This window comes from Chrysemys picta, chromosome 16 (genome assembly GCF_011386835.1).
Source record: "Chrysemys picta bellii isolate R12L10 chromosome 16, ASM1138683v2, whole genome shotgun sequence".
NCBI classification, from domain to species: domain Eukaryota; kingdom Metazoa; phylum Chordata; order Testudines; family Emydidae; genus Chrysemys; species Chrysemys picta.
The window spans coordinates 23074507-24227939 of NC_088806.1; the positions used below are offsets into that span (position 1 = coordinate 23074507).

General features: G+C 43.9%; 12 protein-coding genes, 8 long non-coding RNA genes and 3 other non-coding genes across 45 annotated transcripts; 16 read left to right on the forward strand and 7 right to left on the reverse strand.

The window, feature by feature from the left end:
- Positions 1-9870: 9870 nt before the first annotated feature.
- Positions 9871-26054, forward strand: LOC135976076 (uncharacterized). Its single transcript, XR_010593293.1, has 3 exons — positions 9871-10025; positions 21730-21823; positions 24925-26054. It is a non-coding gene; the product is annotated as an uncharacterized LOC135976076 (long non-coding RNA).
- A 144637-nt stretch (positions 26055-170691) lies between these two features.
- Positions 170692-174582, forward strand: LOC135975911 (uncharacterized). The gene is made up of 4 exons (XR_010593115.1): positions 170692-171030; positions 172249-172385; positions 173605-173829; positions 174292-174582. It is a non-coding gene; the product is annotated as an uncharacterized LOC135975911 (long non-coding RNA).
- A 9562-nt stretch (positions 174583-184144) lies between these two features.
- LOC103305845 (uncharacterized) lies at positions 184145-187929 on the forward strand. The gene is made up of 4 exons (XR_006174871.2): positions 184145-184280; positions 185153-185335; positions 186223-186294; positions 187803-187929. It is a non-coding gene; the product is annotated as an uncharacterized LOC103305845 (long non-coding RNA).
- Positions 187930-189665: 1736 nt separating this feature from the next.
- On the forward strand, positions 189666-192228 carry LOC135975912 (uncharacterized). Its single transcript, XR_010593116.1, has 4 exons — positions 189666-189855; positions 190250-190399; positions 191241-191420; positions 192109-192228. It is a non-coding gene; the product is annotated as an uncharacterized LOC135975912 (long non-coding RNA).
- Positions 192229-192655: 427 nt separating this feature from the next.
- On the forward strand, positions 192656-199175 carry LOC135975910 (uncharacterized). The gene is made up of 4 exons (XR_010593114.1): positions 192656-192796; positions 195449-197910; positions 198184-198402; positions 199069-199175. It is a non-coding gene; the product is annotated as an uncharacterized LOC135975910 (long non-coding RNA).
- Positions 199176-203102: 3927 nt separating this feature from the next.
- Positions 203103-205587, forward strand: LOC112059043 (uncharacterized). Its single transcript, XR_006174872.2, has 3 exons — positions 203103-203199; positions 204798-204975; positions 205271-205587. It is a non-coding gene; the product is annotated as an uncharacterized LOC112059043 (long non-coding RNA).
- Positions 205588-205841: 254 nt separating this feature from the next.
- Positions 205842-229555, forward strand: LOC101947238 (zonadhesin-like). The gene is made up of 29 exons (XM_005303721.5): positions 205842-205857; positions 205940-206053; positions 206307-206480; positions 207236-207391; positions 208394-208514; positions 208943-209160; positions 209906-210157; positions 210520-210711; positions 211881-212105; positions 212785-212934; positions 213107-213210; positions 213803-214020; positions 215855-216075; positions 216383-216529; positions 217335-217499; positions 217942-218093; positions 218392-218560; positions 219425-219533; positions 220687-220832; positions 221769-221894; positions 222828-223007; positions 223214-223438; positions 224163-224289; positions 225265-225464; positions 225903-226115; positions 226888-227033; positions 227583-227710; positions 228699-228831; positions 229208-229555. The coding sequence occupies exons 1-29, from the start codon at positions 205842-205844 to the stop codon at positions 229553-229555; spliced, it is 4875 nt and encodes a 1624-aa protein (XP_005303778.5).
- Positions 229556-229790: 235 nt separating this feature from the next.
- LOC101940052 (uncharacterized) lies at positions 229791-251731 on the forward strand. The gene is made up of 16 exons (XM_065569228.1): positions 229791-230016; positions 230469-230595; positions 230962-231173; positions 232859-233021; positions 233470-233552; positions 235353-235513; positions 237288-237441; positions 238605-238780; positions 238878-238947; positions 239565-239717; positions 241069-241404; positions 243647-243756; positions 244358-244473; positions 247361-247490; positions 249047-249178; positions 250972-251731. The coding sequence occupies exons 1-16, from the start codon at positions 229818-229820 to the stop codon at positions 251188-251190; spliced, it is 2541 nt and encodes an 846-aa protein (XP_065425300.1). The 5' UTR covers positions 229791-229817; the 3' UTR covers positions 251191-251731.
- Positions 251732-251809: 78 nt separating this feature from the next.
- Positions 251810-256794, forward strand: LOC122173883 (uncharacterized protein CXorf65 homolog). The gene is made up of 5 exons (XM_042851925.2): positions 251810-252268; positions 252604-252641; positions 254724-254810; positions 255351-255467; positions 256712-256794. The coding sequence occupies exons 1-5, from the start codon at positions 252099-252101 to the stop codon at positions 256792-256794; spliced, it is 495 nt and encodes a 164-aa protein (XP_042707859.2). The 5' UTR covers positions 251810-252098.
- A 277-nt stretch (positions 256795-257071) lies between these two features.
- On the forward strand, positions 257072-382235 carry SCN3B (sodium voltage-gated channel beta subunit 3). Of its 8 annotated transcripts, none has more exons than XM_065569232.1 (11): positions 257072-257210; positions 258461-258565; positions 341278-341399; positions 345610-345799; positions 357004-357237; positions 363592-363788; positions 372513-372676; positions 375761-375986; positions 377513-377651; positions 378423-378518; positions 379766-382235. In XM_065569232.1, exons 6-10 carry the CDS (start codon positions 363734-363736, stop codon positions 378484-378486), a joined length of 648 nt encoding a protein of 215 aa, XP_065425304.1. In that variant the 5' UTR covers positions 257072-257210; positions 258461-258565; positions 341278-341399; positions 345610-345799; positions 357004-357237; positions 363592-363733; the 3' UTR covers positions 378487-378518; positions 379766-382235. The 8 variants fall into 8 exon arrangements, 6 of the variants coding, with proteins under 6 accessions (XP_065425304.1, XP_065425303.1, XP_042707857.1 ...); XM_065569231.1 differs by having other exon boundaries at positions 257101-257257; XM_042851923.2 differs by lacking the exons at positions 257072-257210; positions 258461-258565; positions 341278-341399; positions 345610-345799; positions 357004-357237 and adding an exon at positions 362551-362718.
- ATP12A (ATPase H+/K+ transporting non-gastric alpha2 subunit) lies at positions 290385-320081 on the reverse strand. Its single transcript, XM_005303722.4, has 23 exons — positions 319468-320081; positions 317242-317391; positions 313593-313652; positions 312269-312472; positions 311097-311210; positions 310000-310134; positions 309300-309417; positions 308265-308533; positions 306445-306643; positions 305694-305803; positions 304756-304890; positions 303642-303834; positions 302893-303068; positions 301541-301677; positions 300838-300988; positions 298816-298984; positions 297856-298010; positions 294399-294522; positions 293812-293957; positions 292737-292870; positions 291819-291920; positions 291083-291174; positions 290385-290886 (listed from the first exon to the last, which is right to left on the reverse strand). Exons 1-23 carry the CDS (start codon positions 319474-319476, stop codon positions 290858-290860), a joined length of 3111 nt encoding a protein of 1036 aa, XP_005303779.1. The 5' UTR covers positions 319477-320081; the 3' UTR covers positions 290385-290857.
- LOC135976090 (uncharacterized) lies at positions 347037-356389 on the reverse strand. The gene is made up of 2 exons (XR_010593321.1): positions 356245-356389; positions 347037-347709 (listed from the first exon to the last, which is right to left on the reverse strand). It is a non-coding gene; the product is annotated as an uncharacterized LOC135976090 (long non-coding RNA).
- Positions 372381-667823, reverse strand: GRAMD1B (GRAM domain containing 1B). Of its 8 annotated transcripts, XM_042851911.2 has the most exons (26): positions 667743-667823; positions 639792-639940; positions 599900-600026; positions 595526-595997; positions 529208-529995; positions 510234-510311; positions 433322-433532; positions 424441-424461; positions 420988-421011; positions 410386-410470; positions 409072-409175; positions 408805-408900; positions 407831-407911; positions 404972-405087; positions 404225-404381; positions 401265-401451; positions 400738-400881; positions 399682-399800; positions 397489-397631; positions 396560-396663; positions 395899-396102; positions 395569-395659; positions 392479-392586; positions 391719-391836; positions 390782-390913; positions 372381-380832 (listed from the first exon to the last, which is right to left on the reverse strand). In XM_042851911.2, exons 5-25 carry the CDS (start codon positions 529567-529569, stop codon positions 390824-390826), a joined length of 2643 nt encoding a protein of 880 aa, XP_042707845.2. In that variant the 5' UTR covers positions 529570-529995; positions 595526-595997; positions 599900-600026; positions 639792-639940; positions 667743-667823; the 3' UTR covers positions 372381-380832; positions 390782-390823. The 8 variants fall into 8 exon arrangements, 7 of the variants coding, with proteins under 7 accessions (XP_042707845.2, XP_008162769.2, XP_065425302.1 ...); XM_008164547.4 differs by lacking the exons at positions 372381-380832; positions 599900-600026; positions 639792-639940; positions 667743-667823 and having other exon boundaries at positions 389633-390913; positions 595526-596037; XM_065569230.1 differs by lacking the exons at positions 372381-380832; positions 529208-529995; positions 595526-595997; ... (1 more) ...; positions 639792-639940; positions 667743-667823 and adding an exon at positions 554739-554987 and having other exon boundaries at positions 389633-390913.
- Positions 667824-675935: 8112 nt separating this feature from the next.
- Positions 675936-744525, forward strand: CLMP (CXADR like membrane protein). Of its 2 annotated transcripts, XM_005303735.5 has the most exons (7): positions 675936-676352; positions 728650-728807; positions 730009-730210; positions 731746-731913; positions 732700-732822; positions 739096-739237; positions 740768-744525. In XM_005303735.5, exons 1-7 carry the CDS (start codon positions 676205-676207, stop codon positions 741060-741062), a joined length of 1236 nt encoding a protein of 411 aa, XP_005303792.2. In that variant the 5' UTR covers positions 675936-676204; the 3' UTR covers positions 741063-744525. The 2 variants fall into 2 exon arrangements, with proteins under 2 accessions (XP_005303792.2, XP_065426284.1); XM_065570212.1 differs by lacking the exons at positions 739096-739237; positions 740768-744525 and adding an exon at positions 736029-736661 and having other exon boundaries at positions 675997-676352.
- Positions 744526-752492: 7967 nt separating this feature from the next.
- Positions 752493-759620, forward strand: HSPA8 (heat shock protein family A (Hsp70) member 8). The gene is made up of 9 exons (XM_005303736.5): positions 752493-752682; positions 753984-754193; positions 755029-755234; positions 755373-755525; positions 755640-756195; positions 756611-756813; positions 757355-757553; positions 758002-758234; positions 759185-759620. The coding sequence occupies exons 2-9, from the start codon at positions 753989-753991 to the stop codon at positions 759368-759370; spliced, it is 1941 nt and encodes a 646-aa protein (XP_005303793.1). The 5' UTR covers positions 752493-752682; positions 753984-753988; the 3' UTR covers positions 759371-759620.
- LOC112059050 (small nucleolar RNA SNORD14) lies at positions 756444-756534 on the forward strand. The gene has a single exon (XR_002888253.2). It is a non-coding gene; the product is annotated as a small nucleolar RNA SNORD14 (small nucleolar RNA).
- On the forward strand, positions 757114-757210 carry LOC112059049 (small nucleolar RNA SNORD14). Its single transcript, XR_002888252.1, has one exon. It is a non-coding gene; the product is annotated as a small nucleolar RNA SNORD14 (small nucleolar RNA).
- LOC112059048 (small nucleolar RNA SNORD14) lies at positions 758501-758598 on the forward strand. The gene has a single exon (XR_002888251.1). It is a non-coding gene; the product is annotated as a small nucleolar RNA SNORD14 (small nucleolar RNA).
- Positions 759621-802308: 42688 nt separating the features above from the next.
- BSX (brain specific homeobox) lies at positions 802309-805846 on the forward strand. The gene is made up of 3 exons (XM_005303737.2): positions 802309-802570; positions 804837-805033; positions 805598-805846. Exons 1-3 carry the CDS (start codon positions 802309-802311, stop codon positions 805844-805846), a joined length of 708 nt encoding a protein of 235 aa, XP_005303794.1.
- Positions 805847-825683: 19837 nt separating this feature from the next.
- On the reverse strand, positions 825684-857417 carry JHY (junctional cadherin complex regulator). Of its 4 annotated transcripts, none has more exons than XR_010593008.1 (9): positions 857275-857392; positions 853370-853797; positions 849924-850422; positions 842876-842986; positions 836622-837334; positions 835219-835524; positions 831914-831994; positions 827500-827625; positions 825684-826461 (listed from the first exon to the last, which is right to left on the reverse strand). XR_010593008.1 is itself a non-coding variant. In XM_065569129.1 (9 exons), exons 2-9 carry the CDS (start codon positions 853705-853707, stop codon positions 826258-826260), a joined length of 2364 nt encoding a protein of 787 aa, XP_065425201.1. In that variant the 5' UTR covers positions 853708-853797; positions 857275-857417; the 3' UTR covers positions 825684-826257. The 4 variants fall into 4 exon arrangements, 3 of the variants coding, with proteins under 3 accessions (XP_065425201.1, XP_005303796.2, XP_065425200.1); XM_065569129.1 differs by having other exon boundaries at positions 835233-835524; positions 857275-857417; XM_005303739.4 differs by having other exon boundaries at positions 835233-835524; positions 857280-857407.
- A 2216-nt stretch (positions 857418-859633) lies between these two features.
- On the reverse strand, positions 859634-887311 carry CRTAM (cytotoxic and regulatory T cell molecule). 2 transcript variants are annotated; one of them, XM_065570213.1, is made up of 14 exons: positions 887188-887311; positions 880804-880950; positions 877355-877507; positions 872129-872272; positions 869472-869633; positions 868388-868462; positions 868181-868285; positions 867509-867616; positions 866572-866670; positions 865102-865200; positions 864526-864630; positions 863734-863880; positions 863251-863334; positions 859634-861775 (listed from the first exon to the last, which is right to left on the reverse strand). In XM_065570213.1, the coding sequence occupies exons 1-14, from the start codon at positions 887234-887236 to the stop codon at positions 861645-861647; spliced, it is 1608 nt and encodes a 535-aa protein (XP_065426285.1). In that variant the 5' UTR covers positions 887237-887311; the 3' UTR covers positions 859634-861644. The 2 variants fall into 2 exon arrangements, with proteins under 2 accessions (XP_065426285.1, XP_042707842.2); XM_042851908.2 differs by having other exon boundaries at positions 861467-861775; positions 863734-863874.
- Positions 887312-893138: 5827 nt separating this feature from the next.
- On the reverse strand, positions 893139-995264 carry UBASH3B (ubiquitin associated and SH3 domain containing B). 4 transcript variants are annotated; one of them, XM_005303740.5, is made up of 14 exons: positions 994699-995264; positions 933876-933929; positions 932888-933074; positions 929893-930091; positions 924991-925160; positions 922685-922893; positions 913426-913561; positions 910932-911052; positions 909328-909450; positions 906970-907062; positions 905049-905193; positions 900488-900594; positions 897459-897568; positions 893139-896209 (listed from the first exon to the last, which is right to left on the reverse strand). In XM_005303740.5, exons 1-14 carry the CDS (start codon positions 994860-994862, stop codon positions 896072-896074), a joined length of 1956 nt encoding a protein of 651 aa, XP_005303797.1. In that variant the 5' UTR covers positions 994863-995264; the 3' UTR covers positions 893139-896071. The 4 variants fall into 4 exon arrangements, with proteins under 4 accessions (XP_005303797.1, XP_065426442.1, XP_042707841.1 ...); XM_065570370.1 differs by having other exon boundaries at positions 933872-933929; positions 994699-995140; XM_042851907.2 differs by lacking the exon at positions 994699-995264 and adding an exon at positions 994475-994602.
- Positions 995265-1098476: 103212 nt separating this feature from the next.
- LOC122173880 (uncharacterized) lies at positions 1098477-1102196 on the reverse strand. The gene is made up of 3 exons (XR_006174864.2): positions 1102063-1102196; positions 1101204-1101328; positions 1098477-1098786 (listed from the first exon to the last, which is right to left on the reverse strand). It is a non-coding gene; the product is annotated as an uncharacterized LOC122173880 (long non-coding RNA).
- Positions 1102197-1153433: the final 51237 nt, after the last annotated feature.

Sequence of the window (1153433 nt, forward strand, 5' to 3'; positions counted from 1 at the left end):
TTGAGAGGTTGTCAGATGTACTGAAGAATTTAGCATTTAATAACTGTAAAACATTTTGAAAGTGGAATGATATATAAATACATGTTACTTTTGGGGAAAATCCTAAAGTCCTTACTTAAGCCAAATAATCATTGATATTGACACTGAGTTTTGTGAGCTTTGGGAAGTCATCTCACCTCTCTGTGCCTCGGTTTCTCCATCTATGAAGCAGGGATAACAATAATCTCTGGCAGTAACAGTAGCTCACAGGAATGTTGTGTAGCTCAGTTCACTAATGTCCGTATCAGACTTCGAGATGCCAGAGGAAGGATGGTCTTTTGATATGACATTGGGCTGGGGCACAGGAAATCCGGGTTTAAATCCCAACTCTTCCATACTTACTCTGTGTTCTCTTGAGCCATCATTTTAATCTCTCTGTGCCTCAATTCTGCATCTGTAAAATGCCTATCTTAAAGGGGTGTTGAATTCATTAGGACCAGATTCTGTCACCCCTAATCCCTTTGAATAGTACCTGGTTCTTGAAATGAATGGGAGTACTCATGGAGTGAATGCTTCTCTATGGGAGTGAAAGGTGGCCGACTCTGCCCTTTAATGTTTGTGAGGCACATGGATACTACAATGAGGGGGAACATGTAAGTCCCTAGGTGTCTAGACAGATAAAATGTGCTCGGTATGATTGACCTGTTTCTCCCCTTCCTTGTATGTTGTGTAGTAAGATACATCTATGATTCTATGATCTATATACAATGAGTGCAAATTAGAATTCTTCAGTCACTTTCACCAGTGGTGGCAGTTCACACTCGTGCCTTCCTTTTTTCACAGGTATAAACGATCACACAACTTGCAAGGCAGTGGAGAATCAAGCCCAGTAAGTATAAAATATTACCTCAATAAAGTTCATGCTAGAACACATCATGCTAGAAAAAGGCCTTCTACACTTATCCTTTTAATCTCTGTTAGATTAAGATTTTCCTCTCTCTGGCTTCAGATGTATGTTTCTTTTTCATCACCACGTATATATGTCTAGCATAAGTAGGACGAAAAGCCTGTACCACCCTGTCCTTTCTTTTTCCTATGCCACAAATTAAGTAGTACTCACGTAGGACTGGATGGAGGACGAAGTGCTTTATAAATTCTTAAAACCATATTTGGAACTATTTGAGTAATCATTACAATGCATTATTCAGTCAGTTAGAAGTACTTTGCAAGAAAAACATGAAATATATCTTCATTGTAAGTGCATCTGTTGTTTCTTGCAAACGATTAGCTGTCACCAAATCATAAATTTTCTTTTATTTTATGGCTAAGACCATTTGTTCTAATTAAGGACTGTGTATGACACTGAGAGAAACTTGCCATGTTTGGTAGAACTAAGGCTTTTAGTCATGCTGTTTCCCAAATCCTAAATGCGGAAGACAGTGTAAAATATGTGTAATTGTTATTTATATTATGGTAGATTCTACTGACTGCACCTGATTGTGGCCCATGTTGTTGTAGGTTCTGGGCAGACAGACCCTACTTCAAAGTTTACAATCTAAATCAGTGGTTCTCAACCTATTTAGCATTGTGGGCTGCATATGCTGCTTTCTATGTGTTATGTGGGCTGCATTCACACAATATATATACTACCTGTATGGCCCTGAGGATGTCACATGGGCCACAGCTGTGTGCTGATTGGGCCACAAGCAGCGTATAAACTGCTGGTAGAGAACCACTGATCTAAACAGACTAGACCGAAAAAGATCCAGGGAAAGGAAGGATTATTATTAGACCTGGTTGATGTTTTTTCATCAAAGCATTTTTTTAACAAAAAATGGCTTTGCAACCAAAACAAAAATTGTCATGGAAAACTCACTTTAGTCAATTTTTTCCCCATTTTTTTCAACGAAAAACAGTCACCGAAATATTTTTTGTGTTTAAAAAACAACAAGCAACAACAACAAAACAAGTTTTTGTAAAAAAAAAAAATGTTTGTAGTTTTTTTTAGTTTACAAAAACTTTTTTTTCTGAAAAATTAATATTGAAAAGTGAATATTTTTCAGTTTTCACTTGTTTATTGGGAAAATTATTTTTGCAGGACATTTTAAAAAATCTATAGCTATATAAATCAAAGGAAATATGATTTTGTGGTTTAGGCCCTGGTCTGGGAGTCAGGGTGCATTCTTAGCTGTGTGTGTATGTGTGTGTGTGTGAGAGAGAGAGAATAAAAGATGGAAAAGTTATAAATATATCATATATATTGGTGAGAAATTTCAGAATGGGAAAGGCTGGAATCTTTAGAGATATAGCCTCAAGGTAGATATCTAACTCCTATGCCTGGTCCCTCTATTAACTGATGGATTAGGTGACATAATAGGTCCTTTCCATCTGTATTTTCTATGATTCTGTAATACCTGGGGTCACTGAAGGAATGGAGGGATCCTCTGTAATAGGAAAGTTCAAGTGCAAGAGTTACAATTTTCTTCTCTTGATTGTATTGCAAGGTTTATTTTTCAGGCAGTTTCATTCTCATTAGCTATTCCAACAATAACCTTTATGGAGGGAGGTCGAGCACAGAGAAAACACACTGCTTGGTTGGATAATTCTGCCCTGAGTTACACTTTGGTAAATCCAGTTACCCCGAATGTATAGTAAGTCAATTGAAATTTGCTCCAGGGGAGCAGAAGAAAAGGGAAGAGAGCAGGAATTTGAAGGGTGGGAAAACACAACTCAGTATTCTCGCATGCCATCTCCAGAGAGTAGTAGCAGGCATTTATAGGGTGAGGGAAGCATTGTGAGAAGCGAGTGTTACAGTCAGGGGAGATGGGAGAAAGCAGTAATGAGGGAGAGGAAGGTGAGTGTTACAGTTAGGCAGGGATGGAAAGAGGAGTAGAGAGAATGAAGTGAGGGGGACTGGAGAAGCTAATGATATGGGGAGGGGCTAGAGTGGGAAGTTTAGTGCCAGTCATAGACTAAAGGAAATAAGAAACACTTTCAAGATGAGATTCCAAGAATGGAAATTTCTCAAGAGCTTGGAAGAGGAGAGGGAACTCTAGGCAATCTACTGACGATGAAATCCACCCCTGTGTAGAGCCGTAGCAGAAGCCCATGAACCACTTAACCCCTCAAAATAGGGCTTAAGTGGTTCATAAACTTTGTACTGGCCATTTGCTGATAGAACAGAGCAGAGAGTAGAACATCCATTTGATGGCCTCAAGGTGAGCTTGAAGAATGAACTCTGAACTTGCCCATACATCTTCCAAGTTCGGAAGTGCTGATCGGTGAAATCTGCAACCTGCTTGCTTCTAAATGTGCAGAGACAAAGCTCTATATATGGGGTGTTCCCTGCTGCCTAGTTCCTCCAAATCAATATTCCCCATTGTTCCATCATCCAAGACCTCCATCCCAGCTATAATAATTGCCATGGCACTATCATCCTGTGACTAATCAGAGTAAGTAATATGTAATTATTTTCTTCCCGCTAAAACGTTTTTGTTTATTGGATCCCTCCCTGAGGGGAAAAGAAACTGCAAAGTAACCACAGGTCAATTTCTGTGTCTGATTTCCTGTCACAGAAAGATCTTTCATGGATGTTAGCTAAGGGTCTCAGGCTTGGTCTGTTACACTACAGACTTATGTCTGTATAACTGCATCACTCAGGAATGTGGAAAATCCACATTGCGCTATGACAATGGGAGGGCTTCTTCTGTTGACATAGCTCCTGCCTCTTTGTAGGTAGCGTCTTCACTAAGCACTACAGCGGCGCAGCTGCATCAATGCAGTTGTGCCGGTGCAGCACTGTATGTGTAGACAAGCTCTCAGATGTTAAGTTCTTTTCTTTTGTTATGAGAGAAAATCATTGCTATCTGGGCAAAGGTAATACGTTTCACTAAATGAAGTTTTATATTCATGTGGGGGGTTGTTATTTTACAGGAAAGGGGCTCCTGGGAAGGTGTAGAGGTTCCTATAGAATGCGCTGGTGACAACTCCCACCTGAGTGCAAGCTGGATTCAGATCTAAAAAGGAGAGAAAAGAACCATTATACTAGTGTTTGTATGGCCTCAGAGTCTTAATGTTCTGCAGGTTGGGAGGCTTACATTTTCAAAAGTGATTAGTGATTTTGGGGATCTTGATTGGGGGGGGGGCAAACTTAAGATGCCTTAAAAGGGCTCTGCTTTTTTTTAAAAATGCCGAGAATCTTCCTTCTGAAAATCAGGCCCCATTTAAGATGTCTCAAGTTGGGCATCCAAAAATCACAAGTCACTTTTGAAAACGTAGGTTGTGTAGGAACTCACTTCTGTTCAGTGCAGATGATCCTGCTCAGCTGTAAGTAGAACTGGACAAATACGGCAAAAAATTATCTGTGAACATCCATTTGAATCTTCACCCCTATCCACTTAGCCTATATTCACATCCCTTTTGAGTTTGCTTTTCCATAAATGTTCTAGCAAATAAATTTTCAGGAAATTTGGTGGAATTAGCAAATTTTAAGCATATACTGGAGAATATTGTCAGAAAGAAAATTTCAGATTTATAAAGTCTGATTCTAAGTGTTACACTCAACCAGTTAGACAAACATGTCAAGTGATCTGTGTCAAATCAAATAGTTTTGTACAACCAGTAAATTTATGAAATTTGTTCCTGGACAATTCACAGAGAAAACAGTGAATTGTACTCAATCCATTGTTCACTGTGAATAGTTTGCCCTACTGATCTAAGATTAATATTATAACCTAATTAAAAAAGCTCTTTCCGCTTAGTTAAAAATTAGAGATGAGCCTCAGAGAAATCAAGTGTTAAGAATCTGAACGTGGATCTGTTCTGAATATTACTTGTGGCTGCTTCTCATCTCTATAATTGGACTAAACCAAAGCCAGGAATTTTGCAGATCGGGCACAGCTCTACTAATTAAATATAGTGCCTTGCACCTTGTGTTGTCATTTGCCGCTTTGCAAGGTGAGTGCAATATAGATGTCAATTGCTACCTCTGGCATAATTAAATGGAGATTACTAATATGGTAGCATTTTACACACACACTGTAAATTACTGTTAGGTGCATAACAGTGGAGAGTCAGGCCAATAGGCTTTTTTTAATATTTATTCATTATTATTTTATTTATAGTAATTTGCATTTGTATATATTACTTTTCATCTGCAAAACTTTAAATATTTTTCAAGCATTATCCTCTCAGCTCCCTTGGGGCATAGATACATTTTATTATCCCCATTTTACTGATGGAGAAAATGTGACACAGATGGGTAAAGTGACTTCCCCAAGGTCACACAATGAGTGAGGGGACAGCTGGGAAGAGAACCCACAGTCTTAACTCCCATTCTTCCAGTCTTACCTCTAGACCAGAAGTTCTCAAACAGGGGGGCTATGAACAGGTGCCAAGATTAATGACCATCTTTCTCTTTTCATGTTGCTAAATGGCAGGGTTGTGTTGGCTGGATCCCAGCTAGATGAAAAGGCTGGTTCTTGGAGCAGGTCCTGGTATGGGAAAGAGGGTTTCAATATGGGAAAGGTTTAGAAAAATTCAGTGTTGTGAAAACTTCATTTTCTGTTTTAAAAAAACTCTGATTGATGGAAAATTCCTGACTAGTTCTACTCATAACACAAGAAGAAGGAGGAATTCCACTAAATTGAAAGCTGGCACATTTAAAACCAAAGGAGGGAATACTTTTTCCACACAAGATATAATCGAACTATGGAACTCATTGCCTCAGGGATGTCACTGAAATCAAAAATTTAGCAAGTTTAAGAAAGGGATTGGATGTTTATATGGCTAACAAGAATATTCAGAATTATGTCTATTTCCAAAGACATACCCAAAATTTGTTAAAGAGATATGATACCTCCTGCTTCGGGCCTTGAGTCTATCTCTAACTATTAATTATTAGAGATTAGAAAGAGATTTAGTGTGGGAGACAGATTATCTCACATCTGCCTAATGAGAGGTTTCCTTCATTATCCTCTGAAGCATCTGGTGCTGCTCACTGTTGGAGACAGGAGCCTGGACTAGATGGATCATGAGTCTGATCCAGTCTGGCAATGCCTATGGGCCTTTGTGGATCAAGCCCTGTGTGTTTAAATATATATGATAGGGTCTCTGTGATCCATTGCCTTTGCACCTTGTGCAGTCATTTATGTCTGTGCAAAGTTGGCCACATTCTGCTCTCAATGACCATGGTGTGTATCTGGTATAGTTCAACTGATACCAGTGGAGTTATTCTCAGTTTATACTAGCATATTTGAAAGTAGAATCTGGCCCTATATTGTAAACTTTTGGTGGCAGAAAAGTCTTTTTGGAGGATGTTAGCAATGTGCTTTCAGGTAGTGAAAACTAAAAATGTATCTTATCTCACTCCTAAAGAATTTGGCTGAAATTTGCCCACTGGCGACTCTCAGCACAGGATCTATTACACTTCAGGCATCTCAAGACTAGAAGACGGTTGGAAATACTTTGTTCTTTGCCAGATGCAGAAGAGCAGTGAATCCTTTGCTGCAACCTCATGGCAGGGCAGAACGTGGAAAGTGAGATGCTTTTCAAGAGGAAGTCCCCTGGGGGGCTTTCAGGCTGTGCGTATGAAAGCAGTCATGTAGAAGAGTCTGGCTCCACTATTTTGCCAGGTAATACATTGGGGAGAAAGAGAGAGACAGGCAAGGTAGCCTCTAGCACAAGAACATAATTTAGAAATACAGCAGGAGTCACATCCAGGTATTGTTTGTTACCAGACGATAATGGTCTCTTGGCAGGAGACCAAGACAAAAAGGGCTCCTGGCCCACTTTTATCCCTGATCATTCACCACTTTTGTCATGTCTGTTATAAAAAGGCAAGGGTGGATTATAATTAAACCGGGCCACTCCAAAAACAAACAAATCCCACCAGGACCTCCAAACAGACTGTCTCTACCTGGTTCCTGCTGTCCGTCTGTCAGTCAGTCATATTTAAACTAAGTTAGTCTCCAATGCATGTATGATGCAACCAGCACTGTAGTATCTAGGTGCCCTGGAAAGCAGCATATATTCAAAGGGTCATATTCATAACCACAATTTTCCCCCTCCCAAGGGCCCTGAACTTTCACCGAGCTCAGTTACTTAGCCTCCCTGATCTATCCTCACACAACTCTTCACCCTGCATCCGTCTCTTCCCATCAGCCTCTCTCCCCCCCTCTGACTCTGAGGCAGAATGGCCCTAGCTCCAAGTTTTCTCACCAATGGACATTCAGCAGATGATTCATCTCCTCTCTTGCTCTGACTCCCTGCTGCTTCCAGGGCCCATTGACCTGAGGAGCCAGGATCCCTGAGATCCAGCCATCGTCCAATTGTGTGCATGTGTGGTTATGTAATGTGGCCATCACTTGGGGGATGTGTGTAAGTAATGGGGCCAGGGTTGTGTGTGCAGGTGCATGTGTATTCAATGTGGCTGACTAGGGATATGTGATGGGGCCAAAACTGTGTGTGTGTGTTTTCAGAGGGGCTGGCACTTGGGTGGAGATGAGAGAATTAGAATATGCATTTATTATGTTATTATGGCACCAGTTAACTCAAACTCCTGCATCGACGATTGACTGGTTCTCCGCATGAGAACAGCAGTCTGGATTTTGGCTTGCCAGATCATATATTCTGGACAAAAAGACTCTACACTTTGGTGTGTTGAGAACAGAGACACAGAAAGAATTGTACACTGGAAATAAATAAAAATTCCAGCCACACTACTATAAAAACCTAAATTACATTCAGCTCCTGAAACATCAAGAGAGGAAATTGCTCCCTGACTTGCATGTTTTGCTTTTATTTTAATTGGAGTGCTATCTGAGCTCTTATTTATAAGAGACCCAAACTGGAAAAAAATGAAGTTGTCAGTTGGGATTTAGAGGGAACAGATGAAAAAGGTATAAAATATTTGGGGGCGGGGAGAGATGGGGAAATATGTGAAAAAGCTTGTGAAAAAACCTAATGAAAACCCAACTGTTAAAAATAAAATAAGGAACAGAAAACAGGTGTCTAAGTCACTAATGGCTTCTCTGAGGAATTCCCCAGAGTGGGAGACCTCTCCAGGAGCTCTTACCAGCTCCAGTCTCTACTGCATTGTTGCCTGTTTAGGTTTTTTCTCTGTTCTGATATATTTACCTTTAATTAATCATGTGTCTGCCTAAATCTCTCTCTCACTTCTCAACTTTCCTCTTCTCTCTCTCTTGCTTTCTTCTCCTCTTTGATTTGTTTTTAGTGGCATTCTCTGGGATATTACCATCTGTTTCCCCAGGGACGTGCTGAGATGTAGAATATATTGTAAAAACACAAAAAAGACCTCCTGCATAACCAGACTGATATTTCACAGGTGGCACTGGCAGAATGAGTTCATTGTGTTTACAGACATAACTCAACTATGTAGGTTTGTTTTCTCACCCCTTACTAGTAAATAGAATTGGCTGTAGACGCTAAGTGCCAAATCCATCCCTTATATCACTCCACTGACCTCAATTGTATACACTAGGAATCATCTTAAAAAGTGGGCACTGCAGGTACTCACAGGAATAACTGTAGGCCCATGGACCATGTATTAGTGATGTATAGTGTCCTGCACCCACGAAGCAGAGAGATAGTTTTTCAGTCTTGGATACCTGAGTTAGGGCACCCGGTTCCACATTTGGATGTTGACTTAAGAGTGAAAGTCAGCCCTGTGTGGAGAGACAAAGGAGGCTGATGCACCAGTGGGATGTAAGTACCTGGAGTTCTGCACACGGCTGAATTTCATTCTCAGATTGCAAGGGGTTAGGGAATGGACACCAGCAGATAGATATTGGCAAATAAGATAGCTATAGGTAGATATGGATACATGGATGTGGATAGACTGATAGAGGCACAGATTAGACCAGTTCTGACTTTATCAAAGTCTGCTTGCCAACCACTAGATCAAAGGCTTTGAGAAGATGGAAAAGAAACTTGTGCCCCTCTCCTTTCCTTGCTACTCATGCCAGAGCATTATCCAGCTGCTGCCCTTTATACCTATTGCTCTTCATTTGCCATCACTGGGCCTTTTAGTTTGCACTTGGAAGTGGAACAGCCGGGAGGAAGCTTTGCCATAATGTTTCTATGGAAACAGTTAGCTCTTCAGCCAGTTCTCCAAAGGGCACAAGCCGTGGATGCCTCTGAGTAACTGCTACATGTATACACTCCTGAGCCTTATCCCTGGACACCAGTAGATCTCCGTAATGGTTTCCTAGGTGACCGTTTTCTCCACGTTGTGAACAGTAATAGGCAAGTTAGCAATGCTAAGTGGTGCTCTCTACCCTTCTTGCTGCTGACAGTGAAAGGCAATGTAGTGGCAATAGATCTCAATCTGGTGCACTTCTATTCCCAGAGGAAACATGTTCACACAGACTCCTGGTGCCAGATGAATGGGTTTTTACAGGACCTGTGGCGACAATCCAATTCTGTCCAGATCATACAGGAGCACTGACATTGCTTTGCAAACCAACATATGGCTCAGTGTGCCCTAGTTAGCAGATTCATTCTGTTTCTTGTGATGAACACTGGCCTGCATGGTATATTCCACATGCATGAGAATAGGATTTTTATCATTTGATAGCAGCTGACTATTCCCAGGATATGTATGGTAGGTGGAATGCACCTGATGTACACTGGATATTCCATACTCAGGCGAATAGATTGTACCTGTTGTGCTGCTAAATATTCCAGGCACCTTCAGTTGGAATGGATTTGCTGTGCAGCTGGTCACTCCAGGGTCATCCAGGAGATTGATCCAGGTGCCTTCAATTAGAACACATCTGCTAAGCTGCTAAATATTCCAGGTGCTTCCAATTAGGGCACAACGGCCATGCTCCTGATTGTCCCAGGTGCCTCTAATTAGAACACCTTGCTGCACAGTTGAATGTTCCAGTACCTTTCTGCTTGAATGCTTCTACTATGCTGCTAAAGACTAAATGCCCTACCATTTCCTGGATCCCACTGCAGACTGAAAGGATGAGGACCTGCAGCAGGTGTGGTGGAAGACAAGCAGCATAAGGTCCACTGGTTTGGTGAGTTGGTGGAACAAATGTTCAGTGTTTGGAAATTTTTTCTCTGATGCTCTCTCCCTTTCTGTAGGTGCAAATATAGGAAGGGAATAACTTCTTTTGAAAAGTGGTCTTGTGGGTGAGCATCTCCATGAGGAGAAATGGCATAAATTCAGAGGTGATGAGTCAAATTCTGAGGGGACCGTGTAATAGACTTCCTTCCCCTCCTTTGCACTTGAAATTCCTTAAAGCTACTTTCACCCACACTGCCAAAGTCTAAGGGAATCTAAACTAGTGTAATTTATATGTAAGGAACAGGAAGAAGGTGTAAATTGAAGTAACATCCACCTTACTTTACCCCTACCTTCTGCTCCCTTTATGTAGGTTAGAGCAGTTACATCAGGGCAAGTAAATCTAAGTTAGTGCAAGGAAGTCTAACTTATTGTAAGAAGGTGGTTTGCCTTTGGGCTGGAGAGCCTGGGCCTAAGCTAGCCCCCTGACTACAGGATGAGCCATATCTGGATTGAGTCAGATGATTCCCCCATATAAAAGAGCAAGATGTTGCAGTTAGAGGGGGAAAGTCCAGGAGACTGAGTTATGTTTGGAGATTCTCCAGGGAGCAAGAAGCAAACAGAATGGAGATGAATTTAGCCATTTTCTTCTTTTACAACTGACCTCTGAACAGACTTGATTTTTACAAATGTATGTATGATTTGAAATTATTCCACAAAGTCTTTGCTCAAACATATTGCACCCTATGGGTTGTTCGTGGATGGTGCAGTTTGAGTATGTCTTTAGCTTGTTGCTGTTTGTTTGTTGTTCATGGTCTGTGATTGGTCACTGCTGTGATGGGGTGTTCTTGATTGGGTGAATGGAGATTCAAAAAAACACAAGCTGAGGCATCACAGAGATTTCAAGATGATGATAAAATGGGCTGGTTGAAATTTTCACAAACAAAGTTGTTGAAAAAGTCCTTTTTTATAAAATGAAAATTGTAGATATGTGAAATTTTCAGCAAGATTTTTAGTATTTGTATCCAAATTTAATTAAAATTACTATTGAAATAAATATCAAAATTATCAGGGAAGTTCTACATTTACCAAAACCCCAGTTTTCAGTAAGAAAAAGGGTGGACGGGGGTTGGTAAATGAAAAATTTCAATAATTACAAAAATGCTCTCAGTAAAAGTGGGTAAAATATGACTATATAAAAATGTGATCAATTAAAATGCAGCTAAATATACTTTTTTAATATCACTGAATGTTGCAGAAAATAGATCCATATGAAATGGAAACAACTTTGAGTTTTTTCACCAAATCATTCCCAATTCTTTTTACCAGCTCTAGTGTTGTGCACACTTCCATGCAAATCATGCAAACACATAATAATTTTTTTTATCTTGCCTGGTGCAATTCCTATCGGTGCAGAGGATCAGCACTAGGGCTTTGCCCTGCTCAGTCATTGAGCCTCTGAAGCTGTGCATTGGCCTTGTGCTGATCTTCTGGGTCAGGGAAGTCTGATTTCACCCTCTGAACATTGTGAGCAAAAAGAAATCACTCGCATGAAAGCTGCATAGAAAATTAATAAAAAAAGGATAAGAATACCATTGAGATAGTTGTGGCTCTTCTTGGTGTGAATACTTGTTAGAACTAAGAAAATACTGCACAATTGTATTATCTATTCCTGTAAAAGGCTGCACCATCATAATGTTTAATTTTAGTAGACATGGTGGCAGCTTGACTTTAGCCAGTAGTGTCAATCTTAGGAGGACCAGCAACACACAACCAAATTCTATTGTACCAGCTGATTAATCTAGCTGTGTTGCAGTGGTTAGATATGTTCACAAAACCCCCCAGCATGGGCTTGTTGTTTCAGTGACGGGGGATAAAGCTCCATATATATATATATATATATATATATATATAATTTTAAATTCAAGACACGATGTGTTTTTAATCTTGTTTTGACAGTTTTCCTTGGGCCGTGTGTTCCTTTGAAGCTACTTTGAACTGTGTGGGTTAATGGGGGAATTAGACATTGGTCTTGAAAGTAGGGTAATTTCTAAGGCAAAAAAAAAAGCATTCAGCTGCCTTAACGAGATACTTTAATGTACTTGTAAACTTCAACATATAGAAGACTCATAGGGCTAGATTCCTCACTGTCTTGTGCCTTGTGTTGTCATTTTCACCTGTGAAGATGCGGGCGAAGTACATGTATAATGCTACCATCAGTGTAAGCATGTGGAGAATTCTGATGTGGCAGCATTTTATACCTATTGTGCATGGGTGCAAATGGTTTCAAAAGGTACAGAGAAGTGGAGAAGGATTCTGAAGAAACTTACATATCTGAAGCTAAATCTTGCTCAAAGTCAATGGGAATTTTTACCTGGGCATGGCCTGTATGATTTGACCTTACTCCATATATACACAGGGACCACTGCTGAAAGGCAGCCACTACTGAAATGAAAGATGGAAGCCGTTCGACAGTTCAGGGCAACACTACATCAGAGCTTTATGTCAGCAAGTTGAAAAACACTTTTTTCAATTAAAATTACAGGGGGATTTAGAGGAAGAACGTAGCCGTCCAACTCTGAAGCAGGCCAGGACACCCCGAGTCTTAATGGCTACAGGTTTTCAGGACCACCTTGATTTTAGGACTCAACTGAAAAAGACTACACTTCTGCACCACAACATTCAGTAACTCCATACTAGGTTATTGGTTTCTGACTCAGAAAGAGGAATGCCAGCTATTGAATCACCAGCACCTAGGTTGTCTTTAGAGGTTTCCCATCAAAATACACTGACCTAACCCAGTGTTTTATCCTGTCTAGTCTAAAATATCTCCAAGGGACTAGGCTCCTCTCACTTTCCTTGAGAGATTATTGAGCATTCTAAGAGATCTAAGAGCTAGATACAGAGGAGAAACAGCAATGAGAGGGATAGAATGCAGCATGTCCTGTCATGTCATGAAAGATGACAACGGTGGCACTTGTCCAGACAAGTAAAGAAGTGTATAATGACTCACAAAAGCATGCATCTTTTATCCAGTAAAGTGCCTGAAGGTAGTATGTGATCAGAGTGGTGCTCCACACTTTCAAAAGAGCCCCAGAGGATCCCACTCTGTGTTGTACCTAATTGTAAGGGCAGGCAGGAATATTTCCGATGCATGGTCTGTGAATGAACACAGGCCTAGGGTTTGCTGATGCTAGATGAACCTAGTGACCAAGATTAAAATGCCAATACTATACATTTCAATAGCTCTACCCATCTCAAAGCACTTCATAAACATTGCATGCTGGAATCCCTTTACCCACTACTGAAATGCCACCAACTCTAGGGTGAAATATGGAAGCTGTTTAACAATCTACAACAAAACTACACAGTTTAACAATACACAGTAGTTTATAATAGGAAGTGTAGAATATCTTATCAAATGGATGCAATGAGCAGGATTCTCTGCTGGTGTAGATTGGAGTAGTTCCATTCAGTGGAGCTATGCTGAATTACATCATCTGAAGATCTGGTCCCAGAGTGAGAATTTTAGGAAGACGGAACAAATTTAACCAAATTGTGATGGCCCTTATGAAAAAGCCTTATACAGTTGAATGAAAATGAAATAACTCTGTGTTGACTTTTTAAAGCAACCTATAGGATTCTATAGCAGGGATATAATTCTCTATTACATTCTATAGTTTAGTTTTAAAATTCCATAAAAGGATCATGTTCAAATAGTTTTTTACAGTAATTTCTTTAGAACCCTATTTAATTCCTGTAGATCACTAGTGTTTTCATCCCCATTAAACTCTGTGGGAAAATTTCCATTAAGGGTCAGATAAGATAACAGGGTTAACTCTTCACTTTGGCACATACATGTCAAGTATCAGGGGGTAGCCGTGTTAGTCTGTATCTACAAAAACAACAAGGAGTCTGGTGGCACCTTAAAGACTAACAGATTTATTTGGGCATGAGCTTTCGTGGGTAAAAACCTCACTTCTTCGGATGCATAGAGTGAAAGTTACAGATGCAGCCACTGCATCTGTAACTAACTTTCACTCTATGCATCCGAAGAAGTGAGGTTTTTACCCACGAAAGCTTATGCCCAAATAAATCTGTTAGTCTTTAAGGTGCCACCAGACTCCTTGTTGTTTTTGGCACATACATGGCATTTTTAAAGACCAAAGGCTCAGTCATGCGAAGTGCTGAAAATTAGTGGCAGCTGAAGGTGCCTGGCACTTTGCAGGACTGAGCCACAATAAATAAGGTTTATTGATCCAGTGCATAGTACTACCGCATCATCGATGTATGGGATGAATGCCACCTACTAAAACACTTCTCGTACCACCCTGCATAGCTCATGGAGAATTTCTTTCTGAGTAATGATGGCACTTGGTTCTGCTTAGCTGATGTGGGTGTGAAATGCTACCAAACTTTGCTCTGGTGAAATAACCACACAAGTTTCAGGGTGACACAGAATTAGGCCCACTGAGTGTTTGCCGTACCTGTAGAATGACGCATTCCCACAGCTATTTGCTGGTTTCATGTAGCCCGTGCTCCCGGATGGAGGGAAAACACTCTTTTCTTCCATCATCTACTGGCTCAGAGAAATGCAAGCTCTGGCAGGGCCCATTAATTTTTAATTTAGCCCTCTCCACATTGTACTGCTGTTGTGTTTTATGAGCACATTATGCTGAAGTGAAGGCTTGTAAAACAGAAAAATTTAAAGTTAAAAAAGCACACTCATTATAGCTAATATGCATGCTAAAGTGGAAATACACAGGTATTTATAGCATAGCCCAATATTAATTCTTCTTATTATTTATTATTATTTCATCCGTATAACTCAGCTGAAAATTGAGATATAATTTATACCAGAAACCCAGAGGAGTTAAAAGCGGATGCCTTCAATTTGCAGTTTTCATAGATGCTAGGATAAGCTCTGCAGATGACATGTGGCATCTGCAGAAATATCAGTACCATTCTATTAAGATAATTTCCTCTCCTACCCAGCTCTTCCCCCCCCCTCCCCTGCCACTACCACTACGAACCCTAGCACAACACATTTACTGTATGAGAATATGTCCCCATTCCGTCAGTCACACACAATGCCATGCTGAGATTGAAAACTTTCCCCATATACCTTTCCCGCTGCCATCCTGGCTAAAAGCAGCTCTGCTCTCCAGGAAAGCAGGCAGTGTCACTAATGTATGCAAGTGACAGTTACAGTCATTTTATGTCCTGATGGTAAATATGCAAATGATATCAGGTGTTTGCAGCTAGTAGCCTCTCAGCTCTCTGGCACTGTCTTTTTACCTGATTTCATCTCTGGTTCACTTCCCTAGTATTCCATTAGCAGAAAGCAAGAAGGCACCAAACCTATCTTTATTGATAAAATTATATCTGAGATGAAGAGACGGTGGGGAAAGCTCCTGATAGAAAGGTGAAATTTAAAACCATCACAGGAGACAGTGCCAGTATCCAAATTGTTAGGATAATGCGGGGAATGTAGACAATTGTGACCATCTTGTCTTGCCTACTGGCCAATCTATTATTATTTAATTATTATTATTGAATAAAATCATTTATATTATGGTAAGGATTAGGGCCCCTGATCATGGTTCAGGGTCCCACTGTACTAGGCATTGTACAAATACAGAAAAACAAGGATGGTCCTGCCCCAAAGAGATCTTTATACTCTTTTTCTTTACCATTGTCAACCTAATTAGCTACTTCACTGGTGTGTGGTGTGGGTTGTGTTTTTTTTTTTTTTTTTTAAGCAGAATTATGCTGCCATTCTGCATTGCAGGCAGAGCCTTGAGTAGAGTGTCACCTGTTCCAGTCTGACCCCCGCATGAACCTCCCAACTTTCTCCAAGTTCAAGCTACTGTAACTGGATGTGCAGAGCACAGGCTTACAGGCAGAAGGGCTCCGAACACAGTCAGTGTTTCAAGGTTAAACACTTGCTCTGTTGTTTCCATCCAGTTATGGTGACAGGGGCAATGGGTCAAAGAATTGAAAATCACTTCTGTTACTGACCTGTGATTACTGGCCAAAATAATATTGTTGGTGAAATTTTGCTCTCAGTTAGACCTCGGGGGTAAATTTCTTCTATCAGCTACACTGGTGTAAATCCAGAATAATTCAACTGAAGTCAGTGGTGATACTGGTGATTTACACTGGTGTAATTCCAGACAGAAATAGGACCGTGACTTCTAAAGTCAGTGGGATTGCACGAGTGTGACTGAGAGCAGAATTCGGCTGCATATGGGCTGGTTCCTATATTCTTAGGGCTGAATCCTGCAGTCATTATACAGAAAAAAGGTCCTTTGAAGCCAGTGAGACTATTGCTCTAGTAAGGCCTGCAAAATTTGGGCCTTAGGCATTAATCACCATTAAATCCAGGATGACTTTATGGATTGTGAGCAGTCATATAGTTTGAAGGATATTGGGCTGGCTGGATTAGTAACAAACTGATTAGGTCCAGAGAAATGTAATAAATGGTGCCAGTGTGGGGGTAAGGTGAACCTGACCTGAGAGAACCCAGGCTGTATCTGTCCTGAGGTTAAAACAGAGGACCCATTGTGCTGAGTGCCAAAAAGCTCACTGGGGCAAGGAGTGCCTTTTGTCATACATCTGCATACAAGCACTCCGCACAATGGGGACCTGATCCAGGACTGGCACCTCAAGGTGCTACCACTATACAAATACATAATACCGTGATGAGTGGGGGGGAGGGGGAGGGTAACAAAGGGCATGGAAATCCTGGGGAGAGGAAGGACAAGTATCACAGAAATAAGATTGTGGAGGTGGGTCAGTTGGGACTGAACCTAGAACTTCTGGATCCAAAAGCAGCATTCACTGGTGTGTGAGCTAAAGGAACAGCTCCTTTAGAGTAGAGCCAGTAACACTTATCAAGCTCTAGACATAATCTAGCCACTAGAGGGGGACAAAGAGCTACACTCTACTACAGTGGTTCCCAAACTGCGGCTCATGAACCCCTGGAGGTTCATGAAATGTTACAGGGGGTTCTCGGGGAAAAAATTCCCTAATGGCAGACAGAGTTGTCCCTAGGGACCCCGGGCAGCACGGGGCCAGGAGCTTGGAGCCCCTGGACTTCCAAGAGCTAAGCAGATGAAAGCAAGCATATCTATCACACTGAGGAGATTTAAACTTCAAGACTCCTTATAAGAAATGGAAAGGGAAGCGGATATTTTTTGCTGTTTTTAAAATTAAATAGGCAGCTAGTATTGTTTTTAAAATTATTATGAAGAACAAGTTTAAGCTTTGTTGTAACATGCGTTGTTTGCCTGGACTGCGCAAGACCTGAATGCTTGTGTAGAAGGAACTGTTTGAGTTGGCTTCTTAAATACATTTATGCTGTTTCACATCTGATACTCCTTGATGAAACATAGGAGCCTTGTCTTATAATAGGCTTATTCAAAGTGATACAAGCTACGAAAGTGAGATCTTGGAAGAGTGTTGCTGTTTTCATAATGTAATAAAAATACTGTCATGATAAATAATAATTAATAATAAATAATGTGTAATAAGCATGTCATAAAAACAACTTTTATATTTCCAAGATCACTGCTTTTTATAATTTATACTCAGGTAAAGGAGAAAATCCCTGGAAATATTCATTTTTAGGAGGGGGTTCATGAGACTTGACATTATAGTGAAAAGGGTTCACAGGTTGTTAAAGTTTGGGAACCACTGCTCTACTACTATAGGTTGCACAAGTATGTGTGCATATAAGTGCACCTCCCCCCCCCCAATAAATATTATTCTCTCAATTCTTTTGATGGTTCCTCTGCTGAGATTGCCAACAAGTGACTATTGTGGTTGTGAATGTTGTGTAATAAGCAACTTGTCCACTGAGAACTTGGCCAGGACCCACCAACACAATGCACATCAGCTAGAGCCCAGCCATCAGATGCTAATCAGTCACTGACTTGTGCTGGATTTCATTTGGCAGCCTATAGGAGACTGTCACAATGGGCATGATGCTGAGAGCTCTCAATTGCCATTGAAGTCCAATGGGACTTCCGGGCACTCAGCACCGTGCAGAACTGATCCCGAAATTCTATTACTGATCTTCTGAGCGTGTGAAGATCTTTCATAACAAGTCTCTATTCAGTACCCCAAAGTGACAGCAAATTAGCTGTAATTTTTGTGCACATAAAAATGATTCAAATGTAATCTGGACTAAATTAAGCCTGTTACAATAAAGGCCATTTATAATAGAAAATGAGTTTAAAGTCATTGATATAAAGTGGGGCTAAATTCAGAAGTCCTTATTACAGTCTGATTCTGATTCCATGCTGGTGCAGATTCACAACTGGTGTAAATCAGTGTAGCTGATGGAGTTACACTGAGTTACACCAGCTGGGGGATCTGGTCCATTACTATTTGCATTACTGCAGCTCTTAAAAGCCCCAATTGAGATCAAAGCTCTACTGTGCAAGGAGCTGCACATGCCCATAACAAGAGACAATCCTGGATCCAAAGAGCTTAAAATCTTAATAGATGAGGCAGTCATGGGGAGCATTATCGATCAGTTTTACAGATGGGAACGCATTGTTATTTTTTGTTTTTTATTATTATTAAGAAATTAAGTTATTTAGCCATGGCGAGTGAGGATGTCTGGGATAAAGGAAAAGAGCTCAGATCTCCTGATAGTCAGTCCAGTGCCTTAACCATAAGGCCATTTGGTACCATCTCCAATACCGAGCACTGTAAATGAATTCAAGAGAGATCAGTATTAGGCACTGAAGCTGGGCAAACTCTTTAACTGGGCAAAATGCCCATTTACTTTTGTGAGGGGCTGATCCTGCAAAGACTTACTCATGTATTTAACCTTGGGCTTGAGTCTGGTCCTATAGAAATCAGTTCTTGTCCTGGGGCAGAAAGAGACCTTACAGTTAGGACGGGTTGAAAGTTTTCCATCAGAATTTGGGCGGGGGTTGTAGGTTATTTTCTTATCTGCTTTCTGTGAAACTTTTTCTTCTTTTCATCTAAGAGGTGAAAATGAAAAGTTTTCATCTGAAAACCAAACATCAAAGATTATTTTTATTAAAATGCCAACATTTTCCTGGGGAAAAAATTCCAATCATCTCCTCTTATAAGTAGCCCATAGAAATCAATCATTGACTTCAGTGGGACTACTCACAGTTCATACATTTAAGCACATGCACAATTGTTAGAGAGATCACAGCTTGGCAGAGGACTTCAGGATTTGCCCCCTACCTTTTAGCCTGTGAGGACAAAATCTTCCTGAAGAGGAATTTGCTGTGAGAAGCTTCTGTTCTCAGTGAAACATGCTGTTACTCTCAGCCATGTATATTTTATTGAGGTCATTCACAATATCAGATTTCTCCCTCTCCTCTCCCACCATTCATGTAATACAATTTTATGAAACTGACATTTGTGACTCCTCTGCTTTAGAAAAATAAATTATGTGGGGAAAGCTGACAGCAAAATATTTGTTTAGATTTTATTAAGCATCAGGAGAAAAGCTGTGTAAGATGCCAAAAGAACAAGATGAGCAGAATCAAGTCTTGAGCCATCAGAGAGGCCCTCCCTTTCCCATCCACATGCACACATAACCATTAGCAAATGGGGGGGGGGGAGGATTTTAAAGCTTAGGAAATATTGAATGAAATGATTTCTACTAAGACTTTTATTTATTAAAAATTGTATTGTTTATAATGTAATATAACAAATCTGTGACTACCTATGCTATTATATTTCTCACTGTGCCACACACTGATAGTAGCATCACAATAACAAGGAGAGAATTCAGAGCCATCTGCTCTATAAGAATCCTAAAGAATCTCCTTTAGCTGATATATGTATTTTGCCCTATAACACATAGTTGAGCAGATCTGCTTCTAGCCAACAGACACACACACAGACACAGCTAATTCAGTTTAGCAAAATAATTCCTGATTCCTTCCACACCCATACTCCAAATATTTGAAATAGAGATGGGTCTACGCTGTTTAAATATAAATTTACATCTAAACTTTCTTTAAGTTTGGGAATATCCAGATAAGGTTTATGTATAGGGCCATTAAAGTTATAGCAGTGAATTCAGATCCCTGTCTGCTTGAAGTTTTTCATTTCAATACCATCTCTAATTTTAAATTTACACATTTTTATTTTGTTCAGACAAATTACACATTCTTAAGGTGAAATCATTACCCCACTGGAGTCAATTGCAAAATTTCCTGTGACCTCAGAAGGGCCAGTATTTCCCCAATAAATACAGCACGCAGTGTTAAATAAATACATGAATAACTGAGAATCAGCTTGTATTGAAACTATGTTTATAAATTGAATTCATTGAATTTAATTGGAGCTTTGCAGCCGATATCAATTAAGAGCAGGATTGGTCCCTCTGTTTGTTTGTTTGCCTCTGCACTGGTGAGCAATTTGCAAACATTAAATAAATACGCAATCCCATGAAACAGACATTTTAGATCAATTTTATAGATGTAAACAAAGGTGAAAAGACTTGCACATAAGCACAGTGGGTGCAATGAATCTCCATCCAGAGGGCCAGCACAAATCCTGCACATTCCATAAGTTATACTTTGAGTGCTCATGTCATCCATTGGCACTGAGATGTCCTTCTGGATAGAGTTGAATTTTGCACATGGGAGCTAGGAATAGAGTGCAGAAGACCTGTTTGCAGTCCTCTGCTCTGACTGCCAGATAACACTCTGTCCTAGAGCTAGGAATAGAACCCAGGAATCCTGGCCCCCACTGCATTTGCTCTAGCCACTTTACAACAATGCTCTGTCATCAGTTGTGTGATTGGAAGGCCCTGGCTGTATGAAAATTGCAGCATCAGAAACATGAGAGAAAACCCCAAAGAGTAACGACAAGTTGATGCAACATCCTCTGGGAATGAAAGGCAGGAGGAAGTTTCTAGCCAGCAGATGATAATGATGGTGAATCAGGTTTCCACAGGTTTCAGGTTTCCACAGGTGAATCAGGTTTCTAACTAACCTCTTGTGCATTTAATAAATCCAGAAGCTCCATTCCAAGGATAAACATGGTCCCCATGTCTAACCAGACAGACACCTGCTGTCATTTTCCTTATGTCTGAACCTGCACAGCAGGACCAATTATCCAGCTAACAAACCGGAGACGAATCCTGTAGTTTGTGCCATCCTATCAGCCGAATTAAAGGTGTCATGGTTACCATAGCAACATTGTTTCAGATGCTGATGGGAGAAGCAGTTACGATTAAATTATTGAGCGTCAGGTGTGTGGTGTCCCGTCCCACCAGCCCCTATAGACTTTCCTGGTTATCACAGCTCCTGGACTGTGATTCCTTTCAGAAGCAAATCAGCCAATTAAAGACTTAGTGGATCCCAAGGACATGTTGGCATGTGAGATGCTACACAGGATGGGAGGGCCCTGCATGAAAGTCTTTGAAGCAGCTAAGCACCTTTTTCACATGTAACAGGTTGCAGTGGGGAGGAAGAATAGCTCTTGCCCTACCACAGACTCTGTTTTTAAGCCTTGGTCTTCGCTTTGTTGTCTTCCCTCTACAAACATATTCTGTGTGATGCAAGTGTAATGTGGTGCTCTCAGGTCAGCAGTGATGATGGAACTGATGATTTCTGGATCTAAAATTATGAGCTTTTATTGTGTGATTTAAAAGACCCTGGATCTGTTAGCTCAAAGATTGTAATATACTTCTAAACCTCTATGTTGTCCAGCCACTAGGAGACAACACAGAGTCAGACTGTGCATGTATGGGTTACTACGCAAGCAACAAGGACTGCTGTAAAATGGAAGCTGTCTATCTCTCTGGTAAGCTGTAAAACCAACATCTTGATGAAGGATTGGCCAAGGCCAGAACTACTTACCTCCAGGATTCTCAACCTATTAGCATTGTTTTTTAGATGGAGCTCCTCCCTGCTCACAATAGCAAAAAGGATACTTACCCTGCCCTTTGCAAAACCCTTCCTAGAGACCCACTTCTTTGAAGAGGTCCATGGGCACTAACCCACATGTTAGTGTGTGGCGTTGTGACCATGTGAGTCGGTGGCCTTGAACTCATTTTGGAACACCACTCAAATTTGGATTTGGAACACCACTCAAATTTGACCCGGCCACCCCTGTGTCAAGTCAGAGGGGCAGCTGGGCCCCACTTGAAAGTTTGATGCACTTTTCCCCCCTCCAGTTGAGAACATATGATTTATCCAAATCCATCCCTGAAATCTGGGTTTCATATAAAATGGAACTTGGAGATGAAGGATTCTGGCCAAAGCCACCACTCATTTTGGCTGAAGTGGAGTGGGCTCACACACAGACTGCTATGCCAAGGAATGACCGAGAGCAGATTCTCAACATGTCCTTGAGGGGAAGTCAGTTGAGAGAGTTTGGGTAGAGACTTTGCTTGGAATGGAAATGAAGGCCCATTTCTAGTCCTGACCACCTGTGGTCACACACAATCCTATGGCATTTATCTCAGTAACAGAGGTGTTATCCCTCTAAAAATTTCCTTCCAGTTTTGGTTGTATACAGGATTCCCCTAAGCCAAGTATAAGATGTGGAACTTTGGTGAATTCTACAATGGAACTTTTGTGGAATCAATTTAACTTATGAGTTAATATATAAAAATTGCTTGCACTAGCAGAAGGAGTAAAGAAGAATATACTTATACAGTATATTCACTACAGGTTAATTCATCCTTGCTCAAATACCATGGAAGTCGTTGATAAAGGCAGCCTTGGGTGCCTCAGGGCAAACATATGGAAAAGTCCATAGGAATGTTCAGGATCATGCTACATATGATGTCTCTTAGGATAGAGAAAAGTCAGGGCTTGGATGTAATGAAGGTAAAGGGGATTCTTTACTGAGACTGCTGGACATGGAGAGACCCTGTGGTTCTCTCTGGCTCTGTAGCTCCTGATCTGACAAAGAGCCTCTTTTGCCTAATGTCTCCTTCTAGGGGCTCCCAAAGTCATGGCCTAAACTAGGAAATCTTGCATTGAACTGTTGACTCCTCTAGGCTACACAATGGACATCAGCTCCAGAGGGAAATGTGCAATGTAAATAGGGGGCAGAAAAAAAGCTGAAACAGCTGCTGGAGGAAGGACATTAGTGTCTTTGAAAGTAATTGTTTTTAACCCTATGTCAACAGAGTTAAGAGGCCTTTTGTTGTTCACAGGAGCTTGTGGGTTTGAAATGTCTCATTTCTGTCTTGACAATGTAGTGGTAATTAAAGCATACAAATACATAGAGGTAATAGAGGTCAGTAGAGCTGATTAGGCGACCTGTTACAGGACTCTGATGGTTGGGAGAGATCAAGAGGTTTTGTTAAGAGCCATCTAGTGTCCCATTCAATATCTGCTTTGATTAGGTTCTAGAGACATTAATGACTAGGAACTCCCTCACATGGCCAGCAGCCCTGGCTGCTCCATGTTGAGAATTGCGCCTGTTAGCCCAGGACGTTTGTGGGCATTAGCGTTGTATTTTATCCAAATATAAAGGGGCATTTAATTTTTACCCTCCTCCCCGACCCTTGCCTGACTGCAGCCTGGGTAGCTGGAGATCTTTGTGATGCAGTGTTTACAGCATCTGACTTTGTTGCCAAACAGTGATTTACTGCTGCAAATGATGCTGTTATTTACCTTGGAGCATTGGACTGGCTCTCAGAACTGAATGCAGTGTTGAAATGTAGAGAAGCCTCTTCAAAGACTAGTGATGGGCAAACACTTAAGATATTGCCCTAAAGGCTCCCTGTTAATTAATCCAGGGAACTGTCCAGTCCAGAATGTGTAAGGAGTGAAATGCCCTGAGGCTTAACAAATCCTCTGAAGGACAGCACCCTTCACTGTGCTAAGATCTGCAGTGCAGAGTCAACACTAGAGAGGAACTCAAATTTCCAGTGTGCAGAACAAAACCACAACAACTTGCCTGCAATGGGGTCAGATCTAATCTTCTTGGCCACACTGACCTAGAAGTAGCACTGCCTTGAGAATGAGGACAGGGCTAGGAAGACCCCCTAACTCCAGACACATAAATAATGGCATCAATCAGGCACCAGAAGACACCTTAGCCATTGGGATGGAGACTTGATATGATAGCCAGACAACTAGGTGATACACAGTGAAGGAAAGCTGCTGAAAGAAGCACAATCATGCTGGCTAGAAAAGGCACTGCTTTAAGCTAAAACTGTTAACCACAGGGGGTTGAGGGGTAGTATCACGGCCCCCCTTCCTTCCCAGACACACTCCACATCTGCTAGAAGAGCTGGCACTAAGGGAGTAGGGAAGAAGTCAGGGGAGCACATACTGCACCCCTCCCAAAGGGTGGCGGAACTGGCACCGAAGCCTGGGTTCTCTGGAGCCTCAGGAGGAAATCTAGCTGACTCAGACAGAATTCGTCCTAGGTTTCCCAGGGCAGGTCATTTCTCCCTACATTCCCTACAGCACGGGCTACAGCATAAGAGCCTAAGCTGGCCCATAGTATGTCTAGTCTCCATAGGAACAACCAAGGCTATGGAGAAGGTTTTCAATGAAGTTTTTGTTGAATTATTGTTACTGAAGCCACACCCTGAGTAGGGGGAGAGATTAGTCCCAGACTGCAGAGCTTGCTTCCAGTTAGAAAAGGGACTTTCAAGTGCTCACCAATGATTAGAACATCCTCCTTTCCTACGGCTAATGTGTCTCATGCAATCTAGCACCCCTGATGGTTCCAGCCTTCCTGATGTGCATTGCAGCACCTTTGTGCTGCTGATAATATAAATGTAATTTGAGCTTAAGCTCTCCCTCTCCTTTTTAAAAATAAAGTTTTCTCTATATTTATCTTTTATCCTTCATCTCACCCCCTCATGCTGAGGATGTTCTTGTCAAACACACAGAACAAGCTATTATTATACTGAGGTTTTTTGTTTTCTTCTCCAGAAGGAAAGTTAATAGAAAATCCGTCTGAAGAAGGAAAGCAACTCCACTGAAGCTCTGACTTGTGTAAGGAAAGGACAAGCTCCATGGACGCTGTTGTGAAACAGGTTATTTAACTCGATACTGTAGTGGTGAGCAGTGCCAGAGTGACAGCCTATGGGACTAAGTTCCTGTTTACCCTGGAACCGACTAGGTGCTAGCACTACAAGCGTCCCTCATCCCATGCTGCTCCATCAGTGTAGTGCAACTTTTCTCTAGAGAGGAGAGTCCGCTCTCCATAGCCTATTGAGTCCTGGGCCTCTGCTCAGAGTGCCAACAAGGGGGGTGAATGTGGCTGTAAGTTTGCGACAGTTGTCCACTATGAATTGGTCTGTGCCGACATATTACACAGGTCAGCAAGTTACTCACCGTTGTGATTCAGTAGATAGGGACTAGCACTCAGGAGAGTAGGGAGATAGTCCCACTTCTGCCACTGACTTGCTTAATCATCTTGGGCTGAGTCATCTTAACTATCAGTGCTTCAATTTCCACATTTGTAAAATGGGAATAACATTCACAGCTTTGGAAGGAAAGTGTTATTATTAACTGCTACTGATCTCAGTGGGTTTGAATTGATCTAGAAGAGGAAAGGCTCTGTAATGTAACCAGTGTCACACCTTGAGTGTAGCTGCTAATAGCTTTGTTGGAACAAAAGGCAAAGCTTCATGGGACTGTATTTAATTGCAGTGGAGCTCAGAAAAGCATATTATAGATCTTTACTTTGCTTCGGGCTGCTTCAGCAGATGAGAACAGTACTGATGCCTCCCGCTGCTTTGGTTGTGTCCTACATTACAGCAAATTGCATAAAGAGGACCAGGAGTAGGAAAAGGCGGAGGTTGGACTGTTTCCTCTGAGGAGGCATGTGGGCTAGAAGTTGATGCAAAAGATGAAAGCTCTGTGTACACACAATGGTCCGCAACATTGCCTTTTCATGGAGCAGGCTCACACCAGTATTAAGGTCTCAAATCTTTGGGCCTGGTCTTCCTGTTTGATGTACAAGGTACAGCTGTGCAAAGGAATAGCTCAGTGGTTTGAGCATTGGCCTGCTAAACCCAGGGTTGTGAGTTCAGTCCTTGAGGAGGCCATTTAGGAAACTGGAGTTAAAAATCTGTCTGGGGATTGGTCCTGCTTTGAGCAGTGGGTTGGACTAGATGACCCCCTTCCATCCCTAATTTAAAAAAAAAAAAAGGCTAGGAAATACTTGTCTTCCCCCAAAGGGGAGTGAGCTACATGAAATCACTGGAGTTAATTATCATTGTTATTTATCCAGTATGCATGGACAGTGTCCCACTTAAATATAATCTAGCCCAAGGTGTTCACAATCTTTGGCTCTGATCCTGCAATGAGCTCTGCATATGGGTTCAGGGGTTTGCTCACATGGAATTTATTGCAGGACTGGTGCCTAAAAGACAAAGATTAAGGGATTGTCTACACAGAACATTTATACTGGTATAAGCTAAGGTGTGACATTATCTCAGGCTAGGTCTACACTGGGGGGGGATCGATTTAAGATACGCAAATTCAGTTACGCAAATAGCGTAGCTGAATTCGATGTATCCGAGCCGACTTACTCCGCTGTGAGGATGGCAGCAAATTGTAAAAGTCAGGGACAGATCATGGACTTCTGTGAATTTTTCTTTATTGCCCGTGACCTGTCCCTGACTTTTACTAAAAATACCCATGACAAAACGGGAAGGGACTAGACAGTTGCGGGGTGGCTGGGAGCTCTGGGGCCCCCATCACCCATCAGGGCTCAGAGTTCCAGGGTCCCCCTGCCACCAGAAGCAGAGAGGAGCTGCAGGTTCCCCCTGCATCCTCCCCTGTGGTGGGGAGGGCTGTGGGAATCCCACTGCCACGGTGGGGAGTGGCTGGGGTGCCCTTGTCCCCCATGGCAGCAGCGGGGAGTGGCTGGGGCCCCCTGCTGCTGTGACTGGTGGGGAGCTGTGGGGTACCCCCCTGCCTGCAGCATCTGGGAACTGTGGGGTACCTCTGCTGCCCATGGCGGCTGAGAGCTTGGGGGCCCACTGCTTCCGGCAGCAGGGGGACCTTACTGCTCCGTGCCGCTGGAGGACCCTGCAGCTCCCAGCTGCCAGGGCTGAAGTCACGGAGGTCTTTTAGTCATGGATTCTGTGACTTCCACGACCTCAGTGACACAACTGTAGCTTTAATTATAACAGATAAAACTTTCCTGTGTAGACAAACATGAAACAAAACACACTGGAAGAGTCAGGGAATGGTGATAACTTACTGCATTGCTTACAAATGCTTTGAAGCAGCAATATAGCCTGCCCTGTGATTGCTGTGGCTCTGTGGCCTCTGACATGTTCCATGTCTGCAAAGGCAGAGCCAGACTGGCTTCTTTTTGCATATTTTGGGGGTGGAGTCATTCTCCTTGATCACATAACTGTACACAAGTGGATGATAGGGGTCAATTAATTAGAAGAGTGAGGTGAGAAAACATATCAGACCTCTGCAACTATTGCTTGCATCCTGTAGTAATGAGAATTCAAACTTTTTTTTCCCATGCCTTAAAGTGGTGAGACAACGGGATGGCAGACACAGTTTCAATGCCCACTGTAAAATGTGGCCTGTGACTGGTTTTGCTCTTTGAAAAGATGAAGAGCACTGTAATACTGAACCATTCTGCTGTCTGGAGACGAGCTCAAGTGCTCCAGCAAGCAAAAAGGGCCTTTTAAAAAATACTCCACCCCCATCTCTTTTTTTTTTCTCCCCCTTTCCAAATGCATCTTTGCAAATAGCATGTTTACCCCTAAGGGTTATGGAAAAAGCTCTTCAAATCAGCTTCCAGAGTAGAGATTAAAAATGGGTTGGCTTCACCTCTTAGGCAAAGGCAGACTGGAGATATACTGAAGGCATTGGAACAAGTGATTGTGGTCCAAGGGAGTCATTTAATATGGATGTTCAACACGCTAAATGGATTTTGCTTTTAAAAATGATCAGGAGGTTGAACAGTGAAAATATTTTGAGCCAACTTTGCATTAGATGGATGGTTTGGTTCAGATTCCGAGGCTAGGATATGAGCACATGAACACCTCTCTGAACTGCATGCTGCCAGCAAAGATTAGCAATGATGAATTCATCCATTCCGCAGAAGAGTTACTGATGAGACCTTTACCCTGTTCTGCATGCAACCCACTGAGGTCAATGGGGGCACAGGAATCTGCCTGTGCACAGCTCATTGTAGGACAAGGGAGGGCCTAAAATCATTCACACCTCTCAATGGTCCCCCATTTTGGACTTACAAACATCCCTCTGTCCCACAGCAAACTGGCTTTAGCAAGAATGCTGCCTAATGACTAGGACAAGGGACTGGGAGTCAGGCAACTGGGCTTCTGTTCATGATGCTCTCTAAGCATTTATACTGTCCTCATCACTGTGAGTTCTTTACAAATCCTGAATGTAAACACAGGATCTCTGTGGTGAGAGCCCATTCATGCCACTGCTTTGATACTGTGCGCTGTTATCTTGGGAAAGTTGCTTCACCGCTCCGTGCCTCAATTTCCCCATCTGTAACATGGGGTGTGGCAGGGTCAAGATGTCCCTACCTCACAGAGATGTTGTGAGGATTAACCAATTAATGCTTGTGAAATACTCTAAGGTCCTCAGATAAGAGGCACAAAGGAGTGCAAAGCATTGTGAATTAGTGTGAGTTACAACACATGCAGCAGAAATTCAGAATAATTTAGCTGAACTCACAGAAAATATTAATTATACCAGGGGTTTGGGAACAAAATCATCTCTGCTCATTTTTGAGTTTCCTCCACTTTGGTTTGTCTGGGTCCCTCAGCCTGAGCCGTGAACAAAGGATTTACATGATACCTGCAGCAAAGGTCTAGAGCTGAGCAGCACACCTAGAGTTAACCAGCCCGGCTCCTCACTCTCCTCCCAAGGAAGGGTGCGGTAGGCTGGAAGCTGAATGTATCAGACAGCTGATGGCTGAAAGTCCAATCAGCAGCTCAGAAGTGACTGCAGCTAGAGGACAGCAGCATAGGGACTATGACACACTGTGAGTCAGTTCTGTTTTCATACTGTAGAGGGCTGTATTGTGCACATACAGCATCAGGATCATGACAATGTCAATGCAAAATCTCCTCTGGATATGAGGTTCTTCAGTTCTTTGTTGCAGTCTAAAGATATGAACCAAAATTCCAGATTGGAACATCCTTTCAGTCTGGGGGTATTGAGAATCCACACTTAACCTTTGCAGTGGTCTTATCTTTATAATGAGCTCACTCTAAAACTCAGGATCAGAACATCTCCAGCCCCTGAATGTTGAAGTTTTCCTAACGTGGGTCAGAAATGTATTGTGTGATCCCATCTCTAAAATGGCCAGTCTGTGTGGAAAATGTATTTTAAGTCATCCTTATATTAAAAAAATGATCCTGACTTCTATGTGGTGGAACTGGCAGACGTGATGAGCTGCTCTTGCAGACTTCAGAGGATCATTCTGAAGAAGCCTCTAGATGTTAAGATACCTATCTGAACTGCCCAGACTTCTGAGAGCTGCATGACTTGTCTGGAAATCTCAAGAGAACAGACATTCTTAGGAGATTTCCTCAGCATTCACATGTGTGTGATATCCTCTACCTATATCTTTGTGTTTCTCTGTAAACTCTCTGGGGCAGGACCCTTTCTTAGCATAGGTCTGCAAAGTGGCTGCCCTTCCAGTAAGTGCTATAAAATAGCTTCCTGCTGTGCTAGAAATATAGGGATAAAAGTTTCCATCTTGGTGTTTTGCTTCTCTGGCTTCTGATCCCATTTGTCACTGGTAAGAGCTAAAGGCAGTACTAGAAATGAGAAAGCCAAAGGAGATAGATTGCAAGTTTAGTTAATCTATGTAAAGTTCAGTTTGGGTGAAGATTGAGTGTAGGTGGCTTGACTCAGTTTCCCTGTCCTTACCCAGTTCCTGCCTCTCCCTTGCTACATGTGTCAAACTCTGCCTTGACTTTCCTAACCTATTGCCCTCTGTGCTCCTCCTGGGGGGTAAAACAGGGCCCTGGGTGTCTCTAGTAGATACCAAAATAATTCCTTCCTTTCTTTTCCTCCCTACCCTTGGTTCAGCTGTGGTTAAAATCAAATACAATGATGAGACTGGCCACTCAATTTCCAGGGCTTCTGCTTCTCAGCTGGGATTTCAATTCTAATTTTCAAAGCTGCTGTGCATATAAATTGTGTCACTAGTCACCTCCTGTGTTAATTGGTGAACCGTGGCACTTTACGGTGGAAAATTCCTCATTGCCAGCAATTGAGTGGAAAAGTCCCTGTACACTCAGCAGCACAAATGTGCTGGGAGGCTGGAGTGACGTGAAGGCAGATGAGCCTGTCACTCTTTGTTTGCACTGCAGATTTATCCAGCCCTGGAAAAAGGTGACTTTGGTGCTGTGGAGCCATTTTAGTACACTATGGACATTCTTGCTTTCCAGATTTCAGAGTAGCAGCCGTGTTAGTCTGTATCCGCAAAAAGAAGAACAGGAGTACTTGTGGCACCTTAGAGACTAACAAATTCATTAGAGCATAAGCTTTCGTGGACTACAGCCCACTTCTTCGGATGCATATAGAATGGAACATATATTGAGGAGATATATATACACACATACAGAGAGCATAAACAGGTGGGAGTTGTCTTACCAACTCTGAGAGGCCAATTAATTAAGAGAAAAAAAACTTTTGAAGTGATAATCAAGCTAGGCCAGTACAGACAGTTTGATAATAGGTGTGAGAGTACTTACACGGGGAGATAGAGTCAATGTTTGTAATGGCTCAGCCATTACACCTATTATCAAACTGTCTGTACTGGCCTAGCTTGATTATCACTTCAAAAGTTTTTTTTTCTCTTAATTAATTGGCCTCTCAGAGTTGGTAAGACAACTCCCACCTGTTTATGCTCTCTGTATGTGTGTATATATATCTCCTCAATATATGTTCCATTCTATATGCATCCGAAGAAGTGGGCTGTAGTCCACGAAAGCTTATGCTCTAATGAATTTGTTAGTCTCTAAGGTGCCACAAGTACTCCTGTTCTTCTTTTTGCTTTCCAGAGACATCTTCACCCATCCCTGCCTTGCTTGGCCACTTCAGCAAGAGAAGCAGTGCTTTGCAGTGACTGGAATCCAGGTTCTGCACTAAGTTAGCTAGGGCCTGATATATTTTCAAAGGTTCTGATTGAGTGCTTGCTTGCCCACATTAGCTTCAGCAGTACCTACAGGTGCTCAGGACCTTAGAAAAGGAGGATATTGACCACTGTGCCTCAATTTCCCCACCTGTCTGAAGGGTGATAGTAATGCTTACCCTAACAGATGGGGGTGGGGGTATGTATTAGTCTGTTCAGTGCTTTGAGGATGTAAAGGGCTAGATAAGTACAAGGCACTAATATTGCAGGACTAGTCCATGATACATCTGTTGTAAATAAGTATGAATGATGGGAAGAGCTCAAAAGCTTGTGCAGTTTAAACCTCTGTGTTCCTACTATACAGGTAAGGGTGGAAACCTCCTTAGAACAGGCTTTCTTTGTAAGATTTCCAGTGTGTTATGGATCTGGCTAGGTTAGGAATAGAGCAGAATAGCCTCTCTCATGATCTGCAGCTCCATTGGCTTCTGCCTGTGGTCAGGAACTGAAGAGGGATGTAAAATTGAAGTGTGTCCCAAACCTTATTTAAATGTTGGTTTATTTTGGATGAAGTATGATCCATCCCATGTACAAATGTTGAGTTTTAGGAGAGTACCACGTTATTGTTCAGTAGAGCTGAACAAAAAATTGTGAATTCTTCAAAAAATGCAGTTTTGAGTCGATCAAACTATATGCAACTTTGACACAAATTTGTTGAATAGTTTGACTTTTCAGGGGGCTAGAGTCACCAGGGGGATTTGAGCACCGTTCACAAAAATGGAGGTGAAGGAAGTGGTACTGCCCTGTCTACCAGCCTATATGGTATTCGGCGGTGGCTCTCACTCCTCGGCTGTCTGTGAGCTGAGGGGTGAAAACAATATGCTTCAGTAGCCATTGGGGCAAAGAGAGAGAATGTGAATGACTCTCTAGTCTCATGTTTCAGGCACTCATCTGGGAGGAGGGGACCTACCTGGGTTCCAGTCCCTGCTCCAATGAATCATTATATTATTTATACAAAGTGGAACAGCTTCAGCAGGAGAGATTGAGAATAGCCCACCTCAAAATAGCCTTTAGCCTCATATTAGGGCACTCAGCTGGGCGGGAGCAGACTTGGGTTCAAATCTCTGCTCCAGACTGGAGATTTGGACTTTGTTTCCCACATCCTAGGTGAGTGCCCAGACTATTGTATGTCAGGGGGGAGAGGCGGCACCACCACCACCACCTTCTTCTCCTCCTCCTCCTCTTTCTTGAATCTAGCCCTTCTTTTCCTTTGCTTTTATATTAAAAATGCCTGGAAATAAAACATTGTGTTGGACTCAAAATGAAATTTGTAATGACCTTTTCGGCACTGCTCATGAACTGATAGTGAGTTATTCACCCAGCTCTGTTATTTAACACTTAATTTGCAGTAGCACTTTAACACCTCGGTCTAATCAGGGCCCTGTTGTGCTTGGTGCTGTACAGACATGTAGTGAAAAGACTGCTCCAGTTTCAGAATTTGGAGTCATAAGGCTGGGTGACCTGCCAAGTAAAGGACACCAGGTAGCAATTTGCAGGCTGCAGTCTCAAGCCTTCTACTCTGCAAATCTGTGTTTCTGCTTCCTTTCCTTCCCCTCTCTAGAGACGGAATCCACTTCTTCTGCATCGCCACTGAAGTCCTTTGAGTGACATCAGGGATAATTTCTGTCTAGCCCCTTATCTTTGATATACTTGAAAGAACAACCTCCTTTATCTGCCTACAACCTCTCTCCTTTCCAGGTCTTCCAATATCCTAGCTCCTGTCATCCTCTCTTCTAGCAGATCTAATTCACCATCCCCATTCTACACATCTCTGCACAGCAGCCTGTTTGACTAGGTGACTTTCAATATCCTCTGATCCCTATTTTCTTTGTACTATAATATGTGACCCATAAGTACTCCTAATACATTTATGTATGTGCTGTATATGTAACTGTAACAAACTGCGGTGAGCTAAATGTGAACCCCCTTGCAATGAAACGTCTCATAAATTATCCAATGTAATGTGTGTATGCTTTACAGAATACTTCTCGATGCTATAAATATCTCCCTATATGCTGGCAGAGTGTGGGCTGTATGATCCATGGGGGTTCTCGGATGTGCATGGGAACTGCTATTAGAACTGAGCATTATCTACTTTATCAAATTCATGCAATGTCACTTCAAACTCAGCAAAACTTTGCAACCCAAGAAATGTCAGCACTGGGGTTTTAATCACCACCACACTTTCCCTAAGTGCCGGCAGATGAGGCTTTGGAGGAGGGTAAATCAGCTGTCTATTGAAGTCATTGACATGGATGGAGAGCATGATGTGGTTCTAAATATGGGGCATGTTATATGTGCGTGTATGTATCAGTTTGACTGACTACATTGCGATCCAGGGGCATTATCATTATCCGATAGCTCCATATGCCCTGTGGGTTTCTCTGTCCTAGGGGAAGATGAACAAGGGGTGACATTGAATCGCCAAATGTTTATATGCTGAAATGGAAGCAGATCTTGAAAACTCGGCTGCCTAAGTAATCTTGGAGTGTATTTATAGCAAGAGAAGTGATGCTGTAAAATAACCTCATGGGGGTTCCTATTACTTCTCAATAGCTACCTAGATCAGATCTGTCCAGTATACAAGTCTAAAGGTGATTATGCTAACTACCAGCTCTGCAGCTAGGATCTGAAATACCAGCCGTATTCCTCATGCCTCTTGAATCACCATCAGTAAGTAATAAAGGGGCTGCAGTCAGAAAGTTTGGCTGACCGCTTTGCTGATGTTGTGTGAGGCAAGTTATCTCCTGCAGCTGTAGGCTAGTGGACTGAACACAGGGCAAGGCGATGGAAGATCTAGATTCTGTTCCTGGCTCTGTCACTGACACATTCTGGCCTTGGACAGCTGTTCCTTGTGCTGAACTTCCAGTTAGTGAAGGTGACATAAATATTAACAGTGTTAGAGGAGAAACAGCTGTCTCCATTATTCCCTCTTGTCAAGTCTATGATATTCACTTGTGTTGGAGGAAGGACAAAAGATCCTGAAAACTTGTCTCTACAGAGAGAGAGGTAGGACCAGAATACCAAACTCAATGTTATGGGTTATATAAGAGCTAACGTCACATAATAACAGTGGCCATACTGGGTCAGACCAATGGTCCATCTAGCACCATATTCTGTCTTTCAGCAGTGACTGGTGACAGATGCTTCAGAGAGAATGAACAGAACAGGGCAATTTATTGAGCACTCTATCTCATCATCCAGTTCCAGCTTCTGGCACTCAGAGGTTTAGGGAGAATCAGAGCATGGGCTTACATTTCTGACTATCTTGGCTGATAGTCATTGGTGGATGTATCCTCCTTAAACTTGTCTAATTCTTTATTGAACAGTTATATATTTGGCCTTCATAACATCCCCTGGCAACAAGTTCCACAGGTTGACTGTGCGTTGTGTGAAAAAGTACTTCCTTATGTTTGTTTTAAACCTGCTGCTTGTTAGTTTTATTGTTGTTGTGTTCTTATGTTATGTGAAGCTGTAAATAACACTTTTTATTAACTTTCTCCACACCATTCATGATTGTATAGCCCTCTATGCTATCCCCCCATAGTTGTCTCTTTTGCAAACTGAACAGTTCCAGTCTCTTTAATTTCTCCTCATATGGAAGCTCTCTCATGCCCCTAATCATTTTTATTGCCCCGTCTATACTTTTTCCAATTCTAATATCTCCTTTTTGAGAAGAGACAACCAGAACTGCACACAGTATTCGAGGTGTGGACGTACAATGGATTTATATAGTGGCACTATGATATTTTCTGTCTTATCTATCCCTTTTCTAATGGTTTCTAACATCCTGTTAGCTTTTTTGACGGCTGCTGTTGCACATTGAGCAGATATTTTCAGAAATTTTTCATATTCTTGAGTGGTAACACCCAATTTAGAGCCCATCTTTTTGTGTGTATAGTTGGGATTATGTTTTCCAATGTGAATTACTTTGCATTTATCAACATTGAATTTCATCTGACATTTTGTTATCCAGTCACCCATACTTTTGTGAAGTATCAGAGGGGTAGCCGTGTTAGTCTGGATCTGTAAAAAACAACAAAGAGTCCTGTGGCACCTTATAGACTAACAGATGTATTGGAGCATAAGCTTTCATGGGTGAATACCCACTTCATCAGACGAAATACCCACAAAAGCTTATGCTCCAATACATCCGTTAGTCTATAAGGTGCCACAGGACTTTTTCCAGTTTTGTGAGACTCCTCTGTACCTGTTTACACTCAGCTTTGGACTTAACTATTTTGAGTAATTTTGTATCATCTGCAAACTTTGCCACCTCACTGTTTTACCCCTTTTTCCAGGTAATTTATGAACACTTTGAACAGCACTGGTCCCAGTACAGATCATTGGGGGACCCTGCTATTTACTTTTCCACTGTGTAAACTGAAAATTTATTCCTTCCCTTTGTTTTCTGTCTTTTAACCAGTTACTGATCCATGAGAGGACCTTCCTTCTTATACCATGACTGCCTACTTAACTTAAGAGCCATTGGTGAGAGACCTTGTCAAAGGCTTTCTGAAAGTCCAAGGCATGATTTCCTTTTACAAAAACTGCGTTGACTCTTCTCCAACATATTGTGTTTATCAGTGTCTGATATTCTGTTCTTCACTACAATTTGAACCAATTTGCTTTGTACTGAAGTTAGGCTTACCTGCCTATAATTGCCAGGATCACCTATGGAGCCTCTTTTAAAAATCAGCATCACAATAGCTATATGATGGAGGCTGATTTTAAGTGATAGGTTACAAACCACAGTTAGTATTTCTGCAATTTCATATTAGTTCATTCAGAACTCTTGGATGAATACCGACTGGTCCCGGTGACTTATTACTGTTTAATTGATCAATTTGTTCGAAAACTACTTCTATTGACACGTCAATCTCGGACAGTCCCTCAGATTTGTCACCTAAAAAGAATGGTTCAGGTTTGGGAATCACCCTCATATCCTCTGCAGTGAAGACAGATGCAAAGAATTAACTTAGCTTCTCTACAATGGCCTTGTATTCCTTGAGTGCTCTTTTAGCACCTTGATCATCCAGTGGCCCCACTGATTGTTTGGCAGTTTCCAAACTTCTGACATACTTACAAAAACTAACAGGAAATGTTTTTTTAATCTTTTGCTAGTTGCTCTTCAAATTCTTTTCTGGCCTGCCTAATTATACTTGACTTGCAGAGTATGTTCCTTTCTATCAATGTGTGGCTCAACTGGCAGAGCTCCCTGCGGCTCATATGGTGGTGGTTTGAGAAGACTGTTTTGAATCTTGCAATGTGCATCCTGAACACTACCATAGCTGAGTCAAGTCACAGAGCTGGGGTCAGCAGGGAAACTTTGCTAACTGGTTAAGTCCAATTAGTGTCTGGTAAATGCAATATTAAGGCCACCAATCAGCATTGTGACATGCCTCTGAGGGCCCAAGGCATTAAGGTTTGTCACTGCACTGAAATTTGTTCACCACGGAAGAGGATGGATGTTATGGAGAAGTCAGTATAGCTTGGTTTATCCCCTGCTCCAGTGACTCATTCCATGACAGAAAATATCACCCTCTCTATGGCCTTCATACCTACCCTGTGTTTAGCTGTATGGGCTCCTGGAATTTTACAGATCACAGACTAAAGGGTTTATAAGCTTTTTGCTTGCTCTACTGGAGGGTAACTTTAAAATCAGATGCATTTTACACCCACTTTGCACAAGTGTGAATGAGGTGCCAGGCAGGCGAGAATCAAGCCCTGGCTTTTCCGGAAGTTCTCCCTACTACCCATAGCTGTCAGTCCCTCTCTGTTGACATTTTTGGATTGAATTGGCAGCACATATCTTGAAAAACCTTATGGAATATCTCCTCTTTATTAAGTTCCGTTGAGAGGAGATGTGATACCCTGAAGTCCACATCTCAGTTCCTGCAGCTGTAGTGAGGCAATAACAGTTTATTTTCCTGAATAGCACAGTGGGACCATAAAGCCATGTACTATAACTGGGCAAAGCATGGATCAAAGCAGTTATGGGATACATTTATTTTGAAATCTTCTTTCCCTTCAGCGTGTGTGTGTGCGTGCTTAGTTCCCTACAGAATGTCTGTTTCCTGCACTCTTGTAGCAGTACTTTTCACCCTTTGTGTGACAGAAAGTTTGCTGGAAGATCTTGTATTAACTGTGCATAGGTCCATTAAGAAACTATTCTAAAGTGTCCCCCAATATTTGTAAATTGTTTTGAGATACTTTATATTTGTATAGCACATTTCATCCAAGGATTTCTGCATTGTCCTTGATACCCCTTCCAGTTTCAGAATCCAAGGCAAAAGAAAGGGTAACAGAAGTCTTCATTTACACACGTGCAACCTCACTAGTCACTGGGAAGATGCTGGGATAAACAAGGGTTGTGTTTGGCCTGCGGAGTTTACTTTCTTTGTTTTATATTAACAATGGATGGCTCAGAGGTTTGATTCAAATCAACACCCAGATGTGGACTTTCCTATGAACTCTTTGGAGGCCTTGTCTTCTGAACTGGGCGAGGATGGAAACTCCATCAGGACCATCTATGTTATTTCTTCATGGTTCAATTTAGGAGTGCAGCAATGGCTGCAGAATGGAATAAAGTTACCTAAAACTTTCATGAGCTTCAAAGATTCAGGCCAAGTTCAGTTTTCATTTTAGGAATGATTTCCAGTCTTGTGGTACAGATCCAAAGTGATTGATTGTCTCCCCTAGAGGACATGGCATTTGTGCCAGTCAGTGACATGGAGGATTGCTTAGTAAAGCTAGACAAGGGGTGCACCTTGAATGACAGCAGGCAAGACACTGATTTGCATACAGAAGGCAGAAGCTTTTATAAAGTGATGATAATGCACATTGTAAAACAGTTACAATGACATTCACTGCAGCCATGAAAACAATTTTACAGCAGATTAAACACACTTAGAAAGAGAAAAGAGATGAGCGTGAAAGCAATAAGAACACTAATTTAGGGTTTATTCAGCAGCAGAAAGAGAACATATGGGAAAATGCTCTAACTGCCCTCTACTGCCCCATATTTTCCAAGCTGGGCAGGTTCTATTTTCTGCTATTTCATTGGACTACTATTATTTTAATTTGGTTGCCTTACTGCACTCTCTGAAATTACATGAATGCTAATGAAAACTGAAAGAACTGAGATGACCTATGGTTTGGAAGGAGAATAGCTTGAAGCTGAGAGGGGTTGGGTTTTTTGTAGAGAACAATGTATTCAATAATTTAATAATTAATTAATAATTTCTCTTTAATTGTTTCTCTTCAAATCATCCGTGAACAGATGGACTTATTAAAGTCTGTTTATCTGAATCGTCTATATAGGCATATTTCAACCTATAGGTCGCTTGCAAACTGTAATCATCATGACAGTTGCTCTGAATGTTTGTGACTGGTTATCTGTGTCACATGGTATTTTTTCTGTTCCCTAGTTCAATGTCTCCCAAACTGAGCATTCAGAAAGACTGCTAAACACTTCTGGCATTAATACAAGTATGAAGATTCGCATGTTGGCTTACAATGCTTGCTGCAGATGCTTTAGTACGATCACTTGCTTGTAGAAATGTTTGCAGAAAACAAGCTAAAGGGGCCACAGAACCACTGATGCAAATTAAAGTATTTGAATGCTCATGAATACTTTTTCAGTGTTCGAGTTCTAGAATGGATGAATAGACAATGATTAAATGAGTTAAATATACGGAGGTCACTGAGGGATGGGTGAGAGTTTGTAATCTGGACTATATCTATATTTATGGAAGGTAGGGTTTTTTTTAATCATTAAGATAACAATTAATGAGAAATCTTAATGAGAAGACCTAAACGTAACGGGTTTAAACTAAAATAAATGTTTTAGTTTTAGAGAATGCTATGAGAGCAGACAAATCTTTGCAAATCATGTAAAATCAGTCTCTGCCCTGAGGTATTTATAATCTAAACCTAACAAATGCAATGCAATGGCTAACAATTCAAATGGTAGAAGCTGCAGGGCTATTGATTGCAAGAATTTTGCATCGACCTCTTCAGGATCCCCAAGTCATATTCTCACTAGAGATGGGGAAACAAGTTATAATGAATAATAAACAGCAAGGCATCATTTGTCAAGCTAAACAAGCACACTACAACTTATTCTCCAATTATTTATTTGTATTGTTGTAATGCTTAGTGAGAAGTGGAGTCCCACCGTGCTAGGTGTTGTACAAACATGAGCCTACCCCTTCACCAAATATCTCACAACCTATTTGTTTTTTTAGAATTATTGGCTGAATAACTTCAGTGAATAATTCTTGGTCTCTAGCTCCTAATCCAAAATGCAAATGGTCTTGTTTGGCCACTTAGATTACATGGCTCCCTTCTGATCCTTACTTTAAATCGCAGTAATGTTTAGGTGATTGCAAATTCAAAGTTCACTTTCCATTAATATTATCAATTACTCACTCAGAATTCTGTTTCCATGGATGTGCTTCCTAGAAGAGGTGTTCGCTATGATATTTATGGAAAGAGAGCATGAGGTGTGAAACAAATGCATCCAATATTCACAAAAGGTGTTTTATGTTGGCCCAGCTCTAGTTGTTAGCATGATCAAGCTCAATGGAGAAAACAATGTCTATAACTAGCCAAAGCTGTTCAGATTGATGCATTGCTCTGCGGCTACAACCAAAACACACTGCTTGCACAGTGCCTTGATTAAAATAAAATGGATGATTAGTAATGGAAGAGCAGCAAAACATTCATGCAACTGACCATAAAAAATAATGTTCATACTCCAGTGTGGAGAACATGAGAGGGAATCTGCTGGGGGAAACTTTCAGAGCACAAGTTTGTTGGGATCACCAGCTTTGTAGCCTGTTTAACATCACTAAACAATTTTGGTGTGTCCTGTTTGGGAGGTTTTTCTAAATTTATGCAATGCAAGAAGGAAAGTTTAACTTTCACACTCATTTTTTTGGGGAAAATCAAACATTATTTCCACTCTTCTGCATCTTGCAGCCTTTGACAGATCCTGAATATGCAAAGTCCCTTTGCATGCATTCAGCCACCCAGCTCTCAGTGATGACTTAAAACCTGGGTTTCTTGCATTAGCATGAACCTGACAAAGCAGAGAGCACAGAGTCCAACTCCCTGCACCTGGCCATAACTTTCTGATTGACTTGATGGAAAAGAGTCATGGATACAATTGCCTTAAAGGGTCATCTGCGATAGGGCAATGCAAAATTCCACACCCATCCAGCCCTCTTCCTCCCACTTCCAAAGATCTCAAACCATTTTGCATGCACCAATGAATGAAGTCCCTGTAAGGCAAGCCAGAATTATTGCCCCCATTTTATAGACAGGGAGACTGAGGTCCAGAGAAATGACTTACACAGTGGGTGAGTGGCAGAGTTTGTATGCAGATTTCCCAATTCTCAATCTCTGTGTGACATACTAAATGATGGATCCCCTTCTAGTGGCTGAACCACACAGAGGGTAAGAGCCTGCCTGTCGCCACTAGCTGATGGAGTTACTCTTAGCTCAGGTGACAGAGGCCTTTGCTTTTGGTGCTGAAGGTCCTAAATTGAGTCCTCACTGGTAGCCCAAGGGTGGAAATCACTATATTTGTGTTAACTGCTGGACTGTGTTGCCTCTCAAGTTTCCATCCACAAGCCGTTGGTTCTGCTGTTTACACAGGCGTTTGCTGGTTGACGGTGCGGGATTATCTGTCTACAGCATGTTCACAGGAACACAAAAGGGAGTATTCTTGTTAGAAACAGAGAGAGAAAAGAGAACACCCCGTCCAATCGTTAAACACTGTGTGCTTACAACCCACCTGTCAGCTCTGTTTAATTCAGCGCACAGGTATGTGTCAGAGCCTTTATTGATTCATTGGGATTGCAGGGCATTTTTGTTGATATTAATCTTGTACATCTGACAAGCTACTGGCCTATTGCAGACACAGCAAAGTCAGCCATAAACACTAGAGACTACAGGGCCTAGTTCACTTTGTCTTACATGTATATTTGTTTCTCCAGCGGATCATCTACGGGGAGCATGTGTATAACAGTAATGTTTTAACTTGATGAACTAGCTAGTGTGCATGCACACTACTGCTCTCTACTGGATGGGTTCAAAACTGCTCCACTGTTTCACAGGCTCTACGCGGTTTACGGTTAATGGAGACCTTCCTGTTGCTCAAGGTGGCAGGGTAATGCATTTTTGGAGTAGGAGGATCTGAGTTCTATCCCTGTTGCCTCTGTGAAGATCCAGTGGAGTAACCGTGTAGCAGAGTAACTGTGTAGCTCCTAGAAGTCTGTGGACACTATGGCTACTTACATAGCACCTTTTATTAGAGGCGTTCAACGTTCTCTACAAAGGTGAGTATCAATAGCCCCATTATACAAATGAGGAAGCTGAGGCATCAAAAGGCTGAGTGACTTATCCCACATTATTCCAAATCAGTAGGAGCCACATGAATAAAACTCAAGAGTCCTGCTCTAATCACTAGACCTTGCTCTGCTGGCTGATGGCATCTGGAAGTGGGTAGACAAGTCCAGCCGGTAGCAGTGGACAATGATTATGTTGTATCTGACTCCAAAAAGAGCAGGCAGAGACCATCCTGCCTGCGCCTGCCACAAGTGGTACCATCCCACAGAGTAGGGTTGATGCATGCATGAGAATATCAGTATTTCCCTAGAGTCTCCCTGGCAAAGCAGATAGTTTGCACTAGTGGCTGGTGCAAAGGAACTGCTCAGATTGATGGGAAGCAGGTTGTAAGGCTGCATATACCCAATTAAGCTGTTGCTGGCTGTCTGTGCACAGAGGAGATGGAACAAGGTGAACAATCACTGTGTGCCCAGGTGAGAGCCACCTCTGTCTTCTCCCCTGGCTCCCAACCCCCATTTTAAGAGCAAGATGGACACTATCCATCATGCTGTAGCTCTGGAATCTCCTTAAGTAGGGCAGCTACTGAAGGACCTTGTCATTCATTCATTCATTGACACACATTCAATAAATGTCAGCTTCAGCTGTGTTCTGATGCGTCTCCTGCATTTTCCACAGAATCACCAGCTATGTTCCAATAGCAGAATCATTATAACTGGTGAGGATTTCAGCGGCAAAAATAACCCAGCCTGATTTTCAGATTCCTGGGTGTTTTGGGATGGAATGCCGTTTTGATTTATAAACTAATCAAGTTTATCTGGAAGTAAGTCATAAGAATGGCTATAGCCTAGTGTCCTGTCTTCTGACACTGGCCAATGGTGCTTCAGAGGGAATGAACAAAACAGGTAATCCTCAAGTGATCCATCCCCTGTCGTCCACTGCCAGCGTCTGGCAAACAGAGGTGAGGGACACTTCCGAGCATGGTTTTGCATCCCTGCCCATCCTGGCTAACAGCCACTGATGGACCTATCCTCCATAAACTTATCTAGTTCTTTTTTGAGCCCTGTTAGTCTTGGCCTTCACAACATCCTCTGGCAAAGCGTTCCACAGGTTGAAGGTGCACTGTGTGAAGAAATACTTCCTTTTGTTTGTTTTAAACCTGCTGACTCATTTGGTTATCCCTAGTTCATATGTTATGAGAAGGAGTAAATAACACTTCCTTATTTACCTTCTTCACACCAGTCATGATTGTATAGACCTCTATCATATTCCCCCCCCTTACTTGTCTCTTTTCCATGCTGAAACGTCCAAATCTTATTAATCTATCCTCAAATGGAAGCTGTTCGCTAATCCCTAATCATTTGTTGCCCTTTTCTGTACCTTTTCTAATTCCAGTATATCTTTTTTGAGATGGGACGCCCAGATCTGCATGCAGTATTCAAGATGTGGGTGTCATAGATTTATATAGAGACAGTATGATGTTTTCTGTCTTATCTACCCCTTTCCTAATGATTTCCAACATTCTGTTCGCTTTTTTGACTGTCACTGAACATTGAGTGGATGTTTTCAGAGAACTATCCACAAGGACTCCAAGTCACCAAAAGGGAAAAGACTTGGAACCTGTTCCATGCCATTTCTTTTATATAGGTAGTACAGCTGTGCTTTCAAGGAGGAACAACACATGGTAATTGAACACAAACACAAAATTAAACCACTGATCAGACCTAAGTTCCCTCTAAGCTGCATGGCTGCACAGCAAGGCTGTGGAAGCGGGGAGAGGCAGGAAGAGAGGCTCTCTTCCAGCACTGGGCTGCTGCAGTGAGAGAGGGCTAGGGGGATTCCTCTCTCCCCGCTGCAGCCCCGGGGCAGCCTGCACCCCAAGCCCCTCATCCCTGACCCCACTCCAGAGCCTGCACCCCCATCCAGAGCCCTCACCACCCCCTCCCCACACACACCAACCCTCTGCCACGGCTTTGAGCCTCACCCAAACGCCTCATCCTCGGTCCCACACCAGAGCCCTCACCCCCCGCACCCAACCCTCTGCTCCAGCCCTGAGCCCACTCCCACACTTCAAACCCCTTGGCCCCACCCCCGCCACATATCACCTCCATATTGATGCACATAACAAAATTCATTCCACACATGGATGTAAAAAATTAGAGGGAACATTGGTCAGACACTTCCCAGTCAGACATGAGAAAAGTCAACATCCCAGAGATCAAGAGACCAGACAGGACTTTGAGAAGGAAAATACAATTTTAATAAACTTGTCAGCTCTGCTGTTTATTAAAATACTCCATGGCCATCTGAGACACAGCCCAATTAATGTCATGACTTAAAACATTATCTGTGTGACTTGGAGATAGATATTTTGCATCAGAAATAAATGCAAGGGATATGTAGGATGTTCCTTTTGTAGGGTCTTTTCATTACCTCTCAAGCCTTTTTGATTTAGGCTATTGGTTAAAGTAGACTTGAAGAGGAAGAAAAGGGGGAGCTGAGTTGGGATACTGTACCCCCAAGCCTGAGGAAAAACTTTACCCCCTCCTTTAGATCTAGAAATAAGGGGAAGGAAGGAAGCAGATAAAAGTTTCTGCAACCTGCCTGTATTAACAGGAAATAGGCAGATCTGTGACCATCTGTAAACATAAAAGTCTGTATCTTTTATACCCAATGTATGGGTATCTGTTCCATGAATTGCTGTTGATTTTCATTCTGGCGAACTCCTAGAGGAATAAGAGAGCAAGGGCAACCTGGGACATTTTAATAAGAAGAGATGCCTGGTGTTGAAATTTCAATCCTTTTTAGTGCAAAAAATGAGGACGTAACAGTAAATGACAAAAAGGAAAAGTCAAACTTAGTGATGCCAGATCTGCTTATTTCATTCCCTGAAGTTGCGTGTGATGGTATTTGCTGACAGGTAATGGACATGATCTAAATCATTCCCTCTTTTCGCCCCCTTCAGACACAATCAGTTAGCATTTCTAAAAGTAATGGATCTGCCAGACTAGAAAATCCCACAAGGTCCTGATAAAATCAACCTCTTGACTTTTAGCTAACCTTCTCCCATCCTTGAGGAGTTTAAACTTTTCTCACTATTCTGTCACAGGCTTTGTCACATAAACACACGTATTCTTGCATGTACACACACAGAGGACATAGGGATGTGCATGCTCACACCCACTGAGATGTATACGTTTACACCTGAAAGCCCACATGCCTCTACATGCGCACCCACATGCTTACATTAGGAAAGTAAGTACATGCACCCCCCACCCAGCCACAGCAAGGGCTGTGTACGTACTCCTTCACAGTCCGAGGGACATGCTTGCACCCATGCTATAGACCCAAATATGTACACAGGGTCTCAGAGCTAAATGTATTCACAGTGTAACCTCCCCTGTGCTCATTGGAGTTGCACAGGGGTGAAATGTGGCCCAGTCTCTCTCTCCCTCTGTATAGGTGACTCTGTGCCTGTCCATGAAAGCAAGAGGGTGTGGGGTTGAGGGCTCATCTTCAGCACATTTTCATGCAGCAGAAACAAGTTCAACACAATTACTGTGATTCAATTTGGAAAAAGCTAATAAGGAATGGTACATATAGCTGAAGATTTAACAAATTTGTTAATTATCTACAAATATTCAGAAAAACCTCCAGCTGTAAAAGCAAGCGAATGGCTCTGATTAGGAACGCTCCTTCTTAGCAATAAGCTAATTTGTCCAGACTGCTCATTTATATTTTCAGTCACAGTGAAGATGTCAAGGTCTCTCTACCAATCTATTCCAAATACTCTGTAGGGGTAACTTTTCAGTCATCGCCAGGCTAAGTACCATGGACAGCTCCTGCAGTTCAGCAAACACCATCCCTAGGTATGACGAGAATATGATTCCTATCACAGACCCAGGCAGCGCCCTATGCTAACATTTCCCTAACCCACTTCTCTCAAGCCCATTACAAATGTCCTTGTTTGGTGCACATCCCAAACAATACTTCAGTTGCTTGAATCTGGAGTATATTCTTGTTCTTTCACAGAATGGCCTAGGTGTCTCACAATATCTGCAAGGAATACATTCTTGTTCCTTCCATACAGACATAATGGCATTGCGAAAACTTTCCATTTCCCAGTATCTGTATGGATTGTGTTCTTATACATGAGGGAAATCACTCTCACAGTCATGTATTCATTCTCATTAAGATCCTAAGAAATGGCCCAGTGAATGAATAAGGCACTGGATTGAGAGACTTCGGCTCTGTTGCGAGCTCTGACACCCTGTCTAACATGCAGAACACCCAAGATTCTGCTAAAGAAAAAAAATGAAAACTCTCCCTTTCTATAGTAAAAACTCATCTTGGGATAGAAGAGCCAGAGATCCCATGAAGTTCAATAGGGACTTTCAATCTTATGTGGAAGGCACTTAGTGCCCTAGGACAGACAGACAGCTCTGCCACTGACTGGCTGTGTGACCCAAGGGAAGTCACTTCCCCTCCCTCTTTGTCTGCCATTCTATTTAGACTGTAAGCTCCTCAGGGCAGATGCTGACAGTGATTAGGTAGCTGGAGTTCTGTGTCTGCTGCTTTTCATGCTGACTAGTATTGTTTCCATTTGCTTCCCCTGTCTGTTTGCAACAGTTACCTGCCATCTCATCTTATACATGGATATAAGTGCTCTGGAGGGCAGGGATCATCTTTGTTTTGGTGTCTGTATAGTGCCTATGACAATGGGGTCCAATATTAATTGAGGCCACTAGGTGCAATATACATAAATGATAATATGTTCCTTGTTGCTCTGTTAATAGCTGAATTCCATGAGATTTTCCCCTAACCTTGTTTCATTGTAGTTTGGATATGAACATTGAAAAGAGAATTGACACTTCTTTGCAGCCCTCTTGGCCCTGAGTAGACACCCGTGTTTATATTGCTGCCATGCTGACCTTTGCTATGGCGTATCTACTCTGTGAATTCAATCTCTCAACTACAGTCACTGCAGCAGCAGCACTGCCTGTAGCAAAAACTGCCCGATGAGCAATAGAGGAGAGCAGAGCTAGGACAGCAGGGGAGAGAAAGAGAGAAAATATAGTACATCCAGTCATTATGGAGGCCCCCGCCACACACACACTCTTAGAATAACCCCAGGAGATGGGTGGTGTATCAGGCTGTGCTTCTCCATCACTACTTGTTGTACCTCCGGGGAATGACGAACAGAGGGCATGTTCCAACTGATTCCAGTTGAAATTTATACCCTTCTTACACCAGAATTGTCCAGCAATCTGGTGTTGGGTGGGACAAGTATTTTGCTCCCTGATAATCAGTAACAGCAGGATCTTTTATTCCAATATTCGGCTACATTCTTTTTACTTCCTGTTCTTGTTTCCTCTCAAATCAGATTTCTGATCCAAGACACTTCTGCCTTAAGAGCAGTAAACTTGAGCCAGCTGCCTACTGGAGCTGATCTACTAGTCCTTTTGACTGGGAGAAAAAAAACCAAAGTGACTGGCTATCTAGGTACTTATACACTCACTTCTTCCCCCCTCACACCCACCCATCCATTCATAAGAGTAATCTCTATGCAAAGAAGAAGGAAATGCCCATGCAACATGTTGCAAATGGAAGGTGTGGTGGGAGTAAAATTAAAGATGATTCATCCCCAATCTTAAAAGTGGCACCTTCCCTCTCTTCACCTCTAAGTTAAATTGAAGCGTACCTATGGGGTTACGTTTGGAGCAGAGAGTTAACTTGTAGAGTCTTGTATCATCCGTAATAGCTTCTTCTTTCCTTCAGACACACAGGAGATTGAAAGGAGTAAAATTCTTTGCCACCCACAAGGATATTCAAACCTGCAAAGTGGCCCCTCATTATAGGAAGAATACTGTTGCTCCAAAGAAGGTGTGATTCAGGGCAGCCAGGATAATTGCAGGCTTTAAGAATGTGTGTCATGCTGAAAGGTTCAGCACAATGGCTTATTAGAATACAAGGTGACCTAAGGGAAGTATTCAAGATCATGCAGGGGAATTGGTTAAATTGTTTCTGAGAGAGGGGAAAATACAGGCTGTTGTGTAAGACAGTAAATCAAGAAGGGAGGGGTGTACTCTAGCCTGATTTATATTTAAAATAATCATTGCAACATCCTGGATCTGAAATGGGTGTGAACCAGAACTGCGGGGCTGAACCGCACCGAACACTGAGGAAGTTTGTACTGCTCCCAACTCTGTGCCAGAGGGCTATTTAATTGATGCATGGTGTGTGGCTTGTTTGTTTTTTAACTTTAAAGATATTGAAGCATGCTGTGACATTGTATTGCAATATTTGCATCTTGATGTTGTCTCATTGTAGCTCTAAGGAACTGTGGGTGAATGAAACATTGCAAAGCAAATGTAATTTATTGTCAAGATGCCACACTGCAAATCACTTGTGGCTGCCTGTGTGTCTCCCTTACCATTGCCTCCTGCCCCACAACTTCCCTGGGTCAGACGCACATCTTGGGAACTGACCAAACTCTCGCTTACATCAATGAAAAGCTTTCCATTGACATCAGTGGGAGTTGGGGCCGGGCATTGATTTAGACAGTGCTCTCTCCTGCACCACAGACTTCAAGGAGAACATGAAGGGATCTGTGTGGACAGGGCCTTGAGAAGCATCAGGATGAGTGTCACTGTTAGACACCCCAGCTTACCCATCAGGGATGGGATGCCTTTAAACACTCGTGCCAGTAGAGTGAGTTTCAGGCTATTTATGCCAAAGAGAAGACTGATGATACTTAGATTCAGGGGCCACCCAAAGCTAATGTCTCAGAGCATACAGGCCTGTAGGTTCCTTGTATTACTGCTGAATATAATAAAGACAGAATATAATGAAGGCAAGGCAGTGAATATAATAAAGGCAAGCTAGCCCTATAGGGTACAACGTCAGCTTCATATGCTTGTAAAATCTTCAGGCAAATTTCTGTTTAGTTACAATGGTGGGAAGTAATCCAGGCCAACTCCAGTGACTCTGATGGGTTTACTGCAGTGGGATAAGTGAGAACGACTACCACTCCACCAGACTCTGACCCATGCCCCTTTGAGGGCTATCAGTGCTCTGCCAGGCGGGGAGGCTTAAGGCCAGCCCTCCCTGGGCCACTTCCTGCCACCTCCCCGCAATTGTCCCATGATTGCCACCTAGGGTAAGGCAGTGTGAGGGCAACTGCCTCCTCCTGGGGTAGGGCCCAGCCTCCTGGGCCAGTTCAGTCCAAGCCTTTCCTCTGGCGGGGTAGCCCAAACAAAAATAAAGGGGATCATTCCAGTCCAGTTTATATGAGAGGGCAATGCTTTCCTCTCAGGCTGCCTCTGCAGCAGGCCCTCCCTTCCCTCAGGGAGGGGCCTTTGCGCAGTTGTTTTGGAAGAGATTCTGCCTTCCCTCAGCTCATCTCCTTGGAGCTGCTGGTAGCAGGTCTGCTCTCCTCCCTGGTCTGCCCGAAATGAGCTGCTCTCCTGTCTTTTAGCTCCTTCTCCAGTTAGTCCATTTGCTACGGGTGTGGCAGGGCAGGGCTGGCTGAGCCCAGCGTAGTTCCTTAACCCCTTGTTGCTCAGTATGGGGTTTGTACACCCCATCACACACAGCCTTTGTCCTCCTTCCTCTGCCTTTTCCCCAGCAGCCTTTTAGTCCGTGGCCCTGACTGGTTCTGATGTATTTAGGTTCAGAACTCTTCTGAGCAGGGCCCATATCTGTCCCGTTATTTTCTGCCAGTTACCCAACGTATATTTGGGTACTCAAAAAAATAGCAACAATTTAGGGGATTTTTTCCCAATTATAATAACCCTTGCACTGGCAAGTACTACCCGATGTCCATATGGGAAATGCTATGTGGGATACTCTCCTCTCTTGAACGAGGAGAACTAATGGAAGAGACTTATTAGATATCAATTCTTACTGCAAGCGCTTGGCTACGGTAGTTGTTAAAAAAACGTCTGGCATGATGCAGTATTCTGATATGCTAATCACATTTCCATATGGTGCACTATTTTCCTAAGTATCATTTGAACTCTGTAATTCAAAGCAAATACATATTTATGATTTGAAAATAGCTGACTGAATAAATTGGACAGTTAAGTAACTTCTGTTTCCTTGTTAACAAAAAAAAAAGTCATTATATTATTGCTGCTAATTAGCAGTAGGAGAATTAATATAATTTTTATGGGGATTGTTTTTTTCAATTTCACTCCTTAAATGTGCTTATCCGGATGCTGGGGGACTCAAGTTGGAAGAGGGGTGTGAATCATGGGCACTAGAAACATGAATATTCTTTTGTATTGTCTCCAGGATGGTGAGGCTATTTTAGCTTCATCTACAGCTATAAAACGTCATGCTTTATTTACAGGCCCATCAATACATGGACGGGGAAGTCTCTAAGGACCAGTTTTCAGATGAGAGAGAATCCCATGCTCTCCTGAGTGCTTGTTGTTAAAGAACCCCTGGAACTCTTCACACACTGTGGCCAGGTCTACATCACAGACCTAAATCAGTATAACTATGTCACTCGGGTGTGAGAAATCCACACCCCTGAATGACGTAATTATACCGACCTAACACACACACACCCCACCCCCGGTAGACAGCACTATGTCAACTTGAGGGCTTCTCCCATTAACCCAGCTACCACCTCTCATGGAGGTGGATTAACTACGCCAACGGGAGAAGCTCTCTAAAGCACTTGCTACAGCAGCGCAGCTACACCACTATTGTGCTGTATGTGAAGACAAGCCTTATTATGCTAGCCAGTTCCAATTTGGGGGAATTACACAACACGTAGGTAAATTCTCTGTGTCGTTTCATTGAATCCATTTTCTTCTCTGCTTCCCTTCTACGTTCCAGGCTGCCAAGAGCTCCTTATTAGAGAGATATTCTGAGCTTCATTGATCATGTATGCACTGCATGAGTATTAATGCTGCACTCACTAATTTCCTCCAAATTCTGCCCCAATGTGCAGTGCCCTCCATGTAATACCTGGAAAGGACCCGCAATGGCTGACTTTTTCTTTGGCTTTTCTAAAACTGTGGTCAGGAATCTGGAGGTCGCTACATTATCCTGAAGCGTTGATGTGAACTATTTAACAAGCGACTGTATTCCAAGAGATGGGTGAATTTGAGTTGTGAATGAGCTATCTTGTGTGTGTATATAACTGTGCATCCATACTTTTTAAAAGTCAGATTGCTATGGATGTGATGTGATACTGATTAATAAGTGGGGCTTGAAGTATTTTTAAAAGACTTTTTATGGGAATAGCTCTCTTAGCAATCAAGAGATATAAAGATATCCAGTTTAGTTGATTTCCTTATGAATTAAAATGCATAATATGCCTTGTGCTCAATATATTTTTGAGGGTATAAAACTTGTTTACAGGTTCTGGAGCTTGTAACACTGCACATCTGAAGCTTTATTTTACCTAGGCGTATCTTTTAAATATCAATAGAGAAGTAGCTTTGAACAGTAAATCAAATGATACAAAGCATTCATGTTTTTCAGGCAACCGTGTGTGATGTAATTGTGTTGCAGAGACCAAAGAGTTGTAATCTTAGAGGCCTCTGGGGCCTGCTAGCCCATAAAATGTTGAGGGTTTTGGACGAAGACTGCTTTTATCTGTGCTGCTGCACCATATTAACATTTTATTCTGTCTTTAACGATGGTGGATTATGAAGTTAAACACGGTAGCTGACTGAAGTTTCTTCATGGGTCTCAGGATATTGCACATCTATTCATTTAAAATACCCTTGTTTTCTGTGCTTGTAGGAAAGAGACAATCAAGTGATTTATTGGATGCTAATGTTACACATTGTGCATTTATGTCCACCTAATCACAGGTTTTACAGTGCTTAGTTACTGCATTCATGGATGTTACGGTAACTCCTGAGAGTATGTCTACACTGGAGCTGAAAGGTGTAATCTCCAGGTTGGGTAGGCATACCCATTCTCGCCAGAGCACTAAAAATAATGGTGCAGCCATGGCGGCACAAGCAGTAGGATGGGTTTACCTCCTGAGGGTTTCAGAGGGTATTGTAATTGAGACAGGTAGCCTGCCCAACTGCTTGCACTGCTGTGACTAGAATGCTATTTTTTTTAGCATTCCTGCACGATCAGAGCTAGTGTGGGTATGACCTCCTGAGTTGGAAATTACACCTCTAGCTCCTGTGTAGACATTACCCTAAGACAGACAGACACAGTTTGGCCAGTGTGGGATGTATGTTCCCAGTAAATTAATCTGGATTGATGGATATTGTGAGTACTTAGGTGTGTAGGGTCTTAATTAGAAACTGGCTAATGGTCACTGATGCGCAACAGGTAAGCAGTGCCATTCTCAGAAGTGCATCCCCCCTTTCACTCCGTGATAGAAAGTGGCCCTGACTGTGTATTGCTCCAGGTGAATTTGCAGCAACTGGAAGTCCAAGGAGCATCTCCATCCAGGAGCATCTCTGTAACAGGAAATGTTACCAGAATAAAGGGTTGTCTGTCTGCTTGAAATCACTCTGCACTGCTTCTGCAGCAGCTCAGCAGTGCCATCCTAATCACTGAGGTTCTCTCCCACCCATATGCATATGGAATGGAAAGGCACCTCACTCCTTCCTTCCATAATTCATTAACTTGGAGTAGGAGAAAAAGAATATGAAAGACAAGGGAAGTGAATTTTGGAAGTGGTGAGGTTCTTATCCACAGCAGAAGTGAAACCAGGGTGTGTGTGTGTGGGGGGGGAAGACACCCTCTTTATGAAAAAGATGGCATTGGTATTTTAAAGTAATCTTTATTTTTGCCCTTACACATGAAACTTCGGAGCATGAAAATTCACAAACAGTTCCCGAAAGGTTACTGAATATTTAATGGGCAGGGTTCATGAATCAGCCTTCTGCTAAAGCTCGGGCCCCATTGTGCTGGGTAGAGTGAGCGAGTGAGAGTGAGCTGTCAGGACTCTGTTCCGCTTGAGTGTGCTCCTGACGGCTGCTCCTTCCTTTGTCTTTGAGGTGCACTGGCCTGATTCCCAAGTCTTGTCTTGAGCGAATCAGCATGCTAAAGATAATTTAATATTTAATATCTCTTACTTATTGCCCTTGGAGACTGTTAGCACAGCCTTGAATGATAAGATGAAACTTGCAGCGTGTGGGAGTATGCAAACAGGTGGCATTTGTTTCTTCTACTCTGGGAAGTCTTTTCTTTCCTTTGCTGTCCACTGACCACGTCTTAATCACCCCCTCCCCCGGAGCTTTCTAAGTTGGAAAAGTTTACCAAGTTCATTAAGAGTTATGGAATGCAAACAAAAAGACATCCTTTTTTTTTTCCACCAACCTACTGAGTGTATAAAGCTTTGCACTCTCCTTTAGCACCTTTCAGCTGGGAATCTGAAAGACCTTTGCTAATATGAATTAACCTGTCCTGGTGAGGTAGGCTTTCCGTAGGTCAGGAAAGTGAGGCACGGAGAAGTAAAGTGGCAAGCTCACCCAGGAAGAGTACCATAGAACCAGGAATACAACCCAGATCATCTTAATCCTGAACTATGGTATGAGTGCAAGATCGTCCCACTTTTTTGTGTAGGGGAAGTTAGCTATATAATCATCTCTCAACCAAAAGGGTACAGAAACACTTCAAAAGGAATTACATATGTAGCTGTTGTGTAAATGCAGCCATTTCTGGTGTGGCAAGCAGCAGCTGTTTAAAAAGCAACACTCCCCCAGCAGTGAAACTGCAGCAGTCATTTGTGTAAGGTGAATGATGTGTTGGAATTTGGCCAGGAGAAAGATTGAACATTCCTACTTGTAAGAAAATGGTCACGGTTCCTTTAAGGGCCCAAAATAGTGAAAACCTTGATTTAAGAAATGTCCTCAACTCCCTTCTGGGGCATTTGTTCAATACTGGTCCAGTCCAACCATGCTTAGTTTAGGAGAACTGATACAGTCAGTGTGTAATGGCACAGCTGGTGGCTTTGATGTTCACTGTTGATATTTCTCTATTTAAAATATACTTGCAATAGAAACCAAGTGTATTGAAAAGACGGCTGGTAGTATTAGGCTAATTACTGTTTATCATTGCTCACACAAGGAAAGGGTAAACATGCCTTTTGGGAAACAAGCATGGTAAATGTATCTATTCTTGTGAATAATGCAAGAGAAACATTGACAAGTGAACAATTGTGGGCAGAAGAAATTGGAGCCTCACAATACTGTTCATCTAATTAGGTTACTCTGAATTCATGGTTGTTAGATAAGCTTGACTCAGTGGTGTTAGGATTGGGTAATGCTTTATATTTCAGGGTATAAGGACCACATAAGTCCACCTTTCCATACATCCTGTGTAATGATGATACATAATATGCAGACAAGGCAGGAAAGTTTTACCAAAAAGGGATCATTGAATCAATAGGTGGGGATGGGAGATGGTAAATTCTAGCACAGAATGTGTATTGTCTATTCAGCCCGCCCACTCTTAAATTAAAAGGGGAATTAGAGAGAATGGTAAACAAATAAACACTTTATTGCTTAGAGGTTTCTGCAACAGAAAAAGGTAATTTACCTGGTATCCTGGAGATAGATTATCTGTTAAATGTAGATGATCTTTCCCCCCTTATATTATAAAGTATTTGCATGGACTATGTTTATCTTTGAAACTATTCTTTTTCTTTTGAGGGTCATCTTAGTAGTGATGCGCTCTTCAATTTTAAACAGCTTTAAAAATGTTTCCTATATTTGGAGGTGGAGCGGTAAGGGACTCCTTTAAGATCCAGGTGTTGTAGGTGTCTTTGTTGTAGTTTATTATAAGTGAAAGGTGAAAAGTGTTGGATTATAGTCCCAAAGACTAATGTTCTATCTATGGAGAGACAAAGTGTAAGAGCAGTTCAAGCAGCCAGCCCTCACTGGCCCAGTCAAGGAGCTTCAAACCTGACTGTATGGCTATCCCGCGTGGCCAATACCGGATGCCTCTGAGAAAGGTGTAAGGACACATTACAGATGTGGGGTATTCTGCCCCTAACATAGATGTCACCCTGGTCTCTAGTAGTTAGACAGGCATAACTGAAACATGAGATTTAATATCCCTTCCAGGGTTTTGGTTTTTTTTTTAACATTAGTGCAAGGAAAGTCAAATAGGTTTTTAGTCTTAACTGTATCTAACAGACCACAACCTAGAGCTTTCTCTTAGCTGCAGCAGGCTGGTCTCTGTTCTGTTCAGCATCCAGAGCCCAGTGTTCCTATGTGGAAGGGTGACCTTTTGTATTCTCCAGCCACACCTGTCATCCATACATAACAAAAATAGCTGCTGTTCCACACACCATCCCTAGAGGGAACACTTCTGGGGGGGTGGTGAGAGGTGTATTAAATCTTGACTGACCATTTCGTTCTTTGGCATCTCTGCTGAGGCTGCTAATGAGTGCCAGATGTGCTGGATTTGTGATATGGACACCTTGCCCAACAGGATCTGGAATGAGCCTCACCAACTCGTTTCATGTAGTCATCAGACAGTGGTGTCTTTGTCAGTAGGATTTGAACCCATGATTTAGAAGTAAAAAATCTTAATAATCTGTTTCCAATCTCTTCAGTCCATTCTAGTTGCAGATCTTACCAGTGTGCAAGTGGAAGATAATGTCCAGTGATTGTTCTCCTGCGCTTGTGTTTACCATTGTCTGCTAGCAATGAACGCCACTGTCTAGATCCTAGCCCAATTCTTGGATATGATTTTTGCACCATAATCTGGACTCGTGTATTCAGAAACTGCCAGTGGTTTATTAATTTTTAGCACAAATAACCCACATTCAAATAACATTTTTTCTCCAGTTTTTGCTAAACATAATTAATAACAAAACATTTGGGAGTTAGTAGCGAAGACATTTTACAGAAACACTTATTATGCAAATAGCTAAATGAATTGCATATATTTGCATCTGATTAAACACGATGTAGCACAAGTAGCTAAAATGGAGCCAGTTTTATAATCTGGTTACTAGAAAGGCCAAAGACTGACTCAGGGGAAGACACACAGGCTTAAAATGCAACATCTAACCCACATAAACAGTCCCCCCTTGAACCAAGGAGGCTCTGGGTCTCTAGTTAGATTTTGCAAGTTTTATACCAAGTGGAATATTATAATGGAGGAAACTATATAGTGTGACTCCCTAGCTTTTCAAAGGGTCTTAATTCTTTTTTTATAATCTCTGCTTTGAGTGATATTACATGCATCTGTTGTCCTTCCCTCCATGCCATTTTATTGCCCCTTGATTAATTTATTAGCTCTTATGTTTTCTTTTAAAACAGAGCATCCCCATGTTATATATCTAAAACTATTGGTATCAAAGTACTTAATGGATCCATTGCTACAGGACAGCTATATTATGGGTTCATAGCTGTTCCCACATTCTATCCATTCTCAATTTCACCTGCCTATGGGGTGTGTTCACCACTAGCAGATTGTGAACTCTTTGAGGTAGGGAATATCTTTTTGTGTTGTTTGTACAATGCCTACCACAAAGGGATCCTGGTCCATAACTGGCGCTCCTGGATGCTACCACAATGCAAATAATAGTGAGTATTACAGCATATATGGTAAGTTTATGAAATAGTTAAGTGTAGGAAGTCACTTGTGTCTCTTTCTTATACATGCTCTTTCCCAAACCTCCATTTCCACAGTTTTGCCAACAAGCAGCTGTCTGGTCATCCCAGGAGCTCTGCAGAAGGTTGGAGGTGTCTGTGCTTTCTCAGCAATGTAGTCTCTGAAGCAGTAAAACGACAACTGGGGCCTTGGATTTGGGTTTTAAAACGGCTTAAATTAATGAAACTTACAAGGTTCTGGGGGCAGGGCGTAAAACAAATGACTGCAGATCTCATGCAGATAGGAATGAAAAACAGATGTTTTCTCCAGCAACTGAGGAGAACAAACAAGGCAGATAAAGCACTGGTTATAAAATGAGACTTTAAGCCAACAAAAATGTGTGCACTCTTTCCCTGAGCAAGCAATGCCAACTCATGATTTGTGGTGAGTCTTGTGGCATTTGGTGGTGTAGTTAAAACCCTAAATTCTGGAATCATGTGATGTATCAAACTCTGAGCTTTAATTTAAAAGAAAATGTAAGTATCTAACCCTCCTGGTTGCAAAGAAAAGGCTTGAATATGAAAGCTTCAGCACCAGAAACAGTCAATCTTCTAAATTCTTTTGGGCAGGGACCAACTTTTTGTTCTGTTTGTACAGCGCCTAGCATGATGGGGCCCTGATCCCTGAGTGGGGCTCTGAGGTGCAACAATAATACAAATAATAAGAAACAACTCTGGAAAATGAGGGCCATAGTTTGCAACATCTAAATAAATATGGGTGAGGCTGAAGATAGGTGATTTTGAAAATGTTACCCTAAGTCCTACTTTCTTAAGTGACTCAAGGAAGTGTCATTGACATTCAATGAGTCTTAGCCCCTCAGTACTTAAGTTACTTTTGAAAGGGAATTTCGGATCCTAAGACACTTACATACTTTGAAAATGTTACCCATAATCTAAATGTGGCTTTCCCTACCTCTCTCACACTGAGCACTGAATGAGCCATGACTTTACAGACAAGAAGAGTCTTTTAGATATAGTTCTCCTATTCTCTCTTTCTTGTTCAATGTTATGCATGGCGTGGGCTGACTAAAACGTTGTTTATGGTGCTGCATTCAGTATGACTTGTTTATAATGACCATAATAATCACTGTAACTATTCACTTATTTCAACCGCTTTCCAATGTATCTTTTTAAGAGACCATTATACAGCTTGCCATGTTTCTGGACTGCTTATTATGTAAATCAGGCGACAAAGTGCTTTATGTTTCATGGGCGAAATGTGTTTTATAAGATAAGATGTCTGTTCCCCTCCCACCCCCAACATGTCAGAATAAATCAACATAAATGGACAATTGAACAGGAAGCTCCTACCTATCACAAAAGGAGGTGTTAGGAATTCAGGACTAACACAGTAATGAGAGAAGAGTCTGCTCTGTGACCTCTGGTTAAAGGGGTGAGAGTCAATAAATGAAACTGGATTTTCCCCCAAGAAATTTTTTTCTGGTGGCTAGAGAGGGGTATTGATATTTGGTGCATATCAAACTGAATATGAATTACTCATACTTTGTGGAACAGGTTTTCAGATTAAATACCTTTAGCTGATAAAGGCACAGTCACGAATACTACAGTGACATAATGGGCTTTATTATAGACTTCACTCTAACATTAATTATTGTTGTAAGTGGATTAACCTTCCTCTTTCACTTGCTACTTTAGATGTAGTGATAACACTTCTATATCAATCTGGCCTAAATTTCTACACTGATCTTTCCTCGAATGATCATGAGTGGCCTGCAGCTTTCTAGATTCTTGCATTTCTTTTCTCTTCTCTTAACACTAATTCCAGAATTTAATTTTAACTCAACTGTTAATCCTAGTCTGAATCTCAGTGATCACACCCTCTAATCCTAAATTTAGTCAAGGTGCTTATTATAAATCCTGAGGAGTTCAGATATTTTTCTACCTTTTAAAAATGCTAGGTGCAATGTTTTAATGATACTTCCACCACTTGGTGAAACATTGAGACCTTACCCTTAAAAAGTAACTTTCAACTAGCTGATTTCCAAATGGTAAATACGGTGTGTGGGTGTGTTCAATTTAAAATGGGAGAGGAGTAGCAGAGGGTACTTTAGAAATACAATAGACATAAATGTATCCAGTCCTTTATTAAAAAAATAAATGAAAATAATTTAAAAATATGAACCATCCTCATGGATGTTTTGAACCCAGACACAACAGCACTGCACTAGAGCATAAGAACCTGGAAATGAAACTGTCTAGTCTAGTGTTGGTATTCAGCAAAGTGCAAACATTTCAACAGCGTAAATGGGGCAATGTAATTTTAAATAGGGTGTATCTACACAAACTTTTAATAGTCTCTAAGAAGTTAGAAGTAGAGTTGGAGCTAAGATACAAAGTTTGTATAGTCACCCAAACTTCCCCAAAGTTTGAAAGTTTTCAGATCTGAGATTTTGGTTTTGGGATCATTCTTGTTACTAGTAATAAGGTTTTTAAAACAATCTTCTCTAAGAAATACATTTAAAGTTGTTTAGAAAATGAAACTCCTAAAAGGGAAATAAACACACAAAAGGAAAGTTAATATATTAATTAGCCATGACCAGACTCCGAGGCTAAAAAAGAATTCCCAAGCTGCACATGTGTAAGCATTGTATGGCAGAACTATTAAACACATCTGCTTACTTTGGTCTGATCTTTCCCATGAAAGGGAAAAGGCAGTGTTCTGATCTCACTTGCACCATTGTAAATCCATTGATTTTACTGGAGTTACCAATTCAGCTAATGCCAAGTGTTAAGAAATGTGTCAGGCCTCAAAATCATGAGATTTGACTTAAAAATCATGAGATTTTTTAAAAAAGGGAGTTGGTACTTTTTATTTACCTTCTGGTTTCTGAGGTCATGGGATATGTATTTTCAAGCTTTTCTTCCTAACTGTGAGGGCTAGAAATTACTTTTTAATGTAATTTGAAATTCCTGCATAATCACATGACTTCAGGAGCTGAGACTATATTAAGACATCAACTATTCCAAGACTAATGATAAGACATCAAGACTTGGAAGAATGTATTTGCTCATTACTTACAGGAATATGAGTGAGAGAAGAATCATCCCCTGTATGTGCATGGGTGACAGGTCTCCCTCTCCTGCTGTAATGTCGTACCTTTCTGTCATGGGCCAGAGACTGGTGCAGGGAGGTGGGGAGGGGGTGGGGAATTTGTTTGCCTGTAATTTTATTTTATTTTCCAACTTTTTGCACTATTTTGACATCTCTTGGCAATTTTCCTAAGTGCTTAAATAGCACATTACTGTGAAGGATGTTTTTAAGCAGCTAGAAGTTTAAATTGGGTAAGGCTTATTTACCGTTTGACTTCTGGCTCTGCCTACATTTATTTCTCTAAACGATTCCTGCCAAATGAGTTATTTTTCAGTTAAATTGAGCAGGTTCCCACACTTGCATTTTCTCTCTCATTTGCATGTTCTCTCCCTTCTGTCAGTGTCAGTCAGAGAGAGCTCCCCAGCCAAAGGATGCTTTTAAAAGTCAAACACTGCTTGACACCAAGCCTGCTGGGAGGGGGCGGGGGGGGGGGGGAAGGGAGGAGAGTGGGAACCAAAGGGTGGGGAAGAACTTGTATGTACTGAAGTATCTCAGTTGCTGTGCTGTATGAGGATTGCCGGCATTTTTCATCCCATCTCCCCCTGCTTTTTAATGATTGAATTTATTGACAAGGCAGAGGGAGAGGGGAAATAACATTATTTTTAGCAATAGGCTTTAGGATGCCAAGACAAACAGCGCTAATGCTGTGATCCTCTTCTGCATGCCTGAAATCCTCATTGCACTCCAATAATGTCAGTCAGGAAGGTGTATGAACAAATTAAGAGGTGCCTAGACTCTCATCCCATTGGGCTGATGGAGTGGGGCATGCTCTTTCATCATTAAGGTATTGATTGGATAGCTGCAATGTGCACAGAGTTCTGTTGGACATAAGATTGTCTTGGGGAGATCTAAGGCACTGGATTGGGAGTCATAAGATTTAGGGTATGTTCCTGGTTCTCCTGCAGATTCCCTGTATGACCTTCAGCAAGTCACTTAATCTTTCTCTGCTTCAGTTTCCCTTTCTCTAAAATGGGAATAGTAATACTTAATAAGCATATTGTGAGGCTTCCTTTCCAATTACCATACAGCATGCTTTTGTGCTTAAAATTTAGGACTGGGAGTCAGGCAATCTGAATTATAATCCTGTCTCTGCCACGGAGTTCCTCCGTGGCCATGGGGAAGTCACTTAACCTCTCTGGGTATCTCTACACTGCAATTAAACACCCGTAGCTGGCTCTTGTCAGTTGACTTGGGCTCACTGGGCTGTTTAATTGCGGTGTGGACTTTCACGCTCAAACTAGCCCCAGCGCCCACACCGCAATTAAACAGCCCCACGAGCCTGAGTCGACTGACATGAGCCAGCCATGGGTGTTTAGTTGTAGTGACCGTGTCTCCTTTTTCCCATTTGGACAACAAAGACAACCATACCTACTCCACAGGGATGCGACAGCTTCACTATTGTCTGTAATGTTGTGATAAATGAAGGGAGGGGGGTAGCTCCCTTTTATGGACACCCAGCCAGTAGCTATAAAATCCCTCCTAGTAGCTCTTCTCTAATTGCCCTACCTGTAAAGGGTTAAAAAGGCTCTCTGCTATGCATAGGTAAAAGGAAGTGGGTGGGCACCTGGCCAAAAGAGCCAATGGGAAGGCTAGAACTTTTTAAAATTGTAAAAAGACTCCCCTTTTGTCTGTCTGTCTTGTTGTTCTCCCAGGGAGAGGCGGACAGGGCAGCAGCTATGCTGTGAGAAGCTTGGGCCAGGTATGAAAAACTCATCAGTATCATACCTAGAAACTACTCATTTAAAACCCCAGATATGTGAGTAGATCAGGAAATGTCTAGGATGATGCGATTAAGTTTATCCCTTTTATTTTTTTATGGCTTGTGGATTCCTCTGTGCTAACCCCAAGTGCTTTTGTTTTGCTTGTAACCTTTAAGATGGACCTCAAGGTGTTTAATACTTGTAGTTGCTCTTTTAAAATCTAGCAATAGCCTGAGTTCCCAGATGTATTTTCTTTTCTTTTTTTTATTCATTTACCTTTTTAAAGAACAGAATTGGATTTTTGTGTCTTAGGAGGTTTGTGCACATTTGATTTAATTAGCTGGTGGCAACAGCTGTTTTCCCTTTTTTCAGCTCTTCCCCAGTGGGGGTAGGGGGGCGAAAGGGCTTGAGGGTACCCCACAGGAAGGAATTCCCAAGTGCGCCTTCTGGGGCTCTCAAAGGGTTTCTGCACTTGGGTGGTGGCAGCATCTACCAATCCAAGGTCAGAGAAAAGCTGTAACCTTGGGAGTTTAATACAAGCCTGGAGTGACCAGTATTAATTTTTAGAATCCTTGTGGGCCCTCACCTTCTGCACTCAAAATGCCAGGGTGGGGAATTAGCCTTGACAAATGTCCTTCAGAATCAGCAGATGGGATGAGGTACAGACATGGAAATGATAGTAAGGCAGGACAATAGGGAGGCTCAGCAGTATGATGAGTTAACTTAATCTTCAACCCCAGTATTTACAGAGACCATATGAATAGCGTTACAAATGAACTGTTTGGAAGCCTCATCTTTGCCCCTTCTTAGATGCATGCCCCAGTCAGAAAACCGGAAAATTGATAGCTGTGATTGTCTTTTCAGGAGAAACCCAGGATTAAAATGACAGGGCATGGTTTAGGGTAGGACAAATGTGCAGTGGCAGAACTGTGTACACCCAGGACTGGTACAATCGGGGTGGGTGTTACCTTTTAGGAATGAAGGCCACTGTCAGAATTGTTTGGAACAACAGGGGGTGCTGCCTGTCAGGATTATGGCACATTGGTCTATTCATGTGGTGGTCAAAAACTAGGATAGCAAGGGCTGCTGTGGGACAGGAATGAGTTGGAACAGTGGAGCCATGAGGAGAAGCCCAGGACTAGAAGAGCAGAGGAAACTGAAGGTCAGAAGTGAGGTGCGTTGGCAGTTCTGTGCACGAAGCCTTCACAGCTTAAAGCCCAAACCGCATCTACCTCTAACTGGTGCGATCATCTCCCATTTTCATAAGCACACAATTATTTTTGTTAAAGCTGAGAGCATTAATAAGATAATGAACATGAATAAATTGATGCATTAGCAAAGGGATTTCCTGTTCATGAACCAAGGTGGTTGAACATAGCTTCATAAAATATTGTGAAGGGCCCTCGGAGAGCTGTAAGATTCTGAGTATAGGCTGAAGAGAGTTAGCCTCACTGTGTACATAGCTTACTTATTCTTTATTTAAAAAAACATCATGGAACCAGCTGTAAGCCACACAGTATCTACTGAAGTATCTCTCTAATAATTATAATCTGTATTCTTTGGTCCCAAACATAGCAGGCAGGCAAACCAGTTCAGATAAAACAAGAACCTGCCTGATCCTGTTTCAAAAACTTTAATCACACTCAACCATAGAATAATTTTTGAGGACTGAAGGTTCTTACCTTCTTCCTCATTTTTTCATTTCTAGTACTTTTGGTTATTATATGGAAGAGCCAAACACCCATAAGAAAAAAGATCTCCAGGGGTGTCCAACTTGAGGTGTCATTTAAGGGGGCATGATTTTCAGAAAGTGCTGAGCACTTGCCATTTTGAAAATTAGGTCCCTTAAATATGTCTCAAGATGGGCATCCAAAATCACTAGTCTCTTCTGAAAATCATGGGCTGGAGGCTCAGAGAAGCATCTGGATATTGCATAATTATGTGTTCCAATCTGTTTACCATTGCTGGAGATTTGAGCTTCCTGAATGTTGCAAAATATTGTCCAAGAACATTTGACCAGATTTAATAAAATGCACTTCAGTTGATTTTGCTGCCAGGAATGTTTACAAAAGCAGGAAACAGCAAATATACATTGGAGACTATTCACAGAAAGCAAAATTCAACTCCATAATCATGAACATTCACACTGGAAACCTGATCTTTAAGAGTTATGCTCATTGAACAGAAACAATACTAACTGACCTCTGTCTCCTAACAAAATGGCTTGAATTTCAGAGATCAAATTTTCTCGGGGAACATGGATGATTGAGCTACAGAACAAGAAGAACTTGAAAAGAGAAGTCAAATCCTACATATTGAAAGGAAAAATGGTCTTGTGGTTATGGCCCTGGATTGTGATGCCATCAGAGGCCTGGATTCAAATCCTGACTTTGCTAGAGTCCTCCTGTGTGACCTTGCATGGGTCATTTAATCTCCTGGTGACTCCGTTAATCTCTAAAATAGGATAAAACTTTCTCTCTCTCTTTCTTGTCTGTTTAGCCTATAAATTCTTTAGGGTGGGGACTGTCACTTATTACGTTTACATACAATGCCTAGCATAACAGGGCCCTAGGCATTTATCAGTAATAATTATACATTGTGCACCTCTGATCATAGAGAAAACTAGAAAGAAGCTGTTTACAAGATGAAGCAATCTTATTGCTATCATTTGGAAACACTCTTTTATAGTCCTCAGATACCCCAACTGTAAACTACTGCCCTGTGATGATGATGATATATTTTGTTCAAGATGTGAAGCAACCGGGACTAAATAACATTGACAATAGCTGCACTATTTTCCTGGGCAAATTAAATGCACACTGGCACTGGTTTTGCAATATATCACGGGGCTTTTATGAACTCAATCCTCAAAGGACATTAATGGAAGATATAATCCTGAGTCAAAGCAAGCTACCCTTGATCATTTATCTAACTTGAAATGTCTCTCAAATATTCATAACGTGGCTTGTTCTAATTAAGAACATAACAATCATTTTTATTAGATGTCATTAAAATGTATAAATAAACATACTCTTTTTATGCTGTTATTTCACATCAGTTAAGCGGTTCATGTGTCACACCCAAAGAGAGAGGCGTGAAGTGATAACTTGATAAATCAGTTGGAAAATATAATCTTGTTTTATAGTTTCTGGCCTCAGTTGTTCTCTGGAAGCAGTAATTTCTCTTCTCATACAGTAGAGGTCTGTAGACTCATCTATTCACAATGAATTCCTATCTCTGCCTTATGAACTGGATTCTGGTGACCTGTGCACTACTGAGGATGGGTAAAATAGGTTGGGTAAAATCCTTTCCCTCCCCCTTTCAGACTTGAATCAAACCCTAAAAGACCCTTTCTTGCAAAACCAAAACGTTCAGACAAGTTCTCCTTGTCCACCCTATTATTTTTATTCCTGTGCTTTTTTGTCACTTCTGAATTATACATATGAGCAGACACTCCCACATACAGCAGGCACACTTAAAGTTTATTGTCATTCTATCTAATCTGTCTAGGAATTTGTGTCCCCCATCACTGCAGGTATTATCTGAGCAGCTCAGAATTGTTAGTGGATTTTATTGTCCTTATACCCCTATGAGGTAAGGAAATGCTATCTCTATTTTACAGAGAGAGAGTAGATTAAGTGACTTGCCCAAGATCACACAAGAAGTCTGTGATGCAGGTAAAAATTTAACCCCCATGTCTTGGATAGCAATCTGATGCCTTAGCCACTAGCCCATCCAGTTCTATAGAGGGTCTCAGTTATGGCAATACTCCTTTTCATAAACATGAGATTTCTGACTTGTAGTATCAAATTTGAAGTTCTGATTATTGATTACAAATTTCATCCTCTAGTGCTTTAGATGGGGGGGGGGGGGGAAATCTGGACTAGTTCTGGCTGTACCTCTGGCTATATGTTCAACTTCTGTTCCTCAGTTTCTCCACTTTAAACTGGGAGTCTAACTACTTCATAATAGGTTAGGATTGGCTAATGTTTGTAAAATGTTCTGCCCATGAATAGCATGCCAAGAGCAATGAGGTAGGATTTCACACACACACGTTAGATGTGAAGGAGTGAATGCACTCAGGTTGCATGATAGAAGTGCAGGGTGAATATCACCCCAGCACAGAGGTCCCATACAAGGCCTTTATGCACTTCTTCAGCCCTTACACTGGGGCTGGTATGAAAACGCTTGAGTTGGGCCCTCTGAAACTGGGTGAATTTTGCCCTTAGTTACCTCTTTTATGTGACAATATATAATATGGGATGGGGCAGCTTGGCTAGATGGCTCACAGGATAGTAATTGCTGGGCTTCCAGCTGAAATCCAGCTAATTTGTGAACAAAAGTCTTTACCGCATGTTGAGAAGGAAGCTCCCCACAGACCACGCCCCACCAACTCAAAGCGGCACCAGACCCTGCCAGAACAACAGATGCAAAACCCACAGACAATGTCTCCTCTGCTACAATGATGATCACCCCCTACAACACACCTTTCAAGATTCAAGGGTCCTACACATGCCTATCACAACATGCCGGTGCACTAAATGCCCCAACAGTAACTATGAGGGTGAAACCAGACAATCACTGTGCTCTTGAATTAACTCACACAGGAAAATGATAAAAGGCCAAAACATCCTGTCACTCATGGGTGAACATTCTTCACAAAGCAATCATACTATATTTGACCTATCAGTCCTCATCCTCAACCTGCACAAAGCTTTCAAAAGATGAACGTGGATGCTAGTGGCCTTCATTTCTGGTGGAATTGTGCCACCTCCCATAAGCCACCCCACCTATTAGCTCTTAATTGACAGTCTAAGCCGCAAGGTCAAGGATTTGAATTGATCATAGAAACCGAACTAATACTGATGGATAGCCTCATGTTTGTGGCTGAAGTTCAAAGGCAAGGTGGGGTGGGGAAGCTTACATCACTTCTATGCAGGTTCTGGGTGTTAATAGTTCTTTATTGTCCAGGTAGTTTTCAATCCCACTGATTCTAACTTCACACAAGGAAAAATAACATACCTATATATAAATGAATGCTAGATACTTGGACATGCTTCACATTTAAACAAATGACATCTATGTTCCAGACACTATAATAGAGTACCCAGCAATTCAGAATATAGAAACACTGCAGCAGATCCGTTGCCCCATACTGTCATCATGCCCATCAATTCCTCAGATAGGACTGATATTCCATGTAATGCAGTGGATGCAGCTAGAGAATGATCCAGTGTGTTGGTTAAAATGCCTGACGAAGGACCCAAAAGTACTCCTGATGATTGTCATAAGAAATGCTGCCCTGGAAAGATTTCATGCTTGTCTTCCTCCATCTCTCAGGATAGCTCAGTGGTTTGAGCATTGGCCTGCTAAACCCAGGGTGGTGAATTCAATCCTTGAGGGGGCCACTTAGGGATCTGGGGCAAAATCAGTACTTAATCTAAATACATCCTGAGACACAACCTCTGTCTTAGCTTTTTTTTCTTTTTCTTTTCTTTTTTTTCCCTAATGAAGCAAACTCCCACTCAGTCAAATGAAGCAGCATCACTTGTTCTCCAACCCCTCTGAGCTTCTGCTGCTTCTCTTCTTTGTAGCTTGATAGATAAATGCCAGTAGGTTGCACAGCTTTAGGGGAGAAAAAAGTATCCGTAGAAGCCTCAGCCTCTCTTCCCTCTCCTCTGCCCATGTATGTACACACACAGTCATTTCCGGATCTGAGATTATATTTGCTGATAGGTAGAGGTGCAGAGATCCATACCCCACTCAAGCAAAAGCTGGTGAGGATAAAAGGGAACATGCATTTTTAAAAAACACAAATAGTAACATTCATAGACATTCCAGTGGGGTAGCTTCTGAAGAGCACTGATGCCTCTAATAAGAACACTGTGCATGGCTTCATCTGGGCCTCCCCTGGAGTTTCCTGCATGGGAAGTTATTTTATTTCTCCCTCTTGCCACTTCCCTAGATTCATTATCCATAATAGTTATTAACAGCCATTTCCTTTTCATGCTTCTATTGCGGGGGCTTTCCTTGAAGAGAGTTTGATTGCAAGACAGTAGTTTGGATTTGCATCCACTGTAATAAAGGTGGGCAATTTGCAAAGCTGTTTTACAGACAGTAGTTTCATTAGCCTTTGTCTGCATCTAGTAAAGCAGAAAGCCTTGAAACGTGCGCTATGATGATCAGGGCAAGGCAATTAGGGCAGTATTCTAGGTGGGGCTTGGAAGGAGAGGGAAAGTGTTTCCCCTGTTAAAAATAATTGATTAGCTTAATACAAAAGAGGGGAACTAATGTGGTGTCTCTTGTCTCTGTAAGGTACTGCAGAAGCCAAGGAAATTATGCTGATCATAATCCCTTTCACACATTTTAGGTTGGCTCTACCTAAATCTGATGTGGTCTAGTGGAAAGAGTTGCAGAGTGGCACTCAGGACTCCTGCATTCTATCCACAGCCCTTGGTGAAGCATGTAGTCTAATGCGGGAGGGAAGGGAGGGAAGAATCTTCACTCTCCTGGATGGTATTTCTAATTCTCTCTCTTACCCGCAGCAAACTTCTGTGTTTCATTCAGCCACCTGTAAGGAGGGAGAAGGAGATCAGGAACAGTCAACATGGATTCACCAAGGACAAGTCATGCCTGACCAACCCGATTGCCTTCTATGAGATAACTGGCTCTGTGGATATGGGGAAAGTGGTGAACATGGTATACCTTGACTTGAGCAAAGCTTTTGATACGGTCTCCCACAGCATTCTTGCCAGCAAGTTAAAAAAGTATGGATCGGATGAATGGACTATAAGGTGGATAGAAAGCTGGTTAGATCATCAGGCTCAATGGGTAGTGATCAACGGCTCGATGTCTAGTTGGCAGCTGGTATCAAGCAGAGTGCCCCAGGGGTCGGTCCTGGGGCCAGTTTTGTTCAACTTCTTCGTTCATGATCTGGATGATGGGATGAATTGCACCCGCAGCAAATTTGCAGATGACACTAAGCTGGGGGGAGAGGTAGATACGCTGGAGGGTAGGGATAGGGTCTAGAGTAACCTAGACAAATTGGAGGATTGGGCCAAAAAAATCTGATGAGGTTCAACCAGGACAAGTGCAGAGTCCTGCACTTAGGATGGAAGAATCCCACGTACTGCTACAGGCTGGAGACCGACTGGCTAAGCGGCAGTTCTGCAGAAAAGAACCTAGGGGTTACAGTGGATGAGAAGCTGGATATGAGTCAGCAGTGTGCCCTCATTGCCAAGAAGGCTAAGGGCATATTGGGCTGCATTAGTAGGAGCATTGCCAGCAGATCGAGCGAAGTGATTTGATAGCCGCCTTCAACTACCTGAAGGGCGGTTCCAAAGAGGATGGAGCTCGGCTGTTCTCAGGGGTGGCAGATGACAGAACAAGGAGCAATGGTCTCAAGTTGCAGTAGGGGAGGTCTAGGTTGGATATTAGGAAAAACTATTTCACTAGGAGGGTGGTGAAGCACTGGAATGGGTTCCCTAGGGAGGTGGTGGAATCTCCATCCTTAGAGGTTTTTAAGGCCCGGCTTAACAAAGCCCTGGCTGGGACGATTTAGTTGGGGTTGGTCCTGCTTTGAGCAGGGGGTTGGACTAGATGACCTCCTGAGGTCTCTTCCAACCGTAATCTTCTATGATTCTATGTACAGTGCCTGCCTTGCCATGAGGGCTTTTGTCAGTCTTTGTGAATGCTTTGAGATCCTTGCAATACATCTTTATCCTCCAGAACTGTGACTCCAGCACCCATCACTAGCAATGAATTCACATCCTCCATTATTATTTTTTGTCCTGGAGAAGGGAAGGAAACAAATTGGCTAAATGCATTATGGGGGAGCTGCACCTTTCTCTAATATGTTAGACACTGGCTATTGTTGGAGTCAGGATACTGAACTAGATGGAGCATTTGTCTGATCCAGAGGGGTAGAATTCTATGTTTCCACTGTTGGTGCTGATCAAGAAGATGATAAATATTTTGGAAGACTAATGAAAAGATTTCCTCGCTCTCATTCTTTCCCTTCCCTTCTGCCTGAGACTTTCTACAGAATCAGGGGAAGGTAATTGATTTTGTTTCTTTTAATTTTTATGCAATGGAAAGTATTCAGACAGCTCCTTTCATGCAGCTTAAAAAAAAAAAAAGGCAGGCCATAACTGTCCACAGACACTTCCAGAATATCAAATCCAGCTGGCCTTTGAGGTGGGAAGTGCTCCCCCAGGTATCCTCAGTTGCAGAAAGATGGAAACTTAGAAAATGAAGTTCCTTCTGCTTATTCAACACTTATACTTGAGATTCAGAGCATAGGCATGAGCACAGAGAATACTCCTGAAATAAAGCAGTTAATTGTTGCAGACAGAAAGTAATGCAGGAATAGTAACAGTCCATTGTCAGTCTTGTGTTAGGAAACCAGGCTGGGGTTTGGTGCAATAAATAAATTTATACAAGTAGAAAGTGGAGACTAAGAAGACAGTCTATAGACAGAGCTTAGAGAATGCTACAAGTGCATCGGTGTCTCTCACACTCTCTCTCACACACACACACACACACACACACACACACACACACACACACACACACACACACACACACACACACCACGCCCAGAAGAATTTATGCGTGATCCTCGCCCAAGACTGCTGTGATATATTGTTAATGGGTTGCTTTGAATTTATTAACAGCTGTTTAAAGAAGCCACGAATCTAGTGATCATACTAGATAACATGATACATTGTGAGCTACAGTACTAGTGACCAAGAAGGAATTTCAAGACTATGGAGGGGGAGAAAGGAAACCTGGTTAACTGTACTGTTCCTGATCCTCCTCAAGTCAGCACATTCCACCGGCAAGCTCTTTATAGCAGCAGACTACAACTCCATGGTGGGGATCTCTTGTGAGACCTAGCTGTGCACCTCATCCTAGCCCCTTGTCTCTGCCTCTCACATTGCATTAACCTGTATTAATGCCTGTGTGACTTCTGCCTGCTTGGAAGTACCGGATGCTTCTTCCTGATTTAAAATGACCAGCACATGTCCAGCAGCCTGTGATTAGGATGAGAGGGAGACTGCCATGTTCCACCAACCTGTCCACTCCGTTGTCAGTTCCAGTCAGCATCTCGGGCACCAAAGCAGAAAGGGATCAGCACCAAACAGAGTGGGGAAGAGAAGCAAGATTACTGACAGATCAAATCAAGCTCTGTGTGCCTGCCAAATACTTGTGGCAGTAGCTGAAATTAAGTATCTTGTCCAGGGTTGATCTAGTCCAAATTGCTGCTAAGGTTGAGCATTTCATTTTGCTGTTAACAGTGGCCTTCAAAATACTGTGGGAACCGCTCTGACTAGGGATAGATTACAGCAGCACAAGGATGGCTCTGCCTTTGGCAGATTGGAAGAGGGTGGAACGGCACGGGTGTCTCTGTGCTAGGAAGCAGTTGAGATGGTGCAGGCACTGCTCTTGGCAAGGGGCAGGCTGGCAGAATTCCTGTCTGAAGGGTTATTCTTAATGCTCCTGGCGGTATATGAGCCTTACACGGAGATTTTTTTATTATTTAAATCTGAATAAAAATACCAGAGAGTGATCAAAATGGCATGGATTCCACTTTGGCCTTAAGGGTGTTACTCTGCCGTTGTTTTTTGTTGATATTTTGACATTCAGAAAAATTCAAGTAGCGCTAATATTTAAACAGTGGATGCCACCGATGCTGTCACTAGGACATTCTTGAAAAAGCTCCAACTGGAAGTTTAGCAACACAGGGCACTGTGAACACATCATCTGAGCATCCTTCTCTCTAACACTGGCTCCTCATGGAGTACAGTCCAATTCTAAGTGTGTGTCCTGATTTTCAACGCCCTGCATGGGAGTGCCCCTGGCTAGATGAGTGATGGTTGCTCCTTCTCTTTCTAGGACCATGAACTCTCACAATGCTTCTGCTGCACCAGAACAATGCACTTGTCAAGAGATCTTGGAAGTCTTGTAAATGGAGGAGGGAGAGCTTTAGCAGGAACTGAAACTCACTCCTATAAGCAACAGTGGCAATGATCCCTGGGTCTTGCCACTTTTGACTAAGCTTTTTATCAGTTATTTCTTCTCACACCCACAACACACCCACACAGAGATGAGCAAGCGAGCAAACAAAAATAGCCCTATAAACCAATCAAGCTGTTTCACCTACAGACTGAGATAAAAGGGGGAGAGAGTGAGGACAGTGTTATTTCTGTACTGAAATACTTTGGTAGCACTTAGGATACAGTGATGGTTGAAGACCAATAGGTATGTAGACAAATGCTAGGGATATATTGAAACATTGCTGATGTTACTGAGATTGGCACATAGGAACTGTGCCATAACTCTCTTTATTTTGATTCTGAAGCTGAGCTTTGCACTAAACATAAGCTAAGGAAATGGGCTGTAAAGGTGAAACACTGTTGTATTGGTAGCTTGCTAATATTTACTTATTTACTAGCTGGTTGAAATGTTTGGTGGTGGTGGAAATATAGGGAGAAAATTTTAGTTAAACTTCACAGCTAATTAAGGTTCTATTAATAACCCCTCTCTCCCACAAAGGTCTCTTTCCTTTTTACATTCCAGCAACCGGACTGCTTTGCTCTTGGGGAAAAGTGAAATCTGTGCCTACTATTTTTTTTTTAAATAGGAAGATATTTCAACCTTAATTTGTCTTCTCTGTTACTTTGTGTCAGCAGAGCCCAGCAAGGAAAATAAAAAAAAGTCTTGAGATACAAGGATAGCAGATGGAGATATAATCTGTGGGTCTTCCTTTTCGCCCAGCTACATACTGGCTAAATTCAGCTACTAGGTGATAGGGACTTAGGCTTCTGCTCAATGTATGGGTGTTATCAGCTCAGATAGTCAGAAAGATGTGTCTGCTGTCTCTGCTAAAGCCTTTTCTGCTTCATGTTCCCCCATGATAACCTTCTGTGCAGACTGGCTCTTATTTATGAGTTCTATCCCTTCTTGTTCTTGCAAATCTTTGTTACTATAGTTTCAAACGTTTAGGAAAGCCATTATCAGGCTCTGAAATGTCTTGAGATAAGCGTCCGGGCCACTTGGGCAGGCAGAGGATAACATCTGTCTGTCAGAATGGAAATATCCGTCGTAAAAACTGACCCCTTATCCCCTCAGGGCACATTAGTCTCCAGCCGTGACCAAGGATCATTATTCAGAATCATCATTCTGACAAATTCCGGTTATATTTGTCTTTGCCAAATATTTTTGCAGCATAAGCACAGCTGAGGGTGTCGCCTAGCAACACTTCTCCACCAGAGCACAACGGAGATCCTAGAGAACATGCAACGGTTTTGGACTGACCTCTTTTGCCCCTGAAATCAAAAGGTGAGAAAACCAGAAAATGGCAGGGAAATGGAGTGTGCGTATGTGTGTGTGTTGGGGACTGAGGGGGGGAAACTTACATGGGTTTCCAAGGGCAGGGGATTGTGCTTTTACAAGCTCAACAGAGGCTTCAGACTTAAATTAGAGGCCCTTCCCAAGCTGAATTTTGGATGGTGATTGACTGTACTTTGTGCAACGGCACTGCCATGTTTTTAGTCAGCTTTGTCATAGCCAGAGGTGGCTATCCTGGGGACCCTCCTCTATTAGGCCTGCTATCACTAAACTATGAACTTTGCTCCAGATTCTTCATTGTTCTAGCTAGGCAGGTGCAAAGGGACCATAGGACAACCATAACCTCCTGGTTTAAGGGAGCTTCTGCACCTGGAGTGTTAACAGGCCTTAGGACAGGTGTAAATATCTTGGCTGGAGACAGCACCTACACCCTAGCTCACAGTCGGTCCTGTGCTATCCCCACGGGAGCTGCAGGTACAGGGAATGTTCTGGGGTGGGGGCAGAGAAAGGAGGGGCTGAGGCTGGGATGTATCTGCATCCCTTCACAGGCATATCACAGCTGGTGCAAGTCAGGACAGGGCTCAATATTCATAGAATATGAGGCCAGAAGGGGCCATAAGATTATCTAGTCTGACCCCCTGTATATCATGGGCTATTCAGTGTCACCAGTTACCCCTATTTGAGCCCAATAACTAGTCTGAGTAAATCATGTCTTCCAGAAAGGCATCCAGTCTTGATCTCAATACATCAAGAGATGGAGGATTCACTGCCTACTGTATTAGTTTGTTCCAATGGTTAATCACCCTTACTGTTAAAAAGTTGTGCCTCATTTCCAGTTTGAATTTGTCTGATTTCAGCTTCCAAACACTGGTTCTTGTTCTGTCTTTTATCACTAGGGTAAAGAACCTTTTCGTACCCAGTATTTTCACCCCATGAAGGTACTTATGCACTGAGATTGAGTGACCTCTCTCAACCTTCGTTTTGATAAGCAAAACAGATTGAGCTTTTTAAGTCTGTCACTGGAAGGCATTTTCTCCAGCTCTCAAATAACTTCTGTGGCTCTTTTCTGCACCCTCTCCAATTTTTCTATGTCCTTTTTAAAATGTGGACATCAGAACTGGATGCTACATTGTAATATCAATCTCACCAATGCCATGTACTGAGGTAAACCCCCTTATTTATACCTACTCACTACTCCCCTGTTTGTACATCCACAGATAACATTAGCCCTTTTTTTCCAGAGCATTGCACTGGAAACTCGTGCTGAGTTGTTTGTCCATTGTGACTCCTAAGTCTTTTCAGAGTCGCTGCTTTTCAGAATACAGTCTCCCATTCTGTAGGTATGGCCTGCATTCCTTGTTCCAAAATGTTGAACTATGCATTTGGCTTTATTAAAATGCAGTCTGTGGGCCCAGTTTACCTAACAATCCAGATCACTCTGTATGACTACCCTGTCCTCCTCATTATTTACCACTCCTCCAACCTTTGTGCCAACTACAAGTTTTATTTCCAGACAATTGAAAATGTTGACTAGCATTGGGCCTAGTAACGATTCCTATAGAACCCCACTAGAAACTTCTCCATTCAATGATGATTCCCAGTTGATGACTACTTTTTAAAATCTGTCATTCTTAATCTATGTAGCAAGTGTTCTATTGATATTGGATAGTGCTATTTTTTAATCAGAATGTCATGCAGTACTAGGTCTAATGCCTGACAAAAATCTAAGTATGTTACGCCTATGCACTTACCTTTATCAGCTAGACGTATCTACTCAATTAATGAAATCAGGTTTGTTTGGCAAGACCTGCTTTCCATAAAACCACGTTGACTGGCATTAATTATATTCCTATCCTTTAATTCTTTATTAATTGAATCCCAGATTACATTTTCTATTATTTTGCCTGGGTTTGAGGTCAGGCTAAGCAGTATATAGTTACCTGGGTCATCACATTTGCCCTTTTTGAATATTGGCACATTAGCACTCTTCCACTCTCCTGGAATCTCCTTATTATGAAATTAGATTTATTAAAAATTAACATCAGTGGGCCAATAACCTTGGTTAATGGATTGGAAAGTAATTCCACCTCCTCATGTGGCACAAACACATCATCCTGCTTCTTTCCAAACACAGAACAGAAATATTTATTAAACACTTCTGCCTTTTGTGGATCGTTATTAACAATTTTACTGTCTTCATCTAGCAATGAGCCTATATCTTGCTAGGAGTTCTCTTATTACTAGTGTACTTTAAAAACTCCTTATTGTACTTAGCCCTGCCAGCCACGGATTTTTCCCTGATGTATTTAGCTTCCGTTATCACTTTTCTACACTTCATAACGCCTATTGATTACTATCTATTTTCCCCTTTTTCTATTATATCTGTCTTTTTTAAAAAAAAATTCTAATTGTTGCCTTCACTTTGCCATTGAATTTAGATTGGCTTTTAGTCAAAGTTGTCCTCTTTCTTGATTGTAGAATCTTGGCTTTTTGGCCATCTAATAAACTCTTCTTAAATAGCTTCTCATTTTCACTCACATTTTTCTGGCTCACATTTCATCTAGTCAGTTTTGCTCATAGTTTCCCTCAGCTTTGTAAGATTATGATGCACCATGAAGTGCTCAGCTTTTGAAGAACCAAGTATGTATATTACTGATGGGTACTGCCCTCTCTTTGTCCATAGTAAATGTAATCAGGGCATGATCATCGCTAGTACCACCAGATAAGCCCTCCCAGTATGACAGTGAATCAGTGGTAACTACTCTTTGAGTATTGGCTTTCAACCGGTTGTGCACCCACATTGTAGTAATTTCATCTAGACCATGATGTTATCTTGTTTCCAAAGTGACATCACCAGTGGAGGCTTGCCAGACAAGTTCATAATCCCGTATTACTCAGCTGCCTCTTAACCCTCCCAACTCTGGGCCATCACCTATTTCTTCTTAAAACCTTTTCTTCCTTAGGTTTCATTACTCTGTCTATAGTTTGTTTCCCTCTTACCTTCCCCCTTCTTCAGGAGTTCCCGACAATCTCTCCTACAATAGGATCCCTCTATTTTCTTCTACATTTGTCCCCCAGTGAGCTCACATTCCCATTTGCTCACTCTTTCTATCATCTCTGTGCTGATCATTCTTACATTTGCCATCTTGCCCTCTCCTATCTCTCCATCTTCTCACTGGTGTCCTGTTGCTTTCTTTAAATGAAACATGGCTAATGCTGATCTTCTCTACCCTGCTAACCCCTCACCCGTTCCTCTGTCTCCACTGACATTGCTGCCATCCTCCCCGTCACTTGGGTGCCCAACCTGGGGCTCACTAAGATACCTCCCTTTCCTGGTCCCCTCACAGCATAGCTTCCCATCTCAGATTCCATATTTTCCCCTTTGGAACATTGCTAAAAAGCAGCCCCCCGCCCCATGATTCTGAGGCTACTGTAAACTCTGAGTCTTGAGTCTGTCTTCTCAAGCCCACCATGTGCAAGTTAAAGTAATATTCCTCTCCAGCTGCATTAACTGTGTCCTCTATCACAGCATCTTCCCCCTCCTCACCCTAACCTGTCTTTTTCTGGATGAAGTCCATACTCTGTCCTCTGCAGGGTGGCTCTGCAGGGCACAGTAGATAGGGTGTTGGCAGAGGCCAATCTCCCTTTGCTCCCCACCTAGCCCCTCTGCTCTGTCCACTCTGCTCCCTCTATCTTCTCCCTTCATTCACATCGTCCTGCCTTGTTTCCTAGGATTCTTCCTGTGCTTGGAATGGCATCTCTCTTTTTTTCCCCTCCTTTTTTTCCTCATCCCTTTTGCCCTGCTTTCCCCCTCTGACCTCCTCTCCTCAGCTGTTTACACCTCCCTTCCTGCTCTATCTCAGTGTCTCAGCTTTAAAATTTCAGAACTTGGATGACTATGCATGGCTCCTTTTTATGGATTTCCTTTTTCAAACTGGAACCCCTTCTTTCACTTCCCCGCCTTTGTTTATCTTCACATTCCATTTAGATTATCCCTGTTCCAAAGGCCTGACAATCTCCCTTAATTTTAAACCATGTAAATTGCCATGCAAAGTAACGGTGCCATATTAATGTTTCACAGTTACTAAGGATAATGAATCTACTGTGTCCTGGAAAAGATACCCCTGTGGCCTCCACCACGCAATCTTGGACATTTCCAGCCCTGAGCTTTCAATTACACGGAAGAAAGTGTTTGGGAGATGTATCGATCAAGGTTGGCTTTGGCTCTGTAACAATCCTTGATATGTCAAAAAGCAAAAGCAATCAACTCACTCCTGCAGACTAATTGAGGTGGGTAAAGTGCGGAGTGAGATACAACACATGCCAATCCCCATGTGAAGCTAATTTGGGTGGCAGTGGGCAGGGCCATCTTTCCTGCCCTTCTTTCTGAAATGATTGAGGGAGAATATCCTCATTGAAAGCTGAGGCAGTGATGCCTGAGGAAAGGGAAGCTTGAAAGCAAATGTGCAGGTGGCTTGGGAGATAACCCTACCAGTGTCTGATGTAAAGGACAGATCAAGTGGTATGATTTCTGCCTTATATTTAAAGGTCCAGGCTTTCTGTTGTCTAGCATATACCAAATTTGGTGCTGGATTGCTGGTCCTGAAGATGGAGCCCTGGTTGGGGGGGAAGATAATGTAGTGTATAGGAATAGGGTAGTATCCCTTTAAATCGTTTGTGAGCCCTCCATTGGTGCTCAAAATGTTCTGTGTTTTAGATGCTGCCAGGACCCAGCCAGAGCAGCAGTGTGTATGTGTAACTAAGCCTTGCATGTTGTGTATGTTCAGTAAAATCGGTAATTTGGGCCCCACCATGCCAACATGGTTCCTTCGTAGCATGCTTGTTGTGGAAAGAGCAAAAGACACAACAGATAGCTTAGCTTAGTGGTCAGGGCAGGGAATGAGCCCTTAGGAGGCCCAACTCCTATTTCCCGCTCTACTACTGACTTGTGAGATCTAGCAGCTTAGTTGGGGTTTGTTTCCCTATCTGTCTGTAAACTGGAGATGGCCCCTCCCCGGAGGGGCTGTAAGACTGACCTGGTGTATGTTTGTACACAGCTCTGTCAACCTTGCATAAAGGGCGGCTCTGTGGGGCATAGCGATTAATATTCAACCACAGAACAGGTACAGCACAGGCAGCAGAAACCTCCCTCCATATTTACCTCCTACTAATGTGTCTGAACCTTGTGCTGGAGAGACTGCCATTAGCAGGAGGGCAGTGGCTCATTTAGATGGTCGCCATGACCCATTCCTGTTGACCATGCCAACCAGGGTGCCAGGGAGATGCTGTTTACACTGAGGACACTGGTCTACTAAGAAATGCTCCCTTCACTCTTGGGCACACAGCTGGCAATAAAAGGCCAGGCACCCTCACCGGGCTCAGGTCCCTGCAATTGCCTCAGCAGAGTCAGATGTTTTTTCTGAGGCTTCAGTTGCGTGTGAGATTTCCCTTGGGTTATTTGCTCATTTGAAATAGAGGAAGCCAAGTGCCCCAGGTCAGAGCATCTTAATTGAGAGAGGGAGGAGTAGAAATAAAAGAACTGATAGGGTGGGTGAGGTAATATCTTTTATTGAACCAACTTCTGTTGGTGAGAGAGACAAGCTTTTGAGCTTACACAGAACTCTTCTTCAGGTTTGGGAAATGTACTCGGAGTGTCACGGCTAAATACAAGGTAGAACAGATTGTTTAGCATAAGTAGTTAACACCCATTTCAAGGGACCATTCGAAGTGAAGTGGCCATTTAACTTTTTCCTGACTTATTACTGCAGCTGCAACTCTGCTACAGCTAGGTCTGTCCCAAAGGATGCATTATCCAGGAATTTTCAAATGGTAAAAACAGGGATTGGGAATCATGACTTCTGGGTAGTATTTCCAGTGCTTCTATTGATTTGCTTTGTGCAACCTTGGGCAAGTCACTTCACCTCTATGGGCTTTGGTTTACCCATCTGTAAAATGATGTTTACCTGTCTCTCAAGGGGTTGTGAGAATTTGTTTGTGATGCACTTTGGTACCAGGTGATATTATTAAAAATTGGAGCCAAGGCAGAGTTGTGAGAAGACATAACTGGGGTCCCCTTGCTGTGTTCATGGCATCAGAAAATGGGCTTTATTCTGCTCTCATTTATGCAGGTGTAAATCACAAGTAACTCTGCTTAAGTCAGTTGAGGTGCACAGGTTTAAAGTGAGAGGAGGTTCAGGGCCAATGCCAGGCTTTTGCGGTATAAATATTCAGCCTTTATAGGAAAAGGAGCACTGTTCCTTTAAGACTGCATTGTTCAGCCGAGGAATATTCAAGTAGGAATTTTAAGCTAGCAAAATTGTGATACTTTGGTAATTGGAAGTTTGCTTCCAAACAATCAATAACAAATGTCATAAAGTACCAATCTATTCAGAGAATTAATTGGAGATACTTAGGAGAAATTAATAATGAATGTTCAAGTGATAGTTCCTTTTTAACCTTGCAAGAATATTAAGACAAAGTAAACATCAGAGGAATTACAGTAAAGCAGACAAACTCTGTGGGAAAATTATATATGCAAACTAGAGAGAGAGCTGCATAAATCTGCATATTATTAATGGGAGATGTTTCCTGAAATTACCATACAAGCTGAATATTAAGCACAATAAACATAAAAACACAACAAAGAGCTGCTACATTGAGAAGAAAGATGTTAGAGTATGTAAGGAGAGAAACTATTGCAGTCATCCTTCAAGTGACACTCGCTTTTCATGCTAGCTTATATTAATATATGTGAAGGTGTGCAGCACTTTGAGATATGCACTGTATCCCACATTGTAGACTTGGAGGGAAAAATCTTTGTAAAATCAGGATTGGAATAATGGGGGGAAAGCCATTACAATTCTATATGAGCACATAACTATATTTTATCATGCTTTAGAATTATATCCTTGCTATAGAATTCTGTAGGATGGTTTAAAAACAATTTTCTATTTACATTCTACAGGGTTTGAGAGCAATTCCTATAGGACCTGATCAGTTTAATTCCTGCAAACTGCATAGAACTTTTGCTCAAGTTTAAAAACATATATAAAGATACGTCTTGGATTCTATCACTCTAACAACAGAAAAACACATATGAATTCAAAGTCAAGGCTAAAACTGGGGAGTTTGCCCATAATTGGTCCATTTGGGTCTGAACCTGTGAAATGCTAAGCAACTGCAAATCTACTATGTTAGGGGGAGTTCAGGGCTTTCAATACCTCTCAGAACTGAACCCTTTGCAATTTTCGTATTTCAGCATCTAAAAACCTCCTACATATCTGAGCTGTTTAAATAGTGGAAGTGATTGGCTCATAATATGAGCTAATCCTTTGCCAAACTGTATTTTTAAAGGGAAGCCACATCCAAGGAATGGTGTAAAATGTGTTTTTTAGAACTCATTAAATTTAAAACACTAAAGCTATTCTCATATATTCTCTCTCATGCTGCTTCATGTGCATGTGTACTTGTAACAGATCAGTTTCTTGTGCTTTCAACATCAAAGAAATGACTTCAGAGCTGACTTTGACAGAGATTTGATATCAGCTGCAAATGCTCAAAAACCAAGGGATTGAATAAAACAAGCAAAATAATATGGGAAACAAAGACAGCAGGGCTCTCGCTTGGGGTAAATTCTGAAGTCATTACTCAGGCAAAACTCCCATTGAGAAGAAGAGCTAGGACTTCGGGAAGGGACCATATGCTCTTACACTCCAGTTGAGCCAAATGAATAATTTTCAGTAAACTTACTTGACACACTTAGCTTCTCTTTCTGCGTGTGAATAATAAAATAAAGAAAAAAGCAAGTTCTCGAATGTATTCACTGGGGATGAAATTCTCCCCTGTGCAGAACACTGGCACAAGAGCAATGCACCTATTTAAGTCTGACTTAAGCCCTCTTTTGAGGACTTCAGTGATGCATATGTCTTGTGCTGGCCCTCTACACCAGAGTGAATTTCACCCTGCTTGGAATTATTTTGCCACATAATTTCTGCAACGAATGGTTGATGAGTAAAATAAATGCCACCAGTTGGGAATAATTGAGGGAAATGAGAGGTGTTGCAGGGTTATGATTTGACACCTACATCCCATACTACTGTTTCCATTCCTTTAAAGGAGGGAAGTAACTCTCCGAATTGGATCTCTGGTGTGGGCTTCAGAAATGTGACTATTCAGCCTTCACTATTAAGGAATGTTCTGCAATATTTACTTAAAATTTGCTGCTGTTGCAGACAATGCTGTTAATGAATTCTGGGCTAGAACACTCAGACAGTGAACACAAAAGTAGTTTCAGTACAACAGAGTGAATACCTGTGTGGTGATGGCAATACAAAGGTATTTGCTTGGCCTTTTATGTCTTCATGTCCTCATCTCATTTAAAGGGTTTCAGTTAACGATTCTCCAATCTGAATTTTCCATTATGGCAAATCATAGCTCAGATCCTATGGGGACAAAGACTGTATCTGTGGTTTGGTTTAACATGTTGAAAAATTCAAAGATGGGGCTATGCATGTGCTTAAAGTTGAGCACCTTTCAGGATCAAACCCCTAAAGAGAGAGAGAAACTACTTCATAAATGTTTGTATGTTACATATGCCACTTCCCCACTGTGCACAATAGAGAGAATTTTGGCCAATTAATTACACAATAGGTGTGTCCTCCTGATCTTAAAAAATGCATCAAAATCAAATTAACAACCACATGGATCAGTTCCTTGTACATTAGGTGGGTAATAAAATAAGTGTGTATTAATCCTATGGGATTTAGGAATACATTGTGGAAACCACGGGATGAGATCTTTGATCATATATCATATATCCACATTTGCTCATTTCCTTCTGCACTTACTCTCGTTTGTTTCAGCTTACATTCACCTTGTGCCAGGGAGCTGCTGATTTCCAACATCCCCTGATTTGGCTAGCTTGATTCACTCTGTCCCTCTGGGAAGGGGTGAGTCCACATGTCCACCCTAATGAAAATCTTGTCTGTCTTCCTTAGCAAAAGCCAAATGTTCCAAGACTGGGAATCCTGCTGCAGAAGAAAAATCAGAGCCAGTGTGTGCATCTGCCCCAGGGACATATGATGGATTACTTCAAGAGAGTATTTATTATATGCAGCATCATTAAGTTATCACATAAATCGTGCTTACATTGCAGTGCTAGATGTTTAATTGGTATCATGCCAGCAGATGCTGCAGGCCAACAATTGGTTCACTCTGCAGCCATTCTAGAGGGGAAGGGTTGCTATGGCTGATATTCCTGCTGGAGAATCCCTCACCAATAAGATTATGGGCTGCTATTGGAAGTTTAGTGGTTAACTCTGGGACATATGTGAAGATTCTTGGGTTCTGTTCCCAGCACTGCCACTGACTTATTCTGTGCCAGATTCTGTCCCCTGTCCTTATTTAGAATAGTACCTTTTATTTTGCAGTTGTTACCATGGATTCAATGCAGACCACTCAAGGAGGAAGGTACTAATTAATATGAATAATAGCAATAGCATCCGCTTTTCTGTGATCTTAGAAGCAGGTTGCTTTATTTCTCTGTGTTAGTTTCCTTATCTGTGTAATGAAGATATTAATACTTACCTACTTACCTACAAAGAGAAAACATTGTCAGTGTAGTTTTGGAGATGATTTTATTAATGCAGCCTTGCAAAAGTCCACTTGCCACAACAAATAACTACTTTGGGTGGGCAAGTGTTTAAAAAAAAAAGTTTGAGCTTGTAAAGGTTCGTTAAGTAGCTATAGGGCCTGGGCTGATTATTCATGACCATTTTACAAGGCTACAGTGAAATCCTTAGATATGAAGTGCAGGGTACCTCTTGCAACATACAACCACCATTTCACAGAGAACTTTAAAGTATCCTGAAATTTTGCAGGACCATGTTGTTTCAGCTCTGGTTAAAGACCATCCATTCTAGGAAAGTGGGTTTTGCTGGACTTTTGGGACAGTAACCTAAGGCCAGTTTCAGTGTAATACTCGACTGCAGTCTCCATTAAAATATTACTTAGCCTCTTGTAATCTCTGTTGATCCTGACGGACCCAGCTGACTTGTCTTCCCTACAAGTACAATCTAGGCGCTATCTGTACAGTTTCCATTCATATTTCACTTTTCCTTCTTCCTGTCTGAGGGACAAACCTTGACTGAAATTCTCAAGTATTTCAATGAATTTGGGCTTATTTTCCACCCATCACCTTCCTGTAAAGCTGCATTACTCATCTCCTAACATCCTCCTATTTATCATGTGCAAATAATGTTCTTCAGTGGATGTTCAGTGTGAGGTATCTGACAATGAAACTATCACACTTATGAATTACTTCTAGTGCACTATTGTTAATAGGAAAGATTGGGTTAAATTGATCCTCAGTGTAATTCTAACTTTGTGATGGAGTTACCCCAGGGCTGAACTTGGTTCTATTGTGTGCACAGGAAATTCAGCCCAAGAGGATATGTTCTACTCTCCTGTATGAATTGTAATTGAGTGGGCCTGCTTCTTTTCTCACGCCATTATAAACTCCACTGACTTGATTGGAGTAACTCTTGATTTAAACCAGTGTGAATGAAAGGGGAGTCTGTCTTAGTGTCTAATAGGAACTCAATGCACAGAATAGTGGCAGGATTTGCCCCTTATCACATAAAAGAAAATTTCTGCCACGTTGTGATATTTGTTTGTTTTGGGGGCCAGACAGATGTGTCTACTGGATGTATGACCGGGCTGAGCTCTAGCCTGACACTTCTACCTCTCAAAGAGCCCTTGCATTTGGTATAAGCACTTTGGGTTGAAACTGTATATTATCTGTATTACAGTAGGACCCAGAAGCCCCAGCTGAGATCAGGGCCACTTTGTGCTGGGTGCTATACTAATGCATAATAAGAAACAATCCCTGACTGTATTATCATCCCCATTTTACAGATTGGGAACTGAGGCACAGAGAGATTGTGATTTGCCCAAGGTCCCAGTGGCAGCCTGTAGCAGACATGGGAACTGGCCCCAGACCCCCTCCCCTCCCCTTCTCCCCGCCCAGTGCACTTGGTTTTGTCCTAAAACAGGATGAAATGCCAAACTATCAAAACTTTTCACAAAACAGAAAGTTTAAACAAATTTAGATTATGAAATGTTGAATCAAAAAAATCCAACTCTTTTTTTTTATCTAAACGAAATGTTCCATTTCAAAATGTCAATTTGAATCTCAATGTTTCATTGCCTATTGGAAAATTTAGTAAAAATAGACATTTTCCCCTTGGAAATATTTTTGCTGGGGAAAAAATTGATCAAAATGTCAACCAGCTCTATTATTGGGAAATTATATTTCGTCCTTGCAGAGGGATAACCTCAGTGATCTCAGATTTGGCCATTCATTCCCATCTCGAGACACCATGATCCTGTGACAGACTTGAAATACTCAAATGAAAACAATGTTTATTAAAGTACCTCCTAGAATTTAAAATCTCCCAGTATGTATGTCACAAAATAACACATGGAAATTCCATTGAGGGATTATGCTGACCAAGTACACAAGCTCTGCTCTTCTTGATTAATGGCTTCACCTCCATCTGTTGATGGTAATGATTCCATCCAATGATGGTAATGTGACACAGCTTGCCTGTCTGCTGTTCATACTCTATTTGTTACAGTGAATGTAATGCTAGTAAAAAGTCATTTAATTAAATATATTGCAAAAAAGTACACGGCAAATGTCTGATTTCTGATATGATCATTTATAACTGATCAAATCTCCACAATATGCCGTTTCCTCTATTAAATTACAAGTATCATTTTCATTCTTTAAATATATATTAAAAATAAAACTGAACCAAATTAAGGCTTGACTAAACTATTTGGAAAATCTTTTCAGCTTTGTGCATTTTTAGAAAAAAAATCTTTTTGAGGCACCATTATAATTGATTAAACAGGAAATTAATCTGTGGATACATTGTATTATGTATGAATAGATTTAATTTCTCCTGTCACAGATTTCATAATGAGTTTGAAATATGACAGCATTAATAATATTAAATAAAATAACCTAGACGATGGTGAGTAAGTGTTTGCCATGCCAGGAATTTGTGAGGGGGGGGGGGTGCTGATGGATAGTCATTAGGCCTTTTAATGGCTCAGAAATATGAAATAACATAAGGTGAAGTTGCAATAGCCACAACATTAATAGCTAATAATCCAATATCCCATCCCAGCAATTAAGTCATTTCTGAATGGCGCCTTGGAAGCCCTCAATATCATAATGTCGGAATCAATGGGAAATGTAATAAGGTCAACATGCCGGGGAAGTTAGGGGGACAATGATTATAACTTTTCAGTTTGTCTAAATCATAAGAATCCAGGTAGTAGTGGTTTATGGTGGCAACGCTAAGGGCTCTGTTGAAACTCTTGAATGCCAAAACCTGAGTGAGGAAGGAAATGGCAAGTCTTGGGGTAATGGTGTTGACACAATAAATTTGCCAAACTGGAGTGTAACTTTTTATCCATCAAGGATATTGTGCCAGTACTGAGAAGGGTTAGGTATTGGAAAAGGACAGTCTTGGCATGATGATGTGATGCTAGTCTGGAAAACCAGGGAAGACAAATCCATAGCATTACAAGGGGATCAGATAGCAGTGAGATGGAGGAGGTGGGTTAATTAGTTGCGTTTCAGTTTTATTCCTATGGTGCCCTAGATGTTTATGGTGCTTTATAGACAAAGGTCTTCTAAAATCTCATCTAAATAAGGCATAACGCAATATGTGTCAGACAAATTCAGATACAGATGGAGCAGATTAGGGGGGAGGTGTACGAAGGGGGTGGAGGGGCAGTGGAGCGGAGACAGTGGAGGAAAGTAACCTGCTGGCAGTTCTGTTACTTTATCTCCATCTAAAGAAATCCAGATGCCAATTTCTCACCCTAATCTAAAAAAAAACAAAAAACAAAAAAAACTTCTCTCTGGGGAATTGTGCAACACCCCTAGCTCCCAGCAGCCTGGGCCATGTAACCAAGACTGAGGTAATGAAAGCCCGTGTCCTTTCAGTACAGAATGATCTATAGAAACCAGCTGCTCAGGTGATGGCCCATCAGCTGCAGTGATTCATTGCACTCTCTGAACTCCAGACATTAAAAATAATGTGAGGATGTCACAGCAGAAGTTGAGCTATCATTGCACTGGAAATAAAGCTCAACGAGAGAAAGGGCTCTTCGTTCTTCTTTAAAGGCCACAGCTCTGGAGATGCCATTCAGTGTTGTCATTGTGCATTAGGGGAACGCTTCCCCAGCACAGTGCACACAGTACACACCTAATCCAAATCTCAGTGGAAGATTGCCTTGTGTGGGCTCTGGATCAAACCTCTGTGGGTATGTCTATCCTGTAGCTGGGAGCATGCCTCCCAAGATGGGTAGACAAACACGCACTAGTTCTGCTTGAGCTAGCACCTTCAAATAGCAGTGTGAACATTGTGGCATGGGCCGTGGCACAGCCTAGCTCTTCGAGTACAAACTCACCCAACCCCCAGGGTCCCAGCTCAGATGACTAGCCCATGCAACTGCTCAGGCCTCAACGTCCACACCCTGAGCTAGTGCATGTCTGTCTACCAAGGGCCAGGAGGCGTGCTTCCAGCTGCAGTGTAGACATACCCTACGTGCCACTCTGACTATCACTTTAACGTGGCTGTGTGGTTGCAGCACGAGCGCTGGGAGAGAGCTCTCCCAGCACTGTAAAAGATCCACCTCCACACGAGGGGAGTAGCTACCAGCACTGGGAGCGCGGCTCCCAGTGCTGGTGCACTGTCTACACTGCCACTTTACAGCACTGAAACTTGCAGCGCTCAGGGGGGTGTTTTTATGGCTTTTTACAACAATCTATATTTTACTGACCCTCTAGCCCACCACCCTCTTCCCCCCATGGCTGGGGAGGTACTAACTGGCCACTTCACCTTGAATGGTTCTTTGAAATAGTGTGTTAACTACTTATGCTAAACAATCTGTTCCAATTATATTTAACTGTGATGCTGAGTACATTTCCCAGACCTAAAGAAGAGCTCTGTGGAGCTTGAAAGCATGTCTATCTCACCAATAGAAGTTTGTCCAATATAAGATATTACCTCACCCACCTGGTCTCTGCAGTATAACACCGACTAATACAAAGAATGATACACAATTGTGTTTCAGAGCCAGTTGCCAAATGGTGCATCCTGGATCCCTCTCCCTTCATGCCAGAGGTGCTGCCCTAGGTAATCAATCTGTGGGTTACTCTGCTGAAAAAGGTGGAACAAGGAAATGTAGAGTGTTGACCATGATTTACATGCTGCTTCTGCTTCCCCTGCGACCTCACCATAGCACCTAATGTGTCTGTAAACACGGGACTGACCCTGGGCTTGTTAATTAATGGTTTTGCTTGATCTGAGTAGCTGGCCTCCTGCTTGTCAGGTCAGATAGTCTGTAATATCTGGCAAAAGGAGCTGCCTTTCTAATGAACTGTTTAGAATAAGTACCAATTAAAGCATTAAACAAGCTCTGCTCATGAACCAGCCAGACATTTCACATTGCTGGGTTTTAAATTAGAAACAGCATCTGAAAAGCCATTATTGGGCTGCATTTTGAGCTCAGTGGCTGTGCTCCTTTTTGTCTGCAACAAAAAATAGACAAGAAAAGCCACAATATTGTCTCAGGAAAGGGATGTTTGGAATGCGTTTAGCTCTAAGCATTGATGGCAACTGAGGGATGGGGAATGGAGAGTACTCATTCCACAGAAGTGGTGATGGGAGCCAACTTAAGACCCTGGATGGATGGTTAGGGGGCCAGACCCACAACTGGTGTACGTTGGCATGGCTTCATTATGCAGCTTACACTGATCTACACCAGGTTCGGGTGTATAGAACCCCGATCTCCTGACTCCAAGTCCAGTGCTAAATCCAGGCCCTCTACAAGATTGGAATAAATTACACTAATTAGATATTTGGGGTTGGAAAGGACCTCAATGGGCCATCTATAGAGCTATGTGGAATACTTGGAAAAATTCCCAAACCCCATGAAATTCACCTGGCTTTGCATTTCATTACATGCTCAAAATTCCAACCAGGTTCACTAGAACGTTGGCTGAAGTTCACAAACCTTTACAGCAAAGCTAGGTCCAATTGCAAGCAAGTCTGGGACTGACTGACAGAGTCACAGTGAAGCTATGAAAAATTCATGGGTCAAGGTAGCTCTGCTGTGAATTCCACTGATGCGTGTCAGTTTCAGTAGCATTTCATTGAGAGTTCTTGGGTGTGCTGAAAGCAAAGTGAAGGTGAGAGATGTAGGATGCAAACCTCAGGCAGATTTTGAACCAAGGAAATAATTTAGTTTGCAGTCTGAAAGGAGGCTGAGACGTCCATCCTCACTGCAGAATGGTGGCAAAATGCTGTTCAGCATGATTTCATCTCCAACAGCTAATTATCAATTTCAGGATTAGCTACTCTTCAGTAATGGTGATTCCCTATCCTTGTGTTGCAGCATGCTCCATTGTCTAATTGAACTTGTAGCTAGCTGGCATTGCATTATGCTCTTCTGTAATCTAATAGCTCCTGTTCTTGCTTCCATGGGTAATTGTCCTTCATCCTTAGCTAACTTTACTTCTGGGGCCTCATAAGGACCCTTTCTGGCCAAATTTTATCTCATTATTTATATACTAACCCTGTAGCAAGTTGTTAGCAAACACAGAATTGGTTTTCTGTGTCGTGCTAATGATACACAGGTGTATTTCACTGTTAAGCCCTCTGTTGATTCAGATGTCTTGCTGTGGTGAGTCCTGTCGATTGGTTATTTAAATACTGGATAAGGGGTGGGAGAGAAATAGAAAGTTTCTCATCTGTCCAGCTCGCTTCATGTAAAGAAGCAAATTCTGATTTCTGGGCTGTGTGAAATAGAAGGGCCAGTTTCTGTAATTCATTGGAGTACCATCTTGTGTTTAGAGCTCTCCTTGGCACTGTGCATAAATCCTCCTACTTGTCTTAATTGTGTGTGTGTGTGTGCGCGCACATGCACGAGTCCCCAGTATACTGTGGCTGTGTGTGTATGTACATGATTCCCCAGTACACTGATTGTTTTCAAAATGTATCTGATACAGGAAGGATCTACAATCCTTACTAAAACAAAACTCCCACGATCCCTGCAAAATTATACAGACGAGTCAATGCTATAAAGTACAGTGGAAATCTACTTCTATAATATTGCAGTGTGTAATTATTTGTGCTTGTATCATGCCTTTCCACTTAAAAATATTGGGCCCCCCTTTTCAGAGATGCAGAAAGTCCAACTGCCTTCAGTGAGAGCTGCAAATGCTCCGCACTGTTCAGTGTCTTGAGTAGGCAAGTATCATTATTCCCCTTTGATGGATAGGGAACTGAGGCACATAGCCCAAATGACTTGCCCATGGCATTGCTGCAAGTTAGGGGAGACCAGAAAAAAACTGAGAAGTCCCGACTCCCAGTTTCCTCTTGTAATGTGACAGGGTCATTGTCAGGAAAGATCGAACCTGGGACTTAGGATGTTTAGTGTATGAACCACTACTGCATGAGCTAAAAGCCACATGCCTCCTAGCCCAAGGCTGTAGCAGGCTCATCAATTTCTAACTGGGCTCGGTGCCACTAGAGAGGGACAGAGTGCCACGTGGGTTAGATAACCACTAGACTTCTTGACTCTATAACGAACTGTTATCAGATGAAATGCCATTTAGAAAAATGTGTCTTGAATTGTTTTAGTGCATTGCAATTTGCAGATGGAAACTCCCATTTGCTTGTGAATTTCCTCTCTGCAGGGAGGGAGGAGTCGGTGGGAAGACATAGCTATAATAGAGGTATACAAAGTACTATTGTCCTTTCATTTTAACTTTATTATCTGGAAAGCCATTGCTTATATTGTATACAAGATTGATTTTCTGTAGCTCCTTTTACTCCTAATGTTTATTTGCATAAAATCTAATAAATATGTATTCGCACAGAAAAAGTAATTGCAGATAAATAACAGAGCTGAGCTTTCCTTTCTTTCACTGACACAATATCTCTGAAATTATGGACTGTGTGAATGTTACTGAAGCAGAATGCTTAGTTCAGGCCTTTATTATTACAAGAATTGATTATCGTAATGCTTTGTTCTCTGGATTGCTCGATAATTTGCTAATGCTGTTCCAAACACAGTAGTGTATCTGACTGCAACAAGGAAATATGGGCACATTCCACCTTCTTTAGCTTCTCTTTGCTGGTTACCAGTTCATTTACGATTGATTTCCATAATTCTTTGTGTTTAAATCCTATTCTGGTACTTGTAGCCTTCTATTTATCTCAGCTGGTCGTACCTTGTGGTATCACTACAAATCCCTACATTCATCAGCAATTGACTCTTTGAAATACCTTTTTAACACCAGTGATGTGAAAAGCTCCAAAGGCCTGGTTTGAAGAGAAGAAAACCTAATAGGTCTTTTCCATGCTGAAGTATACTGAAATTCAGTGTTTGCTGGAATCTCAATGCGAGCTATCCAAACATTGAGGTTACAAAATCTGAATACGAAATGGGGTGATATTTCTGCACAGTTATTTTTCTTGTTTCTGGTTGGGAAAGAAATACCAACAAAACCAGAATGTCCATTTCTGGACCTGAGCTAAACTGTGAAGAGCTGATCCCCACTAGTCTGGGACTTGGGAGACCTAAGTTGAGTTCCATTCTCTGCCACAGACTTCCTTTGTGACTTTGGGCAAGTTAATTAATCTCTGTGTCTCAGTTCCCCTCAGTAAAATGGGGATCATCAGACTTCCCTGCCTCACGGGGTGCATGAGGATAAATACATTAAAGATCATGAGGCACTAAGATACTACAGAAATAGGAGCCATATAAGTACCTGAGAATGAATGAATGAATGAACTGGCTCACCCAGCCTTATGTGGGACTTACTAAAAGCTCCTAAGAATCAGTCTTGTTAAATGTATTCTTTGCTTCCAGTCTATCCTAATTTAACCTAATCTGATTTTATCATCTCCTAATCCAAACAAATCCTATCCTAATCGAATTTTAGCCTATCCTGTTTTAATCAAAAATAATCTTTGCCTATTCTAATCTTACTGTATCCTAATTCCAATCTTATCGTAACCTATATGGCACTTCATTCATCACTGTGCTATCTAGGGACAACAAGAGGTGGCTATTTTACTCTGTTTGTATCATCCTCTCTCTTTGTGCATTTGATTTTGCATTTATGCAGCACTAGGGATCCAATCCAAAGCTCAGTGAAGTTAATGGACAGACTCTTGCTGACTTCCATGGGCTTTGGATAAGGACCTCAGGGACTAAGCTGTTGTAGAATGGATATTTCACAGCACAGAGTGTAAGCGGGAAGGGGATGTTAACTCTGAGGCAAGGGTGAAGCCTGTGTTGATGGAGACATCGCTGGCATACCAAGTGGAGTGGGAGAAGGCATGCAGTTGGAAGTAGAGGAGGAAGGCTTGGAGAGCAGTCAGGAGAAAGTCTTGGTTGGAGGATGGGGAGCAGCGGAACTGGAGAAGATGCAGCTGTCAGCAGGTTTAGGTAAAATTCTTGATTCAAGTAAATTCATCTCACCACCATTTTGTCTTTTATTTCTTGGTTCCTCTTTCAGTGTTGCGCCTTGTGTGCGTTGCATTTCCTCCTTTTCTCTTTAATAGCATTAGCCACAATTTCAGACCTTTTGGTGCCTCATTGGCATAGCTACTGGTTTTAAAGGGTGTTTGGAGGAATCTCCACTCTCTCTTTGGCTGGGGTGGGAATGAGTGTGATGAGAATGAAACACAGTTTAAAGATCTGCCTGAAAACTAAATTTTGAATGATGCTATTAGCTGGAAAGTGGTAACACTCAGCTCCCACGGGTGCACATATGGTTGCCCATTAAATCCCAGAGAGCCACTTGGGTAGCATGGGCAAAGCCTAGATCAGTGGATGCTGGTGATAACTTGTTACAGGTAGACAAAATGGACATGTGTTCATCAGAGCCAGTTTACAGAAGTGGGCGAAGATCATTAAAAGCAGGGCAGACAGTGTCCTTCCTGGCTATCCTTAGGGACCTTCCCATGTGCCATCCATCTGTTTGTACAGGGCAATGCATAAAGAAGGGAAAGGTGGTGAAAATGAGAGAACTCATCCCATGCACGATGTGAAGTATCAGTTAGGTAGAAGCTCCTGGGTCTGGATCCTGAGAAAGGCAGCTCTGGGAACTGAAGCTATCATTTTCATTTACAAAGCAATAAAACACTCCAAATGACACGGCTGTGTTTAATCTGATCATCTTGAGTGTCTTTGTCGATTCAATTGTCTGTGATGCTAGATCTGTCAAAAGGTCAGCGAGAAATACCAGGTCTCTTGCTGCACCAGAGGAAATTATGAATGCTTTAAGATTGGTCTAAATTTGGCCTGTAATTCTGTGGTTGCCTATCTTCCCTCACATGTTGTGTTGGCTGCCTTATGTTATGCTCCCAACAATGGAGCATAGATACTCTCTTCTTGGCAATGAGAGAAATTTGTTGGGTATGTGGCTGAAGGATTCCTGGGGGGACAGGCGGGGGTTGGTTGAAGACTGGGTGAATGATTGCTGTGCTCACACGGTGAGGTTGCAGGGTGAACTTCTGGCTACATGGCTGCAACGTTTGGAACTGTGGGAAAAAAGATTGGCATTCTGTCTTGTAACAATGGAGAGGAAAAAGAAGTTTTTGATACTGCACTCAGAAGGGCCTGGTGTCTGCAGTAACTGGCAGCTCCCTTGTGACGATCTGCAAAACCTGGCTTTGGTTTCACACTTCCTCTTCCCTAGCTTATATCTACAAAGGGCAGTAGTTCTCTTTCCAGGGTCCCCTTGTCTGTTTTGGTGTGGGGAGTGCATATATACTCCCAATATCCGGGAGGCCAGGGAGGATTTTCAAATGTATTAGCTGGGCTCAAGTGATATTGTAAGAAGTACTGAATGCATATGAGAACACACATAGACTCTAGTCCTTAAGTATTATTCCAAGGCACAAGCTTCCACTGCCTATAAGGATTTGAAAGGCCTTGTTCTCCAAGAAGCCAGCTCTGATTTTCCTGCTGTGTTTGTCTGAGCTGCCGAAAGAACGTGTTTTGAAGTTGGGTCATTCTTCTCTCCCGCAAGCTTTCTCTCTGGATAGTTTAGGAGAGTTTGGAACTCTATTCTGAATCTTTTGTAGTGCACCCAATCCCTACAAAGATAAGGGAGCTGGCCTTCCAGCCACTCTAAACTGTCTCCACTCTGAGCATAATTTTAATACACTGTTTCAATATTGAAATGACACCTGACAATTTCTTTCACTGAACTCATGTTTCACTCTGAAACTGACCATACATAAAACCCCTTGCCTCACCGAGGAGTGCACAAATGGAACTCTTGTGATTGCATAAAGAGCCAGGAATGCTTTGCCCTTCTGCACCAACTTTCATCGGAAGATCTCAAAGAACTTTACAAAACATGAATCTAAGCCAAGGCAATATTTGTGAACATCCCTATGAGTACAAAGCACAAACTCACTCTGTGTGTGTCCCCCAGCCCACACTAGTGTATCATGTAATTTTGCTGCTTTGCAGTGCTAGTCATCCTCCTTCCTGTGGACAGCTCAGAGATGAGAAGAGAATGGTATCAGCCGGAGGGCTTCGCCAGTCAAGTGCTGCTGGCCCCATAACTTAAATCACAGCAGATGAAATTGCTGATGTTTTGGCCCAGCAGTTTTCCTCTTCTAACAAGAGCCAAACAGCATCTTACTGCAAAACATATTGTAGCATTTCTATGGCAACTGCCTCATCAGCTGTGAAAAATCTTCCTGACTTTCAGAGTGGGGACTGCCAAGTAGCGTCTTTTCTCTATTGTTCTGGAAAATGGATGGGTTTGCCAAGTGTTGTTCTCTCCTTCCCCACTTCACCCCCTCCCGAAAACCACGATGGACTTTATACAAAGCTGATTGGCTGTTACTTAGAAACCCATGACATCACTGGTACCATTGCAAAAGTATGTCAGATCATCAGCTGGTGTAAATGGATGTAGCTTCATTGACTTAAATGGAGCTATACCGATTAACACCAGCTCAGGATCTGGCCATCACAGTTCCTTTTACCTCCCAACACCATTATGGATTCCAGCTATCCAAAGGAGGGGAGGGTAGAATCATGGAGATGAATGAGCACTGACTACGGAATATGCTGCATCTCTCCTCTAAGGATGGTGGAGCTACTATTCCAGTATGTTTAGCTAAAGTTCCTCTTAGAAGCTATAGCCACATAGCCCCCCATGCAAAGCTTTGATTCAGCATGCATGGGATGTCAAAGGCAGTATCTTGCCCCATAAAAGGAAATGCAAGGCTTCACATTCCCATGTCACACAATTTGAGGGCTATCAAGAATTCTGTGTGGCTATTAGAGAGAATTTCTCCATGTTAGCAGCGATGCAGAGCACCATCTGGAAGAGCTTTTGGCTGTTGGGGTGACCACTCAGTGACTCTGAATCAAGCATTTGCCTGTTTCACTTCATGCTGCTATAGTCTCCAGGGGCTCTTTTGATGATTGATGTTCATTCCCAGTTCCCTTAATAAGATTGCCTCCCACACCTGCTGTGACATTCAGAAATACAATAACATCTTTCTCCTGAACTCCTCTCCCCTATCTCTCTCACTTCTTGTTTTGGGGAGAGTTTGTACATTAATTTTCTTCCTTTCGATGCATTTTCTCATGAAAGTGGCTGGTGGCAAAACTCTCTCCGTGCTTGAAAATAAAAACCTAGGAAGAAAACAGAACGCATCCCTCCGCATTGAAAATGGCTCTCTTGTACCTCTCAGTGAGTGTAATTCACTCTCCCTTCCTTGCTAAGATTTCATGGACATGACTTGCAAGCCCACATTTTGCAGCTTTTGTCTCACTGTGGCGCTCTCAGAGCCATCAATTAAGCTGCAATTCAATTTCATGGAGGGTCTCAGTTCCTGACCTCCTGATGATTACAATGTCAAAACCAAGTCAGAATATGAAAACAAGCAATTGGAAGCATGAATCACCATGGCAGCCCAGCCATCCAGCATTAAGTCTCCAATATAAGCTGGCACTAGAGCAGGAGGAGGAATGGTGATTCCATTTGTTTTAACATTGGCCGTCTAACGTATTGTCTACTTAAGTCATTAAGGGACTGTGTCTGTAATGTGGATTACTGAATGCAATTCCACAGCTAATGTTGTTCTTCAGAAAACAGCAAGTACTTGTACAAATCAGTTTACCTTTCGGTTGAATAACTCATTCTTTTCTTGCTCTGACTCCCATCACCTGCCATCATTTTTTCAGTTTACTACCTGTGACGGGGAAGAAGGATGGTCTTGTGGGTACGACACTGAACTGGGATGCAGGAAATCAATGTTGAATTCCTGCCTCTCCCACAGGCTTCCTATGTGATCTTGGGCAAGCTATTTAATCTCCCAATGTATCAGTTCTCAATATGGAAAAAGGATATCAACAACTCCTCATCTCACAAGTATGCTGTGATGATAAATGCATCAATATCTGTGAGATGCCACAATAATGGGGGACATTCTTATTCTTCTCGCTAGTTTGGAAAGGGGGAAGTAATTTTTTTCAGAACTTGTACAGCTGCTCAGATAAATCTCTGAATACTGCCCAGATTCCATTCAGTGCCTTAGACAAGAATTGATTTATTGCACCGAAAGTAAAATCCACACAACTCTGCATCCTTCTACACTATCATTAGCTAGTGGGAAATTCTGGACTCTTGCTTTATTGTGCAAAAATGGATGGTTTTCCAAATGAAATAGGGAAAGGCAATTTTACGAAAGTTAAGCAACTCTTGTCCTCTTCAGGGATTCCGTTAGATGGACAGCCTCTGTAGATATCAGATAGCTTATTTGGAACCATTATAGGGCAATGCCTTCCTTGCAGTTCTTGGTAATGAGCTCTATATTTATGTTTAAAGGTCAGTGCATTATGTCCCCTGCCTGCTTCATTCTGCAGGCCCCAGAGAAATGAAGATGTAATTGAAGATTGTTCGTATTTGGATAATGGACAGAAAATAAATCTGACCCAGTGGCCTAACATTACTGAAGGGAGATGTCCAGGCTTAATTTTTTTTGTTCCATAAGCTGACAGAGCTGAAAAAAATGGGAACCTCGTCTGGTTAGAAGGGGAGGCAGGGAAGTGCCTCATCTTATTTCAGTCACAGCTTCTGATGGCTGATTTAGGGGAAGAAGGATGAGATCTGAAGGGTGAGCTCTCGAGTTGTGCTGGAGGAAGCTTTGTCATGCAAAACCTTCTTAACAGGGAGGAAGGAGAGTAAGAGGTAGAGAGAAAAGTTGATTCCTGAAGGCGCACTGGCTCCTCTCTGTATATCCACTGAACTTCTGGAATTGCCCTGTTTTTGGAAGCAAGCCACAGGATGCAGCTGGAGAGTTGGACTGATTTTACAAGGATAGAGGGAGGGTCAATAGAACAAATGACAAACTTAGCTAGCTAGTTACATATAGAAGGTCCTGTGTATAGTATGCATCAGAGAAGTCAAAACGCAGTAGAAGGTCAAAATATATTTTTTTTCAAATTGCTTTTCATGTTCAGTGGTTAACTTGCTGTAAATCATAGGAAAATATCATCCGTCGTTGCCATAAGCATTTGTCCTTATCAGAACAAACCAATGGCTTACCTAGGCCGGTATCATATGTGTGATAGTGGCCAATGCTGGTTCTTTCAGAAAAAAAGCAATTTAATCTTCTCCATCCCTGCCCAACACCCACTTTCTGTTCTCATAATACACATACAGTAGCTATGCTTTTTTGTGCATGGGGTATGTGCTTTCTTAATTTATTATTGATTATGAGAATATGTAGATTGCCTAGGGATTGGTAACAGGCCTAAAATCCTGAGGTTCCATGGGGCACGGGTAGTGAAAGAAGCCATTATCTATGGAGAGCAGGTGGGTGGGAATCATAATTCTTGATTGGTGCAGTGACTGAGTGTTGAAGAGGGGAAGGGGATAATATTGAAACATTAATTCAGCCAGATGTTAGTGGAGTGAAACTGGTGTTAATTTTTTCTTCCATCTGCTGGTAGCTTTTCCTGGATCGATTGAAACACATATGGGAGATTGCTCATCTTGACTGAGTCTTGGATGGTGTCTGAAGTTCTTGTGATGGCAGCAAAAAGAATGAAGAGATGAAGAGGCCAGGTCTCCCTTCAAGAACTGAGGTATGTGGAACTGGGAAGGGACTCCTTTATTACAGAAAATAGCAACCCAAAGTCCCAAGGTCAGGTGCATAGCCACTGGAATTCTATCTTCTATAAGGAAGCCCCTTAAATGGGACAATTTCAAACTGAACTGGACCAAGGACTGGAGAATATACTGTAAAGGCCACTCCTTCACTGACCATGAGGGTTAGATTTAACAGAGCTTTTCCATCTTTGTGGTTTCTACAAGAGCAGGGAAGTTGATACATGCAATAATTGACATGGACCAAATAAATTCCTGATGTAACTGTATTGATTTTAGTGGAGTTAAACCAGGGATGAATTGGAACCCTGTGAATACAAAAGCAAAAGGCTGCATTAGAATAACTGGAAAGAATGAATGTGGCTCCTGCATGGATTATTGGAGAGAGTCCTTTGTTTCTGAATTGTCTTGTTAGGGTGAGTCAGATGTAGCACTTTCCCGAAATGTCTGCCTTTACTGTGTCATAATGCCTCAGGCTCCCTTCGCTCTGTAAGTTCTAAATACTTTTCTTCCTGGCTTGAATTGCCCTGTTTTGTCACATAATGAATGTCTCACTGATTTCTATATCAGCAAATATTTCTCACCCTCTTCCATTCATGCTGTAGATGGGCCACTGCACATTTTTACTTGTGTTCTTGCAAACTTCTTAGACTTAAAGGGGCAGATCCTCAGCAGGTGTAAATCGGCATCGCACCATGAATTAATTCTGTGCAGATTTGCACTAGTTGAGGATCTGACTCTGAGCCCTATGAATTTGTAGAGAACAAGAACTCCCTCCGGCATGGCTCATAGACACCTTTAGAGTGTGCTGTCTATGTCAATCACAAGGAATGTGAGATGCTGTAATCTTCAGTGGTTTTACATTGAAACACTCATCCTGTTGCTGGATTGTGATGACTGCAAACAAAGGAGCATACCCTTGGCTAGACTTTTGTTCCACCCTCCTCATATACTCTCCCCCAGCAGTTGAGAATTAGATAATTTTATCTTGTTTTCAATGTTGTTTGAATTATCCTTGCTGCATTTGGAGATGGGAAGATTCTCCTTCCTGTATACTAGGAATAGAGTTGGTTGAAATATTTCAAATGTTGATAATTTTGACATTTAAAAAATTACGGGCAAAATGTCAACACAAATTTCTTGATTTTATACACACACACTGCCAACTACCTGTAGACCTTTAATCAAGAATAGCAATGACTAATTTTGACCCATAGGAGTTTGGGAGAATGCATTCAGAGGTTGGGCCTAAATACAGTAACCGCTGGTGCAAGGTTTCCATTACCCATTGTTCAGATTGCTTGGTTCTTTCCCCCTCCTTCTGCTGATGCCTCTGGGCCATCCAGCCATATCCCTCTTTTTCTCCCTGTATTTTCTCCTTTAGAAAAGGTACATTGACCGGATTCTCTGCTTGCCTTTCACCTTGTCCCATCATTTATACTTGAACAAAGGGGGATGTAAGACGCCATAACTGGTGTGAATGAAGAATTCTGATTTGTGTTCCACTCACTTTGTACAGCTGTAAATGACACACAATGCCAGGCAGTGGAGAATCCGGCACTGTATACTGTCCTGGGCAATCTTCAGCTGAGAATATAGATTCTGAGCCAAAGCCAAGTGAAGTAAATTCAGGTCTTCCCATTAACTTCAGTGGGCTTTGGGTCAGCCTCATAGAGAGTAGGGCTGGGAAATTACTGCAAGGCAATATTTGTGAACATCCCTATGAGTACAAAGCACAAACTCACTCTGTGTGTGTCCCCCAGCCCACACTAGTGTATCATGTAATTTTGCTGCTTTGCAGTGCTAGTCATCCTCCTTCCTGTGGACAGCTCAGAGATGAGAAGAGAATGGTATCAGCCGGAGGGCTTCGCCAGTCAAGTGCTGCTGGCCCCATAACTTAAATCACAGCAGATGAAATTGCTGATGTTTTGGCCCAGCAGTTTTCCTCTTCTAACAAGAGCCAAACAGCATCTTACTGCAAAACATATTGTAGCATTTCTATGGCAACTGCCTCATCAGCTGTGAAAAATCTTCCTGACTTTCAGAGTGGGGACTGCCAAGCGGCTTCTTTTCTCTATTGTTCTGGAAAATGGATGGGTTTGCCAAGTGTTGTTCTCTCCTTCCCCACCTCACCCCCTCCCGAAAACCACGATGGACTTTATACAAAGCTGATTGGCTGTTACTTAGAAACCCATGACATCACTGGTACCATTGACAACCAGGCACTCTTATCCTTCCAGGGCTTGATTCTGGTTCAGACAGAATAACTCATGGGGATGTGAACCTAGGGAAAAGATGAAATGGTTTGATCATTTCAGTGGGGCAAATGGAAGTGCAGCTGATATTAACCATTGTTAGCTTCAGGGTGGGGGATGGAGAAGAAGGGATCATTTCAAATGCAGATGAAGACAACGGGTGATTAATGTCATTTGAACAGTTTTGGGACCAGGTTCAGAGGGTATGTGTGAAAAGGTGTAAGTTGTGCATTGGTACCTGGGTGTATGAGAACTATGGGAATCTAAATGGATATAATCTCCATGTCAAGGATCTGGAAGAGAGGGGTCTAAAAGAAAAAACAAGTCACATAAGAGCATAAGAAGATCGAAGTTAGAGTAAGACCATTGCTTTGTTAAACAGCCTTCGAACCCTCTTGAATGTAAGTTACACCAACTCAGGCTTAGCTGGACTCCTTTATCAGTGATGAACTTCTACCCCCTCACATACACCCTCTGAATTTGCACCTTTTTTGCTTTAAGCTACACTGCATCTGTCAGTGGGTTCAGCTCTTTTGGGCAGGCATTTTTTGGGGGGTTCAGTATATTTCACCCATCATAAAAATAGGGTCTGGTGTTATAATGTATGTAAATAGTAGTACATGCATAGTAATAAAACTGCAGCTTGCTTATGATAGACGAGACACAGTGAGGTTAGATCAGGAAAGTGTGAGCCCGGAATTCTAGGTTCTATTCCCAGTTCTGCCACTGACCGACCATAACATTGGGCAAGACACTCAACACCTCTGTGCCTTACCTTTACCCATCTGTAAAATAAGAATGGTGATATCTCACTGACCTTAGAGAAGGGCTGTGAGGCTTAAAGAGCTATGAGAGCCTTGGATGAAAAGAATTAGAGTGTTGGCAAGGGTGGAAAACGCTTAAACACCCAAAAAAGGAAGGTACACCAAGCATTTGAGTATCCTCATTTCTACAATAAAACTATGTACCAGCCACCCCTCCTCTTCAACACCCACACAACACCATCAGATACAGAATATTCGAGTGAGAACCTCTTACATAGCCTTCATTTTCACTGCACAGGCTGATTGGGGTCAGATCCAGTTACTAAAAGGATATTTGTACTTTGCATGCAAGATCGGCCAGTGTAACAAATATAAACACAGAGACAGATCAAACAAACAACTCAAAGCTCCAACTGCTACCAATAGGAAAGGCACCTGACCAAAGAAGAATGGAATCTTATTTCACACTAGGTCTTCACTTCTCCTGATCACACAGCACCCTCAGCTGGGTTTAAATAAAGATCTAGAGAAGTTAGGCTCCAGGTTTGGGTCCAAATTTTGGCAGCTTGGGCCAATCTCCACTTACTAAAGTATGAGCCAATCTTCCCAAGTCTCTCAAATCTGAAGGAATTCTGCAGTCTGTTAACTTCTACAGCCATCTGACAAAGGTGAGGCAGTGGAAAGTAGTGATTATGACTACTGAATACCTGTGAATTGTGCACACAGCTAGTCCAGGCTAAAAACTTCCTCCTGGTTCTGTTAACCCATTCTCCTCCCCACTGTGCCCAGGGATTTGTTTCCTCCACTGGTAATGTCTTGTCTTTAGATTGTGAATTCTTTGGGGACAGAGCAGGCATTATCACTACGTGTTAGTACAGTGCCTAGACCAATGGAGCCCTGACTTGGTTGAAGCCAGTAGGCATTACTGCAGTAGAAATGATAGATGATAATAGAAATTCCAGCCACATGCAAATCTCGCAAGTCCTTTTCCACGACGTAGATAGAATGAGCCCCTCCTTGCTGTATTCTATCATTTTCCAAAGAGCACACAACTCCTCCATCAACCCTCTTTCTTCTGAGTCCAAAGTGGGATCCAAAATGTACATAGCTTGTTGCCAATTGATTCCACTGGGTCCCCTGGTATTGCTAAATAGATCCAGCACATTGCAGGATTCCTTCCTTTCTGGATTCTATGATGTCCCAAAGGGAATAGAACACATTGGATAGCCCGTTTGCAGTGTCATAGCTGTGGACTGTTTGTTTAAGCCCTGTGATATACTGCTTTTCACCCTGATGTGTTCTTCAGTGGTACATTCCATGGTCAAAGGAGGAAAGAGCTATCGGATAGAAGATTCTTTTGGCTCCATCTAGGAAGGTAATCAGAGAAGCTTGTGGGGAAGGTTAGCTACAGGGAAGAGATTTGCCACGATGACACTATTTGGGTATTGGCAGAGGTAATAAATATCTAGTGACTGAGCCAAATGTGTCTACCTGCCTCATGTTAATATGAATTGCTGCAGGCATGAAGACATTCTCCATGGAAAGAGAGATGGGGCTCTTGAGTTTGGCTGGTCCTAGTTACATTTGAGAGCACCATGGCTTTAGGACACAGCTGGACTGATAGTCTTCTTAATAGGAGCAGGCAAATGAAATGGAGTTGCTAAGCAAGGCTAGAAAAAAAAGGGAGGAGGAAATAAAGAAATTAGTAAAATATTGATGCCAAACTGCCTGAAGAATGCAAATTGCCTTCAGAAGGGGGAAGGAGCGCATCACTTCAGAGTGAGAGTGACTGGGAGCTGTCAGATCCTTGCCTCAGCATTAGAGAGGCTTTGGAAGGGAGCCTCTGCTGTTAAAATTGCTAATTACTCATTAACAGCTACAAACATAACTCAAAGCACGTTCATCTGCATTTGAATTAAATTGTCCAAACTAGTTGCAATAACTCGGTCTGCCCTTATGTGCATTTGGGAATGGGGGGAGGGGAAAGGGAACAATAGTTTTAAATATATCAGGGGCATTGTTCAGAGGATATTGTTTGTATGCAAGATGGGAAGAAATCAAAAGCCATCATCTTGGGGACAGATTCATATTTCTTTTTTTAAAAACCAGAAGGGACCATTATAGTCAGATGGTTAGATTAGGTGCCTGACACAAGCCATAGAAGTTCAGTGGATGCAATTGAAGGAGATGGGTTAAGCTGATGAAGGGTCTGAATAGACACACTGAAATTTTCATTGTGACACTGAAATGCCCCGTGGAAATGGGGGCCTCTTACAAGAACAGAATCTGGATCTATGAGTCCCTCTTTACTCACCAATCTCTACTAATAACCTGGAAGGTGGAGGCAGTGTACCCCAGCGAGGGGCGGACATCTGTGGGAGTCAGGAGATCTGAGTCCTATTCCCAGCCTTGCCACCAATTTGTTCATCTGTAGAATGGTGACTATGAAACTGACCCACCTCCGGTAAAGCACTCTGAGGTGTAAGCCTATTGCACGAGAAGTGCTGCTATACAATTGCTATATATTGCCGCCCAGCATTAGGAGACTTCTTCTTTATAAGGCACTTTGAGCATCTTGGAAGAAAAGGTGCTCTTTGAGTATAAAGTGTTTATTGTAATCCAGCCTTGCTGCTTTTTGCAAAGAAAGAAGAACGAGGCTTAGAGGGGAGGATGAGAGTAACAGCTGTGAAGAATAGACCTTGTGCCACAATATATCATTAAAAGAAAGAAGAGCGAGGGAGTTGATAAGAGGTTTCTTTCCACTGACCTTCCCTCAGGAAGGACACACACAGAAAAATGTGTCAAACACCTTTTCACTGTGGCTGGTTTTATTTTCCTGCTTCATTTTAAAGTTGTTTATGAAGTGATTGAAAGCAGCTATTTATTCTTTCCAAAGGAAACCTCGGCGAGGGTTCATAGGCCCTGCTGGGCCAATACTATATTCTCCTGGAAACTAATGTAACCTTTGTGTTCCTTTAATACCACAGTAAATGGAAGGGGGAAAAAAGAGAGATGGCAGTGTTAAAAAACACACCCTCCCATGTGCCTGGCAGTCAGCAGAATCCAGCTTGAAACCCCATTGATCTTGTGTCTATTCCTTTTAATGAGCCACATGGCCCAGGTCTGCAGCAGCTCTCTCTAGTGCAACTGTAAACCAATGGATCATTTTATATTCAGATCAATTTGCTTTATTTTAGGGGGGGGGGGCGGAACAGACTTGCTACTCTTGTGAAGAGCCTGTATTTCCTCCCTCGTTGCTTCAGATCTTCCACCAAGGTAGTTGAATTTGTTTAGTTTGGCCATTATTTTGAAAAAGACAGTCACTGGATGGCATTTTATGTTTTCTTTCCCCTGTTCCCTGTATACGTGTATACCACGGTGTAGACCAAGGCCCAGATTTTTAAAAAATGACCATTGATTTTGGATGTTTCCATTTTTGAGGGCTTAACCTGAGACACTTAAAAGGGGCTTGATTTTCCTGGGGTAGGTGCTCAGCACTTCCTGAAAACCTGGGCACTCAAAATCATTAGTCACTTTCAAAAATATTGCCTTCCAGGAGCAACTAAGCCAGTGATGTGCCCAAAATGTCAGGGTAGAGGTGATATTTATCAGGGGTATCATTTTCAAAGCATGTAACTGACTTAGGTGCCTAAGTCAAACTTTCAAAAGTGACTTAGATATTTAGGACTTGAGCCTAAGTCTCATTGAAAATCAGTGGGACTTAAGCATCTAAATCTGTTGACATTTTTATCCCACTCTTTGGGTGCTCTTCTTTCATCTCCCCAAAACATGGGAGGGGTCTAGGCTGAGCTATCCAGAGCCACCTTCAGAGGTAAGCCTAAAAGGCAATAGGGCATCTAAACTTATGCAACTTACACATCTTGCCAGTCTCCTCAATGTGCATTTTTTGCCAACTTTATTTGGCTTTTCTCATACTCAAGGGCAGATTCAGAGGTGATGTGTGAGTTAGATCACCCTTCACAACTTTGATCCTTAGAACTACATCCACCTATCCTATCCATGGATAAGGGAGTCTAAGTTGGTGTAACTTAAAATCAGAGTTTCTGGAAGAAGGGACAGGTTTGGCTCTACTTAAACCTTCTTCAAGCACCTGGGCATATGAATTACACCATTGGTGAAAATGGTGTCCAGATTCTTTCACTATTTCCTCCAGGTGGTACTTGGCAGTGCTTTAAAAATATAGCCTCATTTTGAACAGTTGACTTGTGTCCACAGAGTGCACTTCTAGTCTCTGCAATCAACATGGCAAATAAAGGACTTAGACCTGGAAGTTTTAAAATGGTGCAAAACCCTGAAGCCCTCTAGTCCAGCTTTCAGCAGACTTTTTTTTGTGTGTGTGTGTGCAAAAGTGTTGTCCAGCTATGGTATTTAAAGTCAAGTAAAGCCCTGCCTTTGCCTTAAGCTCATGTATACTGTTTATTTGCCCTGTCTGCTTCCTTTTGACAGAATATTCCATAACCCAGTGACTCTCTGGAAGAAACCCTTCTCCTATTATCTAGTCAAACATGCTGGCTCTTAAACAACAGCAAAATATATCTATCTATCTATCAATTTCATGCTGGTGAGAGGGGCTGGATCAGCAGCCCTGGATAATGAAATCCTCTATAAAGCCTCAGGACGCTGGGTGTAGGGCAAGCTTCCCCCATCAATGTGTCTCAACTCTGACCTCAAAGGTTCTCCTCTCAGGCTAGGCCATTCTTAACAGTCCATTTAGTCCTTGGCTTCTCTGCTGAGGCTGCCAACAAAAGTGACGGCGGCAGTAGTGATCATCATATTATTTCACGCAACCATCAAATGAAAAGAATATTTAGTCGCTCTCAGTGGGCTCCCTTCATACCAGTTACCTTCCTCTACCATGTAATCCCTCCCAAAATATGTCCCCCTTTAAACTTAGAATTATTTATTAGATGCATTAGCAGCTAGTGTTCCTGAAAATGAGAGCATGGGGCTCATTCTAATCTATGCCGGTTTTTTTATACAGCTATGACTACCATAGCATCTGAGCACCTCAGATTGTGCTAGGGGCTGTCCAGACACAAAGTATGAGACAGCTTACCGTCTAAACAGACCAGACAAATAGAGGATTGGGGAAGGGGCAAGAGAGGCACAGTGAGGGGAAGAACTTCTGCCAAGCCCACCCCGGTGTGCTCCTTAAAATTCTCCTTTCCTGTGATGCCTACAAAAAACTCAATGATGGTTAGACAACAAAGGTGTGCTCTGACTGCTGCTTTTTATGCTTGACCATTTTTGCCTCATTGTTACCTTGCGTTCCCCCATCTATTGTCTCTTTTCTTAAACTGGAAGCTTCTCAGGCAGGCATTGTCTTTTTCTTACATGTTTATAGAGCTCCTAGTACAATGAGGTCCTGGCCTATGAATAGATCTCCTAGGCTATAAACTGTTTGGGGGCGGGGACTGTCTTGTTGCTCCGCATTTGTACAATGCCTAGCACAATGGAGTCTCAGTTCATGACTAGGGCTTGTAGGTGCTACCACAATACAAATAAATTAGTGCAGATCAGATCAGAGCTAGGAATAGATGCCAAACTCCTTAGTCCCAATCCAGTGCCCTATCCACTGGATCACCCTTCCTCCTGCTGCTTATGGCCTCTAGCCTCCCTCTTCGGCATCCGGAACACACCCTGGTAGAAAGGAAGAAAAGAACCCTGCAAGAACAAAGATAAGGAATTTACAGGAGATAAAAACACTGCAGCCTCCGTGTCCCTCATTTACACGGGAGGCGATCTGCCGCATTGCAATGCCCAATGGATTTTCTAATAAAGGAATGAATAGAACAGGAGTTGATGTTTAGTGTGTTGATGTGTATGAAATTATCTAGTCAGAGAGAAAAGAGATTGAACTGATTTTTTTGAGATGTAATATCACACTCTGTATATTGAAAACCGTAGTAATTTGATAACAGCTGTCACCTCCATCCCATAATCTTCTTCTACTTAAATAAACTGCCATGGAACAAGAGGCCTGTCTTTAATTTGATCTGCTGAGCCTTGTTGGAAATGAAACACTCATAGCTGACAGTGGCTGACGACATCTGGCCGTGGAGATACTGTGTTACTGTCTGCTTAGGCAGAGTCCTTCTTTGTCTCTTGCTTCCTTTCCATCTTGCTCCAAGGACAGGTCAGCCCACTGGACTCAGACACCTCTCAAATAGCTGTGAAGGAGATGCTGTCTCATGCTCCAAGAAGTGAGCCAACCTCCAATTATTGGGGGTTAAGATGAAACATTCCCTGTGGGCAAGTTATCCCATAACTGTAGGGTTTCTTGTACCTTCCTCTGAAGCTTATATTGACCTCAGTTGGAGACCAGGATGTTGGACTAGTTGAACCACTGATCTAGTCTAGTCTGGCAGTTCCTATGAGCAGAATGACTCTGGCATTCTGATATGCTGGTGGTTGTGGTGTATGAATCTAAAGAGAGAGGAGTTAATCACTGGGAGAATGTTTTCCCTGGACACCAACACTGTCTCATGGCAGGAATTAGATTAGCTACTTTTTCTTTGAGATTCTTGTTTACTCCCACTACTCTGTCATTTTACACCACACCTTATTCTTGCAACAGCCTCTCACCTTATGGATTCACAAAATCCCCTTCCATAAAATAGTTACAAGGACATGTATCAGAGGGGTAGCTGTGTTAGTCTGAATCTGTAAAAAGCAACAGAGGTCCTGTGGCACCTTTGAGATTAACAGAAGTATTGGGAGCATAAGCTTTCGTGGGTAAGAACCTCACTTCTTGCATCTGAAGAGGTGAGGTTCTTACCCACGAAAGCTTATGCTCCCAATACTTCTGTTAGTCTCAAAGGTGCCACAGGACCCTCTGTTGCTTTTTACAAGGACATGTATTTCTTGCAGCCTGCCAGACATGAGGAGGAGGAACATTAAAGAGGCCTTCACTCTGAAGTGGGTTGAAAATGGTTGGTGGATGGACAGATGGGACCTCTTGCCCTGGGATGAGCTCAGAGTGGTTGAGACAGATGGATGGGCAGGAGACAATGCTGAAGAGGCTTTCACTCTGCAACAGGGCTGAGAATAGTGAGAATGGAGACAGGAAACACACTGAAAATGTGTTCACCCCGCACTGAGTTCAAAATAGCGGCAATGGATGGATAGGCATGAACAAGAGGCTTCTACCTTCCAAAGGTGCCGAGACTAGATAATAGCCTGATCTTCCTATTTAACACCAAGAATGGACTACTGTATCTTATGTATGCTGCACTCTCTGATTTCAATGACTAGGGAATATGGAACAAAGCAGAGCATCTGTTCCATGCATGATGCTATTTGTGAGTGTCTTTGTATGGCAATTCTGAAAGAGCTTGTTGTCAACATTTCCCCCTCTGCCCCAAGTGATGTGGTTTGTGGTTAGTCCTGCTTACCACTGACTTAATGTTCATCCATTGAACAATGCTGACACGGGGACTCAGAAGACAATCAATAATAAATAACTGACAGAAGAAACTTACCCAGGAGTTGAAGTCCTTCCCCCATCCCCAAAACTGGTACATTGTTCCTGAAAGCTAGACACTTCTCCACAAACAGTATCCCATCCACAGGAGCTGATTCTTCCCTCAGCTACGCTGATGAAACTCCATTTATAGCAGTGAAGTTACTCCTGATTTCCCCTGTCCTCCCATTAGTGAGATCATAGAACCGAAGGGTTAGAAGGGACTGCAAGGTCATCTTCAAGTCTAACCCCCTCTAAAGATGCAGGATTTGTTACATCTAAACTATCCAAAGCAATGGATATCCAGACTCCTTTTGAAAACCTCCAGTGAAGAAGCTTCCACAACCTGCCAACGCAGTCTGTTCTATTGCCCTACTTTTCTTACAGTTAGGAAGTTTTTCCTGAGATTTAATCTAAATCTGCTATGTGGTAGTTTGAACCCATTGCCTCTTGTCCTGCCCTTGGTGGCAAAAGAGAACATTTCTCCATCTTTTTTTTATGGCAGCCTTTCAAGTATCTGAAGATTGCTATCAAGTCCCCCCTTGAGTTCCTCTTTTCCAAACTAAACATACCCAGTTCCTTCAGCCTTTGCTCATATGGCTTGCATTCCATGCCTTTGATCATCTTTGTCACTTGCCTCTGGATCCTTTCCAATTTCTCTACTTCCTTTCTATTCATTGGTGACCCGAATTGGACACTACTCCAGCTGAGGCCTAACCAGTGCGGAGTAGAGTGGTACTATCACCTCCTGTGACTTGCATGCTGTGCCTCTATTAATGCAACCCAACATTGCATTTGCTTTTTTTGCAACAGCATCACATTGCTGACTCATGTTGAGGTGGTGATCCACCACAACTCCCAGATCCCTCTCAGCAGTGCTACTGCCAAGCTGGTTTCCCCCATTGTGTGTGTGTGTGCATTTGGTTTTTCTCCCCTAAAGTATAGCACCCTACATTTGTCTTTGATGAATTTCATTTTGTCGTCTATAGCCTAGTTCTCCACTTTAGCAAGATCCCTCTGAATTTTAGCTCTATCCTGCAAAGTACTTGCAATGCCCCCGCCCCAGCTTTGTGTCATCTGCAAACTTGATCAGTAAGCTCTCTGTACCTACATCCAGGTCATTAATAAAGATGTCAAAACAACACTGGACCCAGAACAGATCCCTGGGGAACCCCATTCGAGACCTCCGACTAGTCTGACATCATTCAGAACCAGGCCTCCAGCACTGCTGCAGCCATGTAGAAGGGGAAGAGAGAGAGAGAGAGAGCCCTTTATCTGCTCTCTAATCCATAGCTGCCCCCGGGGCACAGAAGATGGCATTGGCAGCAAACTCAAAGCAGGGGGTGAGGATGGGAGGAGGTTGCTATCCTCCAATGCATTCATGTGGAACGTGCAGGCAGATGTCATGGCTACTATTGGGCACGCATATTCAGCTTGTTGAGAATTGGCAGACCACGCAAGCATGGCTGGGTAGCATAACGCTGGTTAGCATCTGGAAGAGCTATCTGCCACACAGTGTAGAATTCTTCCAGTTGTCCTGGGTTACAGGGGGCCCCATCCCAATGCATCCTCCTCCTGTGATTCTATTTCCATCAGAGAGAGCTGATAAATAATAGGACACAGACAGTGGTCTGGATAGAGAGATTTCTGATGAAGAGTAGACAGTGACAAACTGATTTCCCCCCTAATTAAAATAAACTAGGTAAGATAATTACTACTTGATTCAGCATTTGTACTGAATTAATTAGGATTGGGAGTTTTTTTTCTTTCTTTCTTTTATTTTTAATTGTGTGTGATTTGTTTAGGCATTTTTTTAATTGCAGTATTTGGTTTAACTCTTTTCTCTAACTAGTGTGACAAAGTTCCTCCTCTATCTTGGTGGGTCCTGCGCTTATTGGCGGATTTTCTTGCCTCAGAGATTCACCATGTGGGTTGGGGAACAGCCCAGAGACCTTCCCCTCTGGAAGAACCCACAGTCTGGGTCAATTGGGAGGTTTGGGGGGAACCCGGGCCCGCCCTCTACTCCCGGTTCCAGCCCAGGGCCCTGTGGACTGCAGCTGTCTATAGTGCCTCCTGTAACAGCTGCATGACAGCTACAACTCCCTGGGCTACTTCCCCATGGCCTCCTCCCAACACCTTCCTCCTGGTGTCTGATAATGCTTGTGCTCCTCAGTCCTCTAGCAGCACTCAGCTCCTTGCAGCTCTTTGCTCCTAGCTCCTCACACCACAAACTGAAGTGAGTTCCTTTTTAAAGCCCAGGTGCCCTGATTAGCCTGCCTTAATTGATTCTAGCAGCTTCTTCTTAATTGGCTCCAGGTGTCCTAATTAGCCTGCCTGTCTGAACTGGTTCTAGCAGGTTCCTGATTACTCTAGTGGAGTCCCTTCTCTGGTCACTCAGGGAACAGAAAACTACTCATCTAGTGACCAGTATATTTGCCCTCTACCAGACTCCTGTACCCCACTGGTCTGGGTCTGTCACACTAGTAAATAATACTTGAGAGACATTTTCAGAAGTGAGGACTCTCTTACAAAGATGCTGTAGGTTCACATCTAGGGGGTTTGCACCGCTAACTAGCAAAGCAGAAATCAGATGCACAGTAGTGTAAGTTCTTGGGTTTCTGCATGTCCTTCTAATGCTCTCCATCATCATTGTTATTAAAGACTATGTGGACAGCACAAGACCTGGTCTTCACTCTATCACTGACTCACTTTGTGACCTTAGGTAAGTCACTGAGGCCTGCTCTACCCACAGTTTTTGTGCTGATTGAACTATTTTGGTTAGGGGTGTGATTTGATACCAATATAGTTAAAGCAGTACATCCCCAAGTGTGGATGCAGTTAAACCACTGGAGCTTATTCCCATACATTTACATAAACTGTGTGTAGGGGTTGATTCTCATAGGCACAAGGAGTCAATGCCAAACAGAAGCTGGGCATCTGGGTGCTGTTTAATACCTTTGAAAATCTTCCCCCTTAATCTCTGGTCTTTGGATTTCTCACCTGTAAAGTGGTGGTAATGATTCTGACCTGCATTTAGGAAGCTCTGTGATGCAGGCTTCACAAAGATGCAGGCTAGGTAAGTGAAAGTGTTATTTTGTTTTATTGTTAAAATTTGAGCTTCACAATACGCTTAGGAGGAAGGTAAAGTAAGTAGCAGCCCCATTTCACCAAGGAGAAATTGACACACAGAGAGAGGTTACCAGCCAGTGTTTTCAAGTGTCCGCTAATCTTGTGTGTTTATTTTTAAGTGTCCAACTTGAAGCAGATAGGTCCTGCGTTTTCAGAGGCACTGCCCCGACTTCACTTGCAGATACATGTGCTCAGCCCCTCAAAGTCAAGCCTTCGCTGTCTCAAGTTGAGCACACACCAAACATAAGCACACAAAAGTAGGGGATGCTTCTGAAAATGTGAGCCTAAGTGAATTGCTCAGTGCCCCGGAGGAAGCTGGTATCAGAGCAAGTTACAATAATACTTGTCTCTTATATGGCACTTTTCCTCCATAGATCGCAGAGCCCTGAGCAATGCTAACGTATTTATCCTTACACACACACCTGTGCAGTAGGGCACTGCTGTTATCTCCATTGTACAGATAGGGAATTGAGGCACAGAGAGACTAAGTGACCTGCCCAAGTCTGTAGCAGAGTCAGGGATAGAAAGTGAGTTTTCTAGGTCCTAGGCTACTGACCTAACCCCTGGATCATCCTTTCTTTCATGTTAAACTGTTGAATGTGTCCAAACCATTTGTTTAGATTCCCCTGCTCAGCCAGGAGATCATATGAGAACCCGAGATTAACAAACATGTGGGCTGTATTAAGGAAGTTATTCCAGGCAACATATGCTCGGGGGGAAGTAGCGCATGAGAAGGCTGCTGTTTTGATCCATGTAAACCAGGACAGTGCTAGTCACTTATTGTCTAAAATGAGTAGACTTACTGCACCTTAGAACAGTGCACAGCTGCCGGGGGGGAGGGGGGGGGCAATTAATTGTACTTTGCAGAGCCTGCCTCTCTCCCACAGCAGCAGCCATCTAGTCCAGCAGTTCTCAAACTGTGGGTCGGGACCCCAAAGTGGGTCCCGACCCTGTTTTAATGGGGTTGCCAGGGCTGGCGTTTTTCTGGAGCCCAGGGCTGAAGCCAAAATCTGAGCCCTGCCGCCCAGGGCTGAAGCTGAAGCCTTGGGCAGCAGAGCTCAGGCTTTGGCTTCAGCCCTGGGCAGTTGGGCGCAGGTTACAGCTCCTCTGCCCAGGGCTGAAGCAATCAAGCTTTGACTTTGGCCCCCCTTCTGGGCGGCAGGGCTCGGGCTTCGACTTTGGCCCTGCTGCCATGCTTCAAACCCCCTTCCCGGGGTCATGTAGTAATTTTTGTTGTCAGAAGGGGGTTGCGGTGCAATGAAGTTTGAGAACCCCTGATCTAGTCAAAGAACAGCAGCCAAAATGCCCACATTCTCCCATGTAACCAGCCCTGAAAACCAGTTTCTGCAGGTTGAAGGATGTCTGCCCCTGTATTACAAACGGGGGGGAAGGAGGAATTGGAGGATGAAAGGAAGAAAACGGCGTGGTAGAGAAGACTGCAAAGAGGGTGGTTGGAAGATGCTCCCATTGTGATTCTAGAGATGGATGGATCTGAAAGGGGGTTTTGTTTAGGTCAGAGAAGTACCCTACAGTGTGGATGCTCAGCTAGAATTCTTAAGTTAATAAAACCTGGGTCCTCTAAAGATATTTATTTTGTAATCTCTACTACTCCCTCGCTCCCCCTGTATTTCTCTCTCTCCCTTAGCCCCTGGTATTTCTCAATAGGCTAGCTTCCTTCCCACCCCCTGGCCTCGTGGGAACACACTCTTGTTTGCTGTGTTCTATCACGCCGTGATTTTTCTAGCTCTGTACTTTCAGGTTACGTTATTACATACAGGGAAGATGGGGATGGAAATCCCCATAGTTGCACTTTTCCGAGTGGCTCATTGCTGTGTATTCACACAACCCCAGAACCAATTACTTATGCTGCTCCTAATGATGATAATAATTTGGTAATAATGATAGGAGCAGTTATAATAATAACAATAATAATAATGACAAATTACAGCCCATTAGGCAGATGCGCATATGGATGTGGATAATGGTTAGGAAGGCCTGTTTCCATGTGCTTCCAGGGAAATAACAAAAGGAGATGAGCACCCATGTCTCAGGGGAGGGGGAAGGTTTGGATGGGGTCAGTACCCAGGATGCACAGCACTGGCAAATGTCAGCTATTCAGAGGGCTCTCCTCCTGGTGGGGAGTAAGTTTGCTACAACAGTAACTGATACACAGGGACTCACGTGCTGACCCGCTTCCTCCCATCCTCTCCTAATTAGATCTTGTGGGATTTGGGCATGAGAGGCATGAGGATTTTTAATTGTCCTGTATCCTGCCCCTTATCTCGCTGCTGTGGCAACATGGGAAACGATCCATATAGTGACTCAGAGACTTCCTGCCTCCTGTCTGGGGGAGGATGAATGCATTTAACAGCCTGAGTGCTGGTGTACTGCAGTGCACCTGCATAAAAGAGCTGTTTCTAGGGATAGAGCTGCATCTCAAATAGGTGAGAGTCCCAATACTGGTAGTGACCGGCATTGATGCAGCGTGAGTCGTCCCCAAATGCTCTGCAAGCTGCACACATATGTACACAAACCTCTTCATTCAACTCTTACAATGTGGCCACTGCTGGGAAGGAACACGGCAGGTGCTCAGAAGCACACGACACCATGGAGTTGTACCACAGGTGACTATAAAAGCCTCTGCGAGTAACAGGGCATCACTCCTCTGCAGTGCCCCATATTTAACCAGACTACCCCATAGCTGTGGCTCTGTGGTGCTGATTGTCCCAGTAAGAAGCCCTTGTGACATACCACCCCAGCAGTGGGAAATAGCTGAACTGCTGCATCTCGTCTGTTGACTGCATCATCATCAGTTACAGCCATTCTTTTGATCATGTGCCTCTATCCAAGTCATGGAATGTTGGCAAAAAGTCTTACAAAATGCGAAATATCTAAGACCCATCAACTCAGCTGTGGTGACATTTCCCTTTGTGAGTAATGACCTAGTACAGGCTAGTAACATGGCATGAAAGTTCAGTTGCACCCTCCTGCCCCTCAGAATGATGCTCTGGAGTAAACCTGAATTGCATGTGGTTCTTTTTGAATAGCACTTGTGGTGGAACTTACAAAGTATGCAGATTGATATATTGACGGGCTATACCATTGGTAACCCCTCTTAACTGATTTGAATGTGTCTGTTGGAATGCACTAGTGATGGCTTGTTGACGCTGTGGGATCAGGCAGGGTGACATGAATGTGAAGTCAGACATGTCTTTCCTATCACATTAGCTGCCCTTTTTTGTTTTCAAGCTTGGGTAACTTTAAAAAAACAGCTCAAAGGATTTTTTTTTAAATGGTATTTGCCCACAAAAAACATCAGTTCTGGCTGAATCCAACCATGACCAATTTCAGCCTGGGAGGTAATTTTTCTGCGGATGTTGTAAGCAACTGAAATGGGGGTTAGAATGAAAATTGCTTCTTAAAGGGACTCTGTCGAGATAAAAACCATACTCAGGGCAGTGTGTGCAAGGAGAGCCAGGCTCACGTTCAAACTCTGCCACTGACTAGTGGCATGACTTTGGACAAGTTACTTACGTCCTGATTTTGAGAGGTGCTGAGCACTTGCAGCTGACGTGAAATTCAACACATGTAACAGGTCTTCAGCACCAGTGAAAAATCAGGCCGTTAAACTCTCTGTGACTTAGCTTCCCTGCCTAAACCGTGGGCTATTCGTACTTAACCGCCTTTGTAGAGTGCTTTGAGATCCAGTGATGAAAAGTACTATGTGTGAGCACAGTATTATTTTTTTTTATAGTTGGTTTCACTTACTGGTTCTCATACACCAACCAATCCACTGCTTCTGTGTTTGTTTATTTCTCCCTCACCCTAATCACTGCCTGAAAAACCCACTGGTTGTATTGAAATAAAACAATAATGAAAACATTTCTCATAAATGTGGACTCTATGCTCTTTGACACTCTCCCTTTAATGCAATTGACACTCTCCCTTTAATGCCCTAATTCTGCAGTACCCACTGTGGCACTGGCCTTCCCAAAGGCTCAGCCACCCACTTCCTAGCACATGAAAATAGGAGTGCGGCTGCAGGTAAATTTCAATCCCCTCCTGTTAATCTATGGGTGGGAGGTAATACTAAAATCTCTGTATTGCCCTCAGTACACCCACACAGCTTCCATTTATACTCCATATAGCCCCCGGGAGGTATATTTATTTATTCCTCTTGATTCATAGCTATCAACATATATAAACAAGTCCCTCTTCTGGTCCCTAGGCACTTCTGACTTAATTAAAGATACAAAGAGACCAAAGCTACAATCAGCAGTTTTCCCAGCACCAGTAAACTATCCACCAGGGCTAATACTGGCCCCACTGCTGCATTAGAGAATCCACACATAGACCCTCAAAGTATGGTCTTGTCTGCTGTATTACACTAAGTAAAGTTGGGCTTGGATGGGAGACCTACAGGGAAATCATGACATGCATCTGACAAAGTGAGTATTCACCCACGAAAGCTTATGCTGTTAGTCTATCAGGTGCCACAGGACTCTTTGTCGCTTTTTAGGGAAATCATAGATCCTGCAGGCTGAGACTGGTCCAGTGCCTAAGCATAGAGTTAGGGGGCATTTTGCCATCTTTCAGATAACATGTAAAACTGAGGATGAGGTCATGCATAAACCCATGGCAATTTTGCAAGTGTTAAACCAGGGTATCCTGATCAGCATCCATGTAGGGTATTCTCCCTGCCTACATTGCCCCTGGCATTTCATCATTCCTTTCATTTCTATCCTAAGCTGTAGTGCTGCTGAGTGGCTGCCCTTGCATAGCGTGTTTGTACAGACTGAGCACAACTCCATGTCTCCACAGCTTTTGTGGTATGTCAGCCACAAGGGGCTTCGGACCTGCTTAAAGCTGGAGTAGCTCTGCATAGGTCCTGATCATTCGTCTCCAGCAGCACACACTGCAGTGCTGAGCAATTGCTCCTCCCGCAAGAGCACCAGTGCTGGTTTCCCACCACTATATTTCAGCACGGGGATCGAAATTATAGCTGCCCCCTGTGTGAGTGCCCAGCACTCTTCATGCCCCTTTTCCAGCCAACACAGAGGCACAGGGTGATCCGTAATTTGGCCCTGTGCTTTTACTGTGTGCAGCGGACACAGAAACCAGCAAAAGCAAAACCCATTTCAGAGGAGTGACCAAGTGGGTGTCCTTAAATTCCCCGGTCATGCTTCTGCAGTGCGTGTGCGCGAGAGATCAGTGAGTGCCTCAGCTCCTGGGCATAAGCCGGGTGAGTGAAAGGTGTTGATTCAGGCAGCTTTGATTTTTAGAGCCTGATGAAAGCGTAGCTCACAAGGAGAAGGTGCTAGAGCTGTTTTCACCAGATGACTGACCGACAGACATTGGACTGGGTAAATACTTGGCTCTGATAAGTTGTATTTTTCCCTGTTCTATAATGGTGGAATTAGTTAATTTTTCACCCCCAGCATTAAAAAATGTGCCCTTCTTTAACTGTTACTGAACTTGTACTACTGATGGAAGGTGTGAGGTCAATAGCCCAGAGAGAATGGCATCAGCAGTGCAAGCTTCCCAACAGACTTCCCTCTGCCAAGGTAGGAGAGCGGACCTCATTCTCTGTGACCCATTCAGTCCTGGGCTTCTGCTGGGGGACACATGATGATAACAGTAGTTGTTATAAAGACACCCTGTTCACTCTGAACTGGACTGAGAACCCCCAGACTCATTTCACATAAGCTGCTGAACAGCTCCCATCTGGGAATGACTTGAGCCATCAATGTGAACTGGTTTGGTACCTGTGTCACAGAAAAGAAGACACTCTGTATCCCATTAATTACCAGTCCTCTGAGCCATTCAGTCCCCAAAGATACATTCTGTTATTACCCATTCTAACCTTGAATATGGTGCATAGCTTTGGTCACTCCATCTCTGAAAGGACAGAGAGGGAAAAGAGCCTACAGAAGGGCAACAAACTGATTTAGAGGCATCATGCATGGAGAGATTCTTGTATGAGGAGAGATTTTAAAAGATTAGGATAATTTAGTTCAGAAAGATGAATAAGGTGATATGAGAGAGGTGTAGAAAGCAATGAGTGGTAGAGAGGTCATTCAGGTTCTCCTATTTATCCTGTTTTGTAATACAAGAACAAGGGGACAGCCAATGATGTTTAAAAGGCAACAGATTTAAAGCTCTGACAAGAAAATGCTTTTTTTTGCACAATACATAACTAAACTGTGGAACTCACTGTGATGGGTTGGACCCCTTGGAAAGCCACCGGATGTGCTGAGATACCTCTGAGTCTACTTGTTCTGCCAGCATGGGCCCCCTTTAATCTATCTTGCTGAGCCAGGCTAGTAAAGCCTCCTCTAACACACACACAGGCAGGGCCACCCCCAGATGCAGATCAGCTCTGGGAAGACTCAGTTTAAAGGACTTGCTACAGCACTCAGATGTCCACCTCCCTTGGAGTGCAGGCCCAAAGATATATTATGAAATTCACCCCACCCCACTCCCAATGTGGAGAGAGGTGTGCACACTTCTTGGCCCCCAAGTTAAAAATTACATAAACTGGGTTTAATAATAATCAAAACAAATTTTATTAACTATAAAAGGTAGATTTTAAGTGGTAAAAGAGGTAACAAACAGAACAAAGCAGATTACTAAGCAAATGAAATCAAACAGGCAAACTAAGCTACTTTCACTAAAGAAGTTGGTTACAAATAGTAGTTCTCACCTAGATATTGTTGCAGGCAGTTTGCAAAGCTTCTGTGGTTCAGAGATCCAGTTATGTTCCTTTTCAGACTAGACCCCTGTCTCAGTCTTGACTCCCCCCGCCCCCACCCCTTTCCTTCTCTTTTGCAGTCTTTCTTCTTGGGCAGACAGGCCATGGAGAGGAGGAGTCCTGTTTGCCTTCCTCCCCACCCTTAAATAGGATTTACATAAGGCGGGAATCCTTTGTTTCCCAAACTTGACCCCCCTACTTCCCTTACAGTGGAAAGTTACAAGAAGTCCCAGGTAATATTTTAGTATCAGGTGACAAGACCACCTGACCTTGAAGTATCACAGCGTCCGTGAGTCAGTGGCAGTATGGAGCGTCCACAGGAAGGCCACGCTTTTCACAACTTATTGTCCTCGCTGATGTGCCATCTGCCCTGTCTGGCTTTTGCATTGTTTTACCTGAAGTGTTAGCAGTGGGTGTCACCCAAAGTAGCATAGTGGAAATACAGATACATAGTCAATATTCCTAACTTCAGATACAGAAATGATACAGGCATATAAATTGGATAATCACATTCAGTAAATCATAACCTTTCCAGTGATATCTCACATGAGTCATCTGGCATAAAGTATATCTCCGTTATGTCATATTCATATCATAAGCATATTTTCATAAGGAATATGGAATGCAATGTCACACTCACTGCCACATGATTACATTTAGAGAAAGATACCACAAAAGGATTAGTCATTTATACATACATACATGTGTCCGTTACATTACAAGACATTTTTTAAAAATTACAGAGGCTATAAACCCTCTGACAGAGCCTTCTATCCATCTTTTCTTTGGTGTAAGTGTAACATTAAACTCTTTTTGGAACAGACCCTGTAACTCAGAGTCTGTTCTGGTTTGGGGGAGTTCTAAACTGCTTTGTATTTCCTCTGTCTACTCGGCACTATGGCCCATGAGATGAGTTTTGTTCTTCCCTCAGAGTCTGATACTGGCTTTGTTTGTTCTCCCCCTGGGTTCACTTAAAATGGGGCTTCACCAACCTGTGAGTAACACTGGTTTATCCTGTGACTTTGCCACAGTGAGTGTTCTTCCTTAATGCCCCAATTCAGCCAGGTACTTGTTATCAGAAGCAGTGATCAAACAGAGTAGCACTAGAGCACCCAACTGAGATCACAGCCCCATTGGGCTAGGTGCTGTACATACACATAGTAAGAGACAGTCCCTGCTCCAAAAAGCTAAATAGGCACAATAGGAGTGGGAGGGGAAAGAGAAGCACAGAGAGATGATGTGCTTGATGTCACACAGCAGGTCAGTGATAGGACCAGGGATAGAATCTAGATCTCCTGATTCCTGACTTGAAGCATGTGAGTAGCGTAGCCCTGTTGAATTCAATTGGACTAGTCGTGTTTAAAGTTAGGCACATGCTTAGGTACCTTGTTGAATCAAGGCCTATGTTTTTGCAGAATTGTTCTCTGTTACATTTGTTCATAATGGCTCTGAATTAATACTGATTTTACCCCTATGTACAAGGAAGTGTCTAAGACATGGTGGATCTGCTTTGCTGGGCTCTTTACCAAACCCCTAGGGTGCACACTTTGAGTTTTCGGACTTTGTGTGTGTGAAATTCCATTGAAACTACCAGTTAAAACCTGATTTTTGTGACAAAATGGCACAAAGACACAAATTTTAATAGAGCACAGGCCTCAATTGGCAGCATACTCTAGTAGATAGGGCAGTGGATTGAGATGCTGGAGATGTGGGGTCTAGTCCCAGTTTTGCCACTGCCTTGTTGTATGACTTTAGCCAGTCACTTCACCTCTGTTGCCTCTCCTGCCCTTGGTCTATCTTGTCTGTTTAAACAAGATTGTAAGCTCTTCAAAACAAGAACTGTCTCTGTGTGTGTGTTTGTACAACATCTCACAAAATCTACTCCAGATTTTTGTTTGAGACCTGTAGGTGGTACAATAAAACAAATAATAATACAATTGCTCAGGTCCATTCCAAATTAGGGATGACTGAATAAAGTTGGTCGGGGAGGCAGGAGGACAACACAGTATTCACACACAAATGATTTGCTGATTGCCACAAAGAAGCACTCAGATAATTTGGTGAGCAATATTTGGCTTTTGATATAGTTTGTTGAATAGAGGAGGAAAAAACATTCACCACAGAGCTACTCCACCGCTCACTGGAAAAAATGGTTGGATACATTACTCAAAATATTAATCATCCAGTAATCAAAAGATTCAAGAACATCATAGACTCTTTCCATGAACTTGGCTTAAATTTTGAGGTCTTATGGAAACCTGAGACCTGGCATATTTTGCAGTTTGGGCTCTAACCAGGAGCATCTTGCATGGTGGTTTGTGTTGGTTGATTAGAAATGCTGATAAAGTGTTTTGAGGTCCTTAAATTAAAAATGCTGGAAAAACACCCAGTGTCCATGCTTTCCAACACAGACTGATGACCCACTTTCTCTCCAACCCCATGCCCCAGCTCTTATTTGTTTTGCCGCTTCTCTGCATTTGTAAATTACTTGGAGACCATCTTGGGAGAAAAGGTGTTATGGCTGCTGAAAAATAAAATAAAATCCCACGTCTTTAGCAGACAAGAACAGCTTGCATGGTGCACATTAATGTACAGCTGTGTGTTTGTTTGGCTGGGGGGGCATTGTTTTGTTTGACTCTGGAGAGGTTTCAGATGGTAAAAGTGTTTTGCAGTTGCAGCCACTTGAGGAAGGCGAGAAGAATACTCTCTTTCCTTCCCCGGCTGGGAAGCATCAGTAATTAGCGAGGCATTCTCTAACCAAGATCAAAGCACAGGAAGAGACTCTGAAGACTGCAAAGGAAGGAGGATGCTTGGATGAACTCCGCATCCCTCTTATTCCCTGAAAGACTGATTACAACAGGCAAAGCAGGGCTGACAGGGGAAGACAGCTCTCTGAAAAGATACATCTACCATCTTCATTCTTGTTTTCAAGGATAGGGGGAAGTGTCTCGCAGTGCTTTAGGATGGAACAGCAAAATTTGGTTAAGAATCCAAGTGCAAACTTCCCAATTTCTGGATTCATTCAGATCCAGGCTTTTCTGGTTATTAACAGTCTGCTTTACAAAGGTGCCCATTCAAGCCATCTTTGAAAATTAGGCCATTAGGGCTCATCTCTATTTTTTCTTACAGCAGAGTGCCATGTACATCGGGAGCACCAGATAAATGATAGGAGGAGATTTGCTCCTCCCTGCTTTGTTATTTCTTTTCATTATATGGTTTTTCTTTTATGTTACCTTGGAGATGGAGGTTTAATGTCTTGAGTCTCATTTCCTTTTTTCTCTTTTTGTGGTTTTCGCTCAGCACCCACACTTAGTTAAGAAGCTGGTGGTATGTGTGGTACCCAATACTTGTGGCCAGTCTTATACTCATACCCTGTATCATTTTATTATGTTGGGGCTTAAACTTTGTAAATTCTGACCTCCGTGCTGTGGGTTAATTCACAGTAGTCCATGGAAAGTCTGGTTTCAGAAGTGATACTTCTGCCAGCCATACAGCAGTCTCACTACATGGTCAGCATGGATCGCTCCAGCAAAAGGATGCTGGAAACGCAGTTGTGCGGTAACTTCTTGTGATGCAACTGGGTAGGCACGAGGGTCTTTTAGGAGTGGTATTTGTAAATAGATTGTGGGGTTTTAGAGCAGCTCACCTATAGGTTTCCTATAAACTATCCTCCACTTAGTATCGGGGTGAAAGGAAGGGGAACTGGGGAGAGCATAGGTCCCAGTCTGTTGCTAAAAGCAGAGGCAGGGGAGCACCCCTTCCTTAGATAAGCAGCTCTCCCCTAGAGTTGCTTTTCCTCCTTAGCTGGAGCAGTGAGAGCTTCCCCTGCTGTTTCAGTCTTTAACCACTGCATGGTAGAGTTAGAGAAGGTGGACTATGGAGCATTTAAGTCTGTGGGATGAGATCAGCACACACCAACATCACAATTTTAACTTTTTGCTCTTGTCTTCACTAGAAAGTAATAGTGAGTTAGCACAAGACCTTGAGGAGTCATGATAACAAGCAAAGTGCTGAGTCCAGGGCTAAGTCAGGGGTCAACATCATGTCAGCTGCTTTTGGATATGTATCCTGACGCAATAATGAACACAAGTTTCCCATCGATAGTGACTGTAAAGTAGTGGGCAGCAGGATGTTCGCTGATGTGACTCCTCAAGGTTGTCCTCTAACTAATGGAGACTAGCCCTTAGTTTTGCTTTTACGGTAGGAGGTTAACTTGCAGATAGCGAAACACCTTTTTGCGTAGTGAGCCCCGACATTCAGCTCTGCCCTGAGGGTTTGAATGCAGGGTTTTGGTTGAGCCCAGTGTAATCTTTAGCATCCAGATCCTCAGCTGGTGTAAATCACGGTATTCTAATTTATGCCAGTGCAGGATCTGGCCCTAGATATGTAATGTATGATACGTATCTTCTGCACCTTCTAATCTCACATCAGTATCTGATCTGCTGTGATGCCTATGAACAGCTAACCATGGCTAGGTTGAATGGCAACCAGGGAAAACTGATACTACTTATTTATTAATAAAAGGTGGGGGGAACCTTTCAGGTGGTTTGGAACCATTAGTTTGTATGCTAATGCTCTGATTCATCAAAGCACTTAAGCACATCCTTATGTCTATCCGAGTGTGACCATGTGTCCCGTTTTGGCCGGGAGAGTCCCTTTAAGCCTTATCCCAGCTGTCCTGACCCTTTTAGCAAAAATGGAGGAACATGCAGGGGGCAAGTGGTGAGGCCAGCCCTGCGTGAGGGACAGGCAGGGCTCGGGCGAGCAGCGATGCCAGCCCCAGCCTAGCATGGAGGGTAGGCAGGGCTTGGGCAAACAGCAATGCCAGCCCCGTGGGGGTGTGGGGGGGCTTGGATTAATCCCACATGGTGTTCCATTTTCCCCTTGGGAAATATGGTCACCCCAGTCTATCCACATTCAGTAAAGCGTACATTGACTTCAGTGGGACATAAGCATGTATACCCATTTGATCTTATCTCCATTACCCCGCTTCCCCCACTCCACCTTTCTCTCCTATTGCTTGTTACTCTCACTTATATTTTCTTTCAAAATGAGCCATGATTCTGCAAACACTTAGGTACATGAACAATGTTACATATGTGAATTACCCTTGTGGAGCTCCATGGATTGCATATACATGCCAGTAACTTTATGCGCATAAATATTTGCAGGTTGGAGCCTTAGATGATAAGCCCTTTGGAGCAAGGACCATGTCATCCTGTGTGTCTGTACAGCACCTAGCACAATAGCTCTCAGATATTGAGGGAGCCTAGGATGCTACTATAGTACAAATAATAAAACTAATATGAATCCAGGTTTGGATTCTTGACTTCGCCAAAGTTTAGGGCTGTTCCAATCTATACATTTGGCTCTAGGCTGTCTCTAATTTATAGTAAAATGAAATGAAAGTCCCCTCTGGATTCAGTGCACTGCAATTACAATTTAGTTTCTAGGAAGCTGAAGCGATTCTGTGAAAATAACTGGTATTTGCTTTACAATGGAAAAAACCTCTTTGTTTCTTCCTTCTTTTATTCAAAAATGCATTTGATACACCGCAGCCTAGCACACTGGCACCCTTATTGGCGTGATATAAAGCTGTACTGCTTGAATACCATTCATGCTCCAGCTCAGACGCCACAAAGTGCTTTCGTTAAGTAGTTTAGTCAGCCAGTAATCCAGTCGGGCTCCAAGCCCAAGGAGTAATTATTGACTGACTATCTCTCCAAGCCTGGTTAGACTGGGAAAAACTCCCAGGGTCAGTCAGTTATCTCTAAATCCCCTTTAGACGCTCTTTTTAAATGTTCCTTGGTTGTAAATATTTTTTTAAAAGAGTATATAAAAATGGCATCATTGTGACAGATACAGTGAACACTAGTTGTAGAGATTCCATGTCATTACTACTGATCAAATAAAAATGTTTAGATTCGCATTGGACATGTGACATTATCAACTTTAAATTTAACTCCTAACAAGTCCAGGTCTTCATCACAGACAATTATTCTAGTGAATAGGATTCTTGCTTTCTGCTTTCACCACGTTTGCTTTTGAGGACATTGCAGCAAAAGTGTAACGTTATTAGAGCCATGCAGAACTCTCTGGTTTGTTTCAGTTATATGTTTATATATTAGGCCTTTTCATCAGCTGGTCTAAATCCACGTAGCTCTATTGAAGGCCCATTAATTTAATCAACCCTAGAGGTGAAAGAAATATTTACAAGTGAAATTCAAAGGGCTTGTCATTTGAACATGTTCACCTTGTTGTTGTTGTTGCAAATTACAATCGTATTCGAGTTTTGTGAAGTTGTTGCAAAATGCTGGAGCCGAGAGGCAATGATTATAGTGAAAACAAGCCCATTTTGGAATAGGCTTGTTATCAGCACAAAAACTATGCATCTTTGTGACTTATCACAGGCAGCAACCATTTTTGTGAAATTTCACACACAAACGATTATTTGTTCTAGCTAAGCTTTTCAAAAGTGACTAGTGATTATGGGAGTTTCAATTTTTGCATGCCCCCTTAAAGGAGCTTAATTTCCAAGAGGTACTCAGCAACCATCTGGTCCCTTTAAGGTATCCTAAGGCGGATAACCAAAACTGAGGTACCCAAAATCACTAGTCATTTCTGAAGATGTTTCTCTCTCCATATTACAGTAGTGCTCAAGGACCCCATTTGAGGGATCGGGATCCCATTGTTCTAGGCGCTATATAAATAATTAAACTGGTCTCTGCCCCCAAAGAGCTCAGACTCTAGGTGTATGGGTGCAAACGTGAGTGTAAAGAACTTGCAGGAAAATTCATACAAAAATTGAGAGATTTTTCTTCTATTTCACATGCTCTAAATTTCACACTTCTACTTTTTTCAGAAGAAATGCATGCAATTTCCCCCCTTAATTAGGAGGAAGTCATCTTTATTTCTGGCCTTGTAAGTTGCAATGAATTCTACCTAGAGGCAAATGAGTGCCTTCCTTTCCCAGCAGAAGGAGAAGTTTAAGTATTGGATAAAATCCCCTAATGGCAAGCATTCTCTGCTTGCCATGGAATATAGGATTCACTTGACTAACCCAGTGAATGCAACTGGAGTCCCAGAGTGCTATTTAGTATCACAGTTCAACTTTCTGCAGTGGACCGATTGAGCCAGTCCAAGCAGTTACCATGTCTTTGAAATGACAAAAGGTTTCATTGGTGACCTTCAAAATATAAACATCTGTGTGGGTAAATTGCTGCATGAGATGCTGGGATTAGACAGGGACAGGATGATTGCAGAGTGACCTTGAGTCACTGTTTCTAGCACAGCCATTTGCAGAAGCATTTGGATAGCAGTCAATTAATTTTATTGTTTTCCTTTTCCATTTAAAGAAAAACAACAAAAACAACTGCCAGTAGATCTTAAATGAAATATTAGAAAATAGACAGTATCTTTCTGCCAACATCTCTGACTACATTTGTCTGACAGTGAGATAGTGATAAAGAGAGAAAGAAGGATAAAAGAATACAGATGGTGCTAGGGAAAAAATGTATAGGCTCTATGGAAGCAACCATTAGCCCGACACTATACTGATACAGGGTCTAATTCGGAGCCCATTGAAGTCTTTCCATTAACTTCAATGGTCTTTGGATCCAGCCTCCTAATGAATAGGAGAATAAATCTCCGTCCCTCTCTAAATGGCGCAATAGAAAAGGGTACAATGAGGCTGAAGTCAGTGACTCCTATGGGAATAGGGTTGCTTGCTAAAGGATATCTGTCCTAGTAGTATAGTGTCGTGTTGTTTTCTTTTTTAAATCATATGAATCAGGGAAAAATATATAGATACGGTTTGATGCTGGTGGGGAAAAATACAGTTAGTGATAAAATATTTGCTTTGGGCTATTTGCCGTTATTGTATTTTTTCCTTGACTCAGTAGAATAATAACTATCAATACTCTAAACTTGCATCTCTCCTCCAGGGAGGTTGTTTATGTTGTAATATGGAAATGTAAGCAATACAGTAATGCTGCTTCCCTCTGTACCAGTTGACTTCCATCTGAAGATATGAAAATGCTCTACCAATATTAATGAACGAAGCCTCACTGTGAATATCATTATCCCCACTTTACTATTGAGGAAATTGAGACAGAGAGTGGAGAAGAAAGCCTATGCCAGAATCTAAATTTTCCATCTCCCAGTCCTATGCCTTAACTATAAGACTCAATTACCCGAGAGGAAAAGCCCTCTGCAGTTATTTCACTGACTAGAGTAATTCTTTATGTCTCAGGGCATCATCTGATCACTAGCTGGAGACAGAATGAATTTGCCCCAGTACCCATGGTATACAATTTCATGGTTAAGTTAAACTATTATTAATTGTATTTTGGGGGGCCATCCCAGATTGATCACTAACAAAGGCATAGTACTGTATTAAGTGAATTGTTCTGTTTTGTCAGATCTTATATCACCATAATGAGGTGTGCATTTAATGCCTGATTCTGCACCACTGAAATCAATGAAGGCTTTGCCATTGACCTCAATTGGTACAGGACTGAACTACTAATGCTGGTGAAAGGTTCTGGGCTGACAACCAGGGGTGCTGGCTTTTTCCTCTTTATTCATAGCTGGTACCGCACAGACAGCAGTGTGAGCTTCTAACACTGCCCTGCAAACAGCTCTGATCTGGAAGGGGAGTTAATTTTCCATGGCCTGTTCAGCCCAGGGCACCTCTTCTGAATTTGACAACAAAATGTCTCATTGCTGTCAATTGTGGGGTGGTTCACTGGAAACTGCACTCAATTCACATCGGCCACCAAACAGCCATAGAGGGTAGCAGCTTTCAGTCACAACTGCCTTGGCTAGATTCACACTGATGACCATGTGGTTAAAGGCTATATAACCCAACACCCATCACCTGAGCCATTTAATCCTTACCTATAAATAGACCGTATGCATAACAAAGCCTTTTTCCACTACACTGGCTGTAATATCTGTGCAGCCAGAGATAGCAAAGTGCAATTCTTCCAGGTATGGAGAGCTTGTGATAATGGGATTGGAAACATGCTGTATTTTCTAGCTTAGAAAAATGTTAGAAGGCAATACCAATATGAGGCAATACCAATATGACACCAAATGCAGCTGCATCTTGCTTGGGTTCTGAACTGGTCACACAGGACAAGACCAAGTAAAAAGCCACACTGGATTTTCTAATACAAAAGCCACAACAGTTGTGGACATTGCACAGTATGGTGCCAATACCTGCTTGTGATCTGATACAGCTTCCAGGGCTATTCTAAAGTGTCTGTGGAAATTCAGTCAACTGAGAGAGATGATATCCTTTATATTTATATAGGATGTTCATCCATAGAACTCAAGGTATTTTGCAAGTTGTGCGTGTGTTATTATCCCCATTGTACAAATGGGGAAACTGGCCCATGGTCACAAAGCAAGTCAGTGTCAGAGCTGGAATTATAAACTCTATCCCATGCTTCCCAGTCTTGTGCTATGATCACTTGAGCAAAGACTATGAACTTGCGCTGACAGAGCTAGCAAAAGGCCCAGCCAGTTACTCAATTAGCTAGACTGCAGATGTCCCTTAACTGGGATTATCTAAAGGAGCCCAGATATTTCTCAGAAGAACAATAATTAAAGCAATAAACATTCTGAATACACATTGTATATAGAGCTGGTTGGGAAAAGACGTTTTCCCCCTTGGAAAATCTTTGACAACAATGAAAAACATTTTTTTATTTTTTTGAAAATGAAGTGAGAATAATTTCAGATTCTCACAGAACGAGTGAGAAACTGAAAACCCATAAAATCATTTTTTTTCATTTTAAAACAAAGATTTTGATTTTCATTTTTTTAACAAAAACACAAACATTTTCATGAAAAACAAAAACGTTCTTATGAGAAATTTTGTTTTTGACAGAAATCCACATTTAAAAAAAAAAATGTTGAAAACGTTTTGTCCAGCTCTGATTGAAAGTACTTCATGTAGCCCTGCTCTTATTGGGAGTAACTTGAAGAGTACCCGGCAAATGATCCACTGCTGCACTGATGGAGCGAATCAAAACAATTCTTCCCCAGCTAGACTGGGCTGAGCTGTAACTAGCCAAGTTGTCTCTGGCTGACAGGTCTCTTGTCCTGTCAGATACTAGTCACCATTTTGCCACCTCTGAAAAGCTCAGACATCACATGCCATCTGCAGTGACTGACTCTGGAGAGAGGCAGTGGACAGGGAGCCCACCAAGGGCAGCAGTAATTTCTCCTTACAGCACTATTTTTGTACTTGAATCAGGCCCTTGATTACTCATAACCAAAACACCTGATTGAAGAGTTCCACTTACAAAGGGACAGATTCTACCACCTTCACTCATGCTGAGTAGTAGTACCTCACTCTGCAAGTAGCTGCACTGAAATCGATGGGACTGTTTGGGAAGTGAGGGTGAGTTAGGGTATCAGGAACATCCAAATTGAAGAGGAAAAGGCAAAGGCTGATTTATTGGCTGTTGAAGAGAACTTCCAAAGCAAGTACTGTATCTGTCTGTGTGTATGGAAAAACAAGGCAGCTTTGAGTGTCTAGGAGAGCATTCATTACTGACAGATTTGTGCAAATGTTTCTGTGAATAGATTTCAGTTCATTTGCATGGTCTTTTACATGAGAGCAAGGTTCATTCATAGGTTCGGACCGGATAGAAACCCAACTGTGTGAATTCCTGAGCTTTTCAGTGATGTCAAAGTAACGGGGGAATGAAGAAGAATTGACAGTGGATGGGAAGAACCAAAGAAGAAAGGCTACATGGTCTCAGGAGGAAAGAGAAGAGCGGAGTTCAGAATCAGAAAGGAGGAACAGAAGACATTCTAATACGAAGGGTTAATATAAGGAAAGTGGGGAAGGGATAAACAGAAAAGACTTGAATACAAACAGAAAAACTAAAAGCAAGAGAGATAAAACAGGAAACAACCAGACAAAGCCACAAAAATCATAATAAGCAGGGATTAAAACAGCACAATGTTGGAAAGTACAGCACTAAACAGGAGAGCACCCAAAGGATGGATTTACTTTACAGGCAAGATGAGTCAGAGTTAAAAAGAAGGGGGGGAAAGCAACTCAAATGGAAAAGAACACAGGCCAGGGAGAAATGGGTACTTAATTTGCATTTTAATATAAACACAGAATTATAAAGATTGAAATAAAAGCAAACAAGATTTCAAGCAAATAAGCTGATAAGGCATATGACGTGTTTTGCTTTTATATTGCATCCTTTTTTCTCTCTCACTCACACACACACACACCCCTCTTCATCTCACACACCTCTCTTCTGCTGGATTTTGACTATTTAGAGCCCTGCAAAGATTTAACTAGGTGAATGACCTTACTCATACGAGTAGTCCCAGCCCTCACCAGCAAATGAATAACTTTAATCACATGGGGAGTTCTACTGAAGTCAAGATGATTACTCATGGGAAGGTTACTTACCTGTTTGGATGTTTGTAGGATCAGTTTCTTAGACTGTCATCTCTTTGGGGCAGGGCTCACGGGTGATATCTATTAGTGGGGGGCTTTTTTCAATCTTTCAGATGAAAGCTTAACAAGATCCAGTGCCTGGAAGTTGAAGTTAGACATTTTCACCTTGAAATAAGACATAGTTTCCTAGCAGTGAGGTTAATTAAACATCAGAACAGCTTCTCGGGGCAGTGGGGGATTCACCATTGTTTGGAGTCTTTAAAACCAGATTAGATGTTTTTCTAAAAGATAAGCTTTACTCCATCTTCTGCACCTTTGCATACAGGAAGTCAGACTATATGATCATGGAGATTCCTTCTGGCCCTAGAGCCTATGCATCTACCAATCTGTGAAATCCTGGCCCAAGTGAAGTCAGAGGAAGTTTTGTCATTCACTCAGTGGGGCCAGGATATAACTACTTGTCTTGCTGCATCTCTGCAAAGTGTACAGCTCAGTGTGGGTGCTATATCAGCACTCTAGACTATTTCCTCTTACCGCCCAAAGGTAGTTCTAAGCATAAAGAGCCCCTAGATCATGTACCCTAAGCCTGAAGATTGTGGCTGTCATGTTGTTACTTCCCCCATGAAGGACTGTCTTGTCCAGAAAAAAATAAAAGAGATCTCTACCCTCTGGGCCTATGACCAAAGGGCATTGATTGAATGCCAGTGAATACCAGGGAGAAAAGACTATGACAAGGCCTTCTACATGCAATATAAAATCAGCCTATCCCTGTATACTGATTCCTCCCACATCTTCAGTTTGCTGGATATAATATACCCAATTATCTGTCCCAGGTGGGTCCCTGTGCCATGAGCATGGCATGAGACTTTATTCCTGACCACACACTAGATATGAAACAAGTCCTTTACCATGATGGGGAAGATCCCCTTCCACTGGTTAGACACTGAGGCAGATCACAACCGCACCTAGCAATCATTCCTAATGGGAATACAGAGAAATATAGCCTAGACAAACTTACTATAGGATTAGAGGGTCCTGTGGCACCTTTAAGACTAACAGAAGTATTGGGAGCATGCTCGGGGGTCACATAACTAGTTATGCGACCCCCGAGCATGCTCCCAATACTTCTGTTAGTTTTAAAGGTGCCACAGGACCCTCTGTTGCTTTTTACAGATTCAGACTAACATGGCTACCCCTCTGATACTTACTATAGGATTGGTGCACAACTTGTTGGAAAAGCATACTCAGAGAATAGTTATCAATGGTTCACAATCGAGTTGGAAGGGCATATAGTGTGGAGGCCTGCAGGGATCTGTCCTAGGTCCAGTTCTATTCAATATCTTCACAAATTATTTGGATAATGGCATAGAGGGTACACTTTTAAAGTTTGCAGATGATACCAAACTGGGATGCAAGTGCTTTGGAGGACAGGATTGGAATTCAAAATGATCGAGACAAACTGGAGAAATGGTCTCAAATAAATAGGATGAAATTCAATAAGGACAAATGCAAAGTACTACATTTAGGAAAGAATAATCAATTGCACAAATACAAAACGGCAAATGACTGCCTCGGAAGGAGGACTGCAGAAAAAGGTGTGTGTGTGTGTGTGTGTGTGTGTGTGTGTGTGTGTGGTGGGGGGGAGGTGATAGTTGATCACAAACCAACTATGAGTCAACAATGTAATACAGTTACAAAAAAGGAAACCTCATTCTGGGATGTATTAGCAGGCAAGTTGTAAGCAAGATATGAGAAGTAATTCTTCCACTCTACTTAGCATTGGTAAGGTCTCAATTGGAGTACTAGTTCTAGGCACCACACTTCAGGAAAGATGTGGACAAATTGGAGAAAGTCTAGGGAGAGCAACAAAAATGTTTAAAGTTCTAGAAAACATGACCTACAAGGAAAGATTGAAAAAGCTGGGTTTATTTAGTCTGGAGAAGAGAACACTGAGGGCTGGGGGGGGACATGAGAACAGTCTTGAAGTACATAAAAGGTTGTTATAAAAAGAGGGTGCTAAATTGTTCTTAACCACAAAAGACAGGACCAGAAGTAATGGGCTTAAATTGCAGCAAGGGAGATTTAGGTTAGACATTAGAAAAAACTTCCTAACTGTCAGGGTAGTCAAACTCTGGAACAAATTACCTAGGGAGGCTGTGTAATCTCCATCATTGGAGGTTTTTAAGAACAGGTTAGACAAACACCTGTCAGGGATGGTCTAAATAATACTTAGTCCTGCTTCAGTGCAGGAGACTGGACTAGATGACCTATTGAGGTCCCTTCCAGTCCAACATTTCTATGATTCTATGTCTCACCCTGCCAGGCCATCCATCTTTTTCAGATAAACTGATGTTACCTCAAAACAAGCAAACAAACAAAGCAGATATAAAAACTAATAAGAGATAATATAACTGATCTGGTGACAGGCTATGGTAAAGGCTTGTGTTTGACAAAGTTGTAATAACACTGCTGATAAAAGGGAAGCTGCAGTTTAGCATAGACTTCTCAAACACTGCAAATTACACAACAAGGGGAAAAAACCAGAGCAGAATTAATCACTACCTGGAAAACAATTTCACACTAGACTAAACAAAGAAGAGATAAAAAAGCAAATGTTTGTGTGGGACAGTTAGTAACCAAGGCCTTGATTTAAAAAAAAAAAGTCAATTAACTTTAACTGTGACTGAAATTCACTCTATAAATAAAAAACTTTTTTCAGGGTGTGGGAGAGTTTGAATTAAAGTGGGGGATGATGCCTTCTGATTATAAATTTATACAGTAATGCTCTAGCTTGCTGTAATGGTATCTGAGGGATGCATACAACGTGGATGCATTTGAGTGAGCTGGAGGAAAGGACGGATAACAGGAGTATATCAGTAAAGGGAGTGAATTGGAGAGTATATCAGTGACTTGCAGACAAAGCTGTAACATAAAGGAACCAAATGTCTACATAGGTATTTAAAATACATAAAATATACACACTGATTCTCTGTAGGACTGATCAGGTACACTTATTTGATAGGGTGGTTTATCCTTTCTAAAGCTCACCTGGAGTGTAGGAGGCACAAAGCCAATGAAGAAGCTTTGTGGATTTCAAGTTTTATAGATTCTAGGACTGGAAGGGACCTCGAGAGGTCATCGAGTCCCATCCCCTGCCCTCATGGCAGGACCAAATACTGTCTAGAACATCCCTGATAGACATTTATCTAACCTACTCTTAAATATCTCCAGAGATGGAGATTCCACAATCTCCCTAGGGAATTTATTCCAGTGTTTAACCACCCTGACAGTTAGGAACTTTTTCCTAATGTCCAACCTAAACCTCATGGTTGGTGAATGGCTTTGGGGCTGTTCTCCATGCATGCATGGAGAAATCACTTTTTAATTGCCTTAGCAGGCTTTAACCTCAGCCATTCAATTAGATAGCATGGTCCAGTGGATGAGGCACAAGGCTGGGCATCCAGAGAAACAGGTTCTGCTCTTTATCAGGGGGTCCAGTGGCTAGATTGCTAGGCTATGATTCAGAAGGCCTAAGTTCAATTCCCTGCTCTGCTACAGACATAATGTGTGGCCTTAAGCAAGTCATTTAGTCTGGCTATCTGCCTCAGTTCTTCCATCTGTAATATAGGGGCACTATTACAGCTCTACTTCACCGGGGTGTTGTGGGATATTCAAGTACTATGGTGATGGCGTCCATATATGTAAGGCTTTGATAGATTCAGCTGTATTATGTTGTATGAGTCACTGGTTCCCTGTGTGTTTCAGCTTCTCCATTAAAAGTACTGTATTAAAGTTCAGTAATCACTACTATTTAGCACACTTTTCTTCTTAAACATTTAGAATGGATGTTTACCAGGAGAAAAAACCCAGCACTAATGACTGATGTGCATTCTCCCACGCTGCTTTCTATGACGATAGAGTGACTCAGTAGAAAAAAAGAAGCGTAGTCGGCACAGGCTTGGCTTTGAAGGGATAATGTTTTTAATAAGAAAGTCAGAGCAGGCCCTAAGGGCAGTTGTGGAAGCCTCATTACTTGGGTAGTTTGCAACCAGACTGGACACAGCTCTAAACATTACACTGTGTGAGGAACAATCCTGCACAGCCTGCGAGGTTTGGGACTGCTCTTCCCAAAAAGGCAAGAGGACTCAGAAAAGCAATGGCAGAGGCTGGCAGCAGCAGCAACTGTTAAAACATGTAAGGCATTTAAATTCAAAAGTAACTTAAAAATAACCCTTTGCACATCTTCCATCCAAAGATCTCAAAGTGCTTCCTCATCATTAATTAAGCTTTGCATCACCTCTGTAAAGTGGATATTGCTTGTTTTCCAGATTGGAAAACAAAGACAGAGAAAGAGGAAAGTGATAGGTAAGCCTGGCCTACGTAGTTTTTGTATTAGTATAACTGTGTCACTTAGGAGTGTGATTTTTTTTTTTAACTGAGATGGTTATACCAGTACAACCCCTAATGTGGACTCAGTTGTACTGGTAAAAAGGTGCCTTACATCAGTATAACTTATTCTCCTTCCCTTACTAACTTAACTATACTGGTATAAGGACATGTCTACACTGGGAGTGTTTTACTGGTAAAGCTATATCAATATACTGTACCAGCAATGGTGCTCCTAGTGTGGACTCAGCTTATACCAGCAAAGCTGTGCTTTTACCAGAATTGCCTATTCCATCCCCAATAAAAGTGCAGTCTTGCCAGTATAACTGCATCACATTAGGGGCTTTTGCCTGCACAGCTATGTCAGTCAGGGATCACACCTTTTTACACCCCTGACTACGGCTGTGTCTACACTAGCACTTTTGTCAGTATAACTTATCTCGCTCAGGAGTGTGAAAAAACACCCCTCCGAGCGACGTAAGTTACACAGACAGACACGCCAGTGTGAACAATGCTATGTCAGGGGGAGAACTGCCCCCGCCAACAGAGCTACCGCTGTTCGTAGGAGGTGGTTTAATTATGTCAATGGGGAGCTCTCTCCCGTCAACATAGAGTGGCTACACGAGTGATCTTACAGCGGCACAAGCGGCATCAGTACAGCTGGGCCGCTGTAAGTTCACTAGTGTAGAGCTGGCCTGAGATAGCTATGCCAGCAGCAGTCTGTAGTGAAGACATGGCTTAAGGCACCTTTATACTGATATAAAAGCATCCACACTAGAGGGATTGTACCAATCTAACTATACCAATATAACTGGTATAGTTAAAGTGGTACAGTATTTGTGAGTTGACAAGTCTGACATGACCCTCATCACCACAGCATCTGAGCACCTTCGTCCAAAGGTACCAAATGAGTCAGTGACAGAGGGTACGTCTACACAGCAGCTGGAAGGATGATTCCTGGCACGGGTAAATAGACACATGCTAGCTCTACTCAAGCCTATGTGCTAAAAATAGCAGTGTCCCCACAGTGGCAGCTCAGGGTAGTTGCTTGAGTACAGTCCCTCCTGATCCCTTGGGGACATACTTGAGTGGCTAGTCTGAGCCACTGCCCATGCCGCCATGCCCATGCTGCTAATTTTAGCATGTTAGCTTGATCAGAGCTAGTACATGTTGGTCTACCCATGCTGGGAAGCACCCACCCAGCAGTTGTATAGACATTCACAGAGAGGAAAAGAATCCCAGAGTCCTGACCCCCAGGCCCTAGCTCTGCCCAATAGATGGCCAGATTGCACCACTTCTCACACTTGCAAGTGGAGAAGTGTATACATTAAATCTACAATAAATATCCTGAATTGTTGGAATTAATCTACATGAGGGAGAGGCATCCTTCATAGAAGAGTACCCAGGGGAGAGTAATGGTGGTGCCAGGACTACCTCTTGCAAATCCTGTGCTGCCTGCAGAATTACAGCATATTCTGTGTCTGTGCATCGGGCTGGTATTTTACATTGCACGTGCATATAAAATATTTTCTTTCTTTCCATTAAACTTCTGATGAGTTCTGACCAGCCTTAAGTTTCTCCTCCAGGGGCTAGACGGACACGTCAGCTTCATCCGTCCTGTCCTGTGAATAACAGAGCCTGCAAGAGGCTGTTCATCATTTTAATGGGATCCTCAGATTCAGAAGTTAGGCGCCTCTAATTTATCGGTGCTTTAGGATGAAATCATTACCAAGTGCCTCTGACGGGTTACGTGAGGTCCTTTAATGTAACACTTGGCGCTTTTGATTAATCATCAGCCTGGTAGTGTTTTTAAAGCCTGAGGGTTTTTTTGCTTTCCAGGCTCCGCTGAATGAACGCATCTTCTTCCCCTTTGTGTCCTGTTGTTGGCACATTGGTCAAACCTTTCCTTTCTGTGCTTTGTCACAGATACTGCTAGTTTGTCCTTGGAGACTTTTAGCCATGGCCCATTTCCCAAGGGACGTTCTCTTGTAAGCTCTTGACAAGATTTAAAAAGTCTTTCTTGTATTCACTTTAAGGCGGATTCTGTCTCCAGGGGCTGAGCTGTTTTTCAAAAAAGAAACATTCATTCTTAGTGGAGTGATGTATTCTCTCCAGGAGCTTGGTTTCTGTTTGCGATGGTTGCATTAGGTGCCCATTACCTCAGTACCTGCACCACCATAGGCTGTGATCTTTTCATCTCTCCTGAACTAACAGAGTGTCAGATGTGATCAGTACTTGGATGGAATACCTCCAAAGAAAACCCAGCTGGTGTTGGTTATTCAGTAGGTGATGCACACTCATCCTTCATAGTGAGTAGCAATCTAGTTCTCCAGCATGGTCCTCTGCGTTGATGGAAATGACACCTTCCAGATAAGACATGAATCTGAGGCTGCGACCCCTTGTAGTCATTAATGATCGTGTGGCACTTCTTGCAAGCGTAGGAGTGATAATTCTAGTTTCCCCTGGCAATACTTGCTCTGCGCTGTTGTAAGGTGTTGCTCTGCTCTATTAAGCAGATGCTACATTTCACCATGTTGTTAAGAGATTCCAGGCTATTTACTCCATGCAGAGATGGAAGGAGAGAGAGAGAGATAGAAACATATTATCTAGTAGCTAAAACACAGGGCTAAAAATTAGGAGATCTGTATTTCCTTTCTGTGTCTGTCACGGGCTTGCTTTGTAACCCACAATAACATCAGATGGCTGATTAACCACATTTTTTTACCTGTTTTAATCTTTCATTTTAGTTGTTTGGTAGCCATAGTGGTCTACTATCATACTGTGAGAAAAAGCTAAATTTAGCTCACTGTTACCTAGGAACAAGAGAATTGCCATAGTAGATCAGATCAATATCCTGTCTCTGACAGCGGTGAGTATTAGGTACTTCAAAGGAAATTGCAAGAACCCCTATTGTGGGCAATTCTAGAATAACCTGCATTTAGGGGACATCCTTTCCTGTCCTCCAGTATCAGTTGGTTTATGACCCAAAGCATGAAGGTTTACATCCAGCCATTACTCTATTAACTTAAATGTAGTTGTGTCTATTTAAACCACATGCAATTTGGTCCAATGCAGCTAACATCCCATCCATCTGTTAAAACTATATACCAACCACTTTAGTTACCAAGGACCATAGCAATCAAACAACGCATATAATCTTCCCAGGCTGGAAATACAGTGAATGTGCTTTATTGGCCTATCCTTGTTGTTGAAAGAGTTCTGTCCATTTACCTATGAATAATTCAGCTTGAAAGTAAGATTTATCAGAGGGCAGTGTTGAAGATGCTCCAGTTAAGGGTCTGCCAGTGTTTTCCATTATAAATCCCCTATATTCAGACGTTTTATCACCCAGCTATTTTAAAAAATTGCTCTATGCTGCAACTCAGCAGACAAGGTCTCAGGAGCTGAGAGGAAAGCTATTGCTTTTTATAAAATTAGAAAAATCTGTTCCATTATTTTTAGGTTACGGGAGTTGAACAAAATAAGAAGTTACTGGTGGGGGGGACACGGTGCTTTTGTGTGCCTTTCTATTCAAAAAGTCCCTCTACTTTATTAAAAAAAGAAAAGAAAAATAATTCTATAGGATAAAATTATATCAAGGGGAAATTTAGATAGCACAGCTCAACATTTGAAAGGCAGGGAATGCCAGTGCTAAGGTTCTGCTAACTCAGAGTGCATTTGTGTCACAGTCAGAGATATTCTGGCTGGATATTCTGACATTCTGGCTGAGATATTCATGGTGGATAGTGTTGTGAATTTAGGATGAAATTCACCCTTGTACAGAGGGCTTGCACTAGGCCTTGGTACCGCTTAAGTAATCTCTTCACTCCCCTAATCCCAATCTATCCAAGAGCTGAGCTAGTTTTCCAGAGCAATTTAGATGAGCACATCATGCCCTGCTGCCCGCAGCTCAAAGGAGCTGTTCCAGCGGTTGGGAATCATTGGGGTGCTCCCGTCACACCTCTTTTCCCTGTCCACACCCCTTATGGTGGGCAGTGGGGGATGAGTTCATAAACCGGCATTAAACCACCCAAAGGAAGCCAGCTTTTGGTCTGCTTTGCACTAACTACAGAACATCACAAAGTATCTTGTCCAAAGTCACAAAACAAACTGGTTTGTTTTGCCTGGCTTGTGGTAAAGCAACAGAACCCCATGTTCCTAACTGTCAGGGTGGTTAAACACTGGAATAAATTGCCTAGGGAGGTTGTGGAATCTCCATCTCTGGAGATATTTAAGAGTAGGTTAGATAAATGTCTATCAGGGATGGTCTAGACAGTATTTGGTCCTGCCATGCGGGCAGGGGACTGGACTCGATGACCTCTCTAGGTCCCTTCCAGTCCTAGAATCTATGAATCTATGATGTTCCAAAGTGCCAGCATGGTGGCTGGTTTTGTCCGAGGCTGGGATGAACACAGCAGGCAGTGGAGCTGTAGCTGGCCCTGTTTATTACTCAGCATGCCCTTAAATATTTCTCATGGCCTTTCCGCCAAGCCCATTCTACATTTATCCTGGTTCCAGGGCCGGCTTCAGGCACCAGCCGACCAAGCACGTGCTTGGGGCGGCACCTGGTATGGGGCGGCCAATCTTGGGGTGGCGGGGGCACTCAGGGTTTTTTGTTTTTTGGGGGGGGGAATTCGGTCAGGCGGCACTGGGGGTGGGGTGGGTTGTTTTTGATTCGGCGGGTGGAGGCACTGTAGGGGGGATTCGGCAGCGGCGTTCCGCGGGGGGGGGGGGTGGCGGCGCAGCGGGGCACTCCGCGGGGGGGGGGGGGTGTTCGGCAGCGCAGCTCAGCAGTGGGGGTGTTTGGCGGTGCGGCGCTCGGAAGGAGGTGTGTGTGGCGGCAGGGGGGGTTTGGCAGCAGAGCGCTCGGCGGCAGGGTTCGGCGGCGCAGCGCTCCGCGGGGGGTTGGGGGAGTTCGGCGGCACGGCACTCCGTGGGCGGGGGGGGGTGTTCGGCTGCGTGGCGCTCCGTGGGGGGCTGGGGGGTTCGGCAGCGCTCCGCGGGGGGCTGGGGGGGTTCAGCAGGGGGAGGTTCGGCAGCGTGGGGCTCCGCGGGGCGTTGCAGCACGGTGCTGAGGGTGTGTGTTATGGCGGCGCTATGGAGGGAGGCACTCTTTTTTTTTTGCTTGGGGCGGCAAAAAAGTTAGAGCCGGCCCTGCCTGGTTCCTCTCACTAATTCCATCATCAGGTTGATTCAGCTGCTGAGCATTGGCCCAAATTCCTTTGGGTTCATTTCCAGAAGAGTCCGCTCTGATTCACTGAGTTTACAATCCCATCATTCTACTGAAGCACTAAGCAGTAGCAGTAAATCAACATCCCTGAATACATTTTCATCTATTTATTTACTTTTGAGCAATGCAAAAAACACATTTATTAATTCCTCTCCTTATCCCCCACAGGCCATGTTTAATATTGCAGCAATGGAATCTTCAGAAGAGAACATGAGCTCTTTGGTGTGATTTCAAATCTGCTTTTTGGCAACAAATCCACATGCGATGCTAATCGAGCTCTGGAGCTGCCTGCGCTGGATGGCAGAGCAGAAAGTGAAAGAGCTGACGGGCAAGTAAGAGCAAAAGGGAACTGGCCTTTCCAATCCATTTCTCCGCTAGGAGAAGGCACAGAAACACCAGGTTCCTGAGAATCTCTCGCCAGAGTATAATTTTCATTAATCGCAATGTAATTACATAATCACTTAAGCAAATGCTGCTTGAATCCTCTCAGTGCACTGATATTTAGAGAGTGCCGACGAAATGCCAATGCAAATATATTCAACTCTGGTACATGCATTCTGATGCTGTGGAAGCATGGCCCACCCCATCTAGGGTGACCAGACAGCAAGTGTGAAAAATCAGGACAGGGGGTGGGGGGTAATAGGAGCCTATATAAGAAAAAGACCCAAAAATCGGGACTGTCCCTATAAAATTGGGACATCTGGTCACCCTAACCCCATCACAATGTCAGTGGGCAGCCACAGAACAAATTCCACTCCTAGTTACTTTCTGCTGGGAGTCTTGATTACTGGGAAGCCCACTGGGAAGGTGCATATGTTTGTGATTTTGAGTGTGATGGGAGACAGCACCATCTACATGATAGGTCACAGGGCTAGTAGCCAAAAGTAGAGCTGATCAAAAACTGTTTTTATTTTCCACACAAAAAAATTTGAAGAAAACAAACACTGAATGTTTTGGTTTTCAATTCTTTTGTGAAAACTTTCAACAAATTCTCACAAAATTTTCTGTCTGGTCAAAAGCCATTTTTCATCAGAAAAAAAGTTTAAATAATTTTTTTTGACAAGCTCATCTAGTCAGGTCTGAGCTCTGTTCCCAGTTTTGCTGCTCATTTGAGCTGACTTTTCTGTTCTATGGTTTTCCCTATCTATAAAATGGGTTCAATATAGTGTAGTGGTCTAGTCCCAGCCCTGCCATTTTCCAGTTGTGTGATTTTTTTTTGTCAAGTTACTTCAGTCCTCTTCACCTTTATTTTCCCTTCCATCCTTTATTCATCTTGTCTACATAAATTCTAAGCTATTTGGTGCAGTGACTAACTCTTGCTATTTGTATATTGTAGCCCGGTTAGGTTGGGTCCTCTAGGTGCTACTCATAATAATAATAAAGTGTTATTATTTATAATAACTTATCTGTAGCCTTTTTACATGGGAGCTGGAATATGGTGGACCCTTGGGTCCTGGCACTTATTTAATTCCAGTAGCTCTTTACACATGCAAAGCATCTATCATGCCATGTCCAGGCAACTTCAGTGATTCCACCATTGCTTTTCAATGTCCAGTTTAAAATATCCATCTTTGATGTTGAAACCCTGCATGGACTTGCTCTAGCGGTCTCACATATCTTGTGTGAAATCATGGCCCCATTGAAGTCAATGAGAGTTTTGCCATGGACTTCAAAGGAGCTAGGATTTCACCCCTTGTGTTTTTCTGCCCACCTCCCTGCTCATTCTGCTTAACCTGGACTGGCCTTCTCGCTTCATCTGTCCCCAGCCATACTGCTTTGGTTACCACTGCAGCTTGCTCTCTCTGGTAGGGGCTTTCTCTAGTTCTCTGCCTCATCAGCTCTCCATCTCAGTTCAAGTCCCATCTGAAAACATCACTCTTGTATATACCCTTTACTTTCTCTGTCCTCCTGCAGTTATTAATCTCTGTAAATTCACCATTTAACTCTGTAACCTGGTGGGATAGAATTTAGCCTGCAGATGACTGTTCAGAATAAAATGAAACCTGTAATTCATTTCACTACTGCAGAAAAGAAGGAACTTTCATATCTTTGGGAGAGAAGGCTGAGTTTTAAATGCGTGGTTTCGCACCTTGGCTGAGGTGGTGCCTGCATGTGTTTAACAAGTCAGGGAGTTGCCCTTTCTTTGAACAGCATAGTTCTTGCCTCTAGCACCAAACTTGCTCTGCTGCTGTATAATGTTAAAACAGTAGCTGTGGCTTCTAGAGTGGAAGGTGAGTTTGTGGGGGTGGAGGGTTTGGCTACAGACCTGTCTCCACTTGCTTCTGAGGTGTGCACAACACTAACCCATAAACTGACATGAAACATGCAAATGTTTTATATGTGGCATCAGCGGGGACTGTCAAGCAGGCTGTCTTTTGGAGAATGTCTATGCTGCAATCCACGGTGTGACTGTGGCACAAGTAGACACACCCATGCTAGCTTGCTGTAGCATGGCTAAAAATAGTAGTGTAAATGCAGCAGCACTGATGTCAGTGTGGGCTACAAATGCAATACATTCCCAGGGTCCCTGGTGTATTTATACAGCCAGTGCTAAAGCCCGTGCAGCTGCATAGCTATTTATAGCCATGCAAGTGTGAATAAAGCTAGTGCAGGTATGTCCACCCGTGCTGCAATCACACCTTGGGTTTCAGTGTGGACATACCCTCGTTGCTTCCCAGGATGATGGGGGGGGGTGTGTGGGAGAGAAGGAGATGCAGCACTGACTTTGCAGCTCTGAAGGTGGAATTTTAATATATTAATCCACAGCCTTCCAAGCAGCACTGCATAATAATGATGAAAACAGAAAGAAAGGAGAAGCCGATGAGAGGAGACACTATCCCTGATCAATCTGTGTAGCTGCTGCTCTTTTATAAGCCAAAGCGCTCATTTTTCACTGAAATTTAATTGCCATTTACATACATAAATCTGGAACATTTCACCCTTTAGCTGCCTATTAGGTCTAACACATACCGATTTATAAATGGACAGACTATGGTTTATACTGGGATAAGAGAAGAGTATTGACTGTCCTGCAGAACTGGGGGATCCCAGGCAGTGAAGAGTGTGTACTGAATCCATAGCCATATATCATACCAACAGACACTGGGTAAACTATGCATATAGTGACATATGGACTGGAGACTGTGCAACCCGAATCGCATTAAAGGTCATTAAAGGAAGCTGGATGCTTCTCTCCTTTAGGCTCCTTTGAAATTTCCAATTCTGTAACTCAGAACCTTCTCCTCCAAAATCACTGACCTCTCCCTCTTGTCTAAAGGGGGAATCTCTGTTAGCTTTCACTAGTAGTAGAGCTTATATATTGGACAGCATGAAACATTTGCAACAAGTGTGACTTTTGTCACATTTCATTTTGATTTGAGAATGGGCCCATTGTTCTTACAAGTTCCCCACCCCCTTGCTTTTCTCAAAAGTGGGTCCATTTCAGTTGAAATGTGACTACCAAATTTAGATATTTGCGTGGATTTCATTCAGAAAATGGCCATTTTGTCAAATGTCATGGTCGAGCAAAATTTGAGGGGCACAGAATTGCCTGAAATGAAATGGTGATTAAGTTCAATATGAACTGTTGTATTTTACTCTAGTATTACATGGCTCTCCTGCTATCAGTGGTGAGCAACAACCACTGGAGGGCATCATGGTCAGTTGGTGAAATCTGATTCTAGAACGGGCACAGCAGTTAGTGCATTATCAGTAGTGTCTATTGAACAGAAGAGTTTCTTCTTGTCATAATCAAGGAGTACCTGGCCTTCCTGTTATCTGACCACTACCCATGTATTTTGTGTCTGGGGCTGGCCAAAATAGTTTAAGAATAAGCATGAGCCTTCCCAAACTGTGTTCAAGTCTGCTAAACCAACATCCAGATGTCAAGAGTTCATTATAGAAGACAGAAGACTGCCCACTAAGGGCCTAATCCAAAGCCTATTGAAATCAATAGAGAGACTCCCATTGACTTCAATGAGCTTTGGATCAACCCCATTCCCAGAGCACAAGCAGGAGGACTAGATCAGATTATCTCTGCAGCCAACCGGAAAAATGTTCAAGGTCCAGGAGCCCATCTCCAGAATGCTGGAGGTATCAGGGCTGAACAATTTAGTGGGGCCAGCTAAGAAAAGAACAGCATTCTCAGACCTCAGGAAGAAGAGTGTGCGTTCACCAGTGTTGTGGGATGGTCTAGAGTGCTACAAAATGGCTCTTTCCAGACCTAGCTGTTCAATTGTTCTATAGCCTATAGAAATAAATATGCTGGTAGTTGCCAGCTCCCACAGGCTTGTAACTGGGCAGTGAATAGACCTCTTTATTCACTCCGGTGGAGTCTTCCTAACCTCTGGACTTACACTTTCTGTACATCACCTTCCTTTATAATTAAATCTGTGTCTATCTATTTCTTGCCAGAGACGCTGAAATGGCAGCTGCCTGTGTTTTCTTTATACCCAGCAATACAGAGTTGTGACTGACTCTTCAAGTAAACTGTTTTTGTGATCTTTCACATGAAGGATGCTATTGCTATATGAAAATAAATCATGGTGTCCTGGAATGAGTCCCAGGTTATCGTGTTCTCACAGCAGTTTGTTTCTTTAGCATTACTCTTCAAGTGAAGTACACTGGGCCCGATTCTCTTCTCACAGCAGGAATAACTCTGGTGAAGTCAGTGGAGATAGACCAGTGTAAAACTGGTGCAAGTCAGATGGGAATCCGTGTGCTGAATGGGTTAGAGCCCACACTGGGGAGTCCAGACGATTGGGTTCTATTCCGCACTTGCCAGCTCACTGTGTGACCTCTGGCAAGTGACTCAACCCTCTCTGTGCCTACGTTTCATCTGGCACAGTTGTTTGTGGAGATGGAAATGCATCCCCGTGCAGAGGGTCAGCGTTTATGGCCCACATAAACCCACAAAGTAGGGCTGATGTGCTATGTTAGCCTTAGCTGGGCCTCTCCACAGAGGTGAAATTCACACCCAAGAGATGCACATATAAATCTGAGAATGTCACAATTTACCAGTGAACAGAAAAATAAGGTGAAATTAATCAAACTGTTCACTAGTCTAAGTCCTGCTCCTCTGATTCTTCCATCTTCCTGAGCTTGCTGAAGTACGAGAGGCTTGTAGGTTGGTAACTGGAAGAGAATCTGTAGCAACAAAGTTGGCCGGGTGCCTCACTTTACAATGTGTGTTAATTAAGTTTTAATTGGCAATTCTTGTCTGTAATATAAGCTAATTGCAGAAAATCCCAGGAATTGTTTGTAAAATAGAAGGAAATAGATGCATCTGAGTTCTACTGGAAGAGTTTAATTAAAGACTTTATAAAGTGCAACAGATGGCACCTTGTTAGCTAGTGAGATGGGCATAGGTCCCTTTGCTGGAATTTCATTGTGGAGAAGAATGCTTCTGCAACCCACTGATTAAACCCGATCTCCTACACATTGTGAGTGGTCCATTCAGTGGTTTGTGTTACCCAAGGGATAAAGAGCCTTTCATCCAACCTTGGGATGGGGACAGGTGGACAACCCTAGAAATTGATATTCCTAGCTGCAGATCTGGTATATCAAGATCAAAAGGATCTTCACCTTCACCCACACTGTCTTCTGCCAATGTGCCTCAATGCTCTTCTGGAGGGATCTTTTGGTGTAAAAAGGCAGCTGAATCTCCACTACTTGGCATCTTTGCTGAGACCCCTGACAAACTTGCCAGCTGCAGGAAGTATTTGTGTCTTGTCATGGACAACTGTACACTAGAAACTGGACTTGAAGCCACCAACTAATTTTATGTGAGCCAACAATCAACTATTGAATTATGACATTTGCCCATTATTGGCCCAAGACAGATTCAAGCCAGAGACAAAATATAGTCAAAACTCTGAGCCAACTATTCTCTTATCACATCAGAATCTCTTGTCATGCCCACCACCAGATGAGACCTGAATGAGATTAGCTTTGGAGCATGCATACTAGAGCCTGTAGGATGGAAATAAGAAGAATTTAGGTTTGGGGCCTAAGTGTAGAGAGGAATGGAAAACTGATGTTGCTAGTCAAAGATAAGTTGGTGACAGTGTAATGGGAAAGTAAGAGTTAGCAAGGACATGACCCAGGTTACGTAACTGTTATGTTTTGGTTATAACTGTTATGAGCAAGATTTTAATGTGTGTTTTTGAGAATTGTAAATGTTTTATTAAAATGCTATCTATATTGATAGTATGGGAAGGACATTAGTGTAGATGTTAACTTAAATAATGTGTAACTTAAAGAGCCAATAAGAAGGTGTCAGAAATATAATTATGGTAAAAGGCATTTTAATGTTAATTAGTATTATAATTGAGTATTAAAAAAATAGTTTTGCTAAATTGTAGCAAACTCCAATTAACATACAAAGGTTACTGTTAGATTCCAGAATTATAAGGTTTAACTTCACTCTGTTGTCAGTGTACTGCTCACTCACTGATACACTATAGCATCTTTGAGTGTGACTATAATTGTAACATTTGTGTAAGTAGGACTTGCATGCCTGTTTGCTTAACTAATCTTTTTTCTTTTTAATAAAGTTTGATAGTTTTCAGGTATAAGTCTCTAGGTAGGTTACAGAAAAATCATTTAGTAGAGGACCGCTAGATGACACGTTGAATGATACAAAGTTGTGTTTATTGGACTCTTGTCTTTTACAACATAGTATTAATTGGGAACCTTTTAGCATAAAATTTACACTACACAGCTCCTTTTGGGGGGTCATTCTCAGGGATGCCTGGGCTTTGAACTGGTTTGTATTGTCTGCCTGCAAAGGAAGATCATTTTCTTTTCCTGACCCAACAGCTGGCTGCTCTGTTTCTCAAACACTCAGTCCTGGCTGATTCAGAGAGTGACAGAGAAAGTGGAACCAGGACATGGTATCAATTCTAACGAAGGGCAATCGGGCATCACATTTCTTTACAATCTTTATTCAGGCAGGATCAGATGCTCTGAACCTTTCATATTACCCTTAAACGTTGGAAACGCTCATTTGGAAAAGAAGTTAAATAAGAAAACATTCTTGCCCAACGCTAGCACAGGTATGCTCCGCAAAATGGCACCAGTATATGGTATATCCCTGGCTGGGATGATTTAGCCCCTGGCTGGGATGATTTAGTTGGGGATTGGTCCTGCTTTGAGCAGGGGGTTGGACTAGATGACCTCCTGAGGTCCCTTCCAACCATATGATTCTATGAAAATGGTCCCATATTATCAGTATATCTGCTCCTTGGATCTGTTTGCTTTGCTCTTGCAGACAAGTTTCCACTCCTGTTTGCCCTCCAAAGCTGCTGCAGCTATGACAGAGTGTATTGCATCCAGTGCAGCATGGTGCACCATCCAGGGAGTAGTCTACAGTCAGAAAACTTAGTTCAGAGCTTTTGAACCTTATAGATCGGAGAGGAGGAAAAAGTGCTGTTGGGCTTTCAGATTCCAGGAGGGCAAAGGACCTGCAAACTGAGAATATTTGAAGCTGCAGAAACAGAATAAACATGGGACCCTACAAGGTCCTTCACATAGAGTTGCTTATTTGTTTCTCTGCCTGCCAGATCTGCAAGGTGATAACAGCCCTGCCCTCAAGCTCCCAGGTAAGTGAGCTTGTTTCATGGGTGCTCTGCATCACACTGGATTGGGTCCTAGCACAGCAGCATCAAGGAGGCCGAGTTATGGACCAGAACCCCATTGTGCTGGGTGCTGTATAACCACAAAACAAAAAGAGGCTCCCTGTCCCAAAGAGCTTACAATCTAGGTATAAAACAAGAGACAACAGATGGATACTAACAGATCAGTGGGGGAGTCCAAGAAAGTAATGTGTCAATATAGTCAGTGATCTCTGCACACCAGCAGCCAAACCGCAGTCATGTTTTTTTATAAGTATCATGGCAGAGGAGAATTTTAAGGAAGGATTTGAAGGAGGATGCCCCGGAAATATTTTCCAAGAGATGAACATTTATGTTCTTGTCTCTTTCTGCTGCCTGGTGTTCATTTCACTTCAGGCTCTTTTGGAAAGTGATTACCTGGGAGAGATTTGGTTACATTTGGCTTCATCAAAGGGAAACATCAGTTGCTGGGGCAGCAGGTCTCCTGCAGTTTCTTCATAGCCTGGGTTTTTTGAAAAAGCTGATCCATCTGGCTGTTCAGTTGTCCTGATGGCTAGTGCTTTGAGTTGGTTAACTTTGCTCTATATCTTCAGTACCTTCTTGACAGGTGAGTTGAAAACTTTACCTCCTTTGGACTGACTCCTCTCTTTCTTTCTCTTTATTCGTGCTGGCATTTTTATCTTTGGAAACCCAAAAGACTGAGAGATGACAGGTATTTAGCTAGACAGCTGAAGTCTTGGTCACAAGCCAGAGATGGTGGCTACATATCCACCCTAAACAAAATATTTTTCAGAGTGTACTTTGAGATCAAATTTGCAGTATGCGTTCTCAACTCTGTCAATTTCATTTCCTTTTAAAAGGGGGGGGGGAACAGTTTGGACATGTTTTCATAACAGGTGTAAATAATAATAAATTAGTTTGCAGTGTGATACAGTCACATTGGGAATTTAAAAAAGACTAAATTGAAGTTGAATGAACTATTATATAGAAGTATAAAAACTGCAGTCTTCGCCCTTTCCCCAACCCTACATGCACTTTTTCTCTTGCATGCATGAATACACACGCGCACACACACTCTCTCTTCCATAAGGAATTTTACATGGACTACTACAGCTACAGGAGAGCTTATTGTTCACAGTCAAGCCCCTTATTAGGATATTTAAATCCTAGAATCTAAATCTTTTGGACCTGCAAATTAATGTTGAGATACATGAAGAGCATTTACATGTTAAGTGCTAATTTCAGCATCCAACTACTACTGTGTTATATTTCTATATGGCTTTTCACACAGAGATCGCAAAGTGGTTTCTAAAGGAGGGCTAGTAAAATTGTGAACTTAATGTATAAATTGGTAAACTGAGGCAGAGAAATGAAGTTTCTTACTCAAGACCTCATGAGTACCTGTCTCTTGATGTCCAGCCCCTTCCTCACACCAATAGACAATGCTGTTTACCTTATTTGAAAATTGAATTCACAGCATTCATGTATGTACTCCTGTTACGGACCCACTTCCAGAAGCTGGGAATGGGTGACAGGGGATGGATCACTTGATGATGACCTGTTCTGTTCATTCCCTCTGAAGCACCTGGCATCGGCCACTATCAGAAGACAGGATATTGGGCTAGATGGACATTTGGTCTGAGCCAGTATAATTGATCTTATGGATTAGTTTGGTTTCAATAAACATCTAAAATTAGATTGTATATCTGAAGCTTACTGGAGTTTCTCCAGAGCACTCTGTTGAAGTATTCTGGTGGAAATGTCATGAAAACAGGGTTCAATTGCTCGTGAGATGCCTTTTCTCATTGTTGACCATAGTAAATGAAGAATGAGTCTGGACATCAAAAGAAATACAATGTTGTTGAGTGGTTAAAAGAGAAGCCTGGGAATCAGGGCACCTGGATTATTCCTGGCTCTGCCACTGATTGTATAGACTTGAGTAAATCACTTAACTGCTCCGTGCCTCAGTTTCCTCATCGCCAAAATAAGTGTAAAATATTTTTCTTTCTCTACACATTTCGAATGCACCCATCACTGCCATATGTAGGCTGCCTCAGAGAGATGTTGGGGGAATGAATTAAGCATGGTAACATGCATTGTGTTCTGTAGATCAAAGGTGCTGTTATATAAATGCAAAGTATTATTACTGTTACTAATGAGGAAATAAGAGTGGGTGGTGATTATCCAGCACTGTGCTGTTCCATGGCACATAATGTCTGGCAGCTGCGCTTTGAGCCCTTGATGTACTCCCCTTGCAATGTTAGCTTACCCCTTCATCTGCCTTCTCGCTGCTCCTTACAGGGACCTTCCCCACATCTGTAGACTGCAACATGGACTGCCAGACCTGCTGCCTCATTGACTGCAATAAGGGTCACTACTATACAGCTGGCAACTGCCTGGAGTGCCCCGTCGGATTTTAGTAAGCAAGTCATCTTTCTATCTAATATTCCCCCTCCCGCTGCTCACCCTCCACTTAAATCTAAGTATAAGACAAGAGAGAACAGATGGATATAAACACACAGGGGAATCAATATGAGACAATATTGTCTAATCAGACAAGAGAGAACAGGGTGCGGGGAAAGGGTATAACACACAAGTAGAGTGGACGGTGCGATGTTCCACAATTTCTCTGGTTTGGTTTTGGTTTGGGGCTTTTTGGGGTGGGTTTACCTGAGGAGGGGGATCAAGTAAATGGAAAAACAGGGAAAGGAAGGGAGGTGAGGGTGAGAGGGGCAGATATGGAGTGAAACTGAGGGGAAGAGACAGTGAGGAGGAGAGTTGGAGCCAACAGCCCAGGGCAGAGACAACCAGAGAACATTCTAGATTGCTGTGGAATGTCCAGAGGTCCCTGTTTGGGCTGCTCCAAAGGTGGAAATCTCGGGCTGGCTGCTCCCTGCAGTTTTTCCCCAAGGCCACACAGTTTGGAACAGAGGCACCATCTGGATCCTAGTGCCCCCAGCGTTGGAGGGAAGGTCTCCCCTGTACAGTTCTGGGTCCAGAGGGCTGCTGGGGGCACGGGTTGCCATATAACCACCTCCCTCCCAGTACAGCAATCCCTCCTTTGGCTGCTTCTGGTCCTACTGACTGAAGTTTCTGACAAGGAGACTACTGCGGGCTTTAGATTTGAGTGGTCCTACACCTACTCAGAGTGGTCGAATGGGTGTTTGAGCAGCCTGTATTTAGGGCAGTGCCCTAGGGAAGCTGACAGTGACAACAAACTTGCAGGGAGTAGGGGGAGCAAAAGACACAGGAGTGAAATGGTTAATTAAAAAATTAATCTGGCCTTGTTTTTAATCCAGCTGTCCAGGAGGTCGAGCAGCTCCTCGGAAATGCCCAGTGGGAACAGCCAATCAGCTCACAGCTCAAACAGATATCACAGCCTGCCAGGTGAGCAGGTGGATGGGAGTGGCACTCCCCATCTGTACACAGAGATGGTGTGACTTGTCTGTCTCCTGCCTTCTCAGATTTTCCAGCGTAGTTTTAAACTCTGTCACAAAATCCACTCACTTTATCTGCCGGGGATATCTCAGTCAGCCGCAGAGAGAGCAGCAGGGCTCTGCAGGGGGATACAAAGCAATGCAATGTCCCTGTTCAATATTTACACTGCTGGCAGTGTAACATACAGTGCTAGGACTCCTCTTGGAACACAGTGCATGCTGGGCCAAACAGCGTATGTCAGTAAGTAGCAAGCACAGTATCTGAGTGACCATCTTTCATTTAGTTGTTACATGTCTCAGCAGAGGCACGACACCTGCCTTCACTGTCATGTGAATCAGTCTGGCATAGTTGACAGAGCACTGAGCTGGCACTCAGGAGACCTGGGGTCTGTTCCTTGTTCTGCTGCTGCATGACCTTGCGCAAGTGACGTCCCATCCCTTTGCTTGAGTTTCCCTATCTATAAAGTGGGGAGAAGGATGATATTTAACTCCCTTTGTAAAGCGCTTTGAGATCTACTGATGAAAAGCACTATATGAGAGCTAGGTGTTATTAGTGTTATCCTTTGCAACATCACATCCAAGCATTAGGGCTTTTTCCAGCCATCAGTAATACATTAGAGGCAGACAAAACTGCAAGTGAATTTGTGTTTTCAAAATCTTGCCAGCTGAGCTAGTTTCTGTCTAGGTTCCATTTGTCCAAACCACATAGCTTAGGATGGGGGCAGTTCAGATTCTGGCCCTTCTCTGATTGTGGTGTAAAACACATACTGTCGTCAGAAGAAATACCCAGGTTGATTTCAGGGGACTCACCTGCTCCATTCCCCTACAAGGAATCATTCTTTCATGTAGCCCGTTGGCCTTCCTTCCAGGGCTCTGAAGAGTAACAGCAAGGAGATTGAGCGGGATCGTCCATCTACTTCCTTGCACTTATCACACTCCCAGATTTATTCACCAGTTCCCCAAAGGCTTGTGATTCAGACGGATTTAAAGAGGTCCTTATTTTGCAGCAAGAAGAGGCCAGTGCTTGGGCTGGGTGCATGGAGGAGCTGCTCATTTACTGATGATTGTTCTGCAGGTGATGACTGTGTTTCTGTCACTCATCAAAAAGTGGGACTAACGTGCTCAGTCATCTGCTTGTTGATGTTTCTAACCTCCCACTGACAGGCTTGCCCGGACGGCTATATCAGCTCAGAGACCAGAGTGGGGTGTCGCTTGTGTCCAGATGGCTATTTGTGTGATCCACACAGTGGTTTGCAGAAGAGCTGCAATCCTGGTCAGTACTCACCTGAGGGAGAGCTGGAGTGTTGGGAGTGTCCCCAAGGATACGTCTGCCCTGATGGACGAAACAGACAGGTACTATATGCAACACAATGCTGTTTGAGCCTGAATCCCCATGCATCCTAAACAAAGAAGGCCTGAAGATGGTGATGTGGGTGTACCATCAGGAGAGGGCATGTCTCTGTGGGGTGGTAATAGGACATGGAGCCTTTTGTTGTCAGGAAGCTTGTTCAAATACAGCTCAGGTTCACAGTGAATCTCAGATTTTCTATAGATGGCCTCTATGAAATGAATTTGGTGAGTCTCAGTCCAGTACCCAGTAGATTTGTGTCCATGTCACAAAAAACCCGAGCCTCTCAGCTGTGGATTAAAAGAGCCATGGAGTCTGGAGCACCTTCTTGCATCCAAAGATGATCCCCCTAGAACAGGGGTTCTTCTTCGAGTGCTTGCTCATATCCATTCCATTAGGTGTGTGCGCGCCGCGTGCACGATCGTCGGAAGATTTTTACCCTAGCAACACCGGCGGGTCGGCTGTGGAGCCCCCTAGAGTGGCGCCTTCATGGCGCTGAATATATACCCCAGCCGACCCGGCGCCCCCTCAGTTCCTTCTTACCGCCCCTGACGGTCGTTGGAACTGTGGAGCGCTGCTTAGCTGTTCTCCACTCTCCCTAGCTTACTTCATTATTCGTAGTTATAGTTATAGTTATAGTCCTAGTGTTGTAGTTTTAAAAGTTGTCTAGTTGTTTTAATAGTTCAGGGGATTAAGGGGGTCGTCTCCCCCTTTCTCCCCCGGCCGCGGGGCCGGGCTCATGCCCAACGCTCCCGGCTTCAAGCTGTGCGCCTCCTGCGCTAAGCCTATGCCCACGAGCGACCCGCACGACTCCTGTCTGAAGTGCCTGGGAGAGTCCCATCAAACAGATAAGTGCAAGATCTGTAAGGCCTTCAGACCAAGGACCAAGAAGGAGCGGGACTTTCGGCTCCGGCAACTCCTGATGGAGGCGGCACTTACTCCGGACGCTCCATCCACAAGTCAAGCCCCGGCACCTTGCGCCTCGGTGCGCAGTGCCCCGGCGGCACCGGCCATGACGACCACGCGAGTGGCGTCAGATGAGCCTTCCCGGCACCGGACCTCGTCGGCACCGCAAGCACGGCAAGTGCCTCGGCGCCGGTCATTATCCCCAGGGCATAAGAAAGCCCATAAGACGGGGACTTCCGTGCCGAAGACGCTGGCTCCCCCAGTGCCGGGGGTAGAGCCGCGTACGCCGGTGGAGCACCGGAAACAGGTGCCTCCAGCACCGTCGACTCCGGCGCCGAGGCCGTTGAGTCCGGTGCAGACGGCGTCTCCACCGAGGCCGGCGGTGATACAGTGCCTCCCGTCGACGCCAGAGACCTTCGCGGCGGCGAGAGACTTAATAGCTCTCACGGAGCCGGCACCGCCTCAACCACCGGCACCGACGGCACCGTTGACTCGTCCGGTCCAGTCGAGGGGGAAACCTGCCTTGATGCGCCCTCCATCACAAGGGCTGGAACCTCGGCACCGATCCAGGTCCCGAAGCAGGTCCCCACGCCGCTCGCAGTCCCGGCACCGAGTATCGTCTCGGCACCGGTCGTACTCGCGGCCAAGATCTTCTTCGCGGCACCGCTCTACGTCTCGGCACCGCTATGATCGTCGGCACCGATCAACGTCGAGACGTAGTTCTCGGCACCGCCACGGTCGACGCTCGACGTCGAGGGGCCGCTCCCGGCACCGGGCATACTCCAGGTCCTCGTCGAGGTCCAGATCCGACTCCCGGCACCGACGAGGTCATCGGCACCGGTCGCGGTCCCGGCACCGATCGCCGGCACCGCGCAGAGATAGGTCATCTCCAGACCGGCACCGTGCGGCACCACAGCCCACGGGGCTCGTTTCATCTCTCGCGGCACCGCCATGGCCGTCTAGATCGGTGTCTCGCTCCTCGGAGGACCTGTCGAGATCGGCATATCCCCCTCAAGGGCAAGCCGAGGAACGAAACTTGGGCCATTGGCAGGAGATGGCAGAGGACCACTCTCATGGACCATCTCACTGGTCGTTTTGGACCCCGTGGGCGTACCATCAGGCGCAAGGGGCTCCAATAGCTTCGACCTCTCGCTCGGGTCACTCCGTTAGAAGGGCCCCGGAGTCCACCATCTCTCGGCCTCCGCCAGGGGGCATGGAGGCTTCAGTGTCCACACCACCCGACATGGACCCAAGTGCAGGTGATGCCCCGGCCCAAGAGCAGGGGGATCAGGACCCCCCCTTGGATCCAGTGCCACCGGAGGCATCCTCTTCCTCCTCTCCGGATGAGGCAGTGGCGGGCACTTCCTGTACGGGTCCCCCTCCGATAGATCTTCGGGCTCACCAGGATCTCCTGCGTAGGATGGCCCGTAACATGGACCTACAGGTGGAAGAGATACTGGAGGTTCACGACCCGATCGTGAATATCCTTGGAGCAGATGCCCCATCGAGGGTGGCGTTACCTCTGATCCGCACGATCCAAACAAATGCGGATACGATATGGCAAACTCCTGCCTCCATTCCACCCACAGCGAGAGGGGTGGAAAGAAAATACTTTGTCCCGTCTAAGGACTGTGGGTACTTGTATACCCACCCCCAACCGTGTTCACTGGTGGTGGAATCAGTGAATGCACGAGAGCGCCACGGCCAGCAGGCTGCAGCGCCTAAATCAAAAGAGGCTAAGCGGCTCGATCTGTTTGGCCGCAAGGTTTACTCAGCCGGAGGGCTACAACTTAGAGCGGCGAACCAACAGGCGCTACTGAGCCGCTACAATTTCAACTCCTGGAACTCTATGGGGAAGTTTAAGGAGTTGATTCCCCAAGAGTCCAGGGAGGAGTTTGGAGCCATGGTAGAGGAGGGCAAGAAGGTGGCTCGGACCTCCTTGCAAGCCTCCTTGGACATTGCAGACTCAGCGGCGAGGACCCTGGCTTCGGGTATCGCTATGCGCAGGATCTCCTGGCTTCAGGTTTCGGGTTTGCCTCCGGAGCTGCAGCAAACCCTACAAGATCTGCCTTTTGAGGGTCATGGATTGTTCTCGGATAAGACGGACTCTCGCCTGCAGAGCCTCAAGGACTCGAGAACAATCATGCGCTCCCTGGGGATGCATGTTGTGGGCCCCCAGCGCAGGCCGTTTAGGCCGCAGCCTCAGCGCTTCTACCCCCCCCCGCCTCGTCAGAGACAGGACTCGGCCCGGAGGCGAGGGCGAGGTGGTAGAAGAAGGTGGACCGGCCCTCAACCTGGCCAGAACCAGGGGCCACCTAGACCACCTTCAGGCCCCAGGCAGAACTTTTGAAGGTGCGGTCGAGGACGGCGCCCCAGTCATCCCCCAGGATCCAGCCCCCTCCTTTCGGGATCGCCTCTCCCACTTCCACCGTGCTTGGTCCCTTATAACTTCGGACCGTTGGGTCCTCCGCACGGTGGAGAGGGGATACGCTATCCAGTTTTCTTCATTTCCCCCCTCCTCCCCCCCTTCCCCGTCCCTCTTCAGGGACCCTTCTCACGAGCAACTTCTTATACAGGAAGTCTCTACGCTCCTCGCCATGGGGGCTATAGAGGAGGTTCCAGTGGATTTAAGGGGCAGGGGATTCTATTCCCGTTACTTCCTCATCCCCAAGTCCAAAGGAGGTCTGCGACCCATCTTGGACTTGCGCGGACTCAACAAATTCGTAGTAAAGTTGAAGTTCCGCATGGTCTCTCTGGGGGCCATTATCCCTTCCCTCGATCCTGGAGACTGGTTTGCCGCCCTCGACATGAAAGACGCATACTTTCACATTGCTATTTACCCGCCTCACAGACGCTTCCTCCGATTCGTGGTAAACAGGGTGCACTACCAATTTGCAGTCCTTCCCTTCGGCCTATCTTCGGCCCCACGGGTCTTCACGAAATGTATGGCTGTCGTGGCAGCGTACCTTCGTCGGCAAGGGATACAAGTGTTCCCGTACCTAGACGACTGGCTGGTACGCGGTCGCACCAAGGAACAAGTTCGCGATCACGTCCACATAATAGTGCGCACATTCAACAAGTTGGGTATCCTACTCAACAAGGACAAATCCACTCTAGAACCTACCCAGAGAATAGAATTCATCGGTGCGGTTCTAGACTCCAGACGCGCACAAGCCATCCTGCCAGACAATCGCTTTTGCACCATCACGAGCCTCATCCAAGGACTCAAGGCCTTCCCAACTACCACGGTGAGGTCGTGCCTTACCCTGCTGGGTAACATGGCTTCCTGCACGTACGTAACCAGGCATGCCAGACTTCGGCTTCGCCCACTCCAGACCTGGGTGTCATCAATATACCGCCCACATCGGGACAGCCTGAATATGGTGGTCACAATCCCGAACTCGGTCCTGACCTCCCTCACATGGTGGCTAGATCACAATGTGGTTTGCGAAGGGATGCCGTTTCACGCCCCACAACCCTCTCTGCATCTGGTCACAGACGCTTCATCTCTGGGTTGGGGCGCCCATCTCAACGAGCACCATACCCAGGGCCTGTGGACTGCACCTCAGCTAGCCCTACACATCAATGTTCGGGAACTGATGGCGGTGCGCCTGGCGTGCCAGGCATTTCCCAATCTCCTACGGGGCCGCTGTGTGTTAGTTCTCACCGACAACACCACGGCCATGTTTTACATCAACAAGCAAGGAGGAGCACGTTCGTCAATTCTATGCCAAGAGGCCATTCGCCTGTGGGACTTCTGCATCGCCCACTCAATCCATCTCACGGCATCGTTCCTCCCTGGAGTCCAGAACACTTTAGCGGACCGACTCAGCAGGTCCTTTCAAACGCACGAGTGGTCTATCCGTCCGGACATCATACATTCCGTCTTCCAGAAGTGGGGGTTTCCCCAGATAGACCTGTTTGCATCTCGAGACAACAGGAAGTGCCACGTGTTCTGCTCCCTGCAAGGTCGAGCCCCAGGCTCCCTCTCGGATGCGTTTCTCCTTCCCTGGAAAGACCACCTGTTTTATGCCTTCCCTCCGTTTCCTCTGGTCCACAAGGTACTGCTCAAATTGCGCAGAGACCAGGCACAGGTAATTCTGGTCGCTCCAGCGTGGCCGAGACAACATTGGTACACCACGCTGCTGGAACTCTCGGTTCAGACACCGATCCCGCTTCCGTTGTATCCGGATCTCATCACGCAGAACCACGGCCGGCTGCGTCACCCCGACCTGCAATCACTCCACCTCACGGCGTGGCTGCTCCATGGTTCACCCAGGCAGAGCAACAGTGTTCACACTCTGTCCAACAGATTCTGCTGAGCAGTAGGAAGCCTTCAACACGGACCACATACTTGGCCAAGTGGAAGCGGTTCTCCTGTTGGTGCGAACAACGAGCCACGTCCCCATTGCACGCACCTATTCCTCTTATTTTGGAATATCTCCTCTCCCTAAAACAGCAAGGGTTGGCGATATCTTCAATTAGAGTTCACCTGGCCGCTATATCGGCCTTCCATCCAGGGGAACTCGCGTCCTCGGTATTCTCTAACCCGATGGTCGTTAGATTCCTCAAGGGCTTAGACCGGATGTACCCACAACAACGTCAGCCCGTTCCGACGTGGGACCTCAACCTGGTTCTCTCCAAGCTCACAGGTCCTCCATTCGAGCCACTGGCCACCTGTTCACTTCTGTACCTGTCCTGGAAGACAGCCTTCCTCGTAGCCATCACCTCAGCAAGGCGCGTTTCTGAACTCAGGGCGCTTACATCCGAGCCCCCTTACACAGTTTTCCACAAGGATAAAGTGCAGCTTCGTCCACATCCTGCCTTTCTCCCTAAAGTGGTTTCTCCATTTCATATCAACCAGGATATATTTCTCCCGGTTTTTCACCCTAAACCACACGCTACTCGCCAGGATCAACGTTTGCATTCCCTGGACGTGCGAAGGGCCCTGGCCTTCTATATTGACCGCACAAAGCACTTTAGAAAGACGACGCAACTCTTCGTTGCAGTGGCCGACCGAATGAAAGGATCACCGGTCTCCTCACAACGCCTATCCTCCTGGATTACGTCTTGCATCCGGACTTGCTACGACCTGGCAGGTGTCTCAGTACCACACCTCACCGCTCACTCCACGAGGGCCCAAGCTTCCTCGACGGCTTTCCTGGCGCAAGTTCCGATCCAGGACATTTGTAGAGCTGCGGTTTGGTCGTCAGTCCACACGTTTACGGCTCACTATGCACTAGTGCAGCAGTCCAGGGACGATGCTGCCTTCGGATCAGCAGTTTTGCACACAGCAATGTCTCACTCCGACCCCACCACCTAAGTTGGGCTTGGGAGTCACCTAATGGAATGGATATGAGCAAGCACTCGAAGAAGAAAAGACGGTTACTCACCGTTGTAACTGTTGTTCTTCGAGATGTGTTGCTCATATCCATTCCAAACCCGCCCTCCGTCCCCACTGTCGGAGTAGCCGGCAAGAAGGAACTGAGGGGGCGCCGGGTCGGCTGGGGTATATATTCAGCGCCATGAAGGCGCCACTCTAGGGGGCTCCACAGCCGACCCGCCGGTGTTGCTAGGGTAAAAATCTTCCGACGATCGTGCACGCGGCGCGCACACACCTAATGGAATGGATATGAGCAACACATCTCGAAGAACAACAGTTACAACGGTGAGTAACCGTCTTTTCTCAAACTGGGGGTTGGGACCCTTCAGGGGGTCACGAGGTTATTACACGGGGGGTCGCAAGCTGTCAACCTCCACCCCAAACTCTGCTTTGCCTCCAGCATTTATAATGGTGTGAAATATATAAAAAGTATTTTTAATGTATAGGGGGCATTGCACTCATAGGCTTGCTATATGAAAGGGGGTCACCAGTACAAAAGTTTGAGGACCCTCCCTAGAACGGGGCTGGAGCACTTTAGCTGGGTAGTGGCACTGGAAGGTCGCTTCAGCTCTATGCATAAACAGAGCTTTGGCCTTCAGTCCTGTCAATCCAGCACCTTTTGCCAGCTCTAAAATATAGTCCAGTCTGTTTTTTCCCCTTAGCATTGTTCAGCTGGCCAGGAGCCAAACCCCAGCCGCACGCATTGTGTAACCTGCACTCTCGGCTCTTTCTCCACCAAGGAAGCTCTGGGATGCCAGCCCTGTCCAGCAGGTAGGCAAAACTCTATTCAGCATCCTCAAGCCCCTTCCTTAGCCTTTAAACCTGGGGTATGAGGGAGTCCCATCAGTAACAACGCTTTGCACATCCCAGGGTTTTGGAGCACATGTGGCTCTCATATTGTACATTGCAATGCACGGGGGGGGGGGGGGGGGTCCCCCACCTCTGATCAATGCTCCACTCACTGTCTAGATCTCAAGGAACTGAGCAAATGGGATCTGGCAGTGTGTGAAACTCATTTGCATGCTGTAGGTAAGAGCTGGTCCTGCACCTAATTAAGGGGGGAGGGAAAACACTCTTGTCCAGGTCCTCAACAGCCAAGAAGCAGTGGCAGAGGACGGAGAAGGGGCAAGGCTTCCACATGATGATGTCATAACAGGAATAGTCATGGATCTGGACTGAACCCCCAATCTACACACCCCCAGCTTTGGCATGATGGTGGAGTTTGGGAATATGAAATCAGATCCAAAATTTGCAGTTTAATGTCCACTTCAGTCAATATCTGATGAAGTAGCTTCAAGACACGATGCAATGTGACAACACAAGTGTTGCCAGGCCACATGACAATTACTTTCTGACACTATTCAATGACAAAGCAGCTCTCACTCTGTGATTTAACCGATCACCTGTATAACTGCTTTGAACTCAGGATAGCACTTTCTATTTGAGGATCTTGTTGAGCATTACCTTCATTCATTACCTCTCAAACATACCCATATAAAATGGGTATTCATATTCCCATGATAGAGATGGGGAAACTGAGGCACGGAGTGTTCACTTGACTTGGGCAAGGCAACAGTGAGTCTGTGGCAAAACCAGGAATAAAAGTTAGGAGTCATGATTCCCAGGCTCCTGCTCTAACCACTAAACAATGATCTCTCAGACACTGATTTATTATTATTACTTTATAGATTGGCTTTTAAATTGGAACAGAGAGAGCACTTATTTACCATGGGGTTTGCTATGCAAGTAATTAAGTGAATTTTCATTTCTGTTTTGTGAGCTGCTATTTGAAGAGCTGCTCACTTTTACTGTCCATTTCCTCTCTCTGTTTTTTTTTCCAGTGAAATCCTAATAATCCTGTCTTGAGGACATCATAGTGTGTCATTGTGGGAATGAGAAGGGTGTCACACATTCATCATTGTGATATTAGTGCAGAATCAAGTGCAGCAGGAAGATGGGCTGGGAGGGACTTGTCTTTTGTTTTTAAACAACTGTCTGAAAATTATGAAAGCGTAAAATATTATGCAGATGACTGATTAGCTCAGAACCAGCAGAGAAAATGAAGGAGAAACATGTGAAAACAACCTAGTTCCATTTCACAGGCACTTGCTGTTCAGAGATATTCCACACCACAAACATTTCAGTTGAAATTGACCTAAATTCATTTTGGGAATAGTTCTAAGCCTGGGAGTAGCTGTGAGTGTCCCCAAGCCTCTACTCTTGAGGTATGTCCTCACTGCAGAGTTAACTTGGGCTTTGATTTGGATGCTGCCACTAACCCCTCTCCCATCCACACATACAAGCCTCTGACCTGTGTTTGGTGCTTTCAGCCCAGGCTGGTTGGGGCTGTAGGCTAATGCTTCAGTGCAGCCTTCATTTGAGCTGGTAGCCCTTTGCAGTGAGGAACCCAGTAACTAGATCACTTCAGTGCCTTCCCACACACAATCCTCTCTGTATGTCCAGAAGGACAGACAAGTTCTCCCATAATTCACTGGGAAAGAATCACAGAGCGGCTCTGCTCTACTGTGGCACACAGAGCCATGGGGTATGTCCCTAGAAGATCTAGTGACACACACAGGGAAGTGCCACACCAGTAATTCTGGGAGGGCTTTGACATGTAGTTGCTAAAACTTGCCTAGGCTACGCTGGATGCTCAGACCCAGGTGCTGATCACCCAAAGGAACTCTAAAGTGAAGACATACCTTTGCTGTGGGAAAGGCTGGGAATGGAGTGTCTCCTGCTGAGAGAGGGTGGAGCTGGAATAGCTTGTCTTTGTGCACGTGAGTGTTTGATACCATTAGTGGGGCCACAGGTATGAGTTCCCTCAAGCCACAGTCAGAGAGACAGGATCTGAAGTAGCTGTGAGGTCACCCAAGTTAGCTTCACTGTACTATACTGTTCCCTACAATATCCCCAGTTGGAAGAGGCTGGGAATGGGACAGGAGTAACTGTGAGTTCCACGATAACCATGACAATCTACACTGTTCCTTGCATTGACTCTGTCTGTGTAGGTTTTTGGCACTATCTATATTTTGCTAACCCCATCGATTCCTAATACTGCCTCTTCCTGGGAGAAGGTGGAACTGTAATAGCTGTGCATTTGTGCATGTGAGTGGTTGGTACCATTGCTGGGGCCACAGTTCATATTGTTCAGTCATGCTAGGCTTTCCTTTCCTCTAAGCAACATTGCTGTATCTGAAGCTGAAGTATTTAATGAGCAGCTGCAGGTGTCTCCTGCAGAGTCACTGAACCCAGTAACTTGATTCTCATGTCAGTAATTAGAATCCCTCTTATTAAATAATGAAGTGTTCTTGTATTCTAGATGCCTTGCTTGTTGTCTGATAAAAGGAGAAATGGAGTGGCTAGAGAGATCGGGATAGCATCAAGGCCCCAGAGGTTCATATTCAAATGCTGCCTGTAATTCACTACTATGGAAATTGAATAATGCACGCTGAGGTTACCAAACTTCCAGCTACTGGGACTAAGGATATACAAAAAATAGCACTCACCTTGGAGACCTGAGTAAAATGTGGGAGGGGAGAATGGCTTAGGGTATGTGTGTAATGTTACACATCATTTACGATGTTGTATAGAGGGTTGGGCATGTAATGTTTGCTGCAAACAAACTCCAGGAAATGTTGGCTTCTTTAGACTTTGTGAAGGATTTGCAAACCAGCCCTGCTATTTGCAAAACTGTTGAGTACTTGCAAATATTTAACCAAGTGAACAAATGGCAGGCTATGGCCAGATCTGAGATATTACAGTGATGAGACTATTACTTTTCTTATTATTCATATTGCAGTAGAAACCAAAGGCTCCATCCAGGATTGGGCCCCCATTATGCTAGGTGCTGTACATGCACATAATAAGAGAGACTCTCTAGGTAGGTGACAGGTGAAATATTTACAAAGTATCCATGTTGGATTTTAATATTAGTCTTCCTGGTATTCTAAAGGGTAGAATGCATGTGTTCTACATCAGATATATGTCTGATTGAATCAAACAGACCATTTTTTGAAGCTCAAGGATATTAAAGAGTTTGGATATGGTCAAAGGGGATTGAAACCCTAGAATTCATGATGTTCTTTTCCACTGTTTGACTGACTTTAATTGTTTGTAATCTGTATACTGAATACCATGCGTGAGAGAATAAAAAGCCATTGCTATGCAGATAGATTGGGATATATTTCAGCATAGCAATGGCACTTTTATGCCACAATTAAATCCTTTTTTTTTCATTCTTCAAATAACCATCTGGAGTTTAGTAAAGCATTTGATACCAAGTCCCACAGAATCTTACTTGGAAAAATTAATTCAAACTGGCTTGGATGTGAGCACTTTGTTGCTAAATGCAAACTGGCAGAAGGTCCGTAAATAAAGGATAGAGATATCTGGCGACGCATCAAGTTGTCAGGGGACATCTGATGAAGTAACAGAACTCACTGGTTTAGGTCTGATCTCATGTAACACCTTCATTAATGAACTAGGAAAAGACATAATTGGAAAAAAGGAGAAAGAATTAAATTTTTAACAACAAAAATCTTCATTTTTTTATTTGAAATTTCATTAAAAAATGAAGATTTTGTTGGAATTTCAAAGTTCAGACACTTTTTACCAGCTCTACGGTTGGTTCAAACACAAGAAACATTTATTGGTGAGCGTTTCACTGGAATTTTTTCCTGACTTTTTTTTTTTAGAATTTTGAAATTTTGTCAAAATTCAATAGATTTTGGCCAGCTCTAGTACTTGGATTCTATGAAGACGATGGATTGGGTGAGTTAGTGGGACTGTGCCATTTGCTGTGTCCGTATGTCTCTGTTTATACTGCAGAAAGAAGTTGTTGATATTCTTCACAGCAGCATTATTTGGCACTTCAGAAATGAGTATGCTCTTGGATAAAAGAACAGTTAGGCACATAAATTGCAGCTCTCTGGGCTTATACAGACTAGAGCTGGCTGAAATGTTCTTGAGTTTCCAAATCTCAATGAAAATTTTCACTGAAATTTCAAAACAACCAAAAAAACATTCCAACCAACATTTCACATCCCTCCCTCTTCTTGTTTTTCAACCAGCTATAGAGGTGGTTGCCATTATTCAGATTTTAAAATTTGGATGTTCTCAGCTTTCCAAATTTTAATAAAAAAGCAGGATTCTCTTTTTTTTCTTTTTCTTCTTTGTTTACTTCAAATATTACAATGTTTGGAGCTTTGATAGAAGCCCTCTCTCTGGATTTCTCGACCATTCTTCAGTTTTGATCTTTTTCGCTATAAATCCTGTAAAATTGCTTATCTAGGTCTGTTGATATACCTGCCTTTGAAAATCAAAGTGCTTTACAGCTCATTTGATTACATTTCTGGGGCAGTTTCTAGTACTACCCCCAGATGCTCCTCACCTGTGACTTGAAACAATTTAGCAGCTGATATATATCTGTTGAGTAAAAGAACTGGAGTCAGAGGGAGAGGGAGTTGGCGATAGGTAATGTGAGTCTGGTTTTGACCTCCAGTATCACCTGGCTTTCATTCACACTCTGTATGGGGTTTTATTGGAGCTCTGAGTACTGCAATATTTTCCTTTCCCTTCCTTTAAGTGTCTCTGGCATTTCATGGCCAATAGTTCTGAAACCCTTTTAATGTGTAAGTTATCAGGAGCTTCAAGGAGGACAGTGCACTTACTAAGCCAGCCACCCTGTACAGGGTCTGCGCTGTTCCTATCAATAATATACCAGCTTGCTCCATTACAAGGGGCCATTCTCGCCTCAGCTGCTCTCTTTGAGTGCATGAGGCATGCACGGGCCCTGAGAGATCGTGTGCTGCTCTATCATGTTGCCTCATCACTCACTGTTTAGTTTTATTTTAGGCCATTATTGTCCACACATTGGTACCATCCAGCCTCTCCCTTGCCCACCTGGTTCCTGCACTGATGCCCCTGGGAAGAGTGAGTGCCAAAGGTGCAATGAAAGCTCCTGCTGTTTGGATACTGTGGGTCAGATTCAACAGGACCGTGAACCCGTTGAATCACCAGAAGGCCTGCAATGCCAGCCATGCCCATCAGGTGAGCTGTACGCTTTTTAGTGCTTGCATACATCCACTCATAGACTCATAGACTTTAAGGTCAGAAGAGACCATTATGATCATCTAGTCTGACCTCCTGCACAACGCAGGCCACAGAATCTCACCCACCCCCACCTGTAACAAACCCCTAACCTATGCCTGAGTTATTGAAGTCCTCAAATCGTGGTTTAAAGACCTCAAGGTGCAGAGAATCCTCCAGCAAGTGACCCGTGCTCCACGCTGCAGAGGAAGGTGAGAAACCTTCAGGGCCTTTGCCAATCTGCCCTGGAGGAAAATTCCTTCCTGACCCCAAATATGGCGATCAGCTAAACCCTGAGCATGTGGGCAAGACTCACCAGCCAGCATCCAGGAAAGAATTCTCTGTAGTAACTCAGATCCCACCCCATCTAACATCCCATCACAGACCATCGGGCATATTTACCTACTAATAATCAAAGATCAATTAATTGCCAAAATTAGGCTATCCCATCATACCATCCCCTCCATAAACTTATCAAGCTTAGTCTTGAAGCCAGATATGTCTTTTTCCCCCACTACTCCCCTTGGAAGGCTCTTCCAGAACTTCACTCCTCTAATGCCTCATCTAACAGGCATTTAGAGTGTGAGCCAAAACCCAATGGAATGACTCCCATTGACTTCAATGGGCTTTGGTTCAGATCCCGGAAGACCTGAGTTGGGGGTTCCTTTTTCCAAGCAGTGCTCCATACAGTTAAACACTCACCCCCACTCCTTGCATGTATCACTCTGCAAACGGAAGAGTAAAAGGTGTGCTTGAGGAGTGAATCACCTGACAAGCTTGTTTCACACATTGAGCTTTGCAGTGTGATGTAGGCTTTGTCAAAACCCAACACACTGGGGCTAGGCATGAGCCATCAATCCACAAACTCAACCTGCATTGTGATATTATGATATTTACATCACAGTGTCCTCTTCAGGATGTCCTAATGCCAGAGCTTTAAGACTCGACCCTTGGGTAGGGGCAGGACCAATTAGTAGGCTACTAGTATGAAACCTGTAAGCACTCTGCTGTCTTCTCCTCAGCCCTGCAGCCCATACACACTCTAAAGCTGAGCTCCCAAAGCATGGCACAATGGGACTTGCAACTCCCTGAGATTTGTCCATACTTACCCATGCGTCTGACTCAGTATGGCCTCCATTTGATACTCTGTGTGGAACAGCCTAACAGAAGCTCTCTGAAGTGGCTTCTCAGGAGACTGAACAGCACGGAATGCAGTTTCCCAGCCATGTACGTTGTTCTGACTGCCTCTTCTCTCAGGTCACTTTTGCGCTGATGGATTTACAGCCCCTCCATGCCCAGCAGGGAGCTTTGAGCCCCGAGAGCAGTTCTGCAAACCCAGCGATGGCTCCTCATGCTTGCCAGGTCTGTGTTTTATTTCATCTCAGTTTTGCACAATGGGGGGAAATAATTCTGGATCTAAATCACCCTGCTAATTAGTTGCTTATACAGGGTATGACAGTTATAGTGCTTATTTACTACCCTCTGGCTGAGATGGTATTGTAGAGCACAGAGAGGAGAACACCTAGGAAATCTCCTACTCACCTCCAGATGTGCAGCGAAGCTTTTAGGAATTATTAGAACTTTAAAATAAGATTAAAATGGGTTATTATGTGTAATGGAAGTTATTTAAAATGCAATAGAAGAGGAGATTTCAAATAATTTTAGGCTGGTGAAAGGAACAAGATTAACATGCCCAGAGATCAAAGCCTTACGCTGAACCTCTTGATATGTAAGAGGTGGACAGTGGCAGAGTAATAGGAAGTCAGTAGTATTTGAACCTAGATCCTTCAGATCTGCAGCACAGAACTCTGCCACTTGAACTAAAGGAGTAATTCCATTGGCTGCCTTCAGTAGTAGGTTGTGCTCTGATAGCAGATCAGCCACTAGAGGGGGATGCAAAATGCATTTTGCAAGGGTCCTGCACAAGCTTCCCCAACACGCTGAACTCCTGCCAATCATTTCCTCGAGGGACCAGCCTCCCAACAGATATCGGATGATGTTGATGATTGTCAGTTGCTATAGACATGGGTCATATTCACAGCACTATGTGTACAAGGCAGTGAAGCTACCCACACAAACTGACTGGCCAACATTCAGGTTACTGAAACACGGGCATTTATGACATTTGCTGATAACTTTATCAGTGGAACACACATCTGAAAGACTTTGGGGTCATGGTTTTTAGAGCGGCTTAGCACCTACAGCTGCTGTTGACTTCAGCTGTCAATGCTCAGCACCTCAGACCTTCCCAAAAATTGTGCCACAGACACGGCAAAAGAATCACAGGAGGAGTCACTTTCTTCCAACACTGAAGAGGGGATTTTATTGGAATAAGGAAATCTATTCCTAAAACTTCTCTCTTTCAAGCTGCTTTACTGCAGAGCTTCTGTCTAGTTCCTTCCCCAGACCCATCCTGCCTGCCTGCCCATAGGTGCTGGGGGACCAAAGGGCCATTAGCTCTCACTTTTTAAACAGGGTGGTCGTGCCCCCACTTTTGAAAACCTGAATTCGGTGGGGGAACAGCAAGTAGGGAAGGGAACAGGGGGCCCAGCCCCCCTGACCAGAACTGGATGGCTTAACAGCAGAACATCATCCTGCTGGTAAGACAAGGGGTGGCTAAGCCAAATCTGAGTGACTGGTGTTGCAGCCTGGTGCACAGGATCACAACGCCACTCAAATTTGGCCTATTTTGGTTGCTTGGTGCCCACACATTTGCAGTCATTCCAGCACCCAGGTGCCTTCCTGCCACAGATTCACAGCCACCCAGCTTATCACTAGCTTAAGCTGCTTGGTGAGAGAATCGGACGCAGAGCTGCCATGACTGTCCACCTGGAGAGGGACAAAAAGGAAACTAGTTTCATGGCCAGTTCCAGGGGAATGTAGAAGAAATGTTGTGGCGTGGGGAAAAGGAGGTTCAAATAAGATGTCCATGGATTAAAAAAAGACTGAATTACTTTATGGTCAATAAAAACATCAATATATATATTTATGATCAGATAGGGGTCAAAGCTTATGTTTCAGGGCATTGTGGGTGCAATTCACTCTGATGCAGAGCGACAGCACAAAGGTATGTCCCCCTCAAAATAGGAATTAAGGCTGGCCCTCTGCACAGGGGTGACTTCGCACTAGCTGATCTTTGCAGGGGCCAGGAAGAAATTTCCACCTTTGTAGAGCATTGCACAATGGTTAGATGCTGTATGGTTTGTTTGGTCTAAATTGGTATGGCAAAGCCTATGCACCTAGCACACAAGTCACTGATAAGTGTTTCCTGGTCCTAATACACCTCTACCTCGATATAACGCTGTCCTCGGGAGCCAAAAAATCGTACCGCGTTATAGGTAAAACCGTGTTATATTGAACTTGCTTTGATCCACCGCAGTGTGTGCAGTCCCGCCCCCCTGGAGCACGGCTTTACCGCGTTATATCCGAATTTGTGTTCTATCGGGTCGCGTTATAGCGAGGTAGAGGTGTATGTGAGGGAGAGGTCTGCTGCTGTTTGCTGTGGGTATCTGAATATCCGGTGCCACCGCATGCAGCACAACATGCATATCCCTGCAGGCATGCTCTTGAAAAGATGAGGTCGCTTACACAGTCCATTCCATTTAAAAACAGGTTTATTTTACTCACCTGTGACGTCCATTAGGACAGGAGATCAATGGTTTGGCCACTGGCCTCTGTCTTGACGTTTGTCCTAACAGATGACACCTGTAAGTGAAACAAATCTGTTTTTAATGGAACAGACTGCCTGAGCGGCCTCCTCTGAAACAGAGGGCACCTTCATGAATATGCATCAAGTGCACAAAATCAGGGCCCGATCCGGAAATTCGCCACTAGTCTCACTGCCTATCACCCTGTGAGAACACTGATGCAGATTAGTCTGTCTCTCTGTAAAGCATTTAAACCCCAGGATTCCTGAGACATATCTTGAGAAAACCTGGACCGTGTCAAAGCTGAGCTGTTCAAAGTTCTGTGTGCTGACTATAGAGCAAAGAATAGGCCTTTAGTATATGACACCAATTGGGCTGCTTGCATGAATAAGGATTTGTAAGCTCTAGCCCCTGGGTTGGCTTTATTTTATTTTTGTAATTTATCTTGAAAGGTGCTGAGTGCCCTCAACATCCAGAAAAGACAGGAATCCTTAGCAGCTTTCAGAATGATGCCCCTAATAGACTTCTCTCTACGAGAAAACCAGATCTTGTTACCTTGAGGAATCCTGTTACATAATCAGCATAACACCGAATTCTCATATAGCATTCATCTGTTTCCTCTGTAGATATCAAAGCACCACGCAAAGGAGGATAAATATTATGATCCCCATTTTGCAGATGGGGAAACTGAGGCACAGAGCAATGAACTTGCTCACGGTCACCCAACAGGCCAATGGCAGAGTCAGATGGCATAGCAGTCAGTTCAGACAGGCACTGTTGTGTCTAACTTCATGTCAGCCGGTAAACTATAGGGTGAATCAAGAGTTGACACTGCCTGCTGTGTGACTGCAATGTGGTGCTTAACATCATGTTAGTTAACAATCTCCTCAAGGCCATGCTCTAACCCAACCTCATTTTCAAACCTTTAATGAGAAGAACAGCAGGGCAGTAATGTACTTAAGCAGTAAGCTCTTTGGGCGGGGACCCTCATTTTGCTTTGTGTTTGTACAGTACCTAGCACAATGAGGTCCTGGTTCATGGCTGGGGCTCCTAGGCACAACTGCAGTACAAATAATTATAATTAATAATAAGTCTTTTTTTGCGTGGTTTTTGTGTGTAAAAGAAAATATGGAAAATCCCAGATAACCAGCCTTTTGAAATCAACTGCTACAAAATTGCAGCTTATTTTTTTCCATTTGCCTTCTGCGTTGTTGTTGTTTTGTTTTTCCTACAGTAGAACATTGTGAAGTCAGGAAACCTGTTGAGAGTGACTGAATTTTGCAAATTAGCAAGTAATTGGGCAAACTCAATTAAAAAAATAGAGAAAAATCCCAGAATGATGCATCCCAAACTGTACTTGGTTCATTTATTTCGATAATTGTCATTTGTTTTTAATTATTTATTTTTCATTGTGTATTAGTGAGTGGAATGTAATATATCTGGGTGCAAATAATCATGCTTAACTAATAGGCAGCTTCACTAAAGTCTCCTCTGCTACTAAATCTTTACCAAGGCACAGGTAAGGTTTGTTGCATTTCATTGTGAATTATAATGGGTGTGGATTACCGACATTCTACTGCAATCATGATACCTTATGTGTTTATACTGCCTTGATTTGACAAACAGGGCCGGCTCTAACTTTTTTGCCGCCCCAGGCAAAAAAGAAGAGCGCCGCCCCACCCCGCCATAACACCCTGCCCCAGCACCACGCCACCGTGCCGCCCAAACCCCTCCCCGCCCAGTGCCAGGCTGGGCCGGGCTGAGCTGCCCAAATCCCCGGAGTGCCGGGCCGCCGAAACCGCCCCCCCCCCCCGAGCGCTGCGCTGGGCTGCCAAAACCCCCGGAGCGCTGGGCCGGGCTGGGTCGCCCAAACCCCTACTCCGAGCATTGCGCCGGGCCGGACCGCCCAAACCCCTGGAGTGCTGCGCCGGGCTGGGCCGGCCAAACCCCCTGAGCGCTGCACCGCACACCGAAGCCCCCGCCCCCCCCCCAGCACCGCGTCGCTGAAACACCCCCACGCTGCTCGGCCGAAACAAAAACAAAACAAAAACAAAAACAAAAAAACGGGTTTTTTACCCCTCAAGCGCCCCCCCGCCACCCCAACATTGGCTGCCCCTTCTGAGGTGCCGCCCCAAGCATGTGCTTGGTTGGCTGGTGCCTAGAGCGGCCCTGCTGACAAAGCACTTCGCAAACTGTAACAGTGCCCTACAATACCCCTGACAATTAGGTTAATACTCTTTTTCAAATAGGGAAAGTGAGTCACAGAAAGACTAAGGGAATAAACCAAAGTCCATTGAAGTTAGTGGAAGTGTTTCCGTTGACTTCAGATTAGGCCTTAAATGATTTATCCAAGGTCGCACACTAACGAAGTCATAACTGGAAACAGAACCCAGGAGTCCTGATTCCCAATCCTATGTTATGACCACTAGGACCCCTGCCTCTCAGATGCACATGTATTAACAAGGTAACATATTCCTAAAACTAAGGCATATTTTCTTCTATCTGATCATTTCTTGTTAGTGGACAATTCGGCTACTAAAGCATCCTGACTGTTAAATGATTCTTTGCTCACCGGCTAAGACTAGGAAATCGTTGCTTCCCTCCCGCTTCTGAAATTAAAATCAGAAGTGAATTTTCACAGCGCAGCTAGAAAGAAGTCTCAAATCTCAGCCAGACAACAAAATTCAATAGACAGACAAGGCCAGCGGCATCTAAACAAACATCATAGATGGTGCAAAGTAAATTAGATTTTAAAAACTCTTTCAGTTTAATAATCTGAACTGTTAGCCTGCAGCTGTACTACCTTCTGTGATGATCTTGTCAACTCTGCTAAGCAGAGGGGGCTCGGTTGATGTTTGAATGGGAGATGCTCAAATAACAGAAGTAGCAGTATGGAGGAGTCAGAAGGTGAGATACTTTCCTCTAAGGCAGTGCTGAACACTCCAGTACCCAAAGGGGTGACACCCAGGAGTTCAGGTAAGAGATTGATCTTTATTCCCTGTCCCCACTCACATGGCATCAGCCATGATTACAAAATGTTAAAACTGCTGTGTGGCAGAGTTTAAAGCTTAGGTCCTGGCAATTCATGGTCATTTATTCAATAAAGCTGGTCAACAGTTTTTATATGCATCCGAAGAAGTGGGCTGTAGTCCACGAAAGCTTATGCTCTAATAAATCTGTTAGTCTCTAAGGTGCCACAAGTACTCCTGTTCTTTTTGCGGATACAGACTAACACGGCTGCTACTCTGAAAACTGGTCAACAGTGTTTTGTTTTTTTCAATGAAAAACTAAAACTGAAAAATGTTTGGTTTAGCAAAACTTTTTAGGTAAGATTTTCCTGTAGAAATTTCTGGGTTTTGGAAACCAAAATTCAGTATTTTTTTATGAATAACCAAACCAAAAAAATACCAAAACCTGCATATTTGTACCCAAAAATGTTCAGTTTTAGTTGTGGTGGTAGTGGTAGGTTGTTTGTTATTGAATCTGATAATTTTGATCAAAAGGGACATATTCGTTTTGGTTGAGAAGCCATTTTTCATTGGCGGGGGAGGGAGAGAGGAGATTAGATTAAAATTTTTGAGCAACTCTAGTCTTTCTAAATTCTCATGTTAATCCTGGTATCCTAGACAAATCCCAGTTCAAGTAATTTCATTTTTCCTTCCTAAAATTCCCTCTGTCATTTCAGTGAGATAAGGCATTCTCTCCTTCCTTTCCTAAATTGGTATACATGCAGTGTGCTGTTTAAACAGCTTCTGTGTTCCAAACCAGAAGAGGCTACTAAATTTGTATTTCGTTTAGTATGTAAAGCACTTTGGGATCCTTGGAGAAGCATGCACTCTATAAACCTGGGACAGGAGCAGTAACACTGGAAAGGAATGATTTTTTTATTATGTGTTTTTCTTTTATCTCAATAGAGTCCCCTTAAGTCCCCTTCCTTTGTTTAACGCACAGGATTTCAGAGACTGTCACGTTTGCCATGTTTGTCATTCAAGCAGGTATCTATGTGTTTGGGCTGAGTATGGCTCCAGTCTATGAAACCCATTCATCACGCCGTATTCAGAATACAAACATGAAAACAGCTCAACTGTTATACAGACCAGGCTCTCTCAAGACCAGAGTCCAGATATTGGGGTGTTAAATACATAAATAAGGGGACCCTGGCTAACCTGCATCAATGTGTATTTGCAGACTGATGTATTTATTTGTTTTTAATGTATCTATTCCCCATATTATCAGCTCAGAACACAATCCAGATGGTTTTATTGCTTCCAAAAGTGACTCAACTAAGGAAGCATTCAGCTAGTCCAACAGCGCCACCCTCTGGTGCTGCAGTGGTTTTAGCACCCTGTCTAGGAGCACATCTCCATCATATTTCCTTGCAGTAGGACTCATCATGGTAAAAGAAAGGGAGCCACATTTTGTATGCTACAACCTTTTTGCAATTTCATGCTCTCTAGAGGCCTTCAGTGTTCTCTCTCTCCCTAGGAATCAGACAGTGTCTCAAGTGCCCCACTGGGTATTTCTGCCCTGCTGGTGCCAGTTACCCACGCCCATGCCAGGCGGGTACATATAATCCTCTCCAGGGGCAGGATGATGCCACAGACTGTAGAGCCTGCCCAGCAGGTAGAGTTTGTACCCAGGCTGGCTTGACCCAGCCAGACTCGGAGTGCATGGCTGGGTAAGTATCAGTTATTCATTGCACTGTTTTCAGTGACTGTGATCTTTGGTTTGGCCTCTTTTGTTTTGTTAATGCGTGAAGGTGTGGGGGAAATGAGTTGTCACCTTTCCACCTGTCAGTCAGGAATATCAGCCTGGAAATCAGGAAATCAGAGCTTTAATAGGACCGTAAGGTCTTTAGGGATGGGACCATCTTTTCTTCTGTATTTGTACAGCACCTAGCACAATGATGTCTCGCTCTGTGACCAGGGCTCCTAAGTGCTACCATAGTACAAATAATAATAATACAAAATCATGGGGTCTCAGTGAGCATGCTCATAATGCATAGCATCCGAATTCCTAACATCTAGACCTAGTTGAAAAATCGAACTTTATTTATTGAAAATGTAGAACAAACTATTTCATTCAATGTTTTTCACTGAAAAAGTTGATATTTTGCCAAAATATTAGAACAAATGTTTTATTTTAATTTTTAGTCTTTTCATTACAAATTTTAAAAATCAGTAGAAGTTGAACGGTTTTCACAAAACATTTCAATTTTGACAAAAAATTTTTGAGGGGAAATAAATTCCAATGAAATATTTAGACCAGTTCTGCTGACCTCCATTGGGTGAAGGGCTCCAGAATATCGGCTGCACAAAAGAAATGTGAAGATAGAGGCATTGTCAGGTTGTAAAGGAAATATAGGGGCATAATAAAAGATCCTTCTTTTGGGATGAGAAAGAATGATAATTGTAAATTGTATTAATTTTTTTGTATTGCCTAGGAGCTCCAGTTATGGACCAGGACTCCATTGTGCTAGGAGCTGTACATACAGAATAAAAAGATGGTCTTCTCCCCCCCCCCCCACACACACACACACCCCTACCTCTATAGTTCCACTTCTGGATATTCACAGATATGCTGCCCAACTCTCCTCCCACGTGACAGAGAATTGTCCTGCCCCTTCTCCCACCACTATGGCTTCCTGCAACTCTCTAGGCACGTTTCCTGTCTCCAAACCAGTCGCTCAACCTATCTGCCACCTCAGCAGAGACTGCAAGCGCTTATCAAGCAACCTAAATCATCTGGTGCATCAAGTGGCCCAATTTCTGCTTAGCTGCAGAATTCATCCACAGCCCCCTCCATGTGACAAGTGGCCCCAATGTTTGGGGAGGGGCAGGAGGGGCTCTGTCATATCTGAACCCTTGACCCAGCCAGCTTGCTTGTGTTTTTCTAGTTACGTGTGTCCGGTGGGGTCTTCCAGCCCTCATGCTCCCAGCAACGCCTGCCCTCCAGGCACATTCAGCAACCATCTCCACCTTTTTGATAAGTCTCAGTGTGAAACATGTCCTGCCAGATTCGTCTGTACAAGAGGTGTGTTACTCCTTGGTCCCTTGTGCCTCTATGGGAATGACCCAGTGCTATGGGTCATCGGAGGGGGGTATTTTCCAGGCCCTGTGGGTCTGTCTACCCAACACACTAAGCCCAGGATCTGGCTCAGGTTTGAACCCAAGCCCCGCTTCTGTCCACACAGAAATCAGTCTGACTCAAGTCAGCAAGTGCTCAGACCCCAGGTCGTAGGACCCTGCTAGGGGGGTGGGTCAGAGCCCAAACCCTGCTGTGACTTGGGTCCAACCCTGTCATTCTGCAGTGTGGATGTAGCTCAAGCCACAGACCTGAATCAGAAGGTGTGTATAGTGCAGTATGGACATGTTAGCATGGCTGTGAGACCCAGGTCCAGTCATTGTAAACCTAGGTTATAATGCAGTGTGGACCCTCAAGTGCAGGCTTTGAAACACTGAGTCCAAAAGCCAGGCTCCCACAGACATGGGTTTACATTGCAGTGTAGACATGCCCTCTGAGGGTAACCTAGTGGCATGGGTAAAGGGACTTGAGTAGCTTCTCTTTGCCCCTTCTGAGATAGCCCAGAGACTTGGGCAAATGAGGAGAGCTATGTTCCTCCATGCCCAATGGCATGAAGTGCACTGGTAGGCTCCAATCTAGTCCCAGTACCCCTGTACTATGGCCAGTAGCAATGGGTACCTTCCATGGGGTTATTGCCAGCGCAGACTGCTCAGTGCTTTGGGAAGATTTCATCGAGTGTAACTAAGTTGGTGCCTGTGTCGAGTTAGATCTTAATTTGAATTTAAGGCTTTCCTTGATTTAAACCAACAGGTGCTGCTCTAGCACTAAGAGGCCACAGCATGAATAAATTGACCCAAAAGCAGCCAGGCATAGGTTCCCAAATCTCGTCACTTTGATCACTCTCCTTGGAATCAGTCCCTGGAAGACTCTTCAGAATGTTGCCTGCAAAGTGACTCACTCTCCGATCAATATAATAATTATAATCCCTAGCTCTTACATAGCACTTTTCATCCATAGATTGCAAAGCACTTTACAAAGGAGGTCAATAACATTATCCCCATTTTACAGAGGGGCAACTGAGGCATGTAAAGATGGAGTGACTTGCTCAAGGTCACTCAGCAAGCCAATGGCAGAGCCAGAAACAAAACCAAGGTCTCTTGAGACCCAGTCCAGCGCTTTATCCACTATGTCACACTGCCTTTCCTAATGGCCATCCTTGTGTTTGCAGGAACAGGGGGGAAGCAGAAGCCCCCTGTCCCATGTCCAGTTGGTCACTACTGTCCCCCAGGCACAAAATATCCAGCTCAATACAAGTGTGCCCCAGGCACCTGGAGCAATAGGACAAGTCTGGCATCAAAGGAGGAGTGTTTGCCCTGTCCTGAAGGCTGGTTTTGTGTGGCAGGAGCTCATGTGCCTTCAGGGAGATGCAGCCCTGGACATTACTGCCCAGATGGTAAGTAGATACTAAGCAGGGTACGGGGAATTTAGTTCATTTTTGTGTTTAGTAACTATCAGCACACAGAGCATGGTTTTCACACATTTGTTCATTGTTTACTCAGCCAGTGTTTTGCACCAATATATTTCAGCCTGCGGGTTGATAGCAAACTGTGCTCTCTGAGTATCTGATATTTGAAACTCAAGCTGTTTGGACTGGCACGTAGGTCACATGGTATTTTCCATCCCTTGATTGCATCAGCATAAAATTTGGAATCAAGCTTCTGGTGCAAATACTTGTGATTCCAAATTCAAAACTGCTTGCAAAGTTTCTGCAATATCTGCCATGTCAGTGATTACACCTGCTGGTGTTCACCAAAGTGTTCGTTAGATCTAGGTGGGGAAGCACCTTTCCATTCTCTCTCACTTAGAGAGAAGGATTAGTGTTAGGATCTCCATCACCTCCTCATCTTTGGGAAAGGTACACGGACAAGCACCCAGTTCCCCTGTCCTGCGGGAACCTACAGCACCAGGCTGGGAAATGGGCGAATGGAAGACTGCACTGCCTGCCCCGTGGGATCCTACTGCACAGATGGGACCTCCAAACCAACTCTATGCCCAGTGTAAGTAGATTGTGTGTTGTGAAAAAGGGACCTTGAGACCAATGCGCTGACCCATTTGAGCAGGGCCTAAAGTGTTGCTGAGGTGGGACCTCAGAACTCGTCCCTATCCCAGTGTATGCAATATGTGTGTACATCATAAGTGTGTGCAAGTGGAGTGCTCCATCTTAACTTGCATGTTTCCAGAGGTCAAGGCTTGTATGAGTTCCATCACGGGTGGGACGTTTCCTAACAGCTCTGGATACGGTGAGTTTACTCTGTCTGTCTCAGTTTCCTCCGGTGGTGTTTCCCCGTATTATATCCAAGGAAAGAGCAACACCCAGGCTGCACCAAATTTGCTGCCATGAGTGACTCTGCCTCCTCCCCTCTATCCTTATTCAGAGGAACTTACCGCAAGGAGCAAAGAGCAAAGGCGGCTGGAGACTGTGTCCCCTGCCCTGGAGGATACCGCTGCCCTGAGCTTGGCACTGTGACTCCCCAAGCGTGTGGTGCTGGCAGCTTTTCAGTAAGTGGCAACTGTTTCATGCTAGTTGCTGTGCAGCACAAGAATTGAAGGGTGGCCGGGAAGGAAGCTCAAACCATGGACCAAACTGGTCCCTTCCCCTTGAGTTCCAAGGCTGGGTTTGCAGTGAGCTTTTTCTTAACTTCCTCACCCTGGCATTGACAGTGGAAGTAGCAAGAGTGGGAGCCGTAGTGTAGACAAGGCACTGGCATTACTGCTGTTCTGTCATCTAAGCATGCTGAGAGCCGGTGTAGATGATACGTTGGTATAAATGCCTGTGGCCTGTCTATCAATAGTGGAGCTGCACTGGTAGGAATGAAATGATGGGAAATGTTAAGTTAAATACAGACAAGACCTCACAGTAGAGTGTATTTGATTGTGGGGTTGTCTCTTATGGAAAGCCATGGAGAAGCATTGTCACCGTTGTTGTTTTTTTAAAAACTGGCTCAAAGAAAGGCCTGGAGAGTATAATATAGGGAATGATCCTGCAGGTTCAGGATTCTGAGTCTCTGCACAGTCCTAACCCTAATTTCCATGATTATGAATGCAAGTTAAAGGAACAGCTGTAACCACAATCCAATTGCCATGGAAATAGCCATTGTGTTAATAGGTTCTGGTTTCATTTGTTTCCCCCCAGCTGGCTGCTCGTAGTTTTATAGATGTTTGTAATTTGGATGGGTTTTTTCCCCTTCAATGTCGGCTAATTATTGCAGAGGAATGACGGGGAGCAGGCTCCTCTGTTCAGCCCCAGCTCCTGGGGGATTTCAATGGAATCAAATGTTCATTTGACTGTGGAAGGTAAAACAATGGGTCAGAGCCACAGAAGGGGACAATGGGTGAGATAGCTGTTCTGACAAACAAAGCTGAGTCTATTCCTTATTTGTCTGTCACTAAGCTGTAATGAATAATTCTAGTGATAATTACCAAATTTCCATATTGATGGGAAACCGGCATGTCATCGCTATCAAATTGCCCTACTATCTCCACTCGGGCCAACTTTCTATTGCTGCAGAGATTTGGTAATTATTGCTGGAACTATTCATTAAGATCAGAGGGGAGATAAATGATGAATGGGGACTTATGTATGACAGATAGACCCAGATTATCTCTCCGTTGTGCCTTCCAATCCAGTGTGACACGGAGAGGCTGGGGGGAACAGGGATTTCTGTGTTCCTCTCTTTTCCTATTGTACTGATGAAAGCTGTTGGATTGACAGGGCTGGGAAACAAAGTCCTTTATCCACAGATAAGCCATGGGCAATGGCAGGGGGAGCTTCCCAGTTGAGAGACTCAGTCTTTCATGCTTCCAGGGTAAATAAACTGAATTACATGTTGTTTTTTGTCTATAGAGGTATGTTTTGTGAGATCTTAAAACCGGGGTTCCTCTATTTTCTTTGTGGGTATTAAAGATGCCATGATACTTTCTGTAAGAATAGGGTTTTGTCATAGTGTCCTGAGGCTTGAGTGATTCCACCCAGCTACAGTGTTTTTTTGGGCAATTTGTTTACCTATGTGCAATCCTCCACCCCAGAGTTAGCTGCATTCCTTTGCAAAGTATTCTGTGCCTGGACATAGCTTTCAAAATGGTTTGGGGTCCCTTTGTGCTGTGAAAATGTAATCTGTATTATGTGTCCTCTATCCTGTAGGACCCAGGCTCTGCCTCCTGCTTGTCCTGTCTCGTTGGACATTACTGTGCTGATGAGATCACCAGCAGGGAGGCCATGCTGCTTGCTATGGTTTGCCCTGCAGGCCTGCTGTGCCCCGAAGGACAGGCAGTCGCTCCAGATGCCAATGGAAATGCCTGCCCAAGAGGATACTACTGTCCCCGGGGTGACATTGTAAGGGGATCTATTTGGTTATTGTTATTCACCATTCTCTCATCTTCTGGGCGTTGCTTTTGGGAAGCTAGAGTGGAGTCAGTCTTGCTGCTGGAGTCCTTACCAGCTCTAGGCTGTTTGATCTTTTTACTCTGGTTTCCGTGATTTCCTGGTTTTCAGAGAGCTTGGTGTTTGCCGCGTGTATAAAGTTGTGCCATAATATTGGGCCTCTTTACCTTTCTCTCTGACTTCTTTCTTACCTTCCCAGCTGTATTTTTAAGGATGTTTTTAGTATTTTGGTTTTTCTTGTTGGAAATTGCATTCAGTTTTTATTAAGGTTTTTATATTATCTACATGTAATTAATACACATTTCCTCCTTACTGTTATTCGTACCCCTCCACGTTTAAGTCATTTCTACCATGCTGCCTACAGAGAACTGATTTAAGCTGTATGTTTTATAAAATAAAAATATGTTGTTTCCCTTCCTTTTAACTTCCTCTGTCTACTTGTCCATCTGTCCTTAGCCTGAGAGCTACTCAGGATAGGGACTATTGTTTTTTAAATGTCTCTAAAGAACCCATCACATTGTGGGTGCTGCTGCCACTAGATAATTTTAATTTAATAATAATAATTAATTAATAAAGAGACAAAGAGATTTAATACCTGGAATAATAGGATTCACTAACCTTCTTTCTTTCTTTCCTTATTCATATTGTGTTTACGCATAAGATCCTTGGCATTGACCAAGGCCTTACCGTGCTAGGTGCTATAGAAACACAGAACAAAAAGACGGTTCCTGCTACAAGGAGCATGAGTCTGGATAAGAATTCTAGAATCTAGAGTAAGGTCTAGGCAGTTGCCTTTCACCGTACCTTCTGCGAGCCAGAAATGGAATTAGTACTCTTGAAGCATGTAGACCAAGCATACACCTCTGTTACGAAACAATCGGCAGAATGGAAAGATTGGAGAATCCCAATATCATCTTCGCTGCCTCCACATCTGGCTCCCAATATCCTTTCCCATATGATTGTTCCCAGACCCAAGCGGGATTCTTTTGTGTGTTCTGCAGTAGGAGGTTTGCATTGTGGGATGCAGTAGTGATAACACTATGTTAAAGAGCAGTCTGTGTTTCATTCCCAGGACTCTCATGCTAGACCTTGCCCTAATGGAACCTACAGTGAGCAGAAGGGTCTGGGCCGAGCGGATGAATGCTTGCTATGTCCTGCAGGGAAGTACTGCTACAGGGAATGGAGAGAGCCCCGAGGAATTCCCCATCCAGTGAGTGCCCTCAGACCTAAGAACCCTCCTACAGTGACTCTGGTGATGGAGCCTTCTCAGTAATAGTTAGCATGTTGCTTGTCTATCCAGTGCTTCTGCCTTATGATGCTCTGATGAAATACAGCCCATGAAAGATATGCTAAGTGCCAGCAGCCGGTGCCTCTCTGGCTCTTATGGGTTTTAGGAGCTGTCATTTTGGTAGTCCCGTCTCCAAAGACCTGGGACTCTCACATCAATAAGAGATGTAAAGAAGAAATGTGTGGTAAAAATAATTAGATTAGAGGTTTAGCAGCATGGGGGGAACCAACCTTTTAGCTGAGAGAGAGAAGTTTGTCATTGCCATGTTACCCTTCCTTCCTCAGTGCGGGAAGTCTATACTGTAGCTAGGAGCATGATTCCCACCTGCTTGAGCTAGCTCATTAAAAATCACTGGGTAGCCTGCAGTAGCACGGGCAGTAGTCGCTTGGGCTAGTTGCCTGAGTACAAACCCACCCAGCTCCCTGGATTCATACTCAGGCAGCTAACCTAAGCCTCTGCCCATACTACCTCCCTGGGGGCTAGCATGTCTGTCTACCTGCCTGGGAAGCATGCTCCCAGCTACTGTGTATATGTTCTCTGAGGGAAGAGTCTCAGCCCCCAGAACTCTATTGGCATCCCAAGGGCCCAGTCATTCCACACTGTAGCAGGAGTGAGCCAGAGGGTCCTTTAACCTGAGATCAGGAGACGAAATGAGGTTGATGTTCTGCAGTTAGGTTCTCTTGTCTATTGCATCCACTCTTGTCTTTGCACCTTCATTCACCCTGCCCTTTGCTCATGCAACAACCTCCCTCTTTCCAGCCATCAAGCCATCTTCTCTTTGTATCTCAACCACACCCCTTTTTTCTCCCATCCCCTCCGTCACTGTTCTCCTACACCTCTTTCTGCTCTCTTTTTCTCCCACACATCTTCCTTTAGCAGCTTATATTGTGAGATATGGCCTGTCTTTTCTAACTGGGCTTTGTACAGCACTGAGCACATTGTCAGCACTCAACAAAATAAACAAGAATAAATAAACAAAGAAAGCTGGTGGACATTTTTCAAAATTTGAGATTTTGTTGACTTTTTTTCGTCAAAAATTTGACCGATCCCCCCAAAAACAAACAAACAGGGCAAAATTTAATTTAAAAAATGTTATAGGATTTTCTTTTGCCTTTTCTGCTCAACTCTAATAATAATAAAAGTTTCCAATTCTGGCCAAAGCTCAAGCCACTTCTTATTGTAGCTGAACTGATTCACCCATCCCATCTCGAAACAATAAGGACAACCCCAGGACTGATGATCCCTTTTGTCTTTTGTTTCCCAGACTGGAGACTGCCCCCCAGGATACACGTGCCCCCCGGGGACTGGATTCCCCTTCTCTTTTCCCTGTCTGCCTGGCTTCTACTGGGATAGTTCTGCTGTGGAAGGAGGAAATACTTGTAAACCGTGTCCTGCAGGGTACTATTGTGACTCTCCTGCCATGACACAGCCCAAAACTTGCCCAGCTGTAAGTTGTTCTGCAGTGATTTTGTAATAAAAGGGGAGGCAGATGGGCCAAGTCCGGGTTTATTGTAAGAGCTTTTAGCCCTGTGAGAACCTGGCTTTGTTTTGCAGGGTTCTTACTGTGCCAGAGGTAGCTCCCGTCCTGAGCCCTGCCCGGAGGGCACATATGGTAAGAGAAAGGAGCTGGCTGCGCTGCTGGACTGCAGCCCGTGTGGAGGTGGGTTCTACTGTGCTGGTCAAGGACAGACAGGCCCCAGTGGCCTCTGCGAGGCTGGGTTCCACTGCCGGGGCAGAGCAGTGACACCAGTAAGTTGTGTGTTAAGTTCTTCTTCGCTCAAAGCCGGGCTCCTCTGCCATCTTCTCCTTCGTTGGCCCAGGAGGGAAGGACTCCGGGGTTAAGCTTACACTGCAGATGGAAGCAAGCTTCCCAGCCCACATAGACAGACTTGCACTAGGGGGATCAAGCTAGCACCCTAGAAATAGCTGTGTGGATGTTGTGGCACTGGTCGGGGCTGGGCCCAGATACCCAAGCTGAAGCCTGTCCTACCCCCAGGTCCAAGCTCAGGTGAACCCATGCTGCCGGTGCTGCAACGTCGACACAGCTATTTTTAGCACGCTAGCACAAGCCCCGCTAAAGCGAGTGTCTACCTGGCCTTGGAGGCTTGCTCCCAGATGCAGTTGAGACGTACCCTAGGAGCTTTCGTGCTGAGCATTCTCCCTGCTGTGTGCCCATGGCTGTCTCTGCTGCCAGTGATGTCAATGGGAAATTTGCCTGTGACTTAGAAGGGCACAAGATGAAGTCCTATGATCTTGTTATCCCAGTCTCAGCACTTGTAACTGAAAGGACAGGCTAAATATCAGGGGCTGGCCATATCGTCAGCAGGTGTAAATTGGCATAGTTTCATTCAAGTTACCATCCCATGCAAAACTATTCAATCAAAAAAAAATCCATGAATACAGTGAATTTTCTTCTCTCTGTTATTAATGAATGCTATCTATTATTAAAACTAGATACGGTCTTGAGCTGGAGAGGTAGGATCCAGATTAGAACAAGGATCCAAACAGCCACAAACTTTGAGAAGTTTGAATTCTGGGTTCTGATTTAGTGGAGAAGCCCAAGAGGCAAAATTAGGCCTCAGATTTAGACCCAGGTCTGAACTTCTCCAGTGTTCAGAGCATTGGACTCCCATGTGCCAATCTGGGCCTATCTGTCATTGAAAGTGAAAAGATTTTCAGATCTACTTTCCTTTTCACCAGTAATGGTCTCTGTCCGTTTCCTGCATTGCTCTCAGCTTGGACATCAGAAAGAGACTTATCATTATCACCTTTCTTTATAGTCAGTTTCTCTTTCTAGCTCCCATGCACTAGCACAGTGCTGCAATATTTAGGTCGCAAACATGGTAAGGGAGTGTTTACATGCAAACAAAATATAATGTCATGGGAATTTTAAAAAAAGCAAAACACGTCCATTGACGTAAGGTTCTGTATAGACTTGGGACTAAATCAGTGCATCCCTTTAACATACTCATCTCATTTGATACAGTTACTTCTTTCTCTATTAATTGTTAAAGGATCTGTTTTCCAATTTCAGTTGCCCACAGATGGTGTGACAGGTGATATCTGCCCTGCTGGAGCATACTGCCCACCTGGCTCCCTGTTACCGACACCCTGTCCTCCGGGGACCTACAGTAATGTGAGTGGGTTGAGGAGCCTGAAGCAGTGTTTGGACTGCCCGCCTGGGTAAGTTTCCCGTTCTGCAGAAGAACATTGCTCAGTTTTATAAGGCTGCAGTGTGGTTGCTCTCCCGTTGCTATAAACCAGGCCATGTGATCATCAGGGGACCTGCAGTGAGGAACCTTCAGCAAGAGACTGATCCCATTGGCTCTTCACATGCTTGAAGTTAGGCTTGCTGAATCCTAAGTGCAGGGGGCCAAGACCTAGAGACCCTCCACCCAATTCATGCTAGTCCTGGTCAGGGGGATACCCTTTGTTGTTTAGACGGGGTGTTGTTCAATGTGTAGCATTCCCATTGACAACCATGGTTTCCAATGGCTGGAAGCTGAAGCTAGACAAATTCAGACTGAAAAAAGCATACATCTTTAACAGCGAGAGTAATTAACCATTGGAACCATTTACCCAGGGTTGTGGTAGATTCTCCATTTTTAAATCAAGATGGGACATTTTTCTCTGCTTTAGGAATTATTTTAGCGAGTTCTCTGGCCTGTGTTATACAGGAGGGCAGATTCAATGATTGCAATGGCCCCCTTCTGGCCTTGGAGTCTAAGAGTCTGTGAAGCTGCATGGATGATTATGAAGGACAGTGTATGGCTCTAATAATAACTATAAGGGTTTCATCCTCTAGGACACACACAGCTGCTGTCAGATATTAGTGGGTGAGCATACATAAAATAGTCAGAGAATCGTAAGGCTGTGACAAATAGCAGCCAGTGGTGAGGAATGTAAACTTAAGGCAGATGCATCTGACCTTTGGATTGGTGCATCTCTGTAAATTGGTGCATTCTAGTAAATGCTGTCAGTAAAATCATCCGGTGTTTGGTGGCCCCTGCAATTTCCTTTATAATTTATTATGAAGGGGACAAGAAGTCTGGATAAAATATTAGCTCTCCCTCACCAAAACCCAAAGCCCAGAGTGAATCCAAACCTCCCCTCCACCTCGGTATTTTCTATTACTGCATTCCTGTGCACCCAATTTCAGCCAGTAAGATACATGACAATATAACAAAGAGGTATCTGATGGTATTTGTGTTCCACCCAGGAGTTGGAATCTACCAGGAATCTCATGAGAATATCTCCCGTGTGTGCTTTTCCAACCCCGGCTTGTGGCGCTAGGAGTTTGAGGGTAGGGTTGGGTTGAGGGGGGGAAGGCATCTGAACTTTTGTGAGCTTATCTGATCTCTACTGAAAAGTTTTGGTTCACATTTCCCTAACAGTTACTAAGGGGAAAGAAGCTTTATTCTTATCAGTATCAAACTGTGAAATATAAGACTTGATGAAAATAATTAAATTCTGGATGAAGGATGGCCTTTCCTCCATTATCCCTATAAGATCCATGCACATAGAGGATCTGTGAATCCTATGTGATTCCAACCAGTTAGTGGGGCATTTATTGTTTTAAGACAATGCTTTCCTGTGTCAAAAGGAAATGTGCCTACTTATGATGTGTGGTTTCCCAAACGCAGGCTGTACTGTGATGGGACAAACAGCCAAGCTCCCACTGGACCCTGCAAACCTGGTTACTTCTGTACTGGAGCTGCCAAGACTGCCCTTCAGCATGTGGCCATGGAGGGGCATTATTCGCTGGCTGGAGCTTTCAGACCAGAACCCTGCCCTCTTGGGAGTTTCCAGCCTGTAAGTGCAGTGAACTAAGCTACTGATTATTCTGGGTCCATAGAAGCCTTCAGAATCTGAATCAGGGGGGCAGATATGTGTGTGATGTTAGCACCAGACTAATGAAACTCTTGGCTTCAGATTTTCTCTCAAGCTTGACGCTCACCCAGCTGCAACAGACTAAATTCTGACCAAGTCTGGAGTGGGGTGGAAGTGGGACAGTATGTCCTGCAGTCCAGGACAGGGATCTGCTCTGACGTCTTTAGATTGCTTTGTAAACCGTACCCCTTTTGTTGCTATCCAGACACATGGAGTTATCCACAACAGCAGATGGGCCTGTGACACCCGTGACAGCCTTCCCATTGCTCACAACTTTCATTCTGAACAAGCGGGGGCTCTGACACTCAGTTCCTGCTATGTTCTCCCTCTAGGTCCTTGGTCAGTCTCTGTGTAGAGAGTGCCCAGAGGGGACGTTTTGCAATCAGACCAGCCTGGCTGAACCTGTGACTTGTCCCAAAGGGCATTACTGCCCAGCTCGGAGTATCCTGCCTCTCCCATGTCCAGTGGTAAGAGCCAAGAGTGTTTCCTTCCATCTAGAAGTTCTTCCTTGGATATTTCTTGCCCTCCGAGGGCTTCAATAGCTTTCTCTGTGCAGGGCACTTACATGGACATACTCGGTGCCATGGGGACAGGATCCTGCAAACCCTGCATGGCAGGCATGTACTGCAGCACAGCGGGTCTGGCCATGCCTGAGGGACTGTGCCAGCCAGGATATTATTGTGCCCAAGGGTCCAACAGCACCTCACCCGTGAGTATTGGATAGGCTGGTGAAGCCTGACCCTCTAACACACTGTGAAGTGCATCAGGCACAATATCCACCTTGTTTTCCTTGATCCAGGTGGGACTTCCTTTTGGTGATCTTTGCCTAGCAGGCTATTACTGCCCTGCTGGCACGAAACACCCAAGCGAGATGCCATGCCCTGCTGGTACCTGGAACGAGAGGAGGGGAGCCCAGGATGCCAGCTGGTGTCTACCCTGTCCCCCTGGGTTCTTCTGCAATGTGGCAGGCCGGGTTTCCCCTGCAGGGCTTTGTGCACCAGGTGAGACATGTCAACAACTTTTCCAACTATCAGCCAATTCACTCACACCATCACTATAATGGTTCTTATTTTCTGCTGAGTGCCCTCCCACTTCTGCAGCAAGACAAGGTGAGTGATGAATTCCCTGTGTTCTCTGCTTTCAGGCTATTACTGCACAGGAGGGACACGGACCCCAAAGCCAATGGATGCTGTGACGGGGGATCTCTGTCCCGAAGGACACTTCTGCCTTGCAGGCTCAGCAGCACCCTCCCCGTGCCCAGATGGGGAATACAGCAATGCAACAGGTCAGGGGTTGGGGAGAGGGCTGCTTTGCTTAAGCTACCATCTAACTGGAAGGGAACTAGAAATCCAGTTTGCACTCCACGGTTCCAGTGTTATTCTCCTGTTATCCTATTTCAGTGCAGTATGCCTACCAGAACAAATTACTTGCTGGCATAAGTGTGTGGAACACCATTTAAAGTCCTGTAGATCTGTGATGCCTAGGAGTTAGCAGTGTGACAAGCATTAACCCTTACAGCATGGTTATAAATAACCCTGCAAGTCAAAGCAGGGTCTCCACCTATTCTGATTGGAGTGGGGCAATCCCATGTCCTGCAAGCTGGGCTGAAAGACATGAAACTACATCCCCAAATATTTTCAGGGCTGTTGCACTGTCATATCATGAGGATGCTGCATCATGACGGGGAGACAATTGTTTCACTGTGTCCTGGGATGATGTGTCCCAAAGGACAATGTTCCATATGTGTCACTCCTAGAGCAGCCCAAGTCCTAGAAGCACAAAAGCAGCTCTTGTTCTACAATAACAGAGCTGTTAAATATTCAACCAGATTTCCTCATTGTTGTGCATCCATCAAGTGGGCAGACCTGGAGGTGAGTAGAAATGCCCTTACAGTGGCTGCTGGCCTTTTGTGTAAGCACCCAGAAATGTAGATGCTTCTGCAAAGTACCTCGACCTGCAAACCAGGGCTGGAAAGCTTGCTAAAACAAACTGCCTCATGAGCTTTCCAGTATGTATAAAGACCAGTGAAGCCAGGAAAGCAAAGAAAATACCATTCCAGTCCTCCTATTTCAAGTCTAGAACCAGGCAAGTAAGAGTCTTACAGAAGTGAGCCATTCAGTGGTGCTTTTTCTTTCCTTTCCTGAACTGCCCTCTCAGGTCAAGACAAATGCTTCCCATGTCCAGCTGGGTTTCACTGTCAGCGCGGCATAATGCACCATTGTCCACCTGGCTTTTACTGCCCCCAGAAGACTGGAATCAGCTTTTACCCTTGTCCAGCTGGCACTTACAACCCATCTCATGGAATCAGCCAGGCCGAGAGGTGCCAGCAATGCCCTGCAGGTAAGGAAACCTCTTAGAGCAGTAGTTCTCCAGCTCTCCCATCCTGCAGACCACTCTGTAAGAGAGAGATCACTCCACATGCCACCTCTTTTCCCAAACCAGTGCTGCCAACTGGGAGTTCAGAGGGGGCAACCCCCTACCCCAAGATTTTTGCACTTTCTCACAATTACATAGGCTGTGGAGCTGGGGGGGAGGGCATGGGCTCACCATTTTTAAGCAGCAGTCCTGTACTGGTGCTGCGTGATTGCAACGCCACTCAAATTTGACCCGTCTGCCCCTTCATCACAGCCAGGCCAAATGGCGTTGCAATCTGGTGCACAGGGAGTCTGTTCCAGTATGGCAGAGTGCAGGGGAGTCTGCTGAGAACTCCACTCCTGGGGGTACCAGCTCATGCATTGTGTTAGTAAGAGAGAGGGGAAACGCCACACCTGAGGGACAGTGGGGATCCCTGCAGGAAGAGGGTGGGGGGATGAGCAAGAACCGGAATAGGGTTCCTGCTGGGAGGGGCAGGGACTGGAATTCCCCCACCTCCCAAGAAATGTTTGAATTGGCGCCACTGTCCCAAACCCCTAATGAATGCATTTTACCTCCAGGAAACAAATGTAAAATAAACAATGATATAAAAATATACTTAAATGCTATCTGTAGGGTCCCCATTGTGAACCAATGTCTGATACTGCCCTGGAGGAGATAAGGATGCTCTAACATCCATGGTGTCTCACAGGAGCAAATTTTAAATTGGAAAGATGCTTTTCCAGTTGTGATGATGCTATGACGGGATCTCTCACTGATTCACCCTCTCCCTGCTCAGAAGCGCACACTGTACGCTGGTTTTCCCAGTGCTCTTTCCAGTTAAATGATACTCTCTCCCCTGTGTATGTCTCCAGGGATGTTTTGTGGAGAATGGGGATTATCCTCTCCGAGTGGCCCCTGCTGGCCAGGATTCTTCTGCACAGCAGGTACTTGACTTAGCATTCCCAAGGGCAAAGGGAGGAAGAGAACGGGGTCCTTATCTTCTCCATATTCCCTGAGCTCTTCTATTCTGTCTGTTTAATTTGTCCTGCCTCCTCCTGGAAAGAGAAGTTGCCATCAGGTTGCTGAGGCATTAGGTAGGTATAGAAGTTTTGAACAGGAGGATGGCAAAGTGGGCTGGTGTGTGAAGTTGGCATGTTAGCACTGTGATAGGAAGCTGGTGCAGTAGCATTAATATGAGGTGATGGCAGAGAGGCTTTGGAGCATGAGGTTGGCATGATGGTGTTGGCATGGTCGGTTGGCATGACAAACAGTGTAATCTCTTAGACTATGAGTGCTTACTTGGCAGGATGGGGCTTGAAACTATGTATCGACTCTTGGCAAGTGACAGAAATTATTTGCAAAGTATGGGGGGTTGATTCTGGCACATGAGCAGATGCCTCGGCCTCTCTGCGATGACACTCATAAAGAATCAGAACTCAGTTTTCTCAGAGCCATGGGGTTGCAAGATGAGAGGGAAGCAGCAGCAGCAGCTCTGGGCTCCGGCCAGAGCCAGTGCTTCTGTAAAATACAAAACACTCCATAGGTTTTGTTTACCAAACCACGTGGGTTTCTCACTGATAAGTCTTTGTGCTGCCGATGTCCAGAATATTTGATGTTTTTCTTAAAGCCCTCTGGTCCTGTATTCTTGTGATTTCATGAGAATTTCAGTGTTGATTTAGAAAAAAAAAAAGTAAGTTTCTAGTCCCCATGGTTGTGGAGCAAAGCCTGAAATGTGACCCAAGTGCAACGGAAACAAATCAAATCAACCCAATTAAAAAAAATTAAAATTCTCATGGTTTTTAAAGGCCTGAATTAATTTTTTACTGTCTGGGATTGTTAGGCCTGGCCACTCCTTAGATTAGTATCAGATCTTTACCCATGCGCTTTCTCTCTCGGGAGATTCTCATTAATATTTTGTTGATACTGAGTCCAAGTCTAAGATTTCCCCCTGGATAGAGTCCAGTCCACATGGAAAACAAGCCTCCATCAGTGGTGGTTGCAATCTTAATGCAAGGAGAGCTTGTGTTAAACACAGTACATACCTTTGTTTATGCCAAGAGTGGCCAAACTTACTGATCCTCTGAGCCGCATACAATAATCTTCAGAAGTTCAAGAGCCAGGCACACCTGCTCGGAGCTTCTGCTCTGCAGCAGGGTGGTGGAGCTCAGGGCTTCAGCCCCAAGTCCTGGCAGGCACCTCCTGCAGGGCTGAAGTCCCTAGACCCCATCCCTACTGGGCAGAAGCCCCTAGCCCCACCACCCCACCGCAGGGCAGGAGTCCCTATCTCCACTCCCCCGCATTTGGTAGATGGAGAATGGGCGGGGGGGCTCTGCAAGCCACACTTTACCTATAAAAGTGCCAGTTTGGCCACCCTGGCCACAGGGGCCAAAGTGGCCAAAGGGTTGCAATGTTTGTCATTTGGGATTTGTTTTCCCTTTGTGTTTCAATACAGGAGCCAGTGTCCCAAACCCTGATGGATCCACAAATACAAGCACTGGAGGCCCATGCCCACCTGGGCATTTTTGCCCAGCTGGGACCAGCATCCCATTTCCATGCCCCGTGGGCACGTTCTCGGACAGGTGAACTCTTTGGCTGTGGTCATGCTGGCTTGAAAACAGAGGCTCTGTCTTTCTCCTGCTGTTCCCATGGGCAGGTGCACTATATGCATGCTTTAACCTGCTTCTGTAGTCTTTCCTCTAAGTGGTTTTTCATACTTACTCTTTAAGCAGCAGAGTGCAGTGCTGAATGGTTCACCATGCAGGTGCCTTTGTATTGACTATATAAGCCTCAGGCTCCCTTCAATCCCCCATGAGTTGAAGCTTGTTGGCAGTGCTGGTGCCAGCACATGGATAGTATAGCTGCGAGACGGGACGGAATGAAACACAGGGAAAGGACCGAACCACACTGGGAACAGCACGTGAATGGGAAAATGAACGGACAAATGTACTGGATGCTGAGCGGTGGGCAGTGATGTGATTTGTGATATCGGAGGGTAGATTGTGGGACTGTGGCGTTGGTACAGAAGCGGTGGAGCTGTATCATGTTGTGGTTTCTGGATCGGAGAAGTGTGATTTTTGTCCCTAGATCGATATAAAGAGCAAAGTGGCTCCTGTAAAGAGGAGTATTTATCACAGCACACGATGCTAGGTATTGGTGGCAAATGGAGTACATTGGCCTTAGCTGCCCTCTTTCCCAGCTATGCCACAATTGTCTCCCCAGACGCTACCTCTGGCTGGAGTCAAGCTGCACTGTGTGTCCGCCTGGCTATTACTGCAGCTCAACCGGTCTCGCCGCTCCCTCGGGATCCTGCTCTGCTGGCTACTACTGCCTCGCTGGAGCCTCCTCCTCCTCCCCAGCAGGTGAGGATGTCGCTGGGTGAAGGTACGATAAACCTTAAGCCAGGGTGGTTCATTGTAAGCGGTGCCTTCACCTGCCTACGGCGTTCACTGTCGGGCATTTGACTTTGCCGAAAGCATTGCCACCTGGCCACACTGGATCTAAACATACCTAGGGGAATAGGACCTGATTTCCCAGGACTCTCCCACCCCTCTAATCTCTCCCTCACTTGCTGACTTCATCCCCCGCATCTCCCTAATAGCTATTGTCTATTGTCTGCAGCCCACTCAGCTGCCGGATCCCTCCCATCAGCAGATGAACTAGGCTTGTTCCACTTGTCTACTTAATACCCTTATATATCTTTGGCCAGGCTCTCACATAAGCCATGCCCATTGCCCTCTAGGGAAGAGTATTTGAAACAAACCATGCACATGTGAAATGGGAAGCACATTCCATTGGTCTACACTATCCCAATAGCTGCGTATGTTGGGCACTGCAGCAGAGTGAAGTTACAGGCTCCCATCAGTACTGGAGGTTTCCCACTCTCCCCCCATCTTTGCCTTTGTACTCCATGCTCTCTGAGGAGAAATAATTTCCTAGGCCCAGAACCTGAACTCCCCCGATGGCTGTTCCATCTCCTTCCGCGTTCTCCAAAGCTGGTTCAAGCGAGGCTAATGCATGAAAATGTTTTCATGGAAAAATGTAGGGAGGCTGAATGTTGGGTAAGACTTGGCTCAGTCTTGCCTGTGAAGTACATTGTAAGGAAGGACTCTGTGCATGCTGCATTGATCGTTCCCAAAGCTCAGATACCCTGGAGAGTGGTGTCTGGTAATTTTCTAACCCGGCACTGCCTCCTCTCGATCTCCCTTGTGGGATCACAATGGCGACAACAAGAGAGAAACATCCAGTGTCTGGGTGCAATCTCTTGCCTTTGTTCCCACTGCTTTTCACTTTCTTCCTCACAGACATATGGCACAAAGGAGGCCCTTGCCCTGTGAGCCACTTCTGTCCAGAAGGGACCGGCTATCCCCTTCCCTGCCTTGCAGGAACTTATAACAACCTGACCAGACAAGCTGCATGTTCGCCTTGTGCAGCTGGCTACTACTGCCCTGAAAACACCACCAGCTACCATGCCTACCCCTGCCCACCTGGCTTCTACTGCCCCAAAGGTGAGAAACCCCTGGGACACGGGGTTGGAGTCCTAAGCATGCCATTAGCCAGATTGAAATATTCACGTTCTAAATGCAACAGTAGCTTCTGAGAAATGAGCTAGTTGGTCTCAGTCCAGTTCTTTGTGAACAAGTATCTGGATCACACAAGTCATGAACACAACTAGCTTGAATCCCCCTTATCTGCAATGTCAGCAGAGTCCAGAGACTGACTGGGCCTTGCCGTCTGAGCTACCCCATATGCAGGGCGAGCTGAGACACACCAGCAGGGGCAGTGTTCAATTATAATGTAAGAGCTTATAGCAGGAATTGTATTTATGTCTTATGAATACCAGGAAAAGTTCTCTCTCTCTCTCTCTCTCTCTCTCTCTCTCTCTCTCTCTTCATTTCTAAGCAACAAGGTTTGCCACTGAGTTTCCTTGCCCCCGGGGTTATTATAACCCTGACCCCATGACCCAGAGCCTGGATAGCTGCCTGCCCTGCCCCCCAGGGCACTACTGTGGGAAGGAGAATTTAACAGCCGTGTCAGGGAAGTGTGATGCAGGTGAGTCCAGGTCAGTTTGGCCGCACGTTCCGAAGGGTGGAGGGGTCCTATGAGGTTCCTAGCTAGCTCATATGCCCTGCCTGTATGTGCAGATGGAAACAAGTGTGCCAGCACGTGTGCACATTGCCCTTGCCCTGAGATGGCTCTTCTGTCTCTGTACACAGGGGCACTTGCACTGTAACTCATGTAGGCTTTAAAGACCTGATCCTCCTTTATGTGAAGTGCTCTTTACAGCACTCCATCCTCAATGCAAATGAGAATTCAGGCCTTGGAGTTTAGTCCAGCAGGAGCAGCACCATGTGCATCCTGGGCACAGAGAATGGTCTCCTCTTAGTAAGGCCTGAAGATTGTTTGGCTGGTCCTTGCCTAAATGGGCCAGACGTGGTGCCTTCTAGAGTCTCTCTGTGAAGCCACCTGAAGTGCCTGGATGGTATTGTTCCTTCCCACTCAAGAGACTAAGAGCAACTCTCTCCGCAGCCTTCCCAATCACTGCTAGTCCAGGCAATGAAGGACTGATCTTGGGGTTGTTATAGATTTTATCATTATATGCCATGGTGGTGGTACATGGTTGCACCATTACACTATTACATGCATGTTGTATTTATCTTTATACCATGCTGGTGTTACGCTGTTGCACCATCAGCCTGTCACATGCACAACATATTCACTATTATACCATGGTGGTGTTACACCCTGGCACCATTGGCCTGTTGCGTGCACAGTGGGATTCACTATTGTACCAAGGTGGTGTACCATACACCCTGTTTATCCATGGTAACTTTTGGGGCTCCGCTGCTGCTGCTATTTTCTCAGCCACGTTGTTTGTGTGTTCATTGCTCAGGCTGGTTCTGTGTATCGGCTGCATGGACCGCACAGCCCTTCGACCTGGATAATTACACCAATGCCAACTGCCTGTGTCCAGCCACTGCCACCGGAGGGAAGTGCATGGCTGGGTTCTACTGCCCTGAGGGCAGCCTTGAGCCCATTCCCTGCCCTCCGGGGTTTTACTGCCATGCGTCAGGTGAGGATACAGCCATGCAAATTGGGGTTGAGCTGTCAGGGGCAGTTTGAAGGAGAGAATTTTGGTGCAAATATTTGTCTCTTTGTCCCTGCCTCCAGCCACTGTACTTAAACCGAGTTCCCTTTAGCGAGCCTGGGGACCTACGGTCTATTCCTGACTCTGCCATAGGTCACTGTGTGACCTTGAGTGAGTCACTGAGCCTCCTGGTGGTTATAGCCAGCAACGTTCAAATCTCATAAGGTTTTGTCTGGATAAACACTTGAAAGTGTCCTGAAGCTAAGCCGAACTGTCCAAACCTCTTGGCTCTAAAAGGTCAGGGTGTCCCATCAGACTCATTTCATTCTCTACTTCCATTGGGGCTGGAGATACGGCTATCACAGCCTTTGGTTCATTTATTCCCTGCTGCTTTAATTGTTCTTTCAATACCATTTTGGTGTGTTTAACATAAGCTGTTATTAGCTTAATACTTTTCAGGGGCACAAAGCTGCTTATGACTTGTTGAGCCCTGGGGATCAGCCAGAGCTCTTGGATGAGAATGGGGCTCAGCTATCTCTTCAGATGCTCCCCCCTTGGGAAGATTGGAGCCTGCTGCCTTGCCGGCTGTTCACCCATGAGATCCTGCTGCTTCCACCCCACTGTCGCAGTGTTTTGCCTCAGGTTGAGTCCCTTTGTCCTTTCCATCCCCCAGGTCTGTCTGAACCCAGCGGGAAATGTGCCGCTGGGTTTTATTGCACAGGAGGAGCAGCCAGCTCTAAACCAACTGATGGTGCTACTGGGAATATCTGCCCCCCGGGCACCTACTGCAGTGAGTATCTGGGATGCCCTGAGCCGGGGGGGCGGGGGGGGAGAGAGGAGTCCTAGCCACAGAATGCTTGGCCTGCTGATCAGTGATTTTGCAACAAAATATTGAAAGGCAGAGTGGACTGGTGGATAGAGCACAGCCTGGTAGTCAGAGACTTGGGTTCTAGTCCTGGCTCTTCTGCTGTGTGGCCTTGAGCAAGTCCCTTCCCCTCTCTGACTCAGATTGCCCATCTGTAAAATGGGGCTAGTGATGCTGAACCTCCTTTGTAAAGCACTTCAAGACCTATGGCTGAAAAGTGCTTTATAAGAGATTGACTCTATTATTTCTGTGTCAGTCTGGGCTCCTTCAGTCCTTGTTTCCTGAAGGCAGCAGCCTTTAGACTGTTTCATAGTCAGTTTGTTATGTTTTGTTTTTCTTCTCTCAGCTGCAGGGTCAACAATGCCCAGACTCTGCCCACCTGGTACCTTTTCCAACCTGCTAGGGCAGAGCATGGTTTCTGAGTGCCAGCTTTGTCCTTCTGGATTTTATTGTGAAGGTTCTGGCCTCAGTGCCCCCACTGGAGAGTGCTGGGAAGGTAAGGCACGTGAGAGCAAACCGCAGCATCCAGTACAGGGCAAGAGTGATTCCAGGGCACAGATGGGTGAGAGCCCAAAGGGAAGAGGGAACAGAGAGTAGGCATGTGTGAACTGGCCAGGAACTTGGTATAAGCAAGGGTGTTACTCACCAAGTTAGTGGTGAAAAGCCAGAGGCGGTTCCCTTTCAGCGATGGGCGATATAGACAGGAGGTTCAGAGAACGGCTTCAGTCCAGACAAATACCCAAGAATTTGGAATCATAGTCAACCCTTTTCCCCAGTATATGTGACTTTCTCTCTTGGCCCCCATGCAGTGCACCTCCCCCGAGAGATCTCTGTCCCTTACCTGATCACAAGTCTCTTTGTGGGGGAAGGTCCTGTGGTTTCTCACCACCTTCCAGTGTCATGATTTCTATTTAGGGGGCTGCCTGGTAGGCCTGATCCACCTCTAACCTGCTTTCAACATCTGGTCCTAGATGGAAATACCACTAGAAGGGGCCTCTCTATTGGCACTTCAGAAATGAAACCAGAAGTGGTAAAGTTAGCAGCACATTTCTAAAGCCTATACAAAAAATATTTGGGTTCAAGTTTGATTCTGAATATGAGCAAAAACTATGGCTTTATCTAAACTGATTTCCCCCATCCCTATGGGGCGATCCCCACACATGGCTTGATTCTGCTGCTGCTTCAAGTAACGATGCTCACAGATCACAGTTTGCAGATCAGATTTTTTTTGCTATGTACTTTTGAAACTTTAGATACATTGTAACACACTGCTGGGGATACCCAGAGCTGTGAGCCACTGTTACCTCTATGCCTCAGCATGCATGAGCTTTGCTGGAGATTAGGCTGCGTGTCAGGTCCCTGCCACACCAATCTGTCTTCCTCACCAGTAAAGTCCTCCCAAACCTCACCTAGCAGGTAAAACCCATGAACTCCAGCCCCCAAGCTCCTCAGAGATACTTCTCTGCAATGCACAGTCCCTACCACTGTGCATTCACAGAAGCTATTAAATTTGCTGCTCCTTTAAAAGTCAGTGAATTGCATTTTATTAATTTAATAGGAATAAACACACCCTTCCCTTCAAATGCAGCACTGAATTGGTTTATAGTAAAAGTAAAACAAATTTACTAACATGTTAAGTGCTACCAAGTAACAGGGATACAGGTAGAAATGGTTACAAGCAAATAAAAGTGAAAACATACATCTGAAAGACAACAACTTAATCTAGCAAGTTACAGTCTTTGTTCAAGATGGTTTCTCTCCCCCACAGTCTCCTTTCCAGCTTTTACTGGCCAGAATCCATCACAGAGATTAAATCACTTGGTTCCTTTGTCTCCTAAAGTGAAGGATAAAAATGGAGCCTCCCTCTGTTCCTTATATCCCCAAAGGGAAAGTCTTTGTTTTACAAGTCATGAAGGCCTCATGGGGATTCAGTGTCCTGTATCTCTGTGGTGCAAGTGCCATGCCGATTTTCGGTCTCTCAAGTTCAGGAGCAGGATACCCCCCCCTCCCCACCCAGATTAGCTTGATGCTTTTTTTTACTCTAATATGTACATTGAGGTAAACCCATACATTCATTTGTCTAGGACAGACCAGATTATCACCTTTACCTAGGCTAGGCTGTCTGGCCTTAAACATGTTCTAGTAACATCATATAGAGGGAATTCATAACTTCACAGATAACATTAACACACACACTTTACAGTGATATTAATAACCAGAGTGGTGTTAGTTTTCAAATGATACCTCACACAGCATATTTTGTAGTATGTAGGGTGTGACTACAGGGGTGCCTAGAGTCACAACATGGGGCCATGAACCCATGAGCTATTCCCCTCAGGTAGTAGTGTTAGTTTATGGTGCAGCACCTCGAGAGTGGCACACTCACAGACATCGGAGAGATATTGATGATGTAGATTGTGTAGCATTATTTAGCTGCTAGTGTGTGATATAATCCCGTTCTTGAGCCGGTCTGATATGCCATACAGAAGGGGGCAGTTTTTCTCGTATTAATTGTGGGAGGATCGACACTGCAACATAGCCCAGCAATTTATAGATTATGACATGGGCTTTCGTGGTGTGAGCCACACCTTAATATTGTGATTCATTTGTGCTGTCCCCCTCCTGCCCCACTGCATTTTCTGTGTCACGCACTGCCTGTCCACCCCATTCACACTCCACTTCCCTTCCCACTGGCAATCAATGAGCATCCCTGTGGCAATGGCAACCCTGGCTTACATGACACAGCGACATTAGGGAGAGGTGCAGAGTATTTTCACCTTCTTTTAATGGGATGTAGCAGCTGGAACCAGGGAGGAGGAACCAGCACCACGTGACCAGCTAGCTCTCTTGGGGACATCAGTAAATGCTCTTGTGATGGCCAGCGACCCACGCTCTGGGGACCACTGGCTTCTGACATCCCTTTTGAATATGCAGTGGTTGGAAAACTGTCTATCTGTTCCAGCAGTGGCGTAATTGAGATCAATAATAATTAAAGATCAGTAATAGATTTCTTCCTTGAATGACCAATTGGAAGCTTTTGAACTCCTAGGAGAGCCTGCTGGAGTTCTCATCTGTAAATGAGTAGACATTTAGTAGCTAATATCTCCCAGTAACTAAACTGGTTTTTCTTCCTCTGCCTTCCCTTCAGGTTATTACTGTGACAGCAGCCAAGGGCCAGTCAGTGATTTCACCCTTTACCCATGCCCGCAGGGCTTTTACTGCCCACCCGGAACACACCAGGGCACTCAATACAGCTGTCCCTCAGGTACCTTTGGTCCCAGGCAGAAGCTGAAGAGTATCCAGGAATGTCAGAGATGCCCACTTGGAAAATACTGTGAGTTTCCTGGTCTCCCAGCCCCAACAGGTATGTTGCCATTCATCCTTGGGCAGTCTGAGCATTTTCTGTGTGTCTAGTGGGGGGTGAACAAAGGACTAGGAGTCAGGACTCCTGGGTTCTATTCCTTACTCTGGCAATCACTTCCTTTGTGAGTTTGATCAAGTTATTCCCCTATTGGTGCCTCATTTTTCCCATCTCTAAAATTTGGGTAAGATCCACTTTGTAAAGTGCCTTGGGATATTTGGCTGAAATGAACAAGTGGCCCATCCTTTCCCTTCCTGATCAGATTATTCTAAAAAGGAGGAAAGGTTCCTTTCATTAAGTAAAATTGCAAGCCTGAATGGTTGGAGGGAATGGAACTCAGATGCAGACGCTTTAACTTCTAGGATACCTGTTTGAATATCTCCAGGGCTTGTAGCTGCCCAAGATCATAGCCGTTTGGTAGCCTAGTTGAAATTAGTTCATAGTTTCAGTCCTTACCCTAATGGACAGGTGTAACAATAAATCCTTTGCTGTCAGGCTCAGCAGAGCAGCTATGGATGGAACAAACCACTCTGATTGCACTCCCCTTTCATTCCTAGAGATGGCCCTTTAAGTCAGGGTGGGGAAGTTATCACTGCTCCAACTCAGACTTCCACTTTGTGTCTGTGTCCTGGAACTTATATTTAAATCCTCATTATTTTCATTTGGCTTTGATTATATGTATAAATATGTATCCTGCCTTCTAGGGGCCTGCTCTGAAGGATTCTGGTGTAAGGGAGGTGCCCGAGTAAGAGACCCAATGGATGGAGTAACAGGGCTCCCTTGTCCTCCTGGGCATTATTGTCTTGCAGGTACAGTGATTTATTAAACATAATTCTTCTAAATTCCTGTGAAGCATGAGCTGGAATTTCCCTGCAGTGTTTCCTGCAGAGAGACACTGGAATTCCAGCTCTCCCAGCACTGCTCCCTACAGTGCCTTAGGCTCGGAGAGTCTGGAACTGTAGTAGCTGCTATATCCAACGATCTTAGTATTTATGTGGCCCCATTACCATAGTACCTGAATGTCTCATAATCTTTATTGTATTTATCATCACCTGTAAGGTAGGGCAGTGCTATTATCCCCATTTTACAAATGGAGAACTGAGACAGAGAGAGGCTAAATCCCAGATTTTTAAAGGTGTTTAGGCACCTAACTCTTCAATCTGACCCTAAGTGACTTGCCTAAGGTCACACAGGAACTTTGTGGGAGAGCAGGGACTTGAACTCAAGTCCCAGGCTAGCACCCTAACTGGGCCAGCTTCCTCTCACCTTTTCTGTACCCTGTACTCCTATGCTATCCCATAGCCACTTCGTAAATTTCAGCGGGATAAAGTTGCGTTGGGCTCGCTCTGCTCCTGCGTCAGGCTTAGCCAACTGAATGTTTATGACCAGTTCGTTCTGACTTCAATGCCCCTCTGTGTGGTCTGCTGCCTTCTCCCCATGTTGATACTGAGTAGACTCTGAAGCACTTTATCTAATCAGGAACACCCACTCCATCTCTGTGCCCACATGGCACCTGGTCCAGCAACGAAGGGAATAAGAACCTGCGGGGATGCCAGCCTTGTCCTGGAGGACATTACTGCAATAGCACTGGACTGGTAGTGCCATCAGGACACTGCAGCTCAGGGTAGGTACAGTACGGCACACATTTCTCTTCTGTAACTATAATGAGGGACAGCAGCAGCTATCTCTTGGAATGAGCTGAGGGCTGTGAGCTAGGACATCCTGGATTCTGATTCTCAGGTCTGACATGAATTACCCACAACTCCTCACTTGAAGGGACCACACTCTCTTGGACCCTGGGTAGGAACAGCTGTCTGCAGTCAGTGTGCCTTTGTTGTCAACCCAGGGCTTGGGATCTGCAGAAATGCTCCTTCCTAGGTATAAAGAGGAACCAGCAGCCTTGTGTGTTGAGCGCTCGGCATTCCTCACGCTCACTGCTCAGTCAGTTATCCACCTGCGTCCTTAGGGGGATTGTTTCTTTGACTTGAGGTTGTTGGTGTTTGATGGCTCTTGCTTCTGTTCTTGCTACTCCAGGTTTTACTGCATTGCGGGGGCCAGAACACCAACACCCACTGATGGCGTCTCAGGAGCTCCATGCCCCGTGGGACACTCCTGTCCCCTGGGAACCAAGAATCCCATCCCCTGCTCCCCTGGCACTTACATGCCACAGACACATGGAGAAGAGTGCTACACCTGCCCAGAGGGTAAATACTGTGTCCCTCCTCAGATGCCACAATTTTGTCCTAAAGGTGAGTCGTACGTTCACTAAATGCCTAGTTTGTTCCGTGCTTTCCAAAGACTTTCTTTAAGCCCCTGTATGCAGGAGAGACCTTGAGCCATGAAAAATCAACCAGGGTCCTGTTTCTGTTTCTTCAGCTTCATGCTCAGTCCAACAATTTCAGCCCAAGTGACCCTAGTGAGTCTATAAAACCATGTGGATCCCATTGCTGAGATCTCAGTTACTGATTCGTCATCTTTAGGTCTCTCTCCCACCCATAAATATGACTGTGCTCTCCTTTCAGGCTTCTTCTGTCCCAAAGGAACAGGTCTTGACTGGCAGCCTTGTCCACCAGGGACCTACAACCCTGAGCGAGGGCTGGAGAGCAGCACTGGGTGCAGAGCTTGTGATGGAGGGAAGTTCTGTCTGTACCATAATGCAACAGACGTGACTGGAGAGTGCTGGGAAGGCTACTACTGTGCACAGAGATCAGACAGGCCCAACCCAGAGGCCAGGCTCCAAGGTGCTGTCTTTTTCCTTTGCTAAAACAATGTTGATTTTTGTATGTGTTCAGTCTAGTGGCTCTGTGGTGATGCCCACTTCAGAGTCGAGCCCTTGGGCCTAGTTCTTGTCAGGCTCCTGGTTCAGCCGCTTGTTTAGAATTCCCCTTTCTGGCCCCATTCAAAAGCCCCTTTTGCTGTTTGAACCCCAGATGTGTGAATTGTGAGTAAATGACTCAGCAGCTGATCTAGCCTATCCTCAGTAGCAGAGAGCAATAGTTAGAGGAAGAGACTGAAGGTCAGGACTCCTGGGTTCCAAGTCCTGTTTTCCAGCCCCAACGACTAGATGCTCTATACCTGATTTAGGAATAGAGCACAGGTATCCTGCCTCTCAGTCCCCTGGTCTCATCATTAGATCACACTCACTCCCTGAGTTAGCAACAGAACCCCAAAGTTCAGATTCCCACTCACCTTTTCTAGATATGAGGTCACAATGGCTCAATGACCTTGTATGATAGCTCAACTTTGTCCCATGTGGGAGAGAATTAAGGAATTGTGGGAAATCTACAGATGAATTGCTGCTGGCTTGAATAGACCATGGCTATTATAGGAGCAATGAATGCCTTTTATATTCATTTCCATCCCTAGCCTTTAATCAACTGAATGCCTTTCTCACTTGTTGATTGCAGGTCAGGCTGGCCCTTGTCCTCCAGGCCACTACTGTCCAAAGGGCACTGCTGTCCCCAAGCATTGTCCTGTGGGAACCTTCAGCACAAGGATCAAGTTGAGCTCAGAGGTAGGGAAATGCACAGGGTGAAGTAACAATGGTGCTTGTGCACTTAGAGAGCTGAACTCCGCCTAGCGCCTCTCTGCCTGAGCAGACATGTGAAGACTGTTTAAATGCTTATAATCACCTGAAACCTTCCTTAGAAGAACACTGAAAAAGTAATATCCCAGAGTTAGAGCCTGTGGCTATCAAAGCACTTTACTGAGCCTCTCAGCATCCCTATGAGATGGGAAAGTTACTGCCATTGCATAGATGAGGAATTTAAGCTCAGCGAGATGAGATGACTTGCCTGAGGTCCCACAGTGAATCAGTGGCAATGGCAGGATTCATATAAAGCATAGGACATGAAAGGTCATCTAGTCTAGTCCCCTGCATTCATGGCAGGACTGTGTATTATCTAGAACATCCCTGACAGGTGTTTGTCTAACCTGCTCTTAAAATCTCTAATGATGGAGATTCCACAACCTCCCTGGGCAATTTATTCCAGTGCTTAACCACTCTGACAGTTAGAAAGCTTTTCCTAATGTCCAACCTAAACTGCCCTTGCTGCAATTTAAGCCCATTGCTTTTTGTCCTATCCTCAGAGGTTAAGGAGAACAATTTTTCTCCCACCTCCTAGTAACAACCTTTTATGTACTTGAAAACTGTCATCATGTCCCCTCTCAGTCTTCTCTTCTCCGGACTAAACAAGCCCAGCTTTTTTCAATCTTCCCTCATAGGTCATTTTTTCTAGACCTTTAATCACTTTTTGGGCTCTTCTCTGGACTTTCTCCAGTTTGTCCACATCTTTCCTGAAATGTTGAGCCCAGAACTGGACACGATACTCCAGTTGAGACCTAATCAGCGTGAAGTAAAGTGGAAGAATTACTTCTCATGTTTTGCTTACAACACTCCTGGTAATACATTCCAGAATGATATTTGCTTTTTTTGCAGCAGTGTTGCACTCCTATTTAACTGGTGATCCACTATGACCCCCAGATTCCTTTATGCAGTATTCCTTCCTATCTCTCCGGAAGTGAGAATGTGGATGTTCCCATTGATTTCTCACAGACCCAGTGCTCCCCCTGTCTACCTGGACATTACTGCAACGCCACTGGCCTCCAGACCCCTACAGGGCAATGCGGAGAAGGGTTCTACTGCACAGTGGGGTCCACCATTGCCAGTGTTCCCATCCTAGACAAGACCGGAGGCCCCTGTCCCGCAGGTAGATTGTTTGCCGTTCTTGGTTCATATCAAGCTAACTAGTGAATAGTTATTAACCTGTTGAATAAGAATTATCCAAGCAAATTCCACAGGAGAGTCTGGGAGTTCAGCAGGTCAAGAAGAGAACTCCTAGCAGGCTGCAAGGAGCTCTGAGACATCACTACTCATAGAGTTTCTCAAAGCCTGAGGGTTTGTGCATTGCCTGTTTCAGGATATGGTAAGTCCTGGGTAGAATTTACCCCCTAGTCCTGACCTTGAAAGAGTCTGCTGATTCCGCCTTATTCTTTCTCTTTCAGGACATTTTTGCCCCAGGGGCACATCCATTCCACTGGCTTGTCCAGCGGGGTCATATAACCCTCTACAAAGGCAAGCCAGCTGCCTTCTCTGTGCTAGAGGGTAAGAATGAGAGAGTGCTCATTACTGTGTGCAGTATAAATAAAGAACCATTGCCGTAATTATGGTTCCCAGCCACCTTTCAGCAGTACAATATGTGGCAGACAAGAATGACTTCCCCTCCCACTGAAGTGCACCCATCTCTGAAAAGGAGCACAGCAACTGTAACAGCTGCCTAGCAACACTACATAAATGATTAGCACTGGAAATTAGGTGAGCTAATTTCCCATACAGGGGTGGGATTTAGAGCAGAAGGTAACTGAAACTGGCTGCTGGCTAGAAAACCACCAGTACCACCAATGGTTGTGCCAAAAAAAAAAAAACAGTTGAAAAGGCCATGGCCCTAGGTGATAAAGGACTTCGCTGTCATGTTTCTTCCAATAAACAGTGTCTGCTAGCACCATGCTGGGGTATTGGTCTATTCCTGTCCCAGAGTACCGCCCATACCACTTCTTGCTGCACCTGGCTTGTCCTTGGAGGACTCCCATCCAAGTACTGACCAGGTTTGGCCTTGCTTAACATCTAGGACCTGATGAAATCACAGCCCTAGTGTAGTATGGCTGAAGTGAAGACTATTATGTTCCTATGCCTTTGGCAATTATGCCATCGTAGTCAGTTCACTTCATGCATTCAGCATGAGGAAACACTTAAGAGAAGGTATTTATATACATGAGCAGGTCTGATATATTACCCATCCAGTACAGTGCGGCATGCACACAGACAAGCCATTCACTTCACAGAGTCATCAGTGTGCGTATGGATGAAGTGTTGGCCTGAGAGTTTTAACTTTCCTCTTTCTGCTCTTTCCTCTGATGGGTGCAGGTTCTTTTGTCCTAAGAATTCTTCTTCTCTTGCTGGGAGTGAATGTCCAGCCGGTCATTACTGCCCCCCTGGTACAGCTTCAGCGACTCAATACCCATGCCCCAGGGGGACTTACAACCCACAGATCGGCAGCAGTCATGTTTCTCACTGTATCCCTTGTGATCCAGGTAGGATTCTAGTCAACATCACCCTGAATGGCATAGGGACAATGTGTGCAAGTGAGTTTCAAAAATGCTTGAACTTCAGCAGTGGTTTGAGTGGCTCAGGGGATTGATAATGGGTTATGAAGCTCTTTGCCATTAGATCACTTGTTGAAGTTTGAGACAGAGCCACACGTAGCTGCATGGAGAACTGAGCTGAGTTTGGGGAAGCCACCCCCTTAAAAATGACCAGCCTAGGAAAGACCCAATGGTCCATTTACTCTGATGTCTTGTCTCTGATAGTGACCTATGCCAAATACTTCAGAGGGAGGCATTACCCTTTTGCCCAATGGTGGACCTTTATGTACAATGCTAATATATGGAAGGGGGAACTTTGTCATTAATTTATAATCCATTTACACAGCAGTATATATGTGCCTGGTGCTTTACACGCCTCGAAAATGTCAAAGGGAATTTACAATTTAGTTAGTCTGCTGATCACCGGACCTCATCTGCTGACTGATTTATAGCCTGAGTCATGAAAGCTGATATCCCTTAAAGCTTTTGAACCTCACTTTAATGCAGTTGGTTTTCTTATTCGTATAAATATCCAACCCTTTCTTTTAAATACCCTCCTGTTACCATTTGCTAATACTGATTCCAATGCACTGCTCTTTCAGGTCATTACTGTGCATTAGCAGGACAGTCACGTGTCACAGGGCCTTGTTCAGCTGGATATTACTGCAGTGCAGGGATTGCCACCCCAACACCTAGCAGCGGTCTGGTGGGGAACATATGCCCGGTGGGAAATTACTGCCCTAAGGGATCTGCTCTTCCACAGCCGTGCCCTCTTGGTTATTATAGCAATTCTACCCGGAATACTGAGCTGGGAGACTGCCTCCTCTGTGACGCAGGTACAGTAATGAGAGATGGATCAAGGAGGTTCTAACCAGACTATACCATTCATGAAGCCCTCTGAGAAACTGGGCCTCATTAAAGCATGTAACAGTGGGTGACTGCTCTTTCAGGGGTACGTAGGTAAAAAGGATCACAGAGAGGATAAAGTCTCCCACTTTCTCACCCCAGGAGAAGGTCTTTCCGGTGTTTTGCAGTGTCAGAGGCTGACTCTCTCTTTCACCCCTCAGGATGGTTTGGGTTGGAGTGTGTTGGTGGTGCAATGCATGCTGTCTCTCTAGGCATGTTAGGTATGTTCTGTGTTAAAGCTATTCTGAATGGAAACATCTCCTTTAACATGGATGTGGGTATAGCCAGACCTCTTGCTTTTTATGGTTTACTCTTCAGTTTTCACCTGCTGCTGTCCATCAGTCTGTCAGCCCAACGCCATAGACGTGCTCTCATACCTCCTCTCTCTTTCAGGGTATTTCTGCAATGGAACTGGACTCATATCTCCTGCTGGTGTCTGTGAAGCTGGGTTCTTTTGCACCAGAGGAGCTGTTTCTCCTAGACCTTCCATAGTAAGCTGTGTCCGGGTTATAAACATTGTGAAACCCAGAATTTGTGGATGTAGAGAACCAAATGTCTACACAGGGGTCGGCAACCTTTCAGAAGTGGTGTGCTGAGTCTTCATTTATTCACTCTAATTTAAGGTTTCGCGTGCCAGTAATACATTTTAATGTTTTTAGAAGGTCTCTTTCTATGTCTATAATATATAACTAAACTATTGTTGTATGTAAAAAGAAGAACAGGAGTACTTGTGGCACCTTAGAGACTAACAAATTTATTAGAGCATAAGCTTTCATGGACTACAGCCCACTTTAAGGTTTTTAAAATGTTTAAGAAGCTTCATTTAAAATTCAATTAAAATGCAGAGCCCCCTGGACTGGTGACCAGGACCCGGGCAGTGTGAGTGCCACTGAAAATCAGCTTGCGTGCCGCTTTCGGCACGCGCGCCATAGGTTGCCTACCCGAGGTCTATATAGTTCTCTTCCTGCCATATAAGTCCCACCACCCATTGCCTGCAGGGGGCATCAGACATCCATATTTGCAATCCATACATGAAACCCTCTCCCCTTGATTTGTCCTTGCCATCGACCTCTTGTTCCGTCAGCCTCACCATAAGTACCATGCCCAAAAGCTATTGTGTGAGGGGAACAATTCTATCCCAGACAAATTTCTCTCTAGATTTTTGAGACTGTTTGCATAACTTCCTTTCCCTGACATATACATCTAATTTGTTAAGGCTGAAGGAGTCTAGAGACACCAAACATACCGAATCTCCTCTCTGTTCTAGGTGTAAAACATGTCCGTAATAGTTCAGCCTTTTCATATCCATGCTGCCTCACTCCCATTTGTCCTCTTATGATGAGTGGACAGAGATGAGTGAATAAAAATTTTACTTTTCATCCCCAAGAATCCCAGAACATTGCAAACTATACACAGCGGTTATTCACCCAATGCTGACATATATCCTCCTCTGGGGTGGAATTCATGACCCTCTTACCAGCACACAGCAACACTACACAACGTGAGAATAAGTGAAAAGGAATGCCATTTCCAACTGGCATTACAGAGGTCCACAGAATGCGAATGTGGCCAGGACACTGGATCTATTGATATGGCTCTTACACAAAATACCTTGTGAACTTAAAGACTGCAGGGGCTCAGAATCTTGTTTTCATGCCTCAGTACCTTTCCCCCACCCCAGCAGCACAGCACCAGGCTGACTCTGAAAGACAGGCAGGACTACCTACCAAATTACCAGCAACACTTCCTACAGTAAACCTGAGTTGTCCTTAGCAGCTTCCCAAGCACCTCCCCTGCTCATTTTGTGAGCTATGATGGGATTACAGCAGGACGGATTGGCCAGAGGTGAATGATGAACAAAGCATTTTCCATCGCTCTGTCAGTCTTCCCCATTAGGATTTGATGTATTCCTGCTGCAAGATACATTTCTTCTGAGGTTGCAGCTAGGCCCAGATCCACACAGATATTTAGTATCTTAACTTCCATTGAAATCAGTGGAAGTTAGGAGACTAAAGACATTTGAGGATCTCTGGGCCACAGTGAGATTAGTGGGAGCATCTTCTGTAACAACGGCACTTTGTCTTCACAGACCACAAGCAGTGGGGGGCCATGTCCCCCAGGACACTACTGCACAGTGGGGAGCAGCGGAGCACAGCCATGCCCTGCAGGGAGCTACAGCCCATTCTGGGGCATGGTGCAGTGTTTGGAGTGCCCAGAAGGCTTTTACTGTAAGGTTGGTTCCAGCAATTACACGGACTGTCCCGCAGGTGAGTGTGTCTGCAGTTACATCATTGGGAATGTGGGGAACAGTGTCATAAGGGCACTAGCAGCTCTTTGTAAGGTTCAGCACTAAGGTAAAGCACTGTCGGCTTCACTGAATGCTTCCACCTTGGCTGGAGGTCCTGTATAATACTGATGAGTCACACCATGGACTGATTGACATATCCTGGGATCAGTTCTTTTGGTAAAATTGATGGAGAGGGCACCCCAGCACCCTTGCCAACAATTTGAGACATTGCAAGCATCTCTTAACTGTTAGGAAAACTGTCGTCTCCCTCCTAGGACATTACTGCCCAAGGAATACGGAGTTTGCCACACAGTATCCCTGTCCACCAGGAACCTACAGTGAGGACTTAAACACGAGGGATGCCTCCAAGTGCCAGCTGTGTCCCCCTGGAAAAGTCTGCTCCAAATCAGGCTTGACGAGTCCTGATGGACCATGCACACCTGGATGGTTTTGTCCACCCGGATCAGCATCAGGCGAGCCAATATCCCTAGGTAATCACTCTCTGGCACTGAAGGAAGCAGTGGAACTTGATTATTATTATTATTCGATGTGGTGATATTACAGAAGCATCAAGAAGTCACAGTTGAAGAAAAGGGCCCACGAGGTGTCTTTTTGCAAGGCTGGAAAAAGACAGAGTGAAGAGAGGAAAAGATGCCGCCGCATGCAGTAACGTTAAATGAAACAAGAACCCTTGTTTGTGGTGGGGATGTGTGTTTGCAATGGGTCTGCAATCTTGGCAGAAGTAGATCACTTCCCTGGGGAGAGGCTGGGTGGGTATTTCCCTTGTAGGAGGACATGCATAGGGTGGAATTTCCAACCATCTGGTGCATTTCACAAAATGTGGTGATGAAGGTCATGTGCTGTAAGTACCTAGCGAGAAGGAGAGGTTGGGACATGGGAGTGAGGCTCTTTCTGCTGCTGTATGTTCCTTTGCCTCTCTCAAGTTCGGTCCTTTCCATTAGCAGGGTCAGAAGCTTCACCTCGCGGGTCCTTCAGGCTATGCCAAGCAGGAACGTTTTGTCCTGGTGGTTCATCTCTTCCTATTCCCTGTACCCCAGGTAGGAGAGGATATATTATTTTTTGCCAGAGAGACCAAATTTTTGACACAAACCCTTCCCCCACCTGCCAAACTCCTCTGACTATCCCAGTCTTGTGCTGTCACTACTAGACCGCTGCTGTCTCCCATTTACTGTTGCTTCAATGGCCTGTATGCGATGACATTATTGCAGCTCAAATGCTTTGGGAATCTAGTGGGACAAGCACAGAGACATGGAGCCTGAATGAGGATCTCCCTTCTGTTTCCTGTTCTAGGCTCGTACTGTGCATCTGCAGAGCTGGCTGTGCCATCTGGTCCCTGTGATGCTGGCTTTTACTGCACTAGGGGGTCCACGCTCCCCAACCCAACAGATGGGGCAGTAGGAAATATTTGTCCTCCAGGCTACGTGTGTCCCCAAGGAAGTTCTTCTCCATCTCCATGTCCCCCAGGTAGATCAGACAACAGCTGCTGGGTGCCCTTCTTTCCTTTGACCGATGCCTCGTGGGACACCTGAGTTCCTGACATTGTTTTAAAGCCCCTTGCTGTGTGGCGCTGAAGCATGCCCCAGCAGTGCCTAAGGGGCAGCTTCTGTCAGCACGGGATCTTAGCTTTCACTCTGAGGCTGTTAAATGAGGAGCATCCAGCCCTAAATGTGCCCCCAATAACAGCTATGCTCCAGGAGGTGGAGAGATGGCTTTGCCAAGCCACTCTGGGAAAATGTGGCAAAGCAATGGGGAGCCGAAAACATTTAAAATCCTCCGTTTCGGTTCCGTTCCCTACAAACAACGGGAACTGGTCTTTCACACCTTCATTAAAAACGCATAAGGATTATGGCAAGGGGAGGGAGAGAGAGAAACACTTTTTGGATTGCTTAGTTTCCTGGTATTGGCCTGTAGATATTGTAAACCAGAGCTACTCCTCCTTAGGTAGGACCAGAATGGATATAAACTACCCAGCAACTAGCGCTCAAATGCCACCTCCTAAACCATCACATCACAGGGAAGACTGGGACTGCACTATCTGTGAGGTCCACCACAGCCAATGCTCATACACTATTCGCTTCAGCATCTCCTGGCCAGAGAGGCTGGGACTAGACTTGCGGAGAGCTCTCCCTCCAGCTTTTCAGCGCTCCTCCCCACAGGGATATCCAGGCATGTCCAGGATGCTGGGAGAATGTTAGCATGGATTTTTTTTTCTTTTCGAGGCTCTTTTTTGGCCCATCATGGTGGCCAATCAGCACAAGATTGCCGGCCCTGTTTAGCAGGATGGTTCTGCTCCCACCGAGGTCAAAGTACACCAGAGGGGCGGTGTAAGGAAGGCTGGTTTTGCCCAGAGGGGTCTGTATCAGGACTTAATCCAGGTAGGAAAGTTCTTGGATGACCCTTCTCATAGGGAAATGAGTGAAAGTAGCAATAATGGAAATGTTCCAAAATTGCTAGTTACTGTGAGATATGTCCCTTTAAGTCCTGTACCCAGCTTAGCCAAACAGGGGAGCTGTGAACAGTTCTGATAAAGCCACCTAAGCACTATCGCCAGTTGCTGAGCTGAGCTGGGAGTGAATCTGTATGGTTGTCCAGTTTGTTCATTGTTATTTCTATTGGGGTAGCACTTTGCAGCCCCAGTTGTGGACCAGGACCCCTTTGTGCTAGGTGCCTGACAAACACAGAACAAAGAGGCAGTCCCGACCCCTCAAAGACCTTACCCTACCCATGGCTATAATTATGCAAAGATTATCCCTTTGTGTTCATGGACTGGAACAAATGAAACAGAGGAAATCCCTGAAGAATCCATCTCAAGTTTTTCATAAGGCCCATTGTGGGTCAGGACTGGACTTCGAGAGCTTTAGGGCAGTGGCTCTCAAACTTTTTTACTGGTGACCCCTTTCACATAGCAAGCCTCTGAGTGTGACCCCCCCGAGAAATATATTAAAAAAGTGTTTTTAATTTAACACCATTGCAAATGCTGGTGGCAAAGCAGGGTTTGGAGTGGAGGCTGACAGCTCGCAACCCCCCATGTAATAACCTCACGACCCCTTGAGGGGTCCCGACCACCAGTTTGAGAACCCCTGCTTCAGGGTATACTCCGCCCCCAGTGAAGTCAGAGGAAGAATTTCAATGGTCGTTGGAGTTGTTCCTTATTGAGCACCTTGTAGGCCTCCAGCCTGGCTGGATGTGTCTGATAAAGCTGTTAACATACCCCAGATTCTCTTCAGTTCTTCATGAAACATTCACGGTATTAAATCTGTGAGTTATTTCCCTTTGACACTGTCCCTTACTACACCTGGCCATTACAGCCCTATACAGCAGCACTCAGAAGTTATGCACAGTCTCAGCATTAATCCAATCCATTCTCTTATTCCTAGATTATATATGTCCTGTTGGCCACTATTGCCCCACAGGCAGCCCAGAGCCCAAACCCTGTCCCTCTGGGAAATACCAGGACCAGACTGGTCAAAGCCTGTGCAAGACGTGCCCAACAGGAAAGTAAGTGGAATGCATTTAGCCTGCTCCAGTATCCTGGTTCTTCTACTGGGAATTAGCATAAGAATTCCCCTCTTGATGATTTGCCTTGGGCTGCTCTGTTATATCCTTTGATATACATGGCTGGTCTCCTTGATCATGTCCTTGTATCTCCTTCCGTCTGATTATATCCATTTCTGTATTGTAAGCCCTTCATCACAGAGTTGTCATCCTGTAGACATGTCTCCAGAGAGGTGCAAAATGGTCCCAAAGATAACAGCTTCCCCCAGACAGGTTTCATCTGAGTCCTTCATTTGTTTCCTGAAGGGCATTCTACATTGCCTTGTTTTGCAGTCACAGACTACAGGTGTTGCATGGAGAATGGCCCTTCTCTATCCTGGCAGAATTGTGGGCTGTGACAGTTTAATTTCAACTTGGCCTTTTATTGGTAGGTTCTGTGGCCCAGAAGTCCAAATCCAAGATCACAATGAGACCTTTTCACATGGAATGATCAAGCCAGCAGATTGCCCGGCTGGATACTACTGTCTCTCAGGAACTAAAGCTGCCAAGCAGTACCCATGCCCCCAGGGCACCTTCAGTAACCAGACTGGGCTGAGCAATTCTAAGGACTGCAGGGCTTGCCCTGGGGGAAAATTCTGTGCAGATGCAGGTAAGGAGCAGACCAGTGGAGATTAGCTTCCCTGTTCAGGCTGGGAAGATCCTGCAGTTTGTCTTGGAAGGTCCAACTGAACTTGGAATGAAGACAGTAGGTCTTGATTTCATGCATGAGAGAGAAACCTCAACAGGAAATGTGGCCTTAGAAACTAACCCCCTGATTAGCTTGTTTCAACTGGTATACTGTTTGCACATTGAATATACTTATCCTTGTTTAGTCGCTGTCCTGCACTGTTGTGTTGTGACGCTATGTCCTGGTAAACCGCTGTTGTGCTTCACTCCAGAAGTGGCCACATTTCAGCAGTGGGTGAAGCCATCTCTGCACAATCTTTTGGGGAATTTTTGGAGCTGAAAAGTGCTCTAGATATAAAAGATCCCAATGTCATTATAAAACCTTCATCTCTGCAAGCTAGACAGAGATGGGCAAAGACAAAAATGGTTTTGGTTTGGCCAGACCCGGTTGGTGAAGGATTACAAATCCTGAACCAGAGGTGGTTTGGGTGTGGGATTAATTTATCCTGTATTCTCTCTCCTTGGTTAGGTGGATGTCAGGTTCTTTGTTAGCCCCATTTCTAAATGCCTCTGTGGATAAATCATAGTGTGGTGTAGGAGCAGGAGAGCGCTGCATGGGGCATTAGACACTGAATTAATCTAGATGCCATGGCTTGGCCATTTTTTGCAGCCCTGAGCTTGTGAACTACATAACGCCTGTTTTTTGTTTTTATCCTCCCCCGCACCAGGCCTCTTGACCCCGAGTGGCCCTTGTTTGCCCAGGTATTACTGCATTTTGAAGGCACATGTACCTAATCCTGTTAACGATGAAACTGGAGACTTGTGCCCAGCAGGACACTTCTGCCCACTGGGTAGCAGCAGCCCAGTGCCATGTCCCACTGGCACCTTTCTACCCCAGTCTGGGATGGCATCCCACAATGCTTGTCTGCCCTGCCCTGGGGGGAAGTTCTGCCAAGGAGAAGGGTTGGCCAGCATTTCAGGTGAGTAGTATACATCATGGATGTGTATGTATGAGATTCGTGCCATTGTTTTTATTCCACAGCATCACCAATCGGTAGCTAACCTAGGAATGGGTCTGTCCCATTACAATTTGTAGGGCACCAAGATGCTGGGGAGAGTCAAGTTCTGAATCCTGTTCCAGTTTGGATCAAATGGGAACTAAACTTGGAAGATCCCCAGCCAGACTAAAAGCTGGAAGAGACAGAAATCTCAAAAATTGTGAATTTAACAGCTGGATTTCTAGACAAAAACTCTCTGGACAAGACCAGCTAAGCCACCAACCCACTGACATTTCTGAGATTCACATTTCTTAGTCTTTTTCCTGAAATTCTCTGCTTTGCAGGAACCTGTCATGCTGGGTATTACTGTGATATGGAATCCACACGGCCAGACCAGAAACGCTGTCCAGCTGGATCCTACTGCCCCAAAGGCACAGAGTCCCCAATCCCATGTGGTGCTGGAAGCCTCAACCCACATGGTGGGAAATGGCACTCAACAGACTGTCAGCCCTGCCCGGCCGGATATTTCTGCAGTGGTATGAGTCTTCATCAGTGTTGTTTGATGTTTGGGGAGGAGGAGGTGGAGTAACAGACAAGTGGGAGTAGATGCTCTTCCCAGCTTTATTTCCTGTAGATTTGTCTTAACAGACATTCCAGGATCTATCCTGTTATAACTGCAGATAATCACATTAGCTCATTAGCCCATTTCCTTTGGCCAGTGTAGGATGGTTCCCTGCAGGGTATATGTCCAGCCTAGTTTTACTTGTCTTCCAACACTTCTTTGGGTGCCTCTTCCAGGCTCAGACATTTCACCATTCAGAAGGGTTTCTTGGTATGACAATGGTTTCCTTGGCTCAGCTTCATCCAGTTTCTCTTTTCTACCACCTTGGGCCAGTCACACTTCCTCTGCCCCCTTGGGGTTTAAACCCCTTAAAAAGCTGCTGGTGCTTGTTACCACGTTGCCCACATGCTCAGTGCCAGGGTCATGAATGAAATGTCTGGTGTGGCTCAGTAAAGTGAGGTAGCATAGGAACTTCTTAATATCATAAATAAAGACCCAACAGAAAGACAAAGGCACTGTATGATCTCGATGCCAGAGATGTCTTCCCCATACTCCAGGGACATGAAATAGCCTGGCGGGCAGGTGTTTGACACTGGTTAGCAGCCATGATCTACTGTAAGTGAAGGATCATATTACTGCTCTGAGATAGCTACTACTGTTCGGGTGGTATGCACCTTCTGTCTGTTTACCCAGGCATTTATTTGTCCCCTATCACTGTAATTAATATCTGAGCACCTCACAAGCATTAACTCACTTACCCTCCTGCACCTGGCCTGCAAGATACAGCAGGATTACTGTCCCCATTTCACAGATAGGGAACCAGGGGTGAAGTGGCTTGCCCAAGTTCACACAAGGAATTTGTGGGAGAGCGGGAAATGAAACTCAAACCTCCTAGATCCCAACTCAGAGCTGTACCCAGGACCCCATGCTTCCCCAGGACAGCTGCTGCATAGCAGAGCTGTGCTTTGATTGGTGCAGTGACTGGCTTGCCTGGGTGATGCAGTAATAAGCATCTGTCTTTCTGAGGCTGGATTTTCACTGTGGAGAACATTTGTTTCCTGATTTGAACTGGGCATGTGATGAGGCCATACACCTGAGGGATAGGATGGGAACCAAAAGGGTCTTCTTCTTCCATAACTGCAGGGCTAGGAAAAACTGCTGCAGAGGGACTGTGCTCTGCTGGTTACTACTGCCCGCCAGGCCAGACCTCACCCACTCCTCTCTCCTATCGCTGCCCCCGTGGCTTCTACTGCCCTGCAGGATCTGCCATTCCCATGGCCTGTGAGAGGGGGACCCACCAGACACAGGAAGGGAAAGAATCATGTGACATCTGCCCAGCAGGATTCTTCTGTGAACCAGCCAGCAAAAGTGAGGGGGTGCTGGGGAGGGCTGTGCTTTTTGATGTAAGGGGGCGATGTCTGTTGCTGGGGGAAGACTGAGAACAGTGTCTTCCTGATAAGCACAATGGGGCAAGTTCTCCTCCGAGACCCACAGGTGCAATTCCCATTGACTTCAGAATGTCCTTATTCACTTCAGTAAGCCTCTGCCAGGTGGGCACTGCATGCATTGGTATAGCAGGGAAGGGTGGCAGGTCAGTTCCGCCACTGGGTGAAGGAGAAATACACCTGTTAGAGTGTCAAGCAGCAGGCCAGAAGGGGTGGGACAACACTAGACCATTTTTGCCACGCTCAAGCCACAAAGCTTTGCAGCCAGACAAACATAGCAACGTAATAATGATGATGGACATTCCTGTAGCACCTCCAATTCAGAGAACCCAAAGCACTCAGCAAGATTTACTTACAATGAGCATTTCACCCATTGCCCTGACTCTGCCCAGTCTTGGGAGGAAGATGGCAGGCAGCCTCTACACAATGCTCAGTGAATTTAGGACTAGAACTGAGATATCCTCCATTTAGTTGAGCCAGCAGGGGGTCAAGAAAGGCTTAATGTTCTGGTAGGAGTTTAGGGTCAACATATAAAAACTCCCTAGTCACAAGAGAAACAATCATGAAATCTCCAGAGCAAGTTGCCATTCTTTGTGTTCTAGGTTCTGGGACACAGACTCCCAGACTGTGCCCTAAAGGGTATTTCTGTCCACCCAGTACCAGCTTTGGTACAGAACATCCATGTCCAAGGGGTACATTTGGACCCAAGACTGGTGCCACTGATGAATCTGACTGTGAGCCCTGCCCAGCAGGTAAGTAAAGGTCTGGCACAAGTAATCTATAGAGCATCTGAGGGAAGACTTGGGGGAAAGATGAAAGGTCAAATTCTGCCTTCAGTTACTCCACACTGACTTTCTCAGCAGATACGACATAGAGGAGACCTGGAGAGCCCCTGACTTTGGATTTCTTTTCTGTTAATTTCAGGCACGTATTGCTCATCTACAGCACTGTCCCAGCCATCGGGGCTTTGCCACTCCGGCTATTACTGCACCCAGGGAGCCATCCACCCAGCCCCCATCAGACACAAGGTGAGTGAATGCTAAGGGTTGGCTGCCCACCATGGTATCCCCAAAGCAGTGATCTTGGGTTTGGACTAGGGAGTAAAGGCTTCTAACCTATTAATAATAATAACCCTATAATGTTGTAGAGTAATCACTCCCAAACACTCCAGTAATGCCCGTGGAAGCTGCAGTGTTTGTGATTGTTCCAGCAAAGTACCATGATGTTTCAGATGTTGTGGGAGAGCTCCTTGGTATTTGGAGGCAGCTCCATTCCTAATAAATTCTGAGAAGAGTAGGCGGTAGCCTGGCTGCCGAGATGTGATGATGCCTTGGAATCAGTCACTGCCATGTCTTTATTCCTGCACCTCTCATATCGGTGCTGTGCTGCCTAGAAACCCCACTGGCTAATTCATGGCACAAACGTTGGCCAACGTTGGACCAGCCAACATTCCAGGAGCCCCTTTTAAGCCAGGCCAGTCCTGCAGTGAGAGCTCCAATGGGAGCAGACCTGCAGCGCTCAGCTCACATCCATGCTTTCCAGTCTTTCTGCAGCACTAACTGGGAAACCTGTGTTTCCTGGGTGTTAATTTTCTCTTTCTCTCTATTTTTTGTTTCACAGGTGGAATCTGCTGGCCTACCTCTGCCTGGAAATGACATCTGCCCTCCTGGGCATTTCTGCCCCAGTGGCACAAGCCATCCTATGCCCTGCCCTCCTGGAACCTACTCCACCTCCCTGGGCCTGGGAGCAGAGGAGCAGTGCCAGCCCTGCCCAGCGGGACAGTACTGCAGCCAGGCAGGATTGTCTGATCTGTCCCAGACATCGCCGTGTAGTGCAGGGTGTGGCAGTGTGATCATTCTCCTTTTTGTATTGGCAAACTGAGACCTGCAGGCCTCCGTTGGAAGTAACATCGGGGCACCCAATAACACCTCATCATTGACAAATAGGGGCACAGGACTGAGATGACCCAGTAGTTGGGTAATAGGATATAGAGCTTTTGCCTCCTAGGTCACCAGTTAGAATCCACCCCAAATTGATACTCATCAAATATTATTGCCATTAGGTGGCTACTCACTGACCTATGCAAAAGGCATTTGTGATATCAATCCAGTTCTGTGGGACAGGAGTTCAAACCAAGAAAGACATTGGGTCTGAATCTCTGTTGTCCTGCACCTTGTGTGTAATCGTTTATATCAGCTGGATGTAACTTGCAACCACAACACCTGAAACACCTGGTTCATTGTGTAGCCTTCTTTGCACTGGTGTAAATGACTGCTCAAGATGCAGGGCCACAGCAAGTCCGGCCCCGTGACACAATTGGCCCTCTTGTTGACAATCTCCAAACAGATGTCAAGGATTAACTGAACCCCAGTTAATCCTTCTCTCCCCTGGAGGGGTGCTGGTCCTTTCAGGTCAGCTATGAAGCCTGCACTTGGTCTGTCTGTTCTGTAGATGGTACAGAAGCCTTAAATCTCCATGGCTGTCAACCTTATGCCTTCCACCAGCATTAAATTAAATACAGAGATGTATGGTTTGCTACAAACTCATGATTTAGCCCAGAGAGTTTGCCTTTTGTGATGCCCAAGTAATGTATAATTTGTCAACACAGAACATTTTCTTTTTGTTTTCCTTTCTCCTGCATTAAACTCTTCTCGCACAAGGGGGTGCACTAATCAATAAAAAGGGAACATTACACTCCAAGAGGCTGCAGATGAAAAAATGCTGTTAGGCCATTGCTCATCCATCTCACAAACATCCCTTACAGTGAGAGACTAAAAACGCTCCATGTATTTAGTTTATTGAAGAGAAAGTTAAGAGGTGACTTGATCAGGTGACAAGCACCTACATGGGGAGAAGCTGGACCCCATTTGGTATGAGAGACGGCTTCTGGCAGAACAGCCTCTCTGAGGGAGATTGGGAAGTCAGTCCCCCTTTGACCTGAGGTTGTTCTCCTTTAGGGCATGCTGCAGGGTCCATGTGGTCTCCTTAGCCCATAGGAAGTTGGGAGAGGTTGTGGGGGAATGAGGATTTAATTGTCCGGGCTTATTAAATGCTTGTATGTATTTAGTGATATCCATAGGTAATTACTGGAGTCTGTTTTCTGTATCAGATATAGCTTAAAGAAATTGTTAGGGGTGCCCACGCTTGGAATTGGTGTTCTGTGGTGCAGTGCAGCAGAAATGTGACTCAGTAATAAATAAATAAAGTTAGGCACCCAAATGAAAGTGGCCTGATTCTCAGTGGTTGTACCCTTACTCTGACTGAAGACAAGGGAAGCTGAGCAGTTTAGCCCTGTTCATTTAAGTAAAAACCTCAGTTTTGAAAAAAGCAATTTCCAGACCTGTCAGAGCAGAAAGCCCTGTTTGTCCAGATTGGGGGCATGTTGTGGGCACTAAGGTACATCTACACTGAGTGCTGGAGGTATATTTTTAGCACAATAGCTGGATCAGAGCTAGCGCGGGTACGTCTGCTCAAGCTGGAATGTATACCAACAGCTGCAAGTGTAGCCATACCCTCAGTTGCAGTAGCAGAAACAAATAGATGTTTTACCAGTCATTTGCACCGAAAAGAAAAATTCCCAAAGGTGCCTAGCCCCCCACTCCCTTTCGTCCATCAGAGCGGTGCTGGGAGGCCCATTTTTCAGCTCTTTGAATTCTCTCCTCCCACTCACAGGTATGTTTGTCATGAAGGAAACTCTGCTCCCTGCCCTTCCAATGGGATTCATGGTTACAAATGCCCCAGTGGTTTCTACTGTCCTACTGGCACCAGACTGGAGATACCCTGTGAGCCAGGCACTTTCAGCCCTATGCCTGGAGCAAGCACCTGCCTCCCTTGCCCGGCTGGTATGGCCTGCAGACATGCTGCCACTGTGGAGCCAGTCAGCTGCCCCAGAGGTAAGGAATCCAGCTGTACAGCAGAACCCTTAACCCAAGACGGGAAGGTGCAGTGTGTGAGGGGGAGCCCATAGAAATGCACACAGCTTCCCTTTGCTGCTCACCCACCCTGGGCACCAGACCCAGCAGTGCCTTCCTTCCTTTTAAGGGCAGTAAATAGTCCGAATGACCCCAGTGCTCATGGGGTGGAATCCTGGCTGTGTTGAAGATAATGGGAGTTTTGCCATTAACTATCAGTGGAGCCAGGTTTCCAAGGCAGGTGCTTTGTCTGATGAGGCATGCCTAATTCACCTCTTTGTATTTACAGGTTACTATTGTCCAGCTCGGACTGCAATGCCCCTGCCATGCCCTGAAGGTACCATGAACACCCTGGAGGGGGCACTGTCCCCCGCTGCATGCAAACTGTGTCCAGTGGGGAGGTACTGCAGGGGGGACGCTAACTGGGAACCAGATGGTAAGTTGTCCTGGTAGATCCAGGCACTGGAAGTCCTTGAGGCTTTCTCCTGCTTCATGCGAGGAGGGCAGGGAGTGGGGCTTTCTGAGCTGGATGAGGCCAGGAGGTGGTGGAGATTCCTAAAAGATCGGCGGAAGGGAGTTAAAGGAACCCCCCACACCCCTCCCTCTCTCTTACTCTCATTCACTCCATCACTCTGTTAATCAAGTTGGTGTAAAGGGATTTGGATCTGTCATCTCGAGTCCTTTAGCTTCCCCCTCCCAATTCCTTTTCTTGTCTCCCTTCTCTCTCTTCTTTCTTCCTGCTCTCTCTCTGTTCCTACTCTGTCTCCCATCTCTTTTCTTTCTAGCCCCCCAGTGCTCTCTCCTTCTCTGCCGTCCCCTCAGCTCATCTCTGTCTCTCTCTCTCTAGCACAGAGCAATTAAGATGATGCCAAGATGCAAAGGTTTGAGTTATGAAGGAAGAGAGGAAAAACTGAGCTCATTCCAGAGGACAGAGTCACAAGGGGAACCAGGAGAGGAAAGAAAGGCCTGGGGGTGTCAGGATGAATGATTGGTGGGGGCGAGAATGTAGAGACTGGGGGATGGGAGGTCAGTCTAGAATAGAAGGGCCCAGGGAGTCAGAGGATGGAGGTGACGATATAGGGGAGTATCCCTGGTGGATACTGTAGAGGAGACAGTAGAAAGCTGCTTTTGTCCTGGGCCCAGCTGTCTAGTTCTGGGGCTGGGGTAGGTACTTCCCCTGACCCCGCTGGAACTAAGTGCCATGGGCTGAGCCCTGAGCACCCTCTTTTTCCCAATGGCAGGTCTGTGTTCAGCCGGCTATTACTGCTCAGGAGGAGCTGCCGATGCCGTCCCGCACAGGACACCCAGGCTCCCACTCAATGGGCCCTGTCCACCTGGACACTACTGTCCGGGGGGCACTCAGTTCCCGGTCGCCTGCCCAGTGGGCACCCTGAATAATGCCACAGGTGAGTGCGGCTCCCCTCATGGATTTCTCCTGGGATCCACAGAGCAGCAGGGTCTAATTTCTGGTTGCACTGCATATGGTAACAAATCTGTAGCTACCTGGGAACATTATGGTGGTCACAATGCTGGACACCAGGACCGCTAGGAAAATCCAAGACAACACCAAAGATGCAACTCAGACCTGTCAGCTACAAAAGCACAGGCCCCTGTCACTTGAATTAAGGGAGATTCTCCCTTAGTGGTCAGCAGTATACTGCCTGTGACACACAGTAGGACAGTTCTATTTACAGCCAGTTGGGGGCAGCGGTGTGCATCCTGGCCAGCTGATTACAATATAATTATCATAGCAAACACAACATTGATGTTACTGTGGTTCAGATGAGCTCTTCCTCCCACATCTGCCATTCCCCTGTAACTCTAGCTCTTCCCACCCCCACAACCCAGGTGGCTCCTCCCAGGACAGCTGTGTGCCATGCTATCCTGGATTCTTCTGTGCTAGCATCGGTCTGAGCTCACCTACAGGACCCTGTGCTGCGGGTTTCTACTGCCCAGCGAACTTCAGCTCCTTCAGCCCCACTGCATTCCTCTGCCCCAAGGTACTGTCCTCTGGCCGGGATGAGAAGGGGGTTGGGTCTCCATACCCATTCAGTCTTTGCCACCTCTGCCAGGATTGCCCGCTGGTGACAGCCAACAGTGTCAGTTAACATTAAGGCAAAGAGTTTCCAGCTTTCATGTGGAGAGAAGCTGCAGAGGCCACGGGCCCAGGCCTGGCCTCAGTTAAGTCAAGAGGAATTTTGCCACTTGTTTCAGCAGCTCCAGTAGTTGGCCCTACAAACAGACCCTGAATTTGTTGAATCTCTGTGCATTTCTCTTCCTTCTGTTTCTGATTCCTAGGGTCACTTCTGTTCCTCTGGGTCTGCCCATCCAGCCCCCTGCCCCACCGGGGAATACCAGCCAAACAGGGGTTCTGAGTCCTGCATTCCTTGCCAACCAGGCTTCTACTGCCAAGAGGCAGTTGCAGGAGACCCCCAACCCTGCCCTCCACACACCTACTGTCCTGAAGGTATGTATGGGATAGTCCTTCACACGCACAGTAGCACACGCTGGCTCATACTGCTCTCCTGGCCTGGCTGTATAGCATGTGCCAGTACATGCCCTTCCCCGCCACATCGCCACTGCTACTTCCCCTTCCACTCCTTGTCCCTTCCCTGCTGGGTATATATCTTCCCATTGGTCCTATGTCAGTGCATCTCACTACAAGCAAGGAGGGATTCTTCTAAAGGCTGGGGAATGGGGGAGTAGAAGCAGAGCAAACCATGGGCCATACTTACCTTTCCCTTGTACCTGATGGAATCATTTACATCTGTGTGATGTGGATGTAAAACATTATGCAATCACAATGCACTCCCTCTGCACTAGTATGAATGACCAGGTGCCAGGCAGGCAAGAATCAGGCCCCTTGTGCATACCTTCCTCCAAGCTGGAGGGGAGGGAGAGAAGAAGTGGTGTAAGTATGTGTGAGACTACAAGCCGAGAGCAGGCTTGGGGGAACGGCCCTGGGGCGTGAACAGACAGGTAGGCACCAAGCAGAGCCCTTCTTCATTCGGTGATGCCTTCAGTTCAGGGTGCAGGTGTTTGCTCCTAAGGGCTCTGCAATGTCCTCTGCACTGATCAGACCCTGATAGCCTGGAGCAAATTCCATGTCAGCACAGAGCATGTGAATAAGTATGCCCTATGAGTGAGAGCCTGCTGGTGACGCGGCTGGTTTTGTCACCCTGACAATGCCTGTGCAGCTACATGAGACAGAACTTCCCAATTCAAAAGAGTAGAGTCACTGCAAATAATGGGCTTCCTGCATGACAGAAGTACTGTAAAGCATTTCCAGGCCCTCTCTGGCTTTATATTTACTCTCATGTTTCTGTGTTAGGTACACTGGTTCCTTCTCCGTGTCCCGATGGCACGTTCACCCCTCCAGACATGACTGGCCTCAGGGAGGAGAGAGAATGCCTGGCCTGTTCACCCGGTCACTACTGCAGGTCCTTATTCTGCCTGTTGCCTCTGTAGTTTCAAGTTGGAGCTAGTATTCTTCCTCCCTGCCCTAAACAGTTGGGCTGCATTGTTGTGCGTGGTTGAGCAGCTGCTTTGTTCCACCCCAGAGGTGGCTGTACTTCAGTAGTCAGTGAAGTGACCCCAGTATACATACTGAAAACTTTTACTCCAGCCCAGATTGTGCCACTGAGAGCTGTGTGGAGGGAACCCTCCACCTTTGCCTCTGTGCTGTCCTGCTTTGGATGCTGTCTCCAGTTTCCTGAGACTCTCCTTGTTCTTGTGCTACGAGAGAGGGAGAGCATAAGTGCCAGGTCTCCCTTCTGTAAACCATTTGTTATTGTATAGACATTTATCATGTCATGACAGACATTACCACAAAATTTAGGAACACCCTTCGGAGTTTCCTCGGGCAAACTGAGGACTCAGCTGGGACAGGCTGTTCATTTTATTCAGCCTCAGGTACGGAAAAGAATTTCTGCAGATCATTCCTGCTCGCAGAAAGCAAGTGAAAATCATTCTGCTTAGCACTTCACTGGCTCTTTATACGAACAAAGAGCTTAATAGACATTAGCTATTTAGTGCACAATAGCCTCATGGTGTGGGGTCTATCGAGATGGGCTTCAGGCACAAACTTTGTAGGCAGAGGTGAACTTCCCAAACCATTGGCAGTGTTAGGCTGCAGTGTTTGAGTTCAGACCCATCTCTCAAGGATAGTACGCATTGTCAGCCCATCGTACAGAGGGGACGGATGACTGAGGCAGAGAGAGATGATGGGTAATGTTTTCAAAGGCATCAGAGTGACTTAGGAGCCTAAGTCCCATTTTCAAAAGTGTCACTTGGGAGCCTGGGTCTCACTGAACTTCCTTGTCAATTATACCTGAAGTGTCTTGTCCAAGGTCACGGAAAGGGCCTGTGTCAGAGCCAGCATTCCAGCGCAGGAGCCCACCTCCCCTCTAATCTCTGTCTTTATGAAATGGGGGCCCAGTCCCTCAGTCCACCTGCACCTTTTAGGGCTACAAAGTTCTCAGTTTGCCAGTAATGGGTACATTGCAGGCAGGGTCCAACATATGAGCTAGTGTTTGCATGAAGCACATCTCCAGCAGCTTCCCATGTAAATTCCCACTGCTTTCTCTACACCAGGGGCGGGCGGCTGGAGGGGAAGTGTGCTGCTGGGTACTTCTGCCAGGCCGGGAGTTCTGAGTCTACTCCCCAGGGCCATGACTTTCCCTGGAGCTCCCTGACAGAATGCCGCTGGGGGCAGGTGCGTGCGGGTCTCTGCCCAGCAGGTGAGTGAAAATCACAGTGGTATGTAAAGTGTACAGTAGATATCTGGTTTTAACCAGCCAGGGACTCTGAATGAGCAAGTGTCTGATATCTCTGCATGACCTGTGCTGACCCCTGCTTTGAAGGTCCCATCAGTTTAGGGTGAGTAAAGGGGATCTTTATCTGTATTGAAAGTGCTGCATTCATTAGTGCCTCCTCATCCGCTCCTTCCATTTTCCTGATTTCTGAACAAAGACATGCCTGACCAAAAATCCCAGATCCAAGCAATCCCGGTGTCCAAACCCGGAGCCCGGCTGAACTTTATGCCTCAGCCCCAGTCTAGCTCCAATGACTCTTGTCCTGGTAAGTGCTGCCCTAAGGGGCTGAGCAAGCTGTCTGCATGCTGTTCCCCCTTCTGTGCTGAATTCAGAGCAAGAGCCTTGAGTCCTAAGCTCTGATCTTCCATATGATCATTCATCATGCTTTGCCCTTTGGTTATTTCTTGGAGTGCCTTGGTGTCGAAAGGGGACATTGAATTAGTGTTTTGCATGGTCGGTTTTGGCTTTATCACCCCCAAACTGTCCACCTTGGGCTGGAGATGGGGTCCCAGAGTGTGGGCTCTTCTGGCTCAGCTGCCAGGGGAGATAACCGGCCCTATAGCCTTAGTTTTATGTTGGAGCGGGACTCCTGGAGCTCTGGACTCTACCCACTGTCAATTCTTACCTCTGTGACTTGTCAGGTGATGCTAATGTCAGGAGGTGGTTAATGGAACATAATGATGCCAACGTCTGCTGGTGCAAATTCACACTGCTGGGTTGTTGGCCTGGCAAGCTCTGAAGGTGACTGTTTTTTTCTCTTCGTGCGAACAGCTCACCCACAGCTGCTAATGCTGTATCAGAGGGAGATAGCCACGGAGTCACCTTGCCCAACAAAAGGGACATTTTTTGTTTCTCCGTTAGGTTTCTACTGCCAGGAAGGCTCCGAGGTGCCCACGCCATGCCCCCCCAACACCATTGGAGCTATCCCAGGGGCAAGGCGGAGAGAAGACTGCCTGCCCTGTCCACCAGGCCACTGGTGTAAAGCAGGTTGGGACTCGGGAGATAGTGGGAATAATTGATTATGTGTCAGAGAGGAAAGTGTGTGTGTGAAATCAGTGAGCCAGTCAAGCTGGTACTGATGTAGGGGTTTGGAATGTGAAACACAGGAAGCTTGGACAAATCCATGGTCCAGCCGGTAAGGTACCCTGTCTTCATCAGTGAGTGACCAGTGCTGGATACTGCAGAGGAAAGAATAAATACACACTTTATTCACCTTATACTTTTTTATTAGTATTAATTTTTATTTTTTTATTAAGCTCTCTAAATGTAAGCAGGGCTTTATAATCTAGAGCAGTGGTTCTCAACCAGGGGCACACGTACCCCTGGGGATACAGAGGTCTTCCAGGGGGTACATCAACTTATCTAGATATTAGCCTAGTTTTACAACAGGCTACATAAAAAGCTCTAGCGAAGTCAGTACAAACTAAAATTTCATACAGACAATGACTTGTTTATACTGCTCTATATACCATACACTGAAATGCAAGTACAATATGTATTTTCCACGTGATTTATTTTATAATAATATGGTAAAAATGGGAAAGTAAGCAATTTTTTTCAGTAATAATGTGCTGTGGCACTTCTGTATTTTTATGTCTGATTTTGTAAGCAAGTAGTTTTTAAGTGAGGGGTAACTTAGGGGTACGTAAGACAAATCAGACTCCTGAAAGGGGTACAGTAGTCTGAACAGGTTGAGAGTCACTGATCTAGAGAGGGGCCCCAAACCAAATTCAGTCTCCAGTTCCCCTATGCTCTGTAGTTCTAATCTTTCAGAGAGGTGTGCTGTTTGTGGCTGGATTCTGTCCGTGTGGGTGTTTGAATAGAATCCAATGCGAGATGTCCAGGAGGAGGTTGGGGAAGAAGGTTCTGGCTGGAGAGAGAGAGTACCTCTGCTGATGCTCCTGTTTTCTGTTTGTTCAGGGGATCCAGTGACCTATCCGTGCCCCCCTGGACACTACTGTGGCAGCGTGAATCTCACCGAGCCCATCACTCTCTTGGCACCTCAGCAATGCCCTGAGCACACTTACCGCACAGCTCCAGGGGCCCAGAGCCTGGCAGATTGCCAGCCTTGCCCCCCAGGTTATCTCTGCCAAACACCAGGTGAGCTGCCAGCTGAGGGCCAAATATTGCTGCCGTGGAAGTCAGATGCAAATCTCCCATTGCGGTGGGATCAAACCCTGAGACAGGAGGGGGTCGAAATTCCAGGGTCTGCTGCATGACCCCCTCATGTTCACGGCGGTGATAGAACCTGTGCAACTTGCCACTATTTCCCTTCACTGCCCTTCTTTTCATTCTGTCTCCACCAGGCCTTACCAGTTTTGAAGACTACCTCTGCCCCCCCGGATACTGGTGCCCAGGTAAAGGGGACAGGCTTTTATGCCCTCCTGGTACCTTCAGGACCCAGCCTGGTGCAGCATCGTTGGAAGAGTGTGGCCCCTGCTCTCCTGGCTATTATTGCCCGGACCCAGCAGAGACGGGGCTGCCCAATGTCCAAGGAGCTCTTTGCCAACCCGGCTACGAGTGCCCACCAGGTGAGATGCCCACGGTACTTGTTTTTCGCCCTTTTTCTGCACAACACTGCGCACGATGGCTCCTGATTGTAGCAGGCAGGGGTGGCCCTGCGATCGCTTCCTTGCAGTGAGTCTCATGGGGGCCGCTCACCCTGAGGTGACATCGCGGGCAGGCTGAGCATCCTGAGGCCCTACCTGGTTGTCACCCACGGAATCCCATGCTCAGTTTTGCCGTGATTGTGACACCCAAGCAGAATGAGCTGGGACTGGAGAAGAACAGGTGCCTTGCAGCAGCCAGACATGAGCCAGTCCCTTTCTGTGTTCAAGTTTAAGTTAATAGGCAAGTAGATGGACTTCCAGCAAATGGGTCTGTGTCCTTCAGTGAACAAGGTGGGGCATATAGGGATGGTACTTTCCTCCCTGGCTCTATAGACCACAGAAGTCCCTCGCCATTCTCACAATGTCCCCCCACCTCCTGTCAAGGTCAAATTTTTTCCACTGATGGTAATTCATGTTAGGAACTCTTACATCTTGTTCAGTGTTATCCCTCCGTCTGTTCCTTGGCTGGCCATGAGGTTGGGCACCATAAGGATGTTCTTCCATGAGACACTTAGCTGATCTGTCCTCCATCATCCTAACCACATGTCCTGCCCACTGAATGATCACAGGGTTTAAATATCCCCCCATCTCCTTCCGCTGCTCCCTGGGAATGTCACGTTATCACCAGTTCTTATGTCCCCATCAGGTTCAGTGAATCCAACCATATGCAGGGGTGGCTCCTATTGTGGGCTGCGCACAGGGGTCCCTTCCATGTGTCCAGGTGGATATTATTGTCCGGAAGGATCATCCAAGTACAACATCCCCGAGCAGCTGTGAGTATAGAGCATTCTTGGTGAAGGCAGTACTAGGGTCCTGGCAGCTCTGTATACTCTGAAATCCACCTACTGTAAAATCAGAAGGTTTTAGTCACAACCTTCATGCATTTTGCAAATGTTTCAAAATTATTTCCCATCACAATCGCAGATTTTGGAATAGTAGGCCTTCAACTATTGGGGCCAGTTAGGGTGATCCTCAGTTTGTAGCAGTCTGCCTGAGGTTGGGGGTGGGGGGGAGGGGAATGGGGCAGGGAGAAAGAATTTGGCCTGATGAGACCCCCTTTAAATTTGCACTGAGCTAACCTCTGAATTTTTATTTTCCTGTTTTTGGAAATTCATTCTGGGAAGTTGTAAAATGTAGAGTTGCATGTCCACATGGTATCTGTATACACATGCAAAACAGAGTTTGTGTATGAGCCGTGACTTTGTAATCCAGAACTGTGTGCTTAGAAATGTGTGAGCATTTCCAAGGGTTCCGATTTAAATGGTGCTTTTGCAAATTTAGTATGATGTGTTACTTTCACATCCAGTCCAGTATTGCTAGTGCAGCTCAAGGTCATTCTGAATATATCTGTGCAAAGCGTCACTCCATGTAGTTCTGGGGTTTAGACAGCTGTCAGTGTATTGGAACCTGCTTTCAGGGAGTTGTGATATGGTGAAACTCTGTTTAGAGTGTAGCGACAGAAGCTTCGCTGCATTTGAATGGACTTTCACTGATTCTATAAAGACGCATCACTCCATTTGAAGCCGGTTCCATTCTATCACTTTTCTTAAAATGTAGCAATTATCTTCTCCCAGGTAGGCATTTAACTGCTGCTTTCCCAGGCGACTTTTTCTCCTCCCTCTCCTCCTCTCCGTTGCCTGTATCCTAGGATGCTGTGAAGACTAGTTCCCTTCCAGCCTGGCCACCAGGAATTGCAGCAAAGTTCTTTTCCCATTCACCTGGCTTCCTGCCTTTGTCTCTCCCTTTAGGTGTGTGTTCCCCTATTACTGCCCCCCAGGCAGTGCCCATCCACTGCTCTGCAAGGGAGGCTACACAGCCCTGAACGTGACCGGCCCAAGGGACTCCTTTGAGAAATGCTGCAGGATTTGTGATCCGGGCACCTACCGTAGTGACTCCCTCCTCAGCCCATCCTGCCAGCCCTGCCCATCAGGCTTCAGCTGCCCCCAAGGTAACTGAGCAGGGACTCTGTGGAATAGAAGGCTGGGGCAATATAGGGGACATGGCTGTCAGTCTGGGTTGTGGGAGGGCTGGTATATTACAGGGGATCCCGCTGTGAGTCTGGGTGTTAGAGGGCACTCAGGACTTGCCAAGCGACACTGTTGGCTTTCAGAGGAGAGGAAGACTCATCTTTCAGACAGCTGATGGCAGGTTTCCACTGGGATCCTTTGTTAAGCATGCCGGGCACATGAGCTACTTGTGCAGGGCACGGAGAGCCTCACGCATACACCACACTGGGTGCCACTGGCTCCATCCCAGTTGAATAATTTCATCCCCTTGCCTGTCTCCAGAATTGCACTGGGCTGGGTCCTTTCCATTCTGTCCAGTGTTTCCCCAGTGGAGGGGACAGCAGTCGCTGTGTCTGACATGCCCCTGTTGCTTTCCCCAGGCAGTGCAAGTTATCTCCAGCAGCCCTGCCCCAGGGGGTATTACTGCCCTCCCCTGGCACCTGCACCCATGCCCTGCCCCCCAGGGACCCACGGCAACAGCAGCCTGGCAAAGCAGCCCGAGGAATGTCATGCCTGCCCTGCTGGCTCCTTCAACCACCTCTATGCTCAGGCAGGGTGTTTCCCGTGCGGGAGCTCTTCCTCCTCACAGCCAGGTGAGTCACGCCTTGTGTAGGGGAAGCTGGCTTGCTTGGTTAGAGAGTGGTGGTAAAACACCAATCCGTTGGCCTCTGTGCTCATTATGAATGACTTCCTCAACCAGGAACAGGACAGCCCACTGGGGCCTCTTTGATGCTCTGTGTTTGCCTCCGACCCCCAGCTGCCCCCTGGTCTGTCCTCTAGCTGAGACTGAGTGCACGGCCTTCAAACCTGCCTCCTGCCCCACACAAACTATGGTAGCTGAGGGGATTTAGTCCCATTGGGTACAAGCGGGAGGGAAGAATAGATAACATGCCGGGGTCTGCCTTGCTGCATAACTCTAGCATTTCAAGTCGTCCCTAGTGGGCTGGGACCGGCGATCCACAGAGCCCTCAGCTGGCCCCATCCTGACCCAGATGGCTCAGTGGACAAGTTAAAAGAGAGCTTGTCTATCTGCCGCTTCTGAAAACCCCCAGCTGGGCCCCTCCTGCCTCTCAGTGCGAAGGATCCTGCCACAGGAACTTCTGTGACCATAGTGTTGAGACTGCATAAGGCAGCTGAATCAAGCTCGCCCCACGCCCCTCCACATAGCTGTATCAGCTTTCCAAGGATAAAGTGACTGTGCACTTGGGTGTGTCCATAAAGTCAGCAGGTACGCCATGGAACCATGGGGAACAGATGACATGGGACGAGTTCCCTTTTTGAGGGCACAGTTTGTTCCACAAAAGATGCTCCCTTCCATTGATTCGCACACCTAATTCCTTGGCACTGTTGCTGTTGTCTCCGAAGGGGCTAGCAGCTGTAGCTGCCATGGGCTGAACCGGGCTTTTCAGGAGTCAGATGGCTCTTGTATCTGCCAAGCAGGGTACGTTTACTATGACGAGAGAGGCAAGAAAAATTCTGACACCAACAGTGACCAAGACTGCCAGCCTCAGGTAAGATTGTTGCAGAACAGCCCTTGTGCGCACTGAAACTGAATGGCTCAGGGGATGGGTAATGTAACATATGAGGGGATGGTGCAGTGGTTAGAACACAAACTTGGGACTCGAGTCTGGGATCAATTCCCTGCTCTGCCGCAAAATCCCTCTGTGACCCTCGACAAGTCTCTCTGTGCCTCACTTCCCACTCTGTGAAATGGGGATAATACTTCTCTCCCTCCCCAGCGGGTGTTGTGAGATGCTTATGTATTATGGTAATAGAGGCCATATCTATGGAACTTATGTCTCTGGGATTGTCTTTATGGCACATTTCAGTTAGAGCTGGTTGGAGAACTGTAATGGAAGTGAAATTGGTCTTATTCTTCCTCCCTGTGTTCTGACCACTACTTTTTGTAACAGTGTTAAGTGGGTAAGAGGTTACCCTCTGAATCCTGGAGTTCGGCTGTTGGATGGGGTGGGGGAGACAGTTCAAGTGATGCCATGGCCATGGTGTAACGTTAGTGCTTGTCCCTATCTCACATGTGTGTTCTCACATTGTTGTTGCAGGTGGAGGAGCGCTGTGCTCCCGGGGAAGTCCGTCTGGCATCCACACGTAAATGCATTTCCCCCGAACTATATGACTGTTCTCCCTTCTGTGGTGCGCTGGGCGGAGAACTCAGTGCAGAGTTGGGCATGTAAGTCTCACTCCAGTCTCCTATTATGAAAACTCTGGCTAGCTCAGAGTATCACTCCCACCCTAGACGGGCTGGGTGAGATGGGGGTCTCTCCAGGGCAGGGCTGAGTGGGTATGAAAACTTTCCCCTTGCTGGACTTTTTCTGTGGATAAATGTTGGCCTTAGGTCTCCGTCTCCATTCACTAACACTGACTTCGCTCTGCTAAATGAAGAAGCATAAATACAAGGCACTCACATTTTCAAAAGTAACTAATAATACGGGTGCCCAACTAGAGACCTCTGAAAGGGACCTGATCTTCAGGGGGCGAGTGAGCAGCACTTTGAGCTGTCTTAAGTTGGTCTCTCAAAATCATTAGTCGCTTATGAAAATTAAGACCAAAACTGATGATTAATTCAGAGTTCATTCCTCATTCATCCTTTTAATGGAGCTGCTTCATTTTGGGTCTAAATCACTTTCATGGTTTCAGGTAGAGGCTCTTGAATATAGAAGTCAATCAGTATCTGTAGGACATTACCCTGTTCTGTGTGGGTGAACTGCTGTACCTCAAAAACTCCTCCAGAGAGTAAAAAAATAGATTGCATAGAAACATAGCAGGAGAGCACTGAATCAGTATGTACGTTGCTCTCACCTCTCCTTGCTCTCAGCAAAAAGTCTGGAAGGGATACAAACCTTATGCTTCAGGACTTAAACCAATATCTATGAGAGACCAGGATGAAACATAAGAGAGAGGGCAGCTTATCCCGCGTCTGCCTGCTGCAAGGTTCTTACACCTTCCTATGAAGCACCTGGTACTAGCCACTGTCTGAGATACTGCAGTAGATGGACCTTGCATGTGATCGACTCTGGCAATCCCTGTTTTCCACTTTTACAGAACTGACCACCTGACTGTACAGATTATAGAATAATGGAGCTAGTCTAACCATCTGCATCTTGCAGCTGCTTGCCCAGGGACTGTATGTAACCAAGACCCTTTCTCTCTTTGGCAAGGTGTCGCTGTGAGCAGTACGTCTCCGCTGAAGAGCTGTGTGACCGAGAGTGCTTGCTGAACACCCCACAGATCTCTCTGAGCCTTGGCATCCATTCAGAGCTCCTCCTGAGTGTTGAGGAAGGAGAGGACAGAGTGAGTAGAGACAGGCTGGGCCCTGCTTCCCAGGTGGTGTGAGGCTGGAGAGACCTAATAGATTGCAGCCAGGTAAGGGGATTGTGCTGAGTTCGAAGGTAGGGTGTTGGTGTGATGTGGAGGAGCCAGACTGTGCACAGAAAGAGGGTGTGGCTCCGTATTGTTCAGAGGACGTGGAATACGGAGAAGGTGAGAGGATGGTGAATCCCTATGGAATGGTAGTGACTGAATGTTGTGGGGAAGAATCACTAAGACAGTCACAGGCAGATTAATTAAAGGTAGAGGTGGGGCTGGAACATGGGAGGAAGCCTGATTCCAAGGTTAATAGTATCACTGGTAATTCTCTGTCCCCCTGAGGCCCTGCCCTGTTTTGCAGGAGGTGACAAACATTCTGGGCCCAGATGAACACGTGCAGAAGAGCCAGCAGGTGCATTTGGTTCTGTTTGGCTCCACTGGGGTATTTGGTTTCATTATTTCCAGCACAGACATGCTGGATACATTCCTCACAGGTGAGACGCGAAAACTCGGTAAAGATGAAGAGTCAGCAAATAACCTTAGGTTTCCTATGAGCTACATGGGGCAGAGGGAATTTGTTTTCAAATGCACCATATTACACAAGGGAGTTCTCATTTTACAGGAAATCTTGAATGTGACCCTGTGTTCAGAGGGACATTCATTGGCTACACTTTCAAACCCCTCGGGCACCTGGGAATTAAGTAGTTGATAGTTATGAGATCACTCCAGCCTTCCAAGAAACTTGTGGAGGATTCTGTATCTTCGCAGATCAATGCACTGACGAGAAAGGGCCTGATGCTTCTCTCCCACCAGCAGACTATTGATTTCAGTTGGGTCACTCCTGGTTGACACTGGTATCAGTGAGAGCAGAGTTGGGCCCCCAGAGCAGAAAGATGGGAGGAAAGTGGCTTTACATTGTCAAGGGGTAGGTGTTGTCTGACACTGCCTCTTTGGCATGTGCTCTCCAGGCAATGCTCCCACTCCTGTCCTCTTTTTCTCCATTGCCTGTCCCAGGAAATTTTTGGTTGGATCTGCCATTGCAGAGAGTTCGGCGTGGCAAGCAGACTGCCTCCTCCAAGGACACCCATCCCTTACCCTGCATCCCCAACCCTATTGTGTGTTTGAATGTGGGAGATGCCATCCTTTTCCAGCTCACCATCCATCCCCACAGTGAGTCTTGTTGTGTGGATTCATGTGCTGCCCGCTAGTCAGTCTAATCTTCCTATGTGTCTAGACCCACCATGTATATGACTGTCTACCAAACGATGGGCTGGTACTGCATGCCTGCATCTCTTCTACATGTCCCCTGCCTTTCTACCTTTACACACGCCTGACTGCAGGGGACTTCTGGGTTCTATTCTAGGATTTGCCACTGGCTCACTGTGTGGCCATGTATATGTCACTTAACTGTTGTCTTAATTTTCCTATCTGTACAATGGGGATAAAATCGTGAGGCTTCACTAGTGCATTGTGAGACCCTCAGTGCTGTAATGTGCAAAGTGTTATCATTAGATGGTGTAACACCCCTTCGGTCCCACGCATTGCTCAGTGTGGTGCAGCCTGATTGCATCCATCCTAACCAAGGGGCTCAGAATTGCTAACTCTGTGCTGCTCGTTCCCAGATCGCACTTCCAGCCACTACCCCGTCTATCAGAAGCAGCATCTGTACAACAGCAATCCTGGCTGGGATTTTGGTCCTTTCCGAAGACTGGACCACCTTATTCGGGAGACTCACCTCAACATCTCCAGGTAACTCCTAATGCTAATGGGGAAGGGAGCTCAAGACTGAGTGATGTTGTTATGATGAGATATGTTGTACGTTTCCCTTCTTCCTGGAGGAGGGTGGTTCCTTCAGTGAAAGGCTAGGTCTATGGCAAAGAGCAGCATGTGAAAATCCTGGATTGAGGGCTTGATGTATTGAAGTCCATGGAAAGACCTCCCATTGACTTCAGTGAGCTTTGTATCAGGCCCTGTATGAGTATGGACATTGAGTCCTCCCAAGAATGGTTTTTCCAGATAATGCATTTAGATTTCTGGCTGGAGAAGCTAATGGCTGTAGAACCTAACACTAAAGGCAGTTGGATCTGTCTGTATCTTCTTCTTCTTCTCCTTCAGGTTTGCCCATGTTTTCCTAGATCCTGGGAGATACGTTTTTAGGGATAGCACCATCCAGGAGCGTATCTTGATCGTGGCTGTAAATGAGGAGAACATGGGCTGTGACCCTGTCAACGCTTCCTTCCAGCCCTCCTCTCCATACCAGCTGGCCAGACACGGGGTTCTGAAACATCGGGCACTAAATTTAGCTCCTGACTGGGCAACTATCTCAGGTACAGCAGTCAAGGCAAATTGATACCTTAAACCAAAGGAGCTTGTTGGTGACCTTCCTTGTAGTATGGGAATGAGCTCCCACTTAATACATACCCTTTTAATAGGGTTCTCTGTCCACTAACCAGAGAGAAGGACTTTTATAGGCATCATGCACTGATGGGCCAAAACTATCCCTGGTGTAAACCCCTTGACATTAGTGAGCTTGCTCCAAGGGTTAATTTAGCTGTCCGAGTCTACTCCTGTACCTCCTGCAGGGTCAGCTGCTGTAATTCATGGGGAGCATCTCTCAGTACCCTCACCCTACAGAGAGAGAGAGACGCATTGTGAGATGAATATTGTTTGTGTGTGTGAATGGCGAGCTACATTCTGCAACCTTCCAGAAGGCCAGAATTGTAGCTGGAGCAGCCACAACAGGGGTTATTGGGTCCCAGTGGGGCAGAAGTTCATTGACAGAGGGGAGGTGCTCATAGAACTATGGCCTTTAAAGGGCTGTGTTAGGGATGGAAAGGCACCGTGCACTTCATAGCCCTTCAATGCTAAGCCCCTGCCCGTGCAGGGGAACTTGTTTATATTTTAGGTAATGGGTCCCCATAACTTTCCTCCTGCACCAATGGCAGAGTCTTCCTTCTCATTCACTCACCAGTCCATCCCCAGATGCATCAGAGGGTGCTTAAGCCCATCAGGCAACAGTAACAAATGCTTAAACCAGTCTGCCTCTCTGTAAATAGCATCAAGCCCCTGGCCTTTTCCTGTTCTCATCAGTACCCTTCCCTCCTGGAGCCAACCTTCTCAAGGCTTCCTGCTGTCCCTAGCTAGGAATAGGCCTGAGGCAGGAGTTAAAGGGGAGATATGTAGAGCAGCCACCTTTTCCCCCCTCAAGTTCTCATGGAAGGAATGCAGGTAATCAATGGCTACCTTCTCCTCAGCACCAGAGCACCAATTGTTAGTGTTTCCTGATAAACTGGAAGGAAATAAATTCATTGTAAAAAATTTGGGAAGGTCTGATCCCAGGAGCACAGCTCTGGAGGGGGATCTCAGAGGCCTGGCTCTGTTATCCCTCAACTAGCCGAGAGAGAGAGCAGAAATATGCATGAAAGTGTGGCCTGCAAGCATGAGCACCAGCTTCCATCACCGGCTTCATCCGTCAGTGCTGAACTCCTCTTCCACCCACACGCGTGCCAGGCCTACAGGGACCATTCCACAATCCTCCTTACCTGAGTGCGATTAGTGAAGGTGGGGTGGCTAAATGTTCCTCTGGGCTAGGTTGGGGCTAAGGAGAAGAGGAGTGCTTAGCCAAGATGATGGAGGTTGCTAGATGTCCCTGTTATTGGGTATGGAGAAGGCAGTGCCCCTCTGAAGCACGTCAGTGGTGATTGCATCAGAAATGGTGAGTGCCCCTCCTGCTGCGGATGTTGGAGGCATCAGCACCAATGGAGGAAAGCAATGGGATGCTGTTGATTCCATTTGCAGGTGGCCTTTAGGGTTTCCCTTGTTGGATGTGCAAGGCCAGTCCATCACTAGGTGATATCCTTTCCATGATTCCCCTAATTATACAGTAGATAAAAGGGTAGCCCAGGCCCCAACCATTCTGCACCATGGTACCATCCCAGGTACTGTGGCAGCACTCAGCCACTGATGCTGACACATAGCTCCCTCATCCGGCCATCTCACCTGGTCTTTCTAGCGGTGCTCTTTGTCCTGGGCTGCTTGACGGTTGTTCTGATGACCCTGGCTATCATGCTGAGGCCCCCCATTTCCAGCCCCAGTCCCATGAACAACTGGAAGCCACGGTGGAGGAGCCTGGGTGAGCCACACATCCCACCCGAGTACATCCTCATTAAAGACAGGTGAGTCTGTCTGCATGCTAGGACTCCGCTAGCTCTGGGGCATACAAATAGAGGTCTGCAGGATAGAGTGCAAGAGCAATAAAGGAAACGGGCTTCTTATTGCACAGTCCAGGTGGGGTGCTGATCCCTGTTGGCCTTTGGCATTGCACTCCTGTCCAACATCCCAGTGTGATGGGTCCTCAACTGCACAGAGACGAAGCTTCTCTGCTTCCCCACAGAGTGGTCGTTTCCCCTATTGCACTCCAGGGCCCTTCCGTTCACATCTCCATCGGCATCCCCTGCACAATGCCATCACCTCACTCTTTTTGCATGAATCACTTTGCCTGGTTCTCTGCTCCATACCCCTCTTACTCCAGAATCAACAAGGAAAACTGCGAGTGGGTGCATGGAGCGTGCGTGTACTGCTCCACTCATGGATATGTATCACACTCTCTTTTTCTCCTTCCAGCCTTCAGTACTATGAAGCCCTTGGTCCCCAGGGTTCTGGAAGAGGAGCTGATGGTGGAGAGAAAGGAGTTATCCATGGTCCAGGTAAAGCATTTTGTCAAAGGCTAGACTCTCTCCTTTTGACTTGTTCGTACTCATTCCCACCAACTCTATTCTGTTCTGTTCTCATTCATGTGCCACGCCCATACCATAGTATCCCATTGCCTGCACACTTGGAAACTCATGCTGATGCCCATACATTTGTGGTCACACACTCACTCAGGCTGCCATGTCGCTCAGAGACACAGACATCTGATAGGTTCCTCCTTCCAGTCAAACACTTTCTCTCTCCCCAGTGTGGGACAGAAGCCTGCCAGCTGTGTAATGGGTTTAATAGTACCCCCCCACACACACACACACACACACACACCTCGTATTGAGGAGGGTAACCATCCTCAGGATATCTGAGGTGAGGGAAGGATGCACAACGTTAAAGAGCAAAGCCAACCTCCTGGAAAATGAGGGCCCTGTATCTGCTGTTGGCTCTTACGTTCTCTAAGTGCCCAGCAACCTACAGTCTTTCTTCCCCTCTTTCAGTGACAACATCTCAGAGGTGACGGGCTCAAGGTGTGGTTCATGCTAATGCAATAAGTTCAGGGCCCAGCAGGTGGCACCATCTACTGGCTCTGGGAACTGTTGTGCTGTAAAAAGCTAAAACTAAGAGCCTAACAGGACACAGTGGGCTGGCGCTGTGGGGCCTGGAACTTCCAAGGGGAGAAGATTCCATGCTCTGTTCAGCAAAGTTCCCTGAAGTTCTGAAAAAACAGCACCTGGTGTCTGTGCTCTGTGGCTGTCTTTTTACTGGCCTCTGCTCTAAGAGAGACAGGATGGCTTTGTCATTTCCACTGCCACGCAGATCCTTGGATCCAGGTGTTTGTTCTTTCTCATCTCCTAGAAAAACAATAATAAATATACTTTTAGCGTGATTCCAGCTAGACACTGCACCAAACAGTCAGAACATACTAATATGCAAAAGCTGCTGTGGTGTAAACCACGCAACCCCAATGGTAATATCAGAGAATGAATGACACTTAGCACTTAACTGGCACTTTTCAGCCACAGGTCTCAAAGCGCATTACAAAGGCTGGTCTCTTTCTCCTTGTGGGTGAGATCAGCAGAATAAGACACATGCAGGAGATGTGACTTAAGGACGCACAAGAAGTACAGGGCCGAGTTATGAAAAGACTGTAGCTGGCCCTTTATGCATTCCTTCTGCGCTCCCAACGAGACTGGGTTTCTGTTCTCCAAACAAGGAAAGGCCAGGAGGGTGAATCCAATGAGCTTTGTAAAATAAATGTGCAATTCATAGGAATACCACAGCTCTCCTTTCACGTACAAAAGTATCTGACTACATCACCCGTATCCACAGATCCATTGGGATTGCCTTTTCATTTCAGAAGACAGATCCATGGATGGTTCTTAGTTATTAGAACCTTCAAAGCACTTTATCCAGCCACTCTCACTGTGGGCTTTATCTTGCTCTGCTCCATTCCCTCCAGGTATCTAGCATTGGTTCTGACCCTCACAGTCTTGCCATTGTTAAGTAAAGGCCTTCTGTTCTGCAGCCACTTGCAGCTCCAGCCATGTGCAACAGCCTCCCTGTATCTCCTGCCTCATCGACTCGACTCTCCTTTCCTCCTTCATACCACACTTCTCTCTCCCCCATTACCGTTTATTGCACTCTGTGACGCATGCTGGGGTGTAAATTGGTATTAAAGGCCCAGAATGAAATGGTGTATCATGAGATCATACCCATTTGGAGATTCAGCTGGTGACTCTCAAGGAGAGAAATATCTTCAGGCCTTCCAGTCAGCAATGGGAAATGAGAGGCACTTTGTGTTTCAGGCGAGCCGCCCGCACCGAGGGACCTGGAAGATTTCAGCGTCCGCACCCTATATGATAAACTGGAGGACCAAAACCTTCACCTGGCTTCTCAGCTGGCAAAACACAGGGTGGATGTGTTGGCCTTTTACAGGGGGATCAGCCAGCGGATCCAGGGTCTGATGGTCAGTATGGAGAGGAGCTTACGGAAGGGGATCTCGGAACCTTGGAACTTGGAGCATAGATAGTTTACTGGATAGGAATTTACTCAGTATAGTGGCTGTGCCTGAGAATTCCCAGTGGCAGCAATGGCCAGAGAGACATGCAGCCGGGCAAGAGATTCCATCCTTCTACTCTCCCCTCATTGTGGTTAGCAATGCCTTCGTTACCACTATATAGGCTAGACTACAGCAGCACGCTCTACCTGGAGCTACCTGAAAGGCTACCAGGTGCAGCATACAGCTGTCCACCCTCTGAGCAAGGCAGACCAGCAGGAACATATCATTCTGCACTGGCTACCAGTCCACTTCTGGTTGAAGCTCAGGGAGCTAGTCACTACAGAGCCTGGAAGTGCCCAGAGCCCACCTCTCTCAGACAACAGCTTCCCCTAGTGCCCAGTCCCTTGCATGTAGGTGGACTGTTTCTGCACCTTGTCCCCTGGGTGACACGCATGACAGCCAGCCAAAAGGCATTTCCTGGCTTTCACTTCTGGAATTTGCTCCCAGTGAAAATACCTCTGAGCCTGATCTTGGCTATATTGTACTGCAGTATTGGATGAAACTCTTTGCTCCAGCTTTTTGCTACCTGTGGGCTCTGGATCCCGGGTACTTAGCCTATTAGCTAGATTTTCAGTATCTCTTAGGCCTGGTCTGCGTTAGAAAGTTGTACCAGCAAAACTGATCCATTTTCTGCACAGCCTCATGATTGTCCACCCTTACTTCTGTCCCCGAACCAGGGTTGGCTCCAGGCACCAGCTTACCAAACAGCTGCTTGGGGCGGCCGCTCCGGAGAGGGGCAGCTCGTCCAGCTATTCGGCGGCAATTCGGCGGACAGTCCCTTGCTCCTGCTCGGAGCGAAGGACCTTCCCCTGAATTGCCGCCGCAGATCGCGATCGTGGCTTTTATTTGTTTGGCTGCTTGGGGCGGCCAAAACCCTGGAGCCGGCCCTGCCCCGAACAACAAAACCCTCTGCTTTTTTGGGCATTTCCGCTCCTTTTGGGGAGAGACCTGAGCCTCCTGCCAGTACAGTTTTGTTATCACAATGGCAGTATGGATGCACACATAACTATAACGGTATAAGCGGTCCTCTGGCTGCAATCCCACAATGCAACATTCCTTTCAGGAGTGACCTGTCAAGTAACACTTTGGAACTCGGCTGCCCCGGGTCACAGTGACCAGAAGTGCAACTCATTTTAAATGCCCAGTGTGGTTTCCAGAGCCACAAATGTTTCTGGTACCTGCTATATTTTTGCTGAAAGCATGGCTCCTTGCTCCTTGCTCTGAGTCTCATTCTACTGCCTGGTCCAGGAGAGAGGTGCTAGATTTATTTGCACTGTACAGACAGTAGCATGGGCAGGCAGCTGTAGTTCTGCAAGGGGCTGCAGTGTATTTGCTCCCTGGGGGCTCTACAGAGCAGTTAGGCACAGCCATGGGGCTCCTGGAATCCTTTCTGGAGCTTCCCAGTGTTCAGGAGATGCACACTCACTGCTGCACCTGTCATTTGGCGTACAGAATACGCTTAGACTCTTATTCTAAGCCACACAAAGCTCACCTGATACTATAGTGTCCTTTCAAATGCACGTGATCTAGAGTCAAATTCTGCCCTGGGATGCCAGCATGGGACCTGCATGTGAAGGTGGCATTTAGCCCATGGTGTCTGTGTGCTTAGTTGGAGAGGCTGGGAAAGGGAGGAATGAATACAAGAGCGGTAAAGCATGACGATGCTGCTCTCTGTAACTAGGACATGGTGCAAACTCTGGACTCTGAAGGGCTGAAAGGCCTCACCAGGCAAAGCATCTCAGTGCATAGAACCCAGGGGAGCACCCAGGCAGCCATGGGCATTGGGCAAAATGACGAATTGACCAGCAGAGGCTTTCAAGCAATGGGCCACACAGGTGAGAGAACCAGAATGGAGGGAAGGGAGCAGTAGGGATTGGATGGCAGGTAGTGCTCCATGAGCCATCCACAGCATGGTTAGGAAAGGCATGGTTCATGTAAATGGAGAGAAGAGACTACTCAATATCCCAGTTTTCCATGTCACTGCAAGTCACAATTCCCATAGGAATTGATGGCAGCTCCTTAGATGAGTTCCTTTGGGGAAGAGGCCTATCAAACAGGGTGAAATCAATAGAGTCCTATAGAAATGTAATAGTATTCTATTGACATTACTGTAAACCTTAAGAAATTCAATAGGGCATTATCAACTTTTTCCATTGGCTTTATTGGACCCACCCTATAGGATTCCATAGCAGACCTATAATTCTCTATTAAATTCTATGGAATGGCATAAGATAAGTCATAATTCTCCATTCAATTCCACAGAGTTCTAATTTTGAGAGCCCCGTAGATATTAACCCTATTAAATTCTAATCTGTAGGACTCTTCCACAAGGGCTGCAGATGAGATGCGCTGGTTGCACATTGTTACAGACAGGTATTAAGTACATAAGAACGGCCATACTGGGTCAGACTAAAGGTCCATCTAGCCCAGTATCCTGTCTTCTGACGGTGGCCAGTGCCAGACACTTCAGGGAATGAACAGAACAGGGCAATTGGCGAGTGATCCGTCCCCTGTCGTCCAGTCCCAGCTTCTGGCATTCAGAGGTTTTGGGACACCCGGACAATGGGGTTGTGTCTCTGACTATCTTGGTTAAAAGCCATTGATAGACCTATCCTCCATGAACCTATTGCCATCAGCAGTGGTCTGGATTCATAAAGCTCAAGTCAAGCCTGAAACTGGGCTGTCTCCTGAGCTCCCTTTCAAACGAGATGTAAAACTGAAGCTCTACTAAGGTTGTTAGTCCCAACCTCGGTGCCCCAGTCAGATCCCAGCTCCGTTAACTCCACTGAGCGTCTGTACATTCTCCCAGTAGTGTAAGTACAGCATTCTTAGCTTCCTGTCCTAAAATACCATGCACTTGTAAACCACGGCCACATTGGCTGCATGTCAGTGGTGGATAAATGAGACTTGCGTATAGGTTTTAAAGCACTTGGGAATGAGTGGGGCTTTATAAATGTGTGGCACAACCTTTGATTATTGCTGTTGCTGAATTCATTAGGTGCTGAGTGGCGGGAGGCAACAGAGTTAATGAAAGCTCTGAAAATCCTGCTTGGTAAAGTCCATTGTGGGAAGACGATTGTGAAGCAAGAGCCATCACAGCACGTACATGGACAGGATGGGACAGCAGAATCCAGCCTGGCCAGTCAAAGGAAAGCAGGAGCGGAGGGAGAGCAGGTGAAGAACAGCTGATCCAAAATGGACCTCTGTATTATTCCCAATGGCTTGTGTCTCTGTCCATGTCTATGACACTTGGGCCTTGTTTGTCATACAGGATCCTGGTGGGCTCCAGCAGCATGGACGCTCCAATAGGAAAGGCCCCTTTGTCACCTGCGAAGAACAAGGTAAGAGCCATGGTTCAGCTGTGGACATGGTAACAATTCAGGGGGTGCTGTGGAGGCTGCTTAGATAAATACTTGGTTAAAATAATCACCAGAGTGTATGGGTAGCGACACTTTTTGTTTTTTTAATTTTCTTTGGACAGTTTATAATTAGTATTTACTGGGAGGTCTTTTTAAAGTGGTGGTAAATTAAAGAGCATTGCCCAGTAAGCTCCCATTGCACACCAGTCCAAGAAAGGCCCTACAGCACATGGACCCTCACCCCCAGTGCATAGAACGATATTGTGATGGGGGGAAATCTGCAGCAGCCCTAGCCATTTGCAGCCATGCACTCAGCAACCACCTCCTGTGAAAGATGTTGGGTGCCACTCCATGGATCAGCCACTAGGTGGATGCTGTCTGGAGAACCGGACGCCATCTAGATATGAAGGAGCATCAGCTCCGTGATTCTCTTACCACCTGGGGCTCAGGAGAAGCACTCTCTAGGCACTACAGTTCTTGCTTGTGGCAATGTGTTACACAGTAACTACCCACCTGTCCAGCCATCTTCATGAAGCCACCTCCTTTCTCCAGGCCTGGAGGTGCTCCTCTAGCTGACATGCCATGTCTGTGTTTCCCAGGTCTAGGTCCTCAGCCTGGGAGGTCCATGCTGGCCTGTCTGACTGAGCTTGAGGTGGAGAGTCTGATGGCAACTTCCCCCCTTGCCAGGACCTTGCGTGAGATCAGGCAGGCTTTGGAGAAGCAGCAGCAGTATCCTATTGCTTCTGCTGCAGGTAATGAAGCAAAATTCCTCTTGCGTGTCCTGCAGCCTGTGCCCCTTGAGGTGCAGAATGCAAACATATAGGATTGGTGTCGGGAGGAGGAATCATTAATTACGAAGTCCACTCTACATTTGCGCGCAGATGAGTGACTCTTACATAGTCTTATAGATAAAATATCTCTGCAGTTCATTGACTAGTTTAACATGAGTCAGAGCTGGTGGATTGACCTCCCTGGAGAATGAAGTCCTCTGTTGATCCACAGGTACCGCATAAGTATTAAAAGGGCAAGCTTCCCTGGCAGTGTGTCTCAATCCTGGCTGGGAAAGATTAGAGGAAAAGTCAGTCTCTGGGGCCCATTCACCTCTTGGCCTCTGTGCTGAAAATGACAGTAAGAGTGACAGTGCTTAGGGGAGATTGAGGATCTCTCTCCTCTGGGGACTGGACATGTCTGAGCAGGGCCGGCTGTACTGTTTTTGCCACCCCAAGCAGCATGCCGACTTGCCGCCGCGGACAGCGTGGGCAGTCCGTGTGCCGTTAGGGCGGCACGCGCGTTTCCACGGCAATTCGGCAGCAGCTTCTGTCTTCAGCCGGAAGACAGAAGCCACCGAATTGCCCCCACAGGCAGCTGAACATAGAAGTTGCCGCCACCGCGGAAACACGCCTGCTGCCCTAATGGCAGTGGACTGCCCCCACCGTCTGCAGCGGCAATTCGGTGCGCTGCTTGGAGTGGCAAAAACACACGGACTGCCGCCCCTTGCAGATTGCCGCCCCAAGCACTTGCTTGGAATGCTGGTGCCTGGAGCCGGCCCTGTGTCTGAGGCAAGCTGCTAAACCTGAAGCTACAGGGAGCCTTCAATCATGGCTAGGTGGGTGGGAATGGGAAGTATCACCATGTGACAGTGTGTATATGGAGACCACAAAAGCGTGGCTTGGCAGCGGACACTGGACTCGCTTGCCCCAGCCTTCTTTAAAGAACCCAGCAGCTGATAATGGCATAATCCTCTGTGCAGGGTGCCATTACACCTACACTCTGTGCATCTCCAGAAAGTATCTCTCTGGAAGCCTGTGATAATGAGAAGGAAATAGCTTGCAGAATTGTAGCTTATTGTGGAGAATTTCACAGAGGAAGGAGGGATGGTGCTAGTTCACAGGTGGAGGACATCCCCAGGGAGCAGGAAATGGTATTGGTTGACAGAGGGAAGAAGACAGCTCCAGGGAGCAGGAAATGGTATTGGTTGACAGAGGGAAGAAGACAGCTCCAGGGAGCAGGAAATGGTATTGGTTGACAGAGGGAAGACCGCTCCAGGGAGCAGGGAATTAAGCTAGATTGCTTACCTGAATTGCTGTGGCTTTTCTTTTCCAGAGGCATATTTGAGTGACAGTTCTCCAAGGCCCACCAGGAATTCATTGGTCACCACAGATCTGTCCAGCTTGTCCCCTCGCCAGTTTGTGGTTTACCGCTTTGGCTGCACTGTGATTCGCCTGCTAAGCCGGGCCTACTCCCACCCGGCTGTGGTACTCATGTTGGCTCAGACAGTCCCAGACCAAAGCCCAGAAGGGGTCCAAGAGGCTCTCCAAAGCCCTGGAGATTCCTACTATGATGCCACCAACAGGTTCCTGTATATATGTTCAGCACGCCTGGAGAATGCCGGGGAATTTATAGCCATCCTGCTGAATGCCATGGCATGGATCAAAGCAGGTATGAGTGGCAGCAATCGATGGGAGCAGGGTGTCTGCTATTTATACTCTATCTGTGACTCAGCAGGTGAGGAACAGGTTCTTTTATAGGAATGTCTTCATAGCCCCAATAATTTCTTTGTTGCTTGGTAAGAGTTTGCTGTCTGGGCAAAGTTTGGTTTTCTTTGCTCCTGGACACAGCTCTATCTAGAGTCCTGCAGTGCTGCTCTACGTGACACCACTCGTGTTATTTCCCTTCCCCAGATGCTTCAAGCCCTTTCTGGCCCTGATACTGAGGCCCAAACTTCAAAGGCCCTGGGCACTCTCCAGCAGTAGGATCACAGCCCAATACAAGGAAGGCTTTCATTCAGTGTTTGAATTATTTGAGAGCCAGGTCTCCAGCTGCTAAAATTATTATAATTTGTATCAACATGGTGCCCAGTCATGGACCAGAACCCCATTGTGCAAGGTGCTGCACAAATTCAACATGATAGTCCCCTCTGCCCCAAGGACCCTACAATCTAAATAAATCTTAAAGTCAATGGAGCTATGCTGATTTACACCAGCTGAGGATTTAGCCTTGATTTTACTTTTATTTTCTATCCCTTTGCAGGCTTCAGAGCTGATAAGTGAACTGATCTGTTCTTTAAAGGTGTTTGCACAATTTTTTCAATTGCTCCAACTCCTGACTATCATTACATCACTGCAGAAAGCAGCTAGTGGTGTTTGTGCTTCACAGTGAATCATTGGCAAGAGAAAGAGAGCATGCATCTACCCTGTAGTTACCATGCAAATCACACATCAAGGAAATGTCAGACCATCACAAGCAGAGTTTTGTAATTCAGTGACGCTTCAGAGCCACTTTCTATAACTTCAGCTAATGAGTATTAGCAGCCTCTATGCTGCTGTTGAGCGACTGATCTGAAACCAATGGAGGTGAATCCCAAAGCTCCTAGATCATCCCCAATCTAAAGATTCCCCCCTCTGGTCACTGAACTTAATTAAGCTTTTCTTTATATCTATATATATGTAGAAAATAGAGCCAGGTGAATGCTAGATGGGGCTGTACATGTCCAGGGATAGTGTAAGTAGCATACGTATGCTAGCTGGGTTGGCAGGCTGCTGAGTATCCAGGTTGATTCCTTTAATTAACTTTAGGATAGCATCATGATCAATCCAAGTTGGACATCTCCCATAAAGAAACATGTGTTGTTTTTTTCCATAAACCAGCCAGGGGGGTTGTCTTGGGACTCTGAGTATCAGGTTTGAAATGACTGGAACTATAAGTTCAAATACCATTAAGCTCAGCTCAGCCCTTCATCCTTCTGACCAAGATGGAGTTTGCCTTACAAAGCCAAGGTCCCATCTTCCTGATGTGGACATCAAGGACTTGCTTCTCTTTTGTGAGAGTAGAAGCAGGCCCTAAAGATCTCATGGCACTTTTGGTAAGAATATGGGTTTGCCCCAATGTCCTTGGTGAATATCGTTCTCCCTCAACTACAGCTTGTCTTTGGTTTGTTGCTTACCCCCTTGCATCACTGGAAGTCAGCTACACATATAGGACCAGATTTTCAGTGGTGATGGGTGCCTACCACCACAACTGCAGGTGCTCAGCATCCCTGAAAATCAGACCCATAGAGTGTAGGACATACTTTGAGTTCCACTGGAACACAATGTATTACATGTATGATGTTACTGTGGCATTCTGAACATTATACAGTCAAATCAACCAACTTCATCCTATACCCTTACAATGTGTAATTCTCTTTTTGCAATGAGGCGTGGATTTTTGTTTATTTATCTCTCTCTCTCGCTCTTTCTCTGTTTAATCTCTTTCTAATTAGCATTAGTAAAGGAAAAAGGAGTTATTGTTTCTAGTTGTAGCTGTCCCGTGGTTCCACCAGCCACAATCCCTTTGACACTATTGGCCTGTCTACTGTGGGGATGTGTCTCTAAAAATTCGTACTGCTTTTAAACCCGGTTCATGAAAACTAGTTGTAAAACTCAACTGCGGTGTTTGGGGAAACTTCCTCAGCGTGTATGGAGACCCTGTGTCTCTCACTGTCATCCTGCATTCTTTCTAAAACTATTTCTGCTGGACAAATGCTTTGGTTACTTTTGCCTTTTGTCTGCTAGCATGTGCACTCAGTGGAGAGGCTATTTAATGGCTAAAGAGGTTACACTATTGGATTAAAAGGACTGTGATCGCTAAAGATGAGTGGTGTGAATGGGGTGTGACTCTGTCTACTTTTGTCTTTCTCCAGGATCTACAGCAGCTGCCACTGCTCATTCTTGCTTTCAGATGGAACTCAACAAAGGCATCACAGCTCTGGCCAATGCCTTTTTCCAGTGTTCCTGGGGAGCAGTAGAGAAGGTAGTTGAGATTATGTGACTTCCATTAGCGGCAGTGACAATCACACATGCAGATCAAGGGGAGCAGTGTGAAATGTGCTCCAATCCCCCCCAAATTTGCCTGGTTTAGCTGGGTTTGTTGAAAATTCATGCAAGGTTTGTTGATGCATTAAAGAACCTTCTGAGCATACCTGGGGCTGATTTATGGTTATGACTTTAATTCATTACACTTTAGTGGGTTTACATGGTATCAGCACCAAGCTCGGAGGTGCTGCTGAGTTTCACTTTTAACAACCCAAAAGTGAAACATGGCCCGGGAAGCATGAATGGCAATAATTCTGCAATGAGAGGCAGCCAATCCTCATCAGGTTCGTTAGTTAATTTCCCTGCAGGACTTTTGCAGTATCCAGTGTGATCGGAGAGGAAACGTTGCTCTTTTGATTGACCCTCTGGTGTTTACACCGTGATTGAGAGTCTTTGTGTCTGATTTTTTCAGATGTGCTGAATACCCACAATTCCTGCTGAAATCAGTGGAAGATTGCAGGTACTCAGCATCTCTGGAAATAAGGCTCTGGAATTGTAACCCCCATGGGTTGTTTCCTTTCTCTTGGTGCTCATTTTAGGATCCTGCAGAAGACAAACCATCCACTTGCTTTGACTCCCAGACAATATTTGAAGAACTTCTGAGCATCCGAATGTCACCAGATCCCCAATTCCTTGAGAAATCCCAACATGAGAGGTACTGGAGATCAACACACAGTTAAAAACAATTATGAGCCATATCAACTGGGAGGAAGAATTGAATCAGAAAAATGTGGATGGTAATCGGGAGCTGTTTAAGAACACTTTACTAGATGTTGCAAAAGACACAATTCCACAGTCAAGGAAGAAGGCTGTATTGGTTAAAAAACCAACCTAGTTTAGAGGGGAAGAAAAGGCAGCTAGCTAGCTAGATATAGATATAGATAATTGAAAAAAGGGGAAACTTATAGTAGTGAACATAAATCAGAAGTTGGGAATTGTAGAAAAAAAATTTAAGGAAAGGGACAAAAGGAGAAATCTATGGCCAGTAGAGTTAAGGACAATAAGAAGAGATTTAGGTGGGTTTTTTTAAGTATATAAGGAACAAAAAGAATCCTGTCAGTGGAATTGATCCATTAGCAGATGGAAATACTAGAATTATCAGTAATAATCAGAAAAGGCAGAATTATTCAATAAATATTTCTGTTCTGTATTTGGGAAAAGACAGTGGAAGTAGTCTCATTGTATGATGATAACACTCTTTCCATTCCACTAATATCTCAGGATGATGTTAAACTAGAGATACTAAAGGTAGACATGTTTAAATCAGTCAGTCAAGATAAGTTGCATCCAAGAATTTTAAAAGAGCTGGCAGTGGACAACATTAATGTTGATTTTCAATAATTCTTGGGATACTGGGGAAGTTCCGGAAACTGGAAGAAAGCTAATGTGTCACTATTTAAAAAGGGTAAATGAGATGGCCCAGGTAATTATAGTCCTGGCAGTCTGACATCGATCCCAGGCAAGATAATGGAGTAGCTGATCTGAGACTCAATTAATAAAGAATTAATGAAGGGTAATATAATTAATGCCAACCAACATGGATTTATGGAAAATAGATCCTGTCAAGCTAACTTGCTATCTTTTTTGATGAGATTACAAGTTTGGTTGATAAAAGTAATAGTGTTGATGCAACATACTTAGACTTCTGAAAGGCATTGGACTTGGTACCACATGTCAGTTTGATTTTAAAAAACTAGAATATAAAATTAATATGGCCCACATCAAATGGATTAAGCTAGCTAACTGATCGGTCTCAAAGGATAATTTTCAATGGGGAATGATCATTGAGCAGGTGTTTCTAATGGGGTCCCACAGGGACCTGTTCTTGTCCCTACTCTATTTAATATTTGTAATGACCTGGAAGAAAAGAAAAAATATCACTGATAAAGTTTGCAGATTACACAAAATTGGGGCAGTGGTAAATAGTGTAGGACACAGATCATTGATACAGAGCACTCTGGATCGCTTGGGAAACTGGGTGCGGGCAAACAATATGAATTTTAATATAGCTAAACATACATGTATACCACTAGGAACAAAGAACATAGACCATACCTACAAGATGGGGGACTCTATGCTGGGAAGCAGACACTCTGAAAAAGATTTGGGGGTCGTGGTGGATAATTAGCTGAACATAAGATCCCAGTGCAATACTGTGGCCACAAGGACTAATGTGATCCTTGGAGTCATAAACAGGGGAATCTCAATTAGCAGCAGAGAGGTTATTTTACCTCTGTATTTGGCACTGGTGCAACTACTGCTGGAATTGGCATATATCTCTCCTACTTTTGTGTTAGGCTACTTTGCTTCTGCTTTCAAAGTTGCGTTTGGATACAGATCAAAGCCATGGGTGCAGCTGTTGCCACTAATATTGCATCCAAGCTGAGTTTCTGACTATGAGCCCTGGAAAGGAGCTCAGAGAATGCTTTGTGTGCAGTGAGAGAGGTATGATCTAGTGGTCTGTGCACTCTAGGGTTCTAGTAATCAAGCAAGTGACTTACCCTCCCCCATCTGAGTCTCAATTTCCCCATTTGCAAAAATGGGGCTAATATGACTTATTTATTTCACACCAGGGGTTATGAGGTGTATTTAAATACTATTTGTAAAGTACTTTAAAAAAAGTTGTAATGAGAATGAGACATGTAGCAGTTCCTTCTTCAGAGTGCCAGGAAGAGTTCTGTGAGCCAAATAACACTGCAGGCTTTCTGCAATGATTTATTAAAAGAGCTACCACTGAAAATGGGTAGCGTAGCTTGAGGGTGATGTGACAACTATCTACAGGTACATGAAGGGTCTAATACCAAGTGGGGAGGAGGATTGCGATAGGATGGACCATTGAAGGAATAACAAGACAAGACTGAGCTAAGGAATATTTAAGCTGAATAGCAGGGGGAAATTCCCAACAATTGGCATGATTAGACTGTCTTTTACACACACACACACACACACACACACACACACACACACACACACACGCACACACAAAGGCGGACATCTCATTGCTTGCTTTTGGTTCCACCCCTTACGCTACATGAATGTTCTCTATAGGACAAATTTCACAGTGTACTTATGCTGCATGCACCTGCAAAAGCTGCCCAAAATATGTCAAACCCACCCAGAGTCAAGGGAGAGTTGGAACATGCTGGATATTGAGAAGCTTTGTTAGCTGTAATAACTTTTTCTGGAGAAAAAAAACTATGAAGTAGTCAGATCTTGCTCTACTGAAGCTATGGTGACCCTAGGGAAAGGGGTGGGATTCAGAGCCCGAGCCACAACTTCAAAGCACTGTCTACACAACTGTTTTTATAGCACTAGCACAAGCCCTGCTAGCTCTAATCTATAGAGCTGGGCTGTGTAGACATACCCTATCAGACTTGCTTCCAGGCTTGCGATGAGATTGCAAGTGAATCAGTTCACTCTCTCATCGTCTTTCCCCAACTCCCTTCCCGCCTATTGCAGGTGAAGAAGGAATTAAAATAGAGACTCTGGAGGGTGATCAGAGGAGTCATACTGGAAATGCATGTTGTGTTTTCTGTGTCTAGGTTGCAACATTACCAATGTTTTCAGCTTCAGGCGGAGATTCGGGATATGATGGAAAGTTCAAGGAGAAAAGGAGCAATGAAGTGGAGTGGTGAGGGAGATAAGAAAAATGCAGATTCCTCTGGCATTCAGGTCAGTCGCTCATAGGCTGTGGGCCTATATCATAGGGCGACCCCGCGTGGCATGCTCTCCTGCAGCCATGGCATGACAGGCCCACCCATCTTACTTTCCGTCATTCAGAGTCCCTAGAAATAGTCCAAAGTGTCCTTGATACAAATGGCTCTTGTGGGGATAATTTATTACAGAAGAAAAAGTCATGCACATTACAAATACCATCACTGTAATCCAGGCAATACATCAAATAGAGCTCCAGCGTTCCATGCCCCAGCTCTCTGGCCCAGCCCTGGTGTCCCTCATCATGTCTTGGTGTCCCTCACCACACCCTGGCTCTCCGGCCCAGCCCCAGTGTCCCTCACCATGGCCTGGCTTTCTGATCCCGCCCCAGCATCCCTTACCATGCCCCAGCTCTTCAGAGCAGCCTCTTTGGCCCGCTGGCTTCAGCTCTCTGGCTCCAAGAGCCAGAAAACATCTTCCTCTCCTGCTCTCAGCCTCCCGCCTTCTCTGGCCTTGATTGTCTGAGGTTCAGGAAGGACAGTAGGCTCACCCTCCACTGGCTCCGTGATAATTCCTCCCTCTTTACAGAGAGGGTGTGCTGAGAACTTTCTGCTCTCTGCAGCTTTCCCCAGAGACCCCCCTCCAGTCTCCCGACTTTTCTTAAATGACACTCACCGGGTCTTTCCCTGACCTTTTATAGCCTCTGGTGCTACGCACCCTCTTAAGGGGCCAAACCGGGAGCCCCTATTGTGGCGCAAGAGAGCTGTACCTGCTTCATTCACAGGTGCCAGCCAACGTGTGACAATCTGATTCTCCTTCAGCTCATTCAGTTCTTCCCTGATGTTATTCCATCAATGTCAGTGGAATTACTCCTGATTTTCAGCAGCGTAAGAGAGAGAAGAATTAGACTCCTATATATTGAAGAAGTTGAGTTTATGACATTTTCTCTTCATTTTTCAGGCTTTTATTTTAAAATTTCCACCACACCGATAGCCACCAGGGCTTTTGGGTGCCTCAGTTTTGAGGTGCCCAGTTTAATGCCTCCTAAAGGGGTGTGAAGTTCTGAAAGTGCCGAGCACCTGCACTCTGGAAATCAGGCCCCTTGAAAGATGGGCACCCAAAATTTCTAGTAAGTCTTAAAAGCCTTGTTAGTATGACAGACAGACAGATTTACAGACCAGCCAACTCTTAGAAGAGAATAGGTGCTCCCCCAAGTGTCACTGCTCCACCACTCTCCATTGTCACTCTTGGTAAGAGAGCCCGGGGACTCTCCTTACAGCCTCTCCTCTGTTACTCTTTCTCCTTAATGGTATTACATCTGTGACCTTCCGCATGGCTTGCACATCTAACCGTCTCCAGCAGGGACTCCTGCTGGGAAAGGCTGCAATTAGGTAGTGTGAGCTCGCCAACACTATTTATTTATATATATTTATTCCACCTCTGCATCCAAGCGCTGTGTATTTCCATATGGGAAGCATCAGGGCTTCAGTTCCTTTGAGTGTCAATTGACTTGGTTGCACACCGGAGGGCTCTTTGACTGAAGGGTCTCAATAGCCCGTGTTCTCTTGTGGAAGGTTGCGAAGCTGGAGAAGATGCTGGATGGGCTGAACGAGGAGTTCTTCCAGCTTACAGTGGAGGCCTTGACAAGCCAGAAGGAGGAGGAACTACTGGACCAGAAGCTCAGAATCCAGGAGGAATCATTTGCGGTATGAACCACTTTTCATGGACTTGGTGCATTTACCAAACTCCACAGAGGTGTCCACAACAGCTCACCTTCAACTTGGTGCAGCCCCTAATGATTTTGCTTCCTGTGCTGCAAATGGTGAGGGTGAAGAGCCAGGCTAAGTGAACAGTTCAGACATCCCTGAACCAGTTGTCTCCTTTCCTGCAGACCCATCAACTCCAGTATCATTAGTTCAGTTCATCAGAGAAGGGGAAAGTTTTTCCTCCAGGATAAAGTCTTTTATCAGGCAGCTTGCCTTGTATGGTTGTGTTCCCATCACTTACTCTACTGTTGTGACACAAATGGCATTGCACCATGCTGCATGCAGACTGACAACCCTGTGCTCCCGGAATCTAGCCCCAGAATATAGGTGACAACAGAAGGTCAGACATTTACCTATGCAGATCCAGCCAAACAAGTTATCTGCTGAAGCACAGGGAAAAGGAGAAGAAAGCTGGTCTTGGATTCTGCAAACTTCTTGAACTTTGTGGTCATTAACAGAACCTAAGCTTCTCTAGGCCCCTAGCAGGGCATGCTGTGATCTAGAAGTTGGATAACTTTAAAACATGTATGTAAGTCTCCATAAGATCAGCTTTTGCTACAACAGTAAGGCATTGTAGACTAGTGGTTAGAGCAGGGAACAGCACCAGGACTCTTCAGTTCTATTCCCAGATCTTTGCCTGGCTCCATGTATGATCTTGGACAAATCACTTTACTTCTCTGTCCCTCAGTTTCTGCATCTATAAAATGGGCTATAAGTGATACTTTCAGAGCAATTGTGAAGTTCAATTCATTGGAACATGTAAAACACGTTGCAAACTTTGATGTTGCTATAGAAGTACTGAAAGGTATAATTAATTACAATCCAAACATTGCATGGAGTACAGAGTCCAGATGAAACTGCAGCTTTCCAGAGCCCTCTGTAGAAAACTTTGAAAAACATTCAGTTGAGAACTAGTCCCACTCCTGTCACTCAATTCTTGTTGTTCTTTTCCTTGATGTCTTGTCACAGTGAGCAGTTGCATGAATATAGGATTTCTGTTTCCTAAGAGCTCATCTGTCAGAGCTTTCTGTTTGTATCACCACAAATAGTTGCTGTGGAGATGGATTATGGAGCAACCAAGGTTTGTGACTTGCAGTGGGGATTAACCAGCAGGAGAATGAAGATCCTGATTCTCTTTATGCAAATATGTCCCTTTCAGTAAACGAGAGGAAAAAAATATGGCTATAAGGGGAACGGCTTCTACATGGAATATATTCCTGGACGTGGCTGTGAATCTTTAATAGATGATGACCAGTTTTATATAGTACATATAGACATATCTGAGCTAGTTTTGATCCAATTGATCCAAAAAACTCAAAAAGCAACTGCACAGACTTCAGTGCTGCCACATCTTCACTGCTATCAGTGCCCAAGCTAAATAGATGAAAGCTAGCTCAGGTATGTCTATGTACATTCTGCAATCACACCTCTGATTGCAGTGTAGACATACCCACTGAATCTGGGTCTTAGGATGGATTCCCTGTAAACGAAGGATGATAATAGTTGCAGGTCGATAGCATTTTTGAACCCTTGATCTTGCTGTGCTTTATAAAGGTGGGTATTGTACAGACATGTGATTGATAGTTTTTCACTTGCTCAAGATCACTAGAACCCAGGTCTCCTGGTTCTCAGTGCTACATTCTAGCCCTAAGCCAGGCTGCCTCAGGAAAGATGTTGCTGCTGTCTAACTCCATGGGAGTGTGCTGTTGTTTTATTTTACATTTTTATGGCAGACACTGGGCAGGATTCATGAGGAGGAAGCACAACACTTCACAGAGCAGCTGGAATCCTGGGCTGCGAAGAGAGACCAGGCCCAGTTGCTGGAAATTAAGAAGAGCTGTGTTGCTCAGAGAATTAAAGACACAGAATCTGAGCTGTTTCATCTTCTGCAAACCACAACGGCCACCAGCTCATCTCCTGAAGGAGTCCAGCAATCCTTTTGTACCAGCTAAAAGCATCCAACTGATGATGTTCCATCATTGCTGGGGCGAACAGACCTGTGAACACATAGACACCTAATTTCCATGGGACATTCATACATGTACAGACACACAGTGACATGCTGGTACATATATGAGGCTACACAACCTTCAACACACACACATGCATGATGTGGGTTATATGGGCACATATCGGCAGATAAATATATGCACAGAAACAAAGACACTAATGGATACAGTTTGATACAAATACATATGTTCATGAACAGATGTACATGTACAGAGATGTTCACATGCACACTGATAGATGCATGCTGTAGATCCTACATATATACATTCTTTACAGCTGTGAAGGCGTAGACTCAAATGTATTCCTACTCACTGTTAATCATCCACAATTGTGCAGGGTTGAAAATATCAATGTTCTTAACTTATATTGGTGTTCTGAATGTACCACTCTCAATCAATAAGACAAAAAGGGAGTAGGAAATTAGACCCTTCACATACATTGCAGGAAATCCCTGCCCATCAGCAAAATAAATTATGTGCATCTCATGCAAGCTGCACCCTTACGGTTATTTGTTTTCCTGGAAAAAAGGGTGCTTTCATCCTATCTGGTCTGATTTTTAATAGCTTAGGAACATTAACTCAAGCAGAAATGTGTCTGACTTCTGCAGTGCGGACTGCAGCCTCCTCCCTTTCTCCCCAGGTGTCTTCAGATCTCTTCCAGGTAAGGTATAGTAAGGTAAAGCTGCCTGGCTGGGAGCCAGCATAACACCTTGGCAACCCACACAGGCAGGTGCCTGCTAGTAGATTCCAGCAGCCTCGACCAGGCCCCTTTAATTGATAGAAGTGATATTTATTCAGCTGTCGCCTCAGGAAGAGGCTTTTGAGCCCTGCAGGTTCCTAAGCACAAACAAATGTTTACAGGGCACTTCTGCATGGCGTATCTACAGGTGGCGTCATCAGTGAGAGAAACAGTTGGCACCTGGCAGCCGGGACAGACGTGCTCAGTTTGGCTTTTACAAGGTGGTTGCCTGGTCAGATGTGAAGGAATTTCAGGGTCCTTCCCCCGGGGGATGTTTTTCAGGTACCTACCCCTCTTAGATGTTGTTTCCCTCACTCATTCTGTGCCTTGGTTCTGACTTTCCTTGGCCTGCACAGGCAAACTGGAACATGGGGTCTGGTTACCGTTGCAGCTCTGACTTGGGGGAACATAGCCACTTACCAGCACCCTGAGGATCTCTTAGCAAAGGACAGGCCGGGAGGAGTCTATGGAACACAACTTGGCTAAGAGCAAACACCTAACTCAGAGCATTCGCAGGCGGGACTTAAGCCAGGCTCTGGGATTGCTTTTCTGTGTCCGTATATGATGGTGGGAAAATTGTCACTGGTCTCTTGCTTTTTTTTTTTTTTTTTTTTTAGGTTATTGGTAGAAATGTTTATAACGGTGCTTCATGGAGGTAAGTGACTTGCCAGCCTTGGATTTCTGTTGCCTCCTACATGTCCATAAGGAACTTAGTCACTCAGGACAAAAGAGGCAATAAAGCTAGCATTCCTGTCCCCCATTGGTATACTGTTTTTGGCAGGAAAAAAAATAAAATATTGCATAGAAAGTGATTTTCTTTTTCAAAATTTCCTACAAAAAATACTTGGTATTTTTTGTCCAGCTCTAATGTTAGGAGAAGGTAAGTGAAAAGTTTCCTGGGTGAAATTTTCAAAAATGTCTAAGTGACTTGGGAGCCGAAATTGCATTTTCAAAAGTGATTTAGGCCCAGATTTTTAAAAGGCATTTAGGCATTACTAGGCTCAGCCTTGCAATCGCTAACTGATTCAGGCACCTAAATCTCATTTTCAAAAGGTATTTAGGCCATGAAGAGCCAAAATCCCCTTGACAGTTGATGAGATTTAGGATCCTAAGTGTTTAATCACATTTTAAAATGACATTTAGACTCCATAATCAGTGAGGCATTGCAAAGCTGAGTGCAGCAGTGCCTAAATACCTTTAAAAATCTGGCCCTAAGGGCCTGAAGGAGCTTGGTCATAACCTAAAATGTAGGTCACCCTAGAACTGTGAAAAATTCACACCCTGTACTCTACCGTTAGGTTGATTTAACCCCCACTGTAGACAAGTGTCGCTTCTGTAAGTCGTTCAAACCCGGAACGAAAAAGGAGAGAGACATCTGTCTCAGGGCACTCCTGATGGAGTCGGCGCTGACTCCGGCACCGGAGCAGAGGTCTGACTCGGCCCCGAGCAGCGCAGCGTCGGTACAGAGTGCCCCGCTGGTGCCATCTACGAGCCAGCACCGATTCCCCGCCCCAGCCCTGACCCCGGCCAAGAAGCCCAACATGTCTGTGAGGGGAAGATCTCCCACATCTCGTAAGGGAAAGGAGAGGGGCGGAGGAGAGCCAAGACCCATGCTGGGCGGCTCAACACCTCCGTCAGGGAGTCAGGCCCCAGCTCATATCGAGTGGTCGAGCCCCTCCCTTACTATGCCCGCCACACTGGACATTGACGAGGACCTCTGTCAACTCGAAGTCCCGTCGACGCCCGAGGCCCTGCAGGCAGCGCAGGAGATCCTGATGCTACCGGTGCCGCCCACACTGGCTCCAGAGGTAAACCCGCCTTGGGACCGTTCCGAATGTCCCCACCTCAGCAGGGGGGACATCCCATCAGCGCTCGCCCGCACGGAGCCGTCATGCCTCGGACTTTGGGAGCAGGCTCAGAGAAGCCCTCTTCAGTCTCCGGACCCTGGGCACCGATTGGAGGCACGGCTCGCTGGTAACCTGACGCAGACCTGCGCAGTATCATGCCCCCGGCATGAGCGTCGAGACTGACCCATTGTGTCTCCAACGTCTCGGCACTGGTCCTGCAACCAATCAGCGGAATGGGGTCACCGGTCACCTACCTGCCGGCACCCGTTGCCAAGACGCGAATCCCCTCTATCGACGAGATTCTACCAATGACCGTCCTGCTCTAGATCCCGGTACAGGTCAAGCAGCGTGAGGCGTAGATCACCGGTCTACTGACACAGATATGCCAAATGCCAAAGATCCCCGGGGTCCCGTGGGAGGAACTCATCTCAGTCGGATAGGTTGGAGTCGAGGCACAGCGGCCTATGGATACTGCTAAGGGAAAAACTTCCAGCACCGATGCATGTGGCAAGCACACACACCTAATATGGAATGGACATAAGCAACACATCTTGAAGAACACCAGTTACGGAAAAGGTAATTGTCTTTTTCCCCCTCATCCAGAATTCAACCATCCTGCTGGGACAGGCTAAGCCAGAATAGCTTAGGGAGAAAGCTTTTGGTTTTGTGCAGAGCTCCCAGCCAGACTGACAAGAGGGAAGGAAAGGGAGACAGTTGTACTGAGGCTCCAAGCTCAATATCTGTAACTGGGGTGAGATGGGGGCAAAATGGTAGGGGTGGGGCTTCAGTGAACATGATGTACCAGAGCCCCGTATTTCTCTCGATGGGCCTGCTCCCTGCAGCCACAACTAGTTTAAGTTTTGCCCCATGAATTATGTCTTTCTCAACAGAAAACGAAAAGACCCTTTTTAACATTCACTGCAAAGTCCAGCTTCTCCTGGAGAGCATCAAACACTGCTGTGGCTATGAGAATGAAGGTATGGTGGGTCACTGTGCCTTTCCAGGGGCCCTGTCTTGTTACGGCTGTGCTTGACCATGCAGTTTGACACTAGACCGGGTTTCTGCCGACTTTCACTTTCAGGGTGGGGGCGTCCTCAAGCCTTACGGGGTTGAAGTCTGAGAGAATGTTCACGCTAACTACCTGCAGATTGTAACTATGGAGTCCATGAGGCTCTGCTGATGTTCCAGTTCAAATCAGGCCATAGGGGCCAACCTCTGGTGCTCTTGCATGTAATCCCATGTATAGTTGCATACAAAGGCTCCAAGTTACCATGGTCCCAGTGTGACATAACAGGAAGCCAGTGTCTCTAAGGAGGCCCCATGAACTTGTTAAATCACATGAAATAAGCTAATAAGATGTAGGTTTCTAGTTACCGGTTATGGATTCTAGCTGGTCCTGTGCAGATTTTTATGCTCAGAACAAGAAAGATTTTCATTTTAGAGATGGGCCTGAATCATACTCCTCCTGCTCCCAGACTTCGCTGGCCTTCAGCCCTTATCTGTGTCATGCTTTGCAGGTGAAATCGAGCTGGCAGACGTGAGTGGCCAGGTGAAGAATTTGCTTCAGAACCAACATTGCTATGCCTCAGAGCTTCTGAGCGAGAGAGAGATCTGTGTACTCCTCAGTGTCACACGTAGGTACAGCATTGTCGGTCCCGCAAGAAGAAAATGCCTCTGCCTTTTGGCCACTAGCGTTTTGATGACTAGCAAAAGAAATGGGGGGCTTGTAAAGGAACACAGCACTTGGAGGGCATGGTGCCAGCTCTCCCTAGCATTCCAAATGGGAGTGGTGAGATTTCCTACATCCTCTAATACTTTGCCACTCAAGACGTGGTACAAGGCATGGTGACCATTCTCCTTTGGGATAGGCACCGTCACACCTCTAGCCTACCACAAGGGTCCTGGAGCTGCAGAGCACTTCCCAGACTTATTCACAGGTGCTGTCTATGCTTCGAGCATGTTCATGAGTGTTCCCCAGCATTGTGAAAGAGGTTTCCATTCAAGACCAAAGTGATTTATCTTGATCAGTCCCTTCTGTAGCCTCTTCCAGAGAAAAACAAAAGACTTTACAGTTTCAGGTTATACAGCACCTTTCATCTGTAGATCTTACAGCCCTTTGCAAAGCAGGTATTATCACCCTTCTTTTTTCAGATGGGGAAACAGAGGTAAAAAGATGTTATGGTTGAAATGTTCAATGAGGATTAATTTGGGGGTTTCCCAACCCAAGCTATGCATTTCTTAATAGGCAGCAGGTTTCAAACAAAAGGATGTATTTCTTCACACAATGCACAGTCAACCTGTGGAACTCCTTGCCAGAGGATGTTGTGAAGGCCAAAACCATAACAGGGTTCAAAAAAGAACTAGATAAATTCATGGAGAATAGGTCTGTCAATGGCTATTAGCTAGGATGGGAAGGGATGGTGTCCCTAGCCTTTGTTTGCCAGAGGCTGGGAATGAGTGACAGGGGATGGATCACTTGAGGATTACTTGTTCTGTTCATTCCCTCTGGGGGCACCTGGCATTGACCACTGTTGGAAGATGGGATACTGGCCTAGATGGACCTTTAGTCTGACACACTATGCCGTTCTTATGGTCTTATGTTCTCAGAGATGCTGAGCATCTACAACTGCAGTCAAAGTCAATGGGAGCTGCAGGTGCTCAGCACTTTCTGAATATCAAGCCCAATGTGTCTAAAGTTGGGCACCTCCAATCAGAGGCCACTTCTGAAAAATTTGACTTGAATGACTAGGCCAAAACTACATAGTGAGTCACTGTCAGATTAAGATTTCCTGGTGCCTAGTCCCAATTCCGGCCACTAGACAGTGCATCCTCAGGATAATTGTTTCTCTCTTTATGAAATTCCTTTGTCCCCTTTCAGGTGGTGAAGGTTCTTCAGAGGTAGTATTTACACCACTACTGAAAGATGAAGGAGTTATTAACCCTAAGTTCCTTGGTAAGTAGTGCTAGTGAGCTAGATGGTCTTATGAGACTGATACACAAAGCATGTTAGGATGTTGGGTTTATTTCCAAGATAAAAGAAGATACCATCTCAGCTGTATTGCTCAGGAAGGGATCAAAGCCCAAGCTAAGAGAGAAAGATTTAAATTTTCAGTCAGAAATATTTCTTTGCAGTTTCTTGGAGCCAAATTGGCATTGTTAGAGGGCAGCAGGCCTAGCTTAGAGGGGATGAGACAGCTCAGATTCACCTGGGAGTAGTTAATTCACTGAGTAACTAGGAGGTAGTCAATTAGGCAGGGAAGCACCTGAGCATGATACAAGGTTAAGGATCTCAATTAGAGAGGGAACTTCTGAGCAGAAAAGCTGCTGCTGCCAGTGAGACTAAGGGATTGCAGAGAGGGACTTCTTCCAGCAGACTGGTGAGAAACTGCTAGACAAAACCAACACCTCAAAGAGGGAGAAACAGGTTAGGAGGCTGGGGAAGAAAGACTACAGAGGGTGAAAATAGCTTAGAGGACAATAAGGGATGGAGAAGGACTGGTTCTAGCCCTTTCAAACACAGGCCCTGAAGTGGAACCCAGGGATTGGTTGGGCGGGCCTGGGTTCCCATACCCACTCCAGCCAGGGAGTTTTAGAAATGAGGCTCCTAAACCCTGGAGACCTAGGGTAATAAGTTCCTGCTAGAGCCATGCTTGCCTGCAAGGGGGTGCTTAAGAAGCAATGGTTCCTTTTCTACAGGTATTTATATCCAAAGTGCCTCTGAATTTCCTTCCATTTGGGGTGTTGTATTGCTGTTTTAGACAGGAGCAGACTTGCATGCTGCAGGCAACACATCTCTCTCCTGGGAAAGAGTGTGCTCTTTTGTTTCAATTTACAGTTAAATTAGTCCAGCATTTCCTGGGAGTGATACGTGTTTTGGCTAACATATAACCCATAGAGAAGGTTGCGAAGAGCAGGAAGCACTTGTCTGGGGACCAGCCTTATTGATTGCCCATATGGTTTTGCAGTGGCCTAAACTAGTTACCTAGTAGTGTTGTGGCCCTATGGCGCTCTTGATCCAATGGCTGGATCAGATCAATACAGGTAGCCAGCATAATAATCATCATAATGTCAATCAGTGTCTGAGATGATTGATTTATTCTGCATATACTTGCATTCAGAGCCTGAATAGTTGATTATATTTTGTAATTGTAAGGAATATTTTATCTGAAGAGCTCTAGGCACTTTGCAAATGTTAAGTAATTGAGTCATAACCCTCCTCCCAGGATTTCTGATCGGTAAGTATTATTGTCCTCTTTTTACAGTAGTGAAATTGAAGCACAGAGCAGATAAATGACTTGCACAAAGTCACCCAGTGAGTCAGTGGCAGAGTTGGAAAGAGAACCCAGGAGGTCTTGTTGCACTGTCACCTTCTGTAATCACTTGACTAAGCTCCTGGAGCTGGGAATAGAATCCAAGAGACCTGACTCCCAGTCTCTTGTTAGAATAACTATACTAGACTCCTCCTTAAACTTTGATTTATTTTTTTTGGCCTTTTCATTTCTGTTATTAATTGGAGAATTAGTGCTACAGTTGGTTTGGGTGAAATCAGATAGTGAGTGCCATGGTGGTACAAGTGTTGAAGTTTCCAACCTTTCCAACTCAGAATGCTTTTCTCCTCTCTCTGAAGCTAAACTGGGTAACTGGGAAGATTCCAAGGTCTCTTCTACCAGAGTGAAATCCAAAAAGGCTGGCAAAAAACCAACTGTGCTCTTAGAGCTTCCGTCTGCAGAAGGTGAGTCTCTGAAACCTAATGAGGAGACAATAGGGTTTAATCCTGTTATGTTCCCTTTAGATTTCTAGCACCCACCCATGAGCATTGTGTGTTTCTGCTGCAGGCAAACGGAGTCCATCGCCCCAGGGCAACAGGACTAAATCTATGATTTCCTCTCCAAAACAATCCAGGAGACCCTGATAGTGGCAAATCCCAAGGGATGGTTGGTGCTGAGCTGTTGGAGGACCTCTCCTTTCCGGCTGCCATTTGAAAATGTTTCACGTTTGCTGGCTTGTTCCTTGGTGAAGCACCTGTTGGATGGGTTGGGTCCAGGTCGGAGTCTGGAACACTAGGAACGTTACATGCGTGTATTGCCTTTCATTCTGAATGACCCCAAATTTACTGTGGAAAAACACTTCCATTCTCTGCTGGCCAATTGGAAAGGAAGTGAGATAATGGCTTCCTTCATGCTGGCTCACAGAAAAATGCAAAGTTGCATCTAAAGAGGGAGTAGCATGACTTAGTGATCTAAGTATGGGCATAGAAGGGGAGACCTTCTGAGCTGTAATCCCTTTATTGAGCCCTGCTACGCTGGACCACTGATTTATTGTTAATTCAGCAGAAAAGGTCCATGTGGTGCTTGACAGACCCATTTAAAATCACAGCTCCATCCCACAAGGAATTTACAGTCCAGCTAAAACTCTTTAGCTGGTGGCTAATCTCACTGAGCTACTACTTCAGTGGGATTACTCCCATACTTGGATTTAGGCATATGCTTAAGTACCTTGCTGAACAGAGGTTGTAATGGTTAATTCATTACACTGAATTATCACTTTATGTGAAACGTACTATAATGTTAGCCTGGAAATTGGCTGACCTTCCTTTTGTAAGGCCTGGGTCATGTATCTTTGGTCCTTGGCTCCTCCAGTGGATGATTCAGATGAAACCGCTCAGAATATTAGCCTTGCCTGGTGGTTTTCTCCGCACTGCTGCAAAAGTGACAACTCTAGGAGGTTTATAGCTACCTGATTAGGAGAGCTTATGCAGGCAAAATATTTACCGAAGCCTGAGTAAGGACCACAGGTTCAGGCCCTATAAGATTACTAGGTTATTGGATGTAAAATACAACTTGCACTGATGTCATGGTTAATGTGTCACCAGCTTTATGGGTACCGGCTGGAGGTTCTTTTGCTGCTTGGCTACTTTCTCTGTGATTCAGAATTCTACTTTGCTCCTTCTGATTCATGTAACCTTTGCTTTATGTTATGTACTTCATCCCTTGGTGTGTCAGTGAACCATTAGGGCTGTTTGTGTTGAATGGCTTTCATACATGTCTCCCTTACAGAGAAAGAAACATTAAAATAGTAGAAAGAACCAGGCGTACTTGTGGCACCTTAGACTAACATATGTATTTATTTTGCTGATACAGACTAACGTGGCTACCCCTCTGACTTAAAATAGTAGGTTTCTTTGGAGTTACTCTACATTTATACCAGAGCAATCAACAACACAATCTGCCCCCTGACCCTCTGTCTTGTGAATGAGTTACAGGGTCTACCATGGAGCGACAACAGGCCCCAGCTACAAGTGTCATGTTTGGGGTGGGTCTGGTCGGAAAACTACGCAAGCCTCTGAGGCTTGGGTCATGTCAGCTCTACTCCTCCTGCCCATAAGGCCGGTGGCTGTGTCTGCGTCCCTCACTCCTGTTGGCACTGTGCTGTACATGAGCATGCCCAGGAGTCGCAGTGCCTCTCATCGCACCGCATGAGAGCAGGCCAGGCAACCACCAGCTCATGCATCTGTGGCTGCACCAACCCCTAGGCAGCAGTGGTGCTAACTCCAGTTCAGGGGAAATGTCAGGGTTGGGTGGGAAAACTACTTGACCTGCTCGGGTGGGTGTGGGCCCATTTCAGGTTTGGGTCGGGCTAACAACTTAGGCCCAAGCAGACCTCTACTCTGTGGTACTAGGATCAGATTCAGTTCTCATTTACCCTGGTATTGAATCCAGAATGGGCCAGTCCAGATGGTCATATTAGATTTCATTCTAGGATCTCAAATATATTGCTTAGGTGGTGTGTTATCCCCATTTTCTAGATGGAGAGACTTAGGTTACACAGACAGGTTAAGTGACTTACTCAAGGTTTCACAGCAGCTCGGTAGCAGAATAGAGGTAGCCCTCCCAATCCTGCACTCTGATCACCAGACCACGTTGTCACTAATGTTTAAGCACCTCTGAAAAAGAAAAATGATCCTGGGTTTAGTGTGAGTGAGGCAAGATAGTTTCACCTTGACAACAGTCTCAGTGTACCTTAGCAAAGACCCAAGCACCTAGTGAGCGAAGGCATAACAATGGAGTCCCTGAAAGGCAGATGCTGTCAGACAACAGCCAGGCCACAGGATGAGGAATGAGGTCTCCCCTATAGGCAGGGTCTGCACAACATAGCTGTGATCTTCAGAGGAGTGGAACTTCCAAAGAACATGAGTGGAGTCAATGGAAGCGGTGGATGCTTAGCACCTGTGAAAATCAGGCCGCCTGCGTTTAGTGTGGCTTTAGCACCTAGAGACCAGACTTCTAACAGAGTTCAGCATCCCGTAGCTAAGAGGTACCTAAATCTATGACAATGGCAGATGCAGGAGGCCGAGTGCTTCTGGAAACACATGCCACGGATTTAGATCCTTAAATGGGGGCTGAGTAATCTTGAAAATGTCTGGAATGATACTGTTTGTACTGGTGTGGAAGGGTGTTTTGTTGACCGATTTCTGTGTATATACTGAGGGTGAAATCCTGTCCCTACTACTGACTTCAGTGGAGCCAAGATTTCACCACAAATGCTATTAATATATACAGTGAGTTGGTGGGGGAGGTGGTTATGTCATTGTAGGTGCTTATTTTGTACCTCAGTGCAAATAGGGTTATTTTGGGTCTTTTGGCAAGCAGTGACCTGCGTGCATGTGCACTGAGTAACTGTATGCAAATTTGTCCTGTCGTCTCCATCCTCACTCAATAAGACTAGCATCTTTATTTACATATCTCCGTAGACTGGGCATTTCATATCTAAAAAAATCATCATAAAACAATCAGGGTGATGCCTATACAAAGCATCCTAATTTCCTTAATAAAAAATAAGACCAATTATAGCCTATTAAAACAATTCTGGGGCCAGCTTCTCTCCCTGCAGGTGGCTCAAGTTGGACTCAAAAGTAGTGAACATTTCTGACAACGTTGCCATGTGTTCTGGTGTCCTTCTCTGTAAAATAAGAGTGATAATTATTTGTGTGTCAGAGGTGCAGGGAGGATGAATTAATGAACCATTCTAAAGCCCTTTGAAAATGAAAAGTGCTACAAAATGCTAATGGTTACCTGAGAATCCTGGCCTGATCTAGGATATTGCCATTTTTCCCCTTCCTTGAAGTCTCTCCTTACGATACCCTTCTTCCAGGTGCCCTAAAACTACTAGTCCCTCAGCTGTATGCAAACATTAACAAAAAGATGACATAATTAAAAAGAGATTTTAATAGGATAAACTAATAAGACATGCTATACTTCACTGCTGAATACATGTATTTTTTTCTTGCATTCTATCCTTCATCTTTGGTCTGTCCATTGACTAGGTGGGGTCAGGGACCTTTTCTCTTTATCATCTGTTTTGGCATTATATATGTAAGAAGCAGAGATGAAATTCTACCCCCTTGAAAGCAATGGGAAGTTTTCCCATTGTTGTCTTTGGGGCTAGGATTTCACTCCACGTTTCTAGGGAACTTTGATAATCAAGTATGAGAGGGGTAGCCGTGTTAGTCTGGATCTGTAAAAAGCAATAGAGAGTCCTGTGGCACCTTTAAGACTAACAGAGGTAGTGGAGCATAAGCTTTCATGGGTGAATGCCCACTTCGTCAGATGCAAGTCAACATTCTTATACTAGTCAGCCTGCAGGTGAATTTGAAAGTGGTCATTCACCCACCCAAGAACACCATAAGGAGAATATTTCTCCCATCCTTGATTGTCAAAGAAGCTTCTCCTGCACACATGTATCCACAGTTTGTGCCTAATCATAGCCTTTAGCCTGTTTCACAAGACAGAGAAGAACAAGAGATGGCTGAAAAATTTCAATCAAAATTATTTTCCCCAAAGCATAAATAAATGAACTGTCTTTTTCAACACACTAGAACTTTTCCCAACAATCGATTTCTGCTTTCATAGAAGGCTTTTGGGTTTTCATTGAAACTATTGAGTGAAAATTTAACAACACCAAAAAATATTTGGGTTGGGGGGAAGAAAACTACTTACCAACCACCTATAATTAGATTCATGGTGTTAGGCAAACATATTTTAGCACAGAAGGAGGCCTGATGTAATAGTCACATTAAACCGTGGTAGCACGTTACCGCATAAGCCCATCGGGTGAGTGCCCTTATGCTCTTCAGTGTGGGGATTAGCAGCCTTGGTTGATTCATAGGTTTTAAGGCCAGAAGGGGCTATTATGACCATCTAGTCTGACCTCCTGTGTAAGGCAGGCCAAAGAACCTCACTCAATAATCTATCCTAGGTCATGTAAGTGCTAATCTTATTGATAAGCATCTCAACAGACTCCACTCTCCCTATGTTTTAGATAGGTCTCCAAAACAGCACAATGAAGCAATGGACAAGAACACATTCTTAGTAAAACATAAGGGAAGTCTCCACAGAATAGATGAGACAGCTAGAATGAGAAGTGCATTGTCTTTGCTGGGCAGGGTCGTGGTGGGTGAGGCTGCACGGAGCTTTGGGCCTTAGAACTAGAGCTGGTCCAAAGGTGGCATTTCCATTCTGTGGGAAATTGACATTTCAATAAAGGGTTTGGGCCAATTCAGAACAAAACATAGAAATTTCAAAATAGCCCGTGGAAAGGAAACTTCACAATTTCAGGGGGAAATTGAATTCTTTCTGTTGCATTTTTTTTTCTAGATGAAACAAAGCAGCCAACTGCCCCTGACTCCCAGACCCTGTTCCCAGGAAGTGGGTGGGGGGCAGCCTGGGGAGATCTCTGGAGCCAGGAGTAGCCCAGGGAGTCCCACACCACAGACCCAAGAGTTTAGAAGCCCTGAGAGCTCTGTGGGCTACCAGGCTCCTGCCACAGAGCAGGGAACCTAGATGCTCTGAGACCCATCTTTAAACTGGCTGCCAGGGTGGCAGCTGCCTACAGGCATGAGCTTGCACGATCAGCCCCACCGTTAGTTCATTTTAAACTCTACTTGCATTACCAACACTGCTAAAGTGTTTTGTTTAATGAATTTCTATAGCATTTTTACCTTTGCCTTGCACCACATTAACTCCCCTAACCATCTGCGTGGCCACGACCCTTTTGTGTGGTGTTAAGTTTTCCAGTTAGCGAAGCCAGGGTGGGAATAATATAAACCCATTAAAACTGCTTATCGGCGTTTGGAGATAAGGTTCAGATAATTACGTAGAACTGCCGGCTCAAACTTGCTGCTTCAAGGTGTCTTTCTGTATCCAAACAGAAACAACCTCTCATAAAACACAATGAAACAATCAAAGCGATAACAATAAAAACATAGTTTTACTCTATGAAAAAAGGAGGGAACCAAATTTAGAGTAAAGGATCTACCCACAACCAGTTGTCGCCTGGCCCTTGGCTTCAGTACAATTTCTCTTCCCCATAAAAATGCAATAAATGAAGTCATTATATTTAGTTATTTTTAGTAAAACCTTTTACTGGTTCCAGAACATGGATAAACAAGTAATATACCAAATAATAACTCGGGCACAGAAAGACTAAAGGCAAGGGACCACATTTTGACAGGCATTGAGGTGCCTAATTCCCATTGATTTCAATACCTAAATACTTTTTTAAAATGTAGGCGCCAACATTCAAGCACTACTGAGATCCTCAAATTCCCCTAACTCTCTAGGTGCCTAAACTTCCACTGTTAAAGTCCCTGAGAAGCCTCAGTTTCTGTCAGCGAGCATGTGCACAGCTGCCTCCATCTAGGAACCAGGACCCTATCTCAGGCCAAAGCTGCAGTGGGATCATCAAATGAGGCCTGGGGATGATCCATTAGGTGTGCTCTGAGCCCATCTAAACCCCCATAAAACATAGGAAGCAGCCTGCCCACCTCCCCCTTTGTAACTTTTAGCCCAGTGATTAGAGTATTCAGCTGGGATGTGGGAGACCCTGGTTCAGTTCCCCCCTCTGCCTGATGAGGAGAAGGTATTTGAAGTTGGGCCTCCACTGTCCCTGATGAATGTCCCTAAGCACGGAGCTATGGGTTATTCTAGTGTGGAGCTCTCTGTCTCTCCCAGTGAAGCTTTTCCAATGTGTATAAATAATTACAAATACACTGGAGCAGGGGACTGGAATCTGGTGCTATACAAACAGCAGACAACAAGACAGTCCCTGCCCCAGTGAGCTTACAGTCTATGTAGACAAGACAGACAGGAGGGGAAATGGGCAAAACACACAAGCAGAGTGACTAATGCCATGATAGAAAACATTATGTTGGGAGGTTTAGTTAGGAGGGGATCAACTAAATGGAAAGAAACGTGAAACAAAGGGGGTGGGGGCAGAAGAGGGTAAGAGGGACAAGTGTGGAGTGGAGTTAAGATGAAGAGAGTGAGGGAGGGCAAAAGAAATAGCCAACAAGCACAGGGCAGAGCAAGTCCAGCCAAAACTAGAAATACACCAGAAGTTGTTATATTGAGTAATCAGATATTCATTTATTCAAGTCACATAACCAATGTGGTTTATCTAGCTATGAAACTGGGATGTCTTCTGTTTTCTGACTCCTGCACCTTTAAGTTTCTAAGGCTTGGTCTACACTACCCCCCTAATTCGAACTAAGGTACGCAACTTCAGCTACGTGAATAACGTAGCTGAAGTCGAAGTACCTTAGTTCGAACTTACCTTGGTCCACACTCGGCAGGCAGGCTCCCCCGTCGACTCCGCGGTACTCCTCTCGCCGAGCTGGAGTACCGCAGTCGACGGCAAGCACTTCCGGGTTCGACTTATCGCGTCCAGACTAGACGCGATAAGTCGAACCCAGAACTTCGATTTCCAGCCGTCGAACTAGCTGGTAAGTGTAGCCAAGGCCTAAGGAGTCTCCATGTGTGCTGAGTCCAGCCACCATTTTGCTAACAGAGTTGGCGCAGCCTGTAGCGTGGAGGCATCTTCTGTGCTTTCTCTCAAGAGGACGTTGCTTTTGTTCTTCCTTGTTTGTCAGCTTTCCCTCAGCCTAACATGAATAGTTTTAGACTTGCAAGGGCATGTTTTGCTTCTGGAAACATGAGCAGGAATTCTGGGATTTCCAAACAGCAGAGAGCTCAGAGGACACAAAGGAGCTGTGAGATTGCTTCGGGATAAAAGGAAAGATAAAGAGGTCAAACGCCGGCAAATTTAGGAGCTTAATGAAAAAGAGGAACAACTTGAAACCTATGTCCAGGTCTGATGATTCTCTGTGCTAATGCCATTGATTCATAGATTTCAAGGCCAGAAGGCACCGTTGTGATTGCCACAGTTGCTGGAGTTGCTGCACCTGTGTCCCCTCTTGGAGTCCACTGCTTGGGTCTTAGGCTCATGCCTGTATTTATCTCAGGAAGGAGGGGGAAATTTTGCAATTCTCTCACTCCTAGATGGGCCCCTGTGCTACAGAACTCTGGGTTTGAAGCATTCTTATCCTGCAAGTCTGACTGAATTCGGGCACCTGCAGTTCTTCCATCTGGAGTCTCAGGGGTGGGGCTGTTCCTAAATTACATAACATGTTTTAGTGACTGTCAAGACCCAACCGCCCCTTAAAACACTGAAACAAACGTTCAAAATTAAGGACCCACCTCCTAATGTGTTATGTGATTTAGGGAGAGCCCCTGACCAGCGGTGAATGTAGTGACTAGAATAGACAGCCTCCTTAAAACTGAAGTATTTTTAATCTGAACCATAGAAACAACATTTTTAGAGGGAGAATATCTCAAAACTACAAACCGTTCACACACACGTCTTTCTGACCCAGAGCCCTACTGCTTCCTGGAGGCAGTCTAGGCAGGCCTAGCTTCTCAGACACCCTTAGCGGGCCCCTGTGTCTCCATCTATTTCCTCCTGAATGACTATTGCCTCTCTCTTGAGAGTGTCCCTTTTTAATCCTCCCATAGTTCTTTTGTTGTTCTTGTGTTGGCAGGAGTTTTCCTGTCCTGGTCACAAGCAGTTTTCTGTGTTGGCTGGGACGGAGACAAAATCATCAACGTTAATTGGTGTAGGGACCATCTTTTTGGTCTGTGTCTGTACAGTGCCTAGCATAGTGGGGCCTGGTCCTTGACTTGGGCTCCTGGCACTAGAGTAATACACATAAATAATAGTTCTGACATTCTCCCTTAACCACTCTGAAGTGTTTGCAGAGAGGTGACCATATTGAGCCATTCTTTTCCTTCCTGCCTGTTTTTTCACACAGCCCCTATTGAGCTAAACCAATATATTCATACAGGAAATACCCCAATAACCAAATCAATACATGGTATTTATAACTTAATACAGAACAGCTCCAGATCCATCACAATGACCATTGCATTTGACCTCATGTATAACCCATGTCAGAGAATTTCTCTTAATAATTCCTGCATGCAGACAATATCCTGGAGTTGAATTTTATGGGAATTAGCAGGAACTCTTGTTTCGAAGTTACACTCCTGACCTCACAAAATGACAGTCCTATTGCTTTCCACCTGTCAGTTTCAAAGTGCTTTATAAAGAAAATTATTCCCATTATACACACGGGGAAGGTAGCTGAAAAGAACAAAAGAATGGCCATATTGGGTCAGACCAATGGTCCGTGTAGCCCAGTGTCCTGTCTTCCAACAGTGGCTGGCAGCAGGTGCTTCAGAGGGAATGAACCGAAGAGGGCAATTATTAAGTTTTTCATCCCCTGTCATCCAGCCCCAGCTTCTGGTAGTCCAAGGTTTAGGCACACCCAGACCATGGGATTGCATCTCTGACCGCCTTGGCTAATAGCCATTGATGGACCTATCCTCCATGAACTTATCTAAATCTTTTCTGAACTCAGTTATACTTTTGGCTTTCACAACATCCCCCAGCAATGAGTTCCACAGGTTGACCGTGTGTTGTGTGTTAAGAAGTACTTCCTTATGTTTGTTTTAAAACTGCTGCCTATTAATTTCATTGGGTGACCCCTCGGTTCTTGTGTTATGTGAAGGGGTAAATAGCACTTTTTCTCCACACCATTCGTGATTTTATAGACCTCTATCACATCCCCCTTTAGTCGTCTCTTTTGTAAGCTGAACAGTCCCAGACTCTAAACTCTCCCATACCCTTAATCATTTTTTGTTGCCCTTCTCTGTACTTTTTACAAGCCTAATATATCTTTTTTTAGATGGGACTTGCCCAGGTCACACAGCAGGTCATTGGTAAGGTCTGAAATAGAAACCAGGCTTTCTGAGGCCAAGTCCAAAGTAACATGCAGTGTAGGATTAGTGACAGTGTAAATTTAGTTTAACGTTATTATATTTGTGATATAAATATATTACATTGTTATGCTAGCTATGAAAGAGTTTGGATCCTTGTTCCTTATCTCTGCCTTCTTAGAATTTTGCATAACTTAAACATAACTATGCCATACAGCTGTGTTTTCTGTGCAATATGAGGGTTGATGTTAAAAAACAAACTCCAAGAATTGAGATATGGGACTTGAAAGGGCTCTGTCAGAAAGGGGGAGAATCTCAGCTAATTGGGATTGCTGGCTGGATGTCCCTCGCTGGATCCTTCCAATGCGGGCAAGTGCCATTTATGGCACAAACAAGGCTCTGCAATCCCTGTCTATCCTGGGCTGCTGCTTGTACGTCTTCTGTGTTAAGTCCTGCAAGTTTTCTCTCTCTAACTAGTGTTCTCCAGGGGGAGTCTTTCAATCAGCCCCTTTTTCATGTTCCTTCAGCTGCCCAGTGGCACACCTGCCATGGCAGATGTTCTGGCTTCATTCTCAACACACGTCCCAGACATTTCCATCTTCTTTTCTAGATAGTTTTGGAGTTGTTGAAGTCTCTGAGGAGCAGGATAGATAGTTTAAATCACCTATTTTAATCCTGATTTAAATTGTCAAGCAGGGAACGTTGAGTTTATATCCATTTTCATCATCTTTTGCATTTCTACTTTGTAGTTATTTTCCTAAAGAAAGGTTTATTGTCATTGGTTGGTAACCATTTTGATTTGCAACTAAATATAGCCATTACACTAAATGTTGTGCTTTTTACTAACTAGAAAAGTACACTATATGCATACACGTTTATTTAAACAGTTATATAGCTACACTTACATTTATTCAGATTCTTAATTTGTGACACTTTTTATTATGTTAGAAAATGATGAATGATGCATCTCTTAATTACTAGATAAGTAATTTTTCCTTGTCATTTGTGTCGAGCTCTATTTGAATAGAAATTCAAATGCAATTAAAATAAACAAAAACAGCATTCTGATTATTTTATTACACAAAACTGCCTTAAATGTTGGGAATACATAAGAAAAAAGTTTATCAAAACATACTTTGAATTTAAAACTAACTTTATTAAACAAGGGAAGTTTATCTACAATTAGTGAATTTAACTGATTGTTTCTGGTCACCATGGCCTTCAAGATTTTAGAACTAGTAGATCTCATCCACACACCCAGTTTTTATTCACAGACTGAAAGAAGAAAATGGGTATTCCTGCTTTTTCAACTCCCAATTGATTTCTTAACGTTGAATGAACTAATCATTGAACTGAACTAGTTGCATAAACTGAAAAGAATAAAATTTTCTATCTGCATTTGCTATTGTTGAAATGCTAAACCAGCTTTTGACAACAATCTCTGATTGCCAGTGACTTCTAGCAATTCAATGGAGTGACTTCATTTAAACCTTGGTAGCAAACATGGCACTGCTTGTACTTAATTTAAATGATTTTAATTGATTATAATAAGCCTACGCCTTAACATACATTGTTAATTTCAAATTTAAATTAAAAAAACCCCTCATATTTAATTTAAATTTTAAAAATTAAATTAAAAAAGATTGCTTTGTATCTACCCTGCTGAGGAGAGAGTATCTTTTTTATATGCTTACAAAGGAAGGAATTTGTGACTGCACCAATGCAGAGATGAAAGTTTGTTGCTTATATTCCCCTCCCTGGATTTAGGTCTCATTTGGGCAGCACGTACTAACTGGGGAATAGTCTGAGTATAGGGCTGCACTGCTTCCTACTAGTGGAATATCTCCCAGCCACCTCTTATGTGTCATGGAATGCTCCCTGTGGGGTAGAGGAGGATCTTTCACCTACTTGGGCCCCCCGGAATAAAGGTGGCAGTGGTAGGGGAGGATGGCTGCTTTGTTTCCACTTTGTGCCACCCAAACTGCTGCAAAGTGGCCCCAGGACAGCCATGAATTGAGACCAGAGAGTATAAAGCAAAGACCAAGGGCTGGTCTACATATAGAGCGTTGTAGCGCCTAGTGAAGATGCTGTCTACACCGACAGGAGCGCTTCTCCTGTTGGCCTAGGTACTTCACCTCCCCAAGATGTGGTAACTATGGCGATGGGAGAAGCCTGGGAGTTCAGTTGGTATAACTGCATCTTTCTGAGCGACATAGTTATACTGACATCATTTGGTTGTGTAGACCAGAGCTAAGCTGCAGGGGGATCAGAGGAAACTCCAGTGTTACCAGCGCTTGAAATTTTGGGGCATGTTTGTTTAAAACCCTGGAGTCATGTGAATACAGCAGAAGTTCAGGGTTCAGTGGGGGCCAGAAGGATGTTTCTAGTTTCATGGTTGCAGAGAAATACTGAAAAATTTGCTCCCTAGCTGAGAGCTGAATCTGAGATGTATTATGTCTTCAAGAAATCCAAAGTTGATTCTTTATTGATGCTCAAGAGGAATTTGTTGATTCTGTGCCCCCCGTAGGTGCTCATCAGTTCTTTGAACTCAGATTTCTGGCAGGGGTGAAAATTATTTTTAGATGTTTAGTTTTAAACTCTAGATGCTATTTGTACTTTGTTAATGATTTACCACCTTACACAGTTTCCCTTTAATGTATTTACATATCCTTTCTCACTTGAAGGTAAATGTAAGAATGAGGAAGACATTGAGGCTGTGCTGTAAACTGTCTGGTTACTTTGGCTTCTCCAACACAACCTAGAAAACTGTTCGTGCAAAACAACCTGATCTCTTGCTCAAGCTCAGAAAGGAAATATTGACTTGGACTTATTCTCCTTTGTTTTTTTTCTGATGTGCACCCTAGATATCGTTCAGGGAAGGAATTTAAGACTTCATGGCAGAGACCTTGGACTGAAGGTACATGGGTAATTAGGGTTAGGAGGAAACTTTTCCTGGGAACAGGTTATCCCATAACTGCAGTATTTCTTGTACCGTCCTCTGAAGCAGCTGGTACTGGTTGTTGTCAGAGACAGGACACTGGGCTAGGTGAAGCGCTGGTCTGATCCAGTCTGGCAGTTTCTATTTTCCAAAGATGGGAACTCACTCTTCATGGTTTTCAGACTTCCTGCTGAGAATGCCAGCTAAGATGGTGGGTTACGATGATTGGTTTGTGTTGTGCACAAGAACTAGACCTTCTGAAATGCCGTCGTAGCTCTTCATTATGAGACACATTTGGTATGGGGTGCAATAGACCTGTGACAGTCCTGGTTTCTGCTGGAGTTTTCTGCTTTATACTTCTGTCTCCTTTATCACAGTTACATAGAAGGCAGCTTTTATGTGATCTGATTCTCAGAGAAGCTCACAAAACACTTTGTAGAAAAATATGTACAAGAGAGAAAGAACTAAATTCCACCAATGCCTGCCCTCCCCCTGCAATTGAAAGAGAGAATGGGTATGATCTTCCCAATGTTGTGCAGAAGGCCAGCACAAGATTTATACACCACTTAACCCCTTGCTAGGTTAGCATCTGCCTTGAAGCATGAGCATTTATATCCTTCTCCAAGCACTTGCTTATTTTTAATACTTACCATTATAACTCTGGATATTCTCATTATCTATATATCCATTATCTGTATAAATGTCCAATACCTTTTTTCTTTGCTAAGTATCTTATGGCAGTGAGTTCCACTGACTGATTCTGTCTTGTGTGGGACAGGTATTTGCTTTGGTTCCCATTATGGGTCCCTTCGTGTCATGGATTGGTTGGGTAGCAAGGGAGGGGTCTTGCATTGCTGCTGCCCATGTTGCACAATGGATAAATAGAAGATTTCAGTGTCCTGGGAGCTTAATAGACTGGCATATTTGGCCAGCACAGACTTCACTTTAAAAAGAAAATTGAGATAAAAATACAGGTAAAAAGATGAGCCCCCTTCCACCAAATAGCAGCAAGAGATGGCTAGAGCCAACAAGACATTAATATCCCACAGAACAGTGAGAGCAGAAAGGAAAGCCATTGCTTGACTGAAGAGGTGCAAGACATTATGACACCTTAGCTCTTTGGGGGCAGGGACCATCTTTCTTCTGTGTCTCTGTGTCTGTGACTTTGGCTCCTACACATTATTAATAATAATTCATCACTGGAAAATCCTCCAGGATATGCTGAAGTGTGTAAGGAAGCCACCACACTATTTCTCATAACAACTTCACTGGAAATGCTGAAATGAAGACTCAAAAGAACGGCCGCGTGCTGTTGAATTGGCTTGCGGATGCCTGTCTTCGCAAGTCATGTGTATGTGAGCTGGGGACTGGAAGTTGGGGCAGGTGGGTTCTGTCCCTTGCTCTGCCACTGACTCGCTGCATGATTCTGGGCAAGCAGCTCAATAGTTGTGCCTCAGTTTCTCCATCTATAAAATGAAACCCCTACCTCACAGTAGACATGGCCTCAAGATGCAAAATCTGGACCCAGATGCAAAAATTGTGAGCATTCAGATCTAGGATTTTGATTTGGCCCGTTTTTAGAGATGGGAGCCAGCTGTGGACTTTGGATCCAGTTGCTTTTCCAACTTTTCAGGCCCATGTGTTATGAGTAAAGTGCTTTGATCTCGTCAGCTGAAAGACTCTACATGCAATGCGGTGGTGTAGTTTGCAGTCTTCACACTAGCAGAGCCAATCAAGGCTTATTCGCACCACAAGGTGGTAACCTTCGGAACCAGTCAGCTGAGTCTTCTCAGTGCCCTTTGGAAGAGAGTGAGAAATAGCGGTCAAGTCACTGGCTTAAATTAAATGTAATTATTAAAAATGAAAGGATCCCCATAGACAGCCACATTTAGATTTTATACTCCGTGTTTTGAGTATTTGAAATAAACTCCCTTGAAGAATTAGAAGGGTTTGAAAGAGAGGGAATACTGAGGCGTCACTGGAAACAATATAGATGGTCAAAAAATGAGCAAACTAGAGAGAGGATAATTAGCAGGATATACAGTGTGTCATCCAGTATATTACCCACTGGAGTCTCTTTATGAAATATTACAGTCATACCCCTTTTGTGCTATCTCTGTTGCCCATTTCAGCTTTCTTCAGTTCATACTGCCATGATCTGACCCCGAAGAGGATCCACAAGACACTATTCTACTGTTGAGAGTACAATCTGTTCCTGGCTCTGACACTGACTTTGGCTGTGTGACTTTGGGCAAATAATTTAACCTCGCTGTGCTTCTAAGTTCCTCCTCTGTACCATGAGATAATAGTACTTGTGCCCTCTGCAAAGCACTTTGACATCCTCCACTGAACTATTTTATGTAGATTCAAAGTCATGTTTTAAAGATGAGCCCAAATGAAAACCCTGGCTCCAAGCATCCCAAAAACTGCGGAGGTGTCTACATAATTGCATTTGAACAACTGCATCAAGCCAGTAGCTTGTTTTTTAACAAAAAATGGCCCAAAATAAGAACCATTTATCTACACTCCCCCTATCCTACACTTTAGGAGCTCAGATGAGAGCTAGATCTAAACCAGCCCTGGCTTTGACTTTTGCATTCGTACAGACCCCTGTTCTTTGTTATGCAGTTTGTCTGTTCGTTTTGTTACAACAAAAGCAAAAATTGAAATGTTGATGCTCTCCCTTCATAAACCAGCTTTTCTTTTTTAGAAAAAGGTGAAAAAAGTAAAAGCAAATTGCTCAGGAGGTATCTTTTAAAGTAAATTTTTTTAAAGAATTTTTTTTTTGTTCCTCTGTCACTTCTCCTCTTCAGTACAAGTCCATGATTCTCCTTTCCTCCCAAGTCCATGGTTCCCCTTTCCTCCCCCATGCGAACAGTCTGACCGGTGGGCAGATAATCAAAGGGAGACCCAGAGGTGCAGCAAGGTATTTGTGAACTTTGACCCCCCCCCGCCCCTCCCGACTGTCCGGCACCACTTTTGTTTCTGGGAGATGGAAAGGCAGATTCTCTTATCAGTTGTGCTTTCTGTTCTGTGGCTAATTCATTGGCCTATGCCAGGCAGATATTTTCCCCACTCTTACAGTGTTGCCAGCTCTTGTGATTTTATTGTGATTCTGAGAATTTCGGCTTTCATTTAAAAAAAAGAAATGTTTCCCACCCTCCAGGTAACAGAGAAAAGCTAGAAAACATGAAGCCTAAATGCAGAGAACAAATAAGAGAAGCCAATATCTATTATCTTTTTAACTCTCATGATTTTAAGCCACTCTCATGATTTTGTGACTCTCAATTTTTGGATGCTTATAGCTGGCAAAACTGCTCTCTTGCAACTTACTCAATTTGTTTTATGTGCAAAGCTTTTGATATCCTTCTACTTGGTCTCAGGCACTCCAGCCATTCCTCACTCAGCCCTCCATTCCCTTGTCTCCCTCCCTCCATCTCTCCTTCACTTCTTTCTCTCCCACACTCTTTCCCCATTTCTTTCTATTACCTTGTTAAGCACTATGAGTATGCTAGGCCCTGTTCAATTTGCACATAAACTTACTGCCACAAACAGAGAGAGAGAGGTCCTCCTTGTCAGAAGGGATGAGCACCCAGAACTGCAAAGGAAGTCAGTGGGGACTATGGGGGGCTCAGCGCCTCTGGAAACCAGGCCCTGAGGGAGAACAAGGAGCAGTGAGGTACGTGGTGCACAGCCTGGGGCAGCGAGTCTCAGAGCCCAGGTTGACAGACTCTCTTTGCAGGGCTTGAGCTATGGTGCTGTAAACGGCCATGTAGATGTTGCGACTTGGACTCTGAAGCCGACCCCCCCCTCCCTGGGCATCAGAGCCCGAGCCCACAGCTGGTTTTAGCTGTGTAGTGCGAGCCAGAGTCTGTCAGCTCAGGCCCTGAGTCTTGCCGCCACTTGCTGTGTAGAGATACCCATAGGAGGGAGTTTACATAGATAATAAATATGTATAGTTTGTGGGGCCTCATGGGAAAAGTGAGTCTCTTAGGGGGGTTAAATAAAGATAATTCTGTTCTTTCCCCCTCTCTCTTTCTCCATATCCCAGCTACCTTGCTTAATTTCTCACCCATCTACCATCCCCATGCACTCAAGGCTTCCCCCAGCACAAACTGAGAGTGATTATTTTGTGCTGCTGGAGCCCTGACCCCATCTGACCCAGCATGAACAGCCCTACGTGACAGGGAGGGGACCAAAGAGGAGGCATCAGTGCCTGGAGGGGGGTGTGGTGCATAAAGACAGAAGAATCTGCTGGTACCAGCAGAGAAGAGAAGGCGCAATCTATCCATGAATCCATTCATCACAGACAGTTTCCCCCCGCCCCCCTTCTCTGCTGGTACCAGCACATCTCCTGTCTCAGGTACAGGCTGGTACCAGCAGACTTTTTTAAGTGGCCCAGGAGACTAAAGTTTTCTATTTACCCATGGTAGTGGCCGTGACAAGCTCCCTCCATCAAGGTGGCCTCAACAATGACCTAGGAATGAGTCAGAGGTCAGAGCATCCTTTGCTTTCCCTGGACCTGATCCAGGGGAGTGTTTCCATGGGCTTTGGCCCAGCCCTGTCTCCCCGTTAAATGCTTGGTACCGTTTCTGCTGAGAGGCCAAAGGGGCCAGTAAATGTCAATTACAATGGTGTTTTGTGTGTTTTTTTTTTTTTTTTTTTGCAATGTGCACATATTCAAATGGGATTTAGCCCCACCAAACTTGTCTCAGATAGGTCTCTGAACAAGCCCCAGTACACACAGTGGGAGTGAGAGAAATGAGAGACTTTTGGGGGGTAGAAAATAAAAAATTTCTCATCTAAATGCTTAATTCTTATTTGCAAATGTATTCCCCTTGTTCTTCAGCCAGGGCCAGCCCTAAATACATAGGTAAAGTTGTGATCTGATGTACGTTCCGCCTACCTAATCCCTGGAATCTGGACCTAATCCTGCAAACAATTCATTCGGAGAAGCCAGTGGGCATCATACATATGCAAAACTTGCAGAACCGGATCTCGCTGCTTTGCTATCTTCAAATGACGTTGTCCCGGTTTCTGCTCTGTAATCTGTAACAGGCCAGCCGGTTTCCAGATATGCCCTTGAATCTGCATAGGATGCACTGATGCATCAGAGGAGGGGTTAGTGCAAAGATTAGGGGATGGGGTGTCTGGGTTTGTGGAAGGCTGGCAGGCATAGCCTCTGAGCTAGAGAAGATCAGCTTGGAACTGACTTGTTAGTGACTGAACAGAACAGTTCCTGTACTATTGCTGTAGCTCTCTCTGATATGTCGTAACAGGCTGCCCATCCCTGACTGTGTTTAGCTTTGCTTTCAGCTCCAAGATCATGAGTTTGGAATAGGTGTTAAATAAAGCAAACTGAGCATGTTGGCCAAAGCAAGACTGCTATAGGGTCACTTAGATGGTTGGGGTATCAGAGTAGAAGGTGGCTGGTGTTATCGGCCCATCTCAGTCCCTGGTCTGGAATATTATAATGCAGTTCCACAGGGCTTCATTCCTGGCAAGCTGGCATGATAGAACTTTCACAGGAGAGGCTGGCGTGAACAGAACAATATGGTTTTTCTAGTAGCTTCTCAGATATATGGACTGAAAAGCCATCTGCTTTCTAGTGTGGGAAATTTTACAAGAGTAGTGGCTGGGGAGGTATGGAGACTATGTGGTGCTACGGTAGGGGGATAGAACTGAGAAGCTCTGGATGACCTGAGTTCCCCAAATGGAAAAATAAATAACTCAATCATTTGCAGTATTTTCATTATCAAGATGGGCTTTGGATCAGGACATTCCTTGTTATCTCTCACCAGGTGACTGGTAAAATGCCAAATCATCTTCCCATTGGAGTCAATGGGAGGTCTTTTATTGTCTTAATGGCCTGAAGTTCCATTCTTATATACAGTGCAGTCCTGCATTTTGGTCTGTCTGTGGCTATGGTAGATGTGTTAGGTGACCCGTGGAGTGGAGTGGGGTGGAGGGGTTGGAGGCTTATGCAGATTTGGGCTGCAGGTCAGGCAAGTAGTAATTTTTTGCACATGACATTTCTGGACCTTTCCATTTCCACTGGTGCTGGAAATAAGGCAAGAAGAACCCACCTCACTTCTGCTTCAGCTCTGGACACAAGAAGACACTTCAGAGGAGCAGCAAACATTACAAAAGGTAATGGAGAGAAATTGGAGAGCCAAAGTTTTCAGACCTCAACAAGATGTTGAACTGGAGGTTCTGGGCAAAGGTTCATGCTAGTCTTTGCTTTATCCAAACCTCTTTCCCATCCTTCCATATATGTTATGTCTCATTTGCTCAAAAAATAATACTCTTATCTTTCTATAGGGCTTTCCGGTCAAGAATTCCAAAGCTCTTTGCAAATCAATTACTGTGAACATTTTTAAAAACAACTAGTGGTTTTTAGATGCCCAACTTGAGACATTTTAGAGGATGTGAAACTGCTGAGCTCCCACCCTTTGAAAATCAACTTCCTTTAAAATGTCTCAAGTTGGGCACTGAAAAACCAAGTGGCTCAAAATTGCTAGGCACTTTTATCTACATGTGATAACACTACTAGGAGGCAGGGAGCTCCTATACTATTTTAGGTTGAGACTCTGATTTCTCAGAAATGCTGGATACCCCACCACTCTGTTTAAAGGCAAGGGGATTATGGGTACTCCACAACTCTGAAAGCCAAAACCTAGTCACATAGGAGCTCTGTGGCAGACCCAGGAAGACAAACCAGGCTTGTGCTTTAACCACAAGTCCATGCTGCTTGTCTCATAAATGTGGGCATGTGAATCTCTGCCTATTTCTCTTTCTGTTGACAATGGGTAGGATATGTTGAACAGACCTCATTTGGCTTGGCAGTGCACGTTTGCTGGTCTGTGGGGCACAGCAGAAAACACATTGGGCCAAATCCATCCCATTAGTTAGATGAGTTATTTTAAAATATTTATATTCTAGCAGCAGCAAGATATCCCAATCAGTAATGAGATCCCATTATCCAGGATGCTGTATGAATACTGGTGCTGTGTTCCATGCCCAGAAGAGTTTATGTTCATGCACATTGTCTTGTATGCTCAGTGGAACAGAGATACTTTGATTTTTATGACCCTAAATCCTTCCCATAAGTATAATCGTGCTTATACTCCATTGAAACCAGTGGCAGCTGTCCACGTGTGCACAAGCATAACTGTTTGCAGGAATTACTACCTGCATTTACACAGTGCCTAGCAGAATGAGGCCCCAATTCTGTTGATGTCTTTATGCCTGAATGTTTTTCTAATAACCATGTCTATGGTCCCAAATACATTGCTTTGCTTTTTATAAAAATGTTTTGCTCAGAAATCTGAAAACATACCCTGGCTTCAGTAAATAGGCAATTAATATATATTGTTTAATTCCTACAATAAGAATAATTCCTACAGTAAGAATAAAACATAAAATTATCCTGAAGGGTTTTATTCAAGAAAGCCTGCAATTGAAGTTACTGGGAGTTTTGCCTAAATCAATACTTAGCAAGAGCTTCAAGGTTTGACCTTTTAAGAAATAAAATATTTCCAGTAATGAATTGATCTTCGATATTAGTATGCAAACAGAAATTAAGCATGCTTTGATTTCAAGAGCTCACTAAGAGATGCAGATAGACCTATTGCATCCATAGAGAGGATGTTTTATTCAATCACTGTCTGTCACCAAAGGTATAACATGGAATTACTCTTTGGTGTCCAGATGATAGCACTTTGCTCTCATTTCATGTTGCTGACTTTTCTCAACTCCCCTGCATTTAAACAGCTCCCCTTAAAGAGCTACTGGCAGCCAGGTGTGCTAATCAACTGTTAATCATGAGACATTAAGCACAGCTGGGCTGCTTGGAAGGGTTCTGATACTTTGCTGGCTGTTGATAGCTATCTCACAATGTGCTCTGCCTTTGAGTTAGTATGTTGAACATATGAAACTTTTCTGCTTTTCTGAACTAAGGATATGTTGGAGGCCTTCATTAGTTAAAGGAGCTACTACTGCTAAGCTATGAAGTTACAGCCATTGCAAAGTGAGGAGCTGAAAAGGGTAATCAGAATAAATCAGTGCTTAGGAGAGTGTTGTGGGTTAAGTTTTTTGTTTTCTAGTCATTCAAGGGCAAGAGTCTGACTGGTGCTGCACCATGGCTGATGCATTTAGGGTCCATCCTGGTTGATTCAGCAGAATTCCTGGTGGAAGCTGATGGGGTACATATGCTAGAGCAGGAGTTTAGTCACCCCTAGAAAGAGGGGCAGCATTATGTTCCTCCTCTGTGCTTAGTCTGCTTTAGCACTGGGGGAGGGGGGAAGAGGTGAATGTCAGACTCTGCTCTTGCCTTTAGATTGATAGCAATCAACAGGGTATCAGGAGGAATCAGGAAATTTGCTCCCAACAATATTCTGTGCAAGATACAATGGGTGGAGAGCTCCTTGAGCTCTCCCTGCCCCTGTGCATTTGTACATAGGCTGGCCTGTAGGTGTGCATTAGTGCTTTTGGGCTCCTCTTCACTGCTGAGTTAATTTGAGTGTTGCCCCTAACTTGAGTTCTATCCACCCTCGTAAACCCAGAACTTGAATGTGGTTATGTTTTTAACTCCAGTTGACTGGCCCATCAGGGGGCATAGGCTAACACTTGAGTGAGCTCAACTCATCATCTGCTAACACAAGCGCTGTGTGTAGCTTGAGTGTTGTTCCACACTGGAGCTAGGCAATGGTGAGAGGTGTAAACTCAAGGTATCTAAGGACTGAAATTTTCCTAACACAAAGGCAGAGTTATAAAATCTCTGCCTTGAAGAGCTGACAATATGAAGGTCTGATCTGGTAAACCCTTACTCACAGCTGTAACCTTTACTTGGCCCTTAACACCGCCCCCCACCCTCCCAGGTCTTGTCTTCATTGGGGGGGAAAGTGAGTTCTTAACTCCAGGAAAAATCCTAGTGAAGACAAGGCAGTATGCCATTTTTACAGGAGTCAGCAACTCAAGTTTAACCCAAGGGTCCCACATAGTATTTACCTTGAGTTGCTAACTCATGTACAAGTGACAAAGTGCCTTGTCTTCACAAGGATTTTACCTGGAGTTAAGAACATGCCTTTTTGCCCAGGGAGTGCCACAAGGAAAGAATACTCCTGTGAGTAAAGCCTGCATGCCAATATCAGGTATTTAGGATGGGGATTAACCCTCCTTCTAGCAATTGGTGTAACTACCCTGGGGCAAGCTCCAAGCCTAGTCCTGGAAAATTGCAATTTGTATTGGTTCAGCTACACTGATGGCTGAAATGAAGGCTAGTCCCTACTGCAGACAAGGCCTTAGACCACAGGAGCAGTGCCATCCCCAGGTGTTCAAAAATCATTAGCTTTCACTCTACTGTAGTCAATAGAACTACCTGTGCCTCTCTGAAAATCATGCTGCACCAGACCAACCATGTAGGGAAGTGATGTACTTGTTGGAGGAGCTGTGCTGTGTAAACACGAATAAAAGTGAGTTGAACTTTATTTCTTTTTGCTTATATTGACTATGCTGCCCCAGGTTACACTTTTAGTCTTATATGCTAAAACGACTAATATCTTCTGATTAGTTCTCAGATAAGTACCTTCTGTGATGTGGAGTACTAACGAGCACTGAATTGTACTCCTTGGTGTAGCACTAATTGCTGTATTTCCACGGCTAAAGTTGATTACTTTGGATTAGAAATGACTGGATGAACAATTTGGAGGCCTGGGAATTGGGTTTCCATTTCTACACTGTGGATTTTAAAGTTCAGGGAATTCTGGTCTAACCTTTTATGTACAAGTGATTGGTCAGCCAGTGAAGGTAAGGGCTAATCTCTCAATCGACTCAGGGCGTGTGTACACTATGGGTGCGACAGTGGCACAGCTACAGTGCTGTAGCCACTTCCTACGCCGACAAAAGGGGTTTTGCTGTCTGTGTAGGTCAGTGGCTCTCAACCTTTCCCAACTACTGTGTCCCTTTCAGGAGTCTGAAACCTGAGCCCAGCCGCCCAGGGCTGCAGTATGTAATTTAGCTTTGCTGGGGACCCTGTCACGTGGAGCCCCGGGCAGTTGCCCTGTCTGCCACCTTCTAAGGCCAGTCCTGCACTTGTGACACCTTTAAACCTGTCCTGTGACCCCTAGGTTGAGAAACACTGATCTAGATAAGTTAATTTACCCCCTGGAAGACCTGGAGTACCCCCAAGGGTACGCATATCCCTGGTTGAGAACCACTGGTGTAGGCAATCCACTCCCATAGTGGCAATAGGTAGGTAGATGGAAGAATTCTTTCATCAACCTAGCCATGTCTACAGAGAGTGTTATTTCAGTTTAACTATGGTTTTCAAGGTTGTGGAGCTTAGGAAACAGCCTCTAAGACCCAAATCTGAACCCTTCCCTTCTCTGCAAGGGCACGATCCAAAGTTAACTCAAGTCAATGGAAATATCCCTTTTGACTTCAGTGGGTTTTGGATCAGGCTCCACTTGCAGAGAGCCCTGCCTGCAGGAGAATTGATACAGATCGACTCCTCTGGGGAAAGGGATTTCAGGAGTCCACACGCAGCAGCGGCTCTCTTGGATGGGTCAGGCAGGGGTTGGAGCCAGAGGGTATTGACCCAATTTAGGAGGGATTTTGAGGACCGCAGAGAACATTTCTGACCTGAGGCTAGACTTGGAGTAGTGGCCTTTGCCTTGAGATTCCTTTTTATCCACCCCTGCCTCAGTGGAAATTGCCAGCATAAGGGTACATAGGCTGAGAGTTGGGGGGAGGATTTCCCCCTTAGGGAGCAGAATTACCTTTCTTATTTGCAGCAGCAGCAGCAGCAATATCTACTGAATGAATATGACACGGTCAGGGTGGTGGAAGGAGAACAGGGCTGCTGGCTAATAAACATATAAATGCAAATGCTGCCTGATCCTTCAAGTCATGTTGACAGTGGCAGATTTAGAGTTAGTGGGGGGCCTGTGCACAGCTTCATTTTTGGGTGCTGATCTAGTGACATGTTCGCTCTACTGAAATCTTGATTAGAGGAATGTCTTTTACCCCTGTGGACACTTGCTATTGGAGAATCAGCCTGTTAACTGGGATCTCTGATCTAAACACATACGATTTCTGTTTCTTAACCAGCAGCTCTCCGAATTCTTTGCAAGTGTTAAATGGAAGTGGAGTGAATGGAAGGGCTGTTCAGAGACTAGAGCACTGGAGTGGGGCTCCAGGGCTCTCATACTGACCTACAGTGTAATATTGGACAAGTCACTTCATTTTCTTTGTGCCTCTGTTGTCTTTTCTGTTTAGCTTGTAAACTCTTTGGGGTCAGCACCATCTCTTACTAGGTGTCTTTACAGTGTCTGGTTCAGTGGAGTCCTGATCCTCATTGGGCACTGCTGTAATGTAGGTATTGCTTTAATACCAATAATAATCATAATAATTCCTCAAAACTACACTGTTCTTAAATGTAGGAGACATGTGGCTGGAGGGAAAGCACCTTTTCTGACAGTGATGGGGAGAGACTGGGACATAAGGTGCTAGGTTTTATTCCCCTTTACCTTTCTATCTTATGTTACAAACAGTTGGCCTGATCCTGCAAACTTTATTCATGTGAGTAGTCCCAGAGACTTCAATATATAAGACCTGGTTCTACAACCCTTACTTGTGAGTAACCCATTGAAGTCAATGGAATTCCTTTCATGTAAGGACAGCTTCCTTGAATTCACTGACAATCCCCTTCTCCGCATAGAATTATAGAGGAGCAGAATCAGGGCTATAATTAGTGGGCACCAAACTTTGGTATCCTAGTTTTCACAACAATGTCACCATTTTATTTATTTTGTGTGTTATTATTTTAATTTAAGTTTCTATTAAATACTTTATCATAAATTTCAAGTGAGCTCCAAATCTGGTTGAAAACAATTGGGATGGAATTTTTGCAAAATTTTTCGTTGAAAATGTCAACCCATTTTTCCCACTGAAATTGCAAATTCTAGACATTTTTGACCAAGTCTAGTTGCCACTCTTCACCTCAAATATGGCTGCACCTCAGTGGTGACAGGTGCTATATAAAAGCCAGGATGCTATCCCAGAAAAGCATTCTTTTTGACATGGAGTAGCCCAGGCAGTGCCTGTAGTCCAGTGTACCTGATGCGTTAGGCAGTGATGAAGTGGCTTATTGCCATTCTGTTGAAAATTTCTGGTAAAATACAAAGAAAATCCAACAGCACTGAACTAGCCAAAGTCGATTCCAGTTGAGTTTTGTTTCATAAATAGCCATGCTTAGTGATGTTAGCACTTAAATGATCCTTAATAAGCTTTGAAGATAACATCTCATGGGGGTTTAAGGACATCACACAATAGTCCGTACCTCTTCAGCTACCGTCATTCAGTCTAGAGATTATTTCCACCAGGCTTTATAGTATAGCCAAAGCACGTAGGGAAAGTGATCTCTGCAGCTGGCATTTCTTTTTAGCCTGTATGTCTTTTCTCCAGCCCACAATTTTTCATCCATAATTGAAATTTGTGATTTCTTGCCTCACCTTATAAATGGAATGATTACAATCTTAAGCCAAATGGAATCCAATTAATGTCTGAGTAAGGAACCAACTGCCATTAAGAATGCAAACTACATATTCCTCTATGGTTCTGTGACCTGGGGGCTAGATAGATCGAGTGATTATAGGGAGAGCAGAGATGGAAATTTGCAATGTAGCCAGAAAGCCTCCATTCATAGGATATCTGTCGCACTGGTGGGTCTGTACTAGTTTTTCAGTCACTTTGATTTGTCTTGATTTGGAAACAGTTCATAAGTTTTCCTGATCAGAGCAGGTTTAACAAGCACATACAGACATGATGCAGGAGATAAGGCATTTTTCGTGTGTGAAAGCTCTAGTACCCGCAGAGGGAGAAATGCCTGAATTTGCGAGTTCACAAGGACAGAGTGTTTCTGTTAATCTTTGGAACCTAGTAGTTGGCTTGGGGCCTGGCTTTAAATCAGGGTGCCCCAAATTGTGCAGTGCTTGAGACCACACTGGGACCTTGTCAAGGTCCAAGAGCAGCATCAGGCCCGTTGAGAGAAATTTGGGAGCTTGGTACATCGTTTATTGGAGCCCTTCTCTCTCCCATTTCACTTTATTTACATGGGCGTTACTGATGTTTATGGAGGAGCCCTAAGTTCAGGGCCCTGGTACAATTGTCCCCCTTTTGTTTCCTCTCGTCAGCCCTGAATATCATCATTATTATATTTTGTGTGCAGTGCAATATATGTGCATATGAATGTACATAGTTTTAGAGAGACAGTCAGAATGTCTTGCATTTCTATCATGCCTGATAGATGACTAGCTACTGCTCACTGATAAGGTCCACCATCAATAAAACCCTGCAGTTACAGGGATAGGCAGACAATAGGTTGGATTTGTCTCTCCAGCATCACTATGGCCATTTCTAATTTTAATAGATGTTGCAACTGTAATGAACCTAGTGGAAAGCCAACAGCTGTTGGGAGATTTCTGGGGGAAATAAAATGAACAGCTACATTTATCTTCTACCCACAGCCACAAACAATGTAGCCACTGACCAGCTATGCTGTGTTGATCTTTTGAGATGGTCCATCTTCCCGAGGTGGCACTGCTGGAAAGGTAATGGAAAAATTCTTCACCCATGTAAGTTGGCTATGGTTATGTTTTCAAAATACAAGCCGTACCTCTGAGTTAATGGCAGTGGAGATGCACTCCACTCCCTAAAATTATAAGTCCCAGAGTCATGACAGGCCTTCTTAAGTGGCCTGTCATCTTATGGCCTATTTGGTCATTAAATGTGTAATGCCAAAGCTAGAATTAGGATTCCTGATCATTAGGGTTAAGATAGTAATTCTTCCACTCTACTCCACACTGATTAGGTCTCAACTGGAGTATTGTGTCCAGTTCTGGGTGCCCCATTTTAGGAAAGATTTGGACAAATTCCAAAGAAGAGCAACAAAAATGATTAAAGGTCTAGAAAACATGACCTATGAGGGAAGAGTGAAACAGTTAGATAAACACCTGTCAGGGGTGTTCTAGATATTACTTAGTCCTACCATGAGTCTATGGGACTGGACTAGATGGCCTCTAGAGGTCCCTTCCTCTCCTGTGATTCTATGATGGAGCAAGAATATCCTGATATGCAGGCTGGTGAGTGTTTCTTGTGGTAGTGTCTGTGTACTGCTAGCTCATCAGTCTATGGATTGAAATAGTCAGATCGCACAAAGACTTTCCATAGCAGCAGGGAGCATTGAAAGTGTCTGAGTGTGGGAACATGATTATAACTTTTCAGGATTCAGACTCTGAGCCACTGGCTTCTGAGGATGGGAACTATATACTACTTGAGGTGCTGACAGAAGGGACCAAATAGTGCCCTCATATAGGCATGTGAGTCTCCTGCTGATTCCATTAGGAGTTGCATGTGTGAATCTGAGAGCAGCGTCTATCCTACTGTATATAAGAGCTATAGCTGTAAGTGCTTATAGCCACATAAGAGCTAGATGATATTATTATTAATATAGTATTTAAGATGGATTAATGACAGGGTGAAGTGCCCATGCCTCTGACTCCTCTGAAATCCGAGTGCTTAGAAGATAATACAAACTCCCAGTGTCTGAATGCAGTAGGGATCATGCATGAGCTTACTACTTAGTAGAGATCATGCTCCCAATCTCCTGGTGAAGCAGGGTGTGCATGCATGCGCTGATGCACACAGCAGGACATTGGTAGTGCCTGGATTCAGACCTCAAGCCTCAGAAAGCAGCACACTTTGTCTGTGTAAATAGTTGTAAGGAATCATTCACCTTATAAAGTGACACTCGGCTCTCCCTGCAGAATTCCCCTCACTTGAATGCAGATAAACACTTCACCTTAAGCCAACTTTCAGGTTTCAGCTTGTGGCCTCTGGACCAGCAGGCAGGAATACCCTAGCAACAAGACACACAAAAAGAGAAGGGTGTGTGCGTTGGGGGAGGGGCGGTGAAAGCTAGTTCAAACCAGAGCAAACTGTGCAAAGAAATAAAGTGTAAAAGGGGACAAAGAAGGCAATGGAAAGTTAAATAGTTCAAATGTGAGCAGTAAGGACATCTGGCCCAACTGGTTTGGCCAAGGCTGAAGCAAGAAAGCACAATTTCATATTTTTTTAAAAAAAGGCATTAGTTTATGAGCTAGAAACTTAACTCTTGACATCCTTGCAGCATAGCGGTAGTAAGATACATGACTGACTGTGTAAAGAAGTTACCTTCTGATGTAACTTCTGCTCCCCTCCCTGTGTGTCTTTGAGGCACAGCCACTTACTGGACTGATTGAAAGCAAAGTTGGAGCTCTTTGCCAGAGGATGTTGTGAAGGCCAAGACTATAGCAGGGTTCAAAAAAGAACTAGATAAATTCATGGAGGATAGGTCCATCAATGGCTATTAGCCAGGATGGGCAGGGACGGTGTCCCTAGCCTCTGTTTGCTAGAAGCTGGGAATGGGCGACGGGGGGTGGATAACTTGATGATTACCTGTTCTGTTCATTCCCTCTGGGGCACCTGGCATTGGCCACTGTTGGAAGACAGGTTACTGGGCTAGATGGACCTTTGGTCTGACCCAGTATGGCCGTTCTTATGGACTCCTGTCTTCAGTTGGCGTTCTGCTGCTCAGTACTTGGAACAGTCAGGCTCATATCTTGAAACATCCTCTTCCCCCCCTCCCTCAAGTCTATTTGATTCAATTGTTTCATTAATAAATAAGGCACAAAAAGGCCTTGCAGGTTTTCTTTGGGGTGGAAGAGGCTGCCACACTTAAGTGCTTTAATTTCTTTCCCTGACTCTGTGAAATATCACCTCAAGACACTCCTTGATTTGTGCATGTATGTGTATAAACCTCCCACCTAACCCCGTTTAACTCTGCCCAGGCATATATCTAGACCATGCCCTCAACTGATTGTAAGAGACATTAGATGAGTTGTGAATATATTGCTTTACAATCTTTTTGTTCCTTTGTTTAAGAGGAATTGGTTCCTATGTAGCAAAGGCAACTTTTGCCAAGCCAAGAGCTAACACTTTGTGACATGTGGGGAAAAAATACTCTCCAATGAAATCAAAATTAAAAGCTGGATGCACTTCCAGGTCTGAACTCTTCCGTGCTGCATCTTTGCCTTGAAAATGTGGACAGTTCTTTCTCTCAAGCTTGGTGATTTTGTATGTTTTCTTTGTTAGATTTTTTTATTAGTACAGAGTCATCCCTCCAGCTCACATTCTTCAATCCCATCCATCACGTAGGGACTTCCCCTCTCCCATGTGTAAGTAAAATACAAATATTTCACTCCCCATTCACTGAGTGACTTGCCTTTTCTTCAAACCCTCCTTGCATCCCCAGCAGCTCTGTCTGATCAGACATCTCCTCTTAAGAGAGCACTTTACATTGGCTTTGAAAAGTAATGGCTGGGATGCTATGTCATACCTCCTCAACAGAGGAAGTGCTGCTTCTCATATTCCCCCGTCTCTCTGACCACCTGAAAAATAAAGTTTTAGAAAGGAAAACAGCTCTCTTCATAAGCACTTTTCTTTTAGAAAAATGGGCTTGTTGGGGAACTATACAAAATGCAAAGAATTGGCATTGCTTCTTTTTGATCTTTATTCAGTCCTGCATAGAGAGCAAAGACTCTACCTAGCCAGCATGCTTTCAATGTAAGATTTCTGCTCATTATTGTGGAATGCAATGTTATCAACAAATCCTATATAATGATAATACCATCATTTGTTCTGTATTTGTGCAGCGCCTTGCACAGTGGGGTCCTGGTCCATGACTGGGGCTGCTAGGAGCTACCCCAGTACAAATAATAAATAACGTACCAAGCTGGGTCTGAAACAGGAATAAAACCCGGGAGTCCTGGCTCCCAGTCCCCTGCTCTACAAGACCACATTCTCCCACTCTTAACCTGAAGTGTTTATAATACCAAGATGCAGGCAGAATTTAAGCATAACAAGATAACCTCTTTATAAGAATTCCTCCCAGACTGCATCTCTTGGAGCCAGAAGACATCAGACTTCTTAATCTGAGATTGTTTTTCAGATTGTCATTTTGATTTCTCAATGCTTTTATGATCTCTTGGACTCTGGGTAAGAATAGTCTTTGTCATTTAGCCTTGTCAACTCCTTACACACATTGTACTCTAACCTAAATCAGTTGGAAGGGTGCCTCGGGTTATTTTATACTACTGGGGAGTTTGTGTGTGGTAGACAATGCTTGTCTAATATTGCCTGGGTTTTAGCAGAGCTGTGCAAAATTCACAGACTTTGTCCTATGGAAGTTCACACACCTCTTGATTTCACTTTATTGACAGTTTAAACAAAATGGCTCTTTTCTCATTGAAAAGCTGCGTTAAAAAAGAAAGTGAATTGTTGGATGATGGTTTCTATGAAGAACTTTCTTTTATTCCCAAACTGAGACCATTCTCCCCTTGTTTTTTTGTTTATAATTTGCCCCTCATTTGCTTGAAAATGGTCTACTTTTTTGCAGTGAAAACAGGCCATGTTTACTCAAAAGAACCTGGTGCTTTAACAAAATGTTTTACAAAACTGTGGTCATCTTTGAAATGCAACCCCTTTCTTCTCATTATTCAAATTTCAAACAGTGTAGCACTGTTATGAGTATTTTACACATTGCTGGATTTATTATTTGCATTGTGATATTGTGTAGGAGCCTCAGTCATGGACAAGGACCTTATTGTGCTAGGAGCTGTACAAACACAGAACAAAAAAAAGTCACTGCCCCACAAGGTTTACAGGCTAAGTAAAAGCCTCTTTCCTCTGAAGTAAGTCAGTGCTGGAGACAGAACAACAAACCTCAGGAGACCATTGTCCTGGTCTAGTATGGGAATGTATGCTTATATCTTGTTTGGCCTCCACTTTAGCTAGTGATTTTGACTAATTAATATAAGACTATAACTGTGGGGAGGGTATTTATATACACCCAAACACAACAGACCGTGTGTGTGTGTGTGTGTGTGTGTGTGTGTCAGAACAGCACACTTCAGTCCTTGCATCTGTGGGAGGACAATGGTGTTGACAGCTGCTCCTCTGAGTCAATTCTGTTCCACTCAGCATTTGGTTTCTGCTGCTAGCTGCCCTTGCTTTGGCTCCTGAGGTCTCAGCTGGGTTGTGGACTGTGTGATAAGCAGCTTGAGATGGTGGATGCTTAGAATCTGGACTCACAATTTGTTTGTTTGCGCTGCTGTTGCTCCTCATTCTGCTTTAAGTCCTTTTACTTGTGTAAGTGCATGAGGATGAAGGTATCTTGTCCAATAGCCACATGTGATTGCTACCCTGACAGTAGATGGAATGCAGGGAGGAGGTCTGGGGAGGGAGGCTTCAGAGTTCAGTTCAGAGTCACTTTTGGCACTTGCACGGGTGTGGGTCTCTTGAAAGATTCAGTCCTTATGGCTGAAAGCATCTCACTTTCCTTCCCCCTCCCTGTTCTTTTCACTATACACCTCTACCTCGATATAACGCTGTCCTCGGGAGCCAAAAAATCTTACCGTGTTATAGGTGAAACCACGTTATATTGAACTTTGATCCACTGGAGTGCGCAGCCTCCCCCTCCCCCCGGAGCACTGCTTTACCGCGTTATATCCGAATTCGTGTTATATCGGGTCACGTTATATCGGGGTAGAAATGTACCTCTCCTAGTTGTTGTCTCTCTCCCTACCCCTTGCTCTTCCTGCCTCTTTCCCTAAGGTTTTGTCTAGAGGATTAGGAGTTAAAGGGGTATTATTAGAGCATATTAGCTGTCCAAGTAACACCTTCTGAAGCTCTCCTTCAGACAAGGCAAATTGTACTTCAGCAGGTGCTCTGCTGTTCCCTACTAAGCTTTAACATGATCATGCTGCATTGCAACTTGCTTTGCCTGGCTGAGAGTCTTAGGTGTGTATTAGATCAAGTTAGTTACAGAAGCTAGCATCACACCTTTACAAACTAGTTTAAGACAAAGTCTCGGAGGCTATACCTAATTTAATCAGAGCCAGAGTAGACATTTGAAGCTTGCAGCTCTTGTAACTGTTGAGAGTAAAGGAGAAAGATGTTCATCGTTCAGTTCCTGTGCCATGCTGTGCAGGATTGGCCCCAAATTATTTCACAAAGTTTTCTTGTTAGAATCATAGAATCATAGAATATCAGAGTTGGAAGGGACCTCAAGAGGTCATCTAGTCCAACCCCCTGCTCAAAGCAGGACCAATTCCCAGCTAAATCATCCCAGCCAGGGCTTTGTTGGTGCCAATCCTGTGAAATGCTCAGCAAATACTGCAAGGTGCCAGCACCATCAATTCCATGGACTTCAGTGGGAGCTGGGAACCTGAATTTATTTTCCGTAGTCCATCTCATGGAAATGGCCTTCCGTCACTCTTAAGCTTGTGCAGGACTCTGTCCAGTGACTGAAGGGCCTTGTAACCTACTCCCAATCCCCTGAGTCATCCAACACCACTGCAATTTTTTAACTGTGCCTTTGGAAGATGAGTAATGAAGAGAGCCTCTTTCTGGAAAAAGTCCTTTTATTATCAAATTGTGCCTATACAGTCTAGTCATCCTTGGTGACATAACTCAGATCTGCATATGCACTTGCTCACAGTTCAATTGCACCAAAACAGCAAACAAATAAAACAGCTTGAACAAACCTAGTGCAAGTCAATGCCTTAAGTTACAAATGTGTGATTTCCTTAATGTCTATATACATAAGAGGTTTTTTCCATTAACTTTATACACTTTAAACAGGAAAAAAAAGTATTTATAAAAAAATAGATAGCATTTAAATTTTTAGCCAAGTCTAAGCTGTACAGTACAGTGTAAGGTGGTTTTTCAGCCTTGTAAGTCCTTGTTTCTTCATGATGAGGGCAACCCCTGTGGTTATTTTATATTGCACAGACAGGACCATTCAGCAGCAGAGGCCGGTTGAGACAATTAAAGAACTCTCCAGCAAGGAGAAAGGAGAACAGTGATGACGGCTGTTTCAGTAGTACATGTTCTTGTCCCACCAACCTATGATAGGAGGAGGGGAAAATATCAAGGAATTAGGATTTTTTTTCTTCCAGTAGAAGAAAATTAAATAAGGCATTATCTAGATAATCCATTTAAAATCATCTCTATCAAAATGATACAGCTGGGGTTGGGAAGGGTAGTGGTGGTAGAAATGGACTGAGAATGGAATTCTAGGTCCAGGGAGGGTTCTACTTACTTCCTGGGTATTGCCTGATGAAAAGCTTGCGGATTTCATCATAGACCCATATCAAGATGGCATAAGGCATGGCCACAAACCAATACTGAACCCTGGAAAAGGGAAAGAAAGGAGATTCATGAATCAGATCTTACCATTTGAAAGGAGCAGTCTCTCCAGCTGAATTCTGTGAGGGCCTATTGTGCAAACAGCTGATTTGATGCTGTCACTAGAGAAAAAATCTGGCCCTTTGACCTTTCTGAATCTGTAAATGAGGAGAACTTGTTTGCTCTGAAAATTGGGCTGCAAAATGAGGCTCTCTTGTGATACCCCGATGGAAGACATCAGAAACTGGATTGGCATATGAAAGGAAAGTCATTTTAAATAAAAATGTAGTCAAGCAAACGTTTTATAGCCTCACCCAATAGCATGAGTTCTGGAATAAGGGCTAGGGAGGTTCTTATTCTGTATAAACTGTTTTCTCTATCCTTGGTAATAGAGCTGACCAAAAATGGGACATGTTTTGGGGAAAAAGGTCATGAAAAATGTGTTCCAATTTTTTTGACTGAGAAATTTCAGCCAACTCAACTCAGTAATTATATCCTAAGACTTAGTCTTTGAATTCTGCTATCTAAGAAGTTTATTCCACATGGCATGCCCCTCCAATCAGCCATGCCACTGAGCATAGATTTCCTACCATGTAATGTGTATATGTACATTTGAAGAAGAGGTAGAACACAGAAGAATTGGAACTCACCGAAGGGGCGTGAAGTTCAAGGCAGTAACACTTCCGAGACCATAACAGAGAATCAGAGCGATTGCTATCTGGGAGAATATACCCACCCAGATGACTTTATTCCTACAAGAAAACCAGTAAAAAAGATGGTTATGTGATCTGTATAACACTAGGGTCTAAGATTAGCTGGTACCATTCTAACACTATATAACCCAAAGGTACAAATCTGAGTAGAAGCCCTACTTAACTAGGTGCAGGCTCTGTGCTATAGCCCATAATGAGAATTTCAGAAGGGACAGCGGTTCTGACAGACATGCTGGCTAGATACAGTGTCTTTCCTTTTGAATGCAAAACTGAATATAGCCCATTCATCCTGGAACATAAAGGTCATATAGACAAGATGTCGGCTTTTATATTGTGGCTTCAGTACTGTGAGATGCCCTCAATCATTTGGCTTCAATTGGCCTTGAAGGGTGCTCAGCATCTGACAGAGTTTGGCCTATTGATAGCTCCTGGAAGTCAAAAGTCTACCAGAGCTGGCTGAAAAGTAATGAAAAAGCTTTAACGCCATTTTCTCCTTTTTGGAAATTTTGCAAAATATCGATTAGCTCCATAGTTCTGTTTTGTTTTTAAAGGAGGTGGGGAGGTGCGTGAAATGGCGAAAATGTCAAAAATCCCATTTTAAAACATTTTAATTTTGAAATGTCAGTATTCAAACAACTTTGAACAGCTGTTTTTCTTGGGGCTATTTTCATTGCTAACTGAAACTTGGATGATAGAGAAAAGCTGGAGAGAGAGGAAGTTGGTAGGAACAAGAAGGAAGAATGGAGGAAGTTATTTCTGACTCCAGTTTCACCTAAGGAACATACAGAGGCTGGATCAGACTGTTAGACCTCCAGGCTAAGACCCCCTTCCCATTAATGAACGTTTAGCACCCACCTGAGAAGACCCTGCTGGAAAATGGAATTCCTCCTTGTTTTCCTGATGATCAGATCTGCCACTTGCTGAATTGTGATGCTGACAAAAAAGGCAGTGTAGCCACTCCACTGCAGATATGTCCGTTGGTATCTAGTCTGCAAAGGTATAAAAAAGTATCTTTGTTACATGTCAGGCACTGAAGTGTATGTACTTACATTATAAAAATGGCTGTATAGTCTGAAGACTGATTCCCAGTTACATGGGTATAAATCTGGAATAATTCCACCTTTACACTTGTGCAACAGCTTAGAATCCATTGTTCTCTCCCATTAGCTGTTGCGGTAGAGAACGTTGAGAGCCTTGGCGGTGGGGAATTCACATCAATTCACCTACTGCCTCTGCTTATGGTGATTGCTGTAGGGAACAGTGTAAGGATGGGAGCTCCCCACAACCATCACGGTCTTGGGCAGCAGGAATTCCTCTAGGGAACAGCGTTTGTTAGGACCTAGTTTCAGTATTGGGTTTTGGAATTAAATCTTGAGGTTGTGGTTCTATTTAACACTCATTTAATGTCAGCCAGAGGTTATGGAATTTAAGCAACATTGCATCACAGTGCTGGGAAGGGGAGAATCGGTATTGTACTATAGAGAGTATCATCACAGCTGGACAGTAGTGGTGTGCAGAAGCAGCACTGGGGGAGTAGAGGGGATCTAAACATAATCTAGAAAGGGAGGGAAGAGTGGTGGAGAGCCTCCTGTTGACAAAAACCTATAGCTGAGACAGAAATAGGGGAGGATGTTTGGTGTCAAGGGTAGGAGAGAAGCAAAAAGAGGTGAATTCTAGATGTTGAGTTAGTGGGCTCTGAAGTTGAATGACCAAGGCCAAAGAACAGCTCCAAGAAATCTAACCTGGGAAACTTTAGTTCATATCTACTGGCATAAAGTTAAAATTAAATCTTTCCCCATCAGGTCCACCTCCAAACATTTCTAAGCTTCCCTTCATCCCCCCCATCCCACCCCCAGTGAGGGGAGAGAATCTTCCATTTCCAGTTATAACACGGGATTTAACTGAAGAGGATTTTTTACAGATGCTTTACCCATTCTTGCCCATAGCTGTCCTCTATGTCATTATAGTAATCATCTTCCCAATTGACACGTAAGCCGAGCAGTGTGTTAGGAAGCCAGCCCTGTTCAGCATACACGGTAAAATAGGCCAGGAAGGCTCCAATCGACTGTAGGATCCCTGCAAAGTAGAAGGGGGGGGGGAAATAAGAAAGGGATGGAGTGAGACTTAATGTATTTGGGGGAAGGAAGGGGAAACAAGAAAAAAATCCTCTGAGAGTCTGAGTGAACTAGCTCTTTCTGGATCCATAGTACTTTGCATGGATCGTATAGGAAGCCTTTTAACCAAGAATCTCAGCGCATTCTACATTAAGCCTCCCAACTCCTATAGATAAAGCATTTCTGTAACCATTGCATAGAGGGAAGTTAAATAAGTTTGCCCAAGCTCACACAATGAGTTGAGCTCATAGGAATGGAACTAAGGAGTCCCGACTCCCTCCCCCCTGCTCTAACACCACTCTACACTCCTTCCTGTGGCCAGGAACCGAATTCAAGAGCCTTTCAGTGACTCTCCTTCTCCTCGTCCCGCCTAGCCATCTCTTATGTGAATGACCCAACATACCAATCTGCAAATAGGAGTACACAGCGAGCTGCTCGTTCACCAGCCTGTCCTTCTTCTTGTGCCGGGGTCTCCTGTTCATAATGTCACTTTCAGCTTTCTCATAGGCTAATGCGACAGAGGGAATCTACAAGAGAAATTGTCTTTCAGAACCTCACTGGCACACCTCTGCCTGCTTCTGGGAGATTCAATAAAATCTGGCTGGTCTTTCTCCAATAGCTGTTAGCTGGATTATGTAAACACTGAGTGCCCCAGATGCCAAGGAGCAAATGATAAAAGGCTCTTTTCAATGAAGTCTGCAGTTCAGGACCATAGAAAGGTTTGGGTCAGGTCTGAAACACATTCCTTGGCGCCATGAACATATTGCTCATCCACCCCAAGGGTTGGATGAAACCGGAAGGAGAGGAGGGGTCTTTTGAATTTATGGGGACAGTAGAAGAGGATGCCTCATTTGTACGCCCTGTGGTCATTCCCTATACTGTAGCAAACAGGTGATTTGAGGACGATCTGACTGCTAATATATGTGCTCTCTCGATAGTTCACTGCCTGCATGTCTTGATCAAAAGGCCTGGCCAGGTGGGTTACTGGTCAATGCACATGAGCGAAGCCTTTACTTTCCACTCTCCCTTGCTCCCCTCCTCACCTTATTTTTTCTCCTCTTCCAAATCCAGCTGCTTTCACTCTAGGCCTCTGCTTGTTTAGCTGTCCTACATATCCCATGTGATTCATAGATTCTAGGACTGGAAGGGACCTCGAGAGGTCATCGAGTCCAGTCCCCTGCCCGCATGGCAGGACCAAATACTGTCTAGACCATCCCTGATAGACATTTATCTAACCTACTCTTAAATATCTCCAGAGATGGAGATTCCAAAACCTCCCTAGGCAATTTATTCCAGTGTTTAACCACCCTGACAGTTAGGAACTTTTTCCTAATGTCCAACCTAGACCTCCCTTGCTGCAGTTTAAGCCCATTGCTTCTTGTTCTATCCTTAGAGGCTAAGGTGAACAAGTTTTCTCCCTTCTCCTTATGACACCCTTTTAGATACCTGAAAACTGCTATCATGTCCCCTCTCAGTCTTCTCTTTTCCAAACTAAACAAACCCAATTCCTTCAGCCTTCCTTCATAGGTCATGTTCTCAAGACCTTTAATCATTCTTGTTGCTCTTCTCTGGACCCTTTCCAATTTCTCCACATCTTTCTTGAAATGCGGTGCCCAGAACTGGACACAGTACTCCAGCTGAGGCCTAATCAGAGCAGAGTAGAGCGGAAGAATGACTTCTCGTGTCTTGCTCACAACACACCTGTTAATACATCCCAGAATCACGTTTGCTTTTTTTGCAACAGCATCACACTGTTGACTCATATTTAGCTTGTGGTCCACTATAACCCCTAGATCCCTTTCTGCCATACTCCTTCCTAGACAGTCTCTTCCCATTCTGTATGTGTGAAACTGATTTTTTCTTCCCAAGTGGAGCACTTTGCATTTGTCTTTGTTAAACTTCATCCTGTTTAACTCAGACCATTTCTCCAATTTGTCCAGATCATTTTGAATTATGACCCTGTCCTCCAAAGCAGTTGCAATCCCTCCCAATTTAGTATCATCCGCAAACTTAATAAGTGTACTTTCTATGCCAATATCTAAGTCGTCAATGAAGATATTGAACAGAGCCGGTCCCAAAACAGACCCCTGCGGAACCCCACTCGTAATGCCTTTCCAGCAGGATTGGGAACCATTAATAACAACTCTCTGAGTACGGTTATCCAGCCAATTATGCACCCACTTTATAGTAGCCCCATCTAAATTGTATTTGCCTAGTTTATCGATAAGAATATCATGCACGACCGTATCAAATGCCTTACTAAAGTCTAGGTATACCACATCCACAGCTTCTCCCTTATCCACAAGACCCGTTAGCCTATCGAAGAAAGCTATCAGATTGGTTTGACATGATTTGTTCTTTACAAATCCATGCTGGCTGTTCCCTATCACCTTACCACCTTCCAAGTGTTTGCAGATGATTTCCTTAATTACTTGTTCCATTATCTTCCCTGGCACAGAAGTTAAACTAACTGGTCTGTAGTTTCCTGGGTTGTTTTTATTTCCCTTTTTATAGATGGGCACTATATTTGCCCTTTTCCAGTCTTCTGGAATCTCTCCCATCTCCCATGATTTTCCAAAGATAATAGCTAGAGGCTCAGATACCTCCTCTATTAGCTCCCTGAGTATTCTAGGATGCATTTCATCAGGCCCTGGTGACTTGCAGGCATCTAACTTTTCTAAGTGATTTTTAACTTGTTCTTTTTTTATTTTATCTGCTAAATTTACCCCCTTCCCATTAGCATTCACTATGTTAGGCATTCCTTCAGACTTCTCCATGAAGACCGAAACAAAGAAGTCATTAAGCATCTCTGCCATTTCCAAGTTTCCTTTTACTGTTTCTCCCTCTTCACTAAGCAGTGGGCCTACCCTGTCTTTGGTCTTCCTCTTGCTTCTAATGTATTGATAAAAAGTCTTCTTGTTTCCCTTTATTCCTGTAACTAGTTTGAGCTCATTTTGTGCCTTTTGCCTTTCTAATCTTGCCCCTGCATTCCTGTGTTGTTTGCCTATATTCATCCTTTGTAATCTGTCCTAGTTTCCATTTTTTATATGACTCCTTTTTATTTTTTAGATCATGCAAGATCTCGTGGTTAAGCCAAGGTGGTCTTTTGCCACATTTTCTATCTTTCCTAACCAGCGGAATAGCTTGCTTTTGGGCCCTTAATAGTGTCCCTTTGAAAAACTGCCAACTCTCCTCAGTTGTTTTTCCCCTCAGTCTTGATTCCCATGGGACCTTACCTATCAGCTCTCTGAGCTTACCAAAATCCGCCTTCCTGAAATCCATTGTCTCTATTTTGCTGTTCTCCCTTCTACCCTTCCTTAGAATTGTAAACTCTATGATTTCATGATCACTTTCACCCAAGCTGCCTTCTACTTTCAAATTCTCAACGAGTTCCTCCCTATTTGTTAAAATCAAATCTAGAACAGCTTCCCCCCTAGTAGCTTTTTCAACCTTCTGAAATAAAAAGTTGTCTGCAATGCAGTCCAAGAATTTATTGGATAGTCTGTGCCCCGCTGTGTTATTTTCCCAACATATATCCGGATAGTTGAAGTCCCCCATCACCACCAAATCTTGGGCTTTGGAAGATTTTGTTAGTAGTTTAAAAAAAGCCTCATCTACCTCTTCCACTTGGTTAGGTGGCCTGTAGTAGACTCCTAGCATGACAGGCTCTCAGTTCCTGACTGATGACTAATCCCTCAAAGATGTACATCAAATCTAATTGCTTCACACCCAGCGAGGCTCAAGAGTCTCCTTGGCACTCAAACCCTAGCCGCTTACTCATTCTCAGAGTCAATAACATGCACGTGAAATTGCTTGGGCGGCCAGCTGGTTTTAACCATGTCTGGGGTGAGACAACTTACGATGTCTGTGCCCAGGTCGATGAACAGAATAGTGATTGTGCCAATAGGCAGTGGGATGCTGGCGATAATGTAGATCAGGAAGGGACAGAGCTCGGCAATATTCTTGGTCAGGGTGTAGGCGATGGTTTTCTTTAGGTTATCAAAGATCAAGCGGCCTGAGGAAAAACAGAAAGTTTATTTTAAAATACTCACTAAGGCCAATGCTGGCTGAAAATTTCCCACCATCTTTTTTTCAGCAGTTACAGTTAAAACATTTAGAATAGGTGGTAATATAGCTGGGGTCAAGCAAGAGAGGGTGGCAAACAAATAATAGAAAAGAAAGGGTACAAGAGATTGCTGCAACACTTGAGGCTGAAATTAAAACAGGATCAGACATGAATGAAGGGCTTTTGTTCAGGATTCAAACTGATAGGCATAGCAGAACTGAGCAAATAGTATCTGTGTAATGTTGCCTTGCTCTTTGTGAGCAGGTCATAAAACCCTAAGATGTGGTTGTGGTCGGAGATGATTCACATCTGTCTCTAACTTTAAAGTGGTTAGCTACCATGGTTCTGATAGGTCCATAGAGTTTGAAGTTTGAATAAGGAAATTAAGTCCATAGATACAGATTGGATTGTGTAGGATATTAAGGGACACATGACTAGTGCATGCAGAATTGGGTACGTAGTTACCATAAAGGTCAATAAACTGACCATTTAGCCCTAGGAGATGCCTTTTTAAAAAGAGAGAGATTCTGGTATGCACAAATGTGTGATTGCATACATACATTTGCAACAAAATGAACATGCAGTCCCCCAGTTTTCATGCATATTCCAGGTAATGGTGTGTGCGAATGTAAGTGAACAATAGTGCAAGCAAGTGGGCCTCTTTAAAATAATAAGACAGAGGATAGTGGCTATAAGTCCAATGCGACTACTTGCAGCTTCCATTAGGGATGAGAGCAGTGAATCTTATTTTTACCTTCCTCCACTCCTGTGACAATAGAAGCAAAGTTATCATCCAGCAAGATCATGTCAGCTGCGTTTTTAGCTGCGTCGGAGCCGGCGATACCCATAGCAATTCCAATATCTGCCTTTTTCAGAGCTGGGGAGTCATTGACTCCATCTCCAGTCACCGCAACAACTGCATCCTGGAACACAGTAGGATTCAGGTGACTGAGAAAATTAGTCCATCCTCCAGCAAGGAAAAGCCCCCACCTTTAAAGCTTCTGGAGCAGAGTTCAGTACAAGTTAAAATTAATGTCAGTGCTCTTGAGCTGTTCTTTTAAAGTGAATGTGTGCTGGCGAAAGGTGCTGGATGGGCAGCCCTGGCCTGAAGCCAAATTCTTCCTCTAGCCAGGTAGAATATAGGCAGTGATAGCATACATTTCCTCTACAATGTCTTGCCAATGTATCCCATCCCTGGCTGAAGAAACCAGAGATACTCTTGGGGGAGCAAAGGGGGATTCAGTTACCATGGTCCCATCCCCTCCTTGGCCTCTCTCCTAAGGTGTCTATGAAGGATGTCAATTTTGGGGTGGTTTGTGATATAGCTGAGACACACACACACACACCCCACTCCCACTTTAATGAAGGCTACTGAACAGCCACTAAATGCTAACCTTGCTTTTAGTTTGTGAACCTGAACTGATTTGAGCTGGTGAACTAGAAAAGGCCCCAGTTCTCTGGACTAGCCTCTCTGATGAAACTTCCTAATATAACCGAGTATCCTCTCAAAGATGCTTTGGCTTCTGGAGAATCTGGAGTGCAATGAGCAGAATCAGAAAAAAATCAAAGGAAAAAATGTGGCAAACTAATTACGACAAATACTGAATGTCTTGTCCCTTGGGGGATTTTGCTACATGATACCAGTTATAAATAATACTTATAGGCTCTAGTTACTAAACATAGAACGTGAACTGACTTTTTTTGCTCTTCATCCTTCAAAGAGCCAAATCTTACTGGAGGGTAGACATCTGCACAGCACAGAACACTTGTACCCAGAGCTTGCCATCTAAAAAGGGGTAATGCTAGAAATTAAGAAGTAATATCATTGTTTCCCTGAAAGCAATTCAGGATTAAACCCAAAGAGCTGATGTTGATGGGAAAGCTCAGCTCTGCCAAAGCTACAAACATTAAAAGTGGGCCATGCTGCATCTGCTTTCCTTGCAAATTTGAGGGAGAGCCATCGGCTAAGTCACAGCTTGCATTGGTGGGGAAGCAGGGAGATCGCACAGCCATGAAAAGTCCCTTGGAGGAAGTCTGGATGGTGCTCTGCTCACCTTTTTCATGGTGCACTATATACCCACTGTGTTGGTTCTACTCCAGACAGCTTTAAAATAACTGCGGTGAATGGGACAAAACTCTTAAAATCCTGCCCTACACTAGTCTCCTATCTAAGCTATAAGACAGTTTAAGAGGCAGTTTAGACAAAGCATGTGATCAAGCAGTTTATTGGGACTCATGCCCTGTATTGGTAAACATGGCTGTACAGAAGGCCTAAGTGAGACTGAAGGAGAGGGACAAGAGGGCATGGTCACAATGCTGCTTTCATCTGGGTTTATAGAACCATCTGGGGAAGGGGGCATCCTAAATAATCAATCCTTGGCCCCAGGGATTCCAGCATTGTGTCACAACTAGAACTTCACACCCAAAGTGCAGCTGCAGCTCTGCTACTTCCCCTCAAGCACCAGGCCCTACCACAGAAGAGTGTCAGTTAGCCAGTACCAACATGGGACTCCTGACATGCAATGGAGCCGCTTATATTCTATCCAGTGTAGGATGGGGTGCCAAAGGCACACTGGCCAGTTCACTACAGTATGTAGATTCAGATGGCTGCAGCTTGAAAAGAGAACCTGGAACTCACCTCCCTCCCTCTTACCTGATTCTAACACCACGAGGTTATCACTTCTGTCTGTTGCTGAGGAGGACATCTGAGCAAATACCATCACTGTACAAATCCATTAGGGCCACATATGTGTATCTGTTGCTTTCTCTCACTCACCTGCCTTTGGCAGCCCTCCACTATAATCAGTTTCTGCTGGGGTGAAGTACGAGCGAAGACTATTTCTGAGTGATTGATCAAGATCTCATCCAGCTGCTCTGCGGTCATATCCTTAAGCTCCATTCCGTTAATTACAGCAGCTCTAGCATCCCTGTAATAGCCACAGGAATGCACAGTGAAACTCAGACATAAAAGCTTAGATACAAACCATACATTCATACACTGTACTCAATTCAGTGGGTTGGGCATGGCAGCAATAAGCAAGTTAATTTTAAGTAGCCTTCCTCGTTTGTCAGCAGGAATTACTTGAAAGGCTCTGTAGAAATGCAAGGTATTACTACAATTCCCTAGTGGAGAAAGTGGTAGTAGGCCCCATCAGTAGACCTTGCAAAAGAACAGAGATTGTGCTGTAGGGAGCAATGCTGTATTGGCTGGAAGAGGTGGAATGGTAGAATGGGTTATCTTATTCTTCTCTCACTGAATCATCAAAACTCCATTCAGCCTCAGTACATTTCAGAATAAACTAGATGGATGGATCTGGGTAGAAGAGATGAATAGTTGGATGGATATCAGGGCTAGGAAAGTACCAAGAAGCAGGAGAGCAAAAAGTGACTGTTTTGTAGAAACAGGTTAATACACGCATAAGAGGAGAAGGAAAGGTTTCATTTCCAGATAGCTACAGGTGCGTGCTGCCCGCTCTTACTGTTTATTGACTTGCTCGACTGGAACGTTGAGGCGCTTGGCAATATCTTCCACGGTCTCGCTGTTGGCGGAAATGATGCCTACACTCTTGGCAATTGCTTTTGCTGTGATTGGATGATCGCCAGTGACCATGATAACCTGATGAAGGGACAAGTGTATCGAATGAGAAACTTAGGAATAGCAGAAGGAGGTGGCTGTTCTCCACCAATGAATGGCTTTGTTTCTTTAGCATGCTGAGCATGCAGTCAGGTTTTCAAAGATATTCAGATTGTTGCTAGTAACCTGCTAGCCCAATGTTAGCACCAGTTCCTAAGCCAAGTGACATTGGCACTGTTGAATTGAAAGTGAAAGGGAAGGCTTGGTTCAGGAAACCAGGCTCCTTCTCTAATTCTGATCTGCCTCACTCCTTCTCCTAAACAGAGGTCCTGTATTTATTTTTATATAGCACACTAATAACCCCAAATGCTGTTGTATTGCTATTGAGTTGATGGGGACCAATACTGTAGAATAAAGAGTTTGCACGGTGTGTTGGAAACACTGATTAATATTGCAACATAAACTAGGTCCTTGTGACAGGAGGTATCCTAGAAAATTGGGACACGCGTCTCTTCAACCTTTTAGGGGAGAGAGCTGCTTGGTAGCAAGCCTAGCAACCTCCGAATGCCAGCAGTTTACCAAATATTGGGACCGCCTTCATTTTGCCTTAGGCTGGTTGCTTCAAAGGCTGATTTCCCTTTCCTGATCCAATATGCAGTTGAAACTCGCTCCCCGTCACTAGCCTTGAGCTGCATATATACTTGAGGCTGTCCTGGCAAGACAGCTAGGGAAGCTGTTGCTTTGCATAGACTTCTAAAAACTGAAAACTTTTCTAAAGTTTTCAGTTTTTATGATCTAAATGTAGTTCTTCCCCTTTCTGAAGGACTTTTGTCACTCTTTCATGGTTTAGGGTGAATAATTCCAGCTCCATAGGTGCCTTTATGTATTAGAAATGGGCCTGAGCTGCAAGGTTGGATCTGGATCAACTTCTGCACCTCCCCCCAAATTTTGGAATCCTTTTGCATCTGGGGTTTTGGTTTCAGCCCATCTTTGCAATGGGCCCATTTACATTAAGTTCTCTTCATACCATGCTGGCAATGTAAAAGAGATTTTAAGTGGGTGTAAAAATTTACTCCCAGGTTAATACCCCAGGCCAACGTTAATGAGATAATAAGACTTCAGTTATCTCCTGAGATGTGTTTAACCTGAATACAGTAAAATGTGACCATGATGCAGCAAGAACTTGAGGCTATATCATGGGCGCTTTAGGAATCTCTTATGTCGACCTGCTTTGCTGTTGACTGGCAGAAACCCTACCTTGATCCCAGCACTGCGGCACTTTGACACGGCATCTGGCACGGTGGAGCGAGGTGGGTCAATCATGGATAAGAGTCCTACAAAGCACAGGTTGGAGGTGGGGAAGTTCATGGAGTCTGTATCAAAGGGGTAGGTGTCTGGAAACTCATCCTCTGGCAGGTACAAATGGCAGAAGCCTGGAATGAAACCCAGTAGAGCAGTGTGAGAGCAGGGTGGAGGGGAAGGGTCAAAAGAGAAAGGGAGACTTGGTACAGCATGACTATTTGTTCTTCTCTACGTTATACCACTGCATTTTAAAAAAACAACCATGAAATGTCCTCTGTGGTGGAATTTTAATCCCTTGTCAGCTGCATTAATGTTCTTTTACAGCACCAGCATTCAAAGAAATGTAGCTGGTACCTGCTCCCTCCCCCACATAGTGCAAGCTACTGTCCCAAGGTCCCTGCTGGAAAGAGTTTACAGCAGTGTTGATGTGGGTTAACCCTCTAGTTATTTTGAGGGTTTTTTTTATCATTTCATCCATGAATGAGCAGGTCATTTCTCTTCTTTTTCCTCTGAGACTGCACCCATTTTCAGCTGTCATTCCAAGACTGGAATGAGGATTGTCACATGTATAATATTCCCATGCACACCTAATGCATCCTTTATTGTAACATCCAGTTGCCCAGAGCCACTGGCGTTTAACTCAGTTTTAATTTCCCAATTCCTTTCTCTGTTGCAATCCATTTTCAGTTCCCTTTTGAACTCACCCAGCACTCTCTCTCCCAGGCCTCCCAATTCCATGTATGCCGTCTGAAAAGCCTCAGCCCTCTCTCTATCCAGTGGCTGTTCTTCGCCATTGATCATGATGGTGCTGCATCTCTCTAGGATCCTCTCTGGGGCTCCTTTCATCACCAGCAGGAAGCGTTTATCATTGGGGTCTTCGGTCTCATGGATTGAGAGCTGTGGGCACCATGAAGATGGAATGATTGAAACAGTGTATGGTCCCCTTCAGTTTCCACCATAACCCACCAACGGCTAAATTCTGCCCTCAGATATGCAACCCCCACTTTAAGGGCCCGCTCTAGGCACCAGCAAACCAAGCATGTGCGTGGGGCGGCACAATTTCAGGGGCGGCATTCTGAATGCCCTTTTTTTTTTTTTTTGCTTCTGCAGTTGCACTCCCGGAGGTTTTTTTTTTTTTTTCTTTTTGCTTGGGGCGGCAAAAAACCTAGAACTGGCCCTGCCCACTGTGATGGCAATGGGAATTGGCCGTGCTTGTCTGACAGCAGAATTTGACCATAAGAGTCCATTTAACTTGGAGCCAAGAAATATTTCTCCTCCTCTTTCTCACTAATGTACATTATCTCTTCTGAAGTGATAAATCTGGTCTTTGATAGAATGAAATACCTTGCTCTAATGACATATACTAGATCACTGTGTGATAATAATCTTATTTTAATAAGACACAGGTGCCCAAACTTTGCCCAGTCTTAGGCAGCATTGTCAACTTTCTAGGAGCCTGAGGGCTGTCAATAGTGTTATTTCCATAAAATGATGCAGATCGGATTCACCCTCATCTTTAATAATGTTTATAGAAACTATAGGTTCCTACATACTGTGCTCAAGGCAGCTTGGCCACACTGCATGGGCTACAGCTCCATTCCCTCTTTCGTAATGTAACCTGAATTCCCTGGAACTAATTGCATGGCCTTGCATGAAAGTCCCAGCAGGGTAGCTGCCTCCATGGAAATACGTGGCTCTGAGCTTAAACTGCATAGGATATTGAATTTCCCCATTAATGTCACCATGCCCCAGCCACAAACACTGGGTTGGACAAAGATATGGATCGATTGGTTCATTTTCCAAAGAAGAAAGTCACACCTGGAATTTGTTAGTAGAATTGAAAGGAATTTCGGCCAGTTTTCTGTTCCGTTTTCTAATGCCCATGACATCACCCAAGATTACTTCAGCAAATTTCAGCAGGGCTGTTTCTGAGGCGTCGCCCACCACAACTCTCTGTGCAGAGAAGAACAAACATGTATTTTTAGTAGTCATACTTTTGCACTTTCATCCAAGGAACTGAAATAAGTTTACACACATGTGTGATAGAGTGTGTGCTTTCTAATGTAGCTGTCACTCTGGCAGCAAAGCACCAACCAGTTTACCTAAAGCAAGCAATCAGTACGAGAGATTATATTTTCCATCCTTCTCTTGAATTATGCCATGGGAGCATTTGGGTTGTATTGCTGTTGATTTTATTAATTGCGGTCTTTAGGGTAGTGATATTGAGCCATTCTTTAGGGTTGCTGTTGTGACAAAGCTACTGCAAAGAGGTGAGATTTGCATTTAATTCAGTGGAAGTGAAAGATCTGTGGCTGTTCTCTGCTCTGGGGCAAATGAATGTTCTCTTCACTTAATGTCAGTGCCTCAGTTTACCCAATTGTCAAGTGAGTTCCATTGCATGTCACAGTCAGTGAGAGAATCAAGAGTAGAGCCCAGGAATCTGGAGTCCCCTGTTCTAATCAGAGTACTGCCTATAACAAATGCTTTACAAGGAAATAACTCAAGTTCTTACCCTTTCTATCTTTTTATTAGTTTAGATTAATAGTGTGGAAAGACTAATCTTGATATCTGAGCTGTCTTTTGACTTAAATGAATATTGCTTTTGTCTGTTCCCTCTTTCTATTTCTTTCAAGGGTAAAGCAAGGAACACAAAAGTGATGGGAATTTTAAAATGAAAGGCAGCACTAAAAACAAAGACAAACTTTGCATGCAATCTTTTCAGTGTAAAACAAATGATCTCAGAAAGTAGCGGATACCTTCATTATTGGAACGTTCTCCTGTCCTGGTTTGAATTCGGCTCGGTTGCAGAGGGTTACGATCTTTGATAAAGTTGCCCATGATTGAGAACTTTGATCAAAGGACTGGGCTGAAAAGAAGCAAAAAACCATACAAATATTGCAGCTTTTTAGATGCTGGATAGTGGAATCCTTATGTTAAAGCAGCTGCAGGAGAAAACGGCCATTCTTATCAGATTCAGGTATATAGAAATTCAAACCATATCTTCCCCCGTGCACACCATACCTCCATACCAGTCCTGCCAGAGTTATTTTGGCAAAGACGCCTTGTTTGTTTAGTGCTGAAGAGGGGATGGATTAGTACTTCCTAGACTGAAGAATTCTATTTCTCCAGAAAACAGCTGTAGGACAGGCTCTCTTCCCCCACCGCACACAAAGTGCTTCAACCTGATTTTATAAGGACCATCTGCGGGGGTGAGATTGGAATTCAGGCTCCATCCAGTCCTTGCTATCTCTGCTAAAATGGTCAACAAGGTGTGGGGGGAGACTTCTTGTTACCAGCTGGATTGCTTTTTCTGATATCCAGTGGTGCTTGTCCAGTGGGACCTGTCCTGAGTCCCACCAGCTTGTTTGAAAGCAGTTCACCAAAGAGCCATCAGATGATGTGACTACAAGTCGTCACCATCGGCCTCAGCTAAATTCAGATTGACATCCACCTTGTGGCATGTCTAAGCCACCTGGTTGCCCTTCTCCATCTCCCATATATATTTACTTGTTTGTTCTTCACTGGTATCAGCTGAGTAGATCTGATCGTCAAACCAAAGATGGGCAACAGTCATCCTGTTCTGTGTGAGGGTCCCTGTCTTGTCAGAGCAGATGATGGAGGTCGAGCCCAGCGTTTCCACAGCTTCTAAGTTCTTTACCAGGCAATTCTTCTTTGCCATTCGCTTGGCTGTCAGAGACAAACTCACCTAGGGGAATGGGAGAATTGCAGCTCCCTGTTAGTGAGGTACCATTACAGGTGAGCAATGTCATAAAGCTGTGCACAACGCGACTCCGTGGATTGTAACCTGAGCTTGTTTGAAATTTCAACTAAAACATTTTTTCAAGGAAAAAAACTGAAAAATGCAGTAATTTTTTTAAATATTTTAAATGAAGAAAAATGGGTTTTGTTTTTCAAAAAACATAGCCAAAAAGTTTTTCTTCGAAAGATTTTTGTTGTTGTTGTTGAAAATCCAGGAAATGTTCACTGAGCTTTTTGGAAAAAAGTTCTGAATTTTTTAATTAAAAAATGCTATTTTTGAACCAACCATAGTCCTGCTAAAGCTATAGGTCCTGATTCTGATCTCCATTATATTCATGTAAAAATCTAGAGTAATTTCATTGATGCCAGTGAAGCTACTCCAGATTAACAATGGTGTAACTGAGATCAGAATCTGGCCTCTAGTTAGCAAATACTGCATCTGGCACACAGGCTCATGCGTGGTTAGACAAGATTATTATTGCCTTGACGATAGGAGGAGGGCATGACAGCCATTAGGACCATATTTCAAGTAAAAGGACTGGAATTTGGGAGAAGCTCATAACTGCAAAGCTAATAGTAGCTCACATTACCACTAACTTTGTCATAATATTTCCAAGGTGACCATCACTGTGGTGTCCTGGTACTAATAATTATTATAGTTGTTTGTCACCAAAGATGACTGACAATGGTTTCACATCTTGAGTATGGTTGTGGCTAAGACCACTGATGTGTGAGTGGCTGTTCTTTCCATGTGAAGTGCATAGGTAGCTCGATGCTGAGGAAAGGATTAGGACTATTACTAGTGGTACTCATAATACTTTGCACTTCTTTGTACCATCTATCTGAGGCTTTTGCAATGCTTATAACTATTACTGAACTGAATCTTTCATACACACATGAAGTAGTAATACCCCCGTTTTACAGATGAGGAAATGAAGGCAAATAGAAGGGAAGTGGCTTGCTCAAGGTCATGTAGCGGGTCAGTAACGGGAACAGAAATGGTACCCAACACTATATTAAAGGGTGTGTGGATGTGTACACATAGGTACATGGGATTGTTGTGCTGAAGTCTTTGAGATTAAGGTCTCTGCTAATTCTAGAGTTCCCTATCTTGAATTGGGAAATTCCCAGCTCTGAAAAGATATCTGTAAGGTCTTCTCAGGGCTGGCGTGAGTTCACATGAGGTCACCTGTAAATACTTGATCTTGCAGCAGCTGTTGCATCTGCTATAAGATCACAAAAACTAGAAATGGCCGAACATGGTGATACTGGGATGGGAGTTGAGTTTGGATTTTCCAAAACCTGTGCGGGTCCAAGGCCCCAAAGTTCAGATGGATTTAAGTAAACAGTTCCATCCTTAGCCCATTTCTCAATAAGAGTGCACCCATTTTAATCCTAGCTCTACTAAGGGATTATGAGAATTGGGGATCCCCTGCTGTTAACTGCAAGAACCTAGGACTGGCCATGTTCCTAGACCATCTTGTACTGTGATGCACACACTGACATGAATTCTGATACAAACAGAAGCAAAGCTGTACAATGCATGCTAATGGCCTGTGTAGACTTACAGTAACGGTGGCTAGCAGTCCTTCGGGCACATTGGCCACAATGATGCCAATGAGAAAGATGATGGAGTCCAGAACCTTGTATTTCATGGACACAGCAATGATGAAGAAGAGAACCCCAATAGAAACAGCCACTCCTGCCACAATATGCACAAAGTGCTCAATCTCAATAGCAATGGGTGTCTTCTCATTCCCAACTCCAGATGCCAGTGAGGCAATGCGCCCGATGATAGTGTGATCCCCAGTGTTGATTACCATGCCAGTGGCAGTACCTGGAAGAAAAGGAGAGGTTATCACCACCGTGTGGGATTGGTTCCCTAAAGAGAATTACAATTAGTAAAGAAATATGTTACTGCATCACCTAGGAGCTTCATTCCTGGACCCAGGCCCCATTGTGCTACACGTCTCGTGTGCTATATTGCCCTGTTATTAGGGACCTTTCTCAACCTTTTATTTACATCCATCTCAGAAATCTGAGGGGATTATCTACATAAGGGAGGGGAGGGTCTTGCAGTGTATTTTCATCAGTGGTGTTCATTAATTGTACTGCAGTAGCACTGTAAGGCCTCAGTCAACAATCAGGGACCCATTGTACAGAACGCTAGACAAACATATAGTAAATAATTTGATATATGTGGCACCAAATACTTTTTTTCCCCCTCTGAAAATAAGAGCAACTTTCCTCAAGCATCTGAAGCACTTATTTATGGGCAGCTCTGACTTTCCATGACTTAGGATAATGATGGGAAAGCCAAAGGAGAGCAGGAGTTGATCAGCTATTGCTTATGCTGTATCTAGTGCCAGACCAGACAGCCAACAATACATGTCAGCTATGGGTCCTAGGTAGAACTTAGTGCTTTGAGTTTTATTTTTGTTTGCATGGTGTGTTTCTTTTTTCTAATTGCTCATTTGTTTTTCTTTGTCCTAAACCTTTCTGGGGATTCCTAGAAAAAGCACCATCGAGAATTAGTAGCAGGTGTGATGGGGTGCCTATACACAAGCAGGTTCCTCAGCCCCTTCCTTCAGTCTGCAGGTTACCTTCCAGGCAGGTTGTAGAATAGAATGCAATGTTCTTAGTCTCCAAGGGGTTTTCATGGGTGAAGTCGCAGGAACGGCTTTGTGGTTCTGATTCCCCCGTGAGGGAGGAATTATCCACCTGTCAGTCAACAAAAGACACACTCATGCAGTTGGCAACCCTCGCTTACATACACCTGTATGGAAGGGCTGCAGCAATCGTGGTGGTGGGTGGCAGGGATATAGTAATCAGAAGAGTCTAACTTTGTTCCTGATAGGAGAGTATGACAGGGCAAATGCCTCTATTATCATGGAGATCCAGTCAAACCAGTGTAATGCCTAGTGACTTGGAGGGAAGCATAACTCAGATAGCTACCTCCAACACTGCAGAGAGGTTTACTGGGTCAGTGCTTCCATCACTGCATTGGGAAATAGCACTGGCAGGAGACTGGCTGTAGTATCATGATGGAGAGGAGATGCACTTGACTCTCCCTTGGAGTGGGGAATTGTTATAAGTAATGGGCTTTTCTGTCCCACGTGCACTGGGTGCTACAGTGGACCTTCTACACAGGCACAGCATAGATGTAAAACCAAGGTTTCTATTGGCTGATGAGCTATTCTCTCTGTACAAATGGTCTCTCCTTTCTTGCAACCTCTCTGAAAAAAGTGGCATAAACGTCACATATCCTTTTTCATCCCTGTACATCCTAAAGCTGGTGTTTACCTTACACCCCTGAGAAAAGATCAGACGGATGTCAGCTGGGATCCGATCTCCACCTTTAATCTCCACTATGTCCCCCACCACCAGCTGCTCTGCAGGCACTTCCTTCTTCTCTCCATCTCGGATGACAAGAGCTTGCTATGGGACAAGAGAACAACAAGAATGTAACCAGTCCCACATCCTGCTTTCACCATGGATGAAATTCACCCCGTGCAGAGAGCAGATACAAGGCCTGTGTACCCCCTACCCCCGTTTTTGAGCTCTGCTCAGGGGTTGAAATTTACCCCTACTGGTTCCCCTTTGTTATACATCAGCATAATTCCTTTCTTCCTCATCATCTACTGAATTCCATGTAAGTCACCAATGAAAGATCACCAAGGTCAGCTGATAACACTTAGCACTTGGTATAGCACCTTTCATTCAAGGATCTCAAAGAGATTTACAGGGGAGGCAATACTGTTGCCATTTCACAGATGGGTAAACACAGGCATAGAGGTTGTAACTTGCCCAAGATTATACACCATGAGTAACAGAGCTGGGAATAGAAATGGGAGGTCTCCCTTGCTGTAATCATACTGCTGCCCAGTTCTCTTCAGTGCATTCTTTTTTAATTCAATTTTCAACCTAACAGAACAGTAACTCCATATTATGCTGCAAGCTCATTGGACAAGGTGCCTGGTAGCAATAGATGTTCATACAATACCACATATGTTTGGCACTCTTGATAATTATTAACATTAGTCTGGGTTACATCAGTAAAACAAACTAAAGGATCTCATGTTTGAGTAAGAGAGAGGATAAATTGCCCAAGAGTGATCTGGATCCTTCTGGTGAAGGATGGAGTTTGGAGAAAAATTATTCCCAACTCTAAGACCGGATTCTGCTTCTCATCCACTGAAAGCCCTGGGGGCTGAATTCTATGATGGGAATACCATGAGCAAAGCCACTATTGAGTTAAAAGGGAAACTTAATTCTCCCTTCACTATTAAAGAGGGTACCCACTAGGCCAGTTTTGTGCCATTAATACATTTAAAATCTTCAACCTCCAACTGTTTTGGTCCCTTGCTCTTCAGAAACAGAGAGGAAGGTTGGCCACTCACCTGTGGAATCATTTTACTGAAGCTGGCCATGATGTTGGTACTTTTAGCCTCTTGGTAGTAAGCGAAGATACCGGTGAGGATGACAACCAGAGCGAGGACTACTCCCAAGTACAGCTGACCGATAAGAGAAATGATTCCAGTTAGTTTAAAAACAACATTTACTGTTGTTCCTGATACAAATAATAATAACACAATTTGATAAAATAAACTCTTCAGGCAGAGGTGGAACTAGTTTTAACTGGTTAAGAGAGAACTGTGGAATTCTACTGTCTGCTCATGCATGTTAATAAGCAGTACGGACCATAACGGCTCCTCAAATGACAAACTAGGATTTTAAGAGTTTTCATAAGAATCTCATCTGAATGGAAGCCAAGCCAGCTGTTTGGGGGTCAGGGTGGAAGCACATGATTAGAAGGCTGGAGATGAACTACACACCCTCCAGTTTGGATTTGCACCTAGAAGACTGGGTGCTCATCCAAACTTTTGAATCTTTTGGGTTTAGACGTCAGGCTGCAGAGCTCACAGGAATAAGTGCTTTCAGGAGAATTCCAGTAATTCCTGGAAACTATTGGATTGGGAGTAGTAACTGAATAGCCTTATGATACTTTATTATTTCTTCATCCGTAAAGAATAAAATTCTGAAAGCACCTACATGACTTTTGAAAATGGAACTTAGGCTTCTAAATCCTTTAGGTGCTTTTGAAGATTTTACCCCAAAACAGGAGATGCAGAGGCCACCATAAAAATGAACAGACAACCCCCCACACACACACATCCACCACACTTAAGCTGTGTTTATTTGTTTGGTGTCTTCAAAGCCCTATCTATTATAATCTCCAAAATAAAACAAGAACTGCAACCAACCAACCAGAAGCAGACAAAGAGGACATGCTCCAAGTAGAGTTTTTACCCCAAAAGAGGAGAAGAGTCAGACTCCGTAAAGTCCATTAGGGACTTCACTGTTGCACTTGAAAGTGCTTAGATACTATGGTGATGGGTGGCAGTACAAAAGCCTAAGATAGATAAAGAGAGAGCAGACGGAGTATACCAATAAATCTGTCATTTATTGGAATGATTCAATACTGAAGTAGGAGGATTGGAGACCCCAGCTCTCTAAAAAGTCCTACCAGACTATAAAGAGGTGATGACCAGATAGCTGGCATAGTACTTACATTGTCAAATGCTGAAGCAACACCTTGAGCAAGCTGAATCCCGAAGGCAATCCAGCAGAGCAAAGCCCCCACCCATAAGAGGATGGAGAACCCTCCCACCATCTGCTTGAGGAACTTAATGATTTCAGGAGTGGATTTAGGAGGAGTGAGAGCGTTGGGACCATCTCGGGCCAGAATCTCTGCTGCTCTTGCACTAGTGAGACCCTGCAAATACAAAAAAACATGGTAAACATTGAGTTAGACAATGCAGATTTCATATTCGAAACCTGGAACTTTGCTTTTCTCTCTTTCGTCCCCAAATAGGGGTTTGATTGTCCATAGTCTGTGACCTTATATTTTCAAGGTGCTTTCATACCTAAGTATTGTTAATGCCATGATGTGCATGTGCATCCCCCATGGGGGTCAATAGGAAGTCAAGTCCATGGACTTCCACTAATCACGGGTTTCTTTAAAGGTAAAGTCATCTGCAGTGAGCTTTCTCACTACAGTTGTGATATAAGATAAATGATAAAAGGTTTAGAAAACAAGGCCTAGGAGGAAAGGTAGAAAGAACTCCGCATAGTTATTCCAGAGAAGAGAGGTCTGAGGGGGAACATAAGAGCCTTCACATATGTAAAGGGTTTTTATAAAGGAGGTGGTGTTTAATTGTTCTCCATGTCCACCAAGGGTAGGACAAGAAGTAATTGCCTTAATTTGCAGCAAGGGAGAGTTAGGTTAGCTATTAGGAAAAAACATTGTAATGATAATGATAGTTAAGCCCTGGAATGGTTTTACAAAGGAGGTTGTGTAATCCCTGCCACAGGACGTTTATAAGAGCAGGTTAGGCAAACATTTGTCAAGGTCTAGGTTACTTGTCTCAGCGTGCAGGGATGACCTCTTAAAGTCCCTTTCAGCACAACATTTCTATGATTCTATATTGTTTTACTGAAGCCATCTGTTTAGATTGAGACCTATCCGATTCTGAATACCGGGTCCAAACTCCCTCAGACTCTGGGAAAGTTTAGATCAGGTCCAAACATTGGGGTCCAAGCTTTCCAATAGTGTTGATTTAAAATGCTCAGAAATTTCTTCAAACGTCAGAGATATTCATATCAAAATCCAGATCTGAATCACTCTATCTGGGCTGATCTCTGTTTTCAGTATCTGTTGAGAGTTAATACCTCCCGCCTGTAAAATGTTTTGTTTTAATAATGATTGTGGGGCTCCTACTAAGCCAGCCGATATCAATGCTTTTCCACTGAGCTCAGTGGGCTTTGGATCAGGCCACAGATGAACTAAGGATACTTGATTCATACCGTTCCTTGCTCATATCTTACTCACTCACCTTGCTGATGCTGGTAGTGTATTTTTCCTCCAGCTCTTCTTTGCTGAGTTTGTGGTCATCCTGAAGGACAAAAGAAAGAGAGAAAAGAAGTGAGCAGACTGTCTTAAAGTGGGTCTGAAAAATTCAGTATTTCTGGGGTTGAGGAGCACTGAAATTGCCCTGGGCTCTTGGCTACTGGTCCAGCTGCCAGTATATGGTGGTATGCCTCAAGGAGTGGTGGCAAAGGCTTGATCCTTCAAAGGAAAGCAAGAACCACCTCCCTAACCACACAACTAATTATGTCGAGCTGCATACTTGGAAGATGGAGTTGGAAATTCCCCTTTCATGGCTGCAGGTCATCCATCATCTTAGACACTAAAGCATAATTTCTATTTTGAAATACTTGACAGATCAGAGACTACAGTGACGGGAAGCCATCTACATACAAAAATAGACGCAGTGCAATCTTTTGGCTTAGCATGAGACACTGGGAGTAGAGATGGTCAGGGAATGTTTTTTTTCTCAAACCCCCTTCCCCTCCCTGAAACAATTTTTTGTCAAAATTTCAATTTTTTCTGAGCAGCTGTAGCCGAAGAGCTAGGACTTCTGGATTCTAATCCCAGCTCTGCCATTTACTCATTGTGTGACCTTTTACAAGTCGCATCACCTCTCTGTACCTATCCAAATGTGAAATGGGAGTCACAACAAATATCCACCCCACTTTTGTAAAGTGCTTTGAGCTTGTCAGGTTTTAAAAGCTAGTGGAGTGCGAATTAGCATTGGGAAATGGTGTCCACATTTTTTCAGCACTTCTGTAACTCCCTCTCCCGCCAGCCTCCTCCACAGAGAAACTCTTTGCAGGGTATGTCTGCATGGCAATCTGAGGTGTGACTGCAGCAGAGCCCTGCAACCTGACAGGACCTGACCACAAGTGTGGGGCTCAGGTAGTTCAGAAAATAACCCAACCCTGTCGGGCTCAGATCAGCTCTCCTCCTCCTGCCTGTGGGGTTGGCACGCAAGGGCTACATGCCCCGCTCCCACAGGCCACCGCCACTTCGCTGTGCTGTGCATACCGAGGAGTTGCAGTACTTCTTGCTCTGCAACATGCGCCCAGTGCAGCAGGGGGCAGAAGTGGGGCATGCAGCTGCCAGCCCACGCGACCACCACTATACCAACCCCATGGGCAGTAAGTGGTGGCAGCGCTGACTCAGGTTTGGGGGGAAGATTTAGGGTCAGGTCGGAAAACAACCTGACCATCTCAGGCTTGGGTCCAGTTGGGTGGACTTGGGTCTGAGGAAGCCTCTGGACAGCACTCTATTTAACCCCGCCTAGGGCTCAAATGGCTAGCTTGTGCTCCCGCAGCTTCACTGCTATTGTTACATCAGGCTAGTTCAATCGATGCTAGCTCAGGTGTGTCTGCTACACACAATTACACCTCCGATTATAGTGTAAACATATCCTGTGTGATGCTGGTTGTGATGAATAACTCTGCTTCATTTAGATAAGATAACTAATCTTAAAATCCCCAGATGCTGTAGGCCTCAAAACACTAAGCACTTTAGTCAACATGCTGAATTAAGAAGTGCTACCGTGTCTGTGTGTGTGTGTACTAAAAAATTGTTGCCCTTATCTGATAGGAATGGGGTCTGAACATTAGCAGTAACATGTCTCATGTGCAGTCATGCACTACAGTCTTCTAGCCAGAAGCAGCAGGTTATTGCCATTGGTAGAAAGGGGTGGTCGTAGGGGGAGACTTGACAACTTGTCTCCTTTCCCTGCAATGACATCCCATGGGTATAATGCACTTGATTAAATGTAGCGTGTAGCTACAGAGATCGGAATTGGAATGAAGGAAGGAGGAAGTACAGAGATCAAACAGATACCATTCAGGAAACAGTATGGGAGTTTTAAATGCTCTATGTAAAGGGATGTTCTCAGGGTTGGCAAACAGGCCAGATCATCCATTAACATGACAGCAGTTTGTCCTCAGTTCCCCTCATAACAGCATCAAGGGGGGGGATAGTTCAGTGGTTTGAGCATTGGCCTGCTAAACCCAGGGTTGTGAGTTCAATCCTTGAGGGGGTCACTTAGGGATCTGGGGCAAAATTAGTACTTGGTCCTGCTAGTGAAGGCAGGGGGCTGGATTCGATGACCTTTCAAGGTCCCTTCCAGTTCTAGGAGATAGGATATCTCCATTAATTTATATTTTATAAATTTATTTATATTTTATCATTTAAAAAAAGTAGGAGGAGCTTGCAAACTTTAATTAGGCCTCACAATACCCCCGTGAAGTAGACATATAGCCATTTTACATATGGGGGAACCGAGTCACAGTGAGGTTAACATGGCCAAGGACCCCAATGAGTCAGATGGTACCCCCACAAATCCTTTAACTATACTTTCTTCCTTTTCTGGACTATAAAAGGCAGAACTTACATCAGAGGTGTTAAAATATGACAGTTAGTGAGATTATTAATGTTTCCATCTCATCCTGTTGGAAATCTAGTTTATTGGAGTGAAATTGTTGTTTATTTGTACTATAGTAGAACTGAAGCACCTTGGTCATGGATCAGAGGCCCATTGTGCTAGGCATGATAGAAACACAATCCAACAGAAATTTTGTGGACTTCATTTTGGTTTTGGAGAGAGACAGGGGATAAAATTTTCAGAAATGCACAAGTCCCATTTTCAAAGTGACATAGGCACCAGAGAGCCTAAGTCCTGCTGACCTGTTGGTACCTAATTCACTTTTGAAAATGGAATGTAGGTTCCTAAATCACTTAGGAACTTTTGATAATTTTACTCGTAGTATAGTATAGTATTCTGAACTCAATCTTAGAAGCCAAGAACTCTCAAGTTCTCATCTCATCTCAGCTCTTACACAATGACTCTCTGTCACTTTGACTGAGTAAATTAACTTATCTGTGCCTCAGTTTCCCCATCAATAAAATGAAAATAAGAACACTCCTTCACTTCATTGGAGGGGATGGATATTGAGAATTAATTACTTGGTGTTTGTAAAGACCTTTGAAAGATGAAAAGCACCACGCAAGTACTGTAGAATCCTTGGAAATACGTTTGTGGTTACTCAGTGCCCTTTGAAGGTACTGTAATAATGCCTAGCTCTTATCTAATACTTTTCATCAGTAGATTTCAAATCACTTTATAAAGGAAGTCAGTATCCTTATTCCCATTTTACAGGTGGGGAAACTGAGGCAAAGAAAGGGGAAATGACTTGCCCCAAGTCACCCAGCAAGTCACCGGCAGAGCTAGGAATAGAACTCAATTCTCCTGAGTCCTAGCCCAGAGCTCAAGCAACTAATCCAATCTGCAATCATTCAGCCTGAAAAAGTTGCACTTCAATTTGGTACGCATTTCTTAGACATATTACCAGCTTCTGAACTGAGAGGTTTGGCTTCTGCCTTTCTATCTTTCTGTCAGTCTGCTCTATGCCAATGGAACCTTACCCAAAGAGGTGATGGTAAAATCCTGCTATAACCACTTCACCTAGGAAAATGCAGACCTGATGAGAAGTGCTGGGAATAAAGGAGATACTGTTCCAACACCAGCTAATTTCTGCAAGAATCGTTCTGTTTATACAGGTCAGTTTGATCCTGCACCATCAATAGGAGCAAAACATGCCACCCTTCCCTCCCCAAAGGACACTCACCAAGTCCAGTTCTTTCTTAAGGTCATCTGTCTTCTTGCTTTTTTTCTTGTTGCCTTTCAGGTCTTTGTACTTTTCCTCTTCATCTTCCTTGTCTGTTTTCTCCAGATCCTGTGTGCCATGGATCTCGACCGAGTAAATGTCAGACCTTTTCTAGAATCAGAAATGAGAAGGCAAGTTAGGTCTAACTGGTCTTCTTATGCTTCGTGTTGCCATGTGATCATAGGTACAGTAGCTAACAGGAGTGGGAAATACTGTGCCTAGCCAGGACCTCTAAGCTTTCCATGTTTTAGAGGTGGCTGCAGTCTCTTCCTCCTGGGAATTTGATAGTTCCTGGTGCTGTCCTGTACCTGAAATTTCTATAGCATTAACGTACAGTGACAGCCAGATCGTCAGCTGGTGCAAATTGTCATAGATCCATGAACTTCAGTAGAGATATGGCAATTTAGGTGAGTTTGAGAATCTGCCCCTTAGGGTAAAAATATTTCCCAAGATCCATTGTCAATGCAAATCACTCAAAAATCATGGGTCAGGCCCCCCAAAAAGTCAGTAGATTGCCTTAAAAATCATGAAATTTTAAAAATAATAAAATGTTGGATTTTTTTATTTAATTTCTGCTGTTGGCATATTTAGGATTTGTGATTTCATGTTTAACTTTTTTTTTTTTTTTCAAATAAAAGCTAAGATTTCATATTCACCTAACTCCAGGAGCTTGTCCTTTAAGAAAAAACACCTCATATTGTCACACTCATGATAAAATCATGACATTTAGCAGCACTGTCTAATTGGCCTCTCAGTCATATAGTGATACCCTGAGGCAAAAACTGCACTGACTAGTTAGAGTGATCCTCTTGTTCACAGAATACTGGGAGAACTCTGCTTCCTTGTGCACAGAGCACAGAACAGATCAGGAGCTGATGAACTGTTAGCCCAGTTTTTGCCAGTTTTCTGCAGGGTACATAGAGCAGTTAAATAGCAACCCCCGGCATAGAGAAGCTGCCAAACCTATTTAACTGCATTAGATTTATTGATAAGCTATTTTCTTCTGCTGCCTCCTCACTACAAGCTAATAGCCCAGACTTAAGGGCAGGCTTCCTGCATTGTTAATTCACCAGTTTCTATAATCATAATTCCAGATCATAATTATTCTGTAAACTGCCTGCCATTCTTTGGAAGAGCTGTCGGCTGACCCCATTCTCACTGGATTCCTTAGGGATTAATCTTTTGAGTTTCAGACTGAATCATACTTATTGGCTGAACTTCAAGTAGTGGCTTGTTCTACTTGGCTATGTTTGCATACAATGTGTATCTAATACATATATGTAAACTTCTGCAGAACGCTTTTCCATGTTTGGACTTCCACACTGACAAAAGCAGATTTATTTATAACTGAACATTTTAATTAAAAAAATACAAAGCCAAACAGCTAAAATAATGGCTGTGTATATCATCTGATAAGCACATGAGAAAATATTAATTCCTATGTTTCTGAACTAAAAACTACCAAAAAGAACCACATTTCAACCCCTAGGTGCACTTGAGTTTGAGGAATGCTGCAATTTTGATTATTTTTTTTTGAGGTGCATGGGGGTGGGGCAAGATACACAAGCTGGGGTTATCTATTGGAGTTATCTTTTTCACTCTCATCTTTCTCCACCTTCCTTTCCCCATCCCACCAAAAATCTGCTCAGCTTTTCAAGTCTCCATGAAGAGAGGAAACTAGGAAACAACTCTATGGACTATAGTAACTTTAGCAGACCTAGGAGAGAAGATTCCTGGAGATAAGTAAAAGCTAATGAATTGTTCTGTCTTCCTATGCAAGATCTCCTTTTAGTTCCTAGAAAGGTTTTGAGGTTCCTCCTTTTAACCCTGAATTCTCAGACTTTCTCATATTGGCTTGATCTTTCATCCATTTGCAAAGGAGACATTCTCAACAGTATTTCCCCTTCCTATTTGATCTTTCTGCTCTTCTGGGTTTAAAACACTTAGCGTTAGAACTGCTTGCAAAGACAGAGTGAAAGACAGAAATCTCTTTGGATCTCCCATCATTATGAAACACAATAACCTGCATTTCTGACCCATTTTTCTCCTGCCTTAGCAGGCATGTATACAGAAAAGCATTTCAAACATACATACATTTTTAATTTCTCAAATAAATTCTATTTCTTAGAGCTTAGCAGAAGAAACCAGATGTTTAAATAGCAGCTGTTTCAGTGAACGCTCACTCACCTTTCCCATTTTTGTGAGTTTATTCCTTCCCTGCTCTAGTGGAGCAAAGGATCTCTCAGGCAGGAAGATATATACTGAAGTAAGGTGGTTGGATGAAAAGGAAAAGTGGTATGAACGCAAGATGCAAGTAGCTCAGAATCGTTGTGGCTGTCAGAGTGCAAGAGCTCGCAGGGGTTGTAGCCTCTTCCCAACTGGAAAGCCAATGTTAGCTGGAATCCTCCCCGCACTTAGGCATCCTTCAGGCAGGACAGGTTTGCCTTCCAAAGCCTGTGGGGAGAGAGTGCTCTTTATGTCCCTTTATAAATAAGCATTTTGTCTGCCACTCCTCCCCTCCTCTTTCAGGTCCAGCCCATCTTCTGCTTCACCTGCAGTAGGGTGGAAAAATACCACAGTAATGGGCATGTGGGTTTCAGGTCAAATAGCTTCTAATTATTCCTTTGCAATGTTTGCTTCCAACTGAGGAACAGGTACATTATTCACCTTGTTAAAAGCAATGAGTTTCCTTCAGAGATTCGCCAGCATTGACCTCCTGCAAATGATTTCCCAGTATCTTCAAAACATGTGGCGGGGCAGAGAGGGTGTGGGCAACATTTGCCATTTACACTCCTTTAAGTGATCTGACGTGTATCTGCACAGGGTCTCTAAAAATAACATCACTATGCCATTCAGGTACCAACAGGATAGGTGCTATATATTCAGTCAATAACTTTGGATTGTAATATCATAAGGGGCAGAGTGCTCCTTTAAACATTTATACTTTGACTTTTCTATTCTTGGTGTAGATGGGGTTTGTTTGCTCTGATTTTTAACCTGAGGTTGTAAAAAAGAAAAAAGAGAGGCAGCTGCTGCCCAGGGCTTTCTAAGCAAGTGCAGTTATCAGAACAGGGTAATTTTTTAAGTGTTTATCTTGCATCAGTCACAAGCTCTCCAAGTGAAATACCATATGCTCTGAGAGAGAAGATTTATGAAACTTTTTATACCTGTATTCTGCACGCAGGTATGTATGCACTCTATGCACCCACATCTGGAAATTCTAACAAGCAGTGTCCGTTGGTCTACACATGCTCAGTAGGTCTCCTCGTGGTCCTGACCGAGGGCATAAGAGGCAGTGCGGACTGATGTCTTTTCAGTTCCTTCATACCACTGCTGACCAGAGTTGGAATCCTATGTCCACAGATTTCTGCAGTTTTTCTGATAGAACCTGCAAATTGATTTGTAAATAGTTTTATACTTCATATCTTTTATATTAGGATAGCTAGCGTTTTATAGTATAGTTAATATAGCTCATTTTCCCCCGTGCTGGGGACTCCCTGCCCATTGTCTGGGACTATGCCTGGACTCCTGGTGTTCAAGAATTGTATCTCCTGCCCTTGCACCTTCTCTGAGAGTGAGGATCACCAACACTGCCTCTATTGCTTGGGTGAGATGCATATCTCTGCAAAGTGCAGTATTTGTTGCTCTTGAGCTTCATCTAAGGAAACATCTTATGGAGAAAGCTATATGGCCCCACACTGATCCGGGCCAGGGAAATCCCCTGTATATTGGCCCCAACAGATGAGCAGCACCCCGAGCCCCATGAAGTATGAGCTTAGAAGTGGAATCTGCAGCTCCTAAGCCCAAGGACTCTTCCTCCAGGGTTTCCTATGAGAGTAGGTGCACACTCACGGTTGCAAGGACAGATCCCCATCCAGGACCATCCCTCCCCGAGCCCGTCGAGTGCAGTTGAGCCTTCACGCGTCGATCCTAAGGGACCAGCACCACTGAAAACCTCCAGGCTGGAGGGCAAAGAACACAAGAAGAAAGATCTGCCAGCTCCAAAACACAAGGACCATCACCCACCAGTTCCATATAGCAGTGCAGGTCCAGACTCCTCGTCAGTACCAGCTTGCTTATCCGAGGACCATACTACTTCCTGAGATGTGCTGAAACCATTGGTCCCAACCGCCTAGACACCAGGACATATGGAGTCTCCCATCATCTCCGGCCCAGCCCTCCTGAGGAACATTATTACCCCTGAGGATGATACTACTTCAGCGTCTCAGAAATTGCCTCATCTCCAAGCATCAGGAAGGAGTGCCCCTGAAACTGCACCACTATCCAAGCTGCATACCTTCCAGATGCTCAGATCTCTTTTAACGGACAACCTCGGCAGGCACTTTTCTGTGGAGTGGGAGATTCACGACTCTGTCCTGGAGAAATATTCACTAAGTGAAGTACAACTCAATGGGATCTCTTTGTGTCCCAAATGAACAGAAAACTTTCTCTGTACTGTTCCAGAGGAGCTATGGGCCACAGCTCCGAGGGTGATACTGTCCTGCTGTCATGGATGAATGATCTCAGGTATGTCTTTCTTCCCATTCCCCAACTACCACAGGTTCTGAGAAAGATCTGTCACAACTGTCCAGGAAAGTTGCATTCTTAGTTGATATCACGTTGGCCAGGAGGATGAGCGAGTTGGGAGCCCTCAAGGCAGAACCTCCTTACATGGTTTTTCACAGGGAAAAGGTATCCATTTGCCTCCATTCTAAGTTCCTCCCCAAGGTTATTTCAACTAAAGTATCCACTTGCCTGTCCTTCTTCCAAAACCCCACACTTTTGCTAAAGAGAGAAGACTTCATTCCCTCTATGTCAATTGTGCCCTGCAAAGCACTCAACCCTATCAGAAAATCACCAAGACTTTTTCTCGCCATAGCAAAAGATCACAAGGTCAAGCAGTATCCGTTCAGAGAATCTCTACGTGGATTTCTGGGCGCATCATCAAATGCTACAGGTTAATAGACATACCTCGTCCTGACAGAGTCAGGGCACACTTTACAAGGGCACAAGCCACCTTTACAGCATCCCTGCAGGACATTCCAGTACTCGGCATATGCAGAGCAGCCACCTGGAGCTCCATGCACATGTTTGCTAGGCTTACACATTAGTTCAGGCCTCTGCTGTGGATGCAATATTGGGAACTGCAGTACTGAAAACATCTTTGCTGCCGGTTTCCTCATACCACCCTCCAGTCTGAGCAGTGCTTGACAACGACCCACATGTGGAATATGCATAGGGACGAGCACTCAAAGAAGAAATGGAGTTTACTTACCTGCAACTGGAAGTCCTTTGAGATATGTGGTCCCCATCTGTATTTTACTACCCGCTCTCCATCCCCTCTGCTTCGGATCATATTGGATTCATGGTAAGAAGAGGAACTGGAGAGGCGTCAGCCCGCACTGCCTTTTATGCCCTTGTTCGGAAGCACGAGGAGATATACTGTGCATCTGCAGGCCAACAGACACTGCTTGTTAGAATTTCTGGACTCAAGAGCATGGTGCACATCCATACCCATGTGTGGAATACAGACAAGGACCATGCATCTCGAAGAACTTCCAGGTACAGGTAAATAAATTCCATTTCCCATCATTCCAAAGCAATGGTAACTTCTGTCTTTGCTGATGTTTGGTGGAGGAAATAGAAATCAGGATAAAAGATATAAAATGCTTACGTGACTTCTCACCAGGCCAGAATACGAGAAATGACTCATTTCCCCCCACCCCTTCTAGATTTTTTTTAAAGTATCAAATCAAATATGGGGAAGATTCCTTTTTACTATATTTTTTAGAAAAATACATTCCTTTCTAACTGGACTAAACTTGCAGTAAGGCTGAGTATTTCAATAATGGGCCATTTAAATGGCATAATTCAGGAAACTACTGAATTGCACTGTTCTGTATGCTGCTAAGAACCATAATCGCTAGCATGAGTTTTGAATTATGATAGGAGATTAAAGTTGCTAATCTAAATCACTAACACTGACCCTTTAAAAATATATAGGCTGTAGTCCTATTGAAATCAACAGTGAATCACTTCTTGATTTCTACAGAAGCAGGATCAAATCTGTACTGTAATTAACCAGGAGCAAATTCCAAATAAAATGGGGGTCGAGTCTCTTTAATATGATGACTAATATTCTGAAACTGAAGCAGATTCCTTTTCCAGCTTCCTAATTCCTGGTTCATGTTTCCTAATTCCCTGTCCTCAACATGATTCAACTGGCCCTTGGATCATGTGGTCAATGGCACAAGATAAATATACAGACAGATAAATGGAAAGGCTTTTATTCTAATTTTATTTAGGGCCCACTTCTGCTGTTGATTTAAGTGAGAAAGGATTGGGCCCTTAATGGGAACAGCTACAATATAAACTCTTTCATATGTAAATAAGTAACTGGGATTTCACAATATATGTCATTCACAAAAGTAATGCTCTGTTCAACATCTCCAGTGAGTCCAGACCTGTAAATTAGTACACTGCAATGAAATTAACCTATACATTGCTAAAATACACACCAGGGACTAGAGAACTAGAAGGCTGGGGGACACAAACAGAACCAAATAGACCTAAAAACAGAGAATTGGGACTGGGGATGAGGGGAAAATGTACTTGCAAATTGAGAAATGGAAGCCAGGGATCTGATTGAGTAGGGAACTAGCGGATGCAAGGGCAAATATATCTAATTTGAAAATGATATGATGAAAACTGTGCAGATGGGCCTGCAAAATAGAAATTGTGAGCCAGGAAGAACAATGAACAGGGGATTCAGAGTTGTAATCCAGGAACAAGTAAGAACTGGTAGATGGAAATCAGGATTCGGTGTCCTTGCGTATTGTGACATCCACAGATTTGCAAAGATAAAGGCCAGACTATGATTTTTAGTAATTATCCATGGTTTGGAATTTTATCTGTGCCACCCTAGCAGGTTTGGCAGGCAAAGAATAGGAGATGGAAGAAATGTGTTCTATAAATTGTGACCATTCTGCCTGAGGATCAGTGTTTAAAATTGCAGATTAGCCACAATATACAGCAGCAGAGCACCCAAAACATTTAAACTGAGTTTACCTATGGTTTTTGTACTCGCTTAACTCTTTCGTTTGGGGCTGTGGTTTTATTATTGAAATAGTTACACTGGGACACCCCCTAGTGTAGTTGCAACTATAGTGGCTTAAAGGTGACTTAGACCCATATATTTTGTTCCCTTCAATTTATAGGAATAAACTCTATTGGTATAGCTACATAATAGGGTTGTAACCGTATAACTCTTGAGATTTCCAAGCACTGCAAAAACTGTGTATAGACCAGCTTTTAGTGAAGCGGGAAACACATTCTGCCAGACCATCTGCACTGCCAAATACTATTAGAATTTTATTCCAGTTCAAGAGAAGGAATCCACATTATCTTTAGAATCACAAAGGAAACAATGCTACTTTTATAGAACTTATAAGAATCCATATTTAATTCCCCAGACTACGATGAGACTGAGATGAGATAATGTGGAAAGAGGTTAGGGTTGAGACTGTTGCTTTAGAGATGCCAACCAAACGTTCACCCTCCTGTTATACATAATGGTATTTGAGTGATCTCTGTGCTGTTTGGGCAATATCTCTCTTGTAGAAATAGTGGTGGTGATTTTCAATAAAATTATGTCAGAGACTAGTTATAGGGATTCTGTCTTTTCATTACATGTGTATACCGCACCTAGCACAATGGGGGTTTAATCCCTGATTGTGGCCTTGTTGTAGTATTGCAATACAAATAAATAATACCTCCATATCTTCATTATGAATAATATTTATTGCACATTTTAACTGTTTTTAAGCTCACAAACTAACCCCAATAATCACTAATATATTTGTCATTCATGAAATATTTGGAGTAGTCTTCAGCCTTTGGGTTGCTTGTAAAATGTTCATTATTTGTGGTGAGTGACTGGTTTCCTAAAGCATATAGTATCGTTTCCAGTCTCTGGATAGCTATTTAATGGTAGGATGGTGTGTAGTATAGTGAATTATTCATTTCCTGCCATGAATATGAATATGAATGAGCCCTTCATGTTTTAAAATCAGTGAATCTTTTGGAATTCTTGAACCTTTTCACAAATACCCCATGGTTACTCAAGAACTACAAATAATCAGTGATACAAATCTTCCTTCTGCATCAGCTGCCACAAATGATAGAGAATCAAACTCCAAAATGTTTGAGTTTATTTTTTTTTTAAATGTGTACACAAAATTAGAGGGATGCTGTCAGTAAATGTAGGCTGATTATTTAACCAAACTTAATATTGTTGTGTTCTGGAGGAGAATTAATCTAATCCATCTATGTAGCTCCCATCACCGTAGAATGTAAAAAAGGAAATTAATGGATGTTTCCTCTAGATTCTAAATATCTGTCTAGGAAAATAATAATCCAGCCTTTCTAATTATCACATTTTATTTTGTTTTTCTCCTGTATTGAAATGTGTGGGCCAAATTCTTACCTCAGCTATGCCCTCGTGCAATTCCTATTAAAACCAGTTGACACCCTTGTTTTGTTGTTATGTATTTATATTGTGGTAACACCTAGAAGACCCATTGTGCATGGAGCTGTACACAGGAGTAAAACAAAGACAGTCCCTGCCCCAGAGAACTCATGATCTAGCATTATGACACAGTTCAATAGGTGGATAATGACACATTAGGTTAGCAGTGATAGAAGGGACATTCAGTTGTCTTGGAGGTGGAGGAGAGATGGGAGATATTGGTGAAAGTGTTTGTGGTTCAGACCTAGGATCTAATGGATTTCATGTTGTCTGCAACGACAACCCAGCTCTGCACTCTGTCCCTAATCTGCAAAGCATGTAAGCACGTGCTTAGCTTTAGGCATGAGTATATGTTCCATTGATTTGAATGGGACCTAAAAAGATGCTTAACTTTCAACAAATGCTTAAGTGTTGTGCTGAATAGGGATGGCCTTAAGCCCATTAAACATTCAGTTTGTAAGCACCTGGAGGATAATAGGGTTATAAGGTCTAGCCAGCATTGATTTGTTAAGAACATATCGTGTCAAACCAACCTATTTTCTCCTTTGACTTGGTTATTGGCCTAGTGGATATGGGGGAAGTAGTAGAGGTGATATATCTTGATTTTAGTAGGGCTTTTCACACAATCGCACATGACGTTCTTATAAGCAAACTAGGGAAATGCTGTCTAGGAGAAATTACTATAAAGTGGGTGCAGAACAGGTTGAAAGGCTGTACTCAAAGAGTAGTTATCAATGGTTCAGACTGGGAGGGCATAGGTAATGGGGTCAGTCCTGGGTCTGGTACTATTCAACATTTTCATTAATGGGTTGGATAATGCAGTGGAGAATATGCTTATAAAATGTGCAGATGACATCAAGCTGAAAAGGGTTGCAAGCACTTTGGAGGTCAGGATTAGAATTCGAATGACCTTGACAAATTGGAGAATGGGTCTGAATTCAACAAGATGAAATTCAACAGAGCCAAGTGCAAAGTACTTCACTTAGGAAGGAAAATATCAAATGAACGGCTACAAAATGGGGAATAACTGGCTAGGTGGTAGTACTGCTGGAAAGGATCTGGGGGTTATAGTGGATCACAAATTGAACATGAATCAACAATGTGATGCAGCTGAAAAAAAGGCTAAAATTCTGGGATGTATTAGCAGAAGTGTTTGTATGTAAGACATGGGAAGTAATTGTCCTGCTCTACTTGGCACTGGTGAAGCCTCATCTGGAATACTGTGTCCAGTTCTGGGCACCACGCTTTAGGAAATATGTGGACACATTGCAGAGAGTCTAGAGGAAAGAAACAAAAATTGTACAAGGTTTAGAAAAGATTAAAAGAACTGGGGATGTTTTTAGTCTTGAGAAAAGCAGGCTGAGGTAGGACCTGGTAAGTCTTCAAATATGTTAAGGGCTGTTATAAGGAGGACTTTAGTCAGTTGTTCTCCATGTCCACGGAAGATAGGGCAGGAAGTAATGGACTTAATCTGCAGCAAAAGAGATTTAGGTTAGATATCAGAAAAAACTTTCTAACTCTCAGGGTAGTTAAGCTCTGGAACAGGCTTCCATGGGAAGTTGGGAATCCCTGTCACTGGAGGTTTTTAAGAACAGGTTGAACAAACACCTGTCAGGAATGATCTAGGTTTACTTGGTCCTACCTCAGTGCAAAGGGGTGAATTAGATGACTCCTCAAGGTCCCTTCCAGCCCCACAATTCTTCGATTCTATCTGCTTAGATGCTTTGCTGGACTGGAGTCTCAGCAAGGCATGTGCTAAACTTTGAGTAGTCCTGTAGGTTTCAGCGGGATACTTATGTGCTTAAGTATCTTGCTGAATCGGGGCCTGCATCCCTAACAATAGTGTTGTTGTGTCATACAGAGATCAGCAGACACCTGTGTGGCCTTGTGAATGGATCTGTGTTTTTATGTGGTTTCGCAAGCTGCTGTTTATAGGTGTGCTGCTTCCCTCTCTGTGGGAGTCAGCAGAGGGAGCAGGAGTTAAATAACAACCCCAGTTTTCATTCATTCATTGCATTAACAGTAGCAGTGGATCTGAGCCACAAAGCTCTGATTTCAGACACCTGATCTGGGAAGGGCGTCTGGCTCTGGCAGGTTGTGGCAGGCTCACTCTTGATTATCAAGTGACATTTTTCCTTAAAGGCAGAATGCATGGAGGATTCTTCCTGAAACCAAAACTAAAAAGAAAGGACTGGTTTGATGTTGTGAAGCCCATCCTTGAGAGTGCTGCCAAGTGACAGCACTCAATGGGGAGAACCAGGATGTGTTGTGTGCCAGGGAGATGTATTGCCGCACAGAGCAAGAGCCGCATACCTAAGCACCATCCCGTGGAGGCTGAGCGAGGCAGCGTGCTCACACTGCAGCCAGCCAGCTCCTCTGGCTGGTGCATCAACGGTGAAGACAGATTGAAACAGAAGAGGGAGCTCCCATTGTACCAGCCAAGGAGGAGGGGGAGCTGCTTGGAGGCACTGCTCCCTTAAGCTAGGGAGGGCAAAAATCACCCTTTTAACAGAGTACGGGGAGATGTTGCCTTGTCCCTCGCTTGCTCCCTTTATGTTAACCCTTGGCCCTGCTTCCACCCATTCCATCCTGTTTGGAGTGGCTTGTAATCAAAAGGGGCCTAGCAGGAAGCCGAACTCGTGCTCAGGAGAGCATGAGGACCGGGTGGAGCACAACAAGCAGGCTGCTTGCACCCTCTGTCCCCCCTCACCAGCGCAAAGGTCAGACATCGCCGAGCCTAACAGAGAAAGAGCCAGGTTCATGTGAGGCTGCACTAGACACACAAGAAAGATAATCAGTGTTAGTTAAATGTGTGTGGGGAATCATTAGGCAAAAAGATCTTACTTCCCAAGTGGTGGGCCATATTCTGCTCCTGTTCCAGGCAAACGACTCCCTTTGATATTAATGGGGGGTTTCTGCACCGTCACCATGGTTACAGTGTGTCCCAGTGGGGGATACATTGTAATTTTACAAAAGGATTTGACCCAGCCCGTCTAGATTTTTGAACGAATATAGTGCAGGTGTGACTAGGTGTCTCCGTGCATCCACATAACAAATAACAGCATGGACAAAAGATCCGGCTGCCTGTCCATTAGTATCCTTTAGTCTTGAGCTGGAGGGGCTTCAGCTGAGTGGGAGGGAGGAGTTTGTTCTCTGTGCCTCCTTCAGTCCTTGGTGCCTCTGCTTAGTTTGCTACAGCAGCAAGTTGTCAGTTTGTGTCAACTGCGGTGGTGATCTTTGTGATGCGGACATTTGTTCACTGCCAGATGGGCTGAGATTCACCAATGCATTTTCACACAAGCCACCAAGCAGTCACTGGATGACAACATTTTTCAAAAACTACGGTTGGGTTAATTTCAACTAGTGAACTAAAGAGGAAAGTCTCCAAGGCCTATTACCAACTTCTGAGCCAGTCACTCTCTACCTAATAATTTGATAGCCCTGTTCATAAAAGAAATGTAAGGGAAACCTAGCGAGAAAAGAAATGAAGCATGAATCAACCTTACTCATAGTGGAGTTTTTAACGTTTTACAAGGAACTTCCACATTGGCTAAGATTGAAGGTTATACATACATCCTTGTTGTAGGCCTGGCACATGCAATCTAAATTAGTGAGGGTCTTTTGGGACAGGAAGTCATAACAGGCTACAGCTGGTCTTTAAAAATTACTTCCCATCCTCTTGGAAATTCTCTAACTCTAGATGAGTGCTTATAGCCAACCGACTCGTATTGCTTAGCTCGAGGAGCAGACTGCCTCCAGGGATAGAAGCTTGACACAGCGACCTGGCTAACCTGGCAGCTAAGGAGTGCATAATGCTTTGGAGAAATGGGACCTCAGACAAATTTGAAAAGATTTGGTCTGACTTTTTATAAATCTTTAATTCCTAGTGTAAGGAAACCTAGGTGTGATTTTCCTTTCCCCTCCCTGCCCCCTTTCCTTTCCCTCTCTTTCCATTGATTTATTATTTTATGGGGAGGTTCTTTTATTTGGGCAGGGGTCAATAAAATATAAATTAGAAAAAGAAAAGAAAAAGGAAATGAAGCACAAAAATGTCTTGCAAAGGCACTTATGTTTTGGAAGGAACCTTCACTGGAGGGGTCGCTGTCCTGGGAGGTTATTTTGGGAGGAAAACAGCTAGACACAAAGCAAGACAATGACAAGGGAACTTTTCTTGGTTCTTTCAATCTCCTCTTTCTCCTTCTTGGAGCTATTTGTTTGAGTAGTTACCTCACTCGTATTGCACAAAATGCAAGAAGAATGAGGAAAATTGAGAGCGATGTGTCTCTTCACCATTTCCTCCATAGCTGCCTGTGGTGCATTTAGCAGCCAATGAAAGTACGGTCAATGTGGTATCAAAACAAGGTGTGAGCCATAGAAATGTCTTCCCTAAACACAGTGATTTTTTTTAAACAATATTTGTTTTTCTCACAACCAAATGAAGCTGACTGGATTTTTCAGATTCTTTCTTTTATTGACTATTCACTTTCTTGTTGCTTGGGTGATTCTCATCTCAAAGGGAAATGATCCTATTTTTGTGTTTACAATAGAATTTAATGCTGGGAAAATGTGATGAACTGATAACTCTGGAGAATGAAGTCCACTGTTTATCCAGAGTCAGCATGAGCCGCCCTAGAGAAAGCTCTGCCCACTCCATCCCTGCCAACGTACCCCAACCCCGTCGTGGAATCTCCCACCTCTAGTGGGGACAGCACAATTTGGTCTCCATTGTTGTTTTCTAAGGGGATGTCTTTACTGCAGTCAGAGTTGTAGACGTGCCTCAGCTAGCTTTGATGTAGGTAGCTCAATACTAGTGAAGCCACGAGAATGCAGGTGCACGCTGGATCGTGTGTATGTACTTCAGTAGCTAGTCTGTTCCGCTGCAGCGTCACCTCTGTTTTATTGGCATTACCCCAGCTAGCTTGGATCTAGTTATGTCTACACATACTGCAGTCCATCTCTGATTGCAGTTAGATATAGCCTAAGTGTGAAGAGTGCAAGGTGCAGCATAGACAAATAAGACTTTGTACCTGCCCAAGGAGCTTGCAGTCTAAGGGACCGAGGTCCAACATTGTCTCACTCCCTTTGCTGGCTATATACTCGTCTGGTTAGTTTGCTTTTCTTTTTGAAATGACTTTTTAAGTACATTCATCTTTGCTGTTTTAAAACTGTTATGTTAAATCAACAATTAGGGTGGATAGTTACCGCCACAGGCACTAGATTAGGAGGAGATGAGGTAGAAAAAGGGAGGCGGTAGAGTATGGCTGAGGACAAAAGGTGAGAGGGAAGGAGAATTTGGGTCACTGGAATGGGAGCGGTAGAGCAGAGGAAGGGAATAGGTGAGATGAGGAAAAGGGTGCGGGGTAGGGATCATGAGGAGCTGTGGTATGACACATTAGGCTGCTGCATTAAATTGGCAACAGTGGCCTAGTCCACCACTGGGATCTGTGCTGAGGTGGTCAGTTATTGAGAACCAATTGTGACTTTTTTTCTGCGATGCGTTCCCAGGGGGGTTCTAATAAATAATAGAGTTAGTCAATAAAAGGAAGCAAAATCGCACACGTCTCTCCTCCTTCTTGCCCCCCGCCCTTTTTTTTTGCGGGGGGGGGGGGTTGAAATTTAATTAAAATTTTGAGAACCAAAAAATTTAACCAGCTCTAAGGTGCCACAAGTACTCCTGTTCTTCTTTTAACCAGCTCTAAGTTAGTTAAAAAATATTGATGGGGGATTTCAGAAAAACCTAATCAAAGTTTGTCCTTATTTTGTTCCCCCTGAATTTCATTGAAATGTTGAAGCTGGAACAAATTCAACCAGATCTATAAACAACAGTAAGGGAGATGAAGGAAAGAATGTATAAATACGAATAATACCTTGACAGTGGCTCTTTAAAAAATTTACATTACATGTAATGCATATATGCACTTAATGCAATAAATTTGTTTTTGAGAGAGAGATGGAGAAGAGTCTTGTGCACTGAAAATTCTTGTGGTGTTAAAAGGGTAGTTTTATCCCACAGGACTGTGGAAGTCCCTTGTTTCTTTTGGATGTTTTGATTCCTTCAGCTAAGTTCTTCGCTCAGTTACCCCATGCAGTGTTCAGGGGCGTACTGTGGGTGTCACCCCGACATCAGCGAAACTTCATGTATGCAGCTAAAGGGAGAACTTGGTCCCTTGAGTCTACTAGAGATGTTCAGGAGTTTTTGTTTGTTCTTCATTTTTTCCCCACCAAAATTAGAAAAATTGCAGCCAGCTCTATAACGAGTTAAAAACGTTGACAAAAATCTTGAGAGAAGTGTTTTCTCCTCTCCAAATAAAAAAACTGGAATTTTATTTTATTTTTGTTTACAAATGTGAAAAATGTCACCCTGCGCTCCAATTTATTTCTTAAGGATGAAGGACTTTCTGCTTAGGAATATTAGGATACACGCTAATGATAGTAAAACATTTAATTATACTCTGAGTGCCAACAAACATTATTTTTATTATTTTTAACTTTTTACTAAGGCAAAGTTACAATAAAATATTAACATAACACACTGTACGTTACTTATAACGTATTCAAAATCCGATTAATATTCAAAGAACTTGGCTAAAAAGGAGTCTTCCTCCTCTAAGTACTCTTACAAGGGTGACCAAATTTCTAAATACTCATCTACTTTTTGGTGCTTCTCTTGGGTACATACTTGGTGTGGAAACTTTTCCATTACAAGGACAGTCCATATTTTACTATGCCACAATTCCTTAGGAGAAGTCGTCACATCTTTCCAATAATGTGTAATTCAAAGTCTTGCTGCTAACAATAATTTAGCATTCTGCACCTCTCCTAAAATGGGAGACATTACAAAGTCAACATTTATCAAGGTTCCCACGTAGGGGTATTTGCAATATTGCAGATTTCTCCTACTCTTATGTAGAGAGTAATACCTGACATGTAATGCTATGGGAGCAACTGGTAAATATAGACTTCTTAATGGTGAACAATCTGTATCAAATGTAAATGATAAAATATACTGATAATGAAGCAAAAAGTCAGTACGGTTCGCAGATGCCATAGTGATAATGGCAACGTTAGTAGAAATACCAAGGTAGAATAAGCAGTTCCCCCCGCCCTCTCGAAATGAAGACACAAAGATGTAAGACTTGTGTTCACTGCAGAATGATCTACACTCGAGTAGAGAAGCCACACTGAAATAACACTCGCTGAACAGTGTGGTTGTGTTAGCGGCTGATGAATTGTGATCACTCAAGCTTTATACCTCCTGTCTGGCCAGCCAACTTGAGTTAATGGCACCACCACACTCAAGTTACGGGTATTTGTGCTTGGGTGGGATTTGAGTTCGGGGCAACAGTTAATTCTGTGGTGAACACAAGTCTACAGAGTTAAAGAAGGAGACCTATTAACCCATATCGGTCATAACATGTCAGCAATACTCCTAACAATCAGCACAAGGTGGGATTTTCAAAAATGCTTGATGACTTTAGAACACAAGTCCTGTTGAAAGTCAGCAGGATATGTGCTCCTAAGTCACTTAAGAAACACTTGAATGCTTTTGAAAATCCCATCCATAATTGACTATGAATGGCAATCTATTCGAAGAAATGGTTTCCAAATGCAGATGTTGCCCCTCTGCATCTATATTTGGGTCTCTGAATATAGCAATGGCCAGGGTCACCACAAATATCTCTAGGACCCATCAAAAGTCAATCCTTTGTTGGACAATACTTATTTCTTGCGTTGATATTGAAAGCACAATAATCAAAATGGTTACTTTGGCAAAAATGCTTCTTTTGCCTATTGGGCTACCGTACCAGAGCTTTCATCTTGTGGTTTGTTGTAGAAGGAAAAGCAGGTCATCATGGTCCTAAGACTGTAAGCAGCCAATTAACCAATAATTGACCAGTTGTTGGACTGGCTGCATGACCTTTACTGGAGAGTTGTAAGATGTGTGTGGCCAGATGTTTACAATCTGCATGACCTCTACTGGAAGGTGGTTAAGAATGAGTCAGTTAGTCCATGTAGGTTGTTCACAGAGAGGGGTAATTTTTTCCATCACCGTCAGCTGTTGCAATCTCCCCTGCGAGTTTCTGCTAGATGAAAATGCCAGTTCACTAGCACAGAAATTGTGAGCGCTTCCAGATTAGAGTTCCAGAATGCTGGCTCACAGCTTGCAACTGCTTCTAGCGGGTGCGTGCCAGAGTGCTTCGTCACAGCTTGCAAGAGCTGAAGGGTGAATGCCAAAGTACTGGTTCACGGTTGGCAAAAGCTTCCAGCCAAGAACCAGGACTCTGGCACAGAACAACCTCCCTGAACCTCAGTGTTCCCATCTGTAATAATAGTTGCAGGATTCACAGGTGGGTTGTAAGGTTTAGTTGACCAAAATGTGTACAGGGCCTTGAATTTCAAGGCCTGGAGGCTATAGAAGGGTGAAACAGTCTTATTCCTATCCCTGAGCCCCACTTAATGTTTCTACAGGCAGAAATATGGTTAGCGATTCCCCGGTGGGTGACAAACAATTTTAAATGGTAAAGTGCATGGCTACTTATGTAGCAGCTTTTCATGGAATGGGGCAATCAGTTGGAGTGCTGGGGATCGTCAATGTGTTACATTCACGATGCACTTTCTCACTGCTTTTGTAAATATAGCCTCTTTGATTGTCCGCTACCGATTTTAAACTTATGGACTTATGTTAGCAGGGTGCAAAGCTTGAGATCCTTGTTCAGTGTATTACTCCATTAGATTCCCATTGACTTCAGTAAGAATGGCCTTGAGTAAGGGACTGAGTAAAAGTATAGTAAGGACCTCAGGATTTGGATACACACTAAGACCGGAAAAATGTCACAGTAAAGAATAAACTCCACAATAAAGAAACCTCCTTCCAGGGAAAGGGGAGGGTGCAGTGATTTATAGCCTCTGGATACAGACGTGTATGTGTGTAATGATAGAGACAAGGAGAGGAGGGGTGTAAGGGTGGGGGAGTGAGACAGAGCTGGGGAGAAATTCTTGCAATCCATCCAGCACCATCCCCAAAGTATGCATCTAAATGCAGGACTGTATGGGAAAAATGCAGCTCTGATCTAATGGAGCTGAGCCTGCTTGACTTCAGAACAATTACATCCACTTACACCAAGGCTGTACGTGCCCCTGTACGTGGGAGGTATTTTACCTTGCTCTTTACAGCTTGGCGTAGCTGTGATGGGAAAATCCATACGACCTAACATACTACCCAGGACCTTTTACCTACTTTTCTCATGGAAGCAAACACCTTTTAATTTGATTTATGCTAAATATTGTTGAGTGGGTTGCTCAGAACCAGTCTACCCACCTGTTAAATGCAAACAGAGACAAAGTTGCAATTAAATGAGAAACTCTGACGGTGCCAAGATTCTAAGTCAGCCAGTCGGGCCAGTGCTCTGTCCACTTCCAGGTGGTTTAAAGTACATTTAGCGGGAGCTTGGTGGTTCAAGGAGTATACAAGACCTTTGTTTCTAAATTCCCAGTTTGACTGTTGCTAAGGCTGACAGTGAATAAAAGCGGTTATCTTTTGACACCTAATTGATTTCTATAAGAAGTGACTCAGGCCCTGATTCAAGACTGCATCTAAATATACGTAAAGCCGAGCATGTGTTCAAGTGCTGTCTTGAATTGGGACTCTCACCGTCAGACTCCAGTTCCTGGCAAAGTGAGGTGCACATTATACTATCACAATCACAAGGCTTTAGCCTCAGTCCCTACTTCATTCGTTCTTGCTGTTTCTCTTCATCTAAGTCACTCTCAAGTAGACAGAGAATATGTGTTCTATTTAATTCTCTGTGACCAGTTAATAATAACTATAGTTTAAGTGGGCAAAGATAATGATAAAGTTGACGAATTCTCGTGCTTCAGGGCAAAAATTGATCACAGCGAGGATGTGGAAGGAATTGTTTTCTGTTATGTAGTATTACACAGCTAGCCAGGTGCATTGTGATTCCCCCCCCCCCTTTTTTTTTTTTCTAAAACATCAAGTACGGGCAATTGCTGCAGCTAGAGACAGGATTCCAGGCCTGATAGAATGAAGATCCTGAAGGGATACTGACATTTGACATTTTTAATTCACTATGTACCAAATTCAATCTATTGTACTCTATTAGATTTTTGGAAATGTCTCATCAAGGATAGCATGACTGATTGATATTGCACATGCATTTGTGTATAAAAATCTGTTTTATTTTTTAATATATATTTTAGTATTTTAATTGAATGAACATTTATTTGTTTTTATCTCATATTCCTCTTGTTCAGTAATTCATTTGTATCCATAGCAATTACAGAATGTTCTGTTGATAGTGTATATATTTTTACCCATGAAAGCTTATGCCCAAATAAATCTGTTAGTGTTTAAGGTGCCACCGGACTCCTTGTTGTTTAAGTCAACGAGAGTTTGTGTTTAAAATCAAAGATAATTACAGACTCTTGTAAGTGGAAGTGAGAGGTTGGCAATACTTAAGACTAAAATCAGTTCAGGCCTTTCTTTGAATCAGTCCAAAGTGGATCCTTTGGTGAGGTTGGGAATCAGTTCAGTAACCCCAAGCAGGGTCCCTGAAAACATACGCGAGTCATCCTCACTATCCCCTCTATCCAGTTCCATCCCCTCAACCAGTGCACTGGTATGAGGGCTCCTGTAACATGCCTGTCTGCCTGGGAATTCCACCTCCCCCTTTGAATATCAGCTCTCCCCCTCCTACCTTTGTATAGCATAGCATAACCTGCTGCTGGGTGCCTCTGCTGTAAGGTCTCATTAGCTCTGGTTCACAATGCAGTCTACGGTTCTGCATTCCGTTCTGTAGCTCCCTAGACCAGATGTGAGTGGACAGTGGACCCAAACATATATTAATGAATCCTGCTCCAAAACTTGTTTGTACCTGGGACCCTAGAAGAGACAGGGTAGCCCAGACTGTAGGGAAAGTCAGAGATGCTTTTGGGAAGGTGGAAATGAGACCCAAAGTTGCTTGAGGCTGCAAGAGGAGGGGTGAAAGTGGGTGGGAGATAAAGCCTTGTTGGCAAGGGAAGGGCTACAGGGATTCTCAAACTTCATTGCACCGCGACCCCCTTCTGACAATGAAAATTATTACATGACCCCAGGAGGAGGGACCGAAGCCTGAGCCCCACCGCTCTGGGTGAGAGGGCCAAAGCCCAAGCCCTACCGCCCTGGGTGCAGGGGGGCGGGGGAGGGCAAAGCCAAAGCCCAGGGACTTCAGTCCCAGGCACGGGGCCTGTAACCTGAACCCCGCCTGCATCCTTCTGACTTCGGCTTTAGCCCTGGGTGGTGGGGTTTGGGCTTCAGCTTCAGCCCGGGGCCCAAGCAAGTCTGATGCCAGCCCTGGCAACCCCATTAAATCGGGGTCATAACCCACTTTGGGGTCCCAACCCACAGTTTGAGAAGCACTGGGCTAGCAGGAGCTTCCATGGGTTCTTTTATATTCCAGAATAACATCCATTCAAACCTTCTGAGACTCGATCATCTTTAACAGGAAACCTGGACCCCATTTTTCACATCTCTTGAGAGTTGGGATATGCCCGGAAATATAAAGGGAAGTCTTTGTCCCATCCCTGAGTAGTCTGTCCATTGGGATGTAGCATGTTTCTTTTGCGCATCCATTTCATGTTCGGGCTAAAGGTGAGAATGGCTGGAGATTTTCCATCTGAAGGAGTGAGGCTGACACTGCATAATCAAATATACATGGTGCTGTCAGTCATTGAAGGAAGTAGGTGAAAAGTTTTAGATTTGTAGAATTTAGATTCATGCATTGTAAGACCAGAAGGAACCATTAAAATCAACTAGTTGACTTCTTGCATAATACCCAGAAGCACATTTGGCAAAACACCAATTTTTGAAGTGGGAGGCAGATAACCCTGTGCTGGGAGGATCCTGGTTAAACATCTTCCATGAAGAGCTCTGATGGATTGCAGCTCAATGAGGCTGAGATGAGGTCACTAGTGATGTCTTCGGCTCTTTTCTGGTCATAGGAAGTATAGTCTGACAAAGTGGGTATTCACCCCCGAAAGCTTATGCTCCAATACGTCTCTTAGTCTATAAGGTGCCACAGGACTCTTTGTTGCTTTTTACAGATCCAGACTAACACGGCTACCCCTCTGATACTTAGAATATATATTTATACTACTGTGGGGGGCCCAAATCAAAATCCTGGGAACTTCCCTGCTCGGCCCTGTAGTGTCCCTCATGATAGAAGAGACAGGATTCGTTTTTAATGAATATAATGGGAATTCTTTACTGAGGTTTAGGGACTCAGACAGACCCAATGGTTCTCCCTGGCTCTTACACTATCACTAGAGTTGGTTGAAATTTTCAGAACTTTGAGTTTTTGATTCATTTCTTCTCTTGAATCATCACACAGGGTTTCACTAAGGTATGATTCAGACTCTGAAGTTATAGTACAGAAGGCTGGCTACATTACAGCTCCTGTTTCTATAATGAGCCCAATCAAATCCCATGGTCTGAAGCACTCTTAAATATGGGATCTTATTACCCAATTACCTGTGATACTGTCAGTTCAGATGCTAGTTTGTCAGTATGAAACTGGAGGCAATGGCTTGTAACATTGGCTTAATGATTGTAAAAAGAACTTGAGTGTTTATAAGATATTCTGATTCTTTATAGGACTGTTAACCCAGTCTTACCTCAGCAGGAAGAAAACTTGCAAGTCACTTCACTTCCCCATGCCTCAGTTCCCCATCTGTGAAATGGGGCTAATAACACTGACCTTCCTTCAGCATGAGGATAATTAACATTTGCATAGACATTTACCATTACAGAAGTGCTATTTAAATGTGAATGATAATAAATGGGTTCCCAAACTGCCAGAGTCACACATTACAGTAATTGGTTATCAAGCTAACCAGTTGATTTAATTGCTATTTAAAACTTTAGTCCCTTTTACACTTTTTTCATGGACAAACTGGCTCCTTCCCTTTTGAACTCTTAGATGGCTGGGTAGGAAACAGCATTTAAAGTAGTTCTTGGAAGAGGTGATGGAACTGTTAATGAAGAACCACCCTCAGATATTTGGATTCTTTAGTTTCATCTGCATCCCAGGAGTCCAGGAAACTATGCAGACTCCTTGTAGTTTGATATTAGAGTTGAAATCTCCTGAGAATAGGATTTTGGTTCCTGAATGGAAATACCATAAATATAGCCTTTCTTGAGATGTTTTCATCCTTCTTGGCATCAAGAGGATTCTTTGCATATTCAAAGATAGGCATGTGCTTAAGGACTTTGTTGAATTGAAGCCTTATTAAGCACCATCCATATACTTTCCACCAGTAAGAGGACATTCAAGTCTTTGCCTCAAGGAATTTAGAGTGATTGCATTAAATTGTAGTGTAATTTAGATAGACAGTATAGTATAGACAGACAATGCAGTGGATGTGATCGGAAGAAGTTTCAATCTCATCAGAGGCACAGAAATGAAATAAATCCCTCATTAATTAAAATAAATTGGTTAATATTTGCACATTTGTAAATGTAACCCTCTCTATATACATCTCACATGCACAAAATTAATAATTCAATTCTGGGCTATTTCATAACTCTAAAAATTCCCCTTTTGGGGGGGGGGGGAAAGGAGGTGCAAAATGGTGTTTTGCATCAGGACATGTGGAAATTTGGTGTATTGCATGTTTTGATGTGAACATTTAATTTTTGCTTGAACATAACTTGAATTTTGTAATTCAAAATTTCAGAAGTTTCTAGATTTTCATTCAAAATAGGAGATTCTTAAAATAACATTTGTTTTTATATTTTATAACAAAATATATTAGCATTACATTCAAGTATTCATGGCTTAGACTGTCATGCTAAAATGAATTTCACTAATTATTAGAGTAATGTTACTACATGAAGATAAATTACATTCTAGGAGGAGCAAAAGGCTAGTGTAACCTCTAAGCAGTTTCTACAGGGCCATTGGCAGTTCATGAAGGAAAATATCATAAAAAATTTCAGATTCCTAAAATTATTGGCCCTACAGGAATTATATTGTATCATAAAGAATAATTACACAATTTTCTCCTGGTTGGATTGGTTAAGTGACTGGCTGACTGTGTTTAATTTAGCATGTTTAAACAAAACATAAGCACTAAGAAGATAAAAGAACAATAAAGCATGGTCAAAAATAACATTTATCCAACTAACATCTGTAAAATTAGGATCTCACAGGAGGAAAAGAAACCTAAATATTTGCCAGAGAGACTAGACCAATAGATTACAGCAGCTTAATTTTGATCCAAGGAACGAACTGAGTCACAGAACCATATCCCCAATTTAAAAAGTTTTCCAGCACTATGAAACACAGATATAAGGATGAATCAGTGGAATCCTCATATGTACACTATTTGTTCACCTCCTTCATGCACTGTTGGATAATTGGGCAGTTATACCTAAAATTTATTGTTTTCTAAGTAGGTTAGTAAATCTGGCCCCTTGTCTCATTCGTGTGTGTGTGTGTGTGTGTGTGTGTGTGTGTGTGTGTGTGTGTATATATATATATATATATATATATACCTAAAGATACAGATAGGAGTTCTGAGATTTGCCAAAATGCCTGAGTTAAACACCCAAGTCTTGTTGACTTTCAATGGGAGTTAGGCACCTAACCTGCTTAGGTGTTTTTATAAATTTCACTACGTATTTATCTTCATCTTTAGGCACTTAAACAGACCTTTGCAAATCTGCTTGAAATACCTTGCCATAAGCATTTCCAGTCTAAGTGTCAGACATGCCATAGCAAGTAAAAGTAACAAAATGGGGTGGGCTGAGGGTAGGATAACATTTTCAGTCATAAAACCATGGATCCCACTGTCATTTATCAAACGGTATATTCGTCAGTAACTAATGATGCAAATAGCTGACCGCCCACTGAGCGCCTTGCTGAATCGGGGCCTATATACCAAACCCATTAGTCAGTGCCCATCTTGATAGTTGTGTAACATTTTTTGTTTGTTTGTTCTGTATCAGGGTGGCTCAGCAGACATGAGAACGTAGGAAGGACTTTTTTAAGAGGGTGGCTTGGCAAACAGGGCTGGTATGGGCACCCCAAGGGAAGGAGGCAGCACAGAGAAAAGCATAGGCAGGAGGAAGAGAAAGAAATGATGAAAGAAGTTCTAAGGCTAGTGTTGGTAGAGCAGAGGAGAATATCAGGAAAGACCAGGATATTTTGTCCGTCTGTAATTATATTTTAATGGTTCTCACAGGATCAGGATACTTGCATAAATTTGCAAGAGAATGCAACACCTTCACACACGAGTTGTTGAATTTTGTGAATGTTTCTTATAACCCTCATGGCTGGACACAAAAAGTGCTAACAACCTACACCAAGCCTTTCCTACTATAGTACATAAAATTCTCAAAGCATGCCGGTGAAAGGGCATGCTTCGGGAATACCCAGTCACCAATGAGTGCATCTGTGCTTTATTTCCAGGTCCCTGTGGTTATTACCAGTTTTACACTTCTCCCTCTGGTGGGGATATTATGGATTATCCTTGGACTCAATCCTGCAAGTTACCTTGTCTCCTGTGAGTTGCAGCGCATCCTGACTCCTAGGTAAGATCAGGCCCCTTATAACCAAACTCTAATCTGGTATGACCACTCTGGTTGTCCACTGAAAATATTTTGTCCTCCTGAACTAACATAGGCTTGCCATTGGCCAGTTGAAAATTCACGGGGCCTGATTCCCCTTTAACTTGCACTGGTGTAAATCAGTAAGCATTCCACTGAGGTTGTCAGAGTGAGTGAGAAGAAAACCAGGCACCACTGAATGAGATTTTCAGGAATTCCTAGATGACTTGGCACAAGTCCCATCAACTTTTAGTGTGGTCTATACTCTTAAGTGTAGAGCTGCTCAGGAATGTTTCAGGGAGTCATTTTTATTGAAAAATGGGGAGTCACCAATATTTAAACTGTTCACAGAACAGGGTTGGATTGGATGAATTTCCCAACTTGAAAAAAAATTTGACATTTTTGAATGAAAAATTGTTTTTCCAGTTCAAAATGACTTTTTTGCTTTGAAATTTAAACTAACTAAACTAAAAAAAAAAAAGTTTAAAAAAGAACAAAATGTCAGGATCAAATTGAAATGTTGTTTTGAAATTATCAAAACAAAGCATTTTGATTGGCCTGATTTTTTTTTGTCAGTTTGTGAATATTTTAGAGAATTTGACTTTTTGTCCTGGTTTGAGATGGAGAAAAAATTAGAATTCTCAAAAATATTCACAGGACAGAAAATGTTTTTCCTGCCCCGCTGTCCTTATAAACCTCTTAGGTGCTTTTGAATATCCCATGCGTTATCTATAGGTATCAAAAACAGCCTTTATTTTTTAAATCTGGAATGCCCAATGTGAATTTCTTGTTGCAAAAGCAGTTTGTTTGAATCGCCCAACTTGCCTGAGCATGAGTTGCAAAGATATTGTTGCAGTTAAACCATTCCTGACTCAATTGTTGGATTCTATGTAAACAAATCCCATAAACCTGGCAGAACAACTTGTAAATCAGTGCTGAAGAGGTGGCAAAGCATGCAAATACAAACACACAGGAATCTGAAGGGCAGAAATATGACTCGACAGCAGATGTAGTCAAATCTGGCAATTGACTTAATGATTATATCTCAGCATAGGATGGACCTGTAGCTAGTGATCAGTTAAATCCAAGAACCCTAGATCACTAGTTAACATAAAAGGATTAAGTCACCTGGATTTTATCAGACATTGGCACCTATTCATAGACTCAAGGACTGGAAAGGACCTCGAGAGGTCATCGAGTCCAGTCCCCTGCCCTCATGGCAGGACCAAATACTGTCTAGATCTAGACCATCCCTGATAGACGTTTATCTAACCTACTCTTAAATATCTCCAGAGATGGAGATGCCACAACCTCCCTAGGCAATTTATTCCAGTGTTTAACCACCCTGACAGTTAGGAACTTTTTCCTAATGTTCAACCTAAACATCCCTTGCTGCAGTTTAAGCCCATTACTTCTTGTTCTGTCCTTAGAGGCTAAGATGAACAAGTTTTCTCCCAGTCCTTATGACACCCTTTTAGATACCTGAAGACTGCTATCATGTCCCCTCTCAGTCTTCTCTTTTCCAAACTAAACAAACCCAATTCTTTCAGCCTTCCTTCATAGGTCATGTTCTCTAGACCTTTAATCATTCTTGTTGCTCTTCTCTGGACCCTCTCCTATATATTATAAAGGGCTAGTATTAATTATTACTATTTCTGATCCAAATACTCTTCACTAGGTCAATGTTTCATGCGCTCACATCCCATATAAAGATAAGCTAGAGCCAAAAAAGGGTCCAGTCCTGTAAGAGATGAGCACCTGCTGTCAGCTGCAGAGCACTCTTGGCTTCCATTCATAAGCATCTGAATAGAGAGACTGACAAACTTTGGGACAGAAGGCAAAAAGATATTCAAATATGTAAGCCCAGTTCTGAAATTTTACAAATGGCCCTTATCTCTCTAATGAGCTGAATGAAAGCCCCAGGTCTTAGCATTCCTGACCTATGGGGTATTCATAACCTGCTTCTACTCCTGCGGCTGTAGCCCTTAAATGTGTCCGAACTGTCCCCAGTTCTAGTCTGCAAAGCATTCTCTCTTTTCTCCTTCATATGCATCCTTAAAGCCCAGTCCTTCCATGCCATGAACCACTCCTATGTTGGTCTCCTCACCATTCTTCACCTTCCCTGACTTGAATCATTTCCTGTGCTTCTGTCTTGTCTTATTATCTAGTCGAAACCAGATTAAATGGTGCTGGGGGTAGAGGTGGCTCAGCTTTGTAAAGTGCCCAATACACATAATATACAATGTAAAGGCCTACCAATAGTAACTTATGATCTGAGTCTAAAGGCTGAACCTTTTTGAGATTTCCCCCATCACTTTTCTTAAGGCTTGGTTTTCAGAACACCAGCAGAAAACAAAAATGCAAGTGCATGTCTAACGTCTGCATGCAGTTACTATGACTGCACAAAGTAACCATTCCAGCTGGGGTTAGGGTGTGCAAATACTCTGTATGCACAGCCATGGTAAATGGAGTGCAAACGGATGCACATACATGCTCATTTTTGCAGCCTGCTCTGTGCTTCTGCCTTTAAAGAATCAGGCCTTTCATATTCATGTATTACAAAGGAAAGGCAAACTTTCCCTTATGAATGTCAAATCACTGTGCACTGCTTTGATTTTGGTGAGCATGCAGGGTGTTACTTGACTGGAAATGATCTGCTTACTGGCCCTAAATACACATGCTGGTGCTCTCTCTCTCTCTCTCTCTCTGCTGGATTGCTTTCTAGGAGAGCTGCTGAGCAAACCTGTCTCTCTGTTCTGTGTAGCCCTGTCCTGTTTCCTAGGCAGGTTGGATGGCCGAGCTCAGTGGAACCAGGAAAGGTGTGGTGTGAGCCCAAGGGTAGAAGCTGATAAAATCAGAATGACTGAATTATTGGGTGCAGGAGAATTAACTCATGAAAAATTACAACAAATAATTTGCATCCCCTCCTGGAGCAATCCAATCTCAAAAGTGCATATCTCAGAGATGCAGCTCTGCCTCTGTGCTAAGTCTAAACCTGATCTGGTTTAGATTCCAGAATCATGAAGGGGACTGAAACCTTTCTTGAGCCAAAACAAGCCATGCCATTTTCTGCCTTCAGTGAGGCTATTACTCAGCCTTTAATTTGGTTGGGTTCATTATATAGGTCACTTGAGAAGTACTTGAAAGCTCCTTTGTCCATGACGAATCTGGTGTTGTAACAAAGCCTTTGCTATGTCTGGTAGCACTAACTGAGAGGATTTTCTGATGTAGCTGGAGAACCTTTTCCCTTGTCACTGTGATTGAGTCCCTGCCTAAAGAGGGAACCAAAATGCAGGTTTCTTCATCTTTCAAATATGCTGGTTGGTGACCTATTTTCTGTTCCCATACGTGAGAGTTTGTAAATAGCACACCCAGCCTCCACAAATCTGTGTTTATCTCAAAGGAATAAATGGCTCAGTTCCTTCTCTGAGGGTCCCATATGAAGGTTTTAGCACTGCTAAATAGGATTCCAACCCCCTCACTGTGGAGGTTCTGCTGTGGTCAGTGTCTTTTCAATGACTTGTCATTGTTCAATGCTGTGTTATTAGCTGGCTGTCAGTCTGAGTGTCCTGTATTAGGCTTTAGATTACTGGGTAGCATCAGAGGGTATGCCAGTACTACAACCATGGAGTGAGATTGCAGTTCATGTAGATATACCTGAGCTAGGTTTAATCTAGATTGGGTTTGGGGAGCATTTCCCAGAAGGTTTCCTGTTAGGCAAGGCAGGCCAAGACCCTTGCTCCAAGTGAATCCCAAACCACACTGTCTCCCCAGAAACCCTCCCTGATTCTTGGATATGTGATTCACATCACCTGCTGCAGGAAACGGTGCCCACTTTCCAGACATTTGCTCCCTAGGCACATCCTTTGACGAGAAGGATAAGTGGCAATGAGAGGTTTGAGGCTGCCATTATGGGGGAAAGAAAGAATAATTAGTTTATTTACCTTCACTACTTCAGGGAAACTAAGGGTTAAATATTTGTGTTAAACCAATGTATATTTAGTGATTTTTTCCCCCCTCTATGCCTAACATGGCTGAAAGCCCCACTTCAGTCCTGTTTGCTGGCTTGGCTTTGCTAACTGCACTTGGGGCCCTCACCTTGAAAAGTGCTGTGATAAATTGCTCAGAACTATCAGCTAGAAACCAGAACGTGGATTGTGTGATTGATTGATTGCTATTTCCTCCCCTTTCCCAGCTTCACCAAAAAGAAAAGAGGTCATGTTGCACATGAGCACCAACATAGACTGCCTGAGGCGTGGGCTGGGAAGCTTTGCACGTGTTGCAATAGGAAATCCCAATCGAAACCAGGACTGGGTTGACCTCATTACAGCAGGATATGGCAGGAAAAACAGCTCTGATCCCAAGACTCCTTTCCTGTTTTTGAAGTGAGTATCAGTAGGGTTACCATATTTCCACAATCAAAAAAGAGGACAGTGGAGGGTGGGGAAGCCCCGCCCTAGCCCTGCCCCCGCCCCACCCCCTCCCTACTGCCCCCCTCAGAACCCCAACCCCCCTGCTTCTTGTCCCCTGACTGCCCCCTGCTGAGAACCCCCCACCCTAACTGCCCCCCCAGGACCCTACCTGTCCCCTGACTGCCCCGACCCTTATCCACTTGCATGGGTGGCAGGGTTGTAGAAATTTTGGTGGTACCCAGAACCCACCCCCACCCCACCTGCCTAAGGCTCTGGGAGGGGGGTTGGGGAGGAGGTCTGAGGTGCAGGTCCTGGGATAGAGTTTGGGTGCTGGCTCCGGGCTGAGTGTGTAGGAGGGGGTGAGGGGTGCAGGCTCTGGGATGGAGTTTGGGGGTGGGAGGGGGTGCAGGCTTTGGGAGGAAGTTTGAGGACAGGAGGGGGTGTGTGGGAAGGGGGTTTGGGGATAGGAGGGGATGCAGGGGTGAGGGCTGTGGGTCTGAGGATGAGGGGTTCATGATGCAGGAGGGGGCTCAGGGATGGAACAGAGGATTAGGGTGTGGGGGGAATGAGGGCTGGGGCTGAGGGGTTTGGGGCATTGGAGAGGCTCAGGGCTAGGGTAGAAGGGCAGGGTAAGGGCAGCCTGTCTTCCCATTAGTGGATGGGGGCACTAGGACCCAGGGGCAGCAGACAGCAGTTGCTGCTGGGTCTGGCACTACAAGCAGACAAGGGAGGGAGAGGCAGGCAGGGACTGACCAAATGAATTTTTGCATTGCCATAGAGCTAGATTTTTGAAATATGGTCTTAATAAACATTCTTCATGTGCAGCTCAATACAGGTCAAATGCCATTTGACTTCTACACTATAAGCCACCAAAAGGTCATCCAACTTTGTTATTGGATTTTGATCACTCAAGGGTCCTTTTCAGCTAGAACCTTGGAAGTTGATTCACTCTTGCCTTTTTATATTATGAATTGCTGATCATTCCATCTGTCTGTCCATTTGTCTCTTGTCTTATATTTGGATTGTAAGCTTTTTGGGAAGGGTACCTCTTTTTGTTCTGTGTTTGTACAGTGCCTAGCATTATGGGGGCTTGGTCTGACTCAGGCTCTTAAGTGCTACTGCAATACAAATAATAGAAAGCAGGAAAGAGCTATAGAAAAACCAAGTGTTACATTTATGTAATATAGGTTATTAAAAGGGCATCAAATGAACAATTTTAAAATACTTTAATACATAAAGGTCATAGTAGGAAGTTACCCAACTAACCAGTGTCCTAAAATATCACACCAAGATATATCTGCCATCCACTCATTGTCACCTGAAATAATTAACTGGATCACTAACCTAGACATCTGTTTTAGTTTAGATGACAACCTGCTCACTGTCGAACATTAAAGGAGGTCTGGGGTTTTGTATACAGAGACAGTCTGTTTAGTACCACAGCAAACACCATAAAAAAATCTTTAGCCTTTTAATAAAGATAAAGAAAAGGGAAAACAGTTAAAACATTTGAAGTGTCAAATATTAAAAGATTTCATTTTAACATCCCTTGTTCCTTTTGCTGGAGAGAGTTTTTAGAAGGAAAAGCAGCCTTGTTTGACAGTCTAGTAGATAGTATCTAAGATGGTAACTGTCCTTTTGGAGAAAAAAGTTAGCTGAGATGACCTGAAGCTGCTGCAGTTATTAAAGTCCAATCATGGGTGGTGTTTGGGATTCAGCTCTAGGCAGTAGAGGCAGCAATGTCATGTGGGTCCCTCTCTCTGGTCTGCACTTCTCTCAGGATGAGCATAACAAAGGCTTGGGGTCCCAGGAGATGGGGGGGGTGACAGCCATGAAGCTTGCTCCAATAGCCCTTTTTCCTCCCTAAACTTTCTTCAAGGACCCTAAAAGGGAGTGATGGGTAAACAGATTATCCTGATTGTCTACCAATTAGGCCTTGTTTGACACCAGTTGGGTTCACTTATTTCTGGTTCCACTTATTTACCAAGCATGGTCTTAATACAGGCAAGTTATATCAAAAGGCCTTTGTTTGGAGTAATTCAGTTTGTCTCCATTTTCATACCTCCCCATCAACATTTGCTGTAGGTTATTGTTACATCCTAGGAACTTGTACTCACTTTTTACAAGTGAGCTCACAATTAAGGTAAAGTTGTAGGCCCAATTATCACAACTATGGCTACTAAGCCATATGAAAGGAATTCACAAATATGTTCCAAGAGCTTGGTAAGGTGGAGAAAGAAAAGGACTCAGATGCTCTTCAGTAGAATGAGATGAGAAGGTTTGGTCTGAGATCGGTCGTGAGGAAGGACAGTGAATGACATGGCTAAAGCTGCCAGCACACTGTCATTAGACAGTGACAGCATGGGGTTCATTGGCAAGGTGGAGGTATCATAACCAAATAGTGAGAACATGAAATGGGAAGCTGAGGTTTGTGAGGTGGGGCTCCAATCTCAGCCAAAGTTACCCTGTGACCATGGGCAAATTGCTGTTTCTCCATACTTTGGTTTCCCCCTCCGCCCTCTATAAAAGGAGTATCCTATTGGAGGTGGGAGAGAGGGTGTTACAAGGCATAATTAATTAAGACCAAGTTCTACCCTCAGATAAATGCATTCATTTCCCATTGAAGCTATGGGGAGCTGCATGGACATATGAGTGCAAATGTGACCCTAAATCATTGTAAGGCATTTTGAGTGCCTCAGATGCAAATTACTAACCTTAAAAATAAAATCAGACAGTTTATCAATAAACTTGATCATTTTTATTGTGTACACAGTGCTCTGAACATCACACTTTAAACTACAGTAGTGCCCAAAACATGTCATACAGTAGGAGTATTGGGGTTTTTGGATCTTTACTAATGTAGTGCTATTTTATTAGTAATTTAGCAGACAAGATAAAACTCCTATTGGGAGTAAAACCAATGACAAGAACAGATTCCCCAGGCCTGCTAAAAAATGCAAATCTGTTTCTGCCAGAAGGCTCTCCTTTTCAGTGGATGGGGAAAAAGGAGATTTTCATTGCCAGAAATGGTGAATCTCCAATTAAGTAGAATTAAATTTAACATTTTTATTGGGGGTGTGCAACATCCCACTGGTTTGGTTCAAAACAGGGGTGTTAGGAGTTTGTGAATTCCACCTTACTTATGTTGCAGAGGGACTCCCTCTTCATTTCTGTGAAAGATACTTCTCTTTTGGTATCCCATCAATCCCCTGTTGTTCTCTGACTCTGGAGCAGGGTGGTTGATGTCTATGGCATGCAGGGAGAAGGCTATTAATAGAACACACTGCTCTTAAAATACACCCAGGGAACCTGATGATTATATCTTAGTGCTGTAAATCCTTTTGAGGTGTATATCAGAACAGATGTAGGTGGTGGTAAGGGTATAGTAAGAGCCTTGGGTGTTGTCCTGAATACCAACCAGTCAAAACTCCCACAGAACACCCCTCCCCCTTGCTCTTAACAGCCTGGTGTGAAAGGGACAGGGTATCAAAACTGTTTGAGGGAAAATAGGGTTTGACTAAATGAAAGTTTCTGCAGAAAAATTTGTCCATGGAAAAATTTGTCTTGTCAAAAAAGTTCTGATTTAGTGTGGGATTTTTTTTAATAAATGTTGAAATGGAAAAATTTTATTTTCCTTGAAATTCTCCACAGGGAAATTTGGAAAAAAATTCCAGCTAGCTCTACTTAGCTATGTGCTCCCTTCTCCAACTTAACTCTTGCTAGGAGCAAGAGTTATTTGGCATCTGTGCCTCAGGTCTTTAACATATAAAATGTTTTCAAGTCTTCATCATGCTTGTTCCTTAAACACTGTCAAAAATGATTTTAGTCAATGATTGATTGTTCATATAGCAAGAGGAAAAGAATAAGTAGCAAGTGCATGCATATAATCCAAGCATTCTGACTGCATGAATGATTGATATTAATGCCTTTAAACTGGTGGGAGTTGACAGTCACACCTTGTGCCATTGGAATGGTAATTTTCTCATCAGGTTTAATAAGGTCATGGATTTGACCTCTCACCTCATTTTTACTAGGTATTCATGATCATGTGGGTATTATCTAACTATGTCCATATTTGTAGAGAGCTCTAGGTCTGTAGCAAATACACATTCAGGATGTCTAATAGAATGCTATTGCTTTACCAGGCTATAACAAATCAGTGCAACTCATTTTCCAAAAGTCAATAAATTTACTACTTGTATTACCATAGCATCTAAGAGCTCTTATGGACCAGGACCCCATTGTGCTAGGGGATGTACACACAACAATAAGATGGTCACTGCCCTTAATCAGTCTAAATAGTTTGTGTGTAAAAAATAGAAATAGAGGAACCAAATTCAGGCCATAAATTACAAATAAATGTAATGAAACTGCCTGTAGAACTCCTGCCACCTCCCCCAAATCCAATTGAGATTGAATATACTCATTCTCGAAGGGTATGTCTACACTGCAGTTGGGGGTGTGATTGGAGCTTTGATAGGCATACCCACACTAGCTTTAATTTAGCTAGACCACTAAAAGTATCAGTGAAGATGCAGCAGTGTGGGCTGTACAAGCCCACCTGGTCTCCCAGGTGATATTCACTTTGCTAACCTGCGCTGCAATGCAAGACACTGTCTTCACTATTTTTAGCAAGCTACCTAGATTAAGCTGGTGCAGGTACACTACAGGAGCTGAAAGAAAAAAAAAAAAAAAAAATCACACCTCTGATTGCAACATAGACATGCCCTAAATGAGAAGAGCCACCAGTGAGAATGATCTGTTGGAAATATAGGCCTGAAGTTTTGTTTCTGCACAACATGGGTTTAGCAGCGGAAAGATTTTTTTTCCTTGTCCCACCAGTGTACCTTAACCTTCATCTTGGAGGGTCTACTTCTAGGGCTGAGGGGGCAGAGATCCACTTTCCATCCCTATTCAGCCCATAGCATCTCTGCTGACCCTGCCAAAAAATGCTGTGATTAGTGCTAAAATTGATGGGTATGTGATATTGATGTGTCCAATGACAGATACCCAGCTCCCCTCCAACTTCCTTCACACAGGCCCCCAGATGGGAATACCTTAGTCAATCCCTGCCCTAAACCAGTGACCTAGATACAGTTCACCTTCACACAGGTGACTACAACCTATTACCAGTTCTGGGGAGGTGGGAGTGCTGATGTTCTACTAATCAGCCATGAGACTGTTTCCCCTGCTTTCTACCTTGTCCAGCCCCGTAGACATTTTTAACTTAATTTAATTGAATGACTTCAAGCAGGGACAGAGCCCTGCAGCTGATATCAGCCATTAATAAGTCACTCTGGCTATAATTAAGCAACATGAGGCTCTCCAAAGCCAATGTTTTATATAGTCTGCCACTTTTTAAAGTAATGACTCACTGTATTTTGTTACTGTATGCAAGGAATCTATATATAGCATCCTCAGCACAGAGTGTAACATGCTTTGGGCATATACCATGCTGGAGACAAACATGCAAGTGCCTGTCAGGCAGCAATGGGGCCCAGCAAGAAAAGGGGCAATTGAAAGGGCAAGGTGAAGAATATTTAAAAGCAGTAAAGGTGCAAATGGCTCTGTGTGCAGGCTAGTTACAGTGAAGGGGCAGAAGGGGCAGGTGTTGGGTGGAGTAAGAGTGATGGGCAGGGAAGGTGAGGTGGGGGATTGAAAGAGGCAGGATCTGCGGAGGGGAAGGGGGAGTGCAGATAGAAGGGACAGGAGTAGGGGTGGGGAAGGTGGGGTGGAGGGGATGGAAGGGACAAGAGTGGAGGGGGAATGGGCAGAGGTCAGTGTCAGCTATGGGTCAAAGAACAGGAAGGTTTTAAACGGAGCCATACTATGTAAATAATAAAGTTTTAAAAGAGGACAGGGAGTGCTCACAAGAGATGGTGCAGTGCAAATAAAAGAGCCCCAGTTGGAGGGAAGCAAGGGGGTGCATGGCTGGGGTTTGCATGCCTGGGTTTCTTCCTCAGCTCTCCAAGAGTGGAGATTCTCTGGTTGGAGAGACCAGCTCCATGGATCCAGAACCCAAGATGCTGTGGTGGTTCCTGATTTCATAATCTTAGAGTCTTACATAAGCCCTATGAACCAACGTGTCTCATTAGGAAGAACCAGGCCAGAGATCAGTACGCGGATGGTGATTATATTGTGCTTTTATGTGACCCAACACTTCCTTTCCAAGTGGTGAAGGAGTCATGCCTGGTGCCAAGGGCAGAGTTACCTTGTTAAGAGGGGACATAGGCATTTTATAACCCCTCTTGTCCAAGGTTTGTTACATAATGCCATGCAAAGGCAGACAAGCATTAATTTCTCAAACATTCCCTTCTGGACAAGTCTAGCACCCCCTGCCCCATGCTTTTCTGTACCACCTGACCCTTCTGCATCCCTCTGTTCTTACTGTTTAATGTTTCTCTTACCCCTGCTGACTAGAGATCTTATCCTGAAAGGGCTGTGCACCTTGCACTCCTGAAGTCAATGGGAGTTGAGGGTGCACAGCACCTTTTGGGATTGGGCACTAACTGATGCCCAGCGCTGCAACCAATCTTCACTCAAAACTCCCATTGGCTTTGAACCCCAAGCTTACATTGTAGTGTAGACATACACTCAGTGACTTGCCCGAGGGCCATCTGTGGGAGCAGGGACTTGAACACAGGTTACCCAAGTCTTAGGTAACACCCTAATGACTGGACCATCCTTCCTCTATCCCAGAATGCTGCTTCTGCCCTCCCAAACTCCCTTTCCATGGTGCTAGATTCACAAGATTCCCCCCTACACCCCATTCCCTTTAATAATGGGTAGACCTGCTCAAAAAACAATTGCAATGAAAAATTTGCTCAGAACACAGCTATTGAAAAGGAAACTAGAAAAAGGTTTTGCAAAAAAGTTTCAATATGAAACATTTAGGTTAAAAATCTTGAATTTTTGTTTTGAAGTTTATTTCCTTCCAATTTTCATCACTTTGCAATGGCATAAGCTGGAAAGCAGGGGGGGACTTAGTTTTCATTACACAACATGAAGTGTGAAAAAATGGTTGACTCCTCCCACCACCATTTTTCCCTTATTCCTTCTTTATCCAGTGGAAGGGGAAGAAAATGGGGGAATTAAAAAAAATCTACAATTTTGTGAGAGTTAAATGAAAATGGACATTTGAAGTCAAATCAAAAATTCTACAGTAAAAAGTCTAGTTTTCTGACCAGTTATACTACTAGGGAATACACACTTCAGCAGTTTAACCCTTTCTGAAAAGTTACTGGGACTGCTAGATTCTCAAGCATCCTGGAGACCAGAGACAGGTGCCCCTCTAACACCCACCTGTATCCCTGCTACTCTGTGTATACTTTGATTGAAAGCAATCCCAGTACACACCCTGATCTGTAGTGATGCTAAAGCTTTTGCACTGTTCTCTGCTGCTCCCTAGTGGAGATATGCCAAGCTTCACTCAGTTCTGAAGGACTCCTTTGAGGTGTAGAGGGAGAAGGATTACACTGGTTTGGGATTCTCCTCTGGGCCTAGATCCAGCTCTGAGCACCTCCAGCAGTGGCTTCCCCCCCCCCCCCCCCGCCCCAATGTGAAAACCATAATCTGATTGTATCCTGCTCTGACTTTTCCCACCTCCCACTCACCCTCTTTCTTCCCCTTCCTCTCACAGGAGACTTGTAATCTTTTCCTGCTTTTCCCCAGGCCAGTGTCACTCCTCCCTACTGACTCCTCTTGCCTGTCTCACTTCACAAATGCTAAACTAGCCATCCTCCGCTTGCTTTCCTTTTATTTCTACGGGAAGGTAAGGCTGTCTAGATGTTTGAGCAGGGAAATGGGAGTCAGAAGACAGGTTCTGCTCTTGATGTTGCCACAGCATCCTAGCACTTTGATAAGTCAAAATTTTCAGTCTTATTTTCCCCAGCTGGCAGAAAGGAGCAGCAATACTTATCCACTGTCAGAAAGGACTTGAAGGTTATCAGATGAAAGTGTGGTAGTGCACTGATTTTTTTTGAAGAGCATGGAAAATTGTGCTAAATTTGCTACATAAGAAAGTGAATCTCTAAAGTGTGTCTAGTCCAGGCCCTGCTGTCTTAATCAGCTAAATACTTAAGGGCATGTCTACACACTGCAGTTAAACACCCACTGCTGGCCTGTGTCAGCTGACTCAGATTCACCTGAGCTCTGGAACCCTCTCCTCTCCCAGATCTTGGGCTTCAGCTGGAGCATGAATGTCTACATTGCAATTAAATGGCTCCTTAACCCAAGCGCCATTAGCCCAATTCACCTTTCACAAGCCAGTCATGGGGTGATTAATTGCAGTGTAGACATACCCTCAGAGATCCAGAGGCATGAGGTTTGTGTAGGAAATTTGTGATAGTATTACTGGCAGACACCAGAAAGACTGTGGGGAAAATAGACTTACATAAAGTTCTGGCATCAGCTCTGATCCTGTCCCTCCCTCATCTGGCATAAGCCAAAAAAGTAACTAATTGCATCAACATTTGTGATGAATGTCAGTGCAATGTTTGGTGTTTGGGTTGTGTTTTGCTTTTATGATAACACTAGTTTTTTTTAAGTGAAGTTGCAATGAGACTGGCTCAAGTAATCTTATTAGTTAATCGTTAACAACTTAAATTTGTGAAGCATCTTTCACCCCAAACCATTGTAATAAACCAGACAGATAGGGATTACCTCTCACACCTTCATCTTTCACAGGATGAGAGTCATTTCTGGGGCTGGATTGAGGCAGCTGCTTAAAATGCAAGAGAACACTACACAATGGTTCACAAGTAGTATATGAGGAATACTGTATCCATTTCCACCTGCTGGGGGAATTTAGTTAGGCAGAGTGAAATGAATCAACCTGGAAATGTAGTAATAAGAATACCTAGCTCTTATCACCCATAGATCTCAAAGTGAGGTTCTCTGTATCATTTAGCATATTTCACAGATGGGAAATGGACACAGGGCAGGGAACTGACTTGCCCAAGGTCATCCTGCTAACTAGTGGTAGCATCGGGAATTGTCCAGTTCTCTTCCATTGTTTTATTTATAATTTGAATTGCAACAACACTTAGGAGCCCCTGTCTTGGACCCAGGACCCCACTGTGCTAGGCACTGTCCAAAAAAAAGATTCCCTGCCCCCAAAATTGTACACTCGAAGTATCAGAGAAGAGACAACAGGAGGAGACGGGAAAACATGGGGGAATACAAGGAAACAATGACACAGTATCTCTAGCTATGGGATCTCTAATGGCCAGAAGGTGGTTAGGAGGACCTTGGATTTACCTCATGCAAAAGACCGCATACATAATAGGCTGCTGGAGGTGCAAATACCACCCTAGAATATTGCTTCAGTATTCAGCTTCAACAGACAGGGAAGAACAGGAGTACTTGTGGCACCTTAGAGTTTAACAAATTTATTTGAGCATAAGGGTTTTTTCCCTCTTACTTAATTGGAGTCTCAGAGTTGATAAGATATCTCCCACCTTTCATGCTCTCTGTATGGGTGTATATATACACTTAATATATGTTCCATTCTATGCATCCGATGAAGTGGGCTGTAGCCCACAAAAGCTTATGCTCTAATAAATTTGAGAGTCTAAGGTTCCACAAGTACTCCTGTTTTTTGCGGATACCGTCTAACACGGCTGCTACTCTGAAACCAGACAGGGAAGAGTGCCACTTGCTGAATCCCCAACACCACCACCAGAGGCTCAATACCTTTTTTTGAAAGTATTGATTGGTGGGGGGAGGGGGGGGGGATCAGCAGGGGGACCCAGTTCAGAAATGGTGCATATAGAGGAAGTAGTCATTAAGTGGGCATAAGATTAAAAGACTCAGGGGTTCTCAAACAGGGGGTCAGGAGCCCCAGGTAGAGTCAAGCTGTCAGCCTCCACCCCAAACCTCATTTTGCCTCCAGCATTTATAATGGTGTTAAATATATTTAACAAGTGTTTATAATTTATAAGGGGTCACACTCAGAGGCTTGCTGTGTGAAAGGGGTCACTAGTACAAAAGTTTGAGCCACAGCTCTATCAGAGATTTCAAAGGAGCTGTGACAAGGTGGGGGGACCCATCCCCCTTAGGGTGTAGTGGCAGGGCATAAGTAGCTCACATTTACATCTCTGGAGAAAGTCAATATACTTGTACCTATTAGTAGGGCCTAGTGGTCACAGTCAATGGATCAGCACCCATCAGCAAGGCAATAGGGCCTAGAGGCCTCCATCAGGGAAGGGGGCCACCACACACACAAAAAGGGTTGTGGCAGCCCAATGGGGGGGACCCAGGTCCTCCCTCTCCACCATGCCCCAGCCCAGGGGGCTAGTAGTGAGCAGAACACAGGTCACCAAGTCAGCAGGGGCAGGTGGCAGCAGCCAAGGCACACGGACTCAAAATTCCAGTTCACTGACCAGGCCACTCTCTAATTCCCCTGGGCTGCTTCCTACCATGGTTCCCATTGCTGCAGTCCAGGCATCTCTGCTGTCTCCAGGTTCCCCAGTCTGCATTGTGCCCAGCAACACCAGACCTTTGGCTGATCCTCCCCTAACCCTAACAGCATGCATTCTTCCTCTCCAGCAGTCAGCCCCAACTGAACTGAGCTGCTCCCTTTTATACTGGTGTATTTGGCTCATGCCCAGTAGAGTTGAGGGGGCGTGGCTTCCTCAGCCCACAATGTAGAGTTAACCCTTTCCCGTCCAGTGCAGGGTGAGTGTGCCCCATCACAGGAGCCTAAGAGAGTTAGATATCCAGCACCCATTGAAAATCAGTGAGTGTTAGGCACATATAACTCACCTAAGCTTTTTTTTTTTTTTTTTGAAAATCCCATCCTGTGTTCCAGCAAAGCTCCTGTCAGCTACAGTGGGAGCAAGATCAGGCCCTAAGTGAGCAAAAGAGACCATAAAGGGATCTAAGATGGCATAATTACATGCCAATGGGGCACAAGAAGGTGTAGGGTAAAGTGGATACTTTAAAGGGAGAGGGTACTTTAACTTATCCCTCCTGTACCTCCTTCTATTCCATGCCTTTTATTCTGTAAACTACAGTTTAGACTCACTTAAACTCATGAATGATATGTAACTTACACCACCTTATGTATGGCCTGCGAATTTGTCCCAGAGGTTTTCCTGGTTTGCAGAAGGAAACATTTGCTCCCTCCAAACAAGCTCTTGCATCCTGTCTGACGTTCTATATATTTATCCTTTCAGATGGAAGATAAATCTCTCTTTCCCAGGAGCGCCCTGTGAGACAGTAGAGAGAATTGCAACCAGACTTACTCAGGATGAACCAATCCTACATGTGATTGACCAGGGACACTTTCAGATTTTTGTGAATGAGTTTCATGAGATATGCATCAATTCTTCGGGATCTGCAAGGAAATTCTCTCGTTGTATACAATTAAAGAAAGAATGCAACATCCCGCACTCCCCATCCAGTGCAAGGTAAGGAATATTCCGCTGTTGCTGACCAAACTTTTGTGTATGGAAATGCAGACACTGCGCTGCTAAAATAATTGAAGCTGTTGATTCATTGGTGTTTTTCTCCAATAGTAATGCCACAAAAATCAAATGAGCAAGTATGAATGAATGTGCATAGAGCTCTGACATGCTAATGGGTTGTCATCCACTACCAAAGGGTAAATGAAGCGATGAGAGGCCTGAAATATGTTAACCTTACGTGATCAGAACTGACCTGCTTTCTGCATATCCCTGTGGAAAGCACCAGCTCATTGGACTGCTGATTGTATTTAGGGCCTCTGAGGTCTCACTAAGATGCATGAGTGCACCTTTGCTCTTGGCAGCTTTTGTGTCCGGAGAATGATGCCTACAACCTTTCTAGGGCAATACCAGGTCTTGTTGTTTTCAGGGTGGCACCTTCCAACATGGAGCAACATGGAACATAATGCACTTGAAAGCAAGGTGCTGCAGATGGTAAAAGACTCTGGCCTGGATAAAAGTGTAAAGTGGCAATTCAGATGTAAGCCACTGGATGCTATCAGAGGTGCTGGAGTGAGGTGATTTCCTGAATGCCGTTGAGGAAGCGTCTGTTCCAGACGAATGGGTGAAGATTTTCAAAGCAGTCCTTGGGGATATAAATTCATCTTCTGTTGTAATGTGTCTAAATCCAATAGACTGATTTGAAAAGCTGAACCACGATCATCCTTAGCTGTGTGTGATTCTTTTCTGAGTTCGGGGATCCCTTTATCACAAGGGGAGTGCCATTATGAACATTGTTAAAGACACACTGTACAGATGGACTGTTGTTTGCCAGAAAAGTTTCCTGTTGCTCACATAGGGGAGGATTATACAATATTCAGCGCTAAGTGGATTCAGTCCTGAAAGCAAAACAGTGCTCAGTGCCAGCTGTGAATGGATGCAGCTTTGGGGCTATGTTTCCTCTGACAGGCGAGGATGGCAAAGGCACTTTTCCTTATGCATCCTAAGGGCTCCAGAAAGCAGGTATTCTGCATTTTAAAAAGGACCAGCTGGCTTTAAAGGGATGACACTAATTGGATGCCCCTGTAGAGCTGGCTGGTCTGCAAAGTAGGGCAGCATACTCTAAAATCAGGGTGCTGCTCAGGGAGTGTATCGAGAACAGAGACATGCAGAATCTGTGTGCGATGGAGGATAGTCCTGGGTGTGTTTGTGATGGAAAATGCAGTTATCTTCGTGTTGAGTATGGAGATGGAGTCCAGGGTATATAAATGCGTGTGGAGAAGGCTGGTGAAGCCCCGTGTAGTTTGCAGCTGTATGTGATGGAGAGAGAGCCCTGGGTGGATAGATGTACAGAGTATGCAGATACACCCCATGCAGAGATGAGCAAATGTGAGGGAGAGACAAACCAGGGTATATGTACCTATCTGGAGAGCACAGAGGAAGCCAATACAGGGTGGTGCACATGGATTTGATAGAGATGAAGCTATAGCTGTGTGTGCAGGAAGAATGGAGAAATAGCACTGTGCAGTGGCACTTACGTGTGATGGAGATGTAGGCTTAGTAATATGTACATGCATGGAGAATACAGTGGCAGCCCTGCAGGTAGGAGAGTGTGTGATGGGGATGTAGCTTTGGCTGTGTGTGGAGAAGGCATCTAAAACCTTGTGAATGAAAAAACCTATAGATTTAATAGCGCATTGTAAACTTCAAATCGTCCTACAGAAGCTACTGGAGCATTAGATCCCTGCTATAGAACACTGTGTTTTTAAAAGACCGTGGAAAGGATGCCATTCTCTATTAAATCCTGTAGCTTTTGAAAATAATGCCCATTGGCCCTATTCCATTTCTATAGAGCCTTACTGCTTCCATCCCAATTATAGACTCCGCTCTAAGGGCAGTGGTGTACGTGTGTACACGGGGGATCTGATCCTCTTCCTTCCAGATCATTCTCCCCAGCATTAATTACACATCAGGAGGTAGCACTGCCATCGCCTCTTGCTGTTTGGCCATTGCGCTGTTCCAGTGGCCTTGATGTTGGAATGATTGACTGTGAGCAGTTGGTGACAGGTTTGGGTCTGTGTTGTCTCCTGGCAGCCAGGAGAGGCTGTTCAGGGAAGGAGCCTTCTGATGTTTGTCTGCCAAATGAGGATAACAATTCAGTCTAAGCACATTAATGTGATTGTTGTGAGGGTCGGGGAGCATTGCTTGGACAGCCATTACACAGTAGCAAGCCATGCAGGCTTTGCACTGCCCCTTTCATGTCCTGGCCCAACGGGCATAATGAAGAAGGGAGTTTGCTGGGGGGGGGGGCAGCTAAGCTGAATTTATTTTTATCTCCTGACCTTAATATGCTGACACAAAAGCTTCCGTCTTTTTTCCTGTGCTGCAGTATCTGGGTGGGTTGCCATAGCAACCCCGACATGGTAAGTGGCGCTGCTTTTGGTAGCATTCAGCATTTGTATCCCCTCAATGTTTGAGTCCCCACCGGAATGTCTGAAAGGGCGGGGAGGTTGCCTGTTGCAGAGCATCCCTATGGGGTACACCCACGCCTGCCTCAGCATCCTTCATTTACTCTGTGTGCGTGTGCAGGTGGGGAGGGGCATGCTTGTGTTAAGGTGTGTGTATCCTCTGGCTCTTTCTCAGCAAACCCGGACAAGCAGACAAAAACTAGGTGTAGCAGAAATGGAATCACTCTCCAGCTGTGGCAGAAACTGGGCTGCGGTGACCAGTTGGCTGCATGCTGTTCCAGTTGGCATGCGGGAGGTGTTTATTCTCTGTCTCCCATGAGGTTAAAAACAAGTGAGGACTTAAGAATAAGTCCCCACTAGGCCCAAGAAGATGAGTCTGTAGCATGGGCAGAGCAAGAACAAAGGGATCTTACCTACTGGACATCTGGAGGAACCACCACCCTCAAAGCTGGGCAGGGGAATTCAGTCTCCATTTGCCCATTTGACCCAGGGATTTTCATGTTAAGTTCTGTTCCCAGCTCTGCCACCCATTTCCTTCAGGGAAGCCACTTTGCCCCTCTGCACTTCAGTTTCCCCATTTGTAGATCGGAGGTAAGAACACCAATCTCACAAGAATCTTCAGAGGCTTAATTCGTTAATAACTGCAAAGTGCTTTAAGCCTGAAAATGGCAATGGTTGGAATACCGCACATGATTACTATTTAATGAGTCATTTGTTGCTGACCATATACCGTTAAGTCCAGCGAGACACGTTTTTTCTGCTTTCTGCACCCTCACACTGCCAAGCTGGGGAATCCAGGGTTAGGGTTGAAAGAGGGCTTCATTCATATGAAACCTCCTCCCAGGAAGACGTATCTAGGTCAGGTGCCTGATGGAGGGACCATACCAAGGAATAGGAAAGTGCACAGCCAATTAGCGGCTGCTAACTGAGTCAGCGCTATTGATTCTCTGTTTCCTCTTAATCGCATGTTCTCAGGCAGGCCTCCTTTCTTTCACTGTCAGGCTTCTGTAAGGCGGCTGCAATTGGAGCAGCTATCGCACATGAAATACTGCTTGGCTATTTCAAGCGTCCTGTGTTTTGCAGGGACTTGTTTTTTTCCAGCAGTGCACCTGGCTTGCTGAGAACAGATGTTAATTCCACTGCACTTTTTCAAACACATGGCTGTCAGATGAGACAGCCAGGAACATTATTCCTTAGCTTCTGAATGTCTATAAAAAGCCCTACAAAACAGCATCCTTCCACTAAGCATAATTTAGACTGTGGCAGGTGAACTGGGGACAAATCCTGTATATCTCTAGGACAGTGGCTCTCAAAATTTTTTTACTGGTGACCCCTTTCACATAGCAAGCCTCTGAGTGCGACCCCCCCCCTTATAAATTAAAAAAACTTTTTTATATATTTAACACCATTATAAATGCTGGAGGCAAAGTGGGGTTTGAGGTGGAGGTTGACAGCTTGTGACCCCCCATGTAATAACCTCACGACCCGCTGAACGGTCCCGACCCCCAGTTTGAGAACCTCTGCTCTAGGAGAACGGCAATGTCTGGCTCCTTATCCTGTGTCCTTTATTTGGGGCTCATCTACATGCGGAAATTATTCTTGATTAAAGTAGAGTTGATTAACTCCAGATTAACTCTCCATGTGAATGCTTTTATTCTGGCTTTTTCTGGGTTAGTTTAGCCTGCTTTGAAAAAGGCATCATTATTCCAGAAGAAGAGCGTTCACATGAAGAGTTAAACTGGAATTCCAGGAAATTTCTGATGTAGATATGCCTTTAGTTATTGTGTCTGCAGCATGCACCCGGGCACTGAGGGAGCCGAGCCGGTGGTTTAATGCTCAGTGTGATGGACTATGTCTTACCTTGTGCTGCAGGTCTTACTGGCTAGGAATTGTCCTCCCACTGAGCCTTGTTCAGTCTGCAAGTGTCATAAAACTGGAGAAGGGCATCCTTTGGGTGAGGGGGTGGGTTAGAAGGAACCTCTTATCTGGGAACAACATGAGGACTTCTTATCCCTCACTACTTCAGCACAGGGCATCACGTGACTCACCATACATGGTTAGATTACAAGCACCTTCTATATTTTGGGATATTGTCTAGCACAACAGGGCTGTGGCCTTGTTGGCCTTACTGGAGCTGCCTTCCTCTCCCTCCCCTTCCCCCCCCCCCCCCATACAGAAGTCAAACTACACCTATGATTCTGGACGCAGTAGGATTAATTAAAAGGACCGTGCTTCTCATCCTGCTGCCAGAGAAGCAGCTGCTCCCTATCCTACCTCTTCCAAGAAGGAAAAAAAGAGAAACACAAAAAGAAAGAGGGAGCATTTAATGAGCATCCGCTTTCCCCAGATCTGCTCAGCTGTGACCTTGGGTGCTTTTCAGCACTGGAGGAATACATGGTGGGTGTTGTGGCTCCCCTCCAAGAGCAGAGAGCCCAGCCTGCTGCTGGCATTAACTGCTGGGGAACAGGCTGATACATGAGAAGAGAGGATTTCCCAGTATTTCCTACTGTTACATTAATGACCTTCAGAGCCTTCCAACTGTTAGCATTAAGCTCCTCACGGGGTGAGGACGTCCTATGTCCTGCCACTGGCTAAATATCTCATGTCTCCTCCCTCGGCTTTATTTTGGGGCTGGGACGGGTGATGCTACCATCTCCAGCTCTCCTTGCCAAGCTGCCGTGTAAGTGCAGATGGGGAAGAATAAATGCAAAGCTAGTGATCTCTCGGATGACTCTAGCGCACTCGGTGAAAAGCCCCAGGCGGGGGAAACATCCGAGCAGATTAAACTGACGGCACGTGGTGTGACATGCAAGCGCCAAATTCTTGCAGTTCTGGTGGCGATGCCCAGAAATGAGACAGGCGCGCAGGCTACCGCACAACACCCCCCACCTCGCCTGTCGGGATTACTTTCAGAGCGAGCAGCACAGGCTCACGCTGATCGTTGAGTGCATGGCTTGCTCCAGAAAAAGGATTTCGCTGTTATTGGAGGCCTTACTGCTCTGCTAGGATGGCACTAAAGGCGAGGCGGGGGGATGCGCCCTAGCTATTAGCTAGAAAGCTTTGGCATTATCATTAGTCTGGAGGGCGGGTTCGGCGTGTCTAGAAGGATGCTGGGGCGGGGGGAAGACAGGGCAGGTGAGGCACCAGCCGGGCTTGACTCTCCATGGGAAGCTGCTGTCTGATGACGAGGGCGGGGGTCTGTCTCTCTGGCTGGGAGAGGAACGGAGGTGTCTGCGCATGCTTGTCTCGAGCCAGCGTCCCCCGGGAAGGCTGGGCTCGGTGCTGATGCTGCCGGGGGAGCGTGTGTAGCAGGGAGGCTGCCCAGCTCCACGGCGCTAGGATGCACCTGGCCCGCGGGAGGGGCGGAGAGAAACGCGCCTCCAGCCGGCTGATCCCAGGCCAGGGGCGCGCCCCGCCCAGCCGCCGCTGCTCCAGACCCTGCCGGATCCGGGCGCTGGGGCGGTCTGGGCGGATCTGATTTGGGGAAGGGGGGGGGGGGACCCAGCTGCCTTCCCCCGGCCCTGGCTGTTGCATTGCGTGCGCCAAGCCGGTCCCTCAGGCACTCCGCACCGGGTGCCGTGCGCGGAGCCTGCATCTCCATGGGGCGCTGCTCTTAGCAACAACCGCTGGCCGGGAGGAGGAGGAAGGGTTGCAACCGAGCCCGGCAGGGAGCAGGCTGCCCAGCGCCTCCTGAGTGGAGCTGTCCAGGATTTCGCTCGGTGGGGGGCTGAGGGGTAGTGATCCGGCTCCCGGGAGACCTGTCCGTGGTGCTGACGCCAGCCCCTTTGGGGTTCAAGCCAGCTTCTTGCATGGACTTCTTCCCACAAGAAAATGGCATCTTAAACTCACACTGAGCTCCCTGCTCCCACACCTCCCTCCCCCGTGTCCCTAGCTTGATCCCCGCAGACCGATCACAGCAGACAAGCACGGATCCGCTGGCACCCTGTTGCACCTGGGCACGGCGTGGCGTGGGGAGAAGGATCCTTTTTGGAAAGAGCCTTTATCCAGCCTGAGAAGCATCCCCACTAGGAAGCATGGCTGCTCTCGCCACGGGTTTCTGTCTCTCTTCGGTCCTGTTGGTTATATGGGGTAGGTGCCTCCATTCTTTGTGGGGTTGGATTGGGTTCCTCCAAGCAACCCTGAGCTTGGCTGCTGTAACATGTTTCTCTGAAGACGTGCTTCTCCCAGAGAGCCTCCCCCAACGCGCGCTCCAATAAAATCCAGCCTTAATAGTGGCTTTTAGTTTGGTTGACAGAGAGAAGGAAATGGCATTGATATTAAGTTAATTGCATCAATTAGGATATTATTAAGTGGCCTTATCACAGAAACCGTGTTTTTCTATAGTAATTGTGTGTGCTTTACTTATTCTTCTTTACTCTTGTTTTAAAATACTACATATGTTGATTGAACATTCAGTTGTTCCTAAGGGGCTGAAAGCGTATAAACGTAAAGCATGCAGACCATATGGATTGATGTTTTAAACCTGTTGCCTACTAATTTCAGCGGGTGACCCCTGGTTCATGTAAATCAAAGAGAATTTGTATTGCAATTATTTCAATTTACTTATGAAATCAGACAATTTTTACTGCAATTATTTCAATTTACTTATGAAATCTAGAGGGTTGTTGCTGCTTTTACAAATGTGGCAATTTTTTTTTGTATTTTTTGGAAATGTCTCATTGGTGCCAAGAAATGTCCAACATGTTCTTTGGATTTTCCCATGAGTGCTTATGCCAATGGTGCTGTCAAAGTCTGAATGGGAAATTACCAGAGGGACGTAGTCTTGCTAGTCCCAATATTTACCCCAGAGCAACACAGTATTGAAATCCTGTCTTAATGAAGCTACTTCTGTATCATCGGGGCACACATATGGGCTGCAAGAGACCACTCTTCAACCCCCCCCCCCTTTCAACAGGCAGAAAGGTTTGACCCTTGCAGTCATTTCCAACCCTATGATTCTATGAAAGGGGATTTGAACCAATAGCTCTTCACAGCCCACCTAAGAAGCTGGCCGAGGGAGCCTCGCCCATTATCTGGCTGAAATAATATTTAATTAAAGTGGAATGGCTTCAAGAGGCAACACTGAGGGGGCCCCAACACTGTAGCCCATAACCCAATGATTAGGGCACTCATCCAGGCGGTAGGTGAGCCCTTTTCAAATCCCTTCTCCTCATCAGGCAGAGGGGGAAATTAAGAATATGATAATGGCCATACTGGGTCAGCCCAATGATCCATCTAGCCCAGTAACCTGTCTTCTGACAGTGGCCAATGTCAGATGCTTCCAAGGCGATGAATAGAAGAGGGCAATTATCAAGCGATCCATCCCCTGTCGGTCACTCCCAGCATCTGGCAAGACCTTAAGGATGCCCAGAGCACGGGGCTGCATCTCTGACTGTCTTGGCTAATAGCCACTGATGGGCCCATTCACCACGAACTTTTTTAATTCATTTTTTGAATCCACGTATAGTTTTTGCCTACACATCAACTGGCAACCACTTCCACAGGCTGACTGTGCGTTGTGTAAAGAAGTACTGTGTTTGGTTTGTTTTAAACCCGTTGCCTACTAATTTCAGCGGGTGACCCCTGGTTCTTGCATGGTGTGAAGGGGTAAATAACACATCCTGATTCACATTCTCCACTGCATTCATGATTGTACAGACCTCTATCATAGCCAACCTTAACTGTCTCTTTTTCAAGCTGAACCTGAAGCAGGACCCCCACCCCCTCCACATCACAGGCGAAGCCCCTAACCACTAGGTGAAAAGTTACACAGGAGGCCTCTGCCTCCTTCCCCCGGGTTGTTTTGCGGGGTGTTCGGCAGGTCCCTAACCATCTCACACGAAGTGGGTTAGGCACCTAAGTCACCTGAGGGGTTCCTAGCTGTGGCCAGCAAGCAGAGGTCGGTACCTGGGAGGGGAAGACGCTGGGTCAATTTCCTTCTCCCCGCCTGATGAGCAGGGAGTTGAGGAGGGCTCTGCATTCTCTCAAGCGTGAGCCCGATACTGAAGTAAAGGCCAGCCTGAGGAGGCTCGCTCGTTGTAGCGTGTCGAGGCTGTGCCACGTTCATTCAGTAGTAACTGGCCAGGCCCGCTCCATGAATCCCTCTCTAGTCCAGTGGCTTGGGTACTTACCCAGCATGTGGATGAGGCAGGTTCAACTCCTTCCTCAGCTTGCTGAGAAGGGACTTGAACATTCATCTCCTGCCTCCAAGGTGAATGAACATGCAGCTGCTGGACTAAGAAGGGTTCTCATTGCAGCCTGGCGGAGGCATCCAATTTTTCTGCTGCAGTTGTTCCACTTTCATTACATATTCATTGGGTCGCAAGCTTAGCCAGGAGCCCAGTGTGGTCTAGTGGTTTGGGGTTGTGGTCAACCTGTGGGAGGTTGGGGTTCAAATCCCCTTTATGCTGGCTGAGACGGGATTTGAACCTTCATCTCTTACCTGGCAAATGAATGCTCTAAGTGCTGGGCTAGGAGGTATTCCAATGTGCTGGCTCCCTCAGTGTTTCCTATTGAAGGTGGGCCAATGTCATTAGGTAATTAAACAGTCACTGGGCCATACTGACACTGCAAGTCCCTCTGTGGTCCAGAGGTTTAGAGGCGTTCCCCTACAAAGTGACAGGTGTGGGTTCAAATCTCTTTTATGCTCCCTGAGAAGGGATTTGAAGGTTGATGGCCTACCTCTCAACCGAATGGCCTAAGTCCCTGGCTGGGGGTACTGGGCTGTGGGGTCTCCCTCAGTGCTTTCTGTTGAAGGTAGGACACATTCAGTCAATATTACATGAGAATTCGGCCAGGCACTGTGTGTGAGTCCCGCTGTGGTCTGGCTACTTACCCAAACAACAAAGTGGTGTTGGTTCAAATCCTTCCCTGGGATGGGATGGGCGTCTCAAACTCTTACCGCTCAAGAATTTCACTTTAACTATATATTAACCGGAGCAAGAGACACTCTCAAGTCCCTCTACGGTATGGGGGTTAGGGTGCTTGCTTGGATTGTGAGTGACCCAGGTTCAGATCCCTCCCATGTTGGTTTTGAAGGGATGGGTATCTCAATCTCTTACCGCTCAAGCGTTCCACTTTAACTATATATTAACCGGGGCAAGGTAAGCTCTCACATCCCTCTATGGTACAGGGGTTAAGGTACTTGCTTGGATTGTGAGTGACCCTGGTTCAACTCCCCGCTCTGTGGGACAGGAGGGCCTGTGGGGGGGTGAGAGGAGACCCCTCCTAGCTGAGCAAGAGGTCTGTCACAGGGCCTCTTGCTCTTTTAATTAAAGAGGCTTTGCTGCTGAGCAGTAAAACCCCCTCTCTCTCTTGTCCACCATGATCAGGATACACGCCCAGGTTGTGGCAGACCCCAGGGCACTCCCCTGCTCTTTTGAGGGGTGTGAACTGGGGGCCGCCACCTCCTGGGGAGAGTCACTGGTGAGCGATCCCTGTCCGAATCCCCTCTCCGGCCCAAGAAGACAATGGCCTCTTGAGAAAGAGAGGGGGTTCGGACAAGGATGGCCCACCGTAAAGGACGGTCGCCTAGGAGGCAGGAAATCCCTGTGCAAATCCCTGCCGAACAAGCAGCTGGGGGATTTGAACCAGGATCTCCCACAACCCAGGCGAGTATCCTAACCACTGGACAAGAGAGTGAGGGTTGCTGTGAGGCCAGCCCAGAGCACATTTAACTAAAGTGAAACAGCTTCAACAGGCAAGAAGGAGGCAGGCCACCCCGTCGCCATTAGGGAAAGATCAGGGGACGCATCCTAAGTGAGATTCAAACCCACAGTGCTGGCACCCCAGGCACATAGCGTGACCATCAGCCTACAGAGGGTACTGTAGCAGAGTGAGGCCCAAATACCATTTAATTAAAGTGAAACAGCTTGGAAAGGCAAGAAGGTAGGCAGCCCCAACGCTACCCCAGAAAGACAAGCACACACGCACCAGGAGAGATTTGAACTCACATCTTCCCCCACGCCAAGCACGCAGTCTAACCATCAGCCTACAGAGGGAAGCCTGGCAGCCTGCGCTCGAGCAACCCTTTAATTAAAGTGGAACAGCTTCCACAAGCAAGAGGGTAGCCGCCCCCCCCCCCCCAGGGCAGCACCCAAAAAGGCAGGGAACACTCACCAGGCCTGCAATAGGGCCTGACCTCAAGGCCTTTTTAGCATTAGCAGGGGGAATTGAACCCACAGCACACACATCCCACACACACGGCCCAACCACTGAACCAGGGAAGGAACGACAGCTATGGTGTTGCCAAAACAATAGTTAATTAACATGGAACCCCTTCTACGGGCAAAAAGCAAGGGGCCTGTCTACCCCAGAACTACTGGTGATATCTTTTCAGAGGCCCTTGCAACAGGCAAATAGAGGATTCAAACCCACAGCGGCCACAAGCCAGCCCCGTAGCCTACCCACTGGACTACACAGGAAGGTGCTGGGCTTTTTGACCCAAATAATAGTTCATTAAAGTTGAACAGCTTCACGAGCAAGAGGAAGGGATCACAAGACCCCCATGGCTAGAGCCACAGAACCACAGAACATAGACAGCTGTAGGAGAGCCCTCTTCAACCCCCGCCCGCCCGCCTGCCTGCCTAGCAGGGAGAAAGGGGATTTGAACACGCCATCCTCACAGTCTCTCAGTGAAGCCTAATCACGGGATCAGAGAGGGAGCCACAGCCTTTAACTGGGCCCAGGGGCCTTTAATTAAAGTGTAACAGCTTCAACTGAGGGCGCTCCCATCACTGTAGCCCAGGACCCAATGATTAGGGCACTCAGCCGGGCGGTAGGTGAGACCTTTGCAAATCCCTCGCGCTCATCAGGCGGAGGGGAGAGTTAAGAACGGGAACGGGCAGATTGCATCAGACCAATGGCCCAGCTAGCCCACTGTCCTGTCTTCCCACAGTGGCCAACGCCGGCTGCTTCAAAGGCAACGAACAGAAGAGGCCAATTATCAAGCGATCTGTCCCGTCGGCCCCTCCCAGCAGCCGGCATTCAGCGGGCTAAGGACGCCCCAAGCACGGGGCTGCGTCTCTGACGGTCTTGGCTAACGGCCACTGATAGACCCATTCACCACGCATGTTCTCATGCTTTTTTTGAACCCACTTACAGTTTTGGCCCGCCCCATGTCACTTGGTGACGGGTTCCACGGACTGACTGTGCCTTGCGGGGCGAAGTACTGCCTTTGGTTTGGGTTAAACCTGCCGCCTACTAATGCCAGCAGGTGACCCCTGGTTCTTGCGTTGCGTGAAGGGGTAAATAACACGTCCTGAGTCACGTTCTACAGCCAAGTCATGATTGTCTAGATCTCTATCAGCGCCAACCTTAACTGTCTCCTTTCCCAGCTGAACTTGAAGCAGCCCCCGACCCCCATCACAGGCGAGGCCCCTAACCACTAGGTTAAAAGTTGCACGGGAGGCCTCTGCTTCCTTCTCCCTGGGCTGTTTTGCGGGGCGTTCGGCAGGTCCCTAACCATCTCACACTAAGTGGGTCAGGCACCTAAGTCATCTGAGGCGTTCCTGGCCGTGGCCGGCAAGCAGAGGTTGGGAGGGGACAATGCTGGGTCAATTTCCTTCTCCCCGCCTGATGAGCAGGGAGTTGAAGGGGGCTCTGCATTCTCTCAAGCGTGAGCCCGATACTGAAGTAAAGGCCATCCTGAGGAGGCTCGCTCGTTGTAGCGTGTCGAGGCTGTGCCACGTTCATTCAGTAGTAACTGGCCAGGCCTGCTCCATGAATCCCTCTCTAGTCCAATGGCTTGGGTACTTACCCAGCATGTGGATGAGGCAGGTTCAACTCCTTCCTCAGCTTGCTGAGAAGGGACTTAAACATTCATCTCCTGCCTCCAAGGTGAATAAACATGCAGCTGCTGGACTAAGAGGGGTTCTCATTGCAGCCTGGCTGAGGCATCCAATTTTTCTGCTGCAGTTGTTCCACTTTCATTACATATTCATTGGGTCGCAAGCTTAGCCAGGAGCCCAGTGTGGTCTAGTGGTTTGGGGTTGTGGTCAACCTGTGGGAGGTTGGGGTTCAAATCCCCTTTATGCTGGCTGAGACGGGATTTGAACCTTCATCTCTTACCTGGCAAGTGAATGCTCTAAGTGCTGGGCTAGGAGGTATTCCAATGTGCTGGCTCCCTCAGTGTTTCCTATTGAAGGTGGGCCAATGTCATTAGGTAATTAAACAGTCACTGGGCCATACTGACACCGTGAGTCCCTCTGTGGTCCAGAGGTTTAGAGGCTTTCCCCTACAAAGTGGCAGGTGTGGGTTCAAATCTCCTTTATGCTCCCTGAGAAGGGATTTGAAGGTTGATGGCCTACCTCTCAACCGAATGGCCTAAGTCCCTGGCTGGGGGTGCTGGGCTGTGGGGTCTCCCTCAGTGCTTTCTGTTGAAGGTAGGACACATTCAGTCAATATTACATGAGAATTCGGCCAGGTGCTGTGTGTGAGTCCCGCTGTAGTCCTGTGGTCTGGCTACTTACCCAAACAACAAAGTGGTGTTGGTTCAAATCCTTCCCTGGGATGGGCGTCTCAAACTCTTACCGCTCAAGCATTTCACTTTAACTATATATTAACCGGAGCACTGGACACTCTCAAGTCCCTCTATGGTACAGGGGTTAGGGTGCTTGCTTGGATTGTGAGTGACCCAGGTTCAGATCCTTTCCATGTTGGTTTTGAAGGGATGGGTATCTCAATCTCTTACCGCTCAAGCGTTCCACTTTAACTATATATTAACCGGGGCAAGGTAAGCTCTCACATCCCTCTACGGTACAGGGGTTAGGGTGCTCGCTTGGATTGTGAGTGACCCTGGTTCAACTCCCGGCTCTGTGGGACAGGAGGGCCTGTGGGGGTGTGAGAAGAGACCCCTCCTAGCTGAGCAAGAGGCCTGTCACAGGGCCTCTTGCTCTTTTAATTAAAGGGGCTTTGCTGCTGAGCAGTAAAACCCCCTCTCTCTCTTGTCCACCATGATCAGGATACACGCCCAGGTTGTGGCAGACCCCAGGGCACTCCCCTGCTCTTTTGAGGGGTGTGAACTGGGGGCCGCCACCTCCTGGGGAGAGTCACTGGTGAGCGATCCCTGTCCGAATCCCCTCTCCGGCCCAAGAAGACAATGGCCTCTTGAGAAAGAGAGGGGGTTCGGACAAGGATGGCCCACCGTAAAGGACGGTCGCCTAGGAGGCAGGAAATCCCTGTGCAAATCCCTGCCGAACAAGCAGCTGGGGGATTTGAACCAGGATCTCCCACAACCCAGGCGAGTATCCTAACCACTGGACAAGAGAGTGAGGGTAGCAGCGAGGCCGGCCCAGAGCACATTTAACTAAAGTGGAACAGCTTCAACAGGCAAGAAGGAGAACTGTCCCAGTCACTGTACTGTATTAGGGTAGTGACATGCAGCCACATTTGAACCCATATCATCTCACAGCCCAGGCACATAGCCTAATCAGTGGACTACAGAGGAAGCCTTACCTAGTTGCTAGCCCAAATAATATTTAACTAACGTGGAACATCATCCACAGGCAAGAGTTAGGGAGCCCCCCCCCCATTGCTAACCAGCAAAGCCCCACGCACACCCACCAAGGCTGCAGTCAACATCTATCCACAGCCCTTCTTAAGGCAGATAGAGAGCACATGTAAACCTGCCTCTTCCACAGCCCAAGGACATACCCAAACCCCTGCACTCTAGAGGGAGTGCTGTCTTTGCTTTTGCCCAAGCAATATTTAATTAATGTTGAACAGCGTCAAGCTACAAGCAAAAGCATGGAAGCCCCTGATCACACTATACAGAAACTAGGGGATGCACCCGGGTTGTTGGAGACAAGGCTCTTTGCAGTCCTTCATCATAGCAGGGAATTTAAACCCATGGCTCTCCTAATCTAGGTGAATAGCCTAACCACAGGACTGCAGAGGGCAGTGCAGGCTTTTGTCAGCCAAAATAATATTTAATTAAGGTGGATCAGCTGCAAAAGGCAAGTCCAGACCCCATGTATAGGAAAGAGGATGAAGGTAACAGTCAGCATCGTGATAGAGCGAAGACATATATAAAGCAGACACTAGAAATGATATTGCCCATCCCAGGGCAGCATGGGTTTACATTATGTCATAGCAGCATTTGATGAGTAGGAGCATTCTGCCTTGTTACAGAGGGAAATATTTCACACCTGCCAATTTTTGAGTTGACCTAATTGAAAGCCTTTTTGGCTAGCATACACACCGAATCTATAGTTTACCCAGATGCCAATTCTGCCTGACTCCAAGCCTCTTATGCTTAAATAAAAATTACAAAACCACAAAACTGGAAGAGTTGAGCCTAGCGAACTCTAATTGTCAGGTTTGGACACATCATCACCCTGAAACATTCATCCCGCTTCACTTAGTGCACAATTGCTCCTAGAGGCTGGATTCAGAGGTTGTTCTAATACAGAATTCAGTAAGTGCTGTAACAGAGTTCTCTACATGCTTAAGTGTTAGTGGGTGGGAGAGAATGTACTATGTTGCTTCCTCTCTAAAGTAGCATTAATTACTCTAAAAAGGGACTTAAAATGTGGCAAAGCAGCTGCTGCCAAGAAGAATTTGCTCGCAGCAATCACACGTTAATTATTACGTACTTATATAGTTCAGCTTGGAGAAGGAAGGTTTGTAAAACTTGCCAGTTTAGACTTTTAGCCATCGTCCATGAGCCTTAGTAATAAATCAGACGGTTTTCCACTGAGGTTTATTATGAGGTCTATAGTAAGAAGAGACCTGAATAACAGATCATTTGTTTTTCTCCATCTCTATCCCGGTGTTTTTCTCCATCTGCTGCTATTCTGCCCCCATGGTCTTCAGTTGGCGTCTGTTCTCCAGTCTGTGTGGAAGTCCCATCAGAGACGGAGGCTGTCCAAGGAAGTCACATGAAGCTGCTCTGTATCTCCTGCATGAAGAGAGAAGAGGTTTCTGCAAGCACCGTGGTGGAATGGTTCTACAAGACTGAAGCGGGGAAAGATGAGCTGGTATGTATATTTGCTAACCTAATTCATTGCTACCATACCCCTTAGTATGTGGGAAATGTCCAGGGAATGTATGGGGAGAGCGAGGTAAAAAGGCCTGGGAAAACATTAACTTGGGTTCTGTGGTACAGTTTTGGTGAAGGTCACACAAGGAAGATAAGAAAAACAAGTGTAATTTGGGTTGTGTGTCACATCTGAAGTTTGATTTGAGGAAGACAGAAATGTCCAGAGGCCACTCACACAATACTGAAAATGACAATGCTCCTTCAGTTATATAACCCCACCCTTGCACTACAGTGTTTTCATTTATATGGCACATTTCAGCCAGAGATAGCACAGCACTTTGCAAACATTGTCTCGTAACTGTCTCCTCCTAATATCACTGATCCATAAATTGAGTTGATTATGTGTCATGCAGCAGCACTCAGAAGGCCCAATGGAGCGCAAGACCACCTTGTGTGAGGTGCTGTACATACACATAGTAAGAGACAGGCCCTTTCCCAAAGAATTTACAGCCTAAATAGACAAGGCAGCTGAAGGGTGAGAGGGAAACGGGCACTGAAACGTGAACTGACTTGCCCAAAGTTACAGAGTTGGTCAGTGGCAGAGTGCAAGCTTGCATTGTGCATTTTGCCTAATTTTGTTTTGCTTTATGCTACTTACAGGAGAAGGCAGCTGATGTGTTTCCCCCAGAACCCAGATCCTAGACTAGATTTAACAGACCGCTGGCTGAGACTGCGAGAGGAACAGCCACAATACAGTAATTTGGCTTCGCTCAAACTTCACAGTGTGACTGCAGGGTAGCGATGCAAACAGTCAAACGTGGGTGGAGAGTGCACAATTAAAATATTGGAGGATGGACTGCCACATCTTGTTACCCATTATGATGTGCCAGTTAGTTGGCTGAACAGTCTAGATATACAGTTGGAGGCATATGAAAGCCATGTCAGAACCAAGAATAGAATTTAGGAGTCCCAATTCCTGACATCAGAATTTAACCCCGAGATCTCGCCTTCATGCCCAACGATTGTTCTCTAAGAGTCAAATCTCATCCTATTGAAGTCCACGGAATTATAGCCATTGAATTCGCCGAGGCCAGGCTTTAGCGCTACATAGCTCTGTCACCTGCTGTTTTAATGATGATGGCACAGTGATATCCCTATGAAAGTTACTCCATCATCTGATTCAAGAAGCATGGTTACACTATCTCTGTGTGCTCTTTTGAAGGCTGTCTGGGGGGATGTTGGAACTGTCCTTCTAAATGAGTTAAAATAGAGGGATGTGGATTTGAAGGAAAAGAAGCAACAGGTTTCTTAGTCCTGAGTACTTGGAGGCCTGACTATATGCAGTTCTTGCAAATTTTCATATGTGCAAAGTCTTTGTTTCATCCAGAAAACAAAGCTAGTGGCAATGGTGAGTTCCAGATACGTCCCCACTGTTTTGAGCTCTGATCTGGAGGGACCACTTGGAAGGATGAGAAGGGAATTCAGGATTGGCTTATCTGCTGAGCATGCTAATGAGTGACTCAGGGGGTGTTTTAATGGTATGGACTGTTACCCACTAGGAACTGACAAGAGGGTCCACATGCTGTCACCAACCTCCTAAGCCACCGTTCGGTGCTTCTCATCTGAGCTTCCAATAGGGAGCCCATATGCCTGTCAGTAGAGGGGGTGAATCTGATTTTTAAACACTTGCCTCCCTTCTTGCACCTGCAATTTGTGGGTGCAAATAGTAGTGGGGAGAGATTTGCATCTGCAATTATTCATGGGCACAAGTTAGGACATTTAGACACAGAAGGACCTGCTCTATGGATACACCCATTCATGACCTCAAGTGTAGAACAACTTACACTCATAAAGCTGAACTTGCAGAAAGGGAGGCCCAGTTCAGCACAGGGTGAAAATCAGGACTCCAATGCTCATGGCTGTTGTGATGGACTCAGACCAGAAAGATATAAGAGAGTAGTTGAAAGCAGGTATCTCAGCCTCAGAATGAGCAGGTCCCTGTTTCTAGATAGCCAAACAAAGGCTATTCCAGGCCAATCAAGACACCTGATGCCAATTTAACCAGTTAAGGTCATTAGGCTAATGCTGGCACCTGACCTCAATTAAGGCTGTTAGGCTAATGGAGACAGCTGGAACCAATTAAGGTCCCACTCATACTGCTTAAAAGCTCTCCTTTCGCACTCTTCTCTAGAGAAGCCCAGGTAAAAGGAGAGGAAACATTGCTGAATCCTGAGGCAAGGGTGAAGCTAGGAAAAGGGGACTACTAGGAAATGGCCCAGAGAATCAAAGCAGCGTCAGTGGTGAAGGTAAAGCGGCCAACAGCTGCTACCATTAGGGTCCTAGGGCTAGAACCTGGAGTAGAGGGTGGTTCCCTCCTTCCCCCCATGCTCTACAGAGATTCCCTTGAGAAGGGAAGCAGACTTTCCTCCAGGCAGGAGGCCAAGCTGTGCCTCCTGAGCTCTAAGGAGCAACAGAGACTGTGGGTATTCCACCTCCTATACTGTCCTGTGATGAAAGTAGCTCAAGAAACTGTACTGAGAAAGGGAGGCCTTAGTGAGCTTCTGAGGCCACTGAATCTGCCTGGAAGCGTGGGACCCACCAATACAGGCTTGGAGCTTTGTCCCCCTGTGTAAATAAGCCATTATATTTATCATCACACTTTCAGTTTTCTCTTGCAATACCTTTGTTTGGACCACAATTTCCAGTGCTTACAAACAATTGTTTGTATTTAATGTGGTAGCATGATCCAATGGACTTAAGCACTAGCCTGGGAGACAAGGGTTCTATTCCTGCCTCTACCTTGGACCTGCTTTCATCTTGGACAAGTCACTTTGCCTATCGGTGCCTCATTTTCCCTACCTGTATAATGGAAATAATTCTATTTGCTGTCTTTGTAAAGTGTTTTTAGTGCTCTTCATCTGGAGATCTCTAGAAGTATTAACACCTGATGCTTCAGGAAGAGAAACTCTAAACCACCTGGTAGCTGGGAACTGTTCCTAGCTAGAGGGGAATCCCAGGGTGGGGAGTAGGATGCATCCACAAATCGATAGGTGACTGTTCCTTCCCCCCCATTTCTCTACAGATCTGTGAATACAGAAAAGTATACCATGAATTTCCAAGCCGCTTCAGTGGCCGGCTACAGTGGAACGGGAGCAAAGACATGCAGGACGTGTCCATCACTGTATTAAATGTGACCTTGAATGATTCGGGGATCTACACCTGTAACGTCACCCGGGAGTTTGACTTTGAGATTCATCGCCCACTCTTCACAAGCTCCAGATTGATCCATCTCACTGTGGTAGAGGAGGGTACGGAGGACTGGTGGAAATACTTTGAACCATTGGGTGTGACCTGCCTTGCCAAGGGCCAAGTCTATTGCAAACCAGACAATGCTCTTTTCAGTGGTATCCCTGGTGAGGGGTGGGGAAGCTGCCAAGGAATAGGTCATTTGCAGATGCTTCTATTTCCCCAGCCACACTTTCTTACGAGTCTGACACGGGCTCCAATATGAAACCCTGCACCTCTTGTGCTGGGCGTAGTCCCAGTTCCAGAGCTCAGAAGTGTGTCCTGGCCTCATCCAGCAGCTCCTGGGCAGGGGAACAACCAGAGAAGCATGCTGTACCAAGCAGGAAGTGCAATGGGCTTCCTGTTTTTCAGCTCAGTGCACACACTACTCCCTAGTGGCTCTCAGTACACCGTTCTCGCAGGGAGCAGCAGCAGTGTAGTTGATGAACGGGTGATGGCTTCCCTCCACCCCTTCTCTTTTCTTCCCTCCCCCCACTGGGTGTGATCTCTCTCCATCTCCCTCTGTTTCTTTCCTGCCTCCAGCTGTGCAATTCCTCTTTTCTTCACGTGCATTTCTCCCTTCCCCCTCAATCAGTGAAATGCTGGCCATACTAAGTCAGTAGGAGTGGTGTCACTGACTTCAGTGGGCCAGGGTTTCCACACCATATCTGTCCTGTGTGTGAATCTCTTTCCCTTCTCTCCTCCAAGTCCTGCTATTTCTTGGCCACCATTAAAAGCATTTTGATTCTGTATTCATTTCTGATAGTCACCTCATTGTAGGGATGACCAGACAGCAAGTGTGAAAAATCGGGATGGGGGTAGGGGGTAATAGAAGGCTATAAAAAGACCCAGAAATCAGGACTGTCCCTATAAAATCAGGACAATTGGTTACCCTACCTCATTGCTGCACAGGATATCTAGCAATGCATCAGGGGTTAGAGAAAGAAAGCACCATGAAAACAAATCAGCATCCAGGATAAGATCGGTTTAAAATTGGGGTGGGTGTGTGTGTGTGTGTGCTTACATGCATATGTTTGCTCTGAGGAGAACATAACTGGAATTAGTAGCAAACTTGAGTACATGTATATTTTATTTCCACGAGCGTGCAGGGTGGAACAGCTGATGGAAGTCTCCCCATAGCCAAACCCTGCCCCTCTCAGACCAGGTTGAGCTTCTTCCTCCACTTCCGGCAGCTGGTTTGGGGAGAGGAGCAGAAGACCGCTGCTCAGGTGCTGCAGTTCAAGGTGACATGCAGCTATATTGCCAGGCTCTGTTCTTCATTTAGCTACCGCCTCCTAAGCTTCTTCACAGCTACTCGCTCAAATGGCAGTTGAGACCCTCCCCCCATTTTCTGCAGCGCACTCAGCCTGCTGGCCTTAGTTCCAATAAGAGAGGTACCTAAGCCTACAGTCCTGTATCTTCTGTTGCTCATTCTTGCAGGTAACTCTATCTGGTTGAAAACAGGAGAGGGCTGGTTCTTTGAGAACCAATTTTGTACTGCACCATCCTCTGAGAGATCAGTGATTTATTTTAATTGTTTCCCCAACAGCTGGAGAAGATTTCACATCTGTCATCTCTGAAATTATGATGTATATTCTCCTGGTTTTCCTCACCTTGTGGCTGCTGATAGAAATGGTCTATTGCTACAGGAAGGTCTCCAAAGCAGAGGAGACTGTACAGGAAAATGCGTAAGTAAAAATCCTACAGAGCTTCTCACCTGCAGCAGAAAAAACTGGGGTGTGGTTCAGAGGGTTCACCAGGGGATCTGGCCACCATTAAAAGCATTTTGATCTTGTATTCATTTCTCTTGCTGCATCTCAGAATCCTTGTGAAATGTAGCAGGATTGAATCTCTCCTGAGAGAGGCTATACACTAGGTTAGCAAGGGACAGTTACAACTCAGAGTGAAGGCATGTTGGCCAAGCTGTGCAGTGCCCCATAACTGGGGTATTGGAAGGCACCTTGTCAGAACGGTGTAGGAGACACTTTCCCAGGACCTGCCTGCAATTTGCCTAACTCATGATCATAAGCATCACACGCTGTTTTTAAAGACTGAGGCAAAGACAGTTCCAGTGTGACAGCTGGAGATTATTCCCATGCTGTATGTGTCCCTCCTTTGTACATCCGATAACAAGGCCCTTTGTGTGGAGTGGGGAGAAAATATTCTTATGATTTTATCCTGGGTCAAACTCTGCACCTGCCCTTGAGAAAGGAGCACACCGAAAACCTTTTCGGAAGGGGCGTTCTCCGCAGTGAGAGTCACCCTGCGCTTTACTCAGTTAAGGGCTGACATGTCAGAGGTGCCAAGTTACAGGCGCTCGGTGCCTCCAAAAATAAGGACTTTCAAAGGATAGCAACTCTCAACTGGTCTTTCCCTTGAAGCATCTCAGCTTATGCTCGCAGCTAGCACCCACCCGGGGTTCTTTTTACCTGTGGTGAGCGCTCTCCTTCGATCTGTAGGACTGACTACCTTGCCATTCCGTCGGAAAACAAGGAAAACTGTGCTGTGCCCGTGGAGGAGTAGCCAAGAGTAGATGGGCCGTGACCTGCAATAAGGTACGCAAGCTTGATACAAAACAAGGGTGTGGCTAGAGCATTGTGCACATGTGGCTGATTCTGCTCCCTGACTTGTGGGGCTCCCTAAAACCACTGGGGAGAGGTGCAGGAAAATGGGGCGGTTATGTTATCCTGACAAAAGGCTTGGAGAAATGGGGGAGAGGTCTATGTATCCCAGGCTTGCTTTGGGTCCAACACTTCCACCATGGCTCTGGAAGCAGTTAAGCATGTTTGGATTGTGGGTGCATTAAGATTATTTTTAAAATCTTAATAGCAAAAGATCTGGCTGTGCTGTAGCATTGTTCTGCCAGGAATGTATTTATCAGACACTGATGTGCCCCACAGTAGCTGAGCACTTAATATATTTCTCCTCACACACACCTCAGTGAAGCAGGACAGGGCTATTATCCTCATGTTACAGATGGGGAAACTGAGGCAGAAAGACTTGCTCAAGTGTCACACACAGTCTATAGTAAAGCAGGGAATTGAACCCAGTTTCTCCACTGTAGAGCTGCTCAGCCATTTTTCAATGAAACCTAGTTGAAGCTGGGCCTCGGGGGTGGCAGCATTGGGATCGCTGCTGCTAAGTGAAATTGAAATTCTGGACACTTTTGCATTTCCTTTCAGGAACACCGTATTTTGGTGTTTCTGAAACACAATTTTCAGGAATCTCCAATTTGCTGGGGAAACTCTGGTACATCTGTTTGGCTTCTCAGAAAGAAAGCAAATTTGTCAGTAACAAAATCCCCAAGTTTCAGCCAGTTAATCCAGAGTCCCATACTAGTGCTGAACCAGTCTTCCTTTACTGCTATCCATAGTCCAGCCCTTTGCATTTTGTAGGCATTCTTCTAATGCACCCTAGGTCACCAGGGAACTGAGGTCTGGCTCTGGTTGCTCATTGGGTGTAGTATATGCTACCCTGACCATCTCTCCCCAATTAAAACAAAAACAAACCTGTTGCTATTTCAGAAGTGTGTTGTAAATGTTGTTCCCCCTTGCTGTTTCCAAAAGATGCTGCAGTATTTCTATTTTCACACAGGGCTCAGAGCCAAAGTTTAGAACTCTAAGCCCCGTCTCTGTGTTTGATTGTATGCACTGTTGCATTTTTAACAATGCAGCTGTCTATGCAGCCTCTCAGGTGCTGTGAGCAGAAGTAACCTCACTTATCATGGTATACAAGACCATCCCTCTGCTAAGGAAGCATTAATCACAAGGTGTGGGGGTGGGTGGGCTTCTGTTCCTTGCAGGAACTCTGAAGTTGGAAGGACCAAGTCACTCCAGCCAGGTTTGGGAAAACTCTACAGCACCAGGAGGAAATAAGGGAAAGTGTAAATTCTCTTCCACTTGCCTTGGACATTGCACAGCCTTGACTTCAGCTTCATGTCTCCATTTGCTAAAGGACTCTCCTTTGAAGCATGCTGAGGAAAGGGGTTGGGGTGCGGGTGGCACTGCTCCTTCCTAAGTTTTGCCCCCACTCTCATCCAGTGGCCTTGTAAATACTAGTATCATTTATTACCCTCACCATATTCCTTTGCAAAATTTGCTAATTCGACACTGCAGCATTGAGGGGTATGTCACATTACCCTGATACACATGGCCATCAGCAAGGTCATTTTAGCATTGTGCTCACCCTTTTGATAAAGCCTGAACAGTCGCTTTAATTATTAAAAATATCATCCTGCTCCACCCCAATGCTTGCTATTTACCATTCAAATGCTTGCTCTCCATGCTGCCCTGGACTGTAGGCTGCTGTTGCAAACATAGGACAAGGATATGGAGAAGTAGAAGGTTCATAGCAGCTTAGAGCTGCAAAAAAATGTACATCAGCATGCAGAGAATTAGTGGGCAGCAAATCTACACGCATTAGCTTGCCATGCACACCCTGCTGCATACAAGTTCCATAGTGTGCTTTGACCTGCTGCAGAACATTTAGCACATAGTAGCAGGTTTCACACAGCCAGTTAGCCAGCGGCAAGCTAATGGGATGTAGATTTACGGCCCAGTTTGCCGCAGACTGATCCTGAATAGCCATGCCCTCAGGCTGTACCACTGCTACCTTGGGATTCCCTGCTATAAACTGCAACAATTCCAAGAAGTGATGTTTGTTTCATTTGGCAACTATTTGTCAGAGTTCTAGCTGTCTCTATTAGCCTTGCTCTGTTAACTTACACAGTAGATAGTGTTTGCTTATCATGGAAATAACCTCTATCAACTAGTGTCTTGCAACAACCACAGGAGAGCATCCCTGGGAGACGGATACTCCCTGAAATTAGCGAAGTGTCCTCAAACAGAAGAGAGTTAAAGGTCGGAGCTCCTGAAGGGAGAGAGGAGAGAGAGAGAGTCTGGTTTAGGTAAGCAAGCGAATGAAATGGACTGCTTATTCCCAAATGGGAAAATAATGAGGCAGCTTTGGAATTTGTGAAGCTTTTTATAACTCATTGAAAGTCATAGTGGGACAGTTACACCACCTAGAGTCAAACAGTGGTTATTTTCTCCCATAGCCCTTAATGTATTATTTCTTGTGATAATTATTCTCCATGCTGAATACTCAGTGTTAGTCTGATGTGACCTATTATTGCAGAGCAGTTCTCCTGTAAATTAAGTTTCACTTATAAACACAGTACTGTACTAACACAGTATATACATAGCTGCAGATACAGTAGCAAGGTGGGGGGGTTGGCTTTGTTATATGTAAAACATTTAAGCATAGTGATGGCGGCTTCTCATTCAGAGAAGCATTAGTCTTAGAATCTGAGATTATTGGGGAAAGCATTTGTCTATATGTAGAAGTGGCACATGAGGGTGAGATGCTGCTGAATGCCATTTGTCAGGAAAGGGGAGTTTTTGCTCCTAGCAGATAATGTGATATCCCCTGCTGCAATGACTGCTTTACAGCTTGGAAGAGTTAAGATGAATCTGCCCCACTGTTTGCTCCTAAATACATAGATAACGCACTCACTGAGTCAGGCATGCTTTCTGCATAGGGACTTCCTCTGCTTTGTTATGCATAAATCGCTCTGATGTGATTTAAAGTTAGACAGGCCCAAACCAGAATTCTAGGTGATGGTTATTCAGAGACCCAACTAGGATCAGGAGCTGCAGAATGCCCTGATTTTTGTAAATCTAAAACCCAGTTCCAAACAGACCTGACACACACTGTCTGAAACCAGATCCCAGGTTTACAGCCTGAGCCCATCTGTAGATTAAGCATGCTCCATCGGTAATGCCTTAGACTTGGCATCTTAGAACCCAGTGTTTAAAATGGAGGAAGAACCCTCCCTTACTTATGTTATGGTGGAAGTCTTCATTTTTCCTAGGCCAGCGTATTCAGCCTAAAATGCTATGGGAGGAATATTAACCCTCAATCCATAACATCCCCACCCCTTTCTGATTTTCTAAACTAACCAGATGCTTTTGTGTCTTTCATCTTCCACTAACACTGTAATTTATGAAGTGCTCCTATAGATAGACACTACTACCCTCTCAAATATTTTTAGGTAGGGGGAACCCATTTGTTGGGAAAGCTGTCTTAGGACTCCCAATCTTTTGATTGAAAAAGGGGGAGTGAGATGGCATTGCCCCAAGGCACTGTTAAAGAGAATGTGTCTTCTGGGAAGATCATCCCCCACTGGCATCAGGAAAGACCCCTCTCTGTGTATATGGAAATAACAAGAGAGACTTAGAATTAGGTAGGACAATAAAAATAAAAATGAAGCACTCAACTGTCACTCTCATTTGTTCAATACTTTAATTCATAATGTATTTTCCATTGTTCTAGCTACTTTACATTGAGATTTGGCTGTGTAGCCTTTATAATTCCTAGTTTCCTAGCAGGTAAGTATCTTTATCACACCTTGCGCACAGCGCAAAGTTTATTACAGTTAGAGCCAAACACAGTTAGCCAGACACCGCCTCAAAACACAACTGCTGTTCCTTCTGCATGTGGCCCAGCCCCAGAGTTTGTGTTGCCACCACAGACTATTCAACAAGACAGAGGTGAGCCTTGGCCTATAGCTCTCCCTCCCCGTTTAGAGTGTTACTACTCAAGAGGGGAAATGCCCACCGTGGGGATGATCATACAACCCACTCTTGTTGATGTGAGTAAATCCTTACTCAAATGGAATTATTTGCAAGAGTAAGGATTACTCACCTGAATTAGGGTTGCAAGCTCCAGGCCCTTGTGTGGGGAAAGGTAGTCCAGGAATGTAGCAGCACTACTTGGCCATGGAGCATTTGATGAGGTGTGAGCTGTGGAAAAAATAATGCATTGCAACCCGCTGGTAACATGGCAAAAGTGCTGTTAATGTACAGTACCAAGAGTGCAGGTTGGTGCTAACACGTTTGTTCTGTTTAAGTGTTATTTAATGGGGGAGGGAGACATGTAGGCTCCCAAGCCATCTCCGAGGAATGATACTGATGTGGCACAAGCTCCAGCCTTTTGTTGGAGAAAGTTGCTGTTTCTTAGTAGCAGCAGCTGCCAGTCTCCCCCATTGGAGGGCTGCTGGGGCAGTTTAGATTGAGCTTGGAAACTGAACATGCCCAAGCAGCTCTGGCTGCTGCATTTTTCTAACTCAAAGATCAGATTCAGGAAGCTGGCCCTTTAATGTTAGCAATGAAACTGACCAACAGGAGTGAGGTAACAAAAATTGTCAGAGGAGGAGGAGCCTCCTGAGTCATGTGCAAATATAATTCCTTCCCCAGAAGGAAAGTCCTTTCCCCACCAAAATAACACACATTCATTTCCTAGCATACCACACACTGCTGCAAGGAACGACAAGCAGGGACAGCATCAGGTCAGTCCATCCTGGACAGAGGGAGATTGGGATAGAAAAGAGCTGATTGTCCTGCAGCAGTGAGGTGAGGGAGGGGAGAAAATGGAGCCATGCAAGCACTGTAGCTGCAGAATGTGTTTTGGGGGCTAGCTCTCCCTGTGTAGCTAAGGGAATGTTCAGCTATGGCTGAGCAAGTGGAGGGGGAGAGTAACATACTATTTTGGCTGGTTTGCACATCTAGAAAAAAGCATGTTATGGCACAAAAGAGATTCACCTGCAAGCATAGAGAGAGAGCACAGACTGATCAGATGGGGAGTGAACATTCAGTACAGTTCTCTCCTGCAAACAGTACATCACGGTAGTCATTTCTCAGACTGGTTATTCCAGACACTTTGGGCTAGTGGTGTCCACCCACAGTCTTGGTTAAACAAGAACAGAGGTAATTTCACAACCAGTGCCCTCCCACATCTCAAAACCTCAAGCCAGGTTCCATTCTACCACACCAAGAAGCCATCAGTGGTAGCAAATCAGAGCCTAACAGCTTGCAAACTGCCAGGTGCAGCTGTGCTGAAATACGTGAAACCCACAGAGGATGCATGCAGGGTTTGAGGGGGAAAGGAAGAGCAGCTTCGCTGACAAAAATTCTACAGTAACAAGCCCAGAACGTTACCTTGTAGAATAGTCACTGCAAGGAGCAAGGCTCTTCCTCTAGGGTACTGAAGTATTCTTTGGAGAAGGTTGGTTCTGGATGCCTGTGGAAGGGACCTGCGCTATAGAGCATGCAGAAGCCTGCACTGTTGGCTATGCTCTTCTCCTGTCAAACATCAGCTAATTGTAGTAAGTAACCAAAAGATCTTGCCCTCAAACCTGGTACAAATTATCATGGGATGTTCATACCCTGCCTACAACTCAACTGAAAAGACACTAGTCATCTTGACTGTGTATCTCATAGGTGGACTACCTGCCCTCAGCCTGTGTAGAAGGGGAAAAGCTCATCTGTTTTGGATGGTCCCCAAAAAGGCAAAGAGGACAGAGCTGATCTCCCCTGAGGTGCCCCTACTCTTTCCAGCAGCACTCTGAGACCCCTTATCCAGCAAGGTCCTGGGGGGAAGATGAAAGATACTGACCCTCAGAAGTGCTTGACACTAAGCTCTATTTAGCAGCTTGTTTGGTGAGAGAAGCACTGGCCATTTTAGCTTTGGGCTGGATTTGGAGAGAAGAGATTTCTTCCAATTCCACATTCCAGTGCTGAATGATGGAAAAGCCACCGTCTGCCCTGCTCCAACTCCTCTCCATTCTGATACGGCTAGCTGCATGGCAGGTGATGTGTCCAAGCCCTGGAACGCAAAACTACCATGAAGAGGAACGGACTCCGAGGCCATAGGAGAGGGGAGAGTGCCCCTGTTCCTAGGTACTGGTAGGAAAGGAATCCTCTCTTGTGTACTTAGCATTCTAATGCACAGAAATTTAGACTGAGGGTTGCCATTGTATCCGGTGTTCAACCTCACTCTGCCTCGGCATTGCAGCACACATCTGTTCTGAGGAGCTAGAGGGGGAGTGAGTTGAAGGCAATGTTGTAACAGGGTTAATGGTGTTATGCTAAGTTTCTAGCCACCACTAGAAGCAAAGGAGCCACAGAACCCTGAGAGGGGCTGTTCGTGAGAGTTCGTGCCCAACCCAACTCAACACACTCCATCCAGCAGTTTGGAGAGCTGCCAAGGTAGGCAGTCAATCTCTTAGATGCTTACCTGACCCACATCCAGCTCTATCACTGCTTTCATTCCAATGAGGAGCTGGACCTTCCTCTTTACTTGCGTGGGAATCACTGCAGATCCCTCACAAAATGTCTTGCAGTGCACATCAGCCAACTGGGGTTATGGTCTCGACTGCAGCTGTCCATTTGTAACAAACAATCCCCTCTCCCCCCCAGCCCTAAAAATGTAGGTTAGGAAAATTAGCTGTTGATAACTAAGCATATACATGAAGAGGAAATATTGGGTTGAACTGTCCCCTTTATACCAGAGTAAATCTTTGAATCCATGGACTTGTCTGGCTCTAAATGCGAGAAGAATTTGGCTTACTGTACCTGACTGATCATTATCTGTTTATATTTGGGATAGGAAAATGGGTCCATTTAAGGGCTGCTGCTGGTGACACAAGCATTATTTCCACAGAGCAGCTTTCAGGTCAGGGCTCAGTAAAGCCAACACATTATGCTTGCAGCAAAAACCATCTCTTCCTTTTAAACTGTGCATTAAAAAATAAATTTGGGTACAAGGTTACACTTTACTAGAGATGCACCCTTTCTGTCCATAGATTTTTTTTTTTTTTTTTTTTTTTTTGTCTGAAGTGGTGTAATTTCCAGTTCGGGTAGACCTACCCGCTACCTCTGATCAAGATAACATGGGCATATCTACTTGAGCTAGAAATTACAGCTCTGTTGTAGACCTACTGAGTGAGAGAGATCTTGGATAGGAAACTGATTCCAAATTGGCATGTGCTCTCTGGTAAAGCTGATTGCATGGTTAAATTGCAAAGTAGTCAAAGCTGGAGCGTTCATGTCAGGGTTAGAGCTTGACATTCACAACTACCATCCAAGATTAAAATATTTACATACTGTGTACGCTGATTTTGAAATTGTGGTTCAGGCTTTAGCTGCATAGGGAGTTCAGAGTTTTGTGACCTTGATTCTTTTTATTTTTGCTTGTCTGTATTTTAAACCCATTTTTTAATCATGATTCTTCCTAGCTCAAGCGGGGCTTGTACTATACATTAAGGATAGAACCCTTCCAGAAGCATGGTTGCTTTATAGTCAAGTACACAGGCTGAAACTGTTTCCATTCTTTCTCCACCCCACTCTACCAGGAACACAGCATTCCCACTAATGCAAAGTTTTGAAATGAGTCTAAGAGTGTTTGCCTACCCGTCTTCCTTCCCTGATCCCAGATCTCCCACATCTGAACTACAGACTTACCCGAGGATGGTGTCTTTCACAAATAAGTAAGTCTTGAGTTTATGTAACTAGGCCCCCATTTTCAAACACAGGCACTACATGGACCCTACAGCCCAAAATACCTGTTTTCAGGTAAGCACCAATGGGCAGAATATAGGTACCTAATTTAGGCAGCCAAGTTTGAAAACTGGGCTTAGCAAGGAAACTCCTTTTTTCTCCACATACGGAAAGATTAGAGCTGAGAATGTGTGTTCCCGATGAGCTGTCTTTCTATCCCTCCCTCCAGTGCTGCAGCATCTCACGCAGCACTATTTAGGCCATTCGCTGTTTATGTTACTTTGTGTATATTCTATCTGGCTGGTGCTTTAGCTGCAGCAGGAAGGGGAGTGGAGTGGAAGGATAAACCCTTTAAAAAATCTATTTCACAATTGGTCAGACACTGAAAATCAAACCAAACTGTTCTGCCTGTGAACCTGATTGGTTATGCACAGTGGAAGGATGAGGGCCTGTCGGGGCAGAGTGCCAAACGAAGGCTACGATCCTCCCCCCAGGTCAGCAGGGCAATAAATGTATCTGCCCATGTGTTCAGGCTAGGTCAAAACAGGCGAGCCTCACAGAGAAGAGACTAGGGTGAAAACTAACTTTCAGCTGTACTTACAGTATCCTCCCTTCCATCCATCTCTGTCTCTGTTTTACCACTAGAAATCTCTGCTAGATTATCAACAAACTTTTAACCATAAGCACACCTCGGGCTGCGATTTTCAGAGGACCCTAAAGAAGTTAGGCACCCAACTCCCATTGAAATGCAATAGGATTTGGGTACCTAATGCTCTTAGTCTCCTTTAATCCCAGACTATGTGTGTGTCTTAATTCTGGCTCCCTATTGACATTAAATAATCTACTTCAACCCCTAATGTGGGAGGCAAAGAAATGGGTGTGTTTCTTCTCTGCAAGTGGGGCAGAGAAGCAAAGGGTGAGGGTCTGAGTTAAAAAAAGGCTAGATAAGCAGAGCGATGAGATAACGAAGGATACACTAGCTGAAAGCCAGAGAGGAATTATTGCCAGGGGGCCAGGAAAAGCTTCCTGACACTAAGAGCTTGTCTATATGTACAGTTGCACTGACTTCACTAACAATATGATGTTAAACTGGTGTCACTGCATGTGTAGACACACTTAACGGTTTAGCTTGTAAATTTACAGGCTTGGGATTCACTGTTTTGTACCAGTTTGAAACTGGTTCTGAATGGATCCACCGTAATCTGCAGCAGTTTAACTAAAGCAGCACAAGTTTGTGTAGGCCTGTGATCTGCTGGATGGAACAGACTCTTCCAGGGAAGCTGTGGCTCTTGGACAAAACACTAGAAAATGGACTGCTGGGGTAAGGGGTAGACTAGATGGACAGATTTTTAAGTGGCTGTAGGAGACACTGAAAGGCCTGTGACTGAGAAACAAACCTCGCCTGCTACCATCTATCTTTGGCCTTCACAGCTGGGGCAGGTTCCTGTCCTCCATAGCAGGATAAATATATCTGTACATGCAACCCATGAGCTAGATTACAGACTGCAGCTTCACCTCCAGGATCTAGAGTAACTTGCAAATACATTATGAGCTTCCCAATGGCATATTTAGGACAGAAACCACTAGGATCCCCACTCTCCTTTGGATTAAAACCTTGGAAAGGGGGAGGTTAAGCTAGACCCACAGTAACAGAGACATGAAAACCTTCCTTAGTCAGGGTCCTGGATCCCACCAGTGAGTTTGGGCTCTTGTGTCCTTAGAACAGCAGCAGGACACAAACCCATCCTCATCACAGCAGGGGGCACTGACCTGCCTCAACTTCCAGCCTTGGTCTCTTCTTTCCTCAGTGCTAGGGGATCTGCCTGACCCTATGTTGCCCATTTCAGCAAGAAATGCCAGGGAGATGTACAGTTTTAAGCAGCATTAAGTTAAATAAATAAGCATAAATACAATAAATTATATAAAGCAGTACATTCCCTAGGTTCCTGGGCATGTTTTTGTCTATAGTCCTTTGCCTTGTCTTTCTCCCCCTTCCCCGGTAGTCTGCTAAAATAGTCACGGTTTGAATTTAAGAGTCCCAGTCACACAAGACGCCAACAAGCCCCCCCCAGAGAGCTTCAGTACCTCCCCAGCCAAACTAGGCAGCTAGCGCATTTTTAGGAGGAGTGTGTGATAAATGGCTTAGTCAAACTCCTTCTAGAGCCATGTAGGCCAGTGCGATATGATGCAGGAAGGGCCAGTTGCTCACCTTGCTCTTTCAGCGCACGCAGAAGCTAGAGATGAAACAGACCTGCTAGATCATCCAGTACTCAATTCTACCCTAAACGGGGCTGTGTCAGGTGATCTCACCTGCTTGAGAAAATCCTTCCAGAGTCAGAGATGGTGGAGATAGAGGGTCCATAGACCAACTAATCCACCTGGTAAGGCAAGATGGGGAAGCATAATAGTCACCACCGCAAATCCCCTCTGTCCTTTCACCACGCAAAGGGATGTGCCAGTTAGAGCTTGATCCTGAGAGCTGCTGATCACCTGCAGTGCGGGTTAGTGGTTAGTGCACAAGACTGATGATGTGAGGTTGTATTCCTGGCTCTACCACCGAAACATCTCATGTGACCACTCTGTGACTCAGTTTCCCCATCTGTAAATAAGGACAATGATACTCATCCAGTTTTGCAAAGCACAACATAAAGGCATGGTGTCATTCTGATGTCAGTGTGTCTTGTGTGTGCTCAGTACCTCAGGATCAGGCTCTAACCGTGTTGGGTTCCCATTTGTTTGGTGTGTCCAATAATAACTCCTACATCGTTGCCCTTGCTTCTAGTCTCCTCCAGTCACCGAAGCTCGCTCAAAAGCCATGGGCTCACGTATGGCATTTTCAAGTCCCCAGCGACTGCACCGTGTCCCTCTCCTGCTCCTCCAAGACAAAAGAAAACATGCCCACCTGCTGTGGGATTCACACCCAGACAGACATCTCACCAGCTGCCCAGCGAACATGGCGAGCCCAGTACGTTCCATACCACAGCCCTCAGGCTTCCTCTCTTGACCTCTGCTGGGTTAAAATGCCCGATCATTAAAAATTAATCATTTGAAATGGCCTTTCAAAATAAATACAAATGCAACAGCCTGAGCTGCCTGCTGTGTGGATGCCCCTGTAGCTGCCACTATTGATAGCCCCGGAATACTCTCATTCTAAAAGGTTTGCCACAATGCAACAGGAAACGCACCAAAACGTCCCCTGTCTACAGCATCTTTCTAGGAAAGACAATTACCTGTGTGGCCGGTCCTTTTTTGCACCCCACTTCTAACATCTCCAGGGATCCGCCATGCAACAGGAGAGTGGGTGGCTTCCTGATACAGATCTATTCAATCCGTTTAGTTGCAATTGTGGTTTCTTTTTTTTTGTAAAAGGAAGCTGCTCCCTCTCCTTGTGAGTTTCCACCAGAGGTGAGATGTATGTAAATAGATATTGGATATTGGTACATGCCGAATGCCCTCACCTAGCCCACTATTTTATTTTAATTTTTTGGGCAGAAGGGGGGTTAAAATAGTGAGCAACAAGAAAAAAAAAACCAGGGTGTTGTATTAAGTCAGAGCCATTAGGCTTTACATGCCTCTGACTGGGAAGTGAGCACAGATAGCCCTTTCAGCACAGCTGCAGCTCCTTAGCACAGGGGTGGCTTATTGACAGGGACAGGAACGCATGGAGGGTTGAGGAAAACAGAGTATGTAAAGGGGACGTTGTCAAGTGAAAAAGAACCCACGGGCTAAATTCACTGACTTCAATGAGATATGCCAGGGTCCGGATTAGCCAAGAATACCGAGCAACAACCCACGTCAGTGCCCCTCTACTTTGCCATTAATGTAACTTCTATTAATAAAAAGTGAAATGTTTCATTGAGAAAATCTGGTTCAGTTTCTGTGCTTTACTCAGCAAAATTAGGCTGGCCAGTTTAATGGCGAGTTGCACCCCTACTACAGTATTCTAGCAGAGGGCTCAGAACAAACCCCATTCACTACTGAATGAGAGTCGTTTCCTAGAGAACTCTCATGGCTCAAAGCCTGCTCAATTCAGTAGGCTACACCTACAAGGGGCTGATGTCTTCTAGCAAAATCCTCCTTATTCTCAATGGAGCAAGCTAAAGTTGACAGTGTCCCCTTTAAATACCTGTTCAACATTCAGGTACCCTCAGGCGGGAAGAGGGAGGGGGAGGGGCATTTGCTCCAATTCTTCCCTTTAAAACAAACAGACAAACAAACAGCCAGGAATACACAGAAGAGAGGTGCATGGGAACAGGTAAGCGTGAGCTGCACTCTCCCGGACAGTGCCTCAGTGCTGGGAAAGCACAGCCCCCCCATCGCATCCCGTCCTACCCCAGAGACGCTGCAGTTCAACCAGTGTTGGAGGTCTGCACCCACGCTTCTCCTCCTCAGTACATAGGCTTTTTTCCTCTTTTAAAATCTGTATATAATATATATATATATTTATATTCTGTATATATATATTTATATGGTCTATATACACATATTGCACACAATCCTCTGGCCTCCTGTGTTCGCCTCTGTTAGTGGAAACGTTTCCGTTTCTCCTCTGGTTCCGACCCGTAGTCACGCGACCCGATGCCATTCTGCAGGTTTACTAGTGAATCCTTCATCTGCAAGACAAAAGCCACCCTGAGTGTTTGGCTGCTGTAAAGTCTTGGAGGCGCTGGGGCTTTGAACCTAGCCTCCCCGCCATGGGCTGGTGGAAGGTGTTCCTATTGCACTCCTTGGCTTGATACCAGAGTGCCTGGCCTGGAAGCGACAGGGAGTGAGAGGTGCATGGCCAGCTAGGCAGATGGAGCACGGAGTGACAACTAGGACCTAGGTTTCTGACAGATGCATGTTATTAAACCGCTATCGGAAGCAAATGCATGTTACAAACTGCAAGGTCTGTACAGACAGCCCCCTCTCTGTGGGGGAGGGTGGACACCAACCAGCAAACAGGTAGCAGGGCAGGGCGGGAGTGTTCAAAAACATAATCCCCCTGCTCTAAAGTGCCCTAAAGGATCTCCAATGCTCACACAGAGCAGACCCCCTCCCTCTTTAAGGTCTCATGTGGAAGACCTGCACTCGGTAAGCTGCATGGGAGTCAATTTTACCACGGGACTGTGAAGGGCTGAATGGATCAAACTGGGATGTAAACACCAAGTATTCCAGACCTGATGCTACATCCACCATCTGGCCTATGGTACTGGGTCAAGGAGAAGCTCCAGAATTCAGGATTGCTCTGAAGGTGTCAAAGCTTACCTGCTTGCACTAGTCCTGTTTGAAGGGGTCATGATGTGCATGTGGGGACAGCTAGAGACAGCCTGGGTAGGTAAGGATCTAGACAGACAGCAGGGTGGTTGTAGAAATGTTCCACCCAGTCTCATGTAATAGGAATTTCTGGAGCAAGTGGCTGGGAGATGCTGTTCTCACCTGGTCTAGAAGCATCACGGAGGATTTGATGATCTCACGCCACTTCTGCAGCTCTGTGTCATGATACTTCTGCTGGGACTCTAGCAACCGAGCCCATTCCGACTGAGACTGGGGTAACCTGCCAGGTGCACACAAAACACAAATGGTTTGGCTCTGGAGAAGCAAGGGGGTGGGATGGATGTAGGGGAGTTCCTGGCTGCTGAGTAAAAGGATGTCATTGACGATTCACCTCAAAGCCAGAGCGTACCCCCCACCCTCCCACACTCTTTCATTCATAAAACTTCCACCCACCACACATTGTCTTCCTTGGAAACCTCTGCCCAACCTCAGCTTCAGTGAAGATGCTTTGAAATGAACATTTCCAGATGTATGCAGTGCTGTAGCTGTGTCCGTCCCAGGATATTAGAGAGAAAAGGTGGGTGAGGTAATTATTTTATTGTCTCAATTTCTGTCAGTGAGAGAGACAAGCTATACATATAAAATATCCAACAACAACTACGTGCGTGAAACCAGACAATCACTACGCTCTCGAGAGTACTGCTCGTCTAGCAGAGTCTATAGCAGGAAAGGCCTGATTCTCACCCCCAGTGTAAGCGCCAGCTTGCTTGTTCCAATCCAAATAATTTATCTTCCCTTTAGTGTGTAAGGCTGGGAAAGAGGCAACTGGGCAGCTCTGGGCTGTGGAGTTTTGGAAAAGCCACCAGTGTCTACACGAACTAATAGTTAGTGAGGGGCAAAGATAAATAAAATGCCAAGTTACCTTTCCGGTAGCCGCAGGCCCTGCCATGCGGTGAGGGTCTGGGTGGTGTATTCCAACATCCAAAGTTTGTAGAACAGCATCATATTGAGAATTACCAACAGCACCAGACTGGGAAGGAGAAAAAAGACAGTGGTGGAAACATCCCCAACTATATACATCATTCAAGCCCCTCCCTATATAATGCCCCAAAGGCCCCAGGGTCCTGGATGCCTTAGTCAGCTGACGGCAGTGGCCGTTTTGCCTGAATAAGAACTGGGTGATCAGGGCCTGAAGCTTTAATTGAGAAAGAGAAAGAGACGCAGACAGAACTTCATGAAATGAACACAACTGAGGGCAGAGCAATGGGGAGACTGACAGATCAGCTCAGACAACGTATAGACCAAGTTTGGTGGATTAGGATTCCAGCTCAGCGGGCGGCGAGTTATATCGGATACTGAGAAAAGCAGGTGAAAAACACAAGAGTAAAGAGGTAAAAAAGAGACAATACCTGAAACAAATCCTAATGGGAGCAGGAAAGAGAAAAGATGGAGGAGCTAGAGGTTAGAAACAGACCGGCACAGGGACAGGAGAAACTGAGGGGGAACGTCTGGTGGATACATATAATACACAGAAGGGAAGGAAAGAAAGGGTGGAGGAAGGAGAGGAGAGAGAAGGGAAGAAAGCTGTAGCTGCATGGGTGTTTCTCTACGGACAATGCTCTTCTTTCCCTAGCAGCACAGCAGAGGTTGAGCGGTGCCTGTAGACCACTACACATGGGGCACCTGCACACGGTATTGTTCGGATTATAAATTCACATTTCAAGTTGCAAGCACCTCTTTCTCTATTTGCACCAAGCTGCGTGAGAGGAGCCTGACGGGACAGCATGCCAACCAATGCTCTCACTTTATATAAGGTTGCCACAACCTGGCATTTGTGGTGGTTATATCTATTAGATGCATCAGCGGCTCAGATAAAAGATGCCAGCCAAGATGGGAGGCTTTTAATTACCATGTTTGGGGCTGTCTGAGAACATCCCCACAGCTTCAGAACCAGTGGGCCAACCCCATTTTTCTGGCTAATGGCCATTGGCGAGATACAGTATTCTGAAAATATTACAAACGCTTTGATCTCTGGTGCACCAGTTTGGAAGCAGATGCATTGGTAGCCTCTAAATCATTCCAATCAGACAGCTGTCTGGTAGCCTACTAACAGGGATTATTCTAAATTGATCTTTTGTGCTTTCTTACCTAAATGGCTGGGTGTGCCAGGTGCATCCGGCAGAAAGTGTTTTGGTAGAGAAGGTACTGGTATGTTCAGCAGCAAACATCTGCCATGCTGCCAGATACACCAGGTCAGTCTAACAGCAGATATCTGCAGCGCTGCCAAATGTGCGTCTAGCAGAAGATGCCTACCACGGTGCCAGAGTTATTGAGCACATCCAGCAGGAAGTATCTGGCTTGCTGCTAGATGCATCAGCTCTGTCAGAAAGCATCTTCAGCCTTATCCCAGCCAGGACCAGGAAGTGCAGAAAAAGAGGCACAGCAATTTAAAAAGTAAAATTCAAATGGTAAATTCAAATTTTCCAAACCTCTGAAAAGGCTGGTTGAGTTTGGGGCAAAAGATTGGGGTTGTTCTTACTTTATTCAAACTGGTTCAGCGGATCCTCTGTTATTAGGATCACGTTTCAGTTAGGCTAAGTCCTGGGGAAGATTTTCCTCTCTGTGCAGGTCACAGTAAATCATTAATGCTTTGTCAGGCACCTGTACAGTGTCTTTCCTCCAAAAGTCATTTACACACGAGTGCATTAACCTCCCAGCAGCATAAGTGGCAGGTAAGCATTGGGACTCCCATTTTATAGGTGGGTAAATGGAGACCAAAAGAGGTCTTGTAGCTGGACCAAGCTTGTTTGGATCATCTGTGCATTTCTAATAAGCCCACCACCGTGGTAGCCATTGCGAAGTAAGTGGCAGAGACAGGACGAAAACCCAGCAGTCCTGATTTCTAATAGCCTGCTATAACCATTGTACAGGCACACCCAGTTCTCACCAATCCCTCCCCCCCACTTTTTCTCTTCTAAGAAATCTGTTTATAATTCTAAGATTTCTTAGAAATCTCTTCCTAATGCGCTGGTTTCCTTCCAATATGGAATTTCTCCAAAACCCAGAACTCTGGAACATACATAATTGCAAGTAGCCAAGAAGGTTTCACTCCGGAATGTGATGAGAGGAAAACAGGTAGCAAACCGACTGGTCACATACAATAAAAACGAATGTAGTGAACACGCTGTTGTAGTAGTAGTATAGTACCTTTACCATTAGCACTACAGTATAATAGTTTGCATGATAAATGCACCACATTTTCACTTTCCTGGGAACTGCTAGGTTGTTTGTATGTGGTACCAAGTAGGTAAATAAAAAAATTACAGTCTCTGCATTGTGCAAAATCCTTAATTTGTAAAATGTCTAAACCAAGACCCCGGATGCAATAAAAAGAACCTGTTTTATTCCTCACTTTCCAAAAATGTTTCTGTTATTTACAATTCTTTCTCTTCAGTCATTATTTATGGGGTCTCATGTTCATATTCGTTTCTCTGGCCTCTCATCGGCTTAGTCTCCCTTCTCCTCTGTCGACTATAGATTTCCCCTCCCGACACAGCCTGCCCTTTCCCCGGCGCTCTGGTGAACAAAGCGTACTCTGTAGTTGAGCTACCTCCTAGGACTTCTAGGAATGTGTAGGAATGCAGGGTTCTGCCTGGCTGAGGGCAAGGTCAGGCCTGGGGGGGAAGGGAGTGGGTTGGATAAAGAAAGAACCGGATAGGAGTCTGAGTCACAACGTTGAGATGTGGATCATCTCCAGCAGGAGCTGACCCAAACCTTTGACCAGAGCTAGAATTCAACTATATGGAACATTTATGAGGTGTTTTTTTGAAAGGTTAATTTATTTGATTTTTGCTTTTGGGGCAGCGTCTGCTGGAGAAGATCCACATCTCAACATGGTGACTCAGACTCCTATCCGGTTCTTTCTTTATCCAACCCACTCCCTTCCCCACGGAGACAGGAGGACCCCAGGAGCGAGACTGAGCAAGCCAGGAGGGCGTAAGGAGTCACTCACACACAGCTGATAACGACCAGCAGCTTGGAGACGCTCTGCAGATGGAAGCCACTGGGACTGTCCTCAGGGACATGCCGCGTCTGCGTGGAACCTGAGGGGAAACATTTTGTCATGCATTTAAGTTATGTCCTAGGAAGAGCTCAATTCCTATCCTCTCCACACTCCCAAATCCCACTCCAACAATCACCCCCCAGGCTGAAATCCACTGCACCCCCTACCTCTAAGAAGGGTCTAGCCCCCGGTCCCTCTCTGCCCCGGGCCCCCAGAGGGGCCCGGCCCCACCCCATCACCATCCCCGAAGAGCCCAGCTCCTAGCTGGCAATTCCATACCTGCCACGTGCTTGATGCGATGCACAACCTCCTCATCTGTGGGGGTGGTGACAGGACTCAGCACCTCCTCCAGGTGTGGCACCCGCAGGTGGGCGTGGGGCCGTTTCCTTCGGCGCAATGTGGATTGCTTGCTTATCTTCTCTTTGGGGGATTGTCTGTGGATCTCCGCTAGGTACATGCTCTCGGTTTTGGTCAGTTCACTCTCTGCAGTGAGTCAGGCAACATGTTTAATATCAAGGGAAAATAACGGAGGGTCACTCTATACAAGGTCACTTTCATAGAGGCTTGGGACCATAACAACACAGTTTCCACCCAGTGCCACCCTCTGGGCCAAAGCAGGGCCCAGCACTGGCAGCTTCAGAAGATGAAAGCAGGCATATCCATAATGCACCTGGCCGAATGTCTGGTGCTGACCGCCTTGTGTTCATGCTAAAGCATTGAGATCTCACGACCCACACGTGTTAATGGGCAGCGCTAAATGTGAAGTAATAACATCATCCAGCTCTGTCTGAAACCCAGCCATGGTAGCCGACTCTTGCTAGTCTGCTATTGAATCCCACACCACCAGACTGCCTGCAGGAACGCATGTGCACACACCCCGATATCAACACACCACAGCCCCTTGGTAATGGTGGAACGGGTGAACGACTGCAGCTCTCACCTAAATGACGGAAATAATCTTCTAGGCCACTCCAGAAGTTTTTTTCGATGAAGGATTTCACAAGCCCCCACGGCTGCTTCCTGTAACGTAGCTCTGTAGAAACCCTGAGGGAAGAAAAGAACAAACCCAGTTACCCCTGAGCTGTCACCTCCTAATCTTTGCCCCCTGGATGCAGTGGGGACAGGTGAATCCACGGCCTACAAACCTTTGCTAAAGCAACAGAACACGTGTTATTTCTCCCTCTCATGATTTCGACGGTGGCTATGGCTGGGGCCTGAAGCGCCAAAATGCTGCCCGTGGCCCAATCCTGAAAGCCTCTCCCTGTGGCAGTTCTTTTCAGCCCAGTGTCAAAATCCCCCCAGCAAATCTGGACGTGTACTGGATACGCAGCCAAACACTCGGGCGCTGATCCAAGCCCAGCCCAAACCTCCAAGGCTGCAGAATTTTACCCAATACTAACCTGCTCGCAGCTCTGCTTGCTCACTTGCCCTATGAATCTCTCACAGCCCTGTGCTCTCTGTCGGCGCCTCCCATTGCCCACAAGATTCAATGGATAGTACATAGCAGCTGTTCCTATGAACCATTTATTCAAAGAGAGGTTCTCTGGCTCTCGGCCACCTCCCAACCCTAACCCACACTTCCTTTGCACCAACTATACTGTCTGCTCAAGGGCCAGTGGAATAAGTAGCCACCTCTCCTACCACTCTGAAGAGCTATGGGGAGGTTCTGCTTGCAAGGGGTAAGGTATGGGGGGCAAAGACAGGCTTCTTGCAGTCTCTCCACCCTTCCCTTGTAAAGCAGAGGGCAGGAGTTCAACCTTTGTTATTTGTAAAGTGCCTTGAGATCCTGGGAGGAAAGGTGCTCTAGAGAGGCCGGTGGATGAGTATTTTTCATCATCAACAAATCCACAGTCCCTCCGAGTACTGTACCTGAGTCGGCTTTTGTTTCTGGCGACACGAGTCAACGTGTAGCGGTTAATGGTGTAGAAATAATCATGGTAGGGGACGTCGTGAGTTAGCACCTCTGCGTCTATCACGTAGCACTCGCTTTCTTGGCTGGCTTTGTACATTGTCTGCGCAAAGCGGAGAGGAGAGCACAGGGAAGTGGTTAGTCTGGTCAGAGCGAGGCCAGGACAGAGCATGGCTCTTCACTGCAATCGTGCAAAACATCTCATGCAGAAGTAAGAGCCACCTATGTGACCCGTTTGTGTTAAGTTTTCCGTTAGCAGCTGAGTTTTCCTGGTGTGAATATTCATTAAAAAACAAAACAAAATTTAAGCTCAAGTATTTCCCTATGGCAAATCTGAAATTGGAAATTTGATTAGAATGTTCCAAACTCAAGCAGTTTGGGTTAGTTACATACCTACTCCCATCAGAAACAATACCCCAATCGACTTATGTAACGGACCAATGCTAACGTTCCCCAATAAACTGATCTCTGGCTCTTTATATTGTACAGAGGGAAGAATTCTGCAAATATCTGTGAACAACATAAATATCTGTTTCTTGGCATGAAGGCTAAGTAGCATTGCCTTACTGGAAAGAATAATCAATTACTGCAGTCAATGGGCCCAATTCTCTATTGCCATGTACACTGCAAAATTATTCACACCAGTGCAAAATGAGTGTAAATCATTACCATTCTGGGTTTGGTAGCATTTCACAAAGGCTTTGCACTGGTGGAAATGGCTACACAAGGTGCAGGACAATGGACAGTCTAGTCCATTTACTTTACAAGGTAACCTCGTCACTTTAACAAGCCGGAGACTGTACAGACAGGGGAGTCTCCAGAGATTTCATAAGGCTTGTCTTCGCCGCAAAGGTAATTCAAGTTATACTATAATTTGAGTGTTGCCCCTAACTTGAGTCCCATCCGCACAACAGAAACCCTTAACTCAAGTGTGGAGATGCTTTTAACTCAAGTTGTCCCCCTCGGAGGAGAGGAGATACAGGTTACAGATAAGCGAGCAGAACACATTAGCTGCCAAAGCAATTACTCTGTGCAACTCAGGTGTTATTTTGCAGTGGGGCCACTCTCACTCAAACAAAGCTAACTCAAGAGGAGTTAACTCTGCTGGGAAGACACATCCACGGTGTCTCATGTACACCTCCCCTCCCATCATGATAATGCAGGCCATGTCCTCCTCCACCAGGATAACACCTCTGTAGGAGCTGCAGCATTTGCTTACACAGGACAACAACAGGAAGGAAGGATCAAGCAGTGTCAGATTCTCTGTAGAGTGACAAGTGCTTTGTCCCCTTGGGAATAAAATTATTTGCACTGGCTTCTTCTTCTCTTCATTTCATCTCCCCTTTTCCCCACTCTGGTCTGTGCCTCTCTCCCCCCACTCTGCCTTTTCACACATGATCCTCTGCTACCCGGCTGGCTCACTTCTCCTTCCATCCTGCATATGCTTCCCTGTTGCATGGTCCTTTTCTTCACCTTGGGTTCCCATCTCTTCTGCTCCCTCAGACAAGTTGTCCAGCCACACTGTCGTCTTCTCCCCCTGCTCCCCAGGGCATTCTTCTTGACTGCCTCATTACTGTCTCCCTGGCTTGCCTGGATACTCCTCTCCTGGGCTGTGGCTGGCAACTCCAGTGCCACTGCAGGCTCTGCTCTCAAGGCAGAGGTACTGTTTCCTCCTATGCAGCTGCAGCTACTAAATAAAGACAGCCAGACTGGCTCCTCTTCCCTGTTTCCAGCTGCTTTTACTGACCTCTAGCTCTGAGCACTTCTATGCAATAAAGAGCCTGGACTCCTACACAGGCAGTTGGAAAGAGGAGGAGCGACCACCATGTGACCCACCTGCTCCCTACTGACCACCAGCAAATGTCCCACAGGCTGTACCTCGGGAACCACTGGTGCAGACAGCGGCTTTGCCGTTTAATTAGGCTGTTTGTTCTGGGAACAGATTTCCCTTCACCTGGAAATTCCCAGTCACTTCCCTGTAGCACAACTTAGCCATTAGAATTTGCAATGATAATGAGTGGCAAATTAATAACAGAGGAAGCCAGGCGCGGGGGGGAGAGAGAGAGAGAGCACGCACATCCCAGAGCCCAGGGTATTACAATAAGTCTCTGATCAGTCTCTGTCTGGCACCTTCCTATTCTGCTTCCACATACCTGAGTCTCAGTGACAGTAGCAGTTTTCGGGGCGAGAGGATTGGTGAGGGTGATTGTGTACAGGATTGCTCTGCTCTGATTGCCATTTTCTTCCTTCTTCCACGGATGAAAGATAATCTCTGGGAAAGGAAAGGCCACCGAGTTAGAATCTTGACTTGACAGAGGTGTTAACTCAGTGGGAAGCTATCCACACATCCAGGCCCAACAGAATTGGCCCTCATTGCTCCCCTCATTGGCAGGCTTGAGACTGAAAACCTCTCCCTCCCCTAGCCATGGTCTCCCCAAGGACAGAGGCACACTGGTGTGGAGGGGCTGGGGAAGCTGCTGACTGTCCCACAGATACACCAGGACATCATTCTCCAGAGCTGTCAATCCAGCATCCTCCGACACTGCTCACATTCACTTCATCTTTCTATTTTTTTTAATAAAGAGTTTTGTATTGACCTTTCCAGCCACCACACTTTTCAAGTCCCGTGAGGCTGCCAGTTGAGGGAGAGGCAGAAAACATGTAGAAAGAGGCTCATTGTAGCATTGCTTTAGCTTTAGAAATGCCTGAGGAATTCCGAGGTCTGGTTTTTCTCCCCTTGTCCAGCATCAGGGATAGGGTCAGGGGGTCTCTCTGTCTTCCCACAAGACGATGTTAGAGCTACAGTAAAAACATGGACTGTACTACATCAAGAATCACTCTCTGCCTGGGCTACAGACTGTGCCACTCTGTGATGTGCTGGGATTTGCATGCAAAGCCAGAGATGCTTTCTACTGGGAACCTGGTGCCTGGAGCTGGGTGCGTGATCAAGGGTGGGCTGAGCTTAAATGGGGCCTGGAACTTCCAAAGACTTCAGGACTCCCTCTGGTACCCCCAGCCCAGCCAGCCTCACCCTCCAGGTACACTTGTGGCAGCAACAGCAATACACTAAGTTGTGCCTCTAAGCCGCACCCTCCAAACCAACATGCAGAGGCCCCCTTCTGCATTGCCCTTAGCACCTAGTGCTCAGAGAACGCTGCGTCAATCAGCTGCTTGGCATGGGGCACGTGCTAGGATGGTGCATGGCTCACCAGAGAACCGACGTTGTTCCATGAAATCCCTCTGGAACTGGGAGTCAGTGAAGAGCAGGTCATACAGTTTGTCCACGCTGAAACTGAACACCTCATTCATGTACTGCCGGCCATTCAGATCCTCGTAAAAGGCCTGAACTTCCCCTGCAGGAAGACAGAGAGAGGTGAGAGCGCTGCTGGCCTCCAGGCCAAAGGACACTGCACCAGACTCAAAGGCTCCCCTTTTGCAGTGCCAGGACTGTACCATTTACAGTCTGGGAAAGGAGAAGAGCCCAAAGGAGACACAGCTGGTTCCCTTTCTTTTAATGCCCCCAGGGCAATGACTGTAATATTAGTAGTGTAATTCACCCCATGGAGTTATTTCATTGTTTCCCTTTCATCTGGCCCATGATGCTGAGTTGCTGAAGACCTCGAGGATCCAGTAAAGGAGGATAGCACAGTATCCCCACAATACCTCCAATTGGGAAAGATAGCACCAGGGCATTCTGGGACACCACAGGACAGGCATACCCGCCATCACGGCCCACCTTCATCATGGGTCTCCGACGAGTCGCTGAGCTCCGTTGGAATGTCCTCGTTGTCGTTGAAGTCCAGGGAAGGGGAGTTCACCGGGGCGATGATCTCGATCTTGTCTCCAATGATGTTTTCAAGGGTGAGTTCCTTCTCAAGGGGACTCTCCACCAACTCCTCCTCCTCCGGAAGCATCCCGTCAAACTGGGATGAGGCAGAGTGCAAGAAAGGCAATCAGGATGCCACCACAGAGAGCTACGTGATATGATTTTGACACACACGCCCCCTATCAGTGAAAATTCCCACTGGCATAGCTCTTTCTCTGACACACTCACACACACACCCCCTACAGGTCAAAGACTAGAGCCCAAAGGACAAACAGTCCTCCAGGTTGGGGCTGAGCAACGGGCCAACCACCCATCCTCATAAAAAAGGTTAAATTATAAAAGCACAACAAGGTAGCCATTCCTGCAAACAGCATGACAGACAAGGATGGGGAGCCATCCTCCTGCCCTAAGTGACATCTGACGGTGTGTGAAAGATTCACATTAGGGCTGTCAAGCAATTAAAAAAATTAATCGCAATTAATTGTGCTGTTAAACAATAATAGAATACCATTTATTTAAATATTTTTGGATGTTTTCTACATTTTCAAATATATTGATTTCAATTACAACACAGAATAAAAAGCGTACTGTGCTCACTTTATTTTTGATTACAAGTATTTGCACTGTAAAAAAGCCAAAAGAAATAGTATTTTTCAATTCAACTAATACACGTACCGTAGTGCAATCTCTTTATCATGAAAGTTGAAAAAAAAAAACTGCATTCAAAAATAAAATAATGTAAAATTTTAGAGCCTGCAAGTCCACTCAGTCCTACTTCTTGCTCAGCCAATCACTCGGAAAACAAGTTTGTTTACATTTGCAGGAGATACTGCTTCCTGCTTCTTGTTTACAATGTCAACTGAAAGTGAGACCAGGCAGTCTCATTGCACTGTTGTAGCCGGCGTCGCAAGATATTTACGTGCCAGATGCGCTAAAGATTCATATGTCCCTTCATGCTTCAATCACCATGCCAGGGGACATGCGTCCATGCTGATGACCGGTTCTATTTGATAACGATCCAAATCAGTGCAGAATGAGGCATGTTCATTTTCATTATGAGAGTCAGATGCCACCAGCAGAAGGTTGATTTTCTTTTTTGGAGGTTTGGGTTCTGAAGTTTCCGCATCGGAGTATTGCTCTTTTAAGACTTATGAAAGCATGCTCTACACCTCGTCCCTCTCAGATTTTGGAAGGCACTTCAGATTCTTAAACCTTGGGTCAAGTGCTGTATCTATTCTTAGAAATCTCACATTGGTATCTTTTTTGTGAAAAAAGTGATTTTTGTGAAAAAATCAGTTTTGTGAAATCTGCAGTGAAGGTGTTCTTAAAATGAACAACATGTGCTGGGTCATCATCCGAGACTGCTATAACATGAAATATATGACAGAATGCGGGTAAAACAGAGCAGGGGACATACAATTCTCCCCGAAGGAGTTCAGTCACAAAGTTAATTAACGCATCATTTTTTTAACGAGTGTCATCAGCATGGAAGCATGTTCTCTGGAATGGTGGCCAAAGCATGAAGGGGCATACAAATGTTTAGCATATCTGGCATGTAAATACCTTGCAATACTGGCTACAAATGCGCCATGCAAATGCCTGTTCTCACTTTCTGGTGACACTGTAAATAAGAAAAGGGCAGTATTATCTCCTGCAAATGTAAACAAACAAACAAAATCTACATTTGTAAGTTGCTCTTTCACGACAAAGATTGCACTACAGTACTTGTATGCGGTGAATTGAAAAATACTATTGCTTTTGTTATCATTTTTACCGTGCAAATACTTGTAATAAAAAATAATATGCATTTTGATTTCAATTATAACACAGAATACAATATAATATATGAAAATATAGAAAAACATCCAAAATATTTAATACATTACAATTTGTATTCTATTGTTTAATAGTGCGATTAAAACTGTGATTAATCACGATTAATGTTTTGAGTTAATCGCGTGAGTTAACTGCGATTAATCAACAGCCCTAATTGATATATTTATTTTTGATACACACAGGGACCAATTTTTCCAGGTCTTAACACCTGCCCTTGACTTCAACAGCAGCTGGGGCTGCCCAACACCTCTGGAAATCAGGCTAACGCTCTGTGTGCATTCCCATGTATTCCCAAAGATCTTTTTATATTTCAGTTAAGCTTGAGCACATACATAAGGATATAAAAATATATCACATCCAAGTTCCAGTTATCCTCAAACAAGCACTACAAACCCAGGAAATTCAGAGTTGAGATTAAACCCCAACAGAGTCCAAACGTGTCAAGGTATGGAAACGTGCAGTGAGGCCACCTCAGTCACCTTAACTCTGCCTTGGAGTGACGCCATGAGTGGAAATAGATTTTAGGGGGGGAACCAACAACCCAAATCTATCTTGAAAAATCAGTTTCCTTTAATCTGAGACCACAGATGCCAAAATGCTTTCATTGCCACCATATAACAGGCATGGTTAATGACTTTCAGGGCAGGCTGCAGGTCCCTCTTCTTTTTTTCCCTTGTGGAGGGTCGCGATGGGAGATCGTAGCAACACTTGTGAGGGGTGGGTTATTTTTGGTTGCATTGGAAGAGGGACTACAGGAGCAGCCTGTTACAGCACGGTTTATTTAAGAACTGTCAAGAGGAGGAGGATCAGGAACTCCTGTTTAAAGGGCGTGTGTATAGGTCTAAATAAATAAATAAAGAGACAACAGTATCCCCAAGAGATTACACATAACTTCTGCAGGCTGCTAAATTATCGACCTGAATCTCTCCTCTCTCCTCTAAGTCACAGCTTGTCTTTCCTTCAGCTTATTTGTACGCTCCTGGCCTCTGGTCTGCAATCAGATTTGGGATGGGGTAGGGGAAGGAGACACATACTGAAGTTGGCGCTTCACTGCTCCCTGTGGACGTCAACGTGCAGGCGGTGATGGACTTCTTGGGCAGCAGAGGACTAGCTTCAGGTTTGGCCTCCATGCTGCTCTTGGAGGAGCTGTCATTCACTTCATTTTCTTCTACAGGGATCTCCTCACAGTAGCTGTAAATCCAGAGAGAACACACCAGTCTTTAATTCTGTATTTCCCTAGCTCTGGCCGGGACTGGAGATGGGAAACGTTGGAATAAGGATGTTCTCATGATATTTCCAGCCTGAGCGGAAGCAGAAATGACTGGGAATCTTGTGGGAACAGCCTTTTCCCAACATGGTTCCAGCCCCCAAAGTTTCAGGTGCTTATACAAATTATAAAGAGGTTTTGTATCTTCTGTCAGGATAATGCATTGGCTTGTGTGCAACAGCATGTCCTCACTGCAGTGGTTGGCTCCAGTCAGTGTAACAACCTGCTACTAGCTAACAGAGCTACTACTCCTTTAACTCAAATAGCAAGGCACTGTACTTTCAGTGCTGAAGGTCCATTGACACCTGTGGTACTGGTACAGGTAAAAGGGTATGGTGCATGATAAGCATCTGAAGCATCAGGTTCTCAGTCCAGACCTCCAGCCTGATCCCACAATTCCTTGCAAGCTGAGTTCAATGGTAGTTGGAGGCGTGTAAGGGATCGGGGCCCTAATTTCCTGAGGGCATCACCAGCATTCACAATTCTTCATCACGAGCTAGTTTCACTTACTCACCCCATAGTGTTGAAATCATCATCAGGAGGCACGTAGTCTTCATCATCGCTGGTCAGCCCCAGTTCATTCCCGTAACATTGGTGGACGAAGTGCCAGAGCTCCTTTGGACACAGGGGCTATGGGGGAGGGGGAAAGGATAAGACCATGCACCCTTCCATCTAAGAATCCCAGACACTAATTAATTCATCTCGCTTAGCACTTACACAGCCCTTCACACCTTCAGTGTGCCACCCTAACAATGACTGACTCATCCTCACAACACCCATGTTTGACTCACCCAAGGTGTCACAGCTGTGAATAGAACCAAGGACACCTGATACTTATTCCTCTTCTCCCACCATTAGGTAACACTCCCGCCCAGTGAATGCCAGAGCCCAGGAAAAGCCTGGCATAAACATGCTGGGATACAGGTCAGGCCTATGGGGGTCTCAGCCCTAGGGGAACTAGTGGAAGTTTCTGCCCGTGCCCTAAGGCAGGGAACTGTTGTTGGGTGTTACAGTTTCCTAGAAAGCTGCTGAGCTCTCTCTTTCTCTCTATATTTACCGATTTAAAGCCATTTCTTTCATTTTCAGAGGAGGGCTAATTTCCTGCCTGGGACCTGAAGTGAGAGTTCAGTAATCTAGCTCGCAGTGGCCTAGCGTCTTCTCTCTCAGGGCCAAAAGCTTGTGACAGTCTGTTCCTGGCAATGAACCTCATTGATGCTGGGAGATTGTTTGCTACAATGAGCCTGCCACAAAGCTCACTGGGTGAGCGGAGACTGTGGGCATACATATTCCCACATAGAGAAATTGCCCTGGATTAGAGATTATAGTTGCCACACCATTACCACGCAAGCTTTTGCTGTCTGCTCAAGTTCTGTCCTAGACAGCTCTGGGTGACCCCCTTGATTTCCTATACAACAGCCTCATGGCTCTTCAGATGCCTGGGAAAGAGGAGAGGAAGCACCAGGATGAGGATAGCCCTGGAGCAGCTAGGAGAAGGAGACCTGCTTACAAATCTCCCTGAATATCTCCATCGTGCTGTATAAATATCATCCGCCATGGTAGTTCTCTCCTTCATGTATGTTTTTACCCTCTTGCGCTGCCACTGCTCCTCCCATTTATGTGCCTCACACTGACGTGATACAAAGGACCTCTGGGTTTTCTGACAAGTTTGTTTCATTTTTTTTTTAAATGGAGGCTGCCCACCTTTTGCTGCTACAGGTAAAGCCATTAAACAAAACAAAACAAAAACCGGATGTGGCTTTGAGGAGACAGAGATATTTTCCCCTGGGGCTTTAAACTGAGAAGACTAGCGTTACTGTGAAGAGATGGACTCGTGGCGTTACTGTGAAAAGACCATACACAGCACTAGTTAGAAAGAGAAACAAAATTACCGGGAAGCTCAATCTTCAAAGCCTAGCCCTTTGGGGATCAAAATCAGCTGATCAGAACGTGACTACATCTTCCAACTATGCAGGGAAGAGGCAGCAGAACTTGTGATGCAGAGGTTTTGGGGGACAATAAAGGGATGTTTGTTTCCAACAGGAAATAAAATGACAAGCAAGAAGGATTTCTCACTAATTAAAAAAAAAGAAATCCCGTGAACCTTTCGGGAGTTTGTTGGTTTGAATTTTTCCCAGTTGTTGCTGTCTGTGACAAGGCAGGAAAATCTTAATCAAGGTTACAATGATTTAACCATGTCACAGTAATTGTGAAAATGATGGCAAGGCTCAAATGGGAAACAGATTTACCATAGGAAAATCTAATTCCATTTCATCCTCTGCCCATCTGCAGTCTATTAAATTCATATGCTTTATCAAGGGCACCTGGCTGGATTTCTTTCTTCTTTCTCCCTCCCCCCTACCAGCCTTGGGCCTGAATTCGGGGAAAGAGAGCTTAAAGTATTTCCTGTCTTCACCGCTCCAAATCTCAGTTCCTGTTTGTTTCAAGCCTCGAACTAAGGACACAGACTTTCTATATGAATTTAAATAAGGCTGTTTCATTCACAGTGTTACACTGGTGATACACCAATGTATCGCAGAGAGAAGTTTATCCTGCTGCATATTAACACTGCCTTGTCCTGAAATCAAGGCCTGCTTTAGTTAACATTTCTAGTATGTTGTGAGCTCACACTCCACGTGTGTGGCATTGCTGAGCACACCCTCCACGTGCTGATAGCCCTATCTGTTCCATCCTGGACTCTCACTCCTGTAACGAGGATGGACGTACTGGTACAGGATGGAATCTGCAAGTCAAACCAGATACATTCGGGACTCCAGCTGCTGCAGAATAAGTGGGATATACTGGCACGTTTTGGAAACATACTCTTCCAGTGTTACCCTATGCATCTTGCGTCTTTCTCCATTGCTCCCCCACGCGCTGGGATGTCGTAGACTCATGCTCTGTCTCTGTCCCATCCTTGACTCTCCCTCCTGCACTAAGTGCCTGTTAAGCCCTTTGCCTATGTGGTCAGAGATTTCTGCTACTCCCTGGGACTATTTTTTGGGGCGGGGAAGGGGGCAGTTCATTTTAAATGAGGGCCTTATGAAAACTATTGCTGGACCACATATGTATTCATACTCCAGCAGTGGTAAAAGAGGTGGGACACATTTTCAACAGAGGAGCTTTAATCTGTGTGCCGATATGCCTCTGCACAGAAGTAATTCTGTGAGGAACAAGGGTAATTGCACTTGCTTGCACCTGATTTACTTGCACAGATGTGCATTTACTGTACCTACAAGTTTATGTATATGGATTAGCCACAAGCATTGTGGATTGCTGCATGGGTCTGATCTGGGGCAGCACACATCCAGCTAGCAGACTGCCCCAGCCAAGGAGCAGGGAGCACTGCTACATGCACGCAGGAAAGTCTCCGTACCTTTTCGAGGAGAGCATTCTGCCAGAGTCTGAACATCATCATGTACGTCCTATCTCGGGCACCGAAGGAAGTGAAAAAGTGCTGAAAGGGCAGAGACAGAGAGAAAAAATGAGTGCCAGCGAAAGACAGAGGAACCCGATCTCAGCCTTCATGAGCAGAACACATGGCGAATCGACAAGCTTATTGAAAGAACTGAGCAAAGTGGGGGATCTGGGCGTCACTTACCCAAGGGAGCATGTTTGAGGACATGATAAGTAGCCATTAACTCAGTAATCTACACTATGAGTCAAGAATTCATGTGCAGGGGGTTGTATCAAAAGTGCTTTGGGTGAGAACGTCTACCTGCTCCACATGCTGTATGCAGTATCCCTGCTTTAAACCCAACCCCATGCTGGGCTACGCTGACTCTCTGCGCATCTCCCTGAGGCACCAAACGAATGCAGTTTCATATTTGAAATCCACATGGGGATTTGTGTTACATCCCTATATCCTCCTTCCCCAACACCACACCTCAACACTTCACATTTATTTATTTCTAGCTGAGGATCACAAATTGCTTTCAATTAGGTCCCTCAACACCCCTGGGAGGTAAATATTAATATCCTCATTTTAGAGATGGGAAATCTGCGGCTCAGAGAGGGAAAGTGATTTGGCCAAGTGGCAGTGATTAGAACCCAGGAGCCATGATTTCCCAGTCCCCTTCCCTAATGCCATCCTTGCATAACCCTTTACTCACACAACAATCCATTCGCTGCCCTTAGATCAGCCAGCCTTATCTCAGGGTCTGGATGCTGTCCCTACATTACCCTCATGTCCCCAAAGCTCCACTTGGAGGTGTTCTTTGTGAACACTGCATCTACCCAATGCCAACATCAGCGCTGATCCCATGTTAGGTATTTATACCTCCCCAGCACCAGACTAGCTAGCACTCACCTTGTGCAGATTGGCCAGGAGTGGAGGGTTCTGGGACGTACCTTTTCAGTGTCAGTGCAAACTTGGATGGCGTTAGGAATGAGCCGTGCAGTTTTTTCCTTGGTCATGGAGCAGATATCCTTCAAACGGACTGTCAGCTATGGTCAGGGCCATGGCACAAGGGAAAAGGGATGAGAGAGAGAGAAAGGGGATAAAGAGGTGAGTTAACGAAGAAGTCACAGCATGCCCAGAATGCTTTTGAGATGGGCAAGAAAGTGCTGACACCCCTGGAAAGCACAACCCTGATGGAGAAGTAAGAGGGTCTTTACCAGTGTTTCCCAGCGGAAGATGTTGCTGTAGAAACAGATCCAGTTTTCGGAGAGGTAGAGGCGGCCCTGCAGGAGAATGTCTCTTTGAAGCGCACATGAGTAATCTGTGGATAGACACCAGAAGATAAGCAGGGAGCAGGACCACTGGCATATTGCTTGGGCTGGCAGGCCAGACAGAACCACAACTATGCCAAAACAAGTCACAGAGCTGAGCCAGGAAAAATGGCTGTATTTTCCTTTCCACTGTTCAGTGTCATTATTCATAGCTCTGCCCGGCTGAACCATCCCAAGCAGCTCTTCTCCCTCCTTAGGGTTTGCACCTTTCAGATAATAACAGGTGGTTCTCAGATCATCACTCACACACAGTACAAGTGAATGGATGCAGTGCGATGAGTAGCAGTTAAACCACTGCAGCACGGTGGCTTAATTGGGGGTGGGAGAAATGGGCAACATCATGTAAAGGGGGAACGCAGAGCAGGTGTGAAGAAGGGGCTACAGTGGAGAAGGTGGAGCAGTGTGCCTGCTAAAATGCGTAACCCAAAATAAACAAGGAAAAGGCCCAGGTGGCAACTCTGGACCTCCATGCTGACACACGTACGTGGAGCTGGATGGGAACTTGGCACAGCTGGGCCTCTTCAGGGGCTTAAACTTTACCCACCTGTGCTGCGGCCTTTGCTCTAACCCTCCTTTCCCCCACCCCTCCACACGCTACTCCTTGCCTGCTTATACTCAGCCCTTTCTTCTCCCCTTCCCTCAGATAACTCTCCCCTCCATCGGACAAGGATTGTTGTGGTAAGTAACACGAGTTAACAGCTGCAAACCAGCTCTCAGCTAACCCTCGCCTGACTCACCAAGTGGGTCGCAGACATTAGGCGCCAGATCCTGAGCCGGAGCCAATCAGTGTTGCTCTAGTGACGCCAGCAGAAAAAGGGCCATTTGCACCAGCTAATGATCGGGCCCTACGTATACAGGAGGCAGGCAACGGGCTTGTTCACTCTACACTTAGAGCTGTGTGCAGAGTACAGCCACTGCACATCTCACTAGTATGGGTGTGAACAGCTGTGCGGAGGGTGAGGCACTGCTTAGGTGGGTAGAGTACAGGGGACTCGGCCTCACCCCTGCCAGAGCCTTTCACTGCGGTGTGGAGCTAATCACACACTACATGCCACTGCAAGTGTAGACAAGGCCTCAGGGTGATCTCTTTCTAGAGATAATGGACTCATGCACCTGCCCCTGAGCTTCCTACCGAAACGTCTGCCCGCAGCCCAGCAGGGCACGGTGCAGAAGGACAGGGAGGAGCCCAGCCAGCCTTACCGACTATGAGGCGCTCGGTGTCGGGAAGCTGTTTGAAGAGTTTCCTGAAGTCTTCGTTACGTTGTTTATACGTCGGACTCAACACCTGCAAATAACGGAGTGACCGTGAAAGAGGGACTGGGAGTGGTGGGGAGAGAAAGACAAGGACATCAGGGCATGGTGGTGCAGGGAGGAGATTTGATGAGTTTACAAAGCAGGAGACCAGGAGATGTTATCCCAGTGACACATCGAGGGGAAGATTGCGGGCTTAGTTTAGTAAGTGTGCAGAAGGCAGGAATAAAGGAGGAAGAGACCCTGACTTGTCAGAGAAGTGGGAGCAGCAAGCAGAAAGGCTATGCCACTGTCTGCTCGGCGGCAGTGTGGAATAGCACAGCAGTGATAGCTGCAGGGAAGGAATCATGGACTGCAGACTTTCCTAGCAGCAGGTGCTAGGGGAGCTCTGGACGTGGTGGACCCCACCAACTATTCCAGAAGGTAGCAATGCAGGGAATGGTATAGGAACCCCAGCATCAGGTGCTTCCCCTGCAGGGAATGAGGTAGAAACACTGGCAGTGGGAGCTCATGGATGCTGAAGTCTGGAGCTATCCCAGCGGAAGCTGCTATTTTGAAGACTGAACCGCAGCACACCCATGACTGCCGACAGGCGTGGTGCCGGCACTCTCATGGGAAACAGGAGAGGCTGCGGGCTGCAAGCGGGGACTGTACGCTGGCCCGAATGAAGACAATCAATGGAGGTTTTGCCATTGGCTGCAGCGAGACCAGGAGCTGGCTCATCTCTCATGTTTACTAAACTTTAGTATGAATCCATCTCAGGAGCGGTAATCTTGGCCAAATGCAGCCTCCCCCATACCAGACAATGCTGACTTCTGAGAACGGCTAAACCTCCCCTGCCGGTAGAGCCTGCTGAGAGCTATGAATGGAGGCAGGTAGAAATGCCAATGTAGCACATCTCTCCTCTAATCCAGAATGCTCCCTTCTCCTTCTCCTGGAGTACAGCCCCATCTGTCTAATCCCTTTCCACCCCTGTTCTAGACGAGCAACACTTTCCATACATCAGAAAGGCAGGTGAATGAGGGCAGAGCACAGGGAATTCAGAAGCCACCTTCTGCTAGAGGAAGGGGAGCGAGAGGGAGCCAGGGAGATTCTTTGCCATGTGTATTACAAAAGTCTTAGCACAGGAAGAAGTGAAGAAAAAAATCATGCAAAAATCAGTCCCTTTCATTCCCCTGAGAACTGTCTCACTAAAAATTTAGCTGCACCCCCCTTCGAGTTTGATTAATAAGCCATTAATAGTTCTTCACTTCATCTAGCCCCTTCAGAGACAGTCTGTGGACCCAAAGATAGGCACTTCATTACAATGTCCCAGGCTTGCATTGGACAGAGAAACTGACACGTGTGCGGACTGGGAATTTACTCACCAATATGCCAGTCTGAGCATCCAAATGCGGGCTCAGGGCTAGAGGTGGGCCCAGCGGAGGAGTTCCAGCCTGGACTCAAATGTCTCCCAAGCTCACGGTGGGGTGAGCTAGGAGAAGGGATGCAATCAGAACTGAGGTTTTGATTCAGCCCATTAGAGAGACTGAGTTGAGCAGTAAACTTTGGATCTGGATCAGAACCTTCCCCTGCAATCAGGGACGTTCCGATCCACAATTTTGGCTTGGGACTCTCCATGAAGGCTCCCGTATTTAAAAACTGGAGTCTCCAGAGTCTTCCGTTTGGCAGTGGGATCTAAGTGACAAAGAGAGGTGGCACCAGAACTTCTGTGACACTGATAAATGAAGACACTCACGGCTGGAATTTCTTCTGATCCTGGACTGTCATATTCTTGGGGTGAGCTGTTCAGCAGGTACCACAGCAACGCCTCGTTCTCTTGACCCAGCATGGGGCCCCAGAGCACGCCACACTCCAACAAGCAATCCATGACACCCCCTCGATACCTTCGACCTCGCCGCCACCCTCCCCTTCTCCGGCTCCCACTGCTACTTGCACTGGTTCCGATTCAAAGCCAATGAGGATGCAACAGCAGCAGCCTGCTTCTCTCCTCCTCACATTCAGCTCTTCCGCCCCAGCAGACGCTGCAGCTCCAGAGAAGAATCGCTCTCCAAAAGACTTTGAAAAAGTGGCTCATAAGGGGAACTTATTGGTCAGCGCGATTTGCGCTCTTGTGGCTTCTCTCTTACTGGTCACCACTCGGGGTCTCCCTTAAAGGAGCACTGCAAAAGTGCCTTCAGCTGCAAGAGTCCAAGCGGGGCTGCAAGGGGGCAGCAGTGCCTTACAGACAGTCACTTACACAGTCCAGCTCTCCAGGACCCCACAGGGTTAGCAGTAAATCAATTTCTGAGGCTGCTCAGGACACTGGTATGCAGCTCACCAATGCAGCCTGCTGATCAAAGAAGCAGTAACTTATTTCTCCAGTGCCTGCCTCAGGTTCTCCTCTCCCATCTCCTTTCTGCTCTGAAAGGCAGCTTTGGTCTTTGTTAATTTTTCTCATGGACGGCGCGGGTGGGGAGATACTGAAATGACTTGCACATGCTTTAAGTTACTGGATCTGGGTAACTCTGTCAGCCAATGCCCTGCAGTAACCCAGGCTCAGCCCTGCCTCCAACAGATGTTTCCTGTAATGGAAAGTTGTTGGACAGAGCTTGTGTTTAGGGGGAGGGGAAGTGAGGAGGAGAGCACAGCTATCATGAAATCAGGAACATGAGGGGAGACTGGACTGGTCTGGAGCGCTATTACCCCAAGATGCCTTTGAAAAACTGGAGCTCCTCCTTTTATTCAGTAACCAGGTCCACATTTGCAAGGTAGGGTGAGGATTGCCTTCAGGCTCCAGCAGCTGGACTCTTTGAGGGTTTCAGGGAAGATTGGTTTAACCTTCTTCTGCAATCCACAGTGACTGCCCCCCTCACTACCCCTATCCTCCTTAAAGTGCAGAAATGCTGAAAGGAGGAAATGCACAAGAAGATTTCGGTAATATGGCACAGCTCCTGTTCAGAATGCAGGGTCACTGATGATGCTGATTCTGTGGGAGCTGGGCCCGAGTGTATCCAGTAAAAGACTCAAAGAACTGGGTACAAGTACATCCAGAAAACCTCAGCTCTGGCAAAGCCAGAGGAACCAGAATAGGGCTTAATACCAGGCACAGGGACTGTGACTCACTGATGCAAAAGAGAGATTCCTGGGGAGGCAGGCAAGCAGGGTGCGTTTGGTTTAGTAATCTCTCTCACCCCAGACACTCAAAAGTGGAATTGCTGAAGCTAGACTGGACACAGATGTGTCTCTCTCAGCACAGCCAGGAGGGAAGCAATATACCCCATCTGCCAACAACAACGGAGGGTCCCGTCTACAAACCAACACTACTATATTCAACAGTGACAGCTGCAAACAATGCAGTCACCTTGCTCTGTCATGGGGGTCTAGTGCTGCAGACAACTGCAATGTAAGGACTTTGGTCGCTGTAATGAATGGAGCTGGTTGAGAAACTACTTCCAAAACCACCTGGAACAGCGTCAACCGATGTTTCTCTTCTCTTTGCACATCCACCCACCTCCTCTGCAAAGCAGGAGCAGCACATAGTGATAGCAAGAGCCGGGCGGAGGTAGTCATGGTAAACATTAACTCTACCACAAACACAGGGAGCTGGGACAGAATGACACCATAGGGGTGATGGTGGGGGCAAGGACAGACGAGATGTTGGGGAAGGGGGTGGATTTCACATGGAGAAACCTCCCTGGCTTTGGCTGTTCAAACACAGACACAAATCCTCTGGCAGGAAATCCAAAACAATGGACGAGGGAGGGAGAGGACAGGGAGGCTTGGCAAGGGATGGTCTGGGTTGTACTACATAGAAAACTGAAGGAGAACGTGAGAGACATTGAGGGGGAGTGGAGACAAATCCTCTGCTCAGAGCTTCACCAAGGATGGACTTGGTCCTAGGTGTTTCACGAAGGATGTGCACAGATTTTGGGGTTGAAATAGACACCTTTAACAAAAGTGGGCCAAATTCTCTGCTGGCATAAGAGGGCAAAACCGTTGTTGCCCCCATTAATATCAGCAAGGAACTTGGCCACATATTCTGCAAAAGTTGTTCCAATGTCTTTGATTTGCCAGTGTTCGCAGCCTCTTTTGGGCTTTCCCCAAATATTCTAACCGAAGGAGTCTCCTGCCAGGAGCAAACAGCCATTTTTAAAGAGAATGGCAGGAATGCTGAGCAATTTTCAAGTAATTATTGGGGGATTTTGGTGGCAAGTAAATTTTGAATTCCCAATCACTAGATTAGGAAATGCCTGATTTCTAGGCCAGGTTAACAAAAGGAGTGCTTTGCTGGCATGGCTATATCAGTATATTACACCAGCAAAGCGATCCTCGTGTGGACACAGTTTATACGGGCAAAACTGGGCTTTTGCCAGTATAGCTTATTTCTACTCCCCCCGAGCATAACAAATGATCAGCAAAAGCATAGTTTGGCTAGTATAATTGTGTCTATGTTAGGGGCTTTGGCCTGCACAGCTACACTGGTCAGAGATCACACTTCTTCACACCCAAGTAACATAGGTGTGCCAGCAAACAGTTGTAGAGTAGACCTGCCTTTGTGCTAAGATCCTCCAATCAGAGAACAGACCATATCACAATGACATAACGCCCAATCAAAACTAATCGATACAGGTCAAAGTTTGAATACTGAAAACTTGTCACGAACTGCTGGTGAATTAGAGACCAAGAATTATTTGCAGAAATTACCCCGTGAATCATTTAAAACAATGGCAACATTTGAGAAAAAAATCTCAAGCTGACTGCAGTCAATTCACAAGCAAAAGAGAACTTGTGTTTACCAAACAAACTGCTTACTCATCTCTATTACTGGGGCTTTGTGCAGCGCATCCCTCCATATTGTGTCATTGTCTGATTCTGAGTCACTAGCTCAGGCTGACCTGATGGTGAAGCTGTTTCGGCCATCCCTTTCCTTTCTCCCAGTTATACACAGCTTATCTCCCTCAGGTTTTTTTGGGGGTGGGGATCTTTTACTCTGAGAGCTTGAATCTCTCTCTCTCTTGTATAGTACCTCTTGGTATTCAGGACAGCAGGTTACTGTAAAAAAAAAAAAGTCTCTCTGTTTCAATCTCTCCTCCATTTAACTGCTTTCACTATCATTCTTTTTCATCTTTCCAATGGGCCTTATGCCTCTCCTACTTTTTAGTCTCAGTTTGAGTACACCATGGCTCTGATTCTCCACGATCTTGCATCTTGTGCCATCATTCACCCCTGTGCAATGGGAGTGTATAAAACCACCATTCTGTTTGGGTGGGGGGTTTCCACCTATTTTGCTTAGGTGCAAACGGAAATGCTTTGTGCATGGTATTGGCAAATCAGGCCCTGGAGCTGGAGCTGATATGAGTTTGCATGTATTATTGCATATTGTACGACTGAGGCATATGCCACAGTAAAGCTACTGTAGATGAAATTATAGCACTTGACTGCATGCTGTATTTCAATCAGTCCTTCCCAGCAAGCAGAATACTGCCTTGGTCAGAGTTTGGTCTTCCATCTTGAACGTATTTGTAATTTGAACAGGGTCTGGATGATGATTTTGTAGAGACCGAGAGAAAAGACAATCCCATCTCTTGTTTTCCGGTGCTTTGTGATGACATGCTGCTTTGAGTGAGATGATACTAGACGCTGAATGTTCAATTCTGTGTGTGGAACAGCAGAGGTAACAGCCCTAGCTCTCCTCTGGCGCCATTGTTGGGAAAGTTCCTTTATCTGTGCGCTCAGTGTTTGTGTGGACAATTGCAAACAATGCAGAGTTTCTGGTGGCGCTTCGTCCCACTCATTATAGTCTGTGGTTAGAGCTGCGCACCAGACTTTGCTCTCAAAGAGAAATGGATTGAATTGTGCTGCTGTGCTGTCATAGGCTTTCAGCAGATGTTTTACAGGAAGTTTAAATGTTTCTAGAGGCATTTCAATGATGTAGGCAGAAAGGGGTGAATTCTTGTAAATGATTTTTGGAACCAGGGTGGAACTCCCTGATGCCCTTATCATGAAGCCAATGTGCATAGAGGGTCTAGGGTGAGCTATAAGGAAAAGAAGAGGTGGAGGAACTGAGGGAGAGAAACAGAGAAGGAGAATATTCAACGCAAACACACACCAGGAGAGAGAGAAAGCAAGTTGCGGGGGTGAACTCTACAGGGAGATATGAGAGTGGGGGTAAGGCTGGCCCAGGGAGCTGATTAGTCGATAGAAAGCCCCATGGATGGATCTGGGTCTTGCAGGTCCCTGGAGCCAGTTCTGTTTGCTCTAACTCTTAAAGGACATCTCTTTACTCTCGCTAATCCTTTCTCACCAGTGACTGGGGAAGATTATTTGGCAGTGCCACACCCCCTCCTGGCTGTTTGGCCTCTATCTGCACAGAGATTGCAGGAGATGATTTACAGAAGCAGCACTTGCTACATACAGCAGCTGGAAATGCTGGAGAAGCCCGACACTCTGGCACCAGACAGCAAAGAACCCTGAGGTCATGCCCCTATTTCGGAACAGTCAAGAGAGGAGGGCCACCAGAGTGATTTATAGTGGAGCAAGCAGAAGATAAGAATGGAAGGCTGGGCTGTCTACATGTCTCCAAGGGGAATCTCATAGAGTCCTCCTTGGCTCTGACCTTGGATGTGGAACCTGAAGAATATAAACTGAATCCTCCATGCTCTGACAGGGAACAGGGCCTGTCGTCCCACGCAGGGAAAGAAAGAAAGAAAGAAAGAAAGACAGAAAGAAAGACAGAAAGAAAGAAAGACAGAAAGAAAGAAAGACAGAAAGAAAGAAAGAAAGAAAGAAAGAAAGAAAGAAAGAAAGAAAGAAAGAAAGAAAGAAAGAAAGAAAGAAAGAAAGAAAGATGTTATGGCAGTGAAATGGTTCCAGAATACACATATAGAATGTTCAAAACATTTACTGGGTGGGGGGATTCCTGCTAGTGGTTAAGAGAGTTCCTGCTTCCCACATGCTAGCTCTGTGCCAGAGATGGGCCTAAGCCCAAATTGTGGATATGAAAACTCACAAATTTTTGGGAAGACTGGATTGGTTCTGCAACCTGATTTCATGGCTCGGGCCCTCTCTCTAGAACGGGCTGGACCAGAACCCCAGATCCAAACACTCCAAATCCTGGAAAAGCTTGACTCTGGATTTGAAATTTGTTGTTCATGCCCATTTTCACTCTTGTAGATGTTGGCTTTCCCTTTCACCTCCATGATTTCCTTGCACTAGGCCTTACACTATTCCATACTTCCCTAATCTCAGCTCCTTTACTAAGCCTCAGAGACCCTCTCCCAGTGTTGCCCACTCTCACCATTTTATTGCAACCTCACAATATTTGGTATTTTTCTCACAGATCCAATGTTATTACATGACAATCCCAGCTCTCATTTTAAAATAAAGTAAGATTCTAGCCCTTGAGGCTATGGGGAAAAGCTTGACAACATGATCCCTAATGTCTCAAAAACCAGGAGGCAAAGAAAAAGACCCCAACATTTATTATAGTTCAAATCCCATGATCTCTTAGCCAATCTCATGATTTTGGGAGCCTGACTCGTGGTTTCTGAAACCTTGAGGTTGGACCATATTGCCCTGGGCCTGGTTTCTTCCCAGTGCTAAGAAATAGCTGTTCCACTGGAGGGATGGTCTCTTGACACCCCATGCACAGCTACCGGTAGCTGCATTCTCCAGGAGAAGGGGATTGGAAGAATCATTCCACACAGCACAACAGCTCTACCAAACACACCCTATTTTAAAAACAGCAGTGAAGCGATTTCGTACATCTACCACAATGCCCATAACACAGTCCTCTTCCCCTGTACGTAATAGCAGTTTGAGTTGATAAGCTATTGGGTCCCACTGCCGGTAAACTCACACAAGTGAGCAATTTCGACCCATAACCACACGCGCCAACTTTTGTTGGCACCGGTGGGAGCTTGCGCCCCCCCCGGCCCCGGCCCTATTGGATCCCTCCCAAATCCCCGCCCTGGCCCCGCCTCTTCCCTATTCCTCCTCCTCCTCCCCCTCCCTCCTGCTGTTTCGTGGCGCAAGCTCTGGGAGGGAGGTGGGAGAAGCAGGACACAGTGGCCCGCTCAGGGGAGGAGGTGGAGGCAGAGCAGAGGCGAGCTGGGGCAGGGGGGCGGGGCGGAGAGCTGCCAGTGGGTGTTCCACACCCACCAATTTTTCCCCGTGGGTGCTCCAGCCCCAGAGCACCCACGGAGTCGGCGCCTATGCCCGTAACCAAATATCAGGGATGCATGGGTTTGTTCTGAGGGGAAGTGAAGGACAGAATTGTATCCATTTGCCTGCACGTGAGGTTCCTTCTAAGCTGCCAACATAGCCCCAAAGTTTGACTGCCCTTTTTTGGAGTAGGGCCCCAGCAGCCCATCTGGGGGGCTACTGCTCTGTTTTCCCCAAAGCTGGTTGCGAGACACTCCATTGCCCAGATGCTCCAGGGAGGGTTGTGTGACAATACTGAGGCCAGATATAGCGGGGGGGGGGGGATTTTATTAGTAATATTTCTACACTGGCAGCGAGTATTTTTGCCAGTATAGCTTATCACTCAGGAATCCGATACAAGCCATTCTAGCAAAAACACTTTTTTGCCAGTCTAAACTGCATTTACACTAGAAGGGTTTGTAGCTAGAGCGATACTGGCAAACCATTTTTAGGGTGAAGCAGGCCTGAGAAAAGCTCCATCACCTTAGAGTCACTGGACAGGAGGAGATGACATACCAGACCCCTTCTCTCACAACAAGAGACCTGTGCTAATGCAGACAGACAACTTTCTTAGTAAACAGAGCTACGTGGCGACTCACTGCTGATCTCAGTCACTGCATGCCCGCGCCTCTCAGTCTCAAAACTGATGAGCAGACACAGAGCACTTAAGCCCAGAAGAGGGACACTCAGAGGGCAGCCTGAGGGCTAAACGTTGACTGCAGAGGTCTGCAGGTGGTTAGTAATGGACTTCTAATCAATCAGGCTAATAATCCTGACAAGCCAGGTCCCAAGTCTGCTGCTCCTCACCAATGGCTCTGGAAATGCCTTGGGCAGCTTTTCCTTTTCACTACTGTTGAACTCAACCAGCCAGCCAATAAATCCATGCTCCTCAACCTAGGAGATATGAGCACAGGTGCAGGGCTGCATGTGTTCACTCTGGATCAGAAATGGGACTATATGATTCAGCCGCAGCCCACATTCTCACGGCAGGTGTGCGATGCGGTTTTCTAAAGCTGGGAAGCTCTTTGGAACTGAGCACTGGCCCCGTGAGCTCAGACTCGTCCAGGAGATCTGTTAGCCCCTTTATGACCAGGGTTGCTGGAAGCTGTAGTCTCCAGACGGAGCAGCTGACTAAGTGTCACAATACTGGCTACTGGACATTATATTGATGATTGCTGGTGGCTCAGCCTTGTGGAAATGAGAGCTGAGAGAACTCTCTCCATGGGTACCAGGCAGGAGGCATATGAGATATCTAAGAAAGGTCACCAAAGGAGAACGACACGTCCTCTCCCCTGCCCTGCTTGCTGAAAGCTGGAAGGGCCTCTGTTGGCTATTGAGAATTCTCTGTGGAAATCTCCTTAAGGTACTTAGCTGGCCCAGAGGAAAGGGACCTGAATTGGTATTGTATTTTAACTCTCAGACTGGGCACCTGCCCGTCAGCCTACACCACTGATTTACAGGGCATAGAAGGAGAAGGGCTAAGGCAGATGGAAGGTCTCTTACCACTGGAGAAGAAGGGCCTACTCTTCCATTGGTTCTGTACCTTAAACTTCACAAACTATAAACTCTTCCCCTGCCCCAGTTGATATGGTCCTGATGCAAATCTCACATGCACCTCTTGGAAAGCATTGGTGGCACCAGAGAACACACCATGAGGCAGAGGAAGGGTGAGTTCTAAAGCAAATTTTCACAGCTAGAGGCTGCTATCGTCTTGGAAGAAGAAAAGAGAAAATGGAACATGGGAGGGAGCAACCTCTACTGGAGAAGCAGGGACAGGTCAAAGTGGGGTTAAGGGGAGGTGAGATAACATAGCAGGCCAGACAGAAACAAGAAAACCAGTTAAAAGCAGCAGGAATAGGGCTGGTGCCTCCACAGCCAAGGCCAGTGTATTAATACAAAGCTGACGGGCAACAGCGCTTCAGGGAAGAGCTGACTCCAAAGTGAGGGTGAGAGTGAGTCTGCGTGCAGTGCAGATGTACCTGTGTTTCATATGTGCAGGTTTAAAGACACGCCCTAGAGCTGACTAAACTGCAAGACTACACCAAAGGTGGGTTCTCTAGACGCTCCCTGGAGGTGAACTCTTATTTATGGATCTGTCCCTGGAGGTGAGGGGAAGGGAAAGCATCTGGTTGTCCCCAGTGCCGGAGATCCTGGCAAGATGTGTGGGAGGGGCTGGCCCAACACAGTGCAAAGCAGTAGCAAATTACTGACAACTGTTACGCTGTCACTAGCATTGATTCCCTTCCTGGAGCTCAGGTGGCCCATCCCCGTTTCCACATTACTGCTTTCATCTGGTCACAATGGTTTTGTGGACTAGAACAAAAAAAGAAAAGAAAAAAAACCACGCAGAACGCAGCCAGTGCTTACTCTCCGGATGTGCTGTCTCTCATGCTGAAAATACATGGAGGAAAAACAAGAGAACAGAAAGATAAGATAGAGCGGACACAAAACCACAAGAGAACCACAGAAGCAGATCACACCAAAGCATCATGCAGCATGGGATGGCTCCCACCAGTCACAGAAACAAGCAGCTCTTGTATAAAACACAATGCCACCTTCAGCTATGGTTACTGACTTCTTTACATGCTTCTTTATGCCACTTCTTCACGATCCTTCTGTCTGCGCTGTGTTTCTGAACACCCCCACCTTTCTGTTCATGTCAGTCTGCTCTCAATACTTCTGATCACCTCTCCGCCTTTTCTTACTGTCTGCAATCCACGTTTCCTCCAACCCAGTTTGTTTCTCTCCACACTTCTGACCACTTGCTAACACCATCTGCCTCCAAAGCCAGATGTTCTCCTGTCCTTGCTTCTGTCCCTCTCCTTGCCTGTCTGTGCGTACTGGATCCACACTAGCTCCCACTGGAGTCAGAGAGTTTGGTCACTGACTTCAATAGGAAGAGGTCTATCGTTTTCTGCCCATGCTGTCATCTTCACCCCTGCCTATCCTTATTAAACACTTTCTCCTCCTAACAAGGTCTCTTTGTCTACACCCCACCTCTCACGAGGAAAATTCCTGTTTCAAACCAAAACTCATTTCAGAACTGAACTAGTGAGCAAAGAGATTTGATTTTAGAGATATGGAGGATTTAAAAATAAATAAAAAATGGTGACAACAGGAAGTGGTGGTCAGGCAGACGTGCAAAGTGAGTGAGTGAATGAAGGAAGGAAAGTGCCTGGAAAAGTTTGTTGTCTTTTTAGCTGTGCAATGAGAGAAGAGCAAAGTCCTGCCTCAGCCTCTCAAGACTCCCAGAGGAGACAGGCAGTACGTACTGGAGGGTGGGAGCTGTGGATGAAGGATACTTTGGTGCAACATGATAAAACATCTCCTCTCTGTGATTTCCATGATTCAGCGCTCATAAAAAAATGCTAGTGCTGCATGATTGTGATGTGTACACAGCTCAACAGATCGTGGAATCAGACAGACATAGGATCAATTTCTAGGGTATCTCCATGCTACAACCTCTCTGGGGTCTAGGCTCCCAGGTTAAGAGGGATCTAATGCTTTGCTTTCTCCAGTAGTCAGGTTCCCACGTGTATTGGCTCCAAATTCATCTTACTCTAGAGTAGGTGATCATGGACATTAGAGGTCTGTATCAGAGCCTCACAGATTGGCTGGAGGGATCCCAGACTTCTCCTAGCACCCAGCAGAGATAGGTACAGAATTAGGCCAAAGGATAAAAAGACTTTTGAGAGATCCTGGGAGGGGAGAGGAAAGGAGAAACGAGAAATCCTGGTATGCTCACTCACCTCTAGACATATTTGGCTTTACTCCCAGGTTTGTTTTTTGTTTGTTTGTTTTTAAACTTTTCCTGCCTTGCCAAGAGCCTATACAGAAGTTGGGAATACTGTTAGCCAGGAGAGCCTGAACCTTGTGAAGCATGAAGCCAAATAAGCCTGGACTAATCACTGCTAGGTTAGCATGTAGTCTACATCAGATGACTGGGGAACCCTTAATCAAGGAGCCGATGGGTCCAATTCAACAAAGCATAGACGCGACATGTTAAATCCATCCTTCTTCAACAAACCACTTAAGCATGTGCTTAACTTTAACCATGTGACTCCAAGTTAAGCACGTGTTTTAAGTGCTTTACTGAACAGGTATTGACTGCTGAATAGAGGACATATGTCCAGATTTTTAGAGGTATTTAGGTGCGAACTCCCATTGATTTCAGTAGGAGTTAGTTGCCTAAATACTTTAAAAAATCTAGGCCATACTCCATACCCTAGGAAAAACGCAAGGTCAGTGTCAATAAAAAGCCACAACTTTTGAGAGTCTGGACTGTGGAGAACCAGTAGAAACTGCCCTTCCCCAGAAAAGCTGATGATGCAACGGTTCTTCTGCACTGCCACTGTCTTCCTAGCTAATACCAGGGACACAGCAAACTCAGTTTGATGGCCTGAGATGTAAGATATTGAGTGTTACACTGACTTCTGTTAGTAAGACTCTAAGACATATCACCCAGACCTCCTGCGCAGTGATTCACTCCTGCCAAAAACTGCCATGAACACTCCTGAAACCATGTACTTTTAGCAAGCGTGCTGCCTGTAAAAAGGGCCACAGCCCCAACTCTGGAGTTCCAGGGCCAGATTTTTAAAAGTGCTCCGCTCCCCATAGCTGCTGCTGTCTGTTATGGAAGTAGCTGGTTGCTGAGCACTCCACTTAGGTGTCTAAAGAGGAGCTGAGCGCCTTTGAAAATCTGGCTCTGAAGTCTCTTTATCCTAAGCAAAGTTATAGTAAACAGAGCAGCCCAGCCATGCACTTTCCCCATGATTGCAGAGACCACCTTGGGGTCTGAGGAGAGTTCAATCTCCATGTTTTATTCAGTCCTTGGCCTCTCTGCTGAGCTTCCAACAGAGCCTCACGTTAGTGACTACTGCTGAGGACTTCTTTCTGATGGGGCAGCCACCTGTTCCTGGAGACTCACCAAACTAAGGCAGCTGAACATCTGCCACCAAAGTCACAACTTTCAGCGGCTACTGACCTGGGATAGTGAGCTAGAAGGGAAAGGCTCCATTCCCCATGATCAGTCCCTGGAACATGCCAGGCTTTTCTTAAACGGTGCACTTTTCCCACCCGATAGTCCCCAAAAAATTCTCTCACTTTCCACCTAGGTCCAATTGCAGGAAAAGTCGTATGTGTAGTAATTGCTGGAAAGGCACTGTCTTTCCGATGAGGTGTTAAATGAAAGATGCTAATTTAACACCTCATCTGCATAGCCACTGCACAGCTGGTATCTACTATCAGACCCTGGGGGAGGGCGGAGTTCATCTGTGCAAGGGAAGCTGACGCTATTTGCTTGTGGAAAATCTGAAAACTGACAGCACTGTGCCTGCAAACGCTGCCACTCATGATCTCAAAGGGAAAAAAATATCAGCTCAAGGCAGAAATGAAAGACGGTTTATGTTCCTGCAAGCTCTGTGGGCAGGTGATTACCCTCCCTAACCTCCAACCCACTCCAAAAGGCGTGAACATTTTCATATATTTGTAGCTTTGTTTGGTGCTATATAAAGCCAAACTCTATTCCATTCCAAGGAGATCCAATGAGAGACAGGATCGAGAGATCCTGACTATGTACGTACAGCAGGAAGCCTGTGACTGAGAGGACACATTATCTGCTCCCATTCTTAGAGTCTCTTCTCTCTGATATCCCTCCCTTAAGAAGCCAATCCCTTCTTGCCAGCTCTGAACCATTCCCCACCCCGCCTTTTCTGAAATGATCAACATGCCCCAGTGCCATTGCAAAGCCCCTTTTAACCCAGCCCGCCTTCCCCACCACCCCCACATGTACCAAGGGACAAGAGAAACTGGAGTACTTACATTATACCAACTCTGGCTTTTCTGTAAGGACAAAATAAAAGAGAAGTATTAGTTATTGCAGAGATCTTAGTATGAGAGAGAGAGAGAGAGAGAGAGAGAGAGAAAGACTAGAACCCATCTGGTATGTACAGCATAACTATTCAGCAGAAAGTGGGAATAAATACAAAAGACTTTGATGGGTTTCAGAGCAGAGTCTAACATGTTTATTCCCAGTTATCTGAGTTAAGAACAAACCCGGAAGTATGAGGTTATAGCAGGAGGCAATTCAGGCTCTCACACATACACATACTTTGTAATCATTTCTGCAGAACAGCAGCACCCATTAGCAACATTAGAGCTAATGATCACCAATCATTTCTATTACAAGCTTCATTTTCCCACGGGCCTGCTGGCTAGCTGATAAAAATGCCAGCATGTTCTGAGACCCCTTCCAAATAAACACCTGAGGAACTACTAGGGTGAGCTAGGAACTTGATTTCACTTCAGTCACTCGCAAAAGGCATCAGACAGACCCTCCAAAAGATTTGAATCTGGAAAGCAGCATGTGAAACAAAGAGCGTGAGAGAGAGAGAGAACACTACAGTAATAGAAGTGCTCAGTAGAGCTGGGCAAAACTGAGAGCACATTTTTCCATGAAACTGATGTGAAGAGTTTCTCTGCCCCTCTGCCTGTGATTTTGCACCCTGTCATTGAGACATTTCGCACTGTTTTGGGAGGCTGGGCCATTTGTCACATTTGAGCACGTGGAAAAGCCAGTTCAGCCGGAAAAGTCATGCTCGCCATTTTTCAGTGAGAGGTGAGAGCAGTCAGATTGCAAGGGGAGGGAGAGAAATATGCTCTGCATTCCGACATGGTGTCCCTAGTAATACTGCTATCGCTTAGGTGGCACTTTCATCCTCTTGAGACATGCCTGAAGTATGATTATCCCCATTTTATAGATGTGGAAGTGAGACATAGGGGGCAGTCTGGTCTAGGGGACTACAGAAGGAGCTTGGATTTAGAGCCCTGGACTCTACTGTAATCCTCTCTTTGAACCAGACTTGCTCTGTGACCTTGGGCAAATTACTTTACTTCTCCAGGCTCCAGAGGGGGCAATGATATTTATTATCTACCTCCAGGACATTGGGAAACATAATGCTCCTGTGGACTTGATCCGCAAACTCTCCTTCATGCAAGTAGATCTTACTCAAATGACCAGTCCTGTTGACTGTGCTGGGGCGTCTCATGACACTAAGGATGTACAGGGTTGAGCCTGTTTGTAAATATAAAGTATTACTAAGGCCAGACAGTACCAGAGAACTCGAGAGGAGGAGGGGTGTGCTGGCTCCCAGCACTTAGCTCTATCGACTACACCACGCTGCCTCTCGACACCTCTACACACCCTGATCACTTCACGTTGTTTGCAAAAATGCTACAATTCTACTAACCTGACGACAAGCTATTTTTAAAAATCTTTTTGCAACAAATACTTGGCCTATGTCTAGGTATTGGGAACAGGAGTTCGCTACCTCCACTTAGCTTAGAAATGCTGCTGTGCTATTCACACCATATGGATTTCACGGCAGTTTTGAGTTCACGTTGCTCAGACCAGGTAGCACTAAATGTCATCTGTCCATATCTGCCCCAGGCCAGGCAAGAACAGGCATGCATCAAATGAAAATCATATTAATTTCACATTCTACAATATATGCCCGTTTTATAGGCAGGGTAGCGTGTACATAACTCTCAACTTGGAACTGGCCATGAGACCTGAATGAAATGATCAGACCTGAATACTCCTAATTTTGAATCAGGAGGTCAGCTTTTGAGTGAGGCTTCCCAGAATCCTTTGCATCAGTTCCTGAGTGAGTTGAAAAAGGTGTCCAGGGGGATCTAGGTTGTTCCAGTGGAAAACCAGAGACAGGGATAGCAGAAGACTCACAATCCACCCCAGAAAATTGCTCAACTTCCCCCACCCCTCCACCTTTCTGCACAAGTGCAGAACTTTACAAGCACTCAGACTTCATTCATGGAGCCAACCCTACTCAAAGGACCTGTGCATCCTTGGACATTTTTGAACCACAGCAAAAACACCACAAGAATATGCAACCAGCTGTGGCCCTCACCCCCGTGGAGCAGAGTTCCTGAAAAACATAAAGCGTCCATTTCTGGGCTCTCCCACAAACCTGGGCAGGAGAAAGCGCATCACAGTGCAGACAGATCTTCAAGACACAGAAACAACCATCAGCTTGTGGAGGGGGAAAATTCTTACTGGCTACATCCTTCTGACCCATCCCCTTTCCAAGGCTGGTCTTACCCGCTGCTTTTTCTCCCAAAGGGAGTCCTCATCCAAAGGAGCAAGGAGAAACAAGGAGAAAACCACTCTTGTCCACAAACGGCACAGAGACCAGAGCATCGTGTGGCTCAATTCTTGCTAATGATAGAGTTTGTCTATCCACCCATCCATCCAGAACTCATCACCATGGCATCTGGGTACCTGAGATGGAGAGGTTCTCACGCAACTTTCTTTACCCTAGCTTGCAACCCTCTGGGTAGCGCAAAGCACAGAAGTGCCTGAAACGTAATCCCCCACAATCAAACCAGAAGTAACAGGAAAATGCAGACTTTGCTGCCACTGAGGCTGCTGAAATGAGCACTGCAACAGAGATTTCACTCCCCTCTGCTGCAGCAATTGTAGCAGCCTTAGTTGCATAGAGAACTCTGTATTAAGGTGGTGTCATTTTTTCTCTAGGTGAGTTTCCCTCCAGACCTGAATCCTCTCCTGCATTATTATAACCCATGTTATAGTTTCTACAGAAAACTCAGTAGCTGGGCACATGCTCTTGTTTCTGCATTTATTCAACAGATCCACTGCCTATTATATTTCCTTTACCCTTTTTCAGGTTGCAAGTTCATCCTGTTACGTTTATTCCTATATTAGGGATTCATTTTCTAGCGACTCTGTTTTACTTCTGCCAAGGTTTGGTTCGAGGCATGGAAATAATTTTAGGGTAAGAGGGAACTTTAGAAGCAGCAATAAGATCTTGCAGAAGTGACCTGAACCTACATCAGGTTTCCCTAAACTTCTCCCTGAGCCTCCAGTCTCCTGCCATTAGTCTGCTCTCAGAGCTCCTATAGAAGAATTCCAAGAGGGGAGAGATTAGAGAGAGCACAGACTGAAGGGAAATGGATTATGGGGTGTAGTAGCCTAGGAGAGAGAGAGAGAATAGGAGGTATGTATGGTGGACGCACATGTTACAGGAAGCTGGAGGAGGAAGACTATTGTGGCTTCGGGGAGGTTGATGGACTTCTCCTCTTGTGCACCAGAGTAACAAGCATCAGAGAAAGACCTCACCATTTGAAATAACCCCGAACATTTATATAAGATGAAGATTCCTGCTCACAGCCTCAGGAGCCTACGCTTAAAACTGTCTCCTGGCTTCATCTCCAAAGCGGGTTGTGCACTGATTTCTTTACAAGGTGGGAAGGAGTCAGGATCAAGGAAAGAGTCCAGAAGAATCAGCGGGTGGTTTAAAAAAGAAAGAAACAAGTTCTTACTTTGATCAGGTTAAGTCTGTCATACTGGAAAAAGAAATTGTCACAATTAGAACTGAAAGGAGGAAAGGAAATAAATAATATCTATCATAAATGGTGGAAATAATCACACACAGGACTGAGGAGAGCTTCCACGGATCAACAGGACACAGCGCTACATAGGCACAGAGGGGCAGATGCCAGGGGTATCACAGCACACAGTTACTCATCTTCGGCAGCCAGATAACACTTCTCATGGCGCCTTGACGAGGGAGGGGATGGGGCTCTTTAATGAGTCTTTTCTTTATATCCTGCTACATCTTTCTAACGTGACCTTGTTTAACAAGTACTTGCTCGGGTTAGGGATCATACTGTGTGTAATGGCAGCTCTGCCTTGGTACATTAAAGGTAATACTATGGGTAGGAGGCAACAGATCATTCCGTGTCTGTATGAATTTCAGATTGTTGGCTGGTACAACAGGGGTGGTCCTACTCCCCACAGAGTCAATGGAGGTCTTGCCATTGATTTTAATGGGAGCAGGATCATACTTTGCTCATCTATAGTGCTGCTGCCAGAGGAATCCAAAGCACTTCACATACTGTACATAATGCAGCTCCACACCACCTTCCACGAGGCATGAAAGCAACATGATCCACATTTTACAGCTGGGGAAACTGAGGCACAGAAAGGTGAAATGACCTGCCTAAGGTTACAAAATGAGTGAGCGGCAGAGCTGGGAATAAAACTCTGGAGACCTGACTCCCAGTCTAACCACTAGGTACCTTTCCCTTTTAACGCTACCCAGTTAACTATTGAATTCCATTACCAGGCTGAAGCTTCAGAGACTGTCTCCAATGTGAGATTCCCAGCTCAGGAGACATACTCATTGGAGAGAGACACTAAACACAGAATGTAGCTGCAACAACATGAGCAGTATGGTGTGTGGGGAGGAGGGGGGCCTAGCGGCCCCAACTACATGCCCGCCAAAAACCCTAGGCACATCCTCAGGCCAGCTAGCCCACCCCGCAGCTTGTGCTGTCCCACGGCTATACTCTGTTTTGAATGCAGTAGCTCGATGCGAGCTAGCGTGAGCGTCTCCACAAGTGGGGGATCACACCCCCAGCTCCCAGGGCAGACATACCCTATATCTCAAACACCTGTTTGTTTTATCCAGTGATTCTCCGGAGGGCTCATGTCGTACATGGAAAGCTATGGAATGGGCTCCAACACGCCACCCCGTCCCTAATGACCTTCGGGACACATTGAAAGCTCATCCTTCCTATAAAACCTAATAACCCCACGGTGCGAGGCACTGTACAAACTATATTGACAATATAGATCTATTTTATCCTCACCATTCAGACTCAGCACTAGGGGGTGAGTGGGATTAACTAACTCTGAGGGGGGTCACCCCTTTTTATAGGCAAGAGGGAAAAAATAATAATAAAAAAAAACTGTTTATATTTTAACAGCGAAGCAATAGCTTCTATCCCATGTGTAGTGAGTATCCCAGCTGGCTGGCAATCTAAGGCCGAGGTGGAGCAATGTGTCTGCTTGCTGCACTGGTGGATTGTCTGAATTTCACCTGTTAGCAGTGGATGGGGTAGAAAAGAACCTTCCTGAAAAGCAGGCTTATTCAAATGATTCAAAATGACAAGTGAAGAGGCTCCCTCTGATGGCGGAACTGTGTCATGACAACTAACATGAAACAAAAATTACTCCAGTACTGTACAACGATGAGCAACTGTATAAACACAGTGTCAAATTCATGGGCTCAAGCCGTTTCCCCACCCTCACCAATCTGAGCTGGTTTGCATAGGAAAGTGGCATATTTTTCTGCTTGCAAAACGAAAAGCTGAAATAAAACAATAAGGTTGAAAGATGAAATATGAATTTCTTCATCCTGCATGTCTGTGTGTGTTCCCATACACTGCTATCTTCCATGATCCCTGCCCTGGACAGACACATCATCATCTGAGCTGAGAGAGGAATTTAGTCCACTATGTTCATTAGCCCTGGGCTTCCTCTCACCACACTATGCCACCCGTGGGAATTAATCCTGATCCACGACCAAACTCTCCTGAGGTCAGAAGGGGTTTCAATCTTCGTAATCAGCTCCACCAAAGGTGCCTCCTCAGGACAGATAGCTTGTGAATGCAGAGAGGAACATAAACTGCCTGTCTGTCTATTGGGGACTGTGCTCAGAACTCCCTCATCCCCATTTCAGAACTCATCTCAGGTTTATTGCACTGTTGTTTTCTTTAATATCATTTAGAATATTTTGTTCTCATGAAAGCAGGAGTAAGACGGGAAGTGGATCAAGCTAGCACCTTGGTGTATGGTTTGCACACACATCTATGCCAATGCACCTCCAACCTGACCTGTCAATCAGGAGTTCCATCTGCCATTCCAATGGAGAACTTACACAGTGCTCTCCCAATGCACCTCCATCCTGACCTGCCATTCCATTGGTGGCCAATGCACCCCTTTCAGAAATATCCCTCCCAGCACCACCTATCCCACCCAAATAGCTCTGCTAATGCTCCTCCATTTGCAGCCCCAGCAGAGCTCTCTGCTGTTCTGTCTGGGGTTCCCCACAGGATTCTTTTCAATCCACCTCAATCCTGATTTGCAGCATCATGTCCCACAAGCAACATCTCCTGAGCCTAGACCAACAATAATGCAGGGCTGAGCCAAATTCTGTGATGTGAACAAATGGGGGACTAAGACAGGACCATCAGTTTCCATGTTCACTGGGAATTAACCCAGCATTTGAAGCCAAGGTCTCCCCTGGGAAAGACCAGAATTTTGGGACACTAAGACATTCAAACTGTTTCACTTTAGTGCTTTATCCCCTAATCGCCCCATCACCCATTTTATTTTTTTATGATCTCCAGAAGGCAATTTAGTTGTTGCTCAGATATGCAAAAATTCAAACCCAAATACCCCTCCCCTCTGGGAGTTGGTTTCTTACCCTGATGAGAGACTTTTTCCATTCATACCTTTCAGAGTGAGCCCATGAATTCTCAGGGTTCCATAGGAAGCAGGTCTATTCTAAGGGGTACAGCTGTATTCTTTTGAGGTCACTGATCTTTAATATTCATGTCACACAGAAAAACTCTCGGAGTCCAGCCTGACTGTGATCAATTGTCATGAATCCCCCACCTCAGAAAGGGCAAGTGACCAGCCATAAAAGTAGTGGAGAAATAACACAGACCAACGGGCCAGTCTCAAACTTCTAAAAAGTTATGAAGTGGGAAGAGGAGAAAGATGGTGCTATGGGGCTATATTACCCATCACAGCCTGGACGTCTCACTCTGCAAACTGAAAACGAGTCAATGTAAGGTTAAAGAAAAGCAAATAGCAAAATAAATAAACTACAGGATCAAACAGAAGTAAAATAAAGGAGTGTAATGAATGGGCCAGTTCTCATGCCATGTGAATGAATATTAATGAAAGCCCAGTGACTTCAAGCGAACCCAGCCTCACAGCTACAGGTGTTGGGGTGAGTGGCTGCTAACGTTCCCACAAATGCACTGGGAGAATGTCCCATTCTGGGGGCCATTTCCCAGTACCATGGGGAGGATTTCTGAGTGTTACGACAATTCTATGGTGGAGAATGGGGAAGAAGAAAGAAAGCTTACTTTAGAGAGGCGCTTGTGTGACTAAATCGGGAAGAGAGCATGCAGGAGGGAAGAGAGAGAAATTTAAAAAAAAAACACAATTCACAAAACAATGGGAGGAAAACCCAGAAATACAACAGGAAACATTATCTCCTTCCTTTTCCTGGTTCAAATGGGCCATAAATAAATATAATGCTGTCGTAGCCAGTGGGCTGGCAGAGCAGGAGACCAAAGTCCTCTACGTACAGAACAAGCATGGCACAGGCAGTGGTGATGCAAGCTTCCCCTTCACTGCCCCTTACAAATGTTACACACTTCACCGGATGCGACCTCCTCTTGGGCGAAAAAGGAGTTCAGTCTCCACGGACCAGTGAATTTGGGGCTTCTCTGCTGAGACTGACAATGAAAGTGGCAAGGATAATGGTTTGCAGGGAGAGGGGCGTGTTCTGTGTGATACAATTATCCAATGATGAACTGGGCTGAGAATCCACCAGTTCATTTCACACAAGCCGGAACAGTACAGCTGTGCAGTCGCTGGTGATGTTCTGATGACATTCAAGGCAAAATGTTTCACCTCATGAATTTTGAAAAGCCACAAACACTTCTGAGCAGTGAGCTTTCTTTTGACAAACCCTAAGGCTGGCATCAAAGCTCCTGTTCTGTTCACACATGCCTGGGAACCTGTATGTCATAAGGCACCACTGACCATCACTAACAAAATCAGCAGGGCGGACAGGCCCATCCCAAATCTCCTTGCACGCCCTCGCCGAGCAATTTTCCCTTTCATTCTGTCCATACAGTGAGGCTCACGCTGCAGTTGGCTCCAGTAAGGTCATGAAAATGGTAAACCCAGCCACCTTCTGGACTGAGGGTACCTGCACTATGAGGAGAAGCAAAGGGCTTTTTACACAGCTCCTTCGGCTTGATGGTGTCAGGACACACCGTGGGCGGGGGGTAGCTACAGAGAGGCCATCTATGTCAGCCTCTTCCTTCCTTCCTTCCTGCCATGTCCTTTACCTGAGGAAAAGGTGCCGGGCAGTGCAATGCAGCCATCAAGAAGATTCAAATCAGTCACTGGGGAGCCCTGGTAACGATGAGCAAAATCCACCCCGCTCCCAGTTCGGATAGGATACATTGGTTGTGAGTAATCCTGCAGCCAAGGAAGCCTGGGTTCTAGGTGGACGAGTGCCCCTGAATCCCATTTATGGTCTCAAATTAGGTCTTAAATGGGACTGATGTGGTGCCTAGGACCTGTGCCAGCTCTCTGTGCAGCATGCACTTCACCCTCAGCGAACCAGAAGCTTTTCAGAGCCCCTTCTGGAGCCCTCCTCCTCAGTTTGTGCCACAGAACCTTGTGATGAACGGCTGAAAAGGGAGGTTCGCTACAACTGGCTTTCAAGGTCCCACTGGGAACAGTGCAGGCTCCCAGGGAAAGGGGACATGGGTCCCAAAGCTTCAGCCCATAGAAGCCATTACGGAGCAGCAGTATGGGCACGCTTGCTAGAGCAATTGGTGCATTGTGGTCTGAGCTTAGTGGAGGGGAGACAAGGGCGTATTTAGCACCTGCTCAGCTCTGTCCTAACCAGTCAAGTGCCCCAGTAGCCAATGGGCACCTCAGCAAAGGTTCTTGGGTAACGATGAGGGGAGGAGAGAGATGCAGAGAAGAAAGGCACAGAACAAAGAGTAAGTACAACACTCGAGGGTATATGGGGGGGAGAGGTGATCCTCGGGTCGCACGCCTCACCTTGGAGTTCTTGGCCCCACTGCGGCCCGACTGAGCAGAATAGCTGCGCTGCACACACTGCTCCGGAGTGGAAGGGGATTTGTCTGAAGAGTGGTCTGAGCCTTTCTCCACCATGGCGTCTCCTTGGGAGTCCTGTGGGGTTGGAGACCGGGAACGTTTGCGCAGGATGGGGGAGCAGGCAGGCGTGCTGCGGTTCGAGTTACTGGCAGTGCTGGGTGGAGAAAGAGCACAGTCAATAGCCATATGCCAAGAGGTGCTGAAGCAAAGAACAGTTATGTTACCCACAGCACGTATAGGTTACGTTAGGACATGGGGAGGTAGTGCCATGCGGCTTCTTTGTAAGTGCTCTGGCCAAACTTTCCACACTTAGCTTCCTGAATCTAGACACCTAATGCCAACTTTAGGACTTGTCTACATAGAAAACATACCATTATAAGCTAAAGTGTGACTATAAACCAGTACAGTTATAGCTATAACGTCCTGTGTGGACCCACTTATTCCAGTATAAGATAGCCTTTTTTGTTTGGTTTAGCTTGTGTCATTCGGGAAGGGGTTTAAGCTAAACTGAAAACGCCCCCCTTATTCCAGAATAGAAGTATCTACCCTGAAGGTTCATACCAGCATAACTATAGCTGTACAACTATACTGGTATAATACAAAACTTTCCTTACAGACAAGCACTCAGGCTCCTAAGCAAACGGTCTGATTTTCAAAAGGTGCTGAGCACTCACAGTTCCCAGTGAGGTTACTAGAAGCAGCAGTTACACAGCTTCTCTTCAAATCAGGCCATCTATTTAGGGGCCTAAATATGGCCTCAGGTCCCTAAAGTCTTGCCTACACTAGAAAGGGCTTGCTGGTTTAACCATCCTAACAAACCTTCCTAGGATAGGCACCGCTTATACCAGTTCCCCAAGCAAACTAGCAAAAGGCCATTTTTTGCTGGCATAACTGCATCTACACTAGGACTTTTGCCAGCACAGCTACATCAGTAAAAATAAATAGATAAATAAATCACACCCCTTCACTGAAATAGCTAACCCAGCAAAAGCTTTAAGTGGAGACCAGACCTAACTTTGGGCGTATTCTGGCCATTCTTACACACCAGATCTGGTCGAACACTGCAAAACCACCATACACAAATATCAATCTGAATTCTGAGTTTGATCCCTTGTGCCTCTTATTATTCCCATTTCACAAACATTTGGAATTTTTTCCCAATAAAAATTATCCAGCATAGTGTGATGTTGTTCGTACAGACATCTGGGGGATGTCTTTTCTTTCTATGAATATCAGTATTCACAGGCAAACAGGGGTATTTGTTTAACAAAAAAGGACATTTGCTGTTCATTATTCAGTCTTTACTGGTAATTATTCTCCTGTTTAAAAAGCTCAAGTCATCCAATCAGGAAGCAGAACCAGTGCTATATGACTTACATGACCAATTGTATACCATGAGTAAAGAACAGTGAACAGTTCATTAACAACCCATAGGCTGAATTTGTACCTATAAATACAACTGCAGAAATCAGGGTTGGTTTGTGGACAGAAATAAAGGGCTAAATTTGTTGGCTAATGTATTTCCGATGAATAATTCGGACAGCTACATTATACAGAGATTATTCCCCTTATTATGACTCACAATTATAGAGATGGGAGTAAAACAGTATTGCCAACCCCAGGTGTTCAAAAATCATGGATTATCTTAAAAATAATGAGATGATAAATATTGGGTTCTTTTTATTTTATCTTCTGATTTTCAAGCCTTTTTGGATATACTCAGATCATTTATTCCAGATTCTCTCTGCAACCACTAAGGCTAGAAACTCAATTTTTAAAAAAAGCTGAGACTCTCCTGCAATCTTCTAATTCCAGAAGCTGGGGCTTTAGGAAAAATGCTAAATATTGTGAGAGTTGCAGACTAATTGCACGAGTCAGCCACACTGAAAAGAGACTGATTCTCATAAAGGGGCCCAAACCTAAAGGAGATTTGAGCCAAAGTTCTTAAAATTTTCCCAAAGTAATGGGGTATTAGGAGAATGCTGTGGGGGAGCATGGTAGCTGAAAGAGCATCTCTTGAAATATAATGTTGCTTTTATTACACAATCAAATAGTTAACAATTAGTCCCAGATATCTGAAGATACCTAGAATATCTGCTTACTGTACGTTTATGGTGAGAAAAGTACCTCTGTATAAACAGCGCTTTCTTACTCAGCAAACGTGCTTCCTTTGTGTATTGAGAGTTAGATCTGTGCAGTCTAGCGACAAAATTAAGCTTTTACTACTTCATACCCCGTTAGTCCTCCACTGCCAATACAAGAATGGAAGTGTAAACTGGATGCTATTCTGGCTCATGCATAGGGCCCTACCAAATTCACAGCCACGAAAAACGCATCACGGACCATGAAATCTTGTCTCCTTCCGTGAAATCTGGTCTTTTGTGTGCGTTTAACCTATGCTATACAGATTTCACGGGGGAGACCAGCGTTTCTCAAACTGGGGGCCCTGACCCGAAAGGGAGTTGCGGGGGTCACAAGGTTATTTTAGGGGAATCGCAGTCTTGCCACCCTTACTTCTGTGCTGCCTTCAGAGCTGGGCCAGCCGAAGAGCGGTGGCTGCTGGTCGGGCGCCCTGCTCTGAAGGTAGTGCCCTGCCAGCAGCAGTGCAGAAGTAAGGGTGGCAATATCATTCCATGCCATCCTTACTTCTGCGCTGCTGCCTTCAGAGCTGGGCAGCCAGAGAGTGGCGGCTGCTGACTGAAGGCCCAGCTCTGCGGGCAGCAGCGCAGAAGTAAGGGTGGCAATACCATACCATGCCATCCTTACTTCAGTGCTGCTGCTGGCGGCAGCTCTGCCTTCAGAACTGGGCTCCCGGGCAGCAGCCGCCGCACTACAGCTGTTCAGCTCTGAAGGCAGCGTTGCCACCAGCAGCAGAGCAGAGGCAAGGGTAGCAGTACTGTAACCCCCCTACAATAACCTTGAGACCTTCCTCCCTCTCCCCTCCCTTTTTGGGTCAAGACCCCTACAATTACAACCCCGTGACATTTCAGATTTAAATAGCTGAAATCATGAAATTTACGATTTTTAAAATGACCATGAAATTGACCAAAATGGACCGTGAACTTGGGTACCTACCATCATCAACAAAATTATTAAGTTTCAATTGCCAAATCGCTATCACTAGCAAAAAGATATGATGCAGGAGAGTGGGGAAAGATGACTGACTTTATATTCCAAGTTTGTGTTTGCACTTTGCAGAGCTGGAAACTGGAAAAAATAAACCTCCTTTAAACTGAAACAATAATAAACAATAATAAAACCTAACTGTTAATACAGTGCTTTTCATCAGAAGATCCCGAAGTGCTTTACAAAGGAGGCCAGCAGCTCTTTACAGATGGGGAAACTGAGGTCCAGAAGTGAAGTGATTTGCCCAATGTCACCCAACAGAGAAAAGAACCCAAGTCTCTCCAGTTCCAGTGCAGCGCTCTGGCCCCTAAACCACATTGCCTATGGACATGCTATGCCTATGAGACGGATGCTGCCACAAGAAAACAAACATGGAACCTCCTCATGCCCTTCTTCTTAAAAACATCACTTTCCAGAACAGAACCACACTTTAAAGTAATTATGACTCACTCAGAGTTCACAAGCTCACACTTGGAAAGTCTTCCATGGACAACAACAGAGAAGCTTGGCACCTTGTCACCCCACACATCTGTCTATGGTACTTACATGGCCCCCATGACCACAGACTCTGAGCACCTCACAATCTTTAATGTGTTTATCCTCAACACCCCGGGGCAGTAGGGCAGTGCTACCATCCCCATTTTACAGATGAGGAGTGGAGGCACAGTGAGGATGAACGTGACTTGACCGAGATCACGCTGGAAGTCTATGTAGCAGCAACTTGAACCCTGGTCTCTCAGTTCAAAGGCTAGTGCTCTAACCACTGGACTATCCTTCCTCTTCCCAGCTATATACATCTATCGCAGAGCATGTGTGCATATGAAATACAGGGAAAGGTTATCCTACCATCACTGGAGATCAGGAAGTGTGTATTGCCATGGCAGCACTCTGTACCTATTGTTCTAGTGGTTCACCAGCAGAAGCACAAGACTGAGCAAACAGTAAATCTCTGGGCTTTCCCCTTTGAAACTGTTTCACAGAGTTCCTTTTCACATATATAAGGCCAGACTAAAACCTCAGCTTTCCCACTTGAACGGTCTGCAGTGCCAGTCAGCTCCTCTGTAAAGCCCCTTATGGGATATGGCTGGCCAGAGACCATGTAGGAGGACAGAAAAACACAGACAGACACATTAATGGAGCAAGAGAAAAACAGAGAAAGAAACAGGAGTGTGGAAAAGAAAGAACCCATTAAGGAATGGACTCTTCCTTTGTTCTATCCAATCTGGGAGAGACTCAAGTTTGTGCTTAAGAATCAGGGAGATATGTGACAAACACTTGACTAGCTGCTGACTTCCCTATTTGCTTTTCTTTCTTACTCTCCCTCTTTGTTTGTTTTTATTGTTGAGAAACCCAACCTCCCCAAAGGCAATCCACAAAATCTAACTGATTCAGCTAACAAGAACTGCACTGAAGACTGTCTGAAGTCCTGGAGGGGTGACAGGATGCTAGGCTGTAGAATGGCCCCATGCAGCCAAGATTCCTTGCTTCAAACCACGCCTATAGGTGGCTGACATGGGATGTACCACACAGGGAAAAAAAGAACAAGGCTGCAAATCTGCCCCCGTAGCTCACTGTCACTGTGGTCATGCATGATTCTCCCCGCCCCAGTCTCCCCTGCTTATGAATCAGGGTGATTATAATTTTGCCCCATTCACATGACCCCAACCCAATGTCAGTGCAATGTGTAAATCGTCCCCAGCCCAATCTGGTTCCTAAGCTTTTTGAATAATGCTAACAGAAGGCCATGCTTCCACCAGTGGAAAAGAACAATGGTGGAGGGGAAAAAACATAACTATGGCCAAGAAGAGTCTGGACTTAAATGCTCAGAAATGACTAGAGAGGTTGGTGGCCTCAGTCTGCGAGTATTCAACATGAAACACGTCAAAGGGGTTAAATTTTCAGAGGGCAGGCGCTTAGCAATTTCTCCAAATCAGGCCCCCCTTAAGGTGTTAGGTGACCAAAATCACTAGTCACTTTTTAAAATCTTGGCTCTGGTTCTAAAATTGATCTAGTCTAAAGTATTGTTGGGGTCTTTCTCAAGCCAGGTCTATACAATGGAGTGCCCCCCACAAAGCATCTGGTTATTTATGTCACTAGAGCAAAGACCCACTCACCGTATGATCTTGGCATTTCTTTGTTCTTTCACCTCCTTCCCCATTGCAGTGTTGTACTGACACAGTTGTACCAAGCTGTACCACAACCCCATTCTGTAATCTACCTGTATCTATGTTTCTGAGCACTCACCGTGTAGTTAAGAGTAGGAGGTTCCATTTTTCCCTAGTCAGTTTCCCATTAGACATGTTGACCTAATATTTGGAAACCACCAATTCTAAGTCATTGCTCGAGAAACCAAAACGCCAAGGCCTAACCTGGAGTGGGAGGAATTGTTTCTCACCAGTGCTAACACCATCACACCTGCTCTCCTGCTGGACTCCTCAGATGCCACGCCAGATATTCACTCTGCCTTTTGTGAGACAAACACTAGAGGTTATGTCCATTTCACTAGCAGCTCAAAGGCCCTGTCAGTATTACACGTGTCAACACTGCTACTTTCAGACTTTTGAGATTGGTATTCTGAGACTGTCAACCTTCTTTCTACCTTACTGATGAACATGAGGCCTAGCTTCTGTGCAGGGCCTGGGTGAATAGCCTTTGCGCACCACCTGCTCAACTCTTTATGTTGTAATATACGAGGAACCTGGACCGATACAGGTGTAGGTGGGCAAGGTTCTGTGGCCTGCAATGTGCAGGAAGTCAAACTAGATGATCACGATGGTCCCTTCTGACATTAAAGTTTATGAGTCAATTCAGAGAGTATAAAGTTTGAAAAATTCATGCAAATCACAAATAAATTGGAGGAAACTAAGATGTGCTCACAGATATTCTGTGAGCAGGAAGTGAAGTTATGTAAATTATTCACTGTGAATTATTCACTCAGATCTGTGAAATCCCAAAATGCTTTTCTGAAGCATCTTCATTTCACAGAAGGAGAAATTGAGGAAGAGAGAGATTAACTAACATGCCCAACATCACACAACAAGCTAGTGGGACAGACAGAAAGAAAACACAGGAATCCTGACACCCAAGTTCCCTGCTCTAACCTCCAGTCAAAAAACACACAAAGGCTGCTGGAATTGTATGCGATACATTGCACTGCTGTCCTAAACAATTAATAATGGAGAATGTTCAGGCAACCTCTCTGGAGCATGACTGCAGTCCAGGGTTGCCACATGGTTCTGAATGCTCTGTTCTCTACCGCGTCCTGTTCTATCTGGCCACTGCTCAGGTATTCAGAACCCTAAGTACACTTGCAACATAGAGAAACTTCCAAAGGTTTAATCCATCAGGACTATACTAGAAATAGGGTCATTAAAACAAAGGATTGAGCAAAAGGAGACCTGGGTAACACCCACTCCCTCCCTCACCTGCAAGAGCTCAATTATTTATTTGGCTCATGAGATATTTTGTCTGGACCGCTTTAACATAGAAAGCCCATGAAAGCAGCAGGCTCTTTTGCAAGATCCCAGCTGGTTCAGTTAGAATTGACTTTTTCACAGTATTTTTGGCATTAATGCTACCTCTCCAGGCTGAATAAAGGATGTGTCACGGTGCACTGTTTTCTATTAGTAGTAGCATCGCAGCGTGCCCAAGAGCCCCCGTCATGAACCAGGCCACTTCACTGTGCTAGGCACTGTACAAACATGCAACAGTTTATCAGAAATGTGTGTGTCCACTTGAAGTTTGGATGAAAGTTCAGGATGGTTCTAAATGTTGTGTCCTGGGGTTATTAGGAACTCCTTAAATCAAAGTACTGAAACTTGATAATGTGGTACCTTAAATGTTGAGCTCTACTGATAGCATCTGCACGGCATACAAGTGTTCCATAGCACTGCATCAACTTCCCAAGTCCTGTGTCTGGCATTCACTGGGCGCAACATACAATCTGGGATGGATTCTCTGAGGGAAGTCTCTTGTTTAGTTTGCTCCAGAACTCAGGTCAGGAATTTGAAATGCATGTCCCCAAGATAAGATAGTAAATCTGTCTGAGCTGGTTCACTCATCCCTACTCCCGCTGCATGAAACTCATTGACTTTCTTTGTAAGGTTTGTGCAAACTTTTCTCATTAGTTTCAGTTTAGGTGAGTTCAAACGATCACAAGTTTCACTTTGAGTTCCAGCTTCAAACAAAACCCCAAAACACAGAGAGAAAGCCAATCAAAGTTTTGCTTGGTTTTAGCTTAAAACTATGAAAGAACATTTAACCTTGCCTGGTTTCCACCGGAAAGCATAAAACAGCCCTGATTAGCTCAAAACAAGACCTCCATGCATACGTGAAATTCAGCTCAGATTTGCCACAAAGTTGGAGAATCTTTTGCCCCAACTGTCCAGAGTTTCAGTTTTGTAATTAAACCCAGAATGAGGCAGCCTCTTTTAAGGGTTGTAATGAATGTTTTTGCATGAACTCCAACTTATAGATACACACATATGCACCAAAGAACAGACAGACACACACAGTGTCTGCCTAGTTTTCAAATGGTGCTTTTGAGAGCAGAAACTAGTCCAGAACATTTACCATCTTCAAAGCACTTTACAAAACATAAATCCAATCAGTTTGCACAGCATCCCTGTTAGGATTATCACCACTGCACAGACAGGGAAAATGAGAGAGAGATGGACTTCTCCAAGGCTACACTGAGTCAATGGCAGAGTGGGGACTAGGACTCAGGAGATTTTGGCTGCTAGTGTTATCACCTGATCATTGGACAACAGTGACTATCCCCGTTCCTGACATGGCGAGCTCCGCTGGAGTGCACATAATGTGTGCGAAGAGTCTGTTTATTCAGCCTTTCTATTCAAGCACAAAGAGGACAAGAACAACACACACATTACACAAGTGTGAAGCCCTGTCCTCACTCACCCCCCCCCCCCGCCACCTCAGCCCCTGAAAAACTCTCCGTTGCTCCTGTTCACTCCCAGAGTTTTGAATCTGACCCAAGGAACAGCCATGACGAACGCTTTTTGTTGTTTCCATAGTGACCAAGGCCTGCAATAGAACCGGGAATCCACGCTTCAAATGCCAAAATGGATTGACCCACTTTGAAAAATATAATAATAAATAATGCTTTGCAGACCTCGCTGACCAGAGGCTGTTCAGACCCTCAGATGCCTCTACAAGGTGGTCTTGAGGAGTTGCTGTAGATCACACTAGGTGACAGAACAAAAGCGATCCAGCCAGAGAACAAGCGAAGTCCCTTTATGGAATACATGGGTCAGGGAACATCTTTATGTTCTGTGTCTGTACAGTGCCTAACACAATTGAGTCCCGGGGTCCATAGCCGGGACTTCAAGGCACTACTGCAAAACAAATAATAAAATAATAAAGAGGGGATGGCTAGAGAAAGAGGGAGAATTTCTGCTCCCACCTGCATTCAAGTCAATGGAGTGATTGCATGTGCCCTGGTTTAACATAGCACAGAATTAGGCCCTGCATCCAAGTGGCGGGGAAAGAAAACAGTCTATCCTCATTACATAGCATATAGAGAAGTTCAACCCTTGTGTAACTCCACTGAAGTCCATTAAATGAAATGACACTAAGAATGAATTTGATCTCACAGATGTATGGGTGTAGCGGGGCTGTCACCCCACTCCGGTGTGGAAGGGGTTAAAAAGAGCCCTGGGAAAGGGCTGCCCATAGAACCAATCAGGAGTAGGCTTGAGGCAGCCAATCAGGGCCGGGCTAGGAGTATAAGAAAGCCTAAGGGAGGAGCTGGGTCAGAGTCTCTCTCTAGCTTTGGAGAGAGATGGACCTAGCTGCCTGAAGGAGCAAAGCAGACAGAGCAGTGCTGGGGAAGGGCAAGAGAGGCTCCAGCCTGGCAACTCCCCAGGCTGAGGCCTTGATAAAGGCCTACGCCGGTACTGGGGCTGGGAGGTGCAGCCCGGGGATAGGCAGAGGCAGCTGGTCCGACCCCCTTGCCAATGATGAGTGGCCTTTACAGACTGCAGTTTGTCCCAGTGAGAGGGGGCTGGATGATGACTGGCAGTAGCCACTGAGGCAGGGTGGGTATAGAGGGTTGAGGGTTCCCCTGGGAGGGGAGACCCAGCGTGTTGGGGTGCTGCAGTGGGCAGAACCCCAGGGTAAGGGGCACTGGCGTCCGGGAGGGACACGGGGGCCTGAGACAAGTGAGCCACCAGCCGGCAGAGGGTGCTCCAAGGCTGGAAAAGAGCTAATTCCCAGGGTGACCAGCAGGAGGTGCTGCGCCGGTGAGTCAGCGCTGTTACAATGGGGATGAGACGAATAACCACCTTCTACTGGAAGATTGTCTGGAAAGGTTTGTATCCATGGACGAATGGAGAATACAATGAACAGCAGTGTTTGTGAATGTTTACAAGTGAAATCCATGTTCTAGGAGCTATGCCTGCATCCCTTTGAGCAACAGAGAGACCCTCAGTACCAACCCTCTTGTCCTCCAGGGGTTCCAAGAACTCAAGCAGAACCACTGGTTTTGATTGAGTTTTCTGACTAATTTTGAACCCAGGATGTTCAAGTGGTCTTGGAAATAGGCAAAATGAGTTTGGCTATCCTAATATATACTGAAATCACACCACGTGTCAAAATGCAGCCACCTCTGGGTTAAAAAGAAACAGTTTAGCAGTCCATATCAACACTACCCTTAAAACAGTATTCTGCAGCAATGGTCAAAAACAATACAGCGTATGATTGTGATATTGAAGCATTTTGAGCTATTCCTGTAAAACATGATAGTATTTTTTAAATAATGATACCAAATTATTTAAGAGAGGAAGTGAAGAATATTAAATCCACTTGAATCTGCCAGATGTAGAATGTGAACTAGAATTTAGCCAGGACACAGGCTGGTGATCATTACATTGCAAACAGTACCCAGGAATTTTTTTTGACGTCCAAGATGTCTCATTTGAAAAAATGGCAACCTCAGCCACATAATGCTCTGGAGCAACACTGAGGTCACTCGTCATTACTGAAAGGGAAGAGCGCCACCTGCTGAATAACCAACACCACTTCCTGTAGCACCTGGTGTTCCTAAGAGGCCTCACAGCTAAGCCCTGACCCAGCCCAACCCGCTCGGCTTTGGAGAACTAACAGTATCATATCCTCACAAATAAGAGAATATTTTAATATCGACTTCATCCTCACATCCTACAAGAAAGCATCAAACTTAGTTTAAATTTTAACGAACAAACACACAGACGCTACTATCCCTACCTCTGGCTCCCCCATTTTGTCCTGTCTGCTAGACCGTAAGCTCTCCACGGCGGGGAACAGTGTTTATTTGGGAATATTATACAGTGCTGAGCACACTGGGCTTGATCCTGCAAAGTACTGAGCATTATGGTCCCCATCCAACAAAGTCCTTAAGCATGCGCTTAATTTCAAGTGCTTGTGTAGTCCTATTGACACACCTGAAATTAAGCACTGCATCAAGCCTACAACTGGCGCTACAAAAAATAAAAATACAATAATAAAGAGAACATGAAATCATAGTACCTAGGGGCCATTCAGAAAGGCTAATGTCAAAGCAATATCTCTTCATGGATTAGGAATGTGTAAAGAGAGAAGCATCTGGTCAATGAAAAAATAAAAAGTTAGTTCCATGTTCAAAAGTTAGAGGCGGACCCTTGTTATAAACTGTTTCCTCCACTTTCTACTTTGACATGGGTAGAACATGCCACCTATCTAGGTTTCTGTCATCTACTCATTATAGATAAAAAGCAACAGAGGGTCCTGTGGCACCTTTGAGACTAACAGAAGTATTGGGAGCATAAGCTTTCGTGGGTAAGAACCTCACTTCTTCAGATGCAAGAACCTCATTTCTTCATTATAGATAAGCGAGCCAGTAGGAATGAAATATAAAGCAATGAAAAGCAGTGCTCAAATTCAAACTGAAACTTGTGAGAGATTCCAAAATATTTCCTTCCTTCCCCTTCCATCCCCTCGCGATTTTTTATTTTTATTTTTATTCCATCTCTGCCCTCCTGGATTCTACCCAAGTGAGAGGTGTCACATTCAGGTTAGACAAACATTTGTCAGGTATACTTACTTCTGCCTTAGCTCAGGGAGATGGACGAGAGAAACTTGAGGTCCCTTCCAGCCCTACACTTCTGCGATTCTTCCGAGTGAGGCTGCTCTCAGGGTTTCTGACCCAAGAGGGAACAGAGATCTCTTGAGATCTCACAAGATTTCCTGCCCAGCTTTACACACCAAAGAGATTTGCATAATTCAGATCTGACACCAAACTTCTGAGTACTTTGCCAATTCCCTGAACTTTCTGAAGTTCACCTATTTCTGCTACTCAAAGTTTACGCAGGAGATTCCCGGACCCCCAATCTCCACCATATGTGAGCAGAACCCACCTGGAAGAACTAAAATTGAGGATAATGCTCAGTGATTAGAGGCTAATGAAGACGACGCAGCCAAAAAAGCTTCAAGGAATCTAGTGCTCCACACAGTATATACATAAGACAGCATGGCCCAATGGGAAGGGCCTTGGACAGGGAGTCACGAAACCTGAGTTGTATTCCCAACTCTGGCACTGATTCTGTGTGTCACCCTCAGCTACCTCTCTGTGCCTTGGTATCTATGTCTATAGAATGGAAGATAATACTTGCACATCTTTGGAAAGTGCTTTGGGGGCTCTATGGATGAAAGAATACTTATTATATAACCACAGGTTTCAGAGTAGCAGCCGTGTTAGTCTGTATCCGCAAAAAGAACAGGAGTACTTGTGGCACCTTAGAGACTAACAAATTTATTAGAGCATAAGCTTTCGTGGGCTACAGCCCACTTCTTCGGATGCATACAGAGTGGAATAAATATTGAGGAGATATATATACACACATACAGAGAGCATAAACAGGTGGGAGTTGTCTTACCAACTCTGAGAGGCCAATTAAGTAAGAGAAAAAAAAACTTTTGAAGTGATAATCAGTTTACCAGTGACTGAGCCCTGGCTTGTGTCTAACACTTAAAAGGGGCAAGGATCAATGTTTTATGTCTACATGGGCAAAGAATTTCAGTACAGCTGAAAGTTAACAGATTGGCAACACTCAAGATTGAAGTCATCTATCTACACACAAAGCAGAGTGTGTACTGGCAGCAGCAGCATAAACTACACCATCACCAGTGTGCCGCAAGCCTTACTTGAAGGTATCACCTCCAGTGGTAAGATCAGAGTTACTCTCTGCAGCTTTGCTGCGGAAACTGTCAACAAGGCAGATAATAGTGCTCTCGCTGAAGACAGCTTTTCTCTGATATGCACTCATGTCCACTGGAAACAGGGTTGAGACTCACTAACTCATTTCATGCAGGCTACCAAACAGCCATCAGATGATGATAACTTTTGGTCACTCCCAATCTGGATTGGCTTCAGAGTGGAAATCTAAGAATGAAAATCTCTATATATACCCTCAACCTACCGCCTGAGCTTCCCAGTCACCCGTGACTAGTAGCAATATGTTGCTGTTATTCAAACTACCCTTTGGGGGAAATCTTGTAAATTTAACAGGGTGAAACCAATAGGGTTGGACAGAAATTACACAGGATTCTATGAGCATCTCTCTATAAACCTATTAGAGTGTGGGATCCTTTTGACAGAATTTTTAAACAACCCTATAGACTTAAAAAGAACAGGAGTACTTGTGGCACCTTAGAGACTAACAAATTTATTAGAGCATAAGCTTTCGTGGACTACAGCCCACTTCTTCGGATGCATCCGAAGTCATCAGAATTTTTAAACAACCCTATAGCCTTAAAAAGAACAGGAGTACTTGTGGCACCTTAGAGACTAACAAATTTATTAAAGCATAAGCTTTCGTGGACTACAGCCCACTTCTTCGGATGCATCCGTTCTTTTTGCGGATACAGACTAACACGGCTGCTACTCTGAAACCTATAGACTTAAACAGAGAATTATATTCCAGCCATAGAATTCTAGAAGTTGGTTTAAAATTTCTATTGGAAAGGTTTTCATTCTCTATGAAATTCTACAACATATTGACATAGGCACAAGAGAGGATTAATCAAATCTTCATGCTTCAAGGTTCACTGCAGGTGTCAGGAAGGAATCTGCCCTCCACTCACACACGGCATTGCATAGTCAGTCAAATGTATTCTTAATAATGCCATTGCTTTTCTGTGAATCCTCTGATATTGGTCACTGCTAGAGGCAAAACATCAGACCTGGTGGATAAAGGGTCGGATCTCTCAAGGAAATTCCCACCTTGCTGTGTTTGAAACAGAGCACTACTTGTTCCCCGCTTCCCAGCCCACAGCGCCTAGCAATACTTCTGGAGATCGCAGGGAAGAGATGGGAGATGCTTTCAAAGCACCAGCAACAGTCTGGTAGCAATGTAAAGTAGGATGGTGACTTGTACTCCCAACCTCCGTTAATGATATTGTCAACAGTCCGGTAACACAAAAATCATATTTTTAATCGAGTACTGTTCGCCCTGAAGAAACATAAAGGACTTCACAAATTATTTACTGAAAATCCCATCCCCACTAATGAAATACAGCCATGTCCGTGGTAGAGTGAGGCAAACCACCCACCCGCACATGATGTGATGCACCAACAGTGGAGGGAAATTTGTCTAAATGTCAAACTTCTTCAGAGATGTGCTTAGCAGACTGGTTACTGGTTTCTAAGATCTCCACTGAACAGTCCCCACACAGGCAGGGGCACTGAGCTCAATGTCTATAACTTAATAAGGATGAAGTCAAACTAACTGGGATATGAATTTGGAATGAACTTGGGCTCCCTATCTCCCCACTATAGAGCTGATAGCTCTTGTGGTTTTATCGTGAGTCTCGGAATATTTGGTACTTTTCTGAAAGCCCCAGTACCTGGGGGCCCTGTGCTTACAGGAGAATTGCAGCTTTCATTAAAAAGAAAAAACACTATATTTCTAGCTCTCCTGGCAACCAGAGAGCACCCTAAAGGTTCTGAAAGCAAAAGACAATAAAAAGAAATCCAAAATTTATTTTTCATCTCATGATTGTGGGAAGCAGGGGAGTGTGGGGGACAGGAAGGGCTGACTTGATTTTTTCAATGCTTGGGACAGCCGATACTGTCCCTTTAGCAATATTCATGGGTAGGTATGTGGAGGAGTCGCCACAAAAATCCCATTCAATGCTGTTCTTTGGAAGGGGACCTATATGTACACCTCCCAGTGGTAACAGTATGACTACATAAGGTGAAGGACCAGATGCCCCTCTTTCCCATCCCACTCCCCCTCCCGCAACGTCCTCCCAACAAGGAGAAAACTGTAATCGGGGGAGGGGGTTGAACCTAGCAATGCCAGCGTCTTCCTGGACACGTATTCTTCTGGCGAGGGGAAGGAGTGGTAACAGACTGATGAATGTCTAGAGGAGCCTTGTGCCACATCATGCTAGTGACAACGCGGGGGTGGACAGGGAGATTGTCTTTCCCAGGACAGGAAGATGAAGCAAGAGGCTGACATCCTCCCACTCAGTACCTGCTGCTCATATGGATCGTCTTTCATAGGCTAATGGAAGGTGCTGTGATCTTCAGAGCTGGTTAATGGGGATCAAATCGATTTCCTCTGCCCGTCACCTGATGCTGCTCCAAGTTACTGTCCTGGAAATATCAATATTCCAGTCCCGTTCCCCCTCCCCCACACACACACACACACCCTGCCTGGCACAGCAACTCTCTCAAGCTAAAGGTTAAAAATAAGTGAGGTTGAGGGGCTGCCCAGTGTCAGAAGCCAGCAGTGCAGATACACAGAATCAGACAGAGGTGAAAACACCTATTAGATCATGCACAGTCCATCTCCCACCCCCACCCCCTATAGGGGACTGGTGCAGGATTGTTCTTGATACAGCATATTCTCTCTTGCTTTGTCCAGCTTTAGTTTTAAATGAGTCAAGCAGCTGGGGCGGGGGTTCCCTTGACACAGCCCACAGGTCCCCAGCCTGACAGAAAATTATTCCTAAAATTCAGCATAAAAGTTTCCTTTGCTTAATTTCATATTGCTGGACCAAAGTCGACAGCTCCAGTGTAACTTACTCAGTTAAAAGGACTTACCCCAGAGATGCATTTGGCTCTCGCAAAGTATCTGTATGTCTCTTTTAAAGAGCAGAGCAATTTCTGCGACAGAAAGGGCTATATTATCAATCAGCTGGTTACGGAAAAGCAAATCATTTTTCTCAGGGCAGAGGATTCATAAGTGTCCCACTATTGCTAAACACTGACAGTACATTCAGTCCTGCTTTCCTATCATCCCCCATCAGATACAAACCACCTGTGTGGACCCTGGCCTGTAAAGTAATACCATACACACACTGCCTTCCCCCATCATTGCAAATATATAAACAGGAGAGAATGGAATGCAAGGAGGAGACAGGGAGTGTGTGTATGTGTGTGTGTTGTAGCCAGGGAGCACATGGGTACACACACATCCCTGCAGCAGCTCTGGCTGCTGCTCCATGACGCATTGCTAATTCAACCATCTATCTGTTTTGGGTCCCCTTCTACCTCTCTCAATCCTCCCAGATGTTGAGACAATCAGCAGCCTCCTTTCTGAGTGTTGGGGCAGGGGGACGGGGGGGGGGAGAGAAAGGAAAGGGAGGGTTGGCAAGATCCGACTGATCGTGTCATTTTCAGCAACTGAAATCACTGCTTCAGCAATTCCACTGCGCGGGGGGCGGGGGGTGGTCGGGGGGGTTACCCCACCAAGAGGAAAAAACAGAGCATCTCTGCAACATGATGTCACACTCACTGCTTTGCAATCCCCCCCCACCCCCTGAAGAGAGACGAGCAGCAGCAACCAACATGGACTCCGGCTTTAATCTGCTTGGAAAGCGTATGTTCAGGCAGGAGATTTCTTCCTCCACCCCCAGCAATCCCGTGCAAGCCCACAGCGCCCAGAAAGTCTCTCCCCCCCGCATCCACATACGCTGCAAACAGAGCGCACCACACACAGAGGGGCAGAGAGAGACGCACAAGCATCAGCAGAACGAAGAGGAGAGGAGCACTAACCTGGTAGCCATTGGGGACCGTAGCACAGCGCAGAGCCGCTAGGAATTCATTCATTCATGCAGTGGTGTGTGGGGGGAGGGTACTCACCTCCTGGACTATTTCAAAGCCCTTCTCTAAAGAAAGAGGTGGGTGGGGGCTCAGTGGCTGAGCGAGCCCCCTCTTTCTGCAGCCCTGCAGAGCTCTGGGGTCCCTGCCATAGCGCCGTCTCTCCCCATCTCCCCCCACCCCAGCGATGTGGGCTTTTGGGTTATTTTATGTATCTATTGTTGGGCTGTATGTATGGAGGGCGCTCTGCCTCTCTCCCTGTCAGGGTGTCTCACACACAGCTGCTTGCTCGCTCTCACACGCACGCACACATCCACACACACGCACAGAGTCTGCTGGCTGGCTGCTGGTCGGTTTACATAATGCAACCCCTTTGGTGCAGTCAGCCTCCTCAATTATTCACGTCTGTCCTGAATGGTGCGCTGCCAGCGCTCTGGTTTTATACAAGGCCCCCCTGAACCTCAGAAAGTGCCTTCCAGCCAAAATGAAGCTTACAGGGGGGGTTGCAGGGACACCTCCCAGTTAAAAATCCAATGCGTGCACACACACTAAATATACTCTATGGAAGCGCGAAAGCTTGTCTTTCACCAACAGAAGTTGGTCCAGTAAAAGGTATTACCTCATCCATCTTGTTTCTCTCATAGATATATATTATATCCATATATCCCTATCTGTTCCTCTCATCACCACTACTTCAGACTATTAAAACTAATGGGAGAAAGTTCAAAACCTATCTGACTTTTACACCACGCAGGGCTTGTCTATCTAACAGGGAAGTTTTAGCTATTATACCAGTATAGTTAAGCAACAGTTATACCAGTCTATCCCCCAGCCCCAAAACTCACGGGAGGTTTTTTCAATTTATCTTAACCCCACCCCTTTCAAAGCAACATAAACTAAACCCCTCAAAAAGGCCCTCTTATATGAAAAAAGGGCTTGTCTACACAGCAAAATTAATTACAATAGTTATTATGCTTTCAAGTCAATCCCAACCTTAATCTGAAATAACTTGCAAGTGTAGACAAGTCCTTTCAAAGTGTCCAAGCAAGGGGTTATGCCCGTATAACGACCGCAATTTAAATTCACATTTTAGCTTATACCAGTATGACTTTGGGCTCTTACTGGGCTCTTCGCTTCCTTTTGTTGCATTTCACCCACTCCCCATCCTGACTGGGGTGGGTCAGTTTCTCTTTTGTTTATAATCATTTACACCTTTCACTTCCTAATGCACAAAGAGCCTGATCCCACAAGGTGCTAAGAAACATCAACTCTAGTCAAAATCACTGGGAGTAGAAGATGCTCAAAACTCAGCAAAAGTGCTCAGCACCTGGCAGGATTGGGCCACCCCACAATCCACTAATTGGGCTGCAAACACTATAGGGAATTTTAACTTGAAAATGCAGATAAGTGGCATTGTCTTTTTTTAACTTTAAGCAAACATTTCCACTATACATGGAATATCCATACACCTCTATGCTTTAAAAAAGTCTCATTATTAATTATTATTATTATTTGTATTAGCATAATGCTTAAAAGCCGTAGTGACGGTCCAGGACCCCATTGTGCTAGGCTTGTCTATACATGAAAGTTCTTCCAGAATAAGGTAGCATGCAAATATAAAGTGGAATTACTATTCTGAAATAACTATGTGTGGACAGTCTTAGGGCTGGTCCACACTAACCCCCCACTTTGAACTAAGATACGCAACTTCAGGTACGTGAATAATGTAGCTGAAGTCGAAATATCTTAGTTGGAACTTACCGCGGGTCCACACACGGCAGGCAGGCTCCCCTGTCGACTCCGAGTACTCCTCTTGCGGAGCAGGAGTACCGGCGTCGACGGCGAGCACTTCCGGGATCGATCCCAGAAGATCGATTGCTTGCCGCCGGACCCAGAGGTAAGTATAGACGTACCCTTAGTCCAGAAAAAGTGCACCTTTTTCTGGCTTATCTTGGTTCACTTCCAAACTGGATTTAACTAATTCAGCAAAAAGGAACTTTTTCCAGAATAAGTGCGTCCACACACAAATTATTCAGGAATAGTAATTCTAAGACAGTTATTCCTGAATAGCGACATCATTGCAGACAAGCCCAGAGTCTTACCCCTCTGCCATCTTCAATTATCTTCCAGCAGTTTATTGTTAAATATTGTACATTAACAATACATGCTATTTATTTGTTGTCAGTAGCACCTTCAATATGCTAAGCACTCTCCTAAACAGAAAAGTAGGTACAATCCTTGCCTCCAAGAGCTGACAAATAATAGTCTTGCCCATATATATATATATATACACGCGCACACGCTTGCATACGTGTGTGTGTATGTGTATGTGTGTGTGTACACATAAAAATATCTATCTCATACTATCACAATGTTCACAGGCCTAAACTAAGTAGCTTTACTGTGTTATTCCTGCGATCTAGCTCATGAATTACAGCTTACCCTCCCTACTGTTTGTAATATAGTACTGCCAATCCCAAGAATCCAAAAATCATGAGTCAGGGCCCCAAATCTCATGAGATTGGCTTAAAAATCAAAGATTTTATTTAAAAAAAAAACAATAAATTGGGGGTTCTCTTTATTTGTCTTCTGGTATTTGAACTGCAGGGTGCACCCAGATCATGTTTTCAAGCTTTTCAATGCAACCATGAGGGCTAGACACTTTTATTAAGACAAAAAAGGAAACTGAGATTTGCATCTGAAGAAGTGGGTTTTTACCCATGAAAGCTGATACCCACATAAATCTGTTAGTCTTTATGGCGCCACCAGACTCCTCATTGTTTTTGTGGATACAGACTAACATGGCTACCCCTCTGATACTTGAGTTTCTCACGTGATTACAGGACTACAAGTGCTCGGGCTTTAAGAGAAGCACCAAATAACAGAAGGCATGACAACAATTGCAAGAGCTGACAACATTCTGAGTCACCTTATCCAGTAATTCTGAATTTAGCCACGAACTGTGCAAAGGAGCCATAAAAGACAGAACCTTTCCCCCATGTGGAATCGCACTGATGTTCCCGGGACAGGATACAAGCCTAAGGATCCATCCATAGAATGAGGCTTTAGGCCCCAGTCCTGCAATCCTTTGTGCATGGGCTGACCTTGCATCAACATGGAGCCCCATTTAAATCAAAGGGACTCCACACAGCAGAGCCCTAAGACTTTAATTTATTGGACCATGTCTTAATGTTTTTTCCCTTCTGTGAAGTGCCTGGTACACTTCTGGCAACTGTATAAATCAATAATAAAAAGCACAATGGGGCTCTTCAGGGTGGCGCTTAAGTACTTCCACAATACAAATAACAATACTAAACAGTAATACTGCAGAATCACTCTCTACAGGTACAAAAACAGGGTGGAACAATAGTGCCACCATAGTTAAGGTTGCATATAGATTTTCATTTTAATGGGGCGAATGCATTCTATAAAATAAATTTTGAGTTAGAGGTTTAATTTCAAATGTTTACAGTAGTTTACAAACTGCTTGAATTTTCTAGAGCATTATTGGAGGCCGGGGGACCAACATCCTCTCCCCACCAAAAAACAAAACAAAACAAAAAACAAAAGGAGTAGTGACAACTATTTCTAAAAGCACTACATGACCAACATTTTTTCGGTGTCCAATGCTTTTGTATGACCCCTTTTGAAAATGCAGTAGAGCAGTCTGAGGTGTGAAATAAAATGTGTGTGAGCCACTGCTATGCATAGTTGGAAAGGATGTGTGTGAAAAGTTGCAACATGTTTTGTATGAATAATTAGGTTTTTAAAGTGACGGTTTTTGAATATCCATGTAAGAGGTATCATGATATAAGATATGATGATAGCATAGGAGTTATGTCAACACAATAATAGAGCATTTAGGACAGGGGCGGGCAAACTTTTTGGCCTGAGGGCCACATCGGGTTTCCAAAATTGTATGCCTCCCCAAACAGCCAGGGATGGCCCAGCCAACGCCACAATCTGACCCCCAACTTCTCACCCCCTGACGGCCCTCCCAGGACTCCTGCCCATCCACCCCCCACTACTCCCTGTCCCCTGACCACTCCCGAAACCCCGGCCCCTGACTAGCCCCCGCCACCCCATCCAACCCCCCCCTCTCCTTCTTGACTGCCCCCCCCCGGGACCCCTGCCCCCATGTTCCCCGCCCCGACCCCTATCCACATCCCTGCCTCCTGACCACCACCCTGAACTCCCCTGCCCTCTATCCAACCCTCCCTGCCCCCTTACCGCGCTGCCTGGAGCACCAGAGCTCCAGGACACGCAGCAGCTCTGCAGCAGCGCCGCCCGGCTGCCCAGAGCAGTGCGCCAGCAGCGCAGTGAGCGGAGGCTGCGGGGGAGGGGGAACAGCAGGGGCGGGGGCTAACCTCCCGGGCCAGGAGTTCAGGGCCGGGCAAGAGGGTCCCACGGGCTGTAGTTTGCCCACCTCTGGTTTAGGAGGATGCAGTGTTTCAGAGGATGCAATTCTAATCTACCCTAACAAAGTAAATCTCGTTCCTTCCCTCCTCCCACTCCTATGTGTGTTTTTGTCCCCCTCTAGTGGCTAAATGATATGTGACGATGCCCTTACTTGAGTCAATCACAGGGAAACGAGCCCAGAACGTTTGCATTTAGAGCAGTGATTTTTAACCTTTTTTCATTTGCAAACCCCTAAAAAATTTTTGAATGGAGGTACCGACCCCTTGGGAACTCTTAGGCGTAGTCTGCGAATCCCCCAGGGTCCATGGACCACAGGTTGAAAACCACTGATTTAGAAGCATGAGCTGCTACTACTTTGGCAAAAGGACTAGGACCATTAGGACAAAGCCAGGAGCAGACTCATAAACCTCAACATGTGGTGTTGCCACTACAGAGCAATGCAGAGCCATGCTATGTGAGCAAGGGATATACAATATTTTCAGTAGAAGTGCTTCAGAGCATTTTGGATTAGCCATGCTATCTTGCAGTGGTGGCATACAAAAAGGGGTCAATATATTACAGCTTGACAATACTTTGGACATGCATTAGCTCGTCTCCTCACTTACTTACTGCTGGCCCTGTCTGGCCAAGGCCATAGTCTCCCCCATAAAAGCCCCACATTCATGTACCTCCCTCCTCCAGTCAAATTAGTGCTCATCATGTAAAACTTTAATGGTGGCCTCAGTGTACTATAGAACAATTATTTTCCCAATGAATGGACTGTGTGACAATTAAATGTGTCAATCTACTGATACAAGGGAATGTGAGGTCACCATCAAGGTTTTTCATGATAGAGTGAGTTAGATGAACTCAAGGTACATATTGTCTTCTACTATGTACTGGAGATGAAGTGAATGCCTTTGGAGTGTGTTATCAAGAGCACTCTAGGCAACGTGAAGATGGCAAGCAGTAAGACTTTGCCCTTAACTTTTTATTTTCATGCTTTCAAGGATTTGTGTGCATCCTGATGCAATCTTAACTGTTATTAATTTAGTTCTGTTTAGGCTAATACACAAGGTAGGGAGAGCTTTGACCCAAATTGTGATAGATGAACGACAAATCTTTCAGGATACAGATAAAAGTTCAGCTACTTCTCCAAACCACTTGGGTCTAACAAAATTGGGCACTTGTATTTCCAGCCCCAGATGGGAGTTGTGAAAATAAAAAGTGATTTTAAACAAAAAAAAAGTTCAGACTTATTTTAGTGATATGTAAAGATCAAAATATTTGATAGTTCAAAGAACCCAGAATTTCAGATGCTTTCCCAACCCTTATCAGACCTCCCAAATATGGCTGGCGCTCTCACATTACATTTCAGTCTCTTCCTCCTAGCATTCAAGTTAGAAATATTGTGAAGACAGCATCTCTCATGGTATTTTGGTAGTACTAGTCTGGAACCAGGAAGTGCAGGGGACTCTGCAGAATGAAAAGTCATCGTGGGAAGCGGCGGAATTATTCAAAAACTTTCTGCAACCTAAAACTAAAAGTATCAGTTCAAGCTTGGTTTTAAGTGCTGGGGAATTCTTATTTTATCTGAATTGGTTTGTGCCTACCCCTGCATTTTATGATCCTGGAAACTTTCACCTGCAATGATCAATCCTTCCTCAGTTAGGACCTTGCCTTTTTGAGGCTCAGGACCTCATCACCAGAAGGACCAATATGCAGCACTTGAAGTCAAAGAATAAAGACTGGAGACAGGCCCAAATTCTAACCTTGGATCTGAAAAACCCAAAACTTTGGGACAGTTTGGAATCCAGCTCTCTATAATGAACCAAAGCAAAACTCTAACTCCAAACAGTTCTGGTTCGGGGGGTTGAAACCCAAACCTGGATACAAATTTTGTGGCTCAAGTCATACCCATCTTTAGAAAGGACAAAATTAGTTAGATTTAGGATTCTATTTAGCTGTACCACTTGAGAATTTAATAACGTAAGCCCTAAGGTTAGGGCTAGGGTAGAGATGCAGCGCCAGGTTTAGCGTTTAGCATGACCCACGGACAGTGTCCAAGGTGATGGCCACAATGCAACCTGAAGATAAGAGTTAGGAACAGGGCAGGACTGGATTATGGCATAGGTTGTAGCATAGCCAAGGCTTTGTGTCATGGATTTCATAGTGACCAGACAATGTGAGAAGATTAGTGTTATGGTGCAGGTTGTAGGACTAGAGTTAGGGTTCAGGGTTGAGAATTAGCATTAGCATTAGATATTTAATGCTGTAGGGATCTTGAATGCTGAGCGTAAACATAGTATGAAGTGTCCCCAAACCCTAGGACTAACTGGGGGAGTGACAGTGCCACATAATTAATGAATCCCCTGGAAAGGAAACATTCACAGCAGGGATACTCAGGTTACGTAGACCTGCTCGGAGGATGTTTTATCCAGGGTGGGCACTTCTCTGGCAAGCTGCTTAGAGATCACCCTAATGCATGATCTGTACCTCTGCTTCCTGCTGAAGTCAGGCATTCAGGCTGCTGGGGCTGGCTTCTGTCCTGCTGTCTCAGACCCAGCTGTAAGACAAGCTTACTCATTAATATTGCACATCTCAGGTGATGGGAAATGACGCACCTGTCCAGGTAATTAAAGTCCGAGGCTGATGATGGATATGTGGGAGGCAGTCCAGTAACGGTACATTTGGATCTATAAAGATATTGCTGGTGCTGAAGACAAACTTTGTATTTAACAGGAACATTTCTATCCTCTTCACACAGAGCTTATCTGAAGCATAAAAATGGACATTGGGATTTAAAAAGCCTGCCTATAAAATCTCAATGAGTAATGAATGATTTGAATTGGAAACAAAGAAGAACCCTCTGTCCCTTTGTTCAATTTCTGAACATGACCTATTTAAAATGTTTAAAATCTTAGGATTTTCCCCCCACTTCTGTTTCTGGAACTTCACCCAAAGGAGACATGTCAGAAATCTCATGAGAGGGCCTATGTTCAAGGGCTCTTTGCAATCTCAAGAGTCTCAGATCGTCTGGATTGTATTAACACTTTGCACACGGGTAGCATTTTTTCATATGAGGATGTCAAAATGGCTTTATAATATGTAGGTATCATAATTCCCATTTCAGATGGGGAAATTGAGGCATGGATGGAGGGATAGTCTGGACCAAATCACACAGCATCTCAGTGACAGAGACTGGAAGAGAATCCTAGCATCCCAACTCTATCCACTAGACCCTGCTAATAAATCCAAACTCTCAGCTCTGGGAGGTTAAACTTTTACTAGTCTCTATAAAGTAAACTTGTCTCCAGAGCCACCCACACTATCTGCCTCCAGCTACAATATGTAGAAGTAAATGCTCAGGCATTCACAGCACATTTAGTAACAGCTTGTGAATATGATGTGGGCAAAGAGGAGAGAATTCAAAGAAAGTTGTCAAATGATGCATTTATGGAATACGGAAGGAAGAATCCAGGGCTTCTTCGTGCCAGACACTACCCAAGAGTGGGAGGGAAACCCCAGCAAGTATGGGCAGAAACCCAAAAGTAGCTGACATTAACCCTGACACGCATAACTCCTGCTACCCAGACTACCTGCTCCCTGGTGTACAGAGCTGGATCAACCTGTTCCCCAATCCATGAAACAAGCAATTTTAAAACCAAAAGAGTTAAGAGAGCCTAGGAATATTCTGTCCCACTCCCCAACGCATAAAATGTCTCTGCCCCGACTCAGAATATTACATAGGTTCTAGCATTTTCCCAGTTGATGGAACAAGCTCAACGCCCTTTCTAGTATCCAGGGCAGGCATTTCCCATTCTGCAGACCACAGTACAGGCTCTCTCTTTCCCTCTAGGCATATGAAATGGTGCCTGTTCCATATCAGATGCATGGAATGGGCCCAGCCTTCTTCCTGTGTATAATATGTGCCTTAATCCCAGGGCACAGAACAGGCTCAGCTTTCTCCCTAGTTCATAATACTGCCCACTCACCAGGGCACAGAATCTGCTCCTTTCCTGGTGCACGTTATGGAATCCATCTGCCCACCAGGACACGGATTCTGTTCCCTCCATAACACAGAACATTGTACAGGCTCCACTCTCTCATCAGGGCACGGAATTCTGCTCACTAGTTCCCGCTCAGCGCACGGAACGTGCTCTGACCCCTCTCTCATACATAAACAGGCTCCAGACCTTGGAACCTAGTACTGTAGGGAGGCTCTGCTTCTGCTCCCACCCTGATGCACAGGGCAGGCCCTCAAAAACTTGTGGGCAAAGAGAGGCTTTGCCAAGGCTCAGCCCTCTCACCACGGCAGAGAGCAGGCTCTCAGACAGGTGCCAGATCAAGCACCCCCTTCTGGGTGCTCTGAACTGACAATGGCATTTTTCATGGCATGAGACACTGCAGCTGCCAGTGCTTGTGGGTTTCCACAGTAGCGGGGGAAGAAGGGACAGGCAATCGTTTGCTCAAAGGCACTGGGCCGGGAGGGGGGGGGGGAGGAGGAGAGAGAGAGATTGTTCTTCAGGAACAAAGTGTAACCATCTTAACTGGAGCACACAAAGAGCCAGTTCTCAGTAAGAACTTAATCCAGGATTAACAAGAGGTCAGCTACCTCTGCAAGGAGACTGCACAAAAAGAGACTAATTAGCTCTCCTTAGTGGCACAAAGGGAGCTGAAGATACTCAGAGCAGCATATCCTACACCTCAGCAAAGTAACAGAGCTCCACCCATGGTCTCCAATGTGACATCATGGGAATTTGCATGGAAGAACCCCTTCCCAGAATTAGGAAAGACAGGTTCACACTAAGAAAATGGGGGGAGGGGAACGGACTCAGGCTAAGTACACCTCTACTTCGATATAACGCTGTCCTCGGGAGCCAAAAAAATCTTACCGCGTTATAGGGGAAACCGGGTTATATCGAACTTGCTTTGATCCACCGGAGTGCGCAGCCCCCCCTGGAGCAGTGCTTTACCGCGTTATATCCGAATTGGTGTTATATCGGGTCGTGTTATATTGGGGTAGAGGTGTATCAAGACAACAAGATGTATGAGACTGGAGCAAAACCTCCCGGTGGAAGAGCTAGAACCTCCATTGCGTAGGACAATCATCTTCCTAAATAAAATTCCCCATGGACCAGCTGTCCTCCCGTTTGGGATTGCATAACATTCCTGGGGAGCCTACAGCAATTGCCTTTATGGGCAAGTAATATCAGTGAGGTTATTTACGGTGCTTTTAGCATTCTTTAATGTAATGTAACAGCTGGGAACAAGGAGGCACAGCACCAGGTGACCAGACATCTCTCTGCAGATCACAAACCAGTATTTCATAGATTACTGGTAGACTGCAGGCCCCAGGCTGGGAACCAATTGCTTGGAATATTAACAATGTAGATAGGACTAAGCACTAGGAAATGCACAGCAAGGGGTGGCCTAAATGACCTATATCGTCTCCATCTCGAATTTCTATGACAGGGGTCGGCAACGTTTGGCACGCGGCTCGCCAGGGTAAGCACCCTGGCGGGCCGGGCCAGTTTATTTACCTGCTGACGCGGCAGGTTTGGCCGATCATGGCCCCCACTGGCCGCGGTTCGCCGTCCCGGGCCAATGGGGGCGGCGGGAAGCCGCGGCCAGCACATCCCTCGCCCACGCCACTTCTCGCCACCCCCATTGGCCCAGGACGGCGATCTGCGGCCAGTGGGGGCCGCGATCAGCCGAACCTGCCGTGTCAGCAGGTAAATAAACTGGCCTGGCCCACCAGGGTAAGCACCCTGGCGAGCCGCGTGCCAAACATTGCCGACCCCTGTTCTATGATATTCCAGGAAGACAGCTTTTTATGGGATGAACATCCATGGGACTCCCAAGGGAATGGCAGAGAGCCTTATCGCTTGAGACATTAAAAAAACGGGTATTTCTGAGAACTGGATAGACACTTTAGATACGTGGCTGAGTAACAAGTTTTAGATAAGGGCGGCCAGAATCTTGAACTGGATTTTGTTTCAGGTTCAAGAGAATTACCTACCACAGGGGTCGGCAACCTTTCAGAAGTGGTGTGCCGAGTCTTCATTTATTCACTCTAATTTAAGCTTTCGTGTGCCAGTAATACATTTTAATGTTTTTAGAAGACCTCTTTCTATAAGTCTATAATATATAACTAAACTATCGTTGTATGTAAAGTAAATAAGGTTTTTAAAATGTTTAAGAAGCTTCATTTAAAATTAAATTAAAATGCAGAGCCCCCCAGACCAGTAGCCAGGACGCTGGCAGTGTGAGTGCCACTGAAAATCAGCTCGTGTGCCGCCTTCAGCACACGTGCCATAGGTTGCCTACCACTGACCTATCATTTTCAGGACCAGGAGTGGCAAATGCTGAAATGCCACCAGCAGCACAAGGATCTTTCCAGCCAAAGCAGAAGCCTAAATGCCACATATTTCATGAGAACAGCCCATTCTTGTGGGATTTCCAGGCAAGATTTCCAAGGGTATGTTTGAGACAAGCGGCACTGAGCAGAGGAAAGACAAGGAGATAAACAGTGACACTGGTGAAATCTGTGTCTGCAGCCAGCCGAGTTCTGTGACTTTTGTCATGCCCCAGAACTGGGGCTTCTGCTATAAACAGACTCCTCTCATTATATTCTAGTTCCACTTCCCTAGAGAGGCCTCCTCCCCACAACCCCCATTTCACACCCATATCAACAAAGACCCTCCCTCACATTTCATACCATAGAGACCCTGCCGTCACATCCAATAGCTCAATAAACCCTTATCAACAGAGACAACCCATTAGGTACCATCCTCCAGTCAAACATCCGCCACATTTCACAAGCCTATGAACATCAGCTCCCACCATATGCATATAAGCAAGAGACCCCATCAAATCCAAGTGTCTAAAAAGGAGACATGCTGGTCCCATTCAGATTCTACGCTGCTAGAGACAGAGAATGAGGCGCCTATGAACGGGTATAGTCTCATCCATTTCCACGTTCTGATTAAGCCACATCGCATTCTGCATTCATTTAAGAGATGCCACCCTAACATTATAGATCACCCAAGAACTCTAGGTTTATTCTACATTAATGAGGGAGAAAAAACATCGTCTTCCAATACAGGAGAGCAACCCCTTCCTCTCCAAACCACTTCACCTTCCAGATTCCAAAAAATATTTATATATACTTATTAATGCTAGGGGGGCAGAAGATAACAACACTGCATTCCCCACAGACACCAATTGCTTACACTTTACTCTTCACATATTCACAGAAGAGACCATTACATCATCTACTTTGACCTCCTGTGCATCATCATGGGCCATCAAGTGGAACCCAGTTACCCTGAATCATGGGTTTTGCTTTTTCTAGGGAGTCAATAGTAAGCAAAACCCCCAGAGGGATAATCTGTGCTGTACCTTTAAAAGGTGCAGCTCAGAACTCACAGTCCAAGAGGAAGTGGGATTAAGGTGGTTTTAAATCACCTTGGTACCCTCCTAATCTAGGGCTGCTCCAGAGGGTGCAGAAGCGCCCAGTGTAATTTAGAGAGTCTTGGGGGCCTGTCGAAATTATGACGGCCTCCTGAGCTGCCCTGTGACAGAATCTCTGCAGTGCTGCATGATGTGGTCCTGCCCCCAACATGCCCCCTACACCAGAGGCCATACAGCTTCTTCTGCAGTTCTTCTACCAGAGCAATCCTCAGATGCAGAGGAGGCATTTAGAGCCTCTTTCCACCACTCCAGCCCTTTTACTCATTGTAAAGAGGCCAGAGTGGAGGATCTTACCCACAGTGTGCTGTTGGGAAGCATTCTGTTGCTTGGGGTGCCTTTTTCAGGAGAAACATAATACCAATATTTTGATTATATATGGTCATCAAGAAAGCCATAGAACTTTAGGGTTAACTCCTCCACTTTTTAAAATAGTGACCTGGCTAAAATCCACAGCTGGTCAAAATTTTCTGTATTTTGAGTTTTTAATAAAATAACCCCATCCCACTCCCCAAAAATATTTTGATGAAAATTTTCATTGAAATGGCATTTCAGGCATTTTTAGATCTGGTTGAAATCTTTCAGTAATGGAAAAATTTAATTAAAATGTTGGCATTTTTTAAATTAATAAAACAAACAAAATACCATACACATTTTAAAAAAATTCCTACATTTTTTACTAATATTTTGTTTGTTTTTACAACTCTACTAAATTCAAACATTCCTCCTGCCTACATTCCACTGTCAGCTTCAACTGGATGTAAAAATCTTCTTCACTTCTTGTCCTAAACTGTTGTGTCTTGTTCCAGTGCACTGCTAAACAGTTGCTGCATCATTACCCCAGAAGTGGCTGCATTTTGCTGCTGGGTACCATGATCATGATTCTGTATAACCCTACTTTACAAGGCAATGGGAGGCTTGATTCAAATGAAACTAATAGGCAGCAGGTTTAAAACAAACAAAAGGAAGTATTTCTTCACACAGCGCACAGTCAACCCGTGGAACTCTTTGCCAGAGGACGTTGTGAAGGCCAAGACTATAACAGCGTTCAAAAAAAGAACTGGATAAGTTCATGGAGGATAGGTCCATCAATACCAATTAGTCAGGATGGGTAGGGATGGTGTCCCTAGCCTCTATTTGCCAGAAGCTGGGAATGGGCAACAGGGGATGGATCACTTGATGATTACCTGTTCTGTTCATTTCCTCTGGGGAACCTGGCACTGGCCACTGTCGGAAGATGGTAGAAATTACAATATCAGGGTTGGAAGGGACCTCAGGAGGTCATCTAGTCCATCCCCCTTCTCAAAGCAGGACCAATCCCCAGACAGATTTTTGCCCCAGTTCCCTAAATGGCCCCCTTAGGAACTGAACTCACAACCCTGGATTTAGCAGGCCAATGTGCAAACCACTGAGCTATCCCTCCTCCCCAGAATACTGAGCTAGATGGACCTTTGGTCTGACCAAGTATGGCTGTTCTTATGTTATATTTAGAACACTGGGGTCAATGGATTTTATTCATAGAGCTAAAGGAATACTTTATATTATTGCTTATTGTTTTACAGAGCCCAACAGAGTGCTAGGCACCTTGCAGTACTGATAAGAAAACATGGTCCCTGCCTTGAAGGGCTTATGATCCAAAAAGCCAGACCACACAATGAGAACTGTGTAGGCAGAACCCTGCACCCATTCCAAACCTCATGGCACAGGGGTTTGTCTGAGTGCCTCTCATTACAAGGTCAGTGCACAATTTAAGACAACAGCCAGAGTAAGGAAGGAACAAAATAACCGGGTGGGGATGAGGGAAGAAGAGCACACACAAAAAGCAACGATGCTGATTAAAAAGGAGAACAGCAGCGATGAAGAAGAGATCCCATTTAATTACAGGTCCATGTGGAAATACGCTATAAATGCTGTCTTCACTTGGTTTATTACACTGTAGGACAGATTTAAATTTGATGCTCTTCTATTTGGGGAGCACCAACATGCAGAGAGTTTTGCATAGACACTGGGGGGGTGAGAATCTGTAAAACTACTTCCCATTTCCCAGTGCATACAAATCCTACACTCCGTACAGGGAGACCCTCCCCCCCCCCCCATCCCCAATACATTCCCACTTCCAGTAAAGGGAAAGCGACCCTCACGTGCTTCATTCCTAAACAAACTACACATAAAAGAGGAGAGAATTGCCTGACATCTGTATAAAGCTTCAATAGTCACCAACACAGACAAGCAAACTGCACATCAGTTGTTCTGTAGCACTGGCTGTACTGCTCTCTGATGTTTCCCCCTCCTTCAAATCCCCCAGTCTTCTCTGCTTCCCACCCTAGAACTGCACCCCTGCTCCTCCCTACCTAACTGAGCCCCTAAGTGACTTCTCCATCCTTCCCCCTAAAGCGCTTCCTAATCCTTCCCCCAAAACACTCTCTGAACCATCCTCAAACCCTTCTCTTAACACATTTCTCTGGACCATCCTCCGATTCCTCCCCACTCTCACTGGTTGAATCATGAGACTCCCATATCCTCACCTGACCCCACTCCCCTAAGAAAGCCCCTGATTCCTTTAACCTCCTGTTGAAGTCACCCAAACCACTAAACGGCTCCCCAGTCATCATCCCCCACCCCCATTCCCACTAGCTGCTCCACGGGAGCCTCACTGATTCTCCCCTGCCTTCGATCACTGAAGCCGTACCTGCCCACGAGAGGCTCCCCACTCTATGCCATCCCCTTAGATACCCACCCCTGCACTGAATCAGGTCATCCCTTTCCCTAAGTGACCGCTTGATCCTGGCTGCAAAGGGCAGGCATGCTCCAGCACATACTGCGCTGATACATGCCCATTCTTGGAAGTTGGGTCCCCATTCTGTAGCCCGGCTGTCTGATTTTTAGATGAAAAATAATGAGAGAAGTAATATCAGTGTTACTTGTTAGGTGAATGCCATTCCCTAGGGCACAACAGCTGTGCGTCACCCCTGCTCCTCACCCCGCCGATGCCGACACCGAAGTCTAAACAAAAGACAAAAGTGATTCTGCTGGAGGAGAGATCATTAAACCATTCACGAATCTTACTGCTCCGATGCATTTTATGTTCTCAAAAGTAGTGGACAAAAAGATTCCCCAGTCTGCTAACAGCCTCACACAGCTGAGACAATGGCCTCTTTGCACCACGCTGCCTGGCTCTGGCATCTGAACTGGCTGCTGTCCACTAGAGAAGAAAAGCATTCACTGTCCCTTTAAGAACGCCCTCTATTCCACATCAGCCGGGGCTTGTGTTAACCCTGCCTGTACCCTTCTCCATTGATGCCCATTATTAACCTTCAAAACGTCCTCAATCCTTTAATCAGTCTTCCCCCAACCTCCTTCCCTACTGTGCTGGGGAGGACTGGAGGAACTTTTCTGGGCTATTATGTACAGTGGGGATTTGAATGCTTTTCCAGTGATTCCACAGAGGATCTGTATGAAGCATAGGCAGAGCTGTTCCCTTAGCCTCTTATGTGAAAGAGGAAAAAGGAGACCAGCAGGTGCCTAAAGAATCTCCCTTCCCTCTAACTGCATCATCGCATCTCCTATACGCCACCATTCTCTGAAAGTTTTCCCACACTGTCCAGGTACTTGCTTCTAAAGCCATCACACTGGTTCTCCACAAAGAGGAAACGCCTCATATTCACGAAGGAAGACCCTCAACACATACCAAAACCTTTGCACACAAATACAAGCCATCTTCTTCCCCAGCATGACCTGAGGTGAAGAGCACATAACTTTCATCCCAGTACAGCAGCCAGCAGTCTTCAAGGTAGAACAGACCATCTCTTCAAATGCTACCCTCATCCCAACGTGTGTGCAAATAACCTAGAGAGATTACAAGATGTAGAAGGCAACAAAATGCATCAGCTTGGAAAAGAGGAAAGCTAATACATTGGGGGGGAGGGGGAATAATCCAAAACATAGAAGGGCTTGATTCACCATGGTCTTGTTACATGACATCTTTCACACCTGGCAACGCGGGTATGAAATCCTACCACTCTGACTGGATAACATTTTGCACCTGCCTTGCACAGATGTGAATGAAGACCCAATGTGTCAGGCCCGGCTACTCACAGAGAGTGAGAAAGCAGCCGACCCAGCCTTAGAGCTGGTAGCCAGAGCAAATCAGACATGAATTTGCAATTCAATATGGCAGCGTGAAAGGCTAGGGCAATTTAGGGCTGCATACGTTGAGGTATGCAGGGAGATGACAAACTGGTCACACAGAATGAGTGTATCTGGAATAGCATTATAGGTGCCATATTACCAGAAATATATTGACAAGGGGGAAGGAGATCAAAGAAAAGCAACAAAAAATGACTAGGGGGCTGGAGGAGTTGATTTATGAGAAAAGACTAAAAGAACTAAATACATATAGTGATATGATAGTAGCCAACAAATATTTAAACAGTGTAAACACCAAGAAAAGAGAAAGTATATAGTGTACTAAAAGAAGGTATAAATCAGTGCAATTGATGAAAGGAAGGAAGGAAAATTTTAAGCTGAACATTGGAAAAAAAATCTTTCCAACAGTGAAAAGTAGGGAAGTTGTGGAAGCCTCATCAGTTGGCATATTTATAACTTGACTGGAAAAAATCACTAGTAAATGCACAACAGGGGACAAATCCTGCATTCGAAGGAAAATGGACTAATCACCTAATGCCATAGGTCTCTTCCATCTCTACATTAAGAATGTCTATGAATGTTCTGTAATAGCTAGCACTCCAGTTTCAGCAGCCTGTCAGTCACTACTGTCACCTAGTAATGGAAGACTCTTTAACGGTTAAGAAGTTTGTGTCAGGTTTGGATAAGCTTGTCCATCATCACTCAACACGTTCACACTGGTTTGCTTCACTGAACTATGTATGACCCCAAAACTCACAGTGAAACTCAGACAAATCCCTGTGTGATTTTTGAGTTTTAAAAGGAAAGTCTTGCATGGCTCTATCCAAACAACCTGAAGTTCTCAAGACCCCAACGCTGGGCTGGAATCCTTGAAAGAACAAGTGCTAGATTTCTGGTGCTTCAGGTTCCAATTATGAGAAAAAAATGTGCAGCATTTGGGCACTTTTGTTTTCTGTCCCAGAAGTAAAAGCTATTATCCAAATACTATTGAGAGGAAGGATGGCCTGATGGATAATGCACTGATCCAGGATTCAGGAGACCCGAGTACAATTCCCTGGCTCTGCCACAGACTCACTAGGTGACCTTGGGCAAGTCACTTAATCTTTCTGCACTGCGTCTGCAAAACATGGATAATACTTCCTTTTCCTCCACCCTTTGTATGTCTTGCCAATTTAGGCTGTAAACTCTTCAAGGCAGGGACTGTCTCTTACGGTGTGTATACAGCACCGAGTCAATGGGGCCCTGATCTCAGCTGGGATCACTAGATGCTACTATGATACAAATAATAACAATTAATGATTTAGAACCTTACAAACATGTCTGTTTCAAAAGTATTGCGCCGTTTCCCTACTCAGTTGACAGGACACACATCCTCTCATAATAGCCACAACTCAGCAACAACTAGCCTCCCACAACTTTACTCCCACGAGGAATGTCTGATCAAAGGCCACTGAGTGACTACTCATTTCCTAACGGCTGCGGCCTCAATGACCTCCTCTCAAGCAAAGTGCACTTCCTGTGAACCTCTTTGTGCTTGATTTGAATTTTAAAGGGGCTGTAAAGCATCAGCATGGCAGCTCCAGTCTTCCACAAACCTCCTACAATGCCTCAGCCTTCAGTGCAAGTCTTTCTTCACAGCACTTGATGAGTCACCACCACCTACACCAGGGATGGATGAAACCTTGTGAACTATTTTTCCTGAGTTCTTAGGATGTGCAAATCAGGTCGTCTTGTCAGTTAAACCCATGTATGTTTGGTTGTTTGCTCCCCCAAAGGTGTTTCAATTAAAAGAGTGACAAAGAGTCCTGTGGCATCTTCCAGACTAACAGACATATTGGAGCATAAGCTTTCATGGGTGAATACCCACTTCGTCAGATGAAAGTAGTGGAAATTTCCAGAGGCAGGTATAAATAAAACAGGTATAAAAGAACAAATCTAGTTAAGGGGACATCTATGTTCTCTATTAGGGATAGATGAGCATTCCAAAAAGCTAGATTGGTATAATAAGGTGCCCTATATTGAGTATATTTTATTTTTTCATTGGCATTTTTCTTTCCCAAAGCCATCCTCTCCCCTCATATTTGTTTTTTGCTCAACCAATTCTCTCCTCTATATTTCCACCAGGACTTTTCCCCCCTTTCTGCTTCTTTTATTCCACTCTTTCTCTTAAACAGAATGAGAAGATAGTAGCATTCAAGCTGAATTTTCCAAACTGAAGTTAGGAAAAACAGGCCCCATCCTGTGCTTCCCTTGACACATAGGCAGACCAGGTGTAGTGTGTTACCACCAAATCAAAATAGCAGTGAACTGAAATTGCCCTGTAAAAGCTGAAAGGCCGTGGACGTACCGCCCCAATGAATTTGCCTAGACACATGCAACAGTGCCTAGGAAGAGTAAACCTCATTGAGAGTTGAAAAGGCTGAGCATGGACAATAGCATACCCTAGATCTGTCCAAAAGGAAACCATTGGTAAAACAGAAGCTTAGAGAACAAGAGCATAATGTTTTAGGAGCAAAAGAAAAACTATTCATTTATACGTGGCATTTCTCTCAGGCTACGTCTTACGCTACACCCCACTGGCGGCTGCATATGGTGTACGTGTAGCTACACACTGCAATGAAAAGAACATTGCATCCACATGTCGGTGCATAGCTATGTGTGTCAGTGAAAGGCTCTGGCACAGGGAGGCAGCGGGGAAAGCCTGTCCTCGCTGCAGGAGCCTTGCACTGTTGCTGGAGTCTTTCCCTTTGACAGCGAAGGGCTACAGCAGTAATGAGGCAGCGGGACATTATTCTGCTAAAAATAGCAATGTTGACAGGGAAGCAGAGCTTGCTGAGTAGAGAACCATGTAGGGTATGTACCTGAGTACATACCCACACCCATCAGGTGTGTCTTTACTTGCCTAAGCTAAGCTGAACCTCACTGTCTATCTGTATTAATACCCGTGCTAGGAGAAGAACATGACTTTGTACACTACACACTGCCAAAAGCAGGGTGCAGTTTACACACACCCATCTCTCTCCCCGCCCCCTTCTCTGAAAACTCAGCCTATTGAAATCATGGTTGCTTTTTAATTGGATAATATTATTACTATTATTTACTGCTTTAGATAATGTCTTTTGCCTATAAAAGTGAGGGGCAAAAAATACTCCTGTCTATCAATCTCTCTCTCTCTCTCTCTCTCTCTTAAATCACACTTTCACCTAAAAAGACAAAGGAACCAGCCGTTTGGACTTTGGGAACGGATCCTGACTTGAGAATTTGGTCAGCTATGTTGCTGGGACCATGTCGTAAGGATCTGACATTGAATCAAGCTTAGTTTGTTAAGTCTTAGCTACTAGGAAGCGCTTTATTTTGATATCTCTGGTAGTCATTTCTGACTTTAATATCTTGCACTTGTACTCACTTCAAATCTGTCTCTTTGTACTTAAGTAAACTTGTTTTATTGTTTAATCAAAATTAATCCAGTGTTGTGTTTAAACTGAAGTGTTTGGGTAACTCCACTTAAAAAGCAAACTGTTGTAGAGTGACCAATTACAGAGGCAATAAACCTGTAATATCTGAACTATCCAGGAGGGGGCTAGACAGTGCAGAACACAAATTTTGGGGAAAATTCAGGACTGGGAGCGTGTTGGGATCATCCTGCAAGTAGTACCAATGTTGCTGGAAGCCACCGTGTGACTGGTGTGTTGTTGACTGGCTGCCAGGGTCAGAGGTGCTGGACTAGGGTTGTGGCTATACACAGACACTCAGTGTGTGATCTGCACGCTGTTTTTGAAGGGCCCAGGGTGGGAGCTACAACGGCAAAGCATTGTGAGGCACCCCAGGTTGCAGGGCAGGTTGTGATGCAATCCCTCAATGGTCTGGATTGCACCCTGGAATGTGACACATGTGAGCAGTTGATTTCCATGGCATTATGCATATGCTTAGATTGAATCACTCGCTTAAGAGTTTTCTGGATTGGAGACAAAAGTCCTCAATGCACTACAGAACCAAGCCCCTGTGGCACATGTCATGTGTAGATCTCAAAGTGTTTTTTCAAGGAGGAGCAAGTATGATAAACCTAATTTTACAGATAGAGAAACTGAGGCAGAGTCAAACTGATCACACAGAAGCTCAGTGACACTGCCAGGAGTAAAATCCATGTCTCCTGACTTCCTGCCCTGTACTCAATCTGTTGGACCATACTTCCACAAGTAGCCAGAATCTTGCCTCCATGTCTCATCTGAAAGGTGCCACCTAATCCAGTAGCACAGCACCTGAGCACCAGCTCAACCCTAAGAGGGAAAATTGCCACCTACTGAATGCGACCTGTAGTTCACCTGACTGCCTTCACCTCTCCCTGCGCTTCCTTGCTCTGCAGGGTGAAGGAGGAGCAAGGTCTCTCCAGCCATCCAGTGCCATCTTTACTTAAGGTCTTGTGGAATCGATGCCTATAAAATTCCAGCCCCTGTCCTAAGAAGCCTCCCTCGCTTGACATTTCTGAGCAGGCCAAAGGACTGTACAGAGGGAAGTTGCTTTGCCATTTAATGAAGGCACACAAGGCAATCAGTGGATTCACTTAGCCCAAGTAATCTTCAGTCCAAGCACAGATCTGAAGGGAGAGATAAAGGGGAGTTGCAAGCAGAGCTTTGCAAAGCTCAGTACCATCAATTTGCAGGCATTTGAGACAGTCTTTCTGCTTATTTGGTTTCACAGGGATTCATATCTACAGCCAGCTGAATAACGGATTTGCTGGCAATGCTGAAAAATAATGGTTTGCTGGCAATGCCGAAAAAACAAAAACAAAAAAAAACCCCATTGTTTTGATAGAACCCTTCAAAATCTGTAGCAAATTGAAACGTTTATTTATATAAATCAAATTGAAGGCCATTTCTGAAACGAAAAATTTTGAACCAAAAATCAAAACTATTTGTTTGACTTTTTTATAATGTGTTTGTTTTTAAGCAAACAATTCCGCAAAACTGACATGAATTCACAAAGCATTTTGGTGTCACCTAACCTGCATTTTTGCTCTCTCCATCCCACTCCCCAAAAAACACATTTCAGCCAAAAAAATGTCACCCAGCTCTATCTACATTCCCTTTGTGTGTTAGGTTTCAACGAGCACCACCCCCAAAAATCAAAGGAAGGAAAATACTGACTTTAAAAAAAAAATGATTTCAGGTGAAAATTGAGTCAAACAAAAAAACAAAAAGAAAAAACCCCCACACATATCAGTCTGACTTGGGTCAGCAAGCACTCAGGTCTTATGACCCTGTTAGCGGGATGGGTCAGAGCCTGAGTCCCACTGTGATTTGGGTCCAATCCCTATCATTTTGCAGTGTGGACACAGCTTAAGCAACAGACCCAAGTCCTAAGTGCTTACAGCAGTATGGATGCATTAGCATGGCTCTGAGACCCAGGTTCACAATGCAGTGTGGACACTCACCCATAGACTTGGAAACACCAAGTCCAGAAGCCCGGATCCCATAGACCTGGGTTTACAATGCAGTGTAGACATACCCTTAAGGGTCTGATCCAATGCCTGGCCCAGCTCCAATGCAAGTCTTTCCATTGACTTCAATGGGTTTTGAATCTAGCCTTTAGCCCCTCTGTACATCAGTTTCCCATTCTGTAATGATGCTTACCCACCATCGTAAAGAGCGTTGAGGTGAAGAGATGAAAATGGGCTATACAAATGCTAAGCATTATCACTATTATTTCCCACTGCCACAAAGTACTGAGAAACTAGCACTAAACTTGCTGTTAAATCTGACCTTATTATCATGGGTACATACTACATTTACAAGAAACAGGTCAGAAATGCATCAGAAGATTTGGGGAAGAATTGTAGCAAGTATGTTCCTAATGAAAGGAAATGGGTAGCACTGCCCTTTAAAGACTAATAGATTCAATCAACTGGAGTCAAAGGTATTTTGTGCACGTTCTGGTCACAAGGAGAGACATTTGACCTGCTCCAGGATACATTACACCCTCTCTTCCTATATCATCCTCAAGGGCAAGTTTCAAAAGTGTTGATTCCCAAGGTTAAATCACAGAATTTAAATGCACTGAATTTAAAAGCCCACATTTCTAAAATTTAACAGTCATGTTTGTAAATGCCACATACACAGGGCTTATTTGACCAGTCTTCAGTGGAGGACTAGCATCATATTTTTTTTCTTTCAAATAAAGCATAGAAAAGGGGGAGATGCTGACAAAGGGGAGTTACTGGATATGCAGAAAAGAAGAACACAGAAAGTGTAACATGTTAACTTTTAATGTGAAGGTCGAACACTACAGTGCATTATGTAACTTCACTTGAACTACTTAGCTAGGCTGCCTCTTAACCAAAAAAAAAAAAAAAAAGGGCGGGGGGAATCATTTGATTCATTCACCTTTTATTCCCATATGCGATAGAACAAATTTTATTTCCAGTGCATAGTGTAGCCCTTAAATCTCTAGAATATCTATATGGAATTGGAAATTATTAAGCATTGCATCGCTACCTTATGTAATTTGGAATGTAAATGAGGAGAATCCCAGATACACACACAGATAAATTCAAGTCTCTGTGATAGTAGGGTACATCCAGATTTGCAGAATTTGTCTCCCCTGACTCTCTCTTGCTGCTCAATTATATCTAACTTCAAAGAGGTTGTATGGATAGATCTTTCAGCCACATATGGCTGATGGGCTATTTAAGTACCACTCCCCCATCTTACACAATGATGGCTGAGAGTGAGACACAATGAAAATCAAGGGACAAGGAAACTATCATAAGCATGGCATGAATACAAAGAGATTCTGAAGTGAGTGTCCTTATAGTGAACATAACTGAAACTGCCTAAAGTTAATCCCACTGCTCCCTGAGATCGAACAACTACAGCTAATTTTAGTTTTGATATTCTAAAATCCTACCTAGTTCTCTAGCTCTTCCCCACCCCCACAACTGTAAAATAAACCTTTTTCTGCAGACTGGTAAGGGGTTGGAACATAGTTTGTTTCTTGCTCTCACACACTGAGGATGAGGGAAAGAGAATTATAGATTTATATTTTTAGGTCAACTCTTTGTCCCTCATTTTCACTGCAGGTCCCAGAAACATTCTAATCAATAATCTAATAACCAGGGAATCAAAGGGAGTGGAGAAAGAATGAAAGCAAACCCATTCCCTATTGCTAGCATCCCATTTATGGGAAAGGGAAAAGGGGAGGGAAGATCTAAACCCAACAGCTGATCTCTGTATGCCATTGGAAGAAAGCTAGTACAGTTGCCACCTCTCTCTATTTTTGCATGTGAGAGCTTTTAAAAAAAAAAAAAAAAAAGCAAGCAACCAACCAACCAACCCAGGATGCTGCAAAGAGATTCAGTAGGTGATGCTTCTCCCTCTAAGTGCATTTTGAATCAACAACTCTTTGGTGTCAGGGGAGCACTGTGCTGCTGAAGTTGCTGACTTTTCCATGGAATGTAAAACCAGGCTGCTACCTGCTTAGTGTCATTAAGAACCTATGACATGATGCCATAATGACGCTTTATGATGTTGCATTTCTACAGAATGCAAATTAATTCAGTGTGTCATGACATAACGATATTGTTTGGCATGGTGACATGAATTACAATATGAGGATGTTCTGTCATAATATGATATCTTATGAAATTGTGATGTTAGATAGTGACATGATGAGCTTTCATTGTGATATGATAATAATGCAACATGGCATTGTGATACTGCATTACAACATGAACATACCACATTATGATGTTGCATCTCAACAGTATGATTTTGCATCATTACATGATGACCTTGCATCATAATGTTATGAAGCTGTTCTGTGATGTCATTACACTCTTCTCTGACATGATAGCATCAAGATGTTGTTGTGTTGTGATGTGACATGACAACCTTGCACAGTGACACCAAGATATGATGCTGTGCATGATGATGTGATACTACATGATCACTTCGTACAAATTTAGGAAGTTGCATTGCAGTATTTATGGCAATGCTATATTGTATCACATCGTGACAATGTTGTGTTGAGACATGATTGCATTGACATGATGGCTTTTCAATCACATTAGGGTGTAGAGCCCACAATATGGTGACCTGACATCACGCTGTCTTGTTGGTGCAATGTGACATCATAACATGACCTCCGAATGTGATGTTGCAATAAAATAGCATGATCCTGTGAAGCAACAGGTTTGATCTACAAGTGGGTAACAGTGAGTCCACTTCCTACCAGTCAGAAAGGGCTGCTGCCCGCAGTCTGTCCCTTTCTACTGCAGAAAGAAATCAAGTGTCTTTCATAAAATTGCTCCATGAGAAAATCTGTAGTAACCTTACTGATCTCATGTGTAACTGAAAACAGTGACTTTTAGGCAGGTAGGACTGAAAGTTGCATTAGCCTGCCACTTGCTTGATGGTATAGCTTCAAACATTGCCAATCCAAAGCTGCAGTTCTTCCTTAAGCAAGTGGTAAAACCATTCCTAGGATGGCTGTTTGTTATGCAAGTTGTACACAAACTTACACATTAATATAACCCACTTGGGTCTGACAAACACGCAAGGACAAGGGAAATCTGTGTTTCAGCCTTGGATCTAGTCTCCTCTTGAGCCATGCATATAATTCCATTAACAACTACCACATGTGACTAGGAGAAAATAGGCCCTAACACATCATCCTTAATATACCCCTCTGTGCCCAGGAATTTCAGGATACCCGGCAAAGAAGACTGATTGTACCCATTTACAGTTGGATAAGTGAGGACAGAGCAACAGCCTAGAAAATCCCAAACATTTTTACAAAACTGTACACACTTATAAGGGATCTTTTGCCCACCACTAAAATGCAGTCTGGGGAAGAAAGTGATATTTTATACATCTTTAATAGGGAGACGTGCAGAATAACTTCTCCTATAGGCACTATGAAGGGGGAAATGCGGGGACACAGAACAACCTGGAATTTGGCCAGCATACTTAGGGCTAACACACTATTCCTCTGAAAGTGTCAGAGAATCTTTAAAGAACACAAGCATTCAGGTCCCGAGTTAGGCTTCTCACAAGAAAGCCATCACCTACTACAATAGCATGGTGCCCCCTCATGCTGGGACACTAACTGATTCAGTGCTAACTCACAGGGAGAGTGACACCTCTGAAACACCAACATCACTTCTTTCAATACCTACGACCCTAGGTAATCTCTTGAAGTCCTGCATCCAGTGCTGACCCTACCCACCTCTACTGAACTTTTGAAATCTGACAAGATTACAGCCCAATGTGCTGGCTGGTGTTTCAGTCTTTACGAATATTATGATCTATTGAGTGTGTGTCAAGCGTAGTTACACTATTCATAGAAAAACAATGTGCAGTATTGTTCAGGATAGCATGATGGGGTTCTGTATTACTAGATACACATACTTACAGAATTTATAATACATGTCTTGCTTGCTCCGTGGTACTGCTAAGCCATTATGCAACTCAGCAGCCCAGCCCAATGACACATAACATAGTGCATCAGTGGAAGTTTTTTTCAAAAAGCAGAGAAAATCATGTAGGATTCTCAGATATTAATAAATTTGCCAGTTATATGTACTATATCATATATATTACACAAGCTATATCTGTGTTTGCACATAAACACAGGATTACGGAAACTAGAGATGGAAAAGACCTATATTAAGTCATTTCTGGCATTAGTCCATCCCTGGGTCCCACAGCAAGATGTTTTCCTGATGCTACATGTTCCAGTGCTTTGTTCCACATAACAAATGATAAACAACAACAATAGAAACAATTTCAATAAAAATAACTTTGCCCTTCTCATGCATCTTCCATGTAAGGATCTTAAAACACTTTCCACACATTAATGAAGCTAGTCGTAATGGTGTGTGTGTGGGGGGGGGGATTTTATTCTTCTTATTCACATTTTACACAAGGGGGAAAAGGATTTTTTTTAAAGTTAGTCCAGCACACTGTGAACTAACGTCATGTACAATTTAAGTTTAAATGACAAAGTCATGTTGCAGTGAAAAGGGTGGAACCGTCCCCATCGGATAAAGTTCTGATTACTTTTTCTTTTTGGTTTTGCGTCTCCATCATTTACAATCCGCTGTATATTTTGCAGCAGGAGAGTGGCTTTGATTTTAATTATATATATTCAGCTTGGACACACAGACACACCCTTTCCTGGCCAAATTTCGTCCGACAGAGCATTTTCTTTTACAGCAGAGCTATCAAACCCTGAAAATGAAGAATTTCCTCTAAGAAGGCTGGGGGGGCGGGGGGAGAGACTGTTGGCAAAACAGCAGCAATAGTGAGGGCCTCTGTACCTGCCATGGAGCTGCCTCGGGGCCCCTGACTCCAAAACACCATCGGGGGTACAACATGCCAGCGAAGTCCATCCTGGAGAGCAGCTCTTTAAAACACAACTTCAGTAGGAACCGTTCTATTGAAACAGGATTCCGGTCTAGTTCTCTCCCTGCCTAGAGCCAGGACCACTGCATCGCAGCTCTGATGCAGAGATGCCCGGGCTGGGAAGAGAAACCTTTGCATTAGCCCACCCCCGCCCCTGGTGGCTCCATTACAGCTGCAGTCTTAGCTCGGCACCCTACAGCGCCTTCCCCCGAGCAGATGCCCCTTGCTAACGCCACAGCGATCAAACAAAAGCCTCGCTCGGGAGGCAGGAACCAACTTATGGGAGTGCATCTTCCCCCCGGCGGCTCCCTGGCCCCAGGGATGCGCTGTGCAGAGAGCTGTGCTTACCAGGCGAGCTTGAACCCTTTCATTAGCACAGTCACGACAACCCGGTGCCCGTCTCCTGGTCCGCCCGCGGCCGGCGCCAGAGGTCCCAGGACATATTGCAGCAGCCGGGGCAGGAGGCGGCCCCCCGGCCAGCGCAGCGTCCCATGCACGGTGCCCCTGCGGCAGGGAAGCGGCCGCGTCCTGCCCAGCCCAGCGGAACCCCGGCTGCGCGCCCCGCTCCCCCAGGCTCCCGGCGGCGGCTGCCGAGGATCTCTGCTGAGCATGTGCGGCGCCGGCAGGGCAGCGGGCTGGAAAACATGCCCTGGCACGGCCTCCTGCCCGGCAGCCCCCGAGGGCGGGCGCGGGGGAGGCAGGGAAGCCGGCCCCGTCTGGTCACCTAATGCATGCGGCGGCCGGGCCAAGCGCCGTGCACCGCCGCCCCCGAAAGCCCCAGCCGGCTGCTGGTCCGCGGAGCAGCGGGACGCACAGCCGAGCCAGGGCCGCCCGTGCGCTCCGGGTTCCAGCTGCTCCGCGCAGCCCCGCCGGGGAATGAGAAAGCCACTAGGGCAGCCTTGTCCCCGTTCTCCTTTAGGCACCCCCTAGCGCCGAGATGGTGGGGCCCGAGCCGCAGACACCCCCCCAAGCGCCTCTCAGCCAAAGTTCAAGGATGCTCAGCTCCAGGATTTTGTTTTAGCCCACGATGCAGGGAAAAGCCAGTCAGGGAAATTCAGATTCGGGGAGTCCCCACGCCACCTCGGAGCGCTCCGACTTGGGGGTTGGGTTCGGCGCCATCTCCACGGAGCACTTTACCGCCCCAGCTCTCCACCCAGCTGGCCCGCCACTGCAATGGAGCAGCCTCGGGGGGGAACCTGGCAACTGTTGGAAAGCACAGAAGCAACACTACTACAACAACAGCGAGTGAAAGGAGAGCGTGTGCCTCACTGAAACCGAAGGGGAAATTTTTAGGAAGGCAGGAAGTCATGACCGGAGACAGGACTGGAGTTAGCACCACAATGTTATGAAAGGCAAGATCCTTAACAACAACATAAAGAATGCCGGGTTCCTTCTTCTCCTCCACTCATCCTACTCTGACCTCCATCAGTCAAGACTTGGACCCTACTACATCCCACTAATAGGTCATTACTTCCTGCCACCAGGCTTGCCTCTTGGCTCAGTCCTGACTCCAAGGAAAGAATGCCAACTACTGAATCACCATCAGCGGTTCCTGCAACACCCTGAAGCCAGGTCTACACCTAAAAATTAGATTGCCCACCCCATCTACATTGCTCAGGGCTGTGAAAAATTTCACACCCTGTGTGATTGTAGTTAGGTCAACCTAACTCACACCATAGATGCAGCTAGGTGCACGGAAGAATTCTTTTGTCAACCTAGCTACCACCTTTCAGAGAGGCTGTCCATCCCACCTGGGAGATTCTCTCCCCGCTGCAGCATAGACAGATCCATGGAGACACTAGCCGATGTATTTGTGACTTCTATGCTTGGTGCTTACAACTCATATCTAGGAAGGAAGCCACACATCCTGAAAAGCCCCAACTTGTGTAAAACACAACAACCCATCTGCTTAGCAACACAAGTTTTAGCTGTGGAAACATCACCATAGTATTCCTCTTGCTCCCCATTGAAAAAGGCCCAGTTCAAGGTCTCAGTGCTGATGCTCAAAGCCTTCCACGGAAGAAGTGTCCCTAACTACCTTAGAGAACATTAGCGATATGTTACTGGAAAAGAACAATGATTGAGCTAATTTGATATCCTGTCTGGGGAAGTGGCTAGTAGGCTAGTATTGGAAGCCTTAATCTTTAAATTAAGGGAAGACTAAACCCCAGAGTTTCATATATGTTCAGATGAGCACAAAGAAATTGGGCATCTTACCCAAACCTTTTCTGAACTATCCTTTTGGATCTAACAAAATCATGAGAACAAGAAGTTCCCCATTTCAAGTCAGGCTGAGACAGTCTCTCTTGCATTGTTTTGGTCATTTCAGGCCCAGCCAGAAACCATAGGTAGGAGGAAATGAATAATGATTGCCAGGAAACAATTTCAAACCACAAAAAAATGGTTGTTTGAGGCAGAGGGGAAAGGTCAGTTCAGTGCTAACTTTGCTGATATCTGTGACAGAAGATGCACTCCCTCTAAATCATCTGTCACATCAACCAATGCCAAAACACTTTGGTACCTGCTTTTGATTAACGCAACTAATACAGGGCCTGGTACTGTACAATGCTGAGCAGCCTAAGCTCCCATTGCCTTTAGTGGGAGCTATGGGGACACAACACCCTATAGGGTCAGATCCAATACTGAGCAGGGATGGACCTGGACTGATCCCTTTAATCCAAATAGCCCCAAACGTTGAAGGAGTTTGGTTCTGGAATGAATCTCATGGTTAGCAAACAGCGTCGTTAATTGAGTACTACGGTTTCTCAAAGCGTACTTCCTCACATCACTGTAAACAGTGAAGAGTGAGGAAATCATCATTCCCACCCTACACAACCTCAAATCCAACAACCCCTCTGCCCCTGCTCATTAGATCCACAGTTTGTTCTAAACTGCTTCACTCTCCCTGGGAGGCTTTGAGCCTGTGGCCTGCAAGTAGTTATGGAGAGAGGCAAACGGCGATGCTGTAAAATGGGTCAGGAGACCTGCAAGTCTGGCGAATCTAGGACAGACCAGTGCTGCAGAGTCACACGTTTGGAAATCATAGCTCAGGCAGGGGGAGACTGAGCAGGCAGCCACGTGCTGTTTTATAAGAACACACTGGAGATCAGGAAATTATCAGGAGTGAGAGAGACTGAGGGGGAAGTATAAGCACCAAACTCTGGCAGAACCGACTGCCCCTCGGTAAGAATTCGGCTGGGATTTGCATTCTGGCATCCTTGAAGGGAGCCTGGGTGAGGGGGCTGCAGATGGCCAATCAGCTGCGGTGGATCATAATCAGCTGATCCCTGCTGTCACTGTTAGTTACAGTCTCAGCTTCCACTGCCTTGCCCATCCATGTCAGCTAATGTTGAAAGGGTGAGTCCTCTCCTCTCTGCTCCCCCTGTGCCCAGGCACACACCAGAAGAAAGGAAGTGGTATTCAATATTGAACCTGGCAACATAAAAGCGTGGGGGAGGGGGATGGACTAGGGACAGCAATTGCAACTGCCTCCATGGAGATAGGAACTGGGAGACGCTAAGCACTCAGTCCATTTAATGCAAGGTGGAGTCCAATGAGATTATCCACCTACTGTACCCGGAACATCTGCCCCATGAAACGAGCAAATGGAAATGAAGGATAGTTTTGTGATTTAGATGCAGGACTGGAACCCAAGATATCTGGATTCAGTTCCTGGCTCTGCCACAGACTTCCTGTGTGACTCTGGGCAGATCACTTAATCTCTATGTGCCTCAGTTCCCCATCTGCAACACAGAGATCCATACTTCCCCCTACCTCACTGGATGCTGTGAGGATAAGTTCACTAATGAGAGCTTCTGGTCCAATGGAAATCCCATGAATGCAACCTCTCTTATGGAATTGTGGTGCTTTTCCTCCCAGCGAGAACTGGGAACTGAAGCCACACACGAACGTTTTAAAAAAAAAAAAAAGCAAAAACTCTGCATAACTTTTCCAAACCTTAGAAAGGCTTGGAAGTTCTGACTGGTAGAAGCCATTCAGAGAAATCTGGATGCTTTTCCAAACCCTCATCTACAAACAATCAAGTCCTCCTCAGTCTGCAAAACTAGGCTTGAGTGCTTGCAAGTATAGAGGAACTAATTCATTCTTGCCCTGTACCTAGTGCGAAGCGCTTGCGAAATGCGACCGTTCAGCTTGGGTTGTGATTTACACTCATTTTGCACAGGTGTAACTGTCTGTAACAAAGTGAGAGGCAAAGATGAAATGGGTCCAGCATCTCTTCAACATTGCATTTATGGTTAGGTTCCAAGACATACGCCTCTCCTTGCAGCATCTCAGCACTTACCCTTCCAATCCTGGATGGAAGTCATCAGTGCAGAAGTCACCATGGAAATTAAAATCCCTTTGAAAATAACTTCACTTTCTGTTACAGTTGGATCTGCTTCGATAAAATAATGAATTTTTAACAAATATATTTTAACTGCATTTTTTCCACTCCTTGGTTCAATTCAGATCCCTGACACACACTGTATTAGTCACACCCCTACAATCCCAGTCTGAGCAGCTGCTGGCTAATAAAAGGCAAGGAAATAAACAATCTCTAATCCACCGCGCTGAGATACAGTAAATGGGCATCTTTTCTGGCGTCATTCATCATTCTAATTACAGTGTATAACAGAGGAAAACACATCTCCTGCCAGATGGAACAAGTGTATCAGGTGTTTAATTAACTCCTCCTCCCCTAGCTCCTTCCAGGATATTCCCACTGAATATTTGCAGCACAGAGAATGAGAACTCTGCAGTTTCAGGGACAAAAAGGCAGCTCTCAGGCTTGGGGTTTTCTGTTATCACTGGTCTCTTTTAGCCGGGATTTGATTCCCTCCCCACCCACTGTGCCCTGGCTGGGCATCCTCATCTCACAGTGGGGCTGGTTTTCTTTGCTCTCTGCTGGATAAACTATTTTTTCCCCTTGCTCTCATTCAGAAGCAGGGAGAGATTAAGACCGGCTGCCACTTACAGCATGACAAAACTCTTTGTACCGAAACAAAATGCTAAGAAGTCCTTTGAGAGGGTTGCTGGCCTAGTGGATATGGAGGAAGCGGCAGACATGATATATCTTGATTTTAGTAAAGCTTTTGACACAGTCCCACATGACACTCTCATAAGCACATGAGCGGAATGTGGTCTAGATGAAATTACGATAAGTGCACAACTGGTTGAAAGACTGTATTCAAAAAGTAGCTATCAATGCTTCACTTTCAAACTGAGATCCCATAGGGGTCAGTCCTGGGTCTGGTATGGTTCAATATTTTTCTTTAATGATTGGATAAAGGAGTGGAGAGTAGGCTTACAAAATCAGCAGATGACAGCAAGCTGGGAGGGGTTGCAAGCACTGGGAGGACAGGCTTAGAATTCAAAATAACCTTGACAAATTGAAGAAATGGTCTGAAATCAACAAGATGAAGTTCAGTAAAGAGCATTACAAAGTACTTCACTTAGGAAGAAAAAATCAAATGCACAACTACAAAATGGGGAATAACTGGCTCGGTGGTAGTACTGCTGAAAAGGATCTGGGGGTTATAGTGAATCACAAATTGAGTATGAGTCAATGTGATGCAGTTGCAAAAAAAAGCCAATATAATTCTAGGGTTTATTAGCAGGAGTGTCATATATAAGGCATGTTAGGTAACTGTCACACCAATCAGAGGGGTAGCCGTGTTAGTTGAATCTGTAAAAAGCAACAGAGGGTCCTGTGGCACTTTTAAGACTAACAGAAGTATTGGAGCATAAGCTTTCGTGGGTGAATGCCCACTTCACGAAAGCTTATGCTCCAATACTTCTGTTAGTCTTAAAGGTGCCACAGGACCCTCTGTTGCTTGTCACACCAATGCGGCCTTTGCTAGAGTACTGTGTCCAATTCTGGGCACCACTGTCTAAGAAAGATGTGGATAAACTGGAGGGAGTCCAGAAGAGAGCAACAAAAATGATAAAAGGTTTAGAAAACCTGACCTATGAGGAAAGGTTCAAAATATTGGGCATATTTAATCTTGAGAAACAAAGACCGGGGGAGGGGGAGGGGGGTGTGACGGGTTGGATCACAGAAACCCCCTTGGGAGCTGCCACCAGATGTGCAAAGACTACCCCTGCTTCTGTTTTCCCTGCCAGCTCAGGACGCCAGCACCCTGTCTTGCTGAGCCAGACACTCCCGTCTGGCTCCAGACACAGACCCAGGGTCTGAATCACTTGTCCCAAAGCTGCAAGTTTACCCGAAAACAGCTCACAGTAGCGCGCTTGTCTTTAGCACTCAGATGCCCAACTCCCAATGGGGTCTAAACCCAAATAAATCCGTTTTGCCCTGCATAAAGCTTATGCAGGGCAAACTCATAAATTGTTCGCCCTCTATAACACTGATAGAGAGATATGCACAGTTGTTTGCTCCCCCAGGTATTAATACATACTCTGAGTAAATTACTAAATAAAAAGTGATTTTATTAAATACAGACAGTAGGATTTAAGTGGTTCAAAGTAGTAACAGACAGAACAAAGTAAGTCACCAAGCAAAATAAAATAAAATGCGCAAATCTATGTCTAATCAAACTAAATACAGATAATCTCACCCTCAGAGATGTTTCAGTAAGTTTTTTCTCAGACTGGACACCTTCCAGGCCTGGGCACAATTCTTTCCCCTGGTACAGCTCTTGTTGCAGCTCAGGTGGTAGCTAGGGGATTCTTCATGATGGTTTCTCCCCCTCTCTGTTCTCTTCCCCCCCTTTATATATCTTTTGCATAAGGCGGGAACTCTTTGTCTCTCTGGGTTTCCACCCCCCCTCACTGGAAAAGCCCCAGGTTAAAGATGGATTCCAGTTCAGGTGACATGATCACATGTCACTGCAAGACTTCATTACTCACTTGCCAGCACACACATATACAGGAAGACTCACAGGTAAATACAGCCATCTGCAGACAATGGGAGTCATCAAGATTCCAAACCATCATTAATGGTCCACACTTTACACAATTACAATAGGCCCTCAGAGTTACATTTTATATTTCTAGTTTTAGATACAAGAGTGGTACATTTATACAAATCAGATGATCACACTCAGTAGATTATGAGCTTTGTAATGATACCTTACAAGAGACCTTTTGCATGAAGCATATCCCAGTTACTTACATTCACTTATTACCGTATTTTCTCTAAATCTATCTCAGTTACATTATATTGACTTATTATCAAGTTTTTATAAAACCATATAGACTGCACAACGTCACAGGGGGAACTGATAAAAGTCTTCAGATATGTTAGGAGATGCTATAAACAGGACAGTGATCAACTGTTCTCCATGTCCACATAAGGTAGGACAAGTAGTAATGGGCAATTACTGCAGCAATGGAGATTTAGGTTAGATAATAGAAAAATGTTTCTAACTAACTGTAAGGGTCGTTCAGTTCTGTAATAGGCTTCCAAGGGAGGTTATGGAATCCCCATCATGGGAGGTTTTTAAGAATTGGCTGGACAAACACCTGTCAGAGATAGTCTAGGTTTACTTGATCCTGCTTCAGTGCAGGGGGTTGGACTATATGATCTCTCAAGGTTTAGCTCTACATTTCTATGATTCTATAAACGTTGTGAGGTCACCATGAGCCACCATCATAGAATCATAGAAAGATAGGGCTAGAAGGGATCTCAAGGGGTCATCTAGTCCAGCTCCCTGCATGAACTAGGACCAAAGAAACCTAGAGTCTCCTAAACCATCCCTGACAGGTATTTGTCAAACCTCGTCTTCAAAACACCTCCAATCATGTCACAAGGCAATAGCATCACATGGCAAAACAATCACTGGGTGCTCATGTGTGCTCTGGCCCAAAACAATTATCTGGAGACTCCAATGAGAATCCCACAAGCTTCAAAATCAAGATGCATGGCAACCACCCTATGATTAAGCATAACCTTGGCCCAGAAGCACTAGCCAAAATATGGAGGTTCCAAATCTAAGAAGATATGAAGCAGTGACTTTGGGGTTGCTTTGTGGTACATCAGGGGACTATCAATTCTTGAGACACCATAAGCAGCAAAAAGGAGACAACAGCACAAATACAATGGAAAGTAACTGTGGTAGTAATTAATATCCTGTTGTTACATTCCATTGGCGATCTCAGTGTTTGGGCAAGGACAATAACCTAGCCTTTTCCCCAGGAATTCTCTGTTATCCCAGATCTAAGCAGATGGACTCTACTGTGGAGGAATTCAAAGGTAGAGCTACACTGCATTTTAAAACCCACAGCACTCAGAGCCCAGGTCTATGACTTGGACTCATGCCAGAGCGTTATAAACAGCAGTATAGATGCCCCCAAGCCTGGGCTTCAAATTCCAAGCTCCATCCTGAGTCACATCTTCTACATTGTGGTTTTAGCACCGGAGCACGAACCCAAGTCTGTAGACACAGGGTCTGAGACTTGCTGCCGCAGGTTTTAAAACACAGTGTAGCTGTAACCATAGGGGTTTAGAGAATGTAAGTATCAGCCCTCTGAAGGCTTCAAACAAGGCATAATATGGGACAGAGAGCTAAACCAGGGGATAAAAGGACATATACTAGATCACAAAGCTTAACACTACCTGGGATTTAGTACTTTAATATAAACAGCATTGGAACAAGCTCTGATGTTAAGTACACCAATGTAAGTCCAGAGAATCTGCACCCAAGTTAGTATTGGTTAAATAAAACCCACCACCGTGCATAAGTTGTTTCTGTTTTGCAGGGGTTGAAACTGAGCTGTTTTTCACTTTTTTATAAACGTTCACAAAAATGTTACCAGGTTTTCAGGAAATATAAAACAACCCCAATAAGCATTACAATAGTGGTTTCAATAATGTTTTTGATAAAAATGTCACACGCACAATTTTTTTTTTCACAATTCTTACAGTTGTTTTTGAAAAAAGGCCATTTTTTCAATGAAGCAAGTTTTCATTCAAAAATTTCTAACCAGCCGTAGTTGCGGTCAGTAGGGCTACTCCACATTTACACCAGTGTCACTTGATTCAGGAACTGGTCCACAGTCCCTAGCCTCCAGCATTCTTGATGGCAATTATTTTTCAGATAATAGAGATAGACAATATCACTTCTGTGTAAGCTGGAGGTAAATGAGGGTGAGGGATGATGGACAACCGTGAAGGAAATACAGTAATAGGGACAATCTTACATATATATAGCATCTTCCGTCCAGAATAACATCACAGAATTTACGAACAGTCTACGAACACAGGAACTGCAGTGAAATGCAGCCACCTCTGGGGTAAAACACTGTGGCTGTTTAACAGCACAAAACACTTCACAGCCATTTAAAGAAAGGTAGTGAAGAATACTAAAATTCATCCAAAAGAGGAAATTTAGTCAAGGGGAAATATTTACTCAGTTTGAAATTTGACAAAGGCACAGGGGTTAACACCCTTCCTCTTAGGAAACGCATCATAGGTTCCTCAACAACCATGAATGCTCAGGGCCTCAGATATACATCTCATTAAAGATGGTATTTTCAGCAACGCAGCACACACTAGCACAATGCTTGGGTATCTGGTTCAATACTACTTCAAAGGGAAGACGTTCAGCTTCATAATCACTAATATCACTTCCTGCAGCACCTGGTCTTTCCCATCTAAACTATGATGCATTCCAACCATGCTTAGCTTCCAGGAGCTGCTGAGATCACAGCACAATATAGGGTTGCCAACTTTCTAATCCCACAAAACCAAACACCCCTGCCCTGCCCCTTCTCTGAGGCCCCGCCCACCGCTTGTTCCTTCCCCCCTCCCTCCATTGCTCACTCTCCCCCACCCTCACTCATTTTCACCGGGCTGGGGCAGGGGGTGAGGGCTTGGGAGGGGGGTGAGGGCTCTGGCGTGGGCCCAGAGATGAGGGGTTTGGGGTGCAGGAGGGGATTCCAGGCTGGGGCAGGGGGTTGGGGTGCGGGGGGAATGAGGGCTCCAGCTGGGGGTGTGGGCTCTGGGAATGAGGGATTTGGGGTGCAGGAGAGGGCTCAGGCAGAGGGTTAGGCTGTGGAGAGGGTGAGGGCAGCGACCAGAGCCTCCCTGGTCGCCCATGCACCTAGGGGCCGCAGTGACCTGGCAGCTGCTTCCGGGAGCCGCACAGAGCCAGGGTCCCTTTTCAACCGGGCATTCCACTCGAAAACCAGATGCCTGGCAACCCTAAGCACAAAGTGATAGGGCTGCAGATATTATGCAGATATGGTCACCATATTTCAAACCTACTCTACTGTCTAATCAAGTCACAATAGTGGCAGACCCGTGCCTTCACACAGTTGCTGCTATGGGCGTTGGCACTGGGATACTAACAAGTGCCAGATGTGTATGCAAATCCCGCTCTCTGAACACTGCTGACACAGTTCATGGCACCCACTTCCGGGCCCATTTCTCCCCCCACAAACCCAGCCTGGTCTATTCGGCTGCATTCCTGTAATCTGACACCACTTTCCAATCTTCCAACCCTTGGGAAAGCTGCACCTACAAACTGGCAAGAGCAAAGACTACAAGCAGTGTTCCCGAGGGGATGCAGGAACCCTGTACAAATGAGCGAGTGCATCTAAAACCTCAGCTCACTAGCTCACTTCCCTTCCCCATCTCCTTGTAACAATAAATTGCTGAGAGCCATTTCTGATCTGAAATCCAGTTTCCCGAGCGTGGGAATCCAACCTCTAAGGCACGCTCTAGCGCAGCATCTCTCAAATGCAGCCACCGTGACTGCATGAGGCCACCAGGAGCTTTTCTTTTTCTGGGTGGTGGTTGGGGGGATGGGGACAAAGCAGCAGCCCCTCCCTTGGGGCTCCAAGGAGGGGTTGGGCCCTGCTTTTTCTTGAACCACAAACACCGGAGGGGGCAGACAGCCAGTGTGAGTGCCCCACTTTCCCAGGGGTGCAGGGGCTCAGGCTTCCGGCCTGGGGTGGCAGGCTCTGGCCCTAGGCTCTGACTGTGGGGCTTTGAGTTCTGGGCTTTGGCTGCATAGTGGTGAGCTCTGTACTCCGGCCACAGACCTTCAGGCTCCGGCCACTGGGCTTGGGGCTCACACACCCCCTTATCGCCCTATGTCCCCACTACTATCCCCAGCCCTCACCCATCCACCCCATCACTGCTGGCCTCCATTGCCTCCCTCCCTACCTCCACATCCAAGGCTTAATTTGTGTCTTGGCTTGCCAGGGTTGAGTAAGTCTGCTGTGAAAAATGATATTGGTGTGTTTGTTAATATCACTTTTCACTGCCTCCCAGCTAGCTAGTAAGTCTGCTGTGAAAAGCAATATTAAGAAACATACAAATATCACTTTTCACAGAAGACTTTCTAGCTAGCAAATCTAAAAAAAACCCCACAACCAAAACAGCAAAAGAAACAACAACAACAAAACAAGAACATGCACAGCATTTTATTTGTGTTTCTATTCTGTTTAGGTCCAGTAAAGAAAAAGAGACAACTGTGTGTTGTTATTATTATTGAGTCTGCAAAAAACAAACAAACCCTACATAAATAAATTACTGTGATTTGGACATGGATATGTGCATATTTATTTGTTTTTCCTAAAGTTAATTAAGTATTTTAGGAAAAATTGTCAGAGCGGCCACCAGCTGGTGGCTGCACTCTGAGGCCACCAAAAAAATTGTTGTGAGAACCCCTTCTAGCCTCTCTCTTGATACACTACAGCCAAGCTGCCTTATCCAGTTTCCAAGCTGTCCCAGCTAATCTCTGCCCTTTCTGTCAGGGGCAGACAAAGGCAACAAAGGGCAAAAGCAGCCAAGAGACCAAGAATTGCTTAGCTCTTCCCTCCCCCTCAAAAATCCCCATAATGGGCTACAGCATAAACTCTTTAGAGCAGGAAGATGTTACATCAGACCTCAAAGGAAAGTAGCATATAAAGGCTGAAGGTGTAAAACTTGGAAAGGAACTTATTCGTGAGACTTGGCTCCTATCCCTTGCGTCCCCTGGCGCTAAGGAAGACCCCGGAGTGTCAGGGTGGGGAAGGGAGAAAGTAAAAGGACGAGTGAAAAAAAGAAAGAAGTTGCCAAGCGAAGCCACTTACGCACAAGGAGGCCGGCAGCATTTCCATCCTACCTTTGCTGTCGCCATATCAGACGCCTCCATGTTTTCTGCTTGGCCTATCAGTAAACAAGACCATTCAGGGAAGGGGGGGAGGGGGGAAAGGGAAAGTCAAAGATGAGGAGGAAGAGATGAACAATTTGACAGGCAGATGAGAATAAAAAGAAAGTTAGTCAAGAACTAGCCCCAGGCCTACCCAGCTGCCCCAGACGGGGAGGAAAAGGAGAAAGCCATCCCAGAGGCTGACTTCTCTGCCCCTGTAAGCTCCCCTGACAAGATTCTGATTTAGACTCTTGGCTGGAGTCAGGCAAGGTGTTTCAGCGGGAGATGTAATTCATTCGCCAGCTACTCCCGTGCCATCCAAAGGTCTAGCATGCTGCTGAGGAAGAGAGCATCCTCCCATCTTCCTCTGCACTCTGAGCTTCTTCAGGGAGCACATAAGCAAACTGCCTCGCTCCTGGACAAGATACGTGCTCCTTCCCCTCTCTCATTCTTTGGGAAGGGAAAGCAACACCAGGAACATCCCACTGGGCACCACAGAAATGTGGAGGGAGGAAAAAAGCAGATGGATGCTGGACAGTACATGGGTACACGAGTGGGATCTGATGGATGCTAACTAGGAGGAATGCAGGGAGGAAGGAAGCAGCTTTAAAGGTAAGAATGCAGGGGGAAAAGCCAGACAGGTGCAGCAGAGATAGATGTAGGTGCAGGGATAAACCTGAGATGTTCTTAAAGAGACATCCGGGTGTAGGAAGGAAGTGTGATCATCCATACTCCACTGAAAACACTCACCTCACAATGTCACTCAGAAAATTTTGGGGCCTAAACTGGGAACTCTTTGGTTCATATACATGGCTCTGACACTGAAAAATCATTCTGTAAGGTAAATTTGGCACAACAGCTCGAGTGTTGAAAGGCAGCTGCATCTGCAGAGGCCCCTGCCTTTCTGAGACAAGCCATCTGATTGGAGGAGCAGGATGACTTCATACAGCCCCATTCATCATTCGAGGTTTCCTGCCCAGCAGGGACAGCTTCTCCGTTCACAGTTACTGCAGTTTTCCTTTTTGGCCTACTTTACTACAGTAAATCAATCTGGATTGTATTAGCTGACCAGCCTGGGAAGGGATACATACAACTGGCTGGAATGCACTAACTCTGGTACACCAGGCAAACACAAGCAATCCTAGCAGGGGGATAGGGCAAAGTGCTGCAGAATCAGACCGATTTAAGTTGCCAGGGGCTAGAAACATCACTGTCTGAAGATGTTCTCGCTCTTTCTCTCTCTCTCACACACAGATAATACAGCACACAATGTACACACATACACAGGGCACCACTATATAGTACACCCAGTCTACACGGCAGTGGTAAACAATCTACAACACCCTCACACAAACACTATTGCACAGTACACACAGACTATAGGACACTGATATACAAGCTACAGAACGCACACACCGTCATGCAGTATGTGCACACACAACCAGGCACTAAAATATCCCAGAGAGTCTGAGTACACCCACATGCTGGGTTCACCAATATTCAGCATGAACCCACACATACACCATATACACAGTTGTCAGTGTCTGGGGCCCTGCAGACAGACACTGATATTTAGAATCCAAACCACAAACACATAATGCCATCAATGTGCCGGATGCACACACGCAACATTCAGAAAGACTGGTGCACAAGAAAGTACGCGCAGCTGTGTATAGTATTGTGCTATATGTTATGCACCGCAAGGAGTGATTTTTTTTTCGGTACATCATGTGGCTGTGCAAGTCTCACAATGCACCTACCCCGCTGTACATGGATGCACTGGTACACACAGGTCATGTTGTCCATTCTCCTGGTAATTCAGAACTATTCTCTACAGCATGTTCTCAGTGGTTGTATCTGGATACATAATAAAACCCACTCTATGAATACACATACACACACAGTCATTCTCAATTGCAAGCTTCAAGGGGGACACGTGGTCCCAACACCAATTTTTGTTACTGGCATGTTGATGCCTCCTCAGCATGGCTGCAGGTCTAATGCATCCTCATACCTTCTCATCTCCTCCCCATAGGCGCCGACTCCATGAGTGCTCCGGGGCTGGAACACCCATGGGGAAAAATTAGTGGGTGCTCTGCACCCACTGGCAACCAAGCTCCCCTCCCCCCACCCACCCCACTTCCTCCTCCCCCTGCCCCCCCGAGCGCGCCGCGTCCCTGCTCCTCCACCTACCTCCCAGCGCTTCCCCCCAGCTGCCACCAAACAGTTGTGGGTTTGGTGGAGGAGGAGGGAAAGAGGCCGGGCCAGGATCTGGGGAAGGGGTTGGAATAGGGGCAGGGAGGGGGCAGAGTTGGGGCAGGGACTTTGGGGAAGGGGTTGGAATGGGGGCAGGGCAGGGGCAGGGCCACATGGAAGGGGTGGGGGGGCGGAGCCGGGGCCAGAGGGGGGGGTCGAGCACCCAGGGGAAAGAGGGGAAGCAGCCCCTATGCTCCTTCCCCCCTCCCATGGCCTCCCCCAAAAACTTTTAAAAATGTTTAGCTGCAAAAGCTCTTTGGGGATAGGACTGTCCTTTCTGTCACCTGTCTTTACAATGCCTAGCATAATAGGGTCCTGACCAGACATGCCAAACCTGCGGAAAAAATGCAGAAATTGGGCTTGATTTTGGCTTAATTGGCTTATTGGCTAGTTTTTGGCTTGTAGCTTGCTGCCTGTTTGGCTTGTAGCAACTTGTTGCTTCTTTTTTTTGATCGGCTCCCGGCAAGTAGGGGCAAGGCGGGGAGAGAGTAACAGGTGCACCGCAGGCCCACCATAGTCCCATAGAGCCGGGGGGATCTAGTCACATAGAGTGTTGGGGTTCTTAGGGATTGGCTTGTTTTGGCCTTGTTTTGAAATGGGATTAGCTTGATTTTTGGCTTATTGTGAAAGTCGGGGTGCTTATTTACCGTGTGAAAGTTGGCAACTACGGTCCTCACCCTTGACGGTGGCTTAGTATAGATAATGAAAACAACACAGAGCAACCAAGGTACACTCAAACATGCAAGCAGCAGGTACACACACGCTGAACAAAAACAGGAAGGAGCCCCAGCAAACTGTCATCCAGAATTCCAACCCCGCCTGGCTTTTGAATTTCCAAAAGAAGTTGTGTTAACATTTTGGGTTCATTTTTGCAGCAACTGGGAGTGGTGGCAGATGAGCTAAGACCACACAAAAGAGGCAACTGAAAACAGCAAATGGTGAACATCCCCCAGCGAAGCCCACTCTCAGGATATTCTACACTACAGAGGCACAGGTGCACGCATAGATACTTCACACACTGACCGAAGAGGTTCTCCTGTCACTGTAGATAATTCACTTCTCTGAAAGGTGGTAGCTAGTTCAACAGAAGAATCCTTCAATTGACTTAGCCGCATCTACACCAGGGGTTAGGTCGACCTAACTACAGTGTTCAGAGTGTGAAATTTTTCATAGTCCTGAATCAGAGGGGTAGCCGTGTTAGTCTGAATCTGTAAAAAGCAACTGAGGGTCCTGTGGCACCTTTAAGACTAACAGAAGTGTTGGGAGCATAAGCTTTCGTGGGTAAGAATCTCACTTCTTCAGATGCATAGTCCTGAGTGACGTAGCTAGGTTGATCTAAATTTTAGGTGTAGACCTGGCCTCACGAAATCAGAAGCCCAGTTTTGCAGCTATAAGAGGATCAGAGAAACTTCTGTTAAGGATCCAGCGCTTCCTTCTGATCTCACCCCCGTGACATCAGTGGAGGTACTCCTGATTTACCCCACCAAGATATCAGAATCAGGCTCCCGGATGTCTGGGTGCTTAACTAAATTGAACCTGCAAATGCTCCAAGGGTGATCCATTGCTAACAGAGAAGAGGGTACATTTTCAAAGTATTCAGCTCAATTTTAGCCATTTAGCCCATGCTAACTTTAACAGGAGTTACAAACCACACCCAAATGCCCCGTCCCCTCCCAGCTCCTTAGCCAGTCTCAAATGTCATATGCTCTACACATTCCATGCAAGCAGAGTTGGCTGTACAGGCAAAATGCACATGTCCATTCTTAGACACACACACAGCCTTTATGGCTTACTCTCGCAGGGATACGTGACTGTAATCCAGCTGCTGCAAATGAATTATTCCTGTCCCAGTTCCACTCTAGCAACCAGTGGGAGTCCAATGCTAATCATAAAGGACTAATTGTTAGAGCATCCACAGAAGCAAAGCCAAAAGGCTTAGAGGGGCCGACCATATCAGACTCCTAGGAACTCTGTGTGCACATGTGCACTTAGACCAAAATAATGTACATTAGGCCCTGCCACTTTAAGTATAGCGCTGCTTATCCAGTCAGTCACAGCTACAGGAGAGTCTGCACAACCCTGGGTGGAGCAAAAGGGATGGTGACGTAGCAGGCGGCACAAAGCAAAATCTATTAGCAAGAGAATTGGTGAGAGGGAAAGCTACAAACAAATCAAAAGATTTCAAGGAGAGAGAAAGAGGGGAAATTATGCCTAGGGAGAGTGCGGTGTGTGGGTAAAGGAATTCAGGGAACAGACATAACATAAGGGATAGGGACTGCGAGGAGTATTGAATCCTGGGAAAAGATGCCTAAACTGCTGAATCCTCTCTGAAGTCAGTGTTCCGCAGCCCTGGAGTCTCTGCTGTCAGAGGAGGTTATCTGCAAGCCCAGCATCCCCAAAGTAGGATCCATCTCTATTTCCTCAGGGAAATTTCATGAGGGGCTGACTCTGTGCTTCAGCAGCCGGGAAATCATGTGAGGCTGTATTTGCGTAGGGAGCGAGGATGCATCACATGCCTACTGCATCATGGGAGCTGTAGTTGTTCTGTTACAGCATGCTGGGTGGATGTTAAACCACCTATTTCTGCACTAAATGTGTGTGGTGCTTGAAAAGGCATGTGTTATGACTGAGGGTCTCGAGAGAAGGGGTGGGAAATAAGACTTTCTCTCTTAAAAGGTGGGGTGATGGAGGGTCCTCACAGAGGCTAAAGCGGGCCCTGCAAGAGGAAGAAGGCAGGATATTTTCCTATGGACGCTGGGGAGAGCAAGAGGTCCTTTCTGAAAGAAGGAAAAAAGCTCTTATTGGAGAAAGCAGAAAGGGTGGAATTGGAACCATTTTTATTTTATTTTTTTAAATTTACACCACAGATCTGAAACTGCTTGAAACAGACGGATGACTATTTTCACACGCTGTTTCACAGAATTTTCCTTTTTTTGTTGGTTTTTAATCAAAAACTTGGGAAGGTTTGAATTTTGAAGCTACCGTTTGCTCTGGAGGGGCTTGTTTTCTTTCAGAAATGAGTTCCTTCACATTGCAAAAGGAGCCCACGTTCAAGAGAAAACTTCTTGAAACACAGTGGATTTTTCAGTGAAACAAGTCAATTTTTTTAGTTTGTAAATAAACAGAGCCCCACCCCCAGTCAATTTAAACTTTCACTGTAAATCTTTTGCACAGTGGGTAGAAGGATATGATGTTTCAGGATTTATTTCTTCTTGGGGACTAGACAAAGCAGTCATTAATGTAACAGATCAGCTCTACTTTTTGTTCAGCCAAAATTTTCCACAGTGGCTAGTGATTTTGAATGCCCCAACTTGATACACTATAAAGGGGCGTGATTTTCTGATAGTGATCAGTGCCCAGCCTCAGATAATCCTTTAAAGTGTGCCAGGTTGGGCACTCAAGCGTTGAAACCCTGAGAATCACTAGCCCCCTTCAAAGCCTTCTCCTTAGTGCATAAAACAGACAGTAAAGTGATGAAACTAGCCTTTATACAGAGCCTGCATCCCATCTATGGGCTTGAAAAGGTTTCTGATACTGTACTAAGGGATACTGCACCAAAGCAGCTTTCATAGGAATTGCCAGACTGGATCAGATACAAGGTTCACCTAGCCTAGTCTCCTGCCTCTGACAGAGGTCAATACCAGATATTCCCTAGAGGAAGGTGTAAGAACCCTGCAGTATGCAGATATGAGGTAATCTGCCCTCAGGATTAGCTCTCATCCCTATCCCTAAGCATTAAAGATCAATTTAAGTCTTTTTAGGGCTGCAGACGTAGGTGTCCTGTAAGAGCAAAAGGAGTTAATACAAAAAGACAGAAATAAACTGAAAGGGCTACAGGAAAGAAAGTCCCGGAACATGTACAAAGACTTAAATTAGGGGAGTTGTTGTAGCCGTGTTGGTCCAAGGATATGAGAGAGACGAGGAAGATGAAGTAATATCTGGTTACTTTCTCCAGACCTGAGGAAAAGCTCGGAAGCTTGTCACTTCCACCAACATAAGTTGGTCCAATAAAAGTTATTATCTCACCTACCTTGTCTCTCTCAAGTTAAGGGAGACTTTGGGGATATTTGCTAGCTAAGACTTTTTAAAGATATTCTCGGGAGCACTAGTCCAATTCTGGGAACCATGGTGGATATTTAGTTGAAACTGAGAAGGATGGTTGATTTTTACAGAGACATCGAAACAATTAGAATCAAAGTGGGGGGGTAAAGAAAAAAGGAGTGGTGATTTTTATAGGTATAAAGAGAGGTAAGAGTCTGAGGGTAGTGGAAATGGGGAGACTATAATAGGCACTGCAGAGAGAGTTTGAGGTGAGAAGAGGTTGGGAAGATGTTAAGAGGTGCAGAACGAGTTTGGTTTGGGACAGGATAATTTGGAGCCAGGAAGGATGTGTCTGAAGGAGAGTCACAAGGGGAATGACTGGAAAGGAATTAAAAGAAAGGAACAAAAGAAAGCCCACTGACCCATCACTTTTAAAGCCTGAAGGGAGGGAAGAGCAGGGAATGGATGGGTTAAATCTCAAGACACAGGTTGGATTGGTCCTGAACCCAGTTTCCCTATTTGGGGAGAGGGACACCGCTGTCCATGTGTGCACAAGTCCATTACCTCATTATCACAAAAACTTTTCTCAGCAGCTCCAGCCTGGGTCATCTCAATGCTGAATACCCGTGCTAACATGGGACAGATCTTCCAGCAGGTTAAGGACGACAGTGATGGAACAGTGAGGTAAGAGACACATCCTCCCTGTGTTATAGCAGGCAGCAAACATGGAATGTAACGTTCGAAGTATTTTCACTTCTCAGGAACTTCACTGTCCTGTTCATCAGCCAAGGGCGCAGGTAGGCAGGACCTTTGGGATAAATGCCTCAGATTCTGAGGGGACCCACACGAAGCAACAAGCAGCAGGTGGCAGTGCAGCGCACGGCTGATGACTGTCTGTTGAGGTGGCCTGCCTAGTTTCCTTGACAGAAGTCGAAGAACTCAAGTGTCCTTGAATAAAGCCCACGAGGAAGTAGGAGGGGGCCTGGAAGGAACTTTCTCTCCAGGACAGAGAGAAGATGCCTGAAACTTTGGTGGATCCAAGCCCCCTGCCGAATTCCTCAATACATCCCAGGGGGAGCACAATCCAACACTGTAAATAAAAGAAAAGGGAGGAGGGTGAGAGAGCATGCAGCAGTGCGAACTACGATGGGTTGGGGGGGAGAGTGTGAAAAGCACAGCAAGGTCCAGGGAGGGGTTAGGGCCACCGTGCGAAAGGCAGCAGCAGAAGAGTATAGCAAGAACGAGCCAGGCAGAGAGGAAAGGGGATTGGTTAGTATTGATTACAATGGCTGACCTTGTTATGGTGCATGGTGTACTGGGGTGACACATGCTGCCATCTTATCACTGGAACACTCACAAATACTCTGCAGCAGGCCAGGAAACAAGAGCAAAGGAAGGAGGTGGAGGAGGAGGAATACACAGCTCACAACGTGCACTTACACAAGCACAGTCACCTGCAGGAATAGGAAGGTCTGTCCGTGCTCCAATCCGCTCCCAGCAATCAGGGAGAGATGCTGCCAAATCCACAGGGAGATGGAAATCCCAGCGCGGTTACACAAACACAGCACTTTTGGGGCGGAAGCAGCACAGAGATGTGACCTCAGATCCCGCTATGGACAGATGCAATTCCACAACTATGATGGTTCTGGGTTGTTTTGTTTTTTAGGCACCAGCGTTTTAGCCCCAGAGGGAAAGAGACATGATTAGGCTGATGAAAGGGCGACGACGGGGAAATTTACAAAGGGTTTGTGCTATGTGCAAAGAGGCACCGATGTCTCTTCTCTGTTCTCAGATTTCTTCTCTTGGGGGAGAACCAATTTTCAAGGCACAGCTGCCTTCGGGTCTCTGCTGAACTTGCTGCTGTTTCCACCACAAGATAAGATGCAAAACCCGGAGAGATTAGAGAAGAATTTTGGACCAGAACCAAAAGGATTTGAGGTTAATAATAATCAGAATCAAATTCTCATAACTGGGGATTAACCAACATTAGTGTTTCTTTCAAGCTAACCTCTTCCCAAGCGTGAATCTGTCTCATCTAAACTGCTTTTTTCCACTTGTATCCGGCGCCTACAACGAAGGGTCAACTTGAACCTTAGCAGTGCTGATAGCAGTGGGTTTTTTCATGGCCGAAAGCAAGGATGCTAGGACACTCAGAGGAAAGCCCCGGTTAGGTTTGTAGAGGAAGAGCTAGAGGGAAAATAGTCCCAGTACTGCTGATCCATCAGAGGGGTTTCTTTCTTCTCCTTCCACTGGATGCATGGGATTCTAATCCCCCAAGTAAGAGAGGCAGCTCAGTGCAAACTCGAGTCAGCGAGGTGCATCCTGCACACTTTCTCTTTGCCTTCTGCTTGCTGACTCATTCGCAAGAGCTGCTCTCCCCTTCCCTCCACGCAACCAATCAGCACATGGCTGGCTCTCATCCCTACGGACACATGGGCTGGTCTGATCACTTCCAGTAACCCCCAAAGCAAGACTAGAAGGTTAGGACCTCACGTGGCGAGAAGCAGTGCCAAGGAAGGAGGAAATCTGATGCCAGGATTTTTCCCTAGGAAAAATCAAAAGCTCTTGGGCACTGACAGGCACTGGGAAAAGGTTAATGTCATTGATGTTGAAGAACATACTCTTCACAGATTTCGGCAATGGATGAGTAGACAGTTCAGGAGAGCAGTTAGCAAGAGGAGGCTTTATATTTAAAGGTACAGCAGTGAACAAATTTGGCTTAAAAAAGAAACATGAAATCTCACTGGAAACTTAAGCCACCCTGCAATGGGATACATACTTCTAACAGTCTGGGTCCTAAGAGGCCCCCTCAGAGACAGGTTTGGCAGGGGCACTAAGTAGTATCAAAGCCCATCACCTTCATTTTTTCCCATGTCTTCTGGGATTTGGAACCAGATATGGAGGAGGGTTAAGTGGCTTAAGACAGGGGTCTCAACCTTTTCCTTTCTGAGACACTCCCAATATGCTATAAAAGCTCCAGGGCCCAGTGGGGGTGGCTTGGGGCTCTGGGCTTCAGCCAAAGCAGGGGGCTCAGGGACCCCAGGGGGCCGTGAATCCCCAGTTGAGAACTGCTGGCTTAAGGAACAGAGTACAGCTGGTATGGGTTCTCTGGGGGACAAATACTTCCGTGCCCTGTTTGGTGAGGTCTCTATTTTTTTTTCCAGGTTGGAGAAAGTTCATACAATGCACATGGATGGAAAAGAAATCCAACAGGCAGAAGTGTTCTGCTACTTAAGCAGCATGATGACATTTGATGGTGGCTGTGATAAAGATATTCATACGAGATTAGGAAAACAAACACCACTTTTGGAAGGATGAACAACGTCTTGTCAACCAGAGGCCTCCTCACCAAACTAAAGATCAAATTATACCATGATGCAACTGTACTGAGCACACTACCACATGCAGCAGGGACTTGCCCAATGACAATAGCTAACAAAGAGAGATTGGAGGCTGCCCACCACAGACGGCTGAAGGAGACACTACACATTTCATGGAAAGATAAAACTGCAAATGCGAGAGGAAGGGAGCTGAGTGGGCAGGACATGTTAGAAAATATCAAAGGAAGACAGCTCAGGTGGTTGGGATATGTACAATGTATGGAAGATGGGAGACATGCTACGCAAGCATTGAAATGGGTACCCAAGGGAGGAAAGAGAAAGCGAGGAATGCCCAGGAAGAACTGGCAGAAGACAGTGACAGAGGATATTGAAGGTGTTGGCATCACTTGGGAAGTAGTACCACAACTAATGAGTGGCCATAATCAGTGAAGGAACTGGACTTCCTGATGTATCAGTGGCACAGAAGGAATGAAGGTACAAGGTAAGGTAAGGTATGTACAGCACCTAACACAATGCAGTCCTGGTCCTTGAGTAGGACTCCTATGTACTATCACATACACATCAATAATAATAATAATAATGGGCCCTATATTTTGGCAAATGCAAAAAAATGAAGGGCCCAAGTTTGAAAATGCAACTATTTGTGTCTGTAGCTTAGGACTGTCCCTGATTCCAGGTGCAACCAGAAACTCAGCCATCAAGCGACACAAGGAGCTGCAATTATTTGTGCCTGCAATTTGTCCCCACAAAAGAGAGAAAAAAGAGAGTCCTGCTTAAGGCTGGGCTGGAAACATGACCCTGAATGTGGAACCCCACAATGTCATTTTGACAGTGTCACTTTTCTAGCTATAATCATCAAAAAGGCCTGTCTCTAAATATGGTCAGCAGGTGGAATGCAACTACACAACTGCCCCTTCTCACTTGTAAACAGGCAGGCATAGGACTGAGACCATCTGAGCCAGCTTCTCAGACCTGGAAACAAGAGACATTAAAAGCATCTCGTCATTTCCCCCCCTCACACACTCCTGTGTATCAGGGTCTGTGACGCAGCTCAACATGACTTCTGTCAAACTTTCTCCGTGTGCAGTGAGACATGCAAGGGACATCTGGAGGCTTATCTAACCAAACAGGGAGACATCGGTCCAATGGAAAGGAAACTAGGCTGGGAGTTGGGAGACTGGGGGTCTTGTCCCAGCTTTGCCGATGACAATGCTGTTTAACCTTGGACACAGCACTTCCCCTTTCCTGTGCCTCAGTTTCCCCACTTGTGAAATAGGGATAATGACACTGACTGACCTTTGTAAAGCCTTTTGAGATTCTCAGATGAAAAGCTTTGAATAAGAGCTAAATATTGTTATTATTGTTATGTTCCCAAGGGATTTAACGATAGGCATGCTTCATTTTACAATACCAGCTTGAAACAGTAGACTGTGAAGTCCAGCGTCTGGCCCATGCCAGATGCGTTAGAGAAAAAAGCACCCATAATGTATTCTGCTGATTGCCACAGGACTCGAGAATGAATTTTTTAACACAGCAATCAGCTGGATACCCTCAAGCATGAACTCTGTCTGCACAACTACAGATCTGTCATAAAATTATCCGTCCCCCTTAATTTCATGGACAGCACTGGACTTTTCTAAAATTCAGGTCCATCCACCCATATAAGTGGCAACTGTGGAACTCCTCAAGACTGGGGGATATCCGAGCACAAGACAAGGATCGACAAAAGAGACCTATCTTGCCAGGTCTCCTCCCTGCATCTTATCCCCACAGGGCAACAAGAGGGAAAAGGAAGGCTTATCCAGCCCCCCAAACACTTCCCAGCCATGCTGGAGAGAAGACATCCTACCCCCTTTCTCAGATCATGGGTCAGCACATCATGGAGGGGAAGAGGAAGGATTACAGAGATGGGGGGATGGCATAACCTTGCTGGGGGCCATCAAATTCCAGAATCTGTGCTGATCTAATGAAAGGGCTATGAAAAACAAGACCCTATGTGGCTGAGAACAGAGCGTCCCAGGAGCTCATATAATGGGGATGACAGATCTTTCGCCTCCTGTACTGGATTCATCTCCAAAGGGCAGCTGGGGGCTCCTGGAGCTGGGACACCAGGTGCAAAAGGTTCCAGGCTTGGCAGAGAAAGGAGGAATTTATCTTATTCCAGCCGCTTGTCAAACCTACTTTACCTAACAATGCAGTGCACAGGCAGGCAGCGGCACACACTATAATTAACAGCCCATCTCGGAGACATTGGAGGAAGAACAATGCTAGCGTAGGAGGAATTGGGAGCAGGTGATCTTTGCGCCGACAGGTCTGCCAACAGCAGCAAATGTGCCGGTCCTAGCGGAGCAGTGCAGCTCTCATCAAATCGCTATAGCCCGTTCCTGTAAGTCCCAGCAGAAAGTCATACCACGGGCTGTCTCAGCAGCAGTGGGGGTACAATGGGGGGGGGCTATTGGCACTGGTACCCACTGAGGATTATACTCCTTCATTGCTAACAGAGGGGAGTTGCAGTCTTCAGATTTGGACTTCTCCAAAGCTCAGCTATTTGGCACTGTATCCATTAGGGTCAGCAGATTTTGAATCTGGAACTGAATCCAAATTTTCCCAAAGTTCAGGGCAGGAGTACAATTTAGAGCCAGAGATCTCCCATCTCTCATTAACCCCAAACCCCCACCACCTCCAGCACACACACAACCAACCATCCCAGCCCCAACAGAGACAACTCATACATACCAGTCTAATAAATCCTGAGCCATGCAGGGGATGTGCAAAGGAAAATTAAAGGAAGCTACACAAATAAACTCATGGTCAGCGTGGGGTGGGGACCGGACATTGGTTAATGATGGATGAACCAGTTCACATAAAATATTAACCAAACCAAATGGCCGCTCATAACCTTTCCCAGGTTCATCTCAGGCCCAAACTACCATCCACAACCCAATCCCAGCACCTTTCCCCATATTCATCTCAAACCTGAACTGCTGCCCAGAAGCCAGCCCTGCACCTTCACCCAAATGCCATCTCACAATTTTTTCCAGGTTTGAAAAATTTGGGTTACTTTCCCCCCCTCTCGTGATTTTTCGTATGTGTGGCAGCTTCTGCACAGGCCAGGACTGGGCAAGGAGCAATGAAGTGGCTGGTTCTCAGAGTGCCTGTCTCCTGTGTGGAAGCAGGAATCTCACCGAATCTCACCGAAAAGCCTGCTCCTGTGAAATTCCCAACCAAGAGGGGTGGATAGTCAGCTAGTGACCAGGCTTGGGGTGCTTATCCAAACCTCCAAAAGGTTTGAAGAAGCTCACCCATTATTCCTGGAGATGTCCCTACTTCCACCTCTTCATTTCCTTTTCACCTTTAAAGGCCCCACAAGAGGGTAAAACCATAATCTCCCACAACCTAGTTAGAGGAAGGGTCTCTCCAGAGCTCATCAGTGCCGGTTCTCAGTCTGCCAAGGGTCAAGGGGAGATCACCAGAGAGGGATTTGGGGTGCTCCTTTCCTCTGCAAAGGATGAGTGCATGTGTGTCACCAGGCTTCTGCATGCTGCCAGTCCAGAAAGCTCAGGACAAGAGCTCAGCAAGTTGCAGAGCTGCAAACAGACGATTCCTTCAGTGGGTGGGCTCGCAAAGTCTCGCATGCCTGAGTTGAGTGGGCTGGAGATGTGTGGCCCCCATCTGGGCACTCCCTCAAGGGCTTCCTCAATATGCACACACCCCTCTTGCCCCAGATCCCTTAAAACACACCCCTCCCTATTGAGCTGGGCAGGTTCAGTAGGCCCAGGAACCTTAGCAACACTTCTGACAAAGTCGCTCTGAGGTCTGCAACAAAGCTTGACGGATACAAGCTGCACCCGACTTGGGGCTTTACTGGGACCATTCCTACTCAGGACCTGAACTCAGACCCATCTCTTGGCAGCACACTGAGCTTGGAGCCTGTTCTCCCCGAATTTTACACTGGCATTAGGCAGCAGCAACTGCCTCCTATTTATCCCCCTCCTCTAAAAGCACATCCATTCCTTTTCTCTTACTCTTGAACGTCCTTCTCCTTATTAACGTACTGGGCTGCCTACCTCAGAGTAACACAGCAGCAAGACATCCACCCCTGCCAGCACATGCAGATGGCAGCATTCCACAATCACTTTGGCAATGGAAAATAGACTCCCTGAAGCTGTGGGAGTGGCAGTGTAAGACAGTCCCTGCTGTGCCTCCATGCATAGGAGAACAGTGACAGGGACACAGGGTTTTACCACCACCATGCCTCTCAGCGGCAAGGGGAAACAGGAGCAGGCAAAGGTTGATGTAAGGTCCATTGGGAGCCTCAGATTGAGGAAATGGGCCTGACCCTCCACTTGCTCCCACCAGTGTAAACCAAGAGCAGCTCCTTGGACTTTATTGGAGTTACACTGGTGTGAGAGGAGGCTCAGAGCCTGCTACACCAGGGTTGGCGGCACACGGGTACTGCATAGGCTTGGGCAGGTGATTAATTTGCAATCACGATACGATTTGTGAACAGAAGATTCTACCTCTTGCCCTGTCCTGAGATGAACTGTCCTTCCCTGCCCTCCCATTTTGGTTCTCTCTCTTATCCATCACCCTCTAGCTGTTGTCTATTTCTCTCATCTCTCTTCCCCACCCCCTCTGTCCATTCCTCTCCATTCCCCTCATCTATTTCTCTCCTCCCCTCCGCTCCCCTCCATGGACTTTTGGATGCTAAGGGAGCAGCACTAATGGCTCTTGTGTGTATGAGTTTAAGGACTGTATTTCCTGCTGGTTCAGTGGCATGGCATTTACACTTTAGTTAAGCCTGCTCTCTGCTATAAGCCTAAGGGGCGCCTCAGGGTCACAATAAAGAACAAGCCTGCAGTTCAAATAGAAGCGAGCACATGAGTGAGCCTGAACTTGCAGTTCAACAGCAGTGAACAGTTTGGTGTGGTTTGTGTATAACCCCAGTTTGATGCACTAGCTGTGTACTCATCTCACCCAGGCCTCCGGGGGTTCTCCTACTCAGCCCTAGTCAATCTTCAGGCCACCCCTTTAAAAGGGAGCAGCATCTCTGGCTAAGATCATCTGGGCATCACAAATCTGCTCCTAGGTGCTCATATGGCTATCGCACTTCAGTATCTGAGTAACTTGCAGACATCAGTGAACCCATCCTTGCAATACTCCTGCGAGCTAGGGAAGGGATTCTCCTCCCCATTTAATAGATGGGAAACTGAGGCACACAGAGATGAAGAGACCTAAACAGGAAATCTTAACAGAGGTGAGAACAGAAGCCAGGTCTCCTGGGTCCCAGGCCAGCACCTCAAAATTAAACTCTTCCTTGTTTGCTTTGCTAGCTTTCCCCTTCTAGGACTCTGAATACACCTGCACAGCATATTCAGCCACATCTCTCATGCCCAGACACCTGGAGGCACAAACATAATATCCACAGACTCCACCCCAGCACAGGACCCACACCTGTCAACTTACACGGCTCTGCGGAAGGAGAGTTTTTTCCTCAGGGAAGACACACGCAAGTGACAGACATGCTTCACTGCTGTGCTGCAGGAGACCGTCTCAGGGCATGGGTTCTGAACCATGGCTGGGCCTTGTGGTTCACCAGCCAAGTCTGGTGCCTACATCCCACGGAGTGGCAATAGCAACAGCAGCAGCGGTTCAAGTGTCTGCTTCCAACACCAGGGCAAAGTCAGCGTCCTGTCTGAAGGGATCCGAGGACTTCAGCCCTGTGTGAATCACCGCTCTGAGTTTATTCGTCCTGGCGAGTCAGGTCACTGCCAAGTTAACTCGACTGGCGAGATCCTTGGTACCATCTTTGTTGCTAAGTGCAGGCTGGTAATTAAGATATGGCTGGACATAGCCAAGAGATCAGCCCTCCCCAATCACATCTTCCTTTCTGGTATCTTTCCACAGTTGCCCGGTAGGTCCAGCATCCCTCTGCTGGTGCCTGGGATATCCTCACCTCCCAGCAGCTTCCCATGTGTATCAGGGTAGGTGCAGGTCCTCTCTCTCTCTGTCCTAGTTCTGCAGGAATGAGATGGTGCTGCGTGCACAGCTCTACCTGCGTGTGATGTCAGATGCGGTGTGCTAGGGAGGGGGTGTGGGAGGGACAAGGGTGCTTGATCCTGGCAGGCTGCACAGGGAAGTTGATTCCAGAGGGGGTGCGAACTTGCTTTTTGCTATAGTCAGCAAGAGTGCTGAGTGCAGGACCACTTAAGACACGTATACCAGCAGGCTCAGAAAAATTAAGGCCATACTGGAAGTATGCGCAAGCATTGCCTCTGCCACACAGGTGCAAGCAGATACATATAGGGTGACCAGATGTCCTGATTTTATAGGGCCAGTCCCGATTTTTGGATCTTTCCTTATATAGGCTCCTATTACCCCTCACCCCCATCCCGATTTTCCACATTTGCTGTCTGGTCACCCTAGGTACACAGCAGCTGGGAGATGCTTTTAAAGCCCTGTTCTTTTGGCATGTGCAGTGGGGGGTGGGGGAGAGGACCTGGGCTGCTTGTATTAAGATTTCCCCAAAAGTCACACCAAACTTTTAATGCACTTTGAAAAACATCACAATCTTCCCCACCACCATCACCACCTTTAATTTCGCACAATCTCATCACCCTCCAGCTGCAGCAGATTCTGAATCAGGAGGTGCTGACACACTCAAGAGGCATGGCCTGGCAGAAGCGGTGCTGATGCTACATTCACCTCAGTATAACAGAGGCAGGGGTGACTGGCAGATTGTTCTCTGTAAGTGCCCCTGGGCTCTGGAATGCCCTCCGACCCTGGTCTGAAAGAGCCTGCATCGGCTGGCTTTCGGGACACGCTGCAGGGTCTGTTTGTTTCCTCTGGACTTTCCTGAGAGTTAAGGGATATTGAAACACTGGTTGGTGCAGTGGGTGGTGGTATTGGTATTCAGCGCTTGATAGGTACGTGAACAGCACATTGTAAATAATGAGCAGGATACTCAGAGTCTGCAAATGGGGGCTCTTTATTGTTCTTGAAAGAAAATAAATAAGTTCCATGAGAAAGATCTGCCTCACCCAATGTGCAGTCCAGGCTGGCAAATTCAAGATGTTCATAGAGCCTGCACCAGAAGCTGAGCCTCTGGGTGCTTATCTGGATCGGGCCAGACTCCAAACCTTTCCCCCGTCATTCATAAACAGCATTATGAATGGGACTTTTTGTCAGTCCAATGAGCGAGAGCCACTGCTCCCCAAGGAGAGATTACACCACTGCTCCTCTGCCCTGGAGCCTGACATGATTACAACTGCAAACAACAGAAGTAAAGGCAATTTAGCAGCCCTGGATCTAGGTCAATTTAAGATTAGTCTCGTCAGTTAAACAATACATAAAAATTACTTGGAATTAAACATAAACAGCAGCAATTTTGAGGTCACCTTATGAGACACAGGTCACTGCCACCACTACTTTATAAGGATGACATGGACATCTTTTATAATGACTATCCATGGTCGGCACCTCCGCTTTGCACCCCATCTGAAAGGTGGCACCTCCGGCAGCCCCGTCCAGAACCACACCAAGACTTTGGTTCAGTCCAGGCTCAAAAGGGGACACCACTGTCTACTGAATCACCAGGACACTGTTTCTTTCCGTACCTGGAGGCCGCCCTGCCCTGACCCTGCTTAGCGTATGAAATCCCAGACCAAGGTGATATGATTTCACATGTCCCCCAGCATCAGACAAAACTCAGATAATATCTAAGCACCTGTTTGCTTTGCTGTCAATTTCCCTGTGATCTAGTAGTATACACTGTTCTCAGCTAGTAAATTATGCCAGGATCAACAGCACCAGAGAGACTAATAATTGGAGTGAAACATATTGAGGAAAGGGTTAGCTACAACTAGCAAGCACTAGTTCTGCCAAACATTCTGTTGGATTATTAATTAGCTCTCTAGGGCTGGCTTGTTCTCTCCTGAGTGAGTCAAATCTTCAGGTCCTTCCTAAGCTTTTATTCAGTCCTTACTCAGCTCATCTCCCATTGAATTAATTAGGAGGAATTTGACTTCAGCAGGAGTTTGGCTTAGCAGACACTTAGTAAGAGGACCTCTGATCCTGCGAGAGGAGACAAGGTGTGAGAGGTGCCTCAGTTCATCCTGGAAAGAAGCATTTCCTCCCTCATAACGATTTTAATGTCAGCTGTGTCTTAAGGGGCCATGCACTCTCTTCTGCAAGTATAAGAGCAACTGGGACCAGTAAACACAGAATACCGCCACCCCTTGCAAAGTATTTAACCATCTAACCTTGTACACAACATCACAAACACACAATCAGCAGCCAGATACTAACTTGGAATATATTCATTCTCCCTTTATCACTGCAGCTCACAGTCGGAAAATTAAGCAAGTAAAACGGCATCTGACTTTATAAACCTGCTCTCTGTGTTTTTGATTCGGAGTTGCCCGTGTGTCTGAGAGGCACTCTGATGGGGAGAAGGTGCTAGGAGGGGGGTGATCTCCAGTGTTGAGTGGCTGAGGGACAAAACCAAGAATTCTTGGTTCTGTTCCCACATCACTCATTGACAGACTGTTTGGCCTTGGGCAAGTCATTTTACCGCTCTGTGTCTCTGTGTCCCCATCTGTGTAAAGGGGAAAAGCAGGGGAGGCAGCAGGGCTCGCCTGCCTTCCCATTCGCCCCCAGAGCCAGGGTGAGCCTGGAACACTGGCAGAAACTAAAATCAGCTTTTGACTTGTAAAGCATGCAAATCTGACCTAGATGCCATCAAGGGAGAATAAAACTGGAAGCCCATGCTAGTCACTCAGCTTTAGAACTTCATGAAAACTACTACCCACGTGCTGCACATATACTCCTAATTTTGAAAGGAAAAAAGGTTCAGTTAAAGGGTTTGGGCTTTTCTGGGAGTCAGGGGTGCTGGAAAATGTTTTATAGTGGAGGTGCGCGAGAGCCATTGAACCAAACTGTAAACCCTTAATGGAAACCACTTCAAGCCAGGTGGTGTGGCAGCACTCCCAGGTCCAGCACCTATGCTGTGAGTGAAGGTTATTGTCAGGGGTTTAGCAGACACCAATGCAGCTCATATGAGAGTGAGTCTTTGCTAAAAGCCTTTATCGTAAGTGTCTCTTCCTAGGGGCTCATTTCTTTAAGCTACCATACACCACGAAAGATGTTAAAAGCCTTAGATTGTCAGACTGTGATTTTATGCTATTCCTGGGAGGAGCGAAAGCCACATTGCCTGACCCCAAAGCTGAACAGTGTGGTAACAGGGTAACAGGACCTAGTCAATTTAAGAAGTCAACGTTCAGGTGTAATACAGGACTAGAGGCTGTAATAAAATCAGGGTTCTAGACCAGGACAGTACAAAAGAGGCTGCAGTAACACAGAGCCTGTAGCTCCTGTGTAACAGAAGAAAATGGACTGGGTTCTGAGTCAATAACACCAGGAGATGCAGAAATACTAACTTTTCTGGTTTGGCTGAAATACATAATAACTAATTAAATAATATGCAAAGATTTTACAGGTATTCATTTTTCAGCCTCTTTGGTACCAATGCTGCAGTATGAAGGTATAATAAATCCACCCCAAGAGTCTGAAATTTATTAATTTTGGGCTTTTGGAATTTCAAAGAAATCGTTACCCAGCTGCTGGATATCTGCCTTGCATACCTGACAACTGTCCCCAACACAACAGACAGAGGAACAGCTCAATCACAGACTAGGCCTGGTCTACACGTAAAATTAGGTTGACATATATATGACACTTGAGTGTGAAAAATTCATACCTCTGAGAGCCAGTTATGCCAACCTAACCCAGTATAAATGTGGCTAGGCTGACCGAAGAATTTTTCCATCAACCTAGCTACCACCGCTTGGGGAGGTGGATTATCTACCATGATAGAAAAACCCCTTGTGTTGATGTAGGAAGTATCTATACTAGGGCACTACAGTGGCATAGTCCTGTAGTGTAGACATGGCCCTAGTCTCAACACTAGCCTTGCAGAGGAATCTGGGAATACAGATCCAGTACAAATCCAGCTGGTTGTTTATTAAGGGTAAGAGGAAGCTAATGATCAATTGGCCACGGTGTTTTGTTTGGGTAAAGGTTTGGAAGATAAATGTGGGGAAGGTTACTTTATAGTTTTGACTTGCAAAGCACATGGAAAAAACAGTCCAGTTTCCAAAAGCAACACCTGTGCCAGTGGGTTTCTTCCCAGTGCTCACAACACTAGTGCTGCTAGGACAGGGGGAAAGCATCTTGCATATTGACTAGAACTATGCACACCCAAAAGTGGATAAACCCAAAGACTAGGTGAAGCTGAACCTCAGTGTGTACACCCGGAGTTTACACTGGACCAGTAACGGTCTGGTAATGACGTATCATTTATGATTTGTCAGGTAAGGGGCCTGAGTACAAATGAATATCAGGCACGTAAGTAACTGGAATGGCAACTGGGAGTGAGGACCTCAGGAATTCTAATCCTTCCACTGCCGCATTGTGTGGCCTTGTGCAAGTCATTTACACTCCCCGTGCCTCAGTTTCCCAAAACATAAAATTAGGAAATGGTAATTACCTACTGCAGGGGTATTAGAAAGATTAATCAGCCAATATTTTTACAGGACTTTGGACTCTTTTGAGGTGCGGTGCCGTACTTTTTGAGCCAATTCTTCACCTCACTAGTATGGGACAGAGAGGTTTTGAACAGCAACATGGAATCAAGGAGACTGGCAAATGGCTCAGGATGCCTCTTGCCTCTTCTTGTGCTCAGTTTTGCTGGATATAGCAGATAATGATGAACCCCCAGGTAAAAACAGCCAGTCAGTCTCCACTCTCCAGCACTTGCCACACCTCCAGTGATACCCTATTTGATAATTTACCCAAGAAAACCCACTTAAAGGCATCTTAACAGTAATAATAACATAATGTTACTTTACACTTCTATAGTCCTTCTCACCCAAGAATCTCACAGTGCTTTACTGGATGATAGATATCATCATCCCAGTGTTTCAGATGGGGAAACTAAGGCACAAAGAATGACTTGCCCGAGGTCACAGCTGGGAACAGAACACAGGTCTCCTCACTCCTAGCTCTGTGCACTGTCCTACGAGCCCCTATGCCTCTTAGGGTTCAACTACACTGGAATAAAAGACCTGCAGCATGGCCTGGCTGGCCTGGCTCAGCTGACGCAGACTCCTGGGTCTCGGGCTCCAGGGCTAAAAATTGCTGTGCAGATGTTTGGACTCGGGCGGAGCCCAGGCTCTGGGACCCTCCCACCACAAAGTCCAAGACCTTAGGGTCCAGAGTCTGAACAGTCCTGCAGTCCAACCCCTACAAGCCGGAGTCAGTTGACCATGGCCATGGGTGTTTAATTGCTGTGTAGACATACCCATTAGGTTTAGGAACCCAACTACACACTTCTGGCAACCTCTTTAAAGCTATGTGAGAGCAATTTGCATTTTAGACAGAAAAGCAACCCATGTAAAACAACATATAACAACCACAATACTTAATCCATGATGACAATCCTTGTCAAGCCACACAGGGAAACTAGACCATGATGGACTGTTCTCTTCCTTAAGCTGACAGGTATCTCTTTCTGCCTCCTCCTTTCACAGACATCCCTCCTACTTAACACCTTCTGATTTTCCAACACATTATTCTCTTTTCCATTATCTCACTGTTGACCCATCAAACATCTTGGTGTTCAGACTCCAGGAGCCACAGAAGCAACTGTTCACTGTAAAATACATATACTACCCAAACAGGCACGTCCCATCCATGAACTATCCAAACACTCCTATCCATTTAGAATTTTGCTTTCTTTCTTATCTTCTTCTATGCTGTGGCAATATTCCAGACATCTCTAGTTTCCCTGCTATGCAGCAGCACTCAGTCACATTCATGTATTATCAGTAACTGATCAGATATCAATATTATTAACATTTGCTATGCTAAGAGGCTCTGTTCAATATTTTCTGTGACTGTAGCATAACCTGCATTTATAAACAGTGCTGCTTGCTGCATGTGCAGTGTTAACTTGTACATATTGTTACCGGTGTCTGCAAGGCACCTGCACTTCGTGTGAATCCTGTACTGATGGTGTTACTTGTGTTTATAAACAATATCTACATTTGATGTGTTACTTGGTTTCATCTTGTTACCTCTGATTGCAGGTGCCTCCTCCTGTGTTTCCACTATAATTAAGTTTTCCAGTTTAAGGTTTAAACTGACAACACCCCAAAGCAAAGTCGACACTAACAAATACCCAACGTTCACGATATTTGCAATGGTGAGAAGCGTTTGCAGAGAATAGCCTGATGGCATTGCATTCTCGGTGCAAGTTCCTCACTAAGAGGGCAGGGCTTTAGGGGATAGGGACTGGAGGGGTTACTTGTTAACATCATTCAAGAACACATAGTTTTACACTTAAAATATGAGCCATAATTTGTCTGATAATGAACAAACACCCGTGTTCAGGCTGAGCGGGATTGCCGCCATCTCCCCGGCGCTGAACAGGCCTACCTTTCGTCCCGCATTCGGGGACTCAGGAATCGGGCTGCATCGTCATCATGGCTGCTTTGCTGGCTACTCTGCTGGCTACTGCAGAGAGAGACAGAAAGACAGAAGCAGTTAGAGCTCTGGATAGTCCAGCTGCTTCACTCGCCTAAAGAAAACAGGGACGGAATTAAATTACACCGAGTTAGAACTGGTCTACACGCGGATTGCACTGAACTGGTTTGAAAAGTAGCTTAGGGCAGGTCTTCACTACAGTGGGGGGTCGATTTAAGATACGCAAATTCAGCTACGCGAATAGCGTAGCTGAATTCGACCTATCGGAGCCAACTTACCCCGCTGCGAGGACGGCGGCAAAAATCGACCGCCGCGGCTCCCCGTCGACGGTGCTTACTCCCACCTCTGCTGGTGGAGTAAGAGCGTCGATTCGGGGATCGATTGTCGCGTCCCGACGAGACGCGATAATTCGATCCCGAGAGATCGATTTCTACTGCCGATTCAGGCAGGTAGTGTAGACCTAGCCTTAGTTAAACTAATGCCGGTCTCACTGTGTGGACACTCACTCTTAAATCAATATAACAGTGTCCACACAGAGTTGCCCCAGTCTAATTATATTGATCAAAAATAACACCTACAGGTGTACATGTGTATAGCCCAGGCCTTAGGTTTGCAAGGAAGAGAGTAGCAAGTTTATAACGGTTGCTTTGTGCATCATATCTTCCCTTAAGTTGCTAAATCGTGCCCTGGCCTTATGTGACCATTGGGGTGGGGGTGTACTAGGAGTCCCCCTCTTTGTGCAACCTGCATTACAGCCACCTGGATCATTCCTCCCAACCATGAGGTTGCCCTAGCGGATGCTCGCCCAAATGGGTGGGAAGAGCAAAACCATGAATCCCTCCACCCAAAAGGTAAGCCGCAAAAGAGTACTGCAAATTACTTCCTGTTGCAGAGCAAATAGGGAGCCGCACCAACAGTTATGTGCTCCTTTAGTGTTTCTCAGAGGGTGGAACACCTACGCATCACCACTTACTATGGGCTGTGTGAAAACATGATCTAGCCCTGTGAAACCAGCACAGTGCAAAAGGTTTCACTCCAGTTGTGGGGCTGTGTTCAGTAAAGCAGTGAGAAAATATACAGTGGAACAAAATTCAACACTCATCAGCTTTCCTGGTTTCTTACTAACCTTAGACTTGCTGGAATGTTTGCAAACTCAGGGCTAAGTCACGAGTAAAAACTTCAGGGCTTAGATTCAAGTAAAACTGAGATTAAGTCTGTAGGAAATACAGGCTGATGTACAGTGTTGGTGGAATCTGTGTGAAACTGTGTACTTTCAACAAGAAATCACAAAAATCCAGGGGTGTGGCTTCACGTTCTTGGGGTTAAACACCAAAACCTAAAGGGGACCAGGGAGGTGGAACATACTTGAAATGCAAAGGTGCCCCTAATGGACTGAAACCTGAGAGTCTCACATAATAACTTTTGCCTACGGATTTAAAAAAATTCAATAAAAGCCTTGCAGATGATCTTCGAAGGGGATGCCATTGTGCTATGTCTGACTGGTTTCATATGGCTTAGCATTCAAATCTTGACTTGGATTCCTCATTAAAAATCCTCTAACAAACACTATGCATTATTTTTTGCAAATTAAAAACACTCCCACGAAACGTCATTGGGGCCTAACGGTACAGGTGTACAGCACACTGGCCAATGTAAGGGGAGGGCCTTATCACAACAGATCCTAGATACCAGATGGGGACTTGCTCCAATCCTAAACGAATTATTCGTTCCAAACCTAAGGTCAGAGCCATCTCTGAGCCATAGTCATGCATCCGATGAAGTGGGTTTTAGCCCACAAAAGCTTATGCCCAAATAAATTTGTTAGTCTCTAAGGTGCCACAAGTACTCCTCGTTCTTTTTGCTGATACAGACTAACACGGCTACCACCTTCTCCAGTGCTTAAGGGATGCATTCATTCCAGCTCAGTGTGCCTTGAACTGCTGTGTTCCCTAATCTACTGCCATTATATCTAGTAAATACAGTGATCCCCTCCAGGGCCGGCTCCAGGCACCAGCTGAGCAAGCTGGTGCTTGGGGCGGCAGATTGTTGGAGGCGGCATTCTGCCCAATCCTAGGGTGGCACGGCCGCTTTTTGTTTGTTTGTTTGTTTTTTGTTCTTGTTCCATTCCAGCCGCCCTGTAGGAGGCGGCGGTGCGGAGAACCAGAGCGCCCTGCAGGGCAGTCCTCTTCCTTCCCTCCCCGCCGACCGGAGCGGAGCCCTCGCGGCAGGCAGCAGGAGGCGGCACAGCGGGAGGGGCCGCGTGGCAGCGCCCCTGCTGTAGCCCTGGCCGTCCCCTTCTCTCTCTCTCTCTCTCCTGCTTGCTCCCCCCCCCCCCGCCGGTCCCCCTGCACCCGCGCTCCAGCCGCGCCGCAGGGGTTTTTTTTTTTTTTTTTTGGCTTGGGGCGGCCAAAAAGCCAGAGCCAGCCCTGATCCCCTCCCCCTGCCAGTACCTCACTGCTACTGAAGACGGCCAGGGAGGAAAGTGACCAGTGGAACTGAATTTCAGAGGGAGAGTTACAAACTGAATCCACAAGATGTCACTGTATGCTTCCAAACTGCCAAAATGTTGTGCACAGCACCACATGAGGTTTGTATTATCCCCCCAAACAGCTGCGACCTACAATCCTGGATTGTGCCTGCTCTGGCCAGCAGCATCAGGGCCCTTCTTCCAAGTTATAAAACTTCACATTTACAGAGAATTTCTTGTCAGCAATAAGTAAAGGGAAATCAACAGGGGAGAATGTATCATGCCACGTGCTGCCCAAAGATGTCCAACAGCTTTCATTTGCTTCAGTATTGTATTAATACTTAAAACTCTCCATGGAGATGCTGCAGCTATCCTTATGGACTCATAAGAACATAAGAATGGCCATACTGGGTCAGACCAAAGGTCTATCCAGCCCAGTATCCTGTCTACCGACAGTGGCCAATGCCAGGTGCCGCAGAGGGAATGAACCTAACAGGTAATGATCAAGTGTTCCATCCTGCCATCCATCTCCACCCTCTGACAAACAGAGGCTAGGGACACAATTCCTTACCCATCCTGGCTAATAGCCATTAATGGATTTAACCTCCATGAATTTATCTAGTTCTCTTTTAAACCCTGTTATAGTCCTAGCCTTCACAATCTCCTCAGGCAAAGAGTTTCACAGGTTGACTGTGCGCTGTGTGAAGAACAACTTCCTTTTATTTGTTTTAAACCTGCTGCCCATTAATTTCATTTGGTGGCCCCTAGTTCTTATATTATGGGAACAAGTAAATAACTTTTCCTTATTCACTTTCTCCACCTCACTCATGATTTTATATACCTCTATCATATCCCCCCTTAGTCTCCTCTTTTCCAAGCTGAAAAGTCCTAGCCTCTTTAATCTCTCCTCATATGGGATCGTTCCAAACCCCTAATCATTTTAGTTGCCCTTTTCTGAACTTTTTCTAATGCCAGTATATCTTTTTTGAGATGAGGAGATGACATCTGTACACAGTATTCAAGATGTGGGCGTACCATGAATTTATATAAGGGCAATAAGATATTCTCCGTCTTATTCTCTATCCCTTTTTGAATGATTCCTAACATCCTGTTTGCTTTTTTGACTGCCGCTGCACACTGCGTGGATGTCTTCAGAGAACTATCCACGATGACTCCCAGATCTCTTTCCTGATTAGTTGTAGCTAAATTAGCCCCCATCATATTGTATGCATAGTTGGGGTTATTTTTCCAATGTGCATTACTTTATATTTATCCACACTACATTTCATTTGCCATTTTGACAGGTTTCAGAGTAGCAGCCGTGTTAGTCTGTAGCCGCGAAAAGAACAGGAGTACTTGTGGCACCTTAGAGACTAACAAATTTATTAGAGCATAAGCTTTCGTGCATCTGAAGAAGTGTGCAGTAGCCCACGAAAGATTATGCTCTAATAAATTTGTTAGTCTCTAAGGTGCCACAAGTACTCCTGTTCTATTTGCCATTTTGTTGCCCAATCACTTAGTTTTGTGAGATCTTTTTGAAATTCTTCACAGTCTGCTTTGGCCTTAACTATCTTGAGCAGTTTAGTATCATCTGCAAACTTTGTCATCTCACTGTTTACCCCTTTCTCCAGATCATTTATGAATAAGTTGAATAGGATTAGTCCTAGGATTCTGAAAATTTACCATTTATTCCTACCCTTTGTTCCCTGTCTTTTAACCAGTTCTCAATCCATGAAAGGATCTTCCCTCTTATCCCATGACAACTTAATTTCCTAAAAGCCTTTGGTGAGGGACCTTGTCAAAGGCTTTCTGGAAATCTAAGTACACTATGTCCACTGGATCCCCCTTGTCCACATGTTTGTTGACCCCTTGTTGACTCAGTTTCTCTTGATTCCTTCTCTTCTCTCACCTCCTTTCCATCCCTTCATCTCACCTCTTAGTGCAACAACCTTCTCTTCTGCTGCTCCTGCCATCCAGAATTCCCACCTTGACTGTCTCCAACACAGCCAGCCAACCACACACAAGCGCACACTCAAACTTTTATCTCTCTGAAAAGCTATCAACGTCTCTCTCTTTCTCCTACTCAAAGTCTATTGTATATTTGATACAGAATTCTAAAAATTATATTGTAATTAATTGCTTCTAGTAGGCTGCTACTACTACTAGGCTATTGGATAAAGTCCTCCCCGTCAAGCAGTTTAAATATTTAAAGAGCAACAGCCATCTTAAAAACCACCCTGAAAATATTCTACCAACTCTTATCACGAATGACACCTAAAATTATTAGAGCTGAAAGAGATCAGAAGGAAAAATCATCTCTATTTTTCAGTCTGTTTGCTTTGTGCACTTGACACAACTCTTGACATAAACAGTTCTACTACAATAGGTCCCCCCTCTTTGTGTGGGCCTTACAAACAACAACAGAGAAAAGAGACAAAACATTTTGCATATGAGAAAAGGTGGTTAAGCCTCCCCCAAAATTGACAGGCTGACTTGAAGGCAGGTGTAATACCAGATTATAACATTAATTTAATTTTAAATCAACAAGATTTGAAGCTGACAGTGCTCCTTTTAATGACTCCCAAGATTCTTGTCTAGATATTAAAATGGCCTGAAGTTGGTTAGAAAACTTTGAAACTTAGGAAATCAGCAAATGCTACAAAACAGCAAGATCCTTACCTCATTCCAAAGCTTTCTAGCGCACAACAGAAACTCAGACAAGTCTCTAAACCTTTGGGATATGCAAGTAAAGTGAAGGTTGAAGTTTGACAAATGTGTCTGGACTTCTCTGGTGATTCTAAAATGTGTCTTGGTGAAGTAACACAGCACCTCCTCAGTGGGGGTAATGTGGTCAAAGTCAGTTCTCACTTAGGCTCATATTGTGAACATTATTTTAAACCTCACAAACTGCTGAAGCACTTAAATACAAATTAACTGAGCCATTTAACCATTAAACTGTTGATGTACCTTTCCTAACCCTCTCTAGACTGTCCCCCGAAATGATACCAGCCAAGTGGCTTTATACCATGAAGCTGTGGAGTGGGAGGAAATATTTGTATTATTTTTTATAAATATCATATGCCCCTCAGTGTGATATTACCCTGCCTGAATGCACAGCGTTAGGTCAAAAGGGACTATTAAAGAAATCAATCAGTGAAGGCAAAACAATGGCCCAGATAAGGAGCATCCCCTCAAGCATAATACCCAAGTTTATAGCCATGAAGAGGGGTTCAGCAACCCCAACCCGGGCTGTTTTGTCAAGGCTGAGAAGTGGGAGATCAAATGACACGGATCTGTTAAAGGACTGCCCCCTGCTGACAGGTGTCAGCTGCTGCAGGATGACACAGAGACAGAGGCAAAAATCTACACTACAAGTGCTACAGCCGCACAGCTGCAAGGTTGCCGTGACACCACTGTAGTGCTGTAGCATGGACACTTGCTACAGCAACAGGAGGGGTTTTTCCTGTCGCTGTAGTCAATCCACTCTCTCAAGAGGCAGTAGCTAGGTCAATGGAAGAATTCTTCCTTCAATTTAGCAATGTCTACATAGGGCCTAGGACAGCTTAACTAGATCTCACGGGGAGGGGGAGAATGAAAAATTCACCCCTCTGAGCGACATAGCCAGGTCCTAGCCCAGTTTTAGTTGTAGACCAGGCCTGACTGAGCGTCAAGGGTCTGCAGCAAACCAGCTTTAACTTGGTCCCCAAGAGAATGGAGAACTCCCAGGCTAAATCATGCCTAGCTAGGGGGCTTGAGGGGAATGCCAGTCCTAGATAAGATTATATGCACACCAGTCTCTTATTTTAAATCCATTTCCCACAGCGCTGTATACCTTTAGAAATGATAAATCGTGCTTTGTTTTGCAGAAGCTGCTTCTGTGTCACTTCAAACTGATACTGTCAACAGGGACCCAAAGGAAAACCTCTGCAGGTGCCAAACCCATTGGGCCTGCTACGTAACATGGTTGGAAGCCAGGAGGGTACAATTTGGAGAGCAAGGCAGTAGAGCCCTGCAGATAGCCACGGACCATATTTGCGGATCGGAGGCAGATACAAATTTTGTATCTGTGCAGGGCTCTACCAGTCAGAGACCAGTTGGAGCACAAGATTCCACCCCAAAGAGAAGCAGCGGCACGGATCTGTTACTTGAAAGGGGTACACTTAGGGGACTGGGAAAGGGCCTCAGACAGATGCTAACTCAGCAGGCTGAGTGCAAGGGTTGCATACAAAGTTTTGCATTCGTAGTCCATGTACTCTGAACTCCAGGTCATGTGTTTTTCTCTCTGACTGACAGATACTATTTTCTGAAGCCCTACAGAAAAGATTTCTCTTAGTTCTTAGCTGTGAACAATGCAAATTCCCCATCAGTTCAAGATTTTCTTAGACTTAAGATGAGCAAGAGGCAGGTTTGCAGGAGAACGGTTCTCCCTATAAAGCTCCGACAGCAGTTCCTTAGAAGTCAACAAATGCATAAAAGAAAACAGATTCTTGGAACAAAAATATGTACTCAATTCCACATTTCTTCTGCCCCCCTTCCTGACTGCACTGACTCGGTGACTTTTACTGTAATCGCCACTATTCTTATCTTCATCAACTCCACCACGAGGCTTAGCTTCATCTTTATTACCACTATGTTCCCCCACAGCTCTGCTACCTGGAGGAAAATGTCCATCTCCATCATCACCACCACAAGCCTCATCTTCATCACTATTGTCTCTGCCAACACTAGTATAGCTTGTTGTGCCGATGAAATCTCACTGCTTTTCTTGTCTTCACCACTTCTACCATGCCCTTCTCTATCTAGGTGCTTATACGGGCCTCAGACCCATAGTGAAAAATCATCATCTTCTTCGCTGGTATTTTTTTCAGCTCAATTGTCAAATTTATGCCAACCAACGAACTGCTTGCAAAGCATTCGCTGGCACTGCTCCTTTGAGTATCCACTGTTTCTGCTGCATGAATGGTAAACTACGTCACGTGGGATTGTTGCTGCTCCCTGGTTCGATGGCGAGCTTTTGTAAACCGGAAGAGGGCTTAAGTCATTGGGACCACTGAATATATACAGTGTTGCATTGAAGTCAGCTTCGAGTTGGACATACAAAACACTTGCAGCATGAAGTGTTTCATGAATGCATATTTACACAAGTACACATTCTTGTGCACAAACACACAAAAATCATTTATACCAATATTTACAGAAATGAATAAACAGGTTACATACACTGAAATAAATGTGCAAGTTCTATTCAAACAAATGGTCAAAAGACACTTTTTTCTCCCGCAGCATTCTAGTTTTCTAGCCTTTGCTGAATATGTTAAAGGCTTCTTTGTCATATCTGGGTGTCAGAATGTGGAAAGTTATGAGCAATATGTTTGAACCATTCTTATCTTCTTTGTATATGTCTTTCTATTCTGAGACATGAGTCTCTGAATTATAATGGAGAGCCAGGGTCCTATACACAGTTTCAAGGTTGAATTTGTTTTTTAAACCTAAGCAGTTCTCCAACTCAAGCACTTTGGGCCAGATTTTGAAAAGCGTTTAGCACACAGCTGCTCTCATTGTAATATTTGTTGCCAGATTTTCTTATGTGTTCAACACTCAACATGCTGAGACTTTTTCTAACAAAGAAATCTGGCCTCAATCGTGGGTGCCAAGCACTTTTGAATATCTGGCCCATGGAACCCAATGAACATAAAGGCAAGAATATGTGGCATTTTATCTCCATATTTAACTGTTTGGGAAGGAGCAAACTTGAAGAGATCTAGATTACGCCAACAATTCTGTTTTTAAATAGTTGTGTTCCTGTCTCAAGAATAAATTACTTGAGTAAGCCATTTCACTGAATGGAAGCATATAATCACAGAGACATATACATTATTTCCTGACATCTGCCTATTATTTAGTTGGCATGCAAGAAGGATGTAGTTTACTTGTCCCTAAACTACAGAAAGTGCAATTTCTTATGGTGATTCAATTACAGAGGCACAGCTATTATTCACAGAAGATGAGAAACTGATCTCATAACTTCCGTGAGGTTTTCTAGCCTGCAAATCTGTGGATAGCAGTATCTGATAAATGATCCAGTTACAACATCACTTTCTTGTCAACTAAGGATCTGATTTTCTGCACAGTGAGTTTGGCAAAGCGATAGACTGTATGTAAAGCTTACTGTGCTTTGTAGACTATGGATATAAGCTTATAGGTTTATTTTCAGAGGATGTTCCCCAGTGGTGGATGGGTGAGTGGATATGGGGTGGGAGGAGAGAAAAATATCAAGGGATATATAATCGATTAATGAGATGGGTAGTGACTCATTCACAAAACAGCGTGGATTATTGCAACTGCTGTTATCTATAACTATTTGCCAAATAACTTCAACAAATAGTGTACACCCTCTGAGTCCATATGAATATTTAGTATTCATATTGTTTCACTGATCACCTCAGTTACATGGTTTTGTTTCAACATCCTAATCGGATTTAAAAAGAAAATTAAAACTGAAGAACAACAGACAATCAGCAATCAATTAGGCACGTCTGCTACAAAGGCATGCTATACATCTGGAGGAATACACATTGATGTGAACATTTGTGATAGTTTCAGGATTTGTGAATATTTTCACCAGTACTTGCTTCTAGTTAAAAAGAAAGATGGGTAATGAATAATACAATCCCATGAACCAGTGACTGGAAAACAGTGCATCTATTCAGATTTGCAAAGATTTTCATATTTTCAAAGCTTTTTATTTTTAAACTAGTGGACAAGGTCAAGGATTTTTCCCTCCTCTTTAGGACTGTGAACTTCACAAGACAGGGACAATCCCTTCTTACAATTCAAGGAAAGTGCTTAACACATCATGAGAACTGCTACACACAAATGATGAGAACAATCTCTTACTATTAATTACTTGTAGAATTGACCAGGAAATATTCTTCTCCTGGAAAACATTGAATGAAAATACATTTTTAAATTTTAAACATTTTTCTTCTACATTTTGGTTTTAAACCAAAACATTTTGGCTTTCGTTGGTGAAAACCCAAAGGCATTCTTATGAAAAATGGAAACTTTTTTACCCAAATTTCCATTTTGTCAAAAAGCTGCTTTTTGTATGCAAAAACAAAAAAGCATGGATGAACATTTTTTTTCCAACTCTAATTATTTGTAATGCACCAATGTGGTATCTCACAAACAGTATAGGACTGAACTCCGAGCCATGGATGTCTGCAGAGAGGAGCTGCATCCTTCGGACTCTTTCCCTTCTACAAGAGAAACAGACGTAACTTCTGGTCTAAAATCAATCTGCATGTTTATCTTTCGCTTCACTCGGCCACTTTGCTAGTCATTCCCAGAACTTTGGCCCCTTATATCCTTCATAAGGCTGCAGCAATAAAAAACCCAGTCCCAATTCCCTGAGAGTAAATCATCGGCCCAGGCAAATGAAATTCCTGCCATCAAAAGTATTGTATTGCCATGGTAGCGGTGGCTCCTAAAATAAAGGCACCATTAAGAATTTTCAGAGGCCTGTCACAGTGTGGGAAATAAGAACTCATTGGCCTAAATTCTAAGGGATAATGAGACCCCAGAATGCACTGTGACAACATCCCCTCAACCCCATACATCAATAAGGGTTTCCCCATGATAACCCTGAAGCAATCAGATAGTATACTGGATGGGGAAGCACCTGCAGCCCTGGATTTCCTTTAGCTCCTGTCAGTTTCCACCACGCACCCTCAGCATATGAACATAAAGCTGTCAGGTGGAGAGATGCATGCTTATAGCCAAATGCAGCAAGTTAACATCAGGCTTTATTAAAAAGAAGATAAGGGGGATTGGTGTTCTGTGAAGTATGTTGCTGCACTGAGAGGGTGTGATTCTGGAGGCAGCCAGCAGATGGTAACATGGTGTCTGTAAAGATTACAACACCCTTTTGCATTTATATATCTCCTTTCCATCCAAGGATCTTAAACCCCATCGCAAAGTTGGGTAAAATTTCCTGTTATCCCTATTTTTTACAGACATTGAAACCAAGGCGGAGGCAAAGCGAAGGGACTTTTCCAAAATCACACAATGAGTCAGTGACAGATTCAGGACTGGAACTGTGGTCTCCTGATTCCTGGTCCCCATCTCTAACCACTAGATTCTGCCTCTTGTCTTATGCACAGACTCTCTACAAGGTGTCGGAGTAGCAGAACGGAGCGAGTTTGGAAGACATGCTCAAGCTCAGAGCCTGCATCAGCTATAGCCTGTGTAAGAAACTCTTTATTTTCAAGACCAAAAGAGGCACTTTCTGTCCATGATCTCATTTGCGTGAGTACACTTCTAAAGTTTGCGGACGATACCAAGCTGGGAGGGGTTGCAAGTGCTTTGGAGGATAGGATTAAAATTCAGAATGGTCTGGACAAACTGGAGAAATGGTCTGAAGTAAATAGGATGAAATTCAATAAGGACAAATGCAAAGTACTCCACTTAGGAAGGAACAATCAGTTGCACACATACAAAATGGGAACTGACTGCCTAGGAAGGAGTACCGCAGAAAGCGATCTGGGGGTCATAGTGGACCACAAGCTAAATACGAGTCAACAGTGTAACACTGTTGCAAAAAAAGCAAACATCATTCTGGGATGTATCAGCAGGAGTATTGTAAGCAAGACACAAGAAATAATTCTTCCGCTCTACTCTGCGCTGATTAGGCCTCAACTGGAATATTGTGTCCAGTTCTGGGTGCCACATTTCAGGAAAGATGTGGACAAATTGGAGAAAGTCCAGAGAAGAGCAAAAAATGATTAAAGGTCTAGAAAACATGACCTATGAGGGAAGATTGAAAAAAATGGGTTTGTTTAGTCTGGAGAAGAGAAGACCGAGAGGGGACATGATAACAGTTTTCAAGTTTTCTTCTTAACCTCTGAGGATAGGACAAGAAGCCATGGGCTTAAATTGCAGCAAGGGCGGTTTAGGTTGGACATTAGGAAAAACTTACTAACTGTCAAGGTGGTTAAGCACTGGAATAAACTGCCTAGGAAGGTTGTGGAATCTCCATCATTGGGGATTTTTAAGAGCAGGTTGGACAAACACCTGTCAGGGACGGTCTAGATAATACTTAGTCCCACCTTGGGTGCAGGGGACTGGACTAGATGACCTCTCGAGGACCCTTCCAGCTCTGATTCTATGATTAACTCAGCCTACTATAAAGGATAATAGGAATGTTTAAATTCAAAACATATTATTAGTGATCAAAACACTCTCTGACATCTATCTGCCCCAGTTCACTCCCTACTGGCTAGTTGCTCACATCATATACACTACCATCCCAATTAATGCTAATTAGTAACCTTTGCTGTTATTTGAATCAGCAGTGGAGACAGTCTCCTTCTCATCCCTAGAGAGGTGGGGTCCCCCAGATGAGGGTAAAGGTATATCAGTGGCGCTGGATGGGCACAGCTGTTCCCCTCACTGTATCCGTTTTGCAAACGAACAGAGAACAACAGTCTGCAGAGCTGCTGTCAATCCAGCTCCTTTCATTAGCAACACATTCAACCACCACCAAAGTCTTCAAAATGTAACCAACGTGAGGGCAATCGTGACAATGAACATGATGACGAGGATGAGTTGTTACATTCCAACAATAAACTCAGGGCTGTGCAAAACCTGCAACGTAGATTGTCCCCTTGGTAAACATTTGCTGAATATACAGGATGAACAATATTCAGAATCTGAGCTATTGGTGAACTTTCACTATTCAGTGTGTTGTGACTAAGTCACATAGCTATTGTTTCTGTTCTTTGATTTGGTGACAAACATTTAAACAAAGAAATGAAAAATAATGAATAATGGTACAAACATAGTAAGACTCATTGCAGAAATTCACAAAGCTGTTGGGTTTCAGAGATACTTGGGTTTCATTGGAATAGTCACAAATTATATGACTACAGGAATCGTAATGAATCTTATTTCATGGTTTTTAAAAAAAACATGTAACAGTTTTTTTTTAATATTCAACCAGCTCCACAGGAAGTTCAGACAAAACCTAAACTAAACTTTTTTATGGTTAAAAAATGGCCATATTAAGCACCCAGCTCCCCCTACATTATCTTCCATTTTCACAGCAGCCTATGCACTTCCATGTTAAACAACTAGGTCAGAAACAAATTCCACTCCATCAGTGGTTATTTCCAGATCAACCAAAGGCAGAAAGTACAGGATGTCTTGCAGGAAAGCCTGTTACCAATGAGATTCCCAGTCCCGTTTTGTAGATACAGGACAGCTTGGGTAACAGCTACATTTCTGAATGCTTATTCAAAGCAAGCCCAAATCCTATGACATTCCTCACTCATCACTCATATTTTATGCAGCAAAGTTGGGCTTTGTAAAATATGCTAAGTGGTTTATCAGGGGGAGTGTGCTCAGCAAGATTTAACAAAATGATAAGACATTGACATGAATAAGAACAGCCTCTACAGAGTCACTACCTAGCTAAAAACCACAAAGCCGTTCTCATGCTTGAAGAAATTTGCCTTCCTTTGAAGCATCCATAAAAGGCCACTACTACAAGCAGGATACTGAAGAAGTTGGGCCCATTTCTCTGTTCCATCATGGAAGATATACATGCATAGATTAAAAGGCCAGCAGCTCCACTGTGATCATCTAGCATGACCTCCTGCATAAACACCTACCATAGACTTATGTCTGTTTCAATTAAAGCATATGTTTTAGAAAAACATCCTATCTTGATTTAAAAATTGCCAATGATGGAGAATCTACCACAACCCTTGGTAAACTGTTCCAGCTGGATTACCCTCCCTGTCAAAAACCTGCACCTTATTTCCAGTTTGATTTGTCTAACTTCAATTTCCAAACACTAGATCTGATTATACCTTTGTCTGCTAGATGGAAGAAGCCCTCTACGATCAGATTTCTATTTCCTATATAGGTGCTTATAAACTGTGATTGTGGTGTAGTGAGAGCTGTGTTAAAATTGTAAGATGTCACTCCAAATTTCAGGGGGTTTCCTAGTCCTGCTTGCAGGCTAAGGAGCTCTGTGGGAAAGCATATGACCTGGGTCTAGCAGCAGTCAGTGTGCAGACAGAGAGCCTATAGTAAGGCAGGGTGACTTGTGGCTCTCTGTTTTAGCCTGTTTTCTCTCTGTGTTTTTAGATTAGTGTGTGTTATTCTGAATTTTAAGAAATAAAGTAGTGTTATTTTATAAGCTTCCAGCAAGAGTATTTTATGTAACTTCTCTGTGTGTAATAACAGTGATCAAGTCACCCCTTACTTTCTCTTTGTCAAGCTAAATAGTTTGAGCTCCTCGAGTCAATCACTAGAAGGCATGTTTTCCAATCCTTTAATCATTACTATGGCTCTTATCTGAACCCTCTCCAATTAATCAAGGTATAAATAAGGTCCTTAATTCCTTACCCACAAGTGCTCGTTTCTATCCAGGTACTTGGGAGAAGAGCTGCATTCTTATTGCTGACTCACACACTAGTTCCCAGATTTAGTCACATGCAACATTTCTAATGGGGAAGATTTTTTTTCCCCCTTTTGACTTGAAAATAAAATGTGGAAATTTCTGAAAGCCAAAGACACCTGGAAGCTGCTAAACTCACAGAATGACTCAGCTTGCCACTTCTCAGAAATTTAGGGCATGAAATGAAACCGATCATGGGGCAGGGTTTTCTTCCAAAGTTTTGTTTATTTTTAGCCATCTGCATTTCTCACAGCATTAGCTGCTGTTTCCTGAACCCTATATTCTACCATAAAGGTAGGCAAAGCCAGAGGTTTCACTGAGGTCTATATTGTTTGTTCTTTGCTGCAGCTTTCTGGTATGGAGTTTCTGAAGTTTTTACTCTATTGGTTTTTGCACTCAGTCCTTACACTTAAGCAAAATACCCACAATGAGAATTTTTCCGGAGTACGAACTCCAGGACTTTTCCATGGTGTCAAAGGAAGGTGAGAAGTTAATGGAATAAGAGCTCTTGCTTGCAGTCTGCAGATTTAAAGGTCTGAGGTCAAAGCATTTTTAGTGGAGGACCCTCCTCTCTGGAAACTCAGTTGGTCCACTGAGTTAAGAACGGATGTAAAGACTTGCATAATGGAAGCCATTTGCAGTGCACTGCAACAAGCTATACTGGTCCTATGGAATCCAGGACACGTTATGTACTTCCAAACCCCATCTATTAACTATTTACTTATATAGAGACATGGAGTGGACACATCAGAGTTGGGGTCTCTTGATCTTCAAGCCATAAAGCAATGCCTATCTATTTATTCCTGGCTTTTGCCAAAGTATGGTTGTGTGGGCTGGTTATTTTAATAGCTTAATTTAGGGGAGCGGAGTCAACTCCATTTATTTTGGGTGGACATTGGCCCTTGCATGTCTCTAAGGAACCATACATGCTCCCAGAGAGTACGACGCGTGGGTTTTGTTAAATAAATAAATTAATTAATTAAAGCAGATACACGATCACATTCACTTCATAAATAATGCATGTTCATTGCAGGCATAGCAAAATGCTAACAGATTGCTTTGGCCTGCCTGTATTGTAATGGCTGTTACCATTCTGCCTTAATAATAAATAAAATAATAATAATATTTTGCATTTACATAGTGCCTTAAATCTAAGGACCTCCGAATGCCATACAAAAGTAAGTAAGCACAATCACCACCAGTTTGCAGATGGGGCAGCAACTGAAGTACAGGGAGTTGAAGGATGGGATTAAACTGGATATAGTTTGCACAGCCTGAAAGATTTTATTTTTTTACTTATTTGTGACAGTGCCTAGGAACCTTAGCCCTGGACCGGGACCCCGTTGTGCTACATGCTGTATAAACACAGAACAAAAATGTGGTCCTTTCCCCCAAACAACTTACAAGCATTATGGGCTCTCTTTTGATGTCTAACCTATAATGACCTTGGGCAAACCCTGGCATCTTATGTATGTGAACAAGAATCTCACTTGTCATCTCTTTGGCTGATGACAAGTCATCTCTTTTTCCTTGCAATTGTGCCATCACTAAACTAAGGAAGAGTTTTAAGGGAACCAGAAGGTAATATGTTATCAGAAAGACTGAGGCCCAAGTTTCCAAGAGTGACTAGTGATTTTGGGTGTGCGGCTGGGTCAGCACTTCTGGGAGAGGAAAAAATGAAGCCAGACCTATTCAAATGTAGAAAATTAAACCAACCATCAAGGGTCTTAGTACAGCAGACACTCTGTTCTGTCAGGTTCTTCTACCATGCCCATCATTGGGGTAGGATTGCCTTCCAGTAAGGCAGAGGCGAGAAATAAGGTACACATATTTTACAAAGAGGGCAATTACACATTGGAAAAACAAATCAAAGAATGTGGTGGATTTGCTGTCACTTGAAGTCTTTAAACCAAGATTGGATGTCTTTCTAAAAACATTTTCTAGCTCAGATTATTGGGTAAAATTCTATGACCTGTGTTAGTCAGGTGGTCAGACTAGATCATAATGGTCCTTGCTGGCCTTAAAGTCTATGAACAGTATATTAAGTGATGTGACTAGCACCTGTCTCATATGGACATCAACATCATAAATCTAATAGTGACACAATATTCCCCCAGAAAAGCCAGCAATCATGGAAACCAAGCCTAGAGTATGGGAAGATGGATGGAGAATGATTAATCTGTGTCTCAGCTTTCTCCTGCTGCTCCCCAGATCACACTACGCCAAGGACAGGTGCCTCATGACATGAGGAGGTTTATACCACAGTGCAACCTTGGGAGCAACATTAATCGAACACTGTAGTTCACCCCTGCAAAATTCTCCTGGTTCACCGTAGCTTGCTTGGACAAATTCCCTGCTCTGACCCAGCAACCCCTGTTTTTTCCCTCTCCTGCTGTGCTCTAGATGTGCATTGATCCTCTTTAAGTTCTCCAAGCTTGCGAGCTCAGCAGAAAAGGGCAGGAGAAGCATTAGATGTTGTTTTCCTCTGGGCTGGGAAGGGAGGAATTCCATTTGAAAACCTGATCTATTTTCCATTGCCGAGAAATGGATTTGGAGCCCGTAATACATGAAAAGAGAAGGTGCCATGCTGGCCTTGGTATGCTAATGCCACCTAATCCATGAACTGCCTTAGCTTTTTTCCAGTCCCCATTTCAAAAATTTAATCAGGGAGAGTGCAGAAATTTTCTAAGGAGGGTTAATATCCAGATTTCTCTCTCTCCAGAGATAGACCCAAACAAAAATGCTGCATCTAAAATGCTCTCAACTCTGGTGAAGTTCAAATCTGAACTCTGTAATTCAGACACCTCTCTCTAACACTAACACACACACACACAATATCTCTCCTGGTGTTTTCAAGACCATCCCTATCTGTATCCTTAACTATCATTTGAATGACACTGAATGTTTACAATGTCAGGGGACTTTTTTCCCCAAATGATCACTTTCTACAAGAGAGGCCATTGTAAGGTCATTCCTAACCTGCTGGTACAGAAATGCTTTCATCAGCAGAACGTCCTTGAGACTTGGTGTTGCTAAAGCAGCACCTTAGATTTGCAAATGGAACTGGACCTAGTGGAAGTGCTTTTGCAAGACTGGGAGTGGACTTGGAGCCTCAGAGAGATGTGTTGATGGTATAACCAGGGCCGGCTCCAGGCACCAGCCTAGCAAGCAGGTGCTTGGGGCGGCCAAGGGGAAGGGGCGGCACGTCGGGCTGTTCGGCGGCAATTCGGAGGCGGGTCCCTCTCGGAGGGAAGCACCTGCCGCCGAATTCCCACCAAAGAAGAAAGCGGCGCGGTGGAGCTGCCGCCGAAGTGCCGCCAATCGCAATTGTGATCGCGGCTTTTTTTTTTTTTTTTTCGTGCCACGTAGGGCTGCAAAAACCCTGGAGCCGGTCCTGGGTATAACTCCTCCACCAGACCACTGGGACAACATCTGGGTCAATGGGACAACCTGCTAGTCAGGGGTAGAAATAGAAAAGGACATCATATGGTTCCTTAAATTTACTTTTTTTTAAATGTAATATACATATGCTCGAAGCCCACAAACAGCTAATAAGAAAATTATTGTTTTTCCTGCAAAAGAACTGATGAAAACAACAACAAAAAGTAATACATTTTCTTGGAAATTTTTCAAGTTTTGGTGAAAAGCAAAAAACTGAACTCTGTCTCTGAGCTGCAACCCAGCCAATGCACGCATATCTCGCGGTGCCACCAAAACTTAGGACAATAGCAACTCCAACTCTAACACTAGAGTCAGAGGAACAAGTGTCAAAACATCCCCAGCAAGCCAGTTTTCGGACGGTTGTTCCCAGAGGACAGGATAGCTTCGGGAAAGGGAAAAGAGTGACTGTCATCTTTTGGTTAATGGTTTGAATTACAGCCAGGTTAGTAGAGACCTGCATTCCAATAACACCTTCTATCTCAGACTCCGGGCTTGTCTACACTGCAAAGTTGTTGACAAAACTTTTGTCTTTCACAGGTACTTAAAAAAGCCACACACCCCCCACGAAAGACAACAGTTTTGCCAACACAAGTGGCAGTATGAACGCGGCTTTGTCAGCAGGACAAAGCTAAGGCCGCTCACAGGGCTGGAAGTATTTTGTCAGCAAAAGTGCCGACAAAGTACCGAAAAAGAGCGTTTACACACACTGACTTTTAGCGACAAGGCTGTGTCGACACAACCTTGTCGCTAAAAGCTGCGTGGTATAGACAAGCCCTCAGAGTTCCTCATGAATTAAGCCGCATGATGCCCTTGTGACCCAGATGAGCATTAATTATCCTCTTTTCTGAAAATGAATAAACTGAAGCACAGAACATCTAAGTGACTTGCCAAAGTCTGTGGCAGAGCTGGGGACAGAGCTCAGACCCCACCTGGATTTGCAGATCTATGCTTTAGCCACAAGGCCAGCTTGCCCCTCACTGTCCTCTCATTGCCATTTGACAGATGTGCAGCATCCTATATGACATTAGTTAGAGAACTTCAGTCCAATTCCTAAGGGAGAGGGGAATGCGTCACAAAACCACTAGCAAGTTTGGCATTAACTGGCCCCTGCCTTGGCGGTCTCAGCAGAGATGCCAAGGACTGATTGGGCCATGAAGATTGAACTCCCCTCTCCTTCTCTACAGGGGGACTCTGCAGGCCAGGGTTCAGACACATGGACAGTGTAGCATAGAGGAAGACTGCCCATCTCTTGGCGTCTTCAGTCTCCACGGCCATCAGTCTGACACTTTTCACCAGCACTAAACTCGCTTTAAAGGTATGTAACGGGTGGCAATCAGAGATTGAATCTGGCTCTAAAAGCATGAGTCACTACTGTCTGAGCTAAAAGACTGCATCCATTAGCTTGGCGTCAGCAACAATCTAATATACCACTTAAAATACCCCAGCCACTAGAGGGGGACAAAGAGGCTGAGCCCTCTACAGGTAACAGCGGGCGCTATTGCCTTTTCCTAGTGGGAGCCTTCTCAGCTGCAGGGAATGGGAGGTTTGACATACCTGCTTTCACTGTATTCCTTCTTCTCTCTCACGCGCAGCCACTTCCGCAGCAGGACGCGCTTGCGCCGCGGGGAGGCGCTGGGCGTAGAGCAGTTCGACCATGGGGTGTCCTCGTCACTGGATGGGGTGATTTCTATGGATGGGAGTTGCAGGAACTCTTTGTTGGGGGAAGGAGAGTCCTGGTACCCGCTGGCCTCCAGGCTCTGCTCTTGCACGTTCTTCATCCGTCTCATCTTGAAGCGCCTCCTGCGTAGGGTGGGGGTGGACGAACTGGACCAGGCCCGGCTGCACTCTGGCACCTGTTGCTCTGGGACCTGCAATGCCGGGAGCTGGAGGGTCTCTGTCATATTGGCAGCAGGCATCAGATCCCCTTTCACCTTCCCCTCCCACCTCTGTGCTATCTCTCAGATCTCACTATAAACCAAACCACAAGCTAAAAGCTGCCCTTCTCCACTCCTCCCCAGTTCAGCATGTTCCCACCCCTCGACAAGGAAATCTCATGTTTCTCGGTGCTTTCATTTAACGTGGGTGCAGGGGGGGATGCCAGTTTCAAAGTTTCTCTTTTGTTTTCTCCTCCTTTCTCACTGAGAAGCAACTTCCTCTCCTGCCTGGTCTCTTTCAGGGCAGTGAGTTTAGCCTCTGCTACGAGGACTGCTGACAACCCGCTGGGTTCTCTTGGCTTTTTTCATTCTGCTGTTTTCTCTGCTCTTTGCCCAGTCGTGGCTCAGTGAACACTCCTCCGGAGCTGTGCTGGAAAACAGTCTTGGGAGACCGAGAGCAACGTGGAGCTGTGAGGAGGTCAGAGAGAGAGAGAGAGAGAGAAGGAGGGAGGGAGGGAGGGAGGAAGGAAGGAAGGGAAGCAATGATACTAGATAAAATCGGAGAAGGGGGAGGGTGATGGAAGTTCTTTTTCTGTAGCAGATAAGACATGCACAGGCAGCTGCTGCAAGTGTAACTGCACTCCTAATCCCGAGGGCTGGGTTCTGTATTACCTAACACGCCTCTACTGCCATCAGACTAATGAAAGAGGATAAATGGGGGAAATAACTTATCATGCAAGCCGATTGGCAGAATTCCCCTTTGTCCCACCTTCCTATTTGGTTGTCCCACCCTTCAGAGGGAGGGGAAGGAGTGGACCCCAAGTTCCATCATCTTGTTACTGCATATATTACTTTTCACCTCATTTGAATACACAGAGAGAGGGGAGAAGTAGGGAGAGAGTTTTAGGAGGAGCTAAAAGGCAGCAGCGGCACTGGGGTTGGGATCCTGGCTGACTTTGTTTTTCCAAGGGTTCATGGAGACTGCTTCCAAAATGACACACTCAGTGATAGATGGTCCTGAGTTTAGGAACCGACACTGAGAAGACAAACACCACACAGAAAGACAAGAAGACATGCAGGACAGGCCTGAGAAAAATACAAATACACATTCTCCCGGGGGGAAGATTCCCAGGCACTGACTAGAAGACCAAGAGGAAATGAAGGTTTCTGTCAAGGGTTACACCTGAATAGCTCAATGGAAGAGCTTTGCAAAACTTTGGGAATGCCAAGCCTGGCAGAATGTGCTGTGTCCAAGGGATCAATACGACTCCCCCATCAGCTTCACCAAAGTTTTGCTGAATGGCTTCAAGCAAGGCTAGGCTTAGTTATGGTTTCACCTGAAAATCATGCAAATCTCAGCAGATTCTGTCGTGGATGTGCCTGGGAATTTAGACCCCACAGCCAAATACAGAGCTAAATTTCACTGCTTGTCTTCACCTCTGAAATGGGCTGATCCCAAACCCCAGAACTGAAGATCCCCACAGCTGGGGCTTGGAGGGGGAAGGACTTCAAAATCCGGAGCTGAATTTTGAAGCTCGGTCCTCACCTCGGCTTCCAACGGTTGGAATGCACCAAGCAAAACCAGCCAGATTACAAGCAGGTGCGAGGATTGAGAGAAGGAAGATTTGGGTGTGTGGGAAGGAAGATCAGGGAGATAAGAGGGTTCACTGTTAATTAAAAAGAAAATCACTAGTTGGCAGCCTGAGATCACTCTATTTTGCAATCCCCTTCATTCATTGCTCCTCCTGTGGCTCAGAAATTAGCTAGAACTTCAAGCACCATCTATATTTATCCTATATTTCTAGAGCATCCAACACCATGGTTATCTAGATCACTTGCATAAACACGCAATCAAAATGATACCCCCCCTCCGTGAACGGCCACATATCTCAAAAAGCACAAAACACCATTAATTCAAATAAAACACAGAGACTTAAGGAGACAAAAGAGCAAAAGGTTTATTGTTTCGTGTCCAGCACAAACACCGTTGTATTATTTGCTCATTACAAGGATTGACACCTTTATTTTAATATTTTTCTATAAGACGGTGAAACCTGAACTCACAATTACCTGAGACCTGCAGTCACCTGTTGTAACAGCCAATGCCATAACAGGTTCCATAGTAAGTCACCTTGTATTCAGCAACCACAAGTCTGATGTTGTTACTAGCCACCTGATGACTCACTGAAAATTTATTGTGAGCATCCTACTAGGATATGTGGAAACCAAAAGCCTATAATACAGACCCTAAAGTGCAGCATACAAGGAAGTACTGTAGCTACGGTTTATTCTAGATTGGGTTATTGTGTTGTTTGCTTTATTCCGTTGAAAGGAAAAAGGAATTGGGGGCGGGAGGAGATGAAAATTTTGTTTCTGTTTTTCATCAAAGTTTCACTATCAGCGAAGTTTTTGAACCCTCTGCCCACTTCTAAGGTATTGCAGCATGTAAATGAGCAGTCCATTTGTTGGCCACCATTACCACATGCCTTAGTGGGTCTGATTTCCTCTGGAAACCTTTGTGAAATGTGGGAGGTTTATTTGGACATTGTATTAGGGACAGGTAAACCAGCTCAAGAACGTTTAATTAATTCCCCCTCCCCAACCACACACACACTCTCGCTTTAATAATAAAACACACAGAGCATGTTACACCTTCATGAGGCTCCAACCCCAAATCCTCCATCTCCAAGACACCACCAGCATTTGCCCCAGCAGAAGGTTCTTTCCCCAAAGTCTATCTCTGATCTCTCAAAAATCTGATTTCATCAGCATTCCATGATTCTTCCCCATATAACAAAGAATCCCTGAGTGCAGAATTCTCCCTATTTCATATCGTGAGAGCCTTCCCCAGTGAGACACAACCAGTTGGACAAGCATAGGGTCTGCCCCTTTAACTCTAAGTGCTTCTCTGATTACTAAACAATACTTATTTATGCTTGAACATTCTGGGTCATTTTTATTTTGGACAGTGGACACGGGACACCTCTCTGATGCGCTCTGAAAACCAGAAGCTATGTAATGAGAGAGATAGCTCAAACTTCCTGACCTACAGTTTGAAAAATACCATCCACGAACAGGAATTCTCACTGTGCAGCACACAAAACTGAGAGATGATGCTGTTCCTCTGAGAGTCTTTCTTTGCACTGCTAGGTCTCTGCACCGTTTGATTTCGGTTATCAGCCATGTTGGTAGAGTTATATCATCTTGGAGAGGATTCACATTTTTTAAGAATACTGCCAGCACCATCTAGCATGGCTCTGGGACCCTTAGCTCCTCGCCAGGACATGGCACAGGAATTATTCTTCAGATCAGCATCAGAATTGGGGGATAGGTAGATTCCTTTTTCCTAATTTTGAACCTGTTTGGAAGTTTGACTCCAGCTCAAACATTCTGGAGTTTGCAACCTGCTTAGGAGAGACTGTGAAAAAAGGAACAGGGAAAAACTAAATAGACTCTATATACTGGATATAGATCATTTACTTGTACTAATCCAGATTCTATGGGCTCCTTCTATCCCTACTACACAGGTTAGATTTCCCATTAGTTAACTTTCTTCTAAACTAAATCATTCTTGAGAAGGAAGGAGGGGAAAAGACCCAGATAAAATACAGGAACAAATAGTTGTGAATTCCAAATAGTTTGCAAATGCAGAAAAATCCTGAAAATGACTTCAGGAGATTAAATCCTTCAGATGTGTGAGATTTGCCCTCCCTATACTTTGAGAAATCTTTCAATTGGAGCAGGGAGATTACTGCAAATATAATGCTTGGAAATTTTCACCAAATCCACCTTTCACCAAATCACTTTTGCAGCTCAAAAAGTTTAATTTGCTGAACATTTCCCCCCCCCCCCCCCCCCACACACACACCTCAAAAATGGCAGTTTTTACTAAATCTGCCATGCTTCAGGCAAAATACTGATCCTGTAGCGACAAAATTTTGAATTCAAAATTCCAAAATCACTGAAGTTTTTCTCTGAAATTTTACAGGGTGTGTGTGTGTGAGAGAGAGAGTGCATGTGTGTGAGAGAGCGAGAACTTCAAATAAAAAGCAAAGACCTCTGTTTACATGTGGGGGGTGGGAGGGTTGTTATAAATATTATGGAAAGCTCTACATTCTCTTTGGCATCCCAATAAAAGTTCTCTCCTTCTGTCTGAAGGCCCAGCACTGGAACACTCCCTTAGAAATGGAATCCCTAAAAACCCTGGGGTCCGTCCAGTGCACACATACCCTGACACCTTCAGCTAGAATTAGGATTTGGAACATGATGCTCTTGTGGATACAGGGATGGATGGTGACTCAGGAGATTGGGGTTCTGTACCTAGCTCTGCAACAGTCCTCCAGTGACACTTAAATTCTGTACCCCAGTCTTTCCCCATTTATAAAATGAGATAATAGTACTTCCCTGCCTCATGTGGATGATGTGAAGATACATTTCTTAGCATATGGGAAGTACTCAGATACTATCATGAAAGCCAATAAATAAATACTAATAAGCTGCTTGTTATGATCTACCCATTCTGACTTGCCTTTACTCCCATAAAAAAAAATATAGGGTCTTCCCCTTTAAGTCACTATTACCAAGCAACAGTTGTTCACACTTGAACATACTGCGTCAGTTTTATTTTGGACACAGGACACTGGTCACCTGCCTGCATGTGTTGTTCCTTGACACTCAGAGGCTCCGTTGTCAGACAAAAACTTCTGTCTGTGGGGTGAAAAATACTAGCCACAAACTGAAAATTCCCAGTGTGTCACAAAAATAAGACAGAGGTAGTTCTGCAGCACATGCCCTGCTGCATTTATTCAGTTCCTTATGGGAAGAACCAGGCTCTTTCCTCACAAATAATCTGATAATGAGAAGTACCCAGTATCTGCAATTCAGAGTCGCAGATGCCCAGCACCTATCGAGACTGGCCAAAACTAAGTCTAATCCTTAGTCTCCCAAACCAACATTGTGAAGTGAGAAAGGAATACATGTTAACACCAAATGCAATCTATGCTGCCTGTTCAGACAGGAGGAGCGATCTCATTATTCACTAGTCAAAGCTAATAAAAATACATTCAGTTATATCCCCAGCCAATCAGAAACCAGCCTTCATAATTAAGTGTACAACTTGACCTTTACAAATAAACTGGTATTTGCTTGGCTGAAGATTTCAATGAGTCTGTCCTCTAAGTCAGTAAGAATCAAGCAGGTCAATAATGGTACAGTAAGCAAATGCCACTCTCTTGCACCAGTCCTTGTTAGATACACTGACAGTCTTATTTGGGATGCTACAAACATAGTGATTACAATAGAGCATTATCATAGGATCAATGTCTCCTGCATTATTTCCCACAAATGGCTGGGAATTTGCCTTTATCCTGTCACAAAGCTTTGTTACAGTGACACCAGATCTTAAAGACACATTGTTCAACATGTCTAGCCTGAAACAAAAGTACAAGTGTATATGCGATACAAGATCAAATAGGCACTGACCTTAGAACTGGAATGGGGGGATATACATTGTCCCTGGAAGTGCTCTGTGCAGAATATAGGTGCAATGTATATACTGCATAAGGCCACCTGATCCTAATCTTAAAACTATGGGCACTGGCCCTAAACACACAGTCTGACCCTAGAACTCAAATACATGTTTAAGGTCCACTATATCCCACCTCTAGCACCAGAACTCAAACCCCATAGGCCATACCACAAAGCCAGAAATGGGCTTAAACACAGTCCATCTGATGCTTTCAAACTTGAAACAAACAAAGCGTATTGAACACATTTAGTATTGCTTTACTCATCAGTTTCTGAACATTTAGTAACTCACAAAGGGGTTTAAAGAGGCTGGAGTCCAACAAAGGTTTCTGATTGGATGTGAGTGATGTCACATTCTAGTCAACAATACCTAACAGGCACCTGTGCCCGAGTGGATCCTTCTTTTTAAAAATCAATATTTCCTGTATCATCAACAAACATGAAAGGCTTATGGCTGTGCGTTATTCCTAATGGATTTGGCATATCTTGAGTAGTTAAAAGCATTTAACCTTTGGCCTCATGCATTGTAAAAAAAACCAACCCAAAAAAAACCTTCAGTTGCCACCCAAAAAATCCCTTCATTGTTGTCATTCCTTGCTCAATTAAAACAAATTCTTCTGTGTGGCTCTTATGTATTTTGTTATTGGAGCAACATACTTAGTCCTTTCCTTTTAAGGTAAGCTCTTTGGAACAGGATCTTTGTCCAAATGAAAGAGGATAGTTGAGTGTTTCAAAGGTCATCAGCCACAAAAATGAGACCACCTGGTCTTATTCACGTGATCACTAATCTCAACGCCTTCCAATACCAATCCATCAAATAGATGGCAGCAAAACAAAAACCTCGGTCTCCAAGAGCTTGGGCCCTCACTTGAGCTGTTTTCTCTGTGTCATATTTAGATTGCAAATGACTTGCAGCTTGGACTGCATCTTGCTTGGGGCTTGTACAGCACCGTGCATACCTATGCTGCTCAATATATCTCAAGTGCATGGTGCCCAGTTCTGCTCACAGTCACACTATAGTGAATCCAGAGCAAATTGATTAATTTCACGATATCCTCTGGATTGCACTGGTGCAACTGAGACCAGAAACATGCCCACGAGCAGAATGCAAAGGCCAGCCATTCAGAGCCCCTGCAGCAAGAACATAAACACACACCTTGCCCTAAGGTCAGTCATTGCTTAATTCTGACACCCAGCTAGGCTACCTTCTATGGTGAATTTCCCTAGAAACTTGCATCAGTTTTCAGAACCCATACACAGTTTGCAGGAGTCAAGTAGTGACTCACTCCAGCTCTCTCTGAATTTCCTGTACCTGTATAGCACTTTCATAACAGGTCACAGCTCACAGCACACACAATTAAATCACAGGAGAACCAGCCTGTGAGTACAAAAGGTCTTTGAACAGCACATTCTTTCCTATTCAGCTAGAATATCTGCTTCACTAGCTCAGTTCAGTAGATTTTTGTATTTAAGCCAGCCCGGCACATGAAGCAATATATACACCCGCTCTAGGAGAGACCCAAGGCATGTTGCAGAGTGCCTGAAAATGCCATCAGGTATTGCTGTGCCCCCTGTCAGGACAACCCACTTCAAAGGTGTACCCAGCTCTCCTGGCTGTCCTTAGCGGTTTGAGTATCCCTTGCCTTTATTCCACCCAGGAAAACACCTGGTGTTACATTTAGGTGTAACAAAATCCACGGTTACAAACACATACCACATGCTGAACTATACACATGCAGCATCAGGACTCTGGGTCCACAAACACAAGCCTCTACCACTTGAGCTAAAGACTCCTTGGGGTACCAGTGTTAGGGCTCACAACCTTCATAGGCTTCATAGTCACATATGCACAAGCAGCTGTAGTTACATTCCATCAATCAAGTGCAGCGGTGCACAGATATTCATTAAACCAGTAGCACACGGCCTAAGCTCAGCAGAGGATAAATGTTCTTCCAGGCTAACACACACAGAAATGAACCTAGATGTTGACCTGTAAATATCTGCTTTATCCTCTGAGCAAAATATGAATTTTGTTTTATTATAATTTTTTTATTGAAGTGTTCGAGTTTGAAGTAAATTCTTGTTCCCCCTTCTCTTTTTTGGCTTCCTGAAGTACACATGTGCCTGAAATCAGCCCTGCCTGCTCCCGCGTTCTCAGATACTAGAATCTTAGAGTTTAGACTTTACATCTTAGAGTTCACTATTGGACCAAAACTTACCCAACGCCTTATAAAGCTCTTCCCTACACCTTCCAAACTCTAAGGAACAGCGGCCAGGGGAGAGGTTTGTAGAAAACCCAATGCTCGGACAGTAGCTTGAAAGGACTTCTGTTCACAATCGTCCCCTTAACAGAAGCAAGCAACACAGTTTCAGGCCAAGCCAACAAAATACAGTGCTTCGTGGGACCAAAGGAGAGCGAAACATAGGGACTGTCTGACTGGATCAGACCAGTGCTCCATCTAATCCAGTATCTTGTCTCTGAGTGGCCAGGACCAAATGCTTCGGAGGAAGCCACAAGAAACCGAGAAATGGCAGTTCTTGTTTCCTCCCCCCTAGGAAAGTTTTTCCTTCACACCCGTTGGTTAAAGGGTGGCTAATTCCCTGAAACATCCTCCCCCTCTCTCTGTGGCATTAGTCCAAGTACCAATTGCTGGATTCACTCCCTTTTCCCTCACAGAGTAGAGGTAAGCAGAGCACTGCTGAGTACTGCACAAAACCCTGACAAAAGAAAAAGTGCTTGTAAGAGAACCATCACTCACTGTATTATGCTGCACAATGCAAAATGGAAACCTTTATAACTTCCTCTCAACTCCCAGGAGCTACAGAACTATGGAAGGACACAGAAGGTTCCTGCCTACAATGGGTAAACTCATTGTATAATAAGTGTTCTAGAAACTGCTTCATAAATACCACTCCTGTCCATCATCTCTCTATTATCCACAATCTCAGCGGCTAGGCCATTAGAGCCTATTTCCTAAATTAGATAAACGCCTGAGGAAGAGTGTCATTTCTCTTGATGATCTTCCCCTGAATGGGGCTATTTGGGAAATGCTTAAGGGACAAGTGAAAACCTCCATGCTGTGTCATCCACATTCATGCCCTATGCTACTTCTTACAGAAATAAACATCTGCAGCAAGTAGTGTATCTTTGTGCAGTCCTTTGCCACATGTGTGCTGCACATAATGCAACTAGGAAATGTGCCCAATGCATGCATGTAGCATACAATAACTCTATGTGTACTGTGCATGGACACGCCTGTAGCATAAAACTCATACCTATATGCTTCATGTATGCAGCAAAGATCAAATATACATATATGAATGTATACAGTGCATAGGCATGCATGGGTTTTACACATATGCCACAAAGTAGTTGTATGTGCAATGTGGTTGCCACATGGATACCATATGTTTGTCATATGTATGCAGCACATATGGCATATAGTATGCATACATGAAGTGTTCATGCTGCATCTATGAAACAAACAGTACATGCATGTACAATATATTTGCCACATGTTAGACAAAGCACATATTGCATTTATGTTGGGTATAGTAGAGAGATAGCAGATAGTACGACACATCCATTACAGGCACCGTCTGTAATGTCACTTTCCTACTGCATATTTGTATTTTCCCCAAGACATGTTCATTTAAAACTCCTCTGCTGAAACTAATGATCCCTGGGATATAATATATACTCAGTGAGCTGCACTGCTAATGTAAAATGGGATTTAGCTTGCCTTTCAACTAGGTATGGGTAGGAGGGAGGAAAGAGAAATATATATATCAGGACAGTCACTGATACCACCCCATCTATTGCAGCTTGCATAGACTCTCTGGGACCACTCACATGAGTCACAGAAGTTCCACTAACTCTGGCTCACTGGTTGTAATCTAGCGCCATAATGATAGTGACCAAAAATCCTTACCATCTGTCCCCAATGTGTGTCTCACATGAAATCAATTGGCAGCCTCAATCCAATTCCCAATGGCCCAGAGTCCACACCCCCTAAAGCCACCTCCATAATTATCACTAGTTAATACCCCCACTGAGAGACTCAGCAAAGCACCATCAACAATTTTAGAGAGTGCCCCGCCAAGGTCAGGGCTGAGGCACGTGGTGGGGACTCTTGCACTAGCAATGGCAGTGCTGTGCTTTATCTGTTTCATCTGTCCCTGGGGCTAGCACGCCAGCACCTACCACAACCAATGAAACCAGTATTCACTTACTCTTTTTTCTTGTGTGTCCCTTTCAGTAGAAAAGCAGTTGTAGCACATGCAGACTGGTGACATTTCTTCATTTCTTTTTGATTCCTAAGTAGTGTCAAACAATACTACTTCACACTTAAAAATTTTATTAGGATGGTGTTTAAAAAAAAAGTGAACGGTACAGAGTTTAAGCGTAGGAGTTTCTGGTTATCAGGAAATAATGTATAGATTATCAAGGGGTGAGAAGTTCAGTTTAAGATCGGCTGGCATAAGGAATATATAATCTGCAATATCCCTGACTGGGGGTAAAAGGTTAACGGGTCAAAGTACAGACATTGAGATATGAGGGTTTGTTGTTAATATAATGGCTATGTTCGGGTGTGGAGTATAATGAGTGGATACGATGATGAGGATGGATTGACCCTCATTTGGTGAGATTTAACGTTCAGTGAGTTTATGGTTCCAGTTCATATGGTCCAACTGAAAATTCTCTCAGTCCCTTTCTCGTAGTCAATGCACAATGATTTTATTCAAGGAGTGTACTCGATTTTCCTAATTCCAATGGGTTTTATGTGTGAGCACAAGAGGAGAATTTCCTCCATACATTATATTTTAATACCATGTAAATGGTTTCTCAACAATTCCCTTAGGACTGCAAGCAACACAAAAAGTCTTAAGTAGTCAGAACAGTCTGAGAAGGCTTAATACTGCGTGATTGTCAGGGAGACTAAATGTGGCTGTGGCAGAGGACTGGGTATCAGGGCTCCTTGGTTCCGATCCCAGTTCTCCCACGGATTCTTGAGAGAAAGTCATTTCACAACTCTGTACTTTACTTTCTCAATCTGTAAGAAGGGGATAAAGACACTTGCCTATTTTACAGGGGGCATAAAAGCTTAATTACAAAATGTTTGTACATCATGTTGAGATCCTTAGATGAAAGGCAAAATACACAGTCCAAGGGCTTGACACACCCCTCTGAGCCAGCAGGGATGAAAATTGCATGAACCAGAAGGGGCAACTGCAATGGAAATCAAACCATGTTGCTCAGCTGGGACACATCAGATAAGTCTCACAGGTATTGTTAGTGTTCCCTGAATGGATGGGGAGCATGTAAATGAATATAAGTAATAAATTTAAAACCCCATTTCTGCAAACATTTGCAGACAGAGCTTGGAAATTAGCATTTCATGAGTATTCGGGTCAGTAAAATGTGATCACTTGAATCTCCACAGAAAATTGACAGGAGGCGCATGGAGCCTGGTCAAAGCTAATTCGTTTAAAAATCCTAACCATTTTTAAATGGGCTTGTTTTGCATTATTTGCCCAGCACTTAACTTTCAGCTAGCGTGTCCAATAATAGCATTACATATTGTGTACTAGGCTAATTTCCTCTCTCTCAGGCATTTGAACGTAAACTTGCGGGGCCCATGTTAAAGGAAAATCTGCTTCAATTGTAGCTTATACTAGCTGCTTTAATAATGAAGCTGGGGAGCGGGGGGGTGGGGGGACTTCTGGGTAAACATCTCTCTCAGCATCACCACATACTACGGCTTAGCTTCATAAGTGAGGAAATGGATGAATTCTTTTAACTCTAAAGTTGACGGGCTTAGATCTAACATTCAAACACCCACCTAACCCCTGTGCCATGACAATGAATGCAGGCAGGCCCAGCACAGTGCCATGGGAAGCAAATTGTAACCTGTAGGGCCTTTTTTTTTTTAAACGGCAATTGGCAGGATTTTCTTGCCCCTCAAAAGGTGTTTAATTAAGCACACAAGATCTCACGGTCAGTGTGATTACTTAGCATGTAACAGTGTCTACCATGGATAGCAGAGAAACAACAGCAAGGCTAGAGGAGAGAGCACTGGTCCAGGACTCTAGTCCTGGCTCTGCTGCTGGGTGACCATGGGCAGGTCATTTCACCTCTCTGGGCTTCAGTTTCCTGATCTGTAAAATGGGGATATTGACCTCCGTGGTAAAGTGCTTTGAGATCTACTGATGGAAAGCGCTACATAGGAGCTAGGTATTATTATTTGCTATCCATATCCGAGCAGCAAGTAAAGGTGTCAGCAGTTTGGGGCAGGGCCCGTCTTTTTGTCCTGGTCCATGACGAGGGGCTCCTAGGAGCTACTGCAATACAGATAATGATAAAGAAGGACTGAAGGCAAAATCCTTGATCCCAACATCCCTGAACTTTGGAAAAGCTCAGACCTGGATGGTTCCAGTCCCCCTCTTAGAGGCCAATGTTAAGTTGGTATCTGAAGTGGCCTACAGAACAGAATCTCAAATGCATTTTACAACTCTGTTCCCCTGGCCATAAGGGCTGTGACATACGTGCGGCCTCTGCTACTGAGCACTTAACATTTGCCATCAGATAGTGGGGTCAAGAGTTACTGGAATATGAGTAAGCTCTTCACATTGGATCCGGGTCCCCTTTTCTAATCCACTCCTGTCTTCTGAACCTTCCCACTCGCTCTCTGAGAGATTCCCTATGGCCAGGTATGGGGGACAGCAAAGGTATCCTCTACCAATGAGTTCCTGCTGCTCTCTAGTGGTTAAATAGCTGCAGGCAGTAAAATTGTTTAAAATAAATGAGTTTAGATGCATTTGAAGGAGATTTAAAAAATAAACCAAAAACTATGGCTCCTCTTTTCCGACAGTGTTACATATCTCTGGGAGCAGAGGATGCCATTTTATAGGAAATCGTATAATCCTGATCTTGCCAGGTGCTGAACATCCTCAGCTCCCATTAAAGTCGGCAGGAACTGAAGGCACTCAGCATCTCACAGAATATTACCCTCCTTTGTAAGTAGCCTACATATTGCAGTCTGTTCACAAACATGCCGTGACCCTCTTTCATCCAACAGTTCTAAGAAGTCTATCTCATAGAGCAATAGTGCAGAGCTAGCTGCGATCTCACCATCTTTTCTCAGCCAAGCATCTTGGTGTACTTCCCATGATCTTAAAGATTTTCTTGCCCTATGGCCTGTGGAGTTGGTTTCTTTTACATGTTCAAGCTCCTGACATTGGGTTCTTCAATATCAACAATGTCACTACTTATCCAGGAACTAAAGTCCCCCTTGCTTACTACAGTTTTTCCACTGGATATTTTGATTCCAGCAGGTGGGATTATTTATGTTTCTTGCTTCAGGGTATAGGCTGTTCTGAAGTGATATCAGATGCACTTGCAAAAGAGGGAAGGTTATGAGTGGGTGTTAGTAGATCAATGATTGAGCTGATACGGGAGATGGAGATAGAATCAGCTGGGTATTTTGTGGTTTTAGCTGGGACCTTTGTTTTCTCTTCTGTCTTGTGCGGATTTCTCTTTCTTTTCCATCATGATAGATTTTCTTGAAATGTTCTCATCACAATCAGATGTTCTAGGGCACAGGATGTGGTTTGTACAATAGGGTTTTTGTCACGCAAATTTGCAAGGCCTGATCTATAATAAAATCTGATGAGGCACAAATTAATACCTGGTGCAAATCCAATGAGTTAGTGTAGTTACAACAGGGAAGAATTAAACCCTGAATATTTTTTCCCTTTTTAAAGAGCTAAAATTGTTTCTCAGGGAATCTTAATCCTATAAAGACTGAACAGGTGGTCACAATTTTCCATCAATGTTTTTTTTTTTGGGGGGGGGGGGGAGAAAATTTTCTGTGGAAAAATTTTCATTGTTTTTTAATAGTACATTCTAAAGCAAAAAACAAAACAAAAATGCAGTTTTCAATGGAAGTCCAAATAATTCTTTAGAAAAATTATTTCCCTCTTAGCTTTGCTAAACAGTCAGGAGAAGCCAGATGGATAAGTATTTTGTAGTATATAGGAAGGACTAGTCTGAGCACAGGACCACTGCATTTTAATTCCATCTCTGCTACTGTCCTGTTATGTGACCTTGGGCAAGTCACTTAACTGATCTTTGTATGAGCTGGACCGTTGGTAAAACGTCTGGAACCCCAATTTTACATGTTAAATTGAGATCCTCAAGTAAAGGGTTATGTTTCAAGTGTTGCTAGAGGTGAGAACAAACCACAACCACCCCTGGCTTTGGAGATGTGGGAGTGGAATTGCTTGCTTCACACTCAACTCTAATTAGTATTATTTGATCTTTTAATTAAAAAATATCTGTTACGATCACGTGGTAACTTTTAGGAATATCTAAAAGGTGATGCTGACAAATTTAAAATACAGCAGCATCTCTCTTTCAGCATTCTGGTAACATCACAAATTACTTCAATTGGCTGTTCATAGCCACCCTGATGTCTTCAGAACGCTTTGATATGCATATTCATAGCTTTAGTGCACATAGTGGGCGATTTATCCTCATTGCTGTGTAAGAGAAGAGCTACAGTTCACCAGACAGAGCTTGCTTATATTCCCATGCTGGTATGCACATATAAGTATAAACAGTAGAACAAATCCTGCTGTCTGTGGTGCAGCCTTAACACTACCTCTTTCCCACTCTCTGTCTTTTGTCTATTCAGATGATAAATTCTTTGGGGCAGGAACTCTCTCTCGCTATGTATTTGCACAATGCTTCCTATAAAGGGGCCCCAATCTCTGTTGGAGCTTCTGGTCCTACTGTAATACTAAAAATTAATAAAAATAATAAATTCAGTGAAGTCAATACATTTGCAATAAACCTCCAAACAAGACAAAGAGGAAACACACACACACACACACACACGAGTTACGGGGGGTTTGGTTACAAGAGTTCAGTACATTTCTAATTGTTGGTCAAAAACTATCCAGTCCAGGATCAGCATCTGAGTCAATAATCCCTGCAGGAGTCAATTCCACAACTGTCTCAACTCCTTTGCTGTATTCTAAAGATACCTGCCATTCATTCTGCAATGCATGGAGTCAAGCTCTCCTAGCTCCCCATTGAGCCAGTGTTTGATGTGAACAAAAACAGTGACGCTAAACAAAAGTTCTAAATAAAAGCTGGCATTTCTGTCCCGTCGTATCAGCATTCAGCGCCTACCAACTTCCTAGAACCAAACTGTGCAATGACACCTTCTTAAATGGGTAACAAAGATCTCAAATCAGGCGAAGAAAAGCCATGACAAGGTAGAGGAGGTGGAAGCTTAGCATGGCATGAGATTAATTTCTTTAATACAAATGACACTGGTTATTACCTGCTTTGCAGGACTCAATGTCTCCAATGTGAATAATGTCTAGCAATTAAATCTGAGGGAGAGTCTGTATGTACTGGGATTAGAGGTAGATTTGGGTCTAAAATAATTGAAGGGTTTTATAATTAGTCATAATTAAAAAGGTGCTGATGGCAGCACTATATATACACCGGTACCTCTATATACCGGTACCTAATAAGCTCTAATAGCACAAGACTTCATGTGCAAATGTTTTATTTAAATAGTGAACATTTATATTTGTGTCAAGAAAGTGTCTTGAAGGTAATCACCCCGTGGTTGCACACTGAGGAACCCAAAAGGTCTTTCTCCTCTTCTCTGATTCTACAAAAGTCATGGCTCTGTCTGCCTCCGGATTAGAATAAGTGGTTATAGGTTCAAACCCCCCCCCCCCCCACACACACACACACACACTTCCCCGCAATAGGAGCTGGGATCCGTTGTGTCTTTGATCTCTACACAATATTGAGGATATGAGGAAACTACACACACATAGGTGGGTTCCTAATAACAGCGTTTAGTAACTATATACCAACACACAAGACCTAACTACATACATATATTGCTGTTCAGTTAGCATCTGGTGGTCTCTGCGATAAAAGGCAGGGAGACCAACTAGAAGACTCCCGAACTATTTCAAAGGATACTGCCCAATTAATATACACTATCAAGATGACACCCATTGCTAACAGGGAAGCAGTAATAATAAATAATAATGATATTAAGTGCTACAATGCTTGAGCCACAAGTTAATTCAATCCTAGGATGACCCATTTCCAAGAGAGAGAGAGAAGTGTAATTACCATTATACAAGACACTGGTGAGACCTCATCTGGAACAGTGTGCACAATTGTGGTCTCCCATGTTTAACAAAAATTAATTCAAACTGGAACAGGTGCAGAGAAGGGCTAGGAGGATGACCAGAGGAATGGAGAACCTACCTTGTGAGAGGAGATTTAAGGAGCTTGTCTTGTTCAGCCTAACTAAATGAAAGAGGAGAGGAGATATGATTGCTGCTTATAAACACATCAAAGGAATAAACACCAGGGAGGGAGAGGAGTTATTTAAGTGAAGGGCCAGTGCTGGCACAAGAACAAATGGCACCAAGTTTAAGCTTGAAATTAGACAGAGGTTTTTAACTATCAGAAGAGTGAAGTTCAAGAACAGCCTTCCAATCGGAGTAGGGGGGCAAAAAACCTCACTTGTTTCAAGACTGGATTTGATAAGTTTTTGGAAAAGAGGGTCTGATGAGGATGTTCTTTAAAAGGATTTGCACTTTACAAAACAACCTTCACCTTAGTATCTCAACAAGATTTAAAAGTAATGAATTAAGCAGTACAGCCTCCCATGTGATGTATTTTAACCCCTGGCTTAGTTTTATTATCTCTAAGACACGAAGAAGATAAGTGACTTGTTCATGGTCACATACTTCACTGGTGGGAACTGAACACAAAAGCCATGACTCCAAGACCTCAGCTCTAATAGTACTTGTCACTTTTGCTATGCCTACCCTACAGGCTACGGGGGTTATTGCCCTGTTTGTGTACACATGCTCACGGTAGCTGGCACAAGTATAAATAGTAGTGTAGTCACAATAGCATGGACAGCAGCAACTGAGGCACAGCTGAGCCATGCCAAATACGTACCAACCGGTGCCAGGCTTTATTCTTGGCATGGCTCAGCTACCTGTGCTATCTCCACTGCCGCTCTCTATAATACTATAGCTACACTACACTTATACTCCTGCTGGCTCTCATTGAGCTTCCACAAGTGTGTACAGTATATGCAAGCAGGGGAATCCACCCCGGCACATCGAGTAGGCATGGCCTTTGACTCCAGGCTAGTGGACTGCTGCCATCTCCAATTATGTCACCCTAAGAAAGCAGCACTAGGTTCAGAAAACTACATACAGAGTTAGAGCTTCCGTCTAGTGCAGGGGTAGGCAACCTACGGCACGCATGCCAAAGACGGCACGCATGCTGATTTTCAGTGGCACTCACACTGCCCGGGTCCTGGCCACCAGTCTGGGGGGCTCCGCATTTTAATTTAATTTTAAATGAAGCTTCTTAAACATTTTAAAAACCTTATTTACTTTACGTACAACAATAGTTTAGTTCTATATTACAGACTTTTAGAAAGAGATCTTCTAAAAACGTTAACATGTATGACTGGCACGCAAAACCTTAAATTAGAGTAAATAAATGAAGACTCAGCACACCACTTCTGAAAGGTTTCTGACCCCTGGTCTAGTGGCTAGAGCAGGGGAATTGGACTGAAGATAGGAGGACTGTGAGGGAGATCTGCAAACGCACAAATGGCAGTTAGGCATTAACTTTCGCTGGGAGTTAGGAACCTTTGCAGATCTCCCCTGGTTTCCCTAGCGCTGCTTCTAATGTCACGTCTACAGTGTGGGGACTATAGCAGCATTGCTATGCACTGTAGCTATGCTGGCATAACCCTGCACTGCAGATACACTCAACTGACATAAGAGAGAGGGGGGCTTCCATCACTGTAAGACACCGCCTCCCTGAGCAAGGGTAGCTAGGTCGATGGCAGCATTCTTCCATTGACCGAGCTGTGTGTACACCACGGGTCAGGTTGACAAGGCTGCCTCACTTGGGGTATGGATGTGAGCACCATAGCTATGCCAACCTATGTTTTTAAGTGTAGACCAGGCCTTGCACTGTAACTTTGATCAGGTGGGATTTTCAAAAGCTTCTAAGTGACTTCACAATGTAATTTTCATGGACTCGCGCTCCTAGGTCACTTAGACGTTTTTGACAATCACACCCTGTGCCACAGTTTCCCCATCTGCAAAATGGGGACAATTCCTATGCACCTTTGTAAGGCACTTTGAGATCTGCGTATGAAGGATGCTATGGAAGGGTCGAGAGTTGTTGCTGTTATTCCAATTATTCACACTTACATACACAGACAAGTCATGCCTGTGTACACGGCATAGCTGTCGAAGCAATCAAGTCACCCTGAGGTATGCATGCGCTTCTCCAAACAGCTGAGAGAGAAATCACAAGGATCTACTCCCATAGCCTTAAATATAGGGCACTTCATAGCACGGCAGAGGGCTGGACAGATGGCTCAACAGCCTTGTTCCCTCCCCCTCAAGGAAGCAAAAACTCAGCAGAATCTGCTTGATAAAACCAGAAGGTTTCTGTCATGGGAATAAAATAATAATAATTAAATAAAACCTGTCAGCATCTCCCCCAAGGAAACCACTTAAATAAACTCAGATGGAAGCTGGGAAATTAAAGCCCCACTCTCAGAGGCAAGGCATCCCTCCAGCTACGGGAGGATCACATCAGTAGTTTTAATGAACAAGTGGCTACCAGAATTTCCCCTGGGACTGGGGAAGCCGTACCTGATATAATTGCTAGCTGGCAGTTCCCGCATGAAGCGAGCTCGTGGGTAATTGCAGTAATTAGGGAAGCAGCAAAGTACAGGGAAGCAGGCACTGCAGGAACATGTACTGGTCCTCAGCAGATGCTATTGCAATCACCTTCCTGAACTGAACATGTGTGAAAAATTTAAGGAACTTCATTCAGCTCCCACAATAAGGGAAAAGGAGAAACATGACTCATTTCAGAGAACTTCTCTTATTCCTTCTTAGAGCACGAGGAGGGTTAGGAGGAAAGGGAGACTGAGATGAGGACTTGGAATCAAAATGCTGAATGTAACGGAGGCCTGGACTGAGTCTCTCTAAGTCAACAGGCTCAAATCTGGCTGAAAATCAATAATGGCAGAGCGCATTATGGCTGTTTGGAGGCCTATGTGAAATGAGTCAGTGATCCTCAGCTCACTTCCCACTATCACAATTAACTCAATGAATCAATGAACCAAATTCTCCACAGGCATTGTGTCAAATGGAATTGTCTCTGGTTATGCCAGCAGTGAATTTGACCATCGGATCGTATGGTTCATTTGCCATGCAGAGCCGAGTGTGCAAACTTTGTGGGCACATCTAAGACATCCATGTTTGAAATCTTGAGACTAACGTGTCACCTTAACATGGTTGCCAATAGAAAAAGCAGGGAGAGGTGTACTTCCAGGGAGGGACTCCATCCTGCAGAACCGTGGAAGTAGAAGGATCCACACTGAGAACTCTTAATAAAGGGCGTGACAAGTGGCAGATGAACCTGGCATTGTGTCCCTGAGAAGACTTGAGCTTTATCCCATTGCAGCCAGAGCCTCCCCCGCCCCACTCACTATTCCAGCGCAGCCGGTTCTGCACAGCATGGTAACTATTGGAAGTCTAATGAGGACCTGTTTCCGTTCACTTATTTTTTCATTTAATAATAGATTCCACCAGCATCGCTAGACACACTCCACTGATCTCTCCGTCTGCAAACACAAACTCCTTGCTGTCTCAGGAACTTGCAATAGCTTCATTTGGCAATATGTAAAAAGCAACAGCATAAGCTCCAATACATCTGTTAGTCTTAAAGGTGCCACAGGACTCTCTGTTGCGTTTTTCAGATCCACACTAACACGGCTACCCCTCTGATATTTGGCAATATGTTCCTCAATATACACACATGCTACAGATTAGCATTCAGCAAGAAATCATGACACATATAGCTACGTCATTGGTAACATACATTTCCAATGATTTTGTCACTTACATAAACTTCTCCAGGGCAGGAAGTAACTTTCATTTCCCCTGGCAGGAACCTAAAGCAAGCCATACAGAGCTAGCAACTTTTACCAGAGAGCTTGAAGACATATATTTGCTGGAGTTTGAATGTCTGTTGCTAGTTATTCACTAGCTCCTGCTATTGTATGGTATCCAGTAAGATAGCTCTGGAGACAGGTACTGATAGAACTGCAACAATAAACCATTATTAAATCCAAATGTGCAATTTACAGCAGTGCAGCCCTATAGGAACGAGACCACTGAAATACAGTTTAGAATCCAAGAATGGAGAAAATAAATTAGTCTTTCACATGAAGTCTATAGAAAATGAGTCTGTAGAAGTCTCAGTATGAATTATACATTCCATGTTATTTATATATCTTACAAATCAAATGCATTATTTATAAATGCAAAGCATGCATCTACTGTATTATTATAACAGAACATCAGTTCCCTCTCCATATGACGCACAATAGCATATTACGGTGAAAACACTTACTGAACTGTAGGGGTTGTGATTAGATCACATAGCAAAGTTTTCCTTTATAGATAGTTTACTGTGTCTTTGCACTAATGCTGCCAAAGCATCTATTGCTCATAGTTACTAACTGCACACCCGTACAGTCCTTTAAATTTACTGTAGGATGCTTCTGTAAATAACTCTGTTTCTACATCCACATCTCCTCAGTGTAAAGTATCAGGGGGTAGCTGTGTTAGTCTGTATCCACAAAAACAACAAGGAGTCCAGTGGCACCTTAAAGACTAACAGATTTATTTGGGCATAAGCTCTCGTGGGTAAAAAACTTCACTTCTTCAGATGCATCAGAAGAAATGGGTTTTTTACCCATGAAAGCTTATGCCCAAATAAATCTGTTAGTCTTTAAGGTGCCACCCGACTCCTTGTTATCTCCTCAGTGTTTATCTCATCAGCTATTAAGAGCTGAAAGGGGTCAGGCTGACTAGTACTTGGAGAAAAAGAGAGTAGGAAAACCCCAGCTTCTGCACAACATGGCATGGTGATTCAGTAGGTAGCACACTTCCATCTGAATCAGCACTGCACCAGTCTTCCAGCGTGGTGTTATGGCTCTGTGCTCCTGGAGATGCTCTTATCCTGCAAAGCACTTCACCCCATACTTAAATCCACCTCTGTAAAGCAGGGTCTTCAGTCACTTAACATTGGCTTCAATGGGATAGAAAGCACATGCTGATATGCTTTGCTGAATAGGGGCACTTTGTTCAATTGGGGCCTTAAAGAGGAGTTGTAAAATTAAGGCTGCTGTGTTTCACACCAGAGGTGGTTACACTACACTGGCAGGTGAAATTACCCTGTCTGAAGAGTTTGCGAAGTGCTTTGTGATCCTGTTCAATATATTTTGCTTCTTTTTCTGTTTACAAATTGCCTGTGAACAGATTATGATGGTCTGAGATTCATTCACTATTCAAAACTCCCTGCAAAATAACTTCTGCAAATAATTATTGTTTTTTAGGTGGAACCAGGGCAATTTGATTAGAGTATTTGCTATATGAACTGTGCTGATCTGAGGCACAGGTCACATGGTATTGTATCTATTCCTTGACTGCATGAGCAGAATGCTTAAAATCAGGTGTCCAGATATAAATCCTATTAATATGAATGCAAAACTCACTATCACCAATATTTGCTTAAATTTCACTTAACATCCCTGCCATGAAATCCATTTCCAGAATATTCACAGGAAATGAAAATAAAAAGGCTGCCAATACAGCCAAAGTGACATAATTTTAACATTAAAGAGGATATTCAGAACTCTTTTATCCTTTCTTTAATTGCCCCATTATTTCTGGATGAAAAGTACTAGAGCAATATAGTCACGCAACAAGACTGTTTGGCTTTTTATCCCCAGCCCATTATTTTGCAGCCACGTTGTTATGATAATGACAGGGAGCCTCATACATAATCATCTAATTACTAGCAATTACCAATTAGAGACAAAGTAAAAAAGCCAGACAAGCATGGAAAGTACCACACATGTTTTTCACCCCCCAAAAAAGTTCAATGGAAACTGAGGAACTAATGGTTTAGCTCTATGGGCCAGATTAATCCCTACTGTAACCCAGTTGTCTTCAATGGCGTTACATCTGGGATTAATTCATCTATTAATCCTTCTGTGGAGGGAGCTCAGATTCTGCTGCTCAGACGAAACTTTAGGGAAGTTTACTTCTGGATCTTTTATAACAGGCCAAACCAGAACCTTGAATCCAGACATCCCCAGCCATTATAGGAGTTTGGATTAAAATATCAGTGGGGTGAGACACATTCCACTCTGTGCCCACGCCTCCTGGGCAGGGGGAGGTGTAAATTTACTTATGTCAAGCTGCTGATCTGGGAGACTTCTCTCGGGGCTAGTTGCAGCTCCTTTATGGCTCTATATCACCCGAGTGGCCCCTATGCTGAAGGGCAGTGTGTGGGAAGGCATGTATGTTTCTATTATAGTCCGCTCAAGGACAGGTGGCTGAAAACATTAGGATACTGCAAGGGCAAGATCAGGGCATGTCTACATGAAGACTTACACTGTGCAACAAGCCAGAGTGTAAACCTGATTGCAGGTTTACTGTGGTTTCCTTTTTTACTTTCCTTCCATTTAAATTTATTTTAGTCAGTTTCATGCTGTTGAAAGGTGTTAGATTCACAGCCTTCAAAACTTATATTTTCTATTTATCCACATGGCTAGTTTCTCCCAGTGCTGCCTCTGCCAATACAGTGGTGGCAAATATAGAGGAAACCAACAAACAAAAAACATTTCCAGGAACTTTCTTTAATATGTTTTGATGAAATTGATTCCATTTAATTGAGCTGCTTTGCACCTCTTTTGCACTCACTTTCCACAAATATCCTAGCACATGAGCTTCCTGACAGGCATGTTGAAAACAGCAAGTTGTAAGCAAACATTACAGAATATTTGCAAAAAGTCAATTTCTAATTGTGAGCACTCTTACTCCCAGCTGGATTCTAAGAATTACACTCATTCAATGAGGGGAAGAGAAATGTATTCTTGCCGCCAAGTTAAAGAAGTATGGGCTGGATGAATGGCCTGTAAGGTGGATAGAAAGCTGGCTAGATCGTTGGGCTCAACGGGTAGTGATCAATGGCTCCATGTCTAGTTGGCAGCCGGTTTCAAGCGGAGTGCCCCAAGGGTTGGTCCTGGGGCCGGTTTTGTTTAATATCTTTGTTAATGATCTGGAGGATGGTGTGGACTGCACTCTCAGCAAGTTTGCAGATGACACTAAACTGGGAGCGTGGTAGATACGCTGGAGGGTAGAGATCAGATACAGAGGGACCTAGACAAATTAGAGGATTGGGCCAAAAGAAATCTGATGAGGTTCAACAAAGACAAGTGCAGAGTCCTGCACTTAGGACGGAAGAATCCTATGCACTGCTACAGACTAGGGACTGAATAGCTAGGTAGCAGTTCTGCAGAAAAGGACCTATGGGTCACAGTGGATGAGAAACTGGATATGAGTCAACAGTGTGCTCTTGTTGCCAAGAAGGCTAATGGCATTTTGGGCTGTATAAGTAGGGGCATTGCCAGCAGATCGAGGGACGTGATCGTTCCCCTTTACGCGACATTGGTGAGGCCTCATCTGGAGTAGTGTGTCCAGTTTTGGGCCCCACACTACAAGAAGGATGTGGAAATATTGGAAAGAGTCCAGCGGAGGGCAACAAAAATGATTAGGGGTCTGGAGCACATGACTTATGAGGAGAGGCTGAGGGAACTGGGATTGTTTAGTCTCCAGAAGAGAAGAATGAGGGGGGATTTGATAGCTGCTTTCAACTACCTGAGGTGGGGTTCCCAAAGAGGATGGCACTCGGCTATTCTCAGTGGTGGCAGATGACAGAACAAGGAGCAATGGTCTCAAGTTGCAGTGAGGGAGGTCTAGGTTGGATATTAGGAGACACTATTTCACTAGGAGGGTGGTGAAGCACTGGAATGCTTTACCTAGGAAGGTGGTGGAATCTCCTTCCTTGGAGGTTTTTAAGGTCAGGCTTGACAAAGCCCTGGCTGGGATGATTTAGTTGGGAATTGGTCCTGCTTTGAGCAGGGGGTTGGACTAGATGACCTCCTGAGGTCCCTTCCAACCCTGATATTCGATGATTCTATGAAATGTGTCGTGTGACTTCTGGGTCCAATCAAAACAACTCAAATTGTGAATATGATACTCTAACTAACTGTTCGCCAACAATATACGGATCAGGAAATAGGATTAGGCATAATATGTTTGAGGAAAATTTGCAGAGAAAGAGGCAAAATTAATGCAATCATTCATTATGAACTATTCACCCAGTTCTTCCTACCAACGCAGCTGGAGTTTGGTTTGAAAGCTTTTCTTCTAAGAGTGAAGTTCAGGCTCAATGGCTTGTTTGTCGTTGGCCTATGCTTTGTACAGAGACCTCCTACAAACTTTGAGCAGATGTAGATTAGGGGTTTTGGGGTCACTCTGGGCCAGAGCAAGTGGGGGCCCCTCCTTACCCCTTCCGCCTGCAGTTCCCCCCGCCCCGAGCTCCTGCCAGGGAAATGGGGTCAGGACGCAGGGGCTTCCCCCGTCTGCCCCGAGCTCCTGTCGGGGAGAGGGGCTGGAGTGTGGGGGCTTGCCCTGCTCCGCCCACCCGGCACACCTGCCAGAGAGTGGGGGAAACCCCCAAGCCCCACTTCCGCTCCACAGCAGGAGTGCCAGGCGGGTGGAACAGGGCAAGCCCCCGCACCTTGACCCCTCTCCCTGGCAGGAGCGTCAGGCAGGCGGAGCAGGTCAGGGCACCCATTTTTCCGGGGTCCCTCAACTTGGCCAGGGCCCCTGGGCACAGGCCCCATTGGCCCAGTGGCTAATCTGCCACAGCATTTGAGTCTGTACCAGAACTTCCCAAATCTCAATGTTCGTATTATGCTAGTCACTAAAGTTACTTATGCTCCTTGATAACATAGGCTATCTGTATTAGAGGCACGGTATCCAGTGGATGGGGCACCGAACTCCAGAGAAATGGGTTCTATATTCTTGGCTCTGCCATTGGCCTGCTGTGTAACCTTGGTCAAGTCCCTTTGCCTCAGTTTCTTGTAAAATGTGATAAGTGATACGTATCTCATTTGTAAGGCATTTTGGGAATCAAAAGATGAAAAGTGCTATATAAAGAGCTAGGTATCTTAGGAATTAGAGAGCTTGTATTAATGTCCTCGCATAATACCACTCCATTACAGATATATATTTTCTGTATATAATATATTAACTGCATTAATTTGTCAGAACACCACTTCTGTAAAGGATAACCATATAACCAAGTTCACATATATAATAACCTGCTCATTATTCTATACAGCAACTTGACATTCCAATTATCCCAATGAACAATCCTCTACACATATTGCTAATGTAACTCTAAGACACAGAGAAACAGGTCAAGGAAACTGCTTTTGTTATATACATATTCTCTCACACACACAAAAACTAACTGCATTAAACTAGTTTATACCCACCCTCGTACCCCTGCAGTTGCGTACATCTCCCATGTTAGCCAAAATCATTAAAAAAAAAAACCTCACATAGTCTTGAACTAAGCTGGCATAAGCGTAAGTCTTCAATGCTCACTGGAACATCAGTTACAAACAGCTAATATGAAAAGCACATGGCAGTACAGCACTTACGGGGTTAAATGAACAGCAGAAAGCATAGGCAGTCTTCTGTGGCTATCTTCATCAGGGAAACCTCTAAAGCACAGCATCGGATTCATCCCATCCCCTGTGGGAGCAGCAGCGAGGATGGAGGGGAGACACACTATGTACGTGTGTATGTGGGAAACAGGGAAAGGGAGTGGGAGGATTACCAGATCATGGAAAATCCTGCTATATAAAGTGTGAGAAACAGGCAGGATCTTCTGTGGCTCTTACCTCCCCACTCTCCCCCACAAACACCAATATCAAACAGGAGGACAGGCTATAAGTCTGCAGTCTAACGGACAGTCTAGATTAATAACACTGCCCCCTAATCTGTCTGAAACAGCAGTAATTCACAGCACTGCAGTGTGTCAGCAGGCACAGAAGGGATTCCCAGCAGCAGCTGCTGCAGCAGTAGCAGCAGCCACAGGGACCGGAAGGAAATTCAGAGGCTGTAAGGTGGATCCTCAGGCCTGCAGAAGACAAACTGAGGATGCGGGGGATGGAAAACTGAGGATGGGGGGATGGAAAAGATTATATAAATAGATCTCTTGGGTCTAAACTTTCAAAAATGACTAGTGATTTTGGGGTACCAACCTGAGACACTTTAAAAGGGTGCTGATTTCTAGAGAGCAGGTGCTCAACAGTCTCTGAAAAACTGGTCTGGTAAGGTGTCTCATACTGGGCATGCAAAAATTAGGGCACTTAAAATCACTAGTCATTCAAGTCCTCTCCATGTAAGAGGAGTGGAAGCTCCTGGCCAGGGACATCTCACTGGTTCCATGAGCTCTTTGACCCTAAGTACACTCTTCCAGGGCAGAATTTGTGCTTAGATATACATGTATATATGGGCACTCCTCGTGGCGTATATGGAACAGCTCACGCATGCACAGAGACTAGTACAAACCTGGGGGCAAATTGTGCTCATTTATTCAATGGAGTTACTCCAGATTTGCACTGTGTAAATGAAGGCAGAATTTGGGCCCTTAGATTTATTTAAATCATTTTTATGCATTCACATAGTACCTATATTGTTACCCCTTTTGACCCGAGCAGGTAGCCAATATTCAGGATCTTGTGGGTTGTTAGGAGGAGAAACAGATAGAGTCAGGTGTTTCTTCCATGCAATCCTGCTTATTTACGAGGAATGTGCCAAATCCTGTTTGCCTGAACACAACAAGAATCAAAATCAGGAGACGGTTTCTTTGCTCAATTATCCAAGCCTCTTTTTCTAGCCAGTACTCTACCCAAAAAGCTCTCTCTCAGGGTAATGCTACAACTGTTTCCATTGCTGTCTGTGGTGTTTTCTCACTGCCTTCTCCGGCTGTTGCGGCCTGCGTCTACTCAGACACACAGACAGATCCAATAAAACAATAGCCAGCCGTCCATGTTTGCATTCAGCTCCCAGTAAAAACCCTTCTGCCCAGGTAGCTCAGCTCCTGACCTGCCTTGCTTGTGGCCTGTGTTTTAGGCTCCTATTGTTTCAGCCAACTTAGCTTACCTCTAACACAGCAGCTGCAAGGTGCAATTCCCAGCCCGAGTAGATGTACATGCGCTAGCTCGTCACTGCAGCACAGACAGCAGCTCAAGTTAACCACCCAAGTACAGTCCCAACCAACCTCTGGATACATACTCAGGCTACTAGCCAGAGCTGCTGCGGCCTCGTTGCTAGCTTTAGCATGCTAACTTGAGAAGAGTTAGCACATTTACGTCTGTCCAACCTGGGAATTACACCTCCCAGCTGCTGTGCAGATGTAACCTTATTCAAAAGGAGCTTAACTGCTTCTTATATTCATCTGAATGTAGGGGATTTGCTACACCCACCAGTTTCAAGAAGTATCACCCAACGCCCAGCCTAGCACTACACCTCTACCCCGATATAACACTGTCCTCGGGAGCCAAAAACTCTTACTGCGTTATAGGTGAAACCGCGTTATATCGAACTTGCTTTCATCCAGTGGAGTGCGCAGCCTCCCCCCCCCCCCCCGGGGGGGCTGTTTTACCGTGTTATATCCAAATTTGTGTTATATCGGGGCGCGTTATATCGGGGTAGAGGTGTATATTATACAAAGACAAGCACACACACTCCCACCCTTAGAGTTCTGTTTCAAAATGGCTTCCTAAATGACCCACTCAAATCCTGCAGTCGCCCATGTGACCAGCACCACTGCCCACAAACACAGATCTACGCAGCAAATGCAGGATTTGCCCATGCAGTGCAGGTGCCTATGCCTGCATGGCACAGAGCGCCTCAACTCATTGGCTTTTATGAGCACACCACACCTTGCAACTTTAAGCACTATCCAGTCACGTAGAAAATCAGATCTCCCATCACACTTACGCAGAGATGCCTCCACGAATACATTGTCACCTATGCCCCTACATACACCTACTACATGCACACAACTATCAGCAAACATTTCTGCATGGCATGGAATTATTTCTAGCTGCCACTCATTGTTTCTATGGGTCTCTGCAGATTAACCCCTCCCATCCATCTGTGCTGACAAACACCAACACTGATGCGTATCTGTGCAGGCGTGTATGTGTGCAAACAGAATGCCCTCCCACTAGCTTTTGGCAGGCGCACTAGAAGACACGTAGTGTCCCTCCTACCCCCAAACACACGGCCTTTGGAAATGAAACTGCAGGGAGGAGCTCTCCAGAGATTTGAAACCAGCACAGCAGCACAGAAACAGTTCAAACAGGGACAGATTCAGGGATACCAATTATGTCATCGGAGCCCCGCAGTGCCAATCCCAACCTTTCATAAATCATGAGACTGGATTAAAAATTATGAGTAAAAAATAATAAATGAAGGGTTCTTTTCATCTTCTGATGTTGGAGTCTTTGCAGGTTTCAGGCTTTTCCCTGCAGCCATAAAGGCTCGACACGTTAAAGAAAAAATAAAAGAAAAAAAAGAACAATGCAAGATTATCTGGTACAACACAATTCCAACAGTTGAGGGCTTCGAGTAAACACCCAAAAGGGCAAGACTCATGATGAAACTGCCAGGGCTGCCAATATTGTTACCACTTTGCAGTTTTTACCCTGCACATTCTCTCCCTTGTGCTGACTGCCTGTGTGTGCCAACCCCCCCTCCCGTCCCCTGCCTTCTGTTGGCTTTACATCTAGTTAATCCCTTCCTAACATAAACTTACTGAAATTATTTAAACCGGGGAAAAAACAAACAAAACAAAAATCCCAAAACTAAAAACATTTGCAGCCCTTGTATTGTTCAGTCTTCTTGTTTCTTCCACCCCTTCCTCTTTACGCTGTAAGCTCTACAGGGCAGGGATTGTCTCTTATTCTATGTTTGTACAGCACCTAGCACAATGGACCCCTATTCGAAGTCAGCCTCTAGGCATTATTAATTGTATTTATTATGGTAATAAATGAAAGAGAAGTGCAATCAGTACCTGAACCCCTGTCAGGAAGATTTGGGAAACTAGATAACAACAAAGGTAAGTTTTCTGCTCCCTCAACAGAGCTCACATTCATAGAATATCAGGCTTAGAAGGGACCGCAGGAGGTCATCTAGTCCAACCCCCTGCTCAAAGCAGGACCAATCCCCAGACAGATTTTTACCCCAATTCCCTAAACGGCCCCCGCAAGGATTGAACTCACAACCTTGGGTTTAGGAGGCCAATGCTCAAACCACTAAGCTATCCCTCCTAGTCTTCCTTTTCTTTCATCTCACCTCCTTGCATGCCCTGTTTTCATGGTGAACCCTGGAAATTGTAGTTCCTGGACCCAAGGCTATAGGAACTACCAAGGAACAAACCTACAAACACAAACTGGTGTAGCTACCTACACCTAATTAGATATAATCAGAAGCTTTGAAACCCAGGCCACTTGTCTTTAGGCCAGCGCTACGTGTGTATATGGCTATGCTATGAGATTCAATGCAAAGCCCTGAATCTACGTAAGTGCCAATCCAAAGACAATGAGAAATATTGATGGACCTGAGCTGAGAACCTGAGATGTTCAGAAGAACTAGTGCATTATGACAAGCAAGATGAGAGGCCCTTGGGAACTGCAATACTTTTTGGTGTCTGTAATGACAAAATTTGGGTGCAGAGGTGAACCGAAGCTCACACTGTGAAATGCAGCAACTGTCACTGATCTCAACAGCAGAGATGCGCATGAATAATACTGGACTACTCCCTGGGAAATACTCCACTATACGTCATTTTCAACTCAAGAGTTCCTCAAGGTAAGATGAACAACCAGAATTCACAGAGAGGTGCTTTCATAAGACAGCTCAACTCCAGGCCCTTATATCCCAGCATTTAGATCATCCAAGGATTTGTGCCTCACAACCCCCGTTAGTGCAACAATTGACAATCCTCCCCCATGCACTCACTGCATTTCAGCCAGCCTCACAAAACTTTTCCAGTCACCATTTATGAGTCACTGGTGAAGGCGTCCCACTTCTCCTCCCTCCTAGACCTCAGAGGAACAGATTCTTTTTGCTGAAATAATACATATACCTGGAGTAAAACCTTCTGACAGTTCTTCAGAAGTTTTCTCAACAGCATTTCTTTGCCTGGGCCTCTGAAAGGATTTTGCTTAAGATAAAAGTTAGAGGGCCAGATCCAGAAATCCTAACACCTAGGTAAAACTTCCATCAACGTGAATGGCTGAGTAAAAATAAAAATTAAAAAACTTGAGTACCGACCTCCAGGATTCGGTCCATGCATTTTAAAAATAGAATTTATTCCTGACTCAAAAGGGAGTTCAGTATTATTGTTACACCTACAGTATTAATCAATTTTAAAAATCTAAATAGTTTTTTTTCCCCACTATTTAGTAGAGTTGGTTGAAATTTGAGTGAAAATTTATACACATTTTTCCACAACGTTTGTGCTACTTTTTGACCAGCGCCGTCTACTTGCCTGTCTGTTTAGGTTCTTATGTCATGCCCATCACCCGCAGATCTGGGTTCTACTATTTGCACAGCTTGTTCATTTTCTGACCTTCACTCAGCTTATAACACAGAAATGGTCTCTGCTTCCTGGTTCTCATGCAATTGCACATCACTGCTGTGTTTGGCTTTCTTGTAATTCAGAGGGTGGGTTTAATTTTCTTCTCTCCTAAAAGTAATTTTTTACATTTTAAATGGCAATATTTCTCTTTATATTTCGTTTACAACCCTATTGTAAAATATCTGTCATAGGAAAAGCTTAATTATGGTGGTAAATGACTTGACAGCATCTTTTTAAATGGCTCATTGACACTGAATGGAGAGGGAGTCACACAGTGACAATGTTGGATCCCAAAGCTCTTTACAACCATACTATAACATCATGAGGTAGAACTGTGGGCTGAGAGGGGGCATTTTGACTATGGGCATGTCTAAGCTACAAGCATTACAGCCATGCTGCGGATATGCTGCCGTAATGTAAACACTTGCTACAGCGACAGCAAGTGTCTGTCACTGTAGTAAATCAAGAGGCAGTAACTAGGTTGATGGAAGATTTCTTCCATCAACCTAGCCATGTCTATACCGGGGCTTAGGTTGGCTTAACTACATCTCTCCGGGGTGCAAACAACATGGCTGAGCCACACAGGTAAGCCAACCTAAGCATTAGGTGTAGACCAGGCCTGAGACACTGGGGTAAACCCCAACTCTCATGGAAAGCACCTTATGAGATATATTTTAATGTCTACGCAGAGCAAAAAGGACCTGTGTACTAAATTGTCATCTGAAAGTCCCTTATTCAGTCAGGTGTGAATGTGCTCACTTCAAGTTAGTACTGAATCTGTCTTTCAGTTCTAGAAATCCACATTCAGATCTCATCTCAGAGCACAAGTGAAAACAGCATGGAAAGTCCCAGCCTAGTTCCAATTATGGGTATAGAGAAGAAAAATCGCATAATTTTTGGCACACAGTTAACAATATCTTCCCAAGAAAGGCCCCAGTGATGGAACAGTAGGGAGTGCTGCAGATCAGGTCTGAGTTACATTAGCAGAGAGATGAGTGGGCCCAGCTTTGGAAGGTTGCTGCCCATCCGGGTGTAAGTAGATTGGCAGGGATGTGTGTGAGGAGACCACAAAAAGAACACCCTATTGCCATAAATTTTCCAGCCCAGTTTCGCATCCCCAAGATGCTGTGATAAGTTTCTTAAATTCTAGATGTTTCCTTAAACTGAATCTTTTAGTATTTCATCTTCATTTATTCAGGGTCAGGACAGGGACTTCTGCTATCATGGCTTCCTCTTTCATCATATTTGACATACCGTAGAACAGGAGTTCTCAAACTGGGGGTCAGGACCCCTCAAGGGGTCACGAGGTGATTACATGGGGAGTCACGAGCTGTTAACCTCCACCCCAAGCCCCACTTTGCCTCCAGCATTTATAATGGTGTTAAATATATTTAAAAGTGTTTTGAATTTATAAGGGGGATTGCACTCAGAGGCTTGCTGTGTGAAAGGGGTCACCAGTACAAAAGTTTGAGAACCACTGCCCTAGAACAAACTAGTAAGCATTGTAAACACAACCATGTGTGTGATGTGAACACACGTACAAATGGGGCTTGCTAAGACTCCGCTCTCACAAGCTTAAGATGTCTCAGTCCCTCCCTTCTCAGAGGTTTCCATGGAAACCTCATAAGTTATGTCTATAGGGGACAGGGAGGGGGAAGTATTCCTAAGGTATGGATGAAACAGCTCCATGGAAACAAGCCTTGAGTGTCAGAAGAGGCGGAGGGAAGGGATTTGTGTGGGAAGAAACTGAGATAATTATCTCGATATATGAAATTAGTGTCATGCAAACCAAGCTGGTTGTCAATCAAACCATCAGCCATTATTTCACCAAGGGCGTTGTGAGACCCAGTGGCACAAGTATTCCCAGCGCTGGAGTTAAATTGTTGCTAATGATTCAAACTCCCACAGGCACACTGGTGGTATTCAGGCATCTGCCTATATGCGTATTTCTTATGTATCATGCTGCCATAGAATCTAGGCACCAGTTCAATGCAACCTGGTGTCAAAATTAGTCATGGGCAAAGCCACAAACGTTAGGAGGCGTACCCAAAAATTCACGTGTGTATCTGCGGACTATGAACCGTGGTTCCACAAACTGGGCTGGAAATCCCCTGGGAACAAGCTCTCTGGAGAGTTTTCTGGTAGACTATTTGTGCTGGGTTAGAAATTCTGTTAGAACAGCCTTTTTGATAGTATATTAGCACTTCCTTTTCTGGCAGTGCAGGCTAGAAGTGCAGACCGTGATGCAAACATTAAAAATAAAGTTGGAGGGAACATTAAAGAAACTTTTCTGAAGTCAGGTTTAGTTTGAGGCGCGGGTGAAACTTTAGGAGTGGGGTTTTTTTGACCTTCGTCAAGTCACTTAATCTCTTTTGACCACATCATTAGCTGGAGCAACTCCACTAACTTAAATAGAGCTTTCCCATCTGTAAAATAGGATCATCATCTCCCCCACGGGGCAATTCATTAATGTTTGTCAGGGATGCTGAGTCAGTCATTTGGAAGTGCAGAATATTACTATGAATAGTAATTATTTCCACTCAATATCTGTATGGAAAAACAACAATCTTCTTCGTTTTGCTTCTTTGTCACCAACTTGAAAAGGTGCCTATTCTCCCAGTGTCAAGAAAGCACACATACAGTTCTAGTTGAGGGGCTCTGTCTGTTGCTCACACATTCTATGTGCTTCCCCACTTCTCAACTGGAGAGAGGTTTGGGTTCATCTGTGGTTTTGGACAGATTCATTCGGCCAGCCTTAATCCTGAGCCTGGGAAATGTCCATCGCCAATCAACCCACTACTGCAGCTCATGGCCACACAGAGAGTGCACACAGGGAATTCCATGCGTCTGCCTCTAAATTTTATTTGGTCCCTCTGAGAAGTAAGTTGTTTTCTCCTGAGGGAAGTTATTCTCACTACACCTTCCCTTCCTGCCATCCAATCCCCATAAACTCTGCCACATCATGCTCCTGTCATACACCACCAGCGCAACAAATCTCCTGCATCAACCACTCCCACGTCCTTCAAAACTCCTCACTTCTTGGTTCAGTCCTGTCCCTGCAGTTCACCCTTCCTTGAGCAACTCTCCTGTTTTCTAAACTATTCTCCTCTTTCTACTCACCTGTCCTGCACCTACAGCAGGGGTGGGCAAACTTTTTGGCACGAGGACCACATCTGGGTATGGAAATTGTATGAGGGGCCATGAATGCTCACAAAATTGGGGGCTGAGGTGTGGGAGGGGGTGAGGGCTCTGGGGTGGGGCCAGAAATGAGGAGTTCAGGGTGCGGGAGGGGGCTCCGGGCTGGGGCAGGGGTGTGGGAGGGGGCTCCGGGCTGGGGCAGGGGTGCGGTGGGGGGAGTGAGGGCTCTGGGGTGGGGCTGGGATGAGGGGTTGGGGGTGCAGAAGGGTGCTCCAGGCTGGGACCAAGGGATTCGGAGAGCGGGAAGGGGCACAGGAGGGGGCCAGGGGTGCAGGCTCCAGGTGGCACTTACCTCAAGCAGCTCCTGGAAGCAACAGCATGTCCCCCCCCATCCCCCTCCGGCTCCTACACAGAGGCACAGCCAGGCAGTTCAGTGTGCTGCCCCGTCCACAGGTGCTGCCCCTGCAGCTCCCATTGGCCGTGGAAGCTGCGGGGGCAGCACTTGGGGCGGGGGCAGCATGTGGAGCCCCCTGGCTGCCCCTACGCGTAGGAGCTGGACATGCCTCTGCTTCCGGGAGCCGCGCGGAGCAGAGCAAGCCGGCAGAAGCTTGAGGGCCAGATTAAAACATCTAAAGGGCTGGATGCGGCCCCCTGGCCATAGTTTGCCCACCCCTGACCTCTAGCCTGTGACTCATCTTTCAGAGGAGGCTCCTTTTCCTCTTACATTTCCCCCACTTCCTCCATTGCTTGGTGCTCCTGTCACCTCTGCATCCCCTTCTTAATTAGCTCTACTTGTGCCTGTGGCTCTTTTCTTACAACCCCTTCTTCCACAATGGTCTTGTTCCTGCAATTCCCTATTTAGCCCATCCCCATCTCCTGCAGTAATGTCCCTCTCTTACAAACCCTTAGACAGGTGCATGCCCCTTTGTTCTAACTGAAAGCTGAAGTCTAAAACCACAAAACCCTTCACTCTGTTCAGAGAGCAGAGGAGGAGCTGCTTTCTAACACCGTAAAATGTACCCTTTGAATTCCCAGGACTTCAAATCAAATTCAGGAGCAGACAAGGGACAAGAGCCACACAAATTCAGCAGTGGATGTTTAGTTCCCTGGAACTGAACTATTACATTAGAACTAGAACCCACCCAAGTTCTGGAATTTCATCTGCTTTGGTGTTTTGCTATGAACCAAATTGGGCCTAGTTTGTCTGGATTTTTTTAAACAAACTAATTTGGGCAGGGGGAGAACCAGGCTGGAGTTTTGGGCAAATGCCAGGGATTGATTTTGGGTAGAAACCAGCCTTCCTTTTCATTCAAACTACCAAATTAGGGGGTGAGGTGGGGTTAGAAAACACATATGAACCAAAGCGACATAAAAGCATTGCCACATGACACTACAAATGAAACTGCCAAGTTGTGCTCAAATTTATTAGCCCCCTCTCTTCCTGTAATAACCCCCCTCCTACAACAGAGAACAAAATTCTGCATTGCCTTGGACTGACACTCAAGTATACAAATGGACAGGAGAGAGATACTAATGGTTTACAGGCGGAAACTGGGATGCAAACTCAGTGCTCTCTGGCTGTCGTGCTTCTCTGTTCACTGTTATTTACGGAGAAGTTAAAGGAATATTTTTTATACCTCTCATTAGTTGCGAGTGTCTTTTATATCCATTTCCTGACAGAGCTGTGTTTTTCTTTCAAGCATAAGCATAATTTCTGGGCAATTTGTTTAAGCTGAAGTCTAAAGTCGGAGAAACAGGAAAAGTGGAGATGTGATCCGTTAACCCTGTGGTGGGTGTTTTGTCTCGCTTTCTCTATAATTGGCAGTGTCTTAAAGACAGAGGAAAAGAATCATCATTTGAAACCTGGACTAATTGTACACAGGGTCATGAGGAGTAAGGTCAAGCTGACTCACTCGACCACAACTATTTTGACCTGGTTGTATTAGTGCCAACCATTTCATTCACATAGACGTTTGGGTCAATTAGGTTGAGCATCTTTGGGGGGAGGAGGGGTCCCTGATTTATTCCCCCTCTGTCACGGTAGGAGACAAAACTGAAGGAAAAAGATTGGTGCTCAAACAGGACATCATTTCAGTTTTAAGGTGAGCCAGCAGTTTGGCCACAAATATGTTGGCGGATAATTATTACATTTATTAACAGCAAACTGTGGATCACATAGGAATTTTCTCACCTAGCCTTTGTGAAAAACTTTGCTTAAAAGCCAATTCAGAAGAGTGCATCATCAGACAGTTTCCACTGCAGAGGACAGATGTGGGTGGGTAGATAAGATGTGTGAGGCCACAGCCGGTGTTTTTTCATTTCCAGGGGGACAACATGTCTGCTTGTTAGTGGCACTTTTCCTTTGCTGTTCATAAAGTCATTTATTAACATGCACACAGCTAGAGCTAGGTAACTGTCCCCCCTGTGCCAGAAGTCATAGTATATGTAGTGTCTGCCTCTGCAAAGAGTGACTATAATACAGGAGGTGGTAATAGATCAGAAGGTGTGTGCATCACTTTCAAATTTCAGGCTACATCCCTGCCTCTAGTCCCATTTTAATTAGTGAACAGCTGTTTATATGCAACCTGCTGAGCAATGCTTCGTGTAATGACAAGGAACAGAAGCATTGCTGATAACTTAAAGCACGTTCAGGACTCCCTGAAGGCCATTACCAGGGAAAATAAGCCTATTTCTCACAGAAAGAGCTGTCCCCATGGATATGTCTACACCATGAAAAAAACACCCAGCACCAAGCTGGATCAGCTGAGACCCTCCCGCCTCACAGGGGTCTGAGAGCCCAGGCTACAGTCTGAATGTCTGCACTGCAATTTGATAGCCCTACAGCCTGAGCCCCGGAAGCGTGAGTAAGCTGATGCAGGCCAACCATGGCTTGACCGCGTGTCTTTTATTGCAGTGTAGACATATCCTTCGTGACAGAAACATTAAAGCAGGGTGAGGTTACCACTTGAATAGTGGGTATGCATGTGCGCATACACATCTCTATCTGTATAGAGGTAGGGAGTAGACATCCATAGCTAAGATGTATGTGCATTCTCGATGCACAGAATGGGTGAATGTATACAATAAGGCCATATACGTGCATGTACATGTATGTGTAAGTAAATATGCATGTGTGAATGTTTGCATCATGCAAGTTACTGGTGAGTGATATTACCTGTTAATACTAAACCATTAATGGTGTAAATATAACTTTATATGAGTTTATTAATCATTTTAGGGAAAATTCAGACATTCAAGCAAATATCTTCTAATATCTTGCATTAAACACGTGATTAATGCATGTCCCTGGCCCCACCATAAACATGTAATTTTGGGTGTGAATGAATGTACTTGTATGTGCAAATATATGCTGTAAGATACAAATACATATACATTTGTATTTTCTATAAATATTCATGTGTATATATAGTCTATTCCATACGCATGTGGGTGACTATAAGCAATTGTACAGTGTACCTGCTTGAATGCATGAAGAGATTTTTCGGTGTGTGTTTCGTTAAGTGTATATACGTATATGCTATGTGGACACACGCTACATTTCTGTATAGTGGTCGTATTCAAACATTTACCAATGCCTTTCAAGTTACTAATGTCTAATTTACTAATGTCTAAGTTACTAATACTAACGTATGCACAGCACTCCCCACATAGAGAATCCTGTATCTACCTGCAAAGGCAAAAATATAAAGACTTTAATGGCAACCACTGCACTGAGAGTCCATTTAATTTCAGTGCACTTGTGTGTCTGAAGAGAGGGACCTGGGGCCTGATTTGGAGAAGCGATAAGCGCTTGCCACTGCAACTGAAGTCAGTGGGGTTGTGGATGAACAGCAGCTCTGCAAATCAAGCCCTTAGAGCTCTACTACATGAAAAGTTCTGTGTTCCTAATGAAGAGCAATTAAGAAGCATTTGGGGGTAAAACGCAGCTGAACTGAGAGAAACATACCAGGCATGCACAAAACATGAACACATTTGCTCCGAAGCCAATGCATTCTGGATATCGAAGTAAGTTGGCACTTATTGCAGTGGATTATCTGAAATTTGCATTCTGATGCTGCTTCAAAGCAGACACAAATCACCACCATAACAGCTATCGACCAGAACAGACTGGGAAAGGGTACAAAGGGCAGAAAACACTGGTGGGATAGCTGTGGAGTTTTGCCATTTGTAATCTTTAAGCTTTAGTTTGTATTGTGGGCTCCAAACCTCTACCCAGTCTATTAATAGGATTGGTGATTTAAATTTTGCTGACCCCTGAGAAATATACATAAGACTCTGAATATGTAGCATATACAGCTACCAAACACACATTATATAGATACATAGAAACATATATACACGTACACCCAAACACCCAAAGATGTAATATATCCATGGGATACACTGAAGTCATCTGATAAATGAATTTATCATGCACTCTGCTTACCTCTCCATTACCTTCTAATCCATCTTCCCCAGACTTATTCAAACCTCTGAGCAGTTTTAAATAGCCAAGAATTTTTAAATCAAATGGCTAGAGAAAAGTTCCTTCCTTTGTCTCCACCACTCAATACAGAATTTTACCTCCTTTGTTTCTCCAAAGATTTACACCTGCCGACGTCCCAGGATGGAGATTATTAAATCCTGCTATAGTAACAGACTTTCCACCCATGTTGCAAATTTAAAGTCTGATATCTTGTGGTACTGTGTGGGCTAAAAGTTGAAACTTTGTACCATTGTAGACATGACATTCCTAACTTCCCAGCATTTGCTTTTAGCCCTGTAGTGACTGGACTGAATACACTATTATTATCCTGACAACAAGGGTGGAGTTTGTGGAATAGTTATCCCTGATTGCATCTCCCATTATCAGAAGCAGTGTTGGTACAGCCAACACAACAACAAGTTCTCGATTATGGCAGTCTCCCCACGTACTTCAGCCTTGTGTTGGGGGGCATGGAAAACTCATCAGTACTCAGCCCAAGGAAGCTAACAATCCAACCAGCAGACCAAATTCAGTGATGAATCCTGGTCATGTACCACCTGAGCACGTTGTGTATACGCTAAGATGACAACTTTTGTATTTTATAATTATTTACCTGAATCACTTGGTGGAATACAACATTATAAATAGCTAGGGAGGGGTTCACTTTAACATCTTGGTGTCACATCCCGAATACGGAATGCAGAAATACAAGAAATACAAGCAGTGAGACACTGTCTGCTGATCTGCAGTAATTTAACCAAATGGTAGATCAATATACAGTAACAGGAGAAAATGGTTGATGTAAAAAAGCTCACCTAGAATTGCATTGCAGAGAGATTAATTGTTATGGCTGAAGAGACTTATTGTGCCAGTTTATTAGTTTTTGTAAGCAACTATATTTAAATTGCCTGTATTATGCATTTGCCAAGACACTTCAAGTAAGTGCATTAATTTCTATCTGTGGCTGGGCTATTAATTTGCAGCTATTGTTTTGATGGGCCTCGATCTAGCCCCACTTTAAATAGACTTCTCTCCTTTTTATAATGGGATCGTTCCTTAACCAAAAAGGCTGTCACAGGTGTGTGTGTGTTAAGTATCATTACTGTACGGGAACACCCCAGGGAAGCAGGAATACTCTTGCTGAATGAAATTCCTTAGGGTATGTCTACAATGGCAAGTATCTGCACCACAAGTTATACCACTTTTATTAAAATGCTGGAATTAAACCGCTGTGTCCACACTGTGCGCCTTGTGGCGCTGGAGCATATCCACATAGCAGCCGTTGCAATGGCAAAGACAGCAGTGCATTGTGGTAGCTATCCCCCTGTGCAACTCGCTGCAGGGTGCTTTGGGAAGGGTTTGCAATGCCTCACGGGGCAGGCACAGCATCACATGATGCAGGTTTCCCAATCCCATTGCTCCATGGGCATCCTACTATACTGCCAGCTGCTTTTCAATTGAAGTGTGGGGGCGGGAAGAGCGTGTGACGAGAGGATGTGCGTGTATGGATGGGGGGGGAGAGAGTGTGTGTGTGATGGGGGACAGAGAGAATGTCAGCATGCTGTCTTGTAAGGCTGAAAGCAACCAGTCCTGAGGCAGGGGATGAGGGAAACCGGGACATCAGCCCCTGCCTCCCTCTCTGGGCTCTCTGCACAGCTATCAATCTCTCTCTCTCTCTCTCTCTCTCTCTCACACACACACACACACACACACACACACACACACACACACACGCCTGCCTCTGAGTTCAATAGTATGAGCATTCCACATTAATGGTTTGCTTTGTGTCCCGCAGCAGATCAGCACAGCACAGCACAGCACACAAGGGCTGTCAGAAACGGTGCTTTGAAAACAGAGGGGCGCAGGTCTCCAGGGCAGCCAACTTAAAACCAATGAGCAGAGCGGTCACTTGAGGCATTATGGGACAGCTCCAGAGGCCAATTACAGCACAGAAAGCAACCAAGTGTCTACACTGGCAATAGAGCGCTGGAGCCTCTGAACAAATAGCCTTACGACTCTCGTCGAGGTGGGGTTTTTTTGCAGCGCTGCCACTGAGGAGTTTCTGTTTACAAAGTGGCTCGGCACCGTGTACACATCAGCAGTTTGAGCGCAAAAAACTGTTTTACTGCGCAGAAACTTGCCAGTGTATATAAGTCCTAAGAGAAAAGGATATTCTGGGGAATTCTGCAAAAGGTCAGAGTGTGCTGAGGAAACTGGCAAAACACAATCGTGATTAGCAAGTTATAGAAGACCTGTACTGGAAAACACACAGACGGCAGACAGACAGTCAAGACCACATGAACATATTTAATGGCATTTTGGAAGCAGCACATTTGGGTTTAAGTAGACTAGGCTTTACCCAGAGCACTATTACACTTGCCATTGAAACTTCTACCACATATCTTTTCACTTTTAAACACCTGCAGCATTTATCTTTGAGCATGCTCGTAGTAAAACTATTAACATGGATTTGCTAGGTTGCTGTGATTAGATATTTTCCCCTCTCCTGCTTGTACCTGGATGCCCAGGGAGCAGCTAAATAGAGAAAAGATAACACATGGGATGGGAAAATGGATCTGAAGGACTAGGCCTCTTGGAAAGCCTTTTCTGTTCCTGGATAAGCAGCTCATGAAGATGATGGAGTAAGGTGACCTCTAGAGTCTTTGGTGACATGATCCAGACCAGCTCTTGACACTGCTGTAAAGGAAACACACCAGCTACACTTCCTCAAAGCAACCCCAAGGTTCTGGGTGTCCCCAAATCTCTGACTGCTGGAAGCTGGGAGTGGACAACAGGGGATGGATCACTTGATAAGTTGCCCTGCTCTGTTCGCTCCCTCTCAAGCATCTGGCACACGCTAATACTGGAAGACAGGACACTGGGCTAGGTGGACCATTGATCTGATGCTATATGGCCATTCTTATATAGGGGACTGGGATGCCCAATTCCCATTAATTTTTTAAGGAAATTGGGGGGTGCATCCCCTTAAGGCAGCTTTGCAAATCTCAGGCTGAATGTCTTACCAGAATCATCCCCAGCTGTACATATGTGGATGGACAAAAGAACGTGTGATATATTTAGACTACAACATGAGATACTGTAACATACTTATGGAACAAGGGAAATGTATATTGCCTAGGCTCTAAAATCCATGTGCCCCAATAAAGGCTTCAACGCCTTCCATTCTACAAAATATTCCTCTTTACTTTATGTTTTGTGAATGACAGATATGACTCCCAGTTCTGAGGCCACCTTACAGCTCACAAGAAGCAGAGGACAGAAGCACTGTTATACTAAGCTATAGATTTTTATCTCTAAGCTTAGGAAAAAATGCTCCCCCCCCCCCCCCACACACACACACACCCAGAAAAAGGAAGCAATTTAGGAATATCGTTCCCATTGGCATTCTATACTCATTAAATCAGTGTTCCGCCAAAATGCCACCGAGAAGTGGTGTCATCGAGAAGCGTCGCCACCGAAATGCCACCGAGAACCGGCGTCATCAAGAAGCATCGCCGCTGAAATGCCGCCGAGAAGCAGCGGCATTTCGGCGGCGACGCTTCTTGGCGTTGCCGCTTCTCAGCGGCATTTCAGCGGCGGGTTGTCCGGCTGAAGCGCTCCCTTGTCAGTAGGCGGGCGCACATAAATGCCCCGGTGGGCACCACGCTGGGGACCACTGCATTAAGTGATAATGAGGGGCTTGGTCATGATCATGTTTATTTTAGGGCCAGGCTCAAATTAAAGAAAAGAATACTTGGGCTCTTTCATTCAAAGACCTCAAAATAAATTACAAGCACTGATGAGTTAATTTCCAGACCACCACCTGTGAAACAATTTATTAGAGATGAGTCCTGAGTAATAAAATTTGGATCTAGATCATAACCTTCTTATAGCTTAAATCGGTTTGGATCTGGGAGTTTTGTTTTACGGCCACCACTATGGGTCAATATTATATCCATTTTATATCTGGTTAAACTAAATTATTATTATTATTATTATCAGCTGTGACCAGGCCGACCAGAAGGGGCACAGGCAGTTGAGGAAAGAGTAGGAGGATGGATCCTGGGATGTGACTGGGTGTAGTGCTGGAGTCCTAGGCCATGGAGATGGAGATCTATGCCTGCGGTCCAGGGGCCGAGGCTGCTCCACTGCCCTATGAGGCGGTCCCATGACCAGCTTGCCCTTACGTGTTGGGGTCTTAGCCACGTCTGGCCTAGCATCTGTGGTGCCAGGCAGTCTGCTTGTCCTTTAGCCGCTGCGGCTATGGGGGACCTAGGAGAAGCTGGGATCTTCTGCCGCTCCCAGGAAGTAGAGGCAGATCCCTGATCGGGCTAGGGGGTCCAACCACAGCGGTACCCCCATGAAGCTCCAGTAAGGGGGAACTGTGCCAGGCAGAGCTCGGTTCCGGTGGTGCGCTCCGCAACGACGCCGAGGTGCTCGGCGTGGGGTCCGAGCGGGAGGGCTCCAATGCAGGACAAAACGCAGCCTCCACGAGGAGGGCCCTCACATGGATATCCTGCTCCTTTTGGGTTCTAGGGCAAAAGTTTTTATAGATTCTGCACTTGTCTTTCCTATGGGACACCCCTAAGCACTTCAAACAGCTGTTGTGGGGGTCACTAATAGGCATCGGCCTGCTGCAAGATGAGCATGGTTTGAAGCTGGGGGAATGGGGAATGCCCCGCTCCAGGGCAAAGTCCAGCCGGAACTCTAACTATCAAACTAACCTAACACTTAACTTAATGGCTAAGTACCTACAAACTATATAGAAATAAGATGGACAATGGGTTGTAAAGAACCGCTAATGCTCTTGCAATGCAAGACAAGGTGCTCCAACCAATCCTCACGGGTGATAAGAAGGAATTGAGAGAGCGTAGGGCCAGCGGTGCCTAATATACCAACGCAGGAGCGTGGCACTCAAGGGGGTGCCACAGCCAACCCTTCGGATACCACTAAGGCAAAAATCTCCGACACTGTGCACATGGGCACGCACCCACCTAGAATGGAATCGACATGAGTCAGCATTCGAAGAAGAACAAGGAGTTCTGACTCCCAGATTCTAGCTGAAAACACAGAGCTAAATTCATTTCTCTTTGCAGTTGCCCCAGGAATTAAATTGCCCCGTTCATGCCTGGCCTTTTCATGTCCTCTCTAATCTTAGGTTAAATGATCAAAGTTTAAAAAAGGGTTATTCCCAAAAGGGAGAAAATATCCTCCTGTCGTCAACAGGGCTTACAAGTCTTGGCCCCAGGTGACCTCGTCTCGATTTCTGTTCATCCCTGGAGGATGAGACATCATCTCCAGATACTGGAAGGGCACTGGTAAACAGATCGTTTGAGCGATAATTACATTTGACATTTAAATTATAACCCAAGATAATGTCATTTACTGTAATAACAGTCAGAAAAGATCAAGGAAACCCTGCTGGGAAAAATGACAAGCTGACACGAGAGGCAATCTTAAACTCCTTATAATTCTGCGCCTTATAAAGGTGAGGTGAGGATTGGCGGGAGGAAGTAACTCACAATATAAAGCTCCTGTGTTCTAAATCTCTCCTTTAGTTAACTCAGTTGGCTCTTAGAGCGGGACACAAAGCAGCTGCTGAAACCTGCTGCAAAGATGCATCTGTAGCAACAGAATCCCACTCTGGAAGAAGCACACAGAGGGAGACAGCATGGAGCCTAGGCCAACATGCAAAGCCAGATTTTCAAAACCCCACAGCTGGGGCTAGGTTTTCCAGAGTGTCCAGCTCCCATTTGGACACACAAAAGTGGTGGCCAGTCTTGTGACAGATCCTAGTAGCCAGGAACCTTTGCTCTCCACGTGGGACTGGGATTCTCAATTGTTTCCAGTAGGGCTGCTAAGCCCTTCTGAAAATCCTAGCCCATGGCACCAACATAAAGGGGAAGTCTATATTGTAACATAACGTTGCTCTCGCTAGCTCGAATAACAATAGCAATGAAGCCGCAGCAGCCCAGGTGGCAGAATGGACTCTACAGACCTAACAGGGAAGCTGGGTACATACTCGAGAAGCACTACCATCATGGTCAGAGCTACCTAGATCAATGGTGGCTTGTGTACATCTACACGGGCTGCAATCACAACTCTGATTGCAGTGGAGAAGGGATTTTGGGAAGGGGAGTCTCTTGTATCTTTTTTAAAAATTAAAAGGAGGAAATCAACCTCAGCCGGTGTAAATCATCGGCACTCCAATGAAATCACTTCAATTGAGCAATGGTGATACACACCAGCAGAGGATCTGTACCCAAGCAACTACCTTTGCTATGCAGGTAGCCCCACGCCAGAGGAAGTTGCTTATTCCTGCCAACATCTGTATTTCCTTCTCCATGAGGCTTTTCCCTTAACTATCTCCCACACTTTTTTTCTTCTTCACCCCAGTGAAAGTTCACAACACCATTTACGCAGGTTGGCCTATATCCCATTCAGTTCCCGATCTCCAGAAATACCAATGAAAAGAGGCAATGGAGGAAGAGTTGGAACTACAGAAAGCCAGAGAGTTGGACAGTGTTGTTAACAGCCACATGGGATGAGATTAAAAAGGAAAGCACTGTGGGCCTAATTCTCAGATGGAGTAAAGTGACACAGCTCCACTGATTTCATCAGAGCTACATCCATTTTCCAACAGCAGAGAACTCAGACCTATATTCCCAGCTGCAGTCCATATTCTCCACAGTGTCACTGAGCAAAGCTCAAAGAGGGGAAGGATGGACTTACAGACAAACACAGGGCAGAGTCAGGATTTCAGTTTGAATTTGGGCCAGTCCTTAAGCCTTCCCTGTGCCTCAGTTTCCCCATTTTGTATAATGGGAATAATGATACTAATCTGTTTTGGTGGTGGAGGGAAGCATTAGGCAGTTTGCTAAATAATGTAACCTGAAGATATATTTATTTAACTTACTAGCCTGGATCTTTGCGCTTTCTTCGGCAAAGGTCAGGAAGCAGAGATGTGCAGAGCAGCAGATCAGAGTAGTGTTCACTATTGCTTGTAGAGGAAGTCTAGAAGTTGAAAGCAAAGCCAAGGGGGGATGCTCAAAGAACTGTTTACTCATTTTGGAGCAAATCGCCAAAACTGGCCACCTTTGAGCCCAAGTGGAAACTGTCACATGGGCGTTCATTAAGGAAACCGGTTATAAAAATCCCCTTGAATTGATGCAGCAGACTGCTACTTTTGCACCCTACTATGAACCTGGATGCTTATAATCATGAGAGGGAAATTACTGGGTGCACCGCAGAGCTAGAAGGAGGTCAGAAGATTGGGAAGAATTCTGAAAAGAGCAAGAAAAAAGATAATTAAGGGTCTGGAGAGACTGGCCAATGAGTAAAAGATTTACAGATGTACATCTTGATTAGAGGACAACTAAAAGGAGAATGTAATGACTCAGAAGGTGTAAACTGTAAGCAGGGTGAGGAATTGTTTAAGGAGTTCCCGGGGCAAAGCAGGGAGTAGTGGGATGGAAGTGAGCAGAGAGTTTTGTAGAGATGGTTCTGAGCCACAACATTCTGACCTTGAGATTTGGTTCAGCCATCATAAAGATCAGAGTCATTCATCAAATATGAATCGAGATCCAGGCTGCAATTTTAAGCTTCACGTGTAATCAGATACAGGAGGATGATTCAGACCAATCTTTAAAGATGTCCTAGCAGAGGTACCGGAATTGATTCTTAAAGAAAGCTGTGGAAACTGTATTACTTGAATCATGATGTAAGAATAGACTAGTCAAAGCATTGGAGAATAGAACGTAGGGAACGACACTTCACTCTCCATGACATGAACAAGACTTTATCTATCTCTAATATTCCTGTTTCAGTGCTGTCTTCCACCGAGTCTTTAGACCTTAGGCAAAGAATGAAGCAGTCATCAGTTCGGAATATTCAGATGAGTAAGAGTTATGAGCACGCTTTAAAATCTTTCTTTATTGGAAATAAATCTGCCTGCTTTGTCTTGGTTTCTGTGTGCAACAAGACGGGCTGTCTGGCTTTGTATTAATTCAGCTAACCTAGCACTATTAGATTTGATGGAAGAGTAACAGCCCTGGCCTATAAAAGAGAGAATCAACTTCTCATGCTCTTTGTTGTTCAGCTTCATCTCCTGGAAGAACTCAATGTTGGCTCCGCTTTATTTAAATTATTTTACAGATATATGGAGGGATCATTACCTAGTAGTTAGGGCTGGGAACTGGGAGTCAAGACAACTCACAGAGATTGGAATAGAATCCACTAGTGACTCCCTGGGGGGCTGCTTGCAAATCTCAACCTCTCTATGCCACTGTTTACCCACCTGTAACATGAGCACGGTGTGAACAAGGTGTGATTCCAGCTGCAGCTGAGATCCCCAAGCTAGCTCGGGTCTCAGAGCAATGAAGCTATGGCAGTATGAGCTTCAGTACGAGCTGTACAAACCCACCCAGAAAGCTCCTGGCGCTAGCCCGCACAGCCATGCCTTCACTGTTCTGAGACCCGAATTAGTTATATTGAAGCTAATTTGGGTATGTCAGCTAGAGCTGCAATCATACCCTATGACTGCAGTCTGGGCATACCCTTTGTTAACTATTGAGGTAGTCGGACAGAAGATGCTAACATGTTTCAGGAGCAATAGAGTGATCCGACCAGCTATGGCTATTAATATGATTTTAAACTCTGTCATTACTGGGTTAAGAGATAACAGAATAGCTGTAACTCCCTTAAAATAGGTGTTGGACATACTGGTATCGATTAGACTAGCCGTCTCATAAAATCAAAGTTGTGTAACCATTCACAGCTCCACAGGGTCCCTTAACAGACCTATACAGTCACTGATTGAAAACTTGCTTGTTTTCATGTATTTCCCCACTCTTCCCTCCATTTAAGTGTTAAACATGGACTGCCTCTGAGTCATAGGCCAGTCAGCTAAACAGGTAATTTAAACATTTAAATGCACTGGAAAACTCAGCTGTTGTCATAACCACCTCTAAACCGGTGATTCCTGAACCTGGGCTACCCTTTCAGCAAGCCTGGGCTTACGATTTGGCAGCGGAAAGTGCACAGAACTCAGCAAGTTTGCTGAACAAACCCAAATTTTAAAGGGACATGATCCATATTCTAGACATCTCCCAGAAAAGATCTGTACCAGAGCTGAATAGGAAATGGTTTTCTGACCCATGAATATTTTAGAGAGAGTTTGACCTTTATTTTACCCCATCTCAAATTGGGATAGCAAGTCAAAGTTTTGAAAATATTCACAAACCAAAAGAAAAATTTAAAAATTGTTTCACATACATCAAAAAACTTGATTTAGATTTTGATCATTTACAAGCCTGGATCTCTGCACTTACTCCGACAAAGGCCAGGAAGCAGAGATGTGCAGAGCAGACTAGAGACTAATGTTCTCTATTGATTTTTTCTATCGTGAAGAGGAAAGGCGAAAATAAAACAAAAAACGATCAATTGGCCTTTTGGGGGGGGGGGAAGAGGCTGAAAAACAATTTATCAAAAAATTCCCAATCAGCTCTAGTTTTCACAAGTCCCTGAGAACTGATCCAATGAGTTTAACACTGATCTAACAAAAAGTTCCCATGTGCTAATATTAAGGACTCCTGTTGCTCTTTCCATCCAATACCCTGGGTTAGAACCATTAATAAGTTAAACTCCATAACATGCCTGTGATTTAGGTAGGAGTTGTTCCCATTTACAGCTAGGGAAGACAGAGCAGAGGTGAAGGGCCTTGCCCAAGATTACATAGTGGGAAAGTTAGTGATATAACTGAGATCTCAAATATCATCCCTGCCAGTCCTGTGGTTTCAACAATAGGCAGAGCTACCTACCTATCAGTCCCCTACACATACAATTTGGGGGAGGCTAAGATGAGCCTTCTGATTTAAAAAAAACAACAAAACATGTTGCAATTCATATTACGTTGGGTACAATCTAGCAATGAATTAACTTGAATATGTATGGGTTAGTGCATTAGTGCACCAAAAATTTTGGACATTTTTTTTCAAAGCATCTGAACTTCTTTATGCTGGGCTGGAAACCTGATGCAAACAGGCTCTGTCACGAGAGATTTCCTGTCCTTCCTGCATTTGATCAAGTCAGGAATGCAATGGCAGCTGCTTTTCTTACAGCATTTCAGTATTCTGTTTCCATTCCTGGCTGGAACTAGGATGTGCAGAGGCCTCCATGAAAATTAAATTAATGACAGAAGAGGGGGGGGGGGGCGGGAAATGTTATCCAAACTTTTTTTTGTGAGAGATTCAAAAAAGTTTGAATCAATTTAAGTTTGGAGGAGGGTTTGGGTTGGATCTTATTTCTGGCAAATTAATCTACTCATTGCTAGTAAAAGCCTTCAGAATATTCTTGGAGTCTTTGAGCTATGTTACTGCCAATCCAAACACTGCTAGTTCATACGAGCTGTCCATCCCACCACCTCTCCCTGGCAACTCCTTCCCCACTTTGTTTTTTGTCTGTATTCAAGGCTGTCCTTTATTCTAAGGTCCCTGAATATTGTCCCAAGATGAGTTCAAGATCATATGCTGTAGTTATCAGTGGTATATTATCAGGCAATGAGGTTATCAAGTCATATTAGACTAAATGTACTTGGAAAAAAAAACACTAGCTTTCTGGCAAGATGTATGAGCAAAGTTGTATGGAAGTATAAGATCTGCGAAGTGTCAGGGCCAGATTCTGCTGAGCTACAGAATAGGTCTCCTCACTCATTCTGAAGTTCCTCAGCCACTATTGCTCCACTCAGGTTCCCCTGAGCTACTCAGCTTCACCTGTCTGTAGTCGTGGTCCTGATGCAAACGCAATGATCCACCTACTTAGACCCATCTTGAAGTAGCACACAGAGCCATTGACTCCAGCCGTTAGTCTCTGCCACTCCACACCTACCGCCATGCTTTCTCCATCATCTCCCCTAAGGCATCTGAGATGTTTAGTGATTCCTTTTCAAGATTTTCAAAAGAAATTTGTCTGACAGAGCAAAGTAACAGCTCTGATGGCGCACCTGCAACGTCCAATTTAAAAAAAGACTGTTACCCCTTTTTAATCCAAGCAGTTAGCCAATTTGGGGGGCGGGTGTCTAGTGGGTTGTTTTTTATAGGAGAAGAAACTGATTGATGTAATCCTGTTTATCTATAAAGAGTATGCCAAGTTCCGCTTCCCTGATCACAGAGGACTCAAACAACAGGAGATAACTTCTTTGTTCAACATCCCAAGCCTCTTTCTGGCTGCACTTTACCCAAAAGCTCTATTCACTTTTTTTCCTAGTGTCATGCTACCGGCGCTTCTCTGGTTGTGTCTGCGGCTTCTTTGCTCCTTCTCTGTGTCCTTCTCGGTGTTTCTCCTGCTTCTTTTTCACACACAGCTCCAGCAATCAATGCCTCAGCCCCTGTGCTTGCTATATCAGACAAAGGAAAACCCCTTGGGCCACACAGTTGAGCTTCTACTCAAAGCTTGCCACGTGCCCATGTTCTGGGTGATGGTTTCTGTTATCTGCTTCTATAAAGGAGCTTGATCATTTCTTACGTTCATCTTGAATAAAGGGTAGCAATTGTGCCTACCAGTTTCAATGAGGTTTTGCCCAACCCCCACAACATAACAATGCCATCAAAATGGCCGACCATCCGTGGGAATTTGACTCCTCACCCCACAACCCCCTTGGGTTTGCAGAAGGCCTTTGGAAATCCCTCTTAAGCCACTGACACATGATGCTCTGCTGGCATCACTGGAAAAGGTAACTAAGAACGCAGTGCAATTCCTAACCGTAGACTAGAGTTCATGGGATAAAACAGCAGTAAAATCCACTCAAAAGCAGGCTAGATAATACAGATGCCCTGCACTGTTGCAATGCCATCTGTTTGGTTCCCAGCAATTCAATTCTCTAACACAGATGTGGCACAGTGTCATCTTGTGGACACTGCATGTATCTAATAAATGCAGAGGAAAGAGGAACCAGGCTAGAGACAGACAAGGAGACAGAGTTTAGTGACTGCAAGTGAGAAACTAAGTTCAGTTTGTCAAGTACGTTCTTGTTGTAATTTTTTAATCAAAGCAATGCACTGAAACACAAGGCTCCCTGCTTCCTTGAGGACCCAACAGTAGACATGACCTGAAGGGGGGTGTAAATAAAAGTGCACACACTGCAAACTGGGAACATAACTCTGTTCCCATTAGGCTATTTTGCTTTGAAGAAGTGGAGGTGGTGGCGGTGAAGTTAGCAATGGATGGAGGTGCTTCAAACATGTTAGTGATTCGTTTCCAATGGTCCAAACCTTTTAATTCTACAAAAATGAGAGAACAATCTCCTAAGAATGAGAAAGTGGAGCATTTTGATGGGAAGCTGTTGGGATCTGTAATAGCAAATACATCCCATCATTGAGATGGTCTAATGGTGATCATCATAGCTTGCTGCTCCAAAACTGCATTCAAGACCTGGTATTGTCACTTATCTCAAGCAGTCCCTCATGAGTACAGGATGTTGACAGGGTGCACTGCATCAAGCAATGTTCATGTGTTTTCCTAGCCTCTCCATGTTCACATTTGAGGGTCATTCCTCAGTTTCTACTTGATCAGATTGTCACCGGCCTTTGCCACTTCAGCTCTCCCTTGACTTAGGGTACACCAGTATTTTTGTTCAAGGTCAAGTGTCTGGCAGGAGTTGTTCTGAAGGAACCAGGTTCTCCAAGATCATTGATATTTACCATCATTTTGTTACTCTGAAGCCTTCCACAGCGATAGTTTGAGGCAAAGCTCTTTCTAGAATTCAGCCTCTTGGGTGGTGGACCATGTCCACGCAAGGGGTATCTTGGATCATGCACCTGTTTTTTTCTCTCCTTTTTACTGCACCACCTCACTGAGGGTGGTGCAGTCCCCAGGAGGCAGAATCGCAACAGTGTGGTTCATGATAATCCTGCAGGATTGATTGAGTTCAATATCAAGTCTGCGTGCATGGCTCGAGTGTGACTGAACTGGGGCCCAGCACTCCACTACTGAGTAACAAAGGGAGAAACTGGTTGCTAGGGGCATTTGGGATCAAACTCTCCATTTTGTGTTGGCCAGTTTCTGGAGTACACAATACCTGGAGTTCACTTTCTTTTTCAGCTTCATGATGTGCTCTTTGACAGTCAGTGTTTGTTCTAATCTGACCCTGAGCTATACCAGATATTCGTAGTGCTCAAAGATTGTACAATCTCATTACATCTGGAGTTTTCACTTGGCCTGACGGTGTTTCAGGTGAAAGGTGCACACTTGTGTCTTGCAAGGGCTGGCATTCAGGAGCCCCATGTGATACAATTATCCAAGTATACTCAGGGAGCCAGTTAGAATGTGCTCAATGTCCTCAAATCTTTCCAGCTGGGCGACGATGCAAAGATCATCTGCAAAAATGATTCTTTATGTGTTGGGGAATTCCAACTGGGCATTTGTGGAGACAACAGCCAGCAAGGGTGATAGCACTGAACCTTGGGATAGTCCATTCCGTTGAATATGCGGTTGACTTTTCTGACCATCTGTCTTGAAAAAAACATCAGTTCTCTAGCAGGGAGGAGATGACCTAGATCATCTTGCTATTTCTCAGAGTTCTGGCCAATTTCAGCAAAAGCGCATGGTAGTTCAGTGTCATAAGTAGCCAATAAATCAACAAACACAGCCCCAGTAATTTTGAAGGTTTCGAAGCCATCATTGATATACCGAGTTAAGTTTGCAACTGGCCACAGCATGAATGTCCTGGGTGGAAGCAACTTGTCATCAGTCAGCTGCCCTTCTACAAATGGAGCTTTCCGACACATTATCATTTGCTAATATAGCTTGCAGGTTGAGTAGAGTAAGGATATCGGGCAGTAAGATTTTGCAGAGTTAGGGTCTTTATGTGTTTGACTTGGGGAACCGCTTTGGCTTGCCTCTACAACCTCAGTTTCTGCATTGTCTCCATGCAAGAGTTAAAGAAGTCAAGCAGCCACTTCTGTGCTCTCATCCCAAAGTGTAGTAATAGTTAATTAGGTATACCATCGAGTCCACCTGCCTCTTTCCACATTTCAGGATTTTTCATGGCTATTGTCAGCTTCTCAGTGCTGATCAGCTCATTGTGCACTTCGCTGTCTGAGGAATGAGCCAAGTTCCTGCTTGATTTGTTTCATTCTGTGTTTTGCTCTGTGGGCTGGTTTACCATTTAGGACTGGGTTGGGAGACACTGCTGTGATGCACTTTGGTCATGGTCCATTCAGGTGGTGACCCATGCTTTTTTGCTATTATGGCACAAGTTGGTTTTTTCCAATCAACTCCCTTCAACCGTCAGGCATGGATCAGCATTCATGTCGCACTCCCTGTCAGTACCCGGCCAAGCTGGGGAAGCTAATGGGGGAGGGATAGCTCAGTGGTTTGAGCATTGGCCTGCTAAACCCAGGGTTGTGAGTTCAGTCCTTGAGGGGGCCACTTGGGGATCTGGGGCAAAATCAGTACTTGTTCCTGCTAGTGAAGGCAGGGGGCTGGACTCGATGACCTTTAAAGGTCCCTTCCAGTTCTAGGAGATGGGATATCTCCATTAATTAAATTAAATTAATTAACCACTTGACCAAATTCGGTGATGAATCCTGGTCACGTGTCACTTGAGCACCTTGGGCATACACTGTGGGCACGTCTTCACTACCCGCCGGATCGGTGGGTAGCAATCAATCTATTGGGGATCGACTTATCGCATCTAGTGAAGACGCGATAAAATCGATCCCCGATGGCTCTGCTGTCGACTCCAGAAATCCACCGTAGCTGAAGTTGCATATCTTAGGTCCACCCTCCCCTCCTCCCCCGTAGTGTAGACCTAGCCTAAGAAGAACAGTCTTGCAGCTCCTTTCCAGTCTCTCATAAGCCTTTCAGCAAGCCCAATGATTTCTTCATTGAAGGGATCGAAGTCAAACAGGTGGGTTTTTTCCCCCCAGAGGTAACAAAGGCTAGGTCAAGGCTGTGCCTCTTGTTTGATCATGCCCTTTGGAAGGTACGTTTGCCCTTGGAGTTGTAGAGCAAGTTCAAGTTTTTGTTGCATTCCACTTCTCAACTTCTTCCCCACTGTTGTCTTTCTCGGGGAATCACCATATAGCATTGCGACTGTTGAAGTCACCTATAACAAAGCAGGATTCTTCTGGCACGGGAAGTCAGATGGCCACACAAACTGTTCATTTGGTGGTTTGTAAACAAAATCTACTTTTATTTGAGTTAAACCATGAGTTTCATTGTACCATGGTGTTTCACAGCAGTGTTTTTCACCAGTCTTCTGTGCTGTCGTAGATGCTGCTTTTGATGTTCACAGTGATATGACTGCCAGGGACCCTGGGTGCTACTGTCTCTAGAAAGCACTTGATGTCTGCATTCATGCTGGACAGAACGTCAGCCTTCTCTGTAGAGAATCCCTCCACACTGAAACTGACAATTAAGTGCCATCTTTGACTGAGACCCTGAGAGGGGGCATTTATATCAACATCCGTTTCTATGTCTTCTTTTGCAGTCTTGTTAATATTGCCAGATTTGGTCTCTCCCATGGTTAGTTGCAGTGGAACATTAACAGGGGTCACTTCATGAACACATCTGACATGACCCCTTGGTCTAATAATTAGAGCAGTTGAGTGGATGTGAGGATTCCTGGGTTCTATTCCCAGCTTTGCCATTTACCATCTGTGTGACATTGGACAAAAAACACTTTTCTCTCTGTGCATCAATTTCCCTACTATAAATGGGAATAATACATGCCCACTTTTGTAAAGTGCTTTGAGATCATCAGATGAAAGATGCTGCAAGGGCCAAGTATTATTATTGAATGGCAACTGCTTAATCAAGACTAACCCTAGCAGGGTCTCTGGTTTCTTTCCTGGAATCAGAGTTTGCAGACCTGCTCCTAAAACTCTAAATGGCTTTGAACCTAGCAGGCAAACATAGCAGAAATGTAGAGCTTTGTCAGAGCACGATGAAAGGTGCTCTGACTTCAAAGCCAGGGCAGCTGATTGGACTGAAACTGAAATCCAGTGGAGGAAGGGAGCAGGCAGCAGACACACACGGGCCAGGTGTTAAAAATAGATTTGGCTGCCTTCTCTTTCTGTTTGCCTATAAATCCTCTATTTACTCATATCTCTGAGCATACAGGGAATGAGTCTGCATGTAGCTTCCATCACTTGGAAGAATTTCCTCTGTGTGTATGTGTCAGTGTTTTAGATTCCCTTGCAGTAGCATTAAGAGAAAAATATTCTGACACGAGTAAAAGCTTGGTTGTTTCTCTTCTTGTGGAATCTGTTCACTGGGCACACAGCTCCTATTTTTAGCATTGCTGATATCCCTCTTCACAGTATCAGGGCCTAGAAGGTGAAGCTAATGATATACCCACGCTGCTGCTGATGCCCAACTTAACTGTTCATCAGCCTGCAGTATATGCAGCCCTGCCATGCATGAGCACCGTTACACAAAACACATGGTTATTCCACATCAATATGCCACACACTGTGATGTCAAACACCCCATGCAGTACCAAAACAGTTAAAAACTCTGCAATGTCACAAGACAAGCAACTCTACCTGCACTACATACTGGGTTTGATTCCAAGGCCACACAAAGATTTGGGGCGGGGGCCTAGTGCAAAATCTGAAATTGAGCCCCCCTCACCCTCACCATGAGGTTGAAGAGCGAGCCCACACTGAACTCACTTTGCATCGGTGGGTTGGCTCCTGTCCCACGGGGCTGGGAGCTGCAACCTGGTTGCCATGACAGAGGGGCCGCTAGGCCAAAATTCAGTGAGTGGCATTGCGACCTGGCACATCGGGGCTCAGTGCCATTCAGGGTTGGCCTGGCTGACCGTCGGTCCGTCGTGACAGAAGGGCGGCTGGGGCAAACCTGAGTGGTGCTGTGACCACATGGGCCACATCGCAACTCCACTCAGTTCAGGGGCCTGCTCAAGCTGGGGCCTGGGGCAAGCCCCCCTCCCCCTTTGCCCCCTCACCCCAGCAGTCCTGCTTGATCCTGAATTGTGAAGGGGAGACATACTACATGATAAAATATTAGCTGTACGCCATTGTCCCAGACACATGCTACACAAAATGGCATGCAAACGTGCTGCACACAGCACTCCCCTACAAACAAGATGCACAAATAGCTTGACAATTGCACCTCATACTGCAAATGCAACCAATACAAAGCAGATTGCACTCACCAGCTGAGTGGGGTTAGGAAGAAGGGAACCTCACCTACATTATCATGGGAGCTTGATGGTGGCCTAGATCCCTGTAATCAGACCTGAAACGGACAGGATCCGACTACAACAGTCAGGCTGGAAAACAACCGGTCAGCTGTCTCCCTCCTCACACTTAGCAGAGTTGGCGTGAGGGTGACTGCGTGCAGGGCTGGCTCCAGGGTTTTGGCCGCCCCAAACAGCCAAAAAAAAAAGCCGCGATCGAAATTGCGATCTGCAGCAGCAATTCAGCGGGAGATCCTTCGCTCCGAGGCGGAGTGAGGGACCGTCCACCGAATTGCCACCGAATAGCTGGACGTGCCGCCCCTGTCCGGAGCGGGCGCCCCAAGCACCTGCTTGACAAGCTGGTGCCTGGAGCCGGCCCTGCTGCGTGTGCCCCATTGCTGCTGGCCACTGCCACCTCGCTGTGCCGTGTGCACTGTGGAGTGTGTTTGTGCCGAAGAGATGCAGCGCCTCTCGCTACACAACACACACACACGCATGTCTACCTCGTCAGGGGGTGGGGGCCAGCAGGAGTAGGGCACACAGCCGCCAGCATGGATGACATAGATATCCTGAAACCTACTGGCCTCTCCTAGAAAATAAACTCTTTACTCTGCTACTCAGCACACACACGCATGGCTGCAACACAGGCATGTTTTGGACACATCCGGACCAGCCGCCTACGGCTCATTTACTCTTGAAAGTTAATTTGGGTTAAGAGAGGGTGTGAATTTCAAGTGCAGTAGCTATTCCTGAATAACTCCATGCATGGACACACTTATTCCAGAATAATTTCATATGAAGACCGGCCCTTAGGCAAAGCCAGTTTGTACTAACCTACAGAGAAGCAGAACATTTTAAGCAATCTCACTATACCTCAAAGGAAACGGAATTCAGCAGACTTCTCTGCCATACAATGAAAGCCCTTTTCAGGATGCAATAAAGATCCCTGTTTAAAACTCTTATTCCACATGAATGCTCACTGGTGAGAGAAACCTTGGGATACTTTACATTTAATTGAGGTCTGTTCTCTTAGCGCTCCACCCTCCCAGGGTTGGATGTGTGGGTGGCTGCGTGTGCAATCCTGATGAAAATGTCTTTATGCAAGGTCATTTATTTAAATTAAGTTTTGCAAATATGTAAAAATAGATCCAGCTAACTAATGAATATGCTCAGTCATTTAAACGAGACAGCCTAGAGATAAGGCAGACTGTGTCTGTTATGGCTCCAGCTCACTTAATCTCTGCTATTACCACTTAAGGCACAAGATGCAAAGAAGGAAAACACTCCAAAGTATCCAAAGTCAAGGTCATCCTCTTTCACCTACCATAGTCCTTACTTTCTGTCCTCATCTCTGTTTTCCCTCCCAACTCCTGTTTCTGTCTCCTCCATCTCTGCCTGCTTTTCATCCGCCTTTCTCTGTTTTCCTCTTGCCTGCTCCTCTGTAACACTTTCAACCTCTTGGGTGCAATTATCATTTGTACAGGGGTAGCACCTGGGAACTCGAGTTACCCCAGTGCGCAGCGCTAGGTGCTGTACAAACAGAACAAAGAGATGGTCCCCTGCCCCAAAGAGCTGGTCCCCTGCCCCAAAGAGCTTACAATCTAAGTTATTACTTTCCCTCAATCTCCCTCCATTAGTCTGTTCTTGTCTTTTCCTTTATCTGTCTCTCCCCTTCACCTTTCAGTGCAGTCCTTGCTCTTCGCTTCTTCACCAAGCCCCTGCTTGAAATTTACTCAGGACATACAAGAGGAAAGGTCAAGAATCATTTAGGTGAAAGGTTGTATGAACCCCTGAAGGAAGGTCTATCTCTTAGAGTCTGTCTCAGCTGACCTACGGCTCATTAGCTGAACTTTGTGCTTTTTTACTCTTAATCATAGCAACACTCCAAGGCTGTTCACTGATGAATTTTTAATTCTAAAGCAGGTTGTCTCTAAATGTTTGACGCTACTTTTCATCTCTTGTCTCCCCACCATAGAGCTAATAAAGGAAATTTAACAGACAGTTCCAGAGGCAAATCTTTCCATGCCATCATCAAATGAAAGTCTGGATTCCAGGCTTGCAGGGACACCAGTTCCTTTCATAACATGAGCCCTGCTGCAGCCTTTCAGATAAAAATTGCTTTTAAAAAAATGCCACTGATTCCTGAAAGGGGAACTGGAATGGAAAAAACATGTGGTTAAACTGCAGTCACCTGGTTCTGCAAAATAGGCATGGTTTCTGCAAATGACCTAGTTCGAAATGGAAATGTAGAGGCAGTTGAGGGGGAGGAATGGAGGGCTCCACATTTATCTCAGATTTAATCAGCATTGCAGCCTGAACTTGCACACAGGACTTTTGGTTTCACTTCCCCATCCAGCTGTGTTCACTGTCACCCATAGTAAATATTCCTCCAATGGGCTCCAGCTACTTCAGGTTCTGAGCCACCTGGACAGTTCAATTGTAGAGGACAGGCTTAAGGTATTAAAGAAGAAGTGTCCCTTTCCCATACATGTTCTGTCCCACATTTTATACAATTAGCTTGGAAACCAGGCCTGTCAGATCAGGTTGATAATTCTTTTGGGAACGTGCTCCTGCATTGCTTAAGGGGAGAATAGGGCAGTAAGGTTCTCACAGCTAGCGGGTCTCTGGCCTTTCTACTGTGTCATATGTCACAATAACAAGTGTCACATCAAAAGGAAAAAAGACAGCTTGTTCTTTTGTATTAGCTTCTCCCTCAGGGTGTATCAGGGGTGGAAGACGGTTGGAGTCGTATCAGATATGCATCTCACAATGGCATTTCCATTCGCCCGTCCCTCTAATGCAGCACATGTAGGAAACAAGTGGCACTAAGTGACCCATCCCTCTCCAAGGGAAGAAAAAAAGAACAATGGGGGAGGATTGCCCAGGAGCCAGGTGCATGTGTTATATTGAAGTATATCCATCTGAGATGCACAGACAGAACAGGAACAGTAAGAATTGCCAGACTGCATCAGACCAATTGTCCGTCTTGTCCAGAACGGTCTTCATCATGGCTAGCACCAGCTACTTCAAAGAATGGTGCAAGAAGCCCTGAATTACGCAGTTATGGAATAACCTGTGCACAGGCAAAATTACCTCCTGACCTCCATGAGTAGAGGTTGGCTTATGCCCTGGAGCATGAGTCTTTATATCCCCTCACCTTTCCAAAACTCTTGCTATTTTTTAATCTTTATTATTAGAGCTCTGTGTATTTTTATTGTCTGTTTAAATGCCTAATTCCTTGTCAGGAATCCTGCTAAACTCCAAGGGATATGAGAGAGAAGGGGTTAGGAAGACTGGGATACGCAAGGGCCTGTACAATACATCCAGGAAACAGAAGTGAAACGCTACTGGTCGACAACAGAGAACACGCCAGTGATCAGCAGGAATCAGATATGCCACAGTGCTGTTCAACAGTACAGTGGAACAGTGTAATAATAATACCCGTGCTGTGAGTGCATAATGGGGAGACACCAACATGAGTACATACTGGTGATCATCTACAGCATAGCAGTGCAATAATGGTGAAACTCTGCACAAGGATTATGTGATGGTCAGCTGCAGTGTGGAAGCATAACATTATTAGTTATTGCACAGCTGTGGAAATGTGATGCACTGTAATGTGGGCCAATATTTAGAGACTACAGAACTGGGGTGAAAGGGTGACAACGCCACAGCAGAAACAATGACAGTGACATACTGTGTGCAAGTTGCACAGCAATACACCACTGTAACATTGTTACGCTGTAACATTCGGTGTGCATGACATGATTTTCTGCACTGCATTCTTTGTCATATAGCACCTTCAATCCAAAGCATGGTGAAGTGATAACTGAAGGACACAGCAGCCAGACCAAAACAAAAAACTGTGGATCAAGACCAAACATTTGAGTCAGCCACTGGTGATCTTAAGTGGGAAGAATCTATCAGGCTTCCACAAGAAAGAGAAGAGACATCATATTGCTAGAAGTATCAACACTAAAGGAAGGGTGAAATGCCCAAGAGAGGAAAGGGGGAGATTATAGTGCTAGTCTGATGCAATAACCATTCCAGTCTACCCGTTACCGAAGGTATTTCTATGGTCCCCATTACCACGGTGTTTGAGCAACTCACAATCTTTTATGTGAGTTGCTCAAACTGGAGCTCGGCTGTTCTCAGTGGTGGCAGACGACAGAACAAGGAGCAATGGTCTCAAGTTGCAGTGGGGGAGGTCCAGGTTGGATATCAGGAAAAACTATTTCACTAGGAGGGTGGTGAAACACTGGAATGCGTTACCTAGGGAGGTGGTGGAGTCTCCTTCCTTGGAGGTTTTTAAGGCCCGGCTTGACAAAGCCCTGGCTGGGATGATTTAGCTGGGAATTGGTCCTGCTTTGAGCAGGGGGTTGGACTAGATGACCTCTTGAGGTCCCTTCCAACTCTGATATTCTATGATTCTATGATTCTATGTATTTATCATCACAATGCCCCTGTGAGACAGGGCAGTGCTTTAATCCCCACTTGACAGATGGGAAACTGAGGGTCAGAGAGACTAAGTGATTTGCCCAGTGTCACACAGGAAATTTATGGCAGAGCAGTGACTTGAATCCAAGTCTCCCAAGTCCTAAACTAGTGCCCTAACCACCAGATCCCATCCTTCCACATTAAATACCTTTAAATACTTATTTAAAATGTAGAGCCTAATGATCATGTTCTGACATGTAAAACTATAGGGCCTGATTCTGCTTCCAGTGAAGAGAATGCCCAGGCTCCGGTTCACGTCAGCGGATGTAAGCTCAAGAATATACTTAGTTTCACGTTAATTCAAGATACTGAGTGTGATGAGGTTCAGCAGATGTGCATAATAAACAAGTTACTGGTCATGCGCCTAAAGTCAATTTCCTACTTGATTCTTTGCCAATTTGGTGTGCCTAGTGTCTGATGTTGTTTACATACCAGGAGAAAAGTAGCTGGTCTCAGAGACTACAGGACTGACAACGTTCATTTAAAAAAAAAAAAAAAAAAAGCCAATTTGAGTTATGGCCATGCAAGAGAAGGTGTGAAGAACTGGTGAAGAACTGCCTTCCCTTATTTGCATTCAATGAGCTTTTAAAGTGACTGTAAAAATAAACAAACAGTGCTCTCAGGAAGAGCCCTTTACCAGGATCCAAGGGGAAGAAAATGTTTAATAACAAACTGGTGTACAGCTTAATCCTATGACAGCAGGTGTTTGGACCAGAAGAGCTGACAAGACCTTAAACAAGGCCATGTGACAGGCACTGCTGTATGTCTTGACTATGGGAAAGCGCAATACACACAGCGAGCATATGAGTGCACGCATAGATGACATGAACAAGCATGATGTAACAGTGCATGGGGGGAGGGAAAGGTGTACTCAGTCTGCGACACACACGGAAGAGCAATATGCACAAGACTGTGCATGTGGAAGGATGCACAGAAGGGTGATGCATGACCACATGCATTCAAGTGCGACTCCTGCAGGGTGTCAGTGCATGTAAGCGGGGGTGATGGAATCCAATACTACTTTCCATTTATACATCTTTTCATCTAAAGAACTCAAACACACCGTGTGCGTGTGTAGCTATAACAATGCCCTTCAGGCAGTGCAAGACTGAGCACAGAATTATCTGTCTTTTTAGACTGCCTTTCTCCATGGCAGTTTTATCCTACCGCTCACACTAGACTCTTTTAAACTAAAACCCAAAGATTCCAGCACACTGTGCACCACAAATTGGTTCCCATGATCAAGGTAATCCGGATTCAGTTAAAGAACAGAGACAATACATAAGCTTGGCTAAGAGCCCCCATCCACAACAGCAGTGGGACAGAATATACCGTCATAATTAATGTTAAGGGCACATTTATAAATGGTTCATAAAGAGTTTATTAAAACATCTATTAGTCATTTATTAATGGTTAACTATTATAGATGTTGGAGTCCAATAGCTCGATAGGTTCCTTATAGTCATGGCTTAAAGCCCTCTATATCTTCCACTGACATGCTTATAACCAACTGTAACATGTCTCTAACATGCTTATAACAGCTACTGGTCCATAGTCAATTATTAACCCTTTATATTTTATAAATATAATCTTGGCATAAAGTCTGACCAAATATACACTAGAAAACATTCCCTACAAATTAATCAGGTTTTGCATCCTTCCAAGTGCACTCAAGACTATGCATTTCCTGCTGGGGATGGTGGCATTTATTATAGATATCAGCCTCTGATGGAGTTTCTTCAAGGCTCTTGCTAGTTGTATACTAGAGATGGAGACAAACGAAATGTAACAAATAATTTGATAAGTTCTGCCTCTTTTTCTGTTTGATTAATGCATGATCTGCCTTATGGCAGCTTGCACAGACTACTTTCTACACAAAAGAAGTAGATAAGTTCATGGAGGATAGGTCCATCAATGGCTATTAGCCAAGATGGACAGGGATGGTGTCCCTAGCCGAGGGGTGGGCAAACGTTTTGGCCTGAGGGCCACATCTGGGTAGGGAAATTGTATGGCGCGCCATGAATGCTCACAAAATGGGGGTTGGGGAGGTTCTCCGGCTGGGGGTGTGGGCTCTGGAGTGTGGCTGGGGAGGAGGGGTTTGGGGTGCAGGAGGGTGCTCCTGGCTGGGACCGAGGGGTTCGGAGGGTGGGAGGGGGATCAGGGCTGGGGCAGGGGGTTGGGGCGAGGGGGTGTGTGAGGGCTCCAGCTGGGGAGGTGGTCAGGGGTGCAGGCTCCAGGCAGCGCTTACCTCAAGCAGCTGCCAGAAGCAGTGGCATGTCCCCTCTGGCTCCTACACGGAGGCGCAGTCAGACGGCTCTTCACACTGCCCCATCCTCAGCAGTCACCCCTGCAACTCTCATTAGCCGCAGCATGCAGAGCCCCCCGGCTGCCCCTACGCATAGGAGCTGGAGAGGGGACATGCCACTGCTTCTCAGAGCTACGTGGAGCCATGGCACGCACGGCGCGTGGCAAGCCCCCGACCTCGCTCCCAACAGGAGCTTGAGGGCCGGATTAAAACGTCTGACAGGCTGGACGCAGCTCGCGGGCCGTAGTTTGCGCACCCTGCCCTAGCCTCTGTTTGCCAGAAGCTGGGAATGGGTGACAGGGGATGGATCACTTGATGATCACCTGTTCTGTTCATTCCCTCTGGAGCACCTGGCATTGGCCACTGTCGGAAGACAGGATACTGGGCTAGATGGACCTGTGGTCTGACCCAGTATGGCCGTTCTTATGTTCTTAAATAATTTTTAGCTCTGTAGCTCATTAATAAGCAGCTCACTGTGGACATTTGAGTAGGGTTACCATACGTCCGGATTTTCCCGGACATGTCCGGCTTTTTGGGCCTCAAATCCCCGTCCAGGGGGAAATCCCAAAAAGCCAAACATGTCCGGGAAAATAGGGACATGCGGGGCCCGGGGTGCTGGGCCGGGGGCCGGGGCCGGCGGTGCTGGGCCGGGGGCCGGCGGTGCTGGGCCAGGGGCGGCACCCCAGGGCCTGAGCTGAGCCAGGCTGGAGACGCCGGGGCAGGGGCCGGAGGGAGACGCTCGGTTGGGGGGGCCAGACTGGGCCGCGCCCCCACCTCCTCCACCCCAGCTTACCTGCTGCCTGCTTCAGGCTTCCCGCGAATCAAATGTTCGCGGGAAGCAGGGGAGGGGGCGGAGTTGGGGCGGGGACTTTGGGGAAGGGGTGGAGTTGGGGCGGGGCGCGGGCGGGGCCGGGGCCCCGTGGAGTGTCCTCTTTTTGGACACTCAAAATATGGTAACCCTACATTTGAGCTTTGTGATTGGTCATCCAAGTCACAGTATGTTTCTGTTCCTTGACTGGACGTACAAAATCAGCTTTCCTTTTCCTTTGTGAGGCCTTATGGACAGTAATTCTTCTTAAATGTATTTTTCTAAGGATTATCCCCAGCATTTGCTTAAATTTCTCCATTTCCACAAATGCTCCCAAAAGGTAGACCGCTCACAGGAACAGACAGTCTAAATTAATTTGTTTACAATTTGAACCAATATTCCTAGAAAATGCTTTTTGCAATATTTGCCTAGGTTCTCTCACTGCTGCTGTATGTACTTCCCCCCGTCTCCTCTTAGCTCACTGACCCACAGTAACTCCCTTCTCCCTGAGAACTGTGCTAACATCCTCTCTCCGTCCAGCAGCCAGGACACCATCTAGCCACCATGAGTGTTGATAGCAGAACATGTTGCTCCTGGCATTGATGCTATGAGCTAAGGCAGGGATTCTCAAAGTTTTCCATAGCAAGGACCACCTCTTAATAGCGAGATTGTCCTGTGGACACCACCCCTCCCAGTCACGATTATGCAGAATATCTCCTCTCCCTTCATGATCACAGCATGAACCAGAGGCAGCTACTGCGAATGCTTACATGGAAATGTATTGGGAAAAGCATTTTCAGCTGCCTTTTAGTGAAAGTCAGCAGCTGGGCACAAGGAAAAGATCCAAACCTATGTGACCAGCCCGCTTCCCATTGAACACAGATGACACAGCCAGGGAGCTGCAGCACTAAGGGATGCTTTGATCAGACAAGTAGTAGGATCTGAGGCATGATGATTTCACGCAGGACTGGAATGAATCTGAACAGGGTGTCTCCCTGACACCCGCATGTTCTTTTAGGGATCATCCATTATGTGGTGCTCTGCATTAAAGATTGAGAAGGGCTTTGCGATCAACTGATGAAAACGACTTCCTCAGAGCTAGGTATTATTATTAATTGTACTTCCTTCTAGCGCTTATAAGCCAATTAAGATCCCTTGATCCTACCTGACCTTTCAGCTCCTGGGAGTGGACTGAAATTACCAACTAATTCTAATGGTGGAGAAATTTGTATATTTATAGAGGAAATCAATATTGAAGAGAAAGGAGCATGTTCTTTCTATGGCTGGGCCAAAAATGAAACCACTCAACCACCGCATTCCTTGTCCTGAATTTTGCAGTGCAGGAAAGGAATAAATAGATAAGAATAAATAGACCCCAGTCCTAAATCACTCCTGGGTTTGGCAAGACCAAATCCACAAGCCCCTGTTTTATCCATCTGTATCTGTAAGAAATATGACCAAAAAAAGAATGAGGAACCATATATCTAAACTCTTGAAAACTTTGTTTTGCTTCCGTTAAAATGAGACACATATCTGAACAGCCATTCTGTTTATATATAGTATATAAAATATTAAAGAGTGGAGCAAATAATTTCACAAGAATCATTTACCTGCTGAATTTAGCCTCTTTCTGTTTGGGAAATGTTAATAATCACAGGAGGTTAACATTACAGTCATGATTTCCTCTTATTAACTCCATGATTTTTATTTGTATTTATTTTGGGAAGTGTTTTGGTTTTTGTTTTGTTTGTTTTTTAATTTATGGATTATTTGAAAATTGTTTGGTGAAAATATTTAGTACTTGATAGATCAAATATAAGATGAGTAGGTTAGACATGATTAGTCACAAAAGTCACATGGATCTTCTCCCTGCTCTGACTGGGTGACTGCAATTCTTATAATCAGGAGCAAGGTTTGAAGCATCCATGGAATCTCTGAGGGAGTGGAGACTATTCAGGGAGAAGAGAAAAAAACAGAACATTTCATAAAAATATTAGTCAATTTTTTCAGCTTTTTTCTTTCAGAATTTGAAATTTCATTAAAAATTTTCATCAAAACTTCAAAATTTGACATTTTTCTTGCTAGCCTTATAAACTGGTTAAAAACAGGAAACATTTTGTGGAAGGTTAATCTATATTTCTTCCTGTTGTCAAAACACTGAAATTCAGAAAATTTCAACCAGCAGGCTTAGGGATTTCAGAATACATTAACCTATTTTTTTCTGGGCCATATAGGCCTTTACTAAAGGCATCATTCCTAGTAAAATTAGACTGCTGTAAATTTTATCTTCTGGATGCAGTGTTTAAGTTTAGTCTCCTTTTGTTCCATTCATACAGAATAATGAATATCTGCTCACATCCTTGCTTATTTAACTGCCTCTGTGTCAGGGTACTGGCATGAGGTTTGAGAACCCTGTTCACCTGCTGTGTTAAATGGTATACCTTGTCATAAAATACAAGAAGATGATTGTTATTTACTAGTTTAATTTCTTGATCTCATCACAGGCAAAAATGCAAAGCAATGGCATATGTATGCACAGAACTAGCTATGAAAGGGGTGGTCAGACTGTTTTATGTCTTGTTCCTTGCTTCTGAGCTCAGGCTCCAGTGAGAGAGATTGGTTAACTGATCGCCCTGCTGCATCAAGTGGTGTCCCATACCATACTAAGCATAGCACTTCCAAGGCAAATACTTGAATCTCTAAGCTGAATATTTGTGTTCTGTGAGCAAAACTGCACAAAACGAGAAACACAAAAAAAGGGACAAGCACCAGGGAGGAAAGCTTGATTTTTAAATTCTCCAAAGAGATGGAGAAAGTGTTTTGCAGTGTTCAAGAGCTCTGCAAAATAGGCTGTCTTAGGAGATACGCTGGTATGAAAATGTAGCACATTCCATGTACACTCACATACATGTTCCATCATTGTGTTGTGTAGCATGTTAACAGGGGGCCTATCACAAGGACACCTAACACTGTACATCAGAGCAGATGAGAAGAACCACCAAGCCCCTCCAAAAATACAAGCAGACCTTTCCCATCACAACCTTTTCTACAGTCCATGTTAATAGTTTTACTAGTCACTTGCTGTAACTTTGATGATCCATATGCACAGTGTATAAGCCAATAGACCTCCACCAGGACACAGTGTTAACAGATTACCACCAAAAACGAGCTATACTTTTCTCATGTTAAGAGACCAACCTGGCGAGTTATCTGCCTGGTGTCATGACAATGGAGCAAATCCAATCCCTGGTGTCAAACCCACTGACTGCAGCAGAGTTACACCAGGACTGTATTTGGCCCATCCTGTTTTCAGGAGGCTGACTGGAAGAATTTGAAAGTAATGCTGAGTGTTTTACCTGGTTCTGCTCTGAAAGGCATTCATTCATTCAGACAGTCGGGGGAAGTCCTGTCAAAGCTGCAGATGTGAACTCCTCACGGCAGCATCCCCGAGTCAAATCCCGCTCCGCGAAGAGGAGAGGACCCCCATCCAGAGGAAGAGATGAGGTTTGGAGTGGCGAGGAGGGGGATGCTTCGCTGCAGCCAGACACTGGATCCTGAGATTTAAGCGCAACCTGCCAGCTGGTGAATGGAAATGAGCTGCTCCACACTCCTGCTCTCACATACTGTAACACAGACCACCGCTCACTGCCAAGAACATACTCTGCCCGCACAAGAGCTGTTCATTTTGTTAACCCTCAGCTGGCTGTCGGGCAGGAGCTCCTCTCTCTTAAGGAGGTCTTCATTCCCCTGCGCTTCCCAGTGCATCCTCTCAGCGCAGCTCGCTGGAAATCTCCTCTTCCAGATGATGTGGGGGTTTTGTAATGTAACCTAAGAAAATAAAGAGAGATTTTAAAGGAATCAGGCAAAGACTTGTGGTGTTTTTTTTAAAACAGCTCTGCTGTGCAAACTTATAGCAAAAGCTGATGCCATCTGAATGAGAGGCTATTATTTGAACAGTGCTGTTTAACAAAGCTGAATCATTTATATCTAGCACTCTGGGGTGCGGGTGGGAAGGAGGAGGTGGTTGAAGCCAGTTATGGAGTCGTTCAGGTGTTTACAACATTTGCTTCATTTAACAGATTGGTTCGGGAAGGGTCGGGTTTTTCTTATTTGCTGCCAGAATGTACTAATTTGGGGGATTAAGTGTTTATTGCTTGCAAGTAATGAAAGGCTGGTGATAGATGATGGGTACATGAGAAGAGTGCTTAGATGGTACGGAGATGGGTGAAATAAAGGAGATAGGCAGGTACAGAGATAGAGCAGGTTAATGGGAGTTCTATTTTTTTTCAGCATAAAGCCATCTCCTCACCTACAAATTGTGCTCACTTAGTGTCAGCAAAAACAAGCTCATATTCCTGCTATCCTGTCCTCCGTCACCAATCACTCCATCTGTTTGTTTACCCTCCTCTTGCACTTTGCCTTAATTTATAGATTGTGGGCTGTGATTTGCAAAAGCTTCCTGGGGGATTGGGACACCAGATTCGCATTAATTTTAAATTGGCTGCATAATACTCCAGCCAATTTTGAAATTCTCAGCAGTCTGGATCTGTCCTTTATCATAGGTCTGTACAGCACCTGGCTGAAGAGGGCTCCAGTCCGGTTGGGGTCATTAAGTGCCACTGCAACACTAATTATTGGTTTGGTGGGTGTTTGCCAAAGATCATGGGGTTTTTTAGAGGCTTGATGCTGCTATTTGTTCCAGATAGATTTAGAACGACAGATGTTCATTGATAACCCTTCCTCTTACTCTGCCCTCAACCCAAACCCCACAACATCCCCTTCGCGTCAGAACTGCTGAGCTCAATGCTGAGAGAGGAACGAGGTTCACATCCTCAGCCACAGCTTCCAGAAATCTCACTGGTGCCCACTTCCTAAGAAGAAAAGGCTGACATCTGGCATCAGTGTGGTTCTAATAAACCCAGCATCAAAAGAGCCATATCTACAACTGCACACTTTCTCTGCTCTGACGCTGAGAAACAGGAACAGATTGTTTCCCATCCCTGTCTCTCACAGGTGAAGATCTTTGCACATTTCCCATTTGAAGACTATTATTTTTAACCAACTTCTCAACCACATTTTTCAGCACAACCCTGTCACACTCAGGTATTGAAATATTAAATATTTTCCCACCACAGAGGGAATCAGTATCCTAGACTGATATTTTAACTAAATTTTGCTATGAGGTTTGCCCTCTATAAAAGTCAAAATATTTAACTTACTAAGAATAAGACTGGGTCTGAGCATGAAGGCCTAAGAAGGAGGACAGTCCAGTGATCAGGGCACTAACCTAAAGCTTGGGAAACCCAGGGTTCAAGTCTCTGCTCTACCACAGATTCCTTGTGTGACTCTGGGCAAGTCACTTAGGAAACTGAGGCACAGGCAGGCTATATATTAAATGAGGATAATAGTGCTTCCCTGTTTCTACTTCACAAGGGTGTTGTGAAGATTGTAAGATGCTCAGATTCTCCAGTAATGGAAGCCAGAGAAGTACCTAGGATGGATAGCTAGCTAGATAGGGCCTACTTGCAGGAAAATATATCCCTACTTGTGCCAGTAGATCTCTTTCCATTATGTTAGAGCTGGCCTTCCCATAAGCTGATCTTCAAACAACACTGTGAAAGACATCATAGGACAAGCAATGTACCCTGACAATTCCCATACAATTTTTAAATGGAGCTCTGACAGTTCTTAAGCAACTAGGAACAGCAGATAAAATAGTCTGTCTCTAATTAGTGTTTCTAGCATCTCCGCCATTACTGAAGTAAAGCTACACATGTTTTCTCTAACTTCCAGAATCATTTTTAGATTGTGCATTAAACATCTGGGATTCCTTATTTTTTCTCCAATTTTTCATCATCACAAAGTGTCATGTATGGCAGGAAATGGACTTTTTACTTCTCCTATATCCTACATCTGGGGTGTAATGTACATGACATTGTCCCTATTAGCAAATGGCTGATTTAATATTCTCTGTGGATTAGAGCTATAAATAAATTGATGTTATATATATATATATACATATACATATATATATATAACATCAATCAGAATTCATACATTGTACATAGATTCCCCAAACCGTCACACCCTTCCTATCAGATCTACTCATGAGAGTATTAGATGAAAGCTAATGTCATCTCGTCCTTCACAGGATTAGAGCAGGGAGGTGTGGAGCCAGGACTCCTAGGTTCTCTTCCCAAGTCTGCCACTGAGTCACTGTGAAATCCAGCCTTAGACAAGTGTCAACCTCTTTCTGTGACGTGTGCAGGCTACTACTTACTTAACTCAAAGAAGTTTTGCAAAGTTTCCTTCATTAATAAATATTTGTAACGCTCGTTGAGCTCATTGTCTGAAAGACAGCCATGAAGAGGACAAAGCATCAATAGCATTATCCATTCTGTGTTGACTAGCAGTAGTTCTTTGCCTGCACATGACAACAGTGAGATCACTATGCCATTATTGCTTTCCTTCAGCCCCCTTTCCTTTGTCGAAAGGATGACCAACACTTTGCTGCCACACACTGCTAGTCACTGGATTTTCCCATATCAGTTTCCCCCTACCTGAATGAGCTAGCTATAAGGGGAGTAAACATCTTCAGAGACTCCAAAGTTCCCCAGAAATCAGTACCTGATTATTCTGCGTCTGCCGGGAAGGCACTAGCTTGCAACACGGGATAAAAATAAAACCTAGCCAAGACTGAATTCACTATTTCTCCCCCAATTAGTGCACTCACCAGCAGCTCCTGTCTGCCCACAGGGCTGCTGGCATGGGAAGAGGCAAACTTTAAACATTAGACTCTTCTTTCCTCTGTATTTATAGGGACATAGTTTACATAAAGCCATGCCTTGGTATTTTGGCCGTAAGGTCTGATGATTTAATGTCACCTCTGAAATAAAAAGCTCCACACATTACCCCAGGAACATTTACTTTCAGAACCAAAGTGAGTGCACCACAAATTGACTATGGTCAGAGAAACGTTACTTCAGATGTGGCTGACATCAGGTAAAATATAAATAAATCTATTGCACTTCTTTAGCAGTCCTCCTACCTCCTCTGTCCTCTGTGTCCTTGAAACAAGCCTCCCCACATACAGCCATTCCCAATGGGGAGTCTCAGGGTAAGTCCAATGAAAAAGTTCTGTATCCTGCTAGAAAAGGGAACCCGGTGTATTTCACCTCTGAAAGGACAGGAGGGTCACCTGTTCCTCATCTATGGTCCCCCTGGTCAATCAGAGTGTGTCATTACTGGGTGCAGAAGGGACTTAGCACTGTCTGGTGGCTGCAGCACCAGCCCGGAAGGGTGAGAAGTGGGCAGAGGATAAAACGCGGATGAGAGACCTTCAGAGATCAACAGTGAAAAAATTATGGAAATGGGGGTCTGTTCCTTCAAGAGGATCCCCCAATACCACAAAATGTTCTTCCCCTCCCATCTCCCTGCACATTCACATAATCTTTCAGTGCAGAGTACTGCCCATATCACTGCACACAGATAACACGTGATGGGTGCATTATAAATACCTAGATACACTATACAGGTCATGATTCCATTTGAGTCATGCCAATGACTGGAGTTATACATACAGCTAAAGCTGTCAGGAGGTGGGTATGTTAAGTACACTTCCGTAGACGATGTTAATATGTTACCCATATCTTAGACAGTTGAAACCAGGGAGTGAATCCGCGGAGAAACAAAAACTGCCCTATTTAGAAATCAAGTTCATCGGGCATTACCTTAGGTTCCCAGAGCAGCACTCCTGATGTTGAAGCCATTGGATTGAAACGGCATGGATACAAATATCTGAGCCAACAAAACTAAACAGTGTTCACTGTGCCTGGTGGGAATGAGACAGTAACTTTCCTAGAATGGAGAGAGAGCATGAGAAAGACTTAGAGGGAAGTTCAATAGGAGCAGAGTGCGGACACCCTAATGATAATACTTGCCATGAAACCGGAGACCATTTTTTGCTCATTTTCTCTTCTAATTCTCATATAGACATCCCCAAGAACAGAGGAGCTTGACAGATGTAGCTAGCAGTACAATTTTATTTCCCAAATAAGAAAATTAGCAGAAAGTTAATCCATTCTTTGTGCAGCATGGGAATTTGATCTCAAAGCCCCATGAGGACACCGAGGGGGTTGCAGTAGAGGTACCGTTATCAAGGGAGAGACAGGGTTGATGGAGCTCAGCTAGAAAGGAAGGTAATACAGTTTGTGAAAGATAGTTGTCTAATCATTACCTCCAAAAAAAGGTTGTCCACTAAGAATCTGCAACTCATTTTTGCCAGCAGATGTTCTATTTCTGACTCAAGAACAGTAGCTAGAGAGGTTCAAATGGGTAACATAACACTATTTCCCAGGCAGGCAAAAAGCCAGCTATCACCATGCAAGTAAATTCTAATAGTTATATTTAGCAGTTCTACAGAGCTCTACATTTGCAAAGCACTAAGACAGTTCTCACAAAACCACTGAGGCAGATAAATATCATACCAGTTTTATAGATGGGGCAAATCAAGGCACAGAGAGATTAGTGGCTTTCCCAAGGCCCTTACACTCAATCAATGGCACTGCTGAAATTAGAATTCAAGGGTTCCTGGCTTCTAGTCCTTTGTTCATTTTATGCTGGATGTGCAGCCTCCTGCAATCATCCTGTGTTTTTGCTTCATTCACACACAATCAGTTAAAACCATATGTTCATTTCTGTCCCAAACTGAGAAGGGAAAGCAGCTGGGAGCGAAGCACTGTACAATGAGATCTAAATCATTCACAACTGTAACCGGCTTTTTTCCAGCCAGGAATCCCTCTGTGGCTCATGTTTTACAATTCCAAGTGCTGAAATTAAATGGGAGGGATGGAAAGGAGGAGGTCCTTATTCATTTAGCCGTCTACAACAGTGGTTCCCAAACTGGGGTTCGTGAACCCCAGGCGGTTCACGAAATGTTACCGGGGGTTCTCGGGGAAAAATTCCCTAATGGCAGACAGAACTGTTCCTAGGGACCCCAGACAGCACGGGGTCAGCAGCCTGGAGCCCCTGGACTTCCAAGAGCTAAGCAGATCAAAGCAAGCATATCTATCACACTGAGGAGATTTAAACTTCAAGACTCCTTATAAGAAATGGAAAGGGAGGTGGATATTTTTTGCTGTTTTTAAAATTAAATAGGCAGGTAGTATTGTTTTTAAAATTATTATGAAGAACAAGTTTAAGCTTTGTTGTAATGTGCATTGTTTGCCCGAACTACTCAAGACCTGAATGCTTATGTAGGAGGAACTCTTTGAGTTGGCTTCTTAAATACCTTTATGCTGTTTCACATCTGAGACTCCTTGATGAAACATAGGAGCCTTGTCTCATAACAGGCTTATTCAAAGTGATACAAGCTACGGAAGTGAGATCTTGCAAGAATGTTCCCGTTTTCATAATGAAATAAAAATGTAATTATAAATAATTAATAATAAATAGTGTGTAATAAGCATGTCATAAAAACAAATTTTATATTTCCAAGATCACTGCTTTTATAATTTATACTCAGGTAAAGGAGAAAATCCCTGGAAATATTCATTTTTAGGAGGGGGTTCGCGAGACTTGACATTTTAGTGAAAGGGGTTCACAGGTTGTTAAAGTTTGGGAACCACTGGTCTACAAGAAGGCCAGAAAATCCTGAAGGCAGATGCAGTTCGGCTTGTTCATCCCAATAGGGAATGCAGCAGGGCATTCTCCTCCCTACCCCCCAGTATTTGGAGGGGAATCCTACCAATAAGGAATACCATCAGAGGGGGAAAAATGGGTTATTTTATAGCCAGCAACAAACCCAAATAGAAATCTAGCAACTTCTGGTGTTGAATGAGGCAGCTGGAAAACAGGACGACACAGTAAACCACACATAGCCTTTTGTTCCCTAAGTAGGTAAGTAAATGCATTTATTCACATCTGAATATTGGTGACATCATAGTAGAATTTTCAGAAGTCTTCACCATCCATCACTAACTTCAAGCACTCAACAGCTGATCTTCCACTGATCTGCCACACACTACCCATCCACCTCCTGCTGGTTGTCCCCTACTACGACTCTCCATACCACTCCTACTCAGAGCAGAACTTTGCTCCCGTGCGACATCAGGGCGATGGTATGATATAACAGAATGCAGTAAATTCCCTTCATCTAGTCCTCCAACCAATTTCTAGTCATCTGTACATCATTACAAATTTTCCAATAAGACCAATTGTTAAATTGCTTTTAACAATTCTGCAGACATATTCTCTACTGCTGCTTACCCAGGCTTCATTTTCTTAATAGCCCACACCACTTCCTCTTGCAGGATTGATGGATTCAGCTCCATACTCTCTTTTCTGTCACCCTATATTATGAGCATAAGCACCGGAGGGGGCAGGGTTATTGCCTTCCTACTTTTTAAAACCTAGCTGGAAAGACGTGCTCAGCATCCTGGCTGGGCTGGCTGGCATTTGGGTCCAACACTGTGTCATGAGGTGTGCTGTCAGATGGGCCCTTGCCTGAAACCAAGGTGGTGGCTCCTCTCAGCACCAGGGCTAGCTGCATCCAGGAAGCAGGGATGGAACCCTAATCCAAAGATAAGGAATGGGGTCAAAGGGGAGGGCAGGGGCTCTGGGAGGGTTGGGCTGGTGGTGAGGGAAGGCTCCCTTGAGGCTCCAGGCAGGTTGGGCTGGTGGTAAGGGAAGGCTCCCTTGAGGCTCCAGGCAGGTTGGGCTGGTGTGGAGAGTTAGTCCTCTCACTTTTGCAGTCCTTCAGGCATCCATGAGTCTGAGTCACTTGGGTGAGGCATACAGACTGGCACAGTAATAGCATCGTCTTCAGTGAGGACTCTGCCATCATGATCTCTTATTACATTTAATTGCACCCCCACTTTCTCTCCTTTTCTTGGATCCTGGATATATACTGCGTATCCATCCGACACCATGAAATGACTCCTACCCTTCCAATGCAGCTCTGAGATTCCACACATTTCGGTCTTACATCTTTCCACTTCTTTGGTTACAATGGTGAGCTTCCCAACGTTCCCGCTCCTCACATGCCATGTTCCTACTCTGATGATTTGTTTATGAAGGTTCAAGAGTGGCCTTTCCCTTCCACTCTTACACTCCCTGCTTTGATCAGCCTATCTGTTCCTTTTTCATCTTCATTCTTTCTTCTATGTTTGAAACTGAGAGTAGGCAGATAGTTCGCAGCAGAAGGATGTATCTGATTAATTTTGCCTCTCTTCTAATTGCAAATTGTCTGAAAACAGCTTTTATGAATTCCTTCAATATTCATAACTACTCATCAAACATTTTTCATGAATAATTCATGAACTAAAATTCATCTGCAAGCAGTTCACCGGAAGGATTCCATATTTGAAATTCAAAATTAGAGCTGTGATGGTTAGTTTTAATTGGCTTCATAGACCACATGATATTGTTTCTGTTCCCTGATTGGCTGTTTCTGGTGTGAATTACTCACAATTACAACTTCAAAATTTGCTTTCAGTGAGCTACAGCATCCCACCATTGACACCCTACTTTCTTCGGTGTCGGCTTGTAAAGGAATGAGTCAAATAGATAATGAATAACTGAATATCAGAAACACATGTCCAGCTTCAATAATCTATAGCCCAAGAAGCAAACAGGAGAAAACCTGGAACTCAGCTGCAGAGAGAGAGTAATTCATCTGTGAACATTTTCTTTATGCAAAGAAGACTTGGAAAAAAAAAAACTCTCTGGGTCTCCCCCTGTTTAGTTGCTTCACTTCACTTTTCATGAGCAGCATGCTTCAGCTCTTTAACCCTAATGAGCTTCTTATATCAGAAAAGAGGTTTGTGGCCTAAATCTTTGATACAATAAAAGTAGACTACAAGTATTACTGTGCACAGGCCTGGCATGACTGGCGGATTGGGAATAGACACCAAAGTTTTTCAGCTACAGGTCATCTCCCCCACTCCTCTTTACAATCTGACTTAGCTTGTTAGGAATCTAAAGTCCTTACCATATGAGGGCTGTTCATGGACCTTTCAGAAAAGCTGGTGGCCCATTCACAGTTGACAAGTCTCCCCACAGAACCTCATTTGGCCTGTGACAATTTCAGTAACGTGAAGCCAGAGACTGAACAGTCCACAGAGACTGAAGTACTCTCTCATCCCTTGGGACAGAACCTAAAGATCAGGCTGGACGCATATCTGTAAGGCAGAGTGTATAAGGGAAGATTTCACTGCCACTGTCCAGGCTGTAGCTGTGCCGTGGATAAAGAGGACCCCAGTGCCAGGGTTTTTGGCGCCCTAGGCGGGGGTCCTTCCGCGCTCCCGGTCATCATCGGCAATTCGGTGGCGGGGGGTTCCTTCCGCGCTCCTGGTCTTGGGGGCACTTCGGTGGCGGGTCCCGGAGCGAGTGAAGGACCCGCCGCAGAATTGCCGCCGAAGACTCGGAGCGCGGAAGGACCCCCCGCCGCAGAATTGCCGCCAAAGGCAGCAAAATGCTGCCCCCCTCCCCAAATCTTGGCACCCTAGGCGACTGCCTAGGTCACCTAAATAGAAGCACTGGCCCTGAGAGGACCTCAACGCCCCAGGGTTGCCAATCTAATACCTCCCATGAGCACTGAATTGACTTTAATTTTTTTTCTTAAATTGATACTACTGCTCAGACTTCAAAGGGAATCTAAGCTTTAATCCTATTTGACTCTCTTGATGGATTGTCACTTCCACCCGAATTGAATCAGCTGCACTTTTCCCTCCTGCAGTTTACAGACTACCTCAATCATTAGCAGAGCATTAGGACTAAGGGGTGAGGGAAATCATTTAACCTACCAACAAACTGCATTGGCTGTTGCCTTTTTAAGAAACAGGCGCAACATGTATCTCAGGGTCCATCTCCGATTTGATGGTTTCCCTTTATTTATTTTCTTCTCATATTGGCATTTAGAGAAATCTGAAGCAGCTACCACCTGGACCTGCAGCTCTCAGCCCTGGCCAAAGATTTAATTTTAAAACACTGTTGCAACTGAACAAAAAACCCAGGCCTATCTACCAAACAAGCTTGGATGTACACAACCTTCAGTGCGTCCCTTGGGCTAGTCTGGCCCTTTTTGATTACTGATACTTTCGTGTGCTCATTAGTTCCAGACCTTCTCCTTTGAAACAGTTTGCATTTAAAATTATTTCAAAAGGGAACTGAGCATACACATCTTTTAGAAAGCTTTCAAAATTTCAGCCTTAATGCCTGATGAAGTCGTGGATTTTCATCTACCATCAAACCCTGCAGTCAAATATGGATCATTCCATCTCCTATTGATCCATGAGGGTTAAAGAGGTCATCTTGGACAAAAGTTGAAAATATGAAATTCACTTAAAATACCTCCCACCTCTCCAAATCCCTGCAATGCTTACAAGAAAGCAACCAAATCATAGAATCATCGGACTGACTATTGTTTCTATTGTGTTAGTGTCCTTAATCAAGATCAGGGTCCCCATAGTGTCAGGCACTGTACAAAGACACACTAACCGATAGTCCCTACCCTGAAGACCTTACAATATGAGTAAGACAGGTAAAAGATGGGAGTAGAAACTGAGGAAGAAACAGGCAAAGTGACTTGTACAAGGTCATACCGCTGGTCAGTGGTAAAGCCAGGAACTGATCTCCTGACTCCCAGTGCAGGGACATATCCACTGTACCTTGCAAACTCACATAAAATTATGCCTATAGTTACCTGTGTAATCCATTACCTTTATCTTCCCTCCCACTCAGCTGTTACACCTTTTAAATTAGATCTGTCTAGCATATACGATCCCCCTCACTATAATATCTGATATATTCTGGCAACAGTGTCTACCTGCATGTTTGTACATGTCTGCAAAAACTGGGTCCTGATTCTGACTGTGGTTTGTAGGCACTATGATAATGCAAACAACAATAAAGAATTAAAAAGAACACATACAAGGAAAACAGGATTTCTTTCCAAGTTAAGGCCGGGATCGTCAACTGCCAGAACAGTTTAGAACAGGGATCAGCAACCTTTGGCAACTCCCACTGGTCGCAGTTCACCGTTCCAGACCAATGGGAGCTGCTGGAAGCCACGCGGGCCGAGGGATGTGCTGGCCGCCACTTCCTGCAGCCCCCATTGGCCTGGAACGGCGAACCGCAGCCAGTGGGAGCTGCAATCGGCCAAACCTGTGGACGCTGCAGGTAAACAAACTGTCCCAGCCTGCCACTGGATTTCCCTGATGGGCCGCATGCCAAAGGTTGCCAATCCCTGGCTTAGAATATCATCAAGTAATAATAAGAAGAATTATTAGAGATGGGCCCAATTCCAATTCCTCTTTGAATGCTGAGAAACTCAGATCTGTATCTAATTTTTCAGCCAATTCCTACCTATATAACAGTCTGAACCAAAACTCTTGAGGCCTAAACACACCTATGCTGTGAGTAAATTCTGATTCAGATACCATCTCTAAAAAATACAATTAATATTTATTTATAGAATGCTGTGTGCATTGAGGGCACTGTATAAGTAGTGATGTTAATGTCAGGACGGAGTTAAGAGCTGTGCCCAGCTGGGTTAGAATTCAGGCCACCAACCAAAAAGATGAAGCAGCCCGTTGGAGATTTGCATTGAGAATGAAAATGATGGGGGAGGGGGAGGGGAGAGTCTCTGAGCTTTGTGGCATTTTTGGTGTTCATTCCCCCTCTCCCCAAGTACGCAATCATTGCAGCCAAGGCAAAGAGGAACTTAAAGTTGATAGATGATGATGTTAGAGACAGATGGATAGGAGAAGACAATAATAAATACCAGAAATAAAAGCTACTGAAGAAAATTTTGGCCTCGGGGCTTCTCTCAAAGATAGGGTGTTTAATAATAAATGCAAGAGTAATATAGAACTCTGGCTGATGTCATAACCACAGAGACAGCCATTTACATTACAGCTCTAAGGGGGAAGGAAAAAAAGAAAGAAAGAAGGGGCTTGAGCTTGTTTTATTGCAATCATTTAACATGTTGATGCAGTCTGGTACAGGCCTAAGAGTCTTTTCCAAGACCAGACAGCTTGTCTGAGTTCATGTCCACAGTGTCCCTGGCTTCCTAGTGTTATGTGTTTCCGTGCACAAAGAACAAACAGTTATTCTCAGTCAGAATGACCTTTACTATAGACTAAGAGAATAACAAAGTGAGTGAGGTCTCCATTAGAAAGGGGAGAAGGCAAAGTACTGCTCCTCTCTAAGTGCTAAACGAATGCAAAACGGCCTCTACCTTCGTGCACCAAGCTTACATCACCATTCTGAGACGTGAATAAGGGCAGTAAGTGCGGTAGGGCCATGGGAGCAGAGCACCCTCAACTCTCAATGACTTCAGCAGGATCTGTGGGCGCTCAGCAACTCTCATGATCAAGTTTCTAATGAGGGCATTGGCTGGAAATGCAGAGATTCCTAAAAACATGGATGGCTAACAAAATGGAAGCTAAAAACTAGAGCTCATAAAAAAAAATGAATTTCTGTTCCATGGCAAATTCTGAGATTTTGAAATTTTGTTTCATCCTGAATCAGGACAAAGTCAAAATCTTGGAACGATTTGTGAAATACAATATTCTGAAATATTTCGTTTTGACAAGCTCCAAATGTTTTGCTTCATCTTTATCATTTTGATTTAAATGCAATAACATTGAAACTGTAAAGTCAAACAAAATGTTTTGATAATCTCCTGTTGAAAAATTAGCCAAAATCAATACATTCTTGCAAAATGTTTTGAGAGTTCCGTCAGAAAATTTTCAACCAGCTCTACTAAAAATTTGCATGAGCTGGAGCCACCCAATGAGATGTCTCACTCAGACAATTTTCATTACACTTGAGCAGCTGTTATTTACTGAAAATTCATGGCCTATTTTTGGATGGGACTGGAGATCCTATCCAGGACAGAGTTTGGCACCCAAATAGCCTTCTCTGAAAATTAGACTCAATGGATTTAGACCTATATGCAAGTTTGGTCAGTTCACCTTTCCACTGACACAAAAATAAATCAAGTTTGATTTCAGAAGTGTATAGAATAAAGGGAAGGAAATGGCCACTGGACGCAGAACAAGAAAGTCTATTTCTGCTTGATTGGAGGAGTCAGTGGGAAGTTGATTATGAAGTGGTTTTCTCTTCACGTGCCCTGTTCCCAGGAACTTTGCGCACAGGTGTATCACTGAACACCACTTCCCTTTCCCAAGAGTGCCAGCAGCTCAGCTATTCTGAAAGCAAACTGAGCCAAGAGGCCAATACAGCTGCAACTCAGGAATCCCACTCAGCTCTGTTCTTAGAAGTCTGAGCAGGGCTTGCTCTCATAGCAGAGCATAGCCTAGGTCACTGCATACAGCCCTTCCCCTGATGATGCTGACTCACATGAATAAGTCTGTGGCCATACATTTGTGCCAACTGCTGCACTGAAACCTCTAGTAAGAGACAGATGTGACATTGAATTGAAAGTGAGATCCCTGCCTCTGATTTATGTGCAAGAACACAAGGGCTTCAAGGTTCAAAGTTGGTTCTGGGAGCTCTGCCATGTAAGAAAAAATATATATTTCACATGCGTAACACAAGAAAACCAGTTTAAGGACTGGAGGAAAGTGTGAATGGGTAAAGAGTCAGAGTTCAAGTTTGGAGGAGATTAAGTATTCAGTACCGTCAACATTCCTGTTTCATCTGTTGCAGGGTAGGGAGGGGCATTTATCTGGTGGCAGGTGCTGGGAATCAGCTGACTGTCAGGTGAGATGACAAAGAATAAGGTAATGGACGGAGTCGATTTCACTAAGAGAATAAATAGAGGACTAACCACTAGTCATAGTCTAAACATACTGTAGGGGAGGGTGAAATGGACACGGGTAGAGGAGTGGAAAAGATACAAAGGAAAAGCAGACAAACTTAGTAACAGAATTTATATATATATATATATATCAGAGTTAAAACGTAATGGGGATAAGACCATTGGGAGGACAAAATATAGGCTGTTGTGCAAAGCTTATTATTAAGAAAAGTCTTCCATCTTTTTCTCTTTTACCTTTGTATTATCCTCTTAGATCATAAACTCCTTGGGGCAGGGATCTGTAGTGCATTTACTTCTGGGCATTGAATAAACATTATATAATAAATACTAATAGGGTGTCTCTGAATTTTACACAAATTCTCTGGAGCTTGTAAGTCTTTGAAAATTGGGCTGCAAATCTTGCAAGATTTCTGGTGCTTCCAAGTTCTAGAAATAAGCTAACAACAGAGGCTCTTGAGGTATTTCAGCACAATGATGGTTTTGAGCTGGTAAGTCTGGAACTAAAATGAACTTCAAAGTTCAGGGGTGTTCAGATCTGGATACATTTCTAATTCTGGCACAATAGTTCTGATATTGGCTAGAGAACAGAATGGGGTGGTTGGTAGTGAGGGAACTTAGCCAAACATGTCACCTTAAAAAAAAGGGGGAGGCAAGGGAAAGGCAGAAGGCTAGTTGACTGGCCTTGGTTCTAACAATAAAAGGTAAAAACTGGAACATAACAGCACAAAACAAATATTACAGCTGAGATTTTCAAAGCCACCAAATGACCAGATGCCCAAATCGCATTAACATTTGTGGTAGTTGAGCGTCTAAGCTTATATGGTTTGGCCCCAATACTGGTAATAACAATTTTATTAATTGTCTCATTCATTGCATGATTTTATTTTTTGTTCTTTTCTAAGCACAATTTAAAGAAAACATTTTAAAAGATGAAGATTTATGTGTATGTGCGCACAGAGAATGAACAGATGGAAAGAAGGATTCTTTATGAACTGGATAGCTGATCCTTCATGAAAATCTGTCCCTTTTGGGTTTCATACAGTTAGAACTACATTTATCTGCCTTAGAGTCACCCTACAGATCTAATACAGACTTCAGCTCCACACAGCATGGATGTTCAAGACATGTCCAATTACCCCCGTTAAGCTCACTGCTAACCGTGAGCATAAAAGAACAGACTGAACCTAAAATAGCAAGGGCATTCTCCCTGAGCTCTGAATTCCATTGACGAAGGATGTGGCTCACACCGATTGCATCTACAGAACTTTTAACTGGAGCAAATTTAGGGAATCAGCATTGGCTCTAGAAGGAGACTGGTTTTAAAGGCTGTGTCTTCACTGGGAAAAAAAAAAGCATTTCTCAGTGTAAAGTCCTAGTATAGATGAAGCACAGGTAGCCTTTACATTGATGTAGCTAGTCCAGGGAAACGTTAGATGAGGGGTGTAGCATTGACCTAGCTATAACAAGGTAAAGACTACCCGTGCCTTGTCTCTGCTAGGATTTACATTGAAATAGCGAACTCTGAGTAAAAACACACCATTTTATATAGTAGTGAACACAGAGACATTGAGCATTAAGGGCATGATTCAATAGCTTTTTAAAAGGTATATTATGAAGAAAAGGAGAAATTTCTAATTGAAAATTAGTTGAAACTATGAATTCGTAGTTTTCTATATTGACAAGACAGAAAGATCTCAACAACCCATGAGGGATCGCTACATAGCCAAGGGAGAGAAAGAGAAGGTGCAACTGTCTTACAGTGAAATGTGAATTACATAGGTTGGCAGAAAATGGTAATTATCTTCCACAAAACAAAAAACCAAACATTTTTTCCTAAATTTATCAGATTTGGGAGTTGGTTTGTTGAAAAACAGAAAAAAATTGTCAACATTTTGTAATTTTTTTAAAAAGGCCATTTTTCATATGAAAAATTTCCACTAGCTCAGTTATTACACCTCTGCCTTGATATAACGCCGTTTCACCTATAACGCGGTAAGGTTTTTTGGCTCCCAAGGACAGCGTTATATCGAGGTAGAGGTATAGTATCTTAGCGTGTACATAAGGTTAGGTTATACACTCTAGATAGGTCATCAGGGTACACTGCTTTTTTTTTTTTTTTTAACCAATATAGTTATACTAGCACAATCTTTAGTATGGATACAATTATACCAGTAAAAAGGTGGTTCTGTCACTCTAGCAGTATTCCCCTTCCCTTAGGTGAATAAACTATACCACTATAAAACATCTTTATACCACTATAAATGCATCCATACTGGTAGAGTTAAAGCAGTACAGCTTTTGTGTGTAGACAATGCAGTGTTGAATTTGTAATGAAAGAGGTGCCAGGGCTCAAGCAATTTTTTTACATTCATAACTGATGCAGCAAGCCCAGAGGTGCCGGGGCTATGAACTGCCAAGCCCTGGCACAAATGAAGCTCTGTAGACATAGTCTTTGGGTGGAGTTGACAGAAAGACCATGCGAGCATGGTTGAAATCACAGCCCATCGTCTGTCGGTAGACTGGGTAGTAGTGTCATTTTGGGAGCTAGGACCCAGTTGCTCTTGGTTTCTGAGCAGTTGTTATGGCTGCTTATTATCCTGTATTCGAAAGTACATTGCACATCTGTTCAATGAATGTTACCACTTTGCATTTAAATATATTTACTAAAAAAAAATTATTAAAAAGGCTGTACGCTTCAGAGAGAGCCATCTCCTTGGCAGATTGACAGATTCTGACTATTCAAACTCAATGCAGTTATTACCAAGTGTCTATATAACATCCCTGAAGCACAGAATGCAATACCTCTGCTTAGCATACGAATGGTAACACCCACAACGCCAAACACTGAGACAGCTATTGAAAGAGACTGATTATTGTTCAGAGAGCAGCATCCTGTACTATCTCCTGGGAACGGGAACAAGGGATGGGAAGCGTCTCTGCGTGAGGACACATTACATCTCTCCAAGGTACCTTAACAACAAGGGTGCATTTTAAAATCAAAGTTGCATTCTCTACTTGCTAAATAAAAGTCTTGCAGTGAAGACACTGGATTGGGACTCAACAGATCTGGGGTTCTAGTCCTGGCTCTGCCACAGACCCTCTGTTTGACCTAAAGCAAGTCTCTTATTTCTCCGAGCTTCTCCATCAGTACAATGAGAACAATAATATTGCCTTGCTCTCCCACTTTGTCTGTCTTGTCTATTTAGATTACAAGCTCTTTGAGGCAGGGACTGTCTGTCTAGCTAAAATGCTTATCTGGCCTCCATTACTGTAGTTTGCAATGGCCTTGTCTAATTTGAATGGGCAACTGGCAGTTTCCTTTATGGTCCAAGAGGGATGGGGGTTCTCCATTATGCTCTATGGGATCATAGAATAGAATATCAGGGTTGGAAGGGACCTCAGGAGGTCATGTAGTCCAACCCCCTGCTCAAAGCAGGACCAATTCCCAACTAAATCATCCCAGCCAGGGCTTTGTCAAGCCTGACCTTAAAAACCTCTAAGGAAGGAGATTCCACCACCTCCCTAGGTAACCCATTCCAGTGCTTCACCACCCTCCTAGTGAAAAAGTTTTTCCTAATATCCAACCTAAACCTCCCCCACTGCAACTTGAGACCATTACTCCTTGTTCTGTCATCAGGTACCACTGAGAACAGTCTAGATCCATCCTCTTTGGAACCCCCTTTCAGGTAGTTGAAAGCAGCTATCAAATCCCCCCTCATTCTTCTCTTCTGCAGACTAAAGAATCCCAGTTCCCTCAGCCTCTCCTCATAAGTCATGTGCTCCAGCCCCCTAATCATTTTTGTTGCCCTCTGCTGGACTCTTTCCAATTTTTCCACATCCTTCTTGTAGTGTGGGGCCCAAAACTGGACACAGTACTCCAGATGAGGCCTCACCAATGTCAAATAGAGGGGAATGATCATGTCCCTTGATCTGCTGGCAATGCCCCTACTTATACAGCCCAAAATGCCATTAGTCTTCTTGGCAACAAGGGCACACTGTTGACTCATATCCAGCTTCTCGTCCACAGTAACCCCTAGGTCCTTTTCTGCAGAACTGCTTCCTAGCTATTCGGTCCCTAGTCTGTAACAGTGAATGGGATTCTTCCGTCCTAAGTGCAGGACTCTGCACTTATCCTTGTTGAACCTCATCAGGTTTCTTTTGGCCCAATCCTCTAATTTGTCTATGTCCCTCTGTATCTGATCCCTACCCTCCAGTGTATCTACCACTCCTCCCAGTTTAGTGTCATCTGCAAACTTGCTGAGAGTGCAGTCCACACCATCCTTCAGATCATTAATGAAGATATTGAACAAAACCAGCCCCAGGACTGACCCTTGGGGTACTCCGCTTGAAACCGGCTGCCAACTAGACATGGAGCCATTGATCACTATCCGTTGAGCCCAATGATCTAGCCAGCTTTCTATCCACCGCATAGTCCATTCATCCAGCCCATACTTCTTTAACTTGCTGGCAAGAATACTGTGGGAGACTGTATCAAAAGCTTTGCTAAAGTCAAGGAATAACACATCCGCTGCTTTCCCCCATCCACAGACCCAGTTATCTCATCATAGAAGGCAGTTAGGTTAGTCAGGCATGACTTGCACTTGGTGAATCCATGCTGACTGTTCCTGATCACTTTCCTGTCCTCTAAGTGCTTCAGAATTGATTCCTTGAGGACCTGCTCCATGATCTGCTAGGTGTTGAGTTCTTTGGAGAATCTAGCCCCAGTTGTGGGGGCTGAGCCCTTTGGAAATATCTGGCCTTCGCTAATCAAAAAAAAAATCTTTTAACCAAAGGGGGAACTATCTCGGGGAAGCTAGTTCCAAGCGTGGAGCCCACTCGCATATCTCTAAGGCAGTTGGAATCCACAGCTGCCCCATATTTAGACTTAATGGGAATCACCTGTAGCAACACCAGCCTAAGAAACCCAGTGAGCATTCCACAGTACTCCCAGAGCAGGAGCTGGAATGCTGTAGAGCTCTCCTTCACCTCTCCTCAGGCTATCAGGTGAATTAAGGCTACATTTACACTACAGGGGGGGGGTCGATTTAAGATACGCAAATTCAGCTACGCGAATAGCGTAGCTGAATTCGACGTATCACAGCCGACTTATCCCGCTGTAGGGACGGCGGAAAAATCGACCTCTGCGGCTTCCCGTCGACGGCGCTTACTCCCACCTCCGCTGGTGGAGTAAGAGCATCGATTCGGGGATTGATTGTTGCGTCCCAACGGGACGCGATAAATCGATCCCCAAGAGGTCGATTTCTACCCGCCGATTCAGGCGGGTAGTGTAGACCCAGCCTTAGTTATTCTTTCAGCCCCCTGTTTATTCTGTCTTACTGACCCGAATTCAATTCCTTGCTCTACCACAGACTTCCAAAGTTCCCTGAAGCAAATTATCCATTCCACATACTGCTCGAATGACCTCTGTATCCGAGTGCTTTCTGTTTGTGCACTGAGTGTTGTGACATTCTTTCTTGCCGCCTCTCTGTGCCTCAGTTTACCATCTGTAAAATGGAGGTTATAGAACTTCCCAATCTCAAAGGGGTGCTGTGAGGATAAATGTATTAACAATTGTGAGGTGCTCGGATACTACAGTAATGGAGGCCAGATAGTTTGCAATGGCCATGTCTAATTTGGAAGAGTTTGCAGGTCCCTGTTTGACCCTCTCACCAACAGCGCAGGATTCTTCCTGTATATCGATATTTCCAGTCTTTTTTTCTGAATTTAAGGAAAACCCTGGTTTTAAAGGCTGTCTGTGAGTATAGCGGATGTTTTTGTGATGGGTTTCATTAACGTGCATCAACCTTTGTTGCTGAACATCTTTGCCCAAAGAAAGCCCCTTGGGCCCTGAAGGTGTTTTTCCAGTCTCAGGTGGATTTTTGGAGCTGCCTGTTGCATCAGACCCTTTCCATACTAGCATGGGAGTAATGGGCTGATGGCAGACTGACAATATCCTGAACAAACCTTATGGAATTAATATTTACTTTACTGAATTAAGTTAAACCTCATTGAATTAGAGTTTATACTTTTGGGATCTGTTTTATTAAAAATGCAATGTGTATGTATTATTGTGGCAAGACATGCTTATGTATTTCCTCCATTAGGAACCCTTGGAAGCCACTCCCTGGAGAGGTGTGCATGTGCATATACTAGTTCAAACTGGATTCTTCAGGGGCCAACAAAGAAAGGTTTTTTGGATAAATAGCCTGGTTTTAAACTGGCTCAGGGCCTTCTTCCTGATCCAGCAAATGGACAGGTCCCTGGTCCCATGGAGGCTCCCAATCCATTAGGGTGGGGTTGGAAGGACTGGGCCTATTGAGACCCCATAAAACTAGGTGCTTGTTCTGAGCTGAGGCTGTGATGAACCTGTGATCACAAAGAATCCCCCTTGGTTGGGGCTTTAAAGGACTGTTCCTGCCAAAATCTGTGTTAGCATTGGGTTTAACCCTGCAACGCTTATTAGTATGCTTGTAGGTTCTTTTATTGTTTTGAATATATTTTTCTCTGCAATGCTTTTCACCTTAAGAATAAAATAGGTTTGCATATTAAGTGCTCTATGATACCTTATAACAGCAGTAATTACATCTGTTATCCCTCTCTGAGGAGAAAGCAAGCAGGTGTCTTTGGGCAACCTGTCTTTGCTGGGAAACTCAGTGAATACAAGGAACAGTGCAGTCTGGAAATACGCAGTCCAAAGAGAGAGGGATGCAGGTACCCATTCAAGACAGACAACAGTTGGGGAGCGGGAAACCTGAGAGTGGGTGCCCTTCCTGGACTCTTATGGGGAAATAAAGGAGTAGTAGCCCAGAACTGGGACAAGAAGCCAAAAAACCTTCCCTCTCCTCTTTTCATCCAATGGGAAAACTTTCCATCCATCCATACCCGGAATTCCAAACAATTAATTTTTAATAGATGGGTATCTGGAGGGAAAATTCACAAAAGCAAAAGTAATGTGTAGCTTTGGTCAGTGTTTGTGTGCCTTTGTTTTCAGTTCAGAGAGAAATTAATTTCCTTTTAATGAAATGTGCGGGCAGAAGGACAGGGAGCGAGAGATGAGCAGAGCTGGGAGTTAAGTCGCATGGTCTCCAGCAGCGAGGAATCCTTATTAGATCATGGGGGGGAGGGTGGCTTCCTGCATTTCATTTGTTACAGCTCTTTGTTGTCTAACAGGATTTGCAATTCAAACAGCATATCACATCGCTGTTGACAAGCACCACCATCCACTGACCAAAGGGATTCAACATCACCCCAAAATACCATCCACAAAACCCTCTCATCTGGTTTTCTATAGTCACCGCCCTGGGATCCCTCTCCAGGATGGCCCTGAAAGCAAGATCGCGCTCTAAAAATAATGTATAACATGTAGCCTTTTCGTATTCCGTAGAGCCTAGGAGCTCCCGTCAGGAACCAGAACCTCACAGTGCTAGGTGCTGTACTAAAACAGAACAAAAGATGATGATCCATAGATATCAGAGATTATATGAAGGTGGGAAAGTATTCTCATTTTATCAATGGGGAAACTGAGGCACATGGGCGTTGTTTACACCAAGCCTTTATTCTGTACCTCTCCTGTTATTGCAGCTCTACCAGTGGAAGTGCTAATGGAGGTAGGCCATCAGTGTTTTAGCCACCCTACTCACCTACACATGCTCTGCCAGCATTTAAAATGCCAGTGTCCCATCTACACTGGTGCTCCCATTGTGATTACCACTGGTGGAGCTGCAACGGTGGGTATTTAAAGGAAAAAAGGCTAGTGTCAACTAGGCCAGAAAGAATAAGTTGCTTGCCCAAGGTCACCAAGGACTCCATGGCAGAGCTAAGAATAGTACTTAGGAATCCTAGCTCAAAGTACTTTGCTTTAACCATTACTGACCAGTTCTGAACCTTTTGAAATTCATCTTATCACTAGTTGCTAATATAACTAAGCCTGGGCTGGGAAGAGAATGGAGCTAATGATGTAGCTATTACATTTTCCCTTGGCAAAAGGTAGAGGAGAGGTTACTGCTTGAGAAATAATCACATTTCTTTTCATTGACTTTCCTCCACTGAGGCAGAAAGAGAACTAAAAATAAAGCAAGGAACAGCAGGCTGAATGGACCAAAGGGTTTTGTTTTTTTTCCTCCTTGGAACCCAAGCTCACCAACAGGCTGCAGAAAATTATCAGGGGTTTCAAACTCCTTCTGTCAAACGATTCATGGTTTGCAAATATTTGTGATGCAAATAAGCTCATTAAGAATATAATACAGCCTCTAGAGTGGGTGTATTATTGTACCCTAATGCAACCCAGCGAGAGGCTGTCCCCAATAAAAATCTTCTCACTGTACCCATGCCGAGTCTGCTCCTTCCAATGACCCCACAATACACCCCAAAATTAATATCAAAATTCAGCCCCTTTTCCAAGGGCAGGATAAATTGTCCCTTTCACAGCTAGATGCAGATGTAAGGCAGCACTATGTGCTGCAATAATAAAATGATGTTGGGTTTCTCAGTAGTATCAATCAAAGGAACCTTAGGGCAGCTTTGACCTGGGAATTGCCTCCCTCCAGCTATACTCTGGGCCAGATACTACTATGCCCAATCTGTGCTTTATGTAGGCAGTGTAAAATGGCCTTAAAACGGCTGGAGAGAACCAGTGGAGACTCCCCCCTTGCACTGGAGAAAACTCCTCTGTCACCTCCTGTGGCAGCCACCCCTCACCCTCTGCTTAAGGGGAGGGAGGGGGAGTGTCAGGGGTTGTCTGAGGGTGTGGGTGGGAAACAGGGTCATGCTGCGGCTCTGTTACAGACCTTACACACCAGTAGCATAAATTAGTATTGTTCCTGGCTATTCTAACTTCCACCAGAGCCACTTAAGACCAGGGATTGGTTCCCTGTAGCTGCCACTTTCCACTTACATCCAGCTGTGGTTGGACATGGAGAATTGCAGTCTCAGGGCTTGTCTATACTTACGCGCTGGTTCGGCGGCAGGCAATCGAACTTCTGGGTTCGATTTATCGCGTCTCGTCTGGACGCGATAAATCGAACCCAGAAGTGCTCCCCGTCGACTCCGGTAATCCTGCTCGGCGCAAGGAGTACGTGGAATTGATGGGGGAGCCTGCCTGCCGCGTCTGGACCGCGGTAAGTTCGAACTAAGGTACGTCGACTTCAGCTACGTTATTCACGTAGCTGAAGTTGCGTACCTTAGTTCGAATTGGGGGGTTAGTGTAGACCAGGCCTCAGAGAGATGCTTCACTGCCTCATTTCCACCCATGCAAAGTGCGTGCAAGATGCTATCACCATGCAAGCAAAACTTTCTGATTTGGGAGCAAGCTGCCCTCACGAGACACGGGACAGCGGAGAAGCAGGAGGTTAGTGTACACCTCAGGGACACAGCTCACACAGCAGGCTTCTCAGCAGTACACACACATACAGGCAGGGTTTGGAAGGAGGGAAAACTAGTGAAATGGAAGCCTTGGATACGTTGCCTCCCACTGGTAAACATTTATAGTGAAGAACCATTCTGCTCTGCGCCACTCTGGCGTCCTGCAGTCACCTGGTCTAGGTTAACGCCCACCCTCCTCTCATTTTGGCAGGGACTCCGAGAGATGAGGATGCTACAATAGGCTCTTTACTTGTGTCTGATGTTTAATGACTTGCCTACCACTAGAAAGGGAGGCTCAAGCTACAAAACCTGGACCCTAATGGCAAAATTTAAGGTGTTTGGATCTGGGTATTTGCCTCAAAGGTGTATCTCTTTGCCTACTGCTGATTCAAGCAACAGCGCGGACAACTCCATAAGAAACCACATACATCCTCTCCCCAACACAGTCCTAGAGACATGTGGCCTTGGAAAACAGCATGCAGACAGTAAAGGAGAAAATTCAGGGGGAATCAGGAGACAGAGATACTTTCATGGGTTTCCTGGCATTTCCCATTTCTGGTTGGGCAGGAAGTCCTGCAAGACCAGCTTCCATTGTGGTGCTTTGACCCTCCCATTCACAGATGGAACTGGGCAACGAGGAAGCTGCAGTGGAAATGGAAAATAACTGTACAGGGGTAGGTTTCAGCGTGGTAGCCATGTTAGTCTGTATCAGCAAAAAGAACAAGGAGTACTCGTGGCACCTTAGAGACTAACAAATTTATTTGAGCATAAGCTTTCATGGGTTAAAACCCACTTCATCAGATGCATGCAGTGGAAAATACAGTAGGAAGATATATATACACAGATCTGAAAAAATGGGTGTTGCCATACCAACTGTAACAAGAGTAATTAATTAAGGTGAGCTATTAGGTGAGCTATTATCAGCAGGAGGAAAAAAAAACTTTTGTAGTGACAATCAGGATGGCCCATTTCCAACAGGACCATCAGGGTGGCTCATTTTCAACCTCCCTGGTCACTCAATTACAGATCTCAAAGTCACACTACTCCAACAACAACAAAACTTCAAAAACAGACTCCAATGAGAAACTGCAGAATTAGAATTAATTTGCAAACTAGACACCATTAAATTAGGCTTGAATAAAGACTGGGAGTAGATGGGTCATTATGCAAAGTAAAAACGGTTTCCCCATGCTAATTTCCCCCCCCTCACATTGTTATTCACACCTTCTTGTCAACTGTTGGAAATGGGCCATTCTGATTATCACAACAGAAGTTTTTTCCCTCCTGCTGATAATAACTCACCTAATAGCTCACCTTAATTAATTACTCACATTACAGTTGGTATGGCAACACCCATTTTTTCTGGTTCTCTGTGTATATATATTCTTCCTACTGTATTTTACACTCCATGCATCCGATGAAGTGAGTTTTAAGCCAACAAAAGCTTATGCTCAGATAAATTTGTTAGTCTCTTAAGGTGCCACAAGTTACTCCTCATTCTTTGTACAGGGGTAGTTAACCCAGCTCTTGCAAATCTCTGACCAGAGCTGCACTTCCAATTTCATAGGGTTACCATATTTAAAAAATAAAAAAAGAAGACACTCCACAGGGCCCTGGCCCCGCCCCTTTCCCACCCCCGGCCCTGCCCCAACTCCGCCCCTTCCCCAAAGTCCCCGCCCTAACTCCGTCCCCTCCCCTGAGCACCCGCATTCCCCCTCCTCCCTCCCAGCCACGCGAAAAGGGCTGCCCGAGCGCTACCGGCTTCACAATTTGCCAGGCAGCCCCCAGACCCTGCGCCCCCGGCTGGCGCTTCCCCAGCGCAGCTGGAGCCCGGGAGGGGAAGCGCCCAGCCGGGGGCGCAAGGTCTGGAGGCTGCCCGGCAAACCGTGAAGCCGGTAGCGCTCGGGCTTCGGGCAGCCTCCATGCCTCCGGATCCTGCGCCCCCGGCCGGGCCCTTCCCCTGCCGGGCTCCGGCGGCTGCTGTGCTCCCTGAACTCCTGGGCTCTGTAAACGCCGAGCTGCCTGAGCGCTACCGGCTTCGGGCAGCCCCCATGCCTCTGGACCCTGCGCCCCTGGAGCCCGGGAGGGGAAGTGCCCGGCTGGCGGCGCAGGGTCCGGAGGCATGGGGGCTGCCCGAAGCCGGTAGCGCTCGGGCAGCTCGGCTCTTACATAGCCCAGGAGTCAGGGAGCACAGCAGCCCCCGGCGACCACTCTAAGGTAAGCCAGGGAGTATTTTTCCCAGACATGTTCGGCTTTTTGGAAATTCCCCCTGGACGGGGGTTTGATTACCAAAAAGCCGGACATGCCCGGGAAAAAACGGACGTATGGTAACCCTAAATTTCAGGACAAAGGTTCAATGCCTGTTCTTATATTCTCTGAACTGGTTTGCTCCCTTCCATCTCATCTCATCTTCTCAATTACACTTGCAGGCTGAACCCATCATGCTTTGGTTCGTTTCATTCGACTGGGGACTGGATTTACTTTAATGCAAAAATGGGGGAGGGGGAAAGATGTCACATGACAGAGCCCAATCAGCCCACCGCCCACAATGCAGAGAGCCCTGAGGGTTGACGGTTCCTTTCTGTATGGTTAGGGGGCTTCTCCCTTCCTCTCTGATGAAGGACCCTCCTGAGTTAGTGGTGAATCATTTCAAAACTCATTTCTGTTCCACTGGAAAAACTGACAGTGTTCTAATGAGCCTGAAAGTACCTTAGGGGGGAAAAAAAACTGACTCCATGCTAGGCCTCCAGCACGTAAAGGGCACGAAGCAGATGCTAGATGGCATTTTTTTTATTATTTTAACAATCAGATAACTGCAGCTTGGTATGTACATACCAAAAGTGAGCATTTAGGGATGGTTTAGATAAGCATTTTACAAAAATAACACGCTATATCACATGACCAAACATTATAAAGAAGCCACCTCTGGGGAGAAATTCAGCATTAATCTCTCTACCTGAGAATATTTTTATGCAAACATCTCTATTTTACCATTACCAATTTCCCAATCTTCATTTATATATACAAATACACACACACACACACCCCTATTTATTATAACTAGACCGTAAATTCTCCTTGGACAGAAACTGTCTTTTACTCTGTGTTTGTACAATGTCTAGCACAATGGGGCACTGATCCCTGAACGGGGACCACAATATTCATAAAACCATAACTGTAGGTAGAAGACAAAATGCAGCAACCACCATGCGAGTTATCCAAGACTCCCAAACTACCGGTTGTAAGAAGCAACATGGGAAGAACCAATTCCCATTTATACTAATGCCCCTTTTTAAAGCTGGTCAAACATTTTTCACAGTAAATTGTTTATTCGCTGAAAAATGAGGCTTCAGGTCAGCCAGAATGAATTGTGAATTTGGTTCAAACGTGGCAAATTGTTTCATTTTGAAAATATTCACCAAAACAATTCCACTGTTTTTTAAAAAACAAGTATTTCTCTTTTTTAAACGGAAACTGTTTGACTTTTCATTTAGGAATTCAGTTGGATTTATTTAACAAACAAAAGGTAAAAATATCCTTAAATTAAAAAAAATTAAAAACAAAAAACAACAATTCTAGTCACACAGAACATTTATTTGGACCTGAAATGACTTTGTTGTGGTTTGTTTTAGCAACAAAAACAAAAAAATTGCGGGTTTGAGTTGACCCAAAGCAAAAAAAAAAAAAAAAAAAAAAAATCAAATGTTTTTGGTTCCACCACTGAACCAAAAAATAAAATAAAATCAATTATTTACTCGGCTTTGGCCCTTTTACAATGTTCTGGCAGTGTAAGGAGCTTAAAGTGGGAGTTGTATTGAAAATCAGACATGGGATTTTTAATTTCAACAGTTCATCAGGGCCTCATTTTTAAGTCTCATGGGAAATGACTGTCAGAGAATTGCACACCTCCCTCTAATACACAGGCTGATCCAATCAATGAGAACTGTTCCACAAAACCCTTGCTTCTCATTTCCACTCCATGTTGATTCTTCTACACAAGAGCTCTCTTGGCAGGAAATGCTATTCTTATCAAGTGACTTGGAGTCTATTTTTGTTGCCGCACACTCTTATTAAATACCCTTTTGCAACCTGCTGGGGAGAGGCTCTCGCTTTTATTGAATTTCTGTTTATTCACTATTATCATCTCTAGAAACAGAAGACGGGAGCTCGGAGGATCAAGTTGCATGATAAGTAAGCTTATACAAATAGCCCACAAGGTAGTGGTACGTTTATCTCTTGGAGTAGAGGAGGGAAGGGGAATGGATTAGGAGAGTTCATTCAATAACAACCACTGAAAGGCTAAAATACATAAATTAGCCTCTTGCTAATCAATGACAGGAGGCAGATAGTTATTTGCAAGAAAAACTGGCCTTTAGAGAAAAATCTCCTGCCCTCCCTGGAAGGGCTGTGACTGCAGGCCCTGGAGTATTCTGGTAGAGACACCCACTTCTCCCCTCCCATCCAGGAAGAGCCTGGTGAGGATGTAGAAGGGTGATTAAAGGTAGAAATGAACTCCAAGCTGCGAAACCTGGATTTCAGACACCCTAAAGCTTGGAGATTGCTTGGATCCAGGGCTCTGAGTTGGTCTTTTATAAATACAGGGTACATTTACAAAACCAAGGTCCAGCTTTTGAATCATTTCCCCTTCCCCAAAAGTGGGAGAATGATGAGATCCAGGATTTGAGATCCAAGTCCATCTCTAGTCAAAAGATTTGGTCCAGATAAACATCAAGAATAGGCTGGAGCTTTTACAAGAACAGAGTTCTTTATGAAAGCTCTGGTGTCTCCTGTTACCATTCAAGCAAGAATGGCCAGGAGAGAGACTTCCTGTCTCAGTACTTTGGCACTTCTGGTTCAGATGTAACTGACAGGGACAGCTACTGCATTAATGAAAAATAGTGAAGGAAATGTTACTCAGGAAAGGCTTGGGTTCCAGTTCTGGATAGGGTGGCCAGACAGCAAGTGTGAAAAATCGGGACAGGGGGTGGGGGGTAATAGGAGCCTATACAAGAAAAAGATCCAAAAATTGAGACTGTCCCTATAAAATCGGGACATCTGGTCACCCTAGTTCTGGATGAAAGCTCAAGCTGGGTCTCAATTCCAGTTTCATCTGCCCCTAACTGAAGGTCAATTGACGGAGTTGTGAGAAGCTCAGGAATAAATATACAAAATTAACCCCCTTTTCATTCTTGGAGAAGGGTGACCCTTCCTGTAGTAGTGGAGCTGTGCTGAGAAGCCCAGAGCTAGTTGAACAGGGAGCCTGGAGTCCCTCGCCTGGTGCTTCATGGAATGTGCGTGATATTAAACTTTCAAAGCTCAAAATGATATGCAATGTGACATTTTGCACTATAAAAAGGAACAAGTGAGAGTTATGGAGCAATCTCGGTATTCCGATCCCCGAGGCTGACACAAGTCCTCAATGTAACACTTGAGTGCAGTGGCAGCATTCCTGGGAGTTCCCCTTTCTAGCCACGAATCTTACTTTTTTTTTTTTTCAGTGTGCCTTTCATCCTTGAAGATCCCCCAAAATCCTTTCACACATGCACATGGAACCACTTCACCAAGGAAATACTGCCATCTCCGGAGTGATGTGGCAAGCAAACAGATAATCAGCATAATGCAGAGCAGAGGAAAGAGAGTGCAGCCAAAGATACCAGGCAAAGACCTGCAGCTTAGGAACATTGGATCTTCCATGCAGGGTAGACAGAACTTTGAATTTCAAGATCTTAGTTAAAAGGAAGCTGTATGGAAATCGGGGAATCCACCTTTGGAGGAATTGAACCTTCCAGGGTTAAAACCTCTGGTTCCAGATAGTCAGTGGGGTATAATGTGCAGTGGTTTCATGGGGTACCCCATATCCTGGACTGCTGAGCAAAGGAGGAAAAAATTTCACTGCAATCATTCTCCACAAGGTGTCTCAGCAAGAGGCCCAGAATCAAAGAAGAGGGGGGTGATTCTTGCTGCTATTCCAATGCATGGGAACCATCAGAGCCAAACAAGACATTCCAGGATTTTGTGTTCATTTTTATTAACCCATCATTTCAATCATATTTTCACATTCCATAAATGGAGCAAAGAAGCACATTTGAGTCAGAAGGTGTCTTAACCTTAGGAAATGACCTTGTTAAAGTGCCATTAAGCTGTAGAGTTCCATGCTCTGTGTACCCTGCAGAGACATTCCCAACTACTGGGACAGAAATTTGCCCTGCTGTGGCGCTCCTTGCTGTGACTCACTTTTGTCCTAACTGTGTTGAGAGTCCTGTCTGGATGCAGCTAGCCTGTTGGTGTCTGCATGAACCAATCCCTAGGGCAGGGGTAGGCAACCTGTGGCACGTGTGCCAAAGGCAGCATGCAAGCTGATTTTCATTGGCACTCACACTGCCCTGGTCCTGGCCACCGGTCCGGGGGGCTCTGCATTTTAATTTAATTTTAAATGAAGCTTCTTAAACATTTTAAAAACCTTATTTACTTTACATACAACAATAGTTTAGATATATAGTATAGACTTATAGAAAGAGACCTTCTAAAAACATTAAAATGTATTACTGGCACGCAAAACCCTAAATTAGAGTGAATAAATGAAGACTCAGCACACCACTTCTGAAAGGTTGCCGACCCCTCCCCTAGGGATAAAAGTGAATTAGAGGCAACAGCCACTCAACTGAATTCTAGTAGCCAAACTAAATCTTGTAGGACAGTTTCTCTCAACGACTGGTCCGTGGACTGGCGCTGGTCTGTGGCAGCCTCCTTGCTGGTCCCTGAGATTTCCCTGACACAATTTAGGAAGGCAGCAAGCTGGTACCGGATATTAAAAAGGTTGAGAAACACTGTTGTAGGAGACCCTGAGCTTCCAGCTTAAGAGTATGCTGTAGCAGGATCTATCAGGATGATGCTTATTTTGGCTATTGAAGGGTTCGGCTGCTGGAGATGGTCAAATAAAACCATGGGTCACAGCACAAGAATCTTGGGTCAAACCATCCCCACTTGCAGCAATGGGTGCGGGTGTCAGTCTTTCAGGAACAGAAAGGGCTTGTATCAATTACCCTGGGATGATGTTTCTTTGCTATTGTTATCCAGATTCTCAGCTGTCTCTTGTCTTTGCCACAATAATCTTGCCTTGTTGGGGCGTTATGCTTCTGGATTCAATACACTTCCGGTGCAAAAAACCCCAGACTTGTTAATATATACCTGTGCAGAAAGGAAACCCCTTCTACCGAAGCCAACATACCCCAGTGCCCAGGACTGGGAGGCAAGGGTGGAGAAAGGTAAGGCCTCGTGATACACAGAGACAGCGAGAAGTGCACTATCTGCTGTCGCAAGTATGCGTCCAGCTCTTTTTAGGAATATTTAACCCATCAAGGTTTGAGTGGAAGACCCCTGCAAGTTTAAAACGAGGGATGTGGGTGCTAGTAACGCCTCTGGGACGCAAACCTAAAACGTTTCCTGTTCTGAACTGCTGTGTGGTGTACCTGTGGGTGGCTATGCAGCTACCACATCCCACCCGAAAGATAGCTGCAATTCAGTTGTGGGCAAAGCAATCCCTGCACTCCTGTACTTTGTAACTCAGGCTGTTGAATGCTAGGGGGTTGCTGCTGAACGCAAGACTCAATGTAAATGGAAGGTAATCATTATTTCTCTCCCTTTCTGCACTGACCACTCCCCACCTCCACTTTCATAAAGCCAAAAAAAAGACTCCCATTGACTTCAATGGGCATTGGGTCAGGGCTTTAGCCCCTCTTTCCACAGAAGCAGTACAGCTCTCTGTTCTCTTGCAAATGTACATGGTGTACCTCCATAGGCACACTCATTAATTGTGGTTTCATCTCTATCAAGAGCACATTGTGCACATAAGTGTTCAATCAAAACATTTTGGAAAGTTGGTTTAAATTGATAGGCACTTGAAAAGCTCAGGAAAAGCAGAGCAAAGATTACTACAAATCCTCTAGTCTCCAGGGATGCCAGCTGAGCAGAGAAAACACAGGGCTGAGAAGTCAGAACTAAGCACCAGAGTGAAGCTGGTAGAACAGAGGGGAAGAGATTATAAATCAAACAAGAGACATACTAACCCACATGAAATATGCAAGCATGGTGCTATAAATAACATCTCCGAGTACTATACAGGCATGCATTTCTGGGCAAAGTCTTTCACACCTTGTCTGTAGTCTATGTCTTTATAAATAATATCTTTATAAATAAAGATGACCAATTTGCACTTCCATGGCATCTTTCAACTGAAGGTGTCAAAGTACATTGCAATCTTCAGTTATAGCCTAACTCCACCCCTTTGACTTAGGTAGAGAAACTGAGTCACAAAGAAGGCCAACATTTCTATCTAGGCCTCTTAATTTTGAAAGCCCAAATTGAGACTGATTTTCAGAGGTGCTGAGCAGCTAAAGCTCCCCCACTGACTTCCTCTGGAATCAGGGGTGCTCAGGTAGCATTCAGAAGCCACAGTGGACAATAGCCCTTCACTTTATAAATACAAAGGAACTTTCTGTAACGTTGCACTCCATCTGCTTTATGGAAATATGCTTATGAATATGACAACTGGAATATGCTTTACGCTAAATACCCCTTGTATGGGGTCATCAGAAAGCTTGTTATCTACCAAGTGTGTTCATCCTATTTGTTTGCATGTATTATTTCTAGATCTGGAGTTAGGAGAATAAGATAATATGTTTACATCAGTGATACAAGTTAAGTGGAAGCCATTAAGGGTGCTCCAGAAACAATCAGTTGTAAATGGCCTTAGTTACTTGAAAGCCTTCCTGTGTATGTGTAGGTCAACCGAGGAAGAATGGAGACTAGGGGGCCTCACAGTTACGTGTGACCATGTCACAGGATACTGGAATCCATCTTAATCCTTGTACTTTTCCATTGATGAGGTGGGGGTGGGGACAAGCACAGACAAAAGATTCCCACCTTGTGCCAAAGATATAGAAGGGGATGGAGCAGGACAAAAGGGGGCTGCCAGTCAGGAGAAAATCCCTGCTTACCACCTGAGATGGTTTGCTAGATCTAACAAAGACTGTACCAGGAGAAAGGACTGCGCCCAGACTAGGAAGGAGTCTAGTCTGTGAAAGAAGCTTATTGGAACATCTTTGAGGGTGAGATGTTACCTGTAATCAGTTTCTTAATGTATTAGGCTTAGACTTGCATGTTTTTGCTTTATTTTGCTTGGTGACTTACTTTGTTCTGTCTGTTATTACTTGAAAGCACTTAAATCCTATTTTTTATACTTAAGAAAATCATGTTTGTTTATTAATAAACCCAGAGTAAGTGATGAGTACCTGGGGGAGCAAACAGCTGTGCATATCTCTATCAGTGTTATAGAGGGAAGACAATTTATGAATTTACCCTGTATACACTTTATACAGAGTAAAATTAATTTATTTGGGGTTTGGATCCCATTGGGAGCTGGGTGTCTGGGTGCTGGAGACAGGTAACCTGCTGAGCCGTTTTAGTTAAAGTCTGCAGCTTTGGGGGCGTGGACCAGACCTGGGTCTGTGCTGCAGCAGGCTAGTGTATCTGGCTCAACAAGGCAGGGTTCTAGAGTCCCACACTGGCAGAGAAAACGGGCTAAGAGGTAATTCCAGCACATCAGGTGACAGTGCCAAGGGGGTCTCTGTGACCGCACCCATCACATTTTCCTTTTCTGGAGGGGGGGCGGGGAGAAGAGGGAAAAAAAAAAGTGTTTTACTCAGAACTCTGTGGAACATCAGCATTAAGTCTCAACCGTTCTCTAAATCTGGCAACTCCACCCAAAGGTCAACCACAGAGCTCTGATGAGCAGGATGTGGCAGGGTCCGAGATCCTTACAACACTCCAGCAGTTGGCTGTTTTACTGTATGCTTATTGTAAAGTTATTGTTACTGTGTAGATTTTAAACCTTTTGTGGGGAGGACCCCATCTTTTGTTCTGTGTTTGTACACCACCTAGCACAATGAGATCCTGGTCCTTGAATGGGGCTCTTCGGTGCTACTGCTATACAAATAAATTTATTCTTGCAGCTGCTTTATTAAAATATTCCTACCCAAGCAACCCCCAAACAAAGAGACCCAAAATCAGAGGCCATTTTTGAAACTTTATCTAAGTGACTTCTTCCTTAAGTTCACACAGTGAGTCACAGTGGCAAAGTGAGGAGCAGAGCTCAGCCAACTGGACTCCCGTTCCTCCACTTCAGACACTAAACCGTACATTCACTCCCTTCTTCTGAAAAACTGAAATCCCAGCAGTCACTGGTGAGAAGGGGGAGCTGGTTAGGAAACGGACTAGCTGTGTAGAGACCACCACAGAGCTACAAAGGTATTTCTGATTAAACAATCAGGCACACATATGTAGACACACACACACACACACAGGGATCATCAACACTTCTCACACCAACATCTTGTTTGAGCAGTGATACACCTCCCTCCCAGGAAGTCCTTCCCTGTGCGCACATCCACATCAATGCTTCTCTAGCACAAAAATCCACACTCTTCGCATTTCAAACCCACCCATATTCCCCTTCCACACAAATTCAGCAGCGCCTTTCCCACAATCTATGCCACATCTCACACACATTGTCAAACGGATACACTGATTTGCAATTACTCCTTCTCATGCAAATCCATAATTGTGCTTCTTGCACACATACCAGTATTCACATCCCTTGCACACATCTTCTTGCACTTCAACATGTGCTTTGAAGGCCTAAAACAAACATGCCTCTAAAACCTTCTCCATAAAGCAATACCAAGGAGATATTTGCATACATCCATTCATTCATTTGCATGTACTCATTTTCGATACACGGAGGGCCTTGTCCCAAAGAAGAAGAGCATAGACAACACATGGAGATGAGATTTTAATTAGCATCATTTAATAAGCACCTTCCAGCTTGGCTTTTCTTTCCTCATGTGTTAAATACCAGCCTACCCAGCATAAATTTTATACAAAGAGCTTTCATCTGAAAGGAAAATGATAGCATGAAATCCTGCTAATTGCACCATTTCTGGAGCCTTTTATGGATTCTGCTGGCATCCAATACTTTTCTGTCACGGGGAAAAAAATAATAGAGACAGGTACTAACAAAGGACAGAGCTAGCACTTTCTTTTAAAAGTTCAAGCATTTGTCTTCTCTATTTACAAAAAATATACCTTCTATAAAGAACATATTCTTGTGTTTCTATAACAAATGTTAACTGACTGAGAAGTGATTTTTTATTTATTTATATATACACACACCTCTACCTCAATATAACGCAACCCGATATAACACGAATTCGGATAGAACGCGGTAAAGCAGTGCTCGGGGGGGGGAGGGGCTGCGCATTCCGATGGATCAAAGCAAGTTCAATATAACTTGGTTTCACCTATAAAGCGGTAAGATATTTGGCTCTAGAGGACAGCGTTATATCGAGATAGAGGTGTATATATATTATACATACACACACACACCAAATATACATCCACGTTTTTCCAGTGTACCTGCCAAATGGTTCACTCCCTTTAAGGCATGATAGGGTGTATACAATGGATGGACACTGAAGGGCTAAATAAGGGAGCAATCACATGCCCAGATGCAGCCTATGGGCAAGCTAACAGCAGCAGCGATAGAAGGCTGCACCCAGAGGGACACAGTCACAGTAAAGGGACTCCGGAGGGTCAAGACCAGAGGAAGCTGCCCAGATAAACCAGTTCTCTGCCAGAAGGATTAGCAAAGATGAGGCAGGTGGTATCTGCCAGGGCCCAAGGTAGGAATCAGCCCTGGGAAGCAGTAGGAGATTTAAAGAAACTCCTCCCTGACTGTACCACCCAGAGTCCCTGGGCTGGGACCCAGAGAGGAGTGCAGGCCTGGGTGCCCCAACACACCCACATGGATGGGGGTAGAGACCACGGAAAGCCTGACCTGAGGTGGCAACAACAGGAATATTGGACTTCTCCCTTCTGTTCCCGCTTTAACTTACTTTACTAAGGCTAGGACTATAACAGAGTTTAAAAGAGAACTGGATAAATTCATGGTGGTTAAGTCCATTAATGGCTATTAGCCAGGACGGGTAAGGAGTGGTGTCCCTAGCCTCTGTCTGTCAGAGGATGGAGATGGATGGCAGGAGAGAGATCACCTGATCATTACCTGTTAGATTCACTCCCTCTGAGGCACCTGGCATTGGCCACTGTCGGTAGACAGGATACTGGGCTAGATGGACCTTTGGTCTGACCCGGTACGGCCTTTCTTATGTTCTGCTGTTGAAGAAAGACAGGAAGAATCTTGCAAAGGGGGCAGCACCGGAAAGGGGATTAGGAGAGGCCCTGAGATGAAGGCCCAGACTCCTGGGATTACTGAGTGAAGGTCCAAACTAAAGGGACTGGTAAAAACTTTGGGTGTGGCCAAACTCCTCTCAGTCCTGAAATGGGAGGGAAACAAGTAACTTAGCCAGAGGACAGGTGTTACTTTCCCTTTCTTAGTTCAGGAAAGGACCCTGTGAGGCTGGGCAACTGCAGTTCTATGGCAGACTACCAGGGAGTGCTACAGGGCTTTGGTCCCGTTACATAAGGTCATACCGATTCCTTGGGTTTCTAAAGCATTTTTCACCCAAGAAAGATCCTGTACACACCACAAGAATCATATTACACACTAGTGATGTGCAACCACCTCTGAGGAAGCACATGGCAGCTATTTATCAGACTTTGAAATCCATGCCTCTTGTGTAGAGCATCCTGAAGTGTTTAATACTAACAGCCATGAGTGATCAGGGCCTGAACATTTATATCTCATCCAGTGCAATAGTTCCTAACCCCATGCTGAGCCAAAGGTTCAGTTCTGATTCGGAAGGAGGGAGTCATTACTTCTGCAGTACCTTAGGTTTTGCCCGGAATTTGCCTGTTGAAGTATTGACCTGAAGTGACCCTCTTTAGTTTGAGAGAGCTGATTAAAATCATAATCCTAGGTGGAGTCTGTGCTAGGAAGGAGGAGTCCATTTGAAGTGGCTGGACAAGAAATATTAAGGAATTGGGGGTGGAAGTAAGATTTGGGGGGGGAGGCACTTTTTAAGTTATAATCCACTTGGACTTGAACTGATAGATTTTGACAAACTGTTGCCAGATCATAACCAAAGCAGGTGCATCCCCCCTTCTGCTGCCCCAACATCATACAATATTCATCCGACAGGTGAATCACACTGGCCTCTTCCCAATCAGGGGAGATGTGAGCTCCCACCAAGACTAGGGCATCAGCATCAACTTCGTTTGCCTGGAAATAAAGTCATCTTTGCCGCGATGGCAACTTTAGACCCCACTTAGCATTATCTTAGTCATTAAATTGACTAATTCAGGTGAAGGACATGAGGGAATAAAAGAGCAGTTGGTCCTGCCCGCTCACCCCTTTTGCCCTTGTAACTGCCTCCAGACTCCTTATTACCAGGGTGCATTCAGCAGGTTCGACAATAATTGGGAAAGCAAGTGTTTTTTATCCTGGCATTACCTAAGAATGCTCAGCAATAGCTCCATCTTCTGGCAGATAGCAGATCTTCAGCTCTGACTGAGGGAACAGCCACTGGGCAGAGAGATTTAAGAACTAAGGAGAGGTTTGGTGCCTGTGAAAGTTAGCAGACTGACAGGCCTATCCACAAAGCTGGTACAGCAGAAGAAGTGGCCATGCAGGTTTTCCTCATGGCTCCTCCAACCTGAAGGGCCCCTTGAGAGGGGAAGGCGAGCAGACTCTTTCTGACCAAACAAAGACAAACACTCTTGCCCCGCCCCTTCTCCAAAGCCCCACCCCACTCACTCTCCCCCACCCTCGCTCACTCATTTTCACTGGGCTGAGGAGGGTCCCTTTTCGACCGGGTGTTGGGTTGAAAACTGGACACCTGGCAACCCTTCAGACCGTGGCCTCTACTGAAATTAATTTAGCATCTGGCATTGCAGACTCCAGTGATTTTGGCTTCCTGGGATGCTAGGTACCCGTTTAGTCCCAGCTGGGACAGTGGGAACTCAGTCGGGAGCAGCTGGGAGGCCAATGAGCCACCTTCAGATAGCAGTGGCTACCACTCACTGCTGACCAGAGTTGGATTGGTGGCCGACAGGTTCAGGACTAACCTATCGACAATCCCCTGAGCCATCCAGACTCTCTTCCTGCTGATCCCTTGTACCCTTCTCCACCCCGCCTGCCTGCAGCCTCCCTCCATTTCATATAGTCTACACTGAATTTACTTTGTGGCAGTACCATTTGGGGACCAAGTCCCAATCCATCAATGCTGCAGTTAGTTCTGAGGCAATAATGGGTATTGTATGAAAAAACTGCCATCAGTCCCTCAGAAATCTCTGTTATGAAGTTAAGGAGAAGCAGAGGGTTATGATGCTATCAGAGTACAAGATCATTTCAAATACTCTTTTTTCCTTTGTAGCAGATAAGGCTGTGAAGGTTTAAGCCATTCAAAATTGCTTTCTAGTGGCAGCTTTAGTAAGCTGGCCTCTGCTTATTTCCTGCCTTCTGAAGGGAATCCCTGTGATGTCCTCTGAAACATGGACAAGATCTTATTGATTCTATGGAACCAGTTAGAAAATTAAATAAACAGAGTTACAGCTGAAATGAACTTTCTTGTTTACCACAAAGTTTAATTGTTATGAAATTTAGTGAATGCAAAAAATGCATCATTCCACAGAAAATATTAAAATTGCGAGATCTTTTTTGGACTGTCAGCTCTTCAGGACAAAGACCATCTTCATTTTATGTCTTCTACAACAGAGCATGTTCTTGGTGCTTAAATTCAATTAAAAGCACCTAAGTGACAAAGAGTACATCTCCACCACAATCGGGGATGGAGAGCTGATTGCAACACGCATTGACATACCGGAGCTACTTTGGGTATCAATATCAGCGATGCCACAGCTGCATGGATTTCAGTGCGGGCTAGCCACCTAAGGAATTACCCAGGGTCCCTGGCAGGCATATATAGCCTGCACTGAAACCCATGCTCCTGCAGCTTCTCTACTGTTGGTACCAGCGCTAGCTAGATTCAGTTTAGCTCGGGTGCATCTACGTGCGCTGCAATCACACCTCCAATTGCAGAGGAGACATACCCGTTGTCCCTTGACACTGAGGAACCTCGGTGTCACTGAAAGCCAATGAGGCTTCGGCTTCTACATGCCAAGTAGCCAGATTTACAAAGGTATTTAGGCCCTTAAAGAGGGAAATAGTCACCGAGTGGGATTCACAAACGCACCCAAGTGAGTTAAGCACCTAAGCTCCATTGACTTCAGAGGCCTGACCTGTTTAGACACTTTTTAAAATCTCATAGAAACCTACTTGCAGCTTCAGTTGCCTAAATACATTTGCAAATCTGGCCCCTAGGCACTTATGAAAATGGGGCTTAGGAGCCTACATTATTTAGGTATTTTTGAAAATGGTACCCTTAGCGCACGGCAACTGCTACTTACTCTACCAATCATAAATGTGGCACTGTTATTATGTGCTCCCCCAAGTCTGTTTGTGGAAGCCAGCTCCTCCTGCCTCTCATCTTAGACTCGGACTCTAGGCTCTTTGGGGTAGGAGCCCCCCTTTTGTTATGTGTGTGTGTGTACTACAGCTGGCTGAAATTCAGGATTTCTGTTTTTGAGGGAAATTCTGACATTGCCAAGTGGTCTGTGAACCAGAAATTCCAGACATTTTCATTTTGGAGACACCAACGTGATGGCACTGTCCCTGGAAGCTCTTGGGTCCCCAACCCAGGGCAGAGTGCTTAGTGGGGCGATCCCAGAGCTACGGACTTTAGAAGCCTGAGCTTCCCAGCTGCCTACCAACAAAGCAGGCAGGGTTCCACAGAGATATGCCTGACAAGAAGAACTCCACCAGAAACCTCCCTCTGATTCAACAAAAGTTTGTCAGTCCCAATATGTTTCTGAAACATTTTGGGTTCAAATCTGCATTTTCAGACAGAACTCTTTCCAGCTGAAAACTCCCAACCGGCTCTAATGTGCACAGGTCAGCCGGGATCCTTGATGGTGGCCTGCAGATGCCACCACAATGCAAATAAGAAGTCACAACAATCGCATGACAGGATGGGATCATGCAATCTTAATTAAATCAGCAAAAGAGCCGCCTTCTCTGCACTTTTTGGTATCTAGAATGCCTTTCAATATCCTTGCTTTAGCAAAGGTCCCTCATTTCAAATCTCAGATTAAAGTTTCTGTTTCTCCTTTGCCGAAGGCTCTTGAATTTCTTCCTCAGCCCCCATCCTCTTTTTTTAAAATGCACTTAATGGAATGAAAGGACATTATATAAAGATCACAAAGTGCTTTGCAAAGGGAAGTCAGTATCATTATCCCTATTTTATAGATAGGGAAACTGAGGAAGAGGGAAGGGACAGGACTTCCTCAGGGTCATCCAGCAGGCCAGTGGCAGAGCCAGAAAGAGAAGCCAGGTATCCTGACTTCCAGTCCAGTATTCTACTACAAGGCCACACTGCCTCCCTTTATAGAACTATTATATACTAGGAAATGAAATAGGCAGAGTCACATAATCATTATTTCATAGTAGAAATAATTAAGAATGAGAACAAGTTAGGATTTGCACTCTTATAAAAATTCTTGTTCCAATTGCTTAGGAAACAAACACACAAAAAAACCAATTAATGCAATTGTTTTCTTCTGCCCATCACTGTCACAAGGTATTACAATATAAAATAATTACAGAGGCGCTTTTTGTTCATGCTGCAAGCCTTAACCTCCGCTTCCTCTCCACCCCCTCACTTGCAAAAATGCTCCAAGCTTCTTTACGGAGACAGGACATTGTACCAAATCCATCTGTTATTGGATGAGCTTTTTGCAAGTCATTCGTCCTTTTTAAGAGCACAGTGCAGAAAATAAGTGAGTTGATTCTTCTAAAGGCCCCTCACCAACACCAAAGAGTCAGTGAGCACAATGGTAAGAGAATGGCCCCTGGTGCTAGAACTCTGAAGAAGCCACTTTGTGTGTGCTTCAGCTTACCCATCTGTGAAAGGGCTGTGAGACTTCACTCACAGGCTCGATTGATGTAGTCACACCCCTTGAAATCTTCAAAGGACAGGAGCTGGGTATTCAGTAAGTGAAAATTATTATTAAATAATTTCAGGAAAGGAGCAATCATGAGAAGTCTGGTTCCCTGACATATTTGACAGAAATGCCCAACAATTCGAAAGTACTGACTTCTGAAATTAAAACTACACACTTTAATTGAGCCTACCAATAAAGCTTTATCCTCTTAGAAGTGAAGGTTAATTCCACTGAACTAAGGCGTTTCCAGCCACTCAGACAAGGTGGAATTGAAGGGACTTCATCTATCGTTCTGTAAATCTACCCCTCTCCGACCCACTTCACTGCTGCTCTTCCTGGTGAGAAAAGACTGCATCTGACGGATGCAGATTCAGTTCTGTCTCAGATCAGGACATTTCACCACTTTGAAGAGATTATTTTGCTTTCCCGCCTTTCTCTCTCTCTCTCCCCCTCTCTCTTTATTCCCTTGCGCTTAAATTGATAAGATAGAAAATGGTCCTCTGGATGGTTCGCACACAAACTAAAAGTCCAGTCTGCTTCATAATAAATAATAAAATTGACTGCTGCACACAAGTACTAATGGAACTGACATAATTCAATATACACTGCAAATTGTATTGCCACACACCAAATCTCTGGGGAGAAGTTGTAGTCCTGCGTGATTAGCACATGAGATAGCCAAACCCTTATGATGCCTTATTGCATCAATTACTGTGATTAAATGGTACTGTAGGATTGATCACTGAAAGCACAAATTCTCCCAATAGGCCCCAACTTCCTTATTTCCTTCCCATCTGTCCAACACTACCTATCCTGGGCTTTATCATTCTCCACTGGTCTTCCAGGTCCTCCTCTTGAGCTATATGCCACGGAGAGTGCAACAAGTGAATTATAGAGCAGCCTGGGATCCACATGACAAGCTTCCAGACAAGCTAGAACTCTACAATGGATTCAAAATGGTCAAGAACTGATGAATATTGGAGAATAAGGTGGAGCTGGAATGGAGAACTGACTATTACTGAATAAAGGGAATATTTGAGGGCTGGCTAAAAAGAGAAAGGATACAAGCCCCCGCAAGAAGCTGGGGCCCTATAACAGCCATACTCACAAGTCCCAAACTGAATTTCTGTCTGTTGTCTCTCTTCTGAACACTACTTCTATCAGCACTGAAGAGCAAACCCAGCAGGTGGCATGATTACTAAAGGAACAGAACTCAGTGAATACAGGGCATCATTTCACAAAAAAGAAACCAAGCCTCTTTACCACTTATTATGAGGGGGTTAAAGAAATTAAAGATGCAAGGCTTGAATCCGGATTTGATTTCTCCCAACTTCTCAGGGGGCGTTTGGATTCAGGATTTTGTCTCCACAGAGTGTAAGGGGATAAGTAAGCTCTTTAGGGTAGGGACCATCTTTTTGTTCTGTTTGTACAGCACCTAGCACAATGGGGCTCTGGTCCACGACTGCGGCTCATAGGTATTTTTGCAATACAAATACTAATACTAATACTAATACTAATACTACTAATGTTAATTAGCCATAAAACTTGATCTTGATGTGAGGTTGAAGGTGTGCAGTTCTGGAGGCTTGGTTTGGTATCATCCCTAGATTAAACATCCATCTCTGGCAGTACCTTGGTTTTAATAATCCAGAGTCAATCTTGCTCACCCCAGAGCATTCACTCTGCTGTACATCTTCTCTCCCATTCTGATTTCCATGACAGCAGCATCAACAGAACAGTTTCCTCCTCAGTTTAATTGGTTTTGACATATGCCTCAATATTCAATGCTCTCAGTAGACCACCTCATTTTCAGTCTCTCCTTCACATCCTCTGTTACATTTTCATTTAAAGACAGTCAATTTTTTCTTAAGCCACCTTAGAACCACAATTATGCACCGTATTTCTTTGAAAATGTTGGCAGTTGATGACAATGATTGCTGAGAAATATTAGCATTTTTATGTAGTGACAGAGTATGCATGGTACTGGATGAAAGCTGGACTGAAGCCAAATTCAAATCAGAACATCCCTGAACTCTAGGGGAAGATTGGGGTCCCATAGTTAGGTCATATCTTTGCAGCCAGTTCCCAAAGCTATGATGGAGGAAACCAAAACCCAGAATCTAAACAAATCTGCATGTTGGGGAAATTTCAATCTGGATTCAATTTTTGTGACTAAGTATCTTTATTGTAAAATTACTAATATTCTATTTTAATCAAGAATAGCGAACACAGAGCACATCCTGGCATTGGGACACTCTTTAAATTGGGAGTTCACCAGTGTGAGGAAGGGGGGAAAAAACTATGCAATGAGTTGAGTCCACTTAAAAAATAAATACATAAATAAATCAACCAGTAAAAGCTAGCAGCTACGTCAAATCGTCACATTTTCCATGGTGCAATAGTGCCACATCTTTAATGAAGTTGTCCTCACAACTTCCTCGTGAGGTAGGAAAATACCCCCTTTTACAGACGGCAAACGGAGGGAGACAGACTAAGTGACTTGCGCAAGGCGACACGGGCAGTCTGTGGTGGACTAGGGAATTAAACACTGGTCTTTTGCAGCTCAAGCAAGCTCTTTAATCATTGGACCAACATTCCACGTACCACAGCCAGAAAGGATTGTTCTCCATTGCTTTGTACATGGGAGACGGGTCTCATTCTTCTGAGCATCCTCTCTCCCAGTAACGTAGCAGAGCAACATTCAAGTAGAATTGAGCGTCATTGGCCAGAATCTTGGTGGCTTCCATTTTAATTTACACCCATTGTGCCAGATTCTCATTTATATTAAGGTTTCTATACACCATTCTGGCAGCATAAAGGGGCCCTAAAGTGAGTGCAATTGTAGTTTGCTCACACTTGATGAAAGACCCTTCCCTTTACACTTCCACTGATATTCTAACAGCTATTTCTGTGTGCTAATATGTACAGTTTAGCTACACCTGTACTGCCCAAATCTGTCTTCAAATATGGATGCTCCCATGTAACTAATGAGAAAATTGGGCTTAGGCATGTTAGCTCCAGGGGTCTGAGAGGCTAAGGTAAAATTGATAGAAACATGACCCCCTGACATTGCCATGGCAACTCCAGGATTCAACTCATGCTGTACCATATCAGAAATACCTCAAACCCATCTGAAACTTTCTCCAAAGCCCTGGAGAGGCATGCACCTAAATTAGAAGTTTAACTTAAAAGACTTTAAAATTACAGTGATTACACTGAGCTAACTTGCCTGAGCAGGACATATAAATGATGCCTAAGAGCACTTTTTACATGAGGCAGGTCTACCGCATAACCCATCAAATATACCAGCAAAAAAGAGAGTCAGAAATAGACCCACTTAGGAAGAAACTAAGATAGAGGGACAGGGAGAGAGATACAGCAAACTAGGAACCCACGTACTTAGAAAGTATAGAAGGTCCCCAAGAAGGAAGCACTGTTATGCCTGTGTCTGTCTGAAGTTAGGAAGAAACTTCTGCCATATGCACATTAGTATTCTTCCACCTTCCTCTGAAACAGCTGGTACTGGCCACTGTCAGAAACAGAATGCTGGACTTAGTGGACCTGAGCTGGTGAGCTATATGGATTACTGACCTGATCTGATGAGAACAGGAATTGAGACTGAACTAGATGTTTCACTGGCCTAACTTAGAGTGATGTAGTTCCTATGTCCCTAAGAGTGGATCCAAACATTCCTAAACTTTTAGGCACTTTGGATCCAGAACCAAAATTCTGCACTGGGCCTAACTCGGTTTGAAAGTAGTTTGCATGATAAACACCTAATGTTTCCTTCAGAACATGAAAGATGCAAAAATCGCAGCTTTCTGCTGCTAAAGATCATCACAGCCTTCTCGCAGAAGGGTGTAATCAATGTGACAGAGGAGAATCCGAAACCAAGAGACATTTTCTACTTCACTGTGCAAAATAGGAAGTATGAGAAGGATGTGTTCCCCAGACTAATAGCAAGTGTCTCACTCATTGGGGGCGGGGGGGGGGGTCAAAAGAAAAACAAACATACAGTATAATTTTGGGGGAAAGACAAGCAACAGGCTCAGAATGTGTGACAGCCTAGCCACCAAATCTGAACTGTAGAGTAATGCAAGACAGACACATTCTACAAATCCCATCTACTCTATTAGCATGGTTTATCCACCCCCTGCAAACAGATATACACTCTGTAGGGTGACCAGATGTCCCGATTTTATAGGGAAGTCCTAATGCTTGGGGCTTTTTCTTATATAGGCTCCTATTACCATCCACCCCCGTCCCGATTTGTCACACTTGCTGTCTGGTCACCCTAACACTCTGAATAGATTGGACCTCCCACTCAAGAGCTCAACATCTTTTCCTTTTAGTCACCATTCTGAAAGTTACTACTTGTCACCTACACAGACAAGGAAATTGAGAAACTATGTACCAGAAAAACAGAAAATGAAGAAACTGGTAGCAATTCTAATCCAATTTACCTTTGTCAAATGGAAGGGTCTTTTAGAGCAGTTGTTGTATGGTGTCCATACACAAGACAACTGGGAATCTCGACTTCTGGGTTCTACTCCCAACTCAATATTAGGCCTTGAATAAGTCATTTCGCTTCCTTATGACTCGGTTTCCCCACCTGTAAAATGGATTGATATGTTAGTTCCTCACAAGGTTGTTGTGAGGTGTAATTTATATTAAGGAAGAACTTTGACAGCATCAGATAAGGGTGCTGTGTTAAACTTTTGCACTAACAACACTACCACCACCTAGGTCTTATCCATAAATCTTAAAAGTGGTTTACAAAGTAGGGTCACAGTATCATCCCCATTTTACAGATTGGGAAAACAGCAGACTAGAGAAGGGAAGTGACTTGCCCATGGTCACAGAGCAAGTTATGGCCAGAGCCAGGAATAGAAAACTAGTTATCGTGACTACCTGGTCCATACAGGCCACGCCCTAGTATGTTAAAAAAACCAAAACATAGGTTAGTCCAAACTACACAAGGGGCTTTGTGGATATGGGCAAGAATAGAATCTAGCCCCTATTGTAAGGTTTGTTGTGTGCTTTGGATTAAATAGAATTTAACCATCACTCAGTTTTCATTCCCATTCTTACCCTAATGTGCTGACTTAGAGGAGAGCATTAAAGGGCAATCATTTAAGTGAATAATGGAAGTGTCATGGGGGACATGCGGATCTACTTGAGTGTTCTGGTCTACTGAATAGGTTTGCTTAACCGTCTCTCTAAGGTTGAGCTAAAATCCATTTGTCTCAAATTCCAGGTCAGGCGTTACATTTACAAAGTGGTAACTTCTGAGACATTAAATACCCCAAGAAACTTGGTCACAGAAAGTCACCTTAGCACAGGTTTCACGTGCCAGTTCTTCACTTGATAGCTAGAATAAACCTGATCCTCAATCTTGTCAGTGCCCCTCCCTGACACAGATCCCCAAGGTACAGACAGCTGATTAACTACTCTTTTGCCTGATTCTGTTCTCATACTAAATGGAATGAACAAAACAAAAACAAATAGGAAGAACCTTTTCTCTTCGGCTGCAACAAAAAGCAGGATAGGCTCTGTAAAAATTGGAGTCCCTCATTCCTAAACAAGGCTTTTGGAAACAACAATCTGAGCTCATTGTGTGACCTAAAACAATGGTTAACTGCTTTGTTTTTTCCACTAACATTTTATGGAAATAATCTTGCGCTGAACATCCTCTAGGGGGCACGCCAACCCATGCCTAAGTAAGCAGTTTTCAATACCTTTATGATGTAGAGTCAGACCAAAATCCTGTGTAATCAAGCTCTCGTTTCACAGTGTGGCTTATGAATATGGAAAAAGATTATGTGCAATGAGGCTACCTGCTGAATTCACATTTATATGAGCAAGTCTCCTACCAGCCTTCATGCTAACACCACAAATACATTCTATTTGTAGAGCACCTTGAATCCAGCATTTTACAACAAACTACTTCCTCCTAGAATCTACTCATGAGTGAAACTGCATGCAATTCTTCAAGACTCCTGAAACATCACTTCCTATAGCATTATTTTATTATTTCATAGTCACATTATGTTGTGCCAAGAGGCCCCAGTGTGCTAGATACACCCATAGTAAGAGGCTCTGAAATGCTTAGCCTAAGCAGACAAAAAGTAAGTCATTATCCTCCTCCTTTTACACATAAAGGAACAAAGAGTTTAAGTGATTTACTCAAGGTCACACGCAGATTCTGTAGCAAAGGCAGAAAGCGAACCCAGATCTCCTGAGTCCTAGTCCAGTGCCTTATCCTTAAGACCAACCTTCCTTTCCCTACAGAATACTGGCTTGCCCAGGGCACTCTCCCATCCAAGTGCCAACTCAGCCTGTTAAGTAGCCTACTTAGCTAATGAAATCTGAGAACCGGAGGGGCTGTAGGCCACAAAAGTTGTATAAAGATGGACCTTACCTACTAGTTTTAACCCCCATTCCCCTTGATATTTCCATTTTTAATCAGGGTCTGCTTTTCTCTTTGCCTGCCAGTAGAGACATTTCCTTCCTTGTCCATTACCTTCTTATGTGATGGAAAGCATTTCTCGAAAGCCTTTTTTCCTGCAACTCTCAACTATTTAACTCTGAAGCATTTGGGAATATACACAAGATGCTAAACAAAACCATTTTAAACCTACAGATCCAATTGTCCTTCCTTAGACAGTGTCGCCTGGTGGATAGAGCACTGAACTGGGACTATTCCTGATTTGGCTGCTGGTGACTTTGGGCAAGTGAGTTCATTTCTCCATACCTCAGTCTCCCCATCTTTAAAAAGGAGATAAGGATGCTTATCCCTCCTATGTAAAGAGCTTTGAGATCTACTGATGAAAATTGCTAGATAAGAGCAAGATATTACTACTCCAATCTAGAATCTCATCCTAAAAAGCATTTTCAACCACAATGAAATGTCATGAATTTTCTGTGTAATTCCTGGTCCAGTTCACATACAATACTATCCATTGCTGTCTAGATGACTGAAGTCAGAAAGCCACTTCTGCAAGATTAAAGGCTGCACTTGCACATTTTCAACATGAAGTGAAAATTTACACTGTTGTCTCGATAGGTTCTTAGAGGTCACATGGTCCAATAGTTGAATTTAGGGCTAGGAGACAGGAATATATCCCCAGGCCACACAGCAAATCAGTGTGCAAACCAGGACTAGAGCCCAGATTCTCAGCTGGTGTAAATCAGCATAGAATTTACCCCATCAGAGGACGCAGCCCCAGATCTTTTGACTCTTAGCTTCAAGAATAATCCGCTACAGCGCAGGTTCCCAAAATAAGAGAGATACATCAGTTCCACCTTGCTTCCTACAGCTATCAGGTCCTGTTAGCTCCCACAAAATCTCCATAATTTTGCTTTGAATTCTTCCCTCTCCCTAAAGGTGCATCTGATTCTGAGCCCAAAGTGAGAGAAGAGGTTTCTGCTGCTAATGAGAAATTAGCATCTGATACTCACTATGTGTGATTCACACATTCCACACACAGAGATCTACACATACAGAATTTACAGGAAACTAAAAGCACTAGCCAACACATACACCCAGTTAGAGGCGCTAATCCTAACAGAACATGGTCTGTGAATTATTCATGAAGGAGAATTTTTTCTTTTCTTTTGTGGTTAGACTCTGAAAACCACAATATGCTGCAAGCATCTGTCTCATTATCTGCAACAACTTGAAAGTCTGTCAGAAAACCTTCATATTTTTCATTTATAGGCTTTCTAAAGATGTCCCAACGGGATATGCCCAGCTACTAGATTTACTGTGATGTCAACTGACGGCTCCCAAAAGGTCCATATACCAGCTTCGCGGTTAGAAGCCAATGCTGATTACAAGAGGCACTGATCTCAGTAGCAAGGTAAACAGCCTTCTGTTTAAATAGTTGCAAGAGAAACTACTCTCTAGGGCAGGGGTGGGCAAACTACGGGCCGCGGGCCGCATCCAGCCCACTAGCCGTTTTAAGCCGGCCCGCGAGCTGCATCACGTGGTTCGGCCCTGCTCCGGGTGGGGGCCGCACCACACTGAATCCAGCACCTTACATGTGCAATAACATTCTTTTGAAAGAAAAGTAGAGCATGACTCTACAGTGCGCACTCTGGTGGATCAAAGCAAGTTCGATATAACGTGGTAAGATTTTTTTGGCTCCCGCGGACAGTGTTATATCGGGGTAGAGGTGTATTAGAATTGGAAAAGGTGTAGAGAAGGGCGACCAAAAGTGATTAGAAATATGGAACAGCTTCCATACGAGAGATTAAAAAGACTGGCACTGCTCGGTTTGGAAAAGAGATGACGACTAAGGACGGGATATGATAGAGGTCTATAAAATCATGAACCGTGTGGAGAAAGTGAAAGTGTTATTTGCCCCTTCACATAACACAAGAAAAAAGGGGTCACCCAATGAAATTAATAAGCAACAGTTTGTTTAAAACAAACAAAAAGAAGGACTACTTCACAATACCCACAAACAGCCTGTGGAAATGGCCGCCAGGGGATGTGGTGAAGGCCAAAAGTAAAATTGGGTTCAAGAGAGAATTTGATGACTTCCTGGAGGACAGGTCCAGCAATTGCTATTAGCCAAGATGACCAGGGATGCAACCCCATGCTCTGGATGATCTAACCGCCAGAAGTTAGGAGTGGACAAAAGGGGGATGGATCATTTGATAACTGCCCTGTTCTGTTCACTCCCTCTGACGCATTTGGCATTGGCCACTGTCGGAAGAAAGGATACTGGGCTAGATGGACCATTTATCTGACCCTGTATGGCCATTTTTATAAACCACTTCACAGCTTGCACTGCGGAGATCAGTCTCTCTCTATTCTGGAAAAACAGGAAGAGTTTTTGACTTTCCAAGCAATTTTTCCTCTCCTCTCTCATTTCCTGGGGGGCAGAAAACAATCCTTCATCAGATTGCAACAAGAAATGGAATCTGCAAGATAACACAAGGAGTTCCTTACCAAAGGATGAAAGAAAAAAATATTTAAATTTCCTCCTTGATGTTGAGCCAGGCCCACACACTGTGGGAAACAGCAAAGATTCAAACACCGTTAAGGCTACTGTTGATCCCAACTCTAATTACTCTGCATTGCTTCTTGAAATCACTAAAGCTGCTGTGGAAATGGGGCAGGGAGAAGTCAAATCTGATGCCAACTCCCTCATATTGATGGAGCCTCCATACGTTAAGTGGAAAACAGATGACAAGTATAGCTCAAAACTGATTCTCAAGGGAAGATGAAGAATTAAGTTTGCACCTTTTCTTGCTTTCGGCCGTGTATAAAGGTAGCCTGAGATGGGATTTTGTTGTTGTTTTAAGTGGTCTGGGGGGGGAGGGTGTTCTGTTTTTAAGAATTTCAGATCTTAACTGACTAATTTTTCCTGGAAACTTTATGGACAACTTGAGAAATTGTAGAATTAGGACATCAGAGACAGCCATAAAAGTGACACCTGACAAATGAAAAAAAGGGGCTTTTAGTCAGACTGTTTATAGCTCTTTGAGTTAAATAACAAATCAATGAAAACAAATGACAAAAATACAACTCATGCTATAACTGTTTGGGAAAAGATTCAGTAACCACTTCAACTGCAGGCTGGGAGGGGAAATAAAAAATGCTCTCTGAAAATTCTCTGAAAATTCTAGCTCTGTGAGCCAGCCTCCAAAGAGTGTGGTTGGTGGGGGGGGACATGGGTTGACGGAGAGAGAGATCTTTTTCCAGTGGTGGATGAAGAGATCCTTATATATGAGCTCGTTAGAATCTTTTGATATGAAAGGTGCGAAGTAAGCGTAAGGCATTGCTGACAACTGTTAGTATTAGAAGGGGAAACATGCTCTCGAAGGTACAATGGTGCAGAGAGGAAGCTGTGCAGATTCCTGGGTTCTAGACTCAGTTCTGGCACTGACTACCCTAGGCTAGATACTGCCATGCATAAGATGAGAAGTGAGGCATAAAACAATGCGAAGAGTACATTCTACCTTCACATCCCATTTCACCCATGCAGCAGTTGCTGAGATTTTCTCCTGGGGTACTAAACAGGGGCCCTGCTAATGCACCCACCACGATATCATGACTTCAGGAGAGCAAGGTCTTCCAACAAGAGAATATGGTCAAGCTCCTAACATGTATGCTACAGCATCCGATGTGTGCTAGTCGGGAGTAGCTGTAGCTGCAGAAAGGTATGCCTGCTGCATGTTTCCCTGCCCATACAATCCTGGCAGCACAACAACTCTGGAACCTACCAAACAGTCACCACCTCTGCGTTCCTCCCCAATGCATCTGAGACAAAACTGGGCAGGATTCTGCCAGGCTAAATACTGCATTGCCTATCAGCAAAATGAAATGGGCAGAGAAACAAGAATTCAAGTGATCATAATGCCCCTCGTCCAACCAACGGGGCAGAAAACCACGTGCCAAAAAGCTAACTACATGTCACAGAAAATTGTGGGCCGAAATAAATGGAAAACCCCTCCAAATGAAAGGTCATTAATTTGCTGGTTATTAAATTTAATGCTAACTCAAGCCAGAATCAGATTACAGGTCAGGATGTAGCCTGTTCAATCCGTAAATAATGCCATAAATAAATAGTCTTTCTTACACAGCTATCACATTAGCAGTGTAAAGAGCTCCCTTTCCCCCCAATCTCAGACTTGCAAGTAAACTACCCCATTGCTTTTCTATGGGTATGGAGACTGATACAGTGCAATGAAAAAAGTGAAATAGGTCTGTTCGCAAATCCCAAAACTGGCTTCCCAAGGACAAAGCCAGACCACCCAGCATTCCCCCTGTGCTGAGATTCAGGGGCTTGGCTTGCTAGATTTTATGTGTTGAGAAGCTTTTGCTCTTGTCTTCCAGAAATGTTATTTTGTCTTTAATCCCAAATGCAGACACACAATGCACTGTTGAAACTTACTTACATCTTTTCAAAAGATTTCAGTTAACTAGCAATTCTTTTTTAAAGGTCAGTTGTGAATAATTTAGAGGTAGAAGAAATACCCACTGAAGGAAAACTCAGATATGTAAAAAGAGACTTATACATATGCAAAAGTTTATGGACACAAGCGTACACATTAATGAACAGAGAATCACACAATATATTGAAATAATAATATAAAAATGTGCTATACACACACACACACACACACACACACACACACACACTGTTTAAGTCACGAAGCCACAGTACAGTAAAACACATCCATTACGCACAAACTCATGCATGTATATAATCCCATCTAAAGCCACAATCATGCATGCAAAAATACGAAGATCATGAATAATGTGCTAGCCTGAGATCTTTTATACTGTGGAATAGTCTCCCTGGGGAGTTGTAGCAGCTGCATTGGACATTGAATAAAACAGTAAGGAACAGCCCTGTATTTGCAGTGCAGACTGGGCTACATAACCAGCAGGTCTTCTCCATCTCAGATTACCGTGGCTCCATTGCATTAAATCCATCTCTATTTTCAGGATAGATAATTGCCTATATAGGAAGACTGGATTATGGGAATACAGTGCAGCAGAAATGGTTGAAAACAACATTGGTGAACAGACACAAAGTACAGTACTTTTCTATTTCTGAACATTTCAGGCCTGCATTATGCAGGAGGTGAGTTCCAATGATCACAATCATCCCTTTTGTTCTTAAAACATATGAATCCCTGTAGCATTCCATCTCCAGTCTGGTTCTGTCTAGTAAATGCCTTTTTCTTGGGATATGAACATCCTGGCAGTCAGTTAAATGAAGAGACTATATCAGACTCTATACCTTAAATTCCAGCTCACGTTCACATGCAGCATAGGCACAGGGATGTCCATGTAGCTGTTTTGCATGCACTAAAAGCACCTTTCGCACCTCAACTACTCACCTGCGATGCACTGGCTTTGCATATCTGAGTGAGCAAGGTTGCTGTCTGTTTCATGGGAAGGTTATGAGGCCTACTATTTGGCATTATCTCCAGCAAGAAGAGCTCTCCTTCAGCTCAAGCAGAAACCTGTATTTTTGGAGCTGAAGTGCCCAGGATCTACTCCTGTCTTCTCGGACACACAGGAATGTGAGAGAGATTTATAGCGCTTAGGTTGTCTTTAGATTTATCTTACTCAGATTTCAAGCTTTTCAAGGCAGGGACAGTCTTTTTGTTGTGTGTTTATACAGCACCTCGTGCAATCAGGTAATTGTGTTGGGTGATACTGTAATACAAGTAATAATTTATCTGTAGCGTATAGTTTCACTTCACCACACACACACACAGGTCTTTTACCCAGATCATCCAGGACACCTTGTGAACACTCTGGTGGCCGCTGTCCCCTTCATCCAAGACTGCAGGAGTGTGTAATTAAAAACCTCTTAGATCGAGCTGTTGTCAAAGTAACAGGACTCACGTGGCTATCACTTTACAATCGGTTTATGGAGATTCTTGTTAATGCTCATGGTAATACATTGTGTGACAACTCGTTTATAAATCACAAACATTTATTTAAAAAAAAAAATCAAAGAAAGGACATGACTTCTGACAGAGCACTTGCTCCTTATCCTGAGATAGCTGAGCTCACAAGAGAAAGAAGACCTGGAGGAGAATGGAATAAGAGCCAGGGAGTGGGAATTGTGGAGAACGACAACTGGGCTGGAAGGCAATGAAATAACATTTAGCCCTTACATAATGCTTTGCATTTTCAGAACACTAGGTTCAGTACCCAGCTAGTAGATGGGCACCCTACAGAATAGCCAGGTGGTCTGCATTCAGTACCCAACTAATAGACAAGGCAACCTATAGAAAAAAAAAAAAAAAAAACAGGTGCTCAACATTCAGTACACAGTTAATAGACGGGGACACACAGAAAAAGGTGTTCTGTGTTCAATACCCAGCTCGCAGGCATGCACCCTACCAAAAAAACAGGTGTTCTGCATTCAGGACCCAACTATTAGACAGACACCCTATAGAATAACCAGTCAAAAATAAAGACTCAAGGTTAAGGATTCATATCAGTTAATGGTAAAACACATTACACAGTGTTATAATTATCCCACAAACCAAGCATAAAAAACTCAGGAAATTCAGAGTTAAGGTTACATTTAAAAGAAACCCAAATCAGGTTTCAAAGTCTTAAGGCAAGAAATGTCTAGTTAAGCACTTAAACAACCTTAGCTCTGCCCTGTAGAGATGCCATGAAATGACCTACTATTATGACTTAGGTATCTTAGTGTTTAAAATCCCAGATTAGATTCAACTACATTTTTAAGACGCACTAGATTTTTTTTTTCAAATTTTCAGCATTACAGGACAGAATTAAGGTTGTTTGGGTGCCTTAACTGTGCATTTCTTTTTACATTCATAAACTAATTAATGGATTTACTTATAAATTCTTAGAAGATTCATTCTGCATTCATAGAATAAGTGTAAATTTGGAAGGATATGCTGTATTTCAAAAAAAGGTCTCATGGAAACCTGCCTATTTTGACAAAACTGACAATGGTAAAAAGTCACAAAAACCATTAAAAAGTCTAAATGTATCATAAGAAAGTCAAAATGATTATGTAGAAATGTTTCATTTTGACTATTGTTTCGATTCATTGTGACTAACATAAGAAAGGCCATGCTGCATCAGACCAATGGTCCACCTAACCCAGGATCCTGTCTTCAACAGTGGCCAGTACCAGAGCTGCAGGCAGAAGTGAAAAAAATATTAATTTTAACAGACTATATATATTTAATATTATATACTTTATATTATGTTTGCCATTATCAGAACAATTTGATGGTTGAGAACTGAAACATCGGAATTTTTGTTTTATGGGAAATTTTGAAATATCAGCTTTTCGTTCCAATTTGAAATAACAAATTTTGAAACCTTGGAATTTCCCATGAAATGGAAATTCCAGTTTCTGAGCAGCTCTAGTCCAGAGATTTTAGACAGGTATTTATAATCACTAGGTGATCTTCCAAGCTAGCAGACAAACCCTGATATCATACAGGATCTGCAGATGAAGTGAGAAGGAAGGGGAAATATGAGAAAATAAGGAAAAGAGGAGACAGATAAAGAAATGGAAAAGGAAAAAATAATCTATGTGAAGGAAGAAGAGTTGATGTATGTAAAAGAAAGAAAAGGATGCACACCAAACCTTTATAAAATATACTGCGGCATCCTACACTTCTAACCCAAAACAACTGCAGACTAGTAATCTGAGTGCAAAAGGTAGCGTTTTTGTTTAAAACGACTCTCTCTCTCTCTCTCTTTCTCTCTCAACATTCTTCCTAGTAAGCTCATTTTTTAGAGCAAATGGGAAAGTTAAGATGCCTGTGACAACAGTGAACATCTGCATAAGCAAGTCTCATATTTATTAACAGGAATTCTCTATCCAGAAGCCTAATTGAATCAAAATGTTTCCTTCCAACATTCTTCTGCTGTTTTAATAATCCAGAATTGGACGTCTTAATTTAGCTAGAAAATACACGTATTCCATTCCATTCCTGTCCAGGGGCAGACAATCATTGAACAAACACTCCCGACGTTATTACACAGACCTTTACTCCAGCAGCTGAAGACACAGCTGATTATTGTTCATGTGACATTTTGGGGATCACCCAGACCAGTAAGGGGTTCTGTCACCACCTGCCCTGTAACCTTTGGTGCCTTTATGCTACACATCTATGGTTCAGAGCCCTGACACCAGTAGCCTGGCCTCAAGCACAAGGTCTCACCCTGACTTCCGCCAGCCTAGTTACTCCTAGCAGGGTCATACCAACAGCCCTTCCAGACTAGAGTGTCCCCAAATCTGTCCTCCTTGAGTTCTTAACTATCAAACAGATTGCATCTGAAGAAGTGAGGTTCTTACCCACGAAAGCTTATGCTCCCAGTACTTCTGTTAGTCTCAAAGGTGCCACAGGACCCTCTGTTGCTTTTTACAGATTCAGACTAACACGGCTACCCCTCTGATACAAGTAAACCTTGACCATCTTGGACAGGTGTTTGTCCAAACTGATTTAAAAACTTCCAATAATGGGGATTCCACAACTTCCCTTGGAAGTTATTTCAGAGCTTAATTATCCTTACAGTTATAACATTTTCCCTAATATCTAACCTAAATATCCCTCGCTACACATTAAGACCATTACTTCTTGTCCTATCTTCAGTGGACATGGAGGACAATTTCTCTCTATCCTCTTTATAACAGCCAGTAATATATTTGAAGACTTATCAGGTCTCCCGTTGGTTGTCTTTTCTCAAGACTAAACAAGTCTTTTTTTTTTTTTTTTTTTTTTTTAAACTTTCCTCATAGGTCAGGTTTTCTAAATCTTTTAACATTTTTGTTGCAATTAGCCAGGATGGACAGGGATGGTGTCCCTAGCCTCTGTTTGCCAGAAGCTGGGAATGGGCGACAGGGGGTGGATCACTTGATGATTACCTGTTGTATTCATTGTCTCTGAATGACCACAGTCGGAAGATAGGATACCGGGTTATATAGACCTTTGGTCCAACCCAGTATGACTGCTCTTATGTTCTCCTGTGGACTGTCTCCAATTTGTCCACATCCTTCTTAAAAAGCGGCGGTCAGAACTGGACACAGTATTCCGGCTGAGGCCTCACCACTGCTAAGCAGAGCGGGACAATTACCTCCCGTTTCTTACATATGACGCTCCTATTAATACATCCCAGAGTGATAATACCCTTTTTCACAGCTGATTGTTGATTCATATTCAATTTGTGATCCACTATAAACCCCTGATTGTTTTCAGCAGTACTATCACCTGTCCTAGCCCTGATTCCCCATTTTGTAGTTGTGCATTTGATTTTTCCTTCCTAAGTGAAATACTTTGCACTTGGCTTTATTGAATTTCATCTTGTTGAACTTAAGCCAATTCTCCAATTTGTCAAGATCGTTTTGAATCCTAATCCTGTCCTCTAAAAAGCTTGCCACCCCTCCCAGCTTGGTGTCATCTGCAAATTTTATAAGTATACTCTACTCCATTATCCAAGTCATTAATAAAAATGTTGAATAGTAGTGGACCCAGGACTGACACCTGTGGGACCCCATTAGATACACTCTCCTATAGTATCAGAGGGGTAGCCGTGTTAGTCTGAGTCTGTAAAAAGCAACAGAGGGTCCTGTGGCACCTTTAAGAGTAAGGGAAGTATTGGGAGCATAAGCTTTCGTGGGTAAGAACCTCACTTCTTCAGATGCAAGTAATGGAAATCTCCAGAGGCAGGTATAAATCAGCATGGAGATAACGAGGTTAGTTCAATCAGGGAGGGTGAGGTGCTCTGCTAGCAGGTGTTGCTGGTGTAGATATGTGGGCAGAATTGGCATCGAGGTTTGTTGCATGGGTTGGTTCCTGAGTTAGAGTTGTTATGGTGTGGTGTGTGGTTGCTGGTGAGAATATGCTTAAGGTTGGCGGGTTGTCTGTGGGCGAGGACTGGCCTGCCTCCCAAGGTCTGTGAAAGTGAGGGATCATTGTCCAGGATGGGTTGTAGATCACTGATGATGCGTTGAAGAGGTTTAAGCTGAGGACTGTAGGTGATGGCCAGTGGAGCTCTGTTGTGGAAAAACAACATCGCTCGATCTGGCCTGTAGAATTTGGTATTGGAGAGTATTGGCAGCCTCGTTCTGGTAGTCAGATCTGTTCATGATGACAACAGCACCTCCTTTATCAGCCTCTTTGATGATAATGTCAGGGTGGTTTCTGAGGCTGTGGATGGCATTGCGTTCTGCACGACTTAGGTTATGAGGCAAGCGATGTTGTATCTACACCAGCAACAGCATCACAGGACCTAACCAGATCAGCTACAACATCACCGGCTCATTCACCTGCATGTCCACCAACGTTCTATATGCCATCATGTGCCAGCAATGCCCCTCTGCTATGTACATTGGCCAAACTGGACAGTCACTACGCAAGAGGATAAATGGACACAAGTCAGATATCAGGAATGGCAATATACAAAAACCTGTAGGAGAACACTTCAACCTCCCTGGCCACACAATAGCAGATGTAAAGGTAGCCATCTTACAGCAAAAAAACTTCAGGACCAGACTCCAAAGAGAAACTGCTGAGCTCCAGTTCATTTGCAAATTTGACACCATCAGATTAGGATTAAAGAAAGACTGTGAATGGCTATCCAACTACAGAAGCAGTTTCTCCTCCCTTGGTGTTCACACCTCAACTGCTAGCAGAGCACTTCACCCTCCCTGATTGAACTAACCTCATTATCTCCATACTGATTTATACCTGCCTCTGGAAATTTCTCTTAGTCTTAAAGGTGCTACAGGACCCTCTGTTCCTCCTATAGTAGAGTGCAAAGAATTAAATTACATATAGCTTAACTGAGGTAAATTAGAATTTATTATGAATGGGATGAAGTAACTCGAGCAATTATTCGCGGGACCCAACCATGCTTGTGTTTCGGAAAGGTCTTCCAAGTTGCCTGCATTCCTGTTTGACTGTGAAGGAAAGCCCTGCTCCCCATAACATGAGCTTCAACTCAGGTGAAGACTCACTGTGATTAAAGCAGCACACAAGTGAGACCTCCCCCTACTGAGTCTCTGGCCTCATTCATTTCAGATTCCAGCTTTATCCTCCTCCCCCTACCCTTAAAAAATGAAGTTAGTTGTGGAAATTTAAGCTGGAGCTTTTCCAGGTTGGAGCTTTCAAGTCTGTGTCAGCAGAAGCCTCTGAGTTACAGTTAGAAATTTGCAAAAATCTGACACCTGCCACTTTCCATTGAGCTTTGGGTGGAAAACGTCCCTGGCCTCTTCCATTTTTAATGTCAAAGTCAGCCTGGCGGAAGAGATCACCTCCAGGTAAAGTCATTCAGAACAGGAGCTCATGTCTGTTGAGCCCCTCCTCCTCCTCTACAGAGCTGATGCATCAGAATAGAGACATTTACTTGCATTGGGGATTGCTATTTTCAATGTCAGCAACTCAGCTGACTTTCTGGGTAGGAAAGGGGCAGATACTCCCTTTTATAGTTTAATTCTGAAAATTATTTCCTTTCAGGAGTTAGGGGAGTTAGCAGTAATTAGCACTGTGGGAACCTCAAGTTGTCTGGAGGTTTGGCAGTCTCATTTGAGCTCCCCGCCTCAGGAGACCTGGCTGGAGACACCTGCTGAGGAAGAGACTTTAGGAGAGTCCAGGCAGCAGGATGCAGCTTATCTGCTTTGTGTGGGACTGTTCAGTTTTGAAAAATAAACCCATTCCTCAAGAAAGAGACTGAAATTCTGCTGCAGATGGGAGCTTCTGATGCAGCGACCGGTGAGTTGGTCCCACCAGCTCACACGGAGTATTTCTCTTCACACACTTGCTGAGGAACATACATTCCTAGCATCTCACTGATTCCCTCTCCAGTCTGAAATTAGGACAAACAAACAGACCTGCAGGCCCACTTTCTTTGTGGCACTGAGTTACCCTATCAAGAAACTAAGGGAGGGCTGACACTGCAAGTGTCCCCCACTGAGCTTAATGGATTCCTTTAGCGCAACACAGAGTGGGGGTTTTACTAAAACCTTCAGAAACTTGCTGAAAACATCAGCTTGAGCTGAATATTATAGCCATAATGTTCTAAAATAGAAGGAAATAAAAGCAAAGTGATGTCAGTCTCTCCTCACTAATGTCATAAGATACTGACGCTCTTTATTTATTGATGGATACTCTCATTCCAGCCCGGCAATCTAAACATCTTCATGAATATTTCTATATGCGGGGAAAAGATCCTTCTGCTTCTATCCTCTTCCCATTGGGGCCACAGAAAGCAGCTTCTTTATAGACTCTGAGACATTAAAATATATCTAGTACAAAACCTGATTTGTCTATCTAGTATTTTCTTAAAATCCATTTTTCAGAATCACTAAATCCACCATCTCTGAATCTCCAGGAACATCTTGGATACATTTTTACACATCTACCTGTGTATTATTTGTTTATTTACAGCTGCACCCACCATGTGTTATCCTTTCTAAACACCCTTGGCTCCAGGAATCTCAATCTAAAGACAGACAGGTAACAGGTTAGGGGAAGGCGAACAATGATAAGCCATTTATATATAAGTCGATTCAATTCAGTGTAGGCACAGCAGAAGTCAGTCTTTAAGAGGAGCTTAATATGGAAGGGGTAGGAGCTAACATGCAGATAAGCTCAGGGAGGTTGCACAATGCATAGAGGACCACGAGGAAGGCAGCACAAGGGCTTAGCAATGCAATAGCTCAGACCAAATGTGGACCAATCCGGACCCATAATCAAAAAATTTTGCACTTAACACATTGCTTTACTTCGGAGGATCTCAAAGTTCTTTACCATGGTTAATATAGTATCACTATTCCCATTTTACAGCTCAGGCATAGAGAGAGGAAGCGCACCAAGGTGGTGCACCAAATCAACAAGCTCAGCATTTATTCTTCCATACACTTCCTTTGCTCATCACTGGACAATGCTTCCTCACCTTATTATTGTTAAATATGTATTATGGTAGCTTCTAGAGGCCCCAACTGAAACCAGGGCCCCATTGGGCTAGGTGCTTCGCACACATGTAGTAAGAGAATCCCTGACTCAAGGAACTGTCAATCCAAACAATCAAAGGGGTGAGAGAAAGAAACAGCATTATCCCTATTTTACAGATGGGGAAACTGAGGCACGGGTGGGTTTTTCTCTCTCTCTCTCTCTCTCTCCCCCCAAAAAGGTGATTTGGCCAAGGCCACACCAGAAGTCCATGATAGAGCTGGGAAATGAATCCACATCTCACAACTGCAATTTCAGTGTCTTAACCACAAGACCTTCCTCCTGTCACAAATTAATTTTACACCTCACAACTACTATGCTACCTGAAGCTTCAGTACAGTTTACTGACCACGTCCAGTTTGCCTCACATGCCTGTAACACTTTGAGGTAAATATTTCCTGAAAGGTCTTCCCACAATCCAGGTATATGCTGCCACGTATCAATGCTCTCCTTGGTACAGCACCATATGACAAAGTTTCTCATTAAGCAAGATCTATTGCCTTCAGCTGCCAACTTGAAGGCATTGCTTTTACATACCAGCATTTATCTCTTTACACAGAATAAAGGATTGGGCCTTTGCCTGGAGCAAAACTCAGCACTATGGCCCTTCCTTAGTTCTCAATAAAATATTCTCATTTCAGTATCCATCAGCTTCAAGTTCTCTAGCAGGAGTTAAATAACAGATCATCCAACTCTGTTATTCACACTGTTGGAAATCTACCCCTCCTTCCACCAGTCTATGCTCAGGATACAATATGCCACCCTAGCTGAGTGGCAAACCACCAGCCTACCACTTGCTATGCAGGGCAGTCTGTTGTAGGTGGGTATTCGGATATAGAATTTGGATTCATGCTCCCTCTTTAATATTCATATATGTCTCTTGACAAGCATCAACGTTCTCAATGAAATTACAAACAACATACATGCAAACTATACAAATCATCACTCCCCATCACCTCTGCGATGATGGCAGCCATAATAATTGCATTGCCAACACTGCCTAGCAGTTCCTTAGGCCTTGGATACATTTGGGACTTCACAGTATGTACTCCACCTCTCCGAAGGAAATAGCGTGCAGCGCTGCAGGCTCTGATTACACTGGCGCTTTACAGCGCTGTACTCGCTGCACTCGGGGGGTGGGGAGGGGAGAGGCGTTTTCACACCCCTGAGCACAGCAAGTTGCAGCCCTATACAGCGCCAGTGTAGCCAAGGCCTTAGAGGCAGGAAGTGAAGAATAGGGCCTTATATTGAAGTGACAAGGCAATTTCAAGTAAGAGGGATTTAAATACCCATTTTGGAATTTGCAAGGGATATTAGGGCTAACCCTCAGACTTGCAAACGTCTGCCATGGGCACAAGGAGCCACAGCTTTGGGTTTCTCTCTCCCTTGAAAGATGCTAACCCCACACAGCACAGCACTACTAATGCCATGTTGGAGCCTTCCTTCAATTCTGACTCAAAGGCAAACATACAACTTAATCCCAAATCCATTTCATGGAGTAGTTTGTCTAGGCCTTGGAAGAATCTCAAAAGTACTGGCTATGCTGAATCCTGCTTGGCTGATGAACCATGACAAGAATACAGCCCAAGATGCTATGGCTATAGGCACAGTTGGGTCAGGCCTGGGTGCTGCATTAATCTGCCTGAGAAGGTAATTGCATTTCTAATCCAACAGATCCCCGCTATTCCTACACATGGATTTGCACACGTAGGCTAGGACTTCCATAGGAGCCTAAAAAACTTAGGCTTCCAGTTCTCATTGAAATTCAGTGGATACTGGACACCTAATTCCCAGCCATAAGTATAAATTGTTTTTTGTTTTGTTTTTTTAAAGTCCTTCTATGCTTTGTTCTCCAATTCCTACGTTTCAGATAGATACCTCACTTGCAAACCATATGTATGCAGTAGTGTTGTAGCCGCGCAGGTCCCAGGATATTAGAGACACAAGGTGAGCGAGGGGATATCTTTTATTGGACTAAACTCTGTTGGTGAGAGAGACAAGCTTTCGAGCTTACACAGAACTCTTCTTCAGGTCTTGCAAATCATATGACAGTCTTGTTTTTTTTTTTTTTTTTTTTTGGGTTCCCATTTAATTAAATGTTTGCAAAAAGGGGCAAGGACTCTATGTGCCAGTGACAGTTAAGGACAATGACCCAAACCAGTTTAACACAAACACAAAATAACGAAAATCATAAAAAGCACACATTATTCATGCCTAATAATTAATAGCAGAGGGAGACTCGTATTGGGTCTTGGAGTGCAAGTAAATATGAAAAGACTGCCAGATCTGACTTTAAATCCTAGTGATGTGATATATGTTTTCATTAGATGTATGGAGAAGAGGAGGTGGTATTTTTACCCTGCTAATGAGATGTGAAGACAATAGACTAAAGTTCTGTTTTAGTTTAGCTCTTTCGTAGGTATATGGTCTGACAAATTATAATTTGTACCTGCGTTAAAAGAGAACTATGGGATTTGCCAGAGAGATTCAAGACCAATAGTTCAGCAAGTTCTGTATCCTGGCCCCAGAAGGGGCCTGCACTAGATTCTTCAAAAGAGGGGGGGGGGAGGGGAACACATGGAATTGCTTACTTGTGCAACATAGTGTCAGCTGTAAAATGATCCCACATGGAGGAACATCTTTCTTGAAACCCATACAGCATTAGCATGAATTTTTGAGGGCTGATTTGGAGGCAAATCCATATTCTAAAGCCAATATTTTCACTGATTATTACTTCTTTGTTGGCGACAATTTTTTTTTGTTTGTTTGAATGAAGCATTGGTGGATCCTGTGGTTGGGTCCTGCCCCAACCCACTCAGAATAGAAACAAAAAGGCAAAGCAAAGCAAATCATCATCTTCTGGGCTAGTCTCCACTGTTATTTTAACACTACAACTGTTTTCGATAAAGGATCTATGCAATGCAGTATACATTCCAGGAGGAGGATTCTAGAGATTTCATCTTTACTACATTGAAGGATGTACCACATGAAGGATTGCCTCTCTTCCCATGCCATACCACCACAAATGCAGACAGTACGGTCACTCGAGCAGGATCCCCTTTATTATGAAAGAAGGGACAGCTGGCAGAGCATAATCTGTGCAGGCCCTGAGACTCTGGAACATGCCGACCCAACTGGATCCAAAATAGTCCGAACTTGATGATTTAGCAGGCACACTGCAATACAGCTGTTTGATGGGCGTTGTGGAGAAGGCTGAGGGTAGGCTATGCTTTCTCAATGATAAAGGGACAGATTTTCCTTCAGGCAAGAAATATTTGCCTATTTGTAATTAAGTGTTGTATGGTTCACTTGAAGACTTGAAGTCTTTAAATCACAGGATTTGGGGACTTCAACAGCTGAGTCAAGGGAAAGGGGGTGGGTCAGCTTTTGTGGCCTGCATCATGCGGGAGGTCAGACTAGATGATCATACTGGTCCCTTCTGACCTTAAAGTCTATGAGTCTATGGTCCTCCTCACACCAGTCAGAACTGAATATTAATGAAGGTATGTGAAAACTTCAGAGAGAAATATAACAGGAAGAGGTTAACAGCAAGAGGGGGGAAACTTTATCTTGGGGTGCATATCAAAGAATTGTTCTGGTATATTTGGGGGACAAAGATGACACCCTGCCATCCTTCACTTTGGAAGTAAACAGACAGCAAGTTTGCTTCATGAAAGAGGGGTCTCAACAAGGCTTGGTTGGAACCACTGGAGAGAATTTTGGTGACCAAAGCTTCTTTAGTCAGGAAGACAACTTGTTAAAGTTTAGTCTCCAGAAAGCATGTTATGATTTTGTTTTATATGTAACCATTTGTTTCCAATATTTTTACAGCAATATATTTGCTGATCTTGTCTTGCCAGTTGATACGGAGCAGATAAAGACAGTGGTTTCTTATCTGGGTGCAGTTGCCAGCAGAGTGTTCTGGACTATGGAACAAATTCTGAGGTCTTTACTCAAGCAAACTACCACCAGGTTTGGCCCCATTAGATTATCACCATCTACAGCACTCATCAAGATTTGGTTATCACCACAGTTCTAACCTTTTTAATTTACATCTTCCCTGAAGACACTTGCCAAGGTTACAGACTTTAATCCATCATAACTCAGTACCCCCTTGCCAAATGCTTCCAAACAAATGGAGCCAGAGTCTTGAACCCGTCTCAGGATACTTCTGTGCATGGATCTGAATGGTGATTCTCACAATGCAAAATTCATCTCTTTCAAGCCCAAGTATAGTGGTGTTTATCCCTTAAGCCCCCTAGTACGACCCAGAACTGTCTGTGTCTCGCTAATGTAATTACAAGTTGTGAAACTTCTCCATGTATTTTTAGCTTCCAAATGTCAGGTTGTCATCTGGTAATTGAGGTAAATGCTCTTCTGAGACAGAACGGTGACAATTCTGCCTTTCCTAAGCAAATCGGGAAAACAATGCCAAACACACATACTATTCCACAGTGACTTGTTTAGAATTGGGAAGTTGGCAAGGAGGAGAATGATAGAGCTACACCCCAGATCCAGTCCAGATGCATATCATCCTGTCCTTTGACCAGAATTATTGGACTTGATACAGGAATTACTACTGGTTGAAATTCTATGGTGTGCGTTAGGCATGAAACCAAACCAGATGATCAGAATGGTGCCCTCTGGCCTTAAAAAAAAATAGGAAAACTAGATCCCTAGGAACAGCTATACTTCATCAGCCCAGTGGACCACTTAGCACAGTATCTTCTCTCTGACAGTGATGAGTTTTAAAGGAGGACATTAAAAACAAAACGCCCCTAACCAATCCACTGCACACCATAATGGGCAATTATGAAATAACCATCTAAGAGGGAAAGTTTCTCCTAACCTCAAGCAGCTAGTGGTCAGATTGTACCCTAAAAACAGAGGGCTTGCATCTCTTATATACATTTTTCACTCTGTAACTGGGGTGCATGCCACGCCCCATAGGATTTGGCCCCTTGACCCCGCTCCTTAAAGACTCAGGGACACTCCAAACTGGTGCAACACCTGTGCTCTTTATTTTGTGTCCGTTCCCAGCATCAATTCCCCACTATTTATAGGCTAGGTATATGGCTTGGCCTCACACAGGCCTGACCAGCAACAAACTAGTAGGCTCTTTCCTCCCTCTGAGCAGAGCCGAGCCTGGCCTGGCCTGGCCTGGCCTGTCCATCCTGGTCTCTGCCCCTGTGCTTCTTCCACTTCCTCCCAGCCTTTTAGCTCCTGCTAATGAGGCTGGCAGGTGCAGTCAGTTCCCAGGCAAACACTGGCTATTTACCCAGCCCCAATCCATTCCCCCTAATTGGGGCTGGGGTTGCAGGAGCTGATTAAGGGCTTTCCTAGCAGTGCCCTGCCACATACTCAAATAAAAGAGCAGTTCATTGTTTCAAATCCTGATAAGCTCTTGACCTCAAATCTTGTGGCAATCAGTGCCACAGGTTAATTACATTTTTTTAAGTATTTCTTTGTATTGGTTTTAAATTCTTTGCATTTTAATTTCATTGTTCCCCCTTGTCCTGTTATGAGAAAATGCAAATGGGGCACACTACTTATTCAGCATGGGTGAAATCCTGTCTCTATTGAAGTAAATGGGGTTTTTCACAGCTTTAGTTAATTCAGATTAACTTTCCTGAATGTGCCAGTGTAGACAAGCCTTTAGTCTCTCCATGCTTCAGTTCCTCATCTGTAGAATAGGATAACGGTACTTCCCTGTCTCCCTGGAGTTTTGAGAGGTTTATGAGGTGCTCAGGTACTACGGTGATAGGGGCATGTTTTCCTTATACACCTCTACCCCGATATAACGCGACCCGATAGAACACGAATTCAGATAGAACGCGTTAAAGCAGCGCTCCGGCGGGACGGGGCTACGCACTCCGGCGGATCAAACCAAGTTCGATAAAACATGGTTTCACCTATAACATGGTAAGATTTTTTGGCTCCCGAGGACAGCGTTATATCAAGGTAGAGGTGTATATACATACACCTCTACCTTGATATAACGCGACCCGATACAACACGAATTCGGATATAATGTGGTAAAACAGTGCTCCAGGAGGGCGGGGCTGCACACTCTGGTGGATCAAAGTTCAATATAACGCGGTTTCACCTATAACGCAGTAAGATTTTTTGGCTCCCGAGGACAGCGTTATATCGAGGTAGAGGTGTAGAGAGAGACCAACAAGGAAACTACTTGAAATGTCTCAAGTGCCCTAATCACAATAAATTACCCACAGCTCAGTAATACAGAAGCCCTTCCAAGTTTTCCCACTCTCCTTCTCTAGTACCTTGCTAGAAGAAAGGAAGATGATGTGTAAGTCAAGTGTCCAAGATTTAAGAGAAGGAAGTTGTTCTGTGTGCATGTAAGGGAAAGGAGAGGCACTTTCAGGGGGATATATGTACCAATTAACATCTGATTCTGGCTGGGGATAGAAGAGGCTGCCATTCCCTTTGCACTGTCCCATCAGCTACAGCACAAGCTTCCCCTCTTCAGCTCATACATACTGTTTCCTACAAGCACATTTCACGGTCAGCCTATGCTTCAATTGTTACTAAGCTGCTACACGTTTCTCTCCTACCCCCAAAGGCCTTAATAGCTGTAGATATTTAAAGGGTTTTCCCTTCCCCTCCTCCCCCTGGTTTCTCGGGGCCATTAGTGCTTTTCATAGCTACAATTAGCTGAAGGCCAAACGCAACCTTTTAAAACACCAGAGCTCTTCATTTCATCAATCACTCTGCAGAGAGATGGAATTAGCCCTCCAATGTTAATTTTATCGGACAAGGAACTGATTTCCTCTGGGGAGCTGCATGACTTCCTGCGTCAGCACAGACTAACCCTAACTGCCTTATCTTGGTCGTGTGTGAAGCAAGTCTAGGGAGATGAGGCGGCTGGTGGACAGCTAGATTGCTCAGCTTGACATATCTATGCCATGCTATGTTAATGCACTGGAGCTGAAACATTTAGTTCTCGCTGTTCTAACCCTCAATAAGGATGAGTTTGAGATCAGGGAACTTATGAAGCTTCCTGTGTCAAGCACATGGGGAATAATGTTACATTATTTCTACAGCATCTTCCATCCTAAAGGATTCCAGAACACCCGGCAAACAAACTGAAATACATCTGAAGCTATAGGGCAGTCCCTTCATCCATTCCTAAAATGCAGCCACCTCTGGAGTGGAACGCAGCTGCTGCTGAACAGCTGCACAACAGTGAATAGCAGCTCAGGAAGGAAGGGAAGAAGAGTAGCATATTGATTTGAAACAGCAGGGGGATATTTAGGTACTCGGGAATTTATTCACCTTGGCTCAAGCCTGGTCAAGACATTCAAGTTAACACCTGCTTTTGCAAAATGTGCCATGGGATCTTTAATGAACACATGTGGTCAGCACACTGATTTTACATCTCCAGAAGCTACCTCAGGATTAACTCCGAAGAAGTACTAAATCCCTAACATCACCTCCTGTAGCACCTAGATTTCCCTTGCAAGATTTGAAAGGTCAGAGCTTCAACTGGTAGGGCTGGCAGCACAAAAAATCATGTCATTTAAAAAGCAGGAAGCATGAGTCTTACTCCTCAGTCAAAGACAGGGGGAGGAAGAGTTTGGCTTGACGGAGCTATTTCCCCCTGAGAGACAGTTAGCTCCGACAGAAAGGGATTGTTCCCCAGGGCCCTGGCCAGAGCAATTCTCAAATGAAGCCTATTAATTGTGGGCCTGATTCTTCCAGGCTACCCATTCATTCATGCATAACTAACTTCACTGTTAGTGAAAAGGGCTCAGACTTCATCAGGCGAGAACAGAGGAGTTTAGGTGGGGGGGGCGGTCGAAGAAAGAACAAAATGCTTCAGCTAGAGAATTACTTGTGATAAACCCACAATCTCCACTGCCATTTTTTTTTTTAAATGGGGCTGTTCTAGAGAAGGGGTTGAATTTTATGCAGATTCATAACTCTTCCTTTTCTGACAGGACGTAAAGGGAACTTTAAGCTGGGCATCCACTGTTGGCATTCTATGCTCCCATGGCCAGTGTCCCTCCTTTCTGACAGAGGTTTCCTATCACTCTTCAAAAGCATCTCCTGGGCCACTGGGTTTAAATGGTTTTGATTTGTGCAACCAGGACTGTCAGAGGAGGTTTAGCCACTAAGGAGTAACCCACTCCTGAGTTTCTCTTAACCATGAAGAGACAGCGTTATGACTTCAATGACCACACTGACATTTTAATAGGAGCTGAAAGAACAGGTCTTGTAACCTTCACTCCTTACAGCTCCGATTAAATTAGCAATAAGTCTTAAATGATTATCTTAAATGGCATTATTCAAATGTACCTCACAGGAGATTCTCCTCAAGCAAACCGCATCAGATAGAGGACTGATCACACTGTTTGTGTATGCATGAGTGTCTATATGATGTGTGACTGTGCATACGCAGGTTCACAAGTCTGTGCTAGTAGTCAAGTACGTGTGCAGACTGCACAGTTGCTATTAAAAGTTAAATAATCTGAACTAGGTCAGAATCCAGTGCCCTACAGGGGAAAGATTTCAGAAATGACTAGTGATTTTTGGATGCCCAACTTGAGACACCTTAAAGGGCCCTAGATTTTCAGGGAGTGGGTAACTCAGCACTTTTCTGAAAATTTTCTGCGATTTGGCTCTGCTGGAAAAAAATATACTGTATTTGGAGACTATTTTCCTTGCCATTGTGGGCTTGTCTATACTACCACTTTTGTCGGTATAGTTTACGTTGTTCCAGAGTGTGCAAAAACACTCCTCTGAGCGACATAAGTTACACAGACATAAGCGCCTGCTTCTCCCACCAACGTAGCTACTGCCGCTCATTGGGGGGTGGTTTAATTATGTCGACAGGAGAGCTCTCTCCCATCAGCATAAAGCAGCTACATGAAAGATCTGACAGCAGTGCAGTTGCCCCATTACAGTTGTGCCACCGTAAGCTCTCTAGTACAGACATAGCCTGTATGTACATGTTCTGGCAACATAGCTCGACTTATGCAACGTCCTGCCAACATGCGTCACGGAACATTGAGTCTTTCACCTTTATCACATTGGGTTCTGAGGCAGCCCAGGCTGGTACTAGTAACCAGGGCTGCCCAGAGGATTCAGGGGGCCTAGGGCAAAGAAATTTCGGGGACCCCTTCCATTAAAAAAAGTTGCAATACTATAGAATACTATATTCTCATGGGGGCCCCTGAGGGGCCCAGGGCAAATTGCCCCACTTGCCCCCCCCTCCCCTCACGGGCAGCCCTGCTAGTAACCAAAAGTAGTTAGTTACTTGTTAAACATCAGGAGTGAAATCCTGGCCCAACTGAGGTCAATGGCAAGACTCCCATTAACTTCAAAGGAGCTAGAATTTCACCCCTGGTGCCCGTTCAGTGGCTTCGGGCAGGTGAAATCAGCTGGTGGATCTCAGTCCAGTTCCCTGTGGACTGGTGTCCCCATTCACATTGACCAACTGGCACCCTTACTGGCAGTGTTACCAGAGGGCCGCCAAGCATCTGAGAGCACAGATGCTAAAATACCCCTTGCCACTAGAGATGGTCCCTGTAGGTTAGGGCTGTGACAAGTACATGTACGTGGAATAGTTTATGGCTTGTGCACTCTGACGTCTAGAGTGCGAGGAGCATGACAGAGGACTTCAGTCATCAGGGTTGTCACTCCAGCACCAACTACGCCATCCCTGTCTTTTGAGGCAAGAAAATGGTAAATTTCAGATTGTTTTGTTGTGGGTTTTTTTTTTTTTTTTACTTCATCGAGGGGTTGGGGGGAGAGATAGGCTGCAAGCAATTTGTCTCTGTATGGGCCTCTCAAGGGGAGCCCGCCCGAGCCAACTGGAGGGTAGGCACCAGTCACCAGCATTAATCCACATGTTTCAAAGTGACATTAACTATCAAGCAGCTCAGATGTGTCCCAACTCATGTTAACATGTGAAGAGAAATGAGTGGAACTTTCAGGCGAGGAATTATTGTGGCTAGAGCTGTTTGAATAAATTCATTTATTTAATTTGGTGCTGTTTTCTCTAATAAGTGTGCTTATGCACCCATTCACAAATACATTAATATAGTCAATGCATTTAGCATTATAGCTCAAATTATTACACTTTATTTTCATTATTTACCCAGCTCTAACTGGGCTATCCCTAAAGGATGCAACAATTACTCTTACCTTCAGCAATAAGAGCTGGCCCCCATTTGCCAACAGATAAACGCACAGGTATCTGAGCAGCAGGGGAAACATATGGTGGCTCAGCCACTGCCATTAAAATGTCTGCATCCCTACAACATGTGGACACACTTGAACAATTTCATAAATCAGATTTCCTTATAATAATACACTCAATGTACAGCAAGATATTGATATAATAGCTGAAATAACATGAACAACATAATTCTGCAACAATCTGGGGTTCAAAGAATTCCGACCAATAGAACAAAGAATGCCAATGTTATCCCGTAACAAGTCAAGCCAGCCATTAGGACATGGTAAATTTAGATATTGAGCAATCACTGCAAAGACTTGTTTACTTGCTCATGTTTTCCCCTTCTTTTTATCCAGCATCTACATCCATGCTATTGTGAAGAGTTCCTAAACTCAACTCCATGAGCAATGTTATGCTCAGCATGGCGTTGGCAAACAAGAAATCTGTCCAAATGGCTTTGTACAGGTTTCCTGCACAACACTGGATACCTAATGAAGTGATCTGGTCATTCTAGCCACTCAAGTTAGCAAATCTGATTGCTGGGGGGGGGGGTGTCTAAACACAACTGGAGGAGAAAAGATCATATGTAACGGAAGAGTGTGCACACATGGTGTCCTTGATATGAGGATGTCAAAACACTTTTTTAAAAGGTATTAAATGTAACTACCTTCCCTTTCCCTCATGAGGGAGGTGCTATTATTATACTCACTTATTTACAGATAGGTAAACTGAAGCCCAAAGAGATTAAATGGCTTACCCAAGGTCAAATTGTGAGTCAGTGGAAAAGGCTAGACAGACTAGAACCCAGGAGTCCTGAGGCCCAGTACCTTACTCTAACCATTACATAGCACTGCTTCTTATACTTCTATTCAGGGCTTTGGAGCAGAGCCTGGAGCTGGAGCGCGGAGCAGCTCCGGAGCAGTGGAGCTGCAGGGTTTTTGCCTGGAGCTGGAGCGGAGCCGTAGCACAGCTCCAAAGCCCTGCTTCTATTTCATTTCTTTCTATTTACTATCCTTAAAGAATGTGCAAGTTTCTCTGAATTGTTCCACTGTATCTTTAAGTACATTCAGTGCAAGGGTATGTCTACATGCAGTAAAACACCTGCATCTTGCCCACAGCAGCTGACTCAGGCCTCAGACTGCAGGGCTATAAAATTACCGTGTCCCTCTCTGGGCTTCAGCTGGAGTCAGTTCACACAGGCCAGCTGTGGGTGTTTTACTGCAGTGTAGACATACCTGTAGCAAAGAATCATAAGCAGAGCCCCAGAGATAGAAGCCCTCTGCTGCCTAGCCACTGACTATACACAAAATGGGCAACCGTTCACAAACACACTGCCCCCATGCTACCCTCAGTTTGACAACATGCTTGAACCCTGACCTGGAAGAACCAGTTCTAGGTGATGGAGCCCCCAACTCTCCACTGACCATTTAATCTTTAGCCTCTCTGCTGAGACTGCCAATTCCAATGGCAGTTTGAGTTGTGCAGACAGGTGCCCAGTAGGAACTTGGCTGAGACCAACCAAATTCATTTCACATGGTCCACTGAGCAACTGTGTCACGCTAACAACTTTTGATCACTATCAAACTGAGCTAGATCCAAACCAGCAGCCCACATCTACCATTAACAAAACCTTAAGCATACTAGTCACTGTAATTAAAAGATATGTAGTTAAGAATCCATTAGACTTGATACACAAATAAAGAAAAACCATTTTATCCCTTTCTTGTCCTTGTCTCTTCCCTGTTCCAGTTCAGTACGAATCTCTCCTTGTCTTTAGGGTCACAGGAGATACCCTCCTAGTGCCAAATGCTTACATACAACACTCTCCACGGCTAACAAACTGGTGGCTGCCTTAAGAGAACAAAAGAGGCTGCAGGGAGGTGGAAATAATACAGAGTGACCGTTTCCACATAGAAATGACTTTTTTTTCCCCCTGCTGAGCCTGAATAAATGAAAAGTACAAGAGAACCAACAATGGCTTGGGACTTGGAGCCTGGCTCCCTGGCTGGGTATTTCTGGATGGCACTGCCTGCTTCCACTGGAGCCATTTCCAGTTCACTGCCAAGTGTCCAGAAATGTATTTAAAAGGAAACTCTTCAGGCGTTTTTCTAACTTTTTCTTTCCAACTCACTGTTTTTAAATAATCCCTTGTAAACCTGAAAGTGAAATCGTGCTTGCTAACAAAAACTTTTACATTGCATCATCCATGCTAAGCTGTGCACACAGGCTTTATTTCTGTATCAGCACTTGTGAGTACTAGATTGTACAAGCTGGTTTGTTACTACAGCGATGCTCATGAGTTCTGGCTTAAGTCTACTGGTTTATTATTGTAGGGTTGTTTAGGAGCGCTGGCCTGTATAAAGAGAAGTATAGGATAACACAGAAATGCTAACACATTCTGACACGTTACTATTGGGTTGCTCATTTGCGTTGAGATGAACATACAGGTTTATTATTAACAGACTGTTCAGGAATGGTATTAATATTATATATATATTAATATTATTTATATATTTTATAAATATACATATATAAAAAGAGTATTAAAACATTTGCTTGTTGTGGAGTAAAAACATAGGTCCAAACCCCAAAGTTCAAACTCAATGTTCCTATTCCATACAGTTTCACTGAAGACAGGACTTTAGTATTTGTGCCTTAAAATATCATAATGGAATTTTCATACCAACATAAGGCATTTAAAATCAAGTCAAGCTTTAGATCTACTTACCTTGACACTGTCCCTTGACAAGTGAAAGTTCTCCAGATAACCAACACAGAGCTTGAATTAAGCTGTCTTATTTCTATTGTACTAAACAAAAACAAGAAAACAAAAACAAAAGACAATTCTTAATGCACAAATTAGTAGCACAGATCTTTGGAAGTCTGATTTATAAACACTGCACAAATGTTTTTAAAACCTGATAAAATAAGCAAAGCCTGTTTTGCATCCTATTATTGGCATTGATTCTGACCCTACCTAGTATTAAGTGATAAATAAACTGTATTAGAGTTGTCTTTAGACCCCAAGTTTTTCAGTAAATTTCAGATTTGGGGCTCTATCTTTCTCATCACCGAGGAAGCCTGGGACTTAGCACTAATTTACATTTCCAAGGCACTTTGCAAACAAACTAATTATTATTTGGACTAGAATAGCACCTAGAGGCCAAACTGAGATTAGGGCCTAATTTTGTAAACTCTGTACAAAGACAAGGGATGGGAACCAGGAAGTAATTTGCCCAAGGTAGCATGGGTGGTCAGTGGCAGAACTGGGACAGATTCCAGGGATGAAGTGAATGGGATGAAGTCACCCCAGGACTTTTGAGTTCCTGTCTATGTCATATCCACTAGATAAAACTGCCCCCACAATGACTCAATCCTCACACTATCCCCTATGCAGGTTAAGGATTATTCCAATTTTACATTTGTAATTTTCTTTGGTAATTTATCACCCCAGCACATCCCCCTCTGGTAATAACTGGGAACTGATAAAGTCCTGCACACTTAACATTGTATTTCTCTTCTCATTTGTAGCACTGCATTAGCTTTCAGTCTAAACTAAAAGTTTGAGACTGCACCCAACTGAATATCACAGATTGCTAAACACTCTCTGTTTCAAATAAAATATCAGCTGTTGGGAGGCTAATATTAGTACACAAACCCCAATCCTGCATAAACACCATATGGGTATTGCAGCCACCCAGAGCCCCTTGCAGGATCAGGTCCTAGGTGCACAGTAATACTAATAACTAGAAAATTTTACTACTCATGAGAAAGATGCCTGAACTGCCCCAGTCTCCCTGAGTAAAGGTTTAGATTCTTTTCCTTTCTTCCTACTCCCTTAGCAGTCAGGCTGAACAAAAGGTGCACACTCTGTCTGAAGTTTTGTCACATTTCTTTTTTCCTGCACTCTCTTTATTTTAGGTCCATTTTGGTTGAAACCTACCTGCTTCAGAGCAAGTTTCTTGCAGCAAGAGCTGTGCTTGTTTCAGAAGAGTTCCAAAATGGAGGAAGGTCTGCTTATAGATTAAGTCCCTTCAGCAGCTGGGGCTCTATTAATTAGGGGTGGAAACTTAGTAACAGCTAAGCTGCTGCTGTATGTCTTCTTTTTGGATAAACCCTCACCCCCACACACACACATATTTGTATTTTGATCATTCTTAATGGCCTCTGTTTACTGCATTTTATAACAAATCATATGCATTGCATTGTAAGACTCTAGATTCAAGCTCTTATTTATCAGTCTCCAATTAATAGCAATTGAGGTGGGTCAATACTGCAGAGAAGCAGCAGCTCACAAGGTTTGTTGTATATGAGATACACACTCTGAGATTTTCTTTTAAATGAGCCTGCGTCAGACTTTGCAGAATATATTAAAACCAGTACATTAAGCTGACCCCTTTTCCTCTTCCATTCTCTACCCTACCCCCATGTTTCTCTCTTTCAATGTCTCCTTTACCTGTCTTTTCCCATGCATTTAGCTTCCCCACTCCCATAGTTCTTTGTTTTGTCTAATTTTGTTTCTCTTCAGCTTTTCTTGCAGCGCTTGAATGTTTTCTTCCTTGACATATCCAAGGCACTACACTTTGCTCTGATTTCTTCTTCTCTTCCTCTTCACACGTGGGAGAGATAGTTAAGCATTTGCTTTGGACTCCATGCCTAGTATTGCTTGAGGGAAACACTTACAGAGTTAGAGCTTCACAGTCAGGCATCCCAGCAAGGAAGGACGGGCAACCCAGTTATTTCTCCTGCCTGGTGACGGTACAGTTTAAGGCAAACTCTTTATTTAGGTTTAATGTATTTTAATCCCCTGCCAGCTGACAGACATTCATATAAGCACCAACATTCCCCTACTTGAAAGGTTTGTCTTAAGTACTGGCCTCCTTTACAGTAGCGACCGAGAACCTCACAACCCCCTCAGGGGGCAGAGAAGTGCTATTATCCCCATCTTGTAGATAGGGAACTGACAGCTGCAGAGAGGCTAAGTGACTCCACCAAGGGCACTCAAGAAGCCCATACCAGAGCAGGGCCCTCAACCCAGGTCTCTCAACTCCTAGGGTGAGGCCCTAACAAGGCCAACCTTCCTCTCGGCCACAGCTCAATGTTAACACACTGGGGAAGTAACATTTATTATTTGTATGATGGTAGCACCTAGAGACCCCACTCGAGACCAGAGCGCAGTTGTGCCAAGTCCTGTACATAGGCATAGTACAGAGCAGTCACTGCTCCTAAAAGCTCATGTTCTAACCAGACAAGACCGATACAGGGAGGAGGCTGGGAGTGGCTTACACAGGTGGGACAGGGCAAGCTTGCACTCGAGGTTAAAAAACACCAGGGTTGGAGCTAGGGGGATTAGTGAACAGTATTTTTAGTCTATTGAAAGCTGCCTTTGACACTAGGTATCAAGCACCACTGGCAAAGACACTGCAATGCTGGTTTTCCTCCCCTCTGCCTGTTAGCACAAAGCATAGAGACCTGCTGCCAGCTTTTACCTCAGAACTGGCTCTGCACCCTCTTGCATTCCACCTTCAGTTAAGGGAAAGGACTCCTTAGCCTGGCTTTTTATACCCGTGAGCAGCTCCCCCTGGTGCTAGAAATGCAGCATTGCAGCTGCCCTGTGAGGAGAAGAGGTACAGCCCCATTTTTTGGTGGGTGGGTGTGGTAGTTTTTGTTTTTTTTATTCCAGTTTGTTGTTATTTATGGTGATGGCAGCCCTTTGTTTCCCCCAGGGCAGGGGGAGAGGTAAACTTGTTTTAAGTTACAACTATATTTATATACAACTATCATCAGGGCTTGATGATATTGTTTGAGCTGAAGGGAGAGTTCTTCTGGCAAGCAGCTGCAGCGGGCTCTTCCGCAGACCAGCCCCTAGAGAGAAACAAAGGCACGCATCCTCCTAGTGTGGGTCACAGGTACAAAGGTGGAAGGGGTTGACTGGCTGAAATTAAAAGGAGAGCAGAAAAGGGATTCTAAAGTCGGTCTGCAGCCCTTCAGAATTCACCTGCAGCTAGGAATCACAGCAGGATAGATCTTAGCTTAGCCTAGGTAGGGCTGCCCGGGGGGGGGCGAGCAAAAGGGGCTGTTTGCACAGGGCCTCCTATTTGAGAGAGGCCCCCAACTGAGTGGCGATGCGACCTAATGCAAACCTGAGCAGTGCTGCAGCACTGTGCACCAGTTCACAATACCATTCACTCAAATTTAACCCAGTGACCCCTCTGTCATGATAAAGGGGCAGCCAGGCCAAACTGTAGTAGTGCTGCTACCCCGTGCATCAAGTTGCAATACCTGGAGCAGAGAGCCAGCCCTAGCCCCGCAAGATAGGAGCTGCCTCTACAGGGTGACTGTGGGGTGGGCTCACTCTCGAACCCCCAGACCTTCCCTGGATAGTAATTTTTTAAAGGAGTGTGGTGGCTCAGTATCAGATTTTGCCCCGAGCCTAGGTTTTTAGGAAACACTTTCTTATACTTAAAGCTGTGCCTTAAGAAGGGGTAATTATTACTATAATTTTGTTACTGGAACTTTGCAATCCAAATCTATTGATTTTTTACAGGGATTTTAATTAAAGTCCACTGTTCTAGATACCTGCAATGGCCTCTCTCTTTCTCTCTGCTCTCTTTCTCTCCTCATGGATTTTTATAAGCTTACAATCCACATCTCCCATGCTACTACAACTTCAGAGTGTGACCAAAGGAAAATCATTCACAATCTTGCCTGAAAAAAATGGCCTTTTTAATAGAAGACATTACACTGCAGAAACCACCTGCTTACCCTTAAATAGACCAGCCAAGATCCTGAAAAAATCAGCGTGTATGGGGTTGATTCAGGACCTCTTGTGACTGTCTCAGTCAGCCCAACCCAATCTGAAAAGTCACCACTTTGGAATTGTCTCATTATGCAGGCAGCAGAGATGTCCTGTCAATAGCAGGAACTAACACAAAAGAGGGACTCCTCACTGAGCCCCAAAGCATTACTTACCCCAAGACAAGTTTCCTGAGGGGATGGAGAGGAGAGGAAATATAGCTTGACCACAGGATGTAGAATGGCTTGCTTAGATGATAGATGGAGCTTCTTCAAGCAGGGCTTTCTCCCCCCATCTTCCCTATAACCTCTCATGCTAGTCCCCACTCTGCGGATTTCAATGGAAGCTGGGGAATAAGTGCAGGGTGACAACACTTTTCTCTCTCAGTTCCTGATGCTTGATTCTATTAAAGCGAGGAAGCATTCTGGGTACTCATGGCATAGATCGGGCCATCTTCTGTCAGAGCTGTAATAGGGAGAGACAAGCTCAGTGCTCCTTGGATTCTGGGGAGCCGGGAAAGGGATTAAATGCACTTTTCTCCATTGATTGATGTCTTACACTGAAAATCAATGCTGTTCTCTCGGATCCATCCACGCTGCTGTTTGAGAACCAGCAGCCTGTTGGGCCAAGCGTGAGGGGGAAAGTTCTGAAGGAATCCAGTTTCTACTCAATGGGCAGATGAGACAGACACCACTCCCTTTTAGCAGCTGTTCCATTTGCCCGCTATGATGGCTTTTGCTAGTTGTCTCCACTAGTTGGATATGCCATTTAAAGCTCCTTTTTTGTCATTGTTACAGGGAGAACAGCCATATAGTAGACAATGAGCCAAATTCTGCTCTCCTGTACATCTGTGAAACCAACAGGGGTTACCCAGATGTAACTGAGAGTCAAATTGGGCTGTTTCTGTTAACAAAGCAATGGGAAGAGGGAGGTTTCTTTGTACCTTGGGTACCAATCACCATCACTTCTCTCTGATGGAACCCATGTGTGTGTCAGCACCTGCTGAGATCAGAGTAGCTACATTTTCCTGTCAAAATCATTTCCTGTCCTGAAGTAAATATTTAAAAAGTCTCTGTCATAGTGAAGAGCCAGGTTACGAAAGTCCTTGAAAGACAGGAAGGAAAATGTGTAAAGGTTATATTTTTTCCCCAGCGCTGCATGTTTTTGTTTTAGTGACGGTGGAAAGTGATGGCCTGACAGATCTGGAGACAGATGTCTTTGTTCCAAAGAACACGTCCAGCGGCAAGGCAAGCTACACTCACTCTCTACCTCATTGATGTACCTCAACTCTGTCTGGGTGGGACCTCTCTTGGGGCCGTTGAGCAGCTCTGATGCGCTAAAGAGCTTCAGTTACCTCCAAGCTGGGCTGGATCCGAACTGATGGTGTAGCATCAAAGGGCTCCCTATCGCCTAAAAAAAGTTCCCTGAGCCACAGGGGCAGTTAGCTGAGGAACAAAAGAAATGCATGGGAAATACTCATCGGTCTGTGTTAGACTGTTCACCTTTGATCTTGGGACATTTCTGTAGGCAGCTAGGCATGGAATTTCCAAACCTGAACCTAAAGGCCTGAGGCACAGTCTGACCCAAACCGAAACTTCAGAATGAAAGAGAACAACCTGTGGCAACAGCCTCATGGCTTACAGTGTACACTTCACATCAAGAGATTCGTTCTGGACCCAGCTTTAATTTGTTCTGGGCCCAGCTTTGCAGCCAGTCCAGGGCTGATTGGGAGCAGAGTGGTTGCATAATCCACCCCTCCAGGTGGGTGAAGCTTTAAAATAATTTTAAATGATAATAAGTGCTCTGCATTGCCTGTTCTCTTCTGCTGTGGAGGTGTGAATGCCCAAGAGTGTTAGACAGTGATAGATGGTATTCTGGTATTATAGTATAATATAGCATTAATCTGAAGTACTTATTATTTATTTGTATTGCTGTAGCACTAGGAGTCTCCATCATGGATCAGAACCCCATTGTGCTACGTGCTGCACAAACACAGATGAAAAAGACTTACCCTACCCCAAGATCTTACAATCATGGCTTTCATTACTGAAGTATCTGAGCACTTCATCATCATTAACGTCTTTACTGTCATAACACCCATGTGGGGTTGGGAAGTGCTATTAACCCCACTTTACTAATAGGGGACTGGGGCACAGACGGATTAAACGACTTGTCCAAAGTCATACTGGAAGTTTGTGACAGAGCAGGAAATTGAGTCCAGATTTCTTGAGCGCCAGGCTAATGTTATTAGTCACTGGACCATCATCATCTCTCGTCTAGAGCATGATACCCACGTGCATAGCACCGCTCATAAGAGTGAAGGTTTATCCTGATGCAGTTGGTCAAGATTTTTGCTCTCCTCATTGTGGTGCAATGTGTTGACTCTTCTGGCAACTCCCCAGGGAACTGCATCTTAGTGGTGATAGAAGTGACTTCTTGATGTGTGTAACGCGCTGTGGATGAAAGTTGCTGAATATACACAAACGCAGAAAACATTATCATTGTGGTCAGTGCAGTGAGATTATCACTCACTTTCTCTTACCACAGCAGTAGAAAACTTCATCTAGCTCCCGCAAGAGAGATCTTCCAGAGTAGACAAGGGATAAAATTTCAAAAGTGCCTCAGTGACTTAGGAGTCAAAGTCCCACTGACTTTCAATGAGACTTTGGCTCCTAAGTATCTAGACACTTTTGAAAACTTTACCCACTACCCAAGTTTTTGAATACACGGGTTCTCACCCATCTGCACATCACAAACAGGTATCAGGGCGATCATAACATCCTCCCTTTCCTTATAGTCAGATGGCAGGGGAGTCCTGAAACTTATGGCAAAGGGGAATCACAAAAAAATGGTTTCCATTGTAACATGAGATAATGGGATGGAAAAGGCTGAAAAACAGCCTGTTTGGGCGAAAATCTTTCAGTCTTTCTTTATGATCGGAAAGGAGAAGAGGCACAAGTCCAACTTTTTGTTTCCTCGCAGGTCTCCTTTAAGTAATTTGAGCCCAATCCTGTTATGTTCTAGTTGCTTCCTGTGCAGAGCTGAGCTCACCTGACATGCAGGGAGATCATTGTAGGACAGGTAATGTACATGCAAGAGCCAAGCATTATTGTAAGAAGGGACTAACTGACTGATTTCAACCTATGGATATGTTCTCATTCAATCAGATCAGTGGAGATTGAATACTGGTGTGGAGGACAATGACTGGGTATTTAGTGTGAAATTCTCTTTTACTGGCTGTTTCCAGCTACTGCTGCTGAAGTATAGTCTTATTACATGAATGAAAAACTGGCTGCAGCATCAGCTAAGCAGGGCTTCAACTGGCAGTGCTGTGACCCCACCGAGACAGAAATTTAAATCTAGGTATCAGAACGAGGGGAAAAAAACCATCTGTTTGTCTAGATGCTCAGCTGCCACGGTGATGACTGACCTTATAAAGACCTATGTACATACATTCTGTGGCCTTCATCATTGCAATATCTGGTTGCCTTCTATTTGTCTCTCCCCCTGTCAGCCAAGGGCCGGGTCCTGCAAAGTGGTTCACATGGGCAGCGTCTTGCACCCCACACAGAGCCCTCTTTAAATCAGTGGAGCTCCAGGCAAGCCCCTGCAGCTCCATCTGCAGGATCGGGCCCTAATAGCCCCTCCTGTTTGCTCTCAGTGGTAATCAAAGTAAGGAGGGAACTCACAAAATGAATCAATTTTTCTTCAGTTGTTTTGCTTGGTTTTTTTTTTTCCTCCTTAGGAAATTAACACTGTGCTTTCAAAGGGAAAAAACACCACCACCACACCACCCTGGGAATGCCCCTGAGTGGGGATATAAATGTGAATTCTGCAGCTTCTCTGCTGCCGATGACAATGACACTTGCATGTATGTGGATGTCTATCTATTTATCTAGTGCATGTATTTTTTCCAAGGGAGTGTATGTCTCTGGCCCTTGAGTGACGAGTGCCTAATTTTTCCAGGCTGAATCTTGACTGTCTCCAAACTTAACTATTTTGACACTAGAGAAAACTGGTTGTTTCCCCTTAGAAGGTAGAACTGCATTATTGCCAGAAGTACATCTCACCCACATGACTGGCCTTCAATGCTAATCCCAGTTGATGGTAGGGAGGGGCTGTCCTGGGAGGCAGCCATGTGGTTAACATTGTGCACAGTGTATTTTTTTCTCCTCTTCTCTCCTTTTCTTTTCAGACATGCAAAATTGTTCCATACAGCCATAGATGTGTCTCCCTGCTGCACTGCCTCTGTCTTTTCTCTTCCAGAAACTCAAGGGCCTGAATTAGCAGGCAGAGATATCTAAAATCTGCTATCAAATCTGGATGGAAACTGGAAAGGGGATGAATAGCAGAAGGCAAGAAAGAGCAAAGTTGGTTATTTTTCTGGCACATGGATGCAATTACGCTCAGTGCATTCCAGAGGCGTTCCTTTGAATTCTGTGCAGGTCTGCCTACCATTCCTAGGAGAAAGGAAGAAAAAGGGAGGAAAAGTCTCTCTCTCTCCTGGAGACGGAATGTCTGCACTTTCCATCCTCTTTTTAGGTGAGTGGGGCTTTTTTTATGGAAATTAAACTTACATATGCTTTCTCTGGGCAACAGAAAATGCCACAGGGACCAGCAAAGGAGAAGCTCTTGCAAAGAAAAAAACTTGTAGCAAAGTCTGTTGAGTTCAGAGACTGACTGGTTTAATTTTGTTGTTGGAGTTTTTGTTGTTCTTGTTTTAATTATTACCAGGTTTGGAAACGGGAGAATTTTTAAACCTGATTTTGCTTTCATATGTATCGATCAAACCTAGTCATTATAGTGTGAGTTATTTTTATTTTTAAAAGGTGCAGCGGTTTTAAGCCATGAACTATTTAGCGGTTTGACTGTTCTTTACAAAACAAAGGTTAAGAAAGTGTGTTTGTTCCAGGGATGGTGTCAAATTTGTTTAATTTTATTTTGTTTCATCCAGGAATTTTAATTTCAGGTTAAAAAAATAAAAAGAGCTTATTGTTTCCAGTAGACGCTGCAGACAGCTCAGATTAGAAACAGATGTGTTAAAGTGCAAGTGGAAGGGAGGTGGGGGAGAGAGATGGGGAAAGGGAGGAGGAGAGGAAGGTAGAGAAAGGGAGAGAGAAGGCGACAAAGAGGAGAGAGAAGGGGGGGAGTGAGACAAAGTAATATGGGATGGAGAAAGGAGAGAGGGAGAAGAGAAAGGGGGTGACTGAAGGATGGAAAGGGAGGAGGGGTAAAAGAGAAACTGGGGAGAGAAAGGAGTGGATGAGAGGAATTAAAGTATGAGAAGGAGTGAAAAGAAAGAGGGAGGCAGAGGACAGGAAGGGAAGATGAGTGAAAGAATGAATGGAGGAGGAAGGGGTAAGAAAGGCAGACTGGAAGGAGGGATGTTTATTAAAGAGGAGACCTCTGGAGGAAGGGATTTGCAGCCCTGTGGTATTTGAGGGACCTCGCCTGAGTGACAGGCTCCAAAGCAGCTCCTGGTCTCCAGAGGCTCCACAGTGCAATGAGTGAGCCTCTGTCCCCATTCCCCTGCCAGATTTCACTGACAGGCAGACAGCTCCGCGAGAAATCTCGTGTCAGGGCTGGACGTGGGCTGTGATGGCTGGATCCCCGCCAGCAGACTGAGGTTGGGTGTGAGGGCAAGGTCTCCTCCTCTCTGGGGAGCGCGGGGTGCCACAGACTCTGAGGGGCAGGTCAGAGAGCCACCACAATGGCTTGAGATGGGAAGATGGAGATGCTGGAATGGAAGGTCTTGTCTGCTGAGGCTCATAGGTCTGAAAAACAGAGACTAGTCAGCATTCTAAATAGGGCTCCAAGAGACGCGAGACCGTCAGTAGAGCTGGCTGAGTAATAATCACGACTCGTGCTCCATTCATTTTTCCCTGCTCCATCAGTTGTTACATACATTAATTGCGAACAAAGGTTTTCGTCACTCGAGTGTAAGGTTTCCTCTGCAGGGACGTGGGCTGGAGTGCCAGAGACTGCTGGAGGCAGTTCAGAGACGCTGCAAAGTCTGCAGCAGAAGTGCGAGTAGGAGCTTGTCCCCTCTGTGCGTTAGCCTCTGCCCTTCTGTCTCCACCCGCTGAGGGTGTTTGAGAGACTCTGATAGCACGTGGCCTCCCAAAGGCACTGGGGTAAAGACTAACAGCCAGGCTCCTCTTAAAAGGGTCAGTACTGGGTCTGCCACAGAACCACCACCATGTTGGCACTACCTAGCCTAGTTTTATCAGTGGTTAAGGGAGGTAGCAGGGGAGGTCAGTGCAGTAGCTGAGAAGGAGGGGGAATTGTGGAGAACACTGCTTGCCCCAGCCAGTGAGAGTAATTTCCCCCCACTTTAACCACTGAATCTTATTAAGGTTGCTACACATGTTGGACAGACAGGAAGTCAGAATTAAGCCTTAGCTGCATTTATACTTTGCATTGCTGTAGAAACCCTTATCCAAGAGTCCCAAATAACTCATGATTATTTGCATTCTAATAGTCTCTAGAGGTCCCATGGTGGTAGGTGCTGTATGTATCTATAGTTAGAGCCCTGCATGGATACATTTGCATCTGCATCCGATCCGCAAACATGGGCCGTGGATATCCGCAGATTTGCAGGGCTCTACCTATAGCGAAAGATGGTCCTTGCCCTAAAGAGCTTATAGTTTAAATAATCATGAATGAGTTAAGCCTTACCATCCCTTTGTGAATCTTGGAAGTATTGTTACCCCCATTCTGGCAGAGGGGTAAGTTAAGAGACTTCCTCATGATCATAGCAGAGGTGGGAATAGAACCCAGTTCTCCTAGTCCTCTCATCTCAGACACAAAATTGTCTTGCACCTCTTTTGTCCTTTGTCTCTTCTGCCCCTACTGTACCTGCTCTGTAGCTAAATAGAGGAATCCAGCCCCATTCACTAATAATATGCTTCAGAGAAAAATAAGAAGGGACCATGGCTCCTCTTCTTGGGATCCAGACATCAGGGTGAGATATAGGAAGGCTGGAGAGTCTCATTCACTAGCCGAAAGCAATCCACTTGCAACTATGTTAAGCTCCAACAGCCCACTTCTCTTCTCGCTGTTAAAGCAAAGGGAATAGCCTTGGGATAGCATTTGAAAGACACAAGCAAGGTCTGGGAGGAGGGTAGTCGAGGGGAAGTGAAGCACAGTTTGGTTTTCGTTGTTATTAAACATGTCTATGGCACTGCCAAAACATGCTGTGCTTTACGGACAGGATGAGGGATGGTCCCTGCCCCCAAACAGTCTAACGGAGATAAGTTTGGGTAAAGATGGGAGGGGAGTCAATGGTGAGAAACAGGAGCAAATGACTCTTGGAAGAAGGGAGATTTAAAGAAGGGAGGTTGTGCTCTTAAAGTATGAGCAAAAGGCATGAATCAGAGAGTGGGTGGAGGGAACAGAAAAAAGAGAAGTAGAAGGAAAATGTGAAGTGTTTCTAGCTCTGGAGGCATCAGATTCCAATCTCAATCACACTAGAGCTGGTTGAAAGTTTGCTTTCAAATTGTGTTGTCAACAAAAATGGCTTTTGGGTCGTCAAAATGCAAATGTTTGTGGGAAATGTCCATTTTTGATGACTTTTCTTAAAAACCTGAACACTCATTTTTTTCACCTTTTTGGCAACTAAAAGCTGAAAACAGTCATCCAGTTGAGCAAATATTTTCAATAAAACCAAAATGTTTTGCTTAAATTACTGAATTTTTTGTGCCAAAAGTGAAAAAAATCAGTTTTGAGATTTTTTTTTCAGTAAAAAGCCTCCTCCCCCCAATTGTAGAAAATCTGAGGCAGACAAAAAATGTTTTTTTGCTAATTTTTCACATGGAAAAAAAATCATACCAGTTTCACATTGGTATAATTATGTTGACTTCAGAAGACTTCGGATTTACAATAGTGTGAATCAAAACAGAATGAGGCCCCTCAATGTACCCATCTGAAGGGAACCTGGTAGAACCATTTCACTAGAGCTGAATGGAAAAATTCTGCCAAAATGAAATTTCAGTGAAAAAGAGGGGAAGGGGGAAGGCTTTTTGCAAAAATTGTCTTCCATTTTCCAATCAGTTCCGGAACTGTCATCCCATTGAAAAATATCCCCATTCAAAAAAAAATTGCTTGTAAAAATATGCATCAGCACATACAATTTTTAGACTTAACTTACACTAGAGCTAAATTTGATCCCTTTATCTTCGGAAAGGTTTCGTGAATCACAAAACTAGAAAATATTCCCAGGTGCTCCATACTAGAGACATAAGAGATGTTCGCAATCACACTGGCTGTGTCTAGCTTCAGAGATAGATGGGTTCTAGACCCAAAAGAGCATAAGCTTTGCCTGACCAGATCATATCATTCATCCATCTAGTCTAGCATTCTGCCTCTTGCAGTGGCTGAGACATGATGCTTCAGAGAGATGTGAAACCCACCCTAATGTCCTAAGTACTGCTGCAATGTTGTATGACTTGGCAAGAGTACTTACAAACCAGTAGATAAACTGCCTCATAGATCTGCACAGTGGAGATAACCTCCCTGTCGGAACTACAGCAAATTTATTACATGGAAAATTAATCTGGGGGAAGTATTCATAGCTTCTTTTAATGTGACTGACCAGCTGGAGGCAAAGAAGAGCCAGCGGCGCGCCATGTGACCAGTCTGCTCTCTGCTTGGGTCACAGCCTGAGAGCAACTGCAGTATGTACTATCTTTTGGGGGGACGTTGGGGGTGAGAGAGACAGGATTAAGTTGTAATGAATATAAAGGGAATTCTTTATTTGGCTGCTGGACACCAACAGACCCTGTAGTTCTCTCTAGCTCCCTGATCAACTGATACAGTTAGTGTTGCCTAAAGTTGCCACACAGGTTCTCCCCAAGACCTGGGGAACAGTCATGGAAGGCACTACAGGGTGATTACACTACATTAAACATTCTCCATAAACACCTTAAAGCATGAAATGTGATTCATCTTGATCATAATCTTGACTCTGACTTCCAAATATTCATTATCACTTAGCATCTTCAAAGCTCTTTATGAGTGCTAATTAATCCCCACAACGCTCTCAGTAAGTATTGTTATCCCTATTGTACAGCTAGGGAAGCAGCCAGTGGGTAAGTAACTCAACCAAGGTTATGCAGAGAATCCTTGACAAAGAAAAGTTAAAACTAAAGCTGGTCAAGAATTCCCCGCCCTCCTCCACCCCGCTCCCTCCCATGAAAAATAACAGTGAAAATAAAGAGTTTTGTGAAAAAAAACTTATTTTCTTTTTTTGTGTTTTTGTTGAAAACCCCTAAACCGTAATGGGTGTTTGGTTTGTTTTCTGCAACCAATCCCCCAAATATCTCCATTTCATCAAAAACTGATATTAAAAATTGGGGAAAAAAATGGACAAAACCCCCTAGAAAATATTTTGGGGAAGAAAAAAATCTAGTTAACACTCAGGAACTCCTGGCAGGAGCACAGGGGTGGGACATATTAGATCACACTTCAGTCTCTAGAGGCAACGTATGCCACAAACTGACTGTGTGTAATAAAGAGGAGTTTTTCTTGCATCTGGTCTAATTTCATTGCACTGTGTTGAGCTCTGTCCACTGAATCTCTGATATCAAGGAGGTATTTCAGTGTTGTCCCAAGGGTCCACGGTTAGTGAATCAAACTCCAAGACTCCTATAGTCTCACTGTATGGGAAAAGGTTATGGTGAAAATCCCTCTAGTGCCAGCTGGCATGAGCACAGCTGTCCCAGAATGGAGTGATCAGGTCTGACAGAGGATGTGCAGTTTCTTATATACTCACCAGAGTTTCAGGATGCATCTTCTGGCATAAAATGGAGGCTTTTCTGATGCATTTAGGAACTGCAAGCCTGATAACACTAAAGCAGATCAGGGGACTGTCATAAAGGCTATTCATCCCGCTCCTAGTGGGGGAAGTTGTTATTGGTTTTAATGGGCACAGGAAAGAGTTGTACATTAATTAACAGAGAGGGAAGGGGACTGGGTATTAAGTAACCCCCAAACTCTGAGCTGGCTCTGTCATCTCCTTTTCTCAGCTACATACTGTGCCAGATGCTCAGCTGGTGTAGCATAGCTCCTTTGACTTCAGCGAAACGATGCTAGCATACACCAGCTCTGAATGTGGCTCCTTACCTCCAAACTAAACTTAATCAGAATGGGGAATAGTTTTGGTCTGTGCTTTAGATCTCTTCGTCCCACGCATTGCTAATGCTCCCATCATTGTAATATATGTGCACTACATGGCAGGGTCATCAGTTCTTCTTAACAAATAAACTTTCCGGTTTATCTTATTTGCTGACATATTTTTCTTTCTTTAGAATCAAAGTCAGTGATCTTTGCATGTTTGATAAATTAGGATTTGTTCGATATTCAACAGCACAGGCCTGAACCTACACCACACCAGGTTGTGAGTTAGAAGCTCTCATAAACTAGGCTAGGTCAGAATTTGGACGGGAGATCTGCGAAGGAAAGCCGAGTGCTAGAGAAAGTGGTGTCGGAGATAGTACTGAACCAGCAGGGTGGTCTGGCATGCTGTGGTCCTGGGGACTCCATCTTTCACAGAGAACATAAAACTACCGTTGTCATATGTATTGTTAAAGATGCCATAGAACTTCTCACAAGGCTATAGTGTTGTTATTGTCAAATTCCAGTTGAGTACTTGCATTTTTCCTACCTACAATTTTTAGGAAATTGCTGGCATTTTTCCATCACCCTCTCACAGACCCTTGCTTTTATGTCTCCTTCGTGTAATCTGTCATCTGTTTGTGGGGTGTTGGCGCTGTTTAGAAAGAAGCCTTGTGAAATTGCAGCACCGCTTCCCAGAAATGTCCAATCTTGCACAACTGACTCCTAAGAAAAGAGAGTTCTTTCTGTTTATCATCATGATTGCAACAAATACTTCTGCTTCCCTCATGGCAAATACAGGGGTTTTACAAGGAGGACAGATAAGCTGGGAATTGGGGGATTATTTGAATCTTCAGGAATTGTCTGGGGAAGAAAGAATGTAAACAAGCACCCTGATAAAACTTTCAGTGTGTGTGGAAGGGACAAGATGTTAAAGTTAACTGGGATTATGCATGAGTAAGGACTGCAGGATTGGCCCCAATGTATTTATTGCATGATGGTGCACGTTTTGTGTGTGTGTGTGTGTGTGTGCTCATGTCATGCTCAGGTTCTGTCTCTGTGGTTGATCCCCAGAGGAAAAGTGTCTGTTACAGCACTGGCAGGGGCGTTGTAGTTCAAGCTGCAGCAGTTAATGCTTTTAGTTCTGGAGGTCTGTGGTTCAATCCATAGTGTGTCAGCCAAGATGGTGGCCAGGGCTATATCCTGTGCACGCAAGCAGGAATGACTGATGATGCGTGTGTGAACTTATGCACATGTGACGGCGTGTGTATTATGTGTGCGACTCCCTGTGTGTTTCGAGTGTGCTGGCACGTGTGTTACGAAGCACAGGCATTCCGGCTGCAGTGTCAACTTGGCGCCCGTCCTGTCTCAAAGATGAATGGGTCTTTTTCAGACAGGTTCTTCGTCTGTTTTCAGAAAATGGTTAGTTTCCAAAAGTGTCTCAGCAAAGAGGCTTGGGTGAAGTCAGGTCATTAAGAGTATGTCTGCACTGCAGTTAAACACCCGCGGCTGGCCCGTGCCAGTTGACTCTGGCTTGCGGGACTCGGGCTGCAAAACTGTGGTTTAATTGTTCAGGCTCGGTCGGGCTTACAGGGTTAGGGCTCTGGGACCCTCCCCGCACACGGTTATGAATAGATACTCGGAAGACTCAAAGGGAGGGGAATCAGGAAAGGTAACATGAATAATGGCAAAGTGTATAAAGTGAATAAATTGAAAGTGTCCCCTAAGGGCTTCTTGCCAGCAATGGGAACGGGAATTAGTAGAAAAAAGTTGAACACAGTGTATTATTCCTCTCATTTACCCTGGCTATCATCTCCTCCCTTTTATATTCCCCTCCCCAACAGTACAGGCTGGAATGGTAGCTGTGTCAGAGCAGAGCTCTAGTGGTAAGAGCACAAGACTCCAAGACAGGAGTTTTAATGCTGGTTTGGATGCTGACTCTTCCTGGGAAAGCCACCTATTATTTGTATTATTGTAACACCTAAGAGCCCCAGTCATGGACCAGGATCCCATTGTGCCAGGTGCTGTACAAACACTGAACAAAAAAATGGTTCCTGCCCCAAATAGCTTACAATTTAAGTATAAAACAAGAAATAACAGATGGATTCAGACAGACAGATGGAGGGGAAGACAAGTAAACAATGAGACAGTATTGGTCAGCATAACAGGAAGTGGTCTCAGAATGCTAGCAGCCTAACCCTTCTCAAGTTTTTTGTAGGCACTTAGCCTCACTGTGTCTCAGTTTCCAATATGTAAAAAGGGGTCAGTTCTCCCTTACATATGGGTTAATGTTTGGAAAATATATTGCAGATGGTAAATATGATGACTGGACAGGGGTATGAAACAAGTTATCTTCTGAAAGCCTCATCTGCACCTTCCTCCTTTCCAGGAAAGGGCTGGGTTGTTTCTGGAAGGCAAATGTTCTTCTAGCTCATCACCTCTCTTAAAGGGCAAGGGCTTCACTTGTTTATGCCAGAATCCCTCTCCTGCAAGGATCATTGCACATTAATGGGTGCATTTCCAGCCTGACTTCCTTTCTCTCAGATGTAGATTGTCCCCCCCCCCCTTTTTTTTGTGTGTGCCTACAAAATTAATTTGGGGCACAAATCACAGTGTGTGTGGTTACAGCTGATTTGTCCCCGCAACTGACTAGGAAGAGAGGCAGGAACTCAGATCTGTGCTTGCAGCTTAATTGTCTGTGGAAAAAGGTCACTGCAAATTTTGTGGGCAGGCAAGCTGCATCTGCAGAGGGAGGCTGCCCTCCTGAAAATGAAAGGTGTGCACAGTTAAAAGAGAATAATGAGGAGGAGGAGGAGGAGGAGGAGAGGACGGATTTTGTTCGAACAGCAGTGCCACGCGACTGCTACTTTCCACTCCTATAGATCTTTCATAATAAGGAACTAAGAGATCTTTTACAAGCGTACAAGCTAATTAATGTCGCCTCACAATTCTCTGGGGGATGAAGAAGTGTTATTAGCCCTATTTTAGAGAGGGCTAAGGTGAGGCACAAACCATTGCCCAAGACCACACAGTGACTGAGCAGCACAGCTGAGAATGTAGAACCCAAGAGTCCTGACTCCCAATTTTCTGCTTCAACCACTGCTGTGTTCTGTTCTAATACTTCCTGGAATATACCCAGATGCACATAGCTGAATCAGTAAAGGCCACCAAATAAATGCATGGGGATCATTACAATAGGCAGAAAAGCTTTTCATACTGATGTGAATTAACTCTTATCTGGAGGGATGACTTCAAAGGGGAAGAGGAGAAGTCTGATTTGGCCCTTGCTTCCTGCTAAAATTGCTCAACAATTAGTATAAAAGATGACGGTGGGGTTTATAACATGGACACATTGCCACTAGATACTGTTCTGACTACATGAATGGCACAATATAGTTTTATTAAGAGAATCCCCCCAAGAAAATTAATTTGGGGCTCCATATGTTTGTTCCCTTTATTGTTTTGCTCCACATTTGGGCAGGGACTGTCTAAACAATCCATGTAGAGTACTTATAATACTCCCTTTACTGTTGTATCTGAGCACCTCACAGTCTTCCTGTATTTACCCTCACAACCCTTCTGTGAGGTAGGGGTGTGCTATTATTCCCATTTTATAGTTGGGGAACTGAGGCACAGAGAGATTGTGGCTACACTGTGAGCCACGGATGTGATTCCCATATGTGGACATACTTTTGCTGAGCTGGTGTGCTAAAAATAGTAATGTAACTGTAACCGTAGCACTGTACTAGCTACCTCAAGTACAAACCCACCTGAACCCTGTGGGTATATACTGGGAGCTGTTAGCCTGCATCACTACAGCGACAATACTATTTTAGCATGTTAGCTTGATGACAGCTAGCACAAATATGTCCACAGGAGTTGGGAATCACACCTGTGGGTATGTTTCTGTAGCAGCTGGGAGGGTGTTCCCCAGCATAGATCGACACACATGCTAGTGGACTATAGGAAGTCTGTGGTCAAACAGGGACTTGAAGCGGATGCTTTAATCACTGAAACATCCTTCTTCTTTGTGTCAATCTGTAGTAAGGGGGAAAGACTGAGGCCCTTATTTAAAAAAAATGTACACCAGGAGAGATGGGTTCAGTTCCCAGCCCTCCTACAGACCTTGACCAATTCACATAGTGTCTCTGTTCCTCATCCGCTTGTGCACTGTACTCTTTTCTTGACTATTAAGGCTGTGCCTTCGTTGGGGCCGGAACACTCTTCTTTACAATGTGTCTGTACAAAATGCAGTACAATCGGGCCCCAATCTTGGTTGGGTCCTTCAGTACTCAGAATATTTATGAGATATGTGCTGGCTGGATCTCACAGCTCAGCCTGTTGAGGGGACACACACACACACCACACACACACACACACACACACACACACACACACACACACACACGGCTTTTTTATTTTCTTTTTCCATTTCAGAAAAAAAAAAATCACAGGGTTTTCAACCTTGAAGGCAAATCACTTTGTGACTTCATTGTTTAAATTTAGGTTTTGTTTTGCGGGGGGGGATCATTAGACTTCAAGCAAAAGCCTCATAGCCCAGGGACTGTCACTTCTGATTACTTCCAGTGACACTTCCAATTATTTCCAATCACAATTCCAGCGACAAGGGGGAAACAGAGCCAGATTCTCCAACATCAGGCTTTCTGAACAAAGGACCATTTATCAGACCACTGCAGAAAGGGAAGTACCGGGCCAGATTCTGAGTTCAGTTACATCAGAGTATATCCAGTGGGATTGGAGTCAAAGCCATTGCATCTTTGAATAACAGAAGAACACTGGGAATCAAGAGTTCTGTTCCTGATTCTGGCTCTGATATGCTTGGGTAACACGAGGCAAGTCATTTGCCCTGTCTGTGCCTCAGTTTCCCCAGATGTAAAAGGGGGATAGAATGCACTCCAGAGAGGCTGCACAAAGCTTAATGGACATTGAAATGCTTTAAAGACCTTATATGAAAGGGGCTGTGGAAATGCATAAATATTATTTAGAAGAGAGTGAAGGGAGGGAGACTGTGCTGGGAACAGGAGACCAATGTCTCTGCTGGGGAAACGCCATTGAGCTTAATGGAAATATGCCAGCAGAAAATTTGGCCCAATTGTAATTCAGGAGACACTTGCCATTGTATCATTTAATAAGCCTCCCCAATAACGGACGGCTAGAGAAAGAAAGGGGAATGACTGGTGCATGTGTAAGTGATTATAATTCCTCAGGGCTTGCGCCTTGCAGCCTTGAAACAGAAGGCAGCCTCTGCTCTCCCCAGTGGCAGTGGCAGGCAACGATGCACCCCAAATGTGTCCCAGTTCAACTCATTAAATTGTGGATAGCACAAGTAACGGGTTCAGTGGCCAAAGACCATGTGGTCAGAGTGGAAGGAGCCACTACTAATCGGGGCCTGCCTAGGAGAGATTAGAAGGATGTTTTACTTCAGCTTGGTAATGCAACTGTCTCATCATTTTCTGACCTGTAATGTCAGATGATGACAATGCAGCATTGGGTCAATGATGCGTTTAGGCACCTCTGGATTTAAAGGGCCAGATTCTCCACTTCCCTCCTGTGATTCCACTGCTATTCCCGATATACACCAGTTCAAGTGAGAGCAGAATCAAAGTCCAAATGATAAAACCCCTTCTTCAGCTTCAGTGCATTAGATCTTTGCATAACATAAAACTGTTTTCACTTTCCTGACTTGACGGACATGTTAATTAATTGTGACTTTAGAGTACCACAGGCCAAATCCCAGCAGAACTACGTCTCCGAGGTGGGGGATCAACAATGAAGCAGGCTGTATTCCTGCTGCCTAGGTGTTCGGACCAGCTCTATGTCAAGATGAGACCTGCCCCTAGAGCTGGTAAAAAGTTCCTGTTTGTTTTAGAATGTTAGTAATAGCACCAGTGCCTTGGCCAAAGTCCAGTTCTGCTTATTACTTGCCACTAACTTAAATTCCTATCACAGATGGGCAGTAGTGGCACGCCTCACTTTGTTTTCCGTCCTAGACTGCTGTGCGCTGTGAAGCAGCCATTGTTTTCCACCCCAGAGGAAGGTGAAGTGATTTCAGTATCTGTGTCTATCTGATCAAATCTATTCTTCTGTAAAGTACCCTGGAATGGAAGGTGCTATATATAAATGTAAGATATTATTATTTGGCACATTGAGCACAAGCAGTGGAGTGCATAGATATTTTTGTCATCAAAGTTCAGAAATTCACTTTCAGATCAGTGGCTTTGGCATTATTATTGGTCCAAGGCCCTCAAAATCTAGCCAGACATCAGCACTGAAGTCTTGGCTTTTTTTTTTCCCCCTCGGCTTTCTCAGCTTCTGTGCCTGCTGGAACAAGTCTAGCTTTCATTACAGGTGCACATCACTGGTGTTGCTTTGAGGCACTGCTCTCCTGAGAGCCCAGCATTAATAGCTTATAACTTTCAGCATTTCATATGAAGAATTAACAGCTTTATTGAACACATCCTTTCTGGCTGGACATCTATACGGAACCGACTACTCCTGTTCCAGTATGGACTGAGCCTTGTGCAAAACCCATCCCTACTTTGGTTGTTCGAAACTCTTGTTTGGAAACACAACGTGGATTTTCCCAAGACATTGTGGTGAGCAATTTCACATAATTCTGCATTCGGTGCAGCCCGCAATTTTCCATATTTCTTTCCCAAAGTGGAATTTTAGGGAAGTGGGTGGATTTTCTGATGGTTAAAGCAGTAGGCTGGGAGTTGGGATGTCTGGATTCTGTTTCTGGTTCTGCTACTTACTGTGTGACAAGAAATTTAGGCCTCAATTTTTAAAAGTGCCCACTAATTTTGAGTGCCTCTATTTTCAGGTGGCCATCGTGAGTCATCTAGGGCCAGCACCTCTGAAAATGAAGACCGAGGGGCTGATCCAAAGCCCACTGAACTCAACGGAGAGATTTCCACTGACTTCAGTGGGCTTTAGATCAGGCCCTAGCTGTCTCAGCTAGTGGACATTATTGAAAGTGTTGGCTTCAGCCTCTGTATGCCTCAGGTTCCCACCTGTGAAATGAGAATAATATGCATTTATCCGGGTGAAGCTTAAATCATGGTTTTAAAAATGCTTTGAGATCACTATAGAAAAGGTGCTGCAGAAATGCAGAGTATTATTGTGTCAAAATAAATGAACTGAAAGCCACAGAAGAAGTGATAATACTGCAGCTGTTAGTTATTTCAGATTCACAATGACCTCGTGCGAGAAAGGTTGAGGACTCTGAGGTCACTTGCTTTGGAACTAATGATCCTGTAATGCACAGTAGTACTTCCTCTAATTACTTATTTTTTTCCTATTTAGTAACGCCCTGGGCATGTTGCTTCCATTGCAGGATTGTGGTGAATGCACACCCATTAGTAAGCAAAGCCGTCTAAAGGGAGTGGAGGCTTCGCTTTCTTTCTCTAATGACTTCAAATTCTTCCCAGCATCATCGTTGGATTTCCCCGCTCCCCATTTTGTGAGTGACAAGGGGGGGAAAAAGCAGCAAGCAAAATCTCAATAGAAAAAACTGGTGGATTGTGGCACCAGATGGAAATACATGGAAGTATTATTTAGACTGCAAGCTCTTTCGGACAGGGGCCATCTTTTTGTTCTGTGTTTGGACAACGCCTAGAACAATGGGATCCTGCTCCGTGACTGGGCTCCTAGGTGCTACAGTAACACAAATAATAATAATACTCTAATAGTAATTAATATCAAGTACAGAGTATGGGGGCTGCATGCGTTGTGCACTTATAAGTTAGGAACAGGAGAAGGTCTCAAGCCTAGCCTTGTGAGTACTCACCTCTCATCACCTTGACAGATAAAATGGGAACTAAAAGATGTGCGGAGCCCACATATGATGGCGTTAATGGCACAAGGACATGTTCGGATACCCTGCTGATGGTCATTGTAACAGGGTGGCTTACTCAGGGGCTGGAGAGCCTGGAGTTAATCCAGACCTGATTACAGGATGAGCCATGAATCGAATCAGAGGACCCCAAGATAAAAAGAGCAGAAAGCTGCAGGGATGGGGGAAGCCTAGGAGACTGTGGCTATATTTGCAGAGGTTCTAGGGAGCCAGAAGGCTCTTGCAGGGTCAGCAGGAGGAAAGCTGAAGAAGAAGAGAGTGGGAGAGAGCTCTTCAGGCAGCAAGGCATGGCAGAGACCCCTGCCCAAACAGGGAAGGGGTTGTAAAGGCCTGTTGGGATGAGGAATATGTGACATTTTGGGTTAATTAAACCAGAGTCACTGAATTGGGCTTGGGGCCTAGATGGTCTCTATGCACAGAAGCACTCAATAAATTGGAACCCAAGAGGGGACTGTTTGAACTATTGTTGAACTGAGTGAGTTCTTAAAAGGGCCCTCAAGGGGGGAGGGAACAGAGGCAAAGTACTGCTGAGGCACCGTTGGACACAAGGGAGTGCTTGAGGGACAGTCAGTGGCCGCGCTGCTACAGTCACTGTTGTAAATGACTGGACAGACAGACAGAAGGCTGTAAGGGCCTTATAGGAAAATCAGTAAGGCCTTAAGGCTATAGGTCAAAGTTCTGATTTTTGAAGGTGCTGAGGACACTCAGCTCCCATGAACGTCAATGAAAGAGGTTTGTTCTGGTTGGAACAAAAAAGATATCCCTAATGCTAAACTAATTTTTAAGTGTACTTTTTTGCTAAAGCTCCTAATTTCTGGCCAGTTCCAGACCCTGCAAAGAACTCTTTCACACTGCTGGCTCTCAGCAGATAAAGCCATCTCAAGAAACCTAATTGTAACCCACTTTGATGTGCGTCCGTCTCTGCGGAGCCCCCCGGTACTTCCTGGGTATCCCCTGGGTACCCACAGTCATAGGAGTTCCGAAACTGGCTTGCAGCCAGAATTCAGCAGGTCTCCATGGGGTAGCACAAAGACATTGAGGGGACAGGGAGATGGATTTTCAGGCTGGCAGTGATCACTGGATCTGATGGCCTGTATATCAGAGGCCACAGAATTTCACACAGCTACCCCATATTGCGCCTAATAACTGGTGTCAGATTAAAGCATATATTCCAGAACACAGAAAATCCACCATTTGGTAGTTTAGTCTTAGAGCTTGGCTACACTGGTGCTTTACAGCGCTGCAACTTTCTCGCTCAGGAGTGTGAAAAAACACATCCCTGAGCACAGCAAGTTACAGCGCTTTAAAGCGCCAGTGTAAACAGTGCTCCCAGCGCTGTAAACTAATCCCCTCGTGGAGGTGGAGTACTTTGAAGTTTCGAGTGTAGCCATGGCCTTAGTGATTGATCACTCTCATTGTTAAAAAAAAAAGTGCCTTATTTCTAATTTGAGTTTGTCTGGGTTCCACTTTCCACTTCCAGCCGATTGGGTCTTGTTCTCACTTTCTCTACTAGGCTGAAGATCCCTTGAGTACCTGGAATTTTCTTCCTGTGAAGGTACTTATACACCCTAATCAAGTTACCTCTCAGTCTTTCTGATAATAAACTAATCAGATTGATCTCTTTAAGCTTTCCCCCTTCCTTCCTTTGTTTGCAGGGGTGGTTTTGCTAAAGCAGAGGGATTGCTGGAGCATGGAGCTCTGCTGAATTTCTGCTGCCAAGCCTCATACAATAAGGTGAACTTCACAATTGGCCAAGATTTTCAGAAGCAGCTAGTGATTCCGGGTACACAACTTGATATAATTTAAATGGGTTTGATTTCTGGAAGGCTGGTGCTCAGTGCTTTTGGAAAAACAGGCCCTTTAACATGTCTTAAGTTGAGGCCCTGAAGATCAAGCCCCCGCCCCCAAAAAGCTTGTCACGTTTTTGAAAACGTTCTCCTTCAAATGCATGCTCACTCTGATCTCCGCAACCCCACAGAGCAAGAACAGTACAGCTTTTTAAATGGAATTCAAGTAAATTTCGGCTGGATTCTTATTCTTCTCTCTCTCTCTGCTTGGATATACTTCTCTCTCTAAAGGCTCCGATAGGAGGGAAACGTGAGTGGGGAGAGGAGCTGATAACATTCGTGCATGTGGAAGGATTTATTTAACTGGCCTGTTAAATAAATTACTCAAGATGCCAATATCATCTGTCTCCCTTATTAGAGCTCCTTCCTAGAGCAACTAAAGGCAATGGACTGTTCCCAGCCCTTTTTGACTTTTCCATAGCTGAAGCAACCACAGAACAGTTGCCCTGAGATGGACCCTTTGTAAGGGTCTGGCTGTGCTGCAGTGACCCAGGACATGCATTGCAGCATGTATAAGCATACCCAAGTTACATTGTGATCAAACTAGCTGACTAGCAATAGCAGCCTTGGTAGGATGTCTGCATGGGCTAGCCACACCAGAACAATCCCACCTGGGACCCTTGGTATGTACCCGGGTGGCTAGCCCATGCCACTGTGACTATCCTGCTATTTTTAGCAAGCTAGCTTGATCCAAGCTAGCTCAAGTTTGCCTATCCATGTTGTCCTGATTTCTGTCTCTGGAAACAGGTTGAATGATAAAAATCCACACACCCACCTTATCACAAAGTACCTAGTGAGGTATACGGTGAAGACTATCTTAAGCGAGCAGCAGAAACTAGTGGGTCATCACAGTGGGTTGTACTGGACACCCAAAAGGAAGCTTTAACATCGACCCTTAGGAGCAGAGGATGCCGGTGCGGGGTGGTTTTTATTTTTTAGTGACAGTCTCGCTGCGTTTCCCAGGCAGGGGGATCCTTTGAATTCAAACTTGTTTAGCACTGTCCAATGGCAGTCACCTGTGTGAGCTCCCTGCCTGTTTCTGACAAAGAGAAGCTCCTATTGGGCTACGTTTTCCCTTCGGTTGAACTACTGCAACTCCACTGAAGTTAACCGGGTTTTGCTGACATAACAGAGAGGTCTGTTCTTTTGTTTGGTGTCTGTACAGAGCCTAATGGGGTCCTGGTCCTTGACTAGAGCTCCTAGGTGCTGCCACATGACAAATAAATAATAATAATAACCTCCATCATCTTTTCAGCCATACACCTTATGCATTACAAAACCTTTGCATTCCCACTCCCTCTCCCACCCAGCCCAATCAATCCTCTCAGTCACTTCCTATTCTTCAGCCATATGTACCGTAAAACTTGGTCTACATGGACAAGCCGTGGCTTATTGAATAGCTGCTGGCTTCCTTCATTGTGATAAGACATGCTTCGGGCATGCCAAGGCTCTCTTCACTCAGCATGCATGTCTCCTCTTGCGGTTTTGGCTGCATTAGGCCTCCTGGTTGAGTCCAGAATATTCATTGCAGATGTTTGCCTCTCTGGACTCCAGCAGTATCATGTCAGTGAGATGGAAAATCTCTCCCCAACTGAAAGCACCTGGTGTGTTGAGCCTCTGGAGTATTAACATCCAGCTTTTGGGAACATAAGGAATTAATGTACTTCTTTTGCTGAGAGTGGAGTTTGGCTGTTGTAAAAGAGCTTGCACCAGTTTCCCTTGCTAGTTGCTGGTGTACAGACGTCTTTTGGTTTAATGGATGATCTGGCAAAGAGGAAGAACCACTGTCAGGGATCTTTATAAAATGGCAAATACGTCCTTTCAGGGTCTCTGTATGGGACAGATATGGAATTGAGCCCACCCCAGATCAGTTCCTGAGTGGAGGGGTTGGGCATGAGGTGTAGACAGAAAATTATGCCTCACTGCAGTTCCCTGAATGGAGGGTTTGTGTTGTCATTGCATGTGACACAGGTATGTTCCTGTCAGTGTTCTCTGAAAGGCATGACTTCAGGGTCACTTCTGGTCACCCCTTGGTGCTACTGTAATGTAAACATGAATTAAATCATAAGCATCTTTGCTTTCCCAGTGTCTGAGAGAGACGGGGATGTGGAATCTAACTTGCTTAGGCTCAGCCAGGATAAGGTGGAAAGTGGTTAATTGTGTTGGTTTATTGTAAAGATTTATTTTACATGTTGCTTGTTGAGCACTAGCTGTGGGCTCAGTGCTGTACAGATAACGGACAAAGTCCTTGTGTCCCACAAGGGGCTCACAATCTAAGTTAGACAGATATTTATAGTCCAGACAATCTCCTACATGAATCAAATGCATTGGAACACTGAAAACAACTGACACAGACTCATAGACTTTAAGGTCAGAAGGGACCATTATGATCTTCTAGTCTTACTCCCTGCACAACGCAGGCCACAGAATCTCACCCACCCACTCCTGTAACAAACCCCTCACCTATGTCTGAGCTATTGAAGTCCTCAACTTGTGGTTTAAAGACTTCAAAGTGCAGAGAATCCTCCAGCAAGTGACCTGTGCCCCACGCTGCAGAGGAAGGCGAAAAACCCACAGGGCCTCTGCCAATCTGCCCTGGAGGAAAATTCCTTCCCAACCCCAAATATGGCGATCAGTTAAACCCTGAGCATGTGGGCAAGACTCACCAGCCAGACACCCAGGAAAGAATTCTCTGTAGTAACTCAGATCCCATCCTAGCTAGTGTCCCATCACAGGCCATTGGGCATATTTACCGCTAATAGTCAAAGATCAATTAATTGCCCAAATTAGGCTATCCCATCATACCATCCCCTCCATAAACTTATCAAGCTCAGTCTTGAAGCCAGATATGTCTTTTGCCTCCACTGCTCCCCTTGGAAGGCTGTTCCAGAACTTCACTCCCTGGAAATGATGCTAAGAAACTGGGGTTAATGTCTCATAGAATGGTACAGGCCTGCAACTGTAACGTCTCTTGGAGCTGTACATGAGTGTTTTGTCCATATGGTTTACACTCTGCAGGTCATGTTGGATCCATTACTGCCCCTGGACCTGATTTTTCAGAGATGCTGAGTGCTGGCAGCTCCCATTGACTTCAACTGGAGTGGCTGGTGCTGAGCACTTCTGAAAACCAGGCCCCTTGGATCTTAGGAGATTTTGGTGGCACGCACAGACTCATTTCACCTGCCACTGGCCCTGAGGCTCTGCTTGTTCCTCTTTCATGTGAACCTCTTCGTAATGATCTGTGCTTTTGCAACCTCCCAACAATGTGCTCTACTTGAAAAGCGCTGAACTAGTACAGTATGCAATGACTCACCTCTTGACAATAGCGTTCCACATTCTACGCTGGCTTCCAGTTTGCTTCTGAGAGAAGCTGAAGATGTTGATTATTATGATGTAATATTTATATTGCATTAATAATAATAATAATGCCTAGCTTTTATATAAAAAGCAACAGAGGGTCCTGTGGCACCTTTGAGACTAACAGAAGTATTGGGAGCATAAGCTTCCATGGGTAAGAACCTCACTTCTTCAGATGCATATCTGAAGAAGTGAGGTTCTTACCCACGAAAGCTTATGCTCCCAATACTTCTGTTAGTCTCAAAGGTGCCACAGGACCCTCTGTTGCTTTTTACAGATTCAGACTAACACGGCTACCCCTCTGATACTTAGCTTTTATATAGAGCTTTAGATCTCAAAGGGGATGTCTATGCTGCAATAAAACACCTGCAGCAGGGCTACAGAACTGCATTGTCACCGTCCAGGCTTGGGGACCCTATGAGGAGGGACTGGCCCGAAGTCCAGGCTCCAATCTGAGCCCAGACATCCAGACTGCAATTTTATAGCCCTGTAGCCTAATTGACCCAGGTCAGCTGCAGATGTTTTTATTGCAGTGTAGACATACCCAAAGTGCTTTACGAAGGAGGTCACTATCATTATGTCCATTTTACAAATGAGGAAACTGAGGCAGAGGGCAAGAAGTGATTTGCCCTAGGTCACCCAACATGCCGGTAGAAGGAATTGAGCCCAGGTTTCCTGCAGTCTGGTCTGTTCCTCCATCCACTAGGCCACACTGCATTTAATATAGCCCCTCTCTAAGGAAGGCAGAATGACCCAGTGGGTAGCACCCTGGACTGAGGGGCAGGAGGCTTGGGTTGCATTCCCAGCTGTATTCTCGCTGACCTTGGTCAAGACACTTCACCTCCCTGTGCCCCAGCCCCATTTGTAAAATGTTCATGATGATCCTGAATCTCCTTTGCAAAGCATGTTGAGCTCCAAGGGGGAGACATGCTACATAAGATCTAATTGCTGCTGTTATTATTTATGGCTATAACAAGTTTTTAGATAAATAATTTAAAAGTGCAGACTCAATAAATGAAACAATCAATCGGAGCATGAATTACTCCCACTTGCTGGAAGCCCCTGCGAGGGCAGGCCCAGAACGGATCAGTGCCATAAGAGGAAAGGAATCTATTAGCTGCACATTCCTGATCTTGAGGGACGAGCCCTCCTCATTGCTTTAAATCACTCTGGGTTTTATTCTTCTGTGTCAGCACTGTCAGTGCCTATAATCCTCAAGCAAAAGAGGCCATCCTAACGGACCAAGAGGGGGCTTAAAGTGAGGAATCCCTTTAAGCAAGGATGTGGCAAGCAGACTGATAACATAAAGGAAAGAGAAAATACCCTGAGCTGAGATGCATAATAGTAGGGCCTGATCCTGGGGGCAAATGCTATGAGGTCTCAGCTCCAAATGAAGACAACGCCTCTCCGGATCGGGCCTTAATTTCTCTCCCTGTCTAAACTACCTTCACTATTATAATTAGAAACTAAAAACAAACCCATGCATGATTCCTCTGCTGCAGGAGACTCATGTGGTCCTGAAATGGGCCATGCTTACTGACCAGCCATGTGTTATACCCACTGTAATTGAGCAGGTAATTATTATACATGCCTGGTAAACACACACCATTGGTAATGTTCATGTTGTGCACACAGGAAGGATCCATGCAGCAGATAAATGTTACTTCTGCATTCATTATAAATAGCTGCCATGGTTCATGTTCCTCTCTATGTGCATTATAAATCGACAAAGCAGGTAAAATGTATTATGCAAGCAAAGTTTGTTAGGTATGCATTAGAAATTGAGGCATTTGAGAAACAGTGCAGGTTTCAGAACTCCATGCTGTTTGCAGTCACAATACACACCCAAAGGTGTTAACTGCCTGCTTCATTGTAAGTGGCTTATGCTTAACAGTCTGTCCCACTTTGCATTTAGTTGTGTCAGTGACACTCTGGCTACCTTTTTCAGCTCTGAAGAACAGCTCTGTGTAGCTCGAAAGCTTGTCTCTTCCACCAAGAGAAGTTGGTCCAATAAAAGTTATTACGCTACCCTTCACCCACCTTGTCTCTCTAGGCTGCATGGTGGCAGGCAGTGTGGTTTAGACGATAGGGCACTGCCCTGGGATTTAGGAGACTTGTATTCAAGTCCTGACTCTGCCACTGGTTTGCTGGATGACCCTGGGCAAGTCATTTTCTCTCTACCTCAGTTTCCCATGCTGTAAAACAGTGATAATGATACTGACCTCCTTTCTAAAGCACTGGTAGCTCCATGGATGAAAAGAGTTAGATATTGTTATTATAATATATTAGAGAAGGCAGAATTGTCTAGCTATTAGAACGAGAGGTGGAGTGTGTGTCAGAAACCAAGGGCTCCACTCTTAGCTCCTTTTGTGATTATGTGACCTTGGACAAATCATTCATTCTCTCTATGCCTCAATTTCTCCATCTGTCAAATGGGAATAATTTACTCAACTTTGTCAAGTACTTTGAGGCCCTCAGATGAAAAGTGCTGTATAAATGCAAAGTATTGTATTCGTTGCTACTGTTTAATGTCCTTTCCAAAGAACTTGCAGTTCTTGCCTATCATTCTAATGTATAATACACCCATCAGCCTAGTAACTAGGCACATAATGTGTTCTGTTGATGGAGCCTGAGTATTGCTTCATTATTTAATAGGGAAAAAATTAATTCTCCAGGAGTTGCAAAGCTGTTTACTTCACTCTTCTGCAAATTTTGCAAGAAACGTACACTCAGCTGTCCTTCCTAAAGGAAAAAAAACCCTCCAAATCCCAGAATCTTGTCTTCTTGGTGCAGAATAAACAGAATCCAGATGTTTTATTCTGGGAGGAAAATGTTGTTTTGAATGTAACAGCCTAAATAGAACAACCCTGAAAAAAAACCATCAACAACCCACCCACCAACCCACACAAAAACTGGCAGTTTCTAGCTTAGAGAAAAATAGAAGTGTCCTGGTGTCATGTCAGGTTAAGAGAACGGATGGGAGAAGGGGAATTGGTTTCATCACTAACTAAACAGGGCATCTCAAGCAAGATTTATAATCATGCCAACTCCTATAATTGTCCCAAGTGAGTCTTATGAAACAATCAGCTTTTCCACAATTGTGCCCTGTATGTGGAGTTTCACAATCCATCGTATATTTGTTAACAGAAAATGACAAATATGCTTTTTTAGCCTCCCTGCCTTTCTGGCACATAGGCCAATACCACCCACATTCACCCATGCTCTAGACTCATCTCTACAAGTGCTGTCATGACTGCCTCATGCCCTGTCTGACCAATGGCTTGGAATGCCAAGAGCAGCCCATAATTAACAAGCATTTCACCCCCTCTCTTAGAATAAATTTAGTCAGTGAGTCAGTCTGCTTGCATTCCTAAAACAAGTGTTTGTTTCATGGAAATAGGAAGTTAGGAATTGGCAGACCAGATCAGATTGATAGTCCACTATTCTGCCTCTGACAGTAGCCAGCACCCGATGAAGATGTGATAAACCCCATCAGAGGAAAGAACAGGGAACCCCATCATGACTTTCCCATTGGGAATATCTCCTCCCAGCCCCAGGGGGTCATGGTTGCGTTATGACCTGAAGCAGGAGGCTTGTGCCTTCTTTTTTAAAAAAAATTTCTATCCGGTGTAATTTTGGAATTTGAGCTCTATAAATGTGTAATCCCTTTCTGAATCCTGCTAAGCTCAAAATCTTTGATCTGCCATCCTGGAGCCAAACAGCCCATTTCCTTTGCATGTTCCTGAGTTGGTGGGGCTCTTTTGTCTTGCCTTGCCCATGCTGCTAAAATTCCAGTGGCCTACCATCAGCAACCCTTTTCCCATGAGTGAAGAGCTGTTAACGCAGGGCCTATTACAGACACGGAACTCTCTCTGCATCTGGTTAGGAATCAGTCTTGCAAGAAGGGATTGTTGGGCGTTCCTCAGCTCAAAGAATTATGGACCTATTTCTAAGGGTACCTCCACAGGCGATTAACAAACCCGCAGCTTTGGGTCTCGGAGCCAGGGTCAGCTGATGCAGGCTTGGGCTGTGGAGCTATAAAATTGCAGTGTAGGTTTTTGGGCTTGGGTTGGAGCCCGAACTCTGCGACTCTGTGTGACAGGAAGATCTCAGAGTCCAGGCTGAGTCTGAGCCTGAACGTGAGCAGTACAATACCCACAAGCCCCCAGTCAGCTGACTTAGGCCAGCCCTAGCCACGCTGCGGGTCTTTTATCACAGTGTAGCCATAACCTAAGGGATCTCTTTCAGGTGTACAGTGGAAGAGCTTTGGGTATGCTGTGTGGAGAGATGTCACAGAGTGGGGGACTCAATACCCCAATGTACACTAGAGAGGTGATTTCAAACTCACCATGGAAGGGACAAATGTGGCACATAACAGTGTCAACGTATGAATCTGTATAACAATATGTAACGTGCCAATTTTGCATGATTTCAATGAAAGACAAGTTTTGTAACCAGCACCTGAATACTCTGTGATGGGCACACAAGAAAGGTGTCACTAGATGGCTGGGTATGTAAGTCAGTTGAACCTTGGCAAGCCTTCCGGATTTTTGGATGGATGGATATATGTGCTAGAGAAGACGGATGCAGGAGTTAGGCAGAAAGCCTGATGAACCTGTGGAGGAACTTAGTCTGGGTTTTGACTTTGTGTTGAGTTTCATATGGCCTCAGGTTTCACTGGGATGGTTTGGTCTCCTGAATCTCTCTGAAGCCCAGTGATCATCTTGTTCTGCCTGACTCATGATGGCAAAACACACATAAACAAGCCGAGTGTGGTAAATGGTGTTTTGTTTTGGAGCTTGTGCCTGAAGAGAGTCTGGGTCAGAGTCTGCTTTTCGGCTTGTTTAAACAATGCAGCTGAGCGGAGTTTAGCTTGGGGAAGGAATGCAAACTGTTTGGGATTGGGAGGCGACTCTGGGCTATGCTAGCTGTCAGATGTATACAGAAGCTTCATCAGAATGTGCTGTCTCACGTCTCTTGGCAGCTTTCTATAGTTTACCTGATTACCATTTATAGTAAATGTTTTTTAATAAGCACGGATGTGTCCAGGCCTGCACAGATGCAAGGAAGACATGACAGAGACTTTCCCAGATTGCAAGGTGCTGTGCAACGACTTGATTTATTAAAAGGAGGGTGAGAATTAAAAACAGCTCACCCAGTTATATAAACTCCCCCCAGTTTTGAATGAGTCTCAGATCTTGATATCGACTGACAGCTAGTCCTAGTCCAGGGTAAAGCTCTCCCCTTGTGTGTGGAGTGCAAGTTCAGGACAGTCCCTGCCACCAGCGTAGGAAGCAACAGGCGTTTAGTAGGGTATAATGTGCAAAGACATGAATTGTCCTTGGTTTGGGTCACTGTGAGAAAAATAAGTTCAAATACTACAGTAAAAGTTTTTAAATCATCTGGGGTAATTAGATGTCTGATGTCAGAGTCTCTAACGGGCCACAAGTACTCCTGTTCTTTTTGATGTCAGAGAGTTTTTAATCTAGCAGACAAAGTTACAACAACATCCCATGGCTAGAAGTTCAACACTGACAAATTCAAACTGGAAATCAAGTTTCTAACATTTAACAGTGAGGGTAATTAACCATTGAAACATTTCATCGGGGTGGTGGTGGATTCTCCATCACTTGAAATCCCTACATCAAAAATGGATGAATTACTAAAAGTGACACTTTCGTTCAATCACGAGTTATTGGACTTGCTGCAAGAATCACTGGTGATATTCTATGGCCTGTGTGATGTGGTGATCAGACTATGATCAAAATGGTCCATTCCGGCCTTAAAATCTATGAATTTTATTACCTTTCATTTGTTGTCTTTATTTTATTGATTGGGGCCCAGATTCAGCAAGACACTTATGCACATATGTAATATTAAGTGTGAGTACTCACACTGATGTTGGTACTATTCACAGGTTTAACTGATTTTAAGCTCATTACTGAATCAGAAACATAGTTCTGTGGAGGTACATAGTGCTTTACAGTAACTAATCAATGCTCAAATGGAGGTAGATGTTCTTTACAAACCTAAGAAAAACAGATTGTTATTCAGTGTTTTAACTCAACTCATCTCTAATGGCTTCTCTGAATGGGTGTTTTTATGTGGAGTCCAGACTCACCCTTTTCCAGGGGTTTGGATATATTTAAAAAAGAAAAGAAACAAAGTTCCTCCTTCAAAACCACTCAGCCCACAGCCTAGATCTTCTCTTGATAGACCCACTCCCATCTCCATTATATCCAGGTGGGGTAATGTACTACAGGCCTCAATGGGTCAGCAGAACCTACTTAACCCTTTCCCAGCAGGACACCAGCACCTGCTAACGGAGTGTTCTAGGAAAACACTGCCAGCCTATTACAGTATCTTTTGTCCTTTCCTCATTCCCCTTAAGAAGGGTCTGACCTTAACTGTTTGATTTTTAAAAAGCAACAAAGAGTCCTGTGGCACCTTATAGACTAACAGACGTATTGGAGCATAAGCTTTCGTGGGTGGCTTTTTACAGATCCAGACTAACACGGCTACGCCTCTGATGTTTGATTTTTGTTACTGTGTAGCTTTACTTTTGTATAGTAAAATTTGCAAATATTTCATATCTCTTTTCCTGTGTGCATGCTTGTTTTCTATGGGCCATATCCAAAGTCCTTACTCAGGACCATATGCTGAGAGGTGCTGAACTCTCTTAAATCCCACTGACCTCCCCTAGAGTTGTAGATGCTCAGCACTTCCTAAGGATTTGGTCTAAATTTAGCTGCCCATGCTTCATGATGGCTCCTCCAATGAATAAATATTCAATAATAAAACAGCACGAGTCCATTTGAAATGTAAAAGGGGCAGGAATACAGAATTAGCATTGCCAGGAAGAGAACTGAATTTCACATGGGACAATCCTTGTTTCACTGATCACCAACAAACAAAGCAAAGCAAGCCGCAAAGAAAACATAACGCAACAAAAGCCACAGTCTCTCCCTAGTTTGCAGTCAGCAAACTGCTCTGTTTATTTACATAGTGATGTATCCTTTGTGACTTTTTCTACCACTAGACTAATCTTGCCCTTCCAGACTGTTGATTCATCAGGTCTGGTGCCCTGCAACCGGCAGTGGCTAATTCCTGATGCTGCTCTCTCTCTCTCTCTTCTTTCTATCTCTCTTTCTATTTTTTTCTCATTTTCTGTCTGTTTTTTTTTCCTTTTTTTCTTTCTCTCAAATTTTTCTTTCTTTCTTTCTTTCCACCACAGTGCACCTAGTCATCTAAGCAATGTTCTACATTGGTGCAGAGGGAGTAAATGGTTCCTTCCTAATCCCTGTAGTGATCTGCTTAAGCCTTAGCCGGCATAATTATGAATGTTGCTCATAAAATTATCCAAGCCTTTTAAAATTCCACCTACACTGGCCCTGACCCCCTCTGGCGGTCTATTCCACAGGCCACAGCCACATTGCAAGCTAACTAGTTCCCTTTGTTTGTTCTAAATTTAAGGGCCATTTAATTTTCAGTGTCTCCTTGTTCTCCTGTTTTGATCCATTATGTCCCTGTCATATTCCTGTCTATTTCTTGCTTTCTTTTCCACATGATAGTTGATAGTGCAACATAGTTAAAGTTCAGGGCACTATAGTTCAGAGTTCAGAAATAAGAAAGGACACAACTCGTGTCAAACCTTTCCTGAGGGTTGGAAAAATTTGAATGATTATTTTTTATTCTTTATTTTTAGGGATCTCATAGGGTTTGAGGTTTTGTGAGCCTCTCACACTATTTTTAAAATTTGCAAAATAGGCTGGACTAGTTCCTGAATCACTTTTTCCTAACCTTTAAACCCATTATTTTTATTTTTCTAGGCTCAGTCAATTGCTTTAAAATAGTCACGATTTTCTGGCTGTAGAGTGGCCAGTCTAAAGCCATAGGGATAGAAGAGCCTGGTTTTCCCCCACTCCCAATTTAGACTGGCATAAGCAAGTGCCATACACACATACATGTAATAGGCTCTAACAAACCTGTAGCTGCCTAAAAGTTCACGGTTGTTGCTATGCTGCACATCAAATGCAACTAGAAACCTCATTGCAACAGCAGAGTTAAAAGTCAAGTCCTCCTGCTCCAAAGGCCACAGGCCTCTACTTGAGCTAAAGGACACTCTCAATTAACAATTAGCCCTACAGGGCCTAAGACAGGCAGGAGAGCATATTCTGTTCTGTACAGGGAAGTGATGCACATACACACTAATTAGTCCATTAAAATACTGCATTTATATTTTCATTGGATTTTTTCCCCTCTCTCTCCATCTCTGGTCCTTTCCCTCCCTCTCTGTGCATTTGTTTTGCAGTCTATCCATTCTTTGCTCCATTTCTCCCTTTTTATTTTATTGTCTTTTTCAGTCTGCTCCTTTCCAGTCTCTGCCAAGTGGAATGAAAACCCAGTAACATTTGAGTTCAAGTCTAGTTTGCAAACCCACAATATTCAGGTGGATTCAAAATGATGTGAAATGATTTTGCACCTCCCTGATTACTTTATATTTTTGCAATAACCTTTCACTGGTCAGCTCCTTAACAGCTCCCTCTACCATGTGCCCCACCCGTTTTTTCTACTGTAGCTATCTCCTAATACTCCAATATCCAGTGGACACTAAATCACGTGCCCAGTACCTGATAATTCCCCCAATTTGAGAATCATCTCACCACTACTAAGCAACAGAGGGTCCTGTGGCACCTTTGAGACTAACAGAAGTATTGGGAGCATAAGCTTTCGTGGGTAAGAACCTCACTTCTTCAGATGCAAGTGCATCTGAAGAAGTGAGGTTCTTACCCACGAAAGCTTATGCTCCCAATACTTCTGTTAGTCTCAAAGGTGCCACAGGACCCTCTGTTGCTTTTTACAGATTCAGACTAACACGGCTACCCCTCTGATACTTGTCACCACTACTAGTTAGTATTGCTCAGATAGGTACTAAAGGAGGGATAGCTCAGTGGTTTGAGTATTGGCCTCCTAAACCCAGGGTTGTGAGCTCAATCCTTGAGAGGGCCACTTAGGGATCTGGGGCAAAATCAGTACTTGGTCCTGCTAGTGAAGGCAGGGGGCTGGACTTGATGATCTTTCAGGGTCCCTTCCAGTTCTAGGAGATAGGATATCTCCATTAATTTATTTATTTTTTATATTCTGCTTCACTACCAACACTGAAGCTTCCAATTGGGTCATACCTTCTTAACTGTACTGATCAACAGTTATCTAATATTTTGCCATGTTGTCTAGCCACATTTATTTCAAATTTCTAATAAAAAGAATGAGAGGGATGAAGAAGCCATGGGATGTAAGCATTTGCTTAAAGTTAGGCATGGACTCTAATGCTCTGCTAAGGAACCAGATTTTTAGTGATGCGTCAATTTTGTGTCCAGTATTGGGAATGCAAAATATTGTGCATAATTGCATTAATTGAAAAGTCTAACTCCCCACTCTGTGGGTATAGTTACAAAGAGTTCTCTAACGGTACATCTCCACTACAAAAAAAAATTCAGGGCACCGAACCTTAGGGTACGTCCGGATTGGCGGGTAGCAATCGATCTATCGGGGATCGATATATCGCGTCTCGTCTAGATGTGATATATCGATCCCCGAACGCGCTCCTGTCGACTCCGGAACTCCACCAGGGCAAGCGGCGGTAGCGGAGTCGACGGGGGAGCTGCGGCCGTCGATCCCGCGCTGTGAGGACGGGAGGCAAGTCGAAATAAGATACGTCAACTTCAGCTACGCTCTTCCCGTAGCTGAAGTTGCGTATCTTATATCGACGACCTCCCCCCCACCCAGTGTAGACCAGGCCTTAGAACCTGGCTCAACTGACTTTGGTTCGGACTACAGGGCTAAAAATAGCAATGTAGACATTCCCACTTGGGCTGGAGCGCGGTTTCTGAGACCCTCCCCCGGCACTGGGTTTCTGAGCCCATGGTCCAGCCTGAGCTGGAATGTCTAAACCAATATTTTTGGCCCTGCAGCCCTAGCCCCGCAAACCCAATCCAACTGACCTGGGCTCTAAGACGTGGCACCACGGATTTATTGCACTGTGCAGTTGCAAGTGCAGTACAGCTCTGATCCTGTTCTAATTTAAGACAGTGGCAAAACTCCCTTTGACTTCAGTGGCGCAGGATCTGATCCTAATTGTGCCATTTGGAAGCAGTTTTTGACAACGAAGAAAAACAAATCTTGCCATAATTCTTCCTTGTGCTCTCCTGTCCGTCTCCACCTGTTATCTCTTGGCTTAGACTTAGATTGTAAGCTCCTTGGGGCATGGACAAGCTTTTTTCTTTTGTTTGTACAGCACCTAGCACAATGGGGTCCTGGGCAATACCACAATATATAGAATAATTACTAATATTGAGACACAGCTCTGTATTTAGCAGATAAACCATGTTCCAGCAGACAGTAACAAGACGTGGAAACATAGTTCACTAAGGAGTGATCTGACCCTAAACGCAATATCCTCAGATACAGTGCTTTCATCCTCCACAGCAACGCTCTTTGAAACACAGCCAAATTCACCGTGTCAGGAGCCTTAGGACAGCAGAGAGGCATCAGGCCATTGTTTCTGTATCACTTTTATTTTTTTCTTTTAACCTAAAAGTTCTGAGGGGGGAGTTTATTACCAGCTACAAAACGTGGCTGCATCAGTGAATGAGAAGCAGTGACATTAAAAGTAATTGACATTAAAATGTTGTGACATTAAAATTAATCATGTTTGATGGATGTTAGAGACTGAATCCACAAGGCTCCAGGGTTCACATTTTAGCAAGTTCTAACATTCATTCCTACCCTCTTCTGCCTCTGTTATGTATTCCCCCCCCCGGTCTCTAAGACCATCTGTAGGGAGGGGCTGGAGAAGGGTGAGTGCTATTTCAGGATGTAGGATGCCTTTCCACTTGGAATTGCAGCCAGGGCTTGGGCTAGATTGCTGGGTTACCTCTGCTGAGTGCGTTTACGCTTTGTCTACACTGGCAAGTGAAATACAAAACTTTTGTCCTTCAGAGGTGTTAAAAAAACACCCCCCGAAAGACAAATGTTTTGTCGCTGACAAGCGCTAGTGTGAGCGCTCTCCTGCCGACAACGCTAACGCTGCTCCTTGGGGGTGATAGTTTTTTGTTGGCCGGAGAGCTCTTTCCTGCCGACAAACAGCGGCTACACTGCGCACCTTTTAGCGGCACGGCTGTAGCAGCACAGCCGTATCGCTAAAAGCTGCATGGTGTAGACATAGCCTTAGCCTGAGACGTGTTGGGGGAATCTGCTCACTGCTTCAAAGGGAACGTCATAGGCTCTTCTCATAATGCCTTTGACTGGGGGGAAAAAGGGGTACAAGACACATGTCCCATAAGTCAGAAGGGTTAAAATAATCAGTTTGCTCTACCCTCCTACTCATGAGCTGCCAGGTACTTACCTTTTCATTTTCAAAGCGTTACATAGGATTTAGCCACTCCTATTGATTTACATGGAGGATTGCTTTCAGACAAAGGAAATGGGAGTCAGGATTCCTGAGTTTTATTCCTGGCTCTGGCGCCGATTGACTAGGTAACCTTGAGCACGTCACTTAACTTCTCAAGTGTCCCTATCTGTAAATAAGGATACTAGCTCACACGGAGGCTGAGGACAAGTATATTTTAATGTACTTGTAAAATATCATCATCATTGCAGTTTTGAGCTTTAATTAACTGGTGCCTGTAAAGAGCCTTGAAATCCTCAGCTAAACTATGTATAACACAGGTGCCAAATAATGTTAACTTCTTAATTGCTGCCTGGTTTGCCAGGGTTTTGGAAAACAAACGCACCTCCCGCACTGCTTTATGTGAGTGGAACGCCCTTACTGAAGCACCTGACTCTTCAAAACACACTGCCAAGCTGTGCCTGTGATACGCTAATTAAGGCTCCATAAACTCTAATCACTTCCACTGACTTTAATGGGAAGCGTGGAGCTAAATCGGGAGTAACGCTGAAAGTTTTCAGAGTTTCTGTTGAAACTGGATGTTTTAGTATAGGGGGCCTAGCCTCAGGTAGCCATTCTGGCTCCAGACCAAGAGGGAGATGTTCAGTGAGCGTCGATTAACATAGCTTGGTCAATGGAGCTACACTGATTTATACCCACTAATAACCTGGCCTCATGTCATTAAAGATGAAAGCTAGTTCCCATCTAACAGCTCTTTGGTGTTGTTGAAATGGGCATGCTGATCTCAGGCCAGTTCCAGGTGGAGTGGCGTCTGCATTGCGAAACCATCATTTCAGGTGGGACTAATTGGTCCCATGGGCCGTAGTCTCAGCAAGATTATAGATTAAATGGATCATAGAGACACCAAGAGAGAGTTCTTGCAGGACAGGGCTGATGGGAGGCAGTGTAGGTGAATTTGCCATGCCACTGCCTGTGCTCTGCCTGTTGTGTGCAGAAGCAGCCGTGCAAAATTCTTCTCTTTCTGTGGGAGTAGCTTTCTTCCCTATTTTGACAGGCTAGGAAAAATATTAGTGTGTTGTTGCCCTCATCATCCTGGTAAGGTCGGCCGTAAGCAGAGTGTATATCCGGGCTGCTTAGCTTTCGTAACAATTGTGCAAGGTTGAGCCAGGGACATCACATCAGTCTTCAGGGCTATTAACACCGCACGAGCACAGAGTGCAAAAGAAACTGGCACCGTTTCCACCAACAGGCCTGGAGCTTCTCTAACAGCTGGAGGGGACCGAGCACAACGTGACACCTGCACTTCAGAGCCAAGTCATTTAACAGCAGCTAGGAGTACAGGGAATGTCAGGAGTGGCTTTTGGCAGGCCACCATGCACGCTGTTTCCTTTGCAGAATGAGAGCCAGGTGGGAATGACGGCAGCTGGCTCCTCCTAGTTTGGAGCCAGCCCTGAGGAGATGCTGCCTCTGAAAGGGGAGCAGGAGAGAGAGGCAGAATTTTCTGGTTTTGCATGTAACATTTTCCCACTTCCTTTTTTGGCAACACGAGGTTCCGTGTGGCCTCAGAAAAAACGAAACGATGCACTGGGCAAGAAGCCAGCCACCTTCTCACAGCCTCTGCTCCAGGCTGGCTTCACTTCCTGGCCTGTTTGCAAACCACAAGAAGAAGCACCGTGCTGAGCTGTGCTGTTTCTCTTACTGTGGGCAGCATGGGCTGTGTGGGGTGCATCTCTTGTTTATTGAAAGAGCTGGACAATGGGCACATGGCCTTTCACAATGGCCTGTTCCCCAGCACGGGGCAATTATTTGCTTTAGAAGTTCCCTCAGCCTCTCTGGAAGCCATGCTGATATAACTGCATTTTCACAGACAAGCCCAGAGACCACCCTGCATGGTTATTTCAGCTGGTTAGAGGAAGCCTTGTCTAGCAGTTATAGCACAGGGATGACCACTCTCTTCTGCTTTTGCAGGCGACCAGGAACTCCCACTGAAGTCAACGTATTTTGCAGAGAGAGAATTAGACCCCAGGACTTTTGTGTTCTATTCCCAGCTCTAATATTGACTCACTGTGACTGTGGGCAAGTCCCACCATGTCTCTGGGCCTTGTTCATCCTGAGTGTAAGGGCACACAGGAGTTAAACTATGGATGAATTTGGCCCCACCCTCTGCAAGCTGGAAATAATGATACTTAACCAGCTTCATCGGGAGCTCATTTAACTAATGGCTGTAAAAAGCACATTGAGACCTCGGGATGGAAGGATCTAGGGAAGTGCCACGTTTTTCTCTTTTGAATGGTGAAACATGTACAAGTTTTACAGCAGAGGCACTGTATGGGGGAGAGTAATTTTAAGACAGCTTGAGCTGAGCAAGCCAGTTGAGTGGTTGTTCCTTTTCCTTATGCAACATGAGACTCTAGTTGGTTGGATGCCACTGGACAGATGTTGCTTCCTTAAATCCCTAGGCTAGGCCAATGACGAGAAGAATAAATAAGGCAGAAAAACTTTATTTTCTATTAACATTTTAAAGTTTTCAAAATGAAGCTCAATACAAATAAACTTTCTCCTGGTTTACACTTCTCTGGTGCTGCTTATTCAGAGATCTCAAAGCACCTCCCAACACCCATGGGGTAGATAATTTCTGATTATGCACATTTTGTGGGTGGATAAACTGAGGCATGGAGCAGTTAAAGTCCAGAGTTTTGCTCCTTAATTTGAAACACCTAGGTTCTGGTGTCCAGCAGTGCTGAGCACCCACAACTCAGGGCTGGTCTACACTGGCAATGCTAAAGCACTGCCGCGGTAGCGCTTTAACGTGACTTGTGTAGTCATGGCAGAGTGCTGGGAGAGAGCTCTCCCAGTGCTCTAAAAAAACACATCCACAAGGGCGTAGCTCCCAGCGCTGGTGCACTGTTTACACTGGCGCTTTCAGCGCTGCAACTTGCTGCGCTCAGGGGGTTGTTTTTTCACACCCCTGAGTGGGAAAGTTGCAGTGCTGTAAAGTGCCAATGTAGACAAGCCCTCAGACTGAAATCAATGGAGAAGATGTGAGTGCATAGGATCTCCGGGGAAAAAAAGCCCAAGGTGTCTCAATTTAGGCAGTCAAAATTAGTGTGTTTGGAAAAATTTCTATCCAACCTTGTTTTGACTGAAAATTATTTTTTCAACTAAACAAAAACCTTTGCAGAAAAATGTTTGCTTCCTTCGAAAATATTAAATTTTTCATCGGAAAACAAAAGCATGAAAAACCAAGTTTCTTTTGGTTTTCAGCCAAAAATGTTTTAGGTTTTGGCAATTTTGGACCAAAACTTGTTTGGGTTTCCATAGGAAGTCGTCATTTTCCACTGAAAGTTTCAACAATAATGAAAAATGTCTTTGTTTTCATTTTTTTTTAATTGACCAACTCTAGTGGCCACTTCTCTAAACATATGGGCCTAAATGACAGCCAACATCACATAGTGTATGTGGCAGAGCAAAAAATCTAACCAAAGAGTTCCAACGCCAAACCTATGCTTCATCTTCCTAGAGAGACATTGAATAAGACAAAAATGTTCTGCAAATATTTGTTTTATTTTAAATAAAATTTGCTGTGAGCGGGCTACTGCCCCATTTGCGTCACTTCCTATGAACATTCCAGACACTGGGGTTTTTTTCTGGCATCTTGAAAGTGAATTTCAATGTCACCTACATGAATGTGAGTGGCAAATTAAATTTAAATGCACATGCACGTTTGCTTGCTAGCTCATCCAATCAGGAAACAACACCAGATGATTCATCTGACCAATCGAAACTAAGCTCTTTTTTTTGGATTTTTCATAATGACACACAGTAAAAAAATCAAAAAGCTGTTTAGTCAATACTAGAATAATGAATGAATTGGAGGAAACGGTGACCTGCTCACAGATATTCAGTCAGCAGCAAAAGAGGTTAAATTCATCAGATAAATTATTTGCTCCGCTCTTCACTAGACCACACATGCTGAAATAGCTGAGGTTTACTTTAGTGTAAATGTATCTGACAGATGGCTGCCAGACATTACAATGGACCCAATCACTTAAAAGAGTCTCCCTGTCTAGAAGCTGAGTGTGCATTTTTCATGTCACTGCAGCTGAGCCTCCAGAATCAAGCTGTGGGACCCTGGTAGTCTCAAGGAAAGTAACTGTACCAGGTGAGGGAATGTCCCAGTGATAGGAGAGATGCAGAACTTCTTGCCAGATGTTATTGCCATGAAGAAAGATGAGAGACATGCTGGGGGGCGTTAAAGGGAGTGGAAATCAAGAGGCTGACGTTCTAGTCTCAGCTCTGTCCCTGACTCACTGTATGACCTAACGCAAGGCATTGTTTTGCAATGAGAAAGAGCCATTGATGGAGGCAAAATCACACTACGGGACCAATTCTGGACCTCATCACTTATATGCTGCTCTGTTGGGGCTGGCAAGGAGCCACAGAGGGTTGGAGGAGAATTCTCTTGATTCAGGAGCAGCATAGGGTCAATGTAAGCAATCCCAGCAAAGGGGGCATGCCCGGACAGGGAACAAATCATAGATCCAAGACAGCGTGCTTATCCTGCTGAGTGCTGCTGGTATTCTGGGCTGTAGCAAAGCCCATAGGCAGCACTGGGGAGCCTGCTGTAAGTGAGAGCAGCCCCCAGTGGCTCCAGTAACTTATGCAAGAGCCTGTTTTGACCTCCACCGCAGCCCAGAATCCAGATGATGGAAAGATGACGGAAAGCCCCCTTTGCCCCCCGGCCTCTCCTCCTGTTGAGTCGCCCCTTCTGTGCTGTGTCTCTGAGAGGGTGCAGCACAGAATCTGCCCCTTGCTCTAATCATGGTATTTCAGTTCCTTTGTGCTCGGCGTATTGCAGGGAGACATGAACGTGAACTTGGCCCAGAATAACTCCCCTAGGAGCCGTGGTTCCTTGAAGCAAAACCACGCCAAGAAATAGACAAATATTGAGGCCCTGGAGTTTTCCTGCATACGAAAGCCACTTGGATTTATTTACATTCACCCGGGGCCAGAACACATAGCCCTTGTGTTAAATTACCCTCCAGGTCAAACCCTGGCAGGAGACTTTCAGCCATTCCCTGCAGGCCCATGTTTCCCTCCCCATGTGATACGAGCTGAGCTTAAACTGTGCTCCTTGGGGATTTCAGGAATGCATTTTCAAACAGAGCTTTTCATTGCTCTGTAATCCCAGTGCAGCCCAGGTCAGTGTCACAGTGACAGATGAGGGAGATATTGAGTGACAGGGGTTCACAGCCTGTGAAGAGTCTAATGCCCGGGGATGGGGGGTGTCTGGTGGTTGTCTCTGCATTTTGAGGGGTGTTGTTCAGTGGAATATCTGAAAACTTGTATCCTCTGGAAAATGGTCTCTTCTTGGTTTGGAGCTGTGCAGGGTTGCAAAGAGCTCCTTCTGTGAAGAGATGGGTATCTCTCTCCTACATTACTGAACCAAGGGAAAGGGCTCAGATGCAAGTTGCTTAAGAAAAGATGTTTTTATGTGTGGTTAATAACACTTTTCACCCAAAGGTCTCCGAGCTCTTGCCAACCATTAATTATTTAAGCCTTACACCCTCTCCCCTTGACACCGGTAAGTATTATCATCTGCTTTACAGCTGGGGAAAGTGTGGCACAGACTTGCCAAAAGTCCATCCTTTGGGCCAAGTCCAGAAGTCTTTCATTCATAGCAGGGGTCTCAAACTCAATTTACCCTAGGGCCAGTGCCAGTCCTCAAATCCTCCCAGCGGGCCAATCATGTCACTGAAGATGGTGTTCAGAAAAGAAAATGTTTATATTGTATTTTTTATTTAGAATTTCTTAGAAATAATAAAACTGTCATACAACTTTATACAATTCTTCGCCTGCCAGGGAGTTTTTAGTGTTTGTCAGACACCTGGCAATGCTTCAGTGCTGTCAGTTTGTTGATGTTTGGCCTCAGTGACTGAGCAGTTGAAACCTTCCAGATTGCAGCAAGGTGTGCATCAGATAGTTGTGTTCGGTACTTTGACTTGTTTATATTAATTGTGGGAAAAAGTGACTCTGCCCAGCGACTAGTGATGCTGCCTCCATGGCTAACTCTGCCCACCGACTAGTGATGGTATCCCTGTCCCTCTCCCCCAGCCAATGGGGGCTGTGGGGGGCGGTGCCTGCAGCAGACATTGTCAGCAGCATGGCTGCATGTGTCTCTCCTCTGTGGGCCGCAGTGGGCAGGTTCTCGGGCTGCAAATGGCCCGCGGGCTGGCCTTTGAGACCCCTGAGTCATAGATTAGAAGGCCAGAAGGGACCACTGTGAGGATCTTGTTTGACCTCCTACATAACACATGCAAGTCTTATAGTTAGGAGAATGCAAACCGTTCCAACGGTAGATTAGACGGGAGTTGAATTTGCTGCTACAAACCGTTCCTCTTTTCACTGATCCATGAAGCTCTTCTTTAGGGCCAGATCCCTCCCTGCAAGCAGGGGCTAATCAGGAGAGCACTCCGAGGCTCCCCCTCGCAAAGTTTCTCTCTGACTATTCTGCAGGGTTGGTTCCTCCCCCTCTGAACAGGTTACAGATCTGCCTCCAAACCACATGAATGATGAATCCGCAGGGATCTGAATCTGCATGGAGGCACTTGCTCTGTTATCTCCTTGCTCAGGACATTCCCTGGGAGTTCCAGTGAATGTGAGTTACTAGGGTGCTAGAATTGTTGCCAGTGAGCTGTCCCCAAGAGCAGAGGAACAACGTAAAGGTAAAGTATTAAGACACTTCTCCCCAACTTCTTAGGTCCTGCACCAAGTACTGTTCAACTGGACCCAATGACCAGAGTACTTAGAGCAACCAGTAGTGGGTTTAGGATATGTCAGAGAAAGTGCAGATTAAATACAAGTTCAGTGTTCAATTATAAATCCAGCAGATGCAAAAAGCAGGATAACAAATACAAATGTGTACAATAATTCATCACACCGAGCCTAATTAATAATGATCATCATTCTTCTCTCTGTTTTAGAATGGGGAGAATCCCATATTTCATTACATCTACTAGACCAGTGTTCTCCCTTGCACAGCCACATCATTTTCTCAGACCTCCCACTTGTGCCAGTAGCTGAAGCCACTCTTGATGCAAACAGCTCGTGATGTGAGGGAGTTGGTTGGTCATGTTGCCGTAGGGGCTTCCCAGGGTCTGGATGAGGACAAGGGAAAAGTTCAATGACACTTTTATTTAAGTTGAAGTCTATGTTGTGGTCATTGAGGTGAAGTTGAGAATTCAGAGTTTCTGTGGCAGAGGTTAGCTGGACATGAACAAGGGTTACCCATTCCTCCTAGGCTTAGCTGTATATACTCCACCTGACCTTTACAGTATGTTCCTTGATAACATGCCTGACCTTTTCAAATCTAATTAGCAAATACGCTCAATTGTTGCCCAAATGCCGTATTTGTCTTTTTCCTCCTCTGTTCCGCATGTTGGAAACTCTGCTTGCTCACCAGAGCTCAATGATGTACCGTAGCTCTCAGTCAGAGCGTCCTTACTCTAAGGACACTGATCCCCAGATGCAAAGGGCTCTGCCTCTTTCTTCAGCCATACCTACAGTAGCCCTGACTGTGAAACTGGGACACGTGCCTAACAGAACTGCATTCCTCTTTTGCGCAAAGGTCACAGGCATATTTGGCAGGCATGGCACTCGTAAGTTCCCATCCGGGGCTTCCCTCAGCAATGGCCTTAGGCTCGTGAAGCCTTTGCTGTTGAACAGTGCCCTGTGCACTTAAGAACATGCCAAACAAACAAATGCTTCAAAGGATGCTTTAAGAACCGTGCAGCATAGGCAGACGTGGCACAATCTGTCCCCCACATAGGTCTCTAATAGTCAGAAGAGGCTTAAGCCCTGAATCACAAGGTTTAATATTCTTCCAAAACCTGCTGCCATTTTGATAATTCTGGATATTCCTGGTATCCATACAAATATCCAGTCTTTGTTAAGTTCCCCTCACCGTCATCCTCACAACACCGCTGTTAGATAGAGAAGTGCTGTTACCCCCTACTACACAGATGAAGAGCCGAGCCCAAGGTCCCATAGTCTGTGGCAACTCTGGGGTCCTGAATCCCAGGTTAGCATGCCAATTACTGCACCGTTCTTCCTTTCAACGATGATGGCATAAGGTCTGTGAATGAACCATTGTGTCTTGGATCTTGGCATTTAGACCTCACAGAAGGCCACAATGAGCTACTCAGGATGGAGAAGAAGATGCAGTTTCTGCCCTGAGGAGCTTACAATGGAAAGAGGCAGCAACAGAAAGCAAGATGGGAGCCATAGAGGAAGGTTCTATTTACTGTTATTGTTTTATCAGTTGTGTGTGTGACCGCGTGGACATGTTAATTGTGGGAGATGAATCGGAGGGTGGTTTTTTGTTGTTTTTTTGCTGAGGTGGTTTAACCTTTGTGAGCTTCACAGAAAAATCTGTTTTAGTCTCCAAGAAAACAAACCCCAAACCAAGAACCAGTCTCCTTCCCTTTTGGTTGAACAGGTGGGTGGGTTAACTAAGTACTACACCATGTGCTTGAAATGATAACTTGACCCTCCTTCCCTGTCGCAATGGGATAGGGGAAGTTTTTGTTACAGAATATTCAGTTAATACTGTGCACGGTAAATAGAGGAAAAGGTAGGGTAATGAACTACATAGTTTCTGTCTGTGGCACTATTGTCCTCTGCTGGATAGAATCAGAACTGCTTTACTATATGACAGCTCCCCATACTGCTAGTATATAATGCAGATTCCTCTTTCACTCAAATGGTGCTTTTGGAGAAAGAGTTTGAGTTTTTAACCCTTCCACCATCAGGATGTTCAAAGCAGAGCTGCTTTGAAAATGGGGGAAAGATTTGATGAAAAATTCAAAATTTCAAAGATGTTTCTATTCCTCAGGGTTTGAAATGGATCCATTTTCATTTTTTTAAAAAATTTCAAGATATTTTTAACTAATTGTTATTGAAATTGTTTTCAAACCAGTTTCTTTACCAAAACCCCCAGTTTTGAGTAAGAAAATATGTTATTTGGTAAATAACCAAAGCAATTAAAAATGACTTGATAAACATAGTTAAAAAGGTCATGGAATATTTCACTAAAACAGAAAATTTCAATGATGTCAACATTTTTTTGTGAAAAGTTTTGTTTTTGAAGAAAGGCCATTTTTCAATGAAAAAATGTTTAGTGCAAAAAACTGTTAACATTATTTAGTTCCAACTAAGTGTGGTGTGCAGCACTGGGGTAACAAGTCCTAAGTGGTTATAGATTTGTTACAGTATTCATCTTGCATATTCAAGGAAACAATTTAGTAGTTTATATTCAGTGCAGGTGCAGCAGTCTATTCAATACCTTTAGTCCATTAGCATAGGGAGGAAGATTAGGATGTTTAAAAATAGGGATTAGAATAGGGTGACCAGATGACAATTCTAACATTTGGGGCTTTTTCTTATATAGGTGCCTATTACCCCACTCCGTGTCCCAATTTTTCACACTTGCTATCTGGTTACCCTAGATTAGAATTACATTGCTCCGGTTCTAAAACAGTAGTTGATAACACATATTGCAGAAAACTTTCCTTGGCCCAAATGTGATCACATTTCCTGGCACACTTACTGTCAGATCCTCAGCTGGCATAAACTGGCATCGTTCCACTGAAGACAAGGCAGCGACATTCATTTGCATCGGCCGAGGATTTGACCCTCAAATCATAAATTTCAATCTTGTTGGGGATGGAATCCTTTCCAGACCATTGCTGTGTGTGTGCGCGCGCGTGTATGTGTGTGTGTGATATGTACTGTACCTGTTCTTTCATGGCAGTCATTTCAAACTAAGAATATATCTAATCAGTAGCAAACCAGTGTGAAAAACATTTGGTCAAGTCTGGCATTATTATATTTTTCATTTATTTAGCACTTAGCAATATATTCTTCTTGTATTCTCTGATCCTGAATTTTCAGTCCCTTTATGAACTTCAAAGGTACTGGTAGCTATTGTGCCATGTTGCTACATGTCAGTTAAAACAGCTGCTGTGTTCTGCCTCAGAGGTAGCTTCCCTTCCATGGTGGGAAAAGTCCTTCCAAACAGTGTATGCCTTTCTCCTATGAGTAGCTTTTTTGAAGTCAGTGGGATTGCTTGCATGAGCAAAGTGTGCAGGATTTGACCTTCAGTGCGTAAATCTGATTGTAAAGAGCCTTGGGATCCTTCTGGACACAGGGCCTTTTACAGAAATGCGAGCTGTGTTTTTTCAGTGTAACACAAACTAGCATTCAGTACCTCGATGAGCCAGGGGGACAGCAAAGATGCCTGCTTTTCAATATCCACATGCCTGCTTATCTGTCAATATATAAAGTGGGATTTACATTCCAATACACTCCTTGCTTTGCTTGGGCGGATATGCGACTCATGGAGTGTGATACATGGAGCTCTGCCTCTTGTCTTTTGGAAGACAGCGCTATGCGTATAGAATTGTTTAATTCCTCATGGTAGTGGAAAAACATGGGAAAGGATGAAAGGAGCAGATAGTAGTCTCATTTCCAACCCAAATTCCTAAGGGATTGCTTGCAGCTGGCATTGTGCTAGGCCAAACCCTGAGAAGGATGTGGAGAATGGCATAAAATAATACTAATAAGTTTACTCACGGCTTGATCCTCCTCTTACTTATAGTCGTGTAAATCAGGAGAAACTCCACTGAAGACAGTGGAATGACATTACTGTAATACAAGAAGAGAATCAGACCCTTAGCATTTACATTCCATCTTCCAAAAGCTTTGCAAGCATAAACTAATTAATTAATTCTCACTCTTTCCCTGTGTAGTGGGAGAGTATTATTAGGCCCGTTTTAAAGGTGAGGAAACTGAGACAGAGCAGGTTAGGTGATTGATGCAAGGCTACAGAGGGAATCTAGTCCAATCTCAGATTAGATTTTAGTAGTTCCTGGTACCCAGTCCTGCGCTTGGCCAAAAGCCCACACCTCTCATTCCAAAATGATCCCTTGGAGCTACACAGAATTTAATGTATCTTTTTCACAAGACTAACGGGGAGGTTCTGCTGTTCGTTTCCTGCCCTAGAGTAAACTGTGGCTGCATGTTTGAGAGTGGGTGGGAATATGAAAAGTGACAGAGTGCTAATACATTAGGCATTCATTTTGCATCATATTAGCAAAGCTTGTACTGGATAAGTGAAATGTCATACCCTGTTAACACACAATTATGGGAATATAACTGAGCATTTCACTAAGGTAACATGAAAGTGGTTAACAGGGATGAAGCTTGTACCTTGGAAGTGCATTCGTCTTCACTGTGGATTATTGCTGCAGCAATAAAGAGATGCCATAAAGCACTCACAGTTTACTTTGGAATAGCTTTTCTTTGTTTTTAAAAAATGAAATCCACCCTCCTGTGAAGACAAACAGCAGAGGAAATGGAGCCATAGGCCAGCATTTTTTGGAGAACTTTTGTCTTGCTTTGGAGCCTAAAACAACAACAAAAAATTGGCTTGATAGGGGTTTGTTCAGAAGCAACTCTTTTATTACCCTCCCAAATGTAACTTTCCAGTCTTTCTTTGCCCTGAATTTCCAGAACTGAACATCTCAGTTGAGCCCCCACATTCCATCTTTGGGCCCTCCAGTTGACGAGGGAAGTACAGACTTGGGCCACTCCACGGCCCTTTGAGTAGGGTACCATCCGTCCGTATTTGCCCGGACATGTCCAGCTTTTGCATCTCTAAATAGCCGTCCGGGAGGAATTGGTAACAAGGTTAAAATGTCCGGGGGGGTTTTCTCCCGCGCCTCCCTCCCTCCCTTCCATGCAGAGTGTGGCTGCTGATTGGGCGGCTGGGCCGATTGGCCCACTCCCACTGGCCTCCAGCAGCCAGAGCCCTCCCCTGCTCCCCCCTCCCTCTGTCTGCAGCCCTGTGTAACACACAAACCGACCCACCGGGCAGCGTGTTTTGCAAACACGTGGAGCCAGACTGGTAAGGGGAGTCCGGTGGGGGGGGGCAGTCAGGGACTGTTGGATGGGTCCCCAGCCTCCACCTGCCACCCCCCCTCCGCGCATCCCACCCCCCGTATGTCCCCCTCCCTGCCTGCCTCTCCCTTGTCTGCTTCTACTGCCAGAGCCAGCAGCAACTGCTGTCTGCTGCCCCGGGTCCTAGTGCCCCCATCCACTAATGGGAAGACAGGTTGCCCTTACCCTGCCCTTCCACCCTGTCTTTGGGACAGAGACTGTCTTCCGTGTTATGTTTGTAGACCCCCCAGCACAATGGGGTTCCAGTTCTGGTTGAGCTTCTGAGCACTACTGTTCTAGAAAACACCATAATAATATGTTCCTTGGAGCCTTTGTAGAACATTGCATCATTCCTTGGACTACTTTTTTTTTTTAAATAAATGACTAGAACTATTTAGTATGGAAAAAAGAGTAACAGAGGATCTGGTAGTGGTATATATGGTCAAAAATAGTATAGAGAGTGTTTGCTCACTCCATATTGTAGGAACAAGAGGCACCTGATGGAATTAAAAGTAAATGTAGAATTGTTAACCCATGGAACTTGCTGCTGCAGGATCTCATTGAAGTAAATACTGTACATCAGTACTAATAATAGTAATATAACAAAAGGATTAGACCCTTATGGAAATAAAGATAGCATCTGCAGTAATTTTAATCAGGAAAATATTAAAAGAGCTATTAACCCTTATGCTTTCAGGGCATAATCGGATCACTAATCAGGAAATGTCTTCCTTAACCCCCATTCATAGCATTGCATATTGATTGGTGTATTTTAAACGTGGAGGAGATTCTATTTGATTCTATTCTAAATAGGTTTTTATACTTCCCTCACCACCATAGCATCTAAACACCTTCCAGTTGTGCATCAAGCAATGATACTAATATCTGTCGCATGTGCTTCATTTTCTCCCTCATCCTCTCCCAGGGGGAGAACTGTGTGTGCCATGAAGTGTTTGGTTTTGGTAATTTGTTTGTTTTAATTAATTTACAGTTAGGAAGAAGCTACTGCACTAGATGGACCGTTGATCTGTTCTGGTTATGGCAGCTCCTATGTCTCCCATCTTTAGAGGAAACATCAGATGCTAGACACTGTTCATATCAGATTACCTGCTTTTTCTCATGTGTTACTCTCCATGATTTCCACTTGACTGGGCTGTCTATCCATTTCTAGCCAATCCACCCAGTCAGAGGCCTGTGTTTAGAAGGACTAAAACAGCAATAAGAGCTTCATGCAAAACTCACGTGTTCTCTTCCCCATTGAAAAGTAGTAATAAAAACCAGAATCAAAGCAGATATATTTAACTAAAATAATAATAGTTTTGGTGATATTGGTTCATAGAGAAAAGCAAAATGCCATCACCTTCTTATCCCTTAATGGTATTATGTATATTTCTGAAATGGCTTCTGAATGCTCCGGTAAAGATATCCATTAGTGCAGTGATAATGCCCTGGAGTTCACAATCCCACTGAATTCAGCAAGGGGCTAAGAGGCCCATGCTGTGGGAACCTTTTGCAAGATGAAGACCTGAGTATGCATCTGCTTTCTGACTTAGACAAGTACCCTGCACAATTGCACAGTCTAGCCCTACAAGAGACAAGAGAAGCTGCGCAGGAGCAGTGCAAAGAGGCTGTAGCACCGCTGGGTGTATTTGCGTATGCGCAGGGCCACCCAGAGGATTCAGGGGGCCTGGGGCAAAGCAATTTCGGGGGCCCCTTCCATAAAAAAAAATTACAATACTATAGAATACTATATTTTTGTGGGGGCCCCTGTGGGGCCCGGGGCAAATTGCCCCACTTGCCCCCCCCTCTGGGTGGCCCTGCATATGCGGACCAGGCCCTCCCCTGACATCTTCATCCCTCCCATCGTATAATGCCACTCTCTGGCTCTTGTCACAGAGCGCCTGAGGAATGGTTCCTCTGAAACATATTTGGATGAGCCAGAACAAGGGAGGCCAACTCCCTCCCCACCAACTCCCACAGCTGGTGGTGTTTCTTTTGGTAGGAGTCTGCATAGCACCAGCCAGATTTTAGCCCACCTGCCCTCCCCCTCAGTCCCTGTTAGCTTTTAAAAATGAATGTTTTCCTTCATTAAACTGTATTTTTCTGTTCTGCTGGGGCCTGATTAACTCCTCGGCAGCTTTGATTCCAAAAGCCTCACATCATCACTTGGAAACACTGCAACACGCATGTTCCTTCAGTTTTATTTCATTGCTGTGCAGGAATCCTGTTCTCAAACCTCAGTCCCAAGCACATGTGATTTCAATCAGAGAGAGGACCTCTGCAGTGCTGCGTTTGTATGGGTGGGATCTGCTGACCTTTGTGTTTTGACACAGCTCTGCCGTCCCTGCGGGAGCTGACTTCAAGCTCACATTTTTCATTCGCGACGCTTTCGTCTCGCAACCAAATTCTTGAAATCAGAGAGAGGCAGAGTGGGGCAGGCGGCAGGCGGCATGCACTGACGGCTGGATCTTGCTCACTCGGCGTGTTCAAGCTCTTGGGAGAAGGTGACCCCTGACCCATATCCCTCTGCTGGCCAAGGAATACAAAAAGCAGATGTCCCACAACATAGTCCTGGCTGAACTAATTACCCTTAGGAGACTTCCATCCACCCCCAGCTCCTCCTCCACTTGCGGAAAAGAATGTCAAATAGCCGTCTCTGTGTAAAAGGACACCATTTTACATTTCTTTGGACTTCAAATGCTTTGGAGGGTAGCGAAGTGTTAAGACTGGAATCATGAATGGCAATGGGAAACATAACATAAAAGGAGGGGATAGGGTCTAATGGTTAATGTCAGGGCTACACAGAGGTTTTTAGGGGCCCTGGGCAAAATTTGAAACTGAGGGCCCCTTACCCTTCCAAAAAATTGTCACTGAGGGGATTTCAGGGTGGGGGCGAGCTGGAGAGCAAGCCCCCACCACACCCACCTCTGGGCATTGCAATCTGGGTGTGGGGTTGCAGTGCCACTCAGGTTTGGCTTGTCCCTCTCCTGCCTGAAGGGGGGGCTGCCGAGTCAAATTTCAGTGAGTGGCACTGCAACCCCGCCTACCAGGTTGCAACTTTACTCCATTTGGGAGCCCTCTCAAATGGGGGTGCAGGGCAAACTGTCTCTTTGGCCTCCCTATTTCTTTCCCCCGCTCCCCTGGGCAGCCTTGGTTAGCACACAGGACTGGGAATCATGAGTCCTGGCTTCTACTCATTGCTCTGGAACCAGTCAATTTAACCTCCCAGTGCCTCATTTTACCCAAATGTAAAATTGGGATGATGATATCTATCCCACGCGGGTGTTGACACAATGTACCTTTGCAAAGTGCTAACCTATTATTTTTAATTGCACAATATTTGTACTAAGAAATGACTGGTCTTGCAGCATAGATATTAATTGCAATGCCCAGTGGGTGGAATAGTTGGATCATAGCTCTATAATGAAACAGTTCTCCTTGGCCTTTGCATCCTTATTGTATCATCCATGAAGTCACAGACAGTCCCCTTGGTAATCCGATCTATTTTGTCACCTAGGTAAGCTTGCTTGGGCAATAGTCACTTGCACCAAAAATCAAAACTACTCCCAGTCCCAAAGGACCAGTCACTTACAACGGGTCTGTTGCGCCTTAGATCTTACACCAAAGACAACAATTGTAGCCAATCCTCTAATAAACTATCTAACCATGTATTAACTAGGAAAGGGAAATGAGAGAGTTATTCACAAGGTTAAAGCAGGTAACATACACACACAAATGAGTTACAGCCTTAAGTTTCAAAAGGCAATAGAAGCTTCTATAATAAGCAAGCTCTATATGTCTCTTGGGGCTAACCCAGGCTAAACACTGGGAATCTCTTGCTTATGGTTAGAAAACCTTGCCCTTGTCCAGCTTAAAGAAGCAGTTCTTCCTTGTTAAGGCATTTTTATTCCTTTCCCCATTCTGCTTCCAGCTGCAAACGTAGCTGATGGGAGGAATTCACTTGCACGCCTCCTCTTCAAAGGGAGCGAGGGGGTGAGCAATCAACAAATTGTTTTGTCATCTGGTGTTGATGGGCCTTCTCTGCTGGGCAAAGCCTAACACCTTTTGTTGGAAGCCAGCATCTCACACTAATTCATGTCCCTTTGTCTGGTGATTTACATAGTTACAGTCTTAAAAAGCAAACACTTAAATACTACCTTCCTGGGATACAGATGTTATATGTGAGATTAATGCATGCACCAATTTACGAACATTCAATAAAGACTAATCACTAAGCATATTTTTATAATTCTAATACCTATTTTAACAACACTAACACACACAAGCCAGATTAATTCCAGCTACGTGTTTGTCAGTATACAAGTGAGGCGTGGGGACCTTGTGCCAGCATCACAGTTGGATTTAAGCAGGCGCTTAAGTGCCTTGCTACTCTCCCAAATCATCCAACCAAGTGGATACTTGCCTGATACTAGCACAAGCTGCCTTTGTTTAGCTTCAGTCACAGGGAAATTGCAGGTCACCTGTCCACTTCGCAGACTAACATCGACCTTCTGGAAGAGACTTAGCAACCCACCCCACAGATAAAGCCAAAATAAGGGATAACAAGTGTAGTTGAAGAACCTGCTTGTAAATTAAATACAAAGGCCTCAAAATGACTTAAAGTTTTCAAAACCAATTTTAAGAATTCATTTTTCAAATGATCATGGATGGGATATTTTGGACCAGATTCTCAGTGTGTCACTAAGTGTTCCCCATATCCAGAAGCCTCTAAAATTTCTCTGGGCCACTCATTCTCTCTCCAGTAGTCCATAAATGATTGAAGCAAAACTTATTTTTTTAAATGTGCAATTTATATTTAATATTAGTCCCTGGTTCAACCTCTCCTCTGAAGCTAATAAAAGATTTAGGTCCAGAAGCGCTTTAGCTTTTAGTATTAGAATTTTCCTATAAATAGAAATGTTGACAAAATATGTTAGTTTCTAATCCCATTCTGTGTGTATGTGTGCATTTGTGCTGTGTGTTCATGCGTGATTATCTGATGTGTTCCTGCTTGTGTGTTGAATGTGTGCATGCATTTATATATGTGTGCACCTGTTCCAGATGTGTAAGTAAATGTGGTTTTGCATGTGTATCTTGTACCTCTGTATGAAAGAATGCATGAAAGTGTATGCTGGCACATGTACATGGTATGTGCATTTAAGTACATCCATGTATGTATGTGTATATATATCTTTGGTGAAGGAGTTATGGGCTTTCTCACATTGAGTAGTACCTTACTCCTTGAGTAATCCCACTGATTTCAGTGCACATTGCAGAGGGGAGGGAATGGTACTCTGAGACACCTGACTTTCTGAAAATCATCCCCCTTTAAAGTGTCTCAAGTTGAGTACCAAAAATTGAGGCACTCAAAATCACTTTGAAATTCGTAGAATCGAAGGGACTACTTCAGGAGGGAGCATGACTAAGGGTTGCAGAATCTGGCCCCGTATATTTTAAAAAACACGTTGCTAAAAAGAACTGAAACTTTGTTATTACACTGTCCACCATATACCATTTAGGTGTGTGAGCTTTTGCGTTGCTTAAAACATTTCTGTAGTTTTAATACAAATGTTAGACTGGGATGAAAGAGCAAGCCTCTCTCTTTTGTCTGCAGGGCCGGTGTGGGTGACCAAATCCATTGTCTTTTAGCACAAAGATAAATGTTTAAATATTAAAACTGTTTCACCAAAGTGTTCTGTTATATGATGTGCTGAGTGACACATCAGCTAGCCTGAGGGCTAAAGAGGATGCTCATTTTTAAGGCCTACATGCCCAGATGTGAGCCAAAGCTTATGCAACCTAGGAATTACTGTACAGGATCAGTCATGGGCCTTGCTCGGAATAAAGCTCCCATTGTTGTCCGTGGGAGTTTGCTTGACTAAGGAGTGAGTAAAGGTTTTAAAAATCTGAACACTATCGTAATTTTGAAATATATCATGACGCTCAGGATCCATGGAGGACTGTGAGTCAGTGCGGGTTTTGCTGGAGTGAGGAGTCCAGGATCAGACTTCACGTAGCCACTCTGTTAGTAGATGAAACTTAAAGAACTGACCTTTGGGGAAATCATCTGTTGTATCCCTCTACTAGAGTGTATAACATCTTATTTGGGTGGATTCTGCCCTCTTGTGGCTGGAAGGTTTCCTAGGGATGGGTGGAAAGATGCTATAGCCCATTGTGCACAAATATTATGGCTCTACTATGCACAGAATCAGCTGCATGGTACTATATCTGTTGCTTTTGCAAACCAGCAAATGTCTCTCCCTACCAGCCTACAGATAACCACACAAACAGTTATGGATGATTTTGCTTCCTTAGGCAATCGCTCATAAGCAGAGCCAGCTGATTTTTATACCCATTAAGTGTTTTTGTCTTTTAATTCCTCTGTTTATAAGATTAGGAGCAAACTCTGAGTTTTCTGGAGTGTTTCTTGATATTTGCTCTCTCCCATGCCCTCTCTCCCAGCCCCAAACCAGAGAGGATGGAATGCTGTTGGACAATGTGGTATCCCAATGATCTCGCCTAGATATTCCTGGCCAGGGCTTTGAGACACCTGAAGAAGATGCTGCCTCCCTAGGAAATCCAACCCAGGTTATACATGAAGCCCAGTTTGATGGCAAAGAAAGGACTTGGGGAGTTTAGTCAATGCTGTGTGTGAACACTCCCTGCAGTGGCAGATCAATTAAGCTCATTGATTAATCACCTAGTGCAGTGGCTCTCAACCTTTCCAGACTACTGTGCCCCTTTCAGGAATCTTGATTTGTCTTGCGTACCCCCAACTTTCACCTCACTTAAAAACTACTTGCTTACAAAATTAAAAAAAAAATACAAAATACAAAAGTGTCAGAGCACACTATTACGGAAAAATTGCTGACTTTCTCATTATGATTATATAATTATAAAATAAATCAACTGGAATATAAATACTGTACTTACATTTTAGTGTATAGTATGTAGAGCAGTATAAACAAGTCGTATGAAATTTTAGTTTGTACTGACTTCGCTAGTGCTTTTTATGTAGCCTAATGTAAAAAGGCAAATAGCTAGATGAGTTGATGCACCCCCTGGAAAGCCCTCTGTGTTACCCCCAGGAGTACACGTAACCCTGGTTGAGAACCACTGACCTAGTCAGTGCCAGTGGCTTAACTGACAGAGTATCCAGCAATTTAGGCCATAATAGAAAACAAGCATTTATCTTTAGAAAGAATAACTAATTGTGCTTGGGATATGAAAAAAAACTGCTCCCAACTGTGGTCACTAGAAGCTTTGGCATCAGTGAACCAGCTATAAATTGAATTAGCTTTCCCTTTAGAGAAACCAGCCAACCTGGCTGAGTGGGGCCTCCTCCCGGGCCTGTTGATTCCTGTAGAAAGCAGGGTGGGGGAGATTAATTTGCAGAAGGAATCCACCCATTTTAAACTCTGTGGCAGTAAAGGCTGAAGGAGTGCCAGGGTATAAAGGAGGGCGGAGTAGGCGCTGGCTGGGTGCCGCCTTCAGCGTGGCTGTGAATGACTGATGTGATAATTTGTCACAGATGCTTTTGGCCATGTAAGAAAATTTTATTTGTAAGGAAAACAGGGTGGGGAACTGTAAAATGCATATAAGGTGTGTGTGCATGCAACTGGGCATACAAACCCTGATTCTTACCCAGGGAGCAGAGATTTTATAGGCTATGCATGCTGTTAATTCAGAACACACATTAAACCATTCAGCCCCTGTTTTCCCATGTCATTATTGTATCACTATTACATTGCACAGATATCCTGAGCAGTGCCTTTAATCCAAGCACGTGACAAATATCAGTTAAGCAACACGGATAGATAAACTGAGGCACAGGGAGTGAAGGTCAAACAGCAATTCAGGAGCAGAGCTGGGAACAGGACCGAGGTATCCTGGCTCCAGCATGCATGCTTCTGAGGGTAAAGTTTGTCCCAAAGGGAGGGAGAGAGCAAGCAAGAGAAGTCCAGGGAAGTGTCATTCTTGTTGTGTCTCTCTTGTCCTTACACAAATGTAAAGGAGAGGTTAAAGGTGGAGAAAACCTTTCAGCCTTTCTGAATGTAAAAATTCTGAGGCAGAGTCATAGCGTGGTGAACAGGGCCACCAAGCGCGGGTTCGGGCCCCGGTGAAAAAAAATTTTCAGGCCCCCCCAGCAAGGGCAGACCGGCTAAACAGGGCCGACGAGGGCGGGGGAAGCCGGGCCCCGGGCCCCCTTCCAGACCACCGGGCCCCAGTAATTTGTACCGGCTTCCCCCCCCCCTCTCGTCGGCCCTGGTGGTGAATACAGGTCCCGCAGTGTTGCCAACTCTTGCGATTTTCTTCAGTCTCACAACATTTGTTTTTTTCCTTAAAGCCCCTGCTCATGGAATCAAGAAATGACAGGAGCTTTCCTTTAATAATAATAAATAATAATTCATTAAAAACTTACCAGTCCTCATGTTTGCAGACGAAAGTTTGAAAACATGATCTGACTGCACTCTGAAGTCTCCATACCCAAAAAGGCAATCTCACAATTTTAGGATAGGGTGATCAGATGTCCCAATGTTATACGGACAGTCCTGATATTGTGGGGCTTTGTCTTATATAGGTGCCTATTATCACCCACCCACCCAGCTCCTGTCCTGTTTTTTCACACTTGTGATCTTGTCACCCTGTTTTAGGAACCTGACCCACCATTTTTGAATGTTGAGTTTGGCAATACTGTGTTCATGTCTGTCTGCTTAAAGTGCCTTTAAACATTTGGCTATTTCACAGCAGCAATGATGCCTGTCCCTTGGGAACAAGATGAAAGACTAAGACACCATGAAGCTCGAATGTTTGCCTTCAGATAGGTAGTGATCCCACACGTAACAGCACATCTTTTGCCATGCCCGAATTTTACTTTGAAAAACATGTTCAAACGAATCTCAAAACTCCCTGTGAAAACTCAGTCAAAACTGCCATTTTCCACTTGATTTCATGGCTGAACCAGAGATGACCCTGAGGCAAATGCTCAGAATTTTCCCAGTATCCCAGAACTCTGGAGCCGTTTGGATCAAGATCCAAATTAGTATCTCGGGGCTAATTTCTAATTAAAGCCGTGAGATGGGCATGGTTCAGTGCAAAGCCATACTGTAGCCCAGATCTGTTTAGACCAGAGCCTGATTTAGTAACCGTTCCATGAAACTGGGCTTAATTTTGAGTTTGTAAGGAACCCCCAAAACAGGTGAGCTTCGCAATGACTCACAGAGCCCTAATATTAACACAGTGCATGTAAAGGTAATGCTTTGCCTGGTATCACCCAGTCTTCCTTTTTCTTGATGTCAGATGCATGTAAGGATCTGATTCCCTCTAGTGGTCCACGTTAGGATTTTTTTTTGTAATGGTAAACTGTTTGGGACAATCAGGGTTCAGGGCCCGTTCGCTAACCTAATTATGCCATGCCTGCTTTACGGAAGATCAGACTTTTATTTCCCGAGCTTGACCTCTTACTTTCACTGCTGCAATAACACTGAACTCATCCTCTGGGGTTAGGGAGAGTCTCCCATTACATCACTCATCAGGGACCAGTCTGGCTGCCAGAAGTGGCATTAATGTAAAGGCTGGAAGGCTACACACTGAAATGCAAGCTTTTGGGTCATGGAAGTGTAAAAGAAGAAGGAGGCACTCTCAAGCCCGAGGGGGTGCACAGAGGACTGTGGTGTGCTCCAGAGGATGGAGCTCGGCTGTTCTCAGTGGTGGCAGATGACAGAACAAGAAGCAATGGTCTGAAGTTGCAGTGGGGGAGGTTTAGGTTGGATATTAGGAAACACTATTTCACTAGAAGGGTGGTGAAGCACTGGAATGGGTTAACTAGGGAGGTGGTGGAATCTCCATCCTTAGGGGTTTGACAAAGCCCTGGCTGGGATGATTTAGTTGGTGTTGGTCCAGCTTTGAGCAGGGGATTGGACTAGATAACCTCCTGAGGTCTCTTCCAACCCTAATATTTTGTGATTCTATGTGAGGAACAAGCTTCGTGTGAATTTAGCATTGACAGCTCAGTGGAGACCAAAGTAATCTGTTCTTTGTGCTCAGACACTGGGGCGAATCTAACCTGATGTCAATTTACGTGACACTTTTAATCAGATACAAAGTGTACATTAAGTGAAAGTACTGCATTTTCTTTGTTACTATGAAGCAAAGAGTTCCCAAAATCAGCCCCAGCTGAACCTGTTAGTTCATAGATATTTCCTTCCTCTTGGTCACTGACCACCGGTTTGTGTCTTTCAGCTTCCTGTTCAGTTTGGATGTCAGGGGCTCAAACGGAGTTTAAGAGGGTGGCTGAGGAAAACGTCACTCTGCCCTGTCACCACCGTCTGGGCCTCTTGGAGCCAAGAAGCCTGGATATTGAGTGGCTGCTGCATGATTCCAAAGCCGACCAAAAAGTGGTAGGTCTCCGTTCAGCCACAATTAGCATCCACCAAGAAGAAGCCATGTTTCCTTGTTGCATTGAGGGGGAGAACTTATTCATGTAGGTTGATATCAACACTAGCCTCTGAACTGGCAATCCTCCTAGTGGAAATGGGCACACAAGAGGAAATGAAGAATGAATCTCTCATCTGCCAGTAGCTGCTCGGCTACTCGTAGCCTCTCACTGGAAAAAGAAAAAAACAGTCCAACACAGAGAAATGGTTCAAAAACATATAGGAAGCTGTGCTTATGGAAAAATTAACACACCAATTACATACCCACCAAAATGGACAGAGGACAGATAGAGACATAGAAAAGTGGTTACCTTTTATTCAGTACTCAGATAAAGTACATTCACCTGCAGATAAAGCCAGCACCCCTCTCTATTTGTTTTAAATACTAACATAGACATGCCTGGTCAGTTAAATATGTGTATATTGAGATTTCACTCAGCTTAATAAAATCACTAGAAACGACATAGGTGTTGTAATTATGCACACTCTGGAATAGAGTAAATCATGTTAAACTGAAAGATCTGATGACTCTATTCCTGAATAATGTTTCGGTAAACAAAAGCTAACTGTTATAATGATTGTCTTGTTTCTGATATTGACATGGCAAGGATTTGTAAATTTATTAAAATTTCCCAAATAAAAAATAGTTTAAAAATAAATTAAAATGGGGATGGTAATATTTTCCTATTTCATAGAGGATAAATATGTTAAAACTGTAATGCACTCACATACTCCTGTAATGGGGGGGCGTATAAGTACCTACAGTAAATGGATGGAAGTGTAGTGCTGTTTGCACCAGTGAAAAGGGTAAGCAGCACCAATGTAAATCACACTACACCAGTATAAACTATGTCTACACTAGGGGTTTGTACCAGTGTAGCTAGACTGGTGATTGAAATCCCAGCATAGACAAGGGTTTTCTAAACTGAACCATGGCAGAGTTTTTAGAGGGATTAAACTGTGGGTACAGGAAGAAAGCTCAGTGCAACCGTAACTGAATAACTACCAACATCTCCATAATTACTAATAACCAAAGTAATTGCCAAATAGAAATCCTATTTTGCAAGCTGACCTGGTTTCAAGTATGTGATTCGTTTGTTTGGTTGAGCTGTACAGTACAGTGACTGGTCCAACTGACTGATCGATGGCTAACTCTGCCTTTTAGGTTATCACCTACTCTGGAGGCAACGTGTATAATGACCTGAATGAGGGGCAAAAAGGTCGTGTTTCCTTCACCTCCAATTTCCTAGCTGGAGACGCCTCCTTACGCATTGTATCTCTGCAGCCAAGTGATGCGGGGCAGTACACGTGTAAAGTTAAAAATGCCGGGCAGTACGAGTGGTATCGCATTACCCTGTTTGTTCTAGGTAAGGTCGTTTTGTTTTTTTCAAAAGAAAACCCACTAGACTCAATTCCTTGAGGCAGATTTTGCTTCAGCACAGTACCGATGCACCTGAATTGCTCCCAGTATCTCACGATCAGGTTTCACATTCAAGCTTCACATTTGCCTTTGCGCTTTCCAGTGAAGGGCAGAGACTGGAAGAGGCCTAAAGTGCTGTTTGGAAGTTACCACAGCCAACTGAAGGATAGCATAAAACATTCTGTCTGAATTGTATCTCTGATTTGATCACAAAAGCTTGCCATTGTGGCTGAGTTGGTGATGACCCCATACAGAGTTTGAGCAGCGAACTCTGGGTTCAGATCCCAGTACCAGGAACTGGCCAGATGTCTGATGGGAACAAGATGCTGGAGTTGGCATTGTTTCCTCCCTGACTGAAGGCTTTCAGTTTGGGTTTTTGCTTAGTATACAGTTAATAAAATAAATAAATAATAGGGATGCAGGGCCCCCAGCAGATAGTGGGGAAAAGGACGGACGGACAGACGGAAGGAAGGAATCAGTGAAGTAGAAGAGGGTGGACCACAGGGCATTCAAGGAATGAAGAGCACTTAAAGCAGAATGTGATACAGGGGTTTGTAGTGTACTGAGCTGCTTCGTGATGAGATTATGGGGATTAAGCCAAGGCACCTTACCTTCCTTGCTCTGCTAGGCATTCATATGGGTGGCAGACAGTATCTAATTCCCAAAGGGGACAAGGATGGTGCTTTGCCCTCCTTTACCCTAGGGCAAATCCCAAGGAGGGAACTGGCACCAATGGCATGTCATGTTGCTTCTGTGCCCATAGGAGACAAATTCATTCCCTGTCCTCAGGCTGTGGTGAGAGTCATTGCTCTAAAGGGGTCAGAAGTAACGCCAATAAACAAGCAGCAGCGATATTCTGTGACACCCCCCCCAGAACGGCTAATTTGGAAAGGCAGCTTTCAGAAGCTGCTAGAAACAGTGTCCTCTTGCCCTCTGGCTATGAGCAGCCATAGAAAGTGTTGCTACTTGATATCCAGGTGGCAGGTTCTGCCCTATTTCCTTGGGGAATGCTCAGCTCTTATTAAACTCAGTGGTTATTGTTGTTGGAGGTGAGGTTTCTAGCTTGCTTCCAGGGATGAAATCCTGGACCCATTGAAGTCAGTGGCAAAGCTCCCATTGACTTCAAAAACGCCAGGATTTCACACCAGATTCTGAGGGTACATCTACACTACAGGGGGGAGTCGATTTAAGATACGCAAATTCAGCTACGTGAATAGCGTAGCTGAATTCGACGTATCGCAGCCGACTTAACCCGCTGTGAGGACGGCGGCAAAATCGACTTCTGCGGCTTTCTGTCGATGGCGCTTACTCCCACCTCCGCTGGTGGAGTAAGAACGTCGATTCGGGGATCGATTGTCGCGTCCCAACGGGACGCGATAAATCGATCCCTGAGAGGTCGATTTCTACCCGCCGATTCAGGCGGGTAGTGTAGATCTAGCCTTAGTTAACTATTGATCCAAACTCCCAACCTGTTTCTTCCAGAGAAACCTTCCAAGCCCAAATGCTGGGTGGAAGGAGAGCTTTTTGAAGGAAAGGAACTCTCCTTGCAGTGCAATTCTGCCTCCGGCACAGCACCCATCAAGTACCAGTGGCAGCGCATAAGTGACAAGGAAGGAAAAATCGGGCACTTGCCACCCACAGCACGAGTCAGTAAGTCATCCCAGGGCCCGTCCTAGTTCTCATGGTGTTTCAACAAACGGAAGAGCCATCCCTAAGGGAAAAAAAAGAGGCCTACCCTCTATTCCTCCCTACTCCCAGCTCTGTCACTGGATGATGGTGTAACATTGGGCAAATCACTGAATTGCTCTCAGCATATTTCCCTGTCATTACAATAGAGGCTATTAAGTAGATGTGGTGCAGTATTGACTAAGAACTGCAATCATGAGTCAGGGCTCCATTGCGCTAGGCCCTGTAGGTACCCATAACAACAGGACCGTCCCTGCCCCGAGGAGTTTACAACCTAAGTATTCAACTTTATTATTTGTTGAATGTCAACAATATGATCAATGATAATAATACTTCTCAGGGGTGTTCTGAGGCCTAATCCATTGCTTTTAATGTGGGTTGAGATCTTTGTACGATAGGTAGTATAGAAATGCTAATTATTTATTGTTAGCATTATTTATTTGTATTAACATAACAGATAGAAACCCCACCCCAAGATTGGAGCCGCATTGTATAAACATAGTGAAAAACAGTCTCTGCCCCAATGAGCCGGCAACTTAAATAGGTAAGACAAACAAAGTGTTGGAGGGGAAAGAGAGAGACAGATAGGTCAAGCAACTTGCCCAAGGTTACCCAGAAGGTCAGTGGCAGGGCTGGAAATAGAATACAGCTCTTCTCTGTCCAAGTTCAGTGCTCTATCCACTGGACAACATTTCCTCTAATTTTTATTACTCATTTATTCATTTTGCTTGTTTTTTGTTTCCATTTCAGACATTTCTAACCCTGGACAAGTTCTAATGAAGAATCTCACACAGATGATTACAGGGTTATACCAATGCACTGCTTCCAATGACGCTGGCCAAGAGACCTGTGTTGTGCAGGTGACAGTGCAGTGTGAGTATCAGAGGGTAGCGAGTATCCAGGGTGCTTTAACAATGGCAATACCTCCAAAGAGTCTCCTGTGCTGATAAAAGCTCTGTTTCTGCGCAGGAGAAATGCACACCTTTGGTTTAACCTGAATACGTGCAATCTCTGAAGTAACTCTTCCTTACTCATTACTGACTTTATGGGTTTGCATAACATTTACTGGTATAACCTAGGGTTGTACAAAAATACTTCAGGTGCAGTCACCTGGTTTCCTTTGCCTCTGAGAAGGAAAGACTGGCAGAGCACTGGGAATAATGCTGAATTGCTGAGCTTCCAAAGCATTCAGGTGTACTTCCAGAGCATTCAGGTGTACTGTACAGCCGTACAGAAGTACATGTACTTACAGATTTACTGGCTGTATAACAGAGGGCTATTCAATCCAGAATTAAGCATCTGTCCCAATTAAGAGAGGAAGCTCTCTAAACACAGCCTGAAAAGACTTACTGTGAAACGGAATAACATGCTGATTAAAAATGACTTGTCGCATTTCATTTCTAATCCATGTTTGACAATTTCTGCATAAAGACCAGAGATTAGGATGTCAGACCTGGTTAACCACCTCAGCTGGAGTCGTGTGTGCACCTGGAACAGGGGTGGGATACCAGGCTATGGCTAGCACACTGCATTGCATGTCCCAAGATCTATGTTTAGAAATCAATCAATCCATAGAACACATTTTCCCTGGGTTTTCAAAACTCGGTGGGTCCAATTCACACGTGAGATCAGCAGCGAGGTTGGAGCTAGAACACCACTGGGATATACAAAAGGGGCCTGCTGTGAGCGTTCTCTGTGTTTTGCAATTTATCTCCATCCCAGTCTGAAATTGCCTGAATCTGATGATGTTGCAAAGATCATCTTTTTCCCCACACATTTGAAAATAGTGTGTATGTGTGGAGGGGGGTCGCCGAGGGAAAAAGAGGCGACTTGTAAGGTGATGGATTGTTCAAAGGAGAGAGGGGTTTGAGTTTTCAAGTTGTCTGGCTTACTGGTGTTGGTTATCAAATTGTACTACTGCACCTAGGGTGTTTTTTAAGACAAGTCAAGGATGCCCAGGGCATAGGGATAGGTGCCATTTTTAGCATTTCTATAAATCTAAGGGCTTTTCTATACATTTTCAATGGCTTAATTTAAGGTGTGATTTTTTTAAACCAATCTAGTTATATCAGTAAAAACCCGTGTGGACACACTGCAGTTTAAGAGTGGCGTATTTCGGTGTAGCTTAAACCTATACCTAATCAATGGCCTGGTCTACACTATTAGTTTAGGTCGAATTTAGCAGCGTTAAATCGAATTAGCCCTGTACCCCATCCACACAACGAAGCCATTTACTTCGACATAAAGGTCTCTTAAAATCTATTTCTGTACTCCTCCCCGACGAGGGGAGTAGCGCCGAAATCGAAATTCTCATTTCGAATTAGGGTTAGTGTGGCCGCAATTCGACGGTATTGGCCTCCGGAAGCTATCCCACAGTGCACCATTGTGACCACTCTGGACAGCAATCTGAACTCGGATGCACTGGCCAGGTAGACAGGAAAAGCCCTGCAAACTTCTGAATTTCATTTCCTGTTTGCCCAGCGTGGAGAGCACAGGTGACCACGCAGAGCTCATCAGCACAGGTAGCCATGCAGTCCGAGAATCAAAAAAGAGCACCAGCATGGACCGTACAGGAGGTACTGGATCTGATCGCTATATGGGGAGAGGATTCCGTGCTAGCAGAACTTAGGGTGACCAGATGTCCCGATTTTATAGGGACAGTCCCGATTTTTGGCTCTTTTTCTTATATAGGCTCCTATTACCCCCCACCCCCGTCCCGATTTTTCACACTTGCTGTCTGGTCACCCTAGCAGAACTACATTCCAAAAGACGAAATGCCAAAACATTTGAAAAAATCTCCAAGGGCATGATGGAGAGAGGCCACAATAGGGACTCACTACAGTGCCGCGTGAAAGTTAAGGAGCTCAGACAAGCCTACCAGAAAACCAAAGAAGAAAATGGAAGGTCCGGGTCAGAGCCATAGACATGCCGCTTCTACGCTGAGCTGCATGCAGTTCTAGGGGGGGCCGCCACCACTACCCCAGCTCTGACCGTGGATTCCGAGGAGGGGATAATCTCAGCCATGCCTGAGGATTCTGTGGACGGGGAAGATGAGGAGGAGGAGGACGAGCTTGCAGAGAGCACACAGCACTCCATTTTCCCCAACAGCCAGGATCTTTGTCTCAGCCTGCCTGAAGTACCCTCCCAAGGCAGTATCCCAGACAATGAGGCCATGGAAGGGACCTCTGGTGAGTGTACCTTTGTAAATATAAAACATGGTTTAAAAGCAAGCATTTTTTAATGATTAATTTGCCCTGAGGACTTGGGATGCATTCGCGGCCAGTACTGCTACTGGAAAAGTCTGTTAACGTGTCTGGGGATGGAGCAGAAATCCTCCAGGGACATCTCCATGGAGCTCTCTTGGAGGTACTCCAAAAGCCTTGCCACAAGGTTCTGGGCAGTGCAGCCTTATTCCGTCCTCCATGGTAGGACACTTGACCACGCCATGCTAGTAGCAAGTAATCTGGTATCATTGCATGACAAAGCCTGGCAGCGTATGGTCCCGGTGTTTGCTGGCGTTCAAACAACATCCATTCTTTATCTCGCTGTGTTATCCTCAGGAGAGTGATATCGTTCATGGTAACCTGGTTGAAATATGGGAATTTAATTAAGGGGACAGAGGTGGCCATTCCTACTGGGCTGTTTGCCTGTGGCTGAAAAGAAATCCATCCCTGCAGTTAGCCAAGTGGGGGGGCAAGGGGGCGGGGATAAAGCGATCATCCCAGAGAATTGGATGGGGGTGGGGGAGTTAGTTTGGTTTCTGCTGCTACACGTTAACAGGAAAACCGCAGCACTCAACGGGCTTTGCTTGGTATGTGGGAAAGGAAGGCGCAGAAGCCGAAAGACAATGGCTTACCATGGCCGCATGCAAGCCTAATTCTGTTGCCGGACCTGCATCTGTGATCTCTAACACCAAAACCGCAGGCGCTCAATATTAAGATGCAAAATGCGACCTTGTACCGAAATCACATGTGCTATGTAATGGGAATAGTGTTGTTTACTGTGAAAGAGTATAAGCATTGTTCTGTAAAATGTATCTTTTTAAATACTTCTCTCCCTTTTTTCCCTCCCTCCCGCAGCTGTAAATTTTTCAAGCCTCCCTCCTCCGCCCCGAAGGCTATCTCAGATAAGGCGGCGAAAAAAACAGACACGAGACGAAATGTTCTCTGAAATCATGGAATCGACCCGCAACGAAAGAGCTCATCTGAATGAGTGGAAGGACACGGTATCAAAGTACAGGAAAAATGCCAGTGAACGTGAGGACAGGAGGGACCAACGTGAGGAAATGAGGGACCAACGTGAGGACAGAAGGGACCAACGTGAGGAGAGGAGAGATGCTTGAGATGAGAGGTGGCGGGATGCAATGCTGGGGCTGCTGTGTGAGCAAACGGACATGCTCCAGTGTCTGATGGAGCTTCAGGAATGGCAGCAGGATCAGAGTGCCACTGCAGCCCCTGTATACCCGCCCTCCCCCCTCACCATGTTCCATAGCCTCCTCACCCAGACGTGTAAGAACATGGGGGGGGGAGAGGCTCCATGTACCCTCCCACTCCACCCCAGTGGACAGCCCAAGCAAAAGGCTGTCATTATTTTGAACTTTTTTAGTGGCCTTTTCCTTCCCTCCTATCCTCCTCCCACACCCCACCCGGGCTACCTTGTCAGTTCTCTCCCTCTTATTAGAATCAATTAATAAAGAATACATGATTTTTAAATGATAGTGACTTTATTTCCTTTGAAAGCAAGCTGCGATCGAAGGGGGAGGGTGGGTTGCCTACAGAGAATGAGTCAATAAAGGGGGCGGGTTTTCATCAAGGAGAAACAAACAGAACTTTCTCACCGTAGCCTGGCCAGTCATGAAACTGTTTTTCAAAGCTTCTCTGCTGCGCAGCGCTTCCTGGTGTGCTCTTCTAATCGCCCTGGTGTCTGGCTGTGCATAATCAGCGGCCAGATTTGCCTCAGCCTCCCACCCCGCCATAAAGGTCTCCCCCTTACTCTCACAGAGATTGTGGAGCACACAGCAAGCAGCAATAACAATGGGAATATTGGTTTGGCTGTGGTCTGAGCAAGTCAGTAAAGTGCGCCAGTGACCCTTTAAATGTCCAAATGCACATTCTACCACCATTCTGCACTTGCTTAGCCTGTAGTTAAACAGCTCCTGACTACTGTCCAGGCTGCCTGTGTATGGCTTCATGAGCCATGGCATTAAGGGGTAGGCTGGGTCCCCAAGGATAACTATAGGCATTTCAACATCCCCAACGGTTATTTTCTGGTCTGGGAAGTAAATCCCTTGCTGCAGCCATTGAAACAGATTAGTGTTCCTGAAGACGCGAGCATCATGAACCCTTCCCGGCATCCCACATTGATGTTGGTGAAATGTCCCTTGTGATCCACCAGTGCTTGCAGCACCATTGAAAAGTACCCCTTGCAGTTTATGTACTGGCTGCCCTGGTGCTCTGGTGCCAAGATAGGGATATGGGTTCCATCTATCGCCCCACCACAGTTAGGGAATCCCATTGAAGCAAAGGCATCCACTATGACCTGCACATTTCCCAGAGTCACTACCTTTGGTAGCAGCAGCTCAATGATTGCTTTGGCTACTTGCATGACAGCAGCCCCCACAGTAGATTTGCCCACTCCAATTGATTCCCGACTGACCGGTAGCTGTCTGACGTTGCAAGCTTCCACAGGGCTATCGCCACTCGCTTCTCAACTGTGAGGGCTGCTCTCATCTTGGTATTCTGGTGCTTCAGGGCAGGGGAAAGCAGGTCACAAAGTTCCATGAAAGTGCCCTTACGCATGCGAAAGTTTCGCAGCCACTGGGAATCGTCCCACACTTGCAACACTATGCGGTCCCACCAGTCTGTGCTTGTTTCCCGGGCCCAGAATCGGCATTCCACAGCTAGAACCTGCCCCATTAACAACATGATCTCCAAAGTGCCGGGGCCCGCAGTTTGATAGAATTCCATGTCCATGTCCTCATTACTCTTGCCGCCGCGCTGCCGTCGCCCCCTCCTCCCCGCCTGGTTTTTCAGGTCCTGGTTCAGCATAAACTGCACAATAATGCGCGAGGTGTTTACAATGTTCATGACTGCTGTCTTGAGCTGAGCGGGCTCCATGCTTGCCATGGTATGGCGTCTGCAGTGTTCACCCAGGAAAAAAGGCACGAAACGGTTGTCTGCCGTTGCTTTCATGGAGGGAGGGGGAGGATGTACCCAGAACCATCCGCAACAATGTTTTTTGCCCCATCAGGCATTGGGATCTCAACCCAGAATTCCAATGGGCAGGCGAGACTGCGGGAACTATTGGATAGCTATGGGATAGCTACCCACAGTGCAACGCTCGCCTCGGTACATGGACGCACACCGCCGAATTAATGTGCTTAGTGTGGCCGCATGCACTCGACTTTATACAATCGGTTGCCAAAAATCTAATTCTGTAAATTCGGAGTAATCCTGTAGTGTAGACATACCTAATTTCAAATAATCCAAATTTAAACCTAGTTTAACTGAAAAAAGAGTGTCCACACAGCCTTTTGCATCAATTTAACTAAACCAGTTTAAAATCTCACTTGGTTAAACCAGCAAACTCTGTGTGTAGGCAAGAGTAAAGGAACAGGTATAAGCTAAACTAAAATAAGCCACTCTTAAATAAGAATGACCACACTAGGATTTGCACTGACTCAACTGAATTGGTTTAAAAACCACTGTAAGTTAACTTGGTACAACTCTTGCATGCAGGCAAGGCCTAAATAATTGGATTAATGAAATAAATTCTGTCCTGACTCACATCCCATAATGCTTACACATTGATTGTTTGATGTAATTAGATATTAGGAAAAACTTTCTAACTAAGATAGTTAAGTACTGGAACAGGCTTTCAAGGAAGTTGTGCAATTCCCATCACTGGAGGATTTTAAGAACAGGTTAGACAAACACCTGTCAGAGACGGTCTAGGTTTACTTGGTCCTGCCTCAGCATAAGGGGGCTGGAGTAGATGACCTCTTGAGACCCTTTCCAGCCCTACATTTCTATTTCTCTGATTCCGTGAAATCCCAGTGATGTAAGAGAATGGGGTGTGGGGTGGAGTCTGGCTTTGTGAATCTATGGAGAATCTATTAACATGCACATTTGCTTTCTGGGATAACAGATGCACGAAGTGTTGGCATGGTCGCCGGAGCAGTGTGTGGGGTAGTGGTGGGAATCTCCCTGGTCTTCCTGAGCGTGTGGCTGACAATAAGGAGGAAAGAAAAGAAGAGGTATGAAGAAGAGGAGGCCCCAAATGAAATCAGGTAATTCTCCTCTGCCTGCACCCTCTTTAGGCTCAGACATACCCAGCATGATCTAAGTTAACAGACGGTTTCATTTTCTGTTAAGTAACAAGCTAAGATCTCTATGAATCTTCTGTTAAGAAGCTTGACTTTACGCCCACCAGCATGTAAATAGTCATTAAGAAGCTTCTAGACCACTTTGTGGAGATCTTGCAGTGAAAATAAAATACAGAGATATAAAATGCTGTGTTCCAAGGGCAGATCTAAGATAAAATACAACCCACTCACTCTCTGACTCATTCACTCACACAGTTTCCACCCCTCCCTAAGCCTTTATTTATCCCTTTTCTAAACTGAATTCAGATGAAACTTCCTTTAAATTCTTAACTGTTTGAATGGTTTATTTTCAACTCCAATTCCTGTCTGTAGGACAGGGATGTTCTTGCAGTCTTTCTGGCTGTGATGAACAGCCTTCCTTGCTTCTGGCTTTAGCACCAAGTGAAAGAATTCTCCCAGCATGAAAGAGGAGAGTGAAGTTCTACCCAGTGCTGATGTAACAGCGATGCTGATACAGGTTTGATGTACTCATTATGAGTGTAGGCCAGTAGAGGTTAGTCCCTACCAGAACTTGTCCAAAGTTCTCAGTAGAGAAATTCCTGGAAAAGGAAATCTCTGGAAATGCATTTCAGCAAGCTGTGCCCTTGGAGAACACCTCATTTTCTTTCACCCTTAATTCTGTTTATTAAGGAGTGCTTGCTTTCACTTGACATCCATTTAACAGAAGGCAGGGGTCTTTATAATCCATTCAGCAGTGGATCTCTCTGCCCTTTGACAGATCAGGACAGCTATTAAAATGCCTGTATGATGGAAGTAAGCTGCTTACTTTGCTAAGCCCCAGCCTACAGACTGATTCCTGGCCTGTTTTCTCTGCTTCAACCCCTCGCTTTCCATTTCCCTTCCACCTTTTGTTTCAGTCCCAACTTCCGGCTCTTGCTAAATCATCTTTTTACCCATCGCTCTCCACTCTGCTTCATCTTCTTCCTTTTTTACATGCCTGACTGTGCACCCCTTACACCAGTAGCATTTACTAGCACTGCACGACTGGCCCCATTGGGCTCTGCTCACATCAGTAAGTACTTATTCATGTTGAGTGAGGATTGCAGAATCAGGCCATCAGTATCTGAACTCTTTGCACATAACCTCTGCACTCATTCCAGAGATCTCAAAGCCCTTTACAGATAAAATTAAGTGATAAAACCTTGTGAGGTATGAGTTGTTAAATGCATTTTACAACTAGGTCAGCTGATAAACTGAGAGTTTACGGTACCTGCCACAGAGTCACACAGCAAGTCAGATGTCAAATGGAATTGAATTCAGGAGTCCCTGCACCCTGCTCAAACCACTAGGCTATTTATCTCTTTTACAAATGATACAGACTCTTAAGAAGTCTCTCCTGATCTTAGTGGCAACTCAATCTGGTATAATCTGTGGGCGTGACTATTCCTGTTCTCATGGTATTTTAATTCTGCCATCTCTCGTGTTTGGTTGCAGAGAAGATGCAGAGGCTCCAAAAGCCCATCTAGTCAAACCCGGCTCCTCTTCCTCTGGCTCCAGAAGCTCACGTTCAGGCTCCTCCTCAACCAGATCAACAGCCAACAGTGCCTCTCGCAGCCAACGGACTTTGTCCACGGAAGCCACCCCTCATATAACTCCTCCACAGTACAGCCGGGTGGAGACAGAGGGAAGGGAAATTGATCCAAAGAAAGTTAACCATGCCACCCTGGTGAAAATGGGAGCCACCCCAGTCATGCTGCCTGCTCAGAGCCGGGCCTTCCAGACCGTTTGACTGCCCACCTGCTATTCTGAGACTCCAGCCATCCAGAACTACTGTACACGCCACCAGCCATATAAGAATAATTAGATTAGCTTATCTTCCTGGGTAGTTTTTTTTTTTTTAACCACTTCTGATTATTCACTCCACAAGAAGCCCTCAACTTCATCTCTTTCTGCATATTCCTACACTGCGGTTCAGACACTGATTTTTTTTTAAAAGAGTTCTGAAGTTGAAGAAAAAAGTGGGCTTTATTTTGTAGTTAATATTAAAAAAGGGAATGTTGGGTACTCTGAATATATAGCTGAAAATCTGGACAGCTGAGCACTGTGAAAATTAAGTGTAATGTTCTGGGGCCTGGAAACAAATCTCAGGATTTTTTAAAAAGGGATCATCAGAGGCACAAGACGTAAAATATTCCGGTGGGGTTTTGAAAAAAATCTTTTGTACAGGTTTTTGAGAAATTGATAAATGAGCCATTCTCTTGTCCTCCGAGGCAGTATCTTAGGTGAGGATAGTCCTCTGATCACCTTCAAAGCGAATTGTCAGCTGCTTCATATTTTTGCATTACGCCTTTTAGCAAAATAACTGTAGGAGGCAAAAACTCAAACCAAATGGCAAATGATAACTCAAATCACTATTGAGAAGCAGCAGTATTGTAACAGATAGAAGTAACCTTTGTGCTGAAGAAAGGACCTTCACTGTTAGGGGGTGCAGGTACAGTAATTGCAAGAGGAAACTGAAGACTGAGTGAATATCGACATGGTCCCACTGTAAAGGAGCCTGATCCTGCTCTTATTAACACCACTATAAAACAGCAGAAGGTACTATAAAAGGTAAAATCAGTCTATGTGAGATCATAATCAGGCCCTGAATCCCAAATAAAGGAAGTCCCTTGTGAGGTGAGGGCTAGTGATTGAATAGTATAATAAGCCCTGGAGGATGAACTTGGAGTGTGTCCTTCTTGGTACCAGAGATGATGATGCACAAGTCTGGGATGAGCAGTATTGCAGAAGCCTTGTGAACAGTCCCGCAGCTGAACGAACAATGTGGTGGAATTGTCTCGCATACTTCCAAGTAAGGGCTGAGGTGCATTGGTGGAGCATGCTGTGAGGCAAGCACACAGGGAATAGACAACCAATTTAAAACTAATTTGAAATCAAAAACTTTTGTTAAGCAATACTTAATTCACCTGTGGAACTCAATGTCACATGATATTACTGAGGTAAGAAAATAGCATGACTCCAAAAAGTATTAGACATTTACAAGAAACATACAATTTTATATTAGATAGGGTAAACATTTATAGGGAATATAAACCCTCATTCTTCAACTTGTAAACTTTAGGGATAAACTTCCCCTGCGGGCAGATTATTCCATAATTGCCCAACATGGTATTTATTGCATCTTCTTCTGAAGCACTTGGTACTGGCCACTGTCAGGCACAGGACACTGGACCAGATGGACCATTGGTCTGATCCAGCAAATCCTATGTCCCTGTATTCCTAAATTCAGGACTTAATAATTATGGTAACTGAGTTTTACTCTTACCAATGGGAGAGGATTTTCTCCATCCCATGGAAGAAGTCCATAGGAAATGTACTGGTACTGTACAGAGAACTGAGCAAGTATGAATCTGTAATTCTTTAATTTGAGGGATTAAAGTTAACCTCCTTTTCTGACAGAGGCAAAGTATTTTAGACTCTTTGATGGAGACTTTAGAAAATAATGGCTTGTGATGTCCCCCAGAGGCACCAAAACATGATCAAACACAAACCTCTAAATGTTTCTTCTATCAGGAGATAGAGTTCCATAGCCATTTGGGGGAATCCATGAGGAATTTTAGATGGCCTGTATTCTTGGAGAACTTCACTTTCTAATAACAGTAACCAACCCCCTTAATCTTCATAAGCAAAAATATTCACTTCCCTCCCTTATCAAAACTACAATATTACCACTCTCAGAGGTGCAACATATCAGCATTGTTGTGTAAGGGGAACAGTCTGGAGTCACACATCTAATCTTGAAAGGTCATTGCAAAAGCCCCAAATTATATCATCTTTTGGTTGATCTTCTGCTTTCATGCCGCAGTGCATGGTGTTGGCCATGATATTGTTTTACTTATGATCTTTTCAATACTAGCCAAAATGCAAAGACGTTTCTCATTGACCTACCCCTTCATAAACAGGTGGTTGAAATTAAGGGGTTGTCTACTGGTGAGGTTGCACCATTTAATTAAGCACATGCTTTAAAATCAATGCAGTTAAACCTGTGCAAAAGACTTAACCAACATTACACCTAGTTTGTATTGATTTAGCTCAAGTTGATTAGGAGCAGGTTGAAGCTAAACTGAAATAAGCCAGTCTTAAACCAAAATGAGTGTTTATTCAGGAGTTTGCACCAGTTTAACTAACGGCTTGTCTACACTTAAATTCTTCCATCAACCTAGTGCAGTCTACACGGAGATTTAGGTTGGCTTAACTACGCCGCTATGGGGTGTGGATTTTTCACACCCCTGAGCGACATAGTTATGCCGACCTAATCGTCTCATGTAGACCAGGCCGAAGTTGGTTAAAAAAACGATTTAAGTTAAACCAGTGCAACCTGTGTATGTAGTGGGGGAAGTGGGACTTTTTAAGTAGTGCATAGCTTTTGTGTTGGCCCTCTGCACAGAGATGAATCTCACCAGTTGTTGTTTAATGATGACAGAAGGCTACAATTTTACCCAGCATACCCTCAGTAAATTCTAAGTCATTGCTGGGAACATGTATTTCATATAAGTAAGTATTGTACTAACTTCCTAATTACAGAAATCTATAACTGAGCACCCAGAGGCTTATTACCAGAGCATGGAAGTTAAGGATTCGAAAAACTGAGTTGGCTGAGCTGATCTAGATACAAGATACTGTATATTCTTTTTGAGCCTTTACTTGATACTCTAGATTCCCAGCTAAACTTGCCATTCTTTTCTTGAAACTAGCAAAGTACAAGCCATGAAACTGCTGTTCAGACAGGTTACCAATCATCTTACAGGTCTAAATGAAGTCAACACTGAACTTCATTGCTAAATATGAAACCAAAAAGAAAAAAGCTAACTAAACAAAGGGAATGCGAGGAAGAGATTATTTCAAAGAATAGTAAACATTTCATTTTCAAAGGGACATTTTCTGAGTTCATCATGGCACAATCAGGAGTTTTTGAAGGGAAACAAATCAGTTAAACCATAAGCCAAACTTTTTGTAAAATATTGTATTTAAAGCATTTACTGTTAGGATGTATACCAATTATTGCTATGATGTGATTGCTTACATTCTTACCTAGTTTTATTTTGTTTCTCAGTGGCTAAACTGAGTTTACTTCTCTCTTCTAGTACCTGCTATAATTGGTGTACTTGTCCTGTGTCTGAGCAACACAGAGGAAAACAAATATTTATTATAGATTCCTTTGAATCAACAATTTAATAAAACTGTTTGGGTTTTTTTGGTTTTGGTTTGTTTTTTAATAAAGATGCTGCACTTAAAAAGTCTGCGGTTGAATTAAACTAATAAAAAATGCTCTACTTTCTGAGCTTTATTATACTATACACAATCAAGCAAGACACCAAGCAAAAGCCCTGCATTGGTAAAAGAGTGTCTTGAAACTAATAATTATTCTGTACTTATAGTGTTTGGTGCTTTAGAAATCCTGAGGAAATCACAGTTCCTGCCCCCGACCTTACAGTCTGAATTAAACATGGTACATAAATAGGGAGTGAAATCCTGGCCCCATTGAAATCAATACGAATTTTGCCATTGATTTCAATGGAGGTAGGATTTCACTGATGATATTTAGGTTGAGGGTGTAAATTTCAAACTAATAAGGTAGGGTAGATATTGTGAGTAGGGACAGAGGACAAATACTGCTCACAATAAAGACAACCACAGAAATTCACCCTTACACCCGAACCGTCACATTTCAGTGGTATCTATTAAACTGTATGCGGGATGACAATAAAACCCTTAAAAACAAACTGATTTCCATTGCAAAGATTCTGGCTTTTCCTGCTTGCTTGGATGTTTTATGCAAAGATACGCAGTTGGCATACTCTTAACCACATTGCACAGGGTGTGACATTTTTCACAGCCCTGAGTGACATAGCTAGGATAATCTAACTTTTAGGTGTGGACCAAGCCTTAGATCTTACAGAACTGCAAATGATAACATTAAATGCAACAAAGACAATCCATTGTCATCAGTGAAGAGCCTCACAAAACTCTAGACGCTAACAAAATTATGATATTTGGCCAAATCATGAGGTCCTTATTCAAGGCAAAATTCTGCACCGTGTGCTGGAGGGGTTGCAATGTGGCTGGAGGCCTTGGGAGGAATGCCAGGTTCCTAGAGTGTGTACCCCAGAGAGGGTGCAGTATGCTCCCTGCTCCACACCCAACCAGCTCTGTGGATGTGAAGGACCCTGGCTCACTTTGCCTCTCCTCACCTTTTCAGTCAGCTCAGTGAGGGGAGGGTGTCGGAGCTAGTATGGAGCAGAAAAAATGCTATTAAACAGAATTCTAACCCTGCCCTTGTGAACAGGGGTGGAAAGCAGTTTGAACCCTCTCTCACTGCATATCCATGCAGGGACTGGAGAGAATCTGTCCCTCTAGTTCCTACTCAGGCAGACTCTCATTGACTTTATGATGGGGATTTTTACTTCATTTAAAGAATCTAAACCACATGTGTCAAACTCAAGGCCCGCGGGCCACATCCGGCCCGCCATACAATTATATCCGGCCCGCGAAATCGTTTTATATATCTGTTTTTAATGGCCCTGTGATATGACGCCCCAATAACACACACTACAAATCCCATGATGCAGTGCAATTGCCGCCAACGGCAAGCCGCGGTTCAAGTTCGCGGTCTGTTGATGTATACAACGCTAATATCAAATCAAAGCTAGACCCCAACAATGGCCAAGAGAAAAATTGATTCTGAAAACCGAGGCTTTCAAAGCCGGTGGGAGAATGAGTATATGTTTACTGAAATTGCAGGTAAACCAGTGTGTCTCCTTTGCGGGAGTAATATCGCTGTAATGAAGGAGTATAACCTAAGACGGCACTACGAGACGAAACATGAGAACAAATTCAAAAACCTGAGCGCAGGACAGAAGCTACAAAAGGTAGAGGAGTTGAAGAAGAATTTGACATCCCAGCAGACGTTTTTCACCAAAGCAAAATCACAAAGTGAAGCTGCTGTGAAAGCAAGTTTCATTGTGGCCGAAGAGATCGCCAAATCAGGACGGCCGTTTACCGAGGGGGAATTCGTAAAGAATTGTATGATGAAAGTGTGCGACGTCCTTTGTCCAGATAAAACGCGAGCGTTTGCAAATGTAAGCCTCAGCAGAAACACTGTTGCTAATCGGGTTTGTGAGATGGCGACTGATTTGAAAACACAGTTGACTGAAAGAGCAAAAGATTTTGTTGCATACTCCCTTGCCGTGGATGAAACTACTGACGCGACTGACACTGCACAGCTGGCGATATTTATCCGTGGTGTGGATTCCAATTTGTGCGTAACAGAGGAAATACTGGACATTAAATCGATGCACGGGACAACGAAAGGAGAAGACATCTTTGGAAATGTATTTCAAAGTGTAACCGACATGAAACTGCCGTGGGAAAAACTCGTTGGACTTACAACAGATGGCGCACCTGCTATGTGTGGTGAAAAAAATGGACTGGTGGGAAGGATGCGCTCAAAGATGCGGGAGGAGAACTGTGCCGGTGAGTTGACAGTGTATCACTGCATCATACACCAGGAATCGCTGAGTGCTAAAGTCCTAAAAATGGATCATGTGATGAACACTGTAACACAAACCGTCAACTTTATCAGAGCCCACGGTTTAAATCACCGCCAATTCCAGTCTTTTCTGCGGGAAATAGATAGCGAGTTTGGCGATATGCCATATCATACGGAGGTCCGGTGGCTAAGTCGGGGAAAAGTTCTCAAAAGACACTTTGAGCTGCGAGAGGAAATCTGCCAGTTCATGGACAGTAAGGGGAAAGACTGCACAGTTCTGCGGGATGAAAAGTGGAAATGTGAGTTGGCGTTCCTGGCTGACATAACGTCGCATCTTAGCGCTTTAAACCTTCAACTCCAGGGACGGGAGCACATAATAACCGATATGCATGATGCAGTGAAGGCATTTCAAGTGAAGCTGCGCTTATGGGAGACACAAATGCACCAATGCAACTTGTCTCACTTTCCCTGTTGCCAAGTAATACGGAACCAAGAAAGTGCCACAGTTTTCCCAAATGCCACCTTTGCTGAAAAACTCAGCGCGCTGCGCACTGAGTTCGCACGGCGCTTCAGTGACTTTGAGGCACAGAAAAGTAACTTCGAGCTGCTTCGCAACCCATTTGCAGTCGATGTGGAAACCGCACCTGTAGAAATGCAGATGGAGCTGATAGAACTGCAATGTAACGGGACACTGAAGGCAAAGTACGACACTGCGGGGCCAGCACAGTTCACTCGCTTCATTCCTGAAGCGATGCCGCAGCTCCGCCAACATGCGGCTCGAATCCTGTCCATGTTTGGCAGCACATATCTGTGCGAGCAGCTGTTCTCTGTGATGAAAATTAACAAAACGTCACACAGGAGTCGCCTCACTGATGAACACCTGCAATCGATCCTGAGAATCTTCACAACACAGAACCTAACCCCAAACATAAACGAACTTGTTGCAAAGAAAAGACTCCAAGTATCAGGCTCTGACTAAATAGGACAAGAAAATGGAATGTTATGATTTGTTATGATTATACTTTTGCTTTAAATTCAATTTTTTATTTATATTTTCAGATTTTTTAATATTCCAGCATGTACAGATTTTGAATGTATTGTATTGACAGGATATTTTTTTATGAAGAGCAAAATATTTTAAGTTGAAATGTATTTATTTTGGAATGATATCCTGTATTTTGGTTCATATTAATGGTTAAAAAACATAAATATTTAGTCTGTTAAATAAATGGTTATACTGTTCGGCCCGCGAGTTTTGAGTTTTGGCCCCCTGTGCAATTGAGTTTGACACCCCTGATCTAAACAATTCACAGTAACACTGAGCTTGCGTGAGCCTAATTGGTTTATGATATTATGACACTCCGGGTTGCAATCCAGACCTGTGAGGGGCTGCATCACCCTTGCCCTGCAACCTGGGATGCCTCACAATGCTTTGCTGCTGTAGCTTCCACTTGTGCCACTCACAAACAGCCTGCCAGCATGTATGTCACACCCTGAGTGTCTGTGTATAGCCACAACCCTAATCCAACACCTCTGATCCCAGAAGCTTGTCAGCGAACACCAGCCACACTCTGGCTTCCAGCAGCCTTGGTTACTATTTGCAGGGTGACCCCAACAAACTTCCAGTATCGAATTTCCCCCCAAAAATGTGAACTCTGCACTGTCTGGCCCTCTCCTGGACAGTTCAGATATTTTAGGGGTCCGTTGCCCCCGCTAAAGGGATCAATATCCAACAGTCTGCTACTTTAAATAGAGTTACCACACAGCCCATCTTAACCCCAACACTGGATTAGTTTTGATTAAAGAATAAAGCAAGTTTATTTAACTACAAAGAGAGAGGTTTTAAGTGAGTGCACGTATGAGCATTAAAGTAAGAAATGGAGAAATAAAGATAAAATGCTTCCTAGTACTAAATCGTAACAAACTAAATTTGGTTGAAGGTGAATTCCCTCACCATATGCCCAAATTATCAGGCCAGGATCGGCGTCCAAAGGCTGTTTCTTTTGTCTTCTTAGGTGAAAGAAAGAGAGAGAGATGAATAGAGAGAGATACCTTGAGGTGTTTTTGCCCCTCACTTTTATAGTCCAGTCCCCTTTGAAATGCATTTTCTTGAGGGTTACCCATTTATTCCCGCTGTGAGGACAGAGATAAGGAATCTCGTGGTGAAAGAGCTTTCATGCTGTTTGCTATGATGCAGATCTGTTTGTTCCTGTCCCCTTTGTCTTTGAGAACTTGTTTACCCACACTTGTCTGGTAAACAAATTTCAGATCTAATGTCATCTTATGTTTATAACTTTTCACATATATAACATAGCTATACACAGTTAATCATATTATTGACCAATGAGTTATTAGTTTTCAAATGATACCTCACAAGGCATATTTTGTACAACAATTATTACAATGGTGTGTAGGGTGTGAATATAGGGGTGCATTCGGTCACAGATATCTGACCATCTTTTAGCCTCAGGTGGTATGACTGTTTAGGGTTTTTGATGGGCCACATGCTTGTTTTGTATCAAAGGTTCCTAAAGAAGCATATTATAGGCGAACAAATACAGTTTTCCACTAATGTCCTTCCTTCCTAGCTGCTATTTTAAACGCACCCTCTTTGCTGGAACACTTCTGCTGCAACAACTCATTTTGAGTGGCATGTGGCTGTGGATTACTATATATATTTCCACTCAGATAAATAATGTGGAGATTGTTGCATTGTTATCCCTTGGTTTATTTCAGTACATTAGCATTGATTATGGGCAAGAGAAGCTTGCAAAGGATTAAAAAGTGGGATTGAAAAGATCCCATTGAGGCCAGATTTTCCTCAATGGAGAAAACTCTGCATCACCCTAAAGCAACCCCTTCTGAGAAATACACCTCTACCCCGATATAACGCGACCTGATACAACACGAATTCGGATATAACGTGGTAAAGCAGTGCTCGGGGTGGGGGGGGGGAGCTGCGCACTCCAGCGGATCAAAGCAAGTTTGATATAACATAGTTTCACCTATAACGCGGTAAGATTTTTTGGCTTCCGAGGACAGCGTTATATCGAGGTAGAGGTGTATAGGGCCAGTTTTCCTCTGACAGGTGAATTGATCTGATGCAGGGAATTAGGGCGTGAAGGGAAATTGGAGGATCTTCACCTGCTCCCCCACCAAAGGATAAAAAGGAAGGCTGCAGGTTGACCCTCATTGCTAGAAAAGTTTATTATATTGTGAGATGTTCCCTGAAGTAAACAACTAAGTACGTTTTTTAAAAGGCATTAGCCGATGTATTATAAATAAGAACAGCATTTGCAGTTGCCAGGATAAAAATTACAAGTGCTGTCAATTGTTTCAGGACATAAAATGATCACCAGCTGGTTTAAGAAACAATTGCCATTCTCCTCCGTGGTACTGTATTGCACTATGTTATGCCTTCTTCTGAATCATGTAGCATTGGCCACTGTTGGTGATAGAATGCCTGATAGGCCCACTGACCTATTTTGCTATGGAAAATCCTATGGTATATTAGATAGTGAAATACATTATGTAGAGGAACAGGATTACACCTTTCACCAAAGCATCCAGAATTGGCCACTGTCTGAGGCAGAATATCAGACAAAATAGACCTGGTGTGGCATACTCTAATGTTCTATAATAGAAGATTGAATAAGTAGACACATTTGTTTTGCCTCCCTCTGAAGCATTCAGCAATGGACACTATTGGAGACAGCATAGCAGACAAAATGGACTATTCATCTAATCCAACACATGGTAGCAGTAATAATGATAGATTATCTACAGTGCTTTTCATTAGATTGCAGAGTGCTTTACAAAAGAGGTCAATATCATTTCCCCCATTTTACAGATCGGGAAACTGAGGCATGAGATGCAGTGACTTGCCCGAGGTCACCTGGTAGGCCCGTTGCAGAGCCTGAAAGAGAAACCAGGCCTCCTGAGCCCCAGTCCAGTGATCTAACCACTGGACAACACTGCCTCCCGTATGGTCTGATATTACACAGTGAGATGCAAACAGTGCATGCTCTCCATTAAAATATCATACATTCGCCATTGTTGAAAATCAACCCATGCTACTTAGACAACTGATTTATCCCTTTATGGAGAAGCCTATGGTCTGATATTGCACAGTGGGATACATAAGAATTAAACAGCTGTGTCCTGGCCACTGATGAAGACAGGATACTAGGTTAGATGAGTCAAGGCTGATCTGCCATGTCAATACTTCTAGTCTGGCATGGTGGGTCCAGCATGTGATGGAAAAGTGGGGTGGATTACACTTTTCTGTGAAGCAGTGTTACTCAATCTCTTCATGTTAGCAACCCCTTATTCAACGTGAAATTGTTTTGTGACTATCCCCAAACATTTACTATTGAAAAGTAAAATAAACAAAACAAAAACAAACCAATGGTAATATATCTAATCTGAGCCTATACTTGTTTTCAAAGGTTGACAGTGAATACTTGACCTTGAAGGGTAGGGATGAGCAGGCAGTGGGTGAGATTTTTTTTGCGTTTAATAATTAATAGTACATAGCACTTATATACTAGTTTTTGTCAGCAGAGCTCAATATGCTTTATGAAGGAGCAACATTACCCCTATTTTAGGGATGGGGAAACTGCAGCACTGAACAGTGATGTGACTTGGCCAACACCAGAACTAGCACCTAGGGCTCCCCAATTCCAGCCCAGTGCCTTATCCACTAGGCCACATTACCCCACCCCATATGTGGTACTGCTTTGGATTGTAATGGGGGATGCCTAAATGTAAGGGACGTTTGGCCCCTCTCTCCCACAAGACGTGGCTATGCCAACCTATGCCCTGGTGTAGACAGGTCTCCGTGATGGAAGAATTATTCCGAGCTGCCTGCCTCTGGGGGGTCAAGGTATGCTGGAACCATTTTTATAGTGGGATAGTGTGCTGTGAGCCATTGAACCAAACAGTAAATCTTGTATATAACGGAACCTATGGGTGAGGATGTACAGCGACTGAAGGACCCCTCTGGCCGCCACGTCTACACCACAGTCACTGCACCATAGGCAGGGAATGAGTACTGGAGGGGAGAGGACAGCCAGCCATACACGGGGGAGGGGGGGGGGGACAGGGAGAGGTGCATCATGGGACAGATAGAGGCCCCCAGGGGCTCCTGGGTGTGGCTGCTGTGCGAGTGTGTGGGAGGGAACTGCGGGGTCGTGGCTTCTCCTGTGGCCCCCAGCATGGGGCTGTGCGCCCCGATTGTGCCCCCTTTGGACTCCCTGCCCCCCCCGCCCGTATTTACAGCTGAGCCGCCATTTTGTTTCCCTTCCCCGCTCTCCTTCCGCGCACGCGGCTACCGCATATGCAATGAGCTCTGTTAATTCCGCGATCGGATTGGTCTCTCCCTTCCCTCCCTACCCCCACTTTCCAAATATGCAAATATAGCCACGCTGTAATACGATTGGTTAAATTACCGGCCTTCCTTCCGCCTTCGCCCCACCAGCCGGCGTCAAGTCCCCTTTATGCAAATAAAGCGGCAGCCTGGAGCTCTGATTGGATCCCGCCCTTCCTCAGCTCCACCCCGTCCGGCGACTGGCCCCTTCCCCAGCCGGGCACGGGCATGAAGGTTCGAGAACGCCGGCCGGCAGGCCCGCCTCCTTCCTGTGTGCGTCACTGAGGGGGCGTGCTCCGCTCGCCGCGATTGGCTCCTGAGGGGGGGAGGCGCGGCAGGATTGGCCGGCTGGCGGGGAAGGGGCGCGTCAGTTCTGGAAGGTTCTGCTGGGGGTATATAAAGTGTGTGGGGGGCCGGCAGCCGGTCTCATTCAGCACTGCAGCGCCAGCATCACCGGTTTTCCGCACCCTGAGCCCGCCTCGCGCTGAACAGGTACGAATGGGGCCTGGTCTCGCGGTCACCCGGGAATGGGTGGGGAGGAAGGGAACGACCTCAGCCAGGCTCTTGGAGCGGGGGCGGCGGGACCCGTAGCCCGGCCGGGCTCTCGGCGGGGGGGGATCGCGGCCTCGTTTTCACCCGGTTCGTTGCTTTCAGGGTGGGGGGAGGGAAGTGGGGCCCGAAGCTTCCCCTCAGCCGGTTGGCGCTCGCGGCCTAGGATCCCCCCCCCGGGGGGGCGCATAGCCGCGGGGCGGGGGGACGTTACCCGTGTCCGGCTCCCTGTGCCCGGCTAGCGGCGGGGAGTGAACTAGGCAGCGCTGCTCGGCTCATGGGGGTAGGGGGCAGATTGCCTGCGGCTTCCTGCCGGCGTAAGCCTTTTCCCGGCCCACGTGCCCAGCGCCGCGCCCCGCCGGTTCCGGGAGGCGGCGGGGGGAAGGGGGCGGAGAACTGTCCATGTGACACCCCCCAGCGGCTGGTTCCGCAGGGGCTGGCGAGAGCGCAGGCGCTAAAGTGCCCGGCCTGCCTGCCACGTGGTGCGGCGGGGCATGCTGGGGCGTGTAGTCCGAGGGGCTGGCCCTCTCTTCTCTCCCCCCCCCCCCCCCCCCCACCTCCGCTCGGCTGCGTTTCCCCGTGGCCTGGCCGCGTGGCTCGGAGAAGGCTGCTGTGGTGCAGTAGGGAGATTTCGCTTCCCCAGCCGGCAACGTGCGCCACCTTCATCCACGTGGCCGGAATGAGCAGCCCACCCCGCATTTCCCCTGCAGAGCGGGATCAAATTGCAGCCACGTTTTTCCGGCCCGTCGGCTTTTTTTGGACCGATAGCTCAAATTGCAATACGTAATACGGGATTCTGTACCCTAGTCATGGGCTGTGGCTTTGTCCACTCGACTAAAAGGCCATGTGATCTTAAGGTTTAGCTGTAAATGTAAACTTCATGAGTCATTTAGCTACTAAATTGTAAGGGAGCTTATCTCTTCAGGTAAGCTGGGGAGTTTTTTGTGTGGGTTTTTTCTCCCACTCTGAGGCCACATGGTATCCTGTGCATCGTGTGCACCTTTTGTTCTAGTAGCTAATCTGTGAGTCTCCACTCCATATTAATTATTGATACTTTGCAGGCAAGTGAATAGAAACATGAGCTACTAAGAAGTTTAAATCTTGCTACTGTTGCTAATTTTATCTTTTTCTAAAAGGAAAATTGGTTCTGTTAGTTTTTGTCTTATACCTGTTTTTAGGAGTTTTTGTTAAACATGGGCTAACAAACTGTTTGCATGTGTAGTAAACAAACTTCTCATTTACAGGCAAAATGTCTAAGGGACCAGCAGTTGGAATTGATCTTGGCACCACGTATTCCTGTGTTGGTGTCTTCCAGCATGGCAAGGTGGAAATCATTGCCAATGATCAGGGTAACAGGACCACGCCGAGTTACGTTGCCTTCACAGATACAGAGAGGCTGATTGGCGATGCTGCAAAGAACCAAGTTGCAATGAATCCTACTAACACAGTCTTTGGTAAGAAAAGACATGAGACTTTAAAATGGGGACTAGAACATTAAACTGAATATAGTTGCTGTATTGTTCTTGGTTAGTATAAACTGTATAGCTCTTCAGCTTGTTAGGTGGTATAGCCTCATGCCAAATTGGGCTCTCTAATTTGGATGTAGATAGAAGAAGCTAGAGACCTCACATCTCCATTGTTTCAATGTTAGCATCGTTTTAAGCAGCAATGCCTGTTTGCTTTCAATGAACAAATTCTGGGCATGGGGGGGGGGGGGGGGGAGAGCATTTGTTCCTTAACAGCACATTCTCTTCTGTAGGTTGGTGCTCAAATTGGCATGGGCATAAGTTATTTAGATTCCAGTTCCATTCATAGTCCTAAATGATCCCAGTTAATTATATTAAGCTTATTGTGTTTCAGCTTTCATTGAGTTCAACTGTTCCATTTTAATTAGTATACAGGTTAAGGCTTTAAATTAGTTGTTTTTCAACCTGTAATCTGCAGACTGTCCAATATCTTCCAGGGGGGGGTCTGCACATCCTAAGGTTGAAAACTACTGCTCTAAATCATGCAACCTCCATTTACCCCTAAAGCAGAGACTTTTGCCCTTGTCCTGATACTAGTAGATAGGAGGGCTTAAATCTGCTCATACCAGGAATCCGGCTCGATAATTCCACTAACCAAAAGGGCTAGATATTCAGAGAGGGGAGTTATTGTGGGAGTTGCCTTGTTTGAATTTAACACTTCAGTTATGTCCTGTGTTTAATCTTAGCATGCTTTTGTAGAATGATGAATTGGAAAGTAGAAAGTGAATTAGAATTATTACTCACAATAGCTAATTCTTTTCAGATGCAAAGCGGCTGATTGGTCGTAGATTTGATGATGCTGTTGTCCAGTCTGACATGAAACATTGGCCTTTCACTGTGGTGAATGATGCTGGCAGGCCGAAAGTCCAGGTTGAGTACAAAGGAGAGACCAAAAGCTTCTACCCAGAGGAAATATCTTCCATGGTATTGACCAAGATGAAGGAGATTGCAGAAGCATACCTTGGGAAGGTGAGACTTGAGAATTAAGTAGCTCAGCTCTCCTAGAATTTAAGGGGTTAATAGTCTCAAACCTAGCTTGATCTTGATTTTGTGTTCATGTACCATGTAGATGAAGGTCTCGGCTGACTTTTTTTCTCCTGCCCATAGACTGTTACTAATGCTGTGGTCACAGTACCAGCCTACTTCAATGACTCCCAGCGCCAGGCCACAAAAGATGCTGGAACCATTGCAGGTCTCAATGTGCTCCGGATCATCAATGAACCGACAGCTGCTGCTATTGCTTATGGTTTGGACAAGAAGGTGAGCAAGCTGTAATGTAGTGTAGCTAAATAGCATAGTAGATTGTTCCTAGTCAGCTCAGTACTAGTGAGATGCAACACCTCCATAACAGAAAACGCTCTCTATTCCTTCCAGGTTGGAGCTGAAAGGAATGTCCTTATCTTTGACCTTGGTGGTGGCACTTTTGATGTTTCGATCCTCACTATTGAGGATGGCATCTTTGAAGTAAAGTCAACTGCAGGTGATACCCACTTGGGTGGGGAGGACTTTGATAACCGTATGGTCAACCATTTCATTGCTGAATTCAAGCGTAAGCACAAGAAGGACATTACTGAGAACAAGAGAGCAGTTCGCCGTCTCCGCACTGCTTGTGAACGTGCAAAGCGTACCCTCTCCTCTAGCACTCAGGCCAGTATTGAGATTGACTCTCTCTATGAGGGCATTGATTTTTACACCTCAATTACCAGAGCTCGTTTTGAAGAGTTAAATGCTGATCTGTTCCGTGGCACTCTGGATCCCGTGGAGAAGGCCCTGCGGGATGCCAAACTAGACAAATCACAGATCCATGATATTGTACTGGTTGGTGGGTCTACCCGAATCCCCAAGATTCAGAAACTGCTGCAGGATTTCTTCAATGGCAAAGAGCTGAATAAGAGCATCAATCCTGATGAAGCTGTGGCTTATGGTGCAGGTAACTAATTCCCCCAATAACTTTTTCAGCTTGTAATGCTGGGTTTTGACCATACATATGGGTGTATGTGAAGTCTGCAAAAGACTAACACAACACTCAAGCTATGGCTAGTAAGCGGTTGTCTCCCAAGCTTACACTTAAATGTTGGTGACCTTGGATTACAATAGCATCCATGACAAATCACTTATGCACAGTATTCACTATAGTATATTTCTTAAATACAATGGGATAGCATCTTTCCTGTTTACTTGCGTTGATGAATTTGGTTCCAAAGCCATTCGTAGTTTCCACCAGAAGTTGACTGATGATGGCTAAAACCTTCCTTGGATGTCTGAGCCAGTTAAGATGCCTCCATTTTCCAGTGATAGTATTTTTTTGCAGTGTCTTGACACCACTTCCTTTTTTTTTTTTTTAGCTGTTCAGGCTGCCATCTTGTCTGGGGATAAGTCTGAGAATGTACAAGACCTGCTGCTGTTGGATGTCACGCCTCTATCTCTTGGTATTGAAACAGCTGGAGGTGTCATGACAGTCCTGATCAAGCGAAACACTACAATCCCCACCAAGCAGACTCAAACATTCACCACGTACTCTGACAACCAGCCTGGTGTACTTATTCAGGTATGTATCTAAATTGGAGTAATCGTTCTTCAGGTGGTTAAGGGGCTGCTACTCATCGCATTGACTGCCTCTGTACTGCAGCAAAACCAGAGTAACCTTGTCATCAGTTTTAGGTACTGAGAACCTCTAGTTTAAACTTACAACTTCTCTTGTAAGTTAGTACTGTACTTATAATGGAAGTTGATCTGCTGATGAGTTAGCAAGTAGTTCAATATCAGTGAGTAGATTATGAAGACATGGTGGGTTTGAAGAATTTCTTCCGTGTTTGAGAGTTGATTTTTGTGAAGGAGTAACTTATGGCCGCTATGATGAAAACGTTCCAAAATCATTCGTAGTTTCCACCAGAGGTTGAAAGACCCATGTTGGCTCAAAGTACCTTCCTTGGATGTCTGAGCGACCATAACACATACTTCACTTGAGTTCCTGATCCTTAAGAAAATTAAAGTTGAAAACAGTAGTTTGCAGTAACACAGATTAAACTTCATATAGCAAAATGTTTACGCTCCTCTTTTGGCCCTTGTTTTCTCCCCCCCGACTCCAGGTCTACGAAGGGGAGAGAGCCATGACAAAAGACAACAACTTGCTGGGCAAGTTTGAGCTGACTGGCATCCCTCCAGCTCCAAGGGGTGTACCTCAGATTGAAGTAACATTTGATATTGATGCCAATGGCATCCTTAACGTGTCTGCTGTGGACAAGAGCACTGGCAAGGAGAACAAGATCACAATTACCAATGACAAAGGTAAGCAGTGCATAGTCCTGGGAGAGGAGGAGGGGGGCAGCGTGTAAGGTGGCTGCAATAGTTGTATGACTGCATAATGTCCCCTGAAGTGGGTGGGTGCATAACCAGTGATTCATAGAATGAAAGTCCAATCTTACTGCTCTAGTGGTACTAGAACCACCAATTCCAGCTCCTTTCCCATGACTACCACCTTGCTGGGGTGTGTCCTAAGCTAAAGCGGCTGCCCGGTCACCAATTTGTGCTGATAGGAATGTTAAAACAATGTTGCAAATTATGCAGGCATTAAATTCTGATGCAACATTGGACTGTTCTTTGTTCTGCATACTGTACACTCCCAAAAAAAGTGGATTGATAGTTTGAAGCCTAAAAATCTCACTCCATGAGTACAATATTTCTTATAGTAATGTGGCCTACAAACGTCGTCCAACTGAATTACCATATCTTCCAGGTCGCTTAAGCAAGGAAGATATTGAACGCATGGTCCAGGAAGCAGAGAAATACAAAGCAGAAGATGAGAAACAGCGTGATAAGGTGTCTTCCAAGAATTCTCTAGAATCCTATGCTTTCAATATGAAGGCTACTGTTGAAGATGAGAAGCTCCAGGGCAAGATCAGTGATGAGGACAAACAGAAAATCCTGGACAAATGCAATGAAATAATCAACTGGCTGGACAAGAATCAGGTATGTTTAAAATATAACTCCATGAGGAATTTTATCTAAAAATTGGAATTAAAAGCTCCAACAAAGCTTCATGACTCATTTTAACCTGAAAATGAGCACACCATCAGTGTGCAGCAACAAATGGGCAAGTCTCCTGCCGTTGTAATCTTAACCTAGTGTCTCTTTGTGTTGTAATGGCCTACAGAAGGCAGCAGTACCAAAATCCAAGGTGGGTTCCTAGTTTCTATGGGGAGGCTGTGGATTGGGTGGCAGGAGGTAGCTAATGGTCGCTATGATGAAAATGACTCCAAAGCCATTCGTAGTTTCCACCAGAAGTCGAAAGACGTGTGTTGGCTGAAAGTACCTTCCTTGGATGTCTGAGCGACCATAAAATCTTTCTAAAAGACTGCCTTAATGTATTTCTCCTGGTGCTACAAGAGGTCTCCCTCCCATTTAAAGATACCATGTCAGATCAGACTCTAGTTAGCAACTCAGCTAAAAGAATATTTTCCTTCCTGGGTGTGCTTCTTGCACTGGTAAATAACCAGCAATTCCTTGCCAAAACTGTTCTGACAGTGTCTCTTTGACTTTCCTGTAGGATGTTAACACAGTAGATTACATAAGTCTCAAGCTCTTTAGTAGTGGTTTCTGTTAACCTATAGCTTTCCTTCTGCTTAATTTGTCTGTATTTACACCTAGTTTTAGATTCCAAATTCCTCTTTGTAGCTTGTCAAATGCCTAGCTTAGCATACTACTCTCCCTCACCCATCCTTGTCACCCAGGAAAGCAGAGATTGACTATAATAGTGCAAGCCTCCCCCCTGCATGGGGTTTGCTTTAAGTACACTGTCTTAGGTGCCATCTTAACTCTGACCCAAGGTACATGGGGAAAGTTATAAACAGGTTGGTTCTTGAGCTGGCTTTCCAGGGGCACACTTGCCGCAAGTGTATAAACTGTTCTCTATGTTCCAGACTGCTGAGAAAGAAGAGTTTGAACATCAACAGAAGGAGCTGGAGAAGGTTTGCAACCCCATCATCACCAAGCTGTACCAGAGTGCAGGAGGGATGCCTGGTGGCATGCCTGGTGGATTCCCTGGTGGTGGAGCTGCCCCATCTGGAGGGGCCTCATCTGGACCAACCATTGAGGAGGTGGATTAAATGCACTGGAAGCAGCATTCCACAGCTGGCTATTTCTTAGAATTGAAGGACTCAAGGCTGGGTGCAGTGGCAGTCTAAAAGAAATTCCATATTTGAGCTGCTGTATAAATTGTTTCTGGGCATTTTAGGCATTCTAAATACTTGAACATGTGCACAGGGACGGGAAGGTGAACACCATTGCACTTTATCAGTACTGTAAACAAGTGCAAATGCAATTCATGTCCTAAGGAATAAACTTATTTAATTGGCATCAAAAGGCTCTTGTTCTTGATTCATCCCACTTGCTTTACGTTTACTCAATTCTTTTATAAGCTATAAGTTGCTTTTCTTTAATCAATAACTAGAATTGAAAAACAAAGCCACTTGTGTAATCAGACATAAGCAGCAAATTCGTTTAATGTTTGACTGTGGCAAAAACCACTGACTGTTTAAAAGTTATTACAAATTATCAGTGTTCTGGCCCCATAACATTTTTGGTCTGTTTTGACTATGCTTTGAGCATGAGATTCAGCTCTTCGGGTTCTCGGCATCTTAGAAAAAAGGAGTGAAGATGGGACTTCATGCCACTGAGGGTTGGCAGACCTGGATGGTGACTTCAGATATGTAGGCTGATGCAGGAGGAAAATGGCTGTTAATATTTTACTCCACAACAAACTTCTGGAAAGCAAACTGACAAGGCATAGCAGCTGGCTAGAGACTATTCCTCTATTCTGCCAAAAAGCTAAAGCAAGCACTGTTTTGATAACTCAGCAAACTTGTTTGCAGTTGTAGGTCAGGCATCTCCTTAACAGGCACCAAAATGACACACAAGGTGTCTTCAGACTCAACACCTCAAAGGGATGCAAATTAGCATGGGCATAAAGTGACAGGTAAGACACTTCAAAGTGAGCAAGTATTACTGTAATAGTAATTTGCCAAACTGCCTGGGGTGGGAGTGTTGCCTTTTCCCTCAGAGGCTATAAAGCAGTCATACCAAACCAAGAAGCCTCTAGGTAGCTATTCCATCAAATGCACCCTTGTACGCTGCAACTTCACTGAACTCTTAGCCAAAGGTGCCAGCTAATGGTTTCAATTACAGAGGTATCAGCTTTGTGACACTGCATATTTATTAAAGCTGATAGCTTCCCTTAATGCCCTTACTAGGCCAAAGGCAAAGTAAAAACTTTATATAAAGTAAAGATTCCTAATTTCCTATGAAAGGGACTTGCCTTATCCTACCCACTAATTAGGAAACTAAAGGGTTTAGTGAATGTGTCCTGCACTGTGCCAGGAAGCCCATATGAACTCTAAAATGGGGTGAGCACAAGTGCAAACTCCCAGGTAACACTACATTTACCCTACAGTACAAATATCCCTCACTTTGTGGATGCTGAGGTGCAACTACACCCAGAAGAGTGAATTTGTTCATATGGCTCTGGAACTTCACTCTAGCAGAGCTTGTCTACAAGGGGATGCTTAGAAGCCTAGGCTGCTTGCTAAAGTTAACATGCATAATTGCATTAAAGCACTGTGTGTAGATGGTGTTGGAATCAAAGTGGCCTGATCTTGCTGGAACTTAAACATGTACAAAGTAGTGCATCTATGCATGGCTTCAGTCAAACTTTTTCCACAGCTAGACTAAATGGGTATGACTAGCTCCCCACAATACAGAATCAAATTAGTTGTCTTCAGGTTGCAGCCACTAAAAGTGAAATAGTGGGGTAGACACAGCATACTGAAGGATATTGGTCTAAGGCTCCATCTCTATTTAGACTACAGCAATGCCTTCTGTAGCTGTAATGTGGCTACATATAGCAGTCTATCCACCTCCCCAAGAGGTGGAGGGTGGTAGTTAAGGTGATAGAATTATTCCTTCACTGTAGCACAGTCTATGACAGGATTGAGGTTGGCTTAGCTGTGTGGTTCAGGTATGGATTTTTTTGCACCCCCCCAGGGTTGTACAACTGGATTGACTTACATTTTTCAGTGCAGACCTGGTCAGAGTAGTTCCTCCAACCAGTTAACAGCATGTGGCACTAAGGGCAGTGATGCCCATTCTTGGTGTCAGCAGATAGGAAATTAGCAAAACTGGGCAGCAAGATCTTTTGCTCAAAGTTCAAACTGGACTGGACCCTCCCCCTTCTAACTTAATCTCTGCAAGTCCTGCTTTGTGAGTGCCCATTGGTGCCCCCTTTCATGGATACTCTTGGGATTTACAAGTCCTTGCTTATTCCTGGTTTTCCATTGATGCTTCTGCCTGGGAGGTTTTGTTGCTAAGGATTGAAATTGCTAGGTCATTAGGCACAGATTTTCTTTATTTAAAATAACTGTGTAAAGCACCCAACTGCCTTTTTCATAAAGGAGTAAGTGAGACCACAGCAGGGAGGGAAGTATTTCCATATAGCAGAACAGAAAAAAAAATGGCTAAAGGTTGGCTTTGTAGGCTGCCTAGTTTAATAATGGTGCCAACTGGAATTTGAAGTCTAAAATCATTGAGCAGCTACTCATCCCAGGGTAGAGCAGATTTTACAGCTCTTAGTTGCTGATCTGGGGGCAGGAATCCATTTTCTGGAAGGTCAGTTAAACAAGGTAAGGATTCCTTAAGTTTCAGAGAGAAATTATGTATTGCTCTGAACAAAGGATTTGGAGCTAGGAGTTTGATTCTAATCCCAGTTTTGATACTGACCCTCAGGGGCCTTAGGTCTGAAGTGACTTGGCTAACAGGCTAGCTCTTGCCATGGCCAGGGTGTGGGGGTTTTGTTTGTGAAGTATTTAGAAGATGAAAAGTTCTGTACAGGGTTATTGAAAATGAACCAAAAATGCTAAGGAGCCTCTGAATTGGCCATACTTACAATTCCTCCTGTTCTGAGTTGTGCTAGACCCCAGGGATCAAATAAAAATTATCCCTGTCCTCTACACTTTCAGTTTATCCCTTTCAGGTGCCTCCCACCCTGCTGCCATTGTGAACAGGCTGTTGGTTGAAGGAAGAAAAGTTTGCCTGTCATCCAGTCAAATGGGTTCATGTTACTGTCTAGTGAGCTGGTAGGAGTAATACTAGAAGGAAAGTCGATGTCTTTTAAGAGCATGTATGGGGGATCTGGGTGTATTATCAGCACTCAGTGGGATATGGAGCCTTTGGCTTAGGTTGAGGGTTGTGGGCAGGGCAGCAGGGAAAGCACCTACTTCTGGTGGTGTAACCCATGCTGAGGATTAACACTCTCTCTGGATTTCAAGCAGCTGAGAATGAGTTCTCTGCATTTGGTGAGGTGAAGAGCTGGCTGAGTTTATCAGAAGAATTGACCCTTTTGTCTGTGCTATAAACCAAGGTGTAGTTTGAAGATACATAACTGCATAGCTTCCTGGGCCTGTTCCAACAGTGTAACTTCCTAGCTGAAATCTGGTCCCCATCTGGCCTATGCTTTCCAGCTTTCTTTTAAATTGATCTTCCCCTTAAGCACAACAGTGTGGGCTGAGACTATGACTATAGGATCCTCTCTGAGGTTGCTTTGCTTTATATGCTATCCATTGAAAGGCAGTAGTTCAGTAATGTTTCCAGCCCTAGACAAGGGACTCTCCTGGGTCACTGAGTGCGGTAGCCTGCTGATGCGGGCAACTCACTTATGGAAAATACAGGTTCTTCAGGTATTCGGGTGAATCCCCATTCAGGGTATGTCATGTATGCACAGGTCTGGAAACTTTTGGTCTACCAGTGTCTTCTGGGGTCACACATGTACCATCTATGTCCTCACAACATAAGAACAAGTACATATAGGGGAGTGCAGCCACTCCCTTTGTATTAGCCACAGGAATGAATCAGATTTCAGCTTTGCTTGCCTCATGCCCGCAGTGTAATTCTCAGAAATAAAAAACACCTTACCTTTTAGCCCTGAAAATCTTTTCTTAACTACGGTGGGTTATTTGACTTAAATCATTCCAGGGTTGGTTTTGGGATTATTAGTGGTTGATTTGAGTTTCCATCCATAATAGTGGATTTCAATCAGTCATACCGATGATTGACGAGTTACTGTTGCATAGGCGTAATTGATTTTTCATTGGGGTCACTCACTAGTAAAGGGTCAGTTTTTGGGTGCTAGCCAAGGGTTGGTATTAAGCACAAGGGGAGGTCCAGGGATGGTATAAATTAAAGAGGGTGGAGTAGTGTCCTGAGTACATGGGCAGATTTCGCGAGTGCTAATTCCAGGTCTGCCACTGACTGTTTGGAAAAGTCATTTTATCTCTTTGTCCCTCAATTTCTCCATCTATAAGATGGGGCAATAACACCTACCCTTTGGAGAGGGTTAAAATACTACATAATGTTTGTTCTGTGCTTTGAACACAGAAAGTACTAATTATTATACCTGAGGGGAGACAGCATGCTCCAGTGACTAGGGCACTGGATGCTGAGTCAGAAAGACCTGGGTTCTATTCCTGGCTCTGCTACTGGCCTGCTGGATGTCCTTGGGCAAATCACTTCTCATCCTTATGCCTCAGTTTCCCCATCTGTAAAACTAGATAATGATAGTGACCTCTTTAGTAAAGCACTTGGAGAGCTAATGAAAAGTGCTATATAAAAGTTAGGTGAGCTATTATTATTATTGACAGGCTATGACCTTGAGCAAGTCACTTCACGTCTCTGTGCTTTGGTTTCCTTTCCCACCCTTTGTCTACTTAAAAATATAAGTTCTCGGTGGTAGGACTGTCTTTTAGGACAGTGCCTAGCTCAGTGGAGACCCTAAACATCATAATACAAATAATGACATATTATTTTCTGCCTGGAGAGATGTGAAATGAATTATGCTTGGCTATGAAATAAGGCTAAGCAGTAAACCCTGCAAATAATATTAACTTGTAGCATTTAGATAGGAATTAGTAAAGCGGTTAGCCGTAGGGTGCAAGCAGTAAATGCGTCTTTGGCTCAGGACAGACACAGTACTTGTGTTGCCCACCAGGTGTCAGCAGTTGTTAATCTATTAAATTGACTCAGACAATCACTGGCTGTTTTCTCATTTTTAGGAGTGTAGATTAAATCCAGCGGAAATATTTTATTCAGAGAGATATCAGCACAAGGTTTGTAGCATTGCAGGGTTAGGGTAACCAGATGTCCTGATTTTATATGGACAGTCCCGATATTTGGGGCTTTGTCTTATATAGGCACCTGTTGCCATTCACCAGTGTCCTGATTTTTCACACTTGCTATCTGCTCATCCTATGCAGGGTGCCCCTCACAGCAAAGCAGATATTTAACTGCATGGGTGCAGATTAAGAGAAGCAGTGCTTCTGTTAATGGGGGACAGTTTTTCAGATTCTCGGTTAGGGCTAACACTGTTTTAGAGAGCAGGGCACATCTGAAGATTAACAAGGCCAGGATACTATCACAGGGTGTGATTTAACTATGATCATTATTAAATATCTCTGTGAAGGTAGCTCCCCGAGATCCCAATCAGGATCAAGGCTCCATTGCACCAGGCACTGTACAAACACAGAATGTTCTTGCCCCATTATACTGTCCTGGCCCCAATGAGTTTACAGGCTACAAATATAAAACCAATAGTAATGAGAGAGGTGCATTTTAAGAGAGATGAGCTATTGGCTGGGTTAGGGGTCACATGAGCACTCAAACTAGAGTTTATACAGCTCTCAAGGACTAAAGTAACAGGTTAAGAATTTCAATCCTGTGTTTTTCTTACAAGGAGAAAAGGACATACTGACAACCAGGCCTGGAGCCTTTGTCCTAAATGGAATAGACTATTTATAGGAGGATGTGGGTGACTAGAGAAGACAGCAGAGGAGAAGTCAGAGACACAGGAGATGCTAAGGAAGAATTACTGTCCTATTTCCATGGTATAGTATTGCACAGTTAGATAAAGCTTGTATAGTGGGGTGATACCCTTCTTTGAAGTATCTCGCATAGACTGTTGTCACAGACAGCCTACCTGACTGGAAGGGCCATTCATCTGTTCCTTGATATCAATTTCTATGTTGTCAATTGGAAATCAGAGCTGTTGGCCAGGTAGATCTCACATGGCCTAATGGTACAGGAAGCTGGGGAAGAAATGCAGAGAGCAGCTAATGAGATAAAACTCTTTGTGCTTCTAGAAGGATCCTGTTTTTCTTGGGAAATGGGATGGTACAAACAAAACCAATAAATAAAAAGCCATATTTTGTTGTTCTGTTTGAGAGTGAGACCAATTGATGAAAAAGGCAAGAGGCCCCACAAGATCAATAGCACACTCAAGTGTTTTCCCCTTGTAACTGACAAATGTATGGCCAAGTGGTTATCACAATTGTTTGATCACTGGCCGTCCATCTTCTAGGACTTGTGAAAGAACTATTTTCCCTTGCAAGAACTGGCCAATTATCCCCCATCTCTAACTGCCTTGCAAGGAGAGCATGCCACATAAATCACAAGCTTCAATTACTGCCTGCTTAGAAAGGGCAGGAAGTTAATTCCTTGTTTATTTAAGAGTTAGGATAAACTATCTGGATTTCATCTCTCTGGAAAGCCTTGTAGGGTTTGTCTCTCCTGAAGTCATTAGGCTGCATTAGTTGTATAATAATAGTCATCAAACTCTGAACAACGTACAAATCTATGGTGACTCTGTCCCTCTTAGATGCTCCATCCACATTGGAGCAGCTGCTAGATTTCCCCCACAATGCACATGTCTGCTGGTGTGTGTGTGTTTGAAGGATTATGGCCATTAATTTTAGATTAAAGGTATAACAACATCCTACTGGAACATTCAGCACAGAGCAAAAGGCTACTGCCAAAGTATCTTGGCTTGGTGGGTTGACTGCTGAGAGAAGGATTCTCATGTGCAGTTATGCCTAGTAGATTTGCACTGCAGCCTCATGCAAGACAAAAACCATCAAGAGTACCAGTCTAGCAAAGGAAAGTGAGGGTCATGACCTACCGTGGCTTTTTGGCACCTGGACCAGCTTTCCCTTCGGTATATCTTATTTCATTGACTTTCCATCTATCCTCAAATCTCTTAGAAATCTCCAGACTGGATCAGAGCCGTGCGTCATCCAACTCAGTAGCCGGTCTCTGAAAGTCGCCAGTACCAACTGCGTCAGAGGAAGATGCAAGAACCTGCGCCTTTATGGAATAACCTGCCTGCGGGGAAGGTTTACTCCTGACCCCCACAGAGTTAGGAGCTGGCTTAGCCATCTGAAATCCCGGTCTCATTTGAAAAAAACCCTCTCTTCCCCCTTGCCTGGATATACTTACTATAAGATAGCATGGTCCAGTGATTAAGGTACAAGACCATGGATTTGCTATGAGGTCTTGGGCACACTACTTCTGTGAGCACATGGATTTCCCTGAGCAAATCCAGCTGCGGAATCAGGGGATAATGAAACTTACTTTCCTTTGCAAAGTGTTTTGAGACTGATAGAGGAAAAGTGCTGGTCTGCTTTGTAGGGCATGGGGTGTCATTGCCTGTAGACCAGCATGGGGTGTCATTGCCTGTAGACCAGCAAGGACTTATATTACTGCCTTGTAGTGTCTAGCTATTTGGCATAACAGTTCTTGGGTGCTATCATACATAGTGTGTACTTTGTGTGTATTTATTATCTGTACCACTGAGATCAGGTCCATTGTGCTAGGGGCTGTAAATACACATAGTAAGTCTTGGTCCCAAAGAGCTTACAATCTAAATAAATAAGACAACTAAAGGAAGTAGTATTGTCCCCTCTTTACACATGGGGAAGGGAAGCACAGAGAGATTAAGTCTGGGATTTTTGAAGGAGCCTAAGGGAGTTAGACACCCAATTTGGAGACCTAACTCCCTTGGCACCTTTGGAAATTCCAGCCTAACTGACTTGCCCAGGGCTACACAGGGTGTCTGACAGAACCAGGAATTGAACCTTGACTCCTGAGTCTCTTGCCTTCACCACAGTGCCTCTTTGCTCTCTAATAGCTTTAGGCTCTTTAAACACTCCACTCAAACTCATCGAGCATCTCCTGCCAGACAATACCAGAGACAGAGAGAGAGAGAGAGAAACCTTTGTATGTGCTATTGGACTCCACAGAGTAGTGGTTGGTGGCCCCTAGAAGAAAAGGGATGGCAGTGGGACATGTATTTTGTTGTAAGAAACTATTCATGATCAAATGGTGTCTTTCTGCTGAAAGCAGGGCAAAGGGACAGAAGGAGGGGGAGTTCTTTAATGTTTAGAGCATGGGATTGGGAACCTGAGCACCTGGGTCCTATTCTGTGCTCTGCTCGCAGCTTGATGTTTGATTGTGAGGAAGTCGTTACAGCACCAGGAGTTAGCTGGATTTGACCTTCCCCACGATTCTGGCTTCTGATATTTTGAATCAGACCCTTTTCTATGTAGAACCAGCTTAAATTACATGCGCATACAGAGCCTTGGTTAGGGTGCCAAGCACCCTTCAGATTTCACTCTCATGGATTTGTCTATGGAACTGAACCACCCCTTCTTAGAGGTTTGTCTTACACTAACCCACCCCCTTACAGAACCCAACCTTGTGGGCTCCTGTGCCCATAACTAGTTGACCCAGCTGTCCCAGAATTCCCTGCACTGGAGAAAAAAACTACTGGCCCTTCCCAACCCACTGCCCAGATGCTGTTGTAAGGTAAGTGAGGTTCATGCAGTATCTAAACAGCAAAAGTCTCTGTGGCGATTTTAAATGGAAGAAGAAGAGGAAGAAATCCTGGAGAAGGAAAGTATGAAAAAAGAAAGGAAGAGCAAGAGGTTTCTGCTTGGCCTATGAAGTAAGTGGCAGCATAATCTGACTATAGTGTATCGGACATGAGCCACAGCTCTGAGTTGAAATCAACACTACTCAGTGTGTTGTTTTAACAGAAGAAATGTAGCCCGATTAGGAGATACAAGCAACCAGTTTCTTGCTATGCCTGAACAAGACAGGGAGCGTTTGCCAGCTCCCCCTAGCTGAGCAGGTATTATGCCAATAGGACAATTGCCTGTGTGATCATTTTGTTCCAGCTAAATCAGTTGGGAGTGTTGGTTTATGGTGTGTGTTGCAACCTGGCTGCAATGCAGGGGCATTGGAGGGTGGAGGAGGCTGGGATTAATGCTAGAACCTTTGCCTTCTAGTTCACTCTGTATACCGTGGCCCAGGTCAATGACTTCTTGGGGGCCTGTGTGAAAATGAGTTGAGCAGTTACTGTTAAGTTCCTGGTTGGCAAATGATAATGGTCATTGTGACCGTCTCGGTGCAGAGGGCAAAGAGACTGAATTTCTCCCCTGTATACCGCTTTAATCTTGATTCAGTAGCTGGATCTCCCCAGACAGTCCCCTATGCCCATGTGGAGCAGGAGCCCTAGTGAAGTCATTTTAGCTCTGTGTGGGGGCACGGGTCTGCCTGTGTCTATCCTAGTTGCAGTTTCAAGGCCTGGGTGTATCCGGAAGACAGGTAGCGTCCTCTAGGGATTGTACTACCGCAGGGCTTTGTTTTAGCTCCCATGGGATAGTCCTGTGTTTTGGGAGCTGAAGGACCAGAGTTGTATTAGCCCTGCCTCTCCGGGTATGTCTGTGTAACCTAGACAGTAACCGTGTCATCTGCAGCGCACTCATTTAATGCACAGTAGTGTCTGCACAGTGCTTTCGTCTGCAGCTTGTGGACTCACTACCCTCTTAGCCTGGCAGCGGTTCCTGCTGATCAGGACTGAGGCACGTGGTGGGGCAGTGGTTTTTTGCTCCTCTTTTGGATCAATAGAGGAGTTCCATTTCCAAGGGTCTTTCGCCAGCACAAAAGGCTTTTAAAAGGAAAAGCAGAACCGCTGCAGATTTTCTCAAATGCATCTATATTTCGAAAGACTATTTTTCTTAGACTCTGCAGAGGATAAAACCCTCACTAATCCACTGCATTTCACATAGCACGGTGGACTGTTTGCACTGGGGGTGGGGGGGGGACAGTTCTTAGAAACAACCACGGAGCAACTAACCGCTGCACCTGGAGCATAAACAAACAAGTCTCTGAATTCTAATTTCTGCTCCTTCAATGTGATTTATTAATAAGGCCTTTAATTGGCAGACAAATGGGTACTCAGCAGCTCTTTATTGCTAAGGATGGGGGTGGGCGGGGGGAACCAGCAACCTCCCTCCAAGCTTTTTCCTATCCTTCTTTCTCCCCTGTCACCATCCCTTCTTCATTGATTTCCCAACAATGCCTAATTCTATTATTCGGAATGATTTCCCACCGGGCGGTAGTTTATTTCTGTCATCAAATCTCTGATGAAATCTTTAGACATGAAATATTTAGCCCAATACCAACAAATCGCATATAGTGTTAACATGTCACAAGCTGCCTGGCGACGGCATTAGGGTGTAATTTGAAAGCGAGTGAAGTGATAATGCCATGCGTACCGCCTTTGTGAGCATGCATTAATGTTTCTTTGCCTGAGCTGGTCATTGACAGCAAATCGACTCGTGCTAATGGCGTCCGGGAGGGTGGTAAAATTGGGGGTGATGCAGAAAATAAAGAATATTGACTGGCCAACTGCAGTGCCTCAGTAGCCTTTAATCTATTATTGCCCTTGATGGGAATGTTTTAATGCGACTTTAGTGTCAATCGCATTTACAGTCACACACTCTGCCTGCTGGGGAGCACTGTGAAAATGGCAGAACTCGGAACATGCTGTTGCTTAGAGCTCATAGTTATTGATTGTTCCGGGGCTCGGGAGTCTGAGTTATAATTATTTCATTAAACCATGTAATGGTGATCAAATATGAACCCATCTATCGCTCCGGTTAGGAAATGGAGTGAGTTTGAGGTTCATTATTAATCCATGTCGATTTTGCTTTCTTAAATTGTCTGATGCTTCTGAACGGTCGACCTTCCCCTGCCAAGGTTCTCGGTCAGTTTATTATGGGAGAAATGCGCAGAACGATATTTGATTATTGCATGGGATGGGAACAATAGATAACACAGTTCAATTGACCTGACGTGCGGCAAGGCAAGCTCCTGCTCTAGGAGATTACCCTGAAGTATTACAGAGTGCACCTCGCCCAATTCTCCCCTCCCTTGGGCCATCGTTGCCTTCAGTGGAGTTATTCTCCGGTTTCGCTGGGCTGAGTCAGAGCAGAATCAGTCCCTTTAAATGCCACTGTAATGATGATTTGTGTTGGTGTGAGGCCAAGGAGCCTCAGTGCTAGGTGCTGTGCGAACACAGAACAAACAGATGCTCCCTGCCCCAGAGAGTTCACAGTTCTGCTTGGCCTGCGTGCTAGAATCTACCCACTTACTCATATTTGATGGTATCGTACCCCATGGCCAGGTCTTTGCTAGGAGCACTTGGCCAGTTCAGCTAAACCCCAGTGTATTATACTAGCAAAGGGCTCCCAGCATGGACTCAGTTTATACTAGCAAAACTGAGCTTTTGCCAGTAGAGCTTATTCCTGTTCCTCTCCCTCTCAAGGTCCTGAGCAAAATAAGCTATACTGGTAAAAACGGAGTCTTGGCGGTATAACTATGTCTACTGTAGGGGCTCTTGCTGGTCCAGCTATGCCAGTCCAGGTTCACCCCTCCGATCGACACACCAATGTTAGCAAACGTTTGCAGTCCAGACCTAACCTGTGAGAAGACCCATTGATTTCAATGTGATGTAACAACCTGGGAGAGACCACTAACTCCTTTCCCAAAGAGCGTCTAAATGTTTCATGTCTCAACCACTGCCCACCTAGACCCTGCAGTTTGATCTGGGCAGATCCTTATGTCTGTGTGGAGCCCCATTGGCTTCACGCCATAAGATTCTAGATCCAGGGATCGGATTGCCCGACTGAAGCCTTAGGTTTGGAGGTCATCTCTAGGTGAAGAGATTCATCCAGTCCCTCACCTGTTAAGTATTTAATTTAAACTTGTGGCTTTCTAGAGGGGAGGCAGCTTTGCACAGTGGATATGGACCTGGGCTGGAAGCCAGGGAGGCCTAGGTTCTATTCCCAGCTTTGCTTCTGATTCTGCATGCCCTTGGGTGAGATCCTTCATTTCTCCGTGCCTCAGTTTCTCTATCTGGGAAATGGAGATACTGCTCCTGGTTCACCTTTGTAAAGATAAGCACTTTGGCATCTGTAAATCTCTCATTATAAACCTACCTTTATCAATGTAACACCCTCTCTGACTTGTTAATTTTATATACGTTTATAACAACCCATCCTGGGAGCCACCCATCCTGGAATCTAGATGCTTGAAATAACTGCAGAGATATAAGATATGTGGCATATTACTGTACTTTAGACACACTGGAATTGACTCTTTCCTGCCCTGTAATGTGTGTCCACTTTGTGCCCCCAGGCAAAGTGGGTGTCAGTGGTACTGAATTAGAATGGTAGCATTTTACATCCATTCTGCATAGGTGTAAATGTCTTCACATGGTTCAGGACAACAGGGAATCAAGCCAGAGAACAGCAGAAGAAAGAGAGTCTGTTGGTGAAGGCACCAGAGTCATGAGACCCCAGTTCTTTGCCATGAGCTACCTCTGTAACTCTGGGCATTTTTTCCCCATTGACTAGGCTCAGGCCCTCCCTAATTCCTATGTGCCTCAGTTTCCCCATCTCTAAAATGGGGATAAGGATCCTTCGCTGACCAAGGCTTAATTCTTGGACATTTGAGATCCCAAGATGGAAGGCAAACAGAGAAATGGAAGGTGCTATAAAAGTGCAAAGTATTATTATAAACTACATTCAGGGCCAAACTCTGCAGTCAGTTCCACCTCTGTAAATCCAAAGGAATTCCATTGCACTTGGTGGATTTATATGGGAGGAACAGAGCAAAATCTGGTTCACGGTATTATCAGGTGGCAGACAGGATAAACCATCTCGGAGTGCATTTGTATTCAAGTTTTGTTGAAACCAAAAGTATTCATTTGCGCTTTTACATTAAAAACCCTGGATGTGTTGAACCGTCTATATCTTAATTTTAACAACCTGATTCCTGTTTTCTGTGGGAAGGTAATACAGCTCTGCAGAGTCCTTTATCAGTATTCTCTACTGCCTTCAGACAGCTGCTCATTTTGTGTTGCCTCAACCTGCGCTGACCTCATTTTCTATCACAGAGCAGCAAAGGACTTGGTAAAAATTAGTTATATTAGTGGCTCCTGATACAGCCATCTTATTTGTGATATGACAAATATTTCAGCCATTAGAATCTTTCCATCTCTTATCAGCTTAAATGCACTCACTTATATTCCAAATCACTGCTTAATTTAAAAGCCTATTTGTCTAGATTGTCTCAGGCATGGAAAAAAATGCAGAACACTTACTCTTCAAATAGGGCTGTAGCAGAAGTGGAGTTTTAACTTTGATTGGCTCTCCCCCTCCATAACTTCACACTAAGCAAAGCCCCAGTCTAATCACTTAGTGCACAACACAAGCACATCGCTGCTATGCAGGGAGGGTGGGCTGCCGGAGACTTGTCTCTGGACTCCTGGAGTTCTGTCTTTGACAAGATGCTGAGCCTGCTTGTGCCTCGGTTTCCCCGCCTGTACAGTGAGGATGTGATAAATGTATTTACCTATTTTGTGGGAAGGGATAATTAACCGTTGGTTTGTAAAATGCTTTGAGATCATTAGATGAAAGGAACTACAGTGGGGATACCCAAACAAATTAATAACCATCTGTGATTAGGGAGGGAAGGATGATCCAGTGGTTAGGATACCTGGACTAATTCTCTGCTCTGCTACAGATATCCAGGGTGACACTGGACATCTCACTCAGTCTCTCTGTGCTTCTGTTCCCCATCTGTAAATAGCACTGACCTCCCTACCCGGGGTGTTGAGAAGATAAATACATTACAAATTGTGAGGGGCTCAGCTGCAAAGGTAATGGGAGCTGTGTAAGTACCTTAGGCAGGTGAACAGGGTTGCCTGACAGTGGAGTGGAGACTTTAATACCTGCTAGGCAAGTTACCTTGATTGTAGAGGCTTCTGGCTGGTTTCTTAAGGCCCAGCCAGTTCCATAAGAGGTGGCAACCGCTGTATAATGAGTATAAGGGATCTGGAGTAGAGCAAAACAAGGAGGCATTGGCTGGGGGAGTCATGGCTCAGCTTCCAGAGGGCAGAACTGAAGTTTTGTGAGCTGGCTTTCAGTTAATCAGGGCTATCTTAGATAAATGCAAAGTGCTACTCACAAAACAGCTCCTAGGCATTTTAAAATATGTCATTGTTTAATCGAGAAGAGAAGGCAGAAGAGATGAGTTGATTTCACGTTCACAGAAGCATTAACTTTTGCTGGTGGCAAAGCACTTCCAAGAAAGCGGGCAGGGAGCAAATTAAGGATCAGATAAATTCAAGGCAAGATTTGTTTTTCTTCCCCCCACCCCTGATGTTTACATGGAAGTTCAAAAGGTGGAGGAAAAAGTGGAACTGCTGGAAAACTGCAAGATAGACAATAAGAACAGGAGTACTTGTGGCACCGTAGAGACTAACAAATTTATTAGAGCATAAGCTTTCATGGACTACAGCCCACTTCTTCGGATGCATATAGACAATGTCATTGCAATATCCTGGGGATATACCTTTCATAATTCCGGTATAGATAACTGCATATCAGACCAAAATCATGAGATTTTAAAAAATAACACATTTTAGGTTCTTTTTTCATTGCCTTTATTTGAAACTTTAGGTTCATTCAGGAAATGTTTTCAAGCTTTTATCCACAACCAGGAGGGTAGAAACTTCCTCTTCTATGAAAGTTGGGATTTTCACCTAAACACATGGCTCCAGGAGCTGATGCTTTAAAAAAGCATCATCTCTTGCGAGACACTCAATAACATCACAAGAGCTGGCAATGTAATAGTGCAAAGCAGGTCTTTGAACAGCCAGATTATTTTCCCCTTTGCTCCAAATTGTTTTCATATAATATGAACATTTGTTCACTATTTCCTTTGATTGTGATGCTTGAATACCAGTGTAGTAACAGAACACACCCAGGATATATTCCCTTAAGCAAGCATTGGAGTCATGGGACACAATACTAGTAAGAACCCTAACCCCCCAAGTGCTGTTACTATTGATCAAGGAGGAACTGGCCAAGTCACAGAGTTTTATAGAGCATACCAGCATGGAGGTCTGGCCACAGCTGACAGCACTGGAATTACTGAATGCTTATAATAATAATAATTAATGGAGATATCCCATCTCCTAGAACTGGAAGGGACCTTGAAAGGTCATCAAGTCCAGCCCCCTGCATTCACTAGCAGGACCAAGTACTGATTTTGCCCCAGATCCCTAAGTGGCTCTCTCAAGGATTGAATTCACAACCCGGGGCTTAGCAGGCCAAGGCTCAAACCACTGAGCTATCCCTCCCCCCTGATTATGATTGCACTGGGACCCACATACTTTTAACTGATCCTGTGGTAACTTGTGCCATAATCCAGGTTTGACTATAATCCATTGGCTGCATGTACACAGATAGCATAGTTGCTAGATGAACAGCAAATTTGCGACATGTAGGGGATGGAATTGAAAGCTAAAGCTGTCTGAGTAATGGAAAAATATTCTGATCTGATGATTGACAGAAAGAGCTCACTGCATAAATTATCCACACCATCTAATATTCACTCTCCTATGGGTTTGTCTGAATAAGGAAAAAATTAGGCATGAATGAACTATTTGAAGAAAAATATTCTATGGTTGCCTGATAAATTAGTTGCAATGAATAATGTAACCAGCTCTGCTTCGGGCTTTTGGTTTCAAAAACTCTGGTTCTCTACCACTTTAACTGAAGAAGAATCCCCCCATAGCAGTCATGCGGTATTAGGGCATTTATTCTCCAGCTACTGGTGGGCGGATGTCACTGCAATCTTTGGCGCAGTTCTGATTCCACCAATAGAGGGCAGTGCTGCTTGCCCACTCTCAAGCCAATACACTTTACACAGCAACAGAGGGTTTCAAGTCTGAATTACAATCCCTACCGTCACTATAAGCTTTTCTGGAGAATGCAGATGCTGCTCATTGGATCTACATGCAGACTGAGGTGGACTGCAGTCAGAACGTCTTTCTGCCCTCCCCTATGCTCCCCTGAGAGTTTGTCGTTTTCCTCTGACCCTTTTCTCCCATGCTAAAGGGCTGGCTTTCCAATAAGCAGCAGTTGCATGTGATATCCTCCAGTGCTCGTAATGCTCCTTCATTTGGCCACAGGGGGTTCTAGAGAGCAAGGTGGACCTCTACTCCCCACTCCTCCCCGAGCTAGGGTGGAGCATGCTGGCTCTGTAGCACATCAGCTGTCTGCTCTGCAGCAGTGGCCTGGCTCTGACCCTGGCTGTTTGGTTGCTGCTCTAATGGACGTGTTTACATTCATGTGCGGTTGTTGTTCAGAACAAGCAAGACAGAGCACTATCAGAGCTGTAGGGTTTTTTGGTCAAATAGCTGAGTTTTAGTTTAACCATTTTGATAAATCCGAAGGGAGGTCATCAGTAACATTTAGGACCTTCTCTTCATCACACCAACAATGTGAAAGGATCGCTCGGAGGGCTAAGCATCAGGTTTGCAATCGTTGTCTTGACCTTATTTTGAAGTAGATAATTTATGCATTTCATTGGGGACCTGGGGTGGTGAGACTTAAAAACAGAGGTTCTGTGTAGTACTTGCAAGAAAGTAGAGCATCCCGGGTTTCAGTAGAAGACTTTTATTTAGCTGTTGCATCAACAACTTGGTGGAGGAGACCAGACCCAGTGTCTCATAGAACTTCTATTCTCTGTCTCTATCTCTTTCTTGCTTACTTCCTGTTAGATACCTGATGACTCTATGCCATATCCTGTTGCTTTGCATGGAGATAGGGTCTGATTTTCAGAAGTGTTGAGCACCCACCATTCCAACTGAAGTAAGTGGGAACTACGAGTGTTTAGTAACCCTGAAAGTCAGGTCCCGAAGAGCCTGTGGATAGGTTTCTTTGTTTGTTTTTAAGACAGGGATTTGCCCTGGAGTCCTTAGCTGGTTGTCCTATGGACCAATTGTCCAGCTGGATGCGGTTGTCCTTCTGCCCCCAGAGAAGGGTGCACCGCATGTGTTATTCTTCTGCAAGGAGCTTAGAGATGAAAACTGCTATTCTCGTGCACTTGTTGCTTATGGTAGTATCAATTTGGACTCTCTAGTATCTTACTCTAATGTAAATTATCGCTCATATTCCAATTTATATTAGTAGGTTTCAGCCAAGGTTCTTGGTTCTGACTAAAACATAAACCCTCTATAGAGTATATTGGTAAAAATATGGTTTTGTCTTAACAAATTCTACCCCATATGAATCTTTTAAAAATATTTCTGTTGGGAATGTGTGTTTCTTGATGGCAAACAGTCATGATGGAATATATTTAATTACTTATGAAGGTACCACAAAACTAGAACAAACTGTAGTTTTTGTTTAGTTTCAACATTCAACTTGCAAGACGCCAGGAGTTCAAATGCTGATGGAAATGTATTGATTTTTCCACCCATATTGAATGCTTAAAAAAAAAAAGCAACCCATGATGCAACTCCCCTGGTTCCAATTAAAATCACCTGTTAACTTAAAAAGGTCCCTTTTTAAAAAGGCTTTAAAAGATTTTCATTTAATTGATTCAATGTAAAATGCCCTTTACAATTACCACTATAAACTAGTTGTTGCCTGCTGAGTAAGACCCAATTTGAGATGTTTATCAAGACTTTGCACTCTTTCCACTCTTCATACTGAGTTCTTAAATTCCTTATTGATAGCTTGCATCTGTCAGCAATGGATATTTTTAGTTTGTTTCAAGAAAGCTTTTAAAAGGTTGTAATGGCTTCATTTTGTTTCTGGGATCGCAAGTGATGAATCGTCTTTGAATGGCCTCACATGTGTGGACTGTTGGGTACTCCTTAATTCATAGGACTAAAATTACGTGATTCATCAACTTCCTTTGCTTTCTTTCTCCTTCATTTACCTGTTTTCATGAAGGCAGCCTTGTTTCAATGATGGGGCCAAACTTGTTTGCATTTCGCCTACAATAATCTCATCCAAAACTAACAAACAATGTCATACTGATTTGTTTCCACTCAATGGCTGTCGATTGAGATGGTTGGACACATCCAGGACTGTGCCTTCAAAGGATTAAAATTAAAAGGTTTATGCTTTAACTCATAGGCTATATCTTCACTGACAAAAAAAAAAGAGGTGTGTTTTTTACCATGGGATAACTAATGCGCATTAGCTATTCCACTGTAAAAACATAGTGGAGACAAAGCACTACTGTGGGGTAAATTAGGCAAGAGCAACTATGAGTGAGGGTATAATGCTGACCTCATTGTGTACATTACAAATGCCATGTCTCCACTTAGGACCTTACCGTGCCATGATCATTGCATGATTGTTATCTTGGTGTTAAAAAAAAAATCACTTTGTGTCAGTGAAGACAAAGCCTTAGTGTGAGTGAATTTGATGCTTTTATAAGGTGTCAGACTCTTTAAACACTGGGATGGTGGGTATAGCAAACTGGATGAACAAAAGGGCCACCCCCTTACCTGAGGGGGAGGCACCAGAACTCAACTGATTGTGGGGGAGAGAGAATGAAAAACAGGGATGGGAGGTGTGGGGCAAAGGGGCAAAGCAAGGATCCAGAAGGGGTCAGCAGCATGCCCTCGGGAGCCCAAGGAGTCAGTGGATGTTTAATATTTTTTCATCCTTACAGCTGTGTCAGGTAGGGAAGAACCTGTTTTACAGGTGGGGAACTGAAGTACATTATGAGCTGTGGAGATTGAAGCCCTCTCATTAGCCACAGAACTGGCTCAGGACAGGCCACAATAATGCTTGTTTCCATGCCCTTCCTCATGCCATATGCCTCATTCTTGAGCTAGAGAGGCTGCCTCCTAGACATAAGAGAATTTTAGTCATAGGGCCCACTGAGTCCTTGGCTTCCTCACTGAGACAGACCCCAAAGGTGCTGATTGTGGTGGAGGGATGATGTGGAGGCTCCTGTGAGAGCTAGACTGAGGTCACTAAATTCATTTCACGTAGACCAGCAGTTGTTGTTGTCAACTCTTGCGAGTCTCTCTATGTTTGTTGGTTTTCTTAAAGCCTAAGAACCTAGAGTCTTGTGATTGAGTGTGAAACTCAGCTTTTTGTTTGTTTGTTTTTTAAAAAAGTCTCTAGACTTCGTGTTTGTGGAGAGAAGCCTGGAAATGTGACCAATGAACACTGATGACTTAGAAACCAAAAGGCAAATACAAAGAATCTGACTTTATTTTTTAAAAAAATGACGATTTCAGCCAATCACATGATTTTGACTCATGATTTTTGAATGCTGGGCATTGGCAACACTGATTGCTGAGTAGCTGTCCGGTGGTAGCAATGTAGGTCACTATTCTCCCCCATGAGGCTTTGAGATGGAACTTAAGGCTCTCTCCCATTACCAAACCAACCTCCTGAGTTATCAATTCTTAGTGGGTAGGGCACTGGGATGGGAGTCAGGAAATCTATTTCCAAGTTTGTCATTGAGCTGCTGTGTGCCCTGAGCAAGTCACTGCATCTCTCTGTGCCTCCAGTTTCCCCTCCCACCCTATGTCTGTCTTATAAATTCTTAGTGGCAGGGTTGTCTCTGACTATGTGGTGTATGTACAGCACCTACCACAATGGGACCCTGATAGCAGCTAGACACTACTACCATAATAAACTTTGAGTGCCCAATATGAAAGACTTTGTGACTGACCTCTGTTCAGTTGCTATAAGGTGCAGAGATGTGTCACAATCAGAACCCTGGATTCAAAATCTGAATTAGAACTTTATGGATCTAATTAGGCCAACTGAAGACCCCAGATCGGAATATCCCAAAGCTTGTAGGCTCTGCTTTGGATCTGAACTTTCCCAGGGCTTGGATGAAGATGTTGATTGATGGTTATTTTATTTTATTCATCCAGTGTGTGTGAGAGAGAGGGAGATGGGAAGAGATGTCCAAGCTGTGGAAATGGTTCTGGAGCCAGCATTCGGTTCTGGGATTTTGATTTAGGGCTGTCTCGTGTGTGTTAAATACTTAATTTAGCTTTCAGTCTTTGAGCATTAATCAAAAAAATCTTTGCTCCTTCTCAGTGGTGGCTTCTTTACCTGCTTGGGTGAAGTCCAAAGGTGAAATTCACCCTTGTACAGAGGGCCAATCTGATATATCACTGGGGCCTTGTTTCAAGGAGGCAATTAGGTATTGCCAGTTATATGCATTTAAGTGGTACATAGGTCTCTGTACAGGGGTGAGCTTCAGTTCATGAGAATTTGATTTGATTATTCAAAGTCAACATTTAGTTTTCAGTTGCTTTTCTTTGGCAAGAAGATTGTCTGACAAAGCATCAGAGAGTAAGATATTCCTCTTACTCACACCCAGCATATATTTTATATTTGCTAAATGCTGGGCCCAATTCTGGAAGGTGCCAAATACCCTCAACCCTGACTGAAATCAAGCAATGGTTTAAAAATGCCACAAGATCTTGTCAGAAGTGTTTAATGTTTAAAGTCTATGCAAAGTGCTTGCAGCATCTGCCTGCATGAAATATACAGAGATGAACAAAGCCTCACATCCATTCTGGTTTCCATAACCTTTCTCTGTCTGTAGTTTGCAGCCCCTAAGGTACACTCCAGGTCCAAGATCTCAAAGCAAGACTTAGCTTAAAATCCCAAATTTTGCTTGGTTTCCCCCTCAAACCACAAATGGGCCTTGGTTCACTGTAATCTTGGAGTGGATCTTGCTCAGATGTGCAAAAAATTTCCCCTGGTTTTAGTTATTTCTAAGGAAGGAAGGTTCATACAGCTTTAGGGATGTAGTCTCATCCAGCTTGTGCTCACAACCACCAGACATGTGCACCTTGTTTGTCAGACCTCCGTGTTGTTGTTAAATGTAGCCATGAGACCATGCTAAAGTGTTTTCCTTTAATGTATCTGTGTTGTCTGTATATCCCCATAGACATTTCAATCAAAAGCAGTTCACTTTGCATTGGCAAGATCATCCCCGTGTCTCATATGTCAGTTGTATTCCTACCCCACAACACCTGCTGAAGTTAAAGGTCTGGATTTCAGCATCCTCAAAGTCTGGGGGGTTTCGATGCTGAGGTTTAGTTCAACTCATTGTAAACATCTGGGTTTGGATTTCAGAAACCTCCCCAAATTTCAGGGTATTTGGATCCAGGAGTTCAGTTAAAGAACCTCTCTAGTTTTTTCTGGGTGTATTATTTTGTTTTGTTTCCTTTACTTAGAGGCCTTAGAGCCTATTTATAATGGGAAAGTCCAAATGGATGGTAACAAGTCCATCTCTGTGTGCACACCCTTCCTGAGCTGTGTGGAACATTCCTGAGCTGAGAAAAAGGGCCCGTGGTTCTTGTTCACTTCAATGGGAGCAGGAGCAGGCTCATTGGGTTCAGTGGGAGTTGTGCATGTTCAGCACTTCTTAGAATGAATAAAAATATACAGCTGTTATCTAGCACTTTTCATGCATAGATGTCAAGTCACTTGACAAAAGAGGTCAGTATCATTAGTCCCATTTTACACACGGGGAGACTGAGGCCCAGAGCCATGAAGTGATTTGCCCAAAGTCCCCTAGCAGGCCAGAAGCAGAGCCAGGAACAGAAGCCAGGTTAAGCCCTAAACCTCCAAAATGACCATTCTTACTAAAAATGCTGACACTTAACTGTTTGCTGCTGTTTATCTGCAAGAAAATATAGCTAGAGTCAACAAGTGGGTTAAAACGAAATCCAGCTTCTGTAATAGTTTTGTTACCATTCATTAGGATGTTTCATAAATTACACCAATTATCACATAAAGTACTGAGGGTTTGTTGCCATACTTACAATCAAAGACTAGTAGCACCAAGAGCTAGGAGACATTAGGATAGGCTCACCAAATATACACATGCTAATTACAAACCACAACAGGTTAAAGTGTCCAACACAAAGGTAATAAATATGGCTGTAATTATGGGTTATTGTAAGAGCCTAATTAGGATAGAGGTAATTAGCCTAATTTTCCCCCACTGTCATTTAGCAGCTAGCAAAATAAAATGGAAAATATTTTAATTTTAAAAGGCCTCTTTGGCATAGGGTTACTTGAGGAGACTTAATTGCTCATTGATAAATACAAGGTGGAGAAATCATTTGTGATGTGTGGGCAACAATGAAAGGGAAGGACTCTGTTCAAGGACGTGAGATATCCTATAGATTTAAATGGGGATATGAACAGCACCAAGTTTATGCTCTGAACTCTATCCTTATTCCACTCTGTGATGCTGAGGTATAGGGCTCCTGGGGTTCTAGGCCACCCAGGACCCAATCCACAAAGGGAGTTAGGCACCCAACTTTCACTGATTTCAATGGGATTTAGGCACCTTTGAGGATCTGGGGTTTGGAGATCTGAATGGCACCCTGAGTATGCAAGAAAAGAAAATGGTCCTTCACACTGCAAACTTTCTACTTACAAATGTCTCAGTTCGGCACATTTCTTAGGGGGCAGGTGGGAAATTTGGAAGGAGTTGGCTGGAGAAAGGGATCTTGGAAACTGACAGATCAGGGAAGGAGGTTCTTTCAGTGAACACGATGTCAAATGACTGGCCATTTTGGTGAGTAAGGGGCTTGATCCAGAGTTGAAGATAAACAGGACCAGAGGCAGATAAGGGACTAGAGGCAGCTAATAGGGAGGATGGGAAATAATCCCCATTAGGCCAGATTAAATATACATTTACACACTGGCATTTTACTTCTTCTTAGGAAGATGGCTTTGGCATGGTGGATACATTTCAATGGTTTATTAACATTTATTGATTAACTGTAACGTCTACGAACCAAATTCTGATCTCAGTTATGATGCTGTAATCTGGTAATCTCACTCAGTTATGGAGTTACACCAGCGTCAATGAGATATCCTGAATTTGTCTCTGAAGACGTGTCTTGTTCTCAGATGCTCCCTTTCTCAGTTTCCTGTTTAAACTCTGGCCTTTCTAAGGCACTTATGGCCTTGGTATCTAAACCCCTCTCTTCTTTCTCCTCCACTTCCAGGTCTTCATGCTGCTGACTTTGCTCCAGACCCACTCCTCCTGGGTCTGTTCTTCATTCTTATCTTTGTAGAATCAAAGACAATCAGGCTAGATTAGACCATGTGGGTTGATTCCTTCCACTCTGCAATTGATTGGATATCCCTACTTTCTTCCCATTAATTCCTTCATCTAATGCCACTTTTCTCTGCATGCGCCTCATTCTTCTTCCAGGTACTGCACCTGTTCCAAACTCCCCTCTGATTGTCCTTCAGCCAAGCCAACTAATGCTTTCCTTGCTGCTGCTGCTTCATTACTCAACATTTGCTCATTTCTTGCACCAAGGGGATGTGCTTCTAAACCTATTGTTCAGGCCACTACTTTGGCTAATTCTGGGGTCTTTAAAATCTTTATGGAACCTCTTCCATGTATTATTGAAAATTATCAGAAGGAATACATAAAGTGGAAACTTACCCACTGAGTGAGATATTTTTGGTGGTGACGTAAGATTTCCAGTGGATATGGCTGTGTTCAGTAGTGGCGCCATTATTATGTTATAATAAGCGGTGCTATCTTATGTGGCTAAATAGGCATTTATTCCACATTCCTCATCACAGTTATAGAGTCATAGAAATGTAGGGCTAGAAGGGACCTTGAGAAGTCATCAAGCCCAGTCCCCTGTGTTCAGACAGGACCAAGTAAACCTAGACCATCCTTGACAGGTGTTTATCCAACCTGTTCTTAAAAACCTCCAGGGATTCCACAACCTCCCTTGGAAGCCTATTCCAGAGCCTAATTAACCTCCTCTGGACTGTCCCCAATATGCCCACATCTTTCTTGAAGTGTGGTGCCCAGAACTGGACAGAGTTCTCCAACTGAGGTCTCACCAGTGCTGAGTAGAGCATAACAATTACCTCCCACGTCTTACATACGACACCCCAGTTAATACACACCGGTGTAGTCGCCTTTTTCACAACTGCTTCACATTGTTGACTCATTTTCAACCTGTGAGCCACAATAACCCCTTGATCATGATATGAGAGTGCCTGTTCTACAAAGTCATTCTCCCATCCTTGTTTGAAACACCTTGGCCCAGCACCTCAAAGGCATTTTGACATCTCGCCCCCATTGATTCCAATGGGAATTAGGTGCCTAATTCTCTTTGAGGATCTGGTCCTCTGGTCCTCGATGTAAATCAGAAATAACTCCACCAAAATCAATGGGGCTACATTGGTGTAGGTAGGAGGCAAATCAAGCCCCTTATTTCCAGCACAATTGCTTTATATTAAGATAACAATATCATGGTGATCACTGCATTGTGAGTTTTCTGGTCTCCAAGTGGGGGAAAACTGCACTCTTCAGAAACCTCCGAATTTTCACAGCTCGCTTGATCTGAGCATAGATAAAATAGCCCATCTGATTATCCCCCCTGCTGCGCGAACAGGGGACCATTCACATTTTTGACAATATGCTTTTAAAAAAAAAAGAAAAGTCCCCTGCTAACATCCCGGTGGATTAGATTGCTCATTTATTGAGCTTGAAAACATTTGCCTGTTCACAAGCTAAACAGATGAGACTCTAAGATTCCTCTCTTTCTTGTTCATTTAGGGGTGAAAAATTACCAGCAAGAACTCAATTAGCATCATATCTGCTTAGCCCAGTCTGAACTGAGGGCCTTCCTAAGTCCATACTTTCACAACATCGTTTTCACAATAGCAGCATCTGCTTTATTATGAGTTGCCTAATTGATTCCAACATGTGCAGTTATTATACATGAACAATGTCCTCTAGGGTGAATAGTTAAAGGGGGGGGGGGGAAGAAAGGGCTTATTCCAAAGATGTTTCTCTTTTGTTTTTTGGTCTCCCTTTCAGAAATAAAGGCTGCAGCTAACAGATTGTATTAACTTGATCATGGGGAAACCAGCCATAAGTTCTGGAAAGGTTAAAAATGTTATCATGTTGACTTATGTTACATTATAATATATTTACCTATAATATAATATATCACAAGCTAAAACAATAAGGTCCAAATGAAATGTTTCATTTCTGTAAGTTTTGTTTTGGTGTTTCCAAAACAAAATACTTTAGAATTTTCATTTTGCAGTAAACTTAAATTTCAACTTTTCATTCTGATCTGGGATGAAGGTGGACTTCAAAATGTGGGAATTTCCCATGGAATGGAAATTCTGAGTTTTGCCCAGTTCTAGTTATAAGTAATGTGAAGAGGGTATTTTTGAAGCTCACAAAGGGATGTGGTAAAATGGGAGATGTGACTTTTCAGTGCCCAAGTAGAGGATGTCCTCACTTAATACTGGCAAACTAATGCTAAACAGTTTGTGAAGACTCATGGCTAAGATGATGCAGAAAAAAACTGTAGGTGAACTAGTTTGAAAAAAATTTCCATGAAGGTTTTTTTGTCAAAAAAAGGGGGGACAGGGTGATGACAATGAAACTTTACATAAAAATGTTATTTTTCATGACAATGTTAATGGAAAAAACCTCAAAATTATTTGTAAATGTTCTATTTGTTTAAAATGGCTGGAGGGAGGGGGGGTGATCCCACTCACTCCTCTTGCTTTCTCTTTTTCCCCCCCCCCCCACTGGAAAAAACAGAGAATGTGAGAGGAAAAACCCACTTTTTCTCACTTTTTTTACTTGGGAGAAAAGTTGAGGGGGATAAAGATAAGTAATGAACACAAATGTGGGAGTACCTTGCAGGGCGGAGACAATGTGAAAATAAAAAAAAATTCAAACTGAGGCAAAAATTTCTATTTATAATTTTCCCATTCATTAAAAAATATTTTCAAAGAAAAGTTTTCACACACAAAAATTCAGCTAACGATTGTGAGCTAAATGCTCAACTAGTGCGAATCAGTGTAACACCATCAACTTTAGAAGAATTATGCAGCTCTACAGCAGCTGAGGGTCTATCTCAGTGTGTAGGTATCATATATATGGCGTTTGCATCCATCCTTCTGTAAACAGCAACAAATGGATGAAATCCTTGTCCCATTTAAGTCAATGGGGAGGTATTCCATTGAGTTCAACGGGGCCAGGAGTTCACCCCAGGACCTTCCAGCCCTTTCTTTGGGATTTCTTATTTAATTAAATCTCAGTTAAGCTGAAGAATTGACTTAATAGTCTTAACATATTTAAATATCCATTGTTTATTATATATTTGTACTGCAATAGCATCTAGAGTCTTATTCATGGACCAGAGCTCCACTATGCTAGGACCTTTAGGTTCTTTGTTTTTCCTAAGGACCTGAAGTTCCCAGCTCATGCCAGTTTTTATGCCAAAGGGGCAAATTAGCTCTGTTTATAAGTAGACTTGGCAGAATATGATTTTTATTTTTTAAATAATTTTTGATGGATACTATAAATGTTTATTTTAAGCATTTTTAAAGATTTGTGTCCATTTGCATTTTCACCATTGTGGGAAATTAGTGTGTGTGTGTCCCAGGATAATTATTGAATGACCGTGGATGTTGAGATTCAAAACATTAAAGCTTTATAACCATTAAAACACTAATTGTCCACATCACATGTCAAAATATACAAATTAAATATAGAATCATAGAATCATAGAATATCAGAGTTGGAAGGGACCTCAAGAGGTCATCTAGTCCAACCCCCTGCTCAAAGCAGGACCAATTCCCAGCTAAATCATCCCAGCCAGGGCTTTGTCAAGCCGGGCCTTAAAAACCTCCAAGGAAGGAGACTCCACCACCTCCCTAGGTAACGCATTCCAGTGTTTCACCACCCTCCTAGTGAAATAGTGTTTCCTGATATCCAACCTGGACCTCCCCCACTGCAACTTGAGACCATTGCTCCTTGTTCTGTCATCTGCCACCACTGAAAACAGCCGAGCTCCATCCTCTTTGGAACCCCCCTTCAGGTAGTTGAAGGCTGCTATCAAATCCCCCCTCATTCTTCTCTTCTGGAGACTAAAGAGACTAACCAGACAGCGGGCACTCCACTGCAAGAAGCTAAGAAGCCCATTGGAAAGTAGGGCTTGTCCTCCTGCTCTGGAGTGCGGCATCTTGGATTCTCCATCGCTTTAGGGCCAATGCAGTAAGTTGGCTGGGCCATTCAGCACACTTCTCCTGCATGCATGGAAAATGCTCAACCAGGTTTCAAAAACTAAACTCATGCACACAAGATTAGCCAGTTATTACTTTCAAAGGATCAAGTAGACCTTAACATGTGGTGGCAGGGGGTGGAGGGATCTTTCCAGGGCTTTTAACTCTCATTTCTCTTCTGTGTTACTCTTGTAATTATTTTTGCCTTCACAGGCCCGTTACGGACCAGCAGAGCCTATTCTTCACACCCAGACCTAGCCTACGCTTCTGGCCGTGTGGTAGGAAAATGCTGTTTCCAGGACAGACAGGACTGTAGCCACCAGATGCCAAGGAGAAAGCCTGGTACTTCTGAAAGAACAGCTGCTTTGGCTAACCAGGAAATAAAAACACATCCCTTTAAAACGGGATCCTTGGACATAAAACCGAGCCAGCCATTCCTTCGGAAGAGCGAAAATGCTCAGAAATATGCAACCCACATGCCAGCAGCTTATCTGCTACCGCCTCGGCGCTGGAAAGGCAGTACACAGGCCAGCCCAAGCAAGTGGGCAATCAAAAGTTTGGTTCTGAAGCCTGGGCAGTCGGGCTGTAAGGGTTTGTTCATTCAAAGGCAGCTTTGCTAGGGAAACTGATGCCCAACTGCAATGAGGAAAAAAACAACCCTCCAACAAACCTTAAGAGAGACGAGAGAGAGAAAAAATCTCCTCCTTTGCCCCAGTATGTTATTTCCTAGCTCTATATAAGGCTTTGGTATTAATGTCGCATATCACTGAATATCTTTAAATCAAGCTCTAAGAAGTTCTAAAGTAGCATTTTTCTTACATTGCTTATCCATAGATTTCAATTATTATTGATGGAAGTCTTTTTTTTGTCAGTTTGTGTGTTCACAGAGAAATCTACATTTACCGATAAAAATCTAAACCTTCCAAGCCTTTTTATAGATAGTCTACACTTACCGGAGGGTCCGGCGGCAGGCAATCGATGTTCTGGGATCGATTTATCGCGTCTGGTTTAGACGCGATAAATTGATCCCGGATCGATCCTGGAAGTGCTCGCCGTCGACGCCAATACTCCAGCTCGGCGAGAGGAGTATGCGGCATCGATGGGGGAGCCTGCCTGCCGCGTCTGGACCCGCGGTAAGTTCGGACTAAGGTACTTCGAATTCAGCTACGTTATTAACGTAGCTGAATTTGCGTACCTTAGTCCGAAGTGGGGGGTTAGTGGGGACCAGGCAAGTTGTGTCTTCCAATAGTATTAGAAATGCTGATATTTAAGAAGTGAGAGCAAGTGTGACTCAGCATTTATATATATAACGGGGAGAAATATCAGTCCTGCAATTAGACAAATGAATTCTGATCTACGCAGTTAAAAAATATTTGCATGGCTGGAATGTCTATTGGTCAATAATTGCACTTCAGCAATTATTAAGCCATTTTATAATATAACCATATTTAATCATACTCTACATTTCTAATTAGAGTTGGTATTCTTTGTGACTTGTATCGTTTTTGTAAGCACACATTTTATTCAACACCATATCAGCAGTGACACTCACACCAACCTAATCCCAATTCAGACCAGGAATGTCTAAACTTTATATTCTTTTAGTACCAATAAAAAGGTATTGTAAGGAAAACTCAAATTGCCCTTCTGGGTCTTGCTATGTGCTTGGGGATTGCTGCAGAACATGAAAAGCTATTTTTGCTCATCATACTCTCCCACATGATAGCTGTTGACATGGATGATGTCTTAAAGGTTTGTGCACTGCACACCCATGGCCCGGGAGAGCTGGCAGCAGCACAGTGACAAGGCGGCTATGGAAGGCAAACAAAGTGTATGCTTGTTTGTTGGTTAGGGAAAACACATGGGTCCAAACTCTGGATCCTGCAAGTTTCTATCTCCTCTATAATTACTTCCGTGGGTCTTCAAATGGGTGAAACAGAGGTGACCAACACAATCTGTAGGGGACGTTTGCTTGTGGTTACAGCAATGAACTGGGAGTTGGGACACTGGTTTTATGGCTGACTGTGTGACTTTGGGCAAGTAATGTAACCTCTCTGTTCACCATCTATAAGTGTCCTACCTCACAGAATGGTTGTGAAAGAGGCCTTATTCACTTTTGTGATATTATTTAATGGTATTTAATGGGAAGGTGATTACAGATGTGCAAGGTGTTATATTGTTGGAACCCTGCCTATGCCACACAATTTGTTGCATCCCTGATCACTAATAGGAGTATGATATCTCCTTCTTGTGGAATAAACTCTGGAGCATGCAAAGCTTGCTTGGCTGTGCCTGTTATGATAGTGTTGTGTGAAAGAGATCCATACATATGTAAATGGTTGATATAAACTATAGCCATAAGACAGTATTGGTGTCATTCCCACTAATTGGGCCTTTGGCTTCTGAAATGAACCGTGTTGATCCTATGGAGGAGCCTCTTCTATTTTGCTCATCTGCCACTGAACTAGGTATAGGATCTTCCCAAGTCACATCAGTTCTTAGGGATGAGTCCTGTTATGCTCCTACATCATTTAGGCCCAAATCCTCAAAGGAGTCAATGGGAGAGCTGGGAACTGATCTCAGAGTGCCTGAGCCTTAGTTGAGCATCTTAACCACAAGACCATCCTTCCCATCTTGTTAGTAGTCAACTCCCCTCCAGAATCAGGTTCCATAATGAGGTTGCGACAAGGGAAAAAAATAAATCTTTTAGCTGAGATTTGAAAACAGTTGGCGGGCCAGAGAAATACAAGCAACCGGTTCAACCTGCACATCAGCCGGTGAGCTTTAGGGCACATTTTAAAGCGTCCTAAATTTCCTGCTCTTTAGTGTGATATACACAATAGAATGAAATGTTTTTGCAACCATCTTACCTGCAAGCTGTTTTAGAAACAAACATAATGGATGATTCTTTCAGGTATTTCTCCTTTAAGCTACAAGTAGCATTAGAGTTCAACTGTTCATTACAGGAAGTGCAAATTGATGTTTCTTATTGACCATGCCATTCACTGACTCTAATGTAAAGTGTCTAGAATTTTGCCAGAGTAACTTATTAGGGAACATTAATAAAACTTGTTACCCTAATTGAAACAAATACTTAAATAAAAATCAAGGCTTTCGGCCTTAATGGATGTGTTTGTGGGAGTGAGGAAATGGCACACAAGGCTTCCTGTCCTTTTAGTATTAGATAGCAATAACCCTAGAATGATGACAGCTAAATTAGAGAAGATGGGTTTCCATAATTCCTCCAAACAATCACTTAATGGGTGCAGTATAATTCCACGAAATAGGTGAATGGAGTACTGATCCATTTTATGGAACCATCAATAAACTAAACCTTGCCTGCTTTTAAGATTAAGTCAAAAACAGACACAGGCAGGGAGGGGAGAAAGAAAGAGAATTTATCTTTATATACAAAATTTGTGTGCTAGTAAAGTGCAGGCAGTGACAGGAATTTCAATTATTTAATCAAAAAGAAAATGAAAGTGGCTTTAAGTGTTGTGATTTGAGCCAGTGAAATCTAATGTGGGCTCACATTGAATATGTGGAAAATGGGAAGAAAATTAAAGCTGCTTCTACTTAAATCATGTAGTTACAAATGGTAAATTAGTTTCTCAATGTTTTCATTTAAGTGTTTAAGTGGAAGGTTTTATTCTTAATGTAGTGTTGTGACACAGAATAAAAACCTTATCTGTCTCTACAGTTTTTTCTTTCCTCATCCAGGCAGTTGCCTTGGAAGGAGAAAGAAAAAAAGCTACAACAACATTAGGATGCTTTTGTTAAAATTGGTAGGCAATATGCTTTCAACACAAGCTCATTAAGGTAATAGATGAATAATGTCTATTAAAAATGCACTAGGCTAAATGAATTTAATGTGTGTGGGGGGAGGGAAATTACATTTACAAGAGGACATAAACTGGAAAATCCTCCATTCTCAGCTTATTTATTATGAAACACAGGGGCTGATCCAATTGGACACAAAGAAAATATCCTTTTTTTAAATAGAGACCCAGTTAAAAATGTACATGGCTATGAAAATTCTGAAATATCTAAAGCTCTTTCAGGCCATTGGTTCTGATATGTTTCTTATTATTTTACTGCTGTTTTCCTGCACGGATACTTATGGCTCTAGACCTATGTGATTTTTTTTATAGATAATTTTCATGTAAAAAACCAGAGCAAACTCATTTGCAAAGATGGATACAGAGGCAAACCTGGTCCCCAGTGAAGTCAACAGCATATGGGAGCAGGATTTGGGAGATCATAGGTATGTCCATTGTAATTTAGCATCCTACTGTTACAGTAGGATGATTATAACATTTAGCACTGTAAACTGCATGGATAATCTATTTATAGAATCGGAAAATATATAATTAATGCTTAACACATACCAAGTAAGTGGAAAGTTAAAAACAAAACACCACAATCAAATTCATCCAGATGTCCGATGTTTCTGGAGCCCTTATATGCTTTTATTATAGGCAGGTTTCTTGTACTATTTCCTTTCTCTTAAAAAAAAACCTATTAGTTCAGTATATTATGCATGTGTATTTTATAAGAGTTCTCCTGAATTGGAAAATCCTATAGAATTTTATAGAGATGAATTTCCTTTTTATAGAATTTGTTAAGCCAATGTATAGAATTCTATAGCAGGGAGGTAAGTACTAAGTAATAAATTAACCTGGAAGTTTAAAAAAAACCATGCAGGAAAATATATAATTCTTTCATTACATTTTGTAGTTGTTTGAGAGATTTTTTTTTAAATAAAACTAATTTTTATAGAACCCTACTCTGTCATTCTTATTAATTCTATAGGACTTTGCCATACTGTAGATCTAATTTGTTTATAGGGTCTCTTTCACCATAATTAGGCATCATGATTTCCTTCCATATGTTCTTTGTGAGCTGGGTAGGTGAACTTTCCAAGCAAAGTCTTGAGTTGGAGAAAAGAAATATGTATTCAACTCAAATAGACAAAATAATAGTCTCTATAAGAAGGAGTTCTGGTAATCTTTACTTCCCATTCATCCCATCACCATTTCTGTTGCGTGCTATACATATCTGAAGTGTCTTTAATTAGTGTGCAAGCTTTGCTCTTGTTGATTATATGCATGTGCAGTGCCTAGCACACTTGGGCTCTGATCTGGGACCTCTGGATGCTACTATAATTCAATAATAAATCATTGTCCTTTTATAAAAATCTTTGAAAATGATTTTTTGTTGTTCTCTTTTTGGTATATAGATCAACATGGTAGCTAAACACTGCTGTGGGAGGAAGGGGGCAAATTTTAATAAGGTAGAGGCAAATGGGTAACTAACATTTTCTGGCTGTTTCCACACACCTTCCAGTTTACACATCTTAAGATACGACATCACCACTGCATGCTCTACAGTTGTTGCTACATATCAACCAATCTGTTTTTTTCCCCATTCAGATATGCTATATGGCTGGATGGAAGCATTAGATTCATTTCCATGTTATGAGGTGCATCTGCTTCTTAAGACAATTGGGTTTAGCTCAGGGTTCACTTACTGCTGAGAGAAAATATAACCACCACTATATTGCCTTCTTATGGATTAAATCTTAATAATCTTGCTTCTTTCGCTTACTCACTGAAGTCAGAGGAAGTTTTACATGAATAAAGTGCACAGATCTTAACCCAAAATCAGAGGCCACTTCTGAAAAGTGTTGGGTTGGGTGGCTGTCCCCCAAACCGTACAACATGTGAGTGGTAGAATTGGGAATTGAACCAAGAAGTTCTTTCTGTCTGTTGTTCTAACTAACAGATACTGACCCTCATATGCAACACCAACAAAGAACCTGATTCCTATCCCTTGCTTCAAACTTTAGACCACATTCCTTCATATATAGGGCTTAATCCAAAGCCAGTGGCAGTCTTTCTATCCACTTTGGATCAAGCCCTAAAATTATAAGGGCAAATTCTGTCCTTTTGGGGTGTCCCACAGTAAATTAAAAAGGGAATTTGCACTATGAAAAACAGACAAATTGAACCAATATTTCTATGCTCAATAGTTTGGGGTTGTTTGATTTTTAATGTGTGGGAAAATCATGTACATTTTACCCTATTGTTTTACTATAACATCATTATTTGTTTAGAATTTCTAGAATATTAAAATAGTCATAGTTTTTAATATAAGGATATCTGCCAAGATCACAGACTGTTTTTAATGTTAGAGGACGTTATCTTACATCACTTCCCCATTTGAATACCTCATCTTCGGCAATATACAAAATGTCATTTCCAAACATAATTTCCAGTAGAAAAGCATTATCTGAAGATGCATTTGCTTGATGTCAGATACATTCTACCTTTCCCCCAGGCTTGTCATCCACTTCTGGAGTGCTTAAAATAAAGTGCCCAGACACAGAGTAAGCTGAAACAGTCAAGAAGCAATATAATACAAAAATGTTATGAGTAAAGTGTGTTACTCAGATCTTTCTAAAATACATTTCTCCCTTTATTCTGAAGGCCATGGTACTGACAACTCAGACTAATGCAAGTAATGGAACCAATCTCTCCCTTTGATCATCAAAAAGGTTATCTTTTTGGTAAACTAGGTCCAACTAGTTTTACAGTCTGGTTGAATCAGAAATGAAAGAAAAAAAGTTAATGATTTTGCCCATAAATGATTTGCCATATAAGTTTAAATCTAAGACCGTATCAGTTTGAGTTCTACACTGAATGAGTACACACATCGTACAAAATGGTATATAATAGGTGGTATTTTAATGTATGTTTTATATACAATGCAAAGAAATGTAAAGCCATGTTAATGGGGACCATAGGGACAGAAATCAAAATTGAAGAAGAGAAACTAGAGAAGGTCGACAGTTTTACGTACCTTGGAAGTACCATCAGCCAAGATGGTACTCGTTCCGAGCAAATAGGAAGAATCGGGAAGGCAAACGCTGCATTTGGAAGTCTCAAAAACCTCTGGCAACTCAAGACAAAACTGAACGTGTACGAAGCAACTGTTACCGCCATCACAACATATAGCAGTGAGACAAAGCAACTTACCAAGAAAGAGTCGCAAAAGCTGGATTCTCTTCATCACAAATGTCTGAGAAGAATATTGGGAATAACAGAGAGAGATAGGAAGACGAATGAAGAAGCCAGAAAAATGACTGGACAAGGCACCCTCTCCCAAATAATCCACAAAAGAAAACATCGGTGGCGGGGACATGTGCTGAGAATGGAAAAAGAATGCTTACCAAATACCGCCCTTGGATGGAAGTCAGAAAACACAACAAGAAAGAGAGGAAGATCACGAATAATATGGAAACGAACAGTTCTGAATGACATCAAGCACCTCCACATGAAATGGGAAGATTTGGAGAGAAGGACAGTTGACAGGGAAGGATGGCAAATGCGGGTAGCCGAACGTGCAGCGAAGCACAGGATGGACTAAGGTCTAAGGTAATTATATAATCATGAAAATGATATAAGAGATGGTACATTTAAACTGTAGAGCAGAAAAACCGAGCTTGTACACTGAGACTGGTTGCCTAGCTGCCTGTTTGACTAGAGGTTGTTATTATTTGTATTATTGTTGCACCTGCTAGCCTTAGCCATGGACCAGGATCCCGCTGTGCTAGGTGCTGTACACACACAGAACCAAAAGACTCTCCCTGCTGCAAAGAGCTGACAGTTAAAGACAAGAAACAACAGATGGATACAGACAGACCAACAACAGAATACAAGGAAACAATGAGACTAAATTAGGGTTCAAACATACAAATACATGCTAGGTTGTCCCCCCGCTTCCTGCCATAAATAGTTCCATTCATTTCAATGGGACTACTCACAGTACAATAGTGTTTGCTGGAAACCTTGGGGATATTTAATGTGGTGGCATGTTGGAAATACTCCAAAGGGGAGCTGCTTTATCTTCCGCCCCTACAAACATGCATGTTTTCTATATCAGTGGTTCTCAACCAGGGGTACACATACCCCTACGGGTACTCAGAGGTCTTCCAGGGGGTACATCAACTCATCTAGACATTGGCCTAGTTTTACAACAGGCTACATAAAAAGCACTAGCAGAGTCAGTACAAACTAAAATGTCATACAATGACTTGTTAATACTGCTCTATATACTCTACACTGACATGTAAGTACAATATTTATATTCCAATTGATTGATTTGAAAATTATGTGGTAAAAATGAGAAAATAAGCAAATGTTCAGTAGTAGCGTGCTGTGACGCTTTTGTATTTTGATGTCTAATTTTGTAAGCAAGTAGTTTTTAAGTGAGATGAAACTCAGGGGTAGGCAAGACAAATCAGACTCCTGAAAGGGGTACAGTTGTCTAGAAAGGTTGAGAGCCACTGTTCTATATTATTTAAAGGCAGTGTTGTCCAATGGTTATAGCTTAGAACTAGGAGTTAGAAAAACCTGTGGTCTATTCCCAGTTCTTCCACTGACTTGCTAGCTAACTCAGGTAAATCATTTCAACCTTCGGTAGCTTAGTTTTCTCCTCCATAAAACGAAGGATGATAATATTCCACTCTTATTGGTAAAGCAGTTTCAGATCTTTAGATAAAAAGTTATATGTCAACTCAGAGTATTCATTTTTAAAAACTTTGTGTATGTATTTGATTCAGGAATAGGTGAAATTCTCTGGCTTGGGTTATTCAGGAAGTCACAGTAGGTGATCTTGACATTTATGAATGATGTGGTTTTAATTTTTTTAAAGGTTTCATAATGACAGAGTTTAAGCAGTAAAAAGAAAAGTCAGAAAACAAATTGAAGGAGAATTAGAATGTTTTCCTCATTTAAAACCTGATGCATCCCCAATGATTTTTAGCTGATTTACACTGGGGTAAGTGAGATCAGAAGCACGGTCTTTGTATTTAAAGCATTTGCTAAGCAAAATTGCCACAGGAGGTTTCCAGGAGGGCCCTGGAGCTGCACAAGGTATATGACAAAGCAGAGAAAAAGCACAAAAGAATATTGGACTCCTATATAGGAAACAAAAGTGGAATGAAAAAGAAAGGGAGAAGAAGGTTTATCCAACCATGAAGGCTAAAAGCCAGGCTGTAAAAGGTGCATACATTGTCAAAGTAGAGAAATGAGGGAAGGCCTGATTAATAAACCAAAAAAGAAAAAGGGATAAAAATGTTGAGTGGTACAGATGACTGTTCGCCTACTGGAATAAAAGAAAATGAATAAAAGTTAAGGTGCTAAGACAACAGCAAAGCAATGACCACAGCAATGAGCATAGATTTATATAAGAGTAAGGGATTAACCAGGAGCTCAAAGTACAGATGGTGTTAGATGAAATAATGACCTAGGTCTCAAGGGTGTGAGTAATGCCCATGTGCAGGCCATGCTGTAGAAGAAGAATTAGTATGTAACCAAATGAAGAAGGAAACTAATTGAAAAACATCTAAGCTGCCCAATTTCAGACTCTTTCAAAAATCAAATGATCCTGCTGGGTACTGGAATGGGGGATGTGGCCAAGGGACCCAGCTGAAAAACCAAACATTGGAGACCGGATTTTAGATAATTGCCAAAGTTTGCATTTTCTTGGGAAGAGCTGAGCTTAACTGCCCCCCCCCCATCATTAACATTTTCATTTAAAAACAAAACTAGACCACATAAACCTTCAGCTTTACAGGAAGCATCCAGGATACCCAACCAAAGCCGGAGTATGGGGCAAAATTTCAGTGTAGACGCAAAGGTTTGAATATGGACACAGGGCTGGATGAATGCACAGGTCATATAAACCCATGCCTAAGATTTCAGCTCCTGAAGATGCATGATGGAATCAGAAACTCTGCCTTCATTAAAAAAAAAAATCTAGCCCTCACAGGTGCAAAAAACCCCAAAACATGTTGATGCATGCCTGAATCTGCAGATAGCCTGAAACAATAGCTCCAAGAAGGGTGAACTGCCACATTCATAGCAGAGGTTGCTGCATGGTATGTGTGGCACTGGGAGGGACAATACGAGTTGTACATAGGACCTCGGACTGCCTTAATTTGGCCCAGCATGGGCATGAAAAACTCACTGTAGCCCCCAAATATAGTCCTAAAAATAATTGGGCTGGTGTCTCACCCCATCTCCATTGACTTGAAGTAGAGTGACTTGATTGGAACAACACTGATGAACCCCAGCTGAGAACCTGACCCACTCTATAGCTTAGTGTCATTAGTATTTGGACTATCTTAGTGCCTAAGAACCCACCAGGGAGCAGGGCCCCATCAACTCTTGGAAGCTAAACCCCATCCATGTTTATTTCAGATGCAGCTCTGGGACCCAATCCTACTTCCCTTGTGTACCTCAAGCTCCCATTGAAGCCGATAGGGATTTGGGGTGTGAAAGGAACACAGGATGAGGCTTCTTAGGAGGGTAGTATTGAGGGTGTTAACATCTGGAAAAGGCTTCAAAGCCAATGGAAGTTTGAACATAAAATTAAAGGGTACAAATTAAACAAGCTTCAAATTCGTAACTGCTCTCATGAAAAGCAAAGTGTTCCTCACTGCTATTGCCTGTGTCTTCTGAGACTGAAATAAACAACCTATTCTAATAGGAGCACAACATGCAGAGGAACGTCCACTATTTAAACCATGATTTGTGTAAAAAGTCTCTGCTTGTTACCTATGTCGCTACCTAAACTGTACTAGGGCTGGTGCCCTTTAGACGTCTTCTGCATTAGGTTTGTGTCTGGGTCTTTGTAATATTGAGTTAAGGTGCATCTTGGAAAGTGAAGTTTTGCTATTCATTTTACCCTTCATTTTTGAGTGTATTAATTACTTTAACGGCAAAAAGGGACTTGTATCTGATGCTACCTTCCCTCTTCCTGCACAATAGATAAGTGTCTACATGTGGAATTATATAGAAACCAGCCAAATATATCCCTGATGTAATCCTGCTAAAATCAACCCAGTAAAATCAATGTACTTATACCAGCGATGAACCTGGCCCAATATTATAAATCACAATTAAATTTCTAATCTCTGGACAGATTAGACAATGCAGCTGCCTTGTGGTGCACAGAACCACTTGCATTTCCAAATATGAATTACAGGTCTTCTCATTGCAAGACCTACACCAATCATTGCCAGAGGGAATGTGTTTGCTGCTATTCAATCTGTGCAAGAAATGGCTGCAGATTCCAATTGGCTCCATGTAGAAACATATATAATTATAAGAAAAGTCTATGGGTTTAAACCTTTTAGTGCTGCAGAAATTGCTTCATTCTAGTGGCAGAAAAAGGCCAAACTCAGCTCTGCAGTAATCTGAAAGGTGTCTCAAGACTTGTGATAATCGTATTTTGAAGAAATACAGACATGGAAAGTGGCAGGCTGAGCTGATCTGTTCATTTGGAAAGCGATTTTTAGCCTTCTCCGATGTGGAAGAGTGGAGCAGGGTAGCTCCAAGAGAAAATATCGATCACCCCATATAATTTGAGTCCTCAGAAGTGCTGAGGCCTCTCACAACTCCAACAGGCTTTCAGCGCCTCTAAAAATCAAACCCAGACGAGGCATAAGATAAGACAACTCTGCTTTTATGGGCTTGATCCGGCAGTATATTTTTTGCCCAAAGAAAAGATCGGGTCCCTATAGCAATCTTTTGATCTGCTTTTCTGGCAAGCTTGCATATCTTTCCCTCCCTCCGATTTCATTCAAGTCCTTCGCAGACTGTGAGCACATAACAGGAAGGGTTATAAACCCCAGGCCCTATTAGATGCCACTGCGGGTTTATTTGTCAGTTCGCATCTGAGGTCTCTTCAAGAAGATGTTTTTCAAAACTGCAGAGAAAATCGGTCTCCTTTGGAAGCATGGTAGAAGGGCTGTTTCTCTGTCATTTGCCATCATCTTCCCTCTCTTGTATAGCTGAACCCCAGTGAAATATAGGTACCAATCAGTAACGCAAAGCTTTAGTTTTCCCGAGGCGTTGCCTAGTATGTTGCAAAACATCACATGAAATGTCATGGGGGAAACCTCACCCTAAGGCGGGCTTGGGCACAGTGGGTGGCAGGAGACATCTCTTTATAGACCCAAACTCCCTGTTAGTGTGTAAGAAAACTGCTGTGCATACCCAGCGCTCCTTGGATAAATAGCGAGACCAGGCAGTGTGAAGACCTTAGTTCCTCTGGCTCTAGGACAAGCTGAGACATTAGGGAAAGAGGGACCAGACTGAAGGTAGTATAATGTGTGTCGATTCACACCTTCAGATACCGTCTGACTCTTAGCGGTGGATGTTTAACTTGCAATCAAGCTGACTCCTGTATACGTAGGTTTCAGAGTAGCAGCCGTGTTAGTCTGTATCCGCAAAAAGAACAGGAGTACTTGTGGCACCTTAGAGACTAACAAATTTATTAGAGCATAAGCTTTCGTGGACTACAGCCCACTTCTTCGGATGCATATATCATATGCATATATATGCATCCGAAGAAGTGGGCTGTAGTCCACGAAAGCTTATGCTCTAATAAATTTGTTAGTCTCTAAGGTGCCACAAGTACTCCTGTTCTTTTTCCTGTATACGTAGGGTCAGAAAACCTGCAGGACGCTATAATTATTTTGTGGCTTAGAATTTGTTAGAGGAACGTTCCACCTTGCAGAGCTTAGAGAGGAAAAGGAAAAGAGATGGGTCGAGAGGAGGAAAGGCCCCAGGGAGAAGAGAGCTGGGAAAAAGCTTTTTTTTTCACCCAGCGGTGGCAGTCAGATTCTAGGGAACAACCTCTAGGGTGGAGAGGGGAGTCCAGACCAGTGGATACAGGGTAAAACAAATCGGAAGCCTATGCACCGCATCTTGGACAGCAAGAAGCAGAGACCCCTTTTAGAGCCCATCTTTCCCTCCGGACAGTAATGCTGGGTTCAAATGGAGAACACTTTTAGCTCCCCCAAAATCTCAATGTGTAGCGGGAAGGGTCTAAGGCCCCCTTTTTGACGCCAAGAAAACAAGGTAAATACTTAATTTAAGAAAGCAACTGCCTTATACACTCTTGAAAAATGCTACTTGTTGGTCTTCGCCTTCCCTTAACTTAATTTTCCATCAAGGGCACCTTTACATAGCTGTTGAATTATTGCAACTTAGTCCGCTCCTTGGCTGCGCTGGGTATGGTAATCAGAGTTTTTATTTGCAATCTTCCAGAGGCTAAATTAAGAAATTGCGTCATCCCTCCCCCCAGTCTAACCCCATTTTGCTTTTAAATAAGGGGAGAGGGAATGTTCCATGCGCTGAATGGAACCAGCTATCTGACATTACTATTAAGCTGTTGGTTTAGTCCTGGGGCTGCAGCCCAGGCTGGCAGAAGTAACATTTCTTTAATCTTTGAATCTTCTTTAAAAAGGAATATCGCTGATGGCTAAAGCAGGCGCGCCAGCACTCCCCAAGAAGTAATTTCATTTGATGAAATGGCTAGTCAAGCAGCTTACGTCTCCCTGGCCGCGCTGCCTCCATTAACAAGTTGGGCATTAGACCCGTTTCATCACTATTAATTCATTTGCTTTCCCATTTGCTCCTACGAGAAAGTTGTTAGCTTGTTGTGTTTTTAAAGCCCCATCCAAAATCCTGAGTTGATGCAGAAATTGGCCTTTCGTGGGAGGATCCCAGAGCAGATTCTTTCTGGGGAAGAGAAGAATCCTACTCATAAGGGCTAAGAGAAACCTACCAGAGCCAATTTCTGGTGACCGGAATAGAAAAAGTCTATGATAAAGTAATCCGTACCTCTATGTAATCAGAGATAGGTATATCCCAAGAGCTAAAAATATCACCACAAACTAGGCAAACACACACATACCCAGACAGTTTATTATTTAGTTATGCTTTTAAATACAAGATCCCTTGCTTGGACACCTTTTTATTATGTCTATACGGGTCTATAAGAGTGTGTATGTATAGACACACATTGTGTATATAATATAAAGATGTTTGCGCATGTTATCTGCCTATACTTTTATAATTGTGTGTCTATGTTATATGAACATACACTATGTGCGTGGTTCGGTTCTCTGCCATATCTAGTTAGACTGGTGTGTGTATGTGTGTGTGTAATATATAAACATACACACAAAATAAGTGTGGGTATCTATCTATCTATCTATCTATCTATCTATCTATCTATCTATCTATCTATCTAAATAGAATGTATATATTTGTATATAGTTTTGTCTGATAAATGAGTGCAAGATTTGGCCCAAAATAAACCAAAGCAATGCAGGAAGAATAACGTCATTTAAAACTATTTAAAAACTAACATCAACATTCTGGCTAGCTGTCTGAACGATACAATTAGAATCAAACGGATGGTGTTCCTGCATGCGGCCTCTCTACACGTGCATGTAAAAGTAACATTTGAAAACTCCTGTGCTCCCAGTTCCAGGTTCATTAAAATATCATGATTGCCATTTCTATTCTTTTAAAGGTTTCTCCATCTATTTGCCGTTTACTAGCTCATACATATGGAAGACATGGCTCACACTTCCTGGAGAACTCTACTTTTAGGACTAATTGATTCTGGTAATTAATTTGTTCTACCTGCTGGATTAGATGGAAATGCAGTCCATGTACCCAAGGATTAGCACTTGCCTTCCTAACATCTTTTTCCTAATTATCTAATAGCATGGGTTGGGAGAATTCTGGCTCTATTAAAACACTTTTACTATTAACACTAGTGATTGGAATTGTGATGACAACTCGATTTCAACAAATTAGAGCTGAAAATCAGGAGATGAAGGAGAAGTGCCTTCTTCTAATTTCCCCGAGTTTAACATCAATAATTAGAGCAATTTTCCGAGATGCGAGCCCAAATTATCTCGGCTATGATGTGGTGTATCACCCTAATTTTAGCAAATTGACTCCGGAGAAATGAATGCTACAGATTAGAAAAAAAAAAAAAGACAAACAGAAGGGGGAAAAAATTGGAACAAACCCCGCAGTAGGATAATAGCTAGGAATGGCGGGGATGTGGCTGCATATAGGATCACGGCCAACGCTGGAAAAGTAAAATATAAATAGAACTGGTTGGAAAAGGGCAGCAAATATGATGGACAATGCCACCAAAAAATATTTTGTCCCTTTTGAGTCAAATTTTGAAATGTGGAAACATTTCAGCCAGCTCTAAAAGCCATCCACGCAGAATAAAGACGTGTTGCTTTGACGTAAACTAAAGTCATCTACACCTGGAAATATTCGTTCTACTCAGATTCTTGCGGCTAGCTCCTCCGTGGCTGTACATTAATGTCGCTCCCCTGCCCCCAAGCAACCCCTTAAAGTTAACTCTGGCTTACACCAGAGCTGGGGATCTGGCCCTTTTCTTTCCGTTTGGAACAACTTGAGTGTTGGCTCGTATTGAGGCGGGGGTCAGAGGTCCCAGTCTGGGCTCATGGCGGTATGTGCTAGGCGCTGTATGCACAAGCATATCCCTCCTTTTGCATATGCACCCGCATACGGATGCAGAGCCAGGGAAACGTGCCTGCCTATATTTAATAAGCCAGTGCTGGCGGGCTGCGGACATTTGTCTGGCCCTGCAGCACCTACAATTTTGAAGGGGACCCTCTCGCTCTATCGTTGGGGTCCTGGGGCTCTGTCTGCTTCAGGATCTCCATCAGCTCGGAGCACGTTTTCCATACCCCCTTCTTGCGTAACTAAGTATCCCAATGGCTTCGCACCAGCCTTGTTACTGCCCTTTAATGGACCGATTCAGTACCTTGGCCAGCGCCCCCTTCCTTTCAACCTCTCCATTAATTTGGGTGACATTGGGAAATGAAAAACCCTTTTCCCTCCGCCCTGCTGGTGCGCGATTGGCTCGCGGCAGAGCCCCCTCTCTTCACAAATCTCCTCCAAGCCGCCCGAAGCCACCTTGATCTTCTCTTCTGGCTCCTGCGATCTGCGGGTTTTCAGCCAGCAGGGCTGAAATCGGAGGCCATCCCTCCTCGCGCGCCCTGTCTTCCAGCGCGGTCCCCACCACCTGGGGAAATGAACCTCCACTTCACCTCCCCAGTGCATCCCGTCTCCGCGCCAAGGCCGACCTCCTTCTTCATCGAAGACATTTTGCTCCACAAGCCCAAGTCCTTGAGAGAGGTCCCTCCAGAGCACTTCTCCAGCCCCTTAGCCTCCAGGGTTCCCCTCCTGGACTATGGATACCCTCTGATGCCCACACCTACCCTCCTGGCGCCCCATCCGCACCATGCGCTCCACAAGCCTGAGCATCACCATCCGTACTTCTTAACCACCTCGGGTAAGTTGGGTGTCCCATTCTCCTTGTGTTTGTTTCGGCTTTAGAAGAAGGGGGGTGTTTTGACAGGCGAACTCAGTCTTAGCGCCCAGCCCTGCAGACCTGGGGGATTTCATCTCCTAGCAAGGGACACGCTTCATCATTCAAGGAATGGCACCTGTTATACATCAAGGCAGATTTTACACGCTACAGTTTGGGGGAATCATTATAAGAATCAGTCTCTACTGGTTTAGTTTATTCCCTGCCCTGCATCAACAGCATCAGCCTATAGATGTAGGAATATATTGAATATCAGAGCAAAAATAATTTGCACGTTGCAGTTCTTCTCCTGCTGTCAGAGACTGGTGTCTAACCTCCCTCTCTCTGAGCAGAAATCATAGTTTACTTACTCACTTTTTCCAGAGAATCTTTTCTTGGGGTTCAAATGTTCTGTGCTTTAAAAAATAAGACAGCAGAAATCCGATCGAAGCTGCATTCACAGATCTGAGTATCCATCACTGACCTACTTTTACAGCATGCGTCTTCAAAAGAGCGGAAACTGTTAGTTTCGTTCATATGAAAAAACAACCCTCAACAACCTCGATTTCCAAGTTATTTCAAATGATTTTGCACCTTTTTATTTACAATAAATGCATCTGATCACTTACTATTTAGTACCAAAAAGTTCAGAGGAATTTATCTGCGTAGTTTCCTAGGGTAAAATTCCTTATTTCTTAGGCTGTGTGCGCTAAAAGATTGTCTGGCCTTTAAAAAAAGTTGAATTATGTTACGACCTGGCCTTTCCCATATCCAGTCAATCAGTTAGTCACTTCTTTCTGATCTTCGCAGCACAGGTGGTAAATATTTTCTGTGCCTCCCCAGTAGCTGGTAGTGAATTTCGATTTTCAAAAATGGGCCCGATTAAAATATTCACAGAGCAAGAAGATCAATCCAGTATAGAATTGCAGAGAAGAGGGAGAACAAACTGCACCAATTGTCTAATAAAATAAAAATCCTTATCTTTGGCTTTAAAAAAAGTGGACCCTTCAAAGTATCTAACAGAGAACGGCTGATGAATAAATCACAAAGAAATCGAATGCTCAAATGGAAAGCGAGGGGTGGATTTATTATTAGCTACCATCAATAGAAATAATTTGAACGGAAACGCATGTAGAAAAAATGTGTAGAATTCGGAATAGAGATATAGAGAAAATGTGCTAATCCTTCCCCTCTCTAAAATCAGCACGCTACTTTGCTTTTAAACTGAGTTTGAGTATGTTGCTTTTCCACTGTTATATATGGGGTTGGAGGGTGAGGAGGGGAGAGAGGACAACCGACCTTCATTATATTATTGCAAAGCGATGGGTTTAATAGATCTAGACCCCAATTGATCATCCCGAGCTGGTTTCCTAAAATAAGCAAAAAACAATTAAGTTCACAGGTTAAAGTGATAGACACACCTAATACACACGTGCAATATGATTACATACACAATTGTATCTGTATTTGTATGTGTGTAATATACAATTACAGACCCAAAATGAGTTTGCCCATGTTTGTGTCATTGAGTGTATATATTTAAAATTATTCTGTTTGTTTGTGTGTGTGTGTATACACACAATTACATACCTTTGTGTAATTCTATATAGTACGTATATACACAGGTGTGTTTATATATAATATTATTTAAATTATCATTGTCTTTATTCTAGACCCCTGAATTGCAACCAGACCAAAATTTCACCTGTAGCAAAATTTGTAAATACCCACCGCGTTCATGACAGCTACTTTAAAAAACAATATTTCACTGGTGTGTGTGTGTAAGTGTAAAAAGAATACAAAAAGGGGGGGGGGCTGAGCTATGTCTGTGGAATGAGTTAATGCCAAGTTGTTGCCCAGGAGAACAACTGTACCAAATTCTAAACAGCCTCCTGGCTTATTCTTTGTGTGCGGGAGGGAAATGCCAGCCTGGGACAGACTATGCCCCTCACCCCAAGAAGAAACCAGTAGGAGCCGAATGTAGGATGGGTGCTGGAGTCGCCCGGCCCCTGGAGAGACGAGCCACGGTGACTTACTTAGGTGCGGGGTCTGCCACCCCAGGGACACCACCCGGGCCACACACACAAGGCTGAGCGGTGCCCTCCAGACAGGTGGGTGGGTGGCGGAAGGGCAGGGGCGGGGAGCTCTTTTCCCTCCAAGTGGGGCTGTGGAAGGTGGAGAGGACCCCGGATCTCCAGCCTCGGCCCCCGCCCCGTCCCACGGCCTCTCTCCCCTGTGCCCCGCGCTGCAGGCATGCCCGTGCCCGCCCTCTTCCAGCACCACCCGCACGCCGAGCTGCCCGGCAAGCACTGCCGCCGCCGCAAAGCCCGCACCGTCTTCTCTGACTCGCAGCTCTCCGGGCTGGAGAAGAGGTTCGAGATGCAGCGCTACCTGTCCACCCCGGAACGCGTGGAGCTGGCCGCCGCCCTCAGCCTCTCTGAGACACAGGTACCCAGCCTGGGGAGTGGGGGGGGGGGGGTTCCCGTGTCCGCTGGGCAGCACCCGGGGGATGGAGAACCCCACCCGGGAAGGGACCCTGGGGCTTGCCCCCGGCTCTGCTCCCCGCCCCCAGGCTTGTCCTCGACCTCCCCGTGCTCTGCGGTGGCCCAAAGAGCTAGGGAAATGCCCGAGGGGAAGCAGGGAGCAGCTGCCACCCCCGTGGTGCCCTCCAGCTGTGTTCCGAGGGGACCTCCTGGGATTAGGGACCTCCGTCTGGGGCCGGGTAGCATGGTAAGGACATGCCAGGCACGGGGTGGAGTTACCACTTGTGAAGCTGCGTTACATGCTACTGACATGTGTGCTCATGCAATGCACTGGGGTGACGGTGCCCCCGGGGAGCTGGGGTACATACTAATGACATGTGTGCTCATGCAATGCACTGGGGGTGACGGTGTCCCCTGGGGAGCTGGGGCACATGCTACTGACGTGTGCTCATGCAATGCACTGGGGGGTGACGGTGTCCCCTGGGGAGCTGGGGCACATGCGAATGCGTTCCTCCCCTTTCTCTCACAGGTAAAAACGTGGTTCCAGAACAGAAGAATGAAGCACAAAAAGCAACTGAGGAAAACCCAAGACGACCCGAAGATGCCCAGCGGGGAGGAGTGCCTGGAGCAGAGCTCGAGCGAGCCTGAACTGACCGACAAAGCCAGCTCGGACCCCCGCAAGGCCAGCCAGCAGCCCGCCTTCCTGCTGGAGGAGAACGAAGATGAGGTGGACATCATTGAGGATGGAGATATTTGCACCAACCCGCATCTAATATAGACATGCTCGTTCCCCTCCCCACAAGGCGAAGGGCCCGGGTGACTGGAGGCCCCTGATCTGGTTTTGCCGACGGAGTGCTAAGAGTCATGACTCCTCTGCCCAATAACCAAGGCAGATGTGATCTCGGTCTGACCCGTCGCTTAAAAAGCTTGTCCCAGGCCCCAGCAATCCGTAGTAGACCCGGCTAGTGCTGGAGCCAGGGAATATTTTAAGGCCACGGTTGAAAGGATCTATTTGTACAGTCTGGGAAAGAAACATATTGGATTCGATGTAAACATAATTCTAGCGCGAGCAGTCCCGTTTATATCATTGGTTGCGAGTAGAATCTCTCCGGCTTGGTTATTTCTAATTCAGCTCAGGCTTGTTAACTGCTATCGACTTTTGCGTCCCCTTTGAGCTAGCACAACTAAGCACGGGAGTTTGATCGTGTTTAAGCACGACTTAAAAACAACCGAGCTAGCTAACACGAGTCTGTCAGAGTAGACAAGGACCTGGAGTAGTAGACCTACCAGAGTAGACTTGGTCCTGCTTTGAGCAGGGGGTTGGACTAGATGACCTCTTGAGGTCCCTTCCAACTCTGATATTCTATGATTCTATGATTCTAAGGACAACAGAGTCAGCTAGTCACGGCTAAACTCGATTGTTTTGGACACGGAGTTTAAACACGATCACCACATTCTCTACTGTGGACAAAACTATAACCAGCCTTCTGTTATCTGGCAGATAGTCTGTGTGTCCCGCAAACATATTGTATAAATGGGAGGTACTTCTAATTTCGTTCAAAGACAAGTACAAATTTGACATTTGCTTTGAAAACTGAATATAAAGATAGCAAAATCACGGCCCTATATTCCAATTTTCCGGTCTCGTTCGAAATGCATGGGTAACATTTATCCATTAGCAAAGCTTTCCCTGTTTCCCTACATCAAATTTATACCCGGTACATTATTTTAGTACACTGGTGTTGAGAGTTAAATAACAGGAATACATCGACTCGAGTGAGACAGAAGCTTGCTTAGTCACAATGCAATGACAATGAATGGTGTATCCAGACAATTTCTCTTAATATTACTGTAAAATACCATTTAAAATCAGACACACTCCAGCGAATGCATATATTTAAACATTGAATTGCATAAAGTTTCTCCAAAGAAGCAGGTAAGAAAAATACATTATATATAATTCCAAGCTTGTAAAGGGGGGAAAAAGCATTGCTAATAAACTTGATTTTTCTTAAGACATCCAGGAAAAAAATGAATCGAATTTATTTAGTAAAATTGATCTTATATAATTTTAATAGCTTCCCTACATCCCAAGTATGATTTATGAATCGTTTCCTGATGTGAATCAGTTTTAGAATATTTTAGTTTTTAACGGAGGATGTTCATAAACTAGTTTAAAGTCTGACTCATGTTTCATTGCGAGTGCCTGCTGTATGAATTCCATCATACCGCTGTTCACAACTGGCCAGCGGTTTTAAACCTACACCTTCGGCTGATAGCCTGAAACATATCAAGCTATTAAACTGCAAATCCATCTCTGCATTGCAGAGTTGTATATAACAGTTTTCAACGATGCCTCAGGCTTGCTTTTTATTTATTTACATTACAGTGAAATATCTTGAATTTCCAGCTAAACAAAACATTTCCTGGTATAAATTCCATTTCAGTGTCTCTTTAGGGTATTTTGTAATTTTTTAAATTTATTTTTTATTAAGAGTTGATTTGGTTGTTGGGTGTCCTTAGCACTTTTGGTTTTTGGACTGTAGGACATGCAGTTTTGTTGCAAAAATTTAAAAAGTGCCCCCTATTCATCTGCAAAATATGACTTATTTAAACTTGTATGTTTCCTTCCCTTTTGTGGGTTTGCAGTATAATTAGAATAATAAAGATCACACGTGAACAACTTCCCGATAATGAATGTGTGTTTTTGGACTGTGTTTACAAACACTTCAGAGAAAACTCTTTTCTTTAATGACTTTCAATCAAAATATTTTGCTACAAAATTATGCAGCTCCTTAAAGATTATAGTTCAAAGGGTAAGACCCACCAACATTCCAAGAAGAACATTCTAAAGTGTTCTTTAGAAAATCACCCTAGAAATCAATTCTAGCTATAACAAAAGTCATTGTATAGTGTCAATACAATGAGATATCAGCTAGATGAAAACCTTTATTATAGATCCATGATCATTGACTCTCGCAACACCTAAACCAAAGCACTAGGAAGGACAATACATTTAATTTCTCTTATTTTAGTGCATTTGATATATAATTTGATAGTTTTCTTATATTTGTATCTTGTAGGCTGTAGAAGTATTTTTTAGTTGGTATGTCTTTCATCAACATTTAATAAAAGTGTGAGTAAAACAGCCATATCATACAGACTAGTTATTAAAATTAATACTAACAAGGAGCTATACGATAATGTTTTAATATTAAGATTCTGATTAGCATTTTTAGTGATAACATTAACTCCTAACAAATGCTGTGTAAAAGAGTATTATAGAGACCAGATTTCACAACCGATATCATCAGTAAAAAGAAAGCATATACCAATATCTTTATTTGCAGCCGTTCTTAAAATCACAGTGTTCTTTATTCAGACTCAGATATTCATGGTTTATGAGTACCATGATTTAGCAGCAAATAATTTTATGAAATAGAGAAAAAAAGAGAGAATTCAGACGCAAATACACACAAGGGATCACTTAAATTGTACATTACTCTGAGTGACATTACAAAATCTGAATTCTTTACATTTGTAGGTATGGTTCTGTCACTTGCAGTGAGGATTGCTTTTGCTCCTGTATGAACAGAAAAGGCACATTATTATGCTTCCTAATGACCTTTTTCCAATGCTTGGAGACAAAGGCATGTAGTAAATGCTCTTATGTGGAGCGTACACACAGAGTGCATGGCAGGGAAAAGTGCAAGGTGGATTATTATGGGAAATGCAACAGGAAGCACAGAAGAAGTTGCAGGGAATACAGAGGTTGAGAGCACCATTGGATTAAGAATTATATTTATACTGATTATTTGCAAAACGTCAATTCCTCTTGAAGAAGAGCGTGATGTTACTCACCTCGCCCTTGGACTGGCATTGCCAGACACCCCGCTTTGAATAAACAGTGTAGGGACTATCATGTGCTGTGTTACCGCTTTCAAGCTCATCAAGGCAAATGCCTCCAAAGCTAGTGCACATCTGTAGTGCAATAGCTGAGTCTATGTGAGCTTGTATGTTTGCAGGCAGCAGCCCCTGCCACTATATGCAGATGATTCTTGCCCACAGCAGGAATAATCTCTGGGTGTGAGCATAGGTAATGGACGTGTGCACATAAACATGCAAAACAAACCCCTAGGCTCCACCTCATCTTGTCCTTCCATGGCTCCTCTTGCAGATGGCCAGTGGAGCAGCTGTTGTTTTGCTTAAGTAAGGGGCTTGGTTTGGAGCAGACAATGCTCCACCTCCTGAGAACTGCTTTTCTGCACATGCCAGAATTTGGTCCTTCATACATAAAGGTCTAGAATATGCCACAAAAAATAATAGGCAAACCCAGGGTATAATCTCAATACAATGCACAGGACTGTAATGCTAATGAAGTTGCATGACTAGTGTTGTGCAGCCAATCCCCTATGGAGCAAGTTGAGGCTAGATAGTTGACTTCACTTGAGCGTATAGCAATAATTTGGTCCCAGTCTTCCTCCAACATTATCTCACTCTGTAGAAGCACGTCACCTAGGGAAGAAATTCATGTGAGAACAAGGTCCATGAACAATTAAGGCACCCAACATAGGGTATACATTGGATTCAAGCAATGTCTAGCTCTTGTGCTGTCTCTTTGCACGGGCGTGCATGTCACCCTTAAACCACATTTATGATTTACAAAATACCCCCATCTTTCCTTGACCCTGCGCACCTTTCCAGATAAATAAATAAATACAATCAAATGAAAAGGAAAGCCAGCTGCTACTGCAGGTCCACAGGCTAAATATAACCAGCATGGCAACAATGAAGCCTAGTAATATTCTCCCTCCTGCCACACAAACCTCCAAGCCCCATAGTCTGATTGACAAAGGTGAAAAGCTCCTGCAGCTTCCATTGACTCCAAGGAGAAGCCTGCATGGCTAGTCTTTCCTTGTAGTGTGGGGGTACCAAGATGATACTGAGGGGGGCAAAAATATGAGGTATTAGGCATATTTGTTTGAGCCCCAACAGTGATCATGGTACCGTATAATACATGGCAGAAACAGTCCATTCCCAGAGATGTTTACAAGCCAAGAAAGGTTTCTAGTACCCCTACAACCCGAATTATAGCTTGGGTACTGTAATGGGGTTTACTGGGCTTTTAAAGCCAGAGAGCGAAGTTGTGGAGCTACCAAACTCCAGAAGTCCTGGGACAGACAAAGACCCAGGGGGTGACAGAGATAGATGCTGAGAGAGAGGACATGGTCTGGAGTGACAGGTGGTGTCTGGAAAAACTCTGTTTGCCATTCTCTTTAGAGCTGGGGAGCAGGAGGCTTGTATTACAGGGTGGGGCAGAGTTCCTCTCTTCCATCCAATCAGGACAAGTTCTGGAAAGGAGGGCAGCATATAATGTACCTTGTCCTTCATAATGGATAGGGACAGTGGTAGGAAGAGCACTTCCTGCCAACCTTTCCTGGGTCAGCGGGAATGAGACTGAATTGTTTTGACTCTGACTGCAAACTGGACAAGCGGGGGACCTGCATCCCCCAGTGGAGGAAAGGATATTTGTGGTGAATACTTTTACCCAAGTTCTGTTTGGAAGACTCTGTGGTCAGTCTGGATGGAAGTAAATTGAAGTGTCAGCAGGGAGAAGGTTGCAGCCTGCTGTGAACGTCCAGTTGTAGCATCATAATACCAAAATACTGCTGGTCAGTAGCGCAAATCTTCTGTGGACTCAGCCCTGACATGACCCTAGGTTATTGGTGAAAGATGCTAGATGGATCGCCCTGCAGAGTGAAGTAGGTAAAGCAGAGGCAGTGTGTAAGCTTCTTTTACAGCACCCTCTGCTCACGTGCTTTGACTTGGCAGGACTATCTGGAGAGGAGAGAGGGAAGCTGAAACTGCACAGACCCTTTGGACCTCATCCTGACAGCTAAAGCTACTGACAATGACTGGTAGCTGTGATGATGTTTTACCACGTGGCTTGAGAAGACTTTTAAACCACCAGGTCCTCTCTGACGTGCTCATGAATATAACAGAGAATTAATGGCTACACTACAGCAAGTTGAACTAAAGGCTCTGCAGGTGTGTGCCCTAATGAGGTGTTAATGGGAGAGCAGGTGCACATCAATAAGGAGCACTGAGGTAGTGAATAAAGCATTGTGAACATGGAGTGCTGTAACCCAAAAGAGACATAGACTAGTTTGCACTGCAGTCTCTGTTTGGTCTTGTTTTCATACAAGCTTGCACCGGTTTAATTAAACAAGTGCAACTTCTTGTGTACATGCTCTTATTTTGCTTCAAGAATGGCTTATTTCTGGTTTGCCTTCAGGCTGCTCCTAATCTTTTTCCCTAGCTCAGCTAAGGACAATACTGTTCACACTGCAGCTGCTGGAACTAGAAGAGACTTTCTGAAGTGCTGGAGAGGACTCGGCTGACAGTGCAGACTCGCCACAGGGACATTAGACTTTGTCTGTAAAGCACAAGGTACATTTATGGGACTATCTAAATAACATTGTTTCAGCCACTTAGGGTTTGTCTATATGGGGGAAATAGAGCAGAATAGCTATTGTGGAATAAGCTATTCCACAAAAGCTCCCCCCTGTAGACACTATTTTGGAATAAAGTTTCTAATAGGTGAGTAATTAGTATGCTTTGTGAGGATACTAATTATTTTGGAATAAAGTGACTTATTCCAGAATAGGATGCCTCACAGAGAACTATCAAATTAAAGCAGCATTACTCATAAGGAAAGGGGTGTTTGGGATTGGAAGGATTCATCACTTACCTGCATGGGAAAGGTGGACAATGCCATGGAATACTTAGAACCTTCTTTCCCTGTGTGGGAGGAATGAGAGAACTGGAGCTGGGGGAGGTGTTACTTTTAACCTGCGGGGCCTTTAAGAAAGGGCAATGCTTGGCAAAGCCCCTTTTATAATACTATCTAGAGGGCAGGGTTTAAAGGGCTGGTTCCAGTTCTGGGCGAAGCTATCCCTGCCGTACACTGGTCAGCAGCTATAAAAAGCTTCCGGAGCATAGTGTGTGCTCGCTCAAAGGGCTTGGGCTCTCTTGGATAATTCATTCCTGCACAGTGATGTGATGGAAAGGAACACCTTGACTCTACTGAAATAAATGGGCTAGAAGCATTTCACTGGGGCATTAGGAGAATGGCATTTTGCCTTTTAAAAAGTCCAGCTGGCATGCGCAAAACCTAGAAAGACTTATAGGTGAGAAAGAGTGAACATAAGAATGGCCGTACTGGGTCAGACCAATGGCCGATCTAGCCCACTATCCTGTTTTCCAACACTGGCCAGTGCCAGGTGCTTGAGGAAAATGAACAGAGCAGGGCAATTATCGAGTGATCCATCACCTGTCATCCAGTCCCAGCCTCTGGAAGTCAGAGGAGTATGGCGTATGGGGTTGCATCCCTGACCATCTTGGCTAATAACCATCGATGGACCTATCCTCCATGAACTTATCTAACTATTTTTTGAACCCAGTTATACTTTTGGCCGTCACACATCTCCTTGCAATGTGTTCCATAGGTTGACTGTGCGATGTGTGAAGAAATGCTTCCTTTTGTTTGTTTTAAACTTGCTGCCTATTAATTTCATTAGATGACCCCCTGGTTTTTTGGGATATATAAAGGGGTATATAATACTCCCCATTCATTTTCTCCACACCATTCATGATTTTATATACCTCCATCATATTCCCCCCTAGTCATCTCTTTTCTAAAATGAACAGTCCCAGTCTGTTTAATCTCTCCTTGTATGGAACCTCTTCCAGACCTTAATCATCTGTACCTTTTCTAATTCTAATAATCTTTTGTGAGATGGGGCAATCAGAACTTCACCCAGTATTCAGGATGTCAGAGTACCATGGATTTATATAGTAGCATTATGATATTTCTGGTATTATCTATCCCTTTCCTAATGGCTCCTAACATTGTGTTCGCTTTTTTGACTGTGGCTGCATATCGAGCAGATGTTTTCAGAGAATTATCCACAATAACGCCAAGATCTTTCTTGAGTGGTAACAGCTAGTTGTGGTCCTCCGAGTATCGCTACAAAGCACAATTTTATGAAGCCCGACAACGTGATTCAAAATTTCTGTCTTAAATATTTTAAATGTTATTGAAGTGGCATGAGGGATAAATGCTACAGCTACCTGTATCCAACCTAGTTAGAACAGAATGCAACTAATGAAGCCCTACAACAAAGAATTAGAGATACACTCTGGGTGCACCCAGCAATCTGTCATACAATGTAAGGCCCCGCTTTGCTTTTATAGAGTGCTTCTATAGGATCCTGATATTTAGTCCTGTCATGAGTGCAGGGGACTGGACTATATGACCTCTCGAGGTCCCTTCCAGTCCTATGATTCTATGAAGCAATTTACACACGCTAGCCACTGAAATTCAACCATCTTTGGATTAGGAGCATTGACCGAACCTGCAGAACAGTAGAGGAAATCTTAACCACAGAGCCTAGAGCAAACCCTCACTTTTGTGCACATGCCATAGAATCTTTCCTGTCCATACAGAAGAGACAGGATCTCATTGGAATCCTTTCCCCGCCCAACCCCGCCTGCTGCACTACAATAGATGAACTATTATGTACCATGGAAGGCTGAAGGGCTTAGGAAAGCCTTGCTGGGATATGAACCTGTGGCTCCAGAGAGTCTATTATGCATGCAGTGGGCATAGTTGTGCACGGTGTCTTACAAACATGTAATAGGTGGAGCTTTTGAAGCCTTGAAGAGCTTAAGTTAGTTAGAGGGGTTAGTTAGAGGGGTAACAAAAGCAAATGACTATTGACTGCAGGAAAGGAAGAAGAAACAAGACCAAAAAAGGGGAAAGAAGAATTCATACTAAGAAAAGTATAATGAATTCATGCTAGGAAGAGTATAACTTCCTGGAAAGCAGATCCTTTAATTCAGCCTGGAGGCTTCAGTCCTGATGCTTAGAGTACCAAGCCAAATCTTTTTTGTTTTCCAGTATTATTATAATGCAAAATGCACCCTTGATCTTGGTGAGGTTGCTTATTCTGCTATACCCCCCCTCCTGCTACACTACGTCCAGTTTTTGGAAAAACTTCATGGCAAAGGCCGATGCTCTTATTGCTGGCACATGCCAGCATCTCACTTTGATCGTGGTACTGGTACAGTAAGAATTCTTTGATTTCCTGGCATATCTTTTCTATCTCAAGGAACTTCTGTAACAACCCAGTGGATAACATACAGCAGATTGCCTTAAAATGTTTAATGCTAGAGTGACTACAGTTTTTAAAGGACATTTGTGTTTTGGTGCCTGTCCTGTTTGATTGTGGGTCTAACTGATGTCTGCCAACCATCTTTTATAACTTTAGTCCTTGCACAAGAAAAAGCATGAAACACTGTCACTGACCTCTGACTCATTTGTTGATTCTGATATGTTGTGATCAACATGGGATATTTTTCTACTGGACTGAAAACATCAACTCTTTTTAGGTAGGTTATCTAAAGCTCTCGGTGTTAACAACTATTGGTCATTGCTAATTTGGATCTCATTTGAGCTAGTGACGTAAGTTAGGGTCGATGGCTTTGTATCCTGTTTGCAATGCCCTGAGCTAATCATCTTCCCTTGGCCCCTGCCCAGATTCTAAAGAAATGGTTTTCATGATCCCCTGGCCTCCAATATTAACACAGAGCTGGAAAGTAAGTCTTCTTTTGGGAAGAGTTACCCAAGGCTTACTTCTCTGAAGGTATATGTTTGAAGCCAAAGAACTGAGCGAGTCAGCTAGATCATGAGCCCTCATGCCGATGATGGTCACAAGCAGGCTTCAGGGCATCATGACCACACTGCCGGTCTTTATTGTCAGAAGGAAAGCTGATCCCCAAAGCTTTTATCTGTGCTAACATGGGGGTATGGGATGGAAAAGGTTGAAACACTTAGCTAGGTAAAGGCACATGTCAAACAGGACCTCACATTAACACGAGTTCTACAACCCCTCTGACTGCAATAAGAATGTTTACTGTATATCTGTAGGGCACAAGCGATAGAACAAACTACTCCTCTTCTGCTTGGTGCTGATGCTAGGATCCTAAATAGCCAGCCAATCAATGTCACATGAAACAGCCACTAGGAAAAATGTTGTCCAGAGGCCTCAAAAGGCACTCAGATACCCCAGTGTTGAGTGCAATATAAGAACCTGAATACAAAAGAAGAGTATAGAGAATCTGGAGCAACAAAGCCATAAAAGAAGGAGTTGATCAGAAAATCATTTAGGGTAGTGCCTAACAAAGCCCAGGCCTTACTCCCTTCTCTGAGGAACGGGTTCAAAAGCTTAACATGTGCAGCTTTGAAAACAGAAGGTCAAGGAGGAATTTAATTACTGTACACAAATACCTGAGTGGGAACACTCTCATTTTACAGGAAAAGGAGAAAACACAAGGATATGTGCTGCACTTAAAGAAAGAGAGACTCCAGTTGAATTGGAGATGTCAAGCGGGGGGGAGGGGGGGAGAATGAAGGGATGGTTCTGGGAACAGTCACAACTGAAATAATTCAAGTTATTAATATAAAAAGAATGTAAGGGTGAATAACTATTCTGGTTCTACCTGCTTAATATGGGGATATTCTATCTAAAGATAGACTGGTATTGAAGGACTCCTGGTTTTTATGCTCTACGTCTTCGTATTTCTGTATGACATAAGAACATAAAAACGGCCATATTGGGTCAGACCAAGGGTCCATCTAGCCCAGTATCCTGTCTTCCGACAGTAGCCAATGCCAGGTGCCCCAGAGGGAATGAACAGAACAGGTAACCATCAAGTGATCCATCCCCTGTTGCCCATTCCCAGTTTCTGGCAAACAGATGCTAGGGACACCAACCCTGCCCACCCTGGCTAATAGCCATTCTTGGACCTATCCTCCATTAATTTATTTAGTTCTTTTTTGAACCCTGTTATAGTCGTGACCTTCACAACATCCTCTGGCAAAGAGTTCCACAGGTTGACTGTGTGTTGTGTGAAGAAATACTTCCTTCTGTTTGCTTTAAACCTGCTTCCTATTAATTTCATTTGGTGACTCCTATTTCTTCTTTGAGTGCTTATTCACGTCAATTCCAATCAGGTGTGTGGGTGCGCCGCGTTCACAGTCGTTGGAAACTTTTTCCCTTAGCAGCTCCTGTTGGGTTGGCTGGGGAACTCCCTGGAGTGGTGCCTTCATGGCACTCAATATATGACCCCGTCAACCTGACCCCCCCCTTCAGTTCCTTCTTACCGTCCATGGCGGCCATTGGAACTATGACTTGCTTGCTTTGTAAGTGCTCCCTTAGCGTAGTTACCTAGTTCTTGTTTTATAGCTTTTAGTTGTTACAGTTATAGTTAGTATAGCTGTTTGTGAGTGGGATCTTTCCCTATCCCCTACTCCTTCTTGGGCTCCCATGCCAAATAGTAACCCCCACGACTCTTGCCTGAGGTATCTGGGGGAGATGCATCAGACCGAGCACTGCAAAATCTGCAGGGCTTTTAAACCTAGGACAAAAAAGGAGCAGGATTTCTGTTTGAAGCAGCGGCTCATGGAATCCACACTTTGTCCAGCGGCTTCAGACCCCCAAGGCTTAGGCCCGAGTGCATCTGTGCGGAGCGGTCCGGCATGACTCAGGGCCTAGGAAGGACTCTAGTTTGAGAGACCCTCGTCACTGGCAATCCCCGGCACCGGCAATCCCCGGCACCACAACAGGGAGCACCGGCCAGGCACTGCTCTACTTCCCCAGTGCCCCACAAGTGACATAAAAAGACTAAGAGAGGGCACTCTCCTTGGAGAGCTGTGGGATCGCCAGGGGACGCTTCGCTGCACCTGAGGAAGGACCCATCTCCCAGACAGCAGGAGTCGGTGTCATGGACTCCAGCGCCCCAGCAGGCACCGTCAAGTCCAGCACACAGCAACTCTCTAGCAGGGCAGTGCCAGGTGGAGGTGTTTTTGAAGCTGCAAGCGATGCCATAGAGATGACTGCGGGTCAGCCCCAGGTTATTAGGGGCAAGCCTCCGGTACCACTGAGACCAGTACCGTCCAGAAGCAAACCTGCCATGATGCGGCGCTCCCAGTCGCTGGACCGGCACCGCACCCGGCACTGTTCCCAATCCCTATCTCTGAGACATCATTCCCCGGCACCAAGTCCAGCGGGAACACACCCAGCACCAGGGACACGGCGCTCTATCTCCCCGGCACTAAGGGTGGATCGGCATTGGTCCACAATGCCCTCGGAGGACTGGCACCTTATTTACTTTCTTCATAAAAGTCATGATTTTATAGATCTGAATCATATCCCCACTTAGTCGTCTCTTTTCCAAGCTGAAAAGTCCCAGTCTTACTAATCTCTCCTCATGCGGAAGCCATTCCATACCCCTAATCATTTTTGTTGCCCTTTTCTGAAACTTTTCCAATTCCAATATATCTTTTTTGAGATGGGGCGACCACGTCTGCACGCAGTATTCAAGATGTGGGCGTACCATGGATTTATATAGAGCCAATATGATATTTTCTGTCTTATCTATCCCTTTCTTAATGATTCCCAACATTCTGTTCACTTTTTTGACTGCTCCTGCACATTGAGTGGATGTTGTCAGAGAACTATCCACAATGACTCCAATATCTTTCTTGAGTGGTAACAGCTAATTTAGACACCCTCATTTCATATGTATAGTTGGGATTATGTTTTCCAATGTGCATTTATCACCATTGAATTTCATCTGCCATTTTGTTGCCCAGTCACCCAGTTTTGAGAGTTCCTTTTGTAGCTCTTTGCAGTCTGCCTGGGACTTAACTATCTTGAGTAGTTTTGTATCTGCAAATTTTGCCACCTCATTGTTTACCCCCTTTTCCAGATCATTTATGAATATGTTGAATAGGACTGGTCCCAGTACAGACCCCTGGGGGACACCTTTATTTACCTCTCTCCATTCTGAAAACGATTTATTTCTACCCTTTGTTTCCTGTCTTTTAACCAGTTACTGATCCATGAGAGGACCTTCCCTCTTATCCCATGACAGTGTACTTTGCTTAAGAGCCTTTGGTGAGAGACCTTATCAAAGGCTTTCTGAAAATATAAGTACACTATATCCACTGGATCCCCCTTGTCCACATGCTTGTTGACCCCCTCAAAGAATTCTAGTAGATTGGTGAGACATGATTTCCTTTTACAAAAACCATGTTGACTCATCCCCCAACAAATTATGTTCATCTATGAGTCTGACAATTTTTTTCTTTACTATATTTTCAACCAGTTTGCCTGGTACTGAAGTCAGGCTTACTGGCCTGTAATTGCTGGGATCACCTCTGGAGCCCTTTTTAAAAATTGGCGTCACATTAGCTATCCTCCAGTCATTTGGTACAGAAGCTGATTTAAATGATAGGTTACAGACTACTGTTAGTAGTTCTGCAATTTCACATTTGAGTTCCTTCAGAACTCTTGGGTGAATACCATCTGGTCCTGGTGATTTATTACTGTTTAGTTTATCAATTTGTTCCAAAACCTCCTCAAATGACACCTCAATCTGGGACAATTCCTCAGATTTGTCACCTAAAAAGAATGGCTCAGGTTTGGGAACCTCCCTCACATCCTCAGCCGGGAAGACGGATGCAAAGCATTCATTTAGTTTCTCTGCAATGGCCTTATCGTCCTTGAGTGCTCCTTTAGCATCTCGATCATGCAGTGGCCCCATTGGCTGTTTAGCAGGCTTCCTGCTTCTGATGTTCTTAAACATTTGTTTGCTATGACTAAGTCTTTGGCTAGCTGTTCTTCAAATTCTTTTTTGGCCTTCCTAATTATATTTTTATACTTCATTTGGCAGTTTTTATGCTGCTTTCTATTTTCCTCACTAGGATTTAACTTCCACATTTTAAAGGATGCCTTTTTGCCTCTCACTGCTTCTTTTACTTTGTTTAGTCACCGTGGCATTTTTTTTCGTTCTCTTACATATGTTTTTTAATTTGGGGTATACATTTAAGTTGAGCCTCTAGTATGGTGTCTTTAAAGTTTCTATGCAGCTTGCAGGGATTTCACTTTTGGTGCTGTACCTTTTAATTTCTGTTTAATTAACCGCCTCATTTTTGTGACCAACTCAAGTCACTTGAGCTCTGTGTTTTATTATACTTTGCTATCTATCACTAATGCTACTTAATGGTTGCTTTGCTACTGCCAAGGGGACTGAATTCTCCATTGCAATGCACTAGGCTGGTTTTGCCATAGGTATTGAGGCAAGGCAAATTGATTTAAGTGATCCTCGTGGTGCATGGAAAACTAACCATATGGCATTACCTGCAGCTGCCCTCTCTGCACTTACAATCAGTGATTGCATGAGCTGTTGGGTAGTTTTATAGCATCTGCCGTATCCATGTTTTTGGCTCAGTAGCACTTCCATTCAAAACAGCCCTCTTCTGTAAGGCAAGCTTCTTTACCTCATTCTTGCCAGCTGTCATCAGTAGAGCTTCACTCTGCATTTATTGTCCCTGGATACCACTCCATGTTCACAGAAGCCTCTTCTGTAGCCAAACCAACCGCCATATCTCACCCTTTACGCACATACTCATTTATTCTTGTGCCAGGAGTATTTATGTTGAGTATTAGGAAATACTTCCCTCTGGTGATCCCATCTATTGCAGAATTTGTTTCCAAAGGGAAGTGGTGGAAGATTTATAAGGCACTGGACCAAGTTTATCACTGGTATAACACCACTGACGTAAGCCTGTAGCCACAGGCTGGCCAGTAAAGGCATTACTTTCTACTGGAGTTCACTTATTATACTCAAGGGATAATGGTTTGCTTTGTTTTCTAAAAACCTTCAATCTGAGTCAAATCCACCCTGGTGTAATTCCGTTCAAGACAGACATGAATTTGTCCCTGTATGTTTCATTATTTCCTTGTGAAATGAATTTTCCTACTCTGCTGAGGTGTTTGTATTTTTGTCTCACCATCACGTGCAACGGTTGTGCAAGGAGGCTGTATTCAATTTAGATCTGTGTGCCAATTTTCAGATCCGACTAAGTATAAACATGAGGCCAAATTATTATTATTTATTATTTGTATTTGCATACAGCCTAGGAGCCCCAATCATGGGCTTACTTGCTGTAATTCCACTGAGTTCACTGGCAATCTGACAACTCCGTTGAGCATGCCAGGGATGAATGTGGCTTTTAGATGGGAGTTTTTAGAAAACAGAACGTATCGTCCCTTTGGTGAAATACATGATCTCCAGTGGTGAATAATGTCATTAGCATGTGGATTTATTTTTCAGACACGTTTTCAGCTTCACAGCGCAATATTTTTTGTCTATAAAAATCAAACCCACCTTGGGGTGGGGGGACAACCCAAAAAAGAGAGGTTTTTGAGAGGTCTGAAGGAAACCAAGAAAAGAAACAGTAGGAAGAATAATTACATATAAGGGAACCCCAGAAATTTATGCCCATATAACATTTGCATAAAACCAATTATATCTTCAAGAAATAAAAATAGATTTAATACATGTTCCTTTTTTGGGGGCAGTGAGATTTTTTTTTTTTTTTAGATATCCTTAATGTAAACATCATTCAGATTATCCCCACCTCAGCAAGGTGACACCTATCACCTGGCCAAGAGTCCTAGCTAGACACAAGCTGTTTCAGTGCATGGTGCTGACTTTACGACCATTAGGTGACTGCAGCCACGGCTCATGGAGGGAAGGGATCCAGCTGTAGAATGTATTCTAGAATGAAGGTAGCCTGGAGGAAGTTCCAGACGAGGTATGCTGCTCTAACATTCCCCACCACTATACTACAGAGCCAGAGGAGGCACAATCTCGGATACATGGTAGTTAGTTGTTTGAAGGCCTGATTCTACCACCCATACTCACGTGAGTAACACTTTACTCTATGCATTGCCATATAGTCCCATTGATTTCAATATGAGAGTAAGGGCCTAAGTCAACATTAATGTGGTCCCAAATGCTTAATGAAAACTTCAAGCCAATTTCTTATTAAATTCTTTGTCCTTCTCATTTGAATTACATGAAGTTTTGGCCTTTGCTTTTGAGCAGATGGATGCTCATCATTTACTTGTGCAGTCCCTTTTGTACCACTGTTATCTGTTCGGCGCAAAAAGAATTTGCATGACTATCAAAGCAGATCAAAAGACTTCCTTTGCACACACACTGAAAATAACCTCTTTTCAAATTTCACCTTGGGGAAAATACAATCCTTTGCACATGGTCTGCAAGATGATTGTGTTCATGGGACTATTTATTTTTTTGCTATGGGGAAGCATCCTATTAATGACAGGGCTTATTGATCAAATTTTAATATTGGGGGTGAGGGGAAATTGGTGGGTGCCCTTGAATGTTCCTTAAAAGGTCACTATTTTAAAAACAAAACAAAACAACAACCCCCACCCCCGAATTTACATGAGCTATAAAAGGTACTAGGACGACAAACAGTGAAGAAGGTGATCAATTAAGACATTAAGCATTTTGCAACACATGGACGCATCTGCATTTTAGCCTAATAATAAGGCCATCAGCTCATTTTCAGGGGGCTGTTGCCTACTTCAACTCAATCCTGAGATCAAAGGGAAAATGTCTGCTTGCATTTTCTAATCAGAAAAGGGATGCTAATTTCGACTCCTTAATGTGTGGTGGTGAGAGACTCCTTCAATTAACTGAATTCAATAGCGAGGAGGGAAAAAAAGGATACAAAGGGAGACAGGCTAGAAAGGCAGAAGTTCTCATTAAATCAAAAGGTCCAGTATTCATTATCTCTAGCATCTGGGGCTAAGCACTAAACATGGAGATCATCAAAGGGGATTTAATGGGTTAAATTGAGAATATACTCTAATTAAAATATTAGGTACACATAAATAGCTCTTTGATATTCATCTAAAAGTTCAATTAAAAATAGGTGCTTCAGGTTTGTATTAAAGGGGGATTATCACTTTTAAGCAGAGGCAACAAGTTTATGGCCTTCCCCAGAAATGCTTCAAAGTGTTACCATTTTATTTAAAAAATATAATTAGGACAGCAACTCTAACTGGTATGGTACGGAACTGTCTATGTAACGTGAATCCTGAGGACAAACAGAGCTGACAGGCCAAGAGGTAAGAGGGAGCAAATCCAAAATCCAAGAAGGGACAATTTTGTCCTGGATCCACTGAAAGCTGCAAAACGGTTGCCTGCTACTGTACTTTTAAGTGCAAAATGTTTTACACATAACCTGAACCAGACCTTTATGCAGAGAATTTTCTCATGCAAGTTTCCAGTGATTCCATAATATTTATAGTAAATAGACCAAAATGATTGTAAGTCTCCCTGTTTTAAGGTCATCATTCAGCAAAGCTTTTAAGCACATGCTTAAGTCCTTTGCTGAATCAAGGCCCAAGGAATCAAGGCTTCATTTCAAATCTAGGGGAAGCAACCTTTCCAATGTCATATGGCACTGATGCTTAACTCCTTGTCAATTCTAGGAGCCATTTGTTTCCCAGTGTTTGAGAGCATGGATTGATTTCAATAATTTAGAGTGGGATTCAAAGCCCACAGAAGTCAACTGAAGTCTTTCAATGGCCTGCCTTTATTAAGCAAAATGGTCTTCCTGCTAACTTGTGACATTACCCTCAACTCCTAGCAGGAGTTTGCATCCAACTATTGAAAAGTCCAGAATTAACCCATTATAAGATTAAAAATATTTTTCTGAACTCATTTCCGTATTTTACCTTTTACAGAAAACTCAGGGCAGCCACAGAGACGTAAGCTTTTCCCTCTCTCGGCTGTATTCCCCAATTAACCCTTCCACTGCATACCTTCAACAAGACCAAACTTTGCTTAGGCCAGAGGATTCTATGGACTTCGGCTCCAACACATACAGTATCATCATTTTGATTAGATACAGCTATTGTTAATGACTTGCCTTAATGACAACTTGTTTTCTTTTAAAGTGGACTCGCACATTTGTTTTCAAGGCGATTTAACTGCACAGAAAGTTTGAAGGGGGAGTAACTAGGCATTTTGGGGCTCGTAGGATCCAAAGGAACTTTAGATACTGGTCAAAATTTCAAATCTGGGTGAATTTTGGATGTTTGTTTTTTTTCTTCTCAAACTTGTCAGGAAAATTCTCCTTTGCCCAGAGAGTAAATCAGGCCATTTTCATGCCAAATATTCACAGTTAAATATATTGGGGGTGGGGCTTACGATGGAACCTGGATGTAATCACAACTATGGAGCCAGGACCATGATTCTATATCTATTATGCAGACAACGTATGATGAAAACAAACCCAAGAGTCAACAAGAACCTGCAGAAATTGCCTATTTTCAAAAAGATGTTTAGTGTGTGTTCTCCAAAACTCCTTTTCTGTGCGTTTCCTTCACGTTTCATCTGTGGATTTAATTCTTCATTTACCAAGTTAAAGAAGCAGAACCATCATAAGAATCACATCTGTTTATTATCTTATACTTAATCTGTTAAAGGCTGTTTCCTATCAAAAGTGTAGTTCTTGCTTAGCCTCAGTGTTCTGCTCAGTTTCTCAGTGTATCTTCAAACTACTCCTAGCTAATAACAGATTGTCTAGATGAAGAGCCATTACTTGTCTGCATTTTCCTGCCCTAGATGAGGCTCTAAACTCCTGGGCTTGCTGTGATGTTGTGAGTGACAATGAATCATTAACCAATAAGGAAGCAACAATTGCATAATTAATTATTGTATCACTATTGATGGCCTGTGTTTGGTTCATGTTTTACTTTCTTCATTATTGGGAGCGTTTTAGTTTGGCTTCATTCCTGGATAATCTGCCAACAGCTTCCTCTTTGTTTTAAAGAAAGAAAATGTTGTGCATATTAAGGTAATACAATGAGGTTGTTGTCTTCCCCCCCCCTTTTTAATTTAAGATGTGCCAGATTTAATTTAAAAGTAAACTGGTACAAGTATTTAAATTAACTTGTTAAGGTCCCAAACCTGTAAGATTGTCTGTCTAAAAATTGAGTGGGCTATAGCCCACGAAAGCTTATGCTCTAATAAATTTGTTAGTCTCTAAGGTGCCACAAGTACTCCTGTTCTTTTTGTCTAAAAATTAGAGATCCCTACATTATATAAAACATGCAAGAATCAGCTCTGGCTTAACTGCTGGGACTGGTCAGAATTCTGTCTTTTTTTTCTTACAGGAATTGATTACATTTTCCTTTCCCATCATTCTGACCACATCTTTCCCTCCTTACATCTCTTAACGAGTTTATTTTTCTTATGTAGCATATAAGGGCTCGAAAGAGATCACACCCCACTGTGCCAGGCACTGTACATCTATTTAGGACAGATCTACACTGCAGCTGGGACGGTGCTTCCCAGCTCAAACAGATAGGCACCGTCTAGCTCTGCTTGAGCTAGTGCGCTAAAAATAGCAGGATAGCTGGGAACAGGCAGCAGCTTGGGCTAGCCATCTGAATACACACCCAGGGGATCTGGGTGGGGGTAACAGGGGCAGTATCCATGTACAGAGAGGTGAAGTGACTTGTTCAAAGTCACACAGCAGGTCCGGGGCAGAACTGGAAACAGAAATCAAGGGACCAACCCTAGTCCAGTGCCCTGACCATGGGACGATGCTGAATCTAGATTCTTTTCTTTTATCGCATCCGGTTCAAGCTCTCTGTCCTCACCTTCAAAAGTCTTCACAATTTTGCCTTGCTCTACATCCCAACTCTCTTTCCTGCTACTCACTCTGTGCCCTACAAATCCTCCCAGTTGCTCCCTTTGTCACCTTCTCCTACTCTCAGCTTTATGGCTTTATTCATGATGCCGCTATATTTGGAATGGCTTCCCACTCCTGGGCCATGACTGAAAGCCCATATAAGGCAGAAAGTCTTTCCATTGACTTCAGGGGGCTTTGCATCCAACCGCTGATGTATCAAGCCCCACTGCTCTCTCTACCTTCTGAACTGTTTGAAATGAGCCACTCTGATTACCACTACAAAAGTGATTTTTCATCCTGTTGATAATAGCCCACTTTAATTGATTTGTCTCGACCCCCCCACTGGGTAAGGCAACTCCCATATTTTCATGTACTGCTATATATATACAACTCTATCTTTTGGCACCCAACCCAAAATTTTTATATATATATAAAAAATCTTCCTACTGTATTTTCCACTCCATGCATCTGATGAAGTGGGTTTTAGCCCACAAAAGCTTATGCCCAAATAAATTTGTTAGTCTCTAAGGTGCCATATGGACTCGTTGTTTTTGCTGATACAGACTAACACGGCGACCACTCTGAAACCTATCTACCTTCTCTGTAAGTGAAGCCTCCTCTGCAGATCTTCCTCTTGGACTCTCTTATTTTACCATTGTATTGTACATGTCTGTCTAAAACCAGCAGTAAGCTGCTTTGGAGCAGGGCCTAGGGCTTATGTGTTTGGAAAGCACCATATACACACAAGGTGCTCTTTAACCATATACTGCTGATAACATCTCTAACACCCTGTCTACCCCAGGTTATGGAAACATGGGCCAGAGCTAAAATATTTTATCATTCATTCATGTCTCTTTGGTCAATGGCTCAGTGAGCAGCATGGAAAGGGTCCTGCTTTCATTTCAGTTCAAGTTATATTAAGAGAAAAGAAATAACGATAGACACATCCACAGAGTCACTCAGATTGTTTTTAGATTTGATGGAAATACTTTTAAAAGTTCATTATGTAAAATATAAAAAATGTTTTAGTAAGTAGCGGTAGGTTGATTTCACAGTATAAAAAGAATGAGCATTTTGGGAAAGACTAATGGGACACACAGATCTAGATTTACAAATGTGTTTAGGCATCGAAGTCCCAGGTTTAGGTTCCACTGCAATTCACAAAACTCCTGCTGAACCTTGCAGGCCCCTAAATTCACTCGCAACTCTTTCTGGATAACCGCTCAGAAAGAGGCAGCAGCTTAAGCAGGATATTCCAAGGAAGGAAACAATAGAATAAGAAGAAGCACAATTCTAAAATAAAGATTACATTTAAAAAAAAATAATAATTTGGCTATAATAAAATTGGACTAAAATAAGGGCAATTGATCTGAAAATATTTCACCTTTTGAAATCCATTTTTTTTTTTTGATGGTAGAGGCTCTTATTTAAGTAGCAGAGTCCTGAAATACTGTATCTGGGAAACATACGTAATTTAATGCACCACGTAATCAGTTCAGATACTGTCTACCCTCTACAGCTCTCTAATAATTTCAAACTTATTATAAAATGTGAAGGGTTTTGAAAGCAGCCACAACTTGCTTCTCTATTTCATGTCTGTTTTGCAGAGTTTTCAGTGAGGAAATTTGAGGTAAATTCTGTCCTTTTAAAGTATGTGCTGGAGTTTTTTCCTCTTCTGGTTCTTCATCTGATCGTTTTGCTGAGAACGGTTTTGGTTTAGGAATCTTCTTAGCATATTCCAGAGCCTAATAATATTAAAGATTGAAAGAAGTTTGAAATTAACAATAAAATCAGAACACTTTTAAAATGGCAGGAGAACATAAGAATTTTCATACTAGATCAAATTAATGATGTAATAATTCCATATCTTGAAGTGACTAGTACCAGATGCTTTAGAGGCAGGTGCAAGAAACTGCAGCGGCCAGCACATCCCTCGGCCCGTGCTGCTTCCCGCAGCCCCCATTGGCCTAGGACAGCGAACCGCGGCCAGTGGGAGCTGTGATCGACCGATCCTGCAGACTCTGCAGGTAAACAAACCGTCCCGGCTCACCAGCGGCTTTCCCTGATGGGCTGTGTGCCAAAGGTTGCCGATCCCTGAGTTAGAGGTTGCCTTATGCCTTGAAGCATGCAGGTTTATATCCATTCCAAAACTTTTTATAACAAAAATAGTATTTACTATTATAATTTTGTATATTCTCACATGCCTTTATAAATATCAATTCTGTTTTTTATTCCTGTTGAGCTCTTGGCCTCAATGATATCTTGTGGCAGTGAGTTCCTCATAGCCTAAATGTGGCAAGTTTCAGAAAGCAGAGATTTATTCTATAATAGACCCCGCCCCATCCTTCCTCAAAAATTACATTACGAAAGGCCTAAAATGATAAGGTGTTGAGATATTCCTGAAGACTTTAAAATCAAAGCTTAGAGACTAACTTAAATGGAGTCCCTTGCAAATTTCATTTCTGGTTAGTTTGAAGGCTGATACATTTCTTGACAAGAGAAGGAATACAATGAAGATTGTACAAAAATAATTAATAGGTAACTGACCTTGAGGAACTTTCTATATTAGGAGTGCCTGGGATTGTTTAAAAAAAAAAAAACTATAAAAATGGCAGCGGGAGACCCTCTATCTTTTGGCACCCAACCCAAAATTGTTCTAGGAGTTCACTTTCCATGGTTCTCGGACGCCTATGGACACATGCAGAGTCCAGTCTTTCAAGCCCTCTCCCTCGCACTTTAATGAGAGTTCTAGCCCCATCTAATGAGATGCTTTCTAGTCTGACCTTATGTCTTGATAATGATGACTTGATCTGAGGTTTTGCTGGCGGTTTCTGCACAGTAGCAACGTTCTTCATGTTGTGCTCCTTAACTTGCTTTGCATATTCCTTTTGCTTATTTAACTTTTCTGTCTGGCAAGTGAAAAAAGTAATGGTTATTTAAAGTTTTGAGGGACCAGTTAATTAACCCCTTTACTGCCGGACTTTCCTATTTAGGCCTGTGAGGCTGTTTAAAATGCCACTAATCACTGCTCAGCAAGATCTTCTTAAAAATCTAGTTTTTCAAGGTTAGATAACTGTAATTCTTTATTTTCAAGAGCTCTTCCTTTGTTATACTGAGGATGCAGCTACTTGAAAATGGAGCAGTTTGCATCTTTATTACCACATAGTTGTTTCAGCATATTACTTCCATTCTAAAATGGTTGCACTAGCTACCTGTCCAGTTTTGCATTGATTTTTAAAGTCCTTCTACTGCATTTAAAGCCTCGAATGACTGTAGTCCATTTATTTAACTGATTTTCTGTCTCTGTTTCCAACCATTTGTTACTCTCAGGCTCAGCAAGGTATTTTAGTTTGCCCCAGTTAGGAGCTGGTGTCAACATTTCATTTTTTCCCCCCATTGCAATTTAATAACACTTTATTGGCCTGACAAGCTATACGAGTGTTGCCAAAGTGTTAAAAAGAGACAGAACCCTCTGCTGTATGGAGGAAGGCCGTTTTGTAGCAATGCATCTATCTATTGATATAGATTTGAGATGACCAATCTATCTAATTTACTGCAAGGCTGAAGAAATCACTGTAGCTTTTAAACTGGCAAAGGGCTGATGATTTTATCATTTTAGCTACGCAATGCTCGGTCATATTTCTGTGAAGGACGCTATATAAATATAAATAGCTGTTGTCTTATCAGTAGGGTCTTATCAGTAGAGCACATGGGATCTGTTCTGCAGCACTTGAGATGTACATCTGCTTAATGTAACTAGTAAAGTCACTGGCAGTGAAGAGGTCAAATGATATTTTTCATTCAGACTCTTTCTCTGACAATCATCTCCTCTTTGGCACAGTAAGATCAGAGGTTTGCTTAACAGTAAGTAATGTGCATTCAGCTACTTCCCTGTTGCACTTACTTTACTGTATTTACTTTCATTTTCTCTTCCAAGGTTCAGTAAGACTGTCTTCTGTGAATGACAGTGCAGCTAAATCATGTTAAAGTCATTCATGTACACTTCAACTACCACAGGGAGAACAAAGCAGTTTGGACTTGCCTTCAGTTCAGGGCCGGCTCCACGCAGCCAAAACCAAAAAAAAAAAAAAAAAGCCGCGATCGCGATCTAAAAAAAGCCGCGATCGCAATCTGCGGCGGCAATTCGGCGGGAGGTCCTTCACTCCCAGGCAGAGTGAGGGACCGTCCGCCGAATTGCCGCCGAATACCTGGAACTGCCGCCCCTGTCTGGAACAGCCGCCCCAAGCACCTGCTTGAGAAGCTGGTGCCTGGAGCCGGCCCTGCTTCAGTTGGCTACTCACCTGCTGAAAATTTCTTTAATGGATGCCTGCTTCTGGGAACTACAAAACTAGAGGGCTGAATCTATCAAAGATATAATTGTCCCTTCTATTATACACTTCTTCCTTTTTATGTGCGTGCATGAGTTTTCTGGATAGATATCCATGATATCAAAGGAAATCTGGACTGTTAATTATCCGACGAAGTGGGCATTCACCCACGGAAGCTTATGCTCCAATACATCTGTTAGTCTTAAAGGTGCCACAGGACTCTCTGTTGCTTTTTGGACTGTTAATGTTGGTAGTGAACAAGTCTTAGCACACTGGGGAATATCCAGAGGCCTGGAAGAACACTTTAGTTGTGGCGATATTTTAAAAAAAGTAAATTAGATGACCGTGGTAATGGTAGGCTGTCAGTCGGACATAGATCCTCGACAATGTAATGGAACGGCTGATATGGGACTGTAATAAAGAGTTTAGATCAGGGGTCTCAAACATGCAGCTCGTGGAGTGATTTGCTGTGGCCCGGCAAGCTCCCCTCACCCGCCGCCCCCAACCCCGCTCCCCAGTGCGCCGCGTCCCCATTCCTCTACCTACCTCCAGGTGCTTCCTGCCGCCAAACAGCTGTTTGGCGGCATTTAGCGCTTTCCGGGGGGGAGGGGAGAGGAGCAGGGAGCTACGTGCTCAGGGGAGGAGGCAGAGAAGAGGCGGGGCACGGATTTGGGGAAGGGGTTGGACTAGGGGCAGGGATTGACTAATTGCATCCTGGCCAGAGGAGGCAGAGCTAGGCCTAATAAGCAGACTGAGGGAACTCAGGTCAAGAGAGACTACCTAGAAGACAAGTCTCTCTGATGGAGAGAAGCCCTGGGATAGGGTTTAATAGACAGGAAATAGCAGAGGAACAAGCTACTCTAGCAGTTGAGGCTCCTGGTGGGGGAGCCCGGAGGTAGAGTCAACAAGAGAACTACAGTGAAGCCTGAGAGGGGCGGAAGGGCTGTTAGTTTGAAGATTTGTGTGGACTTTTATTTGGACTTGCTCTTGCTGTCCTGGAAGGGGTTTACATTTTTTTGTGACTTGGCTGGAGGGCCAAGCCACAGAACACCCAGAGGGGGAGTCAGAAGAAGACCCAGACTGAGAGAGGCTGCTGTAGGTCCAAAGGAGAGCCCAGGTGGGGGAGACCAACAAGGACTCCATGCAACTCTGCTACCAGAGACAAGGGGGTGCCCACGAGGTGAGGATGTGCTACTACAATATAGTGTTGATGTAATAAATGTAGATGTCTTGGTACCACATGACATTTTGATTAAGAAACTAGAATGATACGAAATCAGTGGCACCTACTGAAGTGGGGTTAGGTCTCAATCTAATTGTAAATGGAGAATCATCAATTGGATGATTTTTGATGGGGTCCTTCAGAGATCTGTTCTTGGTTCTATGCTATAAAATATTTTTGTAATGACTAGGAAGAAAACAAAGTCATTACTGATAAAGTTTTCAGATGACCCAAAGATTGGGGGAGTGGTAAATAATGAAGAGGATGGGTCGCTGTTAGAGTGATCTGGATCTCTTGCCAAGCTAGGTGCAATCAATATATGTATTAATATGGCTGAATGAAAGGTCATATCTAGAAACAAAGAATGTAGGCCATATTTACAGGATGGAGGTCTCTATCTTGGGAAGCCGGGACTCTGAAAAAAAGACTGGGGGTTCACGGTGGCTCATCAACTGAAGATCAGCTCCCAGTGCTACACTGTGGCTATAAAGGGCTCATGTGATTCTTGGATTTAAAAACAGAGGAATATTGAGTAGGAATATGGAGGTTACATGACCTCTGTATTTGGCACTGGTGTAACAGCTACTGGAATATAGTGTCCAGGTCTGGTGTCCACAATTCAAGAAGGCTGTTGAAAAATTGGAGAGAGTTCAGAGAAGAGCCACAAGAATAATTAAAGGATTGGAAAACATGCCTTATAGTTAAGTTTGTTAGTAAAGGGTTCTGTAATCTAGCAGACAAAGATATAACAAGCTCTAATGACTGAAAGTTGATCCAATGGTTGAAAGCTAGACAAATTGAGACTAGAAATAAGGTGTACATATTTAAATGAGAGTAATGAACCACTGGAACAACTTATCAATGGTTGTGATGGGTTTTCTAACAGACATATTCTAGTTCAACCACTTGAATGAAGAATTAATTCAGGGAAATCCTATGGCCTATATTATGCATGATATCTGACTAGATGATGACAATGGTCCCTTCTGACCTATGAATCTATGAAAATTAGCTGTGGGTTTTGTGAAAACCAAGTCTTGAAATCTAGCACATATTTATACATAGATTTGCAATGAACTGGCTAGTGTGAATGAGTGCTAATGGATGAGCAGTATTGTTCAACTGTGTAACAAACCCTGTATTGCTAAGGAGAGTCTCTTTTAGCACAGGTGGCTGGAAGTTTGAGTGTTATATAGAAAATTCCAAAGGGCAATGGGGTGCAGCCTAATGACAGGCATGATGTGCTAGGTGGCCATGGACCTGCATCAATATTGTTTATATGGATCAGAGAGGGCACCTGGCAAGAGAGATGCACATGGAAAAAAAGGGGCTACTTCTTAACCTAACTGGTAGAGGAGATCTTAATGTTTTGTTTTATTGTCTTAGTTGGACTCATGAATGGCGTGGTTAACAGATGCCTGACTAGAACATTATCTTTATCATTTATTTGATGGTAATGCCCATCTATGTACTAGTTGCTTTCCTAACACTCAGAAGGATGGTCCTCTTTGGAATTTAATATTTAAAAACAGGCATTTTTTAGTTACTTTATCAACTGTGCTTCCATTTCCATTGCATTCTACATCCGCTTACTTGGCATAATTTTGAGACAAAAAAAGCAGACAAAATGCTATTTGTGCCACCTACTTTCTCTCTGACTGCTTCATAGTCAGGTCCAAGGCCTCCGAGCTTCACATCCAGGTTCATGTAGTTTCTTGGCCTAGAAGGCTAAAGACAGAATCAAATACATCTTCCTTTAATTGTTGCTATGGAGGGCAAAAGGCTCCCTCAGTAATGCAAAAGTCTTAAAGGTATCTTTACCCTGAGCAGGTATGTTCTACTATAAATTACATTCCCAGGTATAATGACAGAACAGGAGAAAAATGGGTTTGCCTTTTTGAAAGTTTTTGCCAGGGTGTATAGAAAACAGTTTTGAAAATAAAGACAGTTTAGTGAAATGTAAAACATTCACATGAATGCTTGTGTATTTAAGGTGCATGAATAATTTCCACTTGTACTACAGCATATGATCACATAATTAAAGATGGTGTGTAATAGATATGCACAAGATGGGCAGAATTCAGGTTGCATGTTCAACCTTAACTTTGGCACTTGCTTTATAAGTAAAGTGAGCAAACTTAAGGTTGAATGAATGTAATTTGTTTCATGTGATAATATTCCTTTAAAAATTTCCCATATTATGTAGGCATTTGAATGACTAACAGGCAAACCCCCTCCACTTTGTAATTTGCCAGTCTTGCATTTCATGAGCTGAATTCTGTTAAACAGCTTAAAATGACAATGCATTTGGCAGTTATTACAGTAACAGAACTTTTGAACAAAGCCTTGTAGCAAAACTACAGAAAACACCCTGCTTTTGGTGATAAAAGAGATGTTCATTATGTATCCTTCTCCTGGTAACTAACTAAAGACCTAGTGCTTGGGATAGCAAATTCAGAGTTTGGGGGAGAGAAGGCACAAGGTGGAATCCTGGACTCACTGAAATCAGTGGCCAGAGTCAGTGGAGTCAGGATTTCACCCAGAATGGAAGGAAGGGGAGGAAGACCTGGGGATGAAGGTAGAGGCTCTAGAAGATGGTTTGGGTAGACTAAGTGTAATTCTGATCTCAGTTACACAAGTTAAATTATTCCTGATTTACACTCAAGTCATCAGTGTTGCCCCTAATTTACACTGATGTAACCAAGAAGAATCTGGCCAGGTAGCTTTAAATGAATACACTTGTTGGAAAAAATCCCCACCAAAACAAAACCCACAGCTCATAAATCCAATCAACAAAGTGCTCTGTTGTCAGTGATTCCCTTTATCTTATGAAAACAATATGGAATAGTTTCTAAAATGACTCTCCTTTACAATATTATATTGGTGATGCATGACAATTAGACACTGTTTTCCCATGAGGCTAGTCAAATTCTTCTTGCATCTTTTGAGTGCCCATATACTTCCATTCTCAGAAATGCCATTAGTAACACGAGAACCTTCTAATTAGGTTGACTTTGAACCCAGTTCCTAATAACTAGGGATTGCAAAGTTTACTCTTTTCCAATAATATTGCTATATGGCACCTCATTTGGCCACATGACAGTGTTGTGAGCAGCACCCCGTCACCCTTTTTAGTTGGAAGCAATCATTCACCTGAAAAGGTTAAAAATTAACAGTACTAGTATGGAACAAAATCTTTACAAGTGAATTGGCTGGAGCAGGCAAAAAGGAAGGTCATTGCTAGTGGACTCACATACTATGTTTTTGTTGCAGTGGCCTCAACCGAGCCTACTCAAGTGCACTGCACCCACCCTCCTGCTTGGGAGCACTGTCACTTCTCTTTTGCCCTGTGCTGATCCCCCGTGCAAAACCCTTTTTTTTAGTTGTTTGTGTGGGGAACCAGAATTTAATCTTAATCCATTTCTAACTATCCATTATGTTTGCTCCAGGATAAGGTGCTTTTCTGGCTTGTCTGGGGAGGGCTGGGCATTCCTGGATCTCGTTACATCTGTTCCAAAGAGACTCAATTAACTTGCATAACTGGGCAAAATTTTAAGTGTGCCAATGAAAATGCTTAATAATCCAGACTCTGGTTTGCTTTATTTTCTTTCTGGCCGCCTACTGTAGTAATTCCAATCATGTAGTGTCTACAGAAATGCCCAAAGAATTTCTACCAGCAAAAAAGTACTTTCTTCAAATGATGAACATGTTTTAAGTCAGGCCCAACTGGCAAACAAATGAAATCTATATTATATTAGAAATATTAGACTTTTGTTTTGAGTCAAGTATCCGAACTCTTTATGGAACAATTATATAATTGTTTTTTAAACTGAAGCTAATACAGGGAGTTAACCATTTAGCTGTATGGAATAAATCCAGGTTTTTCCTCAAGAAGCTGTAGTAATTTCCAATATATTTTCAAAGCCAAAATATGTGTGAATTAAATTTGACCTTGGTGTGTTTGTATGGACTTCTGTTTAATGTGAGAAGCTGGGTTGTACTGCGAGACATAAACAATCCAATTCTCCACAAAATTCTTCAGATGTGTAAATGTGAGAAAGTTATTGGAAAAAAGGACAAAAACAATGGCTTGAACACAGGGAATGGAAAAGGAAGGAAATCTGCCTTGTAGTTACTATCTTAATCCAGCTAACCCTTCTTAGAGGCAGTCAAGCAGCAATACACAAACTGCCTCCTCGATGAAGCACATGAATAATTATTCCAGCTTAGCTGCATTTCTCAGTGCAGTCAAGCTAACTTCTTAAACATTTAATTTGTCATGGGTGTACAAGGATATCTTTATACTGTTCCATTACATCAGTGTTAAATGGTTATAGTATGAAATTTGGACACACAGAAGAGATACAGAGCTCAATTTTAATTAGTGATCAGAATGGGATTGTCAGCAGACCTGGAATAATGTTTATAACATTAGCTTCACAAATCCTGTAACTTTTAATGTTGTTCAGTTTGAATTCCCTTGGAAACCAAGAGATTTGATCTGACTGGCAAATGGGCATGACAAAGAAAATAACTTATTCAGATTTGAGGCCTGGCTACCTGCTGTCCTATACAAATGGCTTCTTTCTCAAGCATTTTACCACAGGAATAACTTAAAGGATCAACAGTTCCCTATGTGTTCTAGCAGGTGACCTTCTCTGAAAAGCAGAGTGGAAAGATGCAGTGGTGAATTGCTTCAACTCCTTGGAATATAAAGTGTGGGAGTGAGTTGGTCAGATCAGCTACTAGTTATTTTCTTTTTCCATATCTGCTTCTGCCACTGACTTGTTTGATGCTGGGCATGTCACTTAACCTCTCGGAGTATCAATTCCCCTTCTGTAAAATGGGAATAATACCCCTTTTAAAGTGCTTTAAGATCTATGGATAACAAGCACAAAGTACTAATTTAATCAGAGGAGGAAACAGCAAAATAAAATTGGTTTCTAACTCACCCATCTTTTCTTACCTTCCTAGTCCCTTTCTCTTTCAGCTGTTTTTGCTTTTCCATTTGCAGCAGGTACCCTTCTGAGTTGCTGCGACTAATTTTCACTTGTTTTCCTTCACTTCTTTCTGTGTTAATCTCTGAGTCACTTTCTACCCGTGGGATTACAGGTGGAAACAAGCCAGAGAACTGCCTTTCGGCAAGGTGAGTGTCTTCCAGTTGAGAGATTTTTTGATGATGTTGTTCCATTGTCTGTATAAGTTGTGTGGTTGGAGAAGGGCCTGCTAGTGGCTTCTGACCAGATGACTGGGATGGCCTCAATTTTAAAACGAAAGAAGGAAATTGTGTTTACTCATACCTAGATGCAAAGTCCCAATAAGCAATCTGTAAACTGAAATTGTCATTGCTATTCAAACATATTTTGAAAACCATTAGATATTGTTAGCTGGGTACATTTTCAACTCATTGAATTATGCACGCAAGCTTTCAGAAGTGAACATGACCGTTTGTGACTGATTCTGATCTCATTCACACACCCATGTATACCAGGAATAACATCATTAAGTCAACTGGGGCAAAGTCTGGGCCTGATCCAAAGCTCAGTGAAGTCAATGAAAAGATATCCATTGATTTCAGTCGGCTTTGGAGTAGGTAAAAATCAGACCCTTTGTGTTCATTGAAAGTAGAATTTTCATTTATTACCATCAATCCATACAAGCTCTATATAAATAGTTTTAACCTCTCATGCCTTTTTCATGCTAACAGTGTCAGATTTTATTCTTCTAAGAACTTCGACACACAAAACCTTTGACTTTGGTGGGAATTTGATAAACAGAGCAAGTGCAGGATTAGTAAAAATGTGACCAGCTGCTTGTACCTTATATACACTAGGACCACTTCTGGTGGACCTGCAATTGGGGAAGATTTTAAAGAAGAATACCAGTATAGACAAGTGTTGAAAGATGAGTGGCAGCGCACTGAATTGCATTGGAGCAATTTGGGATTTTCACTCCACCTTGCCACAAGCTGGGTTTTGGTATAACCAAGTTGAGTACAAACAGGCTCCTCTAGACTCAGTTCATGGATGATGCAACTAAATGTTTCTTTGTTTTGCTCTTTAATATCAGTTTTTCAGTTACCATTCTTAAGCTTGATCTTGCAGTCCTTGCATGTACAAACACACTAAGATCAATGGGAATTTCATGTGTAGGAATGGCTAGGGTACTGAAAGCTTAAAAATAGTGTTAAACTGTTTATTAAATCAAACACTAATGAACAAACTATAAATTATGAATAAATTACTGTGGTTGAATGTATCAGACTTTTCTGAACACTTCCTTGGCCTTCTCTAATATGACTTCCTTGGCATCATGTACCATTATGCTAATAACATTTTGAAACGTGAGTCCTTACCACAAGCTGTTGGTAGCAAAGTTGTTGTGATGGCTCTTGTCTATATAAAATTGCTTTCTATGATTCTGAGTTGAAACTTGGTCTTTTACTGATTCTTGAAAATTAGCATTGTAAGTAGATGCGATGCTTTTCTGGTTTAGGAGCATGTGACCTTTGGCATACCCATCAGGTGGAAGAGGCTCCAAAACATAACTATTCTGTAAATGTTGCTGATTATACGGAGGTCTGTTTCTGGGGTTTTGCTGATATTTTTTGTTTTCTTCACTAGTATATGCTGGAGATAAATTCAACCCAGTAGCGTTTTTATGCATTGTTAGTTCAAGATGGTGCCTTGATGAAGCCAAGTTCATGGAGATTTGCTTCTGATTCCAGTTTACCAGATCTGAATTATTTTGTAAAGTATTTGAGTCTGTCTCCCAATCTGCTGCTGAACTAGTCTTAACGAAAGGAGTAATTGGACCAACGAAGGGATTTGTTTGTAACCAACTATGCAGTGAACTATTGTCATCTTTTTCAAGTTCTAGCACTTCAGAAGAGTTTGAATCCATATAAAAGTTCTCAAATTCTGATACATTGCGATGTGTGTGATGCTGAGGTCTTGGTTCCGCTAGTCTTCCTGGTGGATGCTGGACATCATTTGCTGGTAAAGATCTCTCTCTTAGCACTCGATTTAATTTTGTTCTGTCTGCCTGGGGTCGTTTATTTTGGTGATCCTAAAAAGAGTATTGTGAAACTCTGAGGTGATCATTTTGCATGCATATTAAATGATAACTTGAAAAGACAAACATACTAAACTTACACATACTTTTTGCTGCACCAATACCTTTCATTCAGAGATTTCTCTACAGCCACAAACCTTAGGCCCCAATTCAGGACAGCACTTAAGCATATGCTTAAATTCCGCAGAAGTCAGTGGGACTTGAGCATGTACTTAAGGTTAACCATATGCTGAAGTGCTGTCTTGTTTTTATTTCACTATACTTGTATGTATAGTAGACCAGGCCCTCAGCTACTGTAAACGGTGGCAAACCTGTTAACTTCACTGGAGCTACTTCAATTTAAACCAACTGACAATCTGGTCCAGTGTATAACTGAGAAATTTTGGAGTCAGATTTTCTTCTGGTGTAAATTGGCACACTTTCATTGACCTCAATAGAGGAGTGCCAATTTACAATAGCAGAGAATTTGGCTCTGTTTACTGGTTGTTTGGTTGGTAGATTTGGAAATGGGAGGTGGACAGAAGGCGTTAACTTCTGATTTTGCTATTGCTGTTTATGATTTTAATTATGTCAAAATGTCATGTTTTTTAGTAGAAAGAAATAAAAATACAGGCAGACAATTATTTCCCTTTCCCACACAGTAAAAATTAAAATACTGTAAAAGGAGCTAGTGGCAGAGCTTTACTCTGACATATTATTGGTCAAAAGCTCTCCAGATTGATGAAATAAGTATTTTCCCAGCGTGACGTATTTAGTATAAATATGTCCTTAGATGTCTTTGGAATTGCAAGTTAAAGCAATAGATATAGTAAGAGACTTGCCTGGAGTTATTGTCTGCATGTAGTAGTCTCAATTCAAGTTATTCAACCCTTTACCTATTGCTAATATCCACAGCACTACTCACAGCCTAGATTACACATGACCTTTTCGAAGGGTGCATTTTTTAGACTTGTTTGCAGTGGACAAAGAAATAAGTCAATATGCTCAGTTTAAATTGTTTCAATCGTTAAACCAAGTATTCATGTGCTTGTAAATCCTGAAACACGTCATCCCAGCAAACAATCAATCAATTCAGGAATTTAAATTCAGTGGGACTTCTCTCACTACCCAAAGCAACGTACTTGAAATCTGGGGTTTACTTAAGATTTATCATCTTCCCAATTAAGGTACCAGGTGTTGATCCTTTTGAGGCAAGATATAGGTTTCCTTAAAGGTAATATACAAAGCCATTCTCAGTCCATTTAATCTTCATCAGAACTGCAATCCTCCATTTCATCCTCCAGTCTCACTAGGGTTCTTTTGTTACCAACACTTGCAATCACTACATAGCATATGCACTCAGAGTAACTGCTTAATGGTAGGTATTAAGTCCACATATAGAGCTGAATGTTTTGGTGAAAGCTTTAGCACTGGGGAATTCTGACTCCTGGTGCCAAGATGATAATTTGTTAGCTAGACCTCCTCCATAATGATTAGTGCTTTTACTGATGGTGCCACCGATGGAAGGGTCCCAGGGTCTCAGCATGAACCAGGGACAAACTGAGACTGAGCCATTGTTTTCCCACTTAGATGGATCAAGTAGCATTGTAAAATTCTTCCTTTACTAAGAAACTTGAAATCTACAGAACATCTTTTACCATGAATAATAGCATAAACTGCGTTTGCTCTCTTAAGGAGCACAGCTTCTTGCCTTAAATGAACAGCAGGAAATTCAAACAATCTGCTTGAGCTACTTCAGCATAAACTTAATACAAAAACTAGGGCAGAGATTTTTTTTGAAAGGAGGCTAGGCAATTTGGATGCCAAATTCCCAGTAAATTTATGGGAACTAGGTGTTCAAATCCCTTAGGAGTCGAAAAAATATTCCGGGTTTAGCCTGTGATTCATAGCCACCTGTGTGTGAGGCAGGGCCGGCTCCAGGCACCAGCTTAGGAAGCAGGTGCTTGGGGCGGCCACTCCGGAGGGGGGCGGCATGTCCAGCTATTCGGCGGAGGGTCCCTCACTCCCACTCGGAGTGAAGGACCTGCTGCCAAAGTGCCGCAGATCACGATTGTGGCTTGTTTTTTGGGGGGGGGGGGCTGCTTGGGGTGGCAAAAACCCTGGAGCTGGCCATGGTGTGAGGGGAAAGTGTCTGAGGAGAAGGAAAACACAAAAACAAGAAGGAGGAGAAAAGCTTGCAAGAAGAATAAGTATATTTATCTTGTTTCCCCCTATGTTTATACTTCTCCCTTCATAGTCACATTGACCCAGTTGGCCACTATACTATGAGCCCGCGGCAGAGCAATTTCTGCTACATCAAGATATCTTGTCACAATGTTTGATCTTACCTATGTAGATGGGACATACCCATGTTATAACTATTTTAAACATACAAAAAGTCTGTAAAAGCAGGTGGAAATGACCCTGTAAAGACCAGGAGAGCCTGACTTTTCACTCAGTTACATCAGTTTTATACCAGCATAACTCAGTCAACTTCAAGTAGCATTATCTTGGCAGACAGTCCAATAGTCTAGCACTTAATGCTTCCTCTCAGACTGGTTTCAACACCAAGAAGCAGATATAAACAGCGGGCGGAGCAGAGCTGGAGCTGGTGCAGGGTCTCTGTCTGGTGACGTGCCAGCTGCCAAGGAAATGCTTGGGAACCTCTCTCCAAAGTGACAGAAGCTCCTCACTGGGGAATGCTGCAGTCTGGAACATGCAACGAGAGGAGAAAAGCCCAGCTTTCCTATGGAAAAATATCCCCAGAGGGGACTGTTGGGATCTCCTGCATCATGCAGGCTGGAAAGTCTCACCCAGTAGCTCCTGCATCCAGCTCCATGGCTACTGGCTGAGCTAGACCAGATCTTTCAAAAAGGTGTCCAGTCTCCACTTGAAGATTTCAAATCATGGAAAACTCCAGACCCTCCCCTCCCCTTTTGCCATGGCATTGCCTTGCTTTTGCCTCAAGCCAGAACTTCACACCGCATCTGACAAAACATGATCATGTTCCTGGAACATCTTGGTTTTTATAAGGTCAGTAAAAGGTTTGATTGCAGGTTCAATTTAGTGGAGAAAGGCATAAGGAAGTTAAAGCCCGACAAATTCAAGCGAGAAATAGGGCACAATTTAACAGTGAACATGAATAACCATTGGAACAAACTATCAAGGGAAGTAGTGAATTCTCCATCTCTTAATTTCTCAACTTGAGACTGGATCTCTTTCTGGACAACATGCATCGGTGAAAAAGCAGGTTGTTGGACTCGGTATGGGGGTGGATGTGTGGAATTCTGTGGCCTGTCTAGATAATCTAATGGTCCCTTCTGGCCTCAAAAATCTATGAAACCTGGCGTAAAACTGGCGCAGTGAAGTAGAGAATCAGGCCGCAGGGCTTTAGCACGGGACCATAAGACTGTTGCAGACTCGGTTTTGTCCCACCTACATAGCAAGTGGTCTGTTCCATGGCAGAAATCGCTGCATAGGAAGATCCTTCAGCTGCTGGTCCCTATTGTTTTACCTCCAGCACCCTTTGAGAAAGTCACTGTTACACTTCTCCTATATTGCCAAATAGAGACCGTCATTAACTAAATCAAGATCGCAAATTTTTTTCCTACTTGTAAAAACAACTGGGAAAGAACAAGATTGTTACAGAACTCAAACACAAATGGGAATTCTCAGCTAAGGTTATCGATGAACATTGACACTTCTACTCCGGTTATTATTTTTAGACCCTAAACTGTAACAATTCAGTCTGCCCTGATAAGAAATAGGACATGACTGTGATGGCTCAGGAGCTGACCAAGGAGTGAATTGTGATTTGAGTCCTTGGTTCCCCTCTTATTCCGACAGGGAAGTGATCTATGCCAACCCTTAACTAGGGACAGATTTCTTTCCCCTTCTACTCTGTTTTAGGACTGCTTAACTCTTGTTTCTTTTTACTGCATGTTTATTTTCTTCAGACTCATAGAATATCAGGGTTGGAAGGGACCTCAAGAGGTATCTAGTCCAACCCCCTGCTCAAAGCAGGACCAACCCCAACTAAATCATCCCAGCCAGGGCTTTAGAAGAATTTTCTGCTGATACAGAGAATCAGGTGCTGTTGGCCTTATATCTGTTTGAGACTATTTTTGGTCTTATTCAGAGCATAATCTGTTTATTCTTACCCTAAACTGACTATTCCTTTCCTTATTTATGCCTAATTACATATCTTTCAAATTCTGTACTCCACTTACGATCTTCCACATTACAGCTGCATTGCTCGTTATTGTAAGGGCAAAGGAACAAAACGAATCTCTTGGTCCTTACATTCTCCTTCTCCACTATAGTCTGAGCAGCAAACTAAATTAATTATTGATGCTACCATAAATAGATAGTTTTCACATCTGTTCTAGCTGGATTCTACTTTCTCAGGTACTTCTAAAGTGCTTATGTCTTTGTCAGTGATGAAACCTGGTCTACTCTGGCCTTATTCCAAGAGGTAATTATTTCACTGCATTAGTGTGAAAGGCAGTCAGTCATCTACTAGATTTATCAATTTTAGGTAGCTTGACAGACCCTAAGGTGCACCCCCCTCCACCTGTAAACATTTTCTGTCTTAAAACATCCCCTCGATAGAGATCAGCATCCTCCCTCCCGAAAGAACACGGAATGCAACAATGAAATTAAGAAGCCCTGGTAACCCACCAAAAACAGTGAGCACTGGATGTATTAGTTTTATGGGCCAGTAGCATCATATAATCCTAAAGAGACTTGACCTTTTAAATCCAGGACTCCTTGAGACTTGGAGGTATATTGTAGATTTAATCCATCATATGGATCAAGCAGCATAATTTTTCTGCTTTCATAACTATCTTTCCTACTCTATAAATCCCCTAGCTACCTATCTAGTTGGACAGTCAGTAGGTAGTCATGGGACTTAGAGTAGGATAAATAGTTATGAAAGCAGATCCTATATGCTACTTAATCATAGAAATGTAGGCCTGGAAGGGACCTCAAGAGGTCATCTAGTCCATTTCCTCCATGCTTAATGTATGTGATGGATTTTAGTGCACAAGATTTGTAGAACAAGAAGATATTTAGGTGTATTCTCTATAGCCTATTTTACTTTGGCAACTAATTACTTTGACATTGTATTAGAGAGGTAGTTTTTTTTATATTATAGCTATCTACTTCTCTTGCAAAAATATGGTCTATTAGAGCGTAGCACTGGGAGCCAGGATTCCTAACATGTTATGTGGCCTTGGGCGAAAAACTTAATCTCTCTATACTTTGGTTTGTCCATCTGTAAAATGATTAATGCATTTACAAAGGTCTGAGGCATAACTGATGTGCCGTTTAGCACACTTTAGGTGCATTGTAAATAATTAACAGCAATGCTTGTAAGTGCTCAGAGAGCCTCAGATGAAAACCATTAAAAGAATTGTAAAATAGTAATATTAAGAAAGGAAAAAAATTAAATCTGCCATAAGTTAAATTTAGAGGTGGAAAAAAAAATCAAGAACAAGATTGTTTGCATTATAGATTCCAAAAACCAGATTCATATTCCATGCAGAAAGGAACCTTTAGTTGGTGTGACCTCTGGAGCCATTTGTCTGCAGGATCCATGGCCATGCTTTGAAAGTCAATGGCATTCTGAATAAGCCTCTCATCAGCAGTTTTAACATCTGAAACCTAAAGAAGAAAAACATATATTAAGAGCCACTAGACTTTATGCACTGGGGTAGTTCAGTGGGGCCAAGAACAGCATAAAAGATCTATGGATGGGTGGGGGGGGGAAGGGTTAAACAAGCAACAATCCGCAGGCCAGTAAATGTAAACAGTAAAATGCAGCATTATATTATTCATGGCAGGACAAAGATGGGGCCAAATAGGAACATAGGCAAAGGAAGTTCACAAACAATTCAGTATTAATAGAGACCATGGTAGCATGTCTATTAATAGGAAGGTGGTGGATGACATTCTGAGCACTTTCAAAGAGAACAGAGGGAAGGAAAGTTGCATACAGTAGTAACTTCTACTCATAGCAGAAGCTAATAGATGACCAAGCTGCCCAATATATGTAAGGTAGATACCTCTAATACAGGCAGAAGAAAGCCAACTACACATCCATCACTGCCATGCAGACAGTGAGCACTGCACTAAAACAGTCATGGGAGGCCATACATCATAGCAAAGCCTAGACCAATGCAGTTATTCATCAAGTACAGAAAGCACTATAAATCAAAACTACCATATATATTCGTTCATAAGCCGAATATTTTTGGTAAAAAAGTGACGCATCAAAGAGCAGGGGTCTGCTTATAAATGGGTCTACACCAAAATTTGATGATTTTAAACTCTGTGGAATCATTGAACATCTAATACATTGTCGGTTGCTTGCATCTGAAGAAGTGAGGTTCTTACCCACGAAAGTTTATGCTCCCAATACTTCTGTTAGTCTTAAAGGTGCCAGAGGGACCCTCTGTTGCTTTTTACAGATTCAGACTAACACGGCTACCCCTCTGATACTTGTCGGTTTGTTTACCTGGAGCGTCTGCAGGCATGGAGCCCCTCAGCTCCCTGTGGCCACGGTTTGCCGTTTCCAGCCAATGGCTCCAGCTGAGGGGCTCCACGCCTGCAGATGCTCCAAGTAAACAAAACGTCCCGACCCGCTAGCTAAGCACCACTGATGACTGGGTGTGGCTAATTTGGGAAAGGCCACAGGGAGAAGATGTCTGTGACCAATGGAACTACTAACTATGCAAACTTGAGCTCAGATCATTAATGACTGTCTCTTTTCCATGCAACCAGTCAGCATCCTAGCTGGAAGAAGAGCACAGATAGCAGTAGTGGCTGGGGCGCTTATAACAGCATGGCAATCCAAACAGCATAGTTAAGGGACAACTACACCAAACTTGTTCAGGGAGTAGGCCATCTGGATTACAGTGGAGCTGCCTAAGGCCAATGACCCAAACAATGAAGTGAGTACTAGGTATCCACAAACTTGGTATATAGGGCAAATCACTTGAAATTAGGAAGCATTCATATGGGTGGTGTTCTCAGGTAAAATACCTGACGGTTATACCAGGGTGCTGTGTACAAGTGAAATGCCTAGTTTAATGCTCTGGGCTTATATCTAAACCACTCACACACATGCTCTACGGAAAGACTATGCAGCTCCCATAGATTGCAGAGGAATGCCCAGCAGATACTCAGCACCTGAGGAAGCTGTATGAGTCAAGCTACAGTTTCTTAAGAACTGGATACTGACGTATTGCCCTCAGGCCAGCCTCTCTCTGGACTAACAGCAAATGCTTTGTATCCCACCAGTGATCCACAGAGCCCAGTATGAGAACAGCTGACACAGGTAATATGCTGTAGCCAGGTCTATGCAGATAACTGTGTCAGCTGCTATGAACTGAAATGAATTTACACTAGTGGGGTGGAGCTCTTACTGCTGATATTTCAGGTGAGGCATATTGCTGCAAATGGTAATGAAAGAGTCTACTAGCTCTTCTTACAGGAAAGAAGTTAACAAATTAAGAAGACTCTTCATAGGTTTTCTTCTCCACAGCAGACAGAGAAACACAGCTGTTTCATTGGTAAGATGTTTTTGGTGGAACCCACTGACTCACTGCATTGATAGTTTACTGGGCAGGTAAAGCATACTTCTACATTATCTCTTTGAAAGAGGAACAGGACACAACCTCTGCCAGCATTTTTTTGTGAACTATTCTATTAATACCAATCAAATTGAGAAAATGATCAAATGAAATTGCATTTTGAGCATCATAAGCTGTGTAATGTCTATTCTGTTAAATTGAGGCCCATAATTGCTTCTCTACTGAAAAGATACAACAAAGACAGCAATCATGGCATGTCATTATCCCAGACTAGAAAACCGGCCTTTGCAGTGAGGACTTCAAAGGCTTGTGGTTCTCGAATTGCATTTGGCTGCTATTGTTGAAGCGCAGGCAATCTTGATTAGGTGTTTACACTGAGGTAAGGCGCAGTGCACAGAGAGTCTGAGTGCCTTGGTCTAGAGCCATTAAAAAATTGTACATTATGTTCCTCGCTTTGAAGTAAGAGGTTTGTAGGGAGGAAAGCAACTCATATTGAGTACAGCTGAGCTAGATTGGGCAGCTACTTCTCTTTCTCTGAAAGAAACTCATCATCAGGTTCTTAGAGAATCAGGCAGCACTGCAAAAAAGTTGATGCTTTATAAAATGCTATATGAATTAATGAACATACATATCAGCCCATAAGCACGCATTTGTAGTATGTTTGGGTGTATATATAGCCCACAGATCTAATGGGCTGTGAATCTTACAGTAACTTGGAATAAGGATTCTTTGGTATCAAACATAGTAAGTTTTTATAGAGATGATTTAGTGAAATTACATGAAAAGCGCTCTATATTTTAATGCAACATTTTATACCCGCTATACTTCACTGTTAACTGTGTTGCTAACAGTTATGACTGTTCTAACTTGCTGAAAAGTGGAAAACGATCCAGTTTATAAAGATAACATCCAGAGCATGTGTTCTGGATGCTGACACAGATATCCAAGACGCTATTTTTTGTATACTCCTCATCATTCTCTAATGCCAATTATCCATTTCTTAACTATTCTCATTTAGTCACCTCAGTTAACTGATTAACTTACCTGCCTTGACTGTCCAATTCAGTTTGCAGAACTTTAAGATGAATGATGTTTCAGAGAGGCACCAGACCACCTTTGATTGTTTGCTGATTCCTAGCCTGCTGACAATACTGATACTTCTATAAAGGGCCTTATTTTCTGTGGCTTTGGGCCCAATGTACATCACAGTAAATAAAGAGCAACTCCACTGTAGTCAGTGTAGTTACACTGTTGTAAAACAGGCATACGTGAAGACCGAATCAAGGTTTTTGTTTCTTCTGTTGTAAAAATACATCTTAACGCACACTAACAATCTAATCCGTGTTTTTTTCCCTTCTTTTTCAGGGGTTTCCCTCACATTTTTTTCAACCCTTCAAAGGCTCCATGGTACAGCAAGGATGGCTGGATGCCATTCCTTTAGAGCAGGGGTCGGCAACCTTTCAGAAGTGGTGTGCCGAGTCTTCATTTATTCACTCTAATTTAAGGTTTCACCTGCCAGTAATACATTTTAATGTTTTTAGAAGGTCTCTTTCTATAAGTCTATAATATATAACTAAACTATTAGTTGTATGTAAACTATTGTTGTATGTAAAGTAAATAGGGTTTTTAAAATGTTTAAGAAGCTTCATTTAAAATTAAATTAAAATGCAGAGCCCCCCCGGACCGGTGGCCAGGACCCGGGCAGTGTGAGTGTCACTGCAAATCAGCTCGTGTGCCGCCTTCGGCACATGTGCCATAGGTTGCCTACCCCTGCTTTAGAGAATGTTAGACTTGTTCATTTATTTAGCCAGTGAGGATCCAATGGAAAGTGATATGGCCCTCCCAGCTTGGCTAGAAATCACTGTAATTCATAATGGCCAATTCTCCTTCCACCTATTCTGAAATATAAGCTAATGAAAATCAGTATCTCTGCATCATCTCCTTGACCTCAAAGCCACAAATATACCTGAGTAGATATCTGATTATCTAAACTTTTAACTCCAGACTAAAAAAAAAAAAAATTTGACACAAACTCTCAGTTCAAAGAAAATTTTCTAATCATTACCTCAGCTCAGCTACTCAGTTCAGATACATCAATACATTATCATCCAGTACTTTTCAATCTACTGGTTAACCTGAAGGGATCTATCTTTTCCACTCCATCTCACATCCCTATATAATAACCATACAAGCAATGTTTAGGATGCGCCTGCACCAGGACATGGGCTGTTTGGAAAGCGCCAGGCACATTTTGGGCATTGCTGTTATAAAAACAACAAATTCCTTACACTGCCATGGCCTCAAAAACTAAACCCATCTGGGATTAATTACTTTGACATTTTTGGACCTTTCATTTTTCAGGTGGATGTGTTTTGCAGAACAGGCTTTTTCTCTCTTGTTTGTTTTTTTCCTGCATTTTAGGGTACTCCGTGATATGTTAATACACACAAAATGCCAGATTCGGCTCTGTCGCAGCCATGTTAATCCAGAGTAATTCCACTGTATCGCTATTTTAACTGTGGACAGAGCCTGGCCCACAATGTCTTGTCCCAAAGGTGGATATTTTTAACTACCTCTACCTTTCTAGTCCATGTATCTCCTAAAGAAAATGCTTAACATGACAATAAATAAAAGAATGCTGACTGCTCATTAGCCTAATCGTAGTAGTCTCATTTACTTTGTGCTTGCCTTGTTGTTATCCCTAATCCGTTACTTACGGGCTCCAATTCTGCACTCAAGCATAGAGCCCCACTGAAGTCAAAGGGAGTCCGCGCGCGCGCACACACACACATTATTGCAGGATCAGGGCTCTAGATTATAATCTCTTTGATATAACAAGACATAGTCGCTGCACCAATGTTCAGCCTCTAGCACAATTAAGTCCCAATCCTTGATTAGGACCTCCAGGTGCTACCACAATAATACCAATACTACTTACTAATAATATGTGATGCTAGGCATAGCCTACAAATATATTTTCAGAATTTCAAAATGTTAGATCAACATAAACTTTAATTAGCCTTAATCTAAATTAATAATGTTTGCCATCAACTGAATTATAGATGGAAAAACAAGTGCTCTTAATATCTCTTCTAGCAAAGAGCTTGTCCCCTATTCCACTGTTGTAATACATACAGCAGGTGCCCTCTAGTGTTTGCATCAGTTGTTCATTAGCCTTTTAGAATGATACATAATTTACAATGGAAGGTCTCACTAGCCAGCTTTGTCAATTACAGCGAAAGCTGTGGCGTAACTTTTTATGTTGTAACTTCCATTTTCACATTATTCTATGAGTTGTAGCCATGTCTGACCCAGGACATTAGAGAGACAAGGTGGGTGAGGTAATATCTTTTACTGGCTCTGTGTAGCTTTCAAGCCTGTCTCTCTCACCAACAGAAGTTGGTCCAATAAAAGATATTACCTCACCCACCTTGTCTTGCTAATCTTCACATTATGTAACAGCTGGATAGTGCGGTATTGCATTGTAATCCAGTACATTTAACAAACATTTTCAAAAGTATCTCCTAATGTTGGTTGTTTCAATTTTGAGAACAGAACTTGAGAAAACTAGGCCCTTCATTTCCAAGGGATTGTTGTGCCAGCAGCTTCCACTGATTTAAAATAGAGTTGCAAATGCTCAGCAAACCTGAAAATCAAGCTTGAGGTGTCTGTTTGGACACACAAAATCTGGCCCCTTCACGGTTAGCAGATACTCTTGGAAACACGTGGGCCTAAATGTCACTGAGTAAATGTGTGAATGCATCCACCCAGACTGCACCGTATCTATACCCTTTTCTCTGATTTTTCAAGCTGCATACAATATAAATTGTATTTTTTGTTGTGATCAGAGTAATTGGAAAGTTGCAACTACAAGCTTTTTATACTGTTAAGAGGATCAGTTTTTTGATTCTTTCAAAACTATTGTATTCTCAGGGTTCTACCATTAGCTGTAATTTTTCTTTCATGCTGCAACACTGCTGTTTAACACCCATAAGGAAACAAGTGAGTACATTATTAGTAGAGCACATAATTAACAAAATCATGTAAGCTAAGCCAAACAACTCCAGTGCAGAACAAAATGAATCAATTAAGATGTGATGAAGAATCATATCAAGTAAGATGGAAAATTTTATCACTTTATTACCAAGTAAAACTAAATTAAAATTAAGAGTTATAAAACAAATAAGGGTGGGGGAGTTTATTATTAAGATAGCTTCATGCAAAATGTTGAAATCTTACAAATAGTTCTGGGCTCATTATCCAAGAGACCACGTCTCCCCTTCTGTTCTGTCAGAGCTATTGAGATCCTCTAGGGCAATGTGGTCACTGGTCCCTGGAACTTGCTTTTCAAGACTGACTGCAGGGCATTCTTAACTGACAGCCCTTGCTACTGGGAACTTGCTCCCAAGACACACAATCCTGAATCTCGTAACCATCAAAGATCAGGCTTTTAGCTAATGTACCTAACGTAATCAATTTGCATTGGCACAAAAAAGTTTTTTGTCCAAATCAGGGCATGGATTTGATTCCTCCATTGCGATGCCTCTAAAATTCAAGTCCTGGCCTCTGTTGCATAGATGAGCTTGGAGAAAATGGCATGAGGAACCTCTTTTCTGGCCTTCCTCTCACTGAACCCCTGTATGATAGCAGAGCAGTATTCCTACCTACTGTTCAACTGAATACTAAGAGTAAGGCTTGGCTTCTGCACCGACAGCAGGTGACATAGCCAGCTTTCTAGAAGCCATAGCACAACTGGGGGCCATTGATAAGCTACAACTGGGAATATGAACACCACAGAACACTATCATCCTATCAAGGGCAGGGAAGATACACAGCCCAAATGGTTTCTTTCATCACTTGTGCTATGGACAAACATGTGATTGAAGGAAATCCAGGAATCACTCTGCAAAACCAAGAGATTTAGTAGGTGTGCCCCTTTAATCAGTGGCCCATCCACTTAATTCATAACCTGCCAGGAGATGTTCTAAATAAAATGCATTACCCACCTGGCCTTGATGAACTTCCTCTTGCTTTCTACTGTGCAGATGAAGATAAGAATCCTGTTTTTGTGTAGCTAATCCCAAAGTAAGTTTATTTTTTTCCACAAAGTCTTTTTTTGCTCTCTGTTGCTGAACTTCTACAGATCGAGGAGAAAAAACATCACTGTATGTACCTGAACTGTGTTTGTATTGACAATCATCTGCTGATAGCTCTCCTTTTGTATGCAATCTAAAAGGTACACTGCTTATCCCAACAGGTTGACCATCAAGGCTTAACAATTCTGTATCAAATGCAGAAGATGCATTTTGTCTTTCTACCAGCTGGTAATTTTCCTCCAAGATGTCCTTGGAAGAGAGGTAAGATGAGTCCTGAGAGGAGCCCTGTGGGATTTTCTCAGCAACGTGGTGTCTTCTATTCACTTCAGAAAATTTTGTTCCCTCTTTATTGCTCTTCCAGTTGGGATTGTATCTTAGGTTACAGTATCTGTCCGCAGGTTGCTGTTTGCTATGAAAACCAGAAGAGAAATATTAATATTTTAAAAAGAGAAAAACCATTCAGCACTTTGAATAAGTTATATCTAACCAATTTAATATTCCAGCCTTTGCCCACACGTGTGTACACCCTGACACATGTGAGCAGTTCTATTGAGTTTAATGAGACCATTTGTGTGTAAAGTTTCTCGTGCATGAGACCATTTTTAGGATTAGGGCCCCAACAGTTGCACTGAACTTGAGCCGAAGATCCACAAAGAGCACCTTCTTTATCTTTAATTTTAATTAGCATTAAATGCTAATGAGTCTTAAAACTAACAAATCTGAGCAAGGAATACAACATTTTCCTTATATAAATTCATCATGGCACGAACAGGGGGGGGGGAGAGAGGAACACCCAGAAAATGCAATTATAAAAATGCAACAACTACTTTTTTCAATTGTCCAGTAAAATTTCATTTAAGAGGGCATAAATTATGAGGCAATAATTCCTGTTTATCTTCCATAGAAAATTCCAGTCACTCCCCAGGGTCTCTGCTCTCTGAGGAAAAGTGCTATTCCAATTAACATTGGTCCCTCACGAGTACTGGATACCTAAGAGGGAACAGCCTATAGATTTTATGGTATTATCTCCATTCACTACCATGCAATGCCAAGATATGTACTTTACTATTTTAATAGAGCTTTCCCAAAAGTCTTGTGTAGAATACAGATAGTTCTGTTCCTCTTTCGTCTCAACTACGTCATGCACCCATGTGAAAAAGCCCCAGACCAAAAAAGAAATTTAAAGAGAGAGAGAGAGAGAGGAGTAATCTAAAGTGTTGATCAGCAGTATCTTAACTGGCATATATGAACTACATTTTAGGGACAGTTGTCCAGAAAGTGGGTTTTTCAACAGTCTCTTAAGAAGTCAGGCACACAACTCTTACTGGCTTTCAAGCCATGGTTCTAAGCAACCTATTGGCCTGCTGAACTCTATAGAATCTGTAACAATTAAATTTTAAAGCATCTACTCAACATTTATTAACACTTTCTAAACTAGTTACAAATGTACAAATATAAAGTGTGATCTAAATAACAAATGGACTCTAGTTCTATATCGATGCTTTTAGTTTCAGAGCACTGTCAGTGACCTGATATACTTTGTGCTTGAAATTAGTGTTTCAATCCCTGACAATTTATACCAATGAAGTAACAACAGCAGTCTTAAAACATCATTATTATTCATAAATGTAAATCATATGCAAGAATAAATGTCTATTTTGAAACAACATAAGCACAAAAATATGTAATATTCTGCTAAAAACAATCACTCAAATAACAAAATATGATTCCAAAGAGTCCTATTGTGTTGAAATGTGTGCACAGCGGCTTGATTGTATTATGTAGTCCAGGTCACCACACTGGAACAAAATGAGCGTGAAGAGCTCCTTCATCTCTAATCATCTGTAGACAAAACACACACCTCTTATTCCTCCCCCCCATTTGATATAAAGGTTAGATGGACTCTGTATTCAACACTTCTGTTGATGAGCAGACAACAGATGCAGGGTTTCCTCTTCAAATTCCTAGGTTAGTAATGGATGTAGAGAGGAGGTTTCATATGCATATACTATGATATTTGCTCCAGTTAATGGACTGTATTTGAGTACTTACTGTGATAACTTCAAACAAAATAAAATAAAATTTCCATTTAATGAAGAGCCTCATATTCAGCATAGTATTCAGTCAAAAAATTACTAAAATTAGAGCATGTTTCTAGCACAATTAACATCCTTTGCACTCGCAATAAAATGTTCAGTAACTGGCCATTTTGCCTGTTGAGGAGGTGAATAAAAGCACGCTATTAATCATTTAGCCTTCATTTGTTTGCCACTTTATTTTAAGTAGACAGTTAGATTGAAATGGCACATTATTATTGCTTCAGGTTTAATTTAATTCTCTTAAACACAACAATTATTCCCAATTTATACAGCATTAAACCTTTTATGCATATGACAGCATATTCAATTTTATTTTATGTATAAAGTTAATGCTTTTGTAAGAATGTGTGAGGATGACAGACAGTCTGCTGGAATTTTTAATTTAGCATTTATATAGTTACTGGATAAAAATGCATCTATTCAACCCTCCAGTTTTTCAATATTGTTTTAAACATAAGTTTTCTAATAGAAGTGCAGCTAACCAAAGTGATTAAAAAATCACTATCTGAATGTAAAAGTGAAACATGCATTTCTTAAATTATTCAGAAAGAAGCCCCATCCTATCAAGTGCATAGAAAAGGACAACAGTCACCAACTATCAGTTTTGAACAAGTACCCAGTCTGTTATGGTAAGTGCTTTAAGGCTTGATCCAAAGGCCATTCAAGTTAGTGGGACTCCTTCCACTGACTTAAGTGGACTTTGGATAAAGCTCATAGAGAAGAATGGATGTCTATTTTACTGGGCCTATAGCAGCAGAAAATTATCACTCCTCCACGTCAGCTCAGCTGTTCTGGCTGGCACTGTGGATGAGCAGAGGCAAGGCTTGGCTCATTTCCCCACACTCCTGCCCACCTACTTTGAGGGCAAGTAAGTGGGTATGAAGCACCCACCTACTTTTGCACTCCCAAAACCAATGTCTAGGTAGCTTATACAGGGGTGTAAGGCAGGTTCTGACTTCCTCAAATGGGAGTGTAGTCAGTGCAAGCTACAATCTAGCCCTCAGTGAACAAAGAATGGTTGCTCTCCCTTCTTTTCTAAAGAATCCAAGTTGTACAGCACAATACATTTCAAAACACATCGCCCTGAATTCACATTCACAGTAAGGCCTGGTCTACATACAGTCTTTGTGCCAATTTAACTATTTCTATTAGATAGGTGTAAGTTACATTTATGCCCACTTTAATGCACTACTTGAATGGCTTAGCACAAGAACAGTCAGGCCTATCATAGCTATATACTAAAAATACATGCCTTACCTTTCATTATGTTTTCCATAATCTTTTCCATTTGAAAACTGTACTTTGTCATAATTTGCTCCTTCTGAATCATTCAGACTTTTCTCCTCCAGACTATCTTCATCTAAGCTGTCATTCTCCAGCTCATCAGAAGACTGGCCTACCAGTACTTCATTTTCATAAATCCGTTTTTGAAGTTCTAACTGATATTGTATCTCTTGAGTAAGGCTTTCAGAATCAGACTCCTGAGAGTCATGCACACTTGGATGCCAGTTGCCGTCACTTAAAGATGGTCCTTTTAAATTAGTATGATGACCATGTGGCTGGATTAATACTCTTTGAGATAAACTATTATTCATGTTGCAAATGTGTAGAAAGGAAAGAGTGGAAAAATATGATTCAGATGTGAAGAATTCATTCCATATTTTGTGCTGCAGTGTAGACCAGACCTGTATTTAGGAAATATGAGACTAAATGCAAACAAACAATTTGTTCACTGAAATAGTCAATAACAGTTATGTTTGTTAAATATTTAGATGAGTCCTATCAAATTATTTACACAGTCAGTAGCATTGTGGGCAGACTCAGAATTTGATCCTGCAAAGCTGATGCTCTCCTGTATTTATAAATGCTTCAGGGAGCGTGTCTGCCACTCACACTCAGTAGTATTTTGTGCAATAGGAAATCAATGACACTAAGGCCCTGATAATGCCAACGCTTATACATGTGGTTACTTTACTATTGTTAATAGTCCCGTTCAAAATCCCGGGACTACTACTGGTAGTAAAGTTAAGCATGAGTCAAGTGTTCACAAGATTAGGGCCTAAATGTGTAGTAAATTACTACTTGGCATGAGTAAGTGTGGCAAAATAGGGCCTTTAATCGTTATAAAAATGGCAGCGACAATTCACTTATCCCTAAAATAATAAATCTGTGTATACATATTATCAGGGAAATAAAGTTAAGGCAACAGATTATAGTTGTTCTATCATATGTTCTACATTAGTGGTCTTATTTAAACCCTGTTGGAGATCTATAGCTATATCCCTCTAGATATAAGTGCAGGACAAAGAATATTTACTTTAAAAAATTGTCAATATATTTTTGTAATATATTTATATGTTAACAGACGAGCCATGTGCAATCACTTTATATACATAAGGGATCAAACGCCTGAGTTAAAACAGTGTCAGCATTTGAAAATAGGAAACATTTGTTGACATTTTAATGCCATTTTCTTTTGTAATAGGTTACAGCAGTAGGGGAGTGCTTGATGCAGCAGGAAGAAAGTCTGTTTGTATTAAAAATGATTATTTATATAACATAAGTTTAATTTTAATGTATGGGTATAGGAAGCCATGTGTCAGTTACGTCACCGCATCAATTTTTAGTTTTCCAGAGGCAACACTTCTTATGGCATAAAATTGTTGTTCTTCATCAGGCCTTTTATTAACACACTGGATAGCTATAACTGTCCTTTGTCTGGCATGGATCATACTACATGTAATAGCAGATCTATGTTGGGAGATTATGCGTACGCTGTGGGCTAAGGAGTAATGAATCAACTAGTGTGTATAGATTTTTAAAACGATAGCTATGCTTCAGTTTTAAAGTAAAGCAGGGCTTGAAATATCCATTCACCCACTCAGTGATGAGTAAGAAACTTTCTTTGAGCTGCAGGATTTAACCCATCAATTTCTACAGAAATTAAGCATTCATTTTTAAAGTTTCTAGCTCTTACGGTTGTGAAGACAACCTTACAAATGTAAACTAATGAAAGCAAAGGTGGTCCAATGGACACGGCATGTATTGCAAGACCTGGATTCTGCTGCTAGCTCTGCCACTGAATCGGTCTGTCACTGGGCAAATTATTTCACCTATCTGTGCCTCAGTTACCTCATCTGTGAAATGAGGATGACCGTGATTTACCTTTGTAAAGTATATTGCATACTCAAAGAGACAGCACTTTAATAATTAGCACTTTTCAACCATAGATTTCAGACAGCCATTTCCATTGTTTCTCTTGCTGTACCTATTTTCTCATAGTAGAAGCAAAGTGAAATTTACAAATCTGGTCAGTATTGCTGCTTCTGTTCAGAACATTGTGGGCAGCAGTGAAACTTTCAAAAAATCAAGTCAATTTCAATCTACTGCCACTGTATAGAAAATCCACTAGCATCAGCAAAAGCAGACACTAGAGCTATTCATAGAAGAGGTGGTGACTCAAAAATAATAAAAAAAGACAGTCATTTAACTTAAGATGTGAATTTAAACTGATTTTTAGTTAAACAGGTGCAAACCCTATGTGGACATTGTTATTTTGGTTTGAGTGGCTTTTTTTTTTTTTAGTTTATATTAAATCAGTTGAGAACAGGTTGAAGATTAAATAAACTGCTTTTAAACTGAAATAAGAATGGCCTCACAGGTATTTGCACCTGTTTAACTAAAATCAATTTAAACTGTCTTTTTTTCTTTAAATGTTTGAGTCACCACCTCTTCTATGAATAGCTCTAGTGTCTGCTTTTGCTGATACTAGTAGATTTTCTATACAGTGGCAGTAGATTAAAATTGACTTGTTTTTTGAAAGTTTCACTGCTGCCCACAATGTTCTGAACAGAAGCAGCAAAACTGACCAGATTAGATGACCAATTTAATGGGATTTGACTAACACCTCAGGCTCCATTGAAAATTCCAGCTTGAATTTTTCTAATGCAGTCTGGTTAGGAGGTGTCAAGAACATTTTTCAGGCCTCAAGTACAAATTGAGGAAATATCATCTATCAAACTGAGTTTCTGTCTCTGTTCTTTATAAGTTTTCAATGCAGAGAAGATAATTTTTAAAAAAATCCTCCGTTAAACAGCCATAATTTCTACCTGCATTTTAGATTTTAAGGTCAAGGAGTTGTGTTATTATTTGGGTCTCAAACTAAAGTATCCCTTACAGTTAAGGAAATACCTATTCTTACAGGAATCTTGTCGTTTGGGGAGGAGTGCAGGGACATTTTGCATGGAGGCACCTGGAGAGAGGTTATGTAAACTCCTGGCAGGCTGGGAGTGCAATGGTTGTGGTGATGGTGGGGAATGTACAAACAGTTGCAGCCCTTTGGTTGGTGTTTTGCAACCCCTCTAACGAGGGTCTGTAATCCTTCCTAAATCCCCCTCCTGGACAGTGGTGTTGCATCATAAAATAGCACTCGCCACCCTTTCATTACTTGTTAATACATACTGTGATGAGCAAATCTGAAAAGAACAAGAAACTGAACAGAAGATATGTGCTACCCTGCTACTACCTCCTCCCAGGAATTTGCTCACCCCCCCGTCCTCTTACCCCGTGCCCGTCCTCTCTCCCAGCCCTCTTCCCCCACCCCCCAAATCCTCTCGGCCCTCTCCTTTTACCCCTCCCCCAGTCCCCTCACTTCACTCCCCAAATCCTCTCCCCTACTCCTCAAATCCTCTCTGCCCCAGTCCTCTCTCTCTCTCCACCCCCAAATCCTCTCCCCCACCTCCCTTCTACCCCTCCCCAGTCCTCTCTCCCCCTATCTTCTCTTCCCCTCATCCCACCCTATCCCCTCTACCCCTCCCCAGTCCCCTCACTTCACTCCCCAAATCCTCTCCCCTACTCCTCAAATCCTCTCTGCCCCCTCCCTCTACCTCTGCCCCAGTCCTTTCTCTCCCACCCCCCAATCCTCTCTGCCCCTCCCTTCTACCTCTGCCCCAGTCCTCTCTCTCCCACCCCCCCAATCCTCTCTGCCCCTCCCTTTTACCCCTCCCCCAGTCCTCTCTCTCCCACCCCCCAATCCTCTCTGCCCCTCCCTTTTACCCCTCCCCCAGTCCTCTCTCTCCCACCCCCCAATCCTCTCTGCCCCTCCCTTTTACCCCTCCCCCAGTTCTCTCCCCCCCCGTTTCCCCCTCGCCCCCCGCCTTCACCTGACCCTGCAGAGCAGCCTCCCCACCAGCGACGGGTGCGCAACGAGCTATTCCCGAACCCGCTCTCCGCACCCCCGGCTGCGCTGCTAGCGCAATGTCACCATGGCGGCGGTACACATACGCAAAACCCCGCCTACAATTGCACCGACCAACCGGTTTCGGGAGAGACGGGATGTCGGGGGGGCGAATGGGAGAGTCCCTCCTAAAACGTCCCCCGCCAGTCTGTGTGGTACCTTCCAGCCTGGGTGAGCTCTCCAGCTGCCCAGTGCTGAGGATGGGGTGGTGGGTGCAGTGCAGGACAGAGGGAGATGGGGGGCAGGGAAGAGGGAAGGGGAAAAGAGGAGTTGATTGGGAGGGGAGAGAGAAGAAGGAATAAGAAAGGAAGGAGAGAAAAAAGGAGAGAAGCCCATATAAAATGTAAACCCCTTCAAGCCCTGCTCCACCCTCTGCCCTTGTCCCCTGCTCCCGCCACTGCATCGGTGTCATTCTCATATCAAACCTACCTGTGTCAAATGGGGACAATGAGACTGAGCTCCTTGGTAGAGCACGTTGAGATCTTGTCATGCAAAGTGCTACATAGGAGCTAGATATCATTCAGTAACCTAGGGTGAAATAGACCTCAAATATTAGGATCAACATGACAATTTTTCTTGTTGAGGGTCTTCTGCTTGCCATGTTCTTCAAATGACCATCAAGCCTGAACTTGGTCTCACACCAGGTTTGAACTGAGTTACTCCTGATGTACAGCTGCTGCAAAACCAGAATCAGATGCATAGAACCTGATCTAATTCCTGGTAAATCAGTGGAAAGACTCTCCTTGACTTGAATGGAAGTTTTACTGGGCCTATAGTCCCCAAGCAAACCACTTTTTGTTTTTTTTCCACATGCGATGAGAGCTGTTTCAGACCATTCACTTAAATACAGTCCTGCGGTGAGTGGTTCAACTCATTCCTGTCCCCACTGGCACCATGTGTTGGACTGTATTTTGCTGTTGGTCTGAGTTTAACCTCTGATATCAAAGCCAATACAAGACCATTTCCCATACCCAAGAAACCATGTGATGCACTGTCAGAACGATTAAAATTAGTGGTTAAAGTTAGTATTCTTTGTGGGTAAACTATTTAGCAGGATTTAAAAGCCTAACAGGCTATATATGCTTCTGTAGCCTTGGGTTTTTCAGAGTATAGGCTTATTATTTTCAAATGAGGCAAAAAAAGCCCACAACACAGCAACAGGCCTAATCATTAATGATGGCAAATTTGCACATGAATGGAATACAGGAAACAGTAGAAAAGGCTCATCTCTTAGATGGTAAACTATTGTAAAAATAGAATTACATTTCAACAAGATCAAAACCCCATTAAGAATATGGTAAATTACCATTACTTCAGATGTGATCTGTAATAGGAGATTATGTTGTTGGGTTAGATTAGTGGGCCCATTAGTTCAAATCTGCTGATACTTAATAGTGCATGTAATTAGAATGAGGTGGCACTATATGCATATTATAATTTACTTTCACTGCATGGACCTAATGCTATTGTGGACAGCTAAGGTGTTGGTGCTATCAAGGTGATTTAGAGTCAAGCTTTTGGATGAATGATCTAGATTTAATTTTGTTATATGTCATGTTACTACATCAAAGACAACAACAACGGCTCTGAAGTAGCACCATTCTCTGGGGTCCCCAGTTCATCTGTTGCTTTTTTAGGTCACTCACATGCTTAACTTTAGTTATGTAAATAGTTCTATTGAATTAAATGGTTCTCATGTGAGTAAAGTTAAGTAAGTGCATGAGTGTTTCTTAAAATTGCAAACTCTGAGGCAGGGGCCATGCCTTTCTCTGTCTTGTACAGTGTTGGTGCTTAATAATAAAAGGGGAACAATTAAAATATGATAAAGTTCACACAAGCCCAAATGTCATTGTTTATTATTACATCAATTGCTGACTACTTGATTGGTTATTGCAACATCATGGAGTAGTCCAGAGCCAGCCTCCTTAAACAATTGGATTATTAAAGTGTGAGATGTACGAGCCATTTTAGAGCTGAAGAATGCTAAAAATAACTTGTATGCCAGTTACATAGCTACTTGGCACTTCTGTGTTCAATATGTTGAAGATGATCCAGAAGTGAAGAAATCAAATACTTTTCATCTGAGGATAGTGCAAAATCAATATTTCTTGATGGATTTGATTGGCTTATTTGTTGTAGGATGTAGTATGGGAGTGTTCCTATTATTATTGAGTTAGTACTTTTTTCTTTTCTGTGGTCTTATCAGTGTACCTGTTTTATTGGTACCTATGTACTGAGGCACTACCAAACTATTCTTTAAAAAGAAGAAAGACATTAAGTTTGTACATTAACACTTAAGTTTGGTTTATTAAAAAAGTCACTCTGAACAGCCAACTGATTTTAAGAGAAGCAACCAAAAGGTTCACCAATAAAAACCATGAACTAATAAAGTGGCAGAATTTGAGCACTGCTACGAAGCATGCTATAAGCATGTCTGCTACAAGCCAGGAGAAAAAGTAGAAAACTGATACACCAGCCATTGCAGCTAAAAACAAAACTTCAATTAAAAGTATCCTTAATTGTCCTCGACAGAAGCATGGAATGTGCATATTGTATCTATTTAGGCTCTCATATGGTCTCCATCAGAACTGTGGTGTCTAAATGCCTGAAGTGCTACTCTACTTTAAATAAAGGAAAAACATTTTTACAATAATGACAAAACATATAAAGTGCATTCACTTGAAATTTTAAACATGTAAAGGAACTAAGAATACTTAAAATAGACTGCTATTCCAAGGCCTCAGTACCAACACTGTCTGATCTTGCAGTCTTTTCCACACATAGAACTATTCTTGAAGTTAAAGGGGTACTGTGTGCCAATGGAACTGGAAGATCAGGATTTGAAATGTTATTAGTTGTGAAACATTTTCCACAAACACCTGGCTTCACCATTACAGAGCATTTTACAAACCAAGTTTAGAAATAATCAGTAGTTTATGCTCTTTCATGGTTTTGTTTAAATATTAAACAATTCAGATCTTATTGTTAAACCAATATTAGAACTTGCTGGAAACCTTTTACATTGGAGTCCACACAGCTCTTGTGTCAAACATGAAGTCATCTTCCAGCATTAAAACCATATTACTGCTAACAGTAATGGCAGTGACAACTATGGCTAGTCAAAAGTCTGTTTTCCTCTCATTACCTGTGATGAGAAGTGCTATCATCTGACATGAGCAAAATGGGTGCAATATCCTTTTAAGGATTACCTTAAATCTAATTTCATAGCCTGGACTTAATTCAGATCTGCAATTCTCACTGAAGTGTGATTCTGTACTAAGAAGTTACTAACCGTGACAGTGTGGGGTTCTGTAGTCATTGTCTCTCATTGGTTTTCATATCAGATTCCCTCAGTCTGCAAGTGAAAATTGTTTTTTCAAACAGCCCCACACACTCATCCTGCGCCCTGACAGCTCCACCAGTAATGTAGATCTGAAGGCCAAATTGTATCCTCAGCCATGCCTGTGTCACCCCATTGTCTTCAGATCATGCCCTTAGTAACATTTATGGAAGACCTCAAAAGGCAAACGACTGCGGAGACAGGGCTATTAGCTGTAGGTGTCATCGTCAAGCACTTTACAAAACAGCTAGTTAATTCTCACAACTGTCTTGGGAGGCATGGAAGTAGTATTATCCTGCTTTTACAGGTGGGTAACTGAGGCAGAAATGTTTGAAGTCAACAGGAACTGCAGGTTGCTCTGCACCTCTAAAATCACAATGTTTTATTTCATTAACTAAATATTGGTTTAAGTGAAATATCGTTAGATGCCTAACTTTGGGCACCCAAGTTCAAAAATATTAGCCGTAAGTGCTTTCTCAGAAATTCCTGCCTCCCAATCTCATCGTTAGACAATCCATCTCAGGAGGCTGCAGAACTGTTGCATGAACCTCTCAGTAATTTTGTATCTCGTATTATGATGGCTGGTTGTGCATTCCATTATCAGGACCCTCGCTGCTGAAATGACTTGCTCTGGTATAGGTCTGATCCATTTATGAGACCCATGAATTAAATCTGCTGATTAAATAGCTAATAGCAATGCATGCATTGCTAATAGATTCCCATGAGCATCTCTTCCAGCTACCTCTTTTTAATGTTAACATGGTGATCCAAACTAGAATCCAGATTGAGACCAGCCATTTTATCAGGCATTTCTTCCTCTGTTTGAAATCCTGCTGTGATGTTGATTCGTCACAGATTGACAGTTTTACATACCATCAGATTAGTCACACTATAAATATGAGAACATTCCATATTGACTCTGTACATAGTACAACGTTGCCAACGCTTCCTGACTTCTATACGTCAGTTTCTTTTCCATATGCCAGCCGTTTCCCAAATGTTGAAACAGATCTTTCTTCTGAATTCGACTTTATTGTTCCTGCATATCCTTCAGTTACGTATTGCATAGTAGGCTTCTGATTGGCAACTGGAAGACAAATGCATATTTGTTGATGTCTTTGTATAGACTGAGGGGGTTATTTTGATGGAAATTCATTCTGGCTACAACATTACTGATAAATCCAAAAAAGAGATGGTTTATAGATATTACAGTGACAGGAGCTCTAGCAATTTTTAAGAGTGATTGAGCTTGTGGTCAAGAAAATAATTGGTTCTTTCTACTAAAGCTGGTTGAAATACTTAAAATTTTGCAATAAAATCTTTCCCCTTTTTTTGACAAAAATGTTGATTTTTTTCCCCTCCCTCATTTTTTCTACCAATTATGGAGCTGATGAAAGTTTGTCAAATGTAAGGTTGACATTTATTTAAAAAAAAAAATTATTCCAAAAGTGTTTGCAAATTTCCCTCCCTTTTTCGACTAGTCTGACTTTTTAGCCATAAAGCTGCATGTGTTTATATAGATTCTAATGGTACAGTAGGAACACACTTTACAGCAAGGTGTCCCACAGAGTTTTAAAATGCAGCCCACAGCTGGCTCTTCCTGTAACTACAGAGAGAGGACAAAGCTGATGAAGTGCAGGTGTGTTTTGCTAATGAAATCAGCAAACAAGCAATTTCTGATAATCTAACAAAGGTACAAGTCCCACCAAATATTGCACGTGTGCATATTTATTTAATAAAAACATTTATGTAAATATTCATACATCTTAATGCCAGGGGGAGCATTACAATAATCTAGTCTCACTTCCTGCATAACAGGAGACAAGGAACCTTACCCAATAATTTCTGCATTGAGCCCATGATTTGTGTTTGAACTGTAGCATAGACTTTAGAAAGACACCAGTCTTGACTTAAAGACTAGAGACATGATGGATACTCCATGACTTGCAGAGAAGGTGTGCCCCTTAGATTCACAGCAAGTTGCCAAGGAAGTTCTTGGTGTCTTGAAATTTGGGTAGCCCCTGCTTTGCAGCATTTTACCACCTGCAATGTTTTGGTAAAGGCAAGGTCTTATCTCCTTGCCCTCTCTTATCTTTCACACCTCATCACCTCCAAATAATTAATGAGTTTAGAGATGAGCATTTGTCATTTATAATATTTGTGAACATGAACATCTAATAAAAAACAAATAAAGGCTGCAATTTTTAAAGACACGTATGGGAGTTAGGTACCCAGCTCTCTGAATTCCAATGGAATTTGTACAATTAACTATTAGACTCCTTCAAAAAACCCAATCAAAAGTTTTAAGCATAAATGTAATCTGTAATGAGTTTCCCAATCATGGTGAATGTGAGAGATGGTTAAAAATGGTCATGTGTCTGCAGTGGGCATTGGGCCTATTAAGAAGGTTTGACTAAACTATATGATTGAAGCTTAAGATTTGCAGTTTGCAAATCTTTCCTAAACAATGAGGTTGGCTTGAACCTGATCAGGTTGAAGTCAGTAGCAAAACTCTGATTTCAATGGGATCTTCAATGGCCTGGGATCGTGGTGGTAGCTTACCTTGTCCATTTTTCTCAGGGGCTTGATTGTCTTCATTAGACCTGGATTTGTAACTCTCCAGTGTCTGCTCTGAAGTGTCATTTTCTGTGCAGATAACAAATGCAAATAAGAAGTTGCAGCTTTTTTCATACATTTGCCCACCCTGCTATCCCTGCATGACCAAATACTGAACTAGAAGAATATCCAGTGGTAAGAGGGCAATTCAGTCTTCATGTCCATTCAGTAGTTGGAGTGCCAAAAAGGAGCTGATTTGTGCCAATCCTCTTGTCCATTGAGGTTTGGCCTGAGACCACCAACCATTTCCCCTTGGATCCTGAACAGCGGGTTGTAATAACTTTCAGTCACCACACAGGCTTGATTTTAACCAATGACCTAGATATGCAAGGATCCCATATCCTGTTACCAGTCCCCTCAACTATCCAGTCCCTCACACCCATCCTAAACATAGACATTACTGGAGATTTAGATTGTGTGATCACTCACCTCTCTTCCAGACTCCATGTGCTTTTTGCAGCTTCCTCATGAAGAGCAGGACGATGATGAGCATCACAAAAATGAGAACCGCTACCAGGACTGGCAACAAAACACTTGTTTGCCTTCGTCTGATTCCTTCAGAATTAAGATCTGTTTCTATAAAAAAATATTTTTAATATAGTTAGGTAACTACTACCTGCGATGTTTAGCTAATAAGGTGAGGACTGTCAATTAGAGAGATTGCCACGTGATCGGTTAGGAATGCCGAGGCCTGTTCCTCAGAAATAAAGGAGCTGACAATGTAGATAATGGGAGATCATTTTTAAGCCTAATGATTAGATTGTTCTTCAAGTTTGTGTTTGAGAACATACTGGCCACAAAAGGGGCAAGTTGACAATACTGGAGACTGGTTTCAGGCTCTGAGCCAAAATCCACTGTAGTCTTTTCATTGAGTTAAGTAGTTTATTAGAGAAGAAATACATAGGAAACAGCAATGTAAACTTCCCCATTGTTGACATGGAGGAGCCAGGACAAAATTTTCTGCTTGTGTAAAAATGGGAAAAACTCCACTGACTTCAGTGGACCAGCAGAGAATTTACCCCAATGCCTCTAGATGCTAATATTGTTTTTTGATCTCCATGGGCCCCTATGAGATTCTCCAGGGGTCTCCTATGAGATTCTTAACAAGGGCAACCCTATAGTGTCCTTCATGGTGGGTTTGGTGATGTAGACACTTGGCTGCTGGTAACCAGGCTGACTTCAGGAAGGCCCATTTCATATTTAGTATTAACAAGAACTTACTGATGGTGGCATTACAATTCAGAGTTGTTTCTTCATGGCTTATTGATGGTTCTTCTGTCCCAGAGGTTTCTTCTGCAACGGTCACATTTAATGTCGTTTCAGATCCTGTAGAAATGAAAAAGTGTTTCTCTGATTAGCCCAATCACAGTCACCCAGATTATTTACACTTTGCTGTATTAATTCAACATTTAATGATTCCAAGGGAAAAAAATATATATGGGCCGGCTGGTTTAAATTGGGATAGCAATAGTGATTTCAATGGAGCTATGTTGATTTACATGAGTTGAAGATCTGGCTCTGTATTCTTTAGGTGGCATTAATTATAAAACTGAGGGTTTCTATCCTTGCCACAGTGTAGAAGGATCAAGCAATTAAGCCTCAAAATAGCTCTCATAGGTTTGCAAGTGTTGTTTCTGTTTTACAATTGAAGAAACTGAAAAACAGCAAGTTAAGTGAGTTGGCCAACATTACAGTGTGATCCAGTGTTACAAGTTAGTTTAGAATTTGAGTTCCTGGCTCCCAGCCCCGTGTTCAATTCATTAGATTACCATGTTATTCCATCATTAAGAAATTTACCAGTGGTGATGTTGGAGTTTTGAGTTGATTGTTCATTGCTTATTGCTGGTACATCTGTAACAGATGTTTCTTCTGTGATGTTCAAAGTTCTTTCTGGCTCTGTAGAAATAAAAGTAGAAAATATTTTGACTTCCTTATCCCTTTCAGTAGTCTGATCAGAAACCCAAACTATGGACAGACTCAACAAAAATTCTGCCTTACTAAGTCAGTATTTCAGGTCTCTGACAATGTGTTTTGTGGAAACTCTTAGTTACAGTTCTAATAAATGCTATTTAAGACTGGAGTTTTCAGAAGTGCCTTAGGGCCAAACCTTGATGTTCTTATTCAAAACAAATGGATATAAAACTGGCCATCAGGAAGTTTAGACTTTAAATTAGATGAAGGTTTCTAACCATAAGAAGTTCTGGAATAGCCTTCTAAGGGGAGCAGTGGAGGCAAAAGACTTATCGGGCTTTAAGACTAAGCTTGATAAGTTTATGGAAGGGATGGTATGATGGGATAGCCTAATTCTGGCAATTAATTGATCTTTGATCATTAGCGGTAAATATGCCCAATGGCCTGTGATGGGACACTAGCTAGGATGGGATCTGAGTTACAAAAGAGAATTCTTTCCTGGGTGTCTGGCTTAGGGTGACCAGACAGCAAGTGTGAAAAATCGGGACGGGGGTGGTGGGTAATAGGTTCCTATACAAGAAAAAGCTCCAAATATTGGGACTGTCCCTATAAAAATCGGGACATCTGGTCACCCTAGACTCTGGCTGGTGAGTCTTGCCCACATGCTCAGGGATTTTTCCTCCAGGGCAGATTGGCAGAGGCCCTGTGGGTTTTTCGCCTTCCTCTGCAGTGTGGGGCACGGGTCACTTGCTGGAGGATTCTCTGCACCTCGAAGTCTTTAAACCACGAGTTGAGGACTTCAATAGCTCAGGCATAGGTTAGGGGTTTGTTACAGGAGTGGGTGGCTGAGATTCTGTGGCCTGCTTTGTGCAGGAGGTCAGACTAGAAGATCATAATGGTCCCTTCTGACCTTAAAGTCTATGAGTCTGAGTTTTCTCACTCCTTACTCATGTAAACTCCTGCTGAAGACAAGACATGGTATTCTTTAGCTAATATTAATTATAACAATACTTAGACTTTTCCACCTTCAAAGCACTGTACAACACCTGCTGTAGCTGAGTCTCAAATGCCCAACAGGTGAACATTAATGATCCCCATTTTACAATATGGGAACCAGAATCAGAGGCTGATGTTTTCTAAATCATGACGGCATTTGGATGCTTGGTAGGAACTGGACATGGAAATTCCTGAAGCAGCTTTGAAAAGTCTCAGTGGAGCCCTTAAATGACTTGCCCAAGGTAATACAATAAATCAGTGGTAGACCCCAGATTAGAACTGGGGCATCCCTGCCTCCCAGCCCTGTTCACTAAAGCACATGGCTGCATAGCTTACAAGGACATTCATTAGCACACATACCAACGGTGCTGTTTGCATTCTGAGTGGCTGGTTCACTACTTGTTGCTGGTGCTTCTGTACTAGAATTTTCCTCATTTACTGTTAGTGTTACTTTTGACCCTGTAGAAATGAAAAGAGAAATGTTTTCTTATACACAAAGATAACTGTACATTCACAGTATAAATGAAACTCATGTTTGTAAAACAAAATTGGTCTATATGCTGTGTCGATCTATGACATTACACATACGGTGGGAGATTTTCAAAGGCAAGGATTCTTTAAGATGTTTAGATGCCTAACTATGAAATTAATGGGAATTAGGCAGCTAAATACCTTTGAGGATCTGGGCCAAATTGCATTGGTGTTAACTTTTTTTTTTTTTTTTAAACTGACTAATTTCCATTTCCAAATCTCTTCCATAAAATAACTATGCATAGCCAGAGAGACCCCTTTAAAGGTTGGAAAGTCTCTCACTGTCAAACAATTCATAGTGTATATAGTGGTAATGAAGCTCCTTCCGCCCTCTTTATATCTGGGGACAATCCTGCTGTTATCACTTGAATAATTTTACAGCTTAAGCCTTAAAGTGTGTTGACCATGCTTATTTCCTGTCAGCCTGTGGCACAGTGCCACCTAGTGCATCCATAGGGATAGGTATTAATAAAATCATAGCATGCATTGATGGAACTATGACAATTGATACCACCTGAGAACCTGCCCCCATATGTCTCCATATGTTTGTCTTCACTACAAAGAGAGAAGTAGAGAGGGCAGTCTCCCTCTATGATGGATGCAATTCTAAAATGCTCACCTGTGTGTAACAACCATTGTGTTTTGTGTTTCAAGAATCGTTGCAACAGCTGGAATATAAATTTGTTCTCAGCAGCATTTCCATCTGCTCCACACATGACATTTTAACAAATTGCCTTAATGTCATTAAGAAAAAAAATGTACTTACAAATAGTTATGTTGGCTGGTAGTTCCCTCTGCTGGGTAGGTATTGCTGGTAAGCTGGTACTAGATGGCTTCTCAGGTACAGTGGTAGGAAAGTTTGGTTGGCTGGATCCTAAAGGAATAACCACCAAACAAGACATGAAAAGCGGAAGACATATTTTAGAAATAAACCCAACCCAGAAAGATGGAATCCAGATCTGAAATTTCCCAAGCTCCAGATATATTTGGCTCTAGGTTTTGATATGGGGCCAGCTATCCATTTTTTTTTTTTTCAAAATGATACGAAATAAACAAAAAGTGAATTTAAAGTTCTTCCCAGTAGAGTGCAGAGGATTTTAAGAGAAGATGGTGTTAATATTTGGATTGGACTTTGTAGCAATCACTGGAAAAGAAGAACCCAATTCTGAACACAGTGCAAGTAGTATTCTGTACTATCCCTGAGTATTCTTTTGCAGCCCATATTCTGGGCAAAAGAACTTTACAAATAATTTTATATGATTTATTTCACAATCATGTAGACACATATAAATAATAAACAAATAACATTGGCCAAACAGTTTGACCATGATATCGAACCTTTCCCCACTAAGCCCCAGATTGCCTTAATTCAGCACTACTCTACAATTTATAGCGTTTAATTTACAACAGTGAAAAGTGTTTAAAATATGGAACCTACCAACAGTTGTCTGAGAAGAAAAAACTTCCTGTTGGGTACTTGTTGCTAGAGATATGCTCCCAGGTGATGTCTGTATTATAGATTGCGGGGTAGCTTCTGTGGATTCTAATGGAATAACCAATGCATTAAAGAGAGAACCGTGATAAATGATATTAACGAAAAAAAAATTTTTTTTTTAAATCAGTAGCTTTTTATTATTGTACTTACCCATATAATCCTGAGGCTGCTCAGAGGTCCTCGTGCTTATTTCTAACACATTTGGAGCTGAGCCTGTAGTAGTCGCTGGAAAACAATAATAATACTTGGAATTTCCCTAGTTTCTTTCATCTGAAGCTCTCCAAGCATTTTACAAGCGTTAACTGAATCTAACAGTATGTATGGGAGGTAGCTAAATATTAGGCCCATTTTACAGATGATAAACAGAGGTACAAGGAGCAGAAGTCCGGTGGCACCTTAAAGACTCACAGATTTATTTGGGCATAAAGGTTTTTTTACCCACAAAAGCTTATGACCAAATAAATCTGTTAGTCTTTCAGGTGCCACTGGACTCCTCGTTGTTTTGTGGATACAGACTAACACGGCTACCCCTCTGATACTTAAGGAGCAGAAGTGAATGTTCCAATGTAACACAGGAACCCAGGACTCCCGCTGACTTTAGCGGGCTTTGGATCAGGTTCACGGTGAGTAAGAGGCAGAGATGGTAGTAGAACCTAGGAATCCAGTTCCAAGTCCCTTCTTTAACCACGGGAGAGTACGGTCTTTCAAAACCAGACACTGAAGAGACCTTGTTCTCTGAATAAAGCAACAGAGGGTCCTGTGGCACCTGAAGAAGTGAGGTTCTTACCCATGAAAGCTTATGCTCCCAATACTTCTGTTAGTCTTAAAGGTGCCACAGGACCCTCTGTTGCTTTTTACAGATTCAGACTAACACGGCTACCCCTCTGATAATTGTTCTCTGAATGGTAGACCACACCTTCAGTTAGGCATCTATATCTATGCAAAGAAAGAACAGACTAATTCAGTGTGGCCTAGTGGATGGAGGCCCTGTTTTAGGACTCAAGAGACCTAGGTTCAAGTCCTAGCTTTATCACTGGTTTGTTGGGTGACTTTGCTACTGTGCCTCAGTTTCCCCATGAGTAAAAGGGGGTTGATAATACTGATGTGTGTTGCAACATGCTTTGAGATCTATTCATGAAAGTCACTATACAAGAGAGCGGTATTATTCTTCAAGCTCAAATGTTAAAAGGAATCACCACCAGTCAACCAATGCTTAAATAAAAGCTGTTCTTACTGAAATTTTCAAACTGGAAAGATACGGTCAGTCTTTCTCCTCGTAGGGTTTCATGACGAATGACACAACTGGCTGTTGAATCTTGGTTGTATGCATGGACTACGAGACTGCTGGTTGTGTTGCATTTCTTTCCATCGTGTTCAAACTGGTGTTTGATGTCACCTAAGTAGCCATTTGAAGAAAACATTTAAGTGCTTAACCATCAAAAGCAATTTAATGAAAAACCTTCCAGTCACAAATCTGCTTTACTTTTGGTCTGCTAAATCAACACATGAATGCCATTTACACATTGTGTAAATGGATCACAGCAGAGCCCACACAGAGCAAAGTCATGTTTTTGACAGAATCGCTTAGTTCCTATCTACACACTACCATGCACTGAAAAAAACCTAGGAGTTCTGTTCTACTTCACTATAGCTGAATTCACTATAAGCATATAAGCAAGTTCCACACCATTATGGGTAGTGTGCTCACATGAGCACCTCTGATCTCTCCTGAATGGAATCAACTGGGTCATAGCCATATACTGCTAAAGGGCTTTAAACTCAAGAGATAAAGGCCTATAACTTTGAAGCAGGACAAGGATCTGAGTTTTGGTTCTGTAGTCAACACAGAGATCTGAGTGCAGCATTGTCACCACAGTGAAGTTCCCAGATAGCTTTGTTACCATATTCACACAGATCGCAGTTGTTAAATCTACAAATATATAATATGCATGCTCAATATTTGCACAAACGATAACAATTCCTGATACAGCAGTTTTAATTTTTAAAACACTGTATTAATCCTCCCATCAACTCTGTGATGTCGCTTTCATCATCCTTATTTTATAGCAGGGGAAAGAGACACAAAGAGATTAAGTGACTTGCCTAAAGTCATCTAGTAAACTAATGGGACAGCCAGACTGAGAACACAAGCATTTCTGACCCCCAGTTTGCTGCTATTAGATGGCATTGTTAATAAAGAGGTAACATCATGTGGAAAAACAAGGATGTAGTTAATGATGTAAAGGAATAAATGACTAAATTCTAAATGTGTGTGCTATCACACAAAAGAAATCAGTTCTTTTCAAATTTTTCACAATAATCTCAAATGGCATTTTCTATTATAGGCATTAATGTCTTGAAATCTATTCACAGTATCTGTCAATTGCTAAGACAAGTGATCATTAATACTTTGAGCCTAAAATCTCTTCCTAGAGCTAGCCTTCCCTCTTAACTCTGTATTTATAATTTTCAACTAGAGAAATTCCTTGGTTCTAGCCTTCTTTAAAGAAGGACATAAAATTTATCACACAACAAAATTTATTTTTTCCATTCAAAACTATAATCCATTTAATTTGCATGTATGGCAAACAGATGAGAGAATTCATCATCATTCTTTAATATCAAATCCTGCATTATAAAACTCTATTCAGGTATCAAACAAAAAAGCCTGGAACAATATGGATCCTTAGTTACACAACTACATTTCCCAGATGCCCATGTGATTTAAGATCAAAGGGCACATTGCATCAGGTATAAAATGCTCCAGCTTGGGGCCCACCCCTATTATATAAAGCTCCAAACTGCCAAGAGAGCACATAGGTAAGCAGCAGTTTTTAAGTTCTCCAGGCCTCAGTATTGCATGCACAAATGCATAATCAGATTAACAAACTAAGAAAGGTACATTACTTTGAAATAATGCAGCAGTTATGCAAGATATAAAAGACCTCTCTGGGTTGCATGGTGTAACATTGTCCATATAATCTACATCTTTATTACTTAGGATGCACAACTCCTAATCCCCCAAGCTTCCTTTAAAATAAGGAACTCAGAAAACATATTTTACCAAGATTATAGGTGAAGACTTGCAAGCTTTGCTTCATGACCCAAAATACAAATACAATTTTCACTTCATGTTCCAAAATAGCAAGTAAAGTAGAGAGGAAACCATTAACACCTATTCTTTCATATCTATCCCCCACATACTGAAAGTGACCTGTATTTCCTCTTGCATGCGTTGCTGCTCCCGCTAGCAAGGCAGTTATTATTGGATCACAATATTTAGAACCGTTGTTTAAACCACACAAGTAAATTCAAACTAGCTCCTTACTCTCCCTTTAGATACATGTGCTCAGAGCTCTACCAGGGAAAACAGATCTTCATTAACTGACATTAGAAGGCATTTGGTGGGTTGAGTGCCAGGAACCAGGATCTGAGTTCCAATGTTGGCTTTTATGGGGTTGTTGTTTGGGCTTGAGCGAGTCACTCAAGGACAGATAGTGCAACCTTCAGTAAGCAATGGAACTACTGGCATGGGTAAGTGCTATATTCAGTGTGAAAAGGGGATTCAGAATCTGGCTCTTAACCTCTGTATTCCTCAGCTCCCCACCTAGAAAATGGGGTTAGTCACAGAGGTGGTTTGAAGATTAACTACTATGTCTGTGCTGTGAAAACTGTGCAACTGTTAGCTGTCCTGAGTCAACCCCCTCCCTTTAAAAAGAGGTCTCCCCAGCATTTAGCACTTGTATCCAGTTCTCAGGTCTCCCATACACAGGTGCTGAGACCTTTCCAAACTGGACTAGTGCTGGTTCAGTGGTATTTGTACAGTACATTAATGGCTGATAAGAATATTCCCAACAAACAAATACCACTCAGTGGCCATTTAAAACTCACCATAGACTTCCAGCCCATTATTTAGCAGCCATGTAATCTGAGGAGGGGGCTTACTTCCCTGGGTGAAGCAGCTCAGTACAACCTTTTCTTCTTTGCCATTGGTTCTAATATCTGATACTTCCAACTGTGGCTTGGAGGGAGCAGCTGTAACAAAGAGATAAGTGATGAGATTAGGCTCTTACAGTCTTGTGCACTCAGCCTTATGATTGGTTGCATGTACCTCACCCCATATTATTATTTCTTTCAATTAAGGTTGCACCTCAAGGCCCCAGCCAGGATTAGGGCTCCATGTTGCTTGGCACTATACAACTGCATATGACAATGCCGTCCCTAACCCTAAAAACTGGACATGTCTGCCTGATTCCTTCCCTGGCCCCATCACTGGTTAGAGCAGCATACAGAGGTGGTCCGAACTTGCACCACCTGGCAACAGTTTCCAAGAGATTGTTCCCCAGCTGAGCATAGCTAGAGCACAGTGTGTTGTGACTATGCCTCTTTCTCCCCCAGACATTCCCTTTTCCCTGTGCTGGGGATGAAGTGTAGCAGGGACGGTGTCTCTGTATTCACTGGGAACACCTCCACACTAGAACCTCCCCAGCAAAGAAGCGAGGGCCAGATTCCATCCTGCATTGCCCAAGGACAGAGAGAGGGGGCAGAGAATTTGGCTGACCATCCACACCGAGCTGCATTTAGGGTACTTTATTTACTCACTGTACTTCAGACTTTTAAGACTAATACTCTAGGCTCCCTACCACTATCTTACTGGTGACTTTCTCTGTTGGCCACTGTCATTCCCAGCTTCCCATTCAGTTCTGTAGCTCTAGCCTATGATGGAACGGAGGCTGCTCCACAAGGCAGCTTTGCAGTCAATCACAGCATTAAGTAGGAGAAATCAGTGCCCCAGTGTTTTGTGAAGCCCAAAGGCATTCTGGCAAGCTAGTACAAGGGCCCAGAAAGCTTAAGAAGCACTAATCTCTTCTAATCAAGTAATGCAGTTATCTGTGAACCCCTAAAAGGAATTTATCCTTCTTTCCACTGGCTGCCCTCCTCCTTCCCTATTTTATATCCTTCACAGAAGTTATCACTTCATGGTGTTGCCCCTTCTATCTCTCCAATACACTGTAAGAAAGATAGGGTATAAAATATGTATTAATTAAGCAACTGCTTAACTGATTACCCATATCTATTACTTTTAAAAAAATTTCAGCTGCTTCACTAAAGAAAAGGACTCGAGTTGAATTTAATTGTATAGAGCTGTAGTAACTTAACAGCAACCAGTAGTATAGGATTTGAGGGGCTCAACAAGAATGTTGGGGATCCAGTGGATATAATGTACTTAAATTTTCAGAAAGCCTTTGACAAGGTCCCTATCCAAAGGCTCTTAAGCAAAGTAAACTGTCATGGGATAAGAGGGAAGGTCCTCTCGTGGATCAGTAACTGGTTAAAAGATAGGAAACAAAGGGTAGGAATAAATGGTCAGTTTTCAGATTGGAGAGAGATTAATAGTGGTGTCCCCCAGGAGTCTGTACTGGGACCAGTCCTATTCAACATATTCATAAATGATCTGGAAAAAGGGGTAAACAGTGAGGTGGCAAAATTTGCAGCTGATACAAAACTACTCAAGATAGTCAAGTCCCAGGCAGATGGCAAAGAGCTACAAAAGGATCTCACAAAACTGGGTGACTGGGCCACAAAATGGCAGATGAAATTCAATGTTGATAAATGCAAAGTAATGCACATTGGAAAACATAATCCCAACTATACATATAAAATGATGGGGGTCTAAATTAGCTGTTACCACTCAAGAAAGCGATCTTGGAGTCATTGTGGATAGTTCTCCGAAAACATCCACTCAGTGTGCAGCGGCAGTCAAAAAAATGAACAGAATGTTGGGAAAAATTAAGAAAGGGATAGCTAATAAGACAAAATATCATATTGCCTCTGTATAAATCCATGGTACACCCACATCTTGAATACTGTGTGCAGATGTGGTCACACCATCTCAAAAAAGATATATTGGAATTGGAAAGGTTCAGGAAAGAGTAACAAAAATTATTAGGGATATGGAATGGCTGCCATATGAGGAGAGATTAATAAGACTCGGACTTTTCAGCTTGGAAAAGAGACGACTAATGGGGGATATGATTGAGGTCTATAAAATCATGACTGGTGTGGAGAAAGTAAATAAGGAAGTGTTATTTACTCCTTCTCATAACACAAGAACTAGGGGCACCAAATTAAATTAATAGGCAGCAAGTTTAAAACAAACAAAAGAAAGTATTTTTTTCACACAATGCACAGTCAGTCTGTGGAACTCTTTGCCAGATGATGTTGTGAAGGCCAAGACTATAACAGGGTTCAAAAAAGAACTAGATAAGTTCATGGAGGATAGGTCCATCAATGGCTATTAGCCAGGATGCGCAAGTATGGTGTCCCTAGCCTCTGTTTGCCAGAATCTGGGAATGGGTGATGGGATGGATCACTTGATGTTTACCTGTTCTGTTCATTCTCTCTGGGGCACCTGGCACTGGCCACTGTCGGAAGACAGGATACTGGGCTAGATGGACCTTTGGTCTGACCCAGTATGGCCGTTCTTATGTTCTTATATAAAGCAACAAAAAAATAGCATTGAACTATGATTTGGCTAACAAACTAGAAAAAGGGTTCATATAACTATTTATGTTTTCAGAATCAAACTACATAACCACAATAGAGAATAACACTTATACTCAATCACTATCTTGGGAAGGTGACCTTGTTTAAATTTTGACTAAGAGTCTCTCAGAATAGGGCCTCACTTGTGCCAATTGGTTATCAACTCCAGTGTTGTGAACACAACAGAGGAAATACAATACAAAGCTAGATCACAAAGTAATTTGGTTAATTACTTACATATCAATTCACCAAAGTAGTCAACGCTTTTAACCTACTTCACCACAAATTATATTAACCCCAGAATCTGGCTAACACTCCTAACTAACATAAACTCTGCATTTATGACAAACTGTATAGACTGAGTGCTGTTCAAGAAGCTTGCACACTTGATCTCATTTTATGTCTGTATACACCGAGAACTTGAAAAGCAGTATGAAACCATTAACTGTTGTAGACACATATGCAGCAGTCTGCAATCTTGGGTAACAGTAATTTGTTCAGTTTCAAATCTATGTTATAACAATCTTGACTGGAACCTATTACAAAATAAGGAAACACATTGCAACTCTGTGACCATCTTTAAAGCATATGGGAGTATGTACACTTCTTTAATAATTAGGTGTCCAGTTTCAGGAAGTGGTAAATTGACTGTTTTGCAATGTGACCCAAAAGAAAGTCTGTGTGTTGCTTATCACCACATCTTTGCTCAGCTGTTACCTTTCAGCTCAGATATCTCCACAGCAGGAGTTGACTATGTGTAAGTAGGCGGAGCAAAGAATGGACATGACTATAGTCTTTTCCTGGTCTGCTAGTGGGTAACCTGAGTTGCTGGAAAATAGAAAGAGATAGGTGATAACTAAGAGGACTCCTAGGTGGCCAGCCCAGGAACTCAGTTCTTCCTCCTTCCAGGTGTCTTTGGCTTTCAGGAAGTGATGTGCTGAAGGAGACAGGCTATTTTATCCTATTTTTGCTGGGTGGTCCAACTTTGTTCCTCTTCTTGGAGGTTCTGGGTGTGGCTCAATCAGATGGTGACCAATACTTCTCAAGATTCTAAATGTCCAGCCAAAATGAAAGTTGTCCTCTCTCACCATTCAATCAGAGAATGACATGTTAGCTGAATTCTCCCAGTGGACTTGAGTTTTCCAGTCTCTTTGTGCAATACATTTTCTCACTCCAGCTTATATGAAAAAAGGTCATAACTTTGGTGCATCCATTTTGGGACATATCCTGAGCACCAGCTGGTTTGCTTGAGCCACCAACACAGCAACCAAATCACTTTTCATGGCCCCCTTTGTGGTGTATCCCTTGGCCTACTTTGCAGTTATGTTTACTCAGGGTGCAATTTCTCTATCAACACTTAGTTAGTTGCTGAGATGTTCAGTTTAAGGTTCATATAATGTACACAGAGTCCCTCCATAGCCTTTGATGCTTTTCAAACTTCTTTTAATAGTTCGTTATACAATACAATGTCACTTCAAGAACGGTTATTCTTCAACAGGCTAGTAGACCTGTATAAATCTTCTGCTTTTGTTCCTTTTAACAACAATGGTGAAATCTTGGTATGTATGCTGAGCTGAGTCTTTGCATTATGAATCAAATAGTTACATTTCTGGCTATTCCACCCTGTGGTCAAGTGTCCTTATAAACCTACTATTTGATTTCAGTTCCTTGTATTCACTGCCTCTTTTAGCACAAGCATATTTCACTAACTTGGTAGCATAAGCATATTTGATTGCAAGCATTAGCCTGACTTCCTCAGTTTATCACTTAAAGTAAAAACAAATCAATATGACCACAGTCCCTTTCTTTCCTAAAAGCATTGCCCATGAGGTAAACCCTGTCATTAAAAAGAACAGGAGTACTTGTGGCACCTTAGAGACTAACAAATTTATTAGAGCATAAGCTTTTGTGGACTACAGCTTATGCTCTAATAAATTTGTTAGTCTCTAAGGTGCCACAAGTACTCCTGTTCTTTTTGCGGATACAGACTAACACGGCTGCTACTCTGAAACCTGTCATTAAAGTTGATAATATTTTGCCCAATACGGTGCCACTTATAGTTGACTTCCCTCTTATGCACATTTGAATAATACAATTATAGTTCATTAAGTTCCCTATTTGGCAACTCTATTTGGCATATAATATAATATTTTCACTTTTGATATGCATTTAATTTTTAACTCATTCACAGACAAGGAACAGGGGAGCTCTTGTTACCGGTACCAGCAGCACGCTCTTGTGAAAGGCTGCTCCAATTCTGCATTTCCTCAGTCTGTTGAAGAAATCTAGCTGTGGGGCATTGGATTTTTATTCTCTTAGCCCTCTGTTCTATCATTTCTAAAAGGTCTTGATACCTGGGCAATTCTTGAATAGAACTCATTCTATTAACTCATCAACTCATGAGTTAATAACTCATAACGTTGGGGCCTTAGTTACTACAACACGGCCTCTTAAACATATTACAAAAGAATACAATAAAATGGGATAGCCTTCATTCAGAAATAAAAGCAAAGGAGGAGCTTGGATTTTATTAGAAACCTATGGAAATTTAGCTTCTCTAATGGAACTCACCTAAGACAGTAACATTCACTTTCTTGGTTTTGACTGGTGTGTCATAGTAGAAGCATGTGTATGTGCCTTCATCCTGTACTGTGACATTAGAGAGGCTGATAGATAATTTATTTTTTGAATAGTGGATAAGCTTGTATCTCTGATCTTTTAAACCTGTAAGTGAAAAAAGAATGGCATAATAAGTGCATTGGTACATACGAGCGACATGGGTAACCAAAGTGATAACAGGTGAGATTGGCTTTGTTCATCAGGTGTGAATGACATTCTTTTTCATTCATTCGCTCTCAGTGTTTAATGAACAATTCTAGTGCTAATCATTCCTAGCTGGATCTATAGCAATACATTAAAAATAGTGCACATGAGGGGGAAGGGAGGTCATAACATTTCCTGTGTGTTTCAAAGCTCAGAAAGAAGTTTGGTTTGAGAGGCAGGTGGGTCTTGTGGGTAAAACATTCTTCTTGCACTCAGGAAACTACAGTTCAGTCCCTGGCTCTGCCACAGACTTCCTGTGTGACTTTGTGCAAATCTCTTTGCCTCAGTTTCCCATCTGTCAAATAGGGCTAATGTTAATTATTTATATTGCAGTAGCACTTAGAGGCCCCCAACCTAGACTGGGGCCTTATTGTACTAGGTGTTGTACAGACACGCAGTAGGACATGTCTTTGCTCCAATGAGTTTAAAGAGATAAGACAGACAAAGGGTGGAAGGGTAAATAGAGGCACAGAGAGCTGAAGTGCTTTGCCCAAGGCCATGCAGCAGGCAGAACTGGGAATAGAACCAGGCTAGTGCACCATCCATTAAACCACACTGCCTCCTCTTAAACTTCCTTGCCTCACGGAGGAGGGTTGTGAGACTAAATTCATTGATGTTGGTTTATGGGGGTTCTCAAGATACTAATGGAATTTGGGTCCTGGGGCAGGTAAATGTCAGCAAATGTTTGGAGAATTATGAAGAGGCAGCATGGAAGGGGCTGTACCATGATCCAGTGCATGTAGGATAGGGTTAGGACTCCAGAGAGTGGGGATCTATTCCCCTCTTAGAGACAGACTCATGGTGTGACTTTATGCACCATCTCGCCATGATGGGCCTGTTTCCCGATCTGCAAAAGGGGGGTGGAATTATGTATTGCTCCACATCCATAAATCTTGAAGTATTAATGAGTTGTCTGATCCTCTAATCCTAGTTTGGCCTAATTAGTTGCACTTTAACGAGATACCTTCCTGGAATATCCAGATCTCTCAGCAGATTAATATCTCTTTGGGCTTCCAAGACACTCCTAAACTCTTTCCGCTGTGTGACCCGTGGGAATCTTGGGATTGAGTCGAGCAGGTCACATCAGCTCTCCCGCTGTCAACTCATGGGAGGGACATAAAGGGGGGCACATGACCTCCCCATGTGACTCCTCTCTGCTCCCAGCCTGGGCCTCTGTGCTGTCCCTGTCCCCTCCCCATCCCATGTTATGGGTGGGAGGGGTCTGTCCTCCTGCTGCACAGGATGCCAATTTCAGGCCTTCCACGCAGTTGCATCTCCTGGGGTCTGTACAGCCCCACTGGAAGACAGGGCTGGGGGCAGTACCCGTACAGCCACGCCGGAGGAGCTGCTGGCGTGGGGACCCACGTTCTGCTCCTTTTGCTGCTGCAGTTCCCTGCTGAATGTGCCCCCGCCCCCAGTTGTTTGGGGAGGGGCACTTTTTGCCCTCCCCCCTCCCCTTCCAACCGGCGACGCCTTTGCTCACCGCAATCACAACACAGAAACTAACAGCCTGCCTTTAAAGTGAACTGAAATTGAGGAAATGGGCCATCCATTGGGGGAGACTAAAGGACCTCAGAAACTTCTTTTTTTTTTTTAGCTGAGGATTTTTAAGGCTTTAAAAATATTTAGGCGAGTGATGGAATCACAGGTGTTTTAATTTCTGAAAAGGACTAAATATGAAAGAAAAATAATGTTCAAATCACTGTTGTGTGTAAGCTAGCTGGTTAGTCATGTTTAATTTTTTGCCATATGGAATAAGAAAATGATTTGTTAAGCTGTGTGTCACATTGCTTCTTTGAACAGAGACTTATGGTGATAAGATTGAGAACGCAAATGCCCACATATGGCATCAAATTTTGTTTCTCCACTAACATGGAAAAAAAGCAAAAATACGGTGCTTCAGACACATCAAGTACTTTACAAACACTAATCCTTGTGTTCAATATCACTTAAATATTATACACCCTGTAAGGAGATTATCACATGCCTTTGCAGAGGAATAGAGGAAAACCCTCGGCTAGTGCAATATCCCTAGATGCTGGAACTAGGGGGGCTGCCACACCCCCTGGTTTGAAGTGGTTTCCATTCTATCCAGGGTTTACAGTTTGGTTCAATGGTTCTCAGAACCCCCACTACACAAATTGTTCCAGCAGACCTGACAATATCAGTGTAGTTTCACTGACTTCAATGAAGTCATGTAGATTGACACCAGCTGAAGATTTGGGTTTATAGACTCTTGGTATGATCTTCCATCCTAACCTACTATTACACCTCTTTGAGATTGGTAAATTGAATTGGACAAAATTTTCAAAAGCATATACGTGATTTAGGAGCTGGGCTAATAATAATAATGATGATAATATCAATATTTTAAAAGTTCACCATGTATTCCATTTGCAAATGTTTGCAAAATTTATTGACTAAATTATCTGGCAAATGTATTTGTCAGATTATTTATTCAATACAATTTTGCAGTTATCCACTCAGCAATCATATTGATGATGATTTGAGCTGAAATTCTCAAAGGGAACCATTAGGTGTTGGGGACTCAGTTCATGCTGAATTTCAACGGGAGTTGGGTGCCAGATTCCCTTTGAAAAATCCCTGTTGTTTTTAGTGCACCTAGCAGCCCTAAGAGTGATGAGGGTCCTCTATGCTAAGCTCTGTAAGACTGACAGTCCCTGCCCCACAGAGCTCACAATCTAGGAGTGACAAGATGGCACTGGGGGACAGACAGGTGTGGGGTGGAGGACAAGGTTGCCGTAAACATGGGTGTGTTCGCATCAGTTAGCTGTCTCCATTGTATAGCACTCACCAGCTTCTTATCAAACAGGTGCTTTTTTAATAAGTTAAAAACCAATGCGCATTCTAATCAAGGAACACTTTGAACCTTCTTTCTCAGCTAAATCAGACACAATCTACAGCACGCATAGGTCCTTTCACTCAGTGGTGGGTTTTTGAGCTGGTGTTAGTTGTAAATACAGTTTATTCCCTGAGGCCCCATTTACAAACCACTCTGGTGGGGTTTCCATTTAATCAGCTTCCTGTAGGAAAGCGACTGACTGTACAAGAGCTCTAAGTGGTGGGCCTGTAGGTGAGTCAGATCTTACAGTAGGTGGGAGATTGGAAAGACCACCGATGACTGACCCCTCTCCTACCAAATGGAAAGTAACATGGGTGCAGGTTTTGACACTTACCTCGGTGGCTTTTTAGAAAAATAACAAACCCCCGAGGGTTTGACCACTCCAAGGCAGATTCGTGGTCTCCGGTGAAATCACACTGTAGGCTTAAATCCTGCCCCTCCTCCACAGTGACACTTTCAGTGTGAACCTCTTGAAAATCCCCTGCCAGAGAAAAACAGTTGTGAAATGCGATGTGAGGCAAACTGAGAGCATTCATTTTTCAAAAAGGCTTGTCTGCGAGGGGAAATTTACCAGCATAACTCTACTGGTATAATTGTACATTTATACCAATATAACTCCCCATGTAGACACTCTTGTTCTAGAATAAGTGTCCACTAGGAGTTATACTGGTAAATTTCCCCCCGTAGACAAGCCCCGAGAGTGAATCTCATGCCAACAAGAGGCGCTGGCTCGACAGACCTAAGGAGTGAACTCCTCTATCCCCAGAACAAGGACAGGATGGACAATGGCATCTCACGCTTCCCTGTACCGCAAATGTGCCGCTCTATCTAATTTAGGTACCTCTATGGTCTTCATCTGCCATAGGTATCTGGGCACCTCACAGTTATTAATATATATATTTATCCTCCCAGCATCGCTGTAAGGCAAGGAAGTGCTATTATCCCCATTTTGAAGGTAGGGTGCTAAGGCACAAAGACACTCAGGTCCAGATTCAAAGGTATTTAGGTGCCTAAGTTCCATTGAAATCAATTTCCTAAATACCTTTGAGGATCTTGGCCTCAATGTCTGTGGCAGAACTCAGAACCCAACTCAAGTCTCCAGAGTCTTAGCCTGCAGCCTTAATCCCACGGCCATCTCTCCACAGCCCTCCCATAGGTGGCCTGAAGTCCCTCTATGGATGAGAAGAGGGTTCAGCGCAAGGACCCGTTTGATCTTTGGAAGCTCTGCTGAGACTCCCAACACTTGTGGTGGTGGTTTTGTGATGTTGTGCACCTGCCCACCACAACTGGACCCCTCAATTTATTTCACACAAGCCATCGAAGAGCCAGAAATAGGTGGATTTGATGAATAAGCGCTCCATGCATTTAAACACACAGTGGTTTTTAGTTACCAGCCTGGGCCAGATTTGAACAAATGACTCAAAGGTCAAAGCACTGTCTTGCAATTACCCGTCGTTGTGCCTGATTTTCAGAAGTGGTGATCTCACAACTCCAGTTGAATGGGTGCTCAGCACCTCTGAAAATCAATCCTTTTATATTCAAATGTCTAGATCAGGGGCGGGCAAACTGTTTGGCCTGAGGGCTGCATCAGGTTTTGTAAATTGTATGGCGGGCCAGCTAGGGGAGGGAGTCATGGCCCAGCCCCCACTTCCTATCTGACCCCCCCCAGGACTCCTGCCCCATCCAACCCCCCCATTCCCTGTCCCTGAGTGCCCCCGTTCCCCCGCCGCCCCATCCAACCCCTCCTCTCATTCCTGACGGCCCTCCCCCCAGGATCCCTGCCCCCATTCAACCCCTTATTCCCCCTGACCCCTATCCACACCCCCGCCCCCCAACCACCACCCTGAACGAGCGAGCTGAGGCTGTGGGCGAGGAGGAACAGCAAGGGAGGGGCCGGGGATAGCCTCCCGGGCCAGGAGCTCGGGAGTCGGGCAGGACGGTCCCGCGGGCTGGATGTGGCCCGCGGGCCGTAGTTTGCCCACCCCTGGTCTAGATCTTCAGTTGCAGTAAATTGGTACGGTGCTCCATTAAAGTCAGGATCTGGCCTAACATATGTAACTAAAAAGAAATTCCATTCTCCCAGCTCATTTTACAGTGAAACAATAAAGTACGTTCCTCTTCCCAGCCAGAATTGATCACGCTGAGATATATAATGCACTTTGTGAAAATGTTTTATGGCCTTAAATTATTTTTGGCCTCCTCCAAACAAACATGCGTTGGAGAAATTACGAACAGCAGTAACTGTGCCAGAGCTAAGTAAATAGGCAGTTAAGGGAATTTATTTTTCAATCAGTTTTTCTTTTTAAAGTAGCTGCCTACAGCAAGTTGCTTGTCAGAGTGTGGGAGCGCTGAACCTTTGGGGCAGTGGGTCTGCCTTGGTTGCACAAATAGGAAGCATTTTATTTTTTTAAAAGAACCAAAAATGGCAATCTTAGGTTCTTTGCTACTAAAGTCAACAGGAGGTTTTTTACTGAGTTCAGTGACAGCAGGATTGGGCTCGCTGTAGGGAAGGTGGTAGACATGGAGGTCTGTAGCCATGTCCCCCTCCATGTCCTTACTCATCTCCCACCCCGGGAGTGGCAGAGGGAAATGGTTAGCCGTGTAGCTGGGAGCTCTCATGGAAGGCAAACTTCGTCCCCAGGGTAGGTCACTGTAAATTGAGCTGGATACACACCCAAGGCTTCAGTTGTTGGTATCAATGTGGCCCTCACTGTCTGATCTATAGGGTCCATAAAGCTGCAAACTCTCATGGTACTTGAGCATTTTGCTGTCTACCCTGGCCAGAACCAGGAAGCACAGAGGTTGTCCTTTTGCATGAAGGAGTGACTCATCCAATACAAACCAATTGTCCATCCTCACTTAACAGCCCTATTAGTCATTGATCATAAAAAGAAACCGTGGGGCTGATTCTTCTCGTGCTTACATTGTTTTACCCCCGTGAAATTCCATTGACTTAGTGGAGTTACTCCTGATTCTCACCAGTGTAAGTGAGGGGAGGCCTGTGGTGATGCTCTAGTTCAAGCACAGCAACTGGATTTGAAGCCGTAATAAATTCAGGGAAGTCCTTGACCTGTGTGCAGAAGGTCAGACTAGATGATCACAATGGTCCCTTGTGGCCACAGAATCTATATATTGGGATGTGTTTGTAAATTCTAATTCTTTCCGATTCAGTGGTCAACCCATTATTCAGCACCATAATGACACGTTGGCAAATCATTCAGTTCATGTCATTCAACAGAGGTGATTTTTTTTGCTGCCGAATTTACATTCCTAATTATAATGACCGGGGCCATTTTATGGACGCCTTTGTAGGAGACAAGCAGATAGTGACAACCATGAATATGTTGTGCTTCCGTTAGCCATTTTAATGCCTCTGCAGGGCACAGAGACCAAAATTACCCCAATGAAAGTGACGTGAGAAATTATGATTGAGGAAGAAGTTGATTCGGTTGGTGTTTCTCCCATAGATGGCTCTTTGCTGGCAATCTATGTTCTATTTAAGTGGGTCAGCCTTATATTTGTTTATGTTTGATACCATCTCCCAGTATTAAATTGTTTTTGAAACACAAAAGGATCCATTATATGAGGGAAACAACAATAAGCTAGTTTTTCAGGTTTCGTGACACTTAGAAGTGGTTGCCCCAGACTCAATGGCAAAAGAAAACATTCCTTTTGTGAGCCCTCCGTAGTTCCATCTATAAAGATGTGCATTACCAGGTTCATCTTGTTAGTGTAGCTGAGGTCGCCTTGTCTGTGGTTTTCCACAGGGCCTTTCTGCATCTTTACTATTTCCTGTCACTGACACTGGCGTGGGGGGTCTGTCAGCTCACACTCTTTGAAGTGAGAGAAACCAGACTCTAAATAGGAAAGCACGTTTAAAAAAAAAAAAGACTAAACCCCAGAACTGAACACACACAGACTTTCCATCTGAGACTGGGATGTCCACCAGCCATGACTCATGGGCCGAATTTCCTTCCTTCTCTGGGGGCAGTGTTGCCCTGTTCCTCCAGCACAGCGGTCCTAAAGCCTTTGTAGCTGGTCACAAAAGGGTCATCATAATATAGGGAGATAATCATCTGATACCTCCTGATACTTGACATAATATAGGGAGATACTCATCTTGTTCCACTCCCTATGGACAGCGTAGGGGATGAAGTCAGGGTTATTTCTGTGCTCCATTGATCCCCAGTTGCCCCATTGAGCCACTGGAACCTGGAGGAAATTAGAGCAGCCTCTAGGCTGTGCTGAATTATTCCATGGGAGTAGCCAACTCAGGATTGCAGGGAGGAGTGGAGATTTGACCAGCTTCTCTTCCTCGAGTTGTCCCAAGTGCTCCTCAACCACAGACAAGGACTGAGACCTGTCTCTAAACGGAAGTGAACAATGGCATTGTCTGGGTTTTCAGATGACTGGGCATCGCAGATCATTCACGTTCTGCACAGTATCTCCTTAGAGGGTTCCTTTGAGTAACCAGTGACCAGATCATGTCTCTTCTACCTCCATGAATGGGGCGAGGAGGACAGAAACCCCAGTGGCATAACGGAGAGAGCGGCTGCAGGGGATGGGAGGCCCTTTCTGCAGCATTGTCCTACCTTCACCCAGCCCCATGGAAACTTGTCCATGAGGATTTGGATCTGCAGGTGGGAGAAAGCGGGGCTGGTGGGAAGGTGATGGTAGTGTCTGCACGTTGTTCCATCACCCTCTCCCACTCGCTGAACCATGAATATCTCAGCCTGTGTTAATGCTGCCTGAGGCAGAGTTATCTTATTTGCTTCCACCTATGGAACTCTTCTTTTCTGGTGGACGTTCTTAATGCACTGGCTGGTGGGGAATCTCTGACTGCCCTATCCATCAGAATTGCACCATGCTCCATAGAGGTGTTGGGAATCAAGTTACCTTATTAAAGTAAAATCTATAGGCATACTGGGACCAAATTTCACAACAGCCCCAATGCTGGGGTAATGTGAATTTATTCAGGCATCATGAAATGCCCTTCATTCCTGTCGTCCTCCCAACCCTGACGCAAACACACTCAGCTGTGGCTCAGAATTACATATATTTATTGATGTAAAATTTGTTGATTACTTTTGAGGATGGGAAGGGGTGAATCTGGTAGCCAGTTTCAATGGCTCATCACCCCAGCCACCTGGGCCTTGGCAGCTACACCTTTGAGAAGCCCAATGTATATCCCTAGGCCAGGTCCCTGGCTACAACCTGGCTACAAGCTCTGTCTCCATGACCACCCCATTTCCCAGTTCCATGGAACAACGCAGAGAGCGTACACTGTAGTACAATCCATTCCTCCTCCTGGGGAAAACTGGAGAGCACGAGGCAGCAGGACTGGGATGAATGGAGCAGCTGACGTCTCTGAGCTATTGTTTCAGACTGCCTGCAGACTCATACAGAAATCTCAATGGTTTACAACTCAGTTCATGTTTTCAACATTATCTTTACAACCATCAGACTAGAAATATCATTAACAAAGAAATGAACAGTGAGATTCTACAGCAAGGAGTGAATTTTGTGGCAGATTTAATAACTGCAGAATACAGGGGGCCCTGCCTATGACTGGTTTGCTTGTACAGTAGAACCTCCCTAATTTACACTGACATCTGGGAAGCTTATTGTATGCACAATGGGATTTTTGCAAATTAGAGTACAGTGGTTGGCCCGAAAAGCTGGTCAATTGCCTTAGATAATAACTTAATACTATGATCTCAGGATTCGCTGTATTCCCTGGGTTTTCCCTAGAGTAAGTTTATGGAACACTGCAAATATCAAAATAACCATATCCATTTAATTTAAGATTAAAATGACCAGTTTTAAAGGTGACCACTTAGTTAACAAACACAAGCAATAATGATATACCCCATCCCAGGGATGATGTAACGTAAAGTGTACTTTGTCTGTTTACTTTAATCTGGACTCGGATTCACAGTACACTCATATAGTAGTATATTTTGCACTATTATCAAAGTCTCAGGAAATGAGACCTTACTGCAATTTCTTCTCTTAAATCATTGTAAAGAAGTGGGGTGAGACTATCCTTTTGGGGTTCATACTGCAGGCAGTGCCAAAATCATGCAAGGATCAGGAATGTCACCTGTAAGTGTCCTTCAGTGTGAATTATTGACTTGCATGGGCCTTTGTTTGTTTAAATCGGGTCATTATTTGACATGTCCACAGGCAATCCTTGCACACATGCTGATGTGTGTGAGTGATGAGGCGCAGGTTAGCAACATATGTAAACAGGGCTACATCCTGTAGCAGGAATAATAATACTGAACATTTATATAGTGCGCTGTTTTCAAAGCACTCTCTAAACATTAACAAGGCTAGGTTACCCTTCCAGCACACCTGGAAGGTAGCTGCCATTAGCCCTATTTTACAGATGGGCAAACGGAGGTAGAGAGATGTAAGTCATGTAAGGCTATTTTGTGAGTCAGGATCAGAACTAGGATGAGAATCCAGCAGTTCCTGGCTCTCTGTCCTCTACACTGTGTTTCCAAGGCTTATAAGGCAAATGATTGTCATTAGGTTTAACAATTAATTGGAATTGGGTGGCCCTTAGGTGACAGAAGATCCTGTTGAAAGGCTTGGTGGCAATAGTGCAATGCAGCTAATAATAAAAAGCACTTTGGCATGTGGTGCAGTGAAGTTCTGTAAACAAAATAATTCCATTTAAGAGCTTTTAAGACCGTTAAACAATGTCGCTTACCTTGCAGTGGTAACAAAGCCACGAGACAGAGCACGGTGGTGAGATTCATGTTGTCTGATGTAAACGTAGCCTGTCTCTGTCTGCTATGCTGCACAAACTTCCTCTTCGCTTTAGAAGTGCAGACTTACAGTTGGTTCCTTTTCAACGGGGTGGGGAGTGGGGTTACCATGACTTCATCAGCGCTGAGGTCACTCCCTCCCTCTTCTTTTTCTGCTGCTCCCACTTGCTTTCTCGCTGGGTTGTTTCCTCTGCCGTGACCACTAGGGAGAAAGCTGCGTGACCCCATGTGTGTTCTAAAATTATTAAACTGTGGTTGACAGGTGCTAGATGCTATGACTCTATGCCCGCTTAGACTCAAATGTCATAGGGGTTGCATCCCATTTGTGCTCTGTGGGAAAAAGAGCATAGCAGGAGAGCGAGACAATGATAAAAAGAAATATAAAGTCCTGAGAGACAGGGGTGCTGGACCAATGTGTATAGTGGGGGTGCTGAGAGCCGTTGAACCAAACTATAAACCCTGTATATGATGGAAACCACTTAAAGACAGGGGTTGCACTTGTGGAGGAAGGATGGTCTGGAGATTAGGCCTCAGGAGAGCTGGTTTCAATTCTCTATTCTACCTCAGGCTCCCTGTGTGATGTTGGAATTTAGGTCCAGATTTTTAACTCTATGTAGGTGCCAGAAGGGGCAGGAGGATGCCTAGTGGGATTTTCAAAAGCTCTCCGATTCAAAGATTTTCAAAATGGTGAGTTTCTGAAAATACCAGCAGACACCTTTCTGAATCTTCAGGTGCCTAAATAGCTTCAAAAAATCTGCCCCTTAGTGTGTTTGAGCCTCAGGTCCCTATGTGTCCAATGGGGATAATAGCACTGCCCTGCCTCACCGGGCCGTGGTGAGGCTAGACATATTAAAAACTATGAGGTGCTCAGATGACTACGGTGGTGAGGGCCAAATAAATACCCTAGATCAGGGGAGGGCAAACTACAGCCCGCAGGCTGGATCTGGCCCGTCAGGACTTTCAATCTGGCCCAGGGGATTGCCAGCCCCATGGCGCAGTGAGGCTAAGGCAGGCTCCCTGCCTGCCCTGGCCCCGGGCCGCTCCCGGAAGTGGCCGGCACCACATCCCTACAGCCCCTGGGGGAGGGAGGGGCAGAGGGCTCCGTGTGCTGCCCTCGCCTGCAGGTACTGCCCCCTGCAGCTCCCATTGGCCAGGAACAGGGAACCGTGGCCAATGGGAGCTTCGGAGGTGGTACCTGCTGGCGAGGGCAGCGCGCGGCGGAGCCGCCTACCCCATCCTGCCCCCAGGAGCCACTGCTAAACAGACTGGCCACTTCTGGTAACGGCGCGAGGCCAGGGCAGGCCGGAGCCACTTGAGGTAAGTGGTGCCGGGCCAGAGTCCGCACCCCAAACCCCTCCTGCATCCCAACCCCCTGCCTTGAGCCCCCTCCCGCACTCTGCACCCCTCCCACATCTCAACTCCCTGCCCTGAGCCCCCTGCCGCATCCCACACCCCAAACCCTTGCCCTGGGCCCCTTCTTGCACACTGCACCCCCTCCCGCACTCCAACCCCCTGCCCCAGCCCTACATTCATGGCCCTACATAGTTTCCCCACCCAGATGTGGCCCTTGGGCCAAAAAGTTGGCCCACCCCTGCCCGAGATAATGAGCACTATGGGACAGTGGTAGCGTAATGTTAATACATGGCCCCCAAAGTGCTGCTTGGGGGTCTGATGTACCGGTTAAGTCTCAGATGTAGCAGGGTGGTCCAAGGAAAACTTGGAGGAGCCAGAGCCTGATCCTGCATATTGCTCTACATCTCTTGGGTGCTTTGGAAGCTGAGGTGCATTCAGTCCCCAGGTCAGCTACTCCTGTGGAAGGGGCTGTGTGTGAATACCAAGTGGGGTTTGTTTTTATTGTTGGTGAACTCAACCAACAAGCTATGTCTGTTATCCTGGGAGATACAAGCCCAAGAAGGGTGTGACTGGATGTGGGTGATAAAATTAACATTGGGGGGGAAAAATCATAGAAAGGAAGGAGATGCAGCCTGTGAAGTAAGGGATCTCTTGAGTTTAGAACTGGTGATTCCAATCCTGCACACCCAAATCTCCTCCTGAAGTAACTGTGGGTGCAAAGGGGATCCAAATTCCACTGAAATCAATGGAAGCTGGATTGGGCCCCAAATCATGAAGCCCTCCATACTGATGCAAAACTCTCACAAAGGGTGAGATTATGTGCAGTGGGCAATCAAAACTGAACTTAAGTAAGCCTTGTGCCCTTTCTCTGCATGAGGGTGAATTTCACCCCTACAGAACCGAGTGAGAATTTTACACTAACAATTAATTCCCCATCCTCCCTGAAGTAAGCACCTAACTGTCAGACTAACTGTTTCATCAATGAGTGGCAAGACAACCAAAGAAAGTAAGGTCAAGATGAGATCACAAAAGGCATTCAGATGAGGCATGAGGGGTTGAAAATTTTATTACAATCTAAAGCAAATCAAGCCCTTTCCATTCAAGGTTCTCTCAGTCCTTTGAAAACAAACTGGGATTGTGTGTTATTTATCTAGGCTTATCACTGATCTATTTTTTACTCTTCCTTTTATAGTAAATGTAAGGGGCTCATGAACATTTTTGTCTTAGAAAAAGGGATTGCCAACCTGAAAAGTCAGAGAAACACTGATCTAAATTATTCATACAGGGTGAAGTTGACCTATGGCAGAGGAATAGCAAATCCCACCAAAGCCCTCTGCTCTCTCCACAGGGGTATACTTCACCCATATGCTTTACCTGGTTCACTCTGCTTTCAGATTCACTCCTTGCTGGGTGGACTACGTACGTATTTGAGAGGAAAACTGTAAATAGGAAGGAATGACTCTGGACGCGTTTCATCTTTATTAAATCATCTGTGAGCCATTTGGTTTAACTTTTGAGAAATCCATTTAATGTAACAAGCAAATTAAAATGGCATGGTTGTTTCAACAGTTGTTAGCACTTGAAATAGAAGATTAAAAAAAATAAAATAAAACAAATACAGATGTCACAGGTAATTACAGCGATTTTTTTTGGCCATACAATTTTTTTAAAACGTCAAATGTTTTTCTCAAATAAATACAATCGGATCACACTGAAAACATAGTAAACATAACAATACAACAGCTTAAAAATGAAAAAAAAAATATGCATCCATTGATGACATCAAGTTTTTAGAACTGTCCACAGAGAGAAATTTCAGAAAGTACTTTCTTAGTGGCAACAAAACAAGTTGTTAAAAGGATCTGGGTCATATATTTTTTTATTCTCTTACATGTATATTTCATAAATATTCAATCAATAAATGTGTTCAGGTATTTGAGGCAGCAGTGACGACTAAGTGGCATATTAGAGTGTATGCAGTCAATTGCATTTACAGTTTGATTATTCACTTTAAATGTGTCAGCTCTTCGCATAATTTCATATGTATTTAAGAATCAAATGATTTCCTCTACATTTAGGCTCAATTTTTGTTACCACTAGACTTTCCATTATAATCAGTCATTTTCCTACTGACTTTCAATATGTTTTAAATATTGAAGTACTGCAAATCAATTTTCAGTCCTGGGTTTGAATGTGAAAATTATTTGGCAACTGCCTGACTCAAATATCCTACATCTCTCTTGTTAAAATGAATGTTAACTTAAGCAGATGTTAAGTTTTCCCCATACCCCACACATGAGCTATTGAGATTTTCTTCCCATCCTCTTCGACTACAGGACTGCAATTTAAATGCAAATTCTGGGTGCTACCAAAGTTCACAGTAGTGTGTATAGAGTTTGCCACTGCTCCAGAGGATGCTGAAATGAACTGCATTTCATCTATGTTTATGTTCATTATTTAGTGTAAATTCAAAGGAACAATCATCACTGTTTTTAAATGATATACTCATGTAGTAGTGCAGGTAGGTCTCACAGCAAATGCCTCAATTCACTGCACAAAGGATTTTTTTTTTTCACAATAAAACAGACCTGAACTTCTCTGACTTCATCTTCATTTGGTCCCCAATTCAGGGGTGCGTCCCTGTTCAGGAATGTTTTTAAGTACCTGTTTAATGTCCATTAAAGTCAATAGGATTTAAACACATGCTTAAATGTGTTTCCTGAATCAGGGCCAAAAGGCCAATCCAGGTATGTGTAAAGTGTCCTCAACTTCCACTGAACTCAATGGCAGTTGAGAGCACATAGTACTTAGCAGGTTCAGGTCTTGTGTCACCTGATCCCAAGCCCTGAAGTCATTAGAAGCCTTTCCAGTTGCTTCAGTGAGCTTTGCATCAGGCCCTTAGCTCCTAACAGTTCTATGCAATTGAAATGAAAAATATCATTATAATATGCTAACAGCTAGTTTAGTGGAAAGACTGTTAACAATAATGCTATGCACAACTACATCCCCAAACCTTCTTTAAAAATAGATGCACGCAGTACACACAGTTACACAGATTTCAACAAAGTCCTTCTGGTATTAAAATCTGTAGGAGCCAGGTCTGTTGATAAAAATGATATACTAGGATAATACCACTCTGGAATCATTTCTCCCTTCTTTTTTTTTTTTTTTGGTTTGTTTTTTGTTGTAGTTGTTTTTGTTTTGCAAAGTGGTTAATTATTTTTTTCTTCACAAAGAGCTATTTTTAAATAACTCACTCTTTGGTTATAATAGATTATCACTTTAATAATAATAATAATAATGAAGAAACTAACTCCACAGGAAAAAGAGAAAAAATGCTTTCTAGCCATCAGTTGGCCATTTATTCTAGATTTGCTCAGATTCAATGTAATGGAAAACATCGCATTCTAGAAATAATGGGGCCACAACTTCCACTGATGTAAATGGACATAGCTCCATTGATTTCAATGGAGTAAAATCCATTTACACTGGATGAGGACCTGGCCCGATAACTACTTATAGAACTTAAGCAATTGACTGTAGCTACCAGTGCATTGATAGTGAGGGAAACTCATGAAAATGTGGCATCAACACATCCGATGCACAATGGACAAAGTGGTACATTGCTGAAATCACCGGGAACTGTGCACATCCTGTCTGGCAGAGACTAAAGTGTTCTAGGCAAGGTTTAATATACACCTCTACCCCGATATAACGCTCGGGAGCCAAAAAATCTTACAATGTTATAGGTGAAACCGTGTTATATCGAACTTGCTTTGATCCGCCAGAGTGTGCAGTCCCCTCTCCCCCCCGGAGCACTGCTTTACCGCGTTATATCCGAATTCGTGTTATACTGGGTTGCGTTATATTGGGGTAGAGGTGTACTTCAGTGGGCTCTGTGTAGGGCAAGGGGCATGCCTGCATGTGTGAGTTTGCAGTAGGGTGATCAGCTAGCAAGTGTGACAAATCGGGACATGTTTTTTTCTGGGGGTGGGGAGGCGGTATAGTTGCATATATAAGACAAAGCTAATATCAGGACATCTAGTCACCCTAGCTTGCAAGATCAGGTTTATGACTGTTGCAACCCAAACTGTTCCACTTAAGGGAGGGAGTATAGGCAAAACATTCAGGTAAAGGCAAAGATATACTGGACTCAGGGCCCAAGAAATCAGGGAGGCATCCATTGAGTCCTACTGAAACACTTGATCAAATCAAACAGAAAATGGAAAAATGATGTAAAAATAGTCTACTTTTTCCCCCTCTTGTGGCTTCTGGGTGTCACCTCTTATCTACTGCTACGTTAGACCCCAGCCATATGACTGTAATTCTCATGTTATTTCTGACCAGGCCCAATCTAGGAATTTCTCGAGAACAATTTGTTCTAGCAAGATTTCCAGCCTTGTTCCTTAGCTGAGGGGTTGCACGAGAATCTAAGAACCGTTGTTACTCCATAAGGATCCAGACTGAACTGGTGAGGCCCAATACCATTGCAATGAAGTCAAGGGAAGGAATTCCATTCATTGCAGCTGTATCAGGCCGATGTTCTCCTGGGACAAGACACTGAAGATACGTTAAATATACATTAATGAGCAGCAATGTAGCAAAATATAAGCAGTGATGCTTTTTTTTTTTAACATTCTAATTAAAAACATTTTAAAAATATCTAGGGTTTTCCCAGTGTGATGCATTTAAATAATGTAAGATGCATTTTTAACAAAGAACCTTATCAGCACCAGTTTCCTTAATGCAAAACCCTTAGACAACAAAATACTGGAAGAAAACAAAATTTTTTTTTCTGAGATTCCTGATACCTGAAACTCAAATGTGAGATCAGATAACAATTGCCAAAATACTTTACCAAACATCCAAAAATATACTTTTATAAGAAGAGAATGTTTCAACCTTTTTCCCCTTCTCAAACAGAACACTTTTTTTTAGAATACTAACTCTATGCAAAGATCAATTACTACAATATTCAACAGTCTATGCATACAGGTTTTGTTCCATACCTATTACCAGCTACTGTCTAAACAAATTCCTGAAACGCTGCTTAACAATGGTCAAATCTGGATAGCTTTTCATCATATTGCATATGTTACCCAACCTCTTGAAAGCGTGCAGCACAAAACAGTAAGTTATCAATGGAATTTAAATATACAGTGAAACCCAAATTATTTTTGGTTTGATTGTCTGTTTATTCATTTAATTAAATAAACTCCTTTGCAAGTTTGTGGTAAGTAAGCATGGAGGAAAACAAGCAATAAACACTCTTCAGAATGTCTGTACACAGCTAAAAATAGTTTAAATTATAATTAAAATAAAAAAATGACAGCAATATAACTGCACAGATACTGATGCAGTTTAGATACTGAGGCAGTTTCTTTCTGTCATCGCATAAGTTATCTCCCTGACTTTTCAGTATACATCCCTGGTATAATAATGCATTTATTGATGTCCTACTATGTATTACATATATTGTAAATGTACAAATAATAGACGACGGTTATGGTCATATTGCACAAGTTGAGCTGTTTGTTGACTTAAATTCTGTACAGAATCTGCTGTATATTCCTTGGCAAGGTCCACATCATAAACTAGTTAACATTGTTCTAGACCAAGCTGAGCTTAAAACCCTTAAGATTTGCTCTTGCTGTTGCCACATGGGCGAAATTCCCATTGAATCTGGTGGGTCTTTTACCTGCATCACATATGAAAGATTAGGCTCTCTTATTTTAGGTCACTGTGATATACTGATTGTGTGGCCAAATCCCAATCCCACTGATGTCAATGGGAATTCTGCTATTGACAGGCCTAGCATTTAACAGGATTATTCCTCCCAACCCCCGCCCAAATCTGGACATTTATATGGATAACAAGAATATTCTGAATTATGGCCAGGAAAACAACTCTATTCAGGACAGTGCTTAACTCCCATTTATTCAATATAAGCATGTGCTTTAGTGTTTTCCTGAATTGGGGCCTAAAATAGTAAATATTTTTACAAAATAGTTTTGGAACCCTCATGCAACCCAACATCCTACTATTGTGAGTCAGGAAGAAACTTTCCTAGAGGCAGGTTATCCTATAACTGCTCCTTGCAGACTTCCTTGCATCTTTTCCTGAAGCAGCTGATACTGGCCACTGTCAGAGAGGATGCCGGACTAAAAGGACCATTGGGTCTGATCTACTATGGCAATTCCTCATGACTTTAATGGGATTGAGATTTTAGCTCAATAGGAAACAAATCACCTCATAAGTAACAGCTTCTTGGGTTCAGTGTGTTGCTTTTTTCATCACAGTGTATTCTTTCTCAGCTCTGGTTTCTATGCGTGACAGATGGCACTTAAAATGTAAAGAAAACGAAGGGGAAAAAACAAACAAAATCCCCCACAAAAACAACGCCCCCCCACCTTAAATCTAAATTATTAGCATATCCTTTTGACCTTGTCATTATCCTTGATGAAGGCTGATTACTGTAGAACATCACTAGGGCTGTGGGAAATATTCACAAAGGGGTGAAATTCACCTCTGTGTAGAGAAATCAGCAAAAGGCCCAAGTATCATATAAAGCCCTGTTGTGAGATCTTAAACAGGATTTGAGTGATGCATAGGATTTTATGCTGGTCCTCTGCATAGTGGTGAATTTCAGCCAAGAAAACCTTCAAATTTGGAGTACTCTTTTCATTTCCACTTAGCAAAATTGCTCCAGTTCTTCACGGAAAAATGATCCTATTTTTCATGTGAGAACTTCACCCCTGACAGCTTTGAAGTTCAAAATTGTGTTCTGATGCAGATCAACGTCATGTGCTTCAGTCTACCTCAGGCATCTGCAACGTACCCACCTGTGTAATATGTAGGTATCTAATATGGTAATGAAAAGGAATAGTTTGATGCTAGTCTATAATTGGAATAGAGAACTCCTGTCCTCCTGGAGATGAGACAGGATATCTTATGGAACACACTGAGTGTAGCTATTTTGGGGGAACACGAAACTGCTATTTAGCAAAATTTGGGAGTAATGGGGAAGGTGCCAACATAGCCCAGAACAAAATTGCAAATATTTGTTCTGCAAAAGTTTGCAAATGAAAAAGACCCAAAATTCACAATTTTCACAAAGTCCTAGTTGTCACTAACATGGTGCAGAAGGCGGTGTTGTCTGAGTTCAGTTCAAGATGAAAAATATATCCAGGCTATGTAGCCTTAGATAACATAGACATTTCCTGCAGTGCAGAAGCCTGGACATATAGTTATATTCTTCCATCAATTAAGCCCTTTCTTATATTCGCCTAGTTTTACATATGAGAACTTTTTGCATGAATGTGACTCTATAGGTGATATGCTAGAATGTTTTTGTGAATGATTCACCTAAAATGTTACGAATATTTTTTTTCCACTGTCATTAAACACAAGAAATAAGAGACATTCTCCAATGCTTAGAAAGGCCATTTTTTGTTTTTGTAAGGTTAGCTTTGCCTATTCTTGTAGTAAGGTCTCTCGCCAGTTAAAGCCTCCAGTTGGTCCATGTGTAAGAGGGAGGATGGGGGGGTCTGTTAGTTGCCAAATACCTGTCTCTCCCAATTCTTCGCAGGAACAGAACCCCAAGTATGGAATCTGTCAGGAAATATTAAAATACGGAAAGGCAATGAGAAGGAATAGATCTGGAGCAAGGGTGAAGTTTTCAAAAGAGCCAAGTCAATGGGACTTGTGTTCCTAAATTATTTGAGCTCTTTTGAACATTCCACCTCAAATTCAGAAGATACTTTTAATCTGAGACACAGCACGATTCAGGAGTAACACTCAGATGGGAGCTGGGTGAATTTTTTCAGACTTAATAGTTTATTCTCTCAAAAATGCAGTGGTGGATTGCCCTAAAAATGCATGGATTTGGGTAAAACGCAGCAAATAGTTTGTTTTGCTGCTCCCGCCCCCCCCCAAAAAGGAGGACAAGTTTTTTGAAAAAGTCATCAATATGTTGACTTGTTGTTTTGAAGAATGTTTCATTTTGACGGTTAGGCAACTGTATTTTTTTTTTTTAAACAAAAAAGGGTAAAAAAAATTTCTCAAAACAAATACAAAAAGATATTTTGTTTCAGGCTGAACTAAATATTTTGTCTGATGTGAAAATAAATAAAAATAAAAAATTTCAGTTTTTCATTTTGGCAAGAAAAACTGATAAATTTCCATTTCAAGTGCTTTTTAAAGCACTTCACTGTGAATATAAAATATTTGAGGGCCAGACTCCAACTTTACAATCTCCACTAAATAACGTACAGCACATAGCTCTGTGTGTGTTTATGTCCAGGTCTTGTTGGTTGGCTTACCGCTATTAAGGGTCAGTACAGCTATGGGAGAGTGACCTGGGTTCTATTCTGGCTCACTGATCAACACAAGGGTCAGCTTGTGTAATAAAAGGTGATGATATGAGAAAAAGAAAGAGAGCAGATGGATTTCCAGCTGCCTGGTTGTGTTTGCAGGCTTGGCACACAGACAACGCTATCTCCTGACATGAAGTCAAGGAAAGGGAATAAATCTGGATGCCCACAATGACATTTTTCAAATCACGTTCCTGACTCTAACAAGGTGCATAAGAAGGGGGACCCTAAGTTGCCACCAACCCATAAGCATAAAAGTGCAGTTGGGAAATGCAGCTCTTTTGTATGCTCACTCCCCTGTTATCTGTTGCGAAACGGACTTGTAAGATAAGCCTCTTAAACCAATCTTCTCTACTCACATGATTTCTGAAGCCTGCAAAGCTCAAACAATGGACTGAATTATCAGACACTAAGAACAAAGTCTCCTCTGGCTTGTAAGGAGATTTTAATTTTTTTTTATCTGAAGAGCTTTACCCAGAGGTAATTACCTTTCTGACCATCTGTACAAAGTCCTTGGAATTCTGAGGCGAGAGGCCCTGGAGTTGACAAGTACAGGCCTCCAGAGACGATGCGTGAGCCACTATCAAAATGTTATTTCCTGCAACAAAATGAATAAACACTGATTGTTTGGGAGTTAGAGAAAAAAGCTCTATATAGTGACAACTGTCCAAGGCAAAACCTATCAGTTTGAGACTTTTAAAGATGGGTTTAATTTTATACAGAACAACACAGTTGATATATGTGGGAAAATATTGCTTATGAATAATAATAATAATAACACAAGAATTTTGGTGAAAAGATTTTGCCTGCTTTGAGATTTTTGATTTTTCAAATGATACAAATATATTTGTTTCAATTTGTTTTCTGAAAAAAAAAAAATCTCAGCCAAAGTTTTTTTTCAATTCAAATAAAATGTTTCATTTCATTTGAAATTTTTCAAATGTTGGCCCTACTTCTGGCCAACATTTTCAAACCCAAGTTGCCTAAAATTTATTCAATCGCCTAAATAAAATCTCCCTGATTAATAGAGATTTCAGTGTGAGCACTTCTGAAAACCAAGCCACTTTTATTCACATGGATAGGTATGGATTTGGGAGCTAATGTTAGGCACCCAGGTTTCTATATAATAAATAAGGCACAGGGATTTTTGTAAGTGAGGATAATTAATCATTGGAACAGTTTACTAAGGGATATGGTTGATTCTCTGTGACTTGAAGTCTTGAAGGTCTGGCCTATATTAGGTCAACATAACGAAGTCGTGTGAAAAATCCACACCCCATAGTGGCGTAGTTAAACCAACCTAAATCCCCATATAGCCAGCGCTCGGTGGATAGAAGAATTGTTCCTTTGACCTAGCTACTGCCTCTTGGGGAGGTGGATAATCTATGCTGATGGGAGAATCCCTCAGCATAGGTATTGTGTACATTGAAGTGCTACAGTGGCACAGCTGTGCTGATGTAGCATTTTAAGTGTAGACAAGCCCTCAGCTACAACTGACTGGCTTTCTACAAGATATGTACCAGTTTAATCACAAGTTATTAGACTTGATGCAGGAATCGGTGAGTGAAATTCTCTGGTTTGTGTTATATAGGAGGTCAGACGAGATGATCACAATAATGGTCCCTTCCGGCTTTAAAATCTACAAATCTGAATATAATCTGGGGCTCAAATCTGCAAATCCTTAAACTGAGCATAGTGCTTGCTACACTAAGTAATACCATTATTTTAACAGTACTGCATTTGACTGGAAGCACTTCTAGGTTCAGGCCTTTAGCGTTAAAAGTGGGGTTTTATTGTTTTCCCCCCTAAATTCAAATTTGGCCATGTCAGTGCTGACCATTGGTTTTTCAGTTCTTAAGTGTTAGCCAGAGTGTATTTTATTTTAGAATGATTTTTTTTAACTTAACATATGGCTAGTTGTAAAATTCTCAAAGAAATTCATGAGAACGACTGAAAAAGAGCAGAAATTGTTTTGTGTTCAGCCATCTTTTCATGAATTCTATTCACTAGTAGACCTGGTAGAAACATTTTCATGCTGTTTTTTTTTTCCTCACAAAATTCCAGATTTTCAAAAATGCTCAACCAGCTCTATTTGATAGAATAACTTTGCTGAATCAAACAAGCTGAAAGGAAACAATGCTATAGTAATCCAAGAATCACACCCAATTCTTTCCATTTTCTAAAAGTACTTTATTAACATTAACTCATTATGCCTCAAATATCCATGTGAGATGTGTATTACCCTCATAACGCAAGAACTAGGGGTCACCAAATTAAATTAATAGGCAGCAGGTTTAAAATAAACAAAAGGAAGTATTTTTTCACACAATGCACAGTCAACCTGTGGAACTCCTTGCCAGAGGATGTTGTGAAGGCCAAGACTATAACAAGGTTAAAAAAAGAGCTAGATAAGTTCATGGAGAATAAGTCCATGAATGGCTATTAACCGGAATGGGCAGGGATGGTGTCCCTAGCCTCTATTTGCCAGAAGCTGGGAATGGGCAACAGGGGATGGATCACTTGATGATTACCTGTTCTATTCATTCCCTCTGAAGCACTTGGCATTGGCCACTGTCGGAAGACAGGATACTGGGCTAAATGGACCTTTGGTCTGACCCAATATGGCTGTTCTGTTCTTATATTCTTATTTAACAAATAGAGAAACAGGCAGAGAGGTTAAGGCCAAGATTTTCAAACATGACTAGTGATTCTGAGTGCCTCAGTTTGTGAGTGTCCAACTTGAGGTATCTTAAAGGATCTTGATTTTCAGAAAGCCTTCAATACCTACCCTCTGAAAATCAGGTCCCTTTAAGGAGACTCAAGTTGGGCATGCACAAATTGTCAGCTTCTTTAGAGGCCAATGTTTTCACGCTGGGTTCTTCTACCTGCTTTTTGGGGCAAATTATTTCTAAAAAAGCTTGCGAAAGTATCAGTAAACACAAACAAGTAAAACAGCTGGGGTTCTAGAAATATCCCATCCCAACGCTTTTAATGTTCGGTTTCTATTCACCATAACTGATTTCAACATTTTATTTGAAAATGTTTGTTTTGGTTTTGTCCAGGTGCAAAACAAGCCTGTGCAGTAGCGATGACCAGCCTAAGGCATCCATACTAGGGCACACAAAGACTCTTCTTCTGGTCCTGGTGGTGGAAATGGGAGGGAGGAAATGGCCTGGAGTGGAGTTGTTCCGTGGCCAGAGAAGACAGGGGAAACCTGCACAGCTTGTATAGGTTGTAGGGCCCCTAAAACAATAGGGTCTCATGTGACCACTGGTTCGGTTCTAGACAAACCTGGTAATAACAGACGATAGAATATTTTACCTAGAAATGGGCCTGAACTACACAGTTTCACCCAGGTCTTGAATCCCCAATGTCTGTGGGCTGAGAGGATTCAGACATGGGGTTTTGACAGAGACAGCGGCTAGCCATTGTTGTTCAGTCCCAGACTGCCTAATAGTGGTTTTGGATCACTATTGAGGCATTAGATCCCTTTGTACCATGGTGCAGAACAACTTACCTTTGCCTTTGCATTCACTTATGATTTCTTTCGTTACTTGATAGCTTCTACTTATGTACGTGTCGTAAGATTCTGAAACCACTAACTTGCTGACTGGTATATGAGGTCTACGGACAGAAAAATGAACACAGTAAGTTTTCAGGAGGAGAGATTTTTAAATGCAAGTTACTTAGACCCTGAACACACTGGTTGAAAACATGCATGCCAATGCCTGTGTGTTAAACAAGAAACCTCTGTTGTTTCTCTAATTCTTCTAAATAACTTAACCCCCTAGACCTGGTTGTTTGTGTAAGGAGCATTTCCATAGGTTATCAGTAGGCTTTAAACCTTGGACTTTAAGCACCCAAGTACGGACCTCCATCTCTTGAGCTAAAGGAGTAATTCCATTAGCTGGCAGCAGTAGTTAACTGTTTTCCTCTATGTACACCAGTCACTAGAGATGGAAAGCAGCATACTTATACAAGCATGTTACACTTGCAGTCACATGTAATAGTAATAATAACAACACTTTGCACTTCGATAGGTCCTTTGATCAGAGAATCTCAAAGCAATTAATTAAACTCCCCAGCACCCAGGAAAGCTTGTGAGTGATATTGACCTTGTTTTAGAGATGGGTAAAATGAAACAGAGACTGTCTTCACTGAGTTCTTCAAATTTCCCACCAGTACAGCTCTGCCAGTGGTAGCAATAGTGGGAACTCTAGTATAGATGAGGCGCTGGTGTTATTAATCACAGTGTTGTCTAGACCTGCTCAGAGCAGGATCAGATGAAGTGGTGGTAAAAACACCAGGGGCTGCTGCTGCCTTAGAAAAGTATGGTACTGTACTGGTGGGAAATGTTTAAGACCAGCTCAGTGCAACAAGGCCAGAGTTGTTAAGTGACTTGCAGTGTGATTTTGGCCAATGAATTCAATGGAAGTGGTATTGGAGGCAAGCCATTGGAGGAGCTTGAGCCTGGTCTACACTGGGGGGGGATAGATCTAAGATACGTAACTTCAGCTACGAGAATAGTTTAGCTGAAGTTGATGTATCTTAGATCGACTTACCTCCCATCCTCATGGCACAGGATCGACGGCCGTGGCTCCCCCGTCGACTCCGCTTCCGCCTCTCGCCCTGGTGGAGTTCCGGAGTCGACGGGGAGCATGTAGATGAGATGCGATAAATCGATCCCCGATAGACCTATCGCAACTCGCCGATCCGGCGGGTAGTGTGGATGTACCCTTGAGGTGGGGGAACAGAAGGCCCTATTCCTCTCCCTGGGACACAAGGAAAAGCCCTGTCTCCTCATTCCATCCCAGGATATGAGGAAACTCCCATTGGTGTCAGAAGGAATTACTCATCTCCGACAGCAGGAGACTAGGGCTCCAGGCGTTCACCCAGTCCTCTAGTTTAACCATCAGACCACACAAGAGCAGGTTTCCTTTTTGGCTAGGAGAACATACTTTATAGTCTTCCCAGAAGCTTTGTGTTTCCTGAACTGGCTATTTTCCTGTGGTTCCACTGCTTTGCTTAGTGCTAGCAATGTGATGATACCCTTTTTGGAATAAGTGCAGTGTCAGTATCTCTATTTAGGTGCAATATGCACAATGACTATATATTTCCACAGACCCAAAAAGGTAATTTGTAGGCAGGGAGGACAAAATATAAGCAGCTATATGGTAAAATTAGGCATGAAAGGGGTTTTGGGGTTTTTTTTGCTTTGGTTGCTTATTTCTACTAGGTCATCCTAAAATAGAGTAACTCTGGTGTAATAGATGGATTCAGGGTTTCTGATGATATCACAAACCACAAAAAGCAGCTGCCAAGTAAGTTGTCACCAAATCCCCATGTGTTGAAATTTCCCGTGTTACATTATTTATAAGGTGGGAATGATTTTAGCGGAGACCTTTTAGTTTGCATTTAAGATCCTTCCCTTCTTTCTAAAACAGATGGTTTACTGTTGATGAGAATTCACAATAATTCTGAGATTTCACCAATGTGACTGAGTGCTGACCAGGACCACATGACCTTTCCCTAGAATCTATTGCTGTATGGGATTTTTCAGAAGCTGTTTAGGCCTGGTCTACACTGGAGGAGGGGATCGATCTAAGTTATGCAACTTCAGCTACATGAATAACGTAGCTGAAGTCGACATACTCAGATGGACTTACCGCGGTGTCTTCACCACAGTGAGTCGACTGCTGCCACTCCTCCGTCAACTCTGCCTGTGCCTCTCGCGGCGGTGGAGTACAGGAGTTGACGGGAGAGCGCTCAGGGGTTGATTTATCACATCTAGACTAGACACGATAAATCAATCCCCTCTGGATTGATCGCTGCCTGCCGATCCGGCGGGTAGTGTAGACATACCCTTAGCATAAATGAATCATAGATTTGGAAGCAGGGAAAACCCAGCAGGTCATCTTGTCTATTCCTTAATTCCTTGCGCGATATGTGGGACTATTCCTACCAAACTGTTTTATTTAGCATCTCTGTATGCCTTCCAACTGTTTACAACACAGGTAGGCACTGTGCATGAGTCAGTATCCTTACATTTCAAGCAGCAACTCCCTTGGTGTGAGATGGAGCTGTGGTTAGCAGTTGCTGAGAACTTGAGGCTAAATGCAATAGTATTCAACAGCAGAAGCTGCTGGCACCAAAGGGGTTTTATAGAGTTTTAAAAGAACTGGCCGAGGAGCTCACTGGACCATCAATTGTTGATTTTTCAATAAGTCTTGGAGCACTGGGGAAGTTCCAGAAGACTGAAAGGAAAACTCATGGTGTGCCAATTTTTAAAAAGGATGTGTCAGTTTCCTCTGATTAGAAATGATCAGAAACTTTCCATCAAAATGTTTATTTGAGGGGGAAATGGTTTTTCAATTAAATGAAAATTTTAATGAAAACATTTCTGGTTTCGTCAGTAATTGCTGAGTTTTTGCTGAAAACCCCAACCGAAACATTTTAAACTGAAAATGTTCAGCTTTTGGTTGCTGAAAAGTAGAAACAATGTTTGTTTTCAGGCTTTTAGATGAAAACCTCAAAAATTCTGATGAAAACGATTATTTTAAAAAAACCTGTTGTTGAAATTTTTCACTGGGTGGGGAGACAACACCGTTCATTCCACCTCTCATGGAGAATACTTCACTCAGAGGAGCATTTGCGAGGGTTCAGAAGTTAATGTCTGAGCTTCTCTGATGGAAGGCACAATGATCAGTGCTTACTATTAAGCAGTATTAACCACTCAGCTGTATTTTGTACACATACAGATAAAAAAAGAAACTGGAGTTGGCTTTAAAGCCTCGTCTCCTGCTACTTATGGGAGAGGGTCATGAGAGAAAAGAGCCTTCTCCAATAAGAGTTTCATTTGCAATAATATTGAAAGTTAAAAAAACCCATGTGTGTTCTGCATTTGTCCCAGTAACATTTAATGCTCACTTTTCGGAAGGGAAACTGAAGACTTATATGGGCACTTCATACCTGGCAATGTCAAACGTGGGAATGATTAAAAAGCAGGGGGCCACTGCAGGAGTTTCTCATGTTGATTAACCATTAACTTACAATTCTTGTGGACTTTGGCTGCCTTCCCAGTCACAATGAAATAGTAGTCCAGGAAGGAAGGACAAACATCAGAGGAAAATTGAACATTAAGGGCCAGACCTTCCACTAGTGTAAATTGGTTTAGCTCCTGGAGGAGCCTGGCCCTAAAATGGAGGCATCATAGGGGTGGACAAAGGCAGGAGTCTTGAGACCAGAGTCCTGTGGAGAGGTGGCTAGGACGAAAGAGTGAGTGATTGGTGCTAGCTGGCTGGATAGGGCTGGGCTACCTGAGCCGGGAAGATGATGACGGCACTAGGAGTGGAAAGAGGACAAGGGTCTGTCCCAAGGATGCCTTGAAATTACTGGTGGATGCTAACATGTTCCTCAGCATGTTGCCAAGTGTATAATTAAGGGCCCCAATCATGCAATCAGAAACCCAAATCCATATCCAAGATTTGCATCAGTGGGCTAGTTGGGTGTGACTGAGGTCACAAGTTAGCCCAGGCTATAAATGTCCACCACAGAGAACTGACTCAGTTCAACTAGCTCTTTTATTACCTTTTGAAGCAGAGATAAGCCTGGACTGCAGTGTTCAGATCCAGAGCCCAAATCCCAAAGCTTTGAAACATGGTTAAAAAAAATAAAAATGCAGGGCTACACCCTGGCCCATGAAATGCCCCACTTTGCACGGCTCAGCTGCACTAATGGGGCACATGAGGATTCCAGGGGAATGGGGGAACCTTAGCTCAGGGGGCACAGTTTATCAAGGACATACCTAGAGTGCAGCAATTCTCTGGTGAGCCCTGGCTTCTAGGGCACCATTACTGGCTAATGCAAATTAGAGCAGACCTGAGCCTGCTCTAATTTAGGCTGGGAACTCAATAAGCTCCCAGCAGCCCCAGGGACAGTACAAAAGTAGTCAACCACTCAGCCAGAGAGAGCTTAGGTTTGGGTCCCTGGTGTTTCGTTCCTTTCTCTCCTATGCATTAAATTCAAGATTATTCATTGCTAAGGAAACTCTGTGAGAGTGACATGGCAAGTTCTGCTACCTGTAGGTTGTATCAACACACAGATTGGCTGCAGCTAAATCCACTGCGGGTATCCAGGCAGGTAATGTGGTACCAGAGACCCATTTTGTCCACTCAAATAAGCCCGGCTCTACTCGAATCTTTAGGTTATTTTCTTGTTGCAAACCTGAAAGAAAAAAAAAAAGGAGGGAGGGAATCCCTGGAAACAGGGGGTGGGACTGGGGACAAGAGGATTTAGGATTGGGGTTTTTCTTTTTGGTGGTATTTTGATTAGAAATCAACAAGTTCTTCTACAGGTTGGGAGTCAGGGCCAGATGTGCACAACTCCAGTATTTTGCTTGTGCATGTAGCTAGTTGACCATATATATGAATGGCAGGTATGGGCATGTGTCTCGTAGGTGCACAGAACTAAAGAAGTGCCCCTCATCTAGACACAACTCTGTATTTTGTATGGAGCACTCTTTGGATTGTACGTTTCGAAGGGTTCAGAGCCGATAAGCATGCTGATGATTCTGAAGAGAAGACGATGGCAGCTCCGTGCACACCTTACGCTACCATTGGCCAAGGAAACTAACATGTTAGCCTTTGCTTCCCAGCCCAGTCTGTGCAGCAGCATCTTTCTGGATGACATCAGCATGTTTACCGGTGAAAGAAATTAGTATTAGTTAATAGCTGCAGAACCAGCAGGGGGAGCTCACATTTCCTTACATCACAGAGTGTTCGCATTGGGATGGTGAAGTTAAAAAGGATGTACCGAACACTAAACATATACATATAGTGCACCATACAAAAGATTTAAAAATCATATGTTTGGGCACCTGGAAATGGGTAATCACCCCCCCCCCCCACACACCCACCTCTTTACAGGCTCACATATAAACTACAAAGGCAGTGTTAATATTATAGTAGCACCTAGAGACCAGTGCCCCAGCGTGGTAGGCACTTGTTCAAACATATAACAAAGAGACAGACCCTGTCCTGAGGAGTTCACAATCGAAGCAATATGCACAATCTATGCCTACTAAGAGAATAATCAAGGGAAGGCAACTATTTGCAGAGGGCTTTGCTTAGTTGAAAAGCATATACCAATGAATGTTGCCCACGAAACCTGTCCCCCAGGAATGTGCCCTGGAATAGTCTGTATGCTGCTATGTACTCAATAGCTCACACATGGTCTAGGGCAGTGGCTCTCAACCTTTCCTGACTACTGTACCCCTTTCAGGCACCTGATTTGTCTTGCGTACGCCCAAATTTCACCTCACTTAAAAACTACTCGCTTACAAAATCAGAGCTAAAAATACAAAAGCGTCACATTGCAGTGTTACTGAAAATTTGCTTACTTTCTCATTTTTATCATATCATTATAAAATAAAGCAATTTGAATATAAATATTGTACTTACATTTCAGCGTTCAGTATATAGAACTGTAAAACCAAGTACTGACTTGGCCAGTGCTTTTTATGTAGCCTGTTGTAAAACTAGGCAAATATCTAGATGAGTTGATGTACCCCCGGGAAGGTCTCTGTGTACCCCCAGCGGTACATGTACCTCTGGTTGAGAACCACTCATCTAGGGCAGTGAAATCTGTTAGCCTGAGAATGTAATGTTAATCAGGGCGCTTGGACACAGGAACGGCCATATGAAAACAGGCCATTGATCCATCTAGCTGGTATCCTGACTTCAGTAGAAGCCTCATATTGTGCCTGACTATTGTACAATGCTATGCAATGGAGGTGAGGAAAGAAAATCCATTTCCTGCCTCAGCTGGCGGTGGCTTCATACCCCAAAGCATGAGGATCCATGTCCCTTGTAACGTAAGCTATATACTGCAGGAAAGAGCCGTGCTATTTTTGAGGCCTTCCATTAAACAAATGGGGTTTCTATTGCTGGCTTCCCTGGAAAACAGGAACAATCCAGACTCTCCCCCTTGTCTGCTTCTTACCTTTCAGAATATTGTGCGCTGTCTGTACGCAGCGCAGTGACGGGGAACAGTAGACATGTTCAATAACAGTGTTACTTTCCAGCAAGGCTTCACCTGCAAGCAAAAATTTAGCATCACTGATACAAACGTTATAGTAGACATCACAGTAATTGCAGCATGCATGCTTCAGTGAAGTTGTAACATAGCAGGAAACTAATGAAGTTCTCCAGTTGGATTGGTTATTGTTTTGTAGACCTATTTATCCATCAGATTTTATTTCAGTAGTATACTATGCTTTGTGTCATAGACAGCTGTGAAACAGTGGTACCTTTTTCTGTGCACTGTCCTCTTCAATTTCTAAGAACTCAGTCAGTGTACAGAGAGACAGCAGCCATTTTGCACTCAGAATGGCTGTAGCCTGTTTCAGGACAGACACACCAACACTGTGCTCTCTCCTGGAGACTTGATTCTTATTTGTTCTTGTAGATTTCTCTATTTTAGATTGCAATCTTACACTGAAAACATAGATTTGCTCTTTATGCATGGGAAAAAATATAACAGGCTTGAGTCTCATTTCATTTATACTCATGTAAATCAGGAATAACTCCACTTAACTCAGTAGTCCAGAGCCTCATCTGGTGTAAATTACCATGGCTCCATGGTCTTATTTAGTTAATCTGGTGTAAAACCAGTGGAAGTAAGATGAGAATTTATGATTATTTATATTACGGTAGTGCCTCAGGGACCCAAATGAGATTGGGAATCCATTGTGCAAGGTGCTGTACATGTACATTCACATAGTAAGAGACAGTCCCTGCCCTATAAAAAGCTTACAATTTAAATAGACTGGCAGGAGCAGCGCCTGGGTTTTTGCCACCCTAGGCGGCAGCACTCCTCCTCTGAGCATTCAGGGGGCCTGGGGTCTTCGGTGGCAGGGGCCCTTCTGCTCCACGTCTTCGGGCACTTTGGCGGCGGGTTCCAGAGTGAGTGAAGGACCCGCTGCTGAATTTCCGCCGAACATCTGGAGCGGAAGGACCCCCTGCCGCCGAGGGCAGCAAAATGCCGTCCCCCAAATCCTGCTGCCCTAGGCGACCGCCTAGGGTCGCCTAGTGGAAGCGCCGGCCCTATAGACAGGGCAGACAAAGGGAAGGAGAATACAAGGGTTATTAATCTTGTTAAATGTTTAATTATAACTGTATGTATGTTTAACTGGTTTTCGAACCTGTGGGGAAAGTGGAGTGTGCAGCTGAAGGAGATGCATGTATGAAAATCTTTCGCCACTTGATTCTGAGCTGCTGTTTTACTAACCAGGTCAGAGGATTGTTTGAAATGATAGCTCTGGGATTCTTCAAGGTCATGCTAGCATTTGTGCAGAACAGAGCTTTTGCCTGTAGATGGCAGGCATGCTGTAACAGTGCTAACAAGCTCTTTTATGTAAGGTAGTGTTGGTCATGTATACATTTCACACACAGAGACCCCTGTGAATGGTGCCAGTGAAGTGTTCTCATTGCTTCCGAATTAGCCCTTCTGTTGTGTATATTATGAATGCAGGTTTTACTGACCTTCCTTGAGAACTGCCCCTGCAGTCTGACCATACTATTATTATATCCCGATCCGGTTTTATTTAAAAGGCCTACATTTTTCAAAGTGTGCAGTAATTTTGGGTTCCCAACATGAGACACTTTAAAGAGGCCTGATGTTCAGAAAGTGCTCTGAAAATCCGATCCTTAAAGGTGTCTCAAGTTGGACAAACCAAAATCTGTAACATTTTCAGGGGTTGTTTCTGAACTCACCAAATAACTTACTCTCACTCTGTAAAAGTAGAGTGGTAGAAGGCTACATATTCCCCTTATGAAACAGGCCAAGAACAGAATCGGGGATATGCCTGATTTGACTTGAACTATACTTGACAGTGTAAATATGAAACCCCACTGGGGAGATAAAACCGTGTTTGTGCTGCAAACTACAGATCAAAAATTAAGCTTGTCAAAATCAAGTCAGGAACATATTTTGCATACAGCAACTGTCATGTTAACTGTAATACTTTTACTACCATCATTATCAACCATCTTCCACAGTGTGGCAAATTTACAGGGCACTTTTATGTGCAACGCAGCTGCATGCCTAATTGCTTTGATTTTGTGCATTGTTCTTCCTGCCGCAATGGCAGCTGAATGGGGCCAGGCTGACTTTAAAGGAAGTTCTTTTCTAATTAAATTGAAGAAACTTTCTGAAGGCTCTCAACGTGTCTAAACTCTTTTAGCTTCTGGCACCTGATTGAATTTTTCCGTATTGCACTGCTCTTTCTTTTCTGGGACGTGGGGGAGGAGATATAAATGCTTCTTGCACAAACTATTGTCTCAGCCGACGAGAGCTTACCAACAAGTCTTGCTTGTGTGCAACCAAACACGGTGATTGGTGCATCTTTTTCATAATCCCTGAAACCACCACTTCTTTGAGGTAAGCTGTGAGGCATATTCAGGTTTGTACGCATATACCTTCCTGTTAGGGGAAAGTTTAGAAGCAGGTGCTGGAATTAGTGGATGACTGAGAAAAGCACTCAGTATCATGCCCATTACAACCCTTCATTCACAACAACTTGCACACAACAGATGTTAACCAGAACTGAGCGGGAAAGGGTTTTCACGTTGTGGGAGCACTTTTCAGAATTCAAAATTTTTCCTGTTCTGAATCAGGAGGAACTATTTCATGAACATTTTCAGGATTTCCATGGCAATCTGAGAACAATTTCAGTTTGGGCCAATTGAAATGTTTCATTTTGATCATTTCAAAATGTTTGATTTTATTTTGGACCTTCTAAAATTTTAATATTTTTAACTATACTTAGCTTAATTTTCTACATGAAAAGTAATTTGAAACCAAAAAATGGGGATGAATTTTTGTTTCAAAAATGTCAGGAATGGGAGGTTTTGACATTTTCAAGTTTTTTCCAAACTTTTTTCGAAAGGTAGAGCTGACCCTTTCCCGCAAACAGGGTTGGTTTCAACGAATCGACATGTTCTGATGAAAAAAAAAAATTAATTGAAAAAATCCCAACCAGCTCAAGTACTAACTATGCCTGGAATTACTGTGGATAACTTATTACTATCAGGAATACTGAGGCTTTGTCTATATTGGGGAGTTGCCCCAATTTTAGCCACCAGGGATCACCTAATGGCATTGCTGCAAATCCTAATGTAGACAAGGCAAACCGTTCTAAGCTGAGATTTGCTCTCGTGCCATTTACCCTGGTTACAATTAGGATTAAGAGCTACCAGTGCAAAGAGTGGCTTTGTCTGTCTGCATTTCTCGCTCCAGTGGAGTACTGGAGTCAATGGGAGAGCACTCACGGTCGATTTATTGCGTCTTCACTAGACGCGATAAATCGACCCCCGCTGGATCGATGGCTCCAGAGGTAAGTGTAGACATGCCCTAAGAGTTTGCATTGGGCCCCAATGGCTGGATTGCCAATGGCTAGAATCAGGGAAAATCCCTGGTGTAGGAATGGCTTTAGCTTACAAATAAGAATGATTATGGAGAGGTTTTATTGTTTCAGTGAGATCTTAGCTTCAGATGATTTCCCACCCCACCTGCAGGGCAGACCAATGTGGTCAAGCATGCTATTCATCCACCACATCCCCACCCCAAGTTGGTAGTTTGCAGTGGCTGCAACCACAGATTAATATAGATGTGGATGGGCTAGATCCACTGAGTGCCTAACCCCACTATGATACAACCCTACTTAATCAAAGGCCTAATTCAAGACTGCAGAGAAGGAGCAGATCTGTTGGTATTTCACACTGTCCCTTTCCTAACCACTTCAGAGTGCTGTTAAAATGGTATCTCAATCAGCCTCACCCTATGAGTTACATTCCAGCGGAGTTTGCCCAGGAGACAATCCAGTTAAACTTTTCTTGTGCGGTTATTACCCCGACTCTACCCCAAAAGCTAGGGATTAACCGATCCTGCAGCAACTGACTCACCTTTGGCATCAAAACACTGGGACAACCAGTACTTTCCAAACACAACATCCATTCTCTCCCCATGCCGGCAGACAAAAAGACATCGTTTTTGAAGCCCTGGCTGGCTGGTTACTCTCAGGGGCTGAAAGCAAAGTGACAGGAAGTTTGGCCATGGTGAGAATCCAAGTGCCTTTTTCTTAGTTCCAATTTATTTAAGAGTGAGGACCTAATTCTTGAATTAATCCTAGTATGAACAAGGGGCAATGGTCACTCCACTGAAGTAAATTATTTATATCAGTGTAAATGTGGTGTACATGAAAGAAGAAGGCCCTATGTATCCTTGTTCTATAGGTATTCTGGGGACAGATGTTATCTTCAGAGCTTGTGATCTGTAATATCCCCTTAAAGCCAGCAGAGAATTGTAACCTGAGCTCCCCAGCACAGCCAGTCCAATCAGATGGAGAGAACGAGCTGTTGGTGTGAAACTAGCTGCTGGAGATTTCCATTAAAACCACGCAGAACCTGTTCACCTGGGTTTACTTTAACAGTACCTGATGTACCCCAAGTGAGACTAGATTACAGTGCCAAGTATGGGGAGTGAGTTTCACTAGCACAGTGAAAGCTTCAGGATTCTTAAGTTTCATTACTCTGGCAAAAAGAGAGCAGACAGGCAGAATGGGAAGATGGCACAATGTTGTGTGCAGATAATACAAACCAATTGCAAAGCTGGTCAATCTAATGTTTAGGCCCCCGTGGTCTTGACAGGGTGACCCTTTAGCTACTGGGAGGGGTGGGGGATGCTTCTGAATATTTTAAAATAAACGTACTGCTGCATTGACATCTTTGGAGAGAGAGACATATTTCATCCACAGAACAGGTGTAGCACAGGCAGTCGTAGTGCAAGATTCTCCCCACATTACCCCATGTGTCTCCTTCCTGACCACCTCCATGGTTCAGTTTCTGTCTCCCCCCACCTCCCCCCCCCACATTCAGGTCTTTGCATTTCTGTCAACACTGGTGGCAGCTTTGTGACATGGAAAGCTGTCCGCTGGGAGCAGGACCGAAAGCAACTCATTCAATATATGCCACCAAACAGCCACCTGATTCTAAGGGCTTGTCTTGGAAGCCAGCAAGCTGCGGCATATGTGTATATAACTGTCTGTAGACAGGGTATGTCTACACTGCTGTTAAGACACTGGCGGCTGGCCTGGGCCAGCTGTCTCGGGCTCAGATAAGGGGTTGTTTAATTGTGATGTAGACATTCAGGATTGGGCTCCAGCCTGAAATCTGGGACCCTCCCATCTCAGAGGGTTCTAGAGCCCAGGCCCTAGCCCAGCCAGTTCCAGCCGGATTCCAACAGTCATCTTAGCAGCAAATGACTCTCTAGTCTGTTCCCAATCCTTAGGCAACTGAGTCCTTATGGGCAAGCCCACCTATGTTTTGAAATAGGCTGTGACTCCTGCCTTGGCAAGTTTTCTATACACCTCACTTCCAGGACTCCACCCTGCTTTAATCTGAGTTCCCAAACTCGGGGTGGCAAAGAAGTCTGAGGGACATGACCAGCATTCCTGGCGTATGGCTAGATCAGGGGAGGGCACCCGGGGGAGGGGGAGCAGAGGACTCTGTCCGCTGCCCTCGCCTGCAGGCACTGCCCCCCACAGCTCCCATTGGCTGGGAATGGGGAACCGCGGTCAATGGAAGCTTTGGGGGTGGTACCTGCAGGCGAGGGCAGCACGTGGCGGAGCCACCTGCCCCACCCCACCTCCAGGAGCTGCTGCCGGACATGCTGGCCACTTCCAGGAGTGGTGCAGCGCCAGGACAGGCAGGGAGCCATTCGAGGTAAGCGGCGCCGGGCCAGAGCCCGAACCCCTCCTGCACCCCAACCCCTGCCTTGAGCCCCCTGCTGCACCCCTTCTGCACCCCAACCGCCTGCCCTGAGGCCCCTGCTGCACCCTGCACCCCAACCCCCTGCTCTGTGCCCCCTTCTCTGTGCCCCCTCCTGAACCCTACACTCTTCCTGCACCCCAACCCCTTGCCCTGAGACCCTTTCTGCACACCACACCCCCTCCCACAGCCCACACTCCCTCCCTCCCGCACCCCAATCCCCTGCCCCAGCCCTACATTCATGGCCCTGCATACAATTTCCCCACCCAGGTGTGGCCATCGGGCCAAAAAGTTTGCCCACCCCTGGGCTAGATGGAAAGTGGAGAGGTCCTGAAACTATTTGTTGCTGTTAAATGGGGTCACAGTTTGGAAAAGGTTGAGAGAACCACATTCATTGAGCCAGAAATTGCTCAGTTGTAAGGGATGTAAAGCTGATATGATGGGGACGTTCCCTATTTATAAATGTTAATTTAAATAATATAAAGAGGTCTACCCAAGGCTCTAGGTGCCCTAATTAAAAATCACTAATATAACTAATTACTAATTAGTATTTATACTGATTGTATTACTAGTTAATATTACAACAATTTGGTTGTATTTAGCTGTGTTATTCAGTGTTATGAATCCTTACGTGCATTGTCTGGCAGATGATCGTGAGTGGCCCTGTGTCCCCATGTCCTTGATCTTCTTGCTGTCTTCTTTCCAGAGCTCCGTCATTGAAGGTTAGAGGGGATGGGGAAGAACTGGTGCTCAGAATCGAGTAAGATCTGCCACAAATAAAGAGACGCTTGCTTAGAAAATGTTCCTTTGAATTATTGTCCTCAGAGTTGTACCAGGATGTTCCCAGAGCCTGAGACAGGGCAATAAGTGGTTTTATTATTATTTGTATTCCAGTATGTGCTTGGTGCTGTACATGCACAGAGTAAGGGACAGCCCCAAAGAACTCTACAGTTCATTAGAGACAGGGTTTCTTAACCCATGGGTCGTCACTCCAAACTGGGTCAACAGAATGTGCCCAAGGGCTGCGTGGGAGGCCCAGTGAGGAAAGTGGTTTCTGTCAAAGGGTGGCTGGCAGCCCTGCAGGGGGAGCTGTTGCAGAGCCCATGCCGCATTCCCCCAACAGCAGCAGCTCCTTTGGCTCCGGTCCCGCGGGTCTGGCTGGTCTCGGCTCCCTGCTCTGGGCGTTGAGACCTGTGCATGGGATTGTGGCTCCACTCAGGTTTGACCCAGCCGACCCTCTGTCACAAAAGGGGCTAGCCAGGCCAAACTTGAGCGAGTGGCACTGTGACCCTAGACACCACAATGTCCAGAGCGGGGAGCTATACCCAGCCACCCCATGGGACAGGAGCTGTAGCCACCACCACATGATCGGCATGGTGTACTTATTTAATGCTTATTACGTTAATGTGGGTAACATATATTGTGGGTAAGAAATATTTAGTAACTCCAATTTTTTTGTACTAAAGCTATTTACCAGGTCGCAACAGATCTTTGCAAATGGGTCCTGAGCCCCAAACGTTTGAGAACCACTGCAGTCAAGAACAACCTAAAAAAAAATAGGTTGGGAGGAAGTCTTCAGCCAACTTTGGGGCATGGGCTGTCGTTTATTATATGATTGTAGAGTGCCTAGCACAATGGAGCCCAACCTGGTCATGACCCTTAGATGCTACTGCAGTATACCATGTTAACCCATGCGGTCATATGGGTGTGGCAGTTGGGCCAAGTGTGCAGTCTTCTTCATACAACCAATGAAATTGTTGCATGCAAATTAGCTGTAGAATAAGAGTGGTAATTGGTTGAGTTACCTCTGATATCGCAATGATCTAGGCCTTGGCATGGCATAGACACGTGTCTTACTGTAGCTGTTCACTGCACGGGTATAATTCATAAAGTCAAAATGGCTGAGAACTTTAAAATTGGATGGTAACAGATCACGACTCCTGGTCATGATTAAACCTGGTGATATTCTAAGCAGAAAGAGCTCCCAGCCTTGTTTGTAGCTGTTTCCATCGCTTCACACTGACTCAATGTTCTAGGCTTCAGTGTGGCATGCAGGCAGAGTGACAATCTTGAAATCTTCTTGTATAGACACTAACTTGCCAGTGCACCAGGCTGCTTTTAAGGGGCCATTACTGATGGATACAATGAATATCACTGGAATATCCAATTTTGCTACTTGCAAGAGAAAGGATAACATGTAAACAATAACAGCAGTGGAGATCTTAGACATGATTCTCATCTGAATTATACCAGCGTAAATTGTGAGTAACTGCATTTAAGTCAATAGAGTTTACACCAGTTTTACAACTGGTGTGAGAGAAAAGGGATGAATTCTGCCCTCTCCTTAAGAGAATCTATCTCCCTACTTACAAGATACGCTGCAAACTTAGAGACTAGATCACTTCCTTTTTCTTTTTCATTAAATATGCTAATCAAATGGGGCATGCTCAGAATAAAGCCATTGCAGCGAGATGTTCAAGGGCTTAGGCCAACATCCTCGGGAGTAAATTAAAACAGGCAATTACAGAAATTCAACCAACCCTCTATTGATTGCAGGGGATCTTGCTGCGATGTGCATTTTCTTAGTCGTTAAAAATAACTCGTGGGCTAATGTGTGCCGTCATTTGCTTTGACACGGAAATAGCCACCTTCTCTTTGCACTTGGATTAATTGCTTTAAATATGTCAGGAGAAGACTCTCAACTTGCTCCAAGGGGTCTCTCTCTACCAACGAAAGAAAATAGGCCATTTGTGTTTGCTAGTAGGCAATCTGCCAGGGGATCATATCATCCCGGCCAGCAAGCAATAAAAAGTATCATGTCCTTGGTGCTAATGCCCCCTTACCTTATGAGAAAAATAAATATTTGGGCTTACCAATGGGGCAATGTATAGGGTTACCTCATTCAGGCAGGGCACTACACTTGGGTGCCCCCCCAGAAACCCCTTAACAAGAGGAGTGTGGGCTGCAGTGCGGGACTGGAAGGTGCTCAGATATTAAGATGGTGAGCATGGTGAAAGAATCTATAGACAATAGAATAGTCCTCGGTCCAGATCACGGCATTCTGATAGCCTCCAGAAAGGCCCCTCTGCACACCCTGAGCAACAGAACCAGGGAGCTGTTCTGGGGTGGAGTCTTGATTCTGCCATGAGACTGCTTTCTCCTTCACACACTCTTCATACTTGAAGTAGAAATCCCAGCTCAGAATACCCTGGAACTTGCCAGGAGGAAGGCAGGGATTATTATTATTACCATAATTTACAGTCACTCCCACTAAGTGTTGGGTACTTTCCAAATACACAAGAAATTGTCCCTGCTCTCAGGAGGAGCTCACAGTTGAAGAGTGGAGAGATAATTAGACAGAGTTTAGGGAAGATGGAAGAATAATATTCAATTTCTAAGCAGCATGGCAGGGCTTTTTTTAGAGAGACTTACAGGTACACAGGGAAGTGGCATACAGATGAGCTCAGGAAGGTCACACCATGCACAGGGTTGAAAGCCAGATCCAATTTTGCAACTGGCCCCTATCTTAATGATGATAATCTGAACCAAAAGCTTGGATCTTAATTGTGACAGATAAGGTAATAATACTGCAATATCCTTGGGAGACCTTATGAATTAAGTTTAAGTATCTTCAGGGTCAATTGTATTAAATGCAAAGTTTATGTATTATGGTGGGCTGGAATTGTATGTAACCTCTCTGGATGGGAGGGGGGATGTGATATGAGGCTTGGGAGAGTTCAAAGGACTATATTGAAAATGTACCAGACAAAAATGGACCTTGGGGACAATAAGTATGAATTGGACTTCCTCAGAAATACCTAGGGAAAGGTTAACAAAAATTCCTCATCGCCAGTTGTGCAACAACCCAGCCTTTTGAAGCTATGCCCTGAGGAGCTGAGTCATTGTCCACTAATGAGCTGTTCCTGGAGGTTGGAGATCAAAGGCCCACATCACATAAAGAAATGGCTGAACTGCCCAGTCGAGGTTCTCAGAATCTGAGACAGTTATGAACTAGTAAACGGGGAAAATCTAGTTGTGGGTTTTGAAGGACTGACACCTACCAGAGCCCAAGGCTGGAGTGTGTGTGAGGGGGTGGGGGTGTGTGATCCCTGGAAAGCTTTTTAGCTTGTGTGTAGATTCTTATATTGGTTTTTAAAAAGTTTTCTTTGTGATGCTTTCATCTTAAAAATTAATCTGCTTGCCTAGAAAGAGTTGTATTGTGACTTATAATTGCTGGCAATTATGTTGTTCATAACCTTGGAAGAGAAAGCAAAGCACAGAGACTGGCCTGTTTAAGCAGTCTGGCTTGCTGGGAATATCACAATGTAGGTAAGGAACCGTGCAGCCTTAAAATATCCTAGTCAGGAGGGAGAGAGACGCAGGTCTCTGCCCAAGAGAGGTGAAGCCTCGGTGGCACCTGCTGGGTGGATCACGGAGGGAGAATACAAGTGCAGTTGCCCTGAAACTGTGACATGAATATCCCCCAAACTGCAGGGTATGGGAAATCTGCGTGCTGGAGCCTACCTCTGATCCCCTTCAAAGTGACTGTCAAGCCATAGCTTCTTGCCTTTTGTGCTGAACACCACAGTGGTCGTGCTGACAAAAGGCGCAGCCGAGACCCCATGGGAATGGGCAGCAGTGTGCAGCTGGCATATTCCTGGTCCTTTCTCAACCCTTGATGATGGCCAGCAGCAGCATTTATATCCCACTGCCTTAGTCATTTGATAGTGTGGGAAGATGCTGACCCAGGCGGATGGAAAGTGACTTGTCTAGACTCCTGTTTTCCTTTATCTCTGAGCAATTGCTCCATTGCTTCTTAGACTCTGTTTCTTCACCTATCCCTCCTTAAAGTTCATGCAACGTAGTTGCATCCATTCATGGATGCTAGGAATGGGTAAGAATTATGATGACGCAGAAACGAACCTCTCTGCAACCTCCAATATCTTGTGGTTGGAGAAGTGCCATAAATCTGACTTTGCCGATGTCTCCCTTGCTCTGCTGGTGACTCAAAAATAGAAACCACTGGAGCCCATTCAAGTTAGTCATCTTCCACACATAGCTCATTATTTGGAAGACCCTAGATAAAAATATCCATTGTCTTCTGGGTGAGGCAATTATGCTCCTTGCCTTCCCCACAACATCGCTGCCAGCAGCGTTGATTCTTCCCTGGGGGCAAAGTGTGTCCTTTCCTATATAGCCCTGGAAGGCAGGATCTGAGGAAAGGCTGGCCAAAGGGGTCTCTACCAGTTTTGCTGATGGTAAATCCCCTACAGGCTTTTGGGGGAGGTGGGAGGGGAAGGGAGTGTTCCTTCAATGTCCCCACTCACTGGAGTTTAGAGGAGATGGGAGCAACAGCCAGTGGATCCACCAGCCGTTGCAAGCTGTAGAATGGGACTGCAGGAGTGGAAGGGGCTACTGAAGCCCACGTGGCGACTGAGTGTGGCTTGGGAATTGAGGATTTCTTCTCTATCCTCCTGGACCTTGTGCCAAATCCGGCTTGTTGAAGGGAACCAGGAGTGGCTTTGGCCCTCTAAGCGAGAGCAGAAATAGACAGCCAGGTAATATCCACTGCAGCAATTTGCAAGTGCTGCTGGTATGAGGCTGGGGGAGGAGAGTACTTCTGCCTTTGCAAACAAGATAAACCTCTCCAGCCAAGCAGCTCAAGCACCTACCACAGCCTCCAGCTCTGCAGCCTCCACTTGAGCTGGTCTGAGTCCACAGAACGACAAGGGGCGGGTTTCTACAGTCCTGTCCCTTTAAGTTCACATATGAGAGAGACCCACAGTGCTGTGTCTGGTTTTGTGGCTCCTGTGGGGAAGCTGCCTATAACTAGCTTTGCTGGGTTTCCCACTTCCCTTCCAGTCTCCAGACACTGCTGCGGGCAGGGAGTTTCTGACTCTGAGTTGGCAGTGCAGTAATTCACAGAGACGAATGGGTGCTTAGGGAATAGCCTGCAGACAACTCTCCTCCAGAAAGGACTTGGGACCAGTTATTTTTTTGGGGTGTGGCTTAGATTGGTGCCAAGTTGTTACAGCACAATAGCACGGTTAGAAGGAAAGGACCTAAGTCTTTAAATAATGCAGGATGGGAAGCACTTTGTTATTGCAATACTTATGGCCAGACCCTGAGCTGGTGTAAATCAGGGTAGCTCCACCGAGGTCTGTACAGCTAGACCAATTCACACTACATGAGGGATGTGGTCCTTGTTTCCTATGTTTTCCTCCTCTGTATGATTCAAACATGCTGTGGCGTCGGTAACAGAACAGCTATTAGGTTATATTTATTGCAAACTCCAAGCTTTCTTCTACATTCCTTACTTTGGGGGGCACACCAGCAAAACATATTAAAGCAAAACCAAAGGAGACCGATTCCATTATTTCTTCAGTTCTTATATGGCTCCTGTTGTAACCGAGTACCGCCACCACCTAAATTTGAATGCATTCGCCTCCACAACATGCCTGTGAGGTGGGGAAGTGCTATTATCTTTATTGTACAGATAAGGGAACTGAGACACACAAAGACTAAGTGGTTTGCCCAGGGTCACACGGGATGTCGGCGGAACAAGGCATTGAGCCTGGGTTTTCTGAATCCCGGGTGAGCATCCCCACTACTTCACCATCTCCTTTATACTAGTGTAAAATTGGCCGTCACTCCCAAAGTCGCGGGCGTGACCTTGGTGTAAAACTGGTGTTGGAGCATCGGCCCTGCCCCAAGTTCCAGGCCACCAGCTGGAGCTCAGCCCCCATCGGCCTCAGGGGAGAGGGGGAGTGAGGGCGGGGCTCCTGGGAAGAATGTGGGTGGGGCCACAGCCTGGGTTAGGGGAGGCTTAGCCTCCCCTGATCTTCGATACCCACCGCCCGTGGACATACCACAATTTTACAGGGCTGTGTGGGTGAAGGGGTCCCCAACCATGGGGCATAGAGGTCCTCAGGAATTGCTGCCCTGGCAGCTGAGAAGTGATCCCACTGTCATTCTGCAGCCTTTGGGCATAGAGAAGCTTCCATCCATGGAGCCTCCCATTACACAGCCCAGCTGGCCTGCTCTAAGCACATCCTATTGCACTTTATTAGGCAAACTAGCCAGGCAGAAGGGGGGTGGCCTAATGTTCTACGGAACTCTGCAGTGGACTCTCTAGAAGATTGTGAGCTCTTTAGGGCAGGGGACCACCTTTTTGTTCTGTGTTTGTACAGCGCCTAGCACAATGGGGTCCTGGTCCGTGACAAGGGCTCCGATGCACTACCATGATATAAATACATTAATTAATTAATAATTAATAAAATGCAAGTCCTGCAGAGCTGAATCAATCTCTTCCAGCTTTTGTCGTTTACGATATTGGCAGAGTAAGGGAGGGGAGGAAAAGAGGGAAGGGTCTTTCAGAGGAGACCTTCAAAACCAGGTCATGTCTGGACACTAAAGATCCTATTTTGTAGGACACGGGGCTTGCTTCGATGTCCTAGGTTAAAATTTGTCCTCTCCTGATTGCTGTGTGGTGCATCTGGCTATCTACCAGGATGCTGGCTAACACCCCAGCAATGGCTACTTTTCAATGATGATGTGTACAATGAATTTGTTGAAGGCGCTTCAGAATCCATTTGGGATGGTACAGGCTATATGATCAAAAAGTATGTTTATTGTGATCAGCAGGAAAATATTCACTGTCATTATCACTTTTATCCAACTCCAGGGCTGCTCAGTATTCTCGGCGTGAGCCCCGGTTCTGTCGACATGCCACCTGTTTCAAACCCCTTGGAACCTGACCGCCTCTGAATGCCTGACACATGGATCATAACTCAGTGAACTGGGTTCCCATTTTTTCCCAAGGGCGGATCCGTAGTGTTGCAGTGAGTATTTCTATCTATGTTGACTTTCATTGGCAATGCTGAAACCCAGGGCTCGTGTGCATGAAAAGATAGTCTGAATGCCTAGAGGCTTTCCAATTATTATGAAAATCCAGCCTGCTGTACATTGCATTTGGGACGTGAGCTTAACTTGTCCTAAGTTTGCTTTCTTCTAAATGGCACTTTATTACCTAATATGCACTGTGGGAATCTGTTATGTAAAATCGGTCTGTTTCTGAGTAAGTAAGAATGTTTTTGATAAATGCTCCATATTGCTTTGATTCATTATTTATGTTCTTTAATGGTAATCAGGGAAAGGGGCATTTCCTTTCTTCCCTTTCCTGGAGACAAAGAACTGCTGGAATTGCCAAACTTTTGCTTCCCTTTTAGTTACTGTAATATAATAATAATAATATTTTTTTAATGTATTGGTGTCCGGGCCCAAAACTCCTCCAGGAACCTTGAGGAAAAATGTAGATTTCAGAATAAAATAGGCCAGTTTGCTATAGAATAGCGTCAGTGTGCGAACACAGACGACAAGCCCATTGCAGTCGGTGAGGTTTTAGTGGAGAAAGGATGGTCTTGTTAGGGCACTAGACTGTATGGGACATTCCCACCTCAGCCACAGACTTTCTGATTAACCTTGGTCAAATCATTTCAGTGCTCTATGCCTTGGTTACCAGAGATGTTTCCTCCACTCATGGGGGTGTTGTGAAGATGACTTCATAACTACTTGGGAGGTATGGTGATATTAGAGGGATGTAAATACCTGCACAGAGATCTAGAAAGGTTTGCCCCATCTGACTGCAATGTGGAAACCATACGTCAGCAGCCCTCGTCTCATGGGGAGAACTTGGTAAAATATGGATTAGAGCAACATAAGACACCTGCAAAATGTGAGCCCTTCTGTTTTGAAGTTGTATGTTGGTGCCTACCTGAGAGAATGCGACCTTTGGATTTGGGGGAATTCAGGTCCTGTGTGCAAGGTGTGGTAGTCATTTGCATTGATATGTCGGTTCAAATGCAAAATGAAACTAGCCATTGTGGGTGTTCATCTGTTACTAACCGCACAGTATGTGACTAAAACTGAAAGGGTAAAAAACAAACAAAAAACCATCCTGAACCTTTCTGTTTTGTTTCTTGCATTTCACTCAACTTGGAGATTTCTTTGGTCGGTTTCTTTTTTTATTCCTAGTCAGTTTCATGCTTCTGTCTCTCTTGTGCTAACACCATGGCCAGCACTGGCTTGTTAACTCTCCCACCCTATCCGCCTTTCCCCAGAAGACTTGTGTGTCCATTGAAGTTTTAAATGCCTACATTTGATTTGTAACTTCCTCCCAAAAATGTTGCAACTTCCCCCACCAAACATTTAAAAGTTGGAGGCCAGATTGTGGCTTGGATTCTCCAGGGTGCAATGCCCCGTTAGAAGGATAGTGGGCAGGAAGATGCTTTCCTTCTCTCCCCTCCCTCATCTTGTCTCACCATGTGAGGGCTAGTCACAAAGGGCCAGATTTCCCAAGGTATTTAGGCACCTAAAGATGCAGACAGGCATTGGTTTCAATGGGAGTTAAGTTCCTAGGTGCTTCTGAAAATTCCACTAGGCAGCTATCTGCCTAAATACCTTGGGAAATCTAACCCAATCCTTGGTCCTTATCCTCAGGCATCACACACAATGGCACTAACCTCCCCAGAGAGATGGTCTTGCAGGAATGCGCGCTCTGTATCATTCCATTACAAAGGGAGCTGCAAGGAACATTATGGCTCATGCTCCTGGTCTTGCCACTGAGAACTTCTTTATGGGACAGCACACTTCATAATTCCCCACCCCTCTTACTGCAAGGATGTGCCTTTATGGCTGCCATCTCTCTCTGGCCCTGTAGAGCCTGCTTTTCCTTTTGTTCAGGTGTGTGTTTCTGTGGCTGTATGTTCCTCCCAACATCAGTGACAAAGAGAGACCTTGTTTACTCTACTATCATTTGCATTAGGTGAATCCCAGTAGCTGAATTCCACTGTCGCTTCCTGCAGCCAGAAACTGGCCTGAGCATTGCTTACCCATGAAACACCCAGGTCCCGCATTCGTCTGCCTTCGTGATGTAATTCTCAGGCAACAGCCCAGAACAGCCGGTCGCTAGGGAAGTGCCATAAATCCAGCCCTCGCTGGTGGTGGTTTGCTCCACCGGGGACATAAAAATGAAATCCCCTGGAACCAGCTCAAGCTCGTCGTCATTCTGTGGGATGTAGGGATAGATCACTTGCAGTGTCTGGGGAGACGGAGGAGAAAGAGAGAGCATGTGAGAAGGGCATTACAGAATCCTGGGCTATGCGAGAAGGCCGAAGAAATGAACTCGCATATGCCTCTCCCCTGCTGTCTACTATCTTCACCCAACTAGACAATTAACCCTTCTTACACCAGTAAAAGAGAGAGCAAAGGAGAATACAGAAATAAATGATAGGCATTAAAGATGGAAAAGCCTTGTGAGATCACCCAGTCCCACACTCCAACTGCTGCAGTCTCAGCTTTCTGCATTGTATTACCTAGTTCTAGTGCTTTATCCAGTCTAGTTTTTAACAGGAGGTCAGAGTAGATGATTACAATGGTCCCTTCTGGCCTTATAAATCTACAAAAATCATCTTTAGAGTGTGCTGTCTGCCACATCCCATCGGGAAAGTATTCAATCCTCGTTATTGGGAAGTTTTCAGTATTCAGTTTCCATTTGCCCCCTTCATTCCCTTGCTCCTAGTCATGCTGCTCCTTGTGCCATCCTAAATAATCCCTCCCCTTCCTTGTTCTCCGATTCAGTAAAAAATTTTAAGCATGTGCTTAACTTGAAGCATTCTGTTGACTTGGGCCTACTCAAGTACTTAAAAGTTAAACACGTGCTTTGGTCCACAGTTGAACTGGGGACTTGGTATTTACACACACAAGGTTCCCAAGGATCTTCTTCTATGTGTTTACTTATGTTCCAGTTAAAAAGCATTTTTCTTCCCCACTCTTTATTGGCTTTGAAAGTGGGGCAATGACCCTTTGTCACTGAGCTAATACATTTGAACTCATGATATTCTGCTCTTTACGAGGACATTCAGAAAACAATATTAAAGGCGCTGAGGAGTGTACTGCCTAGACCATCTCATTTTACAATTATTTCTTAAGATGAATGGGCCCAGGTTTCAAAGTAGGCAGAGAAGTAGCGAGTAATTAGAATTCTACTTCTGTCTGTTGCACTGTGATGTGATGAAAATATATATCCCATTTTGTGTGTTCATGCTTGTTTGTGTATTAGATGTGCACACAGGTGCATGTATCGGGGTGTGAGTGTACAAATATAACATGTAATGTTCAAGAGAGCATGGATGGGATTTACACAATTTTTGTTTTGTTTTGTTACATGTTTACAAAAGGGCAAAAAGCCCTGTAAAACTGAACAAAAAATGTTCTTATGGGGGGGGAAAATTGCTTTGAATGCGATTGTGCTGTTCCCTTCTGCCAGCTGGGAGCTAGAATGTATTGTAGGTCATGAGACAGAATGGCAAGTAACCTTCTTTGCTAACTCAAGTGGAGTCAAATGTTGATCAGTAACTTTCCTTGTAAATACCCACAGTCATCCTCCACTTCAACAAAAGGCTTGTTGTCTGACTTATGCACTAATAACTTTCATCGCAAAGCAAACATCTAATGAGCAACTCTGTCCTTTTTATGTACCTTGTATGCTCCATAAGGAAATGTGACTTGTCATGCCCAGAGCCGAATGTTGCTCCATTGATTCTAGTATCCTGTTTCTGGCAGTAGCCAGCATCTTCAGAGGAAGATGGAAACTAGTCACTGTCCCTTAATATCCCAAAGCCAAAACTTCCACGCTTGGGCATGCCTAAAGCTGCACACTTAATAAAAGTACGTGATTTTCAGAGTTTCTGAGCATTTGCTACTTCTACTGCAATCAATCCAAGTGCTGGGCATATAATTTGGTCTCTCCGATTCTCTCCCTGTGGCACATCATAATCTAGTTTTCTGTGGGCTGTGATACTTTGGTCAAATTTCAGCTGTGGGAATTAGTGTGCAGGTGGTGGGTGGTGCTGGTGGCCTGTGATGTACAATAGGTCAGACTGGATGATCTGATGCTCCCTTCTGGGCTTAAATTCTGAGAGTATATCTGGATTCTGGCTCTGGCACAGATGCCTTGGGGAACAGGCTGAATCTCTGTAAACACCTTGGGACAGGGCCTAGGATGTGCCTTTGTAACTGAGCGGGGCCTGATCTCAGTTTGGAGCTTTGCAGCAATGCTGAGAGACAAATCAACAGCAGCCAATTGCAATTATATTTGATTGCTTTCTTTAAAACTGAGATGAACTCCAAAAATTACCTCGTGGTTAGCAAATCTTATATCTCGAGAGAAGATTGCGGCGACCCAGTCGCATCCTAGCTTGACGTCGATGTTCTGTGCTAATTTCTCCAGCGTGGGCAAGTGGCTGGTTTGGAAGTGGTAGGCCAATGTCACATGCAGCTGTTTCTTATGGGGTTCTACATGCACATCTGAAATGAAAGATGCGATCAACAGCAAGCGACTGTCACATTGAACAGCAGACTCTTGCTCCATTTTCAAAGGCATTCACCCCATTAGTGCAGGAGAATTGAGCAAAACCTTTCAGTTAGCAAAGGGAAGACAAATGGCAGTCTGGTCTCTGAAATCAAACCTATAGCGCTGCGCACTGGTAATGCACCATTGATCTGAGTCTGACCCTTAGGAATTAGATTAGAGGAGCATTTGGTACCAGGGAGGACAGGGGTGCTTCATGAAATCTTGTATAACCCACTGCCTGTTGAGTCTGCGTTATGCTTCCCCAGCCCCTGTGCCCGAGGTACAGAGGAGACGAATGTGCGACTGCCTGCAGCTCCAGGGTTTAGCAGTCCTTTGGCTCAAGCTACAGAGGATCATGCTTTTAGCTGTGGAGGTCCCAGGTTCAGACTTGACATACATGCCAAACTTTAAAATCTCAATTTTGAATTCAGAAAACTAATATTTTTGATTGGGAGATGGGAATTCCTGACATTTTTAAACCGTTTGGGTTTGCAAGGCTGTTTTGATTGAAAAATGTCATTTTCCCGCTAAAGGGCAGCCTTTCCCCCTACCTAAGGGGTTCACGATCTCTCCAAAAATAGGCTGATCAGAGAGGGCTCCTGCATATGGTGCAGGTCTGATGCTCAAAGGTGATGAGCACTCTCAAACTCCTATTTGATTACCTCTAACATGGGTGCTCAATATTTTGAAAAACAGTCAGTGGTTTCAAGTATCAGAGGGGTAGCCGTGTTAGTCTGGATCTGTAAAAAGCAACAGAGGGTCCTGTAGCACCTTTAAGACTAACAGATGTATTGGAGCATAGCTTTCGTGGGTGAATGCCCACTTCGTCGGATGCATGTCAGTGGTTTGTTTTTCTTTTTAATTCCCCCACACTAGATCTTTTCATTCCTGGACTCTCCACTCTGTATTTTCTCCAGGGCCGGCTCCAGGCACCAGCCCAGCAAGCAGGTGCTCGGGGCGGCCAACGGAGAGGGGCGGCACGTCCGGCTCTTCGGCGGCAATTCGTCTGCGGGTCCCTCAATCCCTCTTGGAGTGAAGGACCAGCTGCCAAATTGCTGCCGAAGACTGAAGTGACGGCGGTAGAGCCGAAGTGCCGCTGATCGCGGCTTTTTTTTCTTTTTCTTTTTGCTGCTTGGGGCGGCAAAAACCCTGGAGCCGGCCCTGTTTCTATCTGTTCTGTCTGTCATCTTATGCATCCATTACATTTCCCCCTCTCCCACTCTGTGCCTTTTTTCCTCCCACAGGTGGAGAACACAAACCTGGGAATGTTAGAGTTCATGTTGAAGTTGAAATATTCAGGTTAACACAGCTTGACGTCCTGGCTCCACTGAAGTCAATAGGAATTTTGCCATAGACTTCGGTGAGGTCAGGACTTCACCCACAGTACTGAAGTATTTTAAAATAAGCCAAACAGAGTTTAAGGTGAGTCGAGGAGTATTCCCAGGATAAGAGGTGAAGCTACTGAGAGAACTACATAATGAAGGGATTAAAAAAGGTGAGCACACAGGTGAAGAAATGAGGAAATGCTAGAAGCTGGGAATGAGCGACAGGGGATGGATCACTTGATGATTACCTACTAGTTCATTCCCTCAGGGGCACCTGGCATTGTCTACTTTCGGCAAACAGGATACGGGGCTAGATGGACCTTTGGTCTGACTCAGTCTGGCTGTTCTTATGTTTTATATAAATCATAATAAACAGAACAGTTCAAACTGGAATACATTGTAAAAATAACTTATTTTTCCCTGATTCAACCACATCTAAAAATTAGGGACAGACCAAATGGCAGACATTTGGAGACTTGGTTCCAAACCCAAAATATCAGGTGCTTGCCCAACCCATTTGAATCTCTTATTCAGCAAAAAAGGACACGTTACGGGGTGATCTCTGAAAAGGGCCTGGGACATCAAATATGGGTACGCGACATAGCAGTGTGCTAGCAATGCACCCTTAAGAATTAGCTCAGAGGAATATTTGGTCTAAGAGGGAACAAATCTCATGGGAACAGGCTGCCTTGAGATTGTTGGTGCTCGTTCCTTTTTCTGGTTAGACTAGAAGCAGTGAGGGCAGCCATTTGTGCTGTGTTAAATTGATCAAAAAAAAAAAAGCAGGTGTTTAAAGTTTACAGCCATTTCCTCCCTCTCCTGAAAGTGAGTGTGTCTCTAGGTCACTGTCAGGTGAAACTCCTGGGGACTCAGGACAGCCTGCATTCTACAAGGCCAAGTATATCTACTTTGTTGTTGTTGTTTTAACTATAGCACCTAAATGGCGGCTGTTCTGAGTTCTGGATGGGGGCTTGCAGCTCTACTTCCGGCCACTATGGGGTGCTGGACCAGCAGCAACATACTCCTGAGAGTCACAAGTTCTAATCCCTTCCCCATACGTACGGAACTGCTGTTTTGATGCATTTTAACCCAGGTGGTGTAAGCCTATGAAAATCTAGGACCATCTTTTGCTGTGCCCAGTTGATGCTGGGTGCAGCAAGGGTGGGGAGGGTGGGATGGCTGGGAGCTGGTTACAGCTCTTTGATGCTCTGCTTCAACCTTGTTGTTGTTCCCTCAGGGGCTGTATAGCTGCCGGGGATCGCCAGAGCACATTGAGCTGTGGCCACTCCCACTCCATCCCCCTGTCGTGCTCCCTGCACCAGGGCAAGGAGGCACCGGAGTCAGTTTTGCTGGTTCTGTGCCTGCTGGCCACTCCCATGTGCCATGGGACACTCCAGCAGAGGATTAGGCAGGTTTCTCCTCCCTTTGCATTAGCTAAGTGCTGGTAAGCAGGCCAGAGAATCTGGTCCCCAACACGGTATGGTGAATTTCCTCTGGACGTACAAAGGCTGAAAGGGGTTTCCCTTTGGTTGCTGAGGTATTTTACACATCTTCACAGAGAGCTGGGCTTGCTTCCGGGAAGCAGAAATGCTGTAAGAAAACTAAACGCACGTTCTGTCCTTGGTGGGGGAAAAAGCGTGTGCCAGCGCAGCTTGTGGTAGTGAGCTGAGCAGGAAATTCTAGTCTCATAGACAAAACGTCTGTTTGAAAGGTTAAAGAACTGTCAAATGTCAACTTCCCTTCCAGGAGATAACACTTCAGAACAAATGTGATGTGCTCTTTGAACTGAAAACAATAGGTTCTGTGAAGAGGCACTGAAACCCCAGAACACGTGGTGGGGTATTCCTCGCTCGTCTTCCTAGCCCCGGAGCCTCGCTTAAAAATCCAACATCACTTCCCTGAGCTTGAAAGCCCTATTTCTGAATGGCATCAAAACTTTTGTATCTGAAAATGCTCTCTGGGGCACCTAGGAACATAGGAATCACTAAAGCAGAGCAGAACAATGGGCCATCTAGCGTCCTATCTCAGACAGTGGCCAAGGCTGAATACTTCAAAGAAGGCAAAATTCCCACCTTCCCAGACCATGCACCAAACTGGGCAATACAATCGCACGGAGGGTGCCAGGAGGGTAGATAACACAGACACTAACTAGGCTCCTGATTCAGCAAGGCACTTGGGCGCCTGACTAACTTTAAGCACGATTCGTCTTACTGATGTCACTGGGCTAATTACCTTCCTGTATTGGGGACGGTATTCCTTACATCTCTCCCCTCAGAGTCGAGAATAGAATTCAGGAGTCCTGACTCCCAACTCAGGCTCTAGCTACTAGATGTCACTGCTTTTCAGTGGACAGCATTAAAAAAAGCATCTTTCTCAGCGTGCCTCCTGTTAGCCTAGTGTTTTGTCATTGGCTATTCACTGTAAAATGTCAGGCCTACCAAAGACGACGGTTAGTGTGCTGCCCTGAAAACGATGCCCGTTGAAACAGCCATTACGGGATAAGTGATAGGCTAAATAAAGCGTATATCTTAGTCCCTGGCATCTTGGATTACACTACAGTTATTCACTGGACAAAATACGCTATTTGTTTTAATGGTCACTTACTTAAAAGGACATCCTTTATGATCAAGCTCTTTCTTAGCCTGAATGAAATATCTTGACAGAAGGGGAATGCAATTGTAAGAAGAGCATGTTTTGGGGAGGGTAAATTTAGTGTGAGGACCAGTCTTGGGAATCAAATTAATTTATTTAGTGTCAGATCCTCAGCTGGTGACTTGTGTGGAGTTAAATAAATAAATAATTTGAGATATCCTATCTCCTAGAACTGGAAGGGACCTTGAAAGGTCATCGAGTCCAGCAGGACCAAGTACTGATTTTGCCCCAGATCCCTAAGTGGCCCCCTCAAGGACTGAACTCACAACCCTAGGTTTAGCAGGCCAATGCTCAAACCACTGAGCTATCCCTCCCCCCAGTTTTGCCAATTTACACCAGCTGAGACTCTGGCCCTTACTATTTACCACAAAAGGGATACTGTGCAGGGAGTGACACTGCCCCACTAAAAGTGCCTCAACCCTGATTTGGAAAAGACCACTTCTGGGGGAAAACAGTCTAGTCTCTCTTCCCCACCCAGTCTAAACTGCTAACAAGGAGGCCAGTTGTGGTGTGGGCATCTCTTCCTTAAGGATTGGACTCTGATTCCCAAACAGCCCATCCTAAGTTTTTATCAGGACCTTCTGGCCAGACTTTGGCAACACAGTGGGTGCATTTTACCACGACTTACCATGAATATTTGGCACTAGTCAAGATACAACACTTGGAGCTCCTATAGCTTGCCTTTGACATTTCTTTCCTGTGTACTCACCCACTTTAGAAGCAGCTTCTGTAGCAAAGTCCGCCGCAAACTTCTTGAGGACCTCAGCGCTGTCCTCCTTGACGAAAAGCCCAATGAAGTTCGAAGACGTGTAGAGTTCTAAAGGCAGGGGAGCAGGGAATTTGCATTTCCATCGCATCACTGTGGCCTGCAGGGCTTCGTTGAGTGCATCAATCTTGCTGTCTTCGCACTGCCAATGGAAGCAGGACAAATGTTCCTTAGGGGTCAGGAATTCGTTCACTGGGACCGTATATACCCTTGGAGTGTACTCAGAGAAGAAAGGAAGGGTTCAGGGTGATGGACCTGAACGGTTTTACACCTTGGGCTTTCATCAAAGTAGAAGAATGTAAAGAACTAGCATATACCTCAAACAAAAGGAAACAAGCAAGAGCTGGGTGAATACAACAAAAACTCTTCCATGGATTTGCATTCAAATATTTCAGCTAACCAACTTCAGAGGTATTCACTCTCCTGTTGCATTTGTTGCATGGCCTAGTTGTTGGGGTTCCCCTGAGACCTCTTCCATTTGGTTCCCTAAGAACTCATCTCATCTCTCATCTTGTCACTCAGGCTCCTTTATTTGGCATACAACAAAGCTATGTTGAGTTGATTAGATTCAAAAATAGGAGGTGGGTGTAGGCGTACCACACACCCAAAATTACAGGGCAAACCTCTTCCTTTACATATGTTTACCATTACATTGCATTTACTATACATTACATTTTGGGATTGGCTTGGTCACTTTATAGGAACCAATCCCAGGACCGCATGCACTGTCCATACACAGCTTACTCTTTACTTCATCTTATGTTCCAGGCTTATCTTATCCATTGTTATCTTGTCCATAGTAAATGGCTCCCTGGGTGTTCCCCTTTATTTTAGCTAGTACAGACATTCTGTTTCCGATTGCTGATCCATTTACCTCCCTAATCTTGTCTCCCAAGAAATAAAGCCTCATCCATATCTAATTACTCAGGTCAAGCCAGGCCTGCACCAGTGATTATCATGTTTCCAACATGCCCATCAATTTAGTAGGCTTCCAAAGTTAGTGACCCTCTAGGAGGAAGAACTAATCCCCTATCTCTTTCTTATGATTCCTACAAGAGATATGTCAGGTGTCTTGCTCTTCCATTTTATTTTTCAGAAGTTTTACCATAGCCATTCTTATCTAGTCAAATACAATGACAAAGAAAACACAGCAGGAGTACAGCTTTAACATTAACACAGTATGAAATATTCATAGATAAATACTCCTGAGTGTTTATAAGATAAATAATTCCCTAACATCCCATGCATCCTTCCCCCCAAAAAGAAGCATCAAAAGCCCAATATAGCTGGAGTCTCTCTGTAAAGCTCAGAAGAGCTCCATTCATAGTTGGCGCTTGTGCCTCTATAGGTTAGTGTTAGTTTTTTTTAGGTTAGCTCAGTCAGCCAGTCAAAGAATGTGTGTGCGGGGCGGGGGATAGCAGATTTCCCTTTCCATCAGATGACTCTTTCAGTCACTAAGTGCTGCAGCAATCCATTTCCTGGCATTACTTAAACAAGGTGGATCTCCTAGAATGTTCAAAACACAGAGGCTTGAGGTGGGGGAAATCTCTACCCCGGTCGCCTTAGAGCACCAAACACTTTCTTCCAAAACATGAACATATTTTGACATTCAAAGACTATCCGAGACAGGTTTGCATTGGAACTGTCACAACTCCAATATTTGCTATGTGGAGTGAGTCCAGCTTTAAGCAAATACCCAGGTGACCAACAATATCTCTTTAGAATTTTGTTCTGAACGAAATCCAAAACCAGAACTGGATGTTCTGCACATACGATACCAGATATTGTCCCACCCGTCAGAGCAAAAGGAAATGTTTAGCATCTTCTCCCTTTTTTCTTGCATGGTACAGTCAGTAGGATAAATCAAGGAGTTCACTATTTGTATGTGTTACCCACAAAATGTTTTTGGCTAACATACTTTTTAAAGTGCACTTCAAGTGGATTGTTTGTTGTCTGCCAACAATTCCCCAGCTCCTTTATAATTTTGAGTCAACGCTTATTGTAGAAAGGACCTTGCTCTATTGGGTAGCTGGCGTTTATCATGAAGATACATGAAGCAGGCTAAAGATGTCTGTTCAGTAATCTCTTTTATGGTTAATGTGTCCATGGTTAGCTGGGAGGATTTGAGTTTTGAGCTATTAGCATATTTTAATAGGGGTTATTCCACATTGGTACTGAAGGAGAGCTGGGGAGATTAGAAGTGGTTATGGATTTGATTTTCTTTGGGGAACGGCCAGCCAAGCAAAGAATAAGATTGTGATATGGCTGCCCTAAGAATCAAACACTGGACTCCTGGAGGAGCATCTGTGTATATTTTGCCTAGTGATGCTATGGTGATGAGACCGTTAGCGCTGCATGTGACAATCGTTAAGACCATACTGGCGCCAGTCTGTGACTGATACTGATTTAGTACAAGGGACTCGTGAATTCTCTTTTGAGCTCTGCCATTCATTTACTGTGTGACCACGGGCAAGTCATGTCACCTCTCTGTGGTTGTTTCCCCATCTGTAAAATGTGTAGAGTGACACTTCTCTGCTTCAACAGGGGGAACTGCGAAGCTTAATTAATGCTTAAAAAGATCTCTGGATAAAACACTGTATAGAAGTGCAATGCATCATTGGCTTTCAGCAGGACACCATCTCCTAGAACCCTAATGAAAAATGAGCAAACATATTTTTCAGAGGAATTCAGTGGCCTAGTCTCCAGTGATATTATTCTGTTAAGACAGTGGTGGCTTGTAATGGACTTGTTTAACAACCATTTTGCTTCCCAGCCTGATGTGCGTCAAGCGAACCCAGTAATAATATTCCCTGAATTCCCTCGAGCACAAAGCATTTTACGATCACTGGAGAAATATGTAACTCAACCTGCCTGAACCTGGTAATGGTTGCTGCCAAACAAGATGCCCAGGACAACTGAATGAGAAGCACTGGCTCACCATGAAGAACTGGCAAAGAGTAATGTGTGGGAAGATGTTATGAGCCTTGTTCTTCCCACAGATCTGCTTCGACTGCTGCCAGAAATCCGAGAGCTTCTGAGCCAAGGGGCCGGTGGGGCGCAGGTAGAGGACATATTCCCGAGGCAGGGGGTCATCAAGGAATGGGTCCCCCACATGAGAGAACAACCTGAGAGAGAGGAGGGAAGAGGTGGCTATTTAAGAACGGCAGAAACCTTGAGTAAGAGATTAAATAAAAAGACCCATATTTTTGTAGCAGAAAGAACCAAAATTTGAGTTCTTCCCCACTCCCCATATGTTACTAGCCTGGGGGCCACTGATCTCCCAGGGACCAGGCATGGAAATGTACAATTCTGCTGTCTATATGTCCAGTGTGGCCCAGTTATTATTACTAAGTAGGGAGGAAGTCTGTTCTTTCAGTTAAGACCCTGGACTGGGACTCAGTAGACCTGAGGTCAGTCTTTGGTTCTGCCATAGCCTCTTTGGGTGACTTTGTGTTAAAGGTGCTTCATAATTTTGGGTACCCAATTTGAAATATATTAAAGGGGCCTGATTTCCAGAAGGCAGAAGTTGCAGTACTCTCTGAAAATCATGCCCTTTAACTTGTTCTCAGTGTGGACACTCAAAACCGAGGCACCCAAAAACCTTTGTTACCTTTGAAAATTAAGAGCTCAAACTCTCTCCGTTCCACAACTGTGAAGTGAGGGCGATAAAACTTCCTTTCTCTCACCTAAGTTGACCTTGCCTATTGAGATGGTCAATATTTTGGGGCGGGGACTGTCTCTGACCATGTGTCTTATGGTGCCCAACACAAGGAGACATTGATCTTGCTAGTGTCCCCTAGGTACTGCCGTGGTATCAACAAACAATAATGTGGAGCTTCCATAAATAACATTTCACATTACAATCTGTAAAATATGGTAAATAAATCTTATCCCCTTTTAAAAATTATTTATTACTTCATACCAACCAGTCACATGCTGCTTGGACACTTCTTCCGCCAGTGGATGCCAGTGCTTTTTGTCTGAGGAGGGGGAGGTAAAGAATATTCCATTGTTAGTATTAACGGGTAGACAGAAAATGGATAGTAACATCTGCTGCTTGAACTGGACTCTGCAGCCATCAGAAACCCTGGTAACTGTGGTTCTGGATTTGCAGACACAGGCAATAACTAAAGGCCAGAGTCTGATGTCCTAACTCCCATTGAATAATGCATTCCCCTATGAATGCTCCGATTTAACTCAATGAGACTATTTGTGGAGTAAAGCACAGGTAGATGAAGGCAATCCAGGTCCATAGACACCCCCCCCGAACTGATGCCCCACCCACTGCGCCATGTCCTGTTCAAGGTGGTAGTGGCAAGGGCCATCCAAACATGGGCAGTCTGCTCAGCTGATGCAGGTCCAGCCATTACTTCCAGGCTGAAGTTTTGCTCCTTCCTACCCACTACTTCCTCTGGTCAGGTGAGCTGGATTCCTACAAGAGAAGAGAGAACTCAGCTCCTCTGAGCAGTGGTACCCTTGCTTGGCTTGAATGAGGGCTTGAGTGAGACTCCGGCCTTAGCTAACCTGAGTGGCACAGTTAATGTCAACTGTGGCACCAAGAACAGTCAACGGTGGAGTAGCTTTCTCAGCAAGGTTAGAGCACGGGCAGAGGCGTGCCCTGTTGAGACCGTCTAAACCCAGTCACAGTGTTGAATGCCAGATCTTCCAATTTTATTGTCAGCCTTGTGAGAGTTAATGTCGTACTTGATGGCCCGGCTTCTGGAGATGCGTGATTATGTGAGAATCTCCGTTTTCATTTTAAGAAAAGCGTTTCTAGTGCTCATGGTTGCACAGAAACGTTTGAAAAAGTGACCCGAGCACACCCCAAAGGCTTAAAAACTAGGAGTCAAACAAAAAGAACTCCAAACTTATTTTTTTTTAAAAAAACTCATAATTGTTTTTAGCCAATCTTGTGACTTTCTGGGATCTGTCTCATGATTCTGGAAGGTGAGGGGTTGGCAACATGGCATTCACATATTGCCTCATTGCAAGCATATCCTGCTTAGGAGGTATATTCTCTCTTCAGGCTTTCATTGTGAAAGGGCTGCAGTGTTTTATTTACAAACACAGGGAATATGGTTTCCCACTGCTTACAAAAATGTCTTCCTGCTCAATCTCTTAGCTGCCCCATGGCGCTTTACATGTCATATCAGCACCATTTGTAAGCAGGACTTATCTAAATGTGAACATACATGGAATCTGGATCTATTCTAAATGCACCTTATTACAGACTCAATAAAATTAAATGTTGCTTGATCAATTTACAAAAGACAGCATGCAGTGTCTGTTTTCTTTCTCTTTCACTTGGTGTGCTTCATTATAGATAAGCCCCTTTGTTTCAGATCCATTGCTAACAGGATTTTAAAATGACCTACTTATTGGCCTTTTGATCAGCATGAAAATCAAAGTGGATGGATATGAAAATACAGCCATCTCATTCAGCTTTAAGAGGAGCAGAGAAAAGCAACCACCACCAGGGGGCACAAAGCAAATATTTTCAGCCTGGAATAACCTATGGAAAAACTGCTAAATGTGTGCAGCTCCTGTTAAATTGATCACGTTCCTGTCTTGATTTTTCCCTTTTAAGTGCATAAATATTCCCTGTTATTCTAACAAAGAATAAATAAAAATGTACCAGGAAAATACAGGAGGAAATCAATACACTGCAATTTAATGTTGGATAGCACCAGTTTATCCAAAGATGTTTTCCCAAATATCGATATAATGCACTGAAAAGCAACTATACCTGGGGTGGTCAATTAGTCTACAGAACTCATTGCTACAGTACGTCAATGAGGTCAAGAACTCATTAGGATTCAAAAAAGGATTAGATGTTTATATGGATATAATTGTGTATATTAAAACATGAAGAAGAACTTTGGAAAGGATAGAAACCTCACGTTTCAGGGCATAAGCTGACCTCTCATAATTGGCGGTCAGGAGGAAACTTCCCCGGGGAGCAGGTTATCTCATAACTCCTACTGCAGGGTGTCTTTCTCTGAAGCAACTGGTTCCGCCCCACTGTTGGAGACAGGATACTAGACTGAGGCTACGTCTTCACTATTCGCCTGAATCGGCGGGTAGAAATATCTCTCTCGGGGATCGAATTATCGTGTCTCGTTGGGACGCGACAATCGATCCCCAAATCGACGCTTGTACTCCACCGGCGCAGGTAGGAGTAAGCGCCGTCGACGGGGGAGCCGCGGAGGTCGATTTGCCGCCGTCCTCACAGCGGGGTAAGTTGGCTCGGATACGTCGAATTCAGCTATGCTATTTGCGTAGCTGAATTTGCGTATCTTAAATCGACCGTCCCCTCCCCCCGTAGTGAGGACGTAGCCCTAGATACACCATTCGTCTGATCCAGTCTGGCATGTGCTGCACAGCACACAACCTGCTTTACAACATCATGGGGAAGGAGAAAGTTTGATGCAGGGCACTGGGACAAAACCACGGCTCTTACAAAAAGCGCCGTGTGCAGCAGAGACTGCCTCAATTTCTAAGGATGCCTCCAAAATGCCATATCCTGGGACCCAATATAACTGTCTCATCAGGAGAAAGGGGACTGAACGGATCCCACTGAAAGGTGAACCCCAGTGGTTCCAGCAGGGAGTCTATATACTTGAAATTCAGGGCTTTGAAGCCTTGAACAGTCAATCATACACGTACAGTGGCATCTTTCCCAGGATCAAGCAGCAGAAGCATTCAGCTACATGTACGGCTTCTGTGAAGGTAACAATTCTGCTTGCTGCCCTCACCTCTTCAGCAGGTCCAGGAACACGGGGCTGGGACCAACACAGGAAGTGGCTGGTTTTATTTGCCAGCTGTTAAACTGGTCTAAGCGGCTGGCTTCGTACTCGTCTATGGAGAGTATAATCTGTCTCAGAACTCTATGCAGTAAAAATTTGCCTCATGACAGGAAAAGCTCTATTCAGCTGCTAGCTGATACCCTCAAACTTGTTAAATATTATGTTATGGCTTATTGTAAAGTGAAGACTTCCTGACATCTTTAAGCTGACAGTGCATGTAGGCCGAGCTGATAGAATCAATAAGAATATCCTGCATTATTATCTTCTGAGAGAATGTACAGTTGGGTTGGAGGACATACTGGTTTGAAATGAGTGCAAAGGGCCTGGAGTCAGCACTTCTGGGAGGGAATTAGTCTAGTGTTTAGAGCAGGGAAATGGAGTCCGTGCTCTCCAGCATTGTACTCTTAGTTCTGCCAATGGCTCCCTGTGAAGACTTGCTATGCCTCAGTTTCCCTATCTATCCTTAGTTAAGGTTTTTGAAAGCACACGGATATCCGTGCAGGAATAGCGCTGCACAAGTGCCAAGTCTTCCTAATACACTAGCACGGACATGCATGAATGAGAGAGACTCAAATCACCGAGTCGGCTACATTCCATCTATTCAGTTGCTTCTCCCCACAAATACGTGCCCTCATTTTGAGAAATTAAGAGGAAGGCAAAAGGTACTGACGCAGAAAGGCCAGTGTTGCAAATGTGTGATTATGAAAACACTTCCTACTCAATGTTTGTGCTGCCCTTATCTGCCAGCATTCCATTGCAATGAGTGGAACACTGGGACATTCCCAGCTCATGCCTCCTATTAGGACATAACATTGCATAGCGTCATTGTGTCCCTGGTGTGTTCTACCTAGATGCACTTTGTCTAGCATAGCTCTAAATGACTCACACAGTGAAGCTGCCATTGCTTTCTTTGGAAGACTATTGCACAGGTCGCTAAGCCCTGGGGATGCAGAGCCTGGGGGGTGCCAGTCCTCAGCTGGTGTAAACTTCAATGGAGCTTTCCCCATTTATACCAGCTAACTTTCTGGCCCTAGAGTTTCCTTAGCTCTGTTTCTTCCACTCACTCCCAGTCAAACTGCCTCAGATCAACCCCTCTCCTCTCTCTCCTTGCTTGTTTACATTAGTGGTTCTCAACTAGGTGTACAAGTATCCCTGGGGGCACACAGAGGATTTCAGGGGTACATCAACTCATCTAGATATTGGCCTAGTTTTACAACAGGCTACAGTAAAAGCTCAAGCGAAGTCAGTACAGACTAAAATTTCATACAGACAATGACTTGTTTATACTGCTCTATATACTATACACTGAAATGTAAGTACAATATTTATATCCCAATTGATTTATTTTATAATTTTTTATTATAATTTAAAATTTATTTATTTTATAATTCTCTGGTATGAATGAGAGAGTCAGCCATTGTTCAGTAACAGTGTGCTGTGACACTTCTGTATTTTTATGTTTGATTTTGTAAACAAGTCGTTTTTAAGTGAGGTGAAACTTGAGGTACGCAAGACAAATCAGACTCCCGAAAGGGGTACAGTTGTCTGAAAAGGTTAAGAACTACTGGTTTACACCCTTTAAAATGCTGTTGAAACGTCACTCTCTCCACACCATAGACCTGGTGCATCTAATGCATTTAAGTTGTATTGTATCCACAGCAGCAAATCTCCATTTACATTAAAAATTTACTTCCTGCAAAGCCCCACTTGCTTTGAAATGAGCCATTTCTCCAGTGTATAGTGTGGGCTGACAGGCTGGCTCATGCCCCTGATTTAGTCTCTCCAGACCCCAGAGCAGATAGTTCCAGGCATCATGCATTGTGTAGCAGGACATAGGGTGCTGCCACCCACCCCGCTTGCCTCATTCTCTACATGAACCTATGAATGTTTTCTTGGAATGAGTGGTACAATAAAGCTCTGTTAGAATAGACAGCAGCTCTCTCTCTGCTGCCTTTTGTACTCAAGGGACCCAGAAAGACGTTAGAACTGGAGAGGTGGGAGGGGGAAAAAGGCATTTACCTTCTGAAGTTGCTCATCAACAAGGGTGCGTTTAGCCCAGACTAACATTTTTCTGTCAGGGAGCATCCCCCCGCCCCCACTTCCACCCCCGCAGCCCAGTTTAATTTTCAGTACAAGGAAGGAAATTGCATAAGGTAAATTTTTGTTATGGCATTTGAGATAGAGAAACTGTTTCTTTTCATGCTATTTAGTGCAAGAGAAAGGTAACTGTGCTTCAGGCTGATGCCCTCTGTCACCACAAAACAGGGACAGTAAAGAATTTCCCCCAAATGCCCTGTTCGTTAGCCATCAACTCAGACATGGAAGGGACATTCCTCAGGGTGCTTAGTCTCCGCAGCCCCGTTAGCACTCAGGCCGACATCTTCAAAGCTGGGTGCTGACAGTTAGGTATGTACATTTATATGCAGTCACCTAAATAAATCACCTGATTTTTACATCTGCTGACCACCTGCAGTGGGAGCCGGTGGACTGTATTCATCCCCTCTGAAAATCACTGAAATCCATAGTCAAGTCACCTCATTAGGTGCTTAACTGTAGGCACATGGGGTTGAAATTTGTTGTCTGATGTGGAGGCCGGTTTCAATTGGGTGGTTTTGTGAAATGGCTACTTCAGGATAGGACCTAGACTGAATCCACCTCAATTCTGACAGGTCACTAAACAGCCATCAGATGATAATTTCAGGTCCTTACTAACTGGAGCTGGACTCAGCCTGGAGACCTACAGGTGAAAAGGCTTCACAGAGCATTACTAATCCTTTGAGCCTTGTGGCTTTTAACAGACTTAACACCAGGAGTCACTTCATCCACCACCACATGCAGCCACCTCTGAGGTGAGATAGGAACACGTGTTTAATAAGGACACAGTACAATGGTTCGGAGCAGGACGTGAGGAGGATACTGCATCCAAATGAAATTACAGAGGGGACTGAGAGTGGGCAAGCTAGAATTTGTTAATCTCTTAACATCTCTCCTGAAAGTGTCATGAGATCTTCAACCATCATAAATCTTTGGGCTCTCCAATCATCTGTGTGCCCATTAAAACCTTGCTAAGACAGCGATTTGGTATCAGGTCAAAAGGATGAGCACCCCCTTCTAAATCACCAGTAAAACGACACCTAAATGTTCCTAGGAAGTCTCCCACCCAAACTCTGCACACCGAGCTTGTAAGATGTTGCAGGTCCACAGCATAAATGGTATTGCTGCACAGGGACAGCTGAATAACACATTCGCAGTTAATAAGTAAACAGCACACAATACCCATTTCAGCCCACAGCTGTTTAATGGAAAAACATATAGCCTTGTGTACTACACAACTTAACTCATTACTGTAAAAGGATTTTGGCTTCCTGTAATTTTCATGGTGGAGAAAACAGTAACGGGGGGGAACGTCAATTCAGCTTGGAGATACATGTCAATAAACATAAAGCATAATGGCCAAAACCCATTTACTTCAAGGGAAATGACTTTAAGGGAATGATGCATTAACCATAAAGAGAAACTTCAGTCTCAATAACAGCATATTGAAATCTTTTCTCCTCTCACTAATTGCTCCGCTTTCTTACTGGAGCCCTGTTTAAAAGAGAGCACACATTTGCTATCAATGGGGCGGCAGCTTGCAGGGTAACGAATTAGGAGCTAACATGTACTTGTGGAAATGGCCTTTTAATCTTCAGAATGAAATTGCACAATGGAAAAGGAAAAAGGAGAAACTGCTATTTTTGGAACAGCAATGTGTCTTTCTCTATGGAGAACAAATTCTGCCTGCTTTGCATTTTATAGAACAATAAAAGCAACTGTATTTCCTGAGCCAGAAAAGAACAATATCCAAAACTGGGGGTGGGGACAGGATGTTCAAATCCAGAGGAAGGATGGTGTTGTGGTTAAGGCACTAAACTGGGGTGCAGATCTGTGCTCAATTTCTTGCTCTGCCACAGATGCCCTTTTGTGACGTTGGCATAACCACTTAACCTCTGTGTCTCAGTTCCCCATCTGTGAAATGGGGATAATAATCATCCCTATCTCCCACCTTTTGTCTGTCTTGTCTATTTAGGGGTCAGTCCTGCAAGGTGCCGGCCCTGCTCCAGCAAAGGACTTAAACACATGCTCAAACCTATTGACTTCATTATCATTTCTCAGTTAACTTATTTAAATAAACACCCCTGTCTCCTCCACTCCACTCTAGCCCTTCAGGTACAGCAGAACAGTGGAGACTTCCTGTCTTAACCTCTCCTCCTGAACATCATCCTGCCCCTCCCCTCCACCCATTAAAATACACAGAGCTCAGAAAGATGAAGGGCTGAGTAAACCCAGGTGGGATTTGAACCTACAGTTCCAGAGAGTTTATTGCTTATCCAAAATTGATGTTTAGGATATAATTAAACTGTCCCCACTGGATGCTATATAGAGCTTCGTGAATTTCCCCATAACTATCCACTATTCTTCTAACATTGTGAGAAGAGGGTCACATTTTGCCCTCGGTGATACTGTGAGCTGCATGTTTGTCAAAAAGAGCTTGGTCCACCGTGTGTGCCTGTGGACAAAAGCACAAATATGCTACCAATATTCTCTACTTCTGAGCCAGCTACAATGAAGCCATCAGCCCACGCAAGCACTGAGGGATTTGTGAATGAGCATAAGCATCAGTACGGGGGAAAAACTAAATCTCCTATTTTATGATGGTGCCTCATGCCTGTACAAACTTCTTATCTGTGAACAAAGCTCCTCAGGGGGAAGAATTCATCATTTTAAGTAGCCCCTAAATCTCTGGTCCATAAAATATTTAGCTGCGTAAATAAGGATTTGTTGGAAACTGCATTAAACATGATGGAAAAATCTGGCTCTTTTCAACATTAGATTTGGTTTGAAGCTGCCCGACATGGCAGGGAAAGAATTATGGAGTCATAATTTATGCCAAATGGGGCTGTTTAAAAGAAGCGTGCTATGAAGTGGAGTGTTTTTGTTGTGATTATAAAATATTTTTATTTTTGCTTTTAAATATATATCTATATTTAAAGTTTAACTTTCCAGCCTGCTGTGGTTTATGGTCAAAGAATAGAAAATACAATGCTGCTGGCTCAGGGGATTTATAACAGGATACAGACCTTTTCAAGATTAAGCTCAGCAGTAGAACAGATTGGAACGTGCTCGTAAACTGTATGCTGTGTCCTCCATAGTGGTTTCTCCACCTACAGCCATAACCACCTACTACTACTGCAGACAGATAATAGCAGTATTCCTTTACTTTAAGTGGCAGAGGTCTTAGCTTTGGTGCAGAAGTCCTGGGGTTCAAACCCTGGTGATGACCAGTGAGTAAAGGAGAGTCATTGGGTATCCTTTGCAAACAATTAATTTGCCGGATTTGGGCCTTTTTTCTGTTTTCAAATTGTCCTTCAAGGTTTTTTTTTTATGAATATTCATTTTTCAGAATTGTTCACCAAATAGTTTTTACTAGCAAAGGTGGGGAAATGGACACATTTGTCTGACTAATTACTGCATTCAATAAATAGTTGCACATTCAAGAGCAACTTTGAAAGTGAAATATCTGTCTCTGATTCTTTCAGGCAGTCTAATTTCTTGATTATTTTATGGGGGAGAATGCTAAAATTCCGGAATAATTTTTCAACACCTCCTAATTTTTTCCCAGACATATTCGGGCATGATGGGTTTTTGCAAACAGTTTGAAGAGGCTGATCCTTTGAGACTATTCAATATTCAGAATTCGCTCTGTGTAATTGGTCACCTAAATCACATGATATTGTTTCTGTTGCCTGTTTGGATGATCTAACCACTGTAAATAGGTGGAATGCGCACAGAAATCACTAAGGATTCAGTTCCTATTGGGTGCCAGGGGGAGGAGAGGAACAAGTTCCTGCTAGATTTTCCTCTTCTGCATGCATTTTAAGAACTAAACTACATAGGTGTTACTGCAGGCAAGTAACTCCCATCCTGTAACATACTGTTTTGGTCAGACAAGTACATTTCACTCCCTTATCCTAGCTTATTCTGCTGCTACTTTTAACACAAAATGTGGGACTCACACTCCTCCCTAGTGTTTGGCCCAATGACTCTAGTTGCTGCTACAGCAGTCACAAGGCTGGGGTGTATTTTCCGCTGCTAAATCATGAGACCCATTAAAAATACACACACAATTTGGGAAAATCTCCCTAATTTAGGTCAGCAAATACCATAAACAGGCCACAGCTCTGCTAAGATCCCCCCCCCCTCTCTGAAATACAGAAACTTTCAAATGAACATTATTGCAGAGTGGCTGCACAGGCTGCAGATAGACTGGAAGATTTTATCCCCTAGGTCAAATAAATATTTATAGAACGTATATGACAACACAGTAAGATTGAGGTTTTTTTCCCTTCCTTTCCCCTGAGCAGTGGCTGCCATATCTCAGTACTCATTAATACCAAAGGCAATTAATAGAAAAGAGAGAGAAGTGGGAAACCCAACCAGAAAGAGGATTGGTAAGCACACTGTTCACCTTGTGAATTTAGAGTTGCCATAATTAATGATGTTTTCTTGAGGGGGTGATCCAGCTGCCCAAAATGCAATCCTGCCATGTGACTATTTTTGTTTTAAGTGCAGAAGAGTTGGGGGCTGTGTGCGCGTGCGCACGCTCTTTTTTATTATTATTTTTTTAAATTTTTTTAGTTACATAACCTCTTGAAGGCAGAAGACTCATATGTGCTGCAGGATGTTTTTCTTCTTTAACACATGTGCACCAAGACATCCCCTTAATTCTTTGCTTTGCCAGCTTGTTAAATCAAACCCCAAAGAGGGAAGTACAGCTTAAAAAAAAAAAAAGCATTCTGCACAATTAGAGGAATCTAGCAGCCATTTTATGTTTGTAAAGAGAGAGACATTCATTTAAAAAAATTATCTTGTTTAAAACAAAATGACAGTGTGGGCCTCTGGATAAGTAGGGGCCTGGACCTTAAAAGATCTGGATTCAGTTCCCAGCTCTACCACACACTCCTTGTGTGACCTTGGTCAAGTTATTTACAGCCAATTTCTCAACTGTTGTACGATGGCATAGCTCCATAAAAATCTCCATGTACCTCTGTTCCTCTTAATGCCTCTAAAATGGAGGAAACAACCCTTCCTTTCTCCTAGTCTATCTAGATTGTGCAGCACCTAGCACACCAGGGTTCTGAGCTAGGCTGGGGCTGTGAAGTGCACTGTAATGCTAACACCACAACAAGGGGCCTTTATGATACAGTATTGCCCACCTCAAGTGTTTTGTTTTATTAAATACATTTTGGATTCTTTTTGTTTCCTGTTTTTTTGAGTTGACATTTTTTCCCAAGCTTTTTTCTGCAACCATGAGGCCAGCAGTAACTACTACTATTTTTTTAATGAAAGTTAAAATTCTCTGGAAATAACATGACTCGAGGTGTTGGACTTTAAGAAACACCTCACATATCAAGACTCATGAAAAAATCGCGCAAGTTGACAATACTTAGGCTAGTTGTGGCTGAACTGCCAAAGGTTCTCAGGCAGGCATTGAGAAAAGGAATGCTAGATATACCAATAGTTTAACATTGGTAGGTGACATTAAATGTACACTATAAGAGAAATTAGGTAACGCCTACCTCTGTTAACTCATTTACAGGAATCTGAATTTTAATAAGACTCATCAAGCTGTTATATTTGATGGTACAAGTGCTTTCAGAGGTACAGGTTGTAATAATGGAGTGAATCAAATGTTATTCCTCTGTGGGCAGGGGGGTAGTCAGTAGAATTAGAACTCATACTATACATACTGTATTTGATGTAATAGTGGCTTTAAACACCATCTAGTATTTTGCACCGCAGCTGAGACTTGAGCAAGCTTTCACTATTCAGTTTTTTTCTCAACAGTGTGAGGGATCGAGTTTTCCCCCCACAAATACTAATACAGTTTTAGCTAACCAGGAAGACAATGTCTTTGCAAGAGCCAAGTTAGAGGTTGAAATGTGCTCAAATGCACCATCTGGAGTGACAGTGATAGCCAGAAAAGGAAGTGGTTGTCATATTGATTGGAAATAAATGAAGTTCCTTTACCGGGTTTGACAAATGTGATGCTTTCTCTCTTACTCCTGTGTTCCCCGTACAGAAATGACCTGGAATGGAACAGAGATTTGCACCATCTCTGTCCCTTATAGCAAGGGCCTTTTATTGCTAGAGCAGGATCCCATCATAGGTAGCTTTCTGACAGATCATGGATCTATTATGAAGCTTCTCAGAGTGAGGAGATGGGTGGGCTTGCTGGCTGTGGCAGCTGCTATTTAACGTACTAACCATAATTGTGTCTCTGTTATTTTGCGCTCTTGTCTCTCTGTCTCTGCATTCATCTGCAGTTTCCCATCGTATATGTGGACTGTTGGCTCTTTGGGCCAGAGATCGTCTTTTTGTTTGGGGTGTGTATAGTGCCTGGTGAAATAGGGCCCCATTCCCTGATCGGGGTCACGAGACATTACAGCAACACAAATAAGAACTATGATGCAGCATGCCCCACTTGTATTGCCTGATGTAGTTATCCCCATTTTACAGATGGGGGGAGTAAGACTCAGAGAGGTAGTGACTTGCCCAGAATCACACAGTGAGTCCTGGAAGAGTGAAGGAGAGAGGTCTCCTGACACCTGGCCCTAGGCTCTACCTAAAACCTAGAGAGGAGTAGATTTTGCTAAACACAGTGAGTGAGACTACAATCTCGCCCAGAGAGTTCCGGGAGAAGGAGACACTTTCCCCCCTCCCCCATCACCATTTCCTAGCGTAGCCCAAGTTGCTCTTTCTGAATGGAGTTTTTGTGTATCAGACGTCTTGAAGAGAAAAAATATATGCACGAAGTAGCATTTTAAAGTGTTGCTGTTAACATTTTCCAGCATCTCAGGGTTTCAAAACAGGAAACTTGGGGGCGGTACAGTTGCTCAATTTGTCAGACAGATGCTGTTCTATGAAGTCGGTTGCACAGAGTTACACCAGGAACTGCAAGTTTAAAAGCTGCCGCCTTAGTAACTTCCTGGGGTGAATTCTCAGTGTGATGCATCGAGGTTTTGGGGTGTTACTTCCACAGCAGCAGTGGGAGACACCGTGGGTTAATTTCTCCTAACCCCACCCCACCATGTGTCGTGCTGAGAATTCACTTTCATTCCACAGAGACTAACAAACCAGTTATGGGGAGGTCTTCCCAGCTCAACTAAGAAGAAATCAATGGAGAGAAGAGATCAGCAGCGATGTGAATAGTTAGAGGCTGAAAATAAAGGGTCAGTCTACTGTATATTGAATCTGAAGTTAGAGATGAGCCCTGTGACACACAGTTCTGATCCAGATCCAAACTTCCCCACAGATTGGAGTCAAAGGGTCTGAATCGAGGACTTTGGCTCAAGCCATCTCAAGTGAAAACGTTTAAACATTTGCCCTGGCTTTGCAGAAACAAAACAAAGGCCAGACTTTGCCAGGAAGTTTGCAAAACGTATGAGCAACAAAATATAACATTAAAGTTCCCCACACTCTGGATGGGCATGTTTGTTTATAATGTAGATTTAACCCAACAAGATACAAAGTAATTGGAGACTACGGATCCAGTTTACAAATAGGCCATCCTAATTTATTTATTGATGTTCAGATGTTATATGTGCTGTTGGACAAAAATAATGTAATGGGTGAAACATAATAGACAGATTAGTACCTTGAAAGGTAGCATAATTGAGGATCTAAATGCAGGACATGGATAAATTATTAAGATGCATACGTGTGAAAAATGGACTGTAGGCCTGATCATAAGAACACAAGTGCTGCCTTACTGGGTCAGACCATTGTCCAGTTTTCCCAGTTTTCTGTCTCCAACAGTGGCCCATACCAGAGCTTCAGGGGGAATGTACAGAACAGGGTAATTATGGATTGATCAACCCCTATCTTCTGGCAGTCAGACATTTAGGGTTGCCCTGAGCATGGGGTTGCCTCTCTGACTATCTTGGCTAGCAGATATCGATGGATCTAACCTCCATGAACTAATCCAGTTCTTTTTTGAACTTATACTGTACTCCTTGTCCATGTAAGACTCATCCCCTCCCCCCCAGATTTGTGTAGGAGTGCAAAGAACCTAGAAACATGCAGATCAAGTCCTTATTTTGGTCCAAAGTGGTTCCATTCCACTTCTTGTGGAAGCATCTGTTTATTATGAGGGATATGTAGGAAAGCACTTGCAACATTGCTGAAAAGGCAAACCCACAAGATGGAAATAGGGAAGTACATGCCCCCAAAGGAGGCTAACCACAATCTCACAGCTAAAATGACACACACAATGCAACGGAAGGAAGTCTGAGAAATTAAGGAAGGTGGAGGGAAGAACGATGGGATGCTAATACAGTTGGTTTAGCTGTCAAAGCAGAAACTCTGCTCTGGAGAACTCTGTTCAGGAACTTTTTTACTTTGTTTTTTTAAATAATACCTCCTGAGGCTGTGATCTTGTTGGGATCCTGCAAACTAAGTAGGTTCAGACCAGCCCAATACTTGAAAGGGAGAACTCTGAGAAAACCCAGAGTGCTTAAGTGACTCAAAGTGTGAGGCACACTTCCCTCTGAGTCAGTACTGAATCAATGCCATGGCATAACGCTGGGGGTTGGGAGCATTTTAGTATTACAATGTACATCCTTTGGCTGAGACATCAAACTGCAGTCTTGGCCTCTCATTTTTTTATATATGCACTTCAATAAAAAAGTTAAAGCTCGCATGGAAATTTCCAGAAGAGTAAGGCAGGATTTGGGCCAAAGTTCAATTTAGGTAACTACATTCTGTCTCCCTAAATTCCACTGGTAGATTTAAATGGATATGGTATTGATGTTCTCCTGTCTTCAGATGTTATTACCTTTGCTTGACCCAAGATGTTAGGAAGGCACCAGTAAAACACCGATGTATCAAAACTTTTTGGCTGGGGCCCCCCATTGGCTTAACTCCACTCCCTTTGAATACCAGCCGAAGTAGATTTATGCAGTGCTGAATCCTTTTAAAAAACTTACCCTTTGACTTTGATAATGTAGAAGACCAAGTTTTGAGCAAAACATTACTATAGCAATGTCTGTCTCTTTTTCCCACCACGCCACCAGCCTTAAGATCGTTTGATGGTAGAGTCTATAAATGTAAAAGTGTAATCTATGAGTGTAAAAATGAATTCCATTGTGTACATCTGCAAACTGGAAGTTTTAAATTGTGGGCCAGAGTCTAATTTCAGTTTCATCCGTGTAAGTTGGCTGAGTTCAATGATGTTTTTTCAGATTTACACCGTTGAAGGCATATCTTGGTTCTAAGTTTCCTAAATGTCTGAGAGTTAACTGTGGGAGGGGTTAAGACAAGGCCAGTGGGGGAGGGGGGATATATAATATATATGAAGTCTAAAAGAGAACAGGAAATAAGGAACGGTGATAAGGAACAATACTGAGAAACACTGAGATAAAGAAGGATCCCAAAACACGGTGAGAAACTCTTCAGAAATGCGGAGAACATTTTTCTCCAAATGCTTTTCTGGTTTTATCAAAGCCAGAGATGAAGTAGGATGAGATCTTGATAAGTCTTACTGGTAGCATGAGTTGTCTTTACTCATGGATGTGATCTCATTGACTTGAACTGGATGACTCAGAAGAGGAGAGACTCCATATGGAAATAAGGGTTTGTAGGATGGAGCCCATAAATGGCGAACTAGGAGGCGGAAACAGGCCTCATCTGGAAAGCCCTTAATCAGGCCTGGATTCAGAAAGCACCTTTGTTCAAGGAGGGTGCATACGCGTGCCCTTAACTTCGGCATGAGCTTAAATCCTATTGACTTTGCTGGGATTTAAGCATAATCTTAAAATTAAGCAGATGCTTAAGTGCTTTTTTGAAAAGGGATGGACATAAGCACGTGCTTCGGTGTTTTCTCAGATCGTGCCTTATTCATTCTTCACTCAGGCAAACTTCTAAGGATTTTAAAATGAACACTTGCCAGGGTAAAAACCATGTATGATCTGGATAAAGACCTCTAGAATTGGTGTGATAAACAACCAAATCAATGTGTATTTGCTAGATTGGAATTGCTCCCATTTCTTTACTGTTAATTTTAAAATTGTAGTATTACTTTTAAATAACCAACACAAGCCCTTTACTACCCCCACTCCTCATATACAGGGGCATCTTGGATGCAGTTTTTCCCTGTACGCATCTATTTCCCCATGACCCACTTCCCACCCCCAGACAAGGGCTGTACTGTGAAAGGCTGTGTGGTCCAGTCACTGGGGGGGCTGGACTGGTGACATGGATGCTAATCCCAGTTCTGCCAGTGACCTTCTGTGTGACCTTGGGTGGGTCACTTCACCTTTCCATATTTCTATTTCTCCCTCCTTTGTTTAGATTGTAAACTCTTGAGGATAGAGGCTGTTTCTTGTATGTCTGTACAGCACCTAGCATAGTGGGATTCTGATCTCAGTTGGGCGCTACCATCATACTACAAAATTACCAGACCATCTCACTCTCTCCTGCGAACCCTTTCAGTCTCTTCTCCATCTTTTTAGGAATAAACCCAACCAGGGCCAGGTTTTAAAGGGCTTGTCTTCAATGTAGCGTAAATTCAAACTATAAGGAGAGTTTTGCCCCAACCCGAATTCCTGTCCACACACAGCGATCTCTAAACTCTAGTGAAGTGGTGCTGTAAGCTCGAGCTAACTGGCTGTCTGGGAGTGGGTGGAAGCTGACGTGCTCCTGCTGCCCAAGCAAGCAATGCAGTGGGCATGCAGCCGCCTGAGCTACAACAACTCCTCAGATGCTAATCCAGTCACTGAGCTAATCCAGCCATTCTGTGCTGCTCTCAGGCTGCTCTGCGTGCCAGGCGCCATTCAGCCACGTGGTGGCTCTCCCTACAGCAAGGCTAGCTCGAGGGCAATAACTTGAGGTAACTGTTGCAGGTTAGAGAGGCCCTGTAAATGCTCAGTACCCAGCATCTCTGACTGGGAGCGATGGGAGCTACTGAGCACTACTGAAAATCTGGTCACTTCACTGAATTGCCTAAACGGGAGCAGAGCTTTTGTGAAAATCTGGCTATGAAGGCGCTCGGACATCGGCAGTCACATCTTACATTTGGGATTGTCCTTCAAATTTGGAACCCGCTTGATCTCAGATTGTGCAAGTCCCAGAAGCCAGCTCTGTTCTTTATTCGTCCGCTCCCCCGGCTAATATCACTGGTGTACCCTGAACTTCTGGGAGGCCACAAGGCTGGTCGAGCAAAGGATGAAGAGTCGGGAGATCTGCGTTCGATTTCCAGCTCACACTCTCTGTCCAAGTCACTCATGCTCAAACTGACCTAGTAATAAAAGTATAAAAATATCTACTGGCCACATCCTGCTGTCCTGATATAAACTGTTCGGTTGAGGTCTTCGCCAGCAAGTAAAGATTGTGAGATTGAGGCCTCACTTTTGTGAAGATCTTTGCCTAGAGAGAGGCTCAGATGACAGGTGTTATCTAAGTGTGAAGCATTATTATCATTTTATTCTGTACAACTGCCCAAGATGGATAGAAAGCACCCCACTTTAGCATCTCTCTGGAAGAATATCACTTTCCAGGCTGCTTAGCACCTCACCCCACTACCAGGGTTGGCTCTGAAGCCAAGTCCGGGGTGAGAGAGTCAAAGGCCTTGCCAACTTATTCTCTTCAGTCACGCTAGCATAATCTGGTTGCCATAGCATAGTTCTCCCCCGCTCTAGAGTAGAACTAACAGACGTGGGAGAGTATTTCTAAAATTATTCGTCATACAGAAGTTTTACAACTGATCCAGATCTCGCTATTTTGCATGAGTGTTCAATAGCCCGACAGCTTTCTAAGAAGTGCAAATTATTCCTTGCATGAAAATGAAATGCTAGCAGTGTAACTGCATCCCAGTTCAGCCTGGGGGCACAGCTCTTTGCATCACGCTGACTAAGCAATCTAGGATTTGCAATGCCCGTTCCTTGCAGGCCAGCTTGCCATCTATCATGGTTGCATTTAAATGGCTTGCTATCCAGATGGTGGCTGATGGCATGTTCAGAGTGTGTCACTAACTGCAGCATTAGCAAGGTCTGCACATCAGCAGTGGTACTCAAGAAAAGCACAATGCAGCATCACAAAACACCACCTGTGCTGCATCTAGGCCCTACCACTTTCTACACTGATGGCTCTTGCATATAACAGAGAGCCTAAAACTCTCCTGGTTTTGAGAGACTGCTTTGCTATGCATGCTGCTATGACTACTGTAAAGTGTCTAGACTGATGCTGACTTCCTTTGCAATAAATATTCAGGAGGTATTTTAAGAGGGGTGGGGAAGAAGAGAGAATATCAATTAAAAACAAAAGCCATTGCCGTAGCATTCTAAGGAGTAGATGCTAAATAAATTTGCAGTACATCATGAAGACCAAATGTGCCTATAAAGGAGGGACAGTCCCTATGCGATTTTTTTTTATTTTAAGCAAAATCTCTGTCAACCCCATACTTCCAAGAAGCTCTGCCCAATGCATTTCTTTGGAATTGAAAGATGCAGGCCTATTTTTACCCCTGAACAGCCCTATTTATTGAGTTCAGATACCGGCACGGTGTGCACTGCATGTTGAAGCTGCTGTTTACAGTTTGGAGACCAGCATAGCTGCACTATGGCCAATCCTAAGCATTCAAAAATCATGAGTCAGTCCCCACCAAAATCATTAGATTGGCTTTTAAAGAGCGTGAGATTTAAAAAATAAAATGAGATGAAGGTTGGTTCTTTTTATTCGCTGTCTGGTTTTTCAGCTGGTAGGGTCACTTCTGTCTCATTTTCAAGCTTGTTCCGCAATGAGGAGAGCTAGAAACCTACGTTTATGTTTTCATGGTCTATACTTGCTACAGGTATGTCAGTTAGGGATGTGATTTTTTTGCAGACATATTTATACCGCTAAAAGCCCTAGTTAGTGTAATCGCAGGTACACCTCTACCCCGATATAACGCGACCCAATGTAACACGAATTCGGATATAACGCAGTAAAGCAGTGCTCCAGGGGGGCAGGGCTGCGCACTCTGGTGGATCAAAGCAAGTTCGATATAACGCGGTTTTACCTATAACGCGGTAAGATTTTTTTGGCTACCGAGGACAGCGTTATATCGAGGTAGAGGTGTATATCAGTACAGAAGTGCATAAGCTACACTGAAGCACTAGACATCAGCAATGGTAGCAGATTCTCAGGCAGTCCCATGACTCCAGGAGCTAGGGTTTTAAGAAAATCACCAAATATCGCAACATTTGTGATAAAATCATGAGCGTTGGCAATGCTGCACTTGATGGCCTCCCCAGATCTGCAGACTCCAATGCACCCCAGTACAGGAAATTGAGATCATGTCACCTCAGCCTCAATCCTCCCTATTCTCTTAGAAATCCAGGTCACATCCATGGATTTCCTACTGCCTTTGTGCTTCTCTCCCTCTGAGCTCCTCAGATGACAGTGCTATATAATAAGTTAATCATGATAAACTTACAAGAACTTTCAACTCTGCAGCTCCCGCCATCTACAAGAGTTGCCATGTATCCCTCGGCATCCTTGGCGCGCTCTCATTTCAAATCACAGCTGAAAACAAACCCCTCTTCCCAATTTCCTAAGCCACTTTGTTTCGTCCTCTGTCACTGTTTACAATGTAACTCTCTCATTGCATTGTTTAACTCTGCAAAGCTCAGGGTGGGGACGGACAGACGGACCTGGTTTCAATGCCAGACGCAATTAAAATGGTGTGAAGTCATGCTGACATGCATGGCGTAATCAGGACGCATGCCGTTTGCAGGAGACAAAGCAGAATGCTGCAATAGCTCTCCCTTCTTATGCCAGGTTTTGGGGTATTTGTAAACAATGGGCCTGATCCTGTACTGACTTCTGTGCAGACAGATTGAGGTGCGCACACACATAGCCGCACCCTACAAGAAAAATTAGGAAATATAGCAAGATTGTTCACCGCACTGAATCGCATAGGTAGGGTGGGATTTTCAGAATGGTTCCGCATGAGCCTGACTTTGCTCCCATTGGCTTTGATGTGGGTAGACCGAGGCGAACGCTGAGTGTTAGAAAATCCCATGCTGTCATCCTCCTCTTGCTGCATTCACTTAAAAATACAGAAGTGCAATTAAATCAAGTGACAGTGTCTGGGCTGTGTATAATTAATTAGTGAATCAAAGGCTGCCTTATATCTTTGATCAACATTTAGCGATCCTGCCACTGACTCTTATTGTTATCAATGAGTATTCTGTATCCCCTTAAAAAAGAGCATCGTATGCAATCTGATCTGATCTGTATGAGCAGACCCCTTCAATGTAAGAGTAAGGGTTCATCCACATGGATAAGATTGCAGGACGAAGGCCTTAACTTCCAAACATGCCCAGCCAGGCAAGAGGTTAAAGCTTGAGAGCAAATAGCTTAGAGGTCCAAGGCTATCTACAGCTCTGGCGGGGGCAATGGGGGGGGGGGTGTTAGCTGAGTCACTGCTTTCCATCAGGAACCCTAGCACCAGAAGAAGCAATGTTCCTGGCCCAACCTATCAAGTGTGTTTAAGGTATTTAGGTCACTGAGCAGGGGTAGAAACAAGCACACGGCGGTGGTATCTTACTGTGTCACGTATTAGGGTTTTATTTTTTTTTCAGTTAAAGTGACATTAAAACAGCACAGTGTGCAGAGCTGCTGCAGAAGAAGGACCAGATTCTGATTTCGGCTACACTAGTGTAAATCCCCAGTAACTCCATCTGTGTCACGGGAAGCAGAATCCGTCCCAGAGGCCAGATATTTTCTGTACTTGCAATTAGCATGAAGCCGCAGGACAACAGGGAAGGAGAAAAGGAAAACCAATTCTGGGTGGCTCTTTATTGCTTTATGGCAGGCTTGCTTTCTTCCCACCGTCAGATATTTCAATAACATTTCAAGCAGAGTTGGTTCCTTAGTAGCAGTCAATCTGGAGGCAGTTAGGAATTGCTCATGTAACGTGCAGGCTAGACTAGTTAATGCCTTATGCCCCAAGGGGAGATGGAGGGAACTTTATTCAGTTCCCATCACATAAACAGACACAACTGGTGCAAAGCCCACGTTGTGGGCAGTGTCAGTGATTGGGCCAGAGAGAATGAAAAGCCCTTTCATGAGGTGCTTGACAGGGCGGCATGAGGCAATCTGGCCCAGGCAGTTCCTGTTCTGGAGATCAACTGAGAGCTTCCATCTCTAGAGCTGCAACGCCACACGTTTCACCAGCACTAAATTAACCCAGAAAGGTTTCTTTAAAAAAAAAATGCCTAAAATGATCTGTCCATTTTAGGTACTTGCATAGCTCCCATTACTATCATATCTGAGCCCTTCACAGTCTTTATTGTATTTATCCTCGCAGAACCCCTGTATGATAGGGAAGGCTTCTTATCGCCATTTTACAGAGGGGAAACTGAGGGCACAGTGACGCAGAGTAAATCTGTGCTGGGACAGGGAACTGAACCTATGCCTCCCAAGTAGTCAGGGCTTAGGGGGAAGGAAGAACGGTGTTATGGCTAAGGAACTGGGTTGGGACTTAGAGATCTGTATTTATGGCCTGCTCCTGCTCCCATGGGAGTCTTTGCACTGGCTTCAAAGGCAGCTGGATCAGGCCCTTAATATGCAGCTCTGCCACAGGCTTCATATGTGACCATGGATAAGTCACTTAATGTCTCTGTGACTTGGTTCTCAATCTTTTGCTGGTACATTCTGTCCCTTTCTCCAACCCTTTGTCTTGTATGTTTAGAGGATAAAGTCTTCTTGGCAGAGCTGCTTTTGCTGTGCGTTTGTACAGCGCCTGGCACATGCGGGCCTCTTGGCATGGCTGTAATTATGATAATAATAATAATACTTGTGCATTAATAAATACAGAAAAGAAAAAGCAATCAGTGAGAGGTGAGTTTTACACAATGTGCTCTCCAAACTATCTACTGAGCTAAAGAGGAAGTTCTGCTAGTTCAAGCCATGCAACCATCTTTTACATCTGACTCATGATTTCTTTATACGCTGCTAAAATGTCCCCTGTAGAAAAGCTTTTTTTCTTTTCTGTTTTGAAATATGACTTGCATTTCTAGATCATTAACTTGCCAAGTCCCCTTAGATACACCGTCCAATATCAATGAAAGGCACAATGTTGTAAAGCTAGCTGACCTGTGGGCAATAATCATTCCTTCTATGGTGTGCTGGAGCATTTCTGAAGGATGACACCCTCAAATAGCTCCTTGAAATACATTTACAGTACCATATGGCTCAGAACTGCATGAGACATGTTATATCCACATTGCTCAAAGCTGGGAGAACTTGCATGCTATTGCTATGTGAGTGTGCTTTATAGTAAAAACCGTAAACCTAGTAATGTTTAATGTGACACTATTAATAACCACCAAAGTGGTTTTATTTTTCTTAATGTGTTTCTGAAATATTCAATGACAATCCACTTTTCATGTTTATATAAGTAAGCCAGAGTACAGTGACATTTCCTATTTTATGTGTAACCTATTTATATCAGTGACCTTGGGGACACTGCGAGATGGAATTTAGTAGTTTAAAATTGATCTTAAAATGGTTACAATTTAGTGGAAATATCTGTTATTCGTTCTCTCTCTCTCTCTCTCTCACACACACACACACAAATTCTCTATATACATATGTATACGTTCTATTTAGATAGATATACGCACAAACAATACTCTTGATAATAAACTTAAAAATAAAGATTTATAATTTCTGTTTATGTAGGACCTACAAAAAGAATACTTTGTACTCTTGTGCTGCCTTTGCTGAATGCGCAATAGCAATTAAAACTATTCCCATTCAGATGCTGTTATGAAATATATGAATTTTAAGTTATTTTGAAGTACATTATAATCATTAAGTTATATTGCTCCTTTTTTAATGCATTATTTAGATTTTAGGCTCTTTCCTTACAAATGACATGCTTAAAGAGGGACTGATGCTTTATGAAAAACTGTAGAGACTATTCTGATTATAAACCATATTCCTCCTCCTGTTTTATTGTTTATTGCCAGCAATGTTTGCATGACTGCAGGATCTTTGTTGTTCAGGAATTCATTTACACATGAAATCCCCTGAATTCCCATGGCACATCCTTCCCTCCGCCCATGAAATTGTAGTCCCCTGTCTGTGAGATCTCAAAAAGAGGCAGAGAAAGAGAGGCGGCGGTGGCAGGGGATAGTTGATAGTTATTCAGTGGCTGAGATCCTCAGCTGCAACCCAAGAAAGCTAAGCACAATTCAGGGAGAGATAGGTGCAAAGATGACTCTGGGGAGGCAGTGTGGCTTACTAGATAGTGCCCTGGAAGGGGACTTGAGACCTGGGTTCTATTCCCAGCTCTTCTGCTGGGGGACTTTGGGCAACTCATTTCCCTTCTTTGTTCCTCAGTTTCCCTATCTGTAAAACAGGGATAATGATGTTGACCTCCTTTGTTAAAGTGCTTTGTGATCTAGGGATGAAAAGTGCTATATAAGAGAGAGGTGTATTAGTATATGTTACTAAAGGCTTCTTCCGAAGACCATTGAAGCCAGAAGAAAGACTCTCATTGGCTTGAAAGGCCTTTAGATCAGCTGCTTAAACTGAGGTGATACTTCCAGGGCCAGCTCTGCCAGCTTTTTAGGGCTGCTTTTTCACGGCTGGCACAGTTGAAAGTGGCCACAGTGTGGGGTCTGAGCCTTTGTGTCCATGTGTATGTGGGATGATGATCGTTTTCTATCCCACCATGCCTCACAGAAGCACTGCCAGATTTAATTCATTAGGCTGAAATTTTCAAACTTGGGTCACTAAAGCCAGGCACCCACATTCATTAGCAGGAGCCTAATTAAAAGTGGCTGTTGTTTTTTTTCTTCTCAAAGGTACTGATAAGAACCCATGACTCTAATGGGAGCAGCAGGTGCCCTATATCTTTGAAAACCAGGCTACTTTTATTAAGGCACCTTTGTTTGGATTTAGCTGCTTTACCTTACATATCCAAGTGTGGAAGTGTTGGGGGCCTTGATGTTTCCAGTTGAAGATGAAATGGATCACTTGATGATTACCTGCTCTGTTCATTCCCTCTGGGGCACCTGGCACTGGCCACTGTCGGAAGACAGGATACTGGGCTAGATTGGTCTAACCCAGTAGGGCCGTTCTTATGTTCTTAAATCCTCTGACATCCAGAGTGCCTTTAGCCCTCATGGAGGGTGCTCAGCACTTTGCAAAATCAAGTCCTAAATGAATTCAAAGTCATAGAAAATTGTCATCTGAGGAATCAACAGTAGGAATGGATGGAATCCTAGGGCCTGTCTATGCTACAAAAACCACCATGGTAAGGGATCTGCCTGCAATATAGCAGTTCTTTGACACAGTTAAAATCATGGTTAGGTTATGTCTACATTACAAGATGGAACAGCCATGTTCTAATTAAGTTACTCCACACAAGCCCTAAGGAAACAAACAAAGAAATAAACAAAAACAAACAAAAAAAACCATTTGCTTGCAAATATCCTTTGATCTGAAGACTGGGAGGTGGGTAGGAATAATTCAAAATTGCTTCTGAAATGGGATGTTTTAGTTTTGCAGGTGACACGAATAACTTTTTAAGCATATAATTTATAGGGGAAGTCACTCGGATGAAATTATGGATTAAAAAAATACCCAGCAATGTGTCAAGGATGTGAAATCCTTTAGAGTATTTTAAAAGCTCCTTTATGTGCTATTTGTCGTGTTGCCAGCTTTGGTGATTTTCATCACAAATGTGATATTGGCTGTGTTTTCTTAAAGCCCCAGCATCTGGAGTCAAGTGATTATATAAGAACCTTGGTATTTATTGTTCAGAAAAAGTAAGTTCTCAGTCTTCATGACTGGACAGAAAATCTTAAAAACGTGACCTGAATGTACCCTGTAGGCTCAGAACCAAGAAGGGAAATTGGAAAAACCCCCAATTCTCATGAACTTTAAGCCAGTCTCATGAGTTTCTGGCTCCTGATTTGTGATATCTGAACACTTAGGCTTGGCAATATTGTATTGGGAAGTGGATGGTCCAACTCTTCAGTTCCCCCAGAATTCTGTAGCAATTCTACATAGGAATGTGGGAAATATGGTAGGATTAGTGGTTGGGATGTGGTTAGCCAGCATGTTCCAATATCCTGCAAATCTGTTACTGGTTAGGCAAAAGGGGAAACATTTGAGAGAGTCTAATAATTTTGTGAGAGGGGCTCGGTGCATTACAGATACCATCACTGTTCTACCTCTATTCCCCCAAATCAAGGCCACTTGAATTCATACGTACATGGTGCATGTATAGGGGTAAGGTGGGCTTGTATTTGCTGAAGATAAACATGGTTTTATGTGGATGAGATTGTCAGTCAATCGTTGAATTTTATTATAATATAAAATATTCAACACTCCTTATCTGTAATACAGTAGTGACTAGAGGCCCCCATCTGAGATCAGGACTCATTGTGCTGGGGCTGCACATATGCCAAGTACAAGGCAGGCCCTGCACCAAAGAATTCACCATCTAAACAGACAAGGCTGGGAAAACGGAAGTATTTTTCTCCCCATTTCACAGATGGGGAACTGAGGCACAGAGAGACGAAGTGACTTGCCCAGGATCACACAGGGAGTCCGCAGCAGAGCTAGAAATCATACCCAGGTCTTTTGAATCTCAGCTCAGGCCCTTTGGGCTGCTCTACATGACAAAGTTAGGTCAACCTAGCTACCGTCACTCAGGGGCATGGAAATTTCGCTCCCCTGAGAGATGTAGTTAAGCACATCTGAGTCTTGGTGTAGACACTGCTAGGTTGTTGGAAGAATTCTTCCGTTGACCTAGCTACTGTATCTTGGAGCGGTGGATTTACTACAGGGAAAGAAGAACTCCTTCCATCGCTCTAGGAAGTGACCGCACTACAGCTGTGATGCTGTAACTTGTCTAGTACAGACATACCCTTAATCACAAGATCATCCTTCCTCTAAAGCCTCTTGTTTAAGGATTTAAAAGTGAAAATATGAAGAGCAGCCCGCCTTCAATTCATCACTCCTTATTTAAGCCAAACTCCCCTAGCTGTTTGGAAGTCATTCTCAGGGCAGGAACCTCCGAGGTGCAGCTCCCCTCACCCATAGCTCGCATTCGCCTAGGTCTCCTGACTCCCAGTCCCTATCTACAGGACCCTGCTGTCTCCCACAAGCTGACCAATAGACACAAAATCTGAGCCAACACTGGCTAAACACAGAAAGCCCTCAGATGCTTAGTGAGTTAATGGCTGTAAAACTCTTTGAAGCTGAAAAGTGCTATTTAAGCATTCGTTTTAGTACCCCTTATACTATGAAGCATTTATAGCCCTATGCATCTTCAAAGTGCTATGCAAACAATTAATTAATTAATTACAGTCTTGTGATGTTTGGGGTTTGCTGTAGCTCTGAATGTCAGGAGCTCAGCAGGGGGAAGAATTGCTCTGGGTTCTGTGATCTAGACTGTGGTGATTACTACTTGTATTTCAGTAGTGCCCATCACTACCATGATCAGAGCCCAACAAGTGGGTGTGTGCGTGTGACAGGTCCCTCATCTGTGCAGATCCACAGAGCAAGCGGGACTGGTACAGGCCCAAGGGAGCGTTGGCAAGCTGTAACAGCTCCTGCTTTCAGCTCTAGAAGTCCCTGGTTCAGTCCCTGGTATGTCAGCTAAGATAGCAGTCGTCATATTAAACATAGTACCAAGGGCACACGCTGACATAATGCCTGCCATGAAAAGCGTACCAACCTACCTTAAAACAAGATGCAACAAATAGATGGGGGAAGATAAGGTAACAGTCGTTAAACTGAGATTTTCAAAGGGGCCTGTAAGTGTCCGATTCCCATTGATCTTTGATAGGCGTTGGGGGCCAAATTCTCTAGGCCCCTTTGATAACGCCTACCTCAAGTCCTCATCCAGAGCCTACTGAAATCAAGGGGACTCTTTCCATTGACTTCACTGGGCTTTTGATCAGGCCCATATATAGTCCAGCAATGTGCACTGCTTGAATGTCCAAAACATATGGCAGTTTCTCTCTTTAAAACCTCCTCCTATTTCTCCCCCCCAACACACACACACACATCAACATCTGTGCATTTTATTAAGCCTCTAAAGAAAGTTACACATAGCCCTCAAGGGGACCCAAACCCTCTACACATACAGATAGGCAGCCAGACCCTGAAATGACTCCTTATACCTTTCTCTTTCCCAGTTCAACTGCCACTCTCAGCCCAGTGAGATCAGTAAAGTTTCTGAACCAAATTCAGCCGTGGGATCAGTGGGCACAGCCCCAACAGACACCAGTGAGAGCAGTATCTGCTCATTTGGATCTCTGTCCACAAGTGGTAGGGTTGCAGAGTATCTCGCCTGCCACTTCCAGAAAGACTTTGCTCACCGAGGACAGGCTAGAGTGTGCAGTTATCAGTCTTTTGCAACAAGGCTGGGCGTAACTTCCCGTCAGCAGCATGGCTTCCCCCATAAGGGACAGAATTATACTGGGCAATGGAGCTGTACAGATGCAGCATCATGCTGTGATCATTATGAGGTTACGTTTGTGGCTCCTGGAGACTCCATCGGATAGCTAAATGGCTCTCCCAGCCATTAAGTTGTGTACAACACTGCTATAGAGCAGGACTCGTTGAACATTTTCTTTTGAATTTTTTTTGTTTAATGGAAAATTGGGTTTTTGGCAAAACAAAAATAGGCATGGAAAGCATTCTCAAGCACATCCCTGCTGGACAAAAGTTAGTGACATGGAATAATTTCTGCCCTTCCTCTTATGCAAAGATTGCAACCCCCGCCATCTACAAAGGAGATAGGGTTTGCTTCTAAAGTCAAACAATAACCTTTCAGTGGATTTCATCACTTCCGTAATAAACAAAACATGATTCCCTTTCAAGCTTATCTATGTGCCAAATTCTGTGGTTATAATACAATAGCTGCATTGTTCTTTTGCTCGGCGGTCTAATATGTATTTTGGTCTGATGACAATTATTCTAGTAAATTGTTAACTCTTTCAGTGCAGAGAATGCATCCCCTAAGCGGGGATCACATGCCAGTGTACAACACTAATTCTTATCAGATGCTTACTTGACTATAATAGAAAGTAACATAAACTTGGAACTTCTCAGTATTAGATTACATGTAAATTACTGTGACTCATAGTGGAAAATTGTAGGTAATTACACAAGCTTTATTTAACCACCATCTTGTGATTTTTCCCCCCCTTTATGTGTGTGAGATAGATATTCATATGTACTACAAAAGGATAAACACCCACAGGTGTCTTGGCAGAAATGTATGAGCTTAAAAGTTACAAGTATATTCTTATCCACCATACTTACTCCTCTTAGGGTGGGGTGAACATCAAAGGATTTGAAGTACTGGTTCAGTTTGGATAATAATATGCTAATTTCCATGTGCATAATGCTGCCAAGAAACTCAAAAGCACTTTATAAAGGCGGAGAAGTATCTGTAATTAGTTATTCCCATTTTACAGATGGAGAAACTGAGGCATAGGGAAGGGATGGATCCACAAAAGGACTTAGGCACCTAACTGTCACTTCAGATGCCTAAATCCAGCATCTAGGTGTCACAAAATTCCTGCTCAGCTGCCACCTAATCCTGGGGGTGCCTGAAATCCCTTGGCACCTGACTTTCCACCATTAAAGTTCCTGATGTGTCTCACTTTCTGTCAGTGAATGTGTGCACAGCTGCCTCAGTCTAGGTGCCCAGGCACTGAGCTCATGCCTAAGCCCAGCGGAATCCTCAAACTAGACCTCCCCATACAGGGCATGATCCAGTAGGCATGCTCTTAGCATGCCTAACCCTACATAAAACAGTCAGGGTGAGAGAGGTCTTCCCTTATAAACTTTAGCCCTATTATTAGGGCACTCAACTAGGAGACTCCAGTTCAATTCTCAGGGGAGTATTATAACCACTGGGCTACAGAGTCATTCTCCCTCTCTCTGGCCAAATGCATATTTAATTATTTAGTTATTTATACACAGTGGAACAGTTTCAACAGTGGAGGTTGAGAGAGAGCCCCACACCGGAATATCCCATAGCCCAGTGGCTGGAGCATTCTCCTGAGAGGTGGAAAACCCAAGTCCAAATCCTTTCTCCACATCAGCCAGAGGGGGGAGCAGAATCTGGGCCTCCCACATCCCAGGTGAGAGCTCTAACCACTGGGTGAAACATTTTAAAGGAGGCCTCCTTCTCTCTTTCTCCCTCCCGCCTCCTTCCACCCCTGGTTTCTTGCAAGAAATGGCTTAGGCCCCTAACTCCAAGTAAGGGATCACGGCTGTGAATCCCAAGTGGAGATAGGCACCGTCCTCTGGCTTGGATTTAGGCACTTAACTCTCTTTGAGGGGCCAGATTTATGTCATACTCATCTCCCCAGCATTTCCTATTAGTTAGCTTAGGTGGCTCCTCACTTAGCTTGCTGGCTTCTGTGCATCCCAGTCTTAGATGCTTAACTCTCCCTCTGCATCTTATGGGCAGCCTCAGCGTCTAACTCGAGGCTGTAGATTTTACTGGGTGGCAAGTTAGGTATTGCAATGTCTAAATTCCTCTGTGAATATAGCCTGAAGTGACTTGTTCACAGTGAGTGAAAAAAACTGCAGATAGAACCAAGGGGACTGCCTCCCAGTCCTGTGATTTAATCCCTACCTTCCTTAACTAAACTATGAGAAACTCTTGAATCTGCAAGAGCATGCTGGAAATCAAGCAAGAACAGGCAAGATTTTTAGCTCTTCTTGGCTGGAAATATTGAGAACAGCTTTTTTTTTTTTTACGTTGTACTTTGGCAATTCCAGCTCTAGTCCCCGCCAAAATCGAAAATGAACAAAAAATAAGAGCCAAAAATGTTAAGTTTTGTTTGAAATTGGTTCCAGAAATGGCTGAAAGTTTGGGGATGGGGGAGAGATGTTTATTTTTTCCTGAATCAGTTCCACTCACCCTAACCTAATCTATACTGTAAAAACATTCCGAGGAAGAAAGGGAAAACAACTTTGCAACAGAGATTTCATTTCTCATAGACACAAGATTATAAAACAAATAGAGCCAGATAATATGGCTGGATTTTTGGAAAATGACTGAAAAAAAGTGTATTATCTTTAGAAAAGTCTTTTCCCTATTACTCACCCTATCCAACTCCCATACCACACAGGATTCTTCCCAACAGTATATTCTCAGTTGCTTTGTCCAGTCTAGTTTTAAAAGGTTCAAGGAATGGAGCCTCCAGCAGTTCCCATGGGAAAGTATGCCTTTGTCCAACAAACCTTGGAACATAATTTGCCTTTGTTCATTTTCACACTATTGCTCCTAAATAAACCTTAAAGAACTGCATTTCCCTCCTTGGTGCTCTTAAAGACCACCCTGCATGGAATATCAGTAGGGCCTCAACATGGATCTTTGGAATCATAGTACAGACCTCTTAAGCTAAAGGAGCATCTCCATTCACTGGTTGTTACTGTCTATGCGGACCAGCCACTGTGCCAATGTGTGTCACTGGTATCTTACAGCTAGTTGAGGATGGTTTTCATATCCCATTTAGCCAAGTTAAACCCATTCAGTTCTTTTCATCCAATCATTTTAGTTGCTCTTCTCTGAATTCCCTTGAATTTGTCAACATCTTTCCGCTGCTTATCTTTCTGTGTTCAAAATCTTTGAGTCTTTCTCATGAGTGCTGTATGAAGGGGGATTTTCACTCTCCACGAGATGCCCATGCATCCCCAACTGCCATGAGTTGGGATTTACAAAGGAGCCCCTGGGAGTTTTTGATGCCAAAATCCCATTGAAATTTGACTGTCTTACTTCTTCAGGCTCCTTTGAAAATCCCAGCTGCCAGTGACGTTTTGCAACCGCATTGCACTGATCGCTCGTTAAAAATGGCTGTGCAAGTTAAAAGTTACATGCCCTTGGTGCTTCAGTGCAGTAACCTGCAGGGTTCTAGAAGGAAATGAACATTACTGCCCAACTGGCTAGGTAGCACGTTACTGGAGAGTTGGGGTTTTATCTTTCTATAAAGCTTTATGGATAGACAGAGGCAGTCCAACAGTCTGATCTGTCATGACATATTGTATGTTTGTGTATCATCATGAAGTGAGTTCTAGCTCTTTCTTTATAATGATCTCATTCTTCCTTTTGCTTTCCCCATCTGTTAGTTTGTATTCCCCTGTTATCATTCATCATTTACTGAGACTGTAATCTCTTCGGGGCTGGGACCGTCTTTTCCTTACATGGATGTACAGTGCACACTTAGGACTTGAGCTGTGATTGGAGACTCTAAGTCCTATCACAATATAAATGAATACAATAGTAATTAGTGATGTGGGATGAGACCAGCATTTGTATTTGCTTGTCCAGTGCTACATACTTTTAACGTCTCTGGAGAAAGATAGATACAAAAAGACAAATGGTTGCATTTATTTTATATTTGTTGGGCCTAATGCAGAGCTGGGTAAAAACGTTAGCATTTTCAAAATTTCGCTGAAATTTTTTTTGTGAAAACACTTGGAAACATTTTCTCAATTTTTTTCCTGCATTTATGAGCCTCTTCTAGTCTAAAGTATAAAGACATTTTGTCTATGATCATGCTATATTGGGGCGCAGTAACATATTTCTAAATGGACCTCAAGAAGAAGAGCAACATATGATGGGTAAATACAGAAGCAGGTTGGTGGAGCTCCATAAGCAAATACAGATGAAAGCAAATGAATAATCATTTAGAGAAACTATGTTCATATTTCTGGAGTGTGTGTGTGTGTGTGTGTGTGTACACTTCCTATGCAGTATGTAAACCAGTTGCAACAGTGATTAAGGTTGCCTTGTGGTCCTCTCTGATCACATCATGTCAGAAAACCATTTTCCTGGTAGTCCAAGAGGTTAAATCTGGAATGCACTGAACTCAGTAGCAAAACTCCTAACGACTACAGTGGGACCAGAATTTGGCCTTTATTCTCTTGAAAAATAATGGGCTGAATTCTGTGTTGAGAATTTGCCCTAGCAGACAATACGGCTCCTTGTATTTAAAAGGGAGACATAAACACGACACAAGGGAAAAGTCAATAATTAAGTTTTGGGAATTCACCATGGGTCTCGGAGCTGGAATTTTGTTTAGCTGCGTGATTAGGTGTGTGATAGACGGAGAGGCAGATCAGTTGTGAATCTTGGATTCATTAAGGAACTTTCACGTGACTCTGGTTAAGGCATGGAAAACCATTTTTGTGCTGTGGTTACAGGTGGGGCAAGTATTATGAAATAGCTCCAGAATCCCATGATAATTCATATTTTAATCCTTGCCCTGAAACCTGCACAAAGCAATTAACCCAGAAGTCATCTCCAGAGAAATTAGCCTTCCCCAGCCTTTTTTTCATTTCTTTGACGGAAAAGAATGAAACTGCTTTTGTGTTGTTGCAAGCTGACATTTTCAAGGTGCGTGAACCAGTCCGACAATTGTCTAAGTATAGAACAAGCTCTAATAAACTGAAAAAGGCTCAATCAAAGCTGGCTGATTAGTCTGTATCAGATAGAAGAGTTAAAAGCTAGAAAAACACTTGTGTGAAAAACAGAGAAACGTAAAGGCTAAGGCTGCTCTAACCACTAAGTAACAACTTCATCTCCCACTTACCTCCCACGCACAACTGGAAATAACTTTAAATAATTAATTTAAATGTGTCTATATTGCACTTACGTGTTTAATGACTTAAAGGAGCAGTGCTCCAAATAGGAACACATTTTAATTTTCCTTAGTTTTAAATTACCCATTATAGTTTTGCTTTTACGTTCCACCTCTCATCTGAGAATTTCAGAATGCTTCAAAGGCATTATCCAATGATGCCTCAGAGTGCCCTTCTCAGATATTTATTGTCCCTGGGGAAATGGAGGTGATGACAGGTTTAGTGACTCACCTAAGGTCACACAGTAAGTCAGTGTCAGAGCCAAAAATGACACACTGATTCTCAGCCCTGCATTATAACCATTAGAAAATGTTCCCTCTACTATTACTGTGACTCCTTCCACCCTCTTCTACTTCTGCCCATGTGTTTCACTCACCTGCCACGTCCTGTCTTAAACTAAGATTATAAACTGTGGGGTGGAGGAAGTTGTCTTTTAATACATGTCTGCACAATGTATAATGAGACACTGATCTAGTTAGGGCCTCTTGGATTTAACACAATATAATAAATAATGTATTTGGGATGTGATCAACATAGTTAAACAGCAGGGTTGGTGGCAGGAGGGTGGTTTGGAGGAAGAAGAGGAAGGTAACCATAGGAGCTATCGTGTCATCTTTGGAATTATATTACAGATGGAAAAACCCTACTGGGTCATGTTATCATTCTACTGGCAATGGAGCATTGTTCTCATCTCTTCAGTGTACTGTTTTTATGACACCTATCATCTCGTTAATAAGCAGGGCTTTGTCCAGCCTAGTTCCTGCAAACTTGGATTTGAATCTGTTTTAGGTCATAATTGAATTGAATCCAGTGACATTATCTTAATCCCCACTTTACATTCTTCCCAACACAAAACTACCATGCAGTTGAGTAACTGACAGTCTCTGCTCTGGATAGGGTAAATAGAAGTCTCTATCCATTGTGTCTTGTTATCCAGACCACATTTATCACTAGGGAAATGATTCACAGCTGTTTCCATCCAGGAACCCCTATGTTACAACAGAACCCCCCCTCCCATCTACCCATAAAGAAAGGGCACTGACCCTCTGAAACCTGTTCACACCTCCCGGGATGAGATCCCATATGCTGTAGAACCCACGTACAAAGCATGAGTAACCACATTAATATAAATCAAACCTGTACATAAGAACATAAGAACGGCCGTACCAGGTCGGACCAAAGGTCCATCTAGCCCAGTATCCTGTCTACCGACAGTGGCCAATGCCAGGTGCCCCAGAGGGAGCGGACCTAACAAGTAATGGTCAAGTGATCTCTCTCCTGCCATCCATCTCCATCCTCTGACAAACAGAGGCTAGGGACACCAGTCCTTACCCATCCTGGCTAACAGCCATTAAGGGACTTAACCACCATGAATTTATCCAGTTCTCTTTTAAACGCTGTTATAGTCCTAGCCTTCACAACCTCCTCAGGTAAGGAGTTCCACAAGTTGACTGTGCGCTGCGTTAAGAAGAACTTCCTTGTATTTGTTTTAAACCTGCTGCCTATTAATTTCATTTGGTGACCCCTAGTTCTTGTATTATGGGAATAAGTAAATAACTTTTCCTTATCCACTTTCTCCACATCACTCATGATTTTATATACCTCTATCATATCCTTCCTTAGTCTCCTCTTTTCCAAGCTGAAGAGTCCTAGCCTCTTTAATCTCTCCTCATATGGGACCCGTTCCAAACCCCTAATCATTTTAGTTGCCCTTTTCTGAACCTTTTCTAGTGCCAGTATATCTTTTTTGAGATGGGGAGACCACATCTGTATGCAGTATTCGAGATGTGGGCGTACCATCGATTTATATAAGGGCAATAATATATTCTCATCTTATTCTCTGTCCCCTTTTTAATGATCCCTGTGGGGCACTAAGACACCAAAGGATATTTGCATAGCACCTGGCTGACCTTTTATGCTTTGTTCTGGTCTTTCGCTTATGTGAGTTTCACTCCATTTGAGAGATGTCGTGAGACCACTACCTCAGTCTTCTGCATGCTCAACCGGAGACAGCTAGAGTTGTGGGTGTTCAGCATTGCTGAAAATCAGGCCCAATCAGTGTCCCAAGCCGGGCACTCAAAATCAGTAGTCACTTGGGAAAAATTGGCCTAGGTGAATTTGTGCTCACTTGGTTTGGTGCAGGAAAGCGCACAGAAGCCTGGATGCTTTTCTGAATCATCTGATCCTTTTCACTCCTGGGCTGGAAAGCTCATGAAACCAAGTGCTGGCTTAGTCTCTGTTTCTCCCTATCCTCTCACCCACTTCCCAGCTGTAAAATGGAAGTGAAATAACTTGTCTGATCAGTGCAGAACCTGAAGGCTTTTTTGGTGAGAGTTCATCTCCAGGAATGGAAAAAGGTTCAGGATATAGTTGTTATATTTTTGGAACTATTTTCCCTATCCCTATCATAGATCTCCTCTCAAAATAGCCTGGGCTGGTGCAAGGCCATCATGTTACCATCTTGCATTCCAGTGCCATGAGGCATCACCAAGATGCTGCAGCGAGGATGCGCAGTGCAATACCATGGTGATGCCTTTTAATCTCCTCCTGTTGTTGCTCCTCAGTTGGACAGTCCTCCAGGGAATGATGGGCAAACCCCACAGCTCTCTTTAGATCCATCCAAGAGTCTCTTGTATTATGTTCCTGCCCTTACCTGCCTGTTTGCCAACTTCTCATACAATCACCTCTGTGTCTTCTTCCACCCCCCCATGCTTTCTACAACTTCCCTGAGCTCACCACAAGCAAGTCCCTCTTAAAGACTCTCTTCTGCTCTGCTGCCTACAACAAATCCAGTTGACTTGTATAAAATTCCTTATTTGTTGCTGCTTTTCCCCTGACCTCAGTCTACATGTCTGCCGTGTCCTTAGATGGAGAGCATCTTGGAGCAGGGATCATTCCTTCTTGATTGTCCACTTAGCATGTTGCGAGTACAACCACAAACAAATAATAACTTTTCCAAGCCCATTTCATTTGGAAGTTCAGGCTTGATATCTTGTGAGAATCATCTCCGTCAAAAGATGAACAACTTCCTGTGTGGTATCAGGATTCATATGAACCATGCAGCTTGTTTCATGTTAGTCAGAACCAATTCTACCAGGTCGCCAAAGGGAGCCAACCAAAAGCAGACAGCATCTGCTGTAATCATTTTGTTAACAAGGAGAAAAGCATGACCTTTTAAACACTGTTTTCCCCCTCTATAAATACATGGTACAGAGAGAGTAATTATAGACCCCAAAACTGACAGTTACCAATGACACAAATAAACGCCCAAACAAACCCAACTGCTGCTCAGTCTTCAGAAGTTTTGTAGAGGATCTTGCATTGTCAAAATACCTAAGGTATGCTTTGAACTCCGCTTCTTTTTCCTAGTGTTTCACCAGAACAAATCTCTGCTTAGTGGGAAGGCATAACCTGAGAAGGAGTCACACCCATGGAGCTTTCTGAACCTCAAGTGTGTTGCTTTAATTTCCAGTTGTAAGTGGCAGATGGTAGCTTAGTATGGATTTTAAATCTGATCACATCTAATAGGATGTGATTTTTTTTTTGCTTAGAACACTTGTCTATTTCTACATGAACAAACCATAAATTCTCACTAACATTCTGTGCAGAACAACCCTATAGTCAAGAAACCATGATCTGATTCATTATTATATAGAAATAAGGATTATGCCATCTGCAGCCCATAAAACCTATGACCAACAGCATAATTATGTATTGGTATTACGGTAGTACCCAACTGATATCAGGGCTCCAAAGTGTTGGATGCTTCACATTCGTACAGTACGAGAGAGCCCTGCCCCAAAAAGCTTACAGTGAAGACAGAGTATGGAAGTTATTATTATCTCCAATTTACAGATGGGGAACTGAGGCACAGAGACTTGTCTTGATCAACATCATATAAGGAGCATGTGGTGGAACCAGGAACTGAACTCAGATCTCCTGATTCCCAGTCCAGTGTGCTAACCACAAGATTGACCAACCTTCCTCTCTAGAGCCGTTGATAGGGCTCAAGATGTAAAATTTCGGTGTGACGTCTGAACATCAAAATTTGGGCCTGAGATTTTTGCTTCAGCCCATTATAACAGTAGTGAGCTATATTAAAATTAAGATGCAGATGCAAGTCCAGGTTTCTGAGCCCCCAAAATGCAGATCTGCGGTTTCGGGTTGGGCCTAACTCAGCCTGAGAACAAACATGGTCTAGTAGATTGCCCCATGTGGCTGTGATGCGCTTAGGGTGACCAAATGTCCTGATTTTATAGGGACAGTCCCGATCTTTGGGGCTTTTTCTTACAATAGGCACCTATTACCCCCCACCCCCATCCCGATTCTTCACACTTGCCATCTGGTCACCCTAGATGGGCTGGTTAGATTTGCCAAGTGAAAAGCCAGTTATCAAGGGGGAAAGATGGGGGTGGGGAGGCACAGGTCTGAGTGCATGGAAGAAAGGAAGAGAAAGGGGACTTGCTCCTCTCACTATCTCCCTGCTCTGCATGTGTGCATATCTGTATGGAGTTGGCAAGAGGACTTGTGCAACTCAGGCAGGCTCCTTGGAAGGCGCCTGGGTGGGGTAGGGTGTCAACGTGTGATGGGTCTCATAGGAGTTGATCCCTGACGTGCACAAGTGCTTGGCTAACTGCCTGTCATTTTCCCCAGCTGGCTTATGGCTCCTTCCAAGAGCCAATCAGCATAGTTCACAAAAAAACTAGACAAAACACTTTAAAACTGACGTGGAGATCAGGACAAGCCCTTAAAACGGGGGACATGCTTGGTTTTCAGGAACACGTGGTCACCCAGGAACTCCTGGCTCAGGAGCCAGAAGGGTTGCACAGGTGACTATTAGGTCAGGATGGAGGGCCAAATATTTCTGAAAGAGATTTTCTTTCATGAATCAGTGTTGTTCCTGCAGTGAGATTCAGGTTCAACTTCTTCCCCGTCTCCCCTCCTACGTGCACTGCTTGCACAGACCTTGGCTACCTACTGGAGTTTTCAGCTGCCTGCCAAGTCCGCCAGTATATAAATAATGATTTGGCAACATTTACATAGGAGATGCACAATCTGTAACTGATTGCTGCAAATAACAAGCAAGCTGAAAAGGGAGCTCAAGGCGCTAACTGATTGGGCTCTGAGTATTAGGGTGGCCAACTTTTTGGTCTAGAAGGTAACTCTTGTCCAGCGTCTTTCAACCAAGGATTTCAAAGCATTTTGCAAATATTAAGCCAGGGCATTAAGTCCCATGGAAAGAATGCAATGAGGGAGCTGCTCTGCTGTCTTGCGGTAGCGTTGCTTGCTTGGTTGGACAGTATGCTACATGGGGTTCAGCTGCAATTATAGGCACTCACCCCCCTCCGGAGCAGAGGGAAGGTTTGGTAACGAATCTTGCCAAGAATGAAGGAAGTCCTGCCTAGATTAAATCATACAGAGCTGACTGTGTGCCTTTACCCCACGCAACCTACTAAGGGCTAAATTATGTCTTCCCGGTGCAGGTGCAGCAGAAGTAAGGAACCATTTCCCCCGTCTACACAGCGTGTCTACATTCTGCGACATACGTCCTGGAGGTCACCTGTGAGGTGGGGGAAGGCCAGGTGGAGCTCTGACTGCAGCACTCCTGACCTGAAGAGGGGGCATGTCAGGGCAGACGCAGGTGTGGCCTCGGCCCCTCTCCCTTATGCAATGGTGGGCAGGGAAGGGGCAAGCAGGTTCCACCTGCAGACCAGGAGTCGCTGCTGATCTTAAGTGCACTTTCCCATGAACTGCACAGGCGCATCAGAGGCAATTCTGGCCTGACTCTGGCAGTGTACCGGTGCTGTGAAGGAGAATTCCCTCAGCACAGGGCAGATGTAAGCAGCCTCTTGTCCTGTACTCGCAGGCCCCAGGGTAGGGTGTGTGCTAGACAGCAGGACTGGGGCAAAACAAGGCTGGTCAGGGGCAGGCAGGGACATGCTAGAATTTACACTGGGAATTATTTTGGTCCTTGCATCTGCTCAGAATCCAGGTGGCTTAAAATCACCTTCGCCCTGTTCTCCGTCAGCAGAGCCTGAGAGATGCAAAACAGAACCTTTTTCGCTGCCTTCCGAAGTGCTATAACCCTGTCCCGCTCACAGCATGCCTTTTGCTCTGACAACCCTAAAGCCTCCCATGCTGCTTTGCATTTTTACAGTCATGCCCTCTTCTATTGCTGTGATCTCTGAGCAACATTCTTAGCCATTGTCCTCCATGGAAGCAGTGCCGACTGGGTGAGTGGCATCCTATGGGAAAGGGCAGGCGCTAGAAATGAGTTTTTCTCTGGGTTAGAAGCTGTGGGTTCCATGTTTAGAGCAGGACTTAGAATTCTGGAGGCCCAACTTCCATTTGGGCCTGGGAGAAGGGCGAGATCTGGGAAGCTGCATTTTTTCCCCACCTGTCTGCACAAGCTGCCCCTCTAGTAAACGAGGAAAATACTAGGTACTTTCCTCACAAATGTGCTGTAGTTTTTCTTAATGCTTCTTTGTATAAAATGCTCTGAGCATCCTCAATAAAGGATGCTATGTAAATGCGAAACATTCCCATTAACAATTCATAGATGTCTTTCGTTCGGAGAGTATTGAGATTTATCTCTCAACGTGAACATTCAGCAGGGTGGAATATTTGTCTTTGATCTATCATTCCAGCAATTCAGTGCAACAGAAGCCAACAGATTACTTAATATCTTCCTTCAGTATTTACCCGAGTTGTATTTGTAGTCTTAAAAAAAAAAAAAAAAAGAAAACCCCCAAACCCATTGTAAGAGATATGCACAGGATGTGTGATTGCAGGAGGTGGAGAGAGGAGGTTGTAAACTGCCCTTATGACACTTGGTAGTTCCAGTTTAGCCCCGGAACTGAAAAATGACCCATTTGTGCGAGGCTATTCAAATACCATTGGGCTTGTCTCCTGTAGAATGTAACAGCTGCACCTGCTAAGAGAAGAGTGACCCGAGATCACTTAAAAGTAGCCTTCAGGCACTGAACGGCTTTGAAGTGGCCCATGTTTAGATTCCATTCAGCCTTCCAAGGATACTTGGGGAAGGTTTTAATTTTAATCCCAGCATCTGGTGCACATTTGGTGGTAGAATAAAGATTCATTCATACTACGCAAACAGATTTGCCTCTGCGCTGTTATGGGGCTTGTGCCAATCCTATAACGGGTGGTGTTTTCTTCTCCACATTTGCCCTGAAAATCCTGCCCCAAACCTTTGAAGAAGTTTAAACCAATAACTCCCTTTGTCCAGGGGTGGGTCAAAGAGGTGGTGTCTGGATCTAGATTAGAGGGGAGAATCAGGTTCCAGGCTGAATCATGTTTAGGTTTCCTATTTGGTTATGGATTAAGACAGTACTGAAATCTTGCATGATTTCTACCATATCAAATGGTAGAAATATTGTGAGATCACCTGGATTTTGCCCGTATCCAGAAAAAGCACCCTTGTAATTTTGGAACCAAAACTGTAGAGACAGAATTGCCCCTGGGAAATCCAAATCTGAATCTTCCTCCACTAATGCAAAAGGGTTTGGATTCAAGAACTGATTTTGCCATCTCTAGCGAAGACCAACCTTCAACAAAATCTTGGAAGCAGCTTTGTGCTAGTGCTAGGCAAAAAAAATCAGGTGTTAATCCATTATCAAATCTGCAGGAGACTGTGTATCTAATCCAACAGTCTGTAAAGATTGCATGCACTCTACCCACCGGTATTAGTTTATCAGGCAAATTATGTCTCACCTCAAGCTGTGTGCAGTAGTCATGCAATAAACAAATACAAAAGATGGGACTGGGACTCAGACATGGGGTAAATTTTCAAAAGTACCTAAGTGATTTAGAAGCCTAAATCCAATTTTCAAAAGTGTCTTAGGTACTCTGCAGTATCCCATTGACTTTTTCGTGGCGCTTGGGTTCTTACGTCACTTAGGAGTGAGACATCACTTTGGTACTTAGCAGTCACTTGCACGGTACATAAAAACAGCATTTTCACATCCCTGCTATGATTAAAAATAGCTCTGAACATAAAGGGCCAGACCCTCAGCTGGTATAAATAGAAGTAGCTCAATTGAAGTCATGGGTGTGGTTCCATTGACTTCAATGGAGTGACGCCTGTCAATGCCAACTGAGTATATGTTCAGAAGACAAGTTGCAGCTTTTGGAACAGAAACTATTATAAAATGTCAGAGGCACGCAGAGTGCCATCTCGTGAGCTGTACAAACAGGCAAGAGAACCATCAAGTGGAAGTGAGTAGTTTTGCCACCCACGCTGCTGATACGATATCCTATTGTGCCTTTAAAGGCCTGCATATTCGTTTATTAGGGATCAATCCATTTTATTTTTGTAGAGATCATGGTCTTTCCATTTGGGACTGAATCATGGTCCAAAGGAAAGTCAACGGCCAAACTCTCACTGATTGCAAGATCTGGCTCTCAAACTGTAGATTAGATCAGATTAACTCCAGGACAAACTCCGAGGTCCTTCATAATTTTTACTCATGCCCACTCCTGTTCACTGCACTGGCATTGTTCCTGACTAAGCAGTGTACAAAACTGAGGGCCAGATTCTGCACTCATTGACGTATGTGTGAATCCAAGGTAACTCCAATGCCCTCATTTTGCATTTACACTGTTGTAACTGGGAGTACTGTAGTGTATAAAAAAGACATCTGGATTTTGCCCCCTGATTTTAAAAAGCTTGACTCAGGGACCTTGTTTTATATACCTGTAAAGAACCGTGTATTATGTTACCTATTAGGTACTAAGGAGCTAAGGCTGGTATTTTCAGAGGAGCCCAAGGGAATTAGGTGTCTGGGATTTAATACCGTCAAGTGTCCAAACTACTGAATGATTTTGTAAACTGATTTATAATCCAGTCCTTCCCTGTTGATATTGCCCACAGGAAACTGCACTAGCACCCTGCTGATAAGGGACCATGTTTAGACAGTTCTTGCTAACCCTGACTGGCTGTAATGTACATTGGGCCTAAGTGACATAAAAATGCATCAGAACATGAAGGCATTCTGGATGCAGATCATAGGTGCTGTAATTAGGGGTGCTGCCGCACCCCCGGACTTGAAGTGGTTTCCATTATATACAAGGTTCGCAGTTCAGTTCAATGGCCTCAGCATGCCCACTATACAAGTTGTTCCAGCAGCCCTGATGCACATTGTCTAGTGAGGAAAGATCCCCAACAAGCAGCTATTTGGCAACTTAGTCTCTACATGTTGAAATCTCACGCTGAACATTTCAGTTGTTTATCATACACATGCACGTAGCATTCTAAAACATAAGGATCATTTTCTTCTACTGGTTATTTTGTTGTTCACACAAATCTATATTTCTCCGGACTCCTACAGTAACTTCCTTCCTTAAATTCCCTCCATTTCCTTTTCAGATCAATAAGATCAGACTCCTCTAAATTATGTTGGTTATGATGTGATTACAGTCCATAACTGCACGCTCATTGATTTTGATGTGGCTTTTCGTATTGCCTTTGTCATGTCTCTATGAACTGCCATGGGCCAGATCCATCTCTGGGGTAGCACTTTTAATGGAGTTATAGCAGGAAAGCATGTGGCCCCATCTGTACTACTGAATGTTAATATCAGTTGAAGGCTAGGATTATAATGGATTAGACACGTTGGTCAATGTATTTGGTGCTGGCAAAATATAGACTTAGAATAATATACAACATTTGCTAAACACATCTAAAAGAGTCAAGCCTATGCCATGTACAGCAGCGTTTCCTAATATCCATTGATTTGTAATATACATCAGCAGCACACACAGTAATGGATCAGAAGAGACTTGGGTAGATTTGGCAAGGGGAGGGGGATGTTAACCTTTTTATTCCAGGGCCACTCAGTGTACTTTCTTAATCCCCCAGAGGACTGTAGAAGGAAATAACTGTAGTACACTAATAACAGCACTTGGGGTTTAGTTGGGGGGTGTGTTGGAGGGATGGTTTAGTAACACAGGGTTTGAAACATATAAGGACTAACTGCTCTCTCTCACATTGCTGTAGATCAGGAGAGACATCACTGAATTCAAGGGAGTTACAATGGTGTAAACCTGGAACCCCACTGCGTTCAGTGGAGTCACTCTTGACTTACACTGGTGTAAACGTGCGATCAGAATCAAGCCATTTCACTTCCTGAAATCGCTGGTTCGTATCCTGCCAGGGTCAGCTTAGCCCTTTGCCCTTCCAATTGTGTGCAACCATGCAGTGGTGCGACTCTTTCAGAGAAAACCACAATATCAAAAGGTCCTGTGGGCAATACGCAGACACTAAATGTAAAGCACTTTGCATAAGATTAGGGGCATGAGGAGTGCTCTGGTGTCCAAACCATTTTCCTCCCCCGTCTGTGCAGTGTCCTTTGCACTGATTGCTTGATAACCTTCTTCCCAGAAGTGGCTGTTGCATGCATAGTCTATAATTTGCATAGCCCTGTAAGCTACAAGGCACTATATAAATGTAAAATATTATTGGGCACGCAACCATACCTTGTAATCTGGGATCAGGAAGACACATTAAAGCCTAAATAGACCTACTATGTTGTAAAGCAGGTTGTGTTTGTACAATTATAATGCCCCCACATATTCACTCTGTGGGCTGAACCAGTTTCTCTCAACAGGCCTGCCTATAGTCAGCTAGACTGATGCGAAGGGGCTGGAGGCTAGATATAACAGCCCTGGGAGAGGGGCCTATTGGAGTTTCCCAGCGCAGCTAGCAGCCCAGAGGAAGGGGTGGGCCAGGGTGTCGAAGATATGGATGGGGTGTCCCTTATGCCCTGCGTCCGTTGTACCCCCTGTAATAGCCCACAGAGGTCACTGAAGAAGGGGTACAAGTTAGGGCTTCTTCCAGTGCTGGCCTAGGTTTGTCTGGGGGCTGAGCCAAATAACCAGAAAATCACTTTTAAAAACAAACAAACCCAACTTTCAGGCGGGGTTTAATCTATGATGAAGAAGGGGGAGGGTAAGAAAGCCCACCTTTTAACACTCCCTGTGCAGGTCACCTTTCACTATGGTGCGTACGTAAGTACACTCTCAATGCATCTGGGTCCATTGTCCGTCCCTAATTCTACAGTTAGAAGGCTAAAAATACAGCTGATCGGTTATGTAGATTTACAGTTATTCATCTTAGGGTTGTGACCTTTGTTCAGTTCTTAGCCACTGCTCTATTACACATTTCCTGTGCTGGGCAGACATGTTCTGAGCTCAAGGTCAGTAGCGTTGCTGTCTGTCAGCCTCTTGTGATCAGATACACATGTCTGGGAGAGGGACCGGAGGAAAAGGAAGGAAGACTGCGCTTCTGGACAGGATTCAACTGTTTCATTGTCTTAAGCTACCTTAGGAATACAGGGTTCAGCGAGAGGATTAAAAATACACACAGCAACACAGGCAAATCTACAGCACGTTTGTGCAATGTGCTAGGAAATTGTTAGCACTGATGAGATAAGAAGTCTCTCCGGTGCCATTACATTTATACTGAATGGTCTCTAATGGTAGGGCAGAGGGGAGAGAATTATTTCATCGGCGAGGAAGGGCACAGATGGAACTAGGCTGCAGTTTTGGGGAGTTAGGTGAAATTTTCAAAAGTGCTTCAGTGACTTAGGCATCACTGGAAAGTCAATGGGATTTAGGCACCGAAGTCGTTTAGGTGCTTTCTGAACATTTTACATAGCATCTTTACAGATTTTAAGGCATGCCGTTTTGTAAAATACAGAGCCTGCTTCCCCTTGCTTAATCACTTACACCTGTGCAGAGTGGGTGGCAAACATTGCCATTCTGACTTAGGGTGACCAGATGTCCCGATTTTATAGGGACAGTCCCGATTTTGGGGGCTTTTTCTTATATAGGCTCCTATTACCCCCCCCCACCCCCTACCCCCGTCCCGATTTTTTACACTTGCTATCTGGTCACCCTATTCTGATTTGGTAAGGCAAAGCAGAGGGCTTAAGTCCTATCCCCCTATTCCCTGCAATCAGTGGGACCTAAGCACATGCCTGCAGTTAGACATGTGCTTAAGGACTTTGCTGAATGGGAAGCTGTGGGTATGTCTACATTGCAATCAGGAAGCACAACTGTAGCACGTGTAGGGATACCCCAGCTACCTTGCTAAAAATTATGTAGGGGGAGCAGCATGCACTAGTTGGCTGTGACCCGGGGTATCTACTCAGGCAGCTAGTCCAGGCCACGGCTTTGCTGCTCCTTTTAGTGAGCTAGTTCAATCAAAGCTGGGTTTGTCTACACATGCTGCCGTCATCTCCTGATTGCCAAACGCTCTTCTCTACACTCAGGACTAACCCCAAATGGTCCAGATGCTTCCATGCCGAACTCTAAGCAATTGGTGTAAATCCCTGCATGTCCTTGTCTATTGTTAGAGCTCAGCACAAATGCCAGTTACACCACTAACGGCAGCGGGGCTATTCAGCTTTACTGCACTGGCTGAGTTTACAGATGACCTAGATGTGACTAGCGAGCAAGTGGGGGAGAAAGATCTCGGCTTAGATTCCCATTCACTTCTGTGAGCTCTGAATCAGGCCCTTAAATGAGAAGCGATAATGATGCAGTTACAGTAACAGCAGCGGCCAACGCGATCATTTTGGGGTATTTCATACTTCCCTGCACATGCGAGAATGATCTGATTAAAATTAAAGACAAAAATCTGTTGGAAATTTGTGTTGCTACAGGAAACTATGGGCTGGGGAAGCCTACGCTGATATGAGAGAGAGAGAGAGAGAGAAAAACAGCCGACCTTTTCTAACATAGTCTCAGAGTTACAATGATGGATTTAAAAAGTGCCATATTGCAAGAGATCAGAGTTAGAGCTGATAACGAGAACAAACAGCTTCCTCTGGCTATCACTTCTCATTTACTATAATACAATCTACTTCTTTAAAAAAAAAGAAAAAAGCTTTTCTTAATAGGTTTTAGACCCCCTCCCCTCCATGAAATATGGGTAGAAGATTGTAGGCACTAATAATACAAAAGCAAGTCTTGTGGTGGTCATTTTGTGCCACGTAGAATAGAGGATGAAGCTAAATTCTGCTCTTGGTTAAAGCCGTGGGAATCCAGAGTGACTCCATGGCTTTCAGTGAAGCGAATTCAAGTTTATAGCAGAATCTGCCCCACGATAATCTGCTGTTCCGTGTGAGGGAAACTGACAAGATTTTAGGAGAATTACCGAGACCAGATTAAACACAGTGTTCCTGAAGAAGCCAGGAGCTTCAGAGATCCCGGCTCTAGTGAGGGCTCACTGTGTGGCTTTGGGCAAGGTTAGAGTCTTTCCTTAGGCACCTCAGCCATCTGACTCCAGGGCGTAGGTTCCCATTCATGGATCGTTGAGCAGAGCTAGGCAGCTCCCTGCAGCCTGGACTTAGGCGCCTATCTCTGAAATAGGGGTGTGTGCTTCCCTCTTGTCACCCCCTCCCTCCCCGTCAATGCTGTATTTTGTGGATCACATTCTTAGGGGCCCTTTCTCTCCCCATTCATTATGTATGGAGCCTAGGCGTCTAATTTGGCTTTGTGGATCATAGTGCTGTCCTTATGATTTTTTTCTAGGTGTCTAAAAGTTAGGTGCCATGACGCTCAGCATTGAAATGCATAAGTCCACTCATGGTGTTTTTGAAAACTTTACTCCTGGGCTTTATACCTAACTCTGCCACTTACTTGCTGCCTGGCTCTGGACAGGTTACTCAGGGTCAGCTCTTCAAAAGTAGCCTTTAATTTTAGGTGCCTTAATTTTAGATACCTAAGTGGCCTGATTTTCACAGGTGATGCCCAGAATAGAGATTCTAGATGCTCAGCACCTCTAAAAATCAGTGTTTAAAATGGGACACACACACACACACACACATGCAAAAAAGTCATTTTCAAAAACATAGGGTTTGTCTTTCTGTACTGCAGTTTTCTCATCTGTGAAATGGGGATAATAATAATTCCCTGCCTCACAGTGGTGAGAGGATTGACATTTGGGGTACTCAAATTCCAGTTGACTATACAGGTGCATACAGTTATTATAGCATAATATGTATGTTTGAAATTAAAACTCAGAGAAAAGCAAATCTTTGCATGTGTACGTCCATTGGGTCAGAGTCTCCAGCAACAGAATGGTCTGTGGGTAGAGTGATAGTTACACATGCAACCAAATAACTGAATCGTGCAAAATATCACAACAAACAGGACGCATGGTACACATTAAAAAAACCAACTAGCTGACGAAAACCAAGAGGAAATGGAATTAGAGACCTAATCCAGATAACCGAACGTAGCCATTCTAATGCTGGATCCAAGCTGGTTAACTGGAACACTGACAGTGATGTAGAATCAGCAGAAATTCTGACTGTGCTACAGATTTTAAAAATAAAGGTTTTTGAAAGACCCCCCCATCCAGAAAGCACCTAAGCATGCAAGTAGTCCCAGTTGAAGCCAGTGGGGCTACTCGTGTGTTTAAAGTTAAGCAATGTACTTAAGTGCTTTCGCCAGACTGGCTCCTAAATTCATAGCAATTCCCTCCTCTGGGTTGGATCACAGTGGAATCCCAAGCAGTTTTTGACGAAGCTCACGCTCTATTGAAAATCCACACCAGGCTCTAAATGTTCCACCCTCGTCCCTCTTAAATCTTCAAAGCTCAAGTGAAATTTATGTGGTGCATTTGCCATGCACCAGCCCTCTGAACACGGATGACCTTCATGCAGACCGGTATAGATGTTGGAATGGGCATAGCCAGTGTTTCCTGGATGTTTTCAGAGGACAGCCTGGTCTTAATATTCGTCTCATTTAATAAAAGAAAAATAGGGTACAGTAGCAAGAATTTCCAGTGAATTTTATATTGTGATTGAAAAATTGTCTCCTGCTTTGACATTTACTTTGCAGCAAAGGGATCATTATCTAGTCACAACATTCAATCCCACTTTCATGATCTCAGATTAATTGTTCGGTTGTTTCAAATATTCATATGATTGGAAGGATGTTCAATAGAAGAGCCGGCTGCATACAACACAAATTCAAAACTAACTTGTTACATCTAAGGTCAAGAGAACTGGCTTGGAAAATATGAGATTCCTTCCTCACCACAGTTACACCCAACCTGTGAAACCATAAAAACCCTCTGTCCGTTCCTAAAATGACACTCAAACCAAACATATTTTAAAGTTCTGAAATATTCAGTTAACAAAACATCTTTCGATTTATGCTATTGCCTCTGCGCGTCTGAGTTCAAAGGTTGGATTAGAATCTAAAGTATCATGTGAGAGGCCATTTTTGTGGTGTTTGCAGCCTAAGAGTGATTTCAGACTGCTGAGATATAGACCCAGCTCTGCAGTTGACTTGCTGCATGGCCTTGGGCAAGTCACTTAGGCTAGGTCTATACTACCCGCCTGAATTGGCGGGTAGAAATCGACCTCTCGGGGCTCTAACTCCACCAGCAGAGGTGGGAGTAAGCGCCGCCGACAAAAAGCCGCAGAAGTCAATTTTGCCGCCGTCCTCACAACGGGGTAAGTCGGCTGTGATACGTCGAATTCAGCTACGCTATTCACGTAGCTGAATTTGCGTATCTTAAATCGACTCCCCCCTGTAGTGTAGATGTACCCTTCTGCCAAAATCTTTTTACCTCAGATGCCTGGAGTAAGCGCCCTGATTTCCAGAGGAGCTGAGCATCCATGGGCCAAGATTTTCACAAGTGATTATTTGGTTTGGGTGCCCAACTTGGGGCAACTGAAAGGGACCTGGTTTTCAGAAAGCACTGAGCAGCCGCTCTCTGGATATCAGGCCCCTGTAAGGAACCTCACACTGGTCATCCCAAACCACTAGTAACTTCTGAAAATCTTGTCCTGGATTTAATCAATTCTGACTCAAAACAAAACAAAAACAAAAAAACACCCACGGGTGAAATTCACCCCTGTGCTGGGACCCACTCAAGTAATGCATGGGCCTTTGCTGGTCCTCTGTGAATTTCACCTTGGGTATGTTGACATTATGGGTGCTACAGCTGCACCACCGTAGGGTAGACACTTTCTGTATTGACAGCAGTGATTTTTCCATTGATGTATGTAATCCACCTCCCTGAGTGACACTTGCTAGGTCAACAGAACAATTCTTCCATCAAGAATGCTGCTTCTATGTCAGGGATTAGGTTTGGCTTAATTACAGTGCTCAGGATGTGTGAATTTGTCCTAGGCTAGTGCCTTATCTATGTTATTTTTATGAATGCCCATCACCGCAGTATCTGAACACCTCACAATCTTTAGCGTATTTATCCTCATCACATCCCTGTGAGAATGGGCAGTGCTATTACCCCCATTTTACAGATGGTCAGCTGAGGCACAGAGAGACTAAGTGACTTGCTCAGGGTCATAAAAGAAGTCTGTGGTGGAGCTGGGAATTGCCCCCAGGTCTTTTGAGGCCCAAGCAAGCACTCTAGCCATGGGACTATTCTTCCCCTAAGTCTGCTCAGAAGTCTCAGTCCGCAGGGAGGATAATTTCCTTTAGTCGGTGGAGTAAAAGTTAGTCATGGTCATGAAAAACAGTACAAGATCATTTGTGGGAGATATTTCAAATGGTGATTTCCCGCTTCAGGTGCTATTTGGTCTTAGTGTGTGAAAGATGGGTGCTCAGAGACAAGGGCTTGTGGCTGCCTTGGCTGATTTTCATCCCGTGCTCAACTGCTTACATGTCAGAGTAACTTCCTGTTTTATTTGACAAGCTTTTCCACTGACCTTCTAAATGTCAGAAAGAATTAAAAACAGAAACCCCCGCTATGACTGCATCTTCTCCACTCTCTCTGGGTCTCAGGCAATTAATGAAGGGGCAAATAGCCGTTGCGGCTTGATCCGACACCTCCTGAGGTTCATGGAAGTCTTTCCACTCACTTCAGTGGGCACTGGGTCAGGCCTTGTACACAGAGGGCTATATTGTAGCTTTTAAGCCACAGAACTGTATTGGGCTAGCCTGTGAAGGGAGTGAGTGCACTGCAATCCCAGAAGGAATCCCATTTGACTCACCCTGGATCCCTCTGCAGGGTGCAGGAAAGAGCCCTCCAGGGCAGCAACCATGTGCTTCTGCTGTAGAGTATATTCCCCTCATGTTCTCCACACTGGCTCAGCCCCACTGACCACAAGGGAGGGGGTGAAGCTCTGGTCCTACCATCATCCCGGGCCCTTTGGACAGCCTAGAGCTGCCAGTTGTGTTAGACTCACAAGCTGGACCTCCATGAGCTGAACCTTTTTCTCAATAAAAACCCTAGCAACTCACCTACACTTTTGCTCCTGCTGTTGCGATCACCGGTGGAGCAGGACTAGTGGTAGCAGTGGTGGGAACATTCAACCACCATGTCTTCTAGGCCTGCTCTTAAAACAGGGGGAGACCACAAGATCGTTAACACAGCAATGATGGGTCTGCACTAGCGCTCCTGTTGAAGCTGGGAAATATTTAAAGACGAATCATCTATAGGGCCCTACTGAATTCACGGTCCTTTCTGGTCAATTTCACGGTCAGAGGGTTTTTAAAATAGCAAATTTCATTATTTCAGCTCTTTCAATCTGAAATGTCACTGTTTGTGACCCAAAAGGGAGTTCTGGTGGGGAGGTCGCAATACTGCTACCCTTACTGCTGCGCTGCGGCTGGCGGCGGTGCTTCCTTGAGAGCTGGGGAGCTGGAGTGTGATGGCTGCTGGCCGGGAGCCCAGCTGTGAAGGCAGAGCTGCAGCCAGCAGCAGCGCTGAAGTAAGGATGGCATTGTATGGTATTGCCACCCTTACTTCTGCGCTGCTGCCTGCAGAGGTAGGCCCTCAGTCAGCAGCCGCCACTCTCCGGCCGCCCAGCTCTGAAGGCAGCAGCACAGAAGTAAGGATGGCATGGTACAGTATTGCGTTTTTCATGGCCGTGAATGTGGTAGGGCCCTAATCATCTAGTATAGACACAGCCACACAATCCTTGTGCTAAGAGAGCTCCAGCACTCTCTTCCACCGTGTGCACACAGACAGGGAAAGCTACAACATGGCTGCACAGTTCCATGCAGGAAATTCCAGCCACCGGTTCTTACACATGCCTCTTAAAGAACTGTTTGTTTGTCCAGTCTATTTTCCCACTTAGTTTGGCACTCTTGACTCACTTCTTTTAAAACCCAGTTAGCACCAGCATGGCCCATCCAAAAACCAAACACAAGGCAGAGAAATCAACAGCAGTCACAGGTTGTTCCTGAGAGAACAACAAAAGAAACCCAGCAGGAGTCCAACGTTGATTGACAAAGGAACTCCGATGACCCTGTTTTAAGGTTGACTGACAAAGGAAGCCCCAGCAAGAGGCACTGCTCAGGTACCCTATGTATCTATGACTAAATCACTGAAGTACTATCCCTGCAAAAGCTCCCCCACTGCCTTGCATTTTAAATGGAGTTAAAAGCCATGTCCCTATACGACAACTTTTACACCAAAACAACTTGCAGTGCTCTGAGACATCACTGTCCTTTTCAGATTGTTGGGAAGAATTTCAAATACATTGATCCTGGTTGCCATGCATCAGCTTTTGAGCAGGAATCTTCAATGAAATCAACCAGGAGCATTGACCCCAAAAGCCGAGAGCGTTCATGAAGTTAATTCATATTTCTCTTGGGAGAAGATATCTACTAAGCCTCATTGCAAATGATCAGTGCAACCAAGTTTGATTTTGAAATTGAAAATTCCAATAAGGGTTGTGTTTTTGTGAGAGCAGACATTAGGAGAAAACAGCAAATACTGCAGATTTTTTTTGTGTGTGTGCAAAATTGGACCAATTTTGTAAAATCAAAATGAAGCACAAAAAACCCTGGAAGGGCAGGTCCCACTGTGGTGTGATAGGCCCTGATCCTGCAGCTGGCTCCAGATAAGAAGAATCTTGTGCCCCTGAATGGCAGGGGTGCTGGAACAATGTGTGTAGAGGGCGTGCTGTGAGCCATTGAACCAAACTGTAAACCCTGTCTATGACGGAAACCACTTCAAGCCTTGGGGGCTGCCGCACCCCAGCACCTATGCTGTATGGAGCCCCGCTGACTTCCATGGGTGGTTCACCCTGGCATGGGAGTCTGCCATTGCAGATGATACAGTTGCAGCATCGTGGCTATAGGTTGCATAGGTGTATAGGTGCCACTCCGATGACAAGAAAATGTAGGGTCGGGTGACCAGATAGCAACTGTGAAAAAACGGGACAGGGAGTGGGGGGTAATAGGCGCCTATATAAGAAAAAGTCCCCGAAAATGGGAATGTCCCTTTAAAAACGGGACCTCTGGTCACCCTAAGTGTAGTTGAACAGGATGGAAGGTGAGCGGACATGGATCTGTGGGACATTAGGATGCCAGCTGCCACCCGACTTCACTGTTGCAATGGAACAGCGTACCATTGCACCGTGACACCATAACAGGAGCTCTCTGTTTCAGGCCTCCTTCAGTGCATGGCGCTCAGATCTGTGGGGCCATCTTGAGTCACTCGCTGCTCACAGCCCTCTGCACTTGGCTAAATTTACACTGACACATTTCAGACTAGAATGATCACACCACGCAGGAGACCAGCTGCACAGCCACTGTCTGGGAAACAGCCCTGCAGTCTCTGTTACGTGCTGTGACTCTTTAAAGTGTAATCAAGCCCCTAGGTGCTCTTATTGAAGGCAGTAATGGGCATCTTGTAGGTGTGTGGATAATGGCCTGGGAGGCACAGAAGCAGTGAGTCACCATTTACAGATACTGCATAGCTGGTGTAAAAATATATTGCGAGGAGAGAGGGGGGAAATACCGAAGGTATAGCTTTTCTCCCAAAGACTTGGGGACAGAGTCGTATGTACTCTAAAACCTCTTTGCCTTGCCAGACTGGTGCAAAAGAACCCACTGGCAGAGTGGCATAAAGGGGCCTTGGTGCAAATGAGAACCAGGCTATTTCTGAGCAAACTCCTCAGCTGATCTATATTAGCATTTCTCCATTGAAGTCAATGGCCCTATGTCAGTTTACACCAGCTGAGGACTTGGCCCTTTGAACAGATACTCATAGACAGGAAGGCTATTTTACATCCTTCCAGCAGCATAAAGGAGCGTTAAAGGGAGTGTGAAGATAACATACTGGGTGTATATGTGATTGACATTTAGGCTGATTGTAAGGCTCCATATACTCTGCCAGCCTAAATGAGAATCGCGCCCCCCCTCCCCTCCCACCTCCACCCTCACCCCTCCCACCCCATGTTTCAGAACGGTCTGAATTCTGACTCAGAGAAATTATTGCAGTTTATCCACTGGTAATATACTGTAATCTGATGTTTACTATTAATTACCAACCACACTCATTTCAAGCATGCGATGAAGGGAAATATTTTTTTGTGGAGAATAAGCTTAAAAAAATCGTATGTGGAGAGGAATGTGGTTCTTGCTAGAGAAATCAGAATAATACTGTGTAATTCTATAGTACCCTTTATTCAAAAAACTTGACAAACATTAATTAATTAAGTCTATCTCTGTGGCTTTAAACAAGTCAATGCACCTCTCTGATTTAATTTCTCCATTTGTAAAATGGAGAGAACACTCACTCACCTTACATGGGGTCTGGGAAGCTCACTTCATTTATTTTTGACCTTCTATGAAGATGAAAAGTGCTAACTATTAGCTAGTATTACACTTACATAGGATGGAATTCACCTCTGTACAGAGGGCCGTATGCACTACTTAAGTTCCACTTTATCCTCAAAACAGCGGTGCCTAGAACTTTGCACCAGCCCTCTACACAGTGACAGGGGTGAATTTCACCAAAATATTATTAATGAGAAGAATCAGGAATAAAACCTCTTATTGGAGACAATGCTGAGATCAATATCTATCTGCCGACCAACGCTGTCTCCTGAGCTCTCCCTGTGTCTGACTGTCTGCATCCACCTGTTGTTTCTTGTCATCTGTTTAGATTGCAAGCTCTTTGAGGCAGGCAACCTCTTTTTGTTTGGTGTTTGTATAGCGCCTAGCACTATATATATAGGTCCTGGTCCATGATTAGGGGTCCTAAGTTGCTACTGCAATATAAATAAAACAATAATGTTTTATATTAGTGCAAAACAGGAGAAATAGAATTTGGCAGCAAAAATCCTGTTCTTCCCCCCAAAATAAGGCAGAGTTTAGGAAAATAAATATACTGCTGCTTTATGCATCACAGGTGTCCCCAATGTTACTGAAAACATCCCTTCCGTAATCATGAGGAAAACACAGAGCACTTTGCTCTCAACTACTCATGTTCAAAAGTTAAGGATGGGCTTAAGTGTTTTGCTGAATCAGGCATTAATGGGAACTGGATCAGATCCCAGTGGAGTAAGAATTGTTTATATTTCGTTGGGATGGGGGTGGAGAAGATAATAAGTCTTGTGCTTTTAAGAATCGAGAGAGGAAAAATATGTCTAATGCACTCCCTCCTCTCCAGCAGAAATTATTTAGCAGTCACTATTCGCAAATGATTAATTCTGAACTATCATGAACTGCAATGCCTACTTAATAATATGTAAAAGGAAGAAATGACACTTGCTTTAAATTGCTTGTAATAACGGTGACGGGAAGAGTGTAAGTGAAATATGGTTAAAACCTCTTTCAGTGTCAAGCTATTAAGGGTCTCGCTGTTTATCAGAGCTACATATCTTCAACTTTGCCTCTAAGCTCCTAGGTTTGCTCAGCCGCAGAGTTAACCTTTTGTCAGTATTTCCATAATGATCCCCCCAGTGACGAGCGTTGACTTACATGACATTGGCCTGGCATGAAAGAGTGCACTAGACCCCCCAGTCCCAGAGACATTTGACAGTCGGGTGGGGTGGGGGGCGAGGACGGGATGGGACACAAATAAACAAACAAAATCTATTTGACCAAACAAAATTGCTCTCTTTTTAAAGTTTTGTCCTATTGGCTGGTGTGTTTGAGATAGAACCATGGCACCTCTCCCTGATCCCCATCTACTTATCTTCTGAAGCTGCTCCAGTTTCTGGTGAAAGTCATTGGCAACAGGATCAGCCCTTTGCCCACAAGACAAATCACCAGTGAGAAGGACAAGAACAAGCAAATGTTACATTGCTTGCATTTATTTTGATATCAAAATGGGCTAAGGTCCCTGGCTAGTTGCTAATGCCTCCCGGGATATTGTAAATGTTTGACAGCCCTGCACCATGGAGTTCTGAGATGCAGGATCACAGGGATCAGTGTACTTCCACTGACTTGTCTCTAGGCCGGGAACTCATCACATAATGCTATTTGTATGTTTAAATGCAGGATCCCAGTAAGGGGAGCTAACTGCACAAAGGTGCAATGCAGCTCTTTCCCTGCCCCGCAAACTAGGCGGGTGTATAAGAAAAACTTCCACCGGGAAGCTTTCATTCTGCACGACTGGCACTTACACAGCAAATATCCCAATGACTCATTGACCTTGGCATGGTTGTTATAAGCAATCTTTGCATAAGGATGCACCATTCTTAAACAGTTTCCCCAGTCTCTCAGGCACAAGTGTCCTGGTTGTCAATATTGCAGAAATGTCTTTTTGTTTCACCTCTCTTGGCTCCCCTCCCACCTCCTCAAGAAACAGGATTACTGTGAAGACAGGTCAAGCTGTGGTTTATGTATAAAATACCTCCAAGCAAAGATACAGTGTTGCTGCAGCCACAGCACTTTAGGTTGTGATCTTATCACAGGGACAGGCTTGGTCAGCACTTGAGTCAGATGGTCTCTTTTGCAAGCACTGCAAGAACTTGTGATGGCAATTCAATGGGCGTCACTCTTCTCTCTAAGGGCTGGATACAGCAATGAGCTCTGTGCCAGAGATGCCTGTGTCTGCCCACCCAGAGCCCCAGAGTACAGGGGTGTGCATTCAAGGAGCCCAATGCAGGTCTGAGGCCTAACCCAGTATAGAAATCATGTCCCAGCACGGTGTCTGGTAACACTGGGGAGACGCTGCCTTTTTAATGAGACATACAAAGAGTGACCACTTGTAATGAATAAAGGTCCTCTTCAGAAATGATTAGGGATGTCGCATCTAATGTCGTGGCCAGAATGCAACTCAGATGATTGCAGTCATGTGTCTTCCCAAATTTCCTTGCAGTTTCAACTTCCTGCAGTATCCTGAATTTCTTTTCCTAAAAACTGGTGTAACATTAGGGTGCACTGTTAAATAACTGCCATGCTTGAACCCAGAGGCGGCTGCCTTTCACGGTCGTCAGAGTGGGATGAAAAGTGCTACAGAGAGTGTAAAATCATATTTTTCTCAAATTCCTCTGTAATATTAAGTGACTTTCTGCACTAATAGCTGTATCGTTTTAGTTTTCTTTGACACATTAAAATCTGAACTGTGTGGTTTCCTTGCTTCATTGTCCAAGGGTAAGCAGTGGATCTATTAACAGCGATGCAGGGCTTCAGAAGTATTGGTGTCAGGGCTAGGGTGACCAGACAGCAAATGTGAAAAATCGGGACGGGGTGGGGGGTAATAGGAGCCCATATAAGAAAAAGACCCAAAAATCATGACTGTCCCTATAAAATCGGGACATCTGGTCATCCTAGTCAGGGCTGTATGCAGACTATGTCAAGGTAATTCTGAAAAACAAGGTTTTTTTTTGCTTGTCCATCCTTATAGCATACATTCTGTTAGCCTCCCTCAATATTCCTTGACTATCAAAATAAGACTACCTCATCAGCCTCTATCCTCAAACAACGCCCTGGGCTCCCTATTCATTTCAGGACAAACTGTCCTCCCTGGTTTCTAAAAACCTCTCTGAATTTGACCTTGCAGACCCAGGGCAAAATTTTCAAAAGTGTTTAGTCCCTAAGTCTCATTTTCAAAAATCACTTAAGGCCAGATTTTCAAGGACTAAAGTCCATGGGAGTTAGACACCTAACCTGCTTTGGCGCTTTTGAAAATTCCACTAGGTGCCCATCTGCATCTTTAGACACCTAAATTCCCATGAAAATCTGGCCCTTATGATCTTAAGTTCCTAAGGCATGTTTGAAAATGGGACTTAGGCACTTTTGAAAATTTTTACTCTTTGTCTTTTAATATTTCTTCTGTCCACAGATATCTAATTTGTCCCATCATACACTCTTGTCATTCTTGGTGCAAATGCCTTCTCTGAGATGCATGGTACAATCTCCCTATAACTCTCTGCCCAGTCAACCATCCAGATTTCCAGCTCTCCTCTGAACATTTTTATTTCCTCCCTTCTCCGATTTAGTTCCTTCTGTTTATTATTTCATGTTGTAACTACATTATTTAAATCTGTAGTGCATTTCATAATACAGATTGCATTAAAAGCACTATACAAAATAAAGATGGTGTATTACAGCCAATCTATCTGAATGATTGCTCCATTTCTCTTTTTATTCACCTTTCTCATTTCCTCCAATCGGTTTCATTCCATTATTTTTACCAAAAAAAAAAAAAAAACCCAACCCCCCCCCACGTTAAAATATGTGAGAGACAAGGTGGGCGAGGCTATATCAGATCTGAAGAAGAGCTCTTTGTAGCTCGAAAGCTTATCTCATCAAGAGAAGTTGGTCCACTAAAAGATATTGCACCACCCTTATCCCTCATACCCTGAGACCAACACAGCTGCACCAATGCTGCAAACAGTAGGAAATGCATTCAAAGACAGGGTTCATTTCCTAAAGGGACAGGTTCTCTTTTTCTTAGAGAAGAAGGATGGTCTTGTGATTAAGATACTGGACTGAGCCTCGGATATGTGAGTTCAATTCCTCGTTCTGCCACGGCAAGTAACTTAATTTCTCTGTGCTTCAGTTCCTCATCTGTAAAATGGGGATAACGATACTTCCCATTTTTGTAGTCTGTAAAGATCTTTGAGACAGGGACTGTCTTTGACTATGTGTCTATTCTATGCCTAACACAACAGGGCTTTTAGGCACTGCTGTAATACAAATAAAATAATAACAATCCCTCAATCCTGGAGCAGAATTTGCAGTGAAGTCAATGAAAATTCCACATGTGGAATGATAGTGGGATATGGCTTCAAATGAATGTTTGCTGAAGTCTTTTTCCAGTGTTCCTTCCCTACAGCTGCTAACTCAATTGCAGTATCTGTGTTCAATTGCACAGCCCAGCCCCATGCTTCCCTCTTGGATCCATTCCAGCACAGATGTACACAATTGTTCAGAGGTCCCAATGCTGAACCTAGGAACTGCAGCCCATGAACTAGACCATTTAATTACTCAAGATATTGCTCAAGCCAGGATGCAGAATTTCATCTGTTAAAAGCCAGAGTATGCAAAAAGCCTTCTGTCTCATTACTCCCCCAAACAGTTAAATAAGTACTCAAAAGGGAAAAAATAAGCGCTGCAGAGAGAAAAGCAGATCTGGATGAGTAATTTGTAAGGGATTGCTTATTCAATTAATTATGCCTCTTTTTTTTAACTGTTCACCGAGTGAACAGATTGGGATCTTCAACAAATTTGCTATTTAAAATTGTTGACCAAATAATCCCTTGGTTTGCAGCTTGCTTCTGAGTGTTTGAAATGGACGTGGTTTTGATTAGACATGTGGTACTATGAATATTTGTATTGCAGGCGCACGCAGAGGCTCGAGCCAGGATCAAGACGCCATTGTCTTGAGTGCTGTACAAATGAAGTCCCTGCCCCAAGTAGCTTGTGGGCCTGGTACCAGTATATTCTGTTCCATGGCTGGATGCGATTGGCTCCAGCGTGATTAGATACTTGAAATCCACTCTCTTCCAGTATGCCCTTAAAAATTGCTCTGTCAGGGAACATTCCCATCGGTAAACACGTTCATTAGGGGTGGAATTCATCCCTGCACAGAAGGTCAACACAAGGCTCAAAGCACCACTTGAATCCTCCTTAAGTCCCACTAAAGCCCAAAGAGCTTAAGTGATGCACAGACCTTGTGCTGTTCCTGTGGACAAGGATGAATTTCAGCCTAAACTATTTGCAAAAAGCTAGCGCGATGGGGGCACACACATGGGAGAAGTGAATTTATTTCAGGCTCCAATTTTTTTTTTTTTTCAGTATTCTCCCAGCGTTAGCGCAAACCCTGGAGGGATAGGAGCCTCTTTACTGAAATGCTGCTATGTTGCTCTGTCTGTTACTAGGCAAACATGTTTTAACAGCACAGAAAACACGTCTGGAACACAGGAGAGGATTTCACTATGTAGAAATTGGACTGAGTCCCTCTAATTTGAGGCTCATCGTGAAGTAATAAATACCCATATTCTAACTCCTGCTGGTACGCCATAGCTACCGAGGGCCAAAACAAAACAACAACCTCTTGGTTCTGCTGAGGTGGGGGACAGGAAGTGGTGTAGCTTTCTATGTTGCCTCCTCTTTAGCCCCCTGGATGATTCAGTGCTGAGCTCAACCCGGTGTTCTCCATGGGAACGTGGGGTCGTGTACGGTAGGGGAAGTGGCAGAGTTGATCTAGTGGGATGGAAGCCTCATGGATCCATTGTGAACCTCCTGAATACACCAGTCGCCCATGGAACTCATTCCCACTCGGTGTCCCGCTCTGTTCTCCTACAGTAAGGGCTGAGCCACATATAGGGAATGTCTACACTATCGAGCTGGGTGCCCCAAGCATGGGCCTATTGTCTCCGATGGACACATACTCAAGGTGGCTAGTCACACCTGCCGCTTGTATCCCCACAGCTGCACTCAGTAGGGTGTTAGCTCAACCAGAGCTGGCTAGTGAGGATATGTCTCCTCGAGCTGGGAATTGCAGCCCCAGCTCGAAGTGCAGACCTACCTATACAGGTTGATGAGCCTGCTACAGTATTGATTAAGAGCTTGGCAGCAGAGGTTCATGCTTTTAGAACCAGTGGTCCCAGGTACAATCGGTCAACTGACCTACCCAGAGCCACGGCAACTATATTAAACCTTATATATTTTTATTGTGTTCGTCATTTATAATGTGGTATAGAATCATAGACTTTAAGGTCAGAAGGGACCATTATGATCGTCTAGTCTGACGACCTGCACAACGCAGGCCACAGAATCTCACCCACCCACTCCTGTATCAAACCCCTCACCTATGTCTGAGCTATTGAAGTCCTAGAAACTTGAATATGAAAATCTCAGCCTTAGTCTCCTCCCTTTGCACAGAAATGCGCATTTGGATAAAAGGCTTCTTCTGGGAAGCAGCAATCTTGTGGGAATCACCCCGACAACGTGCTCTGTACTGCTTAGAAACCCTGCACTTTTGGGATCCTGACCACTGACCTGTGGATTATTCCAGAATAGCCCACCCCGGGCAGCAGCAATTACCAGTCTGCTTTTATTTTTGTTTTGCTTCTTACTGACATTTTAATAACCATTTAATTGCAACATTATCAGCCGACTGGGATACAGTGCCAAGAGCTATGTTATACACTGAGTCATCCAATTCCAGCACAAAGTTTATCAGTTAAATATACTATTATGGTATCCTGTTGTATGTAAAGAACTAGCTGGTTTCCCCCCCCGAGTCCAAATACTTTATGATACTTAACCTTTAAGTTTGGGGGTATTTTTGCTACCTGTTCTATACTTAACCTTTAAGTTTGGGGGTATTTTTGCTACCTGTTCTATACTTAACCTTTAAGTTCGGGGATGTTTTTGCTACCTGTTCTATACTTAACCTTTAAGTTCGGGGGAATTTTTGCTACCTGTTCTTTTTATTTAACTCTCCCAGCTGGTCTATCTAGGCTTTGGTTTCCTTTTTATGTACTGCAACTATGAAGCAAGCTTTCATTAAGCAAGGATGTGAATTGCATGGTAACCAGGTACTCAGCCGAAGGTAAAATAGCTGGCTGTCAAACTAGACATCACTGTCATAGAGGTAATAATTGTTTTTATCTTTCATATCAAGCATTTCTTTCCCCCATCTAGGCTGAGTAATATGCTAGTGCATTTCCATCCAATCTGGGTGCATTAAGTCATTGCTTCCTCAGTATGCCAATCTGCAAGCATCCTGTTTAAATGCTACATCCCACTTTCTATATATGGCTATAGATCATTGACACACATATAGAGCATAAGTAGGACAACTGGAAAACGCACATTGGATTTTGAGTGTGTGTATGTTCTAGTGAAAGCCATGGTGGCCATATGAATCCATAGATGATGTCTGTCCTCAAAATCATGTGTATCTGTGTACCTATAAAAAACTGTACAGAAAATAGTCGAAAGCCAGCTGAGTTCTGATATCTCAACTACAAAAGGCAAATCTAGGCAGATCAAGCAATCATCCAAATTCCCCTAGTCTGTTTTACAGCCTAAAGTACCCCACTCAGTAGCCATCATTTTAACGAGGGGGCTGGGGAGGGTCAGTATTACATTATATTTAGGTTGCTGCCTCATGACTTTTAAGCGCAGCAAAGAAATGTTACAACAGATTACTGCTAAATTGTGCAAGAAAAACACAGGAGGTCGGATTCCAAAGGTTTGAGTTCACCCGCATGTGGATTACAGAAATGAGCTCAGGTGATTGAACGAGCTACAATAACTGCTGAGGAATAATCATTGTCAAAATAATGGCTAAGGAATGTGGTTTCTAATTGCACAGTGCTGAAGTCCAGTTTCCAGTCTAGCTGGACATCCAAAACTTCCGAAGCAATTTCTCACCACGCTAGGGATACAGGCCAGTGTAGCCCGGCGCATCCATTCAGCAGCCAGGCCTGGCACTGTTTTCACAGCCCTGTGAATAAGCTTATTTTTTTTTCGTTGCACCACAGCCCCGTTGCACCTGAATAACAGTCGCCGTAAAATAACAACGCCCGGCTGCAATGGGTGCTACTTTCTTCACCTGCCTTCCAGAGCCCCAGTTCGCTTCCCTGGCCATGAATATGCAATCCACGCGCGCCACTCCCACCTCGCTGCAAATTGACACCCCAGCCTGCAAACCACTGCGGTGGATGGGCTCTGCCTCTGCAGTTCAGCAGCTCGGAGCGGAGCCTCTCCTCGAAAGCCACCCCCCCGGGTTCCTAAACAAACCCATCCTCCGAAAAATGAAATCGGCCAAGGCCATTTGGAGCGAGGCGCACCTGCATTACCTAGCGAGGGGCACCCGGCACAGACAGCTGCGCATCGCATCACGTTCTCCTGCATAGCCACCACAACGCACCAGATAGACACACGCCTTCCATCCTGGATCAACATGCAAACCAGAAATTGCAAACTCCCCCCACCCCCCTTTTTAACCAGCTAGCCTTTATCACAGAAAAGAGGGAGGGGGGCTCAAAGGGGGGAGGGGGGAAGTAAAGATGTCCCAACTTACGCCCTGGCTTTGGGGAATCCCATTGATAAAAGGATATCCAGAGACGACCCGTGTTTGATTGTCCCCGTTCGGTGTTGTCTGTTTCTTCTGGGGGTGACTTTGCTGTAGAGATCGTCTTTGGCAGCCATGGTGTGTGGTGTGGAGTTGTTGTACTGGGCCATCATTCAGCCATCGCAAGACACACAAAACAACACACCGGAAAGGAGGAAAAAAAAAAAAGAGAGCGAGACAGCTGATCCACACACCGAGAAAGGCAAGCGGCTGCTGTTGTATTGCTGTGTGTCTCTCTGTCTCAGCAGCTGAGCGTGGAAACATACAGCACAGCTTCCTGGTGTAAAACAGCCCCCCCTCCCCACCCCAGCTCTCACAAAGTCATCGCTGGGGCTGGACTAGCTCCCCAGTTTAAAAGTCTCTTTCCCACTCCGTGACACACATGTGCAGCAAATGAAAGCCATGCAATCGCATTTCCTCCTCTTGAAAAGTCAGGAATTTGCAATGAGTAATTTCTGAATGGATCAGAAAGGCAAAAAGAAGCCCTTGTGGGCAGGCTTTGCCTTTTCCTCTCCTGGAAACCCTCCCCTCTCTTAAAGCTGCAGTGGATTTTATACCAGGCAGCAGACATTTAACCGGTGTGCGTTGCTGAATGCTTTGAACAAGCACTGCTGTTTTTGACCCAAACCCAGTATGCCAGTTTGTGGGGCTGCTTTTGTGAACCTAAAAAGCCAGTTCCTCAAAATATCCCTACATGGTTGGTTGTTTGCACTGGACAGCTACACTCAAATGTGTCAACTCCCAGTACTTTTTTCCTGCTTTTTGATCTAAGCATGAAATTGCAAAAATAAAGTTTTGTCATGGGATATTTGTTTGGAAAAACTGAACGTCTAAATTACAACACTGGCTTCTTGTTATTGTAGCAAATCCGTGGCCATTTTAGGGCTTGCTGTTGTCATTTTAAGGCTGCATATTAGGAGATTCCCAGCATTCACAGGCAGACTTCAGCCCCTCCTGCTCTTGAAGCACAATACCTACAGCCTGAACATCTGTCTGCTCCTAACACTATAGGGCATATGACCCTCAGTTGTGCAGTTCTGATTCCAGCCAAGAGGGGGCAGTGATCCACATGCAAAGTAGCCAATTCATCATCATATTAGACCCAGCGATTGCTGGACCTAATCAAAATGAAGATTTTAATAATTATTTTATTTTAAGAAGCATGGGAAGTTATCACATATGTTGCATGGCTTGGACTTGAATTAAGCAGAAATGCCTATGACCTTCCACATAAATAAGTGGAATGGGTCAGGCTAGACAGGAATGTGCACTTTGTCACCATAAGCCTCTTTGGGGCTCTGCCTAAGACTACTGGATGAGGAAGGCTTTGCTGTGGTAGCCATGACAGTAGACAACTTGTAGGCAGTGGTTAAAGCAGATTGAAACAAGAGTGGGAAGCTCTCATCACACTGGCCAATGAGTAGAGGGAGCTATTGGGGGAAGTGGGATGCTTACTCAAGCCAGACCGAGCAGAGTAAACTCCCCCTTGGCTTTAGAATTGGAAGGGGGGAGCTTTACTCTTCTTCTAAGCTTCTCCCTGTAGGTGAGAAACATAAGAACGGCCATACTAGGTCAGACCAATGGTCCATCTGGCCTAGTATCTTGTCTTCTGTCAGTGGCTAATGCCAGATGCTTCAGGGGGAATGAAAAGGATAGGGCAATTATCAAGTGATCCATCCCCTTATTTTAACTCCTGTTTGAGGCCCTTGAATCATCCTGCACAGCCTACCGTTCCTTGCTTGTCAAATACTGCACGTCTGTTCTGCATGGGTTTGCCTTTTTCCTTTAATGCCTGCTCCTGTAGAGGACTCTTTCCTTCTCTTCCAACCCCCCCCCCTTTTTTGTCTTTAACAAGGTGGGTGTTTTGGTCTTTAGTGCAGAAGTATTTTTGAAGTTTGTGTGCTATTGTATTTGAGTTCAGGGTATCACACTTTAGGGTGCGTGGGAGGTGGACCAGGGAGATTATTCTCGAGATATCCTATCTATGCAAATCCTCCTTCCTCTCATCTCTCCTTTGTCGCCTTTCCTTCAAATTTTCCTTATTTCCTCCTGCCCCCCCCACACACACTCTCTCAAACTTCTCTGTCCCTCCCTCTTCAAACATTTGCCACCCCTTCTTTCCCACCCATAAACAACAAAGGGGCCAGTATTGCCAACCCTTGTGATATATAGTGTTTTTCTTAAAGTCCTAGCTTCTGGAGGGAATCATGTTATTATGTAAGACTCTCAGCTTTCATTTAAAAATAAGAGTAAGATTTTAGCTCTCCTGGTTGCAGAGAAAAAGCCTGAAAGGTTGGCCCCTTAAAGGAGAAGGCAAATAGAAAGAACCCCATACTTATTATTTTTATAAATTTTGTGATTTTGTAAAGCCAATGTCATGGGGGATTTTGAAAGGGGGAATGACTCATGATTTTTAAATGTTTGGGGTTGGCAGGATTGTTCCGAGCATCATTAATAACATTTTCAAAAAGGAATTGAAAAGAAATGTTCTTGTTAATTTCATGTCCCATGCGCAGCTCTTCCAAGTCACAGAATCAGTGAAGTAAGAGATGGAAAATGACCCTTTAGATCCCGCTCCATCTCCTTGCCAAAGCAGGAGAGTTCCCAGCAGTGTGCTTCCCTTAATGCTTTAGCCAAAGTCAGGGTGAGAGAAAGCAGCATTTTGTGATCAGCCCATCAGCGTTAAACTGGCGTCTGTGTTCTCACAGTGACAGCCGGGCTAAAGTCCCATCAAAATTAAAGCACAAGTCGACAATATACAAAATACCACTTGCTCAACTCAGTATTTGTTCTGATATCACTTGGAACCTCTGTGATGTTCCTAAAACAAGGAGGCTGGGCTGATGTAAATCAGGAGGAACTTCCTTCATGCCAGTGAATGAAATCCTGGTCCTGTTGAAATCAATGGGTCCTTGGCCATTGACTTCAATGGGACCAGGATTTTACTCTGCTCTGAGTGAGGCAAGAATCAGGCTGCTAGTTTCAGCAGCAGCTTTAATGGTGGAATCACCATTCAAATTAAGGATTATCATCAGTTTTACCGTAGTACCTAGGAGCCCTCGTCATGGACCTGGTCCCCATTGTGCAAGGTGTTGCACAAATATTCCATTTGTACTAGATCTGTGGCTGTAACAGATGAGATGTAAAAGCCCAAGTTAGCTTCAATCCTTTCTATTACCCAAACTCCCCGACTCCCACAGCGAAATAAATACTGCAAACAGCTGTCTAGAAAAGTCTGATAAGCAAATATAACAAGTGCGAGAGTTGGCGTTAGCCAGCAGAGATCTGCACAGATTATTGTATTTCTTAACTGGATCTGGATATGCTCCAGGTACTGCTTGATTTTCTTTGCTCCAGATGTATTACTTGACCTTGAAATAATAATAATTTGTTATTGCAGTAGCTCCCAGAGGCTTTAACTGGGTCAGGGCCCCATTGTGATAAACACAGCACAAACGTATAGTCAATGACAGACCCTGCACTACAGCATTTATAGTCTAAGGCCTAATCCTGCAATTCACTTCCTGTAGATGGATTGCTGCACCCACACGCATTCCCACTGAAGTCAATAAGGGTAGCACCAATTCAGATATTTCTTGGGGGGTGGGGGGAGAGAGAGAATTCTGGTACCCATCTCCCCTTGGTACTCCCCTGGAACTGCAATCATACCCCATGATTGTAGGATAAACATACTCTGTGAGCTGGTTGAAATTTTTCAAAAACATTGTTTCATGTTTTCCCCACCCACCCATCCCCAAAATGAAAATATTTTCTGTTTTCTAAATTTTTCAGATACTTTTTTAATGAAACTTGAAAACAAAAATATTTCCAGTGGTTTGATTTTTCATGTTTTTGGTTTTTCCTTCCCTCTTCTCTCCCCTCCCCTTTCTTCAGTGACAAAACAGAAGAAGGGAAAAGGTAGAAACAACAACTGAAAAGCTGAACATTTTTTGATCCTGACACTTTTCTATATATATAGATAGGTTGGTGGTGAAAAATTCCTAACGTATGAGAAATCGCACCATTCCAAAACTTGTGAAATTAAAACAATTTCAAAATGTTTGAAAATTTTCACACACACCCCCCATTTCATTTCTCCACCAGCTCTTTTCTCTATAAGACTTATGCAAGTGCTAATGTTATGCAATGAGAGTAATTCTATTGATTTACCACTCACAATGCACATGTGTATGCCTGTGCAGAATATGAGCCGATGCGTGTCCCATGCTAAAATGCTTTTCTATTACCATGTTATAGCAGTGGTCCTCAGTGAATCACAAATATTATCCGTTCACCTCCTACAGGAAAAGTGCATTAAAGGGGTCTCTTTATATCACTTCCTTCAACAGAATGCTACAGAACCATTTATATTTTATTTATTTTGGGTGGAAGTCCTCTGAAATAGCCACATGAAGTCAGTGGGAGTTTTGCTGTAAACTTCAATAGGAGCAAGATCATGCTCTTAAAGAATTTAGGTCAAGACTACCCACCTTTCTGCTCTAGTAGAGTGGTTTACTGACTAACAATAGAAATACGGTGAAATAAACACCACAAGAGCAGGAGACATAAAGGGAGCAAGCGGGGGGTGAGGGGGGGGGAGAGACTGTCTTCCTCGTTCACAACTTCCTCCTCCTAAAAAGGTTCCAGTACTTTCAGAAAAAGCTCATACAAGAGTCCGCTTTTGAATAATAATAATAATTATTATTATTAGACAGACCAGGTGGGGGAGGTAATATCTTTTATTGGATCAACTTCTGTTGGTGAGAGAGACAAGCTTTTGCGCTTCCTGGAAGCTTGTCTCTCTAACCCACAGAAGTTAGTCCAATAAAAGATATTACCTCCCCCCATCTTGTCTCTCTAATATCCTGGGACCAACATGGCTAAAACTATTGCAGCCAATAATTATTATTATTATTTATTTGCATTGCTGCAGCCCCTCAGAGCTCCAGTCTTGGACCAGGATCCTGTTGTGCTAAGCACTGCACGAAAACAGAACAAAAAGTTGTTCCTCTCCCCAAAGCTCCTGCAGTCTAAACCGGATCCAAAAAACAGTAAATTAAACAGTAATGTGTAATAAGATGTGCTTTTAGGCCTTTTGGGTCCTGATCCTGCAACCACTTGCACACTGGAGTAATTTTACTGACACAAATATTGTAAGGGATTAAGTGTGTGTGTGTGTGTTATGTTAACAATTTGTTAAAGTGTTTGCAGGACCAAGCTTTTGAACACACACACACACACACACACACACACACACACACACACACACACACACACACACACACACCGGAGCTGGTTGAAAAAACGCAAACAAAAAATAATCATCGAAAACTTCTTTTGCATTTTTTCCATCAAAATTACATGTTGATAGAAAATTTAGTCAACATTAAAAAATTGATTAGCTGGTTGAAAAGCAGCAAAAAAAATTTGTGAAAAATTAGTCAAAATTTGCTTTTTTGTTGTGTGTTTGGGGAGGGAGGGAATTGAAATTCAGCAAATTTCAGCCAGCTCTCTCTGGAATTCTGACTTTTTCTTTGTGGGTGACATGTATGGCGGCTCACACTGCTAGCAACTTACAGGCTCACCTAGACAAGTTCAGAGCAAGTACTGCTGTTTGGGGAATGCGGTTGAACGACATTCCTGAATCAGAGGGGTAGCCCTGTTAGTCTGGATCTGTAAAAGCAGCAAAGAGTCCTGTGGCACGTTATAGACTAACAGACGTATTGGAGCATGAGCTTTCGTGGGTGAATACCCACTTCGTCGGATGCATGTAGTGGAAATTTCCAGAGGCAGGTATAAATATGCACGCAAGAGTGAGTCAGGCTAGAGATACCGAGGTTCGTTCAATCAGGGGGAATGAGGCCCTCTTCTAGCAGTTGAGGTGTGAACACCAAGAGAGGAGAAACTGCTTTTGTAGTTGGCTAGCCATAGAAGTCATAAAATCATAGAATATCAGGGTTGGAAGGGAACTCAGAAGGTCATCTAGTCCAACCCCCTGCTCAAAGCAGGACCAACACCCAACATTAAAAGTCTTAAAGCCTAAAACAACTTTGTCCAGATCTTATACATCTCTGTGTTCCAATAACGGGGCTGAAATGATAAGTGAATAGGGTTCTGCTTAGTGGGGAGACTTTTCTTCCTTTTCCTGGCATCTATCTGTCTATGCCCATCTCCCCAGTCACCATAATATTTGAGTCCCTCCAGAGTATTTAAAAATAAAAATAACTTCTAGTTTGCTATCAGAGAACAGGAATCCATATTTTGTCCAGAAGGTATTAGAAGGATTGTACCTGCTTAACCTCAGGATTTTGTCTTGAGTCTCAGGCTTCATTAGGTTCTCAGGACTCGTCTTTAAAGATCAAACCATTTGGTGCCACAGAGCCCATGGCCCCAGGCACTGCAACAGAAATACATAGGAAAGGGCCAGTTCTCTGCTAGTGTAAATTGTCATAGTTCCATTGGCTTCAATAGACACCAGCTGAGAATCTGGCCCAGATTGTCCGCACAGGCCACAAAGAAGGAAGAGCTTGATTGTACTTGCCTGGGTTTACTTCAAGTTGGGGAGATATATTCCGGATTAAAAATAAAATCCCACAATCTCTCCATTTGCCCCCAAAGAGAAACAGACAGACAGATCCTGGTCAGGGTTGGGGTTCAGAGCAAGCCAGTCAAGATGCAAATCATAGATTTAACTACTGAAGTCAGTTATGAGTCAACTACTAATATTCCCTTCAGACACATTGACATGAGAGAAGAAAGATCAGTGAAGAGGCGTATGCAGAATATTCAGGGTAGGAGATGACCAGGATCATTTTGAACTTCCCTGCCGGCTAGTCCAGCTCTGAGCTTGCATAACTTTCAACTCCACCCCCTTCCTGGTTAATAAATAATCATAATCGTTAATAAAATATTTAAAAAGGCTTTGGCAGGCAGGTTGACCTATTTTTGGCTTGAAGGCAATGGACAAGTTCTGTGTGAGTCAGGGCAGCTGGAGTCTTTCGTTTCTAGTGCGTCTCTGTGTGAAATGATTTGCTGATTTGAGTCTTGTTCCTCTTGAGCCGAATTCTCCTCAAGGTTACATGACTGCAGTTCCATTGGAGTGAGTGGAATTGTACCAGCGTAAGTGAGAACAGAATTACGGCATTTGGTAACAGCTGGCAACCGTGTTTAGCAGGTTTAACGGACAGGCCCAGGATTGAATGGGTCATAAAGAATGAACAAACTTCTGGGTCAGGGTGAGAGGTCGGGTAGTGTGGGCGGGAAGCCCATACTGTGTCTGTTGAGTAAATAAACACAGCTCTGATTTTCAAAGGGGAATAAAGGAGATCAATGCCCAGATGTAATGGGAGTTGCGTGCCCAACTCCCATAGGCTCCTACGAAAGTTCCAACCCAAATGATTTTGGTCTTCAGTACTGTAACTTACTCCAAGGAAGCCCTAAAGACAAGCTATAGAAATAGCATGCCAAAAAAGTACTGAGTTTGCTCTATTTCTGGCCCATTTGTATCTGTAGCATTCTTATGGAACTGAATAAAGCAACAGAGGGTCCTGTGGCACCTTTGAGACTAACAGAAGTACTGGGAGCATAAGCTTTCGTGGGTAAGAACCTCACTTCTTCAGATGCAGTCTTGCATCTGAAGAAGTGAGGTTCTTACCCACGAAAGCTTATGCTCCCAGTACTTCTGTTAGTCTCAAAGGTGCCACAGGACCCTCTGTTGCTTTTTACAGATTCAGACTAACACGGCTACCCCTCTGATTATGGAACTGAATGTTCTCCATCCATCCTCTGCAGAGTGTAATATTTTTGCTAGGAGGTATACCCTTTAGCTTTCTGTGGGCCTAATATTGTTCCTATTGAAATGTTATGGCAAAACTCTTACTGAAAGCGGGATCAGGCCCTCTAAATCTTTTCCTTGAAGCCACCAGTTAGAATGTCAGGATCAAATCCATTTATGCTAGGTTGTAGGGTGACCAGACAGCAAGTGTGAAAAATTGGGACGGGGGTGGAGGGGTAATACCCAAAAATTGGGACTGTCCCTATAAAATCGGGACATCTGGTCACGCTACTAGGTTGAGATGCATGGTTAACTAGTTCCTGTAGCAGAATGACAGTCTGGCAATCGATTAAATAATTTGCACCAGAGTTCTAAAAAGAACATCTGAACTAAAAAGTATCTTGTACATGAGCTACCCCATAAGCTGTATTTTTGTGTCTGTCTCTCTTATAGGTGTATGTATCTGGTTCATTATTATTACTGTCTTATTATTTGCTTGGGTGTGCGCCAAGAAATAACTAGTTACAATACAAAGCTGTTGGGATTTCCTCCCTCCCACACACACAGCAAAATATGCTGATTGGCAGAAGGTAATACAAAGTTTGCAGAATTTCTGCAAAGGCTTTTATTTTTACGGTAGCTTTCTGTTTTATTATTTTTGTTTTGATGTGTTTGGCCACATTCATACATGCTTGAAGGGATACCTGTCAAATTGTTTAGGGGAATAATAGATTTTGCAGATTTAAAACAACAAAGGTAGGGAAGATAAACAAAAAACGAAAGCAAATCAACAACTAACAACAACTAACTCTTACAGGAACAGAATTATTAGACGTTATATGTCCCTGGTATTGAGGCCATCGAAATCTGTAGGGTTGTACTAGCATCAGTGAGATTAGTAATAAACTGAAGTCAGTGGAGTGACACCAGGGATAACTTTGGCCGGTTTTCATGAGTTTCTTAAAATTTTCCTCTGCAGTTTTGGGTACGATAACATTGTGTAAATGCAGGAGAAATAGACTGTGAAAGTCTGACTATAAATGATAGCAAAAATGACTAATCTAGTTTCACTGGGCAACCTAAGTGAAATGGGGAAAAAAGTAAAATAAAACAGCAATAATGGAGAAAGGTCCATGCAAATTCTATTTTTTTCATATGTTTCAGTTTTAGTAACCAGAAGCGGTTAGTAACACTGGTCAGCCGTTTTTAAAGATACAGTATGATTTTGAGCTTTAAACTGCCCTATAGTAGCACATATCTTGTTACACAGAAGAGGGATTATTTAAAAATGAGTATGTCTGTTGCGCATGTGTGTGTATATTTACGTGTACACAGAGGACCTTCCCTTAGTATACAAACATAAAATTATAATTAGGGTTATTGGGGAAGAAAATATGGATATAACTTTGAACCATTTAAATATGATCTGAATTATGTGATATAAAGAATAGTTTCACTTGAGCCACCAAATATTGAGGATCAGATCATATTTAAATGGATCATCTAAATCTACATTGTATTATAGGCTAAACATGATTTACTGGCTCTGTTATCCTGTCAGGGAATGACATTCTCCCATGTGAAGACAGTCAGCACCAGTCCCACACAATATTTTAGTCCCCATTCTAATGAAATTTTGTGTTTACAGCGCACAGAACCTAAATCCGCAAGATGCACCGATTTCAATTGCTACTGTTTTAATCTGACTAAGCAACGCACTGGCTAAAACACATTCTGTCTCTCTGGCCAGGGCATTAATCTTTTAAAATAGTAGTCAGCACAAACATAGCACTTTTCAGTGGCAAAAAGCTTTATTCAGATTCACAAACTAAGGCCCAGATTCTAGAAAAACTTATGCATGTGGGAATAAGCAGGAAGAACTCGAAATGCTAGTAAATAAACACAGCTATGACATAGTTGGCATCACAGAGACCTGGTGGGATAATACACAGGACTGGAATATTGGTACAGAAGGGTACAGCTTGCTCAGGAAGGACAGGCAGGGAAGAAAGGGAGGAGGTGTTGCCTTATATATTAAAAATGTACACACTTGGACTGAGGTTGAGATGGAAATAGGAGACAGACTTGTTGAAAGTCTCTGGGTAAGGATACAAGGGATAAAAAACAAGGGTGATATCATGGTCGGGGTCCACTACCGACCACCTAACTAGGTAGAAGAGGTGGATGAGGTTTTTTTTAAACAGCTAACAGGACTTGGTGGTGATGCGGGACTTCAACAGACATCTGTTGGGAAAATAACAGAGCGGGGCACAGATTATCCAATAAGTTCTTGGAATGTATTGGAGACAATGTTTTATTTCAGAAGGTGGAGACAGCTACCAGGGAAGAGGCTGTTTTAGATTTGATTTTTGACAAATAGGGAGGGACTGGTTGAGAATTTGAAAGTGGAAGGCAGCTCGGGTGAAAGTGATCATGAAATGATAGAGTTCATGATTCTAAGGAATGGTACCAAGCTGGGAGGGGTTGCAAGTGCTTTGGAGGATAGGATTAAAATTCAAAATGATCTGGACAAACTGGAGAAATGATCTGAAGTAAATAGGATGGAATTCAATAAGGACAAATGCAAAGTACTCCACTTAGGAAGGAACAATCAGTTGCACACATACAAAATGGGAAATGACTACCTAGGAAGGAGTAATGTGGAAAGGGATCTGGGGGTCATAGTGCTAAATATGCTAAATATGAGTCAATAATGTAACGCGGTTGCAAAAAAATGAACATAATTCTGGGATGTATTAGCGGGAGTGTTGTAAACAAGGCACAAGAAGTAATTCTTCTGCTCTACTCCGTGTTGTTTAGGCCTCAACTGGAGTATTGTGTCCAGTTCTGGGGGTCACATTTCAGGAAAGATGTGGACAAATTGGAGAGAGTCCAGAGAAGAGCAACAAAAATGATTAAAGGTCTGGAAAACATGACCTGTGAGGGAAGATTGAAAAAATTGGGTTTGTTTAGTCTGGAAAAGAGAAGACTGAGAGGGGATATAACAGTTTTCAAGTATGTAAAAGGTTGTTACAAGAAGGAGGAAGAAAATTTGCTCTCCTTGACCTCTGAGGATAGGATAAGAAGCAATGGGCTTAAATTGCAGCAAGGGTGGCTTAGGTTGGACATCAGGAAGAACTTCCTAACTGTCAGGGTGGTTAAACACTGGAATAAATTGCCTACAGAGGTTGTGGAATCTCCACCATTGGAGATTTTTAAGAGCAGGTTGGACAAACACCTGTCAGGAACGGTCTAGATAATTAGTCCTGCCACAAGTGCAGGGGACTGGACTAGATGACTTCTCGAGGTCCCTTCCAGTCCTATGATTCTACGTGTTTTTCAGATCTAGGCTTAATGTAAGACTTGATGCCATGTTCCACACACAACGTAGAAATAAATGTGTGACTTTGTATCTTCATTTGCAGAGTGTATTTCAGTGTAAAGTGACTTGCAGTTGTATTATTCTCCATCTGTTTCTCATTCTATCTGACTCCAGAGAACTTTTCTGCACTGTATACTCCTCATTTTAGAGAATACAGAGTTTGGCTTTGAGATTAATGCTTTTATTTAGTTGTCTTTGAACTAGAATCTGATCTCACTTACTCCACTGTAATTTAACATAAATCCCACTAAAGTCAACACAGGGTGATGCTGATTTCATAGCAGTGGCAGGGAAATCAAAATGAGACCCCAAACATCTGTTTAATAATGAAGATGATCTTTGGAGCAGGGAGTGTCAATTACTATACATTTGTACAGTACCTGCCGTAATGGGGCCCAGCCCCAGCTGAAGTCTCTAGCCACTACTTTCAGTGTATATCTAGTAATAATGAAGCATGAGAGACTTGAACCTCAGAGAAAAGCAACAAGGAACTTCTCCCGAGAGTTACTTAAGTGCCCGTCAGTCCATGTTCTTATGGAAAAGTCCACTGTAGTTCTTAGAACAGAGAGGCAAACAGGAGGGTTCTATAGAAACATAACAGGATTCTATAGAAATTACAGTAAACCCTAAAGAATTTAATAGAGAAGGATAAACTTGGAATCAGATTTTTGAATCATCCTATAGCAGTTCACAGGAGGAATAAAATTTCTTATTAAATTTAAAGGACAGTCCAACCCCTCTGGTTTTTGCCATAAAATCCAATAGAGCTTTCCCATATAAGCCACAAAAATAAACACAGAGAGTGCTATAGACATCAAAATAAGAGGCCAGATTCTTATTCCAGTTATACTGGTGTGTTAACACTGCCTTTTTAAAGCAGGTTTGTCAATAAATAGGATAAATAATATCTTCATTTAAACAAAAAAAATTGGATCACACTTTTTTTTTTTTAACTTTCATATAGCTTCCTGATTCAGGTCCCATGGAACTTAAATACATGCTTCAAGTTAAGCATGTGCTGAAGTACTTTCCTGAGTCGGGTCCATACCTAGCAGGACTTCGCACACACAGGTTGATTCTGATATGTAATCTATTAGGATGGACCCCAGCATCCATATGGAGTCTCATTGAAGTTAATGGAACTGCTTATGGAGGTGGGGTCTGTGCTAAGGAACTGAGGCAAAAGGACTACAATGGAAGGAACAGTTTATTTTATACCATTCTATCTAGGTAAGGATTCCAAATTATTTGAAAAGTCTGGTTATGGATCAGATGGTTTTCAAAAAGGCTTTAAATGTCTTGTATGCTTTCTCACCGACACCATATTCTGGTGCTCTAGTTCCCTCTTGTGTTTGATGTTAATATTGTATTTCATCTTTGCTTTCGGAATTATGCATTCACTGCGTATCGATGAGTCTCAAGCAGCAAGAGCCAATCAGTCAATTTCCTGATCGATTAGAGTATGACACGTACAAAGATGATTTCCTTTTTTTTTTCTTGGCTGAGAGAAGTTTGCTCAATGCAACTCCAATGAGTTGGAGTTCAGATGATATTTTCCTAAACTCTTATGATTGTGAGCCCCATTGAGAAGGCAATGGAGTTATTTGTGTGAATAGCTTCTCGCCAGAGTAAGGAAAGGGGGATATCATCCCCTAATTAATAGTTGTTCCTGTTGCTTAGCTTGCGAGCTCACTCTGCAAATTAAAATAAATCCATCCTGAGTTCCTGTAGTGATTGTATCTTACTTGGGTCAAGCTGGTGTTCCCTTGTTCTCCTGTTTGACAGTACTTGAAATAGACTCCTCCAGCTTGCCTGTTCTCTTCAGGATTTTGCATGCCTCTAAAACTGTCCCCTCTCAGGCCTGGTCTACACTTATATTAGAATGATCTAGCTATGTCACTCAGGGCTGTGAAAAATGTCATGGCTGGAGTGGTGTAGTTAGCGTGACCTAAGCCCCAATGTAGACACAGCTAGGTCAGTGGAAGAATTGTGCTGCTGTAGTGCTTGTAGTGTAGACATAGCCTTAGTTTTCTCTTGTTTAGCGAACACAGAGATAATTTTTCCAGCCTCTTTCAGTGACTATGATGCTCGAGTCACTCTATCCTTCTAATTTCTCCCAGCTCTACCATCTTTTAAATATGTCATATCTTTATTATGACAGTGACAAAACTGGATGTCGTATTTCAAACAGGGCTTTATCAGTTACCCAGAGCTAGAATGTAATTGACACCGACTGCTCCTCTGGAAATCCCAATCTCTCTATTCCATTATTTTACTGCTTCTAAACTCTCTGCCAAAGGCTGAAGAATTGTATCCACTGGTTTCTGCACAGTGGGATTTTGAGGGTACAATATAGGGGTGGGAGGACATGGCTGATTTGCGGGTTCAAAGATTTCAGTACATTTTTGCAAAGGATTTGGAAGCTTTTTAGAAAACATTTTTTATTAACACAAAATTGCTCAGAATGAAGGTGTCTCCCAACCTGGCATCCCTAAAATAATTAGAATGATTCACTCTTATTGATTATTACTAGAATCAGAAATGTATTATTAGCGCTATTAATGACCATTGGAATTAAAACTAAAAGTAAACAAAATGCTGCTAAAGCTAATGTTGTGAATTTGCCTTTTCAGTGAAAATATTTTATAGCAAAAATAAACCAACTGTGCACGTAATATTAGAGATTGTGGGGGTGGGGATGGGGGTGGAGGTGGGTGGGAGTGTCTAGTCAAAAAGGCTGGGTCTGAATTTCAACAACCCTAAAGTTGTGGTGGGTCTTTGGATCCAGGGGTTTAGATCCTGCCCTTCTTTACATTGCTTTTCTTTCTTCAGGGCTTTATGGGAAAGCGTTCCCAACTCTTTTTCTGCTGTACCATGGGACAGGAAAGATTGAGATATCCTTTGCCTGTCAGCTTGCCTCTCACTTCATCACCATTACTGAAAAACAGCCTCCTCTGGGGTGAAATGTAGTAGCTGTTTAACAGAGGTTAACCTTGTGGCTTTAAAAATGGGCTTTCTTAAATTCTTCCTTACCTGATGTTCTGCCTATAGAATACCGGGGATATTTGGTGCCATTTATCCAGTATTTTAGCACACTCGCCTATTGATTTTGAACAGTGCTGAAGGAAATGTTTACAACAGGTCGAGTGAAGAGGGAAGAGGTGATCTGAATGCCGGACTAAAATGGCTTGTTTTCATTGACTTTCTCCTAGCTGGAAACCTGCCAATTATTTATTACAAAACAGAGAGAAGAAAAGATGAAGCAAGATACAGGACTCTCAGGCCAAGTATGAGATTGAAGATGAGGTTTTCAACCATGCTGTCAGACCTATAATGAGACTGCATTAGTCCATTTAGCTGGAATAGGAGTGTGAGCCAAATGCCTGCTCTTTGAATACTATAAGGTGCTTTGTTAGTGGTGGATAATGGATCACTGCTTATTAGGAGTGAATTTCAGTCCTTTGAGATTAAATACAACTTTCAGCATAGAAAAAATAACCCCCAAGCCAGTCTGAGCCACAAACAAAACAAGCCAAATGAATTAGTTTTATTTATTCATCTAAATTCCCATCCAATTCAGCTTGGGATTTAACTTTCAGCCTGTGAGTTAGTCCCATTGAAGTCAAGCACAAGAGTTCTTTAATTCCCTGCCCTAAACCTAATGACTGTTAAACAGCTACCACATTTCTGCCTAGGGCTGGACACATTTTAGGGGTGACAAAGTGAGATGTGCAAGTGTGCTTTCAGTGGGTGTACCCCTAAGCTTAAAGTCCTGTACCTAGAATCAGGATCTTATCTGTGAAATGGCCATTTTCAAATAGTCTCTGGAAGCAATGCATAATTGCAACAGGGTGCATGACCTGAATTCCAGTAAGCAAAGAGTTAACTTCCTGATCAGATCTCACACAGGTGTTTAGGTGGTATAGCTAGAAAGGTCCAGTGAGGTGTACAGAGGCAATCAAGGAAATTCTGTAATAGCAGCTAAAAGGGTTTGACTGAAGCAGAGCTGCACATTTGGAGCCTAGAAGACTGGGGCAGATTCTAACTTAAGGTGGGGTTTTGTTGTTTGCTTCTATTTTTAAGTACCAATTATTTGTTTCTTTGTAACTGGATCTTAAGACTCAAAAGAAAGAAGTTTTGGTGTTCAGGGGAAATTTCTCTTAGTGAAATAGCATTGCTGTGCCTTGAGCAGTGGTATTTCTTTAGGTGATAACTAAAGTTGGTCGAAACAGAATTTCTGTTCCATAGGAAACTCCAATTTCCAGATCTTTTTTTTTTTTTGAATTTCTACAAAACTAAAAGAAATTAAAATTTCCTTTGAAACAAATTTTTCAAAAATATCTTGTTTTGTGCCTGTTGGCATGTTTTGTGGTGATTTTTAATTGTCCTAAAATTGTATGATCATCTATAATATACTAAGCAACAGAGAGTCCTGTGGCACCTTTAAGACTAACAGATGTGTTGGAGCATAAGCTTTCATGGGCGAATACCCACTTCGTCACCCACGAAAGCTTATGCTCCAACACATCTGTTAGTCTTAAAGGTGCCACGGACTCTCTGTTGCTTTTTACAGATCCAGACTAACACGGCTACCCCTCTGATACTATAATATACTAACATTTTGAGATGGAAAAATTTGTGTAGAAACAAAAGTTCAAAATGTTCTGACAAGGTCAGAATGGAATGTTTCGAACTTACTGAAATGCCGCTTTTTCTTTTTTTTGTTTGTTTGGTCAAAATGAAATTTTGTTAAGATCCACACACTCCTTCAAAAAGTTGTGATTTTGACAAAACTGCACTTTCCGATGGAACGTTTTCTCCATCAGAAATTTTTTGACCCGCTGCAATGAGGACGATATAGCAGTAGTAGGGGACTGATAAAATAGTGGGAGCAGTAGCAAGCAACAAGATTGTTGAATATTATCTGAGTCAGTTTCTCTCATGTGCAACAGAGGCAAAAGATATTTCCTGTGGTAGCAGGAATCCCTGGGAGGGAAGGGATGGGGTGAGTGTATCTGGAGAGAGCAGGGGCATTGATCTCTTGACTCCAAATTGAACTAATAGTCCATGCCTGTAAAATTTGGAATTTTTATAATGGATGGTTGCATTTTATTATGCAAAACTTTTGCCTAGCTTCCATTTAGTCCTTTTCCTTTCATTTTTGCAATTTAGCTCAAAGTAGCCTTTCTGGTAAGTGGCTGTCCCACTATGTCCACAGCTAGTAGCTACATGGGGCCTGATCCATAGCCCAGTGTAGTTAGTGGAAAGATTTCCATTCACTTCAAATGGGCTTTGGATCAGGCCCATAGTGAAGCCACATGTACTCATGGCCATGGTTTGAAAATGCCTCATTTGTCACCACCACCATTTGCTTCTCTATCCCAGTACAATCCAAGCATAAAAGGCCAAGAAATTCCACCTACTCAGGCAGAGTATTAACAAAATAATGTTGCATACAAGTCATTCTCAGAGCTGGTTCTTTTGCTTCTCAGCCTGGCATCATTAAAACACCCTGTCTCGTTGTAATCGTGTGGATGCTGCCAATAGTGGGCTTGCCTTGGATCAATCTTTCAAAGCAGCGAACCTGATCTTGGCTAACTGTAGAGTATCCGTGTCAGGCAGTGCATCTATGATGCCTGCAGTGGTAAGTGTCTCCCCATGAACGGTCAGGATAGTAGACGATTTTGACATGGCGCTGTGCTTGCAATGTGTCTGGCCACGATTCCATAGCCTTGTGGTATAGGTTTAGGTACATGAGCCTGCTATTCAGGCTGTCGGAGAGGGAGCAGTAGACAGCCAGGGCCTGACGCATTATTGCTCTGTGCCCCTTTGCACGATAGATCAGGTGTAAGACCCTGCCATAGAATACCTTCAGTGCAGGGGACTTCTGTGCCCAGGTGTGGGGTCAGCTCCACCAGCTCTGCACCAGTTCTGCAGTAGCCTTGTGTGCAAGGGGCATTCTAGGGCAAAGTGGAAGGAGGGGCATGATTGGATAGGTGTGTGGCCAGGCTGGACCTGCAGCCCCGTAGACCCCATAGGGGACACTGTAGCAGGGGAAATAATGAGGGTAGCCACCAGAGACGTCCTAGCCCATGTTGGGCGGTTGCATTGGCTCCTGCAACCCTTGAATGCAGAGAGGTGAAAACACCTCCTGTCTTTTCCTGCACTAGTGCCAATGCAGATCTAACATACGCTTACACAGTGTGCTCTCTGACTCCCTAGTGACTAATCCATGTATAATGGTCTATGAATATGCTACAGCTTTGAGCTAAGGAAGCCGGTCCCTGGAGAGGGAGGGGGTAGAGGGGAGTTAGTTCAGGCCAAGGAGGCTAATATTTTTGGATCCAGGTTCAATTCAAACTACCGCCAGGGGCATTGTATTACGCTGCCATGAGTCTGTTGTCCCCAATAGCCCCCCAGAAAGGGCTTTTGTAATTTGCCTGACATGAGTGTCCTGTTGTATTTAGGCTACAGGTGTATCTCCCTCCCTACTCTGTTTGTTTATACAACAAAGGACCTGATTCCCGACTCCATCACATCAGTTTTGGGCTGGTGCAATTCTGTGGAGATGTATGGACTTACATCAGTATAACAGAGGAGAACACAGCCTAATATCAACATTTGTCTGGACAAAGGGCTCTCACATGACCAAAGAAACAGGGGCTTAAAATCAGAGGCAACTGTCCAACCTTAGCATATGGTTTGGGAAGGGCTATTCTGCCAAATGTTCATGCCTAAGGGAGAGTGTGGGCAGACAAAGGGTTAAAATTACCACCTCTCTTTATGCCCAGCATTTGCGTAGCTAACTGTTCATGACATCTGCTTGGGGTTCACGTGGTGCTTAACACCACACTGAGCTGTCAATCAGGTGAGCTCTGTATCATGAATACATGTTTGTTCAAATGAGCATTCCCTTCCTTCCTCTTTAATGCTGAGGGTTGCAGAAAAGGAGATGCCCACTCATCCCCCTAGACAGATGACCTTTGCCTAAGGAAGGGCTTTGAGTAATAGTCTAGCTTAGGTTTGGCTGGTTTTTAACTGTTGATTGCAGATGCTAATTTAATTGTGACAACTAATTGCAATGCAGCTTCGTGCTTCTTGGGGCCTTTTCAACTTTTGAGTTCTGTGCAAATGTCTTTCCTTAGAGAAACAACATCCAGGGGCTAATTCTCCCACTGAGAGATAGGAATTAACTTCCATATAAGCATCTTCCATTGGCTTCAAGAGAGGTTAGTCATAACTTGCAGTGGGCATTGGTATTCCAAGGTGCTAGCTGGACACTCAGGTCCTCCACTTATCCATGGAGTCGGCATGGTGGGGAAAGTGGCAATGCAAGTCACCCTCCCACCAATTTACTTCCACTCTGGCGACTTCTAAGGGTAAGAAAGTAATTCTGCCTTCATAACCCATTCCATCCTGGGCCTCTTTGCTGGCCAACAATGAGGGGATGATTTTCATAACATGGAGTTCAGAATACAGAAAACTGCTGAGACCAACAACCCACCAGGAGCCTTGTAACATCTGGCCATGCAGTACATGGGTTGGATTTCAAGTAGAAACCTTTTGAGACAGATCCTCATCTCCGTTTGAAGTCTATGGATTTATGTTGATTTACACCTACTGAGGACCTGGCCTGTAGAGGTGACAAGTTGTATATAACTAAGCTCCCCTCTTGCCCCTAATGAGGTTGTCTCATCCAAGTCAGGTCTGGGTCAGATAAAGAGAGGGAGCTGAAGCTTGTGCTGCCTGCATTGCACCTGTTTTCTGTATTAACATGGGCTTTCATCTCCATGGCTGTCCTGTTGGCACTTTTCCCCTGGCATTAAATTGACTACATAGAATCAAACCATTGTGCCCTGTGTGACTGTGTGTGGACTAAGGTTTAGGCTGTTCTGTGATTCTTTCTCGAGTCTGTGCTTGCTGGGAAAAATCAAAAGAGTGGAGAGAAACACGTTGGCAAATGACTCCCTCTCCAGACCTTGTTTCATGATTAAAGGCGCATGCAGACTGATTTTCCACTTGCTGCAGTAATTGACTAGGCCATTATTTGGGTCTGTCACAGGACTGCCTGTGCCAAATGAATGCTGAGACTCTACCGCCAAAAACACTGCTCTTCGGAGAAGCCCGGTGCAAACAGGATAGGGAAGCAGAAGTCTAGGTATTTTCTTTATAGTAGGTTGGGATGAATGATGCTCATTCTTTTGCTGTTGCCGCCTCAAGTTATTCTTTGTCAGCACAGGCTTATTCAATGTGAGGAGGAAAGCAGATCGCTTGGAGCAGAAGGCTTCTGGTAGAAAACCACTTGATTTGCCTTAATCCTTAGCTCTGGCAAAGGAGAACTCTGTGCTCTCAGGAAGGAGGTTGCAAAGGTGTTTTTAAGCCACTTTTACGCTCCCATGATCCTGGGGTTGCTCAGCCTACAGGCTGTACTAAGTTGTGCCAGCGGCCACTGAGCTCAATGGGGCATTGTGATCATTGGGTATCACCAGGGTACCGCAAAGCCCTGGCCACCCCGACTGCCTCCAGCCATGTCCCTCTTCTGGTTGCAGGGAGAGAGATGGCACAGGAGCTATTACATCAGCTCTATTTCATGCTCCGGTGATCCTCTGATAGCCAGCATCAGAGCAGCTTTGCACCCTATTGCTGGGTAGCTATAATTGGAGCTTGGATCTCGGCGAACCTCATCAGCATCTAATTTCGCTCTTTAAGAAAGCGCATGCACAGCCATTTCTATTACAGTGATTACAATGCAACTGTGAGTAATTTGCAGTGGTGTAGCAGCTGTGTTGGTAGTAGAATATGAGACACACAAGGTGGGTGAGCGAATATCTTTTATTGGACCAACATCTGTTGGTGAAAGAGGCAAGCTTTCGAGCTCCACAGAGCTCTTCAGGTCTTGTCTTTCTCCAATCAAAGTTGTTCCAATAAAAGATATTCGCTCACCCACCTTGTCTCCGTGAGTAATTTAGCATTCAGCACATTTAAATGCAGTTCCAAACCATTCACGTAGGAAATTCATTTTTCACATAGGCTATTTATGACTAATACTTGTGCGTACAGAGAGAATTAGTTCTCACAGAGAAATAAATATTTCAAGCATTAGTTATTATAAAGGAAGTAATGACTGTTGGTGTGTATTAACCTCTTTTTTTTTTTTTTTTTATTTACGTAGCATGTAAATAGCTGGCTGGAAAAAGTCAAATACTTTGCTGCAAATTTTTGAAAGAAATACTAATTCCTTTTGTGCAGTTTTTTTGGTAGAAATGTTCTTCTTTTAAATGAAAAACTGATTTTTAATAAAAAAGGTTTACTGTGAAAACCAGAAAATTTCAAAAGAAACAAATTTTCCACACATTTGTTTTGAGAAAAGTTAATTATTGTTGTTTAAAATATTTTGATTTACTCTTTTGTTAAGATTTTTCAGATTTTAAACGTGCCAGGATAGAGACCACATTTTATTTTGTACAGTGCCTAACACCTTTATATGTATTCTATATGTTGTCTGACACCAGGAGTAGCACCAGAAGTCAGCATGCCTCACAGACACCTCAGTTTTTCCCCTGATCCCCAAGGGAAGGATGATATTGCAGCTCTTAAAAGGGGACAGCCGAGGCAGTGTTACTTATTGGGTAGAGCACTGGACTGGGATTCAGGAGACCTGGATTCTATTCCCATATCTGCTCCTGGCCTGCTGGGTGACCTTGGACAAGTCACTTCACTGCCCCATGCTTCAGTTTCCCCATCTGTACAGTGGAGATTATACTGAATTCCTTTGTAAAGTGCTTTGAGCTCTATGGGCAAAAAGCATCATATAAGATCTCGGTATTATTATTGACTATTGTATTCAAGGGGCAGAGTCAAAGCCCCATTCCCTCCCTGCTCCTTTGCTTGCAGAGGGGGAATATTCAGAGAAGAAAGACTGTTCCCGACTGGACCATGTAGGTTTTATTTTGCTGAGCAGAGAGTTGGATGGCCTTTCTCCACCCTGCTTGATTAAGTCAAGAGTACAGTCTAGCCCTCTTCTAACAGAGTAATGCTCCAATGTATATATGTCTTCCTACTGTTTGTCAAGGTCTTGCCTGATATGATGATATTGTTTTTCTTACTGCCATGCGAAAGGGATGCCAGATCTTGAAGGAGCACTAGTTAAATTCCAGGAGGCAATGTGACCTGACAGAAAGGGAGAGAGAGCAGCCTCTCTGCTGGCAATAGATGAGTTCTGTCAGGGGAAAAATTGGAAGAGTTAGGGCTTCCCTGTGTGCTAATTAGTGGGAAGCAAATCTATTGTGGTCCAAAAGGAGCTTTGCCAGTGGACCTGTCTCAGAAGCTGATGTGTCACTAGAGATGCCTGTCAATCAATAAGGGAAAAACAACCGTTAACTTTATTGCCAAGCCATTATGGAGGAGACCCAAGGATCATGTTGATGGTGCCTCTCTGGTTAGAGTATTGGCCTCTAATGGGTCATTTGGTCAAATCCCAGCTAGTCAATACCTGGTAAAGTCATTTCCCTAAACCACGTAGCCTAAGATGGAATCCTAGTGGTGAGGAAGCAAGGCAACCACTCCTGGAAGTAACAGCTCACTGATGAGATTAAGGGGGCTGCAATCCGGGCCACAATTTAAAATCTGATATTGCAATACTGAAATCAATGGATCTGATCAAGAAATCAGTTGAAAATAGATTTTTTTTCTCAGCACATTGAAGCCTTCCTTGGTATTTCTTCACCTCCAATATTTTATTTTGAATCATTTGCTTTTTAGAAAACACCTCTACGTCTTGAGCTTTTCAGTCACCTAGTCTGCTGTGAGTGGGTGTCAAAGGGTGCTTCTTCAGCTACTCCGTAAATTGTGCTGCCTCGCCTGTTTTTTGTGGTCTCTCAGTCACAAAAACACCCAGGCTGGTTCCCTTTCACCATGTGTGTATTTAACCTTCAGTTTCAACACCTAGCAGAACATACCACAAGTATACAGAGGAGACTTCCACACAGCTTCTCTCTACTCACCCCCACTCACTTCCTGTTCCTGCCAATTCTATATCTTCCCTTATTTAACGAATTACCTTATTAGCCCAATCATTGCCCCAAGTGTCAACAATCTCCATAATAGGTTAATTGCCTCCAATTAAGCCTGGCATCTTCTCTGTTACACGATTATCTAAGTGACCAGGGTGCTGTCGCTAACACTGTGTGACAGTGGGCTATACTGAATTTTTGTTTATTATTATTTGTGTTACTGTAATGCCTAGGAATCATGGACCAGGATTCCACTGTGCTAGGTGCTTGTCAAACACAGAACCAAATGACAAGTTTCCTGCCCCACAGAATTTATAATCTAATGTCAAGAGATTATTTAGGATGTGTCTTTAAAATAATGTCAAGAGTGACTCAAGCATTTGATTATGATCCATCTTTTTGGCATTTGTATAAATTCAAATGCCCCTCACCCCCTAATTCTTGCAGTGTGTAAAAGAACAAGAAACCAGACCACCGTGGACCAACATCAAAATTCTAAAACATCAGCACAAAATGAACCTGGCTTTCCTGGAGAAATGTGACACATACTTAAGGTGTTTGCAAGAGCTATTACTGACTGTCTGTCTTGTCCTATCTAATGTATCTAGGTACTTATATGGACCCCATCTCTGTACTATCTGCTGCCAGAACAATTTATTGTACCATCGCTTTCATAGATGGATAGACTTTTAAGGCCACAGGAGACCATTATGATAATCTAGTCTGACCTCCTGCATAACACAGGCCAAAGAAACTCACCCAATAATTTCTGCATTGAGACCATAATTTCTGTTTGGGTTAAAGCGTATCTTGATTTCAAGGCTAGGTCTACACTACCCGCCTGAATCGGCGGGTAGAAATCGACCTCTTGGGGATCGATTTATCGCGTCCCGTTGGGACGCGACAATCGATCCCCGAATCGACGCTCTTACTCCACCAGCGGAGGTGGGAGTAAGCGCCGTCGACAGGAAGCCATAGAGGTCGATTTTGCCGCCGTCCTCACAGCGGGGTAAGTCGGCTGTGATACGTCGAATTCAGCTACGCTATTCACGTAGCTGAATTTGCGTATCTTAAATCGACTCCCCCCTGTAGTGTAGATGTAGCCCAAGACTGCAAGTGATGAATACAACTAGTATGTTTCAGGATGTCAATTATAGAGCAGCTTTGCCATCTGGTGGAGAGGGAGAGAAAGAGAAAGCAGTGTACTCAAACAAATAGCATGAAAGAAAGAATAGGAGAGAAATATTTCTTGCCAGAACTTCTGCTGATACTATAAGCCACAGGAACAAAGCTTGTTTCACTTCTGCTTATCGGCTCCATCCTGAAGTTTTTTCTCAAACAAAAAAGTCCCTTTGGCTTCTGTGTAAGTTTTGCTAGAGTGAAAGACTTCAGTGTGCCATCTCATTTTCCCTAAAGAAAAAAATACATGAAGCGGCATATGAGTGTGGTCTAATGGTTAAAACAGGAGATAGGACTTTGGAGTTCAGGGTAAAATTTTCCAAACCACTTAAGTTCCATTTTAAAAGATGAGTTAGGAGCCTAGGTTTAATTGACTTTCAATGAGACTCAGACTCCTAAGTCTAATGAAAATGGGACTTACGTGCTTTTGAAAATTTCCTCCCTAATCTTAGCTCTCCCAGTGACTCCATGTGGGACCTTGAGGAAGTCACTTAATCATTCTGTGCCTCATTTCCCCCATATGTAAAGTGGGAATATTTCCCTATCTTGCAGGGGTGTTGAGGCTTAATTAATATATGTAAAGTGCTTTGAGATCCTTGGATGAAAAAAGCGGAGGGTGAAGAATTAGTATAATTTTTCCTTTACTGTAACAAGGAAGCTAAAAGTAGGGTGACCAGATGTCCCGATTTTATAGGGACAGTCCCGATTTTTGGGTCTTTTTCTTATATAGGTTTCTATTACCCCCCCACACACACACACCACCTGTCCCGATTTTTCACACTTGCTGTCTGGTCACCCTAGCTAAAAGGAGGTAGCACTGTTCCAGTCATGACCTTACTCCACTTGGTTATTTAACATGATGCATCACAAGGGGAACAGAAATAGGTATATCAAGGAGGAAATGGCTAGGAAATGATGCTATGGAGTTTTAAGTGACTTGTTACTGTTAAATTCAGTAACTGTGAATTTGTTCTGATGATGGTAATTTTTCCTTGCTAATTAAGTGATTGCCTCTCTGCTTTTAGAAAGAGTAATTCAGTATCAATTAAGGACACTGAGGGTCTATTTTTTTTAAATCTAGGTTTTCAGCACTTTTTTTTTAAATTTATGATGGATTTAAATTTTCACTGTTGTAAGAAATTATGGGGGAGGTCAGACAGTAATGGGGGGTCAGACAATAATTATTTCATGACAGTAGGCACTGAGATTCAAAAAGTTAAAGCTTAATAACCGTTCAGACACAAACGGTCAATATCATATGTCAACATTTTAGCCTGAAACCAAACTCTAATAAGTTTGCAAGCAGCACCCCTCTGACTGTGCCTTCTGTACATTTTGAATATTATCAGTGGAAATATTTTTTCATCAGTTGATGTGTTGTACGATGAAATCAATATGGACATTGATATTACCCGATTAAAATCTAATCCTTCCAAGCCTATGTGTATATTCTCCAGAGTCAGAGAATAATATGAGGCTAACCTCCTGGCAGCCAGCTTTACTGCAGAACGGCCATCTTATCTGAATAAACAGAAACATGGGGATGCTAGGAAGGCAAATGGATTCTAGCTAATAAACTGTCTTCAGACCGGGAGGTGGCAATGGAGCAAGCAGCGATCTCCCCACCCCAGTTGCCTGTGCCTGCATTAATTACATGTATCCATGGTGCTCTGAATCCTAGGAGCCCACGTCTGACACAGAAAACATAAGGCCAGTCTGATAAAGGGCCCATTGTAAGTGCTGAGCCCTTCTGCCCCAATGAAAAGAAACAAGATGTTTCTGACACCCCCTGAGGAGTGTGACAGCGTGATGGAATGATGGCCATCCAGTCACCTCCCAGAGGGGTGGTGGAAAGGTGTCGTCTGTATATGTTAGGCCAGAAAATCTTGCCGTCTGCCCAGTTCATTTCTGCGTGCTTGTTCTGAACTGATATGTTATTGGTTTTATAAAACCATGTTTGTTTGTTTTAATTTGTCCGGATAAATTTACGGTGCCTGAAAGTGGAGAACTGATAGCACTGGCTGGAGTCATGTACCAGGTACAGCAGGTGAGAGCTGTGCAAAAATGGTCTCCTGGCTTAAGACTTACGGCATCTGGGTTCTATTCCCTTCCCTGCCACCGACTCACTCTGTGGTCTTTGGTAAGTCCCATCCCCTGTTTGTGCCTCAGTTTCCTCATCTGAAAAACTGGGAAATGATACTTCATAGAGACGCTAAATTCATTCACATTGGTAAAGGGCTTTGAGAGCCTTGTATGAAAGAGGCTAGATGCAAATGCAAAGTGCTGTGTTTATAATGTGTGTGGACCCAGATTAGCACCCAGGACCTTAACCCTTCCAAGGCTGAGGATCAAGGCTCTCTCCCATGGAGTGAGAGCAGTTACAGAGCTGGGCACACCAGTTAGCTGGTCTCTCAGCTGGCAACAATGCCAGTGTTCATCAGGGGAAACAAACAGCTTCCTTGCATATGGGCCTAGATCCTTATTTGTCAGGGTCCTTGATTAATCAGCCATTGGACATGACCAGTTGTTTCTCAGTCTTTGTGGAAATAGCAAGATTTTACTGATAGTTTATCTCAATCTGGCCAGAGTTGGGGGGTTTGGATCAGGCATTCTGGTTTGGGCACAATTATTATTTATCAAAAGCCAATGGGAGTTAGGCATTTTGTAAATCCCACTATCTGCATCTTTAGGCACCTTTGTAAATCTGGCCCAAGGAGTGTACTCAGCCATCCGGCACATATGAGGTCGGTCGGTCTGTTTGCTTCCCAGTAACAGACCTCACAAAATGTCTGCAGCCAGGCAGACATTGTAAAAATTTAAAGGTGCAGTGCATGTAGAACAGTCACAACAGTTCATAATTTCATACATTACAAAAATAATTATTGTACCCCGGCTCAGATAGGAGCCCCATTGTGCTAGGTGTTACACAAATGCATAGGAAGAGACAAACCCCACCCCAAAGAGCTTGCCACCCAAATAGGCAAAACAAAGACTGGAAGAAGGGAAGTATGATCTTCACTTTATAAATGGGCAACAGAGGAATAGAGACGTTAAGTGACTTACCCAGGGTCATACAAGGAGTCTGTAGCAGAGGCAGGACCTGAACCCAGAGCTGTGGAGTCCCACTTTGATGCCTTAACAACAAGACTACTCTTCAACCAAATTAAAACTGTGGGATTGTGGTGTCTTTATAGAATCCTTGGTGCCTCTGTCTGTCTGCTTAATCTTTTTATACAGCACCCACCACCAGGGCGTCTAGATGCCATTCTCCCCACCCCTTAACCGTGCCAGAGTTGATCCTGAATACTGCAAAAATCTATATGGTTTCCATATGTGACAAGTGCACTTCCCCCCACCTTTAGGCAGACCTTCACTTTACATTCCACATGCCTCATGTATGATAAATACAGCCATCAGTTATAGCTTAAAAAAATACAGAGGGTATCCAATTAGCATATATCACACTTAGCCATATTTTAAAGCTCACCCCCCCACACACAGTTCCATCAGATCTTATGCACTGTAACAACACAGGCCTGTGCGTCTGTCACCATCACATCCCGCAGGCTGCATAAAATCAAGGCATCAAGTTTTTTAATTGAATGCATAATAAGGCCAGTGGCAGGTTTAATTAACAAAACTTGTCCTGTGTGTGCACCTGGAAGTGAAAAGAAGTTTAATCTAGAGGAGTTGGCAAGTGCCAACAGCTCTGCACTGGTTTGGTTTGGTTTTGTTTAAACCAGGCTTTGTACTGAGTGGCTTTGGGTCCTGATTAATTGTCTTTTTCTTGAGCTTGATGAAATTGTTCCAACCTGCCTTGCAATAAGAACTACAAGTGATTTGAAAAATGCCTTGAAAATTAGAATGAGTAAACTGCTTATGTTTTTAGGTATTTATGTAGCCCCATTGCTCTAGTCTCTGATATGTCTACACTGTAAAATAAAAGTGTACTCTCATCTTGAGTTAGCTAACGCAAGTTAGCTATCTCTGGCTAAAATATCAATGAAGACATGGCAACTCTACTTTTTAACTCAAGTTAGTAGCTCAAGTTAAGCTTTAACTCGAGCTGCCAACTTGAGTTAAAAGCTGAGTTGCCATGCCCTTATTGCTATTGTAACCTGAATAAGCTTATCTCAGTTAAGAACACACCTTTTTTGCAGTGTAGACGTTCCATGAGAGTGTACACTAGAAACAAGATGTGTTCTTAACTCATGTTAGCCTAACATGCTGTAACTAACATCAGGTAAAATCCTAATGAAGACAAGGCAGTTTGTAGCTTTCATATGTTAGCAGGTTGAGATAAAGACTCCAAGAGGGCCTAGAGTTTAACGTGACATGCTAACACATGTTGACATTATTGTCTTCACTAGGAATTTCCTCTTGTTGTTTACCATGTGTTAGCTAGCATGATGTAAGAATGCACCTTTTTTTCCTAGGGAAGACAAGGCCTGAGAGTGTCCCAACATGCATGAGATTGGGTTCTATTGTTATCATCCCCATATTGCACATGGAGTACTGAAGCACAGAAAGGGGGCTGCGACTTGCCCATGGGCATACAGAGAATCTGTGACAGAGCTTGGCATTGAACCAGATCTCCTGAGTTCTAGTGCAATGCGTTAACAAGCCTATCCTTTGTCCCTCTGTTCAACCACTATTAACCTCCCACAACTTAACCTAAACTCAATCCTCCTGTGGATTTGTTAATGTTTGTACAACTTAATTCATCCCTGGGTTTTTAAGAGATGAGCCTTTTACCCTTTTTGTCAACATTTTGAAAAAAAAAATGAACCTCCTGTATAGTTGGTAGAAAAGCCGGCTGGAAAATAAAATTAGTGAAAGCTCTGCTGATGTTTCCCCCAACATTTTACATCCAAAAGCAAATTTGTGATGGACATTTTTTGTCAGAAATGGAAAAGTTTCAACCAGCCTTAGCTTAAAGTAAAGAGGGATCTGAACCCAAACGCTTGACCCAGTTACCACTGAACCATGGAGATGTTTGGACCTGGACCAGAACTTTGCCTCTGCTCCCTCTCTATAATAGGCTGAACCCAAACCTCAGAGCTGAAGGCTTCAGTGGGGTTTGTGGGTGCTCAGCGCTTCTCGGCATCTGGTTCTTAATTGCCTAGTGGCTGTAACAGAAAGACATTCCTTTCTCTGTGCACACAGATTCCCAGGCCAGAAGGGACCATTGTGGTCATCTAGTCTGACCACCTGTATAACAAATATAGCCTTGAAGCTGAGAGAGGAAGGGTGGTCTTGTAATGGAGACACTGGACTAGGAGACAGGAGATCTGTGTTTAGTTCTGCCCCAGATTTCTTGTGTGACCTTGAGCAAATCACGTCATCTCTCTCTGCCTTGTTTTCCAAAGTGGATAATGGGAAATGTGTGTGAATTTAGAGTTAACCCTAATCCCAATATTTGAAATGCCTTCCACGAGCCAACTATTCTCTCCTCCTTCAAATCCTTCCTCCAGACCCACTTTCTGCTGACTGCATGAATGGTATCAACCAAACAACGATGGGTAGGTTGAGAAGCAGCTGAATTTGTAGACGTGGGGAGAGGCTGGATGCGCGTGTGGCTAAGGCACTGCAGTGAGACTCAGTACAAGGTTCAGTAGCTGCCTCTGCCCCATATTTCCTCTGTGATCTTGTGCAGTTCATTTAGACTGGCATTTTCAAAGGGACCTAAAAGGGTTAGGTGCCCAAATCCCATAGAACATCAAGGAGAGTTGGGTGTTCAATTGCCTTGGGGTCTTTGGGAAAATTCCAGCCTTAATCAATCTTTCCCCTCTGTAAAATGGGTACAATAATAATTCCTTTCTCTGTCTTTCCTACTCAGATTCTAAGCTTCTCAGACACGGACTCTGTCTTAAAGTATGCCTGCACTACAAGCTGTGCTGCTGTAGCACCTTAGTGTAGACACCTCCTACGCTGACAGAAGGGGTTTTCCTGTCAATGTAGTTAAGCCGCCTGTGAGAGGCAGTGTCTAGAATTCTTCCGTCGATCTATCTGTGTTCACAGTGGGGGTTAGATCAACCTAACTACTTAACACAGGGCATTCAATTATTTCACAGGCTTAATCGATGTAGCTTTGTCAACCTAAGTTTTAGGTGTAGACCAGGCCTTACTATTGACGTGTGTGCACGTACAGCACCAAGCACAGTGGGGCTCTGATCTCACTCAGAACCTCTAGGCACTACCCTAATAGTAGTAATCATTACTTAGCTCCATATATCAGGATCGTGCAGCTCTAAAGATCTTTATCAAGTCGACTTATAGGAAAGGATGTGGGTGTTGTATGGGAAGGTTGAATTCATTCAAGCCGTCAAAATACTCTTCCTTCTGTTCACCGAGTTAACATGCCCTCCTTTCCTTTTTGTCTGAGAAGGTGTTTGACATGGTGTTTTAGAACATGGCCTGTCTTCAAGACATTAGTGACAGCTGTTGTGGGAATATAGGAAGGAAATTATGATTCCTTAATGATAGCGTGTCACTGCATGTCTCTTCATTTTTATGTGTCTTTAGACATACGTTCCCGTTGCCAGTGTCTCTGTCACAGCACACGTGCAATTAATCATATATTGATGGTGACATATGTATACAGTGCATTAAAAATATGTTTTTCTTTGAAAAAGGCAGAGTCTACCTTTGTTTTTTTTAAAGTCTGGAATTATCAGAGGAGGTGCCCAGGTGGTAACCCTATCTCCTGTACTGTGGGAGAGCTTGAATCCAAATCTGGCTGTTGACACTGGGATCTTCCACTATCAGCGATGACTGACCTGCAAAATATTCAGTTACAAATCAGGCATTTTGGAGATGATGGCTTCTTGCCTAAAATCAGGTGCAGTTCCAGTTTAATATCTGATCTGATCTCTGGTGCTTTGTTCCTACAAATCCAGGAAAGAGAGCAAGACTGCTAACCAGACAAACTAACAAAAGCACATCACCACTGTGAGTCATAGTTGTTCTTCTACCTCCAGCCATCGCAGAATAGCTTGTCAAAAGACTGTTCTGAAAAGTGACCACAAAGTCTGGCATCTGCTTTAAGGGACATAGTGGAATGATAAGGCTGTTTAAATGAATATATTTCATAATTGCCCCTACTGCTAGGGCCAGCGCAACCCATTAGGCGACCTAGGCGGTCGCCTAGGGTGCTGACATTTGGGGGGCAGTGACTGTGGCGGCCCAACATCCGGCCGCCGTGGTCGTCGGCGGTATTTCGGGGGCGGGACCTTCTGCCACCTCCGTCGGGGACGCCATTTTGGGGGCGGGACCTGCCACCGCCTAGGGCGCCAAAAAGGTTGCCGGCGCTCCTGCCTACTGCATATGGGTGAAATTCACCCCACGCTGATGGCCAACATAAGGTTTATGCACCGTTTACATCTCACTTAATCCCTGTTTAGAGGGTTTAAATGATACATAGCCCACTCGCCGGGCATGAATTTCACCCTATGTGAATTGCTGTATATGCACAGAAGATTTGTATCCCTCCAGTAGGGTTACACTTCCCGTTCTCATGCAGTCTCCACAAATCCCCAACTATTTGAAACAAAGCAAGAATAACAATAACAAAAAAAGCACATCGGATTATGTATGGTGTGATGCACTGGAGCTCCACCAACCACAAACAAGACTCACCAGAATAAAACCTACACATGAACACAGACACTATTATATAGAATGTGTCCCGAAGGTTTCTAAGTGTAGCTGGCATTTTGGAAACCTCCGCTGTGGTGACCGACTAAAAGTTCTTGCATTTGCCTTGGAATTCCTGCTGCAAGGAATGATGAGTTCCAGTGCAGGTTGGCTTGATGGAAAATCATGGAGAATTTGCAAATGTCTCCCCAAAGGAAACTTCTCCTCTTGGTGCTCACCTCTGGTGGAAGGGAGTTGCTTGTAGGAAGAGAAGAAACAAGGAGGCTGAAGCTGTTTAACTGTTTTAATACCTGATACCTATTACCACAGAAATACCCAGCAAGCTGACTTTCCACTCTCCTGCTTAGAGCACTGTACCAGGGAGGAATATCTCCAGAGGGCAGCATCCATGGGAATTACTCTATTGTCCCAGCGTCTTCCAGTGTACCTTCTTCTGAAGAAACCTCCGTGATCTCAATCCCTTAGAGTGACACATCTACAATACTTCATCAGGTGAAAGTCACTCCTTTGCAGGTGATCTGCATACGACCCACATACCATTTAAACCCTATTTTGTAGATATGAGTGATGCTTAGGGGTTTATTTAATCTCATAAGAGTAGATTTTCTTTTATGAATGATATAGGGTGCGGAGACAGGAGAAGGAAAGGTTTGACTTTGGTTGCACTGTGATGAAATATACACGGGAGACAAGATGGAGAGGATCTATCTATAGGTATTTCTGCAGCACCTTTTGCCATATCTCTTAAACAGTGCTCTACTTTGGAAATAAGAAACAAGACTCGTGTTCTTTCCTGTAGGTCACGTCTATGGAACAGCAGCCACAGGAGGTCACTATTGCACCATGTATATGGCTGCAAAAGCCAGGTTGGCCTTGTAATACAACTTGACTCTGAAAAGAAGGTTAAATCCCTCCAGGACAGTTCTGGACAGTTTGCCACACCATTTTACCTGAAGGACATGGTTTGCTAAACATGCTACAAATGATACATATTGGCCCAGTGGAACCCAGAGCTCACGAGGCGGAGCAAATTCTTGGAGGCAACTGGGATTCTAGCAGGAGTGCTGTAAATAATGGAAAATCAGTGCCGTCTGGCTTTCATGAATATGCTGTTTTTTGGGTTTTTTTCTGGGGACACTGGCTGGCTCAGATATGAATTGATAATGGGATATGAAGCCTTTTGTCTCTAGATCCCTGGGTTTGTAATTGGCCCGAGTTCACACTTAGAGCATCTGACAGCTGTTTGGTTTCATAGTTGAAATGGTTTGGCAGACTCAATCCAGTTCTAGTGGGCACCTGTGTCCACACCCTCAAATGCACTGTTGCAGCTCAGGTGGCCCGCTTACTGGCAACCTCACTGGAGAGGCCACAGACTGAACTGGCCACTCTTACTGAACCCTCCTCTCAGCCCCAAAAGGGGATTCCTCCTGGGTAGCGTTGAGACCCATTGGGTATGTCTGCACTGCAATGAGGGCTGTGACTACAGCACATATAGACCTAGCCACTCAAGTACAGACCCAGGGCCCTGAGTGGGCTGGTACAACCCATGCTGTCATCTGTGCTTCACTGCTATTGTTACTCAAGCTAGCGAGATCAAAGTTAGCTCAGGTATGTCACACCTCTGACTGCGCCGTAGACTTACCCATTGGTAGGGAGGTGTGGGTGAAACTGGCCTGGCTGCTGTTAGGGCTATACCTGGATAAAGAGAGACTGTGATTCTCCAGCCTTTCCCCAGCACTCAGTGCACCTATCACAGGGAGGATAAGGATATTTATTTTATGCCGTCAGAGAATTTATAGGTATTGGTGGGACGCTGGCAGAAGAGAATCCAATTCATCACCAGTAAGGCTCTAGGGCTGTTGGGTGAAAGAAAGTTCACCCGGTTAGGGGCAGAGTAATCTTGTTTTTTTGCACCTCTCCAAACACATGCTCTACCCTCTTCTAACCAAATACGTAAGGCCGCAGCCCTCCTGAACCTTTTCCACACACTGTTGGGTTTGGTCTTTCTAGTCAATCTGTGCAGTTCTTCTTAACGGTATCAGGTGAACTTTTCATTAGATTGTTCCTCCTGACCTTTGTAATGCAAATCAGTGCACCCTAATCCCCATCTTTGATGTTAGGCCATGAACAGTCTACCCTTCCTCCCAAATCCTCTACTGAACCTCCTTAAAAATATAGGGGTCACTTACCTGGCTCATGCATAACGTTGGGAGGAGGATGGGGAAGCTCAGACAATTCATTTTCTCCTCCCACACGTGTACAAAGGGTTCTGATACCACGGTGATGAGCACAGTATAAGAATCTGAAAGAATAGAATGGGGGCTGGGCATAATTGTCCTTGCATTCCCCTGATTTGCAAGTCTCTCGACTCCCCAGAAGAGGTCTGGCTAAGTGTGGGACATGACCCCAGCCCCTTCGGACTATCTAGTGGAGCTCAGCCCACCCAGGGTGGGAGCACACTCTGTCCTTTCTTTAAGAGTGGGTCAGTGGCTAAGCTCCTTCGGAGCTGTGCCTCTACACTGCCACCAATTGTGGACTTTGTCATAACCCATGGATCCCAGAAGTGCTAAGCACCCACAACTCCCAAATGAAGTCAATGTGAACTGGCCAGTGGTAAGCGCCTATGAAAATCTGGCCCTAAATAGCCTCCTTCAGAAGCAGATTAATGCCCCCACTACAACTCACATTTGGCATGTAATGACTTTGCTGAAGTCGAGGCCTTAATGTCTGAACCCTACCCATGTTGTGCATGTAGTTCTAATTGCTCGGTCTTCTAACGCCTCCAGCATTTGCACTCAAACACCTTAGCTGCTTGCAATGCATGGCTTTCTGATTCCTGAGGGAGGGGAGAAAGGGAGTGTCTTCATCAGAGATTACAGCAGGACACTGGGAGTCTGAACTTTTGAGTTTTATTCCCAGCACTATCAACTGAAGTTTTGATCTCGATCTGAACTTCCCGTAAAGTTTGTTTGGATCAGGCATGTTGGTTTAGGCCCTTGTCGGTACTTAGAACTAAGAGCAGGTGCCATCAGTGCGGTATGCGAAGCCCCCAGCTTGATCAAAAGGCTTTGTTAGAAGTGTGGTTTCGGAGGGAAGAAACCTATGCACTGACCCCTTTCAGTATCATCTGATGCATGCACCATGATTAGAAAGAGCATGGGAGTTAAAAATAACCTGTGGAGGAGGCACTTTAATGAGCAATTATCATTCCATTCCATTGACTTCTGCAGCAAGAATCTCCATGTGTTTAGTCTTCTCGAAAGAACATGCCAGATGTTAGAGTGAGTGACTTGTTAAGTCCCTGAATACTGTTCTCATTGGTGTGCTGAACCATTGTTAGTTCTTTTTTTATGACTATTAATATAATTGGACTCTGAACATTGTGACCTGATAATGCACAAGAATCTTGGCTGGCTTTCTGACGGGGGCCCAGTTTGTGAATAGAAGGTGTGGACAGCATGTGACAGAACAAAGAAATGTTTATGCATGCAAAAGATCTCCTGTAACTTAATCTTAGATGGAATCATTTGCCTTCAGAAATTATGCCTCCTAGCAAAATCTGATTCTTGCATTTCAACATCCTGAACTGTAGTCTTCAAGGAAGCTTTTGTGTTCGCAGGCATTGTTATGCTCCCAAAAGAGAATGTTCTTCAGAAATGATTGACTACAAGGCCAATTCTACCTTCACCGCATTTTAATATGGAGAAAGCAACAAGTGAAGAAGGCTTCCTGTTGCAAAATGATTGAGGCATGTTGCCGTTCAGGCCTACACAGAGGAGCTGTAACTGGATTAAAATATAAATCTGTGTATTGGGATTTTACATGCTACAGAACCCACCCTCTGTTTTTTTTAGCCAGATTGGCCAAACTCAATGAAGTGCATCATCGCTAGTTTAGCCTTGCCTTTGGTGTCCATCAGTAGATGCTCATTAAGATCAGGGAGCAGCATGTTTGGAGAATAATAATTCTCGGACTTGAATCTTTGATCTGAAGAATCTGGGAAGAAAAGGACAGAAATTGCAGCAGCCTGCATGGAGCAGCCTGATTAGCTACCCAAGGTTGATCAACTTTTCTGCCAGATGTAGACAGAGCTTGAAAAACAATGGAGAGTGCTGTCTTTGCAATCTTGCCTCTATACTACTATCATGTTTCATTACTGCCTCTGTTGCAGGCTTGAACCACTTCATATAAGCCTAGAACTGAGCTGAATCTTTGCCCAAAACCTAGTCTTGGCAGAATATACTTTGGGGTTAAAATTAACATTTATTTGCTAATATTTCAAATTTTCACAAGTCTTTGAGCCATATTGTTTACTCCAGGACTAGAAGCATCAAAACACCACAAGAGAGACTCTTGTGGCTCAGCCAAACAGTGGAGAGAGAGGTAATCTTGTAAGTGACCCTGATCTTGCAGGATTTCCAGAGTAACAAGTTATGGTTAAAGATGTATACATTTTGGACGGACCTTTTGGGCCAGTTTTTCATACTTGCTTTGAGTTGTACCTTATTCCATAAGAAGGAACTTTAAAGCTGTGGAGTAAAAGCTGACAGTGTTGATGACCACAGTGATGCAGTGTTGGTCATACATTTCGGATTTTTGGAAGTATAATGAAAAGGCTAAATCAAAGCCCAGCATATGTTGTGGCAACCTGGGAGCTAAATTCTATGATAAGATCCCTTGGTGTCTTTAGAACTTCTGTGTGGCAGATCGGAAATTCTGTGACTAAATAAATTCAAAATTGGATTGTTTTGCTGAATGAAATATGAAATACGGTTGAGACTTTCAAAGCCATGTATGGGATTTAGATACACATATTCCATTAAAATTGATGAAAGATGTATCTAAAGGGGGGTAAATATCCACAGGCAACTGCTGCATGGTGATACCATATTTTTCATAGATGCACCAGGTGGCTCAAGAAGAACAGGATGTGGAACCTTCCCACTAGAGCTGGTCAGGATTATCCCCCAGGGAAAATGTAAATTCCAAAATATTTAGTTTCCAAAATGCTGCTGTGGTGCCTCATGGGAGTTGTAGTTTAGGTGTCTCATGCTCTCATTCTCCTGTATAGACTGTGCTCCCTGGTCAAATACATCCCTCATGATGCACCATGGTCTTCCCTCTTGGTGAGGGGAGATGGTGCATCATGGGAGTCACGTGACTGCAGTGCATAATAGGAGATGTAGTCCAGGTGTGGGGGACATAGAGGAGAATGGGGACATGAAGAAACTGAACATCCAGGAGGCACTGCAGCGGTATATCTGAACTGAAATATTTCAGGCTTGGGGCATTCAGATTTTTTACAAAAAAAGAAATTGTTTTCTACAGTATGCAGATACTTTTAACAAAAAATCTTTTCATTGAGTCAAAAACCCCAATTTTCCTCTGAAAAAACAATTTTGACAGAAAAATTTCATCCAGCCCTACATTGAACATACTCTAGGTTACTTGTTTGTATGATCCAGAATGATGGTAATCAGGAACATTGCCATCTGTTTTCACATGTCCTGCGTCAAATGAGTCTCTAGTCGATGGTTGTCTGCATAGAGAGGTGTCTGTCTTCGCAGAAACGCCCAAGGTTGTATCAGACCAGAGAATACAACTACCTTCTCTACTTCAGAGCTTGTTCTTTCAGGCTGAGGCATGAGGCACGCTGATGGGGAAGCTGACAGTGTCTCTACATATTGTACCTATTCTGAAGTCTTTCAGTCTTCAGATGCTGCCGATGTGACCCCTTTTAGACAAATACATTAGCCATGGTGTGAAATATATTGAACGTGAAGAATCAAATAATCAGTTACACTTGGGATTTTTGTCAGAGGTGCTGCATTAGGTGCTTTCAACTTTGTCCTTGTTTTTTATTCTTTTATTGGCAAAGCAGTTCCTAGAATATCCGCTATTGTTGCTAGAAAAAGTGGCTTCCTGTGATATGAAGTAATTTTTGAAATAGGAAACATATGGCTGGTCCCTAAAACAAAGCAATATTCAGGTGCTGATGGGTTACATCTCCAGTCACGTTACAGGAAGCTGTGTGTGTGTGTGTGTGTGTGTGTGTGTGTGTGTGTGTGTGTGTACATGCACTGGAAATCTTGCTGCAGAGGCTATAGCACTAATGTCTGGGGGGAAACTGAATATTATTTAAGCATAGCAATGTATTTACACTTTTAACTGTATTAAAATCCTCTTCTGTTACTACTTTAAACAAATGCCACTCAGCATTACTTATATAACACTTTGCATTACTTATAACTAATTAGTAATACTAAGCTACATCCACTACTAGCGTAAATCAGTGTAGCTCCATTGATTTTAATATGCATCCAAGTTAAAATGATCTAAGAACACAGGGATTTTGTGTTGGGATGGGACATCAGAAGAACTGGGTTCTGTTCCTATCGCTGACACTGGCTCACTATGGGGTTGTATGCAAGTAAAGTCACCTTTTGGTGCCAAATTTTCCCTCATCTGTAAAATGGGGATGTGATCACCCTCATCATCGGGGAAAATCCCAAAGGGACGTAGCCTCCTTGCAGATCAGACGCCATTCTGATCAGTCTCTAGCTAGGTCCTTAACACAGTCTGGCTGGTCGTTCAGTCTTCGTCCATCTCTGGCTTATTGCAACACCAAAGGCTTTGACATTCAGGTGGTCGCCAATTGGGTAGTGGCTGGTATTCCTTGGTAAATGCTTTTTGAAATTCATTGGTTTTCCATCCTGGAACTAGAAAACCACCAAAGCTCCTTAAATCTCTAGGTTTCTTGTCTATCACATAGATGTTCTTGGGTGGGGCTAAAAAGCAAAGGGAAAGCTGCTGTAGTGGTGGCTAATGGGATTGATGGGGTGTCATCTCCTCTCCCAAACTTGCTGGAAGATGGAAAAGCCTCCGGTGGTTGTTGTCGTCAGATGTTCGTCTGCGTGCGTTCCCTCTGTATGCCGTCCCAGCTCTGCACAGGTAGCTGGCACAGCAGACCTCTAGCGAACTACCCAATAAATCGAAGGCCCCCGGCCAGGTTTATTGTCGATGAAGCACATTCCTAGCTCCCCGGATCGATGTCTACAGTTACACTAGCACATGTAGGCCCATGACAATGGATGCAGCTCAGTGAATGGCAGGACTTTCCATTCCCTCCTAGGCTGGCCAAAGACACTCCCTCCGAGACTCCATTTTATACACCAATACAAACAAGTTATGGGTTGTCCTTCTGACATAGTTATTGCCCCCTGACGTGGGTTGTTATCACCCATTACCTTGTACATGTTGGTTCGATCAAAACATCTCTATCCATTATACTGTCACCCTGACCATATCTTTGAGAGGTCAGTGTGTTCCTGTTATATTTTGGCGGGGAGGTGTTTGTACCATACTTGGTATCGGGGTGTTATGGTACCATCCTTCTGGAATGTCTTTGTGTGAGTGTCCTGGGCCTAGCCTTTCTTAGAAGTGTGTGTGTTTTTGCAATACCAGCCCTGTTCTTGCCAGGCTCTTTGAGTGTGTATGCAGGCAGAGCCTGACTCCTGCTCACAGCCTGTCTCTTGCTGACTTTGCTTTATATTAGCAAAGCTTTGACCACTACTTTAGCTCAGGCCTCATACCAGGCCTCTGATATAAGGGCTTATGTCTCAGGCTCTCTTCCTACTACATTCCCCCATTTTTTGTCTTTTTATGGGAAGGATAAAAGCATAATGCATGGACCGAAGATGATCCAGTGGGTTAAACACTGTTATGTGGTTACCTTACTTTACCACCCACACATTCATGCCCCATTGGTCTCTTAGTCTGCACATTCCCTCGTACGACTGATGGACAGATTTTATTTTCCAATTGATTTTAGTCCCTTATGGTGGGCCTAAGAATGTTAGGCCTGGGACTTTGATTGAGGAATATAGTTTTATGACTGAGCCTTAAAGGCACTCTCTAATTAATATATATGAGAAATATGGTTATGGTGCATATATTTGTAGTGTGTGTGTATAGTAAGTATGTGTAAATATGACACCACCTTATATCCAAGCATAACAATCCGTTTCCAATTTGGTATTTTGGTTTGGCCCTTCTGGCACTGCAGATAGCAGCACACTCCTATTAGGGCATTTACAGTTACCACCTGTATTATTATTGTAGTAGGCTAAGTGTTTTGAAATACTGGGATAGGTATTATTACAGTGTGTTTTACAGTGCTATGTATATGAGAAGTAAAACAGAAATTTGTAGTGACATTGCAAATGAGGCCTTTACGTATACATTTCTTGTAATTAGTTACTAGTACTACACAGTAGTACAATTAGTTATTAGTACTACACAGTACTATCCATCCATGTTATAGGTTACCCTTAGTGCTGGTTGTCACTCTCTGGTAAGCTTTACTGGCCGGGAAACAGAATGGTTAGTTTCTCTTTTCCATTGGTTGCATTGCTTTGTGATACACCAGTAGCTGACTTTGATCCAGTTATTTCTTATAGCTGCTGTCTTCCAGATAATCTACTGAATGGACCAATTCATCCAATATTCCTGTGCCAGGATTTAGTATTGGTACCCAGACACTGAACAAGATTGTTTTGAATAACATGTGCCCCACTTAGGATGCAGTGTCACTGACCCCAAATTATGACTAGCAAGGATTTTGTTTACCTAATTTGTAGTTACTGTGTAACTTAATAATGATTTCTTTACCAGTTTGTTTTTTCCTTGCCTTCATGTTGTTTGCTGCCATTGGTTTGTTGATTTTTTTACCTGTGTGTTGGTTAAACAGTTTAGCGATGTTATACACATTGTAAATGTCGTATGGCAAAAATACAGCAGTTGTAATCAAATGTTCTGAGTTACTCTGCTTGTGTTTTTGATCCCTGTGCTAATAAAGCCTAAATCCAGCCCTTGGGACAGGAGCTTGGATGGAACTAAAGCTTGGGGCTTTATATTTTTTCTTCCGCAGTTGCTGTCCCTGCCCACTTGCTTACAGGGGGTGATCCTACATATCTTCCTTTCCTCGGTGAAAAGACTCTCTGTAGCGGTGCTAGGATCCCTGAAACAAACCTGCATGCCAACGTTTTTTTCCTGGGCTTTGACTGCAAAGGTCAGATGCTGGATTCCCTCCTGCTCTGCGAAGTTTCCTTTTGCTCAGACCTGAAGGCTTGACTCGGGCTCGTCTCCAGTATTAATATTGCTCCATGTAACCTCATCGGGATTGGAAGATTTGCAAACCTTGTATGAAGTCTGTGAAGAACTGGGTGGCAAACAAATTAAGGGCTATATAAAATTGAGGTCAATTTGCCACAGGGCTCTCACTGATGTCAATGGGAGTTCCGCATGCTGGATGGAGGGCAATATTAGGCCCTTAGAGTTCATCTTGTCTTTATTTCCATTCACAGAGCCCCAGCACTTGCAATTGTTCTCTCTGCTCCAAAGCGTCTTTCCACTATCCTCTGTGCTTGCTTCCATTATCACCCAGTTACCCAATTAGTACCCTGTTAACCATCCACACCTGCAGCATTCTCACTCTAGACAAGTGTGCTGTTCCTTTTAACCCTTTGTCTGTACATTACTAAGCACGGACCACAACATACTGTGCAGCAGTTGAAAAGGAAATATATGTCCTAGCATTTGCAAAATGCCTGCTTTAAATTCCTTCACAGATATATACGAAATAGACCATAGGTCTTTGAGAACCTGTTAAAAAAGAGGGGGAAAATGCATTTGAATCTGCCAGGAGGTACTCCAGGGGTGGGGATCCTCATTACAGAAGACTATTCTATAAATGTCCATTATGGGGATTCTTGCACCTTTCCCAGAAGCTTCCCATCCTACCCCAGCATTCATAGGTTGATGCTAACACAAAATTTGATGTGACTCTTCTGTGTGACTGGCAAAGAGTTATTTATGATGGGGCAGTACAAGCAGAAGTCTTTAGCGTTCAGTACTCTAAACCAGAGATGATATAGAAGAGTATTTTATACTCTACAATGTAGCTCCTTGGGTCCCAAAGTGCTATAATAAGGAACCCAGAAAGCACAAACAAACTACATGCGGGAGTTCACCTCAGAATTGCACCTGCTTCCAAGGTGACACACAGCCGCTGTTAACCATGCATAGCACCTTTACACAACAGCTTAGCACAATGGAGCCATGGTCCATGACTGGAGCTCCTAGAACAGGGGTTCTCAAACTGTTGGTTGGGATCCGTCAGGGGGTCGTGAGGTGTCAGCCTCCACCCTAAACCCCGCTTTGCCTCCAGCATTTATAATGGTGTTAAATATATAAAAAAGTGTTTTGAATTTATAAGGGGGGGTCGCACTCAGAGGTTTGCTGTGTGAAAAGGGTCACCCGGACAAAAGTTTGAGAACTACTGTCCTAGATGCTACTGTAATACAAGTAATGCATGGAAAAGAATACTGTGCCCCATTTAAACTGCAGGGAGGCACAATGGAAAGAAATAGCAAGAGATAATGGAGAGCCGTCAATAGGAAGCAATGGGCACAGTTTCTAAGCATAGATCTGTGATTTAAACTAGAGGGCACAGTGAAAAGAACCTTTCCTCAGTTGTTGTATCTTAGCCATGCTTTGGAATGACCCGATATGGATCATTGTTGATTATCCTTCAAAGAGTGTGTTCTCATTTTCCAACCTGCATCTGAAGTAAGAGATGCAAATATCAGAAAGAGTAGCTATCCAATAAAGACGGGGTCATCCAGGAACTGAGTGCCGAGGGTGGGATGATTGTGCATGTCATTGCATTTTCTTCATGGAGAGACCCGCAAAGCAGTGGTGGCTGGGAGTACTGTAAACTCTGACATTCCAGCACAGTATCTATTCCTGGCACAGCGGGCTGATGGAACCCGATTTTGTTCCTCTTAACACAAGTGGGTGATTAGCACAGCTAGATTCATAGATTCCAAGGCCAGAAGGGACCACCGTGACCATTTAGTCTGACGTCCTGTATAACACAAGCCATAGAACTTCTCAGAAAATAATTCCTAGAGCAGATCTTTTAGCCAAAGATCCAATCTTGATTTAAATTGGTCAGTGATGAAGAATCCATCACAACCTTGGTAAGTTGTTCCAATGGTGAATATAGAGAGAGTGCACAGGAATGCTATGGAAATGTGAAAATAGGGCAATATATGTGTCAGAGAAGAAAATATATTTTGGAGGGCTCCCCAAGGAGGATGTCTAAGGCTGTGGAATATCATCATCGCAGATTGCCAAATACATTGCCCTCTACAGTCAGTGCAATGAAATGAGGCCATTTAGTTTGCATCCAGTGTGTTACACAGTTGCTGCTTCCCAGACCATCCATCCAACATCCAGAGAGCAACAAAACTGTAGACCACACATTATATGTAATCTACAACCATCCAATTTTCCAGTGACTTAGCTGTTGTCATTACAGGACTTAAATATGGTGGAGCTTGGGTTTGAGAGGAACTATGAGCTTGTGGTAAAGGCACTGAACTGGGACTCATGAAAACTGGATTTGCTTGCTGTCTCTGGCACAGACTCTGTGTGACCTTGAGCAAATCCCTTGATCTTTCTGTCCTCCATTCCCTATCTGTGAAATGGGGATAATAATAGTTCCTATATCCCTCCTTTTGGTCTGTCTTGTTGGTTTAGCCGGTAAGCTGTTTGTGACAGGGACGGCTTCTTACCATGTATATATCCCTACACAAACTCAGTTGAGACCTGAATGGAGTTCTGTAATAGTAACTTTGGAGAACTAGTATACTTCAGGGGACATAAAGTTTCATGTCAAGGTAGCTGGTTCCAAGCCAGCACAAGCCATCAGTGATCTAAAGTTACTATAATGGATTTTTGTGTCTATGTGGAATGAGGGTCTCGTTTAAGTTCATAGTGGACATAATCTCTGTCTCACCTAGCTACTTACATAGCTCCAGTCACTATAGCAGGTGGATTCCTCCCAAATATTTAATCATAAAAGCACAGACAACAACGGGTATGTATTTGGCCCCTTGTTAACGTCTCTGTATAAATACCAAGGATTGAATGGACCATGGAGATCTAATGGAGATGACCCCTCAAGGTCAAGAATAAGGAAGCACCGATGGGGCAATGTTGGGGGATGTTGGTGCTGCTGCCCATGCTGAGGTCTATTCCATGGATGAATAAAGGGTTTCAGTCTCCAGGGTTGTCAGCTGGCCCTTTCCACCTGCAGCAAACCCACTTAGAAATATGCCGATTCGCTGTCAGGGCATGTGTTGCTGCTCTTGGTCAAGCTTGCAATTTTCCCACTTAAACAGCTGATCGGTTTGCTGAACTCGAATTCTGACCCTAGTTATCAAAGAGGACAAGAGGACCTGTAATGGGGTGGCCTGTCTCTTGAAGAGCCAGAGACCTGGAGCCAGCCAGCCTTGGTCCAGTTAGCCTTGCCCACCACACCTGGGGTGGACTATGAGGGGGTTAGTTAGCAGAAACAGCTGGGTACAGAGGAGCTAATTCCCCTGTAAAGAGCAGCAAAAGGTGGAGAGAGGGAGATAGTCAACCAGTGTAAAACTGGTATGAGAGATGTCAGCAGATGCCTGCCAAAGCAGGAAATGGCTACTGGGAGTGCGTAGACTCTATCAGGGAGCCCTGAGCTATCAGGTGGGAATTGAGAGAGACAACACAGACAGCTGGGAGGAAGTAGGCTCCAGCAGGGAATCTTGAGTTTGCAGGGATAAAAAAGCTCCAGGCGGGGAAGGCCTGGGAGGCTCCCGGTGTGCAGAAGACTGGGAGTTTGTACTTGATGGAGATTTGAGAACTTTATTTTTGGAATGATTTTGTTATTTTAATAAATCCACCCCCAAGGGGGGGGCAGTGTTACCCCAAAGAGGAGTTTGTTTTGGTAGTTTCATTGCGAGAGCCCTGAAAAGTGCGGGAATTGAGACAGAGCAACTTCTGGCCAGGAAGGGGGTGCTCAGAAGGCAGCTGACTCTGTTACAGGGCCCTTTAAATGTTAAAGTGGAAGCAAGAATTTCATTCTTAGTTGTTGTTAACCATCGCCGTATCAGTTTCCCCCTTGGCTAATCCCAATACTGTTCACCCCAAAACCAGTATCTCCTCACCTAATAGCTAAGATTTAATAGTGAAGCACTTGTAATGAGTTCTCGTTGCACTATGTAAAAGATTTCAGACATAGAACAGTACTTTGACTGGTGTACTGTGAAGTGTCAGGATGTTAATACTGTATGTGTTAAATGGCTAGAGCAAACCATCATTGTGGGTTCTATTGTCAGCTTTGTCACTTACTGAACATAGCAACCTTAACCTCGCTCTTCATCAGTGTTCCCATCCTTAAAATGGGGATAACAACACTGACCTATCTTGCAGAGGGCCTTATTCTCCTGTTTCAGGATTCAAGTTACTTCCATTGGGAGTTAACTGTAAGCTGCAGTGGGAAAACAGGACTCCATGGATGTCATGATTAATTAAAATGTATAAAGCGTGTTAGATCCTCAGATGGAAGGTGCAAAAGAAGCCCCAAATATTGTTATGACTTCATTATTATAGACCAGGTCTGAACGAGAACACCAAGGGTGAATCCCCTCGAGTGTTCAGATTTGGATCCAAATCTGGATGTAAACTTAGCATCCGAGGCTCACCTCTAGTTTTAATGATTTAATATATTAATTAAAAAAGTCTGTTGGAATAAAAACCCAGCCCACTTTGTTCTGTGGCATCTTGGATTATAGGTTCTCTTATTGTGTTAGTGAGCATGTGAACAATGTTGCATAAGTCAGCATTGTCCAATGGGCCCGGCTAGTCATTGCTCCGATTTAGCGAGGCTATACAGCCCTATGGTTTTAAATAATTTAGTGCCGTTTAAAATAGCTGTGCTCTTTCCTGTATATAGCAGGCTGCTGCCAGCAGCTTGCCCAATCAGCAGTTTTCCTAAGTCTTTCATCACCATTCCTGCAGCCAATGAGAGCTCACCCTTGTTCCGAGACCTCTCACTGACGAGCAGAGCAGTGAGGGCCTCAGACAGCCGATTGGCAAGTCGTTGTCCAATCAGTGGCTTGAAAGCAGCCTGTCTCAAGCACTGATTAGGCTGTGTTCAGTCCAGACTCTCAGCAGCCCCCCAAAAGCCGCAGGTAGCTTAACAACCACCCTCCCCAACCCAGTAAGCAGAGCAGCCTGCTGCTAACAAAGGACGCTCTATATCCATTCCCTAGAGAATCGCACCCATAGCCTTAGGAAACCAGTGGGAATGGCAACGCTAAAACTCTCTGCATGACCACAGTGGAGTGAGAAGCTGGTGAATAGCAGCACTTCTTGCTCACATGGCCAGGAGCAAGTGGCGCCCGTTGTTGGGAGTGAACCGTATAGCAGGCCCGGGCACCCGCTGGTGGGATCCCACTATGTCACCATACGTTAATCAGAGGATAATATCATGCACAGGTTCCTACTGTTGTCTAGCCTGTTGGGTTGCAAACAGAGCTGCATCCTGCTTTAACTTCCAGCAATGCAGCATAGTGGGCTTGAGATTTGGGTAGTGGAAGAGAGACGGCTGTGGGGAGAAGAGAGGACATTCCGGCGCAAATGTAGCCACGGAACCTCCCACTCCCTTGATGGTTGGTGTGCCCTTCTCTGAAAGAGCTTGTTGCTTGTCCTACAAAAATGATTTGTTAGACAAGTACAGCAAGAGTTGAGAGCTGGGGGTGGGGGAGAGGGAAGGAGGGAAGAGAAGGGAGAGGGAGAGGAGGGCAGAAGACCTTGGGATGGATTCAGGAATGACTGATGGGCTTGGCTGAGAATTCTACCCATCTGAAACCTTGCAGAGGGGAGGGAGAGGAGGGGAAAGAGGCTGGATGTCTGCTGCAGGGTCATTCTATTTTATTTCCCACCACCAAATGCGAAACTGGTTTTAAAGAGATACACGACAAGAAACACGAAGCATGCACCTCTCTTTTAAAACTCCCAAACAAAGGGATCCGAGGCGAACACCCCAAACAATGGGTAGTTCTTTCCCCTCAGGCCGTTGCCTTTCTCAGTAGTGGTTTGTTTCAGGTTTAAATAACATTCAGTAAAGGAATGAATTAAAGTGATGACCTTGGAAAATGTGGCTGGTTTTTTTTTTTTTTCTGTCTGACGAGGAATCGAGTTCAAATCATGTATCACTGGAGTTGCTGTGATCTGGGTCTCTTACTTGTTTCTTGGCAATAATAACATTCATATTAGAGTATGATATCATCCTCTCATCTTCTCCCTCCCTCTTTCCAACCCTCTCTTCCTCTTTTTCTCATCCTTTCCCTTTCTCTCCCCCTCTCCCTTTTTTTTCTCTTTGCTTGCCAATTCAGGCATTCTCACATACATTACCCCTTCCTTTCATCTCCAGAATGACCTGAAATGACCTTTTGCCTGGCACTAGACGTGACTCAACTGATAATAGCAGATACTTGGGGGCCTCAAGCGGTAGATTGTCTGAGCACGTAGAGGGGGGGAAAGAAAAGAAAAAGACCTTTTTTAAAGGAAAGCATTAGTTTCTCTTTGTAGCAGCATTTCCTGCAAGGTAGCAATTAATGACACATTATGCTACTTACTGACTGTTGCATAAAATCCTTCAAAAGCTCCTCTTATACTTTGTCTATCCCAAAGCTCTATTATATTTGAGGAAGGAGGGTCTGGGAGGAGAGTGGATAAATCTGTCTCCAAATGGTTAAAATGCCGTCACCGGAATACTTATGCCACCAGCTACTAGCATTCTGCATTGCGTCTCCTATGTCTTTGTGCCTCCTGTTTCAGCCAAATATTTCTTGAAATGGCACAAATTTACTTCGGTCTGAAATAATCAGCACGTTAAGATGCCTAATCTTTGCAGATGTTTATTTCTTTGTTGTCCTGTTGAACCTTGCTTCTTTGTGTATCTCTAACCCTTCATATTACGGACTTGCCTGCAGCCTGCTCCACTGAATTTTTTATTTATTTTTTTATTTTAACTATTTATTTGGATACCCAGTGAGGTTGGGAGAGTTACCACAGCAACGACTCTGAGTCTTGAACATGAAAGGGCTCTTATTGTGCCATGTGCTGCCTCAGAGATACAGAGAAAGAGGGGGAGTTCCTCTTTAAAGAAACAATGGCAAGACATCATGTGAACTTTGGAGGCTTTAGTAGAAAATTTTGAATGGAAGAAGATGGTTCTACAATAAGCTGCATTTATTTTTCCTCACAGTTATAGAACTTTGGAAATATATCTTTTTCTCTCCCCTTTTCTGTCTGCTAGTCTATTTGTCTAGTCTGTCTATCCTGTACACATATCTGTCTATTAGAGGTGGACCTGGGCTAATATTCTGGATCCATACACCACCAGACTTGGAAAGATGTTCAAAACCCAAACCTAGGTCCTGATACTGCATTCAGATTCATATGGGTAGACCCTCTGCACAGGCCCATGGACATTAATGGGGCTCCACATGGCTGCCCGTGCAGATCAGATTGCAGGATCAGGGCCCTCAATCTGAGGTTTGCAACTTTGTTCCATCCCTTCTTTGAAGAGAAAGGGAAGGCAGAAGAGCTCAAAGACCATGAAATGGTAGCAAACACAGTATGTATGTGCCACACTGTCAAAGAATGTTTATTTTATGTATTATTTGTACTGTGGTGGCCCTAGAAGATTCTGTCATTGGCCAGGACCTCATTGCGCTAGGTGGTGTACAAACACAAGAATAAATATGGCCCCTGCTCCAAAAAACTTGCACTCAAAATATTGCCTACCAGTGGTCCCTGCAACAGATTCGGGGCTTGTCAACATGGGACGTTACTGGACAGCAAGCTAAGGTGTGAATCTAAAGCTCATTAGCTTGCCGTGCAGTAACGTCTGCGTAGACACTGCTACAGTGCTCCAAAACTTCCATATTGTGCTCTGACATACTTCCGTTGGAAACAGGAGAACATCAAAGTGCACTGTGGAAAGTGCCCATTAGCAATGTCCACACAGGATGTTTCTGTGCGGCAAGCTAGTGTGCTGTAGATTTACACCGTCGGTTACCATGCAGGGACATCCCATGCAGACGAGCCCTAACCATACCTGGAGATATTCTGCCTGTAGAATGACCTTTAGAAAGTAGAGTTATAATCCTTTGGACTTGCAGCTGAGATTCTCAACTGGATCGAAATGCGTTACTTGTATCTCACAGCATACTGTGGTGTAATTCCCTTTTAAAACCAGCCAGGTTATTTAACCAATGTTAATTTTAGCCCCATTTTTTCAGAGGGGGTCGGGCGGGGGGCGGGGGGGAGGAAGTGTAACCTTGAGCTCTGTGCCTCACAGCAGGTTAGTGGCAGAGCTAGGAATAGAACCCTGGTGTTGACTTCACCCCTCATTGCCTGCTTTAGCCAAAAGCTAATGCCTTTACTATGGAAGAGTCTTTTGCAAGTGAAATCAGTTTTTTTTAACTACTACTTTGAATTCAGAGTTTTATCACGATTTAGGGTGGGGGAATAGAATAGCCATGGGGAGCTTGCTAAGGAAGAGCAGAGAGAGACTGGATCAAGGTGCCTTTCCAGAAATCTCAGCTCTTTCAGCTGGAAAGGTTTTGTTTTGTTCGGGGTTGGATGAGCTGCAAAGCTCAATGTGAAATTCTGCCAAATACTCCAAAGTTTATGTAGTTTATGGGGGGGGGGGGGAGACTAGGCAGACCCTCCCAAATTCCACATGGCTTCCACACTACGGTTGCTACAGCTGGCCAAAATGTTTTGAATTTTGCTGAAAAATTTAATAGAAACATCAAATTTTGACACCAAAAAGGGGGAGGGGGCAATTTCATTGAAATTTAACATTATTCTTGCTGCATTAAGTCAACTGTGTGGCACATGTATAGTGTTTTCCATTCCTCTTTCCGTTGCGAAACATAAACCTCACTGTTTTAATCTGTCATTAGTGTCTAATATAAAATGGAGAGGACTAGCAACATGGCTGAGTTAGCCCCCTGGGAGCAACTGTCTCTTTGTGAATCCTTTGATTTCTGAGTTCTTGATCTCATAATCTTGTTACTACAGTGTGTGTACATTGAAACAACAACTGGGAGGTGTGATTCCCTGTTCAGGCAGACATACATGCAATAGATCTATTCACGCTAGTGCACTAAAAATAGTAGCATGATTGCAGTATCAGCGCCAGCAACTTGGGCTAGCTTGTCTGAGATCCCAGGTATGTACTCAGTCAAGGTGTGTGTGTGTGTAAATGTTCCCAGCACATCAGTATAATAAGATTACTTTTCTCCAGGGTTGTAATATATGTACTTTGAAAATGTTTAATATTTGAATAACATTGTCTTAATACTTATGAATTACTTTCTCTCTGAAATGCAAGTTCAAACCCTACTCTTATTAATTACCTGGGTTTGCAGATCTTTCCTTTAAAGGACACTTACTAAACTGAGTCAAGTGGATTAAAATTACTGTTGCAGATGAAGGACAAGGCAAATCATGGTTTATTGCCTGAAAAGCTGAAGTGATGATTGCATATTCCTAAGCATGTTAAATTGTCAGCTGTCTAAATGTCTGCTGTCGTGCTATTATAAATGACTTCTGGTCTCTTTTTAATACGCAGGACATCACCAGAAAGTTAGGTTCAGATCCGTTAGGAGAAAATCTGAATTGAACTTCCTTCTAAAATTCAAGTTAATCTTGAACCTGCAACTTTTCTTAGATTTAAATAAAAAACTTTGATTTAACTTGTATTTCTTTTCAAATAAGCAAGTGTAGTACACTTGAAAATAAGTGTCAGATCTCCAGTCTGGTCCACACAGAGGATAATAGCCTACAACTGTCCGCCAACTAACGGAGCTACTCCTTTAATTCAAGCAGCACATGCCATGCTTTGGTGTTGAAGGTCCCAGGTTCAAACCCCTCTGATGATCCGGGGGAATAATTCTGCAAGCACTTCTGTGCTTCTTGGTTTGTCAGGCTATACGTCAGAACAACAAAGTTCAGATCCTTGCTCAAAATTTGGGGGAGCAGGGAATGTCTGAAGACCCAGGTTTTTTTTTGCTGCTCATTATAAAGATAAGCGCCAGATTCAGACCTGGTGTGTACATTTCCTTAGAACCTACGTATGCCTTCTTGCCACCTACCTCCACCTTCCTGTAGTGGTTCCTGATGTACTCCTTTCTTGTAGTTCCTGGACATATTAGTTATATCAGTGCAGACTCTTGGAGACTCAGTGGTCTGATTCAGAGGTGACGTATAATTGAGGGTTGTAAGTCACACATTGGTACCTGGGAGTGAGTCTCAATCCAAGTCGAAGGCGTTTAAAGCATGTACATGGTGGTATAACTTGTGCTTTGAGGGAATCAGCAGAATTTGTACGTTAGACCAACGCAGACTCTGAATTTGTCTGAAAGTTTGCAACTGTAGCATTTGAGGGTGCCCAAATCCAAGGCATTGGTTTGAGCCGCTCTCTAATATTGTCCTTAAATGGAACTACTGAAATATAACAAGAGGCTGTTCTTACCTTTGTACCCTGGCAGAAATCAGGAGGGGAGACGTAAGTGTTTCTCTCCCTTTGGAATATTAGGCTGCACAATAATCTATCCAAAAATATTGTCCACATAGATATATTTTAAGAATCGAGCCTCTTTTTTATTTCCATGTGAATGTAGTGCTGGTGAAAGGCAATGGATGGGCACCCCGGTAAGCGAAATGCTCTGGATCACATGTTCTATTAAGGTTCCATTTATAAATGACTTCTAAAGAGTAACGATCATGATGAATAGATGTTATGTGCATGTTACAGAAATGAATATTTTGACTCTAAACTCTTCTTTGGAAAGGGGCCATTTTTTTCTCGTGTGTGTTTGTACAGCGCCTAGAACAATGGAGTCCTGATCCGTGACTGGGGCTCCTAAGTGCTATTTCAATACAAAACATAATACTAAAGAGTAGCATATTGCTGGGCTCTATAACAGTCCATAACAACTGATTAACGATTACAACATTTTTCATTATTTAACTCTTTATATATGGAAACTTAATATGCAGAGTGACCGTCCTCGGTTTATCCAAAGAACAGAGATACCAGAGGCTGAATGGGCTTCCCCTGGCACACTGCCCCAACACATTGCCAACCACGAGGGAGTTCCGTGGGCAAAAGGGTTATTCACTCTGTGATTCTCAAAGCCTTGGCCTCTATGCTGTGGTTGCTAACAAGTTCTGCAGAAAAGCCATGGTAAGTGGCCATCTGTTTGCTTGAAACTGGACTGAGACCCGCTAAGGGTATGTCTACACTGCACTGTAAACTTGGGTCTGTGGGACCAGCTTGGGGACTTGTTTTTTCCAGGCCCACGCTTGAGCAGTCACATGGCATTGTAAACCTTGGCTTACAATTGCTGAACCCGGGTCTCACAGCCATGCTCATGCCTCCATGCCGCACTATGCAGACCGTCTGACTCAGGTCTGTGGTTTGAGTTCCTCCACACAGTCAAATGACGGGGTTTGGACATACGTCGCAGCAGGACTTGTGCTCTGACCCACCCTCCTAGTAGGGTCTTAGGACCCAGAACTGGAATGCTTGCTGACCTGAGTCAGCCTGATTTGTGTGGGGTCAGAAGGGGGGTTCAGCTCAAACCCGAGTCAGAGTCTTGGCTTAGTGTTCAGTGTAAACATTCCCTTAGGCACCAAACAGCCATCTGCTGCTAATGGTTTTTGACCACAATCACTTCAGATTCAGGCTGGATTTGAACCATTTACTCAGAGGCGAAAGGCGCTATAGCCCATTACCGAGGCTGAGGCATCTAGTCTTCCATAATCAAATACTTAACCTCTTAACTTAAAAATGTTTGGGGGGGGGAATTGCTGAGAGGAGCTTGGGTTATTATGATTAATTCTTTTTAGAGTCATTGAGCACATGGAAATGGCCGTTAGAAGCATTTGTATGGCTTAGTAATTTGGAAATGGAGAAACATAAAAAGGAAATTTGGATTGTGTTTGTATGTCTTATGAGACATTGAGCTGGAAATGCCAGCATTACTTAAGAGTTTTGACCCTTCAAACTCAGGTCTCCTTCCAACTGGCAAGTGAACAGTGCTAACCAAACAACAGTGCTTGGTTGGGTCTGTTTAGTTTGCAACTATTACTCTGTTTTCCTTAAGGAGAAAGAAAGAAAGAGAATTAGAAAGGAGGAAGCCTTTCTGATCGGCCCCATCTTGTCCCTTCCTTGCATGCTTGACTTTAACCCTACTGTACTGACCACCTTGAGTGACAAAACTTGGAGTCTGTTTCTCTAACTGAGACAGTTTTATTTGGAATGGGGAATTGGGAGTCAGGACACGTGGGTTCTGTTCTCAGCTCTGCTATTAATTTCACTGCATGATCTTGGGCAAGTTACTGAGTTTATTTTGTGCCTCAATTTACCAATCTGTAAAATAGAGATAATGAGGGCTTCACTGCTTGTTAACTAATGCTTATGAGTAGACCAAGATCCTCAAATGGAAAATGTGACATAACTGCAAAACATACTGTAATCTATCAGAGGCCCAAATCATGCTGTTCTTACTGAGGCATGCCTGGGCATTGATCTTGCAAAGTGGACTGTGGGATTTGGATTTAAGAGGTTCCTTTAGAGAGCCGGTGAAAAAAATAAGAATTATTTAATCATTTTCAGGGATTGTTTGGATTTTTTCTCCCCCATGAAATGATCTATAATGTAGCATTTTGTTTTTAATCAATTCAAAACAAACAAATGAAGTGGTTTTCATTTTGATCCCATTCAGTTCCAAAAGAGAAATTTCAGTTTTCCTTGGTTTGTTTTCTTCCCCCCTCTTTCTCTCCCTTTGGTTACCCTCCCCATCCTCTTTTGAAGGGGGAAAAGAATGGAAACCCCTTATCAAAAACTGAAAAATGTTCATTTTGATTAATTTCATTCAAAAAGAATTTTTTTAAATTTCTATTTGTTACATCATAAAACTAAAAAATTTCAAACATGAACATTTTTGTATTGTTGACAAAGCCATTTTTTACTGAATTTTTCAACCGGCTGTAGTTACTATTAAGGCAAACTCTGGTCCAAATCCTTACTGCCAATGGACTTTCAGTGGCCTGCATGAAATGAGTTTGGAGTCTCAGTCCACTTTCCACTGGGTAGGTCTCCAAAATGGGGATAATGATACAGACTTTCTTTGTAAAGCGCTTGAGATCTACTGATGAAGAGCACTATACAAGAGCTAGGTATTGATACTATAACTGCCCTTAAGTGCTGTTGCAATTGATGCCTTTGTTGGCAGTCTCACAAGGGAGACCAAAAAATAATCATAAATTTACCCCAAAGACTGATTTGCACTCTCAGTCCCTTAAAGTCAGCATTGAGGCACCTTTGCAGAGCACTTGAAGCTTGCGTTGCTGTAGCTGTTTTCTCGATAAAGAGAGGACTAGAGTACAGGGCTGACAATCCTAGATCTTTCATGAACATTAAGTTCACAACAAGAAATACGGTTTTGAAGCAATCATTGTGGATTCATATATCCCCACAGACTAGTAAAGGGTAAAGTTGGTACTGCGATGTTGGCTGGGTTGGTGTGTTTAGATATAGGTATAGATATAATATATATTGCTGAGTCAATTGTTGAGTCTGTTATGTGTGAATTGTATCTTTCATAGCTTGTTATGGGCGCCAGAAATAGTCTCTCGTTTACATAGTTAGTGCAAATCTAAATAAATAAGTGACTAAAATAAACACTGTTTTAGGCTCCTATGAGCTTCTTCAGGTTAGGTAGAAATGTAAATGTAGAGAAATTCTCATCTCAGTCACACTGATGCAATCCCAGTGAGATCTGGATCCTGCAAACCTTCATGCTCTTTCCATATGTGAGTAAGCCCATTGAACTCAATGGGACTATTCACGTGTGTTTGCAGGATAGGGGCATGAGCTGTCATCCATGTCACTGAGGGCAGAATATGGCCCACTATGTACTTGGAAATAGTTTTTAAAACTGCTGGGACAGATCCTCCACTGCGGTGAATAAGCTTAGCTCCATTGACCCCAGCTGAGAGTGTGGCTGACTGCTTGTATGAAATATATTAAAAAAAAAAAAACACTTTCTCTCAAAATTTACTTTTGCTTTTATCATCTGCTGGGTAAATTTCTATTGGAGTTCACAAAGCTAGAAGCCCACTTAAAGCCCCCTGCACAATATATGAAATAGATAATTGAGCCTTAATCATTTTGGTGGTTCAGTAATACAAGTAAGCTGTCTTAAAGTGTACAGGGTCATACCTTCCTGAGTCCTTGAATAAGAAGAGTTGTAATGCAACATGTATCACCCTTGTGTCTTTGATATTTAAAAAGTAATTTACATAGCTGGCTTTTCTTCTTTTGATGCATAGGTTATTTAAGTGGGTAAGTCCCATTAGTGATAATAGGCTACTTGTACAAATCTCCTGCATATTGGTAAAAGAACAGACGCTGTTCTAACAGCTCCAAACTATTTGAAGTTTTCTGTAGTGGTTTCTCTTCTGCTGTTAGTGAAAGATCTGTTTTACAGCACATCAAGGTCTTTCACAAGTCAAGTGTGAACCATTTTCCCATCAGTCAGAGAGCTCTCTTTTCAGTAATATGATGCAGGAGAACACAGATTTAGCATTATGAATTGTATCCCTAAGTGATGCTTTTACAGCGTTTAATGCAATCATTGATTATTGTTGTTTAAACAACAAAGAGTCCAAATTCTGCAAAGCCTTACTAGTGGATTTAGCTATTAATACTGGGAGCTGATCTTACTGACTTTTAAAAAATGATGTACTTATAAAAACAGTAAAAAGAACAGGAGTACTTGTGGCACCTTAGAGACTAACCAATTTATTAGAGCATAAGCATCCGAAGAAGTGGGCTGTAGTCCACGAAAGCTTATGCTCTAATAAATTGGTTAGTCTCTAAGGTGCCACAAGTACTCCTGTTCTTTTTGCGGATACAGACTAACACGGCTGCTACTCTGAAACCTGTCATTATAAAAACAGTGTATTTTAAAAACTGCTTCTCCATTGGGGCAACTTTACTGGGGTTACATTTTCTACCTGAAATATGAATTTATTCCACTGCATTTACATTCCTAGTAGATGAAGGGGCACAATCCTATCCCTTGTTTTATAGCAGTTCATAGCTAGGTGTCTACTACTAGAGCTAAAATGGAATGTGGTGATGTATGAAACTGCACAGATGTGTTAAAAATTCATCAGTGGGACTAGTCACAGTAGCAAACATTGTACTCAGTAGTAAGGTGCACAGATACTATGGTCATGTAAGTAGTCAGAGAGAGAGAGAGAGAGAGAACTGTTTGCAGAACTGAGCTCTTACGTGTCAACTTTAAATCCACTGGGCACTTCACATACAGCAAGACACTTACTTTGGCTCTTGGAGCTTGTAATTCAAATGGACAAGTTGCTGAACAGAAGAGAGAAGGTGTAGGGAATTATTGATGAAAAGGAGGAAGGGAAAAGGATTCCTGGAAGAAGTCAGATTTGAAGGGCAAGCGAAAGGTGTTGGATAAACAGTGGGGGAGAATTCAGGTGAAATAAAAGCAACCCAGGCTTCAGACAGAGAGATGAAGCAGTGGGCGAAAGGGATAAGATTTATGGAGGAGCACTGGAAAGACCAACATGGAGAACAGATGTGGCAGGTATACTAGCAAGGCCTTCCAGATGGCAGGAGCTGCAGAAGGGGAGGCTCTCTCACTAACAGTGGGGAGGGACAGCAAAGAACATAAGAACGGTCGTACTGGGTCAGACCAAAGGTCCATCTTGCCCAGTATCCTGTCTTCCGACAGTGGCCAATGCCAGGTGCTCCAGAGGGAATGAACAGAATAGGCAATCACCAAGTGATCTATGTCCTGTTGCCCATTCCCAGGTTCTGGCGAACAGAGGCTAGGGACACCATCCCTGCCCATCTTGGCTAATAGCCATTGATGAACCTATCCTCCATGAATGTATCTAGTTCTTTTTTGAATCCTGTTATAGTCTTGGCCTTCACAACATCCTCTGGCAAAGAGTTCCACAGGTTGACTGTGCGTTGTGTGAAGAAATACTTCCTTTTGTTTGTTTTAAACCTGCTGCCTATTAATTTCATTTGGTGACCCCTAGTTCTTGTGTTATGAGAAGGAGTAAATAACACTTCCTTATTTACTTTCTCCACACCAGTCATGATTTTATAGATCTCAATCATATCCCTCCCTAGTCATCTCTTTTCCAAGCTGAAAAGTCCCAGTCTTATTAATCTCTCCTCATATGGAAGCCATTCCATACCCCTAATCATTTTTGTTGCACTTTTCTGAAACGTTTCCAATTCCAATATATCTTTTTTGAGATGGGATGACCACATCTGCACACAGTATTCAAGATGTGGATGCACCATGGATTTATATAAAGGCAATAAGATATTTTCTGTCTTATTATCTATCCCTTTCTTAATGATTCCCAACATTATGTTCGCTTTTTTGACTGCCGCTGCACATTGAGTGGATGTTTTCATAGAACTATCCACAATGACTCTAAGATCTCTTTCTTGAGTGGTAACAGCTAATTTAGACCCCCATCATTTTATATGTATAGTTGGGATTCTATTTTCCCATGTGCATTACTTTGCATTTATCAGCATTGAATTTCATCTGCCATTTTGTTGCGCAGTCACCCAGTTTTGAGAGATCCTTTTGCAGCTCTTCGCAGTCTGCCTGGGAATTAACTATTTTTGAGTAGTTTTGTACCATCTACAAATTTTGCCACCTCACTGTTTACCCCTTTTTCCAGATCATTTATAAATATCTTGAATAGGACTGGTCCTAGTACAGATCCTTGGGGGACACCACTATTTACCTCTCTCCTTTCTGAAAACTGACCATTTATTCCTACCCTTTGTTTCCTATCTTTTAACCAAGAAGCTGCTGGAATGCAAGCGGAGGGAGCAGGAAGCCATTTTTAAATGTTCAGGAAGTAATACATCTTTAAATGTGTAATTACAATGCATTTGCCAACTGTTTAGATGTCCTTGGTCACCTCCCTTTAAAGCTAGGTTGACACTGCAGTTAGGAGAGGTAGTTGCAGCACAAGTTGGCATGCCCAGGCTTGCCCGCTAAAAGGAGCAGGAAAGCTGCGGCAGCCTGAGCTAGCTGCCTGAGGACAAGCCCGCCTGGAACCCTTGGTACGTACTCAGGTGGCTAGTCCATTCCACCAGCCATGCTGCCCTGACTTCATAGCTGTTTTTGGTGAGCTAGTTCGATCAAAACTAACTTGGGTTTGCCTACATGTGCTGAAATCATACTGCAAATGCAATATAGATGTGCCCCTTATAACAAATACTATGAAATATATTGAGGCTCCCAAAGTCCAGGGATCAAGGTGCTGCTTTGGAAAATTTTGACTGTAATTTCTCTGCACCCCAGTTGCTCCATCTGTGAATACTAAACTCACAGAGGGGTTGTGAGGATAAACCAGTTAGGGCCAGATCATAACAGCCCTTACTAACCTGAGTAGTTTCACTGTCTGTCTTATGGCCTTTCATATTTATCCTGGGGTGAAAATGGAAAGGTACTAGTAACATCTCAAGTAACCAACCTTTTTTTTTATTACGTATTGGGAAAATGCAGCCAAGACTGATTATAAAGAAGTGTGTGTGTGTGTGTGTGTGTGTGTGTGTGTATAGAAGCAATTTAGATTGCAAAATGATTGCAATAAAATCAAGGAATGGAGAATTTGGGCTGTTCAATTATGTGCCTTTTCCCAGCTCCTTCCCCCAGAATGTGATGAGTTAAATACAGTGTTAAGCTACATATATATAAAATGTAATATGTAATTCAGGGTTAAAGCCTAATCATTTGTAACTGCTGTGAAATTTGCTTTACAAACGTCTTTCCATTTCCCCCCTTTTCCAATGTACTGTAAATGCTGGTGATGACCATTTTCTTTTTTGTTGTTGTTGAAGTGCCAAAGTTGAACTCACCAGTGACCTAAGTGGAAAAAAATGAAATGGATCCATTTGTTTTATTAGGATAATGCGTGTCCTGTGAAAAGCACTTGGAGCTGGAATGTAAGGCAGACCACACTGGCTTTGGGCTGAGAGATGACTGGGAAAATGGATGTTGCTCTTTGGTTTTTAATGTACTGGCTCTAGGGTGTGTGTGTGTGTGTGTGTGTGTGTGTGTGTGTGTGTGTGTGTGTGTGTGTGTGTGTGTGTGTGTGTGTGTGTGTGTGTGTGTGTGTGTGTGTGTGTGTGAGAGAGAGAGAGAGAGAGAGACTCTGCCCTGATATGGGATATGGTACCACCACCAGCTAAGGGAGTTCTGCTTTAGTTTAAGGCTAGAGGCTTGTCCATTTGGAGCTGACAGATTAGGGTTCTGTGCTCAGCTTCCCAGGTGGATGGGTGTTACCTATATAGTCGTGGATTTGTTATTGTTTTTGAGGCCGCTTTTAGGAAACACACATCCTAAAAACACAAAATTTCCAGACCATATCAGACCCACGGCCCATCTAGTCTGGTATCTTGATTTCAAAAAATGGCAAGTAAGAGGAGTTTGTGAGGAAGGTACACAAATCCCCATAATGGACATTTATGGCGTAGCTTTCTGTGATGGGTGGCCCCCATCTCCTGGCAACACAGTGCAGCACTGCAATTAATTCTCTGCCTCGGCCCTGAGTGGCTTTCAATAAGTCCAATGAGGCTTATGTATATTGAACAGTGCCCCTTCAGGGGTCTAGTTTATTTAACCTAAAGGCAGCACATTATACAGATAGGCCTCTACCCCAGTATCCTAGCTGGAGGGGGAAGAGGCTGAGTTAACCTTAGTCCATCACAGGGCCGGCTCTAGGTTTTTTGCCGCTCCAAGCAAAAAAAACAACCAACCAACCAAAAAACCTCCGAGAGCGCAACTTCCGCCCCCAAACGTGCTTGGTTTGCTGGTGCCTAGAGCCGGCCCTGGTCCATCAACCCCGCTTACATACAGGTCCCTTACCAGTGAGGCTTTCCTGATCTGGAACCCCATTCGGCAGCCAGGGTCTCTTGTCATCAGCTGGGAGGGGGTCTCTCCTCTTGGGTCAAGGTCCCCACAGAGGTCAAACCAGGACAACACAACAGCATATAATTCCTCTGATCTGGGGCTCCTCCTTCTGCCTGGTGAAACCCTTCCATTGGGACCAAATTTTGCTGAGGCTTGGCATTTATAGCTCTCCCTAGTCTCCCTCCTGTACCGTACCACCATTTTTCTGAATGTATTTATTGGGACGCATCTTATGCCTGGGAGTAGCACTGCATACTTAGTGCTCCGCTAAAATAACAAAGGTGCAGGCACCGCTATCAAGTATTCCCTTGAAGAGGATACATTTGCTGTGGCTTTCTGTCACCCCTCCTTCTTCATTCAGCTTTGTGTTGCCTGGAGGGAAGGAGTAATTGGCAGCTGTCAGAAATGTCACTGTCTCTTTCTCTATTACAGTAAATACAATAACAGTGCAGAAAAATCACTGATAAACCACACTTCAATACTTGTGAAATATAAGGTGAACATGATCAGTCAGATCCTCAGCTGGTGTAAAACGAGGTAGTCTCTTTCACTTTAATGGATGTATGCTTATTTACACTAATAGAGTATCTGGACCTGTAATTTTGGCTAATCCCTGTGTGCAGTGGCATCCCACTTAACAATCAATAGTCTCAACACCTGGAGAAGATTCTTTAAGGGTTTTTTTTTGAAAAACCCAAACTTACGTTGTACTTTAAAATGTTGTCGGTGGTACGTCTACACTAAAACCCGCAGCACAGCCATGGCTGGCCCGGGTCAGCTGATTTGGGCTTAGGGCTATAAACTTTCAGCATAGACATTTGGGAGCAGATTGGAACCCTGGGCTCCGTGGCCCTCCCACCTCATGGCGTCTCACAGCCTGTGCGCCAGCCTGAGCCCGAATGCTGAAAGTTTATAGCCCTGCGAGCCGGAGTCCAGGCCAGCTGCAGGTTTTTTATTGCACTGTAGTTGTACCCTGTATCGCAGGAAGTCCTGATTTCAGCCAGTACATCGACAATTGCAAAGGCAAGAGCGGTGCCAGAGAATATTTTGTTTGCCAAGTTTCCCTTTTCATATGTAATTTATTCTCTATTCTTGCTGTAAACATTTAAGTTTGAATCTATTTGTTGTCTGTGGCTGGAGCTTTTTGGATTCCTGTATATTGCCTTGGCGATGCTAAGTCAAATTCATCATAGCAAAACCCATATACTAATAATACCTGGCTCCTATACAGCACTTTTCATTAGTAAATCCCAGCACTTACAATGGAGGGCAGTGTCGTTATCCCCATGTTACAGATGGGGAAACAGATGCAGAGAGAGGTAAAGTGACTTGCTCAAGGTCACCCAGAAGCAAAACCAGGAACAGAACTCAGCTCTCCAGAGTTCACAATCCAATGGACTATTCACTAGGCCACATACTTCTTCCCCATCATAGCAAATCCTATATTTGAAGAAGCTACAATAGACTTCCATTGGCGTTTGTCTGCACTTTAGCTTTCATGCATCCAGATGCATTATGGGGATGGTACAAACTAATAGGTTCTATATTAATGGGAGTACAGGATCAGTAAGATAACTCAGTATTTTTTTTTCTCTTGTTTGTGCACACTTCCTGTGATTTAAACAAACCATATGGGCTGATAACTGATAATCAGGTCTCATAGGTTAAATATGGTTGAGAGCATCCAGGGTGCTAAAGAAACTTGTCTTGGTGACTTAATAGGAAGTATTTCACCTACTGAGTTAGTACTGAATAGGGCTGCAGCGTGTTGCGAGCAGGCACTGTGCTGTTATGAATACCCTGGCACAGTTCTTTCACTGGTGTAAATATAATAAGTTACACCAGCTCGGGATCCGGCCCCCATGTATTAGATGAAAGATGATATTCAAAGCCAGAAGGGACAATTCTATTGTGTAGTCCAGAGGTCAGCAACCTTTTCAGAAGTGGTGTGCCGAGTCTTCATTTATTCACTCTAATTTAAGGTTTCGCGTGCCAGTTATACATTTTAATGTTTTTAGAAGAGCTCTTTCTATAAGTGTATAATATCTAACTAAACTATTGTTGTATGTAAAGTAAATAAAGTTTTTAAAATGTTTAAGAAACTTCATTTAAAATTAAATTAAAATGCAGAGCCCCCCGAACCGGTGGCCAGAACCCAGGCAGTGTGAGTGCCACTGAAAATCAGCTCGCGTGCCGCCTTCGGCATGTGTGCCATAGGTTGCCTACCCCTGTGTAGTCTGAGCTCCTGTATAACACAGACCAGTCGCCCGGTTATTACTGTATTGAGCCCAATAACTCATATTTGGATGCCTTTCTGGCAGACATGCTTTAGTCAATTTTTATATGGATGTATGTTCTAAAGATTTTTTGCCATTAACAATTCCAAGGCATCTCGGTATTCTGCCCAAATTCCAAATTGCGTGTTTTCAATCTGCCTCCCTAAAATTCCTCCTGCATCTTTAATTTGGTATGATAGTTATCGCTTCCTGCCCTAACCTGTCCTCACCCACATTCCCACCCTTCACAAAATAGCTTTAATTTTTATCTCGCTAAAGAGCATAGCAACCAAAGTATCTGAGCAACCAGAACAATCTTCATAGCTATGACACCAGCAGAGCCAGCGCTAGGCATAAGCAGACTAAGGCCATGTCTACAGGTTTTCCCAGCATAAGTGGTTGTGTGCACAGAGACATACCTACTGCTACTCGTTGGGGGTGGTTTAATTATGTCGACAGGAGAGCTCTCTCCTGTTGGCACAGAGCGGCTACACAAGAGATCTTACAGTGGTGCAGCTGCATCGGTACAGCTGCGCTGCTGTAAGGTCTCTAGTGTAGACATGGCCTATGCAATTGCTTAGGGCCCCGAGCAGCTCAAAGGCCCCCCCCATTTGCTTTTTATTTTTGTTGTGGGGGGGTCCAAAATATTCCTGCTTAGAGCCCCCAGAAATGGCATCTTGTGGGAACTATTTCATTGTTAACACCAGGCATAATTGTAGTGCCCAGCCTGGCCTCTGGTAAGCACTTACAGGTAGATACAAGCTCCCCATATGGTAGTGCTGGCATGTTCAGTAGTGCCTGCTGTTTGCATATGGGAGAAAAAATCATGAAGGAACTCAAATCCCCCAGGCAAGAAGATGCTGTACATAGTGTGGCCAAGTTTCAGACTCTCACAGTACAGTGGGATGGGATCCAGGCTTATCTGGTGTCAGGAGAAGGAAGCATTTTATGCATCCTAGACACACTGCCTCCGCTGGATTTACTAGCTCTGGAAGGGGCAGATGTTGGGCTCTCAACAGAGTGGCAATGTCTGAAGCAACAATCGTTCCTTAATGGATCTTGCTGAGTGTGCGCTGGTGGCCTCTCTCACCAGCCCAGAACGAATTGATGCCATGCCAGATTCTGTTCCAGGCTCTCGCCTCAGGGCACAATTGATTGGTTAAACAGAATTTAGGCATAATCTCAAAATAAAGTAATTCTTCTGCCCAACATGGGCTGCTTTCCCTTCACCTCTCGCAGCCCTTCGGGGTCCTTGCCCTGACCCAGGGACTCCTGTTCTTTGCATTCTCACTCAGCTTGCCTGCCTGGGCGTCACATAATAGTGAGCTTCTTTCCACAGCCACCAGTCCTAGTACAGGAACTCAACTTCCTGCTCCCTGCAATTTCTCCAGCCCAGCTGAGTTCTTGCTGGCCTTTTTAAGGACCAGGTGCTCCTTAGGCTATCACCTGAACCCCTTGCCGGACAGGCTCAGCAGAGAGGCAGCTTATTGGTCACAGGTGGAGCTAGGCCCATTTCCCGTTAATGGGGCCAGTCACTCTGTGACAATGAGGAGCACTTAGCTAAACTTGGGGTAGCATCGCTGCCTAATTATACACACTGCATCATTGGCCAACGGGGGGCTGGATAGCTTCCAAATGGCAAATAATTCAAGAGAGAATCATTTTTTTGGACTCGAATGCCCCATATTATTTTTCTTTCAAGAAGAAAATTGGAGATGGAACGCATTCCACTTGGACAGAGGATTCGTCTGCGAGCTAGGCCAACGCTCTGCTAAATAAGTCACCGTGCCAAGTGCTTATGGGTAATTAGGCATGAAGGGAATCGGCAGTCTGCTCCCTCCGTTGTGTCTCACAGGCTGCGTATTTGCAGTGTGCCTTCTGAGGTGTGGCACTCAAATAGAAAATGAGCCCTGGACATACAGCCCCACAAGGGACTCAGTTAGTTTATCGGTAACATTCCTGGAACATCAGAGATCTTTGAGGGACTGCAGCATTACAGCTCTAGCTCTTCATGGACTGATTCTCTCATTGTGTTGCTTTAAAGAAAAATAAACTCGTTTGCCCCAGTAACGCCTATTGTAGTGAACAAGGACCACTATCTAACACAGGGATCGGCAGCCTTTGGCACGCAGCTCGCCAGGGTAAGCACGTCCCTCGTCCCGCGCCGCTTCCTGCCCCCTCCATTGGCCTGGAGCGGCGAACCGCGGCCAGTGGGAGCCGCAATCGGCCGAACCTGCAGATGTGGCAAGTAAACAAACCGGCTCAGCCCGCCAGGGTGCTTACCCTGGCAAGCTGCGTGCCAAAGGTTGCCGATCTCTGATCTAACACCTCTTGATGCCAAGGGCTTAATGGCACGATAGTAAGTGGCAGCAGGAATTTCATGTAGTTCTGTTGGATGGTTGCGATGCCCAGCTAGGAATAGGGTGACCAGATGTCCCGATTTTATAGGGACAGTCCCAATTTTTGGGTCTTTTTCTTATATAGGCTCCTATTTCCCCCCACCCCATCCCGATTTTTCACATTTGCTGTCTGGTCATTCCAAAAAGTTGGAAAGATGGTCCAGGTATAGAATCCAGTGCATTTGTCTGCTTTTGTTGCCCTCACAAAGTCACTTGTGAAGGCAAGCTTTGTTGTGTGAAATGGAAATGTAGCAATGGGAAACCTCTTTTGGTCTGTGTGTTTAGTTTTGGTTAGAAGAGTGTAGATACTTATCCAAGCCATGTTAACATTTCTTGTTAACGTATGTTAGTATTTCTTGGTTTGATACAGGGCACAAATACAGCAAGACTTGCCTTTGTCGTGGATCTTTCTCTTAGAACCTTGAACAAAAGTAGGAAGTGCAGAGATGTATGAACTCAACTTCTGAAAGTTAGTTCCTGTTCCAGGCAAGGGATTCAGATGTGTTCCTAGTTGATCCAAACTAGTGCAAACCCAACCCGACCCAACAGTGGTTAAAAGGGATCCCTAACTCTAAACTGCAAAGTTCAGGAAGTTTTTGGATCCAGAGTTTTGGTTCTGGATCCGATCTCTTCCAGAGTTTGGAGTTATTCACACACAAAGTTCAGGTTCAGCCCATCTCCAGTTTCAAATGCAGGTCCCTATTCATTTCTAGAGAACTCCATTGAAGTTCGTGGAGTTAATCAGGGATGAATTTGGCCCATAAAATTTGTAAATTCTAATTACAGGGTTGCCAACTCTTGTGATTTTATCCTTTTTGCAGTTTTAGAGAATGTGTACACAGCATAGAGTGACCAGACAGCAAATGTGAAAAATCAGGATGGGGGTGGGGGGTAATAGGAGCCTATATAAGAAAAAGACCCAAAAATCGGGACGGTCCCTATAAAATTGGGACGTCTGGTCACCCTAACACAGCAGCTGGAAGGGTGCTTCCCAGCAAAGATAGACACACATGTGTCTAGCTCTCCTTGAGCTAGCATGCTAAAAATAACAGGGCGGCCATGGCGGCATGGCTCACGGTTTGGGCTAGCTTGCCTAAGTACGTACTCAAAGGGTTGCTGTGTTGCTGTGGTCATACTGCTATGTTTAGTGCACTAGTTTAAGCATGGTTAGCACAGCTGTCCAGCTGCAGTGTAGACGTACCCTGGGTAGGAGTCTCATGGTATTTGGTGTTTTTACTAAACCCTCAGCTCCTGGAGTCATGAGAGTATCAACTTTCATTTGAAAAAGAGTAAGTTTCTGGGCCTCATGGTTGCGGAGAAAAGCTGGAAAATGTGACCCAAGTGTAGCCTAAAGTCTCAAAATCCAGACAGCAAATAAAAAGATGGCAATATTGTAATTATTAAAGTGCCAGCAACGTGCTCCATCCTGTACAGGTTATTGAAGCAGACAGAGCTTGCAGTCTAAGGCCCTGGTTTCATTTTCATTGAAGGTAATGGCAAACTCCCCTGAAGTAAAAAAGGAGCAGGATTGGGCCCTAAATATTTAACTAAATCAGAAGGGAGTATTGTGTCTCTGGATAATCCATTCCTATGCTAATTTAAGTAACGTTTGTAGGGGAACCTACAGATCTAACTCTGTATGATGCATTTCAGCAGGAAATGTTTTCCTTATTTTAAAGCGAGTTTGGGAGAAATAGATTTGAAAGAAAATTGCCTTAGGTTATCAGCGCATGTAACCATTATTTAAATGCTGATCCGGTTTTATTTTCTTAGGGGAAAGTGTCGCTTTAGCTGAAGCATAAAGCAAACTCTACCAAGTGTAGAAAAAAAATCACTCTGATGTGTCCTATTTGACAAACTGACCTGCGGGTCACAACCTGAGTTTATTGATCTGTGGGGCCTTGTCTGGGTATCGGGCCTGTTTTCTGGACTTTGGTTGCAGCTGCATTCCTGACTTCTGAAAGAGTAGGGGGTGTGGACTTCCACTAGGAGTAACCACTGGGAAGGAAGTAATGTTCATTAAGTGTGTTTCATGCAGAGGCAATGCAGGACGAAGCATGCTCAGTGTAAAAGCTTGTCTCCTTTGCCTGTCAAGCCCTGTGTTTGAACTCGCTCCAGAATACTGGATTTACTTTTCACAAGGAAAGAATACCTGACTGGATTGCATTTTTCCTTCTTTCTTCTCTGTAGTAACCAGAAGATTGGAAACAGTATTCTTTTATGATCAGTTCAGTCTCAATAATACAATGTGCTTGAAAGCAAATATAACTATTCCAATGGAGAAAGAAGGGGAAACTTTGCTACCTGCGAAGTGAAGACTTCTTCTTAGGTCAGTAAAGAGGGCGAATAGAAACTATGTTTTCCAAGTACTTTTGGCAGTAGTTTAATGTTTTTTCCAACCCCACCCCACCTCCTCAAATACTTTAATATAAATTATATCAAACTTTTTTAAAAGTTAATTTTCTAAGCTAAACAGCAGCTTTATTGTTATTCAATTTCTTTGATAAGATAAACCTGTTTTACATGAAAATGCTGTGACAAAAGTTTATTTTTTTGTCGTTTTTTGTTGGGTAAACTCCACTTCTGAAAACTTGATAGTGTTGACCTTAGCAGGTCTTTTTAAAAAAGTGTTTGCTCAAAGCTCAGTTCTTTGCTTCTATGCTGCATGTGTAGAGTTTTTAAAAGGATATTCTCCCTACCCCCACAGCTGAAAATAGGACACATTTTTGAAGAATAAACTCTGTCTTATCAAGCAATTTTTGTGGCTAGTTCATATGGTCATTTCCAATCTGAATGTAGATGTTTTGCATATTAATATATGGCTCTAGTTCTTTCTGTGAAATTTATTATTTGTTTTGTTGCCAGGAGGTGGGAGAAGATTTTGCTTAAAAAAAAAAAGGTTTAGAATAGTGGATGCTTGCATTTTGAAATAATTTAAGAAGTTTATAGTTTTTTGTTTAAGAGCTTACTTAGAAGTTCCAGCTACTGAGATTTTAAAACATTTAACTTTTGTAGAGGGAAAAGAACAATCTTTTTCTTGATATGTTGTACTGTCTAATGGAGAGTTTTCTAAATATAGGCCAAGTGTTCAAGGAAGCAAATGACTATTAAATGAGAGGTAGATCCAAATAATACAGAATTTAAAAAGGTATCTTTAGTCTATGGCTATCCTGGACAGATTAGGAATTGTGTTTTCATTTAGTTGCTAGTGCTGATAAACTCTCATTTCAAATGTACTACAGAGAGGAGATTTTTCTTACCAAAACTTAACATTAAATTTAGTAACTGGGGAAAGTATGTACTGCACTGACTATACAAATTATATTTTGGAAGTGACTTTTAACTCTTGATATAATCCAGGAAATAAATGAGGACTATGCATATGCAGAAGTAAAATTACTTTGTTGTAAAGTATTTTTTCTGTTATCTAGTAGTTCTAAGTGTAGAATTGTTTCTTCACGGAAAAAAACCCCATAGCTCAGCAGAAGGAAGTTTATTGATAGATTAGGAATGGCATGTGCTGTTTTGGGGCTAGAAATGCACAAGTCTTACTACTGAGTGATTGTAAGTGAAAAATGCAGCTTCCTATAGAATAAGTCAGCAGTTTTATTTTCCAGTAACAGGGGTGTAGTGTAGAGTGGGAATGATGGGATTATCTGACCTGTTTCTTTTTGTTCTTTCAATTGATTTGCATTGGGGTCACCTGCTAACTGCAGAACAGGAGAGAGGCAAGGATATCTGGGGCCAAACAAAAGGAATGTGAAAATGACCAGACCTGAAGCACTCTGATCCTTTCTCTTTTCGCTGTTCTTCACTTTAGCTTCAAGGAAGTGTTTGGCTGGAAGGAGGACAGGAAAACCCATCTAGGTCCGCCCCCTCCTGTGGTTTAGCAAGCTACAGAGGATCATGGAGTCAGTGTGGTCTACTGGACTTAGGAGACCTGTGTTCTATGGCCGGAGCAGGTCATTTCGGACTCTTTGTGCCTCCGTTTCCCCACTGTAAAATGGGGATAGTGACATTTAGACACTTTTTTTGTAAAGTTCTTTGAGGCCTTTTGATGAAAGGTCTTTTATACTTGCAGAGCAGAGAAGCTTATGATGCAAACATTCATAACCGAATTTGGATTTCAAAGACTGCTAACTTTGAGGTTCTTCAGCTTCACAGATTTGGCTCAGGTCATTTTAGTGATAGGGATCATTTGCAAAATTCTGATGTAGGCACAAACAGTCCCTCCTTCCCATCACCGCTCCCCTTTACAATTTGAGAGAGTTCAGATCCAGACATTCATGTTGGACCCATCTCTAGTACAAGACAGAAATCAGCTTTGGATGATTGCAACCCATCTCTAAGTCTAAGATTTAGCAACTGGTAGGGTCATACTTCTTTTCCATCAATAACGTCTATTAGAATATTGAGTTCATTCCCACCAACAAGGGAAACCCCAACACTAGATGACCCCCAATCTGTTTAAAGGGATACTGTCCATTTCCCATTCACCACAGTCCCCCAACGGAGGACCAGTCAGCTGTTAACCTGGTCCTCCGTTTGGCCTCACATCACCTTTATTTTTATCACCTAACTTTTCTCTCTCCTGTTTTTCACACTACAAATGTGCTGGTGCTTTTATTCTGCATATGAACTTAAAGCCTCTGTTTAAAAAATGTGGCCATAATTTCTTTAGTACCCAAACCTTTCCAAGCTCTCACCCATATCCGGCGCTATTCATAGCCAACAATGTATTCAATGTATGCCACTCTACTTTCCGTTCGTCTGCTCTCACACTCATGCAGTGAGTCTTGGATTGCTGAACAATTTAAATGGGGTAAGTGCTATAATGCAGTTCTCCACTCTCATTCCCATCTGTGATCCTGCTCATTCACCCTCCTTAAAATTTGGGGCAAGTCTTTTGAAACGGCCTCTCAGAACAATCAGACGTGAATGTTTGATGGAGGAAGTAGGAGTAGCAGAAACACGGGATCTTCCATGCTACCCCAAAACAGCAAGTTACATTTGCTTTGAGAATGGTCAGCATCCTGGGGTGGAGTGGGACGGGGTAGAAACACAATGGCCTAAAGTTTCAGAAGTGACTAATGATTGTGGGTGCCCATCCTCAGACATTTTAAAGGGACCTGATTTCAAGAAGGCCGGTGCTCAGCACTTTCTGACAATCCAGACCCTTTTGAAGGGTCCCAGCTTGGGCACCCAAAAAGTGAGGCATCTGAAATTACAAGTCACTTTTGAAAACCAGGCCCAACATACCCACATCTCTGGCGAGGTCCCCTTGTACCATTGGTGCTTATGGAGCAGATCGTGGAAAATGTCATACTTTCAGACAATTAGAAACATACGGGAATACGGTAGAGGCTCTCAGTATCTCCAAGCATCCTGGGGGTAGATGGCATAGCTTTGTTTATTCTGTTGAGAGTCCAATATGGTGTAATCTTGAGCAGCTGTTGCGAATCGGCTCAGCAAACCTTTCTTGGTCAGATTTGCCTACCCTCTTAAAAGGGCTGGGGCAGAAATGCAGTGCCGCATCTCTTACTGCATCTAAAGTAGCATTGCTGTGCACAGTCCTTTCTGCAGTATTCGGGCAGGAATGGGGAATCTTGCCCCGTACTTCGGTCCTTATTCAGAGGACCCTTCTCAAGGCTCCTGAGCTGAGCCGCGGGAAGCATTTTTGTGTTCATTTGTATTTCCAGACTCAGTTCTGATTTTGATTGAGACTGATTATCCTCATCCTCCTTATTAAACCCCGGAGTGTGCCCCTTTCTTCCATCACCCGCCCCCAGCGCCCCATAGGAAGGCAATGGCAGCAAGGACTGGGCGGTGGGGAAAACTTGGGAATCAGAAGCAGCAGCAGGAGAAGCATCCTTAGAAGGTTATATTGAGCTATTCTGCCGCCCATTTACTACAGATCCTAGCGTTTCCTGTGAAGGCTGCATCTCAAGCTAGAACGTATCCAAGCAAAGCTTTTCTACGAATACTGCTATGCTTATGTTATTGACTTCCCCCACTGTAGCACATTTATATCATTTGGTTGGTAGTCCAGCTTAACCGAGAGAGGAAAGAATTTGTATCCCATGCCCCTCAGTTACAGAAATTAATTCCCCGAGCCAGCGGCATCAGCGCCCCAGGACTAGCCAGAGCTCTAAGTGCTGCTACCGATCAGAATAAAGTTTAGCCATCTCAGTTCATCGTGGACTAGAAGGAGCAAGGAGCATTATGGAGCCTTGTCAGAGAGAGCCTGTCCACGTTAGGAGACAGAAGGGGACAATATGGGACTAATCTCCCAAGGACATCTTTGTCTAAGCTGAAGACACTGATTTTCTTCACAATGTTAGAGAGAGGCTGAAAGTATAGTCACATCACTTGCTGTCTGGGGTTGGGACATAGGATGGGGCAGTGACCAGAACCAAAATGCAAACTTTCAGTGCTTTATTTGTGTTATTTTAAGAAAAAAATTGTTTATTCTTTCAGGTCGCAGCGGAGATAAAGGCAATTATATTTACAGTATTGTCCGCAGACTTCATAAATGTAAGTACATAGTTCAGAGTTATATTGTATTTCAATATGGGGAGAAGTTTTGATTCTACTTACCAAAGAACAATACACCTACGCAGGACAGGTGCCCCAACTCCCATGGACTTTCAATGGGAGTTAGGTGTGTGACCAATTTTAGGAGCTTTTGAAAATTCCACTAGGTTCCTATCTGCATCTTTAGGTGCTTAAAGACCTTTGTAAATCTGGCCCTAAGTCTCATTGACTTTCCATAGATCTTAGGCTCTTCAGTGCCTAGGTCATTTTTGATAATGGAACTTCAGGTTCTCTAAGTCACTTAGGTGGTTTTCACGATTTTACCTATCCACTTTAAAATAACAAGTGAAAACAAAATGAATGTAACACATGGTTTTGGCTGCTGTTAATGGCTTCTGCATTCAAAAAGGAGTTTGACAGAAGAGTCAGTAGCACATCAGTATAAACTAGCTACTGAAAACTAGAGCTCCAGAATTCAGGTTCAGATCTGTAATGCCAGAACCTGCAAAGTTCAGGAGTGTTTGGATCCAGGATTATAGGTTGGCCCATTATAGTGGGGAAAAATAGTTGTGAAATTTATTTCTGCTTCCAGTTTGGAACTCTGAACCCCCACAAAGTTCAGGGGTCTGGGGCTTTGGTTTAGCCATTATAGAGGTAGGAAACCACTGCAAAAATTGGCACTAAATTCAATGCTAATGTTGTCCCTCTGCATCTAAAAGTTTGCAGGTATCTGAATCTGGGCCTTTGATCTGGGCCATATCCCTAGCAGAAGATGAGTGGTGAAATATCGTGCATTGACACATAAAGACTTGAAAAAACAGGTGTCTTTTCTGAACTCCTTCTCTAGTGCTCTCAGGGTTCAGGTGGTTGAATAAATGAGCATTGTGTTCACCAGGCAGCAGGGTTTAGGGTTGTTCTCAAGTGCCTTTGTTTGTGTGTCTGTAAAGCCATCAATGCATCATTCCTTCTGCTTCAGCTGTTCGTGACTCCCATCTTCTCTATTGATTTTGCGCAGAAGTAGTGCCCTGGAAGGTGTGACCTGTACCTCTGGCTAATTTATTTCTGTCATGCTTGTAGGATTTGGGGAGGGTGGCGGTGGCGGTGGGGAAGGGGACAATGAATTCAAGATGTGGAATATAAATCCAAGCTCTGAAACCCTCACAGACTTTCCAGTATCTCAAAGTGCCCCCTACCATCCCCAAATCCCTTAGTTTGTATTCTGTAGGGTTTGGGATAAAAAGGGAAATCAAATTCACATAACTAATAAAGCAGATCACTCTGGGATGAACTCTTCTTGGTGACGTATGCCAGGGCTAATATTTATTCAAAGTTTGCTAGATTTCAAAACCATTTTTTAAACTGTCTAGTTTATGGGCTTGAACCAAAAGCCCAGATCTGAACTCCCTAAAGCTTACTTTAATCTGAACATCGCTACTTGAACTCATCTGTATTTATTTCATGGAGCGTGGAGGAGTTGGATTTTATTTGGTGCTGAAAATTCACTTTGGCCTAGAGTGGTGGTTGAAAGATATGCAGTTGTTTTTATTGTAATATTGTAATTAGGATTGTTCGCGCAATGGGGACAAATGTTAATCTTCTCTGTCCTAGCTTTCTTTTGTTTATAATCAATGAAATGACATTTGCATTAGATGTGCAAGTAAAAGCCAATGCTCCAAGTCTATAAATATTTATGGGCCGATTCTGTCCCCCTTGCTTACATTAACTAGTTAGTGACTTTCTCTCTGAGTAGTCCCTTCGAAATAATGGCCCTTGCTCTCAGATGTAGTGCTGAATACCGCGACTTAGTCCCAGTGAGTTCCCTGAACTTTGCAAAAGAGCAGTGAACTTTTTGGCTCTGATTGAAATCATGTGACATTCATGGCGGTGTCATGATTTCAACGGGCAACTAGGTGGAACTCAGTAATTTAGACTAAGTTTTGCTTGGAGATTCTGAGTTGATTAGAACCCAGAATGCCAATAGGGGTACTGCGAGTTTAAGGGTCAAAATCAAAGTGTGAGCCCAGGTGAAGCGAAAGTCCTGCAGCTTTAGGGACCAGTCCTGAGAGCATTTACTACCAGGCTTAGACCTTATTGCTGTGAGTTATTCCAGTGATGCCACCCATGGAGTTAAGTTTTCAGTTAGATGCAAAGTGATCTAGAGTTCAGGGTTGTTTGGATCCAGGGGGTTGTTTGGGCCCCCCACAGTGCACAGTTCTGAGCTGGCCCACGGTTGCTGAAAGCTCAGTGAAACTTTCAGCAAACCTGGCGTGGGGATTCGGTTTGTGATACAAGATAAAACCCGGTGACCATCACTTGGCTTTGGGTTCCAGTGAACCCATTTCACACAGTCACAAATATTTTGTTGCAAACATCTCTCACGATAAACTATCCTGCACATTTCTAAAGAGCCTTTCCCTGTAAGGCTGACACCTGAGTGGGAAGCATGAATTGTGGGGAGAATTTTGAAGGTGAAGATTGGACATTTGATGCAAGGTTAAGATGGCTGTTCTCGGCATACGGGGACAAAACCAGACACTTAGAGTAGGACACGTCTCACTGTAGTTCTCTGCTTGCCTTGCGGCAAACATGACATACAGATGCAAACTCTGTCAACACACGTAAGTTATGAGTCATATCACTAAGTGGCTAGGACCATGCATCCAAGTGGATAGGCTCCCAATATCTCAGCATTTCAGTATTTGTGTTTCGGTTTTCCCCCTTCCAGGCCCCCCCCCTCCCCGTGGTCACTGTTTAGGACCACTGTTTAGTTAAACTTGGTCTTCTCATGGTATTGCCATCATCCAGGAACAGAGAGAGAGAGGGAGGGAGGGGGAGAGAGTGTGATCCTGAAAAGAAAGGGTCTTTCGGTTCATAAATGACTCCTTGGGTCACTACAAAGCCCATGAGAAAGATAAACACACATACTTCAAATGAAAAATACTAAAACCCACGCATGTCACTTTGTACAGCATCTTGGGGCCAGATTCTTCTCTCCCTTGCACCAGTTCTAGATTGGTTTATTTCTCTCTTGACTGGAGTTACTCCTTGTTTACATTAGTATAACTGAGAGCAAATTCATATTCACATTTTTCACTTAAAACCATTGGAGAAGAGCTGCCCAAGATTTTTCTCTCCATCAAAATATCAATGCAAACTTTTACTGAAATTTTTAAAAATATAAAACATTGTGCGGGGGTGGGGGAGAATAGGAGGAACTTTGGGGAAATTTTTATTTTAAAAACAATTCCCAATTTTATTTCCCCTCTCAAAATCTGAAATTTCATTGAAGAAAAACATCAGAATTCAGAGAGTTTTGACCAGTTTTAATTATTATTATTATTATTATTATTATTATTATTGTTCAGCACTCCAGAGTGTGCTAAGCCTTTTGCAGAAACAAACTAAGGCTGCCTTGTCCAAAGATTACACAATTTTAACTTGCGTCTGATGCAACTAAAAGGGTCAAAAACAAGCATCAAAGGGGCAAAGGGAGAGGAAAGACAGCACCATAATAATGCGATCATGTGGTTACACAAAACAGCGTGTACAAATGGCTTCACTAAGGGCTTAATCCAACGTTCACTGAAGTCAAGGGAAAGAGTTCCAGTGACTTCAATGAGAGCTAGAACAGGCCATAAATTAGGATTTTTCTCTTTAAACAATTATATTTGAAAGACTTGTTCTTGACAGTCCATATAGGGCAGTAAAGGCCCCTACACATGAGAAATTACTATTAATGTATTTATTTGAGTTGCAGTTACACCCAGTACAGACACCAACTGGGGATTAGGATTCCATTGTGCTAAACACAGAACACACACATAACAAAAAGGTGGTGCCTTCCCAAGGAGCATACACAACTTTCATTTGTAAGCCACATGATAATACTGTCTAACTCTTATATAGCACCTTTCCTTAGTAGTTCTCAATGCACTTTATAAAGGGAAATAAGTAGATGGGGAAACTGAGGCACAGAGCAGGGACGTGATTTGCCCAGGGTCACTCAGCAGGCTAGTGACCCGGCTGGGAATTGTCTCCTGAGTACATTGTGGTTCTTGCTTCTCTCATCTATACATGTGTGGTGCAACCAATTATTACTGTGATGGGTGTCGTACAAATTATTAAATATTCTCATTTGCAGCATTTACTTGGCTGTTTTGGGTTTTGGTGTGTGCGCTTTATATGCCTCTTGGTCATTCTTATGTACCATTCTCTTTGCAAAGCTCAGGCCTAGGCCAAACGTTGTGAAATGCATCTGGTTTTACTGTACAGCGTGTACGGTAATAGAATAGGATCATTCCCCATTGCGAACAAGTTGTGCTGCTTCTGGGGATGAGCTTCTGAGCAGCCTCATTAAGGCCTTTCACTGCTTCTACAACAGCTGTGATTCTTGATTTTAGTCACCATTTGTGTCAGCAATGGCAGTGTACGCAGTGCAGCAATCTCTCATTTGGTTATGCTCTCTCCCTTTCCTCACCACAGGCGTAACACAATGGTTGTAGTGAACAGAGATGCCATGGATTACATCAGCCTGAATCGCAGATTATATAAAAGAGGTTGGGGGCGGAGGGCTGGAGCCTGATGATGACTACGTTTACATGCCCCAGTGTAGGTTGAGGTCTCAGTGTGCTGGGTGCTGTACATACAAACATAAGAGAGAGTCCCTGCCCTGAAAAACTCAAAAACTAAATAGACAAGACCGTCAAAGGATGGAAGAGAGGAAATATTATTCCCATTTTGCAGAGGGGGAAGGCGGCACAGAGATTAAGTGAGTTGCCCATGCCATATAGGAAGTCAGTGGCAGAGTCAAGAATCTCCTGAGTTCTAGTCCAGTGCATTGTCCACAAGAACAGCCTTTCTATTAACATACCCTGATCCAGCATAAATTCAGGCTCCGCTGCAGAGGAGCTTGCTAACCCATTTTATTGAACTCATTAATTCTGTATATATGATTATACATCTTCTTTCTGAGTGAATGGTGAATAGACCGTGGTAAACCCTGCAAAGGTATTGTGGGTCACTGTGCTGCTGGAGTTGTCCTCTGTTGAATGGGACATAAAACCAAGGTCCTTTGTATTCATTATCGTTAAAAATTTTACAGCAGTTTTCATAGATGAATGGCTGTTAACTACAGAGTCTGAGTCAGATTCCAGTTTGGCTATTTACTGTCAGCCTGCCTAAATTCCACCTGTGTTTTCAGCTGAAAATGGCATTTTCCACTTCCTATCCTAAATTGATATCCATGTATCAGGTTGTACTCTTGATGTAGCCTCATTTCAGTAACGGGGGAAGTGATCCCTAAATAGTATGCCTTCACTAATCAAGCACTAGGAATCTTAGAAATACCACATACAGATAATGCGTGTAAAGCGTGTTGGGACCTTTTGGGATGAAAGGCACTATAATAATGCAAATGATTATCATTTAATATTTTATAAACCTGAAACTTCAGCTGATTTTCTGGTGTAAATTACTTCCCTATATTAAATGTCCCTAAGAATCTAAGTCTATCAGATAGATGCTTTGCAAAATTATTTCTTTTACATGAGAAAGTGTGTCATATGCTTCACAGATGTACAAATCCCATATGTCTGTTTTGTAAGGTTGGTTATGAAATGCAGGGGGGAATTGGGCTGCCCACAGAATAGGGAGGATCTCACTATTTATTTGTGTTTGGTTTCAGCCATTATGTTAAACATAATTTGCTAGATCCTCTACTGGCGTAAATAAGTGGAGCTCCATTGACGTCAGTGACTTACACCAGTTCAGGATCTGGCCCAATAATCTAGTCAACCAAACATTAGACATGAGGATTTTTTTGAAATAATATATTATTTAATCAACGATTGTACAAGGTTTAAAGCTTCTTTTGAGTGTCAGAATTGTAGATGTTTTGACATTACAGCCCCTTCGATATACTGTATTATTTCAGTTTGGATAAATTCTATTAAATCATTGCCGCTTGTTCTGCAGATATGCATGTAAGTAACTTTACTCACATAAGTAATCCAATGGGGCTACTTCTGATTATATCCTAGAAATACCTGTCTCTGGACCCCATCAAGATTCCTGTTATGGTAGGTGCTGTACATACGCAGTGTAAGACCATCACTGCCCTGAAGAGCTCACCATCGGAATGGACAAGACAGACAAAGGGAATGTTATCCCTACATTTAGAGATGGGGAACTGAGGCACAGAGGCATTAAATGACTTGTCCAAGGTCCCACATTGCCAACTTAGCTGATTGTTTCATGGATCTTGCAATATTTGGGGTTTTTCTTGAAGTCCCAACTCTTAAAGTTCTGTATGTGATGATTTCAGCATTCATTCAAAAACAAATTCTAACCTTTGTGGCTGTGGAGAAAATCTTTGAAAATGTGAATCCAGAAGGCTCAAACTCCCGCCCCTCCCCCTCAAACGTAAGAACTCAGATTTATTATGTTTAACATTTCATGATTTTTAAGCTAAGCTCTTGATTTCTATGGGGCCTGACTCATAATTTTTGAAAAGCTATGGGTTGGCAAGGCTGAAAGGCCATATGGTAAGATTATGGCAGAGCTGGGAATTAAACGCTGATCTTCAGAGTAGCCAGCACAGTGCCTCAACCCCATGACTGTCCTTCCTCACTGCTTACATGAATAAATTGCTCACATATGTAAGTTGTCTGTAGGGTCACGTCCATGGTTTAGAATTGAGTTACATCATAGGGAGAAGCTGCGGGGCTGCTGCCAGAGATTCCACAAAGTCCACTAGGGACTTCACTATTGCTATTGATTTTTACATGGATGGTGCCCAGCTACTACGGTGATGAGCAACAAAATAAAATCTTAAGATAGATAGAGGTTGGAGCTCGGGACTAGGAAACACTCAGGACACCTGGGTTTTATGTCCAGCAGTGCCAGTGACTTGCTCTGCATGCATGAGGGCAAGTCATTTAATAGCTCTGTGTGTTTCATTTTCCTCGTCTGTCGAATGGGAACGATACTTCTTTGGCCTGTTGGAAGTATCTTTATACTGATGCTTTTACATGCTAGGTAGAAGTGGGAGAACTAACGTCTACAAGAGAAAAGGAAAAAGTAGGTTAGCCTGTCTGAGCTTGTCAGACTCGTACTGTGTCAGCAAACTCAGTGAGACAAGAAAGCGGAGAGAAAGAGATCAAAAGAATGCATTAAAATGAAAGGTACACTGACGAAGTTAAATTTACAAAGCAGCAAGTGGGGAGTTGCACAAAGAGATCCTGCTAACAAGCAGTCTGATTTTTGGTGCCTAGCTCCAACAGCCCGGCTGTTCCAGCGTGTGTGGGAATGTTCCCCATCGTTACGCATACCAGGCTTAGCTGATTAGTGCACCCTCTCCACCCCAGAGGAATTCCTGCAGGTAGCGCTTTGTCCTGTGATTCCAATCAGATCGCACAAGCTAAGCAAGGAGGCATTGGCTTAACAGGTGGACAAGGGGTCCTCCAGGTGAGGAACGGCTTTTTATTGGTGATTCAGAAAGTAGCACTGTCCTCTGTGAGTCGGTTTGGATCTGGAGCCCCAAACTGATGCTTGGAGGAGTATAGGTATTGCAAGAGCTACATTTCAGCTCAGGTTATTACATTCTGCTTACTTAGAGACCCCCTTCAATGTAAGTTGGCTATAGGACTATTTTTTACTTCCTGCACCAGGCTGTTATGCAGCGTTGCTGAGTGATATTCAACAGCTGCTGTGTGTTGCAGTGATGGTTGCGTTTCCGTGGGGTGTGTACTACTAACCTCTATCTATTTCTTAGCTACCTCACAGAGATGTTGAGAGGGTTAATTACTGCATAAGTGGGGGAGATCCTGCTGAGAATGGTGCCAAAGCAGTGCAAAGTAGTAGTATTTAGAAAAAGCATACAGAGGCCTCCATTAGAACAAAGTTTCAGTTTTAGTGGGATACACCTGTTAATTCCCTAGAATGGTGACTGCATGCCACTCTGTACCATTACTCTCATTTTACAGATGGGGAAAACTGAGGTACAAAGGGGTAATTTGTCTTCAGTCACATAGTCAGTGACAATTGGGAATGAAAGCCAGGCACCCTGACTCCCCATCCTCTTTGCATCTGAAGAAGTGGGTATTTTACCCACGAAAGCTTATGCCCAAATAAATCTGTTAGTTTTTAAGGGGCCACCAGACTCCTTGTTGTTTTTGTCCCCTTTTCTAACTACAGTATTAGACATGCTGCCTCTTTAATTGGAGATGGTATAGTCCACAACAGGGCTACTAAGTCCCTGCTACACGACTAATATAGTTTTAACGTGTAATGTAGATCCCTACTTCTATAGTCACATAGCCTCTTTGCTTTATTTTTTTCTTTTTTCTTTTCTAACCACTCCCATAAAACATGTTGATGTTTCCATGACTCAATGAGAAATGGCTCCAAGCTTGCAAGTGTTCTGGCTACTTTAGCTGGATAGCGACAACACTTATTTCAAGGGATTCACTGTAGTGTGCTACCACGCAATATGGGTTACGAATAATAGCAGTTAATGCTTCTGACCGTTTTAGGCACCTTTTGACTTTTTTATTCAGGCCAGGAACTGTCTATTACTCTGTGTTTGTGCAGTGTCTAGCACACTGGGGCCCCTTTCTTGGGCGGTCCCTAGGCACTACCATAATAAATATCATTAATAATAATATTGGATCATCAGGTGTGGGCTCCTCAGGCTTTTATTTGGCGGGGGAGGGAGCAGAAAAAATCACTTTTACTCATTCACCTCTTGTCCGAGCCTTCTACAGCTAAGCACCCAAAGGTTTTTATTTCCACTGTGCCACTGGCTTGGGGCACTCGAAGCCTGATTCACCACGGGCTGGGACGTTGTGTCATCATCTGCAGCTGTGCAGATTGGGTGTGAAATGCTACTGGATCATAACGGGATCTTTTGCCCAGGTGTAAGTGATGACACTGGAATGGAGAATCAGGCCCTATAGATTCACTACAGTCTGAAGTGTATGTCTTGTTAACCTTCTGCTACAGTATATCTGAGTATGTTCCCTTGGAAAAGATCAGGGTATAGTTATCCTTGCTTTTCTGCCTGTTCCTTGCACAGATACAGCAGTGTGGTATGTCCTCTACGTTGTCTGTGCTTGGAATTAACTCAACAGAAGTTCTGAGTTATGCACAGTCAATGTTATTATGATGGTTACTTGTATTTATTTGTATTGCATTTGCACCTAGGAGCCTTTGGCCTAACCCAAGAATCCCATTGTGATAACACTGAACAAAAAGAGGGTCTCTGCCTCAAAGAGTTTACAATCCGTGCTTTACACTGCTACAAAACCTTTTCTCCAAGGATCTCAGCTATCAAATATCACATCAGTGGGACAGGTACATGGCCTTGTTTTACAGATAAGGCAGGAGGCGTTGAAGGATTTGCTCATGTCCCACAGCAGAGCTGATATTAGAAACCAGGAGTCTGGGCTCCCAGTTCTTTTTTTAGTCATTATAAATAGCATCTTTAGAACAGGAAACTTCAGAAGAAGATTATTACTAAGGATTATCATAACAAATGGCTATAGGATGATAAAGATGATGTGACACTTAACACAAAATGGGCTGTTAAAGGGCAGCTAGTAACTCAGGTTTCAGAAATAAGTGCAAACATTATACCTATTGGAGAAGATAATAATTTGGCTTGTAACTCAGTCGTTACTAAGTCCTTAGTACCTACTGCATAAGGGAAAATTGGAGTAAAAATGCGAAACACTCCCTGCATCTTTTCTATGATTATATCCATTAAAATATTTGTAATTGGTTGAATGTTAGTGATGCCATAAAATAGATGAAATCTTGAGCGATTACGGTCTTCTGTTCATTTTCATGGTTCTCTTATTGTACTGTATGTGTTCCTCCTCCCTTCCGTTTTGTATGTTCTGCCATCACCACTTGAACAGTCTAGTTAGAGTTTGGCTTAAAAGACCTCTCTCTCCCATGTAAACCAATTAACAGCTACTTTCCATTTTACCAGTGGTGCCTAAACTGTAGGGAAGACTGGCCTCTAGCCAATTCATTAAAGACTTCAGGATAATAGTTTGCTGTCTAATGAACAGTCTGGCTTTAAGCTTCTCTATTCAACTATGATGGTGCTTCTGAAGTTGACAGGTATTTATAAGGCAATGAGGAAAGGTCATTTGTTGGACGTTCGCTTCATCGACTGGTCCAAAGAACCTTCTGTTCATTCACATCTATGCTCCTAAGGCAGAATAGGCAAAAGCAAATGTCAAGAGGAAAAAATAAGTTTATTCTCTCATATTTGCTTTTAAATTTGCAATCAAACAGTGCTGGATGTACAGTTTTCTTTGTTACCTGCGAGGCTTGGTCTGCCCGGTATTAAATATATAATATATTTGTTATGCATTACAGTAGCTGAAATTGGAGGCCTTATTGTTCCAGGCTTTTTAAACATACATAGGAAGAGACACTCCCAGCCCGAAGAGCTTAGAGTGTAGATAGACAAGACAAACAAAGGGTGTGAGAAAGGTTTAGTACCCCCATTTTACCGAGGGGAACTGAGGCACAGAGAGATCTAGTGACTTGCCCAAGGTCACACACAGGGTCTGTGGCAGTTAGTAATTGAACCCGGATCTCCCGAGTCCCAATCCAGTGCCTTAAACACAAGACCATCTTAACTCTTTGTCATTGGGTCTTTTGTAAGTATAACAAGAGATGTAATTTGTACAGAATGCATTATTTGATAACAGTACCCCTTCATGTATTTGCTACGGTCTTTGGTACTAACAGAAAAGAAAAAATATGCTCAGTTTTTTTGGTTGATTGCATTTCACACATTAATCAATTCAGTCTCACAGGTGTGTTGTGAAGTGTTTATTATTGCTGTTTTTAAATGGGGAAATTGAGGCAGAGAGTGGGTGACTTGTCCAATGTCACCTGGGACACTAATGATAGATCCTGAATTTGAACCCATGACCAGACCTAAATCCCAGTTAGCTGCCAGACGTCTTTCCTCCCAGCTGGAGTAACATTTTTATTACCCGATGTATTACTTACTTTATCCTTGTGCCCCTTTAATAGCGAGTGCAAGACTGCTCATTTTTCCTGGCATTGGAACACAAGGAGGTCAAAAGTCTTGTAATGAAGGAGGGCTACAGTACAGAAACTGGTACTGCCAATGCCCCGACCATTTTTTATGTTTTTAAATAAATTGTGACATTTACTTTTACTTTACTTTATACTGAAGCCATGTCTGGAATTGCAGGTCAGACATTGCATGCTCCCCTGTCCTGCTGCCCAAGGAAATAAAGTGAAGCCAAGAGGGACTTTCACTTATCTTAGGCCATATTATTAGGGGATGACTCGCATCTTCCAGCACTAAGCAGAGATGGGTTCAAGTCACTTAATTTTGGATCTGAATCTGCATTGTAAATTTATTTTTGTGGCTTAAAATAAAAAAAAATACAATTATTGAAAACAAATTTCCACTGAAAATTTTCTGCCTGCTGGTGTCTGTGTGAGCCTTTAGGAGGAGGGGAAGACAGGATTGTTCTGTGTTTGTACCGTGCCTAGCACAATGGGAGATGGGGCTCTGGTTCTGTGATAAGGTTCCTAGGTGCTACCATAATACAAATAGTGAATAATAATAATTAGTAGTGACCCCCATTGGGGAGGGGGGAGGGGATACAGTACTCCCTATGCCTAGAGCAGGAGCATTTACACACACAGAGTCACCCTTGATAACTGGTGTTCCCATGCCTATTGGTTTGATAGGTGTCAGATCCTGAGTTATTCTCTTATAGCTTCCTTTAGAAACTCATATTGCAAGAGGAACAATCTTACTTCCTAAGGTTATCTGTATTGGTTCAGTTGGGTGCCTTCCTCCTTGCCCTGGTCCCCCAGGCTGCTGATTGTGTCGGGGCACGGAGAGGAGAACCAGGTACTTGGCTGTTTCTCCTGTTTTCTTTTCACCCTGTATTCCCCTCCTCTGCCCACAAGAAGTGTAAGCACACCCCACCCTTACTGCCAGAGAGTGACTAGTAGAGGAGTATAACTTTGCTCATTGCAACAGAGAGAATCAAAGTTTGGAGGAGTTCATTGCGACACTCTCTCTCCATGTTGTTTGTATCTGCAGATTGGAGGATGCTGCTTCCTGAGGGTGGGAGTATTGGGACAATGTCTGACTTCTCCAGCTCCCAGAGAACCAGCAAGGAGGGCAGCGATGTGGCAGAGTGGGCCATAAAATGGACATCAATATTTCCCACTGTAGAAAGAAGAGACTGCACCTGAGACAAAAAGCTTTCAGACTGGTGAAGTTAAGTGTCTGAATTGCTGGAAGCTGGGTTGAGCCCATTGTTAGGAGAGGACTGAAGACAAACGTGCACCCCTGCTATGACTTGGCTGAACAATATTTAAAATGTATGCCTTTTAAGCAGAGAAGCACATAGAAGCATCTCTTAAAGATGAAGGACCAAAACCAAATCCCTTTTGCCAGTCTGCGCATATTCTCTAACAGGTGGCTGGTCAAAACAAATCAGTCAGGTCCCAAAAGTGGCCTTTGGAGGATCAACCATTTCTTGTCTTTCTCTTCCTGGTCTCTCCGTCACTCAGTTGCATGCTCTGTTTTCATTCCTTTTTATCTGAAAGCTGTAAAAGCCAAGGAGGGAATGGAACCATTTAGAGGTTTCAAAGCCCAGGAGTTATGGGATGAAACTGAGCAAAAGAAAAATTAAAATGAATAATAATACTAGTTCTTTTACATAGTGCTTTTTATCAGCAGATCTCAAGGCACTTTACAAAAGAGGTCAGTATCATAAAACCTATTTTACAGATGGGGAAACTGAGGCATAAAGCAGGGAAGTGACCTGCCAAGGTTACCAAGTAAATCTGGGGCGGAGTCAGGAATTGAGCACAGATCTCCTGAATTTTAGTCCAGTGCCATAGCTGCTCAGCCACACTGCCTCCTCCATAGCAGGAAATGTTTCTTAAAGAGGGGGATCCATTAGACTGCGGAATTTTCTCCCATAAGAATGTGGTGAAAACCTTATCATGTGAGTCACTGAAAAGCATACTTGAGGATCTCTTGAAAGGAAACTGAGCCCCGATCTAAAGCCCGTTGGAGTCCATGGGATTCTTTCCATTGATTTCCGTGGGCTTCGGGCTGGGCCCTAATTTAACTCTGATTAGGAATGGATGGATTGCTGTTGTCCACTTCTCACTCCTGCAATTCAGTGATAAGCATTACATTTAACTGAGGGCATATTTAGCTGTTATAGTTCCATATGCAAAACACCCAAACGACTTTTATTTTAGATTAAGGAAAAGGGCAACAACAAAAAGTTCACAAGTGCAGTTTTCACGAATGGGGGAGCACAGCCTGAATGGCTCCTACTGTACAGCTGCGTACAAAATGGCCGCTGAACTCTACCACCCGGGAGAGTTCTTGGAAATTTAAAGACGCATTTCCCAGAAAACAAAAGGCTGCAGTCTCAGAACTATGTGCACCAACGTAGCCCTGTGGACTTAGTGCAGCTCCACGCTTCTCAGCGTTTCTATTGCATTGGACAGCCACCAGAAATTGAACAATGCATAAAAACGGGACCATCCATCTATCAGATCTTGTCCTGGCGTCACTGGTCAGCATTTTGCCTTTAGGCTGTTACAGTTTACCAGAACTTGTTCCATATTGCCATTTGATCCTGGGAGAAAGGGAAAAATCTGGTCAATAAGGTTCTCATTAACCAAAAAAGCTGCAACATGCTGGAATCATTAGTACTTTGTTGACTGAGTTAACCATGCAAGGCAGACTGCAATTGATCATCTGCATTCTCACTAAGTATGCCACAGTTAAGGGGAGTTTGTTATAAAACAGTTTGGATGACATTAAGAACCCTGGATTTAGCCAAGATCATCAGTTTCAAAACTGCCATTTGGCTTTAAACTAAAAGTAAAAATTATATTCATGCTAGAGATGGGACCAGGGTGCAAAGCTGAGAGTTGATCTTGCCCCAATGTTAGATCTGAAGGTCTTGTTTTGGCTCCCTGTGGAAATACAGACCAGTGCTGAAATCTGAATCCAAGTTTAAACATTTATAACATTTGGAGGTCTTTGGTTACAAGGTATTGCCTGCTTTATTTAAAGATAATAAGCAAAAGTAAATACAAACCAACAACCGGGTTCAGTTTAATGTTGTTATAACATAGACAATATGTTCACCAAGTTACATATATAGTATAATTTCTGGTGCCAAAAAACAGGTGAACAGGAATTGCTGAATAGTTGTACATCATGGTCACTTTAAACATTGTGTCTTTAACTTTTGAAATGCTGAAGATCACATCTTGAGGGAATTTGTTAAAGCCTTTGAAGTATTTTTATGTTATACCCCTATGGCAGAAGACGGTACAGATCAAGAAAGCACTGAGTAGATTTATTCACAGAAAGTACATTCAAATTATCCAGATATATGGAGCATACATTCTTCATTTGTAGGTGTCTCTCAGAAACCTTCCCAAGAAATGGAGTTACGGAATTTTAAAATGAGTGCCGTACTTTTGCCTTTTCAGATGTAATACAGTATATACTGTGTGGTAAATTGGAGGGCATTCAGAGAAAAGCACCAAAAATAAGGGGCGGTAGGAACTCACACAGAAAAATTAAAAGCACTGCAAATTTATGGCTTCGTCATGCACTGACTACTGCAAGTCAATGGATGTTTCCTGAGCAAATAATTCAGCTTCAAAATTCCTGGCCTTGTCTACACCTACGGATTTTTTTTAAAGTAGACTTTTAGGCCTAGATCTTCAACTGGTGTAACTTGCCATAGCGCCATTGAAGCCAATGAAGAAGTTGGGAGGTTACATCAGATGAGGATCTGGCCCTTAGCCTTTTCTTAACTGGTAGTAGCAGCAATGGCAGCTCTAGTTTAGACAGGCAACCCGTGTCTTTAGCCCCAAGATGTCTAGACCTTCTCTGAGCAAGATTGGAATACATGATGGTTAAAATCCAGAAGGCTACCCGGCATTTTGTCTACATGAGTGCTTCCACTATTGCTAATACCTGTGGACCTACAACAATGGTAGCAAGTAGAGCCATTTGAAACATTTCAAAGTTTATAAATTTCACAATATTTTTCAACTAAATCTTGATAGAAGAATTATAAAAAATTTCCGTGTATGTGTACGTGTTTAACTAGCTCAAGTAGCAACAGTGGGAAATTTAAGGAAAAAAAAGTCTAGTATAGGCATAGCCTTGTTAGGGGACGTAACAATGTGTGTGTATTGGAAGATTGCAAATGTAATCCTCCGGAGAGTGTGTGTGTCTTATAGTGTCCCCCTCTGTGCCACTTCCGTTTGGTATAGTCCCAATTAGAGAGTCTGGCTCTTTTGTTCAAGTTGTAGCAGTTAATGCTTTCAGCTTTGGAGATCCCAAGTTCCATCCCTGGTGTGTTGGCCAAGATGGCAGCCATCACACAAACTGCAAGGAGGGGGAAGGAATTGTTTAGCGTCATTCAAGGGGACAGGATTAGGGTGAAACTGAGCAATTGAAAATATAGGTTTACTCTTTGGAAATTTCTCCTAAGAATGAAGTTTGTGGGGCGGTGGAATCATCTCAGAAAGGAAGTGATAGAATCTCCATTGCTTGGGACATGGTACTTTTCACAAAAGTACGGCCGTTAACTGAAGTGTCCTGGCCAAATTCCAAAGGAGTAGTTAAATTCTGGTTTCAGCTGAATAAGGAATTCTTCACTCACTGCCCTAAAGTATTGTGCAGCCTTGCTTTATGGTGTTCAAAGGCTGCCTGGCACCCCAAAAACAGCTGCATTTCAGAGATGCGTGAAGCGGTCAAGGGAATACGAATCAAGTAAGGAGATTAGGATGTGGTACCCTTTCTGTGTGTCCGTTATTGTTACTGGTTTTAGTGTGTTCCTACTGGACTGAGAGATTCTACTGACTGACTATGTCCCCATCACAATTAGCACGAATTTGCAGTTTTATTGCCTGTTGCAGCAAAGAGACCAGATAGTGAATGGAACTCTGGCAACTGAGTTCTCCTCTCACCTTATTTATGGTCCCTCCTCGTCAGGCTTGGGAGACACTGCCGTGCCAGGGCTCAAACTGTCCCTTTTCTGCGGATAAACCCATGAAAAATGCTGTACAATAATAAGACCGATAAGTAAAGCTCAGCCTTTCCCAACTGAATATTCGAAAGAGGCTTGGATTTTTTGGTGAGACAAACAGAGCCAGACAGGAATACTGAACATAGACTGGGGATGCCAAGGGAATCGTTTCCATAGAAACAAAAACATGGAGGGTTTCAGGGCTCTCCCAGCTCTGCCTTACAAACTCGTCTGATTATCTTAATGGTCAATGTAATGGATTGAAAAGATGTGGGTGATTAGAGAAATGTGATCCGAATTTGCTGCAGGTGTAGAAAGCATTGCACTGAAATCTCTCTCTCACATGGGCTCTTAATGGCTCATACCCTGTGCATAATAGACCCGAGTCTGATCTCATGCTGGTGTAAATCAGGATTAACTCCATAGTAATCAGTGGAATTCCATCGGTATACAACGGGGAGAGACTCCGTCCTAGTTTCTTTCATTGACGTGCAGAAAGCAAGATCCTCGTCGACTTCTTTGCATCCGTCGCTCGCCCATGTGGGGCTGATACATATATGCATGCATGAAACATGACCAATAGAGGCGCATACCTTCCTATCATCGGGCTTCTGAGACTGTCCTTGGAGAACAGCCTGTGGTTGTCTTCCTTTTCTGTGTCAGGGGAGTTCTCCCCGGCTGGGCAGTTAGGGCTCCTTTAATCTGCTCTGGCCCCTTTACCAAGAAAATGGGCGAGAGAAGAAGTGAGAAACTGACAGGAACTTTCTGTCTTTCTGCCCAGTTTCTCTGTTTTTAGTTTCTGTGTAGTACTATTCACCCATGATATCTATGCACTAAGAGACTAGTGCTGCATGGCTGACCTCATGGCATGGCTGACTTCCTATTCAGAATCAGGAAGGACTGGAAATGTCATGAAAGAATCCTGTTCATAAAAAAGAATCTAATAGTTTCTATAAACATCCAAATTTCCTATTCTTATAGGAAACATACTCCATGCTAGAGATGAGGCCAAACCAAAAATCCCAGAACTGAATGCTTCCACATTTGGATCAGGTTCCAAAGTGGAGTGGGACTTTGTGGTTTGGACTTATCTCTTCTCTGAATCTTCCAAGACTTGTCCATCGCTGGTCATTACTCATTATTATGTGTTGTGTTGGTTTAATGGCTTCTTGTGATGTTTTGTTTTAAGTAGGACTGGGCAAACTTGTTCTGTCTGATTTTTAACCAGCATTGAACCTTGTGGGTTGTAAAGTTCTAATTTAATTATAAGAGTTTGTGTTCCTCTTTAGAAGAGACTGAAGGGGATGGGAGGAGGGAACAGAGGGAGGGGAGCCAGAACTAGAGATGGGACAAATCCTAGGAATCATTAAACTGGAAAATGGGAGCGAGTGAGAAATGAATTGATGGAGACAGGAAATAGAACTTTCTAATAGAAAAACATTTAATATATTGTGTAAAGGCCCCCACTTGTAGTAGTTAAGCTTTTTGAGCTGTTCTCTCACTTCTAATAGAGAACTCAGGTTGTTCTATAGCTAGGAAAACATAGGGTTGTTGTTATTTATTTTTGATATATTGAATCACCCTTGAGAGAGAGCAAATATACAAAATAAGTGCTTAAATTACGGGAAGATGGTTCATACTCTCCAGATTAGCTTTGCAACCCCACAGGAGTCTTGGAAAATGTCTTGAGACCCTGAAAACCGCAAGCCTCTCCCATCTCAAAAGCTTGCCTCTCAACAAGCATACATAATGCTCCTGCAGTGTTTAAAGGAAAACATCACAGCTTTGAGAAGGGTCAGCCAGGGATGATATAACTGCAAATACGAAAGGAAATCAAAGAGCTGCAGGGTTCCGCCCATGAGAGAGAAGCAGAATTAGACTCTGCTAGAGCAGCCAACACTGACACAAACTGAACAGGGAGAGATGCCTGGAGAGGAATATTTTTCCTCTAGAACTCATGTGTGTGTGAATGCACAGTTAACCCTAACCCATGCTTTGAATTTTTAAGCTTCGAAATGCCCTCCCTGAACTAATTAGTGGGGCTACTATTCCAGTGTTGCCAACTCTCAGGATTTTGGTGTGAAGTGAGTGATATTTGGTGGTGTTCTTAAAGCCCCAGCTCCTGGAGTCACGTGAATATGTGACTAGAGCAGTGGGCCCCTGATCTTGGTTGGGGCCCCTGGACGATACTCTAATACAAATAATAATGCTAGTAATAAAATGAAAAAATAAATATGTTCTAATGATTGGAACCATTAAGACGTGCACACAGTTTATTTTACTATTCCTTATCTACCCTCCCTTTTATGTTCACTTGTGTATTGTTTCAAATTATGACAGTAACCTCTGTGGGGCATAAACTCTGTTTTCCTAGTTTTGTATAGTGCCCTGCACAATGAGGTCCTAAACCTACAGCAATACAAATAATAATAATGAATATTTTTAGCTGTAATGTTCGTTGGCAGTGTTTCTCCAACTTTTTCCATATGGTGATCTCCCTTTCCACACCAGAATCCACCAGAACCTCCCTCCCTGCCTTAGTTAGCTGAGATCCAGGGTAACATTTTCTAAAGCACTTACTTCCCATTTTCAAATGTGCCCAGGGACTAGATTGTGGATTCCATTTAGGCACCTAAAGGTGGAGACAGGCACCAGGTGGGAATTTCAAAAGTACCTTGGTGCTTAATTCTGATTGATTTCAATGGGAATTGGGCACTTTTGAACATTCCACCATGTGCCTAAGTACTAACTCCCATTTGGAATAAGGTACCCAGGCAATTTTGAAAATCCCCCTAAGAGCCTATCTGGATCTTTAGATGCCTAAGTAAACTTTAAAATCTGGCCCTAAATACCTTTAAAAATCTGGCTTTAAGTAACTTGACATTCAGTGAGACATGGGTACTTAAATTTAGTTTACCCCTTCTGAGTTAGCAAAATGGGAAGACCAGATTGCGCTGCCTGGCTTGAAAGCCCCTGTTCAATCTTTAATATTAACTCGCAACCCTTGCCTTAAAGCTAACCTAGTTTCCATCTGCTAACATGTAACATACCTTAGACCAGCTTCATGAAGTTATTAATCTACAGACAGCTGCCCCCCGATTCATGCCTGCAAAATGTAATTGGACCTCAACTCTCACTTTCCTGACCAATTTCCAAAGCTATTTCATTTGATTGTGTTTGGTCATTTTTTTTTATTTTAAATTATGTCTAGATTTTTATCTGAAATCCATTGATAGTGGTTATGTAAGCCCTTTCTGTGCTATCCGATTGTTTTAATTCCAGGGAGTACTCTGAAGAGTTTAAGTGTGTGTTAGATATCACATTGATGGATCAGCCAAGCAAGGAACATTTGGAAATTCACATATTCCTACTCTTTAACCTATGATATTTGAAATGTAAGCCTCCTACATGCCATTAACAATTTGAACATCTATAAACATTTCTCAGTATGTTTAGATTTTGTTTTGGACTAGTTTGAATATGTGCATGTAGTTTTTTCCTTTAACCCATCCAAGAATATTAATTGCCCATTTGGTTTGCAGTTTGCCATTTATTTAATTTGTTTTTCTTCAAAGTAATATCAGAGCAGTTTGTATTGCATAACTTAGAGTAACGGGAGACGGTCTGGTCTAGCTGACTGCGCACAAGGCTGAAAACCAGGAACTCCTGAGTTCCAATACTGCCTCTGACACTGACTTGCCGTATGGCCTTGATAAAGTCATGTGCCACTGTCTCAGTTTTCCCAGCTGTAGAATGAAGATATTGTGAATATGGTAAGTTTGAATTAGTGCTTATGCAACACTGTGTGGCACTGAAGTAGAGTTCAGATGGCCTGGTGGCTTGCGATGCTAGAGGTCATGGGTTCATTCAAATCCCCAGGTGGCTGCTATGGTGGGAGCTATGCTTTAGTTCAAACAGGAATTATTTCAGGGAAGTTCTGTGGCCCGTGTAATGCAGGAGGTCGGACTAGGTAATTGCAGAGGTCCTTTGAGGCTTTAGAATCCAAGACTCTATAAAATTGAAAGTGCTAAGTTTTATTAGAGAGGAGCTCAAAACTTTCAGAGGTGTGATTTGTATAAGCACTCAGATGTTTGGATCCTTATCCATGCTTCTTTCTCCAAGTGACTAAATCACTTTTGAACTCAGGACTTAGACTCCTAAATAGAGCAGGGCAAATAACTGATTTTTTTTGTCTGTTCCAAAAAGTTGGAATTTATTTTTCTTTTTGAGCTTTTAAAATCCTTTTTATTTTTTTAAAGTGAAATTGAAATAAATTTCAAAACAAAAAAATGTTTCAAATTGAAAAATCAAAATGTTTCATCTCAAAAATATTGAAACAAAACATTTCAATTTTGGGAGGATTTTTGTTCAACAGAAACAATTTGGAAAATTCAGCACGAATTCATGAAATGTTTTGGTCAATCTGAATCTGGTTGTTTTCGTGAAAAAAAGTTTTGGGTGAAAATTTTTCCCAGCTCTGCTTCTAAATCATTTAGATGCTTTTGAATATTTTACCTTATATCAATAATTATATTCTGCCTGCCTAAACATTCCTTATGTAGTCTTAAGTGCATATTCTTTTTCATGAACTGTCCTGAATTGTTTCTTGTGCAATGTTGCTACGTGATGTTAAAAAGCTGGCATGTTGCACCTCAGAGGTGTCTTCAATGCAGTGGTGGTTTGAACTGTCTCCATTACTGTATATTGCTTGGATGAAAAGCCTGTGTCTGTAGTTTAGTGGCTAATTTGCTAAATTGAATAAAATCAAGCAACCTTTTGACACTGCAAATGTTCTTGCAAGTTTCCCTGAAATACTTCAGTGTGGAAGCAAAAATAGAGCAAGCGAAGCAGGAGGCTTTGCCCAGTTCTGCTGTGATTCTCTCCCATTTAAAGGAATAGCATGTATGTCGTAGTCAACAGATTGATTGGCTGTGGCAATATACAGCTGTAAATATCTGCTACACAGGAGCTGCAGCCTGTTTTTACAAGCTAGTGAGTCAAGAAATCAGATTTTGGGAAAAGGGCTTCCTGGCTGTTTTCAATAGACAAGGAGGTCCAGATTCTTTCAATGAGACTGTTCTAATTTACACCAGAGATTTGTCACAATCCTGTCCTCTAGCCATCCAATACTTGAGCCACCACCCTTGCAAGTGAGATTGTTGAATTAGTGCAATTCCACTGTAGTCAAAGGAGTTGCACCGGGGATGAATTTGTCCCACTGAGTCTGTTGGATTCTGTGTACAGTTCCAAAACTGGACGGCAGTTAAACAGAAGGGATGCTGCTTGCTGCAAGCTGCTTGGTTTTGTTAGCTTTACGCACATCTGTGCGGGCCTGATCCAATGGCCATTGAATTCAATGGGCGTTGGATCAGACCGTTAACCATTGAGGAGAAGAGAAGGCTATGCCCTAAGCTAAAAGGACCTCAGCAGGACATTTCAACAAGGTTCTCGTGCAAGTCCTCAGTTTCCCAGACTTAAATAGCTATCGAGTGGTGACTCAGCACAAGATCCACTCCTACGATTGATGGTAATTGGGGTGGTTCCATTGACTAAAGCGGAGGACCAGCCCCATAGTCACTAGAAAGAATTCGACTCCTTTTTGCCTATTTAATTTGTTTGAAGAGAGATGGCTGAAATAATGTACATCTCAAACTGGGGATGAATGGGCCTTTTCTCCAGTCCTGCTAGCATAACTCCATTGAAGTCAGTGTCGTTATGCTGGTGTGAAAATGATGCGAGTGAAGGAGAAACAATCTCTGTCACTGTAAGGACGCTGACTGCCTCAGTCATACGAATACAAAATGTATAAAGAAGTTGGGGTAAGGAATCACAGAATCCAGAGATGGAAAAACCTTTTAGGTAACTGAGTTTATCCCGGTCGCACAGAGCACAGGATTATTTTGTAGAGTATGTTTGCTAAGAAATGTGTCCAGTCTAGTTCCAGCAAACAGGATCTCCACCTCTTTCTACTGGACACTATTCCACAGATGTAATTGTCTAGAAATGTTGACTGGTATTCAGCTGGGTCAGGTGTATACAAGTCATTGGTTACTTTTTCTAGTTCATGCTGGACAGTGTACAATGCCACTTTCAAGCAGTGCTCTGTTAATTTCTTTAATGAAGTGTAATTAAAAAATTCCCTAGTCCAGATTCTGCTCTGTTACACTTGAGTAAACTGAATTCCACTGAAGTCAGTGGAGGTAATCCAGTTTTATGCTGGTATAAATGGGAATAGAAGTTGGCCCTTAATGTTTTTTATGGGTTGCATGTCACTTGGTGTCAGTAAAGATGTACAAAAATATATCCAATATCAGCCTATGAGGGTTTTCCAATAGGCAGTTCAGAAGATAGGTGGTCAGGATTTCTTGTTTCTATTCCTGATTGCCACTGACTTGCTTCGTGACCTTGAGCAAGTAATAATATCTCTTCACTTTTTTTTGTTGCTAAAATCCAGTATGCTTTCAGTTTAATATTGATTGCATCCTTTGATTGAGACGATAGCCTGCATTTTCAATGGGATGGACTCTATGAACCTGACTCATTACTGCGTTAGTCCAGTTTCATTTGGGTGCAACTCTGTTAAAATCAGTGGAGTTACATCCCGGTAAAACTGGACTAATGCAGTGGTGAATCAGGATCTATAATCCTAGTAGATCTTGACCATCTCTAATTTATATGAGCCATCTGTAAATGGGTCTAACGATACTTAACCACCTTCCACGGGTGTTGTGAGGCTTAATTCACTAATGTGTGTGTATCCAGGATCCTTGGATGAAAACTAGAATATAAGTGTGGAGTACTCTTATGATGGTGATGAAGAATATCCCTCTCTCTATTTGAGGAACATTAGAATTTTGAAAGCCTTTAGGGTCCCATCTAATTCCCACTGGAGTCATTAGAAAGACTCCCACTGACGGCTTCAGGAGTTGGATCAGGTCTTAAGTGGAGAATTCTTCTTGGTTCTTCCAAAACACATCTCACAGGGGAAACTTTGCCTATATTTTCCCAGAAGAGTTTTCTCTTTCAGTTCAGAATTTTTATCAGCAATTCTTATGCTAACAGGGGTCAGGAGAGGAGATGTTTCTCACGTTACACTTGAAGCTTCTCATGAATAATGGCCTATATCTCTTCTATTGTCTGTCCAAAACATAAGCAACCAGACATAAGACCAGAGGAGAAATTTAAAGAGTGCTGAATGAGCCAGCAGGACGGACCCAAGAGCTAAGATAGGGAATGAAATAAATACAAGGTAGAGCAGATGGTTATTTGGAGAAATGTTTGAGCAGATTAACTACTCAGCAACTAGAGAATTAGTCAGATTCTCTAGTTAAAAAGTACCTTGAATCTTCAGAGTGAGATTAAGAGCATCGCAGATGAAGATCACTGTATCCAAAATAAATTAGAGATCATTATTCCTGAGAGAATTTTTTAAGTGTTAAGAAGCGCTCATCAGGCTTTTTACAGAAATCTGAGGGGAGTTGCTAATGCTACACTTTGGGCTGCCATTTACTCCAGTTTAGGGGCAATCTATTTATTTCAAAGAACTTCTTTCCCATCATCATGATCTTCAAGTTAATTTCTTTGCATTTTTCTGTTTCCTACAAATTATGTGGCTAAAATAGTTGAATAGTTTCTAGTTTGAGCAGGATGAATATTCCCACTTGAATTATATGGGATTTGGAAGGGAAATTAAATCCCCCTGAAAACGCATTCATTTTTGTTTGGTAAGAAAGCAACAGCCATCTGATTTTAATGTTTATCTAGGCTTTTTTTATCGATGTTGATGCAATAACAGAAAAATATAAAGCACCATCGGTACCTGGAGTTACAATCTCAGAGCCCAATCTTGCAAACATCAATGCGTACGAGTAACTTTATGGATATAAGTCGTCCATTTGAATTCAACAGGACCGCTTTCATGCATAAAGTTTGTAATGTGTGTAAACGTTTGCTGTAACTTCAGACTCTCGCCATATGTTGATGGCAATTTGTTTTCTGGATAGTGTTGGTTTTTGCAACAACAATATAATACCTTTAGAAATTTCAAGTCTCTAATCAGGGTTTGCATATGATTTTCAGCTAGATCCCCCTCCCCCAAAGCTCATTGGGCCAGAGATCTTCAGACTGGTGAAAATGGGTAAAACTCTGTTGAGGTCAATGAAGCTGCACCCATTTACACGGCTGAAGATCTGGCCTGATGGGTACTCTGCAAGCATTTTCTTTTGGGTTTGAACAAACCCAGTTTTGACCCTTAGAACCAGCGAGTTAAATGAAGTTGCACATCAAGCGTAAACACTGGGTTCAAACCCCAAAGAAATCCCTTCAGGACACTCTGTGAAGCAAACTCTGGGCCAGAGCTTCAGGTGGTACAAATTGGGCCCTTTACACCAGGGGAACTCACTGCTGCAGGTGGCCATTGAGTCAAAGGACAGTGGTTGGCTTTGAGACCAATAATCGTAATTATGCAGGCTAAGATAAGAGTGATAAAATCGTCACGCTTAGGTCCACAAGCTAACTACTGCAACGGTCAGGAAAACGTTCACCTCCCTATGTCCAGCAGATTACATATGGATAGCTCTATTGTGCAGGGCCGGCTCCAGGCACCAGCCCACCAAGCTTGTGCTTGGGGCGGCACCTGGAGGGGGGCGGCGCAGTGCGGCGCTCCGGGGAGAGCGGGGCCACGGCCGGGCTCGCCGCCCTCCCCCCGGCGCTCTGGCCGCCCTCACCCCCGGTGCCCTCCCCCCGGCCGCAGGGGAGAGCGGAGCTCCGGCTGGGGTTCACCGCCCTCCCCTGCTGCGTGGGGGGCGGCCGGAGGCTTTTTTGCCTGGGGCGGCAAAAAAGCCAGAGCCAGCCCTGCTATTGTGGAGGTGAGATTTGCCTTCCTGTGAAATATAAATCACTGATTTAAAAGAACAGTGGCAAGTCTCTGTTTTCTATTAAAGCTCATTAAAAATCAGCATAAAACAGCTTCTTCAGACACCTCAGATCATCCTGCATCTCAATATTTGAGTAAATAAGAATTGTTGATCAACCCACTGAATTGTAAATACTTTTTGCTTCGGTCTATCCTTGCAAAATCTAGGATTAAGATCTTCTTTAGAAGAGTCATTTCCATACTTTTCAACCTGCCAAACCCCCAGTGTGGGTGTGTGTATGGTTGGAGGGGCTTTGGGAAGGAAAGAACCAACTTAAGGGACACAAGAAAATGATTAGGCACCTGAAAGTAAGATGGGATTCATTTCTGTAGCATAAAAAACATTTTCCGTAACCTCACTTTCATGAGTTTGTATTTCTGATGTGTATCCTAGAAGTGAGACAGATTTGGGTCTAAAATGAAGGATAGCTGAGATGTCAGATAAAATTGTCAAAAGCTCCTAAGTCCCATTTTCAAAAGTGACTTAGTCACTAAGGCTGAGGTTTTCAAAAGCCCCTAGAAGTTTTAGGCTGCCAAATCCAAGTGAAAACGAATGGGAGTTGGGCACCTAGCTTCTTAGGCCGGGATGTTTAAAGAAGTCTAAGTCTCATGGGACTTAGGCACCTAAATGCCTAAAGGCCAGATTTTTAAAGTTATCTAGATGCCTGAAGATGTAGATAGGTGCCTAGTGGCATTTTCAAAAGAACCTAGAGCCTGACTCCTAGTCAGATCAATGAGGGTTGAGCACCTACTTAGACACATTTGAAAATCCCACTAGGTGCTTGTCTGCATCTTAAGGTGCTTAAATAACTGTAAAAAAAATATGTCCTTTAGATTCCTCAGTCACTTTGAGTAAAATTTTCAAAAGTATCTATGTCTCGATGTGGCTTTTCAATATTATAGTTTTAATACCCAAAAGAGCAACTTGCTGTCAGGACAAGGGTGACCAGATAGCAAGTGCTGAAAAATCGGGACCGGGAGGGTAATAGTTGCCTGTCTAAGACAAAGCCCCTAATATCAGGATGGTCCCGATAATATTGGGATGTCTGATCGCCCTAGTCGGAGCAATGTTTCTTCTGTTGTTTACTCAAGCACATGCTCATGTTATAGTAGAAGGTGTCCTGGGTGGAGCTGTATCAAACTGAATCCAATGGAATTTGAGTGGGAGTTCTGGCTGCATTAGTACTGTTGGATCGTGCCCTACGGGAGCAAATCTCTTCAAAATATGTAGGCTGGTGCTGCTTATAATAAGCTTGGGGGCGGGGTAGGAGGATGGAGAGCATTGTAGCTATAAAATTGACATAATACCGACTATGTCTGAATTTTGCAAAGCCGAGGGCCACTGTGGCAACTCAACCAGGAGCCTAAGTGACAGATTCTGTCCGGCGTACAAGTTTCAGTCAGTACAGGAGAGTAGAAAGGGGTTGTGAGGGAACTGATTTTCACCTGCTTCTGTGGGGCAATTGGTGCCATCTCAGCTCTGATGTGAGGTAGCTGCATTTTAGCTTAAGTCAGAGGCATGTGGTCCCTAGGCCCATGCACCATCTGAAGACTGGTAGAGTAAAGCTTCACCTCTTCTTCCCTTGGCATACTTTTACGTGATGTGGTGGGGAGCTGGGGCAGGAACTGGTTTCGCCCGCATGATACCAGCTGAGAGCTCCACCTAGTTGGGGAATTCCTAGCAGGTCAGTTACAGCTAAAATCCAGCTCCTCTGTGCTGCCTAAATTGTGCAGAAGGGCTGGATTTCAAATGAGAATGTGGCCCAAAGTGCCATGAACTTGTGAAGGCATAAAAAGAGGCCCCAGGGTTGTCACTGGGGTTTCAGTCCAGTCTTTCAGTCTTGCCCTTGCCCCTGGAGCAGCTAAGTGAATGAGCTGTGTGTACGTAGCAGATTCCTAATCTCAGTGCTGGCCTAGAGGAAAGCACAAGTATTTATACTCAGTCAGTGTATTACACAAGGGCCATGTCTAATTTGTACAAACAATCGCATATTTTTTTTCTTTGAAATTATATGCCTACAGTTATATGGTGCCAAGGGCTGGCTTCCTTAGAGTTCAAATAAGCTGAGCTAACAGTTCAAATTGAAATGTATGGTGGTCTAGAGGGAGGACCTTCTGGCCTACATCTCTTACTACCACCATGGAGATTCCCACAGTGCAGAATCGGGACCTAAAATCATAAGCGCCTCAGAGCAAGGAGAGTCTAACTCCAGGATATGTACAGCCCTGAGCATGCTGTTGGAACTTGACCAGTGATGTATAATAATTGCTATAGGTACCTTAGAGGACATCAACCAGATGACTTGAGGACGCCCCTTGTGTGAAATGCAACTCTGAGTCAGCCTGTCTGGGCTATTAACACAAAACAAAGAGTGAGAGAGAACTGTGACAGGGGTTCTGCCTCCTGTTATGGCAACAGTGTCTAGGGATCATAAATGTCTTACAACGGCAGAATTCCCTCAGCTCAGGCACTGTGTTGAGCCTTCATAAGTGGCCGTATGCTGGCCGCCCGCCGTAAGTCCTGGTGCAGAGGGTGTGCGGGCGGTAGAGCCAGGGGTGGCGTAGGCAGAGTCATAGTGCAGAGTGAGCTAGGGGAATCTAGGTCTCTCTGTATGGTGGAACAGCCCATAGCAAACCCTGGGGTTGCTCTAATTTACACTGGAAGCTGAACCGGTCCCAGGAGCAGCCCAGAATCCTGAGGGTGCCAAGGAGACATAAAATCCCCTTTGTCCTCCTTGCGCCTTTTGTTTTAGACCACCAGGAGGTGCAACACAAAGCCACAGCCGATATAGCTCTTTCTGCCAAGCCTAATGTCTTAGAGAAGAGATCCCAGCAGGGGAATCAAGAGGCCAATTAATAAAACTCCTTTCTGTGTCTGCTTCCTCCGTGTGTGTTCTTGGCCTGTCTCAGATGACCCTAAAGACCGGGGCTTATCCTTAGAACGCCTTGTGAACTAGGAGCAGCAGTTTTGTATAAATTGAGAACAAAACTGGTCACCAGAGAATGAAAATCTGGCAGGCAGAGCCGATTAGACATGCTCAGAAGAGCTCGCGATCTCACTGCCGTGCGTCCTGTGGGCTCGCAGTGAAAAACAAGCCTGTGTGCTGCCAATATTTAAATATGTGATTCTATTGTTTTATCTGCAAATGAGATCAGTTAGGAGGAAAGAGCCCAGCACATCGCCGTGTTTAATTTTTTCCCCTATGCCATCGCTAGGGATGTGAAGCATCAGTCACCCCTCCCACAAACATCTTCAGGCTTTCTAGTTCAGTGCCTCTTCGCCTTTTCCATACCTGGAACCAATTTTCCATCCTAGGCTGCCATCCTCCCATGGGCCCCTCCTGCCCCCTAGTTGGAGTGTATCCAGGACCCTCATTTAGCAATACGGGAAAGGCAGGTCACGACACACCTGGGTTGAGAACTCCTGTTCTAGTCTAGTCTGTTTAGAGTCTCTTATGCCATACCCATCATCATGGTCTCTGAGTGCCTTCCACTGGTGCATTAAGCAATATGACTAGTATCTGGCCTGTCAGTTCTTTCTTTCCTTCCCCCTGGGGATGGGGGGAGTTACAGGTGCAATCTCTCTCTCTCTATGGCCATGTCTACACTATGAGTTGGGGTGTGATTCCCCTCATGTACACACACTCATGGTAGCTTGAGGAAAGCTAGCATGAGTATAACTAGTAGTGTAGCCATGACAGCGCAAGCAGTGGCAGCTTTGCTGTGCCGTGTACGTACCCACTGGTTTCAGGCAGGCGTTGTACTTAGCATGGCTGAGGTTGTTGGGTTTTGGGTGGTGTTGGCGGCCTATGGTATGCAGGAGGTCAGACAGGATGATCTGGTGGTCTCATATGACCTTCAACTCTAGGACTCTATGAATCACACCCCTACCGCATAGCGTAGATAGAGCCTATGTATGTGTAGGTGTGTATATGAATGTGTGTATAATATTTATAGTGTATCCTTGTGTGTATAAACTCACACATGTTGCAGTGAATAAATTGTATAAGTACCTGGCTAAATCACCTCTATCCTACCATCATACCCTTGATCGCCCAAGAAATTTCACCAGAGATAAATTTGTCCCATTACATGTATTGGGGAATGAGGTGAGATCATATGTCTGATGTAGGATGCAGTGGTCCAGCCAGGTACCTGCGCAACTGATTCTCCATGGTGTACCCTATCTAGCAGATGCCATGCATCTGTCATTTGGTGCTGCCTCTCCTCATCCCAGTGACTTCATCATTTACTTTAATTATGCTCTCCCAGTTCTTGCTTGTGGGAAATCTTTAGTTTTAAACAGTGAGGGAGAGAGCTTGTTCTTCTAGCAGCTTTCTTCCCAAGCGTTCAAAGTTCTGAGATCCTCCGACATAGCCCAGGTATACCATACTGTTGTTATGCTGTGAGCAGAAGAATGGTCTTGTGGCTGGAACCCAGGAAATCTGGGTTTGGTTCCTAGCTTATTAACAGACCTGCTGCGTGACTTTGAGCAAGTCACTTAGGCCCAGATCCTCAAAGGTATTTAGGTGTGTAACTCCCAGGGAAATCATTGGGACTTAGGGACCTAAATACCTTTTGAGGATGTGGGCCTTCTAATCACTTTCCGTGCTCCAGTTCCCCATCTGTAAAATGATTCTTCAAACAATGCTTCCCTGCAACTGTTGTGACGATGCACCCATAAATAATTGGATGCTACCTTGATGGCAGCCATGGAACTCTCCAGTTAGGTAAACAGTGAAAAGGTGACCTGGGGAACAAGAGGAGGAGGATGGCTTATATTTCTAGACGGAGCTGGTTGATAGCTGTAATCTATTTTGTGATGACCATAATCTGGATATCCCATTGCCCCTTCATGGGGCGCTGTTGCATATAGCAACCTAGACTCTACTCTATGGCGTAGTTATTGGCGGTAATGTTTCCTTTGCTTTTCACACTGATGCTGAAAGGCCAGGTTAAGATGTTTGCTTAGGTTTGATCTAGTGATTATTAAACTATCTATTACCATTGTTGACTCAGGGGCAAATCTCCCTATTTCAGTAAGGCCAGATAGTCTTTCCAAGAATGATACTAGGGTCCTCACAAAAAAGCGTTTTCATTGCCATTGGATTGCTTTGAGTATTAAGGTGAACCGGAAAGATATTAGATGATATGTAGGTACTGGCTAATCCCCATTCTCTCTGCCAAGTTTGGAACTACCAAATACTTCCAAGGTCCACACTACTATTCATTTCCCTTGGCCTTTTGAGACTCACTGGCTACAATAATGTTTCTTCCCTTTTCTGCAGATGTAGGACACTTACTAACATGGGCAGCCATGACTGCACATGGTTCTCTAGCAGAGCAGTAATTTACAGGTAGTCACAGGCTACTTACCTATTTTAAAAGGTGCATCTATATTGTTGAGATTAGCATAGCCCCTACTGACTTTCCTTTTTGTTCATCTGTTAGAGTTGTTGTGTCCAGGCCATTCAAGGATCCAACTTTAAATCTTCAGGGTCTGATTTCATCAAGTGTTGAGCACCAATAACCACACTAGAAGTCAGTAGCAAAGGCAGGTAGACCGCACCTCTGAAAAACAAGTTTTAAGTGTATACATATCTCATGGAATGAATGTTGGGCTCCACTAAGTAGCTAAGTCCACCTGTCCCGAAAAATGGCCCCACCTACAGTGGTCGGAGATGAAACTGATACAGTGTGGTCTAGTGGAGCGAGATTCAGGATTACTTGGTTCTATTCTTGGCTCTAGGGTGACCAGACAGCAAGTGTGAAAAATCAGGACAGGGGATGGGGGGGTAATAGGAGCCTATATAAGAAAAAGACCCCAAAATCGGGACTGTCCCTATAAAATCGGGACATCTGGTCACCCTACTTGGCTCTGCTGTTGACCTGAGAGGATGGTCCCACAGTTAGGGTGCTAGCCTGGGACCCTCCAGAAACCCTGTGGATAATAGCATTGACCTACCTTACAAGGGTGTTGTGAGGATAAATGCATTAAAGATTGTGAGGTGCTCAGATAGTACAGTAATGGGGTCATATTAATAGCCAAGACAGGCAGATAGTTTAGTGGATTGGATTTAGGCATCCTTGGTTTTATTTCCATTGACCTTATGCAAGTCACTTCACCTCAATTTCCTCATCTGTAAAATGGGGCTGAAGATACTCCCCTTGATTTATAAAGTGGTTTGAGGCCAATGGATTAAAAGTGCTGTGTAAGAGCCAAATGCCTTTTTTGCTTCAAGGTTTGTTTATTTCAGTCTGATTCTCACATAAATGTAGCCTTCACACGACCCTCTCGGAAACAATGGCAACAGCAAAGATTCTCTCAGGCTTGTGCGTATGATCTTTTCTTTTCTATCTTTTGCTTGGAGGCTCGAGAAGATTAAAGGGTTGTTTTATGAGCCCAACTCTGACCCAGGGGGGGTCATAAGTAAAAGCGAGAGAAGTACACAGTGAGAACTTCAAAGTGCTTCGGAGCACAGCTCTGCTTCAGTTCCATTAGAAATATCGAAATTGCCATGCCAGATTAGACCAATAGTTTGTCTAGTCCTGCCCTCACAGTAGCAAAGAACTTAAGTTTCAGAAGAAGATTTAAAATCCTTCAAACGGACAGTTATGTAAATCATATTGGTAGGGGGGCATTTCTTCCTAGCTGTTAGTAGTGGGCTCGTGTCCCGAAGCATGAGGACTGAGGTCCTTTATAAACATTTCTCCGTGTTACTGTAACTGCCTATGATATTCTTATTACTGAAATAAATATCTAAACTTTGAATGCTTCTAAGAGCTTTGTCTCAATAATATTTTGCTGCAGTGAGTTCTGCAGGTTAATTATTTGTAAAATGGGACTAAAGCTTTATTTACATTTACCTCAGCTGAAAAGTGCCATTGTAATGCTACAGTTCGATAGGGTTCTTGGAGATGGCTCTGGGCATGCTTCCTAGACAATAAAGGGGCAGAAAGGAGATTATGTAGGTGTCTGGCTGGCTGCATCCCATTTGAATTGACCATTTGAATGCTGCTGAGATTTAATTATATTACGTTGTATTGTGTTCTTGGGTGTCTAGAGCTTTGCATGGGCATCTTTTTAGTTATTGTTTATAAATAAATGAAATAATGACATTATATAAACATTGTGATTGTTGGTAAATTTTAACCCAGGCTCTTCCTAGCTAAGAACATGAGCTAGATCCTCTAGCAAACTCCAGTCCTCTGTTGATCAGGCACAGAGGGGGACATACATAGGGGGAAAGTGTTGTGATGACCATGATTTGTAATTATTCCTTTCCAAAGCGTAGGGTTGGTCACATGTATTAACAGCTCGGGTGGTTTTACTGTATGCCTCTCTATACCACAACCAGACAGGCACTTGGGTTTTTCTGTTGACAGTGGCTACCAGAGGCTCAACAGCTTTCGCAGAGTGATCAATTTCCACAAGGCCAGACGCTGCCTTCACCTACGCTATTGTGTGAGACAGACAATTATGGAAGCATCCTCTTTATGCAATTCATCTGCAGGCGTAGCACCATAAGCTCTTTCGAGAGTGTTGAGGAGAAGCCCCTGAAAATTCCTGCTTAAAGTTTGTCTAAACTTATTTTGAAAAGGCACGGTTATTGTATTTCTCGAAGTCTGTCTGCAGCTATGGCAGAAGGAAACAGATGTAAGCAAGCCTATCCATTCCTTCCTTCCAAGGCTCTGTTAGTTCCTGGATGGCAGCCAATGTTCAAACCAGGGCTCGAGGCGGTACCGCTTTCTCTCCTCTCCCTGACCTGCTAACAGACAAGACATTTGTACATTACTGAACACTGGAGTACACACTGTGCCTTGCAACTGGACAGTCTAGGGTACTCAACAGAGTTGTAAATCTCCAGTCGTACCTTTCGTCGCGGGAATCTTGGATATTGTCAGAAATACTCCCTTGTGAGCCGCCCTAGATTTAAAGAAAACTGCCCTCCCCCAGTACACACCAAAAAAGGAGCTGGAGTTGCTGTTGATACAAAGTCTCCTGTTAGCCAGAAAGTGATCAAAACAACCTTGTGACATGAGTGATTGGCTGTGTGTATGGCGTCAGCTCTGTGATACAGGGGGACTGCAACGTGTTTGTCAGGTTCTGTATTGCAAAGCCTTGATAATCTTTGTCATCGAACCAAAGTCTTATGCCAGTTCAATGATGTAAGGTCATTTTAATTCCGTCCCACAGTTGTTGGTGGGTTCCTCCCGCCCCTTTTCCCTGGAGGTTAATCACTGCATGAGGTGATTGTCCCTGGCGCATTCTGTGATCTGGAAATTTGGTTGCTAATTACTGCCTTAGCACCAAGGTCGGCATCTGCAGAGTCCTGCCCTGTGAGTGACTGCACTGGTCCATGATTTGAATTGCAGGATGTTTCTGGCTAACTATGAGTCTAATGGGGGTTGACCAGTCTGCGTCTGGAAGAAAAATGGACTCCCCTTGTAATCTAGAGTGTATACCTAATAAACTCTTAGCGCTTCACAAGCTTAGCAACACAAGAAGGAAAATACCTGTCTAAAAGGGAGATAATCCCAATTTAGGAAAAGCATAGTTGATTTTTCTTTTGACTTTTCAGGTTGTTTGGGAGGTGGGGGAGGAAAGGGGGAGACTTGTGTAAACTGGCCCAAACCTCCCTAAAAATCTTGCTCGGACGATGAATTTTTTCTTCCCCTTTCCCTTTCTGGTCACGTTTTACCTCTGGAGTTACTCAGCGAATTAATAGGTATAGAAATGCAAAGCTCTTTTCTTATTACACGCCATCGATCTGATTGCAGTGTCATTAATTGAAAGACTCGGGAAATGTGATGGATGGTTCGGCTCAGGATTCCACATTCATTTTGGCGTAGCCCTGCAGGAGAAAAGCTGCATGAAGCTGATTGAAGGGCTCTTTTTGTCTGACATGAATTATTCTTTCATTGTCAAACCTTGTAACAGCATTCAGACATAGGGAGATTTACAATGTGAAATCCTAAACGGGGTCTAGTCTTAAAATAAAATGAGGGGGGTGGAAAGGCTTTATCGTACAACGTTGAAAATAGCTATATTTGTAAAAAAACCTATTTCTATAAATTAAATCTCCTCTGCGAATCCCAAGGGGTTAACTTTGCTCACTCAATTTTGAATTAGTTCAATGTTAAGGCCACAGATGAAAAACAATTGCTTTAATCATGTAACTATTGTCAACATTTTTATTACAGCCAAAGAGGTTTGGTAGTTTGGAAGAGTTTGTTTGTTGGTTTGTTTGACTACTGTCATTTACCTACCATACCGATTTGCCCATTAATCTGTGGCCCCCAGTTGTCCTATAAAATTCAGTTGAGAGTTATTTTTATTAGGGCAAAAAAGCAGCAGGCAATATTTAAATAATTAGTTTTAAAGAAATTGTTTAGAATTTGGGAAAGCAGGAAAATATACAATATTGCTTGTGCTGTCAAAATTTCAGATTATACCCAATTTGTTTCTGAAGGCAAATCTTGTCAACTGTCTTGTGATTTTGTTCTTAGCTGATGATCCTGGAGTGTTCTATTGCCTAAATTTCTGTTGCTCTTTTGTCTGTTAAATATTTGTGCCACGTTGCTGGGAAATGCCTACAATATCACCAAATGGAACAATAAAAATCCAGCATGAAGGTACAGTCCATCCCTTACTTGTAATTGATGTTACTGGTTAAGCGTTTTTAATGCAAAATAGCCACCCAACCTGTAGTCTTAGTTGAGAAGAAAATAGTGAAATAACATTATAAATTGTAAATATAGAAATGCCTAGGGAGGGAGCTAAATTAGACATATTAGATGAAGAAAAAACATTGGTTTAGATTATTCCTCTAATTATTTTTTAAGAAAATGACTCATTTTATCAGCATGTGGTATGTTTTAAGGACCGAAGGTATTAGAAACCAGGCTGTAAGCTCAATACAAAATGGGCTAGGAAACAGAAGAATTCGACATAAAACACAGTAATGAAAATGATCTATTTATCTGTCTCAGCCTACCTACTTGCCTAAGCAGTTATAATACATCCTCTACAGGGATTCAGATCTTCTACTGTTCTGTTTGCCCCCCTCAAATGAGACAACACATTGAGTGTGATTATTTTGTGTTACAAACTCTTAAATAAAGATTCCTTTAACTTGAAATATATATTGCAGGCAACAAATTGGTCCAATAAGGAAGATTAGTAATTCATATTAAAGTAGGAAATAGTCTATTCACATACAATGAAATCAAATGAGTTGGTAGGAATGGTTGTCCTGTCCCCATCCCTGTTCTGCATATAACACCCTCACGTATGTATATTAAGGTCTCATTCTTCAGTGAAGGGTGAGATTATTTTGTAGAATCTGTTATGCTTGTGTCTGTCTCTCTGATAGGACCTTTGGCAGAGGGGCTGAGAGCACGGTTGTTTTAGTGGGACTGCAGATCCTGGCTAGTGCTCAACTTATTATACTAATCCTGTGGTGTGTCTCTTTCAGAGAGCAAAGAGACTAGGATAAACCCTGCTCTTGGCATATTGGAAATCTGCTGTCACCATAGCACCTGCAATTCCCAACAGCTAAGTTTTGAAATGAAGTGCATGGCGGGTCAGCACCATTTAAAATAAAAAAAGCCTGTTATTCCTTTACTTCGTGCTGTACAATCTGCTCTGGGATTCTTGCACTCAGGGCTTTATTTGGTCAGGAAATTGTTTTACTGCAGTTTACCTTTAATCTTGTTTCATTGAGAACACCTTTCTCAATGAAACAACCTTGTTTCATTGTGTGGTTACCAGCGACTAGTTATTCACTACTCTTCTAGCCATTACCATTTTCTTATTGGGGAATTTCTCTTTGGGGATGTATTTTTGCTGCTTTGTTTTTTAAAGAGGGTTTGTTTTTAAGCCTTCTCAGGCTGAATAAAGATGATGACTTTTGAGGGTCACTGGGAGGAAAAAAATGGTCTGGTGTCCCTAACAAGCCTTCCAAGGATTGTGATATAAGTAGCAATAGAGCTAACGAGATAGTTAGGCAACATATGTCTCCATGTGGGACTTTGTGGGCACATTATCCACGAGAAAAAAATGCTACTTATAAGTAACAAACTAATTCCATCAAATGATTTAATTTTTAATCTGTGACATATTTCAAAATATTCCTTCAAATTAAATTTCAATTGACACTAGAGTTGTTCTTATGAAATCTCTGGACATAAAATTGCCCACAGGTTATAGTCGCACCTTTGAAATATTCTATGCCTAACAGACAGTAAACCGGATCTTTCTCATCCTTACCTCTTATTGTGGAGTCAGGGTGGTGGTGGAGTTTTTGATTTGGGAAGGTGGTGTTTTTTTATTTTTGTCCTTCCTGACTAAGTAGCATTTTGCTGGTTTTCCTAAGATGAAATTCATTTGTCGAGCTTAAAAACAAATGAGGATAAGAGGTTCTGTATTTTTCTTTGTAATTGTTAGGCTAATATCTAAAAATGTGCAGGAAACACCCTTAACATGTCTTTAAAAATAACAGTTGTTTTTAAAAAATTAACAGTTTCGGTTTTTAAAAGGGTATAATTTGCTCATTTTCTGGGCTTAACTTCAATACAATCAACCCTCTTTTAGTCTTTTCTGAAGACGTAAAATTTCATACATATTTATATATTAAATTATCAAATACATATTCGTCAAATGCATCCTTAACTCCAGAACAGTTGATTTAAAAAAAAAAAAAAAAAGGATGCACAGCTACGGATCAGAGAATCTCTTTTGTTAAAACCTTTAAATCACCATTTATTTATTTGTTTAGTTCAATTTCTTTTTATTGTGTTGTCCAAAGGAAAATATACAATGCCACGTCTAATTATGTTAGTATTCACATTAATAACCTGTAACTTTACATAACAATGAGCACTAAACATTGAAAAGGCAGAAACAGATGCAATTATTTGTTGCTAGCTAAGTTACTGTACGTGACCCAGGTGCTGTATTATTATTTGCATGTGTTTCCCACCTTTGTTCACTCAGACACATGGGGATCTCAAGCTATTGCTGACTAATTGATAGTTGTAGTAACTGCTATAGGCTCCTTAGATTAGAAATGCATGCAGACGTGTGTCTTGATTCAAACATTAAGGAACACACACTCTCACTTACTTACATGGGCAGAAAGTCTTCATACTAATAGAGGTGTGGGATGGAGATAGCAGGACATAAAACAGAAGAGAGAGAGGGAGAGAGAGAGAGACAGAGACAGAGAGATGGCATGCAGCATATATACCCCTACAAATAGTTCTAAAATGCGTTTGCAAATGCAGAAGTCTTCAGAACCTTCCAACAGTTCAGAACACCCTTTTTATCTCTTCTCTGCGGGACGTCTCCTCCAGATTACTCGAAAAAAGCGGAAAAGGTGAGAGCTCTGCCATCTTAGCTCTGAATTCATCTGATTTCCTTCCCCCCCCCCCTTGTATTCCTCATGCCATTGTCCATTCTTATGATGGCAGCCGCCCTTGCTCTTGAATGCAAGTGTCACAGCGGGAGCAAAAAGGGTTCAGGGCTGCATTGTCAAAGCCATGGTTGCTTATTGTTTCTTAGCCTTTCACTGCTCTGCTTTTCCAAGCCTCTTTCCCTATCGGTGGCCCCTGTCAAGGGGAGGAGTAGGGAGAAAATTGCAAGAGTTAGTCGTCCTTTTTTATTGCACACTGTTATGATAAACAGCCCAGCAATAGATTCCACAAAATTAGGAATTATAACGATGGGATGGGGTGGGGTGGGGAGAATTCTTTGTAGGTTTGTGTTTGTCGCTGTCCATCTGTCAGAAGGTTGGTTTCTTAGGAAAGACTTTTGTATTGGTGTTTTGGCCAGCCAAAAAGTAGAAGCAGCTGCAAAGTGAACAGTGAGTTATTTAGCCACAAGGTAAAAATTTCCTGTTGCTATTTGGATACTGAAGCTTTTCAATCTTAAGGGGGAGAAAAAGCATGACTGAAGGCATTTCTTAGCTGTGGTCCATCCATCTATCTATATTTTACGTATAAAAGCAATATATGATGATTGCAACTTGGCTTCTTTTGAAAATGGTTCAACAGAGAACAAGGTTTTTGTTTTAGAACATTGAATCTTGCACTGGAAAACAAAGAGGGGAACAACTTCCTTGTTCTAGTCACAAGAAAGACGCGGGGTTGTCAGTTCATCTAAAAGTAAAATTGTGTCGTAATTTTTTCCTCCCACAACAAAAATTGTTCTCAGATATGTAGTTGGCATTTATATATCTGTCTGATTGTTTTCTATGAACAGGCCAGCTTTTCCGGTACCCCTACTTCAGGGAGGTTACAAAGTGATGGCCTCAAAAGTTTTTTGTTTAACTATGTCCTGGTATTAAAAACAAATTATATTTATAAAATGTGGCTTCCAGTAAGAATACAAATGCATTTAAGTATCCAAGCTATGCATTTTTGTTAAAGCTAGGCAAATCTGATCAAGAAGAAGAGAAGCAAGTGAAATTTGGGCTAGAGCCCTAAATTGCTCTACTAAATATCAATATTTTACCAATCCCCTTTTATAGTTTGCAACCTCAGTGTAAATTAAATTTGCCCGGTGTGGAATTTAATTTTTAAAAGCATCTATCATTACATTACATTGACAAAACTATTTTGATATCTATAATTATCGAGAGAAAACATTTCAGATCATTCAGATGTTTATTCCTTGAACTCTGAATATCAAAGTGGTTGCGAATATCTAGCACTATTTTATCATGTCTAATAATAGTGGGCAGAGTGCTTTCTCAGTTGTAAATGTAGTTTAAGTCTGAGTGGGGTTTTGGAGAGAAATATCCTTTAACTGAATGTTCATAACCTGTTTTGGTTATATTTGAGAAGACCCCGTTGTTTGGCTCTCCCAAATGATAAATGTTTCTTGTGAATTATTTTGAAATAAATGGGAACAAATATTTCAAACCAACTCCTTCCCTTTTTAATAGAGAATTTTAGAAGTTACCGATTCTAGTGTGTGTTAATGGTCCGATGATCAAATTATGTTAATACATCCTGCAAACACCTTGACTTGCTTTGTGCAATAAGTTTTTTTTAGACACATGCATTGTCTTGTATTACCGAGGTTTAGGTCAAGCATGCGTCTGTTTGAAATTTCTCTATAAATGAAACTTTTGAAGCAACGTTGAAAGAACTCTGGCCTTGTTTTCCGCCAAAGTCTGAATGCATTTGAGGCCACCCTGAAAGCACAATGTTTAAATTCTATTCCACATCTGCCTTATATTTGCAATTGTAGGCCAGTGGTCATGGGCAAGGAGTACTGATCAGTGATAAAGTTTAGTGTCTTCTTTGCCAGGAGATTGTCATGTCTGCCCTGTAAATCTGGACTATTATTTTTGGAAAATCTTCTTTAATGGGATTTGAATTGATAACCTCTGATGATCCTTACTATGGGGAAAAATACCACTGTAGAACTTGGCTTCTTTTGAAAATGGTTCAACAGAGAACAAGGTTTTTGTTTTAGAACATTGAATCTTGCACTGGAAAACAAAGAGGGGAACAACTTCCTTGTTCTAGTCACAAGAAAGACGCGGGGTTGTCTTGCATCTGAAGAAGTGAGGTTCTTACCCACGAAAGCTTATGCTCCCAATACTTCTGTTAGTCTCAAAGGTGCCACAGGACCCTCTGTTGCTTTTTACAGATTCAGACTAACACGGCTACCCCTCTGATACTGTAGAACAGGATTCAAATATGTTAAAAATTCTGCACACTGGCTCTTTCAGATACGATAGGCTTAATTCTGATTCTGACTCACTCTAGAGTGAATAACGAGTCGTTCTATTGAACTCAGTGGAGTTTTACCTGTGTAAAACAAGTAAGAGTGGTATCAGTATCAGGCCCAGTTAATTTATTTTCAGTTCAAGACCATGGACCATATCTTTCAGGTCTTTACCCATGCACAACTCCTATTTACCACTTGTAATGACAGATGCTTATGGGCCAGGTACAATGGTCTCAATTCTGCTCTCATTTAAAGGGTATAAATCTTTGACTTGGGTGGATACTCCAAATTCACACCCACTAAAATGAGATCAGAATTTGACCTTCTGGGGTCCAGGAATAAACTGTTGAATGTTTTCTTTAGATAGTAAAATGTATTTCCAATCTAAAATAAGAAGGTTGGGATTTATACAAGTGCTCTGCATTGGCCTGGCTCTGCTCTCATAGATGTCAATGGAAACTTGACCACTGAGTTTTGATGGAAGCAGAGTGAGGCCAGTGCTAAGCAGTTTTGAAAATCCGATCCTAAGAGAGTAAATGGGAGGTTAGCCAGCATAAGGACAACAGGATTTGGCTGCATAAATGTGTTTTGCTTCAGCACAGAGCAGTTAATGGAGAATGAATGCAGAGCTGTCATGACCCTGGGAATGGGAGAACTGGTTTGGATGTAATTAGAAAAAACCTCCCTCTAAGTGCTTTAAGCTGTATTTAATTTGAGGATAGAATATTATCTCCATATTTTTTGTGGTTTTTTTGCAATGTTCAATAAACTTTTTATACAATAAATGGTTGTATTGGTCTCTCTATTCCTCGAGCACTACTCTTACTGAGTGGAATTTGCCCCCGTACAGAGGAAAGACCTAGGCACCTCTTAACTCCCCAAAACCAAGCTTAAGAGGGACTAAAGTGGTACCCAGGCCTTGTACTGGTTGTCTAAATAGCAATGAATGTAATCTTCCTGGTGTTATTGAGTAACTCTCAGTTACTTCAGTGGGAATTACTTTGTATCCAGAAGGGAGAATGGATCATCGGGATCCTATGTGAGACCAGAATCTGAGCTAAAATCCCATTAAAAAGACCATAAGAATGGCCATATTGGGTCAGACCAAGGTCCATCCAGCCCAGTTTCCTGTCTTCTGACAGTGGCCAATGCCAGGTGCCCCAGAGGGAATGAACAGAACAGGCAATCACCAAGTGATCTATCCCCTACCGCCCGTTCTCAGCCTCTGGCAGACAGAGGCTAGGGACACCATCCCTGCCCATCTTGGCTAATAGCCATTGGTGGACCTATCCTCCATGAATTTATCTAGTTCTTTTTTGAACCCTGTTATAGTCTTGGCCTTCACAACACCCTCTGGCAGAGAGTTCAACGGGTTGACTGTGCACTGTGTGAAGAAATACTTCCTTTCGTTTGTTTTAAACCCACTGCCTATTAATTTCATTTGGTGACCCCTAGTTCTTGTGTTATGAGAAGGAGTAAATAACACTTCCTTATTTACTTTTTCCACATCAGTCATGATTTTATAGACCTCAATCATATCCCCCTTTAGTCGTCTCTTTTCCAAGCTGGAAAAGTCCCAATCTTATTAATCTCTCCTCATATGGAAGCTGTTCCATACCTCTAATCATTTTTGTTGCCCTTTCCTGAACCTTTTCCAATTCCAATATAAATAAAAAGGCTATTGGCACAGCAATGGAAATCTCACAACATAATCTGTTCTCTTGAGATTTGTAGCCTTATTTTGCAGTGAGGTTCAGGTAAGTCTCCTGACCTTTGGGGTGCCTTTTTCTGACTAGAACCTGAACCCTGAACCTTTTGAGGTTTCCCCAGCACGTTCAATTGACTATGGTAATGAATTTAAAAGCCAGTCACTGTACTCCTTGCTCACCACTCACACAACTCCCATTGACTTAACTGGGATTTACATACATATAAAGGCTGCAGGCTTAGAAAGTAACAACTGAGCACAAGCAAAGCAGACTTTTTTGGATAGCAAGGTCAGGACAACGTGAATGGCCAGTGGAGGCCAATATGAAATTTTTATTGAATCCACATCCATATTTCATTCTCATTTGCGGTATATAGAAATAGGACAGTATCCCTTTAAATAGTACATGAGCCATCTAATAGTGCTCCCTGTTCTGTGTTTTAGAAGCCGCCAGAACCCAACCAGAAGTGCAACGTGTACATGTATCTAGGCCTTGCATGTTGTGTGTATTCAGTGACTAGGCTGTGCCCATGTGGTTTCTTCATTTCCTGTTGGTTATGTAAAGGGCAAAAGACACAACATCATTGTAGCCCAGCTGCTGATTCAATTTGGGCAGCACTTCACTCTACAACTAACTGCATTTGCTTCAGTGGAACCATTTGTGTAGTTAAAGTGCTCTTCAGATACGTAGAAGGATCAGAATCTGCCCCTGTAGGTGGGAAATAAAACAGCTTAAGTTCTGGGGAGCTGCTGGGACAGAAAGTTGAAGATATGTAGAGGAATTCTCTGCCTTCCAATGGGAAAAAAAACTGGTAGGAAAAACCCTCTCCACAACGGGAAACTTGGAAGAGAGTATGGAGTGAAAGGCTGGCCCAGCAATTACTTTTCTAGTGGGCAAGATTGCCTTGGTTTTCAGTTTATAAACGTAAAATTGTGGGTAGTGTGTCTATTAGAGATGGTTCAGAATGGTAGAGTTGGGGTGGGGGTGGGGGGGCAGTTTTCAGATGGTGTAACTTGTCATAGCAATTTATACCAGCTGAGGATCTGTCCTCGGACTCGTATCCTGAACTGAACTTTCCTAAAGTTGGAGATGTTTGCATCTGCTGCTTTGGTTCCTTTCTACTTTAGAGGTGTCAAATGGATTAACCAGATCAGAACTCTGAAAGCTCTGGCCAGTTAGAGAACATTCATGTGATATTAATGGCAGCCAAGATAAGGCTTCTTCTTACAGGCTTTCTAACTGGGTTCATTAACTACGTTTTAATAGTGTGTTAGAAATATCTTAGATGTTCAAATATCAGGGTTAATTTGTATTTTACAACTAAACACAATTTCTGCTTTGCAGCTGAGACTGCCAGAAGGTGCCTTCAAAAGGAAAATTAGCAATTGCCTTGTCTTTAGTTTGTTTGATTGTTTATTTATTTTAGCGTCATCTACTGTCTACGAACTGCTTGTGAAATTCCCACTTTTATCAGCACATGTTCCATTTCTGGACCCAGCACAGTCGTGATGCAATGATAGTACCTAAGTAAAAAAGCTTGGGCAATATTCTGACCTCAGAGACATGTCCACCATTCCCATTGACTTCAATAATAGTGGATCAGATCCTGAAGTGCTTAACTATGAAAACTTCCCCCTAAGGCACAAAATGAGAGACAGGCAACCAACTCCTATTGATTTTTCAATGGGAATTGGGCAACTAATTGTACTTTGTACCTTTTGAAAATCTCCCCCTTTGTTTCTTGAAATCAACCATTGTTTAATCTGAGCAAGGACTGAGTAAACATACTTAGGTTAATAACAATACATACTTACCCTTTTCATAGTCTTCCATCCTATGATCTCTAAGCATCTCAAAAATTAATTGTGTAGATACAGAATCTGCAAGCACAATTTGACCCCTTGTGTAATAAATACTAAACTTGCTATGGGAGGATGTGTCTCATGGGCCATGTGGCTGAATCTTGGTACCTTACTTTCAGAGGCAAGAAGTGGGCTTTAGAGCATGGGATTTGAAATCAAGACTCCCAGGTTCTGTTTTCAGTGCTAGAGACTGACTGACTGTGTGTGGACTTAGGCAAGACACTTAATCTCTCTGTGCCTTAGTTTTGCCATCTGTATGGGAATAATACTGCCCTATACCTCTGGGCTGTTGTGAGGCTTAATTGGTGTATGTAATATGCTTTGTTAAAAAGGACTACAGAAGTACATATAATAATTATCATTTAAAATTTGTTCTGCTAAAATGGGTGATTTTGTTTAGTTAAAATCAGACACCTTCCTCCTCCTCCCCCCCCTCACATTCTTTCATCGAAATCTCAGACCTCCAAATCTCTTTGGAGGTATGAAAATATTCATTAAACTCTTTCCTCGTTTGTTTTAATTTTCATTCAGGTCTGAAATTCCAGTTTCCAGACTGGGCTAAAAACAGAAGTTCCAAAATCTTTTGGGACAGGCTGTTTTAAAGGGTGCTTCTGACCTGCCTGAAAGCAAGAAGTATTGGATATCTAACCAGAGAGTCAGTTCTCGTTAGATTTCAAACACTGGGGCCAGATCATACAAGGAGCCGAGTGCCCTCCACTCACATGGATTTCAATGGAAGTAGAGGATGCAACACCTTGCAGCTCCCAGACTTGATTCCCAGTTGCTGGAGGACCTGGAGGAGTATCCATAAGGTTCAGAAAAGCAACTGCCTATTCAAGTGCTTATTCCAATCAAAATCAGCCTCCAAACTTATGGAAGTTCAACCATCACTGATATCTATCCAGTTTCATCCCACATTAACTGGTGTGGCCAGATGCTAAAACACTGACGATAAGGATATCTCTCTCTGTGTCTCTCAGGTAGTTGTACTGGTGAATATCACCATAGTATCGGAGAGCCTAATGGAAGTGCTGACACAAACTTAAATGTAATGGCACAAAAATGCTAGAATAAGAAACCTATTGTGTTTCATGTTATTTGCACTTGAATTTATTGCAGATCGTGTTTCCTGTACGTTGCCCCTCTTTTCCGCCTATGATACTCACCTTGATCCCTCTACTTGTTTGCTATTCCCACTCCTACCTTTTTCGTAGCTTTCCCTGTGCATGGATCATCCTCCCAATCCCAGTTTGTCAAGTCACCATCTTCTCCACATCAAATTCCTCCTAAATCGTCACGTCTTCATCAGCACCCAGAGGAAAAGAATTACCCTGTTAATATGGGTGTGTGTGTTTGTTATGGATCTAAATAGATTAGCTAGAAGATGTGCATATACCTAAACAAAGTAACCATATACTCTTCCTACTGTAAGCTTTGTACTTCCTTCCCTCACTTGTTTATTAACCTCACTTGTGTGAGGTCTAGAATTAGACTGGTGAACTTTTTGGGGGTAGGGGACCGGGGCAAGTCCTTTTGTTTGCTCCACATTGTTCATAGCACATTTTGGGGACTGTGTGGATAAGTTTAAGTGGTAACAATTAAGGGTTAGTTCAAGTACAAGTCTTAGATCAGAAAAATGTGAGATCAGCACAGCTGGCACTAAGACCCATGCACAGACAGCAGGCGGAGCTTGGATGGTAAAAGTCAGTCAGTGGAACTATGCTGATGGACACTAGCTATGGATCAGGTCCTGTTTGTTCTATTGAAAACAAATTACGGGCCTGATCTTGAGAGGTACTGAGCATCTGAAGTTGTTGTTCAAGTCAGTGGGTGTTGCAGGTGCTCACAACGTCTTATGAAAGAAGATGTAGATAGTCGCTGGCTTACTTCTCAGTGATAAACTCTTATGTACCACCAGCCATTGTACTAACCGCTTGTTACTGTGATGTAGGATGGTAGCAAAACCCTTCAGAGCCAGTCTAGTCTGTGGTGTAATCCCATATTCAGGACAAATGCCCACTAATCACTATTATCAATGCACATTACTCCTCCATCTGATATTAGGGGACAAAGCACTCTTCATAGAAACTGACTGAACTTAGATTAAATCGCAAAATACAGAACCAGTCCTATTATTTGTTGGGACCCAGCTGCTGAAGACTAGTGGAGTTGATGGCTTCTCTGGAGCAGCTGCTGGAGACAGGATGATACGGACTGGTAGGGTTGCTTCCTCCTTCTGTATTTGCATTGTTGGAGGAGAAGATATAATTATCCACAAATAGCCAAGTTTTGATGGGATGTGGAACCTCTGAAAAAGCATGTCTTGCTTTGCTGGTTAGAAGTGCTTCTGTTACTTATACTATGTATGTCACTGAGAGCGGGAATCATAGGCATTTTTGTGCATGCATAAAATTACACAAAACAAAATTTGACTTTCTTGAATGTTCATACCAAAAAAGACATTGACACAAACGGACAAACGTGGTTCGTACCAAGGTTACTGTTCAGCCAGTCAGCTCCCAGCATGCAGAGATGTAATATTTGTTTTTGTTTTGTTCACAGACCTTTTAATGGCTTGGGAAAACTTTCATGGGGTCAAAATTAACCTAAGGTTATTATTTGTATTCTGGCAAAACCTAGAGGCTCCAAATGAGATCAGGACCGCATTATGCTAGACATTGTACAAGCACATAGTGAGGGACAGTCTCTGCTCCAAAGAGTGTAGGCAGGAGAGACAAAGGAAGTATTTTGCAGTATTGTTGTAGCCATGTTGGTCCCAGGATTTGAGGGAAACAAAGTGGGTGAGGTAATAGCTTTTATTGGACCAACTTCTGCTGGTGATAGAAACAAGATTTCAAGCTCTGAAATTCTGGGAAAGGTAGACCGAGCGTCATGGTTAAATACAGGGTGGAACTCGGCTAGACACCATGGACTCAGTAGAGACATAAGTTTTATGTCTCATTACAACAATCTCTATGTAACCCACTAACTCTCTACAGTGTAACAAGGTCCAATAATTGAAAGAGGCAAATTTATCTATTAATCAGAATAAGGTTATTGCATTGAGATCTTTGTTCACTGTTTTTTGAAGTCTAGTGTTTTTTCTCTTCCAGTTTTAACTGTTTGAACTCATTCATGTGTGTAGTTATACAGGTCTGTCTCATCTTATGCAGGGGTTCCATTCTGCGGATAGCACGTAAAGCGAAAACCGCGTATAGCCAAAACCCCATTGAGTTCAATGGTGGGCGAAATCGCCCGCTCTACAAGTATAGTATTAAAACTGTTGTTTTTCTCTTTTTGTTTGTTTGTTTTGTTTTTGCCGACCGCGTAAAGTTGAAATCACGCATGTTAAATGCATGTAAGATGCGACAGACCTGTATAGTGCTTTTCATGTTTAAAGCACTTTACTAACCATGAGCTTGACTCATTTCTTGTGGGTGCACATGGGGCTACATCAGAGCGGGGCACAACTCCATGGTGGGAGAGAAGGCATTGATGTTGTCATCATACTTCTCCAATGGAGAGCAGCTTTATGCCTAGCTGGGGCTCCACGGGTGAATAGGTTGCTTAGGAGACTTATTGAATCTCCTATAGGTCTTTTCATCCGGTCCTGCTATTCCTGGGGCTTTGGTAGCCATCTCTCCACTTGACAGTGGGCTGGCAGGCAGCTTGCACTTCTGGGACTTTCTGTCACTGGGGAATTGTAGCCTGGGCTCCACTGGTTGAACAGAGGCAGCGTACCTGGCTCATGAAGCATTGCTTCATCGTATTTGTCCCCTGAAGTAAGGAAGTAGGTATCATTGTACCCAGTTTTGCACACGGGGAAACTAGCACAGGAAAAGTGACTTGCCTACATCTATAAAGGAGCCCGTTTCAGAGCCAGGACTAAAACGAAGTTCTATCCTTGAACCTAGAATGTTTTGACTAAGCCTATTTCCTTCACGATGCCAGTCTGTTGGCACAGGAAAGGGTCCGTTTTGATGAGCTTTTTGTTTTGAAAAACTTTGGAAAAATTTTTTTTTTGAAGTTGTTGAAACCCCCGTTTTGACATTTTCTGAACAAGAAGTCTATTTTTTTTAATTCAGAATGACTTGTCCTTTTCCAATGTAAGTTAACTCAAGTAAAACCAAATTAAAAAGTGGAAATTGAAATGAAACGTTTAGGTATTATCAAAACAAAACGCTCTGATTGATCCAAAACCATGTGTGATAATTAGCTCATGTATGAGATTTTGACTTTTTGTCCCAATTTGGGATGGGGAAAAAATTCAAAATCTGGAAAACTTCCCTGGGATGGGACAAATCTTTCCCACCCAGCTCTACCTGAACCACTAGACAAACACATCAGAGCACACTTCAGGGACCATCCTTTTGTTCTGTGTTTGTATAGTTGCCAGCACAATGGGGTCCTGGTCCATGTCTGAGACTCCTAGGACCTATGGCAGTACAAATAGTAATACTAAATGGTAGGAATCCTTACTGTCTTTATGGGAAACCTCCCTCTATAGGGGTAGTAGCATCACTCCTGCAAAGTCCCCTGGTAGCTGACTCATGATACTTACAGAACTTTGCATATACTCCCAGCTGAGTGCACTCACTCTGGTAAAGTGGATAACTCTATTAGAAGGAAAATTGGAAGTGGGGAGGGAGCATTTAAGAAATGCCAGGATTCATTTGAACAAGTTATTAATCAGCTTTTATTATTATCTAATTTAGCTATAACCTTTAGCTTTAAAATTAGCTAATTTAATAATGACATTGTGAGTATTAATTAAATCTATGCAAAAAGGTAAAACCTCTCAATAGCTCTCATGCTATATATTTACTGCCCGTAGTGCAGTACAGATGAATAAATAGAGATTCTGTAGTAATAAAGCTGTGTACACTGTTGGCCTTGTAGTCTCAGTCTTTGAGAAAGCATGTCTGTTTCTAAGGGTGCACTAAGCCCGTAGCTTGCTATTTTGGATGCCTCCTTCTAGGAAGTGACTCAAAAACTAAACATTTGTAAAATGATCTTGTGGGCCATCTGGTTCTTGCATGTTTGAAAAGCTACATTCAGCAGGGTGGATCAGACAAGAAAGTCAGCGACAAACCTTCATTGTTCTGAGTTTTAAAATAAACTTGTTGTGGCTAAAATGTAAAGTGTTAGTTCTTTAGAAGGCATGCTGTCAGTCCAGTGCACTGTACTTGGTCAAACTGGGATTAATTGCAGCATGGTGGTTTACAATTTGAAAGAGACATAAAATGCAAATATTTCTTCCCATAATACCCAGATCATATCCGCGCAGAATATACACAAACTTAGTCCCTGCTCCTACAAACGTTTGTGGATGCCAGTGTATTACTTTGCTTAGATAATTGGTCTGACTGACATAAGGGGGCTACTCAATTAAGTAAAACTGTGCACATATGTGTAACCCATTGGTCTCACTCTGTGTCCAGTCCACATGGGCTCTGAGTCTGTTGCAGCCCAGCTATGCCCCCCAGTCTCTAGCTCAGGCTTGTGGACATTTTACGTTATCATTTCTGGAGGCTCCCCGTTCTGTCCCTAGTGCTGGCCAACATGGCAGCCATCACATAAGTGGGAGCTCATTTGGGGTTTGAACTGCTGTGGACCTCAGATGTGTGGATGGCGCTTCCTCTATCCAGAGCAAGTATGTAACCCACTTGACAGTATGTGTTATGCCTCCCTTCTGTGCCAGATTCACAGAGGATATGCATCTCTTACAGCTCTTCGCTCAAGCCTGGTTCTTTATCTCAAGCTGTAGAGACTCCATCTTGCAGCTCTGGACGTCCCGGGTTTAATCTTTGGTGCGTTGGCTAAGATGATAGCTGACACATTTGCAGGATCTGACGCCTTAGGCTGTGTCTATAAACGAATAAAATGATTTGGTATTATAAAATATCAAACTGATGGTACAAACCATCAAGGAAAGTTGCGATTTTAGATCTTTGTTTATGTACAGCCACAAAGGATGGACATTGTGACTGTGGCTGATGATTCGCTAGAGATACTGGGCCTGGTTCTGATCTCTCACTGTTTTCTCCTCAGCGCAACACCTTTGGCTTCATTGGAGTACCCGTGATTTCAAGTGTGTATGTGTAAGGGAGATCAGAATCAGGTCACAAAAGATTGTGAAATATAAAGTATCATGGGCTGATTATTTTTTCAGCTGTTTTGTGGGTTAGACACTGAAAAAGGCTTGAGGATACTGTAACGAGCTGAAAATAAAGAGGGAGTTTTGGAAGGCAGAATGTCATTACCCAAGTTGGACTTTGTCCAGGACTAACATTCCTGCGCTTGCAAAAAATACAATGGAATTTTTAGAAATAAAATTTTTCATAGTGCGGCTATGATTATTTTTGAATCCCATACCAAAGACACTATCTGCATTCACAAGCTATCAAAATTGCCTTACAATTTGCTTAGTTAAGTTCACGGCATGCACAGTTTAACAATCACAAAGTGCTTGGTTTTAAAGTTACTGTAAGTCCTGAATATGTTGTCTCTGTATTTTTGATCATTTCCTAGATGCAATTCAATGAGGTCCAGAGCTTAGGGAGTTTGCAGAAGCCCATCTTTTAGAAGAGAGGGATTTACAGCAGTAAGAAAGTGAATCATGTGTAAGAGGGTAGGGTGCTTCAGCCAAGATCTGTCTTGAGCCAGGATGTTTCTATAGGATTCCTCTGGCAACAGTTCATTATCATTAAGCTTTAAAATCATTGGGTTAGATCCTCCTTTGGTGTGGTTTCATTGAAGACTGATGTACACCAGTTGAGGACCTGGCCCACTATATGCTTGGGAGGGGAGAGGGGGGAATAATCCCTAATATGAGATAGTATAAGTCACTGCTTGTAGGTTGGCTTGGATAAAATAACCACTGATTTGAGCTTTCACCCGTCCCGCACCAATCCAAATCTTGGCCCACATCTTGATGCACTTACTGAAAGAATCAAGCTTTACTTAAGCAAAACTACCATTGAAAGCACTAAACTGAAAAAGGACTGTGAAGAAGGACTCAGGTTTTCAGGATTTAGCCCAGGGATGGGCAAACTACAGCCCGTGGGCCACATCCGGCCCGTCAGCCGATTTTATCCAGCCCTCGAGTTCCTGCTGGGGAGCAGGATCTGGGGCTTGCTGCGCTCCAGCCGGGGAGCTGGGTCGGGAGGCGCTACACGTGGCTCCCAGAAGCAGCGGCATGTCCCCCCTCCGGCTCCTATGTGTAGGGGCTGCCAGGGGGCTCCGCACCCTGCCCCCAACCCAAGTGCTGCATTGGCTGGGAAATGCGGCCAATGGGAGCTGCAGGGATGGCACCTGTGGATGGGGCAGCACGCAGAGCCGCCTGGCCGTGCCTCTGCGTAGGAGCTGGAGGGGGGACATGCCGCTGCTTCCAGGAGCTACTTGAGGTAAGCGCCGCCCAGAGCCTGCACCCCTGACCCCCTCCCAGGCCCCAATCCTCTGTCCCAGCCCAGAGCCCCCTCCTGCACCCTGAACTCCTCATTTCTGCGCCCCACTCTGGAGCCCACACCCCCAGACAGAGTCCTCACCCCCTCCTGCACCCCAACCCCAACTTCATGAGCATTCATGGCCCACCATACAATTTCCATACCCAGATGTGGCCCTCGGGACAAAAAGCTTGCCCACCCCTGATTTAGCCTCATAAAGCCTGATGCAATGACCAATAAAGTCAATGGGAGTCTTATTCCAGTGAATACTGGATCAGACCTTTGCTTAAGGTTCAAGAAGCTCTGGCAAACTTTTTATGCCTCTCTATTTATTTTCATGTTTTGCCAGCCTCTTCGCTTTCTGATCTCTCATTCTGACACTGCGAGAGTAAGGACATTATATTGTGGGGATTTAGTTTATGCTAACATTTTTCCACGATGTGGCAGGGTGCAGAGGTTTTGCTTGGTTTCCAGCAAGCAGAGAGTTATTTCACTGCTCAGACCCTACACAGAAGTTCTGTGCTGATAGGACTGAGAACTGAAAGTTCCAGTGTTTACTCAAAAGGATCCTAGGAAATGCTACAAAAACAGCCATTGGATGTGAAGGATAGAAGGAAGAAAGACCTTTGAAGGAGGGAGAGCAGCATACCCAGTGGCTTAAAGTAGAACCTGAGGGCTTATATCCCTTCAAGGCATAATCCAATTTCTAACTAATTGGGGATAGGAAGAAACTTTCTCTATGTGCAGGCTATCCCATACCTATGTATGAGAGGGGCCGGGGGAGGAAGGGCATCCCTCCAAAGTAGCTGCTTCCGGCTACTATGAAAGACAAGATTCTGGGCTAGATGGACAATTGGTTTGACCCAGTATAGCAATTCCTGTATTCCAAAATCAAATCAGGTTCACTGGAATAGTTCCCAGAGAAGTCACTGATTTGCTGAGCCTACCCCTTTATGGTCAGGAAAGTCACCATCAACTCGGCAGAAGTAATTCATTACTGACTTCTCAGAGAGAGTTATTGAGAGACTCCCTATGTTAGTTGTACTCTCAAGAAAATAGGGAAGAAAGCAGAAGGGCCAAAGCATTGTCCCTGTGCCTCTCTGATTCAGACAGGCAGTGGCCTAGTACAATGGCACCTTCCCCCAGTAATTGTGGTCTGTCTCATTATTACATTGCATTTTATTTTACAGAATAATTATACCCAGTTTGTACAAGAGGAACATGTTTTCCCCTCTGGTTGTTGTGTCAGAGCAGAAGCTTAATCCCAATGTAGATACCAGCAAACCTGTGGGAAAGGGCGCAAACCCATTCAACCTGAACCCTGCAGATGGGTTTGCAATGAGAGTCAGTCAGTGGGAAACTAGGTACATTCAAACTTCAGGGCCTATGAACGTACGCAAACAGGCCCTGACAAAAAAAAAAAAAAAAACAATTCAGAAATCTTTTTCAACTTGAGCATGGAAAGGTTTGTTTTCCAGTAGAATACTCAGTGCTAAAGCTTTGCAAGTTATTGAATAGCAGAAGCATTGGGTGGTCTCCTGACCTTGCCAGATTTCTAGTCCACCCATAAAGGGTAGTTTTCTGGCCCAAGCGTTACCTTTGAAATATGTAGATTGCCTCAGGCTGCAGATTCAAATCCCAGCAGGTGCAACTCTGTCCTTTATTCTTTTGAGAAAGATAAACTCAGTTCAATTCCATTTACTCTTTAGAACAAAGCCTTGCTACAGTCCTTTCTAAGCTACATGGGTATTAAAGATCTAGTGACACTTTTCATAAGGCTAGGAGTTTGCTGTGGACCAATTGTCTGCCAGCACTGCAGACTGCCCCATTGATTTGTACCTAGGGTGACCAGATAGCAAATGTGAAAAATTGGAACGGGGATGGGGGGTAATAGATGCCTATATAAGAAAAAGACCCCAAAATCGGGACTGTCCCTATAAAATTGGGACATCTGGTCACCCTATTTGTACCAGTTGGTTGCTACCCATACCCCAGAAATGGCTTAATTTCATTGATGCTATATGAAGAATTTGCAAACCTTCTGGATGATAGACCTTAGAAAAATGTAATGTTCCACAGATGTGCAGATCATTTTGGTTAAGCCCCAGGTGATCATCTGAATATTTGAAGGGTGCTGATCTGAGCAGAAACTTTTCAGGGTCACAAATGTCCTTCCTCGATCTTCACAATTTCTTACATGTCTACTTCCTGCTCTGTGGTCCAGTAACTACCCCTGTCATTCTTAGCCAGAGATCTTCACTGCTTCTTCTCTCCCCTTGCCCTCCCCCTCCAATCCCCATGGCACCAGGGACAGAACAGAGCAGTCACTGTTAGGAGAGAGAGAAGAAACACTACAGAAATGTGATTCACCACCCACACTTACATATCTGCTCTTCCTTTCTTTAGATAAGCAAGACTTTAACTATAACCATAGCATAGATAGGGACACACCATAATATTTATTATCTAATTTAAATTCTCATTATATTCTATATTCAAGAAGGAAGACTTTGACAAAGGGCCTGAACTAATCGCTAATTATGCTATTTTGCAATCTTTTTACAATTGTGTTCAAGAAGGATTAAAAAATCTGCTCATTATTCGTTCCTCTTGTTGGCAGCCTCAACCCAGGATCTCTGCTCTTGTGCCTAAGGCACAGGACTGGGCCTCAGGAGAGTGGAGGTCAGCTGGCTCTGCTACAGATTGTCCATGTGAACTTTGTCATGTCACTTACAGCAGGATTTTCAATAGTTCCTAAGTCCTAGGAGGCAAAAGCAACTTAGGCACCAGGTGGACTACATTTTTAAAGGTATTTAGGCACCTAATTTCCATTGGTTTCACTAAGAGTTAGACTTTAAATATCTTTAGAATTTTTTCCCAAGTGCCTAAGTCACTTTTGAAAATGAACTTAAGCACCTAAGTCACTTAGGCGTGTTTTAAAAAAGTTACCCTTAATATCCCTGTGCCTGTTTCCCATTTGTAAAATGAGGAATAATGATACGTCCTTTCTTCTACCCGTTGTTGGTCATTTCTGAAGAGGAAACGCTTCAGAGTAAGGACTGTCTCTTACTATGTGTCTGTATTGTGCCTAAGACAATAGAGCTCTGATCTTGGCTTAGGCCTCTAGGTACAAGTAATCATTAATTAATTACTGAATGGGCCATGGGGATGGGTGTGACTCTTTTACACCTACGTCTGGGTCAGAATTGAAGGGCATTGGCAGGGTGAGGTAATGACAACCAGACAGCACAGCAGTGGAAATGAATCTGTTCTGTGGATAAACTGGAGGCTTCAGTCTGCCTCCTGTTTCCAACCCAGCAGCTTTCACCAACATTGTACAACTCCCACCAAGATTTAAAAGGTATTAAAAAAAAAACCAAACAAATAAAAATACACTTGTTGCTCCTGGGAACAAAACCCTCATTGGAATGCTCTCTGGACCTTCCTTGTGGTTTCTCTTGGGCCCCATGAGCTAGTTTCAAAGCTGTCCGCTGTTCAGAGTAGAGCAGTGAGACGCTCTTTCACTCTGGTTGACCTGGTGTCCTGTGAGTCACCCTTGCCGCTTGTCTCTTTTCATATACTGTATGCCAGTGACCAACACCCGGGGCATTCTTGTCTGTTTCATGGCTGTTGCTGACCATCTTGAGAATAAATGAAGCACAAATCAAGTGTTCTCATGGATGAACGCGAGGAGCAACAAAGACAGGCTCCAGATGGTGGATCCACCTCAGTAGCCAAACATAGGCTACTGCAGAAGGAACTGTTTTGAGAACAGAAGTGTCGATATGATCAGAAAGCCACTGAGGTTCTGTCATTAGGAACTATAGACAGATGCCCAATGGGAGGCAGCGTTCTGAACATAGAATGCTGCAGCAACACAGGCTACATGAATGCATCAAACCTGTCTTCCAGTCACTATGCTTATTCTCCCAGAACATCATGTCATAGTTGAGGTCTTTGTCTTGATCTTCAAGGGGCTTGGTGATGTGGGCTCAGGCTATCTAAACCATCGCCCGGAGCTCTGGGAGGAGGACCACAGTTGACAACCCCGTACTCCAAGCACACTGGAACTCTCTGCCACAATGCTAAAGCTTCTCTGTGCAGGAGACAGAGCCTTCTTGGGGACTGGCCCAAACACTGGAATATTACTCCCACAAATCTCCATTCCAAGTACACTTCTTCAACTTCCTTACACTAAGAAAAACCATGGGCCACAGACTTTTAAAAACAAAAATCCACCCACGATTTTCCTGGTGTGGGGAACATGGGAGAGAAGAGAGACCCAGGCATGCTATATGCTAGTCACATCACTTAATACGACGCTGGAAGGCGCTCGTATACCGCAATGATGGAGGCAGTATAAGAACTGGAACAGAATGGAAGAAAAGAAAGGAAAAAGTCTTTTCATCTGCCTCTGCGTAGAGGTGGTGTATTTTGATCTGCATCAGAGATGTCACTATTTGAATCTGTTATTCACTAGCTGTATTTGCGATGGTTGTTTTTTAGGTTGCTATTAAGTTTAATTTACATAAAACAAACACACGCACCCTTTTTATGCAATAGGAACATATCACAGTCGGTAGCTACTGGACTCCGTGAATCCTGCTCCCTGCCTAGTGATAGCCGTATAACCATTTGTAACCCTGACTCCTGTCATCTGAAGTGCACTTACCAGCACTCCTGTGTGTCTCACCCTTATTATATGGTATATTAAGGATGGTGAAATTGGGCCCACACTATTATGGGGCAAAGAAGAAAACAGAACACCCAACACTAAGTATAATAACGTAATAGGATAAGTGAGAGAGCGAAACAGCAGGATGTAATAGATGCCTTAGATACTTCAGTGATGGGGCCCATATATTTACCTAGATAACAGAAAGCAAGAAAACTAGGGCACAGGGAAACTGTAATGCTCCAGGAGGTAGGTGTGGGTGAATTGAGAATGCAGCAATGTGGGACACTATAGAAAAAATATTACTACCCTGGGTTTAGCCCTGTTTATCCTGCAGTACTGGACCCCCAGGTGCTTTATACACCTCATAGCATAGTGCTTTCCCCTAGCTATTGTCTTTCCTAATATGTTTTCCCATTGTGCCATGTAAACATCATCTCTGGACAGTGCTTTGTTAAACCTGTAATGAAGGGAAGATTATCATCGCCTCCAGTCTAGTTTAAATGTCACCTCTCCACCCACCAACACTGAAATGCAGCCATAGCAGGGGTAGAAGCATGTGCATGATTTACCCAGGACCAGCAATGGTCTGTGACATTTGGGAATGGAACCAGCAGGGAATAAAGCAGAACTACTGATACTGAGCAGGGGTCTGAGGATGCTGCGTGCAGGGGAGCGTATGCGGGTGTTGATCAGCCAGGCCTTATTTCGCCTCTGAACAAAACCTCCCCAAATGTCTTCTCCTTTGAGAAATGTTTAGGATATATTGGGTCCCCGTATGCTCAGAGGGGGTCCTCCCCACTTGGATCTGTCTCTGCGATGGGGTCAGTCATCTCTGTGGCACCGTTCCTGTATGCCATGCAGAGGCCTCTGCCAGGACCGGATGTCTGGCAATGAGGAAAGGCAACATTAGCTTTTGAATTGAGGTCCCACCACCCCACACTCCAGCACTAAGGCAACCTTCTTTAAGGGAGGAGCAGGATATGAATCTGTATTTCTACAGAGCCGGAGGGTGAGAGCTGGTGGCCTTGGACTGCCCTTCATTTCATGGTTGGGACATCCCCGGTCTAGTCCATTGTGGGATGTCCCCTTTCCCCACCAAATGGAGTGACTGGGAAGAAACTCCAAGGGAGAAACCATATCAGAGCTCTCCCCGCTTTCTGCCCCATTGGCACCCCCCCAGCAGCAGATGGAAGCAATATGACTTCTCATATTTAGTTGTCGTCCTGCTGAGCAGTATAGCTCTGGCAAGAGGCTATGCGTTGAACTGCCTACTTCCTCAGGCAAGTTCAGACCGTTTTCTTGCCAGTCTTTAGCATACTGAACATTGGTTTTCTTTGAAGAATGCTGATCTTATTTTCATGGTCTTTTTGCTGCTCCAAGTCTGGATTGCTTAGCTCTGACAGGGCAGCTCTTGGCCACTAACCCTGTTATTGGTTGTCAGGTTTACCAGTTTAGTTTAACTGTCAGTGAAAATGGACACTTATCTTATTTGCTGACTTGGACTGAGAAAAGTGATGGCTCATATACTCTCCCACTGAAGTAAGAGTCATGTATTCTTTTTTGCTAACACAATGACTCAGATATTCTCTTCCTCAGTGGTGCTTAGGATCAGGTTAAATGAACCATTTAGATGTGTTGGAGATAAAGGCCCAGATACAGAGGTGATGTGTAATGTGCCGTTACATCATTTCTCTTTGACTCAGGCTGCCTTACATTGAGTTAGACTCTTACACCCACCTACACCCACTTACTGATATCAAAGGGGGCCGAGCTGGCTTCAGTTCCAGCGAGGAGCTCAAAGAAGTAGTAAGAAGTGCAAGTTAAAATAGCTGTCGCCCTTATTTAACTTACACCTTCCTGCCGATTTCTTTTCATGCTATATTCTTCTCTTCTGACCCCACCCCTGCATGCGACTGTGTCCTGGTCTACAGTACATTGCGTTGACCTGGCTGGGGAAGTGTCTTAAATTTGGCTCCTGCTGACGTAAGTGCCTTTCTGCGCCGATGTAGTAATACCACCTCCTCGAGTGGCGTAGAGTCATGCTCGATGTAGTTAGACCGACGCAGTGTCAGTATAACTACTGCGTTGCTTACGTCAACTGTTACTGGCGTTCAGGAGCCATCCCACAATGCCCCACACTGGCAATGCAATCGATACAAGTGCTCCTGTTGTGGACGCACACCGCCAACACAAGAAGTCAAGCAGGCGCGTACACAAGCGATGTAATAACTGTGCAGGCTGCATGCTGGCATACATGAGGACAACCTAATTTTGCCGTGTAGACATGGCCTTAGTCACACAGACTTAGACTCAGAAGGCCCAAATCCTCTTCTTTTGTTATAAGATTTTGGGGTGAGATTGTTTAGTATGGGCCAGATTCTCAACTGAGGTAAATGGGTGTAATGCCATTTGAATCAATGGATCTATGCCTGTTTACACCATCTGAGGATCTGGCCCTATACTTGTTAAACTGACATTACTAGGGATGGGGAAATTTAGAGTGTGTGTGTGTGTGTGTGTGTGTGTAAGACCCATGACATTGGTAAACCCTTCATCTGTTTTAAAGGGGATTTGGGACTAATCAGCCCATGTAAAAAAAAGACTGTATTTTTCCTGTGTTTTGGGGGATTGAGGAGGGACAGGAGAGGAGACCTTTAGACTAAAAAGGGTCGAGGACCATACTTTGATCTCAGTTGCACCAGAATGTTAATCCATTACAGTAAATGGAGTTCCTCCTAGTTTAAACCAGTGCAAATGGCAATCTGATTTTGCCCTAGAAATTCTAAGTGATTCCTTAACAAAATCTCTGAAGAGACGTGCCACCATCCAAAACATTATCTGTATTTCTAAGTCTGAGTTGGGTGGAACTGTATTGGGGCCGTTAAACTCCAATTTGCCCTTTATTTGTTAATCCATTCCCTTCAAACGGTGTTAGTATGTCAGGGTCCGGAATTTGCCTAGGGTTGATATATAGACTCAAATGATATTGTGTTGTGTTAAATAAATGTCCGAAGGAAATGGATCATAAAATTCACACCATAGTTCAAAGAATTGCCAAGATGGAGAAATCTGTTGAACATACTCAGAAAGATGCATGGTGCAGTTTTCAATACTAGAACAGGGCATGTTTAAAAAAAGAAAGAAAAAAGAGAGAGAGAGACTGAAACTTCTAAAAATTGGTATAGTTCTTTATTTGGAGAAAGTATATTGTTATACAGGAAAAATGAATTAAAAAAAAATCCCATGGTAAGAAATTTAGAAATTTTAGAAGTGAAGGAAGCTTACAAAGGACACACAAAAAGAACAGGAGTACTTGTGGCACCTTAGAGACTAACAAATTTATTAGAGCATAAGCTTTCGTGGGCTACAGCCCACTTCTTCGGATGCATCCGAAGAAGTGGGCTGTAGCCCACGAAAGCTTATGCTCTAATAAATTTGTTAGTCTCTAAGGTGCCACAAGTACTCCTGTTCTTTTTGAGGATATAGACTAACACGGCTGCTACCCTGAAAGGACACACAATCCTTCTATAAATTTGTCAGATTTGTTAGGGGAAAAAATCAATTTTAATCTTTTTTCAACCTACACAAATGAAATCATCTTGCTCGCTTAAAAATGGTCAAAAAGTTGTACATTTGCTCTTTCTTCCCTGAGGAACATACATAGAATTTGAATCCAAATGAAGGAGAACTCTATCCTTTATTAAGGACAGCACAACTCCAAAGATGTAAATTTGAGGATTTAAAATCAGAATTTATTAGATGTGAGGGCAGAGCTAACCATATTTTTCCCCTGCCAACTTCAGAATTATTAAAGGTGTAAATAAGTATGCCATTTTAAATTATGTTGATGCAACACACTGGTTGGGTGCCAAGTTCTTGTCTCCCAAGGATCAAGATGATGATATTTTACAGAAATTCGTATTTACCTGAGTTTTAGTTAATCTTGGTCAAATTATTTGTTAGTGAACTGGGTTACACAATGTAACACTGCTACTAATATAACACCACCTTAGGTGTTTATATGGCCCCCATCACTGTAATGCCTGAGCATCTTAGAATCTTTAGTGTATTTATTATCATAACACCTCTGTGAGGCAGGGCAGCCCCCCTTTTATGGATGGGAAACTGAGGCACAGAGAGTCTAAGGGCCAGATTTTTAAAGGTATTTAAATGCAAATACCATTAAAAATCTGAACCTAAGAAGCTTACTCAAGGTCATATATGAAGTTCATGGCAGAGCAAGGACTTGAACCCAGGTGTTCCATGTTCTGGGTTTGTCCCCTAACCACTGCACCATCCTTCCTCTCTACTAGGCTTTGCTACATAGAATAATAGAAATGTAGGGCTGGAAGGGACCTTGATAAGTCATCTAGTCCAGCCCCCTGCACTGAGGCAAGATTCAGTGTTATCTAGACCATCCCTGACAGGTGTTTGTTCTTAAAAACCTCCAATGACAGAGACTGTACAACTCCCTAGGTAATTTGTTCCAGTGCTTAACTACTCTTATTGTTAGAAAGTTATTCCTAATGGCTAACCTAAATCTCCCTTACTGCAATTTAAGCCCATTACTTCTCGTCCTGTCTTCAGTGGATAAGGAGAAGAATTTATCCCTCTCCTCTTTATAACAACCTTTTACGTACTGGAAGACTCTTACCGTGTCCCACATCAGTCTCCAGACTAAACAAACGCAATTTTTTCAATCTTTCCTTGTAGGTCATGGTTTCTAGACCTTTCATCATTTTTGTTGCTCTCCTCCTGGACTTTTTCCAGTTGTCCACATCTTTCATAAAGTGTGGTGCCCAGAACTGGACACAGTACTTCAGTGCTAAGTAGAGTGGAAGAATTACTTCCCATGTCTTGCATGCAACAGTCCTGCTAATACATCACAGAATGATGCTTGCTTTTTTTGTAACAAACAGTATTACATTGTTGACTCATAAGTTTGTGATCCACTGTAACCCCCAGATTCTTTTCTGCAGTCCTCCTTCCTAGGCAGTCATTTCCCATTTTGTATGTGTGCAACTGATTAGTCCTTCCTAAGTGGAGTACTTTGCATTTGTCCTTATTGAATTTTATCCTATTTATTACAGACCATTTTTCCAGTTTGTCCAGATCATTTTGAATTCTAATCCTGTCCACTAAAGCACTTGCAACTCATCCCAGCTTGGTATCGTCTGCAAACGTTATAAGAGTACTCTCTGTGCCATTATCCAAATCATTTATGAAGATATTGAATAGAACCAGACCCAGGACAGTTTCCTGCGGAACCCCACTTGATTTGCGCATGGGTAAGAGGAGTTTCAGCAGGTGGAGTGTGATTCCAGCCAGAGTTGGAAGTAGGGACTACTAGCAGCCCCCTTTTTGTGGAGAAAACGCCACGGGATATTTAATCCACAAGGGACCTCAGTTTTAGATCTCATCCAAAAGATGGATAACAAATGGCCACGTTCAAACCTGCCTTGTGCGTGCTTAGAGCTTGAAAAGGCGTTTTACTGCAATGTGGGAACCTGAGTGTCAATGTCAATGTGTCACATGACAAGCTTCAATCAGATTTTAGGCTGCAGTGTGCAGAGCCCAGAGACCATTTTAACCGCATTTACACTGATTTGCTTCTTATAAGAGATGCTGGCTACTTAGCATTATTGATTCCTCTTGACTTATTGGGTGCATTAGTTGCCGTTGACCCTGGCATCCTGTTGGAACAGCCTGGTGCCTCACGTGATGCTGTCTGGCTTTGTCCTTGCTCTGAGTCAATTCCTGTTTTACTCAGCAGATGTCTTTTGTTCTTCTCAGAAAAGAATTGCTCATCCAATTGCTCAGAGGTTTTACTGGGTGTGACCCCGTCAGACTTATATTTTTGATCCCATATTCCCCTATAGGTCAGACTGCCTCCATCTTCCCCCCTCCCCCCCCACGCACACACTTAGTCAATATTACTGCTTCTGCATAAGCCAGGAGTCAACGAGTTGGCTGGTACGTTCCTGAAATCAACGTAGTTCTTTTCTGAAATGAAGCAAGGGAATGGATTAAAAAATGACAGAAAGGGCCTGTTTAGTGTGACCCCATCACTGATTTCAGTGGCGCTGTGCTGATTTACTCCAGCTAAGGACCCAGCCCTCAATGCAGGGAGTTTATGTGGGACTTAAGTGGTACCCTGGCCGTCTGAAGGCCCTCTCGCCAGAGCTTAATTTCAGCCTGTTAAGCTTAAAAAAGCTGCAGAATTCAATATCTTCTTCTAATGCTTATATGGAGGTAAGAACTAGGGTTTTGCCTTGGATTCTAAGATTTCTTTATTACAGGCCCCAGCTGCAAGTTTCCTAGTGTGCATAAAACTTTCACATAGTTTGAAGAGGGAGCGATGAGGGAGGGTCTATATCTAGGACTTTGGTTCTACCCCTGGTAGAGATGGGGTCTGTCTGTGTCACAATCCAAATTTCCCCAAAGGTCAGGAGTATTTGGATCCAGGGTCCTAGATCACTGCAGGGGCATGTGTTCGTTACACTGTGTAATTGCAAATGTTTCTGCTCAACACCTTCCGTATGCTTGATTTTTTTTTTTAATTGCCAAGGTAAAAATGCAATAGGTCTGATTCTTCTGCAGTTACTCCTGATTTGCAGCGGTGCAGGTGAAATCGGAAGCCGACCAAGTCTAGTCAGTTTCATTATCTTCCAGTTGTATTATTCCTTTCCTGACTTACTATCACTTTGGCTCAGTAACAGAATATTGTGTTTCATTAAAATCTTACTATTTCCACTTAAACCACCATAAATTACTATGTTATCACCTTCCGCTACTGACTGCATCTTTGTTCCTATGAAACCAGGAGCTTTTGAATATATATATATATATATATGTTTTAGCTGCTGTGAGGTGGGGTGGTAAAATGTAAAAAAAAAAAAAAAATCTACTAAAAGGACAACTGATTCGGGTGATAAACTAACATCCCTGTCATTACTATAGAGGCGCTCCCTCTGCTGGTTGTATATGGAACTGACTGCTGATAGAAGTGTTTCAGACAATAGGACTATAGCAAGTCTGGTTGCAATGTTTTCACTTTTATTTTCCTGATGAAAGGTCTGATTTTAATCTTGCTTTACACCAAAATTACACCAGCATAATTCCATTGTCTTCAACGCAGTTACTCTTTCTTTGCACGGGTCTAAGTAGAGTTTCAGCTTCACTTTGTTCAGGTGAAAAGGATGACGAGGTGGAAGATTGTTTAGAATCAGCCCCAGTGTGCCCTCAGGACCTGTTGTGTGGGGTGCAAATGGAAGAAGGGGAAGGCAAGGAATGCTCATCCGGGGACTGAGTCACCTGTCTTTTACACTGGTGTGAATCAGGAGTAACTCCGCTGAAGCCCATGCGATTAGTAAAACTGGCAGGTGAGATCAGACTCAGACCCTGTGAGCAGAAAGCAGACCCAGGATGCCAATTCCATTCCAGATCCTAACTTTCTCCAAGGTTTTGTGGGTTCAGGTACGGCAGGGTTAGCTTGGCTCAAAACGGTCACCAGCCAGGTTCATGTCCCACTTCGGACTTCATTTTCCAGGATTTGGGTCTAATCATATAGGCAATTGCGCTGGAGACCTGTTGCTGTCTAGTTGTCTAATGCCTGCCTTATTGCCCCAGAGCTTTCCTCTTCCTTCTGCAACGGTAATCACTCTGGAGCTGGTTACCTCCACCCGGCCTGTTACGGGAGGTGGGGAGGTATTTTGGGAACGTGATTAAGTACAAACTGGGGTGCGATTGTGTTGGAGTGAGACTGGGGAGTGCCGCTCTCCCTTCTCTGCTAAAAGCACAGGGAGAGCTCCCCTCCCTGCCTAGGCCTGGGTCAGCCCTGCATCCCTACAGTTCTCCCTCCTCCTTGGAGAGCACCTCCTGCTGTTTCAATCCACTTCAGCCCCCGGTGCAAATTGAGACTGAAATTAAAAAATATGGGGTCAAACCCAACATTATCTACAGGAGATCGAGGTTGGGATCTGCTGGGATAGCAGGGAAGGAACACACCTTGTACTTCCCCAGAGCACGGAGGTTGTTCACCCTTACACAGACCATGGAAGGGGGGAGAAGTTTCCCTTCCTACTCTTGCCACTCGGCACCTGTAGAAGGGCCAGGCAAAATCTGAGCCTCTAATATTGTGTCAGCGGGGGGAGATGTCTATATAATGTCAGAGTGGGAGGAGCCATCTATTAAGCTATGTATTTTGAAATTTAAATGATGCCAAGGAACCCAGAGAATGGGAGAGTGCTTTGTCTTATGAATCCATATACATATTAAACCTGTCTTTGGGCAGAATGAAGTGGCCACATGGGCCAAGGGATGAGGCACTCGCTTGAAATTCAGGAGACGGGTTCTTTTATTGGCTCTGACATGCTGCAAGGCTTTGCTTAAGTCACTTCACCCCTCTGTATCTCTCTTTCCCCGCTCACCCTTTGTGCCGGTCTTGACTATTTGGATTGCAAGCTCTTTGGAGCAGGCACTGTGTCTTGCTATGTATTCTGTGTAGGTACAGTGCCTAACACAAGGAGGCCCTGATCGCAGTTGGGGCATCTAGGCACTACTATAATGTAGATGATAATAAGGCAGCCTGCCAACTCCTGAATATGTTGGCATTGAATCACCGACCCCCTTTGCCAAAAGAAGGCGTCTGAGTCACTAGGGGAGTGTTGTGAAAAGAGAAAACAATCTGAATATATGTGTGGAGATGTCTGATTGAAACCCCAGGCTATGTCATAATGGATCCATCTTCCTTTCAGGTAGAAAGTTTCCAAAGAATAATAAATTCACTCCAGGTCTGAACTGAATGCAAAATTGAGCAGACTGCAGGAACCTCCAGAAATCAGTTGGTTGTGTGTGTGTGTGTGCGCGCCATCCGCAGCACGGCTGAGGAGTCTGTGTGTGCAGTGCATATTTGTTCCCTCTCTCGCCTGCTTTCTCCTGCACCTGCCTGCGGATGCCACAGAAAATTGATTTTTATGAAACTAAAAAGGTGAACCATGGCGCTAGGCAGTTCGGAGCCATCTGTCTTGTCAGGACCATAGTTGCAGGGAAGCCGCAGAAGGTGGTTACTTAGAATTATTCATTAATAAAGAGACAGCCCAACTCCAGCCAAATAGCCATCCTTCTGTGTGCGGGGAAAAAAAACAACCTTATTTTTCTACAAGAATTAGGCAGCGAGTCTGGGCTTTCACTCACACAGATTGAAATCTGGGCAAATGATACATCCAAGCACATATTTATGAAAGGCCTGACACTGCAAAGGTGCTGAGGGCCTCCCGAGAGGGACTGAGTACCTGCAGTTCCCATTGATTTGAGCAAGAATTATGGGTGTTCGGTACCACTGAAAATCAGACTAGAAATGGATTTAAAAAATTCAGAGACAGATCCTGATCTGTGACCTAGCCTCTTTGTGGAGCTCTTGTTTCCCAAAGGGGCTGGAAATCAGCTGGATCTCCTTTCATGGAGACTCCCCTGGCATAGCCAGCTCCTATGCTGCCACCACCGCCCCTAGTCGCCAGCATGTATCAGAACAACAATGTGCTGGGGCTGGGTTGGAGCTGGACCCAGACTCAGGGAGCCACAACTAACTGTGCCCAGCAGAAGCTTGGTGTAGTTGAGAGTCTAGCCTCCCCCACCGTATCAAGCAGAGTATGAAGGATACTGCTGGCAAAAAATGGGAGGTTGCCCATGGTACGAGGACAGAGTTAAGGTGTTTTGGGTCACCTTAACTGTTCATGCTTTTCAGCACTTGTATGTTTTGTAACATAGCCCGGGTTTCCAGGTATTTATATCTATTCTTCATTTCACTTCACTTGGATTGCCTTTGTTTAGCTATTTGGCTTTCTTTGGTTTTAAACCAACTCCTCTTTATCATTCATTTTTATGCTACTTTTCTTTTCAGATCACATTGGACTATAGAGCCAGATTGTCAGCTGCATAACTACATTGAAGGCAAGGAAACTAGCATAACTACATTGAAGGCAAGGAAACTTCTGGTTTACACCAGCCGAGGATCTCGCTGATAGTTTTACCCCTCTCAATCACGAAAAGGTGGGTTATCCTTCTGTTTTCCCAGTAACATTCTCTGTACCTTGGTTTGCTGAGGATCTTTGACTTCCAGGCTATAAACGGTACTGTTTGGATTTCAAAGTGGGAGAGACTGCACCTTCCTGTTATTATTTCAATATTGTATCATGCTGAAGGCCTCTGTTTTGAGATCATGTCAGAGATTACAAAGCCCCCAGAACCCTTTTCTGTCCCTGAAGAATCAATCAACCTAAACTAATACTTTAATGATTACTTCTTCTACCAAGGAAACAAATTCAGGCACACACATCCACCTCAAAAAAAAAAAAAAAGAAAAAGAGAGAGAAACGAAAAAAAAGAAGCTAATAGCAGAGGGGGACCTTGTCTGGTCAATGAAAGGAAGAGACGGATGTCTGGTGCCATGGCAATGGAATAGGGATTACTTTGCTCTGGAAAATAGGTTCCTTTTTTTTTCTTCTTTTTTTTCTTCCAGTGCTTTTTCTCAGGCAGCTAAGAGTTGTCACTGAGCCTGATGAGAGGCCCATTTAGAGGAAAACGAGATTTTCTGAGTAGAATTGAATGCCTGCTTTCACAGACTGCGGCTTGAGCTGTCTGCTTTGCTTTTAAGGAAAAGAGGCATACCAATGCCCGTGTTTGTTTGGACCACTTTCACAATCAAAGTGTGTGTGTGTGTGTGTGTGTGTGTGTGTGTGTGTGTGTGTGCGCAAGAGAGAGAGAGAATGCATGTGCAATTCTATATAGATTGAGACCGGTGGAAATGAACAACATTAACAAGTTACTTGAGGATTGTTTTGGTGGTTCAAAAATATTTCATGGTGCTGGATATTATGTAGGATCACGTAAGTGAGTTCTTAGCACTTTACCATCATTGGGGTAGATCCTCAGATGGTATCAATTAGCACAGATCCATTGACTTCAGTGGAGCAGCTCCAGTTTACACCAGCTTGAGGGTCTGGTCTAAAGCTGATTGGGAATTTTTCGACGCAACATTTTTGGTTGGAAAATGCCAGTTCGTTCAAACTTTTTGCGGGAAATTGTCTGGTTTTAAGCAAGTTTTCAAGCATAAGTGCTGGAACTAAGGTTGCTGGGGACGTGGCAGCACCCCTGGCTTGAAGTGGTTTCCAGCATATCCAGGGTTTACAGTTTGGTTCAATGGCTCCCAGCACCCCAAATATACACATTGTTCCAGGGCCCCTGTTTTCAACTTGAAAATGTTTTGCAAAAAAGTGTCACGATTGGCGAAAAGTTTTCGTTTTGACTCTTCCAAAATGACAAATCCAGTTTGAAATGACTTCTCCTTTGGACACTTAAGCTATGTGAATTTTGATGTCATTGACTTTTATTTATTTATTTTTTTTAACCAAATTTTCGGTTTGCGAAAAGTTTTGCTACTTTGACTTGCTGTCCTGATTTGGGACGGGAAAAAATTTTGTATGATGGGAAAACTGCTTCGTGCCCAGCTCCAAGCTGTTCCATTAGCTAGTTAATCCTCCTAACCATATTTGGGAGGTAAGGCGGTGTTAATAGGGCCATTGACGGATCGTGAGACAAGGTACAGGGAAGTTAAGGGACTTGCTGAAGTCGTACAGTGAATCTCCAAGCCAGCTAGTATTAGAACTTGGGAGCCCCTAAGCCCCCAGACACCTCCTGTGCTCAGTCCCGGGCAGTTTCTCAAATTAGAACTGGAAAGGCCGTCGGACTCCTCCTTTCCAAGGGTAAGATTGTTCCCTTCTATGCTACAGAGCGGCTATAAATCAGGAGAGAACTCCATGAAGTCAGCGGGCTTGACTTTCCATTGCTTTGGAAGTTATTAAAACTTGTGTAAAATGGGCCAGGCCCTCAGCTGGTCTAAATCAGCTGAGCTCCATTTGCAGTCATGGAGCTACGCTGATATACAGCAGCTGTGGAATGGCCCAGCGAATGAGAAGTGATGTGAATGGTACTTTGTTAGTGACTTAGGCCCACATTTCGCTGGTGTGCATGACAGCACAAGGGGCAAGGCAGAGTCAAACAGGCGGGGGGTGTTTAGTTTGCACCTGTGTTCAGGTTGGCATTGTACCTATACACAACTTCCTACTGAAGCAGGCTGTTTCTACTGGGAGGAGGAACAAGAGGAATGCGGGAGAGTGGACAGTATGTGCAAGTGTATCAGGAGTGCCATGCTAAGGGGGAGAGGGATAGCTCAGTGGTTTGAGCATTGGCCTGCTAAACCCAGGGTTGTGAGTTCAATCCTTGAGGGGGCCACTTAGGGATCTGGGACAAAATCAGTACTTGGTCCTGCTAGTGAAGGCAGGGGGCTGGACTCGATGACCTTTCAAGGTCCCTTCTAGTTCTAGGAGATAGGATATCTCCATTAATTTATAAATTTAAGCACAGAGACGACACCCCCTGACTACACCACCCTGGTATAGATTCTGAAGTTCAGGGTGCACAGGGTTTGCAGTGTGTCAGTTCTAAGAAAGGCCAGGATTAGGGTGATAGTGTTTGTGCTCCCTCTTCCCCCCCCTCCCAGCCATAATAATAATTCGAGGGGTATGTGTAGCCTGATATCAATTTTACCCACTGGGCCAAATTCAGCCCTGAATAAACCAATGTGACTCCAGCATCGACTTCAGAGGAGTTCCAATTGCTTATTCCAGGACTAAAATTAGGTTCTTTTGCTTGAAATGTTTTAAATCATGTCCATCATAATGATTAGGTGTCCTGTAAGAAAGCACTCTGCCCTGTGGTAGAAGGATGGTGGCTGGACTGGGACTCGAGATCTTAGCTCAATTCTCAGCACTGCCACAGTCTCCCTGTGACACCTTTGGCAAGCCATGTGATCTCTCTGCCTCAGTTTCCAGACATCTGATTGTACGCTGAATCTTTTTCTAACACCTGTTGTCTGTCTTGTCTATTTGGAAGGTAAGCCCTTTTGACCAAGGACTATCTCTTACTATACATATGCCCAGCATTTAGCACAATGGGGTCCCAAACTTGGTTAGAGCCATTGGTTGCTCTTCTAATGCTAATAATAATATTGTACTCTCTCTTTTTCCTGTATGTGTAGAATAGACTTCATAAGCCCTAACACATTTATTGCATTTGTGTGTTGTCTGTCCAGTCTGGAGTGAAAAAGAGCTCCTCTCTCTGATTTTCTGTTATTTTCTACGAAGCAACCGAAAATAATCTCTCATACTGTGTTGTGTGAGGAAAATGAACCAGGACTAAAAACTGAATGTAATTCTCCTTTTAAACTGTTAGCAACTGTGAAACATAAAATCTCTGTCCAGGTAAAAATGTCTAGTAGTCATAGCAACAGCAGAACGGCTATTTATTTTTGGATTTCCATTTTCACTGATTTATTTAACACATTGAAGATCAATTTGTAATAAACAGGAATTCTTTGAGAGGGTTTTGTGTTTGTTTTTAAATTGAACAAAACCAGGGTTGGGTTACTTTAGCCTCTGGAAAATAAAAGGGATAAAATAGAAACCTCTGTTTCTTTCAGTGGCTTTTCTTCCCACAAATGTGTGCACTGAGGGGAGTGTGGGAGGGTGAGAACATGACTAATATGTGTATTTGCTGCCTGGTAGAGAAACCTTAGTGGATAAAGCTGAGGGGAGGTTTAAGCACAGTGAAGCTATGAACCATCAGAAATGGATGCTCACTTTGATCCATGCTTGATTATTTGCACACACCTTCTGCCAAGTAGATCTACACAGCCAGTGCTGGATGGCTTTTGCTGCTGTGACTGTCATGTAGAGTCAGGGAATGCCCCTAGGCAGGGCTGATAAAGGTGAGGGATAGCAGGGACAGTTGTACCTAGCTTGGGGGAGCCCCAAAATGTCTGTAACTGGGGTGAAATGGGAGGGCGTTGGGCACCAGTGAAAATGAGGTACCAGGGGCCAGAATTTCTTTCAGTGGGCCTTGGCCCTAGACAGTGAACAATAACCACTGGTAACTTCTTGCTTTCAACCTCTGAGCATGCAGTCATTGGTGTGCCAAGCTGGCAAGAATTAAAATGGGGACATAGAGGGCACAGTGTGTATATTGCACTAACTAATTAGTGTGGGGGTGTGCTACTACCCTCTGCTGGGCAGAATGAAAATTACCCCACTGCACATCATAGGCTCTGTAGTGCCAGTAGATTCCCCTTTAGCTCAAGTGGTAAAGGCCTGTGCAATAATGACAACACATTTTAAACTTTAATGACATTTCCCATCAAAATTTGAATTTTGGAAAAAAAAAAAAAAGGGAAAATCTTCATGAAATTTTTCTCCTGTTTTTCAGCCATCTCTAACTAATACTAATACTTAACCCTTCTATAGTCTTTTCATACAAAGATCTCAAAGGGCTTTATAAAGATGGTTAAATATCTTGATTTTAAAGATGGGGAGACTGTCTCTTACATAGTTGTTTGAGGCTCATTCCAAACATTTCAGATGTGGCCAGCAGCTTTGGATACTTCAGTTTTTGGGTTTCCATCTTAACACGCCTGGGGCCTGATGTTCCAAAGTGCTAATCACCCACAGATCCAGTTGAAATCAATGCTCAGCCCCTCTAATAGGCTCAAGTTGTGGGCAGAAAAATGGCGGTGCCCCAAATCAGTGGCCACTTGTGAAAAGATTGGCCTAACTAACTTGCTGAAGGCCATACAGGGAAACAACAGGAGAGGGGACAATAGAATCGAGGAGTCCTGACTCTGCCTAGTGCTCTGTAAGGATTATTCTATTCTCTCTCACTCCGTTGCCTGCTGGTAAATCACCTTTTATAGTTTACAGTTAGGAGCTATGCAAAACTCTGGCTATGTCTACATTTGAGCTGGGAGATATGATCCCCAGGTTGTGTGGATGTACACTAAAAACAGCAGTGTAGCTGCAGTAGGAAAGGCAGCATCTCAGGCTAGACACCCAAGCACAAACCTGCCCAGGCCCCAGGGTATGGACTTGGGCGGCTAGCTGCCCCTGCTACCCTGGCTCCCCAGCTGTTTTTAGCATGCTAGCTCAAGCAGAGCTAGGACAGGTACCTCTTCATGAGTTGGGAATCACCCTTCCAAGATCAAATGTTAGTTGTAGCCTCCGTGGTATTGATTCACAAGGGATTTGCCATGTGTGTCGAATTTTGGTGTAAAACGTTTCCAACCAGATGTAGTCTGCTCATCTGTGAATTTCACCTTCACTTTGAGTTTCACCTGCAACCGCTTTCCTGAACTCAGTCAGAGTTTGACCTTGCCCAAGCAGAATCAAGCGTTGGGCCAACTTTTGGAAGGCTGGAAAATGTGGGTGTTTAAGGCGGGATTTGTAGAACCAAGCAAAATTGGAAGCCAAATAACAGGGAGCAAAACTAGACACACAACTGTAGAGGGAGCCTGAGTATTTCTGTGATTGGTTACAAAAGCATCATTGCTTTATCATGTTGCTCTAAAAGTTGGTCCCTCCCTGTGCCATGTTCCCTGTGATAGATTTGGGTGACTAAGATTGATGGCTGTAAAAGAAATAGTATTGATGACACATTATATAAGGCTCATTAAAAATTGCGAGTATGACAGATGCTTGGGAAGTCGTCAGTCATTTTCTTTTTCTATTAATATGCATTTCCTTGGCCCAGGCTTGGACTGTATTCAAGAAATGTGTGACAAGAGGCCAGCAGCAGACCAGAGAAGGCTTTTTGCAATTTAGCAGGTTTGAGCTGAAAAAAATGTGCATTTTGCTTTCGGATTGGACATTTTGGCATAAAGGGAGCTTAGGTTTGCATTTTTAAATAAAATCAGACCTGGTTCCAGGTCAAATCCTGGGCTGGTGTAAATCAGAGTGTGGTTCCATAGAAATCAGTGGAGCTTTGCTGACTTACACCAGTTGAGGATCAGGCCTGGGAATAATATTGGGGTGGAGGGAACTCAACAAAAACCCAGCCTCCAGCCATAAACACAATATGGACAAGGCCTAAACATTATTAAAGCAACTATATCCCTTCAGGGCAGGTTTGCTTTATAATGCTTTCTTGATTACACTTCCCCAAAGCTGGGAGAAGTGAATAGTGGGCTGATTATCCATGGACCATGATCTAAATCGGGATGAAACTGTTCCCATTGTAAGGGAATGATGAACTTTGCATATTCATAGGAAGGGAAGAGTCGCTTTCCTCCTTAACACTCCTCTTCCAGACCTGCTTGGGGCCTGATCCAAAACCTATCAAACTCAATGGGAGTCTTTGTTTTGGCTCCTCATGTGATCCACATTCCCATATCTGACCATGAAAGATTTGTTTTATATATATAAAAATATATTTGTTTAATATATATATATATATATTACAGAAGCTTCCTTAAATAGATAGATAGATAGATAATTTAAAAAAATACTTGAGGAAGCTTCTGTAATATTGACAATTTAAATGATCACAGCCCAAAATTGCTGCACAACGTACATTGAAAGAACCCTAAGTAGCCAGATCAATGACTTCAAGTTCAAACTAGGTAGCCAGAGCAGCTGAAAAAGAAAGCCACAAAAATGCTATTTCCAGGCACATGTCCAGAATAAGAACATACGCAATAGAAGAGGCCAGATGTAGAATATATTAGCAGAATTGTTTCCAATTGGTTAAAAAAAAAATCAGAGAGGTGCCCAAATCCTTTTATGTAATGCTTCTGTGGGGGCAGACATTGATAGCTTCACTCACATTAAGTACCCGTTGACTTTAATAGGACTTCATGTAGAGTAAAGGCATTGCTTATTGGGAGCATTAGAATCTGGCTGATGGTGGATAAAGTCACAGAGAATCAGATTTTGCATAAGGATTTGTTTTGGCAAATACACTTTATAGAGGGCCACACTTGCTTAGTACTGTCAGCATACCATAGACTGTTTAAACAAACGCACAGCATGCATTTGTCTCATGATTCAGCTATGACAGACTTTTCTCCCAGCTTTTTAATTAGCACTCATTTACTAAGCATGAAACCATCTTTTCCTTTAACATAAAGATCACCCCGAGGAGCCACACATTCCAAAAGATAATTGCACCTTGTAATTCTGATGCTTCAACAGTTTAGACTGAAATATTGATGGTAATATTCCAGTGTTGTTGGATTGGGGTTTTTTTCTGAGTTCATTTACCAATCTTTTAAATCTCTCTGTGTCATAAACTTTAATACAAACTCCAAATCCAGTTTGGCAGTAAAAGTTTAGTGGTTTTGGATTATGCTAATCAATCAAAAGTATTTCAGGCAGATTTCTATTTTCAAAGATGAAAGAGGCAGTTAACCAAGTATTGTAAATAGGAATTTATGATGGATCTGCATTAGTGAGTGAGGAACCTAAAAAAAAATAAAAATAAAGGGCTAGATTATAAATTTGTAAATCCAGAGTAACGCTACTGATTTGCACCTGATTCTGTCTTTATGGCGACTGAAAGTTTTCATGAAATCTGTATTAGGAATAGAATTAACAGTGAGATGTGCACCAGGAATTGCAAATGGATATGTAAATCCAATTAAAGTACATGAAAAAACAGGGGAAATTATTGGAACAGGAAGTTGCACTTAAACCCTGGCCTTTTGAATAGCAGTTAATGGCCAACTCTTCTGTTTGTGTGTTGAAGGAGGAGGACCACTAAAAAGTGCATAGTAGAGATACAGCATTTGGTCCTGAATTTATACAAGATCTGATGGTTGCTGAAAGGAATTCAATGGGGGAAAGCATATTTCTCCTCATTTGGGAGGGATTCCCTAAATTACAGAGAGTTGCGCCACAGATCATTGAATTAATAGATAAATAAATAACTGACCTTCATTTACCTTCTATCTCTTAGTGGTTATGTTGGGACTCCCAGGAAAGGATTATTGTCTTCTGAAAAGCATCAAATGAATTTCACATCTTCTAGTCTCAGACAGTTGGTCTTTGGCTCAATTATGGAGAAAGGGTGAACTCTCAGCTACAGAATCAGGCGGCCTTATTCTCACACAGCAAGACACAAGGGGCTCTCACTGAAATCAAGGTGAGTTATCAGTAGTTTATGCAGTGCGATTGGGAGCCTGTATTTTGTAGGATGAGCAATCTCCTGGTTATGGACAAAATGATGAAAGAAAAGGGGGAAGCCACTTTGAATGGTTTGGTGTATGGTTCAGATACGAGCAAAATGACTCTAGAGAAAGAAGTCTGAGACCTAGCGAACATTCCTTTATTGTGATACAAAGTTCTCTTTGGTAATGTATTTGCAGACCAACACACTCTTGCCTTGATGTTCTCAAGGTATTCCTGCGTGTTTCATGAAGCAGTTTGCTGCATTGTCCCGTTATGTTTTCAGTTGGACTGTAGGTTCACCCACTAGATCTTTAACCTAGATTATTCTCGCAGTTTTACCCCATGTTCTACATGTTGTATCTCACATTGTTCTCCCTGTTTTCTCTACTGAAAAATTAAATAGGACTTGTGAAGCTTATAACGCTGCACCCTTCCAGTTTGCCTCAACTTCTGTCCTGGAGGGACCCTTTCATCGACAATGGGACATAGTCCAGCCTTTCTTCCCATTTGGTCTTTGGCTTCTCTGGCAAGGCTGCCAAGGAAGATACACATTGTGATCATAGTGTTGACCTCTATCCAGTAGGAACTGGAGTGAGACCATCATTTCATTTCATATAGGTCTCCAGGGACAATCAGATGGAGATGACTGTCCATAGGGGTGGCTTGAATTTGAATTAGTGTCCTAAAATGAGTTTCCTTACCCTGTTACCCATAATGCTTGCTGTGCATTGCTCCAGTTTGCCCCTAATAAAGGATAATGCACAACCAGTTAGTGACCACCCAGGACTATTCTACTTTGGCTGGTTGCCATCTTTTCTGGCAAGTGTACAGCTCGTGTCTTGAACTGTGCCAGACATACTGTTCGTGGTTCATTTTCTGCTCTGAGCTTGGCTGCTCAACAAGGCTATATATACACCAGTTGTATTCATGTTACATACAATCTGACACTCAGAAGATAGTCTTGGGATTAACAAGGCACCCACTGCTATACAACTTGTGTTGGAAGCCAGAAGAGCTGGTGGTGAATCCCATGCCTTCCTTTCTCCTGAGTGTCTTCAATTTCTTTTTGGCATGTAGATGCAATCAGGCACAAGATACGTACACTGCCAAGGCTTCTTGCGGAATAGATGACATTTATATTATTATACAGTTTACTGATCTGAACATACCATTGCCTTGCCCTCATAGCCCGGGGCAGGTTCTAATCAGCTTGTGTGTAGGCACCAGGCCATCTGAAAGGCTAAGCATGAGTAGAGACAATTTGTGCATCAGCTGTGAGTGTTGAGCGAACATGATTTCCAGCTGAGGGCATCCAAATGCGTCTGCATCCTGAGCGTGCATTTCTGTGGTTTAAAAGAGAAGCGCCAGCGCTAAGTATCTTACATTTTAAATAAAACCGATATCTGTTCTGCAGTCACATCAGATGGTCTTCATTCTAGGGGTCAGATCCTCAGCTGGTGTACATTGGAGTAGCTCCATTGAAGTCTATGGAACTACACTGAGTTACATCTGCTGATTTCCTTTTATTACTTCACAAGGAAATTGCAGTCTAGAACTTAGCACATGAGGCTAGGAATCAGGGCTCCTGCATTCTTAGTCACAGTTCTATCACCAACTTACTAATTGACCCCGGGAAAGTCACTTATTAACTTCTGTGTCTTGCTTTATCCAGTTGTTAAACGGGAATAGTCATACTTATCTACCTCATGGGGGCCTGGGGCAATTTGCTGTTGGCCGAAGTTTGTAATCATTGAGCTCATTGGATAAAAGCTTTGAGATCATTGGATAAAAGAAACGGTCTGGGTGCAAATATTATTTCTTTAGAAACATTCATGACCCTACTGAGTGTAATCTGTACTAATCAGCCAGTGGAGTATGTCCAACCAATGGCCTCGTGTGTAAAGAAATAACATAGAGCACAAATCTTCCAGTTAGCCCTCGGACCTGATTCTGTTCTTACTGTAAATCAACAGTAGCTCCATTGAAGGAGGTTATCCTGGTATAAAACTGATGTAAGCACAAAGAGAGTCACTCCCATTGGGCCTGATTCTGATCTCGGTTTCAGCAGTGTAATTTTACTGGCTTCAATTGAGTTACCACTGATTTACATCCTTATAAAAGGCATCAGCATCAGGCACGTTATTGCTACATTGCTTACTGAAGTTCATTGTTTATCCTTAGCTTCATTATAAAAATAAAATTCCAGGCTTATCTAATTATTTAAGGTTTCAGAGTAGCAGCCGTGTTAGTAGAAATCTTTAAAGTTCGCCAGCCATGGAATTTGGATCCAGACACTATGTGGATCCTGGGGTTTGATTTGGACCATTCTAAATCTTTCTCGGTGTAGATACTTATATGATGCCCATCAGTGCAGTATTGGAGCACTGCACATATGTTACTGAATTTATCCTCACAAAAAACGCTGTTGTAGGAAAGTAGCATGATCTCTACTTTACAGACAGGGAATGGAAGCACAGAGGGCCTAAGGGCCCAGATTTGTAAAGGTATTTAGGCACCCTGGATTCTAAAAATCTTTTGGGAATCCCACTAGGCAACTATCTGCATCTCCAGGCTCCTAAATACCTTTACAACTCTGATCCTAAGGTACTTGCCCATAGTCACCTAGGAAATCTGCCGTGAATTCATAGCTCTTCCACAGATTTCCCAAGTCCCAATCCAGTGGCTTAACCAGAAACAAATGCAAATAAAAAGGTTATGTGTGAAATTTGAATCCAAATTCAGGCTCGGAGTTCTGAACAGTCCTAAAGTTTGGAGAGCATTTTGATCAATCTCTAGTTTCTTTTTAATTGATTCACAGTCAACTACAATGATCTACAGTGATCTGTGTAGTAAGCAGCAGCTGCTTTTTAACCTATTTCCAAGATGGGTTGGGAGTGGGGGCAGGTAGGGGATAGAGAGGCTGCAGACACAGAGACACCCATTGCAGAATAGGCCCTCTCCTGTTACTATCTCATCAGGTACTACAGTGGTGATGTGTGTCACTTCTAAGTGTTGCCTATTATCCAATGATGCAGTTAAGAAAAAAATTCAGAAAGATAATTTACAAATTTGTATTTAATATGGGACTTTGTTCCAGCTATTCTACTCCCGATAGTGCAGAAAATACACTGTTTGATCTCCTGCATTAAATCGAATATCCTCGTTTGATACCATTTCCCTTTTCTTTCTCCCTCTACTTTCCTTTACACTGTCATTTAGTTTGATTTTTCCTTCTCAGTTTATATTTTTCTGGCCAAAGTTTCACGATTTGCATTACATCACATGTAACAAATTGCACTTGCAAGCTTCTGAATTTACAAGTGCAAATGGTGCTTGCATAGGAAAATGGGGTACTTTCTGTGTGCAAATTTGGAAGCTGTGTGGAAGTTCTGCTGACAATTTGGCCCCTGCCATTCAATAAGCATGTGATAATTTTCTTTCAAACAGGGGGTTTTATTCACAGTAGAATACACATTACAGTATGTGCTGTACCATCATCTACACTTGGGCATAACAAATAGTGACATTGGTAGAACAGAACTATACTGATGTTATGTTGTAAATGTGTTACATTTAATAAGAATTAAAGTTTTTTTAAAAAGGCGAGGATAATTTTCCAGAGTCAAATTAAGGGAATATTGATTTGATCTAATTGCTGTTTTCATGTAAGTGTGTAATTAAAACCAAGCACATTATTCAAAGCAATGTATACACAGTATTAACAAGAGTCTTGGGGTCTCATCCAAAGCCCCTTTAAGTTGGTGGGTGCCTTTCCTTTGACTTCAACGAGCATTGGATCACACCCTAGAAGAGATGATAAAGATCCTGTGATTTAAAACGAAACCAACACGAGCTAAGGGGTGGGAACTTTTAAGGTCTAATTCTGGCTCTGCTGCTGACACACTGGCCTCACACAGGTCACTTCCGCTTTCTGTCTCACTTCACCTGTCTGTAATCTGTCTGTCTCACTTCACCTATTGCTTTGAACATATACCAGTGCTATAAGAAAGCTGCGTGTTATTACTGGAGATTCGGCATCTGCAACACACATGTGCGCACGCACGCTATTTCCCATGAAAAGATGGTGGTGATGGTTTTTGGTTTGGAAGATAGGAAAAATGATCTAGTCTGTAGCTTGTGCAAATCATTACAGCTTCATTGACCTCACTGGAGCTGCACAGTTTTACACCATCTGAAGATCTGGTGCTAAGATAGTGTCATAAGACTCTGTCAGCTCCAGTTATAAACCATTCACAACGCTTGAGTTTAACTTTTATTCATTTTCCTCTATTTAGCTGGATGTCACATTTCAACAACATAGAGCAAAGGAGTGGGGAAAAGAGAGGTGTGTTTTTAAGCAGGCCAATGGAATGAACTGTAAGTAAATTAGTTTTCCAGTAAATATGTCCTGTAATAATAATATTGTGGCATATTATTTTTATGTAATGGAGGAAATGGTGGAATAGGCATATGGAAATACCTTTAAAGTTGAAAGAAGACACACAGCTGCTTGCATCTAAAATATAGGGTCTGATTCTCCGCTCACTTCCATCAGCTTTATGCTGGTGTATCTTTACTATCTTCAGCAGAGTTAGTCTTGACTTACACTAACATAAGCTAGAGGAGAATCAGGCCCAGCAAGTTCTGAAGTAAGGCCCCTGATTCACTGAGGTACTTAAGTATATGATGGATTTTAAATAGGGCTAGTTGGAAAACAACTATTCTGTTTCATTAGAAATTTCAAGATTTTGGCATTTTCTTTAGTTCCAAAGTGGAACCCTGAGACTTTATGAATTTGTTTGAGAAGGGGAGAGAGAGCCTACCCAACCCAAAATATCCAAGTGATTCAGGCACTCATCTGTGATGTGGAAGATACAGGTTTAAGACCATGCTCTGCCTGATTTGGGGAAGGGACTTGTACCTGGCTCTTCCACATTGCAGTTGAGTGACTGAACCATTTGGCTGTTCTAGGGTGGCTCTCTCTCTCAAATTACATCCTGGTCTGGAGAAACCTTTCCAACATTTTCATTGAAACTGATACGCATCTGTGAAACATTTTTCGTTTTGACAGAATGGCATTTTCTGATGGGAAAAATTGTTTTGTTGATATTTTTTCCACCAGTTCTATCTATAAGTCCACACGTAGTTCCACTGAAGTCAACTGGACCATTTACATGCTTAAAGTTAGCTTAAATACACTGATGAACTGGGGGCTATGAGAATTGATGGGCCTGATGCTGTAAGGTGCTGTGGAACTGTACCTTTCATTGATTTGAAGCCCCTAGTGAGTAAGCTTCCATGAGCTACAACCATCAACCTAAAACAGTTGCATAGTAGGGCAAGTCTCCAAGCATTGCTATTGGTGGAGAAATTAATGGAAAAGAGGTAAATCATAAATTGTACGCGGTATATAATATATTAGTGGTTTAGGCTGGATAGTCTCATCATTCAGAAACTAGACTGAGTGAGCACAGCCTGTCAGGGTTTGACATTGCCAGTTCATCCCCAGCTCTCTCCATTTAATCATCTTCTGGAGCTCCCTCAACAGAAATGTGGGGTGGGGGTGGGGGGAAAGATGCTCAGATTATTATAAAATTAGTCAGGCTTGCTATGAGTCATTGCAGGGAGTCTCTCTAGTGGAAGCACACCTAGATTAGCAACAGAGAGTCCTATGGCAAGCATCTGACGAAGTGGGTATTCACCCACGAAAGCTTATACTCTAATACATCTGTTAGTCTTAAAGGTGCCATAGGACTCTATGTTGCTTTTTACAGATCCAGACTAACACAACTACCCCTCTGATACTAGATTAGCAAAGCACCCAAGAGCAAAACGTCCAGCCATCCCAGCCCATAAGACGTCAGCATGCTCTCCATTACTAAGGGGCAGAAATCCAGCTTTTACTTTCTAGAGCTTCCTTGGTTAGGCCCCATCTAGCAGCATTATGGCTGATTAAAATCCCAGAATGCATCTGGATTCCACCTCCTCAGGTCTGAATTCCCCTTTCTCCTAGGAACTAAGAACACCAGTGAAGCCCACCTCTTCCGAAAACAGGAGCTGTGGCTGTGCAAGCTTCTACCCACTCCCACCCTGCTCTGCCAATGGACCAAAAAGAACCAACATTAGTGGTGAGATGTTCAGGCTTCATGCTGCTTCAGTCAATTGTGACAGGGTTTTTTCCCTTTATGATATAGATCCCCGTCTACTAGGAATTGAAAACCAACGGTACCAACTCTTTTCACGTAGGCCACTGAACAGCCATTGGACGTCAAGTGAGTCCATTCCCTATAAACCTGACTTGGATTAATAGCAGTGACTGACAGATCAAAAGCTCAATAGCCTGTTACCAATCTCACAAGTGTCTTATTTCTCTACAGTTATCTTCTTTTTTTATTCTTTTCAATCTGACCGTTAATTACCTCCTGCTGCACCGTGTGACTTGATATGGCTAGAATTTCTCTCATCTGTGAATTTCACACCGTACATTTTAAGGCACTGCTGGGTCTGTTGAAGGCATGTGAGTTGAATGCTAGAATGTACGTCATTTAAAGAAAATGAGCAGCATCAGCCATACAATATATGGGCAATAGCACATTGAAAAATATCATAAAGCCAAGTATCATGGACAGTACGCTGTCCACTGTCCATGTGCAGAGCTGGTTAGAAAACAAATTTCCATCCCATGAAAAAAATTGAGATTTTGAAAAAATTTTCATCACAAATCAGGATGAAAAACCAACATTTGCATTTTTTTCATTGAAACAAAGTTCTGACATTTTTTTTGTTTCAGGTCATTGGCAAAGTTTGGCTTAAACACATTCAAAATATTTTGTTTATATTGTGACTCTCTTTTTTAAATTTTTTTAAGTTTTAATATATAAATAAAATTTCAAGATAAAAAGTCATTTCAAAATGAAAAATTAAAACTCTCCCTTCTGAAAACGTTAAAATGGGACATTTCAACATTTTAAAAATGTTCTTTTCCCCCATTTTGTTTTCTAGTTTGTTGTTGAAATCAATACAGTTTCATAAAAAGTTTTAATTGTGTGGCAATGACATTTTTCTGACAGAAAATTGACAGATTTTTTGACCACCTTTATCCATGTATTCAGTACTGAGGTAAATGCTACCCATGTATCATTGTGGAACACTCTATCAGTTGTCTCTCTGTATACTACGGGTGGCGCTTCATCATCTCAATCCTATTTCCATACACAGGACACTAAGGATTTTTTGGAAGAGTTACTCTCCTACATGAAACTGCTGCCCAGTGAGACTCATCCATCATTTAACTAATGATTTTACATCACTGGAATGCAGAAAAGCATCTACAATTAAAAACAAACAAACCCTGTAAACAATTAATCTATTTCACTGAAGGCCATCGAGTTCTGCCAAAGATTAGTTTGGACAATCCATAATGCACTTCTGCAGATCTCCAAGCTTTTTCGATTTCCATAGTTCGAATTTTTAAAGTGACCTTTCTCTGAGTGGGTCCTTTTTAATAGGAAATGGAGTTCACATCTGAGTGCAGTCACAAAAGTAACTTTTTTCTGTTTTTTTTTTTTTTTTTTTTGCAAAAGTGGACCCATTTGAAGCTCTTAATGACATAGAAGACATGCAAAATGTCAAGTACTTTTTGCGACTCTTTCATGCCCCACTAGTTAAAACTGTGTTGGGCGCCAAAGTTGCAGGATGTCTTGCCATTGACCCAGCATCTGCAGAACCCTGCAACACATGTCCAGCGACTGCAGTTAGATGAGTCATATGTAGCACGGGCCAAGTTTCATCCCAGAAGGAAAAAAAAACAGCTACGGCACAGGAACAAACCCCTGAAAATAACAGGAATTGGTTCTGTATTTGGGCTATAAAAACAGGTTAGAACAGCCTGGCTATTTGCTTTAATCCCCTGTGCATCTATTTTAAATTTAAATGGTATTACTCTGTTAACCACTTTCCATTTTTGCTCCTTTTTACCATGACGTAAGTATACGAGATATTTTAGAAACCAGAAAAGGACCATTTGCACTAGTATGGCCTGATGCTAATTTCTGTCCATTTCCTGAACTGACAGTGATGAACTGTCTATTTCTTAACATACGGCTCCCACAAAACTTCCCATCCCCTTTAACCTATGATAAACCCCATGTGGGTTGTGTGTTCTCAGAGAGGAGAATGGAAGGACTGGAGAAAAGCTATCTTTTGCCCCTCCTCCTGCTCCACTGTGATTAACATTGTACAACACAAGATCCTCATGGTAGGGATTGTTGGTACAATTTTCAGTATCTTCTGAATCACTTAGGAGATTCTGAAGTCACATTTTCGAAAAGCACTTAGACATCCAAGCTGCATTAAAAGTCAATAGGGTATAGGTTTCTAAGGGTCAGATTTTTAAATGTATTTAGGCCACTAAAGATGAAGTTAGGTGCCTAGTGCAATTTTCAAAAGTGATGATCCTAAATTCCACTGAAATAAATGGGAGTTAGGACCTAGATGCTTTTGAAAATCTCACTAGGTGCTTATCTGAATCTCTAGGTGCCTAAATACCTTTAAAAATCGGATGTTAAGTGCCTAAATCACTTTTGAAAATGGGATTCCTAAATAAAGCTGGGAGAAATTTTTCAGATGAAACTTTTTTTCCACCAAAAAATGCAGATTTGGGTCAACTGAAATAGTTCACAAATTCATGTCAAATTCACCAAATTGTTTTAGTCAGGAAAAAAAAATACAAATTCAGAAGAAGTCAAAACATTTCATTTAGATCTTTAAACCCTGAGGATGGAGTGGAGGTTAAGGATGATCTAGGCATGGCCCCATATCTAAACAAATACTTTGTCTCATTCTTTAATGAGGCTAATTAGGAGCTTAGGGATAATGGTAGGATGACAAATGGGAATGAGGATATGGAGGTAGATATTACCACATCTGAGGTAGAAGCCAAACTCGAACAGCTTAATGGGACTAAATTGGGGGGGGCAGATAATCTTCATCCAAGAATATTAAAGGAACTGGCACATGAAATTGCAAGCCCATTAGCAAGAATTTTTAATGAATCTGTAAACTGAGGGGTTGTACCGTATGACTGGAGAATTGCTAACATAGTTCCTATTTTTAAGAAAGGGAAAAAAAGTGATCCAGGTAACTACAGGCCTGTTAGTTTGACATCTGTAGTATGCAAGGTCTTAGAAAAAATTTTGAAGGAGAAAGTAGTTAAGGACATTGAGGTCACTGGTAATTGGGACAAAATACAACATGGTTTTACAAAAGGTAGATCATGCCAAAGCAACCTGATCTCCTTCTTTGAGAAGGTAACAGATTTTTTTGACAAAGGAAACACAGTGGATCTAATTTATCTCGATTTCAGTAAGGCATTTGATACGGTTCCACATGGGGAATTATTAGTTAAATTGGAAAAGATGGGGATCAATATGAAAATTGAAATTGGAAATTGGATAAGGAACTGGTTAAAGGGGAGACTATAACGGGTCGTACTGAAAGGTGAACTGTCATGCTGGAGGGAGGTTACTAGTGGAGTTCCTCAGGGGTCTGTTTTGGGACCAATCTTATTTAATCTTTTTATTACTGACCTTGGCACAAAAAGGGGGAGTGTGCTAGTAACGTTTGCGGATGACACAAAGCTGGGAGGTATTGCCAATACAGAGAAGGACCGGGATATCATACAGGAAGATCTGGACGACCTTGTAAACTGGAGTAATAGTAATAGGATGAAATTTAATAGTGAAAAGTGCAAGGTCATGCATTTAGGGATTAATAACAAGAATTTTTGTTATAAGCTGGGCACTCATCAGTTGGAAGTGGCAGAGGAGAAGGACCTCGGAGTATTGGTTGATCACAGGATGACTATGAGCCACCAATGTGATACGGCTGTGAAAAAAGCTAAGGCAATCTTGGGATGCATCAGGCGAGGTATTTCCAGTAGAGATAAGGAGGTGTTAGGACCATTATACAAGGCATTGGTGAGACCTCATCTGGAATACTGTGTGCAGTTCTGGTCTCCCATGTTTAAGAAGGATCAATTCAAACTGGTACAGAGAAGGGCTACTAGGATGATCCAAGGAATGGAAAATCTGTGTTATGAAAGGAGACTCAAAGAGCTTGGCTTGTTTAGCCTAACCAAAAGAAGGCTGAGGGGAGATACAATTGCCCTGTATAAATATATCAGAGGGATAAATACCAGGGAGGGAGAGGAATTATTTAAGCTCAGTACCAATGTGGACACAAGAACAAATGGATATAAACTGGCCATCAGGAAGTTTAGACTTGAAATTAGACAAAGGTTTCTAACCATCAGAGGAGTGAAGTTCTGGAACAACCTTCCAAGGGGAGCAGTGGGGGCAAAAGACATATCTGGCTTCAAGACTAAGCTTGATAAGTTTATGGAGGGGATGGTGTGGTGGGATAGCTTAATTTTGGCAATTAATTGATCTTTGACTACTAGCGGTAAATATGCCCAGTGGCCTGTGATGGGATGTTAGATGGGGTGGGATCTGAGTTACTACAGAGAATTCTTTCCTGGGTGTCTGGCTGGTGAGTCTTGCCCACATGCTCAGGGTTTAGCTGATCGCCATATTTGTGGTCGGGAAGGAATTTTCCTCCAGGGCAGATGGGCAGAGGCCCTGGGGGTTTTTCGCCTTCCTCTGCAGCGTTGGGCACGGGTCACTTGCTGGAGGATTCTCTGCACCTTGAAGTCTTTAAACCATGATTTGAGGACTTCAATAGCTCAGATATAGGTTAGGAGTTTATTACAGGAGTGGGTGGATGGGATTCTGTGGTCTGCATTGTGCAGAAGGTCAGACTAGACAATCATAATGGTCCCTTCTGACCTTAAAGTCTATGACTCTATGAAACTTTTTTACTTTTCAATTTGAAACAATTTTTAAAATAAATTAGTTCATTTTCCCCCCAAAGGTTAAAAAACCACAAAACTGAAATGAAATGTTTTCTTTTTGGTCAAACAAAACGTTTTGTTTTGTTTTTGTTTTTACATTAAATTAAACTTCTTTGACTTCTTCAGTTCACTGAAACATTTACAAAAATATCTTGAATTTTTCCAAAACTATTTTTGTTTTCAAGTTTTGGGTCAGCCACTGAACCAAAAAATTCATTATTCGCACAGCTTTCCTCGTAAGCCACTTAGGTAGTTTTGAAAATGTTACCGTGTGTCTGTATTTAGATAGAGATATCAATATGTGAAGTTGCAACTCCATGCACATCCATGGCACCATTATACACAAAAGTTCAATAACAATGACAGATGAGGACAATGCCTTCTGATGGTATGTTAGTGCTGCATTTTGTGGACAGACAGTGTAAATAGGCTCTTGGGGACCACATTGATTGAGACAGCTGAGGTTCAAGACAACAGATATTTAATTTGATGTATTTAAAGCTTTTCAGCTGGGAGTAGGACTCCTGTTGCTGGAGAGGTAGGGTGGGGTACACAATTATAGCCTTTCCCTCTTGCAGACCCCTATAGCTCACACAAGGAGGATGCAGCTTTTCAAATGACAAAGGTGTTTCCTGAGAAAGCCCAACGACAAGGCTATGTCTGCACTGGGGATTTGCCCCAGTTTCAGTCATCAGCAGCCCAGCCACTGATGTTGTGGCCCAGTGCAAGCCCCTAGAGTAGATGGGATTGTTAAACTGCAATTTGCACTGTTGCAATTTATCCTGGTTTCAAGCAAGGGTGAACCACACCAGTGCAAACTTTAGCTTAGTTTGGGATTTGCACTGGTGCAGCTATCCCAGTGGTGACACCAGTGCGTGCAAGGCATAGCACTGCTTAAAGGGAGTTGCTTGTACTGCAGTGCGTTCCGCAGGCACCATGCATGGCAATGGAGATTTCAGTCTCCTCTGATGCTGCACAGCAGTTCTCAGTGAAGCAGCCCGAATGGTATGTGAGAAATGGAGATGAAGCCAGTTGTGGTTTTTTTTTTTCCAGTACTGTAAAATATTACAAGGACCTTGCTATGCATCTCTGCTTTCCTCCGTTCTCCTGCATGTTTGGGTGTGGTTTAGTGGGTATGGCTGGTGGCCAGACCTAGATAGAATCTCAAAACACATACAGTGACATAGTGAGGATTATTTTATAGAGGGGTAAACAAATTTCTTTCCCCCTTCCCCTTAGCAGTAAGTTGGTAAAGCCAGTGAATTTTAATAGAGCCCTAAAAAAAAAAAAAAAAAGTGTCTGCCTGTTTCCTAGGTACACCACATTACCCACAGCTAGTCTTACCACTCCCCGAGAAAGTTTGTGCAAGTCCTAAAATAATTTCATCCCACTGGCCCACAAATATTCCCATTTGGTAAGCCTTATATAGAGTAATTATTGTTTAACATGGCACCACAGCTAGGTCAGGGTTTATTTTGGGTTCTGTGTTATAAAAAGCTGTTTGTAAAAAAATTACTCTGTTTGCCGATCTGTCATTTAGAACAAATGGGTCTAGAAACTTGTTAGTTGACTTTGTTGTTGTTTGTTTTGCCTTAAGAGTCCGCATTCATCAAAGTGCTGGCATCAGTACCAAAGCCATCTAGTCATCGCAGCCTAGCGTATTTAGACGTGTCTGCACTTTAATTATAAAAATGTAACTGGTAGGTAGCCAGGTGTTGTGGGACTATTGACCTATGTTGGTGGGAGACATGTGTTTGGAAGAGGGAGTGAAACCTTAACAACCACAAATGTAAGAAACTGAGTACCATGGGCAGGTAATAGGTGTGACCTTTGAGGAGGAAGTTAAGCTAAGAATCTTACCTGCTTCACTTTTCACTGGTTTCCAAATGGCACTTAGCACTTTAAATGCTCAAAGCGCAGCATGGGTGGTAGGCAACTACTTCTCACAACTGCTTTGTAAGGTAGGCAAATGTATTAGTCCTGATTTTCAAATGGAGAAATTGAGGCAGAAAGAGGTAAGTGGATTGCCCCAGGCCACATGGGTCAGTTAGCTTGGATTAGAGCAAAGGAGCTTCTGGCTCCTATCCTTATGCTCATTTCTCCAGACCGTGCTGCTTCGGATAGCAAAGTTCTTTCTAATTTTAATAACTGGTTGTACAAACTACCATGTGTATGTATAACAATTGCTTTGCCCATTTCTGAAATGCAGCTACCTCGGGGGTGGGAAACAGCTGCTGTTTAATGGTGTGTAGCAAAACTTTGCAATATTTTAGAACAGGATGGGAAGAATATTGCATTCAGTAATTCAGTTATGTAATTACTCAAGTTGGAACTTGGCCAAGACATCAAAGATGGTCATAGCATCTTTAATGATCACAAAGGAGGCAAGTGTTATCTAGGAGTTAGAGCAAGGATCTCTGAGTTAGGACTCAGATTTAGTTCTTAATTTTCTCAGTGTCTCATTGCATGACTCGGAGGAATTCTTCTCACCTTTCTGTGCCTCAGTTTTACGCATAAAATGGAGTTAGTAATACTCATTTACTTTGAATGGGGCAGGTTAGGGGCTAAATTAATGTTTGTAAAGCCTTTAGTGACCTAGAGCAACAAGTGTAACAGTATTATTACAAGTGGTGTGGATCTTGGCTTTATTAATGGGACACCTTCTCTGTACGTAGTGCTTGCGCAAAGAAGGCTGGGACCAAATGGAGGAACCAAATGTAGATTGAGTTCATTGTTTTCTGTGGGGGAAATTGTCCAAGGCACACATCGCAGTTGTGTCCACACGCACAAAATGACACATTCTTTGCTCCAGAGAATGTACAGTCTAAGATAGATAAATATACAGCAGATCGACATGTTTGCTGGACAGGTACATAGTTGTATCGGGGAGTTTTTCTAAGTTCTAAGGTGCTGTTTTCTCTTCAGTTTATGGGATGTTTCATTGTGTAACTCCTCCTTAACTTTTAAGAGGAGCTACCATTTGAAGATTTTAAAGGCTTTTACCCACACGAATATGCTCCATAGAGCCTCTGAGTTTCCAGATTATTGATTAAGGCGGGAGTTGGTTGTTTTGTATCAGGATGGGTGAAGTGGTTGGAACAAAATAGGAACCAGACCAACAGAGGCGGCTCTAGCTTTTTTGCCGCCCCAAGCACGGCAGGCAGGCTGCCTTCAGCAGGTCCGCCGGTCCCGCGGCTTTGGCATACCCGCCGCCAAATTGCCGCCGAATCTGAGGGACCGGCGGACCTCCCTCAGGCATGCCGCCTAAGGCGGCCTGACTGCCGCCCTTTCAGGGACCGGCAGGGCGCCCCCCGTGGCTTGCCGCCCCAGGCACGCGCTTGGTGTGCTGGTGCCTGGAGCCGCCGCTGCAGACCAAACCTCCCTCTAAAATTTAAACCAGACTTGTCTGTGAGGCTTTTGTTTTCACAACGGTGTCTGAATTTTTTGTCATTGACCAAGAATACCAAAAGAAAAGCCTTTGCACATGGTACTTCAGGCGTCACGGGAAGCAGGTTGTGTTGTGATATACGGAATCATGGAAAACAAAGACGGATACAGATTATCGCACAACTTGAATTCTAACGTTGCCTCCTTTGTTTATCACAGACCACACCCTGCATGAAACTCTGTACAGCCCGTAGAGACATCTAGTGGCTGAATAATACCCTGCAAGTAAACAGAAGAAGAAGCTGAAGTTGAAGAGAGCTGCTTCTCCTGGTGTTTCCAGTCTGAAGGGAGGGGATGTTTTGTTTCCTTCTCTATATTTTCTGCCATGTCATGCCCCAATCCAGGTTTTCCTCTGCATGCATTCTGTGCCGTCTTCCCTCTGAATCTTGACCTGCAGAGGAGTGAGGAGAAAACAGTTTTTCATGCTGATCTATTTTTGTTCATGTAGATCATTGCTGTTCAGAGTTGGATGTGAAGAGGGGCAGGCTCAAGACCACTCTGTCTTCCTTTGCTTGAGGAACGCAGCTGCCGCACTAGCGCAGGACTGGCCCGGGGAACACAGCAGAAAACAATTTTCAGGGTAAGGAAACAACATTTCCAACTTGTGCAGCAAAATGAGCTGCAGCAGAACAAGGTTTAACCTGTCATAATGCTGGCCA

Coding starts and splice junctions, on each gene's coding strand:
- LOC101947238 (XM_005303721.5), top strand. Junction 206,481..207,235: donor TCCATCTCCATGTCCCCCAG/GTAGATCAGACA, acceptor TTTCTTTTCGAG/GCTCTTTTTTGGCCCATCAT. Junction 227,711..228,698: donor CTCAGTGCAGAGTTGGGCAT/GTAAGTCTCACT, acceptor CTCTTTGGCAAG/GTGTCGCTGTGAGCAGTACG.
- LOC101940052 (XM_065569228.1), top strand. CDS start 229,818: ATGCTCCCACTCCTGTCCTCTTTTTCTCCATTGCCTGTCCCAGGAAAT. Junction 238,781..238,877: donor CAGGAGCGGAGGGAGAGCAG/GTGAAGAACAGC, acceptor TTTGTCATACAG/GATCCTGGTGGGCTCCAGCA. Junction 243,757..244,357: donor CCTGGGGAGCAGTAGAGAAG/GTAGTTGAGATT, acceptor TGCTCATTTTAG/GATCCTGCAGAAGACAAACC.
- LOC122173883 (XM_042851925.2), top strand. CDS start 252,099: ATGTTTACAGGGCACTTCTGCATGGCGTATCTACAGGTGGCGTCATCA. Junction 252,269..252,603: donor CCCCGGGGGATGTTTTTCAG/GTACCTACCCCT, acceptor TTTTTTTTTTAG/GTTATTGGTAGAAATGTTTA. Junction 255,468..256,711: donor TGTACTCCTCAGTGTCACAC/GTAGGTACAGCA, acceptor GTCCCCTTTCAG/GTGGTGAAGGTTCTTCAGAG.
- ATP12A (XM_005303722.4), bottom strand. Junction 304,891..305,693: donor AGAACGTTCCAATAATGAAG/GTATCCGCTACT, acceptor TTCTCTGCACAG/AGAGTTGTGGTGGGCGACGC. Junction 293,958..294,398: donor GTACTCCTATTTGCAGATTG/GTATGTTGGGTC, acceptor TCTACTTTGCAG/GGATCCTACAGTCGATTGGA.
- SCN3B (XM_065569232.1), top strand. CDS start 363,734: ATGGCTGCTCTCGCCACGGGTTTCTGTCTCTCTTCGGTCCTGTTGGTT. Junction 363,789..372,512: donor GGTCCTGTTGGTTATATGGG/GTAGGTGCCTCC, acceptor CATGGTCTTCAG/TTGGCGTCTGTTCTCCAGTC. Junction 377,652..378,422: donor GAGACTGTACAGGAAAATGC/GTAAGTAAAAAT, acceptor TTCGATCTGTAG/GACTGACTACCTTGCCATTC.
- GRAMD1B (XM_042851911.2), bottom strand. CDS start 529,569: ATGCCTGCTGCCAATATGACAGAGACCCTCCAGCTCCCGGCATTGCAG. Junction 421,012..424,440: donor AAAGCCAGAGTTGGTATAAT/GTAAGTACTCCA, acceptor ATGTATTTTCAG/CATGAGAGACAGCACATCCG. Junction 409,176..410,385: donor CACCGAGCGCCTCATAGTCG/GTAAGGCTGGCT, acceptor GTCTATCCACAG/ATTACTCATGTGCGCTTCAA.
- CLMP (XM_005303735.5), top strand. CDS start 676,205: ATGCAATTACGCTCAGTGCATTCCAGAGGCGTTCCTTTGAATTCTGTG. Junction 728,808..730,008: donor CCAAAGCCGACCAAAAAGTG/GTAGGTCTCCGT, acceptor TCTGCCTTTTAG/GTTATCACCTACTCTGGAGG. Junction 739,238..740,767: donor GAGGCCCCAAATGAAATCAG/GTAATTCTCCTC, acceptor GTTTGGTTGCAG/AGAAGATGCAGAGGCTCCAA.
- HSPA8 (XM_005303736.5), top strand. CDS start 753,989: ATGTCTAAGGGACCAGCAGTTGGAATTGATCTTGGCACCACGTATTCC. Junction 754,194..755,028: donor TCCTACTAACACAGTCTTTG/GTAAGAAAAGAC, acceptor AATTCTTTTCAG/ATGCAAAGCGGCTGATTGGT. Junction 756,196..756,610: donor AGCTGTGGCTTATGGTGCAG/GTAACTAATTCC, acceptor TTTTTTTTTTAG/CTGTTCAGGCTGCCATCTTG.
- BSX (XM_005303737.2), top strand. CDS start 802,309: ATGAACCTCCACTTCACCTCCCCAGTGCATCCCGTCTCCGCGCCAAGG. Junction 802,571..804,836: donor GTACTTCTTAACCACCTCGG/GTAAGTTGGGTG, acceptor CCCGCGCTGCAG/GCATGCCCGTGCCCGCCCTC. Junction 805,034..805,597: donor TCAGCCTCTCTGAGACACAG/GTACCCAGCCTG, acceptor TTTCTCTCACAG/GTAAAAACGTGGTTCCAGAA.
- JHY (XM_065569129.1), bottom strand. CDS start 853,707: ATGAATAATAGTTTATCTCAAAGAGTATTAATCCAGCCACATGGTCAT. Junction 837,335..842,875: donor AGAGGTCACACCAACTAAAG/GTTCCTTTCTGC, acceptor TACTCTTTTTAG/GATCACCAAAATAAACGACC. Junction 827,626..831,913: donor ATGAAGCAGTCAGAGAGAAA/GTAGGTGGCACA, acceptor TTCACTTGCCAG/ACAGAAAAGTTAAATAAGCA.
- CRTAM (XM_065570213.1), bottom strand. CDS start 887,236: ATGAATCTCACCACCGTGCTCTGTCTCGTGGCTTTGTTACCACTGCAA. Junction 880,951..887,187: donor GGCTTTGTTACCACTGCAAG/GTAAGCGACATT, acceptor TTTCTCTGGCAG/GGGATTTTCAAGAGGTTCAC. Junction 866,671..867,508: donor ACCAGCCAACATAACTATTT/GTAAGTACATTT, acceptor TCATTTCTACAG/GGTCAAAAGTAACACTAACA.
- UBASH3B (XM_005303740.5), bottom strand. CDS start 994,862: ATGATGGCCCAGTACAACAACTCCACACCACACACCATGGCTGCCAAA. Junction 909,451..910,931: donor CCAGTGTTTTGATGCCAAAG/GTGAGTCAGTTG, acceptor TTCCCCTAACAG/GAAGGTATATGCGTACAAAC. Junction 907,063..909,327: donor CACACAAGCAAGACTTGTTG/GTAAGCTCTCGT, acceptor TTTTGCTTGCAG/GTGAAGCCTTGCTGGAAAGT.